Source organism: Saimiri boliviensis, chromosome 1, assembly GCF_048565385.1.
Source record: "Saimiri boliviensis isolate mSaiBol1 chromosome 1, mSaiBol1.pri, whole genome shotgun sequence".
NCBI classification, from domain to species: Eukaryota; Metazoa; Chordata; class Mammalia; order Primates; family Cebidae; genus Saimiri; species Saimiri boliviensis.
Genome location: NC_133449.1, coordinates 170,703,759 through 171,712,829, shown reverse-complemented (window position 1 = coordinate 171,712,829; position 1,009,071 = coordinate 170,703,759). Strand labels below are relative to the sequence as shown.

The 1,009,071-nt window shown below is 43.6% G+C and overlaps 4 protein-coding genes, 2 long non-coding RNA genes and 1 other non-coding gene across 21 annotated transcripts; 4 read left to right on the top strand and 3 right to left on the bottom strand.

Moving 5' to 3' along the window:
* Nucleotides 1-42,499: 42,499 nt before the first annotated feature.
* On the bottom strand, nt 42,500-552,137 carry ARHGAP26 (Rho GTPase activating protein 26). 9 transcript variants are annotated; one of them, XM_039467604.2, is made up of 24 exons: nt 525,437-525,973; nt 423,333-423,428; nt 421,649-421,710; nt 417,088-417,159; nt 411,183-411,284; nt 399,406-399,516; nt 392,320-392,424; nt 390,682-390,811; nt 386,004-386,104; nt 380,821-380,915; nt 358,902-358,980; nt 280,934-280,970; nt 250,324-250,389; nt 245,643-245,717; nt 232,473-232,560; nt 230,893-230,951; nt 229,221-229,326; nt 165,749-165,908; nt 152,583-152,721; nt 141,066-141,216; nt 75,464-75,574; nt 75,299-75,328; nt 68,762-68,853; nt 54,026-60,365 (listed from the first exon to the last, which is right to left on the bottom strand). In XM_039467604.2, the coding sequence occupies exons 1-24, from the start codon at nt 525,588-525,590 to the stop codon at nt 60,277-60,279; spliced, it is 2,310 nt and encodes a 769-aa protein (XP_039323538.1). In that variant the 5' UTR covers nt 525,591-525,973; the 3' UTR covers nt 54,026-60,276. The 9 variants fall into 9 exon arrangements, with proteins under 9 accessions (XP_074237215.1, XP_039323538.1, XP_074237200.1 ...); XM_074381099.1 differs by lacking the exon at nt 525,437-525,973 and adding an exon at nt 552,023-552,137 and having other exon boundaries at nt 75,299-75,574; XM_010338421.3 differs by having other exon boundaries at nt 75,299-75,574; nt 525,437-525,974.
* Nucleotides 552,138-605,636: 53,499 nt separating this feature from the next.
* FGF1 (fibroblast growth factor 1) lies at nt 605,637-711,598 on the top strand. 5 transcript variants are annotated; one of them, XM_003920549.3, is made up of 4 exons: nt 605,637-606,082; nt 688,786-688,988; nt 701,776-701,879; nt 708,310-711,598. In XM_003920549.3, exons 2-4 carry the CDS (start codon nt 688,820-688,822, stop codon nt 708,502-708,504), a joined length of 468 nt encoding a protein of 155 aa, XP_003920598.1. In that variant the 5' UTR covers nt 605,637-606,082; nt 688,786-688,819; the 3' UTR covers nt 708,505-711,598. The 5 variants fall into 5 exon arrangements, with proteins under 5 accessions (XP_003920598.1, XP_010336718.1, XP_010336710.1 ...); XM_010338416.3 differs by having other exon boundaries at nt 605,650-606,082; nt 708,313-711,598; XM_010338408.3 differs by lacking the exon at nt 605,637-606,082 and adding an exon at nt 612,733-616,627 and having other exon boundaries at nt 708,313-711,598.
* Nucleotides 637,459-920,169, bottom strand: LOC141580296 (uncharacterized). The gene is made up of 3 exons (XR_012512485.1): nt 919,179-920,169; nt 726,807-726,916; nt 637,459-640,396 (listed from the first exon to the last, which is right to left on the bottom strand). It is a non-coding gene; the product is annotated as an uncharacterized LOC141580296 (long non-coding RNA).
* On the top strand, nt 677,227-677,363 carry LOC120365743 (small nucleolar RNA SNORA36 family). The gene has a single exon (XR_005580611.1). It is a non-coding gene; the product is annotated as a small nucleolar RNA SNORA36 family (small nucleolar RNA).
* LOC101034152 (cAMP-dependent protein kinase catalytic subunit gamma-like) lies at nt 716,305-717,039 on the top strand. The gene has a single exon (XM_039472791.2). It carries the CDS (start codon nt 716,305-716,307, stop codon nt 717,034-717,036), a length of 732 nt encoding a protein of 243 aa, XP_039328725.2. The 3' UTR covers nt 717,037-717,039.
* A 41,814-nt stretch (nt 920,170-961,983) lies between the features above and the next one.
* On the bottom strand, nt 961,984-991,861 carry LOC104651355 (uncharacterized). Its single transcript, XR_744839.3, has 4 exons — nt 991,748-991,861; nt 972,487-972,556; nt 962,497-962,654; nt 961,984-962,177 (listed from the first exon to the last, which is right to left on the bottom strand). It is a non-coding gene; the product is annotated as an uncharacterized LOC104651355 (long non-coding RNA).
* A 321-nt stretch (nt 991,862-992,182) lies between these two features.
* Nucleotides 992,183-1,007,721, top strand: SPRY4 (sprouty RTK signaling antagonist 4). Of its 3 annotated transcripts, none has more exons than XM_003920546.3 (2): nt 992,183-992,271; nt 1,003,013-1,007,721. In XM_003920546.3, exon 2 carries the CDS (start codon nt 1,003,060-1,003,062, stop codon nt 1,003,957-1,003,959), a length of 900 nt encoding a protein of 299 aa, XP_003920595.1. In that variant the 5' UTR covers nt 992,183-992,271; nt 1,003,013-1,003,059; the 3' UTR covers nt 1,003,960-1,007,721. The 3 variants fall into 3 exon arrangements, with proteins under 3 accessions (XP_003920595.1, XP_074237186.1, XP_074237176.1); XM_074381085.1 differs by lacking the exon at nt 992,183-992,271 and adding an exon at nt 992,659-993,228; XM_074381075.1 differs by lacking the exon at nt 992,183-992,271 and having other exon boundaries at nt 997,885-1,006,732.
* The last annotated feature ends 1,350 nt before the right edge of the window (nt 1,007,722-1,009,071 follow it).

Below are 1,009,071 nucleotides of genomic sequence, written 5' to 3'. Positions count from 1 at the left end.
GTTGTGTGCCAATTACTGCAGAGGGTACTAAGGGAAGGAGAAACTCACTCCTGAGGCTGTTTCAAGTGTATGTCTTTATCACAAAAGATGATATTTTATGTAAGCAAATGTTACCTAGTCAAAATTTTTAGCTTATTTTAAAATGAACTCTTCAAGAAAAGGGAATAAACATTTAATATAAATATCACAGCAATATTGCACATAGAATAGAAAGGCAAGGCAGGAGAGTGGCAAGTCAGCTATTCTATACAGTCCATTCAGTATTTTCCAAAACATGATGTTCAGTCCATATCTAGGAACTGGATAACTTAGCTTATTTATGAGTACTTTTTTTCCCACAAGAGATCTCCATCACTAAGAAAAAGCATTGTGATTTAAAAACCAAATTTGCCTTATCCATCATCATGTGCACCCAGTATTTGCTACGTGCCTACTATACTATAAGTATTGAAAATACAACATGAATAAGAAAAATACTATTGCTACCATCAGTCACTTGAGTATGTGACTGGAAAAGTGTATAACCTTTCCCTTGTCTTCGGGTGTAGTGCAGAGATACCAGATATGGCATCGGTATGTATCCACATTATGGCTGTACCATTCACTTTAAGTACTAACCTTCCATTTTTGTAGAACACCTTCACATACATCATCATAAGCCTCAGCAAATCAATGAATGAATGAATGAATGAATGAATGAATGAATGAATGGACATGAACATAATGAGGCAGATTACTCTCATTTTCATTTTATGAGGAAGTAAATTCTATTTTATAAGAAAGTAAACAGGCTCAGAATTTAAGCAACTGATGCATAGCTCCTAGCTCCCATTTTATTGAAGTTTAAATGGAAAGCCTCTAATGAGGCTATTTATCTATAAGATGTCAAAGACCATGTCTCTGGCCTATTATCCTCTCAGGCAACTGGTGGTTTTTCTGTTTTAAATTAAACTGATGCTTTACTGAGCACTTAGTATGTGCCAGGCACAATGTTAATTCAATATATTATTTCATCTTAGTACCCCTCTAAAGTGCTACCATAAAGTAGTGCTATTATCCTCATTGCATTTTTATATCAGGAAACTGTGGAGTAACTTGCCTAAAGTCACAAAGCTAGCTCCAGATTTCATACTTTTAATCACTATTGAGAAATTATTAATACGAACTAACTAGAGCAAATGAACCCATACTGATCATTAAGTGTCCAGCCTTTTGCAATGTCCTCATTTAATCTAATCCTTTCTGCCACCATATCAATCTTGACTTAGAAATTTAACAGTGATACATTAGTCCTCACTTATCTGTGGAGGACGTGTTCCAAGACCCCCAGTGGATGCCTGAAACACAGATAGTACTGAACCGTATGTTTTTTCCTATATTACATACCTATGGTAAAGTTAATTTACAAGTTAGATGCAGCAAGAGATTGACAATAACGCAAAATTACAATAATATACTATAATAAAAGTTATGTGAATGTGGTCTCTTAAAAAAATTGTACTATACTGCGGGTAACTGAAACCATGGAAAGTGAAACCGCAGATAACGAGAGGACTATGGTATTTCCTTCTCTTAAAAGCATGTGTCCTGTACCCTGTGGAGGTTGATGGTGGAAAACGGTAGTTGCCCACAGATTACAGAATGCCCTTTGGTTTGTCTAACAGGGAGCCTATCTCACTAATGCCCACAGGAAAATCAAACATTTCTTCAAGTGATATGGAGCATATGGGATACAGCCAAACCCAGGAAGGTTGTTTATGTTTATAAATGAACTATAATGCAAGTTAAAATTTGCTCCTAGTTTTGCAGGTAAAGAACCAGACTTTTGGTGTAGGGAAAAAAAAAAAAAAAAAAAGTTGAAAATACAGAGGCTTTTACATAAGGTGATTTTTTTTTTTTTTTTTTTTTTTTTTTTTAGAATTTCAACTAATCTCTTGACTGAAAGTAAGTCATTCTTAACAGTATTGGTAACTTTATAGCACTTTCTTTCTAGTGAAAGAACTCCACCCTCCCTCTTATTTAGGCTTTCTGTTTCCTACTTAAAATGAGACAGTACTTCGTTAGGGAAATATTTTTACTTCACTTGATTACAGATATGTAAGTCTCAGAACAAGAGTCTGTGCCGACCATATCAAACACTCAAAAATCTTTCTTTACTCATTTAAGAGACAATTTATATTCTGTTCACTTTATGCACCCTCACCAGAAATATTCAAGACTAATATTGTGTATATAATGTAAATAAGGCATATGTTTTTCTATTTTTGTTAAAGTTGCATTGTCTTATAAAGTACTATATGACTATATACATGGGGTTTTGCTAGAAATAAAAATCTAGGTCATCCAAAATCACTGCAGTTGTTCACTAGGCTTGCAAAGAATCAAGATAAAAATGAAACTATTTCAATATGGCAAGAAAGGGGATAGTGTGCATAAAAACAAGCAAAGGCTCACAAAACATGGGAATATGTCACAAATACCTCTTAAATCAGTTTCAAGACCTACTATGTGGCAAGCATGCTAGATGAAGCAATTCAAAGACCACTAAGGCAATACTAAGTCTCCAAGGAAAGGTTCCTGCCCTCAAAGAATTAAGGATGAAAGGCAAATGACTAAGCAATTCCACTCCTATGTATCTACTCAGACAAAAACATTTGTCCACACAATGACTTGCATGCAAATGTTCGTAACAGCATTATTCTTAATAGCCAAAAAGTGGAAACAATTCAAATATCCATCAACCAATGAACAGATAGACAAAATGTGGCATATCATATAATGGAGAACTAATCAGTCATTAAATGTGAGATACTGCTGGCTGGGCATGGGGGTTCATGTCTGTAATCCCAGCACTTTGGAAGGCCAAGGCAGGTGGATCACTTGAGGTCAGGAGTTTGAGGCCAGCCTGGCCAACATGGTAAAATCCTGTTTCTATGAAAAATACAAAAAATTAGCAGGGCGTGGTGATGCGCACCTGTAGTCCCAGCTACTCTGAAGGCTGAGGTGGGAGAATTGCTAGAAAACGGGGGTGGAGGTTCCACTGAGCGGAGATCATGTCATAGCACTCCAGCCTGGGCTGCAGAATGAGACATTGTCTCAAAAAAAAAAAAAAAAAGGTGAGATACTGCTGCATGCTATAATATGGACAAACTCAAAATCAGGCCAAGTAAAAGAATCCGGACACAAAGGACTATGTATTATATGATTTTACTTATATGAAATGTCCAGAAAAGGCAAATCTATGTAGAGAAAAAAAGCACATCAGTGGTTTTCTATGACTAGGGATAACATTAGTGTTTAAGTGCAAATGGGTAAGTGAGGGTACTTTTGGGGGTGATGGAAATGTTATAAAACTAGGCTGTAGCAATGGTTGCACAAGTCTGTAAATGTAATAAAAATAAACTACACAAAATGGGTGGATTTTCTATGGTGTATAAATTAAATCTCAATAAATATGTATTAAAAATATAAAGAGAGGCAGCCAAGCAAATGTGTGATTGCCACTGAGCTGTATCAAAAGCAGGTACAAACTGTGTTGATTGCATTAAAACAAGTGAAGCTATTTTTTTTTTTTTTTTTTTTGGAAAGCCTGTCAGAAGATGTCTTCGTTGTCTAGGTGTTAAAGGATGAGCTGGAGTTCAGCAGCACAGAGCCTTGCTCATTTCATATTAATGAATGCCCCATAACATTTAATTAGTTACACCTTCTACCCATGCCCAGAGAGGGCAACCATGTGCAAAGAGATCACCAACATGACAAGTAGAAAAAAATCATAGCACATACGTGACCACTCATTTTAAATGCAAAAGCAACGTCTTGTATAAATACTAAGTGCTAATAAATGTTAAGACCTTCATGGTCTTTCAACTTTGAAATAAACAAATCTGGGTTCAAGCCTTGCTTCTGTTATTTACCAAGTCTGTGATCCTGGGAAAATTCTATAATCACTTTACGTCTGTTCCTGTATCTGACAACTATATTTAGGCTGCTTAGTTCAACTCCTACCATATAGCAAGCGTTCGATACATGTTAGCTTTTTTTTTCAAATCCTCATGAAAATCTAAGAGAAAGCGGGAGTTTTTAATGCTGTCTCCAAAAATGTACAGAAGTGAGGCAAATGAGGAAGAGCAGTATGAACATAATAACTGCACACAAATTTCCAACCATGCATTTCTTAGTTAATCAAAGCCATGCATAAGGCTGAGGAAGGCTGTTCTGTTATTTGCCAATTCTACAGAAACTTCCAGAAAAAAAACAAAGAGGAGGGAATACTTCTCAACTAATTCTATGAGATCTGCATTATTCTGATAAGAAAATTAAACAAAATATAAGAAAATGACACACTAATATCCATCATGAACATAAATGTAAAAATTCTAACCAAAATTGTAGCAAATACAATACAAAAATATTTGCCAAGGGATTATCCCAGAAATATGGGTTTGACTGTTTGAGCATTTACAAATCAACCAATGCAATTCACAACAGTGAAAAAGAGAAAAAACTATGTGATTAAGATGCCAAAGCATTTGACAAAAATCTAACATCCACTTCCAATTTAAAAAAAAAAAAAAAAGGAAAGAAAAAGATCAGCAAACTCGAAATAGGAAGAACTTCCTCAACCTAATAAAGGGCATCGCACACACAAACACAAAAACTGTCTTCCAGCATTATACATACTACATGGATACTTTCCTCTTAAGAGTGTAACAAAACATGGGTGTCTGCTTGCACCACTTTCATTCACTATTGTACTGGTGGCTCTAGCCAATGCAATCAGGCAAGAAAGAGAGATAAAAGGCAACCAGATCACAAAGAGGTAAAACTCTAAAAATTAACACTGCTGAACTTCAAAAAGGCTGGGAATGGTGGCTCATGCCTGTATTCTCAGCATTTGGGAAGGTCAAGGCAGGAGGATTGCTTGAAGCCAGGAGTTCAAGCAATTAACAGCCTGGGCAATACAGTGGGACCCTGTCGCCACACACACAAAAAATTGTTTTTAATTAGCTGGGTGTGGTGGTACATGCTGGTTTTCCCAGCTACTTAGGAGACTGAGGTGGAAGTCAGAGTCACACCATCACACTCCAGCCTGGGTGACAGTGAAACCCTGTCTCCAGAAAGAAAAAAGAAAGTTAAATGCAGAATTACCATATGATCCCACAATTCCAATCCTAGGTATGTACCCACAAGAATGGAAACAGGTACTCAAGCAAACACATGTACACACATGTTCATGGCAGCATTATTCACAACAACCAAAAGGTGGAAACAGTCCAAAGGTCTCTGTCAAAGAATGATGGATAAACAAATCATAGTACATATAAACAAAGAAATAGTATTCAGCCATAAAAAGGAATGAAGTACTGATTTATACTACAACATGAGTGACCCTCCAAAGCACTAAGTGTAGTAAAAGCCTCCAGACGCAAAAAGTCACATATAGTATGGTTTCATTTATATGACTCATATAGAATACATAAATCCGTAGCTACAGAAGGTAGATTGCTGGTTGCCAGGGGCTTGGGGAGGAAGCGAACGGAATGGGGAGAAACTGCCTAATGGGTAAGGGGTTTTACTTCGGAGTGATGGAAATGTTTTAGAACCAGGCAGAGGTGGTAGTTGTACAACGCTGTGAATATACTAAATGCCACTACATTTATTACTTTAAATTGGTTACTTTTATGTTAGGTGAGTTTCACTTCAATAAATTATTACTTTTTAAAAAGCTACTAGAACTAACAAGTAAACTTAGCAAGTCTGCAGGATACAACAGAGGTTGGCAAACTACGACTTACAGAGGTTGGCAATCTACTTTGTTTCTGTAAATAAAATGTTTTCAAACACAGATACTCATTCATTAATATATTGTCTATGCTGCTTTCATACTGTAAAAGGAGAGTTAAGTAGTTGCAACAGAGACCATATAGCCTTCAAAGCCTAAAACATTTACTACCTGAAAAGTTCTCTGATGCCTAAGATACCAAATCAACATAAAAATTAATTTTATTTCTACATACTAGCAATTAACAGAAATATTTTTTAAATATCATTTATAATAGCTTCAAAAATATGACATATTTAAGAGATAAAGCTGACAAAATATTAAAAACCACTACTACAAAATATTCCTGAGGAAAGTTCAAGATTTAAATACATAGATAGATCTTGTTCAAGGACTTAATACAGGTTGAGTTTCCTTATCCAAAATGCTTGGAATCAGAAATGTTTTAGATTTCAATATTTTTAGGATTTTGGAATATTTGCCTTATACTGAGTAGCTGAACCTCCCAAATCTGAATATCTGAAATCCAAAATGCTTTACAAAGAGCACCATGTTGGTGCTCAGGAAGTTTTGGATTTTGGAGTGTTTAGGACTTCAAGTTTGGGATGCTGAACCTGTATTATTAAGGTGTCAACTGTCCTCAAATTAATATACAGATTCAGTGTAATCACAAACAAAATTCCAACAGGTTGCTGTAGAAATTGACATGCATATTCTAAAATTAACATGGAAATTAAAAGGACTTAAGACAACCAAAATATCTACGAAATAAGGGAACAAAGTTGAAGGACTAACACTATCTGATTCAAAAAATTACTGTAGTAATCACAACAGTGTGGAACTACATAAAGGCAGACAAATAGATCAGTGGAACAGAACAGAAACTCCAAATGTAAACCCACATATAAATATACACAAACAAGTGATGTTTAAAATAAAAGCACAAAGGCAATTCACTCGTCTTATGCTCAAATGGAACATTCACCAAAGACAGACCACATTCTGGGCCATAAAGTATACCTTAACAAATTTAAGAGAACAGAAATCATACAATGTATGATCTCAGGCCACAATAGAATTAAACTAGAAATCAGTAACAAAGGTAACTGGAAATCTCAAAATATACAGAGATTAAACAAGGTATACTTCTATTAATAAGCAACTCATGGATCAAAGAAGACATCTCAAAAGAAATTTAAAAATAGTCTGAGGCTGGGTATGGTGGCTCATGCCTGTAATCTCAGAACTTTGGGAGACCAAGTTGGGCTGATGGCTTGAGCTCAGGAGTTTGAGACCAGCTGGGCAACATGGTGAAACCCTGTCTCTACAAAAAAAATGCAAAAATTACCTGGGCACAGTGACACATTCCTATAGCCCCAAATACTTGGGAGGCTGAGGTAGGAGCATCACCAGAGTCCAGGAGGTCAAGGCTACAGTGAGCCATGATCATGCCACCACACTTAAGAGTGGGTGACAGAGTAAGGCCGTATCTCAAAAAATAAAATAAAAATAGTTTGGGCTGGATGAAAATGAAAACCCAACATATTAAAATGTGTGGAATGCAGTGAAAGATGAAAATTCAGAGCACTGAATGGATAAATTAGAAAAGAAAAAAAAAAGCCCTAAAATCAATCATCTAAGCTTCCACCTTAGGAAATTAGAAAAAGAGCAAATTGGCCGGGCGCGGTGGCTCAAGCCTGTAATCCCAGCACTTTGGGAGGCCGAGGCGGGTGGATCACGAGGTCGAGAGATCGAGACCATCCTGGTCGACAAGGTGAAACCCCGTCTCTACTAAAAATACAAAAAAAGTTAGCTGGGCATGGTGGTGCGTGCCTGTAATCCCAGCTACTTAGGAGGCTGAGGCAGGAGAATTGCCTGAGCCCAGGAGGCAGAGGTTGCGGTGAGCCGAGATCGCGCCATTGCACTCCAGCCTGGGTAACAAGAGCGAAACTCCATCTCAAAAAAAACAAACAAAAAAAAAAAAAAAAACAAAAAAAAAAGAAAAAGAGCAAATTAAACACAAAGTAAGCAATAATAAAAATTAGAAGATAATCAATAAAATCAAGAACAGAAAATTAATAGAAAAAGATTGTGAAACCAAAAGCTGTTTCTTTTAAAAGATCAATAAATTTGGTAAGCCTCTAGCCAAGCTAAGGGGGAAAAAAGAGAGAGGGCACAAATTATCAATAACAGAAATGAAAGAGGGGCCATCACTACAGATCCCATAGACATTGAAAAAATTATCAGGAATTCTGTGAACAACTCTATGCCCACCAAGTCTTGAAGGACAAAAATCTGCCAAAATTCACACAAGAAACAACAGATGAGTCAATAATTAATAACTTCCAAAGCAGAGGGCACCAAGCCCAGAGGGCTGCACTAGTGAATTCTACCAAACACTTGAGGGAGAAATTATACCAAGTCTCTCAATCACTTTCAGAAGACAGAAGTAGAGGAAATACTTCCTAACTCATTCTATGAGGCCAGCATAACTCCAATACCAAAACCAGACAAAGACAGCACAAGAAAAGAAAACTACAGACCAATATCCCTCATAAACACAGATGCAGAAATCCTCAAAAATATTAGCAAATCAAAGCCAAAGAAGAATTATATACTACGACGAAGTAAGCTTTACCCCAAGCATGCAAGTTTCAACATTCAAAAACCAATTAATGTAATCCATCACATCAAAAGGCAAAGGAAGAAAAATCACATGATCATATCAATAGATGCAGGAAAAGTACTTGAAAAAAATCCAACACCCATCTATGATAAACTTCTTAGTAAAATAGTAATAGGGGAACATCCACTACTTGATAAAAAAAATATATATATATGTACCAAAAAACCTATAGCTAGCATTATACTTAATGGTGAGAAATGAGAAGCTTTCCCACTAAGATCAGGAACGAGGCAAGGATGTTGCCTCTCACCACTCCTTTTCAACACTGTGCTTGAATTCCTAGCTAATGCAGTAAGATTAAAAAAAAAAAAAAAAAAAGAAACAAAATATATACTGATTAGGAAGGAAAAAATAAAATTGTCTTTGTTCACAGGTAGCATGACTGTCTATGTAGAATATTTGAAAGAACTGACAAAAGAACTCCTGGAACTAAAACTCACTTACAATAAAGTTGCAGGACACAAATTATATATATGAAAGTTAATCATTTCCCTATATACCAAGAATGAACAAATGGAACTGTAAATTAAAAACACAACTCCATTGAGATTAGCACCTCCAAAAATAATATACTTAGCTATAAATCTAGCAATAAATTCAAGATCTATACAATTAAAATTACAAAACTCTGATGAAAGAAATAAAAAAAAAAAAAAAACTAAATTAATGGAGAGATATTCCATGCTCATGGGTAGGAAGACTCAGTATTGTCAAGACAGCAGTTCTTCCTAACTTGATCTATAGATTCAATGCAATCCCAATCAAAATCCCAGAAATGTTATGTTGTGAATATCAATAAACCAATTCTAAATTATATATGGAGAGGAAAAAGACCCAAATTAGACAACACAATATTGAAGGAGAAGAACATTGACACTACCTGACTTCAGGACTTATAATCAAAATAATGTAGTATTAGACATAGACAAATCATCAATGGAACAGATAAATAGATCTATGTAAATACAGTCAACTGGTCTTTGACAAAGGAACAAAGGCAATACAATGGAGAAAAGAATTTTCAACTGGCACTGGAACAACTGGCTATCCCACACAAAAATTGAATCTAGACACAGACTTTATGCCCTTCACAAACATTAATTCAAAATTAATAGACCTACATGTAAAATGCAAAAGTATAAAACTCCTAGAAGATAACATAAGGAAAACTCCAGAAATAAATATTCTGGATACAAATACCAAAGGTATAATCCATGAAAGAAAGAATTCATAAGCTGGACTTCATTAAAATTGAAAATTTCTGCTCTGCAAAAGGCAACACCAAGAGAATGAATAGACAAGCCAATGACCGGAAGAAGATATCTGAAAAAGTCATACCTGATAAAAGGCTATTATACAAAACCCAGAAAGAAGGCTTAAAACTCAACAATAAGAAAACAACCTAACTGAAATATGGGCCAAAAACCTTAAACAGGCATCTCACCAAAGATATATAAATGGCAAATAAGCAAATGAAAAGATGCCCCACATTATATATCAGGGAAGTGAAAATCACAATAATAAGCAGACACTGCACATCCATTAGAATGGCCAAAATCCAGAACACTGACAACATTAAATGCTGACAAGGATGTGGAACAACATGAACTTTCATTCACCGCTAGGGAGGATACAAAATGGGAAAGCCATCTTGTAAGGTACTTTGGTGGTTTTTCACAAAGTTAAACATACTCTTACCATATGGTATAACAGTTACATCCCTTGATGTTTACCCAAAAGAGCTGAAATCTTCTGTCCACATAAAAACATTCAAGGGATGTTTACAGCATCACTATTCATAATCGATAAAACTTGGAAGCAACCAAGATGTCACTCAGTAGGTGAATGGATAAACTGTGGTATATCCAGACAATGGAATACTATTCAGCACTAAAAATAAATAAGCTATCAAGCTATGAAAACACACAAAATGGCCATACTGCCCAAAGTAATTTATAGATTCAATGCTATCTGCATCAAGCTACTAATGACCTTCTTCACAAAACTGGAAAAAAACACCTTAAACTTCATATGGAACCAAAAGAGAGTCCACATAGCCAAGATAATCCTAAGCAAAAAGAACAAAGCTGGAGGCATCACACTACCTGGTTTCAAACTATACTACAAAGCTACAGTACTCAAAACACATGGTACTGGTACCAAAACAGAGATATAGGCCAATGGAACAGAACAGAGGCCTCAGAGGCAATGCCACACATATGCAATGATCTGATCTTTGATAAACCTGACAAAAACAAGCAATGGGGAAGGGATTCCCTATTTAATTAATGGTGTTGGGAAAACTGGCTAGCCATGTGCAGAAAGCAGAAACTGGAACTCTTCCTGACACCTTAAACTAAAATTAACTCCAGATGGACTAAAGACTTAAACATAAGACCTAACACCTTAAAAACCCTAGAAGAAAACCTAGGTAAAACCATTCAAAATACAGGTATACACAAGGACTTCATGACTAAAACACCAAAAACATTGGCAACAAAAGCCAAAATAGAGAAATGGGATCTAATTAAACTCCAGAGCTTCTGTATAGCAAAAGAAACAATTATTAGAGTGAACTAGCAACCAACAGAATGGGGAAAAAATTTTGCCATCTACCCATCTGATAAAGGGCTAATATACACAGTCTATAGAAAACTAAAACAGATTTACAAGAAAACCAATTCAAAGGTGGACAAAGGATATGAACATACACTTCTCAAAAGAAGACATATATGAGGCCAATAAACATATGAAAAAATGCTCATCATCACTGGTCATTAGAGAAATACAAATCAAAACTACGTTGAGATACCACCTCACACCAGTTAGAACGGCGATCATTAAAAAATCTGGAGACAACAGATGCTGGAGAGGATGTGGAGAAATAGAAATGCTTTTACACTGTTGGTGGGAGTGTCAATTAGTTCAACCATTGTGGAAGACAGTGTGGCGATTCCTCAAGGATCTAGAATAGAAATTCCATTTGACCCAGCAATCCCATTACTGGGTATATACCCAAAGGATTATAAATCATTCTATCATAAAGACACATGCACACATACATTCATTGCAGCACTGTTTACAGTAGCAAAGACCTGGAACCAACACAAATGCCCATCAATGATAGACTGAACAAGGAAAATGTGGCACATACATCATGGAATACTATGCAGCTATAAAAAATGGTGAGTTTGTGTCCTTTGCAGGGACATGGATGAATCTGGAAACCATCATTCTCTTGTGTCAGCAAACTGACACGAGAACAGAAAATCAAACACTGCATGTTCTCACTCATAGACAGGTGTTGAACAATGAGAACACATGGACATGGGAGGGGAGTATCACACACTGCAGTCTGTAGGGGGAGGCTCAGGGAGGGACAGCGGGGGGTGGGGAGGTTGGGGGGAGATAACATGGAGAAAAATGCCAGATATAGGTGATGGGGGATGGAGGGAGCAAACCACCTTGCCATGTATGTATTGATGCATCAATGCTGCAGGATCTGCACATGTGCCCCAGAACCTAAAGTACAATAAAAATAATAATAATTTTAAAAAATTCACACACACAGAGGAAGCTTAAATATACATTAGTAAATGGAAGAATCCAATCTGAAAAAGCTACATCCTTGTATGATTCCAACCATATAACGTTCTGTAAAAGGCAAAACTATGAAGACAATAAAAACAAAAAGCAGTGGTTGCCAGGGGGTAGATGCGAGGGAGGGATAAAGGTGCAGGGCACAGATAATTTACAGGGCAGTGAAAATCCTCTACAGTATTACCATGGTGGACACATGCCATCATAAATTTGTCTAAACATAAAGAATGTCCAATACCAAGAATGAACCCTAATGTAAACTATGGACTTTGGGTGATAATGATGTATCAATATACGTCCATGGATTGTAATAAATGTATGCCTCTCATGGCGAAATGACAATGGAGAGACTACGCATTTGTGAGGCAGGGAGTATACAGAAAAACTCTGTACTTTCCTCTTAATTTTGCTGTGAACCTAAAATCTTTCTTTAAAAAAATGTCTTTAAAAAGGCAATACAATAAAGAATAAGCTTTTTTAAACCAAATGTGCTGTGAGAATTGGCTAAGTATGCTTTTAAAAATGAACTTGGATCCATAGATCATACTACATACAAACATTAACTCAAAATGGAAAAAAAAGTGAATGTAAAATCCAAAACTAGAAAACTGGTGAAGAAACCAATAGAGAAAATCTTTGTGACTTTGTTAAGCAAAGACTGCTTAGACACGACACAAAAAACACAGTTCACTTTAAAAATGTGATAAACTGGACTTCATCAAACTTTAAAATATCTACTCTTCAAAAGACAATTTCATGGAAATAAAAAGACAAGCCAAAAATTGTGAGAAAAAATCTTTGCAAAGCATAAATCTGATTTAAAAACTCTCGTGTCTAGAATATGAAAAGATCTCTCAAAGCTCAACAATAAGAAAAAAAAAAAATCCTCACCCCATAAAAATGGACAAAATGTCTGAATAGATTCTTCACCAAAGAAGAAATACAGATAGAGAACAGACACATAAAAAGATGATCACTGTTAGTCATTAGAGAAATATAAACTAAACCCAATGAGATATCACTATGTACCTACTACAGTGCTGAGTTTAAAAGACCATATCAGGCTGGGTGCGGCAGCTCACGCCTGTAATCCCAGCACATTGGGAGACCGAGGCGGGCGGATCATGAGGTCAAGAGATTGAGACCATCCTGGCCAACATGGTGAAACCCTGTCTCTACTAAAAAATAGGAAAATTAGCTGGGCGTGGTGGCGCGTGCCTGTAGTCCCAGCTACTCAGGAGGCTGAGGCAGAATTGCTTGAAACCGGGAGGCCGAGATTGCAGTGAGCCAAGATTGCACCACTGCACTCCAGCCTGGCGCCTGGTGATAAAGCAAGACTCTGTCTCAAAAAAAAAAAAAAGACCATACCATGTGTTGGTGACGATGTGGAGCAAGGGGAACTCTGATATGCTACTGATGAGAATTTACAATTGTACAACCACTATGACAAACAGTATGGTGGTTTCTTAAAAGGTTAAATATATATCTACCATGTAATCTAGACTTTCAACCTCTAAGTACTAACCCAAAAGTACTTTATGTCCATATAAAGGTCTATTTATTTGTACATGAATGTTCACAGCAGCTTTACTTCCAACAGTTAAAAAGTGGATACAATAGAAATGTCCATCAATAAATGAAAAGATAAATAATTCATGGTATATTCCTACAAGGGAATACTACTCAGGAGTCAACATGAATAACTGATACATGCATTAACATGAATGAATCTCAAAAGTACTATGGCTAAGTGAAAGAAGTCAGACATAAAAGGTTTCGCACTATATGATTCCATCTATATGATAGTATGTAAATAAGGGCAATCCATAGGAACAGAAATCAGATCAGTGGTTGCCACGAGCTGCGGGTAAGAAGAGGGAGCTGACTACGAAGGCACATGAGAGAGCTTTCTAGGGTGGTATCTTGATTGCGGTGGTAGTTATCTACTTGACAATATATGTTTGTCAAAACTCTGAACTCTACATTAAATAGGGTGAATTTTACCGCATGTAAATTGGGTCACAATAAATCTGAAGTTTAAAAACAAATACAAAAAAAAAAAAAAACCTTTAACTTGCAGAGTCAGAGTTCTCTGTGAAGCCATATGCAACTTCCATAAGCCAACAAATACTCACTTCAGAAAGAAATCTCTAAAACACAGACTTAAAAGTCCTTATTTATAAGGAACATTAGGCACTACAAAAGAGTTCAAATCAACATTCTCCGGTTACAAACTGCGACCATCACTAACACATGAAAATTCTACTTTCCAACCAAAAACCTAGAATGCCTGTCTTTTCGTACAGTCTCATTAGTTCTGCCACACAGGTCCTTATTATTCCTCACCTGAGTTACAGCAAAAACCCTCAACCGATCGCCCTGATTCTTGTCTCACTGCACCGCAAACCATCCTCACCACCACTTTCCATTTTCATTCTAAATCAAATCCGATCATGCAGATCTCCCATCCAAAAGACTATGATGCTTTTCCATAGAGAGAATTTTTAAAAATACATTAAAAAAAAACAAAGACATACAAGCAAGGCCCTTCTCAAATTAGTTGAACTTACCTCTTCAGACCTATTTCTGTTCCATCTTCCCCAATAAAATCTTTTAACTGAATATATGTAAATACACCCCAAGTGTGCATCATTCAGACCACCTGAAATTGCCACTTGACATCTCATCTGGGCCTCCATACCATTCGGCTCACAGAGTTACCTCTACCTGAACTGCAGTTCTCTGTTCTGGTTCTTTTAGACCCATCATCTGAGGGAGGGCTTTTCCAGGGCCCATCTCCTCCCCTGTATACCACAAGACATACCTCCTTTACAGCATCCAGCACACACGTGACAGGCTACTGACTTGTCCACACACCCTACGGGGAGATCTTCTCAAGAACAGGATTATAGCCTCTTTTTTTTTTGAGACAGGGTCTCACTCTGTCACCCAACCTGGAGTACCATAGTGCAATCTCAGCTCACTGCAACCTCTGCCTCCTGGGCTCAAACTATCCTCCTCCCTCAGCCTCCCAAGTAGCTGGGACTACAGGTACATGCCACCACTACTAGCTAATTTTTGTACAGACAAACTTTCATTGCCCAGGCTGGTCTTGAACTCCTGAGCTCAAGTAATCTTCCCACTTCAGCCTCCCAAAATGCTGGGAATGTACTACCACACCTATCAGGGCCATGTCTTGACCCAGCTATTTCTCCAAGGCCTGTTCTAAATGAATGGGTTGTGGTAGACCAGAGACTTGTAAATGCAAATGTTTCTCAGACTTTATTATTAAGTTAAATTTTTGTTTCTTCATATCACTAAAGCAGTAAGAGCAACTATCAAGAAGTTTATTAATACCATTGTTTTTATATTTCTTAAGACAGCATTCTCTCCCTAACTCATTTTATGAGACCAACATCATCCTGATACCAAAACCTGGCAGAGACACCACTGAAAACGAAAATTTCAGGCCAATATCCATGATGAACATTGATGCAAAACTCCTCAATAAAATAACCAAATCCAATAGTACATCAAAAAGCTTATCCATCATGATCAAGTCAGCTGGGATGCAAGGTTGGTTCAACATATGCAAATCTATAAATGTAATCCATCACATAAACAGAACCAAAGACAAAAACCACATGATTATCTCAATAGACACAGAGAAGGCCTTCAACAAAATTCAATACCACTTCATGCTAAAAATTCTCAAGAAACTAGGTATTGATGGAACATAACTCAAAATAATAGGAGCAAATTATGACAAACCCACAGCCAATATCATACTGAATGGGCAAAAACTGGAAGCATTCTCTTTGAAAACTGGCACAAGACAAAGGTGCCCTCTCTCACCACTGCTATTCAACACAGTATTGGAAGTTCCAGCCAGGGCAATCAGGCAAGAAAAACAAATAAAGGGTATTCAGTTAGAAGAGGAAGTCAAATTGTCTCTATTTGCAGACAACATGATTGTGTATTTACAAGACCCCATTGTCTCAGCCCCAAATCTCCTTATGCTGGTAAGCAACTTCAGCAAAGTCTCATGATACAAACCAATGTGCAAAATCACAAGCATTCCTTTACACCAATAATAGAGAGCCAAATCATGAGCAAACGCCCATTCACAAATGCTGCAAAGAGAATTAAATGGCTAGGAAAACAAATAACAAGGCATTGAGGACCTCTTCAAAGAGAACTACAAACCACTACTCAAAGAAATAAGAGAGAACACAAACAGATGGAAAAAAAAATCCCATGTTCATGGTTAGGAAGAATCAATATTGTGAAAATGGCCATAGTGCTCAAAAGTTATAGATTCAACGCTATCCCCATCAAGCTACCATTGACTTTCTTCACAGAATTGGAAAAAAACACCTTAAATTTCATATGGAACCATAAAAGGGCCTGCATAGCCAAGACAAACCTAAGGAAAAAAAAAAAAAAAAGAAGCTGGAGGCATCACACTCCCTGACTTCAAACTATACTACAAGTCTACAGTAATCAACACAGCATGGTACTGGTACCAAAACAGAGATATAGACCAATGGAACAGAACAGAGGACTCAGAAAGAATGCCACACATCTACAACCAGCTGATCTTTGACAAACCTGACAAAAACAAGCAATGGGGAAAGGATTCCTGGATTCCCTATTTAATCAATGGTGTTGGGAAAACTGGTTACCTATAGGCAGAAAGCTGAAACTGGATCCTTTCCTTACATCTTATACAAAAATTAACTCCAGATGGATTAAAGATTTAAACATAAGACCTAACACCATAAAAACTCTAGGAGAAAACCTAGGCAATACCATTCAGGACACAGGCATGAGCAAATACTTCATGACAAAAACACCAAAAGCATTGGCAACAAAAGGCAAAATAGAGAAATGGGATCTAATTAAACTAAAGAGCTTCTGCACAACAAAAGAAAATATTAGAGTGAACCAGCAACCAACAGAATGGGAAAAAAATTTTTTGCAATCTACCCATCTGAGAAAGGGCTAATATCCAGAATCTCCAAAGAACTTAAGCACATTTATAAGAAAAAAAACCAAACAACTCCATCAAAAAGTGGTCAAAGCATATGAACAGACACTTCTCAAAAGAAGACACTTATGCAGCCAGCAAACACATGAAAAAAGCTCATCATCACTGGTCATTAGAGAAACGCAAATCAAAACCACATTGAGATACCATCTCACGCCAGTTAGACTGGCGATCATTAAAAAATCAGGAGACAAATACTGGAGAGGATGTGGAGAAATCGGAACACTCTTACACTGTTGGTGGGAGTTTCAATTAGTTCAATCCTTGTGGAAGACAGTGTGGTGATTCCTTAAGAATCTAGACCTAGAAATACCATTTGGTCCAGCAATCCCATTGCTGGGTATGTACCCAAAGGATTATAAATCATTCTATTTTAAAGACACATGCACACGTATGCTTATTGCAGCACTGTTCACAATAGCAAAGACTTGGAACCAACCCCAATGCCCATCAGTGACGGACTGGATAAAGAAAATGTGGCACATATATACCATGGAATACTATGCAGCCATAAAAAGGAGGTGTTCATGTCCTTTGCAGGGACATGGATAAAGCTGGAAGTCATCATTCTCAGCAAGCTGACACAGGAACAGAAAACCAAACACTGCATGGTCTCACTCATAAGTGGATATTGAACAGTGAGAACACATGGACACAGGGAGGGGAACATCACACACAGGGGCCTGTCAGGGGATTGGGGGCTACAGGAGGGATAGCAGGGGGTGGAGGGATAGCATTAGGAGAAATACCTAATGTAGATGACGTGGTGACGGATGCAGCAAACCACCATGGCATGTGTATACCTATGAAACAAACCTGCACACTCTGCACTTGTAACCCAGAACTTAAAGTATAATAATAAAATAAGATAGCATTCTACATTTAGAAGACAGCGCTGTGTGAAAGGAAAATAAATCTTTGGGCCCCAAATCACTAAGCTAAAGAGAAAAATCAAGCTGGGAGCTGCTTAGGGCAAACCTGTCTCCCATTCTATTCAAAAGTCATCTCTGCTTACTGAGATAAATGCATATCTGATTGCCTCCTTTACAGAGGCTAATCGGAAACTCAAAAGAATGGAAACATTTGTCTCTGATCTTCCTGTGACCTGGAGGCTCCCCCGACAGTTGGATTTTCCCACCTTTTCCAGACTGAACCAATGTTCATCTTACATGTGTTGATTGATATCTCATGTCTCCCTAAAACGTATAAAACCAAACTAGTCTGACCAACTTGGGCACCTGTGTCAAGAACCTCCTGAGGTTGTGTCACGGTGCACATCCTCAAACTTGGCCAAATAAACTTTCTAAATTAACTGAGACCTGTCTGAGATAACCGGGTTTCATAGCTGTGAGGGAGAAAAAACAAGAGAAATGAAATCAGAAAGCCTACATTAGCAACTTAATTGTGAAACCTTGGTCAATTATTAGTCTGAGTATATTTTCCATAGATACTCATATATTAATATGTGTCTTCAGAGGGATAATGTAAACACCACAATGAGACAACATAATGTCAAAAGTATGAGAATCATTATGGGCAACACAAATTTTAGTACTAACAAAGAAAAAAGTTACTATTTTTCTGGCTTACAGAGCCTACTTTGAAGAAAGAGTTTAATGCACAATGCCAGTAAACAATTTGAAAATATCTTCAAAGGCACTGGCCAGGGTGACTTATAAAGCAAGGAAGCGAATATTTCTTCTGCAATGTTTAGTAGTGACTTTGAAAATCTTGTGTTTGTAGTTGTTTTAATAACATTATTTAACAGTCTGAGGGACTGGAAATAATTTGGGGCAAAGAAACATGGTCAAGTGATTTAAAATAATTTTTAAATTTTATCTAAGTAAGTTTTTTTAGATATGGTTGAAATTTTCAATAAAATCCACCTCAGAGCTGGAAAAAGCTCAAGCCATAATTAAGAATTTTCAATGATTAGCCTATAAGTTCAAGTAAATAATATAATTGAATTATTCCATTGATAGCCTTCAATAGGTAAAAGATAAAACAAGATTTAGAGAAAATGCTTATTTTTTAATTCAATAGGTCTTTAAGGCTGAAAATGTGAAAATATGATGATTATACTTTTCTTCCAGCAAAATATAGTATGTCACCATCCACTAGGGAATTTATAAGTAAAAAGATGAACAATAACAAGTATTGGCAAGAATACTGAGAAACTGGAAACCCTATACATTACTGAAAATACAAATGGTACATCCACCATGAAAAACAACATTTCCTCAGAAAGTTAAACACAGCTACCATATGACCTAGCAATCCACTCCTAGATATATACCCAAGAGAAGTGAAAACCTATAGTCACACAGAAACTTGTACACGAATGCTCGTAACAGCATTGCAGTAGTCCCCCTTACCCGTGGTTTCACTTTTCACAGTTTCAGTTACCCACAGTCAATCACAGTCTGAAATTATTAGATGAAAATTCCAGAAATAAATAATCTGTAAGTTTTACACTGTGTGCCATTTTGAGTAGCATGATGAAATCTCACTCTGTCCTATCCAGGAAATGAGTCATTCCTTTATCTACTGTATCCATGCTGTATATACGCTACTCACCCATTAGTTAGTTAGTAGCCATCTTGGTTATCAGATGGACTATCACAATAGGGTTTGGTACTATCTGCAGTTTCAGGAATCCTCTGGGAGTCTTGGGATGTATCCCCCATCCATAAAGGGGGAATTACATATTCACAACAGCCAAAGGTGGAAACAACCCAAATGTTGATGAATGGATAATAAAATGTGGCCTATGCTTACAATGGAACATTATTCAGTCACGAATAAGAATGAGGTACTATTACATGCAATGGCATGGAGGATCCTTGAAATCATTGCTAAGAAGAAGAAATCAGTCACAAAAGACCACACACTGTGTGATTCCATTTATATGAGATGTCCCGAATAGGCAAATCCATAGAGGAGAAAGCAGATTAGTGGCTACCAAAATCAAAGGGAAGAAGGGAAATGGTGAGTGACTGGCAATGGGTACAGGATTCTTTTTCAAGTGATAAAAATGTTCTAGAATTAGATGATGGTGATGGTCTCACAACTTTGTGAATATATTAAAAGCCACTGAATTGCATTATGAAAGGGTGAATCATATCACATTTTTTTTTTTTGATGGAGTTTTGCTCTTGTTACCCAGGCTGGAGTGCGGTGGCGCGATCTCGGCTCACTGCAACCTCCGCCTCCTGGGCTCAGGCAATTCTCCTGCCTCAGCCTCCTGAGTAGTTGGGATTACAGACACGCGCCACCACGCCCAGCTAGGTTTTTTTTGTATTTTTAGTAGAGACGAGGTTTCACCATGTTGACCAGGATGGTCTCGATCTCTCGACCTCGTGATCCACCCGCCTTGGCCTCCCAAAGTGCTGGGATTACAGGCTTGAGCCACCACGCCCGGCCCAATATCGCAATTTTTAAAAATACAGTGTGGCAGAGCAGAGCAAGGTGATGGAGCAGATTAAACATTGCATCATCTTTATGACCGGCGGACCATAAACAGTTTAGCTGCTTCCCACTTAAATATGGTAGTCCACAGATTACATACCTCTTTGTGGCAAAGAGTCCAAAAAAGGCATTGTCAGATCGCAAACATGAACCAGAAACCTGATATACCACCTCTCCTACACAAAACTGCCAGGGACTCAGATAAAAGGTTTGATGTGCTGCAACCTCTTTCATGGTTGATGTGTCCCAAGAATTCATTTTAAAAAAAAAGTTTCTCAAAAAATACACAGTACAGAGCTGAGAAAACATTTTTCACAAGCACTCCTTGCTCTAGCCAGATCCATCTTTCACCCTTTAGGAGCACGGGGAGAAGGTCTCAAAATTATTTTGTACCTTGAGTACAAATTTATCTAGAATATACTGAAGTTCTGGAGAATGAGGTGTTTTATAAGAGATTCTGCTCTGTATCTATAACATGGGAATAAGGCACTGTATTAAATATGATCCTAAAAGGATTTTTTGTTTCTCCTGCCAATTATGGGTATGTGGGCAGAAATCTGCCTCAAGGACAGTAATTAATATCATCAATGATGTTCAATTGTCTGGAAAAAAGCTGAAAAATCTCAATTATAATGAAGATCAACAAAGGGCCAACTAACCAGAACACTAAAATCCACTGATCATTTTCAGCATTCTATCTTTAAAGAAAATGAGTGTAACTTTACGGTTTACACTCCAAATCTAAAATTCTAGGATGTTAGCAGGGGCTCTAAGGGTCAACACGCACTCAATCCAAGTTCATGACACCATAGATGTGTGCACTTGAAAGCCAAGGCCTACTTTTGTGTTGCTCATGTACACTCAGAAATTAGTACAGTGATTAGCATGTTATTTCAATATGTCTATATCTCTTCATGTTTCATGAGTACAGACATTATAGGAAATGCTATGAAAGATTCCTCAAAAAAATTGAAAATAGAGCCACCGTGTGATCCAGTAATCCCACTACTAGCTATACACCTGAAGGAAACAAAATCAGTGTCTCAAAGAGACATCTGAACTCCCATGCTCACTGCAGCGGTACTCACAATTGCCAAGACAGGGAAACAATCTAAGTGTTTTTGGACAGATAAATGGACAAAGAAAATGGTGTGTGTGTGTGTGTGTGTGTGTGTGTGTGTGTGTGTGTTTGTGCCACCATAAATCAGAAATGAAGAAAATGTTACTAATCTATCTTATATATATATACTTATAAAACTAGTAGACGGAGAGGACCACTAAAGGGATTTTTCATGCTCTCTTCTTAAGCATACACACACACACACACACACACACACACACACACACACACACAATGGGATACTATTCAGTCATAAAAAAGAATTTCTGTCATTTACAACACCATGGATGAACTTGGAGACTTGGAGGACATTATGCTAAACAGGCACAGAAACACAAATACCACATGGTCACACTTATCTATGAGATCTAAAAAAAGTCAGACTCATAGAATCAGAGAGTAGAATGGTGTTGCCTGGGGCTAGGAGGTAGGGGAACAGGAGGTGCTGGTGAAGGGACGCACACTGTCAGCTACAGGATGGATATGTTCTGGGAATCTGATGTACAACATAGTGACGACTAATTAGACTGTACTGCATACTTGAAATGTGCCAAGAAAGATCAGAAAGTTACCTTTTTAACCACATGAAAAAGGTAACTTAGTGAGGTGATGGATGTATTGACTAACTTGATTATGGTAATCATTTCACAATATATGTCAAAGCACCACACTGCACAACTTACATACATACAATTTTCTCAATTATACCTCAAGTAAAGCTGGGGGGAAATTTTGTGTTAAGCCATTGTTTGATGAAAACTAATATCTGAAATAATGATCCTAAGCCACTATAAACCAGAACTAAAGAGAATGTTACTCAATACACACACACACACACACATATATATGTATATGTACGTGTGTGTATATATACATATACATATACACACACACTTATAAAAGTAGTAGAGGGAGAGAATCATTAAAGGGATTTTTCAAGCTCTATTCTTAAGCATTTCCTGGCACACTTACTAGTTGTGGGTATTTAAATAAGTGTTATTTCATCTCTAGATGAAAGCTTCAGGCTCTTCAACTATAAAACATGGAATTGCTGCTGTAGCTGGCTCTTGGGATTGTTGCAAGGAAGAAATGAATTTACATATGTGTAAAACACCTGGCACAGAAAGTAGATACACAAACATGCAAATCCCTCCCTGAACCTTCAGTTCTTTGAGAGGAAACTCACACACACACCCACAATGGTTCCTTTCATCTACAGCGGTTTTCCAGCTCATGCATCCTGCTAGGTTGGCCCTCGGGATCCCAAATTAATTGGGAGGTGCCATTGTCCACAGGGAGCCTACATTCAAGCACTGGAGATGGGCAATATGAATGCCCGTCAGGAGCCATCATTGAGCAGGCCCAAGTGCCTGCCTCTCCAGGGTGAGAGAGACGCCCCGCAGTACCTGGGCGGGTACTTGCTATGGAGGAATCTCGAAACTGGGCTGCAAGTGCTACAAATTCCTTTCAAATCAGCCTAAGCAATGGAAAAAAAAAAAAATGCCATATCTCATATTAACCGGAGACGCAAAGGTGGGACTCCAAACCAGGTTCTTGCAGCCGTCCACTCTGCAGACCTCAGTTTCATGCCTAGTCAGGCCTCCCTCGAGCCGCAAGATGGAGAGACAAGCTTGACGGAGGCGGAAGTGAGACTTCTTCCTGGAAGACCCTCAACAGCCCTGTGCTCATTTCTCTTTGGCCCAAACAAGTTAGGGTCAGCCCACCCTTCAACTAATCAGTGACATGGGAGAGCAGATTTATCATTATTGGCTAAAAATCCCAATTCTCTGGAGGAAGAAGAGATATTTTAGAATCAATCACACTGTCTACTATACAGCATTCAGTAAATAAATATCTGATGAAGACATAGATGAAATGATGAATGACTGGATCTACAATATAAACTATGCTCTTTTAGAAGGATTTGCTGGGGGGTAGCGGGCAGCGGGGAAAAGACCTGCTTTTGATTTTAGTTCATTGTGATTAAAGATAGAGTGGGCTGAGTATACCCAAGATGACTTTAGTAGAAAGCTATCAGCAATTAAGCATAGACTGCCATTAATATTACTTAGCAAGTAGTATGAATCAGGAACTCTGCGGAGTGTAATTTGTAGTTAAGAGCATAGGATAAGGACTGGGCCCTATGGCTCATGCCTGTAAACCCAGCGCTTTGGGAGGCCAAGACGGGTGGATCACTTGAGCTCAGGAGTTTTAGACTAGCCTAGGCAACACGGGGAAACTCTGTCTCTACTAAAAGTAAAAAAAAAATTAGCCAGGCATAGTGGTGCGTGCCTGTGATCCAAGCTACTCAGGAGGCAGAGGTGGGAGGATTGCTTTAGTCCTGGGAGGCAGAGGTTGCAGTGAGCTGACAGAGCGCCCCTGCACTGGAGCCTTGGTGATAGAATGAGACAAAAAAAGACAAAAAAAGAAAGAAACAGACCTTGGTTCAAATGTGTTCCAATCCTGGCTCTGCCTAAACTCTCCAGACCTCAGGTTTTCTAATTGGCCAAATGGGGGAACAACAGCTCCTCCTTCACAATGTTATCATGAGGAATCAATAATAAAACATGTGAAATGGTCAGCATCCTGAATGTTTTAAAATATTAACCATTACTATCATCCATAAAAATCCATCCTGAATCAGCTTTAGGTTCATGTAGACTGCATGTGAAACTAGAAAAGGCATCTTTTCTTTGACTCATAATGTACAGTACAGTAAATGAAATGACAACCATTTAAACGGTCTTCTTCAAAGCTGATACGGCTACAGTAGGCAAGCCATTCTCATCAAGGATAGATGTGGCACTTTGAAACCTGGTCCTGTGTTCTGTGACAATGCCACTCTGAACTCCTGAATTTGAACCACCCCACTACCCAACAAGGCAAGTTACTACTAGGTTCTCTGTTTAAAATATCTGTATTTATTTAAGAAAAATTAAACAAATGTCTGCATAAAGGCTTATACATAAAGTGTTCATAGCAGCTTTGTTCATAAGACTGAGAACAACTAAATGTTCATTAACAGTGTGTAGATAAGGAAATTACAGTGTATTTATAAAATGAAATACTGTGATAAAAAAGAGTGATACATGCAACAACATGTAAGAATCTCAAAAACTGAAGGAAAATAGACACACAAGAGCATATTTATTATTATTCTATTTATTTGGAATCTTAAAAAGGGCAAACTAATCTACAGTCACAGAAAGCAGATCAGTGGTTGCCTAGGGCCAAGGGTTAAGGGTAGATAGATGTTGACTGGGACGCTATGTAGGAGGGAATTTGGGGGGATAACAGAAATGCCTTAAATCCTGATTGTGATTGTAGTAGTTACAAAAGTGTTTATATATTTCAAACTCATCAAACTATTTGCTTAAAATGGGTATATCATATCACATGTAAATTATACCTCAACAAAATTGATTTTATGGAAGCAATGAAAAAATCTAGCCCATATATGACCATAGTGTTTGTGTATATATATATATATATATATATATATATATATATGTATATGTATGTATGTATACACGTAAATGAACAACTTTTTTAGTGTAAATCTACCCATACGTTGTATAATATATAATTACTAATTTTACTGAACATGTTCCAAGGACTATTCAGAATACTGCTTTATATTTAATACTCACAGCATCTCTTGAAATAGGTAATTTTATAATCCCCATTTTATGGGTGAAGAAAACAAGGCATTGGAAAGTGAACTTTCCTAAAATCACAAAACTGGTAAGCAGCAAAACTGTGATTCAAACCCAAAAAATTTGGATCCAGAGCCCATGATTTCAACCACCATGTTATACTGTCTTCATAGACATGCCACACCACACACACATACACACACACACACACACAAAGTATCTGGAAGGAGATACCCAACAGTGTTAATAGTGTTTACTTCTGAATGGTAGAATCTCTCTAGAGGTTTTAATTCTTTACAATTTCCTAAGTTTTTCACAATGATTGGGTATTTCTTAGGTTATTTTAAAACAATAATAAACTAGTGTATGTGGATCTTCTTCAATTCATTAATACTAGTTTTACTAATACCGTAGTTGTATAATGATTTTAGCAGATCTTTTTTCAAAGTCTTATACGTACAAAATATAAAATTAAGACTATTTGATTAAAGTTTTATTAGTATACATCATGTTCAAATTTATATTTATGTTTTAGTGAGCTCAAAAATCCTAAATTATAAGTTAGGTCTGATAGTTTTTATTCCATATAAACTTCAGGATCCAATTCATCAAAAATAATCCTGATATACACAGATAAGTGCCTGTAAGTGGTAATAGTTTTTCTTCACCAGTTTACTTCACAATCTCAAGCTATTCCTCTATTAAAATGGCTTAGAAACTTAAAAGATAAATAGAAAATGATTTAAAGGTTGACTTTAAATAAATGAAAAATTTAAATATTGAGTCATAAAATCACCAGGAATTTAGCAAATTAGAATGAATAAATATCTTACTGTGTACATTTCTTATCACAAAAATAAAAACCAAAAACAAAGCATCTCAATTATAAACTGAAACTATAATAATATTACGACCACTGTTAAATATCCATTAGTTTCAATAACTTTACTGAATCTCATGCCTTTTTTTTTTTTTTTGGAGATGGAGTCTTGCTCTGTCACCCAGGCTGGAGTGCAGTGGTGCAGTCTCAGCTCATGGCAACCTCTACCTCCTGAGTACAAGCAATTTTGTGCCTTAGCCTACAAGTAGCTGGGATTACAGGTGCACATCACCCACCACACCGGGCTAATTTTTGTATTTCTAGTAGAGACAGAGTTTTGCCATATTGGCCAGGCTGGTCTCAAACTCCTGGCCTCCCAAAGTTCTGGGATTATAGGTGTGAGCCACTGTGCTTAGCTACTGAATATCATTCTAAGATATCCTGTCAAGAGAACATACAATGAGCAGTGGAATGGATTTAGCCTTGCCTAGAATTTAACTATTATTTAATTCAGTGAGGCACATATGTGCCACGGTAGTATACGTGCTTATACAATTTTACATATGCAAATATATATACCCAGATCTCAAATTTTTTCAAAGACTAAGAAAAGTTTCTAATATATGCATAATACTGATAATAGAAGTTTAAATCCAAGGATCACATGAAAATTAGCCTGATAGCCATGTTAAAAAGGGACTGACCCATCATGTGTCAAAATTCAGTATATAATACATGAGAATATGCATATCATTCTTTGAAATAGCTTATACAATATATTTGAAAATATTAAGACTGCATTGAAGGACTTACTCTCCCACATGTTTGGACTTATTATAAAAGATAAAATGATTGATAAAGTATGGTATTGGGAGAGGATAATTGAACAAGCTAGTGGAGATCCTAGAAACAGATCCCCAGAGTAAGATAATTTACATGGTTAATGTTGAAGGCAGCAACCACAGAGCAAAAGGGGAAAGAATGGCTCTTTCAATAAACCAAACGTTATTGGAATAATTTTGATGGTCAATTTTGTGTATCAGTTTGGCTAGGCTACAGTCCCCAGTTATTCAATGGTACACTATTCTGGGTGTGGCTGTGAAGGCATTTTGTAGATGTGATTAACATATATTAACATGGACTGGGCGCGGTGGCTCAAGCCTGTAATCCCAGCATTTTGGGAGGCCGAGGCGGGTGGATCACGAGGTCAAGAGATCGAGACCATCCTGGTCAACATGGTGAAACCCCGTCTCTACTAAAAATACAAAAAATTAGCTGGGCATGGTGGCGCGTGCCTGTAATCCCAGCTACTCGGGAGGCTGAGGCAGGAGAATTGCCTGAGCCCAGGAGGCGGAGGTTGTGGTGAGCCGAGATCGTGCCATTGCACTCCAGCCTGGGTAACAAGAGTGAAACCCCGTCTCAAAAAACAAAACAAAACAAAACAAAAAACATATATTAACATAATCAGCTGGCTTTACATAAAGGAAATTATCCTAGATAATTCTTGGTGGGCCAGATTCAAGAATTTGCAACGCCTCACAAGCAGAACTGAAGTTTCTTTGAAGAAATTCCACTTGTGGACTGCAGTTTCAGCTCATGCCTGAGAGTTCCAACCTGCCCTATATATTATAGAACTGCCTAGCTTGCAGGAAAAACTTTGCCCACAAAATATTAATTTGCAGCAAGAGGAAAATGGTTAACTAAAGTATCTTCTTGATGTAGACTTACGCAGTTATTAAAGTTGCTTACTAGCTGTGTGTGGTGGTACAGAGGCTGAGGTGGGAGGATCACCTGAGCCAAGGAGGTTGAGACTGCAATGAATTGAGATTGTGCCACTGCCCTCCAGCCTGTGTGACAGAGTGGGACCCTCTAAGGAAAAAAAAAAAAGGATGCTTACAAAATGCTTTTAAAAAATAGAAAACAGGGGCCCTCTCTTACAGAGAAGCTATTTGTCATTTCTCGTTCCCTTCTCTTCTGCCTAATAACCTCTGCTTCTAAACTCCTCATGTACGTCCATGTCCTAAATTTTCCTGATGTGAGACAACGAACCCCAGGGTATATATCCCAAACAATGTAGCCGCTTCTTATTGGGGGCCTCATCCGGGATACCAAGGGACAACATTCATCAAAACGGTGGTAGAGGAGCAGACTCCAACTCTGTCCTTTCATTTTGAGGCACTCAGCCCCCATTTTAGAACACAATCAAACCAAATACTGGGCCCCTTTCAGCCATTAAAAAATGATTGGCATGGCTGCCAGCCTGACAAGACATGGGAGACAGGCTTGCTGGGAAGAACATGGAGAATCCCCCAGCAGCCATGGGTTGCTAGGCATGTTGGCCACGTTTGAACCAGCTTCCTTTCATGAAGGACTTAGCCATCACTTGGGGTTGGAAGAAGTCCTGGGGCAATGAGGATTTCTGTTGGGGGCTACCCACACCCTTGAATTATCCAAAGGCTTCTGGACTAACCCCAACCTCTGACCACTCAATGGAGTGTCCACAACAGAATCTCCAACTTTCCTGTAGTAATTTCCTCCTTTCCTGTCCGTGAGCACCATGTCGCCTATCCTCTCTGTGTATACGACATGCGGCAAGTTTTGCCCTGTGTACATCAGATACCGCCTCCTCAAACCTGACTGTAAAATCCAGCAGGTCTGCTGCCGCTGGCCTTTTCCACTGGGAGACCCTCTCTCTAGAGAGAGAGCTACTTCTGGTTTCTCTTTCTCTTATCTTCTGCCTGTTAAACCTCTGCTCCAAATAAATAAATAAATATATAAATAAAACATTCACACTATCATTTGAAATAAAACAAGCAGGCGGGGCATGGTGGCTCATGCCTGTAATCCCAGCACTTTGGGAGGCCAAGGTGGAAGGATCACTTGAGGCCAGGAGACCAGCCTGGCCAACGTAGTGAAACCCTATCTCTATTGAAAATACAAAAAATTGCCAGGTGTGGTGACACACACCTGCAATCTCAGCTACTGGGGTGGCTGAGGCAGGAGAATTGTTTGAATCCAGGAGGTGGAGTTTGCAGTGAGCCAAGACGGTGCCAGGGCACTTTAGTCCAGGCAACTAAGTGAGACTCAGTCTCAAAAATCCAAAACGAAACCAAACAACAACTAGAAACCAGTGCACAATGATCTCAGCTATGTTTTTTCAATGTACGATTTATATAAAGTTCAAAATCAGGCAGAACTAATCTATGATGTTAGAAATTAGAATGGTGGTTACCCTACAGGAGGGGTATCGATTGGAAGGAGCAGGAAGGAGGGGCTTCTGGAATGCTGATAATGTTCTGTTTCTTAATTCTAGGTGCTGGTGATATGGATGTGCTCAGTTTGCAAAAATTCATTGAGTTGATTTGTGTATATACATATGCCTCTATATATGGGTGTTATATAAAGGCTATGTTATACTTTTAAAATTAGAAAAAAAATTATGCATAGCAGAAAACTAGTGGTTTTATTTCTTCTTTCTAGTTTCCATATAATGGTGGGGCCACAGATGATATTTTTGTTTCTTCTTTTTACTTCTCTATTTTTCCCTAAAATAGACATGTATTAACTTTATAATGGACAAAAACTAGAGGTTGATCTTATTAATAGTTAACTGTCAGAATGACAGGTATGCATAACAATTGCTTGGAGTTGAAAGGAAAAGAACTGAAGATGAGCTGCGGGGATCTGGAAGCCTTCATGGGAGTAGGAGGTGGGATCTTCAGCACTGGAAGGAAGAAAGGGAAAAATATGGATGGAGGATTCCAAAGCAGAGAGATTATGTGAGCTCATCTTTGAAGGCAGGAATGTGATGGACAGTATTGCTTTGGTGACTGAGCACTTACTCTCCCTTCTTCTCGCAATACCACCTTGATATTCCTTTGGAGAAATGACTCCCCTACCATGCTCAGTATATATGTGCTGATGTGCTCTATGAGGAGGCAGATTAGTCAGCAGATTCCATCTCCTTAAATCAGGGACAGTCATGAGACTCCAGCTGGTCCAGGGCAAAGCCCAAAACTTTTGCTGAAAGATTGGGTCAGTGAGACTCACTGAGGTAGCTCAGCTGATACGGTGCGGGCCGGGAGCTGCTGAGAGTGATGCTAGTGTACTCAGGGGAAGGACTGAGGCTGAGATAAAGACAGGGAGATCCCTGAGGACATCATGGAGCACCTGGATACAGCCCTGTCTGAGCACAGTTATGTCTGGTTTTTTCACTTATGTGGACCAATAAAATCCTTTTTCATTGAAGCCATTCTGAGTTGGGTTTCTTTCCCTGGCAGCCAAAAGTGTCTCAGTAAGTGGCATACCAAGAACAGGATGGTACCAATAGTCCGCCCTGCAGGGAGGAGTGTTTTTTCATGACTTTGTTTAGAATCACCAGCTCATAATAAGAACTGCACTGGCCTTTAGCTGATTTTATTCTGTTTAAATTCTCTACAGGCAATGCACCTCCTTACTGCCAGCCCCAGGGCACACTGCTCCCGTGCCTCCCGCCCTGTCCCTACCATTCCCCAACTCTGCCTTGGTCTGACAAACACAGTAGAAGGAAGAGGAACTTTAGATTTTGAACTCGTATGATCTCAGACAGAATAATTCAATCACTTCATTTTATCAATGAGAAACTGAAACTTGGAGGGAAAACATTTGGCCAAGGTCGAACTTACACTTCTTCACAGGGCGTAAGAATGAGAAGCAGAGTGCCTGGGAACCTGTGAAACAGACGACCAAGACCCAACAGGAACGCTCTGTGGACCTGGGAGCATTTCTGTTCCCAGGTCTTTTGCTATCCACTGGATGTGGGTACGGATAGGGAACGTTTTTATCTACTGCTTTCATGCTCAAAACATTTGGCAACTGCCATCAGTTTCAAAGGACTGGCCTATTTTTATGCAAAGTTACTGGCACTTGCCTTGGGTCCTTGTCTTAAACACAACTGAGCAGTGGCATTTGGTGAAGTAGAAACCTCACCAAATGCCGGTGGCACCTCATGCCAGCACACACCGTGTTACGGTCAGGCCTCTCAGAAAAAATTTTGTGACGGAAACGCTGCAGGGACTGCTCTTAAGACAGTTGAGAGAGGGGCCCTGTAACTGGCAGTTACAGGTTCACATGTGTTGATGAAGGATAAGATTCTAAACCTGCCTCTTCTCTGGCGCAAAGTTAGATGACTGTTTACGAAGCAATCAAAACCCCACTGTATTGCCCATCTCCCCAAAACATCTTTCCCCAGAGTCGCCCTTCCCCCTGGTTAGCTGTAAAGCGAACAGGAAGGCCAGCCTCCCCATTTCTGCCCACATTCATTCTTTTTCTCTTGCTGGGTAATTAACTGCTGAACTACGTTACCCGGGACAAGAAGGAAGGCGTGGAGAGAGAAGAAAATCCTGTGCTATATTTTAAGGTCTATTTTCGGTTGACCACCTGGCCTTAGATGACTGTTTATCAGCAAGGTCCAGTATCTGAAAGACACAGGTTCAAATCCAAGCTCTACCAGTTACAGGTTTTGTGACTGGGCAAAAACTCCATGCCTGTGTTTTTGCATCTGTAAAATGGTGATCATTATATCAATCTCATATGGTGCTAGAGTGAACTGAAGACAGTGGTTCTCTCTTCAGTGTTCATGGACCACAAATAAGTTCCTTTCCCACATTTTCACATTCATAGGATCTAGTGAGGAAGGCCTGCGTGATGCTTGCTGGGTCACTGACCTGGTGAGGCCCAGGCTCAGCTCCAGACATGCTGGGTCCCAGGCCTGTGGTCCTGTCTTCAAACTAGGAATACATCAATTAAGTAATTATTGATGATACAAAACAGGGTCTAAGGAAGGCCAAGCTCAAGAGCACAGTTAAAAAAAGAAATCCCCTCCACAGCTGCCCTTGCTCTGGTGGAGGTGAGGCCAGCAGGCCCCTCATTGCCAGGTAGGAATCATTAACTAGGCCTGATGAGCTAGAGGCTTTCTTCTTTAACAACGAAGTAGAGGTAAGGTTTTCTAACTCCACGACCAGGGAAGAGGCAGGAAAGCTAGATCTTGCAGCGAACAGTCCTTTAGCCATTTTTAAAGAACCTTCCAAACTATTCCTGGGCCAGGAAAGTCCCTCTATGGGGCTTCTTCAGCAGGACACGGCCAGCTACCTGTCTTGACAGGGAATTCTCTCATCCACTGTTTAAGTCTGGAGTGGTCAGTGGGAGAAATGGTTTTTTGTCCTACTTTTCTGGCCCAAGGGAAGAGAGGGCCTCAGCCGCAAGGCTCTTCAGGAAGACACCTTCAGGTTGCAGCTGAAACGTAGCTCCCCTTTGGAGCAGCCTCTGACCCACCCCCACACTCTCATGGCACCGTGAATGTCTCCATCACAGCTCTCATATCTTTCATTTTTGTTAATTTCTTTATTGGTGCACATTTTACAAATGCAAATTATTCCTTTCATGGCTATCTTCTCTATAGGACCATGAGTGTTAAGAGAGTGGGAAGAGGGTCTGTCGTTTTTCTTTTTTTGAGATGGAATCCTTCTCTGTCATACGGGCTGGAGTGCAATGGCGCGATCTCGGCTCACTGCCACCTCCACCTCCCAGGTTCAAGCAATTCTCCTGCCTCAGCCTCCTGAGTAGCTGGGATTACAAGCACCTGCCACCGGGCCTGGCTAATTTTTGTATTTTTAGTAGAGAAGGGGTTTCACTATGTTGGTCAGGTTGGTCTCGAACTCCTGACCGGATGATCTGCCTGCCTTGGCCTCCCAAAGTGCTGGGATTACAGGCATGAGCCACTGCACCCGGCAGGTCTGTCTTAATTATAACTCTGTGAACCCAGGAGTTAGCATAGTGCCTGGCACCTGGTAGTTTCTAATTAGAGTGTGTTGAATGAGTCTCATGCATGCACCCATGGGTGAATGGAGGTGTAACCCAGGCTCTGCTGCTCCTGGTTATAGAAACTTGGGTCAGTCACTTCACTTCTTTGTGCTTCAGCTTCACCAGTCATCAAGGACATGACTTCTGGACATCCTTGTGATACTAAAATGCTGATTCAGGGAGGGCAGGGCTAGAAAGAGCTGGAAGCAACTTAACGTCCATGAGTCAGGCCCCCATAATAAGCAAAAACTGAGGCAGGGTTTCCAAGTTTCTAACTGTCAGTTAGTTTAAAAAGATAAAAAGTGTCATGTGTAATCTGACTGACTGACTTCAGATACCCTCACATCCTCAGCAAGTTCAGAGTCCTCTGCCAGGAATCCCCAGTGGCGATTCCTGGCCAAAATCAACCTGGAGGTTTGGTTCAACAGTCGCTGAACAGGTATTCTCCTAGCAGGGGAGGTGGCGAGAACAGGAAGGGAAATCACATGCACCCTAGGCCTTGCCATTCGTTGGAACAGCTCTTCTTTTGTGTTTAGGGACTCTACCCTCCAAGTCCCTCACTCCTCTGTCCCCTCTCCACCTACTAGTGCTTCTCCAAACCCTGTGCTCAAGCCTCAGGAAGGTTCTAGAATCTCTAGACACAGTTTCAGTTCATGGGATCAGTAGTGAAGATACAGTCTTACAGCAGACAGAGAAATACTTTCTGGTGGCACCAATCAAGGGCATCATTTCAAACTGGGGGCTCCTGAGTGCCAATTTAAAAAGATCCCCTTCTCTCCTTCTCTGAACCCTTCCTAGTCCTGAATTTTAACCTGAAATAGACTCATGATGGCTGTTAGCTAATCTGATAAGCTCATCTGTGTTCTCTTTAAGAACAGTTTATGTAGATACTGAAATCAAAATACATTTACCCTATAAACAAACAATTCGATTTTTAATATGTTACAGCTGCGCTTCACATCAAGTGTGAATTGGTATATTCAAGGGCATCCACTGAAACAACAAAAGTTAGAACGGAGCTTAGGTGTCCCTCACTGTGAGACTAAATAACTTCACTCCCATACAAGCCAGTTGCAGTTCTAAGTAGCCATTAAAAACTATGAGGTAGGTCTCTATGTATTGATGTAGAAAAATCTCCAAGAATATTAAAATGAAAAAAAAAAGAAAGACACAGAATAGTATTGAGAATGGGCTAGCATTTGTGTAAAAATTAGCATATACTTAGATGCCTGTGGTATACAGGTTGAATTGTGCCCTTCCCAAAATTCAAATGTTGAGGTGTTAACCCCCAGTACCTCCAAATGTGATTTTCTTTGGAGATAAAGCCTTTACAGCGGAAATCAAGTTAAAATAAGTGTAATTAGGTTGAACTCTCATCCAATATGACTGGTGTCTTGAATTAAAAGGGAAAATTTGGACAGACATGTACACAGGGAGAACGTCTTATATAAATGAAGACAGAGATCAAGGTGATGCTTATACAAGCCAACGAAGTGGCAAAAATTGCCAGCAAACCACTAGGGGTTAGGAGCCACACGTGGAACAAATTTTCCCTCATACTCTTTGGAAGAAACCTACTCTGCCCACACCTGAATCTCAGACTTCCAGCTTCCAAAGCTGTGAGATAATAAATTTCCAGTTTGTGGCACACTGTTACAGCAGCCTTAGAAACATAGCACATCTATCTATCTATCAATCCATCCATCCATCCATCCATCAAACCATCTAACCATCCATCCATCTACCCACCCACCTACTATCTATCCAACCATCTAACCATCGATCTATACATCCATCCACCCACTTACTATCTATCCATCTATCCAACCATCTAACCATCCATCCATCCTCCCACTTACTATCATTTATCTATCTATCCATCCAGCCACCCATCCAACGATCTAACCATCCATCCATCCATCTACCCACCCACATTCTTTCTATCATCTATCAATCAATCTGTCCATAGACTTACTTATAACCACACACACAATATATTTTTGTGTATATTTGTGTCCCTCTATCAATATAATGTATGTAAAAAAAACACACATTTTAAAAAGCCTGGCCAGGGATGGTGGCTCACACCTGTAATCCCAGCACTTTGGGAGCCTGAGGCAGGTGGATCACTTGAGGCAAGGAGTTGGAGACCAGCCAGGCAAACATGGTGAAACCCATCTCTACTAAAAATACAAAAATTAGCCCGGTGTGGTGGCAGGTGGCTGTAATCCCAGCTACTCAGGAGACTGAGGCAGGAGAATCACTTGAACCCAGGAGGCTAAAGTTGCAGTGAGCCGAGATGGCATCACTTCACTCCAGCCTCAGCGACAGAGCAAGGCTCTGTGCCAGTTAAAAGACAGAACAAAAATAAAGACCAAAAAAACAGAACAAAAAAACCTGATGATATCGGTTACTTTTAGGAAGAGAACTGAGGTGGGAAAGAGAATTTTCACTGCATGCTCTTGCATAGCTTTTGAGTTCTGCACCCTGTGTGCATGTTACCTCCTTCCATAGTCCTGATTTAAATAATTAACTATATAAGAAAAGAAGGGTAGCCTTCCGGAGATCACAGTCCTCACCCTGAAAACAGTCCTGTCTTCCCAATCTAACCTTAGCACATCAATATGCTTTAACCTCTGGCACCAAGTCGGACAAATTGTGAGGGGTTTCTGCTGGGAGTGGTGTCTTAACTCTGATGCTGAGGCCTCTGGTGGCCTCAGTGGAGGAAAGCTCATCCATCAATCAGCATGTCTTCAAGGTGCAGGGAGGGGACTCGAGAACAGGGGGACAAAAAATTTGCCAACCCTGACCTATCCCATTATTGGCTCAGGGTGGGAATATCAGGTTAGTCTGGGGGTAAAAAGGGTCATATGCAAGTAAGATTCATCTTCATGCAATAAGGAGCCCCATTATTACAGAGCTCTGCTATCGTCTATGAGTCAGGCAGGTGGCTCTGAAATGTGATACAATGACTCACTGTGTGCAAAGAAGTCCTTTTCTCTTTCTGGAGTAAATGGGCAGATGGATAGCCACCATGTGAGTCATGAGGCCCGAGGCCCAAATGGCCGTGCAGATGGAGAAAAAATGAGATTCTGTGCAGGAGGCTCTTATCTCATCAAACCATAGGGATCTGACCCCTGTGTGTGCTGCACCTGCCAGGACGCACACATTCCAAGTGGCGGTCGAAGCCCGCAAAGCGGAGGGGGCACTGAGACTTGGCATATCTGTGGCCACCCCAGGACCCTGGCCACCTTCCAAAGTAGAAACGGTCAGAAACTTGGAACGAAACTCGCTGTGGAAGAAATTAGAACGAAGGTTGTTGAGTGCCAGGGTCAGTTTAATCCTGGTTCTAAATATCATACGAAAACATGGCTGGGTGTGGAAATGGACACCTAAAGTGTCAGCGTTTTATACTGTTGACAGTAGTTTTCTGCTCAGTGGATCCTCTCTCTGAAGGATTACAGCTAAAGCCTTTTAACAAGATCGGTTCTCTCTCTGATTCCACAGGAAAGTAAATTTCAGTAGCCAGCAAATGCAGAATACAATTTTTTATGGCTGAGAGACATCCTCTCAGAGATCTGCTGAGAAAGGGGATGAGGAAGGCAGGTAAAGAAAGAAGACAAGTTCTACTGAAAGAAGTTTGCAATAAAGATGAATTTGCAGTCTTGAATGCCACCTTTCATAGCATCAACCTTCTAGAACTTAGGCAGAATTATAAAGCTACAGCAAAGGGCAATGCTTCTAGTGTACAGAGCTTGGATTAGTCCGTTCTCACACTCTAATAAAGACATACCCACGACCGGGTGATTTATAAGGAAAAATAGGTTTAATGCACTCATAGTTTCACATGCCTGGAAAGGCCTCACAATCATGGCAGAAGGCAAAGAAGGTGCAAAGCACCTCTTCCATGGCTGCAGGCAAGAGAGCGTGTACAGGGGAGCTCCCATTTATAAAACCATCAGCTCTCTTGAGACTTATTCACTGCCTTGGGAACAGCATGGGAAAAACCTGCCCCCCATGATTCAATTACCTCTCACCAGGTCCTTCCCACAACATGTGGGGATTATGGGAGCTACAGTTCAAGATGAGATGTGGGTGGGGCCACAGCCAAACCATATCAGGGCTGCTCTGTGGCACTGCCGGTGCATTACGTACACACCCACCCAAGCACCCTTTCCTGAAGAACCACCACATGCACCTGGGGATACAGAAGTTGACAGGGCAGAATCCCTGATCTTGAAAAGCATATAGTGTAAATATATAAGCCAACAACCACGAGATGAACTAATACATCAAAAGCCATGGAAAACCTGCTCCGCGAGGAAAGAAGAGGACATAAGGAGACTTCCTTTCCAGAGAAGGTGACGTGTGAACTGAATTTGAAGGGTAGGTAGGAAGCTTCTAGGTTAAAAAAGGTAAAAGAGAGGGTCCAGACAGAGGAAAGACCTTGTTCAAAGGCTCACCAGCAAATACCCAAGGAGAAGTTGGGGGACCGGTGAGCAGTTTGGTATGCGGGAGGAAGGGATGTTCAGGGCAAGATGAAGCTGGGGAAATGGGCTGGGTCCTTACATGGCAACTCAAGAGTCCACACTCCAACCCTGAGTCATTAGGAGAGGCAACACAGGCTTCATCACGATGGGAGAGCAATCCCATTTCCTGCTTCGGAGGAGACTTTGCTCTTAACATGGAGAGGAACCAGAGCGGGGGAGCTGGGAGAAGAGAGACTAGTTGGGAGGCTGCTGAAATAGTCCAGGCGAGAGATCTTGAAGCCCCGAATGTCAGCATGTGCGGCACGAAGAGGAAGAATCGGATATGAGCCATTTGGAATCTGCAATTTGGAATCCGCAATGAAAAGGACCTCCTAACAGTAGGGGTGGGATGTGGGAGGAGGATTTCCAGGTTTTAAGTTGGCTTGTGACACTACCCAAGACAGGAAGAGAAAATGAAGTGTCATTTCGGGCATGTTGTTTTGGTAAGAACATGTCTGTGGGTCATCTAACTGGAGATGTCCAACAGGCAGGCAGAAATGTGGGCGTGGAATCTGGGAGAGAGGACTCTAATGGAATATTTTTCTTATGACACATTCCTGTTAAGCCTCCATTCCTCGGGTTTGGCTCAGGCCACCGTGGACAGATTGGTGGGGGAAGTGCTGTTCTGAGATCCTGGGTGTAGTCTTACAGTCCTAACAGCAAGGCAGCCTTCTTTCCCCGTCTCTGCGTGGGGAACAGAATTTGTGCAGGCTCAAGTGTGCCTGGCAAGAAGGCCAGACTGCAAACACCTTCCACAGCTCTGGGGCCAGCGCTGAAATCAGCCACATGTTTTCCAGGTGAGCGTCTCAAGCAGGGTGAATTCCTGCAGAAGCACAGAAATCTCAGGATCCCCAGGGTTCTTAGCAAATTAAGGCTGGGCGCGGTGGCTCAAGCCTGTAATCCCAGCACTTTGGGAGGCCGAGGCGGGTGGATCACGAGGTCGAGAGATCGAGACCATCCTGGTCAACATGGTGAAACCCCGTCTCTACTAAAAATACAAAAAAATTAGCTGGGCATGGTGGCTCGTGCCTGTAATTCCAGCTACTCAGGAGGCTGAGGCAGGAGAATTGCCTGAACCCAGGAGGCGGAGGTTGCGGTGAGCCGAGATCGCGCCATTGCACTCCAGCCTGGGTAACAAGAGCGAAACTCCGTCTCAAAAAAAAAAAAAAAAAAAAAAAAAAAAGCAAATTAAAACCTTGAGGTAGGAGAGGAACCAGCCCCCTACCCCAGAGGCCCAGTAGGAACTGGCATGCACCAAGAGAAAATTGACACTAAAAGCAATTGGTGATTTATGCCATCAGAAGATAGGCTGGCCAGGACAGGTCAAGGAGAATGAGAGAAGTTACAGCAAATTCTAATAGAATTGCTCTGATTCTAGGTAATTTCGGGATAGCATGATAGTATTTATACTTGAAGATACTTTGGGATGCATGAGCATAAAGCCTGTGTCATCTGTACTGTTTCATTTACTGAACATTAACCCTATTAGTTTGCTCTATATTACAGTTACTAGACTTGCAATGGTAAGGACCTCCTAACAGTAGGGGTCCCATTTTATGGGACATTCTATGGGATGTCCCATTTTATGGGACATTATACAGAAAGCGGAGGGCAGACAGGTTAAATGACCTCCCCCAAATTGCCTGCTGGGTAAGCGGCATATCTGGGATTTGGAAGCAGCCTGTCTGACTCCAGAGGCTGCTCTCTTAGCCACAAAGCCACAGGCTCCGGCATGACATGCATGTGACTGACGCATATGGATGGCACTTTGTACCACCAAAAGTACTCTATTTATGTCCTCCAAATGGACAGCAAAAGGGCCAAGATGAAACCTTCAGCCTGAGATGGCTTTTTACAGTGTTCTCTGGGGCTGTAAGCATCCTGCAGTAACTTCCAGGCATGAGCCTAAGAAATAACATCAGAGTGAAGCACACTGGCTTCCACCTTACACAGGACACGCTTCAGAAAGCGTGCATTTCCTATAAGACCAAACCTTCCACCTGAGTCCCAGTCCTGGGACCACAGCTACCAAGAGGACCTAAATCAAGGTGAATGATGCAAGGTTAATGGGCAGTTACATTTTGCAATGAAAAGGACCCCAAACTTCGCTCTAGCAAATCCCTATGTTGGTTTTGTATTCACTTTCTTTTTGGCTTCTAAACTCCTTACAATAGACTCAGTGTTCTATTATTATCATTAATTAAGATAAAACAGCAGGTCTCAGAATGTACTGAATACTTTTTTAAAACGTGACATCAGATCTACAAAAAAATATGCTAAAATAGCAAAGAATTCCTGGACAATCTTTACCCAGATACCCCAAATGTTAGCATTTTATTACATTTGCTTTATCTATCATTTCTCTTTTACCATTTAAGAGTGAATTGTAGACCTGATGCCCTTTGCACTTAAATAGTTATGTATATTTCCTAAAAGCCTACCTAAAAAATCCTCTCAAAACCACAGTCCAATTATCTAAACTGTGATATTAACGTTGATGAAATACAATTATCTAGCCCATAAACCTTCCTCAGATTTTGCCCATTGTTCCTATAATGTCCTTTCTAGCCAAGGAAAACCCAAGGGTATGTGTTGCCTTTGCTTGTCAAGTCCACGGACATCTAAACTAGTTCCTGAATCTATTTCATGGCGTTGACATATTTGAAGTGAACAGCCCAGTTATTTTGTAGAACGCCCCTCAATTGGGTCTATATTTCTTACGGTAAGATTCAGGTTGTATTTTTTTTTTCCCCTCAGAATTTTTTCAGTTCTTCTCAGTGCCTTATAGGAGGGACGTGCTTTCAATCAGTCCCATTTAAAGTTGGTGTCTGTCAGGTTTCTCTAATAGACACCTAACAGTTACTGTTTTTTCCCTTGCGATAATAAGTGTCTTGTGAGAAGATACTTCGAAACTATGTAAATATCCTATGTGAATCATTCATTGATGATTCTTGATGACTCAAATACTATTATTATGGTTGCCAAATGGTGAAATTCTAATTCTGTCATTCCTTCTACAGTTATAGTTGGCTTTCGACCATAAGGAAGAACTTTCTTGTATGCCTTATTTATTTATATCAGCAGGGACTCATGAATTCTTACTTTATCCAGTGTGTTGGAATTCTTTAATATTTTATTTTGATACTCAATTGTCCCAAAAGTCTGCCAGGCACAATTATTTTATTTAATTCGTTAGGGATCAAATTTCATTCATTCAATCCTCAAAACAACTCTATGAGGTGAGGATCCTCTTGATGTTTCTGTCACATAGGAATTATCTTCTCTCCCCCTACACCGTCTTTCTTTTCTTTTTGAGATGGCATCTCCCTCTGCTGTCCAGGCTGGAGTGCAGTGGTGCAATCTGGGCTCACTGCAACTTCCGTCTCCTGGATTCAAGCGATTCTTATGCCTCAGCCACATGAGTAGCTGGGATTATGGGTGCGCACCACCATGCCCAGCTAGCTTTTTCATAATTTTTAGTCAAGATGGGGTTTCACCATGTTGGTTACCCTGGTCTTGAACTCCTGACCTCAAGTGATCCACCCACCTTGACCTCTCAAAATGTTGGGATTATAGGCATGAGCCACCATGCCTGGCACCCTCTCCACTCAACCCCACCCCATTTTAAAATGAGAAAGACTCAGACAGGTTAAGTACCTGTCAAAAAAGCTGTGATGAGAATTTGAAGACCCACTTTAAATCATATTATTTTTTCCAGAACACATTGCCCCTTTAAGATAGTTTTTTCTTGCCGGGCGCGGTGGCTGAAGCCTGTAATCCCAGCACTTTGGGAGGCCGCGGCGGGTGGATCACTAGGTCGAGAGATCGAGACCATCCTGGTCAATATGGTGAAACCCCGTCTCTACTAAAAATACAAAAAATTAGCTGGGCATGGTGGCACGTGCCTGTAATCCCAGCTACTCAGGAGGCTGAGGCAGGAGAATTGCCTGAATCCAGGAGGCGGAGGTTGCGGTGAGCCGAGATCGCGCCATTGCACTCCAGCTTGGGTAACAAGAGCGAAACTCCATATCAAAAAAAAAAAAAAAGATATTTTTTTCTTTTACAGATAGGATACTTAAGCCTCTATTCTTCCCCCCCCCCCCCACTTATTAAATTCTATTCAGGACAATGGAGGTGAAGAAAAATCGTGGCTTTGTCATTGACAGCCTGATTTGTAACGATTTCTGCTTTGGTCAAAAGCTATCCTGACTCTAATCAGCACTAAACTTAGGAAGGTGTGTCAATTTAGATCCTGCCAGAATCCTCGTGTTCTTGAAATAGTTTCTAGCTGTTGGATTACTGAAAATCTAATCTTTTAAAGTGAGTGAGTTCATTTCAGTATTTACAGGAAAAGTTTGGTGAGGTCTTTCATCATACAGCTACCGACTAATTTATGAGCTACCTCACTATGGATTTTTCCATATTATGCTGTGTTAATCATGACACGGGGAAGAACCTTCTCATTCATACATCTGTGGCACAGGAATGTTGCTAACAACAGCACAGAAAGAATGCAGAAAACCTCAATATTTAATTTTTTAAAAAAGAAATGTGTCTATTAACTCATCACTCATGTCTGGATTTGACCCCAGTTGCCTCAAAATGAGTTTTGAGGGCCACCAGCCTCACAATCATTCCAGGTATCATTAAAAACACAAAATATGGTCAAGGCCAGCACAAACAACATAATGAGATCTCATCACACACACACACACACAATTCACATCCACCAAGTCAGGATCTTTGGTTTCAATAAGCTTCCCAAAGAATGCTAAAGGTCAGTCACTAAGTGAGCTAGGAGGTGCTGGGGCCTCTGACCAAGCTTGGTTCCTAGGGGGTCACAGCTGGCTGTAAACCGACAATGCCATCCTCTGGGCCTCTTGCCCTCAGCAGTCACCAATGGAAAGAGTAATTCTGTGGTCCCCAAGTGTGGCAGCCAGACCTGGAATGGTTGGCGAAAGTTTCACTGACCTTGAGGAATGAGCCTGTGGTGGCGTCTGTCTCGCTGAGCTTCTCCGTGGCGTCCGTCTGGCTGAGCTTCTCCGTGGCGTCCGTCTCGCTGAGCTCCCGCCTCCCTCCTGCAGCAAATGGAGCAGCAGAGAGAATGCCTCACTGCCCAAGTACTCTGATGCATAGCACCTGTGCAGAGGTCTTGGCGGCTCTGAGCAAAGTTTTTAGAAGCTTGTTTGAGGGCGGTGGAGAACCAGCTCCTTCTTCTAGATCTGGTGAAAACCAGTGCAAATAAACAAAACCCAGCTGTTGATTCACAGGACACAGTACTGCCTGGGCTTGAGAAAGGTTACTTTGTCCCTCTCTAGTTCTACACCCAACCCACCCCCATTCCCACATACCCACCCACACTTAGGTTGAAACCAATCTAGGCTGTGTGGAGCCAAGTTCAGGTGTCTTCTATCACATTAACACCGAAGTAGACTAAGCAGTGGTGTGCTAGGAGGTGTTTAAACGTGGGCAGGGGTGGGAGGTGGGGGTGGAGGTGGAGGGCTGATGTGTAGCACTTGGTGATTTTGGTGATATAAGTAACTCCCACCATAGCCAGTTTCAAGCTGGCTCTGGTGACTTGAGATGAGCTAGTTCCAGCACACCAGGGACTCTAAGCATAAGGTTCATCAGCTTCAGCTGGAGCTAGCACAGGGACAGGTCGGAGAAGGAACAGAACTTACTCTGCAGCAAAGCGGATGAATGTGGCCAGTGCCGCATGGTCAGCTTAGGCCTCCGAAGAAAGAGCATCACTATCCCTGCCTCCCAAGATTTTCAATCTTTCTCCCTTGGTATTTGAGAGCAGCAGTGTGGCAGAGGGCTAGAGATTGTTCAGTCCTCAGGGTCCTGGGTTCGCCCTTAATAGAAAACCATTCCAGCTATTACCAAAGGAAAGAGCTTCAGGTGGGCAGAGGGAGTAGAAAGTTGTCATTTCTATTTGGCTCTCCCTGCAGCATCATTGCTGTTTGTGTTTTAAGAGCAATGGCTATTGCTGACAGCAAGAAGACGCTAAGGTAGTTGGTGGACATCAGTGGCCAGCCCAACTCCTGCAATTTTCTAAATCTGTTTTTCCCAGCCCTAGCAGGAAAGGGACACGGGGCACAAGAGCCACACCCCATCTCTCTCCTGGTGTGAAACCTCAGAGTGGGCACCCCAGTCCTGGAGCTCCAGATTAAGGGTGAAAGCCCAGAGGCTGAAAACTATTTCACTGCCTGAACTTTGGCTTTCCCATTGCCACTTGGCATCTATTATGGTTCTAGAGAGGGCTTGATACGGTTTGGCTGTTTCCCCACCAAAATCTCATCTTGAATTGTAGCTCCCACAATTCCCAAGTGTCATAGGGGGGTCCCAGTGGGAGGTAATTGAATCATGGGGGTGGGTCTTTCCTATGCTATTCTTGCAGTAGTGAATAAGTCTCATGAGAGCTGATGGTTTTAGAAAGAGGAGTTCCCCTGCACAAATTCTCTTTTTGGCTGCTGCCAACCATGTAAGACATGACTTGCTCCTTGTTGCCTTCTGCCATGATTGTGAGGCCTCCCCAGACATGTGGAAGTGAGAGGTTTAAACCGTTAAACCTTTTTTGTCAATTACGCATTCTTGGGTATGTCTTTATTAGCAATGTGAGAACAGACTACTACAGGGCTCTTCTGGTTGTAAGGAAGTCACTCAAATTTACCCAAATACAATGAGGTGCTAATTCTAAGGATACAGGGATCATCTGGGATCCTAAAACAGAGCACGAAACCAGCCTGTCTAGGAAAATAGCTGCTCAGCACTGAGACAGCTTTTCACTTCCTCTGGTTCTGATCTTTTCTTTCTGCACCAATCTCCTGCCTCTGCAGATAGGCCTCTTTGTGCCTTAAACTTGCTCCCAGTGCAAGATGATCACCAGTCCTAGCCAGACATCAGGAGAGCTCTCATGTACCCATCTCTAAGGAAAGCTTCCCTCAAAGGTCAGACTCACAGGAGCAAAAATCTGATTGGCCTGCATTGTGTGTTTAAGCCAGACCACTGGCATTTTGACAGCCACTGACTTGGGTGTTGTATTAATTCTTGCACTGCTATAAAGAAATACATGAGACTGAGTAATTTACAAAGATAAGAGGTGTCATTAGCTCACGGTTCCACAAGCTGTATAGGAAGCATGACGGCTGCTAGGGAGGCTTTAGGAAATGATCAATCATGGCAGAAGGTGAAGGGGAAGCAAGAACATCTTAACAGGAGAAGAGAGAGAGAAGGGAGGTGCTACAGAGGTGTAAACAACCGTATCTCATGAGAACTCGCTCACTATACAGAACCTAGCGGGGATGATGCTAAACCATTCATGAGAATTCCACTTCTGTGATCTAACCACGGCCTCTCCTCCAACACTGGGGATTACAGTTCAACATGAAATTTGGGCGGGGACACAGATCCAGACCCCATTGAGTGTCTACTCATGTCTAGTCCTTTTGGCCATGGCCAGGGAAGCAAGTGGAGAGTAATGCATGACACCTGATATGTAGGGCTGTCCCTTACAGGGGTAGTGGGCAGAACTCATAGAGCCCCAGGTGACTCCCAAGACTGGGAGGCTGAATGCAGTAATGACTCTGCAACAATTTAGGAGACATCCAGACATTGCCAACTCCTTGCCACAAATTGGGGAAAAAAAAAAAAAAAGCCATATGTGATAGTATGTTATTGACTTGAGGACAGTGAACTTTATAAAGCACAGTAATAGATGTCATGTAATCCGTGCAACCTTAGAAGGGAAGCGTTCTTATGTCCATTTTAAAGATGAGGAAACCGATACTCAGAGAAGAGGAGCGATTACCTCAAGATCCCACAGAACCACACTTGATATTGGGTTCTCTGACTCCTCACAAAGGAGCAGACAATCCAGTGGGACAGAGGGCTGTGCAGAAATCACCCCTGAGTTTCATCTAGAGCTCGGGATTTCCGTTGCAAGTGAAAGAACCCAATTCAGATTGTTTTCAGCAAAATGAGAATTTACTGGCTGATACAGTGGAAAAGCTCAGGTGCATCTGACCCAGTGGCATGGGCGCTGCTGTTCGTCTCTCTTGGCATTACTCTTAAGCCATCCAGATCCCAGGCAGCCTCCCCACTGAGGGGACAAGATAGCTACCAGCAGTCCTCATGGCTCCAAATCTAGCAGACAAGTCTCTCACCACTATCTTAAAAAAATCTAGAATATTGATTCTCCCTGGACTTAATCAGTTCTTAGGTTCTAAATCAACCAATCACTCTAGTTCAGTGGATTTGGTGATCTCATAGGTCAGACTGGGTTCATAACTAAACCGTTGTTGCCACCTAAAGCCATGGGATCTCAGATGGCGGGGGCGGGGGGGGGCTCCGTGAAGGAAAATAGGTGCTGTTATCAGAAGAAAGAGTAATGGATGCTACGCAGGCAAAAGCAACAGATAATCCCCCACGGTGGGAAAAGTGGAGGGCATGTAAGACAGAGTTAACCTCGGGAACACAAGTGGGAGACAGCTCCTAGCCTTGGGTGTAGACACAAGTAAGGGCCAGTAAGTACTGAAGGAATGAATGGATAGATGGATGTTGGCTCAGATGGTTGCAACATGATGAAGAGTCGGTGCTTCTGGGACGTGAGTTGCAGGCAGGGGCTTTGGAGAAAAGAGGCTGAGGCCGTATTGGGAAAATCCTTGAACACTATGCTAGGGAGCAAGGATTCTCTCTTTTTCTCTAACGTTTTTGTCTCTCCTTCCTTCCTTTCCAGGCCACATGGAGCTTCTGAAAGTTTTTGATCAGAGTTGTGCCATGGTCAAAATTTGGAGCAGAAGAAAAAATTCCTGAACATTTTTAAGCGCTGTACTTAAGTGAATGTATTATCTCTCGTGGGCCAGGCGTGCCCTCCGTGTTAGCGAAGGTGTTCCTGTAAGATCTGGAATCCCTTTATCTGGCGGTCCTTGAAACAAGAAAAATGTGAGCACAGCGTGGAGGAAGAGCAGTGGCAGGGTATCTGAGTCTGATTAGATACACCCACTCCCTTTCAGGGCCTCCAACGATGCTGCCCCACCCCGGTGGAGGTAAAGGTCTGAACTGGGTGCCCCCGGAGTGTCTCCGAGTCATGCTTGTGGGATGGTTGAACAGGTTTGGGTGCGGCCCCCGGGGTGTGTGAACATCTTTCTGAACTGAGACGCACTTTATGCCATCCCATTCCATGTCATGATCTGCGCAAGACTTAATGCTATTCTTTATTACAACTGACTGATGGGTCCTCTGTGAGAATTCAGAGGTGAAATGTCCCAACAGTGATGCACCCGTGGGATGGGCCAGATCATCGAGTGATGACTTGAATCAACCAGGGTTGGGAAAGTATTTGCAGAGGCCTCCGAACGACACAATTCTTCCCTATTCTTATGAAATCCAGCCATGACTTCTCCTGGCCCAGAATGGAGAACAAAAGTCAGTATTTTTTGTTTGTTTGTTTGTTTTGAGACGGAGTTTCGTTCTTGTTACCCAGGCTGGAGGGCAATGGCACGATCTCGGCTCACCGCAACCTCTGCCTCCTGGGATCAAGCAATTCTCCTGCCTCAGTCTCCCGAGTAGCTGGGACTACAGGTGCACGCCACCATGCCCAGCTAATTTTTGTATTTTCAGTAGAGACGGGGTTTCACCATGTTGGCCAGGATGGTCTCGATCTCTTGACCTTGTGATCCACCCGCCTTGGCCTCCCAAAGTGCTGGGATTATAGGCATGAGCCACCGTGCCTGGCATATATATATATATATATATATATATATATATATATATATATATTTTTTTTTTTTTTTTTTTTTTAGACAGACTTTCACTCTTGTTGCCCAGGCTGGAGTGCAATGACACCATCTCGACTCACCGCAACTCTGCTTCCTGGTTTCAAGTGATTCTCCTGCCTCAGCCTCCCAAGTAGCTGAGATTACAGGCATGTGCCACCACGCATGGCTAATTTTATATTTTTAATAGAGATGGAATTTCTCCATGTTTGTGAGGCTGGTCTTGAACTCCTGATCTCAGGTGATCCACCTGCCTCAGCCTCCCAAAGTGCTGGGATTACAGGCATAGACCACCACACCCAGTCAAAAGTCAATACTTTAAAAATAAGCTTTGCTTCCAGAGTAGAGGAAGGCATAAAGTCTCTTCTTCCTATTTTTCTTTCTTTCTTTTCTTTTTTTTTTTTTTTTTTTTTTTTGTAGACTGTCTCACTTTGTAGCTGAGCTAGAATGCAGTGACATGATCACAGCTCACTGTATTCTAGGCTTCCTCTCACGTAGCTGGGACTACAGGCATGTGCCACTGTGCTTGGCTAATTTTTTAATTTGTTTGCAAAGATGGAGGTCTTGCCATCTTTCCCAGCCTGGTCTCAAACTCTTAAGCTCAAGCAATACTCCCACCTCAGCCTCCCAAAGTGCTGGGAATACAGGCATGAGCCACGGCACCTGGCCTAGATTTTTCTTTTAGTGAAATCATTCCAGGGTTTATCGAAGTGGGACAGTGTTTGTCTATTTTATATTGCATGAGCATTTCACATCTTCTGCTTGCTATCTATCTGAAACAATGTTTTTAAGAGGTACACTATTAAAATCTCAGTAAATGGTCAACATAAAGTAGGGGGGCCTTCATAGTGGGCCTTTAAATGAAGACAAGTGGCAGACGGTGTTCCTGCTGAGAAGACATGGAGGTTGGGGGAAAGAGCAGTTACTACTCTTATTCCCCTGCTGTGTCCTGTACACGGTTCCCCAGGACAGAGCCCTGGCACTGTGGACTTAACTAGGCCCTGTGCCCATCCTGAATTAATCAATCACTGTGGCTGGGGAGATTTAATGATCTCATAGGCCAGAGCAGGGTCACATGTTCACGGCTGGATCGTGGGTTGATGCCAGCTCACCCAAACTCTTGGAACCTGAGGTGAGGGGAGGGGCAGGGGAGCTCCCCCAAGGAAAACAGAGGTGCTGTTACAGAAAGAGGTGTACTGGATGCCAAGCAGACAAAAGATATTCCCTTGGGGTGAAAGAAGTGAAGGACTTTGGGGGGTGGAGCTTCTGAGACCTTTCCCAGAGTTAGGATAGTATGGGAATTAAGAGTGTTAAGAATATGGGAGTTAAGCCTTGAGCTCTGGTGACAGCCCACTGGGGCTGATTCTCTGCTCTGTTATTTATTAACTCTGTGACTTTGAACGAATTACCCAATCTAATATTTGGCTTCTTCATCTACAAAATAGGGTAACAACAGCATCTATTTCACAGAGTTGATTTGAGAATTAAATGAGACTAATGTAGAGTAATTAGTACAATACTCATAACATGCTCCATAAATGAGACAGACTTCACCACTGTCCTCTTAACATGCAACAGTTTAGCCCCTGTCAGGGAGCGTAGGAGACTTGGGTGAGGGTCTTGCTCTTTAAGCCCACCCTAGTTGACTCCCACTATTCCTGTGCCCTACAGATACTCACCCATCATCTGCTTTGAGTCTTTATGCTCTCTCCGCTAGCTCTGACTTCTTCACATCTCATTAGGCTCAAGAGGGGGTTCAAATGCCATGAAAATGGTCTATTTTTGAGCATTATCAGATCACGTTAGAAACACCGGTTCTCCCAAAAGAAGACACATGCTCATGGGATTTCCCTGGCAAACCCATGAGAGCCTGAAGGTCTATTGTTGGCAGCTGGATCAGGGTGGAGAAAGGAGCCATTTTCAAATTGTTAAGTTTTTAAAAATTTGCACATTACATATTTCTGGCCAGCGAAGCACGCTGGGCCCTCTGCAGAGGCTGCCTCCATGTCACGCCCCCAAGGATGAAGTGACTGGCCAGCGCTTGCAGCTGGAGTCCCGGGGGCTGCCCAGGGAATGAGGAATAGCTGCACAGAGCTCAAGAAATGGGAAACTATTCACCCAAGATGAGTAAGCAGAGGGCTTCTAGGAGGAAAGAAAGATTTAATCAAAACACATCCTGCTCTTATTCCTGCCACTGCAAAACCAAAGCTGAGTGTGTGCCAGAGATTGTGTTTTCTGAAGGGCTCACTGCTGAGAAGGGCAAAATGAGGTTGTTTACATCTGTTATGCAGAGGGAGGAGGCTGATGTAGGGGGTGGAAGAACCAAATCAAAACCAGAAGGAAAAAGTGCCACGAAAGTTTTAAATGATCACGTGTGACGTGATTATGTTTATGCATTTATGTAAAATCATGTGCGTGTATCTATAAAGAAATTTGAAAAGAAGTTTTAAAAGGTCATATGGTCTCAGCACTTTGGGAGTCTGAGGTGAGCAGATCACCTGAGATCAGGAGTTTGAGACCAGCCTTGCCAATATGGTGAAACAGTGTTTCTATTTAAAAAAAAAAAAAAAAATTAGCCAGCTATGGTGGCATGCAACTGTAATACCAAGTACTTGGGAGACTGAGGCAGGAGAATCGATGGAACCCAGGAGGCAGAGGCTGCCGTGAGCCGAGATCACACCACTACACTCCAACCTGGGCGACTCCATCTCAAAAAAAAAAAAAAAAAAAAGTCATCTGGGCTGTAGAAGCAGACAGACCTATGTTTGAACTTTAACTTCACCACCTCCTAACTTGTGTGACCTCCCTGATCCTCAGTTTTCTCATCTATAATTATAGATGATTATCGAACTTCATTCGTATGTCTTGGGGATTCAGTGATTAATATGGTACAGGGTTAGGTACCTAGTAAGAAAGTAATAAATGTTAGCTAATATTTGCAGTCATTGAGAGAAAACAGAGCCTAAAGGTTAAGATGTAGGGTGGGTGAGGGTAACTAGAGTTTTCAGTTCTTCAGAAAGCCCTGTTTCCTCATGTTTCAGTCATATTGAAATAATACTTAGCCAACCCTCTCTCTCTGCTCTTTCTCCTCTCTTCCCTCCTCCCTATTTCTCTCTCTCTCCCCTTCATTCTTGATCTGTGCTGTCCTTCTGCTTGGGATATTTCTCCATTTGCCTAAATGGGAAACTCTTCTTGATCTTTCAAGGTCCATCTTGAATGTCACCTCTTCTGCCAAACTTTCTATTCCTCTTTTAGGTTCCTATTTCCCAGTAGGAAGGATCGCTCTTCCTCATCACAATGCACTACCTGCCACACACTGCTAGTGTGGTCATACCATATGGCAAATGCTGTTTCTTTTGTATTTCCCTTTGGCAGAAGCCAATGTTGAGTTCCCTGAGGACAGAGATCATGTCGTATACTTCCTGGTGGTAGCAGCTCCAGCATGCAAGAGGTGGTCAAGAAGCAATCACTGAATGGAAGCATAAAAAATCGAGAGTGGGCTGTGTGCAGATTACAGACTCACGCCTGTAATCCCAGCACTTAGGGAGGCCGAGGCTGGTGGATCACCGGAGGTCAGGAGTTCAAGACCAGCCTGGCCAACATGGCAAAACTCCATCTCTACTAAAAATACAAAAATTAGCCGGGCGTGGTGGTGTATGACTATAAACTCAGCTACCCAGGAGGTTGAGGCAGGAGAATCACTGGAACCTGGGGACCAGAGGCTGCAGTGAGCTGAGATTGCCCCACGGCACTCCAACCTAGGCGACAAAGACTCTGTCTCAAAAAAAATTAAAATAAAAAATAAAATAAAATTGAGGGTGCTTGCTCTAAATGGGCCATGGCCAGTTGCTCCCCACTGTAAAGAAAACCAGAACAGAAATGTACTTAAGCTACCATATGGGAAACTTCAGTCAGACTCAAAGAATTCCCTCAGTGAGAGTGTTAGATACCAGACCAAACTCCTGTGGGACAGTGTGGAATTTCCATGAAGGGACTTTTTACAAAGGAATACTTTTTTATGTTTGGGGGTGATTCTGATGTGGTTTTGCTTGAAGGCAGGCCTTCTTCACATGAGGTTCATGAAACAACCCCTAAGTAAACCAGATGACAGCACAGGGTCTCTGACTCTTGGTCAGCTGCTTCTCCAGATAGTTTTTTGTGCCCAGCACCAGCCAAGGAGGCTGGGAAAGAATGTGGCTGTGTGTGCCTAAGTGGAGAGTGGGAGGTCTTCCTCCCACGAGCTTGAATCCCAGTATGTGAGCAAATGGTGCATTTTGCCACGGGTCACAAAGTTACCCTGTGTTCAAGTGCCCAAGTCTAGTAACATCCAATTTCTTTCTTCCAGCCGTTAACTGTGGAGTAAAACAGGAAGGAGGAACTGCAGTCTAGAGCATTGCTTTTCCCACCTTTCTTTTTCCACTGGGTCAGCCCACCCAGGGGCTATAAGCACCTGCTGTGTGCCAGCCCTGGGCTGGGTGCTGAGCGGAGATGAACAAGACCTGGTCTCTGTCCTAACTCAGCTGTTTATTAAGAGCAAGAAAGGCCTCAAACAATTTAGGACAAATAATGAATTAATTATAGGCAGAAAGGCCACGAGAGAGAAAACTGGTGTGGTGATAGGAGAGAAGTGGAGCAGAAAGATGGCCACCCTCTACTGCCATCGTTTCAACTCGCTCATCACAGGTGAGGCAAGAAAAGGCATTACTACTCCTTTTCTTTGTCACAAAGGTCCAGAAAAGGCAGAAAAACAGTTAATAATTTTTTTAAAAAAATCCTTCCAGTAATCTACCCCACCCCCAAATCCCAAAAGGACACCCGGCCAGTGTCAGAACAAACATTTCAAGTTTACGGCGGGCACAAGACCTGGAGGTTAAGATGTGATTTGGCACCTAAAGAAAGAACCCATGGGTTCACGTCTTCACTGATTTGTTGCTTGGCCTCGGGAAGGCATCAAAGCCACCTGGGTTTCAGCTAATAGGAAGTTGCAGCAGTCTTCACGAGGCCAAAGACATGAGATGTGACAGATTTACAGGGTGACAGGAGTTGCCAGGTGCTATGGGATACCAAGGGTCTCAGTGTTGATCATTTCAACTTAAAGCCTTCTGGCTTTGGTCTTCACCGTCTGATGTTGACTGGGTACTGCAGGGTGGCTTTCTGAAGGGTGTACCTGGCATAGGCACGCCCCTCCCCTGCAGATGGTTATTCAAAGCTCTCCCATGTGAGGAACCTCACCCACCCCGAGCAGTTACCATGGAGGTTAGAGCCTCCCTGGCTGCTGTGCAGGCTGCAGTCAGCCAATACTGACTAACGCCGCATAGTTAATTAGTGGCAGCTTAGCTTGGTGCTATTAAAAGCAGGGCAAGCCAATGACACTGACACATTCGGGTAGGAGAGAAGTGTGGTATCTGAGTGGAGGTTGAGAAAGGACCGAGAAAGAAAGAAATTAGAGCCCAGACAATTCTCATGAGCAAACATGTTTCGGGTCTGAGAAAATCATCACACTCATTCTCTAACATTTACCTAATTTCAACTGTCAATCAAATCCACTTCTAACCCAGGTGCTCTTAAGACTAATCATGCAGTCAGAACTGAGTGAAAAACACTGAATAAAATCATAGGACGTGACGGTTTGCGCTTTGCTCTGAGTGGCTGCTAAAAGCAAAACGAAATTAAAAACCGTCTGCTAGGAAGGCATGAAAGTCAAAGTGACTGGGAAGTCTATTAGAAAGGCCAAGGACAAAGATAAAATACACATACAGCACGTATTTCATTCTCCCCATGAAGGATCAGACATATATGTACGCCACACTCAGAAAGCCTCGCCGAGGTACAGGATGACCCACACATGTGGGAGGCTTTTGGTGCTGGGAGAGTTTTCCAGAGGAGGCTGTCAACTCTGTGAGGGCAGCACCTGCTGCCAGTCTGTGCTGTTCACAGGGGTAAACCAGTGCCTTAAGTGGCAAATGAGGACAAGTAGGCAGCTCACATGTGACCCACGCATTTAAATAGCCCCCTTCCCCTTAGAACCAGGCACCAAGAGAGCCTCACATCTCTTCCTCCTCTCCCAGCGCAAGCAAAAGCCTCACTCTCACTCCCTGGGAGCCCTGGCCTCCCCCTCCCCCCTCCTCTGAGCACGTCAGAGCCCTCTGTGTATGCAGTGGAAGCTGGGAGCTCACTGGACGCCTGGGTCCCAGGGTGCCACTCAGAACATATCTGGAAGGGACATGATGAAGGCGAAGACTCAATGATCTGGGTTTGCCTGGGACAGCACGCGACGATCTCTAAACAACTGATTAACAAATCAGCTGTGCGGGGGGCACTGCCTGTGTTCTGGCTCTGATGATTCCATCCTTGTGTTCATGAGGTTCCAGAAAACAGGTGATTAGAAAGTCAAATTTAGGAAGCATAAAACAATATGTATTCTAAGAGAAATACGTTAGAAATGTGAAGTGGACTATGACTCTTCGGGCTCAGTTGTTTAATATGCCTGATGAGCAAATTCTCAGGTTTCCGAGCATCTGACCGCTTCCTAAATGGAAAGCAATGCTTCTCAGAGTTCATCAGAAATCAGCACTGTGGTTGTCACCAAAACCTTCAGGAGCCAAGACTTGTGACCTTTCATCATTGTCTATATATACTTATTTGAAGACACATTAAAATATGTATTGAGTCAAACTCTATCAGAAACTCAACAAAGATACCACCAAATGGAAAAGGCATTTAATTCAAAAACCATACATCCACTCATTTCATAGGGATTGTCACATACACCAACCAAATGTAAGAAAACCAAGTTTCAGAGGCCTCTGAACAGAAATTGTTTTCTTTATAGATATATTTTGTGACACAAAAGCACATTTTTTAAAAGCCTGAACATGGCAACAGGGATACTAACAGGGACAAAGTTCTATTCTAGTCACAGATTACCTTCTAATTACAGCATTGGATTCTATGCATCAGTCAATAGGCAATACTGAAGTTTAGAACAGTGCATTATTCGTTATTTTAAAAGACAACATTAAAGTGCCATTAATAAGTACTTTATTGATATATCACACAGCACTTTACAGTATACTCAAAGGTAGCCTAAATTATGAATTAAACATGCAAATATTTTCTTTTCTGAAATATGGATAAAATGTCTTTTAGAGTGCTTTTAAGCACTAGCCGTAGGTACTATGCATTCATGGGTTTGATCTTTTTTGCAACATGATTTTAAATAAGTTAACAGAGAATATAGCTGTAGATAGTAACCATTTGATAAATACAAACACAGTTTTAAAATGGCACTGAGTTTACATCTTTGATCATTTTAATAGGCAATCAACAGCCTGTTTTGTGTCTCTAATTCTCAACCTCCAAGTCTTAAAGGCTGTAAAGGCTCAGCAAGTACCAGCTCATGTGGGTCTCTATGAGTGTCTGTGTCTTCCTAGATGTAAATATGTGCTGTACACACACACACACACACACACACACACACACACACACACACAGAAAGAGAGAGAGAAAGATACTTTAGAATCAACAGATATACATTGTCAGATACAAGGTAGATTCTGGCATCTGGATAACCAAGAAAGCTGCTTTTACGTTTCTGGACAAGTTTGTAGAAATGGTTGATGTGGAATTATATAGAATGTCTTAGCCTCTCCAGTACTGCTCCAGGTAACTGACATTTTGTTTATCAATACTCTGCTTCTGACTGTACTAAAGAGAATTTTGAGATAATCTAACTGCTACCCATACATGGGTCTAGGACCGTGCTAAGCCTTTGCTCTCTAAACCATTCCACCTTGAGAGACATGTTCGCTTTGCAATGTCCGGCATAACTTTTGTAAAAATATTAGCTGTGAAATTTTTCTGTGATCATTTTTCTCCCCAGTAAGAACGGTATTTATCCTTCTAAAAAAGTTACCGAAGCTCCTTAGGATGGTTTCCCTTTCTCTTTCTCTCTGGTCCTGGTGTTACTTTGCACCCAGCATTTTTACCTCCCAAGAATACAGGTGCTTCCACTGGAACACCACATTTCAGCAGGACTAACTCTAATGACACCTGGATTCTCTTTATGGCCTTTCTCTCCACTTGGGAAGCTCTTTAGTTAGATAGACAGGTGCTGTAGGCGGCAGGAGAAAAAACGTTAATTACTTGTTGGAGTCTTGTCGCAGGCATGCTGTGGGACTGTGCAAGAGTCACTGCTCTGCTGCTGTTGTCATTTTGATGCTACAATTACAGAGAAGCGGTTCAGCACCCAGCTCATTGGTGTGGCTGCCAAACACATTTGAGCAAGACAAGATAAATTTTTTAGACACCAGCACAGGGTGTGGGAGAGGACATCCTGCTGACTTTATAAAGGGATATGGGGCAGGGTTGTCGAGGTAAGTGATTATTGTCAAGTTTACCAGAGATGATAGATAACTCCCTTCACAGAACACCCAGGTCATTCCTTTTCAAGTCAGCTAAGAGGCTGTTTGGTTTCTGCAGTGCTGGCTACCTACCTGTGGAATATGATTGCTCTTAAAACATTCAGTACTTGGGCAAACTCTGGGTGCCATGGTGGCCACTGCTGTCTCTGGGAGCGTCATGTCCACAAAACTCAGTCATCCAGACTTGCTTTTGGGAGCAGAAGCCAGAGGATGACAGGTGCCAACAGACCGGCAGGGATCAGGTTATCTTTGGCTTCTTGTTTCTGTCTCACTCCCCCTCAACTGTGAATGCTTTCAGAGCCTCTGTAGCCAAGACAGAGCTTTTAGTGAGACAGTAGTTGCCATTTTCAGGCGATAGAAACTCAGGGGGTAGAAGTCCTTCCCTTTTAGCTGCAGGTATGGCTCACACAACTCTGCAGCTCTGGGCAAGTGCCTTGGAATGTCCTTGTCACCAGTATGGCTCCATCCTGCTAATGCCAGTCTGTCAATACTTGATTGCTCATTCTTTCTCTTTGCCTCTCTGTCCAAAAAGCACTCGGCGAGAGGAAATGAACCAATCAATGTTCAAAAAGACGGTTTGGTCTGACAAAGAAGACACATACTGGCCGTAGAAATACTTAAGACATGAAGCTAAAGACTGGCTCCAATTCTAGGACACCGAGGCAGGCCGCACTGCACACGGTCCATCCCTATGTATGTTTATTTTGAAAAACAGGAGAGAAGATCTTCAGTCTCCAGCAAGTCAGGGTTATCTTGCCTGGGGGCAGGGATTTGAAACTAGCTATCTTCTCCTGGTATGGCATTCTTTAGCTATGAAATTTTGCTAGTAACCTGAAGGAAGAGAGGCTGACCTTAATACTCCTAAAAGATTCAGACTCTGGCTAAGTGATCCCTGGGCCTTACAGAGGAAATTGGAGGCTACTGGGAAAGCTCAGGGATTCGGGGCCATGGTTTTCCACTCTGACAACCAATTCATTCTCCTAATCTGCCCTAACGTTTCCTATTCTCACAGAGAGAGTCAGAGGTAGGGGGCGTGGATAGGGGAGAGAGTAAAATCTTTTCGTCTTTGAGTTCTTTCCTACTCTTTGGCTCATATTCTGAAGATTATCCAGTTTTGTAGCTAATAGGAAGGAGGGGAGCCTGGCTGGGCAAAGGGAAACAGAGCAGCCATCTGTCATGGGCACCGTTATAGCCACAGGGAAGCTGGGGAGGAGGTTACCTAAAAGATCCCATTGGCAGCAGCTCATGGGCACTGCACAGCCACAGGGAAGCTGGGGAGGAGGTTACCTAAAAGATCCCATTGGCAGCAGCTCTGTTTCCCCCGGTTTCAAATCAGAGCCAACTCAGGAGGGAGAAACATGCTTCCAAGCAGTGAAGCTGGGGCCAAGTGTCGACAGGAATGCTTCGTGAGGCACTCCCAAAGCAAGGATCTTGGCCTCCTGTTCCTCCACATGAGCTCCAGGTAAGTTTATGATGGTGCAGATGACAACTTCAAAAGTCAAATGTGGTCGGCCGTGGTGGCTCACACCTGGAATCCCAGCACTTTGGGAGGCCGAGGCAGACAGATCACTTGAGGTCAGGAGTTCTGCGGCGAAACCCTGTCTCTACTAAAAATACAAAAAACTATCTGGGCATGATGGCTCATGCCCATAGTCCCAGCTGCTGGGGAGGCTGAGGCAGGAGAATCACTTGAACCTGGGAGGTAGGGGTTGCAGTGAGCTGAGATTGCACCACTGCAACCCAGCCTGGGCCGCAGAGTAAGACTCCATCTCAAAAAACAAACAGAAACAAAAAACCCCATCAAATGTGTTAAAAGTATTATGTTGGTCTCTCCTTGGATGCCCATTCCCTGGGGGCCCCATTTCCCAATGTCTTCTTGTCGTCAAGTCCACAGAACTAACCTATTAGTATATTCCCTTTCTTCTCAAGTTTTCCCCAATGGCTTTCTTGAGTTCTATCTTGGTCCTGTCCATTCTTAATTCTTATTCCCTGAATCAATGATAGTGTCTCACTTGCTCCTGGGTGAACCCCAGGAAAAGTGCCGCATAATCCTTGAGCTGATGAACTGAGTAGTGAATCACAATGACAAACCCGTTAACTTTCAAACCACCTGTAAAGCTCTGACTGCACAATCTACATCCCTTCTGAGTCTTGTTCTTCTTTTGGGATCATAGGGAATTGGAGGTGAGCGGGAAGAGATTAAAAATGTTTAGGAAGAGGGAAAGCAGCAGCACATTAAGAACTACAGATTCTAAGAAGTTGGTTTTTTAAGAACCTACAGATGCACATGAAATCTGAAAACAAGCTAGCTCATCTACACTTCCAAAGCCTCAGAAGATGTGCAGTAAAGAAATAAGTAAGGAGCACAGCAATTTGACTCATCTCTTTCTGTCCTGATATCTAGGGGGTACCAAGAAATACACCTGAGAAGAAAAACAAAAAATCATATGCCTGGACCCACCTATTTAAGTCCTGAGCTTCATCTTACTACTAAGTAGGCACTCTTTGAAAAACTCATTGCCTGGAGATGCTCTTCCCATCTCCAAATCCAAAGCCCAAGGAATGCTCAGAAACACATAAAGAAGACTGAACACCACTGATGAGTCATGCCCACCAACAGGACAGCAGAGAGGAGGGCATGTGCTCTCCTTTCTTCAGGCCAAAGTGGGGACAGCAACCGTGACTCTCTCCAGCCTTGCCTCCTCTCTCTCCCTCTTAAACATACCTGTTCAGCAATCCAAGCCTAAGTGTATGAGCAACTAGCTTAAAGAATATCAAATATAAAACTTTGCCATATAGTATTTCAAATCACTCTATTTACAAGTTTATCTTTTCAAAAAACAAAAAAACAAACAAACAAAAAAAACGTAAAAGATACAGTAATTCAACACAATTCAAGTTTTTCTTTTCTTCTTTAAAGTTCCCTAACAAGGAATTCCAGAAACAGGAAACACTCAGGCAACGCTGCCATCTAAGGGGCTCCTGGGGAGCCTGACAGTCCATCAGTTTGTAGTTTGTCTAGTCACCCTTGCAAAGACATTCACATGTGGGAGATACGGATGACTCTGCTGTTTGAAGGCCAAGTGAATTTGAAATGTCCAGGCAGAACTTCCCCACTCAAGGCAGTCTTCATAAGACTCAGCCTCTTTTCACCAGCAAATTCCCTTATTCAAAGGGTACCCATCCCACCCTCTAACGTTTGGCTTCTTCCTGAATCACAATAACCTACATTAGTCTCATGCCTTGAAAGACGGAGAAACAATTCCCTTTTTCTGAATGGCAGTGAACACAGACGTCATTTTAAGCTACAGGCCATAAGGTTAGCGTAGGAATTGTCCTTGAAAACCACCACAGCACCAGTGTTCAGCAGCCCACAGCAGGGCAAGGGGGTGGGCCAGTGGTGGGTTAGAGGCAGGCAAGGGTGGGAGCAGGGATGGGTGAATGAGAGGACATGGGCGAACCGGTCAGATGACATCACCCATGGGGAGGCAGAATCTTACCCTTTAGAAAGCAACTGTCTGTGGCATGAAGGAACAGAAATATTAAGACTATGTAATTCCATCTCAAGAGGTTACTAGAGTGTGCTCCAAATATATCCTGATGCTGCTGAAATTCATCAGAAAGGGAAGAGTCCCAGCTACTATCCTGTCTGCCTTAAGCAGACCACCCTAATTCCTTCATTCTTTGCTTCGAGTTCTTAGAAAACCATTCAAAAAAGTATACCAAAAAGGTAAGAGAAAAAAAAAATGTGTCATGCAAAGAGGATTTTTTTTTTTTTTTTTTGGTTTGGTTTTAGAGTAGGTTGGGTTGCTGTGGTTACTAGGTGATGGATAGCAGCCTTGGTGGCAAAGAGGTTCCTAGCCTGGGAGGGAGAAACGCAGGGTGTATGTATTCCTGTGCATGAGAACACTGGACTGAATCTTGCTGATGATGGCCAACGGCTGCTTTAGAGATGGTGAGAGATTGGATCTTACATAAACAGTGCTTTAGCCCTCTTCATCCTGCATGCAAACAGACCTAGCTGCCTGTAGCACTGCAAGTCTCAAGTACTGAGAGGTGGAGTAGAGAGCGTGCCTACTGCAAACAAAAGCAAAGATCCAGCCTGGATCTCGGCGCCAATTTCTTCACCCAGCCCCATCAGACTTAACTACGCAGTGTGTTCTGGGGTACTGCTATCTGACTTCCTCTTTCCGAAGGCTGGGCGTTTGGACCGCTGAAACAAAATGAGTGCCCCCTATTTAGGAAACTCATGAGAAAACAGCTTTGCAAGTCTTTCTCTCAGTTATCAAAATCAGATGGCCTCCTCTGCTGATTGACTTCTGTTTCTTGCAGTATTCATGAGTATTGGCTGAGATGATCATGGAGATGAGTGACACCAGAGCTCACAGAAACATTCATGTTGACAGGTAGCAACAGAGTCAGTCATGCTGCATTTCTCGGTGGCAAAGAGAAATGGCCTATGACACTGGAATCAGCAGTTGTCATGGATACCATGTAAAGCTCAGCAGTTCTGCTGGGGCCCACGGTTAGAGGAACTCCACGTAGTTCTCAGGGATGAGGCCAGTCTTTCCGTTCAGAGTCCCCTCCAACCAGCCAGGCTCCTGAGACGGGTGAACTGTACAGGAAGGGGAGAGAAAGCGAGAAGAGATGACGTTATAGATAGAGCAGGTGGCAGATGTGTGTGGGGGGGGTGTGTGTGCAGGGGTGGTGGTGGTTTGTGTGTGTGTGTGTGTGTGTGTGTGTGTGTGTGTGTGAAGGAAGCTTGGACAATGATTACAATCACTTGTTAAATTACATCATTCTAGAAGTTTAAACCAGAAGTTCTGAACTTTTTGTGGAATATAAGCCTTCTGATGAAAGCTATTCTGAACTTTCTTCACAACAAAAAAGGAAACAGACACAGACATTCAAAATTTTACAATTTTAGGGGTTTCATGAACTTTCTGAAGTTCCTTGTTTAAACTATAAAGAAGTGACAGATTCTTACTTTGTAGGTTAAGAGGGCAACCATTGTCCTGGTCCATCCATATATGTATCCATCCATCCATCCATCCATCCATCCATCCATCCATCCATCCATCAACCCACCTACCCACCCACCCACCTACCTGCCCAGTATCAACTATATACTGAGTGCAGTGTCCATGAAAGACTGCTAAGAACTAGTCTTTAAAGATATCCAGCTTCTAGAGGCTGGGCCTGGTGGTTCATGCCTGTAATCCCAGTACTTTGGGAGGCTGAGGCAGGTGGATTGCTTTAGCCCAGGGGTTTGAGAACAGCCTGTGCAACATGGCAAAACCCCGTCTCTACAAAATATATAAAAACTAGCCAGGTTTGATAGCACGTGTCTGTAGTCCTAGCTACTTGGAGGAGGGGGAGTGCTGAAGGGGAGGATCATTTGAGCTCAGTGATTGCACCACTGCACTCCAGCCTGGGCGACAGAGCAAGACCCTGTCTCAATCAATCAATCTAGCTGCTAATCACCATCTTACTTTCCTTCAAATCCTTACCCCTGCTTCTAATTTCCTTGTACATTTTCTGTTTTTTTTTTTTTTTTGTGGTTGTCATTTTGAACATCCTTTGAATAGCCATTTCTCTGTTTTGCTCACACCCTTTCTTAGTTTTCTTTTCTGTTCTCTAGATTTCCCCGTCTTCTAAATACCAGTTGGAAAATTGTTTTCTTCCTCCTCCTATTGCCCTTTGATTTTTCAGTATCCAAAGAATATATATATACACTTTTGTGACATCATGATCCATCTCCATGGAAACCATTGTGATATTAGAAAGATTACATAAAATCCAGCTGAGTCTGCAAAGTAGCCAATAGCAGGAAGGAAGAGAGAAGGAATCATGGGACTAAGAGGTGGGGGATGTTTGCACTTGTCAACTGAAGATACGTAGATCACTCTGGGGTGAGGCAAGGCATTTACTCTTAATGTGTTAGGAAAACTCCAATTTTCCAAGATTATTTGGAGAGGATAGATTTTCCCCTATTCCCTTCCTGGGCTAATTAAATGACTTCCTGAGCTTGTTTTAGAAAAGCATTTCCGCCCCGACACTGCTATTGAATTCTAGTTTCAGTTTGCCGGGAAAGAAGCAATAACAGAAACCAAAGGAGGCAGATGGGAGGCGGCAGCAGAACCGGCACTGAGGCTTCCAGAAGGCCAGTGTCAGTCAGCTTTGGGCACACCTTAAGTGCCTCCTCAGGAAAAGACAAGGCCAAACATCCACTCGTTGGTCTCCAGAGCTGGCCAATTTCAGAACACTAGGCTTCAGGAATAAACAGCAAGGATACTCTGGGTTCATGACAACCCATACAAGACAGACTCTGGGAGAGAAGTGCCTTGGAAGAAGAGAGAGCTTAAAAGCAACCTGGCCTCTCCAATTACCAAAGCTCTCCCATGCCACTCTTAAAGAACACCCCAATATTCCTGCCCTCTGCCCATCCAACCAAAGCTTCCAAGATTGCTTCCGTTTCTGCACTTCATACTGGCAACAAGACTCTCTTCCCTTTTGTGGGTTCCTGCAGGTATGAAAGGACCTAGTGTGGATAAAGCACTCTGCACAGAGCCAGGCACAGAGCAAATGCTCAGGGCAGGCTAGTCAGTAGGAGACCCTGGATCAGGACTGCTCAGCAAGATCCCCTTCCAGTAAAAACCTAGTAAAACCAGATGGCCCTTACCACCTACCTAAGCTTCAGAAAAAAATCAAAGGTTTAGAACAAAATTACCAAACTCATTCTCCAAAACAAAAGACCTAGCAAGAATAAAGTAACCAAACTGACAAAACAAAAACCCTAAACTGGGCCCTCCCACTTTACAGCAAAGCTCTGAGTTGAGCTGTTACTCTACCGGATGCTCTGAGTCCATTTCCTTCAGACTTTTCTCCTTTTCCTGGTCACCCGTTCAAACACAGCACGGGTACAGGGCTGGAAACACTTAAACAATGCAATTTGGGGACTCAGGGAAGAATTAGAGGGGACAAGAGAGGCCCTCCAAACTCGGGGCTAAGAGGTATCACAAGATAACACAGCCTTTGGGTCGGCTGCTGACTCGCTGAGTCTTCAAGCCAGCGTTTACTAAAGCTTATGTCAAACCATGTGCATCAGAACCCTCGGGATGCTTGTGCAAACTGCACATATCTGGGCCCCATGGCAAATCAATTAAAGCAGAATCTCTGGGAGTGGGACCAAGGAACTTGTATTTTCACTAGCTCACAGAAAGTTGGGAGCTATAACTTTTCTGTGCCCAAATGCCTCTGAGTTAAAACACAAATTGTCACTTACTGATGGAGGAGGGAGGCAGCATCACAACCCCCCCCATCCCCCCTCCCCCCGCCCCCCGCCACTTCTTTCTGCTGTCTTCTGTTTCCATGTTAAGGCTTAGCTGCTTAAGGCCTTTGAGAAGCCCCACTTCATAAATATTACCATGGAATCCCTTCTACCTGCTCCCTCCTCCTCCAGACTCCTAAAATGCTCATAGAACATCCTACATAGTATTCATGGGTCCTATTTATATGCCGTTCAAATGCGCTAAGCTTTGCTTGTCTATCTAGTTTTTCAGCACGTTTTGGTTTGGATTATAGCACTTCCTAGCTCGACAACCTTCAGTAACTCCCTTCTGCTTCGTGAATTATAATGATACAAGCTAACACTTAGATCTATTATGAAGCTGCCGTGTGCTTAGAGTATTAGACATATTGATTCATTTGATCCTCAAGATCTTAGTTTGTACTATTATTATCTGTATTTCGTAGAAGGGAATACCAAGGCTCAGAGAGGTAAATTAATTTGCGCATGGTCATAATACTAGAACCAAAATCTGAACCCAGCTTGTTTGACTCCAGAGACCAACCCCCTTCCCACTCTATCAGGCCTCCATTTAACCAGAGGTGTGACCCTTGCCGATAAGGATGATAACACATGTTGAGCACATGCTAGGTGGCAGACCCTCTGTGAACATGCATGTCACACCTCTATTTCCCCATTCCATCTTCAGCATGACTATGGAGTCGGTTCTGCTATTATCCTCACTTCACCAATGAAAAACTGAGGCTCGGAAAAGTTAAGTTTCTTGGCCAAAATTAAATAGTAATAGCTGGCAGATGATGCAAGCGAATCAGAGCTCAGGACACCTGATCCCAGAGTCTGTTGTCTTAGCTACTACTGCTGTTGCCTGGCCCAATGCTCCGAACTTCAAAGATGCTAAGTGCCTGTTGGGCTGAATGGCACTAACGTCCAACACTGAACTGTACCAGGGTCCAACATGCTGTACGAACACAAAAGGTATCGCCGCAAGCTGCCTGAGTGGCTCTTCAGCCAGCAAGCATATACTAAATATAAGCCGCTGGGGACTTGGGTAGGCTTCCTGCCAACCAACCACTGTCTCTTAGCTATGCCCCTGTGTACACAACATACTCTGCGTACACAACACATGTCTTCTGCCCTCCTTCGCTCACCATGGACAAGGAGCAAGTGCGTGACTAAGGTCTCTAGTGGCTGACTGTCCCCAAAAGAAGTCTTAACTAAAAGAGGTGGAGACCCCTGGGTAATTTACATTCACTCATTTAACAAATGTTCACTGAGCACTTACCACATGCTACAGATGCCATGCTAGGTCCCCACTTCTGTGCACCCAGCACAGAACAAGCAGATAAGATTTTGCTCTCCAGGAAGGACAATCAAGCAGTAAGCAAGCATATACTGTTGGGTGGTAGTAAGAGGAGAGGGACAGGCTAGAGCAGTGGGTGGGGCACGTGCAGTGGCTCTGTGATGGGAAAAAGCTGACATGACTTCAGAAGAGTGGTGTGCATGTATTTCTCAAAGGGCCTCTCTCTTTCCTCTACTCTGGCGTTGTAGTGCCATAGATAACATGCAGACACAAAGGCATGAGTGCCTATGTTCCAGTAAAGCTTTATTTACAAAACAGGTGGTGGGCTGGATTTAACTGGCAGCTCATGGTTTGCTGACCTTACTTGAGAACATAAAGAGGCTGCCGTACTACGTACGTGAGGGCGAGAGGAGGTCAGAGAGGGTAGGAACTGGGCCCCGGAGGGCCTTGTAAGTAACTCTCAGAGCAGTGGGAAGCCACCGATGGATTTTAAGCAGGGAATAAAATACGTGGTTTTCATTTCCAAAGATGACTCTTGCTGCTGTGTGAAGGGGTTGTGGAAGCGAGCGACAAGATGGGTTTGGCAGTCAGTGGAAGCGTCCCGGGGAGAGGTGGAGGTGGCCTGGGCTTGGGTGTGGCAGCGACGATGGCAGGGAAGCTGAAGGACATCCCTGACTGCTCTCCTGTTAACCCATTTCCTAGGCAGCTTGGCGGCTCCCCAGTGAGGATATTCTCCATCACTAAAGGAAACTTGGGACAGCCCTGCTGTGAGGTGGTGCTGTGTCAGATACCATGGGAATGAATGGATTCAGCTCCTGTCAAATCTTGTTAAAAGTATCCCTAGAACCCAATTTTAGTGACTGCCATGTGCATTTTCCAGGTATCACGAATCACGTGGCTTCAAGATGACTAATGTTACTGAGAACGTGAGCTATTTCTCTTTCCAATTACTGTCTGAGGTGTTCTTGCCGAAATGGACAGTTTCCCAGTAGATTGGCCAGGGCTGACACTGGAATTATTTCTAGGTATTGCACATCCTTTCCCACTGCACAAAGTCCATGAGCTGACAGCAGTAGCCACTCCAGAGTCACAGTAGGGGCCCCTGGAATCCAAAGGCTTTGCGATTAATCATTACAAAACAAGACTTTCTCCTTCACAGGCCCCTCCCTTTTCCTCTTATTCATTCTTCTTAATCCTGAAACACACACGCACACGCACACACACACACACACACACACTTTCTTCTGATTGGTTTGATGATTTAATCTGCCAGCTACACAGCATACAAATTAAACAGCCCTTACCTAATATTCCCAGGGTAAACTAACAAGTGATGGAACAAGGAAAAAGACCTCCCTGCCTGACAGAACAATACTGTTCTTCTGTAAGGCCGCCTTTGCTCCTATAGAAGTGAGGGGGTGGGGAGGAAGAGGGTCTATGTAAGCATTTTCCTTTGGAAAGAAGACCTAATAACATATTTTCAGCTAACCCAATTGAGAAAATGTGCTAACATTTCATCAGGTCCATTTTCTACTGCAGCTCAGAGGTGTTTTCTTTCAGGTTTAATTTGGCCTTCTGCTCCTCAGGGAATTTGAAAGGTCACTGTCAAGGCTGGTTAAAAACAAACCAGGGTCAGTGAACTCTGCCATGACTCCTAGAGACCACAGGAAGGCTGGAGTAAGGCCTCTCACTCGATCCACCAAAATTCCCTTCTGGTCTCATCTACCAACACATACAGGATTTATAATGATTACCATGCTGTGGACGACAGCAGATACAGCACCTGCTAGGTGACAGGTGGCTGGATTTGACCGGCAGGTCATAGTTTGTTGACCTTATTTAAATGAGAACATGAAGAAGGCTCATGAGGCTGCAGTATGTCAAGTGACGGGGAGAGGTCAGAGGGGCAGAAACTGGGCCTTGTAAGTAATTCTCAGAGCAACAGGAGGCCCCTGAAGGACTTTAATGCGATTTCCATTTTTCAAAGATCACTCTCACTGCTATGTAAAGAAGGGGTGACGGGAGCAAGAGTGGAAGTGACAAGATGTGTCAGGTGGCCAGTGGCAGTGCCCGGGTGAGAGGTAGAGCTGGCTGGGGCTTGGAAGTGGCCATGAATATGGCTGTGGAAGCTGAAGGACATTCTGCTGGGAAAAAAAAGGACTTGGTAGTTAACAGTCATCCAGGCTTCTCTTCTCTTCTTGCCTTTTTTCCTCTTTATGCTTAACTATTTAAGCCACTGCAGAAAGACTTAAAAATGAAAGAAGTCAGGAACATAAAACAGTGCAACTTCTTTCTCTCTCTCTTTTTTTTTTTTTTGGAGACAGAGTTTCGCTCTTGTTGCCCAGGCTAGAGTGCAATGGCGCCATCTCAGCTCACCGCAACCTCCGCCTCCTGGGTTCGAGCGATTCTCCTGCCTCTTCTTTGTGAAACAGTTTGGTGTTTCCTCAAACACTTAAACACAGAGTTAATATGACCCTGCAATCCCACTCCTAGGTGTATCCCGAAGAGAACTGGAAACCTATGCCCTCACAAAAACTCATGTTCACAGCAGCATTATTCAAGTAGCCAAAAAGTAGAAACAACATGTCCATCTACTGATGAATGAACTTAAATAAAATGTGCTGTATCCATACCATCGCACACAAAAAGGAGCAAGCCTCCGACAAATGCTATTGCACGGATGAACCTTGAAAACATTATGCAAAGTGAAGAGGCCAGTTTCAAAGATCATATACTGTATAATTCCATTTGTATGAAATGTCCAGGGCAGGCAAATCTAGGGAGACGAAGTAGAAGCATGGTTGCCTTAGGCTGGATGGAAATGGGCTGTGGTGAATAGGGCATGACTGCTAAAAATACAGGGTTTCTTTTGGGGGTGATGAAAATATTCTGGAATTACATAGTGGTGATGGTTGCACAACTCTGAATATACTAAAAACCACTGAATTGTACATTTTGAATGGGTAAATTGTATGTTGTGTGGCTATCTTAATAAACTGTTGGAAAATGGAAGAAGGCTGCCCTCACAGAAAGAAATCACAGCTAAAATAGAAGCATATACATAACTTTTGATAGTTGAAAACAATTCTGCCCCTGAAAGCAGGAGTCCTTTGTGTTGTCAGAGGGAATGGCTGATAGGAACACGATGATCTCTTGCCCATGTGAGCAGTGAAGTGGGACTTAGAAGACGGACCTTTAAGCCCTGGATTCACCTGCCAATGTAGAAATCTCTCAAATCCTGCTTATATACAGGCGGAAGGCCCTTCTCTGCTGACGAAGCAGGGCACAGAAGCCCAAGCAATGCAGGCCATCTGGTTTGTCTTCCGTGAGAGCCATGTCAGGTTATGGCAGGACTAGGACTCCGCCGCCTGGGCCTATGTTGGGGACACTCACCAGTGAGATGGCTTTGGAGCCTTCAGCAGACCCACTGCACCTGCAGTCTGCTGGGGCCTGCAAGCACCAGCCATGGACAGGAGAGGTGGCTGGGCTGCCTGTTTGTGCGCTTTGATTTATAAAGGGCCCAGATGAGAGTTAATGGAGCAAAGATTTAAGGACACTGCTTGAGGCTTTGAGAACTATAAAAGGGAATGCAGACTCAGAAGGCCACATGCCGTTCTGGAGTAACCCCTCCCCCTCCTGCTGACCCAGAAGGCCAAAAGTTGTGTGATCTGGGAAACCCCCGTGCTCTGTCCCCTGTTCCCCCTTCTGTCTACCCGTGCCTGGCAGATACCTCTGCTATGCTGAGTGTAGGGGCTGGGCAGACACAATGACAGCCTCTTTGGACCTGCGTACAGTCAAGGGCTGGTCCCCAGGAACCCATCTCTGCTCTGGCCTGGAATGTAAGACCTTTACAGAAGTAGCCAGGACCCATGGAGGCAGGTGCCAGCATCCACTGCCCAGACAAAAGTAAGGAAAAACTGTCACTGTGAACTATAAGAGCACCAGGGCCTTTTTTGAAGATGGATACAATGATGATGATGGTCTTAATAATAAAAATATTAACTTATTGAATACTTAATATGTGTTGAGTACCATTTTAAACATGTGGTGTGTATGATCTCTCAAAGCCACTTCCAAGTTCTGGGCTGGGTCTTCTGCAGGCACAATCTCATTTACTGTGGTAACAACTCAACTCAGAGCTGATTACATTAGTCCATTCCTCACAGTGTCTCCCGAAACCAATACACACACACACACACACACACACACGCACACACACACACACACACACACACTCACTCTCTCTCTCTCTCTCTCGCTCTCTCTCTCTCTCTCAGTTTTTTGTTCTTACCCATTGCATTGAGATTTTCCCTAGGGAGGAACTGTGAAAATGCTAGTTATTTATGTGATCCCCTTGCGCCCGCCCCCTGCCCATATCTTTGTGAGGAGATGAGAAACTCACCATTATCGAAGACCGTGCCTGCTGTGAACGAAAGCTCTGAGTCATGTTCAGCTTTGCAGGCATACAAGGCTTTTGCCTTCCGGAACGGTGTGCTGTGTGAAAACAGGAGTTTATTTAACGTTTTTGAAAAAACCCTTAGAAAGCCCCAGACATTTAATCTCTTTTCTTCCTTTTCCCTGTAAGCTACCTAGTCCCCTCTCATGGGAAGTGCCTGGCAAGGCAGCCAGATGGCAAGACATGAGGTGGGAAAGCTGCAAAGGTCACAGGAGAAAAATGAGAAAAATTCAGAGAAAAGCCATAAGCTTCCAGAAAGTACCCTTCCTGTGGGGTCACCTTGTGCCATGTTAAAACTTTACCTGGGAGTTATAACAGCCAAACAGCAGGAGGGCAGGCTGGGCCCCCTTTTTTTTTTTTTTGGAAGCAAAAGTGATGGGGGAGGGGAGGGAGGCAGGGTCAGAAAAAAAAGTTCCAAGCTGCTCTGGGGAACACACTCCCAACAGACCCTGTTGAAAGCTGGCAATGCTCAGTGAGTTAAAAAGGAAAAATTCCAGCAAAGCCAAGTTTCAGTTCCAGGCCACAGGTGGACACGAGTTCCCCCAGATGTTCTTGAGTTCTTACCAGGCTGGGTCTTGCTGGTGGGGCAGGATTCCAGAACTGGAGCTCTCCAACCCCCAGGGGAGGGAACAGACAAGGTGTGTGAGGGCAATTACACATGTGTGCGCATGAGCACACACGTGCACCTGTATGGGGAGTGTGGGGAGAAGGAAGAAGGGAGGGGGACACAAGGTGTTTTGCTTTTGCTCTTCTCATGTCAGGTGAGAGTTGACAATTACTCTCACTGTGCATTCGAATCACTGAGGAGCATTTAGAAAATGCAGATGTCTGGCTTCTACCCAGATGTGCAGATATTACATAGGCATCGGTATTTTTAAAAAGCTCTCCAAGTGATTCCAATGTGCAATGAGGGTTGAGAACCACTGTTCTAGAGCAGAGAGTGGTAAACTTCTGCAAAGGGCCAGGTGGTAAATATTTTAGGCTTTGTGAGCCACATGGTCTCCATTGTGCAAGGTCATCAGAGTAAAGGTTATCTCGAATTTATTCCTGGGGCGCAGTTTACTGCTGTTCCCTCTGGTTTTCTTGGAGCCAAGATATGATGTCCAGGTGGGAAATCATTAGGAAAATAGGAGAAAATGAAGAGGGACCCCTGGGAATGAAGGAAAGAAGAGCCTTTAGTATTCCTCAGCTCCAACAGGAAAACACCTCTTCCTGTCTAATTATGATGAAAGAATAAAGTTCAGGACAAGGGACATAGTCTGTGATCCAAAGACACCAAGTCTGCGTGTTGGCCAGCAAGGGTCAAACATCCTTCGTGCACCTTTCCAGGGAGGAACATAAGAGGCTTTTCTTGGGGGTGCTAGGAAGCAGAGAGGAGGAGTGACTTGGCTGTGAAAAGTGCTAAAACAGATAAAAGACTCTACTGACAGGCATATGGAAACTGTTAGGACATTGAAGGTGAAAGGAGACTCCAGTTCACATTAGCCAGGGTCTCAGAGACCAGGTTTTGAGGCAGTATTTCTGCCTTTTGAGGTTAGGGCAGAGCAGGTGGGTAAAAAGCAAAGAGACCAGGGAAGGGGGAATAAAAACTAAGGGAAACAGTGTCTGAGGCAAGGCTCCTCGGGCTGGATTTTTGCAGACATTACTTATTCATCTCATTAAATAAAGGTAATGGGACAATACATGGGCAAGCCAGGAAAGCAGCAGAGGTATTTGGCAGGCAGAAATAAAAGGGAATAGTCTTAGGTGCCCAAGATTATCATTTAAAAGGAGTAACATTCCATTGATATTAGGTTTTTGGAATTGAGTAATGAAGTGGTAATAACATAGCATATTACAAAAATAACAGACTAGGCACTGTGGCTCACACCTGAATCCCAGCACTTTGGGAGGTGGGAGGATTGCTTGAGCCCGGGAATTCAAGACTAGACTAGGAGACCTCTATCTCTACAAAAAATAAAAATATTAGCCAGGCATGGTGGGACACGCCTGGAGTCCAGGTTACTTGGGAGGCTGAGGCAGGAGGAATGCTTGAGCCCAGGAGGTCAAGGCTGCAGTGAGCTGAGATTGCACCACTGTACTCTAGTCTGGGCCATGTAAGATCCTGTCTCAAAAAAAAAAAAAAAAAAAAAAAAAAAAAAAAAATTAAAACAAAGGCCAAGAAAGGGCCTTGTTTTCTTTTCAAGTTGATAGGTAACCAACAGTCTATGGGACGGCCTTTTCCCTTGAAATCTCCCTCTACTGCCTTAGGTTAGGCACAAAAACGGGAGAAATGACAGGGGGCCATTCCTGTTCCCCAAGAGTAGGGTTGCCAGATAGAATACAGGACACCTAGTTAAATTTGGATGACAGATTAAACAATAAATATTTCTTTAGTATACATTATGTCCCAAATATTGCATGGGACATTTGTATACAAAAACATCTGTGTTGTTTATCTACCATCCAAATTTAACTGGGTATGCGGTATTTTTTATTTTATTCGCTAAATCTGGCAACTCTACCAAAAAAGTCTTATCTTCTTAAAAGCTTGTCAGCCCAACAAGTCCAGTACCCCGTAACTCCTTCTCAAAGGCCTTAAGCGGTTTGCTTTAGGTAGGGTTCCTACCAAAACAGACAAATCCTGTTGGCAGAGATTGTGTTTGTAGGTTTTGGCTCTGATTAAAAAAAATAAAAAATCTCCACCAGGCATCATTGGTTCTTTGGCTTCCTGCTCTCCACAGTGCATCTCAAAACGGGATACAGAGAGCCTGGGGTAGTTTTCAGCTGCTCCGGTCAGAGCCCTTCAGACCTCAGCGGGGCCTTTACGGGCATGAACATGTTTGGATTCTCCTGCTAGTTCCCTTTAAATTTTCGCCTCTGAGCATGGCACAAGGCCTGGAAAACACTCAGAGGAGTTTTCCTCAAATGCCCTTGCAAGCCTTGCAAAATGATGACCCATTCTCCATCATATGGCACTACAGGGAGGTGGGGCCCGCTAGACTGGCAAGTGGCGAGGGGTCGATCATTTAGGCATAATTTCCAGGGACCCCTATGCAAATGCAAGTTACGGGTTTGGGACTACAGGCTTTTTGGGGGGAGGGATGAGCAAGTGGAAGAAATAGGAACTATGGAGGGAAGGTGTCTCCCGCACCCTTTCTCTACTGTGCTGCAAAAGGCATCTTCTTCCTGAGCTTGAACAAACAAGCTCTACAAATGGTTTGAAGCGGGGACAGTGATATGGTTTGGCTCTGTGTCCCCACCTGAATCTCATCTGGTAGCTCTCATAATTCCCGTGCTGTGTGAGGGGCTCAGTGGGAGATGACTGAATCATGGGGGAGGATCTTTCCTGTGCTGCTCTCGTGATAGTGAAAGGGTCTCATGAGATCTGATGGTTTTAAAAAACGGGAGTTTCCCTGCCCAAGCTCTCTTTTTGCCTGCCGCCATCCATGAAAGATGTGACTTGCTCCTCCTTGCCTTCTGCCATGATTGTGAGGCCTCCCCAGTCATGTGGAACTGTATAAGTCTGTTAAAAACCTTTGCTTCCCAGTATAGGGTATGTTTTTATCAGCAGCATGAAAACAGACTAATCCAGACAGGAAGCAATTTCCAGAGGAAACATCATTCAGTTCATGGGGCCACTGATTAGGGCTAACTCAGTATTTACTTTTAAAGGCTTTGCTCAGGGAAGAAAGTCTGAAGCCTCATGCTCTGGAAGTAGATTTGGGGGAGGCCCCACTAATAACGGGTGTATATCACCACCTCTTTGCTGTACACTGCAGTGTATGGGTTTGGGTCCTCTCTGTTCCGCTGATGGGCTAGCTCCCCAGCAGTGTTGCTATCTGTGCTCACCTGGGAAAACACATTTAGCCCAACTCTGCCTTGACTCTTTTTTTTTTGAGATGGAGTCTTGCTCTGTCACCCAGGTTGGAGTGCAATGGCGCCATCTCTGCAAACTCCACCTCCCAGATTCAAGCAATTCTCCCACCTCAGCCTCCTGAGTAGCTGAGATTACAGGCGCCTGCCACCATGCCCAGCTAATTTTTGTATTTTTAGTAGAAACAGCGTTTTACCATGTTGGCCAGGCTGGTCTTGAACTCCTAACCTCGGGTGATCTGCCTGCCTCAGCCTCCCAAAGCGCTGGGATTACAGGCGTGAGCCACTGCGTCTGGCCCGCCTTGACTATTTCAAGAGGGCAGCTTCCTAAAGGTGTCCAAATGGCACAATTCTAACAATGGCCAGGGGAGGAGGTATTGACTAACTGTGACCCCAAATACACAAGATGAGCCGATTGTATTGCCACTGTCCTCTGCCAATCTGGAAATGCTTTGAGAGGCAGAAAGGAGTAGGAAGGAAAAACAGTATGGTAATATTTTGGGAGATGAAAAGGAGTGAAGAGGTAGAGACACTTCCTAAGAAACAGGGCCCCAGAGCTCAGACACACAAAAAAGTGAGTACCATCAAGGCAGAGAGAACGTTTTAGGATTTTAGCTGAGTGATTCCACTGTCTTGGGTCTCTTAACCCATTTTGTCCGAGGGGCCAATATTTTGAAAATTTCACTCCTTTTTGATAAAAATGAAGGAACTGCATTCTCCTAAAGCCCAAGTTTCTCTAATGAGCAAGTGAGGTATTTTGGAAGCTGACGTGTCTGTGGTCACTTAGTTTCCTATGGTTCAGGTCCTCATGTTCTAATGAGAATAATCCATGTCATTTCTGGTATCTTAGAAAGTTAATGTCCCCCGAAGTGCCCAGAAGATGTCCAAGAAATGACTGGAAAATTACTAGAATGTCAGGAAGACATGATCTGAAAATTTCTCTTATTTACAGAGTGAGAAAAAAAAAAGAACATACTGAAAAGCTCCTTCCCATCATCCAGGACAAAGCCAGGTAGGAAGCTGTATAAAACCTAAAAGAGCAAGCCAGGCTCTAGGCTGGGAGTGGCATAAAAACTCAAAGTTGGGGTTACCCACGTGTTTGGAGGAAAGAGTGCTGAGCTGTGGGGGAGAAGCCCTGAATTCTGGATTGGCTCTTAGTCATGTAACTGTGTCCAAGTCACCTCGTTGTGCTTTAGTTTTCTTTTTCTACAGAAGGGTTCAGCCCATTTCTCTTCTTTTTTTTTTTTTTTTTTTTTTTTTTTTTGGAGACGGAGTTTCGCTCTTGTTGCCCAGGCTGGAGTGCAATGGCGCGATCTCGGCTCACCGCAACCTCCGCCTCCTGGGTTCAGGCAATTCTCCTGCCTCAGCCTCCCGAGTAGCTGGGATGACAGGCACACGCCACCATGCCCAGCTAATTTTCAGTACTTTTAGTAGAGACGGGGTTTCACCATGTTGACCAGGATGGTCTCGATCTCTTGACCTGGTGATCCACCCGCCTCGGCCTCCCAAAGTGCTGGGATTACAGGCTTGAGCCACCGCGCCCGGCCCCCATTTCTCTTCTTAGTCTCACATGAGGATAGAATGAAATGATAGATGTGTAAGTGGCTAGTAGGGAATAAAGTAATGTATGTATCTGTATATAAATAAATAGCATGGGATTTTCTTTTTTTCTAAAAGTGAAACTCGGCTTCATAAATTATTTAAGCCTCTCTGCTGGATCCACCCTTTGGAGAAAAAGATGGAAGAGAAAATAATCCCAAAGCCCAAAATGCTTCTGATGCTTATAACTGGGCTCTACCATTTGGTTGTCTGAAAGCTGAGACTAAGCTTGAGAGAGAAACATGCTCAGGAGCTCCACAGCAGAGGAATTCGGCAGGATCCCTATTCATTCTTCTTATGGTTGTAAAGAGCTCTTTTCTCCAAAGAGCGCGAGAGCAAAGAACTTACGTGTGGAAGTCACAAAAGCAGGGAAAATTACAGCATGGCCCTGAGAAGAGGAACTAGGTCAGGCTGCTCTCCCTCAGAGAGAGGTAGTGTCTGTTCCCGGGACAGCTCAGGCTTCATGACACACAGAGACAGAAGCATGCTGGGAGCAGGGGCGGCTCCGGGAGTCCATGGAGGACAAGGAGGCATAAGCCATGAGCACTTTAAGAAAAACTGCTTCGTCTCTCTAGCTTTTACTCTGTGTTCTATTTGTCTCTACCCAGTGGCTCTGGTCTCAGTGACTCGGTGTCAGTGCTCAGGCCCAAGGGGCCCAACCTTGCAAACAAACGTTGCCTGATGCTACCTGATAAAAATGAGAGAAGGCTGGCATGTGTCTCAACACTGTTCCCTCTTACGTTATCTTACACCAAAGCACAGAGGACACACGTAATTGAGAGAGCCATCAAAACCGGAGTCTGATTCAGGAGGTGCTCCTTCCCCTAACTCCAGGCACCAGAGAGATTAATTCAGAAACTTGACTCAGGGTGCAAAAGGGTGTGAAAAATGCCATGCTGGTTCATGCAAATGGTCCCTTTTAGCTCTGGTTTCTTAGGAGGGAACCACAGGAGAGCAGAGGCAACCTCTTGTGGTCCCTGGCCAGCTTTGGATAAACGGGAACAGATTGGTCATCATCCGAGATTTTACCTGGAGTCTTCACGAATCGCTTCTTCTGGCCTGTCAAAAAGCAAGTGCAGGTTTGGATGGCAGGGAACAAAGTTGACGAGGAGGCTGAACACTGCATGAAGAGAGGACCAAGCCAATGAGAGAACAACGGCAGCAACAGAAAACCAAACAAACCCTGCAACAGACCTGACGGGGGATGAGTCGCTGGACGTGGATGAGGTGGGCATAGGGCTGGATGGCGCCGAGAACATGGGCCAAGATGGCGAGAGGGGTGAAGTTGGGCTTGGATTCGGGGGGCTGCAAGACATAACAACCAGAAAACTTGTCAGCACACAGGGAAACCACAATGGGAGCACATGAGGTCATGGGAGGCCGGATGACGGAAAGCTGGGCAGAGCAGAGGAGCACTGACACCCAGGGACATGCTGTCAGGGTCATGTCACCTTCCTCCAGACCAAACCTCCGTGTCCTGGTAACGTCTGTTCTGTAATTCCTCGGAGCATAAACAAGCTCTGCCCTGGAAGTTCTGCCCTGCAGAACAACTGCTTTTCAGGTGACAGAAGCTTCTTCGATCATGTCCATTGGTGACAAATGCCCTGAGCCCATGCACACGAGTTCCCACACCTACTTCCTATCACCAGCCTTGTTCTGATGCAGGGCTAGCTTATAACGAGCCTTTAGCTTCCACTGTTGTGGGAGTGTTTTTCAAGTTATGTCTCAGCAGAAATGACCATTTTTTTTTTCTTTTGGGCCACAAAGGCCATTCAGTGAGAAAATAATTTCCTGTTTGCATTTTTAACTAGATGGGCTGTGTGCCACTGGAGATTCAAAGTACTGCATGAAGACAGCGATAGCCAATGGAGGTGAATACGGACACATCTCTTGGGAGGCGGTGTGCAATTACCAGCAGAATGCGGTTCCTCTGAGGTTTGCTGCCCAGGCTTGCCCTTTCTCCTTTCGTGGAATTTGGGCATTATGATGCTCAAAGAAAAAGCCCCAGAGGGAAGGCAATGAAAAAAATGAACTGAAACCTTCAATTTGTCCATTTTGTTCTTTGACGGGTGGCTAATCAAAAGTTTGGAGAGGAAAGGTTGAAATTACTCACTGAAATGTGGCTTGTGGATTTTAATCGGTTGTGCTAGCCCTTTGACTTATTTCCACAAATTACACAAGCACCTTCGCAACTCTGAAATCATAAGTCACAGTGCAAACACCAATGACTGACAGAAACCAGTTCAGCCACACCACTTGCCTCCCCTGAATCTCAGCTGACTGCTGGACTGTTTGAACCAAGCATTTCACGGGGGCAAAAATGACAGAAATCCGGTTCAATAAGTGTACCACAATTTAGCAAGAACACAAAAATATCCTGCTTACTGGGACCTCCCTAGGGTTATACCAATTCAGACATGAGACCCCATAACAGCCCCAATTACCTGCTGTTGTAACATAAACACCATAGACAAGTAACAGCAAAAACCACAGTGTGAGTTCATCAGAGAGGATCAAACCAATGTGACTGATAAACGGTTTGTTCAATTCCATTATGCATATTATATTTCTAGAATATAAATTCCATGAGGAAGAGGCTTTTGTTTTGCTTACTGCTGTATATCCAATGTCTAAAATAGTGTCTATAGGTATTATATTTAACAAATCATTATTGAGTAAATTAATGAATCTCATTTACCCACCTGATAAGGCCACAAACAGGTACTACTGTAATTCTCACTTCGCAGATGTGGAAACCTAAGAGGAGGCTTCCTTAAGGATGCCCAGCCTATAAGTGATAGGGCTGAGGTTCAAACCCCCAGTGCACTACCTCTGAGATAGCAGGACGTGCCCTGCTCCTCTAGGCTGTGCTAAGTTTTTTTTAACAGACTCAGTCATAGCATTAGAATTCTTCTTAACCACTGATTCATGGGCTTCCTTTAGATACCTACCCTATTTGCAAGGGAAAATGAGAATACAGTGACAGAATCGCAGTAAGACTCAACATCTTGCAAATTCCAACAAAATCCCCAATCCCGCTTCCAGCGTTCGGTCTGGTGGATTCATACAGCAGACAGAATTCATATAAGAGAATAAATAAAATTTAGAAAGTATGACTTTAAAAAAATTTTTTTTCTTAATCCAACAAAAACTAGTCATTGAGCACTTAGTATGTCCAAGACAGTAAGTGGTATTTGCCAAGATCCCTTGACTTCAAGAGCTTAAACTGTATTTGACAAGAAGCGACAGATTTAAAAACAACAGTAATGTAAGACAAGTAAGATCCATCAGCTGAGGGCTATTATTAGCTTAATACCTGGCTCCCACTTGACTGTCTCCAGTCCCAGGAAAAGTGTCAACCCTTTTCTACTGTGCAGTCTCCATTTTCTTCCACAGCTGCTGCTAGTCAGAGAAGCCTCACTTTCTCAGTGCTCTCACCACAACCCCGCCCCTCCAGACAGTGACCTAGTACAACAACCTAGTAGGCCAGGCCTGGCAGCAACTTTCAAACCACAGCCCAGCCCAGGGACAATGTGGAGGTTCAAGACAATAGCCCAGACCCAGAGGCTTGTATCAATCTGTTCTTTTGGTCAGTGGTTACCACAGGACAATTAAAAAGTCCTTCCAGCATTTTTTTTTTTTAATGACTTTAATAAGTAGGAAACACCTCCAGCTTCCTATTCCATCTGTACCAAGAATTATGCCTTTGGCTAATGGCATAGTAGGGAACATATTCTGTGAATACAATGTGGGTTCTAAATGTTTTTCAAATCCTCAGATATCTAAGTGGTTCTTGGCCAGAAGTACATGGCTGGAATTACCTGGGGGTGCGGCTGGAATGCAGGATATTCGTAACTATTATAAGAACTTACTCCTTAATCCCCATGTCGATTGCCATAGTATCAACTGCATTTATTATTATTATTTTTTAAGATAGGGTTTTGCTCTTGTCGCCCAGGCTGGAGTGCAATGGTGCGACCTTGGCTCACTGCAATCTCCACTTCCCGGGTTCCAGTGATTCTCCTGCCTCAGCCTCCCGACAGCTGGGATTATAGGTGCCCACCACCAAACCCGGTTAATTTTTTGTATTTTTAGTAGAGATACGGTTTCACCATGTTGGTCAGGCTGGTCTTGAACTCCTGACCTCAGGTGATTCACCCACCTCAGCCTCTCAAAGTGCTGGGATTACAGGCATGAGCCACTGTGCCCAGCCTCAACTGCAATTTTTAACAACAGAATTTCATTTGTTTATGTTTTAGCCATAGCAGTAACATTTGCTATAAAGTGACCGCATTTTATCATTTGATACCACCATATTTCAATTAGTATAATAATAAAATGCATACAGCAATTTTTTTTTAAAATTATACTTTAAAAGTTCTGGGATACATTTGCAGAACATGTAGGTTTGTTACACAGGTACCCATGTGCCATGGTGGTTTGCTGAACCCATCAGCCTATCATCTCCATTAGGTATTTCTCCTAATGCTATTCCTCCCCTAGCCCCCTAGCCCCTGACAGGCCCTGGTGTGTGATGTTCCCTTCCCTGTGTCCATTTGTTCTCATTGTTGAACTCCCACTTATGAGTGAGCACATGTGGTGTTTGGTTTTCTTTTCCTGTGTTTGTTTGCTGAGAGTGATGGTTTCCAGTTTCATCCATGTCCCCGCAAAGGACATGAACTCATCCCATTTTTTGGCTGCATAGTATTCCATGGTATATGTGTGCCACATTTTCTTTATCCAGCCTATCATTGATGGGCATCTGGGTTGGTTCCAAGTCTTTGCTATTGTGGATAGTGCTGCAATAAACATATGTGTGCATGTGCCTGTATAGTAGAATGATTTATAATCCTTTGGGTATATACCTAGTATGAGTATTGCTGAGTCAAATGGTATTTCAGTTGTAGATCCTTGAGGAATCGCCACACTGTCTTTCACAATAGATGAATGAATTTACACTCCCACCAACAGTGTAAACGAATTCCTATTTCTCCACGTACTCTCCAGCATCTGTTGTTTCCTGACTTTTTAATGATTGCCATTGTGACTGGGGTGAGATGGTATTTCATTGTGGTTTTGATTTATATTTCTCTTATGACCAGTGATGATGAGTTTTCTTCCATATGTTTGTTGGTTGCATAAATGTCTTTTTTTGAGAACTGTCTCAAAAGATATCCATCACCCACTTTTTGATGGGGTTGTCTGTTTTTTCTTGTAAATTTGTTTAAGTTCCTTGTAGATTCTGGATATTAGCCCTTTGTCAGATGGGTAGATTGCAAAAATTTTCTCCCATTCTGTAGGTTGCCTGTTCACTCTGATGATAGTTTCTTTTGCTGTGCAGAAGTGCTTTAATTAATTAGAACCCATCTGTCAATTTTGGCTTTTGTTGCCATTGCTTTTGGTGTTTTAGTCAGGAAGTCTTTGTCCATGCCTATGTCCTGAATGGTATTGCCTAGGTTTTATTCCAGGGTTTTTATGATTTTAGGTCTTACATTTAAGTCTTTAATCCATCTTGAGTTAATTTTTGTATAAGGTGTATGGAGTTGTCCAGTTTCAGTGTTTTGCACATGGCTAGCCAGTTTTCCCAACACCATTTATTAAATAGGGAATCCTTTCCCCATTGCTTGTTTTGTCAGGTTTGTCAGAAATTAGATGGTTGTAGATGTGTGGCATTATTTCTGAGGCCTCTGTTCTGTTCCACTGGTCTATATATCTGTTTTGGTACCAGTACCATGCTGTTTTGGTTACTGTAGCCTTGTAGTATAGTTTGAAGTCAGGTAGTGTGATGCCTGTAGCTTTGTTCTTTTTGCTTAGGATTGTCTTGGCTATATGGGCTATTTTGGTACCAGATGAAATTTAAAGTAGTTTTTTTTTTTTTTTTCCTAATTCTGTAAAGAAAGTCAATGGTAGCTTGATGGGGATAGCATTGAATCTAAATTACTTTGGGCAGTATGGCCATTTTCATGATATTGATTCTTCTTATCCACGAGCATGGAATGCTTTTCCAGTTGTTTGTGTCCTCTCTTATTTCCTCGAGCAGTGGTTTGTAGTTCTCCTTGAAGAGGTCCTTCACATACCTTGTGAGTTGTATTCCTAAGTATTTTATCCTCTTTGGAGCAATCATAGATGGGAGGTCACTCATGATGTGACTCTGTTTGTCTATGACTGGGTGTATAGAAATGCTTCTGATTTTTGCACATTGATTTTGGTATCCTGAAACTTTGCTGAAGTTGCTTATCAGCTTAAGGAGATCTGGGGCTGAGATAACGGGGTTTTTCTAAATATACAATCATGCCATCTGCAAACAGACAATTTGACTTCCTCTATTCTTATCTGAATACGCTTTATTTCTTTCTGTTGTCTGATTGCCCTGGCCAGAACTTCCAACACTATGTTGAATAGGAGTAGTGAGAGAGGGCATCCTTGTCTTGTGTCGGTTTTCAAAGGGAATGCTTCCAGCTTTTGCCCATTCAGTATGATACCGGCTGTGGGTTTGTTATAAATAGTTTTTATTATTTTGAGATATGTTCCATCCATACCTAGTTTATTGAGAGTTTTTAGCATGAAGGGCTGTTGAATTTTATCAAAGGCCTTTTCTGCATCTATTGAGATAATCATGTAGTTTTTGTCTTTAGTACTGTTTATATGATGGATTACGTTTATTATTTGCATATGTTGAACGAGCCTTGCATCCTAGGAATGAAGCAGACTTGATTGTAGTGGATACGCTTTTTGATGTGCTGCTGGATTTGGTTTGCCAGTATTTTATTGAGAATTTTCACATCGATGTTCATCAGGGATATTGGTCTGAAATTTTCTTTTTTTGTTGTGTCTCTGCCAGGTTTTGGTATCAGGATAATATTGGTCTCATACAATGAATTAGGGAGGAGTCCCTCTTTTTCTATTGTTTGAAATAGTTTCAGAAGGAATGGTAATAGCTCTTTGTACCTCTGGTAGATTTTGGCTGTGAATCTGTCTGGTGCTGGGCTTTTTTTGGTTGGTAGGCCATTAATTACTGCCTCAATTTCAGAACTTGTTATTGGTCTATTCAGGAATTCAGCTTCTTCCTTGTTTCGTCTTGGGAGGGTGTATGTGTCCAGGAATTTATCAATTTCCTCTAGTTTATTTGCATAGAGTTGTTTACAGTATTCTCTGATGGTAGTTTGTATTTCTGTGGGATATCTCTTTTATCATTTTTTATTGCATTTATTTAATTCTTCTGTGTTTCCTTCTTTATTAGTGTGGCTAGCAGTCTATTTTGTTAATCTTTTCAAATAGCCAGCTTCTGGGTTCACTGTTTTTTTTTTTTTTTTTTTTTTTTTAAGGGTTTTTGTGTCTCTATCTCCTTCAGCTCTGCTCTGATCTTAGTTATTTCTTATCTTCTGCTAGTTTTTAAATTTGTTTGCTCTTGCTTCTCTAGTTCTTTAAATTGTGATGTTAGGGTGTCAATTTTAGGTTTTTCCCACTTTCTTCTATGGGCATTTAGTGCTATAAATTTCCCTCTAAACACTGCTTTAGCTGTGTCCCAGAGATTCTGTTACATTGTATCTTTGTTCTCATTGGTTTCAAAGAACTTCTTTATTTTTGCCTTAATTTCGTTATTTATCCAGTAGTCATTCATGAGCAGGTTGTTCAGTTTCCATGTAGTTACGTGGTTTTGAGTGAGTTTCTTAATCCTGAGTTCTAATTTGATTTCACTGTGATCTGAGAGACTGTTATGATTTCCATTCTTTTGCATTTGCTGAGGAGTGTTTTACTTCCAATTATGTGGTCAATTTTAGAGTAAGTGTGATGTGGTGCTGAGAAGAATGTATATTCTATTAGTCTCCCTCCCCTAGCCAAGGGAAGCCATGAGGGACTGTGCCATGAGGAATGGTGCATTCCAGTCCAGATACTATGCTTTTCCCATGATCTTCACAACCTCAGACCAGGAGATTCCCTCTGGTGCCTACACCATCAGGTCCTTGGGTTTCAAGCACAAAACTGGGCAGCTGTTTGGACGGGTACTGAGCTAGCTGCGGGAGTTTTTTTTCATACCCCAGTGGCACCTGGAATGCCAAAAAGACAGAATCATTCACTCTCCTGGAAAGGGGGCTGAAGCCAGGGAGCCAAGTGGTATAGCTTAGTGGATCCCACACTCAGAGCCCAGTAAGCTAAGATCCACTGACTTGAAATTCTTGCTGCCAATACAGCAGTCTGAAGTCGACCTGGGACTCTAGAGCTTAGTTGGGGGAGGGGTGTGTGTTGTTACTGAGGCTTTAGTAGGTGGTTTTCCCCTCATGGTATAAATAAAGCCACCAAGAAGTTCTAACTGGGCAGAGCCACCGCAGCACCACAAAACCAATGTAGGCAGACTGCCTCTCTAGATTTCGCCTCTCTGGGCGGAGCATCTCTGACAGATAGGCAGCAGCCCCTGCCAGAGGCTTATAGGTAAAACTCCCATCTTCCTGGGACAGAGCACCTGGGGGAAGGGGTGGCTGTGGGTGCAGCTTCAGCATCAGCAGACTTAAATGTTCCTGCCTGCTGGCTCTGAAGAGAGCAGTGGATCTTCCAGCACAGCGCTCAAGTTTGGCTAAGGGACAGATTGCCTCCACAAGTGGGTCCCTGACCCCTGTGCCTCCTGACTGGGAGACACCTCCCAATAGAGGTTGACAGACACCTCATACAGTAGAACTCTGGCTGGCATCTGTCAGGTGCCCCTCTGGAGTGAAGCTGGCAGAGGAAGGAACATGCAGCAATCTTTGCAGTTCTGCAGCCTCTGCTGGTGATGCCCAGGCAAACCGGGTCTGGAGTGGACCTCCAGCAAACTCCAGCAGACCTGCAGCAGAGCGGCCTGACTATTAGAAGGAAAACTAACAAACAGAAAGAAATAGCATCAACATCAATAAAAAGGACGTCCACACAGAAACCTGATCCGAAGGTCACCAACATCAAAGACCAAAGGTAGATAAATCCATGAAGGTAAGAAAAAACCAGCACAAAAAGGCTGACAATTCCAAAAATCAGAACACTTCTTCTCCAAAGGATCACAACTCATTGCCAGCAAGGGAACAAAACTGGACAGAGAATGAGTTTGATGAATTGACAGAAGTAGGCTTCAGAAGGTGGGTAATAACAAACTCCTCTGAGCTAAAGGAGCATGTTCTAACCCAATGCAAGGAAGCTAAGAACCTTGAAGAAAGGTTAGAAAAATTGCTAACTAGAAAAACCAGTTTAGAGAAGAACATAAATGTCCTGATGGGGCTGAAAAACACAGCACGAGAACTTCGTGAAGCATACACAAGTATCAATAGCCAAATGGATCAAGCAGAAGAAAGGATATCAGAGATCGAAGATCAACTTAATGAAATAAAGCGTGAAGACAAGATTAGAGAAAAAAGAATAAAAAGGAACAAACAAAGCCTCCAAGAAATATGGGACTGTGTGAAATGACCAAACCTATGTTTGATTGGCATACCTGAAAGTGATGGGGCAAATGAAACCAAGTTGGAAAACACTCTTCAGGATATTATCCAGAAAAACTTCCCCAACATAGCAAGACAGCCCAACATTCAAGTCCAGGAAATACAGAGAACACCACAAAGATACTCCTCAAGAAGAGCAACTCCAAGACACATAATCATCAGATTCACCAAGGTTGAAATGAAGGCAAAAATGCTAAGGGCAGCCAGAGAGAAAGGTTGGTTACACACCAAGGGAAGCCCTTCAGGCTAATAGCAGATCTCTCTGCAGAAACCCTATAAGCCAGAAAAGAGTGGGAATGAATATTCAACATTCCTAAAGAAAAGAATTTTCAACGTAGAATTTTGCAGCCGGCCAAACTAAGCTTCATAAGCGAAGGAAAAATAAAATCCTTTACAGACAAGCAAATGCTGAGAGATTTTGCCACCACCAGGCCTGCCTTACAAGGAGTCCTGAAGGAAGCAGAAAATACGGAAAGAAAAAACCAGTACTAGCCACCTCAAAAACATACCAAATCGTAAAGGCCATTAACACTATGAAGAAACTGCATCAATTAACAGGAAAAATAATCAGCTAGCATCATAATGACAGGATCAAATTCACACATGACAGTAATAACCTTAAATGCAAATGGGCTAGATGTCCCAATTAAAAGACACAGACTGGCAAATTGGATAAAGAGACAACACCAATTGATGTGATGTACTCAGGAGACCCATCTCATGTGGAAAGACACACATAGGCTCAAAATTAAGGCATGGAGGAATATTTAACAAGCAAATGGAAAGAAAAAAGCAGGGGTTGCAATCCTAGTTTCTGATAAAACAGACTTTAAAGCAACAAAGATCAAAAAAGACAAAGAAGGGTACTACATAATGGTAAAGGGATCAATGCAACAATTAGAGCTAACTATCCTAAATATATATGCACCCGACACAACAGGAGCACCCAGATATATAAAGCAAGTTCTTAGAGACCTACAAAGAGACTTAGACTCCCACATAATAATAGTGAGAGACTTTAACACCCCACTGTTAATATTAGACAGATCAACAAGACAGAAAATTAAGGATATTCAGGACTTGAACTCGGCTCTGGACCAAGCAGACCTAACAGACATCTACAGAACTCTCCACTTCTGTGATTTTTTTAAACAACTAAAGGAATTATGCCTTTTGTTTATTTGTACTTTAGAGTCATGGCAATAAACCTATCAACAATACTACTGCACATTTTTATGTACCACAATGATGTCTGTTGCAACAGAAGGACTGTAAACAAACACTCCTCTAAGAAATAGCACATTATATTTCAGTTTCGATACAAAACTAAGGGCATATAACTATGTGTTCTCATACTAACAGAAAACATATATGGGATATAAGATGCACAGGGATGGTTATTATGGCCCAAGACTCTTTGTAGAATCTTAAATTCTCCTTTTACTACCGAAGTGTCTGGCTATAGATTACTTAAAAATGACAACAGCAGACCAAAAAATAAATAAATAAAACTTAAAAATTAAAAAAAAAAAAATCTTGCTCCCCCCAGCCCTTCCCAAACCCAAAACAAAATAGACAAATTTTTAAATGATCAATTTCACTCCTGGCTCTGAAACCTCCAATATCAATTTTGCAACCCCTTTTCCCACTAATGAAGCCAAGGATAACAATCAAAAGAGGAGAAAATAATTGTATAACTACAATTTTAGCAGACGACTCCTAAAGGCATTCCTACAACCCTCAGAGTCCAGATGGGTGTATCTGAGTGGAATGCCCAGTGCCCCAAAATATTCCTGGGGTCATGCCAGGCCCCCACATCTAGGCACAATGACAGCAACAACATAGCATACACGTTAGCATGGAAGGAACATTTGCTGGTCTGGCTTGGATTCAACTGGTAGGCTTGCATCCACTTTAGTTTGCTGGCCCACGGTGTCCTCAAAAGGAGTCAGACAGCCCGAGTCAGTCTCTCTGACATTCACTGGACAGTGAAAGAATAACGGTTTAGGAAGATAAGGCTAAAAGGCTTGGCAGCATACTGGGTTGTGGCTGATAGTTCAAGTACAGTGTGTAGCAATATCATCAGCTTGACACCATTCTGTGGTGACTCACTTGAATGATGGAACGTCTGCCGGACCAGCCAGGGCATGCCTGCTGTACTGTGGCAGGGCTGCCCAGGCAGGCTCCCAGTCTGAGGAGGGATGTGGCAGATGCTCTCTGGCCTCCACACCACAGTAGTGGGGCTGCTACAAGATGAGAGCTTCCGTTACTGGAGGAGTAAGCTGACCATGAAGAAGAAAGTTAATCTTTTAAAATTCTATTCTCATAATGAAAATTACCGACAGCCTTGTAGAAAGCTGGAAAATACCAAAAAACCAAGAAGAAAAGCAACACCATTATACATAAATTATGCCACTGAGAATCACTGTTAACACTGGCATATTTCTCCTCACTTTTTTGGAGAATTATACTACACATGTAGTTAATACCCTGCTTTTTATCACTTAAGGCATTTTCCAATGTCATTAAATAGGCTTTGATAATATATTTTTTAAATGGCTACAGGGTGTTCTATTGCATGGCATATCCTGATTTATGTAACCACTCTCTTATTGTGTATATTAGGACTCCTATCCCCCTTTAGCTATTATAAAAAGTATTGCAACTCATATCTTTGTAGAGGATCCCTGCCAGCGTCTCAACTGTTTCCTTAGCATAAATTCCTGGAAGTAAAATGAGTGGGTCAAAGGCTAGGAGTTTCTTTTAAAGGTCTTGGTATACCGTGCCAAATAGCTTTCCAGAAAGGTTCCACTGCCGTGCACTTCCACCAAAACTGAGAATTCCTTCTCACCATGACACCAACATTGAGCACGATCATTAGAAGAAAAGTCAGATGGATGTTTTTTCAGTGTTCAGACGTAAGTTACCTTGGACTCTTTGCTTTCCTGCTCTTTTCAGTGAAGTACAAATGAATACAATTCCCTTCCTGTGTTCTGTTTTCATGTGGAAGGAATGTTTAATTTTCCAAAGGGCATTTTGACAAGATGGTAGTGTGGGGAAGGAGACAGGCAAATGGATAGAGAGACAGACAGCCACAATCTGGAAATATGAGACCCCCTAGTTGAAAGGTATGGCGGCTCTCAAAGGAACAGAGAGTAGCGGATTTTTTTCTTTTCTTTCTTTTTTTTTTTTTTGATACGGAGTCTTGTTCTGTCACCAGGCTGAAGTGCAGTGGCGCAATCTCGGCTCACTGCAACCTCCGCCTCCTGGGTTCAAGCGATTCTTCCGCCTCAGCTTCCCGAGTAGCTGGGCCCACAGGCACGTGCCACCACGCCTGACTAATTTTTTTGTGTTTTTAGTAGAGATGGGGTTTCACCGTGTTGGCCAGGATGGTCTCAGTCTCTTGACCTCGTGATCCACCCGCTATGGACTCCCAAAGCGCTGGGATTACAGGCGTGAGAGTAGTGGATTTTTAGCTTAGTGCAGGACTTTCAAAACAAGGATGAAGTTGGAGGGATGAGGCACACAAGGAAGGGCCTAAGAGTCTTGCACTAACGAGTCTCTGCAGTGTCAGACTGTGGAGGAGTAGCAAAATTGGCATTTGCATGTCGCTGCCAGGCAGCGGCCCGTGATCTGCAGTCCAGGTCCCTAGTCAAATGTCTCAGGCCTGGGCTGAGGCTTGGATCGCTGGCCCAGGGCTGGCCTTAATGCTGACAGTTCCCCTTACAGATCAGACTGTGAAGTGGGGATGGTGCTGTTAAACTAACGGGGCGGGGGGCGGCTTTTATTTTGCCCCTCTGATGAAAAAGAAAAGAAAATTCCATAAAAATCTAAAATGTCCTATCGAATTGGATCCCATTTCACTGAATTCTTCTTCCTTGGAAAATATCCCTTTATGTCTTGACTTCAGGCAAAGGGAAATCAAACGTTAGCCAGGAAAAGACAGCCAAAAGGAATAGTGATAAATTGGCTAGTGGTGAGCCAGACCAAACGACACAAAACCAATTTTTATCTGTTGAAAATTTGAAGACATATATTTCTTATGTGTGTCCACTCAAGCTTTTACAACACAGAAATCCTATATATGTCCTCACCTCCTGGATTTTTGGTATGTGCTTCACAGCTTTACAAGCAGAAAAAATCCACATGTCCCTGAGCTTGACTGTTTCGTGTTCTTTTCTATTACTCATGTGCAGATGTATTTGCATAAATGATTTCCCTTCATCTAACATGCATATTTATTTAAACACTGACAACAGTTCTGTTTCTTATTTTAATGAAATTAACTAGTGAAATCCCCTTAAAGTCTTAACAATGATTGGGAATTATATTTTAAAATACTTCTTCAATAATTTGCTTTAAAAATAGTTTGACTAGTTTACAATGCAGTGATTCTGTTTTCTAGCTTTTAAAAAAATTCTTAAACTATCGGGTCCTGTGGTCACCATCTGAGACAGGATCATTTGTGCCCCAAATTTCAGTATCACACAATTTATCCATGCAGCAAACCTGTACATGTACTCCCTGAACCTAGAATAAAAGTGGAAATTATTTACACAAATAAAACAATTTCTGAAGTTTTAAATAAACTTTAAACTTAGATTGAGTGAGTAGGAATGGCAAGTAATTCCAAGATTTAAACAAAATTCAAGATTTTCGAACAGAATATCCATCATCCTTAATGTTCCCCAAGTCAATAATCTGAATCTTTTCTCATCGAATAATCAGAATTATGAGGTAGAAGGAAAAGTTCCAGATTGGAAACAAAGACATCTGGACAACAGTCCTAGTTCAATTCCTCACTGTGCAGAAAAACCTCAAGGGAAAGGGCCAGAGAGGTTAAATGGGCAGAATGCTTCTATTGTGTACCACGGCTCACAATACTTATTGAGCTTAATATTCTTTTCTGTTGAACCTAAGTGTAGCCTCTCAGTCTTTCTCCAATACCACATTTCAGGCACAATAGAATTTCATAGAATAAAAATTATTTACTTTTTCTCAACTAAAAAATTTCACAATTTATGAAGTTATTTGTAAGAAAACACTAAAGCATTTTGGGGGCATTATAAATTATTCATATGGTAACATTTGCTACTTCCAAAGATCTGAATAGTTGCTAAGAAATCCCAATACTTCCTTACTAGGCATATAACTCTTAAACTGAGTGCAGTACAATTGCCTTTCTCTACATAATGAAGATACTGTGCTTGCCAAAACAAATTCACTCAAGTAACATAAAAATAAAAGGAAAGCAATAGTGCTACTACATCCAATCTTTCATTGTTCTGAGGTATAAGCTAAAGCCATTGTTTAAATGCTAGAGATGTTTAAACACGATTCCTAAAATCTGTAAACAAGAAACTATGACTGCCTCGTGGGTTGAGAGTGGGGAACTGGATGCACAGATATGGACTAGACATTCACCTTTTTATTTATACTGTTTGGAATTTATCATGGGCCTATACTATTTTATACTACTAGTGTAATGGAAGGTGCTCTTTTATACATGGTGCTAGAATAACTGGATATCTATACGGAAAAAATGAGACACCCCCTACCTCACACCATACATAACAAATGTGTTCCAGATAGATTATAGACCTAAAAGCCAAAGGCAAACAAGATTTTAGAATAACTCCAGAAACTAAAGGTTCCCAAATAGGGGTTGGAATTTATCCAATAGGGTATAGAGAGCACTAACTATAAAGGAAAATACACACTTGGTTACATTAAAATTAGTAATTCTTACTTATCAAAAACAATACTGAAAGTGTAAAAAGGCAGCCTGCAACATACAAATGAACAAAGGGTTTATAACCAGAATATGTAAAGATTTCTTACTTTAGTGAGTAAAAGACAACCAACTGGGAAATGGGCAAGAAATCTGAATAGGAATGTTAAAAAAGAAAATCCAAAAGAAAAGGCACTCAACCTTTCTGCAATGCAGGAAATCCAGATTAAAATCATAGTTAGATGGTACTGCATACCCATCAGAATGACTAAATAGCTAACATCAAAATGCTGAAAATACCAGAGGTCTATGAGGATGAGGTGTATCTGTAACTTGTATTTTGCTGGAAGAGGGGTATAAATTGCTACAACCATTTTCGAAAATAGTATAGCATTGTCTAGTAAAGTTCAAGATATCATTCTCTAGGACCCATTCCTACACATACACCCTAGGGAAAGGTGTGTTATATGTACACTGGAAGAGATGTATTAGAATGTGTAGAGCAAATTATTTGTAAAACCAGAAACTGGAAATTCAAAATTTCAGAAAAAGTAGAATGAAAAAATAATTTTCGTGTATTAATACAATGGTACACTCTAGAGCAATGAAAATGAATTACAGCAACATAAATGACTTAAGTATGGTTGAGCAAACAAAGCTGAACTCAAAACAATAAAATATTGCATTTAGGGATATATACCGTCTATCCTCATTATTCCCATATTCCTTATTTGCAAATTCACTTACTTGCTAAATTGTATCTATAATCTCAAAATCAATACTTGAGGTACTGTTGAAGTCATCCAAGGACATGTGCAGAGCAGCAAAAAACTTGAGTTACCCAATGTGCACATTCCCAGCCAAGGTCAAACAAGGCAAAGCTCTGCCTTCTTGTTTCAGCTCTCATACTGTAAACAAGTATCTGTTCAAGGTCTACCTAGTACCACATTTTCATGCTCTTTGATGGCGATTCTGCCATTTAAAATGGCCCCTAAGCATACAGGTGAAGCACTGTCAAGTGTTTCTAGGCCCGATAAAGTTGTGATGTGCCTTACAGAGAAAACGTGCGTGTTAGATGAGCTTTAGACATGAGTTAATGGTGCTGCTGGTCCTAAGTTCAACATTAATAGATCAACAATAATATTAAATAAGCAGAAGTACATATAAAACAGAGTGATGTATTGAGCAGGTGATGAAACTGTTGTGACCAGGGGCTTGCAGGAAGCTTACCCTGTACTTCCCCTCCATGCAATGACTTCGTATTCACTATTTCAGTGTTTGCAGTGACTTTATAGAACATGACTACTGTGAATAACAAGAATGGACTGTATTTAGGAGGTAAAAATGTAAATAAAAATGAATTGATTACCATAAACATGAAATTAGACATTACGCTTGTGGGAAAGAAGAGGACTGTGATGGGGGAGGAGAAAGCAAAAGACGTGGACACCTGCAGGGCTGTACTTCTTAACCTGTGGGGGAGGGCAGTTACTTGGGTGTTTGCTGAATAATAATTTGTACATTTATATTTCATGTACTTTTTAATACATGTTCAAGCCTATCTTAAAACCTATAGAAAGTAAGTATCTTAACATATTAGTAATGTCTCTGGGTCATGAGATTAAAGGTAACTTTTAAATAGCCTTATTTTTTTAGAATAGCTTGAGGCTTATAGCAAAATTGAGCAGCAAGTACAGAGTTCCCCTATACATTTTGTCCCCATACATGAACAGTTTTTGTGATTTTAAAACATATTTTCTGTAATTAACATGTTACTTTTATAACCAGAATTTAATAAATATTACCGAAAAAAAAAAAAAATCTCCCCAGCCACCCAACTGCAACTTTTACTCTGTAGAAGGATGTTTAATAGAGGCAAAATGATAGTTCAGTGTTTGTTGCACCAATCCATGGTTCAGGTTGCATAATACAGTTGGCAGCTCCCAACTTCTGTTTGCCTGCCTACTGCACTGAGAAATTACGTTGACTTTTTTAGAGACTTTTTATTTTGCTAAACTTATTACAGTAAATCAATGGTCTCTTCCTTTTACCTGGAGGATGGGGATGTCAAGAAGGATGTCTCTGATGTAGCATTCTGAGTAGGCTGCACAACGTGTTAACAACCCAGGCTAAGAGTCACTGACTCTCTGGCATATTTTCCTATATGGTGTACTTTCAGGGAATATTTCCTGTTTAGACTAGGGGGAGGAAAAATATTTAATAAGAATCTAAATGTCCACTGCTGAAAACAAAGGAATATCTAAAATTAGCAGCAGTGACCCAAGGCATTTCAGCTTACCAGTAACCCCGGGGAGAGGAGATTCCTTGAGTAAGAAACCTACAATATTTCACTATGTCAGGACTTTTCAGCAATACAGGCAGCACTTCTGCTAAGGACAATGTCCAGGATGATTAAGATTAATCTCTGACAAATGCACAAAGTTTGGTCCGGATGCCATGAAAGGCAGATGAGGCAGAGAGATAAGGAGAGATGAGCTTTCATGAAAAGGCTGAAAGTCTCTGAGTCTCTCTCTTTCCCTACAAGCGAATAGCAGACTTCTCTCTAACTGTGGTGCCTATTTAGTAGTCTAAACATGTGGAAAGTTGTCTCTGATCTGATTTTAATATACTCAAGCTTCTTCTTTACTCCATTTATATCTTCCATGCCCGGCCCTGCTTCTTCAGTGTGACCATTCACAAACCTCCCATTGTCCCTGTGTCACACTGGCCCTCCACAATGGTTGGTGCAGGTTGCCATGGAGGAATGTGATCTTACTAGGCTTCAGGGTGATTTTCACCCCTTGTTCATTTGGTTCTGAGGAGCTTATTGACTTGACTGGAAAAAACTTTAAACGATTTTCCAGCAAAGTCACCCTTTCCACTGGAAAAAGAGAGTTTTACCATCTGTGAATAAAAACAAACGAAGGAAAATCATTTTTATATTCTCTTCCAGTTCTTGTACTTCAAAATCAAATATCCAGAAGTCCATGAAAAACAGACACGACAAAACACAATTCTGATCTTGCAAAATTATAATTTCTATTTTTTTTCCCAAATCTGAGGTCGATCCAAATTTACTCTGGATAATCTATAAGTTACTAGGCAAATTTATAGTGCAAAAAGGTTTTATACATAAATGCTTAACTTGAAAACTATTCTTGGTGATCATATCAAAATTCAAATCTGATTACATCATTTCTCTGCTTAAGACACTTCAATGCTTCCCCACTGCTCATAGGATAAAGGCCTTCTCGTCTAGGCTATTGTAAGACTCTCTAGCCTGTTTCCTTTACCTTCTACCATTCCAGTCCATCCTACTGTACACTGTAAGTACACATACCTGCGAAACACATAGCTTAATACATATTTGTTGTATGTTGATGAATGAAGGCATTTTCTTGCTCATAAACTTCTTGTTACTTAATGAATGTAGTATAAATTCCTTACTCTGGCAGACCGGAATATGTAGTTACAGTTTATTCTAGAATTTTTGCATTCTCCTTCTTCTGGTTCATTTGGAGAAGTTCTTTCCCATCCGAAGTGACCCAGGTGGGTCCAGTGTCCCACTGATTTCACTGCAGGGGCAGGCATGTGATTCAGGCTGGTCTGAGTACTTCTTTCCTCTGGTCACAGCGGTCAGCGTGGACAACTGACTCTTGTCCATCCATGGAGTCTAATACAGTAGTTCCCCCTTATCTTCAGTGGTTATGTTTCAAGATGCCCAGTGGATGTCTGGAACCATGGATAGTACTGAACTATGTATACACTATGTTTTTTATACATATATAGCTACGGTAAAGTTTCATTTATAAATTTAGGCACAATAAGAGATGAACAACTACAATAATAAAACAATTATAACCATGTAATGAAAATTATGTGAATGTAGTCTCTGAAAATATCTTAATGTACCATAAATCTTAGCAGCCTCAGCATATGATATATTTTTCCTTCCTTAAGTTGATAACTTTCATCTTTTCATTTACAGGAAGCACTTTACGGCTTCTCTTTAGCATATGCAAATTGCCAGAATTACCACTCTTGGGCTTTGGGGCCACTGTTAAGTAAAGTAAGGGTTACTTGAAAAGAAGCACTGTAGGTCAGGCGAGGTAGCTCACGCCTATAATCCTAGCACTTTGGGAGGCCAAGGTGGGTGGATCACCAGAGGTCAGGAGTTTGAGACCAGCCTGGCCAACATGGTGAAACTCCATCTTTACTAAAAATATAAAAATTAGCCGAGTGTGGTGGTACACAGCTGTGATCCCAGCTACTCAGGAGGTTGAATCCCAGCTACTCAGGCAGGAGAATCGCTTGAACCCAGGAGGCAGAGGTTGCAGGAAGCCAAGCTCGCACCACTGCACTCCAGCTTGGGTGACATAATGAGACTCTGTCACAGAAAAAAAGAAAAGAAAAAGAAAATACACACTGTAAGACCTGGAGTCAATCTGATATTTGAGGTGCCTACTAAATGACTACAGGGTGGCTAGTGTCTAGGTGGGGGTGTGTTGGGTAGAGGGATGATTCCTGTCCTGGGGAGCAAGACTTCATCATGCTACACGGAATGCCATGCAATTTAAATCTTACAGATTATTTCTTTTTATAACTTGTCATTTAATATCTTCAGACAGCCGTTGACCATAGGTAACTGAAACCAACGAAGGCAAAACCATAGATGAGGAGAGCCTACTGCATAGGAATGCTCTTCTTTCTGAATCGAACAAGGAAATGTATCAGCTTAGGGTCACCAGAGACCTTTTTTCATATTACATGGCCAACATCTGTCTGCAAATGAAGTTAAAATGAAAAGAAAGAGGGAAGAAGAGCCAAGTAAAATAATAATGTGGGCTCCTAAGTCCAAATGTGCTGGAGGGTTAGATCCACTGTGAGACTTCCCAAAATGTCAGCTTATGACTTCCATTATTTTCCCTTAAACTAGCTGGGTTCCCTCATTTCAAGGCCTTTCACAATAGAACTCCAACTCCCCTCTCAGTATGCATTACTTGCCCTCAAGGTCCCCAGAGCTCTCAGGTTGGCAAACTTTTTCTTAAGTGGCTGTAAAGTAAATAGTTTAACACATTGCAGGCCAAAACTGAGAATATTATTTAGGTATTTATATAACCATCTAACATGTAACAATGAAAAACATTCTTTTCTCACACGTCATAGAACACACAAACAGGCATCTGGCTGGATGTGGCCTGTGGGCTTTGGTTTGCCTACCCCTGTTCTAGTCAAATGGCTTTACTTGTGCCACGAGCATGCTTTAAGCTTTTGTATCTCCATGTTTCTGATGCTGCTGCTGTTCCCATCTGGAACGCCTTTCCTATTTCCCAAACCACTGCTCATCCACCATTCAAAGCCCATTTCAAATGTGACCTCCTTCCTCAGGCTTCTTTGATATCACGATGAGTTTGATCTTTCTCCAGTGAGTTAGATCTTTCTCCTGGGAATCTTCAAGGGCTGTGTTTTTCTTCTGGTCTTGATGCTACACTGAACTGCAGTTATCTTATCCCTCTTTTATCTCTTGTACACTGTGAATGCTTAGCCTCTTTGGAACTGACAATATCTAAAGACTGTATTTTTAAAAAAAGAATCCACAGGATCAAGTAAATAGTTAAAGGAAATATGGATCTACCAGAAACCAAGGGTAAGACTGCTGGCAGACAGGGAAGGCAGACATTTCTGAGTCAGAATTATCTGATGTTATAAACTGGAGAGCTCTCATTCTGGTATTGTCACAACAGCTCCACATACAGCCACTTGTCTGCTTGCCTAAGATGGTTAGGCCTGACAAATACAATGGAAAGGGAGATTCAGACATTTCGTTTCTGATGGGGAGAGAGACAGGCACGTTGGGCATACACTTGGATGAATGCCTGTATTTCAGCATTCATTCTCAGCTACTCACTGCCGCTGTTCTTGCTCTGAACTATTGGGTGGTGTTGCCCAACCTCAGTCATGCGTGCCCCAGCTTCATGACATTTGCCACATCTGTGTATCACAAGTAATTTTAATAGATAATATTTTCATTAGATTGATCTCCTTAACAAATGTCTACTTTAGTCCATTGTAAATAATATCTCATTATTATTAATATACAGAAAAAAGTTCATCCAAGCACCATTTAAAGCTATTTCAGCTATCTCAGTGCCACACTGCTCACATTTTGGAAATTTCTGTTCTTGGCCACTAATCCTTTTCTGCTCCCTTGTAAAAGTGTGGCATATATTTTCCCAAGATCTATTTAATTATTTGGAAGAAGCTAATTAAATTAATGAAAGGTATATTTGTCCACTCAAGCAAGGTGTGCACAATCATTTGATGTTTCTCTTTTTTAATTTTGATATTACTTGCCTATACTACCTACAGAATAATAAAAACTACAACAGTTATCAACATTTAAGAAATGCTCTGTCCTCCTTGGAGAGTATAAAACAGCTTTATTGAGGTTTATGTACATATTACATAATTTATGTACCATGAAATTTATCCGTCTAAATGCACAACTTTTAGAACACTAATAGAGCTGTGCAAGCATCAACCATATTCAGTTTTATAATGTCACCATCACCCTGAAAACGTCCTTCCTGCCATTTGCAGTTAAGCCCTGCTCCCATTCTCAGCCACAGAATCTACATTCTAACTAACCATTGATCTACATTCTAACTCTAGAGGTCTGCCTTTTCTGGATATTTCACAAAAGTGGAATTGCATATTGTATGGTCTTCTGTGTCTGAAATATTTCATTTAGCCTAATGTTTTTGAAGTTCACCCATTTTCTGGTGTGTATAAGTAGTCAATTCATGTGTATTACTGAATTCTACTTAATCCTATGGACATCATGTTCTTATTGAATAGAGAAATTTCTGCACAGATTTCAGATACAACTGGTATTAGTGATAATATTTGTAAATATATTTTCCCAGTGTGTGGCTTGTCTTCTCATTTTTTTCAGTGGTGTCTTTTGAAAGGCAAACATTTTTAATTTTGATGAAGTCCAATTTGTTAATTTTTTTCTTTCATGAATTGTGCTTTTGGTGTTAAATCTAAGAAATATTTACCTAACCTAAACATATTCTTCTGTGTTCTTCTAGAAATTGTCTAGGAATGTCCTTATTTAACTTTCATTTTAGAATAACAGTTTTGCTGATTATAAAATTCTTGGTTGACAGCTTTGTTTTTTCCTTAAGCACCTGGAAAATTCAACATATATCTAGCCACCCTGGCACACAAAGTCTCCCTTGTATGTTCCTGACATGCTGTACCTGCTGCTCAGACAAACTGCAAGCACCCTGCCCCTTGCAGCACTATTCATAATATGTGCTTGCCTGCAATCTACTGAAGCATTTTCACTTTAAGAAGCATGTGTTGGAAGATATAAAAGAAAAATATTTAAAACTGTTTATGAGCAAATTTCCTTAAAAAGCTTCAGAAGCTGGTCCATTTGTGCCATCTGTTATAAGAAAAACTAGAAACCACCTGTCTGTCTGCCTGAGCTCTGCTCTTAACAAGGAAGCTGTAATTACCTCTTTCGTGAAGGATTTGAATCATTACAGTAAATCCTTATTCAGCAATACTGTATTAGGAAGGCATTCTAACCCCTAGAAACAAGGGGCTTTTTTTCCTATAAAACATTAGCCATTAGGAGCCCATAAAAGTATGTGTGTTAGCCTTGTTTACTACTCAACAATCGATATTTAATAAACAAATATTTACTTAGCACCTATTACATGCCAGGCACAGTTGTAGGCACTGGAAACACAGTAGGTAGCAAGCCAAGCAAGGCCTCTGCTCTCAGGCAGCTTACAGTCTAGTTCAGTAAGCTTCAAGGTAGGGTGAGGGAGAACACAGGCTGGTGGAGGAGAAAAATATCAAAGCTCCTATTGGCATTTTAAATATCTGATTCTTTAAGATTTGTATTTTTATGTTTTCTAATGTGTGTAATATAGCAATGTGTGTAATATAGCAATTACTAAGGCAGGTATATACTTTATAAGTAAGTAAATAAAAACAAACACATATTGGAAGTACATGCCCCAAATATTTTTTCTGATAATATTTTAATCATTAATGTAATAGAAAATATTTAGGAAACACTGTTTATGTGTGTGTAAAGCAGAAAATAAACTCATAAATAACCAAAGAAGATATTTCTAGATGGTATTCTTAATCAACTAAAATCAAGGCAGTATAAAAGCAGGTACCTGGGTGGAGAGGGTGTGTGGGTGTAATTTGGATTCTGTGGCTACGGCAACTTCTTTTGGGCGACATCTGAGCTGAGATCTCAACAAAGCAGACTGCTGAGGGCTCAGTGTCTTAAGCCCCAGTGCATGTTTTTTACAGTTAAACATTTGGGATTAAAACAAAGCCAAACCCCATTTCTGCCTAAGCTCCTTCACAGTCTCTCTGCTTAATCACAGAGCCTTTTCCCAGAATACTAAGTGAACTTAATGGAAAGGATTCCATTTTGAAAGAACTGTCAAATGAAGATCACTAGTAAAAATGGGCCTGTCTGTAGCAGAATTCTCAGTAGTGTAGCTGATAACAACAAAACATACTTTTCCTGCAAGAAATTGTCTCTTGGTAAAGCAAACAAATCATTCTGTTTAGGGAAACAATATTTGCCTTTTCAGTGAAGTCTCTGTGCACCCTTAAAAAAGTATATTGCTTGTTCCATTTTGGAAAAGGGGAATTACATAAGCCCCAAACAAACAGCCCGGAGACTTCTCTTCCTCTGTGTGACCTGCCACATCTCTACCTATCTGCAAGATGCAGCACACTGTTCGATACTACAGTTATTGCATCTCCTTTTCCTTGGTTACCCTCACTTTCACTACCTGAGATGTATCAGTTCTAAAGTTATACTCACTTTTTGTCAGTATATTTATGTTAATTCACTTGCAATGGTATTCATGGTCATCGTGTTACGAGATCATTCAGTTCTCTTCAGAAGTCATCAGTCTACACTTTCAATACCCATCTGAAATGTTCATGAGGCTAAACTTTCCACAGTGTCATCCCCAAAACCCCACAGCATGTCGCTGTCAGCTCTTCTTTTTTCTAATATTGTCACCCAGCCTAATTGTGACAAAATGGTATTTACATAAACTTTCTGTCATTCTCCAAGAAAACTATAGGAAGGAAAGGAGACTCCTCCCCAGAAAGGACTATTACAAATCACAATTCAGCAAATTACAAAAATGAAAGAAAATTAAATGTACTTTACAAAATGAGAAGTCCTCACACTGGCAAGAAACTGAATGAGTATAGCAGGCTTGGGGCTGAAGAATCTATATTTTCAAAATACTCTCCCTGCTCTGGCCTTGTGGTTCTGATGAGCAACCAGAGCCGGCAACCACTGATGTCGGTTCCTATTGTGCTCTATGTTAGTTCTGGAAATGACTGGGAAGTGTGAATGGTCCAGGTACTGTACTTAGTAGCAGAACGCTGTTGTGATTACTTTTTTCCTCTAAAACCTTTTATTTGTTTGCATGGATTTTATTATTATTTTTGGCTCTAGAAATATGTGTAAGCTTCTTATTCACTGAATTAATAAACTTTTAGTGCTAATCTGAGATTTGGTCAAAAGAACTGTAGGAATTCTGAGAAGGGAGGGATCAGACTGGGCTGGAGTAGTTTGAGAAAGCGTCCTGTGAGTTGGAGTGATCTCATTTTCCATTTTTGAATTCAAAATCAAGGGGGCTGCGGCCTTCCTACAGCTGAGAAAGGAGAATCAGTGTCAAGAGCAAAATGGTTCTCTCTGCTGAGGCAAGACGCAGCCACAACACAAAGTCCTGCTTCTAAAATAACAGCTCCCAATAGACAGAGTGCACTTAGGACATGACAGGTTGGGCTGGACACTTTCCCCTATCATGGACTCATCCCAACAGTCCTGCAAGGGCAGCCCTGATTTTGCAAAAGGGTAAGCTGCAAGTTGGAGGGGCTGAGTAATTTTATAAGAGCCAGAAAGTGGTGGTGCTCAGCCTGATTTCAGGCAACCTAATGTCGGAAGCCGGGCTCTTCTGAATGCCTGTGCCACTGTTCTCCTCTGGCCTTGCCTGTGCGGCTCCCACAAGGCGGATGGCTGTCTACTCCACAAACTCAGTGGACATGAGGGACCATGAAATGCCTGACACAAACCAAGCAGACTTCCAGGGAATTTTCTTGAATTGCCCTAGAAGCCGTTGAAAGAGGTAAAATCCCATTCCATGATCTCATAAATACACATTAAATGGAAAAAAAGAAAGAATGGTTTGGAAGCTTCTCAATAGTTTCATGGGTTATCTGTTTTTGGAGAAAACTTGTCATGCTTGATAAACAGACTTCTAAAAGAAAACTATATATACATACATATATATATTTTATGTGAGATGGAGTCTCCCTTTGTCACCCAGGCTGGAGTGCAGTGGTGCAATCTAGGCTCACTGCGACATCTGCCTCCCCATTTAAACTATTCTCCTGCTTCAGCCTCTGGAGTAGCTGGGACTACAGGCACATGCCACCATGCCTGGCTAATTTTTTGTATTTTTAGTAGAGACAGGGTTTCACCATGTTAGCCAGGATGGTCGCAATCTCCTGACTTTGTGATCCACCCACCTTGGCCTCCCAAAGTGCTAGGATTACAGGCATGAGCCACCGTGTCTGGCCCCAAAACACTATTCTTAAGAATAGTGAATTAACAGTTAAGTGCAGGAGTTTAGGGTCAGATATCCCTCAATTACTGGCTCTGCCTCTTATTAGCTGTGTCGCCCTAGGCAACTGAACTTCTGTGTTTCTCATTTTTTGGCTGCAAATGGGGATCATTAATAATACCTACACCTCATAGGATTGGTGATAATTAAAAGAGATCATATATATAATATACTCTGTATATTAAAGTCTGGCACATAGTGTTTACTAAATGGTAGCTGCTATAATTAGGATATGCTGAAAAAATGCTGCTTTTATTTTAAAATGAAGAGTAGATTTAAGGACTCAGTACTTGTACCACCTCTATATCCTAAGGCACTGATCCACACAGAAGTGAAAATGCAGAGAGAATTGCATCATCATGCAACCAAATGGAAAGAGAGAAGAAGTACTACATCTCAGGTTCTAGAGCTTTCACTCCAGGATTATTTTCCTCTTAGCACAGCCCTGTCATCGTGTCTGCACAGCAAAGCTCCCCAATGGAAAATGTTCAGAGACAAGTTCATAGGCACTCAGGTTGCGTTACAAGTGGGAAACAGGTCCACAGGTATCAAATTACCTGTGCCCAAAGCTCAAAATTTCATGTTCAAGTGGTGGTGTCAATACTGAGATCTGGCTCATTTATGAAACTTCAGTAAGCCCCAGACTCTTCTTTCAGGGCAGGACAATAGGAGATGTCTATTTCTCCATTGGTTTGCTCAAAGAAAAGCTGGTGTTCCCAAAGAGAGGCTTGATGTTGCAGCAAATAGGCCTGGGAAAATGGGGAAGGGTCACTACCCTCCAGTCCACACTCATACTGATGATGGCACAGTGAGGAGTCTGAGTCCCTGGGCACTGCTGTGAATGGCTTCTTAGAAGCACCATGTGCAGACAGAATGGGGAGGGAGTTGGGGGTGGGGAAGGAACACATAGTCACAGGGCGGTATTTCCTCCCTGGCGTGGGCTTCATCCTTGGATAACTCCATGTTCTTAAAAGCAGCATCACATAGGTTTCATACAAATGCTGCCAGGGACGGCACTGCTCATTCTCATTCTAATATTCCACAAGGTGATACAATACTCCACAAGGTGAGTGACAGACAGTTCCCATTCCTAAGCTGGACAAGGTAGGCTAGACTGGATCCTTGACTGTTAGACTTCTGAGAATGGCTGCCTTTCTTGAGGGTGGCAGGTGGGCCATGGCAACAGCTTCCCTCCCTCCTTTTACTTCTGAGTCCTGGCCTCTCAACTGCTTACTTCTCCTCTCCCTGCCCTCATCTCTACAAAGACGCTAAATCCTGGCTCCTTTAGGAAGTCAGGCCTAGAGGAAATTCAATGAGAAACTTCCCACAGGGGATACAAGGTCAAGTGGAAGAGCAAGGGAGGGGCAGTGCAGGCAGAGTGTGGCTAGGAAGCATCTCTCCTCTGCTCACTAGCCTCGCGACAACTCTGCCTCACTCACCTCCTTTGAAAACGAGGGGAAAAGTTACCCTAAAAGGTTTTTGTGTGGACTGCAGGAGTTAACATACATCAAGAGGTGGGCACCATGTTTGGCAAACAGAAAGTACTCCCTGACAGGAGGGCAAGGATCGATACTTATTGAATCAGATAATGTAGTAGAGTTAAGGAAGGAAATAAATAGCCTTAGGGTATGTGCAGCCATTTTTGCTTTTAGAAAAATTTGCTTTTCGAAAAGCAAAAATAAACAAGGACGACTCCAGGGCTCTGTTTAATTCAAATATTCAAAGCCAGCTTACTTTCCACTTCGTTTGTTTTTTGGTAAAAGAAAAAAAAAAGGAAGGATGTCCCATAACATATATTTTTAAAGCAGATTTTTTTTCTTAATATAGAAATAAACTTTGTTGTTTCTAGCTATAAAAAGACTTCAAGGCTGGGCACGGTGGCTCAAGCCTGTAATCCCAGCACTTTGGGAGGCCGAGGCGGGTGGATCACGAGGTCAAGAGATCGAGACCATCCTGGTCAACATGGTGAAACCCCGTCTCTACTAAAAATACTAAAAATTAGCTGGGCATGGTGGTGCGTGCCTGTAATCCCAGCTACTCAGGAGGCTGAGGCAAGAGAATTGCCTGAACCCAGGAGGCGGAGGTTGTGGTGAGACGAGATCGCTCCATTGCACTCCAGCCTGGGTAACAAGAGTGAAACTCCGTTTCAAAAAAAAAAAAAAAAAAAAGACTTCATACTTATTGTTTAAAAAAAAATAGGCAAAAGACAAAACCAAACCAAATTATCAATACTCCTAATCCAGATACCAGTTATCACATTACTATTTTAGAACCTTTCCTTGTGTATATATGCATCTACATGTAATTCATCTTGTGCATTAAAATGGCACCCTAATTTACATACTTTTTTATTCTCTTTTTTTCAAAGTAGTTTTGTTATATAATATCCCCATATCAATAAACAGTTATCAGCAACACAATATTCAGTAGTCCCACTGTAGTTCATGGCTGTTTGATAACTACCCAACAATCAGTATAGTTGGACATTTAAATGATTTCTTTCTCATAATACAGGGGTCAAAATCCATTCACTGTGGCACAGATCTCTCATTAATTCCTTCTGATAAATACTAGGGGTACAGTAGCTGACTCAAAAGATAAGCCCATCATAAGGCTTACAACATGTATTGCCAGAAAGATCTCTCTGCTTTGTAATCCCACCTCCAGTGGGGCAATTCACCTCATACATGTTCCTTCCCTCCTCTCCTCTTTTTCAGTCTCTTGAGTGTATGGATTTTGTTGCTTCTGTCCAGTGAACTAATCAAGACTGCTAAGGCAAAAATGGGGCAGATCCAGTCTAGGTTCAAACCATCCCTCCAAAATAAACGAAAGCTCTGAGAGGAGACTTCTCTGAACCATGGCAGTGTTTCAGAACAAGGGGGTTGATGAGAGACAGGAGGGTAGATTTGGTTTCCCTTAGCCTCTTCTCCTGAATTGAGAATTATTGGCTTCCTCCAGTCCATCACTGGGCAAGCTGAGTCTGAACACTGAATCACAGCAAGGGAATGAATGAGCTTTTATATAGTAGACACAAACGCTGTGCACACAAATGCACATAGACACCCCCTCCCTCGCCCCACAGCACCTCCAGCTGTGATGCTGGACACTCCAGCAGGTAAAATGTCCCTCTATAACCTTCATGGAATCACCAGAAAATGCTCCTTACTTATATTTTTAAGGGGGAAAGGAAAGGCTAACCAATAACAAATTAATTTAGGTTAGAAGGAGGCCTGAATAACTGTAATGAGTATTTTAGCTAGTCCAAAAGAGGCATTCTCTATCCCCTAATGGGCAGGAAGGGACAGCTGGCATTTCAGAGTTGGCAAATCCCTCCTGAAAGATCAATGTTGTCTCTGTATTGGATAGCCTGATCTGGTCCAAGGTTTATTTGTTGAAATAGATAATATAATATTCAGACTGCCAGCATTTGCACACATACGCTGCTTTCCCTTAACTCCGTCCCCTGCCCCCATGAAACTTTCAGAATCTGAATACCTTACCCTTTTATTCAAACTCTCAGAATCTGAATACCTTATCCCTTTATTCAAGAGTCAGAGTTTCGGAATAGGGGCAAAGGGAACTTCAAACCACGTGGTTACCATGAGGAGAGGAAAAGCGGCCAGAGCATCAATCTTCAAAAACTACAGGCTATCCAAACTTCTACTGAAACTTAAGAAAATGGAGTCCTTCCCCAAGTCCCTTCTATTATCATCCCCATCAGCATCTCTGTCTACTTAGGAGGATGAGAGAGACAGGAGCAGAGACATTGCTGAGGAGCCACAGGACTCACACTTGCAGTTGGAGACGTACATGGGACACCAAGGAGCTGGTGGAGGAAGCCATTCCCCCAGTACGCCTTCACCCATAACCAGAGGTAGCGGTGGCCTCCGAGGGGGCCCCGGGGGAATTTCCACTGGTGAACGCAGCTGCTGCTTTCTGGGCAACTCACAGTACGTGTGGGCAGGGAAGAGCTCAAGAAATGAGTTGCCTGAAGCCGACTCATTCTGCAAGCTGCTCCCCAGCAGATGATGGACTGTGGGTGAGTTTTGCAACTGTTCAGGAAAGGCCAACTCCCAGTGGGTTAGCACCAAAGCCGTGAGCTTTGTGTTCTTCCAGAATAGTAGCTGAGATGAGCTAACAGTACTAAGAGTTAATATTTACTGAGGGCCCATTACCAGGCAGGTCACGGAGCACACGGCTCTCATTATTTCCTTAATCCCCAAGACAAGATCAGCAGGTAGGTCCTACCATGAGCCCCATTTCACAGGTGAGGAGACCATGTTTATGAATTTGGTGTTCTGAGAAATCACAGAAAACCTTCTAGGACATTTTAATCAGGCCTACACCAACCCACCTCTTGCCCCTCGCCTCTCTAAGTATTTGGCAAAGCACTCTGTTTATACATCTCTTGTGAGGTTATACTGCCACTGAGAACAGCCAAAATTCCCCTACAAGCCTTATCTAGGAAAGGAAACTGGTGTTTTTTTTTTTTTTTTTTTTAAATTGCATGAGGCATAAGGAGAATAACTCTAAAATCAAAGTAGCTAATCTGTTGCCAATGTGTTGTGTTCAGAGTCAACGAAGCCAGACAACCACAGGGCCTGTTGGGGCTCTTACCAAGTGGTAACACTGACTTTCCAAAGAACCTGTGTCATATAGGATTAGGAGGACTATGATACAACCAATGACTGTACCCTAGAAATTGATTTTCTTGACAGGATTTACAGAGATGATTATTTACATAGGGCTTGATTTTGAGAATGGGGTGGATGAAGACAGACAGACTGTTTACTTAAGAGAACCAGCATGGCCAGGCCACCATATGCATAGAGCAAGGGATTTGTCTTTATAGTTAGGAAATTTCAGGGCTCTGAGCATATAAAAATCAATTGTTACATGGAATTATCTCCTAGGCCAATTACTTAGGGTAGAGAATAAATGATCTTCTTTGGATAAAGGAGCTCTTAGCTTATCAACAAACCAAGTTTTCTTGTTTTTTAAACTAAAATGGATTCAGTTAACAAGTATTTAGGAAGCATCAGGGCCAGGCCTTGTCCTAAGTGCTGAGAATCCTGTGATATACAAGGTAGGACAGGCCTTGCTCTCATGGAGATTAGTGTCCCGAGGAGAGATAGACATTAAGCAGCTGAATGAATTACTGGGTAAGAACATTTCAGAGGCAAACTGCTATGGAGTTTCCCAGCTCATCATCTGCAAGCTGCTCAGCAGATGATGGACTGTGGGTGAGTTTTGCAACTGTTCAGGATAAGGCCAACTCCCGGTGGGTTAGCACCAAAGCCGAGTGCTCTGTTTTCCTCCAGAATGGTAGCCGAGATGAGTTAACAGTAGTAAGAGTAGTAAGAGTTGTCAACTCTTACTACTGTTAGGGAAATAATACAGAGTGATGTGGTAGACAGGGATGGGTGTGGGGGCAGAAGGGTCAGGGCAGGCTGCAGCATGTGAGGATCAGAGAAGAAACATCTGAGGCAGCAGGAACAGGTGTTGCTAAGGCCCCACAGTGAGAATGGACGTGGTTTGCATGAGGACAAGAATAAGCACAGGAGCATACAAGTTGGGGAGGCAGCCGCGTCCAGGGAGGTTGGAGAGGTTAAGTCAGGAAAGCAAGGGCTAACCATGTACGCTACGAGAAATAGTTTAGATTTTATTCTATGTGCAGTTCTAAGGCACTGGGGAGTTTTAACCAAATTCCCAAATCTGAGGCATTGCTAAACCTATGAGGTATTTATAGAATTAAAAAACAAAACAAAACAAAAAATCCTTAACATCTCAAAGATCCTGGGATCTCCAAAGTGGGGGGCTAAACTCCTTTTTGCAAAATGGATTGTCCAGAAATCTCTTCCAGTGTATTTCATTTGTTTACTCATTCACATCACATGTAAATAAATGTTTATCACTACATTCCAACCGCTGTGCATAGCAGTGAGGAGTTACAATTGAGAAAACAGATTTGGCCCACAGAGAATGAGACAAATAACCAGGTGATGACAACACACTGTGATAGGTGCTCCACTGGGGGATGGTGCTTCTCTAACACGTGAGAGTTATCCCACTCAGTCTAGGGAGCGTTGGGGAGGAAGGCGTGAGGAAGGGGAAGCAGGAAAGGCTTTCTGAAGGAAATGACAGTTAATAACACAGTGTTCCTCAGAGGTGAGAGGAAACAGGGCAAGGTTGAGGAAGTGAAACAAGTTCAGTAAGGTCAAAGTAGTGAGTTTAAACAGAGGCTATAGCATCAAGCCAGAGTAGGTCACCCAGGCCTCCCAGTTAATAAAAAGGATTTAGGATATCCACGGGGCCATCAGAGACTTTTATGGAGGAGAGTGCTGTGTTCGAGCTTACCAGTTAGAACAAGCCCATAGGTTTCAGTATAGAGAATGAGCCAGTCAAAGAGTCGGGAAGGCCAGATGGGCAAGGCTTGGGCTGGGGTGGTGGCAGTGGGGATGGTGACTGGTCAGCTGCTGTAAGAACGTAATTGACAGGTCTTGATCATTGACAAGAAGTCAGTGATGAGTAAAGGAAGCTGGCCAGGTTTCCAGGCACCAGATGGAATTTATGGAAACAGGGAGATGCACAGGTATGGGTGCAGGGGAGGAAGGGGAACCATTCATGCAAAACAGTCAACTGGCTTGGCAGACATGTGGGTAGACGGGTCTAAAGAACAGGTAGGATATCTGGGATACGGTCTTTGGCATTGATATGGTTTGGCTGTGTCCCCACCCAAATCTCATCTTGAATTGTAATCCCACATGTCTAGGGAGAGACCTGGTGGGAGGAGACTGGATCATGGGGGTGAACCCTCCATGCTGTTCTCATGACACTGAGTGAGTTCTGACAAGATCTGATGGTTTTAAAGGCAGTTCTTCTTCCTTCACTCCTCACACTTCTCTAGCCTGCTGTCAAATAAGACATGCCTCTTACCATGACTGTAAGTTTCCTGAGGTCTCCCCAGCCATGTGGAACTGTGAATCGACTAAATCTCTTACCTTTATAAATTACCCAGTCTTAGGTACTTCTTTGTAGCAATGAGAAAATGGACTAATACAGCTATGTGTTGCTGATAACTGGAACTATAGAAAGGGACAAGATAAATCGGAGTTGAGAAGAGAATTTAAAATCTGACCCTCAGAAATAAGAACTCTTAAGGGTAAAGGAGCCTTTAAAGGAGACTCTTTTCAGTCAGAGAGATGTCCAGCAAATTTCAAGAGTGTGGTACCACCAAAGACAAGCAAAGTGATGGTTGAACCAAGGGGGCTGTTGACAATGACCATTGTTGCCAGAAATCAAGTAAAAGCAGGCCTGAAAGGGGTCATGAGGTTTGACAGGAAGGTCATGGTGACCTTGGTGAGTGGCAGTGTCAGTGGGTTCCGTGCGGACAAAGCGCAGGCTGAGTGGGGAGGGAGACGAGACATTCCTATATTTAGTTTCAAGAGCAGGGATGAAAATATTTCAGCATAAGACTTTTCCCACAGTAACAAATAAGGTGTGGAATTACCAAACATTGGATATAACTCCAGATTTTTAAAAAGGGAAATAAAAGACAGCAAATTACTTCAGACAAGAAAAGGCCCAAGAAACCCTCCTGAGATTCCTCCTTCCGACATCTTCCGGAGTGGCCACCCAATGGCTTGGAGCTAAAAACTCTTCCTCTGTCCCTGGGAGCCAAGCCCCAGGTGTGGGGAAGATGGCCCAGGGGCATGAGCCTTCAGGAATAGATCACGGTGTCTGCTCTGAGCAGCAAGGGCAGCGTACAGGAGCAGTGATCACAGCCAGCAGAGCAGAAAGCCAGTATTGAAAAGCAACGCATCTCAGGAGGTCCCGGGCTGGTTCAAGAAGCTGATACAGTCCCTGTTTACACTTGGGCTCCCACGGCTCTCTCTTTGCTGCCTCTCTCGCTCGTACACCCAAGAAGTACTTAGTAAGTGCTGCCTTGGTGCCAGGAAAGGTACTGAATGCTGAAGAGGAAGAAGCCCTTGTCCAAGCCCTTGAGGAGTGTGCAGTCCAGTGGGGGAAAGCTGGTATATAAATGGCTGATAATCATCATGTATTTAGTAGGCCAGGTGCAGCAGCTCACACCTGTAATCCCAGTACTTTGCGAGGCTGAAGCAGGTCAATCACCCGAGGTCAGGAGTTCAAGACCAGCCTGGCCAACATGGTAAAACCCCATCTCTACTAAAAAATACAAATATTAGTGAGGTTTGATGGTGGGCTTCTGCAATCCCAGCTACTTGAGAGGCTGAGGCAGGAGAATCACTTGAACCCAGGAGACAGAGGTTGCAGTGAGTCAAGATTACGCTGCTGCATTCCAGCCTGGGTAACAGAGTGAGACTCCTTATGAAAAAAAAAAAAAAATCATGTATTTAGTTAAGTAGTGTGTGGTGGGCTCGGCAGCCTGGAGTCAGATGATTTCTAGGTCAGTCACTTACAAGCTGGGTGACCTTGTGCAAGTTAGATGACTCTCCCGAACCTCAGTTTCCTACCTGAAAAATGAAGTCATTAAGAGTCTCCCTCCTTGGGCAATTGTGAGGGAATGTGAAGCCCTCAGCTTAGTGTCTGGCACCAAGGGAGCCCCCATGGGCGGCAGCAGCTGTTGTTAAGTACAATGACAGAAATGAGTCCTGGCTATTGCAGTAGTGCTGAATAGAGGCACCTAAGCCAGTCAAGGGGTAGGGCAGCAGGGAAGGCTCCTGTCTCAGTGGATCCTAAAAGAAACAGCAGATGTTAGCAAGTGTAGGTAGGAGGAGCAAATCCTATGTGGAGGGAACTGCAGTCTCCATTTTTCTATGTTTCTTGCAAAGTTGTCAACCTCATACAATGAACACAATGCTGCTTCTTCTAGGTGCTGATTCAACAGAAAGAGCATTGAACTTTGAATCCAAAGGTCCAGGCTTGTACAGGAGCTTATGGGTTAAGAGTGCCACACAGGCTGGTCACGGTGGCTCACGCCTGTAATCCCAGCACTTTGAGATGTTGAGGCAGGCAGATCACTTGAGGTCAGGACTTTGAGACCAGCCTGGCCAACATAGTGAAAACCCATCTCTACTGAAAATACAAAAGTTAGCTGGGCATGGTGCCATGCACCTGTAATCCCAGCTGCTCAGGAAGCTGAGGCAGGCGAATCATTTGAACTTGGAAGGTGGAGGTTGCAGTGAGCGGAGATTACGCCACTGCACTCCAGCCTGGGTTACAGGGTGAGACACTGCCTCAAAAAAAAAAAAAAAAAAAGACTGCCACACAGACTTGAACAGGCCACTCATGCCCTCTCAGCCTCAGTGTCCCTCATTTAGAAAATGGAGGAGATAGATAGCTGCATTCAATTGTATTTATCACATACCTGCAAAGAGCCCACAAGTGGTGGGGAAACAGTAGTGAACAAGAAACAGACATGGGCCCGACCTATGTTACAGTTTAGTGCAGGAATCAGAGAAGAAAATGGGCAACTATAGTACAGTATGCCAACTGCTATGATTTGGCTTAATGCCAAAACCAAATTAAACACTCTGAAAACTGTGTTTCAAGTGGCTCTGGAAACTGAAAAGCACTATAAATATATTTTGTAGTATTATTGTTATTCTTGACAACAGTGCCAGCCAGATCCTAAACGTATCAGAAATTTTTCCCAACTTCTGATCTGCTGATGGCACCCTGTCTCCAAGGCAGCTGTGGGTGAGCGTGCATATCGAACACATGTACATGCTTACTATTGACATGCCAGCTCTGCCAGGTTTTCTGTGGTCTGGTAATCAACCATGACTGAGTGTCTTGGCATTTGATGAGGTCTGCTTTCTCTGGGGAGCATTATGCTTGGTGATCTCACATATGTTTCATGGATCCAATTCCTACAGGCTTGCATTGTGGCCTGATGAACTGATTCCTTCATCCATCAAGCACTGTGTGGCAAACACAAGCCAAACACTGTTCTTAGAGGCCAACTAAATGGTCCCTGGTCCACAGATGATCAATTTAGTGAAAAAGACACATGGGAAACTAATATGCTGAGGTGTTATCATTTATTCTAGATTGTATATAATGAGTGATCATATAATTTATCATACAAACCAGCACATTGAAGTGGGAAGGCACAGTTAAATTTATACCAGGGCAACAGAACTAACAGGCAAATGAAGATGTATACTCTCTACGTATAATCTAAAGGTCAAATGGCTTGTTCAAAGTAATGACAGATGAGTGCCAGAGCCAAAGCACATTGATATTATAGCCTAATTAGATGTCACTCACAGTTTGCTTTCCAAGAAACTAGTTATAGCCTTTTCTTGGCCCTTTGCAATATGTAATTCTCTTGGCAAATCAGATCCTAAAGGCATTTATGGATCCTGAGATTATGAGCTGAAAACTGCATAATGATGAAAATCAGACACCTGAGTCTTTTTTTTTTAATGGTGGAAATTTTCATTACAGTATTGAAATGTAAGTTTCAATGGCAAATGTAGACCTCTGCCTAATGGTCTGCTACTTAGGTTTACGTTAAACCCCTAACTAAAGTAATTCCTTTCTGTGGCTCCAGAAGGAACCGTCTTTCCAAGTGCTTTTAACATCAAAATGTAAAAGCTGTCTCTAAGCTATCCTGGGGCTAAGCTAAATTAATTTCTCATTTTTGGGCTCGCTCTTTACATACAGTGGTATGTAAAGGACTTCTACTTCAATGCATATGAGCAGGGAGCTGGTGCTCCCAGGAAGAAGAACCAGAGGAGGACACACAAACTCTTGGAAACAAACATGCTATGGTGTCTGGGAGTCACTATTCTGCCCAAAGGGCTCATCTGCCAAGCCCACAGGTAATTTCCCAGGAAAAACTTAATTTCAAAGTAGATTCCCACTGATTAATTCCTACTGTCTAAGAAATGAACGTCAGTTCATAAATATAAAAGCAGACATGGCTGGCAAGTCTCTTACGCAGTCTACTGAGCAGCAGATGTCTCACTACACAGGCATCATGACTTTTCATTTTTCTTAAGGAATAAATGCTTGGCTAATCTCTGGCTTAGAGAAGACATAAATCTCATAAAGATGATTCTGTTTCATTGTCACATGCCATATTTCATTTTTTTTTATATATATTTTTTTGAGACACGGTCTTGCTCTGTCACCCAGGCTGGAGTGCAGTGGCATGATCTCGGCTCGCTGCAACCTCCGCCTTCCAGGTTCAAGCAATTCTCATGCCTCACTCTCCTAAGTAGAAGGGATTACAGCTGCCTGCCACCATGCCCAGCTAATTTTTGTATTTTTAGTAGAGACGGGGTTTCACCATGTTGGCTAGGCTGGTCTCAAACTCCTGACCTCAGGTCATCCACTTGCCTCAGCCTCCCAAACTGCTGAGATTACAACTGTGAGCCACCGTGCCCAGCCTATTGTGCCATATTTCAGATGAGAAAATTTAAAAATTAAGGGAAAAAGTCAAAGTTGGTTAAAAACAAAAACCTCCTTACAGCAGTTCTCTCACAAGCGTAAATAAGAATCAGAATGAAACCCAAGCCTACATTTGCAAAAATACAAAACAATCATCCCCACACTCCAACCCCACACTTTTATACTATTGGGCATCCAACAGTATAAAATTTCTGGACCAGGTGTTGAGTTCTGTACCAACTTAGATAGGCTATTTATTAGAAATCTCCTACACTTTGATAGCCATCATTCTTTATAAAAATAAGTGTATCATTTTTTGAGTAGACACTGAAAATTTGGTTAAAATATCTTTTTTTTCTAAAACATTTCTGAAAATAGCTTACATGCCTACAAAAGAAAAACTCATGCTAAGTTGAGGTATGGAAGATAACCTTTCTATGTGACAAGATGATATCAAACACATTTTCCTTCACTGTCACCAAAAGTGCCACAGTCCTCTATCTGCAGGCACCCCTAAGCATTTTTCTTAGGCTTCTCATGAGCTGCCTTTCAAGATGCTGATCAGTCCTTTCAATCATTAACCGTTTACAAGTTCTGCTAGCAGCAAGCCTTACCCTAGATTTCTGAATTTTTACTGGTTAAAATAATACCAGTACTTAGTCATCTGTGAAGCACCAAAAAGTAAGAGTTAGCCCTTAGGTCAGTTAAACAGCATTATACAGGAGACAGAACATTTGGGGTCCTTTTATGTGGGAAAAGAAAGTCTTTTAAAAAACTAGAGCAACAGATGTATTCGGAGCACACAGGTTCTCTCTGGCATCCTTCCTGTAGCTCCATATCAAATGCCAAATGTAGTTAAATCACAGATTTACACTTAAGCTTGCTTATCTCTGATAATGGACTTGGAAACATATCAAAGAACCTGACCATGTGTACTTATCAGTCCCCGACAGGTATGAGGCTTAGAAACTCAATACAGGACTTTCTTGCTCGCTTGTTTAGAAACTCAGATGTAGCGTTATCAGCAAGTATTTGGCTGAGGGTTCCAATTACCTATGATCCTAGGTAATCCTCTATTGCTAAAAAGTTGCCTGCTTACAGACTACAGATTTAAAACACTCTTACGATGGATAATTCACAACCATGGGACAGAGGTATATATCTATAAGTAAATTTATGAATATGCTTCGATTTGTTTCAAGGATAGGGGCGATTAATAGATTAATTTTTATATCACTATTATACCACTTAATAAAATTTCCAGACAGTATACATGGTTAGCAGTATAAAAGCATGGATAGGAAAAGTAACTGTCCCTTCCCATTGAATCCATCTCCAGAAGTAACCTACATTAGAACGAGTTTCTCGTATTTTCTCCAGAGATACTACATGAGCTTGCGAGCTGGTCTGGGTGGAAGTGTGTGTGTGTGATTTCATGCCCTCCTTCCCATTAAAAACAAATGACCCCCCAGTTATTCACATGGTTCTGAACCCTGTCTGTTTTCCTTACAGTGCCTCCTGGAGATTGCTCCAGCATTACATGAAAAGTTGTCCCTTCCTTCTTTCTTAGTGACTATATAGCATTCCATTGCAAAGACGTACAATGACATACCCAACCAGATCCTTAACAAGGAATAATAGGTTGTTTCCTATCTTTTATTTTGAATGGGACAGAATCGCTGAGCTGGATAAAACGGAAGAGGCACTGAATGAATGTTGACATTTTGTTCTACCTGCTGCCACCCTCCTTTTAAGAAACATTAATGTCTAAACAATGTGGAGAGGCTATTAGAAGAAACAGATGTCACTCTTCCTGCTGTTACACACAGGAAGATACAATATTTCTCTGTTTTGATGCTGCCCTCAAACAGCAACTGAATACTGGGAAGAGGAGCTACTTAGTTTTGCCAAAACCAAATTTATCTTGCTGGGCAGACAGGCCTCAATGTCTAGCAGCCCTTACCAAAGAAAAATTATCTTCACGGTAAATCTTTTAGGTTTAGGGAAGCTGAGGGTGCGGTCTAGGTCAAGGTCACCTGTCCCTTCCACATCGCATGACTCAGAACTCTAATTCTACTTGGACTCTGATTTAGGACATTTATAGGCTTTGGACAAAAAAAAACTCCCAAATGGTGAGGTGGGAAAGTCTCTGGAGTTAGACTTCACAGACTTTGGGCAAGTTACTTAACCTTTCCAAGGCTGCTTCCTATCCGTAAAAACGGGAAAACAATACCTACCTCAGAGAAGTAACTGTGAGGATGAAGAAAGACAATGCCTATGTAAATTGTGAAGCAGAGTGCCTGAATTCAGAAATGTTAACTCCTATTAATAAAACAATGCAAAGCCACTTTGTTTTTGAGGAAACATCTTGGCCCTGCCTAAAAAATCTGTCTCTTGAAAATTCCGGCCTGTGGTGATTCTCCGCTCTCTCCTGACTCCATGCTCTCTAGGCCCTCATGCCTCCTGCACACCCTGCAGAATGGTTTGTTACTTCTACGGCGCACAGTACGAGCCGGGTGCAGTGACTCATGCTCGTAATCCCAGTGCTTTGGGAGGCTGAGGTGGGAGGATCAGTTGAGGCCAAAGAGTTTGAGGGCACTCAATATTTTTTTTCTTCTTGTTTGTGCTTGTGCAGTTCCATTTCTTGCAACGTCCCCCATCTTCCCATGGGTAACTTTTACTCACTTACCAAGATGCAGCCTGGAGGGTGAGGCCCAGTGTCCTTCCCTTGGATACCACTGCATCCTGAGTCTGTTTCCGTCACAGCACTGTCATACTACCTTAAAGGCACCTGGGTGCAGGTCTCCCGTACACAGAATACCACCTCCCCAACACTATCCTGGCATGCCGTAGACACATGATAACTGCTTGTTGAACTCATACGAACCCTATGGAGACAAGGATTCCAGTTGGCCTCAATAAAACCTTATCTATGCCTCTGGCATCTTCTTTCAACTAACAACATGGGTATCTGCCCTTCAAGTATTTATATTCCCACAGACCTCAACTTAGAATACATGTCACGTAGCTCCTATCAAAAGCATGGCCAAAACAACCTGGATCCTTTAAGAGGGATCCTGCCTTCCATCTATCATCCTGTTACCAGGCAGATCACCAGCAAACATGCTTCCTCTAGGTTGTTCTTTCTGTTGCGCCATAGTAAAAACGACCTTTCAATACTTCAGCTTAACATTAGACTCTGTAGTTAATCAAAACCAATGAGAGAAACAGCTCTATAGAGAGGGCCTCATTTATTTTTTGCATGAAACTGCTTTGAAAGATAGTGTCTAATGAGCTACTCAAAATCATTAATATAGAGAGTCACATGATAAATTAATATTATAACTTGTAGCTCTTGATGAACTGTTAGGCTTTTTTTTGAACAGACAATTGAACTGCACATCCCATTATACTTTTTCCCTTGTTTGTCATGGCTATTAGTGGCTCAGGACAGTTTTGTGATGAATTACTCTCTTCCTCTCTCAGACTTTGTTAATCTGTTATTTGTCATTCTCATTTTACTCAACTCTATATGTACTTAAAAAAAAAAAAGAGTAACGAGCCTCACATTCCTGGATTTTGTTTGGTTATCAACCATGCTTAGAGAACAGCTGTCACCAGATACCTGGCACGTGTCACCCAACTGTGCTGTAAACACACACGGACATGTCCAGAATTTGTCAGTATACAAAGACTTGAAATGACAAATGCCTGTACTTAGTAAAGGCTTGCCACTCTTGAAAATGCTGTCTCAGTTTTAGCTGGCAATAGGAGACAAGTATGTGTATGATGTTTGCCTGCACAGATTTTGAGATGGATATAGCACCCCTGCTATAAAGCCATCATTTAATAAATGTATTAAAACCAGTCTAGCCCTTGAGGCATAATTATACCTGGATCCTAAGAAATAAAAGGAAGGAAATGAAAAAAAGGAAGAGGAATTTCAATTCCCAAATTGCAAACCTAACAGTAAATTGGAAATGTAACTGGTAGATGCTGGGATTGTGCCTACACCAGAGATAAACACCGGGCTTGCAAACATCCTGCTACCACCTCTTCAGTTTGGAAGACAGTGTAGTGACAACCAGATGGTCAGCTCTTGAGGGAAAGTTTTTAGTTTTGTTTTTAATGGCAGAAATGGGCAAATGTAGGAGGAAATCTCACAAGTATGGAAAAAAAATAGCTTACCTGAGATTGGAGAGTTATGGACAACACCTCTGGCAACATATTTAAACTTTAAAGAGTTGGCTTGATAAACATTTGAAACTTGGGAAGTAATGAAGTATCCCATAAAACTTTCTTCCCCCTCCCCTTTCTTCCTTGTGATGGGAGTACACGGCCACTGCCGCCCAGCAAAGGAATGGCCATATGAGTATGATTTCTGAGTATCTGTCAAATCTCAAAATCTCAAGTGTGGCTCTCATCTGGGGCTACAAACCATGGCCACGAATGAGGGACTAGTCCTCAAGATGATGGAAGACTTGTTGGATAGAGGGTCACACAGGCCTCAGCTCAAATTCCAGTGCCGCTGCTTTCCAGTTCTGTGACCTTAGGGAAGTCACTTCATCCCTCTGAAACCCAGTTTCCCCATCTGCAAGATGGGAATATTGATAGTGGTTGTTCATCTAACTGGGCTGAAAGATTAGATAACGTATGTAGAAGCCCTAGGCTAGGGCCTGGCAACAGCAGATGGTCAAAAAATGTTTCTCCCATTTTTTTTCCTCTTTGGAATCCTCATTTTTATCCTTTATGTTCTCGGTCCTTTATTACAGCTCATTTCAAGGATTTCCCGTACCTTCTTTCCCCTCTCTTTTTCTCTTAAATTCTGGTCTGCTCACCTCTGTTTTTAGGTACTCATTCTCTGTTTCCTATTCTCTCATGTTCTTGTTATCTCCCCAAAGAACCCCAGCATCTGAAACTTGAGGGGTACCAGAGAGTGGAGGGGAAGAAAAAGAAGAAACATGACTGGGCTGCTTCAGTCTCTTTGCTGACACGCCCCGCTTCAGTAGCTTGCCAACACCAAACCACTGCCCCTGAAGACAACTGAACAGAGTGGTTATGGGTGGGGCAGTATTAGAACTGAATTGCCTGGCTCCAAATCCCACCTCTACCCTCAGTTAAGTTAGGTAATCTCTCTGTGCCTGTGTCCTCATGTGTAAACTGTGGAGTACAACAGTACCTCCAGCACTATATTGATTTAATAAGTACATACGTGTAAAGTGCCTGGCACACGGGGGCTTTATTAATGTGAGTTATCATTGTCATCACAACCATTATCATCATCATAGCTCATGGAGACTTCATTTTAACCTCTGAGAGCAAAATTTGTTCTCAGGGTATGAACCAGGTACTGGAAGATCAAACTGAGGTGGAATTTTCCAGCCGCTCAATGGGATTCCTGGCAGAAGAATCCGTTCTTATCCAAACTCATAGGTTTTCGACAATGTCACCACAAGTTGGAGACTTTCGTGAGGCTCGTGAGCTGGCTGCTGGCTGCCCCATTGTTTCTGGCAGGCTACCAGAAGATGCCACCACCCGGTGGCTTGTGTTTGAGGAGCTCTCAGAGCTGCTGAGCCACTGTTTTTGCATGTTCATGGCTCTCACAGAAGAGAAGGGGCCCCTCCCTTTCAGATTATTTTTCTTCTGTTTAATCACATTCTAAGATGCACTCTGGACAATACTGTCATTAAAATGAATGGAGGCCAACCCCAGCACACCGGTGTTTGCCATATGTTCTCTAATGACCTGTAATGGGCACTGATAATGAAAGCCTTTTCCCAGAAATTTGTTTTTTAAATGAATCAACTGTGTCCAAGGCTAAGTGGGAAGAAAACATTTTCTTCATTTAAAAAAAACTATAAAATATATTATTCTTGTAGCAGGCAGTCAACTAGGAATAAAATAAATTACGCAAGAAGCATTTGGACTTAAAAAAGGGGATATTCTCAGAGAATATATAAGACACTACTGAGGGGAAAGAAAGCAGTATAGATTTGGATCCTCGAGTGTAAAGTCACCAAATCCTTCACTAAGTCCACATAAGAAAGGTCCAGTGTAGTGACATCTGTGGCTGTCTCTTCTCTGAGGACCACCCCTTTTGAATCTGCAGAGCCCAGGTGCCTTGGGTGTTGCTCTCCATGAACAGGTGATTCAGGCCTAGACCAGCAGAGCTTCACCTATACCCCTGGCCACAGAGATTGGTTAAGGGATGGGGATGGGACTCAATATGGACCAACAGGAATAAGGCCAGCCTGTATTTCAAACTGCTGAGAAAGAAAGTCTGTTTCTTTTCTGCTGGGCTTAGGCTTTTTAAGAAAGTAAGTCCAACTGGTGGTAACCACCCTGCGATCAAAAGTAAAGAACTTATCTAAGAGGAGACTCAGCAAAGAGGAAAGCTGAGCTAAGAGATGGCAAGAGCTGAGTTCTGATGGCAACATCCATGCCCCTGGTCCTCGCCATGCCTGAATACAGCTGTTCCTGCACACTGGAAGACCAGTAAGTTCCATTTTAGCCTAACTTAGTTGGGCTAGGTTTTCTGTTCCTGCACACTGGAAGACCAGTAAGTTCCATTTTAGCCTAACTTAGTTGGGCTAGGTTTTCTGTTACTTGCAACCAAGAACACTGATTGGTAAATCCGCTTAAGCTGACATATAGGGTCTTGAATACAACAACTGTCTGTACATGTAAAAGATGTCAGGCAAATAAAAGATATTAGGGAAATTTGCACTAGTGTTCAGTTTCCAGAAACATGTGAGGAAAATAGCAATAGCTCTTGTTAGAGCCCATAGAGGCCCTGGATTGGGAGAAATGCAAACACTGCAAAAGCAAAGGCCCCAACAGTCACTTCAACAGTGCATGGTGCTCTGTGACAATGTGTCAGACCATCACCACTGAATGTCTGGGATGCAGTTCCCATAGTTCACCTACAGTTTGAGAAACAGAATGGATGCTACCCACCCAAATGAAAATAAATACCACATGTACTTTAGCAGGTTTAGCACTGTCAGTGCAGGCAAAACAAAACAGCTCCGTCTAAGGAGTAAAAACAAGCAGGAATTTTCTGCAAGTCTACATGATCACTATTTATATCTTTTTCTTATGAATCCTACCATGTATCTGGTCTATCCTGATTGTTTGAGTTGCTTTACCCTCTCAGAGCCCAGAGCTAGTCTCTTAGAGATACAGCCTGACTCTAAGTCAAGCAAACAGCCTTTGCTAAAAGCTGAAGGTGTCAGAATGTGTCTGATATGCTTAGTCTTGGGTTGCTGCAACACGAAAAAGAAGAATATAGCTGATTTTTAAACCTATTTTGTTGGCTTTTTAACATTACAAAACTCAAGGCAGTTGGATGATGCAGAATGTCATAGGATCTTGTGTGACACTTAGAAACAAAAACAGGCCCTTTGTGGAAGAAAATTTTGAGCTAAAAAAAAAAAAAAAAAGAAGAAGAGTTCCAGATGGTGAGGTCTATTTGACTATGAAGCAAAACTGTGATGAAAATAGGGAACGTCTCAAGCAAGTCAATTACATGAAATAAATTGACAGAAGATGTTCCATCGAGATCCAGTTAGTATGGAATTCTGGAATGGGAAGACAACATTACTAGGCTTCCCCAGCTTTAGTGTCCAAAGAAGTAAAAAGCATATTGACACCAGAAAACAAAACAATTGTAATATTACAGATGAGAAGCACATGCTCAAAGTTAACTATGAGCAGGTCCCCACATGGGCCCTGTGTGATCCTGCCTCTGAGTCTTTTCCCACTGCTCCCTGTGCTAATCCAACCTATCCTCAAGGTGCATATTCCAATGCCAATTTGATCACAAAGCCTTCCTTAATCATCCCAGTTCAAAGTCATCTCTCCTGCCTAAGAATTCCAGCAGCACCTTATCCTGTAGCACTGAGACCATTTGATATAGGCATTTTATGTTTCTGTTATTCTCATCGTGAGGGGCACGATCCCCTCTAACTCATCTTTAATGTGCTTACATATTGAAGACATTCAGAAAAATCTGTTGAGTGACTGAAAGAGTTAAAAAAGCTCAAAAAATGGGGCACAGAAAGTCCTCTCTAAGTGTTGCTTCCACTGTCTCTTGTCTGTTTCTCTTTGCACACTAGAATGGCTGCAACTGGACTTTCTCTGTGATGGGGAACATGGCTGCTGGATATTCTGGTAGGCAAGACAGATTCTTAACCTAGCTCCAGTTAAAACAAAACAAAAATCCATGAAAATAGTATGGTTGACCTGGCTTTGTCATGTGCTTGCCTCCATACTATTACCCTCTCGAGGTCATAAGGAATTGTGGTAACACAATCTATATCACTGATGAACAACTCTACAAACAAATCAAATTAAATCATTTGAGCACCTGTATTTTTATTACAACAATGGAATTTTTTTATTTTTATTTTTTTCAGGCAGAAAAAAATATCCTGTGCTCTGTGTTGCACAGGATGGAGTGCAGTAGTGTGATCTCAGCTCACTGCAACCTCTTTCCCCCTGGGTCCAACTGATTCTCATGTCTCAGCCTCCCAAGTAGCTGGGATTACAGGTGCGTGCCACCTGGCCTGGCTAATTTTTTTTTTTTTTTAGTAGAGACGAGGTTTCACCATGTTGGCCAGGCTGGTCTTAAACTCCTGACCTCAAGTGATCCACCCACCTCGGCCTCCCAACATATTGTAATTACAGGCCTGAGTCACCATGCCCGGCCAATTAATGGAAACCTTTCTAAAACATGGCACACATTTTTCTACCTTCAAAGACAGAATATATCGAATACAATTTACTTAATCGAGGAGAGAGAATTATAAAAATCAATTACTGTCTTGTGCTGTCATACAGTTGTCACCAAAGAAGCTGCTGGGTGTGAAGGGTAGCTAGTTCTTTATCCAGACCTTTGTATTATTAGTTTTTATGACTTCAGAAAAAGTTCTTCTGTACTTTGCCTCATCAGCGATTATTAACTTTCTATTCTGTGAATGGAACTACCTTTTGTGGCATGAGTGTTACTTCCAAAATATTGGATGGTGGAAAGCCAAGGAGCCAGGTTTGCTGTAACTGTGCGCAAAAGGTATGACCTGGACTTGGCAACCTTCAAACATGCTCTACCTTCAGTTCCTGCTGAAAGGTTGTGTAAGCCAGTTCCCTGTGGCTACAGATGAGTAAACTATAGAATCCCCTGCCTCAAAGTCTCCAGTCCATAGATGTTTTCCCTCAGGCCGGGTGGCAGAGAATTCAGCAAAGCAGCAGGTGAAATCCTTGTTTTGAGACAGAGTCTTGCTCTGTTGCCCAGGCTGGAGTGCAGTGGTGTGATTTTGGCTCACTGCAACCTCCACCTCCTGGGTTCAAGCGATTCTCTTGCCTCCCAAGTAGCTGGGACTACAGGCATCTGCGACCACACCCAGCTAATTTTTGTATTTTTAGTACAAACGAGGTTTCACCATATTAGCCAGGCTGATCTCGAACTCCTGACCTTGTGATCTACCTGCCTCGGCCTCCCAAAGTGCTGGGATTACAGGTGTTAGCCACCACACCTGGCCAGCAGCAGGTGAAATTCTAAAGCAAATGAGGCTATGAGAGCACTGGGGCCAATCGGGGGTCATGGCAATCCAAAGCTATGGAAGCAGAAGCCATGGGGGAGAGTAAAGCCACAGGCACAGAAGGGTGGGAAAAAACAAGCCAGATGGGAGCACTGAGAGGCAGCTGCTGCAGGTAGAGAGGCCAACACACCAAGTAGCTGAACAGTGGTCACACGGAGTCAAAAGAGCCACTCCATTCTGGTCCTTGCCTTCTTCCAAGTGGCTCCACCTCTTTATAGTTCCTGTTCTGCTTAGACCCCAAAACCCTAAGCAGCCTCTCCTGGATTCCTGGCCTGGGCTTCCTGCCCACAATCCCTCGGTCACCCTGACCTGAGAGTGTCCAACAGGTATAGAGGGCTGATGAAACTGTGGGCTCTTCTGGCTACTCAAACAGCTTTGGGGTTCATTGCCAGCTATGTACAGGGGGTTGCTCTAGATGAGTTAAAGGAAGGGCGTGTGTTATTCTTTAACTCAGATATCACTGGAACCTGGGAAGCAGCCTCCCTTCTCACCTTGTGTCCATCATGAAGCAGGATTCTGCACCTCAGTACAACCCTCCAAACACATTTCAAGTCCCCAGTGACTGTTAAAAGAGCGACAATGACCATAATTATGGCAAGTAACTTCTACTGAGCCTTGATTATGAGCCAGAAGGCAAGCAAAGTGCTCTACATGAACTATTTCATTTCATCCTACCAACCCTAGGATGTAGATACTATTATTATTTCCACTTAACAGATGAGGCTTACGGAGGGGAAGGAACTGTTCATTGTACTCAGAAATAGAAAATCAAATACTACGTGTTTTCACTTATAAGTAGGGAATAAAGAATACACATCATGGACATAAAGATAGAAATGACAGACACTGGGGATGCCAAAAGGGGGGTGGGTCGGTGAGATGATGATTGAAGAATTACCCATTGGGTACAATGATCATTATTTGGGTGATGGGTACATTAGAAACCCAGTCCCCATCAGCACAGAATATACCCATGTAACAAATCTGCAGGTGTACTTCCTGAATCTAAAATAAATTTTAAAAAGGAAGTGTTCATTGTAAAACAACTAATAAAGTTGGGATGTGAACTCTCGGTAAATCTGCCCCTAGAATCCCAGTTCTTAATACTGTGGAAGACTGAATAATGAGAAGTGGTTCTTACTGAAGTCAACATGAGGTGACATGGAGGAGGATTCACATCAGGCACTGTGTATGAGAAACTCCATAAAACTTTCTTTCAGCTATTCCCCCAAAGTTCCTTCCTCACTGACAACATCCTCATCTCTCCTCCCTCTTTCCTATCAGCCTCCAAAAACCGTAACCTGTATGTTCCACTCAGCAAAACCAGCGCAGAAACCCTAGGGGTCCTGATTCTACCCTAGCTTTATGCACTCAGGTTTCACAGCTTCAGCATGTAGCCAGGCCAGCCCCATGGTGATGTGTAAAACAGCAACCTTGAAAGCATCATATCCTCTCCAGAGAAACGGAGCCATCTTTCTAGTTCAGCACACAGGAGAGCTCAGCTGAGCAGAGATGGTGTTTTCTTTCCCTTACTCACTGCAAATTCTTGGATTTCTGTATGAATCTTAAGTGAAACATAGGGCTATGCAGCATACTAACAGGGTTCTACATGAAATCACATTGCGCTTGTGTTTTGGGGGCCCGACATACTTCCTGAATCTAAAATAAATTTTAAAAAGGAAGTGTTCTTTTTTAAAACAGGTGGAGCTATACTCCAAAGAGAAACATTCGATGAAATGTTTATATATATAATCTGATTATATATTCAGATTCTAGATGAGGGTCTTAGGTTTCTGTTGAACATTTTTGCACATAGAGACCTAATTCTTCCTGAGGTGTGCCAAGGCCAGTAGGTTACACTGGGAACTTGCTTATACAAGGTGAATAAAAAATGATGACTAAGGCAGAAAGCTGGCTCTGGGTTTCAACAGGAACATTCAGGTTATGGCTAATAGAGCTCTCTATGCTCCAATTCAGAGCTAGCTATAGTCTAAATATCAACTCAAGCTTTATTAACCCTCCCTTTGTATTGCCACTGGAGTTGGCATACAATTGAAAAGAAGAAATTCCTGGTACTGGAAGAGTAGAAAAATCGCCCATGGATGCAAAGACAAATACAGCAAAAAGAGTCTCTTTCTTTGAAATGATGAAGCAGGGTGCTTGCTTGTGGGCAACCAACCTAATTGATTCATGCTGAAATTAAAGGCAGAACTTAATAACTTACTAACTGGTGTGTAAGGAGGAGGAAATTTAATTTAGAATTTTCTTATAGACAAAGAACCAGAAAAAAGGGCCCTCACATCTATTCAGAGATTTGGATATTGCATAAAAATTTAATAGCAAAACTTTCCCTGACCCATAGCAAGGCACAGTCTCTCTTCACTTATTTTTTCCTGGTTGTACCAATTCAGGGTTTAAAGAACTACTCATTCTCAAAACTTTCCTTTTCCATATAAGGTCAGAAAGCAATCCTTCAAGATATGAATTAAATTTTATTTTAATAGGATGTTTGGTATAGTAGATTACATAAGAAATTGTTACAAATTTTTACCATTACAAATATTAGCAAACTGCTAGTTGTTTGGGAGAAAAAAAGAGAAGAAATACATCGTAAGGATAAAGTCTCTTGTTGTAGGGGGAGGACTTAAAAAATGCAACACATGCAAATGATCAATTTGCAGCTTTTCACTTTTTTGATATTTTTTCCTTTCTATAGAAGTCCACATTTTAAGATTTAAAAAAAAATCTAAAACATTAGAGCCACAGAGTTCTCAGCGGGAAAAAAAAAAATATTTGGGACATAACTTGGTAGAGTCTGAGAGGTATGAACTCTCCTGGAGAACAGGAGAAAAAAGTTGCATCACAAAGCTAGAACTCCAGCTGGGCACAATGGCTCACGCCTGTAATCCCAGCACTTTGGGAGGCAGAGGTGAGTGGATCACCTGCGGTCAGGAGTTCAAGACCAGCTTGGCCAACATGGTGAAACCCCATCTCTACTAAAAATACAAAAATTAGCTGAGAGTAGTGAGGCACACCTGTAAGTAATCCCAGCTACTTGGGAGGCTGAAGCAGGAGGCAGAGGTTGCAGTGAGCCAAGATTGCACCACTGCACAACCTGAGCAAAGGAGTGAGACTCCGTCTTAAAAACAACAACAACAACAACAAAACTAACCAAACAACAACAACAACAACAACAACAACAAAAAAAAACTAGAAGTCCTAAGTCCTTCTACCCAACTTACAGCAGTAAGACCGAGGCAGATAAGGAAATTACACACTTGAATCAAACTAGGGAAATTATTGGAAACCCTGCCTACAACTGCAAAGATACTTCATTCAACTGTAAATATTTTTGAGTAAATGACCCAACTACTCACTTGCTACTTAAAATCTGTCTTGCATTGGCAGCAATGCTCCCCGACATATGTAGATCTGATCTTCTCCATCTGAGCAGCAGTGAGGAGAGTATATTTTAGTCTCTTTCAGAGTGCCTGGAATAGTGTCTTTTTCTTTTTGAGATGGGGTCTTACTGTGCCATCCAGGCTGGAGTGTAGTTGTGCAATCACGGCTCATGGCAGCCTTGACCTCTTGAACCCTAACGATTCTCCCCTCAGCCTCTCCTCAGGTCCCAAGTAGCTAGAACCACAGGCATGCACCACCACCTTGAGCTAATTTTTAATTTTTTTTTTGTAGAGATGGTATGTCATGTTGTCCAGGCTGATCTTAAACTCCTGGGCTCAAGTGATCTTCTTGCCTCAGCCTTCCAAAGTGCTGAGGTTACAGGTGTGGGCCACTGCATCCTGAATAATGTCTTAAACAGTAAGTGTTCAAGAAGTGTTTGCTTACTGAATGGGAAGGGACTATCTGTCAGAGCTGGCCAATTGTGGATGCTGATACTAGTGAATGCTCCAGAGTGCAGTTAGGCTACAGTAGCAAATAATCAACAGGTGGTGCCATACTCCAAAGGGCAATATTAGATGAAAATAAGTCTGTGTTCCATTGAGGCTGAACAGGAAAGAGGGAAGGAAGGGTAATTGATGAGTGTTCATTTCCTAATATGAAATGTTTGTAGTCTTCTCTTGGAATAGTGCAGAGTCTGACTGCTGTCTGAGATGATCACCTTGGCCACAGCCATCAGTGACGTGTAGATCTTGTCTCTACTAGATTAGCATGTCCAGGATTCCCATGACTCCACTTCTTGATTTCTGATTTCTTGCCAGTTTATCTTCACTGTGACAACTGAACATTGTAAATCCTGCCATGGAATGACTAAGGATGTATTTCCTCTAATTCTATTTCCACACAAAGGATCAAGAGAAAAATGGGAAAGAAGATTGTGTGTGTGTGTGTGTATGTGTGTGTGTATGTGTGTGTGTTTGTGTGTGTTTGGAAGTAGGGTGTCTGTTTCTCCTCCAAAAGAACCAGAGAGTTATATGGAGCTCCTGCGATGAAGTCTATGCTGTAAGGCACAGTACATGGATGCTACAGGGGATGCAGGCTTCCCCTGAGACAGAGCGGAAGCCAACAGAGTCATTTGACGAAATCTCTCTTGTGCTTCAGCTTTTGATTGACCAACTTTCCAGCAGTATTGTATCAAAGTGTCAAAGTGCTGGAGTTAGTGGCTTTACTCCTCTTTGTCTGTGATGTCTGATATGATGACAGACTTGCCAATTTCATTCTCCCTCTCTCCAGAGCCATCATCCTTAAATTCTAGTCTGCAAGTTTCACCTAAGTTATCTAAGGGTTTCAGTAAAGCGGTAAACAAAATAGACTAAACAGGGTTTTCCAATTTGCTCAAAACGCAGAATTTCTATCTCACTGCTTTAGTAACTAAAAAACAAAACAAAAAGCCTGTTTTCAGTGAGCATAATCACAAACAATACCACTTCTACTCTTACAATAGAAGCTGAAAAGGATTATAAAATTGCTAAAATGTCCCCGTTCTCATTAGCACAAAGCAAGTGATCTTACTGTCCTGCAAGCAGGGGATGGTGACAAATACGGGTGATTTAAGCAGTAAGTCTGAGGTTACCAGGGCAACTGCTAATTATTATTGAGTAACTCTAGTATATATCTATAAAGGTCAGGAGTTAAGGTTTCTCCATTATATATTCTACTTTCAAATGGAGCTTTCAAAGGAAATTGGGTAGAGAGCAGATGGAGAATGACAGATGAAGATCAGGTGAAAGAACTATATACAGCTCGACATAATTGAACTACTTATACTTCACAATGTTGGCTGGGATGTTGGAGGAGGAGTTCAGAAGTAGCTGCTCAATGTTAAAACTGACTTTCTGGTTTCTTAAGTTAGGGCTCCCTGCTTTTAATAAGAAATGTGAGGTTGGGCTCAGTGGCTCACGCCTGTAATCCTAGCGCTTTGGGAAGCCAAGGCAGGTGGATCACCTGAGGTCAGGAGTTTGAGACTAACCTGGCCAATGTGGTAAAACCCCGTCTCTACTAAAATTACAAAAATTAGCTGAGCATGGTGCCACGTGCCTGCAATCCCAGCTACTCAGGAGGCTAAGGCATGAGAATTGTTTGAAACCAGGGGGTGGAGGTTGCAGTGAGCTGAGATTGCACCACTTCACTCCAGCCTGGGCAACAGGGAAAGACTCCATCTCCAAAAAAAAAGACATCTGAAATAGCCCAGAGGCAAGTCTAACTGGTTCTACTCAGCTGTTGAGCAAGAGCTCAATTAACTCCATAGATGATTTCTTCTGCTGTGCCAAGAGTTAACACTTACTAAACGGACATGGTGCCCTGGACAGGCCAGCCTGGAGAGAACAAACCATTTGGCCATTGAAGGAATGATTCAATGGCCTTAATTTCATTTTCACTTAAAACATACCAGCCCAAACACAATGACTCACACCTGTAATCCCAGTGCTTTGGGAGGCTGAGGTGGGAGGATCTCTTGCATCCGGGAATTTGAAACCAGCCTGGGCAATACAGCAAGACCCCATCTCTTAAAAAAAGAATTAACCAGGTATGGTGGCATGTGCCTGGGACTATCCAGCTACACGGGAGCTGAGGTGGGAGGATCGATTGAGCCTGGAAAATCGAGGCTGCAGTGAGCTGTGATTGCACCACTGAACTCAGCCTGGGCAACAGAGTGAGACCCTGTTTAAAAAGAAAAAATGAAAGAAATTAAAGAAAGGGAAAAAAAAAAAAGCCACACCAAAAGCAACAACTTACTGGTACAGGCCTCACTCTTCTGTCAAATAGCATCTCATTTAGATTCTTAGCTATTGAGGTAATACAAAAAATTTTAAGATTAAAAAGAAAACTCTTTTCTCACAAAGACATGCTCCAAAGCTTTAAGAGAATGAATGTTCATTTCAAAACTAAGCAAATGTATTTCTGAGTTTTTCAAGCTAAACAATCAATGCATGCACGTGTAAAAAAAAAAAAAAAAAGCCACACTACAAGAGGGTAGCGTTCCAACTTAGTATTCCTTCCACCACAGACCACCGTCACATCTGCTTCCTTAAGAGAAAACCACAGGATTCATTCCCTGTATCTTCTTAGAAATATTAAATATTACACCCACCTGTGTATGTCTATACCCCTGGATTCTTACATAAAATAGTATCTTATAATAGACAATGATAGTTTTCAAATCTAGCTGCATATCAAAATCACTTGGGACGCTTAAGAAACATACCAGAACTCAGACTAAACAATCAATGAATACACACGTTAAGAAAAAAAAAATCCCACACTACAAGAGTGTGAATGAAGAGTCAGTGTTCCTTCCACCACAGACCACCATCCCCATCGCCTCCTTCAGAGAAAACCACAGATTCATTCCCCTGTATCTTCCTAGAAATATTACAGACATTACACCTACCTGTGTATGTCTATACCCCTGGATTCTTATATAAAATAATATCATATAATGTACACCAATCGTTTTCAAATCTAGCTGCATATCAAAATCACATGGGGGCCGGGCGCGGTGGCTCAAGCCTGTAATCCCAGCACTTTGGGAGGCTGAGGCGGGTGGATCACGAGGTCAAGAGATCAAGACCATCCTGGTCAACATAGTGAAACCCCATCTCTACTAAAAATACAAAAAATTAGCTGGGCATGGTGGCACGTGCCTGTAATCTCAGCTACTCAGGAGGCTGAGGCAGGAGAATTGCCTGAACCCAGGAGGCGGAGGTTGCGGTGAGCCGAGATCGCGCCATTGCACTCCAGCCTGGGTAACAAGAGCGAAACTCCATCTCAAAAAAAAAAAAAAAAAAAAAAAAAAATCACATGGGATGCTTAAGACCTATACCAAAACTCACACCCTACATCAGATCAGTTAACTCTGAGGCCCCAGGGAAGGGGCCTAGGTGTGAGTATTTTTTATTTTAGGCTTCCCCGGTGGTGCTAATGTGCCATCTGGACAGACAGCCACAGTTGCACACTGTTCTGCACCTCTTTTTCCCCCTTAATATGCCTTTGAAGGTAGCTCTAGAACAGCACATACAGGACTGGATATACTCAACTCTACCATCTATTTAGGCCATCCTTTATTGATAGCTATTCCTGCTACTTCCACTCTTTGGACAGCATTCATTTGCCTCTCCAGACACAATCTTCATCCTGATCTCTTCTCTGGGATCCAACCAGTGTGGATTTCATCAACAGGGCTTCTGCAACCTCTGGCTTCCAGAGGGTTCACCAATGAGGAGCTCTTTAGAGTAGCAGAGGGAAGGAGAGGGCCAAGGCACTTATTCCATTTCTGAAAGGTCTGGCTGTGTCCCTTGACCAAAGGTCACTGTTCCTGTCAAGGCACCAACTCGTATATCCCTCTGGTTTTGGTACCACTTTCCTCTCACATCCTCTTAGCTAAGGGTGGTGACTGGGCAGCAGCTGCTAGCCCTGGCTTACTGTACCACCTCTTGTAATTCCTGGACACCATCTCTTATCTCTTATGTAAATAAACCCTCCCTGAGAGATATTATTTTGACTGCACCAAAGTTTCTTCTTAGGATCCTAATACATTATCCTTGTATGAACACTTTTGCCTTTATTTATTTCTGAACAATACATCTTGGTTTTCTCTGAAGACAAGGCTTCTCCTGCACAGGGAAACAAGAGATAATAATGTCGTCTTGCTGCAGCTATTTTATGCCTTTTCTGCGTATTTTTGACAACAGCCAGGGAATAGCCCCACCACCACCTGGCTCCACTTTGGAAAGAATATTAGAAGGAACATTAAAGTAATGTCTTAGTGAGAACCCCACTGCTTCCTTGTGAAGGAAAGTGATACGACACTAGAAGAGAATTTGATAGTGCAAATACAGTGAATGACTAAGATACTACATTTCAAGATAATTTTTTTTTTTTCAGAAGCTGTTTTCCTTTTTGCCACAATGACGGTCAAATCAACAGAGTCCTAGGCTGCAGAGGAATTCCTGAGGCTAAATTCTTCCCCAGTGGAAAGTGGAGATTGCAATTAGTTTCTAGTTTAATTAGCATAATTTCCAGTTGGTTCCACCCAATGGAGGAACAGTAGGGTAGGGGGCTTTGACCAATACTCTCTGTGCAAATAGTCTGATGCTTGTCTTAGAAGACGAGTACTTCTGTTGATTTCAGTGTATTTTATTATTTATAGTTAATCTGGGGTATTTTAAGTCATTTTAAAAATTATATCAATGTTTTAAATCTGGGTTACTTTGTATTACATCAGGATCAAACAAATAAACAACCATCAAAAAACAACAACAACAACAACAACAAAACATTGAGTGTCCATCTACTGCCACCACAGAAAGAAATCAATGCTAGGGGTTTGTTCCTTGGTAAGGGGGGTGGTCTGAGAGCAAATAATAATAAGAAATAAAAATAATAGTAGAAACCAATTTTTATTTATCGGTTACTCTGAACAAGGCCATTTACTAAAGGTTAGAAAGGCATTATCTCATAACAACCTTGAATATTGGTATTATTATTATTATTACCATTTCATAGAAGAGGTTTAGCTCAGAGATAGCAAACAACTTTCTCCAGTTACACAGGAAATGGCAGAGCTGAGGCTTGACCCTGGTAGATCCATAATCAGGCCACACAGTCTTTGCCCTGCCCCCGATTCTAAAGCTTACCAATGCTTTTCACATGATACAACCCATTTCAGTCTTCAGATAGCTATTCGTGGCCATACACTTATATGTAAACAAAAACTCAGTTCTCTGGAAAAATCTCTACCATAATAATGGCATCCATTATGAGAAATACATTTCCCCACTCAAAAGTAGAGTGTTGATTTAGAATTGCATTTCACAAACCATGGAATGCTGTTTCAAGAGGCTTAAGAGAATTCTGTAGAAATCATGTACTATGGTCAATATATTTAGGAAATGTAGCATAACAGATGCCCTTTCATGATGGACACATTAAAGGCGTTCTCTAGTCAATAATTTGTTAAACTGGCCAGGCATGGTGGCTCATGCCTGTAGTCCTAGCACTTTGAGAGGCTGAGACAGGCAGATCACTTGAGGTCAGGAATTCAAGACCAGCCTGGCCAACAGAGTGAAACTCTGTCTCTACTGAAACATACAAAAATTAGCCAGGTGTGATGGTGCGTACCTGTAATCTCATCTACTTGGGAGGCTAAGGTGTGAGAATTGCTTGAACTCAGGATGCAGAGGTGGCAGTGAGCTGAGATTGAGCCACTGATCTCCAGCTTGGGTGACAGAGTGAGACCCTGTCTCAAGGGAAAAAAATGCAGCTCTTGCTTCCTTCCCTTCTTGTACCAGTTTGGGAAATGCTGATTTAGACATCTCTCATCTGTCCATGTTGAGGCTCACCCATCATCTTGAGTATCACATAGCCTGGGAGCTATTTTTCTGTCAATATCAGCATCTTGATCTTTTCATGCTACACACACAATAGATAAAAAATAAAAATATCTACTGGCTTGATTAATTGATACATCCGAAATGCCTTGATTTGTAACCAATAGGCATGCATTGGCGAAGCAGCTGACTGGGCTTTTGGGGGGAGATTGAAAGTGCAGCACTGGTGAGCTCACAGGATCCTGTGAAAAGCAAACCCATCCCTCTTCAGCCATGTAAGCTGTGACTGATCCCAAAGGCCAGGGGCAGAGCTTAGTTAAGCCTCGGTACTGTCATCACTGCCCAGACAATCAGAGGGTGCTGGTGATGACACAGGCTTGGCCCTGAGAGCTTTGCACGGAGGTAAGTCCTGATTTTAGTCTGGTGGAAGTCCATCAGCTTAAAGCACTAGGTCACCATGCACTATGGCTCTCGGACTAGAGCATGTATCAGAATCAGCTGCAGTTTGGTAAAACACAGTTTGCAGGCCCCTTTTTCCAGAATTGCTAATCCAGTAGGTCTGGGGCAGGGCCTGAGATTCTATAGATCTAATACGCTCTCAAGTAACACCAATGATGCTGGTCCCAGGACTGCATTCTGAGAACCAGTGCACAGAGCTAAGAGCCTGCCTTGGAAGACCAGAGTAATAGAGACCAAATGAAGCCTATGGTAGAACCTGCATGGCTTTCCAGATCCCTAATGCAGAGAAGGAGTTAAAAACAAGATTCTAAGGCTGTTTCCAACTAGGAATGCTTTCCTAGCTAAGTAAGCATCTGCTTTCCAGATTGACTAAAAAAGGTTTCAAAAGCAGTACTTGAACTCTAATGTACTTTTAATTTACCCAGTTTAGAATCTGAATCTACCAATAAGAAATAATTCTGATCTAATCCTAAATAAGAAAAATAACACTTTAGAGTTCCTTCAAAGTCCCCTTACAGGCATAACAGTGCTGAAAAGCCATGCAAAATCTTAAGCCTATTTCCTTCCCAAAGATTCAACCAAAAATTTGAGATTTAAAATGTCTAACACTTACTCACACAAATAAAATAGTGTCATAAGGCATTTGAGGGCAGCTAAATTCAGAGTGAAATTCAGTCATTCATACTTTTACTGAAACCCCAAGGCTTTAAGCATGTACTACATGTCAGAGCAATTTTTATAAACTGTTTTAGATTATTTAGTAAGATTTATAAGTTTATAGAAGAAATATAGACCCTTTATATGATTTTAGCTTGTACAGGAGAAAAGAACAGAACAATACATGTAAAGGAAAACATTTTTCCATTTGTGATTTCCACTCTGCTGGAAAACAGGGATGTGGCTAGGCGTCCAAACGGCGCTCTGCCCGACCTCCTCCCATACCCCCTCTGCTGACAGGCTGGAGAGATCCAAGCGCCACGGATGGGTCACCTGGTGCTTGGGAAAGAAATCCTGCTGGGTCACCAAGTGTGAGGGCTGTCTCAAGCAATCTTCATATTTTAAAAAAGAAGAACAACCGCTAATAACCGAACACACTTATCTAATAAAAATCGGATGGGTTACCAGGCAGGAATCTCCCCTTCAACCAAGGGAAGCCCAGCCGGGCTCCTGATTGATGAGTGAGATCTTGCCTAGGGAACGGGAAAAGGGGCCATGAAGCCACTCAGAAAACGGGTCACATCAGTAACAAATGGAAAATGTCAAGGGAACATGACCTGGTTATGGGTGGGGCTGTGGCCTCCACAGCCCAGGAGCCTGAGGTGACAGAGGGAGGGTTTCTGGCATGTCCAGGAAACAACAAGTAAGTAAGTTGGAATCGCCAAGGGCACTGTGAGGAGCAAGGAGAAGCAAATGAATCCTCTTTAAAATGATAAGGCATTCAGGTTATTTCCCAAGTGGGGGAATGTCACCAAGTGTTCAGGCAAACCAGTCTGAAGAGATCTTTTCTCCCTGGAGGTGGGTGAGAAACAGAATCCTCAATCTACAAGGAAAGATTCTTCTCCACAGAAAGCTGATCCAACCACAGAGGAAAACTTCCTCTTTCAAAGCCCCACATTCCAAAGGATGACAAATAAAGACAGTTCTAGTAAAATCATAGCTGCCTGTTTGGGTGTAACCCTTTGGCATAAAATAGCATGGAGATGGTAAAATTAGTTTTTTTTTTTTTAAATGCCATTAATTATCACTTGTCTAATGCATATTATTCATTCTGTGATTCACTTTGTCTCAATAAATAACAGTTATGCGCACAGCTCATCAGGTACCCTGTGGGATTTCAAGGTTTCCAAATCTTCCAGGAACAGGGCGTGCCCACCCTAGCTGGTCTTGCTTTAAGGAGGGGTAGCACCTGCCTCTATAGCAGAAGTTCCTTCCTCCTCTTCACTGGTAACTGAGATACAGCTCCAGTCTCAGATTCAAGGTAGGAGGCTGGCGGGGGAAGGTGAGTGGGACAGCCTGGGACATTTCTCTGCACAGGAAAAATACATACCATGTTGAGGGACTGGAGAGAAAGTAAGGATAGCGTGTGGGGGTAGCCCTCCAAAATAGTATTAATAATTGCCATACACAGTACTAAAATATGTAAATAAAAGATGCTCTTACTTAATTTTCATGCCACGTTTTTGAGGAGGGTATGATCACCCTATCTTACAGATGGGAAAACTGAGGTACAGAGAGCTAAAGTCACTTGCCTCCTTCCCCTCCAAATCCGTCTCCTTGACTCTCCACTAGTTTTCTCCCTGGGACTTCTCAATATACTGTGTGATATACTGTGTTAAACACTGATTTATCTCCTGTCTCCACCAGAATATCAAATCCATGAAAGCAGAAACTCTTTTTTTTTTTTTTTTTTTTTTTTGAGACAGAGTTTCGCTCTTGTTACCCAGGCTGGAGTGCAATGGTGCGATCTCGGCTCACCGCAACCTCCGCCTCCTGGGTTCAGGCAATTCTCCTGCCTCAGCCTCCCAAGTAGCTGGGACCACAGGCGCTCTCCACTACGCCCAGCTAATTTTTGTATTTTTAGTAGAGACAGGGTTTTACCATGTTAACCAGGATGGTCTCGACCTCTTGACCTCGTGATCCACCCGTTTCGGCCTCCCAAAGTGCTGGGATTACAGGCGTGAGCCACTGTGCCCAGCTAGAAACTCTTTTTTAAAAAAAAATTTTTTAAGTCACTGCATCTTCAGCACTCAGAACAACTCCTGGTCCACGGTAGGAGTCAATGATATTTGTGGAATTAATGTTGACCAACTAAGCAGAAGATAAATAAGATTTGAGAGATACCTCCAAAGGCAAGTTTTCCCTGAATTTCATCAGAGAGCAGCTGAATCAAACTCAGAAGGAGCCAGCAATGTTTCAGAGAAACAACTCTGTCTGGAAGCAAGCCTTGTTTATCCTTTGAATTCCAGGGACTGTTCTCTGGCCATTAAGACAGGAGAGGAAGGTTGACTCTGGCTGAATCTGCAGGCGTTTGGCACATGTGTGTCTTTTAGGTCACCAGAAATAACTTGGAAATGCATGAGTGTGTGTGTTAAGAGGGAAGAACAAGAAAAATTAGTTTTATTTATGAGGCTACTGAGCAGTTAGTTATTTTTTAGGGGCGGGGACCACTCAGGCAGACAGAACTCCAAGGTTGTGTTCCGTCACTGCGGTAATCATCCAGGCCCTCCTAGCCTTCTTTCAATCTTTCAATCTTTGTGGTCTAAAGAAGGCATTCACCTAGTAGTTTCTAATTTGGGGAAATTACTGTAGCATGTTATGTCCCTGGTGGGGCGTCCCCTGACTTCTTTCTCGGCATTTGTTTACTTCCTCCTTTAAAGTCACTCTCTCCCAGAAAGGAATTGGCATGACGCCCTACTGGTCATTGTGGAAGGAGAGAATGACTTATTTCTGCAGCCCTCGGTAGGCACCCAGTGAACGACCTTCATCCTTGGAGGTGGATCGGCCCCTTTTCTTCCAGCAGAGAGTGGAGGGTGGTGGTGGTGGGCATGCTCAGGTCCAGGGATGGGTATCATCAGCCAGGCAATATGGATGCCAGGACTAAAACCTAGGGTTTCCTGCTTTCCATTCCAATGTTTGAGCCACCTTTCTTGTTTGCCTCAGCCATTAGCTATAAACTTTGTTTCTTAAATTTCTTAGAATCTCAGTTACGAGTTGTTTTCTTTCCAGGAAGAGTCTGAAAACTGAGAGGCTAGTCTCCATGCTGCACTATGGTACAGTGAGACCCTTCCGTATCTTTCTATTCCTGCAGGCAGCTCAGCCCCATCCCAAGACCCCGAGGTCACAAACTCACAGGCCTTGTGTCCATTAACTATCACTGCATATTAAATCACTCTAACCTCAGTGGGTTCCAACAACCACAGTGTGATATTTATCATGAATCTATAGGTTGGCTGGGAAACTTTTGGCTGGTCTCGCCTGACTAACCCAGGTGGCTGCATTCAACCGACTGGTAGTCTAGGTACTGAGCGTGGCTGAGAGAGAGAGCTGGGCTTCTCTCTCCAGTATTCCCTCAACTTTAAAGAGGACACACCAGGCTTCTTTCTGTGTGGCTAGGTTCCAAGAGGATGAAAGAGAAAAACTGTGAGGCACTGTGGCCTGGGCTCGGGAAGGCACCTGATGTCACGTCCTCCGCATTCTGTTGGCCAAAAGTAAGTCAAGAAGTAAAGGCCAGCCGAGATTCAAGGGCTCCGGCTCTTAATGAGAGGGGTTGCAAAAATTCTGTGGCCATTTTTGATCTACTTTGGGCCTACAGACATTAGCTATAAAAGTGAAGCAGGCCAGCTGTGAGACAATAAGAGAGCAGAGAGTATCATCTGCTACAAGTTCCACATTGGTTTAGTGTAACCCCCTCTTCTGACATTACAAAAGTAGCTGGAAATCTGGATTTGAAAAGATATATTAGTGGACTTAATTTTTTCGAGCAGCTTTGGGTTTACAGAAAAATTGCGTAAAAGTTTTACACATACCCTTTCTATTCCTGTACTCTGAGTTTCCTTAATTATTAACACCCTGCATTAGCGTGGTACATTTGTTACAGCTGATGAATCAATATTGATATTGGCTCATTATCATTAACTGAAACTCCATCGTTTATATTAGCATTCAGTCTTTGTGTTCGATGGATTTTGACAAATGCATGATGTTTTGTATATATTCCATTCCAGCATCACACAGAATAGTCTCACCATGAAAAAAATGCCCTGTGCTCCAAATACGCATCTCTGTTCCTCTCTCCCAAATCCCTGGCAACCACCGATCTTTTTATTGACTCCATAAATTTGTGTTTTCCAGAAAGCCATATAGTTGGTATTATGTCATACTGTAGTATTCTCAGACTGATTTTTTTTTTTTTTTTTTTTTTTTTGAAATGGAGTCTTGCTCTGTTGCCCAGGTTGGAGTGCACGATCTTGGCTCACTGCAACCTCTGCCTCCCAGGTTCAAGTGATTCTCCTGCCTCAGCCTCCTGAGCAGCTGGGACTACAGGCCACCACACCTGGCCAATTTTTTTTTGCATTTTTAGTAGAGATGGGGTTTCACCATGTTGGCCAGGCTGGTCTCGAACTCCTGCCCTCAAATGATCTGCCAGCCTCAGCCTCCCAAAGTGCTGGGATTATAGGCGTGAGCCACTGCACCCCACCAAACTGACTTCTTTTACTTAGCAATATGCATTAAGAGTTTCTCCATGTCTTTTCATGGCTGGATGATTTTTTAAAATCATGGAATAACATACCATTGTCTGCATGCACCATAGTTGGTTTTTCCATTCACATATACTAATAGACATCTTGGTTGCTTGCCAAGTTTTGGCAATTATGAATAAAGCTACTGACAAAATCCGTGTGCAGGTTTTTGTAAAGATCTAAATTTCAACTCATCTGGGTAAATACCAAAGAGCATGATAGCTGGACTGCGTGCTTAGAGTATATTCAGTTTTGTGAAAGACCACCAAACTGTCTTCCAAAATGGCTGTATCATTTTGTATTCCCACCAGCAATGAGTGAGAGTTCCCACTGCTCCACATCCGCTGGCATGTTGTTAGTGTTCTAGAATTTTGGCCATTCTTGTAGGTATGTAGTGGTATCTCACCGCTGTTTTTATTTGTGTTCCCCTGAAGACATAAGATGTGAATCGTATTTTTATATGCTTACTTGACACCTGTATGTCCTTTTTCATGAGGTATCTGTTCATATTCTTTAGCTCATATTTTAATTGGTTTCTTTGTTTACTTATTATGGAATTATTAGAGTTCTTTGTATATTTTTGATACTGGTCCTTTATCAGATATGTGTTTTGCAAATATTTTCTTCTAGTGTGGCAGCTTGTCTTTTCATTCTTGTTTTTCATAGAGCAGAAGTTTTTAGTTTAAAGAAAGTCCAACTTAACAAGTTTTTATCTCACAGATTATACTTTTAGTGTTGTATCTAAAAAGTCACCATTATACCCAAGGCCACCTACGTATCTTCTAAAAGTCTTACAGTTTTGCATTTTACACTTAGACCTATGGTCCATTTGGAATTAATTTCTGTGAAAGGTATAAGGTCTGTATCTAGAACCATTTTTGTGCATATGGATATCCAGTTGTTCCAGCATAAAATCTGAATTTTTATGTGAGGACTCCTGTTTTTAAAGGTTCGTTCAAGTCTTTTCTGGGTGGTAGTGGTACTGGAGGAATTATAGCTCCCCCTCCGCTAATACACATGTCTGCAGAATGCATTTATCCATCCTGGATAATCTCTGCCTCCTTCATCCCTCTTACCTGGAATGCTCTTCATCCATCCACCTAAGTTTTTTCTAATGTCCACCTCACACTCTATCTACCTGACTTTCCCACTACTTCAACCTGGTGTATGAGTTCACCAGACATTCAGTGCATAGTGGTTGAACGCTGAACACACTATGGCTTGTCCCCATTAGCACTGCCATATACCACTCACTGCCTTTCTTTATTAGCTAAACTGTGAACTCCTGGGGAAGACAGAAACCCTCCTTTTCTGGTTTACCCCGGGTAGCTTAGCATGCATGGGTCTGGGCATAAAATAGGTTCAGCCACAGCTGCTAACAATTTCAGACTAGCTGGGCTTCGGTCCTGACTTACCAATTGTCCTTTGTTCTTCAGGAGAGATGGCTACTTCAGGAGTCAAGCTGAGGACCTGCCAAAGATTTAAAACCAGCAGCCTTGCCCTGGCACAGGTAGAATGATGGTATCTCTAATTTTGATGCCTGATTTAGCATGACATTCATGTAAATAAGAGGGCCCTGAAGTCCTTGGAGAATTAGGGAAGATTAATGATACCGCAAAATGTATTATCAGAGGTACCACTGTATCATGAGTAACAAACATGTTTCTTTCACTATGATTGCTATCTGGTCAGAATGTTATCCCAGTCATTTTGAAAAATAGTGACATACAGGAGTGAAATGAAAGGAAAAGACAGCTTCCTGGTGACTGGTTTCCTACCTCATGCCTATTTAATAGTCAAGCTAATGGTAATCCTCCCAGGCCACCTTTGTTCTTCATTTTCATCTGCACCATTAAGTGTTCTCACTGGAGGATCTCTGGAGACTTCAAACTGAACACGATGGAGAGAACGAAAGGGTCCACAGCTGAGGCTGAGACCCAGGAGGTCTCGGGTGATGGTTAATGTGGCACGTCTGTGTGCTAACAGATTTCTCGAAATCAATTTGCTCAGGGAAAGTACTGTGGGTCCGTTTGTTAGGACTGCCTAACAGCCATGCAGGATCCACACAAGCAAACCCCAGGCAGAAAACATCAGGGAGACAGAAACCCAGGAAAATCACCTCACTGCCTTGGGTTTGAGAAGTGGCTGTGAGCCTGCCTGCAGAACTTAGGAGGATCTCTGGCATGGCTCCCACTCAGGGCCATGGCAGACGCTGGTGTCAGCGCTGGTACTGGTACCTCAGGAACAACTTTCCCTGACCTCAAGACTCAAAGGTATCAGTTGGCGACTCACTCAGCTTGGAAGGACCGTAGTCTTGTTGGAAGCACACCCACACTTTTTCTTCTAGTCCTCCTCCAGAGACAAACAAGTAGAACAATTCTTGTTATCACCCTTCCTTTCCCAGGAAAGCCCCCCAGATCCACAGGCAGGGAACAGTCCCTCTGGGTGGTGTGAAGTGGGCAGAGCAATTCCTAGCATGTTATGGAAAAAAAAAAATCACATCTAGATGCCTAAAAAAATAAAAAATCCCAAGCCTTCTCCTCCAGGACCTGTTTAAAAGACACAACCCCCTTTTCCACTTAGCTGCTTAAGCAACCTCTTTGTACACACTGTACTCAGCAGTGACTCAGGGGCCCACATCTATGAGCCACTGAAAAAAAAAGATTAGTGGCTGGCTAACATCAGGGGATGTTAAGCAACCTGGGCTAGAAATTCAACCTTGCTCACGCAGAGCAAGAAATAACTTCAGCAACTGCTAGAAAATTAAACCAACGGAAGAAAAAACAAGTCAAGAAAATAGAATCTCCCTGAAGTCTAGGAAAATGGGTATAGGAGAGCCTGAGAAGGCCAAACCTCAAGGCAAGGAGGCTCCCTAGGCAAGCCCAGCCATGGAGAACCAGAAGAGGCTCACTGCCCGCCCATAAGCTGAACATATTCAATTATTTTGAGTTCCTGAGGCACTGGTCCACTTCTTGGTGAACGAACATGTGATTTACTACTCAACAGGCAAATAATTAAACTTCCTGAACATCAATATGATTTAAAGTTGCCAACAACTTAACAGACCTGATACTCTCAGTTTAAGATTTCATCCTACAGTCTAGTTATGTTTTTATTATGTACCTCTTAAGTCCCTTCTGGAGTCAACTTTTCTCCCAAGCATTTAACAGTGGTGCAATCTTGGCTCACTTCAACCTCCGCCTCCTGGGTTCAAGCGATTCTCCTGCCTCAGTCTCCTGAGTAGCTGGGATTACAGGCACGTGCCACCATGCCCAGCTAATTTTTGTATTTTTTTTTAGTAGAGACAGGGTTTCACCGTGTTGGTCACGATGGTCTTCATCGCTTGACCTGATGATCACCCACCGCGGCCTCCCAAAGTGCTGGAATTACAGGTTTGAGCCACCACGCCAAGCCACCCTTTAGTGTCTTCTAAGGCAAAAGTTATCAGACTCATTTTGCGGATTTGTAAGTATCTCAAAGCAATTGAATGGCAGGGTACTGTCATGAAACTATGACATGCGGAGGAGCAGGAAGAGGTTACTGACATCCTAGCACCTCACCACCATGCTAGTGTCTCCCTAAGTGAAACAACTGCCCTGAAGACAGTCTGTGGCTGAACCTCAATCTATTTTCACTTACAGAAAGGCAAAATCATCTCTGTTTTTCCTGAGTCTTATATAACTGTAGCTGAGAGTCCAACTGTTCTGGTCATGGCCTCACATTCTTTCTGCAAAGGCTTTAGTTGACAAGATTTATGGGGTGGTCTAAAGAAGCATGTGAAGCAATGTGGGTTGAAACCAAGAGGGAGAACTTTCTGATCCTAGCAGAGTAGATCTAGTTTCTGCGGTGGGTTAGACAACCAGCCCTCAGACTGTCCTGACTGTGGGTGCCCAATGCCCAAAATAAAGCAAAAAGGGTTCCTCTCTTTCATAGTCTCTGTTAAGAGGCCACAGTCATGCTAAGGTTTGAGGATGTGAAGACACAAAGGGCTCCTGGGAGCTCTGCCTTACGGAAGGGGACACGGAGGTAGCATCAAACATTCCCAACATAGTCAGTGGGGAGGGAAACCGAGATGACACGGATGAGAGAAACAGACTGGGTCACAGAGTTGCTACAGTCTCTGGATGTTTGTAGAACTTACAGAAATTGCTTTTCATGCCCAGCAGCCAGCACAGGCAATAGCTATCACCAAAGCCATCTCAGCAGGATGGTAAATGAAAATCACCAAGGCTAAGAAGCAGTATGTTAAGAGTAACGACTCCCTCTGAGATGATGATGCTTTAAAAACTCACAACAAGCCAGCTGAGCTCCCAGTTTAGGGAGAAGGTTAAAATAATGTTCAGGGGACAATGGTCCAAAGCCAGATGGAGCCAGATAGCAAATTCTGGGTGGAATGGCTGACCAAAGCCCTTGTGTGGTAGGCAGCTGGACATCGTACTTACAGTGAGTTGGGCCGGGTGGGTTTGACCACATTCAGGTCTGGGTCACTGGAGTTCATGTTGGGCTGCAAGCTGCTGCTGGAATTAAGGATGCTGTTTGGATTTGATGAGACAGATTCCAAACTGGAGTTGATGATGCTGTTCCTTTGTTCCTCTGGGGGGAAAAGCCACAAGCCCAATATTAATATTATTACATAGAGACAGTCTATTGCTACATGCACAAAAATTTATAAAGAATAAGACTGGATTGAGATCTCTTATCCCAAGGAAGCTTAAAAAACAACATAGGAAAGGTTAAGAATTCAAAGTGGAAAAGAAAGAGTCAAGGGGGAATACGTGACTCGAAAGGTTAAAGCAAACCCTCTTCCTCTCGTAACAGGCTATTATCTCCCTTCAATATAAGCCAGGATTTTTCCTAAGAGTGGCCCTACCATGGCACAATAAATTGCATCTTCTTTTGACTGGCAGACTGGCAGAGTAGAGAGCAGCCTTCATTGACCCCTCACATTCACCCAGATCCCCTTGGCTTCTGTGACACTCCCCTTTTATTCTAAAACTCCTGTCTCTAATATTGCCCTAACTGATCAGGCCACGTTCCACCTCCAGTTCCACAGAGCCTCACCAGAGAAGATCTACTGTTTAGCCACCAACATCCTTATGACTCCAAATTCCTGACCCTTTCCCAGTCACATCTTTCTGTGTTGCCTCTAGTTCCATGTATTTGGTGTTTAACTTCATGTGAATTCTTTGATAAATCGCTCTGTGATGGGCTGCAGAGTGGTTTGCCTATAAACAACAACAAAATACCCAAGTCCATGGTCCCAGGAGTCATATTCATGCTTAGAGAATATTGCCAAGCCAAGAGACAGAAAACCTGAGTTCTCTTCAAGCCCTGACTGGCTATGTGGACCTCAGGCAATTTCTGCTTGATCTTGGATTCTTGGTTAACCATCTATAAAATGGGGAGAACAAGAACTGCCTTTCACAGCTTGTGGAACTGTCATGAGGATCAAGTGGGATCATATGCAGGAATGTATCTTGTAAACTTCAGAATACTGTTCAAAGAAAAGAACTTTATGTTCTTCCCATCTTTAAAAACTTGGAGTTATGAATTGAAAACACAATTTTTAGAGATAATTTAGCTACATGGTACAGGCACCCACCATTGCTATAGCAAAATATTATAGCTGTGGAATGTGATTCTTGTCCCATATTCACTACAGATATACCATGTTAAAACCAACTGATATTTCTCACAATTAATTCACTTAAGTATCACATCTAGGCTAATCCTGGACCTTTTTGCAGTAAGTCAGGGGTATGTTACAATATATCCCTCAGAGAGCAGACTAGAGTCACTGGTATGATAATTTAAAGGCCAACATTTGAACTCGGGTCTCTTTAGATAATAAAGAGGGTTATACATCACAAAAATACTCTTCCCTTTGCACAAGGCATGTCTCTAAAAGTAAAGTATTCTTATGAAGTGATTTTGCAGTAAGCCTCACATTAGATATATACACACCCCAATACCCCTGATATCTTAGCAAATCCTTAATGCCCTGGATAAAGCCCCACGGGAGAGAGAAAAACCCTATGAGGTTACCTCCTGACTCCTGAATTCAAAGCAGATTTTGAAAGAAGTAGATTAAATTGATGCCTGAGATTTAGAACTGTTCATATTTTAAGAGCTTAATTTTTGAACAGAAACGACAACAAAGAGAAACCAAAAGAGTTACACTGAGCCAAGATGTAGGAGGACGAACAGGGCCTGTAAATGGGAACTTCCTGCCAGAAAGAAAAACAATGCTAAGATTACATAATAAGGGGATCACTGAGAGATTGGATGTGCCATTTATCAGTATGAATCAGTATCAGTAAAATTTTCCTTTTCACAAAACACGCACGCAAAGATGCCCAAAAGACCATGAGGAGCTCAAGAATACCATATAAAGAAAGAGAGTGAGGACAGCTGCCTCAGCTGCAACAGGAGACATTTACTGCTTCATAGGAGAGGACAGAGAAACAGTTTTATTAACCCTAGTTTGAGAACTAAAAGGGCCAAGTTTGCATGACATAATTCTCTGAATTCTTAGGAAACAGAAGAGCATAACTATCACTCACATTTCTCCTGTGATTATATTTACTTTTCCAGGAGAGGATTATCATTCTACAAACTAAAAACAATATCTAGCTAAAAGTATATCCATCTTTCTAAAATGTTACCAGGAGATTGTTTTTCTCCCTTACTATCCATTAAGAAAAAGGAGAGTATAAAAATGTACCATAAGGCTTCACAGTTTTACAGCCAAGAGGGCCAAATATGCATCCTAAGAGGCTGCCTCTGTATTGGTATGCCTTACTGAGCCATATGACAAGAAAACCCAAAAACCTGGCACTCCCTGACTATAAAATGACTATAATTTTGTACTAGATAGGTTTCATCATCTGTAGACAATACATCATGAGACTGAGAACATTTAGGTAAAAGATCTAAGCTGAAAGGCTGACAATCTTTACTGGGAGTGACTAGGCAGAAGAAGATTATTCCAGGGAAAGGGTGGAGAATAAGATCAATAGCCAATCAAATGTTTTAGTGGTTATAGCAAACTATACCAAGACAAATTTTAAAGCATCTGGAGTAAATTAAGAAATAAAGAGAAAATGAGCCAGGCATGGCAGTTTACGCCTGTAATCCCACCACCTTCAGAGACTAAGGTGGGAGAATCGCTTGAGGCCAAGAGTTTGAGATCAACCTGGTAAACACAGTGAGACCCCAACTCTACAAAATTTTTTTTTTTTTTAAATTAGCCAGGCCTGGTGGTGTACACCTGTGGTCCCATGTACTTGGGAAGCTGAGGCAGGAGGATTGCTTCAGTCTGGGAACTTAAGGCTGTGGTGAGGTATGATGGTGCCACAGCACTCCAGCCTGGGTGACAGAGCAATACTCTGCCTCTTTTAAAATAATAATAATAATAATAATAATAATAATAATAATAAAAGAGAAAATGATTCAGTATTGTCACTCAAAACAGGAGAGATTTTCATCAGCTGGGCAAATGAGTACTACTCCTGATAGAAGTGCACAAGAACAGGCAGCCTAGAAGACACTTTGAAAATATAAAAATAAAGATTAAGCAAATCCTTCAAATAACATAGCTAGACTGCCCTGAGTCACTGATGATTCAATCCAGCTCTGGTATCCTCATAGAAGGCATAAGAAGGACTGATGGCAATTATGTTGCTGAAGAAAAAAAATTACAGGCTAGTGGGCCTCAAAAGAAAAACAGTTATGAGTCAGGTCAACAAGATCATAGAGGACCATGACAAAGAGAGAAAGAATCCCCACAACTCAGGAGTATGCCTAAACTGGTGGAAGTCAGTGGGAATGCTTGCCCGCCTCAAACATGTTTGTCAACAAGAATCTCTCTTTGTATCAATCACAGAAACCAAGAGCACAGCAACAAGAAAATGATAAAATAAACCCCCAAATAATGGAAGGCATGCATTGGCAGTGCCTTCATGAACATGTATGTATTTTGTAAGGAGTGACAAACTGGGTATGAATTTGGTCCTTAAGGTTGCGAACTATCCAAGGGCAGGGACATGATGTCTGGCCATACAGCATCCGTTAACGTGGAGGGTGAGGTCAGCATTAGCCATCCATTCCTGGTGCCTAGCCCACAGGTCATTTACACTAGGGTTCCGTGAATGGTTATTTATAGGATAAATGTTAAATATAAGGGAATATACACAATCAAAAATTTATGCTGCTGAAACAGAAAGACGTCGTTTTGTGACTGAAGTTTTCAGGTGCTTTAGACAGGGACCACTAATGTCCTTGAAACCAAAGTACTGATGACAGTGGGCAGAGTTTTTGTTTTTTGTACAAATCAGGAACGGAAAAACATGAGTATGCAACCAAATCACTGCAACTAAAAAAGGAAAGCCGCAGAATAATTTTGGTGATATTGTACTTGTTCTGGGGGTTGCCATGGAAATCTGGGAGCTAAGCGACTTCACTTTCCATATTTACCAAGTGACTCCGACCTACTCTGATGGCAACCCCATCACACACGGGAGACAGGAGCTCTGTTTATCACAGAACCCAGAGGCGAGGCCAGGAAAGCACTCACAGAGCCAAGCCAAATTCACATGTCTTGGCAGGCCCAAACAGGTCTGGCTCACTGAATACACAGTGCTGGAGGGTAAATATAAAACATTTGCAGGAGGGTTCCCACCGTGCATGGGACTCCTGATGTCAGAAGACAAGTTCATATCCCAACTTTCCATGGTGCCTAAGAGGAAAGGGCAAAAAGAAGGGGCAAGAGGACTGTTCTTTAACAGCATCTCAGGATGCCTCACAGAGCTAAAAGGAGGCGACAGACTCCACATGATCCAACAAGGAGAAAAGGGAGTTACCAGACAGAGAAAAAGTTCTGCAAAGACACAGAGATTCATATAAAAAATAGGAAGACAAACGCAAAATACCCAGAGGCTTTCCTGTGCTGTGGTCAGAAGAGAGGTGTACTTTCTCCTGCTTGTTAAAGTGTTGCAATGAAGTCTGTAATGTATCATCTTGACAAGATGGGATGATAATAGCATGGCAGCTTAATGAATTTGGCAATAAAAAAATGATAAGTGCACAGCAATTTCTGAGTCTACCATCTCTGGGAAACACCCAAGTACATGGGAAACTTGGAATGAAACTTTCTGAAGCAATTTTTCCCCACTGTAGCTGTTGTTCCCGATAATAGCGATATGCCAAGTCACACTAAAATCTGAGGTGGTCTCATTTCAGGCTGACCCGGCAGCCTCAGTCCCTATGATAAAAATAATCTTAAAAAGCAGTCTGGGTAATATGTTTGGGTATATAAAAGCGGTCTGGGCAATGTTTTAAAAAAAAAATCTTAAAAAGGAGTTTAGGAGATGATGGATTACACAGTGAGCTGAAAAGTGGAGTCAATCCGTTGTTCTGATCACAGCACATGGCAGATAACATTAAAACTTTTGACAGATTATCTTCAGCAAAACGACTTCTGATTTTGGTTCTGTGTGGACAGACTGAGTCTCTCCCCACCACACCTCTAATAACCCTTTTCTTTGCAAAGGGAAAAAATGCCAACAAAACTGAATTTCATGAAAGAGTGAGGAAGTCACTGTGGCTGGCCTGGAGGCACAGTGAGGAAGACGCCCTAAAACACCATTTCAGAAACCACAGGGAGGAATGGGCCTCTGATGAATGGCTGAAGAGGAAGTTGAATGATCAGAGTTAAATGGACACTCTATTACTCACAATACAGCCCTCTTTTATACCTGAGAACTTGCTTTTAGGAAAAGCTGCTTCCCGTTAACCTACAGTTGACTGGTATCTGGGGGAGTCCACGTACAGACGGCTTATACTCTTGCTTACTAGAAAGAAGGAAACTACACATTTACTTACTTTTATACCATGACTCACTGCAAAATGGGGCTGAAATAGTACATGAAAGGTATAATTAAGGAGTTTTGTTAATAACCTAAAAATAAGTGAATATATAAGAAATATGCATTTCTCTCCAATTTAGAAAGTATAGAAAAGCATTCACATATATACGCAAATATCCTATATGAGCCACCCTCCAGCTGTATTCATTTTGGTGTATAAATGTCCAGTTGTTCTGCTACACAGAGAAATATATTTATACACACACACACAGACATATACTTTTTTCTCTTAACAAAGCAGACCCACATCATACTTAATGTTATCTGCTTTCTTCACTTGGTGATAGTGCCCAAAGTTTACACCTAGAATGTGCTTGTTTTCATTTAGCGGGTCTAGCTTGAGCTGTTTTTCCTGCCACCAGCTTTCCACAGCATCATTTTTTAATGGCCACATTATCAACACAGTTTTCAGTCATGTGTAGTAACTATGCATAATTAACCCAAGAAACGTATTACACCTTCTGCAGCCTGTGTGACAATAGGAATCCATGTGAATAAACATGTCATCTGCCAAAGCAAACAGGTGTGCCCAGAGCACCCACGATCTGCAAAGGCAACCTGAGAAAGGGCACATGCTACAGCTTTGACGGCTGAGAGAAAGGCATTACGTAAGCCTTTGAATACTATGAATTCCCAGTCATTTTCAACAAGGAAGACACATATGAGAAATACATAAGCTGAATTCTCAACCTCTCACTGGGCCTGTCTGGGAGAGGGTCCAGGATGAATTAATGGAACTGAAAGAATTATTCAGAGCTATAATCTCAGCAGCTAGTTAACATGATCCATGTAAAACAAGGCCCAAGAATCTATTCCTGCCCCCACCCCCACCGACGCTGTACAACATGTCCTAGGCTGCTGATGTTTTTGCACTCAAGCATCAAACAGGCTCTCTAAGAGGTGAGGAGACTCTTCATTTCCCTCACATATGGGCCTCTCTTTTGGAATCTGCAGGCTCCAAACGGGGGTATACTTCCTTAGTCAGTTGTAAGGTAAAACTATAGCCTGATGATAATCATCATAATTGTAGGTAACATTTATTAGGTGCTTACTATGGTCTAGGCCCAGCGTCAAGTATTTTACATAAACCAGCTCACTTAATCATGGCAATTACCCTCCAAGGAAGCTATTATTGTTGATAGATTTTACAGATGAGAAAACAGAGGCTCAGAAAAGGAAGGTAATGTGCTCCAGGTCTCGGAGTGGTCGGTGATAGAGACGACATTAAAACAACTCAGTCTGACTGCAGAGCCTCTGCTTTCAACCACCTTGCCAGGTTGATCCAACTCCAACAGCAATTCAAAGAGATGTTCTGCTAGAGACAGAAGACAAGGCACCCCGACGGTCCCCACCTTCCTAAGCCAGTGCTTCTCTAAATTGAGTAACATCAGCAAGATGAGGGTGCTTCAAAAATGTAGATGTCTGAGCCCCAGCCAAGACCTCCTGACTCAGAATATCCTGGGTAGGAAACCAAGCATCTGTATTTTTTGTGGGGGTGCATGGATGAAGTCTTACTAAGCTGCCCAGGCTGGAGTGCAGTGGCACGATATTGGCTCACTGCAACCACTGTCTCCAAGGTTTAAGTGATTCTCCTGTCTCAGCCTCTTGAGTAGCTGGGCTTACAGGCACCTGCCATCATGCCTGGCTAATTTTTATATTTTAATAGAGATGGGATTTCACCACATTAGCCAGGCTGGTCTTGAACTCCTAACCTCAGGTGATCCGCCCGCCTCAGCCTTCCAACAAGCCCCCTACAAGATTCGAATGCTCACTCAAGTCTATGAACCACTGTTCCAAGAAACGCATTTCAACATCTTGGTATAAATGCTAAAAATTTGGGACAGAATAAACCCTGTGTCACCTTGCAACCTCTCGGAAGAAATCTATAAGGTACAAGGCCTTGTTGCTGGCTCTCTCCAATCCTTCTGGCTCCCCCTTCTACAGTCGTCCAGAAAAAGTACAGCTTGTATGTCAATACCTTCCACCTAGATGCACCAGTACAGTCTCTGCTGGATGGTGTATCTGTGTGGAAACTTGGAGATTAAACAGTAATCTCCTTTGCGGCCATTCATCTGGCAGCATAGTTGAAAAACTTCGTTCCATCTATTCAAAGGTGATCACAAATGGGCGTGAGTGCTTTGGCCCAGGATATTAAAGCTACAGCTCAACACGTATCGCTCTCTGCGTAGTTGGTGCTAGATTTGGAGCAGAGGCTGTCATGTGGCTGTAGCCTGCCAGGACGCACACGGAGGAACCCATTCAATATGGTTCAGCTGCCCCCATGTAGCCCTGGAAGCTGGAGCAGATGGCTTTCGTTGGCTCTGTAACTCAGTCTAGCAAGGTTTTCACTTCTGTAGCTCAAGAACTGACAAAGGCACCCTTTTTTGGAGATAACAAAGCATAGGGAAGGAAGATTACCTGGGTACAAATCCCTTCTCTGCCATTTGCTAACTATGTGACTGCTTAACCTTTCGACCTCAGTTTACTTGTCTATAAAATGTGGATACGAGAACCTACCTCACAGGATTATTATTCTACAGATCACCTTTGTACAGCTCTTTCTGCAGTTCTACAGATGAGAGCTGCCCACTGCTACTCACAGAGAGACTCTCCCATCGAAGATCACCCTTCCCATCTATTGGGCCAGGATGGGACCTTCACATCCTTTGGCATCTTTCTCAAAATTCCTCTTTTCAGAAAACATTCCTGGACTGTCTACAGATAACTCTGATATCTAGCTCCTTCCTCACTAAAATATTCAGTGGTTTCCTGATGGTTTGTATTTGTTGCTATGAGGCTTTCTAAATTCTGCATTTCCCCATCATTCCCTTTCCTCTTGACCACTAAATGTTAATCTCAGAAGGTGCTCCCATTCCCAACACACACTGCCTATGATACGAGCAGCCACTTGCTGTCTTACAATGGACCTAAGTCCCTGCCCAGCACAGAGCATGAGAAACCATCAAGCTCCTCCTTCTGAGAACAAAACACAGCTTTATCTTTAGGAAGAGAAAAACAAAACAAAAAACCACCTAGAGAAGACTATACTAATACCCACAGATTAAGGAGAGAGAGAGAGTTGCAGGCCGGGACCTGGGCACACAACTGGTCTACTTACACTGAAGGAAAAACCCCTTCTGGAAAATAAGACATGCATCTATGAGCATCATCTAATATGCTAGATAATGCCATGAACCGGAAGTGCCAGTGCAAAGGCAGAGAGACCTGAGCCTATGGAGCTGCCACAGGTGGGTAGATCACCTGAGGTGGGGAGTTTGAGACCAGCCTGACCAAAATGGAGAAACTCCATCTTTACTAAAAAATACAAAAATTAGCTGGGCATAGTGGCACATGCTTGTAGTCCCAGCTACTCAGGAAGCTGAGGCAGAAGCATCCCTTGAACCCAGGAGGTGGAGTGTGCAGTGAGCCAAGATCATGCCACTGCACTCCAACCTGGGTGACAGAGCATAACTCTGTCTCAAAAACAAAAACAAAATTAGCCAAGTGCAGTGGCGTGCACCTGTGGTCCCAGCTACTGGGGAGGCTGAGGCAGGAGAATGGCTTGAACCCAGGAGGCAGAGGCTACAGTGGGCCGAGATCATGCCATTGCACTCCAGCCTGGGCAACAAAAGTGAAACTCCGTCCAACAACAACAAAAATTCCTAGAGACTTCCAGTTAAAATGTTCTGAGAAAAAAGGGAAAGTTAAGCTTCCTACAAATATCTGAGTATATCTGCATGCTCTGGTCGTGTTTCCAGGGAGCATTTCCTAACGTTAAGAGAAAGGCCCTATTGTTCACTGTCCTGCCCTTTAGCATCCCCTGTCTACCATCTGTAGACATGGACAGAGCAGCCTGCTCTGCAGCTGAGACAGACCTGCTTTCACACATCCTTAACTTTCATCCTCTGCCTTGTGTGATAAAATTAATCTTGCACAAAGATCTAGTTGATTTTCTCTTGATCTCCATTTTCATTCTTATGAGCTCCCAGAGAATGCTTTAAAGCCTATTCCAAAGCTGCTTCTGCTTCAGTCTAACCACACACCCAGCACTGTTTTAAGCTTAGGGGAATTTACCAGTACTGTCTAGCCTCTCCTAATCTGCACCGTACACGTAAGCGTAGCTGGCCTGGAAACCTGAGAAGCACATTACCCCATAGCCTGATGCCTCGTTCATTCGGCAGGTGTGAGTGAGGCCAGTCCTGTTCCAAGTGTTCCCCGGTACACTTGCAGGGACCCAGGCCACATGCAGACCACAGTGACAATGACCCCAGCCAGACATTTAAAGGGAACACAGGGTGCTGTTAGAAGGAAAGCCAATCCCAGCACAGGGACAAAGTCCTGAAATCTTGCATATCTGTTGACCTCGAAATTCTTCTAGGAATTTATCTTGAAGAAATGTTCATGAAAAAGAGCTGACTTAGTTACAAGGATGTTAACAGTAGCTTTACTTATAAATGCAAAATATTTGAAACAACCCAAATGATGCTAAATATACCAAAGCACCACCATATGACGAGATTCTACAATATCCTTAAGTGCAGGCAGGTTTTTGGGATGGGGAAGGTTTGCTTCTAGGCGTTATGGTAAGGAAGGCCATTACTTTAGAAATACAGGGGGATTAAAATAACCACCTTTTTTCTTGTGACAAAAAGAAAGATACTAATCCAGACATGAAGCCTCTCTTCTTCAAAGCAAAGTAGTTCACCGTCCTGCCTCTGTCCCTTTACTCTACCTCACAGAAACAAGTAATAACAATGACGATGATGATGATGATAATACCATCACCATCAACAACCAGCGTTTCCTGAACACTGACTCTGCACCCGGCAACGTATGAAAGGCTTTAATCCTCAGAACAACCCCATGAAATAGAAAGTATCAACCATACTTTACAGAAGAGGAGAATAGGGCCCTGAGCTATTAGATAACTTCCCAAGCCACACATAACTGGTGAGCAGCAGAGGCAGAATCACACCCAGACGACCTGGTGCCAGAGTGTGTTTAACCACTGTGTTCTACTGCCTCTCTCAATATATGTATCTCTAAGGAAGCAGCTGTGATGCTATTTACATTTGTAGTCACTTGTTTCCTTACTCACTGTTGAATTCCTTAAAGCCAAGGTCTCATGTTTATATTCCCGGTCCCTGGTAGGTGTCGTGTAAACATCAGCTGCATGAATGAACCAGCCTTCGTTCTCTGTGTGTGATTAAACAGTAACCAATAATAGTAGTAGCGGCTCTCAGTAACTGGCCCTTGCCACGTCTCAGATGCTGAAACGCACAATTTCATTTAATTCTCACAACTTTCCTATGAGTGGGTCCTCTTATCCCTATTTTACAGATGAGCAAACGGAGGCTCTCTTAGAGCAAAGGCTGAAATTTTGTATTTCAGGTATTTTAGGGCTCAGTACCTGATCATTGCAAAGAACTCAGAAATCCTGAGATGAAAAACAGATGTGATATAATCGTGGCAATAACACTCTGGTATTTGGAACAAGTAGGGCGTTGCTCCCTAATTAATTTACTAATGAATTTCAAATATTTTTAGGTGCTGACTCCACGCCAGGCACCATGAGAGGTGGAGAAGAACATCAGGCCGAGCCAGGTCCCACCCTCACAGAGTCACATTCTATTGGGGCATGTGACTCACACTAATGGGTATTTCATTACAGCTGAGAAAAGGAGAGGACACTGTCTCTATGGGAATGGCTAACAAAAGAGAAGCTGAAGAAGTAGTGCCTGAGCTCAGTTCTTATTGTGCAGCAGGAGGAAAAGAGACTCAGCTGTTTGTCCACAGGAGATCTGGAAAGAGAATCCTCAATGGCAGCCCTTCCTTTTCATTCTCAGTAATATTGCTTCCCGTCCTATCAGGGCTGCTCAGCAAAGGCACTTGGGAGGGCACAATGATACAGTCTTCAAGGACACAAAAAGCCAGCAGTACACAGAGAAAAGCTGAAAGTGTCCACTCTGAGCAGCTGCAGGTAGTATGGAATGTCCCTGAATGCCACACTGGCCCCATGCAGCAGAGACTCACGTTTCTCCGTTGATTGCACGGTATGGAAGAGCGTGAGGGGCCTCTCGCTGCAGGACGGGGGCTTGGAGTCGCTGCTCTTCTTCCGAGACAGGTGCAGCTGGGCATTGGTGAGAGGCATATCGGGCACAGTGTTAAATATCTGCAAACAAAGTTTCACAACAAGGTTACACGCATCTGTGAACGGGGAAGAGAACAGGCCTGAAGCAGTACAACGGAAAGCTTGGCAGTGTCTTGGAATTAGCAAGAAAAGATCCAAGAAGACCACTGGCAGTTGCTCAAGATTTCATTTTAAACATTTCTAGGAAATGGCATTAAACATTCTCCTTTGGAAGCTTATCCTAGAGTTGGATAACCACCCACTTCCATTTCTAACCTCTTCGACTACAATTTCCACTGAGCGTCTTTTCATCGTTCGCTCCAGGGAAATAGAAAGCAGCTGTGCTCAATAGAAGCCACTGTCTGTTAATAGCACTTGAAGTTTTTTGACTACCTTTGTCCAGAACCAACGAATCAAAAATCTCTTTATCTTTCTTCATTGGTTCTGTTTCTAAGTTCTTAAGAACTACTTCGGAACTTTCTTAAACTGTGAAATATGTATTTAAATAATGTTTCATAAAGGACCCTAGGGCGGGGCACCATTGCCCAAGCCTCACCAATTGTCCTCGGCTGCAGCATCCTTTTTTAGATCAGCAGCTCTGTGTTATCCGTGATGCTGAGCTTTTCCTCGTTTATCTCGATAAGTCACACACACATACACACACACATACTGTGGACAATTTGAAAAATGCAGAAAAGTCTCAAGAAGAAAACAAAAAATTCTCTCGATTTTACCACTTAGAACCACTGTTACCATTTAGGTTTTATTTGTTTTTAAGCTTTTATTTTTATTTTTTGGAGGGCCTTTTATCATCCTTCTAAAAGTTCATGCTAAAAAATGAGAAGTAAATGATAGACAAAAATCATGACAACTCTCATCTTTTTTTTTCTACCGATAAAAGTATAGTGGACTTTACTAATTATAACAGCTAACACTTGTACGGTGCTTACCATGATTACAGTAGCCGCCACTTATTGCAGGCTCCCTTAGGTACCAGTCATCATACTGTGTGCTTTTCATGTAGCTCACTCAGTTCTCAGCAATCCTGAGCAACAGGTAATGTCCTCAGCATTTTATAATGAAGAACTAAGGCTCAGAGAGGTTCAGTAGCCACAACTGTAGATACCATTACAGATGATAACAGTTCATTTTTAAATACATACAATAATATTCATGCTCATTCATTCAACCAGCACACACCTTTTACGCATCTCCTTTATAGGAGGCACTCTGGGTACAACAGTGAAGGAGGCAAACACATTCCCTGTGGACAGAGTCTGCACTCCTGTGGCTTTGATTTACTAAGTCCTTGCCACACTAGGCACTAAGTTAAATGCTTCATATGAATGATCCCAGTTAATATTAACACACACTTTTCATCATTGAAATTATATTCTTTATGCCATCTGTATTATATACATTTCATCTAACATTATACAGTATCTCCTCGTTCATTAAAAAAATCTTCAGACATGATTCTTAATGGCTGCATAATACCCCCACTATAAATTGAAAAATCCAAATTTGTGGATCTGTTCATTACCATCTCTTATTCTTTGAAGTTGGTCTCCTCCTGAGTTTTCTCCTTCCTAAATGATAGTCTCTGATGTATCTAGGGCTATCCTTCACCCATGGGTGGCCCTAGACACATGAGTCTTTCTCATGGTCCTCTCTCCTTTTGTGCGTGCATTTAAAAACAGAACTCAAAAGCTGATATGTAGGAAGCAAAATCATAAGAATCATAAGAATTTCAGCACAAACAGCTGCTCTCCGTGGGTTGGCAGGTCCTCGGGCTCCAATGATGCCAGCCAGCTGGTTAAATCAGTCTCACTCCTAAACACAGCTGTCTGAAAACAGCATTATCATATTTTCCCTAGGGGACTGAAAATTTTCAACAAGATAAACTGAATCACTACACGTAGCTGAGTTCAACTGGGGCAAGGGAATAAGAAGAGAAGGAAACAAAGTAAAAGCAAGAAAAAAACTCCTAACTTCTCAAGCAGCTGGAACCCCAAAAAACAAGTTTACCAGTGCTATAAACATCTCCAGTCTCTTACTGAGCCTCTACAACAGAAGGGAAAGCTCAAGGGCTGCAACCTCTAAGAAGCTCTCTCCCCACTCTTTATGTGGCCATCCCCAGGTGACAACCTGACTGTGTACCATTATCACTGACATTTAAAAATAGCTCCTATGTATGAGTTTTGTACCTGCCAGGCACTGTGCCAGGCAGATGCATCCGAAGATGCATCCCTAAACTGTAGGTCAACAGCAAAGCAATTTGGATGACCCTCTCACAATGAGAGATTGCCTGCCCTGCCACACAGCTAAGCAGGAGAGTGACCAGGAGGGAAGCCCCAGGGCTGCAGCAGCCATTCATTCGGCTAATCTCCAGGCAATCTTCACTACAAAAGCTGGTGTCCCAAACATACAAGAATGGGTTTCAACCTAACGGTGTCTTCCAGCGTCTTTCTGCCTCTGGCCTCAGTTACACCAACTTCGGCAATCTCTAGCTAACAGCATTTGAAAATGAGTTCAGAATTAGTGATAGGCCTGGTTTTAATATTTTTCCTCACATCCCACTTCACCTCTGGCCTCCACATTTTGTCTCTTTTTTTCTAGCAAGTTACCGAAAATGAGTTCCTCACCCAATTACAATGGGAGCAAAAATAATGTATACTTCAATTTCAACTGTCAACAGAAATGCGAGTTTTTACTACTTCCTGAGAACTGTAGCAAATGTTGGAGAAACAAAGAAGAGGAACTTGTGAGGAAGGACCATGGCTTTAGACAGATGCGTGAAAAATTGCTTCCAAGACAATATTTATATACAGCAGAGCAGGAAAAGACATGGGAACAAATGAGAGAGTTCACCCTGCTCATCAGCTGTTTCCTCTAAAATAATTAAGTTATCCAAGCATAAGAGAATCAGCTCTGCGAGAAGATTTTTGCCATGGGCAAGAGCCATTGTGAGCCAGGCCCAGGCTCCTGAAGACCGCTGATAGGGCTATTCTCAGGATCAAATTAGATAACATGCAAGGAGGCATGCTGCAAAATGTCCAGTGCCAGACACGGGATTGTCATAATTACCGCGACACGTTCTTCCAAGGTACAGGGTGCCTCTGCAAATTAGATCAAGTCAGAGCAGACGACACAAACTTTCATTAATGACTCTGGAAAATCGTTCCCCAAGTGATTGTTGTTTATTTAACTCTGACACTTGAACACATGCAAATCGTTTAAAGCCTGTTGACTGGCCACGGGTTTGCCTCCATGCTAGAAGCTCGAGTTGAAATTCTAATGAGAATCTGAATTATTCACAACAATTTTGGTTATTCCAATCCTATTTCATTTTAAAAGAGATGATTTCAAGAGAATCAAATGAAGTTTTCTTCAGTCTGTAGAGAAGAATCACTGTGCAAATGACCCTGTTGAATGACGGAAGCAGGAGCTCATATAACCTACAAGCCATGGATTTATGGAGCTCTACTGTGTGGCTGGAACAATCCACTCATTTCACAGAGACTTTCCAAATTAACACAAAAGGGTAGATTTGTTTTCTGCCCCAAGTGCCCAGTTAATACTGTCCAAACTAACAAACTAATTCCTATTTAGTCAGGAATGTCTTAGAGATAAAAGTAAGGAAGACCGTAAGCCTTCTGGAAGCTTTTGGGGAATAAAATTGTAAAACAAAAATATAACTCTGGGTAACTCTTCCAAGTATTCCCAATTTCAAGCTTCCTGTAAGTGGAATTAGCAGATCCATAAATACCAAGCTACTGTTTCCCCGCAAGCTGCGAGTAACAGTGGTTAGGGGTCGTTTGGCCTCTGTAGTCAGACAGACCTGGGCTGATTCTGGTTCTGCTGCTCATTCAGTGGGCAGCAACACCTACAGCTACACTGGCCTCACCATCACTGATGTTGACATCATTGCCATATCAACGCATCAAATACAGAAAAGGAATTTATGATCATCATATGGGTACAAATCAAACTGGCTTTGGAGCTAGGCAGACTAGGGTTCAAATCCTGACTTTGCCACCTACAGGCTACATAGCTAGTAGATTAACTCAAAGTTAACCCTACTGAGTCTGTTTCCCTTGTGCAAGTGGGGATCTAATATCTGCCTTGCAGCACTACTGAAAAGATAATCCACATAAAATGCTCAGTGCAGTATGTGGCAAAGAGCAGACCTGAGATGGTGGTGGTATAAATGTCAATAAAAACAAAATTTGAGAGCTTATAATGCTAGCTTATTGACATGGATTATCTACATGGATTATGTTACTCCTAATAACCCTGTAAGGGAGGTACTAACTATTCTTGCCCTCTTGAGATGAGAAAACTGAGACTCCTTGAGATTAACTAATTTGTCCAAGGTCACATAGATAAGGAATGCAGCTGGATTGGTACCTAGATAGCTTGACTGTCTGGGTCTTCAGCACTTGTGGTCTTTATACCTACTATTAATTTGCGAGACAGAGGACGAAATGGGAAGACACAAGTTTTGGAGTCTGGTGGATGTGATTTTAGTCTCTTACTAGCTCTGTGACCTTGAGCAAGTTATATAACTCTCTGACCTTTGGAGACCTTATCTGTAAAAAAAGTCCCAGGACGGGTGAGGACTGAAGCGCCTAACACAGTTTGACATTCGGTGTTCAAAAGATATTACTGTAGTCAATAAAAAAGGAGACATACAAAAAGGGAAATAATTGGAGATTTAACAATGGATTATTAGCAGTCCGGACATGAGGATTTAATTTATAAGTGTAAATTAAATTAATGTTCTTTGCAAAACATTGAGCTTAACTGCTTACAGCAATGACAGAATTTCCTGTTCTGATTCCCTTGCACTGTCTACAAACTTTAAATTTCATTGATCCCCCTCTGGCCCTTCTTGACATTGCAGAGCATTGACACTTGTGGAATTTGTTCTTAGCCATGTCACATATACATTTTTACACCTTCTTCAATCCCATCTGTCACATGTGCCTACAATTTAAAAGGATTAGGCATTTCCCTGTAATGTGTGTGGCGTGCTCTTTATTACGTGCTGTGATTTTTATGGGAGGGAAATTAGGTCATGATGAAGAGCTCCTAGTCTATAACCACAAAGTAGCTCTGAGACAATAAATCAACGGCAGAGGCCTGGGGATTACAATGCAAAACAGAAAGGTTTATACGGGAAATGAGACTGAGCATTTTCTTGAGGCATAAATGCACCAGGGTCCCTAGTAATTTGGGATTGGTTTGTTTAATGCATGAGGAATGGGGACCTACAACTGTTGAGCATGGCTCACTCCTTCTCATGACAGACAATGAGGCAGAGGACTGCATGGTGCAGAAGCCATAAATGCAGCAGTGGAAGCCAGGCAAGTCTTAGCAGGGCTCATTTATTGTAATTGTGAAGAAGTCAAATTCAGAGGCTGTAGCTGCAGAGGTTTTTTAAGGACAGTTGGAAGTTCTATGTCCCGTTGATATCAGCATTTTGGCAGAGGGAATCAACAATTTGGAAAGGAGTTTGGGGAGCTTTATTAAAAATCTCTCAAAAAGAACCAATTACATTTAGTAACAGAGGGTATATATAGACGGCTTGGGTAATCCATGGAGTGCTGTGATTTTCCATATCTCCAGAAAGATTCTATTTCCTGTTCTCTTTGCTGACAAAGATGAATAGATTAAAGGACAACAACACTCTCCACCCCTATTTGAGTAGCATTAAAGGAGTTTCATAATTCAAACATTTATTAGTTTATCTGGAATTTATTGGGGGAAATACACGTGTTCAAATGCACAACCTACCTCATCACGTTAATGAAGAGTATCTTACACAGCACTTGCTACTAAAAAAAGAAAATAGCCCTGTGGCAGAAGCACTCTAGCCCAGCACACAAGTAAATCTAGCGTCCTTCCGAACCCTAACAAGGAGAGGAATACAAAGCGTACAAGCAAGAACCAATGGAAGGAAAATCTACCAAAAATTTAAAAATAAAAATCAGTGAACAAACTACAAAAGCTGTGACCACAGGACAAGATTAGCTTTCTGAGCAGGCAAGAGTACCAATGACTATCTCAATGCAGTGAAGCATCCAGGCATACCATTTTGCTAATTTTGCACATCAACAACTGTTTGAAATACCAAGGAAATAAAATGCAACTCCCAAATGCTTGTCAGTTGCCAAACCAACTATATTTTATTAACCGATGCACATTTTGTGCACCAAGCCCAAGAACTAGTGCAATGGATTTCAGTGTCACCAATATTTTGGTAAAAGCAGATCAAGGCAGTTTGGTGGCCCAAATCAATCAAATTGAGCCAACTACATTGTAAGTCACTAGCATTTTGTTGGGAATGCAAGGTTGCTTAGGACTTAATGCTTATTGTAGGTGTTAAGTGGGGTTATCCATGATTGCTAGCTCCTCTCCTTGACATCTGAGGTTAAAAGTTAACATGTTAAAAAGGGGCACTGATCTTTGGTGATTTCTGGGAATTAACAGCTCAAGGATCAACACTTCCACATCTTCCACAGCTAACTGATGGACTGGGAAAGGAATTATTATTACTTATTTTGTCAAACATTAATAGGCATCAAAAGAGGCAATGCTGGCAAAAGCCTGTGGTACATAACACATGAACACACATACATCCTGCTTCACATACAGAAACCCTTTCGGGTGCCATAGCCATGAGAAACAGCATGGATTTTTACAGAACAAGTGCAATCCTACTATTACGTGTTGGAATTTAACAGCAAGGACACACACACACATGCCTGAGATTTCACGTTTAACCAAAACTATGAGAAGCAAGCAGTTTGTTTTCTTGATATGATTGCCCTTCTTAGACATCTAAAAGTGTCATAGTCATCAGCAAGTAAGCCTTTAAAACACTAAGTAAAGGGAAAACCTTGTAAGAAATACAATTTCGGGAGTTTGAGATCTTGGACCATGACAGCATTCAATATTTTGTTTTAAAATCTTAGCCAGAAGCATAGAAAATATTGGTTGCTTTTACCCTAACCTTAAGTTTTTACCTACTTTATGTTTTAAGACTCAGTGTGATAAGGTATAAGTTCGGGGAAAAGATTCCGTTCATACGGAAATGGTAATTTTGCATAACTGACTGCTACCTTAACAGCGTGGGAAGAGCCAAAATCTTTGCCATCTGAGCTTTCAACTCTGAAACTTGACTGTAGGTAAAAGGAACTACACCATCAAATCTACTCTTTAGTTCTCATGTAACTCAAGGAGAGTCCAGGGTATGGAGTCATTGATGGGAAATGATGCTATGAGCTAGCATTTCCCCTTAGGAAGTCAGGCAAAAAGAAACAAATTAAGAATCTCTCTCTACCCTCTAAGCAAAGGCTATACGTCAAAGGTGACACTATCTGAGCTGCAAGTTTAGAACAGTATGGTTAATGCTATTGTGTTGTTATTTATTTAATGTGTGATTTTAATGTCAGCAATCAAAGTACTATTTGGTTCAGTTTCCAGGGATGTCTTTCTAAAGTGCTGACATAACCATTTTAGCCTCTACTTGGAAACCTCTGAGAGCTCCCAGTTTTCAGGAGTCAGTTCAAACTTTTTCCTATGGCTTTCATGGGAAATGAGCCGAATCCATCTCACTGGCATCATCGCCCACCACTTCCTGACAACTCACAGTCTTTCACAACCATGTCATTTTAATACAAACAACTTCATTAATGCTGCTCTTCCGAGTGACTGTCCCTCCTATCTTTACTCTTTCTCCGCCTAGAAAACTTCTACTAATCTGTCAGAGCCCAATGCCAGTAGAATTAAATTATTTCTCCTTGGTGACACCAAAACACTTTATTCATCTTTCTGGAGGTCATTTAGCATACTGTATTACAGTTAGTTATATTCTGATAAAATGGGAGTGCCTTGAAAAATGAAGGACCTATTTTACTTATCTTTGGCCAATGGTAGATATTCAATAAATGTTTACTGCATTGAACAGAGATTAACTAGAGTAGATTTCAATACTTGGATTCTGAGAGTGGTACTAAGTTCAACCCCTGTTCTTCTCCTAACCAGCTGCTTCTTAAAGTGTCCTGCACTTCAGGTTTATAATTTGTAAAACAGAGCTAAAAATATTAACCTTATAGGGTTGCTGTGAAAACTGAATGATGGCTATAAAGCTGCTTAGCACAATATCTTGTATACACTAAGCTGTAAGTAAAATTTAGCTATTACTGTCATCATCATTATTTCTAGACTGTATTCATTTAAAGGATTCATTAATGAGTAAATAATCAGTATGTATTACCAACATGGGAAAAGAAAAATTTCCATGAGCCCCCAAACATAATACTATATCTTCCGGCTGTTTCCTGTCTGTCTCCTCTTAATCTAGGATATTTATTTCCCAGAATTGTACCAAACACTGCTTGCCTCCCAGGTCTGTGGGAGACGTGGGGGACCGAAGTTCTGGACCATTGTGACAGGGTAAGCAAGTGGTTAGTGTGCTCCATCTGACCAAACTCAAGCTGTGTGTGAAACACATCACTATGGCTACCAGGAAGGAGATGCAGATGGATTCTCTGGGTTGGGGTGAGGGGGTGTTTCTAGACTTGCAGGTACTATCTTGAGGGTATATAGATGTGAGTGACAAAATAAAGGAGATAATGCTCACTGTTAACCCTTTGGCTGAATGTCTAGTGTTAACCCTTGGAAAACAAGAGAAAGACAGGTAGGCAAAGAGAGAAAAGACTGTATGCCTTAGCCAGTTAGAACACAGAGGCCTCTTACCTTCTACTGAAAAAGAGGTGTTTTACCAGGTTAAGGAAACTGAATTACCCACCTCTCTTTCCTTGTTCTTTAATGCCAATTTGAAAAATGTTTTTCCAGTTTTAGATATTTATGATTTGGTTCTCCATGCCGAGGTTCACAAAGGGCATTGAAGGGCTGAAATTGTTACTACCACCAGATGCCTGAGGCCCCTGGATGTATGAAAAATGACCATGCAGAAAGGAGGAAGAGAGGCACTCTCCATAAAAACACCCGGTTGCTACCTATGCTCAGCACAAGCCACTGATAAGAAAGCAGAGTCATTCCTAAAGGGAACTAAATAGAAACATGCCAGGTACTGTATATCCCCTGCAAAGATAACGGTCAACAATCCTCCCACGCCTGTGTGCACACACTGCCCCTCAACCTAGAAGTGGCATCTAGCGCCCCTAGCCTTGAATCCGGCTGGACTTGCTTCGGCCAACAGAATGTGACGGAAATCATACTTTGCTCCAGGCCTAAGCCTTAACAGCCCTTCCTGCTTCTGTGTTTGCTCTCTTGGAAGTTGGGGCTGGACTCCTGAATGATGGGAGAGCACCGTGGAGAGACGGGGGCCTTGTGGAGGAGGATCAAGGCATTCTGGTCAACAGCTAGTACCAAAGTCCCAGCTGTGTGGAGTGAGGCCGCCTGGGACCTGTCAGTCCCAGGCAAACCATCCCAGCTGATACCACAAGGGGCACACATGAGCGCTTCCCAAATTTCTGACTCACAGAATCGAGTAATAAAATAACTGCTATTTTAAGTGACTAGGTTTGGAGATGATTTGCTATGTAGCAATAGAAAATTAAAGCAGGCATCTTATGGCTCTCTCTGTCTTTCTGTCTATGGAGTGGCTCCAATAGCTAGACGCCTGGGTTTCTTCTACCCCTTTTTTTCAGCACTATGTTCTATTTATTCTTAGAGCTTTCCTAATGATGATTCCGAAGCACAAAGTAAATACCTTATGTAAAATGTTAACAACATGAGAGAATACTATGCCATGGGGGATATACACTTCAGCTCTGTAGTAGGGCTTGTTTCAAGCAAGAGGGTATACACTAACACATGAAAAGGTGCTGCTGGAAAGTACTTCTTCAAGTGGGGTTTCAGGATTTTGTCTAACTTCTGACACTAAAGACTGGACAGAAGAATAGTTACTCCTAGATATGTGTGTGTGTGTTTCTATTATAGAACGTTAAAGCCAAGTCTTAGGAAATGCTTGGTAAATATTAACTAAGACCTTAAATACTATGAAACTTTAGGTTTTAAAACATTTTATTTACGTATTTTAGATGCAAGATCTCACTATCACCCAGGCTGGAATGCAGTGGTGCAATCATAGCTCACTATAACCTTGAACTCCTAAGCTTAAGTGATCCTCCCACCTCAGCCTCCCATGACTATGCGCCACCACATCCAGCTGATCTTTCATTTTTATTTATTTATTTATTTGAGACAGAGTCTCGCTCTGTCGCCAGGCTGGAGTGCAATGATGCCATCTCAGTTCACTGAAACCTCCAACTCCCTGGTTCAAGCGATTCTCCTGCCTCAGTCTCCCAAGTAGCTGGGATTACAGGCATGCGCCACCACACCCAGCTAATTTTTGTATTTTTAGTAGAGACAGGGTTTCACCATGTTGGCCAAGATGGTCTCGATCTCCTGACCTCGTGATCTGTCCACCTCAGCCTTCCAAAGTGCTGGGATTACAGGCATGAGCCAATGCGCCCGGCCCATTTTTATTTTTTGTAGAGATGGGGGTCTTACTATTTTGCCCAGGCTGATCTCAAAGTCTTGGCCTCAAATGTTTCCTCTTACCTTAGCCTCCCCAAACACTGGGATTAAAGGTGTCAACCACCATGCCTGGCCAACATTGTAGATTTTAAAGAATAAATCTCTGACAGCATCCTTCTGAGGACATAAAATTGCTCTGGATCTGATGGCAAAGGTTAAGTTCTACAGGCAGGGAATTTAGACAAAGTGCTATCTCCAGAAAGCCAGAGGCCAGAGCACAGCCATGAATTCTTAGAATTGCTGTAAGGTGAACACCATAAACTTCCAGAAAAGACTGAGGGAGCATCTCCTTGATTTCTATCAGGCTAGGCCTGAAGCTGCACTGAAAAAGGAGTGAAGCTGGCTTATTTGTCAAAAAAAGACAAACCCTATAAAGAAGAAGGTCTATCTTCCCAGAGTAATGAACATGGCACTGTTCTCAGAAGTCAAATACCGTGACTTGGGCAATATTCTATTGATCACATAGGCTAGCTCTATTCAGAGGTGGAGGGCGCTACACAAGTGAATGAACACTGGTGGGCAGGATCGATGGGAGCCATGTTGGAGGCTGGCTGCCACATTCACCCAAAACCAATGTACTAGTGCCTGCTGAGGAACAAAACACAACGTCCCTGCTTTCCTGAAGCACACACGCTTAGAGAGGTGAGAAAAGCCACAGATCTAATCAGTAAGTAAATTATATTACATACTCTATAATTTGTGAGGTCCTATGTGTTAAATAAAATTTATAGGAGGCCATTGGTTTGGACTGGGCTCCTGCACTAGGCTCAACAGACCAAACCAAAATGCAGTCACTCCTGCTGAGGTTCTAGACCATGAGTTCAGAAATAAGTTGTTTGTCTGAGCTTCCAAGAAATGACGAGAGAGCTAACAGCCAGATCCCCAAACAGGCCAGTTTTAGTCAGCACATAAAGAAGTCCCCTCTGCTTTAACTTTCACAAGGAAAGTAACTTTAAAACAATTAATCTCCTTTTTTGTTCTCTTCTTGAGCCCTTTTCTGTCTAAAGCCAACCTCTGCTCAGCTCACTGGAACACTCATTCTATTTTACCGAATGAGGCATTGCCCAATTCCGAAATCGCAAATAAAAGTGAATTAAGATCTTTACAGTAAGCTTGTCGTGATTTTGTCTTTTGATATATGAAAATAGACGAAGCAGGAGAAAAGGGAAAGGGAATGCTGGAAGTTGGGATTATAATTTTAAATGGAGAGATCTAGGTAGATTTCACTTAGTACACCTGAAGGGAGTGAGGAAACATGCCGTGTGGTTTTATGGAAGAACAGTGTTCCAGCCACTGGGAATAGCAACTATGAAGAACTGAAAGTAGGAATGTGCCCGTCATGTCCAGGAAACAGCAAGGCAGAAACGAGATGGTTACAGGAGAGATGCAGATGAGATCAGGTAATAACAGTCAGAGGACAGAGACGACGTGGGTGAACGTATGAAATGGGAAGCCACTGGATAGTTCTTAGCAGACAACTGATACTATCTAACTTAACATTAAAAAAAAATCTCATTCTGGTGGCTGATACCAGAATTGACAGGCCAAGGGTGGAAGAAAGGAAATAAATTAGGAGGCTCTTGTAAAAAGTCAGACAAGAGGTAGTGGTGGCTTACATTACAGCATTATCACTGTAGGTGGTGAGGCGTGGTCACTCTGAATTTATTGTGCATGATTCACTGCCATTCTAGGCAAAAGATTTTATTTAAGAGGAACAGCATTTTTTATTAGATCCCAGATAGGTTGCCGCTAAATGGTGCTTTAGGGAACCCCACACAAGTTCTGAGGAACTTCATAGGGACTTGCTCGTAAGAGCAATGAAGTGGGTAAGGGGACTGAAGCTCTAGGGGACTAAAACTGTCCCCTCCCCAGTTTTATAAGGGCGGCTCTGTGTTAACAGTCTTTAAATGTGGGATGGGAAAAACCTTCAAAAGAAAGACGAGGAACCCCAATTCCCCAAAAGAAAAGATAGACCATAAAAACACACACACACACAAACTGTATAAAAAACACAACACCATTTATAAAACTGAAAGACAAACTAGAAGTAAAAATATTTGCAACACAAATGAAGACAGTTTAATATCTCTAAAATTTAAAAAACTCATAAATTCTAAAGGAAATAATCAAGTAAGAAATGAGCAAAGAGTGTGATCAAAATGAGGCTCATAATAGTACCTCCTTCACTGAATTGTTGTGAGGATAAAATAACAATATATACATCAAGTGTTTAACATAGTTCCTGGCTCAATAAATTCTACCTACCACTGCCACCACCATAACCACCACTGCTGTCATCATAACTACCACTGTTGACACTGCGCCACTACCTTCGTGTTCTCATCACCACCATCACTACCACCACCAGCAACTTCATCATCCTGTCAGTGTCAGGGCCATTAGCAATGGAAATCTGAGTCAACTCTGAAGGTCAATTCCAATGCAGCTTTCCCCCAAGTACATTCTTCACTGCAAGTGACCAGTTACGTATTACCTTTTCATGGTTTTCTATTAGGATCTCAATGACAATGTTCTGAAATTTGATGTCCATAATGGCTGCTACCGTTTCTTCCTGAGGCCTCAGCAGAGTGGGTCCGAACACGACGCCGAGGTTAGCCACCGTCATCAAATTCTGCTTGTGGTTGTTAGCAACACTGGGAGGAAGGAAAAGAAAAGGTACCAATGAGAGAAACTGTGTACCCGGAGATACCAACCGCTCTGTACCCTTCCTATCTTCCTATCTACAGACTCCTCGTCTGTGGAGCCAGAACTTGGGACATTCTCTGATGCCACAGGAATCAGAAAATCTACCACATTTCAGAAATCAGCAGCATCCAGGCTATTTTCCTATTTCAGGATATGACACTCCTTATATCATTTCCATTTTGCCTAAACCAACCAACCAACCAAAGCAGCTATCTGCCAAATTACTAACCTTTGAACATCTGAATCCCTGTTTTGCAAGTCCAGGTAACTGCTAATCCCTCTTAATTACAATTTATGTACCTGGCTGCTGCTTTAAACCACTGGAGTCATTAGCATTTTTCTCTACTGCAAATGTAAAATCTCTTGATAGCTTTAATACATTCACAAACATAAGCACAAAATAGACATAATTTTTAAAACGGGCAGATCTGGATATTTAAAACCAAGTAAGGAAATTCAGCCCTTTAAAGTATTAAAGGCCCACCAGATTAAACATGTGGCTCACATTAAGTGAAATGTGGCACAAACAGAAATAAAAATACACTAGTGTATATTTATCTATATGGCTATGTTTATACTGTCACTTATACTCAAAGTCTAACAAACACACAGGGTCAACAGCTGCTGGGTCTGAGCAATTTGCTAAAGACATACGCATATTTTTGAATAAACAGCTACTCAAAAGATGTATCTGAACTCCATACCCAGGCCACCATGACCTATCTATAAAACTCAATTGTTCACTTGCTGGCCCCATGTGTAAAAAACATACAAATCATCTACCGGCAACAAATAAGTTAAAAGTTAATGTCATTCAGTTTTGTTGAGAAAGTACCAAGAGCTTCCCTAAAATCACCTGTTACAAGAAGGAAGCTATTCATTACTAACTTAAAACCAGAGAGAAATTGGGTAGAGATCGGCAGTTTGCACACACCTACCTCCCTAGCATTTAGTGCTATTTATATGGAGTATTTTTTCACACAATTCTATAAATGCCTCCACTGTTTCTCTGGTATACCCTTTTTTTTTTTTTTTTAAAGAAAAGAGATTTTCTGGATCTTAAGTGCTGGTTTTTAAACAGACTTCATTAAAATACTACATCAACCAATTTTATTAGCAGATGTGTACTTTTCTATAATTCTTTTTTAGGGCTAAGAGTTTAATTTTCTCCTGTAATGGTGGACAAAGCATGGTTAGATCTATGAAACTTTAACTGTGGTGCAGTCCAGCTAGAAAGATAATTTGCTTTCTGATTGCCAAGCAACACCTGCAGCAGGGAGAGTGGCCCGCCTCTGGTCCATAAAGAATATTTCATTAACATTTTCTTAGTTCTTGCTGAGTCTCCTGGTTTTACTTATAGTTTTCCATTCTACCCAGAATCACATCACGCTTCCACTCTGAAAAAGTGAATGCAGATGGTCAAATTCCTACCTGGCAAGTGGGAGAGACTTTGGTTCTGTGCCTTAGTCAATCAGCAAGTATGCATATTTACAAGCTGCTTTTAACATCACTCCTTTCAACATCAGCTCCTCTGTGTGGGAAGGGAATTCTATGTCCTTATACTTCCCCTCCCAAAAGAGCTAAGTCATTAAACTTGCCCTCTTGTCACAAAAGTCCCTTGTGCAAGTGAATCAACAAGCTATTTTTGTATGAAAGTACCTTCAAATTGTAGACCAATATAAAAATACATGGTTTGGATGATGATCATTTTTCCCTGTCATGCTCCTCCACACTACATCTGACTAAAGCAAAAGCCTCCTAACTAGGGTTCCTGACCCAAGAACTTCTAACTTCAGCTTTATCCTTCCTGCTACTAGTTCCATCTAAAACCTCCCCTGGTGAGAACACAATGCCATGGCATTTAGCATTCAGCAATGCTTTTATTGTTTAATTGTTCTGATAATGATAAGTATAAACCTTTAGTGGGCCCCACTGTTTTTCTTTCTTACATTTTTTTTTTTTTTTCAAACAAACAAGAGCTTTCTCTGTCACCTAGGCTGGAGTGCAGTGGCATGATCATAGTTCACTGCACCTTCACACTCCGGGGCTCAAGAGATCTTCCTGTCTCAGCCTCCTGAGTAGCTAGTACTACAGGCATGCATTGCCACACCCGGCTAGTTTTAAAATTTTTTTGTAAGAGTCAGTCTTGCTATGTTGCCTAGGCTGATCTTGAGCTCCTGGTGTCAAGTGATCCTCCCAGCTTGGCCTCCCAAAATGGTAAGATTATAGGCGTGAGCCACCGTGCCTGGCCTGCCCAACTGTTTTTAATACAAAGTCTGAACTCTTATAAAACAGCATACCTTTCCTCAAATCACCACTAAGCCTTTCTGTGCCACTTCACAGCTTGGGTCCCTGGGCAGAGTAACTCAATATCTATAAGTGTTGGGTTCCTCGTCTTTAAATAAAGGAGAGGTTGGGTGAATAACATACCTGCTTCATGTGAATGTTGTACAGATTAAATGTGATAATGCATGGGAAATATGGTAATTATCACACTAATTCACTTTTCACTCTCATTCCACTTCCATACCTCTCTGCCTTTGTCCGTTATCATTCCTCTGCCTGGAATGCTATTAGGCTGCTTTGTTTGTTTGGCCAACTGTTAATATGCAAGGTTCAGCTCAAATGGTCCCATTCCTTTCTGTACTTTCCTCTCACTTTTCTCCAACCCTCTATACCCAACAAAGGCAGAAGTGTCGGCCTGCTCCTGCATTCAGTACACTGCGCTGTCACCCCTACCAAGGCCTGACGAGAGGAAGTATGGTGTTTTATTTGGTAAAACCGGTGCTGAGCACACTGCTTCGCACACGAGATGCACAATGAGCGTTCACTGAAGTGTTAAAAGATGGGGGGAGTTTCTGAGTAGGCATAAAACAATTATTCCCAACCCAGCTATTTACTCATAAAACTTCAAATTATTGTTGATGATTTTTGGAGAATGTATCTCAACTATCCCAGCCTCCCTTTTTAAAGTCTGGAGCTATGTTCCATTTCTTTGACTTAATTAAAGAGTAATAATTACTCCTATTTGCAGGCCCCAATGCTCGAAGGCATTTGGAAAAAAGGTATAGTAATTCTGGATTAGCAACTCTGAATATAAATAGGCTTGAGGTAACCTGGCATAATTCATTTCCCTTTTAATGATCCATGTTATTTTAGAACTTAAAAAACACATTGATCTAAGTCTTAGAAAACTTTTTTTGGCAGGGGTGGGGGAGCTACACCTTTCATTATTAATGACCATTATCTTTCGGCACACTGAAGTAATAAATTGATCTGTCACTTGATTATTACTGCTTGCAACTTGGTACAGCTATGTTCATTACTCCAGAATGAATTATTAATGGCTTGAGATCTCTATGTATCCCGGACAGAAAGGCCTAGACCTCAGCCTCTGCTGGCACCAGCCATCTATTATAGCTGGATGAATTTACAGGTGTGTGGGAAATAGGCTGGCAGAGCACTGGGGAGCCAGTCCAGCAGAGGCCATGGGACTCGCTCATTAGCAAGGTCTATAAAACATGGAGAACCTGCTGTTTTGTTAAATTGAGCTGTCTGAGTTCCACCTCATACAGCTCAGAATGTCATGTTGAGTCTTGACTTAAAATCCACACAGAGAAGTTACTTTCACACTACATACTGCAGTAAAGGAGTTTTGACACACGTCTTTCAAATCCCTCTGTCCATGTGGACTGCTCTGCTGTGGTGTCTTTTGAAAGAACTGCCAATTCTATCATTTGGATGCTGCAGAGAAACAGTTCTGCATGTGATATTCACTTGGAAGAGACACAGTTTCTTCCGTGATCATCAGAACTGCTTTATCCAATGAGAAGCAGTGGATCTCCTGAGGGGCATGACTTCAGGGCAGTTGTTGGGGGTAGGAAGGTATATGTACCCCACGATCCAGGGAGTTGCCTCATGAACTAGAACCAATGACGAAAGTGCATGTTACATGAAAATGGCCTTGGCAGAGGGGCTGCCTGCCACCTTTGCTTCAAAAGGAAATAGATGAAGACTCTGTTTTGGTCTCATATCCTTTGAGGGGCAGAAGGAGGTAAATCACTTTCAGATAAAGATGTTGGTGGGGATGGTGATAGAGGGAGCATTATGATGGGAAAAGACAGTAGCCAATCCTTTTGGGGCCTGTAAGGCAGAGACCACCCATGCTGTCATAGGGATTACATATGTTTTCCTGGAGTTTAAATGAGAGTCAGAGCTCTCTATAAGTGTTAAGTGGTACTTTAAAAAACGAGACGGGTCCTAAAGTACTCCAGTAATACATGAGTTTATTGTAGGGTTTGCAGATAGGTTTCATCTTGAGGCCTAGAGTAAAATACCAGACTAGTCCTGAGGTATTCTAAAGATACATAAGCTTATCGTAGGGTTTGCAGATAGGTTTCATCTTGAGACCTAGAGTGCTGTCAAAGAATGTCAAAGCTGAGTACCAGCTCCGCTGGATACAATGTAGTGACAGATTCGCAATGAACCATGGGTTGGATGCGCGGAGCAACAGCCCATCCCACTTATCCACCATTCCCTACTTGTTTGCTTCAGTTTCCAATATTAAATTGGAATTAGGCTTACAGTGTTTTAGACTTTTCAAACAAGCTACAAAAACTTTTTACATCTATCTGACCTTCAGAATAACTCTATAATAGTAGCTCTCAAACGTTCTGACAATGACCCAAGGTAGGAAGTACATTTTATCAAGCAATACACACATACATAAACAGACACATCCCCACACCATATCAGAAACAAAAGTTTTCAGGAATAGTAAGTATGATACATTCTGATATTTTCTATTCCCACGCTATCCTAGTCTATGTTTATCCAATAAATTATTTTCATGAGCCACTTATATGCCATGAACTACTATTTCAGAAACACTGCTATAGAGGCATAAAGCGCAAGTATTCTCTCCAATTTGCAAATTTGGACAATGAAGTCTAAGGGAGATCATAGCACAGTAGCTGGAGTCAGACAGACATTACCAGCTGGATGGCAGCAGGCAAGTCACCTGGCCTCTCTCAACCTGTTTCCTCATACATAAAATGGGAGCAATAATACGCATCTAGTAGCTTATAAACCTGGAAGGCTGATTAAGTATGATTAAGTAAATCCCTTGGCATGAAATAATGGCTTAATAAATGACATCTGCTATTGTTATGGCAGCTGTCGAGGTAGTGGTGATGAAAGTGGTAGCAGTAGCAGCAAGTGCCAATTTAAAGCCACATTGTTAGTTGGTAGTTTCGCTTGGTATCCTGTCCAGGAACCTTAGTGGCCTGCTTCTGCCTGGGGCAAGAGGTCTCACCTTCTCCACCTATATTTCAAAGACTACTGTACCCTATTTGTATTTCTCCTCTTTTCATTCTTTTGTGTAAAAAAAGTATAAAATACTTTGAATCTATAGAAAACCTCAAATCATAATTTTTTTTTTTTTTCTTGAAATGGAGTCTTGCTCTGTCACCCAGGCTGGAAAGCAGTAGCACAATCTTGGCTCACTGCAACCTCTACCTCCTGGGTTCAAGCAATTCTTCCACTTTAGTCTCCCAAGTAGCTGGGATTACAGGTGTGTACCACCATGCCTGGCTAATTTTTGTATTTTTAGAAGAGATGGGGTTTCACCATGTTTGCCAGGCTGGTCTCGAACTCCTGACCTCAGGTGATCCATCTGCCTCAGCTTCCCAACGTGCTGGGATTACAGGCATGAGCCACCACACCTGGCCGTAGTACTTCTTTTCCATCACTTCCCTATAAGCACTCTGGCACAATAGGCCGAGAGCCTCACATGAAGCCAAAGCAAAGCCACCAAACTTACTTTGTCTTCAGGACACCAACAACATCATGCCCCTAGCCTGCCTGGGAAGTTCTTCCCCACCATACAAAGCCCACCACCCTACAAAGCTCAGCTCTGAGCACTCCACTGACCACTGGAGGCCACACCAAGCTCTCTCCTCTAAGAGATACATCTCAGTCAACCCCATGGGATGTTTCTACAACAGCTGCTCTCCCCTGTTCACAAATGCCTTTGGACTATGGGCTGAATCAAAACCTTGGAGTGAATCTTCTGCAGAACACAGGCAGGTGCTGGGGTAGGCCTGAGGTGACCAGTTCTGAAAGTATTATAGGCAAGGTAGTGGGTATAAGCTGCAGTTAGTATCACCCCTCTCTACCACCCTTTCAGGGAAGCTCCAAGCTCTAGAGCTGATGAGGATTTGCTGGAAATGAAGCTGCTGGAACAACACTTTTTTTGTGGCTAACCAGAAAAGTTTAGTTTCCAGGATTGTTAATTTGGTTCTTTTCACCAGCCTTAAATCCATCCTTTGTATATAACGGGATGGTGGGGGGAATCCCCACCAGCACTAATTGCATGTTTTCTACCAAATCAGACTCTGTGTTGCCTAGATACTACCTGGACCTGGTGAGGCAGGGCTGCTCCAGCATCACTGAAGAGGCCTCTGCCGAGAGCACCCATTGGAACCATGAACACAGCTTGCTGCACTGCCCCAGTGGTGGCACCAGAATGAGGGTGTCAGATAAATCATTCTCTGTCCTGACTGAGGCCTGGCTAATCAATCACATTTGACATCTTCCTGGGAATGGTTATTTAGTGAGAAGACAGACAGGAAGCTTTGAGTAATTAATTGAGTGCTTATGCTGGGTATGTCCTCACAGTGTCTCCTATGGTGGGTACTTCTACACAGTGTCTCCTAACAGGAGAACCTTTGAGGCAGGCAGGTACACACTATCACTACCACTTTACAAATGAGAAAAGAGAAGCACCGAGAAGTTAAGTAATTGGCCCAAGGTCACAGAACTAATGAAGGGCAAAGCCAGGAGAGGAATGAAGTCTGCAGAGCCCATACTCCCAACCCCAGCTCTCTCCTGCTCCCACGCCACCAGGGCAAGTTCAACTTAGGCTAAAAAGGCATCCTTCTTCCTCAGAAAATTCAACCAGAAATGAAGTTACTGTGGGGAAAAACTCAGTGGTTACAGTAGGAAAAAGAGGACCTCTCCCTCATTCACCTCACAAATTACTAAATTAGAAGAAGAAAAAAAAGAGAGAGAGAGAGCATTTACGGCTACGGGAGTAACACTGGACTAAACACTGTTTCTCCCTCCTTCTTTCAATGGAAAATGGCTGCACCCTTGACAAAATTATGAAAATGATGAACTATCCCTCAAATATGATGATATTCCATTTATATCATCATGTGGCTGGCACAGTCAGAGAGCTGGTTCCTAATAACTAAAGAATGAACACTACAAGATTGAGAGAGGAGAAATTAAAAGGAAAAAAAAAAGCCGGGCGCGGTGGCTCAAGCCTGTAATCCCAGCACTTTGGGAGGCTGAGGCGGGTGGATCATGAGGTCAGGAGATTGAGACTATCCTGGTCAACACGGTGAAACCCCGTCTCTACTAAAAATACAAAAAATTAGCTGGGCATGGTGGCATGTGCCTGTAATCCCAGCTACTCAGGAGGCTGAGGCAGGAGAACTGCCTGAATCCGGGAGGCGGAGGTTGCGGTGAGCCGAGATCGCGCCATTGCACTCCAGCCTGGGTAACAAGAGCGAAACTCCGTCTCAAAAAAAAAAAATTAAAAAAAAGGAGGGAAAAACAGGTGAAATGGGTCTGTAGTCCAAAAAAGAGATAATGATGGCCATACATGTATTCATCCAGGCTGTACTGCTTTCATTCAAGGATGTCAAAGTTCAGTGAATAACTAGCAAAGTGTTCTCTGTTTCTGGGGAAACATACAGCTACATTTCAGATGGGTAAACAAGACTGCTGAGACGCTAAGTACTGCTCAGTATTATTTAGGTTCACTTTAACCCCCACCAACAGAGGCCCACTTGGCATTGAAAATTGTTTAAAGAATAGGAAAAGGGATTTGGGGGAATTAAAAAAAAAAAAGACAAGGCACCTCTTTTCATATAGCTTGCAATCTAACACAGAGGTATTCTAAAATCTGAGTGTGTAACTAGCTCTATGTACACTCGTCTTCTCTAATTCAACTCCATTCCCTATTTAAAACCTACCAAAGGCTTCTGACCTGTTTTAAATTTCAAGTTGAAACTCTTTAGCATCCAGTATGGTAGCTCCTCAAAAAATATACTCAGAATTACCATATGAGCCAGCAATTCCACTTCTGTGTATATGCGTAAAATAACTGTAAGTGGGGTCTCAAAGAATTATTTGTATACCTGCTTTTACTGCAGTATTATTCACAGTAGTTAAAAGGCAGAAGCAACCCAAATGTCTACTGATGGATGAACGGAGAAGCAAAATGTGTTACGTGCAAACTATAGAATATTATTCAGCCTTAAAGATGAAGAAAATTCTGGCATATATTACAATATGGATGAATCCTGGGGAGATTTGTGTTAGGTGAAATAAACCAGTCACAGACAGACAAATATTATATGATTCTACTGATATGAGGTACTTAGAGTAGTCAAATTCACAGAATTGAAAAGTAGAATGGTGGGAGCCAGGGACTGGATGAAAGAGGAATGGGGAGCTTTTGTTTAATGAATACCGAGTTTCAGTTTTATTAGGGAGCTGGATGGTGGTGTGGTGACTGCACTTAAAAATAGTCAAGGTGCACTTCGGGAGGCCGAGGCGGGTGGATCACAAGGTCAAGAGATCGAGACCATCCTGGTCAACATGGTGAAACCCTGTCTCTACTAAAAATACAAAAAAGTAGCTGGGCATGGTGGCACATGCCTGTAATCCAAGCTACTCAGGAGGCTGAGGCAGGAGAATTGCCTGAACCCAGGAGGCGGAAGTTGAGGTGAGCCGAGATTGCGCCATTGCACTCCAGCCTGAGTAACAAGAGTGAAACTCCGTCTCAAAAAAAAAAAAAAAAATAGTCAAGGTGGTAAAGTTTACATTATATATATTTTACAACAACAAAAACATTTTTTTTTTTAGTAAACCCTTGGCAAAGTGCCAACACAATCCAGCTGACCTCTCAAGACCCTCCTGTACCCTATCCCCTGTACTCTTTCACCTCTGAGCTAGAATTCTCTTTAGGCCTCAGTTCCTTCCTAATGCTGATCCCAATTCCCAGGTCACTCTGTAGCCCCCTCTCCCTCTTTACTTGGCTCTGTCTTTCTTACCACTCTTCCGCAAAGTGGTCTATCTGGACATGCACTCTAGGTCAGGTCCTTTACTACAATTCTAATTCTTCAATTCTCCTCCCTGGTACTTATTGAATTATAAATATATCACCATTCATGGAATTGGCATTTTCTGTCTCCCCTAGTTAGCAGAGTTTCAAGAGGACAGGGATGTCATCAGCCTCCCTCACCGTCACACGCCAGTGCCTAGTAGTTTGCATATCATTGTTGAGGGGAGAACAAAGGAACACATGGATGCTTTGGGAGGCCACCTTCTAAGTGTGTCAAGGCTCAGCTGCACTACGTGCCTGGGTGAAATATGTCACCTACTGCTGTCCTAGAGCCTTTGCCATTCCAGGGGCAGTGGGGGGTGCAGCTGGCCACAGCAGCTCATCCTGATACAGACAACATGTAATGCACCAGGCATTTCTCCTTGGCCACACTAATCTAGAAGGTATAGCAGCCATAAAATATTTACAAGGTATAATAATTATTACATGCATTACCTAATATGCATTGTATAATATAGCATGAGCTCACACTACTATACCAGGATCCCTTCAGTACATTTGATAACCAACCCTCTAGGGCTAACCCATCTCTCCCTTTCTTTATCCATTTCTGAAATTCCTTTATTTCCTGCCTGCCTTTGATTATTACTAGGATTTCCACCAACAGTAACAGCACCTAACATTAACTAAGCACTTACTGTGAGCCAGGGATAATCACTCCGTCAATTATCCCTTGTGATGTTAAAAGTAACCCTAGGAGGGAAATTCCATTACTATCCCAAATGGAGAGGCTGGGGCTCACAAAAATTCAGAAATCTGTCTAGGGTCACATATCTAGAATTTGAGACCAAAAAGTCTACAGTCTGATTTCAGAGCTATTGCTCTTAAATGCTCTAGTATGAGGCAGAGAGACAGAGAGAAAGACAGACAGACAGACAGACAGACAGACAGACAATATATATCCTGCCATTTTATCTCATTTGCTTTTCTTCTTTTCCATATGGCCCGACCTTAAGGAGATCATAGGGCAAAAGAACCTGATTATTTTTACAAGGATAATTTTAAAGCAAACAAGAATATTAGGTTCATCTATGTCCACTAACAATATAAAATCCCTAAGCTTTTCTATTGGTAAATAAACTAATCTGGGTCATGGGAATTACTAGAAGCCCTCTGGAACAGGCCAGATTTCATTAACAACAAGAATGATACTTTTGCTGTAAGCTGCCTAGTTTTCCTAAATTAGTTAGTCTTTTAAACAGGCCAACCTACATTTTATTTGCCCTACATTGTCTCAGCTACCTGGTATTTGAGAAGGCTTCTGCACAGGGAAAACACATTCCTTAGATCCAGGGCTTAACTGATTAGCTTTCACCTATCTCATCCTGGACAGTTTAGGCTTCAGCTAGTAGCTGTGTTCTTGGTCCCAGTCCACCCGGCACAGATGGGGAAGAGCTGCATTCACATATAAAAAGACCTGCAGAGAAGCTGACTCAGAAAGCTTTTCTTCCTGGAAAATTACTTATTTCAAATTACATAACAATCCATTCTAAAGTCCAATGTAATTAACATTTGCAAAGCATTTGATAGTTCATATAATGCTTTCACATTCATGATCACGAATTTATTGATTAGTTCTCAAATCCAGAAAAAGATGCCACAGGGTAAATAGAGGAGGTGTAAAAGCTGCACATGTGTATGCCAGTCTGGTGTCACCAAGTGCTGCAAATGCTGGTTCCTGTTGTTGGTGACATTTCCTGCAACTGCCCAACGTACCACCTATAAGCTAACATTGTCCTAAAGTCAAGCAAGTCATGGAGACATTGCTTTGGGACTTTCTACCCAAGGAAGAAAGTACAAGGTGACCCAGCACAGAGGCCGAAACTGCTACAATCTATTTTTCAACTACCAACTATTTTTTAGCACCCATTGTGTGCGAGGAACTGCTTTAAGTGCTGGAGATACAGTGTGGAACAAGACAGACTCCTCCAGTTTCCTGCCCTAGAGAAGCTCACATTCTTTTGGAGTAGGACAGACTATTAAGCAAAGAAAATATATGGTGCTATGGTCAAACAGCCAGCGTGAAAGAGATGGGGAGTACAGAGGAAATCTTTGTAGCTTTAGACGGGTGGTCAGGGAAGTCTCATGGAGAAGGCATGTGTTGACAACCTGAAGGAGGTAAGGAAGCAAGTCTGAGGAGACAGCTACAGGCAGAGGAAACAGCAGGTGCAAGCACCTCAGGGTAAGTACCTGTGTGGCATGTTGGCAACATCTAATGCCTGGAGCCCAGAGAGCAAGGGGGCAAGTATCAGGAAAAGTCAGAGAGATAATGGACTTGAGGTGGCAAATCCCAGCAAACGTTGCAGGCCACTGTAAAAGCTCTGTTCTTCACTGAGTGTGATAAAAAGCAATCAGCAAATTCTGATCAGAGGGTAACATAATGTTAGTTATCCCCTCTGTAGACTCAGAAAGGTCTCAACACTTAAATGCTCAAATGCCTCGGCTGCTTAACATTCAAAGAGAGAAAGATGTGGCCAGGTGTGGTGGCTTACTCCTGTAATCCCAGCATTTTGGGAGGCTCAGGTGGGCAGATCACTTGAGGCCAGGAGTTTCAGACCAGCCTGGCCAACATAGCAAAACCTTATCTCTACTAAAAATACGAAAATTAGCTGGTTGCGGTGGCGTGCCTGTAGTCCCAGGTACTCAGCCAGCTAAGGCATGAGAATAGCTAGAACCCAGGAGATGGAGGTTCCGAGATGGCATCACTGCACTCCAGCCTGGATGAGAGCAAGACGCTGTCTAAAAAAACCCTAAAAACTAAAACAAACAAAAAACAAAAAGAGAGTTAAGAACTTCATCAGCTAGCATAAAACCCAATAAGAGAATTCAAGACGTGTACAAACCAGATAACAGTACTGTTCATATTTAATTAAAATGTATCAGGTCCTGTGCCTTGTGCCTGTATCTGTGTTAACCTCATAGGTTTCTGCAGTTGTTTCCCATTTTCCTCTTGGTCGTGTGCTGGAGACTCTACTGGGAAGCCTGGTGGAAGAACAGAAGGCTTAGCCAAACCTAAACTAGGGGCCTAGAGCAAGTAAGAGCTTCTAGGTGCAAGTTACCTGCTACCCAGCTAACAGCCACCCATGAACAGCGCCGACGTTAACATTTGTAGAGTCCATTGAATTTCACCATCGTGACAATCTTTCATTCGTTAAAATCAATAGCAGTCTTCTGAAACTAGATCCACATTACTAGCGCCATTTTACAGATGAAAGGACAGGGACAAAAGGAGCTAACTCAAAGGTTAAGGGATTGGCCCGCAGCCACGTGGCTCAGCTCCAACAGGAACAGTGGCTCTGGGACCCAGTGCTGGGAGCTTGTCACTTCCCATGAGATGTAAATCTCATTGCAGCTTTTATGGACATGATCATAATCCTTTCTGGGAAGATCAAGCTTCCAGATCCATAGATGGGTTCATGGGAAATGTTACAGAGAGATGGGCAGATTGACAGGAGAGAAGCCGACACTCACAAAATACACACCCTGGGTAACCTATCTCCTTCTGTGGGGATTTTTTTAATGAGGGGAATAACCCATGTGACTGGCACATTTTTGAAATGGAATGTACTTTCACCCCAAAAAGCAAACAGAAAATGAGATTCCCTGCCATGAGTCTGAAAAAAACAAAACAAACAAACAAAAAAAAACTGGGAGGCTGAAGTTGAAAATGTTAGCTCTATTTCAAGGGCCAATCTACCAATGTGACTGGAATTGACAAACATACATGTTCTGCCATGGTACTTTTAGATTATGTTTGGATATTTGATTAGAAGAGAGAGAGAGAAAAAAAAACATTAGTGTGTGGTATGCTCTTCATGTACAAGAGCTGAGACCCCATGGAAAAGTTCTGAAGGTCAATTCATACTAACATCGAAAGGTGAGAAACATCCTAGGTCGGTCTCTAACATCCACGAAGATTGCTGGTATGGTACCTCAACATTACATATGTTTACATGTCTAACGGTAATGAATAGGATCCACCAAAAAAAGAATACAAATCTTTGCAATCCATAAAAGTTAGAAAGAATCTGAATGGATTACACCTTAATATCCCTCTCCTCCTGAAGCTCTGTGGCAAGACCTCCAAGCTCCTTGTTTCATTAAATCTTTGTCTCCTAAAATATCAATGTAAGTTCAAGCCTAAGAGAAACAATAGTTCCTCTTATTCATTCATCCATACAAAATAACAGTGTTTATATATAGTGATACATGTGAGGGTAAGAGTGAACACACAAACCCTTCTGTTATATTTATTGCCTTAATCACAAAAATAGATTTGTCAGGGAATTATGCCAATAAAGTTCTTACTTCAACACATGCAAAGCAAAGAAGTAAAACCTGATATATCTTCCTCAAAGGTGGCACAAAGCTGGAAACTCACTGAATTCTGCTACCATGGAGCAAATTTTAAAATACGGTGAGTGTTGATAACAGAAACCAGGGATCCAAGGTGAGGAAACCAATATACCATTAGGCACAGAAGAGCAGATCGTGTCTGGTAACAGAGACACCAAACAATTCAGAGTGAAGTTGAGATCTGGGTCCCTGATCCACCCAACATTCACATTCTCTCAGCAAGTGTCATTCACAAAGTCCAAACCCAACCAGATATTTTTCAAAGTGGAAGTCAAAGTGTTTAATGACAAAGTTCTAAAATGCTTTCTATGGTGCAGGCATCAAAGTCTAACACCTTAGTTGCTGTCATCTTGCTTTGCCTGACTCAATGGGAAAGGTGGGTAAAGAAGGCCAAGCTGATGGCAGCTGGGATAGGGAGGAGAAATACAATATAGGCTAAAGTAGCACTTCAAGGACAGAGTGACGCACAATTCCCAGCAGAAAAGCTGCCAGTAACTGACTTTAGCAGACCAATATGGATAGTGTATAAATCTACAGAGATAAAACCACTTAATGGATATCAGATCCTTGAGCAAATCCAAATGCCTGGAGTGGCCTCTATGATCCAGCCCCCTGCCTACTGATCTCTCCAAACCTCATGTCATACCACCATGCTCTTACTCACAGAGCTTCAACTATCCTGGCCTTCTGTCTGTTCCCAAACATACCAAGTATGCTCATACCCAATACTGGCTGAACACCTATGACATACTATGAACCCTTCTGGGCACTGGGATACAGCGGTGAACCAGACTGACATGATCCTTGCTTTCATTCCAACTGGGATGGCAGATAACACACAGATACATCAGTAAAAATGCCAGACTGCAGAAGTGCCATGAAGAGATCAACAGAGGGATATGACAAAACCTGGTGAAGAGGATCAACTTAGGTAGGCCAGGAAGGCTTCTCAAGGGAAGAGACTTGTGAACTAAGCCCACTTATTAGTCAGAGTGCAGCCTACAAGTCTACAGCCTAGGAGCAGACTGCAAATCACACCCTCAAACACATAGGCAATAATAAGCTGTATCTTCAACCACAAGCATCAGCGATGCCTGCCGGAGACCTCTTTATATGAAGCCTACTGCATTATATTCCAAAGGAGCTCACTTCCTTTTCCATGGGAATTCTGAAGTCTGTGTCAACAGCTGCTGAGTACAATTGGAAGCCCTGCAATCATTGCCACCAAGTGGTTACCCGCACAATGATGTGAACACCCTGTGGCTTCTGGCTGCTCCTCCTGCCCATCTCTGCAGCCTCAACCCATTTAGGAAGCAGCTCCTCCCAAAAATATGTCGCTAATACATCCCACTGCTCAGACTTCCACACAGAAGGCCACCTTCCAGAAATTCACATCAAGGAGAAAGCCACACCATTATCCTGTTGCTGTGTACCAGCATTTAGCTGGATTATATAAAGAGCTAAGTAATCATTAAATAACAGTGGGAAACAAAACAAACAACAAAGAAAAAGTAACCCCTTAAAAAGATCCTTTGGGCCTGGAGAACTTGCCGGGAGAGGAAGAAACATGGTTCAGGAAGTCCTGCTACTCTACGCAAAGTCGGGATTCAGATAGTTCACATAAAAATGACAAAAACAAGTCACTCATACTTAAACTCACCAAAAAAACTCTCTTCTCTATTTGTCAGTGGAAAATAAAAACTGGTGCTTAAAAACAAACAGTGAGTGGCTTCGAGAAATGAGTTAATAAATCCTACACGTTACTTTCCCAGCAAGTCCCAACGCAGCTATCTGTTCTTCAGACTTCTGATGCATTGAAGAGAGGATGCCTACAGCCATGAACCGTGGTGATCAGCAGAACACACACGCGGCGTTTTCAGACATGCAGACAGATTCCACTCCCACCAGGGCCACAGTGCTGCAAGGCTATGAGACCTGTCCCAAGGCTATGATACATGTACTTACGTACCTGTACACACATATCCACAAACTTCTACCTGGATTCGCATGCCTTAAACATATATGCACCCACATATGATTCCCCCACACAGAAGAAAACTTATGCAATAAAATGCTTCTGTCTTCCTTAAGACAGAACCATTTAATGACATTAGCTAATCTCAGTCTGGTTTTTAGGTTAGGCCTAGTTTTAAATAGCTTACCCCTTACTCTTTCTTTCAGAGCTATCAATTAGGGAAAGAAAAGACATATGTTTTCTTTTTTTAAAACTTCTTTTTCATTTTTGAGACACTGTTTCATTCTTGTTGCCCAGGCTGGAGTGCAATGGCGCAATCTCAGCTTACTGCAACCTCTGCCTCCCAGGTTCAAGCAATTCTCCTGCTTCAGCCTCCCGAGTAGCTGGGATTACAGGCATGCACCAGCACACCTGGCTAATTTTGTATTTTTAGTAGAGATGGGGTTTCTCCATGTTGGTCAGGCTGGTCTCGAACTCCTGACTTCAGGTGATCCATCCACTTGGCCTCCCAAAGTTCTGGGATTATAAGCACGAGCCACCTTGCCCAGCCCTTCTCTTTTATTTTCTTGGAAGTGAAAGTATTCACTGTAGAATAATTGATAAAAAGCACAAAATAAAAATCACCAGTGATTCCACCATCCAGAAATAACTGTTACATTAAACGTTTTCAGGTGTATGTGTTACGTTCTATGTTTTTTTCAGACACACACACACTCATATTTTAAATCAAGTTGGAATCATATTGCAGGCACCTAGTTTTATAACTTATTTTTTACTGCTTTACTGTGAACTTTTCAAGTACGATTCATTGTCTTGCTCAACATCATTATGGTGGCACAGTGTTTCACTGTATGGGTATTCCATAATTTAGAAATCTCCCATTATTGAACAATCAGATTGTTTTCAGTATTTTATGGTTTCCACTAATATTACAGTGAATCTCTATGTACGCAAATATATGCACATATCTTTCTCTAGAATAAATTAAGAGAAACAGAATTTCTGGATGAAAGGGCATACTTTTGGTTTTGTTTGATTTGGTGTTTTTGAGATGGGGTCTCACTGTTTCACCCAGACTGGAGTGCAGTGGTGTGAGCTCAGCTCACCACAACCTCAGCCTCCCAGGCTCAAGTGATTTGCCTGCCTTAGCCTCCCAAGTAGCTGGGATTACAGGATGTGCCACTACCTGCAGGCTAATTTTTATATTTTTAAAAGAGAAAGGGTTTCACCATGTTGGCCAGGCTGGTCTCCAACTGCTGACCTCAAATGATCCACCCGAGTTGGCCTCCCGAGGCACTGGGATTACAGGTGTGAGCCACCATGCCCAGCCAGCATATTTTTAATATTTATTACCAAACTATTACCCATGAGATCTATATAAATTTACATTCCCACCTAGAAATTTTTAGTGTGCCCATTTCCCTAGGACTTTTATTTGGTGCTTCACCAGCACCAAAATAAGGTATTGCTATTTTGAAAGCTTTTATCTTAAGTTTCATTTCTTTTTTTTCTCTAAGTCTACATATGTTGTAACAAATAGCAGGAACTCCTTTTCTAAGGTTGAATAATATTCCATTGTGTGTGTGTGTGTGTGTGTGTGTGTGTGTGTGTGTGTGTGTAAAGAAGGAGTTTCACTCTTGTCACCTAGGCTGGAGTGCAGTGGCGCAATCTCAGCTCACTGCAACCTCCACCTCTTGGGTTCAAGTGATTCTCCCACCTCAGCCCCCCAAGTAGCCGGGACTACAGGCGTGGACCACCATGCCTAGCTAATTTTTGTATTTTTAGCAGAGAAGGGGTTTCACTATGCTGGCCAAGCTGGTCTCGAACTGCAGACCTCAGGTGATCTATCTGCCTTGGGCTCCAAGTGTTGGGATTACAGGCATGAGCCACTGCACTGTGTCTGCCCTATATTTTTTTCTTACTTGAATTATACTTTAAGTACTGGGATACATGTGCAGAACGTGCAGGCTTATTACATAGGTATATATGTGCCATTGTGATTTTCTTTAACCCATCATCTACACTAGGTATTTCTCCTAATGCTATCCCTCCCCTAGCCCTCCACCCTCCGACAGGCCCCAGTGTGCGCTTTTCCCCTCCCTGTGCCCATATGTTCTCATTGTCAACTCCCACTTAAGAGTGAGAACATGTGGTATCTGGTTTTCGGTTCCTGTGTTAGTTTGCTGAGAATGATGGTTTCCAGCTTCATCCATGTCCCTACAAAGGACATGAACTCATTCTTTTTCATAGCTGCAGAGTATTCCACGGTGTATATGTGCCACTTTTTTTTAATTCAGTCTAACGCTGATGGGCATTTCAGTTGGTTCCAAATCTCTGCTATTGTGAATAGTACTGCGATAAACATATGTGTGCACATGTCTTTATAGCAGAATAATTTATAATCCTTTGGTTATATACCCAGTAATGGAATTGCTGGGTCAAATGGTATTTCTAGCTCTAGATCCCCGAGGAATTGCCATACCGTCTTCCACAATGGTTGAACTAATTTATACTCCCACCAACAGTGTAAAAGCCTTCCTATTTTTCCACATCCTCTCCAGCATCTACAGTTTCCTGACTTTTTAAAGCTTCATTTCTTTGAAGAGTAATGATACTGAACTTTTTCCAATGTCCACGGAACCCGTGACTTTTAAGGGCCCAGACACAACAATTAGTCTCCAGCAAAGCCAATCTAAAAAAGAGGTAAAGAAGAAGACATACCAGGCAAGGATGGCACCATAGTTCTGCATTTAAAAAAATAAATAGAGCTCTACACCTATTAAGGTATCCCTGTAATCCCTGTGTTATCCATGTATCTTTCACAAAATTTCATGAGGAAGAAAAATACTACAGAGATATCAGATCCCTCCTGTGAAGCCGGGCAAGGGTAAATTTCCTGTCTCAGTATTTGCTGCAGGAGTACACTGGGTTATACTTACAACCACAAAGAAGGCCATGAGAGGAATGATGCTAATTCCTCCCTCAACCGGTCTGTAAGCTTCATGACAGTAAGAACCATGTCTGCCTTATTTATCAATGTATGCTCAGTATCTGGTTCAACAGGTGCTTAATAAATACTTGCCAGGTGTATCTTCAGGCTGATGGCCCAAGTACTTGAAGGGACACAAGCTTCAGAATTTCAGCCCCGCTGATCTCAGTTTATGCCAGCAGACTCTACCATGGCACTTGGGAGGCATTATATAAATGTCTGTGGCTGCCACAGAGACCAAAAATGGATTATGCTGCCTCCTCCCTGGTCTATTTCTCAAAGGCACTGGGATGTTGTAAGGACAAAGCAAGGAAGGGAGGTGAAAAAAGTACTGAAAATTATCAAGGGCTGTACAAAGTGCAATGATGATAAGGAGAAGCGGGAGAACAAGTTTAAACAGAAGCTTCGAAGAGGCAGGATTGGAGTATACGCAGACAAAGTTAATAGTGAAGAATGCCTTGGTAAGAAAGCAAGCTTTCTGCTCTGGTATTTCATGAGCTGTGCAATGAAAGAGTCTCTGTCTCCCTAGAGCCCGGATGGGCAATGCAACAGGCACAGGGGTGTAACCAGGCCACAAAGTCCCAAACGCCAACTTTTAATTGTGTGGCCGGCATGGGTCCAGCAGGGAAGTCAGTGATTAGCAGAGCCAGGCACTGTTGCTCAAGCTTTATTAGGATCAGCATTCTGAGTTAGGGGAGGAAAAAGAAATCCCTGTGATAAGAACTTGTTTCAGGATAGTCACACAAGCACCCTCTTTCTGCATGTTTGGGGTTGACATTGAGGTCTTTGGTGAAGGCAAACCTCTGAAAGAAATGGAGGTGGCATTTCTAGGAAGATCTGCCAGGGGAGATTCACACTCTGGCACTTGCTAGTGGAACAGACTGAAGTTTATACGGAGGGAGCCCGAGGCCTGAAAGGCAGGAAGTGAAGAGACAGCAAGGAATATCTGGGTTGGAGCAGAACAGTCTCCCTGGCCAGGCACCCACTGTATGGGTTCTCTGTGAGATGCAGAAGGGGCCCCTTACTCATGGTCCTGCTATCCATGTCACTCAGACCAAAACCACTGCCAACCTACCCACTCCCATTTAACAGTTTTCAGTCAGGAAAAATCCTAGTAATCACTACAAAAAAAACCACGCTGCAGGCTCCTGGGGCTCCTGGCTATTGGCTATCGTTCCACGTTCTCCGGATTCCAGTTCTACCAGTGCCATCACAGCCCCTTGGGAAACCAGAGCCCGTTGCCATGGTAGCTGCTTCCCCCACTTAGGGAAGGAACGCTCCACGCCATTAAGACAAAAAAAAAAAAAAAAAAAAAAAAAAAAGCTTTTATGTCATGTGACGAACTTTCCTCCAGCTTCTCTCCCTGTCTTGTCCAGTTAAATTCTGGGTAGAACATGCAGCAGAAATTGAAATGTGGACATTTCCATTAAGCAATGACAAAAGAATTAATCCTGTTCCCAGACAGAGGGAGGTAAGAACCAATTGTTCAAGGCAACAGTGTGTGTGTTTGGTTCAAGGAAAGTAAAATTTAAGAAGGGACAAATAATTAAAGAAAGACATTATCTGAAGAGCATTATATCTAACAAACACCAAAGCACTGCCTGGTTAGGGGCTAAGGAAAGGAGAGGGGAAAAATTTACTGGTGACACCTGATGAGGAGTCCCCCAAAAGGGCTGAGAAAGCAATCACCTTTTGTTAATAAAACCCAAAGGAAGGAGTGAGGACTGTCTAAAGGCCCAGAAAAGATACATTTAAGGACTACTCCCTGAGCAGAAACAGAAGGGTGGTGTACAGGGCCACAACCCTACATCAAGAGACCTGATGGTCCCCAGCACTGAAAGTGAAACAAAAAATCACAAGAAAGAGAAATGATACGTTAGACCTAGAGCAATTTTCTGTTTCGTTCACATCTCTGAAAATGCATTCCTCCTGCCTGACTCATTTTCTCCTAACTCTCTTGCAATTATCCAAGAATGAGGTATCCTGGCATACGATGCATTCCCAGTGATGCTTCTCAAGTGAAGAAGAGGTTCCGACCTCTTTGGTTTTTTTGTTTGAGGTTTTGTTGTTGTCGTTGTTGTTGTTTTGACACAGAGTCTTGCTTTGTAACCCAGGCTGGAGTGCGGTGGTGCAATCTCGGCTCACTGCAACCTCTGCCTCCCAGGTTCAAGTCGTCCTGGTTCAGCCTCCTAAGTAGCTGAGACTACAGGCACATGGTACCACACTCAGCTAGATTTTAAATTTTTTTAGTAGAAATGGGGTTTCACCATGTTTGCCAGGCTGGTCTTGAACTCCTGACCTCAAGTGATCCTGCGATTACAGGGGTGAGCCACTTTTACCTGGCCTCTACTGAGTCCAGAAAATGGAGAAAAATGTACCTGTTCACACTAGAAAGGAGAAACAAAGGAACAGGTCAGAAAAATCAAGTGCATGCCTAAGGTAAACACACTTCATTTCCTGCCCACAAAGCCAGCAGAGTCCCTAAGGAGAATACCAAGCAGTGACTACTTGGGTTTTATGTCCAAAACCTAAAACTGGAAGACAGGAAGTTAAGCTTCCCAAACTCACACCCGGGGAGTGATTAAGCCTAAAATCAGAGGTGATAATATAAGTACAAGAAACAAGGTCCAGTTGTAAATCCCACATCTAAGGGTTGTCAGTGTAAAACCACTTTCACAGCAGAGAAGAACGTCTGCATCATTTAACTTGCTAGTGTTACCAGGCTTCATGGTGCCAAGGAAAAGGCTAGGGAATGGATGTTCCTTCACAATTTACCACACGATGTGGGCCACGGCTATTTGGCTCTTATTTATTATTCAAAGATAGTTCTTTATGGATGTTCCCTTTGTATATAAAAGAAGTATTCTGCAGCTTCTCTAGGATGAGTACCTATGTGGATTTACCTTTATTGTTCTTTCCAGAAGTGGCTGTGATACTGAACCCGATAGTTCACGTCTTTCAATTTTAGAAAATTCTCAGCCATTCTCTTCAAATATGACCTCTTCCCATTTTCTCCAGTCTGACCTGGAGCTCCCATAGCCATATTTTGGGCCTTCTCATTCTGCCTTTCATGTCCCTTCAAGTATTTTCTATTTCATTATTTCCCCGGACTGCATTCTGGCAACTGTGTGAAGTTATTTGTCCGTTCACTCAATCTGACATCAACTTTGGCTAGTCTGATATTTATTGCATCAGCTATGTTTTAAAATTTCAGTGATTTTTAAAAGTTTCTGTGTCTTCTGGTTGGTTCTTTCAAACATGCCTATTCTTTCAGTTTTAATCTCTTATTATTTTTATTTTTGAAACATAACTATTTTATGGTCTCAGTGAAATTCTTCTATTTTGGTTTTATTCTTTGAAGTTTTTGGGTTTTGATATTCCTGCACATTGCTTCCACTGACTCTAGCTAATGGTGGATTACTTCCTTGTGTGTTTATAATTTTGGATTTACCATCAGAAGAACTTCGCTTATGGAAATCCTAGGTTACACAGGTTAAGTGCACACAGAGTGAGTACACAAGAGGTATCGTTGAGTGACACCATGAAAATGACTTTGAATGTGGTTACAAATTTCCTTACAGATGGCAGGCTGAGAGAGAAAAACAAATTCCCTATTGAATCCATCCATTTTTATCTCGTCCATCCTTTCAATGGCAGTGAGGCCTGTCAAGGATACCTGATTAAGGTAGGGTCTCAGTTCCAATTCCTGCCATCCCCAAGTGGTTCCCATGTCTCACCTCCATTCTTACATGGTTTTGAAACCCAAGTCAACCAACACTGGCAACTATCTTCCTCTACCTGTGCCTCCCACTTGCCCAGGGCAGCCATATTTTCAGCTCAGATCCTTGCTTTCTGGGAATATAATTTTTTCAGGGATATGTAACTTTTGCTTAACTCATGCTATGAATGAAGACTCATTCTGCAGAGATAGATACCAAACTGAGTTAAAATTCGTCAAGTTTGTAAATTATTTTTGTCTAGTAGAGATGCAAATAATTTCTGTCCAGCAGAAAAGATCATCCCAAAATTTGAGGTTTTATTGCCCCAGAGAACATGAACCAGTTTTAAATCTAACTTTGTGATCTTTTCTCAGCATCATATTTTTCACTGGGCACGTAAGCAAGCCTCTGCTGTCCTCTTTTGAACCCACTTTCTATTTCTACTGACAGCGTCATAGACCTTTGACATGTGCTCATTCCATATTTTTACAAAGTCATATTTAAAAAATATTTTTAAAGTTATACTTTAACATTAACCCTATTTATTGTCTATCAAGTTTAAGGCAATGTGTTATTTCTTAATATGTGTTATACTATTAAATTCAGTTCCCATGAAGGAGAAGTTATTACTCCAATTTGAAAGATGAAAAAACTGAGGCTTGGAGGAATTGAAAAATGTTCAAGGATGTCACCTAGGTAAGAAGGAACAGATCCATGATTCAAATCCCATTTTCATGTTTTTTTCTTTGCAATATTATGGGCTGAACATTGTTTTCCTATCATGTCTACCCACCATTGTTAATATTATAAGGAGCCGTTCTTTCTTTTTTCTAGATAAAATAATCTAGTTAATGTAGATTAAAATCACACTAGCTTTTGACGGTAGATCGATCAATCTGTTGTTTCACACCGACCTTACTGTCAACTAAACCTCCCATACTAATTATTCCCAACGACTGGTTTTAAGTCAAACTTGAATTCACCATTAAGAGTGACATACTTGTAAAAAAAAAAAACAAAATTTAATTTTAAAAAATCACCTATGTTATTGTTAAGGTGACATTTTGGAAATTATATGCTTAGAAGAAATTTACTTTTTAAAATACCAACAGTTATGCTATCTAATGTAAAGGTTAAAGAAGAATATATGGTCTGAACCCTAATATTAGAAGTTATAGTCAAATACGTAAAACACATTTCTAGAACAACAATTTAAAGGAAGTTTAAAATGAGAATTCTAAGCTATGAACTACAAATTATTTAACTAGGTTCTCAGGTAGAAAAATTGAGGCAGAGCTATTATAAAGGAAGAGCTCTTCTGTACAGTAAAAAAGGTATGGAACTCTGAGAAGATTCCAAGGTGGCACTACAATTTTTTAAAAATTGGAATTCCACAAATAATTCATGTAAAAAAAACTCCAGAGTTTTACAACCTATACAAAATATGTCCCAAAAGATTTTTTAATTCGGATATCTCTGACATATTTCATTTGGTGACAACGTTCACCAAATGAAATATGTCAGAGATATCCGAATTAAAAAATCCTAGATGTCAGTAGGTGGCATGGGGCAATTTTCAAGTTAGCTTTGCTTTGATAGAATTTGTCAAATTCTCAGGAAGGTAAATGACTACCTCTATAGAATTAGGTAAATTTTCCTTAATATACTCATAGGGAAATTTCTTCTGATTTGTACTCTACAGTCAGATACACTCTTTTAAGAGGTGGCTAGAATGAGGATATGATGTTCTTTAGGCCATACAAGACTATTCTGTGATTTTTATTTTCTCTGGGACAGCGGTTCTGTAACTGTAGGTCCATAAACTAGGGGAGGTCTCCAAGATCCTTCAGGAGTTCCATGAGACGCAAAAACGGTCAGTTGAACTGCTGATGCCTTAGCATGAATCTAGACAGTGGCACCAATTTATACCAATAGGTATTGTTTCTTCACTGCTACACACTCACAGGTTAAAAAAAAAAAAAAGGGGCTAATTTTACCTCATAAATGAGTAAAATTATTAATTTTATTTAATCCTGATCCTTTAGCACACTTTTTATATGATAATGAAAGAGAAAATGTGCATAAAGCACCTCTGCTGCATACCAAAATTGACTTGAGGGAAAGCAGTTGTGTGATTGAGTTACAAGCTGAACTAACATCTTTCTTCATGAAATGCCATTTAAACGTAAAAGAATAACTGACAGACAAAATATGGTTACTGAGACTTGGGTATGTGACAGATAATTTCTCAGAAATGAACCAAGTGAGTGTCTGCTTTAAGGAAAACAACTAATAATATTTGTTGCAATGGTAAAATTCATGCTTTCAAACAAAAGAACATAATTTTAGAAAACCTGGATCTGTACCACGAGCATGAAAACATCCCAAAACTTAATGACTTTTTAAAATGAGATAAGTGGTGATATTAACAAATGTAATTTTCTGATATTATATGATGAAATGTGTTTGCATTGGAAGATCTGCATAACTCAGTTAACTAATATTTTTCCAAATGAGCAATGTACACTAAAAAAATCATGCATAATAAGTAAAAGATACACTCAAAGTACAAGTTAGGTCAATAGATCTTAATGTAACTGCTTGTGAACAATTCACTAATACGATTTTATTTTTCACACTGCAATATATTTTTTTTAATTACCGTTTGTTGAATGTTGGTAGATTAAAAGAAAAGAATATCCAAAATTATCTGAAAAGGCTACTAAAAATATTTCTTCCTTTTCCAACTATATACATATGTAAGAACTGATTTTTTTCATATCCTCCAATAACAACAAAATGTATGACAATAGATTGAGTGAAAAAGAAGATATGAGGCCGGGTGCGGTGGCTCACGCCTATAATTCCAGCACTTTGGGAGGCTGAGGCAGGCAGATCACCTGAGGTCAGGAGTTTGAGACCAGCCTGACCGACATGGTGAAATCCCAGCTCTACCAAAAACACAAAAATTAGCTGGGCCCGGTGGTGGATGCCAATAATCCCAGCTACTCGGGAGGCTGAGGTATGACAACTGCTTGAACCCGGCTGGGAGGCGGAGGTTGCCATGAGCCGAGATTGTGCCACTACACTCCAGCCTGAAAAAAAAAAAAAAAAAAAAAATGAAGGTATGATTTATCCAGTCATCTTCCATTGAGTCAGACATTAAGGAGATTTATAAAAATATAAAATGATGTCATTTAATACATTCATAAACAAAGCTTTAAAATTGTTTTAGTTTTAATTTCTAATATGTAAAATATCAACAGATGGAATCCACATAGACAAGCGCTGCTGAAGTCCTTAATAAATTTTTAAGAGTGTAAAGAGGTACTGAGACCAAAAAGTTTTAGAACTGCTGAGCTAAGAATATAGTATCTGGAACAGGGTTTCCTTTGGGAATGATGTAAATGTTTTGGAATTTAGAGGGAATTTTGGTTGCATCATACTGTCAATGTACTAAATTCCATTGAATTGTATACTTTAAAATGGTTAATTTGTTATGTGAATTTACCTCTGAAAAATTTTATGTGTCTGTGTATGTATGTTCTTACATACATGTATGTTCTATATTATATATAGTAATATATAATACATGAATATATATAAAATGAGTGCATATATATAAGAATATGTTTCTTAGAACCCACAAATCAGAAGTCCAGGTGGTATGGCACAATCTCCTTTCACAGAATTAAAACCAAGACACATGAGTCTATCTATCATGAGCTTTTTTCAATCTAAAATTATCTTGGGTTCTTTCTGCCTCACATTACATTTAGATATTCCAGGAGGTCCTTTCCTTGACAATAATAGGTCAACTTTTTTTTTACGATTCGGTCCAAACCCTTGAGTTTTATGACCATCATGGCATCTCAGAACAACATATTTAACCATTCTGTCAACAGCCAATACAACCATCATCCACTTACCTGTACATCCTAGTACAAATATAGTACAACCGTAAAAGTCATACTGTAACAAGTTCTGAAAACAAAAGGGTGAGCAAAGATCACATGTGGTCTTTGCACACATAGGGCTTACAGTTTACTGGAAATGACAAATGTTAATCAGAAAGTGGCACAAGTAAAAGGAAATATGCAATTGTGAAGAATTCCCTTTGAAGGACAGATACATAATCTCAGGAGTACAGAAAATAGGGCACTTGGACTTAATTGAGGACTGTGGAAGGATTCCGTGAGGTCCAGTAGCACCAGCTTTACGTGAGAGCTTTTAGAAATGCCAGATCCCAGGTCCCTTCCAGACCTACTGAAGAACCTGCGTTTTAACAAACTTCCCAGGTGATTCAGGTTTGAGAAGCACTTACTCTTCTAAAGAATGGACCAGGGTTAATTAAATGAGGGAGGAGTATTCTGGCATAGGTAACAGACAAAAGCTCTGGGGTCAGAGACAGGAGGGCACTTCTGAAGAACTAAGGAAGGCTACTATGGCTAGAACGGAGAGGGTATGGGGAGCACAGAGCCAGATGTTCGGGGCTGACATATACTAAATTTGGCCATGAGTTTATAAAAAGCGTTAGGAGGGACTACAGTCTCCTGGACTCTATGAGGCATGCCTTTCTGGCACTAAATTGCTTTCAAAACAAACACAACAGTTAGATACTCATCCTTTTATAGCTGCTGAAGGGCAAATTCCTTTAATTCCAACGAAAGAACCAAGTTCTTATGGCACAAGTGGCAACAGCTCTGGCTCCCCACAGTATGAGAAAACAGGGCAGGCTTACAACACCTTAATCTGAATGCATGTAAGGAACCATATTTAATGTCTTGATGCTTCAGAGGGTCCTCATTACTAGAGAGCTCTGGACCCCAAAGAGGTAGTAACTGCACTCTGGATTCTGCACAAATTTTAAGGCATGGTATATTTGAGGCCCCTGATAACACACATGGGTCACAATGCCAAGGACCCTGGCAAACGCTTTAGTGCTTGGGAATCTTACTGGAACATGATCTAGCAAGCTCGTAAAACTCAGCTGACTACATTATGGGAGCTGCACCAAATGGGTAATATCAATAAATACTTGTGTCCATGGAGGCAGGGGGTTGTGGGGAGGAGGATCCAAAACTTTAATATGGCTCCAGGCATTCATGGACATCTGAGCGTGGGAAGCATCAGTCATGTCCAGTGGCGCCCCTCCGTATCGACTAAAATTAGTTCTGTGGTAATAAGACCCCTGAGTGAGAGAGAAGACTCAAAATGTGGACTTAAGCTGGACAAGAAAATTTACAGCCAAAGCATCTCAGCAGCAGCCTCAAGTGCTAAGAAAGACAGGAAACATCTTGATTAATACAAGTCAGACCCGCTCAACCTCCAGCTAATAAACCCTAGACCAACAAGCATTTCACTCTTAAGACTGCAATGTCCAAGGTGCAAGAATCCCGGCATTAGAATTTATGGCTCTTTGAAGTAATTTCCTCCTTTCTCATCACTTCAGGGACCCAAGCAAGTATGCTGGCAAAAGTTGCTTATATGATACACTAAAAATAAAAATGGAGGCCCAAGTTTATTTCCTAATTTATGGCTCTTTGAAACAACTTCTTCCTTTCTCATCTCTTCGGGGACCCAACCAAGTGTGCTGGCAAAGGTTGCTTGTATGATACCCTAAAAATAAAGATGGAGGGCCAAGTTTATTTCCCCCATAGTTAAAATTCTAGAAAAATGGCCAGCAGTGGGGTTTGTGTTATTTTAGTAATGCCAGAGGGGACTGGCAATTTTCTAGTTTCCTGAATGGCTGCATGCAACTGAATACAGCCATCTGGAATAATTCTTTTTCCAGATACTCCAGAGAGAAAAACACTCTTCCAACAGTTTTCTTATCATCATATCTAATGATAAGATATGATCAACTTCTTGGTCTTTTACAGGTCATAGAAGCCACCATCAGCAGCTACCATAAGGAACCGTGAAAGGCCAGCTCTGACAGTGAAAGACTAGGATTAAAACCAGAGTTTTGCCTTGCTTCTTTCTGAAAAAATTATTGATGGGGTAATCTATCAGCCTTAGGAGTCAAACCTTTCCTTGCATAATAGGGGAAAATGTAGCTGAAATTGTTTAAATATTATAAGAAATCATTTTTTAAAAAGTAAGACAATCTGAGCAACCAAGATGGTTTCCAGTGAGTTTGAAATTCAGGACATTCTTTTGGTTATGGAGGTTTGTTTCCTTCCTCGTACCCACAGTCACTTCAGGGCTGGGAATCCTCAGCTAACTTTTGGCATTCATTCAAACCCAAGCAGATGGATAAACACTTGGTTTAGTTGAACCAATGCTGTGGAGCGCTCTGCATCTGCTGCTGCTATCCTCAGAGTCTGGGACGGGGGCAGCATGAACAGGAACAGCTCTGACTTTCAGTGTTGCCTGTCTAGTTATAAACTCAGACTAATTATCTGACTTAAAAAATCATCATAATATGTCATTGTATTATTATCTCTGTCTAGTTCTCCTAAGCTAATCTGCACCTTGGCCTTTTCCTCTCTTTACTCGTATGACACTGCTTGCCTTCACACATGCCATTAACTGGAAGTCTCTTCCCTCCTGACCCCTCTTTTCTTAACTAATTTCTCTATTTCTTTACATTAACACCTCCTCTACCCCCAAATTAGAGACCCTATGCTCTGCCTCGGTTTTTCATCATCTATGTATATGAGACTAACTGGTGAATGTCTCCCCTACTCTCTGCCACCAAATGATGTTCTGTGAAGCACCTACTGCAGGCCAGGCCTAGTGAGACAAATGACGTGACAGACACTGTGACCTATCATCAAGAAGCTTGTCTTCTAACAGAAAGGGAGAGAAACGAGTTAAATAGAGAGTTTTGGGGTATGGGACCACAACTCACAACATGCATGGGGTGAGGGAGAGGAAACTCTACCCATGCAGAAAGCTTTTTTTTTGAGACAGAGTCTCGCTCTGTCACCAGGCTGGAGTGCAGTGGCACGATCTCGGCTCACTGTAACCTCCATCTCCCTGGTTCAAGCAATTCTCCTGCCTCAGTCTCCCGAGTAGCTAGGATCACAGGCACACGCCACCACACCCAGCTAATGTTTCTATTTTTAGTACAGACAGGGTTTCACCATGTTCACCAGGATGGTCTGTCTCCTGACCATATGATCTGCCTGCCTAGGCCTCCCAAAGTGCTGGGATTACAGGCGTGAGCCACCGCACCCAGCCCAGAAAGCAATTCTGACAGCGATATTGGCATAAGCAAAGGCAGAGAGGTGTGACTGTGGGCCCTACAAGCAGTTGGTTATTCCCAAAGCAGCAAGCCTTTGGCAAGGAGTGGAGACAGGCGAGGCTGGAGAGGAAGCAGCATCCAGATCACAAGATTTCTTTGTGTGCCACGCTGGAGAGGGCAGACTTCAGCTGTAAGTAGGGCAGTGAAAAGGGCAGGGCTCCCTTTTGGTTAAAAACACGCCTTCCTCCAGATCTGTGGAAACTTAGGCCATAAACCTTCCCCTGCTCTCTTGCCAAATTTCCCATAAGCACCCCACGCATTCTGCTCAAGAGAACAAGGAGAGGGTGAGCAGCTTTTCCATGCATTCCAAATTCATTTCTATGAGCCACTGCAAATCAATCAGCACAGGGTGAGGAGAATCTGGAGCTCACGGCTGGGCACAGACAGCCAAATCTGTCTCATTTTTCTTCTCTTTTCTTTTTCTATTTTAACAGCATATGGTGAAAAACTTATTTTTTTAATTTTTTAAAGTAGGATTAAGTTTTAATGGCAGGGAATACTGTGACCACAGTTATAATCCCAAATCTTCCTGAAAATTAATCTATTGCCTACAGTCGGGTCATTAAAGGCAGAGTCTTTTTCAGGCTGTTAAATTCCCACTCAGTTATAGTTTTGACCACAGTTTGAATGCGTCTGGATGGGCTGGTGGCATCACATAAAAGTCAATGACATAGACAGCGAGAGCCTCCAGATACTTTAAAGTGGAAAGAACTAAAGAGTGTCTCCTCTTATATTGAAGAACATTATTTGCTCTAAAATCATGCCTTAATTTTTATGACATGTAATATAATGACTTGAAGCTCAACCTTTGCAAATAAAGTATCTCAAGGTTTTCTTATCAAAGGGATAAGTCCAAGATATAAGATGGGATAAAGATATATTGAATCTGAGTTAAGAAATTAAAAAGCAGCTAGGTATGATGGCTCACACCTGCAATCCCTGCACTTCAGGAGGCAGAGGCAGGTGGATCACCTGAGGTCAGGAGTTCAAGACCAGCATGGCCAACATGGTGAAACCTTGTCTCTACTCAACAAAATTTAGCCGGGCGTGGTGGCAGGTGCCTGTAATGCCAGCTACTCAGGAGCTGAGGCAGGAGAATCGCTTGAACCCGGGAGGCAGAGGTTGCAGTGAGCCAAGATCGCGTCCTTGCACTCCAGCCTGGGCAAAAAGAGTGAAACTCCGCCTCAAAACAACAACAAAAAGAGATACAAATGCACAAACAAGAAATTCTTCTCAAGTCAAAAAATATTTACTGTGCTCTTATGATGTGGTCCACAGACTGGATGCTGGAGATATTCAGAGAAATGAGAGTTGCTTTCCCATCTCACAAGGTATGTCAGAGTGGAGCAAAGGGGGAGAAAAAGGACAAAGATAAATCCGGCTGGAGTAAAACTGATCATTGGACCAGTTACTGCAGTGTATGCTTGAGCAGAAATAAAGCCAGAATTTTAGGAGCATATCTGCAAGGTAAACCAGTTTCCTGAGGAAGTGATCCATGGCCTAATCATGTAAACTAGCTTATATCTAGGAAATAATAATACCTGGACTAATGAGAAAAAGAAAAAGGAAGAAGAAGAAAAAGCCTCTAGCTCTAACGTCCCCAAGGTGCATAGTGACTGCCTTCAACTGCTGAATTATACTTGGTTGAGATTCTTGTAACTTATCAATACAATCCAGCAAAAGGCACATTGTACAGTGATAATCTTTGCTTAAGAAATATGATATTTAGCTATGAATATCAAAATAAAAATGAGCTACATCAAGCTTTTCCCTTCATTTTTAAACACAAAAACTTGTGAAGTTCTGTAGGAAAGGAAAACTCATTTAAACAGAAGCCATGGGAAAACATCAGTTAGGCTTTTGTGATTTGAAAAGAAATGATCTTATTTTACAAAATTCAAGGAGAAATAAAATACATTAGAAGGAGAGGTATGTCTAATGTGAGCTATATACAACTCCCATCATCTTGGTTTCGGATCTATAATTATGCTTATGTGAGGCTACAGTACAGCGAGAACAAAATAGGCTCAAGACTCAGCCAGAAACACGAATACAATTCTCGACTTTGAAACTTGGTAGCAGTGTGACTTTGGACAAGGTATGTAACTTTGAATCTCAGTGTTCTCTTCTGTAAATTAAAAACCCCGATTTTTGCTTTTGTGGATGTCCACAATGATAGTAGATACCAGATATCTAAAGCACCTCACATATAATAGGTCTTCAACAAATTCGAAGTAATTTTTAAGTTCCTCTTAAATTCTTAGGCATAAATTGTTATTCCTCGTGACTTCTGAGCAGGGATAAATAACGATGAGAGCATTCCTTTCTGGATGGGAATAGTAAACACAACTCCATATATTCTTGTTACAGTCCAGAGAAACTTTACCAAAGTTTGGTGTCAATTCATTCATCCTAAAAGAATTTCTCGGAATCTGGATCCAAGATGGCCGTTTAGGAACAGCTCAGGATTGGAGCTCCCAGTGAAAACGCAGAGGGTGAGTGGACGCTACATTTCCAGACGGATTTTTATTGCCCACAGACCAGGAGATTCCCAGGCGGAGAAGCCCCATGGGTCGCCAGCCCGACTGTTTTGGCCGGCGTGGCTGTTTCGGTCCCCGCGGCTGTTCTGGCCCCGGCGACTGCTTTGCAGAGGCGCCCCAGCCCAGCAGTTCGGCAGTTCTCCGTACAAAATACACTGGTCCAGGTGCCCTTTTAGCTGGCAACTGGAACCCCGGGAAGGCACAGTCGCCCATTCATCTGACTAAAAAGGGGTCTGAAACAGCGAGCCAGGCCAGGAGACTCCTGGGAAAAAAACAAACAAACAAAAAGCCCCACAAATCTCAATGCCGCTGTTTCAGCCGGCGCAGTGAGTCACCGCGGGGAAAATCACGTAGACACCGGCACCTTTTCAACAGGCAACTGGAACACTGGGGACCGTTCAACTAAAAAACAAAAGGCTCTGAGGCAGGGAGCCAGGTGATCAGGCTCGGCCGGTCCCAATCCCACAAAAGAACAGCAATCAGAAACTCTTTGGATTGAGAGTTTCACAGCAAGCACAGCTGAACCCGGGATGATCCAGCTCTGTGGGGGAGGGGCGCCCACCATTGCCAAGGGACTCAACTGCTTCGGAGGTAGTCCACCATCGCTGAGGCAGCCTGCCGTTGCTGAGGCAGCCTGCCGTTGCCAAAGCAACCTGCCATTACAGCGAGAGTCTGCCATTACAGAGGTGGGCCACCAATGCTGAGACAGTTCTAACTACACCCATATAAACAGGACCACAGGGAAGTTCACAGACAGCTGGGCGGAGCCCACAGCAGCTCAGCAAAGCCTCTGCAGGTGGACAGTGACTAGGCTGCCTCCTCTTTTTTTTGGAGGCAGCAAAAAAAAAAAAAAAAAAAAAAAGGTAGCAGCACAACGGAAACTCATAAATAAAGCCCTAACTCCCCAGTACAGAGCACCTAGGGAAAGAAAAGGTGTTTATGAGTTCTGCTGCAGCAGACCTAAATGTACCTGCCCAGCAGCCCTGAATGAAAAAGGGAGTTCACAACTCAGCAATTGAGCTCATGTAAAGAACAGGCTGTCTCCTCAAGCAGCTCCCCGACCCCTGTATATCCAAAGAATCACTTCATAAAAAGGAGAGATCAAACTGACATTTAGCGGGTATTCTTCTGGGACAAAGATAGCAGAAAAAGAAACTGGTAACAACCCTTACAGTTCTGCAGCTGCTGCAGGTGATCCCCAGGCAAGCAGGACCTGGAGTGGACCTCAGCAGCCCTACAGCAGAGGGGCCAGACTGTTAGAAGGAAAACTAAGAAACAGAAATAACTTCATCATCAACAAACTGGACGTCCACTCAGAGACCCAATCTGAAAGTCAGCAACTACAAAGATGGCAGGCAGATAAATCCACAAAGATGGGAAGAAACCAGCGCAAAAAGGATGTAAACACCCGAAACCAGAACACCTCACCTCCAAGGGTTCACAACTCCTTACCAGTAAGGGAACAAGACTGGATGGAGAATGAGTGTGATGAAATGACAGAATCAGACTTCAGAAGGTGGGTAAAAAGGAACTTCCATAAGCTAAAAGAACATGTTCTAACCCAATGCAAAGAAACTAAGAACATTGAAAAAAGATTTGACAAAATGCTAATGAGAATGGACAAATTAGAGAGGAATATAAGTGAATTGATGGAGCTGAAAAACACAACACGAGAACTTTGCGAAGTGTGCACAAGTTTCAACAGCTGAATTGACCAAGCAGAAGAAAGGGTATCAGAGGTCAAAGATCAACTCAATGAAATAAAATGAGAAGGCAAGATTAGAGAAAAAGGGGTAAAAAGGAATGAACAAAGTTTCCAAGAAATATGGGACTATGTGAAAAGACCTAATCTACGTTTGATAGGAGTAACTGAATGTGACGAAAAGAATGAATCCAAGCTGGAAAACACTCTTCAGGATATTATCCAGGAAAACTTTCCCAACCTAGCAACGTAGGCCAATATTCAAGTTCAGGAAATACAGAGAACACCACAAAGATATTCCTCAAGAAGAGCAACCCCAAGGCACATAATCGTCAGATTCACCATGGTTGAAATGAAGGAGAAAATGCTAAGGGCAGCCAGAGAGAAAGGTCAGGTTACACACAAAGGGAAGCCCATTAGACTCACAGCAGATCCCTCAGCAGAAACCCTACAAGCCAGAAGAGAGTGGGGGCCAATATTCAACATCCTTAAAGAAAAGAACTTTCAATCCAGAATTTCATATCCAGCCAAACTAAGCTTCCTAAGTGAAGGAAAAATAAAATCCTTTGCGAACAAGCAAGTACTCAGAGATTTCATCACCACCAGCCCTGCTTTACAGGAGCTCATGAAAGAGGCTCTACACATAGAAAAGAACAACCATTACCAGCCACTCCAAAAATAAACCAAATGGTAAAGAGCATCAACACAATGAAGAATCTATATCAACTAATGGGCAAAACAGCTAGCTAGCATCAAAATGGCAGTATCAAATTCACACATAACAATATTAACCCTAAATGTAAATGGACTAAATGCCCCAATCAAAAGATACAGACTGGCAAATTGGATAAAAAGCCAAAACCCACCAGTGTGCTGTACCCAGGAAACACATCTCATATGCAAGGATACACAAGGGCTCAAAGTAAAGGGATGGAGGAAGATTTACCAAGCAAATGAAGAGCAAAAAAAAGCAGGAGTTGCAATTCTCATCTCTGATAAAATAGATTTTAAAGCAACAAAGATCAAAAGAGACAAAGAAGGACACTACATAATGGTAAAAGGATCAATGCAACAAGAAGAGCTAACAATCCTAAATAGGTATGCACCCAAGACAGGAGCACCCAGATACATAAGGCAAGTTCTTAATGACATACAAAGAGACATAGAGTCCCACACAATAATAGTGGGAGATTTTAACACCCCATTGTCAATATTAGACAGATCAACCAGACAGAAAATCAACAAGGATATCCAGGACTTGAACTCAGACCTGGAACAAGCAAACCTAATAGACATTTACAGAACTCTCCACCCCAAATACACAGAATATACATTCTTCTCAGCACCATATCACACCTACTCTAAAACTGACCACATAATTGGAAGCAAATCACTCCTCAGCAAATGCAAAAGAACGGAAATCATAACAAACAGTCTCTCAGACCACAGTGCAATCAAGTTAGAACTCAGAATTCAGAAACTAACTCAGAATCGCACAGCCTCATGGAAACTGAACAACTTGCTCTTGAATGTTGACTGAATAAACAATGAAATGAAGGCAGAAATAAAGACGTTCTTCGAAACCAACGAGAATGAAGACACAACATACTGGAATCTCTGGAACACATTTAAAGCAGTCTCTAGAGGAAAATATATAGCAACGAGTGCCCACATGAGAAGAAAGGAGAGATCTAAAATTGACAACCTATCATCAAAATTGAAAGAGCTAGAGGAGCAAGATAAAAAAAAAACTCAAAACATAGCAGAAGACAGGAAATAACTAAGATCAGAGCAGAACTGAAGGAGATAGAGACACAAAAAAACTCTTCAAAAAATCAATAAATCCAGGAGCTGGTTTTTCGAAAAGATCAACAAAATAGACCACTAGCCAGATTAATAAAAAAGAAAAGAGAGAATAACCAAACTGATGCAATAAAAAATGATAAAGGGGATATCACCATAGATTCCACAGAAATCCAAACCATCATCAGAGATTATTACAAACAACTCTATTCACATAAACTAGTAAACCTGGAAGAAACAGATAAATTCCTGGACACTCCCCTCCTCCCAAGCCTAAACCAGGAAGAAGTCGAAACTCTGAATAGACCAATAATAAGGTCTGAAGTTGAGGCAGCAATTAAGAGCCTACCACCCAAAAAAAAGCCCAGGTCTAGATGGGTTCACAGATGAATTCTACCAGACATACAAAGAGGAGCTGGTACCATTCCTTCTGAAACTATTCCAGGCAATCCAAAAAGAGGGAATCCTTCCCAAATCATTTTATGAGACCAACATCATCCTGATACCAAAACCCAGCAGAGACTCAACAAAAAAAGAAAACTTCAGGCCAATATCCATGATGAACATAGATGCAAAAATCTTCAATAAAATACTGGCAAGCCGATTGCAACAGCACATCAAAAAGCTTACCACCATGATCAAATAGGCTTCATCCTAGGGATGCAAGGCTGGTTCAACATACACAAGTCCATAAATGTAATTCACCACATAAACAGAGCCAAAGACAAAAACCACATGATTATCTCAATTGATGCAGAGAAGGCTTTGAAAAAATTCAACAGACCTTTATGCTAAAGACCCTCAATGAACTAGGTATTGACAGAACGTATCTCAAAATAATGAAAGCTATTTATGACAAACCAACAGCCAATATCATACTGAATGGGCAAAAACTGGAAGCATTCCCTTTGAAATCTGGCACTAGACAAGGATGCCCTCTCTCACCACTCCTATTCAATATAGTATTGGAAGTTCTAGCCAGAGCAATCAGGCAAGAAAAAGAAATAAAGGGTATTCAAATAGGAAAGGAGGAAGCCAAATTGTCTCTAGTTGCAGATGACATTATTGTATACCTAGAAGACCCCATCATCTCAGCCCAAAGTCTCCTGAAACTGATAAGCAACTTCAGTAAAGTCTCAGGATACAAAATCAATGTGCAAAAATCACAAGCATTCCTATACACCAATAACAGACTTAAAGAGAGCCAAATCAAGAACGAACTGCCATTCACAATTGCTACAAAGAATACCTAGGAATACAGCTAACAGGGAATGTAAAGGACCTCTTCAAGGAGAACTACAAGCCACTTCTCAACAAAATAAGAGAGGACACAAACAGATGGAGAAACATTCCATGTTCATGGTTAGGAAGAATCAATGTCGTGAAAATGGCCATACTGCCCAAAGTAATTTACAGATTCAACGCTATCCCCATCAAGCTACCAATGATCTTCTTCACAGAACTGGAAAAAAACAGCTTAAACTTCATATGGAACCAAAAGTGAGCCTGCATAGCCAAGTCAAGTCTAAGCAAAAAGAACAAAGCAGGAGGCATCACACTACTGGACTTCAAACTATACTGCAAGGCTACAGTAATCAGAACAGGATGATACTGGTACCAAAGCAGAGATACAAACCAATGGAACAGAACAGAGGCCTTGGAGGCAACACAACCTATCTACAACCATCTGATCTTTGACAAACCTGACAAAAATAAGCAATGGGGAAAGGATTCCCTGTTTAATAAATGGTGTTGGGAAAACTGGCTAGCCATGTGTAGAAAGCAGAAACTGGACCCCTTCCTGACACCTTACACTAAAATGAACTCCAGATGGATTAAAGACTTAAACATAAGACCTAACACCATAAAAACCCTAGAAGAAAATCTAGGCAAAACCATTCAGGACATAGTCGTAGGCAAGGACTTCATGACCGAAACGCCAAAAGCATTAGCAACAAAAGCCAAAATAGACAAATGGGACCTAATCAAACTCTACAGCTTCTGCAGAGCAAAAGAAACAGTCATTAGAGTCAATCGGCAACCAACAGAATGGGAAAAAATTTTTTGCAGTTTACCCATCTGACAAAGGGCTGATATCCAAAATTTACAAAGAACTAAAACAGATTTACAAGAAAAAAACAAACAAGCCCATTCAAAAGTGGGCAAAGGATATGAACAGATGCTTTACAAAAGAAGACATACATGAGGCCAACAAACATATGAAAAAATGCTCATCATCACTGGCCATTAGAGAAATGCAAATCAAAACTACATTGAGATACCATCTCACGCCAGTTAGAATGGTGATCATTAAAAAATCTGGAGACAACAGATGCTGGAGAGGATGTAGAGAAATAGGAACACTTTTACACTGTTGGTGGGAGTGTTAGTTCAACCATTATGGAAGACAGTGTGGTGATTCCTCAAGGACCTAGACATAGAAATTCCATTTGACCCAGCAATCCCATTACTAGCTATATATTCAAAGGATTATAAATCGTTCTATTATAAGGACACGTGCACATGAATGTTCATTGCGGCACTGTTTACAATAGCAAAGACCTGGAACCAACCCAAATGCCCGTCAATGATAGACTGGACAGGGAAAATGTGGCACATATGCACCATGGAAAATTACGCAGCCATCAAAAACGATGAGTTCGTGTCTTTGTAGGGACATGGATCAACCTGGAAGTCACCATTCTCAGCAAACTGACACAGGAGCAGAAAATCAAACACCGAATGTTCTCACTCATAGGCGGGTATTGAACAATGAGAACACACGGACACAGGGAGGGAAGCATCACACACTGGGGTCTGTTGGAGGGAAACAGGGGAGGGACAGCGGGGGGTGGGGAGTTGGTGGGGGGATGGCATGGGGAGAAATGCCAGATATAGGTGAGGGGGAGGAAGGCAGCAAATCACACTCCCACTTGTGTACCTATGCAACAATCTTGCATGTTCTTCACATGTACCCCAAAACCTATAATGCAATAAAAATAAAAATAAATAAATAAAAAGAATTTCTCTTAACACTTCCAGGGTGACATAATTATTGTCTTGGGAATTGGGACAAGTGTCAAGGCTGAAGCAATCAGGGCATTATCACTAAGCTGAGAGCCAGCAACAGATATTAAACAGAAGTTATAAATAGCAAATGAAGCCCAAACATTCAAACTAGAAAATACAGTATTCCAAACTCTTAAACATCCCCAGCAACAGATCCAGAGAAACAGTTACTGGGGTAAAAGCAACCATTTTTGAGACCTCACTCCATACCAGCAACTGGATATGCACTTTGCATGTATCAACTCAATCTTGACAGCACTGACTCTGAGATGGAGCCTATTATTCTTTCCATTTTATAAACAAGGACACTTCTGTCCTCACCATCTTCAGATGGCAGGTAACTTCCTGGAGGTCCACAAGCTGGTAAGTGCTATAAATGGAATTTGAACTCAGGTCTGTTTGACGTCATGGCTTCCACTCTTCCAAGCTGCCATTTCCAATTACATGAATGGAAAACATAGGTCATTGTCTTAAATCAACCAGTAGTTTATTCCCCAAACAGTGGGCTCAGTCTTCCAGAGTTTTATTTTTTTATTCTCTACAGTGTGAGTCCTGACTAGAATACAGCCAAAGGCTCTGCTCTGATCCCAGGCTGTTCCTTCCTGACTTCACTGCTAGACCTTCCTCTCCCACTTCTAAATGTTGTAGAGCCCAGGACTCTGTCCTGACTCCTCTCCTCCTCTATCCACAGACCTGCCCTCAGCGATCTCATCAGTCCCATGGTTGATACACAAGAAGAATCTGTATGCTGAGAACTCTCAGCAGAACTTTTGCTGTCTTCACCCCAACACCCACACACTCCACCACCATAATAAGACAAGACCTCCGTTTCTCCCCCAGTGAAGGCCAAAAAGCCAGGAGTCATCCTTCATCCCCCTTCCCCACACACATCACATCTAGCTCATTGGTTAATCCTGTTAGCCCTATCTTTAAAAATATATCCCAAATGTGCCCACTCTCGGCATTTCCACAACTAGTACCCTAGTCCAGGCCCCAGTGTCTTTCAGCTGCAACACTGCATCAGCCTCCCCAATACCACGCTTGCCCCTGCTCCGCTCATTCTGCATAAAGCAACTGGGTGACCCTGGGAAAGAGGCACCCTCACCACAGGCTGTGCCACTCACACCCTCAGAGCTCTCCAATGGTTCCCCACTACAATCAGAATGGAATTCAAACTTCTTTCTGAGGTCCCGAAGCTACCACCTGGTGTGGCCCCTGCTCAGCTCTGCAAACTCAGCATGTACCACACTGATCTTATTGTTCCTTGACCATGCCAAGGGTGTTTCCACACCAAACAGGTGCCTTTCCCAGGATTTCTGCACTTGGTGTTCCCACTTCCTGGAAAAACCTTCCTCTACCTCTTTGCCCTCTCACTTCGTTCAGGTCATGGCTTAAATGCTACCTCCTGAGAGAGCTTTCCCTGACCACCTGGACTAACACAGTTCCCTGTCCATCTCCAAAACATGGGTTAACCCAAGAGCACTTACCACCACCTGAAATTATCTTGGTAATGGATTTAGCCTATACTTCTATACCTTTATTTAAAAAATTTACCACTGTATTCACAGGTCATAAATCCAGAGTAGGTCCTCAATGAATATGTGCAACTATCTGCCTCTTGCCTCAATTTAGATTTAAGCTCTAGGATAGACAACAGGGACTCTGTCTTGGGCACTGCTATATCCCCATGCCTAGAATAGCACTTGCAATATAGTAGGCATCCCCAGATTTGAAGAAAGAATAAGTGAAAGGTTCCTAACAGTATTACATAGAAAGGTCAACTCCCATATTGTAGGCAACAGAGTGACCAGGACTCACCTACTAGAATGGCCATCTGAACTTGTGTTCAAGTAGTGCAAGGTCCCCTATTATCCAGAGTTAGGTCACACCCCTGAGGTGCCCCACTAGATCTTTCCCATCCAGATGATCTGGAGCTATGTGACACGTGGCTTGGTCTTTAAAAGAGGGAGAAGACCATGTGAGGCAACATGAGCCCGGGCTTTGCAAGGCACCAGGAGAATTCTGCATCTCATCTACCTCTAGATTCTCCCTAGGCCCTGCAGAGCTTCTGTCAAACAAGCTCATTTCCCTAGGCACACTGTACCACTGGATCAGTTTCCACCAATGTTACCACGCTTAGGCTATAGGGAAGTGAGTCCAAAGGCAAAATAGGTCCAATGTGCACATAACAATATCCCAAGGAGTCATTGAGATGAAGCAAGTGCTTGCTCCAAGGCCTGAACATGGCACATATGTTTAAAAACATGTTCATTTAATCCAGTCTGACAGTGAGAAGGGTTTGTGTGGGGCCGACACTACCAGGCTAGTTGTCCTCTGTCTGGCAGACCCTGCAGGTATTTTCAGTTAAGTGTGATAATCAAATTAGCTGCACAGCACTGTTAACTCTGAAAAGGCAAACGGAGCTTCCTGGGTGATCTCCCTACCTGTCTTTCTCCCATGCTGACTAAAAAGACCAAAGAGTCTTCGCCTGGTAGCAAAGGTGATTATAGACACACAGAGGACACTGGAAGCAGAGAAGGGGAAAGATGGGGAGGTTCCCGCTCTAGCCATCTCCAAAGGAAAAAGTGCTTACTTCCCGGTAGATGAAGATAGAGAAAAAAAAAATGTTGCTTTTCATAGGCTTCCTCCACCTAATTTGTTTGATTGTCCAACTCTACAGATCCTTTGTGCCCTCCCATCTCTCTACAGTTTCTAATCTGACTTTGCACTCAGACATGACAAAGCCTGTAAGCACTCCTTAGGAAGCACAAGTTAAAGGAGCAAGAGACCGGTCTTCTGCAGACTAGTTAAGTGAACACAGAGGAAACCTTAAATGCATGATAACATAAAGTAAGAATTCTAGCGCTTTTTCCACGGGCAGTATTATTCTTTACTGATCCAGCTGGAAATTACTCTGCATTTGCAGAGCGCAATCAAGATATTGGGTGCATGACTGGAAGAGTAGTTTCTTGAAACAAAAATGCCACCTATGTTTAGAGACAGCATCATAACCACGTGTTTCAGCAGTCAGCCATCAAGAAAGTACTCAAGAACCCAAAGAGCTCATATGCTAAGAAAGTCTCTAAGGTTGATTTTTCTACCTCTTACACCAATCAAACCCATCTGTCTTATTTTGCCACAGTTGGACACAGGCCAGCTTTCAATGAGTATGTGTGAATATCTGCCTCTTGCCTCAATTAAAATTTAAGTTCTAGGACAGGTTTAAATTATTGACGTTGATGGGAGAGAAGCAATTTTCAATGGTCTCTGCTTGTCAGCAAGACACATTCCTGAAAAGTTCTCTCTAAAACAAAATACTGTATCTAAAAACCTTTTTTCCCCACTGACTGCTATAAAATTCCAGATGTAGTCTGAGATGGCAAACTAAAGACAGACTAAATCAGTCTCTTCTCTAGCACGGTCCATCAGTGTCCATAGCTGAGGGAATAAAAGGGATGCACTCAGATCTGGATACTGACCAAAAAAAACCCAAAATGGGAACTGAACCCCAGCAGGGCCGGGACTAGAGTTAGAAAGGAGACACACATTTGAAAACGGTACAACACTTCAAGAGGCCCTCACTTGCTCTCAGGATGGCTGCAGGTTATTGCCTCCCTCAATTTTGCAACCAGGTGTCTCCTTTGCCTCACCCTAAGCCCAGCCCTGCTAACACATCATTTTAGGGTCCTGACTTACTTTCCCTGCAATGCGTCTTCCTTATTTTATTGAGTTAGCATAACAGGATAGGCTGGGTAATGCAGGAATCCAATCTTTGTTAAGATTTTTCTTCTTGGACTAACCTGCTAGCTTCCTTACTCCCTCCCTTCTTCTCATCCGTTCACAGAAGGTGAGAAAACACAGTAGTTTGTGAGTTCATTTCAATGGTGGTAGGATATAGGAGAGGGCACACAGAGAAGAACTGGCCTTTAGAGGCCGGCAGCAAAGGTGAAAGGCAATTCCTGGGAAGCAGGGTTGGGAGAGGGGAGATATGCCCAGTCTGCATCCCAAAAAAGGAGTGACTAGGCACCAACAGCTATACAGCTACAGCCCCTCCCCGACTCTTGGCCTTTGAGCCCTTTAGGTGGTCCGAATAGCAATGTAAACCCAAGGTTAGAGAGACAGACTTCTCTTTGAATGCACAGTTTACTTTTAGAAATTGCTCACAACAGTCAGACATTTCAGACCCATCCTCAAGAGAGACTTTCCACAAAGATGCTGGCAGTGCCCTATCATCCGTGCAAGCCAGAAATGGTGGCACCCCACAGCCACGACGACCTGCTTAAGCCAGCAGCCCTAGTCATCCACAGTGAGCCCTTTATGAGTTGTGTCTGCTGCTGCTTGGCTTCTGAGGTGACAGATAGAGCCCTTTCTAGGGAGGCTTGTGGCAGGTTTAAGAGCCTTTATACATTTTATCATAAGCAGGACCTGCCAAAGCTCCAGTGAGGACAATGAGAAGGACTGGTGCCGGGGTTTTCTGTGTCAGATCTCTCTGGGTGGTTCAACATCAGTCCATCTGTAATCCTACGAAGATACTTAATCCTTTGGTTCCTGGGTTCTTTTTTCTTCCCTGATATTCTAGGTCTTCAGCCAAGTTGTTCCAGTTCTTGGCCCGAAACACAATTCCACCAGCCTCCACTCCAAGCCCTGTAGCTTAGCTAACATGCTCCACTCTTTTACAGTTCATGATAAATGGTAATTACTGGCTCCCACATACCCGAGGCATTCACAGAACATGGAGCGCTACCTGGGACACATTAAGTGCCACCTGAAGTATTCTTTGTCTGTATCTAGCCATCGATGCAAAATGAAAAGTATCTCATATAAGCCAATTCAGTCATTACGGAGAATAATGTGGCAATATCTAGAAAAATGATGCAACTCCATTCTGAGGTAGGTATACATCTTACTAAAATTCACACATGTGCAAATGGATGTTTGCAAGGATGTTCACTGCAGCATTGCTCATAATAGCAAAAAACAGAAACAACTCGAAGTGCCTATCAGTGCACTTAGGAACATGAGGAAAGGGATAAATAACGTCTGGCATATTTACACAGCATTTAAAGAGATGATCTAGTTTTTAGCTCAAAAAAAAAAAAAAAAAAAAACCTGAGTGAAAACCCCAAGCTGAAAAATTAGAGTATACCCCGATAACACTTATGAAAATTACAACCGCAATAACATATACAAATATCATGTGTCTATATTTGGACACCCAAAATAATCCCTTTTAAAGTAACAAAACATAGTTCAAAAGGGTATATTCTAAAATTTATGTTAATGCTTTCCACTGGAGGGCAAAGGGAATTGAACAGGGGTGCCAAGAGACAACGCCGATATTAACATTTTGGGGGAAGGAACAAACTGGCAAATCTTATCTGTTAGATAAATAAATATGTATATATGTATAAACACATACATGAAAAATTACAGCAAAACATACAAGTATGTTTGCTCCAAATTATTTTTCATGCATTTTGCTCTTTTTCAAAATTTAAAAAAAAGAGAGAAGAGGGAGACTGTGCACATTTTGGACAATCAGGATTCCTTTACGTTGTCTCAGAGAACTTTAAAAAGTTCAGTACACTTCAGGGGCTGATAGAGATGACAGAAAAGCTCAAGCATGAGGGTTCATGCTTGTAATCCCAGCACGAGCCCTCATGCTTTGAGAGGCTGAGATGGGAGGACAGTTTGAGGTCAGGAGTGCAAGACCAGCCTGGGTAACATAACAAGATTCAGACTTAAAAAAAAGAAATTAGCCAGGTGTGGTGGCGCATATCTGTAGTCCTAGTCACTTGGGAGGATAAGGTGGAAGGATCACCTTAGCCCAGGAGGTCCAGGCTGCAGCAACCTGTGATTGTGCCACTGTACTCCAGCTTGGATAACAGAGTGAGAGCTTGTCTCAAAACAAAATCGGAAACAAAAACAAGGCCAGGCATAGTGGCTCATGCCTATAATCCCAGCACTGGGAGGCTGAGGGGGGCAGACTGAGCCCAGGAGTTGGAAATTAGCTTGGGCAACATGGTGAAACCCCATAGCTACAAAAAAATTAAAAAATTAGCTGGGCACGGTGGCATGCTCTTGTAGTCCCTGCTACTTGGGAGGCCGAGGTGGGAGGATCTCTGGAGCCCAGGAGGCAGAGGTTGCAGTTAGCTCAGATCGTGCCACTGCACTCCAGCCTGGGCAACAGAGCAAGGCCACGCCTCAAAAACAAAAAAATAGCTATGAAGAAGTTAATAACAATTTTTAAAATGCATCTTTAATCAATATTATCCTTAGCAGTAGTTCCCAAACTTTAGTGTAGACAGAAATCCTTGGGAGTTTACTAAAAACAGAAATCTCTGCATGCCATGCCTCTCCCCACAATATAATTCAGGAAATCTTGAATGAAGCCCACTGATCTCCTTTTTACACAAAAACCCAAATGTCCCTAGCATGGTACAATCGTTAAGCCTTTGTTAAATGTGCTGAGAAACATTTTTAAAAAAAACTTAAAAGCAAATGAAAATTGCTCTTTTAACCTAAAAATCTATTCCCCTCGCCAGTAGCAACTTTTAAAAGAAAATTTTATATTTTGATAAGAAACTAAAATCATTATATACAATATTTACTTACATAGCTCTGTAAAATACTGACCCTATAATAGAGGAATATTTTTTATGTGCAATTGAAATGTTAAAGGTACACTTGTTAAAATTATAACAACTCTTGTTCTAGGTAACAATTAACTTTAATGGAACAATTCTAGTGTTATAATTAAAAAGTAACCAACACAGAAAACACGCAGCCTTTTTGGATATATGTATGGTAGACAATTTTTTTTAGAACACAGAGATAAATGTTTTCCTGCTTTGGTTACCTTTCCTTTCCTCTTTAAAAGGAATTAGCTATAGATGCTTCTTGATATTTTACTTTTGTCCCTTTTCCCCAATCATTCCCTTTTCTCCCCACTCCTCTAGAAGGCAAAACCCTTCTCTCCGCACCCCCTACCCTGAACCCAGTCAGTCCTAGGCTCCCATCCTTTTCATCAAGACCTTCATTAGCTTATGATATTTGCTGCCGAGATGTTATAACAAGGACTCATTGGTGTATATAAGCTATTTCTTGATCAATTTAAAAGGAATTGTACATTGTGTAGAAAAAAAAAATTGAAAAAGAGAAAAAATAGCCCTAGCCATGGATATTGTGAAAATAAAAAATAAAAATAAAAAAGGCTATCCAGACTTTGCTATCCATTATCTAATGATAACCACTTCTCTTCCCACCTCCCAGGCAGTCAGGGCTCCTCCTGAGTTTCCCCAGCCCCTATCTCACACCTGGGCACCAACACACAGAGCTGGAGTGTAGTTCACTTGTAGACAGGCCCATGCTACCCTCTAGGCTGTGAGCTCCTCCCTCCTAACAGAAAAGGCGTCATGTCGTGTCCACCTTTGGATACCTGTGTTCTAGCAGTGTGTCTGGCATGCTGTAGGCATGTGATAAAACAGTTGTTGAATGAGTTAGCACGTCCAAACATGTCTTAGGTCTGAGACATCCGATGGAAAAGGAATGTCTAGTATAAGAGTTCTGGCAGATGTTCTCTAAAGGACCAGAGAGTAAATATTTAGCTTTTGCAGGCCATATGGTGTCTCTTGCAACTTCTCAACCTGCCATCATAGCTCGAAGGCTGCCATAGATAATACGTAAATAAATGAGTGCGGCTCTGTTCCAATAAAACTTTATGAACACTGACATTTTAATTTCCTATAATGTTCATATGTCACGAAATATTACTCTTCTTTGGATTTTTTTCCTCAATTATTTTAAAATGTTAAAAAAAATTCTCCGCTTATGGGTCATACAAAAACCAGCAATGCGGTATTCCAACCCCTTCTCTAGCAGACCTGGGCAGAGAGATGGATAGAAAAGGCCAGAATGCCAGACACACTGAAATAGATGAAGCAGAAATAAAAAAGAAGAGAAAGGTCTATGATGGATGAAAAGTCAGTGGACCCTTACAGTACCTGTAAATAGGACAAAAACAATGCAGAAATGCACACACAAAATAATGCAGTTTGTTATTATTTTTCTTTTATTTTAAACCAATTCTGTATAACAGGAACAGTCACTAATTAATGTTTAAGGAAGTCAGAAAAAAATTGGTATAGTTAAAAGTCTTTAGCAATACTACTTAAAATGAAAAAAAAAGCCACAAAAACCTTTACAAGATAAAAAGTTTTACCACCATTTTTACATTGCTAAAATGTATTCTTTCTCTTCGCTGTCCATTCTCCAGTAAAAACGCAAATGAGCAGAAATGCAGACAGAAGTCAGGGAGCAAGAGCAGACAAAAGGGATTCTTTCTCCAAATAACCAAGGATTAACTTGCCCTATCCTACCCAGTCCTACTGTATAAAATCATAGATGTCTTCAAAGTTAAAGGGAGCTCAGAGTCACAGAGTCTGCTCCTCTCATCAAAAATACTAACTTTTTAAATAGCACACACAGTCATTTCGTAAAAATTCAAAAATGAAGCCACGGGAAGAAAACCCAAGTTAAGATACTGATGGCTATCTTTCCAGAGAGTTTTCTTTGACTGCAGTGTGTGTATATACTTTTTAAACAGAAAAATAATCCCCCTCCATTTGTAGATGAAGAAACTGAAGGCCTGGTAAATTAGTATAAGATCACACACAAAATGAGTTAGTAAAAACCAGGATTAGAACTTCCTGCCTGCTGGGCCAATCCTCTCCCCTAAGAGAAATACAAATAAAAGATACAATCTCCTAATAGAACAAATATTAGCCTCTTAGATATGTCAGTGTCTTTTCCATAGCAATTACTTAATAAATTAATACATGGTGAAATGAACGATGCTAGCTGGGCTGACCCATTCCTTTACCTCAGTCTGACTCTGTCTGAACCAGTATAATCACAGATGTTCCCGATTATCAATAACACGAGATAGTATAGTTTTCAACAAGCTATCAAATCCCAAAGAACACAGGGATACAAGGACAGCCTCTTTAATAGTAACTGGCATGTAACTTACAATTTTTGCTAATGAAGGTGATTCACTTTGAAACTTACTTTTAAACTTAATTTTAAAATGAGGCACTATTCTGGGTCCTTTATGGATTAGTTTATTAGGAATTCAGTTGGATTCCCCTTGTCTCCTAAGGAGGAGCATTAGAAGGAGCAGAAAGCACCAAGATATTTGATTAAGGTTTGCCTTAAGTTTCAGCTAAGATCAGATTTAACTGTACTAAAACAATTTCTTCTTTAAATTTTATTTTTAAAGGACAAATTATAATTGTACATATTCATGGGGTGCATAGCGATATTTTCATACATATAATGTATGGTGATCAGACCAGAGTAATCAGCATATCCATCTTCTCAAACATTCATTGTTTCTTTGTGTCAGAAATATTCAATAACCTCCTTCTAGCTATTTGAAACTGTAACTGTTAACTATAGTCATCCTAGAGGAGTATAAAATGCTAGACTGTATTTTTCCTATCTAGCTGTAATTTTGTATCCTTTAACAAATCCTTCCATATCCTCCCTTCCTCCTACTCTGACCAGTCTCTAGTAACTTATTTTTTCACTTTTTACTTCTATAAAAGCAACCTTTTTTAGCTTCCACATGAGTGAGAACACACAGTATTTAATTTTGTTTCTTCACTTAGCATAATGTTCTTCAGTTCCATCCATGTTGCTGCAAATGACAAGATTTCATTCTTTTTTATGGCTGAATAGTATTCCATTGTATATATATATGTATCACATTTTATCCATTCATCTGCTGCTGGACACCTAGGTTGAAACCATATTTTGGTTATTGTGAATAGTGGTTCAATAAACATTAGTGTGCAGAAGTCTCTTCAATATAATAATTTTCTTTCCTTTGAATAAGCTTCCAGTAGTGGGATTGCTAGATCATACAGTAGTTGTATTTTCAGTTTTTAAAGAAACTTCCATACTGCTTTCCAGTGGTTGTATTATGGAAAACATTCCCACCAATAGTGTATAAGAGCTCCCCTTTCTCCCCATTCTTGCCAGCATTTTTCTTTCTTTCTTTCTTTCTTTTTTTTTTTTTGGCCATTTTGATAATAGTCATCCTAGAGTGAGATGATACCTCACTGTGGTTTTGATTTTCATTTCTCTGATGATTAGTGACATTGCACATATTTTCATATATTTGCTGGCCATCTGTCTTCTTTTGAGAAATGCCTGTTCAGATCAGTTGCCCATTTCATAATGGAGATTTTTTTTTGCCCCTGTTGAGATGTTTGAGTTTCTTGTATATGATAGATCAGATAAGCAGTTTGCAAACATTTTCTCCCATTCCATAGGTGGGCTTTTCATTCTATTGTTTCTTTTGATATGCAGAAGATTTTTTAACAATGAGATTTTCATATCACTTTTGTTTGTTTGCTCTGAGACAGTCTCCCTTGGTCACCCAGGCTGAAGTGCAGTGGCATGATCTCCATCTTGGCTCACTGCAACTTCCACCTCCCTGGTTCAAGCAATTCTCTCCCTCAGCCTCCTGAGTAGCTGGGATTACAGGTGCATGCCACCACACCCAGCTAATGTTTTTGTATTTTTAGTAGACAGAGTTTCACCATGTTGGCCAGACTGGCCTAGAACTCCAGATGTCAGGCAATCCACCCACCTCCCAAAGTGCTGGGATTACAGGCATGAGCCACCGCACCGAGCCCATATTTGTTTCTTTTTGCTTTTATTGCCTGTGTTCTTAAGGTTTTATTCATATAATCTTTCCCCAGACAAATGTCCTGAAGCATTTCTCCTATGTTTTCATCTAGTAATTTCATTGTTTTGGGTCCTACATTGAGGACTTTGATCTATTTTGAGTTAATTTTTGCACAAAGTGAGAGATGGGAATCTAGCTTCATTTTTCTGCATATGGATTATCCAGTTTTCCCAACACCATTTATTGAAGAGTTATCCTTTCCCCAGTAAGTATTCTTGGCACCTTTGTCAAAAATGAATTGGCTGGAGGTATGCAGATTAATTTATGGGTTCTCTATTCTGTTCCATCGGTCTATGGGTTTGCTTTTATGCCAGTACCATGCTGCTTTGGATACTACAATTTTGTAGTATTTTCTTCTTCTTTTTTTTTTTTTTTTGAGGCAGCATTTCGCTCTTGTTGCCCATCCTGGAGTGCACTGGCATGATCTTGGCTCACTGCAGCCTCTGCCTCCCAGGTTCAAGCGATTCTCCTGCCTCAGCCTCCTGAGTAGCTGGGATTACAGACGTGTGCCACTATGCCCAGCTAATTTCATATTTTTAGTAGAGACAGGGTTTCTCTATGTTGATCAGGCTAACTTTGAACTCCCAACCTCAGTTGATCCATACGCCTCGGCCTCCTAAAGTGCTGCGATTACAGGCATAAGCCAGTGCGCCCAGCTGCTTTGTAGTATATTTTAAGGTCGGGTAGTGTGATATCTCCAGCTTCGTTCTTTCTCAGGACTGCTTTTGCTATTCACAGTCTTCAGTAGTTCCACATATGTTTTAGGATCTTTTTTTTCCTACTTCTGTGAAGAATGCCCTTGTTTTTTTCTTTGTTTATTTTGTTTTTGTTTTTTTGAAATAGGTTCTGGCTCTGTTACCCAGGCTAAAGTGCAGTGGCACAATCTTGGCTCACTGCAACCTCTGCCTCTCGATAGTTCAAGATATTCTCCTGCCTCAGCCTCCCAAATAGCTGGGACTACAGCTGCACACCACCATGCCCAGCTAAATTTTGTATTTTAAAGTTTCACCATGTTAGTCATGCTGGTCTTAAACTCCTGAACTCAGGTGATCAGTCTGTCTCGGCCTCCCCAAGGGCTGGGATTACAGGCGTGAGCCATTTTACCTGGCCAGTCCATGGTATTTTGACAGAGACTGCACTGAATCTGTAGACTGCTTGAGTAGCACTCCCATTTTAACAATATTAATTATTCTGATCCATGAGCATGGGGTGTCTTCGCACTTGTTTGTATCCTCCTCAATTTCTTTCATCAGTGTTTTGTAGTTTCTCTTGTAGACATTTTCAATCTCCTTGGTTAAATTTATGCCTTAGTATGTGCCTATTCATGTCAAAAGTCACTATACATTAATAACATAACAAAGACGGAATAATCTACATGTTTGCCAGTGTTCTTTGCTTCATTAACAATCTGGCTAGGGCTGGAGAGAAGGACCTTGTAGGACAGACAACATTTGGAAGGGAAGCTCATAACTAGGTAGCATGCAAAGCAGTTTAAGTGGCAGTTCTATTATGAAGGAAAACGTAGTTCTTAAAGTACCAAAATGGCAAGATTATCGTTTAATACAGAGAACAAGAGAACCTGACTAACAGCCAAGAGGCATATTTGACATGGGAAACCCACATTTGCCTGGTGACTTAAAAAAAGAGGTTTAAATGTGCTGGCTTCTAAGGACTGGTAAACCAAGAAGCTACCATCAGCACTCCATCAAACATCACTGGAGACAATTCTGGGCCCAGGGCATGTCTGAAGACATGCTGAGAACAGAGGTCAGGCCTTTGGGAAGTGCCAGTTCCTGCAAGAACCGAATCAGGCTTCTGGGGAACTAAGCTGTGTTTCCAAGTATTAGGAAAATATCTCAATGCTGTTTGCTGTTTTGTATTTACTATGATTATGGTCTTATCCTCAGTGCTGTTTGCTGTTTTGTATTTATTATGATTATGGTGTTATCCTCCACATAATGATGCATAATAGGGCTATTGAGGCACTTATAAGATCCATCACAGAGTTAAAATTTGTACCATGACCTGAAACTTCTAATATAAAACAGGAATTCTCTAAGGCAAAAAACTGAATTTCAGCAAGCACAATTCCTATAAACAGCTGACATTTTTACTTGTTCGGCATCTTTTGAATAATGGCATCGAATTTTTCCTTGGCAAATTTCCAATTAGATGCCTTTCTCCCATTACATGTGGTCCTATGAAGAATGATAGGTAAGTCCCCAACTACCGCCTTACTACAGATGTGGGGACCTTACCCAAGAGAGACCATGAGAACTCTCTTTACTAGGAACGTTAACCTGCAGTAGATTCTCACGGTGACAAAGGTAGCTGGAACTGAGACACTGCAAAGGTAGTGCTTGAAAAGGGCTACCCATGAGTTACCTGAATATTTTCCATGCATTCATTCATTCAACAAATATTTATTGAGTACCTCTTACTATGTGCAAAGCACTGATCTCGTTGCTAAGGAAACAGTAATGTAGAGCAGACGGAAATTACCAACCTCGTGCAGTTTATATTTCAGGGAGAAGAAAATAATGATGAGAAAATCAATGGATCAAATACATAGTACATTAGATGGTGTCATTGGTTATAGAAAAAAAAAATAAGCAATTCTAGTAGGTAGGGAGTGAAGGGGCGGGAGACTGTGATCTTAAAACAACTGAGGAAGACCTCGCTGGGGAAGAGAGAGGATGGCAGGAGGGGAGATGAGGTCTGAGGTCTGAAGGACAGAGTCCTGGGGTGCAGCAAACAGAACTGAGAAGTAGCAGTCAAGGAGGCAAGAGGAAAACCAGGAGAGTATGGTGTTCTGGAAGCCAAGAAAGCGTATCAAGGAGGAAAGAGTGAGAATTTGTGTTAAACCCTTCAGAACAATTAAAGAAGGGAAGACTGAAATTGATTCAGCAACAGAAGGTCATCAGCAATACTGATATGAGGTATTTCAGTGGATGAATGTGCATAAAAGCCTAAGGTTCAAGAAAGAATGAGCGGGAAGAGAGGATTTGGGAACAGCAAGCACAGACAACTATTTGAGTTATTCTGGGAAGATAACAAAAAAATGGGATCGTATCTAGAAGGGGATGTGGGATTGAGAAAGGTTCTTGGCAGTTGTTGCTTTTTTTCTTTTTTATGTTTCAAACAATCGCAGAAATTACAATATGCTGATGTGCTGATAGGAAAGATTTAGTAGAGACAGAAAAGTTAATGACACACAAGACAGAGGGAGAAACCACTGGACCCCAGTCCTTACAGATTCAAGGGGCAATCAATCAGCTCTAGTGCCCAAGGGAAGGGAATGCTTTTAGATAGAAGCACTGGGTTCCCCTGTCACACAGGAGAAATGGTAGAAACATGGGCACAGGTGTAGATATTGTGGTGGTAGCTTGTAGAAGTTCTCTTCTCATTGCATCTATTTTCTCTGCAGATTAAAAACAGTATCTGAGACAATCACCCAGAAGAGAAGAAGAAATAGCCTAGGGAAACAGTAGGATGCCAGCTACCACAAGAGCCCTTGAGGTTGCCTTGTGATGTCTGATGGTTTAATTCTACTTTCCATTATGTGATTGACCAAGAAGGCTTTCAATTAATTTTATTCTTATTTGATTTTATTTTTTGAGACAGGATCTTGCTATGTCACCCAGGCTTGAGCGTAGTGGCCTAGTCTTGGCTCACTGCAACCTCTGCCTCCTGGGCTCAAGTGATTCTCATAACTCAGCCTCCCGAGTAGCTGGGACTATAGGCATGTGCCACCACACCTGGCTAATTTCTGTATTTTTAGTAGAGATGAGGTTTCACCATGTTGGCCAGGCTGGTCGTGAACTCCTGGCCTCAAGTGATCTACCTGCCTTGGCTTCCCCTGTGCTGGGATTACAGGTATGAGCCACTGCTCCTGGGCCCTCTTTTTGTTTTTTTAAATTAGCCAAGGTTGACATCTGTTGCTTGCAGCCAAAAAACTAATATACAAACTGTTTTTTGAGGCCTAGAGTGCCCCCAATATCTGATTTTAATAAAACAGTCATCCTATTCTACCCAATCCTAGGTACCTCCAAATACATAGCAAGACCTGCTTTCAATATACCAACAAGACCAAACATTTTGGGTTCCTCTACTGCCTACTGAAGAGAAGAATGATTTACATTTACAATACCAAATTGGAAACACTAAATAAATCAGGATGCTAAACTGCTGGAAGAAAAACATTCCCGTCCATGTGTGAAAGCAGAAAGATTGATACCCAAATTCAACACCCCTGAACTTTCTTCAAGTCCTTTCTTTGAGTTAAACTGTAAAAGTGAAAAAATATCCACCAAGACAGAATGAAGCTGAATATATGCATAACCTTCTTTAGAGTATGGATTAATACTTCAATATAGGCTTCAGTAACTCGAGGAAGGAAATCCACGTGATGACTGCTCTCAGGGGGAAACTGGAAGGTCAGGAGGGCCATTTTCACAGTGGATGGTAATGTTTAATCTGGGAATGGCATCTGAGAGAGCAGTCAAACTGAGTAAAACAGAAGGAAAGTAGGACTCTCCCACAAAGAGAAACATTTCAAAGATCACAAAGATGAGTGGAAATTTCCAGACCATGCAGACAAAGATGAGTCTTCATGATATAACGTGCCATCCCCCTCCAGGAAATTAAGAGTTATTAAACTCTAGCAAAGACAGCTGCTTCTGAGATGAAATCAGCCTTGCGACACCAAGAAGCAGAAGTGGGGGGGGAGGGGGAAGTAACCTCCATGGAAATCAGCCCCACATGGCTTGTTCCTTCAAACAGGTGCACTGCTCCATAGGGCATTTGAATCATGAAGAGCCCTGATATTCACAGGGAAGTGTGAGACTTGAGATAAGGTAGGACCTGAAACCAGAGATGAACAGCTCTTTCTCCCAGCTGGCCCTGTGCTAGCTCATCTTTTGCTAGGAAGGGAGAGATGCTCAGCCCTTTGGGCCAAACGCACACAAACTGCCAAGAAAACACAAGCAAGGCAAAAATAAACACATGCACACACAGAAATCTCCCAAGTAGACAAGAGCTGTGTGTGCTATGTTTTTAGCATCCAGCCCTAAGAGTTTTGCTTGCCAATAACAAAACTATTAAGAAAGCCCCAGCTAGTCAGCAAGAATGACTTATTTTGGTTTCAATAATTGCCCCAATTTCCCGCACCCTAAAGTCAGCTCTATCGTCTTCTTTCTCCCATTCCCCGATTTATCCAACAGATTGTAGAAATTAACATTTACAGAAGGTGTACTATGTGCCAGGCACTCTTCTCAACTTTTTGTAGATTAATTAATTTAATCTGTACAACTCTAAAAGGGTGGGTGCTATTGTCTTAGGTTTTCCAGAAAGAAGAGACTTAAAGTGCAGTCACACGTTGCTTAACAACGGAGATATGCTGAGAAATAGGTCATTAGGTGATTTTGTTGCTGTGTGAACATCATACACTTGTACAAACCCAGATAAATGGTAGAGCCTGCTGCACACCTAGGCTCTACAGTATACCCTATTGCTCCTAGGCTACAACCTGCACAGCATGTTTGTACTGAATACTGTAGACGATTGTGACACAATGGGAAGTATTCATGCATCTGAACAGAAATGGTAGAGTAAAAACATGATATAATCTTAAGGACCACTGACATATACGTGTTTCATCACTGGTAGACACATTGCCATGTGGTGCATAACTGTACATAAAGGCTTACTTGACACTATTTTACCAGGGGATTATTGGGGGAATGAGGCAGAGAAGAGAAGCCAGACCCCACCTGGGTCAAGCACCAAAACACTTGCTCAATCTCTTGAGACCGTCTTCGAAGAGGCTGTTAAATAACTGCTTCTGGGATACTCAGCTCCCTTCTCTCGCTGTCCAAAGGTTTTCCTCTCAGAGTGTCCCCCTTATCCCAGCGAATCTGTGTGTGAATGTCACTTTGTGTCATGCCTCCCTAGGGTGGTAAGAAACACAGGCATGAGGTTCCAGGCTGCCAGGCTGGCTTACAGGAAGTGCGGTGGAGCCCACACAGAAGTGGGCATCTCAGTGGTGGCTACAATACAAACAGGAGAAGCCAAGAAAACCTGGTGTGCTAAGTTAAAACTTCCTGATACAATTATTATCATCTTTTTTCAGATGAGGAAACTCAGGCATAGAGAAATAATTCAAATGCAAGGTTACATAAGAGGTGAGATCAAAATCAGGTCGTTTGGCTACAGAATGTTCTCTCTTAACCACTGTGCTCTTCTGCCCTACAGATTAACTTTATATACGCAGAAGTCTGCCAGCTGCCATGTCTGAGCCACAATTATTCTGAAGAGCTGATGAGAAACAGACAATGTAAGAACATCAGGATCACAGATAACACTCACAATGCAATTCAAAGAGGATGCAGCAAGAGAGGACTCCAGTGCCCCAAACGGTGTGAGCAAATCCATTTAACCACCACCGCTCAGCCAAAAAGAGAGGCATTTCATGAAGAATATGCTCCCAAGGTCAATGTGTAAGAAATCTAGGCTCTGCTAAGGATGAGCAAGAAAGAAACTAAGTCATGTTCATGTTCACTCACTTCTCACTTCTATATTACTCCCGAAATTAAAGGCGGCACCAATTAAGAAAGAAAAACAGAGCGTCTTCCTCCCACTCCTCCCTTAATTTGGGAGGGGATTCCATGGACTCAGAAAAGGAAGACATGAATCAGAAAACAGGAAATTTATTGAGAAAATAAATCCAAACATAAGTGGAACAACTCAAAACAAACAACAGACACAAATCAAAGGAGCTCTCAGACTGCTGAACATTAACAGCTTGAAGTCAAGCATTTCCCCTTTCAGAATGGGTGTTACATGTGATGTGAAAGATTTAGTTCCTTGAATTCAGAAATTTTGTTGAGTTTTTCAAAGCAAAAAATTTAAACTGAACTTGTATCTTTCTTTCTCCCACCTCTAAAGGCTACAAAGCCACAGAACAGAGAAATTCTTTGGTTGAGAGTAAGCAAAGGTCTGGCAGTGAGGCTAAATCATGTTGAGCTCTGATTTCTTCCTCTGCATTTCCACTAATTTAAAGTGCCAAGTTGCCTATTTGCTTTAAAATATGTCATTGTGCTCTTTGCAATGTCCCTTTAAATAGATTTTCCTTTGACTCTGCCAAAAATAGCTGGAGAAGGTCCTTTGAGAATCCCATTCTTAGTCTTAGAAAAAAATGCACTCCTTTTCCTGCCCCATACCCATAAATAGGCCTGGAAGCGGTATCACCCACTTCTTTCATGGACCTCCCATCTATCAGAAATAATAAATCTTTCAGCAGACAGAGAAAAAATTGAGCCAGTCAAGGAAGTAACTCCCTCAGCCCATTTCTGCTTGCTCATTTATGTGATTCACCAAATATTGAGCTCCTCTTTTGGCTTAAGCAAATAGGTAGTCAAGGATTGAAAACCCAAATGCCTACAACGCCGCAGGAAGAAGTAAGCCGGAAGCAAGAGACAACAGGAACTGTTAGGAACTAAGGCAACCTGGAGAAGGCACACCCTGGGGGATAGGGTGTGGCTTCTACTCAGCTCCAGCCCATTGTTAGCAGGGAGATACGAATTTTTCAAGTAAAATCACCCTCTTTAAAGATGTTGGAAACCTGTTCAGTTTGAAAACAGTAATATGTAGGACACCACCACCATCAAACACATGTGTGGGCTGCTCTGGCTGTGGGATTCTTTTGCAAATTCTAGGTAAGAAACAAAGACAAGGGAGCCAGACTGCCTATCCCCTGGGAGCTTAAGATGTCACCGGAGTGAGAGATACACTCCTGAGCAAACTGTCCCACCAGGTGGAATGTGATACCTGCTAAAAGGAACAAGCAAAGGCTGTGGGAGCTCAGGAAAGCAAGAGGGCACTTGTGGCAGGAAGGATTCTTCTTGGCAGTGACATTTGAGCTGAAGCTAAAAGAATGAGGTAGCCTTTGGCAGGTAGAGGCTGGGGCAGGGCCATTCCAGAGAGGAGAAAATGAATTGCAAAAGGCAAAAAGATGGGAGCATGGAGGGGGGTATCTGAGAAGGGTTCAAGAGACTCTTCATGTGTTTGCCCAACAAATATTCATGGCTACTGTGTGCCATGCAGTAGGAACAGGATGGTGATCATGAGAAACAGACACAAGATGAAGCTGCAAATTCCAGAAATGTCTGGTTCAGACAGGGCTTTGGAGGCCATTTCCAGGGTTTTATCTTAAGAGCAATGGGGAAGCTGCCTTTGAAGTTTTTTTAAGCAGGGGAATCACATGCTGAGATTTGCAGTTTTCAAAGTTCCCTGGAAGCACAACATGCACTCTGCGGACTGGAGAGGAGCCAGAGCTCCACCAGCCAGAGCAACAGGGAGGAGGCCCTTGCAAGCGGCCTGGGAAAGACACAATGGCAGCTTGGACTACAGGAGCAGTGATGGAGACAGAGAAAAGTAGACAGATTCAAGAGACAGAAAAGGGTTGAAATCACTAGAACTCTGAGTTCAGGGTGGTAGTCAGTGAGGGAAAAGCCAGATGGGACTGGAGAATGGGGTCAATGTGGCTGCGTGGGGGTACAGGGCCATACCCCCAGTAGCCCAGCCACCAAGCAATCCTGCATGGGCAGCACTGGGGTGTTCAGTGGTTACTAGCGAGAACAAAGGTTCTGGGGCCAGGGTGAGGGAAGGCACCCAGAGAAACTCAAAGGAGCTTTCCATCTTGGAAAGCCATCATCTCAAAATACTGTTTCCTTTAAATGTGCTTTGTAAAATTCTACAGCTATCTTGTTTGGACTAGTCTGGATGACAAAGGAATATCTAGCTCTTTTCATGTGTTTAACAGCTCACTGGTAAGTTAAATCTTATCTTCTTGACGTGGAATGGACAAAGAAGGAATATTAGAGTATTCTAATATATGTTCATTTCAGGTCTCAATGTTCACTTCCTTTTATTCTGAACCCTTCTTAAGAACTTCAGGGAATGCTAATGAATCACTAGGGCTCATCTTCTTTGGTGTCAATGCTTGGCAATGACTTTCTTTATAACCACAGGCATTTGTACATGAACCTCATTCACTGTTTCTAGATCACTTAAAGAAATACGAATATTTCCTTTTTGATTTGCAGGAATGCTTGGAAGTACTCAGACTGTAGTCACAGAAATGAAAACAACAACAACAACAACAACAACAACAACAACAAAACCCAAGCTACAACATGCTCAGTCCTTGATAATTTCTGCCAGCAGAGTCTCTATATTTTGATAAGGTCTCGCTTGTATGCCAAGCATTTTCTCTACAATATTCCTTCATAATCCCAGTGATCTACGTAATTTTTTCCATTTTGGAAAGTCACAACATGTAACAGATGATCAAAATAAACATTAGACAGTTGGGTAATGAAAAGAACAAATAGGGAATCAGCAAGAGGCAATGGAGTATGCCCTCTTCGTTACCCTCTTTTACCTTCGACCCCCTAAAATCTTGTAATTTAGTGCTTATGTGCCCACACTGTAGATGTACTCAACTCTCCTCCCCAAACTGGTCTCTGTCTCATATATCTTGATTGAGTTAGCACACTATGCAATAAGACTTAATACTCTCTGTTGAATGCGATTTACCAAGACTACTTGCAGTAGACACTGTGGGCTGGTTACTCAAAGCTCTGTCTTTATTCTGATGTCCAAGCCTCCCACAAGTGGTTCAGATAAACCCTGTTGGGTGGAAAATAATCATGGTGGTCCGCAGTGACTGTTGTGGACCAATGAGATGTGACATAAAGTGTGTTGGAGAATGTCTGGGAAAAGCATCATCCTAGCCCTTAAAAAGAGACTCAAAGAAGAAATAGTGCCTTTTCTCCCTCTGGACACGCACTAACATGCAAGGACACAGTGCACTATGTTGGAACTCTGCAGGGAGCTAGTCAACACAAGACACTGGCCAAGCAGGAACGTGGAAATAACCTGACTCCTTCATGAGCTGAGAAGCTAACCAACTCTCAGGATGGATTCTGTGTCATGACACAACAGGTCTTCTTATTATTTAAGCCATTTTGAATCGGCTTTTCTTTTATTTGCAGCTCAAAGCAACCTAAATGATACCGTATCTCTCTGCGGAAGCATGACAGTGCTCTGCTCTCCAACAACCCTGCAACAAAGGAACAGTTGCTCCAAAAAAGAAAAGAGACTAAGGTTTATTTCTCAATAAGTATTTTGGGAAAACCAGCTGTGAAAAGATATTTTTAATATCTACTCCTGATGTATGGAGAGTTCTTTGAAATCCTTCCTCACTGCATAAACACCGTAATGAAGCTACAATGAGCCACTAGGAATGGTATGTGTGGGGATATACAAAATACTTGGAGTCATAATATGTAAACATTAGGAAACTACCATGAAATTAGTCTTTATTACTCATCTACTCTTATTTCCTCTGATGATTCTAAGAGTGGGATACTTTTCTTGTGCCCTGCTCCATCTGATGAAAACACAGAATTATACAATTGGAGGAGAAAGAAAATTGAGGCTCAAAGAGGTAGAAAAATTGGCTCAAGGACCCACAGCTAGCTGAGGATGATGCTTTTCATAAGTAAAAATGCCTTTTGCCTGATTTTAAAACAAAACATTTGTTGAAAACTCAATGCAAAGTTAAATTGCAAAGAGTTGGAAAGTCAAAACTGGATTTTTTAAAAGCTAATTTAATCATGACAATAAAATCTCCCTTTCGAACTCACTGCTTTGAGCTGCTTCTTTCTAAATCTAATATTCACCTACATCCCAATCCATATTCTTCTCAATATCATTTCTCTCTCCTAGGAAATCCTTGCATGTGGCCCATTCTCTAGGCCAGTGGTTTTTAAAATACTGCTCTCATAATAATTACCTGGGAAATAAATCAGAAATGCAGATTCCCAGGAAGAGAGCCTGAGTAGACCCACAGAGCCCAGAAATGTCAATGTAAACAAGCACCCCAGGTGATGCTAACCATGCTTTGAGGCACATGACTCCAGACTGTATACTAGATTCCAAGATCCAAACAGAAAACATCTAATTATCATAGTACATTTAAGCCAAAACTACAAAAATATGTGCATGGTTGCCTATAATTTTTGTGTTCCCTCTGAGGTCTGAAACAAATCCAACATCTCTATGATTTGAATGTACCCTGGTATTCATTTGCTTTAGAGGTTTGGAGGTTTTTATCCTTCCCCCTACCCAAGACTCTTTTCCCGTCTGAATGAATTTTTAGCTGGGATTAAATATAAAATGCCTTAATTCTCCCTCTGTGGCTAAGGGAAATCAATTTTGGAAAATGTTTCAAAAGAGTACTTTAAAAAATATACAATACAAAATGTCTTGCCTTTGAACCAGAATTCTGAGCTGCACAAGGCAAACAGTGGGTAATGAGAGAAGTAAACACCAGATTTTCCAGCAGAATCAGCTCTGAAACCAAAACTTAGGAAGGAAGCTGACCATTAAGTAAGTGGCCCAGAGGAACAATAGCTCAGGCGTATCCTAGGGTTAAGTTCAAACCTGAGAAAACTGGAATTAGACAAACCTGTTGTCCCAAGTTAACTTTCTCTTACTGCTCGATGTTAAAATAAGGACAGTGCTGTAAATGAGAATATAAAGTTTAAGTGGAATCTTAGAATTCCTCTGGATGCCAAATAATTTTTTCAGACCCAAATAAATTCTCTTTATTGAATTCAACACTGCTCATTCATATCCTTCTCCACAGGGACATTTTAAATATAGAGGCTCGGGAGACCAAGAACACAGCACGCTAAGCATTGAGTCTGCTACAGTCTATTACTAGCTCTAACCAACTCACATTACAGCATGAGAGGTTGTCTATAGGCAGATTTCTTGATAATTAAATGAACAAGAAATGCCATAAAACCACAGAAAATCATTCTCAAGTTTCAAAGATAAGACATAATGCTTGAGAACTGCTATGAAGTAAACAACTCCAGCAATAAAATTGCTTTAAATTGGCTAGAAAGCCAAAAGAAAAAAAAAAAAAAAAGGGTCAAGGTCACAGCTGTAATTTGCAAATTCCAGTTTACAACTCTTAGGTCAGTAACAAGGAAGGACTGAAAGTAATGGGATTGGAGGGGCAAAGGAGGGGAAAGTGAGCCATCCACCACGAGATGAAACAAGTTCAGCTGTTCAACATCTACCTTAAAGGGTTTGTTTTGATGCTTTTTTCCTTCTTCTTCAAAGAATCCTAACAATCCTAAAGGAAATTTAAAAATAGCAAAAACGCAACACTGGCTCTGCTGGACCACCATTCACTTTTGGTCTGTGCAGTTCAATTAAGCTCTCTTTCTAATTGCACAGCTTGAAAAGGCCCATGGCTTTTAGATGGTTTCTAACCTTCTCCAGCTGTTCTCTGCAGGCCTGAAGGCCTCTTTAAGACCCAGCAGCCATGAAGCAGTCCTGAGCACCCCCACACATACTAGGCTGGAGGGTACACCTGGAACCTCCTGTGTCTTGGTGTTTGCCCTTCAAGTGTGCAAAGTTTTGCAACTAAGATCTAAACCAGCTTCTCTGCTTAACAAATGCCCAACTCTGGGTTGTGTGGAACTGGTACCAAACTGTCATCTCAGAGCATCTGGAGTTACTTTTAAAGCCCAGTTCCCATGATTTTAAACACGCTTCATCAGGATTCTTAGACATCTTCGGGGCATTCTCCTGTAAACATGGATATTGCCTGCTATGCTTTCTAAGTATTCCTGAACACGCAGCCCTGATATGGCAAGGCAAGAAAAAAAATTGGTCAATAATGGAGTAACCGTGGCTTTGCCGAATTGCTTCCCAATAACACAAAAAACACTCCTGTTTCTTCATGGAAATGAGGAAATGGTGGAAATCTTCATGATATGTATCACTCTTTTCCCAAAGGTAATATCAAGTGCTTGACAGAAAGATGAAAACTAACCATCACAATCTCCCTCAGGAGAATATCAACTTAGCCCCAAGAAATACCCTAATGGCATAGCAAAATGTGGATAAGGGCCAAATTTATAACACAACAGTTCAGTAGAATGCAGGGATTAATAATTTAGGTTAACTGGTATGCTCTCATTCTTTTCTTGTGCTCCAGTCTGCAATCAAGACCATACCATCAAAGTCAATGGCAGGTTAGAACGCACACACAAGTGGTGACAAACACAGCATGGGAAATCAGCAATGCCATTTGTAACAGGGTCAAGCAACAGTAAATACACAAATATTCGAAGCCATTATGAGACTGTAAATACTCCTAGCAGAAAATCAGGCCCCTACTGAATGCTTTGATTATCTCAGAGGACAAGTGAGTATTTGCCAAAAATAATTCCTTTATTCTTTATACTTCTTCAAAGGCTTTAATGCATGTAACTTTAAAAATCAATGGCCTTGGAGAAAAAAGGGCGTCTATTATCCATATTAGATAGACGGGCAAACTAAGGAGTAGAAAGTTCAGTAGTTTGTTCAGGGCTGATTAAGCAGCATGTTAATAACGGAGTCAGCTCTAGAATCCACGCCTCCTTACTAAAAACCCAAATTCTGTAAACCCACAACATATTTGTGTTTGTTCCTGATGAGCATAAGAACATATAATCCCCCGAAACTCTGTGTGGTGACCTGGCATCATGGACAACACACTCTAGTTTGTCCTTGATCATCACAGGGCCAAATCCCCCTGAAAACTGTGCTTGGTGGCCTGGTTGCATGAGCACTTCCCCAGGCTCCTCTGGGAAGGCCATCTGGCATTTGCTGCTGTTCTCCACTGCAATTAACATTTCACACATTTCTCTCCTAAGCCTCCGGCATACCTGATGCAATAGCGGGAGAGAGAAACAAAAGCAGAACTGAGACCAGCTTCACTGCTAAGATAAGAACTTTCAGGGATAAGAAAAGGGCTGGTAATTGGTCTTAAACCTACTTTGCCAAGTGGTTCATGAGCAGCTGTAACATCTGCCGATTTTTCTCTGGGAGCCGATGAACAAGGCTGTGGATTTCAGAGACCCGAGACTCCTGGTTCTCTAGTTCTGTGAAGGAAGGAGGGAGGTAATATTTTATCAATGTCATAGCTAAATGACTTTAAGGATGAAAAATCAAGGGAAACCAAAGGATGGGTACTAACAGACCAAGGATTCTGAAAGATTTACGATCCTGTCTTGTGTGCACTCTGCGTGGCCAGCATGACTAGATCTGGAAGTCCTTTTAATGGTGCTTTCTGGAAAAGGGTTGCCAAAAAGAACTGTCATCAAAAAATTCAAGCCAAGATGATGACGTGATGAAATGGAGCCAGTCAACTGCAAACCCAGAGCTGCTCCTGAGAACGAACCCAAGAGTAGCTGGCTCCCTTGAGGGAAGACTTCATTTCAAGGAAGTAAGGAACTTTATGCACTTGTAAAGTGATAAACAAATCTTACGTGAACAACATTGCAAGGGTTTCAAATATCAAAATAACACCTCAAGACAGCATCAAAGAAATCAAAGGAAATGTCCAGTATCCTCCAATCACGTATGACAACCAGCCTGCTAGAAAGAAAGTAATGGCAGATAAAATGTTCAAGTCTTTCTGCCAACTTGTAACCTAAATCATGGCTTGTCACATTCTCTTGGTTGAACCTGGGTAAGTGGCTTTGTTTCTCTGGCAAACAGATTGAGGGTACTCATCACACCTATTTATAGGACTGCTGTGAGGTTTAAGCAGAGAATGGTTGCTATAGGTTTGTAATTTCTAGAGAAAGAAATGACATAAACACCATCTTCACTCGCAGCTTTCTCTTTCCTGTTTTAAGGGGACAACTATGAGTAGATAAGGACACAAGAACATTAGGTACCTACTAAATTAGGCCAGTCGTAGCTACCAGGGTAAATAAATTCTAAAGCCTAAAGGGAACCTGGGAGAGGCACAAGTTACTGACATCATAATACTGTGAAGCTTCATGCCGGATTTAAATCTGATAGAAAATCTTTCTGCCCCTTTACAAGAGGCCTGACCCATGTCGCCAGAGATTCTAGCATACTTAGAGTAGCTTGGACCTAATCCCTATGTATTTTAATACCAGTAATATGACGCTAGGGAACCTGGATGATATAGTTGAAGAATGATCAGAAGCTGTAAATGGAAGACATAATGGAAAAGAGGACTATGAAGTTACATAAATGGTGTCATATTCAGGGAAACATTTCCAATGCTCAATTTAGGTAATGTGCAATGTCTGATTCATTCTGCAAAATGCTACTCAAAGGCTGGAAAAAACCTAAGAAGTTAGAACTCCAATAATCAAAACTAGAAAGGCAAACTTGTTTTTCTCTATCCCTCCAACATCCTCCTCCCCTCCAAAAAAAAAAAAAAAAAAAAAAAAAAAAAGACTTCTGAAGTTTCTCTCCTCTACTGTAAGTTCAATGTGGTTGAAAGGCCCTTAGCAATCCCTATTTGGTTTCATTTTTCTTCCATCTTATAATCTCATGAGTATGTTATGTGGCCAGTTTACATGCAGAACATGAAGGATTAGGTAATATTTATTTTGGGATACTGACTCTTCTTCGAAATAGAAAAATCTATTCTCCTCCTCTTAAAACTGAGACAAAAAAAGTCTTACTTGCTGCTTTGATGAAACTTCTTTGAAACTGGTACATCATGAGTGGTCCAGGAAGCATTCTGGAGTAAAAGGAGATAGGCTAGTCAGCTTAATAAAAAAGTTATCATATTCTCTCTAAATAGCAGCCTAGAGACTGACAAACTATATTACATTTCTCAAAGACAAACATCACAAGGAAACAATAACAACTTAATTTAGTTTCCCTATGGCAGGGGTTCTGAGATTTCACCCACAACTTTTATTCTCTCTCTTTTTTAAAGGAATGGATACAACTATGTTTTACTGTCAACACTAAAATAGTGCTAATGCAAGAGTCTAACACAAACTAAGAGATTTCCTTTTGAGTCAGTGACTCACCTATCAACAACAGCGTTTTAAGATATGTCTGTGAAACAGGCAACTAACTACATATTTGCAAGTACTTGTGCTCAAACTCTCATCTTCCCAGCAGCTTGAGCTAAAATCAATTCATCTAGAAACACTAAAAAAGACTTTTGTGTACTTTGGTGGTGAATTCACTATGGAGTATTGCTCCAGAATGCTAAAGGGCTAGAACCCCTAACATTAGGTATGATATAAGCAAATTTTACCTGCTGGGGTATGAGTATGTTTAACTATAAACTTGAGGTTTTTTTCTGATAGTTCAAATAAGAAACTTCTCAGTAGACTATACATTATTTTTGGCTCAGATTTTATTCTCACTGGGCCCCTTAATTCCACTCCCAGTTTTAGTTAACACTTACATTGTATCTCACTCCTGACTCCAATTACCCCATAGCCAATAAAACCTATGCCAGCAATTCCTTTTCTGTGGCCTCCCTCCTTTGCTTTTCAGCCAATTGCATCTTCAAAAAGCCCACACGAAGACTTATACAATTTCTGATTACCATTCTCCTCTCTTTTGAAGACTAGGTCCCACCTTTTTCTGTAAGAAGAACTATGGTATTCCTGTCCTTCAAGTCCGGTATAAGTATTTTGGTTTATTCATGAAACTAAGGTGCAGGCAGCTGGTCAATAACCCAACCCTTAATAATGAAAGGAGGCGTAGAGAGGGTGCAGTAATATCATATATAAATGATACAAGGAAAATAGTCTCTCCAGGGAGATAATATTGTCCAATACACGTGAAAAGAGTCAAAAAGGAGTTCCATTAAGTTCTTGTTTTTAAGAACCATTGTCAGCAATGTACTCTGCGTAAAGTGTGAAACTATCAAAATACATGGGGTATGCAATCACGCATTCTTAACAGAAATCCATGATTCCTTGTGTTCTTAACAGATTATTCAGGGACTTCAGAGAAGACTCCATTTCAGGTTCTGTTCAAGGCTAATTATCATTATACTTCTCATATAGAACCAAGTTTCCTAAATCGCTCATGGTGTCATGGCACAAAGGCAACCCATCAACTATGGATGACTTACAATCGTTTGACCAGCTGAGCTAAACGCACCCACACAGAAGCTGTTTCCACATCTCAAACACCCACCCAACAGCTCTCTGGAGTCTGAAAATAAAACTGCTTTCTTCCTGATTGCATGATAACTAGCTGGCACTCCGCCTTGCAAGTGGAAAGTCCCTACCTTAGGTAGGTCTTCAGAGCACTAGTGATGGTCTTTATCTCCCATTCAGCACAGATATCTGTTTCTGTCTCAGAAGCGGTCTTGGGGTCTACAATGAAGAAAAGACAATAAATAAAGCAGAGCATAAAATGGAACGAATAAATAAGCACACATAAAGGCATCCAATCTTGCTAGTAATAGAGAAATGCAAAGTAAAACAAAAACGCTAAGTATTATTTTTTACCTATGAAATTAGGAAAATGTTTAAAAATCCCAATATCTATTTGCTGGTAAGAATGAGAGAAACTATCCTCTCCTATCCTGCTGGCAGCAGGAGAGATAAATGCAACTGTTTTGAGAAGCAATTTGGCAATATGTATCAAAGTCTTAAAAATGCTTACATCCTTCCAACCATTTCCCCCAACCTGTCCTCAGAAAGTAAGATGAGGCACGAGAAAAGTTACAGACCCCAGAAATGTTCAGCATACACTCTTCTTTATAACAGCAGAAAAAACAAACAAAGGAGACAACCTAAATGTCCAGTGACAGAAGAATGGGTAAGTGAGTTACAGTATGTCTACCTGATGAAATATCACCTTGCCAATTTCTATGACAACGGTAACTGCAAAGCAATATGGAAAATGCCTGTATTATATAATGTCAAATAAAAAATCAAGATATGTTTGTGAGAAACTTTTTCTATAAACTTTTTATATGAATAAGGCTGAAAGGAAATACTCTAAATTGGTGGTTGGGTCAAAGTGGCGGACTGTGGTTTTTATATTTTCTAAACTATGATTTTATTCCATTACTTTCATATTTCTTAAGCTCAAATGTGCAATGAGAACCACCATAACTATATTCGCTCCTGATAATTTCTTTTGTCTCTTCTTGTATGGACTTTGAAACAAGTCAGTTTATTTTAAACAAGCATGTATAATAAAAGAACAAGGAGAGGTGATTCCTGTAGTCTTCCTGAGTAACACACAAGGAGGTGAGAATAAGAGGCAGAGACTGGGGGGTGTAATGGCTTCACAGATCCCCATCCTGTCCCTGGTGAGGCAGGCCAGGTCACACATGTACCGGTGGGAGGGTCAAAGAGTCTTTCAGTGCACAGGAGGGAGAGTCCAACTCTCTTAAACTGACTAACGACTAGTTCTTTGCCCGCCAGCTCTCCGTCCTTTTTTTTCCTGCAAAGCACCTCATTTCAAGTAGGAGAACAACCCTTTTCTTACTTTTTCCAGGGGTGAAGAATGAGCTTCAGGAAAAACTGGCCAAAAGCATAATATCTCTCCAGACTCCACGACTGGATGAAGGATTGCCCAAGACGTAAGGCTGCCCAATCAGAGTAACTTTCCCAACTTTTCCAGGAGTCAGGAACAGATATTTTGCTGTTTGCTGGGCTTGCACTGGGAGGTTATGTAACTCCCAGGTGCCACCACACAGAGCCTGAAAGTCTGACAAACCCAGAGATGAGATAAGCAGAAATAGTGGATACTGAACCTTGTATTTGCCTTTCCTTCTTATCATGCAAGCCAATAAATTCCTTTTTCCCCTCAAGCCAGGTGAGGTCAGGTTTCTGTCTTTTTACAACGCAAAGATATCTAAATGATGCACAGGAAAAGGGAGGCAGCTACCAGACTGCATCTTTCTGAACAGTCTCCAGGGATAATTCTGGGGCATCAATGAAGAAAGCAGGTCCAACAGCCTTTCAGGGCCAACAGCCTTTCAGCTAGAAAAGGAGAAGGAGTCACAGGTAGGCACAAGACATTTTCTATTTACTGGGAAAGAAACCACTTTCATCCAAAGACAAAGAGGCCAAATACTCATGAATGGCTTCAGGATTTAGCCTATAATCAATAGGTAGGGGCACAAATCCAACTGGTACCTACTGCTCTCTGTGTGTTCCCGACACATATTGGGATATGAGAGAGAAAAGAGCCCCAGCTCATGAAATGTGTGGCTCCCAAAGGCACAGTACCTGTATGATGGTTGCAGGTGACCCTAGGCAATAAAATGAAGTCTTTCTTGTCACATGAAACAAACAAGGAAGAAGTTAAAGAATATAATTTTAATCCTGGGGCCACAGAACAGTAAATTTCATAGAGTTCTATCACAGCAAATTTCTGAAAAGCTCACAAAATGTGATTTTCCTGGTATCCAAAATGTCTGCTACTTTAATTTGTGTCTCTCTTTGTCATCTTGCATTCCCCGGGTGGCTTTTTTCCTGCGAAAGAGTACTTATCAAAAACCTTCGCTTTGCATGACCTCTTTCCCTCCACACCCCAAGACACATGGAGAGCTCCCATCCTGCATGGCTCCTGGATGCGAGACAAATGTTACTGTACATTTTTCTAAGGAAGAAACCAACTTCTACCCAAAAAGAGTGAACCTAAAACTGAACAGACAGCAGTTGGCAAGTCTGGGAGTTGTGAACTGTTCCATGAACCACATTTAGCAAACTAATGATTAGCTTCCACTTATTCGGGCTCTGTAACCATAGGAATATTGCATAACATTAGAGAGGAGAGTCAAATTACAGCCCGGCTAAAGGGCTTTTTATAGCACTGATGAGGCAAGGCTCATAACTTGAGCATGCCCATTTTAATTCATTTAAAATCCAAACTAAGTTGAAAGTAGCCTCCCAAACTACACCATTTTCAGAAAGTGCTGCCAACTTCCACACCTCCCTCCTGATGCTCCCCTCACTTACAGAAGCTTCCTGATGGCATCTGAATATGCTGCAGAGACATCACTTACACTCTTCTTTAGAACTTTAGTACATTTCTCTCCATCATGTCACTTGACCACTGGTGCTTAGTAAAACAGATCTAAAGTAGAGGAGCAGTTCAAGGTACAAAAGGCATCATGTGGGGAAAGCAGAATGAATGTTATTTCCTCCTGAACCTACTATCACAGGAATTCAGAAAATTTTAGAAGATACAGACTGGAAGCAGTGGTTATAACAGGAGAACACCTTAGAAAAATCACACTGGATCAGTCCCAAGATCCATCTAATCTATCACTGTGCTGCAGACAAAGTGAAGGACATTTTGGAGGAAATTATTAGGAAAGTTACCTATACACTCTTAAATTTCCTAATAAGACATCATAGTGTATGCAAATTAGTGTTTTTCTCTCTTTAAGTGAGAACATAATATATGCACATGTTAAAAAGAATTCAAAGAAAAAAAACCAGACATACCTTAAAACAGGCGTCCCCAAACTACAGCCGCATTCGGCCCCCTGAGGCCATTTATCTGGCCCCCCTGCTGCATTTCAGGAAGAAGCACCTCTTTCACTGGTGGTCAGTGAGAGGAGCACAGGATGTGGCAGCCCTCCAACGGTCTGAGGGACAGTGAACTGGCCCCCTGTGTAAAAAGTTTGGGGACGCCTGCCTTAAAAGGTAGAGGCAACTACTGATGCCAGTTTTTTATGTGTGTATCCTATCTCTAACAGTCCCTTCTGTTTTGAGATCCAAAAGCTCTTACTGGCTCAAACCTCAGTCTTAGAGCCTGCCTGAAGCATCCCAACAGGAAAAGGTTATGGTGGCCCGAGCAGAGGAGGAGATGAGCTTCCACCTGTGTATCTCTTCTCTGAGGACTCAGGATTGTGATTAGTTGCCATATTACTAGCTCCCAGAATGATCCATCCTCTTCCCCAGCAGTCTATCATCTTCTGGTACTGCTGTCCTTTGTCTGCTCCCTTTTACAGGTAGGCAAATTTGAAAGTTTGTTCTTCTCATGGTTCCCCTACTCTAGTAGGCTACAGTATTCAAAGTCTGGGCTGTTTCCACTTAATCCTATGTAAGCCTTTAGGTCTTGGAAATCATCATAAAGAATTTCGATTTCTTCAGAAAGAAGACATTGATTGCTTTTATTTATGCCACTCTGTGAAAAGGTATGGGAAATACGGGGCATAGAAAAAAGAAATGCAGACATGCAAGGTCCCAGAATAAGGAAGAATAGTTCATGGCTGGATCAGAGGTAAGCAGGTGAAGCACGCTACTATAATTCTGCGCTTTACAGCACTGCTCTACAAACCTTCGTTGTGTTCCCTGTTTTACTAAGTTTGCTTTAAATATGGTTTAAAAAGCGGGGAAAGGGAAAAGGTGACAAGGAAAACAGTGATGCTGAATTTGCAGTCCTTTCCCATCACAGTAAAAACACACAAAAAAGGAACACAAATTTGTAACAGTACAGAAAATTAGACTCTCAGTCAATATTCTCCTGCCACCAGAATACCCACTAGGCAAAGCTCAGATGAAGGCCTGGGGAAAACCCAGTTAGGGAAACAATGTGATAGGTAGTGGCCCTCTGCCCACCAAAAACATAGCCTAAGCCACCAGGTAGTGTTGGGAAAGACGCTGCTGCACCCCCACCCCCGACCACACTCTAGTACATACACTATTGAGAGGTACGTTCTGGAGCACCCAGAGCTGTCATGAGATTATAATCCAGGCAATGAAATTAGACTGTGGAGCAGAAGTGGAGGGGTGTCCTTTTATATCAAGGCAAGTGAATTCCAAAGGAGAGTCCTAGAAGACACACGAGAGAGACAAGGGAGGAACCACAGCTTCAGATTATCCAGGAATAAACCCTGCTTCTCCCAGGACCATACCAAACAGCAAAACCAGGAGAAATCAATGCAGGCTTTAGGTCCACTAAATGAAAGTTTCAAGAATACCAGGAAGTTGGCTCATATCACGTACAACAGCCCTCCAATCATCACGTAAGGGAATGATTCTAACAGGATTAAGGAAAATAGCAGAACAAGGAGAATCTATCCACAGTGAGTTTAAAAGCAAAGGTTTGATTAAACAGAAGATATAAAATCCTGTAAAATACTTGCTGGCAAAAAATACAGAGACCAAAGCGCTCTGAAAAATAATTCAGAAAGCACCTTCACTGTTACATAAATAAAATACAAAAAAAATACGGATGCCAGAAACTAAGATAACAAAATAAAATAAGAAACAGACTGAAATAATAAAGTTTATAGCTGAAAGGTAGAAATAAAAGGAGCTAAATAAGATAATAAAGACAATGGAAAATCCTATTACAAAAAGTTAAAATTTGCATTATAAACAGCAAAATAAAAACCACAATCAACTCAACAATTTTAAATGAGTAATATTGAGATGGGGAACAAGTTTGAGAATTTTTGCTAGAATGCAAAGAATCAGGAGAAAAATTAAACATTAAAAATGTGAAAACTGTTGGTGTGTTTAAAAGATTGAGAATTCTAGGAAAAAAAAAAACAGTAAAAAGATTTGTTTGCCTTTAGAAAAATATATATAAAAACTTCAGCGGATCCCAATATGTATAAAACAATGATTACATGGTGATATAAAAAGTAGTGGAAAGGAGGAAGATGACTCATTATATGGATATCAGTCAACTGGATAAGTATTTGAGGAAAAAGGAGAGTTTCCACTTTATATGATAGATTTTAAGAAAAATAAAGGTTTTTGTAATTCTAGATTGGGAAGGCTTTTTTTTTTGTTTTTTCTTTGAGACGGAGTCTCACTCTTTCACCCAGGCTGAAATGTAGTGGCTTGATCTCAGCTCACTGCAACCTCTGCCTCCCAGGTTCAAGTGAATCCCCTGCCTCAGCCTCCAGAGTAGTTGGGACTACAGGCATAGCTGGGACTACAGGTGCGCGCCAGCACACCCAGCTAATTTTTAGTAGATATGGGGTTTCACCGTGTTGGTCAAGCTGGTCTTGAACTCCTGACCTTGTGATACACCCACCTCGGCCTGGGCTTTCAGGCCTGAGCTGGACTTTCAGGCCTAAGCTGCTGCGTCCAGCCTGGGGAAAGTCTTTTATGCCATAATTCGTTTAAAGATAATATACTGGACATCATAAAATTTAAAACAGGCCCGGCGCAGTGGCTCACATCTTTAATCCTAGCATGCTGGGAGGCCAAGGAAGGCAGATCACTTGAGCTCAGGAATTTGAGACTAGCCTGGGCAACATGATGAAACCCTGTCTTTACTAAAAATACAAAAATTAGCCAGACATGGTGGCGCACACCTGTAGTCCCAACTACTCAGGTAGCTGAGGTACAAGAATCAATTGAACCCAGGAGGTCAAGGTTGCAGTGAGCTGAGAGCAAGCCACTACATTCCAGCCTGGGTGAAAAAGTGAGACTCCGTCTCAAGAAAATGAAATAAAATAAAATATTCATAAGACAACAAAAACAAATGCACTACAAAGTTTAAGACAAATAATAATCTGAAAAAAATATTTTGAAAAAATAGCCTACAGATCTAAAAAGGTCTTGTAATCAGAAGAACACACTGCCAGGCACAGTAGCTTAGGCCTATAATCCCAGCACTTCAGGAGGCCAAGGCAGGCAGATCATTTGAGTTCAGGTGTTTGAGATTAGCCTGGCCAACATGGTGAAACCCCAGCTCTACTAAAAAAAAAAATACAAAAGTTAGCCTGGAGTGGTGGCACACACCCGTAATCCCAGCTACTCAGGAGGTTGAAGCATGAGAATCACTTGAATCTGGAAGGCAGGGGTTGCAGGGAGCCAGCATGGCACCACTGCACTACAGCCTGGGCAACAGAGTGGGGGAAAAATAATTTAAAAAAAATTTTTTGAAGTAAAAGATGAACACGAACATGCCAATAGAAAAATAGGCTAAGAATACAAATAGGCAATTTACAAAGAAGTATAAATAAGCAATAAATATGTAAACAGCACAACCTCACCCAAAATTACAGAAATGCAAAATTAAATACAAGGAGATACATTTAAAAATATTTATAATTTATATGCAAAACAGTAGTACACAGCATGGCAATGATATGGGATATAGAATAATCTCCCCAGACTTTGCTAACTACAAACTTGGGAATATCAATTAAGAGCCTTGAAAACATGCACATAACTTTACCCAGCAATTAAACACCTTAAAATAAGTCCTGAGGAAATAGAGATGCATATAAAAATTATAACAGCTAACATTTTATATTTAACATGTGAAGGCTCTGGACTCAGCAACTCACATGCATCTTTTCATTCTATCCTCACATTACTATGGAGGCAGGAGCCATCATTACAGACGCAGAAATAGATGACCAGACCACAGTGTAAATCATGCATATAAGTCAAAGAAACAAGCAGCGGAACTGCAACTTGTCTAATCTCAAAATGCATGCTCTTAATCTCTGATTAAAAGCCTCTATGGGGATGTTTACCCTCTGTCCTGCCTCTATGGGGATGTTTACCTGAGTGCTTTCCAGAATGATGAAGAATTGTAGTTAGCCCATATATCCAAGAATAGGGAACTGATTAAAATGTTATAGAGCACCTATGAAATATGTGGCTAAGAAAATCACACTCTAGAACAAGCATCCCCAAACTACGGCCCGTGGGCCGCATGCGGCCCCCTGAGGCCATTTATCCGCCCCCCGCCGCACTTCAGGAAGGGGCACCTCTTTCATTGGTGGTCAGTGAGAGGAGCACAGTATGTGGTGGCCCTCCAATGGTCTGAGGGACAGTGAACTGGCCCCCCTGTGTAAAAAGTTTGGGGATGCCTGCAGAAGAACCTGAATGACATAAGACAGTAGACACTCTACAGTGTTACATGAATAAAACCTGTAATATTGCCCCAGTGAGTTTAATTTTGCTAAACATACTGTTATATTTATTAGAGTATATTATATTATACTATACTAAATGTAAAAGGTAATAATATAATAAAACATTCTGATATCATATGGCAAAACAGTTAATAAAGGTTAACTCTAGTCCAGGCGTCCCCAAACTTTTTACACAGGAGGCCAGTTCACTGTCCCTCAGATCATTGGAGGGCCACCACATCCTGTGCTCCTCTCACTGACCACCAACTAAAGAGGTGCCCCTTCCTGAAGTGTGGCGGGGGGCCGGATAAATGGCCTCAGGGGGCCGCATGCGGCCCGCAGGCCGTAGTTTGGGGACGCCTGCTCTAGTCTATAGAACTGTTACTTTCTTCTACTTTTTGTATTCCTCCAAATTTTCACAATGACCACTCATAACTTTTCATCAGGAAAAAATTTATTTTAAATATATACAGAGAGACAGACAGGCACTGAACAAGTATATGGCTGATTTATATATTAAATAGTATATATAAAAAAGTTGGGCAAAAATTTGGGAACATTTATCTTTATTTAATATTCAAGGGGTAAAACGCCAGACACACAGAAGGTATTCTATTTTTAGGAATCTGCAACTCTTTGATAGTCCATTTCACTCTCCAAAGACTATTGACTTCTGTTGCTAGAAGGAAGGGAACAAGGGTAGCTTGTGGTAGGACACAAGCACAAAGCCACACTGCGCTTGCTTTGAGGAATTTTAGCAAGCTTTCTTAAGGAATCCTGATCAGTAAAAAGAAGACATTCCCAAAGCACTGGCTCTTATATTCCTCTTCATCCCAAAGTCCTCCAATTATTAACAGCACCAAAAATAAACTCCAAATAATCCAAAAAAGTCTCTGGTTTTACTTCTTAACCATACTTTTTTTTTTGAGACAAAGTCTTGCTCTGTCCCCCAGGCTGGAGTGTAGTGGCACAATCTTGGCTCATTACAACCTCTGCCTCCCGGTTCAATGAATTCTCCAGCCTCAACCTCCTGAGTAGAGGGGCTACAGGCACACGCCACCACACCTGTCTAATTTTTGTATTTTTTTTTCTTTGAGATAAAGTTTCATTCTTGTTGCCTAGGCTGGAGTACAGTGGTGCAGTCCCGGCTCACTGCAACCTCCGCCTCCCGGGTTCAACCAGTTCTCCTGCCTCACTCTCCTGAGTAGCTGGGATTACAGGCATGTGCCACCATACCCAACTAATTTTTTGTATTTTTAGTAGAGATGGGGTTTCACCATGTTGGGCAGGCTGGTCTCAAACTCCTGACCTCAGGTGATCTGCCCACCTCGGCCTCCCAAAATGCTGAGATTACAGGTATGACCCACAACACCCGGCCTAATTTTTGTATTTTTAGTAGTGATGGGGTTTCGCCTTGTTAGCCAGGCTGCTCTCGACCTCCTGACCCCAGGTGATCCACCTGCCTCAGCTTCCCAAACTGCTGGGATTATAGGCATGAGCTGTTGCGCTCAGCCAGCCATACTTTCAATAGCCAAAACTTACTACTCCACTTTTTTTTTTTTGAGATGGAGTCTAGTTCCATTGGCCAGGCTGTAGTGCAGTGGTGCCATCTCAGCTCACTGCAACCTCTGTCTCCCAGGTTCAAGCAATTCTCCTGCCTCAGCCTCCCTAGTAGCTGGGATTATAGGCGTCCACCACCACACCCAGCTAATTTTTGTATTTTTAGTAGAGATGGGGTTTCACTGTGTTGGTCAGGCTGGTCTCAAACTCTTGACCTCATTATCCGTCCATCTCAGCCTCCCAAAGCGGTGGGATTATAAGCGTTAGCCACCGCACCCAGCTTACTACTCCACTTTTGAGAGACTTGAACAGACAAACCAAATCTTACACAGTACCTGGCACATAATAAGCATTATCCAATGAATGTATAATAAAACAGTAGTTAATGAAAGGTTCACTCGGCCCAGCCATCTCAGGGAAGGTTTTGGAGGAGAGGTGCCATGTTTCTTTTATACTCTTGTCTAGCCAAGACACTACCAGTACCAAGAATTGATTGAGACCATGTTCACATAAGAGAAGAAGTAGCTCCCCCTTCAGGTCTGGAGCCCTGGTAATTCTGTAATTGAGAGATTCAAACTTACTTAACTGGTATGGTGAATCATGGATACCATCCTCAACTTTCAATTAGATGCTGCACTGTGGTCCTCTCACAGCTCTGCTTGGATCTCAGATTAGATTCCAGTCTATCTGTAATGTCCTCCTGGCAGAGGCAGCCACCCTCGTGACTTTCAGCTGCTAGTTATTACTTTTTTGTGACATTTCTCAAATGTTCATGATTATTTTCTCTATCCCCAGGAAAACCAAGGAAGAGAACAAGACAAATATCTTGTGTGAAGGCCACTAAGAAAAGTGATAAAAACAAGATCCTTTCATAACCACTCTTTTGCTTAACACAACTGAGCTCAAGTGATTCTTTTTTAGATTAGCAAAGCAGTCTAAAATGTCATTTTTCATTAGTGTCATCTTACATAATAATCTGTCACTTTTGAAATCTCTCTGCCCCTTCTGTTCCCGCATATCAGTTGGTTAAAAGTCCTGTCGATTCTCTCTCTACAAAGGGATTCTGTCCTTTTTTCCTGACTTCAGAGCACCTATTTGGTTCAGTGGTTGACAGGATTTGCCTTATCTAATCTATTGTAACCATCTTCCTCTGCTATGTCCTTCCACAATTCATACACATGCTCCATACTGTAGCCAAGATTCTGCTCCTAGTGCTAGAATCTGTTATTATTACTCCTGTGTTGCTTTTTCTTTAAAAGAAAAAGCTCTTTTTCTTTTAAAAAGCTACCAGCAGCCATTATTTCAGGAAAGCACTCCTCCATCATCCTATTAATAATCTTGCTCAGTCCACCGGGTTCCAGGGACTAACCCCGTCCACACCCCAACCCCCACATCCCCTGAGACAGGCACAGGATCCAGGCCATCTGCTGTGGGCCATGTGACTGGTCTGAGATTGAGAAATGAATCATGTGAATGGTCCCATACTGGCCAAGCAAAGTCCTCACTGGAGCCTTCTGCCAACACGGTCAAGAAAGGCACTCTCTTCTCAGTGACCACAGGCTTCAAGGACTGCAGAGGCTGAACCTGTCTGGGACACTCCCACAGAGAACAAAGCCACACCGAGCCCAGCAGAGGTCAAAGATCATGAGAAGCCAGAAGGAGGAAGGGGCAAAGGATCCAGCAAAAGTAAAGACATCACTGGCATCCCTGACCCTGCCAAGCTTCTGTCCTGCATTTACCAGTTATGTGAGCAAATAAATGCCTTTTTTTCCTTGTATTCTGAATTGTCTTCTTGACACTTTTGTGTGCCAAATGTATCATAATGCATATAATCCCACTTAGAACTTTTAATAGTTTATTACTTCCTATAGAAAAAGCCAAAAACCTTAGCTCAATATTCAAGTTCCTCAACAAAAGAGACCACCTTAGCTATTCAGCTTTAACTCTCCTGTCCCAGCTTCAAGCAGTCTTTCAAAAATATTAAAATAACGATAATCTTAGAATCATTAACCTTTGCTATAGCCACCACAGACCCTTTGTTCAGAATACTTCCTGAATTGGAATTATTCTATTCTCTCCTTCACTATACTAAGTCTTCTAGACCCAGCATATATTAAGCACGAATATCATACCTTACATTACAGCTTTCATATACACACATATCTCTCCTTGCAGAAAAGAAACACCTCTTTCTAAAGTTTAATCTCTAGCACCTGACATCTGGTACAGGCAGCAGACACTCCACAAATGTTTACAGCTCTGGTCAGAAATAAGAACTAAGGATTGACACCTATTAGACTCTTAATTCTTCCTTATATTAGAATTTATCAAATTTAACCATATCATCATACAACCCAGCAATTACACACTTGGGATATTTATCCCAGAGGAAGAGATATATGCTCACACAGAAACCGTACATGAACATTTATAGCAGTTTTATCATAACTGCCCCAAAGTGGAAACAACTTAGATGTCCTTCAACAAATGAATCATTCAATAAAGTGTTGTACAACCATACACTGAAACACTACGCAACAATAAAAAGGAACTACTAAGATATGGAACAACAAAATAAATCTCGAGGAAATTATACTGACTGAAAAACAATGCCAATACCAAAAGGCTCCATATTGTGTAATTCCATTTAAATAATAATCTTGAAATGACAAAATTATAGAAATAGAGAACAGATTACTGATTGCCAGGGATTAGAGACAGGGTACAAGGTGGGAAGTGAGGTATGTGTTTGTACAACATCCCAAGGAATCCTTTCAGTGATGAAAATGTTCTGCACCTTGACTATATTAATGTCAATATTTTGATTGTAATACTAAAATTGTGTTTTGCAAGATGTTACCTTTAGAGGATACTGGATAAGTGGTACACAGGATCTCTATATTGTTTCTTACAACTGCCTATAAATCTATAATTATCTCAAAATGAAAGGTTTAATTTTTACAAAAACTATCCATATTTCAAATCTTAACCAAAAGCACTCAGACCTCAGTGTTACAGTACCTCACAAATAATCATAGTTCCAAACAACAGATCTGACTCTAATTAGTAATACAATAGGGTTTTGGCTACAAGGGGTGAATGACTCTCTCAAAAAGAGGTGAAGACAGTCATTCTGGCCAACGTGAGAGAAGAGATTTCTTTACATAAGAAAGCTATTTTTCAGAAAGTGGGATGGCAAAAGAAATTACAAATACTAACACAAGAACTGTCCTTGTCCAAAATACTGAGCTGGGTACCCCAAGTGATAGTCCATCTCTACAAGCTAGGGCTTTCATGGGGAGGAATAACAGCCTCTGTGAAATCTGATCTGTTTGCCATTTAGATCCATGTGACTCACGGAGGCTGGCTGCACTCATATCTAAAAATACAGGAAATCCGCAGCCTAAGCAAATTTGGCTCATAGACTCATGGGCTTTTGATTCAAACACTGCACATTTGGAGACAGTGGTTTTATATTTACATCAGCTAGAGGCAACGGAGGTTCCACTGCTCAAGTGACAGGTATTCAGTTGAAATCTAGAAGCAAAAAGGATCAGAAGATTGATCTGCTTATAAACACTTTATCTGAGAGTTGCATAACACCTGCTCAGTATCAGGAACATGAACTCTGAGGTCCTCTGGAGCCTAGAATGATGCCTTTCCTCGAGCACTGGGTGTGTCCCACTAAATACCTGTCCCAAAAGAGAACGGAAGGAGTCATGAGCTATTAAAGAGAGTAGGGTGTGGCGGTCACATGAGTGAGCGAGTACTACTTGAGCCAGAGGCTCTGAGCCTGCAGACACAGAGGGTGTGGTGTCTGGGCCCTGGGATTTTTTATTTTGTCCAGTCCTAACCAGAACCTTTCGCAGCAGTGCCTGAAGCCATGACATCTGACCAACGGGGCAGCTGATTTCTAGTGACAGCTCTTGGACACCCCGATTCCTTTGCCACAGGCTGTATCTACTCACAGACCCGGTGACTTTTCAGAGTGGGCCCCCCACCCAGAGACCTGCCTGGCAGAGCCACTGCCACACTTACCCATCAGGACACTCAGCAACTTCTGCACTCTGGAGTTGACCCCCACAATTCGGTACAGCCCTTGCTCGTTGATCCCTGAGGAAAGAAACAGCGATGATTTAATTAGAAGCACGTCAGAACACAAGTCAGGCGAACTCAGCCAAATGCACTTCTTTTTTTTCATTTTCTCAGTCCTTCTAAAAGCTGCTCTAATTAAAGTCCCCTGTCATTCAGCTCAGCTCTTAGCAAAGGAGTGGGATTTGGTACAGCTGTCTAGGATTTCACGGATGTGCTGCACACTTCAGCCCTCATGTTAGTTCAGTCGTCAGAGGCGAAAGAAACTTTCCTTTTCTCTTGCCAAAGGCAGCATCTGAAGAGTTCTAAAAGATGCAAAATGTGTACTTTTAAACATGTCATATTTAACCAATTTTTAAAATTAAAATGCCAAAAATGGATGATTAAAAATTCATACAACAGAAAAAGATACTTTATAATCTATTTTTACATATAAAATGAAAATATTGAGGTGTAAGAACAGTTTTAACTTTACAGAATGTTAGCCAAGACTGAGAAATTAGAAGATCCATTCATTTATAATACAAATATTCTTTATCAAAAAAATACCACCTTTATTTCATTCAACCCAAGGAACTGTACAATTAGATGAGTAAGGGTTTACTTTTAAATTAAACATCTCAACAATAATCAAAAACCAATCCACTGCAGTGTTTCTGTTCATTGAAATACATGGATTAGATCATCACTGTACCAGTTACAAAAGAAGGCCATTTTGACCAGGTGATGTGAAATGATTTTTCTCCTGTTAGTCCTAGGCCCATCATATCTAACCCCTCTCAAGTAACAGAACCCCGGCTTCCTATTTTATTCCTCTGATGTCCATTCTCCAACCAGTAGCCAAAGTGAACTGTCTAAAGTATAAATCAGTTTATACCACCTCCTCTCTTAAAACTCTCCAATAGCTTCCCATTGCATTTAGACCATAATCAAAATGACTTACAATGGCCTATCAGGCCTATACTATTGAGCACTGACTACCTCTGATTGCATCATCAACCACATGCATTCTGCTCCACACACTGGCCTTCCTGTCACCCCAACATGCCAAGCTCACGGCTCCACCCATAGCCTTTGCTCCAGCTGTTTCCTCTCCCTAGACTGCTCTTCTGCCACAGTTTTTCATCATTCAGATCTCAGCTTAACTGCAACTGCTTCAATCTAATGGATCCCACAATCAACACTACTGGTCAGCCGGGCGCGGTGGCTCAAGCCTGTAATCCCAGCACTTTGGGAGGCCGAGGCGGGTGGATCACGAGGTCAAGAGATCGAGACTATCCCGGTCAACATAGTGAAATCCCGTCTCAACTAAAAATACAAAAAATTAGCTGGGCATGGTGGCACGTGCCTGTAATCCTAGCTACTCAGGAGGCTGAGGCAGGAGAATTGCCTGAACCCAGGAGGCGGAGGTTGCAGTGAGCCGAGATCGAGCCATTGCACTCCAGCCTGGGTAACAAGAGCAAAACTCCGTCTCAAAACAAACAAACAAACAAACAAAAAAACACTACTGGTCATGTCCTTAACCTGTCTTCTTTCTTTATAGCAGTTAACAATATTTGAAATTATCTTTTTTATTTGCTTCCTTGTTTTTCTCCCCACAATAGAATGTAAATAGTAATTGTGTCCTGTTCACCATTATATTCTCAGCCCCTGGATCAGTATATGGTACACAATAATAAACAAAACATTAAGTTTATATTCCATCAAGGCCAGCACAAAACACTTGAGAGCCAAAACACAATCTTCCAAAGAAATCTGGGAAAGGACCAGTTCTGTAGTACTTTCAGCAAGACCTATGTAGATGTGGAACTAATGAATAAAAAGAAGTAGTCTGGAATGATAGGATTTTACAGCTAAAAAGGACCTGTAAAACCATGTACATCATTCTGCATGATTCATGGACTAGGAGCCCCTGGTCAAAAACTAAATGATGGGTCCCAGGTTACTCAGTGACAGAAAATAACATGTCACCTTGTGGGCTTGAAAGGTCTGAGGCATCTCTACTTCTATCCTTGTGCTTTCCCAGGACTTTACACAATATCACCTCCCACTGGACAATTGTGGACAAATCCCAGAGAGTATGGGAGGTCTGTTCATTTCTGGTCACCATAAATATGTATGCACCTACACACACTGCAATAGGGAGATACCCACTTTCTTCAACTATTTATGCTAAAATGGCACCTAACTCATACTGTCCTTATTTCTTCTTCGTGCTCAATGAAGACTTTCTTAGAAGTTAAAACACATCAAATCCATTTCCATTTTAGAGGGGGGAAAAGGAACGTGTGCACCTTTTCTCCTACTTCTTGTATATATTTTGTAGTTTTACATGAGAAAAAGTTGTCCTTGTGAGCTACTGGTCTGCACTTACCACAGACTTTATGGACAATTTTAAATGACTAGGTTTCCCTTTTATTTTGGCTGCGGAAAACTGAGACACAAACAGTTGGCCCAGCTCAAGCAAGTATATGAACTTCATCCGGGAGAGATTTTTATTTTGGACTCGCTTTTGGCTCCATTTTTGTGCCTCTACCTTTAAACTCTGTACCTTTTAATCCCAGTCTTTATTTTTAAATGGAAAAAAAAAGGTAAATTAAAACTCCTGTTGAAAAATTCGGCTACAGGCAGTGGCTCACACCTGTAATCCCAGTGCTTTGGAAGGACGAAGTGGGCAGATCACTTGAGGTCAGGAGTTCAAGACCAGCCTGGACAACATGGTGAAACCCTGTCTCTACTCAAAGTACAAAAATTAGCTGGGTGTGGTGGTGGGCACCTGTAATCCCAGCTACTCTGGAGGCTGAGGTAGGAGAATCACTTGAACCCGGGAGGCCAAGGTTGCAGTGAGTGTAGATTGCACCACTGCACTCCATTCTGGGCAACAGAGCAAGACTCCATCTCAAAGAAAAGAAAAAAGAAAAATTTACCTTACTAACAAAAACTTCAAAAAGACTTAGAAGCTACAGTTAAGGTAAACAGATGACTCAAAGGGAAACAGTAAAAATCAGCAGAGAGCCACTGAGAACACAATGAAACCTGTGCAATATGAACGCTCCTCTCCCCACTGCTCCCAGAATGGGCTCATACTGAGCAGCTGCTTTGTAACTTGCATTTTTTAAATAATATAAATAATTTTTTAAATGCTGTATGTTAAAAAGTATATTTCCATTGCATTGTTAGTGATTCATAGTTTTTTATTATACAGATGTACCTTTGTTGATTTAACCCATTTGTGAGACATTTGATTTTGTACCTTAACACCACCACTGTGTAAACATCCTATGGCTCAACCTGCCCCACATCCTTATTTCCTCAAGACCAATTCCCAGAAATGTCACCTACTTCCACTTTATATTCTCTAGATATATCTCACATACCTTAAGAGCTGCCTTAACTCTTTAAGGGAGGTACAGCAGAAATAACCGAACATTTTTAAAAATGTTTCCACACATTACAACTGTTTTGGAAAGAATATCTTTTGACAGTATATATAAAGGCAGGTTTTAAAATTCTTTCTCTTCCCTCTACTTAATGCTTCATAGTTCTTATTTTTTTTAAGTGTATATCTTTTAAAGTGTGTATGTCTCAACTCTCTCTTCCCTCTACTGAATGCTTCACAGTCCTTATTAATTTTTTTAAAGTGTGTATGTCTCAGCTGCTAAGAGATATGAACCCTGCTTTAAAAGGGAATTTCTTTCAACTACTTAAAAAGGGCTGGTAGGCTGAGAGGCTGTAGAGTAAATAAGATTCACATCTCTGACAACGGTTCAAATCAAATCCAGTGGAAAGATGCTTAACAGCTTTTCTCAGGGGTGAGATAGACAAGTACACTCAAGGCTCCAAACTGCTGGGACCGAGGACTCTCCTTCGTGGCAGTCTCTGAAGAAGGGATGGAGACCATCAGGATGAACCATCTTCCCTGAGCTTAATGTCCTGCTCCTACAGACCTGGAAAAGGTCAGCGTGCAACATGGGCCTAACCCCTTCTCTCTACCTGGGTGGTCCGCAGGGACTAGCTCCCCAGAGCACCTTAGCTTCACAGACCGCAAGACGTCTGCCAGAGAAAATTCAGGGTGTCTGTGAACTTAAACAGGAAAACAAATACATCTTGATCTTCACTAACCTATAACTGACATTAAGCTTTTCATTCCATTAAGGATGTAAGCAAAAAATCACAGGAGCATGAGTGGTACCTGCAACTTGGTCGGAAATCACAGATATTTTCATAACACATTACAGATATTCTGGATATCGTGAAATATCACTGCTCCCAAATTATGTTGGTTTTCAGACCCACTACTATCACTTATAAAGTGTTAACAAAGAAACACATGGATCATGACACCCTGTGTTTTTAATATTTTAAAAATTGAATTTCAGTAACGGTTTCTACAATCATATGTATTTCAGATATTTAAAACATTTTTCTGATCAGCCAAAAAGTTAGTGACTCAAAATCAGTAAGAACCTCCTGCTTGAGACCAAAAGGACTTGTGGAAATCTACTGACAATGGCACTTGGGGAGCTAATGAGTCACTTAAAGTCAGGAAACAGCAGGTAGCAGGTCTGACTCCTCACCAGATGCATGACCTTCCACGACAACAATGCCATCTGTTAAACTACTTTACCTCTGGTTTCCACAGCATGGATGCATTTCCTGATTATGCTGAAACCAATGCTGTCCAACTGCGCAGCTGAAAGAGCAAGAGAAGGGCAGTCAAGTCACTGGCCATGAAACTCAACCTCAGGACAGGGCTTACCCAATCCAGGATGAATCAATCGCATGTTGTGGCTACATAGCCCTTTAATTTTTCCCAATAACAGTACAGGAATAACATCATAACAATAACAATAGCTGGCATTGATTGAGAGCTTTCCATAGGCTAGGTTCAGTTTTTAAGTGCCTTGCACGTATTATCTCATTTAGTTATCATAGTAACCTCAAATTCTAGGAATCTATAAAATTATCTTTTAATTTACAGGCAAAGAAACAGCAGCACAGGGTGATAGGTGCCTTTACATTGCTTTGCTATTAACAGAAGCTGTAGAACTAAATGCAGTCTCCTTCAAAAAGTACAAATTGGAGGTTCCAAGATGGCTGAATAGGAACAGCTCCAGAGTGCAGTTCCCAGCAAGAACAATGCAGAGGGTAAGTGCCCACCACATTTCCAAACAAATTTTCACTGCCCACAGACCAGGAGATTCCAGGGCTGAAAAGCACCAGGAGTTTTCAGCATGGCAGTTTCAGCTGGTACCGGTTTGGTGCATGGAAACTAACACAAATCTGGGCAGCTGTTTCAACAGGCGCCTAGAATACCTGGGAGACAGAGCCGCCCATTCAACTGAAAGGGAGGGGGCTGAGACAGGAAGCCAGGCAATCTGGCTCAGCAGGTACCACCCCCACAAAACAAGCAATCTGTAATGCTCTGGATTGAGAGTTTCGCAGCAAACCAAGCTAGACCCAGGACGGTCCAATTCAGTGTGGGGGGGAAGGGTGACCCCCACTACTGAAGCAGTCTGCCACTACCAAGGCAGTTCACACAGCAGCTGAGCAGAGCCTGCGACAGCTCAGCAATACCTCTGCCGGCAGACTGTGACTAGACTACTCCATGTGGGGAAGGACATCTATGAAAAACGGCAGCAGCATGACAGGAACTTATGAATAAAGCTGACCTTCCTAGGACAGAGCACTGGGAAAAGAGGCAGTTATGAGTTCCGCTGTAGCAGACTTAAAGGTACCTGCCCAGCAGCTCTGCACAGAACAGCGGAGCTCCCAGCACAGCACTTGAGCTTCTATAAGGGACAGACTGTCTCCTCAAGCAACTCCCTGACCCCCACATACCCAAAGAGACACCTCATAAGGGAGAGCACAGGCCAACATCTGACAGGTACCCTTCTGGCACAAAGATAACAGAAGAAGAAACCAGCAGTAACCCTTACTGTTCTGCAGCCCCCGCGGGTGATCCACAGGCAAGCAGGGTCTGGAGTGGACCTCCAGCAGTACTGCAGCAGAGGGACCTGACTGTTAGAAGGAAAACTAAGAAACGAAAAGAAGTAACTTCATCATCAACAAAAAGGATGTCCACTCAGAGACTCCATCTGAAAGTCACCAACTACAAAAACCACAGGTAGATAAAGCCACTAAGATGGGAAGAAACCAGTGCAAAAAGGATGAAAACACCAAAAACCAGAATGCCTTTCCTCCTCCAAAGGATCACAATTCCTCACCAGCTAGGGATCAAAGATGGATGGAGAATGAATCTGAAGAATTGACAGAAACAGGCTTCAGAAAGTGGGTAATAACAAACTTCTCAGAGCTAAAAGAACATGGGCTAACCCAATGCAAAGAAACTAAGAACCTAGAAAAAAAGGTTAGCTGGCTAACTAGAATAAACAGCTTAGAGAAGAATATAAACAACTTGATGGAGCTGAAAAACACAGCACGAGAACTTCACGAAGCATACACAAGTTTCAACAGCTGAACTGACCAGGCAGAAGAAAGGATATCAGAGACTGAGGATCAACTCAGTGAAATAAAACAAGAAGCCAAGAATATAGAAAAAAGAGTAAAAGAATGAACAAAGCCTCCAAGAAATAAGGGATCATGTGAAAAGACCTAATCTACATTTGATAGGTGTACCTGAATGTGATGGAGAGAATGAATCCAAGCTGGAAAACACTCTTCAGGATATTATTCAGGAGAACTTCCCCAACCTAGCAAGCTAGGCCACCATTCAAGTCCAGGAAATACAGAGAACACCACAAAGATATTCCTCAAGAAGAGCAACCCCAAGGCACATAATCGTCAGATTCAGCAGGGTTGAAATGAAGGAGAAAATGCTAAGAGCATCCAGAGAGAACGGTCGGGTTACTCACAAAGGGAAGCCCATCAGACTCACAGTGGATATCTCCACAGAAACCCTACAAGCCAGAAGAGAGTGAGGGCAAATATTCAACATCCTTAAAGAAAAGAACTGTCAATCTAGAATTTCATATCCAGCCAAACTAAGCTTCATAGGCGAAGGAGAAAGAAAATCCTTTATAGAAAAGCAATTGCTGAGAGATTTCGTCCTCACCAGGCCTGCCTTACAAGAGATCCTGAAAGAAGAACTAAACAAGGAAAGGAACAACCAGTACCAGCCACTCCAAAAATGTACTAAATGGTAAAGACCATCAACACAATGAAAAACATGTGTCAACTAACAGGCAAAACATCCACCAAGCATCAAAATGGCAGGATCAAACTGACATAACAATATTAACCTTAAATGTAAATGGGCTACATACCCCAATCAAAAGACACAGACTGGCATATTGAATAAACAGTCAAGACCCATCAGTGTGCTGTATTCAGGAAACCAATCTCATGCTCAAAGACATACATAGGCTCAAAACAAAGGGATGGAGGAAGATTCATCAACAAAACGGAGAGCAAAAAAAAGTAAGAGTTGCAATCCTTGTCTCTGATAAAATGGACTTTAAACCAACAAAGATCAAAAGAGACAGAGAAGGGTATTACATAATGGTAAAAGGATCAATGCATCAAGAAGAGCTAATGATCCTAAATATATATGCACCCAATACAGGAGCACACAGGTACATAAACCAAGTACTTATTGACCTACAAAGAGACTTAGACTCCCACACAATAATAGTGGGAAACTTTAACACTCCACTGTCAATATCAGACAGATCAATGAGACAGAAAATTAACAAGGATATCCAGGACTTGAACTCAGATCTGGACCAAGTGGACCTAATAGACATCTACAGAAATCTCCACCCCAAATCCACAGAATATACATTCTTCTCAGCACCGCATTGCACCTACTCTAATATTGACCACATAATTGGAAGTAAATCACTCCTCAGTAAATGGAAAATCATAACAAACCATCTCTCAGACCACAGGGCAATCAAATTAGAACTCAGAATTAAGAAACTAATTCAGAACGACACAGCTTCATGGAAACTGAACAACTAGCTCCTGAATGTCAACTGAATAAACAATGAAATGGAGGCAGAAATAAAGATGTTCTTTAAAACCAACGAGAACAAAGACACAACGTACCATAATCTCTGGGACACATTTAAAGCAGTGTCTAGAGGGAAATTTATAGCAATAAATGCCCACATGAGAAGTGAGGAAAGATCTAAAATCAACACCCTATCGTCAAAATTGAAAAAGCTAGAAGAGCAAGATGAAGAAAACTCAAAACCTAGAAGAAGACAAGAAATAACTAAGATCAGAGCAGAACTGAAGGAGAGAGAGACACAAAGAACCCTTCAAAAATTCAAAAATCCAGGAGCTAATTTTTTTAAAGGATCAACAAAATAGACCACTGGCCAAATAAATAAAAAAGAAAAGGGAGAATAATCAAATAGATGCAATAAAAAATGATAAAGGGGATATCACCATTGATTCCAGAGAAATACAAACTACCATCAGAGATTACTACAGACAACTCTATGCACATAAACCAGTAAACTTAGAAGAAATGGATAAATTCCTGGACACTTGCACCCTCCCAAGACTAAACCAGGAAGAAGCTGAAACCTTGAATAGGTCAATAACAAGGGCTGAAGTTGAGGCAGCAGTTAATAGCCTACAACCAAAAAAAGTCCAGGTCCAGATGGGTTCACAGTTGAATTCTACCAGACTGTAAAGAGCTGGTACCACTCCTTCTGAAACTATTCCAAACAATACAAAAAGAGGGACTCTTTCCCAAATCATTTTATGAGATGAACATCATTTTGATACCAAAACCCGGCAGAGACTCAACAAAAAAAGAAAACTTCAGGCCATTATCCATGATGCAAATAGATGTAAAAATCTTCAACAAAATACTGGCAAACCAACTGCAACAGCACATCAAAAAGCTTATTCATCACAATCAAGTAGGCTTCATTCCGGGGATGCAAGGCTGGTTCAACATATGCAAGTCTATAAATGTAATCCACCACATAAACAAAACCAGAGGAAAAAAGCAAGATTATCTCAATAGATGCAGAGAAGGCCTTCAACAAAATTCAACAGCCCTTTATGCTAAAAACTCTCAATAAACTAGGTATCAAAGGAACATATCTCAAAACAATAAAAGCTATTTACAACAAACCTACAGCCAATATCATACTGAATGTGCAAAAACTGTAAGCATTCCCTTTGAAATTTGGCACTAGACAAGGATGCCCTCTCTCACCACTCCTATTCAATATAGTATTGAAAATTCTAGCCAGAGCAATTAGGCAAGAAAAAAAATAAATAAATAAAGAGTTTTCAATTAGGAAAAGCGGAAGTCAAATTGTCTCTATTTGCAGATGACATTACTGTACATTTAGAAGACCCCATCATCTCAGCCCAAAATCTCCTTAAACTGATAAGCAACTTCAGCAAAGCCTCAGGATATAAAATCAATGTGCAGAAATCACAACCATTTCTATACACCAATAACAAACTGAGAGCCAAATCAAGAGCAAACTCCCATTCACAATTGCTACAAAGAGAATAAAATACCTAAGAATATAACTAACAAAGGATATAAAGGACCTCTTCAAGGAGAACTACAAACCACTGCTCAAGGAAATAAGAGAGGACACACAGATGGAAAAACATTCCATGCTCATGGTTAGGAAGAATCAATATCATGAAAATGGCCATACTGTCCAAAGCAATTTATAGATTCAACACTATTCCCATCAAGCTACCAATGATCTGCTTCACAGAACTGGAAAAACGACTTCAAACTTCATATGGAACCAAAAGAGAGCCCACACAGCCAAGACAATCCTAAGCAAAAAGAATAAAGCCAGAAGCATTACGCTACCTGATTTCAAACTATACTACAAGGGTACAGTAATCAAAACAGCATGGTAGTGGTACCAAAACAGAGATATAGACCAATGGAACAGAACAGAGGCCCTGGAGGCAACACCACACATCTACAACCATCTGATCTTTGACAAACCTCACAAAAACAAGCAATGGGGAAAGGATTCCCTATTTAATAAATGGTGTTGAGAAAACTGGCTAGCAGTGTGCAGAAACTGGACCCCTTCCTGACACATTACACTAAAATTAACTCCAGATGGATTAAAGACTTAAACACAAGACCTAACACCATAAAAACCCTAGAAGAAAACCTAGGCAAAATCATTCAGGACATAGGCATAGGCAATGACTTCACGGCTAAAACACCAAAAGCATTGGCAACGAAAGACATAATAGGCAAATGGGACCTAATTAAACTCCAGAGCTTCTGTGCAGCGAAAGAAACAGTCGCTAGAGCGAACCAGCAAGCAACAGAATGGGAAAAAATTTTTGCAATCTACCCATCTGACAAAGGGCTAACACCCAGAATCTACAAAGAACTAAAACTGATTTATAAGAAAAAAACAAACAAACCCATCCAAAAGTGGGAGAAGGATATGAACAGACGCTTTTCAAAAGAAGACATATATGAGGCCAACAAACATATGAAAAAATGCTCATCATCACTGGTCATTAGAGAAATGCAAATCAAAACCACAATGAGATACCACCTCATGCCAGTAAGAATGGCAATCATTAAAAAATATGGAGACAACAGATGCTGGAGAGGATGTGGAGAAACAGGAACACTTTACGCTGTTGGTAGGAGTGTAAACTAGTTCAACCATTGTGGAAGACAGTGTGGCGCTTCCTCAAGGACTTTGAAATAGAAATTCCATTTGAACCAGCAATCCCATTACTGAGTATACACCCAAAGGATTATAAATCATTCTACTATAAGGACACATATACACGTATGTTCATAGTGGCACTGTTTACAATAGCAAAGACCTGGAACCAACCCAAATGCCCATTGATGATGGACTGAACAAGGAAAATGTGGTACATATACACCATGGATTACTATGCAACCATAAAAAATGATGAGTTTGTGTCCTTTGTGGGGACATAGATGAATCTGGAAACCATAATTCTCAACAAACTGACACAAGAACAGAAAATCAAACGCTGCATGTTCTCACTCAGAGGCGGGTGTTGGACAATGAGAACACATGGACACAGGAAGGGGAGCATCACACACTGGGGTCTGTTGCAGCGGGGAGGCAAGGGAAGGACAGTGGGGGGGCAGGTGGGAAGGTCGGGGAGGAATAACATGGGGAGAAATGCCAGATGCAGGTGACTGGGGGATGGAGGCAGCAAACCGCATTGCCATGTGTGTAACTATGCAACAATCCTGCATGATCTACACATGTACCCCAGAACCTAAAGTACAATAAAATAAAAATAAAAAATAAAGTAAAAAAAAAAAAAAAAAAAAAGGTGGCCGGGCATGGTGGCTCATGCCTATAATCCCAGCACTTTGGGAGGCCAAGGCAGGTGGATCACGAGGTCAAGAGATCGAGACCATCCTAGTCAACGTGGTGAAACCCCATCTCTACTAAACATACAAAAAAACTAGCTGAGCACGGTGGCACCTGTAGTCCCAGCTACTCAGGAGGTTGAGGCAGGAGAACTGCTTAAACCCAGGAGGCGGAGGTTGTGGTGAGCCGAAATCGCACCATTGCACTCCAGCCTGGGTAACAAGAGCGAAACTCCGTCTCAGAAAAAAAAAGAAAGTACAAATTAAATGGTCTATAAATGTTGGGTAAGTGCTTAAAATAGATGACCTCATTTAATCCCAGTAAGTCCTCCAGGCTGGCATTATCATTAGCCCATATCACAGATGAAGAAACTGAGGCTTGGTAAAACAAAATACCTTGACCAGACGTCCCCAAACTTTTTACACAGGGGGCCAGTTCACTGTCCCTCAGACCGTTGGAGGGCCGCCACATACTGTGCTCCTCTCACTGACCACCAGTGAAAGAGGTGCCCCTTCCTGAAGTGCAGCAGGGGGCAGGATAAATGGCCTCAGGGGGCCGCATGCGGCCAGCGGGCCGTAGTCTGGGGACGCCTGACCTTGACCAAAGATGCAGGGCCAATTCATGGAGACTTGCTCTAGAGCACATCACATCAAACTGCCTTAAATGTGGCCCTGAGTAAGTATAATCCTGCTCAGGTGACTACAAGAAAGGAAAAATAGAACAAAGGAAAAAAGAAGAAAAATGATCCAGAGGAAAATTAAAACAGCCAAGAACAGACACTACCTAAGAAAGAAGCACGAAAGCAGTGTGGCCATCCTCTAGGGGCAAATAGGCAAGTGGTGACAGAGTTCTCATTCAGAAAATAAATGATCAACAGCAGTAACTCCTTCCACAGCAGAAAACCAGAGGCGGCTAGAAATTTCTAACCTGACAACAAGGCTGGAAATTCACTCAAATCCACTCCCATGTTTCGGTTACCCACTGATAATCTTTAAGAATGGGTTCATCTTTGACCTTCTTAGGACATTAGGACAAGACATTCTACCACTTAATGGTCAGAGTGGAAAAGAAAATGGCAGAAAGTAGAAAAGCGAGTATTTATAAATGACTTATGATTACCTCGGGGAAAGTAATAAGCTTGCAATATATGAGAAGTGAGCAGAACCTGAACTTATCTTGGATCTAATATAAATGGAATCTTTCTCCAATTCTTAGTATATATGGGTAAAGTTAGATCCAATGAATAATTTTTTATTTTAATTTTTTTATTTCCATAGTTTATTGGGAACAGGTGGTATCTGGTTACATGGGTAAGTTCTTTGATAGTGACTTGTGAGATTTTGATGCACCCATCACTGAAGCTGTATACATGGTACCCTATTTGTAGTCTTTTATCCCTCACCCTCTTCCCACCCTTCCCCCTGAGACCCCAAAGTGCATTGTGTCATTCTTACGCCTTTGTATCTTCATAGCTTAGCTCCCATTTATGAGTGAAAACAGACAATGTTTGATTTTTCATTCCTGAGTTACTTTACTTAGAATAATAGTCTCCAGTCTCATCCAGGTAGCAGCAAATGCCATTAATCATTCCTTTTTATGGCTAAGTAGTAATCCATCATATATACACCACAGTTTCTTTAACCACTTGTTGATTGATGGGTATTTGGGTTGGTTACACATTTTTGCAATTATGAGTTGTGCTGAAGATTTTAAAACATGTTCTTAGTAACTGAGAATTCCCAAAATCAAACTAAAACAGAATGCTAATTCTTAAAACAACTCTTCCCAAAGTGAAATATTAATAGTTCCCATATTTACATAAATACTTATTGCTTAATGATACTTACTAGAAACATACTCAGCCTCTAGGATAGTAAGTACCAGGATAAAACAAAACAAAACAGAAAAACAATGGTTTTCTCCCTGGAGATTACTTGCTATACGAACCATTCTTCTTATTCCCTTAAATGGTAAGGAGCCTATTAACTCAATCCCTTGTTTTTCCCAGTATAAATCAAGGATTTTCTCTGCAAATTGTGGCATTTCAAGATTTCTGATTACAAGCTGAAAGCTAAATCAAAATAATTCTTCCAAATAAAACTCAATTAATTCATGCAGCAAGCATTTTTCACATTTGATAACAACCTATAATACAGAGGCCAAATATCTGTTAGAATCTAGGGGAGGATTTAAAAAAAGAGCTTTATTGGTATATAATTCATATACCATAAGTTTACCAATTTTAAGGGTACAATTCAGCAATTTCTAGAGTATTTACAAAGTTGTTTATTAATCACTATTATCTAAATCCAGGACTTTTTTTTTTTTTTTTTGAGACAGAGTTTCACTCTCGTTGCCCAGGCTGGTGTGCAATGGCACCATCTCAGCTCAATGCCACCTTTGTCTCCTAGGTTCAAGTGATTCTCCTGCCTCAGCCTCCTCAGGGATTACAGGCATGTGCCACCATGCCCATCTAATTTTGTATTTTTAATAGAGCCAAGTTTGCTCCATGTGGGTCAGGCTGGCCTTGAACTCCGGATCTCAAGTGATCCACCTGCTTTGGCTTCCCAAAGTGCTGGGATTACAGGCGTGAGCCACTGCACCTGGCCACCATTTCTTCCCTTCTCCCAGTTGTGGGAGAATTCCTTTTCTACGGAATTGTCTATTCTGAACACCTCACATAAATGGGAATCATACACTGTATGATCTTTTATGTCTAGCTCCTTTTACTTAACATGATGTTTTCAAGCCTTAGACATGATGTAGCATCAATACTTCATTTCTTTTTATGGTTAAATAATATTCCATGGTCCAGATATATCACATTTTGTTTATCCATTCATCGGCTGACAGATATTTGGGCTGCTTCCACTTTTTGGCTGTTATGAATAATATTACTATAAACATCTGTGTACAATGTTTTGTGTGAACTGTTTTTTTCATTTCTCTCGAGTATGCACCTAGGAGTGGCATCGCTGGGTCACAGGATAACTCTATGCGTAACTTTTTGGAATTGCCAAACTGTTTTCTAAGCAGCTGCACTATTTTTCATTCCCACCAGCAATGTATGAGAGTTCCAATTTCTCCTAATCCTTGCCAACATTTTTTATTGTCTTTTTTATTACAGCCATCCTAGTGGGTGTCAAGAGGTATCTCATTGTGGTTTGGACTTGTATTTCCCTAATGACTAATAATGCTGGGCATCTTTTCATGTGCAGGGAAGGATTTTCATTCTTTTATACAGTAGTCAGAACAGAACCTACTGGAAAGGATTTGTTAGATGGGGAATTACATTTTGTGTTAAAGGAGGTTTCCAAAATGTTTATAACTATGATTCAATTGTCAGGTGAAGTATTTTAGTTCTCCTCTGAGAGGTGCTTAAGATAATATTTTCATAGGAATGAAAATCAAAGAAGTCTGGGAAGAAAGAACTGCCATTTTCCACAGTGCTCTGGGGAGCTGCAGGCACTGACTCTGAACTTGGATATTTTAAGAGTAGGATTGTGAACATGGTCTTATTCTAGGCATTGATGAACTTCTGTCCTAGACAAAGGCTATTTCTTTACCCCACGAACATCGATAAAAGTTTTGAAAAATTGGAAAGAACCTAGCATCTGACAGCAATGACCCTAGTGATTAGAAGATACATGCATGTAGGGCCAGCAGCCTAATGAGTGGACATAATCCTCCAGATGCAAATCAGTTCTTGAACCTTCTTTTGTGGCACTATAGGAAGTGGATCCTTTTCTAGGTTAAGTAATATGTAGCGGAAAAGAATAAAATGGAATCTTCCAAATACAACCAGAAAATAACCAAAAATTTACCCACCTACATTAACTAAAATTACTTATTTTGGGAAATGGCAAAGCAAAAACCCACATTCAATCTCTGAGTAAATGTTCCTCCTTTGGTTTTCCCAACATTACAGATTCTCCAATTTGCTTTAAACCAACAAACTCCCTTTCCTGGAATAAGTCTTACACAGATGTTACACATAAAGGTTTTACACATCACATGTGTAATGCAGTATTTCTCAGTTTATCTTAGTTGTCTAAGTTCAAATGGATACAATATTTACATGTGCAAAGTTAAATATGAGCCAAAGATAACTTTGTTAGCCTCTTATATATTAAAATTGCATATTGATGATAATTATTTACAGTTCTATAAACAGACAGCACTGTGTTAAGAAATGGAATCTCTTTCAAACAACAGTTTCCCCAACAAGGAACTCATGAAACACAGGTTAGCAAACACTGTTCTAAACCTCTGAACTGGAACTAGTGTAAATTATCACATTGCTTACTGCCTGGGCACCCCATCTCTCTCTTTTCTTCCACACACACATGCATACACAGGCACACACACACAGAGCTTGGTTTCTACTCTAATCAACTTGAGTTTCCTGCTGACATCATGATTAGGTTACTAATGCTAACTGTTTTATTATTTATCATGGACCAAGTACCATTAATGTGATAAGGACTACAGTGCACACATAACCAGATCATTAGCCCAGAGGGTATATAATCTAAGTTAATTGAGATCTCCTAGTCTGAAAAGCAAATTCCCTCTAAAAGGTTTAGAACACTATCAACACCAAGCCATGTTTGCTAATGACAGAAAAAGTCTGAGTGGCCCGCCAGATGGGGGCGGCTGTCCTTAATCCCCTCAAGCAGGTGATTCAGCTCTTTCACTGAGCCAAGGCTCAGAAAACATCAGGGATTTATGTGCAATTTCTATATCCTTATAATCTCCAGAAATAATCTGTCATTAAGTATCTACTAGGCTTGCATTAGCCCCTTAATTTGACTTGCAATGAGTTGTCGCAGGACTTGTAGTTCCCAGGCCCAACATCCACTGCCCTGCAGCGGAGGCTCCGGCTGGCTTATTTCCCTCCCTCAGCCTCAGGTTCGGCTCTGCCCAGTGTACACACAGAGCAGCCCTAACAGTTGTTTCATCATGAACATCGGCAGAGCCTGCACCAAATGCCCAAGTTGGCCTCCCAGGTTAGAAATATGCCATCCTCTTCACTTTCATTTCAAATTTTGAAGCCTTGTTGCTTTGTCTCCTTTCAGAAAAAGGACACTAGGGCAGCAAAGCCCATTTTCTCAAAGTTCTCTGGAGAACATGTGAGCACAGGAGAGGTGGGGTTATGCTCAGTAACCTTGAAGAATCTTAGGGAAAACCACAGAAGTGGGAAGAGGATGCCTTAGGCTATATCGTGAGGAGGGAGGCAGGTTACACAGAGACTAGCTGTCTTACTGCAAAGGGATTAAAAGAACAACTACAAGGTATAATCACACAGCATAAGGTATAATCAACTTATTTTCTTGTCTAAAAGGAGGAGGCTTGAATCACTTGAACCCAGGAGGTGGAGACTGCAGTAAACCTAGATCGCACCACTGCACTCCAGTCTGGGCAGACAGAGCAAGACTCTCTCTGAGAAAATGAAATTAAAAAAAAAAAAAGAGGCCAGTGGGCCAGGGAGAGAGACATGGATTTTAGCATAACCGCCACTGTTATACATCCATAAGGCCACTGCCAGGCTCTGAAACATCTGGCATCTCACCTGAGATACTTTTCTCTGGCTCTTCCCAGGTATTAAAAAAATGAGTGTGTAGGTAGTGGAAAAATTATAATAAAATCACAAGTATCACCCTTGCCACCCCTACTACTTACTCCTCATATCCAAGTCATCACGAAGTCCCTCAACTGGATCTTCTAATGCCTCTTAATTTTGTCCAAGTTTCTCCACCGTCCCCATCACCATCCTGGTCCCTACCTCAATCATCTGTTGCCAGGATGACTGCATTAACCTCCAGGCTGGTCTTCTTACACTTCTTGCTCCCTCCTGTCTGCCCTCTGCATTGCAGCCCCCATGGTCTTGACAAAATCAGAGCCTATCACCTCCCTGCAGCACCTCACTGCCCCTTGGAAGAATAATCCCGATCCTTCCATTCTCACAAAGCTGTGTGTGGCCATACCCTGCCTGGCCCTCCAGCTTCCTCAGGGACCATGGCCCCAGCTCTCAGCAGCTAGCCACACTGGCTGTCTTTAGAGAACAACTCATCATGCTTTCTTCCCAGCACAGACTGTGGATTTCACATGGGAGCCCTTTGGCCCAAGTAACTCACATTACTCTCCAGGGTCCCTTCTTCAAGAAACTCACCCAGACCTTCCCACCTAGGTTAATGCACCCATTGTGCACTCGAATACAGCACCAACCTTTCCCTCAGGCTATGATGCACCACTACAAATTTACATTGATGTGTGTGATTCTGTGAAAAATGTCTACCAAACTAGAATATGTATTCTTGAGGGCAACGGTCCAGGTATATTTACTTCACTGGCTACTACAGCTCTATCTTTCACCATCAGCTATAGCGCTGCATAGGAATTGGAAGTATGTGCATGCGTGTGTCATTTTTCATTTTAGATACATGAATAGGCAAATTAGTGAATGAATGAACGGTAGAGAGAGTTGCCGAGGGGCAGTGTTTCAAAATGACCTTTCAATTTATATAAACCATATGAGAGTAGATGAGTTCTTTAACCTTCTAGTCCTTTGCTTTCTCTTTTTGTGTGATGATATAAAGGTTAAATAAAGAAATGAATAGGCTAATCTAACCACTTCCTTCCTTCCTGTAATAATACAGGCAGGCCACCTAGCAGTGCAGCCCAAGAATGGGTCCAAGAGAAAGGAAGAACAAAAGTGGCACAAGCCACGCCATGAAACACAGGAGACAAAATCAAGTTTAGGTTTTCCTGGATGCTTTTAGACCTCCTGTGTTTTGTCCATCAAGGCATTATCATCACTGAGCTGCACATGGTGTGAAGCTGGAGCTGAGAGGAGGATTTTTCCATATCATACAAACTCGGTCATCTAAACAAAGGTCAACAGGGGCCTGAGGCCTGAGGGTCAAGAGAGTCCCTGAAAACACAAGTGTTCTCCCCTAAAGCTTCACGCTGCCCATGACACCTGACTCCGCAGGCTCAAGGGCCCCTCTTCTGAACATCATCGACCTGCTGTTGCTCAACTCCAACCTTCAGTACTCAGAAAACCAAGAAATTTGGCAAGAAGTGGCCAAACTGCCCATTTTGAGTAGAAGGAACCTTTCCATACCATAAGTTGACTGATGGACACTACACATATATATATAGTCTATAAAAACAGCTCTCGAGGACATGCCCCAAACTACCCTACACATGCATCCCTGGAGTTCTAACCAAACCCTGGGCAGACAAATCCTTATTCGAAGGAGAGGAGCTAATTTACCGAATTAGCCTTAACATGTACTAGAAAGGGTTACTGTTCCTAAAGCTGGTATTCAACAGGTTTTTCCTAGTCTGATTTTTTTCCCCTGGAAACTTATTCAATTTTCCTTTGATTAAACAAAAAAAACCACACAAAACCAAACCTTTGTTGTTGGAGAAACAGAATTTGCCAGAAGCACTGGAGGTTGTGCCTACAAACAAGAGGATCGAGGTTGGGTGCCACGGCTCTCACCTGTCATCTCAGCACTTTGGTAGGAAGAAGCGAGAAGATCCCAGAGGCCAGGAGTCTGAGACCACCCTGGGCAACATGGTAAGAGCCTATCTCTACAAAAAGGTTAAAAAAAATTAACTGGGCATGGTGGTGTGCACCTGTGCCCTAGCTACTCAAGAAGCTGAGGCAGGATGATGGCTTGAGCCCAAGAGGTTGAGGTTACAATGAGCTATGATCATGCCACTGCACTGCAGCCTGAGCAACAGAGCGAGAACCTGCCTCTTAAAAAAAGAAATGCCAGATATAGGTAATGGGGAGGAAGGCAGCAAACCACATTTCTATGTAGGTACCTATGCAACAATCTTGCATGTTCTTCACATGTACCCCAAAACCTAAAACGCAGTAAAATAAAAATAAAGAACTGAGAAGTAAAGGATATTTAACACAAAGAGACAGATGGATATAGGAAATTGTTGAGTTGCTGTAAGCAGGCCACTTCAGGGGCATGTTCTCACCACAGACATTTACTCAATTTTCCCATGTGATTTGCTCTTTGGAGTCTGTTCAGCCTCCCTCATTCTGAATTTAATCAGTTTCAGCACCCTTAAAAGCCATGGAGAAAACCACCTACATTGAAATGAGCATAAATTTCACCTGAAGAATAATTTCCAATTTGCACACACACAGAGGGAACACTAGAGGGGCTTGTGTGTTTTCCCCTAATCATGTGAAGCCCCAGGGTTGCCAGGGCTCCCTGGGCTATGGTCCCTGGAAAGCTCTCCTCATCGTCGCAGCTCTCAGAAGTCTCAGCGTGGCCCAGGAAAGGCAGCCAACTGGTTCTTAATTATCCAGGTGTGCATTCTCTATTGTGGGGGTTACCCACAGCCAATTTTTAATCCCAGATCAGCGCTTCAGGGTCCCCATGCACCATCCCACTCCACTGCTTCCTGTACCCTACACCAGACTATTTATTCTCTGCTTCCTGTTTGGTATGCTCAGGGAATGGGAACTACCTTTAATATTAACTGAAGTCACACAGACAGAAGTGGTATGCAGTGGAAACTGAATGAGCTGTAAAGCCAGACATACCTAGATTAGAACCCTGCCTCTGCCACATCTGGCTGGATATGACCTTAGCTTTGCCTCTCCAAGCCTCACCTTCCTCACCTGTGTAATGGGGATAACCCACCAGGATGGTATGAGGGTCAAATGAAATATAAAGCAACTGGGATTTACTTAATATTCAATAAATGATCACTACCAATATGATCTAGTATTACCAACATTAGAAAGTTACTACATCCGAATATTTGAATGAAACCTTCCAGTTGACGAAATACTTTTGATATTGAAGTTCATGTTATCTTTATGATATCCCATGGGGTAAATCTTGCCACTCTTTTTACTCGTAACTACTGTGTTTTCACACTAATGAGTGTAATCAGGGATACTACATTACAGTTTGTAAAATAAATTAATAAGCTCTAGTTTATTTGATTTTCCCAATATCTCTGCTAAGTTTTTATGATGAGGAAAGCCAGACTCATGTTAAATGGTAACAACAGCAATGATAACCGTGGTTAACACTGAGCAGAGACGACTTTGCTCTGAGTGACATTCTGAGGTGCATCATTTTCTTATCATCAGCAGCAGCAGCATCCCTATTTTGTACATAGGAAACCTATGCTCAGTCAGGTTAAGGAACTTCTGTAAGATTGTAGCATTCGTGAGTGGTGAAACCAAGATTTTATGTAACTTAGTCTAAATTTAGAGTTCATCCTCTTCTACTCTTTGCTTTCTGCTGAAGACAGTCAGAAAGGAACTGGGGGTTGGGGATCAGGTTTTGTGGATCCTGCCATTTATATTCCAGTAGTAGCTCTCAACTCTAGTGAACAAGAGTGCACTTGTTGAAATGCAGATCCTGGGCCCACTCCCAGCAATTATGCATCAGTACATGCAAGAACCCCACTTGGTAGCATATACCAAGCAATTAAAACTATTACCACCAAAGACTAACAAAAATGACTGCTGATTTAGTCAACTGCCAGTACCCATACCGCATTCCCCGCTGGACGACAACTACTTGGCAGTGCTATGCATCTTAATATGAACGCTGGACTGTGCCACTTTGGTATTTGGGATGATTCCAAGAGGTCCACAAACATTTCTCAGTTATACATTTATTTTAATGAACATTAGAAATTAGTGATTTGTCATAGCATATTTCTTTTTTAAATAAACTGAGGTTAAAAAAAGGCATGAATTGCTTTAAAACCAGTAACTAAACTAATAATAAAATTAGTGTATGTATATATTTAAAAAGTCAGCCAGGTGCAGTGGCTCAGACCCAGAATCCCAGTACACTGGGAGGCCAAGGTGGATAGATCACTTGAGGTCAGGAGTTCGAGACCAGTCTGGCCAACATGGTGAAACTCTGTCTCTACTAAAAAAAAAAAAAAAAATTAGCTGGGCATGGTGGCAGGTGCTGTAATTCCAACTACCTGGAAGGCTGAGGCAGGAGAATCGCTTGAACTAAGAAGGTGAAGGTTGCAGTGAGCTGAGATTGTACCACTGCACTCCAGCTGGGGTGACAGAATGAGACTCCAGCTCAAAAAAAAAAAAAAAAAAAAGAAACCATGAAGGTAACAGAAATAATACATCAGGGAGCTCAAGTCCTAATGTGTCCCAGAACAGGCGCTATGTTCAAGCTAGCTGAAAGAATGAGATGGGAGAAGACCATATTTACCTTCAAGATTTTCTGTTTCAGTAAGGTCATCCTTGATATTTGCTTTCTCTCACACTCTACATTCAATTCACACACCACATCCAATCCATTAGCCGATCCTGTCACTAATAACGTACAAACATATCCAGAATTTAACTACTCTTCACTATATCCATTACTAACACATTAATCCAAGCCGCCATCAGCCTTTGCCTGGTCTGCTGCAGTCAATCTCCCAACTGCTTCTACTTTTGAACCCTCTACGGTTTACTTTCCACCAGCAGTCAGAGTCACCTTTTAAAAACATACATCAGGCCATGTGCGGTGGCTCACGCCTGTAATCCCAACACTTGGGGAGGCTGAGGCAGGCAGATCACCAGGTCAGAAGCTTGAGACCAGCCTGAAAAACATCGTAAAACCATGTCTCTACTAAAAATACAAAAAAAAATTAGCCAGGATGGTTGCACACTTCTGTACTCCCAGCTACTCAGGAGGCTGAGGCAGAAGAATTGCTTGAACCCAGGAGACAAAGGTTGCACTGAACCAAGATCGGACCACTGCACTCCAGCCTAGGTAACAGAGAGACTTTGTCTCAAAAAACAACAACAACAACAAAAAAAAAAACACAAAAAAACAAGCCCATATATCAGCTCATGTCATTTACCTGATCACAACTCTCCAGTGACTTCTCCTCATACTAAGAATGCAATCTTATCTCCTGACCCCACGTTGGGTAGCCCCAGCCTACCTGACCACTCTCCCCGAGACCCCCTCCCATCCGGGCACAACTGTCCTTTCTGATATTTAGAACGCAAGTAGCTCACATCACCTCAGGGCCTCTGCACGTGTTGGTCCCTCTGTCAAAAACACTCATCTACCCACTCTTGACACGTTTCCCTCCCTTTGTTCAGGTTTCTTCTCAAATGTCACCTCTTTAGAGAGGCCTTCCCTGTTCCAGGTATCTAAAATCTCTGCCCTCTCCCTTATTCTCTATCTCCAGGCTCTTATTTTTTCAAAGTCCTCATCTCTACCTGAAATTATACCTTTGTCTACTTGCTTACCCTTTGTCATCAATTTCTTTTCATGGTATATGCTCCATGAGAGCAGAGACAATCTGCCCTGTTCAGAACTATATCTCAATAAATATTTCCGGAATGAAAGAATTAAATACAATCCATGTTTTCACCAGCTGAAACACCAGGAGCTGACAGCTCAAAAGTCCCCACATTCCAGGAGTCTCAAATAGTGAGCAAGTGGCCGAACATATGGGGACCTTCTAGAGTTCAGCGCCTCTGTAGTGAGAAGCATGAGACACACAGGATTGACAGAGATCTCATTCATATCCTGACCTCAAAGCAAGAATACTGCTAGTCAAATTTTCTTCCCTAGCCTACCAGATACAAAGGCATCTATTTATTTTTCATTGTTTTTTGAAAACAAACACAGAGAAAAATAAGCTGAAAGAGACATAGAGTAAAGTAAAATATGTAGCAGGAACAGAAACAAAAGCCTTTGCCTGGATAGGAATAAACCTACCAGCTCTCAGCCTTAGTCAAGGGAGGCTCTAAAGAGTGTTCTAATTCTGGCTGGGTGTGGTGGCTCATGCCTGTAATCCCAGCACTTTGGGAGGCTGAGGCAGGTAGATCATGAGATCAGGAGATCAAGACCATCCTGGCTAACATGGTGAAACCCCCTCTCTACTAAAAATACAAAAATTAGCTGGCCGTGGTGGTGCGTGCCTGTAATCTCAGCTACCTGGAGGCTGAGGCAGGAGAATCACTTGAACCCAGGACACAGAAGTTGCAGTAAGCAACTGCAACTCCAGCCTGGTGACAGAGCAAGACTATCTCAAAAAAAAAAAAAAAAAAAGTGTTCCAATTCTTGGGACGAGACAGGCATCCAAGGTGACAGTACGTGGGTTCTTGCACAGCACAGGCTAAGGACTACCTATACATCTGCCTGGGATGGAAGGAGTACTTCCTTGTGGGTTTCTACTTCTGCAATCTCCTAGTCCACCTTAAAATTCCAAATCAGGATAGCAGCAAAAGAGCAAGGCTTAATGCATACCGCAGTAACACCGACCAGCTTAATCAGGACCATTTGTTTCCTGTATGGGGATCTGGACATCCTGAGAATGAATTACACAGTGGCCTCAATTCCTTTCTGCCTTGAGGTGGTTTTACACTGATTTCTCAGCTGAAAGAGATCATCACCAGCTTTCTGAAGGTGGAAGTGTTTCAAAGAACCAACTGCCTCTGCCCATCCGTGTCGCTTTCCTGCCTTTACCTATCCATCCTCTTACCTCGAAATGCTCTAAGAACAATTTGTTGGTCACAACAAACTCTGAGGCAGCGAAGGGCAGGGAAAGAGAGGGCATTCAGAATCCAAGGCCTGGGATTTGAGCCCTGGTGTCTCCACAAACTGGCCGTGTAGGCTGAGTATACTTCACCTCTCCAACCCATTCCTTTTACTTTTACATGCAGGTGTTGTGAAAATCAAATAAGGCAATGACTGGAGGAACTTTAAAGAGATTGTACAGTGCCATGCTTTTATATAAATGGGCTCTGGTTTTGGATAATGATGACATTATTGGTCATAAGTAGAGCAGAGGGCAACATGTAATAATTGCCAAAAATACCAGGTACCACTGAGCAAAGGATATCCATCCTAATCTCATTTATTCTTCCCCCCAAAAAACCCCAAAGACTTAATTATGAAAACTATTCCCACCTTCAGATAAAGAAACCAAGGCCTGGAAAAATTAATATCTCAAAATCACACACTCAGTAATTCATGGGGCTGGGATTTCAAACCATGTGTGCAATACTCCAGAGTTAACACTTTGAATCACTACTCTACCCTCAGCTAAACCTTACATGCCAAATGTGAGCTGCAGGCTCTGACAACTCTGATCAGTGCAGGGAGTGACCACCAGTTTGTCCTCAGAATGAAGTCTCAGTTTTCACATCTGTAAATGGGGTCAATAATTGTATCTAGCTCATAGGGTTCTTAGGAGGGTCAAACGACATAATGTATGTCAAGCAGTGAGCATGTTGCACAGTACACAGTATGTACTCAATAAACATTAACCACATTAACCAGAAGACTGTACTCAGTGACAGCGGGGGAAATCTTTTAGTCTCTGTCTCTACAATCCCTTGCACTGGGCTTTAGGGGTTAAAGATGTAGCCAGGGACCTGCTCACTGTCACTTGGCTGAAGCCCAAACTGGGATGCCAACGGGTGGCTCACACCTGCTCAGGCTGCAGCCTGCTGCCAGTACAGAGCCCACGTCACTGAGGGAAAGGGGAATATTAGGCCATGGCAAAGGCTGCATCTGCCAGTCTGAAGCTAGCTGAGAGAGAGGGTGGGTTTGTTCAATGTCTTTTAGGACAAGCAGAAAGGCTTCTGATTATCCAGGCAAGTTCAAGGAATATTACCAGCAGTCATAGCTTTAGGGGCCAGGGTCTCATCAAACAAAATAGTGGGGAATCCAAATAATAAAATCTCTGCAAAAACAAGTTGTTCCTGCCCCTTCTTACTCTCTCCAGCCCCCTGGCCTCCAAGCCAGGGCTATTCTAGAGCTGAGGTGTTACAGCTCAACTAAATATAATTCAAGCTCGATGCACCACGCAGCTGTTGTTGCACAGGCAACTCACAATGAAAAGTGAGGTGTAGAAAGTCAGCATCTAGGGAGAGCTAGAATCATACCACCTCGCCTGACTATGGCTCAGATGAAAGTGGTGGCCACGGACACTGCATGCACAGGAGGGAGGAGAAAGGGGAAAGAAAAAGGATGTGGGGAGTGAGGGTTGGAAGGAACACAGGCAAGGGAGGAGAGTGTCTGTCCTCTCTCAGCTCAAACCTGGCAGGCCTGGATAGAAAGCTGGAGGGGATGCTGCACTCAGCTGACTGCCTCGTGGGCCAGTGCACAGGAGGCCAGGCCACTGTGCCCATTAATGCCTTCCACCCTTCTTAGGTTTAAAAGGGGAAATGTTCTATTTATAAGCCACCAACCAGTAGAGACCTGGCAGCCTCTGGATGGCTCTGATCCCAAAAGGATCCTGGTTACCGGTGGCTGCCTCCTCCTGCTTCTCAACTGTGAGTGTTCTAACAGCAAAAGGCCAAAGGTGACTAGAAGCACAAGAAAAAAAAAATCCTCTTTTCTGCCCTCGGGTGCTTTCATGAGGCTGTGGATTTCTGGTAATGGCTAAAGGCTTCAGAACCTTTTAAAAACAGTGGCCCAGGCGATCCCATCAAGGCTTTCCCTACAGTTTTCAAGCATGAATCTCCTTTTCTGTTCTACAGATCAAGGGAAGCTAAGGCTCAGAGATGAAGGAAATGTACAATCAGAGGCACGACAATGGGAAGCAGAGCAATGGAAATGACGTCCCTCCCCATCTCCTCTCCTGGTCCTCAGTCTTGTCCTCATAAAACAAGGCAAACCGGAATAAAACACCATCAGGGAGTTTGCTCTGAATGACAGCCTAAAGCAGGAGGAGTGGATGTCCAGAAGCAACACGTAAAGCATTATGCTGTGGTGCCAAATCCCTGTGGGAGAGTGGTGGGCCACACTAAGGGTCTGACGCTGGGGATGCCAGTCAGTGAAATGTGTGACCCTTGTGTCCCCAGCACTGTGCACAGTTGTTTGAGGAACCTAGCGCTCTAATGAGGTGGTGCACTAAGAAGGAATATGGGACAGCCCCGCAGCCACAGAGAACTAGAGAGGTTAGATGTTGGAGTCTGATGATGAAATTCCTTCCGCTCACCCTGGGTGGACCACATATGACAGGATGGCGGAACAGATCGAAGATTTCAAGCATATGAAGCGTCACAGGGGGAAAAATGACACTGGTGATCAGGCAGGCTTGGGTTTGAATATGAGCTTCACCATTTCTCAGCTGTGCTCCCTTGACCTCTTTAAGCCTGTGAGCTCCTTTACAAACTCAGTTTTTGTGAACAGCATTTGTGCAAATGGCAACCCATCGTGGGACACTTTCATGCTCCCTGTCAAAACCTCATGCCATCCTATTTAGACTAACCATAAAAACTTAACCTTGTGTTAAGCCAAGTGTTAATAAACTACAGTCCCTGGGCCAAATTCACCATTGCCTGTTTTATAAACAAAGTTTGACTGGAAAACACCCACACCTGCTCATTTCCATATTGTCTATGACTGCTTTCACACTACCATAGTAGAGTTGAATAGTCCTATAAAAATAAAAATATTTACTATCTGGCCTTTTACTGAAAAAGGGGACCCCTGAGCTAAACAATAACGTTTATAAAATCAGGGGATTGGTGGGCAAAGTGGTTCATGCCTGTAATCCCAACACTTTGGGAGGTCAAGGCGGGCGGACCACCTGAGGTCAGGAGTTCGACTAGCCAACATGGTGAAACCCCAACTCTACTAAAAATAAAAAAATTAGCCAGTTGCAGTGGTGAGCACCTGTAATCCCAGCTACTAGTGAGTATGAGGCAGGAGAATCGCTTGAATACAGGAGGCAGAGGTTGCAGTAAGCCGAGATCATGCCATTGCACTCCAGACTGGGCAACAGAGTGAGACATCATCTCAAAAAAAAAAAGAAAGAAATTTAAAAAATAAAATAAAATAAAATCAGGGGATTTAAGAGTATTTATGTTCCCTACAATACACATTAAAATAAATATAGAAATCTAAATAGTAATTTAAAATACACTATCTCAAATGACCCAGTACCACCAGTGGTGTGCATACCCCCCTTTTAAGAAATACAGTAACGGGATTAAATAAATGAACACTCATAAAGCACCAAGACTGAGAAACAGTAGCAGGTTGTCTTCCTCCATTTGAGAGCAGTGCTACCAATCCAGCCGGCTTTTCCTTTCCAGTGGGCTTTTCCTTTTGTTGAGGGAGCAACTGGCCTGGCCAGATAATAAGAGTGTTAACCAAGAGTAATTAGGCACTTACTAACTAACGTGCCAGATATTAATGTGCTGAACTTTCATCCTCACAATGAATTTATGAAGTAGGGGTATTATTATCCTCATTTTATGGAAGAGGAAATGGAAGCGCAGAGAGGCCCAGCACCTGTCCAAGGTTCTATACCCAGGATGCTATTCTACACCAGCCACAGTGTACTTCTTCATGCAAACCCTCTCTCTAATACACATGGCAGAATCTACCCAAAGAGAATGATCTGAGATATGTACAGAGATATGCTCAGCGTTATTCAAATACAAAGGATTCTTATAAAAGCACTAGATTAGGCTGGGTGCGGTGGCTCATGCCTGATATACAAGGCCATTACTGATGAAATTAATAACTTTCGAAGTTATTATGAATAACATAAGCCAGGGTTACCCATAATGCCAAAAACCTGGAAAGAACATTAGTCTAACAATAGTAAATGGTTCAACAAATTAACATACAGTCCTGTGACAGAATATTGAAAAACCATAACAGATGATACTTCTAAACATTTTCATGACATCAGAAAATCCCTGTAATTTTTTAAAGCAGAATAAAATGTGTATATTCAACATTGCTAATTAAATTAAAATTCATACTGACATTGACAAAACACACACAGGATATTATTTTTAAAAGGCAAGAAAGAAATAACTCTGGAAATAATATTACCCAATAAATTTCTGATTGAATTTTTGAAAATCATTTTGCTATGTCTCTAATATTCTACAATGAGTTCCTATTACTTCTGTAACAAGAGAAAATATATATTTTTAAACATGATTAGACATGAGGTTCAGAGATTCAATGTCCAGACCCTACAAATGACTAGATCCTGACTCCAGCTTTGCACAGGGCATTCCCTCTTCAGTCACTGCTCTTCTCCCCATCTCCCAGTATGAATGACAAATTGGCAAACTGCAGTGGGTTCTTCAGCATTATTCAAATACCACGGATTCTTATAAAAGCACTAGATTAGGCTGGGCATGGTGGCTCACACCTGTAATCCCAGCACTTTGGGAGGCTGAGGTGGGCTGATCATGAGGTCAGGAGTTCGAGACCAGCTTGACCAACATGGTGAAACTCTATAACTACTAAAAAATACAAAAATCAGTGGGGCCTGGTGGCGCACTCCTGTAGTCCTAGCTACTCAGGAGGCTGAGGCAGGAGAATCGTTTGACCCTGGGAGGTGGAGGTTGCAGTGAGTCAAGACTGCACCACTACACTCCAGCCTGGGCAACAAAGCAAGACTTCATCTAAAAATAAATAAATAAAATAAAACAAAATAAAATGAAATAAAATCCTCGATTAAAAACAAACCGGGAAAAAAAGAAAGAATTAATACTTGGAAGCAAAGAGGAAGTGTTATATTTTCTTCTGAGGAGGAGGAGAGAAGGGAGGAAGTTTCCATTTTTTAAGTGTTTTCTAACCAAGATGGAATCCCACTCTGAGTTCACTCTCAAATCCATGAACTCTGGGCATGTAGTCTGAACCCTGGGCACTTCTGTAGATGGTATGAATATGGTACACGCCCACATGATGTAACTGGGCTGTCTATTGTTCCCCAGTGGTCTGAACCTCCATGGCAGATCACATGAGCTTTAAAGGTAGAGACAGACATGCGTTCTAGTTATGAGTGTCCTTACCTCTTGGAACTCACATATCTCAGTGCCATCTGCCCTTAAGAACTCCCAGAAGGCTGGGCATGGTGGCTGATGCCTATAATCCCAGCACTTTGGGAGGTCAAGATGGAAGGATCATGTGAGACCAGGAGCCCAAGAACTCCTAGAGGCATTCACTGAATGAAGAGCTACCGGAAGCCTGGACTCCTGCAGTTTCACCCAGCACAAGATCCAGGTGGGAGTAACAAGAAAATGTTGAACAAGAGTGACAAGTAGAATGAACTACATAATGTCATTTTGAAAAGCCAGATGGTCAGTGTTGAACCAGGTCCTGACATGCATGAGAAGGCATGCTTGCAGCAACTTCAGTATATTCCTTTCAGAATAACCCGATTAACATATGGAATTGGAGTTAGTACCCACATGGAGGAAAGTGGCACTATAAAGTCAAGATTAGGAGACTGAACCCTCTCTGCCTCAATCTGTCAGACTTCAGCCTTCAAGCAGCTGGAGAAGCAGTGGGAGGGCAGCATTCCTGTAAACAAGCTAATCTTTACAGAGTTAAGTAGGCAGCGACATTTGTTATTTAAAACGTCAAGCTTGGAAAAGACCAACTCACACTAGGAGAGTCTGCCCTTTTCTTAACTCTCTTGCACTGGACTGGTGTGTTCTCTCTGACAAGTTATCGGCTTTCTAACCTTCCCTCAGGTGGGACAGCAGGATAATAGCAGCCTGGGCTGAGAACAGGCCTCTCGTCCTGCTTCCAACCTGGACTCATTACAAAGAAAAATGAACCAATTCTCATAGTCTTTGGGGAGTAAATCTTATATCTCCCTAAAGACTGTCCCTACCTTGCAGCCAAAGGTACGGGACAGCAAAAAGACATGTAGACTCAGGAGATATGGCAAACGGGGCTGCAGAGAGTGAGATGGGAGAAACGGTTCTTGCCCAGGGCACTCTTGTTCTTTGTAATAATAAAAAGGGGCAAATCAATGACTGCCAGATGACTAAAAAAAGCTTAAGAAGAAACAAAATCATACTTTCTTCTCTATTACCTATACTCCTTTTCCCCCCTTCCCTTCTCTACTAGGTAGGAGTTTGGCCAATTAGAGAATCTGGTGTCACTGATGTAGATTCCTGACATTCTAGAAGCAAACCCAGAAAGGGTCCCCATTGGTAGTAGGGCTGGCAAAAATAAAAGACTGTTTTTTAAATTTAGTATTTAGGGATTAATTTGACCAGGAGCACACAAGATCTCTAGGCAGAAAAATAAAATTCTAATAAAAAACACTGGTCTGAATAAATGGAAAGATATTCAAAGCCCTCAGAAGACATGACTTAATATTACAAAGGTGTCAACTTTCTCCAAATAATCTAATGATTCAATGCAACCCCCAAGAAAAATTTCCCTCAAAAGGAAACTTCTTTTTTTTTTTTTTTTTTTTGAGACAGAGTCTTGCTCTGTCACCCAGGCCAGAGTTCAGTGGTGCGATCTCAGCTCACTGTAACCTCCGCCTCCCGGGTTCAAGTGATTCTTCTGTGTCAGCCTCCAGAGTAGCTGGGATCACAGGCGCCTGCCACCATGCCTGGCTAATTTTTATATTTTTAGTAGAGATGAGGTTTCACCATGTTGGCCAGGTTGGTCTCCAACTCCCAACCTTGTGATCCACCCGCCATGGCCTTCCAAACTGCTGGGATTATAGATGTGAGCCACTGCACCGGGCCGGAAACTTCTTAAACTTATTCTAGAATTTATACAGAAGGATAAAGACTCATAAATACCCAAGTCAAACCTTAAAAGGGAAAATAAATAGAGGAGACTTAACTAACTAGATATTAAGAGTTGCCTCAAGGTTATTGCATTAAAAACAGAGGGAGAGGTATTGGGACAAAAACAGCTAAACAAAAAAATTGAATAAAGGGCTCAGAGATAAAACTGAAATATGCAAACCTACTATGCAAGAACACCGGCACCACAAATCAATCAAGAAAAGAACAGATAGCTGCTGGTAGAAAACTAACTCTTCCCATGATAAAAATAAGAATGGATCCTCGTGAAACACCTCATATAGTGGCAGAAATAGGCTGGATTAGAAACTTAAATGTGAAAGACACACTCATAAAGCCAATAAAAGAAAATGTAGGTTCTTATCTTTGTGACATGGGTTACAAAGGCCTTCTCCAAAATATAACTTGAAAAATCATAAACCAGAAGGAAAACAAGAGATGATTTGCATATTTAAAAAAGCCTTTAAAGGCTTTGTACTCAAAGAAGGATACCACGTATTAATAGACAGATGTCAAGATGAGAACATACACTTAAATCGTCTAAATCTAACAAGGGATTAGTAACTAGAATCAGAAGGAACTTTTTACCTATCAAAAAGAAAAGATGGTAACTGAAATAGAAAAATGGGCAAAGGACATGAATAGGCAATTAACAGAAGAGGAAACCCAGTAAACTAACAGGCATATATATGAATAGATGTTCAAATTCATTAATTACCAGAGAAATGCAAATTAAAACAACAATGACCTATTATTTTACACCTATCAGACTGGCAAAAAATTAGAAAGCTGAATACTCATGAGAGTTGGCAGGAATGGAGAAATTTGCATGTAGAATTGGTGGGACTGTGGATTGACCACTCTGGAGAACAATATGAGAGAGCACTTAAACTATGCATAGCCTTTGGCCAGCAATACTTTGGGTGGGTGTGTCCCAGAGGAATTCTCACACAGGAAGGTATGTACAAAGATGTCCACTGTGGTGATGTTAGTGGTGATGAGGAGTTGGAGGTATAAGGAGATGGAGTACCTCTCTACAAAAACAGATACAAAGTGCCATATACCACAAATTATGCAGCAATCGGAAGCCACAGTGTAAAAGGACACAGTGGAATATGAATGGTTCCTAACACAATGATGAGGGCAAAAAGTAAGAAATAAAACCAGACTCAGAACAATTTATTAACTTAAGAACACAGAAGATAAAAGATACACATTTTAGAAAAAAAGAACTAAAAAGGAATGGACAAAATGAAACAAAAGGAATGAATGAATCAAGAAACCTGTGCTTATAATGTGTCATGAACAAGGGAGCGTGACGATTCAACTATCTAAACCTGAGATCCAAACAGAGCATAGTGAAGAGGAGAGGAAAAGGCTCTGAAAAGAAATGTACATGTATTTATCAGCTGCCATCCTCTCCCTGGCAACTGGGTCATTTGGAAAATACCAGCAGCTGACAGACATTACTTATGGCCCTGTCTTATACTCCGCAGGCACCATATGCCCTGAGAGAAACTTCAAGATGAAAGCAACAAATTCAGAAGTTCCTTTTTGCTATCTACTCCTTCAAAACATTCTGGCTCTGTGATAAAATGTTTGCATTGAAATTCCCATCAAAACATTTCCTAGAAAGGAAAATGCTGGACATTTGGAATTTGGATGCTAGACATTTGGAATCTGGTTAAGAAGAGCAGTGCCTCACTCTTAAATTCGTATCAGATTGGCTTCAAGATTGTGTCATAAATAGAAGGAGTGTTGCAGATCAAGACCCAGAGCACCAGCGCCACCTGTGGCAGATGAGCCCTATGGGTTTGGATTAAATTGCAAACTACTGCAATCAAGAGATACAGTACAACCACCACCCCAGCAGGGAGGGGAAGCTAAGAACATGTACCATGTGGGAAAGAACTCAAAAAAGGGCAAAGAAACACTAACACTAAACACTGGTTTGCCAGCTTGGAAATCAACGAATACCCTAAAAAAACAATTCCTATTTAAATGACTCCTGAAAAAGTGGCCACTATTTTTAACCCATCTTTTTATCTCCTGTGTGCTAGAGTAAAGGGTAATGACTGAAGAATCATTAGACACCCAAGGCAAGCAACTCTCTTTGCTCTGTGAATAATGGGATGCAAAAAGCAAAATGTCACAACTGTTTGTGTTTTCCCAAATAAAACTGCTTGTATTATTCTTTTCTTGAGGGAGGTCGAATAATGCATGTTGTTATGTATGTTGTTCTAGAGCCTAATTTTTTTTTTAAATTTAAATTATCAACATATTATCGACAGAATTTCTGCAAATATATCCAGCCCTCTCTGGTTCTTTCTAAAGGCTGTGTATAACTCCATAATTTATTTATCCAATTCCCTATTTAGTATGTAGATTGTTACCCACTCTTTGCTATTATCGCCAATGCCCCAACAAACTTATTTGCTGTAAAAACCACCTTTGCACACCAATGATTTCTTTAGGACAAGCCATTGGGAGGTTAAAGGGTGGTCACTTTTTCAAGGCTTCCAAAGCATATTCGCAAAATGCCTTACAGAAATGTCAGAACCAGTTGTCTTTCAACTCTGTCGGGATTTATCTCAAGTACAGAGATGTAGGTTCATAAGGTCACAAGTTATAAGTGAACTTCTGACAAGTGTAAGGGAGGTCTCCATTCACATGCCTCTCCTCCCCCACCACTTTTGGGTCCTTTATTATGGAGGCACTGTGTCCCAGGTGGGGCCAGGTGTGAGCATCTGTCAGTGTAGCCTGCTTGCCATCCATCCCCTCTGGTCCTGATGGCTTCCCTGATTTCCCTCTGGGAAACTACTCTGCCACCATTTTTTTTGGAGCAGTCTTGAAACTCTCAATCAAAGTGTATAGTTTTCTCCTGGGTGGACCCAAGTTAGACGAACTTGATGCCTGGGAATCTCAATCTTCAGAAAGGTGAGGCAAGGACTACAAACAGCTCAGAGCTTTATCATTTTGCAAGTGTTGTCCAGAAGACCCTTTCTTACCGGGTTCTTGGGTCTCCAGAACTCTTCTATTCTCAAGCCAGGCTTTTCAGCTCCTCTGGCCTTACTATGAGTTATCATACAGCCTTACATATTCCCACAGCATTGTAACTGTTGTTTTTGCTGTCTTTGCCTCAGTTAGCCAGAGTTGACTTCAGGTACTCTAAAAAAAAAATCCTACCTAATCGGGGTAGGGTAGGGTGGAATTACTTCCTTGTTTCCTTGAATATTTACTTAAAATTTTTCCCTTGTTCAAATTTTTTGGGGGATGGGGAGGGAACATTTTTCCCTCTCATAAAGGCCTCTCAATCTACCAACAGGAGGCATTCCAAATTACTTAGTATTTTATCTAAAACTCCTGGGCAAAAATTGTATTTTAAAGAGAAAGAAAGAGGGAAAAATCTCTGTCCTATAATGGCTTTCACAAAAAAAAAAAAAACAATGCCATCCTTTCGTCCACATGGAGAGGCACAGTTCTCCTGATTTTCCTAACACAACTGGATTTCACAGTAGGGCTACCTTTACATTTTTTCTCAAGTGGATTTTACAAAGCAAATCTGAAACAAGGCACAAGATTTCCTCTGTACTCCTGCAGCAACCTGGAAGGATTTTGTTTTTTCTCCTATGCACCAAGGAGATAATCAGCCCAAACACTCTACCAGTAGCATGTTCATTTTAATCCCATCGCCTTTACAAGGTTACAGGTACCCTTGGAAATCATGATTAACCGGAGTGCTTAGAAGCAGCGGCAGGGCAATTGGACTATAGCCTACAGAGGTTGCCCAGGGACATTTCCATCACAGAGGAAGATTACCATAGAATTCATCTCCATTCTTTCCTTCCTCAAGAGTTCACAAAGAAAACAGAGTTACTAAGAAATCACCTAACATACAGCTATTGCCTCTCCAGTACTTGGAGCGAAAGACAGTGTAGGAAGCAAGAGCAACTCTGGCTTTCCCACAGAATAAGGCTCTTGGGGAGTTGAGTATTACTGTATTAAGTAACTTTTAAGTGGTGACAAGCTATAGTCTTAAGAAGACCTACAATTAAAGGAGATAATGTACACGAGAATGCTTTGTAAAGTGTGATATGTTATTTAAATAAGGTGTCACTACAGCCTTGCCAGCCAGGCTCACTTACAGGAGTCACTGGAGGAAAGTCGGGGTGGAGGCATGTCCCACTGCACTTGGGAATTGGGGGGCAAACCCAACATGCCCACAGCACCGCCTGGTGGTTCACACATGCAGTAGCAACTTCTCAAACCCCACTCCCAACCCTGGCAGTAGAAGGTTACCCAAGCATCGTACTTACTCCCTTCACTCTGGCTGTCTTTGTTTGAGTTGTAGACCTGAAAAACAAAAATAAAAATTCACTGTGTGTATTTCATACCACCTTATAGGTTCACTGAAGAAAACCATTATATTCTTCATTTTCCCTAGTTTGCACCATAAAGTGGAAGGTAATTTCTGGCTCCCAAATATGAACCCAATCAATAATTATCTACTTCTCAGTATTCACTTTAGCTGTTCATAAGTGTGTGTGCATCAGAATCATCTGTGCAACTTTACTGTGTAAAAAAAATCATATTCCCTCTTTTTAAGAAAGCAAGTAAATGTATACATATATATAAACAGAAAGGAGAAAAAAATTTAAATAAGTTACAAATCATTAAGCATGAACTGTGCACCAGGCAGTGTGCTAAGCATCTCACATGACTAATCTGAAATAACCAACATGATAATTCTGTTGAACAGGAGCATTTATTATCACTGCTTCACAGATGGAGAATATGAGGCCTAGAGAGGTTAACTAATGTCTCATAGCTAGTTAGTGGCAAAGTCAGGACCTTTACATCAAAAACTGTTGACTGTTAATACTGAGGAGTGGGAACTGTTACTTTTTACTCTACATACTTCTGGAAATTTGAATGTCATCAGGAAAATATATATTTAACTACTGAAACCCCTTAAACAATCTATGTAAATCATAAAAAGGGAAAGTATCCCAATAAAAAAAAGAAAAGAAAAAATGCCCCAATATAAAAGAGACAATGGCATATTGCAAGGGTCAGCAAGTTTTTCCTGTAAAGGGTCAGATGTTAACATTTTAGGCTTTGTGGGCCAAGAGGCAAAATCAATGATATTACGTAGGTACTTCTATAACAAGATAGAAAGTAAATTTTCAAAAAATTTTTGACAAAATTTAAAACCTAATAATAATACTTGAGTAGAATTTTTGGAATACAAGCCTACTAATCAGAAGAATGGATGTTCTGAGAGAGAGGTTGAGCTTAACTGGTGCTCAAAGTTAGTATTCCTTATAAAGCTGATTGCAGATGTTTGTAAATATGATGCTTGGCTCGTGGGCTCTAAAAAAGAAGGTGGTGGGCCAGATTCGGTCTGTAGATCACAGTTTGCCCATCACTGACATTCTGTCATGATTAAATAAGATGAAACCTTTACTTCAGAAAAGAAAAAATCATAGAACCCAAACACTTCTTTTGTTATTAAGGTTCCGTAGGTATAGAAAGGCATAAGGTGAACCTAATCATAATTTGTATGTGTGTGTACATACATATATCCCTCTAGTGATTATAATGGCTACTCTCAGTTGAGAACCACTTATTTAACTCCTAAAGGAATCGAGGCAACCATCTCTGAAAAGAACTATTAAATCCAGAAAGGTATTTTTCACTTAAGAAATATGACTGAGAATGGCTGGGTCAAGAGGTTCCACTTAGCCCTTTAGCTGTGTTGTGTCATTGGGTCTCTTAGCCTCTCTGGGCATCTATTTCCTCATCTATAAACTGAAGGAAGGAAGGAGTCGCTCAAGAAGGTCTTTGAATTATCAAGTTCTAAATACAACAAATCACTCAATTTTATTATTAATTTTCTAAAGAAAACTAAAGCTACAAGGCCACTTATTAAATGTCAGAAAAAAGGAGGATAAAGGGAACAGTTTCTATATTTAAAGAGGATTGTCTAATGAGTGAAAGGCATCAATGTATACATCTAAAAGTTCTAGAGATGAGGAGTCAAAAGATTTTGATCTTGGCCTGGGCTTCCCCACTGATAACTTCGTCTTGCTGAACTTTAATTTCTTCATCTACAAAATGTGGGCAATGATAGGTTTTTCTGACTGACTCAGCCAGAGTGGCTGTGAACATCAAATGAGACGGTGCGAAAGAAATATACTAAGACAGCACAACACAATGCAGGTGCTTTGGACTCTACTACTGAGAAAAGAAATGCTTAACATTCATGGAATTTGAGGGGAAGGCAAAAGTCACCATCAAGTCTAGATGAAGGCTGACATAGAGGTTGTGTAATTTCTACTTAAAAGAGGAGCCACAGTGGCCCATTCTCCCTCGGCAGCATCTCTGTCATCTATATAAATGAACTTAAACTAGATCATGGTTTCCAAATTGAGCCCCACAGCACCTGCACAAACAAGGACTGCCAAGGGGGCTGGAGAGAAGCTAAGACCCCAGGTGACCAAATGTCCCCTCCCTTGGCTTTTATGCGTTTTACTCATGTGGCTACTGAACAAGGAGACAGTGGCTTTGAAAAGTTTGAAGACCTCCGAAATAGTAATTTCCCACGTTGCTTGCAATTCATTTACTTATTCATGCATTTAACAAATACATACTGTGTGCCTATAATGGTTGGGCAACGTTCCAGGTGCTGGTGATACAGATGAATTAGACATCCATAATCTCTGCTCTCGTAAAACTTTCCAATTAGTGAAGAAAACAGAAATAAGCAGATGTACAAATATGATTACTTCAAATATTATTAAGTACATTAGAGAAAGTTAAAAAAAAGGGGGAGGGTATTGTGGACTTCAGGTGAGGAAATGCTTCTCAGAAGAGGTGACCTTTGCATGAGGCCTGAATGATGAGGGGAGCCTCCTTTGGAAGACAGGAGAACCAGTGCCAACAGAAAGCACAGGTCCTTGAAAGGTGAAAAGGCATTGCCTTTGAAGGAAGAAGGCCAGTGTGGCTGGCAATCAGTGCAATGCAGAGAGGGGTAGAAGACGATGATAGGGCAGAGGGGCAGTGATCCCATCCTGTAGAGCCTGTGACCTGGGAGTGAAATGGGTCACTGTGCAACAGCTAGGACCAGCGATCCATGGTGACTAGCATTCACTAACTTTGGAAAGTTGGACAAGAAAAGTACAGGAGAGACGACCACACTTTGGCAAGTATTTTTCCCAACTATCCTTGATCACTGCATTTCTCCCAGTACATTCAAACATTCTATCCAAGAGAAACTTGTTTCTATTTATAGCTGGCAAAATCCAGAAAAAAACAGTAAAGTGCAAGACTTCCAGGCCTCCTTAATTAGGAGATGAATTTGTGCCAAATTACTTTCTTTCAAGATTTTCTGGGTCTCGGGAGACCCCTTCCTGGAACACCCAAGCATTCCCTGAATTCCCTGAATTGGAGAAGCGTGATCAATGAGCCAAAGGCACCAGAAACATGTACCCGCCTGCTCCTCTGAGGCCAGGACATTAATCTCTGTCTGGTTTGGGTTAATGAGACAAAGAGAATGAGTTTTGAAATGAAGCTAACGAATCCCGCTTATCAGGACTTTGTAACTACAAAAAAGGCCCAGGGTTGGGGAGCAACCAGCTGGTGGCTCAGTCGCAGCACTAAGCAGGGATGGTTTTGTGGACCTAGCACTTACCAAGTGCCACACATGACAACATCTAATCCTTGTAACCACCATATGGATGAGGTCTAGTATCATTCACATTTTAGAGCTATGGAACCTGAGCCTCAGGGTGGTTACACAGTTTGTCTAAGGACACAGAACTGGCCAGTGGTGGACTATTCCATCTTGCCCCTAAAAGGATATTCCAATGCCCTTTTAACTTTCTAGGCAGTGCAAATGTGAACCACTACCAAGTCACTCCCGTGGTTGGTATTACGGTTCATAAATACTTTCTATATTGACAGAAGCAAAGAGCAACCAATTCACCCTTTAGAAATGGTTGACCTGCTCTGGGCTATCCTTCTTCTACAGATCTCACAGTTGACCACTAGCAACAGACCGAGGTTCAGAGACAAGAGCAATGTCCTGAAATGTCACTTTGGCCACTGCTTTGTCTTATGATACTCAAATTTGTATGCTTTCAGGTAAGCCTCTCAAGAGCATCTACCTTAACAGAATAGAACCCAACTCTCCGGGAACAACTCAAGTGGACTAGGGGCACTAAACAATGCCTGATTTATGGCTCCTAAGAAGACTGAAACAGTTAATGCACCTTCAACAACCCAACTTAAGTTAAACTCCGTCTGTCCTGCTTCGCTAGAGTACTCTAAAACCTTGAAACGTTATCCCCTTTGGGTTGACATACTTTGATGTAGGTATAGTCTAGTTTCTACCGACCATTGTACATGAAGATTTGTTGACTATTGATGCCAATGAGTATCTGTTTCCAATTCTATGCTTCTAGAGAAGAGAAATACATGTGTTTATCTTATCATGGTCCATTTAAGAGTCACTAAAGAATAATTGCAACAGATAGAATAACGATGATGATGACAAAAGCCTTACCATGTGCCAGACACCGCATTCTATGTGCATTGTCTTACTCAGTTCTCATACCAGCCTAATTATTCCTAACATAGAGATGAGAAAACTGAGGCATTAGAGAATTTAGGTCACATGCCCAAGGTCAGACATCTGAAAATGGGCTGAGTCCAGACAGGAACTCCTACAGTCTGTCTCCAGAGCTCAAGCACTTAACCACTAACCACATAATAAATCAGCCATTGTGATGATGATGATGGTGGTGGTGGTGGTGGTGGTGGTGGTGGTGGTGGTGGTGGTGAGATAGTGTGGGCAGCTGGGCAGGTGAATCACCAGAAGAAAGAACTTGCCCTAAGTCAGACAGAAAATGAAACTGGGAACGGTCTTCTGATTCTAGCTTGGAGCATTCACCACCCATGCAACCAGCTGGCATCTAGTGTAGAAGTAACACTTCATTTTCTTTCTGAACCACAGGATTCGATCCTGACAATAAATACCAGGGGAGGAGAGTTGCTCTTCGATACAAATCACAAGGCACTGCGATTCTGAGTCCTTACCCAGAAGCTACAATGAAAGCACAATTTAATAAATCAAAGAAGGGCGAGGAAAGCCTTCATATGCTTCCTCTGCACCAAGATGTGATTTTGCAATAAATTCACTGCTGAGCCAATTCAGTTTACATGTCCCTATAGAATTAACAGAAAATACACAGAGTCATTTGGATTCCCAGAATTCTTCTATGAGTGCCTTTATTACCATTATCCAAGCCATACTGAGAAAGCAGAGAAGCTTTTTTTCCTAAACTTAGAAATTAAAGACATAAGTAAAGCAAAAATTTGACATGACAATCTAACTTTTCCCTTTCATACAAAGCTGCATTAGCAGTTACCCATACCACACTCTGGATCAAAATCTAGACAAAATGAAGATGCTAGAGAAATAGGTTCACAGGTAAATCTGTTTAAAACTGATGCTCCTATCTAAACTGCACCATCTTTACCTAAACGCACATTTAAACTCTATGAGCCCCTGAGGTCTTCTCCAAGTAGCCTGGGATATCTAATCTCCTCCCATCTGGTTGTTCCCCTGATGTACCAATGTGGAAACACACTGAATAGGCAATGTGTCAACATCTTAAAACAATGCATGGGCTGGTTCTACACCATTGAATATCACCTCGTCCTCTCTGTGTGACAAAATGGGTCCACCATCACTAGAGTCAAAAGAGCTTGCTTTTTTGAATTGTTTCTGTCAGTGGTGACAGATTTGTAGTAATCTACTGCTTAGGTTCAAAGTCCAATTTTACTATTTATTGGCTAACATACACATCAGTTATCATCCCTAGACCTCAGTCTTGCCATCTGAAAAGGGGGGATACTAATACTCCCCACCTCTTAGGATTGTGGTAATAATTAAATGGAATGATAGATATACATACAATATTCAACACAGCACAGAATGTAAATTCTATGGCCTACTGAACATTCTATAAGGATTAGGTTTCATCATTATCACTGTCATTTTCCTCCTTCCTTCTCTTCCCACTTTGTATTCAAAAAACAATACAAAAACCCTCTCTAGTGATGGATAAATGGCTATTCCTATGTGATAAATGGCTAAGGAAAAATACATTTGAGGGACCCTGTGCCATTGGTCTTGTTGGCAATGTAATATAACCAACTGAAACTAATTAAGAGAGGAAAGGAAAGGAGACGATCTAAGGTCAACTTTTAGATCAATGGTTCTTAGGCTTTTTCAAAACAGCAATCAAAAATAAAAATAGCCACCTGCCACCAACCACCTTTTTCACTATCAATTATGTGCCAAGCACCATACTAACCATTTAAATGAATGATTTTATTTCATTCTCTAGCCTTTGGGGTACTACAGCTGCCTCTATTTCATAGCATCATATAGTTAATTAACTTTCCAAAGGTTTGATACTAGCAAATTACAGAGCCAGGATTCGTTTTAGGCAGAGCCCAGTAGACTCGAGTCTGTACGCAACCACAACTTCATACAACTCCTCCACCCAGTCCTGCTTTCCAGAGGAAAAACAGCTTACCAATTAACAAAGAACTCCAAAGAGGCTAAGCAGTAATTAAAATGGCAACAATGCAACCATTATGTAGTAACAAAATTTACACCCAATTTAAGCATAACAGTAATTCTACAAACTTCCAATTAATACAAGTATGGCAGTAATTGAAAACCACAACCAGCCTGAGACATTTTAGGATGCCCAAAAAACATCCTTCCTAAATCCTATGAGCATATACAGAGAGAATCGGCCAGGGTTGCCAAGGACTGTGTGGCAGATTTCTCGGTTGAGCACATTAGAATGCTCGGCAAACACTAATAGAGGCTAAATTTAGGAACCTTTTTTTGTTTGTTTTTTTTTGGAGACGGAGTCTCACTCTGTCACCCAGGCTGGAGTGCAATGGCGCCATCTCAGCTCACTGCAACTTCCACCTCCCAGGTTCAAGCAATTCTCCTGCCTCAGCCTCCCGAGTAGCTGGGACCACAGGTGCACACTGCCACGCATGGCTAATTTCTTGTATTTTAGTAAAAACAGGGTTCCACCATGTTGCCCAGGTTTGTCTTGAACTCCTGAGCTCAAGCAATCTGCCTGCCTCGGCCTCCCAAAGTGCTAGGATTACTGGCATAAGCCACCGCACCCAGCTTTAGGAACTTTAATAATACACCTGAGAAGTTATTAGTAAGACACTCTTAGTCTGTGGAAAGCCACCCATGAAACCCAGTAATGGACATGATTTTTCTAGACCAGGACTTCACTTTTCAGCCATGGGCCACAGGCCACACTTGGAAAAGCTTTGGGGAAGGAATTGTTATCTGAAGCATGAATCACCAGGAGTAAATAAGAATGTATCTCAACTCAAGGGGTCAGAACTTGGGAGACAGCTATGGGTTATTCCTCCTCCTCCTATCAAAAATGTGACACTCATCACCATGGTCTAAGTGAAATGTGCTCAGTGGAGCAGAAATAAGATGGTTGTTGCTACTTTTCTGTTTCTCAGCTAACAATACTCTCCCAGGCTTTCCCTTTCCATTGCTACCACCATTGCACATGCTGTCTTAGGGAGGCTCCCTCAAATGTGAAATAAAAAAAAAATACAGTTGATGGCACTTCACAATGACCGATTCCTGAACCAATGTCAAGACCTTGCTCTAGCCCTGTAGAATTACACATAAAGGGGGTTCAGTAACTAGCACATAGCCAGCCACTCAGAAAGTACCAATTGAATAAATAGAGGAAATAAGAGAGAAACTGCAGTTAAAAACAAGCACACAAACAAAAAAAAACACTAATGGGGGAGTTGATCAATACAATGAATTGGTCAGACAGAAAAGGCAAGCTAAATGTGTGCTCAGGTATCCAGGTGACTACTTCGTTCTTCTCATCACCTGGCAAATTCTCTATGAATCTTTATCTTGCAAGGGAATGGGAATAGACAATTCAGGCCTTCTTGGAGAAAATAGGATACAGATTTATCTTATTTGGCTTAACTCAAAGCTATTTATTTTCTATGCTCCACCCCTGTGTGTCAGTGCTACATCCACTAGGTAACAATGAATGTTGCTAATAGTTTTGGAGTCTATGGTGTCACTGGCGGGTTGTGAAATAAGGGCTAAGGAAGGATTTCTGTACCTGTTGGTGCTGAGTGTTTTCCCCTACACAATCAGAGGCATCTCAAGACCAGGCAGTGTCTTGGAAAATGCCCCAGTAAAAAGTGACCAAATGGCTGTGCTCCTACAGCGATCCAAAAGAGAGTCTTTCAAGAGTCCCTGAAGCTTTCCTGCTGGTGGATAAAAATAGCTTCTTGCTGTTCAAAACATAAGTACAACAATCATGATGAATTGAAAAATAAACTTTCTTTTCCATTAATTCAAGCATTGTCTGCTGCTTTGTACCTTGTAGATACAAGCAACTTATCTCTTTGTATTATTCCTCAATAACACTGTGGGGGAAAAGGTGCTCTGGACACGTGTGATTTCTACTCTTCAACATCCATGCCCCTCTTTTTCCACCCTCATTTTCCTTGGGGAGCCACCTTCCCTGCCAAGGCAAGTCCATATGGTTTGGGTGGGGCTCCTCCCACCTCCATCTTCAAGTTTGCTGCGTCTGATCCAGACTATGCATCCTACTGCACATGGGATTCGTCCAAGCCAAACTCAGCCAATGACACTCACTCACTTTTTATTACAACTACTGGAAATGAGCCTGTGTTGCTAGGAAAACAGGATGCATACCTGAAGCTTTTGAGGCCAACCTCTGCCACCACACAGGCAAAGCCTTGAGTGGAAAAGATCAAACAAGGAAATGCTGAGCCAACAATGAAGGGACATGGGATTCTCAAGGTATCATTTGAGCCCTTTTATCTTAACATATTAGAAGCTCATCCCTGCTCCTTCCGTAGTGAACCAATAACATCCTTTTTATTTTTTAATTGTGTTTCTGTTGCTTGCAGACAAGGATTGTGGTAATTTTTTTTGTAAGGGCATGAAAGAAAAGCCTACTTGTGCTTTACAGGGAATGCTAGAATGAAGGAGGAAAATGTGCAACAAAGTTGAACAAGAAACTGTGCTGTCATCCTTGAATTTCCCATTCCTTCTACCTCACTATCCAATCAGTTCCACGTGGTATCACTTCTATTACTATCATATATCTTGAATCTATTCCTCATCCCCATTTCTTTTTCTATTGCTCAGAGTCAGATTACCTTTGCCTTCTCACCCAGACCTTGACATTCACTTTCTCCTGGTTCTTATTGGCTCCACTCTCTGGCTCTGCTCATTTGTTCTGCAAGATGTGCTTCCCTAAAGCATAGTGTTGGTTGGAGAAGAGAAGCCTTCAAAACATCACAATACCAGTCTTCAAATTCTCAAAGGGCAGTGATGTGAAGAAGGGGAAATGTTACTGTGCTGAATAGAGATAAAGGTCAGGATGGAGTCCCCAGGAAGGCAGATTTCAGGTGAATATAAATAACTGACAAGAGCTCTTCATGGTCCATTAAAGCAGGAGGCTGACCCAGCATCGTCTTATATACACAGACCTAAGCTCTCTTTTGTCTAGAAGGCAGCCCAGGCATTCCTGGGCTGATTAATTTAGCTACATTTGGGTTTTAATCATCGTTAGCCTAATTCTTTCACTGATAGAGGCCCTGGACAAATTTCAAAACATGGAGAAATAGATTTGGATGAAGTAGACTCAGATAGTAGATGGAGCATGCTGTGGGCTTTGGGAACTTGGCATTGAGGCCTGTGTTGAAGCAAACTAAAAATGGCCTGAGAAGGACTCCATAATTCTATATTTGAGTCCTTGTGGACTAACTGTAACCTAACTTAATAGATAGACAAGATTGAAAACGTAACTTAGGAACATGCACCTGCAACAACAGCTCAATCTTGGCCAATTCCAGCAGCCATACCTCAACCACTTACATACCGGTGAGTGTTCACACTATGTTCAAATAAGGCAAATGCCGAGCTGTAACTATCCAGTTGTTTCTGTACCTCACTTTCAATTTCCATATGGCACTTTCCTTTTTTTCTGGTCTATAAGTTTGTTCTGACCACAAGGCATCCCTGGAGTCGCTCTGAATCTGCTGCGATTCTGGGGGTGGCCCAATCCTCAAATTGTTCATAATTCAGTTAAACTCCTTTAAATTTAATTCAGATGAGGTTTTTCTTTTGTTACCTGGTTCTACCACGTTTGAACTATGTGCCACTATAGATGATCATTTAACATTTGAGTTTGCTTTCTCATTGCAAAGCAGAGCTAAGTAATAATACTTACTGTATGAGAATATGAGCAGAATTTAAAATAGTTACCACAGTGACTGGAGGTGCTCAAAAACATTATTTCCCTCTTCTTTACTCCACAAATATTTCCTAATTTACTTGATGGCTGCAGACAACCCGGATCTCTCATTTCCTTGATCTTTTATTGCTCCTGCAGTTTATTCTACAGAATTTAATACTTCCAAATATATTTTTTCAGTCTCATCATTTCCGATCTCCAACCAAGTCAATTCCTTGATGACAGGTCAGTTTTACGTTTCTGTGAGGCAGGGTTTGTGGGGAGTGATCTTATGTGGCAACTAAGTGTGTGCATATATTCAGGGTCCAAGAAATTATTCCCAATTAAAGGACAAGGGGTTTAAGGATGTGCATTCCTTTGCCTGGGTCTTTCTCTGCAGGTCAAAGGCAGGTCATAATGACCTTGATGAGCAAATTATCCTTATAGCAATGCTTTCACATATTGAGTGTCACTGGCACTTACCACACTTCTCTCTGAGAAATTGAAAATGAAGGTGATATAGTTTCAAAGAAAAGGTGAAACAACTCCTGGAGCATGTAGGTGGTAGGTTACACCCCAATAATCAGTGAAGGAGTAGGCCATTTATTTTAACTTGTTTCTGGTCCTGGTGAATGAGGCACAGGCAAACTGTTCTGGGGTTATTAACACTGATTGTTGTGGGTGCTTCTCCTCCCCTACCCCATGACTTTGATTTGTGTGTTACATAAACACTGTTGCCATAGTTATAATTTAGGAAGCTTTGTTGTTTGACCTTAAGAAAAATTCAACCTCAAATCAGTATAATACTACTCTCTAGACCACAAGAGACCATCAGAGGGTAGGATCTGCCAAATTTCTTCAAGCTTCTAGAAGGAACTACTGTATTTTGGGTAACAAGGAAGCAACAAGAGGAGGAAACACTGCAATGTTATGCAATTTCCTTGCATTTCATATTCACAAATCCTGAAAATCATTATAAGGAACTTCCCTAGCTTTCAACCGAAGATTGGAGTCACAGCCAACATAAACAAAAACTGGATGCAAGAGAGGAAGAAAGAAATCTAAGTAATGTACAAGTCAGAAAAGTACTTCAGGAAACGTTTAAAGGCAGCAGAAAGGACAGAGGCTCATTTGCTATCAAGTGCATCACAGTTAAGTAGATGGCATGCAAGCTGACATGTATGTAGGGTGTGGCCATATCACAGTGTGAGGAGTCTTACAGCTCTAGCACTTCCTGGCTTCATGCTGACGCAACATTAAAAAGTGGGCGTGAACCCACTCATCTGTCAGCGTGCCGTTTTCACAATGGGAGGAGAGACCATCTCCCATCCCACCAAAAGAAACTGAAATATTAAACAGAGAACATCTTTATGTGCTCCCCTCCCCAAACCCCCCCTCATGTTTTTAGAAACAGTTACACAGCTCTGTTAGCAGAAGACAGAACCTTGCTCTTTTGTGCTTTAGAAAACTGTAAATGAGAAATTCCTCAGGATGGTATGCAGGATGCCAAAGTAGGTGCTCATAAGGCTCTTCTGCTGCCCAAGTGGGGCCCAGCCCAGGAGAAACCACGGCCAGAGAGCGAGTCACAGCACCATGCTGCACCTTTCAACCTCCAGTCCCTCCTTCTGGGAGGTTCCAGGCAGTGGCATGCATAGCTGTCTTCACTGTAACTTGAGGCTGATGCAGTCAGACAAACTCAAAGTACGTTAATGATCTCCTTCATCTCCACAATAACCCTTCGAGAGGCAGAAAATGAATGTTATGTTATCCAACACAGACACAGGGAAAAGTGACTTCTTCCTTTGCCACAGACAGCAGTGAGTTCAAAGGACTGCATTTCTAGATCGATGACTCAAAGCTGAGTTTCCTACCCCAAATCTAGAAATAATATTGATGACAACTCGTAAGTATGCAACAAGAGATTCTGAGAATATTCACTCTTTTATTTTGTTGCTCTGAGCTGGCGGGCAAGGGTATCCCCAGCACTGTGACCACATGGAGAATCTCAGTATTCTCTTACAACTCCTAAGAAGAAGAATGAGGTTTCTACAATGGAACTGAAAATTCTAGAATTCTGTACTTGTTCTGCTCCCCATCTATGGGTCCCTTGCCTCCATCACAGGCAGAATCCACTCCACTCTGACTCCAGGAATAGTGTGCCTTAGGTCAGGCCAGCTAGAACAGAACATTTACTCCCAATCCACATTCCCCTATAAAAATTCTCAAACATGCAGAAAAGGTGAAAGAAGAGACAGTAAACACTCATATACCTAACACCTCCATTCTACAGTTGTTCATATTTTCCTATGTTTGCCTTATCACATACTTACCTAGCCATCCCTCTATCATCCATTAGTCCATCTTATATTTTGATAAATTTTAAAAGGAGTTGCAGATTATCAGCACTTTTTTTTTTTTGAGCCAGTCTTGCTCTGTTGCCAGACTGGAGTGCAGTGGCATGATCTTGGCTCACTACAACCTCTGCCTCCCAAGTTTAAGCAATTCTCCTGCCTCAGCCTCCCGAGCAGCTAGGACTATAGATATGCGCCACCAGGTCTAGCTAATCTTTGTATTTTTAGTAAAGATGGGGTTTCACCATGTTGACCAGGATGGTCCTGATCTCTTGACCTTGTGATCCGCCTACCTCGGCCTCCTGAAGTGCTAGGATTACAGTAGTGAGCCACCATGCCCAGCCAGCACGTTAAAACATTTCAGAACACATATCATCTATTTAAGTTCAGTATTTGTCCATTTTTTAAACATAAAATTTACATATAATGAAATACACAATTCTTGTGTGCCAATCATGAATTGTGACAATTTCATATGCCCATGTAAGCTAAACCTCTAGCAAGATAGAAACACTTCCATCACCTCAGATGGTTCCCTCAGACCTCGTTCCATCTTACTCCCACCCCTCGCACACTCCATGCACTGGCAACAACTGGCCTGTTTTGTTTTGCACCCACAATTAGTTTTGCATATTCTAGATCATTATACAAACAGACTTACATCATATATATTCTCTTATGGCTACTCTGTTTCATTCAGCATAATTGCTGTGTGTTTTTTTTTTTACTTTAAGTTCTGGGATACATGTGCAGAACCTGCAGGTTTGTTACACAGGCATATATGTGCCATGGTGATTTGCGGCACCTATCCACCCATCATCTCAGTTTTAAGCCCCGTATGCATTAGGTATTTGTCCCAATGCTCTCCCTTCCCCTTGACCCTGACCCCTGACAGGCCTCAGTGTGTGATGTTCCCCTCGCTGTGTCCATGTGTTCTCACTGTTCAACACCCACTTATGAGTGAGAACATGCGGTGTTTGGTTTTCTATTCCTGTGTTAGTCTACTGAGAATGATGGCTTCCAGCTTTATCCAAGTCCCTGCAAAGGATATGAACTCATTCTTTTTTATGGCTGCATAGTATTCCATGGTGTATATGTGCCACATTTTCTTTATTCAGCCTATCATTGATGGGCATTTGGGTTAGTTCCAAGTCTTTGCTATTGTGAATAGTGTTGCAATAAACATATGTATGTGTGCATGTATCTTTAGAGTAGAATGATTTATAATCCTTTGGGTATATACTCAGTAATGTGATTGCACTCAGGATAAAATTTTTAAGATTCATCCATGTTGTGGTGTGAACCGATACTTTTAGTCTTTGTTACTTCTGAGTAGTATTTTATTGTTTGAATATACCACAGTTTCATCACTTCCCCTCTTTATGGACACCTAGGTGGTTCCCTGTCTGTGGCTATCATAAAGTTGCTCCAAAGATTTTTATACAAATCTTTTTGAAGACATGTGTTTTCAATTTGCTTGGGTAAATACCTAGGTGTAGAACTGCTAGATTCTACAGCAGAGTTTTTTTATTTGTTATTAGACAAGAAATTTCCAAGCATTTGTCCACAGTGGTTGTGTCATTTTACTTACACCCCCACCAATAATGCATGAGAGTCTGCGTTGCTTCACATCCTCACCAGCACCTGCCAATCTTTTAATTGTGCTGTCAATCTTTTACTTTTGGCTGTTCTGATGGGGATGCAGTAGTATCGCATTACGGTCTCAAACTGCATTTTTCTGATGATTCATGACGTACACTTTTTCATGTACTTATTGAGCCATCTTCTTTGGTGAGGCACCGCTTCAAGTCCTTCGTCCATCTTTTAGTTAGGTTCTTCTTTTTATTACTGAGTTTTATGGGTTCTCTATACATTCTGAATATGTCCTTTGTCAGATACATGTTTTGCAAATATGTCCCTTATTCTGTAGCTTGCCAGCTGACTGTCTTAATGGTGTCTTTTGACAAGCACTAGGTCTTAAATCAAGTCAAATTTTTCATTTTTTTGTAGGGCTATCACTTTCTATGTCCTATTAAAAAACTTCTGCCAACCCCAGACCACAAAGATTCTGTCCTGTGTTTTCTTCTGGAGGCTTTATAGTTTCAGCTTGTATGTTTATAATCTACTGATTTTGTTAATCTCTACAGCAGCCAGAAAGAAAAACTCACCTTGAATTAATCCCTCTAGTTATCCTAGTTTATAAACATTATTTAGAGGTGCTTCTGAATCATAACTAAGATTTGAAACTCACTGGTTTAAATACAAATTTAGGAACAGGTAGCCTTAATACCTGCCTTACTCCCCATTTCTTTCTCCTTCCTTCCAGAAAGTTCTTATATTATAGAATTGATTCATACATCCTTTGGGAGCCCTCACTATTTTAGTAAAACTGAAATCTGCCTCCCAGCCCCTCAGCGAGCAGGACAGGCAAGTAAGTGTGCTGAGCACTATAAAGCTCTATATGCTCAAGGCTAATTTTCAGGGGACTCGCCTTACTACATGGCCATCTGTAAGCTATGATCTGAATGGGCAGGGAGCCTTGGGCTCTAAAAAGCATAGTGGCCCTAATCAGTCACTGACTTATTGTGGGACCCTGATCAAACCTCTTCCTCTCTCTGTATCTTAATTTCCTAAGGCATCAAAAGAGAGGCCTGAAAAAAAACCAGCTTTGAAATTCCATACTCTTAGTACCAATGATTTCTAATATTTCACCATCAAAAATGAACTCCTTTAGGTCCTGAAGGGCTCTCTATGCGCTTTAATAGTTTCATATATACATTAGGATGGTAACATCTCAAATCTTACAGCAAACAGCAAAATTGGGATATGCTAACAATTGACTAGGAATAAGGTCCTGCAAATGTTGGAGGGAGTAAAAACTGGTAAGGAAAGGGAGACCAGGCTGGAAGCCTGCTGAGCCGACTAGCTCACAGTCTAGTGCTGCACAGGTGATACTCTGCTTTCTTGTTTCCGCTCTCATACTGTAAACAAATCTCCTTTTCCTTTTTCTTTTCTTGTTTTTTTTTTTTTGGAGGGGGGAGGGGGTTGAGGAGACGGTCTTGCTCTGTCACCCAGGCTGGACAGCAGTGGCTCACCCATAGCTCACTGAACGATGCTTACTGAACAATGTGGTTTAAAGTTTGCCTGGATGAAACAGGTTGTTAGGAAGTTCGCATCAAAAGCCCCAAGTGCCTAGCCAAGCCTTTTTTGCTTCTTCTCTAGAGAGAACCCAAGCACACTGGACCTGGGCAACCAACATACACTTAAAAGCACAGCCAGCAGCCAGCAGCCAAGGCAACGGAGAGACCAAGCCCAGTAGGGTCCCCTCCCCAGAGTGGAGGATGAGAGAGACCAGGACATGTCTGTCTTGAGAGCATGGCAGATGAAAGGCTGCCTCTGGGTCCTTTCCTATCGTGCTTAATATAGCTGACCACCTGTGTCCTTTAAATGTCCACCTTTCTTCGGCCCTACTAGCCACCCCTGCTCCACAGCTCTCCACAGGTTCCTCTGCCCTGTACTAATCTTTCTTAACATAAAAGAAGTATATAAATATACACATATAATCATAAATATAAAGTCTACATAAGTACACATATACACACATACATATAGAGTCAACTTTTGTTATTTGCAGGAGTTACATTTTATAACATAGCAACAAACACTGAGTTAGCAAACACTAAACCATTCCTTCTAGGGGAAACACACGGTTCGGTTACTGCAAGCCTCCAGTTCGAACATTTTCAACAACCAATCAATATGTAACCCTATTTTATGTGTGTTTCTGTCCAAAAACATCACCTTATTCAATTTATGTTGCTGAAGTGTTTTCACTGAGCTCATATCCATCTGCATTATAATTTATGCCTGAACAAAGCTCATCTCACAAGTATTTTCATATTATGTCACAAAGCACATCACAACCTTCTTTCACTTAGACAGCACATCAGCATTTCACTTAGACAGCACATCAGCATTATATCTGGGGACCACGTTAGCAAAATCACCACACACACACACACACACACACACACACACACACACACACTCTCTCTCTCTCTCTCTCTCTCTCTCTCTCTCTATATATATATATATATATATATATATATATATATTTAGTGGCAATATATATAAATTTTATATATATATATATATATATATTTAACTCAAGATAAATTAAAGACTTAAACATAAGACCTAAAACCACAAACCCCTGGAAGAAAACCTAGGCAATACCATTCAGGACACAGGCATGGGCAAAGACCTTGGGCAAGGTGCAGTATCTCACCTCTCTAATCCAAGCACTTCAGGAGGCAAGGCAGGAGGAAGGACTACTTGGGATTAGGAGTTTGAGACCAGCCTGGGCAACATGGTGAGACCTTGCCTCTACTAAGAAAAAAAAAAAATCACCCAGCTGTGGTGGCATGTGCCTGTAGTCCCGCTACTTGGGAGGCTGAGGAGGGAGGATCAGTTGAGCCCAGGAGCTAGAGCCTGCAGTGAGCTATGATCAAGCCACTGCCCTCCAGCCTAGGTGATAGCAAGACCCTGTCCCCAAATCCCAAAAAAAAGAACAAGAAGAAAAAAAGGAAAAGGACATTTGTTTACAGTATGAGAGCTGAAACAGGGAGGCGAAGTACGGCCCGTGCAGCACCAACTATGAACATGCACACTGGATGATGAAAACGTTTCACCACTCTACACATGTCTACAAATGATCGTGGAAACATTGCAAGTATCGACTTTAGGGTGACAAATAAATTTTAGTGAGATGAATTCACAAATATGGAATTCATGAATATGGAAGATATGTATATACACACATACAATATACATACATGAATATATTAAAATGTGTATATATTTATATATAAAGTTTTTTGGAAAACGGCTATGTTCATTCACTTACTCGACCATCGCTGTTTTTTGTGCTACAATAGAGTTGAGTGTTTCAATAGAGTCTGCTGTAGGATATGTGTATATTCAACTTTACTAGGTTTTGGATGGTTATACTAATTAACCCTCCCACCAGCAGTACATTATGAGAGTTCCAGAGCCCACTCTAAAAATTCCCTAAGTTCCTCCTTGGACCTCTTTACTTATCTCTCTCTCTCTCTCTCTTTCTTTCTATAGGCCACAATTAGAAATTGCATCCATTCCCAAAGCTGCAACCATACATGCACTCCCGATGCTTCCATGCAGATGGTGCTCCATCTCTAAATCTGCAACCCCAACCTCCCTCCAGTTTTCTTAAGAATAGACCTCCATTTTTAACTGCTTGCTGGCCATCTTCATCTGGGAATTTCCCCTAACCTCAAACCTAGCACCTATTCCTCCTATAAACACCAACAAGGGTTTCTCAAGACAATAGGAGGGGTAACACCTTAAAACCTATAAACAAGCCACTAAATTAGTACTTGTTTTTAGCTAGTTGATAGCAAGGCTATTGAACAGAAACACATACACACACACACACAAACCTATTTTCTTTCTTTTTTTTGGATAAAGAGTCTTGCTCTGCTGCCCAGGCTGGAGTGCAGTGGTGCAATCTTGGCTCACTGTAACCTCCACCTTCCAGGTTCAAGTGATTCTCCTGCCTCCACCTTCTGAGTAGTAGCTGGGATTACAGGTCCATGCCACCACACCTGCCTAATTATTTTTTATTTTTAATAGAGACGGAGTTTCACCATGTTGGTCAGGCTGGTCTCAAACGCCTGACCTCAGGTGATCCACTCAGGTCAAAGTCCTGGGATTATAGGCGTGAGCCACTGTGCCCAGCCACAAACCTATTTTCTTTCTTTCTTTCTTTTTTTATTTTTTATTATACTTAAAGTTCTGGAATGTAAGCACGGAATGTGCAGATTTGTTACATAGGTATACATATGCCATGGTGGTTTGCTGCACCCATCAACCCATCAACTACATTAGGTATTTCTCCTAATGCTATCCCTCCCCTAGCTCCCCACTCCCTGATAGGCCCCAGTGTGTGATGTTCCCCTCCCTGTGTCCATACGTTATCATTGTTCAACTCCCACTTCTGTGTGAGAACATGGAGTGTTAGTTTGCTGAGAATTATTGTTTCTAGCTTCATCCATGTCCCTGCAAAAGACATGAACTCATTCTTTTTATGGCTGCATAGTATTCCATAGTGTATACATACCACCTTTTTTTTTTTTTTTTTTTTGAGACGGAGTTTTGCTCTTGTTACCCAGGCTGGAGTGCAATGGCACAATCTTGGCTCACCGCAACCTGGGTTCAGGCAATTCTCCTGCCTCAGCCTCCTGAGTAGTTGGGATTACAGGCACGTGCCACCATGCCCAGCTAATTTTTTAAATTTTTTTAGTAGAGACGGGATTTCACCATGTTGACCAGGATGCTCTCAATCTCTTGACCTTGTGATCCACCCACCTCAGCCTCCCAAAGTGCTGGGATTACAGGCTTGAGCCACCATGCCTGGCCCATACCACATTTTTTTAAATCCAGTCTACCATTGATGGGTTTGATACAACTCTTTGCTGTTGTGAATAGTGCTGCAATAAACATACGTGTGCATGTGTCTTTATAATAGAACGATTTATAATGCTTTGGATATATACCCAGTAATGGGATTGCTGGGTCAAATGAAATTTCCATTTCTAGGTCCTTGAGGAATCACCACTGTCTTCCACAATGGTTGAACTAATTTACACTCCCACCAACAGTGTACAAGTGTTCCTACTTCTCCACATCCTCTCCAGCATCTGTTGTTTCCTTTTTAATGATCGCCATGCTAACTGGTGTGAGATGATATCTCACTGTGGTTTTGATTTGCATTTCTCCAATGACCAGTGATGATGAGCAGCCACATGTCTGTTGGCCGCATAAATGTCTTCTTTTGAGAAGTGTCTGTTCATAAGCTTTGCCCACTTTTTGATAGGGTTGTTTTTTTCTTGTAAATTTGCTTAAGTTCCTCATAGATTCTGGATATTAGCCCTTTGTCAGATGGATAGATTACAAATATTTTTTCTCATTCTTTTGGTTGCCTGTTCACCCTGATAATAGTTTCTTTTGCTGTGCAGAAGCTCTTTAGTTTAAAGAGATCTCATTTGTCAATTGCAGCTTTTGTTGCCATTGCTTTTGGTGTTTCAGTAGTGAAGTCTTTGCCCATGCCTATGTCCTGAATGGTATTGCCTAGGTTTTCTTCCAGGGGTTTGTGGTTTTAGGTCTTATGTTTAAGTCTTTAATTTATCTTGAGTTAATATTTGTATAAGGTGTAAAGAAAGGGTCCAGTTTCGGTTTTCTGCATATGGCTAGCCAGTTTTCCCAAAACCATTTAATAAATAGGGAATCCCTTCCCCATTGCTTTTGTCAAATCTATTTTCATCTAGCAACTGTTGCTTTCTTATCGTGACATTTCCCTGTGCCTCACTGCTACCCCCACTCAGCTGCAGAGCAGCTGGCGCCACGTATGGCACAGAGTAAATGCTCAGTAAGCAGCAGCTAATAATCACTATCTGGTTAATGGCATTACATTTATCTCAGTGGCTTAGACCTAAGTTCTTAAAGTCCCATCATTTCACTTCCACATCGAATCAGGTGACAATAACTAGATTCTGTTTCCAGCATGATTGTATCTGCTCCCCTCTTTTCAGTCCCAACAGTCCCATCTGGGAGTTGAGCACCTCCTGCTTGTAATGGCTTAACAGTGGTTTACTCTCTGCCTTCCCCTAGACTGCATATCCTTCATGTGGCCACAGCTCTGAAATCACTTCTGCTTAAATCCTTTATGGTCACATACTCTCTTACAGCATAACGTCCGGATTTCTTCATGAGGCCTCTGAGAAGCTGGCCCCAACATATCCTACCTTACCTTCTACTTTCCCTTCCCAAACCTCATGACCATCTACATGCAACTACTAGCTATTTCCTCAACTGTCCCATGCTTTCTGTCTAAAAATCCGTGTTGCCATATTTCTTGCCAAGGAAGCCCTTCTATCCACCACTGGCTGTGAATATCCTTCAATGCCCTACCTATATATGCTCCTCATCTATGAAGTTGCCTTCAACTCCCTCAGTCTAAAATCATCTCTTCTATTTCAATAGCACTATGTTCACACCTTACACTGATCTTTTTCACTCTGAAATAAGTGCAAGGTGACAGATTTATCCTGGTACACTAGAGGGCCTTGCACATAGCAGGTATTTGATAAACATTGGAGGAAGGACATGACAAACCAGTGCCATCCAAAATGCCATCAATGCACATCTTAGATTCAGTTTACACTAACTTTAAAAAGGGGCTCTTGCCTATAATCTCAGCACTTTGGGAGGCGAGGCAGGAGAATCACTTGACCCCAAGAATTTGAGACTTACCTGGGCAACACAGTGAATCCTAGTCTCTACTTTAAAAAAAAAAAAAAAAAAAAACAGAAAAAATTAGCTGGGTATGGTGGCATGCACTTGTAGTACCAGCTACTTGGGAGGAAGGCTGAAGCAGAAGGATAGCTTACCCCAGGAGGTTGGGGTTGCAATGTGCTGTGATCATGCCATGCCACTCCAGCCTGGGTGACAGAGTGAGGCCCTGTCTCAAAAACAAAAAACAAACAAACAAAAAATCCAATCACTCAAAGCAGTTTGTAACTAAACATTAACTTAGGACTCAGGAAGCTCTTCAAATATGGGAAGAGCAAATTGCCATCTGTCTAGCAGCATTTTAACTGTTAAATTGCTCATTTACAGTTGTGCTCGCCCCAAGGTTAAGCAGTCACCATCAGGCGAGGCACAAAGCCCAAATTTCCTCACTGTAGCAGTGTCAGCTATGAAAATAACAGTGTCTTGGAGCATGACAACTCATATGATTTCTGTGTGACAGCTGATCTTTGCATACCCTATGTGCTTAAAAAGTCACTACTACACTTTTTTTTTTTTTTTTGAGATGGAGTCTCGCTCTGTTACCCAGCCTAGAGTTCAGTGGTATGCTCTTCGCTCACTGCAACCTCCACCTCCCAGGTTCAAGCAATTCTTCTGCCTCAGCCTCCCAAGTAGCTGGGACTACAGGTGCATGCCACCACACTCGGCTAATTTTTTTTTATATTTTTAGTAGACACAGGGTTTCACTATGTTAGCCAGAATGGTCTCAATCTCCTGAACTCGTGATCCACCCGCCTCAGCCTTCCAAAGCGCTGGGATTAGGGGCATGAGCCACCACACCTGGCCACTTCTGCACTTCTTAAATCATCTTGGGGCCTTTCAAATTGTGAAATAGTTAATTAGTCAATACTGTTAAGATAATAAAAATCATTTGGAGGAATAAAATCAAGATAGGTCTTCACCTTACATTATGTTTTGATGCCAAAACAAATCTCAGGTAAATATTTATCTTATAATGGGAATGCATTAAAACAAGTAGCTCACAGCCTTAATACAGAAAGAGTTCTTAACACCCAAAGGTAAATACACCAATAGAAAAAAAAAAAATGGACAAAGAATAAACTATTTTCGAAAGGAGAACGAGAATTCAATAAACACAGGGAATATTCAAAAAACAAAAAGAATCCTAATTATAACAATGATAACATGTTTTACCTTTTGAAAAATGTAAGAATTTTCTAAAACTTTGGTAGCACCTAGTATAGATGTGGTCTCAGGGAGATGGATATCCCCATATGCAACTCATGGAAGTATAAATTGGCATAGTCTTCATGAAGAACAAGCTCCAAAGATAAAAATACAGTCATGCATCACTTGATGACAGAGATACGTTCTGAGAAATGCATTGTTAGGCAATTTTGTTGCCCTACAAACATCATAGAGTGCACTTACACAAACCTAGATGGTATAGCCTGTTGTTCCTAGGCTATAAACCTAGACAGCATGTTATCAGACTGAATACTGTAGGCAGTTGGCACACAATAGTATTTGTTTATCTAAACATATCTAAACATAGAAAAGGTATAGTAAAAATATGGCATAAAGATAAAAATAGTATTCCTGTACAACGTGCTTACCATGAATGGAGCTTACTGGGCTGGAAGTTGCTCTGAGAGAGTCAATAAGTGAGTGTAAGTGAATGTGGAGGCCTAATACATAACTGCACCTACTGTAGACATTATAAACACTGTACACTTAGACTACGCTAAAGTTATTAGAAGTGTTTTTCTTCAATAACAAATTAACTTTAGTTTACTGTAACTTTACAAACTTTTAAATTTTTCTAAGTTTCTGATTCTTGTATTAACACATTACTTAAAACAAACACATTGTACAGCTATACAAAAATATGTTTTCCTTATTCAACAAGATTTTTTCTATTTATTATTATTTTACTTTTTAAGCTGTTTTTGTTGAAAACCAAGACATGAATACATACATTAGCCTAGGCCCTCACCGTGTCAGGATCATCCACATCACTGTCTTCCAACTTCCACATGTAGTCCCACCGGAAGGTCTTCAGGGGCAATAACACACATAGAGCTATCATCTATGATAACAATGTGTTCTTCTGGAATACCACCTGAAGGTCCTGCTTAAGGCTGTCTCACAGTTAGCTTTTCTTTTTTTCAATAAGTAAAAGGGGTACACTTTAACGATAAAAAGTAGAGTGTAGTAAATACAGAAACCAGTAATACAGTCATTTATTATCAAGTACTGCATGCACTCTGCTTTTGTATGACTGAAAACACGCAAGGTCTGTTTACACCAGCATCACCACAAACACATGACGAATGTGTTGCAGTAATATGGCGGCTACAACACCACTAGGAGACAGGAATTTTTTTAGCACCATTGTAATCTTATGGGACCACTGTGGTACGTGTGATCTGTCATTGACTGAAATGTCTTTATGCAGTGTGTGACTGTGTATGTTCATCAAGCAAATCTACTTCTATGCATTTATGCTAAGAAAGAATCATGGACAACAGCCCACTGAGAGGTTTCAGGGAATGCACAGATCTGTTGCTTATACACAAAATGTTACGAATTATATATTTCTCTGAGGAAAGTGCTCACAATTTTCTTAATATTATTTCTTCTTTCATCAAAGGAGGTTCTAAGTCACCCAACACTTCTGGTTGTAGAATAATATTTAGAAACAAGTGTGACAGCTACTGCTAATGGACTGTATAATGTCTGTTTCCCCTTTCTTCGTTAACCAGACCCTTGATATGTGGGAGCAAGATTTTATACAGTTGAAAACACACACTCCTCTTAGGAATTATGACAAGGTCTGGCCAATGAGACATAAGTGGATATAAACTGGGGACTTCTGGCAAACCTTTGTTTCGTTGACACAAATACCAACTCCTTCCTCTTGCCACTTTCCTTCTCTTCTCCCTGCCTGAACCACAGATGTGAGGCCAGGAGGTGTAGCAGCCTACAATGAAGACAAAAGCTTACATCCCAAAAGATCCTCCTCACCCTAAGGAGGAGCGGAAGGGTGCAATGAAGCCAGGTCCTTGATGGCTTCACGAAGCCACCCTATTTGTCCCACTTGTCCTATCTTACATGTTAATGCCTAAAACTTATTTTAAGCCATTGTTTGCTGGATTTATCAGTCGTTTACAGCAAAACTCACTGCTAAGCTGACAGATATGAGACACTGTAAAAAATTAAATGAAAATCCTAAAGTACAATACATGGAAAGGGATGCATGTTTTGTTTATATGTGAATAGATGTGTGTTTAGATCGACATAAACAGAGTGATAGAAAAGAGTTGAAAACAAACATCAAAAATTAACCACTGTTTTCTAAGGTACGCAAGTGACATTCATTTTCCTCTTTTTGGTTTTTTTTTTTTTTTTTTAGTTATTTTCCACATTTTCTACTCTTTGTTATTCTATGTTACTCCTTCAATCAAAAAATATAGTTTTTTTTTTTTTCAATGTAAAAATGCACGAAAATCTGCATTCTCTCTTTTCTGTACCTTTCTATTTATGTTCTGTAGACTTTGGGATTTTTCCTATTTCTTAGACCATTTTGAAAACAATAGAAATGAAGAATCAGGCTGGGTGTGGAGGCTCACACCTGTTATCCCAGCACTTTGAGAATCCAAGGAGGGTGGGTCACTTAAGGTCAAGAGTTTGAGACCAGCCTGGTCAACATGGTGGAACTTCGTCTCTATTAAAATCACAAAATTAGCTGGATGTGGTGTCACACACATGTCATTCCAGATATTCAAAAGGCTGAGGCAGGAGGATCACTTGAACCTGGGAGGTAGGGATTCCAACAAGCAGAGATTGTGCCACTGCACTCCAGTCAGGTGACAAAGTGAGACTCTGTCTCAGGGGAAAAAAAAAAAAATGGACCAGCATAACATCTTCAGGTCTAATTCACCATGGGGAAGCAAGGGAAGATAAGGCTCAGAGATCACAGACATACAGGTGTCTCCATTTCAGATGCACTGGAGTATAGCCAGCAGATAGTCAGGGGACCTGTCCTCCTCCACGCCACCAGCCAACAAAAGGCGACCTCGTGTGGTGGGCTGAGCAAGCACAGCAATCTCAGGCAGCTCTCAGGTCACCTGCACAAAATAGTCAACAAACCCAGATGCAAGGCTGCACACGCTATCATAGGTGGACAGGCAACTTGGACAGCTGCTTCCTGGTCACATCAGGACAACACACAGGCAAAGTCAGACCCAGGGATGACCATCCTGTGAGCCATATCCCTAGCCACCTGGACAGAAGGTCCCAGGGCCTCACATCAATTTCTGGTCCACCTTCCTCCCACTCCAGAAATAACAGGTGCAACAAACCAAGCTTGTGATTTGAAGCTAGTCTAACTGGAGCCACATGGTGCCTCAGAGCTAAGGAATGCATGCCATTTCAAACCCTCTCAAGAAGAAAGGTATACCACAAAAGGCTGAGATCAGTCACTGGGCAGATAGAATAGTGAGGCTTGAATTGGCTCACACTGGGTGGTGAGATCCTTCCCTTCCTTTTCAGATTCCTTCCTTCCACTCTTCAGCCAATTCCACAGGACTGCCAGGCTGTACAATGGTGCAATTCCTGTTCTGCAGCCCTGCCCATTCCTCCCTGTTTAGTAAAGTCCAAACAGTAGGGCAAGACTCTTTCCCGCTATAAGACATCCCCTGTCCTGCCCCAGAGGGAAGCCAGCAGCCATGTTTAGGGGATCACAGCCCTGATCTCACTCCACTATTGGAATTCATGCAGCTGAACAAAATGATTGTTCTCATTAAAAATGAGCCCATGTTTCATTGCCAGTGCAGGCATCCCCAAGTGCTCCAAAGCTGAGTTTGCCTGGGCCAGCAGCCAGCCATCTGGTCTGCTCCAACAACTTATGTAACTTGCTGGGTTTTCCACCTTTGCCTTGGGGGATGGGGAGGTGTGTATAAGGCAGGAAACGGACTTAGATCAAGCCATCAGTACACGGTCTGAACAGCCTACTAAACATTGGGTCACAGGGCTTTTCAGCCTTCAAAAGTAGCACAAGGTGAGCTGGATCAAACTTGCTTACATGCAGCAGCAGCAAAAAAAAGCAGCTTGAGGTCAAATGGATTGGAGAAAAGACTTCCAAGTGGACTAATGCAATGAAAGCTGCACAAGGCCTTTTCTCTGTCAACAAATTACAGAGTAAAATGCAGGCAGAGAAGAGGATAGGAAAATGGGAAACTTTCACTAAGTCGGGAACTTCCAAGGTTTACAAAGGTGGGAATGGGTGCTGAATTAGTTCTGAGCCAGGTTGTGGGTGTGGTGGTACCAGGGCACCACCCAGGGACAAAGGCAACTCCAGTTTGGTTTTGGGATAGGAGTTCTGGAGAAGGAAAAGCAGGAGACAGGAAGGAGGAAGCAATCAATCCTTTTAAGTAGAAAGCATACAGAAAGGTCAGTTGATTGAAGATAATTCTGCTCTGCAGGAAAGGAGCCAATCCTGCTACTCCTAATAATAATGACTATTAAGAGCACACTCAGGCCTTCAAAAAACTTTGCAAATACTAACTTGCACCGTAGCTAATAACGCAGACTTTACAGATCTAGGAAACCTACTCATGAGGGTAGCTCCTGGCCTTACCACTTCTGAAAGTAGGGAGGCAAGGGAAGGTGCCTGCATGGCTCAAGAAAGACCATTAGGGCATTCAGACTACAGTTTGAGCTTGTGTGTTGTTAATGCTCTGTTCATGTGGCCTGAGTTGTTTGAGAGAGAGGTATTTTAGGGAGGCATGTCTCATTGAATCCCCCCAGCACACTGGTGAGATAGGCACTGCTATAATCCCCATTTTACAGTTGAGGAAATAAGATCAGAAAGTGAATTAACACCAAACTAGTGGGTAGCAAGACTGGGACTTGAACTCCTGCTGTCAGACAGCAATGCTCTTTCTCACTAACCAGCTGATACTGCTGCCACATGCAGTCTCTCTATCTGCATTTTTCTTTTCATGATGACTTCTGATGTTCATAATCACCTTTCTAAAAAGGATAGATTTGCAATGAACACCTGGCCAAAAGATGGTACTGGTATTTCTCAAAAGATATCCAAACATCATTACTCAACAAGGAAATGCAAATAAACAAGTGAGACACAACAGCAATGATGACGACTACTGCTGCAAAACACACACACGCCCTAGAAGGGCTACAACTAAAAGGATGGATAATTCCAAGCATAGGCAAGGGCATGGAACAACTGACACCCTCACACATTGTTGGCGGGTATGGAAATAGGTGCAACCTCTTTGCAAGACTATGTAGCAATATTTACTAAGATAGAGATTTGTGTCCCTTATAATCCAACAATCCCACTCCCAGGAACATACTCAAGAGATGAGTACTTATGGCCTCAAAACACATGTAGAATAATGTTCCAGGCCAGGCACAGTGGTTCATGCCTGTAATCCCAGCATGTTGGGAGGCTGAGGTGGGCAGATCACCTGAGGTCAGGAGTTTGAGACCAGCCTGGCCAACGTGATGAAACTCTATCTCTACTGAAAATGCAAAAATTAGCTAGGCATGGTGGTGGGTGCCTGTAATCCCAGCTACTCAGTAAGCTGAGGTAAAGAATTGCTTGAACCCAGGAGATAGAGGTTGCGGCGAGCTGAGATCGCACCACTGCACTTTAGCCTGGGCAAGAGAGCGAGACTCTATCTCAAAAAAAAAAAAGACCATTCCTAGAGGCGTTATGCACAAGAGCTCAAATTTACAATCCCTTGTTCAATCGAAGAATGAATGAATAGTAATATGTTCTCTACAACGAAATGCTTTCTACAACAATAAGAACAACCTACTGCTACATGGAAGCATGGATTAGTCCCACAGGTATTATACTGATGAAAGAAGCCACACACAAAGAGTACATGGTGTATGTTTCCATTCACATGAAGCACCAAGAACAGGGAAACTAATCAGTGGCACTAGAAGTCGGAAGAGTAGTTACCTGGAGGATGAAGGGGAGGAAGGGGGGCTGAGTGCACTAGGGAGCCTTTTGGGATGCTGGAAATGCTCTACATTTTGATCTGGTTGGTCGTCACATATTTATAAATGTAGCTTGAAAATGACAACACAGCATGAACTACCCCAGGTGACATTCCTCTCAGAAGGCCTTACTCCAGAGTTTCCAGCTGCTGGCCAGGGATTTACAGGTAGTGCTCGACTTACAACCACGGTCGGGACCGCGGAACGGTTGTAACACGATTTGGTCGTAAGTTGAGTAGGCTGTATGTACAGTTGAAATGGTGCACGCGGAGATGGTAGTGCTGCCAGAAGTTGGTCCGCACTGTCGTACGCCCAGCTGGGCAACGTTTGCACTGCCAGACCCGGAGCAGTCGTGGCTAGCGATTGTGGTTGTAAAGTCGAATGGTCGTAAGTTGCATAGGTCGTAAGTCGATCAATACCTGTATAGTAGGCAGGAAGTGCTGCCTACCCACCTCTCACACTGCGTCCTCCCCTCTTGCATGCCCACAACAGTGCCTGCAGAGAATAAATTTCATATGGGATTATCTCCTGGGATTGGGCTCACAGTGGGACAGTTTCCTTTAATTCTCACAATAATGTCCTCTTTGCCTGGGAGGCAAACAATACAGCCAGAACAGAAGCTGAGGCCTCTGCCTCTGCATTTGCCTTTTTCCTTGATTGCGTATGGAAGAAATTTTTAAAATATTTCACGGGCCAGCCCGTTCCTGCTGTATTCTTCTGCAGGGCTTGATAATGTGGTCGCATCGGTGGCACTCTTAGCCTTCAAGAGATACATCTATGTTTGCCAGATCCCAAGTGAAACACTGAGTCAAAAGAAACTTGTCCCATAGTCTCTGAATGCCCAGGGTTCCCAGGGGGAAAGAATCCACTTTCTCAGCAAACTCACCGCAACTTAACACCAGCTGGGACCTCAAACACCAGCCGACACCAGCTGGTACCTCAGAATTCAGTAGACTTGGGGGATGATGTGGAGAGGAGGAAGAAAGAGTACCTAGATGAAACTGCCAAGGTAACACTGTTGTTTGTTAAGGAGGCAGAAAGTAGAAACATTTAAAAGACAAACTTGGCGGGGCGCAGTGGCTCAAGCCTGTAATCCCAGCACTTTGGGAGGCAGAGGCGGGTGGATCACGAGGTCAAGAGATTGAGACCATCCTGGTCAACATGGTGAAACCCCGTCTCTACTAAAAAAATACAAAAAAGTAGCTGGGCATGGTGGCACATGCCTGTAATCCAAGCTACTCAGGAGGCTGAGGCAGGAGAATTGCCTGAACCCAGGAGGCGGAGGTTGCGGTGAGCCGAGATCGCGCCATTGCACTCCAGCCTGGGTAACAAGAGCGAAACTCCGTCTCAAAAAAAAAAAAAAAAGACAAACTTCTCTCCTACAAATTCCTATCTTCTTTAAGCTAATAATGTTTTGCTTTTTTAAATCATCACCATGCTATTATCAAACCTAGCAAAATTAATAATTCCTTGATATCATCTAATAGGCAGTCCACATTGAGATTTCCATAACTGCCTCAAAAAGGTCTTTGTATAATTGCTTTGCTTAAATCGGGTCCCAACCCAAGACCACACATTGCATTTAGTTAGGTGTCTTAATTCCCTTTTAAACAGTTTTGCCTTCTTTTTTCTTTTGCCCTAGCATTGCTTTATCAGAGGATATGAATCAGCAATGCTTTAATTCCCTTTTCAAAAATAAATGTGATAAAGTATCAAGATTTGATGAAGCTGACTGGAGAGACATGGCTGGTCATTATATCATCCATTATGCTTCTTCGTATTTTCCCCCCAATTTTTTATCTTGAAAAATTTCAATTTTACCCCCTCCCCCCAAAAAAGGGCAAATTCCTTTCTTGACAATAGCTCCAGGAAAAAGATAATAATGATAACATGTATAGGATGTTCAAGAGGCAGAAAGTATCATGCCAATTGATTTCAATGGATTTTCTCATTCAATTGCACTGAGAACTTTATGAAGTCACTGTTAAATCATCCTCTTTTAACAGACAAGAATCTGGGGCATAAAATTATATTAAGCAGTCAGGGATGGGGCCTGAATTCAAACCAGGTTGTCTGAAAGCAGACCACCCTTTAGCCACCGTTCCATACTAGTACTTCAGATTCCACTTTCAGATTGCTTATGTCAATGATGAGAGGAGCACCAGACAATCCTGGCTATATATTTTCTGGATGGGGACACAGGTAAATGGACAGTGCCCCTCTCTCCAAAGGTGGCTGAGGATTTCTCACACATTATCTCATACCTTCTCATCACCCAAGAGAAAGAGAGTCGAAGAAGTGGAGAATGAATTTAGGGCAACACTGCTACTGAGGAAAGAGAACATGCTTTGATCATGACCTACCACTGATATGGGCAAGCCCTGAAGCCCCCTCTGAATACAATTAAGACCCAAGGAGAAGCAATCTGACCCCATGTCAAATCGTGGGGTCAGACTGCATTAATGTAGAAAAAAAAATTTTAAGACTGACTGTGCTCATTGTGGGAAGGTCTATAAGAACCTAGGAGTGAAACAGAAGATATTTTCAAGATGTCGGAATCATTGAAAATAAGTCAGAGTAGTCAAGAGGAACCAGGTCTTCCCACGGCTTTCTGGGTGATCTGTCAAGCACCCTGGCCATAGGCTGATGAAACTTAAAAGGTACTGCTCTGGTTTCTTCATGCTGGTGAATGCAGCCAGGAAGGAAAGCAGCAGCGGTACAAACAGAGAAACACAAGAGACCAGAGCTCACTGAGCTATGCTGACAACTTACATCCTGGCGCATCTCTGACTCACTGACTTCCTCCGTGAATTTTTGTGGTCAAGGCAGGATAACAGACCTGTCTTTGGGGAGGCAGTGTGAAATGTTTTTGCTTCCTCTCCCTACCACCTTCCATCTTCTTTCTTAGCCAGGAGATGGCTAGCAACTTCTGGAGACGGCTTTGGAAGAAGCTGAGCACACAAAGGTTGCCTCCTCACCCAAGAAGCTGCTGGGTTCAATGCAAAGACCAGAGGAAAAAGTCCAAAGATCCATACCCCACAGGGGGAAAAAACTACCTGGTTGATCTGTGGCAGCCGCAGGACCAAAATAATCTGCCAAAAACCATCTATGTGCTTTTAAAGCAAATCAAGAAATCAAAACAGTATTCTTCAGCTGCTTTTTTTTTTTTTTTTTTTTCAAAATAAGGTTAATTGATGGCTCTCTGTGTGCCAATGAAAGAATGTAAAATATCTGTTTGAAGTTCTTTTTATTGGCCCAACAATGCCACAAAATGTAAGACACAGATGATGAAATAAAAGAAACCATAATCTCAAGGACGAACCGAGGGTTGAAGTGTTACTTTTATATAATTTCCTTTACCCACACCATCAATAGCCCCTCTGAAACTTGTCTCGTCTGAGCCCTTGCAATTGCTCATTATAAGGAACATCTGTTCTTTCTGCCTGCCCAGAATCCATCCCCACTTTCTAACTAAAACTTCTCAATTTTCCTTTAGTGTATGCCTTCCCTCAGCTCTGTGTGGTTGGGTAGAGCTAACCTCCGAGCTAGCATATGGCTCAGGAGTGGCCTCAGTCACAGTGACCACTTCAGGAATGAACACAGAACCTGGCCCAGGCCAGTGAAAAAGCCTGCCCCAGGACTTTTTTTCTGGAACTATTCCCACAGAGGTAGACTCTTCCATGCAAGCGGATAGGGTATAGACCAGGAGCTTCTTCTGGTTTCCACAGGCCTATTTTTGACATGAGGAGAAGAACCTACCTGAGGATGATGGCAAACACAGAAAAGTTTGAACCAGCAGGTTCAAAAATCTAAATTCTCCAGTTCACATACTATTTAAGTTGATATGCTCGCTTTTAAGAGCTGAAATTCCACCTACAGGGAACCAGATGTCTCTACAGAACCGTCTTTCCAATCTAGTTTAGTAAAGTCTCAATTTATATTTTTGGCATGTAAAAAAATATCTTTTCCCAACAGGATATCTTATGAACGTTGTATTTTTCAATACACAGTCTTACTTAGGTACACTTTTATTCCTTGAATTTATATTGGATGGATACATTTACTATGTGTGGATGTTAAAGACTTCATGGAGACTATACAAAAATGTAGTCATTATGATTGGGTCAAATGTCCTGGCATTTCAGGGGCCTTGCTCTTGGGCTACTTTCAGGGTTAGAAAAAGAGCCAAATAGGGATCAAGAGGATCTGTGCCCCTCAGAAGCAGAAGATGCGCCACACAGGCCACTACCACTACATTAGTTCAGTTATTCAATTAATAAACTGAATTTCCTTAAAGGAGGTGCTTTTTAAATGGTTTCGTATTCCTATTTCAAAAAGATTCCTTGAAATGCTTTAAAGGAGTACTTTATGGAAGCATCATCATGTATTAAAAATCTGCAGAACCCTTCATGGGAAAGAACTTCCAATGAAGTGAAATAGAATATGATGACATCACATTTTTACTTGGGTGTTAGTTTTTAAAGCTAACATTTAAGGCAAAATCCAGATAGGGTGAGAATTTCTCTTGAGAAGCCCTTAAGCCAGGCATACGGCATAATATACTTTGCTTTGTTTAAACAGTACTGTACTGCCCGTCACTAAGTTCCACAGAGAGGTTTTCCTCCAAACGCTGGTTTCTTCAGCTGAGCACCAGACAAAGCAGTTACTTGTGTTCAGAGGCCACATTCTATTTTTGTTATTTGCAGAGAGCTTATGTTGAATTCATGTCAGATAAATGCATGTATGTTATACCTCAACCAGTTTTACCATGCTTTCTTAATACTCTTCAGGCAACCCAGGACACAAACACTGGAGCTACCTTTATCCTATACAATCCTTTACTAAGTAATCCCAGGGACCCCAGGTAATAAAGCATACACACTGAAATCTTAGGAGCTGGGAATGATGAAGTTCATTTACTGTTGACTGGGAGACGATGCACACCAGAAACATCTAAAGAACAAAGCTAAGGCGAAGCTTTCAGGGATCATCTTTATTGTTTGCCAAAGATCAAAGCTAAGTTGAATTTAAACTATTTATTAAGTAACTAATTGTGTGTAAGAAACAATAACAGCCTGGGCGCGGTGGCTCACATGTGGAATCCCAGCACTTTGGGAGGCCAAGGTGGGTGGATCATGAGGTCAGGAGATCAAAACCATCCTGGCTAACATGGTGAAACCTCATCTCTACTAAAAATACAAAAAAAAAAAAAAAAAATTAGCAGGGTGTGGTGGCATATGCCTGTAGTCCCAGCTACTCGAGAGACTGAGGCAGGAGAATCGCCTGAACCTGGGAGGCAGAGGTTGCAGTGAGCTGAGATCGCACCACTGCACTCCAGCCTGGGCGACAGGAGACTCCATCTCAAAAAAAACAACAACAAAAAAAAAAAAAAAAGAAAGAAAGAAAGAAAGAAAAGAATAACCATATTCAGGTCATTTAATCTGGTGGTTTTAAAACTATTTGTACAAAATATCTTTTATCAAAAATAGATAAAAATTGAATGTGAAACCCCAGTACACCAGCAAGATGAAAGCAGCACAGCTCTGGAAGAGGCTGGGAGAAAGGTTTCCTTCACCTCAACAACTGTAGAATGCCAAAGATTCTTGAAACATGATTTGAAAATCACTATTGTAGAAGCAGTTCTCTAGTCCTACCTCTTTTACATTAAACTGCAGAAACACAGGCCTAGAGAGGGTAAGCAACTTTTCCAAGGCCATGCCGTTTAGCAGCACAAGGGAACCAGATACCACATTTCCTCACTCAGTCTACCACCATTTCCATTACAAACCTGCCTCCGCTCCGTGACCACCCATATGTAAGATAGAATATTCTAAAACCGTATGTCGGGGGCCAATGGAGACTTGAAATGATTGAAGTTGGATATACCACGTCAGACAAGACTTCTGGGAAGAGGGGAGTTTGGTGCTAGATATCATAAGAAACGCAAGGCAAGAATAACGGAAAAAGCCGTTTCCCACTCTTCAGGTGGAATGAAAGGTGTGAGAAGGGAGACATGTGCGTAGAACAATGGGGGCTAGCAAAATGGAATGGAAGGTCTTGAAAATAACAGGTCTTAAGGGAGGGACGGCAAAAGGAACAGAAGGGGGAATATTAGTGACGCTAAATAGTTGAGGAAAAACTATTTCCAAAGTTGTATTACTTTCCTGAAGATCAGCTTGCCAACCCCTTTTCAGTAGTACTGATGTGAAGACAAGTGAGGATGGAAGGAAGATCTCAGGCTGGAGCCCTGCACTCAGAAGGCCTCAATCTGGAGGAAGCTCTGCTTCCTCATCCATCAGTGATGGGAGCCATGAGAACCACAAACGTTTTACATACGCTAATGTTCCGAAAAAAACACTTTGTGAACATTTCATCGGTGTGTAAAGTTACTGTCTTCTAAAATAAAACATTAAGCAGTATTTGTATATGCATTCATCGATTCCCATGAAAAGTCCATGTAAAGAGGGCTCTTGCCACTGATTTTTCAACATTTCCAAACATTCAAGTTCCATATTAGGAGCCTGTAGGCATCATCCTGCCAAGGTTTAGCTGCCAGGACAATAATACAACATTGAGAACCAGAGCCCTTCCTGCCTGATGGTTGCTTGCATCATTTCAGCCGTTGTAACCAGAGAGGTCAAGAAAAATTCCGCTGGCTATTTGGGTCAAAGACATTGAATTATTCAGATATTAAAAAAAAAAAAAAAAAAAAAAAAAAAACACTAAAGTACAAAGGTAAGAGGGATAAATGGAACAAGATAGCAGGGAAATGACGAAAGTCAGATGCACACTAAACTATAGCAGGAGCAAGCAGGAGAAGAAGCAATAAAGCACTAGATATAAAATATAAAGGAACTGATCAAATAGAAACTAAGAAAATAAACAGACGCTAAAAACATGCTGTAAAAATACAGAAGGCAAAAGCTAAAAATGTTAGGGCACTGCCCAGTCTAAAATTATCTTCAAAATGTATGCGGGAAAGGGGAGGAAAATGGTTAGACACCAGTGACAAACATAAAAAGGCAGAGGAAGATCAAGGAAGCCAACCTGATGTCCTGTGCTCGCGCCCCCGCCCGCCTCCCCCCAAAGCAACAGAGAGTCTTTTTCTGGTTGTGTTGCTGACCTACTTTTGAACATCTATGAAATAAATAACTATAGTTTCATAAAGCCTGGGAGGAGGGAGAGAAAAGTAATGTCCTGGGTCTTAAGGTATGTTAACAGAACTAGCTACTTAAAACCAGATCCATGGATTTTAATGAAGGAATTTAACTGGATTTTATTACGGAAATTTCTCTTTCATTTATAACCAAGAAGTGTTACTTTTAGGACTGGTATTTTTTAAATGAAACTACTACTTGTGCATGGAGTAAAATCAAACTATATATAAAAATTGAAAATTTCAGGTTAAAGTCCTCTATTTTTGCTCCCCGAACATTTCAACTGTTAGTTTTTGAGTATCACTCCTAGAAATTATTTCTATACTAGGAAGAGCATGTGCACAGACTTCATAAACATCCTTTTATTTACTCATATGAGATCACATTATCCAAGAAGTTTTGGATGTCGCTGCTGTCACTCAGGACATACAGACCTGCATCCCGTAGAAAATACTGCCCAGTACTCCATGGCATGGACGCACATAATAGAAAGTCAGTCCCATACTAGTAAGCTATTTTAAGCAATGCCATTTTAACTCTCTATCTACCTTAGCTTTTCCACCAATGCTGCAACACACATCCTTACCTGTGTCTGGCATTTGTTTTAGCCCACTGTGAGCTGTTAGCTGCACTTAACCCTCAGTTAACTGGAATAAGGGGAATTACTACCCTAAAACAGCCCAAATCAATCCTTAATAACAATTAAAATTTAATAAAATATGGTAAAAAATGAAATGAAAATTTGTTTGGAGAACCTTATTTCCTATACACAAATATTTACCATTTTAAAAACAGCACAGAAAAAAATTAAAATAATACAATATTGCATGATTTCAATTATATGTAAACGCTGAAAAAAAAAAAAAAGGTCAAAGTTACAGAGATAGAAAACAAAATAGTGATTACCAGGGTTGGGGTAGTGGAGAGGAAATGAAGAAGTGTAGAGGTAAAAGGATACAGAGTAGCAAATACATGGGATGAACAAGTCTAGAGATCTAGCATACAGCAGGAAGACTACAGTTAATAATGTGTATTGCATTCAGGATTTCTGCCAAATGAGTAGATTATAGCTGCTCTTCGGGGGTGGAGAATGGTAACTATGTGAGCTGATGGCTAGGTTAATTTGTCTCACTATAGTAACTGCTTTACTATATATTTGTATCTCGCAATCATGCTGTATGCCTTAAACATACACAATAAAAGTTATTTTTAAGAAAACAAGGAATATAATACAAAGGTTTGGGATTAAGCCTTTATTTAAAAAACAAAACAAAACAAAAGGCCCGCAAAGGTGGTTAACAGTCTTTTAAGGGGATCCCCTGTTGCTGGCTCAAAGTCTCCCATTCAGATCAACTTTCTTTTACTCAAACACTAGAAGAAAATGTGTGGACAGCAGCTGGTTTCTGAGCAAATTAGCATGTTAAATGGCCTGGCAAGGGAAGCAGAGGGGGAACCGGCCTTCCCATGACGAAGGCCAGCCAGCAGTCACCCCTCAGTGCTTCTGACTTGCTCCTCCTCTTCAAGTAACCTCACAATTGTATTTTTTTTTTTTTTTTGATGGCGTCTCACTCTGTCCCCCAGGTTGGAGTGCAGTGGTGCAATCTCAGCTTACTGCAACCTCCACCTTCCAACTTCAAGCAATTCTCCTGCCCCAATCTCCCAAATAGCTGGGATAACAATCATGTGCCACCACGTCTGCCTGATTTTTGTATTTTTAGTAGAGACGGAGTTTCACCATGTTGGCCAGGCTGGTCTTGAACTCCTGACCTCCAGTGATCTGTCTGCCTCGGCCTCCCAAACTGCTGGGATTACTGGCATGAACCACCGCACCCGGCCCACACCTGTATCTTAAACCCCGAGTATCACATAGTCAGGAAATGAAATCAACCTCATCCTTAATGTCAGCTGCCTCTTGTCTTTCTCTGGGCTCATCAGAGAGGCCTTCAGGCTCTCTCAGATTAGCTTGGTGCTAAATAAAAAAGTTGAGGGTATGGTCTCTTTAAGCTTTCAGTTTCCTCAAATGCAAAACAGGATAATAATTGTGCCTACCTTCAGAGGACCATGAAACAATACATGAGACTTTCTTGGCAGAAAGCATGGTATACGGTAAGTACTCAAAAGGTGTTATCAGCCTCAGCATTATACCATCAGCCTCAGTTTCTTAAAAAAAAAAAAAAAAGAGTAGGTACAGAAGAGTAGTCTAGCACTACCAGAAGATTTCATTTAAAGATCTGTTTAAACCTGCTCAAACTTCCTGCAGTACTGCTAATTAGTTATACGCTGGGTCCTTCCTAGCCAAGGAGATAGCTAATCCACGGTTTCAGTGAGACAAGTTTACACGAGACCAGAAAGCGAGTAGCAGTCTCCCAATGGCGACTGTCAAGTTTCAGGCAACTGGAACCTTCCAAATACAGATGCTTTCCTTCTTCTGAAATTTCATTCTCTTCAAAAGCATGCTAGTTTCATTTCTTTTTAACCATGGTTATTCTGCCCCATCAACTAATCAAGAGTTTATAGTACTGTACCCAGCACAGTCCCTTAGAAAGGATAGGTGATAAAGAGAAACAGTTATAACTTAGGTTATTTTCCTCCCACTTAGAATATGCACCAAATACATAGACCCACCACACTAAGTATCACTATAATGGACATCTCTGGAAAAAAAAAATATTTTCAAGTTTGTATCTCAGTCTTTAAATTCACTTAAACCTCCATTGCCACTGAAAAAAACGTGTTGAAGCTTACATTTTTACCAAAATGGGATTAAAACCAGAATTTGAACTAACACAATCACACTTTAAAAAGTCTCATATGAAAGAATCCTATGTCCTGAAAGATGGCCATGTTAGTCTTTGATTCACTGACTCATTCAACTTGCTTAGGCACCATCTTCTCCAGAAAGCCTTTCCAGAGTGACTGTCACATCCCCTCCCTTGTCCACCCATATCTTACAGAAACTTCTATTAGTAGATTACTGCTGCAGTGGTCCTTGTTTCTATGTGCCTCACATCCATTCTCACTTCTGGTAACAACATCTTGATTCTCCCTTGGGGAACCATTCCTTCCCAAATGGCAGTCCAGGTGGCTCCCCTGTCTTTAACACCCTGGCCAATCAGCATATTCTATCTGCCCTCTTCCTGGCCCCAATGATTTGGCTTAGGGATGGGCATGGGATCCAACTCCAAGACTTCTATTGGAACAACAGGGGAAGAAGTATGTCTTCTTGCCAGGACTGCTGACTGTTAAGGGTGATATGAGGTTGGAGCCACCAGAAGTAGATGGCTGGTGAGTGACACACAAAGATAAAACCTAAGGAAGAAGCCAACAGAGAGGAACACAGAAAGAGTCAAAGGCTACTCCTGGAATTTTCAGACACATGAACAAAAAAATGCTCTTTTTTCCTTCAGCCAGTTTCTGGCTTTTGAAGGCAAACCATGTTCACTAATAAAAGTTTACTCCATTTATTTCTTTACAGGTCCATTACTCTCTACTCTAGAATAAGCCCTTAAAGGGCAGAAACAGATTTATTATCTTCCTATCCCTATAATCTAGCAGAAAGCCTGGTTCACGAGTGCTGAATACATGTGCAGCACTGAGCTCAGTGGGGATTTTCCTACAACCAACTCCTGTGTTCAACAAACACTTTATATGCACCCTGTTCATCTGCTTAACATGACTAACAGTATCTACAAAAAGTCCCTGGTGTGGGCTGTTTATACACAACGGCAGAAAATAAAACGCTGTATTCTTCCTTTCTGCCTACCAAGATGTAATCCACTTGTTAATTCTTTACATACATCCCCAGCCTCAAAAATACAAAGAACAACAACAGCAGCAAGCCACTGAAGTTTCCAAAGCAGTGTCACCCTAACACTGTCCTAGGAAAAGAGCAAGAGACTATGCAGGAAGAGAAGGCAAACACAGGCAAAAGCTCCCCTAAGTACAGAGGTCCTCAACCAACACTCCTCATCTTCAGGGACCGTGATAGGCTGAGCGCCCATGTGCACTTCTCTAAGCAGAGGATCCACAGTTTGCTCCCAGAGCCATTCTCAAAGGACTCTGAGATTCCAAAAGGTTAAGAAGCACTACTCTTAAGGGTACAATAAGCATTTCTAATATTTCATTTCTCTTCCCTTGCTAATTCAATTAAATGAACATTGTTCATGGAAAAGACAAATAATCCAACTGGAGCTCTTTTGTCCACCAAAGGTAAAACGTTTTTAAGGAGCAGGCCAACAGAAAATCAAGCTTTGTTTGTTTAAATCTGGCCTCTAATGTCGGATGGAATCATTTCCCAAGTCATTGTCTCCACTGGGACTGATCAATGGCAGCCAGCAAATACCTGGCCAGATGTAGAGAAAACAGCTTCATCTTCACCCTGTCAAGAGCCTGCCAAACTGTAAAGGTCTCATCGCAAAATGGCCAGCCTTCCTGAAATGAAGAAATGCCATTTTTTATAGTAGTGGAGAACAGAAAACAAACTAAATGTTCATTTAAAAAAAGACTTCTTGGCTAGGCATGGTGGCTCACTCACACCTGTAATCCCAGCACTGTGGTAGGCTGAGGTGGGCAGATTGCTTGAGCCCAGGAGTTCAAGACAAGCCTGGGCCACATGCAAGACCCCATCTCTATTAAAAAAAAAAAAAAATAGCTGAGCATGGCAGTGCACACCTGTGGTCCTAGCTATTCGGGAGGCTGAGGCAGGAGGATCCCTTGAGCCTGGGCGGTCAGGGCTACAATGAGTCATGATTGCGCCACTGCACTCCCATCTGAGTGACAGAGTGAGATCCTGTCTCAAAATGAATAAATAAATAAAATAGAAAGTGACTACTGAAACACTGTGGCATAAGATGATGGAATCAACACGGTTCATTAAACAAATATTTAGTAAGCATCTATTATGTGCCAGCAGTTTGTCAGGGAATGGATATACAAAGGCAAATCAAAGAGCTCCAGTGACATAGGCCTAAACTCATTAACATGGTCAGATCTCAGTGACAATGATACAAAGAGTACAAAAAGCAAAAGAACATGAGAAGCACAATTCCATCAACACACGTATACACATATGCACAATACGTGTGTATGTAAAGATGCATGTCTAAAGTAAGTGCAATCCTATGCATGTAAATATATACACATCCAGAGAGGAATGAAAGGACAGTCACTAAAAATTGCCTGTGGTCATCTCTAGAAGGGAGAAATGAGGGTATTCTTATCTTCTTCATACTGCTTCCATAGTATTTGCATTTTGGGAGTGAGCATATATAATACTTGTATGTTAAAAAAAAAATTTTAATATATCACACAAAAATAATCCAGAGAGCCTAATGTAATTTTCTGACAGAGAGCAGGCTGAGAAGCTGTAGATCTTTATTTTTATAAGGAAATGATCATTGCTTACCCAGGGGCAACTGTGCAGTATAACAATTGAGGAGAGCACTGACTCTCATATTACATGGTCTGGGTTCAAATTTTACCTCTGCTTCTTAGCTGTGTGAATTTAGGTAAAGTTCTTAATCTCTCTGTATCTCAGTTTCCAAAACTGTAAACTGAGGGAAATAAGACCTACCTCACAGAGTTGTTGTGAGGATTAAATGAGCTAATAATAAAAGGGGTGGTGGTGCTGCTGCTGGTGGTGGTGGTGAAGGAGAAGGAGAAACAGGAGGTAAAGCTGCTCCAGATATTTTACCTATGAGCAAGGAGCCTCATCTAAAAACACTTCTGAGCACAAGGCTGATCCAAGGGACTTTCTGGCCTTCTTTGAACAATTCCTTTAATAGTACTAAGGTCCACCAGTCCAGGAGCTTCAGGAACTTCTCAGTTTACCCACCTCTCGGCTGCCATCATCCATATCCATGCAACACCCTTTCCTACTTCCATACCCAAGAGAATGCTACTTCCCCAGCCTTGCAGATCCTCTGTTCTCTAACAAACTGGGTTCTTTCCTTCCTTTTATTCATCCAACTAAATGCTTCTGGTTCTAATTAGTGTTTCCCACCCTAGCCTATCTTATGTTATTATTCTATCATCTAAGTGCCTAGATTGGCACATCAAGAGAATATATTGATGTCTCAGGCTTATTCCTCCTCCCTACAACTTCTACCTTAAATTCAAATTTGGATTTATGTTCTCAGAAAAGCATCCACTGATTCCATCCATCCATCCTTTAGTGATGACAATAAGCCAAGCATTGTGCCTGGTGCTAGGTCAGGGTGGGTATCTGAGGTCACAACACCATCGAAAGTTAAAGTGATGTCACACACACCTTCTAACCACCTTAATGTTGAATGGCTCTATTAATATTCACATATATCTGACTTCTCTAAACAACTAGAGTTCATTTTGTCTTACTGGCACTCGTTTTTATAAATATGTGGCCAATTTTTATCTTTCCCTTTTCCTTGTCCAGAATCTTACTCCCAATAAAAACATGATAGCACTAAAAGAACATTAAGAATAATAATTTAAAAAAATATATTTGCCACCCTAACAGCAGCTGTTTTATTGTCCTGTGTCTTCTGTGGGCTTTTGCATGTATGTGTGAGTGTATGTATGTGTGTCTATGTGGGCATCTTATAAATATGTACAATATGCACTATCTATACACAGTTATGATAATAACATGCATACTTCCTCATGTATTTTTCATTTATTAAGCATTTTTTGCATTCACTATTTGTGGTTATAATAGCAGTATAAGCATGCAGAGGGCTGTCATACCATAGTTAACTTACTTTTTGCTCTGTTGGCTAAAACACAGATTATTACCCTTTTAAAAGATAACTCATTACATGTAAACCTGTGTAACAAACCTGCAAATTATGTGCATGTATCCCAGAACTTAAAGTAAAATAAAAATAAAAATAAACATTTTAAAGATAACTCATTAATCACTGATTTTCCTGTACAGAATCTTTATCTTCTATCTTCTCAATTACAGACTTGGAATACATTTGTTCAGCAATGAGATTATTAGATCGAAAGCTATTAAATAAAAAACACAGTTTTGCATGGCCATATGGCTGTTCTAAAGGGGGTTTTAACAATTAAATGCACCTACGACCAATACCAATATTATTCACACTCATGGAAGGAAACAATGCTGAGCATAACCCAAGTCATTCTGTTTGCAATTAGGAGGCCAAATATTTACACATACTTTTACAGAATATTTGTCTTCTTAATTGCATTTCACAGGCCAACAGAAGGCATGTAGATAAAATGAGATCAGGTACATCAAAGTACTCTGGAAAATATTTTTTAAAAACCCACAAATTTGAACCCTATTGGGGAACAGGAGGAAATCAGTCATGGAATTCCAAAGAGGCCAAAAGTCATCCACACAGATACCTGAGAGCTGCCTGTTAGGTATGCATGCCCTCTCCTATAGTATGCTATAAATACGATTGGGACAGTTTCCATGTGTGTGACTCCTCAGAGCTGAGGTCTTACAAAGAGAAAGGGAAGTGTGCGTGTCAATATTTTACTCTTTCCTGTACTCATTTCTACACCATCCCAACCTTACAGAATAATTGCCACTCTGTATGCTACAAAGCAAACTACTGAAAACAGAAACCAACTGCCCAAAATGCAAGGGGAAAAGGAGCAGGAGAGAGAAAACAAAAGGCTTATTTTAGAACTGGCTATTTAAAGATTAAACTAAAAATCTATACAGGCCCTTTAAATCACAGTGCTCCTACTATTTACACTGGGTGGCTTTCAAAAGCTCCCCTCTACTCCCAGTACACATGAGACCAACAAAATCACTGTGGCTGGGTCTCAAAAGCATCCTACTGAGCCTGCATTGCCCAATATGGGCCCTATCATGCAAGAGATAATTTCAGGTGACCCAGAAATGCATCTCAGGTTGTGTGTCACAACCTGAGAAAGATACTCCCTTCCTATTCTTTTTTAAACTTTGTGAGATGGCCCAAAAGAAGTCTCCACTTGATATAAGCATGTCTCTAAAACTTAACAATTGTTAACATCATTCTTTTTATTGTTGTTTCATGTTTTTAAACTGAGAAAAGTGGGGCATAAGCTCAGTGACTTTAGGAGCCAAAGTATACAGCTAGAACTTAATATAGTTTTGCTGCCATTTTATTTATATTTAAGGTTTCCTTAGACAGCAAGTTATTCTGATGTAGGTAGTAAGATATGCACTTATTTTTTTAAAAGAAAATTTTGTAAGTAAAGAACGTGAACCAAATCAAAGAAAAGTATTGGGTAAATAGAACAAATCTTACAGGTATATGACCAAAACCGAAAGGGAGGTGAAGGGAAAACTTAGGGAAACTGCATTAAGCCTGCTTATATTTCATACTTATCTTTTTATGTCTTCATCTTCTCAACATTACTGTTAAATCCTTCAGCGTAAAAGGCTATATTTTAATATCATATGTCTTATTTCAGTTGCCAGGTATCCTATATAGAAACAGACAGTCTAGCATTTCTGTTCTATCAGTCAAAACAAAACATTTAAAAGTAGACACATTATGTCCATCAAAATACTTTATTTTCAGCTTTGCTTTATCATGATTTCCCATTGATCCTTATGTCCAGTTAAAAAAAAATTGGACACAGAGAGGGGAGCATCACACACTGGGGTCTGTTGGGGGGAAATAGGGGAGGGACAGCAGGGGGTGGGGAGTTGGAGAGAGATAACATGGGGAGAAATGGCAGATATAGGTGAAGGGGAGGAAGGCAGCAAATCACACTGCCATGTGTGTACCTATGCAACAATCTTGCATGTTCTTCACATGTACCTCAAAACCTAAAATGCAATAAACAAAAAAATTATTATAACTTAACTTTGCTCTATCTTGAATTCTGGTTGCTTTTTAATCATTAATGACTTGGAACACTTCAGCTTTCAGTTTTCTACTCTGTTAAGTTTCTGATTATCTATAAAAAATACTGCATATATTCCAACAAAATAGGCACAGAGATGCTCTAATTTAAGAAATGCCATTCTAAAGGAAAGAGAGAAATTATAAACAAGAAAACACAGTGGGCTGCACAGAAGATAAGCAGGTGATTTGATAGAAGATTCTAGTGGTTGGGAAGAGGCAAAGTGCTAATTTTATAAAAACAGAGTAATCAAGGCCTCTCTGACAAGGTGAAGGTAACATTTAGGCTGAGATCTGAAATTCAGTAATGCTTTTGGCATGCAGTTACCTTACTCCTAATTTGCTTTGTAAGGACGATATTTAGGTATTAAGAGTTAAGCCTTCCTATTATTAAAAAGCAAAAAGATGCTGTGGAGAAAAGAAAATGCCTATATGGTGGTAGTGTAAATTAGTTCAACAGTGTGAAAAGCAGTAAGCGATTCCTCTAACAGCTAAAAACAGAACTACCATTCAATCCAGAAATCCCATTACTGGGCATATACCCAAAAGAATATATATATATTATTTATTTATTTATTTATATTTTATTTATTTATTTTATATTTTTATATATGTTTATTTATATATATTTATAGTAGAATGATATATATATCATTCTACTATAAAGGCGCATGCACACGTATGTTAACTGCAGCATTATTCACAATAGTAAAGTCATGGAATCAATTTAAGTGCCTATCAATGACAGACTGGATAAAGGAAATGTGGTACATATACACCATGGAATACTATGCAGCCATAAAAAAAGAATGAGGTCATGTCCTCTGCAGGAAGATGAATGGAGCTGGAGGCCATTATCCTTAGCAAACTAACACAGAAACAGAAAAACAAATACTACATGTTTTCACTTCCAAATGGGAGCTAAATTATGAGAACTCATGAACACAAAGAGGGGAACAACAGACACTGGGGTAAACTTGAGAATGGATGGTGGGAGAAGGGAGAGGATCAGAAAAAATAACTTGGGTACTAGGTTTAGTACCTGGGTGACAAAATAAACTATATAACAAACTCCCATGACATGAGTTTACCTATCAAACCTGAACATGTACCCCTGAATCTAAAATAAAAGTAAAAAAAAAAAACCAAAAAACAAACAAACAAAAAAACACCAAGAGTTAAGCTGCCTCTCTAATTGTGTAAAAAGTTATGCCCACCCTCTGTTCTACCCCAATTCATGTGGCTTAGCTGTTTGGGGGTTCAGGTTACTTATCCCACACTCAAGTAGAAGCTAAGTTTTGTACATTGATAGTTTTATCAACCAGACATTTAAAACAAACAAGCAAACAACCCCCCCCCCACAAAAAAAAAAAAAAAAAAAAAAAAAAAAAAAAAAAAAAACTGTCACCATTCAGGCCTGTCAGTCAAGGAAAATTCTTGCGGATTTCTGGATTTCTGGTTGGCAGCCTATAAGCTGCGAAAAGACTAAGACTATAAAGATGCCCTGTATTAGTTATCATATTATTATTCAGCAATGAAATTAGCTAGAAACGGGGCATGAAGAGTATTGGCTTTTCCTACTCTTTCAGTTCTTGTTATTTTCCCCTATTCTTTTATATTTGTTAAAAACCAAAAGCAACCCCACCCAAAGAGTACATAGTGAATTCCTGCTTACTCAAGACAACTCCTGGCTGAGAGGGGAACTGAGGTTAAAGGATGCAAAAAAAGGCAAAACAAAAACCTGAAAGCACACTTTCAAATTTGTCAAAGTAAAATTCACATGAAATTGCCCAAATGAAATAACCCTCATGTAAATTTCAGTAGAGCGTGAAATATCTGTAGTGTAGAAGACAGGCGCAGAGAGAATTTTATTTTGGAAAAAATTCCATCGTCTATTTTTTTGCCACTCGCATTTCTCCTGCTTTGCTTAACATCTTTGAAGTTTCTCATTAACACTCAGTCTCAGTACCAAACACAGCAGTATCTCAAAGGGTCAATGATATTTTTAACAAACCTGGGAACGCTGAGGGTTAGGAACACTGTTCAAAAGATGTGTAATTTCTACCAGGAAATGGATCTGTCATCATTTTTGTCTAACAGATGCTGAAAATAAAAATAACAAATTTAAAAGAGAATTTGCAAGTAGAAAAAATACGAACAGAGTGAGAAGAGAGAACTAAAAAATACTTCAAATGGGACATTAAAAGACAATCATTTATTTAATTTTATTTAACAAAGACAAGAATTCTAAAAGTTGAATATTTTCAACATATCTCCCTGTGGAGAATGGCTGAAAATATCAAGGGCACAGGAGGCTAACCTTTATCTCTAACTATGATTAAGTGCATGACGGCTAGTCAGTAAGCCATTCTTATCCCAGTTGCCAAACTGATAGCCAGGAATACCTACAGGTCAGGTAACAGGCTATTATTTCCCTTAAACTGAGTGCTACTCCATACTTTGCTGTGATTTTCCTTTGTGACAACAGAACATTTAAACTCTCTGGACTCCCCTTTTGTTTTTTTGAGACAGAGTCTTGTTTTGTCACTCAGGCTAGAGTGCAGTGGCCCCATCACAACTCAGTGGACCCTCAACCTCCCAGCCTCAACTGATCCTCCCACCTCAACTTCCCGAGTAGCTAGAACTGTAGACACACGCCACCATGCTCAACTAGTTTTTTGTATATTTTGTAGAGATGGGGTTTCACCATGTTGCCTAGGCTGGTCTGGAACTCCTGGGCTCAAGCAATCTTCCCACCTCAGTCTCTCAAAGTGCTGGGTTTACAGCTATGAGCCACGTGCCTGGCCTGGACCCCTTTTTTAAATGTCCAACAAATAACAGCTGACTACCATGTGCCTGGCTCTGATCTAGACGTGGGAGATACAAAGCTGGAATCGATATCCGGTCTAATTCAAGGAGTGCCACTCTAAAGGAAAGAGAAACAAGGAAACATAGTAGGCTGTACAGAAGATAAGCAGGTGATACGACAGAAGGTTCTAGAGGCAGGGAAGAGGCAAGGTGGTAATTTTACAAAATAGGGTAATCAGGAAAGGCCTCTCTGAGAAGATGACCTATAGGTTGAGATCTAAAGAAGAAAGAGTGAGCTATGGAAAAAGGCACGTGAAAAACTGAAGAACACTACAGACTGGCAGAACAGCATGAGCAAAAGTCCCAAGATGGGAAATAGCTTGGCATGCTGGGCATCGAAAAATGGCCAGTGAGGCTGCCTTTCTGATCACACCCGGGGTCTGGGTTTCATTCAAGGTGATGAGAAGCCACTGAGGTTCCAGTAAAGTGAACTACTTTTCTCATTACGTTAAGCTTAGTCTTTTTAGGTACTAAATTTTAAATCATTTTTCAATCGGAATTTCTTTCACATTACAGTAGTCTCTCCTTATAACAAGAGACACTTTCCCAGACCCCAATGAATGCCTGAAACCTCAGATAGTACCGAATCCTGTATTTGCTGTTTGCTTGATCTGACAACCTAGATGGCGTGATTAACGGGTAGACAGCACCAGACAAAGGGATCATTCACACTCTGGGTGATTTCATCATGCTACTCAGAATGATGTGCAATTAAAAACGTATGAATTGTTTATTTCTGGAATTTTCCATTTACTATTTTGGGACTGCAGTTAATTCAACAGATAACTATGGAAAGTGAATCCATGGATAAGAGAAAACTGCTTATAGATTTTCTCTTCTTAGACCGAGTATATAACTTTTGTCAATTTAGGCTCATGATTACTATTTGGTGCTCTGTCCTCAGGAGGAGGACAGAAGTTGTGAACCTGGATCACTGTGCTTAGATGGTATCTTCTGCAGCTGCTACCAGCAAACACCTCTTGCTCTATTAGGTTGTCCCAGCTGCTTTATTTGGGTGAAACAGCTTCAGCTATGGCCATAAGGCCATGACTCTATTTTTTCTATTCAACCAAGCACATGGGATTTGTGACAGTCATTCCTGCCTAGAGGCCAGGTCTATTACTGGGCCCTTGGAATACAAAAACAGATCAATCCCATATAGTTGCCTTTTCCCACCTTTTTTTTTTTTTTTTTTTTTTTGAGTCGGAGTCTCGCTCTGTTGCCCAGGTTGGATTGCTGTGGCGCAATCTTGGCTCACTGCAACCTCTGCCTCCCGGGTTCAGGCAACTCTCCTGCCTCAGCCTCCCAAGTAGCAGGATTATAGGCGCATGTTGCCACACCCAGCTAATTTTTGTAACTTTAGTAGGGACGGGGTTTTACCATGTTGGTCAGGCAGGTCTCGAACTCCTGACCTCGTGATCCACCTGCCCCAGCCTCCCAAAGTGCTAGGATTACAGGTGCGAGCCACTGCATCTGGCTCTCTCACCTTTATTTCCAGTTTCACAACAGTGTCACACATGGTAGGGTTTGTCCAAAGTTTGGCCACTAGACATGTCAGGTGTGGTTGGCAGAATTCTTAAAATGGCTTCCCCAAGTTTTCCACCCTGTGCTTATTCAATCAGACACTAATATAAGTACTAAACTATAAATCATTTTTCAATGGGAATTTCTTTCACATTACAATAGTCTCCCCTTATAACAAGAGATACCTCCCAACACCCTGAAAAGGAGTTTTGCAGATATAATTAAAGTCCCAAGTCAGTTGACCTTAATATACAGAGATATGCAGATGGGCTTAACTGAATCACAGGAGCTCTTTAAAAGCAAAAAGTTTTCTGTGGCTGGTAGCAAAAGAAGTCAGAGTGATGTGAAGCATAGGGTGGATTCAACCTGCTGGCCTTGGCTTGAACATGGAAGACATTCAAAAGGAGGAAAATAGTGCTGCCTCTAGAGGCTGGGAGGGGGTCCTGGCTGAGAGCCAGCAAGGATCTGTGGACTCAAGTCCTACAACCACAAGAAATCCAATCTGCCAATCCCAGGCATGTGTTTGGAAAAGGACCCCAAGTCCTGATGAAAGCACAGTGGGCCAACACCTTGATTTCTAGCCTGAGCAGAGGACATAGACACACCATGGCAAATTTCTGAGCATCAGAACTATGAGCTCATAAATGGAGGTTATTTTAAGCTAATCAGTTTGTGATGGGTAGTTACACTAATAGAAAACTAATACACTTGATGGAGTGAGTGTCTAGTAAGTTTGACAAAGAATAACACAATAAATGAATGGGATTTTACTCTATCATTCCTACAAATGTCCACATATAGCACGACATAATGAAGAGAGCATAAAAATAGGTGCAAGCAGCTCTGGGTTCAGACTGTGCTGCCAGCCACTTGTGTGATTCACAAAATTCATTTTCTTTCTCTGGGCCTTTTTTATATAAACGAGAGAAATGTTCAAGATGATTATTAAGGTCTCTTTTGGCTCTGATAGTCTCTAAGTTTAATAATTCCTTATTACATTATAAAACAACTAAAAACAAATATGTACATTTTCCTCTCTCTGTATATTTTTTTCTTTTCTTTTTAAGAGACAGGGTCTCACTGTGCCATCCAGACTGGTCTCGAACTCATGGCTTCAAGTGATCCTCCTGTCCTGGCCTCCCAAAGCACTGGGATTATAGGCATGAGCCACTCCAACTGGCCTATGTTGAATTTTCTAATGACATTCATTTTTCCCAGCTAATTAGCATACCTGTGTCTCAAGGTCACAAGATTTAAGGAAGGTTGCTGAAAAAGGAATCTACTTATACTGTTTTGTTTTTCAAGACAGGGTCTTACTCTGTTCCTCAGGTTGGAGTGCAGTGGTATGATCACAGATCACTATAGCCTCAACCTCCTGGGCTCAATCCATCTCCTGCCTCAGCCTCCCAGGTAGCTAGCACTACAGGCACATGCCACCACAACCAGCTAATTTGTTTTATTTTTTGTAAAGAAGGGGTCTACTTATGTTGCCTAGGCTGGTCTCGAACTCTAAGACTCAAGTGATCTTCCTGCCTTGGCCTCCCAAAAATGCCATGACAGGCGTGAGCCACTGCGCCTGTCCAGAATCTGCTTATACTGACCTTAAATATATTTAATATATGATTGGTGCACTCATCTTTAGTTCTGGTTATAATACCGCCTCAGAGGCTTTTCGATCTTGCACTTAATTAAATATTTAGGCATTTTACATAGATCATCTTTGCATAAAAGCAGAGTTAACACAATCCTAAAACTTGCTCAAAACACCATCTGGGAGGGAAAATAGTTTATCTAAACACATGTAAAGCCTGAAAAATGCTCCTTGACAAAAATGACCATATAAGCTTGGGGGCTTCTGTTCAAATTTTTCATATCTGTCCTTTCCGTTCTTTCACTACTAATTTTTATTTTAAAACAAACAGAAGGAAGGGCCTTTATCACATTCCACTTTGTTATTTCAGATGTGTTCAAGTTATGTTAAAGTTGCAAGTCATTCTTAACTGAAGCATTATGAAACAAAAATCTCTCTAGAAAAGCTATCTGCAGCATCTCTCAAAGGCTTATGCCACAATTCAAGTACGTGTGCAGATTGAGAACCTGAGCATGTGCAAAAGGCAATGCATGAAGGTGGGAGGAACTGGAAGGGGTGAGAGCTAGAGTGAGAGTGAGAGCAAGAGTGAGAGCAAGAGCGAGAGAGGGAGAGAGAGAGAGAGAGCACGCGCAAGAGAGCTGTTTGCAGTGTTTTGATAGGCACAAGTTTTCCTTGCCATTCAACTGCTAAATTCTCTGTATTTAAGCTGAACTCTGGGTCATGGCATAGAGTGCAGGAGCACTTTCTATAAAAAGCAGTGTGCACTGCAATGCAAGAAGAGGCTTCCTGGCATAGGGTAGCAGAGAATAAAAACAGCACAGCACGGAAATCTAGATCAAACTAGATAAGAGACTATCCATAGGGAGGACGATCTAGAAATCTATATCAAATCTATTGTCTGTTATGCAAATGTAGTCTACAGGAAGGAAGGTCTGGCTCTGACAGTCTCTAAGTTTAATAATTCCTTATTACATTATAAAACAACTAAAAACAAATATGCACATTTTCTTCTATGTATTTTTTTCTTTTCAAGAGATAGGGTCTCACTGGGCCATCCAGGCTAGTCTCGAACTCATGGTTTCAAGTGATCCTCCTGTCCTGGCCTCCCAAAGCACTGGGATTACAGGCTTGAGCCACTGCATCCAGCCTGTGTTGAATTGTCTAATGACATTCATTTTTCCCAGCTAATAAGCATACCTGTATCTCAAGGTCACAATATTCAAGGAAAGTTGCTGAAAAAGGAATCTACTTATAATGTTTTGTTTTTCAAGACAGGGTCTCTAAGTTTAATGATGCTGTGATGGTACAAAGACAAGCCATAAAGTGAATCCCCTAACATGAGGATCAATATCTTATGGTCCCATGGAACTTTATTTTGAAAAATGACATAACATATAATCAAAATAAGGTTACCTTATATTTTGCAAGAATGATATAGTTCAACTGTGCACAAAATCTTAAAGACTAAGCGCTAATGACAGAGATAATTTTTCCTGCAAGATTTTATGATAATCCTACAAGACCACCTTTAAGTTCAACTTTATTATAGCACCGGCAAAAAGATTATCATTCTTGTGAAAGCAATTGAGAGCTTCATCAATTTCCCCCAAATCCATTCTTATTCTTTTGATTCAAATCACCCTCTTTTCAAGTGCCCATGAAGTCATCAACTCATGTGTTTTCTCTTCATTAAGCGCTCTAATACTGCCTGATCCTCCTTTATCTATGACAATGTACATAATTCAAGAGGTCTTGATATGGTTTGGTTGTGTCCCCACCCAAATCTCAGTTTGGATTGTATCTCCCAGAATTCCCACGTGTTGTGGGAGGGATCCAGGGGGAGATAATTGAATCATGGGGCTGGTATTTCCCATGCTATTCTCGTGATAGTGAATAAGTCTCGTGAGAGATCTCATGGGTTTATAAAGGGTTTCTGCTTTTCCTTCCTCCTTATTCTCTCTTGCCACCGCCATGTAAGAAGTGCCTTTCACTCTTTGCCATTACTGTGAGACCTACCCGGGCATGTGGAACTGTAAGTCCAATTAAATCTCTTTCCTTTGTAAACTGCCCAGTCTCAAGTATGTTTTTATCAGCAGTGTAATACAGGTCTACAACGCCATGTTCATAGATTTCATAAAATCACATATTTCTTGTATGATTTACAATTTCTCTTTGCCCTGCCTTTTTGTTTTGTTTACATTTGTTTGAGACAGGCTCTCACTCTGTCACCCAGGCTGGAGTGTGGTGGCACAATGATAGCTTACTGCAACCTCGAACTCCTGGGCTCAAGCAATCCTCCCAGCCTGGCTTCCCGAGTAGCTGGGACTACAGGCATGGACCACCACACTTAGCTAATTTTTAAAATTTTTAGTAGAGGCCAGTTCTTGCTATGTTGCCCAGTCTTGTTTTGAATTCCTGGGCTCAAGTGATCCTCCCATCTCGGCCTCACAAAGTGCTGGGATCCCAGGCATGAGCCACTATGCTTGGCACGCTTCTCATTGCTTATCTGTATTCAGAGACAGACCAGGACACCAACAAGATGTCCTAAAATAAAAGTATTAAGCAGGGAGGACTATGAGTTGTGATTAATTTTATTGCTGGTCAATCATCAGTATTTTCAATTAATCATAACTTCGGGGACTCAGATAATGAAAACATAGACGCCTATGTTATGTTTAATATAACACGTTTAATATTATGTTTAATATAATCACAATTATGCTTAATACCATGCCTGGTTTCATTATATAATATGCCCTTGAGTATTCTCAACTAATTCCCTGTTGTCTTCAAGAGTCCCAAGTAAAAGAAGCCCTCCAGAGACTGTTCTAAAGAAATACCAGGCTGGCTGGACTCCACTCACTGCTGCAGCCAAGATTCTGGCATTCTGAGTGAGTAAAGCCAAGTAAGCAGAAAGCTTCACAAGGATTCATTCTGAGGATGCAACACGTTGCATGGAGATAGCATGAGAAGCACCCTGGCCAAAGAGACCACAACAAGACTAACATCTGGAACCGGTCAGGTCATCTGTCTATTGCCATTTTCCCTATTAAAGGTCTAAAGAACCTGTTGGTGTTAATAATCTAAACAAGGTTCCTGATATAAAACAGCACAAATTTCTTCCTCAGTCATTCCTTGGAGAGCTTTCCCAGCAGTGTCATATAAGGACATGCTCTTCTACAATGATTGAAGCAGGATGTTTGTGATATGGGTAGATTCAGAGGATCCATAAATTCCTGTAAGTGTTGTACCAAATTTCTTAGAGAGTCCATAGCATTCACTGGATTTGTAAAGGGGTCTCTGATAATATCATTCTTATCAAAAACTTCCTGTCTACATAATTTTCCTATTCAGTCCTCTAGGCCCATATCAGCATATTACTAGGAATTTCTATGTACCATATTCTCTCGATTCTAAAACACTTCTTTTTCTGCAACCAGAATGCATCTTTTTTGTTTTGTGGGTTTTGTTTTGTTTTGTTTTGTTTTGTTTTGTTTTGTTTTGTTTTGTTTTTGAGACAGGGTCTCACTCTGTCACCCAGTCTGGAGTGCAGTGGCATGATCATGGCCCACTGCAGCCTCAACCTCCTGAACTCAAGCAATCCTCCTGCCTCAGCCTCCCAAACTGTTGGGATTACAGGGATGAGCCACTGAGCCCAGCCCAAAATGCATCTTATAATCCTCCTTTATATTTAACAAAGTGTTTCCTTCTTGCTCCTCAAAAATGATTATTAAATTGATAATAAGCTTTTGAATGAATGACATTTAAGCAGTACAGAAACTGGCCTTCTATCACATAGCTCAGTAAAAGGTATACTGCATGTTCCTAATACTACAGTGTCTCCATAAGGACATATGGCTAGGTCTAGTCATCTGGGCATCAAAACACCCGAAACACATTTGAGTTGACATCATATCACCACTGGACACTAGTCAAGTTTCATATGCTTATTCAACATGTACCATGTGCTACTGTGTGTTGGATAATATGCTACCTGAAAATGTTACTGATCTGGGCAAGGGAACTGGCAAGGTTCCCAGATGGCAGCATGTAAAGATCCTGGATGAAAAGTCAGGAAATGTGGACTAACAAGGAACCTGAGTGTTCTTACAGACACAGAAAACAAAGCAGGAGAGAAAAGAGGACCAACTGAATGACTCCAGAATGGCTGCAGTTGCATAGGAAGCATAATTCATCAACTTGTTAGAAACCATACTTATTTATAACACGGAATACAGGTAGCCTTGGGAATTTCAATTACAAGAACAAAGGGACTCCACAAGAAGCCAAGAGGGTAGATATAGGCTCAGAGAAATCTCTGAGCACAGGAGCAGAGAAAGCAAGCATAGCCTGATGTGGGCTCTACATTGAGTGAATATTATTAAAAAAAAAAAAAAAAACAAAAAAAAAAAAAAAAAAAACTCAGGAAAATCCTATATATGGGGCCGAACATGCTTGTATTTCATGGAAAGAATGAGACAAACAGGTCTTGATGCTTGCCTACTAGTATTTAACAACATCCCCTAAAGTCTGGATGCCCTTTCCCACAGATGGGCTGCAGGGTTCAAACACGTAATATTTGTACAGCTCTTGCTTAAAAACTCCTTGCTCAGACAGCATACTTGCTTGCCGTGTATCATGTACTTTAAAATGGGGAAACTTGTCCCTTAGTTGTCCAAAGGAGACAAGAAAGTTATGATCACATACCAACAGAGATCCAAGTCTGAATAATATGATTCCAGCACTGGTACCCTGCACCCCAAACGGGCCATGTCACCAAGTTTCTGTGGGAAGTCCTCTTTGGTGACAAACTAGACAGCTCTGTGGCCCTATCTCAGGCAGATGGTAGAGAGATCTACCTTCGGGCAGAGGTAATACCAAATCACTACATCTAAAAGAAGACAGGATACATGGTAAAATTCTTCTGGTTGGTCTCTTGTCAATTGGCACTCCATAAGTTCTACCTCACTAAATTTTAAAAGAATAAAAGGACAGTCTTGTCCATACAGGACAAGCTGTCTTAATTTTGGCAAGTCCCAAAATAGTGAACCAGTATAACAGGCAGTGTTCTCCAGGGTCAGGACTTGAAGAGCCTATGAGAAAGGAAGGAGGTGGTGAAAAAAGCAGGTGCTTGAGCTAGACTGTTGAGAAAAGGTACTCCAGCTATGAAAGACCACATCTGTATATATTTGGTGCACAAGTAGATTTTGCATAAAAGATTTAAAAATGAAAAGCTCTTCAGTTTAAGATAACTAACCACTGCAGTGTACAGGGATAGAAAGAGGTAGAAGAGAAGGAAAAAGGGAACTATTTATGGCAGAAATGTGGGTGTCCAATCTGTTTGCCTGTTGACTCTCTCAGTACCTATACAGTGGCTGGTACAGAGTTTACACCCAGTAAATACTCACTGAATTAAATTCCAGAGGCTAGAAATTTTGAAGAGCAGCTCACTTCCCTTTGTATGTCAAGAAAGAGCGGTAGTGGGAATCCAGTGAGGGTAATCCTGGTTGGTGCAGGTGTTCATTTTGTCAAGCTAAACCACAGAACCACTTACATGCACTGGCTAGTGCAAGGTGTTATATCTGCTCATGACATCGTGGCTACGACCATCTTAATGCAAAAAAAGTACAGTTGGGATGTTAAAAAATATATACACAGTAATAGCCAATTGTCAATGTTAATGAGTCCAGCAATGACGGAGCTCCCAAAGAGTAAATATAAGTATCTCTGAATAACTGGAAAACGGTCCACAGCATAGTCAGGTCAATTTTTCAAATGACTTTGCACTCTTTTGTCAACAGTGCCCCAGCACTCCACCCTATCACTTCCACCAAGGGATCGAGGCTTTCTTCTGTTGCCAGACATACTATGCTATCTACATGGAATGCTGAGGGGGAATGAGAAAGTCACCTCTAGGCAAACACCAAAACAGATGAGAGTACCTCTGACACAGCCAACAGAAAAAGAAAACAAACACTCCCAGAAGAAAAACCTCCCCAGTTAGAGGCATCTCTCACTGCCAAATGTTGGCAGCAAAGATGGAATATGACACCCTAAAATGCAGAGACCAAGAGAAGTCCCTTGCCCTAGTAGGTTGAATGGTGGCCCACAAAAGGACAGATCCATGTTCTCACCCCCAGAATCTGTGAATGTGACCTTATTTGGAAAAAAATTTATATAATTAGGTTAAGGATCTCGAGATAAGATAATCCTGCATTACCTGAGTGGGCCATAAATCCAATGGCAAATGTCCTTACTAGAGACAGAAGAGCAGCCAAAGAGAAGTGGTCACATGAAGACAGAGGCAGAAGCTGGAATGATACAGCCACAAGCCAAGGGATGCGTGCAGCAATCAGAAACTGGAAGAGGTGAAGAAGGATTCTTCCCTGGAGGGAGCACGGCCCTGCCAATACCTTGGTTCAGGACTTCTGCCCTCCAATACTAAGAGAACACATTTCTATTATTTAACCCACCCAGTTTTTGGAAGTTGTTATGGTAACCCTAGGAAACTAATCCACATGCTATACCTCCAACTGAGGTATTCTTCTCATGGTCTGTTCACCTCCCATCTGGAAGCTGCAGAAAAGCTTTCTCATGAGCAGCTATAGCAGCCTGGGGACTCCCAGAGGTAAGGCCCTCTGCTATTCTGAGTGGCCAGGCTGTGGCTAGCTATTTAGTCAGAAGACTTGGACTCACATCTTAGAGCTGGAAGGACCCTTAAAGGGTGATAAGATCCTCAAGACGGACATACTACCACCCTGACAGTAATCAAGCCCTGAAAGCTGGCTAAATGGCACAATGTCTGACTAGAATAGATATCAGCCCAAATCCCAAACAGATCCTCCTTCTGCAACTATAAATAATGCACAGAGGCACCAGGGCCCAAATGAGCAATACATGTTGGTGTTTCTCCTTTTCTCTTTTTACATTTCCAGCCTTCCTCGAAGGCCTCTACAACAATCACCATTTTAAGAAAAAGTCTGGTCGGGTGCAGTGGCTCACGCCTATAATCCCAGCATTTCAGGAGGCTGAGGCAGGCACTTGAGGTCAGGAGTTCGAGATCAGCCTGGCCAACATGGTGAAACTCTGTCTCTACTAAAAATACAAAAATTAGCTGGGTATGGTGGTGCATGCCTGTAATCTCAGCTACTTGGGAGGCTGAAGCAAGATAATCGCTTGAACCTGGGAGGTGGTGGTTGCAGTGAGCTGAGATCCTGCCACTGAACTCCAGCCTGGGCAACAGAGTAAGACTCTGCCTCAAAAAAAAAAAAAAAAAAAAAAAAAAAGGAAAAAAAAAGAAAAACTCTTATTCCTACTTCTCAAAGATGTACCACCCTAGAATCTACTTCACAGGAAATGCACCACAGGAGTAACTTGGTCTGCAAGCAAGATGGGCTCTCCTAACAGATGCTAGCCTTCCATGGGACCCATTCCACATTCCCGAACTGTTTTCTTTCTTCCTATAACTCATGTAGTCATCTTTGTGGTCTCTATTTACTTGGGAGAAGGCTCTCTCTAATCTAAATGGCCTCCATCATAATTCAGCCTGAGATAAGTTTAACTAAAACAAGAGCTGATTCACAGACCTTCTTACATCCTTGAGGTTGACTTTCTTGGTCAATAACTCAAATTGGGTGTCACTGTGGGAAACGTGGCATTTTGATAACAATAGGGGAACCAAACAAAAAATAAACGCAGCAAATAAAGGATCATCTTAAGGATTTCTTGTTTGAATGTGGGATAGAAAAAGAAAGGAATAGAGTTGTTTAGAAAAAAGAAAATGCAGCATTGATTCTACTTATCTTTCTTGCAAGCAAAACTTCTAGAATATATCCCAAAAAGTTAAAAAAAAAAAAATTACACCACTAGTTTGAGTTTAACTGTTAATTGTAGCAATCACAAAAAGGAAACACATACACTAATCAAAATGAAGTAAATACAATCAGTTTGAATTCAACATGGAAACCCCTTGGTGAGACTGAAGATATCCCTCAAATGCATGTGGGTTTCCTCTCTCTCTGCCTCCAGTTTTCTCCCTGTCCCGCCTCTCCCCATTCACTCCTCCAAATACACACATACACACACACACACACACACACACACACACACACACACACACAAAACTTACAGTTTGTTCTCTCTACAACTCATCTGTGAAACAAACAAGGTTATATTTTATCCTGGGCAAGATCAAAATGAAGGCAGACATCAGGCAGTGTACTTAGCAGTGAGACCTTCCAAAGTCCTCTTCAGCTCGCAAGTAGGCCCCAGGAGACACAATGTGCCATTACTTTTCTGGGTATTAAGAACAAAGCAACCTTGTCCAAATACTTATTCTCATGAAAAGACCAGTTCCACACTTCGCACGTACTGGCAGTAGGCCACAGGCCCTTTGACAAATTAATAAATGCTATGAACTTTTCTCCTTAGCATGTCCATATTTCAACACCCTATATGGCACTGCAGAGGGCTCACAGACATTACCCACTATGCCCCTGTCCATATTGATCCATGGATCCCACAGAAGCCAGGCTCACCAAATGAGTTGACTTATTCACATTCCAGCTACCTCCCTCCACTCTGCCCCTCAAACTTGCCCTTTGTGTCTATTTCCTCTGCTTTGATTCTATTCCTCCTTTGATTCTGATGAATAAACAGACAAAGTCAACTACATGGTAGTTGGAGTTTAGAACACTGTACTGAAAAGTCTTCAATCAAAGTAAAAATACTGGTTGATACCTATCTAAGGAAACAGCCTACCTTTCGGGTAAAATTGATCTGAACCTCCATACACTGATTCTGATTCATTAACATTGGCCCTAACCAAAGAATAGCAAAAGGACGATACTCATAGTGATTGGATTTTAGGGTCAGAGAGATGACAGTGGCAAAAATGAAGGCTTACAAGAAGTGGTAAGTGATACAGCTTGGGTCCTGAGCCTGTTCACAGGAACATATTCATCGTGTGGCCTCTGAATCCTTTGCAACAAAGACTGGACAGTAGTACTTGGTATTATTCTCACCACTCTCTCTGGAAATTAAACCATAAAACTTTGGCAGGACATTTCTGTGCTTGTTTAATGTATTTTTTTTTCTTTTTTTTTTTTGGTGACAAGAGTCTCACTCTTTCACCCAGGCTGGAGTGAAGTGGTGCGATCTCAGCTCACTGCAACCTCCACCCCTCGGGTTCAAGCAATTCTCCTACCTCAGCCTCCCCAGGAGCTGGGATTACAGGTACCCTCCACCACACCCAGTTAATTTTTGTATTTTTAGTAGAGATGGGATTTCACCATATTGGCCAGGCTGATCTCAAACTCCTGATCTCAGGTGATCTAGCCGCCTAGGCCTCCCATAGTGCTAGGATTACAGGCATGAGCCACTACCTCCAACCTGTTTAATGTAGTCTTACCATATGAACACAAAATTAACAAAACTGGCCTGAATTTCAGAATCATGTTTCCCTCCAATTTTAAGTCCTACAATTTTTTTTTTTTTTTTTTTTTTTTTTTTGAGACGGAGTTTCGCTCTTGTTACCCAGGCTGGAGTGCAATGGCGCAATCTCGGCTCACCGCAACCTCCGCCTCCTGGGCTCAGGCAATTCTCCTGCCTCAGCCTCCTAAGTAGCTGGGATTACAGGCACACGCCACCATGCCCAGCTAATTTTTTGCACCTTTAGTAGAGACGGGGTTTCACCATGTTGACCAGGACGGTCTCGATCTCTCGACCTCGTGATCCACCCGCCTCGGCCTCCCAAAGTGCTGGGATTACAGGCTTGAGCCACCGCGCCCGGCCAGGTCCTACAATTTTTAAAGTATAATTATTTTTGGTTTCTTGCTTTATATCCCCTTCTAACTTCTGCTTCAATAAAGAAAAAAATATATATTTTAATATTTAGGCTTCTTTGAATCATTATAGTTCAACTAACTAAAACTAGCTCAAGTGGCAGTCAGTATAGGATTAAGACAGTCATTATTGCTTACCGGACAATGATGTGATATATAAGCAGGCATACGTAAAATCTAAGAGTCACTGGAATTCACTGCAATTGGACAGCTAACCTTTACTGAATGAATGTGAAACAATATATTATCTTCTCAAATCCCGTAAGTACTATTACCCTTCCCATAGTATAAATAAGTAAAGTGAGGCTCAGAGAAGTTAGATAAGTTGTTCCAGGCTCTATAGCAAAATCAGGATTCAGAGTCAGCCTGGTTGACTCCAAAGCCCATGCATTTAGCCCTTTCACTACTGCCAATGGAGTAAACCAAAACAATGGGAATCCTCTTGCCTACAGTGTGAAACCCATCTACAGAAGCCTAACAAATGATTACTGCCCATTTCTGTTGTACCTCATCACTGCAGGTGGTGTACACATGCATACAGGTATACACACACATTTTTAAGGCATATCTTTTTAACATTCTTAAAAAAAGCTGGTGGGGGGGCTAAAGAAAGTACATGAATCGTCTCAGGAAATGGAAGGCTGACTAAAATAAATTGTTATCTATCAATTCCTAGCTTCTTCAGCATGGCCACAGGGAGGCTGGAGGTCACACTGGTTTTTACAACACAGCACATGGCAACACAACTACCAGGAACTAGAGCTCTGGGCACAATTACATGTTTTTCATAAATTCAAATTGCAAAAAATTAAACTATATATTATATATATTTAATAGACACAAGTATGTATAGGCATATATACTCATATATATATATATATATATATATATATATATATATATATATTCATATATGCACACATGCAGACCAATCCTAATTTTACTGCTGGTGCTTGAGACAGTATTACAAACTTCTCAACCAATTCCTGACCCTTGGGCTCTAATAAGCCTTCTGACTTGAGACTTCCTCTGGTATGGCATTTAGCATATGGTTTCTGACATATACTAAAAATTGCTAAGAAATGGAGAAGGAATCCTGAACCGCATGGAAATGAAGGTACTAAGTTCAAAGCCTGTGTCTTAAAATTTTGAGAAACATGCTCTTGGGTTCTCTCTTTTTTAAATCCATTCATTCAAAAAAATAACTTTATTTCAGACACAAGGTATCATTATGTTGCCCAGGCTGGAGTATGGTGGCCATTCACAGGTGCAATCACAGCACACTACAGCCTCAAACTCCTGGGCTCAGGCAATCCAGCCCCCTCACCCTCCCAAGCAGTTGGGATTCCAGGCACACACCACTGCACCTAGTTTAACATAATTATTTATTCAACATGGATTCTCAATCAGTATACTCAATGATCTTGCCCAGGGGTTGCTCCGGGTGCTAGGATTACAGTGGAGAACAAGAAAGTCAAGATCCTCACCCTCAAGGATTCAGAGTAGCCTAATGATGACCAAAACCCAAGGCATTCAACAAATGAGCTTGAGTATAGCCTAGATAACAGAACACCATTTAACTCACTGCCTCCAAGTTAATTCAGTGAGTAATAGATGCTTATTATGTTTCACAGCATTCTACTAAGCACCCTAATAGATAATTTTAAGGATATAACAGATATGATCAATCCCTGCCCTCAGGGGCTTAACATCTCCCTGGCATGACAATGCATAGAGGTAAGAACTAGGTGGATAAATTGCTGAAGAAGGGTATTGGTATTCATCCAAAATGTCTTGCATAGCCAACAATTACTGTAGGAGAAAGATGACATTCATCTCAGCAAACCAGTAATAAGAAGGGATTAAGTTAAAAAGTACTCCAGTGTATCCCAGTGCTAGACAGCAGCACCACCATCCCTCCTTCCAAACAAACAAACAAAAAATCCACATCAATTTACCCCAAGAATGTTGATGATTTCCTTAGTCTGGCTGAAATAAAGCTCTTTTTAGATTTATAGTGAAAACAAACTAACTAGCAATGATTAATTGCAAGAGGATATATTCCTAACCTGAGAGATCTCAGCTCAGTTTCTCCCTCCGCCTCTCTCTCTCTTTTTTTTTTTTTTTTAAATTTTAAAAATAAAGAGGTAGAAAGTGGGGAATCTTGCTTTTCTGGGCATTGGGTCAAGACCACACAGCGCGTGGGAGCGATGGCAGCTGGCTGGGGCTGGCTAGGGCCGCACTCCCTCGGCTCTTCCTTTGGCCATAACCACTAGACCACACGTTGCACTATTTTTCAAATAACCAAAAGGCAAGATTTTAAAAACCATACTAGAAAATAACTTTGTTTTTAGGATGTGTTTACTTGTTCTGGTAAAGGTCATGGGGCAGGATTTGGGGGAACACAACTAAAAAGAATGCAGTAAAACTGGCATCATAAGTTCTCTCAATTTGATCACATTTAAGCCCAATTCAGCAAACCCAAAGATACATTTTCAAAAATGCTTATCTTGTTTCATACCTCACCACAAAGCAAACAACCCGATTTGCAGACATTATAATACTCATAATGCTTCTACGTCCTCCTGTCAACATAAGTTTTTGTTGTTGCTGTTTTGGGGGTTTTTTCGAGACCGAATTGTACTCTGTCGCCCAGGCTGGAGTGCAGTGGTGGGATCTCGGCTCACTGCAACCTCTGCACCCTGAGTTCAAGTAATTTTCCTGCCTCAGCCCTCTAAGTAGCTGGGATTACAGTCACCTGCCACCTTGCCCAGCTAATTTTTTTTTTTTTTTTAAGTAGAGACGGGGTTTCAACATCATGGCCAAACTGATCTTGAACTCCTGACCTCTTGATCCACCTATCTAAGCCTCCCAGTGTGCTGGGATTACAGGCATGAGCCACCGCACCCGGCCAACATGTCTTTAAATATCATCTTTGATTTGATCACTAACAAATATTGCTACTTTCTGATTTGTAGAAAATAAGAAAAAGCTGTACACATTGACGTAAAAGCCAGTTTCATCATTCTTCAAATGAACAGTTACTCTTACAATATCTTTCTTTTGCAAAATGCCTTTCCCATAAAGGAACAGCAACAACAAAAATGGTGAAGCTAATCCAACCATAATCTCCACTCCCATGAATCACTGCCCAATATCTGAGAGAGGGCCAACTGTAACTGGTGCTGTTGCTGCAGGTGAGAGGTCACACCTCAGAATGTCTAGTAAGATCATATTGGGGCCTCAAATGTCTTTAAACCAACAACTACAATACAGATAACAAACTGCATAAGGAAGAGTATATGATGTGAGTCGACAAGGTAGAAGACACAATGTTCAAAAGGAATAGATGTATTATCAGGAAATCTACAAACCTGAAATTGAATATGTCATAGGGGCTTTAGAAGATACAGAGAGAGAAACATAAGTGGTTTAATTATGGAAAGGTATGAGTTATCACCTCAATGAAGGGAGGATAGTGACAATAGTCCCCAGGTACACTCCAAGATGGGAACAGAGATAGATGGTGTCCTGATGTTCAGCTATCTGGACATCAGCTGGTGGTGATGTTTCTTTAAAAAGCCAGGCCTCTAACTGTTCCAGGTTAAATGGGACTAAGGAGATGAGCCAACTAATTGCAATGTGTGAACATGGATAAGACACTGGACCAATAAAACATATATTAGTGAGATAACTGGCAAATTTTAAGACTTGTAAAACAGATAACAATATTGCATCAGTGTTAATTTCCAGGTCTGATAGTTGTACTGTAGTTATGTAAGACACTAACATTTACGTTATCTGAGTGGAAAGTATTCTGGAATTCTTTGTAATATTTATGTAACATTTTTATGTCAGAAATTATTTCAAAATAAAAAGTTTAAAGAAAAACTTTTAATGAGCTAATGCAAACACACACATACAACCAGAGCCTCTGATAAATTCTTCACTTGCCAAAATATCATCTTCCAGATGGAGGAAACAAAATAGAGAACTCTTATTTTGGCCTTGCCTTAATTCTGAATCAAATGAGCAACCAACTCGCGACAGAAACATTCATTGTTGCAGCCTCCCTCACACCAACCTCCTCAGAGGAGACTGGGCAGGAGTTAACCTAGCCCACAAAAATGGAGGAAGGAACTTCCCGAAAATATAAAATTGTGTGTAGCGTTAACAAATAGATAGCAGGCAGAACAGTGACTGCCCTTTACAACAGCTATAGAGAGTGACAGGCATCTTCCATCTCTTCTCTGAGATACAAGCACGGGTAGAGAAACTGAAAGAGCACACACATCAGCCAGGCAGAGACCCATCTCCATCTGGGAGCTTTTCTAAGCTGAGAACTCTTGCACTGGTTAGACATGGCAACTCCCATGGTTCCTTGAGATGAGGTGGGGTATTCTCTACTTGGGAGTTAAAAAGAACTTGGTAGCAGTGGGGGAAAATCCAACAAGTTGCTGGCTGTTGTTAGAGAGATGCAGAAGATCCGTGGGTTCCCAGTCAGATGACAGAGCCTGGTGAATGAGAAGGACAGCCCGGGTGAGAGGTAAGGAGTACACATTTGGCTGCAATACCCTTTGTTACTCATTGCTCCACATCTGAGCACTGGGACGGGCTGCTAGAAAAAGGATACACCAGCCAGGATAAAGTGGGAGAAACCTAATCAGTTAAGGAAAGAACACTAGAGAAAATTAAGTTTGTACCTTGGGCTTTTGGAAGCAAAACTGAGTAAAGCAATGGGTATAATCCCAAGGCCAGAAACTCAAAAGAGGAATAATAATACTTTACATGGCATGACTCATGTGCCAGACGCTGTTCTAAGTACATTACATACATTTTTGTATAAAAAAAGGAAAAATACAAACAGCCAATAAACATGAGAGAAGATTTTCAATCTCATTAGTAATCTGAGAAATGCAAATGAAAACAAGATACAATTTTCCACTTTCAGTTAGATACACACACATATACATACACGTACAGACTCATCATATGCAGAACTGGCAAGGGTGTGGAGAAAATGGGCACCCTCCTGAGTGACTGGAAGGAGCACAATTTGGTGCTTTTTTGTGGGGATATCTACTGGCAATATCTACTGGAATATTAAATGTGCATACCAACCAACCCAGCAACTCTACTTGATATGTATCCTAGAAAAATATTGCAAATGGTAAATAATAAAGTTCATCCAAGGATTTCCAAGCCATCACTGTTCATAATGATGCCATTCAAAGCTGAAAAGAACCTAAATGTCAAAGACTAAAGGTCTAATAATCGATTACTAAAGCTATTATTATGTCAAAAATGCTACAAAACAGAAGGGTTTATTTCTAGATGTACATGTATAGGTGTAAACACATAGAAAAAGCTCTGGACGGAATCACGCTACACTTTTAACTCTAGAGAAGTACTTCTCCCGCACATTGGAATTGAGAATAGGAGTCTATAAATCCAGGTATGACTTCATAATTGCAACTAATGCCAATGACAAAGAAAAAGCGAGAGACATCTAAAGAATAAATGAGACTCACAGGGACCCCTACCATTAGGGTTTTTATTTAATAACAAAATTAACGTGTGCTATGAAAAATTCAAGCAATTAAGAAGTAAAGGTTCAAAGTCTCTCTCAAAACTAATCCCATTCCCCAAAGGTTAAACTAAAATAATATAGACAAAAATAATGGCAAAAGATTAAAAAGTACATTTAATCTAAATTAAAATAAGAGGTGCTCAAGTCTACAAAGGTAGTGGTACAAAGATGAAATCAAAATGACCTGAGGCTTGCAGAAAACGCTAAAGACAATCCAAAGGGCTTTTGTGCTATATTCAGAACCAATAGTAAAGAAGTGAGAATCATGAACAGTGGATTTCTGAACATCTTTAAAGGTAGGTGGGCAATATGGTCTAAATATGTGTGCCTTCCCCCCAAAAAAATTCATGTGTTGAAAACCTAATCATTAGTGTGACAGTACTAGAAAGTAGGGCCTTAGGGCATGACTACGTCATGAGAGCAGATGCCTCCTGGATGGGATGGGTGCCCCCCAAAAAAAACTCCAGAGAGTGGCCCTGCTCCTTTTACTGTGTGAGGACACAGATAAAAGGTGCCATCTATGAATCAAAAAATAGGCCCTGACTAGACACCAAATCTGCCGGTGCCTTGATCTTGGATTTCCCAGCCTCCAAAACCATAAGAAATAAACATGTATTTATATACTTTTGTATATTTATGCAGTTTTATATACTTTTGTATATATTTGCAGTTTATGGTATTTTGTGATAGCAGCCTGAATGGATTAAGACAGTAGGGATCGTCAGGAACCAGTCTCAGGTAAGAAGTCATGCCAAACCAACCATACTTCAATATTCCTTAGGTTTATCTGACGATTTGACAAGTAATTAGTTAACACCTACTCTGTGCCAGACATTATGCACCAAAGCTACAAAGACAAACAAAGAAACAAAAAACACACATGTTTCTACCAATTCAAGATCACAATCCAGGCCAGGCACAGTGGCTCGCTCCTGTAATCCCAACACAGGCGGATCACTTGAGGCCAGGAGTTCGAGACCAGCCTGGCCAACATGACAAAACCCCATCTCTACTAAAAATACAAAAGAAGATTAGCCAAGTGTAGTGGCACATGCCTGTAATCCCATCTACCCAGGAGGCTGAAGCAGGAGACCTGCTTGAACCTGGGAGGCGGAGGTTGCAGTGAGCTGAGATCCCACTAGCCTGGGCGACTGAGTGAGACTCTGTCTCCAAACAACAACAACAGCAACAACAACAACAACAACAAACCCACCACGATCACAATCCAACAGGCAGACAGATATTAATCAAATAGTCACACTAATCAATGTATAATTCCTGGCTAAGAGCTTCATAGGAAGAGTCTCTTAAAATATCTTTGCAAAGAAATGAAGAAGTGGGGTCTAGAGAGAGGATACAGGGAGTCCGTGAACTTAAGAGAGCGAGAACAAAAAAACTTTCATTTTCATTAACTTCTAAATTTATTATTTCCTTCAAATATAAATGCAGGCAACATACCACAGTAGTAATAGGAGTACCTGTGACTTTGTCACCAGTAGAAATCCATGTAACATTACGGTACAGGCAGACAGCCCAAAATAAAACTTACAGGAGTTATCGCACCTGTCCATACATCTTATTTCATACGGTAATAAGGAAGCACATATTTATTGTATCATAAATGTTTTTAATACTTTGATAACTATATTCCTATGTAATTTTTCCTTTGTAACCATGTATGTTATTTTATACAGTTAAAAACATTATTCTGAGAAAGTATCTAAAGGCTTTACTTGATTGCCAAATGTATCCATGGCACAAAAAAATTGATCACAGCTAAATTCTGATACAAGTAGGTAGATATGTGTCAAGATGAACCATAAAATCAAAAAATTCGGGTCTCAGGTAATGAAAGCAATTCAGTTCCCTAAGAAACAATTTTGGTCATCCTCCACCCTTCCCTTTAGTTTTGACTCTAGTTATTCAACAAATACTTGCTGAATGCTTACTCTGCCAGCCACTGTGCAGGCAATGGGGAAAGTACAGCAAAAAAATAAAAAGAAATTTCTACTAATGTGACCCATCCTCATCTTAGTATCTCTACTGCCCATCAAAGTGATTGCTGGACAATCTAAATATATTTGCTCAATGTTGAAAGAAGAATCCCTAAGACCTGAGTAAGTGCCATCGACATATATAAGTCATAAAGTTCAAGCAAAAATACTCTGGCTATTAAAATTTCCTTTTCTTAGAAAATTTCATCAACTCTCTAACATAAAACAATTTTACCCGACTTCTTTCTCTTTTCTCCAACCTTGTAACTCAGGCTGGTTAATTAAATATTTCCTAATTTTCATGAGAAATTGGTCTTCTGAATAATCTAACCAAATGGAACAAGAACATAAGTGAATATTATTAAATTTAAGACCTCGGCACATTGATGTGATATCATATGCACCTATTATGAAGTCCACCTAAATAAAAGCACTTACATGACATAAAAATGAAGCTTGCAACTGGCTTCTTGATCCAGTAAGAGGAAAAGACACACAAATAAAATAAAATGGGGTGTATAATGCAATTTCCTAGCCACTGGGAGTGAGTGAGCATGGGAGACAGAGAGACAGAAACCACACTGGGGATTTCACTTTCAGACTCTTCACCCATTCATACTATGTGATATTAAAAAGAAGGTTCAAAATATCACTGATCATTGGAGAAACATAAATCAAAACTACAATGAGATACCATCTCATACCAGTCAGAATGGCTATTACTGAAAAGTCAAAAAATAACAGATGCTGGCAAGGTTGTAGAGAAAAGAGAACACATACATTGCAGATGGGAGTGTAAATTAGGTTCAACCATTGTGGAAAGCAGTAATGCGATTTCTCGAAGAATTTAAAACAGAAGTACCATTTGACCTAGCAATCCCATTGGTATGTACCCAACAGAATGTAAATTATTCTACCATAAAGACATACGAATGTATATGTTGCCTGCAGCACTATTCACAATAGCAAAGACATGGAATCAACCTAAATGCCCATCAATAGTAGGCTGGATAAAGAAAATGTGGTAAATATGTACCATGGAATACTACATAGCCATAAAAAAGAACAAGATCGTGCCCCTTGTGGGAACATGGATGAAGCCAGAGCCCATTATCCTTACCAAACTAACAAAGGAACAGAAAACCAAATACCGCATGTTCTCACTTTTAAGTGGGAGCTAAACGATGAGAATACATGGACGCAAAGAGGGGAACAACACACACTGGGGCTTACTTGAGAGTAGAGCATGGGAAGAGGGAGAGGATCAGGAAAAGTAATTATTGGGTACTAAGCTTAGTACCTGGGTGACAAAATATTCTGTACAACAAACCCCTGTGACACAAGTTTACCTAATAACAAACCTGCACATACACCCCTGAACCTAAAAGTTAAAAATAAATAAATAAATAAATAAATAAGCTAAGAAGGGAGTAAAGCCTGCATAGTCACACTAGAGCTTAGCAAGCACACCCCATACCTTCTTAACTATCCAAACTCCTTCAATCACTTATTTTAACAACAAAAGAAAAATGTAAGCATCAGCAGCAGACTGGAGAGCTGAGGTTAGCATACAGCAGAATTATGAACTGCCAGGCTTGGGATGGATCGCAGCAATCAAGGCTAAAGATTACTTCATGTTGCTCTAGTCATATCCTGAAAGTTCACACTCACTGCTAAATGAAATGACACTTTCCACACTATTGAAAGTAGTCCCTGCCCTGCTCTCTGGTGAACTGGAACATGGTGACTTGAGCTGTTTAAGTGAATCAAGTAATTTAAAAACAGAGCTAAGAGAACACAGGTATTCCAATATTCACCTCCCTCTCCAAAAAGACAGTGGTAAGAACTAGCTTTAAATGATCACTTTGCCAGGCACAGGCATTTACCTATATGTTGATCCTTACAAAACAATCTTATCAGGTAGGGGCTATTACTATTACAATTTGCAGGTGAGGAAACCTGCTCAGAGAGACTGTCATTTTCCAATTTGAGAGTGCTATAACCAGCGGAGTAAGACTTAAACTTGGGCTGTGTGAGCCCACATTCTTAGCCACTCGAACAGTCTGCTTCTAATCCTGATTATCTCAGCATAATAGCAATCAATTTTACTTTTTCCTTTAAACACTTTTAACAGCTCACTCTTTCAGATATTAGATGCAGAGTAGAAGATGCAATGCAATTGTCCATTTATTCCAGGAGTTCTTGAAGGACTAGGGAGTTAGAGCTTGGACACAGCAGAGAAAGGTGAGAGAAGACACATTTTGTTCATTCCCAAAGTCCACAAAGACGAAAGCAGAAGGTATTTTTCAGATGGAGGTGAGCAGAAGGAAGCAACATTGTCTTTGACTAGAGGATGGGTTTTTCCTTAGCCTCTCTCTTCTTTCCCTTCTTCCATTGCAGCAGCCACAGCAGAGTAACTCTACTTCAAAAGTAAAGGTTGATACCATTCAACTATGACTTCCTAATAATTCAGCAGCAATCTTTTTGTGTGTTCAGGCAAAAAAATAGCAAAGAACTGAATGCTAAGAGACCTGAATTATCTATCCGAGATCAACCAATTACCAGCCTTTTTTAGGCAGTGTTCCCTCTTTCATAAATAAGGGTATGATACTGATGTATGTGCAGGCTTCTTCCTGCTCCACAGATACAAGATTGAACCATAAGAAATTGCCAATATCTGGCTATTTTTGACCTACAAGAGTAGAGATTTCCTAATGCACAGACTTACACACAATTGTTGATGCTACAGTACCTGTTTCTTACCTTCTTAACCTAATTCCACATAAATCTAGTATCTGCCAACCTTCAAAACTTGTGGCTGTCAAAAGAGATTCAAGTACCAGCTCAAAGTGGGGAAATATTTAGAACTAAAGAATGCTTGAAATGTGAAAGACGACTAATACATCTAAAATAAAGAGGTGATATAAGCAGTTCCAGACAGACACCACTGATCACAGCTAAGGGGATAGACGGAAACGCAGTTTTAAGAGGCAGGTGCAAGCCCTGAAGCCCTGGATCACCCTATGAGTCCCACCAGCTTCCTGAGCCATCTTTTCCACAGTAAAACGATAATACATACTTCAGGTTGGGTGTGTTTATTTTGGCAGTGATGATGGGCTGGTGATTCTATTCTACTTGCTTTTAGCAAACATGCTTACTAGCAATATGCAACGAGATAAGGAGAGACAACTTTAGTTATTGGAAACTCGCAAAAGAAAATCTGCTGTCTCTAAAATTTCCCTGAGCTGTGGTATTTATGCAGTCTGAACTAAGGTTTCCATATCCAACTTAATAAGAAAAGTCATCTGTTCCCAAGTCTCAGACAATGGCCACACAAGACTAAAACAAAAGCTTATGTAGTTGCAACAGTGACCCTATTGTCAACCCAGATTTAACAGAAAGTGAAAAAATCCAGCAGAATCATTTCAAAGCTCTCTCTGACTAGCTAACTTTGCTGTTTTTTAAAGTCATAAATGCATAGGAAATCATAAAAATAGTGTCCTGTGAATCCCTTGCCCTACTTCCCCCGACAAGCCAGTGATATTTCTTAAAAAATAGCATCAAAACTAGAAAATTGTCATTGGTTAGGCCGGGCACGGTGGCTCACGCCTGTAATCCCAGCACTTTGGGAGGCCGACACGGGTGGATCACAAGGTCAAGAGATCGAGACCATCCTGGTCAACATGGTGAAACCCCGTCTCTACTAAAAATACAAAAATTAGCTGGGCATGGTGGCGCATGCCTGTAATCCCAGCTACTCAGGAGGCTGAGGCAGGAGAATTGCCTGAACCCAGGAGGAGGAGGTTGCGGTGAGCTGAGATCGTGCCATTGCACTCCAGCCTGGGTAACGAGAGCGAAACTCCATCTCAAAAAAAAAAAAAAAAAAAGAAAAAGAAAATTGTCGGCCGGGTGCGGTGGCTCAAGCCTGTAATCCCAGCACTTTGGGAGGCCGAGGCGGGTGGATCACGAGGTCGAGAGATCGAGACCATCCTGGTCAACATGGTGAAACCCCGTCTCTACTAAAAATACTAAAAATTAGCTGGGCATGGTGGCGTGTGCCTGTAATCCCAGCTACTCAGGAGGCTGAGGCAGGAGAATTGCCTGAATCCAGGAGGCGGAGGTTGCGGTGAGCCGAGATCGCGCCATTGCACTCCAGCCTGGGTAACAAGAGCGAAACTCCGTCTCAAAAAAAAAAAAAAAAAAAAAAAAAAAGAAAATTGTCATTGGCACAATATTGTTAACTAGACTATACACCTTGGTCAAACTTCATCAGTTTTGACATGCATTCACTTGTGTGTATGTAGGATTGTACAGAAGTATACACATATACTTCATTATCGTTTCTCATAACTACTTTGATATGGTTTCATATAACTAACCACCAAGATCAAAATACAGAACCATTCCATCACCACCAAGGACTTCCTTGTGCTACCCCGTTTATGCTTGCTTCCTACTTCCAAAGTTCCTATGCTCTGGAAATCACTATTCCATTCTCCATTTCTAAAACTCACTCCAAAATACCTCTGTCAATACCATAGTCCTGACTACTGTCACTAAAAATTAAAGCATATATGATATATACTTTTGTGAGACTGGTCTTTTTCATTTAGCATAAGACTCCTGAGATGTATCCAGTTGTTGTGTACTCACGGTTCATTTCTTTCCACTGCCAAACAGTATTCTATTACATGGATATACCAGTTTGTTTAGCCATTCGCCCATTAAAGGATATCTGTAGTATTTCCAGTTTCGAGCTATTATGAATAAAACTGCTATGAACATTTGCATGTAGGTTTTTGTGTGAACAGAAGTTTTCATTTCTCTGGATTAAATGCCCCAGAGCAATTGCTGTGTCATAGAGTAACTACAATATTTAGTTTTAGAAACTGCCAAGTGACTTTCCAGCATAGCTGTTTCATCTTACATTCCCACCAGCAATGTACAGAGGATCCAGTTTCTCTGCCTGACTGCCAGCATTCAGTATTTTCACTACTTTTAATTTTAGTCATTCTGGAAGGTGATAGTTCACAGTGGTTTTAGATTGCACTTCCCTAATGGCTAATGATATTGAACATCTTTTCCTGTGCTTATTTGCCATAACCTCTTTGGTAAATGTTTCTTTGGGTCTTTTGCCCTTTTTCTAATTGGACTGTTTCTCTTTAGCTGTCAAGTTTTGATAGTGTTCTTTGTTTTGTTTTGTTTAGATCCTAGATCTAAAAAGAACTAGCTGTAAATAAGTCCCTTATCAGATAGATGTTCTTGTAAATATTTTCTACGATTCTGTAGACTGCCTTTTCATCCTCTTAAGAGGGTCTTTCACACACAAAGCAAAAGTTTTTCATTTTCATGAAGAAAATTTTATTTTTTCTTTTATGGGTTGTGTATGCTTTTGGCATTGCATCTAAAACTCTTCATCTAGCCCTAGATCCCACACATTCTTCTAAAAGTTTTAAAGTGTTACATTTTATGTTTAAATCCATTATCCATTCTGAATTAAATTTTGTATAAGATATGGGGTTTAAGTGAAGGGTTTTTTTTTTGTTTTTTTGTTTTTTTGGTTTTTTTTGGCCTATGGATGTTTTGTTTTAAAAAGCACCATTTCTTGAAAAAACTATCCTTCCTCCATTGAACTGCTTTTGCACCTCTGTCAAAAATCAATTGGGCATATTTGTGTGAGTCTATTTCTGGGTTCTTTATTCTGTTCCATTGATCTACGTGTCTATCCCTCTGTCAATACCATAGTCCTGATTACTGTCACTAAAAAGGAAGTCTTAAAATAGGGTAGAGAGATTACTTCCAATTCATTCTTCTTTTTTAAAAATCGTTTTATCTATTTTTGTTTCTGTGCCTTTATATATAAATTTTAGAACAAGCCTGTCTGTATCTATAAGAAATCTTGCTGTGATTCTGACAGGAATCGCATTAAACCTACAATCAATCTGAGGAGGACTGACATCTTTCCTATGCTGATTCTTCTAATTCATTAATGTCTCTCCATTTATTTAGATCTTTAGATTCTTTCATCAGCAGTTTGTAATTTTCAACATACAGGTCTTCTACATGTTTAATTAGATTTATATCTAGTCACTTCATTTTTGGGGAGAGTGACTAACCATGGTGTTATGCCTTTAATTTCCATCACTATATGATTACAGCTAATCTATAGAAATATGATTGATTTTGTGTATGTGTTTATCTTGTATCCTGCAACATTGCTGAACTCACCCACTAATTATAGAAGGGTTGTGTGTGTGTGTGTGTGTGTGTGTGTGTGTATGGGTGTGTGTGTGCGTACGTGCGTGTGTGTGTATGGGTGTGTGTGTATGATGTGTGTGAGAGTGTGTGTGTGTGTGTGTGTGTATGTGTGTGTGTGTGTCTGTGTGTGTGTGTCTGTGTATATTACTTGGGATTTTCTACAGAGACAATCGTGTTATCTGAAAGTGGGGGCAGTTTTATCCCTTTCTTTCTAATCTGTATGCCTGTTACATTACTTTCTTGTCCTACTGCACTGACCAGGACATCCAGTCCTCTGTTGAGTAAGAGTGGTGAGAGTGAACACCCTCATATTGTTCCCAGTCTTAAGGGGAAAGCATTCAGTCTTTTACTCTAAGTATGATGTTAGTGGTAAACTTGGGGTTTTCACCTTTAGTCAAGTATCAAAAAGGAAGCTTTCTGAACATAAAGTTTAAAGAAACATACATCTGAGAATAAGTAGAAACTGTGTTGCTTTTCTTGACTAGTATCTATCTCCTTCCCTCATACAACAATGCTTTTTCTCTCAGAAAAAAAACAACCTTCCCTCGCCATTTATACAGCTTCAGTACAATGGGCACGTGAGTTAAGTTCTAGTCAACTCATCTATCCTGGCCTCTGGACCAAGTAGTTAGTCCAGTAAAATCCAAATAAGGAACTTTTTTCGAAGGATTACGTAAAAGTTCTCTTTCCACTAGACTTATAGATCAGGGATCAACAAACAGTGTATGGCTCATGACCCAAATCTGGCCAGCCATCTGTTTTTGCAAACAAAGTTTTACTGATACATGGCTATACCTATTCATTTACATGTTGTCCATGACAGCTTTTTAGCTACAGCAGCAAAGTTAGCAGCTGCAACAGCAACCACATGGCCCACAAAGTCTAAAATACTTACTATCTGGCCCATTACAGAAAAAGGTTACTGACCCCTGTTCTTAATAATAAGATGTAAGATTGGAACAAATTACAGTAAAGAAGCATCTCACCACTCTATGAAAAGAACACGTTGGAAAATGAAGTCAATTTCAAAAGAAGAAACCAACTCCAAATATTATGTAAGATCCCAGATTCGGATAGGTCACAGACGATTAAACTCCAGTATTTTTCAGTCATGTAACCCAATAAATGCAGCTTTTCCCCAAGTTCAAATTGGGTTACCTACATTTGAACTAAAATAATTCAAATTTACTACATAGATAAAATCCATAATGCTTACTGTAGGAAGAAAATTCTATTTTTTTCCTCCATTATATGTCCACCAACACCATAAAGACATTGAACATTTCTTTAGACTAGCAAATGATTGTATATTAAAAATTATGATTTAACCCTAAAACTAAATTTTATATTTAAAAACGAAATGTTGCAAAATCAACTGATTTGGGGCTCATTTAGCTTTTCTTTGTTTTTCAACCAACCATCCTAAGGTATTAGTGAACAATGAAAGAACAACAACAACAACAACAAAAAAAAAAAATAGAAACTAAACAACCACCTCAAAAAAAAAAACAAAAAACAAAAAACCACCAACACCAAATAACCCATCATAGAACAACTGAGATAGAAGTATAAAACAGAAGATAGTTGCCACTATTAACATCTCCCTGAAATAAGGCAACCACACTAACACCAACTAGACAAAGAGCTAGCTAGAGAAATCCAAAACTCCCAGGGGGACAGATTTAACTAATTAGGGAGATGGTGATTAAATCTGGAGCTGCTAATTGTCTACTGGGCATATATCTCTAGTAATGTCCCCTAGAGGCTTTCCACAATGAGAGACAAAATTAAGCCTAGTATTACTGTCAATTACATAGACATCATTTGTCTATATTTCTCTCTCTCTTTAGGAAACTAAAAAGCACACGAAGTATGGTTTTCAGTGCAAGATATATGTTCCTATGAGGAAATAATTTTATATCGTGTTAAAAACAAAATTATTTTGTGTTTAAACTTGTTTTAATTTGTACATTCTGGAGTAAGATGTTTCTTTCAACAGCACACTTTCCATCTGTACAGGCCAGATGTTAATCTACAGGAAAACTGAAGTGGTTAGTAAGAAGACCAATTATACACAGACAGAGAACAAATATCTAAGTGGTAGGGAAAGAGGTGGGGGAGGCTTAAAATGGAATTAATTGGCAAGGCAGTTTTAGAACTCTGACTTATTGGGGACGGGGGAGAGATGTTAGTTGGTTTTGGTGGGTTTTTTTGTTGTTGTCATAATTTGGCTCTTTTTTACGCATACCAAGAATAGAATGCCGTAACAGGATTTTTCTCCCTGGGCATTTCCTCCCCTATAAGTTAAAGAATCATTCAAGGCAGTGGGTAAAAGTTTTGTAAAAATGAACCGAGAATTCTTACAAGGCAATTTGAAAGTTTATCTCCATTAAAGATGAAAGTCGAATATGTCTAGGATTAGACATGGGTCAAATTCTAGCTTTGACACTAGGATGGGGACTGCCAACTATCCACAGTATCCTTTCTCCTCTTCTTCTTTGAAGTAATAACTTGCCCGGAGACCTGGCTGGGCCCATGACTGCCTAGGTACAACCTAGATTTCCCAGTCTGCTTTGGAGATATATGTGGCTATACTATGTTTGAGCCAATGGAAGTGATGAGTGCATCTTGTGAATCCTTCAAAATACTTTTGTCCTCATTTTTCTGGCTGGAAAATGACAATCACTGAAGCAATGTAGGAAACCATGGGCTGAGGATGGCAGAATGACCCTACTAGGCATAGACTGCTTCCTTCTCGGATCTAAGAGAGAAATACATTTCCCTATTTTCCATAAGCCACTGTACTTTGGTGTCTCTCTCTTACAGCAACCTAGCCTGCATCCTACTAATACAGCCATTTACTATACGTGCAACTTGGGGCAAGTTATTTAACCTCTCTAAGCCTCAGTTTCCTCATCTACAAAATGGAATCACAGCACTTATCTCATTAAGTACTAAAGGGAAATAAATGGGTTAAGAGATGTGATGTGCTTAATCCTGTGCCTAACATGCAAAAACGTGCTCAACGAATGGTAGATAATGCTAGCAAAAAGAAAGACCTATGTGGGAAGCTTCTTTCAAAGGCCTTTGACATCAAGCAGCTATTGTGCCTGTAAAGCTCTAAAGGTGGAAATGTTTATCTGGTTTTGAGGGTTTCTAGGGGTAACAACATATTCAGAGACAATCAGAACTATCTTATATTTTAGCCCACAAGAAGAATTAAGATTAAACAATGCTTAATTATAGTTCAGCAAACTGTGCCTTAATCATCATTTAAATCTTTAAGAGACCTTGCTCTATATTAAATATCAAACAATACTAGTTATTTCTTTATGCTTAGTTGATTGAATTGAGTCCCATGTTTGTATAAAATATGACTGAGTAAAAAGGTACATTAATCTATGTTACCAGATCACCTCACCAGGGTAGACTGAGAAAGAGACACACAAATCAGCTGACATTACCCAGCTTGATGCACAGAGTTCTAGAGTCAGTGGAGCCCATGGCCTACTTCTTCCTTACACACATTTCCTCCCGTTGGACAGTACCTTTGTATCAATTATTGACCCTCTGGCATTGTAGATTCTTTTTCTCTTTTGTTCATGGCACACAGTTAGATTGTACTCTTAGGATTTCTGTAACCTTGCAATTTGGTGAAATAAGGCAACCACACTAACACCAACTAGAGAAAGAGCTAACTAGAGAATTCCAAAACTCCCAGGGAGACAGATTCAACTAACCAGGGAGATGGTGATTAAAGCTGGAGCTGCTAATTGTCTACTGGGCATACATCTCTAGTAAGGTTCCCTACAGGATTTCAGTATTGGGAGACAAAATTAAGCCTAGTATTACTGTCAATTACATAGACATCATTTATCTATATTTATCTCTCTCTTTAGGAAACTAAAGGAATTGAGATCCTTGGAACTAAAATAAGGTGACTACAATAATTCCAGGGCTCTTACAGATTTTACATGTCACAAGATACAGAATAACTACAAGATTACACCACCCAGCTGAGGCCAGCGTCTCTGAAATGAGAGCATGGATCATATTACCAGGCCCACCTCCCTCCATCCACCCTAATAATCTCCCACTGCTTATAAGATGAGATGAGTTACTATAGGAAGCTGAACCATAAGTCAATGATAAAGGATGTTACATAATCTGTAATTTCAGTAGGCCAGACCAGACTCTGCCTCCTTCAAGAGACCTGGCGACATTACACCTGCTTCTGCAAAGAGGGAGTTTTCGTGTAATGCTTTGCAGACCCATGCCTTAGGATTGAGAGGCTGAAGCTCAAGAACTATGTCTTTACAGAAGCAATATCAATATCCATAAACATAAACCTAGGAATAAAAAACCACCTCTGGTACACTGGTTTCAAGAACCCAAGACTTTAGAACAACAGCAAAAATCACTGCACTAGGGAAGCAACAAACAACTCAGGGCCTTTATTCTTGCTCTACTTCCCTGAATTGTTACTTACAGGTTCCCGGCCATCCATGGCTTCCATCCAGAGCCTCCGGTCCTCTTCCGACAATGCTTGCATAGTGATAACCCCTGGCCTGCAGAGAAGGGAGAGACATGGATATGAAATCAATGCCACATGTAAAGACATTGGTGAAGGCGAATCTTAAACATCCACTCAACTAAGTCAGTGGTTGCTAGGGTTAACAACACCAAGAGGGGCACAACACTTGGCTTTTCTATGCCACCTTCTAGTCTCAGAAAGGAAGGACCAAATTCCTCTGTCAGTCCATCTCCCTCAGAGAGGCAGGAACACGGAAGATATGACCCTACTTTACAGGTAAGAGACATATAGAAGTGATTCCTTTAGATACTGTTCCTTGAAATTTTATTCATTTCTAGTCCTCAAAATGCTTAACAGAATATTTTACTTGCAGTAGAAATGCAATAAATATTTGTGGAAGTGAATGGAATTACTGGACTCAAAAAAGAGGGGAAAATATCCAAGCTGGAGGCATCCTTGACTCCCAATATCTAGTCCAACGCTTCTAAACTGCTTCAGACATGGTGAAGTTTTATGGTGGTCATCATCTTGGTAGTTATGATTAAATGTGCACAGTATTTTTTTTAATGAGTACTTAATCATGTCAGGTGCTAAGTGCTTTATATGCATTAGATGATTTCACTCACTGAAATCTGCTTGCTCTCTAAAACTGAGCACAAACCCTCCAGAAGACATGCACACAATGTCAAATGGTTTTTGTTCAGTTCCCGTTACAAATGGCACTCCACAAGAAAAGAGACTGCGCCATAAAAGTGACCATGGGAGAAGTGGCTAAAAGCCTTCAGTGCCCATTAAAGCAGGCGTTCTTCATTTAAGGTGAGGATGGATCCTACAGTGTCTCTAAACCACCTCCTCCTCTCCCTCAAATGTATGCGTATTTTTCTGTAGAGACAATTCAAATTGTCTATCAGATTCTCAAAAAGAACTGCAGTCCTCAAAAAGTTAAGAATTGGCCGGGCGTGGTGGCTCAAGCCTGTAATCCCAGCACTTTGGGAGGCCGAGGCGGGTGGATCACAAGGTCAAGAGATCGAGACCATCCCGGTCAACATGGTGAAACCCCGTCTCTACTAAAAATACAAAAAATTAGCTGGGCATGTTGGCGCATGCCTGTAATCCCAGCTATTCAGGAGGCTGAGGCAGGAGAATTGCCTGAACCCAGGAGGTGGAGGTTGCGGTGAGCCGAGATCGTGCCATTGCACTCCAGCCTGGGTAACAAAGCGACACTCCGTCTCAAAAAAAAAAAAAAAAAAAAAAAGTTAAGAATTGCTAGTTAAAACCATCCTCCTTAAAATTTGAGACAGTCTAAAAAGGAGGAAGAGGTCCACTGAGCAACAACTAAAGTCCTATTCCTGTCTGAGTGCACAAACGCTGCTAATGCTCATACAACAATAGGTATGAAAACCACACAGGCTGAGCAACACCCTGAGCAGCATAAGCCTGGGCCCCATAAACACCCAAGCCTGTTAATTCTCACCCGCCCATCATCTGCGCTTCTGGCTTCTATCTATAGTTCCAACAAATATGTTAAACCTATTTGTGTTTAACACAATTTAAAAATCACATTTGATTCTTTTCATTAATCACCCCTCAACATTCCCTTAAAAATTTTTTAGCTGAGCACGGTGGCTCACACCTGTAATCCCAGCACTTTGGGAGGCTGAGGTGGGTAGATCACAAGGTCAAGAGATGGAGACCATGCCAGCCAATATGGTGAAACCTGGTCTCTAGTAAAACCACAAAAAATAGCTAGGCATGGTGGCCCATGCCTGTAGTCCCAGCTACTCGGGAGGTTGAGGCAGGAGAATCGCTTGAACCCACAGGTGGAGGTTGCAATGAGCTAAAACCATGCCACTGCACTCCAGCCTGGTGTCAGAATGAGACTCCATCTCAAAAAAAAAAAAAAAAAAAAATAGAGCTCTGGGCATGTAAATACAGATGGGTTGAGGTTACAAAGGGCATCGGGATGGGAGTGTGAATGTGTGAGGGTGTGAACGTGTTTGTGTGGGAGAGAGAGAGGTGGAAAGCATGCAAACGAGCAAGAGAAGGGAGTGAGAAAAGGAGCAAGAGACAGAAAGATGAGTGTGGGTGTATGTGGGTGGGAGGAGGGGTGGGCAGGTACATGGTGGGCGTGTTGATGACGATAGGACACTGATCCCAAGAGGGCAGTCATTCCCATGAAGATCACACTGGGACTGGCACCATCATACAAAGGTAACTCAAAAGTTGAAATAACTGCTCTCTCCATGAGTACCTTCCAGGATTCTCCCTTGTCTTGTCAGAAATTCTCATTCTCAGACCCAGCCAAGTGCCCACTTCCCACCATCAGCCCATTCAGTGTGCTCAGTGGGTGGCTGCAGAGAGCTGACAGTGGTGGCTCCACAGAACTGACCCTGTGGCTTGAGGGCACAATGGATTGATTCCACCCATCCACCTTTGTAAACACTAACCACAACATTTTAATAGCTTTGAAGCTACTGTCTATAGCAGAACGAAAAGCCTCTGCAGCTACTGCCTATTGCAGAACTCTCAAGACCCTGGTTCTGGGTCTCTGAGTGTTGCTATAGGTGCTGCTCCTGTACCACCTGCTTCAGAATTGGGCATTCCTTTTACATGGAGATTCCAGCCCAATCCCACTCTACTGAATCTGAACTGGGCTGACCCTGGGAACTTGGATTTTAACCAACTCCCCAGGTGATCTTGATTCAGAGTTAAGTTTGAGGCCCACGCCCTGGGCTGTCCACTCCATCCCCACATTTTTCCTTCCTGTTCCCCTTGCCCTAGAAAGCAAAGTCACCCTCCTCTCTACAGGGAGGTCAAGGAGCCAACATGTCTCTAGTTTGTTTCCTGCTAGTGGCTCACCAGCAAACAGTGAGATCACAAGAGCTGCCTACGTATCAAGGTCTCAGGGGCTCACAGGTATTACATCAACTTCATGGCACACAGTATGAGATTTCCACCCCGAGCCACAAAGAGGAAGCTTGACAAACTCAGAGGCTATGAAGGGTGGGCCACTTGGCCTTGGTAACCAGGAAAGTCAACAGGATTTGTTTTCATTTCAAGAAGAAATATCAAAATACAAGTTATTTTCCACATGTAGTGTTGTTCCCTTTTGCGGGGTGGAGTAGGGTAGGGGGTGAATAGTAGGTGATGAATAAAGCTGATTTAACATACTCAGTTCTAATCCCATGACCCTAAGTTTAGATAATTTTCTCTCAGCCTGATGTATGTACCTCTGGATCATAGTACTATCCTTTGTAGACATCTAGAAAACACTCATTTGGTTCCAAGTTTCTTTTCCTTCATTACAGTTAGAACCACTGTTATACAAATGTCTTGCATTTGGATTTCCAAGAACCAAGGTAGAAAGGGTGAACTTTCTTTATTCTGGGGTAAAACAATAACTTTCTCACCATATTTTCCTTCCCCATGTCCCTACTAACAACTATCCCTCAAAACAAAATAAAAGAAACAAAACCTTCAACGACCTTCCACTTTCCAGGTCAGTCCCTATAAAATAGCATAGATTGAGACCTTCTCTAACAGGATGTCAATTTAGTTCATGTTTGAAATACATGTGGTTCTTCATAGCAAAAATGGGCAGGGCAGGGAGACAGAGAAGAAAGAGATTAAAAGTAGGAGGATAGGCCAGGCGCGGTGATTTGGGAGGCCGAGACAGGTGGATCACAAAGTCAAGAGAAGGATACCTGGCCAACATGGTAAAACCCCGTCTCTACCAAAAAATACAAAAATTAGCTGGGTGTGGTGATGAGCTCCTGTAATCCCAACTACTCGGGAGGCTGAGGCAGGAGAATTGCTTGAACTTGGGAGGTAGAGGTTGCAGTGAGCAGAGAGCAAGCTGCTGTACTCCAGCCTGACAAGAGAGCAAGACTCCATCCCCAAAAAAAAGAAAAAAAAAAGTAGGAGGATGATATGGAATGAGGAAGGGAACATATGAAACAATGAAAGAGAAATGGAGTATATGATCAGAGCTCTTTTCACCTTTACAAAGAATTGTGAGCCTATTAGAGTCACTACAATAAAAAAACATTAATAATCATAAACCAGCAGTATGTGCCAGGTGCTGTGCTAAGGACTATATATAAATTAATTCACCTGCCAGGTGCAGTGGCTCACGCCTGTAATCCCAACACTTTGGGAGGCTGAGTCAGGCGGATCACGAGGTCAAAAGATTGAGACCATCCTGGCCAACACGGTGAAACCACGTCTCTACTACAAATACAAAAATTAGGTGGGAGTGGTGGCTTGTGCCAGTAGTCCCAGCATCTTGGGAGGCCGAGGCAGGAGAATTGCTTGAACCCAGGAGGCAGAGGTTGCAGTGAGCCAAAATCACGCGACTGCACTCCAGCCTGGTGCCTGGTGACAAATCGAGACTCCATCTCAAATAATAATAATAATAATAATAATAATAATTCACCTAATCTTCACACCTGCATCATGAGAAAAGTGTATTCTCATTATTCCCCTTTAGCAGATGAGAAAGCCAAGACTCAGAGAGGTTAAGTGACTCGTCGACAACCACAGAACTAGTAAGATTCAGAGCCAGGATGTGAACACAAGCAGTCCAACCCTTAACTCTTGTGTACAATGCCATGCCAACGTGATGGCATGGCAGGCCCCAGAGAGCTTATGTTGACCACCCAAGTCCTCTGGTGTCAAAATCAGCCATGCACTTCTGCAAGTACCTTAGTGAGCTCCTGCATGGGGTTAAACAAGATTGAATGATAAAGATCTCTGTAAAAACCTAAAATGCACACCAATAACAAACTTAAAGAGAGCCAAATCAAGAAAGAACTGCCATTCACAAGTGCTACAAAGAGAATAAAATACCTAGGAATACAACTAACAAGGAATGTAAAGGACTTCTTCAAGGAGAACTACATACAAACCACTGCTCAACAAAATAAGAGAGGACACAAACAGATGGAGAAACATTCCATGTTCATGGTTAGGAAGAATCAATATCGTGAAAATGGCCATACTGCCCAAAGTAATTTACAGATTCAATGCTATCCTCATCAAGCTGCCAATGACCTTCTTCACAGAACTGGAAAAAAACACCTTAAACTTCATATGGAACCAAAAGAGAGCACGCATAGCCAAGTCAATTCTAAGCAAAAAGAACAAAGCAGGAGGCATCACACTACTGGACTTCGAACTATACTACAAGGCTACAGTAATCAAAACAGCATGGTACTGGTACCAAAAGAGAGATATAGACCAATGGAACAGAACAGAGGCCTCGGAGGCAACACAACCTATCTACAACCATCCGATCTTTGACAAACCTGACAAAAACAAGCAATGGGGAAAGGATTCCCTGTTTAATAAATGGTGTTGGGAAAACTGGCTAGCCATGTGCAGAAAGCAGAAATTGGAACCCTTCCTGACACCTTACACTAAAATGAACTCCAGATGGATTAAAGACTTAAACATCAGACCTAACGCCATAAAAACCCTAGAAGAAAATCTAGGCAAAACCATTCAGGACATAGGCATAGGCAAGGACTTCATGACCAAAACACCAAAAGCATTGGCAACAAAAGCCAAAATAGACAAATGGGACCTAATCAAACTCCACAGCTTCTGCCCAGCAAAAGAAACAGTCATTAGAGTGAATCGGCAACCAACAGAATGGGAAAAAATTTTTGCAGTCTACCCATCTGACAAAGGGCTAATATCCAGAATTTACAAAGAACTAAAACAGATTTACAAGAAAAAAACAAACAAGCCCATTCAAAAGTGGGCAAAGGATATGAACAGATGCTTTACAAAAGAAGACATACATGAGGCCAACAAACATATGAAAAATGCCCATCATCACTGGTCATTAGAGAAATGCAAATCAAAACTACATTGAGATACCATCTCACACCAGTTCAAATGGCAATCGTTAAAAAGTCTGGAGACAACAGATGCTGGAGAGGATGTGGAGAAATAGGAACACATTTACACTGTTGATGGGAGTGTAATAGTTCAACCATTGTGGAAGACAGTGTGGCGATTCCTCAAGGACCTAGAAATAGAAATCCCATTTGACCCAGCAATCCCATTACTGGGTATATCCAAAGGGTTATAATTCATTCTACTATAAGGATACATGCACACAATGTTCATTGCAGCACAGTTTACAATAGCAAAGACCTGGAACCAACCCAAATGCCCATCGATGATAGACTGGACAGGGAAAATGTGTCACATATACACCATGGAATATTATGCAGCCATCAAAAACGATGAGTTCGTGTCCTTTGCAGGGACATGGATGAACCTGGAAACCATCATTCTCAGCAAACTGACACAAGAGCAGAAAATCAAACACCACATGTTCTCACTCATAGGCGGGTGTTGAACAATGAGAACACGTGGCCACAGGGAGGGGAGCACTACACACTGGGGTCTGCTGGGGGGAAAGAGGGGAGGGACAGTGGGGAGTGGGGAGTTGGGGGGGATTGCATGGGGAGAGATGCCAGATATGGCGGGGGGGGAAGGCAGCAAATCACACTGACAGGTGTGTATCTATGCAGCAGTCTTACATGTTCTTCACATGTACCCCAAAACCTAAAATGCAATTTAAAAAAAGAAAAAAAAAACACCGAAAGTGCTTCATAAATATAAGGCTTATGACACCACTCTAGGCAAACAGCTAAACAAAATAAGAATCCAACAGCATCCAGAGTAACTGGGGCTTACTTTCTACAGCAGTGGTTCTCCATGTTTTATCTGTCTTAAAATACTCAAGATATGGAAAGGCAATTGGTTGTTTTTTTTTTTTTTTTTTTTTAAAAAAAAAAAAAAAAAAGAACACAAAAAGTCCTAATCATAAAAAAAAATTAAAAAATTGAATTTCACCAAAATGAAGGACTTACACTCATCAAAATATGAATTTAATTACTGAATTACTTTTATTAAGAAAATGAAAAGGCAAATCAGAGTGAGAGAAGATGTTTGTAATATCTATCTCCAAGACTCATATCCAGAATATGTAAAGTATGCCTACAAATAAATAAGAAAAAAAATTAACAACCCAATACAACACACACTTGAATAAACACTTCATAAAAGAGGACATCCCAATGGCCAATTAGGCTGAAAAATATAGCATAAACTGATTACTTATCAGGGAAATGAGATTAAAACCACAATGAGATATAACAAGCACCCTCCTGAATGGAGAGTATTAGAAGGCCACCAATAACCAGTACTGGCAAAAATGTAGACTAATTGGGACCCTCATATATTGCTGGTGGGAGAATAAGTTGATGAAACTACTTTGGCCATATCTACTAGAACTAAACATACACCTACCCTATGACCTAGCAATTCTACCTCCATATATATACGCAAGAGAAATAAGTGCATATGTCCACCAAAAGGCACACTCAAGAATGCCTGAAGTTTTGTTTAGAATAGCCAAAAGTTGCAAAAACAACAAATAAATAAATATCCCTTGACAAATGGATAAACTGTTGTATATTTGAACAATTGAATACCATACAACAATAATAATAAAAAAAAAGATTCAACCACTGCTACATGCAACATAAATGAATCTCAGAGACATAATAACGAGGGAAAGAAGCCAGACACAAAAGATTATGTGACTGTATGACCCCACTTCTATGATGTTCAAATACTTGCAAAACTCATCTATGGCAACAGAAGTCAGAAGAGTAATTGTTTTTTGGAGGAGATATGGGCAATGACTGGAAGGGGGCACAAGGGCATCTTCTGGAGTGACAGAAATACTCTATATCTTCATCTGGGTGGTTACACAGTTGTGTGTGTGTATAAAAAGTTACTAAAATACAGACCTCAGATTCACACACTTCGCTGTGATTACACCTCAATAAAAATTATGTCAAGTACCCAAGAGCTATAACTTCTCATCAATAATTTAGGCTCACTAGTTATCCTGATTCTAGTGCTTCCTAGCTGTCTAAACATGGCAGACTAGCAATTGAACTATTCTGTGCTACTCTTATTACCTACATCCTAACTAATTGTAGCATAGAGCAGTTTAATTACTTGTCTACCAGTGTTATCAGATGACACCTCAGGGCATGCTGGGAAGGTTACATGAGAAGTGTATGCAACATTTCAAAGTGTCAGGCACAGGGTGAATGCTCCAAAAATTCATGCCTCTACCACAAAGCACACAGGGCTGAGGGCTGAAGGGACACACCTGTGCTGACATAATGGCCATTTCCTTTTTCCTCCTGAGTAACACAACAAAGTGGCCTACCACTTCCTTTTAAAATTAATGTCTGATAACTACTAACAACAGAGAAGGGGTTGTTGGCAAATTTTTAAAAATCTGCCAGGGAGCTCCCTCCAGCCACCAAATGAGAGAAAGGAGCAAATGACTTAAAAGTCATCTGTAGAGCTCAATCCTAAGAATCTACTTAAAATACAGCAATTCCTTGTCACTCTGAATATGTCCTTAGCGCTGTATCTGGATCTGCTTGAGAATCATGAACAAGGATCTGGAGTTTTCTCTGAGCTGGTAAACTTACCTCTCACACTACAGGAGCCATGGAAAAAAATAGCTCTCCATCTATCACAGGGCAAGCTGTTACCCAACACCGTATCTCCTCCAACCCTGGCCACCAGAAACAGCCCATGGAAAGCAATATATGGTTTAGCAACACATCCAGGATCGGGGGACCACTGGCTATATCAACTCCAGCCTGCTCACCAGCCAAGAACAAACAGAATCACAACCAGCCCCAATTCCAGGGTTACTCGACAGCTTTCCTACTCTAATCTTATTCCTGAATCTGAGTCAACAATAGTGATCTCAGTGGTTTGGCAATTTACCCACTTCCTATTGGACAAGGAAATGCTATTCCTAACTCCACCCCACTGAAACAAAAACACTCAGAATATAACAGTACTGTTCTTTCTAAATCAGCCTCCAAAGATCTAGGGTTTATTCATTCATAAGACTATAAATCTTCTGTTGGCATGGGTTCATTCCCCAGCTTCCATCCACACTGCCATATATGTAAGGGTCAAGTTCAAAGTAGAAGAGCTGAGGCACCCACAGGAACACACAACCTCAAAGCCTGTGTCTGAAACCTGCTCACTATGCTATGGAAGACAAAGGAGAATGATAAAGAATGGAGCATGAGCTGCCATCCACTTGCAAAAAGAGCTTTGCAAGTTCCAGGGAGGGGAAGTAGTCCTTTGTTTCTAAAGTGCTACTGGGAAAATGAATTCCTAACATTTCCTGGACAATGCAATGGTTCAGGTTCAGAAGAGCTTCATTTACACAAAGATATGGCCAAAACCATGAAGAATAATCTTGGAGAATGACATCTTTTCCATGTCTGTTTATGAGATTACAGAATCAAATATCTACAGAGACAGAGTAAGTAAGCAAAATGAGGGAAACTGGATAAGAAATTTTTTAATCCGAGGAAAACAGGCTTGGTCTCATCTTACTATTTTTTTTTCTTTTGCAGTTTTACTTTCAGATAGAAACAAAGAACAAAGAATTATCTCCCCTCCATGGGCAAAACAACAGTGCAAGTGCAAAGCAAAAAGTTGTCACTTGTTTTCATGGGGGAGGTGGGCAACAGAGCATGCTGGTGACTGTGGTAGAACAGAGAGCACATACCCCACCTAAAGGAAATATCTTATTCAGCCCAACCAACAGCTAACATGTGAGAAGGCATGATAAGCAGTTACAGATTTTTCCAGTTTTAAAATGTTGCCTCAAACCCTATTCAAGCCAAACCAAGTGTATCTGTGGACCACTTGTTTGCAACTTCTGTTGTCTGTGTCTGTCTTTCTCTGAATCTACCTGAGCTCTCCCCCAGGTCAACCTTGCATGTCATACATTCATCCATCTCATGCATTAGGACCAACAACGACGGATGCCTGTCTATAGTCTTGATTTGCCTTGCAGTCAAACTCAGGGGAGTAGCTCCAGGTCATCCCCACAGGAGGAACTTGGGCTGCTTCCCTCGATCTTCCAATACTCAAGGATCCAGTGCCATCACTGGAAGGCAATGAAAACGGAATGTATGAATCTGCACTACGATGCGTGCTCTGATGAAATAAATTGTTGAGGTCCTTCGGCATTAAAGACCATTGTGCATGGGAAAAATTAATAATATGCCACGATAATCTAGGTGTGGTACAGTGAGAAACGAGAAGGTGCTGCAACTGGCAGCCCCCAAGTCACAGGCAGATTTACCGAGTGTTTATTACGTGCTAACCAGTGTGCTAAGGACTTTACTTGTATTATTATTCTTGACAATAACTGTATGAAGTAGACACTACCATTATACCGCTTTTTAAAAGTGAAAAGACTGAGACTCAGATAAATTACTTGCATAATATCACATTACTAGTAAGTGCCAAAGCCTGGACCTGAACCCAGGTGTGACTGAATCTAAAGCAAAACCCACACTTTAATGACAATACTGTACTGCCCCCCTGTGCATGTAGCATATGTACCCTGGGATCCAAGAAGACCAGTACCTTAAAGAGAAGAAGAAGGAAGGAGGGAAGGAAGGAAAGAGAGAGCGAGGGAGGGAGGAAGCAAGGGTCAACCTCTAAGTTTTTAGAAGTAGCTTCTAATCAATTATTTAGAAAGGACTGATCCTAATAAATGAATGAATGATAACCTATTAAAGCCTGCAGCCCTGATCTTTTGAGAGGAATGTTTCTAAAATAATTAGGGCCATAGCAACAATAATAGCCTAAAAAGTAAATATCGCCAACCACATCAGATAAGTTCTCACATTTTTATGAGAGACTGAAGTCGTAAAACATCAGGAAGCCCAGACAAAGACATCTTTGGCCTATTAAACTGCACGGCTCTTAAATGCAACAAATAATTGAGTGAGTACCTATTATTTAGTCATGACGCTAGGCGTCAGGGACATAGAAGCAAGCAAATTCTAACACACTGCACAAGGACAAGGCATTTTTAACCGTGGGATGAGTGAGACTCAAGGAGAACGCAAAAACTTGTTACTATTATTGATAACAAACTGAAAATATAGCTTCTGGTTTATTTTTTTTTTTAATTTTACTATTCTATCTCACAATTAACAGAAATGTTTCTTCTATCCAGACTTACATAATAGCTAATTTTTGGTTTCGATTTTAAAAAGACAAACTAATCTTATATTTAGAAACTGGCAAATAAACTGGTATACTCAGCCAATAAAACTACATAGTTCACTATGTAGACTAAAGAGTAAAAACAGGGTTGCCTCAATCACCTTCCCAATCAAGTCCATTAACCACCATATCCCCATTCCTTGCTAAACCAGAATCAAACAGCAAACAGGCATGCCCTCATTTAATTTAAAAAAAAAAAAAAAACTCAAAGACAAGTTCAAACTACATGAATTCTAAGATTACAAGATTACAAGAACTTCTCCCTAACTTATTTTACAGAACAGCCAAAAAGCAATTCAGAAACTATGGTATCTTCCCCCAAACTCAAGTCATGGAAATCAGAGTCGTATAACACCCTCTGAGGAAGGAAAACGCCATTTCCTGCCTGAAATGTCAATGGCATTGAGACCAGCACTCTAATCCAACCAGCAGGAAGGCAAAAATCAAATACTATTTCAAATAAGGGTGGAGAAGGGGAGGGAGGAAAAGTTTGAAACCAGGAAAAATGGATTCATCTGTTGCATAAGATAAAGGCACATTGCATCAGGAGGGAAAAGTAGGACTGCCAGATTCTCAGCACACATGGGACAGCAAAATCACTCATCTTTTCTGCACCATCCTAAATAAGCCATCCCTAAAGCAAAGGACCTGCCACTTTAGTTCAAAGAGCCAGGTAAAGGGTAATGTTTAAACAGAGGCCTAACTTACTGAGCATGTTTGTTTTTGCAAGAAAGTGGGTATGAATGATTTGTGATGAAAGGGTGGGAGGAAGGAATTTCTAGAAAACGAATGAGTCATTTAGGATACTCTTCTTCCTTTAAGGAATAATACTGACATGATTATTTTTTCCTATAGAAAACACACACACACACACACACACACACACACACACACACACACACACACACACTCTTTCTCTCCTGTCAATGTATACAAGGTATGTATGAAGGACAGCTGATTTTCAACTGGACCTTCTAACAGTTGCTAATACACACACAAAACTGCCATCTAGAGGTTGAATGTTGAAACAGAGTCTGTTACATAAGATGGTCCTTTTTTGGAAAAACACAATCTCATAGTCACACAATTTCACAAAGACACACAAACCAATGTAGGCACACACACCATATATCAAGCTATAATAAACAGTATTATTATAACTTAATATAGTTTCCTCTTGAGATCATAAATAGGGAACAAAAGCATAAAACTTTATCTTGTATATGAAATATGTACCAATAACAGGTTATCACGTATACAGTTTGAAAATGGAATCTTTCCCTAGCAGATCCTTCGCACACATACCCTGAATGCATCTGTATTTCCTCTCAGCTTATAGACACTTGAAAACTCAGGACAGCACAGGAAAAAGAGCACCATTAAGACAGAAAGCAGGCTCACAGCAATATCCACCAAAGCTAAGGTTCATCATCACAACAATCAAGCCTCAGGTTTTAGGGTCTAGAAAAAAAAATTCAACAGCCATGTTTTCAGACGTAGGACTCCATCAGAGGGGAATATTAGTTCCAGCTTAAGAAAAAATCCTGCAATGTAGTTATGATACGCCCCATCTTACAGATGTTAAACCACTGACCCAGAGTCACACATCTAGTAAGGGACAGATCCCAAATTCAAATTTAGTAATGCTCTGATCTTTTTTACCTGCATCATACAGCCTGCTATATAAACATACTTGAAACGAGGATGCTGAGGGTTCCAGCAGATTTCTTCAGATCTTCCAAAAATCTTTCTGGCCTCCACTATTCTGACTTTTACCAACCTTCAATTTTTCTGGATCTTTTTCCTACCTGCACACAAATGCAGACTATATGGGCATCTGCTAAAATTTTAGTTTAAATAGCAAGTAACTTGATTAAGCCCCTCTATTCTCTCACACAATTGTTCATCATGGCCCCAAAGAAAAGAACTAATCCATCCCAAAATTATATCACCATAAAAAATAAAATTGAACAACCACATATACATATTACTGTATTAAAAGCTGCATAAAATATTTTTCTGCCTCTAGAAACAAATCACCTGAGACAGACATTTAGAATTGAACAGAGGTATATGAAACATACCTAATGAAACACCTAACCAACAAATACAAGGAAAACCTCATTACTTCACAAATACAGGTTACCTGGTAAGAAGATAGAGTTGACAGTGGATGTGACAAGCTAGGTTGGTACTAGATCAGAGGAGAGCTATTGCCCTTTACCTATTCCTGGAAAGCTTGCAAAACAAGAAGGACTTTGGAATGGTATGAAAGAAAATCAGATGAGGTCTGTTAAGAAAGTACAATCGATTTGTAAACTTTATATCTCCACTGCCAGTAGTCTCTAGCATGTAGTTATGCTCAATAAAATAAGGAAAGAAGGAGGGAGGGAGTGAATTCAGTGTATTCCAGTCACGCCATCATTCTCTGTAAGAATGGAAGGGCAAAGTCCTCTTGTTTGTTACATTTCCCCCCCAGTAATCTGGCCCTCCAGGTTTGCTGGAACACTCAACATACTGGTGTTTATATCTTAGCTGCTTGAATGTGTATGAGCATTCCATGCTCAAAGGTAACTTCCATGAAGACAAGTTTATTCTTGCTTCATCCCTTACTGCAACTCTAGCACTAAATATCCTTGCCATCTCTAAGAAGCTACCCTTGCTGCCCACCTCCAGAGAGAACCAGAGCTGGGAAAGGGGCACTTAACACACAGCCTTTTCAAATGTATGGACATTGATGAGAGTCAGCTAATCCCGGAAAAAAATAATCATTTCCTTTCCCTAGTGTAAACACTGACCCTCAAGAGACTTCACTGATTCAGGGAGTCAGAAGAAGTTCTTTTACTATTTCTCACATGGTTTAGTGGACCCTCCTGGAAAACACTTGAGAGAAAATACTCAGGTGCCACTTACATCTGTGAGAAATTTCTTAAAAATAAACAAATCCAGGGATGCTGGCAAATGACTAGTATCATGAATCTTTAGCCTTAACAAATATTTTCCCTACATTTGCTCATTAATTTCCTTAAGATACTGCATGATGCAATTAATAATTCAAAGTGACTGAACACAGACGTGAGCAAGTACTACCAATTCACAGCCTGCTACCACTAACAGCTGCTTTGAAATTATGTCCCATCTTTTAACCCAGAAAGTTTACACTAAACCCTCTCAAAGAGTTGACACATTTTTGTAATGATAAATCTAGTCTTTATTCAATTGACCAATATAAATTATAAACCTTCAAATTTTGTAATGATAAACCTAGTCTTTATTCAATTAACCAATGTAAATTATAAACCTTCAAATGCTTGGTGCTATGGCAAAGTAATACAAAAGCACCCAAGAATGCTGCTTTATTAAATAAAAAGGGTGATTTTTATTTTATTTTATTTTGTGGAGATGGAGTCTCACTCTGTTACCCAGGCTAGGGCATACTGGCGCGATCTCAGCTAACTGCCACCTCCATGTCCCGGGTTCAAGCAATTCTTCTGCCTCAGCCTCCTGAGTACCTGGGATTACAGATTACCATGATTATCTAATGTTTTTTCTGTATTTTTAGAAGAGATGTGGTCTCACCATGTTGGCCAGGCTGGTCTTGAACTCCTGAGCTCAAATGATTCACCTGACTCAGCCTCCCAAAATGCTGGGATCACAGGTATGAGTTATTACACCTAGCCAAAAAAGGATGATTTTTTAAAAGCTAATGAAAGCTTGGGCTATCATCATGTAAAAAAATAAAAGAAAGAAAGAAGATAATTGATGTGAATGGGCTGCTTTGTGAAGTGGGGTTCCTTGTCAATGGGATTGTTCAAGCAGTAGGCGGTCAGTTGTCCTTTTAAAGGCTGCTGAGTGCATGGGTGCTGCTTCATTGAGAGAGGCCCTCTCTATTTAATACTGTGTTAATTTCCTGGGGCTGCTGTAACAAAGCGCCATAAACTGGCTGGCTTAAACAACAAAAATGGATTGTTTCAAAGGTCTAGAGGCTAAAAGTTCAAGATAAAGGGTTCCTTCTGAGATCTGTGAGGAAGAATCTGCTCCATGCCTCTCTCCTAGCTTCCGGTGCTCTGCTGCCAATAATAGGCATTCCTTGGCTTGCAGGTCAATCACCTCGATGTCTGCCTTCATGTTAACATGGTACTCTTCTCGTGTACATGTCCATCTCTGGGTCAAAATTTCCCCCTTTTACAAGGACAATGGTAATATTGCATTAAGACCCACTCTAATGACCTCATTTTTAACTTGATAATCTCTATAAAGTAATCTCCAAGTAAGGCCACATTTTCAGAAACTGGGGATTAGAACTTCAACATATGATTTTGGCAAGGACACAATTTAATCTATAGCAAGTACCCTGCTAGGAAAATTTTTAAAATTATCCTTTGGAGCATGTTGTGGCAACACCGCACAACTACTACAAGTTACATTTATTTAAAGCCGTATCATATTCTTTATGCTGGAGTCTTAAAACTGAATTTCAAAATAAATCAGAAGGGAACTTCAAAGAATCATCACGTTGATTGGATTGACATGATACCTCGATCCAAGCAGGTTTTTGGTTTAAGATTGAAGAAATACAAAGAATTTCTACTAACTTTAGCCTTTCAATGTTGGGAACAATGAAATCCTTTTGAAGGAAAGCCAGAGATATGAAGAGCTAATAATATTAGTCTGTAAAACATTTGCACCATATAATCTCAGAATCCTCAGTAGTTCAGGTTTGAACTTCCCCCTCAAAACGGGTTCTGAAAAAAAAGCAAGGCAATAGAGAAAAAAAAAAACTAGATGAGATGTGGCCTCTGAAACCACGTAGAAGCCAATATGAAAGGGTGTAGGACAGAGAGACAAGAGCATAGGCCTGTTTTTAGATATCAAAGATATATAAGAATTAGAAGTAGATTTATAGAAATGTATTTGGTTTAAAAAAGGATCCTTGGCCAGGTGTGGTGGCTCATACCTGTTAATCCCAGCACATTGGAAGGCCGAGGCAGGCAGATCACCTGAGGTCAGGAGTTAGAGATCAGCCTGGACAACATGATGAAAACCTGTCTCTACTAAAAATAGAAAAATTAGCTAGACACGGTGGCCCATGCCTGTAGTCCCAGCTACTCAGGAGGCTGAGGCAGGAGAATTGCTTGAATCCAGGAGGCGGTGGTTGCAATGAGCCGAGATCACACTCTACTGCACTCTAGCCTGGGTGACAGAGCAAGACTACATCTCAAAAATAAATAAATAAAATAAAATAAAAAGGATCCTTGACACATAAAGTTCCAGAGCTGTAGCTCTAAGTCCCATTGACCTGGATTAACACTTTATTTGATTTCCAGCCCATTTATGGGTCAAAGAATGACAACAGTTTTCTGTAGGACCTATGTGTCAGGGATTTGAGGATTAACAAACTGACAGCAATACATTGGGATACAATGAAAACAATTAGCTGATAAGTGATACTACTGCTAGGATATCTCCTATTCATGCTAGTCATCCTGGATTTAAAAAAAAAAAGGAAAAAAAAAAGCATGTTGCCTTAAAAATAAAAGGTGGAGCTGAGCACAGTGGCAGTGGTGCACCTATCTTCCTAACTACTCAGGAGCTGAGGTGGGAAGATTGCTTGAGCCCAGGAGTTCAGCTCCAGCCTGGGAACATGAGAAGGCCCCACCTCTAAACAAATAAATAAAAGGTGGAAGAAGAGGTGTACAGAAACCAAAAAACCATTCATGGAACACCTACTGAGTGCCATGTGCCTGTCACTATGCTCTATCTGTATTGCCTCTTTTAATTTAGTCACATGAGGACTTTCTGAAGGTCATAGAGGAGTAGATGTAAGAAGAGAGGTGAGTGTGCTGCTTCAGTTCATTGTACCATTCGTTTATAAAGCCAAATGCAACTGATAGGGTGAGAATAGCACTTCCCAGATTTCACAGCCTGAAAACTGGACACTGTGGTGTCTCTCAAATGCAACCACCAACAGCTCTGAGCTCATTACTGGAAAATGTTTCTAAAATATCCAAAACTTTGGCCAGGTATGGTGACTCACGCCTGCAATCCTAGCACTTTGGGAAACCAAGGCAGGTGGATCACCTGAGGTCAGTAGTTCAAGACCAGCCTGACCAACATGGCAAAGCCCTATCTCTACTAAAAATACAAAATTAGCTGGGCATGGTGGTGGGTGACTGTAATCCCAGCTACTCGGGAGGCTGAGGCAGGAGAATCACTTGAACCCAGGAGGCAGAGGTTGCAGTGAGCCGAGATCGCACCATTGCCCTCCAGCCTGGGCACCAGAGTGAGACTCAACATCTCAACAACAACAAAATATCCCAAGTTTTGGCCGGGCGCGGTGGCTCAAGCCTGTAATCCCAGCACTTTGGGAGGCCGAGGCGGGTGGATCACGAGGTCGAGAGATCGAGACTATCCTGGTCAACATGGTGAAACCCCGTCTCTACTAAAAATACAAAAAAAATTAGCTGGGCATGGTGGCGCGTGCCTGTAATCCCAGCTACTCAGGAGGCTGAGGCAGGAGAATTGCCTGAACCCAGGAGGCGGAGATTGCGGTGAGCCGAGATCGCGCCATTGCACTCCAGCCTGGGTAACAAGAGTGAAACTCCGTCTCAAAAAAAAAAAAAAAAAATCCCAAGTTTTGAGGCACAAATATGCCTTGGAAAAGGCTTCTGTGAACCTCAGTTCAAACCCTACCTCAACCTCACCCCTCTAAACTGTAGATTCCTCAGCAGCATGGGAATAAGGGAGGACCCACCTCCCTGGGTTGTAGTGAAGATGACATAAAATAAGGATGAAAGTGTTCAGCCTACAGGAAATGCTCTGATACTACTAGTTGCCTTGCTCCTCCTCCATTTTCACATCCTTTAAAAAGGCAAGAGTTTTATGTGGTGGTGGTTTTTGTCTTTTGTCTGGTCAAGTAATCTAGCTCAGAGACTAGAAATTGCCTTTCCTAGTAGTTACCTTCTCCTCCTCCACACAGGTAAGCACTCAGCTCCTTAGTAAAAAAGCTTGAAGTTTTTGTTTGTTTGTTTTGTTTTGCTACAGCTGCTTGTCGTGATTTTTCAAATTAGGAAAATGTATTCATGTGCTCTGATGAAACTGTATAGTGAAACACACTGTATTTAACATACCAAGTATTAGTAAGAATCAAGGACAACTAAAAAGCTTAAAAATGTGCATTTCTGTCTCAATCCCAGAAAGTCGAACTGTGTGGGTCTGCGGCAGGCACCGGGAACCTGTAACTGATTGGACGTGGTTTTTGCCACAGTAAGATACCTTGATGTAGGATAATCAACTCACAATATTGACCTCCTAGGCTATCATGTCATAAAGGCTAAAGCTTTTGATACAAAACAACATGACATATCAGCATTAAGTGTAAAGAATAAATATATTCAGTCTTAAAAATCTGCAACATCCCATATTCTAAGTCACATAATTCACACTTTAACGTGTATTTTTATCTTGATAGAATAAAATATTACTAGTCACTACTAGTGACTAGTTTATGTCTTCTCCAGTTAACATACTCTGGGAGTACCTCGAACCCTTATGTGGTTAAATAGAACCATCCCCTCTTTCACTTCCACATTTACTAGGTGCTAAACTTGCATTTTGACCCTCTGCCTTTCTGGTCCAGCAGGTGGAGCTGGGGAACCTGTGGAAGGCAGGACCGCAGGGCATCCAGCAGTAATCACGTCCTCGCTAAAGGACACTGGTGAAAAAGGAAAGTATAGGAGTCTTCGAGAGAAAAGGATTCTGAGCAGAATCCTTTCCCAGGGATGCAGCTACCCAGCGCATGAAAATGCCTTTTCCTTCTCTACCTAGGCCCCCTTCTAAACATTGAGGGGGAAAAAAAGGAAAGACACTGGGGTCAAAAAAGGAGAAAGGAGGAAAATCCTGCTGTACTGTGACCTAATCTTTGTCACCTATATAGAAAACTTTTTTTTTGGCGGCGCGGGGAGGCGGGGTACCAAATTTCTTTATTTGAAGAAATGGTACAAAGAACTTAAGTGGATGTTTTGGTACAACTTATAGAAAAGGTAAAGGAAACCCCAATATGCATGCACTGCCTTGGTGACCAGGGAAGTCACCCCGTGGCTATGGGGAAATTGACCTAAGGCTTAGCTTTCACTATCACTGTCTCCCAGGGTGTGCTTGTCAAAGAGATATTCTGCCAAGCCAGATTGGGGTGCTCCCATCTTGCGCAAGTTGGTCACGTGGTCATCCAATTCTTTGATGGATTTCACCTGCTCATTCAGGTAATGTGTCTCAATGAAGTCACACAAGTGTTTCCTAGGACAGTCTACTATCTCCTGAAGTGGTTCAGGGCAGGCACGGTGGCTCATGCCTGTAATCCCAGCACTTTGGGATGCTATGGTGCGTGGATCACTTGAGGTCAGGAGTTCAAGACCAGCCTGGCCAACATGGTGAAATCTCATCTCTACTAAAAATACAAAAAAATTAGCCAGGTGGCACATGCCTGTAGTCCCAGCTACTGGAGGCTGAGGCTGGAGAATCACCTGAACCCAGGAGGTGAAGGTTGCAGTGAGCCGAGATGTTGCCAGTGCACTCCAGCCTGCTGGGCAACAGAGTGAAACTCAGTCTCAAAAAAAAAAAAAAAAAAAAAAAAAAGGAGATTCAGCAGCCTCATCTGCACCATGACCAAAACCCCTTCATGCCATGCCGAGGGAACCAGGGACAGAAACTCAGGAGCAATTGACTTACAAGCCCACTCCATATGCTGAACGTAACACATCCACTCTTGCCTTATGATTGGGACAGGCACAGCTGTTGTGGGAGTCATAAAGGAGGGAACGTGCTAGAAGTGTTGGCAAGGGTAGAAATGAGATGGAGGTGCCACAGTGAGCTTTGATCACCTAAAAAGCCACTCTCCACAACTTCTTGGGAAACTTCTGAAGAAGAAAACACAAAAATAATTCAGCTTCAGAAAGTAAGTGTGGGCTTGTTTTAAATCTGACAGAGAGCTGCAACACAAGGCATGCCCTCTTGGAAGCAGCTCTGCAGCAGACGGTTATCTCTAGGAAGTGTACATTTGACGGGCATCACAGCTGGCTGCACTTCCATGCAAATAGATCTGCTGAACCTCCTTCAAGGATGCCAGTAACATGAATTCCCTTAAATCACATGCTTAGAAAAGAGAAGAGAGATGCTTAAAGCACCAAGGTTTAGGATTTGTTTAAAACCAGTAATAACCAAATTTGGTTTGGGGAAGGCTGTTTGCAATTCCCCTTTGCTACCCCAATTCAACCTACCCCCAACCCCACACCCACGCTATTCTTCTTTACCTTCCCCTCTCACACCTCTATACACAGTAAAGGGTCAGGACACTTTCTTTACAGATTACATGTACTTCTCTGGGTTTAGAAGAGAAATCTCAAGTCTGATAAGCATGCAGGACAAGCTAGTTAGCAAAAGAGAGTAACAGCTAATACTTGTTGAGCACTTCTTATGTGCTGCTCTGCCAAGTATTTTACATGCATTTTTCCTTGAATCCTTATAACCATCCTGGGAGCTTCATTTTCCAGATGAGAAAATCAAGGTTCTGAAAGACTAAGTAACTTGCTCAAAGTCACATGGCTATTCAGTAGCAAAGTCAAAATTTGAACCCTGGTTGTCCGGCTTGAAAGCCAAAGGTTTAATAACTAAATTACTTGAGACATACAATTATTTTCCATGAACTTCTGATACAGGCTAAGAGAGCATGCTTTCTCCATGGGAGCCCCAACAGCCTCCAGTGCAGAGTAGACACCTGCCACAAGAAGGCAGTGCACACCTGCCCCGCACACCTGCCAGCCCACAAGGAGCACACCCCAGGCAGTCCTCAGTCTCAGGATGCCATAGAGCCAGGGCAAGGTGGCCACAGGTGACCTTCCCAGGGAGGGGTAAGTACCGGCCTGACAAAATGGTATGGCATTTTTTTAATAAAGGGGAGAGATTAAACGGCATTATATGGAGCGTATCATGCTGAAATTTAAGGATCTTGGTGCTAGCATTACTGATCTTCAACAGGCAGCTCAAATAAGCTTAACACGTGGGTTTCATTGAAAGAATTAACCTGTTGCCAAGTAAAGTGTCTCAAAGAATTGGAACGTTGTCAAACTAGCTTAACACCATGAAATGGTAAAACTTAATGAGAGACTCTATAAATCTTGAGGAATACAACACACGGCTCTCTCTCTCCAAAAAATTGTGATTTTGCAAGTGGTTTGGTGTCTTTCCTGGGCACGCACACACATCGGTAGGTGAAATGTAACTAAAATCTGTTTTTTTATTTGAGAAAAATGTCTTCCATTCCAATTCCTTTCGAATCATTATACCAACTTTTTAAGTTAAAAAAAAAAAATTCAGATAGCTGATACAATCATGCTAAATAGTTTTCTTTAAACGTCTGCTCAACCTCCTGGAGCCCTAACACACATTTCTGAGCACGAAAGCATTAACATTAAAGTAAAACAAAACCAAGCCTGTGATGCAGTGCTGAACCCAACAGACTGGGGGTCCCTAATGATTCTTGCAAATTAGCAATCCAGGGTGCTGGATCCAGCACCTTGGACGTAGATGACGGGATGGAGAAGGAAAGGAAGGAGGGAGGGGGAGAAGGGAAGAAAAGCAGAAAAGCTTTGACTGAAAAGAAAAAGTAAGAAATGCAACGTCAGCTCTATTTGCTCCTGAGAAGAGCATGTCAGCTACTCACCTGTCTACTGCTTCCACATCAAAGCAAAACCTCTTCTCAATGGAATCTGTTTTCCGCCGCGTGCAGGATTTGAGGGTAACTGATTCATCTTCTCCCTAGTGGGAACACAGAGACTATCAAGATGAGGCTAAAATGGGAGCTCTACTCCTCTCCAGGACACACATGACATGTAAACAGGAGCAATCATTTTGTCTTCTCAGATCTGAGCGTTCATGACCACAGGTGGAGAAAGGGTGATTATAAACCTTTCCAGGAAAACGTGTCCTGCAGCTTACACTTGTACACCATGTTAGACCTGGAACCAAACATCTTTTGTACAGGTGGATCATGATGGCACCACATCAGTCCATGGCAGATAAACGAGTGCTGACATTCTTTTAATTTGCAGGTTTGCTAAGTGTAGAAGAAGATGGTCTACTCCCAACTCTGGGCTTCTATAATCTTGGGTCGGTCATTACTTCTTCAAGAAAAGCTTCCTGGACCAGGACAAATATCTCCAGTACATGCTCACATAGCATCAGATACCTCTCCCTCTGTCATAGCACCGACCAAAGATGAAACTGTGCATTGATATAGGCGATAAATACAATAATGTTTTATATCACAAGCCCCCAGAGAACAGAGACTGGCTCAGTTTTTGCTTACTCTTGTCTCCTGAGCCCAACTGGAACCTGGAACAGAATAGCTGCTCAATAAATACATTTTACCAACTTTATTGACATGTAATTAATATATAAGCTGTAAATGTTGAACTGTACAATTTGTAGATTTTGATGTCACATACACCCATAAAAATATCACCACAACCAAGCCAGCAAACAATTCCATCACCCCCAAAAGTTTCCATGTATCCCCTGGCAATCCATCCCTCCTCCCAGTACATCCCCAAGCAATTGCTAAATCTGCTTTCTGTACCTATAGTTTGCATATTCTATAACTTCTTATAAATGGAACTACACCGTATGTGTTCTTTTTGTCTGGCTTATTTCACTCAACATAATTGCGTTGCTATTCATCTGTGTTGTTGTGCATATCAAGAGCTTATTTCTTTTTATTGCTGAGTAGTATTCCATCGTCCAATTCAATGCAACAATTTCATCTCATAGCACTAATTTATTGCCTAGAAACACAGAAGTTGCTGTCTCTGATTTCTTCTTACTGTTACTTAGGAATTTTTAGGGTTTCTGTTTCTCCCGCCTCTGTCAATCTTTTTTTATCTAAACTAAGGGGGGAAATTAGTAAGCTTGCCTAGTTTGTTGAATCAAAGAAAGTGTGGCTACATAAGGTAAAACTTAACCACCCACTAACATCAGAATAGCAAACAAAACACAGAAGACCTAGGAGGAGACAGTTTATATTCACAGGCCTTACATCTATTGTCTTCCATTGAATAGCAAAGATAATTTCTCAGACAGAACTGCACTTTCTCTAGCCTGTAAAATACCTGAGTACAAACACCAGAACGTAAGAGATTCTAACTTTGCCGATGCCTAACTATACATCTGATTTAAAGGCTATGGACCAGCTTCCACTTTGAAAACTTACACGAGGTGTCCCAGAGAAATGGGAGGGAACAGGGAAATATAAAGGACCATCAAATACATGCAGAAAGAAGATTAAGATTCTGGTCCAAGGAGGACCATACCATATAAGCAAAAATCTATAAAGATAGTCTGTTCTGATTACTTTTAAAAGTGGGGAACATGGACATCCCTTAAACAAATAAATGAAAAGTTATAACCATGACAAATTCTATTTTTCAAAAAGGAGTCAGCTTGTACTACAAAAGCCTAAGTTAAGGAGATCTGACGTGGTCAGAAAGGTTAGGAAAAGCTTCCTAGAGCTGAACTGAAAGAATTCATAGATAAAATAAGGAGGACAGGAGGAGGGAATGGAGCAGGTGGACAGACCCTGGGGTCAGGGTCTACAGAGGCTTAGAGAAACAGCAGGGCGGCCAATGTGGCTAGAAGAACAGAGTAGGGAAAACGGAAAGAAGGATTTGAGGAGGGACAGAGGCTAGACCATGCAGGATTCTCATTTGTGTCCTGAGAACAGCAGGAAAATAAAGAAGGGTTTGAATCAAAAGAAGGGATAGGATTAGTTTTGGGCTTCTCCAGACCTGCAGAGGTGCCCCAGCTCAGAGCATAGAATGCAGGGAGATTCTTTATCACACATGGATTCTGGTCTCCAGGAGGATGTGGCAAAGCTGCTCACAAGTCCAGACCTGAAGCCAGGTCTGTTCGGTGAGTACTTTGAAAGGAAAATGATCCAAATAAAAGGGACAGTGAGGAGACATAACAGGTGGAGACAAAGCATGTTAGGAAAACACCCAATTATCTAGGTTAAAAGATTTATTTTCTCTATTGATCTATGTTCTATCTACCTCTAGCTCCTAGGTGAGCTTTGTTCAAATATGTATACAGGCCAGACATGGTAGATCACACCTGTAATCCCAGTACTTTGGAGGTCGAGGTGACCAGGAATCTGAGACCAGCCTGGGCAACATAGTGAGACTCAGTCTCTATTTTTTTAAAACGTATGCAACAACATCACATGATTCCTCTGCACAATCAAGAAGACATCACCACTAGACAGTCAGTCCTCATACTTCCTTGACCCTAAAGCTGAGGAAACAGTGATGTCAGGGAAAGTATAATGACTTTCAGAATCAGGAGATTCAGACTGTGGAAAGAGGGTGTGAGCAGGAGTTCTGTAACTTGTTAGTTAAATGACTTAGAAATCATATTATCTCTCCTAATCTCAATGTCCTCCTTTGTAAAAGGAGAAAAGCTGGATCAAACAGGATAACACAGAATAATAAAAGGATGTAGAAAAATATAAAACATAATATAAATGTAAGGGATTACTAGGAAAATTAATTCTTATAATATCAAGGTTCTAATATTGCACTCATTATGTTTCAGGATTTGTTCCAAAAAATTTATATATACAAATTGACATAAACCTCTTAACTACCCAATGACATGCTTTCTATTCTCTCTCCAAAGTCTTTGGAGAACCAAACATCCACTCTAATTGGTTTCTACCCTTCACTTTCAAGTGTGATAAGAAAGGAATAGAGAAAAGACAAAAGAGTTCTTCATTAAAGGTCTGAGAAAGCCCAAGATAAAAAGCCCGTAAACAGACTGTGTGAGAGAACACTTCGATGAAGTTGATTTCCAGAAGGACTAAGAACTGGGAAGGGATTAAGGCTCAATCCAAGGAAAGCAGGCCCAACTCTGTTTCCATTTCATGAAAACTAGGGGACACTTAGTAACGTAGGTTTTTATTATTCCTTCTAACTGTAATTTCTCTCATGACATTTTAACATCTGTTCGCCTGAGATTATTTATGAATCAATCTTGCCCCTGCCAAGAAACATTAAAAGGGCTTTGTTATTGCTTTGATTCAAGGAAGGAACAGAGATGCTGATAAACTTCTCTATTGTGGCTTAAGTAAAAGGAAGCCAAGAAGAAAAACTGGAAGCAGAAGAAAACATGGGCACAACATGGCTGAGTACCTAACAGTAATGACAACAGCACCTAATAGCACTGACCCAGGTAGAGTGAGAGCAAAGCCAGTGCTCCTAACCCCCACCATATAATGCTCCCCACCCCCCACCCCCACCCCCACACACACACACACTCAACATCTTGCATAAAAATGCACTGCAGAGAGAACCAAGGTGGAATGCTCGGTCTAATTTATCAACAGATCAGACACAAACGAAAAACTACTTAAGCTTAAGACAGAGTAAGAGAAATTATTCAGAATATAGTCCAGAGACTCAAAGAGATGAACCATGTAAATATTTTTATGAAAACCATTCAAATATCTCCAGAAGGAGAAAACACAATGAGGAGGAGGCAAAATTCAAAGTGATAACTGGTGAGAATTTTCCAGAGTTATTGGAAGAGACCAAATCTCAAATCCTGGAAAGCCAGAAACTCCCAAGCAATAGATGAAAAAAGAAAAAAAAAATCAAAGCTAGGCCTATCATAATGAAATGCAAAATATCAGAGGAAGAAAATAAAGTATTAGGAGCAAAGCAAACAGATTACCTACATAGAAATGCACGTGGCCTGTGGGAGCACTCCGAGGAGAGGGACCGGCAGGAGGCGAGATGCAGCAGCTGGGAGGAAGGAAGAACTAGGAGCTTTCAAGAAGCTGCCCAACAGCAGGGACACCGGGGAGCCATACGTGCCCAACTGTCTCTTCCAAAGACAGCCACACATCATCTTCCATGCCACAGGCTCTTCATACAATGAGACCTTGGTACCCCTCCTATGGAGAGCCAGGGTCTACCTCTTTCCCCATTGAAACTGGGAGGGCTTCTATGGCCTTATTAACCAAGAAATAGTGAAAAAGTAAGGCTCTATGACTTCTGGGGTTAAGTCATGAAAAGGCAAGGCAGTGTCACTTTAGTTTTTAGAAGATTCACTCCTAAAAGCTTTTGCTGCCCTGAGACCACCATACTGTGAGGAAGCTCAAACCTGCTAATAGAGACAGACCAGATGCCAAGGGCCTGAGAGTATGCAGAGAAAGAGGGAAAGGGGAAGAAAAGGAGACGGGAGAGAAGAAGACAGCTGTATCTGACCAGCTTGAGCTGCTCCAGATCCTCCTTATTCCAGCTCTAGCTATCATCTTCTTAGTACCTTATGAGAAACCCCACGCCTGAACCACCCATCCAAATGCCCCCTGAATTCTTGACCCACAGAAATGGTGAGAAATACTAAAATGATTGGTGTTGTTTTAAATGTTGCTAGGTTTTGGGGTGACCTGCTACACAGCAATAGAGAACCAGGACATCTACACTGCCGCTGGCAGCTCTCCAGGTATCAAGTGGGAATGGCACTGAATCAATTTCACAGGATGAGGTTATCCAATAATTTTTAGCATATAAAAATATTTGACACGCTTGATATTGTATATATGTGAAATACAAAAATATTTCTTAATTGTAGTCCCTAATATAACTTAGAGCTAAGAGTAATCATCTTGTTTTAGTGATTCTTCAGCCTCCTAGGCTTCCTGGAACTACTGTACAAAAATATTTAAAATTATTAATTTTAATTTTATAATGAAACATAAATGGAACACTGGAGCTGTTACTCTCTACATGCAGTATAATCATTATATGTTAGCCAAGCAAGGTAAGCATAAAATTTTAAAAATGAACTCACCCCTTTTCCTCCTGACTTTTGGTCAAATGGTACCATGGTGATTTGCTTGGAATCCCGTTGATATGTACAGTAGTGCTTCACCCAAGAAGTTCCAAAGTGACCTGCAAGGTAATATTTCCCATAAAGCATCTATACATTCCACTGTATGCTACACATCATGAGCTGGAAAATTCATAATGCTCATTTACCCTTAACTATTTTAGGAGTAATATATTCTCCACACCAGCTAGAATGGACAGAAATTTGATCTCACAGGCTCAAATGAAACCAACCCAGGGATTTCCCCCAGGGATCAAAGAAGACTGTTTCCCACTATTACTATAGCCAGTGGGTCTTAAAATACAAGGAAAGTAGAGGTTCCCTGGGGAAATTAATCCACGTTCCCATCATAAAGCCCCAGTTGAAGTTTCCACTCTCTTCCCAGGCAGAAGTAAGATGATTAAGGAGTGAACGCAGAAAGGCTCCTCCAAGAGCTTGTGACCATTCCCATCTGTTGCGATGACATCATACTTGCCACACAGCTGCTCTGTGACTCTATGCACAGACATCAGGGGTTCTGACCTACTTCCAAACCCCTAAGTTACTTTGGCAGAACTCAAGAAAATCTGAAAAGCAGACAAAGAGACCTCAGAGACACCGGACATGCAGAGTGGAAGTGACCGTCAACACCCAGATGTAACCTCTAAGGAGTAGGTCCCTCAAGATTAGTATGTCACCTCAAGGGAGGTGCCACACAGTTGTGTTCTGACCAAGTATCTGATTTTACTCAGTGCTCCGCAAATTACTTGAAACAACAAAGTACTATTACAGTAAGAAGGCATTAGTCAGCCTGCAAAGAACTTCAGCCAATACTACTTTTAGATGCTTATAGAGATCACATAGCAAAAATTGTTTAAAAAATGTTTTTAAACATAAAGATAATTAGCAAACATTTAATAATTATTAATGGTATGGCATGACTGCAAATTGCAAGTATTAGATGTCCTTTAGTAAATTTAAAAAGTAATACAGTAAGTATTTCCAGTGGGGCATCAAGGACAAATGAATACAAACCATCTTAGTGCATTCTTACAGATTAGGGAAAACATTCCAGCAATCAAACAGCACAAAGATTTCCAAAGCACTGTATCTTGGACAACTTGAGCATCAAGATAAATAAGGACAGTGATAAATTATAGCCTCTTGAATAAAATAGGAACCCATAAATCCATACTGACAATGGAAAGATGGATAATGGATGGATGGATGGATGGATGAATGGATGGATGGAGATAGCAAGAAGGGAGGCGGGGGTGGGGAAAGAGGAGCAGGAATGACTCTTCCTTGCATAAGTACACTGAATGGTATCTGTTAAATGTGGAGGGATTAGATTAGTGGAACTGAGAAGTCACCATTTTGCAACCATCATAGTAAAGATTAGCTCAGGCAAGGATGGTTAATGGATGCTAAATGTATGGAGGTAAAGTGTGATAAGGAGAAGGGTATTTATATGATCTCAAGGTGTTATCTTCAGATTGCTAATTAGTTACAAGGTGAAAATAGCGACCATATAGTGGAGAAATCAGACAATACCTTGACTGGGTGATCAAAATTTACATCACCACTGAGGGGCAGATCAACACCACATGTGTCCAGATGTGGCCCCAGAGAAGAACACTTCTGTAGGATTTGAACAGGGATGCATAATCCAAATCTAATCATGAAGAAACACCAGACAAACCCATGCTGAAGAAAACTGTATAAAGGAACTGGCTTATGTTGTTCAAAAACGTCAACGTCGTGAAAGACAAAGAAAAGCTGGGGAATGTTCCAGATTAAAGGAGACTAAAGTCACAACTAAATGCAGGATGAGGTTCTGTACTGGAGAACAACAAAATGCTTTATAAGGCCATTATTGGTACAAGTGGTAAAATTGAAATATGGGCTGTAGTTCAGATTAAATATTGTACCAATGTTAAATTTATTTATTAGATTGGTGCAAGAGAAATTGTGGTTTTGCCATTTAAAGTAATGGCTAAAATCGCAATTACTGTTAAATCAACCTAATAGATGTGGTTACATAAAAGAATACATTTTGTGCTTAGAAAGTACTCACTACTGAAGTAAAGAAGTATGGTATATGCAACCCTATTCTCAAATGGCTCAGAAAAAAAGTGTGTATGTGTGTTTATGCAAGTCTATGATGTGCATACTCACACACTCACAGAAAGAGAGAAGGACTGATATAATTGTGGCTAAATGTTAAAAACTGGTGCACTGGGTAAAGGGTTTATGGTTGTCCCTTACACCATTCTTGCAACGTTTCTGTATGTCTGAAATTATTTCAAAATAACAAGTTATAAAAAATTCAAAATTAAAAAAAAAAATGCTGTATCCCCACCATGTGCTCTGGACTGTGTTAGGGAACAGTGTTCTCATGATAATCAACACACTAATGTTGAAAGAACATGTGAAGTGTCTGAATAAAAGTGTGTGATGTAATATGAGACTGCAAAAAGCAACAGATTTTATATATGTAAGTCAATGATATGTTAACAAATTAAGTATTTATAGGTAGACTTTGAACTGTATTTTTATTTTTATTTTGAGATGGATCTCACTCTGTTGTCCAGGCTGGAGTGCAGTGGCATGATCTCAGCTCACTACAACCTCTGCCTCCCAGGTTCAAGCGATTCTCCTGTCTCAGCCTCCCAAGTAGCTGGGACTAGAGATGCATGCCACTATGCCCAGCTAATTTTTGTATTTTTAGGAGAGACGGAGTTTCACCATGTTGGCCAGGATGGTCTCGATCTCTTGACCTCATGATCCACCCGCTTCGGCCTCCCAAAGTGCTGGGATTACAGGTGTGAGCCACTGCTCCTGGCCTGAACTATATTTTTATAGTCCTAAAAATGTATATTTTCAAGTAGACCTAAAACGTTTTGCAGGGATCTTCTTACTGGGCAAAAAGGGGGTCACTTTGGATTCAGGTATATATGAAACATACAACTGAATAGTTACATTTCTTATAAACATCAACAGGCTCATCCCTGTGAGAATAAGGAAAATAGGCCGGGCGCGGTGGCTCAAGCTTGTAATCCCAGCACTTTGGGAGGCCGAGGCGGGTGGATCACGAGGTCGAGAGATCGAGACCATCCTGGTCAATATGGTGAAACCCCATCTCTACTAAAAATACAAAAAATTAGCTGGGCATGGTGGCGTGTGCCTGTAATCCCAGCTACTCAGGAGGCTGAGGCAGGAGAATTGCCTGAACCCAGGAGGCGGAGGTTGCGGTGAGCCGAGATCGCGCCATTGCACTCCAGCCTGGGTAACAAGAGCGAAACTCCGTCTCAAAAAAAAAAAAAGAATAAGGAAAATAATCCTTACCACAGCTAATACCTCCAACACCACTACAGCATCACTGTTACCAGTAAACTTAAGTCCGAGCAAATTTTTGAGTAATTACTAAACAGAATAATTAGTGAAACCAAGTATTTCTATTCTATTCCATCAGGAAGCTATTAGGAATGAAGACATCTGCCTAACTCTAAATCAAGCGAAGGATGTGAAAGAACACAAAGCCAGCAAAAATCTGGAAAGACCCAAGTTCCCTACCAAGAAAGCAGGGTAGAAAACTAGAATTACCCATTAAAGAAAAAACATTCACTTTCTTTAATTCCTAGCATTGCATGCATGAATTAAGTCTGGATGTGCTACTACTCTAAACACACAGGCCCCATCACAAAGCCTTTCCCCAGGCGTAACACATGATCTTGTGAGTCATCACTAAAATGTCCATGTTAGCAGCACCTGACATTCATTTCCTAGACATCTTCAGCAGAGTAATGAGTCTTTTCTTGGTTTTTTGCTTTGTTTTGCATTTTTTCTCAGAGACAGGATTTTGCTCTATCACCCAAGCTGGAGTGCAGTGGCGGTGATCTCGGCTCACTGCATCCTCCACCTCCCGAGCTCTCACAAACCTCAACAGGCTCATCCCTGTAAGCAATCCTCCTGCCTCAGCCTCCCAAGTAGCTGGGATCCCAGGGGCACACCACCACACCTAGATAATTTTTGTATTTTTTTAGAGACAGATTTTCACCATGTTGCCCAGGCTAGTCTTTAGCTCCTGATCTCCCCACCTCGGAATCCCAAATATCCAGCCTTCTTCCTGTCTTTTCAAGTGAGCCTTTGTTTATACTTTTCATAAAATTCAAGTGTTAGGATGAAAGGAGTTGAGGACAAGAGAGAAAGGGTTAAGGCATGATTGTTTGGGCCTTGCTGAAACAATGTCAAATGACAACAGAATCACCAAGTATTAAGTCTACCAAAATACACCAGTGATAGACAACAGGGGCCTAGCATGGAAGACCATTCCAAGGCCGCTATGCTATGGGTATGGTATATAAAGCTGTACTAGGGGAATAGGATCCTCAAGAGTAGAGTAACACTAGAGAGAGAAAAGCAACCACAGAGCCTCAAGAAATTGCAGGTTCCCAAGGACATTCACAGTCATAAAGATACACAAAGGTAGACAAGATTCTGTGGGCATCGTCTTTCCCTTTGGAAAGATGAACTACAAAAGTGTTCTTGTTTATCCAAGCATTTATTTACAGTAAGGCAGGCACTGCTGGATACACATTCCACCTTCCAGGTAAGAGGCCTGAGTACATCCCAAACTGTTGCTAGTCAAAGCACTCACGTTTCTCCTGCACGTAGAGATATCCCTCCATGGTGTAGGGACTGATGGTCTTGTGTTCAAGGGGATTCTCCTTCATCTTTTTCATCAGTGATTCCACTTCTGATCTAGTGCCTTCAAAACGATTTCTTGTCTAGGATGAAAGGAATTTTATTCAAATGAAAGAAATGAAGTATCTATTTTAACAATCCAGAAGATCAACCTAATAGAATCCTTAGATCTAAAACAAGATAAAGGACACTCAACTCTCTAGGAACTGGCCAACTACTCACTTATAAGAAGTATACTTTGGCCTTAAAGTCCTATACCCAGAATGACTCTCAAATTCTAGTGACCATAAAAATCACTTAGGGATCTATAGAAAATGCAAATGCCCAGCCCTCACTCCTACAGATCAATTCAGGACCTCTGGACATCAAAAAGCGTGTTTTACAATAAGCAACCCAGGTGACTCTGATTCAGATGCTCTAGGAACCTGTATGACTTAAGGACCTAGGCATTCATTTCTCTAGCTGTCGTGAATATTACTTGCTGATGGCTCACAGATGAGTCCTTCCTTAAAAGGGAGTTCCCTCACTCAAGGTCAGCCTGCACCCAATGACTAGTCAAGGCTGGGGGAAAGGCAGAAGGGGTCGAAAGCCAGGCCCCCTTGCTTATATTCAGGGTGACTGTGAAGGATCATCCCAGCTCCAGAGCCCTCACCCCCAGCACTGGATGTCTGCTGCATCTGCATCACAGTTCTTTCTCCCCCTCTGCGAGTCCAGGTGCCCTCACTCTCTCATAGGTGTTTTCACCAGCACTGCCCCCCACCTCCAGCAAGCCTGCTGCATGTCAACCTCGATTTCAGAGCCTGCATTCTGAGGAACCCAGCCTAAGGGGAAGCCATGCTTTGTGAAACCTTTTCCAAGATTCTGCAACTTCCTATTCTCTGAGACAACACAGACTACTATGTAAGCTCCAGGCTTCTAAAAGCCATGCCGTACAATCCACATGGACACAAGATCACCTAGAGACAAAGAAAACATGAAGAATAACATGGTCCAATCCCACAGTGAAAAAGCAGGCTCGAGCCCCAGTAACTGCTCACCAAAAAGCCTGACACAGGATCCTGTGCACCAAAAGGTCCTGTGTTTAAAACTGGGAATGCTGACCACACTGGGAGCGAAGCACACTGACTTGGATTTCCTGCCAGCTTTCCTAAGAGTTGGACAATAGCACATCCTTTGAGCTGGAGGCCAGCATACGTTCCCCACCCCCATCTTCATCCCCATCCCCAGAACACACACTCCACACGGTCTCATGTAGCCAGGCAGCTAGATGCATAGAATGGAGGCTGGGCCGGGCTGGGATTCCCACTGCCAAAGGAAATCCTGACTCTGATGCTACAGATTTGAAACATAATCAGCAGCAGCACTTCCGAGAACATAAATAGCACTTTGAAATAATGGAGAAGGGGATGATGGTCTAACTCAGAACCACCAAGCACTCTAGAAACGCCTGCCCCTAGTTTCCCTCTGAACACAAGCAAGACCCATCCTCACCTACATTCTAATTCACATGGATGGTTTCTATGGGCAATCAGGCCCATACTTCATTTTTTCCTTAACCTGATAAAGGAAGCCTGTCCCTATGCCCACTCACGTTCTGTATGCTAATGGTTAACTGTGTCTTGAAGTCGCCGAAATCCTTGGCCAGTTCATAACCATGGTGATAGAAAGTGAAGAGTCCTTGCAGGAAGGCCAACAGCTGTAATGAAGGAAGAAAGGCAATGGTCACATAACCAGGTTGCAAAGAGGTATTATGTAGCTGTAGTTGAGCTCCCAACACTGGTTTAAAGTCTAAAATAAAGAATAATAACAGCTGACATTTAAAGAGCACCACTTGCGTGCCAGGCACTATGCCCTTCCATGCCCTGTCTGAGTGAATACCCACAACATCCCATGACCTAAGCACTACTGTTATCCCCATTTTAATAATGAGGAAGCAGGTTCAGAGAGGCTAAGAACTTGCCCCAAAATACACAGTTAAGTGGCAGCCAGAACTTGAAACCAGGTCTCTTTGGCACCAACCCCTGTGCCCTTGCCCTGTGAGCCTCACCACCTCCTGAGAACATCATTTCCTCAGAAACCAAAGACCAGAGTCCTGACTCAGTTTCCTTAAAGTACATTTGTAGTATCAGGTTATCACACAGAAGAGGAAGGGAGAAAATGAAGTGGGGTACCCTGAGTCTACAGTGTAACAAAGTCAAATCAAAGAAAATCACCCAGATTACACTTCAACTGAAGTGTGTTTCTGTGCTTTCCCCCAAACTGCTCAAAAGTAAACACTATGGATTCCTTCAGTAAAATCTTCCCATGTTTCCACATTTTCACTTATGGTGGTTTCCCTAAATTCTCAATTAAATCCCTCAGGCTAAAAGGTAAGCCCGTTTCATTGTTTAGTCTTGTCTTTAGTGAATGGTGAAAACATCTATTCACCACAATGCTCACCACATGCCTTCATATACTTAGAAACTATTAATGTCCCCACCCTGAGCCCCCGCCAGCCTTCATTTCTCCAAACTAAATAAACAACGTCCCTATGGTCCTTCCTCCCGGAGCTTACATCCCAACCTCACCGTTGTTATGCTTTCCTGGCCCCTTCTCAGGTTCTACACATCTTCCCTCAGTTCCAAACTTCAACCTGAAGAAAGGTTTATAATAAAAGCCCAAACAAGATTTAGGAAAGGCCAGCAGCTCACCTCTGTCATAAGCTCAGCTCCACAGATATCCCATTCACTTCAGCTTCTCAAGGCTGACCCACATTGTCTGAGGGGTCCACTCTGACCTCCCTGACCAAGACACATTTGCTTTATTTTACATTATTGTCTTGAGATTTTTCAGTCCCTAAATGAACATACCTTTACTTATTAAACATAATCCCATCCCACTTATTTTCACCTAACTCTCCTTTTCTGAGAGGCAGCCCTAATATGTGACGGCAAAGGAATGTCTTCCTACCCACCCTCCCCCTGCTCTGCCTTGTTTGCAGCAGGAATGCTAAGCACAAAGGTATACAGCACTCAACCTAAACTCAGCAGGCAGGCCAGCCCAGTTTAATCAAAGAGCTGGACACTGTGAAGATAAAACTCAGATTATGACAATATAGCCCTTAACTGCCCATTGCCATTGTCTCCTCCCAGTCTATCCCCTTAGATTCTCATGCGTGGTGGGAGAGCGAGCATTACTGGGTCTTCTGGCTATAAAACTATCTACTGGCACCATATATCGACCCTTACCATAAATCAGTGAATGAGTGTTAAATCCCATCGAGCCACTAGAGACTGATAATGAATGCTTTTCTTCAAAGACGGCCAAAGGCTTTGGGCTCACTCAATACAAAATACTTTTTTGAGAGGAAGACCCATACCTTTCCTTCTAGATGGTACCAACTATAGAGGAGAAGGGGTGCCTCTGCCAAACCTAGTCCCAGCATTCACCATGAAATCTATCTTCCCTCTTCTTATCTCTGCCCTCCCTGCTGTCTGCGAACGCCCTACCCCAGTGCTTTTCCAAGGTACGCCACCACCCCTGACTTGAGAATGACACAGAAGATAAGCAGCTAATTCCAAGGTCACTCCTCCTATTAACTCTGATTTATCCTTCTCTTAAACAGAGCCTCTCTTGCTCAGGGTAATTAAATATTCTCAAACAGCTCACTAAGATGCCACATGGGCATAGCCACAAGTGCTGCCCAAAGGCAGGGAGTTACTAATATTTACTGTTTTTTACCTCCTTTGGTCTCCTGCCTGGATTGCCCATTTTTCTATGGGAAATGACTCCTTAGATACTGCTATTTCTGGCCCACTTCCCCCTTGCTTCTCCCCTTACAGCACCTTTTCTGTCCCCGACCCCAACACGATATGAACCTTTGGACTATACAAAGTGGGAAGTGAAAGTCCACTCCTCAGGGGGCAGGATGAAGCCCAGAGGACTCTAGAGATGAGGGAGCTGTCCGCTTCAAATAAATGCTTCTATCCAAACACAAGGAAGAAGAGCTTGCTGCAGTCCCTCCTGGTTATCAAATAAGAGGGGTCAGCTGTCCACGGAGCAACCACATCACAGCCTGACAAAGAAAAGACATTCCCCGCCTTCCTGTGCCTCCTCCTCCATCCTTGTTATCCTAAAAGAATAACCATAAGCAAAACCTATTCCTACTTCCCAGTTGACAACATACCTATAATTTATTTCTTTCAATTTTAAAAAGCAAAAATCTAATTGTCTAAGTTAATGCTGGCTGCATCATTCTGGGTTGTCACCATTCATAGAACAGACCTATTTTAATGGATTGAATTGTGTCTCCCCAAAAAGATACGCTGAAGTGCTAATACCTCTGAAGGTGATTTTACTTGGAAATAGTGTCTTTACATGGGTAATCAAGTTAAATGAGGACATCAGGGTGGGCCCTAGTACTTTTATAAGGATGCCATAGCTGGTGTCCTCAGAAAAGGTGAAAATGTTGACACAGAGACATGCATGGCCACATGAGGATGAAGGACTGGAGGAAGGCATCTATAAGCCAAGGAATGCCAAACACGACCGCAAACCACAGAAGCTAGAAGGAGAAAAAGATGTTGCCTTTCACTGCAGGTTTCAGAGGAAGCATGCCACAACCTTGACTTCAAACTTCTAGGCTTTAGAATTGGAAGACAACAGATTTCTATTGTTCTACGACACCCAATTTGTGGTAATTTGTTACAGCAGCCCTAACAAACTAATACAGCTACCAAGAGTCATCCACACAGGCAACAAAGTGAAAGGCAACCAGCAGAGTAATGAAAAGCTGGGCTGGCTATGTCACATAACTCCCTTTAACTCATCTTTGACAGGAGGATAACAGTGTTTTTTTTACTATTGCACAGGGTTGCAGTGAAGATTAATTCAGATCATCCACTTAATGGGCTTAGCACAGGAGTGCTGTCAGGAGCTTCTTAACGAAAGAGAGAGAGAGAGAGAGAGAGAGAGAGAGAGAGAGAGAGAGAGAGAGACAGAATCAGACTGATGTGTTAAGATGCACTCTGGTCAAGGCCAAACTGGAGAAGGGGGAGACCCAGGACAGAATGCAAAGTCCAAAGGAAAGAATGAAGATCTGCAATGGAACAGACACAGAGGGAAAGGAGAAGAAGAGACATGGCACCGAGAAACATTCAGGATGTAAAACTCAGAGGACGCAGTGCCTAATGAATATGGAGAATGAGTTCTCTGCGGCACTAGCTAACCTTCAATTAGAGAAACTCAGGGAACAGAGGGAACGTGGCTTCACCTTCATGGAGTCAATATGTCATTACCTGCAATCCAAAGCCCAAGAACATTTAGTACTGTGACAAGAAAATTAAGGCTTCCAGTGCAAATATACACATACATAGTTCAGATCCCAGAAGTCTGATTTTAATTCCTTGGAACACCACAACTTTGTTTCTTTTTTCTGAAGGTCAGTAATATCCTGGTACTTGAAGTTACTTCAAGAAACAAATGAACACAGTCAATTTGCATCGTACCTGACTGACTGGAAGATTCCCTTGACTACAACCAACTCATCAAATATAAATAGCCACCCCAGCAATTGAGTTCAACAGACTTCCTACTGGTTTCCTTTCCACTTGTAAGCAATCAAATGGTATTTCACGGAGATGAAGAGTCAGACCCTTCCGGCTCTGCTACTTACTAGATATGACTTTGGACAGGTAAATAAACTTATTTGTTTCCATTTCTTCATCTGAAAATTGGGATAAAAACAGTACTTACCCTGAGAGATTTTATAAGGTTCAACTGACATACTGTAGGTAAAGTGCTTAGCACAGTACATGACGTGGTTTCAGCCAATATCATCAATTGTTATTTCACGCTCTTCCTTTGTATAATCTAGGCCAGTGGCTCAAACTGAAATGTGCAGCTAAATCACCTGGAAGGTTTGCTCAACTAGAGATTACTGGGCCCCTCCCTTAAATTTCAGGTCTAGAGTGAAGCCTGAGAATTTGCATGTCTAACACCGAGAATAGCTGATCTCCTCAGCAGCTTTTTCACTGTATGAATACCTTCTCCCAATCCTCAGCTTCTGAAGCCACTGACCTGCCTAGAAGCTGGTGTGCAGAGACAAGAACTTCTATAGAAAAGTAAAGGCCAAACATCTGAATCCTATTTCCAGCCTCTCAGCATTTAGTTTAACTTTGGGCAAATCCTTACTACTTTCTCTTTGTCCTAACATACTGAAAATTTCTTTTCATTAGCTCTCCAGATGTCTCACTGTATGAACCGAAAAACATCTGCACACTGCAATGGTTATACACTTAAATCCCTCTGGCACATCTATAGCATCCATCCTGTCCAAGTGTCACTGAACTGCTCGCTACCTTGGCTAGCTTTCTACTGCATGCATCTTGCTTCCCCCAGTGAGGCTGAGTCCCTCAGTCACAGCATCTGGGTTTTCAGCATTTTCTATGGTACCCAGTAAATATATACTTTTACATCTACCAAAACTGTTTATATTAAAACAGGTAGGCCCTGTTAATAATAGTGGCATTTCACTGTTTTTCTCATAAAGTAAAAAACAATTGCTTTTTATTGGGTTCTAGTCAGGTTCTGTTCTAAGCACCTCACATGGATAACAGTTAATCCCCATAGCATCTTTATAAAGTAGATGATACTACTATCCCCATTCTGTATATAGGGAAAGTAAGGCTCAGAGAAATAACTTGCCCAAGAATACACAGCTAGTAATTGGCTACGTTGGGATTTAAAATCAGGTAGTCCAGGAATTCAAATGCTGTCACATAGAATTTGCCTTTAGCATTATTTTTATTTGCTTTTGCCAGAATTTCTAGAGAAAAAGAACACTGCATTTCTAATAATCTTTATGTGTACTTTGATTAGTATTATTCCAAATTTGCCTGCTTTTGATGTTTTTTTTTTTTTCTGACTGACACATCCAGCTTTTTTGAGGTAAGTATTTTGCTATCCACTTTGATGTCTCAGTAGGTGCACCTAGTGAGTCAGGTATTTTATCTGTTGGCTTTTGTTGAATGGTATCCACAAAACCTCATACAATAGATGTTTACTTCTCACACATCTGTAAGGTTCAGCCAGCTAGGCTGGGCTCAGCTGGATAGCTTTGCTGATCTAAATGGGTTTCCCTCCTCCTCCTCCTTTTGTCTCTCCTCCTCCTCTTCCTTCCTTCTTTTTTGAGAAAAGAAATCCCTAAAGATTTATCATTCAATTTCCTGGTGTTCTGCTGTAGTGTGTCTGTGTCTTAGGAAGTTTTCACTTTAAGAAGCAGTAGCATCCTTATAGTTTTATTCTTATTTGCTTAAGAAAATTATCCTTTCTTGGCCAGGCATAGTGGCTCATGCCTCTAATCCCAGTACTCTGGGAGGCCAAGGCAGGCAGAATCACAAGGTCAGGAGATTGAGACCATCCTGGCCAACATGGTGAAACCCCGTCTCTACTAAAAATACAAAAATTAGCTGGGCATGGTGGCGCGTGCCTGTAGTCCCAGCTACTCAGGAGGCTGAGGCAGGAAAATCGCTTTAATCAGGGAGGCAGAGGCTGCAGTGAGCCAAGATCACAGCACTACACTCCAGCCTGGCGACAGAGCAACACTCTGTCTCAAAATGAAAGAAAGAAAAAGAAAAGAAAAGAAAAGAAAAGAAAAGAAAAGAAAAGAAAAGAAAAGAAAAGAAAAGAAAAGAAAAGAAAAGAAAGAAAGAAAGGAAAAAGGAAGGAAGGAAGGAAGGAGGGAGGGAGGGAAAGATGGAAGGAAGGAAGGAAGGAAGGAAGGAAGGAAGGAAGGAAGGAAGGAAGGAAGGAAGGAAGATAAATTACCCTTTCTTAAATCTAGGTAGAGAATCTTTTTTGTACAGAGATGCCAGGCCTGAGTCTAAACCAGAAGCTGCATTTTGGCTGGAAAATCCATGGTCTGCGAGAGTTTTAAATTGAGGTACATATACTATTTTCGTGTTTCCCTGAAGTCTTCCTGCTGTGGATTCTCCACACCAGTGCCACACACAACAGAGAGGAGTGTCACTGTGTCCAAACTAAACCACAACCATCCTGGTGTGGGCTAAAACTAAAGTCAGACTTTTTCCCACAATGCAATTTTCATGTTCACTGGGACACTGTCCAAGTCCAAATTACATCATGGTCCACTCAGCAGAGTCTCTATGTTGCTCTACTTATAACAAACCCATGTAAGAAATCCATGTGAGAAACTTCATATAGTATCTTTTAATACCTGAATGGGGTAAGAAGGGGCTTTGAACCAGGAGGGAAAAAGAGAGAGGTACTATGTCTTTGGGTGACTACTACATCTGGATTATTTGAAGAAGAGAGGAAGGGTAGGAGAGAGGAGGAAAGTTAAGGTGTAATCACTATTTCACGACAAGATAAAGAACTCCTCCCCTCTGGACTCCCATTTCCACTCTGTCCACCTGAAAATCATATGGCACATCACCAGGTAGCTAGAGGAAGGAAAGAACGCTGGACGCGCCATCTCCATTGCTGTGCGTTGTACGGTAATGGCTGCTGGGAAGAACCCAGGGCAGCTAGGTTGACAAAGCACTGATACTTACAGAAAGCACAGCATCAGGGCTGCTCAATCTCTTCATCAACAACTTAGAGCATTTTGTAATCTACTACTGGTTAGAATGAGGGATGAATGTATGGGGACACCATTAAACCCTGAATATCTACTTACGGGCTCCACAAACTCAAACATCTTTCTCTCTTGGACTTCCTGCACCTTGAAGACATATTCCAGGGATACTTCATAGAAATGCTGCCGGACCAGATCCACTTGGCTGTCTGCCTACAAACAAGATGGAATTTAAGAGAAAAATCAAGTCACTACCCAAGGATAGCATTCCAAAAGCACATAAGAAAAAAAAATCTCTGGAGATAATTTTCAAAAACAAATCAAATAGCATTACACAGAAGAATAATAATAACTACAGTAACCATTTCACTAAGCAAAAGTATACTGAAATATCATGTTATACAACTTAAATACATAATTTTTTTAAAAAAGCAAAACAAAAAAGCTTTGTAATCCCGTCTATTCAGGAGGCTGAGGCCAGAGAATCGCTTGAACCTGGGAGGCAGAAGTTGCAATGAGCCGAGATCGCGCCACTGCACTCCAGCCTGGGCAACAGAGCAAGACTCCGTCTCAAAAAAGAGAGAGAGAGAGAGAGAGAGAGAGAGAGAGAGAGAGAGAGAGAGATTATCAGTTTAAAAAGGTAAATGGACACAAGGAACTCAAAAAACAGAAAAAAAAAACTACGAATAATACCATTAAAAAGTAGAAAGAAGATCTGAACAGACATTTCTCAAAAGAAGACATACAAATGGCAAAAGGATATATAAAAAAAGCTAAACATCACTAATCATCAGGGCAATGAACGTCAAAACCACAATGAGATACCATCTCAACCCAGTTACAATGGCTATGATCAAGATTAAAAAAACAAATGCTGGTAAGGATGGGGAGAAAAGGGAACTCTTACACACTGACAGTGGGAATGTAAATTAGTACAGCTATTATGGAAAACAGTATGGTGATTTCTCAAAAAAACTAAAAATAGAACTACTATATAATCCAGCAATCCCACTACTTGGTATTTATCCAGAGAAAAGGAAATCAGTATATCAAAGGAATACCTGTACCCCCACATTTACTGCAGCACTATTCACAACAGCCAAGATATGAAATGAACCTAAGTGCTCATCGATGGATGAATGGATAAATATACACATACAAAATGGACTGCTATTCGGTCATAAAAAAGAATGAAATTCTGTCATTTGCAGCAACACAGATTGAACTGGAGGTCATTATGTCAAGCAAAGGCACAGAAAAACAAATGTCACATGTTCTCATATGTAGGGGCTAAAAAAGTGAATCTCAAGGAAGTAGAAAGTAGAATGATAGTTATCAGAGGCTAAGAAAGGAGTGGAAAGGATGAAGAGAGGTGGTTTAATGGGTACAAAAATAAGTTAGATAAAAGGAATAAGTTCTAGTATTTCATAACACAGTAGGGTGACTAGGGTTAACTGCTGTACAGTGTGTATATCAAAATAGCTAGAAGATAAGAAATGTTCCCAACACAAAGAAATGACAAATGTTGGAGGTGATTTGATCATTACACATTATAGGCATGTATCAAAATAGCATACATGCCCCCATAAATATGTACAATTATTATATATCAATAAAAAAGTTTAAGTGGGTGAGCCAAATGGACATCATATTAGCCCAATAGTATGCTGCATGTTAAAAGTAATCAAATCTAACAGAAATAAGAATAATGATAACGGTTACCTGAGCACTAACTCTGTGCCAGGAACCATGCCTACAGCTGTACATACATTACCTTATTTAATCCTTATTAATTGCAATTATTTAATCGTCACTAAATTCCTAGAAAAGACATATTATCTGTATCTCTAACACACAAGAGGAAAATAAAATCCACTGACATTAAAGAACCTGACTAAGGTGGCACAGCTAGTATAAGGCAGAGCTGGGATTTCTGTCCTGATGCATCTGCCCTAAGGCCCTTGGATCATCCTGAAACCACTAGTCTCCACTGTCTCCCCATACCAGGGGCAACCTGGGCCCCGCAGGAGAGAGATTCTTACAATGAAAAAGAAATCCTGCAGAGACATCCTCATCCAGGCCTCTCTAACGAGCTAAACAAGCTGTCAGAGGGCAGGGAACCTCAGAGAAGGCCATGTTCACACAAGTCTCAAATATCTTCTATAAGGATAACAGTTTACTCCAAGCAGGGAAATTTCAACACTCCCTCTCAATTTCACTTCTCTTTCTGTTCAGTTGTGTGTCTAAAACAGGCCCATGAGTGAGTACAATTAAATCACTGATCTAGGATCTGGCATCCAGAGGGAAACTCCATGCATGGAGATACAAGACACTACACTGGGAGGCACCTCAACTCTCGCTATAAAGCTCTAAACCTTTCCAAAATGTGTCTGTGTCAACTCATTTCTTCAAAGCAGATAATTACACTGAAAGCATATTTCAATGACAAAACATTGAAGTGAATATGTATTATTAATATAAATGAATATCCTGCCAGTAAGAAACAACATACTCTGTTTTCCTTAGAAACGACACAGTCAGAAATGGTTCTATAATGCCCTTTACTAAGACAAAGCTCCCAAAGGCATATCTCTTTCAGTGTTCCTTTGTCAAAATCTCTGCAGAAGAAACTTGGGACAGACCCTTACTTCCGTTATACCAAATACAATATGCTACTTTGACATCTTAAGAATTTAGCAAATCATTTATCCATTCCACCATCATGAGCAAAAAAACACTTCCGTCATGGAACTTACAGCATAGTAAAGAGATATTAGTCAAATAAGTAAATTAAGAGAAAACTACAAACTCTGGTAAAACATAAGATGTTATAAAACACCCCAAAAGAATATATTCAAGTCCCTCATGCTAGCAACTTCCTCCTGCAGCAATGGGCATTCTCTCTCTCTCTTTTTTTTAAGACAGAGAAAGAAAGAAAGAAAGAAAGAAAGAAAGAAAGAAAGAAAGAAAGAAAGAAAGAAAGAAAGAAAGAAAAGAAAAGAAAAGAAGAAAAGAAAGAAGGAGAAAGAAAGAAAGAGACAGAGAAAGAAAGAAAGAAAAGAAAAGAAAAGAAAGAAAAAAAAAAGAAAGAAAAGAAAGAGAGAGAGAGAGACAAAGAGGGAGAAAGAACGGGAATCCTGCTCTATTGCCCAGGCTGGAATGCAGTGATGCTATCATAGCTCAGTGCAGCCTCAAACTCCTCACCTCAAGCCACCCTTCCACTTCAGGCTACCCTACCAAGTATCTGAGACCACAGGCATGCACCTCTCTGCCAGGCTAATCTAAAATAAAAATTTCATCTTCTTTTTTTTTTTTTGAAAACTGTTTTCTAAAGTGACTATCTTATTTTGTATTTCCACCAGAAACACATGAGTTTTGCTCCAGTTGTCCCATAGATTCACCAGCATGTAGTATTATCAGTTGTTTTATTTTAGCAATTCTAAAAGGTGTATAGCAGTGTCTTAATTTGATTTTATTTTGCACTTCCCTAATGAGCTATGATGCTGAGTATCTTTTCTTTTTTGTGTGTGATTATTTTAATATAAATTAAATTAAACATTTAATTTCTCAGTTGCATTAATCACCTTTCAGAGGCTCAAAGGCTACATGTAGTTAGTGGCTATCTTATTGGATGGCACAGATTATCAAACATTTCCTTTATTGCAGAAACTTCTGCTAGACGATAGAATGCCTTAACTAAAGTCATGAGTTCTTTCACATCAGAATTCATGGCTAATCTTTAGTAGGAACAGAGGAATTTGATAAGACTAAAACATTTAGTCCTAAAGCATTCAAAGTCCAATTTTCTCATTCCATGTTACAGTTACAAATTTCTCTAGTTTTGATTTAAAAATTACCTGACCATATCTGCTATTTCCCCAACTAAGCTGGAAGCCTTTTAAAAATGGGGCCACTTTTTATCCAATTTGCCAGTCTGTGTCTTTTGATTGGGGCATTTAGTCTATTTACATTTAGGGTTAATATTAATATGTGTGAATTTCATACTGCCATTTAAAGCTGGCTGGCTGTTTTGCCCATTAGTTGGTGCAGATTCTTCATTATATTGATGCTCTTTACCTTTTGGTATGTTTTTAGAGTGGCTGGTGCTGGTTGTTCCTTTCTATGTGTACTGCTTCTTTCAGGAGCTCTTGTAAAGCAGGCCTGGTGGTGATGAAATCTCTGAGTACTTGCTTGTTCACAAAGGATTTTATTTTTCCTTCACTTATGAAGCTTAGTTTGGCTGGATATGAAATTCTGGGTTGAAAGTTCTTTTAAGGACGTTCAGTATTGGCCCCCACTCTCTCTTCTGGCTTGCAGGGTTTCTGCTGAGAGATCTGCTGTAAGTCTGATGGGCTTCCCTTTGTGGGTAACCTGACCTTTCTCTCTGGCTGTCCTTAGCATTTTCTCCTTCATTTCAACCATGGTGAATCTGACGATTATGTGCCTTGGGGTTGCTCTTCTTGAGGAATATCTTTGTGGTGTTCTCTGTATTTCCTGGACTTGAATATTGGCCTGTGTTGCTAGGTTGGGGAAGTTTTCCTGGATGATATCCTGAAGAATATTTTCCAGCTTGGATTCATTCTCTTTGTCACATTCAGGTACACCTATCAAACATAAATTAGGTCTTTTCACATAGTCCCATATTTCTTGGAAGCTTTGTTCATTCCTTTTTACCATTTTTTATCTAATCTTGCCTTCTCGTTTTATTTCATTGAATTGATCTTCAATCTCTGATATTCTTTCTTCTGTTTGGTCAGTTTGACTGTTAAAACTTGTGCATGCTTTGTGAAGTTCTCGTGTTGTGTTTTTCAGCTCGACCAATTTATTTATATTCCTCTCTAAGTTGTCCATTCTCGTTAGCATCTCATCAAATCTTTTCTCAAGGTTCTTAGTTTCTTTGTATTGGATTAGAACATGCTCTTTTAGCTCACAGAAGTTTCTTATTAGCCACCTTCTGAAGCCTGATTCTGTCAATTCATCACACTCATTCTCCATCAGGCCTTGTTCCCTCGCTGATGAGTTGTGATCCCTTGTAGGAGGAGAGGTATTCTGGTTTCAGGTGTTTTGGGCCTTTTTGCACTGATTTCTTCCCATCTTTGTGGATTTATCCACCTGTCATCTTTGTAGTTGCTGACTTTCAGATTGGGTCTCTGAATGGACGTCCAGTTTGTTAATAATGAAGTTATTTCTGTTTCTTAGTTTTCCTTCTAACAGTCTGGCCCCTCTGCTGTAGAACTGCTGAGGTCCACTGCAGGCCCTGCTTGCCTGGGGATCACCTGCAGCAGCTGCAGAGCAGTAAGGGTTGCTACCAGTTTCTTCATCTGCTTTCTTTGTCCCAGAAAAATACCCGCCAAATTTCAGTCTGAGCTCTCCTTTATGAGGTGACTCTTTGGGTATACGTAGGTCAGGGAGCTCCTTGAGAAGACAGTCTGTCCTTTATAGGAGCTCAGGTGCTGAGCTGTGGGCTCCATTGTTCATTCAGAGCTGCTGTGTGATTTCCCGTGCAGTGACCCACTGCGCCAGCTGAAACAGTGGCACTGAGATTCGTGGCGCTTTTTTGCCTGGGAATCTCCTGGCCTGGCTCGCTGCTTCAGTCCCCTTTTTAATCAGCTGAATAGGCGACTCTGCCTTCCCAGAGCTCCATTCGCCAGCTAAAAGGGCACCCAGTCCCGTGTGTTTTGTATTAAGAACCGCCAAGCCGGCCAAAAGAGTCATGCTGATGACCCGTGGGGCTCCTCCACCTGGGAATCTCCTGGTCTGTGGGCAACAAAAATCTGTCTGGAAATGCGGAATCCACTCACTCTCTGCACTTTCACTGGGAGCTGCAATCCTGAGCTGCTCCTAATCGGCCATCTTGGATCTGTCAGCAATGGACATTCTGACACTCAAAAGCCAGTCTGGGCCAGGCACGGTGGCTCATGCCTATAATCCCAGCACTTTGGAAGTCCAAGGTGGGTGGATCACAAGGTCAGGAGTTCAAGACCAGCCTGGCCAACATGGTAAAGCCCTGTCACTACTAAAATACAAAAAATTAGCTGGGCATGATGGCACACCTGTAGTCCTAGCTACTTGGGAGGCTAAGGCAGGGGAAGTTCTTGAACCTGGGAGGTGGAGGTTGCAGTGAGCTGAGATCATGCCACTGCACTCCAGCCTGGAGGACAGAGTGAGACACTCTGTCTAAAAAACAAAATCAAACAAAAAAAGCCAGTCTGCTGAGTAACTGGTAGATCAAACCAACCTGGGAGGCTGAGACTAGGGGCATTTTCTAAGGCTCCCAAGCAGGGAAAGGAGAGATCTGAGCACTAATGAAACTTTATTTGGAGACAGGTTTCAGAAGATCTTGCATCCTACTCACCACCACAACCCTCAGCACAGTGTGGCTGCTTAGACAACCGGGCTGATATGCCTTCCAGCTGAGCTCCTGCTGTTAAGTCTCATGTGTTCCTGTAGGCTTTGATCTCCCTGTAGCGCAAATCCAACACACTTATGTGAAGAGATGCATCTACTCCTGACCACCCCATACATCTCAAAGCTTCTCCCTGCCTGGGTTTGCCAATTGATACTGCAAGTGGAGGGGAAAAAACAGGAGACATCATTCTGAAAATCTGCAAATGCAGGGATGAAGGATCCAGAAGGAAATTCCTATGAGGAAAACAGAATTGACACCCGCATCAGAGAGCTGCCCAAGCGCAAGCTTCAATTCTACCATGTCCTAGGTGGTGAGACCTGCTCAAGGCATTGATCTTTAGAAGATGGAGACAACATCAGCCCTTGCTTCTGCATAGAGCTGTTTCTAAGAGAAAATGGGCCAAATAATGTAAATAATTTGAAAACTGGAAAGTGTCCCATGCATGTTGGTAGTTACTGTCCCCAGGCACTTCAGAGCACAGGGCTTCACTTCCTGCTCTACCCTAAACCAGCCACATCATCTCTGGGCTACTACACTTCTCTCCTAACTGGTATCTCTGTCTTCATCCTTTCCCTCTGTCCCAATCCACTCAGTACCCAGGAACCAGAATATCTACCTTAAAATCTAAATCAGATGGTCTCATAGCCCCTTCGAAGACTTCCCAGGGCCTCCACTATAATCTGGAAGACGCTGTATAATCTGCCCAACCCTCCAGCCTCACCTCCTCCCATCCTAACCCACTGTTACCAAGCTCCAGCCACTCTGGTCTCCTTCCTATCCTCTAATGCTCCAAACCCTTTCTTTCCCACAACCTTTGTACCTGGTGCTCCTTCTGCCTGAAAACCTCTTCTTCTAGATAAATACACATTTTAACTTCAACATACAGTAAGAAATACTTTTTTATATTATGACTCAATAAACACACATTTATAATTGTTAAGTGAAATGCACTTTCATATTTTTTATTCTATTTTAGCCTACTCTATTTCATGACCCAATAATCGTGATTTTACAACACATTCACAATGTGAAGAAGATTGTCCTGGCCTTTCATTAGCTCATTCCTTCTGCGCTCAGTTTAAACGTTACAACTTTAGGAGAAGCTTTCATTGATTACATTATTTTAAATAGGTTACCAGGAAATCTCTCTCTTATCTCCCAATTTAAACTCTTATCTATTCCTTTCTCGGTTTTTTTCTTTTTTTTTTTTGAGACAGAGTCTCGCTCTGTTGCCCAGGCTAGAGTGGAGTGGCACGATGTCGGCTCACTGCAAACTCTGCCTCCTAGATTCAAGTGATTCTCCTGCCTCAGCCTCCCAAGTAGCTGGGATTACAGGCATGTGCCACCACATCCAGCTAATTTTTTTTTGTATTTTTAGTAGAGACGGGGTTTCACCATGTTGGCCTGGTTGGTCTCAAAGTCCTGACCTCAAGTGATCTGCCTGCCTCGGCCTCCCAAAGTGCTGGGATTACAGGCATGAGCCACTGTACCTGGCCTATTTCTTTCTTTTCTTGTGTATTGCCTACTAGAATATAAAGTCCATGAGAACAAAGACCTTGTCTATTTTTTTCATTTTCTCCGCCAGTCCTCACGATGGTGTTTGGCCCATAATAAATGTTAAACAGATGCATGCAGAATGAATGAATTGATCTCCATGTGGCCATCATTCAGCACCCAATGCACATCTCTGCAATGACCCAGAACTAAGAAACAAATGCACAACTTAATGAATTTCCAAATGAAAAGGAAGAAGAAATCTCAAGTGGAATGTTGTATTTCTCTTGCCAATGCCTCTGTTTGGTGTGGGCCACAGAATTCATCATATCTTTGGGCTCCCTGCAATAGAATTATAAGCCAGAATTCCAACCCACACCACAGAACACTCAAGACCGTTTCCCTGCCTGCCACTTGAGAAGCTATAAATCTACCAGTTTGTCTAAATCCATCAACTATTCTGTGCTTCTTGGAAAAGACACTTCCTCCTAAATTGTAATTTCCATGAAGGAAGATCCTTCATTTCACTTTCTACAAAACACCCAGTGCCTTGACAGACTTTTGCAGAAGCATGTAATGAGTATTTGTTGAGTGAATGACTACTGTTTTCAAAGCAAGCTTTTTTACCATTCAAAACTACACATTTTCTTAATATTATCCACTAGATGGCAGTGTCATTCCACATCACTGCCCTATAGTTTCTACTTCCAGGGATCTAGGGATGGGCTGGAATTTAAAAGCATCCAGTGCAGAACTCTGCAATCAGGGAACGATACTGGACAATCAAAGTGGAAGGTTTCATCAGAGGTGTACCAGTTGTTCGATAATATTCCTAAAAGTTGAATTTTTAATTAATGTGAAGAAAATGATCACTACATATATGAATACCTTCAGCAAAACACCTGACCTCTGCAAGAAACTCAGTTCCTTCAAATGTAATTCAAGAAAGTTGAAATGGCTGGACGCAGTGGTTCACGCCTGTAATCCTAGAACTTTAGGAGGCCAAGGTGGGCGGATCACAAGGTCAGGAGTTGAGACCAGCCTGGCCAATATGGTGAAACCCCGTCTCTACTAAAAATACAAAAATTAGCCAGGCATGGTGGTGGGCATCTATAGTCCCAGCGACTTGGGAGGCTAAGGCAGGAGAATCACTTGAACCCAGGAAGCAGAGGTTGCAGTGAGCTGAGATAGTGCCACTGCACTCCAGCATGGGTGACAGAGCTAGGCTCTGTCTCAAAAGCAAAAAAAAAAAAAAGTCGATCACTAAGGTCCTTCCCTATCTCCAATTCTATGTCATGACACTGGCACTAAATAACAATGGTCAGCAGGCAAGACAGCCTCAACATCCCTCCCCAGAGAGAGACATAGAAAGCAAACTGGGTGAACGGAAAGGGCTGCACAGCCAGGTGCTGGGGTTGACTTGCTACCATCAAGCTATTTTTCATATCTGAGCCTCAGTTTCCTCAGATGTAAAACAGAGCAATAACCACATCTATACCTCTTAGGGTGAGGATTACAGAAGATCCCACGTAAAGTGCTTAACACCATACCTGGGCCATAAACATGCACTCAACAAATGTTTCCCTATATTATTGCTGTTATTGATGTGGTTAGTGGCAGTGGTAGTATCATTTTTACTGTTTTTGAGTTAGATTTTTATACAGTTTAATTTAGTTCAGGTACAACTAAAAAGCAACGCCTGAGAACAGACCAGAACCTGCAAGATCTGCAACCCAATCCTTACACTCAAAGTACTTAGAAGGTATGACTAGGTCAAAGGCAAGAACATAAAGGATCGTAATAAAAGAACATAATGGAAAATATCCACTGAAATACAGGACTGGCAGAGTCAGGAATAGTGGCATACAATTTAGGAACAGAAAATGGAACAGAATAGGGCAATCATAAGGATATTTACACATTTTACATTAAATATAAAATACCTTATACTTGAGCAGAAGCTGTATTTGTCTTCTCATTCATAATGTAAGCAGGACAGGTATTTCATGAGTATTTAACAAATAAAGGAAATAAAGCTTACAGAGTTGAAGTAATTTGCCCCAGGTCACAGGGTAAATACATGGCAGAACAGGTTTTGAAGCCAGGATCTTCTCTGCCAGCCCAGTGTTCTGGTCCCTATACTGTGGTAACTCAGAGGGCATTTAGGGCCCTATAAGAAAATGTTGGACTCATTCAAGACCAAGTCTGCAATATCTGGCCATGGAGAGAATGGACCTGGTGGAGAAGCAGCTTTGTTCTAGGGAATGCCGTGCCTACTGGTAACTGTGCTGTGGGCCTCCCAAATTCAGCAGGTGCTAGAAAAACCCACACACCTGCTCAACTCTGAATACTCTTGAGTATCTGTACTAATGGTGCATAGTCATCTAACCCATAATTTATAACTGCTTAGAATGTGGAGAGCTGGACCGACCTGGTCATTGGGAAGCACACCCAAAAAGGCTTTCTTTAAACATACATTAGTTTCCAAATCCTAAAATGCCAAGTGATGCCAGAAGAATAACCAAAAAGTGAGGGTATCAGGACAGATTCTAAATAGAATTCCATATTTATCGTGGACTATCCACATCTTTGGGGTAGTGCCTATATCCTCCTGTCAAGTTGCGAGTCTTTATACCCTATGAAAATAAGTTGTTGTTGTTGTTTTTTTAAGGTTTTTCAATCACATTTGACAAGATTTACCTGAGTAGCTATGCCCCTTCAGAAAACACTTCCTCTGCTTTAGCTTCTTTTTCCCTACTCAGCCACAAGATCTTCAAGGATAAATCAGCATTTTCTACTTTGTAAAGCACACATCAAACACTCAGTGCTGTCTGCTGGCTGGTCAAGAACTGATCTGCAAAGCCCATTATAAACACTTGTTGCTACAGTTGTCATTGCTGTTGAGTAATGGTCCTCATCACTACTCTAAGAACTGGATTAAATACTCATTTCAAAGCAGAGTTCTGAGAACACCACATTCCTATCCCAAGATGTGTAACCAACTGTGGTTGGGAGGGGACTGAACTCTACCATCTCTTACTTCAACCTTTCAACCTCTGACTCCACTGTCCTCATGTGAACTTTCACCTAACAGAAGCATGGTATCTGCTCAAAAAGAATTAAAATTCAAGATCAAGGGTCAACCTGGAAGCCACAGGAGCCTCTTTTCACAAAAATATCATGAGAGAGGTTGAGCAAATTGTTCAGTTAAATGAGATGACATTTTTCAAGCCAAATTTGGGGTTCCACTAGGAAACTCCCCTGTCTCCAAGAAGCATAAACTCCCTTAACATGCCAGTCTTCATGAACTAAATAAAAATAGTCACAGCTCCATGGCTGCCATGGTTCCATCATTTTTCTTTCCAAGTGAACTACCTTTTAAAAGATACCATGCACACCCAGAAAAACCAAGAGCAAGTTTAAGAAATGAATTTTTTTGAAACAACATTACCAAAGCACAAAACATATACAGGAAAAGAAAGCACTACTTTAAAAGAAAAAAAAGAAAGAAGACTAATGTCAAGGGCTGGTTGAAATAATGAAAAAAAAATAATATTAAGGAAGGATAATCAAAACGTTTGAGATGCCAACATTTCAAATCACTGATAAAAGGCAGGAAGTCAAAAGGTAAACAGAGTGCAGAATTCAGGTCAAGAATGAGAGAAACAGGAAAAGAAACAGCAGTTTGAAATGAAGACATCTAGCAATCAGGGCAGCCCAACAAGGAGGACGTCATCTCGGCCAGCAGTGTGTTCCACCTTGACAGGCTAGAAAGCTACAAAGGGTGGCCACAGTGGGATGGGAGGACACAAAGGCAGTCCAGGCATCAGGCATTGGATGAGAGATCAGGAGCAAGTTCCTGACTTCCCAGGTCCCTTCTAACCCTAAGATTTTCCAGCAAAGAGCAAGCAGCACATATCCAAAGCACCACGTACAAGTTGAACACTTTATTCAGGATACTAATAAAGTCTCTTACCTCCTGAAGCTGAGATTCTTTCTTTTTGGAAGACAAATTCAAGTGCTTTTCTAAGATGCCACAATACTTCTCTGTCTCTTTGTCATACTTCTTTTTAGCTTCCTGGCAAAAAAAAAAAAAAAAAGGAGAAAAGAAAAAGAAAAAAGTAACATGTTTCAGGAATAAAAGCAGCCTCCATCTCTCAAGATCTTTCTGCACAGAACACAGATGACAACTCGGCTCCTACCTTTCAGGTGATGCCCGTTGAATCCCGCAGCCACCCATCAACAGCCCCCTGGGTTTGAGTGTCTAACAGAGAGTCACCATTACAAGGCCAGAAATGAGGTAAATACCAGTATTTAATGGTGGCAAAGCTGAGATTCTCCCTCTAAGAACTTCGTGAAATAGAAATTTCTAGTTTCTAACTCACAAGGATATTCAACGCCAGAAGGTCAGGGGGGTGGGGGGTGGGGGCGGGCAGCGGCAGTGAGGGTACCTATGAAGCTAACATCAAGGAAGGAAGATCTTCTTACAGTTTGAATGAGAGAAGCCTATCCTAAGGCTAGATCCAGCCTTAATACTGTTCAAAAAATGCTTCTTGGTATGTAAGCCTAAATACCTCTTGACACTTAATATCACATGCAGATCTTTAAGCTGAGGAATAATTCAAAACAATGGCATTATCTTCACACAAATGTGTTTACTACAGTACCATTTATGCCAGCAAAACAAAAATAAAAGCAGCAGCAGCAACATCATTGCCAAGGATAGAGTTTGGCATAAATAAAGTATGGAACATCTAATAAGCATAACAAGTCACTGGAAAATTAGAGAGAAAAGTAATAGCATTATATAAACTTGATACATCCTACCTACAAAGAGTGTGTCTACCTATGGACAAAAATGACGTGGGAATTTACTTATAGGAAAATATCTGTAATATGGTAACGGGGTAACAGTTTTTTCTTCTCTTTAAGAAATTGTTTTATTAGCCTGTATTATTGCCTTCAAAATGAAAAATAATTACCATAATATACAAATAAATCCCTGCTCCCCACCACTGAATCACTGGGTCACTGTGGTTCTATTTCTGTCACCCATTTAACAGGTAAGAAAACTTGGATCCAAAGAGGTGAACTTGTAAAAAGTCATGGAGAGTGACAGAGCTGGGATTTGAGCCCAGGACAGTCTGCCTCCAAAGCCCATGTTCTCCACCACAGTTGAGACAGATTGCCACAGGCAGTCTGCCTTCCTTCCACATTCCAGTGGGGAGAGCAGGCAAGGAGGCTGGAAGAAGGCTGGCACTGGGCTGATACACAGGATCGAATTTACTAATTGGGTACATCATTCCTGCTTTTGACTCATGTGGAGCCCAAACCCATAGGGATGTTTTTCTGCAACTTCAGGGCTTAGAAGAGGAAAAATATTTTCTGGTTAAATAAGGAAGCTCAGACACATCTCTTTATTCCTTTAACAAATTTAAAATCAGCAACCTCTCTGTGCAAGGCTCTACTTTACGTACCAGAAATATACGACAAAAATGGTCCCAACCCTCATGGTAGAAATGTTCTAGTAGGAGAAGCACAATTAACCAGTAAACAAATCATCAGCACAATTATAGACTGCTGCCAAGTGCTACAAAGGAAATAAGCAGGGTGTGGTCACAGAGATTCGTTAGATATGGCACCCAGGAAACACATGTTTTAGGGAAGGAAGATGTGAGCTGAGGCCTACCTGTTAAATATAGGAGTAGAGAAGAGCCTTCTAGAGCAGAACAGTCAAGTGCAAATGCCCTGGGGCAGGACACTCTGAGCAAGAAGCCATCACCCAGAGCCCTGACAAGCTCCACCTGTCAGAATACCACTCATCTGGCATATGCTCACAGAGTGGAGAGAATAATCACATATCGATTTTAACTGACATATATCCATTTCTATGAATCTGAGCTTGGCTTAAAAGACTACTCTAGTCCAAGAACAATTAAGCATACAGCAGCAAATGAAGGAAAAGCCTGAAGTCACATTACTCCTTCAAATCTGAGGAGGGTACAGGCAAGAAACTTGACTCAAGCAGTTCTTTTCCATTAGAGAAACCAGCAACTTTGAACTGGGGCTCCAACTCCAATTGCTGTTCACACGTATCCACTCCAACCAGCCTTATCAGCAACCCCAAAAAGGAGAACCCTGATGCCGGACAACCCAGCTGGCCAGAGGTGAGAAAAGGCCAGGGAACATGAGTCACTGGCATTCTGGGACATTCTGGCAACTCGTGCTTCCAGATTTCCATGTTTAAGAGGACAGCCAAAGTTAGAGAAAAGAAGAAGGAGAAAGAGAAGCCGTTTCTGTCCTGAGAAAATAGCAATAAGACCTCTGCAGCAAAAAAGTACTGCAGTTTAGATAACGTTCCTAAGATGGGAGGGTGGTATTACTCCATTAGTCAGGACTCAAGATGGTTTTCACCTTTCAGAGAGTCTACTGGGGGGTGGTTAAGTCAAGGATTGAGTTAGAATCCTAAAATATATTCCGAACTCAATATGGACTGGCTAGAAACAAATCACCATCCCCCTCCAGGACTCAATTTCCTCAACTATAAATTGAGGATGATTAAATAATTGCTCAGGCTTCTTTTTTCAGCTCAAAGACCATATAACAAAATAAAAATAAGGACCCCCCCCCACCCACCCACCAAAGGATTTCTAGGAATAAATGAAATAAACCACAAGCAGTACTTACCAGGGTGCCTGCCGCATGGGAAGTGCTCAATAAACACCAGCAATGGTGGTGACAGGGGTGAGCTTATCACCTAAACCTGCTTCCTTCTTACCAAGAACGCACCTGCTTTCTATGCCCCATGTGCCATGAAGGTAACCCTCCCAAGACCCTACTACAATTGGAAATTATGTATTTATTTATCTCTTTTTGTCTAACGTCTTTCTCCCCAGCCACACCATGAGCAACGCAACCACATCTGCCTTGTTCTTCACCAAATATCAGGGCACAGAACAATGCTGGCACAGAGTAAGCTCTCACATATTTTTTCAATGAATGAATTGTGTGTATCAAATATAATCACTAGCATCAAATGACTACGTAACACACATTGTTCTTGTGTTCAGGTAGCTATATGATAGACATTGTTTTAAGCATTTGATATGAGTTCACTCACTTCTTCATAATAACTCTCTGAGGCAAGTTTTATCATTACCCCATTTTAGAGATCAGGAAACAGGCAAAAAGAGGGTCAGTAACCTCCCCAAGTCTACATACAAATGGCAGAAGTGAGATTTGGATTCAGGTGGTCTGGCTCAGACTCACTCTTTATGCTACTCTTATGCCTGTTATACTTATTGCAGAGTCCAGCATTCCAAATGTTCCTCTGACACAGGAAAAATTAATTTCCTCAAACTCAGGAACAGAAACTTAGGGCCATGGTTAAGTCAAGCACCAGGGCGATGCCCTACTCCTCAGCATTCCTAAGAATGCCCAAGAGTCTTCCTCCCTGGCAGCCTTCACACCGTGCATTCTGCAACAGGCTGTTATGGCAACTGAAGCAACACCAGAGAGTGGAGGAGGAGGAAAAAGCAATTTTAGCGCTGGCACAGGCAGAGTTCAGAACCTCCACCTGGCCACTACCAAAACCAGCCGAAGAGCATTTGCTGGCTCCGAAGTGTTCTTGAGACTGTTCCCTGGATCGTCTAGAAGTGGATCTGTTGTTAGCTTGTTTGCTTTCTCTTAAATTTACATAATGTTATGACAAAAATGTATGTGTATGTGGAGTGATGGATAGGAGGACATGCCAGGGGGAAAAGAATGACAAATGCGGAGGGATGAGAAATCACCCAAATATCATCACAATTCTTCTTTAATGATCATAAGATGTTTAATAATTCATTATTATTCACGGTTTAATGAATGGGGGAATAGAATATGCATGAGGGGAAACATGCTTTGGTAAGTGACTATTTTATTTAAATTATTTTATCCTAATATGTCACCATGTATACCCCTTGGTGGGACAGTACCTCTTCCTGTCATTAAGATCACTGGTACCAGCCCAAAGGGAGCCCAGTCAGACTCTTGTCTCGCCTCCTCAGTAACCACGGTAACACCCAAGCCGGTGAGAGAAGAGGCCAGAGTGAGAGGCGTCTGTGCTCAGAAAGAGAAGTAACTACTGAAAAATGACTCAACAGACAGGACTGCTCTGCCTTGATTTCAAAGCTCTGCATAAACCCTGGAAGCCACTGCCAAGCATGTTCAAGACTGGGGAGGCACAGGTGCCAAGGCCACTGAGAGGAGACCTGCCGGGGGGCTTGCACTGCAGGAACCGAAGGAGCGTTTGGGAGCGTTTGTTCACGGTTTATTATCTACCATCACTGGGCTGGTTCACAGTCTGGATGAAATCTTAGTGGAATAAGACTTCATGCAAATTATATATATACATTCCTTACTTCCTTATAAATGTGTAAACCAAAATTAGTAGAAAAGTACTATAAAACTGGGAGAAAAGTCTCTGCCATGGTCCCTCCTTCAAACTACAGTCAACCATCTCTCTGAAGGACCCTGAATAAACAACATATTTTGTGGGCCCTAACCATATCTATTTCCAGAAAGCTGATGCACTTAACGGGTGTGTGTGTGTTGCAGGGGCAACGAATACCTCATTTTGCAACTAAGTAAAATCCACACAAGTAGGAAGGTGGTGTTGCCCAAAAACCCCTGCAGATGGCATAAGAGACTGCAGCTGAACTGACTCACAGTTCCGGAAAACCAGGAAGAAAATGTTGTAAATCTTTTTGCTTTCATTGATTCCAATGAAAACATCTTCCCTGCAGGTGGCCTCTAACACTCTACTGAAGGTCAAACCAGCTAGGATTTCCTAGAGACTTTATTTTTTTTTGAGACAGAGTCTCACTCTGTCACCCAGACTGGAGTCAGTGGTGAGATCTCAGGTCCTGCAACCACCGCCTCCTGGGTTCAAGCGATTCTCCTGCCTCAGCCTCATGAGTAGCTGGGACTACAGGCAGATGCCACCATGAAGATGGGGCTTCGTCGTATTGGCCAGGCTGGCCTCAAACTCCTGACCTTATGATCCGCCCACCTTGGCCTCCCAAAGTGCTGGGATTACAGGCGTGAGCCACCACGCCTGGCTCTGCTAGTGATTTATTACAGGACAAGGGAGCCCTGGAGAATTCACCTTTTACAAAGGAACAGGAGTCTCTCAAGAACACATTAGAATTAGTCAGGTTTAGGCTATAATCCTTCCAGGTCAGTGATAACAAATAGTGATCTCCAGGTTGAACAAGGCCTGCAGATGTCATTTTTTGACCTGCACAATGTGTAACATATATTTTTAAATTATTTGCCAATAAAAAATTTCACATAAAACTGGCTTTTCAGTTTGTCTTGAAACATTTAAAGAATCAGCAAGAGAGGGCCCATTTCCGGACCCAGCAAAAATCAGCTCAACCTACGTACAAGCTGCCTCCCTTTAAAGAAAGTCCCCATACCCTCAGGGCGTAATTGGTAGCCCCTGTTTAAGATGCAAGTCCTGGACCTCCACAACAAATACAATTCCACAAAAACAAATGTATTGTCCAATATAGGCAATTGTCTAAGCATACAACTATCTATTATAATGACACAAACAAGGTGTGGTTTCTACCTTTGGATGATTTATGAACAAGCACGAAACAATTAGGTAACAAAATACCAGAATGGCTGATCTAGGGTTGACCGCTCAGATGGCCATACTTCAGTCACCTGTAAAGATCTGATAAGTTAGGCTCTATAGAGTTCTCTACCTAAGATTTTCTGAAGAAGGTGGGCTCCAATTTTCTGAAGACATTCTTACATTTTTTTTAAGAAGGTGCTGTGTTTTCCAGATCTCTCACTCTAAAATCCAAGACCAAAGCTTGCAAAATTCTCACCTTAGCAGCCCCGATCTGTTCCTTTCGAAACTTCTCCAAGGGAGTGATAAGCACCTCGCTGGCATTCTCAATCTAGTGAAGAAAAACAGAGTAGGGGAAAGAAGACACAAAAGCAGTATCAGTAAAGGATTACAGCAGCTCCAGCACAAGATGCCTCCCCATGTCTTAGGATAAAATTTGAGTAAGCAATGTTATAGGTGTCAACTGATTACAACGTTTGAACTAACAGCATGTCATATCAAAACTGTTACATTTCAAAATATGATCCTGTTCCTCCCATGCATGATTCATACCGATTCTTTGAAAGTAAAAATGAGGAACTCAAACTGTTAAAGCAACCGTCTGAAGGGACAGAGGGAAACTGGTGAAAGAGTGGAGTCTTAGTTACAAGCTTCAGGTGACATTTTCTTGTAAACATTCATTTACCCAAGTAAAGTAGATCAACACTGAGTCTAGGTTAAGAACAAAACAACAACAACAACAAAAAACCTCTGGACATTTGATGGCGCATAAACCTTTCAAACCTGATTTTGTGTCACTCTACCAAGACAGGACTGGACTAAAGCCAAGACAACTATACCTCCTGACTACTGTCCGCCTCTCAGCTTCATCTCACAGGGTCACCCCTCAGATCCTGCATTCCAACCTACCTGCACACCAGTGCACTTCAAACACACCAAACTTGTCCCACGTCAGGCCCATAGCATTTGGCTATTCCTTCAGACACTGTATTCCCAGACCCTTACAGGGACAGTTCCTTTACGTAGTTAAGGTTTCAGCTTAAAGATCACCTCTTTAGGGAGGTGTTCCCTGACTACCAACATAACTCAACTTCCCTCCCCTACAAGTGTGTTTTGGTTCACCACTACACACATTTATACACACACACGCACACACACACACACACGACAGTATCTTCTAAAGGCTCACTTTGCCACCACTACCCCCAAAACAAAGAAGAGTGCTGAGACAAAGCAGCACGCAAACATTTCTGAATGAATAAATGAATGAATGGATTATTTCTTCATTGGCTGCCAACTGTGTGACCATGGGCAAAACATTTAACCTCTCTGGGCTCTAATTTCGTCATCTGCAAAACGAGTGGGCTGAATTGTCCAGCTCTAAGACTCTATAGTCTTTTCTAAGGCAGTACAGTATTTTATAGTTTTTCCTTTTAAGTCATTCATTTATCACTCTTTGCTCAACTAATTATTCCCGGAATCTCGCTACAACAAAGCATTATTTTTCCTAAACCACACGCATGTCCACTGCAATGAAACTAACAGGGTAAATGCCAGAAGTCACAGATGGACACAGTAAAGAACTAACTGAACAATGTAAGGGACAGAAAAGGTCTCCAAATTTATTCCCACTTGCCTTTTTCTCAATTTTGAGATCACTTATTTCAGAAGACTGAAATTTAAGAGTGTTATGGTGTTAACTTGTTTGATTTTATACTTTTTATTGTTATTTGATGTTACTTAATCAGTTCACTTAAGTCTTTTCCTCAAACCACCTGCAAGTCTCTGAAGCCCACAAAAATTTGTCAAGCCCCTAAGTTAATGATTCTCAACTGTAACTACATAGTAGAATCACCTGGAAAGCTTTTAAAATCCCTATATTTAGGCTACACTCCAACTAACTCAGAATCCGTGGACTTAGCCCAGACATCAGTATTTTTCAAACTCCCCAAGTTATTCCAGAGGACATCCATGACTGAGAATCTAGTCCTAAGCAGATGCTTATAATACAGAAGCACTCAACTGCTCACCTGGGAATGAGGACACACAAGTCCTAGTCCCAGCCATACTACTACTTGCTATCATCCTGAATAAGATTTGTTTTCTCATCTGTCAAATGAGCAACTGCAGATGGTGAGGAATAAGGTCCCACTTAGTCTAAGATTCTATGACTGTGTAACGTCCACTTGGTTCTAACACTGCCTGATGCTGGGGACATGGAAGCCCCTTCTCCGCCCTAGAGGAACTCATATTTACTCTAGGTCACAGACAGGTACAATGTTTATCAGGACACAATGTGGTAAACACAGGATCAGAATTATGAACTGGATGTTAAGAAAATACCAAGGGTAGCCATATAACCCAGAAACTCAGGAAAGGCTTCCCAGGGAAGGTGCAGCTTTGTTTGCTGAGTTGAACTGAACTGATGATGAAGTTGTCATAGGACAAGGAGGTAGAGAAGGGGCTTGCAATGGCCAGATACTCAGATGCAGACAGTAGAAACTCAATTTACTGACATTAATAATAAAATTGCAGAGGCAAGCTGAAAAGTATAATCCAGTCATTGTTCCCTTACCACAGGCCATAGCAATCTGCAGGGTATTCATGGCGTTTTGCTTACCACACCCCCACCCCCAAATACTAACTCAGCCAAGAATCAGACTCAAAAGAATCATTTCCCTTTCTCAGGCACCAGCATGTGCACAAACACACTAGCTTTCCCTGGCTTCCACCCACCACCAGCCCCCACTGCTGCTGCCACCACCCTTCTGATTCTGGTTCAGGCACCAGCAGGGAGCAAGCAAGAGAAACTGGGTCTCTCTGTAGGGCAGAAAGTAAGAGGCTTCTACTCTGTTTGGAGTTTTAAAGAAATCCTCCTTTTTTTTTCTTTTAATTGAGACAGGGTCTTGCTGTGCTGTCCAGGCTGGAGTGTAATGGTGCAATCACAAATCACTGCAACCTTGACCTTCCTGGCACAAGCCATCCTTCTACCTCCTCCCAAATAGCTGGGACTACAAGCGTGCACCACCATGCCAGCCTTTTTAAAAAACATTGTGTTGAGATGGGGGTCTCACTGTGTTGCCTCCAGACTGGTCTTAACCTCCTAGGCTCAAGCAATCCTCGCACCTTGGCATCCTGAGGTGCTGGGATTACAGGCAAAAGCCACCACACCTGGCCCCCACATTTTAAAATATAATGCAGACTTGGGTTTGATCCCAAGTTATGACACAGTTATGACTTATTAACGTGTGATCCAGGACAAGTTACTTAACCTCTGTAAACTTCAATACCTTCATCTGAAAATAGCATTAATACAGATACCACTTCGCAGAGTCACCATGACGGTTAAAATAGAAAATGCATGTAAAGGAACTGGCTACATTATGTCTTGGTGAATAGTGTTCAAACTACCAACTATTAGTATGGGAAGAGAAGCAAATGTTGATTAATGCAATCTCTCCTAGACCTTTGGAGCACTGCTGCCTGAAGATAAGCCCTCCTAGGGGCAAATCAGTGTTCAGCCAGCAGGGGACTTCAAGTCAGGCTTCATTCCTCATATCTTAAGGATATGGAGGAAAATGCAAAGGAACTTCCTGTAGATGTGGAAGCTCTTATCTGCTAATGCTGAACTATATCAGAATAAATTATAAGCTGGGCTCATGCCTGTAATCCCAGCACTTTGATAGGCCAAGGTGGGAGGATCATTTCAAGTTTGGAGTTTGAGATCAGCCTGGGTAACACAGCAAGACCTCATCTCTACAAAAATAAAATAAAATAAAAAATAAATTAGCTAGGTATAGTAGTGCAGACCTATAGTCCTAGCTACTCAGGAGGCTGAAGCAGGAGGATCACTTGAGCCCAGGAGTTTGCAGCTGCAGTGAGCTATGATTCCACCACTGCAATCCAGCCGGGGTGACAGAGTGAGACCCTGTCTGTCTCCCAGAACAATAAATTCTAGTACAAAAGATATCTCTTAAGAACCTGGAGATCAGCATTTGACCCTTAAATGTGGACAATGCCTCTATTTGAAGAGCTTTTTATAGTTACCTTCATTACAAAGTACCTGTTTACTGGTTACCCACTACCTGGCAGACACTGTGTTGGGTGCTTAAAAATAAAAAGTGAAGGCCAGGTACAGTGGCTCACACCTATAATCCCAGCACTTTGGGAGGCTGCAGATCACGAGGTCAAGAGATCAAGACCATCCTGACCAACATGGTGAAACCCCATCTCTACTAAAAATACAAAAATTAGCTGAGCGTGGTGGCGCATGCCTGTAGTCCCAGCTACTCAGGAGGCTGAGGCAAGAGAATCACTTGAACTCGGGAGACAGAGGTTATAGTGAGCCAAGATAGTGCCACTGCACTCCAGCCTGGTGACAGAGAGAGCCTCCGTCTAATTTAAAAAAAAAAAAAAGAAAGAAAAGAAAAAAGAAAGAAAGAAAGAAAAGTGAAGTGATCCCTACCCTCACAGGGCTCTTCTTGATCAGGTTCAATAAAATGGGGTAAGGGCAGAGTGGGGCACCTTCTTTGCCATTCTGCTGGTAGAGAATCTGAGGCCTAAAAAGGTGAAATGCTTATAGGACCTTAAAACGAATCTTCAGAAGGATGTCGTTTAACTATATTCTAAAATTATCCACCAGAGTAATCCTTTAATAGTCACAAAAGGCTTCAAACTCTACAAAGATGAGGCTTGCTGAAGAGCTCAAAACACTCAAGTGGTAGAGTCTGGATTTCAATCTGATTCTTCTAATAACCAATCCCTTGCTTCCTCAACACGAACTTACTATCTGGGACCAAGAGTAGCCCAGCCCTACTCACCATCCGTATCCGTTCATCTTCAAGATTCCTGAGGACAGTGGCAAACTCCTGCAAGGACCTTGCTGAAAAAGAGAAAGGGGCCATGAGGTGGAAGGAGTGCCAGGGGTCTTGAGGAGCCTTTCCAGCTCTGGCTATTATGTTATGGATTTTAATTCCTTGGCACATACAGATGCCTAAAGCCAATTGCTTCCCAAGGCTCCCTTCATCTTTTTAATCATTAACCATTAAGGATGACCCAGAAATGCAGGTTAATTCCACCCGGCACTCTAGTTAGGGAATGATTTCTTTAAGGAAAAGACCTGCCCATTCCTGAGAGTACCCAGGACTGGTGAGATGCTGGCAGACTTCCAGGCCCCAGGCTGGAAGGGGCAGAGTTCCGCTTAGGAGTTGAAGAATTTCCTGTCCGGATTTGACCTCCTCAACCTTTGTCATGGTGTTGCGTCAGAACTCAGCCTTTTCTTTGGCAGCAGAACTAAACAAACAGCGCTGCTGCCATTGGAAGCCACATCTCTGGCTTCTCTTTGGGTTCCGCCTGAGCACTCAAGCCACTCACTAATAAAACGCACCTCGAAGCATGGTGCTTAGACATGACAGTCGTCTTTGCCAGAATTATTCACAAAAGCAATAAGCATTATGTGCAGTGGCCCTGCGGATACTCGAGACCCTTGAGCCATGTTGGGAAAAGCATCCATGCATTCAAAAGTTACAGGACGCGTGTTCACCACGCTCAGCTGTCTCCCAATCGCCTATGCTCAGCCCCAGATCCTGGCGTTCTGCATGGCAAGAGGAACTCAATAAGCATTTGATGAATTAATTAATCCAATAAAACTTTCTCAATTCTTGCTCATTTAATGGAGTCAACCAAGGTGCCCATAGGAGAATAGCGTGCAATGACAAGGCCCTGGCAAAGAAAGGTATCTTAACATTGCAGATCCTCTGTGCTTAGGGTTGCCTACAGACCAAGGCAGGTAATGGTGAAGAGTGAAGCAGCAGAGCCTGGTGATAAACAGTAACCCACCTCAGCTTCTTTTTAAGGAAACAAGAGAGGTGGGGACCTCCCCGCCCACAGCACAGGAGAACCAGACACAGAGCTCCTCTCCCTATCTGAAGGCAGTGGCAGCCGCACAGCTCAGCCAACTGCTGCCAGGTCAGAATGGGGGGAGCCAATAGATTAAATTCTCCAAACTTTTTGAAGAAGCTAGAAAACTGGAATTTTGGATTACAAATTGAATTGATGTGGTAATTTAATTTTTAAAATGAGAGCCAAAGAAAACAGGGCTGTGTTCTGATCTCAGCCTAGGAGCTATCATTTTGCAAACTCTGATCTAATTTTCCCCTCATCTACCTGTGTTTCACTTATGCTCTAAGCTCTTAGCACTGTGGTTGGAGGGGAAGAATGTCACCAGCCAGAAAAACACGAAAGGGAGGTGGAAAGGAGAGCCTCACTGCAAAACTTCAAGCTTTCTCTCCTGCATGCTGGAGGGTGAGGCAATCCCAGAACTTGAGAGGACCAGAGTAGCCCCTAGCCCCAATCCTCACATATCTCTGCCCCTCCACTTCTACTAAGGACTTCTTTCTTTACTAATCTTAAAGATTTCCTATCCCAGGAAAAAAGGTTCTGCTGGGACACTGAAGGCGACAATGAACAATTAACATTTTTATCTTCTGCACAGTTAGGACTTACCTATACACATCTCATCATCTGTTTCTGCATCTCCTATGCACTGAAATTTAAATTCATTTAAGGAATCTGCAAACTTCCGCTTCGCTGAAGACAAATCTAGCAAGAAAAAGAAAGGAAAAGTCAGGAATTACTAAAATTAAACTGGATTTCTGATTTGCTGCCCTTATTGTTCCTTCCAGGAATATCTTAGGGGGCAGATTTGTTCCTGCGTCCATTTCAAAGCACAAAAGAATATAAATTCAAAACAGCCAACGCTTGGTTATAACATGAAGCACTGATTTGCTCTAGAAGTTAATATTTTTGTTATATTGGCCTTAACAATTCAAGTTTTAGCTCTACTTCTTAAAGGCAACTCGTCATCTCTGTTCGACGTGTGGAAATCTACTTGCCAAAGAAAGTCGGGGAGAAAGCTTGGATCTGAGCCAGAATTAGTGTCCACAGCCTGCAGGGCTGCTCTGCCACTGACCCTCCACACGGTCAGTGCAGCTGCCCCCACACGTCTGACTCAACAATCGTTTCCTCTAGGTCCTACCCACAACACAAACTTTCACTAGGGAGGGAGCCTGGGGAAGGCTGGGAGGAGGGGCTGAGAACTGCCCTGCCCGTAGCACTTGGCCTTCCTCTTCTGACTCAAGCATAGGCAAGGCCCAGGTTCTCACAATCCTCTTCACTCTCCTTATGAGCCGAGGGGACCACCAGCCTGACATTCACCTGAACCATTTTCCTGGCTGGTCACATCCAACACCACCAGGAGAACAAAGCCCCAGCAATGTTTCGCATTGGAGTAAAAACACATTCCACACACAGCATCCATAAGAAAAATTCTCAAGGGCGCTTTTCATAAAAAATCATCATCGGCCAGGCATGGTGGCTCACGCCTGTAATCCCAGCACTTTGGGAGGTCAAAGCGGGCAGATTGCCTGAACTCAGGAATTCGTGACCAGCCTGGGCAACACAGTAAAATCCCATCTCTACTAAATGCAAAATTTAGCCGGTGGTGGCGGCCTGCACCTGTAGTCCCAGCTCCTCAGGAGGCTGAGGCAGGAGAACTGCTTGAACCTGGAAGGTGGAGGTTGCAGTGAGCTGAGATCATGCCACTACACTCCAGCCTGGGCAACAGCGCAAGACTCCGTCTCAAAAAAAAAAAAAAAAAAAAAAAAAATCATCATCATAAGCTTTCACTGAAAATAGTAATGAAAGCCAATGATCCTTACTGAGCCTTCAGCTTCTGTTAAGAGTATGAAACCACCAAGGTACCTTTAAGTGGACTGACAGATCTGGCTGCTGAGCACAAATGTGTTTAACTTAATTCCATATGCAGTCTTCCTGCAGATTAGGCTAATCATTCAAATTACCCTCATACATGTTTCCCTTATTGAAGGGGAAATGGCATTATGTCCAAATGCCCAGGGGAGGAAAACATGAGGCAGAACCGGCAACAAGGCCTGGCTTTAATAAGATATTCGGAGAGGGAGTGTGACTGTGGCTGCACAGATCAACATAGCCTACTAGAATAAAAGCATCCGTAACTCCGAGTACTTTTTCTTAGCTCCCGGATTTGCCCCTTGAGGTTAGGGATCGTGTTTTCCATCTTTTTGTTTGGTTTGGTTTGTTTCCTCTCTGAGTACCTGTGCATCCTGCTCAGTGTATGCTGAATAAATGTCGGGGGCAGTGAAGGGGGAGTACAACAATGGATACAAATCCAATCCCCAGTGCTCATTCCAAGCAATAGCTGCTAACGAAGAGCCGGGCCTGGGCTGTGATGCTGTTTTTAGGACCAGGGCTCAGGCTACTGCATGGAGAGCAGCTGCAGCTCCTGCTCCTGGGACCTCCCTACCACACGTTCCGATGCCATGGTCCTGAGCTAGCTGCGGCTTGTGCAAAGCACTCTGGTTTACACCAAAAGAAGGCACTTGGGCTGGAGAAGGGGAACACAGGAGCCAACGGTCTCTGGTCTCCCCCTCGTTCAGTCTCTTTCACAGAATGGTCCTTGCCAAAATGTCAAAAGATGTTGGCAGGGACTCAGGCATCTGTCAAAACTGGCCAGCCCAGGCTGAAGCTATCCCTCAGAACACAAATCACACAAGGCAAGCCAAGAAGGAAACAGATGCACCCAAAAGCTAGAATCCTATGGGGAGGAAGACAGGAGGAGGCCACAGGTAGACACGAGAAAAAAGGGAGAGAATAATATTTTAGAGTGGAAGACAACGTTCTGTTAGCACGCCCAAAGGTGTGTGCATCAAATGTGGCTGTGTTTATACACACTCCTATTTTAGTCAGGATGTTCCCTGATCAGAACTCACGAAGGTCTGCTCTAGAGTAACACAGGTTTGCTTTTCTACCCACCTGACAATCCTATGCCTCCCCCATAGGCAAGAGAAACGCAAGCTGGACAATCACCTCAACAAAGTGGAAAAAGGTGAAATGCAAGCCAGGCTTGGGCAAGCTCCCAGCACACACCTGAAAAGCTGCACTTCCAAGGGCAGCTGGCAGTGAGGATCAGGGAGGGGCTAGTCATGTACAACGGGGCCTTTGTGGGGCCTCTGCACGGGGGGACCTGCTGACCCAGGGCAGGGCCTGTTACCTTCTGACCAGCAGGTGACCTGATTTCCTTGTCTGCTGGCACAGAGCACACCCTGCCACAGCAAACCCGAGGAGCAGTGAGGACCCAGGAAGCTCAGGGAGAGGCCAACCTCCCAATAGACGATTAGGTAATGACTGCTGGTACAGAGTCAGTATTGGGCTTCAGGCTAATGAGGACAGCTGGGTAGAGTGAGAAACTCAATGAGCGGACCTGAAAAGGAACTTACCTCAGGCTTGTTAGAGGAATTTTTCAGTAAAGCTAAAGTGGACGCCTTTCTTTTTGCTTGTTTGGAATCCATTCCCCAGACTTTAGGACAGCATCTGAAGCTTGTTTTGGAGAACTTCCCTTCTCCACTTGCATTCCATGGGGTGCTGGTTACAGGCTGATCAACCCCAACCCATTGCTCCCACCCCTGGGTTCCCACAGCTCCTAGGTTCAAGTTCCAGCTCCACCATAGATGAGATATGTATTGAACTCTAGGTTAGTCGTCAAGTCTCAGTTATCTCATCTGACAGAGGCTGTCAGCCCACGGGCTAGGCAGGGAGAATCCAGTGACACACTGTATAGGCAGTCTGCGCATCGTAAAATTCAGTTCTAGGTATAGCTGCACTGTTCCTTCCTCATATATGAATCCTCCAGTAAGAGGAACCAGGAAAGATAGGCATGATAACTGTGTTTGGAGCTCGGAGGAGCTAAAGGACTGACATAAAAGCACAAGGCCACGAAGGAGAGGACCTGTGACTTTAGTCCTGTGAAATGAGATCCTTGTAGTATGTGAGAATACCATAACGCTTCCCCCATTAAGGTAAACCCTCTGTATTACTTGAGAGAATGAAAACAACATCAAAAGAGGAACTTTCTACCTCAAAGCCATTGCTTCTTGCCTATTTCAACCCAGTAGGACTGGTGGTATGTTATGTAGATATCACCCTGGATATGCAGCTCCCCAAAGGTTTATTTCAAGAACTTTCCCTCTGATGCACACAGGAATCTAACACACACATTCCAGTAAGAGGAGAGGGAAAAGAAAAGAGGCTGGCACTGGTGCTGGGTGCATGCCAAGCTTCGTGGCACCCTCCTCATATAACCCTGCTGTTTCATGTACAGGCAGTGCAAGACACAGCAAGGAGCCAAGCAGAGTCAATAATATTTACTTTTCAGAAACATCTGTTGCTAGAAAAACAGAATGCTGGCCAGTGTGGAGAGAAGTCGTAACTGTCGGCACCTGGGGAGGCCAAGTATTGCTTTCCGGAGTAGGTAGGGCTGTGCTTCTCTGAGTGAGGGGACCAGATGGGTAAGAAATATGGAAGCAGCTAGAGGTCTGGGTCTTGAGACACTGCTCCCAAAGCCACCTGCTCACTCACGAACAGAGGAAAGTCCCCTTCTTTTCTTGGAGATGCCAGCAGATATTAATCTGCACCAGATTTAAGAGAATTTTGCCCAAATAGGGTCCATCTTTCACTAACAGGTTTACCATAAATTTTAAAAAATTAGAATCTACCTTAATTTTAAATAAGTTGTACCAGTAATACCACAAGTGAAGCCACTTCCTTTTTCTCCTTGGGTAAAACTTAACATATATGTGCATATACAAACATAGACTCAGGTAACCTTTCCACTATATCTTCAGTGCATCTGTTGCCTTTGTGACCTCCAAAGTTATCAAACTTGTGTATTAACTACCCTTGAAATGTTTCACTGCTCAGTCACATCTTTCTCTTTGGACTTAGAAAGTGATTACAGTTCAGAAAGGCCATCACTGAGGCTGGAACTTGCAACAGGATTGGCCTCATGGCTGCCTAAAGCACAAGAATACCAAAGTCCCCGGGCCTCATTCATCTCTCCCTGCCCTGGACGCCGATTACCCCTGTGCCTCATCACCTCATATTTGGAGTAATTCTGGGAGTATTCATGAATGGCTTCATGTCACAACACACAAAAAGTGCCTTGGACAGGGCTGGACTCCGGTGTCCCTCAACACCTGTTGTACTGATGTGAGTGGGCAGAGAAATACAAGCTGGCTTACAGGTGGACCACCTGAGAGTCCCCAGAGAGGACCCACAACAGAGAGCTGAGAGACGGACACAAGCCCTAGAGAGACTTCAGATTCAGTTCACACCCCCATCCCCATGTCACACTCAACACACTCAAAACCAAACTCTCTCTGCTCAAACACCCTCTGCCACCCTCTCCCCAGAGAGCCCGCTGAGGGCCTCTTCCTGCATCCCCAGTGTGATGAAAGGCACCACCATTCACCCTCCACACAAGTCAACGGCATGTGCCATTCTCTCACACGGCAGGCTCCTTCGCGTGCCATGTCCATTCCCAAGGCTATCCATGTTATCTACTAAGCACGCCTCAATTCTGCCCACTCCTTCCCCTCACTGTCAGCAACCCCTAAACAAAACACCTCCGTTTGCCTAGATCACTGCAACTGCCTCCTCTCTGGCCTCCCCACATCCACTTTTGTCCATCAAGTCAGTTCTCCACCCAATTGTGTCAACACCAGCAGTGAGCCCTGTGACAGCTTCCCAGAGCTCTGGAGGTAAAGACAAAAGTCCCTCCCAAAGCCTGAGAGGCCCTGCAGGGTCTGGCCTCCCCACAACCCTCTCTGGGCTCCAGCTGCTCAAGCCTCTGCCAGTTCCTTGGGCATACCCAGCTCCTACCTGCCACCATATGCTGCCTCTGCCTGCAGCCGTTGGCCCAAAAGTTCTTTCCCCCAGGAAGCCTAACCTGACTTCTCTAATCAGGCCAAACCAAACCTATTTCTCACTCTCTGAGTCCATCTTTTCTTCAGAACAATTTTATATATGTTCAGATAATTCTTTAAGTAATGCCTCCCCAACTAGTAAGTTCCATAAGGACGAGGATCATATCCCTTCCTGCTCACCACTCTATCCCCAGAGCCCAACGCTCTGCTGCTTGACTGAGAGCAGGTGCTGCAGTAAGAACAGAGAAAGCTGGGCACTCCACGAGTCCATTAGCCGTCATCAAAGGCGAACCTCCAGACTCAATGTTTGACACGTGAAAAAAAAGCAGGTAAGTTAGGACAAACTCTCCAATTACGTAAGTCTGGCTGGAGCCTGATATATATGTGGGAATGTGCTTCACATGAGCATGTGATCACCTCTCTTCATGCTGTCCACTGAGGAAGAGTCTCATAGAGCTGGAGGGAGAGCCACCACCTGCAGGAGCATAAAGTAAAACCTCATCTATACCAAGGAAGCTGGAGGAAGGAGCTACACACAACCCAACTGGCCACAACCAACTCTCTTAGCCCCAGAACAAGCCCCAGGCTGGAGTTAAAACAGTTTAAGGAAGAGTCCTCAGAGATCCCTCTTTTCTCTCTCCCCATATCTGTGAAAACTGAGAACATATCCAACCAGAAACTGTGCTTGGAGAGAGGCATTTCCCCTTGCTCACCATTCCCTCAAGTTTGTATGTGGCATTTTAAACCTAGTTCAACAGACTTAACTATAAGAAAAGCAAGTGATAGTCCCTTGTAAATACCATTCTACAGCCCGGACTCATGGCATTATACTAGCAAAAACAAACAAAACACACACGCACACGCACATGCACATGCACATGCACACACACCCTGTTCAAATCTTAGAATGGAACAATTCTCCACAGCATTTTTCTCGTTTCCATGACATGTCTTCTCACCTGTGGCCACTAGGTGGCAATCAACTATATCAGAGGACACCTTGACTAAGCAGCTAACTTAACAGCTAAGACAGGAGAAATGACAGCCTTAAAGGCAGTGCTGAGGGCAGATCCTATCCCGCTGAGAAACAAGTACCCACCTAGAAACGTCCAGTGGACACTCAGCAACTGAGGGGCCCTGGCTTCCACGTGGGAAGAAGTAAGAAGTGCTCTAACACACTGAGAGGGCCTGTGCACTTATACAGCAAGTCAAGCCTGAGACATGGAGTGGGAGGGGTGTAGGGATGAAGTCACCACCACAGTGTCTCTCACGTTCTTTTAGACCTGGCTGAAGCACATTCAGAAAACCTCTCATCTTACCCAGGCAGATGATGTGCCCACCGACCACATCAGCCATGGTACATCACAGAACCTGCATTCTGATCATACATCTGCGTGCTTTCCCTGAGGCCCTTTCCCTAAAACTGCATTTCCTAAATGAGGCCATCACCAGCACTGATTCTGGAAAATTTGTTTTTCCAACCAGAGCACTAAGGCTAATGAAATTTTCAGAGTTGATTTTTTAAATGAAATCAAGCAGAACAATGAAGTGCTACCCTTTCCAACAAGAGGTTTCTAATTCTATTTAGATGAAATATCCCTTAAAAATCATTAGGGCTACCCAAACTCAGCTTGATCTATATCAAAATAACTATGAATATATTATATACATTAACTTACTGAGTATATAAAACACGTACCTACCAAGTACTTTAAATCCCTCCATCCTCACGACCATTCTGTCAATAGACATTACCTCCATTTTGCAGATGGGGAAACTGAGGCTCAGAGGGGTTAAATATCGTGCCCGAGATCACAAAGGGAATGAGTGGGAATATAAGAAACTTGGTCTATCTGATTCCAAAACTCTTAACTACTACACTATATTGCCAAATTTACTCAAATATTTGAGAATCCGATATCAATGTATTTAAAGAAATGAAAAGATGGTATGTATACATTCCATACCTTAAAAGGAATACAATTTTTAAAAGGGCCTAAACTGTGTGTACAAAACTACAAATTAAGGTAGACTGTGCAAGGGCAATCAGAGAGTAGACAAAAATGGCTACAGAAGAGCAAGTGGGAATATTCTAGCTAAGGCCATTGGAGGGGGCTTCCAAAAACAATAATAAGGAGTAGCATTTGAGCTGAGCCATAAAGTTCAGTCCTATTTGGATATGTAGAAACGGGATGTGGTACAAGGCAAGGAAGCAGGCCTGGGAAGGTGCTAGAAGTGGAAACACGGAGCAAGGAGAGGCAAAAACGGAGAACCTACCCAGAAAAAGCAGCAAGTTCAGCTAGATGGACAGGAGGTAAGAGTGGGGGAAGACTGGCTAGAATCAAACCATGGAAGGACTTGAATGCCAAGCTAAGGAATTTGGACTTACTCCCTTCAAGAAATGGGAACTGGATTGTTACACAGAGGAGCAACGAGATCAACTTAAACAATGATTAAGCCTTTTGCTAAGGGCTGGCCCAGAACTTTGGAGACACCTACTATAACTCCTCTAGCACGCTTCACTGTGAGAACATGCAACCACATCCAAGGGGCATTCTCCCTATAGGATAACCAGATGACAGGTGACACCTCTCAACTTAAACATTTGTGCACAGATCATTGGTCAGCCAGGAGATATGGAAAGAGTTATATGGGATTTAAAAAAAAAAAAAAAAAAAAAAAAACTGCTCCATAATGAAAACTCCAAGTTCAGGGCCCTCTAGGAATGATCCGTAGCATCATCATTAATTATATATAACTTATGCAAATAATGTACACAAATACATTTGTATTTCCAAAGTGCTGTATTGGCTTTTCCCCCTAAGAACATTGAGAGTTAAGTGAAAGCACCTGACCTTTTCTAAATGAAGAAATTGAGGGACTGGCTTAATGATGGTGCAAGTCACATACTAGGTACTTAATAAACATTTGCTAGATCAATGACCACCGTGTCAGGTGAGTTACTTAGCACTGGGTCTCTGACGAGAACTCAAGCCCTAAAGGTGCCAGCCCCAGTTCAGCCCTGGCATAGAGAACTGAGGTACTGTATTGAGAACAACTGCATTCACATGGTGTCCGGAGACATGATAAGACAGCAGTAGGTCACCACAGGAAAAACTCCCTCAAGGAAGACCGTGGACATTTGCTTCAGGAAAACAAAGAAACCCATTTTGAGAGAGACTAATCAAGTGAGGGAACAAAACAGGGAGGGTAATTCCAGGCAGCTCAAGTATAAATATCACACACAGGGGGCAAAGGGAAGGTAATTCAGAGGCCTATGACACGCATTGGCTGTGCAAACATCAGCTTAAAACCCATGGCCTTAGGCAAATTACCCAACCTTTCCAAGCATCTATGTAACTATGAGGATAGTAGGTACCTCACAGGCCTGTTGTGGGAATTTAAAATAGAAAAGAAACGTGTTCCGGAGGAGCGGAGCAGAGGGATGCCTCAGCCCTGCCTAGCCCTCCTTCCCACAGCAGAGGTGGAGTGAAGTTTACCAGCAGGTCGGAGAAAGGAGAATCTTAATCAGCATAAGAATTAAGCAATTTTTGCCTCATCGAGTCACCAGATCAACTAACCACATTCTAGTGAATTACTGAAAACACACTTGAATTCCTAAGGGTTTTCCTCAGTGCTCAGCAAACCCCTAATGCTTCTACAAATTTACAATTTCCTTTTACCCCTGGCAGATGAAAGGCAAGGCAAAACACGAATGGGCTAAATAACACCATTTTTTAACTAGATAAAGCAGTATGATTTTTCTTTTTTGAGAGGCAGTCTCACTCTGTTACCCAGGCTGGAGTGCAGTGGCACGATCTAGGCTCACTGCAACCTCCGCCTCCCGGGTTCAAGTGATTCTCCTGCCTCAGCCTCCTGGGTAGCTGGGATTACAGGTACGAACCACCACACCCAGCTTTTTTTTTTTTTTTTTTTTCTGTATTTTTAGCAGAGACAGGGTTTCACCACGTTAGCCAGGACGGTCTTGATCTCTTCACCTCGAGATCCACCTCCCCGCACCCCTAGGCCTCCCAAAGTGCTGGGATTACAGGCATGAGCCACCATGCCTAGCCGGGTTTCTTTTTGAGAAGTTTATTAAGCTCAAGTAGTACCTTTTAAATGTACCCAGGAGGGCAAGCACAGTGGCTCACACCTGTAATCCCAACACTTCAGGAGGCCAAGGTGGGTGGATCACCTGAGGTCAGAGTTGGAGACCAGCCTGACCAACACGGAGAAACCCCGTCTCTACTAAAAATACAAAAATTAGCCAGGCATGGTGGTGCATGCTTGTAATCCCAGCTACTCAGGCGGCTGAGGCAAGAGAATCACTTGAACTCGAGAGGCAGAGGTTGCAGTGAGCCGAGATCGTGCCATTACACTCTAGCTTGGGCAACAAGAGTGAAACCAAATGCACCGGGGCAAAAAGTGCTATCATCAAATCCTTTCTGTTAGCTGCCTGGGGAGGCAGCCTAGCTCCAGATGGAAGATATAAAAGAATGAGCGTGTTAAGGCAACATCTAAGATTCAAGAGACTGACAGGTTTACAGGCCTGAAGTGCTGGGCTTCCTCAGAAGGTGGCATGTGTGCTTGGCCCCTAAGGTAGGCAAGTTTTTTAGAAAGGTGGGGGGCGGGGGGCGGGGGGCGGTGAATTAAGAGTAAACTACACAAGCCAGACCCACTCATCAGGTTGGGCTAAGGCTGGAAAAACAGGTAGGGGCTGGTGCGTTGGCGGGGAGGGGGTTCCTTCCTCGCAACATCTCAGCAGTTCTGTTCCACTCAACACCAAGCAGGTGTGCAGATGGGAGGCAGTAGGGCTGAGAAGGTTGATCCTGGTTTGAGCCTGGAGACTTAGATTTTGTTTCTGGAACGCCTTTCCCTCTGCATCAGAGAGAACTACTCAAGCTTTAACGAAATCACCCAGGATCTTGAAAAAATGCCCATGTGATCCAGCAGGCTTGGGAGCCCGAGAGTCTACCTTTCTAAGACCCAGGTGAGGCCAATTATGCTGGTCCAGGCACCACACCCTCCAAGACAAGGGTCTGGACTCCCAATCAAGACCCTGAAAGCGAAGATCATAAGCTTCTTTATGCTCCTAGCACAGTCCCTGGAACATACAGGACCTCCATATATACTGGAAGAATGAATGAATAAATTCCCTGAGAGAACCTAAGCTGTTGCAGACAGAATAGAAAAGAACCTAGAAAAAGAACCAGAAATGGACTCTTTGAACAGCCACCAGCTAACTATACATGTGAACCTAGGGAAAGTTATGCGACACACCCGACCTTAAAGAACTCATTTGAAAACCAAGGCGCCAACCCCTTCCTCTAGCTCTACGATTCCTCCCAAAGTATCTTTTCTGTGCCTTTTGGTTTTTGTAATGGTGAGGTTACATACTGGATATTCCTACAGCAAGGGTCACCTCTATGTCATTCTCAAAAAGCAGTTTCCAAAAATCCAGTTGAGAGAACACAGACTCTGTTAGTCTCAGCAAATAACCATAGCAACTAATACCCCCAAATGAAATGATGTCTTCACAATGATGTGCTGGCTCAATTAGATTAAGAGGGTGACGTGTACCATCTGAAAATTTATGGTCGTAAACTTACAGCGAAAGCCAGACTTTCTTGAAAGAGGTTTATAAGTAAAAGAAAGGCCTTGCCAAATAAATGGAATTCGAGACAAAGAGCCCGAGAAATCAAGCAGATGAGGAAATTGGGCAGGACTGCTCTGCTATCCAGGTTCACACAGGCAGGGCCCACGCACCCAGATGAACCCAAAACTTGGTTAAACAGTTACAAATCTGAGTACCACCAGTTCTGCCAGGGAGTTATCAAAAGACTGCCATTTTATCCTTATTCTGTGCCTTTCTTTATGCATTTTACAAAAGGAAAATACTGCTACCTCCGAAATGTCTGCAGAAATATTTACCAAAATAATTGTAAAGCTTTTAAATGAAAAAGAGAACAATTGCAAAATAATAAATTAGGGCTGATAATACATTTTCATCCACATTAATTTCTCCACAGGTCATCACAGGCTGCAAATCTTTCTGTTCTGAGGTCTTCAGATTGGAGTTAGAGCTATGGATGGAAAACTCAATGTCTAGAAGTTCTGCAACCTACTGTCTTTCCACACCCTTAGGCCTGCCTCTTCCAGGGTCTGTGCCATCATATTTGCACTGAACAAATTTGGGCAAGAACCTCACATGAAAAGCAGGAAAAGGGAAGCCAAGGCCTGTCACCTCCCTGTAACCCCTGGGCTTTCTCTAGCAAAGAACAAAAAGAAAAAAGGGAACAGCAAACAAGCCAACCCACAACCCAACCCAAAGAATCAGGGTTTCACTGGCATTCAACAGTTGTGAACTCGAAAGTCACAGACGGCAGAACCTGGAGCCATACACAAGGACCAGAAATGCCTGCACTGTTCCTATCAACAGCTAACATGAATTTGAGAGTAATCAAGGGGAAAATAAGGCATGGTGTGTAAACTCAGGCCTTCATTCAGCCAAATAAACTTAGATTTGTGGTTAACCAAGTCCCAGAATTCAAAATCCCATCTCCCCCACTTACAAGGTACTCAATTTACCTGCGTGAAAAGGCACTAAAGGGAAACCTGCCTCCTGAGGTTCCTTTGAGAGGAGAGATGATGCACTGAAGTGCTTAGCACAGGGCCTGGCCAGCAGCAAACACTCAATAAACCATAGGTATTGGAATCATTTACATATATATTTAATAAATAACATACCAGGCTGATTTGCTTCTGTGTCAAGATGAAAGGACAATGAAGCCACCCAGCCCTCACCATTTTGACTTCCTCTCGCCCTCCTTCCCACCGCCAGTCCATGCAGCATAATTAGGATCAAAATTGAGTCCACCTAATCCCCGGGCACAGCTCAGATACTCCTTGCCACTAATACCACAGGAAGCAAAGTGGCGACTCCTAAGTATCAGAATAAATTCAATTAAAAAAAACAAAAATCCACTCATCTTCCCCTGGATTAAATGAATGTTTCTGGAAGAAAAAAAAAAAAAAGTACATTCTGAACAAAGCCACACCTAACAACATTCCCAGAAATTGGTTCCACTTTCTTTTATCACTCTTTAATTAGTCACTTCCCCACTACTACACCTCAGGGGAAGCTGTGCTCCAAGGACCAAGAATGGAAGTCCGAGTGGGCAAACTTACCCTCCTCACAGGTGCCCACGAAGTCCCCAGGCTCCCCACCTCTCCATCCTACACGGTCTCCTCTCCAGCCTGGACTCCAGTCCAGGCAAGAACTCATGCTCCAGCAAGGAGTACCCCCTGCCACTGCAGACCACCACAGAATGTGAGAGGCCCAAGATTAGCATTTCTCCAAACATATCTGAACACCACTTGCAACAGACTCTTCCAGGGAGCCCACCCCAGCCACCTGAATCAAAATCTCCAGGGCTGAGGCCCAGGAGCCTGGGCTTCCCAGGCAGTTCTTATGCATGCTGAAGTTTGGGAGCTGATCTCACCTAACCCTTCAGTACATCTAGTACTAAGTACCAATAATGGAACCCCTCCAGATGAGAAAGGTGGGGCTCCACAGAGCAAGCTGGATCTTCTAATTCCTGACAGCAGGTTTACAAATGTTCCCAAAGAAGGCAAATAATGCTTGTGGTAGAGGAAATCTAGGTGACAGCAAAGGTGAGAGGAGGAAACACCGTAATTCAATTTAAAAATCACAAATTCTGAAGCTTGAGTGTTTTTCAAAAAATGTTCTCAATCATATCTCCTTATTCTGAAGCCTACACAAAACGACTGGGAACACATCCCTGTTTTGTAGAGACCCAGCTCCTGGCACCTGGAGCTGATGAATGGCCCTGGTGCTGACTGCCCAGAAACCAATCCAGAAACCAGGCTTCCCACAGAAGGGGCAGCTGCCTTCAGCGCCTGGAGAGCCAAGCACTCTTGGACTACAGGCCTAGTCTGGGGCTGCCAATACAGGCTCTGCTCAGCTAATCTTCTCCGAGCCTGCAAATATTAAACCTGACATACAGACTCAAGTGAATCCAGAAAACAGGCTCACAAGGCAGCAGAAAATTGAGAATGCCTGAGGTATAGGCAGGCCAGCTTCACAGGGATGCAACTGGCACGGATGCACAGGGCCCCATGCTCGGAAGGGCCTGCTTGGCCTAATGCTCTGCTGTAGCCGTCTTGAAATATTTAATCATTTTATCTTTGAACTTGTATTTTGCAAGTGAGATCCAGTGGGACAGTGGAGCATGTGTGTGCATGGAGGGGACAGGTACAACCTGGACATCATGCAGGCCCGCTGGGGCTCCTTGTGGCTCCGTGTACACAGAATTCTAGTGGACCCGCCACGTGTGGGAGCTCAGTGAGACTCAAAGCAAGTGCAAGGTAAGCGTCTTATGTCAACAGCTGAGTAAAGGCAAATGCTGACAGCCCTGAGGGGTGACACCTATTGTTGGATGCAAGAAAACAAAGGCATCCAGGGAAACATGAATGGCCCAGGAACCCTGTCACAGCCTTCTTCCTCCTGTTATTTCCCTGGGTAAGCCAACCACTGACACCGACCGTGGTAACCTAGGACAGGGACAGACCAGGCAACCCATAGTTCCTTTCATTTCCGTCCCTCCTCACATGTCGTAAGCTCAAAGTGGAGCATGCTGGGAAAATGTACAGGCATCAAGAAGAGAAGTGAAAACAGTGATTTTATGCAACATTTCCACTGTTCTTGGAAGAATGAAATAATTGCATGTGAGCTATGAAATACGGATTGTATAATTCTAGTGATTCTGCATATAAGTCAGATGATCTTATTAAAAATTGGCATTGTACAATGTAAAGATGAACAGAATAATTCACATTAATAATTTACATTTTTAATTCTTCTTTTTTAGAAGAACATGGGCAGATTAAAACCACCACCACATGTCAAGAAAGAAACCAGGAAAGAAAGAAAGCAGCTTTCTATTTTAATGCTTTTAACAGTACATATGCCTGCTTTTTGAACAAGGAGGCCCACAGATACGTAGCCCGTCCTGAGCACGAGACTACCCTGGGATTGCTTTTCAACCTCAATTAACTCTCCTCTCCTCCAACTGGTACCTGCAAAAGACTTGAGTCCAGGCCATCATCATCGCTGGCCTGGACTCCTGACTGGCCTCCTCACTTCCCTCCTGATGCTTTCCAGTCCATCTGTCACTCCGCTGCCCCGAACAATCTACTCAAAAGGCAGACCTGATCTTGTCCACTGTTCCTTCCATGCCCTCCCTGATTGTGACTTTTCCCATTCCCTTCAAGATAAATCCAACCAGGGCCTACAAAACCTGCCTCATCTGCATACCCCACTGGCCTTGCCCTCACACCATACCCAGCTCCAACGGCCAACTTGCAGATCCTCAAAGGTGCTGCGATCCATCCAGCCACAAAGTCTGGAGTTTGTCCTGTGCCCTCTTCCTGAAGCACTCCCCTGTCTCCCCACCTAGTTACTGCCCCTTAGTCCATTAGATTCTGTGTGAAGGGTCACTTCCTCTGGGAAGGAGCACCCTTGCATTCCCTATCTACCCCAGGGATATACTCTCACAGCTCCCCAGAATTCCCTTTCCCATCCCTTCAATTGGTAATTTCCTTTGATTTAGGTGACTGTTTAATGTGTACAACTGTGATGACATTATAAACCCCAGGCAGGCAGTAGCCATGACTGTTCTGTTCATAAAAGGATAGCTATCACAATTCTAGCGTGCCAGAAGCCCCCAATAATATTTCTAAATAAATAAACAAGCAAGTAAATAAGAATGTAACCTTTTTAAGAATTTGGTCAGAAGAACGATAAACCCTGCAATTCCCTTTTTATATAAAGGGAAAGCTAGTCACAGAAATGTAGACAAAGCAGCCATCCCATTACTCACTCCTTCATGACACACAAAACAATCAGAACACCATTTCCTAAGCTTAGTCTTGAAGCCACAAAACACACATTCCCATTTCCCATTCACTTTCTTCCTTAGCCAACAAGATGCCTATAATGTTTTCAAGGTACCACTGATATTATTTCAAAATCACTTTGCCTCTAGGCAAGTGATACAAGAAGAATTTGCATGTGTGTATCTAAATAGCGTATCTAGGCCAGAATTTTGAATATATAAACCAGTGACGAACTGTGCCAATTAACATCAGGTCAAGACAAAAATCATCCTTTCTGATCCATCAAGTATCAGCTGAGGAAAGGCATGCCTGCAACACCCCTCCCCACTGCCTCTCTTTGGGGACATGTTTCTTGATTTGGCTTTTGAATTTCACCTGAATCTGACTACCACAGACTGATGGGATCAGAAATTCTGGAAAATACACCTGATAATACGCCTTTTTAAAATAAGCTATCCCGATGATTCTTATAAACAGTAAGTTTAAGAACCACTGTTACAGAAAGGCACTGCAGGTAATGTTTAAATACCAGGGAAATGGAAGAAGCTAATAGCACTAAACCGGAGAAAGCAGAGAAACAAGAAAAAAAAAAAAAAAAAAAGGAAAGCGATGTCTCGAAGACCCGGAAAGTCCCTGGCAACACACCTCCAAGAAGGCAGCAGGAAACTGTTCCCAGAGGAGAGAAGAACCGTGGAAAAACCCTAAGCCATTGTTTGCTAGGGTCATTAATTATTTTAGCTATTTATTCATGGACACTTCCTCCTGTCTCAAGGTGCTCCTAGGACAGGCAGAAAGAAACCCTGACATGTTTCCCTTGCTGCAGGAGGGATGAGGTGACCCTGAGCCAGGGACATGCGTGAGCAGGGCCATCTCTCTCAGTCACACAGCTTCTCTTGGGCACCTGAGAAGAATCCTGTACCAAGGGGCCCTCACCAGAGACAGGAATCCTGGCAGCTGCTGGCCCACCATCCCCCCAGCAGCCTCCCTGCCCCCGTCAACCCAGGAACCTTGAAAAAATGAAAAGATTTGGAGGAAGCCTCCTAGTGCAGGTCTGCCCACTTCAGTCTCCCCTCCTGTAGTGGATAGTATCCTCAGAATTTATGTCGACTTGGGACCTCAGAATGTGACCTTATTTGGAAATAGGGTCTTTGTAGATGTAACTAGTTAAAATGAGGTCATATAGGATTAGGATGGGCCCTAAATCCAATGACTGGTGTCCTTGTGAGAAGAGGTGAGGACACACACACACCCCCAGGGAGGAAGGCCCATGAAGACGGTGAGAGAAACTGAAGTGAGGCAGCTACACGCCAAGGAACACCAAGGATTGCCAGGAACCACAAGGAAAGTCAGGAAGAGGCCAGAAATGATTCTTCCCTAGAGCCTTCCAAGAGAATATGGCACTGTCGACACGCTGATTTCAGATTTCTGGCCTCCAGAGCTCTGAGAAAACACATTTCTGTTTTGTTTGTTTGTTTTTGAGACAGAGTCTCGTTCTGTCGTCTAAGCTGGAGTGCAATGGCGCGATCTCACTCACTGCAACCTCTACCTCGCAGGTTCAAGCGATTCTCCTGCCTCAGCCTCCCGAGTAACTGGGATTATAGGCATGTGCCTCCACATCTGGTTAATTTTTGTATTTTTAGTAGAGATGGGATTTCACCATGTTGGCCTGGCTGGTCTTGAACTCCTGTCCTTGTGGTCAGCCCACCTCAGCCTCCCAAAGTGCTAGGATTACAGGAGTGGGCTACTGCGCCCACCCACATTTCTGTTGTTTTATGCCACCCAGTTCATGGTACAGTTGTCCCTCACGATCCATGGGGGATTAGTTCCAGGACTCCCCACAGATACCAAAATTCATGATAGCTCAAGTCTCTGATTTGAATGGCATAGTAGTGGCATATAACCTACACACATCCTTCTACATACTTTAAAGCATCTCTAGATTACTTGTAATACTTAATACAATGTAAATGCTATGTAAATAGTTGTTATACTGTACTGCTTAGAGAGTAGAAAAAAGTCTGTACATGTTCAGTACTGATGCAATAAATATTCTCTATCTGCAGTTGATCGAACTCATGGATGCAGAACTCACAGATAATGAGGCCTGGCTGTACTTTGTTATGTCAGCCCAAAGAAGCTAATAATAAACCTCCTTCCTTAGGGAGCCAGGGTCTTAAAGTCATGTTGTTACTAAAACCTGGGGGTTCTGCCACAACAAAAAAAGGAACCCTTGTTCTTCTGACTGTAGGTGGTCTGCTAAGCCTCACTTCAGAGTCACCCTCCCACCGGCCAAATGGCAATCTTCCAAATAGGCGTCCTCAGATCAGCGCCCTTATCCATCCTCCTTGGCCTGAAAGGCCTCTCCCACCCTGACCAACACAACCTGGCTCCCTCCAGGAACCCCTTTCAAGGTGTGGCTTCACACACGTGGCCCAGGCTGGCCTCCACTGTGTGTCCACAGCTCCTGGGCTCCTCCCAACACTTTTCACACTTGCTCAGTGTGGGCAGCTCCAAGAAGACAGAGACCAGGTCAGTCCTGTACACCACCCACAGCCCAGTGCTCACTTCAGCCCTGTCCACAGGACCAAACAGACAGTGAATGCAACGACATGCAGAGACATCCCTCACTCTTCATTACTTGGTTCAGAAATGGGGCCTGTCTGCTGTGTGACTTCTCACAGCCATGATTATATACCTCTTAAAGGAGTATACTATACCATAAAGACCACTCATTTGTTGTTATTCATTCAAAAAACTATGTATTGTGCACCTATATTCCTGGTATAAGTCACAGGAGAGACAACATTAAGTAAAAAAGTAGACACAGCCTGTGCCTTCATGGCATTATAAGGGAGGGTAGAGGGGAGTGTAAGTCAGTCATTAGTAGCCTCACATCCAAACCAAAAACAACAATAAAACAATCTTGCTCATGAGTCTGTCTTCCCTGCTAAATTATTTCCTACTCAGGATTTCCAGGGCCGAGAACAGTGCCTGACACATAATGGGCAATCAATAATGCTGGATGGACAGAGGACGAAGACACTGAGGATGGATGGGAGGAAGGAACAGTGTGTGGTACGTAACAGGCAGCCAGCAGCATAGACGGATGCACAGATGGATGGACACTCAGAGGGATGTAGGGATAAAGGCCTAGACCATAACAGGCAGTCAATAACGATGGGCAGATGGAGGGATGGATGGGTTTCTAGGGAACAAAGCACAACTTGAAAGTGCAAAAGACACCAGAGCCTCCTTAAGTGGCACCTCTGAAACCTCCACTTCATTTCATCTCAGACCAACCAGCAGCCTCCTTCTTCGTATCTGAGAGAAATAATAACTCTCAATGCATCTGGTATTCCACCTCCTCTGTAAGCATTTAGTAGGAAAACAGCTTCACAAACACAAATACGCCGTCTCTTCCCACCCCTGCCCTTTCTTTCTGTAATAGGGGTTTTAAAAGGCTGTTTTGCCAGTCCTTCTCCACCGAGAGCATTTATGTTCTAAAATGGTGACTTCATGCTTGCCAAAATGCATACCACACACCACTGCCAGGTTGTATCATTTTTAATTATTATTTTTGTGATTCTTCGTTTATCTAGTGCCTTAAGAGAGACTTTTCTCTAACTGGTCTGCCCAGAGCTGACTCGAAACATTTCACATATGATGGGGAGGCAGGGGGAGGATACCACAACCTGAATGAGAAAAAAGGGGACTTGGGTTGGGGGTTCTTTTGAACAGCACATTCGGTTAAAGCCCCCTTCCATGGCAGCCTAGAGCAGAGAAACTGTTTGCAATTTAAAAAAAAAAAAAAAAAAAAAATGAGCCCCAACATTAACACTTATCCTCCTAGAAAGCAGCTGGGTCTCAGAATGACAGCAGTCTCACGATGCCCCGACAGGCCTCATCTTTGGGCGCAGCTTAAGGCATGTTAGATTCCCTGCATTTCCAGGGTCTACTTTGTCTCCTATCAGTAATGAAGTTAAAGTAATTCCGATCCTAGGAGAGCTTTCTTCCCTTTCATTTCCCTTTGCTGAAGGTAAGAATAATTTTTAAACTCCAAGAACAACTCAACTTTCCTTTGCTTCCAACTCAGGCCCAACAGTGTCATCTATTTATCCTGGCAGTAGGTTCACCCATTCATCCTTTAACTCTTCATTGAGCACCTCCTATTTCAGGGACTGTGGGAGGCAAGGAGAATAAGACACTGAACAAAACTGCCATAGTCCTTCCGTTCCCCAAACCTACACTCTAGTAGAGAGAGATACTCGAAAAATATACACTATAAACACTGCAAATTTCAGTGGCAAGAATATAAAACTGCAGGTGCAAGCTAGAAAGGAATATGGTGGAGAGGAAGAAAGCAGATTCCCATTACCTTCCTTATGAGGCAGGGAGCCACATTCAAGGGCAAGATGGAAAGAGTTTATCAGCTACAGAGAAACAAAAAACTTTAGAGACAGGCATTAAGAATTCTTCCAACATTGTGGTGGTGGCTTCATGGATGTATACAGATAAAGTTTATCAAATTGTACAATTAAATGCATGCATTTTTTGTGTGTGAAACCTTTAAAAAAAAATTCCCCAATATTTTGCTTCTCATTTATGATCTCTCATGATCTCCAGGATGATGAAGGCTCTTGTAGTCATAAACTAACAAAAATGACTTAGCTACACGAAACACACCACCCTGTCACGTTGTTGTTGTTCTTGGTCTGCTCACAGCTTCTTTTGTTCCTTCAACAAGTAATTATTAAACATTTACTAAGGGCTAGTCCTGTCCATTACTGTTTCCCATTACACTACAAACAAAAACATGTATAACCCAACTCTCCTGAAGCTTGTAGCTTCCTGCAAATGTGTTTCAGACTAGAAAAGGTAAGTGCTGACTACATACTGAGAAGGACCGGCAGCATCTCAGAACATGGAGTCAAGGCTACTCTGTCGTGATAGACAACGACTTGTTGAAAGCTTACTCTGTGCGGGCCCCCAAGTGCTTTCAAAGATATTATTCATTCAACTCTCCCCAAATCCCTGTGAGGTGGATACGATTGTTTAAATACCTTTTACAAATGGGAAAATTGCCAGTAAGTGATATAACCAAGGTGAAACCCAGAAGCCTGACTCTAGAACCCTCAATTTAAAAATCTAAGCTAGGCTGGGTGTAGTGGCTCATGTCTATAATACTAGCACTTTGAGAGGCCAAGACAGGTGGATTACTTGAGGTCAGGAGTTTAAGACCAGCCTGGCCAACATGGAGAAACCTCATTTTACTAAAAATACAAAAATTAGCTGGATGTGATGGTGCGTGCCTGTAGTCCCCACTACTTGGCAGGCAGAGGTAGGAGGATCACTTGAGCCCAGGAGGCAGAGGTTGCAGTGAGCCAAGATGGCACCAGTGCATTCCAGCCCAGACGACAGAACAAGACCCTGTCTCAAAAAAATAATAAAAAAATAAAATTAAGCTACACTACCATAGAGATAAGTTGTCACCAACTGCCCCAGAAACCCACTTCGGAGTCTACATAGTTCTTCTGGGCCAAACCGTGAGACTCCGCTGACACTGCTCTCTGCTAAGTCGACTCTCTGGCCTCCCCTATCAGTAATTCCTCTACCTTTGGAGCTTGACAAGGGCAAGTTTGAGAAGTAAGGGAGGTCAAAGGTTTCAAAGCAGCAGGCCTCTGCAAAAGAGAGACTCTGACGTCTCTGTGCCAAAGGACTCAATACTACGGTGTTTCAATGGTGTTTCAGCATGCAGAGACAGCAGCTCGAATCCCTGACCACAGGCACAGCAACGCACAAGGCTCCTACATAGTAAACTCGGTTTTGTTGGTCTTTTAGAACATAAGAAAGTCACCAACTTACTGAGCGAGATCATGGTTGTAATGATGACAAAGTTGCAGGGAAACACAGACTTCCTCCGCATCAAAGAACCTTCCCATTGTCTCCATCCAAGACACTCGACCAAATCACGTAAAACCAATCCAACTGCTGGCAGTCCACAGGCAGCAAGCAGCCAAAATGCATCAACATGCAAGAATGCATGTGAGATGTGGAGAGAAATCCCTGTTGTTACAAGCCATAGGCATCTATATTAATAGCACGAATGCTATAATTAGTCATTTAGGGAAAAATAAAATAAATCTGCTCCAAGACAGTCTCCCTGAATTTTGTGAAAGTTGCAAGGATGGTTTTAAGAGTGCAGATCCCGCCATGCTGACTTGCTTTCCCAAGAATGCCTTTGACCTTAGCCAGCTGTTGTACTAGTAAAGAGGGACCCAGCAATTTCTGTGAGGCGAGCCAGTTCCAAGTCCCCAGAGGACAATGAAGTCCCCTCAACAATACCCACTAACATATGTGAACATCCCGCAACACTGCAAAGGCTGAATGGCGCCCCCCTGAGACCTGTCCCTTCTAAACTACCTGTGACCGCTCAGAGCCCCTGCAGGCCAAACCACCTCTCTGATACTTTGCCCGCTGCTGCATACCCCTCTTTCTTTCCTAGTTAACATTCCTCTGCACAGCATTACTTGCCTCTTCACAGAAAACCTAGCCAACCCTCCAGCACAAGTGCTTATCGTTATTTTATCAAGTTCTAGAAGGAGGGAGACAGCAAACCCAAACTATTGCTAGAGGACAGCTGCATTTCTGTCTTCTGGTCAACATGAATCAGCTTTCCAAGACTGGGGAGGTACTGGAATGTAGAATGGACCCTGGAAATACCCAGACTCCACGAATAACCTGCTAGGACCTCAAGCAAGTCTCTGGACCTCTGGATGATAAACTGTGAAATTAATAGGCAGAAATAAAGTCAACCTGGCAAAGATGAGCTAGAAGAGACTACCACTCAGAAAGAGCACCAGGTGCACAGGATCATGTGGCTGGAGAAAGCACAGCAACTAAGACCAGCACATGGGAGAAAGGGCAGAGATGGGGAGACCAGTGTAAAATGTGAGGGAGGGGGTGGCCACATAGGGCCTAAAGGATTATAACCAATTCTGCACAGCTGCCAGGGAGGCACCAGCTCCATCAGTGATCCATAAATTGTTGGGAGTTACCTTCTGATTATGAGGCAAAACTCAGTTCTCATGCATGAGCCTATGAGGGGCAAAATGCCAAGCTGTTCATAATAAAACAACTGAACTATTAAAATTACAATCTTAAGCCTGGGTATCGTAGAATAATGTTTGCTAACAACCTAATGCCTGATGTTATCTTAGCTAATGACAAAAATTTATTTTCCGGCTGGGCGTAGTGGCTCACGCCTGTAATCCCAGCACTATGGGAAGCTGGGGCAGGCAGACCACCTGAGGTCAGGAATTTGAGACCAGCCTGACCAACATGGTGAAACCCCATCTCTACTAAAAATACAAAAATTAGCTGGTGTGGTGGCATGCGCCTGTAATCCCAGCTCCTCAGGAGGTTGAGGCGGGAGAACCACTTGAACCCATGAGGCAGAGGTTGTAGTAAGCCAAGATCGAACTACTGCCCTCCAGTCTGAGCAACAGAGTAAGACTCTATCTCGGGGAGCGGGGGGAGGAATGTATTTTCCATGTGAACAAAAATACAAAATCCACTCATCTGTGAAACAATTAAATTATTCCATCATCAAATCCATCCTGCTGAATCTGTAGTGTGAAACTATTTGTGTTTGTGAGGTGATACAGAAATCTTTTGGCCTGGTTGACACTGCATATCGAGCTTATCCACTGCTCTAATGCTAGACTTTGGCACAGTAGAAGCACTGGCTATACTATGTTCCTTTCAAGTCCACTGGCTATCCAGCTAATAGCTAATAGCTATTCCTTATTTGCTACATATGAGGCACAGGGCTCTGCCTAATACAAAATGCATGCAGACTCAAGAAGTTAACAGCCTAATGAGAAGGGAGGAGGGTAGAAACAGGACTAACAGAGGACCTATGATGTGTCTGACATTGACTTATACCATCTCCTTCAATCCTCCCAACAGCCCAATCAGGAAGGTATCACTATACCTATTTGATGAAGAGTCTGAGGCTCAGATATATTAAAAAACTTTTCCACCTTATATAGCTAATAACTTCGAAAGTTTGTACTCAAGTACAGGTACTTGAGTACAAACTTTACCCTTAACAACTATACTATGCTTTAAAACTACAGAATATTTTTTTAATGCTGGTTGCAAGAAAAAGAACAAGCAGTAAGTGCCATAGAGAGGAAGAGATCATCTGTAACAAGAATTTAGTCAGAGAAGAAATCGAGAAACCACCCCCATTGAGAGAATAATGTTCCTCTAAGGAAGGAGTCTTTAAACTGGTCACTAAAGAATTGACCATGGAGAGCCGGGTGCGGTGGCTCACACCTGTAATCCCAGCACTTTGGGAGGCCAAGGTGGGCGGATCACAAGGTCAAGAGATCAAGACTATCCTGGCCAACATGATGAAACCCCGTCTCTACTAAAAATACACAAATTAGCTAGGCGTCGTGGCACACACCTGTTGTCCCAGCTACTTGGGAGGCTGAGGCAAGAGAAGCGCTTGAACCAGGGAGATGGAGGTTGCAGTGAGCCGAGATTGTGCCACTGCACTCCAGCCTGGTGACAGAGCAAGACTTCGTCTCAAAAAAAAAAAAAAAATTAACCAAGAAGAGATGGCAAGAATAAGCCCTATGGGAAGAAGGGACAACTTAAACAAAGCACAGAGGCAGGACACTAAAGCTGCACACGTGGGAAACAGTAGGGCTAAAAGAAGGGGACAAGCCACAGGCAGAGCGGAAGAGGGAGGTAGAGCTCTGCGGAGGCCTGGGGAACACAATGAGGGCATGAGGCTGCAGGAGGCAGTGGAACAGAGCCTCAGTCTCCACAGAGGAAGTGAAGTAAAGATCCAAGTGAGGTGGCTCCAACTGGGGCCTAGTTTAGAGGTAGCCAGGGTCTGGACTAGCAGTGCCTGGCGTGACAAGAAGTGTATGCAGAACAACCATGGGGTTTGGGGACTAACTAGGTGAAACAAATCATCACCTGTGCCTGGATGACTGGGACAGCAACAGCATCTTTAACAGAAACGGGAAGCATGGGAGGTGAAGCAGGCTGGAGGAAAGAGGACAGAAACACGGCAGGATTGGGGCGCCAGCAATGCATACCGATTAGAGGTGCCAGCAGATACCAAGAAACCAAAGAAGTGGAGAGGGCTGGAGCTGCCAGAGGGAAGTCTAGGAATCATATTCATGTGGGTGGTGGCAGAAGCCAGGGACTGGAGAGATTAGTGACAAAGAGAAGCAGATCTTCTGGCTGGGGAGGAGAAGAATGCAAAGGAGGGAACCTTGAGAAGACCCACAGGACAAAGAAGGTGAGCAAGGAAAGGATGATTAGGAGGAGATAAATGAAGCACAGAGAGCACACTGTCAATGGAGGAGGAGAGAATTTCAAGACTGAGAAGGAGTCTTAGAAAAATCACATGGTGGCTAAGCACCACTTGCCGTTTTAAAAGACAAGCCAAATGCAAATGGGAATGTGTTGGGAGGGGAAAGACAAGAGATGTGCCTCCCCTACTCTGAAGTCTTGGGTCTTTTTGGTGTGAGAACCTGTCTTACCCAAGAGTGAAAAAAACAAGAGTTCACACCTACTCCTCAATGAAAACCTACTGGAATCGCTTTAGCTAGTGAAAATTAGCCTGAGATGGTTTCGATCTTTCAAACCATTTTTCAAAACTGCTGACCTTGACTACCATCCCTTTATGCCTTTCTAAAGTGTTGTTTGTGGCTCAGAGAAGAGGGTAATAAACACATTTGATAAAAAATCAAGTTAGAATTGGGCACGGTATCACCATGGAACCAATAAACAGCACAGAAGAGACTTCCAGTAAATTTCAGATCATTACCTCTTGTTTAAAACCAATTCAGTGCAAAGATAACTAATTGCTCTTGAGATCTCTAACACACCCATGTTTGTCCTCTGACAGTCATTACTTAGTAAGGCCAAGAAACCAAGTCGGTGGAAAAGGCACTGCCTGGCCCATAAATCGGATGCCCACTGGTTAATTCCCACAAGCCATGGCTACGTTACATACAGTGAGGGAGCAGGCCCCTGTCTTAAGGAGCTTCCGATCTTGTAGCCTGCTACAGGAAAACGTAACGTATAAAAACCATGCAAAGAATCGTATGCAGAACTAGGGTACAGATGTTCAAACCTAATGCCATCCTTTGCCTCCCTAAGGACTCACTGTAGGCAAGATTCTCCCACACTGTGCTCACCTCGGCAGCTTCCACCCCATCTACACAACTAAGATGTGCACACAGCCTTTCTCTAACACATAGGTTAGAGGAAGTGAGGAGCATCTGTGCTCGGCTGATGAGCCAAGGCTTGAGAACCACCTATGGTGAGAATCTGACCACAGAAAACAAGGAAGAACCGGAAGGGAGTGAAGGAGGGAAATGGGATTGGGAAAACCACAGGGCCACACACAATATTTACTTCAAACAAGCTTTTATTTGGCTCAAGGTTCCGTGGCCTTAAATTTAAAAGACCCCAGGGAGAAATGGCCACCCAGTCCTATAACCTCCTATTACCATGAGCAATGCTGATCAAACAGCTCAGAGAGTATCTGATTCACTGCCCAGGTAAAACCAAAACTAGTGTCTAGAGCACGCGTCCCCAAACTATGGCCCCGTGGGCTGCATGCGGCCCCCTGAGGCCATTTATCCGGCCCCCCGCCACACTTCAGGAAGGGGCACCTCTTTCATTGGTGGTCAGTGAGAGGAGCACAGTATGTGGCGGCCCTCCAACGGTCTGAGGGACAGTGAACTGGCCCCCTGTGTAAAAAGTTTGGGGACGCCTGGTCTAGAGCAACTTACAGTTTAAATACCAGGTGGCTGAGAGAGCTAGCCTTTTGCCGTACAAATGAAACAATTCCACGTCTCACTGTGAGTAGAAATCAACTTTTCCAACTGAAGTTCAAAATTCCTTTCTCCCTGGTCACTCCCCTTCAACAACTAAAGTTTGCCACCTCCAGACACTGCCATTCAATTGGATTAAAAAACTGTGTGTGGAGCCCCTCCCAGGGGGTAGGCACTCTTCTAGGTCAGAATTCACCCAGCCCAGCCCCTGCTCTCATGAGCTTACACAGCCTCAGCTCTGCTCTGAATCAGAGGATGCCTGAGCTCACACACAACCCAGTTCTCATCCCTGAGTGTCTGTCCTGATGTTCTCTCCTCCAACAAGGTTGCACTTCGCCAACTCCAGGTATCCAGATGGGCCAATCCTCCAAATGCCATCTCCTCCATAGGGTCCCCCCAGGCCCATGCCAGTCCATCGGCACCACTGCTCACCACTTAACACAACACAGGTGCTGCTTCTCTCCCTTGAGCCTCTTCGTAGTACTCTATTTGTGCCACCTAATGGCAGTTAAGACATCACCATCCTTTGCTGTATTAGCTGTGTGACCTAAGCTGATGCAGCTTCCCCAAGGCTCAGTTTCTGTATCTTAAAAACAAGGAGATAACAATACCTAATAATAGTAATTTTAAAATAGCCACCTTTTATTGAGATCTTACTGTGTACCAGAGAAATGCTGTGAATTTACAAACATTGTCTCATTTGACTTTCAGAATCCTATGAGATAGGCACTGTTATCCCCATTTCACAGATGAGAAAAGAAAAGGTGAGAAAGGCAGAGTGATTTGCCCGAGGTACACAGACAGCAAGCAACGGAGCTGAGATTCTCACTCTGGCAGCCCCACATGGGGCCCTTCATGAATCACTACCCAGTACCACTTTTGCCGCAGACCCCTTCTTTGGTTCCTACCCACCTCATAAGGTTGTTCTGAGATAAGACATGAAAAGTCCTTAGCACACCGACTGGCTCTGGGTGTCACTGTCCCCCGTGGTATCCTCCTTTAGGGGAGAGTTAGTCACATACATGTGTGCTTTAAGCATACTCATCAATACATAATGAATTAACAAATGGAGAAACAGAAAACAAGACTAAAGGACACCGGCCAAACTCCCAAAATAAGATACCAAAGTGTCTTACAAGTGGTTACTCAATATCCTATATATAGATCCTCACAGGACAGCACAAGATGTCAATCTCTTTTTCTCCCAAATGTCTGTGAGATGCAGTCTTCATTCTAGGGTATAAAGGGGAAGAAGTAGGGGCAGTCACAGCAGAAGAGTGAGCAGGAATGACACAGCACATCCCAGAAGCAGCAGGCCCAGTTCTGCAGCCCTCACTAAGACACAATCCCCACTGAAGGGAAATCCCATCCAAATCCTCTTTCCCAGAGAGGAGAAGAAGGTCAAACAGACTAATCCTCAAAAAGACCTGAAATTCTGGCTCACCTGGACCACGCCAAAAGACATTCCCCTGGAAGCAAGAGACAGGCACCAAAGGTAGGATGCCCCACCCTCCCGCCTATGCACTGGTGACTTCTCACCGGATACATGCTCCTCAGCACCCGCTGTGCTCAGACACAACCGCAGCCATGTGACCTTGGAAAGGTCTCAGGCCCATGAGATAATACCAGAGCCACCCTTACACAGGTAACTGTGGCTCAACAGGTAATACACAAAGTGAGAATCTGGCATATAGCTCAACATGAGTCAGCTATAAATGTGAGCAGGCAATAGTGATACAGAGACCCAAACGCCACAGTGCACTGCCCTCCCATGAAACCAATGCATGGTTTTCACACATGAATACCTTAAGTAGCATTTTGTTACAGTGCACAAAATACATCTCTTTGACTATAACCAAAAAAAAAAAAAAAATCAAAATGTAGTTGGTCTCAGAGAGGAAAAAAGGCATTTGAGTGAGGTGGGAGTGAGGAAACAAAGAAGGAGAAAATGCAAGCAGGGAAATGGAAAGAAAGAAAAGGATGCAGCCTGACCAGCTGCTGACAAGCCAGGAGCTGAGCTAGTGGCAAGCCCAGACTTGGGGAGGAAGTAGAGGAAGGTCTCTGTGGGGACTCAGAGCCTAGTCTATCAGGAAAAGAGACATGAGGGGTCAGTTCTGTCCCTGAAGCCATCATGGTAAGGACCTGCCAGCCAGAAGACAGGGCCGCCAGTATCTGGACACCAGCCAAAGCTGACACTCAGCTGCTTTAGCTGATTTTAGTATTCAGAAACTGCTATGTGTCTGTACATAAACAATACACACAGAAGCCTCTTCCTTTTCTAAAAATACAAGAGTCTGCAGTTCAGCACTGAGGCCATCTAGAGCACATAACAAAGACAGTCATTGCGGATGTCTGGCCACCAGAAAGGAAAAGCATTTCCTTTATCGGCAAAGGGCATGAAGTTACCCTGTACCCCAGAGGCCTGATGCCAGCTAGGGTAGCCGCATGGCACAGAAGACCTCCATGATTTGAGAGACCTGACCTGACTCCCACCTTGGCCATTCGCTATTCTTAACTTCTCTGAGTCTCAGCCTCCTCATCTGTAAAGGGAGAGTGATAACAAATACCCATTTGGAAGCATTCTTGTCAGGATGAGAAATAATGAATGCAAACCACATAGGCACAGTTCCTGGCACAGAATAGATGATCAACCCACAGTAGCTTGGTTATTCCTAAAATCCCAGAGTCTTTGCGGCTCCCTCTCCTCTCACCCCTGAAATAACCCAACCGAGGAAGAGAAAGACTGATTTTCCCTGCTTTCCCAGCAGCCTCGCTCAAGAGCTGTGGCTCCTGGGGACGTTCCTGGTGCTTGTTCTGGGCAGCAACACTGGGGCCAAGAAATCAGGAGGCTGCTTATTAGCAAAAGGAGAAGAGGAAAAGGAAGTGCGTCCCTCCAGTCCTCATAGAGGGTTTCTCCATGTGTGCTGGCCTCAGCTAAGGTCAGCAGGCATCAAAGAGCAGATGAGGAATGGCCCGAAAGCAGGGCTACAATCGTACACTTGACTAAAAGCATTTTTTTCTTTTTTTGAGATGGAGTCTCACTCTATTGCCCAGGCTGCAGTGCAGTGGCATGAGCTCGGCTCATTGCAACCTCCACCTCCCAGGTTCAAGCAATTCTCCTGCATCAGCCTTCCAAGTAGCTGGGACTATAGGCATGTGCAACCATGACCAGCTAATTTTTGTATTTTTAGTAGAGATGGGGTTTCACTGTGTTAGCCAGGATGGTCTTGATCTCCTGATCTCATGATCCACCTGCCTTGGCCTCCCAAAGTGCTGGGATTTTTCTGTTTGTTTTTTGAGATGGAGTCTCATTCTGTTGCCCCAGCCATGGTGCAATGATATGATCTCAGCTCACTGCAATCTCCACCTCCCAGATTCAAGCGATTCTCTTGCCTCAGCCTCCCAAGTACCTGGGATTATAGGCAACCACCACCATGCATGGCTAATTTTTATATTTTTGATAGAGACAAGGTTTCACCATGTTGGCCAGGCTGTTCTCAAACTCCTGACCTCAGGTGATCCATCCACTTCGGCCTCCCAAACTACTGGAATTACAGGCATGAGCCCCGAGGCCAGCCTAAAAAGATTCTTATTCTGGAGTTCTCAAAGAGTTCTAGAAGGTCCTGAACCTTCTGAAATTGAAGACGAATTCTGGCTAAATATGAATTTTCTTGGAAGATAGTGCAGAACTTTCATCATATTTCAGTGTCTTTGACATTACCCTCAAAAACAAAAACAAAAAAAAAAGTTTTCAAACAGCCAAATCATTCAGGGAAAACAAGAATGTCTGGGAAAGAGCAATACAAAGCAATTTCTCGGACTAAGCATGGTGGCTCAAACCTGTAATCTCAGCACTTTGGGAGGCCAAGGGAGGCAGCTCACCTGAGGTCAAGAGTTCGAGACCAGCCTGGCCAACATGGCAAAACCCTGTCTCTATTAAACACAAAAAAATTAGCCAGGCATAAGAATCATTTGAACCTCGGAGGCAGAAATTGCAGTGAGCCGAGATCATGCCACTCCACTCTAGCAACTTGCAAAGGTGACACTGTGATATGGTAATGAAGAGCCTGAGCTTTGGCCTCAGACATTCTTGGGGCTGAGTCCTGGCTCTGCCATTGTTAGTTATGGGGTCTTGGGAAGTGGTGCACTCCTGAGCCTTGGTTTCCTCATCTGGAGATAATTATTTCCTTCCACTGTTGTGGGGACTAAGTGAGATAATATATAGTAAGATACTTGACAAGTGTCATTATACGCGAGCTAAAAATGAGAATTTCTTTCTTTTTTTGGGGAGACAGTGCCTTAGCAATCAACGGTGTCATCTTTATGTGGATGAACCCCACATTCGTTGCTTGAATGAGCCTATGTCCCTGCATCCCTGAACTCCACTCAGTGTCGGAAAAGCAGAGGCCTCAATTTGGCTCCCAGGAGTGATCACACTCTTTCCCTCAGCTGCATGCTTGGAAAGCCAACAGCAGCGGCAGCCAGGGAGACTTGGGAGCATGCCTGGGTCCCAGCGCCAACCATCCAACATCATCTGAGGTGCCGAGAGGTCTTGGAAACCTCCAGGGTGATTATAGGGGATAGGGAGTATTCATGGCAAGCTTTTCCAGACATAGAAAGCAACCCAGAAAATAAGTAAAAGAAGTTGCCAAAGGTGGGGTAGGCCCACTTCTGAGCCAGATATGCCAACAGAGGAAAAAGCCAGGGTATGGGGGAACAAAATCTGGGGGGACCTTTGACTCACGTCCCCTACATCCCTACAAGAAAGCCATCTAACTGACATGATTCTTCAAGGAAGATCATTTTCATGAGTTTGCCCCGCCAGAATATACCATCACCAGTATAATATCTGAAGTCTCCACACATAAGACAATTATTAACAGTAACAGCTGCCATTCATTTATTAAACAATTACATTCTAAGCCTATTGTATATATTACCTCCTATAATCCTCTAAATGAAATATTGAAGGAATTTCCATTTTCATTTTACAAATGGAAATTGGCCTTAGCAATGTTAAGTAGCCTGCCCAAGGACACAGGGCTGGTAGGTGACAAGACAGATTTCTAAACCCCATGCTCTAGTACTATGCATTTTTAAATCAAATTACTGGGTTTTACCCATGGGACCTCTAGGCATGTTTTTCTCTTAGTCCTTCCCAAAACATATTCCATTCTATCCTACTCCACAAGATTTCTTGTGCTGGGTGCTGAACCCAAGAATAAACTGCCCTAACCAGAAATTCAGCTATACTTAGAAGAACACAAGGCAGGGGCATACATGACACAAAGTATGGACAAAGTGGATATTAATAGGGAAAAGGAATGGGAGAAGCGGCCACAAACCTTCTGTTCCACAGACTACATACCCAGATCACTCCACACTCCTTTCTTTTCAAGAACAATTTCAAGAAACATCCTTCTTCAGAACACAATAAAATTCTTGAAATGTTAGTACAGTATCTATAGAATAAGGAAAGGTGATCACAGAAGAACACAAGGCCGCCTGAAAAAAGCAAACATGTAACACCCCGCAAGTGTTCTCCATTAGATTTCCCAAAGCAAATCATGACTTTGGAACCAACCCATTAACACAAATCAAAATAATCTGAACCAAATGTTCTCATTTACAGGCCCTTTCCCCCTTGAAGGTTTGTACAAGGGAAAATGCACTCTCATATACCAGGCCACCTTGCTTCAGTAATTACCACCAGACCTGGAGGTTTACATGGCTCTTACCAAACAAGCAAAAGTCTATGAACCCCTAAACCAAGAGCAGCGCTCACAAGAGAGGTGAGGAGAGGTAGACACAATGAACAGGGAAATTCTGCAACAGAATCTCCCTCTGAAAACAAAAATCTCGCTACGGATTTTTGTTCCTAGAAGTCATCCTTTCACACAATCATGCACTACTCTACTTTCCTTGCCTCCACCCTCTTCCGCCGGCCATCTCCTTCACTCCAGCCAGAGGGATGTGTTGCTTAGCAACTGTCGTCCAACAAAAACAGTAGCCAAGATGAAGTCAGGCCTCTGACATCTCTTGCTCCCTTGCACTCACGGTACAAGCTTTCAGCAGAGCCAAGAAATCTATAGTTTCCATCAGACCTGGGGCTCAGAGGCTAAGGAGCTTTGCAGGGTTGCCCACACTCAACGTGGCTAAACAGTCACCTCCCGCTAGGGTAAAGGATTCTCATTTAACGTGAAGGCTACAAGGATTCAATATACTGCAGGAACCATTGCATCCTCAGCTCCCATCCGATCTTTCCTCAATTATGCCATAAACATAATGTCAATGATGCCCTGGATTTGGCCTAAAATACCTTCCAATCTAGGTGTTTAGCTTAGCACCTAGATCTGAAACCTGTGGTCACTTCCTCAGGGACAGGTCTTGACACTTCATCTGACATTAGTCCTTCCCTACCACCCAGGATTTGTTTCTTTCCTAGTTGATGACTTAGTGATTTTGCCTCAGTGCTTTCTTGTTTGTCTGCCTAAATGAAGGTAGGAACCCTGAATGTTGTTTTATCCCCAGATCCCGGAGGCTTAAGTGAAGAAGGCAAGCAATTAATATTGCATGGGTGGGGTAAGATGAGGAAAAGAAATCAACTGGAGGCCCCTGGATATCTTTAAATGGTGAGACACAGATCTTAATATTACTTACGTCCCTAAATAACCTGTTACATATCCAGTTTTCATGGTTTTATAAAATCTCCATCTTTTCACACTTTCCGGCTCAAGGAAGACACATAAATTCCACGTGTTTACTGTCTACTGTGTGAAAGTACTACTTCCTTTTATGTTCTTACATTACCTCTACTGAACCTTTCTTTGGAGGAGGAAGGCGAGAAAAAGAACTGGCAGAGTAGAGATGGAAGGGGTGGTTAATCTAGCTTTTATTCTAGGATTCTGTGAACAAGTCCACGTTTGTTCCCTGACAATTTCATCTCAACTCCTGAGTGTAGTACACACACAGGGACCCCAGAGAAGAGGCTAAATGAAACTCCCCACATGGCTTTTCTGGTGCCTTTACTGACCAACTAGGCTCAAATAAGATCATGACAACTACCACTTGCCATGGGCTCTCTTCATTCATTACCTAGGAGAACCTTATAACTACAATTTTTAACCATCTTCTTGTTTACTGTCTGTTTTTTCCACAAGACTTAAAGGTTCATAAGAGTAGAATCCTGCCTGTCTTGTTCACAAACCCCTAAGACATTTTAGACCCTATTAAACAGTTGTCAAAAAAAAACCACTGTGACTATGAACTGCCTAAGATTCTGGACAGACTAAGGATTTATTCCCTACTAAAAGAAAAAAAAATAACCAATGTATTATTCCTTCATGATGAGGTAAGGCTTTGCCAGCCACTCCCCATCTTATATTTACATGGTTCTGAGTAAACACAGTTCAGGTTCCACCTAAAAACTGTTTAAGTTTAGCCTTTTTAACATCTGCAAATCCATAAACCATGCTGACTATGAGGATAAAGGACCTCAATAAACTATCCAGGCCTTGAATGAACCTATTTAGCACAAGTAGAGTCAACACGTGCAGCAGATTCTATTTCCCAAAGATAGCCACAGCCATACATTTCATCCCACATATTTTTCTTAATGACAAATAAGGCAGAAACACTCCTCCACCAGGCAGTAGGGTCTATATTACCTTGAACCTGCCTGGCTGGAGCACTGCAACTGCCTGAACCAAAGAACATGGGGAAAATAAATGCATGACTCCAGAGGCTAGCTCAGAGTCTCCACGCCCCCACCCCCACCCCCTCCTCCTCTACCCCCACCCCACAAAACTTGACAGCACACAAAACTTCCCCAAGGTCTCTAGTCTCTGAGTTCTTTGGACTTGAAGAAACTGAGTCAAGCTCTTCGGCCAGCTGCCACTTTCTCCCTTAACATCCAACCATCCATTTCATTTGCACAGAGACTGAAAAAAAAAAAAAACTTTCCCATTTGAAACAAATTCTTTTTGCCAGCTTCCTTAACTCTCAGGAAAGCCTCATTCCAGAACTTTTTGGTTTTGAATAAACCAGAATAGGAATTACTTGATCTATATGAGGTCTCTCTTAGATCTGTCTCAAGAGACTACATCAACCAAACCCAGAGGGGTATTCTTTTAGTGAGAAAAATCCTTTAACTTCCGATATTTATTGAAAAAAATCTACTATCCCACATGGGTTTCAGCATCAGACATACAGGAGTTCCAGCATCATCTCTGTCAATTGTCAGCTGGATAACCTTGGGCAAGTTATATGACTGAGCTGTATATTAGTTTGCTATACCTGTTAAAGACATCAAAACCCTTCAAAGGATTGTTATAACAATTAAATGGGGCTATTATAGCTAACACTTACAAGGTGCTTGCTATGTGCCAGGCACTCTTTAAGTACCCGAAGGTGCTCAGAAACCCGTGAAAATCAACCCTTAATTACAGCAGAAGAGCAGAGAGACTCGAACTCAGTGAACTCAAATAACTCATCTCAAACTCACTTTGTAATGTATTTTGTATGACACTACAAAATAAATGTAAACTTACAAGATGCATAAGAATCGTCTAAGATGTTTGTTAAAATGCAGATCCCTGGTTAGACTCCCGAGATTTGAGTCATTAATCTAGGATGGAGTCCAGGAACACACTTTTTTAACCACATCAGCACTACGCCTTCCCAGGTGATTTTAGGAAATCCTGCCCTAGAGACGCTGGTATACATCTAGACCAAATCAGTCATGATGCCATAAAAAGACCATAAGCTAAGAGTCAGTGGCACTGAGTTCTTGTCTCAGCTTTGTCCCTATCTAGTTCTACAGCTTTGACATGGTCGTTTACCTTCTCTGAGTCTGTTTCCTTGTCTGTATAATGAAAATTTCAGACTAGATAACTCCAAAGCAGTCTCTTTTTCTAAAGTTGATCCCACAACATGACTGCTAGATACGAGTCCCTCAGACCAGCTTGTTCTTTGCATCTGTAGCAAACAAAGTAAGAACTATAATGTACTAAGCCCCACTTTAGGCAAGACATTCCAAGATGCTTATGAATTCATTTAATTATTTTAACAGTCACAACTATCTCAAAATGTAGACATTATTATACAAGATGATAAAAGCAAAACTCAGAGAAGTTCAACAACCTGTCTGAGGTGACACAGCCAATAAGTGTGGCTAAACCTAGATTCTATCCTAGGTTTCTCTGACCTCACACCTGCATTAGTATATCATTATGCCTTTGGCCGTCTTATTATAAAATTCACTTCCTTTGTATTTCTTTGTTCAATCTAAAGGTAAGAACAATAAAGGCTTGGCTATAAGAAGGAAGAAAAATGCAAAACCCAGTTCCTTGTTAAGGTACCATACAAACATTATTACAGAATCGATCAACATTTTACCCTTATTTTTTCTGAGACAAAATCTCACTCTGTTGCCCAGGCTGGAGTGCAGTGGCACAATCTCGGCTCACTGCAACCTCCACCTCCCAGGTTCAAGCAATTCTCTGCCTCAGCCTCCCGAGTAGCTGAGATTACAAGTGCCCACCACCATACCTGGCTAGTTTTTATATTTTTAGTAGATGAGGTTTTGCCATGTTGTCCAGGTTGGTCTTGAACTCCTAACCTCAGGTGATCCACTCACCTCAGCTTCTCAAAGTGCTGAAATTACATGCACGAGCCACTGTGCCTGGCCTCCCCTCAACATGTCATACCTGCAAACACTCTGATTGCTATCTGCCAATATCCCTGTAGGGAAAAATGAAAGATTTGATTATTGTGAAATTATGTACATAAATAACTCTTCTTTAATTCCGCTTCCATCTGAAACAATGAGAGGGGCAAAACTGTTTTGAATTGCTTGAGTTAGTCCTAAGAAAAGAGAATGAGTTGGGGGTATAAATATATAAATATTCTACCAAGGCTGCCGATCCAGAATCTCATAAACCATGATGCCCAAAAAGGAATGAGAAGAATCAGAAGAATATTTTGTAAGAAGAATCTTACAAAATACTCAAAACTGATTTCACAGTCAAAATTATCTTCTACTGCGGAGAAAAGATAGGACTAGCTCACTCTTAAGCTCCGCAGCTGCACAAAGTATTAAAGAGCAAGTAGAGGCCACAAGGCAGGAGAAGCAGGCACATCTGGCCACTGCAAGCCTAACAAGCAGGCCTTCTTCTTATCTCCAAGTGAAGCTCAAGTGAGATCTGACAGCAATGAAATAGCAGGTTAGCATGAGGTGTTCACTAAGAGGAACACAGCGTAGGTGGTAGAAGAGGAAAGCAGAAGTGAACACAAAGCACTGAGGCTGGTCAGAGGGAGAGGGTGGGGAAAAAAAAAAAAAAAAAAAAAAACAATTTTGCCAAGGTCTTTCTTCCCTTCCTTAATTCCTCTCATGGGAAGAACAGAACCTTTCGACAGAGCATCCTCCACTGAGCTGAGATACAATGGGAAACTTTTTCATGACGTCTACACTTCTGTTTTCTCTTGCCAAGTAACTTAAAAGAAACCTAATCCCAGGCCTTCTTGCCTCCAAGCTTCATTACTTCATCCCATGAACTCAGAGGAAAAAATGGAAAGAGGATGAGGAGGAGAAAGACTACTGACTACAGAAGTTCCAGATAATGAATTTTAGACAAAAATTGTTCTGGTTTCCAAATGTGTTCTGTGAGGGATTTAAAAGGCACCTGAAGGACACATCAGTGGGTTAAGTCACCCAGGAAAAAACAGGATTTGAAATCAGAAAAACCTGAGCTCTGATCTCAGTACCACCTGGGCTATTCCCACCTACCTGACCTGAGGCAAGTTATATAATCATCCTTCAGTTTCCACGTCTGGAAAGTAGGTACAATAATACCAATCGCAGAATTAAAGAATACATGAAATAATATCTGTAAAATGCCTAATATGGTATCTGATCCAAAGGTTTTCTAAATTGGGAAGGGTGACAATCAAAAAATGAAGCATAAAGTCTCATTTATATTTGCAGAGTTTCAAAATCCTTAGAACTACTCCATGGTGAGACTAAAACTGGGGTACCCTGCAATTCTATTTCAATCCTTACTCTTCGAAGTAACCCAGAGACAAAGCCCTTCAAGGTGTCTCAAAATACCCAGTGATGCCAAGGAAAACGGTGGCAATTATTTCAGACTGACTGCACGGGAGACTGGGAGACTCTTACTTGAAGCCTCACACACAGAAATGAGAAGAGGTGGTCTAATTAGCACAGGTGGTCTAATTAGCCCAGGTAAAGGGCTTTGAGCTCCTGCCTTACAGAGTATCTTGAATTCCAGCAATGAGAAAAAGGAAAAGTTGCAAATGTTTTATATGACTGGTTCATCACAGGGGAAAAAAGCTGTCAGGATTTAAGGAAGCCAGCTCCTCTCTTCACAGGGGAAGAATGAACCACATAAGTGAGAAGCCAAAACCCCAGAGAGATCATTAAGTGAGTGAAGCAGCAGCTTGGCATCACCAGTTCACAGTTCCTGCCCAGGATGCCTGGACCTGGAATTAAACACTAGAGGAGGGAAGTGGGCTGATAGCTTACTTTTGCTCTCCAACAATCCAGACACCAAGTCAATGTACATAACGGTTCCCTTCCCAAGAACCAAGAAAAGGTACCAATGACCTGAACTCAGATGCCCTGGCCTGGGTTTAAATCCTGGCTCTGCCATTTACTAACTCTGTGAATTACTTCAACTCTCTGTACCTGGATTTCCTAATATAAAAATTTATATAATACTAAAACTAATATTAGAGGGTTTTGTGATGATTTGATCATACAAGTTAATAACACAAATAGAATCCAATTTAAATCACAGTAAGTGTTCGATTAAATGAAAATTGTTATTCTCCATCTCTTGGTGTTGGTGGCTAACCATTATTGAGCTTTTATTATGTATCATGTGCTAACCATGGGTTACCTAATTTGTCCCCCACAAACTCTGTAAGACAATGTATGAAAAGCACTAAGCTCAGTGAACTCCCTGAACATAGAAAATGCTCAATAAAAAGGACCCAACCTTCCTATTATCATTACCAAATCACCAAATGAAATCCAAAACACCATTTCCCTCCATTCTGAAAAGACACTGGGTAAAAAGACAAGTCAAAGAAAACGTGAGACTTAAGCACCCTATAAGCATCTATCTGGGTAACATGTCTGTTGGAGGTTTTCGATGAGTCAGAGACTCTTCTTGGTATTACCTTGACTATTTCACTTTGGTAAAGATAGCAAGACCCAGGAGTCAAATGAATGGGGCCATCTGAATACTGTCTTACACTGGGAGTCTAGAGTCAGAAGAAAAAGAAGACATTTCTATAACATAAATTCTACCTCTGATGGGTTAAGGTACAATGTGCTTTGAAGAATAGTCATTTTAACTCCAGAAAACTTTTCATGTTGTTAAAGCATTGACTTCAAATCACTTCATGAGATAAGCAGGGGCTATTTGAAACAATGAGCAAGACATCAAGAAAAAGAAAATGATTTAGTAAAGTTCAAACTTGATTTACAAAAAATAAATAAATAAATAAAAGCAATCCTCAAAAGCTCTTCTATTTTGGATCCCTATTCTATCAGACAGAGACAACATATCCCCTACCAGCACCACACATCCTGGCTCTATCAAACGACAGTGCTCACACATGAACCGAGTGGAGCAGAGCCTCAATATTAGAGTTCTGTACTAACAATAAACTTGGTCTACACAGGATCACAGCACTTTTTGGGTGATATGGTAGATTGCTAATGGCATGTTCCTTTGCAATGTGACTTTGCCATTCCCCCCAATTCAGAGTTGGAGGCAATTTCTCCACTCTCTCGAGTCTGGGATACAACTGGACCTCTTGTGACTTGTTTCAGCCAACAGAATGTGGCAGAAGTGAGGCTATGCAAATTCCAAAGCCTAGGCCTCAAGAGGCCGGAAGCTTCCAGCTCTGTCCTTTTGGAAAGCTGCCCTGAAGCGGCCACAGTATGTAGAAGCCCAGGATGAAAGACCACATGGGAAGGGGCCCTGTGATCCCAGCCCTGAATGTAGCTGCACCAGTAAGCCCAGGAGAGGACCACACAGCACCACCCAGTCAATCCACTGAATCACAAGAAATAAACACTATTGTCACCTTTGGTCTCAAAGCCTTGGGGTGATTGATTTGTTATACCATAATAGATAAGGGATATGCAGGTAGATTAGCCAGAGCCTTTGAATTTAATTTTTAAAATAAGTTTCCAAAATGATTAAAATTTTTTCTTAAACTCAACAGGAGGCAAAACCCAGGTTGCTGGAACTGAGGAAGAATGGTTGCCTTAAGAGTGGAGAGAAGGGCTAGAGATGAGAAGGGAGCTTTCCGGGATGCTAATAATTTTTATTGCTTGGCCTGGGTTGCGATTACATAAGTGTGTTCACTGTGTGATAATTTATCAAGCTGTGGAATTCAGAGCTGTGGACTTTTCTGGATACATCCTAAGTTTACATTTAGATAGTTTAAAGCAATCCTCTTTCGGCAAAATCTCTTTGAGAAATAGCAGTATGTGGCTAAAGGAAGTAAATTATCATGCTCATAATTTTTTGACCACTAATCAAAATTTCCTCAGAGAAGTACACCAATATAACATACACAAATCTAGTTTTAAAACTGGACATGTCTTATTAAATATGAGTATGTTTATTTCTTACCAAAAGCATGACTGTCCCGCTTATGAGTCTAAAGATGGTCCCAAAATCCCAGAAAACTTACCAAGGCCAAGGTCAAGATATTTCCAAGTGCTAGCTTGTTTTGTGTTGTTTCAGGAAGATGATGTAAATTACTTACAAAGTAAAAGGTTCTCAAAGTTTCCATACCTATGAGTATATCTCCTTGATAAATTACACAAACTCTATAGGGGTAGTGGTCACATCTCATTCTCATCTCACTGTCCCCAGACCTCCGCCCTCAATGCCAAAGCCAAACATGACCCTTGCTCACACAGAAAGAACTCAAATATCAGTGGTAAGTAGGATATCCCCACAAATGCTTATGCCCTTTGACCAAGTAATTCTGCTTCAAGGAGTCTATTTGAAGGAAATTATTTTGGGGGAAAAAAATGTATGTACAAAAATGTCCATCATATTCTTCAAAATACTTTTTTAAAAACTTAAAAAGGAAATACTCTAAATGTTTAAAGAGGTAAGAAAATTATATCCATAAAATAGAAACAGTCCACAAATATTTAAAAATTCATGAAAAGACATGTTTTTTAAAAACATTTTTTTAAAAAGGAATAAAAGGGCTGGGCACAGTGGCTCATGCCTGTAATTCCAGCACTTTGGGAGGCTGAGGCAGGCAGATCACCTGAGGCCAGGAGTTTGAGACCAGCCTGACCAACATGGTGAAACCCTATCTCTACTAAAAATACAAAAAATTAGCCGAGGGTGATGGCAGGTGCCTGTAATTCCCAGCTGCTCAGGAGGCTGAGGCAGGAGAACTGCTTAAACCCAGGAGGCTGAGGCGGAGGGTGCAGTGAGCTGAGATCACGTCATTGTACTCCAGCTTGTGCAACAAGAGCAAAACTCTGTCTCAAAAAACAAAAAACAAACAAACAAAAAAGGAATAAAAGTTACCTGTAAGATTATGCATGTCTTTCATCCTGCTGCTTCACAAATTGTCCATACTATCTTTTCAAATGTTCTGTGAGGTACAGGTATTTTTCACTTCTTACTTTTATAATCAAAAAAACTTTTAAAGAAAAAAACTGAACTGTGTTGAGCTGAAGGGTAATTAATATTATAATCTATTCCTTACATTGCTTGCCTAGAACATCATTTCAGCTACACATGTGCCTTGAGCATGTGAGCAGATTCAACTCCCACTGAGTCATTTCTCTTTCTTTCCTCCTAAGATATAAGCTCTTCATTATCTTTTTAAACTCAATGACAACACAGTGTCTTGCTTTTACATTTTGACAGAAAGCTGCAGAGTAACAGGGCAAGGACAAGGGGACTTACCTAAACTGTATAACGGCAGGGGGTCACACTTCCCGAGATGTTCTGTGCCAGGCACACAAAAGACCAAAAGTAAGTGTCTGTTATTTGTGTTAGTCACCTTGAGCTTCCATAAGAAAAAGAACTTTATTTTCTCACAGTTCTGGAAGCTGGAAGACAAGATGAGGGTGCTAGCAGGGTCAGGTCCTGTGGCGGGCTCTCTTCCTGGCTTGTCTTCCAGCTGTGTACTCACACGACCTCTTCTTTGTGCATGTGTGCAGAGACAGAGAGAGAAGGTGCTCTCAGTTGTCTCTTTACACAAGGACACTAATCCTATCATATCAGGGTCTCACTCACATCACCCCATTTAACTGTACTTAATTACCTTTTTATAGACCCTATCTCCAAATACAGTTATATTGGGAGTTAGCACTTCAACATACAAATTTTGGCTGGGGACACAATTCAGTCCATAGCATTTATTAAAGGGAAAACTGATAACACTTCACTCACCAGTGGACCACTACGTTGACATCAAAATAGACTATTATCTGTGACCATCTGAACAACAGCATACTTGTGTCCACTGACGGGGTATACCAAAGGACATGTATACAGTTTTGGTATGTCTTCATAATTTAATAGAAAACAGGGAGCCAAGGAAAGATTTGCGGGGTAGATATGACATGGCCAAACCTGTGCTTTGGGATTAATGAGGGAGCAGTAAACCTGGGTGCAAACAGAGACACATAGGATGTGGTAAGTCACTGTTAGAGTCAGTCAAGCAGCTATGTAGGTGCTGGCAGTAGGAGCAGCTATGTTGCAAGGAGCAGAGACAGAAAAGAAAAAGCAGATGCAAGGAGAATCATCGAGGTTGAATCCAGGAGAAATTACTACCCATTGGATAATGGGAGACAGAGAGAAAAAGCAGCAACGTGTTAAGGTAAAGGGAGGAGGTACTGAGAGAGGGGCTTCACCATCCAAAGACCCAGGGATGAAGGGGGAGGAGGAGGAAGGAGGAGGGGGAGGGGAAGAAGGGGAGGAGGAGTGAGAGGGGAAGAGGCGGGAGGAGGATAAATGGAGAATGGAGGGGAAGGTGGTTTGCAATTTAGACGTGTTGGATCTAAACTGCCATGAGACATCAAGGCAGAGGTACTAGTCACGCAGTTAGAAATGGATGTGTGGAGCCCTAGAAGTCAAGCCAGGGGTGGACGTCTGAATTTCATCCACAGAAGAAAATGAGATGGCTGACAAAACCTAAGTGAACTGAGCACAGAAACTCAGAGATCATCCTCTCTGGGCAACAAGGAGAGAAAGGGAGACCAAAGAGCAAAAGAAAGGAAATGAGGGGGGCCAGAGCGGTGAGGGTTGGGGGATCAAAATAACACAGTGCCACAAAACCCAGAGAAGAACTGTTTCCAGGATGGACAGAGTAAGTGTTCAGCACCTGAACGAGGTAAAGAGGTATAAAATAACTAAGCACAGGGTATTCGGATCTGGCCCCATCATGATCAGTGGACTCAAGAGAACCATCTCAGCAGGGTGGAGACAGCAAATCAAGGAACCACAGAAAGCAAGAAAGAGACAGACACTAACAGGCTGAGTACCTATGTGCGTGCCATGCATTGTGATCGGAACTTTCCATGGATGATCATCTTTAGTCCCCACAAACTCTCCTGCAGGGTAGGTGCTATTGTAATTTGTATTCAGAGCATTTTGTGTAAAACTTAATAATGAAAGGAGCTCATCTGCAAGGTCATATTTGCCTGTCTGAAAAAACAAACCTCTCATACATATTTTGATGTAGCTATGGAGATCTGAGAGCAGGCATGTAGGTGGAATCAGATATCAAGAAAAATGATACAAACAGAAAAAGGGATACAGAGCAGTCTGGCTGGGTGACTAATCACAATGGCCAAAGTATTTATAATGGTAAAGAGATGAACATGACTCCCAGAGGCTACATATTCTGTGTGTGTATCTGTCTGTCTGTCTCTCCCACAGAAACTGCTTGGGAGATAAAAATACAAAACCATGCTAGTTTGGTCCATTCGCCCCAGTGAAAACTCATACTATCAGTAACATTTTTTGAAGGCTGGTTTTTTTAATACACCTGTGTACAGCTCTATTAATTAAAAAGAGTCTGCCTTCATCAGATCATTAATTTTATAAGTCAAATCTTCACTCAGAGGTTATCACAATTATGGAAAAACAGACTGATGGCCATAAAGTATTCTCAGCAACATCCCAAACCTGTGGAAATGTAACACACACGGAAAAATCCTGGGATTTAGAAACCCTTCACTTCCCCTTCCTACTCTCCACAACTTATCACCACAAAAAAATTTTTAATCATTGCCACAGTCACTCTCAATTTCACTAATTAAAAGATATTATAAATCACCTTACTTTTCTCAGCCAGGTATTTAATTGATAATAGGAATGAGCTATTTTATTAGAACTCTTCAAAAATAAATGCTAGCAATCCTGAGCATCCAAGAAACCTGAATTGGATTTACAAACCCACAAATCTGTGGATGCTCTTTGACATTTATTGAACATGAACAACATCCCCACGTGCTGTGTTCCTGAGGCTTGGCCAACATTCTAGGGAAATGACTTAACTCACACCAATAAACTTGACAAGGTTCACCCTGGCCCAATATTTCCTCACACAAATTGCCCCTTCCTACTATTCTCATCAGGTTGAAAACATCCACCATTTAGCCCTCCCCAAAGTAACAATGGTATGAAGCTCTGAGCTTAAACCTAACCTCTGCCGCTTCCTAGCTGTGGGAAGACAGCAGTGGGAACAATGACCATGCTCTGAATCAGCTCATCTCCTGCATGATGAGAATGAAACCACTCTCAGCATCATGAGTTGAAAACATTAGGCCAATATGGTGGGCAGCAAGGGGCAGTGGAGACATCCAGACACACCTGGGCACACACTCTTTGTTCACCATCACCTACTTGACCAGGTGACACTGGGTAAGTTCATCATTCATTTCCTTCAGCTTTTCTACTCTCTCTAATTACACATCTCGTTTTAGCCAATCAGCCTTGAAATTTTTGGTTTGTTTTAATCCAGTGTGACAAGCAGACCACAGAGATAAATACTGATTATATCACACTGCACCTCACTCTCGCCACAATAGTGACGTGAAGTGCCCTTTACTCTGCAGATCTGTAGCTTTTGGAAGTTATTAATGGTGAGAATTATAACAACCATTCCCAGAACTGTTCTTTCTTGCTAATTTGGGTGTAAAAGAAGGTGATCTCACTCTTATCATTATCTGCTAGAGGGGAAAGCCACTGGAAACGCATGTTCATTCCTATTGATAAAAGTTTCAAAGAGACCTGTGTGATGCATAAGTGGGGTGGCCATATCCAAACAGACAGTTTTGAGAAAGGGGGCATGGTTAATAATCATGCTGAGACAGCAGGTGTGACCCAGGACATTTGGTCATCCTGGTTAGGTCCAGTGCAGAGAAGATGATGGTATACAATATTCTCTCTCCCTTCTACCAAGTGTCAACCTCAGAAATCTAGAGGACAGAAAGGTTACAGAGACCTCAAAGCCTCCTCTCCTTATCACTACCAGCCTTTCCCTGACTCAACAGAAGCACATGCCTAACCAGCACTCACTAACCTATTTAATCAAACTGTGCCTTTCTTTTGAACACAGTGGCTAACTCCCAATAACACACCAATAGTGGGGATCATGAGCACACAGAAACACTTAAACAGGTGAAACAGATAGGCAGGCCTTCTAGCTGATTTGGACTGAGGACAGGGTCAGGCTGCCGGAGGAATGAAGGGGCCTGGTGTGTGTCAGAATCACCTAACATACCAACCCACCTTGTTAGAGGAGGCATAAATCAGATTTGGGGCACTCTACACACAGGCCAGGTGGCAACACTCCCTGAGTATGCAGAGAGAGTTGCCAACCCCTCAAAATGCAGGGACAATCCTCTACATGACGAATCCTTGTCAAACCAGACTACCCCAGTCACAGCAACCGTCAATCACCAGTACCCTGCACATGGTTGATGCCTCATGGCGGCAAAACCTTTCTTCTTAAATTATTCCAGAGACACACGGTATTTTAGTTACAACTAATTATCAGGAAAATGAAAGCAACCCCATGTGAAGGCAAAACCTTAAAGAGAAAAGAATAATATATGCTTGTTAATTTCCTTCTCCATGCTTTTCCTTTTATTTTCATTTTCCCAACCATTTTAGAATTGACCAGGAAGGGCCCTAGTTTACCACCCACGTGTTGGGCTTAAAAGAAACACATAATCTTAAATCATAATGACTCATTTTGTGGTGCATATGCTGTAAAGCCACCAAATAAAGACAAGAGAAATTACACGGGTAAAAGTAGAACCGTACAGAGCACAGGAATAATCTTGCAGCTACAGTGCACTCAAAATCTTTTCCATCAGAAAGGGTGGATATGTCAAAGAGGGCAACACTCATAATTTTTAACAGATACTTCATCCTGAGTATTGCTGTAACTTCATGCAATCTGCCAGCAGCTCCCAGGGAGGTCTAGACTGAGGGTCCGATAAGGAGACAATTCCTACCTGTGGAAGAAACTTGATTCAGGGAAACTCACAAAGCAAAGCATATATTCCCTCTGAATAGTGTGTGTAACTATTCCCAGACTAAACCATCTACAGTATTAGTCCTACTTCAATACCTGAAGACCAAGAAAAGCCAAGGGAACAAAGACCAGGAAGAAGTGCTAAAAAGGGCTGCAAGGCTACAGCACAAACTATAATATTTTAAAAATAAAAGTAATCTCTACACTTCCTGGAAACCAGGAGAATCATTAGCTAGTAACGGCTGACATTTATTGAGCACTTACATGTTCCAGGCACTGTTTGAAGCACCAAGTGTATATGCATTAAGCTCATTCCCCCAACAATCCTGAGAGGTAGGTCCTTTTACCATCCTCACTTTGGTGGTAAGAAACCTAAAGCAGCTTCTAGACTTGGGTCACCAGAGGGTAAGTAGCAGAGCCAGGAACAGACTCCCACATTAATTCAACAGCCCACGCCAACTGACCTCTACACTATATATCCTTTGATTATCGGTCACCTAGCTGGTGAATGAGGAGGTAAGGACTGAATCCCAGGTCATCCTGGCCCTAAAGCCCATCTCTTAACCTGCACTCTACACAGTTCCCTAATCATCCAATGGCCATATTGCCCCAACTTCCACCACCACCAGCACCACCACCACCAATTCTACAACTACTACTAATAAAGAGCGTCATTTATGCAGGGCTTGCTGTGCCAAGACAAGAAAACGTTCACTTGGAGGCATTAAGCTGACTCAGCTCCCAAACGAATATGCAGTGGAGCCAGGATCTAAACCCACGTCCCAGGGACTCCAGCGCCCACGCTCTCAATCCCTCCTGCAGAGGCCATAGTTGCAGTAAGACCATGACCACAGGACACAGGGCCACGCCACAACCAACCATGGAGGCCAACACCAGAGGTGGCTGTCACAGTCCCTGACTCATTCCTCAGGTCTCACCCAGCAACTTCCGGCTTTTCATCTGACAAAAAAATAAGGTTTAAAAAAAAAAAAAGAAAAACAGAAGCTCAGTTTCCTCATTCACAGCAGATGAAAAACAGCCAACCCAAAGGAAATGAGAGGCACTTAGTGACAAGCTCAGTGACCACAGGTGAGGCAACAAGTGACACAAAGAAAATGAAAACCTGAAAATATAGACTCAAAATTATATCAATGAAGCACATAATGACAGGTCTGAGTCATCCAGAAAAATGTTGGCTTTTGCGCAAGCTTCCTCTGTTTTTAAAAGCAGGGAAATGCCTAACTTGGAAGCCAGGATTTTATCAAGCATTTAAAAGTTTTCAAGTCTTGGCATCTGAAATAGTAGCAGGCGGTGGCCGGGGTTGGGGATGCTTGGTAGAAAGAGGCACAGAGGACAGCAGACTGACCTGGGCTTTAGTGCTGAGAAGTAGATCACACCCGGCGACCGGGCCAGGGACCCAGGGAATTACCACCTCACGGGTCTCAAGAAGGCCCTGTACCTCCCACCACTAAAATCCTGTGAGAAAGAACATGGTGAGGCAACAAGTCACCTGCCAGACATCCCTGGGAAGAATCCTGACTCCCCTACGGACAACCCGAGCCTGGTCTGTTCACCGTGACAACCCTTGGGCTGGCACGTAGTTGAAATTCAATAAATGACTATCCAATAATTGAACGAACCTGGCAACTCTGAAGTAATTACTTACTCCTCTTTAAACTTCAATTTCCTGGTCTGCAGAATGGGTATTATGACAATTCCTAACAAGATGGGACTGTGGTAGGGGTTAAATGAGTTAACTGTGTAAAGCACCTCCTCCACCCCTGGATATGAGTCTTACTCTACCATGACAAGTATATGGACAATCTCCAGTTATCTGGAAATCTGACCTAGGAAGCAGCCCCCATTCCTTGATAATAATGGACAGAGGAAGCATCAGTTCATTAGTCTATTAAATATATAAAAGACAATTTGATCATTTATCATATGCCCTTCCTTAAAAAATAATTCCCAAATTCAACACTGTCTGTCTAGTCATTAACACTCTTGTGAAACGAAAGATGTTCTAATTCTATAAATGAAGCACAGAGTCATTTTCCCCGAGTCAACCAGCAAATCGGTAACAAGATCTAGGTCTTCTATCTTTGCTTCCTTCTCATCTCTCCTCGGCCTCTGGTGCTACAACACATCCTCAAGAACCTGGATTGCAAGAACATCTCTGGACACAGAGCATAGGAAGGTGAACTGCAGAAACTAAATACCCACATGCATCATGTGCAGAATTCCACGATTCCCAAGCCGGCACACAGCCCGGGAAAAGAAACATTGTCACAGGCAGATTCTAAAACTGCATTCTGAGGGATTCCGCCAAGGACACCTATAAATGATACTTTCTGGCTCAGGCAATGTTTCCTCCTCTCTGATCTCAAGTCTCTACAGGACAGAGAGCCCTTTTTAGAATACCTCGCAAAATATCGGCTCTTAACTATTTGCCTTCTTCTTGAGTCAGTGTTGCCAATTTAGCTTTTCAAAAAATGTCCTGCATGTCCCAGAAGGAATTTATTGTCCCACTAAGGAATTACCATAGAAAAAGAACAACCCTTTGAATTTCAGGTGGACTGTGGGCAGGAAAGATATTAAATTAAGGAGACTGTGCCACTCAGGGTGGTGACACCCAGGCAGTCCCCAAGGAGAGGCTGCTGACATAGGTCCCCTGCTGGGCTGGACAATGGTAAGGGGACCAGCCTGCAGGGTCCTCCTTCTCGTCTCCATAACCTCATCCAAATGTCCACCTCTAGCAGGAAGGGCACCAAGACCTCCAGCCCCTCCAGTAGTTGATGGAAGGGGCCTCTGTCCCTTATGGCCACCTCCTGGTGGGCTCCCAACTACCCCCTTCCTTCGCAATGACCCCTCCTTACTCAATAAGGATGGCAGTAATAGCAATAGCAACAGTTACTGTTACTAACATAGAGCATGTACTGTGTGCTAGGTACTGTTGTAAGCACTCTGAATACATAAGCGGATTTAAATCCTTACAACTATCCTGTAAAGGAGGCACTGTTATTATCCTCAAGATCACACAGGAAGAGAACAGTATGCTTCACAGCTGCCTCTACTACTTATCCCAGCCCACTTTCCAAGCTTGAAGGAGAGGGGAGGGGGCCTCTTGTTCTTACATATAGGAGACACTGAATAATTATAACGAACGAAAAGAGTTGCTGGCCCGTTTTCACTAGCTGCCCCAATAAGAGTTACCAACCCACTTTCTCCCTTCTCTGCCTGGAGTAGCAGAGGACAGATGATCCTCAATAAATACTTAACATATGCCAGATTCTCCCCAGCTCCTAAAACATAGTTCCTGCACATTTTGCTGAAAGCCTAACCCCTTCCATGGTACTCTTGGTACTCTGCCTACTAATACGTCCTCCTAGGAAATCTTATTATTGTCAATGCATTGTGTTTGGCTCTCTCATTCCCTGTATGTTCTTAAGTCTCACAGAAACACAGCTGCAGGGACCATTTTCTGTGGGTGTCTCGACAGTTAAGCACAGTGGCAGCCGGCAGTCTCACCTCCTACCTTTGCTGGCTGTGTAATCAACCTCCTTTTAATCCTGCCAAGCTCCACGCTGCCTGGCACCAGAGGCCAGAAGCTGCACACAGGTAATAATTTAACAAATCACCTGTCTGACTCCCCTGCCAGGACACCCACTCTGGAGCTTATACAGCTGCTGATGCTAGGGCTGCAGCCTTGCCTGTGAGATGTCAGCTAAACCAGTAAGTACTGAGGTCTTTGGGACCACACACTTCCAGCTCGAGTTTGTCTTAGAGAGTCACGGTGTGGTGTTTGATAGGGACGACCCTCAGGAACTGTACTTCCTACTCCATGCTTAACTCTTGGGGATTTTTAATATACTCATTTTGCCCAGTGCAAGAGCAACTAGCAGAGCTGCCCGTAGCAAGCCACGACACATCCTCAAGAACCTGGGGTGCAAGAACATCCCAAGGCACAGCTGTTAAGTCACAGAGCACAGGAAGGTGAAGTGCAGCAAATGTACACACACACACGCATACACACAAAAATTAAAACTCATACAGTGTTCCACACACAAAAAACTATGGTGTGACACCCATTGTGACGCTTGTCCCAAAATGTGTATGAGTCACATCCAGCCCTGGAACACACAAAAATAAGTGAAACCGTCCCCAAACTTTCACAGTACATCCATTGCTTTGCTATTTGTCTATAAACCACTGAAAGAAAGATCTTTTCAGATTTACAAATAAGATGACCACTTTTAAAAAGTGAAAATTCTGTCATGACAAGCCTTACAAAAGAACAAATCATTTTACCCAAAACAGAGGTAGAGAGAAGTAACCCAAGGAAAGACTGCCTTAAAACAACCATCAGCAAGCTATATTCTGTCAAAAGCAATTATTGCTATCAAATACCTGTTAACACATACACTGTGACATTTGTATTTCAGTAAGACAGCAGGACACTGATTTTTAGCATAATCTAAAAAAAAAAAAAATGTTTCAAACCAGACTCCTCATCCTACGCCTTGAGAAAATAAACGGGATTATTTTCTTACAGTATTTGCTTATGACCAGTGCTTTAAGATTAGTTTGCCACTAACACCAGCAAATGGCAGAGTAACAGAGTTTGTTCCAAAAACAAAAAGAGTGATGTATAAGGTCACAGAGTCCCAGGCTTTAGGATGGACAATGGGAGAAATGGGAACACATTCAGATGTCTGTGGCTTTATTTCTGCAGAGAGGAAGAGAAAAAACATACAGAAGGGAGGGGCACACGGAGTGAAGGGGAGGGGCACCAGGCCCTGGGGCAGCCAACATTTTGAATCTGCATTTGCTGATCATGTTACAGAAGCCATGCACGAGCCATGGCCTCCTGCTTCCTATCACTTTCTACATACAGGACAGTGCCCTTACCTGAAAAGAATTAAATGCTCATGTGTTTAGCACGAGTTTCAAAGTCAGACGGCCAAGGGTCCAACCCTCAGCTCCACCCTCACCAGCTGAATGATGCTGACCAAGTTACTCTACACGTTTCCTCAGCTGTAAAATGGGAATGGTGATACCCTTGCCCAATAAGGTTGTTAAATTAAACAACAAAATGTATTTAAAGTGCCAATTTGATGGTAAGCACACAATAAATAATAGCTGCTATTATCAACATCGTTCATAGTTCAATAATAATATCTCACTGGTGAAACAGCAGAGTTGTTGATCCCTAGACGGTTCATCCATCACTTGGCAACTATTTACTGACTGTTCTCCCATGTGCCTGGCACCAGGCTAGAGGTTAGGAATATAAAAGGGAAAAATGTGGGTTCAGCCTTCAGCAACTCCTCCACTAGGGAGACTGTCATGTAACCAACAAAGTGTCCAAGGTTCCAGAAAAGAAGTACACACAGTTCAACAGTTCAAATGCTTTGCTGTAATTTAAAATGGACTGTAATTGTGACATGAGTATATATATACATATGGTGTATGCATACACACACAATGAGATATAAATATCTGTATGTGTATATATACTATACATATACATTATATATACCAGATATATTGGTATCTGATAAATATGTATACAAACACTGTGTGTGTGTGTGTGTGTGTGTGTGTGTGTGTCTCCTGTACCACATTATACTTGTTTCCTGCATAGGAATTATACTGAGAGTCAACACTGCAGATCTCTTGCCAACACACCCACAGAGAGTTAATGTTCAACAGTGGGCTAAAGTTCAGCATTAACTGGAGAAAATACGCCAAAATGAAGATAGCCTTCCCCTTCCAAGATTAACAGAGCCCAGCATGTATGCCACCAGAAAACATACAATCACAAAACTAAAAATGTTGTATTTATAAACTATGGGTCTGAGTCATCAGGCAGCACTCTGGGCAAATGTAAGACTAAACTGCCCTACTGTTGATGAGTCATCAAAAAGTTAGTGTGATAGAAAGATGGAGAGTGAGCCAAATCTAGGCAAAAGGCAAGCGAAGAGGATGAGACCAGTAAAGACTGCACCAAGATAACCACGACAAGTTGAGAAGCCAATGCTATCACTTCCTTAAAACCCACCAATGAACTTTCAGAAGAAAGGCTTTATGGGGATTGAAGTATGTTTAACAGGTTAATAGTTTGTCATCTCCAACTTTTTATTTCCCTCAAAGGGCTGAGTCAGCCCTTTCTGGCCAACCTAACAGCTCATGTCAATGAACCTATGTAGGTCAAAAATTCCTTTACCTAGATCTGACTCAATTTATAATCAGCTGAGCACCACTACATAAGGGACAAAGATGAGAAATATTACACTTACCAGAGGCACCCTATTTTCTAAACAAAGCTGTAAGGAAACATGGCTTTTCTTAATAAAAATTCCTCCGAACACAGAGTTCGCATTGGAATATAACTCACCAAATGGGGAGGTTACTCAGTCCAAGTGCTTCTCAAATTTTAATATGTATAAAAATCACCTGGGTATCTTGTTAAAATGCCAATTCCAATTCTGTAGGTACCAGATAGGGCCCAAGATTCTGAATTTCTAACAAATTCCCAGATGATGCTCATGCTGCTGGTCCAGGAACCATAATTCCCAGCCATAGCCCAGCAATAAAACATTCCCCTTGCTGTAAGGCATCTGTTCAGGGTTACAGATGACTCTGAGACTATAATGGAAGTCAAGGGCTCTACCACCCAGAAAAATGCATGAATGCACTTGTAGGTGTGTGCATACACACACAAAATTTCCAAACTCTACTATGGGTCATCAAAGGAACCTCTGTAAGGAAGTCCATGAAATGCCAAGTTAAAAAAAAACAAAAACAAAAAAACTGTGCCTTAGGAAGCCTGACAATTACTGCTGCTAACACCAAACTAGCCTGGGGTGAAGTGGAGAGATGGATCCCTTTGATCACTTTGGCCTATGTGTAAGTAATTCACCCTCTCTTCTCTTGGTCCACAGAAACATAGTTAAGATACCTTAAAGATGGGGGATAATAAAAGGAAAATAAAAACAGAATATCAAGAAGCTCTGTAATTTGGCTCTAAGGTACAGTCTACTCATCTTCCACTTGAGTTCCATCTCAAGGAGTCCTAAGTCCTGGTATCCTGTCTGCTCTAACTAAAGCAAAAGCTACTTAATCCCACCACTACCTGGCATTGCGTTCCCAAATAATTTGATTTCTAGTAGGGTCCGGGGAGAGAAGGCTAATCATCTTGGCTGTTCTACCTAGCTACCCTCGAAGTCTGAGTTTCCTCGTTTATGAAATGCAATTAAGAATAGACTCCACTTCATAGTGTTCTGGGAAGAATAAGAAACTGTATACGTGATTGCCCGACACACTGCAATTGCTTTAAAATGTTTCATTCTTATGTTTTATTATTATGGCCTTTATGAACATGCAGAGATCAAGATCCATTCAAAAGAAAAGGCTTTTCTTTTCTAAGTGGAAGAGTGTAACTACTGCTCTACACGTCTGGGGCAAGATCCAGCTATGCCCATCTCACTGCTGCACAAATGCACCCCTGCTGTCTGAGAACCATCCCAGAGGCCACCGTAGACGCTCACAAACACTTGTGATTGTCTCTGTCTAACACTGAACTGAAGATATCCATAGCCTTCAGCTCCAGGCTGGTAATGGTCAATATAAGCTTTAGATGGGTTTGTTTTTGTTTTTTTTTTTTATCATCTTGGACTAAAAAGATCAAACCCGACCACAAAATGACTGATCAAAGAAATAAGAGCCACATTACTAAGAAAGCCTTAATGCTCTGTGATACAAATTTATCCAGAAACCTTTTGTCCAAAGATCTCAAAAATTCTTAACAAGAAAGTTTCAACCATTGGACAACAATCCTAAGGAAGCTGGGAGGGGTCAGAACTGAATTATCAACGTTGGGGTCTCCTGATAATGCTCCTAAGAGGTGTTCCTCAATGTGAGGTCTGAGAACCACCTACACACGTCATCTAAATGCATGTGAAATGTACATTCGTGGGTTCTATTTCCACTACTACATCAAAATCTCTGGGGAAGGAAATTGTAATCTTTAATAAATAACCCCCAATGGAGACAGCAAACCACCATGATATGTATGCACCTATGCAACAATCCTGCAGGATGCAGATGTGCACATGTACCCCAGAGCCCAAATACAATTAAAAAAAGGAAAAATAAATAACCCCCAGAAAGTTTCAACACTACACCAAGCAATGACTCACTCTCTCTCCTCCACAAACAATGGCAGACAGGTAAATAAATCCAAAAGACCTCCTGAAGTCTTCACATGGGCTCACAGGTAAGAATCCCTGGTGTATTCACCACCAGTCAGTGCTTCTCAACTGTAGTCAATCATACCACCTTCACTTCAAAAAATATCAAATCCATACTATGTAAATTTTTATAAGAAACTCATTATTACTTATACCTATTGTGAAAGCAAATTTTCTATGTAATGACTGTGAAATTGTGGGTTTGATCCTTAGTTATTAAGTTTTCCAAATAAAGTATATAATTATCAGTATAAAATATTGTGTCACTGTACACCTAAAATCATTTCCCCTATCACCTATATGTGAGTACTCTTCCTGTTCAGGAAACATCGGTTTGTGTAATCCAAAGATGTGGAACCATGTGGGGATTTTATGAGGCATGTATGGCCTGTGATGCAGAAGGCTCTCTATTCTGACAAACTCCCGAAGACCTCACAGCTTCAGTCTGCATATGCCTGGCAGAGCAGGCTATGGGATGAGAGGGCTTTCCCTCCTGCCAGAAGGCCAGAAAATTATGCCACCTGTGGGTGTGACTGACTTGTCCAGGTTCCGTTTTTGTGACCTGTCTGCTCTATCAGTGAGATGAGACATCCCCACCTACCCACAGCCCAGACTTCCCCCTGCAAGGAACATTGTGGAGCTCTGACCTACTGGGGACAAACTGCTTTTCTTGGGGGGAATTTGTAATTAGGGCACTGAGGAGCTTGTAAATTGATGCTGGACATGCAAGCTGAGGAATGTTTTAGAATTGGACTGGGATGGCCTCCTTCCACCTTGTGTGCAAGCTGAGGCGAAAACCAGTCCACAGAGGCAAGTAAGAGGAGACAACAGCTGCCCCAGAGAAAAAGTAGGTGCAGGGACATCCCAGCACCCTAGCAATAAACCTCTCTTTAGCTGGTTTGAGCAGGCAGTTTCTCCTTGCAATCAAATCACCCCTATGACCCACTGTGCTACACAGCTCTGGCTCCAATGTTCAGGTAGAATTGAAGGAAGGCTAGAAGCTGGGTGAGCACCCTTCCCAGACACACCCCAAAAGAGGGTCGGGCTTGAACCTTATCATAGGGGTAGGAAAGGGAATTCTAAAGTGGATCCCCCCCCACATTACTCCAGGTGAGAGGTGCCACCAGAAGGAGCAAACAGGAGGGCACCTGGAGCTCCTCCCTCCTGCTGATGGTGGGGAAAGAATGATGGCAAACGCTGCTTACAATGACCGTGTATGTTAGCATGTAAACCAGGCTCTTTACAATTCTTCATGAGACCCCCATGAAAGTGGTAGTGCCATTTTCCTCATTTTATACATGAGGAAATGAAGACTTGGAAACATTAAGTGATCTCCAAGGTGACGGAGCTAATAAATAAGGGATCCAAACTCCATAGTCTGAGCCGTCTCACTACTTTGCTTTTTTAAATATTAAAGGACAGGACAGAGACCCCAAGTAGATCCACTGTCTTAGTGACAACAGATGGTGCAGCCACCAAAAGGTCCTCCCTCCAGCAGCAAGCAGCAGCCCTCCCTCCTGTGCCAGTCCCTGACCCCAGCCAGCAATGCCACACTATGGGCATGGAACCAAGAAATAAGGGTGCGCAGAGGTAAGAGGCTGGGGGAGAGGCAGTGTCACCTGACCAGGGCATGGCTTGGCTGGCCAGAGCAAGGCCCAGTGGAGCCTGGCTTGGACCCACATCACAGACAGAGGGCTAAACTAGAGTGACTTTTTTTTTTTTTTTTACAGTAATTGGTACATGGCATTCTCCTTTATGATACCACATGGCACAGTGGAAGGAAAGATACACTCCCAGGCCAGGCAGAACTAAGGAAGCTTGCCAATACCCAGGCTGTCCCAACTCCTAACCAATACCGGAAAAGAAATTACATTCCTCGTGTTGGGACTGGATGACATGCTAAGAAGGAGAAAGCAGAACCTTAATGACCAGCCCGGAACCTGTTCTGACACCCTATTATTCATATCTCATTTCCAAAACCTGAAGCTCAGAGAAGAGAACAAACCTGTCAAGGTCCACAAATCAATCACAACTAAAACTCTGATTCCCCAAACTCCAAGTAGATCCCAGATTCTATCCTGGCATTTTAAGTAAGGCACCTGAACTTTTTAATATTAGTATGGCTGGTCCTAAAAAATAATGCTGATACAACCACTCCCCACTATCTCTACAGTAGGGGTGAAAAGTGCACTTTGGCAAGTGTGGATGTACTGACCGCTCTGGGCAAGTCATTGAGGCCAGCACTGAAGTTGTGCTAATGTGTCCACACCAACTCATGAAAGGCTGGCCCTTACCAGATGGCCACCCTGAAATGGGGATGAGGTCTGTGGTCAGAGAACATGACTAACAAAGATGGCTGGCTGAAATGGAGGCCCCACCCCAGACCCAATCCCACCCACAGGCCACCAACAGCCCTCTTATCCTTCCTTTCTATAGCAGGAAGACCATTCTATGAACCAAGGACTAAAAAGCACCATCCTCTCAGGGTCCTTCCCCTTTATCTCTGACTCTTCTGCATTTGCCTCCCCCTTTTCCTCCTCTTAACCTGAAACGGAGATAATTTCCCAGTTCTACCCAAACCCCTTCTCTCTCATTTTCAACAATGATTCTGTGAAAGTGGCACTCGCCACTGTCCCTTGCCAACTCTGCTCCTGCTCTTTCCAGCCAGCTGCTGGGTCTCAACACCTGAACACAGTGCCAGCACCTCCACCTACCTCCCTCCCCTCACACCTGCTTCTCTGCCTGAGTTCCTGATTCTGGCACAGAGGAGAGAACTAACATTTACTGAACTTCCCACCCTTCCAGGACCATGCTGAGTGCATTCCATGTTCCTTCATTTAAAAGAATCATTAAAGTTTCAGAAGACCAAGATGCAAAATCCCACCACCCTGTCTGTCCCCCCTCTGCCCTGGCTCCTGCATCTAGTCCATGACCAAGCCCCATCCACGTGCTCTCTCTCCTCACTACACAGCCCTCTTGTAGGCTTCTTCCTAAGCCCTCTTTTTCCCACACTCTGCCTCCTACCTGCTCCCCCTCCCCGTGCTCCTGCCTCCACACTCCATGCAAACCACACTGGACACTACCTTCTTGAGCACAACGCTGATCGCACTACCCCTCTGCTCAACAGCTGATCACAACTTCCCCCATTTTTTCCTCCAAACCAACCCAAGTGCCTTGCCTGGCACTGGAGGCTTGCCACAATGTGGCTGTGACATACATTCCAACTTACTCCCCACTGCTTCCCTGCAAGGCTGCTGGGCTCCAGCCAACCCATGTGACTCCCATTCCCTGAAGCCACCCTGCACTTCACAAGCCTTTGTTCACACAGTTCTTTCCATCATGTGTCTCTTCCTCCCATTTCTTCTGACTCAACTGATCGTTCTCCAACTTCCAGCACACACATGGCATCTCCTACAAGATGCCTTTGCTTCTCCACTAATGGTGAGTGACTATCCTCCTGTGAATTGTGGCTTCACTCATGTACTCCTCCTATGACACTACTTAATTGTGTTCTCCATGAGACCAGCTACTCCTTAAGAGGAAGAGGTTGAACAGGCATTTTACCTCTGCAATCTCCACTATACCCAACACTCTTTACACCAAAATGATATCCATTCACTCATTCAACACATATTTATCCAGTGTCAATCATGCACCAAGTTGCTATCAGCTGCTCAGTACATGATGGCAAACAGAAAAAGTCACGGTTCCTACTCTCATGGGCTTCCCATCTAATGATGAGTCAAACTTTAATCAAATTTTACCCAAATAAGTGTACAGTTAGCAATATCTCTGTGCTGTAAAAGGGAAAAAATCAGAGTCTTCCAGAGGCACAGAGGGGCTGGGCACCATGTTCACACCTGTAATCCCAACACATTGGAAGGCCCAGGTGGGTAGATGGCTTGAGCCCAGGAGTTTGAGACAGTCTAGGCAACATATCAGGACCTCATGTCTACAAAAAAAAAATACACACACACACACACACACATACATATATATATATATGGGCACGGTGGTACACGTCTGTGGTCCCAGCTACCCAGGAGGCTGAGGTAGAAGGACCACTTGAGTCCAGGACGTTGAGGCTGCAGTGAGCCATGATTGTGCCACTGCACTCCAACCTGGGTGAAAGGGTGAGACCTGGTCTCGAAAAAATAAGAAAAAAAACAGCAGTAGCACAGGTGGACCAGGAAGCCTGGCCAGAGAAAGTGAGGCTCAAATGAGTCTACAAGTGGTGAGAAGGGGAAGTGGCAAAGTGCTCCAGGTCCTGGGGACAGCCTGTGCAAACGCCCTGTTATGGACAAGGGCTGAGAGCCAGTGTGGTTGAAGACTACAAAGGAAGCAGGGGAAGGGTGCTAGAAGGTGACAGGGACATGTCAATACATGTGTGAAGTGAATATGAATCCATGACCCTCATCACTTAGCAAACTTTTTTAACCAATAAAACTAACCAACCTTAAATTTATAACAAAACACAAATATAATTTTAAAAATACTCTTTACCATTTAAAAGTGACTCCTTTGGTGTAACTGCTGTTCTCTAAAAAAAGAGTAAAGTGAGTTCTCATAGCTAAAATCGAAATAGAAAAGAGAATGTAAAAATCATGTAATTCTGGCCGGGCATGGTAGCTCACACCTGTAATCCTAGCACTTTGGAAGGCCAAGGCAGGCGGATCACTTGAGGTCAGGAGTTCAAGACCAACCTGGCCAACATGGTGAAACCCCGTCTCTACTAAAAATATAAAAATTAGCCAGATGTAGCGGTGCTGGTCTCTAATTCCAGCTATTCAGGTGGCTGAGGCGGGGATATTCCTTGAACCCGGGAGGCAGAGGTTGCAGAGAGCTGAGATCATGCCACTGCACTCCAGCCTGGACAACAGAGCAAGACTCTGTCTCAAAAACATAAAAATAAAAATCATGTAATTCCATAAGTAATATGACGTTACTTTGTCCTTGAGTTAGAAGCCAGCCAACTGACTAGGGAAATAGCCTCTCAATCATTCTACATTGCTAACAAGGACAGAGGCTAACAACCGGCTAACAATTTTTGAGCATTGTCTAAGGGTACTAACGCACTACCTCATCTGATTGTCACAACAACCTGTGTGGTAAGTACCAATATCATTCTCATTTTACAGACAGGGAAACTAAAGCCCAGAGAGGTTAAATAATTGGCTCAGGGTCACACAGGTGACAAGCAGCAGAGCTAGGTTCGAACACAGGTTAGCGGGATTCCAGGACAAGCACTCTTTTTGTTTGTTTGAGACAGAGTCTCACTCTGTCACCAAGCTGGAGTGCAATGGCACAATCTCAGTTCACTGTAACCTCCGCCTCCCAGATTTAAGCGATTCTCCTGCCTCAGCCTCCTGAGTAGCTGGGATTACAGGCACGCACCACCACACCCAGTTAATTTTTGTATTTTTAGCAGAGACGAGGTTTCACCATGTTTGCCAGGGTGGTCTTGACCTCTTGACCTCATGATCCACTCACCTTGGCCTCCCAGAGTCCTGGGATTACAGGCATGAGCCACCACACCCAGCCCAGAGCCTATACTTTTAACCACCATACTACACGGCCTCGCAAGCCAGCTACCATGTCAGTACTTCCGGAATCTTATTTACTTGTTTATCTCACCTTTTGTACTGAAGATTTAAGCCAATGAAACACCAACAACGCAAAAAAGATAAAAATCATCTCTGAAGGAACGCAGTGGAACTTCTGGTGTCAGCTCCCTTTTCCAGCTCTCTTTCAAAACACTCCAACTCTTCCTCCAATTTTAATAAAGAAAAATTTTCCAGTTCATCGCAACACTTAATATCCTGAGAGAACAGGAATTGGAAACCGACGAATCTCCTTAGACTACAAACCAGCCAAAGTCAACAGATTCCAAACCCCTCTTGTAGGCAGTCACTGTTTACAGCACATCTAACAGGAAGAACAGGGGAGTTGCAGATTACCAGAAGGCTCTAGCCAAGGTGTTCCCAACTCTTGACGAACTTCTGAGTCTTGTCTGAAGGACAATATCACACTCTCATTACCAACAAATTCTTCCCCAAACTATTCCTACTCCTCTTTCTCAGATCCTATCTGAAAGTAGCCAGGACACAAGGGTTAATAAGCAAAGCTTACCTACTTGTGGATAACACTGTCCACCTACATCAGGCCTGGCCAACCCTCCTGAGCAACAGCCAACTGGCCTAAGGCACCAGTAAGATCTTATTGAATTAGTAATGGTGGCCACCAAGTCCACACCCAAGCCTAAACCTAGCTGACCTTCAGTCTTCCCTGCTGGCCCTTTAAGGCCTACCTGAGGAACTCAAGGCTTAGGTAACATCAGTGTATTTCAGAACTGCATTCCTGAACCACACTGTCAAGGGCGGAATTAAGGCCCCTGACATTCCTATGTTGAAGTCCTCATTCACAGTACCTCAGAATGGGGCTGTATTTGGAAATAGGGTCTCTAAAGAGGCAATCTTGGGAAATGAGGTCATTGGGGCAGGCCCTAATCCAAAATGACTGGTGACCTTATAAGAAAAGGAGATTAGGACATAGGCACAGCAGAGAAAAGACCATGTGAAGATACTAGGAGAAGGCGACCATCTGCAAGCCAAGGAGAGAGGCTTGGGAAGAAAACAGCCCTGCCAACACCTTAAGCTGACTTCCAGCCTCCAGAATTATGAGAACACCAATTTTTGTTATTTAAACTGCCCTGTCTGTGGGACCTTGTAATGGCAGCCCTAGAAGATTAACACACACACTGTCCAAGTCACCCCTGTCACCCAGTTCCCTGCTATTCTTTGAAGGGCAGAGCAGTCTGCTTTCCTTCTAAAACAGTCAGCCATATGGCCACTGAGTGCTGAAGTCAATGGAGACTGACCTCGTATTGCCTTTAGAGGCTGGGGACCCAGGACAAAATCTTATGTCAATTACACAGAGATGATAGGTAGAATTTTTCTCTTTAGAAATTATATAGAATTAAACTGCAGTCAAGACCTCCCACAGATAGTTGGTTGCTAAGGCCCAGCCTCAATACCTCCATTTTAGGATCCAGACATGGTGGCTTATGCCTATAATTCCAAAGACTCAGAAGACTGAGGCAGGAGGACTTCTTGAGCCCAGGAGTTTAAGGTCAACATGGGCAACACAGCAAGACCTCCATCTCTAAAAAAAAAAAAAAAATTTCAATTAGCTGGACATGATAATATGTGCCTATAGACCCAGATACTCAGGAGGTTGTAGAAGAAGGATTGAGGCCCGGCATCTTGGCTCATGACTGTAATCCAGACACTTTGCGAGGCCAAGGCAGACACTTGAGGCCAGGAATTCAATACCAGCCTGGCAAACATGGCAAAACCCCATCTCTACTAAAAACACAAAAATTAGCCAGGCATGGTGGTGAACACCTGTAATCCCAGCTACTTGGGTGGCTGAAGCACAGGAATTGCTTGAACTCAGGAGGCAGAGGTTGCAGTGAGCTGAGACTGCGCCACTGTACTCCAGTCTGCATGACACAGCAAGACTGATTTTTTTTTTTTTAAAGGCGGGGTGGGAAGGTAGGACTGCTTGAGCCTAGAAGTTTAAAAATGCAGTAAGCCATGACTGCACCACTACATTCCAGCCTGGGCAAAAGAGAGAGACCCCAGCTCTAAAAATATAAAAAAAAATTCCAACCTGGGCAAAAGTGTGAGACCCCGAGCTCTAAAAATATTAAAAAATATCTCTGTGTGGCCAGGCGTGGTAGCTCATGCCTGTAATCCCAGCACTTTGGGAGGCTGAGGCGGGTGGATCACCTGAGGTCCAGAATTCGAGACCAGCCTGACTAGCATGGAGAAACCCCGTCTCTAGTAAAAATACAAAATTAACTGGGCATGGTGGCAAATGCCTGTAATCCCAGCTACTCAGGAGGCTGGGGCAGGAGAATCATTTGAACCTGGGAGGCAGAGGTTGTGGTGAGCTGAGATCACACCACTGCACTCCAGCCTGAGCAACAAGAGTGAAACTCCATCTCAAAAAAAAAAAAAAAAAAAAAAAAAAAAATACCTCTGCATTAGACCAGCCATGCTACAGTAAATTTTCCTGTAAAAAAAAAACTGGGTTAAACAGATCCTTACAGCAACTGCAGGGTCAGGATGTCTGCCCGAACAACCCTCATACTATAGGAAGGGAAGAGGAAGCACTGGAGGTGAAAAGGCAGTAGACGGGGGAGCCTTTCACAAAAGATCCTTTCCAAAAAACGTCATCTGGGAGATGAGAATGCCAACTCATCACAGCAGCTACGTGATGAATAAGCTTATTTCAGGGGGTGACCAGGAGTTCTTACAGTCCCATGATTAGATGAGGAGACTATAAGCCATGAGAGGTTCCTAGAGGCTGGGAGGTTTCAAGAATTACTTAGAGACCAAGAAACAAAGAGAAAATATTTCAGTTGGGTGCTACTAAAGCTAAAGCAGGAACAGAATTAGGAAAATGGGATCAAAGCCTGGTGCAAGGCTGGACGCAAGAGTATCATAAGTGAAAAGCTAGCATTGATTAAGCAATAGCTGCAAGCCAGGCGTTTAAGCAAGCTCCATATGCACTGGCTCACTTAAACTTAACAATAACCCCAGGAGGCAGGTCCATTATTACTTTAACTTAAGAGATGAAAATAAGGCCAGAATATAAGCTCTGCAAAGGCATGATTCTGTCCCTCAGTTTGTTCACTAAGGACAAATCCTTAGAGCCTAGTACAGCGGCTGGCCCACTGCAGGCACACAATGTTTATTTGTTGAACAAATGAAAAAAATAAGGTACCTATCAATGTCACATAAGGAACAGGCTAGGATTGGAACCCAGGCTGTCGGCATACAGAGCCACACTCTCAGCTTCTACTCTATGCCACCCACGGTGGAGAAAGCTTGCTGAAGAGATGGGAAATAAATCTCCTGGCATGCAGATAGCTTAGTTGTCCGTAGCATATTTCACAGTGTCTGCCTCTTCTGCTTCAGCACTGGCAATGTTACTGTGTACCCAGGATACCGAGTGAAGTTATTCAAGCGGCCAGGGCCTACAGACAATCAGGAAAGGGGGAAGCCTAGGCAGTGGCAGGGTGCAGAGTAGCCACAATGCTCCTTTCCCTCAGTCCTGGAATACTCCCTGGGGCCTCTCTCCAACTTGCTTCATGCCTGGTGATTCACTTTAGAGTGGCAGAGGGAGATGGAGGGAAACGACTGGAAGGGGGTAGATTTATTTACCTGACTCTCCAAGAAAACGGTGAAGAGAGCTGGTACAATCTACAACAGAAATTCCCAAAAGGTGGTATGTATATGGCTTTGCAAAACACAAATTGCTTTATGTAGGATGCAAACACTAAGAGTTTACATATCAATGCTTATGGTTCCTTACTATTTCAGGCAAACGATGAGAGTCCTTTATTAAGCAAAAGAGTGTCCCTTCAAAAAGAACAAGCTCTCCCACTTCAAGAACAATATTAGGTAAACAATGGAACAGGTGTTACATCAACGTGGCAAAAATCATAATGGAAGTGACTAAAGCTTCAGAAATCCTCATTTCCTGGAACTTCCCACATTCTGTGTGTCAAACGTCCCCATCCCTGCAATTTGCCCATCCACTTAGGTATGCCATAGCTCAAAAGGAAGAGTCTACAGAGATTAATTTTTAAATTTGCTATCAAAATCCATTAACAAATGACTGATTACCCACAAAAGAGAGAAAGAGATGGGGGAGAGGGGAGAGGAACAGACACAGACACAAAAGGCATGTTCATTAAGATATTATGAAGTTAACAACAGGACTTGACCTGGGGCTGAAGTCACGCCCTCTGCCTGGAGACAGCTGTAACACAGAGCTCTCTTTGATACTACCCTAAATTCCACACTATTCTTTCGACTATTATTTTATACATGGTAGCTTAGCTCAGCCCTGTCCAGAGAATTGTACTGAGGTCTCTGGGACCCGTTCCAATAACAACACACAATGAGGCCTTCTTTCTCTGATAAAGCCAAGAACCCCTCCCTCTGTGATCTGCTCCCCTGCCCCTCCCAGACAAAACTAAAGTACCATTTTCAGAAGAATTCAGTCAGCCAAATACTGCCTTCTCCTCACCTTCCCTGTTGGAAATGATCAGGTTGCAGGGCAGGTGAGGGTGAATCGTGCTCTAGCATAGAGCCTAGGGGTCTAGTCTACTCCAGGGAAGAGAAAAACACTTTTACTTGCAAATTCATGGCATCTTATCCACAGCTGTAGGAAGGTAAGGCTGAAAGGGAAGTAACAATACTACAACCTGCACCAGTCCAATGTAAGCTCCATCAGAGAAGGGCCTTATCATATTCATGCTGCATTCCCAGAACCAAATGCAATCAATGTCTAGTGCTCAGCGGGTACACAGTAATGGATGAATAAAGTCAGTCAGTAAGCAGAATGAATGAATGAATGAATGCATAAATGGATGGATGGAGTGAATGAATGGATGGCTTCAGCAGGGCTGGGAGAAAGTTAAGAGGAGAGGAAGCGTAACTGCAAGATTATTTTTTTCCCTATCTGCTTGAAAGCTAGCAACTGTATAAATAAAGGGACCCCAAAGGGGGACTACTTTTCTCTTTTCACAGCCACCCCTTGCAGGTGGTGGATTAACTGCAGGACTTTTGGCCCCTGAAACATCAGGGTTCATAGCCTGGGGCAGAAAATCAAAAGCCACTTTGACTTTTTCCGGGACATCCTCAGACACCCCAACTTCTGCCTTGGTCACTAGTGTCCAGAACAGGAAAAAGACAGCAATGCTGGGAATGCAGACTTGCATCAACTGATCTGACCCCTCCTTCTAAGAAGTTCAAAGTCCGTCACATCCTGGCTTCTCTCTTGGAGAACTTTTATTTAGAGTAAATACATATATTTTTTTTCTTTTCTTTTCCTCTCTCTCTTTGCTTACCTGTATTTTCTACTCATTCTATAATGAACAGACTACTTGAGTAATAAAAATGCCTAAGACTGATAAAACACACAAAGAAAACCATTCAAAAAAGACACTAAAAACACATTTCACAGAGTTCCATTTTAACATTTCTACAGTATAAAATTTAACACTGCCATTTCATGAAGTTGCATTCAACTGAGTTCTTTGAAAACCAAATTGTAAATTTCTGATGAAAGTCAAAGCTCATGACTTAAAATCAGATCAGCCGGCCATACAGGCACTTATCTTACAAAAGGGGCAGCCATCTGACGGGCAAGGTGCCAGAGTATTAGAAAGGACAAGGACACAAGCTTAATAAGTAAGGTGCCATGTATGGATGAAACATACGTTCTCAGTTCAGCCATAGTAAGAAGAGCTGCTCTGCATCCCTCTTCTGCTGGCAACAACTTCCAGAGCAGCTGACAGGAGCTGGGGTACACTCCACAGCGATAGAAGGGACTTCTTTCTTTGTGAGGCTCATCGGTCCATCTTGGAGCTCAACCTTAGTCCCAAACAGGTGGACCATTCTCTAAGCAGCTCAACCACCAGCTGGGAGGGGTCTCCCATTCCACTCAGTCTCAGAACTCATTGTCAATGTCCAGCCCGCTCCACAAAGTGGTAACAAGGAAAGCAGCTGGGCTAGCAATCAAAAGACCATAGTTCTAGATCCAACTCTGGCCAGACACTGCACACCTCACTTAGTTATTTTGAGGCCGGGCACGGTGGCTCACACCTGTAATCCTAGCACTTTGGGAGGCCGAGGTGGGTGGATCACCTGTGTTCAGGAGTTCAAGACCAGCCTGGCCATCATGGTGAAACCCATCTTTAAAAAAAAAAAAAAAAAAAAAAGTTATTTTGTACCTTGGTGTCTCCATGTTACCAAAAGTGAGTGATACTACTAGCCATATCTCACATGTTGCTAAGGATAAACTATGGGAAATGTTAAATTGAGGAGGAAAAAAAAAAAAGAGGGAAGGCAGAAATTACTACCAAACAAAATTTGTCACCAGTTAGATGAATGAGATTTCCCCACTTGAAACTATGCTGAGTTTAACAAACAGAAAAGACATGCAAATCACCTATCAAATCAATGTTCTCCTAAACTACAACATTCTTAAAAATAAAAGAGAAATGGATAGAAGCTTCCAGTTTCTCCTTTTCAACCCATCTGGTTAAGAAATGACACAGCATTAAAATATGGCCTATAAGTACTACATAAGAAGACAGTGGGTAAAGTCCCCAGTTCCCAAGGACAGGCAAGGGGGAAGCCACCAGCACGTAGATCAACATGAATCTCTGTCACGCTGATACCCATGAGCACCAGGGCAGGCACTCACATCCTGTCCTCAGGCTCAGGAGCCAGGCAGGGTTGCAACATGGGTGTGAACTTGAACATTCTGGGAATGTATCAACAAAAGGAGCGAAGAGGGCAGCTGGGGCAAAGACTTCCCAAGGCTGAATCAATAGAGCCGTCTATAGACAGAGGGACAGCAATAAAGTCTGCTGGATACACCAGAGCCGTGAGCTGCCTCAGGGAGGTTTTACTAAGCATAGCCCACAAAATCCATTCCCAGCTCCCTTTTCACACACAAGACCACAGCAGCACAGCTGAACTGAAGCACTGGGCCTCTGGGAATAAGATTTGGTGTAGAAACTGGTGATCTGACAGGCTCAGGGTTTTAAATGAACAGGTTAGGTTGGAATCCTGGCTTGGCCCCTTACTGGCAAAGGGCTCTACACCGCTCATCCAGTGGCAAGGTAAGTGCACAATTTACTAAACATTCCTACCACTAAGTTGCTTCTCACAAAAAAGGAACAACCATACCCATCTAACACAACTGTTGCTAGGGTCAAATCACATCATGTCTGAAAGCATTTAGCATAGTGTTGGCTCAATGCATTTCACTGTTATTAATTTCATGCCATTAATTTCACCATTATTAATTTCATTTCAATCATCATCACTGTTGCCATTATTAACTAGAAAATGTGGCTATGCGTACTGTAGGATTACGTTACAGAAAAATCCCTCTCCCTAGCTCCAACCTCAAGAAGGACACAGTCTAGCAAGCCTGAGGGCTCCCTTCACACTTAGGATCCAGTACTGCTGTTCTATATCAAAGCCTTCACCATATACAGTTGGTGCAGAGACTCCAACCTCAGCAGACTATCCACAGAAAACAACTGCTTATCCGAGACAGAATCAACTGCTGGTTAGTCCCAAACATGCATAAGAAATCTAAACTGAACTTCGTTCTGGCTTCTGTGTACTACCAAAAGGATTTAAGGTGGCATGTGCCCATCAACTACATGTATTAATGCAGAGTCAGATGGCTAAGTGTGGGGGCGGAGGGCATACATACCTGGGATTGTCCTTTCTTGGTTGCACTAATTTTTCATTGTGATCATTCTAGATGCGTTATCTAGGCATCACTGTAGATGCCCACGCTCCACAATAATATAAGAAAATAAGGAAAAAGGCAAAACACAAAGATGGCAACTAATGCCTTCCCAAAACCTTCTTTGGAGCAGTGGTCCCCAGATTTGGGAATTTCAACAACCAATTTAAACACATATAGGCATTTCATTGTCTATAACTTAATATGCCATGTATAACCATTAAAAAACATATATCAACATCATGCAATTAAAAGTCTTCATGGCCAGCACAATGGCTCAGGCCTCTAATCCCAGCATTTTGGGAGGCCAAGGCAGGAGGATTGCTTGAGCCCAAAAGTTCAAGACCAGCCTGAGCACATGGTGAGATTCCATCTCTACAAAAAAAAAATTTTTTTTTAAATATATGAGCATGGTGGCATGTGCCTGTGGTCCCAGCTCCTTGAGAGGCTGAAGCAGGAGGCTCACTTGAGCCCAGAAGGTCAAAGCTCCAGAGAGCCATGTATGTGCCTCTGCATTCCAGCCCAGGCAAAAGAGCAAGACCCTCTCTCCAAAAAAAAAAGTCTTCATTATTCCAAAATAGTAAGATACACACCAAGAATAAGACACACATCTTTGCATTACCTAAATTTAGGTTTAAGAATAACTCATTATATTATATTGTTCATATTTTTCTCAGAGAAAACTGTGGGACTGGTTTCTCACATTTGGGAATTGATGCTCTAAGGGGGAACACTGTTACTTCCTGGTTAAGGACTAAGGAAGGTTATAAAATGACATTCTATTTCCTGCGTCCAAAATCAGCAACAGAAAGAAGAGCCTTTTACCCACCCTACCAAATATGCAAAGAAAAGCAGCACTGCCTTCATAAAGAAGGAGAGGCAGCAGGATCGCTGGCTAACTCCAGACCCACTCCAACCTTTCTACTTTAAAATCTGTCCAACTCATCTTTCTGGGTTCTGGTACTTCATTCCAGGTTATAGTTTGTCTCATTAGCTAGTCCAACCCTCAGTCACACGTTTGAGCCTTCATATAAACTCATCTTTCACTCTCCATACTCAAAAACTTGCTCAAGGCAAAATATGAACTTACCATATGACCCAGCAATTTCACTCTTAGTTACCTGCCCAAGAGACATGAAAAAATACATCTACATAAAAACTTGTACAAAATATTCACAGTAGCAACATACGTAATAGCCAAAAAGTAAAAATGATCCAAATGTCTATGAACTGGAGAACAGCAAAACAAAATGTGGGCTGAGTGCGGTGGCTCATACCTGTAATCCCAGCACTTTGAGAGGCGGAGGTGGGTGGATCACCTGAGGTCAGGAGTTTGAGACCAGCCTGACCAACATGGCGAAACCCTGTCTCTACTAAAAACATAAAAATTAGCTGGGCATGGTGGCACATGCCTGTAGTTCCAGCTACTTGGGAGGCTGAGGCACAAGAATTAGTTGAACCCGGGAGGCAGAGGTTGCAGTGAGCCGAGATCATGCCATTGCACTCCAGCCTGGGCAACAGAGTGAGACTCTGTCTCAAAAAAAAAAAAAAAAAAAAAAAAAATATATATATATATATATATATATATATATATTCAAACCTATGCTAGATAATATGCTTGGCAGAATTTAGTAAGTTTCCATTCAGTGAGTGAGTGGGTGAGTGAATGAGTGAATGAATGAAAACTAGTTTCCCAGAAGCCTCTCTGGTAAGCCCAAACCAGGTCCACATATTTCATTTGCCCCAGTCAGCCTCGGCAAGTTATGTGTAATAGTTACAGAATAGCAAGTTATTTGTAATGTGTGTGTGTGTGTGTGTGTGTGTGTGTGTGTGTGTGTATTGGGTCTCATTCTGCAGATGAAGTTGAACCATACGAAACTGTCATTTTTTGTAGGTCAAAATTGTTACATATTGTGGCATTTTCATCTGATTCAACCTATACTTGCAATATTTGATAAGGCGTCAAGACAGAACAGGAACTTTTAGGTCAGGCTGGCTTTACGGCTTCAAGCTCCAACCCACAGCCTAAGTTTCAGTCTCCTCATGTGGAAAATGGGAATAACAGGATCTTGTTCACAGGGCTGCTGTAAAAGGATTACTATAACAGTGCATGAAAAGCACCTATCAGTGCTGACACAAGGTCACAAAGGATGTGTTGTGTAAATACTTGCTGGTCCCATCCCTCTATGCAACTATACATTCCTCAGTTACCAAGGACCAGGCCTTTGACTTCTTTTGTTTTTGTGTGTTCTCTATTTGTGTGTTCCCTTGGCATACAGAATGGGATGTTCACTGCTGGACTCCTCCACCGATAAGGCTTCCTACCAGCTATTAAAGCCTGAGAACACATCCCCAGATGCCACCAGTGAGTCCCTGCCTGTGGACCACTAACTGCTCCAGGGTGAACTGCTGAGGGCGCTGCAGGAGGATTCTTATGGTTCCATTCCCAACAACCTCCTCATCACATGTTCAGCAATAGCATGAGGTGGAAGGAAGTGTCATCACAGAGATTTCCTTCTGGCTTATTTCTCAACAAAAACGTTTGGCTGCTATGCAACCAGTGTTAATAGATGACAGGATCATGTGTGAAAGGCCAGGTTTCTATTAGCAACAACAGAGGACGGGAGCTACGGGGCAGATGCAAATAAAATCATACCTCCACATCCTATTTGAAATTCCTCAGCTCATTTTTAGCTACTATAAATGCAGTATAAATGCAGCCAAAAGATTCCAAATGGGGAAACAACGAGATGAAATTAGAGGTGCCAGATTCACAAATAAAAATGCAAAATAACCAGTTAAATTTAAGGTAACCTACAATTATACTGGGACATTCTTATTTGGAAAATGTTTCATTATTTATCTTAAGTTCACATTTTACTGGATGTCCTATATTTTATCTGGCAACTCTAGATTTAATTGGCATCTCAGATCCCAAACACAAGACACAATGCACTTTTAGTTCAATTAACCATTCTTTCACCATAAGAAACTATGCAGACCAGAAAGATAAGGTTATAAGAGTCTGCGGATGAGGCTGGATTAAGGGATCTCTCCCCACCACCACACACTGGAATTTCTGTTGCGCCTGCACGGTCACAGAACATTTAATATGGACCAGCAGCTTATTGAATCCTTAAATTAGCCCTATGGGGTAGTCCCAAGTACTATTTTTTCTACTTTACAGGTGGAGAAACAGGCTTGGAGAGGATGAAATCAAACTCAGGTTTGGGCCTCCTAATTTAAAGAAACAAATCACGGCAATGGGTCTCTCATCAGTGTCCCAGACTTGATCTACTGTCTATTCCACTGTCCCTGAGCTAATTCTACATTTCCAACGTCCTAGTATGTGCATTGGATTTCAATACAGACGTTAAAAAAAAAATTTGCCAATGCCTACTTTTTCATCAATAAAACTGAGAAACTTCAATCCCAAAAACACTCCAGAGCCACTTCAACTAATAATTACAATTACACAGAATCCCTACTAGGATTTCAATCGGTTCTTGGAAACTGCAACTTCTTTTTTTTTTTTTTGAGACAGAGTCTTGTTCTGTCACCAGGCGCCAGGCTGGAGTGCAGTGGCAGGATCTTGGCTCACTGCAACCTCCGCTTCCTGGATTCAGGCAATTCTCCTGACTCAGCCTCCCGAGTAGCTAGGACTACAGGCATGCACCACCACGCCCAGCTAATTTTTGTATTTTTAGTAAAGAGGGGGTTTCACTATGTTGGCCAGGATGGTCTTGATCTCTTGACGTCGTGATCCGCCCGCCTCGGCCTCCCAAAGGGAAACTGTAACTTTAAGCAAAACAACATAGAACAAAACCAATTTTTTTATCCTCAACATAAAAATGAAAACTACACTGAATGACAGGACATTGTTCAAGAACCCACTCTACACCATTTCGCTTAAAGCCACAGTTTCCAAGAACCTATTGACAACGTTAAGTGAGGACTTAACTGCACTTTTTCTTTTCTTCATCTACTGGCAGATCTCAGCAAATTCACTTCTCATGGACCTTTCCATAAAATTAAAGACAAGAAAAATAAAAGGAGACCAAACTTTAAACAAGTCAAATCCTGCTAACTAGGTACAGCTCTGTTAAAGGAGCCTCAGAATAAAATGAAATCTGAAAGACGTCAACTTCCACACATCTGTTTATAGCCTTCAGCACCGATGATAACAGGATGAGACAAAACTATAGCCATTACTGTAAAAAGAAAATTATCTGGATATTGTTGTAAACAAATACCTCATTCATATAAAAGGTACCACAGAATCGTTTCTCTCATCTCAGCTCTCATGGCCTCTGGAGCTGCCAGGGATTTATGAGGGAACAGATCCCCTCTGATGTTCCTCTTTCAATCTAGTTTTCATCCTCTCTCCACAAGGTTACGGAATCTGACCCACGCCCACTCCAGTCTCACCAGACCAAAGGCAACTGCGCACACAGATCCCAGACCAATGACTGGCATTAGACGTAAGCATCAACACATGGATTTAAAGTCATTTTTTTTAAAATGCAATGTTTTCCTAAGGGTTGTGGGCTTCTCTAACCACAAAAGTGTAAGACAAGGCACTTGCATCCTTATTCCTTGCAAGGAGAACAGTTGGGTACAGTGACATTCTTCGAACACAAGAGCAGCCAAAGGCAGGGCAGGGGGAGGATTCTTCATCATATTTGCCTTTGGAAGGCAATCCATCTCCTTGGTAACAGCTCTAAAAAAAAGAAAGAAAGAAAGAAAGAAAAACCCTCTACTAAATCTTACACCTTAGCAGAAAGCCTTGAAAATATGCCAGGGATTCAGGCAAGGTACCCACTCTCTTGCTCAAAAGGATATTTGGGGATTTTTTGTTTGTCTGTCTTTACCAAAAAGGGGCATCCAGTGTCTTTCCCATGGACCTCAAGTCTTGTCTCTAAAAAAAAAAAAATAGAGACAGTGGCAATAGGGATATTATACCTTATAAAGTTCTGACAACCGAATGGCAGTACATACAGGATTTTAAGGTCTGGCGCATAGGGTATCATCAATTACTATTCACTATGACTGTGACTCGTATTATCCCCCAGTGCAGCACTAGAATCTAGCTCAGATGTGAACTTCAAGATGACAGGAGGGAGAACTAGATGACGTGTAAAACACAATGCAAAAAGCTCCTACAGCAATTCCACAGCTCAAACCCAGAAGAAAGAGTCAAAGCTACGCCCAGAAAAAAATGTTGAAAAGAAAGAAAAAGCAATTAGACCTGTGCTCCAACCAACCAAAACCACATAGCCACCATCACACAGACAAAGATGCCTCAAGAACAGGTAACGGCACCTACAGTAAGCTGATGACTGACTCATACATGCAAACACACACACTCCTGCCCAGAGCCCCATCTGTGACCTGATGTTCCCCATCACGGAGGAACAGGAGCCATACGATGTGGAGGTTTGGATACCTTCTTAGACTGGAACAAAAAATGAACCTGGCATCATTTTGATCTCTCTCTGCCACAGCCTCCGCTTTCCTCCCACCCTGATTCTAAGACCTTCCAGCTTGCAGGCAGACGCCTTCTATCTATGGGGATCAAATCACACGTGAGCACACGAGAATGTGCTGCCAGGTTCACAAAATAGTTGCGGAAAGCCGGGAAACTACCAAACTGACACCATAAGCAGGTCTATTAACAAAGCACAAATAATGGAATTAGATAAGAAAAAGACTGTGAGGCTCACGCCTGTAATCCCAGAGGCTGAGATGGGTAGATCACCTGAGGTCAGGAGTTCAAGACCAGCCTAGCCAACATGGTGAAACCCCATTTCTACTAAAAATGCAAAATTAGCTGGGCGAGATGGCAGACACCTGTAATCCCAGCTACTAAGGAGGCTGAGGCAGAACTGCTTGAGCCCAGAGGTTGCAGTAAGTGGAGACTGCACTAATGCACTCTAGCCTGGGGGTCAACAGCGAAACTCTGTCTCAGAAAAAGAAAAAAGTAAAGAGAAAGAAAAAAAGAAAAAGAAAAAGACCTTGGCCTTCTGATGGCAGTTTGAGAGAGAGAGAGAGACAGAGAGAGAGAAGGAGGGAGGAGGCCAGTGAGTCACTGAAAAATAGAAGTGAATAAGCTGCATGTCTCTAGAGCCCTCCCTCATTCCCCTTTAAAGGCTCAATCTTTAAGCCTTTAAGTTAGGGCAAATGTTATTCATCATTCAGAAACTTAGTCCGGATTTTTTATAGTTACTTATTATGCAGGTATTGCTTTTCAGATCATTGTGCCAGACAATGGGAAATATGGGTCTCTCAGAGCCTGCATTCAAGGATAAGAAGGTACCAACTTAAATTTATACCAATGGGTCAAACGTGCTCATTTAACACTGTGTGCCCCACTACATCAGGCCAGTGACTCAAGCATGTGGAAAAGCAGCTGTGAAGTCAATTACATTTTGCTATAGTTTGAATGTCCCTTCCAAAATTCATGTTGAAATTTAGTTGCCACTGTAACAGTACAGAGAGGTGGGGACCTTTAAGAGAGGATGAGGCCATGAGGCCTCCACCCTCGTGAATGAATCAGTGCTGTTATCATGGGAGTGAGTTTATCATCACAGGAATGCGGTCCTTGTAATGGATGTCTTTGGCCCCCTTTTACCTCTCTCACCCTCACTTTGCCCTTCCAATATGGGATGATACAGCAAGCAGACCCTCCCCATCAGATGCTAGCCCCTCAATCTTGGACTTCCCAGCCTCCAGAATCCTCAGCCAATAAATTTCTGTTGCTTATAAATCACCCAGTCTGTGGTATTCTGTTAGAGCAGCACAAAATGAACTAAGGCACATGTCATTCCTACAGCCCAAAGAATAAATCCTATTCAGGAATTCACAGGTACAAATACTCTCAGCCTCAAAGCATCCACTCTCAGGACTGTTGAGAGATGGAGTGTAAACCTTTCACCATATTACAGATTAGACAACTTGACAAGCATTTGTAGTCACTACTGCGTGTGTGCCAGGCACCATGCATACCACTCAGGATATAGCCAGGAACCCTATTGTCATGGAGCTTAGCACTAAAGGGATCTTATAGTCTGAGCTGTAGCAAATTACAAGAAAGAACCAAAATGCAAAAAACACAAATCTCTAAAGAAAATAAAAACATATTACAATATGCCTCTAAAAAAAACACAGTTGTTACTCCTAATACCATTCGTCGCTACAAGAGTGAATACTTGTAGCATTACTTCACTCTTACAGTAAGAGTAAAAGCAGAAAAGGTGACCACATTAATGATGTCTGTTAGGTTTAATGTAGAACACATTCAGGATTATCTCTTCAAGGTATACCAGATTGGGACGGAATAGTGTCACCTAAACAGGGCTGTTCCCATGCCCAGGAAAGCTGCCAGGCAGCTACTGGGTCTTCAAGGTTACCACTCAAATGCCAGACCAGCCTGGCCTGGGGGATGAAGGGGCTCCATGCTACAATGAGACCTGGATTCTTTTCTCAGGTCAGCCGTATGTCCCACAGCCCTGAACTAGTCAATTCCTTCCCTGCGGGTATAGTTTCTGCATTTATAAAATGATAAGGCCAGTAGAAAAAGGAGAAGCATGGGCAAGTGGGAAGGGATATATAACTGTTCACCAAGTGCATACACAGAAACAAACCCAGCTTTAGATGGCATGATAGGTCCAGAGCGGAAACTCTTTGCTCTTCCTCTTCCCACTACATGCCACAAAGTGTACTTTCACCATCACCACCCTTCCAGGCAGAGTGGCTTTTGAAAGACAGCTCTTAGGCAATCTACAGCTTCCTAAAATGCTACACAATGCTCCAATTGAGAGCACAATCAGAGCACAATATCCAACCATGCCCCAACTAAGTCTTGTTTCTCTGATGCTGGTCCTTGCTATACACCAAAGAAGCCTGCTAATGACAGAAGGTCACTGGACTGGGAAACCAGGTGGCTTCCAGAGGCAGTGATATTTGAGCTGAGACTTAAAAGGAGGAAGAGGTGAAGGGAAGCGGAGCAATGATGCATCAGAGGGCACTGCATGTGCCAAGGCCCAGTGATAGGCACATGAGCATCAAAGGGAGCAGAAAAAGGGTCCTATTGCCAGAAGATGCAGAGATGGTGTAAGATGAGACTGGAGACGCAAAGGAAGCCAAATGACAATAAGGTGGCCATTCTAAGAGCAATGGGAGACAACTAAAAGGTTTTAAGCACTGAAATGGCAGATGTGATCAGATTTTCATTTTGAAAAGACATCCCAGCTACAGTAGTAGCCACAAGCGAATCAATGAGTCCAGCTGGCAAACGCCAGTAGCCCCTAAAAGGGGACCACTGTCCAAGACACCAAGAAAGAGGAAGGCTGAGACATAGAGGAAAAGAAGAAGGGTCAGGTAAAGGAAAACTTGGTCTAGCACGTGCAACTCAGCAGCATCAACATCTGCTGGAGCTTGTAAGAAATACAAAATTATCAAGCCCACCTCAGAACCTGCATTTAACAAGGTCCCCAAGCAATCTGGATGCCCCAGCAGAGTAGGAACTGGTCTCTGGTGACTATCAATTATGTCACCAAAGCTTTGCCTTTTCAAACTCAGCTTTAAACAGTTTGTTAATGAAGTTGCAAAACCAAAATACCTGCCTTAAGGTTTAAGTAGAATGGAATCACAGACAAGGGTTGCTGTGAAAGAACTTGCAATTCTTAAACTAGCTAGGAAGGGGAAATCAGCATCCACCTGTTCTCTGATCTTGCCAAGTCAACACAACATAAGCAGCCACGTAGGGTGAGCACAGACAGCTATGATACAAAAAAGCATCCTCCGACCACCCCCAAAAGCATCACTTATTTCCAGAGCAGAATCCAAGTCTCTGCCAAAGCTCCCTGAAGAATCCATGAGTTAGTCAATTTTGAGGGACAGCTTCTCAATTCTCAAATATTCACTTTGTTGTCCACTTGAAAAATGAACAAAGCTACTTGCAACATTTAACAATCCTGCAGATTACAATTCTATCTAATTATAAAAACACTGACTCAATCAACTGCTTTTCTATGATGCTGAAAATCAGTCCTTTAATCATTTTCCCCATTTACAAAACAGGAACCCTAGCATTTGTCTCCCAAAGGATGCTTTAAGGATCAGAGAAATGATATTTTCAATGCTCTTTGAGGTATACCTGGGCTATTTAGTTCACAAAGCTTTGATTATGTCACTATGCTACTTAAAACCTTACAGTGACATCCCAGTGTCCACTGAACAAAGACTCTTCACTGTGTCACCTGAACCTTCCACAATCTAAGTCCAACAACTTTTGGATTCTTATCGCACAGATGATCTAGCCAACCAGGCTAGACACAGTTTCTGACTCCACACTTTAGCTAGCGAGCTTCCCAGTGGAAATGGATCACCATTGACAATCCATCCCTAAGTCCACATCTCATATGTGTTGAGACCTAAGGAACAAGTGCCAAACAAAGGAGGGCAGGGATGGTACCAGAGACACCAGATAGAAGGAACAGAAACGTTCAGTGGACTGACGCTGGGAAATCTATAATCTATTAGAAAAATCTAAACAGATTTAGAAGGACTGGAGCACAGAGCTTAGACATGTAGGCAGTGTGAGGCTGGAGGAGCTGACAGGGGCCAGAGTCCACAGGGCTTAGAAAGCCCTATGGAGATGTCTGAACTTTATCCTAAAAGGGCTGGTGGAAATGTTCTTGAAAGCCACGACACTGTAATACTTGAGAACTGTTTCAGTGAAAGCAAAAGGTGCCTCCAAAGACTTTTTCTGAAACTCTTGATTCCCTTTGCCCAACAATGAAATTCAAACTGTTTTTAGGAAATATGTGGGAATTTTAATAGCAGTACATCATCTCTTTTAAACAGTGATTATAATCACAGAACTAAAGAACTAGCAGGGATGTTAGCAATCATTTACTCTAACCCCTCATTTTAAAGACAAGACAACTACGGTCCTAAAGATTAAATAATTTGCTCAAAGACAGCGGTACTTTGTGGCAGAGTCAGTATTCAAACCCAAGTCTTGTGTCTTTCTCAGCCAGAGTGAATAGGATGTAGTAAACATTCCAATAGAAGAATCAAAGCATTCGTTCATTCATTCAACAAATATTTATCTACACAGCAGATGCCATCCTAAGCACTGGTTATACAGAAATGAACAAGGACAAACATCTTTGCCCTTGCGGAGTTTTCACTCCAGTAGGAGACACAGATCAAACACACACACACACACACACACACACACACACACACAGAAAAACACCTTAGTAAACAAAGTACATAACATAGCATGTTAAAACAAGGTAAGTACTACAGAAAAAAGTAGAGCAGAGAAGTGGAATGGGGGAGGCTATCAGGGTAGAACTTACTGAGATGACATTTGAGAAAGTCTTAAAGAAGGCAGGTACTTTCAGGATCCTGGGGATTTGAGAGGTTACATGATCTCTATCCATTCCATCATAACTTACCTGTACAAAGTGGTAGGTAATAGGGCTGAGATTCTGGGAATAAATTCAGCCTCTTTTCCAAACCTGCTGACATCCAACTACCAAGTTCAACAAACAAAACTCCACAATTCTAACATTCTCTCTTTTCAAACTGGAAAAAAATTCTCCTTCTGGCTTTAATAAGAGGCTTTGATAGGCTGATAAATTGGAATATAATGAAAAAGTGGATAAGGAGGGAATTTAGGGCTGGAAGCAAAACAAGTACATATTCTACACTTGGATAATGAATCAAGCCAATTTATTTTGGTTACTGCCAAATATGGATTAAAATGTGGGTCACTTCCTGAACACATCAGAAATGAAACTGAGATTGGCACCAAGTACCCAAAACCTGATGAAGGGTTGCCCAGAACAGAAAAAAAGGAGTCACCAAAAGAGGAAGAACAACTGAGATTACAAAGACCATTAGAGCTTGGCCTCATCTTCTTCCCCAGCATGCTGTGTGGTGGTAGAGTCAACAGTATCATTCCAAAGAGCCCAAGCTTTCTGAGCAATCCTCACAATACCCCTATGAAGTGGTCACTTTCATCAATCTCACTTTATAGATGAGAAAACTGAGGCAATTGAGTCTCTGAGAGATTAAAATGCCCACACAGTCAATAAGGAACATCCAGGACTGGAATCCAGGTCCGTCTGACTCCAAAACCTATTTTGGGGGTAGGCAAAATGTGGCTCTTGCCCTGTGTTTGTATGACCTGTGAGTTAGGAATGGTTTTTACATTATTAAAGGGCTATAACTAAATATATATATATATGACAGAGACTCTATGTGATACACAAAGCCTAAAAAAACTATCTGCCCCTTTACAGAAAAAGTTTGCCTACTTTTGTAGTCTAATCCATTATATCAGACATCAGCAGATTCAAAACAAGTTCTATTGGATGTAGTTTATTTCCCAAAATGTAAATATCGTAAGGAGAAAGAAACTCTGGAGGATAATGAACTAACTCTCATGCTGGCTGGGCTATAAGACAATCCACCATTGGCTGGGGTATTACAGAACTCTGTGGCATTACTTAATAGTTCTCATACAGCATTTTGTTTTCATTTCTTATCCTCTGTCCCAGCAGAGGCAGTCCCCTCTCTCCCTCCTGTCTGCCTGACGTCCCTGTCCCCTACTCTCTAGGCACTTAACTTCCAAACACTATTCTTAGGCTGCTCACAGTCTGCCCAATCTTGGGGGTGCCTAATACTAAAACCATCTCATTTTTCCCCCTACAAATTTGAATTTCCAAGGTTACTTTATTAAACCCCAGCCTGAATGCCCAAAGTAATTTTCAAATGTAATTTTCAACCATGCTGTATCTGGAAGGCAGAGCCCTTTCTCTTCCACAGATCACTCTGTTCAATTTACTTATGCCAGTGTGGAGTAATTGTGTTGCCTTGGCCTCTATCCCCCTCCATCTGTATTTATAGCACCCCAATATTCCTCTGGGAAACCATCCCTCCCTGACTTTCAGAACATTTATTTCATTCACTGTCAACTCTACTCTGGGGTTGAGCCAGGTCCACTTCAGGGATTATCTCAAGGATGAGCACAGGCTTCAACAAACAGCCAGTGAGAACCATGCTGAGGGCTTCCATTCAAAATCTTGGCCAAGTCACCTCACCAACGTGAAGGAAAAGACTGCCTGAGAATGGCGCCAGCCTAGAGGAGAGTGAAGCTGAGAGATGCAGAGACTAGAGCCTGCTGATATCCTTTGGGCATGAGACCCTGGCAGGTCTTCAGTTAGAACATCACTGGGCTTTCCAGCAATATACCACAACAAATTCCCTTTCCGCATAAGCCACTTGGATTGGTTCTTCTCTCCTTCGCCATGGAAAACATGATGTGTTTGGTGTGGCCAGAAGAGAAGCACCACATCTACAAATGTATTTTATTAAAACCAACTGAGGCTGGGCATGGTGGCTCATGCCTGTAATCCCAGCACTTTTAGAGGCCAAGGCAGGCAGATCACTTGAGGCCAGGAGTTCAAGACTAGCCTGGCCAACATGGAGAAACTCCATCTCTACTTAAAATATTAAAACTAGCCAGGCATGGAGTGCATGTCTGTAATCCCAGCTACTCGGGAGGCTGAGGCACAAGAATCACTTGAACCCAGGAGGTGGAGATTGCAATGAGCCGAGATCACGCCACAGCACTCCAGCTTGGGTGACAGGCTAAGACTCTGCCTCAAAAAAAAGAAAAAGAAAAAATAAATAAATAAAACCAACTGAGAGAACGGTATAACAAGCACTGCCGTCCTGTCAGCAAAGCTCCTCACCAATACTCCATGTCCATACTGAGACTTGACGGGGTTCAACTCTCTTCTCCCCATCTATTCCAACTCTCTGGGGCTCTCAGAGAGGCATTAAGGCCTCCTAATTTAACACCAAGTGATCTGATTAGAGCTGGGACCAGTGACTCTAAAACACTAAGACTCACCATCAATGTTTCAAATTAGCATACTTCATCTCCTCCCACCCAAAGCTATGACCCCTCAAGCCTCTAAAGAAAAACCAAAAAAAAAAAAAAAAAAAAAAAAAGCAAAGTGGATATAACAATCAGTGGACAAATTCTCCTGCTTCTTTTAGGTCCAGGGTTGCTTGGCAACCAGTCTCCGCCTGGTCATTCCAGTGGACAGAGGAACGAATGTCGGGCCTCCGGGTCATGTACCATGTCCTGTTTGTGGTCCCACTACTGGAGGGCAGGAGTGGATCCATGCTGTTCTGCAAAGCTGGCAGAATGCAGTTAACAAAGCCCCTGATGTCTCAGGGGAACAAACACCCGTGGGTTTCTGTCTGCCCCACACTGGCCAAAATCCCTCTAACCTTTCTGCCTTCAATGAACATCATTTATCAGTGTTGCTCAAAACAGATAAAAAAGGCTTTCAAAAACAGCTTGACAGGAAAACAGGGAAAAGGTTTTGAACACAGAAAGAACTTTAATGTTACTGTTTATGAAGATAGTAGACATCAGCACAATAAAAGGCACCGTGCACATCAGGAAAACACAAGCCAACTTGTGCTTCAGGTCCAGGATTCTCTCAAATCCTCCAGTGCTGCCCGTACCACACATCTGAGGATTCCTGCTCTGAAAGCACAGCCAGGGCGCTCTCGGTCTCTAGGTCATGAACTAATTTCCAACTGAGAAGTCAATAGGGATAGAGATTTCTACATTTGGCAACACATTTTGGAAGTAACTGTGGTACTAGATCCCTGCACAGTCAGTACCCTGGAGGAGAGGGAGGGAAAAAAAAATGTGGGTCAATAAGTCTCTAGTGCTTAAATGTCGCCAAACAGGGCATCTGTGTGTGTGTAAAAATAGAGAGGTGATGCTGCTCCTTCTCTCTCCCTACCCACTCCAAATTAAATACCTAAGAATGGTAGTGTTCCACAAAAAGCCCAGAGACCAAAGCCCAAGAGAGAGAGACAGTTTCTTTTGTTCAAACTTTACATAGCAAGTCTGAAAATTAAGAAGCTCTATGGGAGGCACTCACTGTCCTCTGTTTGCTAAATTCCTGCTAAGACCCACTTATACACATGGAACTATCCAAATGAACTGATATTAAATCCTGCAAAAGGTCACTATAGGGTTTCAGAAAAAAATTGTGCAGAAACTATGGCCTGAGGGTATCTACTGGAAGAGCAAGAGATGTGGTCCCAAAGCAGAAATGCTGTCAGCAAACAATATACGAGAGGCCTTAAATATGAACAAAGGTGGGAGAAACTTTTTTTTAATTTTAAAAGAAAACAAAAAAATGACTCTTTTGTAATTGATTATGAGGCTTATAAAGTGTACCTTCCCATTTGTGCTACTATAACTAAAATGATTTGTCAAAATTTAACACCTTTTTTTTTTTTTTGAGACAGAGTTTTGCTCTTGTTGCCCAAGCAATGGCACCAACTCGACTCACTGCAACCTCTGCCTCCAGGTTCAAGTGATTCTCGTGCCTCAGCCTCCCGAGCAGCTGGGACTACAGGAGCATGCCCCCATGCCCAGCTAATTTTTGTATTTTTAGTAGAGACGGTGTTTCACCATGTTGGTCAGGCTGGTCAGGTTATCCACACACCTTGGCCTCCCAAAGTGCTGAATTACAGGCATGAGCTACCATGCCTGGTCAATTTAACACCTTTAAATGTGAGGGGTAGGGAAAAGAATAGAATATATAATCTAATATTCAAAATCCCCCTTTTAAAGCAGTTTCATATACACACACAGCTTTGTCAATTTAAGAGTTAGCTGCAAGTCCATTTCTTCTAGGTGTCAAGATTAGGAATGACATCAATTCACCGAAAGTCAACCGGCCCAGCCAAGCAGACCTGGGCCTCCTGCATGGTGCTACTTATGACACGGATTTAGAAACATTCAATCTCTCCCCTTTCCCCTACCTGATAAAAGGAAAGCAACAGAGACCTAAGAGAGAAAAAGAATGAGCACACTGGCAAAGAAACAGGACATGAGATGGAGGCTGGTGACAGCATTAATCAATGCTTAGTTCTGATTCTTGCTTCTTCTAACTAATCATTTCTTGGGCTACTCCATAGGAAGACAGACACCAACCTATCAGAGCAGTCACACCTGGTCTATCCAAGACAAAAGGTTGAGGCAGGAGAATCGCTTGAACCTGGGTGGCGGAGGCGGCCGTGAGCCAAGATCATGCCACTGCACTCCAACCTGGTGACAGAGTAAGACTCTGTCACAAAAAAAAAAAAACAAAAACTCTTTAAAGCAAAATAAAACCTAAGGAGAACCAAAAGATGGTTGAGGCCATCAACACTTAGAGTTGCTTCTAGAAGAAAGTCAAATGGTTGAGAAGGGCCCTTTGAAGGAACATTTGACATCATGTATTCAATGTGCAGTGGGAAGGTTAGAGGGTGTGAAGTACCATAAAGACTATTACATGGGCTCACGGGATAGAAGAGGAAGGATGGGACAGCTACCTGAGACTTCAGGTTAGATGGTCCTCTTTGAGAGGACCTTTGGCTGAGACTCGAAGGATGAAAAGCTGATCACATAAAGAATCTGTAGCAAAGGCATTCCAGAGGAACAGCAAGGGAAAGTGGCAGGAAAGTGCTCAGTGCCTCAGAGGAATCTCAGGCCAGCCAAGCATGAGCACAGTGAGGTAGAAGGAGGAAAGTCAGAGAGGCATTAGGGAAGGTAGGCAGAAGCCTGATCATACAAGGCCACGTGGACCATGGTAAGGTGTCAAAACTGTACTACAAATGGCAGGGGAAGCCACTGGGAAATTCTGGATGAGAAAGAGTGAAATAAGGTTTATGTCTTCTAAAATACTGGTCTGCCTGCCATGTAAGAAATGGATTCTCTTACCAAGATCACTAAGGTTCCAAGTAGTCATGATTCCAATGAGTAAGAATATCATTCTGCCTACGAAAATAGAGGGAGAAATACAATGGGAAAAAAATATGATCCAGCAGAGTTCTTCCCTTTAATAAAGGAATGGCTTACAGTTTTCAACACTGTGGGCAACCAACCATAGGCCCAGAATGGAAGGTCATTCAGCTCCTCAGAAAAGTGTTCTCTGACTACGTAATCTAAAGTTGCCTCCACCAGCCACCATCCATCACTCAATGTTATCTTATTTCCATCATGGTCCTTTACACTATCCAGTAGCATCCTGCTTACTTGTTTACTTGTTTGTCTTCCCACAGAAGTAAAAGCTCCAAAGGCTGGAATTTCATCTTGTTCAAAGCTCTCTCCAACACTAAATGCCTACCACACAGCTGGAGTACAATAAACATTTGTTGACTGGATTAATAAAGACCTTACCTTTATTTGTATTTAAAAAAAAAAAAAAAAATTCTACCAGTCCCCAGTTCTGGATTCCTTTCTAGAACAATCAGCTTCTTATATAGGTTATTATAATTAAAATGACTTCAGAAATTCAGCAGACATTAGGAGAGGAAAGACTGTCCTGGTCCTGGATACATAAGGAAAGAAGGGTTCCCTTGTCCCAGATCCCATAATAACCCAGTCTAGATATGCTTTGGAGTGTTTTATGCTGTTGTTTACCCCAGAACTGCCCAAGTGTTCAAGTCAGCTGAGTGGCAGGAGTGTGTATTGGGTGGGGGTGTGAGGAAATTTAAACTTCTAGTGCTGAGAACGGAAATAATTCATGACCAGAAAATGGAGATCAGTACTTAACACAACAATTACATAAAAGGCAACTTTTTGCTAAGTACTACAACAGATACTTACTTTAGACTCAAAGAAGTACTCTTAAATAATCACCTCTGGGTACTGAGATGGGTTGGGATGGAAGGGGCACTCATGTGATGTGCTGCTTCTACAATGATTTTTGATAACTCAGGATCCCCAACAGTCCAGGAAAGATTGCAGAATCTTGTGACTTGACATGTTTAAAACCAAGACATCTGGATTAAATTCAATATAATACTGGCCAGAGTATCAAGTCCAGTCTAATTTCTAGAGATAATTATGAGGATTTATCTCCAATGAGCAAGCCAGAGATTCAGATGTAGAGACAACAGAAAGACAATTTTTTTAAATGTCTATACTATTACTATCTCACAAAAGGTGAAAATAATGAGTGATTAGCGTAGCAAAAGCTGCTATGTTTTTGTGTCTTGTGCTTTGCATGTGCTACCTCATTTCACCCTTCCAATGCTCTCAAGTAAGCACTAGTGTCCCCATTTTGTAAATGAGAAAACAGAAGATTTAAGGGCTGGACTAAGCATTTATAGTCAGCAGTATAACAATAGTTCCACGCAAAAGGCTTGGCATTAGACCAAGGTTCAAATTCTGACAATAGCACTTTTTAGTTGTCTGAGTCATTCAGTCTCTCTATGCTTCTGTTTTCTAGTCTATAAATGAACAGAGCAGTACATACCTCCTAAGACTGTAAGGAAGGTTCAGTGAAATAAAGTTTGTAAAACACTTAACAAATGCATCGAGCTCACAGAAAAACACTTAAATGGCAGAGATATTCTATTGCAGTTGTCCCTCATCTGCAGGGCATTGGTTCCTGGACTCCCAACAGAAACCAGTATGTATGGATGCTCAAGTCCTTGAAATAAAATGGCATAGTATTTGCATATAAACTAAGCACATCCTCCCATATATTTTAAATCATCTCAAGATTACTAATAATACCTAATACAAGGCAAATGCTGTGTAAATCATTGTTATACTATATTGTTAGGGAATAATGGCAAGGAAAAACGTCTGAACATATTCAGTAATAATGTTCTTTTCCCAACCAAATATTCTCCATCTGTGGTTGGTTGAATCCCCAGATGAGGAACCCACAGAAACAGAGGGCTAACTGTCCTACTGGTATGGTTCAAATAAATTTAAATCATGCTTTCAACATATGGAATTTTTTCTTCTGTGACACTCTGGTAAGATATCTTCTCTTTGTTCCCACGGTTCTGCTAAATCAGCAACAAAAAAATGGGTTGGGAGTCAGGGAGCAAGCAGAGAAATGGAAGCTGCCTTTAAAAGAACCGGTTAATTGGCCAGACGCAGTGGCTCATGCTTGTAATCCCAGCACTTTGGGAGGCCAAGGTGGGTGGATCACTTGAGGTCTGGAGTCTGAGACCAGCCTGGCCAACACGGTGAAACTCTGTCTCTACTAAAAATACAAAAATTGGCTGGGCATGGTGGCATGCACCTGTAATCCTAGCTATTTGGGAGGTTGAGGCACGAGAATCACTTGAACCCGGGAAGTGGAGGTTACAGTGAGCCGAGATCATGCCACTGCACTCCAGCCTGGACAACAGAGTGAGACTCCATCTAAAGGAAAAAACAAGAATTGGTTAATAATCATGGGGAAAAAAGAGAGAGATACAACCCAACCATTCAAAAACAGGTCACGAGTTCAAAAAGTCTTCATACAGTATTATGTAGCCACTAAAACCCATCTTAGAGAGTAATGATACACAGAGATGATCATGAACTGTTGAAAAGAAAAGACTATAAAACCAAAATAAGTATCTCTAATCAGTACTATAGGCCTAATTTGCATTTTCTTTTGTCCAGCTGTAATCTCTAAATTTTCTCTAATGAACATGTGTTATCTCCATAATCAGAAACAAAATACGTTTTTGGATTGCTTGATTTTTTTTTTTTTTATTTTAATGACTAACCTACGTAAACAGAAAGTCAGGGGAATATATGCCTCAGGGAAGGCAGAAGGGGAAACCTGCTCCTTTGGTGTTGGTGGCTTTGTCAGCCGTGGGCTTGGCTACCTGAAGGAAGGAGATGTAAGCCATCTATCCTATCCAGCTTTCACCGTATATGTCCAAAATACATTCTCCCTGGAGATTCCAGATGGAGTACCTGTGAAGACTCAGATCTCATATCCAGTTTCCTGACCTCCCCAAATAGGTTTCTAGGTCCCTAATTGGCATTAAAAATGCATAATTATTTCCGGAGCTGTTCAACTAACCCAAATAACATGCTCTCATTCCATGTCCCCAAATTTCTCTTCTTGAAATACAAATCATTGACCTACTTTGTTAAAGACCATTTTAATAGCACTCTCCCACCCAGTGATGAAAATGGGACACTTGGCACTGTCAGCAGGTCCCATTAGAGAGGCAGAAAATAAGCCACTAAATGTACCCCAGCAGAGCAGCTAACCAGTGAGCCAGATGTTCTCTACCCATCCTGGTGCTGAGCACATCCTTTCATTCTGGAATGCAGCACAGGAGGTGTACCAGGAAAGGGAGCCCCAGACAGTGCTGTTTACCTATTTGAGACCACTCACAGTCCAGACTAAGAGTTCTGTAGAACCAGAACTTCTTAGTCACTTCAAATCTGAGGGTCATCTTATCTATAATTACACAACTCCAGAAATCTGTTTCAGGTCATTTCCATTTACCACAGGCTTTGTTTTCTCCATAGTGCGATATCAGAGATGAATCCCAGCTACTCAGGAGGCTGAGGTGGGAGGATCATTTGAGGCCAGGAATTTGAGACCAGCCTGAGAAACATAGCAAGATGCCATCTCTTTAAAAAAAAAAAAAAAAAAAAACTCTTTTAAACTTAGCTGAGCATGGCAGCAAGTTCCTATAGTCCCAGCTACTCAGGAAAATGAGGTGGGAGGAACACGTGAGCCCAGGAGTCCAAGGCTGCAGTGAGCTATGATCACACCATTGCATTCCAGCCTGGGTGACAGAGAAAGACCCCAACTCTTAAAGAAACTAACTTTTTAAAAAATGTATTAGGGCCAAATACAGCGTCTTACACCTGTAATCCCAGCACTTTGGGAGGCCAAAGATCAGTTGAGGCCAGGAGTTCAAGACCAGCCTGGGCAGCATGCTGAGACCTCCATCTCTATTTTTAAAAAAGTTTTTTAGTTAGCCAGGCATAGTGGCACAGGCCTGTACTTCCAGCTGCTTGGGAGGCTGAAGTGAGAGGATTGCTTGAGCCCAGAAGTCTGAGGGAACAGTGAGCTATGATTGTACTACCACACTGAATGAAAGGATAAGACTCTTGTCTACAAAAAAAAAAAAAAAAAAAACAGGGATCAGTCCCCTCTCTGGTTCTGTGGCAAGGCAAGAGAGAGATGGGAGGCCAGACACAGTGAACAAATGAGGTGGTTGGTGGGGAAAGATGAAGGGAAAGAAAAAACAGGGAGGAAAGCAAATGAGAGAAAGAGAAAACATACAGATGGTAGAAAACATGTTCTCTACATTTGGACTGGAATTTCCTAGAGCAAGACAAGATCATTTGTGAGGAAGGGCTTTCCTGTTAAGACCTAAGACATCCCTAAACCATCACCATTTCAGCACATAAAAAATTTACTTTTTTCAATAGTTCCTAAAATGATGAAAGCTGAAACCCTCAAATGCAACCAGCCCAATCAGGATAGTACTGGAAATTTTTTCTTCTGTAGACATAAAGGAATGCATCTACCTACTGGATTTGGGGTACCCATTCTCAAGCAGAATTAACATACTCTCATTCCAATGACTCTCTCTAAAGCAAGATAACACCAAGGGAGAGACAAGACAAAAGAAGTGTGAAGCCAGAGGCCTACAGGCCCCATCGGCAGTGAGTGTGAATTAGTCAGGTTGCACTAGTAAATCTGTCAGGGGACAAGAATGTGTGAAGAGCAAAAAAGGTGTCAGGTCGGAACATCCCAGTGTTGGAACTACAGCATTCCAAGCAGCTGCAAATTGTTTGGATGTACTGAAGGAAAGGGGTATGTGGCTTCACAAGATCAAGAGACAAGGCAGGCAGGAGAGCACCACGCTTGGAAGCGAGGCGAGTTAAAAATCCTAAGGAAGTGGTTGCTGAGGGATGGGGGTGGTGGTGGGAAGAATGGCAGATATTAGCTAAGGAGTTCAGGATTGCTTCGGGGGAATGATGAAAATGTGCTCATATTAACTGTGGAGTTGGATCCAAAATCTTGTGGATATACTAAGAGCCATTGAATTGTATGTTGCAAATGAGTAAATTGTGTGGTATGAACTGTATCTCAATAAAGCCGTTTTTAAAAAATGGCCCATGGTCTCTGCCTACCATTGCCTGCTCCCATGCTGTCCATTTGAGCTCAGTAATACGACTGACTGAGACGGCACATGAAGAGAGATGAGTCATCCTTCTCCAGTTTGACATTTTACAAGTTTCTCGCTTAACCAATAAAAAAACACTTCAATCGTCTTGCTTAAAGAGTCTCAGTTTGAGGGCAGTAAGGATTAGACTCCTCAGGAAAACAAGCAAATTTTAAATTATCTTCAACTGGTGATCATCTTCATGTACAAATTACATACGGTTTCAAGCACAAAACCCCAAGCAAGCCCCATTGGGCTGTGTCTTTTCCTTGCAGTATGGTATGAAGTTATGCTGACCAGGAGAGGTGGGGGAGATGAGAAGCAAGCCAAAGTTATATCCCAAAAGACACAGAATCCAAAGGTATCCGTTCCACTCCAATTTCCTATGCAATGGGGCAGAGCTTTCCTGCTGGGGAACCGATTACAAGCACGCTGGCTACATAAGAGGAAACAGGATTTCTTTCCAGAGGGAAACCCATCTTGCTGCCCTACACAGAGCTGGCAACACGGTAGTTTGCTGACCTTGCACACTGAGCTCAGGGCAGCTTCAGTCAGAAGGCCAGGAGATGGCAGCAAGTCTTGGCCAGCAGACACAGATGCAGCAGGAGCATCTGGGGGCCGAAGCCTACAGATGCTGAGGCACTTGTCTCCAGTGCCGCTCTGGCCTCCACAATGACATACTGTCCACAGCAGGGGTTGTGTAGCTGATGATCTACTGGATAAGCCACCCAGGGAAGGGTTTGTGTCAAACATTTCAGTGCCCTAGTCAGATACAAAAGCAAGAAACCCTTATTTTTGGAAGAGCAACCCACAGATTTTCTTAAGAAGCAAACAGCAGAGTGAAAGCAGCACTAATTTCCTGGTGGTGACACCCTGGGGTCACACCAGCAGCAGCTGTGGTCTGCTCAGTCATCCAGTCCTCCTTTAACAGGGTGAGAACCAGCTGAGATCAGAACAGAGATAGCAGCATTTGCCAGAAATGAGTTGCCCAGGGGCACCTCCAGGTAGAAGGGGGAAATCAGCTCTCTCTGGGTTTAGGGCACCTCAGCTCCCAAGCCATCAGACAGTCTCTCTCCTACTCTCCCCAGATCCTGAGTTCCCCTAGCTGTGCAACAGCTCAACCAGTTCATTATGCTTCCTGAACGTTTTTAAAGAAAAAAAAAGTGAAACGTAATTACAGGCTCTGACCCCAAATGACTTTAACCCTGACAAGAGTACCCAAAAACTCACTGTAGGAATACGGTTGCCCTGTGATTGCCCTGGAGCAAAAGTTTCCTTTCAGGAGCTCCCCCGAATCCGCTGGCAATGCTATAGAAGGGATCCCACTCACAGGCCAAGCTCACGTAACAACTGGATCCCAGGCGTGGAGCCACACTGGCTGACATGTTCTCAGCTGCTAGAACTTTTACACTTCTGAAACACTCCCGCATCATTCCTAGGTCTGCAGTAATGCAAACACCCTCCAGATCATCTGAGATGTGCTCACATAAGGCTGGAGAGCACTGCTGTTCACATTAAGGGAGAACAGGATTTGGGGACTAAATTTATGCAGAGTCTCTTCTGACCTAATTAGACTTACTGTGTGGTCCAAGGACTCTCACCATGCAAATCACTTGGAGTGAGGTGGAAGGGAGTGGGGACAGGGTATAGGAAATTCGGATTTCCAGGTCTGTCTAGAACTCATGCATCAGCATTTCCTTGGGTAGAGCCTGGGAATCTGCAGTTAGGAGAATTCTTATACAGCTTCACTTTTCAGAACCACTATCTTACAACAAGGAAACTCTAATGGCAGATTCCAATAACATCACACTTACCACAGCCCTTCTTATACTGCTAAGCACAGTATCTACAATTATCTCATCTGTTCCTCACAATAATATTGTAAGCTATAATAGATATTTATTATCCTCCCTTGCACTTATGCTGCTTTCTTCAGCTCATCCCCAAAGGTCAAATCCAAACGCCTCTAAATAAGTCCTCATCCAACCTGGCCAGAATGAAACACCAAGTCATCAAAGCCTCTCCAGCCCTCTGCTGCCCACCTGCTAAATGTGGATGTTCCCCAGGGTTTTGGCTTCCACTCTCTTCTCTCACCCATGCCAGGGGCTGTTCACCTTTGCTGCACATTAGAATCACCTGGGGAGTTCTTTAAATACCCCATGCCCAGATTGCAACCCAGCCAAATTATATCAGAATCTCTAAAGCTGAGTCCTGAGCTCTTCAGTGATTCCAACAGACAGCAGAGGCTGAGGACTGCTGCATGGGTCTCACTCCCATGCAGTCAGTCACTCCCAGGGCCTCAAACACCACCTAGGGAGAGCCAAACCTGTACCTGTAGCCCTGAACTTTCTCCAGAGCTCCAAACTTGTGCTTCCCACAGCCTCACGAGTGTCTCCACCTGCATGCCCTGTAGGAACTCAGCAAGGACAAAGCTTACTTAACTCTGTAGCCCCCATCACACACCACAATTCCTCTCCTGTACACAGTTCAGCCATCCTCCCAAAGCCTAAGAAGGAAACTCTGGAGACACCCCTAACTCCTCTGCCATCCCCTCCTCAGGCATTATGCTGCTATATGTACTTCTCTTCATCCAAACCAGACCATCTACTCTCAAAAATGCCATGAATCTTTCATTCCACTCTATAACTTATCAGCATTTGTTTGAATATTCAAAACATGATTCCACTGAGTAAAACAGATGTTCAGCAGACTGTTCTTCCTGATGCACAGCCACCTGCCCCAGACACCTGCACCCAAGTCTAAGGAGTGGATCACTCCCCTCCCTCCCCCCAAGGTGTGATGGGGAGACGGTGTCCATTCTCTCACATACTTCTGCCTTGGGACAATGTTACGCAGAGAATGAATCTCACATCACTGGTGAAATATGAAACTATTTTAGGCAATATGATGACAAATACTTTTCAATATAAGGATTATAATTTAATAATTGAAGATATTTAGAAAAAAAACATTGTTAACCATATCAAACTTTCAATTTCTGAATGTAGGTTCAAAAGCTCCTTTTTGAAACAAACATATCTTATAATGAGTAGACTTTTTTCAAAGGAAATAAATGGTGGTGAGGGTGGGGCAAAAATAACGGAGGCAGCCTTTACATGACTGATCATTAGAGACCACAGTGCCCCCTTGGGCTTGATAAGCCTTCACTTGCCTTTCCCACAGGCCTCCATTCCCTCCCCCGGAGACCCCTTTAAACTGCTAGCAAACATCCCATTGTGCTGTGGGCTGCCCATTTCCCTGCCTCTTCTCAAAACCCTGAGCATCTAGGAGACAGGGACTGTGCCTGCTTCATGCCAGGAACCTGGCCAAAGTAGCCTTCTACATCAACAGGAGCTGGAACAGAGATCGCAGAGAACATGTGGCATGATCCTACCCTCCATCAGAGAAAAATGCTAAGCTCTGCAGGAGAAGCTGCAAGAGGGGGATGCCATACAAAACTCCCCACTCCCTCACCAGTTCCCAGGAATTCCAGTGCCCACAGGGAAGTGTCTATGATAGGCAAGGTGTTCCCTAGACCAGATTCATGGTCTCCAGTCACAGAAGGCACAAGACTGCCCTCCTCAACACCTGCCGAAAATCTCCTGAAAGATGCACGCACCACACAAAGATAAAAACTCAACAGTACCATCAGAAGGAACACAAACAAGGTCTCCGGGATCTACATTCAACTGATTTCTGGGTACAGCCTTCTCGCTTTAGTGAATAATTTTTGCTATTGCTTTTAATCCCAGAATTAACAATACACACAAACTGGAAAGGGAAAAATGGAGAAAATTCTAAGTATTATTTTATTTACAGAGACCATTCTGTAATAAACTGTCTAAAATGGTGAGGTTCCTTCCTACTCTAAAATCATGGTTTATCAAATTCAGTTCACTTAGAACCCTTCAGAAACACTGCTATTAAATATTTATTAAAATTAAAAATGCACATACCCTTTGGTCCAGTAGTTTCATTTCTAGGAATCTGTCACTCATGCGCCTCATGCCAGAGCTGCCAGGATGTTCACAGCAGCATTATTTGCAGTGGTGAGAGGTTGAAAATAATCTAAATGTTTATTATTAGGGGAATGGTTACATAAACTATATTTAATTCATACAACAGAATACAACGCAATCTAACAACGAGCAAGCTCTGTATGTACCAATGTAGAATAATATCTAATATATTAAAAGCAAAGGGTAAAACAGTGCATATGGCATGCTACCACATATCATGTATGTGTATTTGTTGGCCCGTGCATAAATTACACCTGAAAAATAACAAAGAAACTGGAAAATGATGCTTCCGAAGCGGGGGTCAGAAGACGGGCAGCATTGGAGGGATACTCACATTCCCTTTTGTCTCTTTTAAATTATGAACCACTTATAGGTATTACCTATTTAGATAACTCTTTTAAAAAGAAAGATAGCTATGAGTTAAAGTAAAATCCTTTATTTTATTTGTTTGATATTCATTGTCTATCCTGACCCACAAGTGTGATAAGAAGATACGCAGTCACCAATTTGCTAAGACTTTGGTCCTATCTGTTTGACAGTCTCCTCGGCACAGAAACAGCCAAAGTTGAACTCAATTGGCTTGGAGATCTACCTAAAGTCTCAGAAGGGAGTCAGTTCATATTTTCAAAGTGTTCAAATTAGCCTGCAGTAAACTTAAAAGCACATCTGATAGCAAGATCAGATGAGTTTTGAAACTTACCAGGGGTATCTTTTCAAAGCATATAAAATAGGGGTTTTTTGAGCTTTTGCTGGTGGCAGCACCGAGAGTCAAAGCGTAGCTACTGGCTTGGCCCAGAGAAACCAGCTAGTTAACAGTCTGGTCCGGAATTCACAAACCCCTCAAACCTTTGTCAATCTGGCAAAGAAAGCACATGCATATACACATCGCCCTAACCCCAGGAATCTCCTCTTTCTAAATATAGCAGGAAACTGCCCAGTTTCCAGCTCACCCAGGGCAGCATTCTGTGCCTTCCAACCAAGGTGAAATGAGCCAGACACAAACATGCCATGACAGCTCCTGGCCCACACTGCCAAGCTGTTTTCCTTACCATTTCCTCTCTCTCCATTCTGCGTTCCTACAAAAGTGTGTAAACTACAGTCACTATAATTTGTAAAAATTCCTCTGGCTACTAATGCTGTTGTTCTCACCCTAAATACACATGATTTCCTTCTTAGTCTCTGAGCATGGAGGTTAGAACAAACTGTTCGATACGGGCAAAGCCCCATCCCATCTCCCATCTGATCTGTAAGAACATGCAGCTCAGAAAGCATATTGGGCAGTTCCAGGGCTAACAGGGACACATCCAATTAATTGTCATCTCTCTCTCCCTTGCACAGGTACATACACACTAGGTTTTTTTTTTTTTTTCTTTCCCCTAGTTGTTTTAGAATCAGTGTGTCTACCAGAAGGGTCTGTTAAGGATGCTTCTGATTCAAGCAAAAGATTGAGCTTCAGAAACAATCTAACATACTCAAATGAGAGCCAAATTATCAACTGGCTCTAAGGATGCAAAGGACCTAAGCAATAGATGCCAAAGGGCTTGCAGAAACTGAAGTCAGCAACCATTCCACTTGAAGGAATCCATCTCAGGGAAATGCTGGAATCCACACACGAAAGCAGGTGTGCAAATAATCATTGCAGCACACTTTCTAATAATGAATAATGTAGACAATCCAAATATCTTTCAACAGGAAACTGAGTAAATACCAACGATGGTATATCTATATAAAGCTCTCCGTAGCCATTAAAAAGAATGCACTGCATGCATGTAGTGACATGGAAGGTCTCCAAGGCAAATGATCAACCGGAAAAGCAAAACACAAAATAATCCATATGGTATAATCCCATCTGTGAAAAAAACGCCTAGAAAAAGGACAAGAAAGAAAGCATACCAAACTGCTGACTATGATTGTTAACTAGGAAAAAGGGGTGCTTTATGTTGTATACGTCGATACTCTGTTGCCTGCATGAGAATGAATTCAGGAACTATCCATGTCATATTATTTTTGCATTATAAGATTAGGTCATGCATTCATATTGTTAATTTTACCCCCAAACCTAATCCTTCCCAAGTTTTCCCTATTTTAGAAAATAGTATCATCATTCACATAACTGCTCAGGCCAAAAATATCTGAATCATTCTAGACTTCTTTCTTTTCTCTCATATCCCATATGCTGTGCAGCAAATCCTGTGGGCTCTACTTCCAAAAATACCCAGCCTCTGACCGCCATCTGTGATGCTGCCACCCTAGCCCATGGTGCCATCATCTCTCACCTCACCTATTACAACAGCCTCCTTACTGGTCATCTTGCCTCCATTCTTGCTCCACTACACTTGGTCTCTACACAGCTGCCTACACAATCTTTTTAAAGTACAAGTACGAACATGTCACAGCCTTCCGTGGCTGCCCATCACACTTAGAATAAAACCCTAAGCCCTTTCTAGAATTCAAGATCCCTATGACCTGGACCTGGCCTATCTCTTCATCATGCATTTGCCTTCACTTTGCTACAGTCACAACCAGCCGTGCCACTGGCCCCCAAACATCCCCCTCAACCTCCCCATTCATGACTCCTGCATCTGTTACCTCTATCCAAAAAGCTATTACTCTAGTCTAGGGCTGTGGAGGACATGCTAAAGGCAGAGCAGAGGCTCCATATTTGCTGAATGAAACTTTTTCTTTGATGGCAAAAAAAAGTAATTTGAAACACATTTGAGTTATAATTTTAAAAGTTAAAACAAGGGTCAATCAGAAACTCAAAATCTGGAAAAACTACATTGACTGCTAGGTTCGCATTCTTCCACTGGCAAATTTTTAGAAATGCAATGGCCTTGACAGGATAACAAAGTCCCTTTTATGACTTGCTTTCTCCAATAGCTCAGTGGTGATAATGGTTCTATCTTGGCCAGTTCTCATTTTGTCCATAGAGAGGGCTTGGATCATGAGCTTATGCAGGCCAGAATTAGGAAGTCCAGCCTGTGGCATCTGGCCTAACTAGAGCAGAAACCTGAACCACAGCCTCATAAGAACCACTTTCCTAACTCCTGAGATCTTGAAACTGGTCCGTTAAATACATCTAAGGTTGAAGCAAATGGAAACACTTAATCCCCAAAAGAGGGCAAATGAAGAAAATATACTAAGTGCTGTTCACTTAATCATCAAAAGTTTTATGGGACAAAGTAAAGAAAAAAAAAAAAGATTTGAATAGACATTCCAGCAAAGATGATGCACCAATGGCCAGCAAATACATGAAGAGATGTTCATCCTCACTGTTCATCATGATAATGCAAATTAAAACCACAATGAGATATCACTTCACACCCACTAGAGTGGCTACAATCAAAAGGAAAGACACTAACAAGTATTGGGGAAGATGTGGAAAAATCAGAATCTGCATACACTGTTGGTGGGAATGTGAAATAGTGCTTCTGTTATGAAAAACAATATGGTAGGTTTTTTTTAAATAAACATAAGTATAAATGAAACTTAAACATAAATTTACCATACAACCTAGCAAAATTCTACTCCTGGGTAAAAAATGAAATTAGAAGTGAAAACATATATCCACATAAAGACACGTATGCAAACATTCATAGTAGCATTATTCATAAGAGCCAAAAAACTGGAAACAACCCAAATCATCAGTTGGTGAATGAATAAACAACTTATGGTTTACAAACTGGAATATTTTCTAGCAATAAAAAGGAACAAACTACTGATACATGCTATAACACAATGAGCCTCAAACACAGCATGCAAAGTGAAAGAAGCCAGATGCAAAAGACCACATATTATATGATTCCATTTAGCCTAGCTTTTCGGAGAAGATAAATCTCTAGAAACAGAAAATAGTAGATCAGTGGTTGTATGAGGCTTCAGGCAAAAATGCAGTGCCTGCAAATGGGCATGAGAAAGCTTTTTGGGGTGCTAAAAATGTTCTAAAACAGGACTAAGATGATGGTTGCATAACTGTAACTACAAACGACTGAATTACACACTTAAGAAAAATGAGTGGCTAAGAGCCATGGTTCACGTCTATAATCCCAGCATTTTGGGATGCCAAAGCCAGAGGATCCGCTGAGGCCAGGAGTTCGAGACCAGCCCAGACAACAACAAAGTGAGACCCTCATCTCTACAAATAATAAAAACAATAAAAAATATAATTGTAAAAGGTGAAATTTATGGAATGTAAATTATAATTCAATAAAGCTTTTAAGAAAAACTCCCCAAAAACATTCTGACCTGTAGCAAGTAACTGCTTTGAAAGGAATAAATACAGTGTCCTTGTGAGAGACAACCATGATAAATTGTTATGTCAATTCCAAGTGTTAGTGATCATACTGAAGGGAAACGAAACGGAGAGGAAAAAAAATATGTTGTTTTTTCGGTCTGTTTTTGAGATGGAGTCTCACTCTGTCCCCCAGCTGGAGAGCAGTGGTATAATTATCAGCTCACTGCAACCTCCACCACCCAGGTTCAAGCGATTCTTCTCCCTTAGCCTCCCGAGTAGCTGGGACAACTGGTGCGCGCCACCACATGTGGTTTCCTGTATTTTTAGTAGAGACAGGGTTACACCATGTTGGCCAGGCTGGTCTCGAACTACTGACCTCAGGTGATCCGTCCATCTCAGCCTCCCAAAGTGCTGGGATTACAGGCGTCAGCCACCACGCACGGCCTGTTTTTATAACTTTAAAAGAGAAAGAGTAGTCTTTTTAATGAGAGCTATTGATAAATAAACTCGACAATAAGATATTCACCCACAAAAAGAAATGAAATCCTAATACGTGCTATTAACACGGATGAACCTTGAAAATATTTTGCTAAGTAAAATGAGCCAGATATTTATGACAAATATTGTACAATTCCACATATAAGAAGTACATGGAATAGGTAAATTCATGGAGACAGGAGAAGAGAGCTTACCAGGGTTGGAGAAAGTGGGGAGTTACTGTTTAATGAGAGCACAGTTCCAGTTTGAGATGATGAAAATGTTCTCGAAAGAGACAGTAGTAATCATACAACATGGTGAATGCTTTGAATGCCACTAAATCATATTCTTAAAAATGGCTAAAGTGGTAAATGTTTCGTTATGGATATTTTACAATAAATCTCAACAATGAAAAATAACCCAAGTAAAAATGGACAAAAGATCTGAAGACACCTCACCAAAGAAGACATGCAGATGGCAAGTAAGCAATATGTCAAACATCGTATGTCATAAGGAAATAACTATACACCTAGCAGAACGGTCAAAATCCAAAACACAGACAAAACCAAGTGCTGGTCAGAATGTGGAGCAACAAGAAGTCTCATTCATTCCTGGTGAGAATGCAAAATAGTACTATCACTTTGGAAGACAGTTTGACAGTTTCTCAAAAACTAAACATACTATTAATATCAGTATATGATCTAGCAGTTATACTCCTTGATATTTACCCAAATGAGGTAAAAACTTATTTCCACATATAAACTGCATGCAAATGTTTGTATCAGCTTTATTCATAATTGATAAAACTTGGAAACAACCAAGATGTCCTTCAATAGATAAAAGGATAAACTATAGTTCATCTAGACAACAGAATAGTATTCAGCAATGAAAAGAAGTGAGCTACGCAGCCGTATGAAGACATGAAAGAACCTTGAGTATACATTGCTAAGTGAAAAAAAGCCAATCTGCAAAAGCCACATGCTGTTTAATTCCAACTATATGACATTCTGGAAAAGGTAAAACCAGAGAGACAGTAACAATATTAGTTTAATGGGGGTTAGTGGGGAGAGAGGGATGAATAGATAAAGCACGTAGGATTTTTAGGGCAGTGAAACTATTCTGTATGATACTATGATGGTGGTTATATGTCATTATACATTTGTCAAAATCCACAGAATGTACAACGTAAGAGTGAGCCCTGTGTAAACTATGGGCTTTAGTTATTAATAACATATTGATATTGGTTCAACTGTAAGAATTGTACCATGCTAATGCAAGATGTTAGAAATAGGGGCAACTGGAAGCAACAGGTATAAGGTGCTATAGGGGAACTTTCTACACGTTCCGCTCAATTTTTCTGTAAATCTAAAACTGCTCTTTTTTTTTGATGGATTCTCCCTCTGTTGCCCAGGCTGGAATGCAGCTATGCAATCTCAGCTCACTGCAACCTCTGTCTCCCCGGTTCAGGCAATACTCCTGCCTCAGCCTCCCGAGTAGCTGGGACTACAGGCACAGGCCACCACACCCAGCTAATTTTTGTTTCACCATGTTGGCCAGGATAGTCTAGATCTCCCAACCCCATGATCCACCAGCCTCAGCCTCCCAAAGTGCTGGGATTACAGGTGTGAGCCACCACACCCAGCCATCCATTCATGATTTTAAGTGCAGGGGAGGAAGGCTTAAGCCAAAGTCAATGGGTTGAGAACTACAGACTGGATGCAATTTATTCCATCCAGCCAAGAACACAGAATGGAGTAAAGTGAGGGGATTTTTTTAAGCCAATGTTATATAAATACTACAAAACTTTGTTTGGATTTAATTTGCTGTTGTATGAGTAATACCCAAATGTCAATTACTACCATTTACAAGTAATTAGAAAGTGCCTTTTATTTTCTTTATTGACAAGGTGCTAAAGCAAAGCAAAAGATCTGGGGAAAATATTTTGCTACCCAACTTCACATCCATTAGGATTTTGTGAGTAACATAATTACTCCTAAACAAAGCAAGTTGGCATCGAACATCCTTTGGGAGTTTATGCCATTCAAGAAGCACTTATGTATTGCAAAATGCCTATGCTTAATCCTAACAAGCACAAAAGGGTGACAGGCTTTAATGTATGTAACTCAATGCTGACCTTTTCACTCTTGCTTTTTGTTTTAAAAAGCAAAGAGGATGAACCACTTACTTACCTTACTGAATCAGATCAAGAACAGGTTTTTGGCCTCTCTGTTCAATGCTCTATTACTCAGCGAAGACAATCGCTGATAATCACTCAGTGCTACGCACAAAAGAAACTCTGCTGCTCTACAAAGCCAAGACACGCTCAGCCACCTTCATCTGTCCCTCTAGCCTACAAGGGCTCTTCAGAGCCTGTGATGGAGAAAGAAGTACTAAACTGCAAAGGGTAATACAAAGTCTTTGCTGGTCTTTGCTACCCAGGGCTCAGGGTCTAAAAAATAACTGGCAATATTTTCACTTAATAAAGCATCTGCTGCATGCTTCTCCTTTACGGGATCTACATCTATAAAGAATTTGCATCTCCATTGCCAGCATCTCATTCATAAGTGAAAGTAACAGTAACAATGATCTATCTGAACTTTGGCAATCCCTAGAGAAGAGTTTTATTGCCTATGATTAACACTCGAAAGTAAGTTAATCCAAAGACCTGCAAATACTAGTTATGAAATAACTGTAAAATAAAATAAATATGGCTATAAAATAAAGCCACAGAAGTTTCGAGCTATAAAAGAATATAGATTATCTAAACCCAATGTTATTTGTATAATTACGTATTTATGCTTAAGTTGTACTGGAAAAAAACTTCTGTTTATAGACGTTAAAAACATGACTGAAGAAAATAATACACAAACATTAATATAGTATACAATGTAGCAAGCATCTCATGATATCAGAATGTCTGAAATCTGCAGACACAATGGTTGACTCCATCCTCTATATTAAGAGGTCATGTGACCTGATCAAGAGGTAGTTAGTGGGGGTAGAATAAAGTAGTAGAGCTGGATGTAGAGAGAAAAGAACACCTAGTTCCCCATCAGTCTTTTCCCCAGGTTACAGGGCTGATCCATTCCATTAGACAGCTTAAATAACCCTTCACTCTATCACTGCAATGTTTCTTCCTATCAAAGAATTCTTGCTCCACCCCTAAAATAGTAATAGGCTGCCAGTCACCCAAATGCACACTCCTCAAATTCAAGGCCAAAATAGAAAACACAAGTTCAAATTCTAGAACTTGGCCCACAAGGTTCCATTCTGGGCAAGTGAGATGGGGTAGAAGTAAAAGCTCTGTATTGGCAGGGATTCCATCTCTGGCTCAAACCAGGTGGATTCAAAAGCTCTAGCTCTGCTGTTGAAGCTGTGTGACTCAGAGGTAGTGCTCCCCCCAGCCTCTATTTTCTCATTTGCAAAATGAATACAAGCACATGAGATAATTATAGATGAAGCAGTGCCTGGGATGAAGTACACCTCCGTAAGCACAGGAGTAGCAAAACATTCATTCCTACATCCTTAGTGCCCAATGCAGTACCCAGCACACCAAACAGTTGCTGAGTGAAGCAGAGAACCCACTAAATCCAGCCTGAGATTCAATCAAAATTCCTGGGCCCAACTTGTAAGTGGGCCCCTAACTTACTCCAAACCAGGGACCCATGTCCCCTAAACCACGGATGGCCTTGATCATTGACAAAGGAAGAGTCTGTTCATATACTTGAAGTAAGGCACAGCCTGAGAATCTGCCTCTGAGAAGCCTCGTACATCACAGTCTATGTTCATTTCATCCCAAAAGATTGGCACTTTGGGCTGCCCTGGCATTCCATTGTCTCTCTCTTCATTTTTATAAGCAACAAGCTGACAAAATGACATTTCGGGCACCTGACTTTAGTAAATGCCCTTTAAAAAGGCCTGGGAACAATCCTCACAGCTAGGACTCTACTCTGCTAAGGCAACCTTCCTTAGCTGAAAGGTATCACCTACTAAGAAATCCATCATAGAAACAGATAAAGTAAGAGAGTCAGAGACAATTCCACTATCTGCCTTCATGTGGTTCCTAATTCTCAAAACTAAAAGATGGACTGAGCTATTTTTAAATGAGGAAACTGAAAAGGCACCAAAAACGTTCTCACAATCCAAAGCACTCATCCCTAGAGCACGCTTATTTGGCCAGAAAAAGAAACTCTCTGGCTCTGCAAAAGTGAAGCAGAATGCAAAATTGCATCTTTCCCCTTGTACCAAAAGGAAAAAACGGAAAATGGCTTTACAAAAGGTCCAACAATCTTTGAAGTAAGTTTTTTCTGAGGACTATGGACATTCCTTCTCACACCTTTACGTTTTCCAGGATAACGGGAGAGGTAAAAAGGAGAGTTTCGGAGCAGGAGAGGGAGAGAGTTGGGATATGTTCATTCTATTTTTAAATCCTCGCCCACAGTTTAGAGTAAAGGAACACTCTGATTCTCTACTCCCACCCCTATCACCTTCTGCTAAACACAAGAATCAGAACCTGCGCACGTACTGATTCTGGATTTAGAGATTACTGGCTGCCAATACTCCAAGGAATCGCAAGCTAACCAAGCATTCCACCCAGGGAACCCGGCGGCCGGACGAGGCTAGAGCTGCGTGCAGAGAGTGAAGCAGTCACAACCCGCCTTTTCCGAAGGGGAGGCAGCGCCCCCTCTGCAGGGCACGCTCCATTCTCACGGCTGGGCACCCAGGGCTGAGCAATTCTGCCCCTAAGGGAGCTGGAGCTAAGGACGCGATGGGATCTGCCCGCAGGCTGCGGCGCGCTCTGCACTCTGGCCCCACTCCTGGGACACCTGCGTGCCGCGCACGCCCACGCCCACCCGCGCTCGATCACCTCCCGGCCAACCCCGAACGCAAAAGGCGTAGCGACCGGTCTCTCTCTCCCTCTGATGGTTGCTGGTCCGCCTGCTTTCCGTATCCTTCCTGCCTCGGCGGCGTCTACACCCGTCCCCCCGTGTACCGGGGGCAGAACCCCTGCGGACGCGCAGGAGACCCGGGCTGAGCGCCACCTCCCCGTCCCTCCCGCCCCGGGGCCGCGTCCCCGCGAGGCTCGGGACACTCACTCTTGAGCGCGCTGATCAGTGACTTCCCGTCCTTGATGAGCTCCTTGATGAATTTGTTGGTCTTGTCCAGCTCTGCTTCGTGCGACTTGAGCGTCTCTCGGAAGTGCGGGCTATCGAGGCAGCAGTCGCTGAACTCCAGCGCGGGGAGCCCCATGGTGCCCGCGGCGCCCAGCCGGAGGGCGCGCCTCCTCCGGGGTCCGGGCCTCCCGCCGCCCAAAGCACGCACGCGGCGGGACCCCGGCCGGCTCCCCCGACGGCCGCCGGCTCCACAGGTGTGGCGCCGGCTCGCCCCCCGCGAGGTGTCGCCGGTTCGCACAGCTCCCGAACCGAGCCGGGACCCGGCCGAGGGGCAGCTGCTCCGGGAGCGCGCGACGGAGCGGCTCGCGAGCAGGAAGTGCAGCGCAGACCCGCAGCGGCGCCGGGAAGCGAGCGAGCGGGCGAGCGAGTGCAGACGCCGCCTCCCCGCCGCCTTCGCTCGCTAGCTCTCGGCAGCCTCGAGCGCCCTCTCACAGAAGCCTCGGCCGCCCCGCCGGCGTCTGGGCCACTCGAACCCGCTAGCGATGACTTAATCCCCGCCGGGCCAATCAGCGCGCCCTCCCTTGCCCGACCCTCTGGCCGCCTCGGGAAGCCCGGCCCTCTCGCGGCCTGATCCAATCAAAGGCAGGGTCTGCGGCTGAGGGCGTGGCTCTCGCCAACGCCTAGGTCCGCAGCGCAAGCTCCGCCTCCTCTCGCCCTCCCGGCGCTGCACACCCCGAAACCTAAGGGTGAGTGCTGCAATGCACGCCCCCCAGCCACCTTGCCCGCCTGCTCCGGCCCGAATCCGAGCCGCGGATGGCGAGTCTGCTAGTCCTGGGGGCCGAGGAGCTTCGATGTGCCAAGGATGAAAAATCTGGGAATTAGAGCTGCAGTTCACCACCGCCTGCCCTGCACTGCTGGGCAACCGATTTTACCCTCAAAATACAGTCCCCTGTCCCGGGAGAATCCCGAGCGACCAAACCCTCCTCTTTCAGTCAGGCCGAAAAATGTTACTTGCATCTTAAAATTACCAGCTCTAGCAGCTCTTCTTGCCTGCAGTCTTGCCTCCCCCTACGGTTCGTCCCCTTCACGGCCACTCCTGCTCAGAACCCGCCCACGGTCCCCCCGCCCCACCCCCCACCCGGCCGAAGGAGCTCACAGCCATCCTTACGAGAATTTCAGCTGCCTGTTATCTTCCTGCTCTGCATCTAGCACAATTTTACATAATTCCGTCCACTGCCTGTCATCCTTCGCTACACGGTAAGCCCCACGAGGGCAAGTGCCACTTCAATTTTCTCGTCCGCTGTGGCATCCCGGCACCTAGCACAGTGGCTGGCATTTAATAACAGATATTGAGCGCTTACTATGTGCTATGTGTGCTATGGTGATTGATAAATGTTTGTGGAATAAATGAATGGATCCTTCCCCAGAGCCATCTCCACCTCCCATGCCCAGTGCATTGCACTGTAGTCCCTCTGTTCGACCGCAGGACTCAATTCTGGCATCTCACTCGTTGCACTTGTCAGACTGCGTCCCACAGAGTGTCTAGTGCTAAACTGTGAACTCCTGGAGGATGGCGACTGTCCTTGAATAAATTATTTCTATGTCTAGGAACCAGCAGCCATTTCAGCTACGTGGAATTTTCGTATTTGTTTGGGTTGGTTCGTTTTTTAACTAGGTCTGCTATGTGCAGGCACTACCCTAGATGGTAAGGATACAAAAAGGAGTAACAGAATGAATTTAGCTGCTGGTGGTCAGTAGGAGAGATGGAAGCAAACAAGGAATAACCATGCCTTTTGATAGGATGGAAGGCCTGGATGCTTGGAAACATGGATTTTTCACTCAGGAGGGCTCAGAGGTATTCCATCTATATTAAGAAAGCAGCCGGCTGCGGTGGCTCAAGCCTGTAATCCCAGCACTTTGGGAGGCCAAGGAGGGTGGATCACGAGGTTAAGAGATTGAGATCATCCTGGTCAACAAGGTGAAACCCCGTCTCTACTAAAAATACAAAAAATTAGCTGGGCATGGTGGTGCGTGCCTGTAATCCCAGCTACTCAGGAGGCTGAGGCAGGAGAATTGCCTGAACCCAGGAGGCGGAGGTTGTGGTGAGCCGAGATCGCGCCATTGCACTCCAGCCTGGGTAACAAGAGCGAAACTCCGTCTCAAAAAGAAAAAGAAAAAGAAAAAGAAAGCAACTGATTTATTAAATTCATAAATGGAGCACGGTGGCTCACACCTGCAATCCATCGCTTTTGGAGGCCAGGTGAGAGGATTGCTTGGGGTCAGGAGTTCAAGACCAGCTTGGACAACATAGTGACACCCCCATCTCTACGAAAAATTGTCAAATAAATAAGTAAATATATAAATGACTTAATGTGATCTGTTTGATAATTGTATCTACAAATTTAGACTTGATAGCAGGCCCAGACAGCTATCTGATAGATAATTGCAAACCAAAAATAATGGTTCTTCACTTGCCAAAGATGAGAAAGATCTAGAATGGAAACTCTATGAAAGTAAATCTGTTCAGTGCTTTATCTTGAGCATTTAAAGGTAGGTGTTCTGGTTATCTATCAATACAGAACAAAGGACACCAAAAATTAATGGATTTTCTCTCACAGTCTCTGTGGGTTAGGAATTTGGGGAGGCCGAAACCACTCGGTGGTTCTGGCTTGAGGTCTCTCATGTGATAGTAGTTGGATGGTGACAAGGTCTGGAGGAGTGAGTGGTTAGCTAGGCATCTCCCACTTTTCTGGTAACTCAGGACTTCTCCATATTATGGCCTTTCTCTGTGGCCCGGTTTAGGCTTCCTCACAGTATCGCAGCCTTAAGGCTCCACTGTGAACATAGACAGCTCACAAAGGGAAAGCTGCATCACCTTTTACGATCTAGCCTTGTGAGGTGGAAGGCCTGCAGGACTTGTTTTCCAATCACAGCCCCACTGCTTAAACTGGGATCCAGTCAACACAGGGTGCAGTGAAGCAGCCAGCAGAAACCAGCAGGTGAGGAAGAAAGAGACTTTTAGTTGCCCTCACTGCTCATTAGCATAGACACTCCCACCATTGCCTTGACAGTTTACAAATGCCACTGCAAGGAGCCATGGCAATGGCCTGGAAGTTACCTTATATGGTTCTGGAAACTCCTTGCCCCCTTTCCAGAAAGTTCTAAATAACCCACCTCTTAATTAGCATATAATTAAAAGTAGGCAGAGGTACAGCTGCCAACAGCCTATACACTGCCTACTCTGAACACACTCCCTATGGGATAGCCCTCCTCTGCAAGGAGCAGCGCTGATTCAATGAAAGTTGCTTTCTCTCACCACTAGCTTGCCCTTGAATTCTTTTCTGGGCAAAGCCAAGAACCTTCCTGGGCTAAGCTGCAATTTTGGGGCTTGCCTGCCCTGAATCGCCGGAAGTCACACACTTCTACCACTTTCATTAGCCACAAGCAAGTCATAAGCCCACCCAGATTCCAAGGGAAGGAGATTAGACTGTACCTCTAGATGGAGGAATGACAAGAATGGGAGGTGCTATCATAGCCATTTCTGAAAAATATAATCTGCCACAGTGGGCCTGGCATACATGGTCATATTCAATACATTTTAAATGAATGAAATAAAATGTGATCCACAATTATTTGTTTTATCCCATTTAGGAATAGTAGGCAAATGTCTATAAAATATATACATGTATTAATAATAACAACAATAATATATCAGCTATCATTTGTTAAGCTCTGAGTTTATGCCAGGCACTATGGTAAATTATTTACATGCATTTATAGCTAGCATAGTGGCACATGCCTTTAATCCCAGCTGCTCAGGAAGCTGAGACACAAGCATTGCTTGAGTCCGAGAAGGCAGAGTTTGCAGTGAGCCAAGATCATGCCACTGCACTCCAGCCTGGGCTGCAGAGCAAGACTCCATCTCAAAAAAAAAAAGAAAAAAAGAAAAAAAAAAATTATTTACCACATATAATCCCTATGAGGTGTGACTGGTACTATGATAGTTCCCATATTTCAGATAAGAAATTAAGGGCCAGAGTAACCTGAACCAGCTTACCTAGATAATATTAACAATTATATGTGGCACCAACATATAACCTAATACGCTCATTCACAGAAAAATATGTAGATATGTGAATATTGTGTAAATTTCTCATAAATTTAATCTGGAATTTCCACACAAGACCTCCCATGCTTTCAGCAGTATTATCAGAAAGAGAGAATCACAATGCAGCAATACAGGCTGGGTATGGTGGCTCACACCTGTAATCCCAGCATTTTGGGAGGCCGAGGTAGGTGGATCACAATGTCTCAGAGATAGAGACCATCCTGGCCAACATGATAAAACCCTGTCTCTACTAAAAATACAAAAATTAGCTGGGCGTGTTGGTGCATGCCTGTAGTCCTAGCTACTCGGGAGGCTGAGGCAGAGAATGGCTTGAACCCAGGAGGCAGAAGCTGCAGTGAGCCAAGATCATGCCACTGCACTCCAGCCTGGTGACGGAGCAAGACTCCATCTCAAAAAAAAAAAAAAAAAAAAAAGAATGCAGCAGTACAGAAACTGGCACATGATGGAGGGTGCAGTTGTCTCTCTCCTCCCAGAAAATCAGCTCATGAGGGTAGAGATCTTGTATTATCCAATGCAGCAACCCCAGCTTAGAACAGCAACTGGAACTTCAAAGGTACTGAACATCAATGGGAGGGACCCATCTTTACTAAGCAAGAAACAGGACTCATGGGACAACATCAGTATGGCCATGCATGTAAATAGAAAATAACAGTTAAGCCCCAGAAATCACTTTCATATGAAATAGAGAAACCGTTCAGGCAACATTTGGCCTAAATCCTTTGGATGAATGTCTGAATTCCTTAAAATTAGCCAGTTAGTTCAAATAGTTCTGCTTTTATATATATTTTAAATCTACATTATTTCTGGCCTCAATGGTCCAAATAACTTTATAACTGTCATGCAATTACCTCCCATTTGTAGAAACTTTGCCACTGGCAAGGCACTCCAATGTACGTTGTCTCTGAGCCCATATAATCAGAAGTGGGCATGGACCAGTCACACATTGGTTCCTCAACACCAGCTTGAGAACAGATCTGATCCATAATAAAGCATTCATGGGTCCTTATGTAACTGAGAAGTTCAGGGGTAGATCCAGCTTCAAGGCAGCCTTTGGGGATCCAGAAGATGATACCAGCACAAGGTTTCTCTCTCTATCCCTCAAGCTGAACTTTGTCTGCAGTGGCTTCATTCTCAGTGGCTCCCTCAGCTTCTCCAAATGACATCCAGCAATATTAGCAGGAACGAGAGTTTTCTAAGAATTCCAGTAGAAATGACAAGGCTGGAGTCAAAGATAAAACAGCCCCACTCCAATAACATAAAGTATTGGAGAGAAGTTGTTCCACCAAAGGACAAGCACAGTGCATTTAGCAAAGAAAGCTGGGATTACTGCTGCACAGGCAGAAACAATAATGGATGGCACACCTGACCTGTCCCCAACTCCCTCACAATGAACGCGCCTCCTGCCGCATTCCCATGGTCCCATGATTCAAGTTAGCACATATTAATTCTTTTTTATGGTTGATACCATATGTTGTGCTACACAGTGACTTCTCCTTCAGCTTTCCTACTTTAAAATAACAATTTGTGGTTGATATAAATGTTCTATAACTCAATTGGTGATGGTTACATAGGCATTGCATTTGTCAAAACTCATGGGTGCATTTTATTGTGTATAAATTATACCTCATTAAAGGTTGATTTTAAAAAATAATGATGATGACAGTGATGCTGATATTTATTAAGCTTTTGCTGTGTAGCAGGATCTGTGCTAAGCACTCTATTACATCACCTTATTTAATGTTTACAACAATTCTGAGAATTAGATGCTGCTACCATCCCCATTTTACAGGTAAGGAAACTAAAGCGTAGAGAAGTAATACAGTTACTGATAGAGCTAGGCTTAGATTTCAGATCTATCTGGCTTAAATATTACATCCATATAAAATGACTCTAGAAATACATTTTATATGTCTAAAAACATTGCTAAATAATAAGAGCCAAACACTTAAAAACTGGATGAGGTCACATATGAGTGACAGACGAGCAATCTCATTACGAGCTATATGTGGTGTTCCAGGGCTTTTTGCTGGTATGTCCCAAATATGTCAATAATTATATAAGCCTCTAATTTGTTTTAGCTTTAAATCACAGGACCTACAATTTGTGTAGAAGCAATTGATTGAAACAGACAAAATCCTCAATTTCCTTAAAGAGAAAAGAATACTCTAACCTCATAAAGCCATTGGCTCACAGTTCTTTAATGGAGCCACCAGTACCTATTTAATGTTCTTTGGCTCAAGAAATTAGTGAGACTCATAACATTCATTCTGCACAAGTTTTCCATGTTAGCAATACTTTCGTTTTTAGTTTTCATGATTTATTTCATGCTTGCCACTTTTCTACCTAATATTCACCCCTTTCCTTATTTATTCAAAGTGCTTATATAACATTTACTATGTACTGGATACAGTTCTAAACACTTTTAAAATATTAACTCAATTAATACTTAATAACACTATTAGTATCTTAACTCCCTTTACAGAGGAGGAAAGTGACATGAATCACCTAAGATCATATAACAAATAAGTGGCAGAGCTGAGATTCTCACAGGAAGTCTAGCTCCAGAGTTAGGTTATGTTTCTAGCAGAACCCCATTGTGCTCAACTAAAGAATTTAATTTCTTAGGTTTTCACACAGCCTGTGGTGGTCATGTTCAACTTTCTGGCCACTGAGATATACTTGGAAGTCTATTGGCTGGGGCTTTGGAAAAGGTTTGTGTGTAGTTTTTAATAAAGAGACAACTGCTGACATATACCTGCTGCTTACTTCCCTTCCCTATTTTTTTTTTTTTTTTGCCTTGAATATGGGGGCAACACATGGAGCAGCAGCAGCCATCTTGCAGTAATGAGGATGAATACCACAGGCTAAGGATGGCTGGATAGGAAAATAGAGGGAGCCAGGTACCTTGGTGACACCCACGAGCCATAACACCCATCCCCAGAGTACCCACCTCCCAACTTCTCATCACGCAAAGGTGGAAAAAAACAACCTATTCGTTTAAGCTACATTAATGGGGTTTCCTGCTACTCAAAGCCAAACACTGCTCCAGCCGATATAATGCACTAATTATAAAATCTATTGTTTCACCACCTCTTGAATTTTGAGCATCTGTATTAATCCATGGTCCTTAGGTAGTTTTCAAATTAGAAAACCCTAGTTTTAAGGATAATTTCGTAAACATTTAAAGATGATGTCTGCATTTACGGGGCAGGAATATGTATTAAGTGAGGAAAAGTGTTTAAGGAAAAGGATAATCTATTAATAAAAATAAACTGTTCAAAAGCTGATATGAAACCAGAACACTATCAAAGACAATTTCAACAGAGACCCAGGATTATCTGGGTTAATGAAACAATTGGCCCATTCTTCTATAATTATTGGTGCTGAAATGACCAAATAAATCAGTTTACTTCAGTAACCTAAACTAAAGCAATCCTATGTATCTTGTTCTCTTTCTTCCTTCTGAATCTTAAACATGAGTATATGCTCTAAATGGACATTAGTATATTATAGATTCTGAGATATCCTGTGGTAAGTAATCCTGTGAGATTTTGCCAATCAAGTATTTCCCATATTTCTTTGAGCACAGAATCCTGTTTTCCCCCAAACATTACATCCTATACATAGTGTTCTATAAAAATGCATTCAGGGGCCGGGTGTGGTGGCTCATGCCTATAATCCCAACACTTTGGGAAGCCAAGGCAGGTGGAACACCTGAGGTTGGGAGTTCGAGATCAGCCTGGCCAACATGATGAAACCCTGTCTCTACTAAAAATACAAAATTAGCTGGGCATGGTGGCATGCACCTGTATCCCAGCTACTCAGGAGGCTGAGGCAGGAGAATCGCTTGAACCTGGGAGGCAGAGGTTGCAGTGAGCCAGGATCACGCCACTGCACTCCAACCTGGGTGACAGAGTGAGACTCTCTCTCCAAAAAAAAATGCATTCAGGAAATAAACAGTATCATAGACTACAGGAATAAGGACATACAAGAGAAAGTGAAAATTTCTAGTTTTTTGTCATTTTAGTTACCGCAAAATAGAAAGTCTGTCATGAAGCATTAGCAAACTTTCTAAAGCAAATGAGAAACTATTACTTCTCAACTTCAGATCCTTATTGATGGATGGGCTTTTCATTCATGGAAATTCACATTTCTTTAGATGGCTTTGGTTTTAAGATGATGCTGTGGTTTTAGTGAGTGCATGTGTTTGTGGAAGATGGCTTAGTCCCAGTGAAGAAGGCAATATTTCAATAGATGAAGTATTCTTATCTTCTTTACTTCTATGGAGAAGCCAGGATAAAACATCAGTGCTAAAATGGATTATCCTCCATCTAAACACAGGGCAATGTCTGGTGGGGGAAAGTGGATATTGGCAGATTTCTTTTATTTACTTCCTCATTTCCCTTTGTATTTCTTTTCTGGAATTTCCCATCACTGTATTTCTATTTTTGACTCAACAAAGCTAGTAGACATTAAATTCTCAAACTAAAGCAATTCTATCAATATAAAGACTAAACATTTTTAAAAGATTGTTTTGTGGCCGGGCGCCGTGGCTCACACCTATAATCCCAGCACTTTGGGAACCAAGGCGGGCAGATCACGAGGTCAAGAGATCGAGACCATCCAGGCCAACATGGTGAAACCCCATCTCTACAAAATTTATAGACACTGAAATTTGGATTTCATATAATCTTTATGTCAGAAAACACAAAAAATTAGCTGGGCATGGTGGCACATGCCTGTAGTTCCAGCTACTTGGGAGGCTGAAGCAGGAAAAGTGCTTGAACCTGGAAGGCAGAGGTTGCAGTGAGCCGAAATCGTGTCACTGCACACCAGCCTGGTGCCTGGTGACAGAGTGAGACTCTGTCTCAAAAAAAAAAAAAAAAAAAAAAAAATTGTTTTGCCTTAAAAGTAACATTATGAACTATTCCTATGCTTCGCAAAGCTGGTCAGATGATATAGGCCAGTCTAGAAAGTTTTCTTTGATCCATAATGAAAGGAGAAAAACAATGACTATGTAAAGTTTTTCATGAAACTTAATATATTCCATTTGAAAGAGTGCTTTTTGAGATTATGTTTTTCCTACATATTTGGCATTAATACACTTTTTTTTTGTATTAACATACTCCTTTTTTAAGTAAAATGGTGAGTGAAAATAGCTGTATTAAAAAAAAATACCCACTGGGGCCAGGCATGGTGACTCACGCCTGTAATCCCAGCACTTTGGGAAGCTAAGGTGGGCAGATCACCTGAGGTCAGGAGTTTGACCAGTCTGGACAACAAAATGAAACCCCATCTCTACTAAAAGTACAAAAAAATTAGCCAGGCGTGGTGGTGGGTGCCTGTAATCCCAACTACTCTGGATGCTGAGACAGAAGAATTGCTCGAACCCAGGAGGCAGAGGTTGAAGAATTGCTCGAACCCAGGAGGCAGAGGTTGCAGTGAGCCAAGATCGCATCACTGCACTCTAGCCTAGCCAAAGGAGCAAGACTCAATCTCAAAAAAAGAAAAAAAAAAACCCACTAGCAAAATTAATATTTGGAAGTTCTATATCCCTCCAACTTTGTTTGTTGTTTGTTTTTTTTTTTTGGTTTTTTTTGTTTTTTGTTTTTTTTTGAGACGGAGTTTCGCTCTTGTTACCCAGGCTGGAGTGCAATGGCGCGATCTCGGCTCACCGCAACCTCCGCCTCCTGGGTTCAGGCAATTCTCCTGCCTCAGCCTCCTGAGTAGCTGGGATTATAGGCACACGCCACCATGCCCAGCTAATTTTTTGTACTTTTAGTAGAGACGGGGTTTCACCATGTTGACCAGGTTGGTCTCGATCTCTCGACCTCGTGATCCACCCGCCTCGGCCTCCCAAAGGGATTACAGGCTTGAGCCACCGCGCCCGGCCGTTTGTTTTGTTTTTTATTCAAAAGTTCAGAAACCACTTCTTAAGCCCAAGACAGTCACGTGTCTAGTTTGCTGTGTTCCCTGTGACTTGCAGAGTGCCTAGCAATAGGAAGCAACTAATAAAGTTACTCAGCAAACTTTCTCCATAAAAAGCTTTCAGGCTTTGTGGGCCATACAGTCTTGGTTGTACCTCCTCAGCTCTGCTATTGAGGCAGCCAAAAAACAGTGCATAAAGGAATGAGTGTGGTAGCTGTATTTCAACAAAATTTAAAGACACTGAAATTTGGATTTCGTATAATTTTTATGTCACAAAATATTCTTTTTGTTTTTTTCTGACCATTTTAAAATGTGATAACTAATCGTAGTTCATGGATCACACAAAAACAGATGGTAGGCTGGAACTGGCCCATAGGCTGTAGTCTATCCACCATTGGGCCAACCAAATGAAAGGCAATAGAGATCAAGCACAGAGTTAGACCAAAAATCCAGAAATTTCAAATGCATAGGTGCCAATTCTTCTTGGCACCGAGTGCTTTCAGGAAAGCCAGTTTAAGACATCAGCATAGCCTGGTTTCCCAGCTATAAATCAGGAAATGCAATTCAAATCTATTTCTTCAGGTTATTGTTGATGAGAGGTACTATCAGTGACAGTGAGGAAACATGGCAACTAAGAGGGACCAAATAATATAACCATGACTATAAAAGAAAAAACTAGTAGATGTATTTACTAAATTAAAAGATTCAATCTCTTACTGTTCCCCACCCCCCTCCCCACAAAAAGATGAGAAAAACAGGAGAACAGGAGTCCCAGTGAATACTAAAGAATTTTCTTTGAAATGGGCTATTCATGGAATTACAGACCACGGAGCTCTGCAGCTAAGAGAGATCATGAAAAACTTCCGGTTCAATCACAGTATTTTAAAGGCAAGGGAAATTACCAGGGAAGATAGTTCCCCAAAGACATTTATTTAGAAAATGAAAATAATCTAATAAGAAAATATATCTTCTGAAGACTACATAGGAAATAAGGCCATGTAATAAAAAGAGCATGGGGTTTTGAACACTGGGTTCAAATACTGCCTTCGACACTTAATGTTTTTAAATTTCAAGCAAGTTACTTAACTGAGTCTCAATAGCTTCACCTGTAAATCAAGGGCAATAATATTTTGTAGAGTTATAGTTAAGAACAAGTGAAGTAATGTACACAGTACATTGTTAGGCACATAATGAACACTCAATAAATGATGATTCGTATTGTTATAAGAAGCTTTCAAATCTCAAAATTTACCACGGCTGCTAAAAAAAACTGAAATTACAGTTTCTAAACTGAGCTAAGAAATGAAACCCACATATCTGATATTCTTACAAAAGTAATTTTATCTGTATTCGTTGAAATACTTACTGAATTTCTATTTATATATTTCTGGAAGACAATATAGTGCTGTTTTTAAACCTGAAACCACAAACTAACACACTTTCATTGTAGGATGGAATTTGATTGCATTAAAGCCGATTTGTCACTGAAATGTCCCAAAGCTCATTCATTATGGAGGAATCCTAGGCCCCTGTCAACTTTAATTTGCTTTTTTATCTGACAATAATTTCGTAAATAAAAGAAATGTAGTACTTAAAATACCCAGTTAGTTTCCACAGATCATATTGGGCAAAAAAAAAAAAAAAAAACATAGAATGTCCTTATATTGTCATTTTCAAGTAATACTAAGAGCAAAATCTTAAATATCAGACAGACATAGGTTTTAACCACAGCTCTGCCACTTCATGGCTGTGTGACCTTGGACAATTTACTTAGTCTCTCTAAGCCTCAGTTTTTCTGAGTGTTAAATGGGGTTAATAATAATAGTATCTACCTCCCAGGGCTGTGTGATGATTCAATGATAGGATACATATAAAATGCTTTACTTAGACCAGTGTCTGCAATATAGTAAGCGTTCAAAAAAAATGCTAGCCAAATGAAATAACTTATCATATTGTTGGGAGAGGAACTTTGACAGATCCCTTTTACATAATCTTTTGTTTCTTCTGGTGTTGTTAGATGAAACTTGAAAAGAACTGATTTTCAGAGTAATATTGTAAATTGTAAGTAGGTGCTCATATGAAGATAGAACTGGAGGTAGATTTCTTCCATTGTTCTATTAAGCCAGGAGGAAACTAACAAGCTTGAGGGTTTCTAGGAACTGGGAACACAGGCTCAATTCAGGACTCTAAAAAGGAAAAGATGAGCTGGTTACTTTGAAGAAAGCAGAATCCAGCCCTTCAGAGATACTTCCCTGCCCTCCCAATGGAAAGTAGTTCCCTCTTAGTTCACTAGAACATGAAGCTCATGTTGGGCCTATCCACTTTGTGGCTGTATCATCAACTTCTAGTACAGTGCCTGCATATTGCAAATTCCCAGTAACTACACAGCAAATGAATAAACGAGTGATTTTATACATGGACAACCCTGGCATATGCTCAGTGCTTCAAACTCTCCTTAGAACTGTAGACAAATGGTGAAATGATCTTACAGCTGTCATAAGAGGAAAAGAGAAATATGAACTCATAACCATACAGGCCCAGTACTAAAGTCTTGGACCACATGGACTCAGAGTTTCCAGGGGAAGGAAAAAAGGGAATATATGGCAGATAGCTAACCCCAGACCAACTAGAATAAAGAAAAAACATGTTTGCACACACATACCCACACACATAGATGTAGAAATGCACCATCCACTGAGACCTGCGGTAAATGTGAATTTGGTGAGTTGTTTCTTAATTCAGGCATAACAGTGTTTCTTCACTTGGCCTCTGGGTCTCCACACTCTCATTTTCTCTCGTGTCTCCTTCTATCTCGCCGATTCCTCTTTCTCAGTTTCCTTTTCTGATTTCTCATTTTCCCAATCTCTAAACATTAGAATGCCCCAGGCCAGTTCTCAAATCTCTATCCATGGTCAGGCACAGTGACTCATGCATGTAATCTCTGCACTTTGGGAGGCCGAGGCGGGCAGATCACAAGGTCAGGAGATTAATATCATCCTGACTAACATGGTGAAACCCCGTATCTACCAAGAAAAAATACAAAAATTAGCAGGGCATGGTGGCATGCACCTGTAGTCCCAGCTACTTGGGAGGCTGGGGTAGGAGAATCACTTGAACCTGGGAGGTGGAGGTTGCAGTGAGCCGAGATCATGCCATCGCACTCCAGCCTGGGCGACAGAGCAAGACTTCACCTCAAAAAAAAAAAAAAAAAAAATCTCTATCCAAACACACCTCCCAGGTGCCCCCAACTTTGAATACTCCATAGCTTTGAACACTATCAGCACACTAACAACTTCCAACGTCTAACCCAGCTTTGTCCTCACTCCTGAACTCAGTGCACACAATTCACCGCTTAACACTCTACATGTGTATCTGAATAGGCATCTCAAATTTAAAGGAGATCAGAATTGAAATCTCTCCCTCTCACCTCTGAAATCTTGATTTTTCTCCCCAAACCCACTAAATCCAACCTTGTAGTTGTTCAAGACAAAATCTTGGAGCCATTCATGTTCCCCCTCACAATTCATATCCAGTCATCAGCAAACTTTTTTGCCTGAGTCTTCAACAGATACGTATCATCTGACTACTTTTCTGCCTATTCTGCTACCACCCTGGTTCAAGCCACCAAACATTTTTTACCCGGATTATTGCAACAACCTCCATCTTTTACCTGGATAATTGCAACTGGTCTTTTGCCTTCTGCCCCTGCCACTCCCTATGGTCAAGCCCAGGCAGCTGGCTGTGATCCTTTAGAGTGAACATAGAAGATAGCATGCCACACCTCTGATCACAACCCTCCAGTGACTTCCATCTTACCAGAGTAAAAACAAAACCACAGTCTGACCCACAGATACTCTTCTCAGCTTGCGACCTGCCCTTCTCCCTCCGCCCACTCTGCCCCAGCTACCTGGCCTTCTTCAAACAAGGCATACCTACTCTCTTCCCTCAAGGCCTTTACACTTGCTGTTTCCTCTGCCTATAATTCTTTTTTCATAGATACCAACATGACATTCTTTTTCTTCTTTCAAGTCTCTATTCCAATATCATCTTTTCAGATAGGCTTCCCCTACCTTCCCCATTCAAAATAGCACACACACACCCCCTCACCCTGTTTTATTTTTCACCACAATCCTTATCATGGTTGTTGGTGACGTATACTTTTTGTATGATTTATTGTAATTTTCTTCACAATAGAATGAAAACCCCATGAGACCAGGGTAAAAGAGTGGGAATGTGCGATAGAAAAGTCCTTTGTTCAGTGCTGTATCCCCTGGGCCTAGAACAGTGCCTCACACATAACAAGTACTCAAAAAATTTATTGAATGAATTAATGAATAATATTATTTTGGTGAAATAGTCTGTATATTTCAATAGGAAAATGTAAAATCAATAACCATTTGCTGAATGCCTTCTGCAGGGTGAATACTATGTTAATTTCATATTCAGAATGAGGTACAAAGACTAGTTGACATTCCATATGGATTTAAAATTAATTTAGAAAATATTAGTTTGAAAATTCAAGATAAGGTTTAGAAAAATTGACTATAAGTAAATAAACTAGAGAAACAGAATCTTATTTTTTTGTTAGTCATTCTTCTGATCCATTGTATTAAACTACTATGTATTTTAGGTTCTGTAGTATTTGGTTTTGGCCTCTAGAATTAATCCTTTGACCCAGAAAATGCAAATTAGATTACCTCCAAGTTTCTGCCGGCAACCTTCCATCTCAAGCTTAGATAACAATATCCTCTAGCTTTTAGTATTCTAGGGAGTTTCTTTGTCACATGAAGAGAGATATGAAGACCAAGAGAAAACACAGACCTATAATTATAAGAAGAATCATAAGCACTTCAGAAGAAACATAGATCTACAATGATAACTGTTCTTTCATTCACCAGACATTTATTGAAATCTTACTATGATTCAGGGGCTGGACAGGGCATTTGGGAGGCAAGGGTGAATGAGACATGCCCACACCTTCAAGGAACTCACAAGGGAGTCTGAGTGACAACCAGAGGACCTGATCTTCACAGTGCAATGAGAGAGGGATGACCAGTGTGCTATGGCAGCCAATGCAAGACCACCCAGCTCAGCCTGAAGAGTGCCAACAAGGCCTCCGTCCTTGGGGTGAGTCCGACCAACAAGGACCTCCGACCAACAAGGACCTGCACCTCAGCTGAAGCTTGGGGTGAGATATATTCCAGACAGAGGGTAGAGCATGCACAAAGCCACAGCGGCACGAATCTGTGTAAGGTGTGTAGAAAACTACAGACATTCGAGGTAGGTCACTCTAGAGGTAAAGCTGGAAGGGCGCAGCAGAGGGCAGAATACAGGGCACTTTAGTTAGCACGTAAAAGACTGTGGTAGGCAGTGGAGAGCCCCTGCAGCAGAGGGATGTGATTGATATATGGAAACACTAGGAGGGAGGGAGACCAGCAGGAAAGCTGTGGCAGCTTTTAAATAAAAGGTGACACAGGTCTGAATTAGAGAAGGAGTGAAGATGGGCGATAAGAGGACACATTTGGAAATACTGAGTCAAAAATCAGTGTGACTTGATGTTAGGGAGACTAGAGGGAGGAGGCAATGACAGCCTTGAGGTTTTGATCCTGGACGGTATTACCAAGTATTAATACAGGTGCAGATAAGGTCAGGAAGGAAGAGGATTTCATTTTTAGGTTAAACTTGAAACACTAAGGGAAAAGCATTCTATTTCTCCATTCACTAGCTACCTATAAAGGAACTCTACATGAATTTCCAAGGGTGAATTTGGAGGGAGAGGTCTAGATTTCAGAGTTGGGTATCATTGGCACATGGACATTCAGGAGTTAACCTATGAGGATGGTTGGCCCAGTACCTGGGACAAAAGAGGCTCTCAGTGGGTGCCTGTTGAAAAGGGTAAAGGAAGAGTTACTCTGCAAGAGTATGTAAAAAGAAAAGAGCTGGAAACCAAAGATAAAACTCCAGAAACACAATGCTTCAGCAGTGGGTAAAGGAAGCAGAAAAGGAGTGGTCAGAAAGATGGTGTCACGGGGATAAAGTGAGACAGGTATAGGAGCCAAGTACACCACACCTCGTCAGGTATCATAAGGGCTTGTCCAATTCTGAGCCTTCTCCCATGTTAACATTTCTTCATGAATTATTCCTAAATTGAAAGTTAAGGTCAGGCGCAATAGCTCAAGCCTATAATCCCAGCACCCTAGAGGGCCAAGGCAGGTGGATTACTTAAACCCAGAAGTTTGAGACCAGCCTGGGCAACATGGTGAAGCCCTGTCTCTGCAAAAAATACAAAAATTAGCCAGGCATGGTGGAATGTGCCTGTAGTCCCAGCTACTCTAGAGACTGAGGTGGGAGGATTGCCTCAGCCCAGGGAGGTCAAGGCTGCAGTGAGCCACTGCAGAGTAAGACCCTATCTCAAAATAAAAATAAAAAAAGAAAGTGTAGTAGGTCTAGATGGAAAATATAAATATTTGTTTTTTCTAGAGCTTTCTTGCCTTCTAATCCAAGGGTTATTTGAGCAATGGTTGCATTTCTAGTTACCAATTTTAATTCCAAGTTTATGCTATTGTGCATTTTTGTTTCAAATGATTTTGGATACTTTTTTCCTCATTTATGATTATTTTCTATTCTTGGTGTTAACTCCCTAAAGCTAATTTAAACCAGAGCATGCAACTTTGTCAGTGTAAAAACAACTGAATGCCTAAGATTGGGTTATAACATTTAGAATTATATCATGTACTGATGAGAGAGATTGTGGCTTCTGGCCAATTTTATGTGAGTGTGATGGTTACTGGCTGTAAATATCTATTTTTCATTTGTTTTAATTTCGTTTGTTTTTGCCTACCCAGCATCCATGCCCGATTCTGATATAAATAGCATCAAGCTTTTCTTGAAGAACCGCTTCTCTCCAATTCCTAGTGCAACTGATTTCAGTAGCTGGCTCCACTGGGCTTCAGAAGGGGAGGAAATGCAGCCCAAAGTTCCCCAACGAAAGGCTGCAAACCCATGGGCCCAGTGATTGGCTCAGGGATGAGCTTAAGACCCAACAGAGGCAATGAGCTAGAATTCTTGGACTTGTTAGAACAACCAAAAGTACTCTTTGCTGAACTTGAAGCTGGATGTGGGCCACTGTTCCCACAGCACACAGGGCGTCATGGGAAAAGACTGGCAGAATAAAGCGAACACAGAGGAAAGACAAGCTGAGAGATGAAGAGAGACCAAGTACTGAAGACATTCTTCGAAATCCTGTCTCTGGCAATTCCTGAAGCTAGCATATTGCCATACTTCTCAAATATGTGAACCTATAAATGCCCTTTTTAAGGTTTGGTCAAAAAAAAATTTTTTTTGAGTCGGAGTCTTACTCTGTCACCCAGGCTGGAGTGCAGTGGCACAATCTCAGCTCACTGCAACCTCCACCTCCCGGATTCAAACGATTGTCCCGTCTCAGCCTCCCCAGTAGCTGGGATTACAGGCACCTGCCACCATACCTGGCTGGTTTTTGTATTTTTAGTAGAGACGGGGTTTCACCATGTTGGCCAGGCTGGTATCAAACTCCTGACCTCAGATGATCTGCCCGCCTCACTCTCCCAAAGTGCTGGGATTACCAGTGTGAGCCACTGGGCCCAGCCTGTCAATTTTTTTTTTAATCTCTTCCACTGCTTGCAACCAAAACATCCAGGGGAGAGATATCATTTGATCTCCACTTTCTCTGCCTCATCTACCAACAGGGACTCAAACGTCCAAGTTCATGCTTCTTCCCAGCGAGCCTATCAAGCCTTCCACACTGTGCTCAACATTTTCAGGTCAGCCCCTCGTTACCTTCTGTATCAAGCCCATTCTCCACTACTTTGCGCTCTGTGTCAGCACTTGGTTCCTAAGCTGAATTCACAGCGTAAGCTGTGGGCCTCACTGCTTCCCATGGACACTTCCTGTTTATTATATTCACCTAGAACAGGCTCTTTCTCCCTTGCCAATCTGTTTGTTTTAGTAAGTAGAGGCAGGACTGGATGGAAGCCACTTCTGTTCCCAGGCTTAGAAAGCCCAATGCTAAATTGTTGGGCCTGGCTGCCACCCAACAGCACCGGTACATTCTGTTCAAGCTCAGACTCTCGGTCCGAATGTTGTACTTGCTGCTGCTTTTCCTCCCTGCCTCCCTGGACAGGTTTAGCCTGATGTTATTCCCAATTCTGTCATGTCTATTGTTGCCATGCCACCCAGGACCTTTGTTATTTCCCCCGCAGGGATCTTGGGAATTTCTGTGAAATCATACCTTAGTGGTCTAGTGCAATCTAGCTTCCAAACACGATGTCACAACCACTGCAGTGATATCCTCCCTTCTCAAATAAGGCTGTTTCTCCTTTTCCTGCCTCTGGACAGGCATGATAAGTCATTCATATCTGCCAGGAGAGAAAAATAGCTATCTTCAAAATTATATAAGAGAAGAATTTTTCCTTCAGCTTTCCCTGAAACACACAGCAATAACAGAGAGACAAAAGCTACTCTGAGTAAAGGTGACGAATTGATCTCCTTTCTCTGCTTTTATTATCTTTCTCTCATTCAATCAGTATAAATGGAGTAGGCTTTTATGTTCTTGTCAAGCCCTGGAGAATTGAATTGTAACCATTATTGATTCAACAAATATTTAATTGAGCACCTATTGCATGCCAGGCACTGTGCTACATAATGAGTTCGCAGAAGTGAATAAGACAGACATGGCTGGGCATGGGGGCTCATGCCTATAATCCTAGCATTTTGGAAGACCAAGGTGAGAGGATCACCTGAGGTCAGGAGTCTGAGATCAGTCTGGCCAACCTGGTGAAACCCCATCTCTACTAAAAACCACAAAAATTAGCTAGGCATGGTGGCAGGCACCTGTAATCCCAGCTACTTGGGAGGCTGGGGCAGGAGAATCACTTGAACCCAGGAGGCAGAGGTTGCAGTGAGCCGATATTGCACCACTGCACTCCACCGTGGGCAACAGAGTGAGACTCTATCTCAGAAAGAAAAGATAGACATGATCCCTGCTTCATTCAGATTAGAATCTAGTGAGGGTAGAGAAAAAGCAACCGATATGTAAACAAATAAATGAGCAAAATTTCAGACATGCTATCAAGAAAATACAAGGAAAGGCTGGGCATGGTGGCTCATGCCTATAATCCCAGCACTTTGAGAGGCTACGGCAGATGGATGACCTGAGGTCAGAAGTTCAAGAACAGCCTGGCCAACATGTTAAAACCTCACCTCTACTAAAAATACAAAAATCAGCCAGGTGTGCTGGCAGGCACCTGTAATCCCAGCTACTCAGGAGGCTGAGGGAGGAGAATCACTTGAACCCTGGAGGCAGAGATTGCAATGTGTGTGATGATGCCTCTGCACTCCAGTCTGGGCAACAGAGTGAGACTCTGTCTCAAAAAAAAAAAAATCAGAGAGAGAGAAAGGAAAGAAACAAAGGAAGGAAGGAAGGAAGGGAAAGAAAGAGAGAGAAAGAAAGAAAGAAAAAGAAGAAAGAAAGAAAAGAAAGAAAAAAGAAAGAGAAAGAGAAATAAAGAAAGAAAAAACAATACAAGGAGATAATGTATTTCAGAGTAAGGGGACGATTTTAGATAGCGTGATCAGAGAAGACTGTTCTGAAGAGGTAATATTTGAGATAAATCCAGGGAAGGGAATGTACAAATACATGGAGACCCACCCAGGAGAGCATTCCAGGAGGCAGCAGGTGCAAAGGTCCTGAGCCTGGAGCTGGCTTGTTATGTTAGAGAAGGAGGTTGGTAAATACAGTCCAAGAAGGAACAGAGGGACCTGGCCTGCCTCCTTTTTTTCCGGACAGCCCACAGCTGAGAATGATTTTTACACTTCTAAATGGATGAAAAACAAAACAATAATATTTTGTGATGTGTGAAAATTATGTGAAATTCAAATTTCAGTGACCATAAAGAAAATTTTTATCGGAACATAACCACACTCATTCATTTATTTATTTTCCATGGCTGGTTTTCATGCCTCACTGGCAGAGTTGAGTAGTTACGAAAGAGACCATGAGGCCTGTAAAGCCTGAAATATTTACTATCTAGACTTTGCAGAAAAAGTGTACAGACTCTGTATTAGGGGAACAGGAAGAAATATCTTCCCAAGCTTGAGAGAACCTTGAGTTCTTTGAATTCCTCAAGAATTCTTGAATTCTTTTGCCTATAAATAACAGAAGACCAGTGTCCAATTGACTTAAATAATGGGAAGGATTAAAATAGCCATAAAGTGATCACATTCCCATCAAGAGGTAAACTATATCCTCTCTCCTTGAATCTCAGTGGACTTTGTGACTGCTTTGACCCATAGAATATGTCAGAAGTGATGCTGTGCTCTGGTCTTAAGAGATTAGCAACTTCTACTTCCTGTCTCTTAGAATACGCTCTCTAGAAGCCCTGCACCCTGGAGAAGAAGTCTGAGTACCCTTAGATCTCAGGACATGTTGAAGAGGTCACGTATATGTGTTCTGGTTAAAGGTCCCAGCTGAACCTAGACTTGCAGCCAGCACTGCCAAGATACCAAATACGTGAGGGAAGCTATCTTGGACTCTAAAGACCAGTCCATCAGCCAGCTGAATCCTACTAAGGGACCTCAGTCAGTAATATATGGAATAGAAGAATTAACTAACTCAGTCCTTCCTGGCTTCCTGGCCTACAAAATTGTGAAATATAATCACATGGGTGCTGTTTCAAGCCACTCCATGTTGTGGTAACTGTTTTATAGCAATAGACAACCAGAAGAAACAATACAGAAATCCTATTATCTCATATAAGAAGCAGCTCAGGGTACAGCAAGGGCCATCTAGAATATATCCAGCTATGCTTTTATGCAATTTCCTTGACTCCACTTTTCACTTTGGTTGGTTTAATTGTTAGACTGAGAGCAAGATGACTTTAGTAGTCCTGAGACTCAGGTTCAAACTTGACAATGTCTAGAGAGAGAAGACTGTTCTTAAGAAAGAGAAAATGTAGGCTAATCAGGATCTACTCTGGAATTGGGAATTGGGTTACCTCCCTTGAGTCACTGGGGAAGGGATGGACACCTGATCGTAATTGAGGTTTTATGAGAAAATAAGTAGGTGAGTGGATATTGGGTCAACAATGCACTTATGCAAAGTATCTGTCTTCTGCCATCATTCATTCATTCATCGATTCATTCATCCAGAATAGTTTCAGTTTAATAATCTAAATATGCTTCTTTGTAAGTCAAAAGTGGTAAAATAACTGTAATTTCAAAAGGTTAAGCAATCTTTGTCAAGCTTGTATGACAGTGGGAGGCATAGAGCTAGATGTTAGGACTATTAACATCTAATTTAATAGCAATTAAATGTGCTAAGTTCGAGAAAGGGAAAGAACAGGACCAGCTATATAATCTGCAGAACCCAGTGAAAAATGAAAATGGAGGACCCCTGGTTCAAAAAATATTAAGAATTTCAAGATGGTGACAGAAGAGCATTAAATAAAGCATGGAGTCCTTCTAAGTGCAGAATGACTGTACATGGGGCGTGTCCATGAAGCTGACCCTGGGAAAGAACAGACAACCACAGAGAGAACAGCAAGGGCCCTGGTTTAGATTGAGCTGGGGGAAGAGGGTCTTAGGAAGGCCTCTCTGAGGAGTAATATTTAAGCAAGGACCTGAAAGGTGGATAGGAGTACCCACGTAAAGAGTGGAGGAATGAAGCTTCCTAGAAGAAAAATAGTACTCTCCCTTTTCTACATCCTCCAAGTTGGTTAAGAGATAGCATTAGCCTGTCTTCATCAGCTGTGATGAATCAAGATAAAGGTAACAGATCCTTTTCCTGTTTGTGCCAGCTCAGGCCTATTTCCCACCCTTTTTTGTATTCTAGACTTTGGCACCTGGGTACCCTCCCCAAATAATTTGATCCTCCCCCTTTAATATCGTAGATAGTCAGGACCACCCTACAGGGATCCCAGCCTTGCTCCTTGCTCAGCTATGCTCAACACTTAATATGCTCAATGGCAGATGCTTTCTGGGAAACAGCCTAACCTGCCTAATGCACTTAGTGTAGGTTTGTCACAAATGGGAAAGACTTGTCCCTGTCCTCACATCCCCTCAAGCCTCAAACCATGAAATCAGCTAATACAAATTGGACCTCAAAAAATTTTATCAACAAACCCAAACCGTTCCCCTAAATTACTGCATTCATCCATTTTGCATTGCTATAAAGGAATACCCAAGACTGGGTGATTTAAGAAGAAAAGTTTATTTGGCTCATGTTTCTGCAGGCTGTGCAAAAAGCATGGCACCAGCATTTGTTTCTGGTCAGGACTTTAGGAAGCTTTTACTCATGGAGGAAGGTGAAAGGAGAGATGTGTCATATGGTGAGAGAGGACGCAAGTGAGAGGGAGGCGGAGGTGCCAGGCTCTTTAAACAACCAGCTTTCACATGAACTAATGGAGGGAGAACTCACTCATTAGGGGGAAGAGGGCACCAAGCCATTCATGAGGGACTTGCTTCCATGACCCAAACACTTCCCATTAGGCCCTACCTCCAACACTGGGGGATCACATTTCAACATGAGATTTGGAGGGGACAAATATTCAAACGGTATCATACCTTATTCCATTTTTAATTCTGCAATGTTCTTTTCCTATATCAGATCCTACTGGAAATCTGATGATGTAGTGGGCCTCCAAGTTGGTTGTAAGCAGAATCAGACGAGAAGCTTATTAAAAATACAGATGCTCCAGCCCTATGCCAAACCTCACTTCTCTATTTTTAACAAGCTCCACAGGTAATTCTGATGCACTGCCAAGTCTCTGAACCACTGCTTTAGCAGACTGGACAGAATAAGGAAAAGTTCCCATTTGACTGGTAGGAGTCAGAACATTTCCTTTCTGCCACTACCTTGTGGCTCCTGGGCAGACCACTTTAATTCAGTTCCTCAGTTGTCCCTTTAAGTAAAGTGATGATTTCTCCATGACATCTCTGCCCTAGAAGCTTGCTGTAGTATGAAAGTGTTGATACCTTCCCATGATCTAGTCCCGCCTCGGGTGGCTGTGCCTCAGTTTCCTCGAGGAACTGCCTGCCCGTCTCCCACTTCAAGATGGCTTGGTAAAACTGTCAGTCAAGGTGCTCTGCTGCCCCCTGGCTGCCCCCTGGGCCCAAGACCCAAGTTTGGCCAACCAGATTTTCTCTCCCAGGAAATGAAATCTTGAGAAAACTGAAGCAGAGACAAAATAAATGAAGCTGATTCATCTGGTATAGGTGACCCCCAAAATGTCTTAGTTTATACTTCCTAAGCTATTGTCCTGGTTGCTGTGCTTTCTGAAACCTGGTTTTTCAGCCTTTCCCTCAGATCTGTAAGTAACCCTGATAGCCTTCTAAAAAATTGTTTCTTTTGCTTGAGTCAGAGTTAGTTCTGTTGCTTGCCACCAAAGAATTCTGATTCTCACAATCAAGATACTTGATAGAGTCTTCTATGTACTAATAATGTCATAGCTTCCACTCTTATAAAGCCATTGTGAATGATTTTCTTGTAGCTAAAGTGAGCATTCTATGGAAGGTCAAGAGTTTGTTTTAATAATGACATCTTTGTTCCAGTAATTGCACACAGTGAAAATTTCCCAATAGGATAAGAGGTTATTCACTGTCCCGCTGAAATATCTTCAGTGGAAACAGGCCTTGGGTAAATACTCTTCCTTTAAACAACACTTGGCTGTTCTGGACCCAGGGAAGGAAAGGACAAGAGAAAAAGAAAAAGAGTTTGGGCTCAGTTTAAACCAGCTCCCATTCAGCTGTATCTTCCCTTTACATACAAATTTAAGAAAAAGTTGACTATGTATTTTTTAAAGGCTGGAAATTGGATCCAAATACACATTTTAAGGGGTGAGTATTACAGAGAAAACAGCTTTAGTGATTAAACCCTTTTTTCTCATCAGCCCCTGTTTTATTTCTAACCTTATCTGATAATTAGTTTTCACTCTTTCTTATTGTTACTGACATCCTCACTATTTCTCATTTTTATTGACCGTGTTAACAGTTAGTGAGCACTCCTATGAACCAGGCACGATGCTAGATGTTTAACACGCATTACCTCATTTAATCGTTAGAGTGCCCTTCAAAGCCAGTATTATTATCCCCATTTTACAGAGGGGAAACTTGAAGCTCAGTGAGGTTAAGTAACAGGGCTAATGTGCAATGTGACCACTCATTTATTACCTGTATGTCCCCATCTGTCCCCAAGTCTTCCTTACGCTGTGTCCCTGTCTTAAATTCAAAGCACCTGCTTAGTCCAAGGCATCATTGGAAAGAATATTAAATGTAGCATTGCATTTCAAAAAAAAAATGACAACTGAACTCATTGCCCATGTCATGTTCTATATTCCTGACTAGACTATAAGCTCCTTGAGGACAAACACTATGCTTTGTCCACCACAGTATTACCAGGACATGCCTAGCACAGAGGAGGTTCTCAAAAATTGCTTATGGAATCAATGAATATCCTGTAGGGTCCTCAGAACAAGGGACCATCACAGGATTAGGAGAAAATGTCAAGAAATCCCTTTCTGGAAATAGAAATTCCAGGTTACCCTTAATGAATTCAGCCAACTTGGAAGCTTGTCCATGCTTTTAAATAACATTGGATGATTTCAAACTTGGAATCCTGGGCAGTGATTTCCCTTCCTGAAGAGCTGTTCCATCTTCTAGGCATAGTCATGCTTTGGCTTGAGTTTATGAGGAACAGAAGTTTCAAAAAATCTGATGGGGAAGTATACGCTAAAAGGCTCAAGTACCAGTCATACTTTTCCCAGGGCAAGTGAGCTCTCAGAGATCTCAAAACCAGGTACCATGCTCTCCATCAAAAACTGGGAACATATTGTGATTTTATCATTTTCAGAGATAATAACTAGAGATGATTTTTGGTTGACATAAGACTCATAACATATCCTTGGGTGAACTCTTCGTGTCTCAGTTCCTCGAATGGAAAACAGTCAAGTACATATACAGTCAAAATCTCTAAGTAGAGTCAGTCTCATTCATTCCCTGCTTTTTAGTTCAGAATTTGACCTTTGGATTCAGATAACCTGAGATTAGGCTTTGGCTTTGACCTGTATCAGCTATGTGACCTTGAGCAGAACACAGTAGCTCTCGAAGGCTTAGCAGCCTCATCTCTTGTTGGGAAGATGGTAAATGTGATAATGTGTGTAACGTGCTAAACTAGTGCCAGGCATATGCTAGGCAGTCAGTCAACAGTGACTTAGGTGCAGTGATATTTCTGCTGGCTTCACTTGCACATTATATTTTAAACAGTTGAAAAGTCCAGTGTGTTCTTGGTGTTTTAACTGGCAGGTGTGATCTGAGGTCATCCTTCAACTAAGTGGATTACTTTATCAACTTCAAAATTGTAAGGAAAATCAATTTAAACTAAGGCAATGAAGTGGCATAGACATACAAATGAAACATCTGTCCTGATCTCTGCCTTGGAAAAATTCAAAACACTATCAGTCTATTATTCTTACAAAGATTATTTTAACCATTTATTTTAAAAATCAGCATTGTTATTGCATCTACCTTGACTGTTTTATTGTCCAAACTTTCTGTATCTATTTTAAGACTTAAATAGAAAGCAGGAAACAGGTTTGACTTTGAGCATAGTGAACAGAAGAAACAGCACTCCTTTCTTAAAAGAGATGCTTAGCAGGCATTTTAAAATCTCCATCCTCTCTTGTTCTCACTAGATCACTGATCAGTACTCTACAGTTTCAAGCCAGATCATTCAAAGGCTCAAGATATCAGTTAGATCCCATTGACTACAGGTAGATCCATTTGAATTAGAAAAATTCTAATCCTGATGAGAGAACCCTTTCCTGTTGTTAGGTGTGGCTAAGGATCTGTTTCAGCTATTAGAATATGGGCAGTAGTTTACGAGAATCAGAAAACAATTTTCTGTGTCTCCCTTCTCTTTGCCAGGGACAGCTGGTATTGATATGTTCATGTAACACGAGCAGAATAACTTTATGTCACTGTAAGCCACTGAGATTTTAGGGCTATTGGTTTCTGCAGCATAGTTTAGCCTTTCCTAACAGATATGGAGTAGATATAAATGCAGTTGGCATGTATAACAGACATACTCATGGAGCCACACACAGAATCCTCTTACCTTGTTCTACAATTAATTTCCAGAAGTTAGTGGTTTAGTGGGATAGAGACAAAGCTCAGAACTCTAGTCAATATCAGAATAGCTTTAACACACTGGCAAAAAGATTGAGAGGCATCTCTTCTATGTCATCATGAGAGTGAGAAACATGACTCCTAAATCTGTATTCCTGGCTGGAATTCTCATCTGTCAACAGGTGTCATTGTCACCCTGAAGAGAACCAGAGCAAGCTGTCTCTCCCTCATCCTCAGGCACTCTCCTGGTGAGTTGTAGTCTGGGGCTGACCTCAAACTGAGAACTCCTTGGGATATAGCATGCATCCCAAGTAGCCCTCGCTCTAGGGAGGTTTTTTGTTTTTTTTTATCTGTACCTCAAGTCCACATAGAAGAAGCGCTCAAGGTTGATGCTAATCTTCGACATGTCATCTGTTCCCAAGCCAGCCTCTCCATGAAGGAATCGGTGATCTTCCAAATACTTTCTTTTCATAGCTGAAATAAACAATAAATATTATTTATTATTTTAGGAAGATACACATGATCTAAATCCCACTAGTAATAATGACAATGACCATTTTTTAAGGGCTTGCTGTTTGGCACTATGACACATAACATTTTATTTAATCCTCACAACAATTTGATTAGGTAGTAAATTATTAGAGTTCTCCAGAGAAACAGAACCAGTAGAGATGTGTGAGATGTATTGTAGAATTGGCTCACACAATTAATGGAGGATAAGAAGTTCCACAGTATGATGTCTGCAAGCTGCAGAACCAGGAAAGCTGGTGCTATAATTCAGTCTGAGTTTAAAGACCTGAAAAACGGGAGCAGGAGCTCATAGTATAACTCGGAGTCTGAGGTCCAAGGCCAGAGAAGCTGGATGGTGAAGATTCTTGCTGGTGTCAGTCTCAGAGTCGAAAAGCCTAAGAACCAAGAGCATTAATGTTCAAGGGCAGGAATAGATGGACGTCCCGTCTTCAGCAGGGAGTAAATTCACGCTTCCTCTGCCCTGTCGGTCTATTCAGATTAGACAACGCCTGCCCACATTGATGAGGGTGAGTCTGCTTTCCTCAGTCTACTGATTTAATTGCTGATCTCTTCCAGAAATATCCTCACAGACACACCCAGAAATAATGTTCTGCCAGCTATTCGCACATGCCTCAGCCCAGTCAAGTGGATACATCATTGGTAGGTACTGTCATTTTCTTTTTTTTTCTTTTTTTGAGATGGAGCCTCACTCTGTCACCCAGGCCTGAGTGCAATGGCACGATCTTGGCTCACTGCAACCTCGCCTCTTGGGTTCAATCGATTCTCCTGCCTCAGCCTCCTGAGTAGCTGGGATTACAGGTGCCCACCACCGTACCTGGCTAATTTTTGTATTTTTTTAGTAGAGATGGGGTTTCACTATGCTGGCCAGGCTGGTTTCGAACTCCTGACATCAGGTGATCTGCCCGCCTCAGCCTCCCAAAGTGCTGGGATTATAGGTGTGAGCTACCGTGACCGGGCCTGTCATTTCCTTTTTCACAGATCAAAAAACCAAACCTTAACGTGGTCAAGTAACTTGCTTAAGGTCAACCAGCTTAGAAATGGGAGAAATTATGCTAACTCAAAAGCCGTTCTCTGCAAGGAGGGCCACTTTACTCCCCCTCCTGGCCATAATATTATATCTCAGTCTCCACACCCAAGATATAAACCCTAGAGTTTTCCTTGTCTTCATTCTGTTGCCAGTGACTTGATTACATCATTCTGGTCTGACACCAACACGGCTCCAGTATGTTCCCGGGGAGAATCAGGCCCCCAACACCTGCTAATTTCTTCCTGCCTTTGCAGAAGAGAGCCTGGGAACTTAACCTAAGGAAAAACAAAACAAAACAAAACAAAATAAAGTGATCCTAGGAGAAAAAAACTCCTGGGACGAAGAAAAGTTATTTTCCTCTTTGATAATTCTGTGTAACTAACTAGTAACTGTGGAAGAGAAAAGTGATCTATTTGTTTGTTAGAGACTCTGGGGCCTGAGGCGGAAATAGACACTGTGAGACCAAGAAGGGGGCGGAACCAGAGGCTACAGCCAGGAAACAAAAGACAGGAAACAGGATTTCTTTTTTTTCAATGTCCAAAACAAAGCTGATGAGGAGTTTGGCAGGAAGAGGGACCACCATTTCATCCTTCCAGTGGAAAAACGACTAAATGCTCAAAACTGAAGATATGTGGGAAGGGATGAGTCATGGAGAAACGGTGATATATAATCTTCTCTTTCTGAGAACAGTCACTTAATATTCCTGCTCAGCATTCTTTTATTATTTGACAGCAGTCCTTGTGCCTCTCTATGGGAAGCCAGGAAGGGGTCAGAATCATCTCATGCTGTTTATTATGAGATGCACAACTGGGAAGCTGTACTGTCTGCCCCTCCCCTCCTTTCCCTCCTTCATGTGTTGCTGTTCCCTCTTTCGGTTATGCCTCTCCCACTGTTAGCATAGGTAACTCTTGTGTATTTTTAAGTCTTAGCTTAGATGTCACTTCCTCAAAGGAATTTTCCTTGATCCTTATTCTGTGGCAGAGTTGTTAGCTTCTTACCCAGGACCCATTTTCCTTTCTTTCTTTCTTTTTTTTTTTTTTCTTTTTAAGACAGAGTCTCACTCTGTCACCCAGGCTGGAGTGCAGTGGTGCAATCATAGCTCACTGTAGCCTCGAACTCCTAGACTTAAGGAATCCTTCCACCTCAGCTTCCTAAGTGGCCAGGACTACAAGCACGTGCCACCATGCTGCTAATTTTTAAAAATTATTATTATTATTGTTTTGTAGAGATGGGGTTTTGCCATGTTGCCCAAGCTGGTCTTGAACTCCTGGGCTCAGGCAATCTGCCTGCCTCAGCCTCCTAAAGTGTTGGGATTATAAGCATGAGCCATTGTGCTGCGCTTTATTTGCATTTATAACCAAGCTTTCTGCTTAATATCTCCCAGGCTTGAAGCATATTGACTTTCTTTCACCAGCGGACATTATCCAAACAAAACATCATCCAGATAGCTCATATTTACTTGTGTGTGTTGGAAAGAGCCATTATTACTGGAAACTATTTAGATTTTGTTTTAAAATTTTTTTCTGGAAAATATTTTCAAATCATTTCTTTTGTGGGGGAAATGTCACTGAGATGAAATATTTGTCAAAGTGTGTTTGTACCTGTTCCCACTTATCATTTGATAAACTGCCACAGACAATGCACAGTCGTACAAAGCACATCGTGCAAACCTGAGCTGGTGAGTATAAAAGTGACCACTGCCCCTGATTTGTAAGCAGCCCCTGACTTAGTTTGGACTCTCCCAGAAGCAGACATGGGAACAATGATTCAAGTGCAAGGCCTTCATTTAGGAAGTGGAGGGACACTGCTTAAGGGTTGGAGAGGGGATACAAGAAAGGAAGACAGCCAAAAAAGGATGTGTTATTCAGCCAGCTACTACAGTGAGTGACAAGAGTCTAACCCCACAGAGATACTCTGGGGAATAGTATCCCACAAGAGGCATGGGGAGCTGGGGCACTTACCCACCAATTCCCATCAGCCATCAGCTACTCTCAGGGTATTAATTCCCTTGCAGCCTACGGGGCATGGCAGAGGGGCTTTCTATCCATCTATGGTTCCCAGAAAATCCCTCATGCACAGAGATGCAGACAGATACTGGCAGTTAGACGTATCCACGGCACAATGAAACGGTAAGGTCTGATGTGCACCAACAGCCCTGACCACAGCCCCCTTCAAGCAAAGTTCAGATTTCAATGTCCTATTTCACAGGGGATGTAGAAGTTTTTCGATAATACAAGGACACATTTATTTTTTATGTTAATAGTTACAAATTAAGTTTCAACATTGCCTTCCGCTTAATGCACAAGGTGCTGGTTTCCAGTTTGTGGTAGTGGTGAAATATATAGATTGCAAAAGAAATCAATTTTTTTAAAGGGCATCCATTGATTTAAGGTATATTGAAGAAAGGTTGGGCACGGTGGCTCATGCCTGTAATCCCAGCAGTTTGGGAGGCCAAAGTGAGCGTATCACTTGAGGTCAAGAGTTCAAGACCAGTCTGGCCAACGTAGTGAAACCCAGTCTTTAGTAAATATACAAAAATTAGCTGGGTGTGGTGGCACATGCCTATAATCCCAGCTACTTGGGTGGCAGAGGCAGGAGAATCGCTTGAACCTGGGAGGCAGAGGTTGCAGTGAGCTGAGATGGTGCCACTGTACTCCAGCCTGGGTGACAGAGTGAGACTCTGTCTAAAAAATAAAACAAAATTAAAAGTACACTGTAAAAATAATTGTACAGATAGTAATCAATATGCAAAAGTAATAGAGAAATGACTGAAGTTTGGAAAACCGTGATGGATTTTTTTCTTTTTTTTTTACTTTTTTTTTTTTTTAAGATGGAGTCTTGCACTGTCACCAGGCTGGAATGCAGTTGTGTGATCTCAGCTTACTGCAACCTCCGCCTCCTGGGTTTAAGCAATTATCCTGCCTCAGCCTCCTGAGTAGCTGGGATTACAGGTGCGTGTCACCACGCCCGGCTACTTTTTTGTATTTTTAGTAGAGACAGGGCTTCACCACATTAGCCAGGTTGGGGATATTTTATAGGTAGTGAAAGGGAAGCATAAAGCCAGGTCACTAAGTATCTGTGAAGGAGTATCTATTGTGTGCCCAGCACATTTTTAGTCATCAAGAAGAATGTAAGAGACAGAGAAAGGACAAACCCCACATTAAGGTTTTTACCAGTAGCAGTAGTAATAATGGCTAGCATTTAGTGGGATCTTTGGCTTACCATCACCTGACCTGCCTTCCTTAGGAAGCTCTACCAGCCTTCATAAAATACGTGAAACAACAAAGCATGCTCCATTCTGAGTATGAGGGTCAGACTTCCTAGAGGACAATTTCATTAAAATTTCAGAGGGAAAATCAGCAGCATGGCAGGATGAGCAGAAACAGGACTGTGCTGACCTGGCAGTGGTCAGAGCCAGAGAACAAGGAAGACACAGCCTTAAGTTTTTCCTCCATGGACCCATCTCCCACTCCACTCAAGCTACAGAGCAGGACCCAGCATCTGGGAGCAGGCAGGATAAAGAAAGAGGAAGCAAGCTGCTGCTGAGTGTTGCCAAGCTACTCCCAAAATGTGCTGCCTTGAGAGGCTGTCTTATTGTGCAAGAAGACATAAAATCCAGATGGCAATTTCTGGATTCTCAACTTTCTATACAGAAGTCATATTTTTCCAATACATCCTAATTCTATTTACTGTGCGTATGATGGCCAAATGTCACTAACAATGGCCAGGCATGAAAATAAAGAAAGTAATTAGGCTAGGAAATAGCTCAGCAGCTGCATCAGCTATGTGTTCTTGGAGTGGAGGTGTGGTGGTCAGGAACCACTTCTGGGCTGCATTCAAGGGTTGTGTGGCGTCTAGGGACCAGTCACATATGTAAGCATAAATCTAGACTGACGGCAACATCACATTCAATCAAGGCCCAGTCTTACCAGAGGAGCCACAGATCTGTTACAGATAATGCCTCAAGGATTGACTCAGAAAACAAATGGGTTCTCATTTGTATTAGAACTTGAATTGGCATGTTGTTTACTTCCTGTAGGTGCAAAAAATGCAACTGTGGTCTATCTCACATAGCTCCATGTCCTTCTGTCTTCAAATTGGGTTAGCCGAGCCTGAAAACCATCCACTGGGCCAATAATGGATGAGGTGGCTAATCAAGGGTGCACCTGGGAATCACACAGCTTAGCTCTGAAAGCTGGCTCTGCCACTCACTCTAGCATGAGACCTTAGGAAATTTACTAAGTTTCCCAGAGCTTTTCTTCTGTAAAATGGGACAACAGAAGTATCTATTTCATTTCGAAAATTAAATGAGACAAACTTTCAGCTTGGTGCCTAATACATGGTAAGTGCTTAAGATATACATGATTATGACTAAATATGACTGGTTTTTATGGTACAGATCTTTATTTTTACCTTTGATGACCTTTGGCTCAAAAATGAAGATGGAAGTCGACCAAATTCAATCCTCACTAGAAGATAGAAGAAGGAAAAGGGAGGAGATATTAGTCAGGGTTCTCCAGAGAAAGAACCAAAAGGACTCATGTAGATATAAAGGAGATTTACGATGGGAATTGGCTCATGATGCGGATTATGGAGGGTGAGAAGTCCTATGATAAGCAGTCTGTAAACTGCAGAACCAGGAAAGCTGGTGGTGTAATTCAGTCTGGTCCACAGGCCTGAGAAACACAGGAGCTCATAGTGTAACTCTCTGTCCAAGGCCAAAGGTCTACATCAGGGTTAGGCCATGGGAAAGGAGGTAGGGAGATAAGGAGGTAGGGGTGCTGCTGGTATAAATCCTGGATTTTGAAAGCTCAAGAACCAGGAGCTCCGATGTCTGAGGAGAGGATGATGGATGTCCCAACTCAAGAAGAGAGAGAGAAAATTAGCCCTTCCTCTGCCTTTTTGTTCTATCTGGGCCCTCAACAGATTGGATGGTTCCTGCCCACATTGGGGAGGGCAGTTTGTTTTACTCAGTCAACTGATTGAAATGCTTGTCTCTTCCAGAAACACCTTCACAGACACACAGAAATAATGTTTTACCAGTGATCTGGGCATCCCTTAGCCTAGTCAAGTTGACCTGTAAGGAGAAGAATGAGCTGGCTAACCACAAGGTTCTGAAATCTCAAATGGGAATGGAAAATGGGAAAGATAACTCATCAGAAGAATACACTTCTCAGAAACACAAATTAATTTTATGGTGATAGAGCATAAGACTTAAAATAACTTAGCAGGAAACTGCATATGTTCATTCCTAAATAAAAAGAGAAATAAGAAAGAGTGTAATTAAAATGCCCACTAGATGTGATAAAGGAGGCCATACTGCTTTTGCTGGTACTTCAGTAGCTTGAATATTAAAATACTAACACCCATGCAGGTATACTGTGGTGGATAATGGCATTGTTTCCACTGTAGTCCAGGTGCCACAGTCTCCCCTGTGCTATGGCGAGGCTTCTCAAAATTCCCCTGCTTCTACTTTTGCCCCTGCACATACCATTTTCTGACCACCAGCCAAAGTTACCTTTTAAAAAAAATACATGTCAGCACCTTATCTCTGCAAGAATGGCCATAATCAAAAAAATTAAAAAATAATAGATGTTGGTGTGGATGTGGTGTAAGGGGAACACTTTTACACTACTGGTGGGAATATGAACTAGCACAACCACTATGGAAAACAGTATGGAGAGTCCTTAAAGAACTAAAAGTAGAACTACCATTTAATCTAGCAATCCCACTACTGGGTATCTACCCAGAGGGAAAGTTGTCATTATCCAAAAAAAGATACTTGCACACACATGTTTATAGCAGCATAATTTGCAATTGCAAAAATATGGAACCAGCCCAAATGCCCATCAACCAACAAGTGGATAAAGAAATTGTGGTATATATACACCATCAAATACTACTCACCCATAAAAAGGAATAAAATAATGGCATTCACAGCAACCTGGATGGAGTTGGAGACCATAATTCTAAGTGAAGTAACTCAGGAAAGGAAAACCAAACATCTTATGTTCTTACTCATAAGTGGGAGCTAAGCTATGAGGATGCAAAAGCATAAGAATGATAGAATGGACTTTGGGGAATTGGGGGAAAGGGTGGGAAGGGGTGAGGATAAAAGATTACAGATTGTGTTCAGTGTATACTGCTCAGGTGATGGGTGCACCAAATCTCACAAATCATCACTAAAGAACTTATTTATATAACAAAATACCACCTGTTCCCCAAAAACCCATTGATATTTTTTAAAAAACACATATCAGGTAGGATGCAGTGGCTCATGCCTGTAATCTCAGCACTGTGGGAGGATGAGGCAGGAGAACAGCTTGAGCCCAGGAGTTCCAGACCAACCTGGGCAACATGTCTAAACCCCATCTCTACAAAAAATACAAAAATTAGCTGGGCATGGTAACATGTGCTTCTAGTCCCAGCTACTCAGGAGGCCGAGGTGGAAGGATGGCTTGAGCCTGGGAGGTCGAGGCTGCAGTGAGCCAAGATCACACCACTACATTCCAGCCTGGGTGACAGAGTGAGACAATTTCAAAAAAAAAAGAAAAAAATAGTATCAGATTATATTACCACTCTGCTTCAAATCCTATGGGCTTCCTAGTGGATTTAAAATAAAATCCAAACCACTTTTAAAGGTCATGATATGGCCTCCGGCAACTTCTCTGGCCTCATCTTGCACCACCACCTTGCTCATGACTCCAGAATATGAGCCAAGTTCATTCCCGCTGTGAGGGCTGATCCCTCCGCCTAGATGTTCCTGCCAGATATCTGCATGGCTGGTTTCCGAGCAGCAGAGTCCCCAGTCAGGCATTACCTCCTTAAGGAGCCCGCCCTCAACCACCCAAGCAAATGTTAATTCTCCCACCCCATTCTCTCCCGGATTACTTTTTAAAACTTCTCTTTATAGCACTTTAATACTAGGCAAAATTGCCTATTATGTTTATGCACTTACACCTAACTCCCCCTGCAGTGGTACCTGCCATATAGAAGAGATATTTGAATAACTAAGTAAATAAATAAATGTATGTTTTACTCTCTTTCTACTCCCATCCCAGTACCTTCCTGTCTTGGGGGAGTTTGTGATTCAGAGCTAAAAGCAGAAGTTGTCTGGGGCCAGCCTGTCTGTCATTCTCTCTTTCATGAGGATCTTACCAAGCTGAGGAGCAGAGGCCCCAGGGGCTAGAGCATAAGGGGCCTTACTGTGGTTGGTTGAGAAGAGGAGGAACAGGATTTCTTCAAGCAGTGGGAGATCTGCAGGTTGGTGAATGATGGGTCCTAGAGCTACCTCCTTGTAGGTCTTTGGGGTCATGTGGGATCTAGGGAGTTGCAAATGGAGAAGGAACAGAGAGCTTCAAGGTGGGCTGAGGAGGGGAGACACCAGGCATGGGAGCCGGGTATGAGAGTCCTGCCCCTTGGGAGGCACAGAAGTCCAGGTTTCGGGTGCTCACTTGAGCCGGGACAAGGCCCATGCACTAGTCCCCTGAGTCAACTACAGTGTAGCCCCCAATGTCTGGGCAGCCTGAGAAAACTGGAGGGTTGATGGTTGGAATAATAGCTGAGACAGTTTCCTGAAGGCTGATAGAGCAGGGGCTGGGAGTTGGACTGCATATCGTTTTTAAAAAGTAATGAAGTCTTGGGACATTTCAGACATCTTTGAGCTTGAGAAACAGGACATATCTGCTGCTGAATACCCAGCCCAGGGACACTACACTGCCAGCAGCTTTCATTGATAAGAACTTAGGATGCCAGGCCTGGACTGGGCACTCTACAACTTAGCCCCTTAAATCTTAAAACAATGCTATGAGAGAGGCTCTATCCATCCATCTATCTATCTATCTATCTATCTATCTATCTATCTATCTATCTATCTATCTATCATCTATCCATTCATCTATCCATCTATCTATCAGAGTTGGGAGCTGAAGCCTAGAGATGTTTCGCTACTAGATTTCCAGGTCCATCCAGGGTGAGAGGCAGTAGTAGGGGGCTCCACTTTGGAGGCCAATCCCCTTGAAATTTGTACCTCTACTCTTCCCCACTCTATCTGTAAGGTTTGTGATGAACTCCTTGTCAACAGCCAATTCCAGACTAGCTCTTTCTGCGTCAGCTTTGTCCTGCAGCTGGAAACAAGCAAGGGCTGCCTGCCTGCAAAGAGAACAATCATAGCCATCTGCTCTCCAGGATGAGTGCTGTGTTCTGCCCCACAAAGCTGCAGGGCAAGAGAAGGGTGTATTGCTTCCCTCCAGTTTGGAACTGGGATCATTTTCACCCTGAAGAGGTTCAAGACAAAAGCGCATAGGTAGGCTAAGCCGACTCTGATGTCCTCCCCTCTCCCCAGCACCTGCTGGAGGCAGCAAGAGGACACAGACACTGTCTGATTTTATCCATTTTTTGACCTACTCATTGCATGACATTAAGTGTTGTTTTCCTACCTCACAGACACAAAGATCCCTTCCTAGAGTGCTAACAGGTAACATGGCCAAATACCACACAGAAAAATTGTGTAATCAACTGCTCCCTCCTGGTGAGGAAGAGCAGCCTCTTTTGCAGGAGATTGCTTGCCTTCCCATCTGCTCTTCCCCTCGTAAGCACCCCCTGGTGCATTCCTCCTACCCAGGGTTATTCCTGGGATTGAGGAAAGGACCAGGAAAATGAGTTCATATGGGAGGATTTGTGATTTCATCATCTCATTCTTGAGAAGTGAGGGCAGGATTGGGAGGGGGGTGAAGAATATCATTTAAAAATAGGAGTCTAGAGAAGATTGTGTTCTAGATAAAGGAATGACTCCAACCGTGGAAGCTGAGACTACAAAGTCAGGGCAGAAACACAGCTGTGATCCCCTCAAATTCCAATTAAGTCTCTGGCTTGGGACTTAACCCTGAGGAACCCATTTGGATGTTGGGACCTTCAGTATCTCAGATTTTTCGAGCCTGACCAGTAAATCTCAGATGAGGCCCACTAAAAGTGCAATATACGTCTCACCCTCTCTCCACCTGCCTAGCCGCAATTCCATGCCCTATCAGTTTTCATTCCTGAGACAAGATCTGTGCCCAGGGCCAGTGTGGGGCACGTAAGGGCAGGCCCAGAAGGGGTATTTGGTTGAACTTTCAGGACAGAGGGGTCATCAAACTCAAACAATTGGTGACTCAGGATATTTGCACATTCTCACCAGGCTCAGTCAGCAGGGAAGTTGGAGGTCTCAGCAATCGGGCACTTGCACACTGGAAGATACGTTATGGGTTGTTTCTCCAGTGGCAGATACTTGCCTGCTGTGGATGGCACTGGAGAACAACCCATAATGTGTTCCCAGGGCCCAGCAGAGACAGAACACTTGGCAATTGGGTACCAAGTGATCAGGCATCTGAAACTGCCTATCATGAGCTGGTGTTGTGGGATTAAGTCATAAGCTGGGTGAGCCCAGCAGCACCACATTGCAATATGGAAATGATGCACTTGGAATCAAGTTGCATGAGCAGGTAGTCCAGACCCCAGGTCACCTGTCACAGCTGCACAAGCGTTTCTCCCCCAGCAGGTACCTATGTCATGTTGGGAGTGCTCCCCCCACCAACTTTTAAGTTCAAGAGTACATGTGCATGATATTCAGGCTTGTTACATAGATAAATGTGTGCCCTGGGCTAGAGGAGGAGAAAGAAGCCCTAGCTTGGTTTATGAATGGCTTGGGTTTGCAGACAGGTGCAAGGCAAAAGGGCATGGCAGCTGCCCTTTAGCTACATTCGGGAGTTGTCCTCAAACAGAGTGGATGGAGATGGAAAACCTTCCCAATGGATGGAGCAGAAGGTGGTGCATGTACCCACCTTCTTTGTGCAACTTGAGGTGAGACTATAGAGATTTACGGGCAGAGGCCAATGGCCTGCTCATCAGATTAGGGATCTGGGGCACACACATATGGGAGTGGACTCAAAGTGAGGATTTTTTTTTTTTTATACGGAGTTTCGCTCTTGTTACCTAGGCTAGAATGCAATGGCACGATCTCGGCTCACCTCAACCTCCGCCTCCCAGGTTCAGGCAATTCTCCTGCCTCAGCCTCCTGAGTAGCTGGGATTACAGGCACACGCCACCATGCCCAGCTAATTTTTGTATTTTTAGTAGAGACGGGGTTTCACCTTGTTGACCAGGATGGTCTCAATCTCTTGACCTCGTGATCTGCCCGCCTCGGCCTCCCAAAGTGCTGGGATTACAGGCTTGAGCCACCGTGCTCGGCAAGTGAGGATTTTTATATCAGATTTTAATGCCTGCCAGAAGGCATCCACCATGGAAGAGGTACTCGACAACTGAGTAGACAAATAATTCAGCAGGTTGATGTCAAATGCATGATGGACACACGCATGGGTGACCTTGGTAGCAGAGGGTGCCCATACATGTATGGGCCCAACAACACGAATCCCCACTTACCGTGGCTGATCTAGCTGCTACTACCTTTGAATGTTCAACTTGGAAGCAACATAGACCAGCCGTGAGATTCTGTATGGACTGTATTGTTCCCCCCAAATTCATACGCCAAAGTCCTAACCCCTAGTACTTCAGAATGTGACTGCATTTGGAGGTGGGATCTTTAAAGAGCATTAAGTTAAAATCAGGGCATTTAGGCTCTAATCCAATATGACTAAGTCCTTATGAGGAAATCTGGACACAGACACATACAAAGAGAAGAAAATGTGAAGCTGCAAGGAGAAGATACTTGTCTGCAAGCCAAGGAGACAGGCCTAGAACAGATACTTCCTTCATGGCCCTCTGAAAGAACCAAACTTGCAAAACTTTCACCTTGGACTTTTAGCCTCCAGAACTGTGAGACCATAAGTTTCTGCTATTTCAGCCACCCAGTCCGTGGTACTTTGTTATGGCAGCCCCAGGAAACTAACATAGCCCCCAATGTGATGTTATTCCTCAAGGAAACGAACTGGCTACTTGGTGAGCAATATTGAGCTCTTTCTGTCTTGGAAGAGCTACTCGTTTAACCTCATAGAGATAATTGTTCAGGATATGGATTTGCCTTTCCCTCTGATGGAGCCTTAGTCCGCATCACTTTTCAGAAGCTTAAGGAATAAACGATCCACAGTTGTTTTCCTACCCAACATAACATCTAACCAGGGTTCCCTTCACAGCAAATGAAGTGCGGGTGTGGGCCCATTAACAGGCGATCCGCTGGTCTTACCACCCAGAAGCACACCGTCTACATGCAGTGGGCCTGGCAGGATATGGGAATGGCTTTCCACAGGCACAGCCGAAGGACGGGTGCCATGCAGCAGGATCCATCAAAGGCATTAAATCAGAGATCTCAATATGTCACCGTGTCCCCAGTAGGATGAATACATTGGCCAGGAAACCAAGGAATGGAAGCAGGAGTGTCCCCACTTATCACTACTCCAAATGACCCATTGAGGGACGTGGTATTTCCTGTCTGCACAACTCTAGGCTCTGCTGGGTTGGAGGTCACAATTCTCAGAAAGGGTGTGCTCTTGACATAGCAAGTTATGACTGCTGCCAGGGAACTTTGGACTCGGCATGTTCAGGAGCCAGTAGGTAAGGAGTCACCATCTTGGCAGAGGTAATTGATTCTGATCAGCAAAAGGACATAGGGCTGCTTGTACACAGTGGAAGTATGAGGGCATGCTTGTGGAACCCAGGTGATGTGTAGATAGGTAGAGCAATCCCAGTTGAGAAGGCTGAGACTCAGGCCCTTCAGGAAGGAGGGCTTACATCACATCATCAGATAAGCCATCAAGACCTGCAGGGTAATGACAGGGTGAGGGGAATTTTAAATGGCCAGTGAAGAGGGAAGGGATCAGTGTCACCTGCAGCACTGAGAAGCTGCATCTACTTCAGCTATAGAAGCTGTAGTCAGTTCTCACTTCCTTCTAATTTCCCCACCAGGAAGAGAAACTCATGAAAACTCCAGAGGAGCTGCTTCCTGAGAAGAGGATCTGTGAGCCCTAGAGATGGACTGTGGAAGCCATGGGGATGCAGCACTCAGATCTCGCTTCAAGAAAGAACCTGCTGGAAGGACTGCAGTTAGCAGACAGTCTCCAGCTTCAGTATCTTTGAGATCGACCTCAGTGTTCATGCTAGGGCAGCATTCTCCCCAGGCTGTGCCCAGACAATGGTAGTTTGGCAGAAGTACTAGAGCCAAGCCATTTCTGGCCAGCATGGACAAATTTGTGGGCAAGCTTTGTGCTGGGGCCCCAGCTGGGCTTCACAAGATGTTCTCAGAACCGCACTACAGCCTGATGCTCTTCCTACCCAGCCCTCCCTTTCTTCCCTCTCTCCTTTCAAAGGCATCACAGCTACAATGCAGTCTGAAGGCTCTTCCTGACCACTCCTGCTCCCTTTCACCCTTATCTTTCATGGTCAGGAAATCCAGTAAATCTCTGGTGGTTTTAACGCCATCTTGGGGCCTCAATTCATATGTTAGCACTCCCCATCAGAATGGGCAAAGCCCTTGGAACCTGCATGGCCTTGAAGGTGAGAATTGGAAGAGAGGGTTGGAATTGCAATGCCTAAAAAACAAACAAGAGTTTTTGATTTTCTGTCACTACTCTGGAAAGGAATGAGCACTCCAAAACTGCGAGAAAAGAGGAAGTGAGAGTGGAGTCCTCAGTCCTCTTAGTTGGTTACTTTTCACTTCTTGGACCTCTGGATGGTGGACATTCTTGGGTTCGGTCCTTGGACACTTCTATTCCTTTTTTTTTTTTTTTTTTTTTTTGACAGAGTCTCACTCTGTTGCCCAGGCTGGAGTGCAGTGGCATGATCCTGGCTCACTGCAACCTCCGCTTCCCAGGTTCAAGTGATTCTTCTGCCTCAGCCTCCCAAGTAGCTGGGACTACAGGCACCCACCACCACGTCCAGCGAAGTTTTGTATTTTTCGTAGAGGTAGGGTTTCACCATGTTGGCCAGGCTGGTCTCGAACTCCTGACCACAAATGATCTACCCACCTCAGCCCCCCAGAGTGCTGGGATTACAGGTGTGAGCCACCATTCCTGGACCACTAACTTCCTAGTGGATCTTGTGGAGTCTTGTGGCTTCAAATAACATTTATATGCTGATGACTCTCAAATTTGTATGGCAGGTCATCAAAATGAAAAATTCTTACGCTTCCAAGAATGATTAAGAAAGAAAAAAGAAAATCCACAGAATAGGACAAAATATGTGTGAGTCATATAGTAGACAGGTACTTAAACCCAGAGTATATAAAGAACTCCTCAGTTCAACAATAAAAAGATAAATAGCCCAATGAAAAAAATAGGCAACAAATTTGAATGGACATTTTTTTCCAAAGCAGATATAAAAGTGACTAATAAGCATGTGGAAAATGTCCAATATCATTAGTCATCAGAGAAACGCAAATCAAAATCACAATGAGATGCCACTTCACCCTCACTAGGATGGCTATAATAAAAAAAGACAATAACAAGGATTGCTGAATATCTGGAGAAATTGGAACTTTCATACATTGCTGGTGAGAATGTAAAATGTACAGCTGTTTTAGAAAACAGTTTGGCAGTCCCTGAAAATGTTAAAAATAAAATTATCCTATGACTCAGCATTCCACTTCTAAGTATACCCAAAGGAACTGAAAACACATGTTCACACAAAAACTTATACATGAATGTACATAGCAACATTATTCATAATAGCTCAAAGTGGAAACAACCCAAATGCCCATTGACTGATGAATGGACAAACTAAACATGGCTAATCTATACAATAGAATATTATTCAGGCATAAAAAGGAACGAAGCACTAATAGTCGTAGGTGTGCCTTGAAAACATTATGCTCAGTGAAAGAAGCCAGAAACAAATGGCCACAGATTTTATGATTTCATTTTTATAAAATGTTCATAATAGGCAAATTGTAGGGGAGAAAGCGGATTCATGGTACTAAGGGCTTGAGGGGAGAGAGGAATGGGGAATGAGTAATAGGTATGGGATTCCTTTTTGGGGTGATGAAATGTTTTGAAATTAGATAGTGGTGATTGTTGCACCATCCTGTGAATATACTGAAACCTACCAATCTGTACATTTTAGAAAGATAAATTTATAATGTGTGAATTATGTCTCAGCAAAATTTTTCCACTAAAAAAAGAAACCATAGGAATGAGAAAAAAATAATGTCATTCAACCCTGACCACTCTCCTAAACTGCATGTTGGTTATCTCCTCCTGGCTACTTGGCATTTCCACCTGGATGCCTAATAGGCACCGCCAACTTAGCATGTCCCAAACTGAACTCCTGGATCTCAGCATTCTCCCCAGATTTTCTCCCCCCATAGTTTTCCCACCTCAATAAATGTCAACTCCATGCTTCGAGTTGCTTATGACAAAAAAAAAAAAAAAAAAAAAAAAAAAAAAAAACTGGAGCCATCCTTGTCTCCCCTCTTTCTTCACACTCTATAATCCCTCTATCAGGGAATCCGATCCCACCTGGGAGATACTTGCGGGATCTGAGCACTTCACCCACATTTACACCTGTCACTCTGGTCCAAGCTACCATCATCTCTTGCCTGGATCACAGCATTAGCCTCATAACTGGTCTCCCTGCTTCTCTCATTGCCCTGTTACAGGTCGAAATGTGTCCCCTCCAATTCGTGTGTTAAAGCTTTCACCCTCAGTAGCTCAGAATGGGACTATATTTGGGGATAAGGCCTTTGAAGATGTAATTAAATTAAAATGAGGTCATCAGGGTAGGCCCTAATCCAATCTGACTGGTGTCTATGAGAAGAAGAAATTTGGACACCCAGACATCAGGGATGCGCGTGCGCAGAGAGAAACCACGTGAGGACACAGTGAGAAGGTGGTGGCAGCCAGCCAAGGAGAGAGACTTCAGGAGAAAGTTACCTGCCCATCTCTTGATCTTACTTGAACTTCTGGCCTCCACAACCGTGAGAAAATAACTTTGCTGTTGAAGCCACTCAGCCTGTGGCATTTTATTATGGCAGCCCCAGCAAACTAACGCCCTGCCCCTGCTACACCCTGTTTTCTACACAGTTGCCAGAGTGGTCTCTTGAAATCACATTGCCTCCCCGCCCCACAGCCATGGCCTGTAAATCGCATTCTTCTGACCTCATCTCCTCCCCAGGGTGCCGTGAACTTCCTACCTCTTCCTGGGCTCCCCGTTCACTGTGCTTGGGCCATGCTGTCCTTTCGGGAGTGTCACAGACACCCATGACTCTCACACTCTGTGGTTTTTGCACACACTGTCCTCTGCCTGACACTCTTCTCCCACACATCTGTGCAGCTCCCTACCTCGATCTTTAGGTTACTGCCTGAACGCCAGTCCCTGGAGGCTTCCCTAGTGCCCTGTCTAAAATGGCCACACCTCTCCCCAGTCCCTTTCCATCCTCATGCATGCTGTGGTGGTTTTCATTTAGCACTTAGCCCCGCCTGACATGTTATTCTCATGCATGGCATTGTTTGCTTGCATGCTGTTTCCCTCTCCCACTTGGAGAGTTAGCTACATGGAGACAGGAACTTCATTGTGATTGTGGCTGTATCCTTCATGCCTCGGACAGTACCTGGCACATAGCAGAAGCTCAATAAATGATAGATTAAAAAAATAAAAATAAAAGGGTAAAGGAATTGAAGTGATTTGGGTTATCTTTAAGCCTGACCACTTCTTCCCTTGCTAAAAAGCTCAGAACCAGCTGGGCATGGTGGTTCACACCTGTAATCCTTGCATTTTGGGAGGCCGAGACAGGCGGATCACCTAAGGTCAAGAGTTCAAGACCAGCCAGGCCAACATGGTGAAACCCTATCTTTACTAAAAATACAAAAATTAGCCAGGCAGGAGAGAGATCCAAGATGGCTGATCACCAGCAGCTCAGGATTGTAGCTCCCAGTGAAAGCGCAGAGAAGGAGAGGACGCCACACTTTCAGATGAATTTTTGTTGCTCACGGACCAGGAGATTCCCAGCAGAGGAGCCCCATGGGTCGCCAGCGCTACTCTTGTGGCCGGCGGGCAGTTTTGCTGGCGCCCCAGCGTGGCGGTTCTTGATACAGAGTAAACAGGACTGGGTTCCCTTTTGGCCAACGTTTGGAGCTCCGGGAAGGCAGAGTCACCTATTCAGCTGATTGAAAAAGGGACTTAAGAAGGAAGCCAGACCAGAGATTCCCGGGCAGAAAAGCAACACGAATCTTAACACTGCTGTTTTAGCCAGTGCAGTGGGTTGCTCAGATTCCGGCTCTGGGAATCAACAAGTTGGACATCCATTCAGAGACCTAATTTGAAAGTCGGTAATTACAAAGACGACAGGTGGATAAATTTACAATGATGGGAAGAAACCAGCATAAAAAGGCTGAGAATACCCAAAATCAGAATGCCTTTCCCTCTACAGGGGATTGCAGTTCCTCATCAACAAGGGAACAAGGCCTGATGGAGAACGAGTGCGTTCCATTAACAGATTTAGGCTTCAGAAGGTGGATAATAAGAAACTTCTGTGATTTAAAAAAAAAACATGTTCTAGCCCAATGTAAAGAAACTAAGAACCTTGAAAAAAGGTTTGACAAAATCCTAATGAGAATAGACAATGTAGAGAGGAATATAAGTGAATTAATGGAACTGAAGAATACAAGAACTCCACGAAGTATGCACAAGTTTTAACAGTCGAATTGATCAAGCAGAAGAAAGGATGTCAGAGGTCGAAGACCAACTTAACGAAATGAAACAAGAAGACAAGATTAGAGAAGAAAAAGCAAAAAGGAATGAGCAAAGTCTCCAAGAAATATGGGACTATGTGAAAAGACCTAATTTACGTTTGATAGGTGTACCTGAATGTCATGAAGAGAATGAATCCAAGCTGGAAAATATTCTTCAGGAAATTATTCAGGAAAACTTTCCTAATCTAGTAAGGCAGGAAAATACTCAACTTCAGGTAATACAGAGAACACCACAAAGATATTCCTCAAGTAGAGCAACCCCAAGAAACATAATCATTAGATTCACCAGGGTTTAAATAAAGGCAAAAATTCAAAGGGCAGCTAGAAAGAAAGGTCAGGTTACCCATAAAGGGAAGCCTATCAGACTCACAGCAGATCTCTCAGCTAAAACCCTACAAACTAGAAGAGAGTGGGGGTCAATATTCAATATCCTCAAAGAAAAGAATTTTCAACCCAGAATCTCATATCCAGCCAAATGAAGCTTCATAAATGAAGGAAAAATAAAATTTTTCGTGAACAAGCAAGCACTCAGAGATTTCATCACCACCAGGCCTGCTTTACAAGAGCTTTTGAAAGAAGCACTATACACAGAAAGGAACAACCAGTAACAGTCATCCCAAAAACTTACCAAAAGGTAAAGAGTATCTCCATAATAAAGAATCTATATCAACTAATGGGCAAAATAGCCAGCTAGCATTAAACGACAATATTAAACTCACAAATATCAATATTAATCCTAAATTTAAATGGATTAAATGCCCCAATCAAAGACACAGACAGGCAAATTGAATAAAAAGTCAAAACCCAGCGATTCGCTGTATCCAGATCCATCTCATAAGCAAGGACACACAAAGACTCAAAACAAAGGATTAGGGAAGACTTACCAATCAAATGGAGAGCAAAAAAAAAAAAAGAAAAGAAAAGAAAAAGAGAAAACAGGAGTTGTAACTTTCGTCTCTGACAAAATAGACTTTAATAGTAACAAAGAAGAAACAAAGAAGGACAGTACATAATGGTAAAAGGATCAATGCAGCAACAGGAGTCAATGATCATAAATACATATGCACCCAATATAGGAACACCCAGATACATAAGCCAAGTTCTTTTTTTTTTTTTTTTTTTTTTTTTTTGAGACGGAGTTTCGCTCTTGTTACCCAGGCTGGAGTGCAATGGCGCGATATCGGCTCACCGCAACCTCCACCTTCTGGGTTCAGGCAATTCTCCTGCCTCAGGCTCCTGAGTAGCTGGGATTACAGGCACGCGCCACCATGCCCAGCTAATTTTTTGTATTTTTAGTAGAGACGGGGTTTCACCATGTTGACCAGGATGGTCTCGATCTCTCGACCTCGTGATCCACCCGCCTCGGCCTCCCAAAGTGCTGGGATTACAGGCTTGAGCCACCGCGCCCGGCCATAAGCCAAGTTCTTAATGACTCATAAAGAGACCTGGACTCCCGCACAATAATAGTGTGAGACGTTGACACCACATTGTTAATATTCGGTGGATCAAAGAGATAGAAAATTAACAGGGACATCTATGATTTGAACTCAGACCTGGAACAAGTAAACTCAGTGAATATTTATAACATTCTTCACCCCAGGTCCACAGAACAGATATTTTTCTCAGCATCATATTACACCTATTTTGAAAGTGACCACATAATTGGAAGTAAATCACTCTTCAACATTTGCATAGCATCTCACAGACTTAAATGAAATACTGGTTGGCTGTTTGTTTGTTATTTTCTTCCATTATTCCTTCCTGTCTCCGCTGTTAAGCACAATTATCGGCATAAAAGAGGTTTTTAGTACCTATTTTTAGATTGCATTCCAGCCTGGGCAATAGAGCAAGACCCCTGTTCTCTCTCCCCTTTTCTCTTTCTCTTTCTTTCTTTCAGAATAAATAAAAATAAATAAATAAATAGAACCCCCTAGGAATCCTGTATGCAATGAAGGTCTGAACTGATGATCCATATGTCAATCAGTAGTTAGAGGAGAACGACATTTTTTTTTTTGAGACAGGGTTCCATTCCACTTTGTCCCCCAGGCTAGAGTGCAGTAGCACGATCATGGCTCACTACAGCTTCAGTCTCCTGGATTAAAGCAATCCTTCCACCTCAGCCTCCTGAGCATGCACTACCAGGTCCAGCTAATTTTTGTGTGTGTGTGAAGAGACAGGGTCTCCCTCTGTTGCCCAGGATGGTTTGAAACTTCTGGGCTCAAGCAATCCTCCCACCTAAAAAATAAATAAATAAATAAAATGAAAAAAAATTAGCCAGGCATATCGGCACGTGCCTGTAGTCCCAGCTGCATGGGAGGCTGAGGCAGGAGAATCTCTTGAATCCAGAGACAGAGATTGCAGTGAGTTGAGATCATGCCACTGCACTCTAGCCTGGGTGACAGAGCAAGACTCTTTGTTTCAAAAACAAACAAACAAACAAACAAACAAAAAAACCAAATCTGTAAGCTGTCTTTAGTAAGTGTGCCAGGGAATTCATGCATCAACCTCTACCTAGTCTCATTGGTTCCCCTTCCTTTATTTCTCTTTGTTGCTATTCCTCTTCTTGACATACGCTGTATGCAATTTTATTTATTTATTCATTCATTTATTTATTTATTTTCTTTTTTTTTTGAGACGGAGTTTCGTTCTTGTTACCCAGGATGGAGTGCAATGGCGCGATCTCGGCTCACCGCAACCTCCGCCTCCCGGGTTCAGGCAATTCTCCTGCCTCAGCCTCCTGAGTAGCTGGGATTACAGGCACGCGCCACCATGCCCAGCTAATTTTTTGTATTTTTAGTAGAGACGGGGTTTCACCATGTTGACCAGGACGGTCTCGATCTCTTGACCTCGTGATCCACCCGCCTCGGCCTCCCAAAGTGCTGGGATTACAGGCTTGAGCCACCGCGCCCGGCCCTGTATGCAATTTTAAAGCTGTCTTTTGAGACAGGGTCTCATTCTGTCACCCAGGCTAGAGTGCAGTGGCATGATCATAGCTTACTGCGGCCTTGACCTCCCGGGCTTAAGCAATCCTTCCACCCTACTTCAGCTTCCCAGGTAGCTGGGTATACAGGCATGTGCCACCATGCCCAGCTAATTATTTTGGTTTTTCTAGAGGCGAGGTTTTGCCATGTTGTCCAGGCTGGTCTTGAACTTCTGGGCTTAAGCAATCCACCCATCTTAGCCTCCCAAAGTGCTCACAGACGTGAGCCCTCAAGCCCAGCCTAAAGCTATTTTAAATTTTGACATAATATGGAATATAATAAACTTTAAAACAATTTTTTTAAATGTCTCCAGTGTCTGGCCTTCTGGGATAGCTGTTTGATCTCTGGCCACTATGAGGTGGGAGAAAGACACTTTGCATGTTCCTGGCTTGTAGTGCTGAGTGGACATGGGTTATTTTCATCTCAAGAGTTCCTGGAAGAATTCTTCTGAAGATGTAAAAATTCTCCCAGGGGCCAAGTCTGGTGGCTTTCGCTTGTAATCCCAGCTACTTGGGGGGCTGAGGTGGGAGGACTGCTTGAACCCAGGAACTCAAGGCTGCAGTAAGCTATACCAGAGCCACTACACCTCAGCCTGGGTGACAGAGCAAGACCCTATCGAAAGAAAGAGAGAAAGAGAGAGAGAGGAAGGAAGGAAGGAAGGAAGGAAGGAAGGAAGGAAGGAAGGAAGAGGAATGAGAAGGAAGGAAGGAAGAAAAGAAAAGAAAAGAAGCAAATTCTCCCAGGGATCATCAGCTGCAGAAGAAGAAATGATACGCTCTTGAGGACCTCATGGTCAAAAAATACTGAAAAACAGCACCTTGGGGGAGGAAAGTGCATTTTCTCAGCCTATAAGATGTGGTTAGGCCAAAGTTGAAAGGAGAACTTTAAAAATCGCCTGCCCTAAAGGGCACAGAGGCGGCTTCTGGGTTAACTGCCTGGGTGCCAGCAAACTCAGGAACAGAGTGGCATCATCTGGCCAGATGAGTTCCTGGAGAATGCCTCTGTACTCGCTCCCCACAGGGGAGGAAGGCTCCTGGAGGCTGGCAGCAAAGCCTGTCCTGAAACACTTCCCAGATCGGCAGACTGGGTCCCTCCTCTCCCTTGGAGGTCAGACCCTGCCTCCTGACCTTTGGGATCCAAGTTTCCAAACTCTTCGCTCATGCAATCCCTGACCCAAGACTGCCCAGTAGAGTACAAAAGCCAGCCTGACATAGTGTAATCCCTGTAATCCTGTAATCCCAGCACTTTGGGAGGCTGAGGCGAGCAGATCACTTGAAGCCAGGAGTTCAAGACCAGCCTGGCCAACATGGCAAAACTCTGTCTCTATTAAAAATACAAAAATTTGCCTGGCATGGTGGTGCATACCTATAGTCACAGCTTCTTGGGAGGCTGAGGTGAGAGGATCGCTGGAACCTGGGAGGCGGAGGTTGCAGTGAGCTGAGATGGCGCCACTGCACTCCAGCCTGTGTGACAGAGCAAGACTCTGTCTCCAAAAACAAAACAAAAAACAAAAAGTACAAAAGCTAAGCAAACCTACAAGCAGTGAAAGAAGCTTCTCCATGGAGAAGGTTGCTAACTCCAACTAGCCCGTTCGCCAAAGAACTGCACAGTGTCTTTTCACACACTCCATTTTAACTCTCAAGGCTGGGTCATAGGCAAGGTGAGGAGCCCTGGTGTTTTTCCATCACAATTGCTTGGCCTCAGACTCCGTGTGACTGCAGATTACATCACTTTTCTACTTTCTTTGCCTCTTTTGTGTTATGTTGGCCGACAACACTTCTCTTGGCTGCTGAGGAAAGTCTAGTTGAGTCAGGGAAAGAAAATAGAGGGTCTGCAAGATAGAAATTCAAGCTTAACTGTTTTGGAGCAGTGGTCAAATATAGTGCATGAGAATCACAGACGACAGCAGCTCTAAAACTCGATGGTGTTCAAGAGCCGCCCACTGAGGGACCTGTGGCAAAAGTCATCTGGTAAAAAGGAAGCCGCTGGCCGGGCATGGTGGCTCATGCCTGTAATCCCAGCACTTTGGGAGGCCAAGGCAGGCACATCACCTGAGGTCAGGAGTTTGAGACCAGCCTGGCAAACATGGAGAAACCCCGTCTCTACTAAAACTACAAAAAAATTAGCCAGGCATGGTGGCAGGCACCTGTAATCCCAGCTACTCCGGAGGCTGAGGCAGGAGAATCACGTGAACCCGGGAGGTGGAGGTTGTGGTGAGCTGAGATCAGACCATTACACTCCAGCCTGGGTGACAAGAGTGAAACTCCCATCTAAAAAACAAAAAAAAAAAAGGAAGCTGTCCACACCCTAGAGCTGTCTATATAGTGGGTCTAGGGTATGGCCAAGGGACCTGCATTTTTAACAAGTGCCTCAGGGGATTGAAGGCAGCAGGTCAGGGGACCACCCCATGAGCTGGTTAACAATGCAGGTGTTTGGGGCTGGCCACACACCTAGTGATTCAGAATTGGCAGCCCTGTGTGTGTCATTCCCCAGAAAAACCTAGCACACAGCTGAGTTTGGGACCCACTGCTGCAGAAATTACCTCATTCCAGAAAAAATAAGCCAGGCTTATACTTTTAAGGTCTCCTTTCTCTCTGGCCACTCATAACTGCCCCAAAATCAAGGCACATTATTGCTGGCACAGAAACTGAAGGAAAACTTGTATGTGCTCTAAAACTTGCGCAGCTGAGATCCTTAAACAAAAGGACTACAGGAATGACGAGCATAATCATAAGAATTCTGCGCAGCTTTTCTTTCTTTTCCTGGGTGTGGTAGGGATCTCCAAGGTGAATGTGGTCTCCTGGAGCTACCCAGCTGGCTGGAAGACTGTCCTGCTCTGTGCTATTTGGGAGTTAGCAAGGCAGCGGCAGCCGTATCTGTCCATCACCCAGGAGCCAGCATGGCTGGCAAGAGTCCTTGCCATGGCTGCATTTCACCACCAGATGGGCTCCTCCGTGCCAGGTGCCAGGTTGCCGCAGCTGCCAAGGGAGTGTTCCGTCGGCAGGACTGTCTGCACCTGGACAGAATGATGTAACCTACAGAAGCGCAAGAGTCACAGGTGTGCAGACGAGCCTCAGAAGAGTCACAGGTGTGCAGACGAGCCTCAGAAAATTAACAGCCTCAGCTCTGCGTTATGGCTGATTCACCTGCAGTCTCTGTGGTCAGACTTGCCTGTTGGGGCAGGCTGCTTCTTTGGGGGACTGGATGGCATCACTTGGAGTATATGTTAAAGCTGAAGTCTCCCTCAAACTCATGTGATTCTATTTCCCAGTCCTCATATGATAAGTGGAAATCATGGCCCAGGCTTGAGCTTAGCTGATGATCTGATCTCCCAACTGCATTGGGTGCCGCTGGGGTCACCTAAGCTATTGCTCCAGCTATTGTCAGAAATGACAGTAATCACAAACACTGAATGATTGCTGGGATCAGGCATTGTGCTAGACTTGGCACCAACATCTTCTTATTCGGTACTCACTAGGCTGAATAAGTTCGAGTTCATTTCACAGGTCAGGAAACCGGGCTTCCCAGAGGCAAAGCAGCCTGCCTAAGGCCCCACAGCCAATGAGGGGTACAGACTCTCATCCATCCACTTGAACAAGAAGCCTGACTCTCTCTGGGGGGAGTCTTCCCCATGGCCTGACACTGAGCGTGTAGACACTGAATCAACATGCTCAATGTCAGGTTGTGACTCCCCAGCGCCCTCTGCCTGGTCCCTTCCTGCTATCCATCAGCTCTCTCAGGTAGGCTCCACCCTACCGTCCTGGGCTCCTTCTTGCTGCTTTATTGCCACTCTCCTACCCTTCCCCACACCCCTCTGACTTCTAATGCCTGGCCTCTTGAACCTGGTGTTCCTTAGGGTTCTTTGAGACTTAGCCCCCAGGATGTCTCTCCCAGGAAGTCTTCCCTGACCCACCCCTCCTCCATATTTATGACTCCATTGTATGATCGCAGTGCATGCCAAAGAAGCCCTTGTCTCAACAGGACATCCCATATTAGGTTGAAATTTTTGGTTTCTATCTGTCAGTATCCTCCATTAAAATGGAGTTTCATGAAATTGGACAGCTGGTGCCAGCACGCTGCATGGAGCATGGCAGGTCCTCAATGGATGCTTGCCAGACCGAGCACAGCTGACTCACAGGCCTCGGGCACCAGGGCAGAGGCAATAAAGACGGCGAACCTAATATTTTAACACAAGAAGGAAAATACAACCTCACAAATGTCACTCATACTTGGAAGAGGGAAAAACACAAATGAAATATGGTAACCAGAGAAAACGGGGAAGGATATACACGCAGGCTGAATGCATGACTCTGTAGTCTGACACCTGGGCTTGAGTCTTGGCTCTCCCACTTAACACCAGTGCAATTTGGAGCAAGTTATTTTACCTCTCTGCGCCTCAGTTCTCTCGTCTATAGAATGGGAGCTGCTAATCTTACAGGGTTGGGTGAAATGAGACAATTCGTGTGCAGTGTTGAAAACAGTACATTGTTCAAAACAGTACATTGTTCATGCTTGGATGTTATTATATTTTTTGCTCATAATAAATGGATTTGCTAGGAAGGGGTGAGGGAAGGAACTAAAAGAAACAATAGTCATAATATTTTGAGAGTATGGTGCAAACCCTCAGGTCAGATTTTTTTTTTTTTTTTTTTTTTTGAGACGGAGTCTCACTCTGTCACCCAGGCTGGAGTGCAATGGCACGATCTTGGCTCACTGTAGCCTCTGCCTCCTGGGTTCAAGCGATTCTTCTGCCTCAGCCTCCCAAGCAGCTGGGATTACAGGCGCCTGTCACCACACCCAGCTAATTTTTTGTATTTTTAGTAGAGATGGGGTTTCACCATGTTAGCCAGAATGGTCTTGATCTCCCATCTCCTGACCTTGTGATCCGCTCACCTAGGCCTCCCAAGTGCTGGGATTACAGGTGTGAGTCACCGTGCCTGACCTTGGGTCAGATTTTTTTTAAAAGCAGGTTAGAAGTTATCACCCAGAAGTGTACAGGTTTTTTAAATTTTCAATAAGCTGCCTATTTAAAAACGAAGAAACTTTATATAATGAGAAAGAAATCCAGAGATCCAACTTCGGTTGAAAAACTGGATCACTTGGCAACTCTGGGCTTCTACTTGCCCCTGGCAATAACTGTCAGGATTTGTGCATCGCTGCCCACTTCAGAGTGGACACATGCTCTCCAGCTCATGCGATCACTCCAGGCCCACCTGCTTCTTACCTGACCTGCTTCGTGCTATGGGCATTTGAGTTGGTGAGCTCAGCAAGAGATGATGTCTTCGCAATAACAATATACAGAGTTTTCCTCTGGTCAAGAACAATTATACCTCCTTGGTACTTTTATCATCAAACTCAGACTTTAACTGCTCCCTCCTCCATCTGGGAACCCCTCCTGCCTCTCTTCCTACGACTCCCCATCCAACCTCCCTCCCCACCAGGCTGTCTCCTGCCAGCCTCCCACCCCAGCTCCTCCCTGCTATGGGGCTGGCATGGCCTCTCTCTTCCCCTGCCCTGTGAAGTCTTAGCTCATGCCCAGACACCCTACTGAGCTTCTTCCCCACTCCCCAGCTCACGGGTTGTCTCCCTTTTCTAGGCTTGCACTGCACTTCAGATGGGGGTAACTACTAGTACAGTATGGCTGGGTCTTCCCAGTCTTTAAAAAGAAGCTGTCCTTATCCATGTAGTTTATTTCCCTTTCTCCTGCCCCTTGGGGTTCCTTTCCTTGCTGGGCCTGCTCCTGCAATTTTGTGACTTGCAACAAAACCAGAATGGGATGGGGTGAGATTGGACAAGAGCTATGGGAGGTAAGGGAAATGGGAAATGAAAATGAGGGCAAACTGAGGGTGTGCCGTGGAGAGTGAGAAAGAAGGCAGGGGGCCCTGCAACAGCAGCTGGGTGGGAGGGAACCAGAGATGAAGCCGGGGAGGGGACGTGCGCAGCATCGCGTGGCTCCCAGCTTCCACGCTGTCAGAACCACAGGGTGTGGGCCCCCTTTGGCCTGTTTCTAGGCGGCAACCCTGCCTTTTACAGCAGACAGAAGCTCTGTGAAGGCTGACAAATTATTAATATTTAGTGCCCCTTACATCCCTCAGAGCCTCCGGCCCAGGGCTGAGCCCAGAGACTGGATATGTTCCTGAAGAATGACTGACCTCGGTATCCCCAGGTGTCCTCAGACAAATGACCTGAAGAAGATGTTGAGCATCAAGAATGTAGGCTCTTTGATTTCACCTCCTGGCAGAAGTGTGATGAGATCAGATATCACCGTGGTTTTGCATTCCAGAGAATAACCAGGAAGATGCTCTGGAAGAGAGAGCAGCGGTTCTTGGTTCTCAAGAGAGAGCTCAAACAGCAATCACCCAGGAGGGGAGGGGTCTTGTTAAACTAGAGACTGCTGGGCTCCACCCCCAGAGCTTTGGCATCAGCAGGTCTGGGCTGAGACCTCAGAACATACTCTTTGTTGAGAGAGAGGGAGTTTCGCTTTTGTTACCCAGGCTGGAGAGCAATGGCACCATCTCAGCTCACTGCAACCTCCACCTCCCGGGTTCAAGCGATTCTCCTGCCTCAGCCTCCCAAGTAGCTGGGATGACAGGCATGCGCCACCACACCTAGCCAATTTTTTTGTATTTTTAGTAGAGACGGCGTTTCTCCATGCTGGTCAGGCTAGTCTTGAACTCCTGACCTCAGGTGATCCGCCCACCTCAGCCTCCCAAAGTGCTAGGATTACAGGCGTGAGCTACCGTGCCCCGGCCAGAATTTGCTTTTCTAACAACTTCCCAGGTGATGGTGATACAAGGGGTCTGGGAGCCACACTTTGAGAAACCCAGCACTGGAGTTCAGGGCTGAGGTCTGATCCAAAGCCACATCACTCCACCACTCTACAGAAGGAAAGTGACAGTCCCCTCTTCATAATCCAGCAGGTCACTCAACCCGCCTCTGTGGAGCTTTATGGAGACCATAGATGCTCATGGCTGAGTGGAGGGTGTCCCCTTGTGGCCCAAATAGAAAATTACCTGAACCGCAGTAACCTCACTCTCAGCCTTAACAAAGTTTGCCAAACATTGAATTTTATCTCCCTGACAAAAGATTCAGGGAAACTTGGGATGTTCGCCATTCATCCAATCTGGTCCAATGTAGAGGAGGGGCCAAGGGTCCATTCAGCGTGTGATGGCTCAGATACTTGGCCCAAAAGTTGTCCAAGGACGGGAGAAATGATTTGTTCTTATGACTTTGGGATTTTATAGGGTGGGAAGGTGTCTTAGGAGAACAGTCCAAACCCAGGTACTCACAACATTCTCTATTGAAGGATACACCTTTGAAACGTGAGTTAGAAGTAAACAATTTCAAACCCCTGGAAACACCATGTGATTAAGAAAGGACCTTAGAATGACTTTGAATCATGTTTGGATTTGTTCCCTGAACTTTCCTGAAATGAGAAAGCTGGCCTCATGAACTGTGGGCTAGTGTAAGAACACTGGAGCCACTGTAACCCGCTCTGTCAGCCACCAATCTGGCACAAGCCAGCAGCTTCTCAGCCATCCCAACATCGTTCTGCGATTCACTGCCACCTACTGCCCGGACCCAAAACGAGCAGGAGTTAGTAACCAGGACACAGGGGGAGTGAAATGACGCTTCCGGAGTTTGGCTTGCATTACAATCACCTGGAAGGTTTGTTAAAATGTTGATTTAGGTGCTTCATCCGCAGAGATTCTGACTCAGCAGGACTGGGGTAGCCCCGAGCTTCTAGTAAATTCTGACACCAATGCTCCTGGCCGGGAGATGCCTCTTTGGATAACATTTGTAATTCTCCTTCTACCACGCACTTGCTGAGCTTATTAATCGGTCACATCTGTAAGTAATCAAGAGCCACTAATTAAGGATGTCTCAACCTGGGCCCGATTGACATTTTGACCTGGCAATTCTTTGTTGTGGGGGTAGCTTGTCCTGTACACTGCAGGATTTTAACAGCCTCCCTGGCCTCTACCTACTTGATGCCAGTAGTAGCAGCCTCTTCCCCCTGGTTTTGATAATTGTGTCTCAGGCCATCACCAGATGGCCCTAGGAGGCAAAATTCTCCCAACTAAGAACCACCCCTCTAAAAGGTGGGAATATTTTCCTCTTCCATTTGGCAGACTGTGAGGGTATCTTCAAGTACTGCCTTACCTAGGATACCGACATACAATAAACTCTCAGCTGTTTGGGTTTAAATAACAACAGGAAAAAACAGACTACATTTCTTGAGTGCTTACTATGTGTGAGTTACTGTGCTAACGCTTTTTAGTATGTAATCAATATTTTTTAGATCTCTGATATCTTTGACATTCTTGTTTTTGTTCTTCATGTGTATCTACCCTTACGGCAGGTCCTAATTTGCACTAGCCCCCTTTCCAGCACTCCAGCGACACGCAGCTGCCATACTGGATCCCGCAGGGTTAGACTCGGAGCCCAGATTCTGCCTCTGCTCAAATGGCTTCCAGCCTTTAGATGTGGAACAACACGCGCCAATTTTCCTTCGGTGTCCTTCATGTCCTTATTTCAGCTGTTTTAGCAGACTCACATATCTATTCACGTAGTCTGCAATCAGTCCTTGGAATAGTTCTACATAGTTTAAAATAAGGTCTGCAGTTTTATAAAATTTATCAAATAGCAGAATACCTCATCTGGTGGCCAGACTGTGTTGACTATTATCACATTTTAGTTCTGATAGCTTTTCAAGGGGCTGTTTTCCAAAACAGTCTGTGTTTGTGCATGCCAATCCTATCCAATGCTAATCACTGATGCACAAGTTCAATCACACTCCTCTGCTTTTCGGTTTATCTCACAATGTCTAGGAGTGTTCATCTCCATTCAGAGATTCTGCCATTCCATTAGCCCTATGTGATGTTTCTCCCCGTAGTTCCTCACGTTATCCTTAGTAAATGTTTCTGATCACTTAGGGAACCAATTATTCTCTAGAAAATTTGCAGTAAACCCTTTAGTCTTACTATATTGATTCATTCAAATTTTACAGGCCTGAAAATCAAGATATACACAATTACTAAGGTCGACCTTTAAGTATTATGCCAATAAAAAGTAGTCACGAGTGAACCCTTATGATATGCTTCTAGTGAGCCATGCCCTGTGCTCAGCCCTTGACATGCATTATTTATTTAGCCTAAGAGGCCTGTGAGGTAGGTGCTGTGATGATCGCATGTTAGAGGCAGGGTAAGGAGGCACAGAGAGCTTAAGTAACTTGCCCAAAGTCACCCAGCTAGCAACTGGCAGAGCTGGGGGTCATATCAAGCTGTGGATGATGACACAGTTGGTCCCCTAACCTTATACTCCATTGCCAGGAAAGAGGACTCGCAAAAGTTCTTGTTAGGCCTTCTCTTGATGAGGAAGAATATATATATAAAGGATATATATGTCTCCTGGTATTCTAGGAACTGCCTCTGAAGCAAGGCGCCAGGACTTCTCAGGATGCAGGGCTTTTGACTTGAGCAGGAGGCTGAGTTCCCATCAGAAGCTTGAACCAAGATGTCACATCAGAAACCCTCAGAATGCAGTGCCAGAAGGGCACCGGGTTCAAGAGTGGATGAGAGTGGGGATGTGGAAGCGGCAAGGGATGATGCTTCTTTCAAGAAGACAGGCTCCAGCTGAAGGAGAGAGACAGGAAGGATGGGGACTGAAGGGAGGCAGGGCCGAAGGGAGGGTTGAGCTTTCTCTGCATTAATTTGTTTTGTTAACTACTTGAGCATATTGGAATGCTGATCGGGGAAAAATTAAGAGCTGAAGGCACAGGAAAGCATGGCAGGGGAGGCGGGTGGAAGCTGAATCAGCAAGGACCCTAAAGACTCCGCTCACGAAGATATTAGAAGCTCCTGTTGGGAGACATGTTTGCCGGATCTGACACCAAAGCCTGCTCATACCTGCATCACTCACTGGCTTCCCACTGTCACTGCCTGACAACCTACGAATATCAAAGATTCCCAAAGCCAAGTGGCTTAAAAGTTGTTTACAGTCAGAAACAGTTTCCCTCCACTGGACACAACTTCTGATCCTTTTAAGTGAGAAAATACAAAATGCATGATATCGGAACATATATCCTGGGGCAGCTCCCTATGTAGGTGACATGGTTTGATGCAAGGGACATTAAATCTGCTTCCTCCTAAAAGAGTTCCTAACAGCTTTCCTCCAGCCTTGAACTATCCCACTGGGATGACTTCCTAAAGAGTCCTGTTAAGATACAAACAGGTCAAAACAGTCTTGAAAAGGACACCCATGTTCATTGCAGCGTAATTCACAAGGGCCAAAAAAGGTGAAAACAATCCTGGTGTCCGCTGACAGATGAATAGGCAAATAAAATGTGGTATGTATGTACAGTGGAGTATGAGTCACCCCTAGAAGGAAGGCAATTCTGATATACACTACAACATGGGTGAAGCAAGCCAGCCACAGAAGGACAAATACGGTATGATCCCATTTACAAGAGGTTTGCAGAGTAGTCAAATTCAGAGGCAGAAGGCAGAGTGGTGGTTGCCAGGTCTGGGGGAAGGGGGATGGGGAGTTAGTATCTAACGAGTGTGGAGTTTAAGCCTGGGAGGATGAAAACAACCTCGGAAATGGATGGTGGGGATGGTCGCACAAGAATGTGAATGTACCTAACGCCACTAAACTAACCGTACATTTAAAGTGGAACATGTTATGTTATGTGTCTTTTTCTGCAATTAAAACACCAGGTGATTTAAAGAGGCTGCCTGATCAACAATTCTCACCTATGACTAGTTTGGTTCAGCTTTGAGTTCCTGTGAAGGCCACTCTGCCCAAGAGCAGGAGTCTGAAGAAGCCAGGTTGGGAGGAGCTGGGGGTGGAGAGGTGACAGGCGTGAGGACAGTCACTCGCTGGGCGCTGGAGTGCGCTTTGACCAAGGCCAAGTGTCGGTTCCCGTCACGGCCTGCAGGGGGCACCCTGCTGGGTCCCGCGCCACGGGAGGACGGGAAGCCTCGGTCCAGGCGGCCTTTCACTGAGGCGCCCGCCGTCGTGACGCTACGCGGCGGTTATTCTCAAGCCTCCAGAGTCAGCAAAGCCGCCTGCTGGAAAACCTTCTCCCGGGTCTCCCCTCGCAGGCGGGGTCCGGGCGCCCCGCCCCGCGCTCGGGGCCGTGGGCGGGTGTGAGGACGGCGGCGGCGCCGCGCCCCCTGCCGGCCGCGCGCTCTCCGTTGCGCCGTCGCCGCCTCCGCCGTCAGGCCTCGGGAAAGCCGTTTTGGTCACAGGAAGCAGCGTTTTCAACTTCGCTCATTAATGAGCGAGACAGAATGGTGACACTCGAATGGGAATACTCGAGGAAGGACTACATTACATTTCCGTGCAGCTCCGGCTCCAGTCCCAAGCTGCACAGATGCTATTTTTATTTTTCTGTTCTGTGACGTGCTCTGCCAACTTTCTATTATTGGACAAGTCAGGAAAAGTCTGATGTCTCTCCCTCTGGCTTCTCCTTCTCGTTTTTTGTGGGAGGGTGGTGGTTTGGGTGGAGACTCTGTCCTGTCCTTAGAAGGTGAATGGCAAGGAAATGGCAGCCACCTGAAAACTTGCCTTGATGCAGGTAGCCCATCCCAGAAATGTCCTTTAAAATGACATCTCATCCAGGCATCACCCCATCCCAGATGGCATAGGCGATGGGACAGGAAAAAACACATATTTTAGAGTATTTACAGCATCGTTTTTCCCTGCCCTCACTTCCTTTTTGCGAAGGAGGAGTTAGTCTTGGCTAGCCAAGTTCTGGAGTATTTGTTTTTCTTTCTTTCTTTTCTTTTCTTTCTTTCTTTCTTTTTTTTTTTTTTTTTTTTCTGATAGTGTCTTGTTGTGTCACCCAGGTTGGAGTGCAGTGGCATCATCAAGGGCTCAAGCGATCCTCCTGCCTCAGCCTTCCAAAGTGCAGGGATTACAGGTGTGAGCCATTGTACCTGGCCCTGGAGTCTTTCTTGTGTATAATAAGGGAAAACGTGGGCAAGGATTCTGAATTGTGCAGTACCATGGGTAGGATGGCTTGATGGCTCTACCTAAGAGAATGCAGGGAGTTACCTACTAAGGAAAGCAGAATGGATCAGAGGGTGAGAAAGAGGATAAGAGGAAGGAGCCAGGGATGAACTGAGTTTGGAATTCAAGAGATAAATGAAGGGAGACTGAAGTAGCTGCTGGGTTGTGGATATGGTTTGGCTGTGTCACCACCCAAATCTCATCTTGAATTGTAGTTCCCGTAATCCCCTCATGTTGTGGGAGAGACCCAGTGGGAGGCACTTGAATCATGGGGGTGGTTACCCTGTTCTGTGCGAGGGAAATGTGCGAAGGGAAAAGAAATACCTTGAAGGGTAAACAACCTTTATCCCATGTCAATGGCAATGCAGATATAAAAAGCAAATGATATAAGCAAATTGCAATGAGAAGGGAAGAAGGGAGAAGATATATATATATACACACATTTACACTCACCAGACTATGGAGGATTCATCACCAGACCAGAAGCAATGGCCTGCGCTCCAGAGTTGAGCACTCATCTGTGCACAGACAAGGAGAGGTCTCATGAAGCTTCAGCGTGGTCTGGGACCCTAGCTCTTTTTGTAATGTTTGGCCTGAGGTCCAGTCACGAGGGCCCTTGGTGACTGGGCTCAAGGAACACAAAAAGGTCAACTTGTTTTTGTGATCGTCTGTTGTTTTTCAATAACTAATGTACAGGAACAGATGTCTCCAAAACAGCCTGGATGAATGCCTCGGGGCTCACGCAACCTGTTCCGAGACTTGGTGACCATTGTTTGTGTCCCCATTCAGCTGAGTTCAGATTTAATATTTAACTCTTCCTGCACATACCCCCATGTTGTTCTTGTGGTAGTGAATGCACTCTCATGAGCTCTGATGGATTTATGAAAGGCTTTTCCCTTTTGCTTGGCACCTCTCCCTCCTGCTGCCATGTGAAGAAGGATGTGTTTGCTTCCGCCTTCCGCCATGACTGTAAGCTTCCTGAGACCTTCCCACCCCTGCTGAAATGTGAGTCAATTAAATCTCTTTCCTGTGTAAATTACGCGGCCTCAGGCAGTTCTTCACAGCAGTGTGAGTACGGACTAAGACAGATGTCATGAGGAGGACTTGAGAAAGAGACAAGAGAAGAAGATTCTTCACAAATGTTGGTGCTGTGAATGGAACCCAAACCCCAGCCTTTGGCATTCTTAAGGTATTTCAGTAAAGACATAAATTGGTTTAAAAACCTGTGTTTTGAGAAAGAAAAATGAAAAAACCAAATAGAATTTAAAAACTGTGTTTTGGTCAGGCATAGTGGCTCACTCATATAATCATAGTACTTTGAGAGGCCGAGGTGGGAAGATTGCTTGAGGCCAGGAGTTTAAGACCAGCCTGGGCAACATAGCAAGACTTCATCTCTACAAAAATGAATGTAAATTAGCCTAGTGTGGTGGCATGCACCTGTAGTCCTACCTACTCAGGAGGCTGAGGTGAGAGGATCACTTGAGCCCAGCAGTTGGAGGCTTCAGTGAACTATGATTGTGCCACTGCACTCCAGCCTAAGCAATACAGCAAGACCCTCAACTCAAAAATGAAATAAATAAATTAAATTAAAACTAAGTTTTGTATGATGGTCTGCTGTTTATTAAAGACAGCCTGGACTACTGAGAGGCTAGAATTTAATGGCAAGGGAATACCTACTTTTACCCCACTTCTCCCATCAACATAGACTATAGCCCAGATTTTTTAAACCAGTATCCTATAGGGCAGGTGGGTGTGGCCCCCAGAGGCATCTTGTTTGGCTAGTTGAGAGTCCATTTTGTTTTTGAACCAACAATTGAAAATTGAGATTTCATATTTTAAAGGCCTGCATTTTCTTTGCTACTTCTTTGGAAAAAACTGAAAAAAATTGGCAATATTAGGGCCTTATTGCCACAGGGCAAAAATAGGCTCATGCTTCCTAGTTAACCTCAGGGCCCACCACTCACATAAGGCATGTATATGCATGTATGCCTCCCCGCTGCCTCCATTTGCCAGTGAACCTTGGAGATATTGTGGGTTTGGTTCCAGACTGTCACAATAAGGCAAGAATTGCAACAAAGCAAATCGTACAAATTTTTGGTTCCCAGTGCATATAAAAGTTATGTTGACACTATAGTGAGTGTGCAATAGCATTATGTCTAAAAGTGCACATACCTCAATTAAAAAATACTTTACTGCTATTAAAAAAAAAAAAAAAAAGCTAATGATCATCTGAGCCTTCAGTGAGTTGTAATCTTTTTCCTGGAGAAGGTCTTGCGGTGGTTACTGACTGATCAGGCTGGTGGTTGCTGAAGTTTGAAGTGGCCGTGGCAAGTTATTAAAATATGACAATAATGAAGCTTGCCATGTCAATGGACACTTCATTTCACAAAGTATTTCCCTGTACCATATTTGATAGCGTTTAATGACAATAGAACTTCTTTCAAAAGTGGAGTTGATCCTCTCAAATGCTGCTGCTTCTTTCTTAACTAAGTTTACGGAATATTCTAAATCCTTTGTTGTCATTTCAACAATGTTCACAGCATCTTTACCAGGAGTAGACTCCATCTCAAGAAATCACTTTATTTGCTCATCCATAAGAAGCAGCCTCTCTTTCATTCAGGTTTTATCATGTCATTTGTATTAGGGTTCTCTAGAGAGGCAGAACTTATAGGAGAGACGTATAGATGAAAGGGAGTTTATTAAGGAGTCTTGACTCACATGATCACAAGGTGAAGTGCCGCAATAGGCCATCTGCAGGCTGAGGAGCAAGGAAATGGTCCAAGTCTCAAAACCTCAAAAGTAGCGAAGCTGACACAGACACACCCAGGAATAATACTTTGTATCCTTCAATCCAATCAAGCTGACACTCAATATTAACCATTACAAGAATACAGCAATTCAGGCACATCTTCAGGCTCCACTTCTAATTCTAGTTTTCTTTCTGTTTCCACCATCTCTGCAGTGACTTCCTCTACTGAAGCCTTGAACTCCTCTAAGTCATCCATGAGAGTTAGAATCAACTTCTTCCAAACTCCTGCTAATGTTAATATTCTGACCTCCTCCCATGAATCGTGAATGTTGGTAATAGTATCGAAATGGTAAATTCTTTCCAGAATGTTATCAATTGATTTTGCCCAGATCCATTGGAGAAATCACTATCTATGAAAATTATAGCCTTAAAAAAGGTATTTCTTAAAGTACTAGAACTTGAAAGTTGAAATGACTTCTTGCTCGACAGACTACAGAATGGATGTTTGTGTTAACAAGCATGGAAACATTGCTCTCCTCGTACATCACTCTCAGAGCTTTTGAGTGACTAGATGCATTTGCCAATAAGAAGTAATATTTTGAAAGGAATTCTTTTTTTTCCTTGGAGGAGTAAGTCTCAACAGTGGGCTTAAAATATTCAGTAAGCATGCCACAAACAGATGTACTGTCATCCAGGCTTTGTTGTTTCATTTATAGAGCACAGGCAGAATAGATTTAGCATAAATCTTTGAGACCGTGTTTCACTTCTGTCACCCACGTTGGAGTGCAATGGTGTGATCTTGACTTGCTGCAACCTTGGCCTCCCAGGCTCAAGCAATTTGCCTGCCTCAGCCTCCTGAGTAGCCGGGACTACAGGCACACTTCACCACACACAGCTAATTTTTGCATTTGTTTGTTTTAGAGATGGGGTTTTACCCTGTTGCCCAGGCCGGTCTTGAACTTCTGAGCTCAAGTGATCTGCCTGCCTCCACCTCCCAAAGTGCTGGGATTATAGGCATAAGCCACCATGCCTGGCCTGGATTTAGCATAATTCATAAGGGTCCTAAGATTTTTCAGAATGGAAAATGAGCAGTTGGCTTCACCTTAAAGCCACCAGCTGCATTAGCCCCTAATAAGACAGTCAGCCCGTCCTGTGAAGCTTTGGAGCCAGGCATTTCTCTCTCCTCTCTAGCTAGATGGCGTCTTACTCCAGTAGATGTTTTTGTCTGCATTGAAATTCTGTTGTTTAGTGTAGCCACTGCCATCCATGATCTTAGCTGGATCTTCTGGATAACTTGCTGCAGCTTCCCCATGAGCACTTGCTGCTTCACCTTGCAATTTATGTTATGGAAATGGCTTATGTCCTTAAATTTCATGAACCAACCTCTGCTAGCTTCTCATTTTTCTTCTGTAGCTTCCTTACCTCTCTTAGCCTTCATAGAATTGAAGAGAGTTAGGGTCTTGCTCTGGATTAGGCTTTATCTTAAGGGAATGTTGTCACTGGTTTGATCTATCCAGACCACTCGAACTTTCTCCATATCAGCAATAAGGCTGCTTTACTCTCTTATCATTTGTGTGTTCACTGGAGAGGCACTTATAATTTCCTGCAAGAACTTTTACTTGCCATTCACAACTTGGCTACCTGTTTGGCACAAGAGGCCTCTTTTTTGGCCTGTCTTAGCTTTTGACATGCATTCCTCACTGAGCTTAATCATTTCTAGCTTCTGATTTAAAGTGTGAGATGTGCCACCCTTGCTTTCACTTGAACCGTTAGAGGACACTGTAGGGTTATTGATTAGCCTAATTTCAATGCTCTTGTGTCTCAAAGAATAAGGAGGCCTGAAAAGAATGTGAAAGATGGGGAATGGCTGATTGGTGGAGCAGTCAGAACACACAACATTTATCAATTAACTTCACCATCTTATATGAGTACAGTTCATGGCACCCCAAAATGATTACAAGAGTAATTTCAAAGATCTCTGAGCACAGATTACCATAACAAATATAATAATAATGAAAAACTTTGAGGTATTGTGAGAATTACCAAAACATAACACAGAAACACAAAGTGAGCACATGCTGCTGGAAAAATGGCACCTAAAGACTTCCTCAATGCAGGGTTACTGTGAACCTCCAATTTGTAAAAACTGTAATATCTTCAAAGTGCAGTAAAGCAAACTGTGATAAAATGAAGCATACATGTCTATTTCCTACCATCGGTAATCACAGACTAAATTCAGACCTACTGTCCTGCTGAGGACAATTACAAAAGTGGGAAAAAAATAAAATAAAATCTGCTTGAAAGCATCAGAGTTAAAAAGACAGTGAAGAATTACCAGCGAAGATCTGGGGAAATATGAGTATTCAGGGAGGCAAGCCCAATAACTGGGCATCTTTTCCCCTTGGGACATTTGCTGCTTCTGGGAACGATAACTAAGAACTAGAGAGATGGCTAGGCATGGTGGCTCACGTCTGTAATCCCAGCACTCTGGGAGACCAAAGCAGGAGGATCATTTGAAGTCAGGAGTTTGAGACCAGCCTGACCAACATGGTAAAACCCCATCTCTACTAACATACGAAACAAATTAACTGGGTGTGGCAATTACATACAATGCCTGTAATCTTAGCTACTCGGCAGGCTGAGGCAAGAGAATCTCTTGAACCCAGAAGTCAGAGGTTGCAGTGAGCCAAGATCATGCCACTGCTCTCTAGCATAGGTGAGAGAGTGCAGAGTGAGACTCCCTCTCAAAAAAAAAAAAAAAAAAAAAAAAAAAAAAGGAGCTGGAGAGACTAAGCAGGACCTGGGCAGCTTTGCGTGGCCATGTGAACACAAGTTGGAATCCAGTGCTCACCAAAGGAGAGGGTAGACATATAACCCCCCGTGGTAGGCTAGGGACCCCGAAAGTCTTCATCTTAAGACTGAATGAAAAAATTAGCCCAGTGTAGTGGCATGTACCTATAGTCCCAGCTACTTGGGAAGATCCCTTGAGCCCAAGAGTTCAGGATGCAGTGACCTATGTTTGTGCCACTGGACTATGTTGTCCAGCCTGGGCAGCACAGTGAGACCCCCATCTCCAAAAAAATTTTAAAAAGAGAAAAGACTGGATGACTTGGTTGGAAGTAGATGAGATTTTGTAGGGTTTCAGCTGAGATCCAATTAGCTTAATTCTTCAAGTTGCATAAAGGTGATGTCAGATCCTTGCATCCCCAGGTACCTTGCAAAAGCAAATATAAGTACAGCTGACCTTTGAACAACATGGGTTTGTACTGTATGGCTCATTTATACATGGATTTATTTATTTATTTATTTATTTTATTTATTTATTTTTTTTTTTTGAGAATTTCACTCTTGTCACCCAGGCTGGAGTGCAATGTTGGCTTACTACAATCTTCACCTCCCAGATTCAAGTGATTCTCCTGCCTCAGCCTCCTGAGTAGCTGGGATTACAGGTGCCAACCACCACACTGGCTACTTTTTGTAGTTTTAGTAGGGACAGGCTTTCACCATGTTAGTCAGGCTGGTCTTAAACTCCTGACCTAAGGTGATCTGCCAGCCTCAGCCTCCCAAAGTGCTGGGATTATAGGCGTGAGCCACTGTGCCCAACCTATACATTGATTTCAAAAGCAAAATATAGCCAGCCCACTCCTCTCTAGCTATGAAAGTCCTAGATGGCATCTTATTCCAATAGAAGGCTGTTTTGTCTACATTGATGCTCTGTTGTTTAGTGCAACCACTGCCACCCATGATCTTAGCCAGATCTTCTGGATAACTTGCTGTAGCTTCTACATCAGCACTTGCTGCGTCACCTCACACTTTCATGTTACAAAAATGGTTTATTTCTTTACACTTCTTAAACTAACCCTTGCTAGCCTGAAATTTTTCTTTTCTTTTCTTTTTTTTTTTTTTTTGAGACAGAGTCTTGCTCTGTCACCCCGGCTAGAGTGCAGTGGTGCGATCTTGGCTCACTGCAACCTCCGCCTCCCGGGTTCAAGTGATTCTCCCGTCTCTGCCTCCCAAGTAGCTGGGATTACAGGTGCCTGCCACTGTATTCAGCTAATTTCTGTATTTTTAGTAGAGATGGGGTTTCACCATCTTGGCCAAGCAGGTCTTGAACTCCTGACGTCGTGATCCACCTGCCTTGGCCTCCCAAAGTGTTGGGATTACAGGCATGAGCCACCGAGCCTGGCCTAGCCTGCAATTTTTTTCTCTTAGAGCTTCCTCATCTTTCTCAGCCTTCATAGAATTGAAGCAAGTTAGGGTCTTGCTCTGAATTAAGCTTTGGTGAATTCTGCATTTGCAACCAAACGTAAATATATAAGACAGTAGTTACAGGATGTCAAACTCACTTATATGTGGAGGGCTGACTTTTATATCCCTGGATTCCACAGGGCTGGCTGTGGGAATGAAATCTGTGTGGATTTTGGTATCTGTAGTGGGTCCTGGAACCAGTCCTGCTGCGGATACTGAGGGATGTCTGTACTCTCAGGAGGAATATAACACAATAAGTTTACATTACTCAACCAACAACTTTTCATATACAATTTTAGCACACAAGAGAATAATCAGGTGCCTAATGAAATAAGAAAACATGAAAGATCCAGCAGAAACAACTGTCATAGAAACAGTCCCACAGAACTCTAGTTAATGGATTTATCAGATACAGACTTTAAAGTCATTATATTTGCTACACGTAAGGAGATAAAAAATAACAAATTTGGCTGAGAACTAAAAACTTTTAAAAAGGGTGAAAAAGATTTAAAAAATAAACAGTGAGAAATTTAGAATTAAAAAATATCTTAACAAAAGCAAAGAGCTCAGTGGATACTCTTTACTTGGTTTAATAAAGAATTGTACACAGCTGTAGGGAAAACTGATAAACTGGAAAGCAGGTTAGAAGAAAATATCAGGATGAAACATGGAGAGACAAAAGGATAGCAATGCTGCAGAGAGTAAGAGATATGGAGATAAATTGAGAAATGAAATTTCAGAAGGAGAAGAGAAAGAGAATGGTACAGTATCAACATTTGAAGAGAAAATTGTTGAAAATGGCCAAAATTGATTAAAGACAACAAGCCACAAATCTCAGAAGCCCTGGGAGCTGCAAGCAGGAGAAATTTTTAAAAGCCACACCTAGGTACATCACAATAAAACAGATGAAAACCAAAGACAAAGAAAAAACGTTACAAGCAGCTGTCATTACCTGAAAAAAATGTAATAGACTGTTAGCTTACTTCTTGATAGAAACAATGGAAACTAGAAATTAGCGGAATTTAAATATCTTTCAAGTGCTGAAATAAAATAACTGTCAACTCTAGAATTCTATGTCCAGTGAAAATAGCCTTCATTAATAAAAGTGAAATTAAGACATTTTCAGGATTCTTTACCAGCATCAAATACTAAAGGATGTTCTTTAAACAGAAGGAAGATGATTAAGGATGATAGGTTATATAGATGCAGAAAGAAATGAGGTCCAGCATGAAGATTTGTTTGAGGAAGTCTAAATGAATTATACTGTATGAAATAATGTAACACTGCTGAAGGTTTTAAAAATTAGAATATATTAAAATTGCACACAAACCAGGAAAGGAAGTAAATGAATTGAAATGTTCTAAGGTCCTTGTGCTATTATGGAAGAAAATGAAAGTACCAATTAACATTATTAGCCTTTGCTAACTCAGAGACACATACTGTGATCTATTGGATAACCTCTAAAAGAATACTAGAAGAATATGCAACTTCCAAGATAATGGAGGGAAAAACAGTATTTTCCAAAAGCAGGCAAAATGTGAGGATGAAGAGAACAGAGAGCAGGTGGGACGATTGAAAACACTTAATAACATGGTACATTTAAATTCAAAGATATCAGTAATTAAATGTAAGTAAATTAAGTACTTCAATTAAAAATCAAAGATTGAATTGGATAAAAATCTGTGTACTGTTTATAAGAAACATACCTAAAATATTTGTAATATAATGTTGAAGTTAAAGAGTAAAAAATATAAATATTAACAAAAATTATATTTATATTATCTATATTAATATTAGGCAAAGTAGACGTTAAGGTAAAAAGCATTATCATAATGACAAAAATTTTAATTCATGAGAAAGTAAAATGATTATGGAACTTGTAAACATCTTACAATATAGCTCCAAAAATATAAAACTCACCAGATGCAGTGGTCACACCTGTAATCTCAGCACTTTGGGAGGCCCAGGCAGGCAGATCATGAGCTCAAGAGATTGAGGTCATCTTGGCCAATATGGCGAAACCCCATCTCTAATAAAAATACAAAAATTAGCCGGGTGTGGTGGCACATGTCTGTAATCCCTGCTACTCAGAAGGATGAGGCAGGAGAATGGCTTGAACCCAGGAGGCAGTGTTTGCAGTGAGCTGAGATCATGCCATTGCACTCCAGGCTGGGTGACGCTGGGTGACAAGAGCAAAACTCCATCTTAAAAAAAAAAAAAATATATATATATATATATACACACATATATATATGTGTGTGTATGTGTATCTATATATATGTATATATCTATATGTATATATCTATATACATATAGATATATATGTATATATCTATATACATATAGATATATACATATATATAGATACACATACACACACACACACACACACACATATATATATATATATGTAACTAAGATTGACAAACTACAAGAAGATGTAAACAGATACATGACTAAGAATATACATTATGGACTGGAAGCCAAGATGGCCGAATAAGTGGCAGCTTCAGAATGCAGCTCCGAGGAAGAGAGATGCAGAAGCCAAGTGGTCTCCACAATTCCAAATGAGGTACCAGGTTGATTTTGTGGGTTTGGTTGGAAAGTGGGTATAAACCAAACAGGGTAAGCTGACACAAGGCGGAGCACTGCCCCAACCACGAGGTGTGTGCAACTGACCAGACGACCGGTAGATCTCCCGCTCTGGGAATTCAGTTTGGATACAGCACTCCATTCAAGCCCTCTACAACCCACGGAACAGGAGATCTTTGCCAGGCTGAAAAGCCTCAGTGAGCTGCCTGAACAGGGCAGAACAGCAACTTCAGACAGCTTCAGGGCTGTCAGCAGACATCTAGGCAGAAGCACTGGCTAATGCTGAGAAAGCCAGAAAGCCAGTAGGATGGAGCTACCCGCACCCCCAGAAAGATGGGGAACTGAAAGCAGGGAAACAGGCCATATGGCAGGACGGGTCTCCCCCGACAAAGCTTAGCAGGCTAAAAAAACTCTCACTCCAGAGTTTCACACCCAGAACATCAATTAGAGAGCAACCAGGAACAATCGAATTCAGCAGGGGGAAGGGCAGCTGCCATTGCAGAAGCCGGCCTAATTTTCCTGAGTAATACAAGACACAGGAAAAATACGCAGCAGCTCCAATGAATCTGGGGCAGCCCAGCAGCACCTCTGCAGGCAGACAAAGGAAAGGCCACCTCCCCAAGTGGCTACCTGAGATCAAAGCTATATAAATCCAACAAGATGGGAAGAAACCAGTGCAAGAAGGATGAAACCATCAAAAACCAGAATGCCTCTCCACCACCATGAGATCAAAACTCCTCACCAGCAAGGGGAACAAAGCAGGATGGAAAATGAATTTGATGAATTGACAGAAGCAGGCTTCAGAAGGTGGGTAATAACAAACTTCTTTGAGTTAAAGGAACATATTCTAACCCAATCCAAAGAAACTAAAAACCTTGAAAAAAGGTTAGATGAAATGCTAACTAGAATAACCAGCTTAGAGAAGAACATAAACGACTTGATGGAGCTGAAACACACAGCACAGGAACTTTGTGAAGCATACACAAGTTTCAATAGCCAAATAGATCAAGCAGAAGAAAGGATACCAGAGATTGAAGATCAACTCAATGAAATAAAATGAGAAGGCAAGAAAAGAGAAAAAAGAGTGAAAAGAAATGAGCAAAGCCTCCAAGAAATATGGGATTATGTTAAAAGACCTAATCTACGCTTGATTGGGGTACCTGAATGTGACAGGGAGAATGAATCCAAGCTGGAAAACACTCTTCAGGATATTATCCAAGAGAACTTCCCCCACCTAGCAAGACAGGCCAACATTCAAATACAGGAAATACAGAGAACACCACAATGATACTCCTCTAGAAAAGCAACTCCAAGGAACATAATCATCAGATTCACCAGGGTTGAAATGAAGGAAAAATTGCTAAGGGCAGCCAGAGAGAAATGTCGGGTCACCCACAAAGGGAAGCTCATCAGACTTACAGCAGATCTCTTGGCAGAAACCCTACAAGCCCAGAAGAGAATGGGGGCCAATATTCAACATCCTTAAAGAAAAAAACTTTCAACCTAGAATTTCAAATCCAGCTACACTAAGCTTCATAAGTGAAGGAGAAATAAAATCCTTTACAGACAAGCAATTGCTGAGAGATTCTGTCACTACCAGACCTGCCCTACAAGAGCTACTGAAGGAAGCACTAAACACAGAAAGGAAAAACCAGTACCAGCCACTGTAAAAAAAGAACCAAATGGTAAAGGCCAACAACACAGTGAAGAAATTATGCCAACCAAACAGCAAAACAACCAACCAGTAACAAAATGGCAGGATCAAATTTACACATAACAATATTAACATTAAATGTAAATGGACTAAATGCCCTAATCGAAAGACACAGACTGGGAAATTGGATAAAAAGCCAAGAACCATCTGTGTGCTGTATTCAGCAGACCCTTCTCACACACAGACTGAAAATAAAGGGATGGAAGAAGATTTACCAAGCAAATGGAGAGCAAAAAAAAGCAGGGGTGGGAATCTTAGTCTCTGATACAACAGACTTTAAACCAAGAAAAATCAAAAGAGACAAAGAAGGGCATTACATGATGATAAAAGGATCAATACAACAAGAAGAGCTAACTATTCATAATATATCTATTTTAGATAATGTGCATATATTATATATATTAAACATATATATATATAAACAGGAGCACCCAGATACATAAAGCAAGTTCTTAATCACCTACAAAGAGACTTAGACTCCCACATAATAATAGTGAGAGACTTTAACACTTTCTTTCAATATTAGATCAACAAGAAAGAAAATCAGCAAGGAAATCCAGGACTGGAATGCAGATCTGGACCAAGTGAACTTAATAGACATTTACAGAACTCTCCACCCCAAATCCACAGAATATACATTTTTCTCAGCACCACATTGCACTTACTCTAAAATCAACCACATAATTGGAAGTAAATCACTCCTCAGTAAATGCAAAAGAACGGAAATCATAACAAACAGTCTCTCAGACCACAGTGCAATCAAATTAGAACTCAGTATTAAGAGACTAATTCAAAACTGCACAACTTCATGGAAACTGAACAACTGGCTCCTGAATGTAGACTGGATAAACAATGAAATGAAGGTAGAAATAAAGATGTTTTTCAACACCAACAAGAACAAAGACACAACCTACCAGAATCTCTGGGACACATTTAAAGCAGCATCTATAGGGAAATTCATAGCAATAAATGCCCACATGAGAAGAAAGGAAAGCTCTAAAATTGATGCCCTATCATCAAAATTGAAAGAGTCAGAGGAGCAAGATAAAAACTCAAAAGCTAGCAGAAGACAAGAAAGAACTAAGATCAGAGCAGAACTGAAGGAGATAGAGACACAAAAAACTCTTCAAAAAAATCAACAAATCCAGGAGCTGGTTTTTTTTTAAAGGATCAACAAAATAGACTGCTAGCCAGATAAATAGAAAAGGGAGAAGAATGAAATAGATGCAATAAAAAACGATAAAGGGGAGATCACCACTGATTACACAGAAATACAAACTACCATCAGAGATTACTACAGACAACTCTATGCACACAAACCAGTAAATCTGGAAGAAATGGAGAAATTCCTGGACACTTGCACTCTCCCAAGACTAAACCAGGAAGAAGTTGAAACGCTGAGTAGACCAATAGCAAGGACTGAAGTTAATAGCCTACCAACCAAAAAAGTCCAGGTGCAGATGAGTTTACAGCTGAATTCTACCAGATGTACAAAGAGGAGCTGGTACCATTCCTTCTGAAACTATTCCAAACAATCCAAAAGGAGGGAATCCTCCCCAACTCATTTTATGAGACCAGCATCATCCTGATACCAAAACCAGGCAGAGACTCAACTAAAAAAGAAAACTTCAGGCCAATATCCATGATGAACATTGATGCAAAAATCTTCAATAAAATACTGGCAAACCAAATTCAACAGCAAATCAAAAAGCTTATTCATCACGATCAAGTAGGCTGCATCCTGGGGATGCAAGGCTGGTTCAACATACGCAAGTCTATAAATGTAATTCACCACATAAACAGAAACAAAGACAAAAACCACATGATTATCTCAATTGATGCAGAGAGTGCCTTCAACAAAATTCAACAGCCCTTTATGTTAAAAACCCTCAGTAAACTAGACATCGATGGAATGTATCACAAAATAATAAAAGCTATTTATGACAAACCCACAGCCAGTATCATACTGAATGGGCAAAAACTGGAAGCATTCCCTTTGAAATCTGGCACTAGACAAGGATGCCCTTTCTCACCACTCCTATTCAATATAGTATTGGAAGTTCTAGCCAGAACAATCAGGCAAGAAAAAGAAATAAAGGGTAACCATTTAGAAAGGAGGAGTCAAATTGTCTCTATTTGCAGATGACATAATTGTATATTTAGAAGTCCCCATCGTCTCAGCCCAAAATCTCCTGAAACTGATAAGCAACTTCAGCAAAGTCTCAGGATACAAAATCAATGTGCAGAAATCACAAGCATTCCTATACACCAATAACAGACTTAAAGAGAGCCAAATTAAGAATGAACTGCCATTCACAGTTGCTACAAAGAGAATAAAATACCTAGGAATACAACTAACAAAGGATGCAAAGAACCCCTTCAAGGAGAACTACAAACCACTGCTCAAGGAAATAAGAGAGGACACAAACAGATGGAAAAACATTTCATGCTCATGGTTGGGAAGAATCAATATCGTGAAAATGGCCATACTTCCCAAAGTAATTTATAGATTCAACACTATCCCCATTAAGCTACCAATGACCTTCTTCAAAGAACTGGAAAAAAACGACTTCAAACTTCACATGGAACCAAAAGAGAGCCCGCATAGCCAGGACAATCCTAAGCAAAAAGACCAAAGCTGGAGGCATCACCCTGCCTGACTTCAAACTATACTGCAAGGCCACAGTAATCAAAACAGCATGGTACTGGTACCAAAACAGAGACATAGACCAATGGAACAGAACAGAGGCCTCAGAAGCAACACCACACATCTACAATCATCTGATATTTGACAAACTTGATAAAGCAAGCAATGAGGAAGGGATTCCCTGTTTAATAAATGGTGTTGGGAAAACTGGCTAGCAATGTGTAGAAAGCAGAAACTGGACCCCTTCCTGACACCTTACACTAAAATTAACTCCAGATGGATTAAAGATCTAAACATAAGACCTAACACCATTAAAACCCTAGAAGAAAACCCAGGCAAAACCATTCAGGACATAGGTATAGGCAAGGACTTTATGGCTAAAACACCAAAAGCCAAAATAGACAAATGGGATCTAATTAAACTCCACAGCTTCTGTACAGCCAAAGAAACAATCATAGAGCAAACTGGCAATCAATAGAATGGGAAAAAATTTTTGCAATCTACCCATCTGACAAAGGGCTAATATCCAGAATCTACAAAGAAGTAAAACAGATTTACAAGAAAAAAACGAGCCCATTCAAAAGTGGGCAAAGGATATGAACAGACACTTTACAAAAGAAGACCTACATGAGGCCAACAAACATATGAAAAAATGCTCGTCATCACTGGTCATTAGAGAAATGCAAATCAAAACCACATTGAGATACCACCTCATGCCAGTTAGAATGGTGATCATTTAAAAATCTGGAGACAACAGATGCTGGAGAGGATATGGAGAAATAGGAACACTTTTACACTGTTGATGGGAGTGTAAATTAGTTCAACCATTGTGGAAGACAGTGTGGTGATTCCTCAAGGACCTAGAAATAGAAACACCATTCCACCCAGCAATCCCATTACTGGGTATATACCCAAAGGATTATAAATTGTTCTATTAAGACACATGCACATGTATGTTCATTGCGGCACTGTTTACAATAGCAAAGACTTGGAACCAACCCAAATGTCCATCAATGATAGACTGGATAAAGAAAATGTGGCACATATGTACCATGCAATACTATGCAGCAATAAAAATGATGAGTTTGTGTCCTTCATAGGGACATGGATGAATCTGGAAACCACCATTCTCAGCAAACTGACACAAGAACAGAAAACCAAACACCTCATGTTCTCATTCACAGGTGGGTGTTGAATAATGAGAACACGTGGACACAGGGAGGGGAGTATCACATACTTTGGTCGGTTGGTGGGGCCTAGGAGAGGGACAGCGGGGGGTGGGGAGGGTCGGGAGGGATATCAGATATAGGTGACGGGGGTGGAGGCAGCAAACCACCTTGCTGTTTATGTACCTATGCAACAATCCTGCATGATCTGCACATGTAACCCAGAACCTAAAGTACAATAAAAAAATTTTTAAAACACAAAAGAATATACGTTATTTAAACACAATTAGCAAAGTTGACTTAGTGGACATGTACAGACTACTACATCCAACAATTACAGAACTCATGCTCTCCACGTGTGACTCTCCACCCCCCAAGCAAAGAATAGGATTGAAATTCTGTACCTCTTTTTATGTTGTATACCCATATGACTTGCTTTGGCCAATAAAATATGAATAGAAATAATTACCAGTATATTAGTAAACATGTCTTCTCTTTTTTTCCTTCCTGAAAGCAGAGATCCTTAAGTCAAGCTCCTTGAATGAGGATGATACAGAGAAAAGCTTCCCAACCAACCTGCAAATGGACAGACATGCCCATTGGTGAGTGAGAAATGAGCCTTGGTTATTTTAAGCCACAGAGATTTGGGGATTATTTACGATCACAGTCGTCTCACCTTTTTTTCTACTAAGATACATAGTAAAAAAGAAGGACTGTTTTCCAGGCACAGAGGTGGGCCTGTTTTGATAGAATATGGTGTGATGCAGTCCTGGTGAGTTCACTGGCTTAAGTTCCAGGGAGATGGTCATAGGAATTGTGTCTGGCAGGGAAAGCAGCTCCCATGAAGAGCTTGTGAAGGCTGGCTACAGGCAAGTTTTAAAGGGTCATGGATTTAACAGTAAATCATGGATATTGTTCTACAAGTTGAAGGATCTCTAGAAGTTGGTGACTTGACTATTGATAATAAATGTAGTTGAACCTGGGAGAAGCTGATCAGTGTGAAAAGGTGGAATTAGATAGAGAGCTATTACCAATGAACACATTACAGTTTTTGTTTCTTACTCTCTAGAGGTAGCCATTATTAAGAATTGGGTGAGAATTTCTCTAGCAATTGCATGCACATGCAAGCAAACTCACTCTCTCTCTCTCTCTCTCTCTCTCTCTCTCTCTCTCTCTCTCTCTCCCCAACCCCCCAACACAGGCCAATTTTTAAAAAACACACATTGCATCAGTCGTATTCTAACTGCGATTCTGAAAAACAAAATCCAGTTAAGAGTATCTCCACGGTTGTTTTCCATGTCACCACAAAGAGATTTGCCTTTCTTTTTTATTGGCAGCTTAGTATGCCATTGTAACACTGTGTTACAATTAGGCAACCATTCTGTTGACATTTAGGTTGTTTCCACTATTACAAACTATACTTTAGTGACCATCCTTGCAAATAATATCCATGTATTTTAATATCTTCTTTCTGCAGACAATAAGACCAGCTTTGTCACCATTCTAACGGTAAATCTTTTAAGCTGGGTAACAGAGAAACATAACTAGGCTATTTGAGGTGATAATTTTGGTTAATGTATAACTGGTGGGCTTCAACTACGCTCAGAATGGTGTTTGAAACATAGTGAGGTCTCAGTAAGTATTAGCTGAAAGCATAAATGAATAAATGAATAAGCAAATAAGTGAATCCACATCCTCTATAGACACTTGTTAGGCCTGCCCTACCCCCGTTTATAATAGGATTTTTCAACCTCAGCACTATGGACTGTTACGGCCAGATAATTCTTTGTTATGGGGAGCTGTCCTGAGCATTGTAGAAAGTTTAGCAAGATCCCGGACCTCTACTCGCTAGATGCCACTAGAATAACCCCAGATGCAACAACTAACAATCTCTGCAGAAACTGCTAAATGTCCCCTGGGGAAAAATCACTCCTGATTGAGAACCACTAATTTATAATATGGTCCAAGTTGTATAAGGGCAAAGACCCTTTACAAAAACAACTAACTCTAGGCTGAGGGCAGGGGCTCAAGCCTGTAATCCCAGCACTCTTGGAGGCTGAGGCAAGTGGATCATTTGAGGTCAGGAGTTCGAGACCAGCCTGGCCAACATGGCGAAACCCTGTCTCTATTAAAAATACAAAAAAAAAAAAAAATCAATTGGGCATGGTAGCACCTGTAATCCCAGCCATTTATTCATCCATTCATCCACCCATTCCTCAAATACCTATTGAGCACCTACTATGTGACAGGCCTGTAATCTTAGCTACTGGGGAGGCTGAAGCAGGAGAATCACTTGAACCCTGGAGACTGAGGTTGCAGTGAACTGAGATCACACCACTGCACCCCATCCTGGGTGACACAGTGAGACTTTGTCTCAAACAAAACAAAACAAATAAACAAAAAACCCAACTAACTCTAAAAACGTTGATCCTGTTTCTTCCTGATCCTCGCATGTTATAGTGCCTTTTATTTCCTGGGTCTTCACAGTTTCTTCATAGAGATTCTTGGATACTTTATTTTGGGTGTGGATTTCTTTTCTCCAGGGCTCACTTCCCTGATGCCTCCCCCATGAAGTAGGTCAATCCTCATTATACATTTTTAATCTCCATTATACATTCTTTAATTACCAAAAGACTCCTCCTTGGTGTGGAGGAAAAAAAATATTGAATTCGAACCTAATCGCGTGTGGACACAAACAATGGTCACCAAGTCGCGGAATAGGTTGTGTGAGCCCCTTGAGTCATTCATCCAGCGCTATTGCAGAGAGCTCTCTCTTTCAATCTATTCCTACATGTTAGTTATTTAGAAACAACAGACAATCACAAAAACACGTTGACCTTTTTGTGTTCCTTGAGCCCAGTGGTGAAGGATCCTCATGACTGGGCCTCATGCCACACAATTCGGTACAAAAGAGCCAGGGTCCCAGACTCTGCGGGAACTTCATAGACCTCTCCCCATCTGTGCAAAGACCAGCGGCCGACTCTGGAGCCCATACTGTTGCTTCCCAGTCTGGTGATGAATCCTCAATAGTCTGGTGAGTGTCAATATGCATCTCTTTTTCCTTCTCCCCTTCCGATTGCGATTTGCTTAATATATCATTTGCTTATTATAGCTCCATTGCTATTTACGTGGGATAAAGCCTGTTTACCCTTAAAAGTACTGTGTGTGCCTTTTCTTCTCCCCTCGCATGTTTCCCGCACAGAATACTTGGTAGTGCTCATAATTGTTGAATTCTTACACTTATTGGATTAATTATTAAAAGTGTATCCATATCTATTTCCCTCTCTCAACTTCCCAGAGGTAGCCATTTGGGAAAATTTGGCATGGAACGTGCCATTGTTTTGCTCACTACTTTTATATATCTAGTGCCTAAAACAAGTCCTGGCACGCAAGAGGTGCTCGATGGGTATTTGAGGAATGGGTGGATGAATGGATGGATAGATGGCAACCTATTATCAGTCAGCAATAGCCAACCAGCCCAAGGGTATAGCAGACTTCACAAATTGTTCTTGTACCTTCTAGAACAATTTTGAAAAAACAAAATATACCTACATTTAAGCACTTATATTAATTTTCATCATTAAGTTTATATGGTTTCAAGATCATAATTTCTAATGTATTGTAAAGTTGGAACTTAAAAATTAAACTGTAGGCTGGGCACGGTGGCTCATGCCTGTAACCCCAGCACTTCGGGAGGTTGAGGCAGGCAGACTACCTGAGGTCTGGTGTTCGAGAACAGCATAGCCAATATGGTGAAACCCCATCTCTACTAAAAATACAAAAATTAGTGGGGCGTGGTGGCAGGTGCCTGTAATCCCAGCTACTCAGGAGGCTGAGGCAGGAGAATCACTTGAACCCAGGAGGCAGAGGTTGCAGTGAGCAGAGATTGCGCCATTGCACTCCAGCCTGGACAACAGAGTGAGACTTTGTCTCAAAATAATAATAATAATAATAATAATAATAATAATAATAGTAATAAATTGTGACATCATTCTTTAAGTGTACCTATTAATGTGTTATTCTTTCTAATATTCTCTTTGATTTTCTTCCACAGTTCTGTCCCTCAGTATTCAAGAAAAGGAAGACAAAGCTGTTAAATTTAAAAATGCCTAATTAATCATTAAAAGAGGCTGAATTAAATTACTAAAGGAAGCGCCTAGTTAGGGAACTTGGAGATTTTATACTTGGGGCAATGGCACCTTAGTAAGATTTGTGAAGAGTGACAGGTATCAGTAGGGGAAGGAATGTGAACACAGACACATTTGCTCAGGCAAACCAGATTTAGGAAACAGTAGCTGCAGACATGGAGAACCTGGACACTGATTCCAAAAATAATCCTTGGTGTGGCCCCCCCTCTTTGGAAAGCCTTGAAAACCCCTATCTGGGGTAATGCAGCCTAGTCACCTGCAGAGGGCAGTGTTGGACAAGCTGTTGGCTCAATCTCTCTGTCTCTTTCTCCGAGCAGTGAAAAATGCAGTCCAGCTTGGTTAGTGGGAGCTTGGCCTGGGCGGCGCAGCCCAGTCCTCTCTGCTTTGTGTGTTTGCACAGTGAATTATTCACAGGAAAATGGCTCCAGTGAGAATTGTGGCCAGAGACTCCATCATGTACCCAGAATCAGGGCCTGGGACTGTAAAGAGATGAAAACCTCATTCTCTCCCCCTGTAAGAACTGGATTTGGGACAGAAATCAAGGATTGAAGTTGTGGATCTGAATCAACCCTAAGGGTTTTGTTTTCCCTCTTACGAAGTGAAAACAACAGTGAGATGTCTACGATTCACATCTTCCGAAGACAGGAGGGCAAAGTGGCCAAGAGCTCAGACAGTCGGGAGTTCTCATCCCACCTGCCCCCTCCAAAGGTTAGGCGAGGAGCCCTTCCAAACCTCAGCTTCCCTGGATATCAAATAGGAGCGATCTTCCCTCCTGGTAGGGGTGCTGTAAGGAGTAAATGCGAGAATGCACAAGCACTCAGCAAATGAAGGGCATTTAGCAAGAAGGGGCCCAGTAAATAACAATGATGATGATGAAGATGGTGATACTGAATTGACATTTTGCCAGGCATGACATTTTCTAAACTTACCATTCACATCTGAAGAGGAAGGATCAGAGGTGAAAAATGAAGCTATTCAATGTCGTACGTTTTACAAGCCTAGGAGTCAGAGGCAGAAACAGCCCGGGTGGAAGGCAGAATCAACACATTATGTAAGAACTTAGCTCTGTGAGGCTGCCAACACCTGCCTTCCAGGGTTGGGGCTCCCTTCCTGGTGTCGGAGGATCTCTGCATCTAAAATACTGTGTATGATGACCGTGCGACATGACCACCAGACTCAGACACTCACCTGCTTCAGACATAAAAGTAAGGACTTCGTTCGTTACATTGATCCTCTGTGAAACCCCAAAGGGTGGCAGTCGGCTAGCTGAAGAATAATGGTAAGTTGGACGCATGGCTTGGATGTACCGACAGGAAGGCTCGGCTCAAAACCCTCTGCCTTCTGCCTCACACTGGGAAAGGTAACAGGGACTAGGGCAGAGAGAGGCATGGAGAGAACTCGGATGAGATCATTGTCCTTTCACCTGGCAGCTCTCCAGCCCCCAAATAGTTTTCATGTCCAGTCCAAAAATAAGATCACATGAGAGGGGGAGAAATAAATACACAGCAGTTGTCCTTGGCCTTTCTGTGGGCATACCAGGGTCAGCTGCACTCGTAGGGGCCTAAGTGCTCATGACCCACTCCACTGCCTTCCTCTCCACGATCCCCGAGGCTGGGAGACCAACCTGCTAGCAGGGTGGGTGTGGTGTGTGGTTTCACTCAGCTCTTTTCATGGGGCTCCTCTGAGCTCCATTCATACCAGAAAGGGAACAGGAGAGAGAGGACAAGTGGATCCAACAGCCTTCGCTCCAGGGGAATGAGGGCATCGCCTCCTTTTCTGGAAGGACACTCCCTTCTGATGGTGAATGGGAACTCCCTTCCTCCTGCAGCAGCCTGCCTGCAGCCGTCCTGGTAGAACAGGGTGGACACTGCAGAAGCTGTCCCTGCCCCAGGAAGAAAGCAGCCCAGAGCCAAGGCAAAGAGGTAAGTGCATCTGTTTCTGCACAGGGCTCAGATTGCTACAGACTTTCTGCTTGACTTCCTGCTTGTACCCAGCACGAACGCTCCCCTCACCTCCGCCTTCCTTTTTCTCCTCCCTGATCTGGGTCTGTGGCAAGCTGAGTCTATGCGATGAATGCTAGAGTAAAATATTCTTGTACTGCCTTCTCTCATTCAAAGGCCGGTTTACTCTCAGAAAGAACTGGGCAGGTCTAGTTCTTAGCGGGGAAGCAGGAAGTGATTCCTACTAAGTGAATTATCTTTGCTGAGATCCAAGAAGACAGTTACCAGGAAATCATTAGACAAATCCCATTACAGTAGACTTAATGCTTCATTTTAAAAAGCACTGCATGAAATAGAAAATAAAAGGATGCCTGCTGAGTCTTTGTTGTCGGCAAAAGGGAAAACACAAATGGGACACACAGAGCCTCCTTTCCTCCAACACCTCCCTTCCCCATCTCTTCCTGATTTCTTAGAACCCTGCAAAATATACTTAGCAGATCCACGAATTCCTTTCTCTGGTTGAAAGTAAGAGGAATGAAATCAGGGGTTTGGGGAAATTGGTCCGTACAGAGACGAGAGACCGAGAGGAGAAACAGATTTTGCAGTCTCAGTCTCCCCTCTAATGCCTCTACCTAGCACACGTACCTATATCCATTTAGAGATACGTAGCGATCCCACTATCACCTGTGCACACAAACTGTTGTCCTGCACACAGTCTGCCCATGGGCTATGCACTCCAAATACCCATACTAAGAAGCAGCCAACAAAAATGCTGGTAGGAACAAGGTAATTACTTGAATAAGTCAGGATTCTTTTAGTAACCATGCCCTGAAACCCAGTTTGAAGAGACTTGGGCAAAAAGAGATTTTGTTTTTTACTCGTGTGACTGAAAAAGCAAGGTTTTGGCACAATGGGATCCAGGGGCCTAGATGATGGCGTCGTGAATCTGTCTTTCCATTTCTTGGCTATGCATGCCCTGTGTCCTTCTGTTTCCAGGAAGACCTGCCCATTGCAGTGGCCAGATGGCTGCAGCAGCTCCCGGCTGACATCTCACTAGCACAGCACTGTACACGAACAGGTCTGCCCTTTCTAGTTCTAGCTAAGAATCTCAGGGTCTATCACATAGAGCCAACGTGGGTATTGTGCCCCTCATTGCTGTGGGCATGGAGTCATTCCCACCCCCAAAACCATGTGGGCTGAAAGCAATGAAGGGGTGTTTCCCCAGACATGATCGGGGTTCTCGTCCCAGAACAAAGGGGGCTAGATGCAGGGCGGCCAAAGTCAATGGCTGCTACTCTATACCACTTTTTTTTTTGCAGTGGTCTAGACTGAGTCAAAGCTCCTCTGATAGCAGCTCTTCCCTCTTACCTGCCACAAAAATGTGTTAGTGACAGAAGGTCTCATAGGAAAGGGTAACTGCTAGTGAAGCAGGTGACTAAAAGACTCTACGGCATGTTATTCCTAGAGATCTCTGAGAGTAGAAAAGATACCAGAAGGCTTGTCTGTGGCTCAGCCCCTGGACCATGAACTAGGCCCAGAGCCACCTGGGCTCCCGAATTGCGCATGCTCACATCGGCCTCCCTTCCCCCTCAACCCTCCTCACCCAGTTCTGTCTCCCTCTCCTCTTCTGCTGTGAACACATCTTGCCTTACAAGGACCTGCCTTGCTCCTGCCTCCCTTATGAGGCCTTATCTGGCCCTTCCAGACTTTTCCGCTGCCTCCCCTCTCTGAATCAGAGCGGCATTGACTGTCGGGATTGCAGTTTGCTGTTGACATGTTCTTTAAGAACTTCACGTGTCTCAGTGTCTCTCACAGCTTGAATTCTCCATTCTCGGGGAAAGTTAAGTTTCATTCCCGAGCCCTCTCTGTGGTAGTTAATACATACTAGGTGCTCAATTAAGTGCATCCAATTAATTGACCAATAGAAAGTGAGTCTTCCTAAGTAGATTAGGGAGAATGGATGGATTACTTGGGGTCCTTAATTCTTTTTATTTTTGAAACGGAGTCTTGCTCTGTCACCCAGCCTGCAGTGCAATGGCGAAATCTTGGCTCACTACAACCTCTGCCTCCTGAGATCAAGCACTTCACCTGCCTCAGCCTTCTAAGTAGCTGGGATTACAGGCACCCGCTGCCACACCCAGATAATTTTTGTATTTTTAGTAGAGACAGGATTTCTCCATGTTGGCCAGGCTGGTCTTGAACTCATGACCTCAGGTGATCTACCTGCCCGCCTTGGCCTCCCAACATGCTGGGATTACAGGAGTGAGCCACTGCACCCGGCCTTGGGGTCCTTAATTCTGTCTTTAAAAGTAATATAATAACTATAGCAAACACAGATAGTATGCTGGAGCCCCTACAGGCATTATCTTAGGTAATCTTCACAATGACCCTACGAGGCAAGTACTGCTATTATCCCATTTAACAGATGGGGAAACTGAGCCTCAAAGAAATGAGTTACTTGACCTAAATTACACATCTAGTAAGTGGTGATGTGGGGATTTATACCCCAGATGCCACCTTCTCATTTCCTGTTTCACTAATCATTTACACACCTATCAGTAGAATTTCCTGCTGCCTGAGTTTAAAGAGCAAAGGACACAAGTGATTGGTTAGAGAGCAGGAAGAAGTACTTATATTTTATACCCCTCTTCTGCCACCTGGGTGCTCAGTACCTCTATCGGGTAGTTCTTACTAGATTCTATCCAGGGGTGAGGGTTCATTCCCCTGACCCAGAGCCTACAGGAATGTCAGGGATTTCACAAAAAGAGGTGCCTCTGGGACTCTGCAGAGAGTACCCTGTTTAATTAAATGACGGTAGGGTGGTCTTTGTGGGAAATGTTGGCTAGAAAGTAGGCTTTAGAATTTAAGCTTGCCCCTCGGGCTGCCAGTCAATACATACGGCCCTGCCCTTTCTCCTACCCACCACCAGAGTGACCAAGCAGGGGCCCTCCCTCAGAGGGTGACTGGCAAGATTTGGAAGGCAACCAAATTCTGATCTCAAAGAAAACCAGAATCTTGAGAAAACAGTGGTGATTTCTTGTACCATCTGTGCCCCCCACATCAAGCCACTGGACTGTTGGCTGATACAGTCATCTTTGTGCTGGCAAAACTTTTGGTTCAAGTGTATCTTGTCTCTCCGATGCACACCAGACTATTCAGATGGCTTCATATCTTTGAAAGAGCATATCCTATTGATTTACATCATTTATCTTTACAATATCCTGTGGCAGTGTGAAAGAGCTGGTGTTCTCACCTTCCTTCTATTGACGGCGCAACTGAGGCACAGAGAGAGTGAGTCGTGTCCCAAAATTACACAGAAGGTCACAGTCCAGGGATGTAAGAGCTCTGAGGTCCTTAGAACCCAAATCTGCTTGCTTCTTTATGAGGTTATGATGGTGGGGGAAGAATACATACATACATACATACAGACAGACAGACAGACACAAATAGAGATAGAGAGACAGACAGAGAGAGAGAGAGAGAGAGAGAGAGAGAGAAAATTCTTTGGGTAAATCTTTAACAGAAAAAAGAAAACACTGGTAGACCCAAGAGAAATAAAAACATGTTCACACAAAAACGTGTCCATGAATAACAATATTATTCATAATAGCCAAACAGAAGAAACACCCCAAATGTTCATCAGCTGGTGAATGGACATATAAAATGTGGTATATTCATACAATGACATATTATTCAGCAATAAAAAGGAAAAAAATTGGAGCACGTATCAAGTGCCCCAATACAGATGAACCTTGAGGAAATTGCGCTAAAGGAAAAAGGCTCATGTTGTAAGATTCCATTTATATGAAATGGGGCCAGAATGGGAAACTCTACAGAGACAGAAAGTAGGTGAGTGGTTGCTTAGGCCTGGTGGGAGGGGGATTGGGGAATGACTGCTAATGGGTATGGGGTTTTTGGAGGGGGGGGTGACAAAAATATTCTAAAATTATAGTTGTGATGGCTATACAACTTTGTCAATATACCAAAACTGCTTAATAGTACAGTTTAAATGGATGAACTTCAGAGTGTGTGAAGTATATCTCAATAAAGTCGTTTAAAAACCCGAACCATTGCTATTGAAATAATTAATCCAGTGACGGGGCTTTGCCGAAGGAAGGATGTGATCTCACCCTGTAAGTTCTGACAAACTTATGTCTTGTCCCATAGAGCCTGGCCACAGGCCACTCACACAACCCCAGTGGGAAGAAGATAGACGGAAAAGACAGGATCAATTCACTTCTCCCCAGAGTCTCAACCAGGAGAGTTTTTTTCCTCTTTCCTCTTCTCCTGGACAGACCATTTTAGATTTTTGGAATCAATCTCACTACTTTATTTTTACTTCTGGGTTTTAAATCATGCTTCAAAAAGTGTTTCCCATTCTAAGATTATAAATCTTATTAACTAATGTTTTCCTGTAATGTGTTCCTCTAAGGCTTATCTCCTTACATTTAAACCTCTGATCCATCAGGAATTTAAATAAGAAGCTGGAGATCCAGATTGGGTTTTGTTGTTTGTTTCTTTTGTCAAATAGCTAGACAATTATTAAACCAGAAGTTCTTAACTTGGGGTTAAAGTATGCTTGGGGCATCTTGTAACTTCCTGGAATTAAATGTAAAAAAGTGTGTGTGTGTGTGTGTGTGTGTGTGTGTGTGTGTGTGTGTGTGTGTGTTCTGGGGAATAGAGCTAGATCTTGTCAAGATTTTCAAGGGATTTTGTGACTCAGGAGAACTACTGGACTTTCTATATTTCATAACCCGCTTGAGATCCAGGTAGACCAGTTGCAAACACTCCAGTACACCAAAGCTCAATCTAAACCAACAGGACAGTTTTTAAAGCATTACAGGGGAGGCCTGAGAGATCACTCTGTTCTCTATCACACATCAAGTGGGAGGTGCACCATCTTGGTTTAAGGCAGAAAACGAGAAGTCTCTCCCTGGTTCCTCTTGGGTCCATAAAACTTTAGTTTGTTACTGCTGCTGTTTTTCTTTTTGAGACAGGGTTTCTCTCTGTCATCTAGGCTGGAGTGCAGTGGCATGATCTCAGCTCACTGCAACCTCTACCTCCTGGGCTCAAACAATCTTCCCACCTCAGCCTCCCAAATAGCTGGGACCATGGGCACATACCACCACACCCAGCTAATTTTTGTGGGGCTTTTTGGTAGAGAAGGAGTTTCACCATGTTGCCCAGGCTGGGCTTGAACTCCTGGACTCAAAAAATCTGCCCGCTTCAGCCAACTAAAGTGCTGGGATTATAGGCATGAGCCACCGCACCTGGCCTAAGCTTTAGTTTTTTAATCATCAACTGACAAACCAACGAGGATGGTGCACCATTTTAGCTGACAAAACTTGGGGCCTTCGAAGCACAAAGCCTTTGAGGAGGCAAGCTTCACAGCCTATAGTCCCATACATATAAGTAAATGATAAACTGAAAACAAAACTGCCATTGCAAAAAAGGTGGCAGCTCCTGTGGCAGATCCTAGACCAATGTGCAAGTGCCCACCACCACGCCTGGCCAATTTTTGTATTTTTTATAGAGTCAGGGTTTCACCATGTTGGCCAGGCTGGTCTCGAACTCCTGACCTCATATGATCCACCCACCTGGCCTTCCAAAGCACTGGGATTACAGGCATGAGCCACCACACCTGACCTAAGTAAACATTTTATGAATACAATAATTGTCAGGTAGTAGTAAGTAGTATGAGAAAAAGAAAGGGGGAGATGTAAAAGATAGTGATAAGGGGCTGATTTAGAACAGGGTGGAGGTGGCCTGAGCTGAGACAAGAATAACAGGAAAGAGCCAGCCATGTAAATAATCTAGGGGCAGAAAATAAATGCATAATTCCGGGCAGAGGGAACTGCAAGTATAAAGGCCCTGAGCTAGGACCAAGCCTGGCCCGTGTGAGCAGCAGGTGGCTGGACACGCTGAGCAAGGAGGAGTGTGTCAGGCGTGAACTTTCAGAGGCAGGTGGTGGTAGTGAGCTTAGATTTTGTTCCTAGTGCAAAGGAAAGACCCTGGATGGTTCTGAACAAATAAAGACATGGTGTCATTTACCTTTTAGCAGGATCCTTCTGAAACGAATTATAGAGGGTTAGGGTAGAGCAGGGAGACCAATTAGGGAGATACCCCAATAATCCAGGCAAGGAATTTGGTGCTTGGATGAACTTGACCAATGTGCAAACATCTATTATTAAGTGAAAAACAAGCAAACAATTATGCAAGACATTGTGCATAGTAACGTGTGTTTTTAGCATATGCATATTCTGGGTACAAAGACAGTTTTGTTTTTTTTTTCCTGAAAGGATCTATACAGTCAAAGTAAATAGTGATTATGTTTGGGGAAAAGAGGGCTACTGAGAGTCATTTTATACCTCTGGGTACAGTATTATGTGCATGAAGTGTTCCTTTTTTTTTTTTTTTTTTTTTTGAGACAGAGTTTCGCTCTTGTTACCCAGGCTGGAGTGCAATGGTGCGATCTCGGCTCACCACAACCTCTGCCTCCTGGGTTCAGGCAATTCTCCTGCCTCAGCCTCCTGAGTAGCTGGGATTACAGGCACGCGCCACCACGCCCAGCTAGTTTTTTGTATTTTTAGTAGAGACGGGGTTTCACCATGTTGACCAGGATGGTCTCCATCTCTTGACCTCGTGATCCACCCACCTCGGCCTCCCAAAGTGCTGGGATTACAGGCGTGAGCCACCGCGCCCGGCCGAAGTGTTCCTTTTATGTAAAGGTAAAATATTTTAAAATTTAAAAACTATGATCGAGGAAAACGCAATAGAATAGGTGATAGGCAACCAGTATCAGAGGAGAGGAAACCCAGCTCTCATGGGCATGACCCTTTCTAAGCATCCTCCCCTGAAGTTGCTAAAGAGTCAGGTCAACAAATGGGAGCGAGCTTATGTGACTGGATTTCAGTGGGATCTTGAGGGCCGTTGGACCCAACTTCTGTCCTGCAGCTCTGGTGATGTTTGTGGCTGGCTGGTCTCCTTGAGCAACAAATACAATTTCCCGTGAATGTCTGCTGCATTTCCCACTGCCCTCTGTCAGCATGGCGCTTGCTTCACCGTGAGGCCAGGATGCCCTTCATTTAACTGCCTGATTGGGCATAAACAGAAGGAAATGTTTGCTGGAGGGAGAGGGTGGCATGCAGCATCTAATTTCTCCTGTCAGCTGATTAGGATTTGTTGTGCCTGAACAAGGTCAAATGAGATTAGAAGGAAAACGCAGTGTGTCTGGTGTGTGTTTCACAAAACCGTATCGTTTGCATAAACAGGATGAATGAAGGGGAAATTTTAAAGCAAACATTGAATGTCATTCTCAAGAATCAAGGACAAGATGCCAGGGCTTACATTCTGCCTGGAGAGAAAAAAAAATGTATTTACTGGGAGCATTTTGAACCCTGATCATTTAATAACGCTCTGCTTCTTTCATGCTGGTGCAGGTAAAATGTGATAGTTATGTTTGATTTTTAGAGGCACTGAGCACAAAATAAGTAAAACTGCAGAAGTACCGCTTTCTACCTTTATCGCCCTTCTAAAGCTCTTGGGAGAGGTTTAGAGCCATTTTCTGTAATAGCAGCTGCCTAGTGCTCTGTATTGAGTCCATCTCTTAGGATGTGGAAGGAAAAGTCTCACCTCTGGCACCAGCCACAACATTTTAGATGTGGATGACTCCGGGGCAAGCCCACATCTCTGTAGATAAACCTACTAGGATTTTTTTGGTCCTCCAAACCTGGCATTTTCTTCCTTGCTCAGAGGACCCCTCTGCAGTACTAGCAGCCTCTCTTACAAGGTTTTATCAGGGCAGAAGGGGCTTTTAAAGTGGTGTAACAGCTTTGGAAGAAGACATGATTTCTGGTACATGTTCTGCATAGGATCTAGCATATTGAGGATGCTTAATAAGCAGCTTCGACGGCTATTATTTCCACTGACTATTTCCAGGCACAGAGCTGCAGGGCTATTCTGAGACCAGACTTTTCAACTAGGTAATCGCAAAGTCCCTTCCTACTCTAAATAACAGTGGGCCTGAAAAGCATTCACATGATTATGTCTCCGGACTGGGAAAAAATCTCAATGTATGTTATTTAAAAGGTAAATCTAGATACTACATGGAAGTTGAAATATAGAAATTGAAGGATATTAAAATAAAATTTTAAAAAATTTCAACATTGGGGGAATTATATTACAGTAAATACCTTAATGAACTGAGGATTCATTATTTCCCGGTATCTGGACAGTAATATTGACAGACACCCAATATGCAGTAGATAAATTAGCATATGTGAGTAGCTAAGGACTATATTTGCCTAAAAGCTGTGTGTGTGTGTGTGTGTGTGTGTGTGTGTGTGTGTGTTTAAACAGAGTTTCATAACTGTAGATAATGGAGAACTAAAATAAAATAATGACTTGCATTTGCATTCCCCATGGTCAAGGTACTCAAACACACTTGGACACATTTGATTGTCATGATAATCCTGTGAGTTTGCAGGGAAGATATACATAGGAAGGTCTGACTAATTTCCACTAGGAGGGAGGGAGTCTGGAGCCCTTGGACTGAATTAATTGCCCAGCAGTGGCCAACCACACAGTGCAGGCAGGTTAACAGGGGGTTAACCTAAAGTAGGGAGACCTGGTTTTAGTCACAGTGAGGACTTTAACTAAGGGTAGCTCCTGGGTAAGGCTCTGAATCCGCATCTCTGTCCTTAGGATTTTTAGGGTGTTTTCTAACTTTCAAGTCTATCATTTCACGTAGTTAAAAAAAAAAGTTAGCATGCATACTACATCTAGCAAGTGATTCTTTAATACTTAGAAGGCCACTGTCTGAAATATGTGTTTTTTTATGATTCAGAAAGCCCTTTGGAACCTTGCAGATACTCAGGAAGATTAGTATGTTTTAAAGGAAATTATCAGTATCCTTTGCAAGTCAAGTGGTGGTAGTTCACGAAGGTTCCAGTTAATAAGGTCTGGAGAAATCAACATTTTCTGTATATCCAAGCCCCCTTTGGGAGCTGCTGCTTATCCAAGATTGCAGTTCAGTGATGTTTGAGCCTCTAGCTCCCTAGTGCAGGACACGAGCTCCTTCTCCAAGGCTCATCCCTCCAGAAGGCACATGAATGGCTTCCCCCTACCCCCATGCTCTGTAGGGAGTATGGGGAACAAATCGCACCTCCACCCTCTCTACACCTAAGCAGCTACCCAGAGGAGTTGGACTGGAGAGTATAGTTCTAGTTCTGACAGGTCGACCTGCACCTCTCTACCTGAATCATCAGGTGGGCAGGCTTGTGTGCATACATGGAACCGTGTGGAGCACACACACACTCACATGCGTACACACACACACACACACACACTCACTGATTCATGCCTCCTGGGCTCAAATGCCTGCATAAGCAGGAGGGACTCTTCAATTATTGGAAACTATTCATCATGTTTTCATTTGGTTTCTTCAAAGACAGCTCTTGATCCATATGCTTTCAGTCCACCTATTCTCCACCTTCTAGCCAAAGAGTTATTTGTCCAGACAGCTCCCTCCCTTCCTTACCCCATCCTGGCCAGAAGTATAAAGAGGATGTCCATGGCCCATTGAAGAATTCCCCACCTCTGAAATTGAGCTCACCTGAGGATTCACCTCATCCAACAGGGACAGAGTTGAAAAGTAGAGAGGGAGGACAGAAGGGTCCTCTCTGCAGCCCCTCCCTAGTCCCAACCTGGATGGCCTTTGCCTCAATTGACTTTGCAAAATGCCATTGGTAGGGCTTAGCTCTGGAGATCTCACACACACACACACACAGACACCTACACCCCATGCAGGGATGCCAGATGACAGAAGAGAAAAGGCCTCCCTTTCATCCAGCAGCCTTCTGACTCCAGAGGAGAGTCTCCCAGCCACGACCTGCTGTTTCCCTGACGACTCAGGCCTCAAAATAAACAGGATTCTGCTCAGACGGGCCAATAGTCCATTCGGCTCAGACATTTGCCCCAAGACAAACCACGTTGAAATAACACCCAGGGTAGCTGCTGCCACTGTCTGCTGTCTCTACCTCCCTCCTGGCTAGCTAGCAGCTCTGGGTTCTTCTGGGCCTGCTGCTGGCTGTCCAGAGTTGGGGGTTGCTTAGAGCTGTGTGCATCCCTGAGAGTGGGGTGGGAGTGGGTGGTTTTCTAATGGCAGGTTCCCTCTCCTGATAAACAAGGGCCGGAGATAGACCTGAAAGCTGGCATTCTCGGCTCCCCCAGCCTGCCCCGCCCCCCTCGATTTCCCACACAGCCCTAGGGACTGGTAGCCAGCTCTGTGGCATGGTATCTGGAGGCAGGCCAGCAACCTGATGTGCATGCCACGGCCCGTCCCTCTCCCCACTCAGAGCTGCAGTAGCCTGGAGGTTCAGAGAGCTGGCTTGGGGCTGCTAGGGAGGCAGCCACAGCACGGTGACAGTGACAAACGCAGAGCAGAAGGCACCAAGTGGATTGTTTCCCCTGGGACAGCACCGAGCAAGTGTCGAGAGAGGTACAGCCCTCGGCCTGCAAGCTCTTTAGGTAAGAATCAGGGCATCTGATCTGGGAAACAGAGCAGGTTAAAGCTGAGGGTGTGTGTCTTGTCTGTCTGTCTGTCTGTCTATCTGTCTGTTCAGGTGCAAATGTAATGCTACTCGGAGAGGAAAGAAAATGTTTTAAGCAGATAGCATTGGAACCAGGACTCCTGCAAGTGAACGCAAGCAGCTCACCTCTGGCTAGGTTTAAACCGTGGTGCAGACTGCTCTGGGGGAAGGGTGTGCTGATGTCACAGACATGTAAAAATAGCACTTCTAGTTTAGAGACTGCAAAAATACAAATGTACCATGCCGCCACATTATCTCCATTCCTCCAGTGCCAGCCTGACACTGGCCCTGAATCAGGGCTGGCGGGGGCAGGAATCTCTCATTTACTAAAGAGCTGGACGCGGCCCCTGCGGTTCGGCAGAAGCCGAAAGCTGCGGTGAGTCTGGCCGTGGTGAGTGTGGCTAGCATGATCTTGCTGTGTCACACTAGCTCTTGGGAAGCCTGGATACTCGGCTGCCTTGGAAAAGCTGTCTACATGGTGGGCAGCTTAGATTTTATTAGCCTTTCGATATAACAGTCGGGCTGAAGTTTAGGATGATCTGGGCATGTCCGTTTGGGATTTTAGTAAGGTGACATTCCCATGGCCCCACAGTCACTCGGATTTCTTCTCTCTTTCCCTTCTGATCTTCCTGGAATATCATATCGTCATTTTAGTACCCCTCCGATGGGCACCAGGAGAGAAGGAGTCAGAATGGATAGATTCTCTGGCACATACACTATCCACACCCACATCGCAGTGACATGCCAAAGGTATGCAAGGCTGCCGCAGAGGGGCCCTTCAGAAATTCAGCCCTCCAGATACTGGGATGGGAATTTCAGGCATTTAATCAAGTATCCACTTTTCAGAGACCCAAGGGAGACCCCCTCAGGCCCAAGAGCTCACTCTGCCTCAGCAGAATTCAAACACTCTAGCTATTTCACATCCCCTTCCCCCTTCTCCTCCCGCACCCCGGCATTTGCCGCCCTCCTTTCTGCACTGGTGACCAGCACTTTTCCTTTCATTCTCTACAGGGATGTGATTGTTTACAAGTTAGCTCCCCGACCCAGTGGGAGGACGTGAGCATCCTGGCAGAGGGCGAGCCAGGCTGCCTCTCTGCCAGCTCTGTGTGACAATGAGCCAGCGGCAATGGCATCAGGGCTGAAAAAAAGTGGGCCTCACTTTGGGAAGTGGTGTCTGGTGAAGGGTGGCCAGCAGTTTACCGGAGCTGTTTGTCGGTGTGGATCACTGAGGATTTTGGTGGAGACTCTGATTCACAGTCACAAATTCCCTTTTCCTTTGTTTTCTTTGTGTTGGTCACTGAGGGCTTCCGAGGAAAGTCCCTTCTTCAGATCTTGAAGGCAAGATCACCAATTTGCTGCTGGCAGAGGGACTCAGAGAGACTTTCTTCCGTTGCCCCTGCCTTTGTTAGTATAAATCAATGGGTTTGCAAATGAAGTATGTAATCCAAAGGAAAGTTAGTATGCAAAACATTAGGAGAAAATACAATGAGTGTCTTTTAAACTCTCTCTCAAATCTGTTGTTTACATATGACTTGACTGGTTCTGCAGAGGATTTAAGAAAACCGTGTCTGGTTAAGTGGTTTGACTTTACAGGTGAGTAGCACCAGCCACGACGATAACATACTCAGTGGAGATGACGGGCAGATATCCATGTGCTGTATCTACATCGAAGGGACGTCTCATCCTGGGACAGTGCGGCCGCTCACTTAGGTGACCTGCATTCTGTGGACCGCACGTAAACTATTAAGGATCTTGGGGCTGCTGTTGCGGGAAAGATATCTGGACCCCAAGAGAGGGTTCTTGGATCTCGAGCAAGAAAGAAGCCAGGGCGAGTCCACAGCGCAAAGCAAAAGCAAGTTAATTAAGAAAGTAAAGTAGGGGCCGGGCGCGGTGGCTCAAGCCTGTAATCCCAGCACTTTGGGAGGCCGAGGCGGGTGGATCATGAGGTCGAGAGATCGAGACCATCCTGGTCAACATGGTGAAACCCCATCTCTACTAAAAATACAAAAAATTAGCTGGGCATGGTGGCGCGTGCCTGTAATCCCAGCTACTCAGGAGGCTGAGGCAAGAGAATTGCCTGAACCCAGGAGGCGGAGGTTGCGGTGAGCCGAGATCGCGCCATTGCACTCCAGCCTGCGTAACAAGAGCGAAACTCCGTCTCAAAAAAAAAAAAAAAGAAAGAAAGAAAGTGGTGAAAGCACAGCTACTCCATAGACAGAGTAGAGTGTTCCTGAAAGTAAGAGGAGGAACGTGTCCGCTCTAGATACAATGCTCATATACATAGGCTTTAAAAAAGATCATGGGGGAAAAAAAAAGATCATGGGGAGATGTGTTCTGCCACAACGGTTTGTGATAAAGGATTAATTTTTATATTTTGCAAGAATCCATATTATTGTCTTTGAAGCAAAATTAGGAATGCCTTTGTTCCCAAAATATCAGGATATTTGGACACTCCCAAGTCTGGGTCTATCAGGAAACATTATCAATCTATTCCCTTCACTGTAAAGATCTGGAGTCTAGGAATGTCTAACTTTCTGAGAATGCAGCTCAGCAAGCCCAGCCTCATTTTCCTAGCCCTCACTCAAGATGGAGTTGCTCTGGGTCGAATGTCTCTGACGCTGTCAGCCTGTGTGCCAGGGGTTAGGTATTGTGCAGGGTGGAAGACACACCCATTTCCACCTATTTCCACCTTGTTAAATAAGCATTGCATGGCTTATGCAATATCCCTTGATTTAGGTTGCTGGAAAAATAATCTGAAGTTGTTTGTGCTGTAAGCATACCATGCTTTAGGTAAAGCTAACATCTATACATGACATGTAAGTTGTGGGTGAGAACACTTTTTCTGAAGAAAGGATTCCCTAATCAACAAATGTTTAAGTATCAACAAGGTGTCCCATCTTGAGATATGACCAGATCCAGCCCAGACAACCACAGAGAAGGGAGAGGACTCATTGGGTGGGCAGGTAACAGAGAATGGGTCTGGGCTGACATGTTCAACTCAGCTGAAAGACGAGAAAAGGAGTCCAAGGTACAGGAACAAGAACAAGCATCTGGGCCAGTGGCCAGCAGGGAGAGAAGGGGAGGGAAGGAGCAGCAGTTCTTTTTATTATTAAATGCACCGTGGTTTAAACTCAGCCAGAAGTGAGTATCTTGGGTTCACTTGCAAGAATGCTCGTGCCAATGCTATCTGCTTAAAATATTTCTCTGCCTTTAATTTTTTCCTTGTTTTCCCCTTTTCTTTTTAATAATTAAATTATACTGCTGAAGAGAGGGAGCACAACACAGTAGCTAAGTATATAGATTCTGCAGCTGGCCTGCCTGGGGTCCAAATTCTGCCACTTAGCAGTCCTGTGACCTGTGACCTATTAGTCCTTGGCCTTCGCTTTCCTCATCTGTAAAGTGGGGGTAATAAAGTACCCACCTTGTTATGGAAGAGATCAAATGACTAATGCCTGTATCAGCACAGGGTCTAGCTCATAGTGAGTACTATGCATTTGCTATTATTATTATTATTATTATGGTTATTATTATTATTTAAAGGCGAGTTCTGGAAAGGCTGCTTTGGCCAGGTGTGATGGCTCATACCTATAATCCCAAAGCTTCGGGAGGCCGAGGCAGGCAGATCACCTGAGGTCAGGAGTTTGAGACCAACCTGCCCAACATGGTGAAACCCCGTCTCTACTAAAAATACAAAATTACCTGGGCATGGTGGCATGCACCTGTAATCCCAGCTACTTGGGAGGCTGAGGCAGGGAAATCGCTTGAACCTTGGAGGCAGAGGTTATAGTGAGCCAAGATCGTGCCATTGCCTTCCAGCCTGGGTGACAAGAATGAAACACTACCTCAAAAAAGAATAGAAAGAGAAGAAAAGACTGCTTACAAGTCCATTTGTTCCAAAGCCCAAAGTGACACTCTATGGGTGACCCTTGGTGCCACTGCTTGGGCAGCTTGGAGGCATGTTTGCTTTGGCCTGGAGGTTTGTTCACATGTATGAGCATTCAGAAATACAGGAGCTTATGGACTGGTCCCCAACATCTCGTGACCCCTTCCTGTGTCCAAGCACTATGCTTGGCTGTAAGTGTATCACATCACTCAATACTCATGACAACCCTGCATATAATAGTAGGGGCTGTTATAGACGCAGGAATTGAGGCTTGGTGGGTGGGTGTTTGGCTAAGGTCACACAGCTACCAAGTGTCAGAGCCAAGCTTCATACCTGGGCTGCCCAGCGAGCCCCTGCTCCTCACTGGTAGGCTGTATATGGTTTGAGGGAATTATGAGAGGTGTCCTGAGAGGCACATGGAGCTTAGTGACAGGAATTCAGCACCAGATGATATTGAAAGACCCTATAAAATAAGCCAGGATTTGGAAACTGCTAAGAGATAGCAGGACCTTAGCTGAGACCACAGGTAGAATCTCAACCTTGAGGACCCGTAGCCTCTGGACTGGGTTTTTGCGGGCAAGACATGAACGCAGGCACTGGGGAACAGTGGGGCTAAGGTTTTTCTGAACCAGGTAGTGGATGGTGACCAAGAACCAAATAAATGGTGCCTAACAACAGAGCCCTAGGTACAGCAAGAGTGCTGGCCAGGGTGCCTTACAATCTGCAAGCCTAAGGCCAGAGGTCACCTTGAGCCAAACCAAAGGTCAAGATTAGGTAACCTCAGCTGTGGGGAGAGGAAGAATGCACAGTCCAAAACTACGTATCTGAGCACAGTAAAATTTACAGTAATGAAACTGATTTGCCAATGCGATCTCTCTAAATAGTAACTTGAAAATGTCACTTAGAGAGATTTGTTTTATACCTAATTGCTCAAGACTACCTTCTTTGTCCAAGGAATGCTGGTGACGAGAACAGGTGTGAGGGGCGTGCCTGCCTTGCACCAGGGCTGTGTCGGCATGGGGGATTACTCATGGACGTGATTCATCTCTGCTCCTCCAGCACCTGTGGTCTTGTCCACGGGTTTTCAAATTTTAACGTGCATAAGAATCGCAGGGGAGCTTCTTTAAAAATCAGGTTCCTGGGTTCTCCCCACAATTTTGATTCAGTGGCTTCATAAGCGGCCCAGGATTCTGCATTTTCTGGGTGAGGCTTAGGTAATTCTGATGCCTTTGGTTCACAGACCACAATTAAAGAAGCTCAGGTCTGGCCACTGCTCAGCTTCCTTTCTCCTTGTCATGAAGAGAGGGAACACAGAGTTGTGTGGACTCGGTCACGGCAATTACTCTCTTTCTTGTCACCACTTCTTCCTGAGTTACCTGGTGAGACCGCCCCTATTATAATAACGATAACAACACATTGAGTGCATATTGAGTTATTATGTGCTGGGTACAATGCGAAGCCCTCTGCTTAGGCTATTCTCTCATTTAATCTTCACAACAGTCCCACAAGTGAGGTATTACTATTATCCACATTTTATAAGCAAGGAAAAAGCCTCACTGGTAGTAAGTGGCTTTGTGGGGATTCGAACTCAGAACTAGCAGATTACCAGAGCCCAGATGTGTAACTAACTGCTAGGCTGTTCAATAAGAGTAGTTGCAGCTCCTGTCAGTACGAACCCTCCTTTCTCACTCTTGGATGGAATGTCTTTCTCCAGTTCCCATTCCTGTCACGCCCACCCCATTCCCAGACTCCTGTGTCATTTCTCCAGAAGCTGTGTCCCGTGTTTTCTAATTTTTATTTCATTGAATGAGTTGAAGAGAGTTGGGGCAATGGACATGTGGAGGTAGCTATTAGGGTTGAATTGTGTGCACCCCCAAGTTCATGTGATGGAATTCACCCCCATCCCCTATTACCTGAGAATGCAACCTTATTTTGGAGACAGGATATTTACAGAGATAATAAAGTTAAAATGAAGTCAGCAGGGTGGGTCCTACTCCGCTATAACTGGTGTCCTTACAAGAAGGGGGAATTTGCATACAGAGACATGCATAGAGAGAAGACAAAATAAGTGGACCTAGGAAGACGACGACCATCTACTAGCCAAAGAGAGAGGCCTGGAACAGGTCCTTCCTTCATAGCCTCAGAAGGAACCCACCCTGCTGACACCTTGATCTTGGACTTCCAGCCTCCAGCACTGTGAGAGAATAACTTTCTGGTTTCTGTTGTTTCAGCCACCTGGCCTGTGGTGCTTGTTATGGAAACTATAACAGACTAACCCTGTAGGAAGCCGGATTCCTAGGCTCCCTCGCTAGGCCATGGCTCTGGGGTGATCTGGATGAAGGCTTACACATTATGCAAAGGTTTGGCAACTTGGGAGCAACACGTAGGCCCAAGGCCCAAGAGGGAAGAAGGAATGAATAGAAAGAGTGAATAGGGAGGAAGGAAGCGAATGTAAAGAAAATAGGAGAAGGGAGGCAGGAGGCAAAGAGGAGCGGGAGAGGGGATTGGGATGGGCCTACTGAGGGCCGCCTCAGGTTCATTGAGCTTGGCATGGATGCTTCCCGTGTGCCGGGGGCATGCGAGACACTGGGCTGCAGCAGTGCCTGAGACCAACAGCCCCCACCTTCGTGAAAGTCAGAGGCTAGATGTGGGTACAGATATCAATCAAGCAGAGACTCTACCAAGTAGCCCTGAAAAAGCGCATGGAAGGGGAGCTTGAACCCATTGGGGGGTCCGGGAAAGCTTCCTTGAGGAGGTGAGGCTTAGATTGAGATCTGACGGATCAGCGGGTTTCAGCTGGAGAGGGCAGAGTGTTTCAGGTGGCGGGGGGAGGAGCATGCGCAAAGGCAACCTTGAAATACTCCGGTGATGTGAGGAAGCCCGGCATCGCTAAGGAGCAGGAGGAAGTCCAGCGTGGCTGAGTGCAGGGATGAATGGGTGAGCCAGAACCCAGGAAGCAGGCAGGCTCAGACTGCAGCCACACTGAGGATTTAGTTCCTTAAGTTGTGAGCCCTAGAAAGCCAGGGGAGAAAGTGATCCTATGTAGGGCAGTCTCTTATTTCAGCAAAGGGAATGAGAGGCAGATGGGAGGTTCAGCAGTGGGTCAGCCCTGGAAAGAGACATCAGGCTTTCTGAGCTCGCACACCCAGGGTGGGCTGCATGGCCATTAGGGAGTGAAGTTCCAGGCCACGCCTCAAACTGTTTTAGCCACAGTCCTTCCTCAACAGAGTATGCCCTAGTCCGGGCGTCCCCAAACTACGGTCCACGGGCTGCATGCAGCCCCCTGAGGCCATTTATCTGGCCCCCCGCCGCACTTCAGGAAGGGTCACCTCTTTCATTGGTGGTCAGTGAGAGGAGCACAGTATGTGGCGGCCCTCCAACGGTCTGAGGGACAGTGAACTGGCCCCCTGCGTAAAAAGTTTAGGGATGCCTGCTCTAGGCATTTGCAATGGCTCCACTGGGAAGAGTCTGAATAGGGACTCTGCTGTCAGCCTGGCTTATTAGTAAGCTGGGCAGCCGGGCCAGGCTCAGACTGCAGTGGATTAGGCAGCTCCTTCTTTGGCATCATTTGAAGGACACAGAAAGGTCTCATAAATCTAGCCTCTCCTTTGCCTGCCTGTACCTTGCCTGAGGTTGCAGGAGCAAGGGTGCATTCAAGAGGTGAATGATTCAGCAGGGACTGTGGAGAATGGCAGAGATTCAAGTTGTGAGAGAGGAAGAAGAGGAGGAGCCAGGAAGTCCAGGTGGACCCCCTGAGGGTGCCAGGGGAGAGAATGGGTGGAGACAAGCCTGAAAAGGGCCGGAGGGCGCTGAAAGGAGGAGTGCAGAGGACCTGAAGCCCAATTTGCCTTATTCATGATGTCACCAAGAAGCAGCAAGATGGGACGGGGCTGCAGGAGAGGAACAGTCCCAGCTTGGTGTTCACAGCCTTGCAGGTGCCTGAACAGCTCCGCTCGGAGGAAAACTCCTCCATTGCTGGCGAGCTTCTCAGCTGTTGTCAGCATGATCCGTATGTTAAAAAGTCTGCATATAAAACAGAACGCCGTATCTTTACCACATACTCCGTTGGCTACAAAAAGAATTACCTTCACTTCAACTTGAGCAGAGGGACTGAAATTGGCTTAGCAGGGATGAGTTCCTGAAGCACGCTGTAAGGGAGAGTTGTGATTTTCAGGAGGGTGAGAAAGTAGACAGGAGGCCTCTTGAGGGGCCAAGATCCCTCTGACTCCCACTTTTCCCTCACCCATCCAGCCCCTGGCCTCCTGTCTGTTTCTCTGCTGTTCTAGGCCCTTTCCTGACTCTCAGACTTTGCAACTGCTGTGTCATCTGCCTGGAATGCCTTCCCCCAGTTCTTCAGGTAGCAGGCCTCTTTCATCCCTCAGACCCTGCCTCTCTTGTCACTTCCTCCAAAAGGCTTCCCTGTTTCTCCCCTTTGACCTCTCTTTCCTTCATGCCGCTTACCCCAATTAGTACTTGTCAATTTTTTAAAAACTTGCCATGACCCATTCTCCCTCTTAGAATATAAGCCTCATGAGGGCAGGAACAAGACCTTGTCTGTTTTGTTCCCTGCTACATCCCCGGTGAATAGGACAGAGCCTTGCCACAGAGTAGATGCTCAAATATCAGTCTAATGAATGACTGAGTGAATCACTAAATGTTGGGAGTGTGAAAGCCAAGACTTGGGACAGCAATGGGACCTCCTACCTGCTGTCGCCCTTCTAGCTCTGGAAGGGGGCCAGACACATCTGAAAGTAAAGCTGAGAAGTTTGTCTCAAGAGCCTCTCCCCCTAACTCAGGTGGGCTGGCCTCTTGCAGTTTCCAGGACCCCCATGCTCTGTGTCAGCTGCTCTGGCTTAGTCGGCTTAGTGTCATCTCTGCAGAGAACTCACTTTAGAAGCCTGGAAAAATCCACCCTAGTGGTATTATTCATGCTCGGAGATGAATAACTTCTTTTGGTGGATGGGCATCAAAGGCAAACAAGTGATATCAGGCACCCAGAAGGGAGACGTGGATCCAGCATGTTCAGCCCTCGCACCCATGGAGACCAGACAATGTAGCTCATCTGTGCCTTCCCCGTCAGTCTGATGGGGATCACAGAGGCAGTTTGCATTGATTAATCAATGTGTGCAAAGTGCTGCACCAGTTCCTTTAAGGACATAAAGAGCTTCTAGAAAATGAGATTTTTCTTATCCTTCCTCAGCATATCTGTCAGAATTAAGAAACAGCAACTGAAGAAGAGCTGTGAATGAACACTCCAGAGTCGCTCCCTGGAGTCTACGCAGAGCAAGTTCAGCAGTCCAGAGGAGAAGAGAGCCGCTGCCGGGGCCAATCCAGGCTTTTCGCAGTTGGCTGCATTGCCTTTGGTGATAAGGTGGTGTTTAAGTTATAGGAGCAAAACATTCCTCCTTGAGCCTTGATGGGTTCTTTATTTTTGAAGTAAGAATGGGGATCTTTCTAAATGGCAGAAATGCAGGGTGACTTCAGGTTGGTGTCTTTCAAATGAAAGTTTCTTTCCAAAGACGAACTCTTCACTCAGTTGGCCACACAAAGCTCACTGCCATCCTCCCAGGCTGGTCCTGGGATGTCTTAGTTGAAGGCAAGTGAAGCAGAGCCCTAAGTTTCTTGGAAAGCAAGCTGACGCAGAAGAAGACAGGAACACTTCTGACAGTTCTGACCCATCTCTCATTAACTTTTCCCCATTTCAGAGCCATGGCCTGTGGCACTCGTAGCGTTAGGGTGGCATGGCGGTCAAGAGCATGACCCCTGGAATGGGATGTCTGGGTGTGAATTCTGGATCTAACATGCAATAGCTGTGTGACCCTGGTCAAGTTACACAACCTCTTTGATTCCATAAAATAGAAATAGTAGCAGTTCCATCCTAGGGTTGTCGATGGGAAGATGTGAGTTAATAGATAAAGCCTATAGTACCTGCCAGCAGTGTGTCAGTGTTACTTGTTCCTATCTCATAGGGTTGGTGTAAGAATGTAGTAAGAGAATCCATGTAGAGTGCCAAAGACGTTTTAGCGCACGATGCACAGCACCTAGTATTTGCTCCGTAAGTTAGGAATGTTTGCTGCTGCTGGCAAATCTTCTGGCAAATCTGCAGGCTAAGGTTTTTCGGAAGTCTTCATGAGAATGTACTTGAGCTCAAAAAATGGTACTGGGACATGCAGGTCACCTGTTTCCCTGCTGTTCCTCTGTCAGCCTTTTTTCTTCCAAGGGAAGATTATTATGCTGTGCCTTTTCAGCACTTAAAATCCTCATGTCAGGAGCCCAGAACTAGCCGGAAAGAAATGGCCCCCTTAGAGAGATTAAGCCCAGGGCAGACACAGCCTACTTGTTCAGCAGTTTTAAGCTGTAGATGTTCCCGACAAATGAATAAAGAAGACTTTGACTTCAATAGATTCCTTTTGCTCAATGCACAAAAAGGCTTTGGAATTCCCAACTAGCCAGGGGGTGTTTGGTTCTTCAATACATGCACTTTTTGAAAATTCTGCTCAGTGTCCCCTGGCACTGGACTTTGAGTTCAAATCATTTGGAAACTGACTGCAGAGATAAAAGGACAGGTTATCACAGGTGGTAAATGGCACAGCCATTTCGCATTTTGGCTGCCCCGTGCTCTACCCTCCCTTGCTGGGTGACCTTGCGTGGGGAACAGGTTCTCTTTGCATTTTAGTTGCCTTCTCTATAGGAGCTCCTGTCTCAGAGGATGGTGATGGAGGTCAAATTCAAGGTGGCATGTAAAGCGTCCAGCATAGCTGTCTTTCTTGATTCTTGCTAATTCTCTTCCCCTTCCTTTGTGGTCTTCCTGCCTCGCAGCTGTGGAGATGGAAAACCCCAGTGGTGATCAATGTTTTCGAGGTCTGAGAATATTCCCTTGCACCAGGTGACCATGAGCACATCACTTGGCTCCCATGCCAGGACAGAGAGATGGATTCTGGGAAGGGGTCCAGGTTGAAGTGTGAAGGAGGGGATGCTGGCAGCCCCCACACTCCACTTAGCCCATCCTTTCACCAAGGGAGGCCGGCCCCGGAATGTGGATTTTCGCTTGCTGCTCCCCTGGGCTGTTCGGCCTCTCATTAAGGCCTGCAGATTGATTTTCTCCTATACAGAAGGTGGACTTCTTCCTGTCCCACTTTGACCCTCCCTAAGGCTTCCACCTCCCACTGAGGCCTGAGGGTTTAATACACAGCTGGTTCAGGGTGGATCCAGATGCATGCGCGCAGCCGGGAGCGTTTCCAAGGCGATGTCCGAGTTGTTTCTAACGACCCATTGACCTGACCCTCCCCACCTCACGCTGTCCGTGAACCGAGCCAAGCCTTTGGAGGGCGGCTTCACCTTGGGATCTCTGGCTGCAGCCCTACTGTGGTGGGAGGTTCAGCTCCCACGCTAGATGGGCCCTGGGGGAGGTCGGAGGAGGGTGAGCCAAGGAAGGCCTTATGGCCTCTCGCTCCCTCCTGGCTTCTCCCTCTTCTTCTGACTCGTGGCAGGCAGAGGAGGGGTGTGGAGCCCCTTGTTCTAGGAATTGTAAAGAATATCTCTTTAGAAATCTCTAACCATGTCTTGCTCTAGGATGGAAGCATATCCTGAATTGGCTACTTTAAAGTCTCTTCACATGCAGCAGATCCGGAGAGAGGCTTCTGGTGACTAATCAGGAGTCGCGCATTGGTCAGACTATTGCAGCCCCAAAGTCAGTGTTTTTCCGGAGCCAAGATCCCATCACTTCCTGGCCGGTCCCACATCCTGCTGGACCTGCGTTGGCTGGCTCATGTTTCTCATTATCTCTCCCCCAGCCTCTTTAAAGGCTTCTCACTCCACCCAAGGGTTTTATTTTTAACTTGCACAGTAACGCTAGGGCTGAGCAGGGACACCACCTACATTCACAGGAAACGGGGCTGCCTTGAAAAGGTGTCCCCCTCTCCCTCCCTGCCTCCCTTCCTTTCCTATTTACAGAGTACCTACCCCATGTGGACCCTCCCTGGAGATACAACAACAAAGGGCAGATACAATCCATGCTCTTGAGTAGTTGACATTCTGATGGGGCAGAGGAGTGGGTGACAGATAGAGCATCACGCATGAAAAAGTCAGCCAACAAAGAACTAAACCAAGTCAATGGGGATAACTTGGTTAGAGAAGATAAGATGTCTTCTCCAAAGAGAACAAACAAGGCACCAGGACAGGGAAGCTGTTATACACTGGGAGGTGAGAGAAACATGAGCAGGTGACACAGAAGCAGTGGCCGGCAGAACAAGGGGCACCATGCATGCATGAAGCGGGGTGAGGACGGTTCCTCAGGGCGGGAGAGTGGGTGGGAGGGCCCGTGAGGGGCATGAGCTTGGTGTGTGCTAGAATGCCACAGAGGCCAGGATTCTGGCAGAAAGTAGTCAAAATGAGGCTGGTGAGGCATGCAAAGACCAGACCATGCAGGGCGCTGGAGTCCTACAAAGAGTATGGGGCTTTGATCTGAGTGCAGTGGAAAGCCACTGGGTGTGTTGGATGTGGCAGGGGTCAGGCAGTGATTGACATTTTAAGACCCTCGATGAAGACTGATATTCTCCCATAAAGAAGGTGGACCCCTGAGTGGAGAGCTGACCCTATTGACCCTAAGAGGGGTGGAAGGAAGGGAGGGACATGAGTTAGGGGGCTACCGAGTCATGCAGAAAAGAGATAATGGTGGCTGAGGCTGGAGGGGAGCAGGACCACAGTAGAATCAGGCTGACTCTTCCAGAAATTAGCTTAATACCAAATGTTTTCCTTCTAAAGAGCTCATAGAACCGTATCACACAATCATCAGGCAGAACAGAACACCAAGGCCTGAAGTCATAGAGTTGCTCAGGATAAGCAATCGAGTTGAGATAGCCTATTGCTTGTAACTTGTCATATTTATTATATTTCCAAACACAAGTAGAATCTTTGTCCAACATTTGCCTCTTTGATTTTCTGAATGGTGTGCAAACATTCCTCTCTGTATACCATAGTAGCTGTCTCTGTTCTTTGTATCCTTGACTGAGCTATGAGGCCAAATGTGTCAACTCCAATATTCCTGAGGAATTTTTTGATTAACCAAGAATAAAAGATGAGAAAAGGCCCAAATTCTCTACTCTGCTAGAACTCGCCTCGACTGAATGATACCGCTCACCTGCAAAACTCAAAGGTGGGTTTAGATGCCTGAATAGCCTAAATGGTTGTCCATGTTCTCCAAGAAAAGCACTACTGTGTTACTGCTCTTCAGAAGCAAGATGGAGAACAGCAGTACCACAATGCAGAGATTCTGGGTAGAATAATAATAATAATAATAATAATAATAATAATAGCGATTATCTGTTGTGTCCTTCAAGGCACTTATATTAACTCAATCCCTGATGAGGAAGGTCCTCCTTTTAATCCTCTTTACTGATCATGGAACTGAGACTTAGAGAGAAGTAATGTGAAGTCACGTGGCAGAAGCGGAGAGTCAGGTCTGGAAGCTAATCAAACTCCTAACTATAAACCAGGGCTTGACTATCTGCCTTGGTTGCTAGTTACGTTAGAAACTGCACAGAAGCCGGGCTCAAAGCTCACACCTGTAACCCCAGCACATTGAGAGGCTAAGATGGGCAGATCACCTGAGGTCAGGAGTTTGAGACCAGCCTGGCCAACATGGTGAGACCCCGTCTCTACTAAAAATACAAAAATTGGCAGGCACCTGTAATTCCAGCTACTCGGGAGGCTGAGGCAGGAGAATGGCTTGAACCTGGGCAGTGGACGTTACAGTGATCCGAGATCACGCCGTTGCACCCCAGCCTGGGCGACAGACAGAGACTCCGTCCACCCCTCCCCCACCAAAAAAAACCTGCACAGAAAAAGACCTGAAGGAGACCATCCAAAATGTTAGCAGAGAGGGATGTGAGTGATTTGCTGTCTTTTTCATGTAGTTTTTTTTTTTTTTTACTGTTTTGAATACACGATGCCTGGTACTTAGTGGATACCCAAAAGCTGTTTAAGTTGTTGAGTTAATGAGTATATGTTACTTAAAAATCACTTCTGAATAATTAAAGTACTAGATCTCATTATAGGAAGTAGAAAACTTCTGGAATTTTAAGAAGATTAAAACGTATCCATCATCCAGTGGTAATCACTGTTAAAATGTTGGTAATATTGAGTTTGTGTTGTATGAAAGAAACGTTTTCAGTTTCTTTCCTGCTTATGTCAGTATCTGTTTGCCTCTTTATCTATCTACTTAATGTACATATATATATGTGTATGCATAACAAAAACGGCAGCATAGTGTATAGGCTTTTAACTTGTATGTAATGGAATGATGACATTACTCACCTCTCAAGTATGTTTTTTGGGCAATTCCACCACAATGGGGTAGGTCAGGAAAAACCGCAGTTGTGGCTGAAATGTGGGTCCTGAAGTCAGGCAACTGCATTTAAATTCCATGCCTACCCCTTACCAGCTGTGTGACCACAGACAAGACCGTTTTTCGAAGTCTCAATTTCGATAGGTATAAATGGCACATACCCCAGAGGATGAAACCAGGTAAGACAGGTAAAGCTCTCCTGAGCACTCTGCCAGGCATGAAACAAATGTGCAGAACATATTCATCGCTATCATTGTGAAGCTAGAAGAAGCATATCCTCACAAGTCCAGTGCTTTCGAAAATTCCCTCCCATCCTACTCTGCAAGATCCAAGAAAAGTGAATGTAGAAATCACTCAAAATACCCTCTGAATATATTGCCCTTTTCCCTGATGTTTTGAAGGAGGGGAGTGTTGAAGTCTTAAGTGTTAAAGACAATTAGCTGTTTTTCTCTTTCTTACCAAAACCAGGTCTGTTGGATTAGAAATACATTTAGATAATTCTGTTGCTCACAGCTGCAAGAGGAATGTAGTCCTCCTTTCTATTTAGCAGCTGTGTTTTACAACTGTCTATCCTGAAATGAAAACAAAGCAGGCAAGAGAAAAAGAAAAAAGCAGGACTGTTTAGATCAATCCTAAATTGCTCTCAGTTTTATATAACAACACAGAAAATATCTTACCCCTAAAACACAGACCAAGAAAGAACTAACCTGATTCCTATACTGGACATCGTTTAACACAGACACACTGGCACATACATAGTAGGTTCTCCCAAACCATGTTGAATACATTTCTTGAAAATATGTTTTCCTTACAAACAGCAAGCTATTGAGGAATAAAACAGTATGTTCATGTCATCTAAATACTGTCAGAGCCTGTTCAGAGGGTCAGAAGAAGATGAAAGATGGTTAAATGAACAGATGCTTTTTCAGTTTGCGTTGCATGTTAAGAAACCTTTTCCTTTTACTTCATAGCTCAGGAAATGTGTTTATGATCCTGGTGGAATTGTGTAGAGATTTCCCTAAACCACTGTCATAGGTAGCACATGTGATAAAGCACTTCTGACGGTTGGGCCAAGTTTTTCCATTTTTGTCTAACTATGGGAAATACTCAGAAACATCTTAGCAGGTGTGTAACAGGGTGCTCTCACAGCCGAAATGGCCCTAGGGATCACAGATAACACATGTGATTATAAGGCAATTCAACATTGGGCTGAGACATTAATTGCAGGGCAAAACCCCTGAAGTCCAAATAACTGTGAGGCACATCGTAATTTCCAAATAAATGATTGGAAGTGGTAAAACTGCCAGCATCTACTGCTATCAGTTTCTTTTTTTTTTTTAATCCTAATTTCTTCATATGCTTTGCTGGCATTGGTTGAATGCCTTCTGCATGTAAGAATCTATGCCATGGGACATCCAAAGATAAAACATGGCCGGGTGCGGTGGCTCACGCCTGTAATCCTAGCACTTTGGGAGGCTGAGGGGGGTGGATCACGAGGTCAGGAATTCGAGACCAGCCTGACCAACATGATGAAACCCCTTCTCTACAAAAAATGCAAAAATTAGCCGGTTGTGGTAGCATGCACCTGTAATCCTGGCTACTCAGGAGGCTGAGGCAGGAGAATTGCTTGAATCCAGGAGGCAGAGGTTGCAGTGAGCTGACTAGCCTGGGTGACAGAGCAGGACTCCATCTAAAAAAAAAAAGGTAAAACATGTTCTCTACTCTCATGCTGTCATGTGTGAGTGGAGGGGAGCCAACAACTCAACCGTAGAAAGAATGAAGTAATGTCTGGGCAGAGCACCACATCGTGGGTCCTTGAAGGAAGGACCCTCCCGACTGGAGAGACCAGGGAAGGCTTTACAGTGGAGGTAGCATTTGAAATAGGCCTCAAAGGATGAGAAGAGTTTTAATTAGCAGAAAATGGAGCAAAGGGCCTTCCTAGCTGAGAGAACAGCAAGAACCAACATAGGAGAGCATGGAGGTTCTTGGCGTACAACAGGGAATAGGGAGCAGCTCAACTTGCTGGGATGTGGACGGACGCAGTGGGAGGTGAGGCTTTTCACACCAGGTCTGAGGTCAGTGAAATGCTTGGCCTCAGACCTTGGCCTTCCTAGCTGGGAAGTCGGAAACAAGGGAAGGTTCTGAGCCAAGGGTTGGCGCATGTAGATCTTCCTTGAGAAGCTTGACCTCAGTGGTGATGTGCGGGAGTGATGGGGACAGCAAAGCTGTGGGAGGGAGATCAATCCCAGGCTCCGGCACCCACTTTCCCCTCTGCTCAACCTCTCTGTAGCTTCAGGCAGTGCAGACCAGCCCGACTTTCCCCTTGAAGGCTGTGACCCTGTACCGCTTGGCTCTCTCCTGACTGTGGCTCTTCTCCCCGGGATCCTGGGGTTGCGCCTCTGTGGTACCCAGCCGCACTGGGTGGAGTGACCCCCAGGGTGGTTGCCTCTGTCTGCTCCACTCTTCAGGCTCCAGGTTGTTCTTCCTTGCAGATGCCATCTTTCCCCTCTGCTTCGCTTCTCCTGTGCCCGCCTCCCATTCTGGTTCTCTCCAGAGCCCGTGTCCACTGCCTGCCAGTCAGCAGAGGGATGACTCTATTCACCGCAGCCGGGACACGCCCCACAGTGTCGCACGGCAGTTGCCCTGCAGGATGGGCTGCTCCATTCTCTCAGTAAATAGCCTCTCCATTCATTCCTCCAGCCCCTCCACACCCGAGTCACCTCTGATTACTCCTTTGCAGAAAGAATCCTCTTCATTCTCCTCCTCGGGTGTCTTTGGAGCCATCCTCTCTCATGGCTCAAGTTCAGGATCTTTTGTCTATTTCAATTCAACAGCCATTTATTGAGCCCCAGGGGCTGTGCTGGTGACATAATGGTGACAAGGAAGCACATGCTTCTGTCCTAGACTAGCTCATAGTCTAGTCAAGAAGACTGAGGACTGATGAGCTTTTCAGAGATGGAAATAGAGGGCACCGTGGCCCGTGGCCTGTGGCCTCTGCTCTGCCCAGTCCCCTACCAGTAACCAACAAGTTTTCAGATGAATTTCCAAATTCCCTTCTCCAAAGTCTCGACTGGATCCACTTTTATCTGCTTGCAAAAAAACATCTAAATGCTTTGGAATGGCATCATTCAAGGTCCTCCATGATCTGACTCCAAGCTAGGTTGCACTAACCCCACGCGTCCCCATAAACCCCGTGCCCAGTGGCATCGGCCATGCACACTGGGAGAAGATGCCCTCTACTTGCCCACCCCTGGGCCTTTGTTCAAGTGATTCCTTTATTCCTTGCCCATATGTGTAAAACCTGTTTGTCCTTCCTGCTGAGATGCCACATCTTTCAGAAAGTCCTCCTGACCCCTTCCTCTTCAGCCCTCCATCTCCCCAGCCCGTGGCATGTCCTTCACAGCACTTATCACAGCTTGCCATGGTATTTATGATTTAGCTTCTCACCTTCTTTCAAGGACTGGAAGCTTATCTCATTCATCCTGAATAATCACAACAAAAATAATAGCCAAATTATGAGATGCTATAATGCATATTTTATTTATGTGTGGCAATACGCTAAGTGCTTCTTTTTCACTATCTTGTTGCACCCTTTTGATAACATTCGAGGTAGGCATCTCACTGGCTTCATTTTATAAACCAAGCTCAGAGAGATGAATTGACTTTCCAGACTTAAGTTCAGGAAGCTTCACTTCCAAACCCATGCCCTTAGCCACGACTTCACCTTTATTACCTAACTGTGTCTGGGCGAGTTCCTTGTACATAGGTCCTTACTAGGGGTGGCTCATGGCTTAATTAAGAGAATGGGACAGTGAAGACAAGAGCAGCCTCCCCAAGGTCATGTGACGAGTCACTGTCACATAGACATCACGAATGTGGGAGCTTTAGCAACCACATCTTCTCTTACACCTTTTACCTAGGAAATTGAAGTAGCAGTTTTCAAAGGGAAACTAAACATTTTTGACTGTGCTAGAAGATTAGATGGCAGTGTGTTGAATCCAAACTGAATAAATCTGACGTAATTTGGAGGGTGCTGTGCCCCGTCAGACAATCCTCTAGATCAGTTGCCTGAAGCAAAGAATTTTCCTTGTGCCCAGCTACCATGGCCTCTGCCTGAGCCCGGGAGGAGACATTTACCAAGGGGAACTCTTTCTCCCTCCCTCACTGGACTGGACCTGTCCCTTTTCTTAAGGAAGGAGTGGCATGGAACCCAGCTCTCCCCCGGGGGCCTGCCAGCTCAGCTCCAGACAGGCCTACCTTTGTGAGCGGGGGTGGGCTGGCAGGCAGGCAGGCTCTTGGACTGTGCAAGACCGCTGTGGCATCCCAAGTCAGTGGGAGGGAGGCCAGAGGGAAGGTTGAGAAAGGGAAGACAGTCACCATCAGGCCAGCCAGGGTGCTTCCTCCATTCCTTTCTGGGCATTAACAAGACAGCATGTGGATGAGTCTGAGCTAGCCCCAGGGAGCCTGGAGGAATGGAGTCCAGAGCCTGGATTTTTCAGAGCCCCACAAAGCCTGAAACATCTTTAGCATGGGACATTTACTAGCGGGATAGTGGGAGGACAGCCCGCTCCTCATCAGCCTGGGAGGGACCAAAAGGCTGATGGTCTTCCCTTTTTCCTTACTCTATTTCTTTTCTGTTTTTCTTTTTTCTTTTTGAGATGGAGTCTAGCTGTGTCGCCCCAACTGGAGTACAGTGGCTCGATCTCGGCTCACTGCAACCTCTGCCTCCTGGGTTCAAGCGATTCTCCTGCCTCAGCCTCCCAAGTAGCTGGGACTGCAGACACACGCCACTATGCCCAGACAATTTTTGTATCTGTAGTAGAGATGGGGTTTCACCATGATGGCCAGGCTGGTCTTGAACTCCTGATCTTATGATCTGCCCGCCTCAGCCTTCCAGCGTGTTGGATTACAGGCATGAACCACCATGCGGTCTCACTGTGCAGTGGCACTATCACAGTTCACTGTAGCCTCAAACTTCTGGGCTCAGGTGATCTTCCCATCTTAGCCACACGAGTAGCTGGGACAATAGGCACTCACTACCACACCTGGCTAATTAAAAACAAATGTAGAGAGAAAGCGCTGCTGTGTTGGCTGGCTGCAAGTTATCCTCCTGCCTTGGCCTCCCGAAGTACTGGGATTACAGGTGTGAGCTGCTAAACCAGGCCTCTTGCTCCATTTCTTTATTCGGCTCGAGCTTGGCTTCTCTTGCTATAGTGTAGACATCTCTATATGCCACTTTATCCTCCATATCCTGGCTGAAATGCCACGTGTTTTGTGGGGAACATGTCAGAGGCTACGCAGACCAGCGGATGGACAGACTGATGAATAAGTAAATGTTGGGAATCTTGTCTAACACACTGTGCTCTCTAGACTCTGACTCAACACCACCACACTGCTGCTGAAACCTTATACCCCATCCTATCCAGTACATTGTCTTATGCCTTTAAGAAGTTTAAAGGAGCAGACACAAGTTTTGAGAAGCTGGATTGTGTGTATATGTGTGTGATGGGGGACATGCTGCTTAGACGATGAGAGTCATCCTGGTCATCCTGTTGTGTTACGAAAACAGTGAAAAGTCCTATTTCACAGCTTCCCCCAGTGGCATCTGCAGGGCCCGTGATGCTCATACAGATTCAACCCCAATATAACAGGACGTTAAGGTTGAGCACTGGTTAAGTTTCATTCAAGTCTGGGACTTTCAGCAGTTACCATACTAGAGTGGCTTGTGTTATGATGGAATTCCACCGGCAGTCAAAGTGGCAGATAAAAGTCTGGGTCTTCCTGACCCTGGGTGGTGGTGCAAGCCAGTTATCAAAGGCAGGTTGTAGGAGCAGGGAGGTCTCACCTCGAAAATGAAGGGTTTGCCAGAGAGCCAACCTGGGGAGAAGTCATGAGCTCCATCCTGAGTGTTCATGAGATGAGAAAGACTGGGGATTAAGAAAAGATTAGGCAACACTTAGCCACCTGGGGGCCTCTCCAGCCTCCCCAAAGGAAAATTCTATTTGTTGCACTTGAAGAGGAGATCTGTGTAATCCATAATTCTCTTAGGCTCACTGGAGAACCTTCAGTGGGAAGGACCATGGCTTTCTGAAGATATGGGGAGGCTCCAAGCATGTGAGCTATGAATGTTATAAGCATGAAGCTTTATTGATAGACAAGACTCACTGGATAGAGATGAGAGGCTTTGAGGAGAATGTATTAAGGTCACTGTGAGTTGAGGGAATTCCGGGAGGTCAGAGGCAGCTAGCTGGATGCAGTGAGCCTGGGTGGGAGAGGAGACAGGAAGATGAAGAGACAGAGAAGCCTTGTGGGGGGAGGTCCTGGGTCATTCATTGCTGGAGAAAATCCCAGCCAGAACCTGTGGTGACCTTTTCCAAGGAGGAGTGAGCCAGTCCTCTTTCCAAGGTAAACAGCTCCTAAAGCAACGTGTCCAGAAGGCACCAGAGTCCTGAGAAGGGGAGCGAGGGGCAGATGGAAAGCCCAACCCAGAAAGAAGGATGGGAGGGCAGGGGGGTAGGCGGGGGGGCAGGGGCGAGGGGTGCGAGGTGAGATAGGGCACTTGCGTTGTCTTGGGGTTCCCAAGGTATCTCAGGAATAATATTTTTATAAAGTAAAGTTTGCAGGTTTTATTTTTTATTTTTTTTAGATGAAGCCTTGCTATGTTGCCCAGGCTGGTCTCAAACTCCTGGGCCCAAGCAATCCTTCACCTCAGCCTCCAGAGTAGCTGAGATTGCAGCACAAATAACACTTTTTAGAAAATGCAATACCGTTACATAAGGCAGTGTTACTATTATTTCAATGTTACTGTTTAATAATTTGTTTTTATCATCCTCATTAACATTTATACAATGCGGCACTGTGCTAAGCAGCTTACCGAACTGTACCTCATTTTATCCTCACAATAACCCTATGAGTTTAGGTAATATTGTAATCTCTGCTATAGAAAAGAGGAAAGTGAGGTTCAGAGAGGTGACATCACCTCGCCACATATCACGCTGTCAAGACTTGTCCTCAGCTGGGCTGACTCCAGAGCCCAGGCTCCCATCCACCAGGGAAAAGACTCAACCAGCCTAGAAGAGGAATTACCTGGCCATCGACAGTGCCGTGAATCAAACACAGGCAGAACAATCACAAAACACCCCACTGCCACTTACTGGATGGCTACTTCCATATTTTATCAGATCGAAGATAGAATAACTTGGAAGTTCGACCATCACTTCACGTACCATGAAGAAAAAATGCTGCATGGTCTGATTTCAGAGACGTTCAAATACTGAAAATAGGGCATCTGAGGCTTGATGAAATATGACACGTGCTGTACCATGCTAGGAGCCTTGCCTCTACGGGCTTGTCTGTCCAAACAACAGTCCTTTTGTGTCACCCCTACATTTGCAGAGGACACAGGGCTTAGAGCAGTGGCGTTCATGTCCATAGCTGGTGACACGGAGCTAGGGAGCCACATAGCTTGGATCTGTCCTTGGCAACCTCCTGTGCCCAAATCCCTGCCCTGACCCGTCAGTGCATGCTGTCTCTGAAGTGGAGGGCGGGGGGCGGGGGGGAGCTGCCTTTGTTATTTGTTCCTTCCTGTGGGCAGCCAGCTTGGCAAACAGAAAACACAATGGAGCACCTAACTCCAGGAAAAGAGAACACCTTGCCTCCTTCCTCCCCTGGGGCTCATCTGTGCCTGGGCTCACTTGGAGCTGCTCACTGCCCCTGGACTTCAGGGGTGTTGGTTGTGACGCCAGGTGACCCCTTCAGCAGGATCCCAGCAGCTCTGGCCGTTGATTTCCTAGTTCATAAGCCTCCATGGTCCCGGCTGTTTCGGACCCATCTCTTTCTTTTCCCAAGCTCCACTTGTGATTTGTGCCAGATTTGGAAGCATCATCCTTGACCCTGAACTTTGTTCTTCCTACATCTCCCCTGCCTCCTCCCATCTCTCCAAGTGTCTTAACTCTTCAGCCTCACCCCGCCTCCTTCGAAAGCCTTACTCATACCTTAACCACGTCCTAGCTCTGTTCACATCCAATCGCTAATGGTTTTCTAGAATCCCTGCAATGTTACGATGAAAATCTGGGGCAAGAGAGCGGTGGGACGAAGAGGTTGTCTGTGTGGAAAAAAGTCAACTGGACAAGTTTCCTGGCTTTGATTTTTGACCCTAAGACCTCCTTCCTCCACTGTGGGCCGTGTATCTTCAAGCTGGCTTCTCTTGGTTTCTCAGCTCATGTCATCACCAAGTATCTTCTTGCCCTCTGTCTCAACCTCTTGGCTATCTTTCCCGTAAGTTTCCATAGGGAAGAAGGCAGTTTTACTTAAATTAGATCTTCCCCATCTCTTTAAAACACGCTTGTTCTCCCTCCTCCCAGCCACTGAGTCATACTTTCCCATCTTTTCAAAGACTTCCCTGTCACTGGAGATGAAGGCTAGGGCTTGGCCCTTTCTCCTTTTCTGATCTTACTCCCCACTTCAACAAGAAATTAATATCACAACTTGGAAAGACTTCCTAACTGGTAAAATTGTTCTACTGGAAAAGCTCATTTCTTTTTTTCTTTCTTTTTTTCCTGATTAACCTTCTTCTCACTCATCCTCTGTCCTTCAGAATCTTTTTCCTTTGTATGACTGTCTCAACTCAACCTAACTTTCGTTCAAAGCCCTGCTGAGAGGAACATGAAAACATTTTGCGGGCCAGGCACAGTGGTGCATGCCTATAATCCCAGCTCTTTGGGAGGCTGAGGCAGGTGGATCATTTGAGCCCAGGAGTTCCAGACCAGCCTGGGCAACATGGCAAGACCCTATCTCTACAAATACAAAGAAATTTATCCAGGCCTCAAGGTATGCATCTATAATTCCAGCTACTTGGGAGGCTGAGGTGGGAGGATTGCTTGAATGCAGGAGGTCGAGGCTATAATGAGCTGAGACTGTGCCACTTTACTACAGCCTGGGACAGAGTGAGATGCTATCTTAAAAAAAAAATTGCAATTTCAACACACTAAACCTTTACTGGATGTTAGATTTATTTACTTTCAGTATTTAGTTAAAGTCTGAAAACTGCTACCTATAGGTTTCCTTTGTTCTAAGTTCCCGCAGGGCAGAGAGATGTCTGTTTCATTCACCCACTCCATACATAGAGGAAGCTGGAGGAGAAAATATGCGCTGAATGAATGAATGACTAGAGGTCCTCACCGGGCTTTTGGGTTCATTTACGGTGTAAGCTCACATAGGCATCCATTCATTCAACAAATATTTACTGAGACCCGACTGTGTTTCAAGCCCTGTGTTAAGCATAGTGATATGCTTATAGTGACATAACATAGTGATAAAACCAACAAAAACCCTTGCCCTCTTGAAGCTTACCTTCTAATGGAAAATGACGGTTCAAAAATCACTGAATTGGTGTCCACCTAATATTGGACTCTAATTAAAGCACGTTGGAGAAAGTCTCAAAATTACAGGAAGTCGAATTCACATTTCTTCCAAGAGAGCTAAAAAATTGGGAAAAAGGAGACACAATTAGCAAACAAGATGAGAACACTTTTAATGGCTTTACTGAGATATAATTCACAATTATACAACTCATCCAGTCAAGTGTACAATTCAATGGCTTTTCGTGTATTCAGTGCCATGCAACTATTGCCGCTATCTATTCTCAGAACACGTACGAATCAGCAATCATTCCCTGCCTGCCCCTCCCTCAGCCCCAGGCACCACTAATCTACGTTCTGTCTCCATAGATTTGCTTCATGTAAATGGAATCGTACAATATGTGGTCTTTTGTGACTGGCTTTTTAAACTTAATATAATATGCTCAAGGTTCATCCACGTTGTAGCATGCATCAGTATCACATTCCTTCTTAAAAAATTTTTTTTTATTCTTATGCTTTAAGTTCTGGGGTACATGTGTAGAACATGCGGGTTTGTTACATAGGTATACATGCGCTATGGTGGTTTGCTGCCTCCATCACCCTGTCATCTACATTAGGCATTTCTCCCAATGCTAGCCCTCCTCTTTATGGTGGACTATTTTGCACAGGTATGCTATGTTTTGCTTACCCACTCATTTGTGGCTTTCCATTTTGGCTTTATGAGTAATTCTGCTATGAACATTAATATACTCATTTTTGCATGAATATGTTTTCATTTCTCTTAGTTGCATACTTAGGTGCTGGATTGTTGGGTCATATGGTCACATGATGCTTAACTACTTGAGGGACTGTTTTCCAAAGTGGCTGCACCATTTTACATTCCCACCAGCAATGTATGAGGGTTCCAATTTCCCCATATCCTTGCCAACACTTGTTATTGGGTGCCTTTTGAAGAAAGCCAGCCCAGAGGGTGTGAAGTGATATTATGCTTTTCAGTTGCATTTCCCTGGTGGCGAATGGTGTTGAGCATCTTTTCAGGTGGAGATGAGCACATCTGCATTGTGTTTGTGAGGCAGCTATTGATCCAGTGTCCAGCCAATGCCTGCATGTCACAGGTGCTCAATGACATTTGTTGAATAAGTGTAATTAAGGGTGGAGCAAAGAAGGCTGGGTGCGTTGGCTCACACCTGTAATCCCAGCATTTTGAGAAGCCAAGGCGGGTGGATCACCTGAGGTCAGGAGTTCAAGACCAGCCTGGCCAACATGGCAAAACCCCGTCTCTATTAAAAATACAAAAAATTAGCCAGGTGTGGTGGCAGGCACCTGTAATCCCAGCTACTCAGGAGGCTGAGGCAGGAGAATTGCTTGAACCCAGGAGGTGGAGTTGCAGTGAGCTACCAAGATAGCCCCATTGCACTCCAGCCTGGGCGACAAGAGCAAAACCCGTCTTAAAAAAAAAAAAAAAAAAAAAAGGAGTGGAGCCAAGAAAAGTACCTTGAAGGATAAGGGTTCTATTAGCTATGGGAAGCCTGCAAGAGGAGCGGTGTATGAGGGACAGTATTTTGCAGATATGAAGCAACGTATTTCCCCCTTGTTACCACACATCCTGCCTTTAAACCATGTTCTATTTGGAGCCTCGCTTCTCAGAGCCTGGGCCAGGAGGCCTGCTGCCCGGAGCCAGAGAAGGAAGGAGGAACACAGAATAAAAGAGACAGTTGGCTTAACCACTGAGATTTATGGAAAGATTTGCAAAATGGCTTTCACTCCATTGTAACATAGCAGGGGCTAGGCCTGGAAGACAGACGGTGGCATTTCTGTCACTGCGGTAGGGGATGCCTGTCTACCACTGGGGGATGGCCCTGAAGATGGGGATGGAAAAGAAGATCCGACGTATGTGTCTTTGGCATTAGAAATTTTCCAATGAGCTGATGAGAACATGGAAGGCAAGGCAGCCCTGCAGCATGGGGAGCCTGCAGAGCTGAGAGGCTGAATGGGTATGATCAGAGTGGGTGTGCATTACACTCCAGATTTCTACTGCTCCTGCGTGATATAGATGCTGAGATGAGAGCCAGAGGCCACTGTGGGGTGACCCCGCAGCAGAGCCGGGGCAGACCTCCTGGGCAGGGAGGGAGAAACCCACAGCCAACAAGACCTAGCCAGCCAAGGAGCCGCCCTGGGCCCTGACCCAGCCGAGAAACCAGCGGCCCCAACTTGAGTCATGAGGCCAAAGGGTGGGCAGCCACAGGGCAGGCCCAGGGCTCCATGCTGGAGACTGTGTGCCTCGGGCCAGCTCTTCCCTTACAGTCAGAGGTTGAGTGGCTCCCACTCCTCCTAAAGTTAGACGCCACAGGCAGGGCAGCCGAAGACAAAGGAAGCTCTGAAGGACAGAGCTTGACTATCAGGACTGTTTCATTCTTGCACCGAATGAACATAAAGATGTTTCAGCTGCCTCACAGGTGAGGCCTTGGGAGGAAGCCCAGATAAGAGACAAACTAAGGGAAACTACAGTCATGTTGTGTGAGAAAACGTGTCACACGTGCCCACGGGCCCGTTTATGGTCAGCTCAGCAGCAAACTGGCCTAACACAGGGCCCGCAAGACCAGGGATGCAGTCCCATTAGAGTTACTGTGCCAGTGGCCTTTCAGAGGCCTGCTCTGGAGCCCAAGAGCTTCTGGGCGAGAGAATTTCTCCCCTTTGACCAGAGAAACAGACCAAAGGGCATGTTGTCTGTCATCTTTGGCCGTGATTCTCCCGGAAGCATTTGGAGACATGTGGGTGGGCCCGGATGAGAAACGGACTCCCACCGGCAATGTGGCACCTCTCGGCTTTGAGCCCTCTCTGTGTTCCAGGCTCTGGGCTAATTCCTCACATGTGTCACTGAATCCTCCCACCAGCAACTCCCTGAAAGTCTATTTTGTTATTCACATTGTATAAAGACATGGAGGCCTGAGTGTTCTCCTGGGAGCTGCTGTCGGGCAGCATTTAAACACAGTGATGTAACTGCCTGGGCTGGGCACTTCACCACCACGAACACCCCCTCTCACAATTCTGCCTCAAAGTTCCCCTTAAAACTGACACAAGATCTGCTAAAGTACTGTTTATTGAAGAAAAATACAAACATTTTTATTGTCTTTTTTTTTTTTTTTTTTGAGACAGTCTTACTCTGTCACCCAGGCTGGAGTGCAATGGCATGATCTCGGCTCACTGCAACCTCCACCTCCCAGGCTCAAGCAATTCTACTGCCTCAGCCTCCCAGGTAGCTGGGACTATATACAGGCACCCACCATCACACCTGGCTAATTTCTTTTTTTTTTTTTTTGTAGAGATGAGATTTCACCATATTGGCCAGGCTGGTCTCGAACTCCTGACCTTGTGATCCACCCACCTCAGCCTCCCAAAGTACTGGGATTACAAGCATGAGCCACCATGTCCAGCCTATTGTCTTTTATTTGTCAAAAATACATGCCTGTTTCACAATAATAACGATGGTGACCATGTAGCCAAAGTGATAATGACCCTGAATGAGAGCTCATTTCAGACATGCTTCCCCAACACATGCCAACAGCAGCAAATGCAAGGCTTCAGCAACGCTGGTAATATAACTATTCCCCAAAGACTTTATACTCAGTTCATCTCAGAGTGAATGCTTCCCCCCACCCAGCCATCCAGCTTTCATCTCACAAGGACTGAGCCCACCACATGCCAGGCACTGGGGACTCAAGTGACCAGGCAGTTCCTCCCTTGGAGGAGTTTACCATCATGGCAGAAGCATCCCCAGAGCACCGTGTACACAGGTACCACAGGAGGGTGACTCTCTGCAGCCTGCACGTTCTCTTCCTTTGGGTCTCAGCTTAAATATCACCTCTTCAAGGGAGCTTGCTAGTCAGTCTTCCTCTATTTTTCTGTCTCACTTCCTTGATATCCTCCAAAAACACAACTGACAATTTTTCTTTCTTTGTCTTTTAACTTGTGTGTGTGTGTGTGTGTGTGTGTGTGTGTGTGTGTGTTGCCCGTGAAGCCACAATACAATGTGGTCCCATAAGGGCATGAGCCACAACTCTCTTATTCACAAAGGTACCTCCAAGGCATGACACATACTAGGAGTTTAGTTCGTTAATTAAATGAAAAAAAGTTGCAACCAGATGGTCAAGAGCCTTGGATGCCATGCTAAGAAGTTTGGACTTTGGCCTTTAGGCCATGAGAAATAACAGGAAATTGGATCGGGGTAAGGCATGATCAGATCTGTGGTTTGGAAAGCCAAGAATGGAGATGCTGTGATGAGGTAAGAGGAATGCGCTATGGAGAGAAAAACTAACTGCCATGGATAAGGCTCGAGAATGTGCTGGCCTGACCTGAGACACTGTTGGGAGGGAAGGAGCATTTCGGAAACATTCAGGTGGAATCATCTGGGATGCCTGTGGGTAGTGAGGGAAAAGGAATATGACTAAGGCATAGTAAGTAGCTGGGGCTATTTTGTAACCACTGTGCCGTCACTGATTAAGCAGAGGTAACGAAAGAAGGAGAATGCGAGACATCCACCGTGGGCTGTGTCTGCAGAATGTCATAGAAGGTTTCTTGGAGGTGGTGGGAGCTTTGAATGCAATGACCAGGATGGGGGCACAGGGCAGGATTTGAGAGGCATGGGTAGAACCTGAGGCAGACCGGCGCTCACAGAGAGTACTACACACTCAGACAGACCACCTAGGATGAGCCCCTGAGGACGCCACACTCCAAAAGGTGGCAAAAGGCAGAGAAGCCAGGGCCGGACACTAAGCCAGAGGAGGAGAAGGAAGACTCGGACACCAGCGTTATTATTGACACCAGAGGGGTGAGAATTGTCCAGAGTGGGGTGGAAAGTGCTGCTGCCCGCTGGGGCTGGGAGTCCAGCAGAGAGCGTGGTGGGCACACTCAGTCTTGGGCAGGCACGCAGCCGCAGCCAGCAGCATGGCGAGTGCGGTGGGTCAGGTCTCCGGAGGGTGAAAGGGAAGCCAGATAGCAGGAATCTCTGAAGCAGTCAAAGTCAAGTTAAAAAAGAAAAACGTCCACAACTGACCACACGGCCTCAGGCTACTGCAGCCCAGGTGTGGGAGGAGACCATGGGCCGTGGTGGTGGAGAGGGTGGGCTAGATGGGGGACTGCAGAGGGTTGGGGATGCCGGAGAGGTATGGAAGGTGCTGACATCCTTCAGAAAGTTCAGCTGTGCAGAGAAGCAGAGAATAGGGCAGGAGCAGGAGGGCCCTGGGTGGGTGGGCAGGATTCTCCAGGGGGAGGGAACTTAGCAAGTTTGGGGCTGAAGGGAGTCGGTGGACCGCATTCTTGCCCTCTTGAAAAGTTGTTTTTTCCTTTACGTTGGAAAAATACCTGCAGTAGGGCTGGGTGCAGTGGCTCACACCTGTAATCCCAGCACTTTGGGAGGCCCGGATAGGCAGATCACCTGAGGTCAGGAGTTCAAGACCAGCCTGGCCAACATGGTGAAATGTCTCTGCTAAAAATACAAAAGTTAGCTGGGCATGGTGGCATGCCTGTAATTCCAGCTACTCGGGAGGCTGAGGCAGGAGAATCACTTGAACCCAGAGGCAGAGGCTGCAGTGAGCCGAGATTGTGCACCACATCCTGGGCAAAAGAGCGAAACTCTGTCTCAATTAAAAAAAAAAAAAAAAAACAAAACAAAACAAAAACCTACAGTAACAAAATAATATGTGAATTCCTCCTCAGCCACCCATCCCACTCCCCAGGGGTAATCATTTTTTCAGTTGTCTATGTGTCTACACATAGATATATGATTTTTCACTATTACAAACAGCACTGCAGTGAGCCTCATGCATTGATCTTTGGGCACTTGTGTGAGTCCTTCTGGAGGACAAATTCTTAATGCTGGACTTGCCAGTGACAAGGTCTGCATAGAAGCATGCTATTTTCTTGAAGTCCTTCTTGGGTTTGTCTGCTCTTCCCTTATGGACTGGCAATGAAAAATGCAGGGAAGAAGATAGATTTCCAGGGAGGCATGAAAATGGGAAACAAGGAAGTATCTCAACTTTATAACAGCTTTCTTCTTAATGAGGATGTTGTGGGTGACTATATTTATACATAAGTAACTCTTATGCACCTGACAAGATGGACCAGGTATGAATAACTCTCAGAGAGGTAACAGTCTTCTCTTCTTGGTTTGACCATCCATTTTCTAAGGCTAAAGTCAATATTGGGAGAAGATACTGGTTCCTGAGGGCACATTTAGATGTGTTAAAAGAGTTATGATGTGGGAAATTTGTTCATAAAGATTGTGAGATCAAAGAGGAAATCCATTAGAAATTTTTTTAAAAAATTATATTTCTGGGACTTGGTATTTAGTATGTGAGGTCATCACATATTAAATACCAAGATTAATTATATTTTCAGATCACTCTCTGGCACAGAGAGAGGAAAACCTTCCCTCACTCCTGCAGAGAACGCAAAAACACGCAGGAAAAACAAAGCTGAAGTGTAAACAGCTTCTGTGCAGGGGTCCTCTGACCGCACCAGCGCGGCCAGCACACTGAGCTTGGAGCGCCCTCTTGGGACTGCAGGCTCTCCTGCGCCAGCCCGGCTCCTGCCCACACAAGTCGGGTTTTCAGCGTTTGGAAAGCTGCTCTGTCTCTCCAGTTCCAACATCAGCACATCCTCCAGCTTCTTCTTCTGTTGACACTGAAACCCCAAGATGTTCTTTCTCAATATTTATGCGATATTTTCAAGTTACTCTGGGCTCTGCCTCCTCTGTAAGCAGGATTTCTTGATGACTTAGTTTTTAAAACCACCCCTCTTAGATCTGAGTTAATCCACTGGGATTGCACTTAACGTTCGTTAGCTGTCAGGAATTCGTAATTTTGGATAAGCGAGATCCGGATCTAGAAGCCAAAGGAGAATGGCAAGCAGGTCCCCGTGTCACTACCCAACGCCTGTAAGCAAAGTGTGGCTGAGATTGACGTTCTCTGTGCGCTCTGGAAAGCTGCCAGAACTTTAGGTGGGCCTCGTAGTTCTGGTATTCATTTAACAACTATTTGCTGAGTACCTATGGTGTGGCGGGAGTGTGCTGGGAGCAGATCTCAGTGGTGGAAGAGATGAGGGCAGGGCCGCTTCGCTCGTTATGTGTGATACCTAGGCAGGGTTTCTATTGCAAAATGCTTGGAATTCTACAAGCATCATTATGGGTTACTGAAGCCTCCACAATGTTCTTTCAAATTCCCAGTTAGTCTAGCCTGTCCTACTACCACATTTAACAAAGCCAATCCTCTCAACTCAGCCGTGGCTCCTTCTTAACTTTTTGAAAGGTGGGATTCAGTCCTCCAGGGAACATTCTCCTCATCTGTTACGATAGGAAGGAAGAAGCAGCATGAAGGAAAACAGTTTTTCCAAAGAACTGCCTGTTTTCCTTGGAGCTGGGCTGGGCCAGAGCTGAGGTCGGACCCTGTTTGGATGTGGGAACCTGCAGTTACCTGGCGCTATCTCATCAACCCTGCTGGGTGAGCCACAGGCCCGCAGCCCTCTGCTCTCCCCGCGCCCTGCTCCTCCTGCAGGTAGAAGAGAAGCCCCTTCTCCCTCTGTTTCTCTCTCAGTCCCCTGTGAATGCCCGGGGGCCCACTTGCCAGGCAGAGGGAGACTGGAAGGGGCCAACCCTAAAGAGAGAGTGTTTCCTTCCAGCGAGGCCACAACATTCATAGAGTCAAGGCCAGCAGATGGCAGCCCTGGTGGAAGAGCCAGGCAATGTCGTCCAGGACAGATAAGGAAAGGACACGAGGCCAAGGGCTGGAAGGGATCAAATCGCAGCGTTGTCTAAGACTCCACCAGTTATTTCTGCCCCACTTTCGCTAAACTTCATATGAATCCCAAAGGGGCCGACATCCTTTCTCCTCACTTCTCTTGGCTTTATAACCACAACTTGATACTTCTTTGGGAAAACTAAGAATCTTTCTACCATCCAAAGTTCAATGAACTATTGAACAGTTCATTATAAGTGAAGCTGGCTTCTCAAAAAAGCTAACGTTTTCTGTAAAATCATTCTGAGTTCCAGGAAGGTGGTATGGAAGGACTGTATTTTGTGAACTTGCTCCATCAAAAGACCCAAAATTTCAGGTGTCCTTTCCCAAATTATGCTGTAGGATTAAATGCAGCTCATTCAGTCAACCTTCCAAATATTTATTGAGCTGAGCTCTATGTTAGAAAAAGACCTGGATGCTGCCCTCAGGAAATTCACGACCAAAAGACGAGACAGATGAATAAACAGATCATTTCAGTCCAACATGGTAAGTGCAATGCTAGGATTACATACGAGGTGGAACTTTCACGCCTCTGCCCTCGTGGTCTGGAGGGAGAGCCTGAATTAATTGGAAAATACACAAATAAAAGTCGAATTTAAGCCCTGGCTGGCATGGTAGAAGAGCCAGGGACTAGAGGAGGGCATCCCTGAAGAAGTCACAGCTGAGATCTGAAAGAAGGGACGGGGTTAATTCACCGTAGAGGGGTAGGAGCAGTGGTCCAGGCAGTGGGGAGAGTTTGTGTAAAGGAACTGTGGCAGGAAGGCACGTGATGTGTCCCAGGGGCCAGACCAAGGCTGTGTGGTGTACGGGCAAAGCTGGAAGGAGAGCGTGGGGGGCCAGGCTGGAGAGGTCAGCAGAGCTGGACCCCACCTAGGGTCTGGTGGACCACAGCCTTCACTCCTATGTGCTCCTTTCCTCATCTGCCTGAAGGGATCAGAGCAGCATCCTCCTCATAGGAATAAACTAGTCCATTTTTGTAAGGTGCAAAGAGGAGGGTGTCACAAGTACAGGCTGCTGTGACTGTCGTCATTACTCCTCCTCATCCTCACCATGACTGTCGTCATTACCCCTCCTCATCCTCGCCGGGACTATCGTCATTACCCCCCCTCATCCTCGTCGGGACTGTCATCATTACCCCCCCTCATCCTCGCCGGGACTGTCGTCATTACCCCCCCCATCCTCACCGGGACTATCGTCATTACCCCCCCTCATCCTCACCGGGACTGTTGTCATTACCCCCCCCATCCTCACCGGGACTGTCGTCATTACCCTCCTCATCCTCACCGGGACTGTCGTCATTACCCCCCCAATCCTCACCGGGACTGTCGTCATTACCCTCCCTCATCCTCACCGGGACTGTCGTCATTATCCCCCCCATCCTCACCGGGACTGTCGTCATTACCCTCCCTCATCCTCGCCGGGACTGTCATCATTACCCCCCCTCATCCTCACCGGGACTGTCGTCATTACCCCCCCTCATCCTCACCATGACTGTTGTCATTACCCTCCTCATCCTCACTGGGACTGTTGTCATTACCCTCCTCATCCTCACTGTGACTGTCATCATTACCCCTCCTCATCCTCACCATGACTGTTGTCATTACCACCCCCCCATCCTCGCCAGGACTGTCGTCATTACCCCTCCTCATCCTCGCCGTGACTGTCGTCATTACCCCCCCATCCTCGCCGTGACTGTCATCATTACCCCTCCTCATCCTCACCATGACTGTTGTCATTACCCCTTCTCATCCTCACCATGACTGTCATTACCCACCTCATCCTTGCCATGACTGTCATCATTACCCCTCCTCATCCTCGTCAGGACTGTTGTCATTACCCCCTCATCCTCTCCGGGCTGACCTGGTGGAGGAGGACCCTCCTGGCTCAGGTCGGATGTGCCTTTTTAACAATTCACACTGGATACGTGGGCACAGCTTCAGAGAGGTCTGAGAGGCCACAGAAAGGAGCATAAATGCCTGTAGAGGTAACCACTGGCTTTCTGGAGACACTCAGTATGTATGACTGGCTGGGCTGCCAACCACAGGGCTCAAAAACAGCCACCAAGAGTTTATCCCCAAATACCCAGAAGAAAAAAAATGTGAGACAGAGGAAGGAGGACGGAGCCTCCCAAGAGAAGGCTGTCTATAAATGGAAAGTGACACTGAAAGAAAACAAATCTTATTGATGTGAACCCATTTTTGACTCTGTCTGGAAATCCAGGGCAGAAGGAAGTGGAGGGGACAGGGAGTGAGTGAGCAGATGTGCCCAGGATGAGCCTTCCCGCCCGGGCCTGGTGTGGACACACATGTGCACTGTGACGAGGTGACGAGGAAGGGCTGCGGCCACCGCCGGGGCACCCACTCTTCTGGCCAGATCCAGACAGACCCAGCCACTCCTGGGCTGCTTCTGTGCTGTGATGTGTGCCGGGCTGCAGGTGTGGGCATAGGGCTGAGATGGGGAGCAGCAGCCTGGGGTGGGCACAGGCAGTGTGGGGAGAAGATTCAGGGGGACTGCAAAGAATACTGTGGGGCTCCTGGGCACTTCTGTTTCCTAAAGGGGGTTAAGGGTCATTAGCTCACAAGGTAATTGCGAGCGGCCTTGAATGGGATGTTCTACGCAGGAAGTACCTAGTGAGTAATGAATCAGCACTCTCTCCAGAGCAGCCTGCATCCCCCAAGGCTTTTAGGTCTAGTTCTGCAACTCACCTGCCACGTAGCACTAGGTGACTTCTGAATGTCCCAGTGCCTCGTGTGTTTCTGCATCCTCGAGCATTAGAGACGAACTGTGACCTTATCATCTAAATGGCTCTAATGTCCCAGTGCCTCGTGTGTTTCTGCATCCTCGAGCATTAGAGACGAACTGTGACCTTATCATCTAAATGGCTCTAGTCAGAATCTCTAAGCGGCACCTTTTGGTGACATGTTTTTTACTATGTGCAAACACTGTTAAGAACCTTCCCAGGAGGTTACAGCCCAAATACGAAGACCTGGTGTCAGAATGTCTGGGTTCAAATCCCAGACCCATTCCTTCCTGGAGATGTGGCCTTGAGCAATTTAACTTCTCTGGGTCTGAGGCTCTTCCTGTGGAAAATGGACGTACTAATAATCCTTCCGTCGCAGCATTCAGAAAGAACTGTGAGGCACTTAGCAGAGCGCCTGGGGGGAGGCACTGAATACACAGTCCTGCTTGTTGTTATTACCCATCCTCCCAGATGAGGCCACCTATTACCCCTCTACTACAGCCCAGAAATTTGAGGCTGAAAACCGGATACGTGTCCAAACGATGGAATATTATTTAGCACTAAAAAAAAAAAAATGAGTTACCAAGTCACAAAAAATATATGGAGGTATTTTAAAGGCATATTACTAAATGAAAGAAGCCAACCTGAAAAGGCTATGTTCTGCATGATGTCCTCTATAAGACTTTCCGGAAAAGGCAAAACTATGGCGGCAGTACAAATATCAGTGGTTTTCAGGAGTTAGGAGGTGGAGAAGCATGGATTGGTGGAACATGAAGGATTTTTAAGACAGGAAACTGCTCTGTAGGAAACTATAATGGTAGATACGTGTCATTACACACTTGTCAGAACCCATAGAAGGTATAATGCAAGAGTGAATCCCAAGGTAAACTATGGACCTGGGTGACAATGACATGTCCCATAGCTTCGTTGATTGTACAAATGGAGCACCGTGGTGGGCGATGTTGATGGTGGGGAAGGCTGGGCGGGAGGAATCCCCCGTCCTTTCCGCTCAATTTTGCTGTGAACCTAAAACTACTCTAAAAAAATAAAGACTACGAGTTTAAAATAAAAAGCTAAAAAGGTTAAGCAACCCAGCTCCTAAGAGGCAGAGCTGGGATTCAACTCTGAACTCAGAACCAGGGATCTCGCACACTTCTCTAGGCAAGTCATGGTGGGTTCAGGCTCCCGTGGGTGACGAAGGTTACCCAAAAGAAGGAGGTGGAGACCCAGGGAGGAGGGATACCAGGTGCCCCTGGGTTCTCACTACACCTTTCTCGGTACTCAGGCAGGATCACCAGGCCTCACAGCTGCCTTCCTTCACTTCCCGCTGAGCAAAAGCACGAATAGGGAGGAGACATTGAAGCGTTAGCACCACCCTCCCATTAGCACACTTGGCTCTCAGCGGGGTGACTAGGGCTGTGTGCACACTGGGGATGAGTATGTGTGTTAAGCTATGTATTTTTACTTAAATTCAAAATGTTCAACCTTCAGATTTGCTCCCCACCCCAACAAAGGAAATCTCCATGTCCCACCTGAAAGCATTTCTGGAACCAGCTGCTTAAGACTGTTGCTCCAGGCCGGGCGCGGTGGCTCAAGCCTGTAATCCCAGCACTTTGGGAGGCCGAGGCGGGTGGATCACAAGGTCGAGAGATCGAGACCAACCTGGTCAACATGGTGAAACCCCATCTCTACTAAAAATACAAAAAATTAGCTGGGCATGGTGGCGCGTGCCTATAATCCCAGCTACTCAGGAGGCTGAGGCAGGAGAATTGCCTGAACCCAGGAGGCGGAGGTTGCAGTGAGCCGAGATCGTGCCATTGCACTCCAGCCTGGGTAACAAGAGCGAAACTCCGTCTCAAAAAAAAAAAAAAAAAAAAAAGACTGTTGCTCCTATGTTCCTGTGAGAATAATAGAGTAATGGGGACTGCATGTTTGAGATTTCTATCAGTTAATACTAGAGCAATAGCATATCAATTAATACCAGTATTGATAATTCTGTCAATTAATACTAGAGCTATTTTAACTCCTGTTACAGTTTCAAATAATGAGGCTATAGTATACATAGTGGATGTGTGTGTATAGACACACATAAAATATATATGCATTGATTATAAAAATGTATATGTATTACAAATATGTGTGTAAATATATGTATACACACACACACACTCACATAAAATGTATATGCATTGATTATAAAGGGGTCAAACAATAGTAGTCATGGGCATCACTCTCCCTGCCATCATCATTTATTGGCCACTTAAGAAGTTTAGGTTCCGGGTTAAGCAGGTCACTCAAGCCTTAAGTCATTTGATCTTAAAATTCCTAGGAGGTAAGTGCTGTCATGACTACCCTTCTGCAGATGAGGAAACTGAAGCTCAGAGAGGCTACTTAATTTCCCAAGGGCACACAGCCTAAGTGAGTGGTGAGGCCAGGGTTGTCAGAATTCACAGACCTTGTTTTAAACTACCATGTTCACCTTGATTGTCTTTCTGAACCTTTTGCAATGTTATCTTGATAAATGTCATAGATTCCTTCTGTCTTCTCTAAGGAGAACGGGTAACACAAATGTCACACCCTAGCACGGTGCCTGGCACAGAAGAGCTGTCAATCAACATCATCTCATCATCTCCATCCCTCCCCCTGCAGGCCCTGACTCCACCGTCTCTCTGCTCCTCTTTCTCCTTCTCCTTCTCAGAGGAAACATCTGTCTGTCCAGTGCCTCCCAAACTGGAAGAGGCCTAAAAATCACCTGGGGATGTTTACTGCAGTGTAGATTCCCAGGCCTGACCCATGAAGATTCTGACTCAGTAGATTTGATGCGGGGCCCCGGAATCTGCATTTTAAAAACAAATGACCCATGTTTTACGCTTGATCTTAGCCAGAAGGCCAAGATGTGATCAAATGTCCCATGTAATTCTGATTTTGTTGTTCCTTGGGTCATACTTCCACAAACACTAATCTGGGGGGTTTTAAAGAAAATGGTTTTTTCTTAAGAAACCTGTTAAAAGTACAAATGGTTATGAAAAAAAAGTCAGAGAGTTTAAAAGAGTAGATAGTAAAAAGCATCTCTCCCCATGTATAAAGATGTTCATGGCAGCAGTTTTGGTAATAGTGAAAAATTAAAATGTCCACCCCTAGGGATTATACATAAATGCAACGTACACTATTTGCAAGATGAGGATGTACTTACAGTAGAAATAACAAATATTATCGATAATGTATGAAAATGAATAATCCCGGAAATAATATTGAATAACTGAAGGCAAAATGCAGCACCATCCATCCAGAGCACGCTGGTGATGTGTGTCACACACACACAACTCATCAGAGCGGTTGCCTCGAGGAAGGGGGATAGAAATATTATGAAAAAGGTAATCAAGAACGATCTCAACTTTCTAATGTTTTATTTCTTGTGTATAAATAAAGATCTGAGGTAAATTTGAGAAAACATTAACATTTGTGAAATCAGAGTAAAGTGCACACAGGTGTTTATTATTTTCCTTTTTGTTTTTCTTAAAAAAAAAAAAAAAAAAGTAGTCCCCTCACCCCCTGGTTGCCTTGTTTCCTCTGTGGAAAGCATACTGCTATTGTTTTCTTGGGTCTGCCTATGTCTACGCCTGTCCCTGCATTAACAAGCACACACATCTCATCCATTCTTCATCCAATTTTCTCTGACCTCCTCCAGGGCCTGGTCCTATTGATTAAATTCTCTTTCCATCTTCAACCCATTCAGTCCCTTTCCGTGCAGGCTTCTCCAGTGACATTCTCAGGTCTCTTATTTGAGAAAAGCTTCTCTCCATTCCTCCTTCCTCAAGACAATTGTTCTCTCGGTATGACCATAGTACAGGCTGAACATCCTCGATCCAAAAATTCTCAGTCCAAAGTGCTCCAAAATCCAAGGTTTTTTGTTTTGATTTGGTTTTGTTTGGTTTTGTTTCGTTTTGTTTTCTGCTCTGCCGCCCAGGCTGGAGTGCAGTGGCATGATCTCCACTCACTGCAACCTTTGCCTCCTGGGTTCAAGCGATTCTCCTGCCTCAGCCTCCCGAGTAGCTGGGACTACAGGCATGTGCCACCACATCCAGCTAATGTTTTGTATTTTTAGTTGAGATGGGGTTTCATCATGTTGGCCAGGCTGGTCTCGAACTCCTGACCTCAAGTGATCTGCCCGCCTCTGTCACCCAAAGTGCTGGCAGCATTACAGGCATAAGCCACCGCGTCCGACCCAAAATCCAGAATTTTTAAGCACCAACATGATGCCACATGTGGAATATTTTACACCTGACCTCATGGGACAGGTCACAGTCAAAATGCAGTCAAAGCTTTGTTTCATGCACAAAAGTATTGTAAATATTGTATAAAACTACCTTCAGGCTCTGTGTATAAGGTGTACATGACACATAAACGAATTTAGTGTTTAGATCTGGGTCCCATCTAAACAGGTGTGAATAGTCCATCGGTGGGCCCTTTAAACTAGATTGACAAAAGGCAAATTAAGAGGAGAACAATAAGTTTCTGAACACCTGCATTGCACGTGAACGTGGGAGCACTCAGTACTGACTACCTCAACGCGGTGGTGAGAACTTGGGTTTATATAGCAGCTTAACAGAGGAACAAAAGATTTTTAAAGAAGTGACAAGACCAAAAAAAGGACTTTGAGTTTCTAGAGCAGCAAACCGTGGAAAGCAAACATATGGGAGAAACCAACGGCAGAGGAGGGCTAGTTGGTGAGGTTTGTTCCAGTTGGTTAACTTCCGTCTTTCCTGGTGGTGGGGGGTGCAACTTTGCAAATTCATGCTCTGCTTTTAGGCAAATGAGAAAGGGCAGAGAGCCTTATCTGCATCTTCTCAACTGTCTTTAACTAGAAATAATGGATACACCAAATTGGCTTATTTGGAGGTGCTACTCTTCCCCCCGCCTTCACCACCGCCTTCCCCCCGTCCTCTCCTTGCTCCTCCACCTGCCCATCTCTGGGGCTGGACTCAATGGTCACATCTTGATCTTTGTGTTCTCTGCAGAGGCTGGTACTTTTTTTTCACTCCCTTCGCAACCTCCCCTTTTACCCTGACTTCTATAATCATTCTTTATCAGTTTCTGTTCTCACTTCATCTCAGCCCCGTCTTCTCTCAAGCCCGTACCGGGTCTCCCCTGCAGCCCACAAACTCCCATCTTCTTCTCAGCCCTCTTGCTTTTCTCCATTCATGGTCTCCCCCAGCTCTGGACTCCAGCCATCAATGAGCATCATGGGGAAGGTGTCCGCTTCCTCTACAGTTCTTCTCAGAACCACATCTCCACTGTCTGAAGGACACGCCCACCTCCGTGTCCTGCAGATACAGCAAACCCAGCAAGCCACATTCAAAGCATTTACTCCTCAGGAATCCCATATTTCTGCTAGACCAGTGCTCCTCAAATGTAATATGCAGACGAGTCACCTGAGGAATCTCGTTGAACTGCATATTCGAGAAAGACCCGTCTGTGGAGGTGACATCAGAGCTGAGCTATGTGCAGTGAGGAAGTGGACCAGCAGAGATCTCAGGGAAGAGGAGTCTTCCAGGCCGAGGAAGCAGTTTTTCAGGCAGAGGGGAACAGCAAGGTCAAAGCTGCCGCGGCAGACCTGTGCTTAGTGAGTTCAAAGGTGAGAAGGAAAGCCACAGTGTAGACAGAGTACGATGAGCAAAGAGCAGGAGAAGGGAGCGATGAGGCCAGGGAGGGGCTGGGGCCTTTTACTTTTTTTTAACAGTATCTTCCACGGTATCTAAAAATGTGCTCAGCACATAGAAGGCTACTCATTAAATGTGCTAAATAAATGAATGACTACAGTATGTCCTAAGATGATTGTCTGAGATTAATTTAGTCATTAGTGGTCAAAAGTGAGAGACTTTCTTTTCTTTTTCTTTTTCTTTTTTTTTTTTTTTTGAAATGGAATGTCGCTCTGTTGCTCAGGCTGGAGTTCAGTGGCACCATCTCCGCTCACTGCAACCTCTGCCTCCCTGGTTCAAGCAATTCTCCCTCCTCAGCCTCCCAAGTAACTGGGATTACAGGCACCTGCCACCATGCCTGACTAATTTTTGTATTTTTAGTAAAAACACAGTTTCACCGTGTTGGCCAGGCTGGCCTCAAACTCCTGACCTCAAGTAATCCACCGGTCTTGGCCTCCCAAACTATTGGGATTACAGACGTGAGCCACCGCGTCCAGCTTAGCCCTAGAGGGCTGGCTGATGGTTCCTGACGACTGCTGTGTCTCTGGCTGATTGGTATAGAACTACCTCATGCAATGCACAGTCTCAGCACAGGGACATCGCTGTTTATCTCTAGGCATGAAACTGCTTCAGGCAAATGGTACCCTTGAAAGAAGTCTGAATCTCATTTATGAACCCCTTAAAAAAGCCTGTTATTAGAAAAGTTGGTGGTATATTCTTTCCTAAGAAAAACATGACATTTGTAATTTTTTCATTATCACCATGGCTACCCCATGCCCAACTTTTATAAAACCGGACTTCGGCCCATGTTTCTTTCTGTACGTGTGTATACATTATGCTAGGGCCCTGGGAACTGGTGTTGGGCCCTGATCCTTCTATGACCTTATGTCCAATCTGTCCAGGAGCCTTCCTTCAAATCAGATTGATTTATTCTAATACATTTTGCTTCACGGTGTGCCAGGTCGCAGATTCTGAAGCGGGGAAGAAATGATGACGGGGTCAGACATCAGGTGGTGGGGTCTTGGCACAGAGGTTCACAGAAACATAGAAGGAGAGAAAGGCAAGATAGAAGTGAGCAGTGACTGTGGAGGGAGGCTGGGGTGTGGCCTGAGCTCAGGAGGGTGTCAGAGGTAAAGGATGACTTCTGGAGGAAGTAAGGGTTTGGAGGCTGAGTGAGATTAACAAAGAAATAAAACAGAAAGGATGGAGGAGGCCGTTGGAGGAAGGTGGTGAAAGAGCCACACTGTCAATGACAGCAGCTGTCACCTACTGAATGTTGATTACACACCAGGCATTGGGATAAGGTTTGATAGAGATTGTCTTTCTTATCCCAACGACTCTGTTGTAGGTACTATTATTTTACTCATTTTACAGATGAGGAACTTGAGGATCAGAGAGGTGAGAGGGCTTGCTTGAAGTCACAGAGCTTCTCACTAGAAGAGCTGGGATGGGAACCCAGGTCTGTTGGATGCCAAAGCCCCGGTTCTTACCCACTCCTTCCACCACCTTCCAATACTGACTCAGGGGCACTTCCTCCCACCAGGCCTGCTGTGGGCTGAGGAATGCGGTGTCTCCCATCACCCCAACGAGTGAGGTGGTGGGTGATGAGCTAATTCGGAGGTGTAGCTCGAAAGCCCTGCTATGACTGAGCTGTCTGCCAAGGCTGCTAGTGCTCAGAGTGGAGACGTTCTCATCCGCCATCAGGGAATACTCACTCTATTGTGCTGGGCCCCACCTAAATGCTTTTTATTGCCTGCCCTTCACCATGAGTAACACCACTTTCCATTTTAAGCCGGGAGCTTCAGGAGATGACTGCATTTACAAGCCGGGGTTTAAAGCTAAGAGCTGCCTGGGGATTACTCACCCACTTCAAGACGGGCAGCACAATGCACCCTCCCACTCAGGATGCTGCTGGAAGATCTTCTTCCTTGCCAAAGCCTAAAGGAAATCTGGTTTCCCCTGGAATCCGACTAGGAATGCTGCCAGAAAGCTGGCAAGTTCACTGGTTCTCCAAGTGGAGCCACCGTGCTGGTTTCTGGTCCCCTCATGTGTGTGAAGGTTTTGTTGCTTGTTCATTCATGTGGCGTTTGCTGAGGACCTACTATGGGCTACATACTCTGCCCCGTAATGGAGAGACTGTCACAAGCTAAACAGCTTTAGTCCTTGTCCTCAGGGAGCTAACAGTCTGGGGAGTGCAAAGATAAACAGACAATTACAGTAAAATGATCAGAACAGAATCTGCTAAATGATATGACATGCAAGCTCAGGGGGTTTTGGAAACCAACAGCCAGAGGATTTATACCAAGCGAGGTATGAAGGATGAGGAGGTGCTGGCTCGGTTTCTTAACTGTAAGCCACCAAAATTGACTCTAGAAAGAGAATTCAGAGAAGGTAGGGTTGCTCCCAGAGTCACTGGGAAGGTGTGGTGGCCTCAAATCACACTGCAGGAATGGTCCAGCCAAACTGAGATGTACATGTGTATGTGTGTGGTGGGGAATGAGGGGGCGGGTGTCACTTTCAAATACGTGCAGTGGGGATTCAGATGCTGGGCAGTCAAAAAGGATGACAAATTTCCAGGACAGCAGGTAGAATGAGGGAAGGTGTGGAGGAGAAGGCTGTCTCAGAATGACCTAAGCTATGCTGAGTCAGAGAAACCAAAAGGAACAGCTTAAAGAGAGCACCAACGCATCGAGGCAAGCAGGCACTGGGGCCATCTGGCCAGGCTCTTGGGGGAGTCCTTAGTGAATGAGTTCACTGCTCAAAGAAAGGCTTTACCACTTCTGCAGGGAATCCAGCCACGGGCCAGCAGGTAAGTATGTTTTATGCCTTTCCTTTTTTGTTTTAGGGCTCCTGGGGACGTTCTGGAAGGCCACGGTCCCCACTACAAGCCTTGAGATTACAGAGCCTAGCTAAATCAGAAAAATGTTGTCTATATGAGAATTGGAAAAGATGTTTGGGAGACGCCAATAGGAAAATGATAACAGCCAACCTTTGTTGCTTGTGCTAACAAGAGCTTACATGCATTATTTCATTCCAGCCTCATCATAAGCCTATCAGTTTACATGAACAGACTGAGGCACAAGGATTTGAAATGACTTGGCTAAGATCCCATGGTTAGCGAATTGTGGAGCTGGGATTCAAATGTAGATCTGTTTTACTATAACTAAGAGTCTGTTGATAGAAAACATGAAAAAGCGAGGGCCAGATGAAGAATGTTACGTGCGTAAGCGATTGGAAGGAAGCCTAATTCCTCAGTGATCACCTCTCTCATGGGTACCATTTTGAAACTTAAGGTCAACTATTGCTCCCTACTGAGAAATTTTCAAATTGTATCCAAAAGGGAAAAGCCCCGTTTTCTTAGAGGGAGCCTTAAGGAAGGAGTTTTAAGCAGTATCTCAGGGTATCGCCCCCACTAGGTTGCAGCAAGAAGTATATATAGCATTTCAAAATTGATTTTGTTAGAATAATAATTTCTCTGACTATACAAATAATACACATTCTTTGTAGAAAATTAGGAAAAAATAGAAAAACATAAAGAAGAAAGCAAAAATCATCTTTACTTATACCACCCATCCTCTACTCAAATGAATGGCTATTGTCATATTTTGGGGTGTGTGTGAGAGTGTGATTTGTAGTCTCTTTTTCCAATGCATATATGCCGATACTGTCTTTGAAATTACAGTTCTTTATATCTTCGAAAATTGTTATGACCTTGCTAGTTGTCATAACCTCAAGGGAGAATTATATCACAACATTCAATTTTGCAAATCTGTTGATATGTAGTATAAGCTGGTTTGTTCAAACGAGGAGGCAGAAGCCACAGAGCCTCCTGGGGTGCACTGGACAGAGTGTATGTGCAAGTGCCTGGTCCTTTAAGAAAAACCTGGTAAGGCCGGGCGTGGTGGCTCATGCCTGTAATCCAAGCACTTTGGAGGCAAAGGCGGGTGGATCACCTGAGGTCAGGAGTTCAAGACCAGCCTGACCAACATGGTAAAACCTCGTCTTTTAAAAAAAAAAAGAAAAGAAAAGAAAAGAAAAACCTGGTTTACGCTGGGCGCGGTGGCTCATTCCTGTAATCTCAACACTTTGGGAGGCCAAGGCGGGCAGATCACAAGGTCAGGAGTTTGAAACCAGCCTGGCCAATATGGTGAAGTGAAACCCTGCCTCCACTAAAAATAAAAAAAAATTAGCCAGATGTGGTGGTGCATGCCTGTAATCCCAGCTACTCAGGAGGCTGAGGCAGGAGAATTGCTTGAATCCAGGATACGGAAGTTCTGGTGAGCCAAGATCACGCCACTGCCCTCCAGCCTGGGCAACAGAGCAAGACTCCATCTCAAAAAAAAAAAAAAGAATAGAAAAACCTGGTTTCTCCTTATTTGTTAATATTTCTAGCTGGTAAGCATCACCTTAACAAATGTTTAGCATAATGACTAACCTACTCGGACAACCATAGATTTATTAGGAGAGATTTATTCCACGCTCTACCCTATGCATGGCATTCATTAATGTTGTTTACACAAAAATCAGAAGAGCACTTTCTAGGACTCAGCTCTAAGCGGAGTCTGTCCTGATCCCATTTCCCTTTCACTGGCCTAGGGGATCCCAGCTCTTCCCATATCCCAGCCAAATGTAGTTCAAAAAGCCACAGTCCAACACCCACAGTCTTTGGCTCTCTCAGGCAGGGGTAGAGCAAGGCCGTCACGGACCTCAACTGAGCGCCTCCTCTGGGAGCCCACATGGCTCGAGCCAGCACAAAGCCAAATCTATTTGGTGGCTGCTGTTGTCTGCTCTTGGCATACCATATGGCACCCATTCCTGTCCTTTACCCAGATCATCAAGACAAAGTCCTACCAGTTCAGGAGCCCTGTGTGTTCCTGCCTCAGAATCTAGACATCTGCTTTGTGTTGGGAGTCAGTGGCCGGTGAAGTGCTTGCATGATGCAGCTGGATTTGCTGATGCAAACAAAGTTACTGGCATGTGAATTTTCTGACCCTGAAAATGCCCCACAGAACTATCCCCTCAGGCCTCGATCAGGGCATTACCCCCAGGCCAGGGGGACAAGGAAAATGAATTTGAGTGTACTTCATAAGTGACAACCAAGAGGGAAGCAAAGCTCCTAGTTTTTTTCTTCCCTTCCTGTCTCCATGTGACCTTTTCTTCCTGGGCCATTCCTGGTCCTGGAGGTGAGATCAGTGCTGAGAGCATCCATTTGGCAACCCAGGAAGCTGAGGGTCAGCTGGCTCCTCTGACAGTGATGCCCTAACGTGCTCCTCCTAGAAGAGGGCTCTTTTTAACTCTTGCTCTTCTGCTTTGTTTTCCCATACTTCATTTGATTTTCTTTGTACTTACAAAAGTAAGCAGTTAGTATATGTGCCTATTTGAGAGGTTATCATCTCGTTGCCACCTCAGATCCACTTTTTAGTTCCATGAAATTCGTAGATTCTCTTTACATATTTCATTTGTAAACTGAAACTGAACAATAATTCAGATGCCTAAAATACCTCTTAGCCCTGGGAGTTACTTAATTTCTCAAGATCTCAGTTTTATCATCTGTAAATATGGAGAAACACCAGTTCTACTATGGTGCTGTTACAATAAATTATGAGATAACATATATACTCAATAATATAGTACAAATAAATTAGATTCAATTCATTACAATATGTTTTATTTTATTTATTTGTTTATTTATTTATTTTTTTTTTTTGAGGTAGAGTCTCGCTCTGTAGCCCAGGCTGGAATACAGTGGTGTGATCTCAGCTCACTGCAAACCTCCACCTCCCGGTCCCGGTTCAAGCAATTCTCCTACCTCAGCCTCCCAAGTAGCTGGGATTACAAGCCCAAGCCACCATGCCCAGATAATTTTTGTATTTTTCAGTAGAGATTGGGTTTTCACCATGCTGGCCAGTCTGGTCTGGAACTCCTGACCTCGTGGTCCGCTCACCTTGGCCTCCCAAAGTGCTGAGATTACAGGCATGAGCCACGGTTCCTGGCCGTGTTTTATTTTTATGACATATTTACGTTTACAGCAACCACCTGTGGCAAGTGATACTGGTTTTTCATTTTCATTATTGATATTAATTTCCATTTTAAATGAATTTCAGTTTAAACTGAAAATACTTCAAAAATACTAATAAAAAATACATTCTAGTTGTATATATTTAGATTATTCAAGACAAAAATATATAGAAAATTAGCTCCCGTAGAAAAAAGAAATGACAAACACAAGAAGACCAGAAACCCTAACTGAACCTCCAATCAGCCAACTAACCAACCAGACAGCAGAAATCTCAGATCCAATAAGGACCAAGAGCTGGAGGAAGCATCCAAAATAATTTTCAATGGCTCTTTAACCACTAAGGCCAAAACAGCAAAACAGGCAGTTAGTCCTCATTGCCTCTTCTTCTTTTTGTGTCCCTTACAACTTATCTCGTTATCCTGGCCAGTCTCCACTGGAAAGTCTGAAAGCATTCAACATTCTCCATGAGAAGAACCACCTAAGTGTGGGGTCTCTGTACTCCCAAACTCTCTTTCCCTTCCCTGCAATCAAAACTCTTCTCTTTTTGTAATATGTAGGTCTCCAAAGTGTTATCTAGAAACTCTGGTATTCAATTTAATAATCACCAACAGATACTCAAGGAGCATCTGCTAAGTGAATGGAGAGAGTATATGTCTATGGGGGAAGGGAGCGCACAAGATCCAATCCCTGCCTTCGAGGAGCTGAAGATTCCCAAGGGAGGCCAAACAGAGGAGGAAAATAGCTCTAATTGCAGGGTCGAATGCAGTAACTGCCACAAACAGCTACAGCCAATATGCACAGGATGTCATAGCAGGAAACAACGTTTGGCTTGGTGGGGATGAGGACAGGTTCAGAGGGAGACAGCACTGGTTCTCCGAGAAGCATCTGTCTTTAAAAAGTTTGTATTAACTCTTGTGCCCTACCCCCCAGCTGGGGGATTATTTTGGGTCTCTTGCCTATTCTGGGCTAACAACTGGAAGAAGTCTCTGCATCCTGCTGTTTTTTCTCGGAGACAGACCATCTCCCTGCTCATGCGCATCACAAAGTCTCCAGCCCACAGGACAGGCTTAGGTGTCTGTGGCTCTGTGCATGACCCTGACACCACCTGGCAAAGGCCTCAGCCACTTCCTCAGAGAGACCCGCCCCAACCACACTCTACCTCCTGGTGCACTCTCCCCTTTCAGCGCCCCACGGGCTCATTTCTACCAGGAGATATGGGGATTACACCATCTCAGATGTTCTTAGTCAGCTATTGGCTTTTTGAAAATTTAGTGTCTCCCTCTATAGGAATAAAAATTGACAAGGAAAGCAGGGTCTTTCCTTGTTTACCCCTGTGTTCCCAGTGCCTGATAAATCACAGTATTTAATAAACATTTGTTGAATGAATTCATGAATAATAGTCTAATTCAGTCTCTTCCCTAGTTTCTTGCTCTCTCCGGTTTGTTTTTGTGAAGAGGGGTCAAGGGTTGTAGAAAATATATATGATTCATTTCAAACTGACTTCATCAAAAATCCTCATACTTGGGTTCAGTATGGCAATTGACAAATGAGCAGAGTTTAAGAGACTTTGGTTAGTGAGGAGATTTGAGCCAGCTCCCATCTTTCCGGGTAAACGGATATGCCACACTGGATGGGACAGGTTATCATTTATCCCTCCCACCACCGTTTCTCTCAAAAAATATTTTTTCCCAGCTTTACTGAGGTATTACTGACAAATAAAAGTTGCTCATATTTAGGCAGTACACTGTGATGTTTTGATCTATGTGTACATTTTGAAACGAGTACTGCAATCAAGCTCGTTAACATATCCATCACCTCTCATCATTATTGTTGTGCGTGTGTGTGGTGAAAACACGTCAGATCTACTCTCTTAGCAATTTTCAAGTATACCACACATTATTAACCATAGTCACCATCTGTGCAATAGATTTCTAGAATCTACTAATTTGGTCTAACTGAAACCCTTGTACCCTTGAACCAACATCTCCTCATTTCCACTCCCCTCTCCCCAACCCTGGCAAACACCATTCTATTCTCTACTTCAATGAGTTTGACTTTTTTAGAGTCCACATATAAGTGAGATCATGTGGTATTTGTCTTTCTGTGTCTGGTTTCTTCCACTTAGCATAATGTCCTCTAGGTTAATCCATGTTGTCACAAATGACAGGATTTCCCGTTTTTTATGGATTGATAGTATTCCGTTGTCTGTATAGACATTTTATTTATCCATTCATCTGTCATTGGGCACTTCGGTTGATTCCGTATCTTGGCTATTGCGAATAATGTTGCGGTAAACACAGGAGTGCAGATATCTATTTGAGCTACTGATTGTAATTCCTTTGCATATACGCCCAATAGTGCGATGGCTGATCAGATGGTAGTTCTACTTCTAATTTTTTGAGGAACCTCCACACTGTTTTCCATAATGGCTGTACCAATTTTTATTTCCACAATAGTGTACAAGGGTTCCCTTTTCTCCTCATCCTCACCAATACCTGTTATCTTTCGTCTTTTTGACATTACCTATTCTGACATTCATGAGGCGATATCTCACTGTGGGTTTAATTTGTGTTTCCCTACTGATTAGCGATGTTGAGCATTTTTATCTGCACCTGCTGGCCATTTGCATATCTTCTTTTGAGAATTATCTGTTCACGTCCTTTACCCATTGTTAATGCAGTTGTTTTCCTACTGTTGAATTGGTTGGGTTCCTTATATATTCTGGATGTTAACACCTTATCAGATGTGTTTGCAAATATTTTCTTCCATTCCTTAGGTTTTCTCTTCACTCTGTTTTCTTTGCTGTCCAGAAACTTTTTAATGTGATGCAATTCCATTGAACTATTTTTGCTTTTGTTGTCTGTGCTTTTGGAATCGTATCCAAAAAAAGGGTCACCCAGACTGGCATCAAGAAGATTTCCCCTACGTTTTCTTCTAGCAGATTTACATACTCTGGTCGTATGTGTGAGACTTCAATTCCTCTTGAGTTGATCTTTGTACTTTGTGTGAGTCAACACATATTTATTAAGCACATATTATATGCCAGGCTTGTGCTAGACATGGGATAAAAAGCTGAGCAAGATAGGGGTTCTGCCCTAATGGAGCAAAGTCAGAGGAACCATCCAGATAACTAGCATTTGGCCTCCTGGGGGACGTCTGAGGGAGAAGAAGAAATATCCTGGGGGTTGCGGCAGGTGGGGGTGGCAGTGATGTTGGCAAAGAGAGGTCCAGGCCAACAGAAAAGCAAGTTCAAAGGCTCAGGGTGAGAGTAATCATGGAACATTTGAGAACTAAAAGGAGTTCACTCTTGTTTGAAGCCACTGATGGTTCAAAGCCAGGGAACTCCTGGCCCATCTGTCTTTGCTCAGTACAAAGACCAGGAGAGCTTGGGGGCATAGAGGGTCACCAGCTATCCTCAGGAAATGATTGGAAAGAAAGCTCTTCATTCACTGCCATGCTTTGTTTACCGTCTGAGGATGGAGGCAGAACATAGATTCTTAATGACCATTTTCTGAGTAGATGAAGGAAGCCCCCACAGATGGTCTCAGCTTTCTCCTCTAGCATCACCAAGCCCCACGGAGTCATAAGACCAGGAGGCATCTTGAGAGTCAGCTGGTCCACCCTTCCCCTCCAGGCTCTGTCCTGCCCTTCAACCTCCCACAAATGGCACTGTTTTGTAGATTTTATATACTACAATAGCATGACTTGTAAATTGGGTTCTGTGGTCATATGCACCCTGAGGGAGAGACAACGTGTCCTGGTGGGTCCAGAACAGGATGCAGAAGAGCAGGGACCACAGCCCTGGATGCCCAGGCTGCATAGCAGGCAGCGAGGGAGCTCTGGCTCCCAGCACTGTTGGCCATCTACAAAGACGCCATGGTGCTTCACTTACAAATCTGCCTCTGAAGGTCAATGACCTCCACATTCTCAAAGCAGCACATCTTGTTTGCATATTATATTCCTGGTATCTTTGGTGTTGGGATTTTTAAATTTGAATTTAGTTCATCTCCTAGTGCCATGCACTGGCTAAATGCTGCTGTCTCTCCCAGAGAAGGCCACTGGGCCAACATATTCAAGGTGTCCTGGCTAGAAAGCTGCGCACAATGGATACTGCATTTGACCCACACCCATATATACCACTTGATCCTATGACCTCTTACTTGGGTGATTGCAACTGGTTTCCTTGCCTTTCCTCCCTGTCTTTCCTCCAATTTGACACTCAGCAGCCAGAGTGACATTTTAAAAATGCAAATCTGATAATATCACATCCCAGCCTGAGTATCCCATGGTTTTCCACAGTCCTTCAGACAGATGCCTACAGGACCCCGTGTGGCCTGGCCCTGCCAGCTTCCCCAGCCACAGCCCTCTCTCCTCATCCATAATGGACTCTTTTCAGTTCCCCCAAGTAAAATTTGCTCTCTCTGGACTCAGGACCTTTGCACATGCTTTTACCTGCAACCTCCCTCTCCCTACTCACTAGTAATAGAAATACTCCTTCCTCTAAGAAGTCTTCCCATCTCCCAGGCCCTATAGGCAGTTTAATACCTGGTTCCCATGGTGACCTGGAGTTCGCCACTATAATACTCAGTTCATTCAAAATCCCACGTATGGATGGAGCGAGGTCTTCCCCACTAGAATTCAAACTTCAAGAGAGTCTCACTGAGTCCGCCTTGTTATCCACGACATTCCTTATGTCTAGCACATAGTAGGTCTTCACTGAATACGTGTCAAGTGAATGAACGAATCCTCAGATTGCTAAGCAGTTGCGAACAACATTACCAAATAAAATAAGCGCCAGAGACAAACTGAAGCATAACAGGACCTCAGGGTCATTCTGTTATCCCACCAGCCTTCCTCACCCTCACGGCCTGATGTCATCGTATTATGGGCTTGTGTGTTGTGATTAGGTCCCAGTTCTTGAGATCTGGTTTCTGGCTCAGTTCAGAGAAAGCCGGGCCTTTCCACCAGGCACCATCGCGATCAGCAAAGCAGAATCTTGGAGCAAATGAGATAAGGTGAAGACGCACCGGTGTGCCTGCTAGCGACCCATCCTCTCCTTGCACTGCAGAGTCAGAAAATCCTGCCCTGGCCTCACACAGCAAAACAGAGCAAGAAGGATGGGGAGTCTTCACTTATGTTGCCTTACCCTCTGTTTTATTTTCTTCCCCGCAGCAACAACAAACAATAATTCGGTAAAGGAAATATGAGTAATGGAAAGAAAGAGAAAAAAATAAACCTATCAAAATGGGCAGTGTCCCCGGGGCCGCTGCTTTTAAAGAAAACAAAAGAGTAGATTTGGAGATATTTCAGTGGCTTTGCTAAAAAGAGAAAAATAATCAAGCTCGCCCTTCCTTTCTGGGCTGCTTTGCTTTCCTCTATCTTGTTATAGAAAAAATATCACCCAGACTAGGGAGTCTCACATCAGAATCCCCTGTGGAGTCTTGTTGAATATGCGGGTGCCAGCCCCGACACAGGCCCAGCAAAGCAGAGCCCTTTGTTGGGGGAACCCCCGTGATTCCCATGCAGGTGGGCCCTACTTTGTGGAACACAGCTCAGGGTGGGAGTACCATGTTATGTCCTGTGCCTTGTAACACAAGATGAAGCTCCGGTAAGAAGCTCAAGTCTGGCCAGGCACAACGGCTCACGTCTGTAATCCCAGCACTTTGGGAGGTCAAGGCAGGTGGATCAAGAGGTCAGGAGTTCGAGACCATCCCAGCCAATGCAGTGAAACCCCGTCTCTACTAAAAATAAAAAAAATTAGCTGGGTGTGGTGGCAGGCATCTGCAACCCCAGTGACTCAGGAGGCTAAGGCAGGAGGCTCACTTGAACCCAGGAGGTGGAGGCTGCAGTGAGCCGAGATCGTGCCATTGCACTCCAGCAGCCTGGGTGACAGAGCTAGACTCCATCTCAAAAAAAAAAAAAAAAAAAAAAAAAAAGCAGCAGCAGCTCAGGTCTATAACTGGGAACTCCAGCATCAGGCACTGCAAACTTCTTTCAAAGTTAAGCGCCATAGGTTTAACTTTGGATATGAAGAAAAATGAAGATTGTTGATTTCTTTTGTAGAAGGGGCGGGGGCCTATTCTATTCATTTTATTCACTTAAGCTGACACTAACTGAGCTGTCCGCACAGGGAAGGACCTGTAGCAGGTACAGTAGAAAGGTGACAATGGTGATGGATTTGAGCAGGATGAAGATGACGGTAACTCACATTTACTGAGACCTTAGTGCGTGCCAGGTGTTTTATATGCATTATCTCATTTAATCCTCCCAACACCCTATGAGTTATTATTATCATCCCCATTCTGTGGAGAAGAAAACCGAATAAAACGGAGGTACAGGGCAGTGAAGTGACTTGCCCAAAGACACCCAGCAAGTCAGTTCAGAGCTGCATGGGAAGCCAGGTCTCCCTGACTCTGGAGTCTAGTCTCTCTTAAGACATTCAGCCCCTGCCTCTCTGATTACTTAAATTAAGTGGAAAAGGTACAAGGAAATCAAAAGAAGAACTGCAAATTATATAGCTTTCTGCAACAGGCAGCAATCAACCTGGGGACATCTGGGGAGTCTTCTCCTGTTCTGGTTAATTACTCTATTTGTTACTCTTTGTTACAAGCAGTCATGAAAAACAAAAACAAAAACCCAGCAATAACCAAAACAACTATTTCCCCTCCTCCATGGAAGGGTGGAATCAGCACATTTTTACAGAAATTCAAGCAGCCCCATTACCCACGAAAGTATAGGAGCCAGAAGCTCTGCAGTCCAAGCTGGGGAGGGAGGCTTCATTATTTTGTGAACTCCCAAAGGAAGAAAGGCATTAATAATACTATTTGTGGTGAGCTTGTCACATGCTGGGTACTGCACTATCCCCTCTACACGTTATTATCAAATTTGATCTTTGCAACTCTATGAGTAAGTACTATTCAGATGAGGAACCAGACTCAGAGAGGCTGGCAGCTGGCCTGTAGTCACACATCTGCTCAGTGGCAAGGGGTCCGAATTCCAGCCATGGTTCTTACTCAGCATCTAGGCTGTCTCCTCTTTTAAATTCAAGGATACCATTTGGAATTTTAAGTGAGCAAGAATTAACAACTGTCTGCCATTTTTAACTTGGCTGTGCCAAGCCTCACTTCAATCTGGGAGACTCACTGGATTCTTATCTCGGCAAGTATTACTGCCTGCCTTCAATACACTATGCTCTGTGCCAGGCGCAAGAGCCCTGCATTTAATAAGTGGGAGATGTGGTTACAGTGGATAACAGGGACACACATAAAACACTTAGAGGTGATTTCACTAGAGGGAAGTCGACTCAACAGAGTCATCCGTGCCTAGAGATTCACGGAGGAGCTGAGCTTTGAACAGATACTACGAGTGGAGGAGAGGTCAGAAGTCTGGGAATGAGCTTTGAACAGAGGTCGGAGCTGAGAGACTTCTGATGGTGGTGTAGCAAAGCAGTGAAGTGGCCCCTGAAGCGTCAGAGGCAAAAGGCAAGTCCGAGGCTGCTTTTGGCCAGTGCTGTGGTGGGTTCTGCACCCCGTGACCTGGGGCACGCTGGACTCCGGCAACAGTCACAGGCCCACGGGGCTGGAAGAGCATCCCTCAGGCAGGGGCACACGCCCAGAAATGGATGCAGGGAAGTTCCATGAATCTGCATCTTCAGAGCAAGTGTAGGCAAAGGGACCAAACCTCCACTTTTCTGAGGGGACTCTGAAACCAAAGTCAGCAGACCTAAAACTTTCACTTTAATTTCTCTTCTACCTTTAAGAACAGACCTATAAATCAGAAAGTAAGGAGACAGACGTCAAGGAGTATAAATGGAACTCAAGCCTATAACAGGTACACAATTTCGGAAATGTCTGAGTAAAACCCTTAATAAAGTGCATGTGCTTTCCCCCAGTACTTCCATTTCCATAAATTCTTGCCAAGGAAGTAATGGGATGGTGGCAAAGATGACTACAGCAGTTTTGCTTATAGTAGTGATAAAAAGTAAACCACGTAAACGTCCATCAATAAAGGGTTAGTTGACACACACTAACCCTTAGTTAGTTCAATGCACTAACCCTACATTAGTAACGAATGAAAGGCATTAGTAATACTATTTGTGGTGAGCTAGTCACACGCTGGGTACTGCATTATTCCCTCTACATGTTACTATCGAATTTGATCTTTGCAACTCTGCGAGTAAGTACTATTCAGATGAGGAACCAGACTCAAAGCGGCTGGCTCCTTGTATCCTATCATGGACTCCTATACAGCCATTACAAATGAAGGTGTAGATTTACGTTTATGAATGAGGGTTAAATTCCTAATGCATTGAGTAAAGTCCGATCATAAAAATAGGTTATAAAACAGTTCTCTGTCTATATATGATTCCACTTTGTAAGATGCTTACATCTCTATGAACAGAAAAAGTTAGCAGAAGGTATTTCTGGTAGATAGGATCATGGACAATCTTTTAAAACTTTTTCTGTTTATCTGTATTCTCTAATTTTTATATCACTCCCTTATAGTTAAAGCTTTGTAAGTGGACTGATGTCCCCTGCTTTGTTGAATTGACACAACAGCAAAGCAACAGACCTTAAATATTAACTCTTTGTTTCCCAAAAGTATGGGACATGTGCTCTTGTTGATATAAGAGAAACTCTGAGGGGTACTGAGACATATCTTTCAATAACATCACAGTGGGAAGGAAACCCCCATGTTTAAGTCTCCTTAAGTCATTTTGTTTATTCAAGGAGAAAACCTTGGCTTGGGACAATTGTTTTCAACTTCCGTAGAAGAACTGCTCTTCTCTCTTTATAACCAAAAGAACTCAGCAGACAGGAGGCAGCATCTAAGTAGAAGTCAACGTCATTTCTGTGCTTCACTGTATGACTGCCTTTATGACTGCCTTCTATTTATAGGAATTTTTTGTGATTACCCCAGAAAGATAAGGCTTGCTTTAAATAAGAAAATTAGACCAGGCACGGTGGCTCACGCTTGTAATCCCAGTACTTTGGGAGGCAAGGTGAGAGGATCACCTGAGGTTGGGAGTTCAAGACCAGCCACCATGGCAAAAACCCATCTCTACCAAAAATACAAAAAAATTAGCCAGGCATGGCAGCATACACCTTTAGTCCCAGCTAATAGGGAGGCTGGGGCAGAAGAATTGCTTGAACCCAGGTGGTGAAGGTTGCACTGAGCTGAGATTGCACCACTGCACTCCAGCCTGGGCAACAGAGCCAGACTCCATCTCAAATAAATAAATAAATAAATAAATAAATAAATAAATAAATAAAAGCTAAGAACTGCTTGTCAGTAATTTAAATACAATTTAAAGGTAAAGAATGAGTTAAGAGGATAATGATCAAAGTAAGTAAGGCAGCACACTTGTATTGAAATCTGAGGCAAAGGGTGTTAACCCTTAGTGAAGATAAAGCTACCCCTACTGGAATATCTGTGCACTGAAATATCCCAATAGTTCCCCCAGGTCTTGATTTCTATCTTATCACTTTAATATAAAAACAATAGCATGGAAATAATAAATGAGCAATTTGCTCAGGTGATGACCCATCCAGTGGGGAAATAATTTCAGAATAGGATTCTGAGAATGTCTAGATAAATCCTGCTGGGAGAGTGATTGAAGAGAAAGGTTCCTAAGAGAAGATAAAATTTCTTTGCAATGTTTGCCCTGAGGAAAGAGGCCCTTCCACAGGAAGAAGGTCAAGTCCAGTCTATTTTTATAAGTGTTTTTCAAGTGGTTAGTGGACGTATTTCCTGTGGTTCCCAGGAATTCTGCAGCAGGCTCTCAGGAGGATGTTGGTGATAGGGAACAGGGACTTGATGAGCGAGAATCAATAATTATCTCTATATTTGCTTCACTTTTTTCTACAAAAATAATCTAGGGGAAAAACACTTGCTTTGGAAGAGCAAAGTTCATGACAACAAAGAGGAGAATGGGACATGAGTCCCTTAGTGTGTAGCAGAGTCCTTAGGTCAAGATTCTACAAACTGAAAACGTATCTGTTCACTTGTTCCCTCCCTCCCTCATTTACTCAATAAATATTTGAGCAACTTCTCTACACCAGCTATCACTTGATGGATGGGCAGAAGGTGTTGAATAAACACAGCTTCTGCCCTCCAGCAGCTTACAGTCCAGTGTGGGAAAATGATGTCAAACAAGGAAACGCATGGACGTATATAAAATTAATTACAGATGATGGTGAATGTTGGAAGGAAAAGAACAGGTGTCTGCAAAAGAGAATCAAGGGGGCAGAGAAGGAACTACCTTAGATGGGGGAGCCAGGGAAGATCTCTTAGGAGGTGGTACTTTAGCTGCCCTCTGATGGGAAGCTGCCCATGGAAAACTGTTAAGGAAGAGCATTGCTGCAGAGGGAACAATTTGTAGGAAGGCAGCCATGTGGAGGAGACCATAGTGGGCTCAAGGACCCCAGGGTATGTGCAATGGCTGGAACAGAAGGGCAAGGGAGAGGGGAGCAGTAGGTGAGGCCAGACCATACAGGGTCGCATAGGCCATGGTAAGGTTCTGAATTTTACTTCATGGAAATGGAAAATCATGAAAGGTTTTAAGCTAGGGAGTAGCCAATCTGATATATGCTTTATAAGATCTCTCTGGTTCTGTGTATAAAAGTTGGGGCTGGGCGTTGTGACTCTTGTCTGTAATCCTGGCACTTTGGGAGGCTCAGGCGGGCAGATCACAAGGTCAGGAGATCAAGATCATCCTGGGCAACATGGTGAAACCCTGTCTCCACTAAAATACAAAAAGTAGCTGGGCGTGGTGGCACACACCTGTAGTCCCAGCTACTCGGGAGGCTGAGGCAGGAAAATTGCTTGAAACTGGGAGGCAGAGGTTGCAGTGAGCCTCCATTGCACCATAGCACTCCAGCCTGGCAACAGAAAAAAAGTGATGGGAAGGGGCCAAGAACAAAAGAGGGGGCTATTTCAGAAGGTAACGCAGGAGCTGCTGGTGGATGGGACCCACTGTGGGCAGTGGGGTTGGTAATAAGCATTTAAATGTGATGACCCTTCACTGCAGCCCAAGGCTTGATTAGCAGACCTCAGAAACGTCAGCCAGATAATAGCAGGGACTAGGATGAGGGGTGAGAGGCACTTGCTTTGGGTAAAAATGTACTCAGCACTCAAGATAAATCACATTTTAATGCAGTTTTTTTTTTTTTTTTTTTTTTTTTTTTTTTTTTTTTTTTGAGACAGAGTCTTGTTCTGTCATCAGGCGCCAGGCTGGAGTGCAGTGGCGCAATCTCGACTCACTGCAATCTCTGCCTCCCAAGTTCAAGGAATTCTCCTGCCTCAGCCTCCCGAGTAGCTGGGACTACAGGCGTGCACCATCACGTCCAGCTAATTTTTGTATTTTTAGTAGAGAGTGGGGTTCACCATGTTGGCAAGGATGGTCTCGATCTCTTGACCTCATCATCTGCCTGCCTCGGCCTCCCAAAGTGCTGGAATTACAGGTGTGAGCCACCGAGCCCGGCCTAATGCAGTATTTTTCCAAAATCCAATTGAATGCAAAATATTTGTGATGAACAAAATATAAAATAATATTAATAAAGAGGATGAATAACCGTGATAATGTTAAGCAAAACAAACTTGAAATGTGCCCCCATGAGGCTTACATTAGTGTGCATGTACACTTGTGTGGAGTGAGACAGATAATAACAAACAAAAAAGTAAATACAATTCTAAATTATCATAAATGCCATGAAAGAAACCCATTTCGGTCTGAGACAGAGAACAAGGAAGTTAGGAGGGCTCCCTTAGATAGGCTGGGCCTAATGTAATTGGACTCTGAGGCAAATACTCTGCCTAGAAATGTTATGTGTTAATGAAAATTTTTGCAGTACAGCACAGTGGCTCATGTCTATAATCCCAGAACTTTAGGAGGCCAAGGTGGAAGGATCGCTTAAGGCCAGGAGTTCAAAACCAGCCTGGGCAACATAGCAAGACCTTGTCTCTACTGGAAAAAAAAAAAAAAAAAAAATTCTTTGTTTTTAATTAGCTGGTCATGGTGGTATGTGCCTGTAGTCCCAGCTACTCAGGAGGCTGGGCAAGAGGATCACTTGAGCCCAGGAGTTTGAGGGTACAGTGAGCTGTGTTTGTGCCACTGCACTCATGCCTGGGCAACAGAGCAAGACCCTGTTACCTACAGAAAAATGATTTTCGCAAATGAAATCTATCAAACTTCCTACATAGCATAACATTTTACAATCTAATAACTGAGAAGTTTTGAACAGATCTATATAAAAGTTATTCTCACGACTGAGGGTTCAAGAGTACAGTATCATGAAACACTAGGAAATGTTCTGGCCTCTGTCTGCCCCACCCCAGGGGCCTATCTAAATGTCTAGATTTATCAAATTTCATAAGAGCCCATTGAACCTGACAATGCCAAGGAGGAGCCAAGGAATGCAGGATCTTGAACGTGAAGAGGAATTATGTGCGGAAAGATGGCAGCTCCAAGAAGCAACGAGAAGTCGCTCTGACGTTCCTCCTTACGTCTTGTTGCCTAATCTGCTTTCAAAGGCCAATAACTTTAAAATTCTCCATTTTTCACACAACCCCACCCAACAAAGTGAGTCTTTAATCTCTAAACATGACAGGGGGCAGTGGACATGAAGGATATAAATGGCTCTGAAAGGTCAGCTAGAAAAAAAGAAACGAGGAGAGAAACCTCGAGGAGTTGAAGGGATAAAAGCAAACCATGCTTTGAGCTACCTGCCAAAGTTAAAGAAAACTCCCATGAGAGGCCACGTTTGAGGGATGAGTCAAACTACTGTCATAGTTATCGGCAACTACCTCTAACCTCATGATTTTTCTGATAAATGGCATCTTGACTGCAAAGTCCACCTTCCTTAAGGTGCTAGATACCAAGGCAGACTTATCTCTTAGTATAGCTTCTTAGATTCAAGATTTCAACTCACCTCCAAGCCCTTTCCTCCCTTATTAGACACCAGTCCTGTCCTGGGGCCTTTGGTGATGTTCTCTTGCTCCATCTCCTTTCCATAAAGGAGGATTCCTTTTCCTGCCAACAGCTGGGCTGTGAGTGGAGCCAGGTGTAGAATACCAGTGATGTGGTCACAGAACCATGAGAGCCATCGGTGGTGTTGCAACGGGGCAAACAGTGCAAACGGGAGAATGGTTCCTTTCCGACTGTTTGTGTGGGATCAAAGGGAGTTGGCAAGTATATGGAACCTCTAAAAATAGGGCACATCCTTAAAAAGAAAGAATGCAAAAAGAAACAAGTTTTACTTTGTCCTAGTGTAGGCTCTGCAAAAACTCGGCCCTGGAAGGCAGGCACTGGGGCAAGTGACTGTTTTCTTCTTGCCCTTTGACTATGACACCAACTGGATCCGTTTGCAAATCCTGGGTCCTGCTCCCCTGCCTGCTTCCTGCATAGTGCTTGGGGCATGCTGGGGCCTCCATGGCCCCCTTTCAAGATCCAGAATAGACTCTGACATATGAAACGAGCTCCACGGGGTTTACATTCCTTCTTCGTATCCAAGCACCTTAATACACAAAGCCTCATGCTGGGATTGCTAACTGTTCTTCCAGAGATGCCTGGATATCGTCTGTCTGGCAGAAATGTGAGCTTCGTCCTTTTTATTTTTTAATGTTTTGAGGGAGCCTGAGACCCTTGGAAATGGGGATGACATTATAAACTGATGTTTTGGGATTGAGGGTTTTATTTTTGACTAAGCCTCAGATTTGCTTTGGTAAGCTGTCCAGCCTCTCTGCAACACACTTCTCTTGGCTGGAGAAAAAGGGGAGGTGTTCATCTAGCCCATATGATGGAGGAACAGCAAATACAAAGTGATTATGAAGTACCTGATACAGGTATGGTATCTACACCATACCTATCCAGAGAAGCTTGTTTATTCACACCAAATTCTCAGTGAAACCCCAACTGCGATCAAAGTTCAGATATCAACCCACTAAACACAGGTTCATATTAACAAGGATAACGAGAGCTGGCTTTCCTAGCACTCAGCTAGGCAAGGTCCCTCCCAGGCCTTGTCCTGCTCCTTTCTCATGGTGCTGTAATGAGATCAGCACTCTTAACAGCTTCATTTTACAGAGAAGACAACTGGGGTCCAGAAAGCTTACATGACTTGCCTGGTTTGCAAGAACTTAACGACACAGCAGAAACCCAAATCCAGGTCTACGACTCTCAGGTTGTGAGAATTTCCATTTTCATGACATTTCCCACCCAGTCTGAAGTCATCTCTGGCCTCTCCCCTGCCCTTCATCTGCAATGACCAAGGACTGCCCTGACAAGGGCCAAGATGGTCTCACAGGCTACAGGGTGACAATCAGGAAAGTCCCCCAGTGAAGAGGACAGGCCAAAGGGGAGGAACTTGCAACATTGCATTCAGTCAAAACAGATATCTCCTTTAGAGCATGAATGAACGGGCTATACACGCTACAGGGGCTGACAGAGAACAAAGAACAGAGAAGCTCGAGGGTCACTCAGTTCAAGGGGCATTTTATTCTCTTATCCACATTTATTCGGCAATGAAGAGAGCAGACTCTGGAGTCAGCAAACTCTACCTTCCGATCTCAGTTCCAACATGTTTTAGCTTGGTGCAAAAGCAATTGTGTTTTGCCATTATTCTTAATATTTACTGATATGACCTTAGAAAAATGACCTAAACTTTGAGCCTCACTGCCCTTAGCTGCCAAATGGGAAACTCAAGCAATGCCCTGAGTTCAGTCGAGGGCAGCTTCCCTTTTCTGTTCGCTCAACTTTGGAACTTTGGGGCATTAAAACAGGCTAGGGGAGGTGATTACATAGAGAATATTATTCTATGCATCTCCCTCCTAGCCAAAACAAAAAATGCAATACTTTCCTAACAGAATCGTTTTGAGGATTAATTAATGTAATGTGCTTAAAACCATATCTGGCACACAGTAAATGTTCAAAAAGGGTCACTGTATAATTATTTGTAGACATATTTTATTATTTACAGGTATGTCCAGAGTCAGCTATTGAGTGACAAATGGTAGGGCAGGTCCTCAGCATTTCTAAAGAGAAAACAAACACATCCTTCAAAAGACTGCGTCTGGAGAAGCTGAATTGTCTAGGTCAAAAGGGAAGAAAAAAAAAAAAAGATGCAGCAAACAGACCATCTTTCTAAAAGCTGGAAGGTTTGCTGATTTCGAGAAAGGAATGTTGTTGCTGGGCTGGTTCTGGAAATTGTAACTTGCACAACAGATTCAAAAGATTTTTGGAGACACATCAGTAAGAGACGGCTAAAGGAGGCAGCGGAGGGCTGCCAGAGCCCCTGCAGAATCACTTTGCATTTGGCGCAAAGCCCTGGGACTTTAATGTGTCCGTCTGCAGGAAGGATATTTCCATTTAAGATGTGTGCAGGTCTTTAGGATGGCCCAGGGCCGGCAGGACAGTTTGGACCATGGTGTACCATTAAAGTTCAGACAGGATGGGGGCCGGCAGAGCATGCCATTGCACCAGGGAGCACTCTGTTTTTTCTTTTGGAGTGGATGCTGTTTTCTCTAAGCACTTAAAAGAATTCCTAACCTCCAACTGAATGATGCTCTATGAGGGGGAGTGTTTTGTGGGTGAATAAGCCAGACTGCAGAGAAAAAAGATCAGAATCAAGGAAAGAAATAAAGGATATGGGAGGACACCCGTGGGGATGTGTGTGCACACGTGTGTGTATGTGTGTGCATGTGTGCGTGCATATGTGTGTGCGCATGTGTATATCTGTGTGTGTGTGTGTGTGTGTGTGTGTTTGTACTTCTCTTTGTTAAGAAGTATGCAAGCTGGGGCTGGGATTGAGCTGTTTGGTGACACAGCTGGAGCAGATAACAGCCCTCACTTCCTGCCAGTTACACTAGCTCCAAGCATCTATGTCCCTCTCATCTGAAACACAGCTTGATGAGTCTGGTATGGCTAGATTGTAAACTCCTTAAAGGCAGTAACTGATTTCTCCTACCAACCCATAATGCCTTATTTGAAAAGCTTTGGGCTAGATATGTTTCAGAATCCAGAATTTGGGTAATTTTAGAAAGGTAGTATGGTTCATACATTGTATATCATGGAACAACTCCAGTGGAGTCTGGGACAGTACCCTAGAATCAAACACATTAGCAACTGCACCAAATTATATAAGCATTATTAACACAAAGCAGAATAAATAGACTTTAAGTCTCAGAACAGTTTGGGCCAGGTTTTGCCACAATCTAATAGATTAATAGATAGAAAGAACTTATAGCTTTCAGAGCTTTTTGAATTTCAGAACTGTGGATTAAGGATCTCAGGTCTGGCTGGGCGTGGTGGCTCACACCTATAATCCCAGCCACTCAGGAGGCTGAGGCAGGAGGATCGCTTGAACCCGGGAGGTACAGGTTGCGGTGATCCACTACCATACCATTGCACTCCAGCCTGGGCAACAAGAGTGAAACTTGGTCTCAAAAAAAAAAAAAAACAAAACAAAAAGGATCTCAGGTCTTTCTTTTCTTTTTTGAATTTCCAGGACATCTGCAGCATTCTGCCCATGACAGGCACTGAGTAGAAGTTGCTGACATCTAGAGTATGTGACATCTTGATCTCCCTCAAATAATATTTGATTCTGGAAACCAGGAGAGAGTTTATTCTCAGTGACGTGGGGAGTCTTTAGAATTAAAAGTATTCTAAATTAAAGAACAGAAGAGAAAGACTATTAAGCCTGTAGGTTCTCTGTCATCCTGAACAGATGACGTATACTGAAAACTCATCACTAGCACATCGTATTGAGCACCAAAGCAAATGAGGAGTGCATCATTGCACATAAGTGACAATGGAATGTTCTAACCTATCACTTAGAACATGGTATGTTTTGAATGTTGCTAAAGTATTTCTAAATGGGCCAGGCATGATGGCTCACGCCTGTAATCCCAGCACTTTGTGAAGCCAAGGCAGGAGGATTGTTTGAGCCCAGAAGTTCAAGACCAGCCTGGGTAACAGAGTGAGACCCCCCAATCTCTACAAAAAATTTTTAAAAGTTAGCCAGGCAGCCAGGCATAGTGGCTCCACCTGTAATTCCAGCATTTTGGCGGGGGGTCGAGGCAGGCAGATCACCTGATGAGGTCTGGAGTTCAAGACCAGCCTGGCCAACAGGTTGAAACCCTGTCTCTAATAAAATTACAAAAAAATTAGTCCAGCATGGTGGTGGGTGCCTGTAGTCCCAGCTACTTAGAAGGCTGAGGTCGGAGAATCGCTTGAACTCAGGAGGTGGAGGTTGCAGTGAGCTGAGATTGTACCACTGCACTGCAGCCTGGGCAGCAAAAGTGAAACTCTGTCTCAAAAAAAAAAAAGGCTAGCCAGGCATGGTGACCCATGCCTATAGTCCCAGCTACTTGAGAGGCTGAGGTGGGAGGATAGCTTGAGCCCAGAAATTTGAGCCTACAGTGAGCATGAGTGTACCACCACACTCTGCACTCCAGCCTGGACCTCAAGACCCTATCTCAAAAAAAAAAAAAAAAAAAAATTAAACGACAAAATATTTCTAAATATGATAAATCAAGTTTGTTCAATCCTAAATCAATAGCAGATGATTCGCAAAACTGACAAACAGGGTACATAGCTGGTAATAAGCTAACATCTGTCAAATGCTTACACGTTCTCAAGCGCTGAGATGACAGTAACGCTGCGCAGTAGCTACTGTTATGCAGCTCCATGTTGCAGATGAGGAAACTGGGGTGCTGAGAATGAATCATTTGCTAGTGAGTGTCAACCAGGACTCAAACCCAAGTTTAGTAGTATGCTGGGTAAACCAGCTATCAGAAGGGGAAAACATAAGAATTTTAAAAGCCCTGGCATTCGCCAATTTCTATACTATAAATACTCTCACCAGGGTTGATTTCAAGCTACTAATGGTTTAATAATAGTAAAATTCCTGAATATTTAATAATTGGTTTTTGAACTTGTAGGAGCTGTCTCCTGCACACCACTGTCAAGTTCATCTCATAGTCAAGTCCACAGTTTACTGTCAGTCACGGAAGATGAGATTTCAGCTCATGGAACAGAACTGGTTTGCGGGCAGCATGCTGAGATGCTAGCCCAGGCTAGTCAGCTGTGGCTACACTCCTACCTCAGACCCAGTACAGATCATGGAGGGTGGAGTAGGAGAAGCAGAAAGCAAAGAACACTGTCTCCCTTTCTTCAGGCAAACTTTCCTTCACCAGGGAGTGTGAGGTGGGTCCCTGCCAGCCTAACATGCCTTGGCAGAAATAACAAAACCTGGATTTTTTTTTCCAGGCCCTACAAATATTTTTCTTGGTTAGATAAGGTCAGACTTGAGACTAAAGGAGCTGATCACTTCCTTTCTGAGATCCTTAATTTCCACAGTATTTCCTTTAAAGAAACAAGGAAGTATTATTACAAGATGGGAACAGGGTTGGAGCCTGTCTTTAACCAAAGGCAGGGTATTCTGGCCTAATTAAAATCCAATTAAAATACATTTAGGCTCTTGGCTTAGCTTCTTTGTCAATACCTGTAGGACATCACCTGCTAATTAGGTCATCTGATAAGATGTTCCAGGAGAGGCTCCTGAGAAAGGACTGGCCTTCAATCAACAAGAATTCACAGGACACCAATTATGCATAGGTATTTGCTCAATGCTAAATATGGAAAGAAAAGGCATAGTTTATGTTGCAGGGCCTCAGAGGCTAATGAAGGAGTCAGTCAAGCAGTTAAATTACATGCATTTGCTCATTCAACAAATGTTTATCAAATTAGGCACCATTAGGTGCCAGGCATTTTGCCAGGCACTGGGATACCACTGTGAGCAAGACCGATTGGTTTGTACTGTCATGGAGCTGACGGTCCAGTCATGAGAAGAGACATTAATTAAATAATCACAAAAGTGAATGTGTAATTCAACACTGGTAGTAAGAGCTATGAAGAAATGTTAAATGGTCCTATGAGAACTGGAGGAACCTGACTCAGTTCAGGGAAGACAGGAAAGGCTTTCATGAGGAATTGAGAGTTGAACTAGGATTTGAAGAAAAACTAGGATTTAACCAGGAGGGTAGGGTAGAGAGAAAGAGAGGAACACCACTCCAGAGGGAACAGCATGGGCAAAGGTCCTAGGGTGGGAGGGAATCAGGAAATGGAAGGCCAGTTTGGAGGGAGACATGGTAGGAAGTGAGGCAGAGGGGGAGTAAGGGCTGAACCTCCCAGAATCCTGCAGGCCACAGCAAGGCTTTTGTTTCTGTTCCAGAGCAACGGGAAATCACTGAAGAGTTTAGGCATGGGGATATAGATGGGAATTACACCAATGCATTGTTACAGTGAAGTAAAGGAAATTCCGTCATGAGAGCACAGCAGAATCAAAGCATCTAAACTGGGATATGTGGTACAAAGAAAGAGTAGGGAGCTTAGGGTTGGGTCACATGTCCAAATTAGGCTTGCTCGAGATGGAACTATCCAGCTAAATTTTTGAAGGGTGAGTGTGACTTAGCCAGACCATGGCGAAAGGGTGGGGGAAAGGAGAGAGAGAGAGAGAATGCTGTTGGCAGAAGGCGAATGTTTGGGTGAGTGTGAGGGTGTAGGGGGACTATAAAAAGATGCCAATCAAAGAAAAAGTCACAAGGTTAAGAAGGGGCCAAATGATGAGAGCCTCACAGGTCATGGCAGGAGTCTGGGTTTTATCTTGAAAGGTAGCAGGAAATCACTGACCCAGTCAAAGATCACCAGCAGGGGAGTGATGAGTTAGAATGGTCACTAGCAGCAGGATTGACAGTGGATCGAAAGAAGGCAGTGCTGGAAAGGCAAGACCTGCTGCAGCAGCCCAGGTGAGACAGGTGCTGGGTCTGTGCTGAGGCAACAGCAGTGAGGCTGGAGAAAACAGGGTGGCTCTAGGAGGCACTAAACAGGTAAAACCGAAAGGGCATTGTCAGCAACTGAATGGGTGGGAGTGATTTCTATTCTGCCCAGAGAATAGTCTGAATGAAACAAATTCTTCTATTGAGTTGTCTTGCCTTATGACCTGGTACACAGTCAACTTTTGTAAATGTTCCTTGTGTCCTTGATAAGAATGACGTTCACTTCATTGTTGGGTGCAAGGTTCTTCTATACACTCATCAATCAAGTTTACGAGTTGTGTATTTCAGTCCTCTACATACTTATTCATATTTGGTATCTGTTTGCTCTATCATTTATGACAGAAATGTATCATAAAATCTCCCACCACCACTGTGGATTTGTCATCTTCTCTTTACATATTTGTCAATTTTTGTTTTATGTATTTTGAGGCAATGTCATTAGGTATATACATGTTTGAAATTTATCTTTCTGTTGAATTAATCCGCGTATTATGTGGCAATCCCTTTTATCTTTAGTCATTCTTAGATCTATTTTATCTGATATTAATATAGCCACACGAATTTTTAATTTTTTGTTAACATTTTTCTGGTACCTATTTTTCATTCTTTTACTTTTAACCTTCCTATGTTATTATGTTTTAAATGTGTCTCTTGTAATCGGAGTGCAGACGGATTTTTTTTAACCAGTAGCTAGTAAATTTAGCACATTTACATTTATTGTGATTATAAATATATTTGTATTTATTTTGTCCACCTAATTTTGAGCAATTTTTTGACTTTATTTTCTCTTTTCCTTTTTCTGGATTATTTTGGATAAGCACAGCTTTGTTTGTTTGTTTGGTTGGTTTGAGATAGAGTTTCACTCTTGTTGCCTACACTGGAGTGCAATGTCGTGATCTTGGCTCACCACAACCTCTGCCTCCCGAGTAGCAGAGATTACAGGCATGCACCACCACACCCAGCTAATTTTTTGTATTTTTAGTAGAGATAGGGGTTCTCCATGTTGATCAGGCTGGTCATGGTCAAGATAAGCATAGTGTTACTTATTCCACCTTATCTCTCTTACCCCTACCAGTGCTGGTTGGACTAAATACATTCTTTTTCTTTTAGTCGTTACCTTTAACATTTAATATGTATATTTGACTTAACAAGATTTAAAGTTAATACCTCTAAGGAAGAGTTAAGACTTTTGGGTGATGCCACTCATAGTGACAGGGAGCAGGGACTTAGAGCCTATTTGGGACCGAAGCTGAGGCCTGCTTTGTACATGCTGGGTTTGAGGATATATCCAGTTATCACCTTAGCAGGTGTCTGTCTACACATCTACCTTCAGTGGCTTTATACGCTTTGCAAAACATCCTCCTTCGTGAGTATTCTACATTGCCTACACAGTGACAGGGATCAAAAACAAAACTAAAAAATAAATGTCATTGTTCGCCTTCCTTTGATTCCTAACACACCACAGTCTTTCCTTCCAGCTTAGTTGTCAGGGCCAAGCTGAGCATAGATGTCTCCTGGAAGTAATGGGCTTCACAAATAACTACAATAGCTACATAATAACTGTCACTATATTAACTGTTGATAAGCTCAGAACTGAGTCTGAAATGCAGACCAAGATTTTTTTCTTACATAACCATGGCTCACCTCTGCCTCCTTCATCTTGTGTGCTCTGTTTACGGCTTAAGTCACAGGGGGAGGAGCTTAGCTCATTTCCATCAAATATAGGAATGAAAAACTTACATTTTCAAAGCAATTAAAAAATTATTTTAAATTAAACATTTAATCACAGCTGACTTAGATCCACCAGGCTCCAACTGGTTCAACATAACCAATTACTATTACCTCCTATAGACCAGGTCCCATTTTTCAAGTGCTATAAGAATACTGTACCCATTTAATCCTTCAGACAACTGTGTGAGAGGCAGGATGAGAATTACCAGAGGAAACATCTCAGAAGGAGTGAATGACTCGCTAGTTTCCTAGAGCCAAAATGGTTGCTTCCTATCCACATCCCGTTCACCTGTCAGAGTTCAGGTCTTCCAGAACCACAGCTGAAAAAGAATGTCAGCCTTAACATGGATGTTCCAATAGCCTTGCTGTTCCTCTATCGTGGGTGTCACAGATGAATTTTAAAAATCCTCTGGATTTCCTAAAATCTCATCAGTGCCCCAAATCTCAAAGGGCTGGGCGTCATGTACAACGATGAGCTGGAGTTCACTGGGCTTGATCTTCTCAATTTCCCAACACAGCACACATAATCCCCTCCTCTGACAGCCAGTAAAAAGAAATAGTAACAAGAAGCAGAGCTTATAAATTTCCGTTACACTTAATGCCTGATTTCACTTAGTTAATGGATTCACTTATTAGAGCAATTTGTATAAATCTCCAAGGGCCTGCTAAGGTTGCTGCCTTCTGGTTGTATCACGTCATATATTTCCTTTAGTTCTATCCTTTAACAAAAAGCGGATTGGCAAGGAACTTTGGACCAACTACTGCTCAAAGCATAGGTAAATTGTAAATAAAGTTTAAAATAAGGGCTTTTCATGCCCTGGGGTTTCCTTTAGCAACAAAAAGGGATTTCATTTTTTGTGTGTTTCAGCTGAGTCATAAATCCCAGCTACCATGGTCTCAGTGCCATGTTGATTCCAGGCTTATTTTCAGGAGTCTACATGTCTCCTTCAGGTTTTCAGTTGTGTGGACCTGAACCGAAAGGTTTTGGGAGCCATCTGACATCAGTATAGGCACCCTCATCATGGTCCCTCTCACTGAGAGGAGCAGGCAGAAAGCAGAGGTATGGCCTTGTGTAACGGCAGGTACACCGTGGTCGGGAGGGAGGGCCTCTGAGGACCTGCTGCGCTCTGGCTGAGGGCATTTAGCCAGTGAGAACTCCACAGTGATGAAGTCTGGGCTACATGGCTCATATGCACATGATCTAGAATCCAGGTGGATCTGGAAGGAAGGCCATTCTTTTTTTTTTTCTTTTCTTTTCTTTTTTTTTGAGACAGAGTCTCACTTTGTCATCCAGGCTGGAGTGCAATGGCACAATCTTGGCTCACTGCAACTGCTGCCTCCCAGGTTCAAGTGATTCTCCTGGCTCAGCCTCCCAAGTAGCTGGAACTACAGGTGTGCACCATCATGCCCAGCTAATTTTTGTATTTTTAGTAGAGACAGGTTTTGCCATGTTGGCCAGGCTGGTCTTGAACTCTTGACCTCAGGTGATCCACCCACCTCGACCTCCCAAAGTGCTGGGATTACAGGCATGAGCCACCATGCCTGACCTGAAAAGCCATTCTTAATATGAAATTGCCCCACAATCAGAGGCAAATGGGGACCTCCACTGGAAGAAATCGAGACAAGGAGAAACGAAATTCTGCCCACCTAAGATTGACAATACAAATGACTATCTGTGCAGTGAAGTGGAAGCCACTAGTATGTAATTATTGTCTCCTATGCTAAATGAAGTACATAACTTAGGAAGTGCTTAGAAAAAAATAAGTGAAAGAAAAAATTCATTATCTCTTAGTTTTACTTTAAGAAAGGGGAATCTGGTGATGGTTTTATGCTAATGGAGAGGTGAGGGGTAAAGATATCCATATTGGGAAGAGCTAAATTGCTTTACATTAGAAGTGGGTCCAAAAGGTAGTGGAGTGAGGACTTAAGAGTGAGGGGCTGGGTGGGGAGAGGGGTGAGTGGAGAGACAGAGGGAGAGAGAGTAAGAGAGCCAGAGTGGGCACAGAAGGACTTAGAGCCTTATGGATGAGAGAGAAAGGTTTGGAAGAGACAGTGAGGATGGGGAGAGATTGTGCTATGCAAGGTAAACTCTGCAATCCTCTCTGTGAAACTGACATAAATAAAATTATTATGTGTGTGGGCCAGGCACTGTGACTCATGCCTGTAATCCCAGCCAGCACTTTGGGAAACTGAGGTGGGTGGATCACCTGGGGTCAGGAGTTCGAGACCAGCCTGGCTAACATGGTGAAACTCCATTTCTACTAAAAATACAAAAAATTAGCCAGGCATGGTGGCAGGTGCCTGTAATCCTAGCTACTCAGGAGGCTTAGGCAGGAGACTTGCTTTAACCCAGGAGGCAGAGGTTGCAGTGAGCTGAGATCACGCCATTGCACTCGAGCTTGGGCAACATGAGTGAAACTCTGTCTCAAAAAAGTGTGTGTGTGCGTGTGTGTGTGTGTGTGTGTGTGTGTGTGTGTGTGTGTAATGCAAAATTCTCTTTGGGGTTCTTGGAGGCACCCCCAACGGTAGCTGAAAACAGGAACACTGGCTGGCCCATGTGGCTGCAGAGTGGGAAAAATGTACCAGAAACATTAAAATGCCAGGAGCAGAGAAAACAAATGGAGCCTTCCAACATGAACCCTCATTCCAAAGTCATAAGGACAAATTATTGTAATTGGTGTCTTGATTTATGATGGCCCTGCCTCCTATGAGAGCAGCTCCACAAGGCTGCTGCAGGCACTGATGGATGCTTAGTGCAGGGAGTGCAGGGTGGCTGTTGGTCTTCCATGATGTGCACAAAGCTGCTGGGGTGGGTTTCTCCTGGAGAAGGAGGAGATGTGTGGAGTCCTGTTTTGTGGTTGGCATGGGGGCAAAAGGAGAGGCTGTAGGTGGAGCTAGCCAACCTTTGGGTCACAAATGAATAAGTACATGAATGACAGGTTTATGGTGACAGATGTACCTGCCAGGCAATGGGTAAAAACCCCACTTCTCATAAAAAGGCTAGTGTTAATAAAGTCACTAAACCTTTTCATGGTGATTAAGGGCAAATTGGGGCTTTCTGTTCCCAGACCCCTTTTGAGGTTCGGCTCCACTGCTTACTAGCTGTTGCCCCTGGGCAGGCCACTGAACATCTTTAAGCTGTTTTATTTTATTAAAAATGAGGATAATAGGCCTGGCACGGTGGTTCATGCCTATAATCCCAGCACTTTGGGAGGCCGAGGTGGGCAGATCACAAGGTCAGGAGTTCGAGACCAGCCTGGCCAACATGGTGAACTCCCATCTCTACTAAAAATACAAAAAAAAAATTAGCCAGGTGTGGTGGTACAGGTCTGTAATCCCAGCTACTTGGGAGGCTGAGGCAGGAGAATTGCTTGAACCTGGGAGGTGGAGGTTGTAGTGAGCCAAGACCATACCATAGCACTCCAGCTTGGGCAACAGAGCAAGACTCTGTCTCAAAAAATTTTTTTAAATGAGGATAATATGAGTGTCTACTTAAAAGGATTATGGTGAGATTACTTGAGATAACCTGTAGCCCAAAATACGTTAAATGATGAGGATTTCTATTCTATGACCACTTGATAATCAATATGTATTGATGATCACATTCACTACTTAACTCCTACCAAGTGCAGCTCTCACGTTAGTTTCCTGCTTTCTTTTTGGCCTCTTTCTTTTCCGTTTTTAGGGCCACCAGCACTTCCTTCTAAGCGGTGGGGCAAGTTTATGCTGTAACCAATTCTAATGCTCACTGGTTTTGTTTTTTAATCCTTTGAGGTGTAAGTGATGCATTTTCATATTAGTAATGTAAGTTTGTATATAGTAGCTATATATAATGTTAGAGGTATATTATATATAACATGTTGGTTTCTGTGTTCTATCTCACATTAGAAAATAACTAGGATAAAGGCAGCCTGTGTGCAAAGGACAGACTCACCTTCTCTGTGCCACACGAAGCTATGTGGAAAGCTGTGGAATAAGCAGGAACCAGGCATAGCTTTCATCATCATCTGTCTCATAAGATTTCCTTTCACCTGATGTTTCTCCTTTAAAAACCCACTTACTCCCACTCTGTGCCTTTTTCCCTGGTTCCAGTTCTGTTTCCCCCAGAAAATCCAGAAGGTTCCCTTTACAAACTAACCCTTTGCTGTCCGTGTTGCATCCCTGAAAGGCCTCCTGTGCCTTTGCGTGCAGGTCCCAAGTGTCCAGGCCATCTGTGCCATCTGTGCCATCTGTGCCATCTGTATCTCATCAAGGCAGCGCGAGGGTGGAGGGCAGAACCTGGGTCCTGGCCTCTCAGCTTTTGTGGGTTTCAGCCAGATCCTGCGTGTTATTTTAGGGCAACTTTGGTGTTGAATTTGAGGATGTGTGTGGACCAGAAGGAGGGACCAAAACATGATTTTTTTTTTTCCTCTTGGTCAAATGATTAAATTTGAAGTTCTAAAAAATGCACAGCTTGGATCAAAGCTGTGTCCAATTGGGAAGAGAAACATGGCCTGGAAACCCCTCCCATGCCGGGGACCATCCTTCCTTAACCACCAGCCACCTCACAGCCCCGCTGACTGCGGGCATCACCTGGGCAGGCTGTGGTTACTCACTGCCCAGGAGCCCTGTGCCCGGGAGCTGTCCTTCCTTTCTTCAAAGGGCATTTTGTGCCTTTGCTGGAAGAACTGACTACAGGTTTGTTCCATTTCTTACAGTTTTGAAAGCGCCACGAGCAGCAGCTGCTGAACCATGGCTGAAGGGGAAATCACCACCTTTACAGCCCTGACCGAGAAGTTTGATCTGCCTCCAGGGAATTACAAGAAGCCCAAACTCCTCTACTGTAGCAACGGGGGCCACTTCTTGAGGATCCTTCCGGATGGCACAGTGGATGGGACCAGGGACAGGAGCGATCTTCACAGTAAGCACATCTCTATGGCACCCTTTTCCCTTTCTGGCATCGTCTGTAGTCAAGGTGGGAGGAAGGAGCATATTTAAGCAGCGATGCTTGCTTCTCCAAGGTTCTATTCAGGCACAACACATGCCAAGGTGGAGTCACATCAATGTGTAAAACGTCTGGGTTGGGAAAAGAGGGAGTTGTGGGGGCCACCACTTACCTAAACGTGTCCTATTTCAAGCTTTTTAAAGCGCTCTCTGCTGACCTAACAGAACGGGCTGCCGGTGCTCGATCGCCGTATGTTTTCCCAGGTTTCTGTAACTAGTGAAAGATCTGGCCCCAAGGCTGGTCCGGGGCCCGCGTGCTCCATGAGGGAAGGAACCAGACGGGCATGGCGGTAAATCCTGCACAGAGGTGCGGGCTCCGTTTCAAGTCAACTGACTCTCCTGGTTATGTTTCCACTGGGCTTGATTTGTGAAATCCTAGTTCATCATCGTAGTCTTACACATCGTAAATCAGGCAGCTTTCCCTCTGCGTATCGCACAGATGTGGCCGTGGTAACCAGCAGGGGTAAAGTCATTCTCCAGACCGTATAGAAACTGGAGAGTGGGCGTGCCTCCTGCCAAACGCTGAATCTCTCTTCCAGGCCTTCCTGGCAGCCCGGCTCTCAGAGGGGGTTGGTAAATGAAGGTATGACTCTGGAGAAAAGAATCTTCTTGACTGTCTAAGTATAAAAAACCTCTTCCTTCTGTTCTGGTTCTTCCGGCGTTCGATATTAGGTTTCTGGGTCTCACTGTGATGTTATCTGAGATTCCCCGAGTCCCACTGTAGCATCAGCAACAGATGTTACAGAGAAGCCAGAAGTCAGATTCAGTCCCTGCTTAGAGGGTCGGCAATTTTTTTTTTTTTTTTTTTGAGATGGAGTCTCACTCTGTCACCCAGGCTGGAGTGCAGTGGCATGATCTTGGCTCACTGCAAACTCTACCTCCTAGGTTCAAGCAATTCTCCTGACTTAGCCTCCTGAGTAGCTGGGACTACAGGCATACGCCACCATGCCCAGCTAATTTTTGTATTTTTAGTAGAGATGGGGGTTTTGCCATATTGGCCAGGCTGGTCTCGAACTCCTGACCTTGTGATCCGCCTGCCTCAGCCTCCCAAAGTGCTGGGATTACAGGCTTGAGCCACCGCGCCCGGCCAAGGGTCAGCAATCTTAAGAGTCAAATATGCCACAAATCAAGAGAAGGAAAATCAGGAGGTACAGAAGAGGACAGACAGGAAGTTTCTGTAGGACTGTTTAAAATGCAATGCAAAACTCTCACTTTGACGTGATGGTTTATGTATCAGGTGGTCTTCATTATTCATGGACAAGGCACTAGAGTTGTAGGCTCTAAGCACAAATGATCACTTAGCTGGTGCTCACGCTCTACCCTCAGATGCACAGGTAGTGGGGATGGAAGCTGGCGTTTACGCACGAGGTGACATTGTTCCGTCCTTCCCACCCACTGCACAGACCCTTGAGATGAAGAGCAGGAAGGCTGAGGCTGAGGCTGGGGCTTACAGCTGCAGAATTAGCTCTTTTGGGCTTTGTTTTGATGGCTTATCTTCAAATGGGCTTGCTGAATGCCTTATACTCAGTGAAAAACAGGTATCAGAGTGAGGCACAAAAAGATCTATTTGTTAAAAGCAGACATAAACAGTATTTATTGCAAATCAGTGCACATAGGTGGTGGTCCATCGTGTCAGGCATGATAAACAATTCATGTGATCTTCCCCATACAATACAAGGGAACAAGCTTTAATTTCTCCGGGTTTTAAGAGTTCCTAATACGGCTTAGCAATTTTCCGAAAAAGCAGGGAATGCTCTCTGGTCCTCAGAACCCAAGAGGAAAGGCAAGCTTTGTGATATGGTCCTTGGGGTTAAGCTAGCTCTTCTGGGAACCCTTGAATTCTGGGATAACGAGAGGCTCCAATACTGGAATTTCTGGTGCAATGGAAAATGGCTTCATTGTTGTCTATCCCTCATTAGTACGACAGCCTGCACTCTGGGTGCGTAACGCTGGGACAACTTCTGGAGTCCGTAGTGGATCTGGCCACCTGACTTAAGATGTCAGGAGCTTCTAGAAAGCAGCGCAGGGTAGCCTTGGGCATATATGTGAGGACGTCTGCATTCAAGGAAAGCCGGATTGTTTTCCAAGTAAATTTGGGCAACTGTACCTTTCTGTCCTCACTTTTCGCACTTGTACCAAAAGAATACCAATACTCCTTGCCTTACAGGTTTCTTGGGAGGATTAAATGAGATAATATAGTGGGAGCTGTTGGCACAGTGCCTGGCCCAGAGGAACAGCACAGCACACGTTGCTTCATATTGCATTTATCATCATCAAACTTCCCATACATTCAGCCCAGAATGTGGTAACACGGTCGAATCCGAGGACTTTCTAAGCTCCTTTTTTACAGTACTGCCTGCCACCCAGGAAAGTCAAGGGGTTAGATACAGGCCTGGATTCAGGGTCTCTCTGCCAACGCTCGGTGGTGTTGTGTGGGCCTATTATTTGCTTACTCTGGAACTAGGAACAAGGACCAAGAGGGCAGAGGGCAGAGTAAGTGGGCTGGGTGGCCAGAAGTCCATCCCTGTACCTGGCAATACCAGAACTGGATATTGTGCTGCAGAGTCAGCAGGCTCGAGTTCAAGCCTGCTCTGCCCCTTTCCACCTGGAGAAGCCCCGACAGTGAACGTTCTTTCAACCAGACACTCTTTCTGTTTGCATACTCTGCAAAAGAAACTTAGAGACCCCTAGCCCTGGGACTCTTCCCAACATCCTTTCCTAACTAGAAATTTAAGTGTCTCTAGTGTTCCCAGCTAATTTTCAGGAAAAGCGTTTAATCTCACTGAGACTGTTTCCTCACCCGGGAATCGGAATGGCAGCATTCCCCAGCGTGCCTCACAAGGGCGAAAATACGACCTACTAAGATTCTGCAGGTGAGAGCAGTCTTGGGCACTCCCTGAATGTGGTTCTGTCGCCCTCTTCTGCTCAGTGGTGGTACTGCCAGAGCCCTTCTAAATTTGAAGAGTTATACGGAATTGCCTCCGCTAGGCATGGGGAGGATGCTCCCTGACTAAATGTAGTCCGCACGTCCTGGCCAGGGGGTGTTTTCAATTTTTTGATCACTAGTTTGAGCATGATTAGAGATTGAGGTAACAGGTGGAGTCACATGTTAAGACTTCCTTCAGAAAGAGCATTTCTAAAAGCCAATAGAAAAATTTAAATAAATCACACAAGATAGAACTGTATGCCTTTGAGCTCTACAAGGCAGAAATAACTCCTTTCACAGCTTCCCTTTGTCCCCAAGTCATTGATCTTTCCTGGGCAAATGTACCTTCTTCCTCCTTCTAGGCGAATGAGTTTCCAAGTACCTAACCTTTTTTACAGAGGCATAATCCTAGGACAGATGCTTGTGTAGGGGCCATTCTCATAGACACCTGAGTAAAATGTCTACCGGTGGACTTGTGGCTTGCAGAGAAGATGGTTTGGGTCTGTCCTGTTACCATTCCTCAAATCACTGCTGCAGGCAGTTAGCAGTCTGGACGGTGAACACTGGTTATGCTGCTGTGCTACAAAGGCTAGGCAGAATCCGCCCGGGAGTGCGGCACAGATTCCAGGGCTGATCGGCACAATTTGAGAAGGTTCATGTTGGCCCCTAAGTTTCAGTTCAGGGAGACATGTAAATGGTGTCACCATCAGAGGGGGAGGTCCTGGAAGAGCATCAGGTCCAGGGGAAGATGGCCAGTTCCATTCTGGACACAAGCATTTCAGTAGTGCCTTGTGTATCATGCCGCTCTCCTCAGAGTTGTAATTCTACATTTATTTATGTGATTATTTAATGGTATTTCCCTCCCACTGCACTCCCTGAGGACAAGGACTTTGTCTCTTATTGCTCAATACTACAAATACAGTGTCTAACACATCGCCTGCCACTTGGTAAAATACCCAGTAAACATTAATTTGATGAGTGACCAAATTGTCTTGGTGGCCACTAAATTCAAATTCAACCATATATTCAACAAACATCTATCGAGCCCTGATATGTGCTGGCCATTATGCTGAACTCTCTCACTTCCAGCTAACCACAGCCTTGAGAGGTTACTAATTATCATCACTCTAAGAGCACTGCAGCTGACAGGCGTGACCAGCTCCTAACTGGGAGGGCTTGGCAGCAACCCCGTCTTCTGCTTCCAGGATTAAGGTTTCTTCCATATCCCACCGACCCTGACACCCCAACACCGTGACAGCGGTTCTGCCCCGCAAACTGATTCAGTAAACGTCGGTGCTGTGGGTCAGATGGAGGTAGGTCAGGTCCCAACACTGCGATTTACCATTTCTGTGTCACCTTGGGACAGTTACTCTCAATGTGCCTTGGTTGCCTTGTTCTAAAAACAAGAATGGCAACAGTACCCACTTATAGGAATGTAGACGTCTTTTTTTTTTTTTTGAGACGGAGTTTCGCTCTTGTTACCCAGGCTGGAGTGCAATGGCGCGATCTCGGCTCACCGCAACCTCCGCCTCCTGGGTTCAGGCAATTCTCCTGCCTCAGCCTCCTGAGTAGCTGGGATTACAGGCACGCGCCACCATGCCCAGCTAATGTTTTGTATTTTTAGTAGAGACGGGGTTTCACCATGTTAACCAGGATGGTCTCGATCTCTCGACCTCGTGATCCACCCACCTTGGCCTCCCAAAGTGCTGGGATTACAGGCTTTAGCCACCGCGCCCGGCTGGAATGTAGACGTCTTAATGTGATGTTTGTAAGAGTGTTCAGCACACTGCTAGGCACATACGTGCTCAAAAAAATGAAACTAATCATCATCCGTCCAGGATTCCTGAGCCTTCCTCACCTAACCAGCTCATCTTTCAAGTCTGTTAGAATAAGTGAATGCTATGCTTGCTCACAGAACTGAGGGTGACTGTCCCAGCCTCTCTGGGACTATCCGGGTGAAGCCCCTGAGGCCTGACACAGAGGCATACCTTACCCAGGCACAGGGGCAGCAAGCCCCACCCTGTCTCACTCTTCCGGCAGGGAAAGTCTGCTCTGCGTTTGATTCTGCTCTTTCTGGGATGTTTCCTTTCTGGCGAAGGGGGACCATGACTTATCCCTCAATGGGATTAATAACTGGAACAATAATTAGAGAATAATTTGCTCACAAGCATGCCAGACCTGCAGCTGCCTGCCACGGCCCACAACGCTTCACCTCCTCAAGCACGCCAGAGGCTACGTGGGGAGCAGAATTACCGGCACCACTCACTGCACAAATGGAAATGTTCTTGAGCAAAGTGCATGCCAATCAAATATTTATAAATCAAGCCACATCCTAAAGGCACTAGCAAGAGTCCGCTGGTCAAAACAATCCTACTTTGTAGCCCTTTCTAAAGGGCAGACTGCTCTTCGGTGAAATGCCTCCTGCCCTGTTGCTTTAGGGGAGTCCAGACTTCTGTTCTCTGGTTGGGATCACTCAGCACCTAGCGGTTAAGGCACTTCATTCCCAACCAGCATAGATGCAAGGTCAAAACAGCTTTTCAAATCACCACGATGGGCAGAGCTGGACCACACTTCCAGAAATCAGAGAGAGGGGAAGGTCTCCAGGTGGGAACATATTCAGCGACAGGGCGCTCTCACCTCTGTCACATGTGATGGAAAGGTCCCTTGCCATCCTCCCACAACCCTCATCTGATTATACAGAGGATTGTTATACATAAACTTTAAAATAGACACACACACCTATATATAAGTATATAGGTGTATGTATATATATATATATATATGTGTGTGTGTGTGTGTGTAAGTATATATATATACACACACCTATATATATATATATATACACACACGTGTGTGTGTGTCTGTGCGCGCGTGTGTGTGTGTATGTGTGTGTATGTGTCTATATATATGTCATTCAGTCTCTGGACTGTATCAAAATTTTCCAGGCATCTTTTTGAGACATTAAAGAAGCAGACACCTTTTAAGAAAGGCTTTTTAATATATATATTTATATTTATATATATGTGTATATGTATTTATATGTGTATATATATTTATGTATATATACGTATGTGTACGTATATTTTTTTAACCACTGGAATTATTTTCCCCAAAATTCAATTTTTCCCCTTCTCTGTCCTTCTCTAATGTTTGACGAATCCCAGCTTGTGGCTACATTTTAATTATAAATGCCACTGACATAAAACCACCTCACCAAGTTCTGAATGAGGCTGACCTCACTTTGGGTAAACACGGCAAAGGACGGGAAGTCTCCAGCCCAGAATAAACCAGGCACGTAATCTCTCTTGGCCTCTCGTCGCAGAGCAGAGGTGGAAAGCAGGCTGAGAGGCCACGAACAGACCCGCCACAGAAGTAGAGCCTCTCTCTGCAGGCATTTTCCTCGTTGAATGCATCCGTTGTGGTCTTACCTTGGCGTTTTCCTGGGACGCGTCAGCAAAACGCTATGATAGCTTGGGGCTCAGAAACAAGGGGCAGGACCTCCGAGCTGACTTCTCTTGGCACTAGCCGTTCTTACCTCAGAACTGTTGATAAAGAAATGGAGTTAGGATGAAGGAAACATTTCCTCAATCCCTTTCCGTCTTAGCGCCTCTTTTCCTTCCCAAAGCAGCTACTTGTATGAATTTGGTCCGTGTCTGGTGTACAGTTTTATATTTTACTACAGATATATTCATGAGCTGCACATGTTGTATTGTGTGGGGTTTTTGTGTTTTGTTTTGAGACGGGATCTCACCCTGTCGCCCAGGCTGGAGTGCAATGGCGTGATCTCGGCTCGCTGCAACCTCCGCCTCCCGGATTCAAGTGGCTCTCCTGCCTCAGCCTTCCGCGGAGCTGGGACTACAGGTGCTTTCCACCACACCCAGCTAATTTTTGTATTTTTAGTAGAGACGGGGTTTTACCGTGTTAGCCAGGGTGGTCTCAATCTCCTGACCTCATGATCCACCTACCTCGGCCTCCCAAAGTGCTAGGATTATAGGCATGAGCCACCGCGTCCAGCCTGTATTTTTTTTTTTTAAACAAAATTTTAATCAAGGATTTACTATATTCTCCCACTGTAATTTTGTTTTTTTTTTATTTTTTCACTGTATGTTTTATTCTGCCTTTTTTTGAAAGGGGATTTTTTAAAAAAACCTATACACACAGAGAAAGAGAAAGAATGTTGCAGTTTTTGGACTTCTGTTTGCTTTTAGCTCAAAAACAAGGAGAGATTTGTGACTGTTCTAGGAATCACTCCTAGGCTTATCTGTCTGTATCCCTAATCATGTGGAAGCCGGAGTACAGGGACCATGCCTGGCACTGAACCCAAGTCCCAGCACCTTGGAGATGAATGTGTGTTGACTGAATGGCTCTCTGTCCCCGATCCTGAGCTGTCACCCAAGGAAGGAGCTGCTGGTGTGTGGCCAGACCCTCCCTCTCTTTCCAAGGCCCCCCTTTTTCACGCTCTCTCTTTCCTTGCCCATCCTGAGCAGCAGCTGCAAGAGGATGTAGGTCTGGGAAACTGGAATGAAGTCACACGAGAGAGCTGGACACCTAGCCAGCTACACGAGCTGCTCGGGCTGGGTGTTGCTTCTTCCTGCCAGCCCTGCTTGCAGAAGGATATATGTTTAGGAAACTGAGCCAGAAAGAAATCTAGTGAAAATGAGCTATGAAACTTGGACATCCTGGAGAAATAATATTTACAGAGGAAACTCTTGAGACGAACTCTCACCGGTGCAACAACCCTGGTGTCGGGACTCACGGCTGAGGGCTGAAGTCATGTGCTAAGCAGGCTGCTGGCTCTTGTTCCCCTCTGTGAGGCCTCTTCATGGCCATGATGGAACTCCACAGATGGCAAAGCCAACCCTATTCAGCCCCATGGCCAGACAAGTAGGTGCTATCGAAGGCAGCAAAACAGAAATGAATAGGAAGGGAAAAGCTTTTTAAAAATCTTCCTTGATTGGCTGGGTGAGGTGGTTCACGCCTGTAATCCCGGCACTTTGGGAGGCCGAGACGGGTGGATCACCTGAGGTCAGGAGTTCAAAACCAGCCTGGCCAACGTGGTGAAACCCTGTGTCTGCTCAAAACACAAAAAAACTACCTGGGCATGATGGCGTGTCCCTGTAATCCCAGTTACTCCGGAGGCTGAGGCAGGAGAATCACTTCAACCTGAGAGGCAGAGGTTGCAGTGAGCGGAGCTCGCACCACTGCACCCCCGCCTGGGCAACAGAGCAAGACTCTATCTCAAAAACAAAAACAGAAAAACTTCTTTGATGACCTAAAAAGACCTTCCCTTTGGGGTTTCTGTAGCACCTATAATGTGTTTGACTAAATACATAAATGGGTGGTAGGTTGAAAAGAGTTCCAGGCAACTAAACTCAGTCCACTCCGTGGCTACAAATGGGATGCTGGATGACCACCCGCCATCTTGTCCATGTCTGATCTGAACACAAGAGGGTCCGAGCAGGAGGGTATGGCTGGATTTGGATCAATCCATCCCATAACTGGAGCCCAAGAGGTGGTGTGAAAGAGAGAAAAACATAGGATACTTTGAGTACTCAACCTGGGCTCTGGTAATGATTTTTCCCCTTCTTAGAAGTATAACCTTGCATAAAACATGCTCTCACAAAACTCCAGCTCTTCACCTACAGGACAGAGCAAGCACCACGTTCCTCCAGGCAATGCTTCAAGGAGCAGAAAAGGTCACAAAAGCACAGAGGAAGTGGTCTTACGAGTACTGGCCACTTTCCATGCATTAGCCCTTACAACAACTATCATTATAGGTAAGGAAACAGAGGCAAGTAATTTGCCTAATGATCACACAGCTGATAGGCAGCCAGGCAGAATTTGAGTTCAGGCAGTTGTGTTCTGGAGCCCACACCTTTAATTTTATACTGTTTGTATCAAGATAGAAACTAGCATGATGCCCAGCACATTGTAGGTGATCAATAAAAGGTTAGCCCCTTCCTCTGGTCTCTCTGAAACATATAAGATTAGGCTGAGAAATTGACAGAAAAGTCTATGGGAAGGTTCTCTGAAAACCATAAAGTCTAATAACCATTTTTTTAAAAACAGCTTTTTTGAGATATAACACACAAGCCATACACTTCACCATTTACGTTGTACAATGCAGTGGGTTTTCTTACAACTTAAGAGTTGTACAACCGACACCACAAATCCACTTTAGAATATTTTCAAAAAGAAGCCCCATATCTCTAACCATAATTCCCCCTTCTCCACCTACCCCAGCCCTGGCTGCCACGAATCTACTTGCTGTCTTTAAGGGTCTGCTTATTCTGGACATTTAAATGGAATCACAAAATACACGGCCCTTTATGATGCTTTCTTCCCACTCAGCCCTCTTTCCAGACTCATCCATGTTGTGGCACACCTCAGAATGCTGTTCCTTCATATTGCCAAAGAACATTCTATTTGGCATTCAATGTATCTACTTGCTTCATAGACTGTTAGACCAAGAAATAACTTTACGGAGACTGAGCCCAACTACCCTTCATTTTACTGAAAAAGAGATTGTGTTGCTGAGACTACACAGCCTAGCCCAGGTCACTCAGCTCAGAACCCAGCCTCGAGCCTTGCAACCCTCCACACGGTCCCATCTTACTGCACCCCTCAGAGCATTACTGGAAAGATAAAGTGCAAGCCTTATTGATGATGGGCCAGCAGAATCATCTCTGCCGGTATTAGTCCAACACCATTCAGTCACCAAAAAATATAGACTGTGTGCAAGGCACTGTAGGAGGTGCTGAGGACCCAAGAGGGAACAGGACAAGATCTCTGCCCTTCCTCTCAGAGTGTACACTCTCCTGGGGAAACAGAAATAGATCAGTAGCTCCCTAGATAATAAAATCATTGCATGTTGTACTAAGTGCCATGAAAGAAACAAAGAAGGGCCAGAGGAGGAAGAGGACGTAGAGGAGGGTGGTATTGCAGGGAGAATAGGGTGAGGATAAAAGGACCCAGTGCGCAGAGGGTCACAGGTTACTAGAGAAGGCCTGTTTTAGGCATTTAGGCTGAGGCCAGGAGGAGAAGAACGTCATCAATATCTGGAGGAAGAAGGTGCCAAAGAGAGGGCATAGCATGTGTAAAGATGCTGGGAAGACAGGGAAAGAGCTTGTTGTGTTGAAGTGGTTTTTGTTTTTTGTTTTTGAGATGGAGTTTTGCTCTTGGTGCCAGGCTGGAGTGCAATGGTGCCATCTCGGCTCACCGCAACCTCTGTCTCCCGGGTTCAAGCAATTCTCCTGCCTCAGCCTCCCAAGTAGCTGGAATTACACGCATGCGCCACCATGCCTGACTCATTTTGTATTTTTAGTAGAGACGGGTTTTCTCCAGTGAACTTCCAACACCAGGTGATTCACCTGCCGCAGCCTCCCCGAGTGCTGGGAGTACAGGCATGAGCCACCACACCCAGCCTGTGTTAAGTTTAATAGGAGCAGAAAGAGCGAGCAAGTGGTGTGACTGAAGGCTCGAGAAAGCAGGCCCACCTTACAGTAGAGGCTCATTGGCCTGTTCCCTCGTGACTACACTCTCAGAGCTAACCATGACTAGGCGGACCCGTGAGAAAGTGCATTCGTGGGTTCCAGTTCCTTCCTGTGAATAAAATAAACTCCACTTGCCACAGGAAGCTAAAGGAAGTCCTGAGTCTCTATAGCAAAGACTTCCAAGGAAGGGAGAATTGCGTCTTAGGTAAGGGTGATGAAACTATGTATCATCCTGGGGGTGAATCAGGAGATAAGGAAAGCAAGGAGAAATGAGAAAATAGAGGCATATGAACAGAGAAGTGGTTAAACGATTATGGTGTAGCTACATAATGGAACACAATTGGCAAGAAGAAAGGAGGTCACTTTCAGTACTGATGTAGAAAGTTCTCCAATTTGTTAAGCAAAAAAAGCAAGGTACAGAACTGTGTGCTCAGTATGTTCCCATTAGTAAGAGACAGTATGTCTTTTGCAATGTATGAATGCAAGCTCTCTAGAAAGGATACACATACAATGTGTCTAGGAGGAGTTTCCTTGTTTCTGTATCCCCCAGGAGATGTGCACTTCAGAAGGGGGCCTTTCACTGTCTCCTCCGCTAGGTGGAAACACACGAGTGTATTTCCTGTTCAAATAAACGAAAATGAAGACAAAAACAAGCCAGGTGCGGTGGCTCACGTCTGAAATCCCAGCACTTTGGGAGGCCGAGGTAGGCAGAACATGAGGTCAGGAGTTTGAGACCAGCCTGGCCAACATGGTGAAACTCCATCTATACTAAACACATAAAAATTAGCCAGACATGGTAGTGCACGCCTGTAACTCTAGCTACTCGGGAGGCTGAGGCAGGAGAATTGCTTGAACTTGGGAGGCGGAGGTTGTAGTGACCCAAGATCGTGCCACTGCACTCCAGCCTGAGTGACAGAGCAAGACCTCGTCTCAAAAATAAATAAAAAGAAAAAAGAAAACGAAGAAAAGCCAATGAGGGGGTCTAGATCTACTAGCCAAAGCCACGTGTGTTCCAGCCTCTCCTGCCCCTCGTCCTCTGCCAGCCTGAACCTCAGAGATGCCTCCTCACCCTCCTAGGGAACTTCTGGGCAGCCACTGGTCCCTGGTCTAGATTTCACTACCGGTTGTAATGGTGGTTGTGATGGTCTGGTGACCAAATAAATTATCCCAAAGAGTCTACAATTAATTCCAATTCCCAAATGTGAATAACCAAAGCATCTCCCTCAAGAGGCACCTTAGGGTGAATAAACAAGTTAATAATTATCAAATGGATACTGGATTCCAACTAAGTATCCAGAGCCTTGGGAGTGTCAATCAGTGTGAATGAGGAGAGTGTGGCTCTGTAACTCAGAGTCCTTTCTCTCCCTCTCCAGGTTTCTCAGCCTGGGTGCTGCTGACTCTTTGGCCTGGAAAATTCTTTGCTGTGGGGGCTGCTTTGTGCATTGTAGGATGTTGGCAGCCTCCCTGGCCTCTACCCACCAGATGCCAGTAGCACCCACCCCACTAGCTGTGACAACAGAAACTGTCTCCAGACATTACCAAATGTCCCCTTCGAGAACCACTGTTCTCATCACTGCATTTTCAGGTAACGGCTTCGTTCTCTCCCCCATCAGGAGCTGGCGAGCTCTCCTCTGCCTGTACCCCAGGTGGGCTGCCACAAAGGCTGAGGGATTGACGGAACCTTCATTGTGAATTTCCCTCAATTTCGTATGTGGCAACCAATCCTAACTTTCTGGTAACCTCTTCTGTCTCAGGGAAAACAGTAATCTCAGACTTTATAAAATAATGATCTGTGGACAGGAGTCTCTCCCACGACTACAAGGCCCAGACAATTAAAAGGCACCCCTGTGCAGGTTGATAACAAAAGCAGAACACATACAGGCTGGCCAGATGCTACTTGAAGGCACTCCAAGATGCAGGGATGAGGGAGCCCAGGGGAGCCAAGGCCACTTCCTCCTCCTCCAGGTCACAGAAAAAAAAGCAGTGAGGCACCATGAAGGTGCACATGGAGTCATTTTGTAACCAGCAGGGTGGACAGGTAGGTGAGCTGGCCTCGTCTCTCCTCCCTCTCTCAAGGTCATAACTCCCCACGGACAGCTTTCTTCGGTGCGGGGGGCAAAGATGAAGGGACTGTATTTCTATGTTTTGATTAATCCGAGGCTCATCCCTGAGGGCTCTGAGAAATGAATGAGCAGAATTTTCCATGGCCAACTGTCCTGGCTGATGGGTCCTATCAGCAAAAGCGTAGTGTTTATTTACTTTTGCTCGTGTTATTTTTATTCCAGTTCAGCTGCAGCTCAGTGCGGAAAGCGTGGGGGAGGTGTATATAAAGAGTACCGAGACTGGCCAGTACTTGGCCATGGACACCGACGGGCTTTTATACGGCTCAGTAAGTATGAAGCTGACACGCTTCCAGACGCGGCCAAGGTTTGAGGTTTCCAGAAATCTTGTTACACGGAGTGAGGCAAACTATAAAGCAACAATTAGTCTCTGTTTGTTATTTTTTCCAGAAGGATTCCCACCCTCACCCTGCCTTATTTTAGGCACAAACATAAAAGAGTTTCTTGCGGTATTCTCTCAAAACACTCAAATGTATTATCATATAAACACAGAGGAAAGATTGATTGATGTCTCGGTAACTCCTCAGTCACTCATTTTAGAATATCTTAATCCCATTCCATTCATTCATTCATTCCACAAATGTTATTCTTTTTTTTTCTGTGAGACAGTCTGGCTCTGTCACCCATGCTGGAGTGCAGTGGCGCAATCATGGCTCACTGTAGCCTCCAACTCCTGGGCTCAAGCGATTCTTCCACCTCAGCCCCCTGAGTAGCTGGGACTACCGACAAACACCACCAGGCTCGGTTAATGTTTTTATTTTTTGTAGAGACAGAGTCTCACTATGCTGCTGAGGTTGGTCTCAAACTCCTGGGCTCAGCCTTCCAAAGTGCTGAAATTATAGGCCACCACACACAGCCCAAAAGTGTTTCCTGAGTATGTAGGCACTATGTGCTATAGGCGTGTCTCTTGTTGCTTTTTACACAAATGGCAGAGCCTGGGCTTTCGTAGGTTATATGTCATGCATAAAAATTTGAAAATAGCCCCCCCACCTTTTTTTTGAGATGAAGTTTCGCTCTTGTCACCCAGGCTGGAGTGCAGTGGTGCAATCCGCAATCTCGGCTCACCACAATCGCCGCCTCCCGGGTTCAAGCAATTCTCCTGCCTCAGCTTCCCAAGTGGCTGGGATTACAGACATGCACCACCACGCCCCGCTAATTTTGTGTTTTTAGTAGAGACGGGGTTTCTCCGTGTTGGTCAGGGTAGTCTCCAACTCCCGACTTCAGGTGATCCACCCGCCTCAGCCTCCCAAAGTGCTGGGATTAGAGGCGTGAGCCACCGCGCCCGGCCTGTCCCTTTTATTCTGAAAGGATCACCTAAAAGGACAGAAAGCTTAATAACTTATTTCAACATTTATCAAATGTCTGGTGTCTACATTCCATATTAGGTACTGAAAGGATGTGAGGTTGAATGAGCCACATAGAGAGGTGCAGTCTCACTGTTTCTTCAGTAGCTGAAATCCTCCATGTTCCCTGCTCTTTCCCTGTCATAGCTAATGCTTTACATAGGCTTGACAGAGTATAGATTGGTCTTGATGGGAAAGGAATAGAAATAGAAGCAATGTAATTTTCCCCTGTTTGTATCTCTGCGATAAGAGTTACCTGGAGAGACAGCTTACACCAATGACCGCAGGATGTGAAGTTATTTCTAGGTTTTAATGATCCCTCCTCTGTATCCTGATAAACCAAGGCTTGGCTATAATTCCTGACCCAATCCACACCCTTTCCTCCCTTTTATGAAGATGTCTTCAAAAAGGCAGCCAGTAGCGGGGATTTTAGTCTGGAGCTTCAACTTATATTAAACTGCCAAGTGACAGAGGGCACAGGAAACCCTGTCTTGCAGTTGTCATCTCAGCCAAGGGTCCAGATGAGCACAGTTCCATTTCCTCTCGATGCCTGCTAGGGGTCAGGAGATGAAATCCTCAGGGTCACAGGTAACCTCTAAAGTATGCTATATGCTCAGTCCAGATCACCTGGGATGGCTTTGAGGGTTTTGGAGCCGAGGCACCAACTGCTGCATGGGGAGTAAGGGTTTTGCTGTCGTTGTTACTGTTGTTGAGATGGAATTCACTCTTGCTGCCCAGGCTGGAGAGCAATGGTGCGATATTGGCTCCACCTCCTGGGTTCAAGTGATTCTCCTGCCTCAGCCTCCCAAGTAGCTGGGATTACAGGCATGAGCCACCACACCCGGCTAATTTTGTATTTTTAGTAGAGATGGAGTTTCTCCATGTTGGTGAGGCTGCTCTCAAACTCCCAACCTCAGAAGATCCGCCTGCCTCAGCCTCCAAAGTGCTGGGATTACAGGTGGGAGCCACCACGCCCGGCCTAGGGTTTTTTTTAAAGGTACTTCTTTCAAGTGGTAGTAAAAATCAATCCGTCAACCAATCATTCAGTCTCAGACTCGTGATTGAATCACATGCCTTTGCCACTCTGGCAAGTCACTCACCCACTCTGAGCCTTGTCTAAAATGGGGCTGGTCATGACCATAACCGCCTCACACAGAGCGTACGTGGGTTCAGTGGAGCGACACACAGAATGCGCCCATCAGCGTGGCTGGCATGTCACAGACATGTGGTGACTATAAGACAAGTCATCAGCTTAGAAGCCCCTCACCCTCGCTGTGTCTTAGGTTATGCCACAGTTTTAAGGCTTTAAAGGCTTTTCCCCATTTAAATCAATTTTGATGTTTATTACAAACTGCTTTTACTTATATAAAAAGACCGAGGGAGAACTCCCAGAATCTAATTTCTGATAGGCTCCAGGCACCCCCTTCTCCCACCATAGCTGTGGACATCACTGCAATTCACCTGAAATACAGTCTTACTATACTACGCCTAAGAATGTTTGCATTTTCCCCATTGATAAAGAGAAGTTCTACGGTATCTCAAAGCTCTGCTTCATGCTCTTCACAAAATTTAGGCACTAATCCATCCTGATTCAAATTTGTGTGTGTGGAAAGGATATACTTATTTTTAAAAATTTGAAAGGCTATATATCAAAATATTAATATAGTAATCTCTGGGGGTCGGGAATAGGTGATTTTATAATATGTGAATGCCTTTCTCTATTTTATAATTTTTTTTTTACAGTCAGTCTACATCATCTATGTAATTTGGGGTGGGAGGGGAAACATGCTAAATATAAAAAAGAACACAATTTAAACAATAGGCATGAATCAACAGTTAACCCACATGTCCTTAGCATTGTACCACGTCCATGACGAGTGCTGACAAATCCTTGTGGAGGGATGGAGCACCACTGATCTGGCCTGCTGACTCAGCCTGTGACTCAGCTATTTTGTGTGTGTCAACTGCTCCAGCGTAATAGAGACATCAGGTGGGGAATAGGATGGCCATCCTCATCTTCGTCACAGAACACAGGCCTGATGCCCACTGCGAGGTGTCATGGGGTGAGTCCCCCCTACAAGGGAGTGGGCAACCCACATAGGTCCAGACTGCCTACCTCCTTCTACCCCCAACAACGTGCATCAAGCACAAACGTCTGGACCAAGTTCCTCTAGAGACAGCAGAGTCATCCAATTAAATATTATATTTATACCTCATCTTGTTCCAAAAGGATCTAAAGTGTCTCAGCCAGTTGTCATTTCACAAGATCATGAATGAATAAGAAGCAAGATATTTCCTGTTACACAGTTCCTTATTAAGAAAGGCTGACTCTACTGACTGCTTTATCTTATCTCAAGAATCAAATTAAAGGCATTACTTAGCTGGTGAGCACCTATTATTTGCAAGGTTCTGTGTCTGGGGGATAGAGAGAAGACCAACAAGATTCCATGTCCTTCCTCACTAGGTTTTATCACCTAAAGAAACAAACATGCTAACACATAGAAAACAATGAACAATATGATTGAAAACCACCAGAAAGGGAATCACCCCACCACTGTGGGTGAAGAGAGACTGCAGAGGTCACTCGACTTGGAAAAGGTAAAGCAGGCCAGGCGCAGTGGCTCACGCCTATAATCCCAGCACTTTGGGAGGCCGAGGCGGGTGGATCATGGGGTAAAGAGATCGAGACCATCCTGGTCAACATGGTGAAACCCAGTCTCTACTGAAAATACAAAAATTAGCTGGGCATGGTGGCGCACGCCTGTAGTCCCAGCTACTCAGGAGGCTGAGGCAGGAGAATTGCTTGAACCCAGGAGGTGGAGGTTGTGGTGAGGCAGAGGTTGTGGTGAGCTGAGATCGCACCATTGCACTCCAGCCTGGGTAACAGGAGCAAAACTCTGTCTCAAAAAAAAAAAAAAAAAAAAGAAAGAAAGAAAAAGACAAAGTCAGATGTCTCATTTCCAAGCATAAGTGTTTTAATATACCTGTTTTAGACCCAAATGTAATAAATATTTTCTAAGATCTTGACAAATAGAAAGTTTAAAATCTGAGTTCCCCATCCCATCAACAGATTAACTACAAGTAAACAAAATAGTGGTTGCTAGCTGTTTTTTTCAAGTAAGTATACTCTTTAATATGCTGTGGCTGATTTCCAGCTTAAGAAGTTTACAGCTGCACTGAATTCTACGGTATGGATGTTCTTTCATCCACTTAACCAATTAGCTTTCCATGGACGTATGGGTTACTCCCAGTCTCTTGCCCTTATAACCACTGGTTCACAAACTATCTTCAAAGATATAGTTGTACACTTGTTCAACCATCTCCTAGGGGTAGATTCCTAGAAGTGAAATTGCTGCATCAAAGGTAATGCATATTGTAAATTGTGATATATATTGCTAAACTACCTTCAAAAAGTTTCCACTAATTTATCTCACCAACTGTGCATGGCACTGCCTAGTTCTCACATTCTAGGTCTTGCAATTTTTTTTTTAATCTTTGCACATAGGATAGCTAATATATGATAAATAATTTGTAATTTGCATTTTTCTTGTTAGCAATATTGAATGTTTTCATAGGTTTGTTGTTCATTTTTAAAACATCAAATGAAACATGACATTTTGATAAGATCATAAGTCTATATCCACATAGCCTCATCTATTCTGTGTGTACATAAAGAGACGCAGGAAAGAATATTCATCAGCGATTAACAGTCGCCTGTGTCTGGGTGACAGGCTTTGGGGTAGTTTTTTCTTTTTTACAAAGTAAAGGTATGTTTTTAAAAGTACAATTCTTCTTATAAGTAGCATTTTTATTACTCTTTAGAGACAGGGTCTCACTCTTGTCACCCAGGCTAGAGTGCAGTGGTACAATCCTAACTCACTACAGCCTCAAACTCCTGGACTCAAGCAATCCTCCTACCTCAGCCTCCTAAGTAGCTAGGATGACAGGTACATACCACAGCACCTAGCTAATTTAAAAAAAAAATTTTTTTTTTTTTTTAGAGATGGGTGGGGTCTTGCTTTGTTGCCCAGCCTGGCCTCAAATTCCTGGGCTCAAGCAATCCTCCTGCCTCAGCCTCCCAAAGTGTTAGGATTATAGGCATGAACTACCGTGCCTCGCTACATGTAGTATCTTTTCATAAGATTCTTTTTATAAGTAGCAAAAAATAAAGCTATTTCCATTTTTAAAAAATATTTAAATGCTAGGATATGTTTCGTGCTTAGGATAAATTCTGCACAAGCATATTTTTGTAACAATACTGAGGTAAAATCCTGGCAATGTGACTGAAAATCACCAGGATAAGAGGGCATTTTCGCAGCTTTTCATTTATTCTTTAAGTCTAGTCTTCATGTTTAAAAAAAAAACAAAACAAAACAAAAAAACACTACCTCACAGTCTGGTTTTTACCTATTTTGAATGTTTTTCCACAGTCACGCCTGTGTGCCAGGCCACTACAGAGATGAAAGAGCCAGCCCTGCCCTCAAGGTTCTTATAGTTGAGCAGGATGTCCCCAGTGGGAGATTCTAGAGTCCTGAGGACTCTTTGAAGTGGCCTCATAAGTAGCATCTTGATTACTTTAAAATGGATCTTAAATGGAAAGGGAGTTTACAATAATAGCAAATGCATATTGAAGGCTCTTTAGTACCAGGTACTGTTCTAAGTCCTTATGACTACCCTCCGAAATAAGTCCCACCATGACCCCAATCTTCCTGAAGAGGAGACTGAAGCATGGAGATTGATTCATATGATAAAAAGTATGGACTATTATAAATATCTTAGATTCCCTCTCTGGGTATCTTCTTCTGGCCAGATTTTCATACTAAAGAGATGTTAAGCCACACGTCATTTTCTCTAACCTGCCTGCAAAGATTTACTAAAATAAAAGAGATTCATCTTATCCAAGTTAAAAAAAACAAAAAAGTTATGAAATCATTTTGCTGCACAAATCTAAAACGCTATTATTAACCATAACGTCAACTTAGGTCAAATCTTCAATTGCACTATTGCTTTGAACATTCACAAATTGTCATTTTCCTTCCATGGAAATGTCCCCAAATCAATGAACTAGAGCCTGTTCAAAACAGAGCCGAGAACTACCAACATCTTCCTTCTGTCAAGATCTGACAGGTTCTTGCCTGGTTTGAAAGCAGTCCCCCTGAAGCTGACCCGATTCTAAAGTTGAAAATGTTAAGTTTACCCTGCTATGTCCTCTGACATTTTGATAGGGCTTTATTTGATGCTGGAGATTGCTGATTCTTCCAGAAGAATTGCCCAATGTCACACAGCTAGTAAATGGGGACTCCCATGTCAAGCCACTCACTAATTGTCCTACTCTCTTTTGGTTTTGTCTTTTTAGCAGACACCAAATGAGGAATGTTTGTTCCTGGAAAGGCTGGAGGAGAACCATTACAACACCTATATATCCAAGAAACACGCAGAGAAGAATTGGTTTGTTGGCCTCAAGAAGAATGGAAGCTGCAAGCGCGGTCCTCGGACTCACTATGGCCAGAAAGCAATCTTGTTTCTCCCCCTGCCAGTCTCTTCTGATTAAAGAGATCTGTTCTGGGTGTTGACCACTCCAGAGAAGCCTTGAGGGGTCCTCACCTGGTTGACCCAAAAATGTTCCCTTGACCATTGGCTGCGCTAACCCCCAGCCCACAAAGCCTGAATTTGTGAGCAATGTGCTTCTAAATGCCCAGTTCACTTCTAGCAGAGCCCTTTACCCCTGCACAGTTTGGAAAGGAGGGACCAAATTGCTTCAAGGGGCAAACTGGCTGGCCAGTCTGGGTCTGGGGTTGGATGTCCAATTGCCTCTTACAGGCCGACTCCCTCATTGCAAAGGTGGGGCCAAATGAAGTGTGTGAAGGGTTCTGCTAAGTGGGGCGTTAGTAATTTCCCTCTACTGAGTAAACCCTGCCTATGACTCCCCCAAACACCTTTTGTCCTTTCTGTGCCCTACAAACATTAGCCAAGAAGCTTCATGCCAGGTTAGGAAGGCAGCATTCCATGACCAGAAACGGACAGAGAAACCCTCACTTGAGAACAGAAGGATTGAAAATGGAAAGGGGAAATTGGGTTTTGGTGGATAACTTAGAAGGATGACATCTCCATGTAGAATAAATGAAGATGGGGAGGCCCAGCCACCGGAAGGCAGAATAAATCCTTGGGAGTCATGACCATGCCTGGACCTTCCCAAGATTACTCAGCAGCAGAGAGCCCTGGTCCATCAGATGGGGAGCATTAGCAGTGGTTTCTTGATAAAAGCAAGGACATCAGAGCTGGGAAATTCATGTGGGTCTGGGGAGTGAGTGTGGGAGGGGAAAGATAAGGGAAACTTGCTGAGGGGATATCACAAAAAGGATGATTGCAGAAGCGAGAAGGAAAGAAAGTCATGCCGCACACGGTGCTTGGCCACCGGTGAGCGGACGCTTTGGGGTCCTAGCCCAGTGCTTGTCCGACACTGAAGTGCTTGCAGATCATCTGGGGACCTGGTTTGAATGAAGATTCTGACTCAGTGGGTGGGGGCAGAATTTCCACAGTTCCATCAGGCTCCCAGGTGCAGGTGCTGAGGATACTGCTGCCTTCCCCGCCAAACGTTAAGCAGCAGGGTCCTGGTCCTAAAGAGTGTTACTCAAATGAAGGCGGTTCAAATCCCCACACCTCACCTGACCTCCACTCACCCTTAAAAACACACCTCACCAGTCTATCTGAGCATTCAGGCAGCACTGATAATACTTATACCTGAACTAAGGAGCATGATTTTAAGATGCTTTGGCCCAATGCCTATAAAATGCCCATTTCAAAGATACACAAAAGCGTACTTCAAAAATGTTAAAGCCTCACCAACAGCTTTTCCCAATAGACCATTTGTATTACCATTACTTGCATAAATAGGCTTCCTGCTTAAAGTAAACTTGACTCAAGTGGCTAGCAAATTAGAAACACCGTTCCTCTCTAACATATGATACTGATGCCATGTAAAGGGCTTTAATAAGCCATTGAAATTTACTGTGAGACTGTATGTTTTAATAGCATTTAAAAATATATAGCTTGAAAGCAGTTAAACTGATTAGTATTCAGGCACTGAGAATGATAGTAATAGGATACAATGTATAAGCTACTCAATTATCTGATACTTAACATTTGCCTGTAAAATGAGATTTTTGTTTTCCACTGCCACTACTACAAATTTTCTCTTGAAAGTAAAACTCTTAAGCAATGATAATTTTGGATAAAAATTGATGAGAGTGTTAGCTTATGTTTCATAGGAAATTGAAGTAATTGTTAATTAAAAACAATTCCTTAGTAACTGAACTGTCATTACTTAGAATGGAAGGAAAACGACCATTTGTGAATGTTCAAAGCATAGCAATTGAAGAACTGACCTAAGTAAGTTGACATTATGGTTAATAATAGTATTTTAGATTTGTGCAGCAAACTGATTTCATCATTTTTTTGTTTTTGTAACTTAGATAAATCTCTTTTTATTTTAGTAAATCTTTGAGGGCAGGTTAGAGAAAATGAAGTGTGGCTTAACATCTCTTTAGTATGAAAATTTGGCCAGAAGAAGATACCCAGAGAGGGAATCTAAGATATTTATAATGGTCCATATTTTTTATTGTATGAATCAAACTCAAGCATAATGTTGGCCAAGGATAATTAAATGCCATTGCTAACATGTAAAATGGAAGTCTGCAATTTCAAAGATGTAAAGCACTGTCGTAAAAACATCAATGTGACCTCGACCATCTCAGCCCAGATATCATTCATGTAACTGTTCAATTACTATTAAGTTGCCTACTGTGTGCTAGGCACTGTACTGGGTTCTGGGGCCCCTAGGGACCTTGTCTGTCTGGTTTGCTGCTGTATCTTCTCCCGGGGCATTATATTTATGATGAAAGATGCTGTGTATTCAATTCTTTCAGTCAAGAATAAACACAGACTTTGTAGGTTCCTGCTGAATAAATGGCAAATCCCAGAAACCCAGATTTTGGAAGAATTAGCAACCTCCAGCATAAAATAAACCCCTATCAAAATGTCAGAGGACATGGCAAGGTACACTATAGAAGGACATGGCAAGGTAAGCAACCGGGTCAGCTTCAGAGGGACTGCTTTCAAATCAGGCAAAGAACCTGTCAGATCTTGTCAGAAGGAAGAGGTTGGTAGTTCCCTGCTCTGTTCTGAACATACTCTAGTTCATTAACCTGGGGACATTCCCACGGCTGTCTTCCTTAAGTAAGTCTCGTAGCCAGCTCCTGTCATGTGCCTCTCATGTGGACTCATTTTCGAGTCAGCTCTGAACAAAGCATCATGAACATATGCGCTTTTGGTTGTTTGCAATGTGATGGTGGTGGAGGGAGGTACTGGTTTCCTTGGAAGCCATAAGAAAGATCCCTATGGCCAACAGTGTGTATGAACAAAAAACTGATTGGAGCATCAGCTGTTACTGAAGGTCCTTGCTTTGTGTCAGAGGCAAACGAGCCCAAGTCACCAAGTCCTCAGCCTTGAGTGTCCTGCTGACAACTAAACTCACAGGCTACAAAGCAGACCTCTGAAGAAGACTCTTGTCATTTCACATCACTGTCTTTTTGTATCATAGTCTGCACCTTACGAATATTAATAAATGTTCCATTAATCAGTGATAATGTGTCTTGAGTTTCTGAGCATCCTGCTTCCTCATCTTTCTGTCAAAGGACTTCCCAAGCAATCCCTGAGATGTGGCTACTTAGTTTTCTGTTACTGGATATCAGACTTTAAAGGCTAACAGGGAATGTGAAGGTAGAAACATTTTTCAATGTTTTTGGAAACAGAAGGCAGTATGGATGATTTTCTGATTTTCTACGTTTCTGTTAGGGAAATATACATATACAGGAAATTTGCCTCCTGTGGAGCCAGGCACCATAAATAACTCAGGTGAAACTTTTTCTTAACATCAGCCATGTAGAATTATATTATTGTTGAGGTGACTGGCTGTTTTTTTGTTTTGTTTTCTTTTTTCAGGCAAAGATATTACAACCTGAGACAGAGGTGTGTGTGTGTGTGTGTGTGTGTGTGTGTGTGTGTGTGTGTGTGTATTTTTTTTTTTTTTTTTTTGGTAGGGGGACAGAGTTTTGCTCTTGTTACCCAGGCTGGAGTACAATGGAGCAATTTCAGCTTACCAAAATCTCCGCCTCCCAGATTCAAGCAATTCTTCTGTCTCAGCCTCCCGAGTAGCTGGGATTACAGGCATGCACCACCACACTTGGCTAATTTTTTTGTATTTTTAGTAGAGACGGGGTTTCTCTGTGTTGGTCAGGCTGGTCTCAAACTCCCGACCTCAGGTAATCTGCCCACCTCGGCCTCCCAAAGTGCTGGCATACAGGCATGAGCCACCACACCTGCCCCCCCCCACCAAAAAAAAACCATTTAAGGACTCATTTATAATTTGAAGTCAATGGCAAGAGGGTGGATCTATTCATCTTAAGAGCCCTGATACGGAGCTATAGATTTGCTGCTCAGATCTTCTAAATTATCATTCTAAGCAGAGTTTCCTTAAATAAGCCTCTGGATCTTAAGACATCTTATTCTTAGGAGGAAGTATGCTGCTGCCTAGCACATCATGCGAAATCACACACACATGCACACACACAGACGCACACACATCACCTAAAGAAAAAGCTGGGCAGTGTGTTCTCACTCTGCTAATTACATACCACAATATTGGTATACCACACTCAATCCCTTCTTTCCCTTCTAACATTGCCTAAAGCAGTGTTTTTCTACTTTTTAGATCTTGCTCCACCGTAAGAACTACATTTTCCATAACAACCAGGCACATATATACGGTTATACATACACACAACGGAAGCAAAAACTTCACAAAACTAGATGAGATGCACTTTGATTTTTCTGTTACATTCCACTAAAACACACTGGTCAAACATGATTCAAATTGGTTCACAACATTCATGGGTCACAACTGCAGTTTGAAAACCACTGACTTAAAGCGACTGTTCTTCCCAAAGATGGAGAGACCCAATGAGGATCTTGTGTTATGACTTTAGTGTTTTCAAAGACACAGTTTGTTCTTGAGTAAACAAGAGGGGACATCCTGTTACCCAGGAACCATCTGTTTTGAAGCCTCTGTTAATTCTTTTAGCCAGGCTTGCTGCTAATCATGCAAAATGAACGTAATGGAACAGATTCCATGGGCGCCCACTGCTGCCTGCAAGGCTGGTCTAGCAGATTTTTCTGCTCTTGGAAGCCCTGGAGACTGTGACCCCTCCCCCTCCTTTGGAATTCTCATCACTTTGGGTCTTGAGGTCATTCCCTCCCTAACTCCCACAGTCTTCACTTCATTCCTCTTTGTTGCCTCCTCCACCTCCCTACCAATTCCTAGTTCTTAACCATTTCTCACGAAAACATAAAAAGTAGATAGAACTGAGAAAGGGCTATAACCTGGGGCCTCTATGCATCTTCCTCAGCTCCCATCACTCTCTGGAAATGATCCTCTCTGCTTATCTACCTTTTAAAAAGTGTGTCATTCCTCTCAGAGTCATAAGCTAAACACCACTGCTGCTGGAATGCAGCTGATACAGGGATCTAAAATGTTCATTTTGGCTGAACCAACTAAACAAAGTAACTCTATGTCTTGAATAGCTGGTGGGGTGCGGGTGGCTGAGAATGGCCCGCCTGTCAGAGAACTTGACCACAAAGAGAAAAATATAAGCATAGTCTTCACTTTTCACATTAGCTGAGTGATGTCCTATTTATCATGGGGTGGGAAGGGAGGAGGAATCTCAAAACCGAAGCACTCTTGGGTTATTGTTATATTAGCTAGCATGGTAGTCGCAGCACACCAAACAAAAATGTGCTGTCAACTACACTTTCACAAATTAACAAAAAATATTTTTAGAAGCAGTAGTGACAGTATGGAAATATTTAAAGCCCAACTGAGCAGTGGGACTTGTATGTTCTCCATTTCAAAATGACTAGGGATGATTTGTTTGACGACCATTAAAATGGAAATAATGGCTAGTAAAAAGTGGCACCCCCTTCTTTTGAATCCACTCCTTAAAGCTGTCCTCTGCCCCCAGGAAAAAAATCTGTTTGCCATTGTACATAAATATACGCTAAAATCGACAAAGAGACTTCAGAGCTTTAGGCCTGGGGATCTGACTTTAGGGACTCCAGACCCCAGTGATTCAACTACTGTTCTCGCAACATACAAGGGAAATGTACTAAATGACTACTGGAATCTTTCTGCAACGTTGGACCCACTTTGCGGTTGACATATTGACCATGACACACTACACTGTTAGCTTTCCACCCTAGTTATAAAATTAAAAAGAGAAACCAGGTCACACACAGCCTGAAGCCAGAGGGTGGGTTTGCTTTATAAAATACACGTATTTTAGGACCTAGCTTTGGGGTCTTCCGATGGTTCTGAGAATGTTTGTGATGTGGGAAGGAGGTATTTCCCAAATTGCCTCCTTCCTTCTTAGCTCCCCACTGTCACGCAGGCTAAATTTACACATGCAGCAGCTAAACATTGGTGTCTGTTTTATTACATAAACAAGTAAAACCTCACATGTCCTCGATGTGCTTTTCTATCAGCCTTAATGAAGGGTTGGGCACTCCGTTTGGAACTGTGTCAATTTAAGGATTTTGTTCACTTGGGAAAAGTGTCTGGGGATAGAGATGTCAACAGTCAATTTGTGCCAATTGTCACAGAGACATCCTTCATTGTGATTTTCACGTTACATGTTTTCTTGCCTTAGGAAATTTTTTTTTTAAGTCTGACCCATAGACACATAAGAATAAGATGTCGGATTATTTTCTAATATGGCTTGTTCTCCAAAATAAGTTATAGGAGCATATTACATACTACCTTGTTTTATGTGGAGTAGAAACACAAGACTGTTGAGAGCCTGGGAATATCAACTGTATTAAGAGTTCAGGAACTTCCCGTGGAAACAAATAGTAAAATCTATTGCATTCGCAAAATAGAATACCTGCATTAGGGACAACACTACTGACTCAGTAAAAGCGCAGAGAGTGAATGGATGCTGCATTTCCAGACGGATTTTTGTTACTCACGGACCAGGAGACTCCCAGGTGGACAGAGGAGCCCCACGGGTCGCCAGCGTGACTCTTTTGGCCGACGCCGCTGTTTTGCCAGCATCCCAGTGCAGCCAGTGTCCCAGGGCAGCAGTTCTCAATGCAGAATATACGGGACTGGGTGCCCTTTTGGTTGGCATTTGGAGCTCCAGGAAGGCAGAGTCACCCATTTAGCTGATTGAAGAGGGGACTGAAACAGGGAGCCAGGCCAGAAGATTCCTGGGCAAAAAGCGCCACGAATTTCAATGCCTTCAGCCAGCGCAGTGGGTCACCGCATGGGAAATCACACAGATCCTGGCACCTTTTCAACAGGTGGCTGGAATACCAAGGAGAGAATCGACCATTCAACAACAACAACAAAAAAAAAAGGCTCTGAGGCAGGGAGCCAGGTAATCAGGTTCCGCTGGTCTACTCCCACGAAAAAACAGCAGTTGGAAACGCTGTGGGTTGAGAGTTTCACAGCAAGCACAGCTGAACCCGAGAAGGTCCAGCTCTGTGGAGGAGGAGCCTCACCAAAGGAGTACTAAGAAACAGAAATAACGTCATCAACAACAAACTGGACGTCCACTCAGAGACTCAATCTGAAAGTCAGCAACTACAAAGACGACAGGTGGATAAATCCACAAAGATGGGAAGAAAACAGTGCAAAAAGGCTAAAAATACCCGAAATCAGAATGCCTCTCCTTCTACAAGGGATCACAACTCCTCACCAGCAAGGGAACAAGGCCTGATGGAGAATGAGTGTGATGAATTGACAGCATCAGGCTTCAGAAGGTGGATAATAAGAAACTTCTGGCCGGGCACGGTGGCTCAAGCCTGTAATCCCAGCACTTTGGGAGGCCGAGGCAGGCGGATCACGAGGTCGAGAGATCGAGACCATCCTGGTCAACATGGTGAAACCCCATCTCTACTAAAAATACAAAAAACTAGCTGGGCGTGGTGGCGCGTGCCTGTAATCCCAGCTACTCAGGAAGCTGAGGCAGGAGAATTGCCTGAGCCCAGGAGGCAGAGGTTGCGGTGAGCCAAGATCGCGCCATTGCACTCCAGCCTGGGTAACAAGAGTGAAACTCCGTCTCAAAAAAAAAAAAAAAAAAAAAACTTCTGTGAGCAAAAAGAACTTATTCTAACCCAATGCAAAGAAACTAAGAACCTTGAAAAGAGACTTGACGAAATGCTAACAAGAATAGACAATTTAGAGAGGAATATGTTAATTGATGGAGCTGAAAAACACAACAGGAGAACTTCGCGAAGTATGCACAAGTTTTTTAACAGTCGAATTGACCAAGCAGAAGAAAGGATATCCCCGGGTGGGGAGATGTTCTCCCACCTATGGCGCGTCAGAAGGTTCAGAGAGCCCCATGCCTGTTTCTGTGCGGCCCAGACCATTCTGGCCTTCCAGTACCTGCACTCGCTCGACCTCATCCACCCCAACCTGAAGCCAGAGAACCTCCTCATCGACCAGCAGGGATACCTGCAGGTGACAGACTTCAGTCTCGCCAAGCACATGAGGCACTGCACTTGGACCCTGTGCGGGACCCCTGAGTACCTGGCCCCCGAGATCATCCTGAGCAAAGGCTACAGCAAGGCCATGGACTGGTGGGCCCTGGGGGTGCTCACCTACGAGATGGTCGTGGGCTTCCCGCCCTTCTACGCCGACCAGCGGATCCAGATCTACCAGATCCTCTCTGGGAAGGTGCGGTTCCCCTCCCACGTCAGCTCCGACCCCAAGGACCTGCTGCGGAGCCTGCTGCACGTGGACCTCACCAAGCACTTCGGGAACCTCCAGAACAGGGTCGGCGACATCAAGAACCACAAGTGGTTGGTCACAACCAACTGGATTTCCATCTATGAGAAGAAGATGGAAGCTCTCTTCATCGCAAAGTTCACGGGCCCCGGGGATGCCAGTAACTTTGACAGCTACGAGGAGGAAGAGATCCGGATCTCCATCAACGAGAAGTGTGCCAATGAGTTTTCCGAGTTTTAGGGGTGTGCTTGTGCCCCTGTGGGCTTTCTTTTCTTTTTTTTTTTTTCTCTTTGGTGGGCATGTGGCAGGGTTGGACTGAACAGCCAGAGGGCCCCAGAGTTTCTTGCATCTAGTTTCACCCCCCCACCCCACCCTCCAGGGTTGGGGTAGCAGGAAGCCCAGATATTTAGAGACACAGAAACACCAGCTGCTCCCTCACCCCCTATGCCTTCCTGGGCCCTCTGTGCTTCTCCCTTCCTCCTCCCACCGAGTCCCCCTTGCCCCAGCCCACTTCTACCTGTTTTAAACAAGTTTCTCAGCTCTATTCAAGCCAGTTCTTGCTGGTGTATCCAGGAACAGAGTGTGGAAAGAGGGGCTCAAACTTAACTCCAGCAGGGAACAGGCACCACTTGCTAAGAGAGCATGAATGAAAAGCACACCTGCCTTTCAGAGTAATCCTGCCTGGAAGCAGAGAGGTTTAGTGTCATGTTCAGTGGACTGCTTGCTAAAATTAAAAATTAAAAAAATAGAGTTCCGGTCCCGCAGAGAATGCGAAGAGAAGCAGAGCGCCGCCAGCTCCCCCTGGGCCCTCCAGGCCCTCCGGCCCGGGCTGGCGAGTGAGCTGGGGGGCCCCGGGACAGGCCATGCCCTCTGCCCTTCAGACACCGGAGGCCTCCGCTGTGACTGCGCATTCGCCTGGCCAGGCTCAGGCCTTGAAGCCGCGGTGAACCTCTATACCCCACCCCACTTCGGTGATTGATGGCGGCGGCAGCTTCTCCCAGCCAGTACCCCAGCCTGGACCCTGCTGGCCACTGGGTCTCCCGGCCCACGTGTGCCGGGCCCCGGCAGAGCCCCCGCTGAACTGCGTGGATGCAACACCTTTGGGTGGCGGCGGGAGGGGCGGACCAGGACACATGGCGGCCGCTCACCTGCTGCGCAGCGGAGGCCGGTCGGTGATAGAGGGCCTGGGAAGGCGGCCTAAGGACGCAGGCAGGCTCGGCAGCCTCTTTAGGCCACGGAGCTGTGCTGATCCGGGTCCCAGTGACCACTCTGTCCCCATTGGGCGGGAACTACTTAGTCCTGACGACAACGGACAAAGGCCTTATCAGGCCTGGGAGGTGAGTGAAGTTCCGAGCGACAACGGGTGGAATGATTAGCGGCCATTGGGGACTATTAGTCTCAAAAAAAAAAAAAAAAAAAAAAAAAAATGGCTGGATTGTTTCTGCTAATACAGGACAAAATTGTAAATCCATATGATAGCTATGCAGAGAGAGCAAATGAGAGGGAAATATGTTTCCATATCTTTGGTGCTACTGGAATCTGCTATATATTTAATTAAGGTGAAAAAGAGATTGGTTTTATAGATTACTTAAAAACGTGTAACTCCCAAAAACTTCACTCTGTCATCCAGGCTGGAGTGCAGTGGCACAATCTCAGCTCACTGCAACCTCTGCTTCCCGGTTCAAGTGATTCTCCTGCCTCAGCCTCCTGAGTAGCTAGGATTACAGGCGAGCACCAACAAGCTCTGCTAATTTTTTTTTTAAAGGAAGAAAAGAAAAAGAAAAAGAAAGAAAGAGAGAAAGAAGAAAAAAAGAATTAAAAAAAAAAAGAATGAAGGAGAGAAAGAAAGAGGAAGAGGAAGAGGGAGAGAGAATGGGAGTATTGCTTTATTGTCCAGGCTAGTATGCAGTCTAAAAATGGGTATTGAAAACCTCTTTTATGCCAATAATTGTGCTTAATAATGGAGACAGGAAAAAAATTGAGGGAAGAAAATAACAAACAAGCAGCCAACCAATATTTCATTTAATCCTGTGAGTAGGTGTGATGTGGTACTGATAAGAGTGTATATTTTGTGTATTTAAAGTGGAGAGTTCTATAAATGTTTATTAAGTTTACTTGTTCTGGATCTGCGTTCAAGTCCTGGATATCCTTGTTAATTTTCTGTCTCATTGATCTATTATTGATGTTGAAGTCTCCCACTATTATTGTGTGGGAGTCTAAGTCTCTTTATAAGTCTTATGTATCTGGGTGTTCCTGCACTGGGTGCGTATATATTTACAATCATTAGCTCTTCTTGTTGCATTGATCCTTTTACCATTATGTAATGTCCTTCTTTGCCTCTTTTGATCTTTGTTGCTTTGAAGTCTATTTTATCAGAAACGAGAATTGCAACTCCTGCTTTTTATTTATTTATTTATTTTTGCTTTCCATTTGGTTGGTAAATCTTTCTCCATTCCTTTGTTTTGAGTCTTTGTGTATCCTTGCATGTGAGATGGGTCTGGCTGCAGCATACAGATGGGTTTTGGCTGTGTCTTTTGATTGGGGGATTTGGTTAATTTAAATTTAGGATTAATAATAATATATGTGAGTTTAATACTGCCATTTGATGTTAACTGGCTGTTTTGCCCATTAGTTGATGTTAATTCTTCATTATGTTGATGCTCTTTACTTTTTGGTATATTTTTGGAAAGGCTGATACTGGTTGTTCCTATGTGGAATGCTTCTTTCAAAAGCTCTTGTAAAGCAGGCCTGGTGGTGATGAAATCTCTGAGTACTTGCTTGTTCACAAAATATTTTATTTTTCCTTTGCTTGTGAAGCTTAGTTTGGCTGGATATGAAATTCTGGGTTGAAAGTTCTTTTCTTTAAGGATGTTGAATATTGGCCCCCACTGTCTTCTGGCTGGTAGGGTTTCTGCTGAGAGATTTGCTGTGAGACTGATGGGCTTTCCTTTGTGGGTAACCTGACCTTTCTCTCTGGCTGCCCTTAGTATTTTCTCCTTCATTTCAACCCTGCTGAATCTGACGATTATGTACCTTGAGGTTGGTTTTCTTGAGGAATATTTTTGTGGTGTTCTCTGCATTACTTGGAGTTGAATATTGTCCTGCCTTGCTAGGTTGGGAAAGTTTTCCTGAATAATACCCTGAAAAGTATTTTCCAGCTTGGATTCATTCTCGTCATCACATTCAGGTACACCTATCAAATGTAGATTAGGTCTTTTCACATAGTCCCATATTTCTTGGAGACTTTGCTCATTCCTTTTTATCCTTTTTTCTCTAATCTTGTCTTCTCGTTTTATTTCATTGAGTTGGTCTTCGGCCTCTGATATCCTTTCTTCTGCTTGGTCAATTCAGCTGTTAAAACTTGTGCATACTTTGCGAAGTTCTCGTGTTGTGTTTTTCAGCTCCGTTAATTCACTTATATTCCTCTCTAAATTGTCTATTCTCGTTAGCATTTCATCAAACCTTTTTTCAAAGTTCTTAGTTTCTTTGCATTGGGTTAGAACAAGTTCTTTTAACTCACAGAAGTTTCCTTTCATCCACCTTTTGAAGCCTATTTCTGTTAATGGAACACACTCGTTCTCTATCAGGCCTTGTTCCCCTGTAGAGGGAGAGGTGTTCTGATTTGGGGTATTCTCAGCCTTTTTAGGCTGGTTTCTCACCTTCATTATAAATTTATCCATCTGTGGTCTTTATAATTGCCGACTACTTTCTAATTAGGTTTCTGAGTGGACGTCCAACTTGTTGATTCCCAGCGCTGGAATCTGAGCAACCCACTGCACCGGCTAAAACAGCCGCGTTAAGATTGATGGTGCTTTTCTGCCTGGGAATCTCCGGTCTGGCTTCCTTCTTGAGTCTGTCCTTCAATCAGCGGAATAGGCGACTCTGCCTTCCCAGAGCTCCAAACATTGGCCAAAAGGGAACCCAGTCCCATTTACTCTGTGTCAAGAACTGCTGCGACTCTTGTGGCCAGCAAAACCGCTGCGCCAGCCACAGGAGTTGCGCTGGCGACCCGTGGGGCTCCTCCGCTGGGAATCTCCTGGTCTGTGAGCAACAAAAATTCAACTGAAAGTGTGGTGTCCTCTTGTTCTCTGCACTTTCACTGGGAGCTACAATCCTGAGCTGCTAGTAATCAGCCATCTTGGATCTCTCTTCCTAATTTTTATATTTTTAGTAGCGACAGGATTTTGCCAGATTGCCCAGGCTGGTCTCAAACTCCTGACCTCAAGTGATCCACCCTCCTCGGCCTTCCAAAGTGCTGGGATTACAGGTGTGAGCCACTGTGCCCAGCCCATCCATTAACCATTTATTGTCTATGATGATGTTAGTCAGGGTCCAGTCAGGAGACAGAAACCACACCAATCATTTGAACAGGGGGAACATTTTAATGGAAAGAATTGTTAACTAGTAAAAGGGATTAACTACTAAGAGGGGTAAAGCACGCTCTAAAGAATGTTGGAATAGCAGATGTAGGGAGCAGCTACTATCGTCAAGGCTGAGGAGGGTAGTCAAGTAAGGAACCCACTTGAAAGAGGACAGCCTCTCAAGATGAGCTTCAGGCTGCATTTGAGACGTGGCTGTGGCCCACTGGATGGTGAAGAATTTCACTGAGGCACTTCATTCCCACTAGAATGCTGGTGAAACTCTCTGGAAGCACTTGGGGTGCCAGCAAAACTCGCCAGGAGGTGTGCACCGGCACGTCTCCACAGGGAGCTGCCCAGTGGCCACTGTTCCATAGGAGCAAGAAGAAAAGTACAAGAACCCCAAATAAATGCCCCTTCTTCTGATAGTGTCCCTCTGGCACCCTCTACTGACAAACCTTACTTCAGGCAAGAGAGAGTGTGTGCACGGGAACTGCTCTTTGTAAAACCAGCAGATCTTATGAGACTTACTCACTACGACGAGAACAGCACAGAAAAGACCTGCCCCCATTATTCAATTACCTCCCATCGACTCCTTTCCATGACACGTGGGAATTATGGGAGCTACAATTCAAAATGAGATCTGGGTGGGGACACATCAAAACTATATCATGGGGTCTCACCCTGTTGCCCAGGCTGGTCTTGAATTCCTGGGCTTGGGCAATCCTCCTGCCTCAGCCTTCCAAAGTGCTGAAATTACAGGCATGAGCCACCACACCCAGCCTAATTATTTAGGTAGCTCTAAAGGATTATTCCAGCTTCAGAACCTCTCACAGGGTAAGCAGAGGCTTCTATTGGGAATGTCCCAACTTCTCCCTCTGCCCTGTGCTTCCTCCTCTTCCACAGGTGCTCTAAGAACACTCTCTAATAAAGTTCCCATGTGCTAATCTGCATCTCAGAGTCTGCTTCCCAGGGAATCTATCCTGTGGCAATACCTGCCCAGGATGCTACTGAACTGTTCTGAGCAGGGTAACAGGCATGGTTCCCTGCAGCCCTGTGACTGCCAAGTCTCTGGGCATCTGAAGTGAACACTCTAAGTCTAAAATCCTGTCTGCAATCTATATAGATGATCCTCAATAAAACCTCAACCTTCTTTCTAATCACCTGTCCTGATGTTACTTGGGAGGGACACTTGCTAAATCACTAGGTTTCTCATTCAATCACGTGTCCATTCTTTCAACAAACATTTCTTAAGACCTAAATATGCACTGGGTCTGGTGGGTGCCAGGATGCACAGGAAACCTCTTTCCTGGAGCTTACACTCTCATAAAGGGAGACAGATACTGATGAACACATCATTTTTCAAATTTCAGTCATTTGCATACTGCTTCCAGAATTTTTGCCATATATACTTATTGTCTGATTATGGTACTTCTAATTCATATATAGTTTATGTAACATGGATTGTTTTGTCTACTTTAAGGCCCACTGTATGCAAAAATACTCGTAAAAGTGTAAGTATTCATTACTAGCAGTACTCTATAGATTTTTTAACTACACATTAAAATAAACATATAATTTTAACATCGTAAAAGGAAATCCACATATCATCTGTCCTGTCATACATATATCACCCTTTAGGAAGTAATTTAGCCAAGGGATCACACAGAGAAATGTAAAACTGCAACTATAATAGCTGCTTACCAAGAAGTATCCAGTGTCCTCCGACCATATAAGAAGGGGATTTCACTTCATTTCACTTAAGAGCTTCCCCTAGGAAGTGAGCTGATGTCTGAAGGAAGTGTACAAGTTGACTAGCTAAAGAGATATGGCAAGGTTTGTGAAGAACACTCCAGATAGAGGCAGCAGCATGTGCCAAGGGCCTGTGGCAGGAAGGAGCATGATGCCAGTGAGGCTCAAGTATAGAAAGCAAGGGGTGGTAGGGCATGGATTGAAGAGAGGCCAATCAGGGAGGTAGAAGCCACTGATAGAAGAGGGAAGCTGGTAGACTCCATTCTCCACCATCTGCAGGCAATCAAGTAGAAGCCACATACACGCAATTCTCCTATCTCCCCACAGCTGAATTATAACACTTCCCTAGACCCTCTGCCAAAGGAAACAAATCATCGGTATCAGCATACATGTTTCTGGCCTGGATTCAAATCTGAAACTCTGAAATGTATTTCAGACTTGAAACTTTGGAAGCTGAAGTTATATTTGCTTAATACTTTGATCTCTCATGGAGGCTTTTATGCATTCCATCCAGCAGGTGGAGTAGAGGAAAATGCTTTTTATTCCCAACAGATTCCCTTAAACCCAAGAGGAAAAACAAGATTTGCCAGCATAGCTGAGGGTGCGAGTTAGAACAGGGAAGCAGTAATTCTGTTCTGTATTTGAGTCTCATTCATATTGAAAACATGAAGTAATTAGCTTCTTATTACTGTACTTCCAGAGATTCTGAATTTGATGTTTCTGTCCAAGTTTGGGTAGCTATGCTACTTTTCAGTCCAAAAACAAATGAAGCAGCTTAAAAAGAATCATACAACCAAAAACCACATCTTTTACAAGCTACAAAAACAGAAAGACAACTTGGAAACTTTTCAGAGATGGTGCAAGTTTCATGGTTCAGGGACAAGAGAGGGGAGATTAGCTGGCTGGAGGCAGTGTCTTAAACTGGATATGGAAATAGGTAACATACATATGTTTTTATAGATCTAAGGAGGAAAACTCAACAGCCCACATTACTTTTCAGAAACTAGCTCCTTAAAGTCCTAAGGTCAAATAGTGATCCCATGGAAAGAAGGGAGAAACCAAAGAGAAATAAAGTAAAAAGAGACAGAATATTATTGGTACTCCAGGTTCTATAAGAAATATGACTGATTTTTTACAATAACCACTCTGAATTGATCTCGTTCCTTTTTTTAATAGTCATGGGACTGGGTGCAGTGGCTCACACCTGTAATCCCAGAACTTAGGGAGGCTGAGGCAGGTGGATCCTGACTTGAGGTCAGGAGTTTGAGACCAGCCTGGCTAACATGGCAAAACTCCATCTCTACTAAAAATAGAGAAATTAGCCAGGCATGGTGGTGCATGCCTGTAATACCAGCTATTGGAGAGGCTGAGGCACAAGAACTATCTGAACCTGGGAGGCAGAGGTTGCAGTGAGCTGAGATCGCGCCACCGTACTCCAGTATGGGTGACAGAGTGAGAGTCCATCTCAGAAAAAATAATAATAATAATACAATAAAATAAAAGTTCAAAAGGCATGGAGATCTGCCTTCCTGACAACCAAACAAGCAAGTAGTTTCTGAATTCTTGGTATGGAAGATGGGATTATAACCGATACCAGAGAATCCAGAGAACAAAAAACCTGCACTATTGAGAGGTTCACACAATGTAGCTAGAGACTGTGATATACAAACAAATCGTGAAAATGCAACTTAGGAGAGCACTAAGAGCAGTAGGGACTGGATGCTGCCAGAACACAGGTAGGAGGAAAAATTCTTCCCAGAGGAGTTAGCGACCACTTCCCAGAGGAGTAACATTTTAGCTGTATCACAAGAGATAAGCAGGCACTATGGCTTGTATGCCTGCATGTCCCCAACATTCATCTGTTGAAATGGAATCATCACTGTGATAGTGTTGGAAGGTAGGGCCTTTGGGAGGTGATTGGTCAATGGAATTAGTGCCCCTCTAAAAGAGGCCTGATGGATCTGCCTTGTCTCTTCCGCTATGTGAGGACAAAGCCAGAAGGAGCCATGAACCACTTCCTATGAACCAGAAAGTGGGCCTTGCAAGACACCAATTCTGTTGGTGCTGTGATCTTAAACTTCCCAGCCTCCAGAACTGTGAACAAGCAATTTCTGTTGTTTATATGCTATTTAGTCTGTAGCACTTTTTCACAGCAGCTCAGACAGACTAAGACAGCAGGTGTCTACCAGGTGGGGAAGCGGGAAAAGGAAAGAGGACCCTGGAGTCCCACCTCAGTCATGGACTAGATACCACAGGGTCATGTGTGACAGGGAGCCACACGTGGCCAAAGTCACCCCTGACAAGCCTTTGGGGAGACAGATGTACCATCGTGGGGCAAATCCAACATGGCCATTCCTTCCACCCACGGGGAAACAGATCACAGATCACTGCTACTTCAGCTGAGCACCAGAAGAAGTCACTGGCATGGGCTTGGGGGCCACATCCTAGGAATACAATGAATAATTAAGCACCCTTAGCCAAGAAGTGCTCCTGGTATGAGAGACCCAGAAAACTGGGACAAGGGCAGACTCCTGCCTCACCGCTCACTGCCCTGGGAGCACGAATGCAAGGAGTGGAATGATGAGCAGATCACACACTACTAACTGCGACTTTTTCTTTTCTCTCTCCTGAGTAAGCAAAGTTTCTTTCCAGTGAGTTAACTGTGTGTGTGATGTCACTTTCCTGCCAAGTAAAGGGCACGAGCTCTAGAGTCCTCTGATGCCACCACTGTATTTGTTATTTCTCTAAGACTTGGTCTCCCTATCTGTAATATAGGGAGAAGAGCATAATCTTTTTCACATGGTTGTCATGAGGATTCCGTGAACTAAGCCATACGGATTGCACAGAAACACTGCAAGGCACAGGGAAAGTGGTCCATGAATATTTGCTATGACTGCTATTATTATGACTCCAGTCAGAAGAGACGGCACGGGTTTGGCCACAAGTGCAAATGAGAACAGCGGGTTTAAAGGATGCTGAGCAGCATCATGTGAAGCTGGTAAAGGAAGAAAATTACTTCACCAATCTGGGGAATTTTCGAAGGTTCTTTATTGCAGAGTTCCACTCTGCCTTTGGGCAAGAAGGAACCAGGGAAGAGTTTAAGCAGTTAAGTCATAACTTGACATTTTGCCTGAGACAGCTCTAGCTGTAGCGTGGAAAAGATGGGAAAACCAGCCAGGAGCCTCCTGCAGGAGCTTGGTCTTGAGATAAGGAGAAAATTAACTGGCCAGGTACAGTGACGAATGCCTGTAATCCCAGCACTTTGGGAGGCCAAGGCAGGAGGATCACTTGAGGTCAGAAGTTTGAGACCAGCCTGGCCAAGATGGTGAAACCCCATGTCTACCAAACCCACAAAACTTAGCTGGGCAGGGTGGCACGTGCCTGTAATCCCAGCTACTCAGGAGGCTGAGGCACGAGAATCACTTGAACCCAGGAGGCGGATGTTGTAGTGAGCTGAGATCGTGCCACTGCACTCCTCCATCCGGGGGGAAAGAACAAGATTCTATCTCAAAAAAAAAAAAAAAAAAAGAAAGAGAGAAAAGAAAACGAATTGACAGTGATGATGAGGACAATGATGATGATATGATAATGATGATAATGATCTTAGTGTGGGTACCCCAAAAACAGACCCTGAGACCATTACTTGGGTGCAGGTTGAGAGGAAAATCCAAGCAGCACAAGTTGAGGGAGTCATATGTGGAAGGAAGAAGGTCATACTGGAAGGAAGAAGGTCATACTGGAAGGAAGAAGGTCATACGTGGAAGGAAGAAGAGCCAACAAAGGGCGGATCCTTGAGCAGGTCACTGCTATAGAAAACTGGCCTCAATTCCAGCACGGGACTCTGAGGGATAGAGGAGGAAACACCTCAGAATTGCCCAGCAGGGAAGCTGGGGTACTTACCCACTGATTTCCATCCTCTGGTTGAGGGTTTCTACTAGAGGTATAAATCCCAGCGCTTCTGAGCTACTCTGCCTCTGGAATGACAAGCTCCTGGAGCACTCGAGGAAGTCCTTGGGGAGAGAAAGAGAGAGAGGTGGGCTTTGAGGTGGGAAGCTTTGGGTTTGATTGGGAACTCTCCTTCAGGGCTGCATGCGAGCTCAGAAGTGGCTGACCAAGTGGGTGGTGAGGAGGGGGAAGGGGAGTAATTGTAGCAGGCAACCTTTACTGAGTGCTTCACATGGGCCAGGCATGGTGCTCAGCACTTCAGATAAATGCATGATCACAGTCTACCTTTACAACCCTCAGAAGGAGATACTGATGATGCTATTAGTATCTTCATCTTAAAGATGGAGACACGGAAGCACCAAGAGGTTATATGATATACCCAAAGTCATACAGCAAGTGAGTGATGACACCCATACTTGAGCTCAAGTATTTCAACTACGAGGTCTATACCTTCCATTGCTACTTTATACTGCCTCAGAGAGAATGGCAACATGATGGGAAGAAGAGATGAATCTGAGAACAATTTAGGATAGTACTGTCCAACAGAATTTTCCATGCTGATGGACATGCTATCTGTGCTGAGCAGAACGATACTCATTAGTCACATGTGCTCTTGAGCACTTGGAAATGTGAATTGTGTGACTGAGTAATTGAAACGTGAATTTTATGTAATTTTAATTTTAAATGTAAATAGCAATGCATGGCTAGTGGTTACTGTACTGGACAATGCAAATTTAGGAGATAGAATACCCTGCCCTGAAGAAGGTGATGACGACTTAGAACTTTGCCAACAGGATGATGTTATACTGCATAGTGACGTGTGCCACAGTTAGTTACTAAGAGTATTTAAAAATCTGAAATTAGGGTGGGCATGGTGGTTCATGCCTGTAATTCCAACACTTTGAGAGGCTGAGGCGAATGGACTGCTTGAGCCTAGGACTTTGAGACTAGCCTGGGCAACGTGGTGAAATCCCCTCTCTACAAAAAATACAAAAATTAGCCAGGTGTGGCAGCACACGCCTGTAATTCCAGCTACTTGGGAGGCTGGAGGCTAAGGTGGGAGGATCTGTTGAGCCTGGGAGGTTGAGGTTGCAGTGAGCTGAGATCACACCACTGCACTCCAGCCTGGGAGACAGAGTGAGATCCTATCTCAAAACAAACAAAATCTGAAATTAATGAATTTTTATATTGTAAAATGTTATCAAATGGATGCAGATCCATAGTTTTAAAAGTCATATAGTACTGTAGGGTTTATAACAAAAAACAGCAGCCTCCTCTCCCATTGCACCCAGTTCCTGCTCCTCAGAGGCAACTACTTTCACTTCCTCTAGATATTTCTTTTGATAACTTTGTATTTCTAAACACCATGTTGAGATTGCATTTTCTGATTTTTTCTTCAATATTAAACAGTGTCTATTGGCTTCATTTTGGGAAATAAGGATTTAGCTTTTTGTCCTATCCACCAGGACCATCTGCACCCTCCTTATGTAGCCACATCACACCATTGGCTAGATCAACATTCAGTAACTGTTAGTTGCATAAAGACCACACAAATGATTGTGTCTCTTTTCTTATATCAGTGTCTGGTTTTTATTTCCTCTATTTTCAACCTATTTATCATTAATTCGGCCCCAAACTTTCTGGTAAATCTCTAAAAAGCCTCTCAGTTCAGTCAACTACTTTGCTTATCAGTTCAACTTTTCACTGTAGTATTCATTCTGAAGCCCTTCACTGTCTCCAATTCATGAGGCTGTTCTGGGGACTTTCTGCACAGCAGTCACCCTATGGCTTCCCTCCATGATTTTCCTGGGGTTTCTTATAACTCTCTCCTATTTTGGACTGACTGTTCCAAGATCCCATGGAATCCTCTTTCTTGATTTATTCTTCACTCACCTACCCATCTTTTAAAATATCCTTCTGTAGCTTTTATACAAATGGTACACGGAAAGTCCCTTTTTAAAAGGCCCTTGTGCCTGAAAATGTCTTCATTCTAACATTTTACTTGGGTGACAATCTGGCTGGGTATGGAAATTTCAGTTGGAAATTATTCTCCCTCAGAAACATGAAGGGATTGTTCTTTTATTCCCTAAGAGTAGAGTGTTGATATGAAGAAGTGTGACATCATTCTGATTTCTGATCAATTACATGGCACGACTTCTTTTCCTCTAGAAGTTTTCAGTATCTTCTTTGCCTCCAGTGTTCGAAATGTCTTAATAGTGAGTCTTAGTGTGGATCTTTTTATTCACTGTGTTGAGTTTATGGTGGGCCTTTCCAATCTAGAAATGTATGTCCTTTCATTCTAGGAAATTCTCTGGTGACATTTTTTTTTCTTTTTTTTTCCAGACAGTCTCACTCTGTCACCCAGGCTGGAGTGCAATAACATGATCTCTGCTCACTGCAACCTCTACCTCCCAGGTTCAAGCAGTTCTCCTGCCTCAATTTCCCGAGTAGCTGGGACTATAGGTGCCTGCCATGACACCTGGCTAATTTTTGTATTTTTTAGTAGAGATGAGGTTTCACCATATTGGCCAGGCTGGTCTCGAATTCCTGACCTTGTGAGCCACCCACCTTGGCCTCCCAAGGTGCTGAGATTACAGGTGTGAGCCACTGCACCCAGCCCTCTGGTGAAATTTTTTGGATAACGGTCTCCTATCCATTTATTCAGCATCCCCTGCCAACCCGGCTCTACTATTAGCAGAAGCTTGACTTCCTGATTTGATCCTTTAATATTCTTTTTTTTTCTATCTCTCTCTTATTTTTCATCTTTTTTTTCTTGTCATATTCTCTGGAACATTTCTTCCACATCTTTTAAATTAAGGAAGAATTAAAATATGTAAAATTAAATGAATGCTTAGTCTTTGACTGGAACTTGATTTGCAAAGAAAAACAACTATGAAAGACAATTTTGAAAAAATTAGAGGAATGTAAATACGAAACGGGTATTACATGACACTTAAAAATTATTAAAGATTTACTGAAGGATAACAGGGAATTATTATTAATTTGTATAGTTAATTTTACGTGTCACTGTGGCTAGGCCATAGTCCCCCAATATTTGTCAAATATTATTATAGATATTTCTGTAAAGGTATCTCCTATATGAGGATAACACTTAATTAGATTTTGAGTAAAGCAGATTCTTCTCCATAATGTGGGTAGGCCTCATCTAATCAGCTGAAGGCCTGAATAGGAAAAAGACTGACCTCCCTTGAGGAGGAAGGAATTATACCAGCAAACAGCCTTCACACTCAAACTATAACATCAGCTCTTCCTTTAGGTATTTTTTCACTTATTTATTTTGAGATGGGAGTCTCACTTTGTCTCCTGGCTGGAGTGCAGTGGCATGATCATGGATCAATAACCTCAAATTTCTGTCCTCAAGGGATTCATTCACCTCAGGCTCCTAAGTGGCTGGGACTATAGGCATGTACTACCATGCTCTTACTTGAGTTTTCAGCCTGCCATCATACCCTGCAGTACGATGGACTTGCCAGCCTCCACAATCATGCAAGCCAATTCCTTAAAATAAATATATCTGACTATCTATACACATAGGCGCACGCACACACACACACACACACACACACACACACACACACACAAACCCTCTGTTGGTTCTGGTTCTCTGGAAAACTCTAATATAAGTTGTTAGGCAGTAGGTGTATGAGTGTTTATTATACTATTATTTTTACTTTTGTTTAAAATTCCCAAAGTAGAGAGTCAAATCAAACAGAAAAATAAAAAAATCATAGCAGTAAATAGGCAGTATTGGGGGTTCATTAGTCAAGTAGATGAGGTTTTTAAACTCTTCAGAGAGCAGGGATAGGTAGAAAACCAGATCTTGAGCTGAAGGTAGGCAGGAACCCCAACTGAGACATCTGCTAACCAGGAGTTTCAAAGAACTACACTCTTGTCAGTGGAGGGATGAATCCAAAAAATAGTCTATGCATTGGCCTAAGGATGTGGCTCTCTTCAGCCCTATCATCATGAGCCTGTCCTCAAGAAGACTTGGGCTACAAAGTTATACCTGCTTGGTCTAGAAACCCTTAGCCTTAGAAATTAACATAAGAAAGAGGTCCATGCTGGGTGTAGTGGCTCATGCCTGTAATCCCAGCACTTTGGGAGGCCAAGGTGGGAGGATCACCTGAGGTCAGGAGTTCGAGACCAGCCTGGCAAACATGGAGAAACCCTGTCTCTAGTAAAAATACAAAATTAGCCAGGTGTGGTGATGGGTGTCTGCAGTCCCAGCCACTCGGGAGGCTGAGGCAGGAGAATCTTGTTGCCTGGGTAACAAGAGTGAAACTCAATCTCAAAAAAAAAAAAAAAAAAAAAAAAAAAAAAAAAAAAAAAAAGAAAGAAAAAGAAAAAGAAAGAAAAGAAAGAAAGAGATCCGTGATATTCGTGGGACACCAGATGAAGGCAAACGAAAGCCTCCCTGTAGATCTAAAGCCCTAACTCAGGACGCTTGGTGTTTCCGTGTTTACTGCATACCTGAACAATAGCTCATAATTCAAAAATTACTTATAAACAGTTAAATGAGAGAGAGCCAGCAGACATACCAAATGGCATTTCTGAACATGCAAGAGCATCAGGACATTGACTGGATATAGGCCATAAAATAAGCATCTTTAAAATGATCCAACATGATTTTCAGAAAGGACCTAAAAGTGAGAAATAAAAAGGCTATCACAAACACTAGCAGATTTAATTCAGAAAGTGACTAAATAAAACTTCAAATAAAAAACGAAGACACTGGAATAAAACACCCAAGAGGCAGATAACTTACAAAAATGGCAGAGGATTGAAGTGCTTTTGAAATGTTCCTACTGATAACAATGATAAAAACAGCTTTGGGAATTTTTTTTTTTTAAGAACAATTATTTAAAGACCCTAGAGAGAATCCAAAAGCAGATAAAAACAGGAGACTTTCATCTTAAAAACTGCCACAGGAAGGAGTAGGAATTTCAAGTTTATATCTTCCTCACCTAAGGGTGATACCCAACTCTCACAGCTAGGGCTATGAAAGACAACCATGGAAAACCACAACCTTACCAGCTAAAGGTTCCACACATTGGAGTTCAAGGCTGAAAAGTAGTTAGAAGTCTACAGGAAAAGTACTGGCAGCAGAAAAAACACAGAAGGAGTACAAATTCTGAGTATAAACTCTGTCCAAGTCTCTGGCCAAAAGCTAAACTACACATATGTGGTAAAAGACCCTAAGGAACCTGGTGAAAAAGTAGACAGAAACCAGAGAGAAATCTACCCTTGAATACAGAGTTGTGTGAATGTGCTGCCTTTTAAAAACAAACAAACAGACTTAGTAAATTTCCTAACTATGCACAATTCAGGTGACAGAAAATTGAATCTTGCAGCCGTGAAATGTCAGAGACAGCCTAAAATCAGCCAAGTAGCTGGAAATCAAGGAGTGGGAACATCTGTAAGCAAGAAAGGAACAAAGAGGGTGACTTCTGACTGCTGAAATCCCTGGCTAACTACCAAATTACAAAGAAACAGGGAAAACTCCCAAAGGGGCAGGCAGAAAAGCAGCTATGGGAAGCCATGAAAAGGGAGATACTGGCTGCTGTGTATCACAGGGGGTCAAAGTTTGTGACTGGAAACTAAACAAGTCTGTTGCCTACTAGAAAAAAAACTCAATAGTTCTCAGAAGAATACAGCAGAATCTAGAGTTGCCATAATGTATTATCTATAAGGCCCAACCTTCAACCAGAAATTGCTATACATGAAAAGAAACATTAAAGTACACTCTATACTCAGAGAAAAAGGCAGCCAATAGAAACTGATTCTGAGTGGCTCCAAATGTTGCATTTACCAGACAAAATCTTTAAAGTAGATATTATAAATATGTTCAAAGAATTAAACAAAAATGTGGTATACATTGAGTGAACAGCTTGGAACTCTCAGTGGAGAAATTAAAACTAAAACACATATAAAATCAGAAAGGGGGAAATTCTTGAGCTGAAAGGTACAAAATCTGACATTTTAAAACTTCACTAGATGACCTTAACTGAATGTTGGGGACGGCAGAAGGAAGAATCAAGGAACATGATGATACTGCAACAGAAATGCCACATCCAAACAACAAAAAGAATGAAAATTGAAGAAAAATGAGGGGAATCTTACAGATCTGAGGGAACAATATCCAAATGTTCAATATACATATGATGGTAATTCCAGAAGAAGAGGAGAGAGAAGAGAGTAGAAAAAAATATCTGAAGAAAGAAATGTTGAAAATTTCCCAAACGGTCATAAGGAAAGTTTTAGGGGTGATAGAAATGTTCTGTATTTTGAGTGTGGTGGTGATTTCATCGGTATATACATTCATCAAAAGACATCTAATTGTACAATTTAAGTAAGTGTGCTCCTGTTCACAATAGCAAAGACATGGAATCAACCTAAATGTCCATCAATGACAAACTGGATAAAGAAAATGTGGTACATATACACCATGGAATACTATGCAGCTATGAAAAAGAATGAGACCAGTCTTTTGTGGGAACACAAATGGAGCTGGAGCCCATTATCCTCAGCAAACTAACACAGGAACAGAAAACCAAATACCACATATTATCACTGGTAAGGGGGAGCTAAATGATGAGAACTTATAGAGGAAGAAACAAGAGACACTGAGGTCTACTTGAGGGTGGAAGGAAGGAGAGGAATAGAAAAGATAATTATTGGGTATGAGGCTTAATACCTGGGTAATGAAATAATCTGTACAACAAATCCCCATGACATGAGTTTACCTATTAACAAATCTTCACATATACCCTTGAACCTAAAATAAAAGTTTAAAAAAAAAAATACTCAGGAAATAAAAGGAATAATAAATGTGATGATTTTGGACTTTACAAAATAAATAATAAAAATAAATATGCTTTATTATTATTATTTTTATTTATTTTTTTTTTTTGAGATGGAGTTTCGCTCTTGTTACCCAGGCTGGAGTGCAATGGCACGATCTCGGCTCACCGCAACCTCCGCCTCCTGGGTTCAGGCAATTCTCCTGCTTCAGCCTCCTGAGTAGCTGGGATTACAGGCACGTGCCACCATGCCCAGCTAATTTTTTGTATTTTTAGTAGAGACGGGGTTTCACCATGTTGACCAGGATGGTCTCAATCTCTGGACCTCGTGATCCACCCGCCTCGGCCTCCCAAAGTGCTGGGTTACAGGCTTGAGCCACCGCGCCCGGCCTATTATTATTTATTATTATTATTATTATTATTATTATTATTATTATTATTATTTTGGAGACAGAGTCTTGCTCTGTCACCCAGGCTAGAGTGCAATGGCACAATCTGGGCTTACTGAAACCTCCACCTCCTGGGTTAAGCAATTCTCCTGCCTCAGCCTCCCAAGTAGCTGAGACTACAGGCGTCCATCGCCACACCCAGCTAATTTTTGTATTTTTAGTAGCGATGGGGTTTCGCCATGCTGGCCAGGCTGGTCTTGATCTCCTGACTTCAGATGATCTGCCTGCCTCAGCCTCCCAAAGTGCTGGGATTACAGGCATGAACCACCATGCCCAGCCATATTATTGTACATAAATTCGATCTTGATAAAGTTGTTTTAAAAAGTAATGACATAGGCCGGGCGCAGTGGCTCAAGCCTGTAATCCCAGCACTTTGGGAGGTCAAGGCGGGTGGATCACGAGGTCAAGAGATCGAGACCATCCTGGTCAACATGGTGAAACCCCATCTCTACTAAAAATACAATTAGCTGGGCATGGTGGCGCGTGCCTGTAATCCCAGCTACTCAGGAGGCTGAGGCAGGAGAATTGCCTGAACCAGGAGGCAGAGGTTGCGGTGAGCCGAGATCGCGCCATTGCACTCCAGCCTGGGTAACAAGAGCGAAACTCCGTCTCAAAAAAAATAAAAAATAAAAAATAAAAATGACACAAACTTCCCTCCTCCAGTTAAAGAAAAAAAAAATCCTAATGTATGAGTTAAATATTATATTGAATGCATCTGAAGAGAACACAGAAAACAGAAAAATTGATTTGCAGGAGTTAACCAGAATGCCATGTGCTGAGATAAATGAATGGGGCAGAGGCATGAAAAACAGAATGAGAGGAGGCGTTCTCATAGGAGAGAAGCATGGAAATGTGGTGAGATGGTATGTGGAGAGATTATCACAGACGATTTTCCAGTTTTGAGGAAAGACAAGAATCCCGAGGTTCAGGAAGGACATGGAGTTCCCTCCAGCACAAATAAAACTATATGCACATCTAGGCACACCTTTGTGAGCATGAAGAATGCCACAGAGAATATCTAAAAAAACAGCTGAAGGAGGCCAGGCATGGTGGCTCATGCCTGTAATCCCAGCACTTTGGGAAGCTGAGGTGGGTGGATCAAGAGGTCAGGAGTTCGAGACCAGCCTGGCCAACATGGTGAAACCCCATCTCTACTAAAAATACAAAAATTAGCCAGGCATGGTAGTGGGCACCTGTCATCCCAGCTCCCAGCTCCTTCGGAGGCTAAGGCAGAAGAATTGCTTGAACCTGGGAGGCAGAGGTTTCAGTGAGCCAAGACTGCGCCAATGTACTCCAGGCTGAGCAACAGAGTGGGACAGCATCTCAAAAAAAAAAAAAAAAAAAAAAAAAAGTAGCCGGAGGAAAGAATGATGACCTCCACAGAGGCATTTCCAGTGGCAGCAGACTTCTTAACACGTTGGCAGTGGCCAAGAGAGAACAGAATCTGGTCTTCAAAAAGCTGAGAGAAAATAACCATCAACCCCCGCTGTTGGTGCCTCATAACCAACTGCAGATCCATTTCTGAACTTCTGTTTGGAACCTTCTCATGACCTCTTCATTCCCAGCCATCAAAATAAGTTCAGTCTCTTAGGCTATTAAGGGATTTTATTTAAAGTAAACAGTGTTAATGTGTTCAGGGTGTTAATGACATAATACTGTGGCCTGCCAGTGTTGACCTAAGACACTTTTATTATGATATTACTAATATATGCACAAATATATAAAACTAGGTATAAACCTTATATGCTTATAGTTCTTACACAACTATTAAGACCAAACAAATGTGTAAATATATATGTGATTTATTTATACATTAAAAACAAAGTTATAGTGTCAATAAAATCCAAAATATTGACAGAAATGTGACAGAATGCACCATCCATTTATTGGTTTATGGATGCTCGAGTTGTTTCCACAGACAAAGTACCAGATTCTTAGAAACTAGAATCCTGCAATATAGTTTTATGCTTTCTGTTTCACTGTGGGAGGCCAGCATAGTAGCTCAGAATGATGGGTCTGGAGTTAGACTGCCTGGGTTTAAATCCCACTGTGTGATTTGGGTAAGTGACTGAACCTCTTAGTTTCTATCTGCTCTCCTATAAAGTGGATATAGTAAGAATACTTACTCATGGGGAAGTTGTGAAGACTCAGTACAACAATACAAGAATAGCATTTAGCGCTGTGCCCAGGACACACAAAAGGCTTTGTAAGTTATTATTATATTGTTGTAATTACTCCTTTTTATTTTGAGATGGAGGATCTCTCTGTCGCCCATGCTGGAGTGCAGTGGCACAGATGATCTCGGCTCACTGCAACCTCTGCCTCCCAGATTTAAGCAATTCTCCTGCCTCAGCCTCCCGAGTAGCTAGGATTATAGACGCCCACCACCACATCCAGCTAATTTTTTAATTTTTAGTAGAGAGACAGGCTTTCACCATGTTGGCCAGGCTGGTCTCAAACTCTTGAACTTGCGATCAGCCTGCCTCAGCCTCCCAAAGTGCTGGGTTGGCAGGCGTGAGCCACCGCACCCAGCCTAATTACTCTTTCTAAATAATAAACCCATTTTAACCTCTGTTCCATTATTTTGAAAGGCTAACCAATTTAATGAGATCCCCAAAGATAATACCAAAAGATTAGCCGAGGAAAAATGGCTAATGAACTTAGGACCTACGAAGCTGGCTCTGTGTTCATGATAAGATTCATGATAAGAAAGACTAGGCTGAACCTTCGCCTACAATGAATAAAGTATCAACCACCAGGGTGTTTTGAGCGTGGAATGCCTGTCAGTGTGAGCCACTGATGACTTAGTTTTCATACTCTGTCTTCTCTTCAGTCTACCTTGCGATGGGGTAGTATCACAAGCCCCTGTGTGAGCACAAACTTCCATGCAAACCTGGGAACTGAAAGAGTGTGGCCAGATGATCACCCAGTGATCATCCAGGTGATCCAGAATAGATTTACAGTCCTTTCTTCCTTTCAAAAGAAAACAGAAACACACATAGACACACAGACACCCACACACACACACTCACCTCCCCCCGCCCCCCGCCACACACACACCCCTCCTACAACTCTCTGACACTTAACAATGTATATGTGGACTCTGGTTCTCTCTCTCTCTCTCTCTCTCTCTCTCTCTCTCTCTCTCTTCCTCTCTGCTAGATTTAACAGCTTCCTGGAAAGAAGCGTTTTAAGCCAAAAGAATCTCTCGGGGTGAGAATATTAGGCTTGGCGGAAGGCTACAGCTGGGGATTGGTAAAGGGGGGGTTTGTTACACTCTAGGGGCAAAAGAATGTATATGCACATAAAAAGACAACCGAACTCTGCTATATATCCGGTCAACAAAGAGGCCAAGCCCAGCTGTACAGAACGATAACGTTATAATTTTTTTTTTTTTTTTTTGAGATGGAGTTTCGCTCTTGTTACTCAGGCTGGAGTGCAATGGCACGATCTCGGCTAACCGCAACCTCCGCCTCCTGGGTTCAAGCAATTCTCCTGCCTCAGCCTCCTGAGTAGCTGGGATTACAGGCACGTGCCACCATGCCCAGCTAATTTTTTGTATTTTTAGTAGAGACGGGGTTTCACCATGTTGACCAGGATGGTCTCGATCTCTTGACCTCGTGATCCACCTGCCTCAGCCTCCCAAAGTGCTGGGATTACAGGCTTGAGCCACCGCGCCCGGCCATAACCTTATAATTTTTAGTCTCTATGGGATGGCAATTCATGATAAGAAAGACTAGGCTGAACTCCTATATTTATAATGTTTATCAGGGGAAATTTAATAGGCCAACTAACAACACTGGAAGAGAAACTACGCTGCTTAAAAATACCACTGCTTTTTAATGACTTTAGCCCCTACTGTATACAAATGAAGCTACTTAAATATAAATTATAGCTATCTCTTAATTAAAGTCTATTAAGTTCCTTGTCACAAAGGTGCATCCTTGAAGGTAATCATAATCTATTTCACAAACATTTTATAGTTTAGACTGGCCCCACTACCAATCATTCTAAATGGGTGTGGAATTAGCTGAGCCCTGAGTCTGGGTAGGTTCAGACACATCAAATTAAAACAGATCCTACTGCGTCTGAAAGCTTCTTCCCACATGGCATTTTTGGCCCCTATCTCCTTAAGTCTTCTCCTAATGGCCTGGCAAACTCTGGTGAAATGAAGCAAAAGCCAGATAAAGTAGCTCACATGAGATGCTTATCAAAGGCTACTTCCAAACCCAAGCACAATTATACCATGACTTGAGTGAGGGCACACAAACCGAGGCTGGCCACCCCCACCCCCCGAACGGGCTCTGGGCCATTTCTACGAGTCCCCTTTCCCCATAGCCAAATCCTGACTACCATCGTCATCCTCCTCGCAGAACACAGGGGGCCTTAACGAACAACAACAACAAAAATGGGTAGAATTCCTAAAATCCTTTAAGCTTACAAAACACAAAGAACGATTACTAGATTCATACAAAATATCAGATTCTTAGAACTAGAAACTTCCTTCCCCTATCAATTTAAATTAAAAAGTAGGGGTAGCAAAAGAATTAAAAGCAGGTGAGCCCAGGAAGCTGAGGTTGCTGCGAGCCAAGACCATACCACTGCCCTCCAACCTGTGTGACAGAGCAAGACCCCATCTCAAACTCAAAAAAAAAAAAAAGTCAGGCTCACACTTGTAATCCCAACACTTTGGGAGGCCGAGGCAGGTGGATCACTTGAGCCCAAGGAATTCAAGGCCAGCCTGGGCAACGTGGTAAAACCCCATCTGTACAAAAAATACCAAAAAAAAAAAAAAATTAGCCAGGTGTGGTGGCATGTGCCTGTACTCTGGAGGCTGAGGTGGGAGAACTGCTTGAGCTGGGGAGGTTGAGGCTGCAGTGAACTGAGATCATGCCACTGCACTCCAGCCTGGGCAACAGAGCGACACCCTATCTCAAAAAAAAAAAAAAAAAAGAATTGAAAGCAGGGACACAAACAAATACTTGTATGCCAATATGCATAGCAACATTATTCACAATAACCAAACAGTATAAACAACTCAAGTGTCCCCTATATGAGTGGATAAAGAAAATTGCGTTATATACATATAATGGACTAGTACTCAGCTATAAAAAGGAATGAAGCACTAATATGTGCTACAAATGGATGAACCTTAAAAACATTAGGCTAAGTGAAAAAACCCAGCCACAAAGGCCAAGTATTATATGATCCATTTATATGAGAATATCTAGAATAGACAAATTCATAGAGATAAAAAGTAGATGAGAAGTTGCCAGGAGCTGAGGGAAATGAGAGTTATTGCTTAATGGTTATACAGTTTCTATGTGCAGTGGTGGAAATGTTTTAGAAACAGATAGTAGTGATGGTTGCACAACTGTATGAATGTAATTAGTACCAGGTACTGATGTGTATGTTTAAAAATAGCTAAAGGGTGGTTTTAGATTAACTCTATTACCTCTGCTAGAAATTAAAAAAAAAAAATAGCTAAAGGGGGCCAGGAATGGTGGCTCATGCCTTTAATCCCAGCACTTTGGGAGGCTGAGGCAGGTGGATCATGAGGTCAGGAGTTCAAGACCAGCCTGGCCACGATGGTAGAACCCCGTCTCTACTACAAAAAAAAAAAAAATTAGCCGGGCATGAGGTGGCACGTGCTTGTAATCCCAGCTATTCAGAAGGCTGAGGCAGAGAATTGCTTAAACCCAGGAGGTGGAGGTTGCAGTGAACCGAGATTGCACCGCTGTACTCCAGCCTGGGTGACAGAGTGAGATTCCATCTCAAAAAAATAAAAAAATTAAAAATAATCACTAAAGTGGAAAATTATATATGTTTTAGCACAGTTTAAAAAAATAAGGGACTTGAACAACTGGAAACAACTCAATTGTCCTTCAACAAGTAAATGAATAAACAAATGGAGGTACATCCATATGCTGAAATAAAATGGAACAAACTATTGATACACATGACTTGGACTGATCCCAAAGGCATTTTGCTGAGTCTAAGAAGCCCATCTTAAAAAGGTGACATGCTGTAGAATTCCATGTATATGACATTCTCGAAAAGACAAAACTATAGAGTAAGAAAGCTGATCAGTGGTTGGCAGGGTTAGGGGTCAGGGAAGGGGATGCTTACAAAGAGACAGCACAAGGGAGTTTAGTGGGGGTGAGTGATGTAACTGTTTTGAACCCAGATTATGGTGGTGGTTACAAGAATCTATACAAACGTTAAAATTCATAGAATGAGTCACCAAATTTTTTATAAATCAAGTTTTTGTTTGTTTGAGACGGAGTGTCGCTCTGTCGCCCAGGCTGGAGTGCAGTGGCATGATCTCAACTCACCACAACCTATACCTCCTGGTTCAAGCAATTCCCCTGCCTCAAAGTAGCTGGGATTGTAGGCGCATGCCACCACGCCTGGCTAATTTTTGTATTTTTAGTAGAGACAGGGTTTCACCATGTTGGCCAGGCTGGTCACGAACTCCTGACCTCAGGTGATCCACCCACCTCGGCCTCCCAAAGTGCTGGGATTACAGGCGTGAGCCACTGTGCCCAGTCAAGTTATTTTTTAAAAGCGGGGTAGAAGGAGAAATGGCACTAATTGCTATCACTGCTCTTACAAGTCTGATTTCCTGTTTCCTTCATTTTTTCTTTTTTCTTTTATTTTAGAATCAGGGGGTACATGTACAGACAATGTTACAAAGGTCTATCGCATGATGCTGAGACTTGGAGTACAAATGAATCCGTCACCCAGACAGTGAGTATAGTATCTGTGGGTTTCTCAATCTCTTAAAATTGCCCAAAGATCAGTCTGGGGGAAATACAACTTGTAAAATTACAATGAAAGTTTCCTATTTCTATTCCCAGAAGGGATTCTTTTCCCTGCACCTCCTCCAACCACAGATAGTCACACCGTTTGTCTTTACAGCCTTGATGTCTTTCCTGGAAAAAACTTTTTTCACTCGGGAGAAAGAAATGTAGCTGTGTCCCAATGATAACGTCCAGAGTCCTGGAAAATATTGGAGCACACATCTATCACAGCACAGTGAGGGCAGTCCTTCCTCTGAGGTGCAACACTGGCTAAACGCATGTTCTCAAAGTACAAGTCTCCTGGGTAGTTTAATAAGGCTGGCCCCTGGAAACCTTATGGTTTCACAACTGTGAGTACCTGGAAGTACCCAGTTCTGCAACGGTCCACATAGGCTCCATCACACTCCAAACACACACAAAACAACTGTGGGAGACCCTGGATCCAGCCCCGTGGTCTGCAGGAGAAAAATGCCGAGAGAAAGCTCCCAGCTATCTCGTGTTTCCGTGATAATTCATGCTGCACTGGCAGCTCTGGCCTTTGGAAGCCTCTGGAAGCCCCTGGGACATTATTTATGGTAGCTACAGACAGCTGCAGGCCCTGGATGTGAGCTGGACAAACTTGGGAGAAAGCAGAGGACTGACTGCCCTGTTTTATCTTACCAGGCGCTTCCTCATCTCTCCTTGCTGGGTGGGGGTGTCACCCAGGGAACGAGTATTTTACAAGCAAGCCATTCATCAGGACTCCTAATTAAGAAGCTGGAAGGCGTAACACTGGAGTTGGTTTTGCCATTTTCCAACACCTCATTAACCTCATCACTGGTCTTCTGCGGAGGGCAGGATGCTCAGGAATTACTACGTAGGATCTATCCTTAATGCTCAAGCAGAAAGAAACAGCAACACCGCTTAAAAAATACTCCCCCCACTTCCCCAGATCATGAACAGAACAGGAAGGACGTGACAAGGGGAGGAAGATCTACTTAAACTTTACTAAATTTAGGAACATGTGCCTTCACCCAGAGGAAAACAGAGGAGGAATATTAAGTAACCTGTTTTTCATAGGCCTTTCTAGCAAAGGGGAAGATGTTTTTTCAACATTTCTTTGAAAAAAAAAAAGACAGCTGAGAATAAGCAACTAGGGGTTTGACCCATACTGTGAACCAAAAGTTGTACTTTTTGTGAATTTTGAACTTAGCCCAAGTATTCCTTTTATTACTCAACTGCAAAACTAAACTCATGTTTTAAATACATAAATAAACCTTGGGGATGTCGTTCAAACTGCAGCCGCGTCCATTTATTTTCCATGACTGGTGAACTGAAACACAAAAATATTCACACAACCAAACCACTATGTCTACGTTTTTGACTCCGGTTTCAAAAAAATGAGAGGAAGAAACTATGACTCTCTCTCTCTCTCTCTCTATCTCTATCTCATTCCTGGTGGAAATGTGGTCATACCTGAAGGAAACAGTCCCAAGTGGTGGGACAAGACCCCAAACTGGACTTGAATCTGTGATGCTCTCCCCAGCCCACCAGAACAAGCCGATCTTCCCCTTTGTTGGTTCCCTACAGGAAGAAAGTTATACAGCCCATTTTTTCAGTCAAAATAAGAAATCAAGAAGCCAAAAGATGGATTCTAATTCTTATCTTTTTTTTTTTTTTTTTTTTTTTTTTGCCTATAATAAGTTAGCAGGGCTATGACATTCCTACCCAGTCACTTGGACCTTTTCCAAAAAGTTCTAGCAGATATCTTTGCAATCAGAATGGAAGAGCAGACACAAGGCCCGATATTTTACCTCACTCCATTAGGAATTAACGGTGCATGTGGACAGATCACTAGACAAGCAGGAACATGAATGTATCTGTAAATGTTGACATCCTATACAAAAAATACTAAACACCAGTGGTATGTGAAACACAGAGGGCACCTATATGAGCCAGAGGCTGTCTCCTCGGATCCACTGTTTTTCTGGGGTCTGGGGTTTTTTGCCATCCTTTTTGGCTGGGTTTTCCTCCTCTTCTTTCATATAAGGGTCTGTTCTCTTCTATTCTCCTTGGATAGCTACAGCTGTTCTCTTCCCTTCAAGGAGAGCCTGTTCCCGTGGTTCTCAATCTATGTCTGCAGCTGCTCTTCCTTTGGGAGCTGCAGGTCAGCATGTTTAACTGCCCACTGGACATTGACATGTGGCTAATCCATGAACACCCTCAAAGTCATCAGCTTTCCCTTCCTCAGTCCCAAATCTATTCTTCCTGTATCTGCTCGTGAAAATTCTGACCTCCATAGCAAACATCACTCCAAAACATTTCCTTTGACGCTTTTTCAATCTCAAAATGAGCGTATTTCCAGCAAGGAAGCCAGAGGTGGTGATGATAATATAAACGTGCCTGCTGGCCCGAGGCCCGGGGATAGGTATGGGCAGGTGAGGCTGGAGTGATGGGAAGCCATTTCCAGAAGACGGGAACTGACTGTCTGAAAGTTGGGGAGGCTGGTCAAACAATGCATTATGGGCTGAAAGAGATTTCAATATGTAGGCTTGCTATAATTGTTTATAAAGACCTACCTCACTGTTTACAAAGTGAAGAGAGTTAGGAAAATATGTAGAGTTTCCTTAGGTCTTCAGGATCTTAGGACTTACAAAACCCCCTTTAGCAAAGGCACTATGTCTTTAAAGCAAACTCAAAGTCTTCTAAAGAACGAGAGCACAATCTTTTGGAAGGAATGAATGACTGGCAGTCTCAGATGCTTGTCCCCTGACTTTCTGCCCTCGGCTTTAAGGTCCTTCAGCAGTGTCTGACCCTGTCCCTAGCCGAAACATTGACAAAATCCCCTTTCTCTGTTAATGCTTCTAACATCTCAGACCAGCTGGCAATTTTATAGAGAACATTATAAAACAAGCAAGCAAAAATAAAGCACAATTATTTCCTCACATAGTTCTAAGACTTAAAAATCTAGACATAATTTAATCACCAAGTTCTCTTTTTTTTTTTTTTTTCCCCTGCAAGCCAAACTTTTTTTTTGTGACGGGGTTTCGCTTTTGTTACCCAGGCTGGAGTGCAATGGCGCGATCTCGGCTCACCGCAACCTCCGCCTCCTGGGTTCAGGCAATTCTCCTGCCTCACACTCCTTCGTAGAAGCCAAACTTTTTATTTGTTCACTTCTTCTTCTCCTCTCTCCCCTTCCTTCCCCTCCTCCACCTTCTTTTTCTTCTTTTTAAAACAGTGTGACTAGAGTGCAATGATGTGAACACAGCTCACTGCAGCCTCAACCTCCCAGGCTCAAGTGATTCCCCCCACCTCAGCCTCCCAAAGTCCTGGGGTTACAGGCACGAGTCACCACCCCCAGCCTGTTTGTTCATTTCTGTGTTCGAAGTACTCTTCCATAACATCCGTCGCCTGAGATTGTTTGCCACAGTTCTTAACTATGACACAACAGGACCAACCACTATACATAATCTTCCCTCTCTGTCAGTTTCACAGGGGCCGCCTACCTGTCCCCTTGGCTTCATCTGTCATCACCCTCCCTTAGATCTGTTGATCTGGAGTTCAGCACAAAGAGCCTCCCCTGACTTGACAGAGGTGGGCTCATCGTGCAGGCTCCCAGAGATGGGCATGGCCCTCAGCTAAGGCTTTGGCAGTTTTGCAAATCCTTATGCTGGGCCGTCATGGATGAGAGCCGTGAGACTTCTTGTAAAGTGGTGTTAACGTCCAGGACACTTACTGCAGCAATAGCTTCCTGGGTCATGGTGGTGGGTCATGACTGAAGCCAAATCAATGCCACACCTGAGGCTTCACACAACTCAGAAGTAGCAGGGAACAGGCAATCATCAACCTCTTTCTTTTTATAAACAGGGAGACTAAGGTCCTGAGAGAGTACGTGAAGGGTCCCAGGACACAAAAGGCAGAGGCTGAACCTGAACTTGAGGACTTCACAGCCTGTCTTAGGTCCTTTTCATTCTCTCAAGCAACCATTAAAATGAAGTCTGGACCGCTTTCCTCTATCCTGAGGGTACCCGCACTTGCCTCCCTACAATGTGGTCTCCCACCATCACCTTGTTTCCTTGGCTCCTGGGAACTCGTTTATCCAAATATCTTGCTGTAGTCAAGGTCAAACCCCAGCTGCTCTAACAAACCAGACTCGTTTTCTTTTCTTGAGATGGAGTTTCACTCTTGTTACCCAGGCTGGAGTGCAATGGCTCCAGCAACCTCCGCCTCCCGGGTTCAAGCAATTCTCCTGCCTCAGCCTCCTGAGTACCTGGGATTACAGGTGCACACCACCATGCCCAGCTAATTTTTGTATTTTTAGTAGAGACGGGGTTTCACCATGTTGGCCAGGCTAGTCTCAAACTCCTAACCTCAAGTGATCCACCTGCCTTGGCCTCCCAAAGTGCTGGGACTACAAGCTTGAGCCTCTGTGCCTGGCCCAGACCCTTTTTCTTTATAAACCTTCCACTTAGTTCCAGTTTTCCATCTAAGCAGTATGCCTGGTTTACGGTGAGGTTATCTGGTAATGGGGACTGACATCCTCAGGTCTCTGTAAATGACCATGGCTCAGGTAACTTGTTCCAGCCCCTTGGAAGTCTGTGGTGACTCTCCCAAGCAACATAGGGAAGTGGGCTCTCACAATGTTGAAGAGTCCACTTTCGATGTACTAATGCCTTAATCGTATAACAACCATAACTGTATATGTGTGTACACGTGCACAAGCTCACACAATACAAATTAGAGCTTACTGTTGATGACGGTTGTTCCTGCTATAATATTTAGACCCAAACACCAGCAATAAAGGCCCCTGAAGATCTTGGGAGTTTACCTCGCATGATGCAGTAGACTCTGTCTCTGGCTGGAAGTCATTATAATGTGTTCTTTGTCCTGATTTTGCTAGCCAGAAACCGTAGAGCCCGATCTGCATGCCAGCTCAGGATAGCTGGGGAATCAGCCTAGATCAGCAGGAATTTTATTTGCCTGAGGCCCCCAAAACCTCATAAAATAGTGGTTTTCAAGCATCTTTGGCTATCTCTAAGGGGCGGAGATGAGGGACAGTCTCCACATTTGTAAAAGATAAATGGTTGAGGAGAACATTATATGATGTGTAAGATTCCCTTTCTAGAAGTTTATATATGGATCTAAAATTTCCTGGGCTTGCCTTACAGAGGGTGTTTAAGGCAAAACCCCACTTTTGTCTTGAACTCCTACTTCTGGGCATTTACCAGGGAACATGAAATTTTCTCCTCTCACCGTTCCACTCTCAGGCAAGGTCTGAATTTGTTTTTAAAGATCTGAGCATCCTATCCCTCTCACCAACCTCCCTCCCTCCCTTCCCTCTCTCTCACCCCTTCTCTTAGAAGTAAACTATATTTTTTGGTTTAGGGGGATTACACTGGATCATCCCAGAGGGAAGGATGGAGGCCACTGTCTTGTGCCAAAAGGGCAGAAGCAGCCAGATTTGAGAGGATGGCTGCAATAGAAGGTCACAGTGTTTGGACGTCTGCACCCTACTGGCACACCATACACCGAACAGGAATGGCAAATAGCTGCTTAGCCACAGAACATTGAGAGCAGTGCCAGGGGCTTCTACACCCTCCCTAGACCTGTAAAAAAACTCTTTGAAGAACATCTCTGGGCCTCTTGGAGCAGTAGTGCCCAACAGATGGCCAAGAAAAACCACCTGGAAATAAATACCCAAAGTACTTCCCAACTCAATTTATGTGGCCAGTATTACCCTGATACCAAAACCAGACAAAGACATTGAAAGAAAACTATAAACCAATATCCTTTATGAACATACATGCAAAAATCCTTAACAAAACATAAGCAAATTTATTCTAGAAATACAGAAAAATGATAGTTGTGATATATTTACATAACAGAAGATGACTCAGCAATAAAAAGGAACCAACAACTGATCCCTATAACAACATGGATGAAACTCAAAAATATTACACTGGCCAGGTACAGTAGCTCATGCTGTAATCCCAGCACTTTGGGAGGCCAAGGCAGGTGGATCACTTGAGATTCGGAGCTTGAGACCAGCCCAGCCATCATGGTGAAACCTTGTCTCTACTAAAATACAAAAATTATCTGGGCGCGGTGGTAGGTGCCTGTAATCCCAGCTACTTGGGAGGCCGAGGCAGGAGAATCACTTAAACCTGGGAGGCAGCGGTTGCAGTGAGCCGAGATCGTGCCACTGCACTCCAGCCTGGGTGACAGAATAAGACTCCCTCTCAAAAAAAGAAAAAAAGTACATGAGAACAGCAGAATATAATTAACCCAAATTACGAGAATACCCCATAACTAACCAGAAGAGACACAGCATCAAAAATCCATGTGCCCACTGGAAAAGGACTTAATGTTTTTATTCACTATATATCTGCTGGTTGAGTCCTTACAACTGGATTGTATTCGTTGTTATTTCAATAAAAAATTAATACTGGGGGAAAAAAATATCCACGTGCCTGATGGTTGTGGATGGCCTCTAAGAGCTCAGGCATCAAGATGTACAAGGGTTAAGGTTCTTTCTTTAGGTTCTAATAGCCTTTTTTTTTTTTTTCTTGGCAAGGCTTTTTCCTGAGAAGCCGTGAAGAGTTAAGCACAGCTCCCAGATGACAGCCAGCAAAGAAATGGGGGCCCCAGTCCTGCAGCCACAAGGAACTGAATTCTGCCAACGGCCTGAATGAACTTGGAAATGGATTCTTCCCCTGAGCCTCCAGAAAAGGAACCTGGTCCTGCCAACACCTTGATTTTGGTGAGGCCCAAAAGAGATGAGCCAGCTGAAAGTCAGACTTACGACAGGCCAAGTTCTCAGTTTCTACCAAAAGAACTCCACTTTTGCTAATGTGGAGGAAAAGACTGATCATTTGATGTCACTAAAGTTCTCTTCACTTTTCAAATTCACTTGACATGGACTTGTCACTTACAGTGATATAAGAGCATTTAAAGGAGGTCATCACAATATATTCTATTTTAAAATACAAATAATATTGTCTTGTGATTGCATTCAGTGTTGAGATTTGTGAGCCCTTGGCTCCAAAGGGTTAATGCACCTCCTTAAACGTTTAGCTTCTTACCAGGCAGTGCCTTCAGCACTGAGGAGAGAAGAGTGTAAAGCACTGTAAAATGTGAGTTGTGAATGATCACTGCAGGAAAACATTCCTAGGCCTCTCAGTATAAGTTTTTTTTTTCTAAAAAACTACAACCTGAGAAGAGACAGATCAGGCACCAGGATTGAAAAAGTAAGCTGCCCATCAAAACAGTGCAAAATAGACACGTTTTCGTTTATTATCTTTGGAACATTCTTGTTGGCAGCTGCACTCATTTGGTTAATGGAATATTCTTGACTCACGAAACAGGCTTATTACGGAAACAGACTCAAACCAAGAGTGGGATGGGATGTGAAGCCACCCTTGCTCTCCCATGGTACGTGCTCTTAAAAGCGGTGTCTTTCAGCCACTCTCAGAGATAGCCTGTGGCCATGATGGGTGCTGGAATCATGACGAAAGGCCTTAGAGGAAGCAACATGAAAACAAGACTGTGTGAGAAGTAACAGTCAGTGCTGGGCACCTCCAGGCTGACCACTTTTACACCAGGAGCTGGCATGAACTCTGCACACCTCGCCTGCCTGGAGACTGTTTATTCCAAGAGCTGCCAGGGCTCATCCTCCAGAACCCTCAACTATATGACTTCATGACAAGGCTCTCAAGCTATGTCTCTCTCCTCTGAAATGAGAACTAGACACTTCTCCATGTTATTCCAAAGAATAACTTTAAATGAGAATTAAAGTCTCTGAGGGATATGCATTTTAACAAAGAACTTTTGGCTCCAGGCAAACCCAGTTCCATAACCGTGAATCTAACTGCAACAAAAAAACAAACCCAAACTTTTACCAGGGCACACTTCTTTCTAGGAATATTTAATACCATGTAACTTGAGTATAACCCAGAGTCTGATAATCCTTGAAAAATTGTTCATATTGAAGTTGACCTATTAATATGTTGAGAAAAAAAAAGATCATTAGTCAAGCTTTGACTTTTTCTATAAATGTTCACATCAATGACTGAGAGATGTGCAGCATTTTGAGAAGTTTAATAGTGAGACCTGAATCTTTTTAGAAAAGTGTAATCATAATTTGCTCTTTATAGGTCATCTCTCTTCTCCTCTGACTAGTCTTCCCAGCCCTCCCCGGCCGTGCCCTCTATCTTGATCCCTACTGTATTCCAAAGTGGCAAAGAGCTTAAAAAGCTCTGCTGGGACCCGTAAGCCCTGCAGGCTAGATGAAGTCAGGCACAACCTTCTGGCCCACCACCATCCCCCAACCCCGACATCTGCACAAAGAACAACTTTAGATCCTTTAGTTCCACCACATCCAAGATGATTTCCAAAACTTCACATATTATGGTCAGTAAAATTAAATTTGCAACTTGAAGTAGGAGGAATAAAGTTAGTTGAAAAGTGATAGGGAAAAATTAGGTTTTCCAAAACTAATCAGCTTCCAGACATGAACACAAAACAACTCTGCTCAAGAGAAAACAAAACAGTCTTTTTGCTTCCCAACATAAGAGTTTCACCCAACAATATTACAAACAAAAAAAGACTGGGCATCCATGGGAAGGGAAGAAGAACTCCATAGACTTTGCCATTGCCCTGTTTTATTTATTCTACCCCAGAAAGAGGAGCATGAAGTCACATAAACTCCCGTACTCTAGGGGCTAAAACTATTTTTTTACATTGCACTTTATGTTAAATAAATAAACTTTCTGAAGTACTGCCATTTGCTGGAGAAGAATGTAAATCTGGACTGAATGGGCCTCAGATGTCCTCTGGGGCTGTCAGAACTTGACCATGAATGGAAAAGTCTTAAGCCCCCAAAGGTATTAGTGTACTACTGTGGATCAGCTTAACTGAAGACTTTCTTCTTCACTTAAGCCATGAACTCTCCTCTCCTCCTCACATACACCTGGAACTTGAAGGGGTAACCATAAGGCTATGGACCATACCTCGTGAAGGATAACCATATGGCTCTCCAACAGGGTCCAAGGAGGTGTGTTCCTGACGAAGGTTGACAGGGAGAGCTTCTGATGTCCTTCAGTGCCCAACAGAAATGAGAAGCAAGAGCCGGGCGCGGTGGCTCAAGCCTGTAATCCCAGCACTTTGGGAGGCCGAGGCGGGTGGATCACAAGGTCAAGAGATCGAGACCATCCTGGTCAACATGGTGAAACCCCGTCTCTACTAAAAATACAAAAAAAATTAGCTGGGCATGGTGGTGCGTGCCTATAATCCCAGCTACTCAGGAGGCTGAGGCAGGAGAATTGCCTGAACCCAGGAGGCGGAGGTTGCGGTGAGCCGAGATCGTGCCATTGCACTCCAGCCTGGGTAACAAGAGTGAAACTCCGTCTCAAAAAAAAAAAAAAAAGAAATTAGAAGCAAGAGTGAGCCATCCCCAGGCTTACCACAAATACATCCAAGTTTCCCCAGGACACCCTGCCTTGCCCATAAATCCCCATTCCATTGCTTGGGCTCAGAAAACAAGATCCCAAATGAAGTCCCGAAAAACAGCCTCAGAAGCAAAAGTGTTTCTCTGACCTTCCCTGCCCTCTTGTCTCTCAGTCCCATTCTCCCAGGGGTAAGCCATGGAAACAAGGATCCCTCTTCCCCGAGGTAAGTCATAAAAACCAGAACCCCTTTTCCCCAAAGCCAGCCATGAAACCTAAAAATCTTAGGCTAACTTTCACTCTGCCTTTCTGTATCAAACTGGCTACTAAAAAACAAACAAACAAACAAAAACATGCTCTGGCCTGGAGCAGTGGCTCACACCTGTAATCCCAGCACTTTGAGATGTTGAGGTGGGTAGAAGCTTGAGTTCAGGAGTTCGAGACCAGCCTGGCCAACATGGTGAAACCCTGTCTCTACTAAAAATACAAAAATTAGCTGGACATGATGGCATGCACCTGTAATCCCAGCTACTCAGGAGGCTGAGGCAGGACAATTGTTTGAACCCAGGAGGTGGAGGTTGTAGTGAGCTGAGATCATACCACTGCATTCCAGCCTACGTGACTGAGTGAGACTCCATCTCAAAAAAACAAATGGTCTGACCTACCTTGCAGGTCTTTCCATTCTTCTGCTTAACCACACCTGACATAAAGGCTTTTTGTGTTTATACTTTTCTTTCTTTTTTTTTTTTTTTTTCATTTTCTCTCAGGTCAATTTCATTCTCTTTTATTTGACAGCTAGTACAGTCTTTGGGGAAATTAATGGGTGATTTGAGTAGCAACAGCAAGGACATCACTGTAATAACGATAGTGCCTTATATTTTTCTAGCACCTCTCCCAAGGCTTATGAAGCCTTTTAGATTCTTCATCCCTTCACACAACGTTGCTTCAAGGTAGGGCCAAGGCAGAAATTATCATCAGTATACTTTTCAATTCATGAGCACAAGATAGCTGCCACAGCTCCAGGTATCAGCATCCCAAGCAGGAGAGGCAGGCAGAGAGATAAGAGCCTTCTCTTCACAAGAGCCTACTGATCTGAGAAGGAAATCCAGCCCAGTAGCAGCCAGTAGATTTCTCCTTAGGTCTCAATGGCCAGACTAGCTTTGGTCTGAATGGTGTCCCCCATAAATTTACCTGCTCTAAGCTCTAGTACCTCGGAATGTGAATCGATTTGGAAATAGGGCCATTAAAAAGGCTAAAATGGACCCACTAGGGTGGGACCCAATCCAATCTCACTGGCATCCTTGTAAGAAGAGGAAATTTGGGGCTGGGCATGGTGGCTCATGCCTATAATCTCGGCACTTTGGGAGGCCGAGGCTGTAAATCTTTTAGGCTGACTGACCGTGCCATGGATGATACAGCAATCCCCGTGACCCGCACGTACACCTCTGGAGGGCCTTCCACAATTAGAAACCCTGAAGCAACTGGAAGACCATGAAAAGCGGAAGAACGATCAACCCCTGTGCGCCTAACTAATTTGAGACATTCTTCTATTGTTTCTTATTCAGGTCCCAATTGATAAGGCCATTGGATTTTGTAACTGACGTTGGCCAACTGCTGACTCCAGACCCTGGAAATCCGTCCCAGGTTGCAAACTTACGACCCCCTCCAGCTTGCGAAAAAACCACCCTAAACTGTAGCTTCTGTAACTTTCCACTGCCTACGCCAAACCTATATAACCAACTCCTATCCCACTGCCCTCAGCTGACTCTCTTTTCAGACTCAGCCCACCTGCACCAGGGGGAATAAACACCCATGTTGCTTGCACAAAGCCTGTTTGCGGGGGTCTCTTCATTCAGAATGCACGTTTTAACAGAGGTGGGCAGATCACTTGAGGTCAGGAGTTTGAGATCAGCCTGACCAACATGGTGAAATACCATGTCTGCTAAAAATACAAAAATTAGCCAGATGTGGTGGTGGGGGTGGGGGGGGGGCCTGGAACCCTAGCTACTTGGGAGGCTGAGGCAGGAGAATTGCTTAAACTCAGGAGGCAGAGGCAATAGTGAGCTGAGATCATATCACTGCACTCCAGCCTGGGCAACAAGAGCAAAACTCTGTCCCCTCAACCCAAAAAAAAAAAAAAAAAAAAAAAAAGTTAACATAGACACACAGAGAGATACCAGGGTTAGGCACACGCAGAGGAAAGACCATATGAGGACACAGCAAGAAAACAGCCATTTGCAAGCCAGAAAGAGAGCCTCATAAGAAACTAACCCTGCTGGCACTTTGGTCTTGGATTTCTTGACTCCAGAACTCAGAAAATAAATTTCTGTTGCTTAAGCCACACAGCCTGGGATATTGTTATGACAGCCCTAGCAAACTAATACAGTCCACAAGCTGCAAAAGAGAGTCTATAAAAGGGAGATTTACGGCCAGGTGGGCAGATCACAAAGTCAAGAGATCGAGACTATCCTGGCCAACATGGTGAAACCCCATCTGTATTAAAACACAAAAAAATTAGCTGCGTGTGGTGGGGCACACCTGTAATCCTAGTTACTCGGGAGGCTGAGGCAGACAAATTGCCTGAACCTGGGAGGCGGAGGTTGCAGTGAGCCAAGATTGCCCCACTCAACTCCAGTCTGGCGCCTGACAACAGAGTGAGACTCTGTCTCAAAAAAAAAAAAAAAAAAAAAAGGAGATTTAGGAAAGGAATTTTTTATTACCAAGTAGCAGAGGTAGAATTGCATGCAGCTTTCTCAACTCCAGAGTTGTGGTGGACATTTTTTAGTTGCCTACTCCCCCAACCCTTTCCTTGCAAAGAAAATCAGTTGGGAGAGTAGGCAACTAAAAAATGTCCACCACAACTCTGGAGTTGAGAAAGCTGCATGCAATTCTACCTCTGCTACTTGGTAATAATACCTGTGGGTAAGACACTGAGTTTTCATTCAGTAAAATTGGTATTAGAAGCAATATACAAGCATAAATGTCAGGTGCGGTGGCTCACGCATGTAATCATGTAATCAAAGAAAATCAGTTTTCTTTGCAAGGAAAGGGTTGCAAGGAAAGTAGGCTGAGGCAGAATTGTTTGAACCTGGGAGATAGAGGTTGCAGTGAGCCGAGATCGCATTCCAGACTGGCAACAGAGCAAGAGTCCGTCTCAAAAAATAAATAAATAAATAAATAATGTAACAAGTTATTCTCCTTCTAAACCTCCGACTCTGATATTCTAAATCTGAGGGGGCTGTGCCCAGAAAGGACTTGGCTGCTTCAGCAAATGAAAACAAACAGGAAAACACACAGAGCATACATTTCTAAAATGCATGTACCTTACAACATTTTCTGATGTCCTATTCCAGCTTTCAACTATTCAACAGTGTATTTCCTGAAATAAACAACTAAACAAATCTGAATCTTTTTTTCTTTACATTTTCAAAGCCCTAGGAACCCACAGTACATAGTGAGTTGTAAACACACACCACACACACACACACACACACACACACACACAGCCAGACTCCTCCGCAAAATAAAGGTCTGACATTTTCCTGTTAGATTACATACTTCCTGAAAGCAAAAATTATACATAGTCATTCCTGTGATCCCATAGACCATTATACACAGCAGCAATGAGGGCTTGCTGAATGAACAAGCGGAAAACAGCCTCTAAGAATCCATCTGACGGCCCACTCATTTCACAAAGACTAAACAAATATTAGCAATGACTTTTTTTTCTGGAAGATGGGTCTCGGCATCTTTAAAGATGCTAAGGATCAAATTATTTTCTTCTCTAAAGAGCTTCACATATTGGGAAAGCTATCATTATGAAACGATAAGTGTTTCCTTATACGAAGACATTTGATTTTTTAAAACTGCCAATAAAAGATGCATTTGTTAATGAACAGTAGGAGAACAACCGATAAGGGAGATGGGAAATAACATCCGACCTGTATTACATGATGTATTTTTCTCTCAACATTTGAAAGATTTAAATGTGAAAAACACAAAGAAAATATGGGTTATTTTTCAAAAATGCCTAGTTTATGGGTGGGCTTCTTTTGTCTCTCTCTTTCTCTTTCTTTCTTCCTTCCCTTCTTAAGTTGAGTTCTCAGTCTGTTGCTCAGGCTGGAGTGCAGTGGCGCAATCACAGCTCACCACAGCCTCAAATTCCTAGGCTCAAGCAATCCTCCCACCTCAGCTTCCCAAGTACCTGGGACCATACGTGCATGGCCAATTTTAAAAATTTTATTTTTGTAGAGATGAGGTCTCACGATGTTGCCCAGGCTGGTTGCAAGCTCCTGGGCTCAAGCAGTACTCCCACCTCAGCCTCCCAGTGCTGTGATTACAGGTGCATGAACTGCCACACTTAGCCTATGGAAAGGTTTCTAAATATGTCCAGAAGCAGAAAAGGAAAGAACTGATAAATTCACTATTAAAATAATTTTTACATGTTATATGGGGGAAAAATATAGCATAAACCTAAATGGCAAATGATGAAGTTGGGAACTACTGACAAAATCTATGATAGAAAAGCATTATTTTCCCATTTAGATGAAGAGATCTTCAAATCAATAACATGCACGTAAATAATATAATAGAAAAATGGTCAAACTTTCATGACCTGAGAATCACAGAAAATAATCAGTCATTATTTGGGAATAAGGCTGGAAGTCCACTCTTAAGGAAACTTCCATGTATATACATATACAGGTATTGATCGACTTACGATCTATGCAACTTACAACCATTCGACTTTACGACCATAATCACTAGCCACGACTGCTCCGCGTCTGGCAGCGCAAACGCTGCCCAGCTGGGCGTACGACAGTGCGGACCAGCTTCTGGCAGCACCACCATCTCCGCGTGCACCATTTCAACTGTACATATAGCCTACTCAACTTACGAACAAATCGTGTTACGACGGTTCCGTGGTCCCCACCACGGACGTAAGTCCAGCACTGTGTGTATGTGTGTGTGTGTGTGTGTGTGTGTGTTTCTTTTCTTTTTTTTTTTTTTGAGACTAAGCCTTGCTCTGTTACCAGGCTGGAGTGCAATGGCACTATCTCGGCTCACTGCAACCTCTGCCTCCCGGATTCAAGCAATTCTCTTGCCTCAGTCTCCAGAGTAGCTGGGACTATAGGCGTGTGCCACCATGCCCAGCTAATTTTTTGTATTTTTAGTAGAGATGGAGTTTCACCCTATTGGCCAGGATGGTCTCGATCTCCTAACCTCATGATCTGTCCGCCTCTGCCTCTCAAAGTGCTGGGATTACAGGCATGAGCCAAAGTGCCTGGCAGAAATAATAACAAAATTTATTTTAGGACTGTTAAAAGTTAAAAAGTTTGCTTGTATGTGTATTTGTGATGGTATGTGCAACCAGGTATTCTCATGCACTTTTATTGGAGTTTACACTGGCATGAACTTTTTTTTTTTTTCCGAGACTGAGTTTCATTTTTGTTGTCCAGGCTGGAGTGCAATGGTGCAATCTCAGCTCACTGCAACCTCCACCTCTCGAGTTCAAGCTATTCTCCTGCCTCAGCCTCCCTCTGTAACAATTTTTTTTATGAGTAAAGCTAGATTTATTGACGTGGAAAACACCCAAAATGTGCTAAATAAAAAATAGCACGTTGTAGAACAAGATGTCCAATATGTTCCCATTTGTGTAAAACCAACCAAAAAAAAGATACACTTTTATACGCTTGTATATGCATAGAACATTTCTGAAAGGATACTCAAAAGTTCCGTCTGGAACCCATTCTGTTTGAAATTTTTACCGTGATTGCATATTTCTTTAGTAATAAAAAATACGCAGTTAGGATATAAAAAGCCCCATGCTGCTTCCTCGGAAATTCCTCGAATGGGGAAAATTAAGCTAAAAACGTTAGGACTTATCACTTCCTCCTAAGAGTTGGCTTTTGGACAGAGAGGCAAATGCTCTAAGGAAAGGAGTTCCGTCAGGATGGAATATTTGGAATTGCCCCATTTGGGTGGGGAAGGAGAGTCGGGGGAGGATCTAGGCAGGGCTCCCGCTCTCCAGCCCAGGAGGGAGAGACACAGATGAGGGAATAATCGCTCCCTGACTTTAGGAGCCAAATCGGCTCCGGAGGGAAGGGGAAAGGCGGTGGCGAGGGAAGGCCCCCAGGGCTAGACATCAAACAGGACGGAGGCATCTCTGACCCCTGGGTCACAGGCCCAGGGCGCTCCAGGAGCCCACCCGGGGCGCCAATTCCGAGTAATTTAGGAAATCGCCCAGCCTGGGGGCCGGGGCGGGCAGGAAAGGAGCGATTAAGGGCGAGAAGGAGAAGTGAGGCTTCCTCCGGAATGAGCACATTTGGAAGCCAGGCAGGAAGGGGGCAGGAAGCTGCTCTCATAAAACAATCTGACAATTACGTGTCAGTGTAGGAGAAGGGCCCTGGAAATTATGGGGCTGCCGCACCGCACTCCTGAGTCCTCCCCTGGTGATTTCCTCGGGCCGCAATGAGCTGCGGGAGGAAATTATATTTGGGGCCAGGTGTTTGTTCCTGCACATTTGGGTTCAGCCCGGGACTGAGAACTTTACGCTCACATGCTGAGGGAAACAATTCCCTGATGCCTTTGTAAACCGCGGCGGATGCACTGCCTCCAGCTGGACTGGGCTTTGGTACTGTGATTAGCATAGCTGGGATTTACTATGCGCTTCCACTAGCCAGGTGCTTCACCTGCGACTCACAGCAAGAGGCCTGGAGAGGTTCACTGACTTGCCACGGACAATCACTAGGGGTGGCAGAGCAAGAATTTTGACCCAGCCACTGTCTCCAGAGCCTCATACTCAAATCCAACTTGAAAACATATTTCACAAACATTTTCATAAGAGCAGCCAGAACCATTACTTTATACACGTATCTGGAGGAATGGGTTCCTAAGCAGACTTCCACCCACACACAGGCTGCCCTCTCCTTGTCATTCATTCATTGACTTGCTCCTTTGTACCTATTAAGTACCTATGGTGTGGCCAGCAAAATTAGGTACTATGAAATTATAAGACACATTCCTACTTCTAAAGATACCTAGAGGCCGTACGCCTGTGGTGGCGGTTCATGCCTATGATCCCAAGCACTTTGGAAGGTTAAGGTGGGAGGACCGCTTGAGTCCACGAGTTCGAGACCAACCTAGGCAACATAGCAAGACTCTCTCTCTGTAAAACAACAACAATAGCTGGGCATAGTGCCTGTAGTCCTAGCTGTCTGGGAGGCTGAAGCGAGATCACTTGAACCTGGGAAGTCAAGACTTCAGTGAGCCAGGATTGCCCTGCTGCACTCCAGCCTGGGTGACAGAGTGAGAGCTTGTCTCAAAAAATAAATAAATAACTAGAGGACACATTTACAGGTTTTACAGGCTTAGATTCCAAGCATATTTGCAGTCTTAACCCGGTCCTTGACATGATTCTTTTAAGCCCATTTAGTTTTCCTGGAGTAGACATGCTCCCTCAAACCCTCTGGACCAGGAGCATTTCCCGGCCCACACCTTTAGCAGACTCCTAGTAAAAACCCTGACCCTCTCTCTAACCCCCTCCACATTCAGAGGGCATCCTTCAGGAGGTTAGGGCCTATAAGACAATCTGAAGTCCCCCCAGGGGCATCTGAGAGGAGTCTAGCAGAGCAGTGAAGTGTCCTGACTCCGCCAACCACTAGCTGGGTGACCTCGCGCAAGTTGCTTCACCTTTCTGAGCCTTTGTAAGGTGAGGTTGTCGTGAGGATTAAATAGAACAACATGCTGGGCTTTGAGCCCACTGCCTGGAACACAGTAAGTATTCAGTAAGTCTTGGCTGTGACCCTGGAGATGCTGTTCTGTGTTAGGGGTCAGCCAACCCAGCCCTCAACATCTCTTCTATTAACAAACTGCTCCAGGCCGGGCGCGGTGGCTCACACCTGTAATCCCAGCACCTTGGAAGGCAGAGGTGAGTGGATCACAAGGTCAGGAGTTCAAGACCAGCCTGGCCAAGATGGTGAAACCCTGTCTCTATTAAAATACAAAAATTAGCCAGCTCAGGAGGCCGAGGCAGAGAATTGCTTGAACGCAGAAGGTGGAGGTTGCAGTGAGACGAGACTGCACCACTGCATTCCAGCCTGGGTAACAGAGCAAGACTCCATCTCAAAAAAACAAAAACAAAACAAAACAAAACAAAAAAACTACTCTGAAGTCACTGTAAATGCCATACTTCCCTCCTAGCTCATTTCTGTGATGTCCCAAATCACATTAATTTTTATGCAATGAACTCTATGTAGTAACATAATTATTTCCTTAGTCACTGAATTACTGAACGCTCATCTATTACTTGTGAATGCTAAGCAGAACAATATTCACAGTGGACAAGAACAAGGTCTTTAGAGCTAGACTTCCAAGCTCAGATCCCATCTCTACAATTTGGGCAAGTTACTTAACAGCTTTGAACCTTAATTTTCTCATCTATAAAAACTGGGATAATAAATCTCTTATTCCATCAGGTAACTATGAGCATCAGATGAAAGAATGGCCCATTATTATGTGTTTGGCTTCAGGTAAAAACTCACCAAGTGACAGCTATTACCATCATTTTTCATTATTGTCACACTGAAAACTGAACAAGCGAAACAGACACAATCTTTGACTTATGAGATAAAATGAACAGTGGCCACGGTCAGTAGTATGTAGCATGTAGCTGGAGTTCAGTAAAGTATTAGAGTAAATGTTCAGATGAAGCAGAAACCAGAATACTGAGTAGAAAGAAGGCACCACTAAAATGTCTTCATTTTCTGCAAATGCCACTGAGAAAAACAAATGACTGGTGAAGAAAAGACAAAGAGAGTAGAAGGTGGCGGTAGGAGTCCTAACGGTTTGAATTTTGCAGTTTTCTGTAAATTCTTCAATAAAAGAAACTTCCAGTACATCTCTTTCCAGAGACTTCTTGAGCTGAGGCTCTAACCTCCTCCTTTGGAGAACTCCTTTCCCAGCGTCTGCCATTTCATGAGGAGGCTGCCAGGTAGCAAACATCACCTCGCCGCTCTACGATTTCTGCCATAGGCAGAGTTCCTCCAGCACATTGGGAATTGTTTAAACAGTATTTTATAAACATTTAGTCATTCATTCTTCATAGTCTCTATCTATACTGACTCTAAGCCTTTATTTCATTTTATATTCACATCCCTACCCTGCACACAGTAAGTACTCAAATAAGTTCCTGCTCCATGACCAGTCTTACTTAGAATCTCCCATCTGACGCGTTTGGATGTACAAATGGTCCAGCACGGCATTCAAATAAAAAAAAAAAAAAACAGAAGGGGCCAGGAGAGGGCAGTGATGGGGCACAAGTTGCCAGAGAAAAGGAGATGCCCATTATTATCCCAGATGACTTTACGACAAATGGAGAACGTTTGTCATTTAGCCCAGGAGAGGGTGCTACCTACTTCTAAGACAGCTTCTCCAAGAAAGACCAGGGCAGGGCCTCTGCCACCTGAAGTGAGGCTGAGGCTCAGGCTCCCCAACGGCCCCTGCACCAGTGCAGAGGAAACGCCCTGACTCCCTTACCCCTCCTTTGAGACAAAGAACTTTTCTTCTAAAATAGCAGCCAGGAGTCAAGGGGGCATGAAAATATCAGCAAAGCAGATGCAAAAAGAGTACACAGATGTACAGATTCAGGACAAAGATTTTCATCTTGTTTTAAGCATTTATCTAAGCAGCTTGCTGGATACTGGCGATCAAGAAAAAAACACTCCATCATCACCACTACTACCGATGCATACTCTCAGACTGTACTTAAAAGATTCTGAGAAGTGAGGACAAGTGTCAAGTATAGGATTAGGTGGTCAGAAATCACAGTACATTGCTGAACCCTAAATGTGGACCTTCTTCCAGCCTTTACATAAGGTATCTATTACCAAGGATATTCAAAGTCCTTTTGTATTTGTGGTGAAAGAACCTCTCTCTAGCCTGAAATCTAGAAGACCAGGTTTTATATTCCCAGTGGCATTCCCTATTCTTCCCAATGATGTTCAGCTAGTTCCATCATTTCTTGAGAGCTCACTATGCCTGTATCTTTTTTGGACAGCGTCACGCTCTGTTGCCCAGGGCGAGGTGCGGCGCTACAATCACGGCTCACTGCAGCCTTGACCTCCTATGTGCCCATATCTTGAATTCTTGAATAGGAATAATCACTAGCATCTTTTCAGCAATAAGACAGAACTTTTGCTCAAAAAGCACGTTAAACAAAAGAAAGTATTAGACCAAAACAGATCACTCACCTGCTTCTCGTCTTTTGAAAAGTCAGATGTCATTCTCCCTCTTAACAGAAACCCAAATAACAAAAGTAATAAGTGAATAAGAAATAAAGCTAATGTCAATTGTGTGTGTGTGTGTGTGTGTGTGTGTGTGTGTGTGTGTGTTAATGGTCTGGTCTCTGAATATCAGTATGTAGTTTCCTTCTGAGTTTAAAAAGCAGCTTTGGCACTGTTGCTGGGAACGTCCCTGCAGGGAGCACTACTTAGATACTTCATATACCATTTAACCTAGCAACTCCAATTCTATGAATCACATCTACCAATGTATTGGTACACAGATGTGCAAAGGAATCTGTTGCAGCAATCTTTGTAATAGTAAGACTCTGGAAACAAATGTCTATGAACAGGAAATTGGTGAAATAAATTACAGTACATCTACTATACAATGGAATTCTATGCAATCAGATAGAAGTTGATGTATACATATGGTGTTTTGGAAAGATGTTTAAAACTATGGTTAAATGTAAAAAGCAAAGTGTATTACAGTGTGTGCAGTAAATCCCATTTACGTTTGTGTGTGTGTGTGTGTGTGTGTGTGTGTGTGTGTTTTAAAAAGAAAGGCTCAACATACATGGAAAATATCTAGAAAGAAATCCTGAAAGCTTTTAACATCATGACTTTCGGGTAAGGAGATATGGGATATGGGCCACATTTTACATTTCTGTATTGTTTGAATATTTCACATGTGTTACATCCTTGGTAAAGCCAGCCTCAAGGAGTGGCAGGCACTTTCTCATCTGCCTTTAGAAACCACGTTGGCTTAATTCACCTATATCTAGAGTCCAAGTGATAGAAATACAAAAGCAGAGGGCAGCGGTGGGCGCCGGCCCAAGTCCCTGTGGCTGAGAGGACACGAACTCAAGTCCCACTCGACATGAAACCATTATTTTCACTTTTGGGTATTCAGGTATTAAGTGAGGCTTACTGCATTAGACTTTCAGAAAGATTGATCTTGATGATATATTACCATCTCTTGGAGTAAAGATTCTATGACTCGGCAGGAATGAGCACATTATTCTCAGCAGCTGAGAATGATATTGTGGAGCCTATCACTAAGCACTCTTAATTGGAAGAATATTTAGCTAGTTGAATTGGGATTGGGTTCAGCTGTGAGGACTAGAAACCCTCCAATAAATAAAAGTTAGCCTAGCACGGCGGCTCACACCTGTAATCCCAGCACGTTGGGAGGCAGAGGCAGGTGGATCGCAAGGCCAGGAGATCAAGACTATCCTGGCTAACATGATGAAACCTGTCTCTACTAAAAATACAAAAAATTAGCTGGGCATGGCGGCACGCGCCTGTAGTCCCAGCTACTCGGGAGGCTGAGGCAGGAGAATTGTTTGAACCCAGGAAGCGGAGGTTGCAGTGAGCCGAGATCAGGTCACTGCACTCCAGCCTGGGCCACAGAACGCGACTCCATCTCAATAATAAACAAATAAACAAACAAATAAATAAATGTTTATTCTCGCTCATATAAAAGGGCTTGATGACAGTCAGTGCATGGCATACCATTCCTTCTCTCTTGTTCCATCATCCAGGGACTCAACCAAGACGGCAGTATCTGCATTTCAGGCGGCAGGACAAAGGCAGGCATGAAGAAGAAGGGCCAAAGTGTGTATATACAATGCTTCCTTATTAAGTGGGTTTCTAGGAGCTGCCCCTAGACACTTTGTTTTTTCTGCATTGGCCAGAACTCAGTCTTATGACCTACCTAGCTGAAAGAGATTTGGGAAATGTAGTCTTAATGCCAAGTGGCTATATGCCCCGCTTAAAATTGGGGCTTTAATGTTATTATCACAGAAGAGAAGAGTAGATACTGGGAGATGACTAGTGGTTTTCTGCAACGTGGACATAACCCAATTTTCTCCCCTCTAACCTACTTTCAAAGATAAATGCATTTAGTATGCCATCATGTCAGCCAATGGCATAGCTAAGTTATCACGCTTTGTCATATACTCACCTCTATGAACTTAGGAAAATAATTGGAGAAAAGATTTTCTACAACATAGAGAGGATGATGAGGCATCCTGGAATTTCACCCACCTGTGTTTCTCCCATCTCTGCCACCAGCTCCAGAATCTTGAACATAATGGATGGGATATACTAGCTTTTGTAGACAGGAACCATGTCATCTCTACAATGGTTCCATAATAAACGTCAATGGAATACAGTAGAGCTGGCCTGTGATGTAATTTAGAGATGACTTCCTCTGAATGAGACAATGCGTACAGGAATAGAATGTTATTTATGCTATGGGAAAGGCCCATCGGGCTACAGATTTAGGTTCAAGGAAAAAGGAATCCACCCGCTGATTATGCTAGATCCCTGGGGACTAAGGATAGAAGAGTTAACAGTCATAAAGGAATTGGGGCTTCAGAAATTCCCAAGGTTAGAAAGGACTAAATCCTGTTTTCGAGCAGACAGTGGCAGACTCCCTGGACATTCTTGCCTGACATCAATCTTCAGAGTCTCAGGACTGGTTGTCCATTAGGCCTCTGCAAAGAAGGGACCTGAAGCCTCCCTGCCCCAGCCTTACCTGTCGTTTACTGCCAGGCCCTTTTAGACACAGGATGGTTATTCACTAGGAATACAAATGAGGGTTCTTTTATGTTTCCTAGCCTGCAGGCCCATTAGTTAGCAGTTAAAAGCCAAATGTTTAAACCCTAAAATGAAACCTCCATGCTGTGGTCTTCTGTCTTGTTAAAAACAAGTTAACTTTATGGTTCTTTGATCAATAAATAGCATAAGGGTACAGAGATAAAGGAAAGGAACATTAGCATGAAGGCAGCAGACTAAACAAGGCCCCTGAATTACTCAGAGGGGTGGAATCTCAACCCGGGTAGATTTCCCTGGTAACTATGTAGGAGAATTGTTCCAGACCTGAGGACTGTGATCACATCTGCGTAGCTTGCCACTGGCCCTGTTTGGTCCCATCCTCCTGGGCCCTTGGCTAGTCAGTGCTCAGTGGTCATCATGCTAGTGAAGGTCTCAAGCTAGGACTTTACCCTCCTACATGCAACTGCCTACTTGGTGCCTCCCTACAGGCCCAACAAAGCTTCTCAAACCTATACCTAAAGTCAACCCTTGAGTTCTCAAGTCTGCTTCTCCATCTCACTAAACGGCCAGGGAGGGAATCATTCTGCAACGTGATCAGCCTGACAGCCTCAACTCCCACTTTCTTTTCTTTTCTTTTTTTGAGATAGAGTTTCGCTCCTGTTGTTCCAGGCTGGAGTGCAATGGCGATCTCAGCTCACCACAACCTCTGCTTCCTGGGTCCAAGCGATTCTCCTGCCTCAGTTTCCCAAGTAGCTGGGATTACAGGCATCTGCCATGAAGCCCAGCTAATTTTATATTTTTAGTAGAGATGGGGTTTCTCCATGTTGGTCACACTGGTCTCAAACTCCCGACCTCAGGTGATCCACCCACCTCAACCTCCCAAAGTGCTGAGATTATAGGCATGAGCCACCACACCCAGCAACTCCCACTTTCAAATCATCAGCAAATGTCACTGGCCCTGCCTTCAGAGTATATCACAATCTGACCATATCTCATCACCTCCACTAGTCTGGGTTGCTGTCCCTCTCACCTGGATTACTGCAAAGCCTTCTACTTGGTCTTGCCCCTCCCCTCTTGCCAAGCCGTCCATCCCATTCTTTTTGCAACACAGCAGCCACAGGAAGCCTTTTAGAACCTAAGCCATGTCATGGCGCCCATTGGTTCTGGACCCTCAAGGGGCCTCCCCACGTCATACGGAGTAGAAGCCACAGTCTGCCCAGGCCCTCAAGCTCTTCGTGACCTGCGGCAGCTCTCCCCTGGCATCTCCCACACCCTCCCTGCTGCTTCACAAAGGAGGTAAGCATGCGTCCGGCTTTGAGCTGTGCACGTGAGCTACCCGGGCAGCATTTCCGCCTGTTACCGGCAAGCTTAGCTTCCTCACGGATGGCCCCCTTATCAGAAACCTTCCCTGACCGCCCCTTTAAAACCCAGCTTTACTTTTCTTCATAGTACTTATCCCCACTTGACAATTGTATATTTATGTTTTATTGTCTGTCTCTCTCCACTGGAATGTAAGTTCCATGGATACAGGATTTTTCCTTATGAGAACAGCGCCTGGTACAGGGAAGACACATATTTTTTAAATGAATAATGTGGGCACACTGTCCAATTAACGTGTACCATAAGGCAAGACAAACAGTAACAACCGTAACAAAAAAAACCCAGTCACCTGTATGAATGTGTGTAATGTCCTTTTTCACTACTAACCTTTAAAAAAAAAAAAAAAGGCCGGGCGCGGTGGCTCAAGCCTGTAATCCCAGCACTTTGGGAGGCCGAGGCGGGTGGATCACGAGGTCAAGAGATCGAGACCATCCTTGTCAACATGGTGAAACCCCGCCTCTACTAAAAATACAAAAAATTAGCCGGGCATGGTGGCGCGTGCCTGTAATCCCAGCTACTCAGGAGGCTGAGGCAGCAGAATTGCCTGAACCCAGGAGGCGGAGGTTGCGGTGAGCCGAGATGGCGCCATTGCACTCCAGCCTGGGTAACAAGAGCGAAACTCCGTCTCGAAAAAAAAAAAAAAAAAAAAAAAAAAAAGGAAATAGAAGGCAATTTTTGTCTGTTGGATGAAGAGGGGAGAAAACCATTTACTTAGAACCATGCCTCAGCCACTCTTCTACATCTGGAGGCAGAGGGTCAAGATGCGTAAGCTCCCTATTTTGTGGGCTTATGTTACAGAGGAAATACAGGTGGAGGTGGACATTGCAGAAGCTGGGAATCTCACCATCAGTAAGCAAAAGAATGAACAAACAAGATAATTTCAAATAGCCATGAATAATATATATGTTCAAGAAAGCTTGCTGGAAATTGCCAATTAAAATACACCTGGTTTAAGCACGGGACCTGTCAGTCTCTTTCTCCATCCCGCCCCCAAAATCCTGCACTTTCAATAAAATAAATATTCATACTGCATATTTATTTGTACAAGCTGCTCATCTTAGAGCATTTACTTTGTAACTTCTATTAAATGATGAGCTGTGCTTTGTTGAAGACTGTATCTCTTGTACAAGGATGGATTTAGCAACTGATACTGTCTTTTGCCATGTGCCCAGTAGGTACCCATTAAAAGTTAGCAGATTTTTCACAGGTCTTCAAAAGTGAATGTCTGGCATTCTTTCCGACCTGACCTTGAATCTATGTGGCTATTTTAGTACATTGCTGGAAAGTTACGTGCTTTTATTTTAGTAGAGTTGGTGAAAATTCCATATGGAATCCTCCATTCACAAAACTGAATGAAAACACAGAACCCCTTAAAATAAAAATAGACACACTGGGAATCACCAGGGAAATGTTGCTTATTCTCCGAGCATTCGGCTTCTGCTATCCCTAGTGGTGGGAACCCAAGCTGCCATTCCAATTTCCTATAAACTTGGCAGGACTCTGTGTCCATTTGGAATTGTAACAGCCCGGATTTCAGTTCAGGGAGGAAGGAAGGAGTCATCGCATTCCCCTGAAGAGTCCTGCAGCAGAATCCCAAGAAGCCAAAGCCTAAATGTCAGTGTTCTCCCAAAGGAAAACGATGGCTCTATCTGATGAGTTTACCTGGTATAACGAACGCTCTATAGCCAATTCCGGCAGGCCCTCTTGGCTGGTCTTTTTTTTGGTAGTGTTGCTTGTTGCAGAAAATTCTGGCTCCTGCATTAGGTGTTTTGTTTTTTCAATTATGAACAGATTTTTCATACGAAATGCTGGAAGTTTCAGACTGGAAGTTCCAGGCTGTGTATATTCTTGCTGTTGATTCTCCACTCGGGCCTCAGGCCTGCTTCCTGATTTGGAATGTGGGAGATGCAAGAAAGGCCAACCAACTCGCCCCCAACCCCCCAGCTCTCATTGCCTGTGGTCACAAAGGAGCTGAATCCTGTTAACAAGGGTGTGGGTGGGGGAGGGGTGGCAGTGGTAGCCCTCAGACAGCGTGAGAGGCAGGGGTTGCCTCTAAATGGCCCAGGTGAGAGATTGGTTGTGGGGAGCAGAAACTAAGGCTTGCAGAATCCTGATCAGCCCCTGAGCCTGTGGCTCCTACTTCCTTCTCCCCCTGTTTTGGTTCCAAATAAGTGATTTGCGTGCAAACAGTTACATTTCGCAGGCAAGTCATTTCCTCTTCCTTGGGGGACAGCAATTGCCAGGAGAGGGAGGAAGAGACACTCACCTCTTCTGAACACCCAGGATCATCGTAAGGTCTTTGTGAGCCCACAGCCTCTTCATTCCATAGCATACAGCATAACGATGGAAGGATATTAAAATTTTGCTTTTAAAATTATTTGGCTCCAAGGAGTTGATGTTGAAACAATTTCTCAGAAATGAGAAAGTCTAACATACAGATTGTTTCCAAATGAAACAAAGCTTTTAATGAATACTAAACTTAAGAACTGATGGAGTTGACATAACCGGTTAGCTATTATAGGCATTTAATCCACTTATTTAAATTTGGGGGGCTTCTTTTCATATGTTGGAAGACATATTTATATTTTGCTGTCTAAGGCCAGGCCCGGTGGATCATGCCTGTAATCCCAGCACTTTGGGAAGCCAAGATGGTTGGATCACTTGAGGTCAAGAGTTCAAGACCAGCCTAGCCAACATGGAGAAATCTCATCTCTACTAAAATACAAAAATATTAGCCAGGCATGATGGTGGGTGCCTGTGATCCCAGCTACTCAGGAGGCTGAGGCAGGAGAATCACTTGAACCCAGGAGGCAGAGGTTGCAGTAAGCTGAGATCGTGCCACACACTCCAGTCTGGGTGACAAAGCAAGACTGCATCTCAAATACATACATACATACATACATACATACAATTTTGCTGCCTATATAGATGCATATCATATGTAGGATTTTATATATACTATCTATATAACATTTTTTCAGGGCTAAATATTGCTGTAGGCTCTCAAAACCCATTGGCCCCGAACCCTGTGCCTGCAGAACCCAACAGATACAGTAGATTGCAAAGTCGATGGACCTCCCTGAGACAAAGAAAAAATAATGTAAAAGTTCTTGCAAGCCCAGGCTAGTGAATGGATTAATATGACCAGGAGGCCAGTTCTGTTGAGGCTCCCTTGCCAACCCCAAGGCTCCAAGACAAGCCCTGGATTTTTACACCCACTCCCCTCCAGCCTTGCTGTATGTAGGAAGTAGTCATCCCATCACAGAGGTTTCCATTTCAGACCCACTCTCAGTCCCTTGGGACTCTCCTCCGGGCTGTCCTTCCTAAACCACTTGAATCTCATTTCTCCTGCAGCTGATTTTTTTTTTTTTTTTCAAGATGTTAGCAATTTCTGTGGAACCATCTGGATGTTATTAAGAAAGTGTCCCGGGTCCTCTGAGGCAGCTGGCTACGGCCTCTTGCCTTGTTTCCTGTGTCCTGGATGTCTAAGTTGACTTTCATAAGAAATTTGGAATATTAGCTTAAAAAAAGAAACAGTCAATATTTTTTAGGCGTTGAGCTCTTGCAGCTTAATTTCCCCGGCTGGGACTTTGCATTTTGAGTTCCCATCTTTGGCCCCTGCTCTGGGAAGGATGAAGCACGTCTGTTTTAAAAATAGAAGGCACCAGTGGTCGGGGTGAACCAGAAATCTAGTCTTCCCCACCCTTCCCAGTCAGCCTCACAAAACCTTCCTTATGTCATTGCTGCTGCTACGCAGCCATTTCCATACCCCCAGCCCTGGCTCCCAAGTGAGACCCTGAGACCCTGAATCTCTGTCCAAATGTGAATGCTAGTTAGTTGAGCTCTACAAGGCTCTCTCCTAGCCTCCTTGAGACAAAAATAACAGAACAAAGAAAGAGGCTGAACAGGTGACCGTGATTCCCTGGTTAAGAGGGGTAACATAAATAGGTGGAACAATAGGAGACACCAGTTCCCCTGCTTCCTAACCACTAGCCAGGAGCACCCGGGCCTGAACAGAATCCCCCACAGATTCATTTTACTATTTAAAGCCTGCAGATAGGGTTGGGGGACTGGTTGCCTCACTTCTCATTTATTACCCAAACTCAACAGCCAAGCTTTGGGCTCTTAGCCTTGACCATTTGCTTTCCCCACTAAAGGGGACCATGCGTATCCCTTCTGTCTTGTTGTTCTTAGGCCTTCACCCCCCACCAACTTGCATCTCATCACCCTTTCAATTTTACTCATAAAGTTAACACTAGCTCTTCGGAAGATCTTAAGACCCCGACCAATGCTATTAAATCAGACAGCGCGGTTCAGGACACCCGCTATACCTAGGCAGCGCAAGCACAGAGTGCCTTTTCCGGAAGACAAACAGCCTAACTTTCTGTCTCTGATGCTGGTAGAACCAAGTGAAAATTTTGAAGGGAAGCCTACAATCCACTCTCCATTGTGGATTCACTCAGAAAGGAGGTAGAGGTACGCCTCAGTATTCCTAATTTCCCTGTCACAATCCAGAGGAATCTATAGCCTCCTATCTGATTTGCCATAGACATTCAGTAAGTGGTCCCACCAGCCCCCGTCTTTTTATTTGGAAAAGTTTAAGCTACAAAAAACTGAAAGAATACAATGAACTCCCATATGCATTTTACCTAGATTACCAATTACAGTTGAACCTTGAGCAACATGGGGGTTAAGACCCCCACACAGTAAAAAATGGAGTATCACTTTTGGCTCCCCCAGAACTTAACTATAAGAGCCTACTGTGGACTGGAAGTCTGACCGATCACATAAACAGTTGATTAACATATATTTTATAGGTTAAATGTATTGTTTGTGGCATTCTTACTATAAAGTAAGCTAGAGAAAAGAAAATGTTACTAAGAAAATCCTAAGGAAAATATATTTACTATTTATTAAATGGAAAAGAATCATCATAAAGGTCTTCACGTTTAGCGTACTCTGCCTGGAGAGATGGCCAGATCCCACAGGTTAAGGGCTCAGTTCCACAAGACTGCCCCCTACTTGAGATGCCAGTAACAAACCCCAGGTTGTGACCTGTGCTTCTGATTGCTTCTGTGCTCCCTCTTTGGGTCCAATTAATTTGCAAGAGTGGCTCACAGAACTAAGAAAAAGGTTACTTCCATTTACCTATTTGTTACGAAGCATTTTTTTTAAAGGATACAAATGAACAGCCAGATGAAAAGGGATATAGGGAGAGGTTTGGAAGGATCCCAAGTGTAGCAGCTTCCCTTCCTGCAGAACTAGGGTACACAACCCTGCCAGCACTTGTATGCATTCTTTTCAGCCAAATGGAAGCTACAGGAATCCAGTCTTATTTGGGTTTTTATGAAGGCTCCATTACATAGGCATGATTGATTAAACCACTGGCCACTGGTGATCAACTTTGAGTCCCTCTCCCCTCCCGAAAGGTGGAGGAGGCGGGAGAACTGAACGCTGTAATCACATGGTTGATTCCCCTGGCAAACAGCCCCCATCGTATGGTTATCTAGGGATTTTTCAAAAATCACGTCATAAAAATAAGTTCACTATAGTTGCTAGAGTTGAAAGAAGCTTGTTATGTATAACCAAAGACACATCTTTCACCTTTCACCTGTTTCAGAAACCCAAGACGAAGGGCGAAATATTTTAACAAAAAGTATACCAATTGCTCTAATCACTTAGAAAATTTCAAGGGTCTTAGAAGCTGTAAGTCAAGAACTGTGCATGAAAACAAAAATATATACAAACATGTATATTGTCATGTGCCAAATAGTGACTTTCAGTCAGCAATGGACCACATATACAAAGATGGTTTTATAAGCATATAATGGAACCAACCTATACAGGTAAACCACTTTTAAAAGTCTTTTACATTTTTACTCTACCTTTTCTATGTTTAGATATATTTAGATATGCAAATATCTGATTGTGTTATAAATGCCTACAGTATTCAGTACAGTACATGCTGTACCGATTTGCAGCCTAGGAGTAAAAAGTCTATCTGTATACCATATAGCCTAGGTGTATAGTAGCCTACACCATTTAGGTTTGTGTAAGTACATTCTGTGAGGTTTATGCAATGGAAAAGTCACCTAGTGATGCATTTCTCAAAAGGTATCCCTCTTGTTAAGTAATGCATAACTGTATATATATTTATTTCACAATATCACAGTGACACAGTAAGATGTTTGTCTGAGATGGGGTCTCCCTCTGTCACCCAGGCTGGAGTGCAGTGGTGTGGTCTTGGCTCACTGCAACCTCAGCCTCCTGGGCTCAAGAGATCCTCCCACCTCAACCTCCCAAGTAGCTAGGACTATAGGCACACACCACCACAAGGAGCTGATATTTGTATTTTCTGTAGAGCTGAGGTTTCACCGTGTTGCTAAGGCTGGTCTTGAACTTCTAGACTCAAGTGATTCACCTGCCTCAGCCTCCCAAAGTGCTGGGACTACAGGTGTGAGACACAGCACTTGGCCATAAAATGTTTCAGACTGGTCAGGCGCGGTGGCTCACACCTATAATCCCAGCACTTTGGGACGCCAAGGTGGGTGGATCATGAGGTCAAGAGATCAAGACCAACCTGGCCAACATGGTGAAACCCCATCTCTACTAAAAATACAAAAATTAGCTGGGCATGGTGGCATGCGCCTGTAGTCCCAGCTACTCAGGAGGCTGAGGCAGGAGAATTGCTTGAACCCGGGAGGCGGAGGTTGCAGTTGCAGTGAGCCGAGATCATGGAACTGCCCTCCCAGCCTGGCGCCTGGCGACAGAGCAAGACTCTGTCTCGATAAAAAAAAAGTTTCAGACTCACTTCATACTTTCCCTTCTTCAGACCTTAAATCGATATTTCTCCAACAAGGCCTAGTTTGGTTTTGCAATAAATGTTATGTAGATACCAAAATCCCAATGCTAGATGTGCTCAGTGATACTGGGTTTTCTCATGGTCTCTGCCTGAATGACTCATCACATTTATTTAAGCCTTCCATGTGTAACATCTCTTATGATACTCATCCGGGTTTCAGTTAGTTAGTGACACTTACATCTTCAATGTGTCCTAAATATTATGGGTAAAACAGCTGCCATTTTTTTTTTTTTAGTATTTACCAAGTGCTCAAAACTTCTGTACATGGTATTTGCATACAGTACTTAGTCTTTGTAACAACGCAATGATGTAGGCATTATTATTCATCCTCATTTGACAAATGACATAACTGAAGTACAGAAAGGTTACTAACCTATTGAAGGTCACAAGATCACACAGCTTGTAAGTGGCAGAGCTGGGATCCAATTCCAGGTTTTTCTGACTCTAGACCTGTTAAACTACTAGGTGATATTATGCCAAAAACAAACACTGCAAAGGAAACAGAAGTACGCCTTCAAGCTTGCAATCTATGCCTGGGTATGTTATATCATATTTGTAAAGTGAGCGGGGTCATCATGTAATCTAACTTGGAGGCATAGCCTGGTGGCATGAGGAGGGCAGAAGGCATATAAATAAGTAAATCCCTTCAGCTTTACAGGCCTCAGCTACATCATCTGTAAGGGTGGAAGGATGACATATCCTATACCTGTCTTCCATATAAGGTTACTGTAGAGATCAAATGGTATCGTATAAGCAGTAGTCTTGGCAGAAATTACAAACCTCTAATACAAGAAGTAGCTCTCAAATCAAACTGAGTGTGATGAATGATATGAAATAGTTGTACCACTTTTTTTACTTGTAATTATTATTATATCATTTTATGGTTTGGGGTTTTTTCCCAAATATTTTTCTTTTTCTTTCTTTTTTTTGAGATGGAGTCTCATTCTGTCACCCAGGCTGGAGTGCAGTGGCGTGATCTCGGCTCACAGCAACTTCCATTTCCTGGGTTCAAGTGATTCTCCTGCCTCAGCCTCCCGAGTGCACCACCATGCCCAGCTAATTTTTGTATTTTTTAGTAGAGAGGGGTAAGCTTTACCATGTCTGCCAGGCTGGTCTAGAACTCCTGACCTCAAGTGATCCACCTGCCTCAGCCTCCCAAAGTGCTGGGATTATAGACTTGAGCCACTGTACCTGGCCGTCAATATATTCTATCCACAGTGGGTTGAATCTGCAGATGCAGAACTGGTGGACACAGAGGGCTGACTGTACTTCCAGGTAATTCTGATGCAAGAGGCTCACAGACCACTCTTGAAAAACTCATGTAGCTGATGCAAAGATGATAAGAAAAGAGATGATAAACCCATGCTTACAAACCACTTCTACATCTTTTCAGCCCCATTTCTGGCATTTGATTACTTTTTTTCCCATTTTTCTTCCCCTCATCCTTTTGCCTGCTTTTCTCCTATTTGTCCTTAGTTTCAGCTCAAATGTCACTTCTGTCGCCTGCTCTCAGCACATCCTTTGACTCTTGATAGCACACATCACCCTGACAAGCATGAAACTTCAGTCTGTGATGAGATGCTTCCTGTCTGCTTCTCTTGAGGGAGTGTAAGCACCAGAGGGCAGTAACCAGGACCTGTTCAACACATCTGGTGCCCAGCACAGCACCTGGCACATAGTGAGCCATCAGGAGATGTCTGTTGGACAATGAAGAAATAAAAGGTAATGCTAACTTTATTACCAAAGATGGAACAGCACACAGAATTGTTAAATAACAAATATAGAATAAAGTTCACTGCCAACAAGAATTGGATACCCTACCTCCTGTTCTCATCTTTGCCAAGGTCCTTGGAAAGACAGTTTTCATAGAGGAAATTGCACTTTCAATGACAAATTTGGGGACAATTGCTCAGAATAGGCAGGAATTCATAATGAAATTATGGCCCTCTGCTCCAACCTCTCCTCCCACTTCCTTCCCTCCTGGTTTCAGTTGTCATCTTGCACTGAAGCAACAGCGTCGTCTCCTTCCTGCCTCCTGCCAATTTTATATAACCAGTTCCAAAACAGGAGAACTGCTGGCCCAGGGAGGAAGGCTGTTCCAGTGGCCATCATTAATTGCGTGTGTTCCTTGAGTTACGTACATTTTCATTTGTGCATTTATCTCCATCCTAAATGGGACCCTTAAAGCTCCTTTACAATATAACCTTGGGCCAAATAAACATTGAATTTCATAACCAGAACTTATGCTCATGTATATACAGCAAGGTGGGAGGTGGGATTGTTTTAAATATTTCTCTCTCCAAATCGGCCGCTGACTCTGGAAAAATGGAAAGAATACATGTGAAGGGATGAGAAGAGGAACTTTTCTACAAAGGTTTCCAGAACTTTAAGTGACTCTGAAGTTGAGGCCTGGGAACTAAGTTCAACATTAGTTCCTTCGGGACACATTTCCCAGTATAATAGGGTAAAGAGGGACAAAACCACCAAGAATGTTCAACACTTTCATTTTAACCAAGATAATAAAGCATCCTTGTACTGAAACCCATTCATTTCAGAAAACATTAAGAGAACTCTGCATGATGATTCTTTCAAATCTGGTTGACATTATTTTCCTGTAAAATTCTTTGATTTTGGCATCAGAACTCAGTTCCGAACTGAGGAGGAAAAGTGCTAGTGGTGACCCAGCATGAGGATTTGGTCTTCAACACAATAGACGGCTTGTCAAAGGCAGAACGATGAGTCGTGCACTGGGTTCAAGCGTATGCCTGTCGCTTACTAGCTGAATGATATAGAACATGATACTTCCTCTCTGTGCCTCAGTTTTCTCAGTCGTGAGATGGAGATAATAATACATACTGGGGATGATAGTAGACACTTCACAAGACTGTTGTGAGATCTAATGGAAAATGTGTGTAAAGAGTTTAGCTCAGGCCTGGCATGGAGTGAGTGTTAGTGACTTATTTCAAGGTCTGGATTCAGAGAGATCTCTCAGCTTTAAGACACACACTTGTATGATAAGGCCCAGCAGACTTCCTTTTTCTTTTTTTTTTTTTGAGACAGAGTCTCACTCTGTCTCCCAGGCCAGAGTGCGGTGTTGCAATCTCAGCTCACTGCAACCTCCACTTCCCATGTTCAAGTGATTCTCCTGCCTCAGCCTCCTGAGTAGCTGAGACTACAGGTGCCCACCACCACACCAGGCTAATTTTTACATTTTTTGTAGAGACAAGGTTTTACCATATTGGCCAGGATGGTCTCGAACTCCTGACCTTGTGACCCACCCACCGCGGCCTCCCAAAGTGCTGCGATTACAGATGTGAGCCACCGTGCCTGGCCTCCAGCTGACTTCCTAAAGTCCATGTAATAAATCTATCTGTGGGACAGCTGTCCTTGTCAGTGGTCACCCAGTAACTTCTGACTGTTTCCAAGTGTGGGACGTTGCTTACTTTGTTAAGTCCTGCTTCTCAGAGAAGTTGCTGCCCCACATTCCTGGCCTTCCCTGAAGATGGAGTGAAGGTATGTGATCAGTCTTCTCTAATCAGAGAGACTTACCTTCACAAGAGTAACGTGCATAATCCATTTTCTGGCAAGGGTCATGGCCTGACATCTGGTGTTTGGAGGCAGCCATCGGGAGGCTCAGAAGTCCAGAGCCCACATCACAGTCAGAGCTGCAGTCTCTGCGTGGCTGTGGTGACCCCAGACCCTTTCCAGGGAAATCTGTCAGTGTGGCTTGGGCTTTGTCCCTGGCTGTGTGGCCTCAGTCTGACCATCCTTTAGCCCTCTAGGGAACCTGTGAGACACCCACTATTTTAAATATAATTTTCCACCTCTGCTTCAGCTAACTAGTGGGGGTTCTGCAGCCGGTAACTAAGAACCCAACTGATGCACTTACTATGAATGTTGGTGCCACCTCAAAACTCATGGGGTGAAACCCAATTTCCAGTGCACTAGCACTGGGAAAGTGGGCCTTTGGGAGATGATTGGGTCATGAGGGCTCCACTTTCATGGATGGGGTTATTGTCCTTTTAGAAGAGGCCTGGAAAAGAGAACTGGTTCACTCCTTCCACCATATGAGGTACAGCAATGAAGCACCACTGTTGGAAGAGACAATGGACCCTTACCAGACATCAAATCTGCCAGCACCTTGATCTTGGACTTCCATGTTTCCAGAATGGTGAGCAATACATTTCTGTAGTTTATAAATTACCCAGGCTAAGCTCTGTGTGTGTGTGTGTGTGTGTGTCTGTGTGTCAGCTCAGACTAAGGCAGCATTCAAGTATCCTGTCCACTAGGCTGGCCAAATAAGGCAATGAACTCCAAGAAACCGTCAGAGCCCTTTGATGCAATGTAATCAATTCCGTCAATGTAATGATTTGTTTCCGGAAAGAAATATAGCACTGACTGGGACTTGGAATTATTTTTTTAAGGAGATTTTCATCTTCATGGCATTTGCTATAAGTTTGTCTTCTGCTTTTTTTTTTTTTTTTTTTTGAGACAGAGTCTTGTTCTGTCATCAGCTGCCCGGCTGGAGTGCAGTGGCACGATCTTGGCTCACTGCAATCCCCGCCTCCCGGGTTCAAGCAATTCTCCTGCCTCAGCCTCCCGAGTAGCTGGGACTACAGGCGCATGCCATCACACCAGGCTAATTTTTGCATTTTTTCGTAGAGACGAGGTTTCACCATGTTGGCCAGGATGGTCTCGATCTCTTGCCCTTGTGATCCGCCCACCTCGGCCTCCCAAAGTGCTGGGATTACAGGCGTGAGCCACCGCGCCCAGCCAAGTTTGTCTTCTACTTCTAATAAATATAGAGTAGCAGAGCTGGAGGGAACTTTAGAGATGGTCCAGTTCACCCCAATCAGTTTCAAATGAGGAAGATGAATACCAGAGAGGAAAATGACTCATTCAAGGTCACACAGCAAGTGCGCTGGAGTATAAAGATTGTTAGTTTGGGGGTCAGATCTTGGCTCTGCTACTTAACTAACTGCACTCTCGATACAGTCATAGTGACATAGTCTCTGAGCCCATGTTCTTGGTCTTCTCATGTGCTAAGGGAATAACAATCCACAGCCTACAGGGCTGCTGGGAAGGGTGCCTAAGATAGTGCATCTAAAGAGTTTAGCATGTGATTGAAAAATAACAAATATTCAATAAATGTTAGCTGATATTATTAACATACCTTTAAATAAACATTTATCTTGATCCAAGCACTGTCCTAGAGGTTGGAAATGTAAAGATGAATGACACATTCTTGCTTCCAATAACAATGATAGTAATAAAAATAACAACAGTGGTGGACATTTATTGAACCACCATTTATTGAACAACATTTGTTCAATATTTACTAACATTTATTGAATATTTAATAAGTGCCAAGAACCAGGCATTTTACGTGGAGTATTTTATTCCTCAAAATAAGCTTTTAAGGTAGTCCCATTGGTGCTTCCATCATATAAATAAGGAAACCGAGGTACAAATAAATTAAGTAACTTGCCCGATCTTACCAAGTGAGTAAACAGGAACACCAGGATTTGAGCCCAGCCAGTCTGACTCCATGGCCCAAGCTTTCAACCTTGACTTCTCCTTTCTGGGGCTTCCCAGTTATTCAGGGGTGAGGACAGAGAATGAAGAAAGGGAAAGCGTAGAAAACAAATAACTGGGCTCATCGTGACTACAGAATTCCTTGCAAGATTATAACATGGAGGACACTGTGAGAAGGAACTTGAACGGGCACTCAAGGAAGTTAGAGAGAGGAGAATGAGCTAGGCTTTGAACAACCAGTAGGAGCCCACCAGCCATTCAGAGTCTAGGGCAGAGATGGGAGAAAGAGAAAGAAGGAGGATTCAAAGTAGACAACTAGGCTGGGCGCAGTGCCTCTTGTCGTAATCCCAGCACTATGGGAGGCCAAGGCAGGTGGATCACTTGAGGTCAGTAGTTTGAGACCAGCCTGGCCAACATGGTGAAAATCCATATATATATATATATATATATATACACATACATACACACACACACACACACACACACACACACACACACACACACATATATATATATATATATATTTTTGAGACCGAGTTTCACTCTGTCTTCTAGGCTAGAGTCCAGTGGCACAATCTGGGCTCACTGCAACCTCCACCTCCTGGGTTCAAGTGATTCTCCCGCCTCAGCCTCCTGAGTAGCTGGGACTACAGACGTGCATCACACCACACTCAGCGAATTTTTGTATTTTAGTAGAGATAGGGTTTCACCATGATGGCCAGGCTGGTCTCAAACTCCCGACCTCAGGTGATCCACCCACCCTGGCCTCCCAAAGTGCTGGGATTACAGGCATGAGCCACTGTGCCTGGCCGAAACTCCATCTCTACTAAAAATACAAAAATTAGCCAGTCATGGTGGCAGGTACCTGTAACCCCAGCTACTCGGGAAGCTGAGGCAGAGGAATCACTTGAACCTGGGAGGTAGAGGTTGCAGTGAGCCAAGATGGTGCCACTGCACTCCAGCCTGGGCAACAGAGCAAGACTTGGTCTCAGAAACAAAGAAAAATAAAGTAGACATCAAGTCCAGTGTGCAAAAGGGCAAGCAAGAGGAGAAATAGCACCGCATGCTAGAGAAACAGCAAGCTGGATGAACAGAGCTGGATGAACAGAGCTGGAGCGTGGGCACACAGGACAGGACAGAGAGGACGATAGGAAAGTCAGCCAGGGTTGGGCATCCATGAGTCCTCAAAACCATGCTAAGAAACATGTCCGTTATCTACTGAGGGTTTGCAGCCTTCCGGGTCAGAAGTAGATCTGGGTGTGAGGGAAGAGGTGGGAAAAAGGAAGAGCGAATGAGTCTAAATGTGGCATAGAGATTGGAAGAGGATGAGACCAGAGGAAGGGCACAGTGGGGAGACTGCTGGATAGTCCAGATTACAGGAAATGGGGTTAGAATGGAGAGATCCACCCAGAGAATGGGGAGGAATACTCTGAGTTGGACAACATTTAAAAAGCACTGATTAGGGATGAAACTTTGACGATCCCCAGGCATGAGTCAGGGCTGGGTTCAATGCCCATGATCTCATTTATCCCTCGGAACAGCCCTTTGAGGTAGGTACCATTGTTATCCCAATTTTATAGCATGGAAATGGAAGCTCTGAAAGATTAAGGAGCTCACTCAAGGCACAGGATGAGTGGGAAGCAGCATCTGAATTGGAATCCAAGCTTGTCTCACTGCAAAGCATGTTTCCCTCTGCTCTACACGTGGGAGGAAAAGGAGAGGGAGGAAGGAGTGAGCATGAGGCTCAGGTTTCTTTCTCAGGAGATAAGATGAATGTAAGGTCATAAGTCTAGATACCTATGAGAAGACGTGTAGGGAAAGGTAAGACACTCTGAACTTGATGCCCTTGATGGGACATCTTCATGGTGTCATCCAGTAGATAATTAGAAAAATGGGAGGAACCAGGCTCAGAATATAGAGCCAGCGGAAGCCATGGGGAGAGATGAAGTTGGAAGGAGTGAGAGAGTTTGAAGAGAGCTGAGCCTGGAATTCCAGGGAACACTGACTTTCAGGTGGCTAACAAATGAACAGAAGCCCTTGAGGAGCCTGAGAAGAAATAGTCTAAGAGACCACAAGGAAAGCTTCAGCAGGAAACCGAGGAGGAGAAGGTTTCAAGGGCAACGTGCTCACAGAGTCTACTTCAGCAAAGAAAAGGAATGAAGTATTCCCTGAATTTAGCAGTGTTACCAGTGACACAGTGAGAAATCCGTGAACGCTGCTCTTCAGCAGAGCTCACCTATGAAAAGGACACAGGTAGTACGGTAGCTAGAGGGAACAGATGGGCTCCAGAGGCTTCTGTGGGCTTGTTTGAACATGTGAGCCATGAACATGTTTATAAGTGGCAGAGAGGAAGCCAAGAGAAAGGAACAGTATCAATGAGAGCCTGAGATTCCTAGGGGTGGCAAGAGGGAAAGAACTGAGGGCACAAGGATCAGACATGAAAATGCATTAAAAAGCTGCAATTAATTAAGATATTGTAATGTGGGTTTTTTGGTTTTTATTTTTGAGACAGAATCTTGCTCTGTTGCCCAGGCTGGAGTGCAGTGGCACAATCTTGGTTCACTGCAACCTCTGCCTCCTGGGTTCAAGTGATTCTCTTGCCTTAGCCTCCCGAGTAGCTGGGATTACAGGCACCGGTCACCACACCCGGCTAATATTTATATTTTTAGTGGAGACGGGGTTTTGCCATGTTGAGCAGGCTGGTCTCGAACTCCTGACCTCTACTGAGGTAGGTGAACTCCTGACCTTGCTGAGGAAGGTGATCCGCCCTCCTCAGCCTCCCAAAGTGCTGGGATTATGGGCGTGAGCCACCACACTCAGCCAAGACATTATGATGTTTTAATTAACTGCCATATAGCAACTGCCATACAGATGCATACAGATGAAAAGAATGGAGATGAAAGCCCAGAGGAGGATCCAAAGGTGTGTAAGTGTGCATGTGTGTGTGCATGCATGTGCCTGTGAGAGAGAGAGAGAGAGAGAGAGAGAGAAAGAGAGAGAGAGAGAGAGAGAGAGAGAGAGAGTGTGCATGTGTGTGTGCATGCATGTGCCTGTGAGAGAGAGAGAGAGAGAGAGAGAGAGAGAGAAAGAGAGAGAGAGAGAGAGAGAGAGTGTGCATGTGTGTGTGCATGCATGTGCCTGTGAGAGAGAGAGAGAGAGAGAGAGTGTGCATGTGTGTGTGCATGCATGTGCCTGTGAGAGAGAGAGAGAGAGAGAGAGAGAGAGAAAGAGAGAGAGAGAGAGAGAGAGAGTGTGTGCATGTGTGTGTGCATGCATGTGCCTGTGAGAGAGAGAGAGAGAGAGAGAGAGAGAGTGTGCATGTGTGTGTGCATGCATGTGCCTGTGAGAGAGAGAGAGAGAGAGAGAGAGAGAGAAAAGAGAGAGAGAGAGAGAGAGAGAGAGTGTGCATGTGTGTGTGCATGCATGTGCCTGTGAGAGAGAGAGAGAGAGAGAGAGAGAAAGAGAGAGAGAGAGAGAGAGAGAGAGAGAGTGTGCATGTGTGTGTGCATGCATGTGCCTGTGAGAGAGAGAGAGAGAGAGAGAGAGAGAAAGAGAGAGAGAGAGAGAGAGAGAGAGAGTGTGCATGTGTGTGTGCATGCATGTGCCTATGAGAGAGAGAGAGAGAGAGAGAAAGAGAGAGAGAGAGAAAGAGAGAGAGAGAGAGAGAGAGAGAGAGTGTGCATGTGTGTGTGCATGCATGTGCCTGTGAGAGAGAAAGAGAGAGAGAGAGAGAGAGAGAGAGAGAGAAAGAGAGAGAGACAGAGAGAGAGAGAGAGAGAGTGTGTGTGTGTGTGTGTGTGTGTCTAAGAATTCGGTACATGAAATAGGCATGTGATTTCAAATCAGTGGGGGAAGACAGTTTATTCAACAAATAGTCCAATTATATCTGGCAAATCATTTAGAGGAAAACTTAGATTTTTCTTATAATACACTAAGACAAATTCCAAATGGATTAAGGGTTTAAATGTAAATCAATGGCATGAAATCATATATGAAGCTATTAGAAAAGTATATAGGGAAACAGTAACATGATCTTGGATGGGGGTGGTTTTTCTACATGTATTAGGATATCCCAATTGAGCCTGAACTGGGATTCAGAGTCTGGCTCTGTTTGGTAACTGGGCAGGCTAGCACAGCAGTGTATATTGGGAGCAAATACATATTTTGGGATTTGATTTATCTGCAAGTAAACAGGCTTTCAGGAGGTGAAGTGGCAGGAAGGAGTTAATGGTAGTTTTTGTTTCTTTTTTTTTTTTTGAGATGGAGTCTAGCTCTGTTGCCAGGCTGGAGTGCAGTGGCATGAACTTGGCTCACTACAACCTCTAACTCCCTGGTTCTAGCGATTCTCTTGCCTCAGCCTCCTGAGTAGCTGGGATTACAGGGACGTGCCACCACGCCTGGCTGAATTTTGTATTTTTAGTAGAGATGGGGTTTCACCATGTTGCCCAGGTAGGTCTCGATCTCCTGACCTTGTGATCCACCTGACTCAGCCTCCCAAAGTGCTGGGATTACAGGCGTGAGCCACCACACCCGACCTAATGGTAGATATTGACTGAAATGGACACAGGTTATGGTAAGAGGCTTCTGGCCCCAGAGACCAGATCTGAGTGTCCATGAAGTAGGGACAGTTCTGTTAGGAACATAGTGTGGCCCTAACACAATGAGCATGGAAGGGACCATTTGGGCACCCAGAAGGCCTTCTGGGCCTGAGAGCACAGGAGTCAAGGCTTTTGTGGAGGTCTTCAAGGTAACAGAAGTAGTACGGAGGTAAAGCTTGCCACTCATGAGGATCAGGAGCAGAACATGAAGCAGAAGTCATGGCCACCTTACCTGCTAGATGCCTCCTTGTTTATACAAAGCTAGTTCTACAGATAATCAGTAAAAGAATTGACTCAGAGGGCAGATTCTGGCAAAACAGTGGTAGTGACATAGTCTTTGAATCCTCACATTGAAACTGAAAACCAAAGAAGCATGGAAGCATTTACAGCAAAACTAGGTATTACAGATTACATCACGATGGCAAGCCCTCTACAGTTCCTTACATCAAAAGCTGGAGCCTATCCTTCCAGTCTTTGTGTCTGGACTGGCTTTAATGACTTGCTTTCAACCATGGAATGTAGCAGAACTGACACTGGTTGACTCTGTAGCCTTGGCCTGGCTGAACAACCCGGCTCACCTCCCTCAGGATGAGACGCCTCCACGAGTTCATAGAGTTTTTTTAAAGTCACTTTTTGATGATGACAGGGAATCAATTCATTATCTCAAAAACTTGATGAATAAAGAGAAAGCACTTATCCTGCCTTTCCTATATGAACTGTGCCACTATGTAAGCAAATATGAGATGAGGCACAGCACTTCTTTTATAATAAAAATATTCCAGTGAATGCATGAGAAAAAAGAATTAGAATCATCAGCCTATAACCCCAGTGAATTAAGACAGAGGCAATGTGCACCAACAGCTACTAACATTACATAAAAGAGACAACCACACACTACATGCCGCCTGATGAAGAAATACAGTACCATTTATAGTATTGCGTTTCTGATCCAGCCTCTGAATCAGTTGCCAATTTGCACGAAATACAGAACACATAGGCAAACACGCTGAAGTGCACTTTGGGATTGAAATGGGTCAATTTCAGATTGCAGGCAATTCTATGAGTCAAGTACCTCTAATTTTTCAACAGATAAATTCTCCTTTTTTTGGAGATGGAGTTTCCCTCCGCCTCCTAGGTTCAAGCGATACTGCAGCCTCTGCCTCCTGGGTTCAAGTGATTCTCCTGCCTTAGCCTCCTGAGTAGCTGGGATTACAGGCATGTGCCACCACACCCGGCTAATCTTGTATTTTTAGTAGAGATGGGGTTTCTCCATGCTGGTCAGGCTGGTCCCAAACTCCCGACCTGCTCGCCTCAGCCTCCCAAAGTGCTGGGATTACAGGCATGAGCCACCACATCCGGCCTTTTCTTGCGGGGTGGGGGTTGAGGGCAGGGACAGAGTTTAGCTCTTGTTGCCCAGGCTGGAGTGCAATGGCATGATCTCAGCTCACTGCAGCCTCTGCCTCCTGAGTTAAACCAATTCTCCTGCTTCAGCCTCTTGAGTAGCTGGAATTAGAGGTGCCTGCCACCATGCCTGGCTAATTTTTTGTATTTTTAGTAAAGACAGGGTTTCGCCATGTTGGCCAGTTTGGTCTTGAACTCCTGGCCTCAGCTAATTCCCGCGCTTCGGCCCCCCAGAGTGCTGGGATTATAGGCGTGAGCCACCGCACCTATCCTCAATAGATAAATTCTAAGGAGAAGAAAAGAATGGTGAGAAATCTGTTAGATTAAAGAATCTTTTAAAAAATTGTTTGAAGAGGGAAAGGCTAAGGTATAGTATATAGGAATACACATTTGAGACAGCAGGAACTTTCTCGGGGAAGAAGGGAGCAGGACTGGACAGAGTGCAGGGTGGGGCCTTTAGTAGGCAGCTCAGATATATTGCAAACCTGGGGAGAGCTTGCCTTAGAATAATTCACTAAGCTGGATGTTTGTTTTGTAAGATTTTCTGTTTCTGGCTTTTTGTTTGTTTACAGTACAAAGCGTTTTAAAAAGAAATAATTCTGAAAAGCAGGAAGTGAGATAGTGAAACAATTATGGCTAGAGAGGTCTTCTCATATTGTTTATGGTTAGAGAAGATGAAATAATAAGCTAAACTCTGCTCGAGGGGCAAACATGGGCAGTTTACCTAGAGTGATTTTTTTTCATAATGGTAATGATCTTTTTGGGTAGGAAACCAATTAGAAGGGCATTAAGCAGTTTAACAGATGTGCAGAGAAAGGCTAGAAAAGATATATGAGGCATTTGCCTAGAGAGGATATACAAGGCATTTGCCATGGCATATTTTAAAATAAAGAATTATGAATGTTATTTGTATTAATTTACATTCCTTACCTAATGGCTCAACAATGAACATATATTAATTTTGTGAAACAAACGAACCAATTATTTTTCTTTTTAACTGGTCAACACCAGTCAGTGGAGTGTTTCTCTAGGTTCTGGTGGACACAACGCCTGTAGCAGTCTTAGATCCTGAACCTGTCACACTCTGCCCAGGGATTAAGAATGTCCCATTCACGGCCGGGCGCGGTGGCTCAAGCCTGTAATCCCAGCACTTTGGGAGGCCGAGGCGGGTGGATCACGAGGTCAAGAGATCGAGACCATCCTGGTCAACATGGTGAAACCCCGTCTCTACTAAAAATACAAAAAATTAGCTGGGCATGGTGGCACGTGCCTGTAATCCCAGCTACTCAGGAGGCTGAGGCAGCAGAATTGCCTGAACCCAGGAGGCGGAGGTTGTGGTGAGCCGAGATCGCGCCATTGCACTCCAGCCCGGGTAACAAGAGCAAAACTCCATCTCAAAAAAAAAAAAAAAAAAAAAAAAAAAAAAAAGAATGTCCCATTCACACCCCTGGCTTGGATAGTTCCTTGCTCACAAGGAAACCTTTAGATCATCATTTGGTTTCTTATGTTACTGTCTTTCAGGGAGAAAATGCATTGAAAGAGTTAATATGAGCATTCTGGTGTATTTGATAGTAATATTTCTCACTGTGAATTAATACATGCTAAAGTACATGTAGAAGGATTGGCTTAGGTCAAGAAGATGGACACTACTTTCTCTGAAAACCATGAGACGAAGGATAAATGATGAAATTTAGTATTTTCTATTTTAAAACCCCTAGTCTCTTTTTCTTCTGAACATTGCGATGAATCATCTACTGAGTCCAGGGAAGGCTGGAACAGCCGCAAAAGACGATGAGAAAGGGCTGAACCAAACACAGGTGAAGGAATTACTTCCTAACCCTCCAGATCCTACCCTGCAGCATCTGCACTGCCTCACCAGATCACAAAAAGGCACCAAATTCCTGATTCAGGTCCAGCTAGGACATACTAACACACTTAGAAAGGCCATTCCCATCTGAGCTTAAATATTCACCTATATTCTTTTTCTTCTTCTTTTTTTTTTTTTTTTTTTTTTTTTTTTTTTTTTTTTGAGACAGAGTTTCGCTCTTGTTACCCAGGCTGGAGTGCAATGGCGCCATCTCGGCTCACCGCAACCTCCACCTCCTGGGTTCAGGCAATTCTCCTGCCTCAGCCTCTTGAGTAGCTGGGATTACAGGCACGCGCCACCATGCCCAGCTAATTTTTTGTATTTTTAGTAGAGACGGGGTTTCACCATGTTGACCAGGATGGTCTCGATCTCTTGACCTCGTGATCCACCCGCCTCGGCCTCCCAAAGTGCTGGGATTACAGGCTTGAGCCACTGCGCCCAGCCTCTTTTTCTTCCTTCCTTCTGTTCCTACCCTAGTGCAAGCTAACACCAGCTTTTTCCTGGACCATTGCAGTGGCTTCATCATTGGTTTCCCTGTTTTTACACTTGATACCAGCTACAATACATCCTCCCACATAGCAGCCAAAATTATCTCTTTAAAAAGTAAATAGGCTGGATGTGGTGGCTCATGCATATAATGCCAGCACTTTGGGAGGCTGAGGCGGATGGATCACCCGAGGTCAGGAGTTTGAGACCAGCCTGGCCAACATGGTGAAACCCTGTCTCTACTAAATAATAATAATAATAATAATAATAAATAGAAGATCAAAAGAGATGTAATGACAAATGGTCAGTTTATGACCAAGCAATTATAAATATTCATGCTCCTGATAATAGGGAGGAAAGTGAAGATGAAGAAAAGTGGTCTCAGGAAGAAGCTCTTGGACTTGCCAAAATTTGAAAGTTGAAGAGAAGAGGCCAGCAAAACAAAGTATAGAGGTTTAAAGTAAGCTAGGACAAAAGCCCTCAAGAAAAAAAAAAAAAAAAGTGCTTTAATACGAAATGATGAGTCAATTGAATGATGCTGTGAGTTTGAGAAAAATGAAGACACAGAATATCCTTTAGATTTAGCAGTGTGGGGTCAGGCGTGGTGGCTTGCGCCTGTAATCCTGGCACTTCGGGAGGCTGAAGCAGGCAGATCACTTGAGCTCGGGAGTTTGAGACCAGCATGGGCAAGATGGCAACATCCCGTCGCTACAAAAAAATAACAAAAATTTGCCAGGAGTGGTGGCACGTGCCTGTGGCTCCAGCTTCTTGGGAAGCTGAGGTGAGAGGATCACATGAGGCCAGGAGGCAGAGGTTGCAGTGAGCCATGATGGCACCACTGTATGCCAGCCTGGGTTACAGACAGACCTTATCACAAACAAACAAACAACAGATGTGGTGATTTGGCAGAGTGTGAGGGTGAAAAGCCCACACGGAGTGGGTGAGGAGGAAACAAAGGCAGTGGGTAGTCAAGATGGTGACCATGGAGAATATTTATGGAAGTGACACTGTGCGTGGGGAAAGAAGTGGGGCAGTGGCCGAAGGGGCATCTGGGTCAAAGAAAGTTTTCTTTGCTTAATTCTGGAGTCACAAGAGCATGTTTATATACCAATAAGGAAAATCCACTATGTCCTTACTATATGAACATAACTGTATCCAAATGCAGCCTGCCTATTCTTGGCTTTCCTTTTCTTACTTCGTATGTCCCCAAAGACGGGGGAAGGATATATTTTGCTATGTTTAATACTGACAGAAACAGATTAACTATGTAGTTAGCGGTGGGAACAAAATCCCACTGTCACCTGATTATGAACAGGCACTTTGTGGTCACTGATTTCAATGATTCTACATTTAACATCCCATGTAAATTTTTAATCTTTTATACATGTAGCAAAAGCCCTGTAAAATAAGGGTATTTTCTGTTAGTGATATGGGCAATCAGTTCTTTTGATTATGAATTATGCAGGACTTTCCTAGAATCCCAAGGGGAACAATAGAGTTTAATGATAAGAATACAGACTTTAGTATCACTCACACCTAAGTTTAACTCTTTGTTCTGCCTCTTTTTAATGCAATAGATAATAAATACAGATCACAGTCAAATATTTGCCTGTCTTCTAGACTTCATTAATACCATATCTGGCTTTCCAATCTTGTACTCAATGACTGCTCAGTACATATAACTGTAGGTAATACGTATCGTAACCACTTTAAAATCTACCTCAGCACTGGAAAACTGTGAATACAGGTGACCTGAGCCAGGCACTCAGTTTGCCTGGCAGACGTGAAGATAGTCCTGGCCTCCAAGGGTTTCTGGCCACCAAGGATGGCTAAATGACATAAGCAGGTGTCCGTGCAAAGTTCAAGAGGTTAATAATGAACAACTCTATTTCATCTGTGGCTAGGGAGGTGGATTCAGTGTTGTCAACACCAGACAAACACAGAGCAAATCATTTCCCAAGAGAGACCCAGAGAGATAAGTCAAAGAAGAAGGCACCTGTTAGAAAGATTACCCTTTTCCTAGGATTTCCTACTGGTTTCCCAACAACTGGTCATATTCGTGAACATGAGTCACTCTTTGCCCCTCTGCCTTGCTTATCTGAGCTAGTAATACTCAAAACAAAGATAAAAAAGGGAAATTTAATTTCCCCTAAACCTATTAAAAGACAGGACAGGCCAGGCGCGGTGGCTCACACCTGTGATCCCAGCACTTCCGGAGGCCGAAACGGGTGGATCACGAGGTTATGAGTTCAAGATCAGCTTGGCCAACATGGTGAAACCCCATCTCTACTAAAAACACAAAAATTAGCTGGGCATGGTGGTGCATGCCTGTAATCCCAGCTACACGGGAGGCTGAGGCAGGAGAATTGCTTGAACCAGGACCTGGGAAGCAGAGGTTGCAGTGAGCCGAGATCATATCACCTGCACTCCAGCCTGGGCTACAGAGCATGACTCTGCCTCAAAAAAAAAAAAAAAAAAAAAAGACAGGACAATCCTCATTCACAGAAAGGATCAGATTTCCCACCTCAAGTTAAAGGAAAAGCTCTGACAATGATAATATTTGGTTTCTAGAAATTACATTGAGAGGCATTATTCCATTGTTCTCATTTTGGGGTTTGAAATTTGCCTGCAAAAAAGTCAATTAGGAGAATAGATGTTTTGTAATGATTTGCATATATTTGACATGCTCTCCTGACAGTCAAAACCATCACAGTATCAAACTAATAATATACTTCAAAGTAAAAAAGAAAAAATTGGGCCTCTCTTGCAAGTCAAAAAACCAAGATTCCAGATGAGGCTTTTGGGTTTTCATCCAGTTTTAAAATCTGTGCCAGGAAATGGAGCAAATGTGCTCTTGCATTAGGAAACCTTCCTTTTTGGGGCTATTTAACATTCACAATGAGCAGACAAACCTTTGTGACCATCAGCAACTCATCCACATTGCCCCTTCCACACACAAGTATGAGAAAGTCCATCTTCCTGCTTTTGAAACACAAAAGGCTGCCTGGCCCCACAGTAAAGAGGAGTTTAGGTATACCAAGAAAAGGCTTAGATCATTGGCCACACAGGCGGACCCCTGAGCAGTACCTGCCAATTGCCGCAGTGAAAACCATTACCTAGGGTAGGTGCTTATGGGTGAATTATTATTATTTTCATGATCTTCCAACTTATAAAACTTCTTTGAGGTCTCCAACCAGAATGAAGAGCATAGATTAGGCCCGAAACAGCAAAATTGTACAGACAGGAGATAACAGCATGAAATATTCCTGATGGATGGTCAAATTCAGCAGAACGCTGGCATATGCACTGTGGATCTCTGGGCTCTCTGGACTCCTGTAGTTCATTTTTACTGGCCTAATAAATATTATCTGGCTTAGGAGAATTAAAGTGTTCACTGCAATCACAGAAAATTCAGGATTGAGATTTTTCCTATTCTCATTAAAGGAGTGGGTTAGGGTCCTTTCACATATGACTATAAGAATGTGCATGTAAAAGAGAAAGAGCATAATATTTAAGCTGTGACTTCTGGAAGATGTAAAATACGGAGAAGGGAAAACTCTATTTTCTGCTCTTAAGGGGAAGATTTCTCAGTGTGATTTACAGGTGACTTGCAGCAAACTCATCTACGTTAAAAATATACATGCTTGACAATTTGCAGTTGCAAAAATATGGAACCAGCCCAAATGCCCATCAATCAACCAGTAGATAAAATGTGGTATACACACACACACGCACACACACACACCATGGAATACTACTCAGCCATAAAAAGGAATGAAATAATGGCATTTGCAGCAAACTGGATGGAGTTGGAGACCATTATTCTAAATGAAGTAGCTCAGGAATAGAAAACCAACATTGCATGTTCTCACTCACAAGTGGGAGCTAAGCTATGAGGATGCAAATGCATAAGAAGGATACAATGGGCTTTGGGGACTCACGGGGAAGGGTGGGAGCACTTATTCATATAATCAAACATCACCTGTTCCCCCGACCTAGTGAAATTTTAAAAATACAGGCGCTTGGACTCCCCACCCCATAAGTCACACTGAGTGACCTGTGTGGGTCCTGGGAATCTGCATGTTCAACATGCTCCTCTAGTCATTGTTAGGTGCCTGGGAGTTGGAGAATCACGAACACTATAGTGTCGAGCCTCCTAGAATAAAACAAATCCTTAATTCCTATTTTCAGATAGGCCAAGGTTATCAAACAGCATCTATTAAGGATACACAGTAAGTGAAATTGTTCAAAACAAGAGGCCAGGACAACTGGCCATCCAGGAGAAAAAATAAAAACTTGATTCCCACCTTATATCATACACAGAATTGATTCTAGATAAATGAAAAATCTGCATGTTAAAAATCAGCAATACTTAATCTTTAGAATTTAAAAAAAAAAAAAAAAGAATTTTTTTTTTTTTTTTTCTTTTTGAGACGGAGTTTCGCTCCGTCACCCAGGCTGGAGTGCAATGGCGCGATCTCGGCTCACCGCAACCTCCGCCTCCTGGGTTCAGGCAATTCTCCTGCCTCAGCCTCCTGAGTAGCTGGGATTACAGGCACGCGCCACCATGCCCAGCTATTTTTTTGTATTTTTAGTAGAGACGGGGTTTCACCATGTTGACCAGGATGGTCTCGATCTCTTGATCTTGTGATCCACCCGCCTCGGCCTCCCAAAGTGCTGGGATTACAGGCTTGAGCCACCGCGCCCGGCAAAAAAAAAGAATTTTTTACATTGTGGTCAAGAAGGAGCACAAACTACAAAAAACATGTAGTATAGGCCAGGCATGGTGGTTTGTGCCCGTAATCCCAGCACTTTAGGAGGCCAGGGTGGGCAAATTACCTGAGCTTGGGAGTTTGTGACCACCATAGGCAACACAGTGGAACCCTATTTCCATTAAAACACAAAAAATTAGCCGAGTGTGGTGGCATGCACCTGTAGTCCCAGCTACTCGGGAGACTGATGCAGAAGAATTGCTTAAACCCAGGAGGTGGAGGTTGCAGTGAGCCAAGATCACACCACTGTACTCCAGCCTGGGGGACAGAATGAGACTCCATCTCAAAAAACAAACAAACAAACAAACAAACAAAAAGAAAAGAAAAAAAACCCCACGAAGTATGATTTATTAACTCAGCTACTTGAAAATTTTAAAACTATTTACAATAAAAAGACTCAAAATATAGAAGACATGCAAAAAACTGGAAGAAGATATTTGGAACACACAACTCTGATAGATAATTACCAACCATACTTACTAAAGAACTCCTATAAATGAGTAGGAAATAAATAACCTAATACTACAGAATTGGACGAAGGATATAAGCTGGCAATTCACTAAAAAGAAAACCAAAATGCCCAATAAACAAATGAAAAGATGCTCAGTCTCACTAACAATCCAGCAAATCTCAAACACAAATTTTAAAAGTTAGATAAAAATTTTTAAAGTTAGATCTTCACATGTATTAGATCAGAAAAAAATACTTAAAATCTAATAATATTAATAGTTTGCAAGAATATTAAGAAATGATAGCTCTTCCACATTGCTAATAGTACTGTTAATTCATTTAATGAGTTTACAGAGCCATCTCTCAATCTCTAGTTAATTTTAAAATGCATATTCCACAACCCATCAATTTCTAGATAAATAATGAAGAAAATTTCACATATGTGCACAAGGAAATGTATGTAAAGATGTTCATTTTCACAATATTTATCATTGTAAAAAAACTGCAAAAGTCAAACATATCCATCAATAGAGTAATAAATAGACAAACTGTGCTATATTCATACAGCTAATTACTTGCGGCAGTTAAAATGAAATAGGTAGATCAAATCAACATGGATAAATCTACAAAACATAATGTCAAAAGAAAAGCATGATACAAAAACATATATGCAGAACAATATCATTTAAGTAAATCGATTAAAATACAAATAGTATTATATATTATTATGTGAACCATCACATGTAATAAACAGTACAAAGCATGGATGCAAATTATGCACATTGTATTAGTCTGTTCTCACACTGCTATAAAGAAATACCTAAGACCGGGTAACTTATGAAGAAAAGAGGTTTAATTGACACACAGTTTCACTGGCTTAACAGGAAGCCAAACCGTATCATTCCACCCTGGCTCCTCCCAAAGCTCACATCCTTCTTCCATTTCAAAACATAGTCATGTCTTCCTAACAGTCCCCCAAAGTCTTAACTCATTCCAGCATTAACCCAAAAGTCCAAGTCCAAAGTCTATCTGAAACAAAGTAATTCCCTTCCCACTGTGAGTCTGTAAAATGAAAAAAAAAAAAAAAAAGTTAGTTACCTCCAAGATATAATGGGGGTACAGGCATTGGGCAAATGCTCCCATTCCAAAAGAAAGAAATTGGTGAGCACAAAGGGACTACAGGCCCCACGCAAGTCTGAAACCCAGCAGGGCAGTCATTAACTCTTCAATCTCCAAAATGCTCTCTTTTGAATCCATGTCTCACATCCAAGCCACACTGATGCAAAGGATGGTTCCCAAGGCCTAGGGCAGTGCTCCAGCTGTGGCTCTGTAGGGTACAGCCCCTGCAGCTGCTTTCACAGGCTGACACTGAGTGCCTGCAGCTTATCCAGGTGCACGGAGTAATCTGTTGGTGGATCTACCATTCTAGAGTCTGGAGAAAGATGACTCTCCTTTCACAGCTCCACTAGGCAGTGCCCCAGTGTGGGCTCTGTATGGGTGCCCGAATCCCACATTTCCCCTCCATGCTGCTCTAGTAGAGGTTCTCCAGACGGACCTGCCCTGTAGCAGACTTCAGCACTTGGACATCCAGGCCTTTCCATACATCCTCTGAAATCTAGGCAGAGGTTCCCAAATGTTAACTCTTGCCTTCTGCACACCAAACAGGCCTACTACCACATGGAAGCAGCCTAGGCTTGGGGCCTATACCCTCTGATGCCATAGCCTGAGCTGTACCTTGGCCCCTTTGAGCCATGCCTGGAGCTGGAACAACTGGGATGCAACGTACCATGACCCAAGGCTGCACAGAGTTGCTGGGCCCTGGGCCTGGCCCATGAAACCATTTTTCCTTCCTAGGCCTCCAGGCCTGTGATAAGACAGGCTGCTTTGAAAAGTCTCTGACATGCCATGGAGACATTTCTCTTACTGTCTTGGCTATTAACAGTCAGGTCCTCTTTACTTGTGCAAATTTCTGCAGCAGCCTTGAATTTCTCCCCAGAAAATGGGTTTTTCCTTTTCTACCACATGGCCAGGGTGCAAATTTTCCAAACTTTTCTACTCTATTTCTTTTTTAAATATAAGTTCCAATTTCAGAGCATCTCTTTGTGAACACATATGACTGCAGACTGTTAGGAGCAGCCAGGTCACCTCTTTAATACTTTGCTACTTAGAAATTTCTTCTGCCAGATATCCTAAATTCTCTCTCTCAAGATCAAAGTTCCACAGATCTCTAGGGCAGGGGCAAATGCCACTGGTCTCTTTCCTAAAACATAGCAAGAGTGACCTTTACTGCAGTTCCCAGTAAGTTTCTCAATTCCATCTGAGACGACCCCAGCCTGGATGTCATTGTCTGTATCACTATCAGCATTTTGGTCCAAACCATTCGACAAGTCTCTAGGAAGTTCCAAACTTTCCCACATCTTCCTGTCTTCTTCTGAGCCCTCCACAGTGTTCCAACCTCTGCCCATTACCCAGTTCCAAAGTCACGTCCACATTTTCAGGTATCTTTATAGCAATGCCCCACTTTCCTGGCACCAATTTTCTTTATTGGTCTGTTCTCACACTGCTGTAAAGAACTATCTGTGACTGGGTAATTTATGAAGAAAAGAGGTTTAACTGACTCAGAGTTTTGTAGGCCAAACAGAAAGTATGGCAAGGAGTCCTCAGGAAACTTACAATCATGGCAGAAGGTGAAAAAGAAGCAAGCACATCTTTCCATAGGAGAGCAGGAGGAAGGTGGGCAAGTATCGCACACTTTTAAACCATAAGATCTAGTGAGAACTCACTGTCACAAGAACAGCATGGGGGAAATGCACCCCCATGATCCAATGACCTCCCACCAGGTCCCACCTTCAACATGTGGAGATTACAGTTCTACATAAGATTTGGGTGGGGACATAGAGCCAAATCATATCACATATCAACTTTCAGTTAATGGTTTATTCTGGGGATGGAGAGGAAGGACTTCAGCTATAAAGTTTCTTGCCTTAGAAAATAAAGATCTGGGCTGGGCACAGTGGCTCATTCCTGTAATCCCAGCACTTTGGGAGTCCCAGGCAGGTAGATCATGAGGTCAGGAGATGGAGACCATCCTGGCCAATATGGTGAAACCCCGTCTCTACTAAAATACAAAAAATTAGCCAGGTGTGGTGGCATGTGCCTGTAGTCCTCACTACTGGGGAGGCTGAGGCAGGGGAATTGCTTGCACCTGGGAGGCAGAGGTTGCAGTAAGCCAAGATCGCACCAGCCTGGAGACCAAGCCAGACTCCATCTCAGATAAATAAATAAAAGATCTGAAGTCAATATGACAAAATGTTAACACAGTTTTTAATGTAAGTCATGGGTAAATGATGTCTGTTATATTATTTGTGTAGGGTGAAGTATTTCATAATTAAAATAAAAAATAAAAACAAAAAAGACCAACCACAGAGTTGTTATTAAGTTAGGTAAGACTGACACAGTCCATTATAGTCCTGAGCGTAGGACAGTTTTCTGGGTGGCCTTGGACTGACCCAGTTCTCTCCCTTTCCTCACTTGTAGTTCTCATGAATAACTGTAGGATGTGCTGAGAATTCAACATTCTGAGATAAGAAGGAGCTGGCTAGGACAGCCATGCTCTGTTCCAGTCCTCTCTTAGAAACAGGATGTCCTTCAATGCTTCATCCAAGTTGGGAATGTGCAGTTGAGACACCAACTGCCCCGAGCAGCTTTCCTAAGCCTTGGGGGACAGACTCGCCCTAAACCTAATGCTTCTGCTGTCCCTTGCTGCCTATCCACAAGTAATAAACCCACTTTGTGTAACCTGTTGTGTGTATGGGTGTTCTGTCTCACCAGACTGAGGCAAGTTAATACCAGTGCACAGTAAGCTGCTTCTCACTGCAATGCATGGAAAGAGGGGTAATAGTCTAGGTCACCAGTCTTTTCAAAGAAAGATGGTGGGAAGCAGGCATAAAAATAATTTTAGGGGCCAGGCTTGGTGGCTCATGCCCGTAATTCCAACACTTTGGGAGGCCGAGGTGGGTGGATCACGAGGTCAGGATATTGAGACCATCCTAACACACTGAAACCCTGTCTCTACTAAAAACACAAAAAATTAGCTGGGCATAGTGGCATACGCCTGTAGTCCCAGCTACTAGGGAGCCTGAGGCAGAAGAATCACTTGAACCCAGGAGGTGGAGGTTGCAGAGAGCCAAGATTATGCCTTTGCACTCCAGCCTCGGTGACAGAGCGAGACTCCATCTCAAAAATAAATATATATACATACATACACACACACACACACACACACACACACACACACACACTTTTATGAGGACTAACTCCTCTAGGATTTGGTTAAAGCAATATATGAGGAGTAGTATTTACTTATAGAGGAATAGAGATACTAATCATAACACAGGTAGAATGCTATATTGATATCAAATGTTTTCAGTAATTAGGGGATAATGTGGTTGTACTTTTTCTTAATAAATCTGTTATGAAAATAGCACCAAAGAAAACAAAGAGATGAGGACATCTAATTAGTGTAAAATACTGAAAACCAAAGTATCCCTGTGATGTCCTGAGAAAATACACTTAGTCAGGCCATAGGCTGTCAAAGGTTGGTCTCCAAACAAATCATATGCAGAGACCCAAAGGGCTTACTCTTCTCTAAGGTACTTCCACGGCAAAAAGTTTCCCTTAAAGTCACAGACTAAGGGGTATAAGATTAATGAGAGCATCTTCTTTTCTAGAAATTTTTGAGAATGAACAACAGACATGACTGAATGAAATGCTGCTTGGGAAAACAAAATTCTGGATCCGAATCTGGTATATAGATGCTCAGTGAGCACTGTTTAAACTTAACAAATCAGCCCTGGTGATAAAGGAAACAGAGAACAAATGAGGTCAATGAACAAAGAAGCTATGCGACACTTAATTTTTTTAGGTGAAGTTCTAACATCACGGGCCATGAATACTTCATACTTCCTCCTTCCCCTTTCACTTCTGTTTTTATCCCCATTTTCTCCACTTTCCTATGATACATTGCTTTTGTTAACACGGCTCTAAAGTTTACTTAATCGGGTGTCTAAAAATGTCTCCAAGGCCATCACTTGTTAACTGGGTGATCTGTGCTCTGAAAAGCACTGTATTCAGAAAGACCTTTCATTTTACAGAAGAGTTTGTAGACGTCAACCTAACAGCCTTCAGCTGATGCATGTATCTGGAAACCAGGTGTGCCGGGGGAAGTTAGGACCCCTCTCTCATCCCAGGAGATGTTGTTAGTCAAAGCCAAATAAAGGAGGATTCCGCTTGCCAGTGACTGTTTTTAGGAATAAGTATGTGTTACAACTCTGGCCAAAGAGACAGGAAGGTAAATCTGCTAAGAAACTCATTTTGCTCTTAAAAAGGAAAAGAGGCTCATTCCCTCTTCCGGTCTTTCAAATTGACCACTGAGATGATACCCTTGGCTGCTGCAGTCATCCTGTGACATGAGAGGACAAACCTAAGGGAAATAGCGATAGACAGAGAATGGCAGAATGGACAGATCAAAAGAACTCCAATTCTTGATACTATCATTAGCCACTGCATTCACCAACCCTGGAAGAGCCCTACCCTAGGATTTCCTGTTAAGTGATCTAGTGAATGTCCTAACTATTTAAGTGAGTTTTAATCAGGTTTTCTGTTTCTTGCAGCAGAAACTGTCCTAACAGGTACACTCCAACTCTAAATAATGATTATCGGATTCCATTAGGTGAGCCCTTGGGCAAGAGTCCCTTTGTGGAGACAGTCTGTATCTTTTACAATCAGGTTTATTGGGCCAAGGGAAACTCATTCCTTGAGGATTTTCAATCTCTCTTCTACTGGCAACATTTTGGAAAGGCCACTCTCTTGGTGAGCAGTCATTTGCTTAACAAATATTTATTAAGTACCCACCATAAGCCAGCCAGTATTTTAGAAGCTGGGATAAGAGTGGTGAACAAGAGTCTGTAATTCTTGTTCACCACTCTTATCCCAACCTCTCCACCAGGAGTGGTGGCTCATGCCTGTAATCCCAGCACTTTAGGAGGCTGAGGCTGGTGGATCACGAGGTCAAGAGATTGAAACCATTCTGCCCAACATGGAAAAACCTAGTCTCTACAAAAATACAAAAGTTAGCTGGGTGTGGTGGCGTGCACCTGTAGTCCTAGCTACTCGGGAGGCTGAGGCAGGAGAAACACTTGAACCCGGGACACGGAGTGAGCTGTTGTCGTGCCACTGCACTCCAGGCTGGCAAAAGACCAAGACTCTATCTCCCCAAAAAAAAAAAAAAATTACAGACTCATTGTTTTCATGGAGAGTTTATACTTGGGGGTAGGATGGGGGGCTACCATGATAAAGGAGTAAACGAATAACTGAATAAGATGACCTCAGATAGCAATGCGTGCCAAGAAGGAAAGCAAGCACAGGGCTGTGACCGGTAGTAACCCATGGGTAGCAGGGCCATTTTGCACGAGGTGGTGGCACAGGTTTGTTTGAGAAAGTGACACTGAGTGCAAATCAGAGGAGGAGTCAACACATGGGAATACGGGGTCAGAGCTGCCCAAGCAGAGGTCAAGACCACATGCAAATATCTCGGGGAGGAAATTAGCTTGGAGAACTTGAAGAACAGAAAGAGCATGCGTGTGGCCCGAAAGGCTGCAGGGAGGCAGAGTGCTGGTGGGAGAGGGTGGGGAAGTAGGCAGGAACCAGGTCAGGCAGGGCCTCAGAGACCAGGGTGAAGAGTCTGGATGCTATTCTAAATGCAAAGGAGAGCTGCTGGTGCCTTTGCAGTGAGAGCTTAACAATCCACAATCCAATTACCAGGAGGTTGCATCGCAGGCTGCCCTCTGGTTCAATCCCTCAAAAGGCCATTTTATCTCTTTCTCAGCAGGGCAGAGCCCTAAACAAAGAATCCCAGTGCCTTGGGGTGCAGCCTGCGCTGAGGGAGCAAAAGGGCAGAGGCTGATGCCATGCCCAGGCTCTCACTTTGGTCCTGTCCCCACGCAGCCCATCTGGAGACCAGCATGTCTCTGTGACAGAGATGCGGAATCTGACATGTAAAATATTAAGAAAAAAAAAAATCTACTTTGTGTTCACTGCCCTGCTGGAGGCCTCACAACAAGCAGTAAAATTTTCTTTAAAATAAAAGAAAGAAAGAAAACTAGGTCAGAGCTCTTCTGCCTGGTAGCACACATAGAGCTGGGCAAACTCCAAAAGCCACTGCTCCACTTGGAGGTCTCAATTGAGCAATTTGAGTGATGTCAGTACTAAGGGCCTCCGAAAGCAGTCCCATTTCCGAACCTGACCTCACCCGCGGTTCTCCTAGTAACTTTAAAACCATCACTTCCTGCCCTGTGCTGTATTTATCCCATGTGTTTATTTTCTATATAGTCCATTCCAAAACAGAGCTCTGTGTGAGATTCTAGGTCACTATGTCCCATCGGGGCAAACTCAACAGATGTGGGATGAACTGGAAGATAAAACGGGCCATCCCTGCCATTGCCAAGCACAGCCTGGCACTCATTGTGGAAGGAGGTTTCTTGTTCCACAGCCAGCCAGCGAGAGGTCACGTCTGTGATTTGTGCAATCAGCCTTCTTTTTCTGAAGGCCATTCTGTGGGCAAGGCAGGTCCTCCCAACCCCCATCACCAAGAATGTTCCTTGCTGACGTGTTCAACTTGAGAGTGGAGGTCACAGCAACAGCCACAGATTCCTGAGAAGCTTGCTTTAATTTCTTTTTGCTTCTGAGGGCACCAGCAATTTCCTTCCATTTAATTCGTACTCTGGGTCTCCTGGCACGGTCTGCTGTTGTCACAGCAACAGGGACCAGCATTGCCACTTTCTGAGGTTAATGCACCCCATGGCCCTCTGCCCACAGGCCTCTTGGCCTCATCCCCAACAGGCCTGCCTCCACTGGGCCCTTCCCCACCAGCAGCCTGGGCACCACCTCCAGACCATGATGAGCTGACAGAAGTTTCACACAAGACTGATGCCCCTTGCTTCTCTACCAGATCTCAACAAATTAAAAACCAAAAAAAAACTCCCTAGAAAACCAAACTCCAGACCTTTGAACCCTATTTTGCTAAAACTAAAATGGATCTTTCATGCTTTGAAACCACAAGCAGAAGTTTGGTTTCAACTGTGAGCTGTCTTCACTGAGCCGTTCCACATAGGAAACTCATTCTTCAGCATCTTGTTTGGGTGTCTTGGCATCACGAGGCTGGCTTTTATGATGAAGGGGGTGCTGGTGGTGGTGAGGATAGTATTCGTGAAAACACAGAAAGGTGAGCACAGCAAGGGGAAAGGCTTTTTGGTGTCCTTTGTCCTTTACTGCTATTTATTACTTATTATTTATTATTGCTGCATTCCTGGCACTTAGAACAGAACACCTGACACACAGTAGGCCTCTGGTACAAAATGGCTAAATTAATAACTGAGCTAAATTAATCCCCTGAGCACTTACCATGTGCCAGACACTGCAGTAATTTACAACATCTGTCTTAGCTTTTATTATAGGATTATTGTAGATCTAAAAAAAGTACTTATTCAGGTGTGGTGGCTCACACCTGCAGTCCCAGCTACTCAGCAGACTGAGGCAGGAGGATCCCTTGAGCCCAAGAGTTTGAGTCCAGCCTAGACAACATTGTAAAACCCTGTCTTAAAATAAATAAATAAATATATATATATATAAAGATAAACTTTAAAAACACTTAATTTGCTTTTAGTGCACTCAAGGCACTGTCCTAAGCATTTTATATATATTAACTCAATTGATAGACACGGCAACCCTGCAGTGGGTTGAATGGTGGCCCCTAAAAAGACATATCTACCTCCTAACCCCTGGAACCCGTAGATGGGACTTTATTTGGAAAAAGAATCTCTGTGGGTGTAATTAAGATAAGATCTCAAGATGAAATGATCTTGGATTTTCCGGGCACATCCTAAACCCATTGACAAATGTCTTTATAGGAGATGAAAGAGGAGAAGACACAGAGAAGAAGAAGAAAAGGCCAGGTGAAGACCAAGACAGTGACAGAGTGATGCTGCCCAGCCAGTGACTCCCAGAAGCCAGAGCCATCAGAAGCTGGAAGAGGCAAGAGGGGATTCTCCCCCAGAGCCTTCGGAGGGTCATGGCTCTGTAACCCCTTGATTTTGGACTTCTACCCTTCACCACTGAGAGAATACATTCCCATTGTTTTAAGCTACCAAGTTGGTAGTAATCTGTTATGGTAGGCTTAGGACAGCAATACTAAACCTAGATGTTTTCCCAGATAAAGAAATTGAGCCCAGGCCGGGCACGGTGGTTCATGCCTGTAATCCTACCACTTTGGGAGGCCAAGGCGAGTGGATCACCTGAAATTAGGAGTTCAAGACCAGCCTGGCCAACATGGTGAAACCCTGTGTTTACTAAAAATACAAAAAAAAAAAAAAAAAAAAAAAAATTAGCCAGGCATGGTGGCATGCACCTGTAATCTCAGCTACTTAGGAGGTTGAGGCAGGAGAATCAGCTGGGAGGTGGAGGTTGCAGTGAGCTGAGATCACACCACTGCACTCCAACCTAGGTGACAAGAACAAAACTCACTCTGTCTCAAAAAAAGAAAAAGAAAAAGAAATTGAGCCCAGGAGATGAAGTGACTTGTCCACATTCACACAGTAAGTGGCAAGCTGAAATCTGAACTCAGGTAATCTGGTATGAAGTCCTTGTTCTTACCCACTACATTCACCCTGGAATGTATTTAATTGAACACCTGTTATGTGTCAGGTATGATAGATGCTGGGGATACAGCTATGAACAAACGAGCTAAAAGTTCATCACGAAACTTATGTGGGAACTGAGGTTCAGAGGTGAGGGAGTGGCCTAAGGTCACAGCACAGTTGTTAGAGCTGGGATTTGAACTGGAGTATCCTGTTTCCAGCGACCAGGGTCCACTCTCTACTCTCTAAAACAAAATGGGAGCCACTGGCCCAGGCAGCCTCTGTAAACTATAAGAAAAAAAAAAATGGGGATATATAGTGGAATGCAGCAGCTGTCCCCCTACCTCTGAGCAAGGACTCTTGTCAGTGGCGTTCACTCAGGCTACCTAATGACAGTAGAAGGACAGTATGTGACTGAGCAATCAACTGGTCTACCACAAGGCAGAGCAGAGACCTTCTTCTACCTCTGTCATCAGGATGGCCCAATGTGGGGACATTTTGAGGAGCTGGTGAACTTCAATGTCGCCCCTCCAGACTACAAACAGGCTAAGGCATCTGACCCACTCTTCCAGCACCAGGGGCAGGTCTTCTCCTAAATTTGCCACGGAATAATCTGAATTCCACCTGGAGAACAAAATGACTTATTAAGTGAAACCAGACGTCATTCCCCAGGTCCAAGGGTAAAAGTTCTGAGGGTGCATCTGCACTTTCAATGAAGCAGGAATGTTGTGTCCTGAGACTTCCAACACCTAAAGATAAACACATTTGAGGGGATGGAGGTGCCAGAATGAGCCGGAAATGTGCTTTCACTTTTTTTTTTTTTTTCTTCCATGGAGAGAAAAACATGAAAAAAGGAAAAGGTAATTTAACCTGAATAAATGTGATGCAATTTCCCGTTTTGAATTGAGTTTTAACGAGAACAATTGCGAAACCAAAGAAGGCAAAAGGAACAGAATGAAGGGGATAAAAGAAAGGAAAAATGAAAAAAGTAGAACGAGACAGAATAACACATTTTTCCATAAAAGAAAACCGTATATGAAATGAAGCACCAAGGGACAATGATGGAAGATAAGAGGAAAATGAAAAAAAAAGAAACTAAATTCAAGATACCTAAGCAGAGGAAAAAGAGAAAAGCAGCAGGGTTATTTTCTGTGTCAGTTTTCCAAATGACCCTCTCCACCTGGGGCTCTGGCCACCCCTCCCTTTAGCCGCTGCTCAGGGACTCTCTATCAGTCTATTGAAAAGGCAGGAGGCTATCAGTTTACAAGAAGAGAGGAAGCAGAGGAAGAGGAAAGAAAGCAGACAAATTACTAAATGAGGAAGCCAATTATCCAGTGCACCATACTTCAAGCTGTCAGTAGGCTGCTATTCCTCAGGCACCTTTGAGCAAAGTGGGACTTAGAACTCTAGAGCTTGCTGCCATCTGGCCTTTCCAATAAGATAATCTATACAGACTTCCCCTAGCACGTTCACATCAAATTGCCAGCATCCGGAACACAATCTCTCCATCCAGAGACCTGTATTCCAGTACCAGCAGCACTTACACAATCACAAAAGCAGAAGAGGACTCCAAATAAAACTGCCCAGCGTCCACTTTGGTTTCCTATCTGGACTACAGGGTTTATCTGGAGGCTTCTGCTGATTTCTGTAACAGCAACAAACATAAAAAAAAAAGTCAAAAGCAATAGGTGTTTACTGTGGTCAAGCAGCCAAAGATGGGGCAGGGTAAAAGATCTTTTGTGGGCCGGGCACAGTGGCTCGTGCTTGTAATACCAGCATTTGGGGGTGCTGAGGTAGGTGGATCATGAGGTGACGAGTTCAAGACCAGCCTGGCCAATATAGTGAAACCTCATCTCTATTAAAAATACAAAAATTAGCCTGGCATGGTGATGCATGCCTGTAGTCCCAGCTACTCAGGAGACTGAGGCAGAAGACTTGCTTGAACCCAGGAGGCAGAGGTTGCAGTGAGCCAAGATCAGACCACTGTACTCCAGCCTAGGCAACAGGAGCCAAAGACCATCTCAAAAAAAAAAAAAAAAATATATATATATATATATATATATATATATATATATATATATATAGTGACCGCCAAAGGCCGGTGCATGGAAGGCAGCCCGGCACACAGTGTCTTAATTTACGGAGAGTTCTTTATTCTCACATAAAACCCTGACAAACACACCTGCAGAACAAAGTAAACACCACCTAATCTAGCTGTGTGACAGTGGCCACATACAACTTGATGTCGGGGGTTGAGAGCAGAGAAAGGTCAGACAGAAAGGAGATCGAAACGTCTGGAAAAGAACCCTGTCAGTCAGTGGCAGAGTCTACTTTGCAAGAAATATAAATTACAGAAAAGAGCTGGGGCATAGGGCAGATAACCCAATAACACGGGCACCTTGAGTAAGCTGCCTAACATGCTCTGGCAGTGGAGACTTCTGAGAAGTTTATATTAATGAATTAATGATATACTAGATTTTCTTGTTCCCTGAAGAAAGTCATGTGCTGTGGTTGGCCTCAATCTGAAAGAAAGCTAAGAACCTCGAGAAAAGGAAAATGTCAGGTCTGTAGTCAGAAGGTCCCTGGGGGAAAAAAGACTGACATTTCAGCAACTACGACCCTGAGTCCAGCGGAAAGCAGAAATGGTGAATTGGTTTGTCCCCTCACCAGCCGTCTGCATAATTCCATAAACGACCCTCCTCCATAGAGAGAGGCAATATAACTCTGGAAAACATTGATAGAAACTGATGTACCCACCTTCATGCCCTACAAGGTAAAACTGATTAGTTATATTCACAGTTTCTATGACCACCTTTTTCAGTGTGAGGCCTGTGGGCTACCTGTATTGGAAAACCCATGGGAACTTCTTGACAATATACATTGCTGAATCAAAATTTCTTGAGAGTGGGGCTCGAGGATCGACGTTTTTGAAGTTGCTCTATTGGGGATTCATATGCACTCTAGAGTCTAAAAGACACTCTTCTATCACTTGTTAATGGATGGAAAATTTCCTTCCTTCTTCCCTCTCTCCCTCCATCCCTTACAATTTTCATCTCAGACACTGTGCTCTGCATGAAAGATACACAAGACACAGCTCACATTGAAAATGGCCATAACAAGAAACATTCACATATGTAAAGGTGTTCCTGTAACTCTATACCAGGCATCCCCAAACTATGGCCCGCGGGCCGCATGCGGCCCCCTGGGGCCATTTATCCGGCCCCGTGCCGCACTTCAGGAAGGGGCACCTCTTTCGTTGGTGGTCAGTGAGAGGAGCACAGTATGTGGCGGCCCTCCAACGGTCTGAGGGACAGTGAACTGGCCCCCTGCGTAAAAAGTTTGGGGACGCCTGCTCTATACACTCACATCGGTTCATAAGAAGATGTGTTTCATTTTCTTTTATGAAATGTGGAACTTCCAAGATAAATATGTTTGGGGAAATTAAACTGTACACTAATGATGACAAGCAGGACCTAGTCACTCTCATGGGATATTTCTTTGGGGAAGAATATGCAAACACATGTATTAAGTTTGTCAATAATTCTTTGTTCCATCCATTGTCCTTATTGAGTTATTTGATCGTGACATACAGAGCGTAGCCATCCTCACTTAACGTGAAGAAGGAGGAAATCTGCTTGATTCTGTGCCAAGGGTGCAACCATCCCAATGGCAAGTTAACTGCTGGCAGGAAAGATGCACCACTGGGCCAGGAACTTCTCCCACATGAGTAGGGCTTTGTCCTGCGCCTGCCACAATTACGAATCATTCAAAGGGAACAACAGGCAGAAAGAAGCAGCAATAGCTTTCAGATAGTCATGAGATGATTTTGCTCATCCTTTCTTCACAAATTAACACATTCCATGGAAAAGTAAACATGGTGGCTCTGAATAACATTCTGGACCACATACTGCCCCCAGTACCTGGCTTCAGGCAATGCAGACTAGAAATCCAGCTGTGTTTTGAATAGACACTGATGTACTTTATCGGTGCCTCAGTGATCTGAGAAGCACTTTCTTTCCTGAGATTTCCCAGTTGATTTTCATCTTTTTGTGACATCCCAGTAGGAAAGAGAGAAGGACCCTCCCCCGCTGCTCTCCTCCAGCATTGCACGGTTCAGGATTCCTTCATGGTCCTTTCCCAAGTTCATGGTCTGTTTGTCTTTTCCACAACAGCATCCTTGACCCCTCCCCATCCGCCTTCCCTGCATATTTTCAACCACCAGAAGCTTTCAAAGGCGAATGAAACAAATTCCTTGTGCAAGTTTTGCATGTATTTTAGCTCTACAAATAAACAGGGGCAAAGATCTCCAAAGAAAACGGAAGCACACAGTGCCCACCATGGAAGGTCTGGGAGAGGCCGACAACGTGTTTTCAGCTCTGCTGACCCATCTTCAGTGGGGAACGCACCAGAAGGAAATTCTCTCTGATAATCATTAACGAATTCCACTGCTTGGCAAGAAACAACTTATTTTCTACGAGGTGAAAAAAGGTACATGCCATCAGCCAAGCTGTACAGCAAATTCACCTTGGGAAAGAACCCTTTGGTCCTACTGGTATCATATTTCTGATCGTTTGGATTTGGGTTACAGCAACTTATCACACTGATCTTCAAACTGTCCCACGGTGGTATTCAATATGTGTCTGTTCCCCCACCTCCGGACCTGCCTACGGGTTTAGGATGTTGGATCAACAAAATAAACAAAAAACTCAAAAATTTTGAAAAGTTTTAGCACAGCACAATAGTTTCCATGAGTTTCCAGGTGCTTGTGCCAAGGCTGAAGATGAAAACGGAAAAAGAGACAGGAAATCACTCAACCTCAATATTGCTCACCGTGGACCACATCAGGTTGGCTTGAAATCTACCAACAGATTATGTTGGCTCTGAGAGTTATCAAATATTTGGGCCATGGTGGGGTGGGCTGGAGAAATGCCTTTTTCAGGAGACATTTTCACCCTCTTTCTGTTCTCTTCATATATGTAAAGTTATTTCTTGGAACATCCTTAGCAGCTGATACAAATAATAAGGAAATTCTCCAAAGACTGAGACTGCATTTTTAGCAATTCAAGCTAAATCAGAGACTTCAGGGGTCCGAGTTCTGCAGTCATTCTTTAACTGCCTTACTTGGTCATCCCTTGATCTGTGATCTGATAGATCAACCTTTCTAACTTCAGTGAATGACCAGTGGGTGGACTCTTGAATCTGTTCTATTGAAACAGACCCAGGAAGATCCCATAAAACAAGAATATGCAGTTTTTCAGCAGAAACAAGGGATTAGACTGGGGCTCAGTATGTATTCCCTTCCATTTATAAAGAGAATTCTGGGTTTATAAAAAATCTTACCTATTGTAGGTCCTGTCATTGAAACTTTCTACAAAACAACCTAAAGGCAGGCTGTGTGTGGTGGCTCACACCTGTAACCCTAGCACTTTGGAAGGCCAAGGCAGGTGGACCATCTGAGGTCAGGAGTTCAAGACCAGCCTGGCAAAAAAAAAATTACAACAACAAAAAAAATTAGCTGGGCATGGTGGAACATGCCTGTAATCCCAGCTACTCAGGAAGCTGCGGCAGGAGAATCACTTGAACCCAGGAGGCGGAGGTTGTGATGAGCTGAGATGGCACCATTGCACTCCAGCCTGGGCAACAAGAGCAAAACTCTATCTTAAAACCAAAACACATAGAAGCAAACGGCTATGTTGCACATGTCATCTAGAGAACCTTAGCAGGCCAAAGGTTGGATTATTGTTCTCCAAAGATCCTGACCCTGGGGTAGCCATCTTTCTCTTATTGGTTCTCTTCTTTTACCGTTTTTCTGTAACATCCATTGTCAAAGTTTAAAACTACTTTATTAGGGGGTGCCAAGCATCTCAGGATGCCAGTCTTACCTCAGATGAGTAATTAATGAAATTAAATTCATGGACCTGCCAAGGAGGCATGTATGGGGATGTTCTTCATACCATTATTTGTCATGGCATAACGTTGGAAACAATCTAAATATCCATCCACAGGGAATGGCTCTATACACCGAGCTGCAGGTAGAGCATCCCTAATCTGAAAACATGAAATCCAAAATGCGGGCCGGGCGCGGTGGCTCACGCCTGTAATCCCAGCACTTTGGGAGGCCGAGGCGGGTGGATCACGAGGTCAAGAGATCGAGACCATCCTGGCCAACATGGTGAAACCCCGTCTCTACTAAAAATACAAAAAAATTAGCTGGGCATGGTGGCACGCGCCTGTAATCCCAGCTACTCAGGAGGCTGAGGCAGGAGAATTGCTTGAACCCAGGAGGCAGAGGTTGCGGTGAGCCGAGATCGCGCCATTGCACTCCAGCCTGGGTAACAAGAGCGAAACTCCGTCTCAAAAAAAAAAAAAAAAAAAAAAAGAAATCCGAAATGCTCTAAAATCTAAAAGGTTTGAACACCGACAAGATGCTCAAAGGAAATGCTCACTGAAGCATCTTGGATTTCAGATTGAGGATGCTGAACTTGTGAGTACAATGCAAATAATAGAAAATTTCAAATCCAAAACACTTCTGTTCCCAAGCACTTCCGATAAGGGAAACTCAACCTGTCGAGTCAATCCAAGGCACACTTACGCCACAATTAGAATGAGGTAGATATATAGAGACTAACATGGAGAGGGCTCCAGGTCACTCCTGCTGAGTGACAAAAGCAAGTGGCAGACTACTACTTATCACATTTGTAAATGTAAATAAATCATTGGTAACCAATAAACAAAATAATATAATACGTAGTCATGGATATACTTGTAAAGGCTCATCAAGGTCTGCAAGGCTACGCAAAAAATGGAAAACTTTAGATTCTCTGGAGAGTATGGGGAAAGGGCCCTGGGGTTTGGGCTAGTAGTGAAGGACTTCAGTCTTACTTGACATTTTCTAATTTTGTTTATAAGAACAATGTATTTATGTATCACTTATACCATTAGAAATACTTTGAGGGCCGGGCATGGTGGCTCATGCCTGTAATCCTAACACTTTGGGAGGCCAAGGTGGAGGTCAGGAGTTCGAGACCAACCTGGTCAACATGGTGAAACTCCATCTTTACTAAAAATACAAAAAAAATTAGCTGGGTGTGGGCAAAACAGCGAAACCATCTCAAAAAAAAAAAAAAAAAAAAAAAAAAGAAAGAAAGAAAAAAAGAAAAGAAAAAAATAATTTTAAGATGTTTAAATAAATTGGATATGTCTTTCCTAGCAATGGGGCTTCTCCCACAACATACATAAAAGAAACAACACAAAGTAACTCTTCTCAGCTCCAGGAACCTCAACTTGACAGGTAGCATAATTTCTCTATTCATCATTCACTCCTCACTCAACAAATATTTTCTGAAGGCCTACTATGTGCACACCCTGTTCTGCAATAATAAACATCTTTTCTCCCAACACAGAGCCTCCTACCCCAGAGTTTCTTCATTCCCTAATACCCCTCATAATTCATCTCTTAGTCCCAAGTGCTTTTCCACCACCAGTTCTGCTTTCCCAACTCTTAGCCTGAGCCCCAGCCCTCTCACTCCCTCAGGCACTCAGCAATTCCTTGACAACTATTAACATAACCATTATTAGCCTCTGTACCACTTAATGCCAGTTCATTGACTCCACCCCTGACCTGATGGGAGCATTTTCAAGTCTACCATAGCTAGGAATGTGGAGGGGGTCTTCCCCACTAAGACAACCCCAAGTCTCATGGTAGGAACATACACAGTAAAATGCAAACCTCCATCTGAAAACTGTTTCTTGTCCCTTGCTAGACACAGCAATAGGATTGTTATTCTGAGGTTTAGATTTGTTAACCTCCCAACCACGCATCCATAGGTCCTGCTCAGGCTGCAGCTAGAGAGAAAGGAGACATTTTACACTAACAGGTTTGCTTCCTGTCTCAGCTCTGTATCATTTCTGCCAATGAATATTCTCCCAGCCAAGGATGAGCTTCACTCTTTCTTGACTTTCCAAAAAGGCCTATGGACCTTGCATATGAAGCCCAGTCTCTATTCATTTTCCTTTCTCTAGTCTGCTTGCAACACCAAAAAAATGCTAAAAAGCAAAAGCAAAATTCCAAAGGGCATGGTAGTGGTTTGGCAAGTGGTAGGTTTCTCCGGGAGACAGACAGAATTTGTGGGTAAAGGGTTAAACATTAACACGCTTCCCTGGAAGGTCTCTCTCTACCCTAGTCATGGAACCCAAGTGCAAACCTTGGCAGGAATCAAACATTAGCTCATGACAGGTGTGGGCTCACGCTGGCTGCTGCTGCATTTCCAGCAAAAAAAATTGGGGACATGGGGACTACTCCATGACACAGTAGGCTGGAACAGGTTGCTTTGAAGAGATCTCGTCTGGCTGAAATAATTCCCTATAACAGCTTCCTTGACACACTGTCAGAATGGCCTGTTTCCAAGGTCATAGCTGGTGCATGGGGCTATAACAGACGTCATCTGTGGTCTTCCAGAGATTAAGTCACCAGAACAATCCCACTACAGCCTTCAAAAGGAGCTAGTCACCCATTCTGCAAACTTTACTAAATTCGGTCCCCCTGTTATACACTCTCCAGCAGCCTCCAGTTATTTCTACATTTTAATATTGCTCACTTTTATTGTAAACCTTGGGTCACAAACTCAGATGGCTATGGGAGCCAGCCAGATAATATAAATGATCAAAGCAGGCTAGATGACAACCAGAGGGTCTCTGCCTGTCTAGAGAGAGGCCACTCAGTTCCAGTTGATGATGTTAACTTCAGGATGCTTTTCTTGAACAGAGTTTTTTGCAGATCTCTTCTGGTTGAAATAAGTCTATATCCAATGTCCTGACACTGTCAGAATGGGCTGTGTACTGGGTTGAATCATTGTCCCCCAAATTTATATCCACCAGAAAACCTCAGAATATGACCTTACCAAGAAAGAGGGTCTTTGTAGATGTAATTTGTTAAATTAACATGAAGTCACACTGGATTGGGGCGACCTGTGACCTGTGTCCTTTAAGAAAAGAGACAGAGACACACAAATATGCACAGAGAGGAGAATAGTGTGTGGAAACAGGCAGAGCTCGAAGTGATGTCATCCACCAGCTGAGAAATCCCAAGGATTGTCGGCACCTGCCAGAAGCTGGGACAGAGGCATGGAACCACCTGGCTCAATAGATGACTCCACTGGAGTTTTCTCATTTTTTTTTCTTACAAAAAGGCAAAATCTTTCAATGAAAAAGAACAAAAGCAAACATGTGGATGGGCCTCTGTGCTACATGGTTTCTCATTTGAACAACCACAGAGCCCCCAAACCACTCTGGCCCCTTTTAACCCATTCTCATCACTGCGGCCAAAAGAATCTTTTTTTTTTTTTTTTTTTTTTTTTCTGAGACGGAGTTTCGCTCTTGTTACCCAGGCTGGAGTGCAATGGCGTGATCTTGGCTCACCGCAACCTCCGCCTCCTGGGTTCAGGCAATTCTCCTGTCTCAGCCTCCTGAGTAGCTGGGATTACAGGCACGCGCCACCATGCCCAGCTAACTTTTTGTATTTTTAGTAGAGACGGGGTTTCACCATGTTGACCAGGATGGTCTCGATCTCTTGACCTCATGATCCACCCGCCTCAGCCTCCCAAAGTGCTGGGGTTACAGGCTTGAGCCACCGTGCCCAGCCCCAAAAGAATCTTTTGAAAACTCAAATCAGACAATGTCACTCATCTCCCTGAAATGATTTAATGATGTCTCACTGCTATTTCAATAAAGAGTAACATTGTTCCCATAGCATATATGGCCCTACGGGCTCTGGTCCCTGCTCCCCCTTGCTGCCTTGGTCTCACTGGCTTCTTGTTGCCTCTCTGCCCTATGTTCTCTTCAACCTTAGGACCTTGGCACGTGCTGATCTCTCTACCTCAAATATCCTCATTCTTCCCACTCCCACAGTGCACACACACACACATTCATGTATATGCCTACTTCTTTCATCTGGCAAATGCCTATTTATCCTCCAGCTCTCAGGTCAGCCATCACGTTCCTGACCCCTTCGGTCTAAAGTTGGTCCAGGCCAGGCATGATGGCTCATGACTGTAATCCCAGCACTTTGGGAGGCCAAAGTGGGCGGATCACTCAAAGTCAAGAGTTCAAGACCAGTCTGGCCAATGTGGTGGAACCCTGTCTCTAATAGAAAAACAAAAATTAGTTGGATGTGGTGGCATGTGCCTGTAATCCCAAGGAAAGAAAAAGAAAAAAGAAAAGAAAAGTCAGGTTTTCTACTGCATGGATTCCCTTCTACTCTAAATGCCTTGCCCAGATGTGTTTAAACTCTAAGTTTTACTATGTGTTTTTAGCTGGGGGCTATTCCTACCCACCAAAAAGCATTTGACAATGCCCAGAGGCATTTTTTATTGTTATGACTTGAACTAGGGGGTTGGAGGGGAGGATTGCTACTGGCATCTAGTAGGTCAAGACCAAGGACGCTGCTAAACCTCCGACAGGACACTGACGCCAACACCATCACCATCACTGCTATCGCCACCACTCCTTCAACAAATAATTATCAGCTGAAAATGTCAATAGTGCTAAAGTTGAGAAACCTTGTTCTAGACCATTCCATCTGAATGTCCTAGGGACCCTAGCCTTATATTCACAGACATCATGTTACAGACTTAGCTATCTTAGTCTCTGTGGCATTTCAATTCGCTCCTTTTTTTTTTTTTTTTTTTTTTTTTTTTGAGACAGAGTCTTGCTCTGCTGCTCAGGCTGGAGTGCAGTGGCGTGACCTTGGCTCACTGCAAACTTTGCCTCCCAGGTTCAAGCTGTTCTCTGCCTCAGCCTCCCACATAGCTGGGATTATAGGAATCCGCCACCACACCCAGCTAAATTTTTTTCTATTTTTAGTAGAAATGGAGTTTCACTTTCTTGGCCAGGCTGGTCTTGAACTCCTGAACTTGTCATCCACCTGCCTCAGTCTCCCAAAGTGCTACGATTACAGCATGAACCACCGTGCCTGGCCAGCTCCTCTTTTAAAAGAGCCTTCGACAACAATCAATGTGTTTTAAAACTTTGTGGACTATACGGTAGTTTGCTCTGACCCAAAATAAATCTCTCATCTCTCCGATTCAGATGCTCAGATTCCTCATTTTGGATATCATCCTTCAGAAGAGACCAGAGAGCCTCAAGGCACTCCAGGCTGTTCAGTGTGCACAGGAAATCTGTGGTTAATCACTTCAACCTGCTTTACTTCAACAGAGATTTTTGGAGACCTGTTTATTGTTCCACTGCTTGGCTACTTTAGAGTTATCTATGACCGAAGTCTTACATTTATTTGTAGAGTAGAAGAAGGTATATTTTTACTCTCACATCCTTTCCAAGTCCCTGAATTAAATTAGTGTAAACTTTCCAAAATAAATTCACCTTTGAGCCGAAATGAAGTATGGAAATTTTCAGCCCAAAGGATACCTTATTGGAAAGTTAGAAGCAAATGAATATAAGGATTATAATGGATATTTTACTGCAACTTCAGCACTCACAGTTACAAAGGCTAGAGTATTTGTTCATAGAAGAGATTCTCTAAAGGGTTGATGCATGCATTCCAGGATTGGCTTTCTTTAGACTCCGAGGGGGAAAAAAAAACCCACTGGAAATAAATAGAATGGAAAAAAATCAACACATGTGGATCTAATTCTGCACCATGTCACTGGTTAAAATCCAAGGAAAGAATGTTTTATCAGAATGAGAACCAGGGAACAATCAATAACAGGAAGGAAGACCTCTGATTTTCTCACTCCACACATGTAAGTTGGTGGACCATGATTGCGGTCTAGTCGCATTTGTCAGCAATTCCAAGTTCACATTTTATGTAGATACCCACCATGATTTTTCCTACAGAACACTATTCTCATAGCTCTGGGCAATTGTAATATAAACAGATGGTGGGGCATTTGGAGCCTGTTTCTTCCTCTTAATACTCAATATGAAAAAACATTTCCAATCACCTCCAACCTGCGGAAGATTTGAAATCTGGATGATTCTGAGGCATGCATCTTTTCAAATCCATAGGCATAACTGCAACTTTGCCAACGTAAGGTCCAAATACTAATAGTCGAAGCAGCACCAAAAGTAATGCAGCGGGCCAGATGTGGTGGCTCACGCATGTAACCCCAGCATTTTGGGAGGCCAAGGTGGGTGGATCACCTGAGGTCAGGAGTTCGAAACCAGCCTGGCCATGGTGAAACCCTGTCTCCACTAAAAATACCAAAATTAGCTGGGCGTGATGGTGTGCACCTGTGATCCTAGCTACTTGGGAGGCTGAGGCAGGAGAATCGCTTGAACTCAGGAGGTGCAGACTGCAGTGAGTGGAGATCACACCACCGAGTGACAGAGCAAGACACCATCTCAAAAAAAAAAAAAAAAAGTAATACACATTTTTAAAAAGCTACCGAAAGATGAGTTGACCTCTAGATAAGACTGTTACTTTCAAATAGTTTTTAGCAGCTACAGAATGCTTTCCTTCCACCTCTCTCCCTTCCCCTTCAAACACACACACAGTTTTGGGTAGAATATGAAGACATAAAGCAGGTAAAAGAACTGCTCTGTAAAGCAGGGTTTCTGGAAGCTCAGCGCTGCCTTCCTCCGCCCGTCCCCATCCCACCCAGTACTCTTCTTTGTTCCCTACTGTCCAGATAATCACATTTTAAAAATGGTTTCAGAATGAATTTTTTCATTTTCAGTAGACTGAATTGGTATCATTTAGAGGTAGTCTTTACTTAGGCCACAAGAGCGTGTTCGTACATCTTAATATTAAAAGCTCACAAAAGTAGTCGTTTTGGGGGAGTATGATTTGGGGAGTTGACTTTTGTTTTTACTCTCCTTGACTCTGTATTATTTATGTTTTTTATTACTTCCTGGAAAGGGCAGTTTTTACTGTAAAAAAAATAAGTAAGTCCTGGCCCAGCATGGTAGCTTATAATCCCAGTACTTTGGGAGGCCCATGCGTGCAGATCACTTGAGACCAACCTGAGCAAACATCTCTACAAAAAATTTGAAAATTATCTGGGTGTGGTGGTGTGAGCCCGTGGTCTCAGTCACTAGGGAGGCTGAGGCAGGAGGACTGCTTGAGCCCAGGAGGTCGGGGCTACAGTGAGCCATGATTGTGCCTCCATCCTGGGCAACAGAGTGAACCCATCTCAAAAAATCAATAAATCAATCTTGAAAAAAAAAAAGAATATGTATAGCGTTTCCTTTTTGTCCTTTCGGTTAATTTTCCAGACTGTCTATTGAGCAAAAGGAAAAGGGAAAATGGCCAAACTTCATCTTTTTTCTTCCCCTATAATTTGATCACATATATGGAGTTAAATTGATATACACTCTAAAGCTAGAAAAGGGTCCAATGCATTCTCCCATTTGCATTTTCATTAACATAGTCCTGATGAATGTACGATGCCAGCACTGTGGTGTCTGCCAACCACTGATGGTTAGCATTGATTTTGTTGCCTTGGATGGCTACCCAGAGATCCTGCCCTCCATCACGGCCCCATTCGTGCCCCACTCTGCATCAAAGAATCCCATTTCCAGATGAAGGAAGACAGTTCCTCTGTCAAGGGAACTTGACATGGCATGGGCTAATAAAATCCTCACATTCACAGCTACTTAGGAGGCTGAGGCAGGAGAATTGCCTGAGCCCAGGAGGCGGAGGTTGCGGTGAGCCGAGATCGCGCCATTGCACTCCAGCCTGGGTAACAAGAGCAAAACTCCGTCTCAAAAAAAAAAAAAAAAAAATCCTCACATTCAGGACCTAAAGGCTATGTGTATATTGGGTAATTCTAGGTTTTTTAATAAAAGCATCTAGTAAAATTCACAGAACCTTTAATTTATACTTGGAATGGAAATACATCTTTAAAAAGTTTTTTTGCCGGGCACGGTGGCTCGTGCCTGTAATCCCAGCACTTTGGGACACTGAAGTGGGTGGATCACACCTGGGATCAAGAGTTGGAGACTAACTAGCCTGGCTAACCTGGTGAAATCCCACCTGTACTAAAAATACAAAAATTAGCTGGACATGGTGGCATATGCCTGTAATTCCAGCTACTCGGGAGGCTGAGGCAGGAGAATCGCTTGAACCTGGGAGGCAGAGGTTGCAGTGAGCCAATATAGTGCCATTGCACTGCAGCCTGGGCGATGAGAGCAAACCTCTGTCTCAAAAACAAAAAAAACAAAAAAAAAAAAACCCACTGTGTTTTCATCAGAAAACGGTCCCCTCAAAATGCATGTTGTCACCAAAACAATAATCACCACCTCAGATCTGTAATTCTGCCAAAGAAATCTATTCAATGGGGGCAGTGCGATGACAGGGGCTCAGAGAAGCTCATGTTCGCTGAAATATCCTTTGCGTTTCTCTTTAAAAAGCATGAGGGGAATCAAAGCAGCTGAAATTGTGGCTTTTCTTCTGGCCAGCTCTGAAAAAAGAGTATTCCAGAACCTGTGCATCTTATCTTATGGTCCACATTTCCAGTGGGGCCGGATACGGAAAGTGCATTTGGATTGGCACGTGGTTTGAACTATTTTACTTTAGAGAAAGAAAAATTGAGCAATCTTGGAAGAAGTCCATATTCTTCTTTAAAAAAAAATTTTTTTTTTTTTTTTGTAAGTTCCTCTTGAAAACTACTTTGAGCAGGAAGGAAGGGTTTGGAACAGCTGTCCCTCGGTGAGTTGGGAGAATGTTAATCACTGTCCCTTCTCTCCTTTACTTAAAGATTAGCTCACATCCCAGGCCCCTGCAAAAGGAAACCGCATATACTTAACTTTTGAGACTATCATGAGGAACATTTCTGTAACAGTAGTAGCATGTCAGCCGGATCTAAAAGACGCTCCAGTCCGGAAACTTACCCCAAGGCAATGAAAGCCTGTAGGGTCAGCAGTGGGCCGAGTGGACATTTGAGAAAGTCATTCATTTCTTGACTAAATTTCCCCAGGAAAAAAGCAGAACTTAAGAGAAACAGAGCAAAAATGAAACTGCCATATCCATAGGCATTTGCAACTTGAACCAAAGGGTGCAAGGTGACCCTGCAGAGACCATGTTAGCTTAAAAATATTACAATAAATGCAGTTTCCTCTGTATATTAGTGAGGAAACACATAGGAAAGTAGATAATGTCTAATTCCAATTTAATAAAATAATGACTCCTCCAATCCAAGATTTTAAAAAACTTTTATATGATTCTTTCAACGCCCATTGCGAATATTCGTAACAGGGAAGAAGGTAAGAGGAGGAGGGAAAAGGAGTTTTTAAAAAAAGAGAAACAAATTTTCTTGGATAGAAATTTGGGGACTTTTTTGTTTAGGAAACAAATTTTCTTGGATAATATGCATGCCAGAATATTATGGAAAATGACGACTACAATTCTAAATTTGGTTTTATTGTAAAATGCAAACATTGAAGTATGTACATAGACAAGAAATACAAGGTGACGCAAATGGACACTTATTTGCTTTAGGATGAAATCACGGATAATTCTCTTAAAGCCGCCGCCCTAAGCCATTTTAGAAATATGGAATATAATATGTTCAATACCCTTTCTAATACACTGCTTAGATAGGTAACATTCAGACAAAAATAAAATGCATCTTAAGAGCCAGTCTGAGACGCTGAATACAGATGGTGGTCTACAGGACCTAAGTGAATCATTCAGGCTAAAGAATTCCAGCCGCACACACAAATGGGGCGAGCAGTGAAGCCATCCCCCTCGACAATTGATTTCCCTAGGCACCTGGTAGTCGCGAGGTCTGTGAACCCGGAAAAAGCTGGAGACCGACACACCAGAGCCGCGCAGCACTGGAGGAAAAGCGGCATCTGACCCCAACATTTTAAACAGGTACTCTGAGTCTGTCAATATGGTCCCAAGATGCTCGCTTGAAACGGTGGATAGAAACTGATCAGAAAAATAAATAAGGAAATAAAATATTAAAACATGTAAATGTGACGGAAATTATAAACAGCCTAAAGCTCCTCTCCCTTCGGGAACAGCTGTGTCTGCTAATCCCTTGAGTCCTCCCTGCGATCTCCCTTCCTTCCTTCCTCCCTCTCTCTCTAATAGCTCCCTTGTTCCTGCTGGACAAAACTAGCCCTTTGTGGCTGCTCTCAGAACAACATTAAAAACAGGAATAGGGAAATTGTAAACAGGAGGCTTCTGGCCTACAGGCGAAGACACACACCGGCCTCTGAGGCCTACTTCATGCTAAGCAAAGAAACAGATCTTTGTTGCTAAAGGGATTAGGACCGCGGGATTTCGGAGGCACTGCTGAGCATTCAGCTGGCCTGAAGTAAGGGCTTTGTAAAGAGATACCTCCATTAGAGGTCTGTGAGCGGAAATCATTCATACTCTTTAGACAATCTGGGTAATGTGATAGTGCTGGACTGCTCAACGCCTCTGGTGAGGCAGGGTCCTATCTCCTTGAATGGTAAATTCTTTAGCAGCTAAATAGATGGTGGTATAATTATCCTCGCTGAATTTTTCTGGGGGGGGCGGGGGTGGTCTTCAACCTTTAACCCTTAGTGGGAACAACATTAAAGGATCACCCAGTGTCAGGGAGGTGAAGTCTTTCCAAGTCGACTCGGAGATAGTCTTTGGCCTTCTGGTGTCAGCATAATGTGATTTAAAAAAAAAAAAAAAAAAAAAAAAGAACTCTATATGCATCATCTTAACATATTGTGAACGTCCACTTTGTCTCCACGTTTACCAGGACGATGACTTTTTCCATAATTCCCTCTTTCCATGTCCCTAGTCTAGACAACCCTCCAACTTACTTACCTAATTCCTATCTAGCCTGGGCCCACTTTCCCCAGCCAGCCCTTCCTTGATGGGCCCTTCCCAAGTTGGACTGGTCCCCTTTCTGTGGTGTCCCATGCATGTCTCTCCTGCTGGCATTCTCCATAAAGTTGGGGACTACGTGTGTCTGCCTACCCACACAGGTAGTGAGTTCCTAGAGGCTGTGGCTTATTTACCCTTGTATCCACAATGCCTGGCTCTTAACAGGTGTCTGAGCTGTGCACAGCAGAGTGTGAGGTGCTCAGATTATTTGGTCTTTAGATTGGTCCCGGTGGTTGCTGGAAAGAACTTTCCTAGTGAACTCAGGGGTCTTAAGAGACCAAGTAAAACACACTGTGTCCAGTTAGGAAAGAAAAAAATGAGTCCTCCAAAAAAGATAGCAAGTGGTCACTTCCCACAAATGGCCAGCCTCTTTCTGAGTGACTTCCACCCTGATCCTGTCTCCACATTCTTCTTGGTTAGGGAATAGTTACCAGGAGAATGGAAATGTTCTTTGGGTTCACATGTGGAGACCCTGGATCCGAATATTAATTATGGTTTCAGCTGTTATATACTTAGAAAAAATCAGAGCTAACTCCAAACTTAAAGTTAGAACTGAAAAGGGAAGAAATGCAGCATCCAAGCTAAGGGACACTTTCCCTGGTATTATCAGCCCATCCTGTAGGGCTAACAAGTTCATATGTGGCTGTAGGTAGATGCGGGGCTTGCAGTCATTTCACTTGGAAGGGGTCCTGGTTTCTGTTTATAACATATGCCTGCAAATATGACGGAGGCTTTGCAACAACTGTTAGAAGGCAGGGTTTTTCCTGTATGGATGTTCTCAGAGATCTGGGTTATGCTTCTATAAGACCATGACCTTGAACATCATTAATTGTTGGTTCTTTCCATTGTTCACAATTATCTTTCTAGATTACCTCTCTCTTCTCACCATTTGGCAGATGGGACTTTCTGCTCTTACATTATTAACAATCACTGTCTGCAAAAAGCAGTTAAATATGGAATCAAGAAAAAAGCTATGAGGCCATGGGTTTTGTCTCTAATTCTGCCACTTACTTGATCATCCACTCAGTCAAAAAGTGCTGAGTCCCTACTATGTGCCGCACATGGCAGCAGGCACTGAGAACATGGAGATCAGCACAGCATAGGACTCAATGTAAAGAGGGGTGAGCACCCAGAACAAGAGAGGCTGAGATCATGACAGCCACCTGCACATGGCCTTCTGGAAGGGTGAGGCAGTAAGTGCCAGAAGGGGTTCAAGGAGCCCCCCTGAAGGAGAAGAGAACTTAGCCCAGAAGATCCTGGAAGGGAAAAAAAATCTGTAAACATATTTATGACAACTGAGGAAAGCTGAATATAGACTGCACATTAAATATTATTGCATTGATATTAACTTTCTTGAGAATAATGGCATTGTGGTTATAAAGAGAGCATTTTTGTTGTTGTTTTTAGTTTCCCTGGCTGGAATGCAGTGGCTATTCACAGGCGCTATCACAGAATCACAGCACACTACAGCCTCAAACTCCTGGACCAAGAGATCCTCCTGCCTCAGGCTCCCAGAGAGCATTCTTAGTCTAGGGAACACATGCTGAACTATTTATGGGTGAGGAGTTGTAATACCTATAAGGTTACTTTCAAAGAGTTCTGAGAAACATTTGTTTTCGTGTGTGTGTGCGCATGCGCATGTGTGTGCATGTACATACACACAGCAGGGGTGGGGAGAGAATATGGCAAAATGTTAATCAGTGAATCTAGGTGAAGGTACATGAATATTTCATTGTATGATTGTGTTTGAAATTTTTCCAAATAAATTTTTCCAAAACATTTGGGCCAGGTGCGCGGCTCATGCCTGCAATCCCAGCACTTTGAGAGGCTGAGAAAGGTGGATCACCTGAAGTCAGGAGTTCAAGACCAGCTTGGCCAACGTGGTGAAACCTTGTCTTTACTAAAAATACAAAAATTAGCTGGACATGGTGGCATGCACCTGTAATCCCAACTAGTCGGGAGCCTGAGGCAGAAGAATTCGCTTGAACCTGGGAAGCAGAAGTTGCAGTGAGCCAAGATTGTGCCATTTGTACTCCAACCTGGGCAACAAAGTGAGATTCCGTCTCCAAAAATAAATAAAATAAATTTGGTAAACAATTTGAAATACACATACAGGTTGAGCATCCCAAATCTGAAATGCTCCAAAGTTCGAATCTCTTTGAGTGTCAACCATGATGCTCAAAGGAAATGCTCATTGAAGTATTTTGGATTTTTATATTTGGGATGCTCAACCAGTATGATGCAAATATTCCAAAATCTGAAATGCTTCTGCTCCCAAGCATTTTGGATGGAGGATACTCAATCTGTATGTAAAGATATTTCAAGGGCCAAACACTGCACTGAAAACAAAAAACTAGACATTTGTCAGATCAAGGTAGAGAGGAAGGCACTCCAGGGAGAGGGGCCAGCAACAGCAGAGGACTTGGGGCAGTAGCTGGTACACCAGTGAAGGCAGAGACCTCAACCGGATCGTTCCCTTCTGTATCTCCACACACGGAACTGTTCCTGGCACGGAGTCTGCACTTGGGTGGATTTGTCAAATGAATGAAAGAGTTAAACAGTGTCACTGATGTAGGGAACTGCAAGCAGAGCAGACTATGGTGAGCATAAGGTTTGCATTAAGGAGTGAGAACTGGTTTGGCTGTGGATGCAGGGGGCCTGGTCATGAAGGCCTTTGTAGATTCTGCCAAGGTCCTGGGGCTCTATCCTATGGGCAACAGGAGCCATGAGCAGGAGGCAATGCCATCAGATTAGCATCCTGAGGGACCACCCTGGCAGTCATATGTCATGTGGAGTGATGGAGCACAGGACTGGAGGCAGGAGACAGGGGTACCAGCCAGGATGCCTTTGGCTTCCTTAAAACTCTGACTCAAATTGGCTGAATTTATCAAGAGACTTATTATCTGGTATAGCTATAAGCTCTGAGATGACAAGCAGTAGGGAAGGCTTATTCGGTGGCTCTACAACATCACCACAGACCCGGGTTCCCTCCCCCTTGTCACTCTACTTCTCTGTGGCTGGCTCTGCCTGCAGGCTGCCTTTTCTCATCTTCAGAAGATGGCTGCAGCAGTTCCCAGGGTGACATCCAGGCATAGCGATGACCATAGACAGAAGGGAGCCATCTCTTCTATGCATCTCTCTCTCGCTTTTTTTCTTTCTTTTTTTTTTTTTTGAGACAGGGTTTCACTCCCATTGCCCAGGCTGGAGTGCAGTGACATGCTCTTGGCTCACTACAATCTCCTCCTCCTGGGCTCCAGCAATCCTCCTGCCTTAGCCTCCTGAGAAAACTGGGGCTACAGGTGCACACCACCTGCCTGGCTAATTTTTGTATTTTTAGTAGAGATAGGGTTTCACCATATTGGCCAGGCTGGTCTCAAACTCCTGATCATCAAGTGATCTGCCTGCCTTGGCCTCCCAAAGTGTTAGGATTACAGGGATGAACCACCACATCTAGCCTCTTTTATGTATCTCTTTAACAAGAAAACTTTCCCAGAAGCTTCCCAGCAAACTTTTCCTCCCACCTCACTGGCCCCCATTGGGTCACACATCCCATTCCAAAACCAATCATTGTCAGGGGAATACGTTAAATGTCTGGCTTAGAATAATTGACACATAGTGGGCGTCAACTGCTATGAATCATCACTCGAAACTCTTAAAAGGCTACTGGACCAGGCAACAGATGCTAGCAGCCTAAGCCTCAATAATGGTGGTAAGGGATGGAGAGGTAAGAATAGATTTCAGATTTCTGTAGCAAGTTATATTGGTAGAATTTAGTGAATGTGGGAGGAGGAGCGAAAGAAAGGAGGAAAGGACACCCTCCCCCGTATTTCTAGCTTGGGTGAGCAGGTTAGAAGGCAGCTTGCTAACTGAGATAAGGTGCACGGGAGGAGGAAGCATGCGTTTGGGGAAGAGAGAGTCTGGGGCAGGCTCAATTCGAAGTGCCCATGGGCATTGATGGGCACTGGAATGCCAGGAGCAGTCAGTGGAGTGCAAACCATGATCCCAGGCCGGTGGTCCAGGGTCAGATCTAGTTTTCAGATGGGCTTTGGTTCAAAAAGATGTTTTAAAAAATTGAACCAACATTTAATCTTTGAGAAATTCTAAATAGGATTATATATTTGTAGCTTCTATGGGAAAACTGGAAAATCTGGTGACACTGGCCCTGAATTCCTATGCATCAAGGGTTGGCTGGAGCTCAGCAGCAGCCACCCCCTTTAGCTAAAACCAGCAGCTCTCTGGTCTGCCACACTCACAGTCAGTTTCATTCATTTTTCTCTTACCTGCTTGTCCCCTGCGGGCATTTCCATCTGACACTCTTGCTCAGCATCCTGGGTAAGTTGTATCTATATACATCTGGGAGTCACTGGCATTTAGGTCGCAGCAGAAGCCCTGACTATGGGTGCCATTACCCAGAGACAAAGTAGAATGAGAAGCAGTCAGGGCAGTATCCCTGGGGGCATCAAGTTTTTAGAAATAGAAGAGAAATTCACATAGAAGAGAAAGAAACAGTCAAAGAAATTGAGGCAGAAGCAAGAAAGCTTGAAGTCCCAAAAGCTAAGAGAAGGGAGTTTGAAGCTAGAGGCAGTGTCCACCTGCACCAAGTGCAGCAGGGAGGTCCAGAGACAGGAGAAGCCAAAGGAGACACAGCACTGGGGAGGTGAGCTGTGGGTGCCACAGGGAGTTTTGCTCCCCGGCATGATGAGGGAAGAAAGCAGAGGGCAATGAGTTGGGTAGAGGATAAGCATTAAGCGGACAGAATTCACACGGACTATTTGGGTGAGAAAAGAAAAAAAAAGGTGGGGTGGAGGCTAGAGAGGACGTGAGGCCATGGGATGGTCCCTTTTTAGGATCAGTGAGGCTTGGACATCTTAACGGGAGAAATATGCCACTGGTGAAAGAAAGGCCATAGAAATGTACCATACAGGGAGGAACAACACAACCAAGTCCAAGAGGAGGTGGTGGAGGTGAAGAACAAAAGAATCAGGCACCAGTGGCTGGATCCACCAGTAACAGGAAGGGGCATCCAGTCCTCCAAGGCTGGTGGATAGGAGGGGATGCTAAACCTGAGTGTGCTCAGAAATCTGATGGCTATCAACATACCTCTCAGGATGGAGGGAGTGGTGGGGTAGAGAAATCAGTAAGCTTTCAAAGGAGTACTCCAAGGGGCCTATCTTTTTTCATTTGTGTGAAGGCTGAAGTCGGGAGGTTTATCACTCACAGGTCCTGACTTATAAGCAGCAATGGGTGAAGGGCAGAGCAAGCCCTGGAGGCTGGTTTTCTAACCCTTGGAGGCTGAGTTCCTATCAGCAGAGGGGAAGGAGTGTGCAGGCACGGTGGAATGATCATTCTTCCTCAGGCAGGAAGCTCTGGAGGGGAGGCTGTCACAGCATCACACACAGCCTTGAGAGCTGTAGACAATGGGGCCCTCTCTGATACACACCCTGGTTTAGGAGTGTGTTTTGCTTCTTCTCCTAGGCTTAACTCACTCCAGAAGCATCCAACATAACCAAGATGGCACTAAACATAACTTCACTCTTGCAGATGTCCCATCAACTCACAGATGCATGTGGTTTCATCAAAGCCACAGCATGTGACCCAACAAACACCACCAATCCATCTAAAGAAAATGAGCATGCACGACCGTTTGCTGGATGTTGCACACATTCTTTAAGCATAGTAGGCCTGGGTGCCACCTTTATTCAAGGGTCTTCAGGTTTCTTTCAGGGACATGTCTGCCAAAGCAACTTTCAGTGGTCATTTCTTTTCTGATTAAGTTTTCTACCCTGGAGAGCCAGGGAGACGCCGAGCAATGGGTTTCTGGCAGCTCACTGTCACAGGTCAAGGTTTTGATCATGACAAAAAAAGAAAAATAAGATAGAAGAGAAGGCCCTCATTTGTGGCTGTAGCATTACAGGGCTGCCAGAGAGCCCAGAGCATGGGTGTCTCGGTGGTCCACATTCTGTGATCTAGGGTGGAAGCCCTGAGAAGTAGAGAACTGCCCACTGGAAGAGCTCCCATGACACACACAACCCCTGACATACAATTCCAGATGTAATCTCTAAATTTACAGTGACCTTTTTCCTAAACTATGTTTTGAGCAGAGGTGAGGAGTGATACACAGCACCATCAGTGAGCATCCTGAGCTGGGTAGGAGGCAGTAGCCTCTGTGCTCCCTTCTTCCCATCCATTTCTTTTTTCTTTTTCTTTTCTTTTTTTTGGGGACAGAGTCTCGCTCTGTTGCTAGGCACCTGGCGTGCAGTGGCACGATCTCGGCTCACTGCAACCTCTGCCTCCTGGGTTCAAGCAATTCTCCTGCCTCAGCCTCCCAAATAGCTGGGACTACAGGCAAGTGCCACCATGCTCAGCTAATTTTTGTATTTTTTAGTAGAGACAGGGTTTCACCATGTTGGCCAGGTGGTCTTGATCTCTTGACCTCGTGATCCACCCACCTCGGCCTCTCAAAGCCCATCCATATCTTAATAAAACTTCCTAAGAATAGTTATTTAGATTGTCTGTCTTTCGTGTCTTACGTATTTAAGGGCAGAGCTGCTATGAGGCAAAAAGAAACAAACAAAACTCTTTTTTGAAAATGCAGGAGGAGAAATATGCCAGACAGGCTACTACTTGACATTAGGCATTCCTGGGGTAACTAGGATTTAGCTAATATAAAAATTTCCATGTTTTAAAAAGTATCTCTGATTTAAAAATAATACAAATCTGGCTACAGCCCTTGCACTGGAAAAATCAATACTCTTTTATTCCTCTAAAAACTAGGGCATTTAAGTCCAGGCTAGAAGAGGTGGGCATGCCAGCATCATTTCACCTGTTTTGAATTATGCGGTTAAACCCAGCATGCATCTCCCTAGAGAGGGCACAGACTCTTCTTCCTTCAAGAACACACTAAACATCCATCTGTCAGAAACAATTTTCGGGTATTGAGGTGTAGAGATGGAGAATAGAACAGACCATCCCTTGGGGTTCCTGCCCATACAAAACAGTTGTGTCTCTGCTAGATGCATGCACCCATTATCATTGATCAACAGCATGACAGGCATGGCCACCCACACTGGGGACGTGGCAGTCCGTGTCCTCAAGAAACTCGTCTTCTCCTGGCAGAGCCAGATGCCCAGACAGACCATCCCAAGACAATACCACATTGTGAGAATAGAATGTTGATGAAAACAAAAGCCAAACACTACAATTAATAATACGTATTTATGGAAAGGGGTGCCACTGTGAGCCGACCTCCGGTACTCCCACGGGCACTGAGGGCTTAATATATTTCTTACATAACACAGCATCTCCTGGGGGTAGCGTTCTTATCTTTGTGTTATTGAGTGACACCTAAGGTCCCCAAGGTTGTGAGGGGCAGACACGGGATTTGAACCCAGGTTGTTCCGATTCCAAAGTCCCTGGTCTTTTTTCACCAAGCAATATCTTAAATACTCTTTTTAAATATCACATTTCTCAATTCCCTTCACTGAATTTTGTCTTCTCATAAGGCAATTACAGGTCAGGGGTGGTGGCTCACGCTGGTAATCCTAGCACTTTAGGGAGGTCGAGGCAGGCGGATCACTTGAGGTCAGGAGTTTAAGACCAGCCAACACGGCGAAACCCTGTCTCTACTAAAAATACAAAAATTAACTGGACATGGTGGCAGACGCCCGTAATCCCAGCTACTCGGGAGGCTGAGGCATGAGAATCGCTTGATCCTGGGAGGCAGAGGTAACAGTGAGCCGAGATCACGCCACTGCACTCCAGCCTGGGAGACAGAGCGAGACCCCATCTCAAAATTAATTAATTAATTAATTAATTAAAATAAAATTAGTCAATTACCTTAATCTGGACGCAGAGTTATTTGTGTACTTACCAATTTTACTGACCTATAAACTTCAAAAGCAGGAATGGCATCTCTACATATTTTGAGTTCGTGTATAATTATTTAGATTAGGTGTGCCTCTTGGAGGTGGTGATGTAGAGGCAGACACCTGAAAGAAGTGAGAACGATCCCTGAGGGTATGCGGGAGTGGGAAGCCTCCAGGAAGAGGGCACAGCAGGGGCAAAGGCACCAGCTCAAGGGGCAAGCATGAGAAGCAAGACCCCCACCCCGCCTACCTCTGTCATTCTGTCCTTTTACTCCACATTATTTTTCTTCAAAGCACTTTTCGCTATTTGACAGTGTATTTGTGAGTCTATTTGCTTACTGTTTACCCTCCCCACTAGACATTCCGCTCAATGAAGACACACACATACTCTGTTTTCACCACGGCAGATCTGCAGCACCTAGAACAGGTCTGGCCTGTGGAGGGAACGCCATACGCATGTGTTTAGGGATGTGCAGGACATTGTGTGTGTGTGTGTGTGTATATATATATATATATATATACATTTCTGAGACAGAGTTTTGATCTGTTGCCAGGCTGCAGTGCAGTGGCGCAATCTCGGCTTACTGCAACCTCTGCCTCCTAGGTTCAAGCAATTCTCCTGCTCAGCCTCCCGAGTAGCTGGGACTACAGGCATGCACCACCACGGCCAGCTAATTTTTGTTTTTTCAGTTGAGACGGGGTTTCACCATGTTGGCCAGGATGGTCTCAATCTCTTGACCTTGTGATACGCCCGCCTCAGCCTCCCAAAGTGTTGGAATTACAGGCGTGAGTCACCGCACCTGCCCTGTCTCTATTTTTAAGTTTGGTTTATTTTCATTAAGCACTTATGTACAACTGCTGAGCTAAACATTTCATATATATATTATGTTATTTAATCCTCACAAAAAAATCTATTGAGGTAAGTACTATTATACCAATTTACAGAGGGTGAAACTGAAGTCAGTAACTTGATTCAGCCAGTAAGTGATGGAGCTAGAACACAAACCCAGGTCTGATTCCAAAGCCTGTGCCTTTTTTTTTTTTTTTTTTTTTTTTTTTTTTGAGACGGAGTTTCGCTCTTGTTACTCAGGCTGGAGTGCAATGGTGCAATCTCGGCTCACCGCAACCTCCGCCTGGGTTCAGGCAATTCTCTTGCCTCAGCCTCCTGAGTAGCTGGGATTACAGGCACGCGCCACCATGCCCAGCTAATTTTTTGTATTTTTAGTAGAGACGGGGTTTCACCATGTTGACCAGGATGGTCTCGATCTCTCGACCTCATGATCCACCCACCTCGGCCTCCCAAAGTGCTGGGATTACAGGCTTGAGCCACCGCGCCCGGCCAAGCCTGTGCCCCTTAACCATAACATTATTCTAATCCTGCCAAGCCTACAGTGGTCACCATGGTGTCATATACTTGGGAGGCCCTCAACAAATATTCACTGGATTGAAATAAATATATTCAGTGTGAAACAGAGGGCATTTCCAAAGAGGACACCACCTAGAATTTGGAGATTAGGTTAGAAAATGCCTCATGCAGGCTGGACATGGTGGCTCATGCCTGTAATCCCAGCACTTTGGGAGGCCGAGGCAGGTGGATCATGAGGTCAGGAGTTCAAGATCAGCCTGACCAACATGGTGAAACCCTGTCTCTACTAAAAATACAAAAAGTTAGCCGGGCATGGTTGTGCGTGCCTATAGTCCCAGGTACTTGGGAGGCTGAGGCAGGAGAATTGTTTGAACGCAGGAGGCAGAGGTTGTAGTAACCTGAGATCGTGCCACTGCACTCCAGCCTGGCGGCTGGTGACAGAGCAAGACTCTGTCTCAAAAAAGAAAGAAAGAGAGAAAGATGCCTCATGCTGGTGTGAAAGCTAAAAGGAAACAGAGTAAAAGAATGTGGTTAGCTGAATGAACGTTTTCCTCCAGAAACTTAACTTCATAAGCACTGATGCTTAAGCGCATGGCTCGTGTGACAAGGGTACATCCTAAAGGCTCCTAGACTCAGAAAAACTCAAAAGGAAGCCATTGATTTCAATTCAGCTCAAAAGGAAGCCATTGATATCAATTCCGCTAATGGCACGGAAGGTCTGACCTCAGAAATTGCCATACCGTGTGAGGAGGAGGAGTTGCAATGACAGAAGTTTTTGGTGCTCAAAGAGGGATGCTGAAAAGAAAGAACTGGGTAAGAACCACCTGACAGAACTTACCCAGGAGGCCCTGTATCTGGTGGGCTGGAGAGTTTTGGTCTGTTGGAAGGTAAATGACAAAGTGAAAGCTCAAACAGTCTTCATCCAGACACGTTAGATAAAATATCCCACACAGACTCCCTAGCTTCTTGCTTTGATTTCATGCTTGTTAAGACTGATTCAGTGCCTGGACCCTGAAATCGAGATTCCCAGAACAATCCTCATGATTTCTTCATCCTTCCACTGATAATTTAGCACTCTGTCATGGCTCAGGGTCTTGCTGCCAGTAGGTGAGCACCCTATGCCTGATCAGTGCTGGTGGAACTGGTGAGACAAAGAGGTTCCTTAGCCAGGAAGCCTGGGAGGGAGGCCTTAGACTGAGGCTGCCATGGCAACCGCAGGTCCAGCTCTGCCTTTGCCTCATCTACAGTATGAGGAAAATGATGATTCCCGTGTCCCAGGTATGATGACAATCAGGAGAGATCATGGCTATGTAGACAAATCCACTGATCTAGGAGTTCTGGTCACCCCTCAATAACACATCGATCTTCAGAAGGAAATTAAGACTTTTCCTCACTTTTCATCTTAGCACTTATCTAGAGTTCTTTTTTTTTTTTTTCTTTTTTGTTTACCATGAACACAACTTAGGTTTTCCAACATCCAACCACATTTCCCTACTCACAAATAGCATCCACAGGTTTAACCTAAGCACAGGCATTTGGGTCCCCATGTCCATATTTTGGTCACTTCTTTGAGATCTGTCGTTGACCAATGTCCAAGTGCCTTCCTGGGTGCCATCTCACAGAATTCTTCCAACAATACCCAAAGATGGGTAGGAAAATGGTTACTTCCCATTTTAAGGAAGAGGAAACAGACTCCAGAGGGCTACATAACTGACTGGAGGCTCAGGGTCCCAGAAGCCACTGAAGGTGGAGTTGGAATCAAACTCACGCTGCAACCCCATGCCCTGGAGCTCTTTCCCTAAAGGACAACAAGAGCTACCCTGGTCCTGTCAACACTTAACCCTCTAGATACCGGAAGACTCAGGATATGAATTGAACATCAGAGTATTTATGAGCAAGGGTTCAAATCCTGGCTCTCCTTACCTATGGTAGTGCATTGTACTAATTCCCTAACCTGAGTGTTCTCCATTGTAAAATAGAGAGGTTAAAAAAATAATACATGGCACAATCCTGAGTGATCTGGAAACTACTATCAAGCAGGATTTTTCAACTAGCTAACATTTTTAGAAGCTGACAGTGCTCCAGGCACATTCTCGTAGGGGATAGCACTAGCTGGGCTCATCCCAGGCTCAAAGTGAGGTGTGTCCAACCTCTGAGCCTAGCACAACCCCCTTTTCCTTCCTGCCCTGCTGTGTGAGTTATTATTCATCCTTCCAAACCCTCACCCTCTTGACTACTCTAATTGCAAACACAGTTCCCTATTACATGCTCCAACCCAGGCAAACAAGAGACAGAAAAACACGTGAAAAGCCCTCAAAAGTCAAGAAGCATCAAGGTGCTGGGAACATGACCCCTCTGGCCCAGGTGTTGAAATGCAGGTGCCTTTAGCCCCTCCCTTCTCTCAACCCCGAAACAGCTATCCAGACTCCATAGGGGCTTCAACCACATGCAGTCTGGTCTCTAGGTTACCAGGTCTTTTTTCTTCAACCTCCACATTGCCCAGCACATTGGTCTATCAATGTACCAAGAAAAGGCTGCCCACCCCCCTTCCTTTGAAGCATTTTAAGACAAAATACATTTTGATCTATCAGAGACAAAATACATTTGATCTCTGAAGAGCCAACTGCTCTTCAGACTCTACCTCTGGGCCATTCCAACCTCCATGGTTGCCTCCACTGTGACGCAAGGTGGGCCCCCTAAGAGGGGCTCATGCACTGGTCCATGGTGGCTGCTCCAGAGACAGGTATGTCCAATGACTGCTCCCTCAGGAATGATACCACCCTGTCTCTTGAGGCAAGAATAGCTGGAATCATCTTCAATTCTTGCTTCTCCTCAGTCTCTATGCCCACTCCATTTTATGTTGGGTCAACTACCCCCAAAACACATCCCAAGCCTGCCTGACTCCCCATGTCCACTGTCTCCTCTCTAGATTCAGCTATCATCAATACTTACCCTGGCTCCTGAGAAGCCCCACAACTGGTCTATCCCTTGGGCCTCTGGGACTGTTTGTTGGGGTTTGAGAATAGAGCATTCCATCTACAGACTCCCTTGCAGCTAGGTTGGCTATGTGACCACATATCTGCTAGGAACATGTGAGTGGAACTGATGGATACAAAACTTACATCACTTGCTTAAAAGGAAATTGCTTCCTGGGATTCCCTCTCTTGCTCCTTTTTTTGTGGGTTAAATGCAGGCTGGGAGCTGTGCCAGCTCTGACCATGCTGATGGACACTGAAACCTAAAGGAAGGTAAACAACAGGGTGGAAGGAGTTTCGGTCCCAGAGGATCTTGCAGAGTAGAGCTGCCTACAAACCTGGATCTCACTGGTGTGAAGAGAAGAGACTGGAGGATTGCAAGGCAAGAAGCAGAAAGATCCATGTCAAGACTATTACAGAAACCTATGCAAGAGATAACAGCATTGGCAAAGGTGATAGCATTGGAAATGGTGAGATGTGGTCAAATCCCTTACATACTTTGAAGATACCATTAATTAGATTTCCTGATAAATTCTACTTTGGGCATGAGTGAAAGAAACACCTCAAACATGATGCCAAGGTTTTGACTTGGGCAACTGGAAGGACGAATGGCCACAAACTGAGAGGGAGGAAAACTGAGGGTAGAGCCTATAGTTGGAGAAAAACTGCGAGTTAAATTTTGAATATTCTTAAGAGTGGAGATTACCAGAGCCTACACATGAGGCCACGGCTGACTGGATTTGAATCCTGACTCTGACACTCAACCTCATTATGTTGATCAAGTTACTTAAATCCTCTGTGCCACAGTGGTCTCACCTATAAAACAAAGACTAACAATAGCCTCCATCACATAGAGCTGATATGAGGAGGAAACACGTGCATTCCAGACTTTCTCTGGTGCTGTTTGATTCTTCAAGAAGGCTCAGAACATTTGAGATCGGGAAGAAATCTTCCCTCACCTCCACGTCTGCTTATCCCATCTCAAATAACACTAAGCCCCCAAGATTTTGAAAGTAGAGATGTGGCTGTCTGCTGTGGTTTGAGGACAGCTGTGAGGAAGCTTTCAAAGCAGCTGGTAGCGGCATATAACCAGAACATTTTCTTCACCTCAGATTCCTGGCAAAACAAGGCCTGCAGTTAGAAGGGAAAGGTTTTAATTACCAAGCCACCTGTCCAGCCATCTGAAGCCAACCCAGCCCTTGGGCTGGTTCCCTGTGGGCAGCGGGGCATTTAGGGGAACCATGCTCATAGTCCCTAATGTCTTTCATATTTCATATCCCTGTATAATCAAGCAGAAAATTAACAGCTCTCAAAAAACAGGCTCCCGTCACTGTTCCCCTTCCCCATTTGTTACTAAGGATAGAAACAGACATTGAGGGTTTAGGTCACAAAAAGCTTGAATTCCATCCTTTCCTTTCATGAGATCAGGATGAGGTGACCTCTAAAACCAAATGATCTTATGTTCTCTAAAGCTACCTATATCCCCCCAAATTCCCCTCCAAATGGAGATAAGCAGTTTCCAAATTAGACATTGTCCATTGACTTTTTTAGACTTATATATATATGAAAGGTGAGTTGGTTATATTCAAACTTATAAAATAAGAAACAAAATTAATAGAAATTCACCAGCACCATGATTTACTCCTATAATCCCAGCACTTTGGGAGGCTGAGGCAGGTGAATCACTTGAGGTCAGAAGTTCCAGACCAAACTGGCCAACATGGCAAAACCGTATCTCTACTAAAAATACAAAAATTAGCCAGTGATGGTGGCATGTGTCTGTAATCCCAGCTACTCAGGAGGCTGAGGCAGGAGAATCACTCAAACCCAGGAGGCAGACATGGCAGTGCACCAGCAGAGCCCCACTGCCCTCCAGCTTGGGTGATAGAGTAAGATTCTGTCTCAAAAAAAATAATAATAATAATTCCTAGCCGGGCGCGGTGGCTCAAGCCTGTAATCCCAGCACTTTGGGAGGCCGAGGCGGGTGGATCACAAGGTAACAGATGGAGACCATCATGGTCAACATGGTGAAACCCCGTCTCTACTAAAAATACAAAAAATTAGCTGGGCATCGTGGCACGTGCCTGTAATCCCAGCTACTCAGGAGGCTGAGGCAGGAGAATTGCCTGAACCCAGGAGGCAGAGGTTGCAGTGAGCCGAGATCTTGCCATTGCACTCCAGCCTGGGTAACAAGAGCAAAACTCCGTCTCGAAAAAATAAAATTAAAATAATAATAATAATAATAATAATAATAATTCCTGACTCTCAACTTTAAAAAAGAATGAATGAATGAACAGAAGAAAGAAAAGTAAAAGTAATGAGCAATTTTGGGGGTGCCATTTATTTATGCCATATACAAACATACTTTCCAAATGTGCTTTTTTGTTTGTTTGTTTAAGACCGAGTCTTGCTCTGTTGCCCAGGCTGGAGTACAGTGGCACGATGTCAGCTCACTGCAACCTCCGCCTCCTGGGTTCATGAGATGCTCCTGCCTCAGCCTCCTGAGCAGCTGGGACTATAGGCACATGCTACCACACCTGGCTAATTTTTGTATTTTTAGTAGAGATGGGGTTTCACCATGTTGGCCAGGATGGTCTCAATCTCCTGACCTCGTGATCTGCCTGCCTTGGCCTCCCAAAGTGCTGGGATTACAGGCGTGAGCCACTGTGCCTGGCCAGTTTGTTTTTGTTTTTAAAGAAATAGAGGCCACAGAAGAAAATGAACCCAAGTAGAAGAGGTGTCAGGATTAAACTGCAGAGGATGGAAGAGATGTTCATTATTCATTAAAGCAGTCTCTACTTCTTCTTGGACCCTTCCCTAGATTATACTTCTCTCCTTCCTTACAGTCAGCTGCGGCCATGTGATTGAGTTCTGGCAGAAGTGACGAGTGTCACTTCCAAGCCTGGACCACTAAACCTGTCAAGCATAATCTACCACACCCTTTACTCTTCTGCATGGTCTTGGAAGAGACATGTTGAAGATGGTAGAGCCACAAGTTGGAAGAAAGCTGGGAGTCTGAACCACTGCTTAGAAGAGAACCACCTACCGATTAGAACATCCAGTGAGAAATAAACATGTGTGTTAAGCCACCAAAATATCTGTTAGTAGCAGCTAGGGTTACATTAACTAATATACAGCTCAAATCTTACCCGTGTGCTTCCATGCAGCCTCACTCTGGCATTTGCAAACACTGAATTTTCCTAAGACCATGTCAGAGGTTATCAGTCTAAGTCAATCAACAGACTAATGCCATCAACACATTATACCTGTGTTAGCCCTGTCCATCTCGCTCTCATGAATTATTTAACTGACAGGTGATATTCTCACTAGAAGTGCATTATTCCATAAAACAGCATACACCAAGAACATGCTGTCATTTAAAAAAAAAAAAAAAAAGAAAAGAAACAAATTAATTTAGCAAGATACAAGCTCCTAAAGAAATAACACGCAGAAATTAAACAACTCAATTAGTATGCCATGGTAGTGTGCCACAGAGAACGTTCCCTCTACCAAGTGGCTGTGAGCTCCATGAGGGCAGGGACGTACTTCTTCCTGCCACAGGGCTATTCTCTCTGCCCGAAATGCTCTGCCCCTCCTCACCCTCGCCCTCACTGTCTCCTCGGCCTGGTTATTCCTACTCCTCTTTCAGATTTCAGCACAAGAATTTCTCCCAGGTATCTATTTTACTGTATCAGGGCACTGTGTACCTTTCCTTCTGTGCAGTTACACATTTCTGTGTGTGACTTTCTTCATATCACCTGTCGATAGCTAAACGCATCCTATTTATTTGAACACGTGCTAATTATCTGTCTCCCTACCACCCTGCCAGGAGCCTTGAATCTTTCATCCACAGCTCTCTCCCAATCCTTCCTACAAGAGAAAGTCCTCAACACATAGGCTGTATAAATAAATGAATGTGTCACATATCTGTATTCCCATTTATCTGGTTGATTTTATCCAGTCTGTCCAACCACTAGGTTAACTTTTTTCTAGTCATATTTTAACAGCGCATTATAGAAAGATGGACAGCTGTTAATATCAGTGAGATGAGAAATCATGAATGAGATGCTAATAATACAGAATTTAAAACGTAATCCATCATTTATTCTTGTGCCTGACAAACGTGTATTTAGTGCCTTCTCTGTGCAAGGCACTATTTCAGTTGCCCTAGGGAGATATTAAGATGAATGAAATCAAGTTCCCTGTCCTCGAGCGGTTTACAAATCATGGAGCAGGAGAGCATTTTATAACATTAACGCCGAATTCTCCTCCAGGTTTCCGTGGCCCTTGCTCTATTCGGTCAGCAGGACTAGTTTGTGTTTCTTGCCTTAGGGAAGGAAGGGATGACAGGCAGGAAGAAAATTTCTTTCGAGCTTCAAAGTCTACACCCTGTTGGGAATGGAATGGACTCTGGTAATTAACACTTTGGGGAAGAATACATGACAATATAAGAACAAGGCTTCCTGACCCCACAGGAGATAAAAGTCTCCCACCTAACCTCCAAACAGGATGAACTCCAACCGAGGGGGAAAGAGCAAAAATTCCAGACATGTTTGGAAGCTGTGAGAGCCTAGGTGACCCATCCCTGGGGGAACTGTCAGGACCTCAGAGAAGCAGGGCTGCATTAAGGCAGCTGGGTGGCTAGGCAACCATGTAGAGTCCCCTTGTCCCCAGCACGGTGTGGGGCAGAAGAAGGGTCCCATGGACCTAAGGGAGATGACAGCACATGAAGAACAGAGTTGCAGGACCTAATGAGGCCTTGCAGAGGAAAACAAGGGACAAGGAAACATCCTGTCCAGTCCCCGTGATGACAGACTGGATAGGATGACGTAGGTTCTAGCAAATAGACAGAGGACACCTGAGGACCAGATCCCATCCTGCCTTGGCCCAAATCCTCTAGAATTTAGATGCTGCCCTGGGGCAATGGGGCACTGGGGCAAGGGGTCCGGGGTGGGGAATGGGATGGTATAGTCACAAGCAGAGGGGAGCTCAGAAAAGAAACTGAGTTAAAGAAAATTAAATTGACTTTGTGGCACTGAGAGCGGCACCTCCTACACAGATTTGAAGAGCTAAGAGTTGTAATAACATAACTACCAAAAGACAGAGGCTGTCACCATGCAATGATGAGTAAGGACAGCTATGCAGCTGGGGAGCCACCAAAGGCTTCAGGCAGAGAGGGGGAAACACGAGCAGGGGTCTCAGGCTGTTGAGTTTTCAGAGATGGAGATAGGAAATAGGGAGGTTGGAGAAAAATGCATTTCAGAAATGAGAAAGCTTAGTCAAGGACGCAGGGGCTGGAAAGCTTTGCATACATAAAGCAATGGCTCCTCTGACTTATCTACAGCTCAGGGTGTATGCAGGTGAGAGCTCACCATCAGTCACTTAGTGGAGAGCCGTTAAGTGTCAGACCAAGGAGCCTGGCTACTATGTGGTAGATAATAGGAAGCCACTAAAGGTAGCTGAGCAGTGGACTGAGACCACTGCTGTAAGAACACAGAGCCATCAAGAGATGGAGGAAAGAGAATGAAGGACAGGGTGACAGCCCAGGCACTAAGACATAAGGGACCGGAAGTGCAAGTGGAGCTATAGGAATGGAGAGAAAGGCTGATGGAGACAGGGTTGGGCATCCTTGGCAAGAACTGATGTCAGTGAACAGGGAGGAAGGAGTTAATGACGGATGCTTCTAAGGTTACAAGGATGAGGAGGTAGGGAAAAGGCAGGGTTTAGGCCTGAAGTAAAATATGTCAGTTGGAAATAGGGACCTGGATTTCAGAAAGAGAGAGAGAGTAAAATGAATAGCTGACATTTGTTGTCAGAGCTGGAATACATTTTTTTAGAGACAGAGTCTTGCTATGTTGCCCAGTCTGGCCTCAAACGCCTGGGTTCAAGCAATCTTCCTGCTCCAGACTTACAACTCACTGGGCTATAGGCACACACCAGAGTTGAAAGGAATTTTAAAGATCCCCTCAACCACTGCTTTTCAAACCTTAAATGTATTACATATAAATGTCACTTCAATGAAAAATGTAATAAATTCCCTCCAAAAAAGTATGTCCATCATTGGGGATCTTCACAAAATGCAGATTCTAATTCAGGAGGAATGGGATGGGGTCTGAGATCCCACACTTATTTCATTTTAGAGACAGAGTATCTCTCTGTCAGCCAGGCTGGAGCATGGTGGCATGATCTCAGCTCACTGCCATCTCCGTCTCCCGGGCTCAAGAAATTCTCCTGCCTCAGTCTCCTGAGTAGCTGGGATAACAGGCATGTGCTACCGTGCCCAGCTAATTTTTGTATTTTTAGTAGAGAGGGGGTTTCTCCCATGTTGGCCAGGCAGATCTTGAACTCCAGACCTCAGGTAATCCACCCACCTTGGCCTCCCAAAGTGTTGAGATTACAGGCGTGGGCCACTGTGCACAGCCAGATCCTGGATTTCTAACAATTCTCAAGCATGCTGAGGCTGCAGTCCAGAGACCATACTTTAAAGAGCAAAGGACCAGACCAGTATTTTCCCAAGCAGCATGTGTCTGAGAGCACATATGAGAATTTCAGGTGGTTCATAGACATTCTATTTAAAGATCTATTCGATATTTGCTTATAATAGTGATGTGAAGTTTTCTTTAAATGCATTTAAGTATTAAAAGTTAATATGAAGAAATATTAAATAAGTAACAATGGAGGAGGCAGGCACTGGTGATAGAAATCAGGCAGGTGTCCTGCAATTAGTAGGGGCACGCTTGTAGAAAGCTTCTGAGGGTACTTGCAGGAAGAGGGGAGAAAAATCCAGTTTAGAGTAAGTAGTGGTGATGCAAGACGAAAAAGTGCTGCTTGATGGAACAAGGTGACTAACAGAGAAGGTGACCTGGGAGCATTTCCGGGGCCGTGAGCCCAGCACTGTACTGTAGTGTCATTTACTCCTCATGACTCTATAGGTAGGTGTATTGTCACCATGATCCTAATGAGGACACTGTGACTCAGAGGGGTCACCCTAGGTCACACACCGCCCTTAGCATATGTAACTACCAGAGCCAAGAGTTGAATCCAAGTCTGCGTGACTCCAGAGCTGCACGCTTAACCTTTCTCTCGGTTACCTGACTCAGAAGGCTGAGGACCTCTACAAAATTCTCCTTTCAGTGCTGCTGCTGCTATTTTTCTACTAACGCAGCTCCGTGTAACTGATAAAATGCGAACGCTGAATGAAGAGACCACCCAAACAGGCTTTGTGTGAGCAACATGGCTCATTATTCACCTGGATGCTGGCGGGCTGAGGCCGAAAAGGACATCAGGAGAGGGTGGAGGGATAGGAGTTGGTTTTATAGGTTTGGGGTGAACAGTGGAAAGTTACAGAAGTTACAGTTGGTGGTTTTCTGCAAGCTGGGAGGGGGTCGTAGGGTGTGGAGTCATGAGGTTGGCTAAGGTCGGTCACAAAGCCCAATGGCCTTGTCAATTGAGGCCGGAATAAGAAACAATAGAAGAATGTCTCAAGTTAGTTAGGCGCCACAGACATTGATCGTTTCTTCCAGGAACTCATCTGGGGTGTACATGCAGGTCTCAGAGATTACCATGCCATTCAAGGCGCAGTCAGACCTTACAGTAACTTTTTTTTTTTTTTGGAGACAAATTCTTGCTCTTCTGCCAGGCTGGAGTGCAGTGACACAATCTTGGCTCACTGCAATCTCCATCTCCCAGATTCAAACGATTCTCCTGCCTCAGCATCCTGAGTAGCTGGGACTACAGGCGCATGCCACCACACCTAGCTAATTTTTTGTATTTTAGCAAAGATGGGGTTTCACCATAACCAGGATGGTCTCCATCTCCTGAACTCATGATCCGCCCGCCTCTGCCTCCCAAAGTACTGGGATTACAGGCATGAGCCACTGCGCCAGCCTTTTTTTTTTTTTTAAAGCAGAGTCTTGCTCTGTCACCCAGGCTGAAATGCAGCAATCTTTTCCCAGGTTCAAGCAATTCTTGTGCCTCAGCCTTCTGAGAAGCTGGGATTACAAGTGTGTGCCACCACACCCAGCTGATTGTATTTTTAGTAGAGACGGGGTTTTGACATATTGGCCAGGGTGGTTTTGACCTCCTGGCCTCAAGAGACCCATTTGCCTCAGCCTCCCAAAGTCCTGGGATTACAGGCGTGAGCCACCGTGCCCAGCCAACTTTTTTGCATTTATGTCAGCAAGAATTGTGTGAATTCACAATCACTGAATTCTGTTTTGTAAATCAGGTATTATCATTCTCATTTTCAGGATGACAAACTGAGGCTTACCAGGGTTACACAGTCAGGATTCAACACTTGGGTCTCTCTGAGTCCAGATTCAAGGTTTTTCCAACAAGCCCATCCCGACCCCGCTCCTCTTTGTGTGTGACCCTTGCTAATAAACAGACTTTCCTCCCCAGGCTGGAGTGACTGCCTACCATTTGCCAAACACATGCTCTAACCTTGCTCTCTGCCCTGGTGGACACATGACACCGTTTAAACCAATTCAGAGTTTAGCCTATAATCTTGATGTCAGTTGGTGGCTAATAGCTGCCTTGGAAGTTTAATAGGTGCACCAGATCTCCGGCAGGTGCAAACAAGCCACAAAGAAACCCACTCTGAATCTCTGTATGCTGGAACCATCCCTAGATTACAAACCAAATTGCATGTAGTGGTGCCATCAGGCAAGGCTCTTAGTTTTGCCAGGAGTGCTATGAAGACTTTTTAAAAAAAAAAAAAAAAAAACAACCCTTGCTTCAGATGTTACAAAAAAGTAAGGTAATGTAGAAAACTCTCATATGGAGCTGATCAACTGCTCTTCTAAACCAAGATTATTCATCCAGCATTATAAAGAAAACCTGAAATACTATTATTCTGCAAGGAGAGGGCATTCTAGAAGCAGGATTTAAGTGTCAGACAAATAACATTTACTCCAGATTCTAGTCAGAATCCCCTTTAATTTATGTTAAACACGGTATTTTAAGCCACCACTAATTTTCTCTTCAAACAGAACTTCCATCTAGAAGCCAGACGTTCTGACTTCCCTTTCTTGTAGATTTCCACAGCTCCTCTCCCTTTCCAGGCTTCTAGCTACTTTACACAAATGCTTTCATCTCCCTCACTGGCTTTCCTGTTCAATGCATCAGGACAGTAGCATGGTTCTGCCCATCATTTTCCATCTGGACCCCACTCACCTAACAAAGTCAGCTCATCACTCACGGGCACACAGAGTCTGCAGGAGTCAGAGTACCCGGGCATCCTGAAGGGACTGCCCAGGACACAGAAAACCCAAATCCTGCCACAAATCAACCACCCTTCCCCAAGAGGACTCGGGGGAAAGGGGTACAAGGAGGACAGAGCCAGGCAAAGCGACACCTTATTATTGGCTGGTTGGCCTCTGGCTCTGAGTAGGACCGCAGCAACACTGGCTGAGTTGCAAGCTCCCTCACTGGAGCTAGCGAGGCTTGAATATCCCAAGGGCTGTTCTTCAGTGTCCACCCCCCCGACCCAAATCTGTGCCTCCCCCTACAGCCAGCCAGCCACAACACACCAGCAAGGAGAAGAACAAGCAAAACAAACGGGGTGTTGGACCCAGTGCCTGGAACGGAGTAAACCTAGGCCACTTCCCCAGTCCTCTCCAGCCAAAGGAGAGAAAGGGTTTGCACTGGAGGGAATGAATGGGAATGAATGAACAGACAGACAAAATAACAAGGGGAGGGAAAAAGGACTGTCAGGCCTGCTCTCGATGCAGCAGGCCTCAAGTTATTTCTCAGCCTCCTAGGAAGGAGGGCAGACAGGGCAAAAACAGGCCCCATCTCTTACCCTCAGACGCAGAGAGTGAGGAGGCAGCAGGGGAGAGGTTTCTGGAGGGAACAGGACTCCAATGCTAAGGGGTCTGCCACACAAAAGAAGAGTGAGAAAGCCCCCCACAAGGCTGTGCATCCAAGGTGTGGAGCCAAATGCTCCATCCCCCACCCCCCCGGCCTCCTCCAACACAGGCATACAGTCTCACCCGCAGCACCTCCTCAATTCCACACCTAGAAGGAGCCAGCTGGGAAGGCCAGGGGCTGAGAGAGACCTCAGACTCATTCTCCGAGAGAGCCATGTCACATAGCCAATCTATGCTTCTAAACTTTTGGGTTTTTGGGGTTTTATTTTTCGCTTTTTCAGCTTTATTGAGGTATAACTGTTAAAATCGTATGTATTTAAAGAGTATGTAATGATGTGATATATGTATACATTGTAAAATTATTACCCCAAATTAATTTATCCATCACCTTCCTTTTTTTTTTTTGGATGAGGTTTAAGGTTTCCTCTCAGCACATTTCAAGTAGACGATACAGTATGATTAACTACAGTCATGTACACCCGGCTGTACATCTGTGCCTCAGAATCTGTTCATCCTATGACTAAAAGTTTGTGCCTTTTGACCAACATCTCCCCATATCCCCTGTCCCCCGCACAGCCCCTGGAAAATGCTTTTCTACTGTTTCTATAACTTTGAATTGTTTCGTTCTAAAACTTAAGTTTTTACTACAGGTTTGCCCAAAGGGCTAACTGAACAAAAAGAATCTGGAAGGGGCTCAGCCATGTGCCCTCCACCAGCTTCCTGCTTCCATGGCATTTGCATCAAGCAAAACCCAGGGACTCTGCGATGCTGAGCAGAAGGTGGCAGGCGTGGTGGGTAAGAATTAAAACCAGATGAGATGGCCCTGGGTATTGGAGGCGGGGGTGTCATATGCCAGCTCTGCCACTTACCATCAGGTGACCTTGAGCAAGTTAGTAAGCCCTCATCTATGAAACAGGCGAAGCAATAGTAGCAACCTCAGAGTTGGGTGTGAAGTTCAGATGAGACAATTCATGTAAAACACTGCGTACAGTGCGGGCACGCAGTGAGCATGTGTAAAAGCTAGCAGCCGCAATGATGATGGTGTTGTTATTATTAACATCACTACTACTATACGAATAATAATAGCATCAGTATTGACCTGTGTTGTCAGAGCTGGAAGGAATTTTAAAGATTCCCCCCAAACAAGCAGTCCCCAACCTTTTTGGCACCAAAAGCTGGTTTTGTGAAAGACAATTTTTCCATGGTCCAGGGGATCAGGGGACGGTTTCGAGATGATTCAAGGGCATTACATTTATTAAACACTTTATTTACGTATGTATTTATTTGAGATGGAGTTTCATTTTTGTTGCCCAGGCTGGAGTGCAGTGGCATGATCTCGGCTCACTGCAACCTACACCTCCTGGGTTCAAGCAATTCTCCTGCCTCAGCCTCCGGAGAAGCTGGGATTACAGGCACCCACCACCACACCTGGCTAATTTTTTCTATTTTTACTAGAAATGGGGTTTTGTCCTGTTGGTCGGGCTGGTCTCAAACTCCTGACCTCATGATCCACCCACCTTGGCCTCCAGAAGTGCTGGGATTATACTGTAACATATAATGAAATAGTTATACAACTATTATACATATTATAGATATATATATTATATATCTATATGTATGTATATTACTCAATTCACCATAATATAGAATCAATAGGAGCCCTGAGCTTGTCTTCCTGTAACGAGATGGTCCCATCTGGGGGCGACAGGAGACAGTGACCGATCATCAGGCATTAGATTCTCATAAGGAGCACACAACCTAGCTCCCTTGCATGTGCAGTTCACAGCAGGGTTCCACTCCCCGAGAATCAATGCAGCCGCTGCTCTGACTGCAGGCGGGACCCAGATGGCGATGCTCACCCTCCCACTGCTCATTTTCTGCTGTGTGGCCTGGTTCGTAAGCTGGTCTGCAGCCCAGGGTTTCCCCTGCCCTAGACTGTTGCTTTTCAAACCTAACTCCAGTTTCGCTCTGGACTGCCATGGTTTGTAGAGGGCAATGAGTATCTACTTTCCGGCTTGTTCCTTTTGCTTCTCTGCCGCTGCTGACCGTCTTCTACCAAGGTGCATTCAAAGTATTTCCTCACATCATCACAGACTCTCACACACATGGCGTGTTTGGAGCAAGGTTAATGGGCAATAGGAGCTCTTCACTGTGAGGATCACAAATAGTTAACCAAATGCCCAACTCACCTCCTTCCCTCCCCATCTCCACAGCATTATATGAATTTCTTTAAAGGGAAAACATGGATTTGCTCAGTCTTCTTCTAGTTCATTTACTTACTCTCCTACTTCCAATGAATACTCCGGTAGTTGTTACCATATTTGAAGAAATGCTACAAGCGGAATTGTTAAAAATAGTAACAGAACAGTGATTTATACCTTAAACAAATCATTCGAACAGATGGGACTTAAAGCATTTATTATCCCTCTCTGGCCTGGGACTTCTCAAACACTGCATTTCTAGCCGGTCAGACTGGGAGCTATTTGATAGTACCTCTCCGACCAATTACACACTAATTAAAAGACCTCGGTGTGGGCTGGAGGGAGTAGCTTTGCATATGGACTTTAATTACTGGGCACTAGTTTTGCCAAGAAAAGACAAAGGGCTTTTCTGGCTGGATGCTGAGGCTTAGAATGAACATATGGCTTGCGTGGGAGGGGAGGGTTCAGAGTGTAATCCTAAACAGGAAGTGGAGTATCTCCCCCGCTGTAATCTCCGGGAAGTAACTGTGTACCAGGGTCATCCGAAATCCCTGATTCGGGGCCTGGAACAAAGGGCACCCTGAGCAGGCAGTGAGCTGCCACTCTGGACCTGTCATTCAATCCTGGAGCCATCTCTGGATCAGGATTCTTTCTTGTCTCTCTGGCCTTTTTCTGTTGTTTTTTGGATCAGAACCTCATGTCTCTTCCCAGGTTTCACAGAGCCTGGGGTAGTCCAGTATTAATTTTGGACATAATCCATTTCCGTGTCTCCTGGTTATACCATCACAGACACCCCAGTGCTCACAGCTCAGGCAGGGCTATACCTCGGGCTCCAGGGAGGAACATGTGGCCTGGTAGTGATCAATTTCATCCCTCTGGCCAGAGCGTTTGGTTCAAAAATGAGTGTTCGACCTGAACTAGTACAATCTGCATGACTCCCAGGATGTGTGCAGGAGCTCACACTGGGGTAGCCATGTTTCTCTACACAATCTGGGGACTGAAAGGTGATGATTAGAGCTGTTGCAGTCCTCTTGCTGCCATAGGGAAGAGTAGATCTGAAAATGGAGACAACCCATGAGAAGGGTTGGGATGGGGCGGGGGGTGGGGGGGTGTGGGAGGGAGAGAGAGAGAGAGAGAGAGAGAGAGAGAGAGAGAGAGAGATGGAGGGAGGAATTCATGTATCCCATTACCTCTCCCTGTGCCCCACACATCCTCACCCTGGGATTTCAGCTCCCAGATGAAGTTTTAGCACTATGGTCCTTGTCTCAGACTCTGCTTTCTGGAAGACCAAAGCTAAGATGTTGATTTTCTCTAGACCAGCATTTCTCAAGGTGTGATCTGCAGACCACCTGCCTCAGAGTCCTCTGGGGCACTTGCTAAAAAGGCAGATTTCCAGGTCCACTTTAGAGATTCAGATTCAGTAGGCCTGCAGTGAATCCTAGGAATCTGCATTAACAATCTCCAAAGTTGACTCCTGAACACTATAAAATATGGCCGGGTGCGGTGGCTCACAACTGTAACCCCAGCACTTTGGAAGGCCAAGGCGGGCAGATCACCTGAGGTTGGGAGTTTGAGACCAGTCTGACCAACATGATGAAACCCCATCTCTACTAAAAATACAGACAATTAGCCAGGCATGGTGATGATGCCTGTAATCTCAGCTACTCAGGAGGCTGAGGCAGGAGAATCTCTTGAACCTGGGAGGCAGAGGTTGCAGCAAGCTGAGATCGCACCGCTGCACTCCAGCCTAGGCAACAAGAGCAAAACTCCATCTCAAAAAAAGAAAGAAACACACACACACACATACACACACACACACACACACACACAAATAATCAGTGGTTCTTACCACTGGTCCAAGTTCCTCCAGTGTCCCACAGCTCTGCTAATAGGACTCTGTGGTCGCCCAGGTTAGAACTGCAGCACGTGCCCCTTTATCCCTCATTCTTTTTGGGCCTACTGATATTTACCAATGTAATATCACCGGCTTCTGTACCTGCCCTCTGTTTCCCAGTCCCACTGCGCCCATTTGGGCTTATCTCCTATTACCTAGACTATCATCAAAGCTTCCTGAATAGTCTCCCCACTTACCTTCTTCCAAACATGACTAAAATCGGGGACAAGCCTGCAAATTTCATCGAGCATCTAGAACAGCATGGTACAAGAAGTGGGCACGCAAGTTATCAGAGAGATATTTGAAGTCCCTAAGGTGATGTGCCTTCAGTTGGATACAATCAGGCTTGTGCTAGATTTGTGATCCTGCCCATTTGTGTTTAGTTCTTACATCATCACTACACTTGCTTTATTGATCATGACAACACGTATGGTCAACTCCATGTGAGCAGAGGTTCATCTATTTCTGTGCACTCCTGTATCTTATGGGGCACACTGCACACAGTGGGTGCTTTGCACAGGCTGCTGACTATTGAGGTAACAGGGATATAAAATTCACTTTCTCTTTTTTCTCCCTTTCAACCATCCCAGACCCATGTTACTCAATCTCCCTTCTAAATTTGATAAAAACTTCTACTATAGTTTGAAAACTCTCCTAGGCTCTCTTGCATGATTTTGGGCAAAATCCACTTAGGTGCCCCTGTGTTCTGTTTATTTTCTTCTTTACTGTCTATTCTTTTTGACTTGAGAAACTAAATGTTTTTCCTTATGATAAGGACACAAATTATATTGCTTACCTAATTATAACATTTGTTAAGCATTTACCATGATCTAAGCCCTTTCTAGACATTTCTTCATTTAGTCCTTTTTTTTTTCTTTTAAGACAGGGTCTCACTGTCACCCAGGCTGCATACAGTGCTATGATCATGGCTCACTGCAGCCTCAACCTTCTGAACTCAGATGATTCTCCCACCTAAACCTCCTAAGTAGCTGGGACCACAGGCACATGCCACCATGACATGCTCATTTTTAAATTTTTTTGTAGAGACAAAATCTTTTTATGTTCCCCATGCTAGTCCCGAACTCCTGGGCTCAAGCCATCCTGCTGTCTCAGCCTCCCAAAGTGCTGGAATTATAGGTGTGACCCACTGCACCTGGCCTCATTTAGTCCTTTGGACAGCCCAACAGGTAGGTACTTGTATTAGTCTATTCTCATGCCTAAGACTGGGTAATTTATAAAAGAAAGAGGTTTCATAGACTAACAGTTCTGTGTGACTGAGGAAGCCTCAAGAAACTTACAATCATGGGAGAAGGAGAAGCCAACATGTCCTTCTTCACATGGAGGCAGGAAGGAGAAGTGCCCAGCAAAGGGGGAAAAGTCCCTTATAAAACCATCAGATCCAATGAGAACTCACTATCACAAGAACAGCATGGGGGTAACCACCCCCATGATTCAAATACTTCCCACTGGGTCCCTCCCACGACATGTGGGGATTATGGGAACTACAATTCAAGATGAGATTTGGGTGGGGACACAGCCAAACTGTATCAGTACTATTTGTATCCACTTTTACAGAGAAGGAAACTGAGGCTTGGAGAAATAATAACTAGCCTACGGAAAGTCCTACAGGTTGTCTGATTATAAGCTTTAGGATTATAACCATTCTGGTACCTTCTTTCCCCACTGCCTGATGATGCACAGTGATTTTCCACAGTGTAGCTACCAGATATGAACTTCTCAAGCTAAACAATTGTTCCTAATCCACATTCATTCACGGCTGATGGAAGTCAGCCCACAATAAGAGCAAGTTACTAGCCTCACAATCCTGGTTCTCTGCCCACTCCCAACCAACCCTCTGGTTTTTGCAGATCTACGTCTGCCGACCCACTTACCACATGGTTCTGTCATTTCATTTGACAGAATGACGTTTCATTTCTAGATAACATATGCAGTCATGTCTGATGTGATGAGTACTCATGCCACATCAAGCCAGGAGCTCATTTCCCTCCCAGTATTTCTTCCACAAACATCCTTCAATCCCATCTACCCTGAGGCCCTGTTTCACACTCTCATCCTGGCATCTAAAGCACTACAGAAACATGTCTCAGAGCATCCCAGTGACTCAGAATCCCCACACCAGAATCTCTGTGTGGCCACTTGACAGTGTTCTTCTTTGAAACTGCCTTCTTAATTGGCCCTCAAATCTCCCAGTGAGAAGTTCTCTCTTAGTAACTCTGTGGGGACTCCATATCCTGTTGTGTATGCTTCTGTCTTTGTCCTTCTGAGCCTTTAAAACTAACCAAGACTTGAGCTGAAGTGTGAGGTTAATTAATTGGCTTTGGCATGCAACTTGATTCATCAAGGCATAGGCCTATCCCCCTGTTTTTAACAGGCCTGAGTCATCCCATGATGGTACTATTCCCTCTTCTAAGATCCTTAGGTGATAGTAACTGCTCTCCACCCCAAGTGTGATTTAATATTTAAGCTTGGCTTTCCAGCTATCTTGGTCTTCTCAAGCCTGCACATCTGTAACCACTTGCAAAATGGTAGTTGCAATTTCTACTAATTCAAATGGAATGCTAGGGTTGGAGGCCATTGGGAGGCCCTCAGCTTATCTCAAGCCTCAGGGCAAGGAGCAGTTCTAATCTAAGAAGCACATGTGTCAACAAATCTCCTAGAGAGTGCCCACTGGGGGCACAGCCCTGAACTAGGTACACTGGAGCAGCCCAGCTATGTATGTGGTTGCCCTGAGACACATACAGACATCATGGACAATGCTATGGACTGAGTCATGTCTCCCCAAAATCTACATGTTGAAGTCCTAACCCCCAAAATGACTATTTGGTGATAGGGTCTTTTTTTTTTTTTTTTTTTTTTTCTGGCTGAAGGAAAATTTTTATTATTTTTTTAAAAAAAAATTTTACAATTTAACCCAGTTTTGTGGCCAGTTCTTTCGCCTTTGCCTTTTCAAGCTTGGCGATGCGAGCCACAGACTTGGGACCCAGGACATTGCCTCCCCATTGACGGCGGATCTCATCATATCTATTATTATAGTTTGTGCGGACAGCTTCCACCAGCTTAGAAAAAGCACCTTTGTCTTCCGAGTTCACGTGTGTGAAGGCGACAGTGGTGCAGGTCTTCCTGTGGACCAGACGTCCCAGTCTTGCCTTCCCCTTAATAATACAGTAAGGGACTCCCATTTTACGACACAAGGAAGGTAAGAAGACAACGAGCTAGAAGAAAGCATTAGTTTTTTTTTTTTTTTAACAAGTCTCACTCTGTTGCCCAGACTGGAGTGCAGCGGCCTAATCTTGGCTCACTGCAACCTCCGTTTCCCAGGTGCAAGCAATTCTCCTGCCTCAGCCTCCCGAGTAGCTGGGACTACAGACACCTGCCACCATGCCTGGCTAATTTTTGTATTTTTAGTAGGGAAGTTTCACCATATTGGCCAGGCTGGTCTCAAACTCCTGACCTTGTGTTTCACCTGCCTTGGCCTCCCAAAGTGCTGGGATTACAGGCATGAGCCACTATGACCAGCCTGGTGATAGGGTCTTTAAGAGGTCACTGAAGTTAAATGAAACCATAAGATGAGGTCCTAATTCAATAGGACTGATGTCTTTATAAAACGAGAGAGAGAGAGAGAGAGATTGAACTCTCTTTCTCCAACATTTGAGGACACAGCAAGCAGGTGGCTGTCTACAAGCCAGGAAAAGAGCCCTCACCAGAAACTGACCATCTGGACTTCTCAGGCTTCAGAACCACGAGAAATAAAGTTCTGTTGTTTTAGCCACCTAACCTATAATGTTTTGTTATGGCAGTCTGAGTTGACTAACATAGCAAACTCTTATGGCCACATCTAGTCAACATGGCTGATGGGAAAAAACAGGAATTCAGAGACATTACTCTCCTTATCTTCCTAGCCACTATGCTTGGAAAGGGTACAGAAATCAGGAAAGGAAGCAAACAAACTGGAGAGAAACGCATGTGAAAATGATTCCATCCAGCAATTAGCATTTATGGAATAACTCTTGTGCACCATTATAAATACTTTTCAAACAAAGTATCTTCATATTTGTTTATAAATGCATGGAAGAAAGATCTGGAAAGGTATACACTAAGTGGATAATAAAGTCTGATGGCACAGAGAGTGGTGATGGCAGCAGTGGCCTGTCTGGAGCAGACACTGCCATGACACCGGCTGTAGTGGGGGAGATATAGCCAGGGCTGCACAATTCATGGAGCCAGCTGGAGCCATGAACAGGAAGGACCCCCAACCCCTTCTGAGTTGGAGGAGTGGGAGCCCCACCATCCCAAGCGCAGCTGCAGCTGTGGACCTGTGCATCTCTGCACTCTTGGGAGCCTGGGAAGACTCCTTTCCCCTGCAGGCTCAGAAGTGCCTGTTCCTGCTGTCTGGCCTCTCCCCACTCCCAGCACCAATTTCAGAGTGAAGTTGAGGCCAAGCCTGGGCAGTCACAACCAAGCACACCTGGGTTAGTACTGACACACCAGTCCCCTACTGCCTCAGCCACCTCTGGACTTTGAGCCGACAGTCACAGGAGGGAGACTGAGTGGGGTGTGAGGGCTGCTCAGTGAGGGCCTGCAGGCACCCCTCAGCATGAACAGCCTGGGTATCATGGATGGCAGCAGGAGGCAGTCTTCCAGACAAAAAAAGGTGAGTCCCTAGTGACATCCCACCTTCAGGCCAGATATGGTCCAGGGGCCTGGCTGCCAGTTCAGCAGACTGGAGTGAGAACTTACAGTGCTTTCTCCAGGCCTGCTCATGGCTGCCTATTGACCAATCAGCATGTACTCCCTCCCTTCTGAAGCCCATAAAACCCTCAAACTCAAGTCAGACTTGGACAGAAGTCAGGAGGACCTGTCTGCAGAGAAGAGCTACCCACTACAGGTCTCCTCTCAGCAGAGAGCTGAATGCACTTGTCAGGATGCCCCACCTGCAGAGAGGAGCTACCCACTGTGGGTCTCCTCTCTGACGAGAGCTTTATGCTCGTTGGGATGACCTGCCTGCGGATAGGAGCTTCCAATTTCAGGTGTCCTGAGGACTGTTCTGCTGCTCAGTGAAGCTCCTCTCTGCCTTGCTCACCCTCCAGTTGTATGCATACCTTATTCTTCCTGGACATGGGACAAGAACTCGGGACCTGCCAAATGACAGGACTAAAAGAGCTATAATACAAACAGAACTGGAAAACACCCCCTGCTCACCATGTTGTGAATGACAAGAAGGAGAAAAAAACTGTGGCCCTTCAGGGAGCCTAGACCTAGGGTTTCCCAAGCCAGGGCTATGACACCCTCTTTGGGGTTCTGTGGTACCTGGTGTTTCCAAGCTTCTTGGAGTCATCATGTTCCCCTCATCCAGATGCATGTGCCCACAGTGGAAGCTGCATGCAGTACATCTGGTCCAGCCACAGTCTTGCACAGAGCCGGCACCTGTGTCAGTGCCTCGAGCTGCCCACCCTGCTGCAGCAGCCAGTGCGCCTGGCTGTGCACAGTGGCCAGACCCCACACTTGCTTGCCCACACACCCTTCACTGCTCCGCACCTGGCTCACCCTTGGCAGGTGTGGGATCCAGACTGTTAGCGCGAGCTGAGCGCAGCCTGCCAGGCAAAGTGGACAGAATGAACCCAGAGGGTACAAGCAATAGTCAGGCAGATGACACCACCAGCCACAGAGGTTTCTGGCTGGTAAAGAGACCCCCCACAAGGATCCCATGACAGTGGAAGAGGGAGGGGAGGAAAAAACAAGGAAGCTGACGAAAAGGGATTTTTACTGATGTAAAATTATTTTAATACATTCACCTGAATAGGGGAAAACACACACTTTTGCAAATATCCGCCAAATCAGGAAGAAAGGCAGCATGCAAGGCATTGTGGGCCCACTTTCCTGTTTGACAGGTATATTGGTCCATTCTTGAACTGCTATGAAGAGCTACCTAAGATTGGGTAATCTATAAAGGAGAGAGGTTCAACTGACCCGCTATATGGGAAGCATGGGCTGGGGAGGCCTCTGGAAACTTGCAATCATGGTAGAAGGTGGAGGGGAAGCAGACAGGTCTTACACGGCTGGAGGAGGAGGAAGGTGGCGAAAGGGGAGGTGCTAGACACTTTTAAACAACCAGATCTCATGAGAACTCACTATCATGAGAACAAGGGGGAAATCCATCCCCATGATCGAACCACCTCCCGCCAGACCCCTCCTCCAACACTAGGGATTACAATTCGACAAGATTTGGGCAGAGACACACATCCAAACCATATTAGCAGGTGATCCTACTCCGCAGGCTTTTTTTCTGGGACATGGGACTATAACCACTCTCAAGGTATTGAGAGCTGTCTATCCTATTGATTAGTATATCCCCAGTACCTAGCATGGTATCTGGCACATAATAAATGCTCGAACTTTGTGTTTCTTGTATACATGAATGCATGAATGAAGTAATGGTGGGCGGAGCAGAACCAAATAATAAAGTTCTCCAGAAGGTCTAACCTGGCCAGGAGATTTAATTAAAGCTTCAGGGCACAAATCTAGGTGACTTTGTGGAAGAAGGCATGAGTGTGGGGCAAGTGGGAAATCTGTATGACTTCAAGGTTTAAATGACTCAAGGGACTCTAGGTGGTACATGGTCCATGAAAAGGGCCAGAGGGACTGGGGTTCTGGAAGTAGAGCCTAAGATTCCAGCACTGAGACACTAATGTCTCTAACAAGAATATATGCCCCCCCTGTGCTACCAGACAACCAAGAACTACACAAGTTCTCATGTGCTTCTCATACAGACCTGCCTGCCTAAAACATGAAGTGGTCTTGATAAAAGTGACTTGCTTCATGTCTTATTGAGACTCAGCATAGCATGGTTAAGAACACAGGCTCTGGCTCTAGACTGTCTGGATTGAAATCCTGGCTTCATCACTTAGTAGAGATAGTTAAACTTCCAATGCTTCAGTGTCTCTACTTGTAAAATGAGCATGGTCAGAGTACCTGGTCTACAGAAGAAATGTGGAGTGGTGCCTGGTCCTGGGAAAGAAAGGAGAATTTAATAAAACCTGAGTTGATAAGATGACAGCCAAGCGAAATCATGTGACTTTACTCGTGCAGAGCTCATCATTCCAACTTAGAGAAATGAAATAACTTGCATTAAAACCTACATTGCTTTTGAGACAGGGTCTTGCTCTGTTGCCCAGGCTAGAGTGGAGTGGCATGATCACAGCTCACTGCAGCCTCGAACTCCTAGGCTTGATCATCCTCCCACCTCAGCCCTCCAAGTAGCTGGAACTACAGGCACATGCCACCACCCTTGATTAACGTTCTTATTTTTTTATAGAGACGAGGTTTTATTACCTTGCCGAAGCTTGTCCTGAATTCCTGGGCTCAAGCAATCTTCCCTCCCTGGCCTCCCAAAGTGCTGAGATTACAGTTGTGAGCCACCACACCCAGCCTAAAATCTACATTTGATGTATCACTGCAGTGATCTTTAGATGTGTCTATGTGGCTAGACTAAATACATGGGGCAGCAACCTTTTTGCAACATATATCTTCTCCTAGTTATTAAATCAAAACCTAACCTAGCTGCTGCTGTGAAGGGATTTTACAGATGTGATTAAAGGCCTTCATCAGTTGACTATAATCTACAGACATTATTTGCCATGGGCCCAACTCAATCAGGTGAGCCATTAACAGGGACTGAGCTTTTTTGGGTAAAAGAGACTCCAAAAGCAGGTGGATATACAATTGCTTTTCCTTCACTGGATTTTCCCTATTTGGCTGCCTGTAGACAAGCTTCAGCAATGCCCATGTGATTTTTCCTTCCTGCTAGTTTGCCCCCTGGCTTTCAGGCTTACTTAGCCAAGCCCCGCAATTATGTAAGCCAATTCCTTGTCATACATTTATTAAAACAGGTATCTCCTACTGATGTTTCTTCTCTGCTTGACTTCTGACTGATACATTTCTCAGAAATGTCAACTTGAGGGTGCAATGAACCGCTTCCCCTTTTCCGGATCAAGCATGTTAAGGATCAAGGAGCTGGATATGAGCACCAGTACACAGTCAATTCTTATAACCCTCAGTAGTTATATTCATAAAGTCACTGCAAACACTGCGTTGGCAAATACTAAACCACTGCTCCCAAGGGAAATACAGAGAGACGTTCCTTAAAGCCTCTAGTCAAACTGATCAACATTTTTTGTCAGCTGATCAATACATCGATGTGCTTTATGTATGTTTCTGTTTAAAGACAACTCAATACATATTTTTCGATTCATTAACACTGAACTCAGCCAGCAGCACTAAAACTCAAGCCTGAACAAAGCTTGCCCAACACATGTGTTTTCTTTGAAGGCACATCACAGCCTTCTGGAGCTCCAGAATACTAGACAGCACGAGCTTGGGGGCCATTTAAACAGCAAAATCAAGGACAGGAGTGGTGGTGTGCACCTGTAGTCCAGCACTGTAGGAGGCCAAGGCAAAAGGATTGTTGAGGCCAGGAGTTCGAGGTTGCAGTGAGCTATGAGCACACCACTGCATTTCACATTAGCCTGGGCAAAAAAGTGAGATCCTATCTCTTAAAAAAAATTTTGAAAATAAAAATAAATAACGAACAATGAAATCACAAACAAAAAGCACAAAAATGTGAAAAACATAGCATGCACAGAATACTAAGAGGAAATTTGACCACAGTACGAGGGCTGAAAAGTGAAGGCAGAGTGTCATGCTGTTCCAACTCAGCTGGGACTATGTGCACTAAGTGACTCAAATTTCGTTCTGCTTCCATCATGTCCACAAATGAACACAAAAGCGCTACAAATATTGATTTTGGGAGTTACAAGTAAATGCTAGCAAGTAGGTGATCTGCAAATATGGCCTCTGTGAATAAAGAGGATCAGCAGGTTTTTTGTTTTTTGTTTTTTTGTTTTTTGAGGCGGAGTCTCGCTCTGTTGCCCAGGCTGGAGTGCAGTGGTGTGATCTCAGCTCAGTGCAACCTCCACCTCCTGGGTTCGAGTGATTCTCCTGTCTCAGCCTTCTGAGTAGCTGGGACTATGGGTGCCCGCCATCACACCCAGCTAACTTCTTTGTATTTTTAGTAGAAACAGGGTTTCACCATGTTGTCCAGGCTGGTCTTGAACACCTGACCTCAGGCGATCCGCCCGCCTCAGTCTCCCGAAGTGCTGGGATTACAGGTGTGAGGCACTGCGCCTGGCAAATCAGCTGTATTTTTTTTGTGAGACGGAGTTTCGCTCTCGTTACCCAGGCTGGAGTGCAAAGGCACGATCTCGGCTCACCGCAACCTCCGCCTCCTGGGTTCAGGCAATTCTCCTGCCTCAGCCTCCTGAGTAGCTGGGATTACAGGCACGTGCCGCCATGCCCAGCTAATTTTTTGTATTTTTAGTAGAGACGGGGTTTCACTATGTTGACCAGGATGGTCTTGATCTCTTGACATCATGATCCACCCACCTCGGCCTCCCAAAGTGCTGGGATTACAGGCTTGAGCCACCGCGCCCGGCTCAGCTGTATTTTTTAACTCTTTCTCCTTTAAATAAGTTTTCTTCTTTCCCATCCCAGGCATTAATTTCTCCAGTTTGAATCCACCCTCATCCACCTCCTTTTCTTTTCTATTTTGTCTTCATCTTTGGCCCTCACAAGTGATGCTGGACCTTCTCTGTTTCCCGCTCTTCATCTGCAGGAGAATGGAAAAAAGATGACGAGATCCAAGGCTGTGTCGTGTTCAAGGCAAGAGGGCCTGAGTGAAGGCAACGGCAGAAAAGACAGAGAGGGAAACCCAGAAGGGATCAACCCTTTCTTGGTAAATGCTGAGGGTTGGGGGTTTAGGAAGGAGGAGCTGAAGCTGACTATAGTTTCTAATTTCCTAAATCCAGCAAATGTTGAGTAGCTGTGCTTGTGATGAAGAGTACAAGAGATGGTGGTCTCTGAGGAAAGGCAATGAGTTCTATTTGGGATGCATGAAGTTTGAAGTGCCCAAGACATCCAGATGGTGTATGTGGCAATCAGTGCGCACAGTCGTAGAGAAAGGAAAGCAGCTCAGGCCAATTCGAGCACAAGAGGAAATTACTAGAGGATATCTGGCAATTCTTGTCATTTCCAGAACAGCCAGAGTACCAAGGTTGGCCCCTTTACAGCCAGGAGCAAACATCGAATTCATTCCAGACCTTGTCCAGTTAGGAGCCGTTTGTTGATACTGCTGGAAACTGACTCTAGCTCACAGCCCTGGCTTGGGCTTTGCTTCCAGAATCCTGTTGCTGCCGTCCTCACCAGAAGAGATCTGTGTGGGCCCTGCTTCTGATGAGGATCAGCGCATAGGCTTCTGACAGGTGGAGCCTGAGCCACTTGCCTGCGCTCTCGCTGCCAGTGTGGGAAGGGTTACTCTGGAGTGAGAAGCGCATTCAGCCCCATAAGGCAGAAGATTCCCAACACAGGGAAGTAACGTTCAGATGCTGGGTCATCAGAAAGACTAACAAATGTCCACCACCTATATTCAGAAGGGTTAGAAACGGGACCAGTGATAACAGCTCCCACTTAGGAGCGCTTACTGTGTGTTAGGCACCATACAAACCACGCAATGTGCATTTAGAGTTTAAATCATACAAAGTATGAAATGGACACAGAGAAGAGATCCAGGCAGAACAGGGCAATTTACTACTGTGGTTGACTGCCCCAGTTTGTCCAGGACTGAGGGGTTTCCCAGCAAGCAGGACTTTTAGTGCCAAAACAGAAGATTAGATTGAAAAGATCTTAAGGAAAGCAGAATGGCTGGTCAGTCTGGTATCATCAAACAATCCTGGGTCCAAATTATAGCTTATTCACCTGAGCCAAGTATCCTAACTTCTTTCAATCTCAGTTTTCTCCATTATCAACTGGGAATAACAAAAGTACCTCCTTCACAGAGTTGCTGTGGAGGATTAGAAGATATGTGTGATGTATGGAGCCCATCATCAGGTATGGGGTTTTTTTTGTTGTTTTCGAGACAGAGTTCACTCTTGTTACCCAGGCTGGAGTGCAATGGCGTCATCTCAGCTCACTGCAACCTCCACCTCCTGGGTTCAAACAATTCTCCTGCCTCAGCCTCCTGAGTAGCTGGGGTTACAGGTGCCTGCCACCACCCTCGGCTAATTTTTTGTATTTTTAATAAAGACAGGATCACCATGTTGGCCAGGCTGATCTTGAACTCCTGATCTCAGGTGATCCACCCTCCTCGGCCTCCCAAAGTATTGGGATTATAAGCGTGAGCCACTGTGCCTGGCCGAGGTATGTATTAAGAGCACAAAAATGTTAGAAATTATTCTTTTTTTTTGAGACGGAGTTTCGCCTTTGTTACCCAGGCTGGAGTGCAATGGCGCGATCTCGGCTCACCGCAACCTCCGCCTCCTGGGTTCAGGCAATTCTCCTGCCTCAGCCTCCTGAGTAGCTGGGATTACAGGCACGTGCCACCATGCCCAGCTCATTTTTTGTATTTTTAGTAGAGATGGGGTTTCATCATGTTGACCAGGATGGTCTCGATCTCTTGACCTCATGATCCACCCGCCTCGGCCTCCCTAAGTGCTGGGATTACAGGCTTGAGCCACCGCGCCCGGCTAGAAATTATTCTTAACTCCAGAAAACCTAAGTCTGCTCACGTCATAACAAATAACACAACCAAGATTTCAATCTAGGACTGAACAACTGCCAAGTATACTTTAAACCCCTCAGGATCCCCATCCACATGGTGGTTGAAGCTATAGGAGAATGGAGGAACGGAAAGAAACTAAGATTATTACTATCTGATTTCCTAATATTTAAGGCAGACAAAAAGGAAAAAACAACAAAGAACAGATAAAATAATAAAGAGATCGCAGATGGAAGAGATTAGCATAAAAGTGGAATGATGGAAAACATATCACAAAACTGGCCAGCGCGGTGGCTCACACTATAACCCCTGCACCTTGGGAGCCAAGGAGGGTGGATGACCTGAGGTCAGGATTTCAAGACCAGCCTGGCCAACATGGTAAAAACCTGTCTCTACTAATCTACTAAAAAATACAAAAATCAGCGGTGTGGTGGTGTGCACCTATAATCCCAGCTACTTGAGAGGCTGAGAGAGTAGAATCGCTTGAACCCGGGAGGTGGAGGTTGCGCTGAGCCAATATTGCGCCACTGCACTTCAGCCTGGGTGACAGAGCTAGACTCTGTCTCAAAAAAAAGTGGAGTAACTGCAAAAAGCTGTGGTGGCCAATTAGATCCACTGTTGCAGAGAAGCCAGCAGGTTAGGAACACACATCACTTTTGTAATCAGAAGAGGAAAAAAAAGTTTAGAAACAAAAAAGATGATGAATGTTAGCTTTTAGCCATAATGGAATAACAGAGGGTGATTTATTCTACCTTAAATAACTAGAAAAACACAAGTAATTTATGAAACAACAGTTTTTAGACATTGGACAAGTTTTTAGACAAAGCACAAAACAATGATCCCCTGAGAAAAGACAACAAACTAGGTGAGCGTTGAGAGCACCCCAGCTCCTGAGGTCAGGAGTTCTAGACCAGCCTAACCAACATGGAGAAACCACATCTCTACTAAAAATGCAAAATTAGCTGGGTGTGGTGGCGCACACCTGTAATCTCAGCTACTTGGGAGGCTGAGGCAGGAGAATCGCTTGAACTTGGGAGGCAGAGGTTGCAGTAAGCCAAAACCGAGCCATTGCACTCCATCCTGGGCAACAAGAGCGAAACTCCATCTCAAAAAACCAAAAAGAACAGTGCATCTGTGAGCAGTGGGACAATGTCAAGCAGGCTAACTGGAGCATGAGAAACAGGACAGGAATGGGGGCAGAAAATATATCTGAAGAAGTAATGGCCAAAATTTTTCCATATTTGAGGAAAACTAGAAACCCATAGGTGTAATAAGCTTAACAAACCTCAAACAGAAAAAAACATTAAGAAGACTACACCAAGACAGATCATAATTACATTGCTTATAGCTAGTGATAAAGAGAAAAATTTTAAAGTAGAGAAATAAAACAAAGGGAAATAAAGATTGACAGTAGACTCCTTGTCATAACCAATACATCTCAGAAGACAGTGGTATCTTTAAAGTACTGAAAGGAAACCAGACCCAGCAAAAGTATTTTTCAAAACCAGAAGTGAAATAAAGACATTTTAAACATAGGAAGAACTAGGCATGGTGGCTCACAAATGTAATCCCAGCACTTTGGGAGGCCAAGGCAGGTGGCTCACGAGGTCAGGAGTTCAAGACCAGCCTAGCCAACACAGTGAAACCCCATCTCTACTAAAAATACAAAAATTAGCTGGGCATGGTGGCAGACGCCTATAGTCCCAGCTACTCAGGAGGCTGAGGCAAGAGAATCACTTGAACCCAGGAGGCAGAGGTTGCAGTGAGCCAAGATCACGCCATTGCCCTCCAACCTGGGCAACAAGAACAAAACTCCATCTCAATAAATAAACAAACAAACAAACAAACAAACAAACAAACATAGGAAGAATTAATCACCAATAGACCACCACTATTAGAAATGTTAAAAGAAGTCTTTTAGGCAGAAGGCTAATGATACCAAATGGAAGTCTGGATCTACACAAAGGAGTAAGAGTACTAGAAAGGAAAAACAGTTCAGTAAATAGACCTAACACCATAAAAACCCTAGAAGAAAATCTAGGCAAAACCATTCAGGACATAGGCAAGGTCTTCATGACCGAAACACCAAAAGCAATGGCAACAAAAGCCAAAATAGACAAATGGGACCTAATCAAACTCCACAGCTTCTGCATGGCAAAACAAACAGTCATTAGAGTGAATCGGCAACCCACAGAATGGGAAAAAAATTTTGCAGTCTACCCATCTGACAAAGGGCTTATATCCAGAATTTACAAAGAACTAAAACGGATCTACAAGAAAAAAAACAAACAAGCCCATTCAAAAGTGGGTGAAGGATATGAACAGACACTTTACAAAAGAAGACATACAGGAGGCCAACAAACATATGAAAAAATGCTCATCATCATTGGTCATTAGAGAAATGCAAATCAAAACCACATTGAGATACCATCTCACACCAGTTAGAATGGCGATCATTAAAAAATCTGGAGACAACAGATGCTGGAGAGGATGTAGAGAAATAGGAACAATTTTACACTGTTGGTGGGACTGTAAATTAGTTCAACCATTGTGGAAGACAGTGTGGCGATTCCTTAAGGCCCTAGAAACAGAAATCCCATTTGACCCAGCAATCCCATTACTGGCTATATATCCAAAGGATTATAAATCGTTCTACTATAAGGACGCATGCACACGAATGTTCATTGCAGCACTGTTTACAGTATCAAAGACCTGGAACCAACCCAAATGCCCATCGATGATAGACTGGACGGAGAAAATGTGGTACACATACACCATAGAATATTACGCAGCCATCAAAAACGATGAGTTCGTGTCCTTTGTAGGGACATGGATGAACCTGGAAACCATCATTCTCAGCAAACTGATACAAGAGCAGAAAATCAAACACCACATGTTCTCACTCATAGGCGGGTGTTGAACAATGAGAACACATGAACACAGGGAGGTGAGCACTACACACTGGGGTCTGTTGGGGGGAAGTGGGGGAGGGATAGGGGATGGGGAGGTGGGGAAAGATAACATGGGGAGAAATGCCAGGATATAGGTGAAGGGGAGGAAGGCAGCAAATCACACTGCCTTGTGTGTACCTATGCAACAATCTTGCATGTTCTTCAAATGTACCCCAAAACCTAAAATGCAATTAAAAAACACCTTTTCTTCTCCCTTTTAAAAATCTTGAGACTTGGTTCTTCAAAAGGAAAATAGCAACAATGTATTGAGGGTTTTATAGCACATGTAGAAACAAAATGAATGACAGGAATAGTACAAAGTCCAGGAAGGAGAAGAGGTGGAAATATGCTGTCGCAAGGTTCTTATGCCAAACGTTAAATGGCATATTACTTTAAGACAGACTGCTCTAAGTTCAAGATGTAGCCTGTAAACTCGGAAAGAACCTCTAAAAAAAAAAATAGAGGTATAGCTAATTAAACCAACAAGTTAAAATGGAATCACATTGACTACAAATGGGCATGAGGGATCTTTTTGGAGTAACAGAAATGTTCTAAAACTGGATTGCCATGATGGTCACGTAATTCTCTAAGTTTACTAAAAATCATGAAATTTATAGTTTAATGACTTATAGACATAAATCATTCTATATTTATAATAATTTATATATTTGGTTGGTGCAAAAGTAATTTCGTTTTTTGCCTTTTTTTTTTTTTTCTTCAATCTTCACTGAGACCCCAGAACCAATTCCTCCTGCAAACTCTGGGAACTTCATCCACACTACTTCCTTCTCTCTCCCTCCTGTTTCATCAGTCGGTGCTTTCTGACTCCTTCCTCTAAACCTAAAATAACCCATCCTAAAAACAATCACCGTCCCTTAACTTTCCACTCTCCCTGTAGATATCCATACCCTTCTTCTCCAGCAAATCTTTTTTTAAAGTTTTTAAGTGAAAACAAGTTTATCAGGAAAGTAAAGGAATAAAAAATGGCTACTCCATAGGCAGAGCAGCAACTTGGGCTGCTGGACTAAGGATATTTATATTCATTGATTATATGCTAAATCAGGGGTAAAAAAATATTTTTTCAGAAAAAAAGTGTATGTGTATATATATGTATATACACATGTATATGTATGTATATACACAAACATTATATACATATTTTTATATATTTTTATATATACATATATGTGTGTATATATATATACATAATGTGTGTGTGTATACACACACACACACACACACACACACACACATATATATATGTTAGAGACAGGATCTTGCTCTGTTTCCTGGGCTGCAGTACAGTGGTGCAATCTTGGCTCACTGCAGCCTCAACCTCCTGGGCTCAGGCGATCCTCCTGCCTCAGCCTTCCAAGTAGCTAGGACCACAGGTACGCATCACCACGCCTGGCTAGTTAAAAAAAAAAAAAAAAAGTTTTTTTGTAGTGATGAGTGTTTCACTATGTTGTCCAGGCTGGTCTTAACTCCTGGGCTCAAGCAATGCTCCCACTTAAGCTTCCCAAAGTGCTGGGATTACAGGTGTGAGCCACTGCACCTGGCCAAATTGTATATTTAAGATGGAAGAATTTTACGGTATGTAAATTATTCCTCAATAAAATTGCTAAGAAATAATATTAAAGCACTTAATCTAAAAGAATGCAGAAAAAGAAAAAAGGAACAACAACAAAACACAGATGGGACAAATAGAAAACAAGTAGCAAGATGGCAGATTTAGATACTTACATCAACATGTAGGGGGCTGGGCACAATGGCTCACGCCTGTCATCTGAACACTTTAGGAGGTAGAGGTGGGTGGATCACTTGAGGCCAGGAGTTTGAGACCAGTCTGGCCAACCCGGGAAAACCCCATCTTTACTAAAACTACAGAAACTAGCCAGGTGTGCTGGTGCATGCCTGTAATCCCAGCTACTCAGGAGGCTGAGGTAAGAGAATCACTTGAACCCGGGGGGCGGAGGTTGAAGTGAGCCAAGAGCACGCCACTACACTCCAGCCTGGGCAACAGAATGAGACTCTGTCTCAAAAAACAAAAAAAAGTAGAGAGGTCTAAGCAACTTTGATGAAAAAAAAAAAAAAATTAAAGGATTATATACCTTATATCACCTAGGTATTAATAATTCCTTATATCAAAACTTCTTATAAAGCTGCAGTAATCAGCTTTGTATATAGCACTGTATAGCCCCCTCAATGGCTAAAACGTTAAAAGACTGACAATAATAAGTGTTGGTGAGGATGTGGGAGCAAATGGAACTCTCATAGATTTCTGATGAGGATGCAATTTTGCAGGCACTTTACAAAACAGTTTGGCAGTTTCTCATAAAGTTAAATATATATTTATTATAAGACTTAGAAATCCCATTCCTAGGTATTTACGTAAGAAAAACAAAAACACCTTCTACACAAAGACTTATATGTCAATGCTTATAGCAGCTTTAGTCATAAATTCCTGTCCTTCAACAGGGAAATGAGTAAACATTATAGCATCTTCACACAATGGATAATTACTGAGCCATAAAAATGAACAAACTACCCACACGTGCAGCAGCACGAGTGAATCTCAGAAGCATCACGGTAAGTGAAAGATGCCAGATACAAAAAACACTACTTACTGTGTAATTTAATTTATATGAAATCCTAAAAAATGCAAATTATAGTGATTAAAAAGCAGGTCGCTGGTTGCTAGGGGCCAGGGAAAGAGGTAAGGAATTCACTGAAAAGAAAAATGAGGGATCTTTTGGAGGTGTTGAAATGTGCTGTATTATGATTGGAATAGTGGTCATCAGACTTTATACATTTGTCTAAACTCATTGAATTGTATACTTTAAATTGATTTTACCACATTAAATTATATCTCAATAAAGGTGACAAAAAAAATAAATACATGGAAATCAGCAATTAGACCAAAGAAGCAGGCAGGAGACAATCCATTATGAAAACTATTCGAACTTCTATATTTAAATAATTTATTTTGGTTTATATTTCATAGTAGAGGCATATCTATACATTAGCATATGTACATAATTTATAAATATTTATATGTTGAGGCACATACTCAATTTGTTTTCACTAATAGGGATAAACCTCTCAAAACATTTGGAGAGTTCAGAGTTGCTTGCTGTAAGCCTTGCAGGGCAATTTCAGTGTCATGGTAGAAGCAGAAACCAGGCTCTAACAAGAGGTGAGCAAGTGGAGATAGCAGGCCGGTGCCTATCAAGACATTTGCTGGAGAGCACCAAAACCAAGAAGGCGGAAAAAAGTGACCTCTGGTCTTCCTCACTGCTCATTACATGCTAATTATAATACAATCACATGCTAAGAGACATTCCCACTAGAGCCATGACAGTTTACAAATGCCATGGCCACATTAGGAAGTTACCCTATATGGTTTAAAAAAGGGAAGAACCCTTACTTCCAGAGATTGCCCACCCCTTTCCCAGAAAACTCATGAATAATCCACCCCTTTTTAGCATAAAATCAAGAAATAATGATAAGCATCCTTAGCTGCTGCTCTGCCTGTGGAGTAGCCATTCGTCATTCCTTTACTTTGCTAATAAATTTGCTTTTGCACAAAAAAAATAACAAAACAAAATTGGTAGAGAGGAAGGGTATGGATAGCTGCAGGATAGATGCCTACTCCAGGAACAAATGGCCCCAGTAAGTGGAAGGTGGTAGGGAGTGTGGAAAGTTGAGAGAAGGCGATTATTTTTAGGATGGGTCATTTTTAGAATAGGTTTAGAGGAAGGAGTCAGAAAACACAGGCTGATGACACAGGAGGGAGAGAGAAGGCAATACTGTGGATGAAGTTCCCAGAGTTTGCAGAGGAGTTTGTTCTGGGGTCTCAGTGAAGAACTGAGAGGAAGCAAGCTCGATGTGACTGGTTTCATTTTTTACTGATTACTAAGCAAGGCATCAGTGAGTGGAATCTGACAAGGCAGGATGAAGTAGGAGAAGTCATCTTTAGAAAAATGAGCCTGAGAATATCCGGAACGACTAAACCCCTACCTCTAACACACACACTGGTAAATAAGTAGTTGTGAAACAGCAGCCGAGTCTCTACTACTGATATGGTTTGGATCTGCGTCGCCACCCAAATCTCATGTCAAGTTGTAGTCCCCAGTGTTGGAGAAGGGACCTGCAGGAGATGACTGGATCATGGGGGCAGATTTTTCCATTGCTGTCCTTGTGATAGTGAGTCCTCATAAAATTTGGTGGTTTAAAAGTACATAGCACCTCCCCTTTCTCTTCCTCCTGCTCCAGCCATGTAGGGCAGATGGGTCTGCTTTCCCTTTGCCTTCCACCATGACTGTAAGTTTCCTGAGGCCTCCCAAGCCATGCTTCCTATAGAGCCTATGGAACCATAAGCCAATTCAAACCTCTTTTCTTTATATATTAAGCCTCAGGTAGTTTTTTTGGGGAGGGGGTGGGGTAGGGGGTGGGAAGGAGTTTCACTCTTGTTGCCCAGGCTGGAGTACAATGGCACAATCTTGGCTCGCTGCAACCTCTGCCTTCCGGGTTCAAGCAAATCTCCTGCCTTGGCCTCTCGAGGAGATGGGATTACAGGGGCCCACCACCATGGCCAGCTAATTTTTGTATTTTTAGTAGAGACAGGGTTTCACTATGCTGGCCAGGCTGGTCTTGAACTCCTGACCTTAGGTCATCTGCCCGACTCGGCCTCCCAAAGTGTTGGGATTACAGGCGTGAGCCACCGCACCCAGCCTCAGGTAGGCTTTTACAGCAATGCAAGAACAGATTAATACAACCATCCAGTTATTTTTATGGTGCTGGTACCAATGCACACTCTCATTTCCAACTAACCCTTAGATGCTTGACAGGAGTTAGCTGCTTAAACTTGGCACTAAAGGAAATGTCTCCTTATGCCTACTCCAGGAACAAATGGCCCCAGTAAGTGGAAGGTGGTAGGGATTTAAGTGGAAACTGGTGAGCCAATATCTCTAACCCAGGGGCCCCTTTGTAATTTACCCATCGCCCACAGGATCCTGGACCAAGGTTTCCCATTATGCCTCAGAGACTAATTTTGGTCCTATTGGTCAGTGCTGCTCTGGGTGTGGTGGCTGTGTGGGTGGGGACCACCAGGAAGTAAAGGAAGTGGGACTGGTGAATCAGGTGGGGCCCTCCTTCAGCACAGCCTGACTCACCCAGGAGCATGGGAATAGGGGCTTCAGGGCTGGCAGCACCACCTCTGAGCAGCACCAGGGCCTTGAGGGACATCATTAGTGGTTGCAGATGCTTACCCAGCACTTCTTGAAGGATGGCCTGGGGCCTGCCCACATGCCATCTGGGGAATTATGTCCTATTTACTCTCCTGCAGATTCAGTGAACTAGCCGTGGACTTCCTGACGACCTCTCTGACTACTGCCCCTAGCGACACAGCAGGCTGAGCCTTAAAGATGGTGCTTCTTCCACATGTTCTCACCTGTAAGTGGGGGCGGACCAAAGAGAACACATGGACACAGGGAGGGAAACAACACACCCTGAGGCCTGTGGCAGGAGCGGAGGTGGAGCTTGGGGCAGGAGAGCCTCAGGATAAACAGCTAATGCATGCAGGGCTTAATACCTAGGTGATGGGTTGGTACGTGCAGCAAAGCACCATGGCACATGTTTACCAGTGTAACAAACCTGCAGGTCCTGCACATGTATCCTGGAACTTAAAAAAAAAAAAAAAAATGGTGCTTCGTGCCAAACCCCTCCAACCCTCTTCCTTCGCTACTCCATGCTGAAGAGGATTCCGTGGGACGTACTGGAGGGCCTCTGCCCACGCTCTCACCCAGTTCATCAGCTGTAAGGCCTCTTTCCCCCCAAGAATCCACATAGCCACTACTGCCATCGTAAATGTATGATATACGGGACATCTCGTTTCTCTACCTCTAGTAATGCTACCTTTTTTTGTTTTTTGGCTCCAAAGAAAACAACCCACCTTCATTTTTTAGTTGAGGTGGCTCAGGTGGTGCCAACAGTACCCTCCATTTCAGGGTGGGCCTGAGAACCAGCCTGGCTCAGCGGAAAGCTGACATCTCTTAGACATAATGACTGGTTTAGCATCGGCTATGGGACCCAAAGACAGTCAGCTAGACCCAGTTCTGAGAATTCTGTGGATCTCTTGGGAAGAAGTGCTCTTCTCTGCTCATGTTACTGAGAACATAGAATCCAGGTCAGAAGTTACTGGCAGCTTTTTTTTCTTTAGATAAGTTTGAATAAATCTTATGCACTAAGAACTGCCTCGAGTGTCTTTACATATATCAACATTATTTCATTTAATTCCCACATCACCTCCAAAAGTGGTAGGTTCTATTATATGAGGTGGTATAGTTTGAAGGTCAATAGCACTGGCTCTGGAATCAGATTGCCTGGGTTTGAACTCTGGCTCCATGTGTGCTAGCTGTGTAACAGGCAATATTTAAACATTTTGTGCCTCAATTTACTTCCTCTCTAAAATGGGCTGATAATGGCACCTAGCCCATGGGTTGTTGTGAAGATTAATGAGGTCCTACATGTAAAGCACCTGGAAGACCACCAGACACCCAGCAAGTGCTCAATAAAATTTAGCTGCGACTATCATCATTTCTAAGGTATGGACCAGGAAACGGAGGCACAGAACTGTTGACTTGTCTTAAGTTTGTACAACTAGACAGACTGGGACTTTAAACTGCGGCTGTTTTTGGCTCCAGAGGCCATGCTCTTAACCATCAAATAATACTTCCTTTGCCTGGCACCCCCAGGGGAGAGTCTACCTGAAAACAGAGCGCTGAAGCACAGCAAAGCAGAGGTAGAGCGAGTCAGAGCCTCAAGAATCACTGGAGCCCCTTAAACCAGCTGAGGCAGAGGTCAAATCTACCCCTGGAGTTTTCTATTTCAAAACATTTTTGTGGGTATATAGTAAGTGTATATACTTACAGGGTACATGTGATTTTTTTTTTTTTTTTGAGACAGTCTCGCTCTGTTGCCCAAGCTGGAGTGCAGTGGCACAATCTCGGCTCACTGTAACCTCCACCTTCCAGGTTCAAGCAAGTCTCCTGCCTCAACCTCCTGAGTAGCTGGGACTACAGGCGTGCACCACCACACTCAGCTAATTTTGTGTTATTTTTAGTAGAGATGGGGTTTCACCATGTTAGCCAGGATGGTCTCGATCTGACATTGTGATCCTCCCACCTTGGCCTCCCAAAGTGCTGGGATGGCAGCCATGAGCCACCGCGCCAGCCCAATGTGATGTTCTGATACAATAATCACACCACGGAAAATGGGGTATCCACCTCCTCAAGCATTTTCCTTTGTGTTACAAACAATCCAATTATATGATTTTAGTTTTTATCAAATGCACTATGCCATGAAACTATTACTGACTATGGTCACCCTGGTGTGCTATCAAATATGAGGCTGGCGTTTTCAATGTTATTCCAGCAAAATTCTTTCAACTTCTGTCCGGTTTGAGTTGGTGTATTTGTTCCTTGCCTTGAAATCCCTTGCAGATTTAGCTCATGTTGTGATTCAGATCTCATCTCATATCCTTGTATGCTGGGCCTGACTGGCCAAAGGAGAATCCCCATGAAAGAGTCTAGTCTAGGGTTAAAAAAACAAAGCTGTTCATTTGTTTGGTCATTATTTATTTCATTCAAGCACCCTCTATGTGCCAGGCACTGTGATAGCTGCCAAAACCTTCTGGGTAGATTGGGCATAAGGCATTTCTACATGAAAATATCAATGATGTTCCCACCAGCGTATCAATCAGGAGAAACTCCAGCCATAAGCCAAATATTGGCTCTCCTGTGTGTCAGAAAAGAAGTCTCTGGGATCAGGTTGGGTGTAGTGGCTCACACCTAGGATCCCAGCACTGTGGGAGGCTGAGGTGGGTCGATCACCTGAGGTCAGGAGATTAAGACTAGCCTGGCCAACATGGTGAAACCCTGTCTCCACCAAAAATACAAAAATTAGCTGGGTGTGGTAGTGTATGCCTACCATCCCAGCTACTCCGGAGGCTGAGGCAGGAGAATCACTTGAACCCAGAAGGCAGAGATTGCAGTGAGCCGAGATCACAGTACTGCGCTCCAGCCCAAGTGACAGAGTAAGACTCCATCTCAAAAAGAGAGAGAGAGAGAGAAAAAAAAAAAAAGAAGTCTCTGGGATTGTATGATCTATGCTGGATCTTTTCTAAGCTCTGCATATCCGTTGCTACAGCTGGACCCTAGCTCATCTTTAAATGGAAGAGGTAATGGGGAATATCTGCACAGACTAAATTATTCATTTGCATTGAACCACATAAGCAGCATTCAATCTCTGTCTCTTCCCTGATCAAAATATTCGATTGAGGTCCCAACAGGAACTGCAGATACAAAATGGGCGACTCAGAATGCCAGGGTAAAGCCTTCCATGGCAAGGAGCGTTATTTCCTTCTTTGCATCAGCTCTACTCACTGAGAACCCTCAGGGCTGGGAATACATTTGATTTTTACATCACAAGCGTCACAGAAAATATACAATGAAAAACCCAATGATTCCTTGGAGAGTTCATTGCTCTCCCCCATCTTCTTTGATTCCCCTGCCTCCTCTCCACATCCTTTGAACTTCTAAAAAGACACTTTGAAGGCATGTCATAAAGCAGTTTTTCATTCATGCTCCTCTCTTTGATGATCTTGCTATTTGTCTGAACTGCAGCGTCCACAGGATGTCGGGCCGCGAGAGCTGAAAGCCAATACTGACGAGGAAGGGCCAAGTGAGGAGGAGTCTGAGCTGCGTGTGTCAAGAAGAAGAAAGGGGAGAGAGGCAAGGAGCGAGACCAGAGGGAGCCACGCAGAAACCTCTGGCCTCCCTGCACGTCTTATCCTACAGAGCGGACTCTGAAAGGCCAAGGGTGTCAGCGCCCAGCGACAGTTCACAGCCTGAAACACACTTTGCTCACACTCCTCCCTCCTGGTCTAGCTCCTACCTGATGAAAAGCATTACCGGTTTTGATGTTTCCAACCTCCCCCATCTTCCCTGGTGAAAGATCCATTCATTTCAGTGCTAACAAGACACGGTAAGTGGGGAGAAGGAACAAAAGACAGAGTCTGTGTAAGGAGGGAAGCGGTCTGCAGAGGCACCACCTTTTTCAGCTTGCCCACTGAATAAAGGGTTGAAGACTAAGACTTTTTACAGATGACCCTCGAGAACCGGAAGTTACTCAGTTGCTCTCAAAGCAGCAGCCTGGGCTCCCCTGGCCTGGGGCTAGGTAGCTGTGGTGACGGTGACGGCAGATCACAACCTTCCCTCAACCTGAGTTGTGGCAGATGCAATGGGAAAATAAATTCCTCTTGCCTGTCAAGCAGCGAGTCTGATTAGTGCCAAGAAAGTGACTGTGAGGGTCAGGGATGGTGAGAAAAGGCTTCATTCAGTTGTAAATACTAAATGCATTCGAATCTATCACTCTGGGGGATTTTGGTATTGGCGGGAAAAGTGAAGAACTCATTTCCTCACAAATGTTTAGTGAGCACCTACTAAGCCCTGAGAGGATAAGAGTGAGGAAAATAGACAGGATCTCTGCCTTCATGGAAGTAAGAGTTTAAGGAGAAGTCACATGTAAAACAGTTCTACTCATGTACGTATAATGATAAATTGAGACGCACGCCTTGAAGGAAGTGGACAGTGTATTACAAGACCTTTTACCACAGACAGACTATTTGGACATAGGGGACAGGCTACATGGAGATCAGGGGAAGGTCCCTCTAAAGAGGTGACAGTTAGGCTGAGACCCGAAGGGGAGAGGGTACTAAGCAGGCAGAAAAGGGAACAGCATGTCGCACAGAGGGAAGAGCATTACATGCAAAAAGAACAGCACGAGATGGTCCCGCTTAGAAGAGGACAAGCTGGTAGTGCAAGCAGCAGACCCGTCAGGATTAAAGATGTGAGAAGGCCGGGCGCGGTGGCTCAAGCCTGTAATCCCAGCACTTTGGGAGGCCGAGGCGGGTGGATCACAAGGTTGAGAGATCGAGACCATCCTGGTCAACATGGTGAAACCCCGTCTCTACTAAAAATACAAAAAATTAGCTGGGCATGGTGGCACGTGCCTGTAATCCCAGCTACTCAGGAGGCTGAGGCAGGAGAATTGCCTGAACCCAGGAGGCGGAGGTTGCAGTGAGCCGAGATCGCGCCATTGCACTCCAGCCTGGGTAACAGGAGCGAAACTCCGTCTCAAAAAAAAAAAAAAAAAAAAGATGTGAGAAATGTGTGCTGAGCCCACGCCATGCTAGGTGCTGCTCTGAGCACTGAGAATGCAGCAGTGAACACAATTTGCAAGGTCTCCATCCTCCTGGCGTTCACATTCCAGATGTTCACCTAGGGAGAAACGAGACTTTGGGAGAGCTGCCATTGATTCAGACGACATGGCTGCAGTGAGAAAATGGACAGTGCTGCTTCACAGACGGGAGGATGTTTTCATCTGAAGGGCTGACAGCACTGGACTCAAAACTTACAAGGAAAGACCCTCTTCCCTTATCTGTCTGGCTATGTGCCAGACGGAGAATGGCACATTCATCTGTGGGAATGCACTAGGTGACAGGGCAACCAAGCCCGACGAGGAGGACATTCACGCTCTGTGCCAGAAATTGTAGCTCACCATGGCAAGTTGTCTGGAAGGGATCCACTCCTCCATCCACCAGTTAAAGCTACAAAGATAGGCTGGGCGCAGTGGCTCATGCCTGTAATCCCAGCACTTTGGGAGGCCAAGGTGGGTAGATCACCTGAAGTCACAAGTTCGAGACCAGCCTGGTCAACATGGTGAAACACCGTCTCTACTAAAAATACAAAAATAAGCCAGGTGTGGTGGTGGGTGCCTGCAGTTCAAGCTGCTTGGGAGGCTGAGGCAGGAGAATTGCTTGAACCTAGGAGACAGAGGTTGCTGTGAGCTAAGATTGCGCCACAGCATTCCAGCCTGGGCGACAGAGTAAGACTCTATCTCAAAAAAAAAAAAAAAAAAAAAAACCTTCAAAGATGGTTCTGGCACACAGCATACTAGTTTAGGACATGGGAGTTTTTGAGTCAAACAATCCTGGCTTCTTGTCCCAGTTCTGCCACTTGCCAACTGGGTCCAGAACATAACCTCTCTGATCCCTAGTTTCTTAGTTTATAAAATAGGGTTAACAGGACCTTTACAACAAAGTCATTGTTAGGATGAAAAGAGTTGGGGCATATAAAGGGCTCAGTGTCCTGTGTGGCACACAGCAAACGCTCACTCAGCATCAGCTATTATGACTATTAACAATTATGACAGAGCCCACACCCAACTAAAGACGCCGGGTTTAATGCAATTTTCATAGATCACAGAATTATAATTCAGGCAATTAATTTTGCAATTCATAACCCTCTCCCCTTTATTCATACATTGCCAGGGAAACCAAGGCACAGTTCAGCATCTAGCCCAGCATAACCCCAGTACTTCAAAGCCAGGAATGTTCATTTCTGAGAACAGTGAAGCAACCACAGGAAGCATGCAGCAGAAGGGAGCAACTGGCTGAATTAGTCCCACGGGAATTACTTGGAAATATCTTCTATTCAGAAAGACTGCGAATTTTCCATTGCAAATATTTAATATCAAATTGGATTCTCTCTTCCACATCTGTCAGTGGACTGCTCAAAATAATTTTAATATTAGCGGAAGCCAAGTGAAATTAGGAAAATAAATCTGCAACATTTCCTTTTCCTCCTCCTCTCCCTGCCCACAACACATCCCAAAGCCAAAATTCAACGATTTGAAGTCTTCAGCAGCTCGGCAGCACGGCAGTAGCTTTTAAAACACGTGACATTGTTCCAACATTTGCCGTGATCTTTACAAATTTTATGATTTTAGGTTAATAACTTTTGCTCTTCAAGCCTCGCCTTGCTCTTCCATCAGATGAGAGTACTTCCCTCACTGAGTTACTGTGAGAATCCAATGAAATAGTCTATGTAAAGGCACCACGCACACAGGAGAAGATCTACAGATGAGTAGCTGCTATTATTTCTACTATCTATGCTATTCCAACACTGTGATCAGAGAGGACCTGGGTGCAGCTGGGCCAGGAGGCTTTGAGTGGGCCCCAGCTGACCAAGGAGAAGAGCCTCCTCAGCTGGAATGGGGTGAGAAGGCTTGGTGTCATCCCTGGAGATTAACAAGCCGCACTCAGAAGAAAACATCTGTGTGAAATTAGAAGCATCCACTAGTAACTGAGTTAAACTGCACTGACATCAATTAGAGCTGCCTTCCTCTGTTTCTTTTTCTTTTTTCTTTTTTCTTTTTTTTTTTTTTTTGAGACAGGGTATGGCTCTGTGGCCCAGGCTTGAGTGTAGTGGTGCAATCTCAACTCACTGCAGCCTCTGCCTCCTAGGCTCAAGTGATCCTCCGGTCTCTCATTAGCCTTCTAAATAGCTGGGACTACAGGCATGTACCACCATGCCTGGCTAATATTTTTATTATTTTTTTATTTTTTCAGAGATGAGGTTTTGCTAGGTTGCACAGGCTTGTCTCGACCTCCTGAGCTCAAGCAATTCACCCGCCTTGGCCTCCCAAACTGTTGGGATGACAGGCATATACCAGGCCCAGCTCTGATGTCTCTTTTTTTTTTTTTTTTTTTTTTTTTTTTTTTTTTTTGAGACGGAGTTTCACTCTTGTTGCCCAGGCCAGAGCGCAATAGTGCGATCTCAGCTCACTGCAACCTCCACCTCCCAGGTTCAAATGATTCTCCTGCCTCAGCCTCCCAAGTAACTGGGATTACAGGCATGCACCACTATGCCTAGCTAATTTTGCAATTTTTTTTTTTTTTTTTTTTTGAGACAGAGTCTTGCTCTGTTACCCAGGCTAGAGTGCAGTGGCACGATCTCAGCTCACTGAAATCTCCACCTCCCGGGTTCAAGCGATTCTCCTGCCTCAGCCTCCCAAGTAGTTGGGCTTATAGGTGTGCACCACCACGCCCTGCTAATTTTTGTATTTTTAGTAGAGACAGGGTTTCACCATGTTGGTCAGGCTGGTCTTGAACCTCTGACCTCATGATCTGCCTGCCTCGGCCTCCCAAAGTGCTGGGATTACAGGCATGAGCCACCATGCCTGGCGGCTTTTTTTTTTTTTTAATGAATGAGAGGTTCTTATGTTGCCCAGGCTGGCCTCAAATGCGTAGCCTTGCCTCCTCAAGCGCCAGGACAACTGGCCTGAGCCCCCGAAGCTCCTACTATTTTTGTATTTTTAGTACAGGCGGGGTTTCTCTATGTTGATCGATGGACTCGAACATCCCACCCTCAGGCAATCGCCTGCCTTGGCCTCTCAAAGTGCCGGGATTACAGGCGGGAGCCACCACGACCAGCCCCCTCTGTCTCTTAATAGTTCCCAAATCAGAGTCCCAATTCCCAAATCAGAGTCAACAGCAGATTAAAATCTTAGACTTCTGAAGCATATTCAAGGATCTCCACAAGGTTTTCTTTTCTTCCTTTCCTCCCAGTTTTCCTCCCAGTCCCAGTAAGCAGCGCTAAGTCTCTGACCTCATGGAACTTACAGTCTAGGAGAGAAGACAGACCATAAAGTCAAAAATTAGGAAAAATCCTATGAAAGAAATAAAGTGGGTGTTGAGATAAAGAGACTGGGGATATACCCTTAGATGGGGTGGTCAGGGAAGAAGGCTTCCCTGAGGAATCGATATATGACCGAAGGCTGCACCAATCACACAAAACAGATTATCTTGCCGATTCTTTATTTCCTAGGCAAAAAAAGAAACAGACCCCAGTGAAGTACTTGGCCCAGGTCAAAGAAAGATTACATGGGGGGTGGGGGTGAGAGTCGGGGCCTTTCTATTTAATGGGTCTCTTCTCTTCCCTCACCACTAAACCATGTAAAGGTTAGCACAGGATAGACCCAGGAGGATCTAACACACCTCCCCACAGATGGCTTTAAAGCATAACCAGAAATGCAGGTCTCTCTTATTTGTGCCAGAGCAACTACTAGACTAATAACAATCATAACAGCAATAAGCACTTCACAAGTCCACGCTCTGCACCAGGCATCAGGCCATGTACTTTCAGTGCATTCCTGTACTTACTTAATCCCCAGCACAACGGGGTGACATATTAGCATCATCAACAACCACATGGCACTAACAGGAAACCCAAGCTCAGGGAGGTTCAGTGGCCCGGCATTACACAGCCAGCACGAGGCAGGACAGGCATTCTACAAGATCGGCACTCTTATCAGCCCCATTTTACAGCTGAAGAAATTAAGACCCAGAGAGGTAAAGGGATCCATCCAATGCAGTACAGCCAGTCACGGGTAGAAGGAGGCTTTAAACCCAGGCGGACAATGCCAGCGTTCATTTAAAGACTCAGAGGTGTGTGCAGGGAATAGCAGCAGTTGCATTTCTCTCCAGGAAGAGGTGTATACGAAGTGACGTGGAAGGAGAGTCTACATTCATTCCGTAAATGTGAGATGCACGGAATAGCCAGAGATGGCACCACCCCTCCAGAATTTTGGCCTAATAGGAAAGACAGAGACAGACAAGTTTATACACATGCAATTCTGGGGATAAGAGTGAAGGAGTTTCAGGTGTAATGAGAACAGGTAAGAAGAAACAACTTTGTCTGAGACAGACCCCCAAGACACAAATGAAGGTTAGCTGGGGGAACACAGGGGACATCACTGTGCCACGTTTCAGGAGGAACAATTGCAAAGACCCTGGAAAGATGATGGCAAATTGGAGGAAGTGACAGAAAGCCGAAGGGCTGGGGCATGCTAGGTGAGAGGAGTAAGGCAATGAGTAGCAGCAGATGGGTTGGGAGACGCTGGAAAGAGAGAAGACGGAGAAAGGGATGAAGGCCGGTCACGGGGAGCTTGCCACAGCAGGGCTAGGGAAGCTCAACCAATAGGCCAGAGGGGTCGGAACACTGTCGCAAGCAGAGCTGCACTTCAGGAAGGTGGGTCTGGAGACACGTGTCATGCCCTTTGGGAGGAAGCAGCGCCAGTAGTGTGGAAACAATGGCCAAATCCAGGTAGAGGTAATGAGTATGACAGGAGTGAGCAGTAAGGAAAAACAGAAGTGAGAAGGAATTAAAGAGAGAGAGAGCAGAGACAGGTAGGTCAGAACCCCAGGAATGCCTAGGGGTCAAGGGAGAAAGCTGAGTCCCAGCTGGGGACTGGGAGAATGGAGCTATTTAAAAACCAGCAAACAGCCCGGCATGGTGGCTCATGCCTGTAATCCCAGCACTTTAGGAGGCCGAGGCAGGCAGATCACCTGAGGTCAGGAGTTCAAGACCAGCCTGACCAACATGGAGAAACTCTGTCTCTACTAAAAATACAAAATTAGCCAGGCGTGGTGGCATGTGCCTGTAATCCCAGCTACTCAGGAGGCTGGGGCAGGAGAATCGCTTGAACCCAGGAGGCGGAGGTTGTGGTGAGCTGAGATCGCACCATTGCACTCCAGCTCGGGCAACAAGAGCAAAACTCCATCTCAAAAAACAAAAACAAAACAAAACAAAAACCCAGCAAACAAGTTCCATTTGAGCTTGTTAAAGGTGAGGCCTGCTGGAGTGACAGCTCCTGGGTCCTGCACTGGGTACCCTGACATGCTCTGTGAAACAAATTCCCATATCACACAGTGGAAAGCTGGGCGAAGTAGAGTGATCGGGCCCTTCACATTCTCATGCATGGAAGAGCCGGAGTGCAAATCCAGGCCTCTCGGGACCAAGGCTTAATTTCCCGGACCAGCCCATGCAGCTTCCCTGCAGCTGTTCTTTGGGCTTCTATTTTTCTCCATTTACACCCACTTGCTCATGTCCTGCCATCTAAAGACATGGGTGCTTTCAGATGACCCACCACACACTGGCCAACAGACTGCTAACTGACAACTTTTGAACACAGCAAAACCCACAGGCAAGTTGCATTTGACATATGCAATTTTTTTTTTTTTTTGAAGGAGTCTCCGTCTGCGGCCCAGGCTGGAGTTCAGTGATAGAGTCATACTGAGGTAGGAGGCGGAATTGGACTCCAGAGGTGGGGCTCAGACACAGGACCAGACTGAGGACTAGAAAAACAGGGCTTAGGTTGGAAGCAGCTTTCCAATCAGACACACCTACCAGTGTGCCAGGGCAATAACTGGGAGTCACAGCCCCTTTCTATGGAAATGACCTGATGACCCAAAAGTTACCACCCCTTTCCTAGAATTTTCTGCATAAACCACCTCTTAATCTGCATGTTATTAAAGGTGAGTATAAGTGTGACTGCAAAGCTGCCCTGAGCTGCTCGTTGCCTGTGAGGTACCTCTGCTCTGCAGGAGTCGTCACAGAGTGGTCACACTGCTGGAGCCGTAACACTGCCTCTTCAATAAAGCTGTTTTCTTCTATCTCTGGCTTGCCCTTGAATTCTTTCCTGGGTAGCTGGAATTACAGGTGTGCACCACCATGCCCAGCACAATTTTTTTTTTTTTAACAGGTATTTGGTTTGTTTTGTTTTGAGATGGAGTCTCACTCTGTCACCCAGGCTGGAGGGCAATGGTGCAATCTCAGCTCACTGCCACCTCCGCCTCTGGGTTTAAGTGGTTCTCCTGCCTCAGCCTCCCGAGTAACTGGCATTACGGGTGCCCACCACCATGCCTGACTAATTTTTGTATTTTTAGTAAAGAAAGGTTTTGCCATGTTGGCCACGCTGGTCTCAAACTCTTGACCTCAGGTGATCAGCCCGCCTCGGTCTCCCAAAGTGCTAGGATTACATTCGTGAGCCACCGCACCCAGCCTTAAAACATGTATTTGTTGCCAACATTTGAAAATGAGAAGATTTTGCTGGGTGCAGTGGCTCACACCAGCACTTTGGGAGGCCGAGGTGAGTGGATCACAAGGTCAGAAGTTTAAGACCAGCCTGACCAATATGGTGAAACGCCATTTCTACTAAAAATACAAAAATTAGCAGGGCATGGTAGTGTGCGCCTGTAATCCCAGCTACTTGGGAGACTGAGGCAGGAGACTCTCTTGAATCTGGGAGACAGAGGTCGCAGTGAGCTGAGATCACATCATTGCACTCCAGCCTGGGTGACAGAGACTCTGTCTCAAAAAAAAAAAAAACAAAAAAAAAAAAACAGATTTTTCATATAAATCCAGATATCTGGCTGGGTCCAGTGGCTCACACCTGTAACGCCAGCACTTTGAGACACCAAGGTGGGAAGATCACTTGAGCGCAGGAGTTCAAGACCAGCCTGGGCAACGTAGTAAGACTCTGTCTCTACAAGAAATGTAAAAACTGTCAAAATAAAAACAAATCCAGATATTTGGCTTATAAGAAACAGATTATCTGGTGACACTGGGCCCACATTTTCATGTGGCACCAATCACCTGTAGCTGTCCTCTTAGGGGGACACAAACTTTCTAGTTCACCAGAGTCCCTACCCCCAAATAGCCAACAACCAAAATGGAAACTAAGATGTATGACCAGCCAAGAAGTCTGTTCTTTACAACCAGGGGTCATTTTTGTCTTAGGGATAATTGGGAGTGGTGGGGACTAGGGTTAACTAGAGAGTGCCATTTTCAACTAAGGGGGTGCCCCACTTTCCTAGGCTTTGTAGGCATTTGAGTCTCTGACCACATGCTGCTGTTATTTGATCTTATCAGAAGGTAGAGGAGCCAGGCTAGTTGAATATTAATGCCTGGGTCACAGTTTGAGACCACACAATAATAGTCTCTTCCTCCACATTCCAACCACCACGTCCCCACCCAGCTCCTGATTTACTCACCCGCTGCCACACAGATCCTAAGTTTTCATTCAGAAGGTTGTCCAGCGGGACATCCCAGGGAAGTGGGGACACAGAAGTGCATCTGTCTCACACCATTTGGAAGTTAATTCAACCCAAGTGGAACAGGGCTCACGCTGAGGCTGACTGAGGTCTCCAGTGAAACGAGACATTCTTTCAAAGCAATGTCCTAACGAAGGAGCCCAGAAGGGAAAAATCTGATTACAGAACTTCTCCCTAGTTGAGGTTTGGCATGGAACAGAAAAATGAAACACACCTCCTGCTTCTCTCCAGAAAAACTCCATATGGAGAATGGGGATATGGGGAGACAGTTAGGAAAATGAACAGGAAGATTCCTTGTAGCCTGCTCTGAAGGCAAGTGGGTGGGTATCTTGAGTCCCTGCTGTTTAGATGACAGAAAACACCCAGTATCTCCAAACATGCTCGAGTGCTTCACATTCCATCTCTCGCTCATTTCATCTTACCGGATTCTGCCCACTGGAGAGCAAGCCTTGACTTCCCGACTTTACAGAAGCCACCCACCATGCACACACTTCCTGAGATTCCATCAGTAACTAGCAGTTCTCTGGAGAACCCAACCACCAAAGGGTTAGGCCTAGAGAACACTGAAGTTACGTGACGAGCAACCACAGACATGTTCCTGTCCCTTACAAAATTTACACCCAAGTGGGGTGACCAACAGTAATTAAATAATCCTACACATTCGTACACACATGATTCAAAATGAAACTATAGAGTCTAAAGAAAGAGACATGGTCCTGTGCTTGCAGATAACAAGGTCATCAGGCATTGCCAGGGCAGGCAGAGAAGGGTAGCAGTCGGTTAGGTGAAGGAGGTGGCACAGGAAAAGCATTCTAGCAGAGGGAACAGCAAAAGCCAAGACCCCAAAGAAGCAGGGAGCATGGTGTGCTCCAGGACCTGAGCGAGGGCTCCTGCAGCTGCGTGTGGGCTACAGGGGCTAGATCGCCGGCAAGGCAGCATCTGATAAGCATCTCCACACCTGCAGCACTTATCCTGGCTGTTCCACCCACTGCAGCCTCTCGGTTGGGCACTTTCTTCAGTGACCTCACCCAGCTCTCAACACAGGAAGTACTCAGTACCATCAGGATGAATGAGTGTACGAGAAGAACAGTGACAAGGACACACTTTGTGGAGGACAAAAAGCAGGGGAAATCAACACAGGTTTGTGTATTAAATACACATCAACCAGCATAAAGCCGCAGCAGACAGGTGAAGGTAACTCTTAACTTCAGCGCAATAAACCCTGGAGATGTTCTTCTGCAAATTGGGAGTCTTTCAGTCTCGGATTCTGAAGCTTCAAGCAGGCTGTCAGCATCCTGTGGCCCTTACACACCTAGCAGCCACCCTCCCTAGACTCTGGCCGGGTGAGCCCAGGCGGGAGATCAACAAGCACAGGCACAGTGTGTGCCTCCAGGTGCGTGGGGCCTGCCTAGGAGCAGGCAGGGGCCTCGCTGTACCTGCTTATCTGCTTCCTCTTAAGCTTTGGTTTAGTTCCAGTGCAGTCGACCTGCAGGACCTGAAGCAAAGGTGGGTGGGCTCTGTGGAAGGGGCGCCCAGGGAGAGCAGGTGGCAGGCATGCACTCCCCAGCCAGGGGTGGCAGGGTTCCCCAGAGACGCCAGCTGAAGTCCATATTAAAAACTGCCAGGGAGGCAACTGGACCACTGTGTGGTTTCTAGGGTGTGATGTCACTGATGAAGGGGACAAACCAGACGAGATGAGAGAACAAGAGATGTCCTCACCCACCTCTCTGGAAAGCCAAGTCCATGCCTCAGAAACTACCCAGCTGTAATTGCAAATAACAACGTAAGTCAAGATTTTTAAACCACCTTTTGTGATAACTCTAAATTCTCAAAACCACCACCTTGAATTTATCCATCCTCTTGAATTTGTGGAAGAAATTTCATTCCAGCCTGGCAAATGACTTCAGGGATGCTTCAAACAGCGGCTGATAATCTTTTCAAAGCATGCCTCAGTTCACCAGCATGCTTTATCAAGTCTCCAAGGGCTTCTCACTGCACCTAAAATTAGATCGAAAAGCCACACCAGGGGCCGGGTGCGGTAGCTCATACCTGTAATCCTAGCACTTTGGGAGACTGAGGCGGGCGGATCACAAGGTCAGGAGTTTGAGATCAGCCTGGCCAATATGGTGAAACCCTGTCTCTACTAAAAATACAAAAAAATGGTAGGGAGCAGGGGGTAAAAAAAATTAGCTAGGCATGGTGGTGCATGCCTGCAATCCCAGCTACTTGGGAGGCTGAGGCAGGAGAATTGTTTGAACCCAGGAGGTGGAGGTTGCAGTGTGCTGAGATTGTGCCACTGCACTCCAGCGTGGGAGACAGAGCAAGACTCTGTCTCAAAAAAAATAATTAAAAAAGAAAAGCCACACCACGGTCTAACTCTGCCCACGGCATCAACCTCCTCTCCCCTGCCGCCTCCTGCTCACCACGCTGCAGGCAAACCGGCCATTGCTCAGTTTCTCAACCAGGCCAAACACTTCCAGCCTCCAGGCCTGTACACATGCTGTTTCCCCTGCCTGGAATGCCACCGCCACCACTGCCACCCTACTGTCACCCCAGCCTCCAACTTAAATATCGTCACCTCAGAGACAGAACTTTCTTCAAAGCACCCCATAATCTTCCACTGCACCTTGCCTTGGGGCCCTGTTTCTCTCCTTTTTAGAGCAGATGCAGGCCCAGGCGGCAATGCTCTTCTGCCTCTCCCAGCATTTTTCACTGTCCTGCCACTTACTTGTCCTCAGTCTCTCCCACCAGACTGTGAACACCAAAAGAAAAACAACTCCACCTGCCTTGATGCGTCTGTTCTCCTGTCACCAGCACAGTGCCCAGCACGTGGGAGGTATTCAACTGCTGCTAACTGTGGAACAAACGAGCTGGGTCATCTGCAAAATGACTGTCCTGGATACCTGAAAAATGTCAACTCATGGGAGGAAAAAAAAGGCTGGGGAATCACTCGTGATTAAAGCACACCAAAGAGACATGACAATTTAAAGTACTACGTATCCTTGATTGGCCTGGGTCAGAAATATAAATGAACAAGAGGAAAGGAACCTGATGGAGACGATAAGGCAAATTCTAACACGGACTGTACATTAAAGAAGAGTATTATATCTATAAGACATTTTCTGAGTTTGAGAATTCCACTGCCGTTAGATAGGAGAATGCAGGGATGCATGCGGAAGTACCGCAAGAGGGAAACGTCACGATACTCGCAAATTACTTTCAAATGGCTCAGCAAAAATACACACACTTGTATATGCACACCCACATATAGCATTCTTTTATTCCCAATTTTTTCCATAGTTTTTAATATTTCAAAGTAAAAAATTCGGGGGAAATAAAAGTAATAGAGGGAGCCGGGCACAGTGGCACATGCCTGTAATCTCAGCACTTTGGGAGGCCGAGGCGAGTGGATCACCTGAGGTCAGGAGTTCAAGACCAGTTTGACCAATACGGTGAAACCCCATCTCTATTGAAAAAATACAAAATCAGCCGGGCATGGTGGCTCAAGCCTGTAATCCCAGCACTTTGGGAGGCTGAGGCAGGCAGATCATGAGGTCAGGAGTTTGAGACCAGGCTGGCCAAGATGGTGAAATCCCGTCTCTACTAAAAATACAAAAATTAGTCGGGTGTGCTGGCAGGTGCCTGTAATCCCAGCTAGTTGGGAGGCTGAGGCGGGAGAATCGCTTAAACCCGGGATGGGGGGGCTACAGTGAGCCAATATCATGCCACTGCACTCGAGCCTCGGGTGACAAGAGCAAGATTCTATCCTCCTCCAAAAAAAAAAAAAAAAAAATCAAAAACATGTTGGGTGATTTTAATCTAGGACTCCTGCTTCCAGAATTCTAAAGATAAGTCTCATTTGCATACATTTAGCCCTAAGACAACAATCACATATCAGCCCTTTCCACATGTCCCCAGAATGTGAGCCAAGCCTCTAGTAAGAGGGAGGAGCTACAGACTTGGGGCATAGGGGGATGTAGGAGTTGTGGGGGTGGGGGAGGAAGGAAACAAACCTAGCATTAAAGTTTCAATTTCTTGTATTTGTTCGATTTCTTAGGCCTGAGCTTTCCTTTTTAAGACCTTTGGAGCCTGTGCATCTAACTGTCTGGTCAAATTCTATTCATCCTTCAAGTTCCAGCCTAGACTCCTCTTGCTCCTGGAAGCCTTTCCTGACTTCTCCAGGATAGTCTAGGCGCCCTTCATCTGGGCTTTACTTTCTCTGTTAAAACTTGAGCCTCGTTATAATAAATTTTACCACCCGCCTGCTTGTCCCTCTCCATCACTGGGTTACACTCTCTGAGATGGCAGGAGCTGGAATGTCAGCGCTGAGCCCATGCCTAACCCATAGAGGACACAAGCTAATCCACTCAGTTAAACACGAAAACAGCTGGTCCAGTCCCTCTTCCCAAATCTGACTAGTGGCGGGCAGGCTGAGGGCAGCTCTCCGAAGCGGCTACAGTGAAACTTTTCTTCTGCCTGTTGTTTCAGGTGTCCTGTGTCACATCCCCTTTGGGACAGGAAGTGTCCTATGTCACTGTTTTCTCCTCTTGTTCTGATATCAAAGGCTTGACCAGGGAGTTCCTGAGGGAAGATGAGGGGGCTTGTGTCCAGTTACCCACCACCTGCTAGAACAGTGACTTGGCCCCACCGCCAAGTAGGGAACAACACACCCTTTATTATATAACAACCTCATTATACTGCTCACTCCATCTGGCCATTTGAGCTCAGGGATCAGCTTTAAAGTCTCTCCAGGGTGGGACAAGCAGAATGGGGTTCATGAAAGGCAGGAGATTTGCGGGTGCAAATTCTTTGGATTCTGTAGGTTTGATAGTGGGGCAGTTTCTCGACTGTTCTATCCCTTCCCAAGAAGACTCCAAACAGAAACTGTACCCAACTGGTATCCATGACAGTAAACTGCAACTCAACTTGGTGAGAAAGTCACTTAACAGTCAGAAAATGCAGGAGTGATTCTCAGTTCCTCTCCTCCACCAGCCTGGAGCTCCAAGGTTATTTATCCTCTCGGAGGCACAGTTCCATTTGCTACAAATGGTGGTCAATACGTTTGTTTGTTTGTTTTGAGACAGAGTTTTGCTTTTGCTGCCCAGGCTGGAGTGCAATGGCACAATCTTGACTCACTGCAACCTCCGCCTCCTGGGTTCAGGTGATTCTCCTGCCTCAGCCTCCTGAGTAGCTGGGTTTACAGGCGCCCGCCACCAGGCCCAGCTAATTTTTGTATTTTTATTAGAGACGGGGTTTAACTGTGTTGGCCAGGCTGGTCTTGAACTCTTGACCTCAGGTGATTCAGCCGCGTCGGCCTCCCAAAGTGAATACCTTTTAATATAGGTAAGTGAGCATATTATAAGGAACATATTATACATCATACAAACATTTGTTGTCACTTTAAGCTCCAAATACTATACAATTGTGATAGGATTCAGGAAACCACTCCGTTGAATGCATGAACAGCAGGGACTGGGAGAGTGACAGACGGGCTTGCCAGGAGATTACAGAACTGACTGAAGAGGCAGCACATGAACATCTGCTGACAGTTCATCATAGACTCAATCAAGAACATACAGTTTGGTGGGGCCAGGCGGGTACACGGAATATGGGCAGATGTTGTGGACCTTTTTCTTGTCTGCCCTGGGCCCTGGCATTCAAAAGTTGAATAGTTGATATGGTGGCACTCATCCCCTCAGGGTCTCATTCGAGTTGAGAAGACTGCTAAAGTTTTGTACATAACACACACACGCTCCGTCTCTCTCTCTCCGTTTATATATGCATACACAGACACATGCTGATCCTCTGCAGGGAATGCTCAGATGCTCAGTAGACCTACCAGCTTCCTGTCCACCAGCTCCTTCGCATCCTTTGTACCTGAGCTCATATGGCCCCATATCAGGTGGGTCTTGCCTGATGACCGTCTCTGGACCTCCCCTCCTACTTCTCTATCACAGCATCCTGGTTCCCAGTGGATGGTCACGTGTTCCTGTTTTTACATCTCGACAGTCTCTTCCCATGGACCATAAACCTCAGAATGGCAGAGCCTTGCCTGCTGTGTTTACCCAGTACTTGGCAATGAACTGCTCAACAAAGGCTTATTGATTGAACATACAGATGGATGGATGGATGGATGGATGAATAAATGAACAAATGAACTAAATGAAGGAAGGGCTAAAGAGAGGGAAGAACTGCTTCCCAACCCTGGGAGGTACACATTCAGTAGAAGTAGCAGTATCTGATGGACAAATTTGAGGCTAAACTTCAGGATTATGAATCCACAGTTTTATTAACGCCTGTTTAGAGAAAATGACAGAGAACGCTTTCTTAACCAATTCATCTGTGCAGACTTGAACTTTGCCTTTTTTTTTTTTTTTTTTTTGGAGAGAGCATCTCACTCTGTCACCAGGCTGGAGTGCAGTGGCACCATCTCGGCTCATGGCAACCTCTGACCCCTGGATTCAAGCAATTTTCCTACCTCAGCCTCTTGAGTAGCTGGGATTACAGGCAGATACCATCATGCCCAGCTAATTTTTTTTTTTTTTTTTTGGTAGAAATGAGGTTTCATCACGTTGGCCAGGATGGTCTTGATCTCCTGACCTTGTGATCCGCCTGCCTCAACCTCCCAATGTGCTGGGTTTACAGGTGTGACTCACCATGCCCAGCTACTCTGACTTCTAAAGAAGTCTTTGGAGAGGACCACGGAGCTGACCAGGCCTCCCAGGATGACCTCGTGTGGCCCCCAGGCAAGACCAGACAAGCAAGCATCTCTACCGCTGCTTGAAACATTTACCCCAACTCCAACGGGGCTGGAGGGGCCTAGAATCCTGACAGCAGCTCCCCTGGGAATGAGCTCACAGAATTACTATTCCCTTCAAGTCAAGAGCCAAACCACTGAATATGCAGCATCTAAACTCAAGGCTGTAGCTCACTGGGCAAAAGGGAGGTCATGGTGCAGAATGCTGGATGCCGCAGCTCCTGGAGAGGGGATTTAAAAAATCAAGCCCCAAACAGTTAAGCTCTGAGGGCCACGACAGGCACACCTGAGGCTCTGCTACCCAGCCTTAAGAAAATGTTTATGGAGAGAAGCAGAGGGGAAAGGGGTGTGTGGGGGGGGGGGGTGGGGGGTGGGTCGATGATTAAAAATACAACTAGAGCCACAGGAGAGGAAATGTCCCTGCTGTGACTCCCAGCAGGTCACTATTGTGGATGAGAAGTAATACCACCTGAAAAGCGCCAAACAGGAAGGAAGGGCATGGGGGGTGGGGGTGGGGGGGAATGAGAGATCAGACTGAGCCAAAAAAAAAAAAAAAAAATTAAAAACACAAACGTCCTTTAGAGCAAAACTGTTGTATAGGGAGATACCTCATCACAAGTTTCCCTCTTTGTTTTAGAGAACGTGCTTCCCCGGGGTGCATTCTCTTTGCTCTGGCAGGGAGGGGCAGGCCCTCTCTGCCTCTTTCGCCCTTTCTTTCTCCTGTTTTCTCTTCGGCTGCCCCGCAGGCCTCCTACACCTTCTGGATTCCAAGACCATCCTGAGGATATTTATTAGCAGGAAGCCAGGCAAGGAGGGAACTGACACAGTCGTTAGGTGACATAAGCCTGCTGACAATCTGCCAGCGCAGCCTATTGGAGATGTAACTGAAAAGCCAGCGTTTCACTCAAACTAGGTCACCTCCAAGCGCCGTGGATGTCAGCGGGGAGTTCACCACAGACCGAGGACTAAGAAGCCAAGAGGTTAGTGGTTTCCCCTGGGGACAAGCAGAGGTCACACAAGGGGAAGACGAAGACCGACAGGGGAATCTGTGAGGATGGACAAAGCCGAAGACTGGGAGTGAGGCAGCCATGGGCAAGTGGGTTTCTCCAAGCAAGCTGTAGAGATCTGGCCACCGAGGTCTCAGCAGGCTACGGAAGCACAGCCTGTGCCGCTTATGTGGCATTCGGCACTCTGTTTTCATGCACTCACGTCTATTTGCTTAGTAAGTATTCTCTCCGTTGAACTACAAAAGTTCCCCCAAATAAAGTGTCAGTTACCTGGTGTCTATTAATATTTTGACATGTCTTCAATTTCACCAAATACTGAGCCAGACCCAAAGCCGACATTTAACAAATACCTGATGGTTGTGCGATTGTGGAAAAAAAAAAAAAAAGAGTGAATCTGACGAACACGTGGACTACGGAATCAGTCAAACTTGAGTTTGATACGTGGCTCCATTTGTTGCTAGCTGTGTCCTTTCGAGTAACTTCTCTAAGCTCTGTATGCATCAGGCTCCTCATTTATAAAATAAGGATGATCGTATTGCCCAGCTCTTCTGCTTCTTGTGAGGATTTAGTGAAGAAGTATGTATTGTGGGCCTGGGACAAAGTAAAAGTTCAATAACTGTGGCCTATTAAAGTTCAGTTACTGGCCAAGCATGGTGGTTCACGCCTGTCATCCCAGCACTTTGGGAGGCTGTGGTGCACAGATCACAAGATCAAGCGATCGAGACTACCCCGGCCAACATGGTGAAACCCCGCCTCTACTGAAAACACAAAAACAAAAATTAGCTGGATGTGGTGGCACATGCCTGTAGTCCCAGCTACTCAGGAGGCTGAGGCAGGAGTATCACTTGAACCCGGGAGGCAGAGGTTGCAGTGAGCCGAGATCCACCACTGCCCTCCAGCCTGGCAACAGAGCGAGACGCCATCTCAGGGAAAAAAAGAAAACAATGCAGTCACTATGAGCACTGTGGTTGATGATAGGCTACTCCCTGGCTTTGGGTTTTCCCGAGAGCCTCCAGGCATATCTGGGTTTTGCTCTTAACAGAACACCTGAAAAGTACCCACCCAGGGTGTCTAAATCTGCCAGCCTGGTAGACCTAGGATGAGAGCAGCAACAGATGAATCGTGTGCAACTGAAGACAGCCTCCCTTCTGAACAGTGATAGGCTGGCAAGATAAACCGGTTTTCAGCAAATCGTTTCATGTCATCTGTCATTTCACCCTTGTGGTTAATGATGGAGGCATTCGGGCCACATGATAACGCAACTAAACGGACTGGTAACGGGTGGAACAGCTACACAAGCACTGCTTAGACTGTGCTCTCTACAACATTTATCTACAGGTTATGCCAGCAGGGAATGGGAGAGCTTCATGGTCATTTATGTTTGGAAAATTACATCTAAAAATTTATTCTCAGAGGTTGTGATATGCTCATAAGCATCATGAGTCTTCCAGAAGGGGTTCTGGTTGATAGCACTATCTAAACATATTTGATTGTAGGGCTCTCAGTGGTTTGGGGTGGTTTTGTATAAATTTAAGGGTGCAAGTGCGATGTTGTTACATGGATATGTTGCATAGTGGTGAAGTCTGAGCTTTAGTGTATTCATCACCCAGATAATGGATGTTGTACTCATTAAGTAAATTCTCATTGCCCGCCCTCTTCTCCATCCCCACCTTTCTGAGTGTCCAATGTCGCTCACAGGGCTCTGTTATTGAGGCCCACCCTTCAGGCTGCTCTTCTTCAAAATATGCTATGAACCAGGTGTGGTGGCCAGTGCCTCTAGTCCCAGTCCCTCAGGAGGCTGAAGCAGGAGGATTATTTGAGCACATGAGTTCAAGACCAGCCTGGTCAATACAGCAAGACCATGTCTCAATCAATCAGTCAACAGCCTGCCAAAAGTGAGCTCAGGAGAGGATATTGAAAAAGGAAAAAAAAAAAAAAAAAAAAGAATATGCTTTGAGAAATGCTCGTCCATGTTCAAAGGATAATTGACTCCAACCCAGGCAGGAGTGCCTGGTCAGGGCATGTGGTTGGCTCTGTCTTTGACCCTGTCTGGTTCAAGATCATTAATTTGCTGGCATGCTGATCAGATATGCTGATGACCGACCCTAAGCCAGGCAGGGAGGCTGAGAGGGGAGATGGTATAATCAGAACTATGGACTAGCAAGATACTTCATAGAAATAAATACTAGGTCCTGCATACATAGTCCAGAAACCACACAAACCATCCAGGACGGTGGAAGATAGGCCTCAATAGAGTACATGTGAAAAAGACTCAGGACTCTGGTGACTGTGGAGAGAGAGAGAACAAAAAGCTGGCAAACAGGCGCAGTGGCTCGTGCCTATAATCCTAACATTTTGGGAGGCCAAGGTGGGCAGATCGCTTGAGCCCAAGAGATCTAGACCACCCTGGGCAACATAATGAGACCTTGTCTCTACAAAAAAAAAAAAAAAGAAAATTAGCCAGTCATGGTACCATGCACTTGTAGTCCCAGCTACTCAGGAGGCTAAAGCAGTAGGATCACTTGAGCCTGAGAGGTTGAGGCTGCAGTGAGTCCAGACTGCGCCCTGCACTCCAACCTGGGTGATGGAGTGAGACCCTGTCTCAGAATGAAACAAGAGGAAAGCTGGAGCCTTGATAAAGGAGTCTGAGCCTTTGGATTAAGCCTCACCTGAAAGCACTGCTACCCCACTGCCCCCAGACCCGTAAATACACCAACAAATTCCATTAAAAATTTTTTTTTAATCTGCAACATAAACATTCCAAACTGATAGCCTGTCAAGTATACTAAGGTTTCCAAAGCAGGTATTACACTGTTAGGAAGAACTGAAAGACACCTTGGGTTAAATGAAAGACAGTTTACCCTTCCTGCCGATCAGATGACTTTTTAGCTTGTACATGATTCAGGGTACCAAGATAGACGGATACCGACATACTAGGAAAAACTATCAAGATTACAAGGATGCCTGAAACCACGTTCCATGGAGACTTATATAAATATAAATAAATAAAAGAGACTCAGGGCCAGGCACAGTCGCTCACACCTGTAATCCCAGCACTTTGGGAAGCCGAGGCAAGCAGATCATGAGGTCAGGAGTCTGAGAACAGCCTGGCCAACACAGTGAAACCCCGTCTCTACTAAAAGTACAAAAAATTAGCTGGGTGTGGTGGTCAGTGTCTGCAATCCCAGCTACTTGGGGCAGGAGAGTCACTTGAACCTGGAAGGCGGAGGGTGCAGTGAGCAGAGACTGCACCATTGCACTCCAGCCTGGGTGACACAGAAGACTCTGTCTCAAAAAAAATAAAGAAGTGCAGAATCTCAGGTTCATATATTAGAGCAGTGATTCTTAAGCTCTGACTCGTCTGCGTGTCAGAGCTTAAGAAGCACTGCTCTAAGATTTTCTAAGGGACGAGAAATTAAAATATTCTGGTCCCTCAGCAGCAGTCTTACATCTGTGCCTTCAGAGAGCTATCCTTTTGGCTTTATGTAAATTTGGATTTTGAACCTGCAGAAGTGAGGCCCCTGCTGCAAAACCTCATCCCACCCTCTACCATGAGTTTCCCTAACTCTACCATAAGTTACCTGTCTTCTCAAAGATTGCGGATGAAGAACCTAAAGAAAGAGCGGAATAATTCTTGCTTTGTCTTTAAGCCAGGTCCTGAACTTACACAAGAAAATAGCAACTTAAAAGTAAGTATTCTCATGACTTTTTTTTTTTTTTTAAACAGGGTCTTGCTCTGTTGCCCAGGCTGGAGTGTAACAGTGCAACCTTAGCTCAGTGTAACTTCAAACTCCTGGGCTCAAGGGATCCTCCCACCTCAGTCTCCCGACTAGCTAAAACTTACAGGTATGCACTGCCATACCCAGCTAATTTTTATTTTTGAGATGAGGGTCTAGGTTGGTCTCTAACTCCTCCTGCCTCATCTTCTTATATAACAGTAACATTTAATTTATTGTGCTCTCACATGTGCCACATACACTGCTAAGTGCCTTTTCTTTTTTTGAGACGGAGTCTTGCTCTGTCGCCCGGGCTGGAGTGCGGTGGCACGATCTTGGCTCACTGCAAACTCCGCCTCCCAGGTTCAAGCAATTCTCCTGCCTCAGCCTCCTGAGTAGCTGGGATTACAGGCATGCACCACCACGTCCAGCTAATTTTTGTATTTTTAGTAGAGATGGGGTTTCACCGTCTTAGTCAGGCTGGTCTCTAACTCCTGACCTTGTAATCCACCTGCCTCAGCCTCCCAAAGCGCTGAGATTACAGGCATGTGCCACTGCGCTTGGTTGGCTAAGTGCCTTTTTAATCTTTGTCTTACTTAACCCTCGCAATAACACAACAGGGTAGGTTCTATCATTTTTACTCCCATTTTTCAGGTGATAAATCTGAGACTCAGAGAGGGTAAGTGACTTGCTCAAGGCCACACAGCTGGTAAGTGGGGAAGCTAGGTCCTGACACGAAAGTTGAAGTTCTTAACCACAAAGCCCCACATCTATTTCCTCTAGAGGAAATCTCTTGCCTTCTACTCTTTTCGGTAAGCAGTAATGGTAGACTGAAGGTTGTCAAGTTCCCACAGAGCTCATCCAAGTTATCTAAGGATAAAGCCAGGCTGCTGGCTGGGTAGCTACAGACACAGGTGCACTAGGGTCTCAGATCTCAGCCCTCCATTATACTCTGTTCATTACACAGGAAGACTTAGAGGTCACGCTTTCAAATCCTGGCCCCTTCCTCATTATCTGCTCCAGCATCAGAGTTCTCCCAGGCCTGTATTGACTTGCTTTATCTCCTGGCTGCTGTCCCATCTCCATTAGATCCCAGGCATTTGAGCAAAGTACACAGCTATCCAGTTCTGACTGAACGGAATTGACTCGCCATTCCTTCTCTATAATTTTGGGCATAGTCTGAGAGGATTTAGAAGGTGTCATTGACTTGGAATTACAGTTCTTTGTTACAGAATGAATTTCCGGACCATGCTGAAGAGAGACCAGCATTCCCCCTTGCACTTACACAAGCAGCTTTGTTCCCATCAAAGTGTGTCCCTCTAATTGCATTGTGCACATTCATTCTGGACTTTGCTACTCAAGAAGGAACTTTATCAAAGAGAACACTGACTTCCTATAGCACTTAACATCTGCAGCCTTCATTTGGAAATTCATGATGAGCTGCATATTCTCTCTTCTACTTATTTTCATTAACTTTATTTCCTACAGCTATTAAATTTTTCTATGTCTTTGCGTAATATGCCCCAACTAGGTCCCATAAAGCAAAAACCACATTTTAGTCATCTTTGTTTCCATCACAGCAGTCTAGCACACTGCCCCACCTGCATTAAACATCTGATGACCACATGATTGATAGGTAACTAACCGATTGCATTTTACATATGACCATGCACATCTGTTGCTATGCCCAAAGTGAATTCACTCTTCCAGATACTGAACTTATTTGGAGGGAGGAACATGAAGGGGGGCTGAGGGGAAACGCTCTAAGCATGTCAAGAGCCTGAAGCAGATGGTGCTGTGTAAAAACCATCACATTCTGGTTTCGGCCCTATGAGAAGTAACAATAAAATGTGCTCCCATGAGGTAGCACTAAGCCACTAATCCCCCTGGTACAGCTGGAAGCACAAAAGCCTCTTAAAGTTCAGGGACCCCAACCCACCTGGTTAGACCATAACCAGGACAAAGCCTCATTTCTCAGCTGCTTTTGTTATCACTTGCTCCAACTCCCAAAACACTTAAAGAGGATGCTGGGAATTTTTAAATAAACTTGCTTGAGAAATGGGCCAGAATTGTATCATTTTCTTACAAAAACATAAAATCTTTCATAATATTAGCTAGAAAAAAAAAAACAAACAAAAAAACAAAAAACCAGGGCATTTCCTCCAGTTATAAAGAAAAAAAGTTCAGTAAATAAATTTTTTAAAATTTCTACTAGATACTGACTCGCTCTTTGAAGTGTTGTCAGATTTCTCTCCTCTTTATGAGACTCTCAGCAGATGACTCTTCCTGATCTATTTCTCATTCAATAAACAGTTCTAGAGAGCTGACTATGCTCTCTAAGGCTAGAATCTACTCGGTGCATAGACAAAAACAAGTGTGGGCTGTTCGTTTGGCTTCTTCACACGTGATTCCTTCAGTTCCAAAATTTCATCTGCTCGAATGATCAACTTTACCTCTAGAATCTTTTTTTTTTTTTTTTCTTTTTTTGAGATGGAGTTTCACTCTATCCCCCAGGCTGGAGTACAGTGGTGCCATCTTGGCCCACTGCAACCTCCGCTCCCTGGTTCAAGTGATTCTCCTGCCTCAGGCTCCCAAGTAACTGGGACTACAGATGCAATACCCAACTAATTTTTGTATTTTTAGTAGAGATGGGGTTTCACTATGTTGACCAGGCTGTTCTCAAACTCCTGACCTCAGGTAGTCTGCCCACCACGGCCTCCCAAAGTGCTGTGATTTCAGGCGTGAGCCATTGTGCCCGGCCTAGAATTTTTTTTTTTTTTTTTTTTTTTTTTTGAGACAGAGTCTCAATCTCAGCTCACTGCAACCTCTGCCTCCTGGGTTCATGCAATTCTCCTGCCTCAGCCTCCCAAGTCGCTAGGACTATAGGCATGTGCCACCACGCCCAGCCAATTTTTGCAATTTTAGTAGAGATGGGGTTTCATCACGTTGGCCAGGGTGGTCTCAATCTCTTGACTTCATGATCCACCCACCTCAGCCTCCCAAAATGCTGGGATTACAGGTGTGAACCATTGTGCCCGGCCTAGAATCTTTAACAGGGTGTAGGATACCCCAGACCACAAGGGAAAGGGAAATAATACAGCTCAAAGCACCTCACATTTCAAATCCCATCTCTATTATTCATGTGAGTACCGGCCCTCACCATGCCTCAGTTACTCACACATAAAATGGGGAGATAAACACTTCTTCTCTCAGAAGAAAGGTGCGTTGTACTTGTATAAATATTCATTGTACAAATATTCATATCTGTAAATATTATCACGCAACCTTAAACCCAGCGGTTGAAGACCAAAATGTCTGTTGGTACAAACGGGTATAGGAATGGGGTCAAGTGAACAGGAACTCAGAGTCAGGGAAGCTGGGGACTGGTGGGGCTGAGGGTGAGCCAGAGAATATCACCTTGCTAAGCGGCTGGCCTGATGGGGCGACAGCAAATTGTGACCACAGGGAATATGGCCCAGTGTCTTCTTTCTTTCTGATTTTTCAAGAGAAGCGAGCTCTCTACAGTTTGATGAGAAATCTCCTAATATTTATTTATTTATTATTTTTTGAGATGCAGTTTTGCTCTTCTTGCCCAGGCTGGACTGCAATGGTGCGATCTCAGCTCAACATAACCTCCTTCTCCTGGGTTCAGGCAATTCCCCTCCCTCAGCCTCCCAAGTAGCTGGGATTACAGGCATGCACCAACATGCCGGTTAATTTTGTATTTTTAGGAGAGACGGGGTTTCTCCATGTTAGTCAGGCTAGTCTCAAACTCCCTACCTCAGATGATCCACTCGCCTTGGCCTCCAAAGTGCTGGGATTATGGGTATGAGCCACTGTCTGGCTGAAATCTCAATTTTTTTTTTTTTTGAGACAGAGTTTCACTCTTGTTACCCAGGCTGGAGTGCAATGGCGCGATCTCGGCTCACTGCAACCTCCGCCTCCTGGGTTCAGGCAATTCTCCTGCCTCAGCCCCCTGAGTAGCTGGGATTATAGGCACGCGCCACCATGCCCAGCTAATTTTTTTTTTTTTTTTTTAAGTAGAGACGGGGTTTCACCATGTTGATCAGGATGGTCTTGATCTCTTGACCTCGTGATCCACCCGCCTTGGCCTCCCAAAGTGCTGGGATTACAGGCTTGAGCCACCACGCCCGGCCAAAATCTCCTAATTTTTAAATGTTGGGAGGCAATATGGTGCAACAGTTAGGAGCAGGGACTCCAAACCAGACGAGCTAGGTTTGCAAATCTCAGTTCTGCCATTTACCTGCATGTGATTTTTAGCAACCTATTTAACCTCTTCATGTGCCATTTTTCTAATCTAAAAATAGATAATAATTAGTATCTACTTCACGGGGTTACTGCGAGGAATAAAAAATAAACATATATACAAGACCAGCCTGGGCAACATAGCAAGACCCCATTTCTATCCCCTCCTCCAAAAAAATCCGCCAAGTGTAGTAGTAGCATGTGCCCATACTCCCAACTACTCAGGAGGCTGAGGCAGAAGAATCACTTGAGGCCAGGAGATCGAGACTGCAAGGAACTATAATCGCACCACTTTACTCCAGCCTGGATGGTGGAGCAAGACTTAGCCTCTAAAACAAATAAATTATATGAGAGAACAGAACAGTAGCTGGCATAGTAAACACTACATTAGTTTTAGCTATTACCATCATTACTTTTGCAAATACCATGTAGAACAAACAAAACACTTCTCTTAAGAGGGTGCCATATAAACCAACACTTTGAGATCTTAGCTCTACCTCTTTGGCCTCCAACACATTCATGGGGCCACATACACGAGTCTCTATAGTTGTGAAGGTTGGGTAAGAAATCCCTCTATGTTTCCACCTGCCAGCTGTCCTCAGAGACCCAGGGATACTCTGAAGCTAGACCCAAGGAGGATTCTGGGTATGGTCACATTAAATGGCACATCAATCACTCTCTCTTACTTAGCATCCTCTCCCGCCATGGGTGAGCGTGGGCTTGCTCTACCAGGCCGACAGACAGAGCACCTCAGGACACCTGAGTCTGTACTTTTAGTCACAGAGCAGTTCTGGGCACAAAGAGTCCACTGGAAAGGTTGACAATGCTTGGAAATTCATAGAGCTTTATATTAGTCCCAGAACTAATATAACAGTCCTACTCACCAGGCTTCCTAGCTTCCTTAGCTTAACTGGTCTCCAGGTATCTTCATGACTAACAGTACCACTCGGGGCTACCAGGCACATCCACGAGGCCCTGGCTTCCTGGATTGCTGCAGTCTTGCAAAAAGGTTTTCAAGCTCCTTGGTCTGCAAATGTTTTTCACCAGTCCATGCAACTTCCCCATCCTTTCTCCCACTGCAAGATAATTTCTCTAGTCTTTCCTACAAATCCTACTGAGCTAGTAGTAATGTATCTGCTAGCACTTAGCAACAGACAGCTTAAATTTAAAAAGGAAAAAAAAAAAAGGAGGTGGAAGAGGAAGAGGGCAATAGTAACTGGGAAACGGATTGTATCTTAAACCCATATTAAAAATTGCTCTTAGGTCAGGAATGGTGGTTCATGCCTGTAATTCCAGAACTTTGGGAGGCCGAGGCAGGAGGAGCACCTGAGCCCAGGAGTTAGAGACCAGCCTGGGCAACACAGGGTGACCCTGTCTCTACAAAAGAAAAAAAAAAAAAAATTAATTAGCTGGGTGTGGCCAGGAGCAGTGGCTCATACCTGTAATCCCAGCACTTTGGGAGGCTGAGGCAAGTGGATCACCTGAGGCCGGGAGTTCCAGACCAATCTGACTAACATGGAGAAACTCCATCTCTACTAAAAATACAAAAACTGGCCGGGTGTGGTGGCACATGCCTGTAATCCCAGCTATTCAGGAGGCTGAGGCAGCAGAATTGCTTGAACCTGGGAGGTGGAAGTTGCAGTGAGCTGAGATTGTGCCACTGCACTCCAGCGTGGGTGACAGAGCAAGACTTCGTCTCAAAAAATAAAAATAAAATAGAACTACTATATGATCCAGCAATCCCACTCTAATTATTTATTTAAAAGAATTGAAATCAGGATCTCAAAAACTAACTGCACTCCCATGTTCATTACAGCACTTATTCACAGTAGATAAGATCTGGAAACAAACTAAATGTCATCCAAGGATGAATGATTTTTAAAATGTGATATATACATATAATGGAATATTATTCAGCCTTAAAAAGAGAAGAAAATCCTACAATATGTGACAACATGGATGAACTTAAAGGAAACTGTGCCCAGTGAAATAAGCTCATCAGAGAAAGACAAATACTGCATGATTCCATTTATAGGAGATATCTAAAACTGTCAAACTCATAGAAGCAGAGAGGAGAATGGTGGTTACCAGGGGCTGGGGCAAGAGGGAAATTCACAGTTGTTAATCAATGGGTGCAATATAAAGTTTCAATTATGTAAGACTGAGTAAGTTATCGAGGTCTGCTATATCATACTATACCTGTAGATTACAATACTATATCATACACTTGAAAATCTATGAAGACAGCCAGGTGCAGTGGCTCATGCCTGTAATCCCAGTACTTTGGGAGGCTGAGGTGGTGGATCACTTTAGGTCAGGAGTTGGAGACCAGTCTGGCCAACATGGTGAATCCCCATATCTACTAAAAATAGAAAAATTAACCGGGCTTAGTGGGGCACACCTGTAATCCCAGTTACTCAGGAGGCTGAGGCAGGAGAATTGCTTTAACCTGGGAGGTGGAGGTTGTAGTTAGCCAAGATCATACCACTGCACTCCTCGAGAGAGACTCCGTTTCAAAAAAAAAAAAAAAAAAAAAAGGCATTTGGACTTTTTGGACTTTGGGTTCTCAGAGGGGAAATACCTCCCTGGGTTGTTTTGGATATATCACAATTAGTTTACCCATTCATCTGCAAGTGGACATTTGTCTTGTTTCTAAGTCTTGGCTATGACAAATAAAGCTGCTACGAATATCCATGTACAAGTCTGTTTGCTCGCTTTCTCTTCCCCTGCCCCTTGGTGATAATACTGAGAATGTTGCAGTGCAATGCCTAGGTCTTCCTCCTCCTGCTCTGCCTATGAGGGTGTCCATTGCTTTCACCTTCCTAGGTATGTAACTTTATTACTATTATTTTTTTTGAGACAGTGGCTCATACCTGTAATCCCAGCACTTTGGGAGGCTAAGGCGTGTGATCACCGGAGGTCAAGAGTTTGATACTAGCCTAGCCAACATGGGTGAAACCCCGTCTCAACTAAAAATACAGAAAATTAGCCGGGCATGGTGGTGAGCACCTGTAATCCCAGCTACTTGGAAGGCTGAGGCAGAATTGTTTGAGCCCAGGAGGCAGAGGTTGCAGTGAGCCAAGATAGTGCTATTGCATTCCAGCCTGGGCAACAAGAGAGAAATTTCATCTCAAAAAAAAAAAAGAAAAAAATAACAACAAATATACAACCTGAGCTAACAGGAAACACTAATGTCAATTTCCTGGTTTTGATGCATAGTATAGTTATTTAAGTTATCACTGGGGGAAGGTGGGTGATGGGAACACAGGAATTCTCTGTACTATTTTTGCAGCTTCCTGTGAGTCAAACTATTTCAAAATAAGAATTTTTTAAAAAAATTAACAAATACACAAAACATTATTACATATATAATTTTATTTGAAGATAAGGTCAAAAGTCTAACCTTGAAGTTTTATGTAAGGAAGATGTCTTGGTGAATTTCTTCCTGTTCCCTAACTTCTTCCACTGTAAGAAGCCCAAGTTACTGCAAGGATTATATTAGATAAGTTGTAAACAGCTCTTAGGACAGCACCAGGCACAGAACCTCAATATTTGCTATTTTTAAGTTTAATTATTATTATTACCCGAAACGGTCACAAAGGGAAACAGCACTGTAGCATTCCATTTTGGGGATGTTTGCATCACAACAGAGCCATTTTAAATGATGTTCTAGTTGTAAGGTTGTTGGCAGGGAAGGGAGTTCATAATATATTGAGTGGGAAAAACAGCAGGTTAAAAATTGGTATGGACAGTATTCTCTGAATTATTTTGCAAGTTAGTATAGTGAATACCTAAGAGCACAGGCTCTGGAACCAGATTATCTGTGTTCAAATCCTGGCTTGGCTACTTATCTATGTGATTTTTTTTTTTGAAGATGGAGTCTCTCTCTTGTTGCCTAGGCTGAAGTGCAATGGCGCGATCTCGGCTCAGCACAACCTCTGCTTCCCAGGTTCAAGCAACTCTCCTCTCTCAGCCTCCCAAGTAGTTGGGATTACAGGCACGGGCCACCATGCCCAGCTACTATTATTTTTTTGTTGTTATTTTTAATAGAGACAGGGTTTCACCATGTTGGTCAGGCTGCTATCGCACTCCTGACCTCATGATCCACCCGCCTCGGCCTCCCAAAGTGCTAGGATTACAGGCGTAAGCCACCATGCCCGGCTACATGTGTGATCTTAAGCAAGGTAATCATTCTGGTCTCAGCTTTCTCATCTGTACAATGGGTTTAATAATAAAACCAGTCACTGAATTGTTAAGGATCAAGTGAGTCCATACATGCAAAGTGCTGGCAAAGAATAACACTCATATGTTAGCCATTGATTATATTTTATTTTACATGAATATATACTCATTAGGAACATGTCTGGAAGAACATGCAAATACCAAAAGAGCAGCAGCAATTATCCTGTATGATAGCAGTGCAGAAGACATTTATCTTCTTATTTTTGCTGATACTTTCAATTTTTCCAAATAAACATGGGTTTAAAAAAACCGTGAAATAGGCCGGGTGCGGTGGCTCAAGCCTGTAATCCCAGCACTTTGGGAGGCCGAGGCGGGTGGATCACAAGGTCAAGAGATCAAGACCATCCTGGTCAACAAGGTGAAACCCCGTCTCTACTAAAAATACAAAAAATTAGCTGGGCATGGTGGCACGTGCCTGTAATCCCAGCTACTCAGGAGGCTGAGGCAAGAGAATTGCCTGAACCCAGGAGGCGGAGGTTGCGGTGAGCCGAGATCGCGCCATTGCACTCCAGCCTGGGTAACAAGAGCGAAACTCCATCTCAAAATAAAAAAAAAAAAATAAGCGCCGGGCGCGGTGGCTCAAGTCTGTAATCCCAGCACTTTGGGAGGCCGAGGTGGGTGGATCACGAGATCGAGAGATCGAGACCATCCTGGTCAACATGGTGAAACCCCGTCTCTACTAAAAGTGCAAAAAATTAGCTGGGCATGGTGGCACGTGCCTGTAATCCCAGCTACTCAGGAGGCTGAGGCAGGAGAATTGCCTGAGCCCAGGAGGCGGAGGTTGCGGTGAGCCGAGATCGCGCCTCCAGCCTGAGTAACAAGGGCGAAACTCAGTCTCAAAAAATAAATAAATAAATAAATAAATAAATAAATAAAAATAAATAAATAAATAAATAAAAACCCGTGAAATTCTTAAGATTTAAATTTACCATTTTGTTTAAATACATATATTGTTTTCATGTAATATCTAGGAGAAAACAGGCAGAAAAAAATCTGTAACAAACATATGAAACAGTAGACCATACTCTCACGTAACGAGAGTATTTTGAGCTTTGCTAGTGTCTCAAGGCAGCTAGTTGGGTGTTTCCCCCCAGTTCGTGGCTCTCAAAATACATTGCTTAACGCACCACACACGTCACTAACGTACTAGTGTATATTTTTAACAACACACATAATCCCAGGTCCAAATATACCTCACACGCATATGTACATATTACCAAAGAGCAGAGAATATAAATGCAAGGTAAATCTAGTCATGGAAAGTGCCTTGGCAAAACGCAGCCAAGGGCACAAAGACCTTTCTGTGGGTTCCCCACACTGAGGTTCCTGAGCAGTTCACAACCGGCAACATTTAGGCAGCGTGGACTGTGCTCTCCTTCCCAGAGCAGTTACCTTCCCACGGCCGCCTGCCACCTCCCTCACTGGCACTGGCCATAAAGGGGCCTTACGTCTGAAGATTGTGACAAGCCAAACATCATCCAGAGGAAGTCAGAAATCCCGGTCCCCGCCTTCCCCGCAGTTTGCCCAGTAGGCAGGAGGGCTGTCCCCTGCCCCAGGACTCAGGCAGCCCTGCCTCCCTCTGTGGGCACAGCCCCAGGCCAGCCATTGCTGGAGAGCTGCCCCTGGTCCACTCGGCTTCGTTACTCAAAAATAAAACACCAGCCTGTTCAGGGTCTGCCCAGCACATTATCGGGAGGAAGCTATAAAAGCTGCCAACATGGGTTACCTCAAGCATTTTCCTTCTCAAATGTGCCGGGGGTGAGGCACTGCCTTTCCTTCGCTTCCCTGCCTTCCATCTCTTCGGAAAAGGCTTTCTGTGTCCTGCCTGTGTTTATTGACGTCCCAGCTTCTTGGCTGTTCCAGCTTCCCTGGAGTGAGTCTCCCTCCTCGCCATTCAAAGTGGCCCCTGTTCCGACCCAGCGCCCATAACGTGCGCTTCCAGACCGCACGGCCCACTGGCTTCTCAAAGTCTGGCTCGGAAACCAAATAAAAAGCTTTTCATTTACACTCAAGTTTATGTGCAGCAGCTCAAAAGCCTTATTTTCATGTCTTACACAGCTCCCACCTGAATAAATTCATTTTAAGTGCCACTTTTCCATTTGTGGATTACAAAGCTGTGAGGAGGTCTGAGGGACAGCCCCTAGGCTCCATGGGATGCTACAGGGCAGGCTGGGGTACAAGGTGGCTGAACTCTGAGGGACCAAGAAGGCCGAAGGATGCCAAGACCCTGGGCAATAAACACCACAGCCCTTTGGAAGGGCAGGCCTGGGCCAAGCCCCTGCCAGAGGCGGCTGACCTTCCAGCTTGGGCAGAGTTGAAAGTATGCTCGTTAGAGTCCTGGCTTCAAGTCTCTGCTCAGCGAGTCCCTAGGTGTGTGTGCTTGGGGCATAGGACAGCCTCTAGAGCTTATTTCCTCATCTGCAAAATGGAGACGACACTTTGGGTACAGGGCTATTGTACTGATTGAATGAGATGATGAAATACAAAATGCTAACTGCTGCGGATAGCACACAGAAACCCCCAACAGATAGCATCCATTGCCACTAAGATTTATCTTTACATGTGTGGAGTACACGCCCCATGCTCCTTTCTGTCTGGACATTACAAGGAAGAGGGAAGTTGGACTGCCCTAAGGATACCACACCCAGGCCCGGCCTCCCCTTCGCCCTTCCAACCTTCAGTGGCTATAATTTCATTAAACAGTTCCCACGCTAGTTGCTGGGTATATGCAAAACAGCCATAGTCCCTGGCCTCCAGAGCTCCCAGTGTGGGAGTAAAATACGCAGTCCTAACAAAGGGTGACTTGCTACAATTGCTGTGTGCATACCACACAGAATAGCACAAGAGTAGGAACAGGTGACTCTGACCAGCGACATCTAGAAATAATGACTGTTGAAAACAATGATAAGGCCCTATGTGACCTGGTGGCCTCCACCCTGGCCTCATTTCCTAGTTATCCCTCCTCTCTGTCTTGTACCAGATTCAGTCACACCTGATGGCTCTGCTGGGGTTGCCCCCAACTTTCTTTCTTCCTTTGTTTCTTCCTTTCTTTCTATCAATCTAGATAGAATCTGCCTGTCTGTCTGTCTATCTATCTATCTATCTGTCTATCTATCTGGAGTCCCACTCTGTCGCCCAGGCTGGAGCGCAATGGCACAATATCTGCTCACTGCAGGCTCCGCTTTCGGGGTTCAAGCGATTCTCCTGCCTCAACATCCCCAGTAGCTGGGATTACAGGTGTGCCACCACACCTGGCTAATTTTTGTAGTTGTAGTAGAGACGGGGTTTCACCATGTTGGCCAGGGCTGGTCTTGAACTCGTGATCTCAAGTGATCCACCCACCTTGACCTCCCAAACTGCTGGGATTACAGGCGTGAGCCACCACACCAGGCCCCTGCCAACATTCTCATGATTGGCGCCTCCACATCCCTAGGGTCTCTGCTCACTTGTTACCTCCTGAGAAAGGCATTCCCAGCCCCACCAAGAATGTCTTTGTTCCCTCCCCAGCTTTACCGTTCCTCACTCCAATATCACAATCAAATCTACTTGCTTACGTGTTTCTCATCCATCTTCCCTACAAAAGTGTGACCTCCATGAAGGTGAGGACTATTTCCTTTATAACTATGACTTTGCAACCTAACAGTACTTGGATCCACAAATCAGTGAGCCCCAGTCAGAAGGTGGGCATTCACCGCATGGGAAGTATTAGGCTAAGAGTGTCGCATACATCAGCATCTTATCCTCACATCCTCTCCAGGCAAATGTGGAAGTTCTGGCAGCTAGGGGCTCACTAGGTGGGGGGCAGTGTCTCTGGAGGGCAGGTCTAGGTAAACAGGTCCCACTCTAGGGCACCTGATATGAAAGGTACAATGGTGGCTGGGGGACACATTGACAGTGCCCACCCCAACCACCAGTAACTCTGGGCCCTGCCCAAGCCCACTGCATAGGCTCCCCCGGGAGTCCCGCTAGGCCCAGCGGAGCCGCTGTGCTGGTCTTTCTCTTTGGACATCACCATGAAGCGGGAAGGCGGACCACCGTAGGGATGCCATACCCTTGTCTGGCCTCCCCCTTGTCCTTCCAACCTTCAGTGACTATAATTTTGATACACAGCTCCCAGGGATACAACCCAGGATGGATAAAGCTAACGGTCTCTCCTGTGTCTGAGAGACCTGCCCTCCAGTGTCTGTCTTCCCTAAGGGCCAAGGAGATCAACTGGATGAGAAAGTGCCCAGGGATCCCCACGTGCCGGCAGCCGCCAGCATTACTGAATGCTCACCACGCCCCAGGGCCCAGGCCAAGGCTCTATACACATTCTCATGTCACCCTTACACTCTCAGTCTGGGTAGTTATGACTCCCCTCTTTTATAAAGGGAGACCCGAGGATCAGAGAAGTTAAGTCACTTCCATGCTCACAGGGCTAACGAGTGGCAGAGCCAGGATTTGAACCCCAGTGTGCTTGATTCCAAGGTCTTCCATTACCCACTCTGATCCGGTGCCTCTAGCCTGCCCACATGAGTTCTTCCCTGCCTTGGGTTGGCTTCCTGATCATCCAGGGTGCATAGCAGAACAGAGCATGGGCTCAGGGACCAGACCTGGGCTCAAATCCCTCCCTATTCAAATGTGTCTGGGCAGCTGGTCACCCTGTTGGAGCTTCAATTCCATCTGACTGGGAAGGTAAAGGATACCTACCGCAGAGATGTGAGAATAACTGAGATGCATGCCTACCAGGTACACAGCAAACACAGCACAGCCAGCGAGAAGCGTCTCTGCACAAGCCTCTGCTGGCCTCAGCTGGCCCTGGCACTTGCTCCCAGCGAGGTCCTACCCAGTGGCCAGTAAAGCCTGGGTCAAAGCCTCTCTCCAACTCCGAGGAGAGCTACCCCCAGAGGACAAAGATGCAGGGCCTTTGCCAGGACCCTCACAGCAGGCTCCATTTTTCCACGGCTGAGGGTCTCAGAATTTTCCCTCTTAGGGGGAGAGCCCCCGCTACTGAATCAGGCTGGGGCTCAGGCACACTCTGCAACTCCTGTTTTTCCCATATATGCTTTGGAGGGAAAAGATGTTATACATTTATCAGGCACCTGATAGGTGCCAAACTCATTTTAAATACATGAGCCTCAATCCCTACTTGCAGATTAGTGACATCTGTGCACATATTATGGGATATATTAAAGCCTCAGTTTACTCTTCTGCAAAATGGAGATGATGATTACCTGCTTCCCGAAGTTGTGAGGATTAAATGAGATAAAGAATATGAAATGCTTACGGCAGTGCCTAGCACATGAGAAATAATAAACGTTAGCTTTCGTCATGTCTCACAGCCAAGGAAACAGATGCTAGGAGAGCAACCAGTCTTCCCAGCATCTCACAGCTGGTAAGGTGACGGTTAGGGATCTGAACCCAGAGCTTCCTAACACCAGGCCACCTTCCATGCTGACATTTCATCACACCCATCCAGGGACCAGTGCTTATCCGTATTTCAATAGAACACTATAGCACATCCTTGTGGATTATCAAATTCCAGTCCTGTTCATTGTCTTTAAGCTATTTTTCACCTCTTGGTAAATTACATTTTACTTTTTACTTTCTTACCTACCAGTGAGTTGGGCTGGATCTGGCCATTCTGCACATTTTATCCGTTCTTACCAACTTCTCAATTGTTCTAGTTTCTAGGTTTTCTCCCACCTTTCTGACATCATGGAGAGCTACAGGCTGACTGCCCAAATCCTAAGGGCAACTCTAGGTTGTCTTATAGCTGATCTTCCCCTCAGCATCCAAAGTAGCCTTGCCAGCTGAAGCTGGATGACTTGACATAAACTTCAAAGGCCCTATCGCCCCAGCGGAGCATGACTCTCCACCGTTCAAATGCCTGATGGTCGGCACCAGCCTGCAAGTATCCTCTACTGCCAGGCCCCAACAGACATACAAGCTGGTCCTTAATGAATGAAAGGCAACCGAACAAAAATGAGCCTATATTATTCAGAGGAAAGAAGAATTTTTCTTTTCTTGTACAAGAGGAGGCACCGACAAAAACCCTTTCCTTGACCAAACTTAATTAGGCTCTTCTGAGCCTTCTTTGAACCTTGGCCTTCTGTGTCCCTCCTGTCCTTGCCAGGCCCACAGAGCTCCGTCTTAGCAAGAGTCCTGCAAATTCAGTTTAGAGAGTCCCGTACCCTTGATGTCTAGTAAAGCTCTTCGTCCCTACCTTGGATGTATAAGTCCTTGGCCTGCCCTTAGCAAGAGTCCTGTTAGGTCAATTTAGCGAGAATCCCATTCCCTTGATGCCTCCTCTTAGAAACTTCCCATCCACTGATCCCTCCATTCTGCTCCTTGCCTATAAATCCTCAACTGTCTTGCTGCATTCAGAGCTGAGCCCCATCTTTCTCCCCTGTTGCAATAACCCTGTTGCAAGAGTCCTGAGTCAAGTCTTCCTTACCATTTTTACAAGAGCCAGAATAATTTTTTTTCCTTTAACAACACTCAGGCTTGCTTCAGGTAGGAGGGGCTCCCCTGCCTGAAAATTCTCCATTCATAACCCCGTCAAATACCATGCCCAGATCTCCTCCCATCGCCATCTCCCTCTCCTCCTCACGGCAAGCAAACATGTGACAAGCACGGCACTGCTTTCCCCACCACCACCCTGGGGATCTTCACCTCTCTCAGGCGGCTGCCAGCCCCCCTACCTGCCCTGCCAGCCGTCAGCCCCCAGCTTCACGCCAGTCCATTCACGTAGAGAACACGGCTATGAAAATACAGAAACGCACTTCCCATCTGGAAACGCCTCAGAGCTAAATATTATGTAGGATGTGATGGTGTGCATCTACCAGCAAAAAAAGCAAGGCTCAGAGAAACACTGAGACACGAGGAGACTGCTAGTGAGAGGCCAATGCGTCAGCAAGAGCTAAATTTAGCAAGCTAATCCTCTAACTTCATTCTTTCAGGAAAGAGAGCGGTAGGAGAAAAATGAATGAACATATTTAAATGAAAGAACCTTTGAGAGAGCGAGAAAATCCACATCCTAACTGACCTGTTGGTACTTTTTTTTTTTTTTTTTTTTTTTTTTTTTTTTTGAGACGGAGTTTCGCCCTTGTTACCCAGGCTGGAGTGCAATGGCACGATCTCGGCTCACCGCAACCTCCGCCTCCTGGGTTCAGGCAATTCTCCTGCCTCAGCCTCCTGAGTAGCTGGGATTACAGGCACACGCCACCATGCCCAGCTGATTTTTTGTATTTTTAGTAGAGACGGGGTTTCACCATGTTGACCAGGATGGTCTCGATCTCTCGACCTCGTGATCCACCCGCCTCGGCCTCCCAAAGTGCTGGGATTACAGGATTGAGCCACCGCGCCCGGCCGACCTGTTGCTACTTTGCAGAAATGAGCATAGAGAAGGTGACATTCTGGGGAGCTAGCCCTGAGGTCAGTGATAGACAGAAAGGCTCTATCCAAGGAATCAAATCCCCTGGCAGAAGGTCCCTTCGGAGCCAGTGCCTGTATGGTACAAAGGAAGCTGAGGCAAGAGAAACAGATTCTTTAAAACTGGAAGTTCTGGAAAAACCTGTAACACAGCTTTCAAACAGATTCTGCTTTCGAGTAGAGTGGCTGGTATTAACAGACACATCATCTAGGCACTAAACGGCTCTAGGGAGTGTTTGAAAGATGAGGAGCAGAGACAGGGAAGTCACAGACAATGACAGGGGGTATGTGTGAACACAGGTGTGAAGCCCAAGTTCAAGCTCGGCTCTGCCTGTGACAAGCTCTGGGGGAGGAGTGAACAGGTTGCCCTGCTCTAGTTGCCACAGCCTAACTCACTCCTGAAACAAAGGTAATGGCCAGGCACGATGGCTCATGTCTGTTATCCTAGCACTTTGAGAGGCCAAGGCGGATGGCTCACCTGAGGTCAGGTGTTTGAGACCAGACTGGCTAACATGGCAAAACCCTGTCTCTACTAAAAATACAAAAATTAGCCAGGCACGGTGGCACGTGCCTGTCATCCCAGCTTCTCGGATGGCTGAGGCAAAAGAATAGCTTGACCCTGGGAGACAGAGGTTGCAGTGAGCCAAGATCATGCCACTGTACTCCACCCTGGGAGACAGAGCGAGACTACATCTCAAAAATAAAAACAAAAAAGAGGTTGGGCACGGTGGCTCATGCTTGCAATCCCAGCACTTTGGGAGGCTGAGGAGGGTGGATCACCTGAGGTTGGGAGTTCGAGACCAGCCTGACCAACATGGAAAAAGCCCATCACTACTAAAAACACAAAATTAGCCGGGCATGGTGGTGCATGCCTGTAATCCCAGCTACTCAGGAGGCTGAGGTAGGAGAATCGCTTGAACCCAGGAGTTAGAGGTTGCGGTGAACAGAGATCTCGCCATTGCACCCCAGCACCTGGGCAACAAGAGAGAAAATCTGTCTCAAAAAATAATAATAATAAAATTAAATAAAAATAAATAAAAAAGAAAGGCAATGGCCTGGCCATGCTTTAAGACATGTTTAAGTACTAAGATACTACTTATTTCTAGATTTATGTGTAAGGAAAGAGACGGGCAGCTTAAAAACTTTCCCCCTGGAATCCAGCCTTCTGCTTTGATCCATTATTAAAATATTTTATCACACTAGTAAAAATGTATTGATCCCCACAAAGGGCTAATATTTTTAATCATAAACAGAGTCTGTATAAATTAGTAATAATAATACAAGCACACCAATAGGAAAATGAATAAAGGATATGAAAAGCAATTCACAAAAACATACAAACATACAAATAGCTATTAATTATATGAAAAAAAAAAAAAAAAGTTTGACCTTACTGGTAACCAGAAAAACGGGCATAATAAAAACAAGCCCACGCATGGTGTCTCACACCTATAATGCCAACACTGTGGGAAGCCAAAGCGGGAGGATTACTTGAGGCCAGAAGTTTGAAACCAGCCTGGGCAACATAGTGAGACCCTATCTCTACAAAAATAATTTAGCAAGACATAGTGACATGCCTGTAATCCTAGCTACTCAGGAGGCTGACGTAGGAGGACAGCTTGAGTCCAGGGGTTCAAGGCTGCAGTGAGCTATGATTGTGCCACTGCCCTCCAGCCTAGGCAATGGAGCAAGACCCTTCTTTAAAAAAAAATGCCGGGGGCGGTGGCTCACACCTGTAATCCCAGCACTTTGGGAGGCCGAGGCAGGAGGCTCACCTGAGATCAGGAGTTTGAGACCAGCCTGATCAACATGGAGAAACACCGTCTCTACTGAAAATACAAAATTAGCCAGGCATGATGGTACATGCCTGTAATCCCAGCTGCTTGGCAGGCTAAAGCAGGAGAATCACTTGAACCTGGGAGGTGGAGGTTGTAGTGAGCCAAGATCGCGTCACTGTATTCCAGCCAGGGCAACAAGAATGAAACTTCATCTCAAAAAAAAAAGAAAAGAAAAGAAGAAGAAAAAAGAAAGAGGAAACTTTACCCACCTAGCATTTGGCAAAGTCGTAAAAACCCAATAAGACCCAGCAATGGCTAGGATTCAGAGAATCACAATGCCCCTCACACAACACTAATAGGAAGGCAAATTGGCATTTCTTTAGGGTCAATTTGGCCATAGCATACAAAAGTTCTTAAATAAACATCCCATTTGACCCCATAATTCCACATGCACAAAGATTTATCCATAAGGTTTTTTGGGTTTTTTTGAGATGAAGTTTCACTCTTGTCGCCCAGGCTGGAGTGCAATGGCACAATCTCAGCTCTCTGCCACCTCTGCCTCCTGAGTTCAAGCGATTCTCCTGCCTCAGCCTCCCAAGTAGCTGAGATTACAGGCGCCCACTGCCATGCCTGGCTAATTTTTGTATATTTAATAGAGACTGAGTTTCACCATGTCGACCAGGCTGGTCTTGAACTCCTGACCTCAGGTGATCCACCCGCCTCAGCCTCCTAAAGTGCTAGGATTACAGGTGTAAGCCACCATGCCTGGCCCCGTCTGTACGGTTTTAACCACAATATGATTTTATAATCCTAAAATATTTGCACGTCTCCTATCCAATGAAAGGCCTATATTACATATGGTAGAACATTTGAAACTTGTTACATAACAGCTAAAAATCAGGCTGTAAGAAAAATCTAAAGATACAGGAAGATGTTTATGTTATGTGAAAAACATTCTGAAGCTGTACATATCAAATTTTATTTATAAGCCATCTCTCTTATATACGACATATAGGCACAATGAAGTAAATACCAGGAGATAGACAAAATTATTACCAGGGCTATTTATGGGAATTGGATAATCATGAGTGGTTTGTATTTCCTTACACTTATTTTTATTTTCAAAGTTCTTTTTTTGTTTGTTTGAGACAGGGTCTCGCTCTGTTACACAGGCTGGAGTGTAGTGGTGTGAACATGGCTCACTGCAGCCTTGACCTCCTGGGCTCAAGCCATCCTCTGGTCTTAGCCTCTGGAGTAGCTGGGACTATGGGCGCATGCCACCAGGGACAGCTAACTTTTGTATTTTTTGTAGAGACAGGATTTCGCCATGTTGCCCAGGTTGGATGGAACTCAAGATCCACCCACCTCTGCCTCCCAAAATGCTGGGATTATAGTTGTGAGCCACCATTCCCAGCCCAAAATTCTTAAACAGATATGTGACTCTTTTGTATTCAGAAAACTCTATATTGCTTTTTAAAAGAAACAAAAGAAGAAAAAGTATCTTTCTGTCTTTCCAACAAGTAAAAGGCACTGAATTAAATATTTCAGCCAGAAAGCTGCCCCAGGCCGGAGCCTGCCCTGCCCTGCCAGCCCTTCACCAAACTCTTTCCACACCCTCATTCATGATCCCTGAGGAACTTTCAGGCTATGGGCCATACACTTCAGGTTTCCTCTTGCCCACTTTTTATCTAAGGTCTACAGTCTGCAGTTCATGAAGGTCAGATCCCAGCCCAAGTCCTGAGGGTCTTACTAGCACTTGTCTAGTCCAGCCTTCAAGCAAAAGAAAGAGACAAAACCACCTTATAGCTATAGAGTGCTGATGGTTCTCACAGTGGGTTCAGAGATTCTCATCGGCTCCTGGGAGCCACTCGGAGGTCAACAGGGCACGGTCAGCACTCTTGTTTTATGAAAGGGAAAGTAAGTTTCAGGAAGTTGAGGACGTGATCCAAGGCACACACAGAATCAGGACAGGAGCCCAGAGCTGGCTTACTGTCCAGAGTTCTCTCCAACCGAGCTGCCTGCTGACCCCAGGCTCTCCTCAGCCATTGCCAGCCAGGGAGCTGCAGCTTGGAGGAAACTGGGGCCCCAGCATCCCCACCCCCATTTGGCCAAGACCACGCCTGTAGACTTACTTCAGTCTATCTCTGCCCATTCATCCCCATCGCTACCCTCTGCCCCTGCTCCCACTCCCATGATGAAAAGAATCAGGGAAATTAGGAGAAGCTCCTCTCACAACTCATTAATTCGGTTAACTGTCTAATCTTCTACTATTATCTCACAGATCAAGTTGTTCTAATTTTTCAATCAAAATTGTGTGGGCTGGTTGCAGTGACGTGTGCCTATAGTCCCAGCTACTTGAGAAGCTGAGGCAGGAGGACTGCTTGAGCCCTGGAGTTCAAGGCTGCAGTGCACTATGATCTGATCGTGTCTATGAATAGCCACTGCATTCCAGCCTGAGCAACATAACATGTATGGGTCAGAGCTTGCTCAGCTGTGAGTGATAGAAACTAAAGTCAATCTGGCATAACTGGGGAAAAAAAAAAAAAAAAAAAAAGGAATTCATTAGCTCATGTCACCAGGGAGTGGCTGGATCTAAGGCTTCAAACATCAGAGCTCTGCCTGTCCTTTCTCCACTTAGTGAGCAGGATATTAATCAACAGCCTCACACTCACATCCTACCAAGTCCAGCAGAAATAGACCATCTTCCCCAACAGCTCTGGCAGAGAAGTACCAGGAAGGACTCAACTGACTCAGACCAGCTGCCTACTCTTAAGGACACAGGGCAAAGGTCAGCCCCATCCAACTCCACAGGAAAAGGTATTCTCTTCCCAGAGGGAGTGGATAATAATGGAAAGGAAACCAACAACAGACTTCTACCTAAACAAATCTCTCCTGCTTTAAGATCAAATCCGTGCCTGGTGAGGTGACTCATGCCTGTAATCCTAGCACTTTGAGAGGCTGAGGCCGGCAGATCACCTGAGGTCGGGAGTTCAAGACCAGCCTGACCAACATGGAGAAAGGAGAAACCCCCGTCTCTACTAAAAATACAAAATTAGCCAGGAGTGGTGGCGCATGCCTGTAGTCCCAGCTACTCAAGAGGCTGAGGCAGGAGACTTGCTTGAACCTGGGAGGCAGAAGTTGCAGTGAGCCGAGATGGTGCCATTGCACTCCAGCCTGGGCAACAAGAACAAAACTCTGTCGCAAAAATAAATACAGTCGGCCGGGCGCGGTGGCTCAAGCCTGTAATCCCAGCACTTTGGGAGGCCGAGGCGGGTGGATCACGAGGTCGAGAGATCGAGACCATCCTGGTCAACATGGTGAAACCCCGTCTCTACTAAAAATACAAAAAATTAGCTGGGCATGGTGGCACGTGCCTGTAATCCCAGCTACTCGGGAGGCTGAGGCAGGAGAATTGCCTGAACCCAGGAGGCGGAGGTTGCGGTGAGCCGAGATCGCGCCATTGCACTCCAGCCTGGGTAACAAGAGCGAAACTCCGTCTCAAAAAAAAAATAAATACATACATACATACATACATACATACATACATAAAAATGAAAATATCAAATCTGATTAGGGGCACAGGCATTCATTGGCAGTGGTAAGCATGAGTGATACCATAAGGCTGGGTTACTCTGTCACCTAGGCAAAGTGAGCTATTAGCTAACCTTCACTAGAAATGCCCAAATACTACTATCAAAATCTAGGTGATAATGGGTTTTGTTTTGTTCCCTAGCAGGCAGGGTTTCACTCTGTTACCCAGGCTGGAGTGCAGTGGTGCAATCATAGCTCACTGCAGCCTCCAACTCTAGGCTCCAGCAATCCTCCCGAGTGGCTGGTTCCGCAGGCACACATCACCATGCCCAACTAAAACTAATTTTCTTTTTTTTAAGAGACTGGGTCACCGGGCGCAGTGGCTCACGCCTGTAATCCAAGCACTTTGGAGGCCAAGGCGGGCGGATCACCTGAGGTCGGGAGTTCAAGACCAGCCTGACCAACATGGTGAAACCCCGTCTTTAAAAGAGACTGGGTCTGTGTTCCCCAGGGCGCTCTCCAACTCCTGAGCTCAAGAGATCCTCCCAACTCAGCCTCCCAAGTAGCTGAGACTACAGGCACAGGCCCCCCGTGCCTTGCAAAAATGGGAATTTCCAGTCAAGTTTTTTGTGGTGTGATATATATACAGTAAAATTAACTCTTTTTAGCAGAGTTCTACAGATTAAAAAAAAAAAAAAAAAAAAAGTTCTACAGATTTTAGTAAGTATATACAGTTGTGTAACCACCACCACCACAGTCAAAATAGAGAACATTTCCATCACATCAGACTCCTTGCAGACCCTGGAGACCACTGATTCATTTTGTGTGCCTTTTCCAGAATATCAGAAAGTCATTCAGTGTGTAGCCTTTTGACTCCAGCTTCTTCGCTTACGGGAATAATTGGAGACTCATCTACGCTGGTGCCTGTGTCAGGAGTTTGTTCACTTTATTCCTGAGCTGCATTTCTATATACACAATAAGATTATTTGAAATTCACCTATAAAAGCCTGATCTAAGTTATTCATGAGGGACCCTACATGTATCATTATTTTTTTTCTTTTTTTTTTTTTGAGATGGAGTCTCGCTCTGTTGCCCAGGCTGGAGTACAGTGGCATGATCGTGGCTCACTGCAACCTCCGCCTCCCGGGTTCAGGTGATTCTCGTGCCTTGGCCTCCCAAGTTGCTGGGATTACAGATGCCCGCCACCACACCCGGCTAATTTTTGTATTTTTAGTAGAGACAGGGTTTCGCCATGTTGCCTAGGCTGGTCTTGAACTCCTGCCTGACCTCAGATGATCCACTCACCTCAGCCTCCCAAAGGGCTGGGATTACAGGCGTGAGCCACTGTGCCTGGCCCATGTATTAATATTTTACACATCAGTTCAACAAATATCTCAGTTTCCCCTGCATGTCCAGGCAAAGGAGTTACAGCAGTGAGCAAGATCAACTTCTCCTTCTCACAGTTCTTTCATTTTAACGGGAAGAGACAGAAAATACACATATATAATATGTCAGGAGGAGGAAAGTGAGATAAAGAAAAATGGAGCAGGAAGGATGATGGATGGGTGGTGCTATTTGTAATAAAGTAATTAGGAAAAGCTCTCAGGGGCCTGGGGGAGCAAGATAAGCCCTGGGGATACCTACAGGAAGAACATTCCAGATAGAGGAAACCACCAGAGCAGAGGCCCTGAGACTGAAGGAACAAGGGGTGTTTGCAGAAGAGCTGGCAGAGCATCGGGCTGCCATATACAAGGGTGAGAGGGTTGGCAGGGCCTCACCAATCAAGGTAAGGGCTTTCAGTCTCATCCAAGTGAGGACTCTGGAGACAACCCAGATATTCCAAGTCGCCTGCCTGTCCTGCACTGACATTCAGATGGCTGGCCCTGCTGGAGACCATTCCACAGCCCACAAGTTAGAGCCACAGCAAGTCCAGTCTCTATACCCATCACCTCCCCACTCTTGGGTACTTCACAGAGGAAACCTCCCAGGGGCCTGTGACACCGTTTTGCAATTCTCTTGTCTTCCCGATTATCACCAGCTACATAATTTGCAGGACCCAGTTAGGGTTGCCAGATAAAATACAGGATACCGGCCGGGCGTGGTGGCTCAAGCCTGTAATCCCAGCACTTTGGGAGGCCGAGGCGGGTGGATCACGAGGTCGAGAGATCGAGACCATCCCGGTCAACGTGGTGAAACCCCGTCTCTACTAAAAATACAAAAAATTAGCTGGGCGTGGTGGCACGTGCCTGTAATCCCAGCTACTCAGGAGACTGAGGCAGGAGAATTGCCTGAGCCCAGGAGGCGGAGGTTGCGGTGAGCCGAGATCGCGCCATTGCACTCCAGCCTGGGTAACAAGAGCGAAACTACGTCTCAAAAAAAAAAAAAAAAAAAAAAAAAAAGATACAGGATACCAGCTGGCATGGTGAGCTCACGCCTGTAATCCCAGCACTCTGGGAGGCCCAGGTGGGTGGATCACCTGAGGTCAGGAGTTCGAGACCAGCCTGACTAACATGATGAAACCCTGTCTCTACTAAAAATACAAAAATTAACTGGGTGTAGTGGTGGGCACCTGTAATCCCAGCTACCCAGAAGACTGAGACAGGAACCCAGGAGGTAGAGGTTACAGTGAGCCGAGATCTCGCCACTGCACTCCAGCCTGGGCAACAAGAGCAAGACTCAGTCTCGAAAAACAAAAAAGGATACCTGGTTAAATTGGAATTTCAGATTTCAGATAAATGGTGAGTAATTGGTATTTTGTTTTTGTTTTTGAGACTGAGTCTGGCTCTGTCACCCAGGCTGGAGTGCAATGGCACAATCTCGGCTCACTGGAACATCCGCCTCCTGGGTTCAAGCGACTCTCCTGCCTCAGCCTCCCGAGTAGCTGGGATTACACGTGCCCGCCACCATGCCCACCTAATTTTTTTTATTTTTAGTGGAGACAATGCTTTCACCATGTTGGCCAGACTGTTCTCGAACTCCTGGCTTCAGGGGATCCACCTGCCTCAGCCTCCCAAAGTGCTGGGAGTACAGGTGTGAGCCACCGTGCCTGGCTGTGAATCACTGTTAATTTCAGTATGTCCCAAATATTGCATGGGACACACACTCAAAACATATGAAAGCGGTGGGGGCTGTGTTTGAAAATCATTAACAATTTCAAGACAGTGACAGCAGAGCATTATACAAAGCATGAAGCTCTTCTAAGTGTAGGGACCTGTGCAGCTGCTCAAGCCGCCCACTCATGAAGCCAGCCCTGCTCCCCACACTCAGCTTTCTTGTCCTTACAGGAGACAATTCCAATTCAGCTTTCCTAAACCTCTGATCCACCACTCCCTCTCTTGCGGCTACTCTACATAGGAAACAAACCATCTAAAAGGAAGCTCCTCAATATTCCAGTCCCAACCATTCTCCTGGCCTCTACCCAGCCTGTTCCAACGGGAGGCCTCTCTCTAGCTCGGCTGGGATCCCACACTCTCCCCCACCTTTTTCAGTCCGCGTACTCTCCATTACCCACCCTGTCTCCCTATCTTCAACGTACCTCTCAGAAGCAATTAAACATGCTCCAGCCTTGCTGCATTTTTGTAAAAAAAAAAAAGCTTTCCCTGGATCCTCACATACCCTTTCCTTCATATTTAAATATTTTGAATGAAGGAGCCACATTCCCTTCATTCAAAATACTTAAACTTTCTGCTATCTGCCTGTCACACTCTTGCTGTCATCGTCAATGACCTTTGTGGTATTTCTCAGGCCTTATCTTTCTTTCCTGCTTAAAATTCCCTTTCCTCAGCTTTCGTGTCACCAAATTCTCCTGGCTTCTTCTATGTGAGGTACGTCTTCTTGGTTTCCTCTGTGAGCCTCTTTTCCTTATACATGGCTCTGTCCTGGACTCTCTTTTCACGTGTTACACACTCTCTCCCACCATAGAAGCCAGGGGATCTACATATTGAAGGAGCCCACATCTCCCTCTAGTCAGATGTCATTCCTGAGTTTCAGACCCTAATGTTTACGAGACAGCTCCACTCTATGTCCTTGAACTCGACATGTCCAAAATGAGACTCGAAAAATAAAAAGTGGACTCCTTCTCCCCTACGTCCTCACCTGGTACTGTTGAGGCAGGAGAATAGGGTCTGAAGGCTGGGAACCTAAGGCAGATTCAGGCTGACTTCCTAGAACTGAATCAAAAGGAAAATCTTACCTCTCTATGCCCAAGTAACAAAAGGATCAGAGGCTACTCACTTTTCAACCCCACCCCCTTTCTGCATAGCAAATGAAAAATGGAAAGTATATCTGATTGGTCCCCTCCAGCAAACAAGCAGACTGGTCCCCAGCCAAATCTTCATTTGCATAGGATGTAACTTTGTAACTTCATTTCCGTTTCTGATTAGTCACCTCCTACAACCAGACTGGTCACTTGCCAAGTCTTCATTGACATAGGTTGTAGCCAAATAACCAATGGGAAACCTCTAGAGAGTATTTAAACCCCAGAAAATTCTGTAACCAGGGCTTGCTTGAGCCCACTCCCATTCTGTGGAGTGTACTTTCATTTCAATAAATCTAAGCTTTTTTGGGGTGGGGGGAGGCAGGGAGTCTTGCTCTGTTGCCCAGGCTGCAGTGCAGTGGCCTCAGCTCACGCAACCTCTGCCACCCAGGTTCAAGTGATTCTCCTGCCTCAGCCTCCTGAGTAGCTGGGATTAGAAGTGCGTGCCACCACACCCAGCTAATTTTTTTTTTCTTGTATTTTCCGTAGAGACAGGGGTTCACCATGTTGGTCAGGCTGGTCTCAAACTCCTTACTTCGTGAGCCACCCGCTTTGGCCTCCCAAAGTGCTGGGATTACAGGCTTGAGCCACCGCACCCAGCCAAATCTGTGCTTTCATTCTTTCGTTGCCTTGTGTGTGTTGTCTAATTCATTGTTCAAAATGCCAAGAACCTGAACAACTCATAGTCAAGACCCTCCACCAGTAACACTGCCTCCTGTTAGTGAATGGTAACCCATTTCCAAGCCATAAGCTCTGGTGATTCTCCCTTCGCCTCCACCTTCATATCATCAAATCCCAATTCTGCTTTCTAAATCTCTCCTGATTGCATTTCTCTCCTTCTGCCGCTCCTATTTCAGATTACCTGCATCTCTTCCCTAGTAGAATCTTTCAACAACCTTCTAGCCCATGCCATTCCCTCCCACGTCCACCCAGCAGCCCCAGCTGCATGCCCTCTCCAGCCTCATCCCCCAGTGCTCCCCGCACACAGCAGACTTGAGTCACTCGGCATCTCTCCATCTACAGTGAGACCGTGCCACCCTTTGCCTCCCTACGGGCTTCAACACATGCTATTTCCTCTGCCAGGAACTTTCTTTTCTGTCCTCTTTACTTCCTCAAACTCTGGGAGGCAGTGAGTAGAGTGGTTAAGACAGAGATTCCTTAGCCAACCTTCCTTGGTCCAAACCACAGTTCCATCACTTCCAGGATGTACAACTTTAACCATTCTAAGCTTCAATTTCCCCTTCAGAAAAATGGGAATAATAATTGTGGAGATATCACTGGTTGGTTGTCCAGCCGTTTCTTCTTTCTCACAACCAGAACCCCGATTTTGTCCAGAGACCATGTGCTTAGCCCAGGGAATGACTCACGATTGGCAGAAGGAAGTTACAGAAACCAAACTTCTTTTTGGCACTGATTAACTCCAATCAATGGAATGTAAAAGGAAGCCTACTGAGGGTTTCTGGAAAACAGAGTACTGCCCTTAGAACCAGACAAGAGAGGCCCCTGCCCTGGGCCCTGTGCTTCAGGGTCCCACCTACTTCAAACACATGCATAAAAGTCAAACACCACACAGGCACCTGTCATCAAGGGTCACACGGCATGACCTATAACCCTCAATATCCCTTGTCACAAGTAACACCTAGCACCAGTCAGGCCCCAGAGAACCACTTCACACCTCTTCCCCTGCCTCTTCAAAATAAATGTAACCGCATCTAAATGAGAAGGTTTGTGGATCATGCCACTGCCAACACCAGAGCCCAATGCTGCAGTGGAGTGTGGGAAGGAGTGGAGTGGTAGAGCATTTAGGGAAGAGAAAAGACGAATTAGTTTGCCAAATCCTTCCTCTCAGCACAAACGCAATATATTCTTGCAAAATAAATAGGAGTATGAATAGAATATTCAGGAGCATTGAATCTCCTTTTTTTTTTTTTTTTTTTGCTTCTGTTCCTATTCATGGTTCCAGGAGACCCACAAATCAGTGTTACTAAATTAGCACAAGTTGCACATGGTGGCAGAGGGATATTTTGCAAAATTCTATCACACTGCATACATATGGATCATAAATGCAAGACACATCACATATACAGAAAATACATTTATGAAATAAAACTTGAAGGATGCATAGTACCAATAATACCAAATTTCTTTTTGAGATGGTCTTGTGCTTTCGCTCAGGCTGGAGTGCAGTAGTGGCACAATTATAGCTCGCTGCAGTCTTGACCTGCTGGACTCAAGTAATCCTCCCACCTCAGCCTCCCAAGTAGCTGGGACTACAGGTGCACACCACCATGCCCAACTAATTTTTGTATTTTTGTTAGAGTCAGGGTTTTACCATGTTGCCCAGGCTGATCTGGATCAAGCGATCTGCCTGCCTCCCAAAATGCTGGGATCACAGGTGTGAGCCACTGCACCTGGGCAATGCCAATTATTTACTTTGGAAATTAAATGGATATTAAGCACTGGAATTTTAGATATTAAATATCTCATTAAAGTAAAACTAAGATTAAATTTTCAAAATATTATTTTTTCAGCTTTGAAATAATTTTGATTAAAACATCAACATTAACTTGCATTTTACTTTGAATAGATAACTGTGGACATTTTATAAGAAAAAGCTTGTTTAAAAAAGTAATTTGAATATTATCTAATTTGAATATAATTGTGTACTTTTCATAATTTTTCACACAAATTAAACACTTTTATATTTGCATTTAAACCCAGCACTGTACAATATAAAGATAAATGGTAAAATTCATGCTTATAATTTAACATTTTAACTTTTCTTTACTTAGAATAACATGAAATGCAGACTTTTTAAATACCATGACAAGCAAAAGAGAGATCACAAAAGAAAGTAAAAAGTTTTGTTTTAGTATCTTCAATGGCACTTTTTCCTGCTTTTTGAGCAAGGAACCACACAAATTACATAGCTAGCCTTGATGCTGGAGCAGAAAAAAGAGATAGTGAGTCCTTGATGTCATTCATGAGCCACTGGCAACCTTAGGACCACCAGTCCAGGTGTCTTATTGAGTAAATAATAAACACCATTCTGATTAAAGCTGCTGTACACAAAGATTCCCCTTATTTGCAGCCCAAAGCATCCCTAACTAATAAATAAGGGCCCAGCTCAGGATTTAATGACATAAATCAAGTGACTGGCAAACAGCTCAGTTTAGCTCACTCACTATGAGCCAGCGCTATTCTCATGATGGGGCTCTTGGAGCAATGCCTGGCACCTCGTTAGGGCACCAAAGAGCTCACCATCCAAACAAGGCACTTTTCAGAGTAAAAGATGGTGCAAATAAAAATTACACCAGGGCTGGGCACAGTGGCTTATGCCTGTAATCCCAGAACTTTCGTAGCCTGAGGCAGGTGGATCACCTGAGGTCAGATGTTCAAGACCAGCCTGACCAACGTGGAGAACTTGTCTCTGCTAAAAATACAAAATTAGCCAGGCATGGTGGTGCATGCCTGTAATCCAGTTACTCAAGAGGCTAAGGCAGGAAAATCACTTGAACCCAGGAGGCGGAGGTTGCAGTGAGCCAAGATTGTACTACTGAACTCCAGCCTGGGCAACAAGAGCTAAACTCTGTCTCCAAAAAAAAAAAAAAAAAAAAAAAAATTACACCAGGACCAAAGGCCTGTAGCAGGTTAACTAAGCATAAACACTCAATGTCATCTCTGCTTATTTGTGGATGAACTTCAACACCACTTCCTCTGGGCAGGTCTTCCCAATTTCCCCTCGTCTTCATAAAAGCCCACAACTCCTCTTACGGCCTGTATCTCAGCACCTCTCACAGAGTGTATCTCGAGAGCCTGTCTATGAGTCTGTGTACACCACCAGACCATAGGTCCAGGAAGATGGGGGCTGTGTCTGTCCATTCTTCACTGTATTCCTGGGGACTAGCAAATAGTGAGGATTCAATTAATATTTGTGGAATTAACAAATTATGTCAGTTGCCTTGCTTATATCCTTGCCTGACCCTAGAGATTCCACTGTGAGTTAAATGTTCTTATATTTGTATTTGGGTTCCATGGGAACAGACCTGTATTATATTCACTGATGCGTCCCCTGAAGTCCTAACTGCAGGGCCCAGGACTTGTTTATGGTTTTCCCATCATCCTTTCCAATGGGCCGATAACATACCTATGGTGATTTTAACAAAAGAGAAGACAGGGAGAGCCTAGAGCTCTCACCGAAGGTATCCAGTTACACTGTCTAGTTGTTAGAAGAGTAAAGAATCAAGATGGGAGATCTCATCCTAGCTAGGTACACAAGCCACATTACTCAGTTAGCAAGTGATTTTTTTTTTTTTTTTTTAAGATGGAGTTTCACTCTTGTTGCGCAGGCTGGAGTGCAATGGTGCAATCTCAGCCCACTGCAACCTCTGCTTTCCAGGTTCAAGTGATTCTCCCAAGTAGCTGGGATTACAGGCATGTGCCGCCATGCCTGGCTAATTTTGTATTTTTAGTAGAGATGGGGTTTCACCAAGTTGGTCAGGCTGGTCTCGAACTCTCAATCTCAGGTGATCCACCAGCCTCCCAAAGTGCTGGGATTACAGGCGTGAGCCTCTGAGCTTGGCCAGCAAGTGACTGGATGCAGTGGCCCATGCCTACAATCCTAGCACTTTGGAAGGCTGAGGCAGGTGGATCACTTGAGCCCAAGAGTTCAAGACCAGCCTGGGCAACATGGCAAAACCCGTTTCTACTAAAAATACACACACACACACACACACACACACTCTCACACACCAGGCATAGTGGCTCACACACACTCACACACCAGGCATAGTGGCTCACACCCGTAATCCCAGCATTTTGGGAGGCCGAGACAGGCGGATTACTTGAGTCAGGAGTTTGAGACCAGCCTGGCCGTCATGGTGAAACCCCATCTCTAATAATATTTTTAAAATCATGCCTGTAATTCCAGTACTTTGGGAGGCCAAGGTGGGCAGATCACAAGGTCAGGAATTCGAGACCATCGTGGCCAACATCGTGAAATCCCGTCTCTACTAAAAATACAAAAATTAGCTGGGCGTGGTGGCGCGTGCCTGTAATCCCAGCTACTTGGGAGGCTGAGGCAGGAGAATTGCCTGAACCAGAGTCAGAGGTTGCAGTGAGCCGAAAGTGTGCCACTGCACACCAGCCTGGCGACAGAGTGAGACTTCATCTCAAAAAAAAAAAAAAAATTATATATATATGTAATATATATATTTTTTAAATCAGCCAGGCATGATAGTGCATGCCTATAGTCCCAGGTACTCAGGAGGCTGAGGCAGGAAACGTTTGATCTCGGTGGTGAGCCAAGATTGTGCCACTGTACTCCAGCCTGGTTGATAGAGTGAGATTCTGTCTTTAAAAAAAAAAAAAAAAAAAAAAAGGGCCGGGTGCGGTGGCTCAAGCCTGTAATCCCAGCACTTTGGGAGGCCGAGGCGGGTGGATCATGAGGTCGACAGATCGAGACCATCCTGGTCAACATGGTGAAACCCCGTCTCCACTAAAAATACAAAAAATTAGCTGGTCATGGTGACGTGTGCCTGTAATCCCAACTACTCAGGAGGCTGAGGCAGGAGAATTGCTTGAACCCAGGAGGCGGAGGTTGCGGTGAGCCGAGATCACGCCATTGCACTCCAGCCTGAGTAACAAGAGCAAAAAAACTCCGTCTCAAAAAAAAAAAAAAAAAGCCAAGTATGGGGCATGCCATGTGCCTGTAGTCCCAGCTACTTGAGAGGCTGAGGTGTGAGGATCTCCTGAGCCCAGGAAGTAGAGGCTGCAGTGAGCCAAGATCATGCCACTGCACTCCAGGCACATATCTCACGCGATGAGGACGGCCTGTTGGATTTTGTTCCCCAGACATAACTCTCCATATCTCAACCCGGGATCCTGAGCACACAGCTACCTAGTACTTTTCTCTTCTCTTTTCCTAGTTAGCTTGCAGCTGTTGCCTCAGTAAAACAGCTCTCCAGTAGATCCTTCCTGAACCGTGTGCCAGAGTCAGGCAGCCTGACCCAAAAGGGCTAGACACTCTGGCACGTGTCTCCTCAGCCAGACCCCAGAACTCAAAATCACTCCTACGAAGGAAGAGAAAAACACCAACAACACAGGCTCCCGTCAGCCAAAAAGGAACGATAGAAGGAAAGCACAGAATCTGTCCCCTTTTCCTCCTGCCCTACCCTTTTCACATCACCTCAACCCAAGTTGTCTTTGAGGAACAGATAAGATGCAGCAGGCAGTTCCTGCCCTGGCTAACAAGGCCATCTGACTTCACCAGCAGAACCCCCTTCCGGGTTCAGGGAAAGGGGGCCCAGGGGCTATACACTTGACAGCAGAAAGAACCGGCTGTGATTTGGGGGCTAACATCATACCAGCTGGCCAGTTACCCACATTCATGCTGAAACGTGGCTCTACCAGGAACACTGCTACAGCCAATCAAGTACATCACAACCCACTTCCATCGCCACATTTACGGTCTTCTCTGATGTAGTCAATCTCACAGACAGACAATCTGACAGACGGTGAAAACTGTGCAGATGCCTGAGCTGATCCCATGAGACATTACCAATTTTGTTTTTCCACATTGTGCACCCAAGATTTCAGAAAAATTCCTTACCTTTCGCTAGTCAGAGAGCGGTCTTCTCCATCTGCTGGGGGATCCTTTCTTTTTCTCCCTCATTAATGCAAATGTCACCAGAACAGTGATTAAACCTAAGATACAAGTTTGAGTTAGTTGCCTATCTTCGGACCTAGAAGAAGACTGCAATGAAAAGTGGATTCTTCTCACACCTCTAATTCCAGCACTTCGGGAGGCCAAAGCAGGCCTCCCAGGGCGCTGAGATCACGAGGTTAGGAGATGGAGACCATCCTGGCCAACATGGTGAAACCTCATCTCTACTAAAATACAAAAAAATTAGCTGGGCATGGGGTACACACCTGTAGTTCCAGCTACTTGGGAGACTGAGGCAGGGGAAATGCTTGACCCCGGGAGGCAGAGGTTGCAGTGAGCCGAGATCAAGCTGCTGCACTCCAGTAGCCCGGCAACAGAGCAAGACTCCTTCTCAACAACAACAAAAAAAGTGGATTTTTTTCTGGAAACCTAATGAATTATTTTCCCCAACCCCTGATAACTTACTTTCCTAATCTACAGGACTCCTTCCCCGTCCCCCTTACATTAACTTCCCTAGGAGGGAAGAAAAAGACATTTCTGGTTGTGAGAGGGAAGAGGCAGTGGTGAAACAAGCAAATACAGTGTGACTCCCCTGGCCCATCTGTTCCGAATCTTCCCCTCACGGGATGTCATGTCTAAAGAGCAAGAAAACTATTCCTTCCTCTTCCAACATGCGGCAGGATCTTGCATGCAAAGAGAAGAATGTCTAGTTACTCTGTGGCTTCTCATCTGCTTTTTAACTCACATGCTGCTGAATTACACTAGACCCTCAACCCCGTCTCTCCCTCTCGCAACTAAACCCCAGTGGCAACAGGACTCGGCACCAGTGAGGGGCTCGCTCCCTGCTACAACACCAACCCTTCTGGCACAAAGGATTAGTTCTCCTGAGCCTGGCCAATGACTTTTGCAGATTGCTAAACTGAAGACAGGCCAGAGAGCTGCCAGAGCCCCCAGAGGAAGTGAGGCCACCCGCGGGAGGTAAAAGGAATGGGTTCAGAATTCCCCACTTCTGGCTCTGCGCTCCCCCCAGCTTCCAGGCACTTTGCATACGGAAGCACACAGGCAGCCAAGTCCTGGGCATTGGAACAGGAAGGACGTTCCTCAGTAGCTCACAAGGGCCTGAACTGCTGCATTTCCAGGACTGGGAGGGCGATATTTATAGAAAGGGCAGCCAGCCAAGCGAGACCAGCTCCAGCTTTATTTCAACCAACCCTCTTTTCCGTCTTCTGTAGCTCTCCTTCAAGTTAAACAGAGAGGCATTCCTCCCTTTTATTGCTTGATTTTTACTCAAGGGCTGAGGCTCTCATTAAAATGATTGAGAAACCCTGACTGAAAAGATGGAAAAGGGCCTGCATGCCTCCCGCTCCCCCTTGGCTCTTAACCTTCCTCTCCGACGTCCCCCTGCCCCGCTCCCCGCTCCCCGCTTCCCGCTTGCCGCACATGGCGCAGACTCCTTCTCATGCCCCTGCAGCAGAGAACCTCTTGCGGTTCTGCAGATGACCCAAGCTCTCTCTTACCCTGGGTCCAAAGTATCCTTCCTCCCAACTTTCTCATCCCTTCTTATCACATCCTACAAGGCCTGCGTGATCTACCCTCACCCCACCCTCTTCCAATCTTATTTCCTATCACTCTTCCCCTACAAACTCCCTCCTCCTCACTGTTGCTCAAACACACTGAACACACCCCTCAGGGCCTTTGGACAGGCTGTTTCCTTTACCCAGAACACACCCTCTGGGGGGTCATTTGAAAATCTGGCTCTGACACATGATCCAGATTTCAGCCCTAAAGACCCTGCCAACACTGACTATTAAAGAGCACCATGTGCCAGACACAGTGCCTCACACCTGTAATGCCAGCACTTCGGGAGGCCGAGGCAGGTGGATCACTAGAGGTCAGGAGTCCAACATGGTGAAACCCCGTCACTACTGAAAGTACAAAAATCAGTGAGGTGTGGTGGCGAACACCTGTAATCCCAGCTACTCAGGAAGCTAAGGCAGGAAAATTGATTGAACCTGGGAGACGGAGGTTGCAGTGAGCCAAGATCACATCATTCCGCTCCGCCCGGGGCTGCAAAGTGAAGACTTTACCTCAAAAATTAAATTAAATTTAAAAAGCACCCCTAGGGCCAGGCGTGGTGGCTCAAGCCTGTAATCCCAGCACTTTGGGAGGCCGAGGCGGGTGGATCACGAGGTCAAGAGATCGAGACCATCCCGGTCAACATGGTGAAACCCCGTCTCTACTAAAAATACAAAAAATTAGCTGGGCATGGAGGCACGTGCCTGTAATCCCAGCTACTCAGGAGGCTGAGGCAGGAGAATTGCCTGAGCCCAGGAGGCGGAGGTTGTGGTGAGCCGAGACCGCGCCATTGCACTCCAGCCTGGGTAACAAGAGTGAAACTCCGTCTCAAAAAAAAAAAAAAAAAAAAAAAAAAAAAGCACCCCTAGGGCCAGGCGTGATGGTTCATGCCTGTAATCTCAGCACTTTGGGAGGCCGAGGCCAGATCACAAGATCAGGAGTTCGAGACCAGCCTGGCCAACATGGTGAAACCCCATCTCTACTAAAAATACAGAAAATTAGTCGGGTGTGGTGGCAGGCACCTGTAATCTCAGCTACTTGGGAGGCTAAGGCAGGAGAATTGCTTAAACCCGAGACTGTGTCACTGCTCCCCAGCCTGGGCAACAGAGTGAGACTCTGTCTCTAAAGTAAAATAAAATGAAATAAAATAAAACACCCCTCTGAGCCAGGCACAATAACTGATGCCTGTTGTCCCTGCTAGTAGGGAGGCTGAGGCAGGAGGACTGCTTGAGCCCAGGAGTTTGAGGCTGCAGTGAGCTATGATCAAGCCACTGCAACCCAGCCTGGGCAACAGATCAAGACCCCCATCTCAAAAACAAAAAAGGGGGCAACCTGTCACTCTGTAGCCTATCCCAGAGCTGCTTCATTTTTCTTCACAGCACCAACACAGACTCTCTCCTTGACCAAACTTTAGATCTCCGCATCCTCTTCATGTGGCCTTCCTTCAGCAAATAGTTCAACTGAGTCATTCCCCCACCCTCAATATCTGGTCAAGTTCCTCATTCCGCCACTTTAAATGTGTAAGTCCTTGGCCTGCCTTCCACAGACTCCTGTTGAGTTGCTTTAGCAAGAGTCCCCCTACCCTTGCTATCTTCTCTTAGTGATTTTCTACCCACTGACCCCCTCACTCCGATTATAAATCCCCAGCTAGGTCTTTGCTGGATTCAGTGATGAACTCAACCTTCCTCTCCTATTGCAAAAGTTGACTCCTAATTGTAGTTGTCTTGAATAAAGTCTTTATCATTTAACAAGTGCTAGAATAATCTTTCTTTAATACCACCTGACATCATATAATTTTTTTTTTTCTTGAGACTGAGTTTTGCTCTGTCGCCCAGGCTGAAGTGCAGTGGTGAAATCTCAGCTCACTGCAACCTCTACATCCTGGGTTCAAGTGATTCTCCTGCCTCAGCCTCCTGAGTAACTGGGACTACAGGCGCGTGACACCACACCCAGTTAATTTTCTGTATTTTTTAGTAGAGATGGGGTTTCATCATGTTAGCCAGGATGGTCTCAATCTCCTGACCTCATGATCCACCTGCTTTGGCCTCCCAAAATGTTGGGATTACAGGCATGAGCCACCATGCCAGGCCATCATATGATCTTTTTGTTCATGTTTCTCCCTCCACTGGCTATAAGGTCCACAATGGCAGGATTTTTATGTATTTATTTCTCTGCTATATCCTTCACTTCTTTTTTTTTTTTTTTTTTTTTTGAGACAGAGTTTCGCTCTTGTTACCCAGGCTGGAGGCGTGATCTCGGCTCACCGCAACCTCTGCCTCCTGGGTTCAGGCAATTCTCCTGCCTCAGCCTCCTGAGTAGCGGGGATTACAGGCACGCGCCACCATGCCCAGCTAATTTTTTGTATTTTTAGTAGAGACAGGGTTTCACCATGTTGACCAGGATGGTCTCGATCTCTCGACCTTGTGATCCACCCGCCTCGGCCTCCCAAAGTGCTGGGATTACAGGCTTGAGCCACCGCGCCCGGCGGATCCTTCACTTCTAATATAGTATCCAGGGCCGGGTGCAGGGGCTCATACCTGTAATCCCAGAACTTTGGGAGGTCAAAAGGTCAGGACCTTGTGGATCACAAGGTCAGGAGTTCAAGACTAGCCTGATCAATACAGTGAAACCCCGTCTCTACTGAAAATACAAAAATTAGCTGAGCATGTTGTGAGCCTGTAGTCTCAACTACTCAGGAGACTGAGGCAAGAGAATTGCTTGAACCCGGGAGGTGGAGGTTGCAGTGAGCTGAGATTGTGCCACTGCACTCCGCCTGGGTGACAGAGCGAGACTCCGTCTCAAGAAATAAATTAACAAATGAATAATAAAATAGTATCTGACACACAACAGACATTCAACAAGTATCTGTAAAATGAATCTAGCTACCTCCTCTTACTGTGTGATTTCTATCTACCTGCCACCTCCTCTAGGAAGTCATTCCTGAATCTTCCAAGGCTTGACCCTGTGCTTCTATTAACAGTGATCATACTGATCAGGACAGTTCTCTTATTATTCAGTATGTACTTTAAATATGTTCATATATAATACACTAATACACAGGATAAAGTATAGAAGTCTACTTTACTGCCTGCCCTCCTTCCCTTTCAGTTCCACAATGCCCTGCCTCAGTCTTTTTTCCTCTGTACATACATCCATGCACCTATCTGTTTGCACCACACACACACACACACACACTCTGCCTGGCTCCTAAGAAGGACGAGGACAATGAGCCCCGGTGGAGCCGAGAGCCACCTGTTTTCCCAAGGCTTTGCCCCATCTTCCTGGCTTTCTCTACCCACAGGAGGAAAGAGACTGCTTCTGTTGGCTTCCCTGCAAGAGGCAGATGAAGTGTACAGGGCTGGCCACTGTCAGCTCACTTCTTCATTCCAGGAAAACTTTCAAGGCTGGCACAGGTCAGAGAGAGCTGCCTGAGCCCTGCTGCTCCAACGTGTGCTCCTGGAGGGCACGAGGGTTAAGCCAACCCAGAAAGCCATGGTGGGCCAGGGCCCTGAGGATGAATTCAGGCCTGCCTGGGAGTTAGGGGGTGAGGGCTTCCCTGGAGGTGGTGGGGGGCATCAAGGGAGAGGAGCAAGCTAGCTGTAGAAACAGCCCAAGTAGATTTCCACATAAAGAAAAAGTAAACAGATGAAGGCTCTTCCTCAGCCCTTTGGGCCTCTCCGAGGAAAGCAAACCTTCAAGTGTTTGTTGAAACGCTAATCCAATTTAAAAACGCTTTAAGGGAGCTAGAAAAGGAAGTAGCAGCTATTGCCCACCCTCTGGACTGGCTTGCAGTCTAAGTGTGGTCACTTTCCCCTCTCGAAGCTTCTGTCTCTGGAAATATTACACGCAGAGACCCAGAGGAACAAGAAGTTACCTGGGACAGATTCGGGAACCAACTCTTGTCCACGGAGAGCTGTCTGACTCTTCCTCTTGCCCAGTACCATAGAAGCCTTTTAGGAGCAAAAAACTGGCCAGGATGGAAAAGAGCTGACTCCAGCAGCCTTCACCCCAAGGCAAGCTCGCATCATTCACACCCTAGGAATCTGGAAGATATTGAAGTATCCTTGCCCCTGCTTCCTGGGAGGCACTTAATTATCCCCCTGCCCCCACCCCAGGTGGGTCTTATTTCTGGCAGCCAATTCAGTCCCAGAAGTTGCAGGTGAAATGAGCTTCAAGGGGATTTGCCAAACAGCAATTAAAGGAAAAGCAAACCCTTCTCGAATGCTCCAGAGTCTTGTTCTCCCACCCTTAGACAACTTTACCAGATCCTTCACCCACTCTCATCATGCTAGGGTGACCAACACTCCTAGTTTGCCAGGGACTGTCCCAGTCTTAGCACTGAGAATACCATATCCCGAGATGATTGGTCATGCACCACTGTAGCCTCCCAATCTCCTTCCCTCCATCCCCATGGTTTCAGGGTGGGTACATACTTTGGAAAGATTGCCTAGCAATGTAGATGTGGGCTTTCCAGTATTGTTTCTTCATACAGACCCCCCTTGTTGCATTTTCAAGAGGAGGAAAGTGCTTTAGAGGTTCAATTAGTTTATTTCAACCAGGTGCTTTCTTTTAGATAGAGGGAGATAGATAAGGACACCTAAGAAGGCTGGGTGCTGTGGCTCATGCCTGTGATCCTGCCTCTTTGGGAGGCCAAGGCGGGCAGATTATGAGGTCAGGAGTTTGAGACCAGCCTGGTCAACATGTGAAACCCCGTCTCTACTAAAAACACAAAATTAGCCGGGCATGGTGGCAGGTGCCTATAATCACAGCTACTCAGGATGCTGAGGCAGGAGAATCACTTGAACCTGGGAGGCAGAAGTTGCAGTTCAAGACAATGCCACAGCACTCCAGGCTAGGCCACAGAGCGAGACTCCGTCTCAGAAAAAAAAAAAAAAAAAAGAGAGAGAACACCTAAGAAGCATTCAGCACTTACTATGTTGTGTATAAAATTCCTGTTTAATTTAATCCTAGGAGGTAGGTACCATACCACATCTCAGATTGAGAAACTGAGATCCAGGATCACACAGCTAATAAATAGGGTTGAAATCCCAATCCAGGCATGTTTAACACCAGGGTTCACAAACGTATTCACTGTCTTACCCTGTGATCCCTAAAGATGAAGCGTCCCTGTCATTTGAATCATGGAGGACAAGGACAATATGAAAACGCTTATGCTGGACAGAAAAGGAATGTGACAATGTGACCACAGGGCTTCCCTCTCCTATGGATGGGAGCCCTAGTCGTCATGGGGATGGGGTCAGGTTCACAGGCGGTTAGGTCACCACTGAGAGCCACCTAACGCTGACGCTGCCCCAGCCACCCACCCGATGGCTGCTGGATGAATGCATTGAAACCCCTGTCTCATGCCCTCACCGACAGCACTGCAGAACAAAATCCACATCCCTCAGCCAGTCTCATCCACCGTCTTCGAAATAGAAGTGGGAACTCACTTTACAGGAATGAACTTGGCAGGAGAAGTCACAAATCTTGATAAATATTCATATAATTTGACTTTATAATATCCTTTCTAAGAATTTTTCTCAAGGAACTTGTTCTAACAGGCTGGGAAAAGCGGGGCGGGTTTTGCTGGTGATATTTTACACATAAAGGTGTTCATGCCTAGGGTTATCTCTCTCTTTTTTTTTTTTTTTTTTTTTTTTTGAGATGGAGTTTCCCTCTGTCACCCAGGCTGGAGGACAGTGGCTTGATCTCAGCTCACTGCAACTTCTGCTTCCCAGGTTCAAGTGATTCTCCTGTCTCAGCCTCCTGAGTAGCTGGGACTACAGACGTGCCACCATGCCTGGCTAATTTTTGTATTTTTTAGGAGAGACAGGGTTTTGCCATGTTGACCAGGCTGGTGTTAAACTCCTGATCTATTCAAGTGATCCACCTACCTCAGCCTCCCAAAGTACTAGGATTACAGGCATGAGCCACCATGCCCAACCATGCCTAGTTTTCTGTAACAGTGAAAACCTGGAACAATTCCTGTGGCCAACAATAAAGAAATGGTATATATCCATTCTATCAGATTATTATGCAACTATTAAGACATATGTTTTGAGGAGTTGAAAATAACATGGAAAATGCTGGGCTACAGATGTTATGCTAAACAAGCAGGAAATAAAATCATATAGACGATGTGATCACAACTATGTGAAAGCAAACCAAACACACACACAACTTTTTTTTTTTTTTTTTGAGAGGGAGTTTCACTCTTGTTGACCAGCTGGAGTGCAGTGGCATGATCTCAGCTCGCTGCAACCTTCGACTCCTGGGTTCAAGCGACTCTCCCACCTCAGCCTTCCGGGTAGCAGAGATTACAGGCACCCACCATCATGCTCAGCTAATTTTTTTTTTAAGGTAGATACGGGGTTTCACCAAGTTGGCCAGACTGGTCTCAAACTGCTGACCTCAGGTGATCCACCCACCTCGGCCTCCCAGAGTGCTGGGATTACAGGCATGAGCCACTGCACCCAGCACCACACAAACAATTCTTAGAGTGAAAGGACTGAAAGGAAATGAATAAGATTAAACAGAACGAACACTTAGAAAGCAGCCTGCTAACTGCTTTGCATACTTACCTCATTTCATCTTCAAGGCAAGCCTATACATTAAAAACTTTTTTTGGCTGGGCACGGTGGCTCAAGCCTGTAATCCCAGCCCTTTGGGAGGCCGAGGCGGGTGGATCACGAGGTCAAGAGATCGAGACCATCCTGGTCAACATGGTGAAACCCCGTCTCTACTAAAAATACAAAAAAATGAGCTGGGCATGGTGGTGCATGCCTGTAATCCCAGCTACTCAGGAGGCTGAGGCAGGAGAATCGCCTGAACCCAGGAGGCAGAGGTTGCGGTGAGCCGAGATCGCGCCATTGCACTCCAGCCTGGGTAACAAGAGCGAAACTCCGTCTCAAAAAAAAAAAAAAAAACAAAACTTTTTTTTTATCCTTACTTCACCAATGAGAAAACCGGAGCTCCAAGAGCATAATTAAGCTGCCCAATAGTTGCCCACAGCCAATAAGGAAGAAGGAAGGCACCTAAACCCACACTCACCTGATTCAGGGCCTGCGCCCTTATCCTGCACCCGACCACACCCAAATGCAGCCAGGAACTTTATTTGGCTAGCAGAACGACTAGCAACGTTTTTTCCAAATTGCCTACATTAGTCATAATATACTTATGTATATTGGTGTGTATATGTTTTCATGTATGTTTATACATAAAACACTATGTGCATATATATATATATATATATATATATTTTTTTTTTTTTTTTTAAGATACAGTCTCACTCTGTCGCCCAGGCTGGAGTGCAGTGGCACAATCTTGGCTCACTGCCACCTCCGCTTCCTGGGTTCGAGCGATTCTCCTGCCTCAGCCTCCTGAGTAGCTGGGATTACCGGCGCCTGCCACCATGCCCGACTAAATTTTTTTTTTCTTTTTTTTTTTTTTTGAGACAGAGTCTCACTCCATCACCAGGCGCCAGGCTGGAGTGCAGTGGCATGATCTTGGCTCACTGCAACCTCCATCTCCCGGGTTCAAGCAATTCTCCTGCCTCAGCCTCCCAAATAGCTGGGACTACAGGTGCGCGCCACCGTGCCCAGCTAATTTTTTTTGTATTTTTAGTAGAGATGGGGTTTCACCATGTTGGCCAGGATGGTCTCAATCTGTTGACCTCATGATCCGCCCTCCTCGGCCTCCCAAAATGCTGGGATTACAGGTGTGAGCCACTGCGCCTGGCTGCTAAAACACTATATTGTGTGTGTGTCTGTGTGTGTCTGTGTGTGTGTATGTAAGTATATATATACTTTTTTTTTGATTCGGAGTCTCGCCCTGTCACCCAGGCTGGAGTGCAGTGGTACAATCTTAGCTCACTGCAACTTTCACCTTCCGGGTTCAAGCGGTTCTCCTGCCTCAGCCTCCCAATCAGCTGAGATTATAGGTGCCTGCCACCACACCCAGCTAATTTTTCTATTTTTAGTAGAGACGGGGTTTCATCATGTTAGCCAGGCTAGTCTTGAGCCCCTGACCTCAGGAGATCTGCCTGCCTTGGCTTCCCAAAGTGCTAGCATTACAGGCATAAGCCACCCAAAATACTTCCGTTCCTCTGGAATTCAAAGGTCTCCACAGTCTGGCTTTCTGCTGTCCTTCTGGCTACATTCCCATCACTCCTTTTCCATAGTGAAGTCACTAAGCGAAGTCGTTAGGGCACATGGGCAGATCTATGTTTTGGAAAGAACACTTCTGGGGCAAAAAGGAAGGTTGATGGCTGAGCAGAGAATGGAGGAGGCAGGAGAAGAGGCAGTGAGGTCTGACCCTTGTGGTTCCCACCAAGACGACCAACAGGGTCTAGTGAACGACCAGTGTCACACACTCATGGAAAGACCAAGCCCACAGCGTCCAAGGGAAACAAACTGTCCATGGAAACGCACCAGCATCAGACAAAAGAAACAGCAGAAAGACCAAGATCCAGAATCTGGATTCCCTCCGGGGCCTTGTGGTTGCCCCTCCAGGAGAGCCCGGAGACAGGGAAGCCTCGCCCTTCTCCTTGGCCCCCACGCCCCAGAACACTCGGGAGAGAGTGAGGAAGGCCTGCACCACCCAAGCCTGCGTTCTGGACCCGACCTCCTGTGGAGGGTTCTTTTCTAGTTTGAGGGAAGAGCAGGCTCTTGTGAAAACAATTAACAGGCAGCTCAGCTGGAGCAAAGCAGTAGCAGCACCAAGTGTGAAAAGTTGCAACAAAGATGCTCAGATTTCACACACTTTTCCCAACCCTTACACATTGGAGGGCTCTCAAAGTAAAGATATTGCTGGAGGAAATAAAAGAGGAACCTGTCTGACACTGGTTCTCAGCCCTTGGTGGGCCTCAGAGGGCGGGAGAAGGGCGGTTTAAGACATAGATTTTCCAAGCTCACCCCCAAACATTCTGATTCAGTATGTTTTGGTCAGGCCTAAGAGTGAGTGAGTTAGTTTATTTATTTATTTATTTATTTTGATACAGAGTCTCGGTCTGTCACCCAGTTAGAGTACAGTGGTGCAATCTCCGTTCACTGCAACCTCTGCCTTCTGGATTCAAGGAATTCTCTGCCTCAGCCTTCCAAGTAGATGGGATTACAGGCGCCTGCCACCATGCCCAGCTAATGTTTTTGTATTTTTAGTAGAGACAAGATTTCACCATATTGGCCAGGCTGGTCTTGATCTCCTAACCTCGTGATCCATTCACCTTGGCCTCCCACAGTGCTGGGATTATAGGTGTGAGCCACCGCCCCTGGCCTAGAGTTTACTTTTTTCTTTCTTTCTTTTTTTTTTTTGAAACGGAGTTTCGTTCTTGTTACCCAGGCTGGAGTGCAATGGCGTGATCTCGGCTCACTGCAACCTCCGCCTCCTGGGTTCAGGCAATTCTCCTGCCTCAGCCTCCTGAGTAGCTGGGATTACAGGCACGCGCCACCATGCCCAGCTGATTTTTTGTATTTTTAGTAGAGACGGAGTTTCACCATGTTGACCAGGATGGTCTTGATCTCTTGACCTCGTGATCCACCCGCCTCAGCCTCCCAAAGTGCTGGAGTTTACATTTTTAATAAGCATTTTCTCAAGTTGCTGTTGAGCCCTAGCCCGCCTATGAAGAAATCCCAACTTACAGGCTGATGTAAGGATGGACATTTATGAAACATTTCTTCTAACTACTTTGTCTTTAAAAACATGTATTACAAAGGGTATACAGGAAATTCTTTGTATTATTTTTGCAACTTTTCTATAAGATGAATTATTTCAAGATAAAGTTTAAAATATATATTACAAAAGTAATATGTGCTTAGAGTAAAATTTTTTAATAGTTCCATATTAGATACAGTAGAAAATAGACACCGCCTGACCACAGCAGCCCCAGTTCGCTTTCCACACTAACTACTGTCAACAATTTGGTAGATATTAGGACATTTTCTTGTTTTCATTTTCTTTTTTTTTTTTTAGAAATGGAGTTTCTCTCTTGTTACCCAGGCTGGAGTGCAATGGCGCCATCTCGGCTCACCGCAACCTCCGCCTCCTGGGTTCAGGCAATTCTCCTGCCTCAGCCTCCTGAGTAGCTGGGATTACAGGCACGCGCCACTATGCCCAGCTAATTTTTTTTGTATTTTAGTAGAGACGGGGTTTCACCATGTTGACCAGGATGGTCTTGATCTCTTGACCTCGTGATCCACCCGCCTCGGCCTCCCAAAGTGCTGGGATTACAGGCTTGAGCCACTGCACCCGGCTCATTTTCTTTTTGAGTCATGGTCTTGCTCTGCTGCCCCGGCTGGAGTGCAGTGGTGCGATCGCAGCACACTACAGCCCCCACTTCCCAGGCTCAAACGATCCTCTCACCTCAGCCCTCCGAGTAACTGGGCCTATAGGCATGTGCCACCATGTTTGGCTAATTTCCGTATTTTTTTTGTAAAGACAGGGTTTCACCATGTTGCCCAGGCTGGTCTCAAACTGCTGAACTCAAGTGACCTGCCCACCTTGGCTTCCCTAAGTGCTGGGATTTCAGACACTGTGCCCAGCCTTGTTTTCATTTGCTAACAGTAACTAATGCTGGCAAGAATGTGATGAAAATGACACTCTCAAAATTGTTAATTGAAGTGCAAATTAATACAGATGTTTTGGAAAGCAATTTAGCAATGTGTATCAAAAACCATAAAAACATTCATACTCTTGGATCTACCAGTTCCACATCTAGGAATCTCTCCCCCAAGGCCACCACTCTCTAAACAGAGTGCAACCGTTTAAAATGATGACATGAAGCAATCAGGAAGATGGCTACGATGATGATGTTAGTGGGACCAAAAAAAAAAAAATCAAAACGGGATATAAACATTTTACATATCCTCTATTTACCAAGCTGTTTTTTACAATTTCATTTTGTTTAGATACATAAGACAAAGGAAATAAACCTAAATTGCTAACAGTGTGCTAGGGAGATGGTATATGAGTGCTACTATCTATTAGGGAGGTGGTTTTGTAAGTGACGTTTTTCTTTTTTTTCTCAATTATCTCATCCATTGAGAGGCTCAGCACGGGGACTTGGCAGATAGTCAGGCAAACCTGATTGAGAAATTCATCTTCCACTTTCCACAGGTACACTGTGGAGGACATGACCTAGTCTCCCGCAGCCTCGGCTTCCTTATAAAGATAACGGGAGATTTTTAAAAATTACCCCTAAACTTGCTGCAAGCATAAAAATGAGAAAACACATGGAAACCTTGGGTGTTTTTTGACCTGACACAGTTAAGTAGAAGCTGTTATGTCGGCTGGGCGCGGTGGCTCAAGCCTGTAATCCCAGCACTTTGGGAGGCCGAGGCGGGTGGATCACGAGGTCGAGAGATCGAGACCATCCTGGTCAACGTGGTAAAACCCCGTCTCTACTAAAAAAAAATACAAAAAATTAGCTGGGCATGGTGGCGCGTGCCTGTAGTCCCAGCTACTCAGGAGGCTGAGGCAGGAGAATTGCTTGAACCCAGGAGGCGGAGGTTGCGGTGAGCCGAGATCGCGCCATTGCACTCCAGCCTGGGTAACAAGAGCAACACTCTGTCTCAAAAAAAAAAAAAAAAAAAAAAAAAAAAAGAAGCTGTTATGTCATTTTTCTATATTCACTGTGATAGGTCACACTTCTGTGATGGGTCACACTTCACTAGGGTTAAAAAATGGGGATTAAGCCGGGCGCCGTGGCTCAAGCCTGTAATCCCAGCACTTTGGGAGGCTGAGGCGGGTGGATCACGAGGTCAAGAGATCGAGACCATCGTGGTCAACATGGTGAAACCCCGTCTCTACTAAAGATACAAAAAAAAAAAAAAAAATTAGCTGGGCATGGTGGCGTGTGCCTGTAATCCCAGCTACTCAGGAGGCTGAGGCAAGAGAATTGCTTGAACCCAGGAGGCGGAGCTTGCGGTGAGCCGAGATTGCGCCATTGCACTCCAGCCTGGGTAACAAGAGCGAAACTCTGTCTCAAAAAAAAAAAAAAAAAAAATGGGGATTAAAATTTTGATGACCCTCACAGTCCTCATCAGACCCTCTCCTAAGCCCCTGCTTGGTTCTCCTCTGAAAGACATATTGCACGAGGTGCATTCAAGTGACAAGGCTTTACCCCATTAACTGAAATAGTGGATGGGAACGAGATTAGCAAATTGTAAAGTGCCTACAAATGAAAGGCAGCATGAGTCCATTTTTACCGGATGACCCTGAAGGAACAGTGGTTTAAACAAGAGCCCAAGTTAAGCACCATGGGCATTTAGATGAGCTGCAATATTGCATTAAGTGAACGCATTAAATGCAGGGGGGCAGGGGCGTGAAGATGGAATGTGGAGGGGTTGTATGTCAAGAAAATCAACATTACTCTTCCAACATCTGGACCAAAGCTTCCAGGAGGAGGGAAGACTAGAGGGTAGTGAAGGCAAGAGTCATTATCTCCGGATGCCTTCAGCCAATCAGAAGAACAATTCTATGAGTCTACCTTCATCCAATTTATTGCAAGACCTATTAGGCTTGACTCCACATCTCTTACTTTGGAGTTAATCAAAAGTGTCACTCTGAGCCCAAGATTACAGAAAGTCTTCTTTCAAAGGGACCATTCAGAAATGAAACTAAATTGGCCAGGTGTGGTGGCTCACACTTGTAATCCCAGCACTTTGGGAGGCCACGGCAGGAGGATCACAAGGTCAGGAGTTCAAGACCAGCCTGGCCAACATGGTCAAACCCCATCTCTACTAAAAAATACAAAAATTAGCTGGGCATGATGGTGCACACCTATAGCCTCAGCTACTTGGGAGGCTGAGGCCAGAGAATTGCTTGAACCCGGGAGGCGGAGGTTGCAGTGAGCTGAGATCACGCCACTGCACTCCAGCCTGGCACCTGGCAACAGAACAAGACTCTGTCTAAAAAAAAAAAAAAGTAAAGAAAAGAAAAGAAATGAAGGCTGGGTGGCTCAGACCTATAATCCCAGCACTTCGGGAGGCCAAGGTGGGTGGATCACGAGGTCAAGAGATCAAGACCATCCTGGTCAACATGGTGAAACCCCATCTCTACTAAAAATACCAAAATTACCTGGGCATGGTGGCGCGCACCTGTAGTCCCAGCTACTCGGGAGGCTGAGGCAGGAGAATTGCTTGAACCCAGGAGGTGGAGGTTGCAGTGAGCCGAGATCACGCCATTGCACTCCAGCCTGGGTAACAAGAGTGAAGAGTGAAACTCCGTCTCAAAAAAAAAAAAAAAAAGAAAAGAAAAGAAATGAAAACTAAACTATTTTATTATCGCCTTGATAGCAGGTCAAGTTCACTTTTTCTAAAATTACTTGTTCAAGAAAATGTAAAACTATATCTAGTTTAAAATTTGGGGCTAGGATGCGTAGCTCGCACCTGTAATCCCAGCACTTTGGGAGGCTGAGGCAGGCAGATCACTCTGAGCCCAGGAGTTCGAGGCCAGCCTGGGCAACATGGAGAAACCTCGTCTCTACCAAAAATATGAAAACTGGCTGGGCATGGTGGCTTGTACCTGTAGTCCCAGCTACTCGGGAAACTAGGGTGAGAGGATGGGTTGAGCCCTGGAGACAGAGGTTGCAGTGAGCCAAAATCATGCCACTGCACTCCAGCCAGCAGGACAGAGCCTGACCCTGTCTTATAAATGAATAAAATAATTTAATCTTTGTTTTTTCAGGGATGGGAGGAACAGGGTCTCACTCTGTTGCTCAGGCTAGAGTGCAGTGGTATGATTACAGCTCATTACAGCCTCAAACTCCTGGGCTCAAATGACCCTCCCACCTCAGCCTTCCTAGTAGCTGGGATCACTGGTGCATGCCACCATGCCTGGCTAATTTTTTAAAAAAATTTTTTCTTGCATAAATGGGGTCTTGCTATGTTGCCCAGGCTGGTCTGGAACTCCTGGGCTCAAGTAATCCTCCTGCCTCAGCCTACCAAAGTGTTGGAATTACAGGCACGAGCCATGGCTCCTAACCAAAACCCTTTTTATGTAGTCCATCTCACCTCCCACCCTGGTGAGAATTGCTGATTGAACATGTATTTTTCCAGATCCTTTACTATTACAAATATATAAAATATATTCACATAGGCATGCACACATACAGCTTCTTTTTACATGAAAAAGATCAGATCCTATTTCTCTGCTACTTTAATTTTTCACTTAATCATACGTCAAAAGTATCTTTCTATACCTGTACATACGGGCACTTGGGTAGTGGTTACTGATGCTGCCCCTGAGGCCAGACGGCTGGAAGCCCAGCTCCCTGACTCGCCAGCTATGTGATCTTAGGCAAGTTACTAAACATCTCTTTCCTGATTTAAAAAATATTCTAGTAATAGTAACCAGAGAATTGTTGAGAAGACTTAAATGAGTCAACATTAAAAATGTGCAAATCTCATACACAGAACTCTTAGACTAGTGTGTACACAGTAAGTGGTATATGTATGTTGGCTATTGTTACAATCCACCTTGTTCTTTTCTTCACTGACCATGTAGTAGTCTACTGTATGGATAAAATATAATTTATCAAGCTAGTCCCCTACTGACTCATGGTGATTTCCTATTTGTCACTGCAGTGAGCATTTCTTTAACATAAATCTTTGTATACATGTGCAACTATTAACATAGGATAGTTTACAAGTCATGAAATTACTGCATTAAAGGTCAGGCTCATTTTTTATGAAAGATGTTGCCAAATTTCCCTCCAAAAGGCTGCACTAATTTACATCCGTACCAACAGTCCATGCATGCCTGTCTCCAGGCATCTTCGCAACACAGGCAACCTGGATCTTTGGCATCCTCATTTCTGCACTTGCCTTCCCTAAAGGAAACCTAAATCAAAACCACCATCAATGCATTTGTTAAAGTCCCAGGGACACCTAAGCTCTTTGCTTTTATTCTGAATGAAATTAGACATTCGGTTTTTTGACAGGCCTTCAGTTGCCTGGACACAGTCCTGGGATGACTTTTTAAAAATATAAATAGGCTGGTTGTGGTGGCTCAGGACTGTAATCCCAGCACTTTGGGAGGCTGAGGTAAGTAGATCATCTGAGATCAAGAGTTCAAGACCAGCCTGGCCAACATGGTGAAGCCCTGTCTCTACTAAAAATACAAAAATTAGCCAGGCATGGTGGTGGATGCCTATAATCCCAGCTACTTGGGAGGCTGAGGCAGGAGAATCACTTGGGCTTGGGAGGCAGAGGTTGCAGTGCGCCAAGATCATGCCACTGCACTCCAGCCTGGGTGACAGAGTGAGACTCTATCTCAAAAAAAGAAAAAAAAAAAAAAATATATATATATATATACACACACACACACACGCATACACACACGTGCGTGTATGCACACACACACACACACTTGCTGTTCCCTAACCCTCTCCAGAGAAGCTCGAGGGGGCCTGTGTGAGGCCTGGCCGCTCTGCTTTCTATCACGGGTGAAAAGATTTTCAACAGCAGCTGGTGTTTTCCTGGGTGGAGATCAGAGCCAGCATCTGTGTATAAACACTATCCCAGGGCTTGATGGAGAATTAGGCTGGAAGCAGAGGCTGCAAAATCCCAGTCGGGTGTTAAACAACAGGGGGAAGTGAGCACCTTCAGCCTTTCCTGGTGCTCTCTTGCAGAGAGGGGAAATGTCCCAGCCCAGGCCTGCCTCATTAGGGCAGCTTCTAAGGAAAACAGTGGTAGAAGCGAGTGCAGGGCTGGCTGGAAACCTGCACCAGGCAGAGGAGAAGCAGGGCGCAGGGAGAAGTGCATGGTCCGTGGGCGCCAGGCTGCGGTTTTGTCACCTGTTCTGCCAGTCGGCAGCCACCTGGTTCCCTGGACCACACCTCCTGCCATGTCATGGATGACAAGATGACTATGGACTGAGGTGGCCTCTCTATCCTCATCTCCATGGTTCTGAGATACAGGGTGACTTCTGGCTTCATGTGTGACCCCTTTGAATCCAGTGGACCTGTGAAGGGCGGGGGACCTCTGGCTCACCTCCGGCTCTCCGCCTCCCAGAGGTCTGAGGCAGGAAGGTCAGTAATTCCCAGGATGGCCCCTGCTAAGCTCCACAAGTCCCAAAGCCATTCATCTTCCAAATTCATTTTTCAGGCTATTTTATGTTTGTTGTTGTTGTTGTTGTTGTTGTTGTTGTTGTTTTTTTTTGAGACGGAGTTTCACTCTTGTTACCCAGGCTGGACTGCAATGGCGTGATCTCGGCTCACCGCAACCTCCGCCTCCTGGGTTCAGGCAATTCTCCTGCCTCAGCCTCCTGAGTAGCTGGGATTACAGGCACGTGCCACCATGCCCAGCTAATTTTTTGTATTTTTAGTAGAGACGGGGTTTCACCATGTTGACCAGGATGGTCTCGATCTCTCGACCTCGTGATCCACCCGCCTCGGCCTCCCAAAGTGCTGGGATTACAGGCTTGAGCCACCGCGCCCGGCCTCAGGCTATTTTATGGCTCAAAATCATTCATCTTTGTTCTTCCACTATCTCCTACCTCACATCATTCCCAGGGACTCAGGTTGGAGTCCAAGAAGTCTTTAAAGCAATGGATTCCATGGATTAGAGAAAATCCCAGGGACCCCTGCTCACATCCATAAGGAGAGAATAAGTCAGTTGATCTCAGGAACTCAGAAGTGAGTTAAGTTTCCCCTGGTTGTTCAGCTCGCATGAGAGAGTAGCAGGAAGGAAATGAGGCCCAGAAACCCAGGATCTCTGTCCAGTTGACTAGAGGCAGCATGTTGTACAGGAAAAGAAATTTAGAGCTGGACATATCTGGCTTCAAGTGAAGGCATGTAAGCATTTTGTGCCTCAGTTACCTTTTCTCTGAGAGTTTGGGGCTAGCCGCCCAATACCTAGCATACTATATGTTCAGCGTGACCCATGTGTTCTAAACACCAAGGACACAGCAATAAGCAATCAGACCAGTGCCTGCCCTCATGGACTTTATATTCGCAGTGAGCTGGAGACTATTAATAGTGTCATGCTTCCTACTGAGGAAGCAAGGTTTATGGAGCATGTTCACATGCCAACGAGGTCTGCAGCTCCAAAGTGGGCTCCATAGCTCCCTCTCAAACCACAATGCCCTGAACCATGATAGCTATCCAGGTCCACTGTGAAGCTAACAGAGCTGAAGCTTCAGGATCCCTGCTTGGTCAGCCCCTTCCAAAGGTCCCTGAAAGAAAAGCATCCATCACATGGTCTTTGGTTTCTCTAACATTTGCCAACATCAAGTCTTTTAACCACAAGTGGAAAGACCACTGTCCCTCTCCACTCCAGTCTCCCTTCTGCCCCTCTCCCGTCCTGCTGTGTGCTGTTGGAGTGGCCATGGGCATTCAGGGGTGCACACACAGGGGAGCTGAGTCGGTGATACACTGACTTTAGCAGATCATTAAGTTGAGTTATTGCTAACCCTCCCAGGGTAGGGACAGCTTCCAGTAAAACTCCAGAAGCAAGAACCCCCAACTTCTGACACCTCATAAGAAGTTGTATCACCATGTGAACATGTCCTACAGTGCCCAATGCTGAAGGACATGGTGGGGAAGGAGGAAGGTTTAAAATGTATACAATCGCTGGCCGGGCGCGGTGGCTCAAGCCTGTAATCCCAGCACTTTGGGAGGCCAAGGCGGGTGGATCACAAGGTCAAGAGATTGAGACCATCTTGGTCAACAAAGTGAAACCCCGTCTCTACTAAAAATACAAAAAATTAGCTGGGCATGGTGATGCGTGCCTGTAATCCCAGCTACTCAGGAGGCTGAGACAGGAGAATCGCCTGAACCCAGGAGGCGGAGGTTGTGGTGAGCCGAGATCGCGCCATTGCACTCCAGCCTGGGTAACAAGAGCGAAACTCCGTCTCAAAAAAAAAAAAATGTATACAATCGCTGGGTGCAGTGACTCATGCCTATAATCCCAGCACTTTGGGAGGCTGAGATGGGCGGATCACCTGAGGTCGGGAGTTCAAGACCAGTCTGACCAACATAAAGAAACCCCATCTCTACTAAAAGTACAAAATTAGCTGGGCATGATGACTCACACCTATAATCCCAGCTACTCAGGAGGCTGAGGTAGGGGAATTGATTGAACCCGGGAGGCAGAGGTTGTGGTGAGCCAAGATCACGCCATTGTACTCCAGCCTGGACAACAAGAGAGAAACTCCATCTCAAAAAAAAAAAACTTTATACAGTCAGATGCTACCTGTGAAAAATGCTTCCCATTATTAGATCTGCAAAATAAGTGAAGACCCAGTCAAAATGGAAGTTCTCTTCTGTCAGAAATATAGTCCATTAGGCCAGGCATGGTGGCTCACACCTATAATCCCAACATTTTGGGAAGCCAAGGTGGGCGGATCACTTGGGATCAGGAGTACAAGACCAACCTGGCCAACATGGTGAAACCCCATTTCTACTAAAAATACAAAAATTAGCCAGGCATGGTAGCAGGTGCCTGTAATCCCAGCTACTACAGAGGCTGAGACAGGAGAATCACTTGAATCTGGGAGGTGGAGGCTACAGTGAGCCAAGATCGCACCATTGCCCGCTAGCCTTGGTGACACAGCAAGACTTCATCTCAACAAATTAAAAAAATAAATATGCGGCTGGGCATGGTGGCTCACGTCTATAATCCCAGCACTTTGGGAGGCCGAGGCAAGCGGATCACGAGGTCAAGAGATCGAGACCATCCTGGTCAAAACGGTGAAACCCTGTCTCAACTAAAAATACAAAAAAAAAAAAAAAAAAAATTACGGCCAGGCGCGGTGGCTCAAGCCTGTAATCCCAGCACTTTGGGAGGCCGAGGCAGGTGGATCATGAGGTCAAGAGATCGAGACCATCCTGGTCAACAGGGTGAAACCCCGTCTTTACTAAAAATACAAAAAATTAGCTGGGCATGGTGGCGCGTGCCTGTAATCCCAGCTACTTAGGAGGCTGAGGCAGGAGAATTGCCTGAACCCAGGAGGCGGAGGTTGCGGTGAGCCGAGATCGCGCCATTGCACTCCAGCCTGGGTAACAAGAGTGAAATTCTGTCTCGAAATAAAATAAAATAAATAAATAAATAAATAAATACGCTCCATGAATACATGCCTTTAATTGTAATGCCCCTTAGATTCTTTTTTCATTTTTGGTGGGAATCACGCAACCTGAATTTATCAAAATTCCTTTGACAGACACAAATATGTAGTAATACTAAAGACAGTGTTTGTGTCTGTGAATGTGTTTCTTTTTTGCATCTAAACTATCAATAACAAAAAGCAATTTTTGATCACCCATGCTAGAGAAAAGGCTGAATTATCTTTTATTCTCTCTAGAGAAAATTATTTTAGAAAATCATTATCATATGAAGAAGTGATCAAAGAGTATGAAGCTGGATAATATAGGAATAAAAAGTAATACAGAAGCATGTGAGGCAGTAAATTAAGGGAAAATGCTCTACTATTCTTCTGGAGTGTGTAGCATTTGAGGTATTTGTTGGCTTTTAAAATGTGTAAACTGTCCAGGAGAGTGGTTCATGCCTGTAATCCCAACACTTCGGGAGGCTGAGGTGGGAGGATTGCTTGAGCCCAGCAGTTTGAGACCAACTGGGCAATATAGCAAGACTCCCTCTCTTGACAGAGTTCAAGCGATTCTCCTGCCTCAGCCTACTGAGTAGCTGGGATTGCAAGTATGCACAAACACACCTGGCAAAATTTTAGTACAGAGTTTCACCATGTTGGCCAGGCTGGTCTTGAACTCCTGATCTCAGATGATCTGCCTTGGCCTCCCAAAGTGCTAGAATTATAGGCATAAGCCACCACTCTTGGCCCCCCAAAAAAATTCTTTTAAAAAGAAGAAGAAAAAAAAAAAGATAAAAAGTGTAAATGGAAGCCGGGCGTGGTGGCTCACGCCTGTAATCCCAGCACTTTGGGAGGCTGAGGCGGGTGGATCACGAGGTCAAGAGATCGAGACCAACCTGGTCAACATGGTGAAACCCCGTCTCTACTAAAAATACAAAAAAATTAGCTGGGCATGGTGGCGCATGCCTGTAATCCCAGCTACTCAGGAGGCTGAGGCAGGAGAATTGCCTGAACCCAGGAGGTGGAGGTTGCGGTGAGCCGAGATCGTGCCATTGCACTCCAGCCTGGGTAACGAGAGCGAAACTCCGTCTCAAAAAAAAAAAAAAAAAAAAGAAAAAGAAAAGTGTAAATGGTTAGAGCTCTGTTTATCACTCTAAATATTCACTTACATTCCTAATAATTGGGTTCTTAATTTTGTGTTACTTATCTTAAAGATGGCTCCCACATTGTATACGCTTCAGGGCCCCCTAAAACTTGCATCCTCCTTCCCTGCAGTCATCACCTACTCTGCAGCTGTGATGTGCCAGGATCTGAGAAGCCCCTCCACATGGATTATCTCATTTAATCCTCAATCAACCCAGTGAGGCAAACTGAGGCCTGGAGCACCTATTCTACACAATAAGCCTCATGCTACAGGGTTGTAGCCAGGATTCAAAATCACACAGTGCCCAGAGCAGAGCCACATGCCCAGGATAGGAGCTGTTATGACAATTCACTACAGGAGTTCTCTGAGCCCGTTTCCTCACATTTAAAGCTGAAGGGAGGCCAGGTGCAGTGGCTCACACCTGTAATCCCAGCACTTAGAGAGGCCAAAGCAGGCAGATCACCTGAGGTCAGGAGTTTGAGACCAGCCTGACCAACACAGAGAAACCCCATCTCTATTAAAAATACAAAAGTAGCTGGGTGTGGTGGTACATGCCTTTAATCCCAGCTACTTGAGAGGCTGAGGCAGGAGAATCGCTTAAACCCAGGAGGCGGAAGTTGTATGCCATTGCATTCCAGCCTGGGCAACAAGAGAAAAATGCTGTCTCAAAAACAAAAAACAAAAAAACAAAAAAAAGCTGAAGGGGTAGAAAGAAATTTAAATAATCATCTGCACAGAGGACATCTGAAAAGATACACAGGGTATTGGTAATAATGGCTGCTTCTGCGAGAAAACCACAAGAGGTTGTCGCAAGGCCGATTGCCTCCCTGGGAGGCTGGACACACCCACCTCTGTACCTGGCACCAGGCTCTGCACTCGGCACCTAGCTCTGCCACATGGCTCCCCTGGAAGGCTCTGGTTAATGCAACCCTGGCCGGCTCTCACACCAGAAAACCGCCCAACAATCCGACAACCAATAGCAGCCTGCCCCATCTCAAGCCCGCTCCCCTGGACCCAATCAGAGCACCCAGCTGTTGCTCGTTCCTCCTAGCCATAAAAACCCCACGCCCAAGGAATTCAGCATGACTTCTCTGGCCCCTTTCCCCAGGACCATGGAACCTCGCCAAGGAGCTGAATAAACATGGCATTTAATTTTCTTATACTGGCCTCAGTTTCCTCATTTTAAACTCGGCAATGACCCTGACAGTTGTGATAGTTAATTTTATGTGTCAATTTGACTGGGATAAGGGATAACCCAGATAGCTGGAAAAATACTTTCTGGGTGTGTCTGTGAGGGTGTTTGTAGAAAAGACTGGCTTTTTTTTTGAGGCAGGGTCTCACTCTGTCACCCAGGCTGGAGTGCAGTGGTGCAATCACAGCTCACTGCAGCCTTTACCTCCTGGGCTCAACTGATCCTCCCACCTCAGCTTCCTGGGTAGCTGGGAATACAGGCATGTGCCAACTGGCTAATTTTTGTATTTTTTGTAGAGACAAGGTTTCGTCATGTTGCCCAGGCTGGTCTCAACCTCCTGGACTCAAGCGATTCACCTGCCTTAACCTCCCAAATTGCTGACATTACAGGTGTGAGTCACAGCACTGCATTTGAATCTGTAGACAGAGTAAAGATCACCCTCACCAGTGTGGGCTGTCATCCTCCAATCTGCTAAGGATCTGATTAGAGCAAAAAGGCAGAGGGCAAGTTGAAGCTGTGACATCCATCTTCTCCTGCCCTTAGACATCAGCACTCATGGTTTTGGGGTCTTCAGAATTAGACAGTTATTTATACCATTACTCTGTGTTTCTCCAGCCTTTGGGCATGGAATGGAACTCCACCATCGGCCTTTCTGACTCCAGCTTGCAGATGGCAGAGTGTGGAATTTCTCCCTTCCATATCATGAACCAATCCTTCATAATATATTTCTATGTATATCTTTTTTTTTTTTTTTTTTTTTTTTTTTTTTTTTTTTTTTAGATAAAGCCTCTCTCTGTTGCTCAGGCTAAAGTGCAGTGGTACGATCTTGGCTCACTACAACCTCTCCCACCTGGATTCAAGCCATTCTCCTGCCTCAGCCTCCTGAGTAGCTGGGAAGACAGGTATGTGCCACCATGCCTGGCTAATTTTTGTATTTTTGTGTAGATGGGGTTTCATCATGTTGGCCAGGATGATCTTGAACTCTTAACCTCAGGTGATCTGCCTGTCTCATCCTCCCAAAGTGCTGGGATTACAGGCGTGAGCCACCATACCTGGCCTCTCTCTAGATTTTATTGTTTCTTTTTCTCTGGAAAACCCTAAATAACACAGGGTAGGAGGCAGACATATCCCTCTTGTACCTTCAGATTTTTAAACACGTTAATAATTAAAGGTACTTGGCACTAAGCCTGCCACATGTTAGCTATTGTTATTATGAGTTGTTTTTTATTGTCAGTTAATTAATTTAACTCTAAACCTAAAAAGGCAGGACCTAATGTTTTGTGTTTGTTTTGGATAATAGTCCCTAATATTTATCAGTGCCAGGGCTATCACGAACTAATGCTTTTAAAACTTCCTGCATCTCTTGCTGGGAGTGGTGGCTCACGCCTGTAATCCCAGCACTGTGGAAGGCTGAGGCAGGTAGATCACGAGGTCAAGAGATTGAGACTATCCTGACCAACATGGTGAAACCCTGACTCTACTAAAAATACAAAAATCAGATGGACATGATGGCACATGCTTATAGTCCCAGCTACTCAGGAGGCTGAGGCAGAAGAATCACTTGAACCTGGGAGGCAGAGGTTGCAGTGAGCCAAGATTGCACCACTGCACTCCAGCCTGGGTAACAGAGTGAGACTCTGTCTCAAAAGAAAAAAAAAAAAAGAAGAAAAGAAAAGAAACGTGGGAAACATCTATTATATACATCTAAATACAGGTCTAACTATTCCTCTCCTATCTCTCAACCACCCTGTGTTATCCTAATCCCCACTTCCCAGCAGAGTAGGCAGGTAGGGGGAGATCATGAAGCTCCTGGGTTGTGGGGCCTGGAGACAGCCTCTTGGGGCTCACTGCTCTCTGAGGACAAGAGCATCTCCCAGTGCTCCTCTCCCTCCTTCCTTCTGCCACCACAGACCTTCCTTGGGTTTGTGTAGCCTTTAGGCAAATACACAGCACAGCCCAACTCAGCGGCCCTCAGTGCCTCTGTCCTGCTGGAGAATCTCTGGGGATGGGTCTCAGGAAGTTTCCTAAGTCTGCCTGCCAAAGCAGGGACCCTTCCCCAGAGAGAGAGAGGAGTGGGTTAGCCTCTGAGTTCTGCTGCACAAAATGCCATGGACCCAGGACCCTAGAAGCATCTTTCAGGGCAAAATCTGGTTTAGAATCTCCACTCACTTCAGGAGCACTAAACACAGACCTTGCAGCATTTGCTACTTTGTCCTCTGGGTGACCTTGAAGGACAGCCATGACCTTCGCCTGCCTTGGATGAAGGAATGAGGTAGTCCACATAAATGTCTCCAACTGCTAAGAGCTATTGGCAATAGCCACCTGATAAGTCTTGTCTCCTAGCACTTTGGGAAGCCCAGGTGAGAGGATTACAAAGCCAGGACCAGCCTAGGTAAACATAGTTTGGCACTGTCTCTAAAGAAAAATACTTTTAATTGGTGGTACACAATGATATGTGCCTATAGTTCCAGCTACTGGGGAGGCTGAGGTTGGAGGATTGCTTGAGCCTGGGAGCCTGAGGCTGGCTGTGGTGAATGAAGATCACACTACTGCATCCCAGACTGGGTGAAAAAGCGAGACCCTGCCTCGAAAAGAAAAAAAAAGCCTTGTCACCTCATAGCTGTGTCCTTGAACATTGATCTCTTTGATTTGCAGTTTCCTTATCTATGAAATGAGGATCAAGAACTAATCAATGTTTCTGTAAAATAAAGGATGATTCTCTACCCCTACCCTAGATAGCAAGTACCTTGAAGAGAAGGACAAATTTGACTTTCAAGGTGACTTTTGTTTTGTTGTTGTTGTTGTTGTTGTTGTTTGTTTGTTTGTTTGTTTTTGAGATGGAGTCTTGTTCTGTTGCCCAGGCTGGAGTGTAGTGGTATAATCTCAGCTCACTGCAACCTCCACCTCCCAGATTCAAGCAATTCTCTTGCCTCAGCCTCCCGAGTAGCTGGGACTACAGCCATGCACCACCATGCCAGGCTAATTTTTGTATTTTTAGTAGAGATGGAGTTTTACCATGTTGGCCAGGCTCGTCTCAACCTCCTGACCTTGTGATCCACCCACCTCAGCCTCCCAGAGTACTGGGTTTACACATGTGAGCCACTGCACCTAGCCTTCAAGGTGCCATCTAGCTTAACTGCAAAGGGGCTAATTTAAGGCAAAACTAAGTAGTGCAAAACAATATGTTTTATGGGTCATCCAGACCTGAATTCAAATCCTGCCTCTGCTACTAATATTAAGGAACCTCTCAGAGCTTGGTCATTACTGTTAGTATAAAAATAACTAGGGTCAGGCGCAGGAGTTTGAGATCAGCCTGGGCCAACATGGTGAAATGCCATCTCTACTAAAAATACAAAAATTAGCCAGGTGTGGTGGTCTATGCCTGTAGTCCCAGCCACTCAGGAGGCTGAGGCACAAGAAACACTTGAACCCAGGTGACAGAGGTTGCAGTGAGCTGAGATCACACCACTGCACTGCAGCCTGGGCAACCATGCAAGACACTATCTCAAAAGAAAAAAAATAATTAGCCAGCCGGGCACAGTGGCTCACACCTGTAATCCCAGCACTTTGGGAGGCCGAGGCGGGTGGATCACAAGATCAAGAGATTGAGACCATCCTGGTCAACATGGTGAAATGCCGTCTCTACTAAAAATACAAAAAATTAGCTGGGCATGGTGGCACGTGCCTGTAATCCCAGCTACTCAGGAGGCTGAGGCAGGAGAATTGCCTGAACTCGGGAGGCGGAGGTTGCGGTGAGCCGAGATCGCGCCATTGCACTCCAGCCTGGGTAACAAGAGCGAAACTCCGTCTCAAAAAAAAATAACAATAATAGTAATTAGCTAGGTGTGGTGACATGCTTCTAATTCTACCTACTTGGGAAGCTGGGGTGTGAAGAGTGCTTAAGCCCAGGAATTTGAGGATATAGTGAGCTAAGATCATGCCACTGCACTGCAGCCTGGGCAACAGAGCAAGATCCTGTGTGAAGTAACAGCAGACTAGATCCACAAAAGACTATTCAGAAGTTCAAAGAATTTTGCAAATATGCAAAGATAACACCACCAATCTGTATTTTCAGGGACTCATTCTTTTTCTGGTTGTTCCAGGAAAGGTTTTATGAGCCTCTTTTTAAATTTTTTTCATTGTGGATATGAAGTGGTTCCATTAGCCAAGATATATGAATTTTTAACAACTCCCTCCCCCAAAAATGATCCATTCACATAAACATATCTTAATCTTCATTTTATATTGATAAGCTGCAGGGCTGACACAATGTTTTTTTTTTCTTTTAAAACTGTTTCATCATTTTGAGAACTCGATGCTTTTTGCAAACCCCTTTTGAGGTACTCAGGTCTTTCCACTGTGAAAGAAAACTGTGCCGTGTCCAAAAATGTGTTTCTAGCAGCACTGCAGCTCTCCAGGCAAAGAGGCGGAGCAATCTCTTTAAATCTTGAAGATTCGAAGGGAAATTTCATCGCCATCTCTGTTCTAAGCCAAAAAGCAAAAACTCACACTCTACCAGGGAAGTTTTTAGGAAACAAGTTCTGGTTTTCTCTGCAAACGATTCTTTCTTTAGAAAGAGTTCAGCTACATAGGACTAACCTTGATGTAACATCTGTATTCAATCTGCATCTGCACGGAAAGGTATGCTTAGGGAGCATCTCCATGTACAGGGAGGAAAGTGGGCTGGATGAGATGAACCAGAGGGAGAGCACCAGCATTCTGTTCTTTACCTTGCCACCTCCAAGCTGCACTCTGGCAGGTCTCTTGATCTCCCTAAGACTCAGTTTCCTTACCTGAAAAAAGGAGATAAAAACACCTTTCCTGGCCAGGCGCAGTGGCTCATGCCCGTAATCCCAACACTTTGCGGGGCTGAGGCAGGTAGATCACGAGGTCAGGAGTTCAAGACCAGCTGGGCCAAGATGGTGAAACCCCGTCCCTACTAAAAATACAAAAATTAGCAGGGTGTGGTGGCATGCACCTGTAATCCCAGCTACTGGGGAGCCTGAGGGAGAGAATTGCTTAAAAACCTGGGAGGCGGAGGTTGCAGTGAACCGAGATTGCATCACTGCACTTCAGCCTGAGCGAGAGTGAGACTCCGTCTCTAAAAAAAAACAAAAAAAAAAACCTTTCCTGTCTGCTGTAAAAGAGTTGTTCCTTCCCTACCACCCTCAACCAAGAAGAGAACTGCTGCACTCTGACCCAGCTGTGACCCAATTTACATAGATGAAATAATGACCAAGCAGAGCAGGAGTTGCAGACTCGAGTGTCTGATGCAAAAATGAGTGAATGATGTGTAGCCGACACTGTTGGTGCCTCACCCAGATCCCTCTGCCAGTTGTGAGCCCCTCTGAACATCAGTGTGATGCCAACAGTCTAAACCTTAGACCTTCTATGCTGTGTTCCTTTACTATCACCACCAGAGACTCAGTAGACCTTAGCCAATGACCTTGCCTCAGGCCAAGACAACCCCAGAGTACCCTGCAGGCTCGGGCAGAAGCTACCCTCCAAGAGCCTTTGCATGAAATTACAGCTTTGCTTGGTTTCTTCCCCTTTCCAGCCCCGATTCCCTCATTCCCTTGTCAGTTTCTGCTGTTTCAGGGTCTGCCCTTGGGTAACCCAGCCTAAGATAAATGGCCTGGGAGTTCATGCCACTTCTAAAGGGGGCACCTGCTGCTCAGCTCCAGCCTGTCCAACCATGTGAAGATGCAGGTGCAATGTTTCCAGACATTCTGATGTTTCAAGAGAGTGTGGAGATGAGCATTTTGAAGTAAAACTGCTTTTTTTTTTTTTTTTTTTTTTTGTCACTCCCTTTGCCCAAGCTGGATTGCAGTGGTGCAATCTCAGCTCACTGCAACCTCCAACTCCTGGGTTCAAGGGATTCTCCTGCCTCAGCCTCCCAAATAGCTGGGACTACAGCACACACCGCCATGCCCAGCTAATTTCTATAGTTTTAGTAGAGGCAGGGTTTCATTATGTTGGCCAGGCTGGTCTTGAACTCCTGACCTCATGATCACCTGCCTCAGCTTCGCAAAGTGCTAGGATTATAGGCATGAGTCACCATGCCCAGTCAAAACTGCCAATTTTCAAGTGTTGGCCATTTAATTTTTTATAAACTTCACACTATGCAGACCAAATTGAACACATATGTAGATCAAGTCCAGCAATTCCTACCAAGTGCCTAACATGTGTTTAACATGCTAACCCCAAGTGTTTTGCATGCATCGTCTCACATAATCCTCACAACATATCCTATTCGGCAGACATTATCCTCATTTTACAGAAAAGGAAACGGAGACAAAAGAGAAGCTAAGTACTTGCTTAAGCTCATAGTGCTAGGAAGCAGCAGAACTGATTTTCAAACCAAGTTTTGTCTGATTGCAAAGCCTGTGCTCTGAACCACTGAGCAGCTCTGCCTTCCCTTCTGTACTGAAGCAACGTCCTGGAGGAGAATCAGAAATTTAGGTCAATAAGTCACCCAACGTGTGGGACGGGGAGAGGGGCAAGAGGGGAGCAGAAAAGCTTTCGGCATAATGGGTGTTAGAGCACTGTCCATAACCGTGACAAACTGAGGACAGTGTAAACGCCCAGGAGGAGAAAATGGCTACAGAAATGATGGTTCACAGAATTCCGTGCTCTCATTTTAAACAATAACTAGGAAAACGATAGAGGAAAATATCTATAATATGATGCTGAGTGAAAAGTACAGACAGATACACAATCATACCACAAAGTTGGCAGGCTTTGAATGGACTCAGACCTGGGTTTGAATCCCAGTTCTGCCAACTATGACCATAGGGCCTCTCGGAGCCTCCATTTCTCCAACAAAGTAATGGGGATAATAATTCCTTCCTTCTAGAGTTATTGCAAGGATTCGGTGAAAAATATGTAAAAGGTTCTGGCACAATCTAGGCCCATGGTAAAAGAGCTCACACCGTGTGCCGATGTTAGTAGGAGCAGGGAGAAAGATGAGAACCAACCCCAGGCAAATGGGCAGGGTCATTTAAGAGACTGAAACAATATGAGTAGTTTGAATTGTTTTCATCTAAGGTTGTTACAATATCTTAACAAAGTATATAAACATAAATGGGAGCTTTGAACTACAGTGATACAATTAAATAAGTTTCCTCTAATTGACAACCCTGCACTTCTCACTCATGCTGGGAGGTACTGTTCTTAACAAGTAGGAGGTCTGCTGTTGGGGCAATTTACGCAGAAATCAAAAATTATGGAGCCTCTATAGCTTGCCCTCCGTGAGTGCATGCAACTCTTTAGCCCTGCCTATTACCTGTTTTCTTAATGAAATCTTCCACGGGTGTGGTGGCTCACGCCTGTAATCCCAACACTTTGGGAAGCCAAGGGGGGCAGATCATGAGGTCAGGTGTTTGAGACCAGCCTGGCCAAGATGGTGAAACCCCGTCTCTACTAAAAATGCAAAAATTAGCCAGGTGCAGTGGCGGGCACCCATAATCCCAGCTACTCAGGAGGCTGAAGCAGGAGCATCACTTGAACCTGGGAGGTGGAAGTTGCAGTGGGCCGAGGTCACGCCACTGTACTCTAGCCTAGGCGACAGAGCAAGACTCCATCTCAAAAAGAAAAGAAATCTTCCACATAAAACCAGGCCAGGCAGCATTGAAGAAGGCAGGCTGAGGATGAAGGGCAGAGTTGAAATGCAAAACCACCATAATCAACGTTTTGCTTAGAGGTGCTTTCACAGATTTTGCACCTTAGTCCCAGAACCATAAGACACCCTTCATCGAACCCACGCTGGTGGGGCTGTCCACCAGGGTGTCGGCCTCAGTTCCTTTGTTCACTGCGGAACGTGCATGGCGCCTGCAGGTTCTTGCTGCCTGGGTTCTGGAACCAGGCTACAGCAGGCCCCGTGTGGCAGGCAGGGTATATGTTCAGTCAGAGGCAGATGACTGGGGCGGGGCTTGATTGTTTCGAGACAGTTATCGGTGGAGACAGGCTCAATTATTTTCATTATATGGAGTCAACAAAGACAGGAGGCATAATGGGTCTCAGTCAGAGAGGCAAAGGTTAAGGTGAGGGGAAGAGGGGGAACCAAGGGGGGCCCTCCCAGGCCCACCATGACCACTGAACCATAATGCCAGGGAGGGCGAGTGAGTACGGGAAGACGTCAGGTGTGTGTCTGACCCTGCTCTGCTGGACCCAGCAGGAACCCCTGGAGTGCCAAGACAGCATCTCCTGTGTGAGTGACTCTAAAAGCCTCCAGACAGGGCAGGCGCAGTGGCTGATACCTGTAATCCCAACACTTTGAGAGGCCGATACTGGTGGATCCCTGGAGCCCAGGAGTGCCAAACCAGCCTGAGCAACATGATGAAACACTGTCTCTACTAAAAATACAAAAATTAGTTGGGCGTGATGGTGTAGTCCCAGCTACTCAGGAGGCCGAGGCGGGAGAATCACTTCAGCCAGGGAGGCAGAAGTTGCAGAGAGCCATCACTGCCCTCTAGCCTGGGCAACAGAGCAAGACTCTGTCTCAAAATAAATAAACAAATAAAAATAAAAGCTTCAGGTGGACAGAGCTTCATCAAGAGCCCATCTGAATGGTCTAGCACTGGAGGGCAGAGTACCCTGAGCTCTCTTGCCTTCCCACCCATAAACAACAGCCAATATTCCTCTCCATAAACAACAGCCAATATTATTAAGAGTTTGCTGTGTGCAAGGCACAGTGCTGAATACTTGGCACATATACATATATTTTTTAACTGGACAGGGTCTCACTCTGTTGCCCAGGCTGGAGTGCAATGGCATGATCACAGCTCACTGCAGCCATGACCTCCCTGGTTCAAGCTATCCTCCTGCCTCAGCCTCCTGAGTAGCTAGGACTACATGCACACACAACCATACCCAGCTAATTTCTGGAGATTCAGAGATCTCTCTATGTTGTCCAGGCTGGTCTTGAACTCCTGGGATCAAGTGATCTCAATATACATGTTATTTCATTCTCTCAGCAACGCTGCCGGTCAGGCACTGTGATGATCCCATTTGACAAATGAAGAAACTGAGACTCAGAGAGGGTTATGGGACTTGGCCAAGCCAGTAATGGCAGAATCAGCAAACCCGGGTCGGTTAAGCTCAGAGCCCAAGCTCTCTACTACACTCTTCCTCTTTCCTTCTCTTTTCTTTCTTCTGTTTACTGCTTAACCTCTGTGCAGGCCAAAGGCCTCTGCCTCACCCCAAACCAGACCCTGTACCTGTGTGGGTTTGGGGGCTACTCAGTGAGCCCCCTCAGGTGGAGGAGTTATGTTTCTGGGATTTCTCAAGAACAGGAAACTTGCCCGTGCTGCCTGCAATAAATCCAAACCTTTCTTCCTTTGTGATTTCACCCCGGGAGCAACACTCCAGCATGACTCATTGCTGGGCCAGCAGGAGATCTCCTCTGGAGACTGGAGGTGACCTTGGCCGGGCACTCACATCCTGTGCCTGTTTTCCCGTTTGTCAAGTGGACAGCCCCAGCCTCCCCGCCAGGCTGCTTGTGAACTATCTGGCTGAACACAAAGCTTGTAGAAAATAATTTCTGAAACCGAATCCAAAATACTGACAATTCACTCACTTCAGCCTATGTCCCACAGAGCAAACCAGGATCTAAATCCTCCTCAGCCTTAATCCTGGCTGCAAGAGTTCTCCTGCACTCCGGCTGCCTTCTTGGTGTAAGGTCTAACTAGGATTACTGGAAAAAAGAAAGCTGACAGGGACAATAACCTGTTTTCCAACTGCAGTGAGTCACTCCTCCTTCAGCTTCCCCATCACCCTATATTATAAGCACTTAATACTAATATCAGCTAACATTCATGAAACCCTGATTTAATACATAAATTTATATTGTTTTTCTCTGGCAGGGCACGCTGCCTCATACCTGGAATCCCAGCACTTTGGGAGGCTGAGGCAGGCGGATCACCTGAGGTCAGGAGTTTGAGACCAGCCTAGCCAAGATGGTGAAACCCTGTCTCTACTAAAAATACAAAAATTAGCTGGGTATAGTGGCACATGCCTGTAATCCCAGCTACTTGGGAGGCTGAGGTAGGAGAATCAGTTGAACCTGAAAGGTGGAGGTTGCAGTGAGCCAAGATCATGCCAGTGTACTTTAGCCTAGGTGACAGAATAAGACTCTGTCTCAAAAAAAAAAAAAAAACACACAGCCGGGTGCGGTGGCTCATGTCTGCAATCTCAGCACTTTGGGAAGCCAAGGCAGGTGGATCACAAGGTCAGGAGTTCAAGACCAGCCTGGCCAAGATGGTGAAACCTTGTCTCTACCAAAAATACAAAAAATTAGCCAGGCACAGTGGCGGGCACCTGTAATCCCAGCTACTCCAGAGGCTGAGGCAGGAGAATCACTTGAACCCGGGAGGCAGGGTTGCAGTGAGCCAAGATCCACCACTGCACTGTAGCCTAGGTAGGTGACAGAGCAAGACTCTGTCTCAAACACGCGCGCGCACACACACACACACACACACTCTCATTTAACCCCTTGAGAGCACTTATTACTAGCCAGCCCCACTTTGCCAACGAGAAAAATAAGTTTCAGACTGGTTGATGACAGAAACTCAAAGGTCACACACAGCTGGCAGGTGTCAAAGCCCAGATTCAAGGTCGGGCCTGTCAGTCTCCACATTGTAAGGTCCTCATTTTGTTTTAAAATTACAAATCCCAGCACTCCCTAGCCACCTTCTGCACTTCATTGTTTTTTTGAGATGGACTTTCGGAGTTTCTCTCTGTTGCCCAGACTGGAGTGCAATGGCGATATCTTAGCTCACTGCAACCCTCGCCTTCCGAGTTCAAGCAGAACTCCTGCCTCAGCCTCCCAAGTAGCTGGGATTATAGGCATGCACCACCACACCCAGCTAATTTTTTTGTGTTTAGCAGAGAAGTTGGTCGGGCTGGCCTTGAACTCCTGACCTTGGGTGATCTACCCACCTCGGCATCCCAAAGTGCTGGGATTACAGGCTTGAGCCACCAGGTCTGGCCCCTTCGCTGCATTTTTCTGCATAGTTTCTATGCTCTCTAATAAGAAGTTAACTATCACAGCCCTCCTTTACCCAGGTAGAATGTAAATCAATGTGGACAGGGATTTCCTGGTATTTGGCCACTGCTATAACCTCTCTGGCTAGAACAATTATCTGACAGGTAGTATCAATAAATATTCAAGATATTCAATAAATATTTTGGCCAAAACAAATTAATTTGGCCAAAAAGTCTCATTAGTTATTTTTGACTATCCTTTCTACTAGATTCTAAATTGGACAGCATTTTTTTCATCTCAGTCCCCATCACCGCCCCCCCATCCCTCCCCCTGCCCTGAGTTTAGAATGATACTTTGAACATAGTAAAATATTACTGGATATTGGAATGTGATTTGGGGGTGATCTGCTGTTTGGGGAATTCATTCTCCTCTCCTTTCCCCACAACAAACAGGCACTCAGTAGAAAATTGTCTTAGGGAGGCTGGAAAACGTCTAGCACTTTCTCATCTTATCGCTGGGTTAGGTTCCTCTCGTCCCTGCTCCCTAAGGCTGATGGACAGGCAGGCGGGACAGCCCAATTGATCGATGCAAATGGGGCCCTCCTCCACTCTCATTTGCTGCTGTATTTCTGACTCACATCTTCCCTGGCTGTGGGAAAGTGTTCAGTATGTGGCTTCACAAACTGCAAAGCAGCAGAGAGAGTGGGCAGTTGGAAATGATACGGAAAAGAAAGGATCTAATTAAGCAGAGTAGGTGATAGTGTCGGGAAGAAAAAGCAAGCAAGTGGCAATTTGGATATCTGCCTGCAAATAACAGAGATGACTGTCGTTTTCTCCTCTGGCTCCTGTTTGCCCTATAAATCTCAGTTCACAAATCCGAGTGTTTTAATTATCACTGTATAATACAACATGCCGTGCTGGGCCATCTCAGGGAAATTAAAACAAAGGAGCGGGGCAGAGGGTTTCAGGCTACCCCGTTCTCCCATATCTCTTGTTTACAGTAATCTGAAGGTGTTTCTTCCCCTGTCTGCCATAAACACAACATGGGGTTTTCCAGTATTAAATATATCACCTTCCTCCACTCACAAAAAGGAACTTCAGACCCTGAGCTATTGTCAACCATGCAACTCGGTTGCCAGGTGTCACCTTGGCCACTATTGGTGTTTAATCCCCACAAAATCAAAAGAACTAGGTCATGAATGAAATGCTAGGTCCAGCTCAAAAAAGAGACTCCCTAGTGGGAAGCAGCATGATGATTAAAACTAGCATTTGAGGCCGGGCGCGGTGGCTCAAGCCTGTGGTCCCAGCACTTTGGGAGGCTGAGGCAGGTGGATCACGAGGTCAAGAGATCGAGACCATCCTGGCCAACATGGTGAAACCCTGTCTCTACTAAAAATACAAAAAATTAGCTGGGCATGGTGGCATGTGCCTGTAATCCCAGCTACTCAGGAGGCTGAGGCAGGAGAATTGCCTGAACCCAGGAAGCAGAGGTTGCGGTGAGCCGAGATCACGCCATTACACTCCAGCCTGGGTAACAAGAGCAAAACTCCGTCTCAAAAAATAAAAACCAAAGAAACAAACACACAAAAAAACTAGCATTTGAATATCACCTTTGCTACATACCAGCTGTGTGGCTTTGGGTAAATCACTTAAGCTCTCTGAGTCTCTCACACTTCAAAGAAAAAAAACAAAACAAAACAGTGATAGCAAGATTAAGTATCTAAGACTGTAAAGCACTTAGCACAGTGCCTGACACGTGATAAGTACTATGCAACAGTCCCATCTCCAGTCTTTATCTTTGCCATTTCAGATACCTACAACAAGCTTCTCCCAGAAAGCTACAGGATTCACTCCTTCCCTTCTACCTTATCAGAGAGCCTTCCTTACCCTAAAGAAATAACTACCCTCCCATCACACACACTGCATTTCCCCTTACACTCTTCACCTTTGTCCATAACAAAGTACTTCTTGACATTTTACATATATCCACATACATTCATGTGTGGCTTAACAACTGGGGTAAGTTCTGAGAAATGTTCTGAGAAATCCTTCGTCAGGTGATTTCATCATTGTGCGTACATCGTAGAGCTAGAGTGTACTTACATAAATCTAGATGGTATAGCTTACTACACACCTAGGCCATACAGTACAGCCTATTGCTCCTCGGCTACAAACCTGTACAGCATGTTACTGTACTGAATACTATAGAAAACTGTAACACAGTGATAAATACTTGTGTACCTAAATACGGAAAGCGCTGCGCTAAGCTAAGACATCAGGATAGCTATGATGTCACTAAGGAATAGAAATTTCTGCCGGGCCCAGTGGCTCACGCCTGTAATCCAAGCACTTTGGAGGCCAAGGCGGGTGGACCACCTGAGGTCGGGAGTTCAAGACCAGCCTGACCAACATGGTGAAACCTCGTCTTTAAAAAAAAAGGGGGGCCGGGCGCGGTGGCTCAAGCCTGTAATCCCAGCACTTTGGGAGGCTGAGGCGGGTGGATCACCAGGTCGAGAGATCGAGACCATCCTGGTCAACATGGTGAAACCCCGTCTCTATTAAAAAATACAAAAAATTAGCAGGGCATGGTGGCGCGTGCCTGTAATCCCAGCTACTCAGGAGGCTGAGGCAGGAGAATTGCTTGAACCCAGGAGGCGGAGGTTGCGGTGAGCCGAGATCGTGCCATTGCACTCCAGCCTGGGTAATAAGAGGGAAACTCCGTCTCAAAAAAAAAAAAAAAAAATAGGGAATAGAAATTTTCAGCTCTGGCCGGGCACAGTGGCTCACGCCTGTAATCCCAGCACTTTGGGAGGCCGAGGTGGGCAAATCATCTGAGGTCAGGGGTTCAAGACCAGCCTGACCAACATGCAGAAACCCTGTCTCTACTAAAAATACAAAAATTAGCCAGGTGTGATGGTGCATGCCTGTAATCCCAGCTACTTGGGAGGCTGAGGCAGAAGAATCGCTTGAACCCGGGAGGCAGAGGTTGTGGTGAGCCAAGATTATCACACCATTGCACTCCAGACTGGGCAAAGAGCAAAACTCTGTCTAAAAAAAAAAAAAAAAAAAAAAAAAAAAAAAAAATTTATTAGGGGGTCTTTCTTCACCTAAAAGTAAACTCCAAGAAGGCAGAACTTGTGTTGACTACTGTATTTCCAATGCCTGTAATAGTGATGCCTGGCATGTAATGGATGTTTAATAAATGTCAACAAAATGAGTAAATACAAGCTGTTTTTTTCATAATGGCTGGAAGGGCCCTCATAGCTTCATAGACGACATAGGCCAAAGTTCTTCACAGGCCAGGAAATTGAGACTGGGTGGCATCAGATGACCTGCCCTCTGGTTCCAGCTTCCCCAGAACTGAGTGGCGGGGGCCAGGGACTCTGACTTCAGTGGCTTTGCTCTGCCTGGAGTCACTCAGTGCCCACAACAACTTAGCAGGTCGGTGCCCTATGCGCCTCATCTGAGGAATGGAAACAAGCAGATGGTTCTCCCTCCCAAGTGTCAGGATGTGGGTGCCTCAGTGACTGGCATTCGATAAAAGCTTAAAAAGGACAGGTGGAGACACAGAAGCCCGCTCTGGAAATCCATCAACAAATGTGCTCAGAGTTGAGGAACTGCAGACAGCTGCAGCACAAAGGAGCCAAAGGCCACTGCTTTTCTCTCAAAATCCACCCGCAGCAAGGGCCCTCTTGGCTTTCTGCATGATTGAAGGCAAGCAACTGCAGTCTCATTTCTGGGGTGCCTGGATGACCTCCTCTAGCACAGACACAGGGGATCCTGTGGGGAGAAATGCCAACCCCAGCTCCACCATGTGTGGGTGCATGACCTCTCTGGGTACCAACTTTTCATTGCTAAGGATGAAACAAGAAAACACATGCACAGCACCTGGCACAGCGCATAGCACATAGCAGGCACATGAAACATTCAGTTACCAACCGCCTGGCTAATAGGCAAAGTCAACCCTCCAAACATCTCACCAGCTCTTACCATTGCCCCCTAGAGCTGGGAATCTGAATAGGAGGCCTTGCATTAGCCAGGGGCTATTCAGCCCTAGAAACTCAACTCCAGGCCGGGCGTGGTGGCTCATGCCTGTAATCCAAGCACTGTGAAGGCCAAGGCAGGCGGATCACCTGAGGTCGGGAGTTTAAGACCAGCCTGACCAACATGGTGAAACCCCGTCTTTAAAAAAAAGAAACAAGAAACTCAACTCCAGGTAATCATTTAAAGGAGTGCATTTTCCTATTCAAGTAGAGTGAAAAGAACTCCGTCTCATTCCCCAAGCCACTCAGGTCCTCCTAAGGCTGGAAAAGGGGAAGAGTCCAGTCTGAGAGCATTGGCCACCTAACTCTCTATTCCCAGAAAGTGGGGGCCGGCCCCAGAGCTCCCTGGAAGGGGAGGTAACAAGACCCAGCAAAAATATCCTGTCTTCTTTTCACCACCTGTCTCCGCAACCAAATAATGAGACCAAGTATTAAAGAGAGACACCACCAGTAATCAGAATGTGGTAACTAAATGAGTCTTGGGTCTTCCACTTACAATGTGCAAGCCGATTCAGTTCCTCAGCCTCTCAGAACTTGCTTCCTCAACTGTATCAACAGAAAAACCACCTCTACCTCATGGGACTGGTGAAACGATGAAATAAGGGAATTCTGTCCAGTAGCATCTAAGACATTAGCTGCTGCTGTCAGTTCAAGAAACCCCGTGCAGCCGATGCCGGAATAAACATTAAATGCTACGAAAGAACACTGTCCGAAAAGGCAGCCCTTTCCTAGACCACAGACCAGACCACTCCAACATGGGCCACAGGTTGGGAGCAAACACTAACTCCACAAGAAGCTTCCAGAAATCTTACAAGCAAATGGGGTGGAAGTAGGAGGGATTCGGGTGCAAAAAAGCACAGGTAGAAACTGAGACCCAAACAGCTTCCGAAAAGGGGGTGCCTGGCCGGAAGTGGTCAGGGAAGTTCCCCCATGAAGTAACTTGGGACTTGGCAATCATTTCTTTGGACAATGTCAATTGCCACTTTTGATGACCTGAGGATTCTAGAATGTGCCGGTGGCAGTAAGACTCACTGATTTACAAATCTGAGGTCTGGGGTGACCTAAACCTTCAGAGTGTGTTCCAAGAGTTAGTGACTTTCCGCTCACGTCACCAACCTGGCCTCAGCTTCCCCGCAGACCCTAACGAAGGAGCTGACGGCCGTTGCCCCCGCCGGGAGGCTGCGAGGCTAAGCGGATGGCGCGCTGAGGCGCTCCCCAGGCACAGCACGGAGCTCCCCGCGCGCGGTTCCCATTCGCTCCAAGAGCGAAGGGCGGCGCGCGGGCTCGGACAGCAGCCACGGACCTTCCTCCGCCGCAGCTGCTGAAAAAATAATCATAAGAAAGCAACTGGAACGCGAGCGGGGGCCGCGGCGGGCTGGGGTCTCCTCCCGCAGGCGCCCGGGAGCCGCTCGGCCCGCGGCCCGGCCGGGGAGCAGGCGCCCCGCGGGAGCTCCGAGGCCCCGCTGCGCCCGGCCAGGCGGGGGCGGCGGAGGCGGAAGCGGGGGCGGCCGGAGCGCGGTGGGGATGTTTAAAGGAAATTTACAATCATTTCCTCTCTGTGGTTTGGTGACAAATCAACAACATCCTGTTCTTTTGTGAGGCTCCGGGCGCCTGCGAGGCGGGGGCCGCGCTCCGGCTCTTAAAGCGACACACACAGGCCCCTCCCCCAACGGTCCCCCGCGGCTCCAAAGGGAAAAAAAAAAAAAAAATGCAGCCTCCCCAAGGCGTCACCTCCCGGGGCGCGCGGCTGGAATGCGGGGGCTGCAGCGAAGCCCCAGGGCCACGACCCGGATCGTTTCCCTCACCCCCCCACCCCGCCCAACGGGAGGAGACGGCCGCGGCGGCGGCGCACCCCTCTGAAGGACGTCGCGGCCCGGGGCCATCTCCCGCCGAGGGGGCGGGCAGGGGGCGGAGGGGCCTCCCCGCGAGGGTTCTCCTCCCTCCCCGCAACCCCCGGGCAGCTCCGCCGGGGCTTCGGACCTCCGGGTAGTTATCCCCCTCCCCCAATCCCCGGGCCTCGAGCTTTCCAGCCCCAAAACTCTGCGGATTTATGGTTAAAAAGTCGACGTACGCACAGGAGGTTTATAAAACGCCGAAGCAGAGACTTCCCGAGCTGTGGAAGTAATGAGAATCAGATGGTCAGGACCAGAAAAATAAAAAAATACTCAACTGCCCTCCTGAGATTCCGTTCATTCAGTCATTTAATGAGCATGTTTTACTAAGTGCTGGTCACCACTCTGAGCCCCACGCACCGCAGGAACAGGACAGATACGGTTCCTGTCCGCAGGGGGCTTAGAGTCTCTAAATGAATGAACAGGATTATTTCACATCTACAAGTCCTATGACTTTTCTAATGGGTTATATTCTAGAACAACGGCTTTCTGTGGGGACACCTCTCTGAGGGCTCTGACTTGAGGCGTCGAAGGATGAAAAAAGATAGGAGTCCTAGGAAGAACTCGGTTGGAGAGGTGCAAACATTATTATCAGGAAAGAACTCAGAAGTCCCATCCCAAAGATCTAGTGAAGGGCAGCCCCAGGCCCGCGTTTCCCCCTTGAGGACAAGCCGTGATAAGAGGCCTGGGTCCTGCTGGTCTGGCTATATCACCTGGGCCGTTTCCTTCCATCTCTTGGCCTCACAGCTTCCTGTTTAGAAAATTAGAACACTCAACTAGATCCAGTACTTCTCAACCTAGGTGCAAATGATAATTCCCAGGGAGTCTTTCAAAAACACTAACACCCCTGACCCCACCTCAGATCGGGTATGAGGATGTCTGGTAATGGGGCCTAGGCACTGGGATTTCTGTAAGGCTCCAGGAGTTTAGTGTACAGCCAGGGGTAAGAGCCACTGACTTAGATGGTATTTAAAGTTTGGGTTTAAAGTGCAGTAAGAAGGCCAGGCATATGTGTCTCAGGGCTGTAATCCCAGCACTTTGGAAGGCCAGGGTGGGCAGATCACTTGAGGTCAGGAGTTCGAAACCAGCCTGGACAAAAACTTTGTGAAACCCTATCGCTACTAAAAATAAATTAATAATAATTTTTTTAAAAAATAGCCAGGAGCCGGGCGCGGTGGCTCAATCCTGTAATCCCAGCACTTTGGGAGGCCGAGGCGGGTGGATCACGAGGTCAAGGCATCGAGACCAACCCCTGGTCAACATGGTGAAACCCCGTCTCTACTAAAAATACAAAAAATTAGCTGGGCATGGTGGCGCGTGCCTGTAATCCCAGCTACTCAGGAGGCTGAGGCAGGAGAATTGCCTGAACCCAGGAGGCGGAGGTTGCGGTGAGCCGAGATTGCGCCATTGCACTCCAGCCTGGGTAACAAGAGCGAAACTCCGTCTCAAGAAAAAAAAAAAAAAAAAAAAAGCCAGGCGTGGTTATGCATGCCTACTATAATCCTAGGCACTTGGGATGCTGAGGCAGGAGAATTGCTTCAACCCGGGAGGTGGAGGATGCAGTGAGCCAAGACTGAACCACTGCACTCTAGTCTGGGCATGAGAGCGAGAAAAAATAAAAATAAAGTGTAGTAAGAGCTACTTCGATTCAGGGTATAATCATCCACGTACATTGAGTGTTTAGCAGCTGATATATAATACCCTAAGTAAGCTACATATATATTTTATCAAATTTAAGTTACAAAGAAAAACCCTACCAACTAAGATAGGTATTATTATTATTCCCATTTTCCAGATGAGGAAACTGGGTTACAGGGATGACACAAAATGTGATCAAGGACACACAGGTAATAAGTGGTCTTGTCTGTATCCTGTAAGCTGAAATGCCTAGAAAGGCATGTCTAGTGACAAGGAACAGATTTCTACCTAATGGGGTTGTTAAGCAGGCAGAGTAGCTACCTAGAGAAGAGCATGGGGTGCTCTAAGCCCAGACTGCTCATACATCTTGCACGGAGGCAGCGGACTGGCCTAGATGCCCAGAGTGGGAGTCTTAAAAGAGAGATTGTTAACTCTAAGAAAACAGACTTTTATGTTTCTTGGTGCTAATCCTCTTGGTCGTTTTCAGAGATGATTCCCATAAATTGTTAAGATTATGCCTTGGCCAGACAGAGGAGCCATTTGGCAAGGTGAGGAGGAAAAAGAACTCCCTGTGTACCCCAGGAATGACCAGGACAGGATACACTCCCCCACCCTCCTCACTCTCCCATCTGGGGCCCATCCCATGCCCTTTTCACCTCTGACCACCTTCCCATTTGTGCAGTTCCCTGAGGTAGGACCCAGGGTGAGTGCAAGCATGAGCTGGGACAGGTTCCCTGGGAAAGTAAAAAATCCGTGAAAGCAAAGATAAGAAGAAAAGGAAGATGATGCATTCTTACAGTGGGGCACTGTGCTACTGTTAATACTACGAGAGCTGATAGCCCAGAAAGATGCTTGTGATATACAAGGTGCAGAGTAGGCTCCTCTCACTGATGTTTTTGTAAATGCCTCCCCTCCCTCATGCCACACACAAACACACACACACACACACACACACACACACACACACTCACCCAGAACCATCTGGAAGGCTAGACTCTAAAGGGCTAGAAGCCATGGCTGGGGAGGGGCATGAGGGAGGAGTGTAAAGGGTTGTGTGTAGTGTAAATCTATACTTTTACTCTCTCTATTCATCTACATATTATTTAAATTGGTGAACAATCATGTATTAATTTTTTAAGACAAAGACAATTCTGACAAATAATAAAAATAAATACTAAAAGGGGAAGCATAAAAACTCACCCTGGGTGCTGGGAATTCTATGCAGAATAGCAGGGTAGATACTTGGTAACTCCATCTTTCAGCTCTTCCCAGTAGATGTCCACCATCCCCTCGCCCTCCCACAGCCTTCCAATCCAGTGGCAGTCCTTTACCTGGTCAGCTGACTCCCCTTCAGTCATCAAGTGTGCCACAAACTTCTGGATTTTAGAAGATGGATTTGAGAGCTGCTGGCTCCAATTGACATAAGAAATGACAAAACTCAGGCCGGGCGCGGTGGCTCAAGCCTGTAATCCCAGCACTTTGGGAGGCCAAGGCGGGTGGATCACGAGGTCGAGAGATCGAGATCATCCTGGTCAACATGGTGAAACCCCGTATCTACTAAAAATATAAAAAACTAGCTGGGCGTGGTGGCGCATGCCTGTAATCCCAGCTACTTAGGAGGCTGAGGCAGGAGAATTGCCTGAACCCAGGAGGCGGAGGTTGTGGTGAGCTGAGATAGCACCATTGCACTCCAGCCTGGGTATCAAGAGTGAAACTCCGTCTTAAAAAAAAAAAAAGAAAAAAGAAATGACAAAACTCACATAAGAGGGAAAAATTGTCCAAAGTGCCATTCAGTGGTTGTGCTGGTGGTGGAGGTGGCTAACGGGGATGGCATTGGAGATCAAAGGCTCACTTCCCCTATGTCTGTGTGTTGCTCTTCTGGACGCTTAGAAATAGAATCTGACAGTCCAAGCCCTGAAGAAAAACAATAGGGCTTTGTGGTAAGAACCTTAGAGCAGAAATCTGAAAGCCTAGGGGTAGGGAGTCTGCTTATAACGTCATGTGCAGAACTGCTCCCTTCAATTAGGAGCTGATAACTCAGCAAACATATGACCTGAGCAACTGGCAGAAGGTGAAATGTCATGCTCTAGGGAGGAATTATTTGGTCACTCTGTGCTTCCTTTTATATGCTTTCTTAGATCTTTGCTGTTTATAAACAGAATAATGGCATGGTTCAGATTATGAGCTAAGAAGACAGAAAACCCATGTGGGATTTCCAGCTCCACTACCTTCTATAAGCCTCAGTTTACTCTTCTCTGAAATGGAAATAATATTACTTATATGTAATATTTATATAATATAGAGAATATTTACACAATATAAATAATTATAATATATAACATAAAATAATACATATTAATATAATATAGGCTGGGCACAGTGGCTCATGCCTGTAATCCCAGCACTTGGGGAGGCCAAGGTGGGCAGATCACCTAAAGTCAGGAGTTCGAGACCAGCCTGGCCAACATGGTGAAACCCTGTCTCTATTAAAAATACAAAAATTAGCCAGGCATGGTGGTGGGCACCAGTTACTTGGGAGGTTGAGGCAGGCGACAGAGGCTGCAGTGAGCCGAGATCGCACCACTGCACTCTAGCCTGGGTGACAGAGCGAGATTCTGCCTCAAAGATAAATAAATAAATAAATAAATATATATATATATATAAAGTATATAATATGATCATATTTTATATTATGTATAATTACCTTATATTTAATATAATATGTATTATGATAGTTATATGTTGTATATATTGTCTTATATACACCATATATAATATACATCTTATCTTGTATCTTATATACAACATATATAATATATAACATGTTATATATTATATATGTTATATATTATATATGTTGTACATAAGATAATATACAACATATAACAATAGTAATATGTAATATTAATATATATTAGTATTATATATTATTAATAGTATATGTTAATGATATATAATATATATTAATATATAAGATATATACTATATAAGATAATATACAATATATAACATATATAATTATCTTATATAGTTATACTTATAAGATATATTGTATAATTATATATAGTATAATATACAACATATAACATTATAATAATACATAATATTATATTATAGTAATAGTACTTAATTTATAGGTGTTGGTGGGAATCACATGAGCTAATACAGGAAAAGTCCTTAGTCCTGAACCTGCCACACACATGCACACACACACAGAGTAAGTGGTATGTAACTAACAACAAGATCCAAGGAGGTGTTAAACTGTACCTTACAAATGAGAATAAGGAAGGTGATTGAGTTAAGTGGCTCATCAACATTGACATACCTACTAGTTTACACATATCAAAACTAAATTTGAATCTTGGCCTCCAGAATTATAGGTCCTCCAGAAGACCTGTGTCCACAAAAATTCTACATGGTTGAGCAATTACTTCATTAAAAAAGTATCACCTTCATCTAAAATCATTTAATAAGGCCCTACTTACCTCCTTACATATGCCCTAGTGCTAGCCACTGTACAGATCGAAACAGATGAAATTCCTTCCTTCCATTCATCCGAGGTCTAGTCACCTTTATTTTTTCTTTTTTTTTTTTTTTGAAATGGAGTTTCGCTCTTGTTACCCAGGCTGGAGTGCAATGGCGCGATCTCGGCTCACTGCAACCTCCGCCTCCTGGGCTCAGGCAATTCTCCTGCCTCAGCCTCCTGAGTAGCTGGGATTACAGGCACGCGCCACCATGCCCAGCTAATTTTTTGTATTTTTAGTAGAGACGGGGTTTCACCAAGTTGACCAGGATGGTCTTGATCTCTCGACCTTGTGATCCACCCGCCTCGGCCTCCCAAAGTGCTGGGATTACAAGCTTGAGCCACCGCGCCCGGCCGTCACCTTTATTTTTTTAACTTTTATTATCGTTCAAATGATTTGGGTAATTTCATCACATACTACGTCCTTTCCAATGCATGCAACCTGACCATAAAATAGAAAATTAATGCTTCAGTAACAATAATTTATATAGAAAATTTTCCTGAAAATAACGTGTAGACTATTTTCCTGAGCCTTTGTATTCAAACAAAGATGAAAGAGAAAAAAACTAAGTTGCTATTCTTTATCTATTCTTGTTTCAATTACTTTTTTTTTTTTTTTTTTTTGAGACGGAGTTTCGCTCTTGTTACCCAGGCTGGAGTGCAATGGCGCAATCCCGGCTCACCGCAACCTCCGCCTCCTGGGTTCAGGCAATTCTCCTGTCTCAGCCTCCTGAGTAGCTGGGATTACAGGCACGAGCCACCATGCCCAGCTAATTTTTAGTATTTTTAGTAGAGACGGGGTTTCACCATGTTGACCAGGATGGTCTCGATCTCTTGACCTTGTGATCCACCCGCCTCGGCCTCCCAAAGTGCTGGGATTACAGGCTTGAGCCACCGCGCCCGGCTCAATTACTTTTTCTATGACAAAATAAAGTTGTCTTATTGAAACTGCAATTCAGAATTCCAAGTTCTAGTCTTATCAAAACTTGGTAAATCAGAGTTTGCAGTTATTTTGTGCTTTGTAATAAATTTGATTTGCAATCTGTTTTGCTCAATTTAAATATTTCTGCATCGGTAGTTACAGAACCATTTCCTTCACTGCTTTTTAAAAAAAATCTTATTTTTAATTGATACACAATAATTATACATATTTATAGATACAGTGTGATATATTGATACATGTAAACAATGTGTAATGATAAATCAGGGTAATTAGCATATTCATCACCTCAAACATGTATCATTTCTTTGTATTGGGAACATTCAAAATCATCTCTTCTGGCTATTTGAAAATATATAGTAATTGTTAACTCTAATTATCTTACAGTGGTATAGAACACTAGGACTTATTCTTTCCATCTAGCTGTACTTTTATTTTTTTTTGAGATGGAGTCTCGCTCTGTCACCCAGGCTAGAGTGCAGTGGCACAATCTCGGCTCACTGTGACCTCCACCTCCCGGGTTCAAGCGATTCTTCTGCCTCAGCTTCCTGAGTAGCTGGGATTACTGGTGTGCCCACCACTGTGCCCAGCTAATTTTTGTATTTTTAGTAGAGAAAGGGTTTCACCATGTTGGACAGGTTGGTCTCAAACTCTTGACCTCCAGTGATCCACCCGCCTCGGCCTCCAAAAGTGCTGGAATTACAGGCATGAGCCACCACACCCAGCCTAGCTGTAATTTTTAATCCGTTAACCAATCTCTCTCTATTCCCTTTACCTGATACATTTCCCAGCTTCTAAGAACTACTCTTCTACTCTATAATTGTATGAAGTCAACTTTTTTATCTCCCACATATGAATGAGAACATGTGGTATTTATATTTCTGTGCCTGGCTTATTCCACTTAACATAGTGTCCTCTAAGCTTATCCATGTTGCCACAAATGACAGGATTTCATTCTTTTTCTTTTTCTTTTTCTTTTTTTTTCTTTTTTTTTTTGAGACGGAGTTTCGCTCTTGTTACCCAGGCTGGAGTGCAATGGCGCGATCTCGGCTCACCGCAACCTCCGCCTCCTGGGTTCAGGCAATTCTCCTGCCTCAGCCTCCTGAGTAGCTGGGATTATAGGCACGCACCACCATGCCCAGCTAATTTTTTGTATTTTTAGTAGAGACGGGGTTTCACCATGTTGACCAGGTTGGTCTCGATCTCTCGACCTCGTGATCCACCCGCCTCGGCCTCCCAAAGTGCTGGGATTACAGGCTTGAGCCACCACGCCCGGCCTTTTTCTTTTTTTTTTTTTTTTAACAGGGAATCTCACTTTGTCGCCAGGCTAAAGTGCAGTGGCACAATCTCAGCTCACTGCAACCTCTACCTCCTGGGCTCAAGTGGTTCTCCTACCTTCTTAGCCTCCTGAGTAGCTGAGTCTACAGGCACACGCCACCACATCTAGATAATTTCTTTGTATTTTTAGTAGAGAAAGGGTTTCACCATATTGGCAAGGATGGTCTTGATCTACTGACTTCATGATTTGCCTGCCTTAGCCTCCCAAAGTGCTGGGATTACAGGCGTGAGCCACCAGCCTGGCTCTCATACTTTTTTTTTTTTTTTTTTGTATTGGCTGAGTACTTTATTCCATTGTTTATTTATACCACATTTTGTTTATCCATTCATTGCCTGATAGACACTTAGATTGATTCCATATCTTAGCTATTAGGAACAGTGCTGCAATAAACAAAGAGTACAGATATCTTTTTGACATATTGATTTCCTATCCTTTGGATTAATACTCCAGTGAGATTGCTGGATCATATGGTAATTCTATTTGTAGTTTTTTGAGGAACCTCCATACCATTCTCTATGATGGCTATATCAGTTTACATTCCTGCCAATTGTGTATAAGAATTCCCTTTTCTACTCATCCTCACCAGCATTTATTTTTTTTTTTTTTACCTTTTTGATAATAGTCATTTGAACTGGACAAGAAGATACTTCATTGTGGTTTTATTCTTTTGAAATGGAGTCTCGCTCTGTCGCCCAGGCTGGAGTGCAGTGGTGTGATCTTGGCTCACTGCAACCTCTGCTTTCCAGATTCAAGCAATTCTCCCTGCCTCAGCCTGCCAAGTAGCTGGGATTACAGATGCCCACCACCATGCCTGGCTAATATTTATATTTTTAATAGTTTTAGTAGAGATGGAGTTTTGCCATGTTGGTCAGGCTGGTCTCAAACTCCTGACCTCATGTTATCTGCCCACCTCAGCTTCCCAAAGTGCTGGGATTATGGGTGTGACCAACCACACCCAGCTTTCATTGTAGTTTTTTTTTTTTTTTTTTTTTTTTTTTGAGACGGAGTTTTGCTCTTGTTACCCAGGCTGGAGTGCAATGGCGCGATCTCGGCTCACGGCAACCTCCGCCTCCTGGGCTCAGGCAATTCTCCTGCCTCAGCCTCCTAAGTAGCTGGGATTACAGGCACGCGCCACCACGCCCAGCGAATTTTTTGTATTTTTAGTAGAGACGGGGTTTCACCATGTTGACCAGGTTGGTCTCGATCTCTTGACCTCGTGATCCACCCACCTCGGCCTCCCAAAGTGCTGGCACCCAGCCTTTTTTTTTTTTGGATACAGAGTCACTCTATCGCCCAGACTGGAGTGCAGTGGCACCATCTCGGCTCACTGCAACCTCCACCTCCTGGGTTCAAGCAATTCTCATGTCTCAGCCTTCCGAGTAGCTGGGATTACAGGTGCACACCACCATGCCCAGCTAATTTGCATTTTTAGTAGAGACAGGGTTTCTCCATGTTGGTCAAGCTGATCGTGAACTCTGACCTCAGGTGATCTGCCCGCCTTGGCCTCCCAAATTTCTGGGATTATAGGCTGCCATGCCTGGCCAAACATTTTTTCATATACCTGTATTTAAAAAGGACATTTGTATGTCTTCTTTTGAGAAATGTGTATTCAGATTATGAGCCCATTTTTTTTTTTAGACGAGTTTCGCTCGTTACTCAGGCTGGAGTGCAATGGCGCGATCTCGGCTCACCGCAACCTCCGCCTCCTGGGTTCAGGCAATTCTCCTGCCTCAGCCTCCTGAGTAGCTGGGATTACAGGCACGCGCCACCATGCCCAGCTAATTTTTTGTATTTTTAGTAGAGACGGGGTTTCACCATGTTGACCAGGTTGGTCTCGATCTCTTGACCTCGTGATCCACCCGCCTCGGCCTCCCAAAGTGCTGGGATTACAGGCTTGAGCCACCGCGCCAGGCCTTACGAGCCCATTTTAAATCAGATTATTTGGTTTGTTATTAAGTTCTTTGTATATTCTTGATGTTAACCTCTTGTCCGATGAACAGCTTGCGGATATTTTCTCCCATTCTGCAGATTACCTCTTCGTTCATGACTGCTTCCCTTGCTGTGCAGAACCTTTTCAGTTTGATACGATCCCATTTGTCTCTTTTTGCTTTTGTTGCCTGTGCTTTGAGGTTTTACCCATAAAATCTTTGCCCAGATCTGAAGCATTTCCCCTGTTTTCTTCTAGTAGTTTGATAATTTCAGGTCTTACATTTATGTTTATAACCCAGTTTGAATCTATTTTTGTGTATGGTGAGAGAGACAGGTCTAATTTCATTTTTCATACATATTTTCATCTTTCATCTGCCTATGGATATCCAATTTTCACAATACCACCTTTGAATCTTTCCCAAGCCCTTTGAAACAGCAATTATTTTTTTTTTTTCTTATTTAAACTTGTGCTTCCTCCTCCAATCTAGTTAAGAGAGGGAAACTTTCTGGGGAAAGGAGGTTTAAACTGATGGGCCATTAACAGCATAACAAAGCAAAAGGAATTTTCCAGGTCACCAACCAACAACTTTAGAGTAGTATTTAAAATTCACTTGCTTAGTGGGGAGGGAAAACACTTGTCCAGGGGAGGGTGGGGGAAGAATTTCTCCCAGCTGATGGAGAACTGGAGTATGGCCTCTTTTTGGCCAGTAAAACCAGTAAACATCATAACATAGGGCTTGATTTGCGTGCGGATTTTTTATCCTTGTAGATACAGGTTACAATGGAGATTTTGGAAGGAAAATGTCTGTCTGCTGAAACCATAAATAAAAAGTTTCTTTGGCTTCAGATATAGGGAACACCTGGATCCCTGCTCTGGCTTCAACCACGATTTGCTAGTATATAACATACCCATAAATCTATTCTGAGTCCACTGAAAACACACACACACACACACACACACACACACACTCTCACACTCATACAGATACTGCTTTATTCCAACTGTGACAACGTTTAGCAGAAGAGGAACATTGGCCATATTGTGTTTCCCCCACCTCATTTTGCATTTCTTTTTTCTGTTTTTGAAACAGAGTCTCACTTGTGTTGCCCAGGCTGGAGTGCAATGGTACGATCTTGGCTCACCGCAACCTCCACCTCCTGGGTTCAAATGATTCTCCTGCCTCAGCCTCCCGAGTAGCTGGGATTACAGGCATGCACCACCACGCCTGGCCAATTTTTATATTTTTAGTAGAGACAGAGTTTCTCCATGTTGGTCAGGTTGTTCTCAAACTCTCAACCACAGGTGATCCACCCGCCTTGGCCTCTCAGAGTACTGGGATTACAGGCATGAGCCACTCCACCTGGCCTCATTTTGCATTTCTAAAATGTATTTGCTAGGAGTCTGGAAGGCCCTGGGAAAAGCAACTTTAGTAATTAAGTGGTAAGCAGAGCTGTTGTAGTAGAAATGTTCTAGGGACCACCTTTGCTGCTGAAGGAAGAATAACCAATAGTCTTGCTGAAATTCAGTAGCTGAGCCTTATCACCTTCCTACACATCATACCCCCATCACCCCTCGTGTATTACTCCAGGAACTTCCATAAACCTATGACCACTTACATAGACCTTAAAATTCTCGGCTGGGCACGGTGGCTGATACCTGTAATCCCAGCACTTTGGGAGGCCAAGGAGGGCGGATCACAAGGTCAAGAGTTCAAGACCAGCCTGGTCAAAAAAAGTGAAACTCCATCTCTACTAAAAAATACAAAAAAAATTAGCCAGGCATGGTGGTGTGTGCCTGTAGTCCCAGCTACTCGGGAGGCTGAAGCAGGAGAATCACTTGAACCCAGGAGGTGGAGGGTGCAGTGAGCTGAGATCACACAACTACACTCCAGCTTGGGCAACAGAGTGGACTTCATCTTAAAAAAAAAAAAAATTCCTGGCCGGGCGCGGTGGCTCAAGCCTGTAATCCCAGCACTTTGGGAGGCCGAGGCGGGTGGATCACGAGGTCGAGAGATCGAGACCAACCTGGTCAACATGGTGAAACCCCGTCTCTACTAAAAAAATACAAAAAATTAGCTGGGCATGGTGGTGCGTGCCTATAATCCCAGCTACGCAGGAGGCTGAGACAGGAGAATTGCCTGAACCCAGGAGGCGGAGGTTGCGGTGAGCCGAGATCGCACCATTGCACTCCAGCCTGGGTAACAAGAGCGAAACTCCGTCTCAAAAAAAAAAAAAAAAAAAAATTCCTATAACCTCTTGATCCCAGGATTTTCTGGAGTCCCTGCCAAATTGCAGAAGGCTGTTTAAGTAGTATAGAGTTTAGAGTTATACATATTTTAAGGTTTTTCTAGTATAGTGACTTGTAGACTTTAAAAAAAAAAAAAAAAAAAAAAAAAAAAAAAAAAAAAAAAAAACAGGCCGGGCGCGGTGGCTCAAGCCTGTAATCCCAGCACTTTGGGAGGCCGAGGTGGGTGGATCACGAGGTCAAGAGATCAAGACCATCCTGGTCAACATGGTGAAACCTCGTCTCTACTAAAGATACAAAAAATTAGCTGGGCATGGTGGCACGAGCCTGTAATCCCAGCTACTCAGGAGGCTGAGGCAGGAGAATTGCCTGAGCCCAGGAGGCGGAGGTTGCGGTGAGCCGAGATCGCGCCATTGCACTCCAGCCTGGGTAACAAGAGCGAAACTCCGTCTCAAAAAAAAAAAAAAAAAAAAAAAAAAAAAAAAAAAAAAATTAAGTAGTATAGAGTTATACATATTTTAAGGTTTTTCTAGTATAGTGACTTGTAGACTTTAAAAAAAAAAAACAAAAAAAAAACAGGCCGGGCGCGGTGGCTCAAGCCTGTAATCCCAGCACTTTGGGAGGCCGAGGTGGGTGGATCACGAGGTCAAGAGATCAAGACCATCCTGGTCAACATGGTGAAACCCCGTCTCTACTAAAAATACAAAAAATTAGCTGGGCATGGTGGCACGTGCCTGTAATCCCAGCTACTCAGGAGGCTGAGGCAGGAGAATTGCCTGAACCCAGGAGGCGGAGGTTGCGGTGAGCCGAGATCGCGCCATTGCACTCCAGCCTGGGTAAGAAGAGCGAAACTCCGTCTCAAAAAAAAAAAAAAAAAAAAAAAAAAAAAACCACAAAAACAGCAGAATCTGCCCGGCACTGTGGCTCACGCCTGTAATCCCAGCACTTTGGGAGTCTAAGGTAAGTGGATCACTTGAGGTCAGGAGTTCAAGACCAGCCTGGCCAACATGGCGAAACCCTGTCTCTCCTTTGCCGGGCGCGGTGGCTCAAGCCTGTAATCCCAGCACTTTGGGAGGCCGAGGCGGGTGGATCACGAGGTCAAGAGATCGAGACCATCCTGGTCAACATGGTGAAACCCCGTCTCTACTAAAAATACTGAAAATTAGCTGGGCATGATGGCGTGTGCCTGTAATCCCAGCTACTCAGGAGGCTGAGGCAGGAGAATTGCCTGAACCCAGGAAGCGGAGGTAGCGGTGAGCCGAGATTGCGCCATTGCACTCCAGCCTGGGCAACAAGAGCGAAACTCCGTCTCAAAAAAAAAAAGAAACCCTGTCTCTCCTAAAAATACAAACATTAGCCAGGCGTGATGGCGGATCCCAGCTACTTGGGAGGCTGAGGCAGGAGAATCGCTTGAACCCGGGAGGGGGAGGTTGCAGTAAGCCAAGATTGTACTATTGCATTTTAACCTGGGTGACGGAGCAAAACTCTGTCTCAAAAAAAAAAAAAAAAAAAAAAAAAAGGAGTGCAACCCTTTTAAAGGAATGCAAAATATGAAAACTAGAATAAAACGATTTAATTTGCTTAATTTAATATTGTTTCTAGTTGAAGCCAATCACAATGTTGCTCTAAAGGGGTCCTAGGACTCAAAGTTGGAAAACAAATCACAATTTTAGAATATTATTCTATTATGACTTTAAGTAATTTTGGCATTTAATGGAGTTCAAACGCCTTACTGTGCTTATGCAATACTTTGATCCAGTCCCTGCCTACCTGAGCTCATGCAGTTATTCTCAAGTTGTTTACTCCTTGGTTTTGTTGGTAGAGATCTTCTACTAGCTTCCTGGAAGGAGATACACAGGAAGTAAATCTCAGCTCACTGTAACCTCCTCCCCCAGGGTTCAAGCAATTCTCCTGCCTCAGCCTCCCGAGTAGCTGGGATTATAGGCATGCACCACCACACCCGGCTAATTCTTGTATTTTTAGTAGAGATAGGGGTTTTACCATGTTGGCCAGGCTGGTCTCAAACTCCTGACCTCAGGTGATCCACCCGCCTTAGCCTCCCAAAGTATTGAGATTACAGGCATAATCACTGCACCCTGCCTGTTTTCATATTCTGATTGACAGTTTTGTAAGGTATAAAATTTTAGATTTTTTTAGCTTCATTTTCTTTTCTTTTTTTTTTTTTTTTTGAGACGGAGTTTCGTTCTTGTTGCCCAGGCTGGAGTGCAATGGCGCGATCTCGGCTCACTGCAACCTCCGCCTCCTGGGTTCAGGCAATTCTCCTGCCTCAGCCTCCTGAGTAGCTGGGATTACAGGCACACGCCACCATGCCCAGCTAATTTTTAGTATTTTTAGTAGAGACGGGGTTTCACCATGTTGACCAGGATGGTCTTGATCTCTTGACCTCGTGATCCACCCGCCTCGGCCTCCCAAAGTGCTGGGATTACAGGCTTGAGCCACCGCGCCCGGCCAAGCTTCATTTTCTTTGTTGTTGCTACATTAATAAGTGTACATATTTTCAGGGTACATGTGATAATTTCATATACTCATATAATCAGGTCAGGGTAATTGGGATAGCCATCATCTTAAATACTCATACTTTCTTTATGCTTAGAACATTTGATTATTCTCTTTTAGCTATTTTGAAATGTACAATTGGGGCCGGCACAATGGCTCATGCCTGTAATCCCAGCACTTTGGGAGGTTGAGGAGGGCAGATCATGAGGTCAGGGGTTGGAGACCAGCCCGGCCAACATGATGAAACCCCGTCTCTACTAAAAATACAAAAATTAGCTGGGTGTGGTGGCATGCACCTGTAATCCCAGCTCCTTGGGAGGTTGAGGCAGGAGAATCACTTGAACCCAGGAGGCAGAGATTGCAATGAGCCAAGACTGTGCCACTGCATTCCAGCCTGGGTGACAGAGTAAGACTCTATCTCAAAAAAAAAAAAAAAAAAAGAAGAAGAAGAAAGAAAGAAAAAAGAAATGTACAGTTGGTTGATGTTAGCTATAGTCATCCTACTCATCTATTGAACACCAGGTCTTATTTCTTCTAAGCATACAATTGTACCCATTAACCAACCACTCTTTATTTCCCACTCACTTCTACCCTTCCCAGTCTCTAGATTATAAATTGTTCCTTGACACTACCACCTCTGCTCCCCATTAAACCCAGGCCTCTCCAGTGTCCAGGTCTTTAAACTAGAAGGTTTTGGCCGGGCATGGTGGCTCACACCTGTAATCCAAGCACTTTGGAGGCCAAGGCGGGCGGATCACCTGAGGTTGGGAGTTCAAGACCAGCCTGACCAACATGGTGAAACCCCGTCTTTAAAAAATAAATAAATAAATAGGCCGGGCGCAGTGGCTCAAGCCTGTAATCCCAGCACTTTGGGAGGCCGAGGCGGGTGGATCACGAGGTCAAGAGATCGAGACCATCCTGGTCAACATGGTGAAACCCCGTCTCTACTAAAAATGCAAAAAACTAGCTGGGTGTGGTGGCGCGTGCCTGTAATCCCAGCTACCCAGGAGGCTGAGGCAGGAGAATTGCCTGAACCCAGGAGGCGGAGGTTGCAGTGAGCCGAGATTGCGCCATTGCACTCCAGCCTGGGTAACAAGAGTGAAACTCAGTCTCAAAAAAAAAAAAAAAAAATTAAATAAATAAATAAATAAATAAACTAGAAGGGTTTTTTTTTTTTTTTTTTGCAATTGAACACATATCCCCATCCTCACCCATGCACCTGTGTAGCTAACACTTCATTATTCTTTTTCTTTTTTTTTTTTTTTTTTAACATATTCTGCTTATGTATTTTTTTTCTTTTTTTTTTTTTTACACACTTCATTATTCTTATCAGGGAAACTTCCCTTCCTGGCCACCTCTCCTTACAAGGCTAGGTAGATATGCCTCCTAGGAGACGGCACAACACCTGGTCCTTATCCTCTTTTGTCATATCATTACCACCTGTTAACTTGTCTGTGTCCTCCGCTCAATTGTGAGCACGACAACTGAAAATTCACAGCCTTAGTGCCACTCAATCAATATTTATAGAACAAATAAATAGATGAATGATCATAATAATATTTTTATTAAAGGATCTAATCTATAATAAAATGTTTGACAAATATCCTTACCAGTTGGTGCATGCTCCAGACTTTAGGGTAGAGAATAGGATTGCTTTAGGCGGGAAAATGTCACTTTGATATTAGGAGCACAGAAAGAATTCTTATAAATTCTTGTTCTTGTCTTTACCATCTTGGGAAGAAGGAAGGTTTGGAATGAAAATTCCATTCATCATCTCCTCCCATTTCACCCCACCTCCAACAGCCAAAACTCTCTCCTAGTTCCCTGTACCAGACACAGGCATTCTGCTTTGGATGCCTGGATTGGAGGCCCTGGAATTATTTGGCCCTGATCCTCTCCTTGATAGTCCCTATCTTTCCAATCAGCAAGCCCTGTTGCCTCCTCCCCCTTTACAGCAGCTTTTCATGCTGACCCTCCTTCTGCATTCCTCTTGCTGGTTCCCCCTTCAGGGACTGAATCACCCCATACCTAGAATTTCACTTGGCTCCCTTCTCAATCCAAGTCACCCTGACACCTCTATCACATTAATCTCTCGAAAGCAACACTTTTCTTTTTTTTTTTTTTTTTTGAGACGGAGTTTTGCTCTTGTTGCCCAGGCTGGAGTGCAATGGCGCGATCTCGGCTCACCGCAACCTCCGCCTCCTAGGTTCAGGCAATTCTCCTGCCTCAGCCTCCTGAGTAGCTGGGATTACAGGCACACGCCACCATGCCCAGCTAATTTTTAGTATTTTTAGTAGAGACGGGGTTTCACCATGTTGACCAGGATGGTCTCGATCTCTTGACCTTGTGATCCACCCGCCTCGGCCTCCCAAAGTACTGGGATTACAGGCTTGAGCCACCACGCCCGGCCGAAAGCAACACTTTTCATATTGTTTCTTCACTGCCCAAAACACCTTCCAAAGCTCCTAATTTCCTTTCACACTAAATCACAACTCCTCAGCCAGTCTTCAGCCTTCGGAATTACTTCAAATACTTCGTTTTCCCTCCATACATGTAACAGCTTGCTTACTGCATATGCACAGCTCAGTCTGATTAGATAAGATGCTTCAATGTCACAGAATCAACAGACCACACTTATGCACACCTTGTGCATTCTCTTCTCTAGAATGTTCTCCCCACCCCTCTCTTAATCCAATCCATCCTTCCACACCTGGTTTACATCTTTCCTCCTCCAGGAGACCTTCACTGACAACTTTAGACCTTTCTGATCTTCCAACTTACTTTTTTTTTTTTTTTTTTTTTTCCAGAGAGATGGAGTGTCACCAAGTTGCCCAGGCTGGAGTGCAGTGGCTTTTCACAGGTGTGCTCATAGCACACTGCAGCCTCAAAGTCCGACCTCAGCCATCCTCACACCTTCAGCAGATCTCCCCAACTTGAAAATCCAAATAGTACTCACCATCTTTGCAGCCCAACTAAATCTATACAGGTACCTTATCCAAGACACTATCCACTCTACGCAGGTTAGTGTGGTCTTCCCCCAAGCAGCCTGGGAGCTCCTTGATGGGAAGGATGTCTACAAATCCAACACATACTAGCATTCAGCAGGTAGTAAGAAAACCGCCTCAAGAAATAGACATATCCCAGCCCTACCAATTACTAATTGTGTTTTTAGGCAAGTAATTTAAACCCTCTGAGCCTGTGTCCCCCTCTGTAAATTGGGATAATAACAGAGCTACCTCATAGGGTTGTTTTGAAGATTAAATGAGATAATACTAAGTAAAAGCAATTTGCACATTGTTTTGATACACGGTTAAGTACTCAATATATGTTAGCTATTATTTATTTATTTATTTATTTATTTATTTTTAGATGGAGTTTCACTCTTGTTGCTCAGGATGGAGTGCAATGGTACAATCTCAGCTTGCTGCAACCTCCACCACCAAAGTTCAAGTTATTCTCCTGCCTCAGCCTCCAGAGTACCTGGGATTACAGGTGCCCGCCACTATGCCCGGCTAATTTTTTGTATTTTTAGTAGAAATTGGGTTTTTTTTTCTTTGTTTCTTTAGTTACATGGAATGTCTTAACATATCATAGAAATGGGGTTTCACTATGTTGGCCGGGCTGGTCTTGGACCCTGACCTGAGATGATCCGCCTGCCTAGGCCTCCCAAAGTGCAGGGATTGCAGGCATGAGCCACCGTGCCCAGTCTTAGCTATTATAATAGACAATTCAATCCCTGTTCTTGCAGCTGAACTTTGGCCTTGATTTTGTTTTATTCTTTCTGTCACTGATCATCTTTGCAAATAGTGATTTCCCATCAGTCCCTGTCTCTGTTACCATCCCTGATTGGTCAAAGTATAGCTGTGCAAGCAGTGGCTAGGGACAGTTTCCAACATACAGGGTCATCTTGTACTTCACTTCATCATTCCTCCTGTCCCCTGAGCTCCTGGATGCTATGCTGAATTGTTTTGGTACCTTTGGTTTGCAAGCCTTCTTAAGCCTTTTTTTCTTCTACTTTATTATTATCATTGTATTATAAAAGCAATAGATGCTCATTATTTTAAAAAATTTAAAAGTACAGAAGAGTGTAAAGCGAAGAGTAAATGTCTCACTCCCGAACCAAACCCCTATTCCTACTCTGGAACTAAGCCAGTTCAAGTTAGCGGTTTCTCTTGTGTATTTCCGGAAGTCACCCATGGCTACAGAAGCATATACACACTTTTGCATAAACACATGTGCACTGTTCTTCTGTGTCTTGCTTTATTCTCTTAACGATCAGTCTTGAACACCTTTCTATATCCACACCTCTTAGGTACCACCACACACTGCTTAATGACAACATAGCTTTCCTTTGTAGACATCAGCCATCGTTGATTTCCTCCATCCCCTACAGGTGGGCACTTATATTGCTACTGCTAAAACATTATGATAAATATTCTTCTTCTTCTTTTTTTTTTTTTTTTGAGGAGTTTTTGCTTTGTTGCCCAGGCTTGAGTGCAGTGGCACAATTGCAGCTCACTGCAACCTCCACCTCCCGAGTTCAAGCGATTCTCCTGCCTCAGCCTCTTGCGTAGCTGGGATTACAGACGTGTACCACCATCCCCAGCTAGTTTTTGTATTTTTAGTAGAGACGGGGTTTCACCACGTTGGCGAGGCTGGTCTTAAACTCCTGACCTCATGATCCGCCCGCCTTGCCTTCCCAAAGTGCTAAGATTACAGGTGTGAGCTACGGTGCCTGGCTGGTAAACATTCTTGTATACAGATCTCTGTGGACTCCTTCAGTCTTTAAATTATGTCACCGCCAAATTAGACCAGAATGGCCAGAAGCAATTCTTTAAATATGGTTCAGCCTCCCGAGTTCTTCACCCATACACAGCGTTCAGTCCCTGGCCCACTGACTCACTGGTCAGCAGCACAGCCACCGACCTCCTCATCTCAAAATAGAAGAAAGGTCACTGGAAACTTCCTCATGCTCCCCGCTCAATGGGTGTTCACGGAAGCCACGTTTCTCCCTTTCTCTGGAACCACAGGGGAAATCCTGGGCATTTGGGAATCCAATTTCAGAAACCGGCTGTGCTCTCAGGTATCCTTGAGGAAACCCCAGAGAAGGAAGAAGGAAACGCGTTTTTGGTTCCTGAGACACAATCCCAGGTGTTTTCAGTGGTGCTGGGAGGGGTGTGTGACAGCAAGGACAGTAGCTGACAGCAAGGACTTCAGGCAGTGGCTGGGAGGAGGTGAACACAGGCCTCTCATCAGCAGTGACGCGGCACGATCGTCCCAGCCCACATCCGTCCCCAGTGCCTGTCCTTTCTCAGGCCAAGGACAGGATGGGCGGGCAGGAACTGGGGCTGCTTATCCCCAGCTCGTCCTGACTCATCCGCAACTCAAAGCAGCCACTGACTGTGCCCTGGGAGAAGCCTCAGGGACCTGAGTAAAGATAGAGCTGGAAAAGTTACCCCTGGGCTGTGTGCAAGTGGCTTACTGATCACTCTGTGACCCGCCGGTGAGTTTTCGAACCAGCCTAAGCTTCAGTGAGCCCATTTCACCATCGGTATAAAAGCCGTATCAACAGCCCCCGTCTTAGGCTGTCCTTGAGAGCAGGATGTACACTAAGTGCTTAGTGCAGGACATGGCGTTACATAAGCAGTCAATAAATATTTGATATTTGCCTCACTGATGTTTCCCTCTGGCCTAGCCTAGCATTCAACTTAAAGTAGGTGCTTAATTCGCATTTTTTTTTTTTTTTTAATAAATGACTGAATGAACAACCTTTTTCTTTCCGGAGGGCAGACAGGAAAATTGTAAAATGCCCCCCAAGGCCTCTCTGACCATACATCACCCCATTTTTTTCTCTATGGCTGTGGCAGATTAGTGACAATGTGGTTTGGTTTTTCTCTCAGTTCTTTCTTCTTTGCCTTCCTCCTCCTCCTTCCCCTCCTTCGATTTCCTCCCTTTCTCAGGCTTCCAAGGAGAAAAGATACTCTAGTCTCCCTGACTCATCTTCAAGACCCAGTCACATAAGATGAATAAGTTCAGGGTTAGGATCCTAGAATACAGCCTTCGCCTCAGAGTTTTGTTTTTTGAGACGGAGTCTCACTCTGTCACCCAGGTTGGAGTGTAGTGGCACTATCTCAGCGCACTGCAACCTCTGCCTCCCGGTTCAAGTGATTCTTCTGCCTCAGCCTCCTGAGTAGCTGGGATTACAGGTGCGCGCTACCATACCCAGCTAATTTTTGTATTTTTTTTTTTTTTAGGAGAGACAATCTTTCACCATGTTGGTCAGGCTGGTCTTGAACTCCTAACCTCGTGATCCACCCACCTTGGCCTCCAAAAGTGCTGGGACTACAGGCGTGAGCCACTTCGCCTGGCCTCACCTCAGAGTTTCTAAGGAGAAACCAAGTCCCAGAGCCATGGAATATTAGAAGAGTGAGAAAAAGAAGTGCATTGTGTTCACTCAGTAAACCTCTACAGAGTATCTCCCACTTTGGCCCCCCTGCGCTCCTCACCACGCTGGCCTGGCCTCCGCCTCTGCTGAAATGGTTTCCTCATAGGTAATCCTCAGGGAGTGCCCACTGTGACGCCCCTCTTTCCTCCACTGTCCCCCTCACGACCTCTCTACAACACTGAACACTTGATGTCCCTCTCCTAGCACCTTTCTCCTTCTTCAGCTTCTCAGGGAGACTCCCCTTTTCTGTCATCCTCCCCACTCCCCCTCTCAGTCTCTGCTTCTTGTGTCCTGTTACAGCTGAACTGCATTCCCCCCAAATTCATATGCTAAAGTTCTAGCCTTCCCATCTCAGAATAGGACTCTATTTGGAGGCAGATCCTTAAAGAGGTAATCATGTTAAAATGAGGTCACCAGGGTGAGCCCTAACCCAATATGACTAGTGTTCTAATAGTGACAAGAGGAAATTAGGACACAGAGCAAGGAAGGGGAGCCCATGTGACGACACAGGAAAAGGCAGCCATCTCCCAAGCCAAGATGCAGTCTCAGAAGACACCAACCCTGTCAACACCTGGATCTCTGACTTCTCGCCTCCGGAATTGTGAGAAAATACATTTCTGTTGTTTAAGAGATGGGGTTTCACCACGTTGGCCGGGCTGGTCTCGAACTCCTGACCTCAAGTGATCCAGCCACCTTGGCCTCCCAAGGTGCTGGGATTACAGGCATGAGCCACCGCACCCAGCCTATGATTAACTTTTTTTTTTTTTTTTTTGAGACGGAGTTTCACTCTTGTTACCCAGGCTGGAGTGCAATGGCGCGATCTCGGCTCACCGCAACCTCCGCCTCCTGGGTTCAAGCAATTCTCCTGCCTCAGCCTCCTGAGTAGCTGGGATTACAGGCACGAGCCACCATGCCCAGCTAATTTTTTGTATCTTTAGTAGAGACGGAGTTTCACCATGTTGACCAGGATGGTCTCAATCTCTCGACCTCGTGATCCACCCGCCTCAGCCTCCCAAAGTGCTGGGATTACAGGCTTGAGCCACCGCGCCCAGCCCTATGATTAACTTTTAAATATCTAGGGGATCCACTAAAAGAATAGATGAAGAGACTGTAACTTCCTAGGCAATCAGTGGGGAAAAAAGAGATGATTTTAAAAAGCCCAATCCATAAGAAGACCAGAAAGTAGAAGGAAACACAAAAATAAAAACCAGGACAAAGATAAGAAAATAAGATAGAAAGAAATCTGACTAATTTAATATTTATAGTACTCATATTAACACAAGCAAACTGAAATGGACTGTTCTGTAGTGAAAAGACAAAGCTTGTCCAACTTGCTAGGAAACAAAATCCAGTAATGCACATGTATAACAAGCAAAACAGGGAGTTAGGTTAAATGACTGCTAAACTTTCCTCCGATTTATCCAGCCGATATAATTTCTCTATAAAGTCAAGCAGAACAAATGTGGTCATTTGAGGAGAGTTGAGAAATTATTTGCAAACATAGGCACACTTTGCAGAGTGGAGGGAAACTGCGGGGATGGTGCAGCACCCTGGAACCCGGAACAACAGGGCTCCATTATCACTCCTGGAACTGAAGGGGCAGCGTGGGGATGGGCAATTCCAGAACCCATTGTAGTCCTTGCAATCCATTCTTCTCTCTGTGGCCAGAATGAGCTTTTCAAAATGCAAATTAGATCTTGTTACCCACTAACACAAATATTCACACACACATCTCCACGGCTTCAAGTCGTTTAAGAGCATCCCATTGTCCTTGGGAAGCATAAAAGTATAGATCCTCGAGAGCGCCTCCAAAGCCTTTTATGATCTGTCCTCAGCATGGGCCCTGTCCTCCACATTTCTAGCTCTTCCTGGGACCAGGGTCCAACCTCATTTTCAGCCCTGTAGTCACGCCGGTCTTTTCGCACTTCCATCGATTCACCGTGTTCCCTCCGGCCTCAAGACCTTTGCATATGCTGTCTTCTGCCACGAATACTTCTCACTCCGCCCTTCAAACCCCACTAACACCCCTCTTCTTTTAGCTCTGAGCTGAAATGTCTCTTACTAGAGAAACTTTTCCAAACTCTGTACTCATTTTATACCTTTATTGCTGTTATCATTTTCTACTTATATTTATGCAATTAATTTTACTTTTTTTTTTTGAGTCAGAGTTTCGTTCTTGTTGCCCAGGCTGGAGTGCAATGGCATGATCTTGGCTCACCGCAAACTCCGCCTCCCGGGTTCAAGAGATTCTCCTGCCTCAGACTCCCAAGTAGCTGGGATTACAGGCGTGCACCACCATGCCCAGCTAATTTTGTATTTTTAGAAGAGATGGGGTTTCGCCATGTTGGTCAGGCTGGTTTTGAACTCCCGACCTCAGGTGATCCACCCACCTCAGCCTCCCAAAGTGCTGGGATTACAGGTGTGAGCCACCTCACCCGGTCAATTTTTCTTTTTTTTTTCTTTTTTTTTTTTTTGAGACGGAGTTTCGCTCTTGTTACCCAGGCTGGAGTGCAATGGCGCGATCTCGGCTCACCACAACCTCCGCCTCCTGGGTTGAAGCAATTCTCCTGCCTCAGCCTCCTAAGTAGCTGGGATTACAGGCACGTGCCACCATGCCCAGCTAATTTTTAGTATTTTTAGTAGAGACGGGGTTTCACCATGTTGATCAGGATGGTCTTGATCTCTCGACCTCGTGATCCACCCGCCTCGGCCTCCCAAAGTGCTGGGATTACGGGCTTGAGCCACCGCGCCCGGCAATTTTTCTTTTTTTTAGAGACAAGGTCTTTCTCTGTCACCCAGGCTGGAGTACAGTAGTACAATCATGGTTCACTGCAGTCATGAACTCTTGGGCTCAAGGGATCCTCCTGCTTCAGTCTCCCAAGTAGGTGGGACTACAAGCATGCACCACCACACCTGGTTAATTTTTTAATTTTCTGTAGAAATGGGGTCTTGCTATGTTGCCCAGGCTAGTCCCAAAGTGCTGGGGTTAGAAGTGTGAACCGAACCACCACACCTGACTATATCTGTGCAATTATTTGATGAATGTATGTCCCACTAGATTGGAAGCCCCATGAGGGTGAAAATGGCACCTTTTTTCTCACTGCTGAACAGTGGCTGGCACCTAGCAGAAGCTCGGTAAGTACTGATGAATGAAGGAATGAAAAATCCTCACCAGGTGTACTTTTTCCAGAAACAAGCACTATATACCCAAAGAGCTTTTCCCAGTTTCATTACACAACTTGCATTCATTCATTCACATATATAGTTTTCAATTCAAATTTTTTTTTTGTAGAGACAAGGTATCGCTATGTTGTCCAGGATAGTCTTGAGCCCCTGGGCTTAAGCGATCTTCCCACCTAGGCCTCCCGAAGTTCTGGGATTGCAGGTGTGAACCACTGTGCCTAGCCCATTCACATTTATTCACTTTCCATTTATCTGTGTCAGAGAGAATGAAGGGCAGCTTCCTTCAAGAACCTCTCTGAAACATAAAAACAGCCCCTGGGCTTTTAATGACATGAACATGGTGGGAGAGCCTCCACCTCAGAGATGGCAGATTGGCCAGGCATCCCAGCAAACCCAGCGGGCACTCGAGGTGACGAACAAGGAGTCCCTCCCCATCTGGGCCCATCAGACCCAGAGCAAAGGCAGCTGGATTGAACAATCAATCAGGAGCCTTTCCAAGGGTCCTAAATCATGACTAGAGCCATAGGCAATGACACCTAAGTGACTGCATTCCTGGCATTTTGGCAAAGTGGGGCTGAAGGAGTTGAGTTGGTTCCAGATAATTACTAACCATAGAGAAAACCCTCTGCTTTAAAATTCACACTTGAGAAAAGGATCAAAAGCACTTCCTTTGATTAACAAAATCTGCATCCTGTTCTCTGATTTGATTGACTTTACACGTGGATGGTAATGGCTCTATGCCTTGGCTTCCTATCCTTAAAGAGGATGTAAATCCTTAGGCTCTTTAAGGGCATCAATAATAACAATAATAACAGCAGCAGCAACTAACACACACTGATCATCATTCTGTGCCAAGCTCTGTGCTAAGTCCTTAATTACATATATATATATATATGTATATGTGTGTGTGTGTGTGTGTGTGTGTGTGTGTGTATAAAATCTCTTTCAAATCTTAGTGGAAATCAGCTCATATTGGTCCCCTGCCTAAAACCATCCAGTGATTTTTCATCAATCTTAAAATGCAAACTATTAACCATGGCCTTCAAGGCCCTAAGACCTGGCTCTGCCTATTTCTACTGCCTTTCTCAAACAGCCCTCTCCCTTGGCTAGTTAACCCCAACAAAATCAACCTTCCTTCTGCTCCTTACATACACCATGCTTGTTTCTTCCTCAGGCCCTTGCACTGGCTAGCCCTTGTGTGTAAAGCACTGTTCCTTCATTTGAGTCTCAGCTCAGCCAACACCTGCCTGATTCCCCTACCACCCTGACCTCATTGCTCGACCACCGCACCCCGATGCCTCCAGAGCGTGTATCACTATCTGAAATGATCTTAAGTATTTGTTTGTTTAACTACTATCCCTCTCCCCTAACTAGAATCTACATTCCATGAGAGCAAAGCCTTATCTGTCTTGTTCACTTCTGAATCATCAGTATCGGAAATGGCCCAGCAGGCATTCCATAAACATTTCTCACATAAAGGAATGGGTGGTGGGCCGGGCGCAGTGGCTCAAGCCTGTAATCCCAGCACTTTGGGAGGCCGAGGCGGGTGGGTCACAAGGTCAAGAGATCGAGACCAGCCTGGTCAACATGGTGAAACCCCGTCTCTACTAAAAATACAAAAAATTAGCTGGGCATGGTGGCGCGTGCCTATAATCCCAGCTACTCGGGAGGCTGAGGCAGGAGAATTGCCTGAACCCAGGAGGCGGAGGTTGCGGTGAGCTGAGATCGCACCATTGCACTCCAGCCTGGGTAACAAGAGCGAAACTCCGGCTGGGCGCGGTGGCTCACGCCTGTAATCCCAGCACTTTGGGAGGCTGAGGTGGGTGGATCACGAGGTCAAGAGATCGAGACCATCCTGGCCAACATGGTGAAACAGCATCTCTACTAAAAATACAAAAAATTAGCTGGGCATGGTGGCGTGTGCCTGTAATCCCAGCTACTCAGGAGGCTGAGGCAGGAGAATTGCCTGAACCCAGGAGGCGGAGGTTGCGGTGAGCCGAGATCGCGCCATTGCACTCCAGCCTGGGTAACGAGAGCGAAACTCCGCTTCAAAAAAAAAAAAGAGCGAAACTCCATCTCAAAAAAAAAAAAGGAATGGGTGGAAGACCCAATGAGATGAGAGCTCCTGGCTTTACACTATTTGATAGATAAAGGACCTGAAGCTTAGTGACACTAGGTGACTTTCCTGAAGTCACAGAGGTAGTAGATAGGTAGAGGAGATGAGTGAGATCTAACCCAGGCCTACCTGACTCCAAGACTTCGGCTCTTCTTTCCTTTTCTTTTTTTTTTTTTCTCTGTCACCCAGGCTGAGGTGCAGTAGCATGATCTTGGCTCACTGCAACCTCTGCCTCCTGGGTTCAAGCAATTCTCTGCCACAGCCTTCCAAGTAGCTGGGATTACAGGTGCCCACCACCATGCCTGGCTAATTTTTGTATTTTTAGTAGAGATGGGGTTTCACCATCTTGGCCAGACTGGTCTTGAACTCCTGACCTTGTGATCCACCTGCCTCACCCTCCCAAAGTGCTGGGATTGCAGGTGTGAGCCACTGTGCCCAGCCAACTTGTGCTTTTAATCACTACACAAACTGAGATTCATCCCATGAGTCATGTCTCATACCCTTCCAACAACTACTCCCATATTCAGGCTTTGAATAGGACCAAACCTGACAGTAGGAAGGCACTGATAAAGTACTGCAGAGTATGCATTGGTACAGCCACTTTGGATAACTGTTTGGAAACACCTACTGAAGCTGAGTCGGTCCTCAGTGTATACCTACAGACACACAAACATGTGAAGCCGTCTACAAAAATGTTCACAGAAGCAGGATTTGGAAACAATCTAAATGTCAACAGGAGAGTAATGGATAAATATACGGTAGTACTGTATATTCATACAATGGAATATTTTACAGCAATGAAACACATCAGTTGTACCTGCCCTGGAGTCTTGGCACATACTACCACTCTGGCTTGTCAGGCTTCAGACTGCTGAGAGCAGCTTTTCCTGACCTCTCAATCTCTGTCACATCCCTTTACTATTTCCCGCATGGATTTGACCAATATCTAAAATTATGTTAATATTTAGATGTTTACTTTTTTTTTTTTTTGAGACGGAGTTTTGCTCTTGTTGCCCAGGCTGGAGTGCAATGGTGGGATCGTGGTTCACCACAATCTCCGCCTCCCAGATTCAAGCGATTTTTCTGCCTCAGCCTCCTGAGTAGCTGGGATTACAGGCATGCACCGCCACGCCCGGTTAATTTTGTATTTTTAGTAGAGACAAGGTTTCTCCATGTTGGTCAGGCTGGTCTCGAACTCCCGACCTCAGGTGATCAGCCTGCCTTGGCCTCCCAAAGTGCCAGGATTACAGGCATGAGCCACCATGCGTGGCCAACACTTTTTTTTTTTTTTTTCGAGACAAGATCTCACTTTGTCACCCAGGCTGGAGTGCAGTGGCGCCATCTTGGCTCACTGTACCCTCGACCTCCTGAGATCAGGTGATTCTCTCACCTCTACCTCTTAAGTAGCTGGGATTATAGGCGCACGCCACCATGCCTGGCTAATGTTTTTGTATTTTTATTAGAGACAGGGTTTTGCCATGTTGCCCAAGCTGGTCTTGAACCCCTGGACTCAAGCAATCTGCCAACCTCAACCTCTCAGAGTGCTGGGATTACAGGTGTGAGCCACTGCATCCAGTCTAAAAATGCTTTTGTCCTGCAAAAATTGTGCTAAACATTGACGACAACTGTAGTATAATTGTTTTAACTTTTTTTTTTTTTTTTTTTTAGATGGAGTCTCACTCTGTCACCCAGGCTGGAGTACATGATCTCAGCTCACTACAACCTTTGCCTCCTGGGTTCAAGCGATTCTCCTACTAAGTAGCTGGGATTACAGGCGAGCACCACCACACCCGGCTAATTTTTGTATTTTTAGTAGAGATGGGGTCACCATGTTGGCCAGGCTGGTCTTGAACTCCTGACCTCAGGATCCACCTGCCTCGGCATCTCAAAGTGCTGGGATTACAGACATGAGCCACTGTGATAAGCCTTAACTTATTATTGAAGACAACTTTAACAATTTTTTTTTTTTTTTTTGAGACGGAGTTTCGCTCTTGTTACCTAGGCTGGAGTGCAATGGCGCGATCTCAGCTCACCGCAACCTCCGCCTCCTGGGTTCAGGCAATTCTCCTGCGTCAGCCTCCTGAGTAGCTGGGATTACAGGCACGTGCCACCATGCCCTGTTAATTTTTTGTATTTTTAGTAGAGACGGGGTTTCACCATGTTGACCAGGATGGTCTCGATCTCTTGACCTCGTGATCCACCCACCTCGGCCTCCCAAAGTGCTGGGATTACAGGCTTGAGCCACCGCGCCCGGCCAACTTTAACAATTTTTTGATTGCTTTTCTCTGAGTTCTTAATGCATCCAGATAAATGAGCTCCTCTTGAAATTCTAACATTCTTTGCATCAAAACAGCTGCATATGTTGAATAATCATCTAGTATGTACTAGCTCAATCACAGCTTACTGCAGCCTCAACCTCCCTGGCTCAAGCTATCCTTCCACCTTAGCTTCCTGAGTAACTAGGACCACAGACATGTACTACTACACCCAGCTTTTTTTTTTCTCCTGTAGAGATTGTGGGGGTGGTCTCCTTACACTGCATAGGCTGGTCTTGCACTCCTATGCTCAGGTGATCCTCCTGCCTCCCAAAGTACCGGGATTACAGGCATGAGCTATGTGCCTGGCTCACACACTGTTCTAAGTGCTCAATGTCAATACTCCATTACAGCTCCACTCAACCCTTTGTGGTAAGTACTACTATCAGTTTTCATATTGCAGAGGGGGAAACCGAGGCACATAAGGTTTGATTAACTTGTCTGAGACTATGGAGCATGTAAGGGCAGGATTTAATTCCTAGCAATCCATGGTCAGTGTCTGTCCATCTGTCTTTCAAGCTGTCCAGCTCCAAAGCTGAAATAGCTGAAACGCTGAACCAGAAAACTGAGAAGGTAGTGCCAGCACAGAGTTCTAACCTGTTGTTCTGACACATCCTCTCTTCCTCAAAGGACCAGGGTCCCCAAGGCTCTTTCCTGCTTCTTGGCCTTCTACCACTGAGCCCAGCCGCGCTGAGTCTGCATTCGGTACATCCGAGCCCTGGGGAAACTTCTCAAGGGCCCCAGGCTGTCTCCAATTTTACACATGAAAACATGTTGCACATAGGACTGGCATACAGTAAGTGCTCCAGAAGTGACTGTCAGTGAATTGGAATTCCTGCCTCTCCACAATCACACTAACTCATCTTCCAGGTCCTAGCAAGGCTAAGAGATTAATAAAAGAGCCGGACGCAGTGGCTCAAGCCTATAATCCCAGCACTTTGGGAGGCCGAGGCGGGTGGATCACGAGGTCGAGAGATGGAGACCATCCTGATCAACATGGTGAAACCCCGTCTCTACCAAAAATACAAAAAATTAGCTGGGCATGGTGGTGCGTGCCTGTAATCCCAGCTACTCAGGAGGCTGAGGCAGGAGAATTGCCTGAATCCGGGAGGCGAAGGTTGCGGTGAGCTGAGATCGCGCCATTGCACTCCAGCCTGGGTAACAAGAGCTGAAACTCCGTCTCAAAAAAAAAAAAAAAAAGAGATTAATAAAAGAACAAATCCCAGAACTGAACCCACTCTACTCCCCTGGCCACAATCTGGTAGGAGTGAGGATGTTTTCTTTGGAGTTAGGGGGGAAAAGATTGTCATTAGCACTGACAGGAATGCAAGGTTGTTGGGACGTGCCTCTAGCAGACAAGTTATACCTGGGGAAGACATCGAGTAGTTTTGGAGTAAACAGAGTCAGATAAAGTAGAAAAACAAATCCAGCACAGGCCTACCGGCCACCCAGTTCTAAAGAATGAACATGGTATCTTCACCCTGCAATGGAGCAAATGCTTTGCATTCCCCAGCCAGCTTTCATTCCGTCCCTTCATCCCCTAAACTGTGGCCCCAGGGCTGCTGGAGAGGTGTTTTTGTTTTTTTGTTTTTTTGTTTTTTTTTTTTTGAGACGGAGTTTCGCTCTTGTTACCCAGGCTGGAGTGCAATGGCGCAATGGCGCGATCTCGGCTCACCGCAACCTCCGCCTCCTGGGTTCAGGCAATTCTCCTGCCTCAGCCTCCTGAGTAGCTGGGATTACAGGCACACGCCACCATGCCCAGCTAATTTTTTGTATTTTTAGTAGAGACGGGGATTCACCATGTTGACCAGGATGGTCTCGATCTGTTGACCTCGTGATCCACCCGCCTCGGCCTCCCAAAGCGCTGGGATTACAGGCTTGAGCCACCGCGCCCGGCCTGCTGGAGAGGTTTAAAACACAAATCAGAATGTGTTGGACCTTGCTTAAAATCCTTAATAGGATGATATCTGAATTCCTCACCAGGGTCACTTCAAACTCGCTCACAAAGCTGTGGCCACAGATGCCTTCTGTCAGTGCCTCCAATATGGCAGGCTTTTCCCACACGGCCTCCACCCATGCTCCCTCTGCCTGAGACGTCTCTCCAGTCCTCCCGAAGATTGACTTCTCAGTCTTCAGGTCTCAACTCACAACTAGGAGCCGCCCTTTCAGAGACATTCCCTGATGACCAAGTCAGAATCAGCTTTTTCCACCATCTCCCGCCTCCCCTGCAGGCAACATACCCCAGAGAAAGCTCATTTCCCTTCTAGCACTTACAACCTTGCATTGCAGTCTGTCTTTTCAAAAGATTGTGAGCTTCACAAGGGCAGGAAGGGCTGTCTGTCCCTCACCACTGAATCTCTGCAGTAAGGGCAGGCCCCGCTACAGAATCTGTCAATGAATAAGTGAGTGAATGAACGAATAAATTTTTCATAACTGCTGCTCCAGACCATTCCTCAGCTGAGGTTTGAAGCACAACCAAATATGGCCTCCAGAGCCCCCTAGACACTCTGAATCACGCTGTACTTAAGCATCAGAGGCCCCCTCCCAGCTCAAGACTGGGAGCTCCTTCTCCACCCCACAGGCTGGGGTCTCCTCACCTCCTCTTTCAGGGAAGCTGAGAAAGACTATGAAATGGAATCCTGTCTGTCTCTTGGACAGTTCTCTAACAAAGAAAACAGGACAGCAACCCCTCTCCTGGCAGATCCTCCAATCCTCCTTTTCTGCCATAGATTTAAGATTTATTTATTCCCATCCTTCTAATTGTTTCAGCAAGGGCCATAGGTGAGCACCAGCTGGAAAATTACTGCTTCAACTTTCATTTTTAAAATGCTTAAATGACATGCAAGAAACAGATTTTTAGGTCTGTGATGCTGGGAAGGGTTGGTAGCACAGTAGAGCCAGGTTGCAAAGATCTAGAAAATCAGTGCTACAATTCATTAGCTCTTCCATATACCCAGTGCAGGACCCCTGGCCTCAGTTTCTACAGCTGACAAATGGAGAGGGCGATATTGAACTTCGTCACCCCTAAAGGGAAGTCTGGACGGCTGTACCCATTGTCCTGGGCAAGGGTTCTCATGGTCTTAGAGGAAGGTCTCACCCCTGAAAGGAAGGCTGAGGTTCCTTAGGGAGAGTCTGCTGTGCCCTCAGGAGCTGGGTGGGTACACGGAGAGGTGAGTCCAAATGGTGAGATGGCATTTTAGACTAGGACTCGGTGACCTTGGGTTTCGGTCTGGGCTGCCTGTCTTGAGAGTCCCAGCCCCAGCCCTAGGCCAGACCTCAGCCCTGGGCTGGGAGCCTTTCATTGGTTCCTCTGACAACAGCCAAGCACAATCCTATGGCGTAGGAAGAAAAAGACTGCCACACAATCTCCCGGAGAGGCCAAAACAGCGGCAAGACAAACCTGGCAGGGGCTAAGCCTCGGCCCAGACCCTGCTCTTATCCACGCATCAAAGCCACCCCTTGCCCCGGACTTCCCGGAGGCTACAGGCTCCCCGGTTCCAGGGAGGAGCAGAGCCAGCCGCGAGGGCTCCCCGCCTTCCTGGAGTCAAGCCATTAGGCGGGGGCTTTTCTTTTCACCAGCTTGAGCTGATCCTCACCCCCGCCCTCAACGCCACCATCATTAACAGCAAAGAAAAGATCCCCAGCCATTTCCATTTCCTCCGCGGCTCAAGAGCCCTGCTGTTATTTAATCCTGAGGCCACCCCGGCAGCATCCTCGGCGCGGCCGGCTCCACCCATCCACCTGGCCAGTTCCCGGCGGTTCCCACTTCCCCGGAGGGGAGGCTGGCGAGAGGTCGGGAGATTTGGGAAAGGCGCCTACAACAGCAAAGGGCCGTGGGCCGTCAGTGGACCAGGGCTCCTTAGGCCAGCGTCCAGTGAGGGCTGGGAAGCCGACTGGGACAGAGAGAGGACACCTAGCTGGGGCAGCAGAGGGCGGGCAGACGCCCGGGCACTGCGGACAGAACACTGGGGCGGGGGGCAGGGGGAACGCTGGGAGGCGAGGGCCAGGCTTCCTCCGACTGAGTTGCCAGAATCGCCCCGGGGGGTACTGGAGCCGGAAGAGGCCTGGGCCCAGTCACTGTCTACACCGAAGAAATGGGGGGAGGGGCGGCCAGCACTCACAAAAGATTCAACCTCAGGAAAAGGAACCAGATTCACTCACCAACCCCCACTCCACCCTTTGATATGGATGATGGACATTTTCTTAATTTTTGGTAAATGCAGCTTCGAGAGCCCTCCCCACTGGCGTCACTGGTCTAGAGAAAGAGAAGGCCCCCAGCAGGGGTCCTCCCGTCCCCCCTTTTGACTGCCTGCGGGGGGCAGAGATCCCCAGATCTAGGTGTGTTCTCCCCCACCCTGCTCTCAACCCTGGATCCGGAGGCCGCAGTGCCCCCTGCCCCCCAGGGACACTGACGGTTCCAGCCCAGGCCCGCAGTGGCGTGAAGGTGGCCTTTACCTCCTCTCGCAGGCTGGGAGGGGGTGCAGCCCGCGCAGCTGGCCCAGCTGCAGCAGTCGCCGCCGCCCTCCATTCATTAAAAAAAAAAAAAAAGCAACAACAACCTCCACTGGAACCTCCACCCCTCTTTGTAAAAGAGCGACGGCTCCTGATAGAGCTAGAGCCAGTCCCAGCAATCACGGGTTAAGATCTTTTCCCGCCCCCCATTCATAAAAAAAGGAGAGCAGCGCATGCGCGCTCGAGGTCTCTTGTGCCCACCCATTCATAGAATCGCGAAAGACGCGCGTGCGCACTGGAGCTCCCTTCCCTCCCATTCATAAAAAAGCCATTTTCCCAGGCAGTGGTTGCAACATCGCCGCGGAGGTAGCGAGCGGAGCTGACAGCGCGGAGCTGGCGCTGTGGAGCGCAGGGAGCCTTGCCGGTTCCTCCGGCCGGCGTCTGCGAGTACAGCGGCGGCTGACCTGCTCCGGCTCCGGGATTTACACAGACGTGGGGCGATGCTTGTGACCCTGCAGCTCCTCAAAGTAAGTCCGTGGCCGGTTTTGGGATCTGAAACTGCCCAGTGTGAGCCGCGACGCGACTCCCCCTTAGGCTGGGGCAAATGGTGCGCTATTTCTAGGCGCGCCTCAGTGTTCCTCCCCTCAGCCTGCGCCTCCTTGAGTCGCTGCGGTGCGCCGCAGCTCCCTGACGCCCTCGGTCCGGCCGGCACGGCGCCGGGGGTGTTCACAGCCTGGCACCGCCGTTTCCGACCCCTGGGCATTGCCAAGCCCAGCTTCCCCGCCCTCTGCGACTCGGGAAGCCCGGTGCGTGTCCCGGGAGTTTGCCTCTGGCCTGGCCTCTTTCCTCCTTCTGCCACCACCCTCCTCGAGCGCTGGAACGGGCGGCTCTGGGCTTGGTCAGGAGCCACCGTTTGGGTCGGGGGGCGCCCTCACTCTGGGCGACTCGCCCACCTCCCAGCTCGGTGCCCACGGTGCCAGCTTTGCCGTGTATCTCTCAGCCCGCCGCAGCGGCCTATGCTCGACGTAGATTTTTCCTTTCTCTTTGGAGCCGTGACGGAGTGGATTCCCTCCCCTTCTGCCTCTCCCTCGATGGTCAGCGAGGGGCTGGCTGAGGACTGGGCATTTCTGCTCCCTCTCCTTGGCGAGGCTGTTCCTCGCCGTCTGACCTTTGCTCTGCTGCCGCATTTTATGCTGTGCAACTGCCTTGCAGTTGCCTTTTTCTTGCCTGGCCTCCGCAGGGCCTGAGGCTTCTCGGCCACCCTGTACCTCCCTATCCCCGAGCACCGAGTTGTGCCAGGCCCCCGGGACCCCAGGCCGTGCTAGGGCTGTGGTGGGGGCTGAAGGTGCGTTTACAGAACGCCAGGCGTGTGGGAGCTGGAGGAAGAGGTTGCGAACCTAGGAGAGATAAGGCTCCTACTTTCCCTCCTTTCTTCTTGGTGGTACCAGGCTTGACATCACAAAGAAGAGAGAAGGATAGAGACGGTACGTTCTGAAAAATTCTGAATCCCCAAGACCCCGGGGACAGTGAGCAGGGTGAGGGCGGGTTGGCTAGCCAGGGCGGCTGGAGCTTGGCTCCATCACTGGGGCCAAGGCTGTGCCCAGTTCTCCTTCCATGCAGACGATCAAAAAGCATTTAGACAGCAGCTGCTCTTGTGCAAGAAGGTTTCTCAATTCTCCTTGATTGGGGGCAGGGGGTTGTGGGCAGAAGAGGCAACAGAGACGGAAAATGGTTGCATGGCTTGTAGGGCTAAGGGATGGACAAGAGAGGCGAAACGGGCTGGAGGGACTAGATGGTAGGCAGAGGGGCTAGCTGCTGACTGCCTCTTTCACCAGCTGCTGGAGGAGCATCCATATTGCCAGGCCTCGGTGAGGGCAGGAGGCCGCCTTCTGGTGCAGCAAGGCTCCGAGTACCCCCCAGCTTGGTTAGTGCTGGAAAGAAGAGTGTACAGTGGGGTGCCCAAACCTAGTGGCAGCCCCTTCTTTCCTGCTTCCTAATCAGTGGCATGATTCTCTCCAGTTTTGAGAGAGGCCAGAACCTCTAGAGGCCAGAGAACTTTCGGAGGGGTGGGAGCAAGCACTTGTCTGTCTCTGCAGCTGACCGAAGCACTAACGTCTCCGACAAGCCTCTCGGGATTCAAAGCTGGAAGGTACAAGGCCCAGAGCAGTTGGGGAACTGTGGGTTTATCAATCTCTTAATGAGCTCGGTCTGCCTGAGGCCCTACCCAATATTGCACTGGTGAATTTCGCAATGTTCAGAGATCTCCAGATCTTCACACAAATGGAGCATAAACGTCTCTGAAATTTTCAGCCTTTTTTTTTTTTTTTTTAAGTGCGGATGTCGGGAGGACTAGGAAAGGTAGGTCTGAGGTTAAAGATTTCTCTCTATCACTCCCTCTCTATCTCCCAGAAGGGTGGGAAAAAACTAGTGAAGACGTCCAGCGTGAAATCACATTTCCTCTTTCCTATCCCTTGGGAGGGTCCTCACGCGCCGCCAGGCTCCAGACAAATCCTAATGTGGTGAACAGCGCACACACTTACCAACCGAGCTGTGTGGCCAGTTACGGGTGTGGGGTGGGGATTTTAGTAGCAGATTTCTGAAATCTCAAAGGACAAATATTGGTCACCTACAGTGAGGAGACTTTAAAAGCATCTGTTGGTTATGGGAGTCACTCCCTTTTGGTGGAGTGTAAATGGCCTCTTGCCCTTGACGCTCCTGCCCAGCCCCACGACCTTTTCCAGATCACCCTCTGAAATGGCTTCATCTTACTATAAAGCTTTAGTTAGGGCTGGTGGGAGGAGACAGAGCACATAGCAGGGCAGAGGCTGTGGACAGGTGGAAATTTGGAGCTTATGGATGTAATTGTTATTTATTTATTTTTTTGAGACGGAGTCTTGCTCTGTCAGCCAGGCTGGAGTGCAGTGGTGCAATCTTGGCTTACTGCAACCTCCACCCACCATGGTCAAATGATTCTTCTGCCTCAGCCTCCCGAGTAGCTGGAATTACAGGTGTGCCCCACCACGCCCAGCTACTTTTTGTATTTTTAGTAGAGACTGGGTTTCACCATGCTGGCCAGGCTGATCTCGAACACCTGACCTCGTGATCTGCCCACCTTGGCCTCCCAAAGTTGCTGGGGTTACAGGCATGAGCCACCCCGCCCGGCCTCGGATGCATTTTTTTTTTTTTTTTTTTTTGAGACGGGGTTTCACCATATTGGTCAGGCTGGTCTCGAACTCCTGACCCGGTGATCCACCCGCCTCAGCCTCCCAAAGTGCTGGGATTACAGGCATGAGCCACCGCGCCCAGCTTCGGATGCCATTTTTATCTGCATCCTCCCAGAATTGGAGAAGAGATGTAGCTCTTCGGAAATCTGCCCTACTCAGTTCACACCCATGACGCCCCCGACTTTGGTAAACCTGTGCCCAGAGGTTTGGCTGACATTCAAGAATAATAAATGAAAGTGGCCTTTCAGTGCAAAATTTGAAAATCGGTGATTTAAAAATTAAGAGAGGAATAAAACCCATTAATACTTCCAGAAATGACCTTTGAGCTGTGTTGCTCTGGGATTTAATACTTTGGGACCATATGTGGGGATTTCAGTTTCCAGTGCGGAAAGTCTCGAGGTGTGACATCTTCTAACTCCCAGATCTGGGCCCCCATAGTGTTTTTCTATCCTTGGGCTATCCTGTTAATTAGGGCCTGGGTGTTAGTGCCAAGGAGGCCTAGGAAGGAGCCCTCCCTCTTTATTCAGAAAAGTCCAGTGTTTCTTGGAGAATCATAGTGTTCAATTTGGTTCTAAATCGAGAGTGTCTGTCATCTGGCCTTTACTTAGGTGGCAGTTCCCTTGTGATGACAGCCTGGCTAAGAATTCTCACCCAGGCCTCTGAATTTGGAGATAAAGTTGAAAATTTGGGGTTTTGTATGTAGACACGACCGAGTTTTTGAGGAAGGGAAAAATGGCTGGAGCAGAGAAGGTTCTATCTCATGGCCAACCTATATCTATCTCCCTGAGGGGAGAAAGCAGTGACTCATTAGAATACATTTTTGCTCTTTGAAAAGAGCCAGAGGAAGGTGATTGAACAACGTACGGAAAGCTGTATTGCTCCTTCCAGAACCAAGCCAGGGGCCAGAAGAGAGCAGATGAGTGATTAGGCAAACCTGCTAAGCATGGCCTTAGTTTCCCCATCTGTATAGTAGAGAAAATAAACTCCTCCCAAGGGGACAGGGGCCTGCAGAGCTGCTAGTTAGCAGCTAGGATGAGGGCCAGGCTCATTGTGATTCCTGGGCTACTGGGAGGAGGGCCTAGTTTTAACGGTGCCCTCTTCCTGCACAGGAGGTGTGGGGTGTTGCATGATGTAAGAGGCGGGGTATTCTTGGCTCTCAGGGGTTTGGGGCCACCCTGCAGATCCGGACAGCTGACAAGGCTGGGGAATGTATCCGGGACATGTGGCTGGGCTTAAGAGGCTCCACAGTTCAGCTGTGATCACGATTGTTCTTTCCAAGGACAGGCCCCAGTCAGTGAAGGAAGCAAGGGCACAGGGGAGGGAGCCACAGATGTGCTGGATCTAGCGGAGGAGGGAAGGGGCCCTTTGGGGCAGGTGGCCACTTGCAGAAGAGTGGTTTCCCTTGTCAGTGGTCTTTCTTTTTCTGGTTAGGGGAAGGGAAAGTCATTTCCTGCTCCAGTCCCAGGAGTAAGCTAAAATCTATTATTGTAAGTTCATTTCGTGGTGGAGGTTAAGGAGACAAATAATAAGATCTTAGTGTCTGTGGGAAGAAGCCCTGCCCTGGGGGGTCTAGGGTTCTGGTCCCACCCAGATCTTGACTTGGCCAGTAGTTCCCAAACCATGCCAGTGGTTAACAGGCTCCTTCTGACTCCTTCTTTACTGACTCTTGGCTTCTAATCCTTCTTTCTGGGAATCTGAGCAGACAATTAAGGGGGTAATACAGTGAAGCAGAAATTCGAAGCTGATTAAATAGCCCAAAGCCGAAGTCCAGCAAGATTCCCACCCTTCCTGTGCTGGGGCTTTGGAGCTCAGCTGACTGTGAAAGAGGGAAGAGAAGAAGAGGGATGGGAACCGATAACTGGTGATGGGATGCAGTGATGAAAAGCAACTGTTTTCTTTTGGGGTCTCTAACAGATTATGGCCAGAGGTGAACTTCTTCATGCTGGTGCTGAGGATAGGGAGGTGGGGGAAGGAAGAAGGATTTGTAGACAAATCCAGCTGCCCAAATGCTCCTCTATTCTCCCACTGGGGCCATTCTCAGCAGATTGTCTTTCTTCCTAGGGTGTAGGGAGGGGCAAGACCTCAGCATCCCTCCCCTTCTTTTTAAAGTCGTTTTAAAGCAATAAGTCATCATTTAGTTGTAGCTTAATTAGCTAAACTGGGATATTGTCACAAAGAACCAAGCAATAGTGGTGGGCAGGCTCTCTGGCAGCCTAGAGACCTTTCTTCTGAGTTTTTAAAGGGTTAAAACAACCTTCACTGAAAGAACCCGCTGAGACTGAATGGGGCAGTGCCCAAGCTACCCATTCATCCACAGCCTCTTGCCAGTTTGTCATTAGCTGACCTGTAGCTTGCAAAAGTACAACTGTCAGGTTTTCCCAATATTTCTCAACTCACCACCTCCCTGGGCTAAGTCTAGGGGAGCGTGAGGATGGGTCGGATTAGGCATCCTGCTCAATTGTGTGGACATTTAATGTGCCTCTTGACTCCTTTCAGCCAGCCTGTATTGAGCGGTCTGCAGCCTGATGCTCGGCCCCTCCCTACAGGTACAAATGCAGTGAGTGTCAGACTGGCTGGCTCTGGGCTCCCAGACCCGCCAAGCAGCAAATACAGGGTTGTGTGCTCTGGGGTTTTTGATATCCCGCTGATTCCGTATCCTAGAACTCTCTGTGTCCTGGCTCCTTCCCTTCCTCACAGACCTGGGCCAGGGAGTCCCATCAATGTAGGTGGGGAGGAATAGAGATTCCTTTCCACCCCAGGGTTACCTTTTGGGGACTGCTTTGTAATAAACTCCTACAAGTGAGATTCATTCAACTATAAGGAAACTAAAAATGAAACCACTTTTTTTTTTTTTTTTTTTTTTTTTTTTTTTGAGACGGAGTTTCGCTCTTGTTACCCAGGCTGGAGTGCAATGGCGCGATCTCGGCTCACCGCAACCTCCGCCTCCTGGGTTCAGGCAATTCTCCTGCCTCAGCCTCCTGAGTAGCTGGGATTACAGGCATGTGCCACCATGCTCAGCTAATTTTTTGTATTTTTAGTAGAGACGGGGTTTCACCATGTTGACCTGGATGGTCTCGATCTCTTGACCTCGTGATCCACCCGCCTCGGCCTCCCAAAGTGCTGGGATTACAGACTTGAGCCACCGCGCCCGGCGAAACCACTTTTAAAACAGGTCGATGGCAAAGAACACTGAATTGGGAGTGAAGAGAACTTGAACTCAGAGCCTTCAATGAGAGAGATGACAAACCCCCCACAGCCTTCGCTCTCCAAACTGACAATTCCCCTACGTGGGGTTCAGGCTTTTCTTCCCTGTTGGTTGCATTGCAGACCCCAGGATGTTCTGATGATGATCCGTGAGGGCTGGAGGGGTCCATGGTTGTGAAAGTGATGGCACTTTCATGGCTTTCTGTGAAGTCCCAGAGGTTATGGAGGGCTTTTGCAAGTCATTGTCAATCAGGGCTGAATGGTTAGTATTTCAGCCTCTGAAGCCTCTGCTGTCTTTGTTCAAATCCTGCTCTCATCACTTGCTAGCTCTATGACCTTTGTGCTTCCCTCTCTTCCTCTGTAAAATGGGTACTGTCTTGGAAGTATGGTGAGGATTAAATGAGAAAATAAAATCACTGAGGGCTTAGCATAGAGCCTGGTACCAAGAAATGTTTTGTAAATATTAGCCGCTTCCATAATTATTATTTTTTATTATTAGAAGGTTGAGTGGAGGTAAAAGTCCCTTCCCTCCTGCCAATTTGTAAGAGTACCACCTAAACTTGATAGAGGTGCTTCCTTGGCTAAGTGGAGTGCTGGCTTTGTTTCTCTGTCCACTGTCTTCCAAATTGGCCATCAGTCTCTTCCAAACCGCCTAAATGAGGCAAAGCCTCCTCTCTCCTATTTATATTATAAATCTCTTCCTTCCATGCAGGGGAAGCAGAGAGCACATATTAAACTGCACTTAAGATTGTCAGCGTTGCTCAGAGTAGAGGGTGGGTGTTTCTTAGTGAGTAGAGATTAATCTTCCAGATCAACTTAGAGTTGGTTTTTTTCTTTTTCTTTCTTTCTCTCTCTCTTTTTTTTTAATTTGAGACAAACTTTCACTCTTGTTGCCCAGGCTGGAGTACAGTTGTGCAATCTCAGCTCACTGCAACCTCTGCCTCCTGGGTTCAAGCGATTCTCCTGCCTCGGCTTCCCGAGTAGCTGGGATTACAGGTGCCTGCCACCATGCCCGGCTACTTTTTGTATTTTTAGTAGAGAAGAAGTTTCACCATGTTGGCCAGGCTGGTCTCTTAACTCCTGACCTCGTGATTTACCCACCTTGGCCTCCCAAAGTGCTGGGATTACAGGCGTGAGCCACCGTGCCTGGCTGGTTTTTCTTTTTCTTTCTTTTTTTCTCTCTCTTTCTCTCCCAGTTTTTCTTTTTCTTTTCTTTCTTTCTTTCTTTCTCCTTTCCTCCCTCCCTCCCTGGCTCTGTCGCCCAGGCTAGAGTGCAGTGGTGTGATTTTGGGTCACTGAAATCTCTGCCTCCTGAGTTCAAGCAACTCTCCTGCCTCAGCCCCCCAAGTAGCAGGGATTACAGGCACCTGCCACCATGCCCAGCTAATTTTTGTATTTTTAGTAGAGATGGGGTTTTATCCTGTTGGTCGGGCTGGTCTCAAACTCCTGACCTCAAGTGATCCGCCTGCCTTGACCTCCAAAATGTTGGGATTACAAGCGCCTGGATTTATTTCTTTTCTTTTCTTTCTTTCGAGACATCATTTAGCTGTGCTGAGGGCTTATTCAATAGACAGCTCAGAAAACTGTATTTCTTTGTCAGACAAATTCAGCAGAGACTCTTAGAGGGCCCTTCTGTGGAGGGTCCCTGCTGGTGTGGGGTGAGGCCAGCAGTGGAACTCTGATTTGGTTTTTGCTGAGCTGGTGGTCAAAAGGAATCCTACTGCATTAGGGTTATGATAGGAAAAACACATTTTAGAATATGCCCAGTGGAGCCATCAGATGCTGCTTCGTCCCCAGAGAGCCGAGTCATCGTGGGCCAAGCTCCCATCCCCATGTCTGGCCTCAGCTGCAGGCCCAGATGTTGACAGCTGCCTCTGGAGGGTTATGGGAGCTTGCAAATGCCAACATCCCCATTGCCTGTGGCTGTTTCCATCCTGGCTTCCTGGTGGGACTTTTCCAGGAACTGGGGAATCTGCCTTCTGATTCCAAGGCCCATTAAATGAGCATTGCCTATTTCTTTTTCTTTATCTATAGGAAATGTGGCTGTTTTTAGAGAACCTCACAAATTAAAAAAGAAAAGAGAGAGTGAATCTGCTTAAGGGAAGGGCGTATTTTACTTTCTTCCACAGCACAGCCAGACCCAATCCTGATCCTGAGAGACAAAACCCCACTATATGGGGCAATAGAAGCTTCAAACTGTTGCCTACTTTGTGTTGGCAGGACCCTGAATATTCCTGACAGGGGTTTTTGGAACAAGGGAATCATGTCGTCACCGTCCATGGGTGAGGGTTCTGGCTGGTGCCGGAGAACCTTATCCACGGCATTTTTTATTCTTAGGCCAAGTCACAGCTTTTCCTCCAGGCAAAGTCCTCAGTGCTGGACCTCGGGCTCCTAACCCTGGCCTCTTGCCCAAACGTACTTACTCTGGAAGCAAGGCCTTGGAACCCCCTATTGAGAATAAATGGGCAGGCTGAGGTAGCATTCCCTGGAGTTCCTACCCTGTCATCAGCCTGATCCTTGGAAAAACTCCTGTCCATAGATGGCTTACTTGCATTCCCTCTCTCCAGCCCTGACCACAGGATCTCCACGGGAGGCTGCTTTGGCAAGTGGCTACTCTTTGGTGGCAGAGCTGCCAGACACTTAAGGCAAACTCTGCCACGAGGAAGTCTCCCATTCCAAGGTGATACTCTGGTTTCATCTGAAGAGTACACGGGGGGCAGGCACTGCCACTATTTAGACTTACTCCAAGGCAGGAAAAACAAAGTGTGTTAAAGAAATACCAGCATCTGGCCAAGCGCGGCGGCTCAAGCCTGTAATCCCAGCACTTTGGGAGGCCGAGGCGGGTGGATCACGAGGTCAAGAGATCGAGACCATCCTGGTCAACATGGTGAAACCCCGTCTCTACTAAAAATACAAAAAAATTAGCTGGGCATGGTGGCTCATGCCTGTAATCCCAGCTACTCAGGAGGTTGAGGCAGGAGAATTGCCTGAACCCAGGAGGCGGAGGTTGCGGTGAGCCGAGATCGCGCCGTTGCACTCCAGCCTGGGTAACAAGAGCGAAACTCCGTCTCAAAAAAAAAAAAAAAAAAAAAAGAAATACTAGCATCTTTTTAAGTAGGTTGGGCCATGGGAGCAAAGCCAATAGTTGATGCCCTTTGTGAATGGGAAGTATCAGTTGACTGAGCATTGAACTTTGCAGAAAAGACTGGGTGCTTTTTGCATTTAGCAGGGTAGGTGATAAACATACTGGAGCCCCGTGGATAGCCCCCTTTTAATCCCCTTCATAAACTTTTATCTAGAGCTAGCTCTTTATTTTACACAGGTTCTAGATAAACCTAACAGCAGAGGGTGCAGAATCAGCTCTCCTCATTAGAACACCATTAGCATCCTGATGCAAATTTTAATAAATGCAAGTGTTTACTAAAACCCCACCTCATAATATATCAATCCAATGGTCTTTTTTTGGTTTTGTTTTAAAGACTTGTCTTTCTCTTCTACCCTCCCTCCCCATTCCCTGGGGTTCTTAAGGTTGGGGTAGAATCTTCCCAGAGTGTAATCTTTCCCTTGGATTCCAAATTGTGTCCCCTTGAGCAGAGGTCTTGGCCTTCTGCTGCTATTTCTTTAAATTGATCTCCAGCAGAATTCCAAATGTAAAGGTCAGTAGGCAAGGAAATGGCACTTCTAATAGAAAACAATGTGCACTTTCTAAATTTGAACCAAGCCATTTCCGCTCTTTGATTTAAGTGACTTCCTGGGGTTCCGTGTCAGGCACTGCAGTTGAATCTCTGGCTGGATTCCAACTTAAAATTGCACTCTCTCGGTGAAATTAGAAACTGATCCAGGGTTGGCTTAGCTATTCTAGTAAATAGCATTTAGGCTGAATATTCAGCTCAGCACTTGGAAATGGGTGATGTGAGTGCCCCTTTAGAGGATTTCCCATCCAAGTTGTCAGAAGCTCACATACCTAGGGATTATTAGCCACTGCAGGTTGCTGCTCTTAAGAAGTGGTAGTAATAAGTTAATATCCTGCATGTGCAGGCTTTAGATACAGTCCTTCCTTCTCTTGTGAATATCTGGAAGAAGGGCTTGTTTATCCAGCTGATAAACTCCATGGGAGCACCAGAGCTGTGTGTTGAGTTCACCACATTGTCCCCAGCACCTGGCACAATGCTTGGCATGCAGTGCTTATAAGTGTTCAGGAGAGCTAAACTTATTTCCTGGGACAGTGATAACTTGTTGTTGCATGCCAGTTAATATGCTAGGTAATAGATATGCATTGTCTCATTTAATCCTCACAAGAACCCATTTTACAGATGACAAAATCCAAACCTAAGGCATAGAGATGAAAGAACCTCATTCATAGCAATATCACTAGGCAAAAGTGAGAATCAAATTTGAGTCTGGTTCCAGATACCCTGTGTTTACGTCCACTGAGCTGTGTATCTTAAATAAGGAGCATGTTTCACAGTGACTCAGAGAACGAACTCAGGCTGCCCAGGTTTGAGGCTTGCTACTGTTAGTTTTGGATAGCTTTGTGTGACTTTGGACAAATTAATTTGAACATGTCTTTGCTGTAAATAGCAAAGGGATAATAGTAGTTACGTTTTAGGATTATCATGAAGTCAGTGATGTATATGGTGCTTAGGAGAGTACTCAGTGTTATTTCCACCACTGACTTCTTGTCGTTATTAACCATCTAAGTTTGGGGAGTCAGTGGAAAGTCCACAGAGGGGATTCAGTTGGGTGGTTCTCATGGACCTGATGGGGGGTGAGGTATTGGCAGGCCTCATACTGATGCCTGGAATCCATTCTCTCTTCCTTTTCCCCACCCCACCCCCAGGGCCCCTAGAAGCCTGTTTCTCCATACAGTCCAGGACCTCCAGCCCCATGGAGCCCCCGATCCCACAGAGCGCCCCCTTGACTCCCAGCTCAGTCATGGTCCAGCCCCTTCTTGATAGCCGGATGTCCCACACCCGGCTCCAGCACCCACTCACCATCCTACCCATTGACCAGATGAAGACTAGCCACGTGGAGAATGACTACATAGACAACCCTGGCCTGGCCCCCACCACTGGCCCAAAGCGAACCCGGGGCGGGGCCCCAGAGCTGGCGCCGACGCCCGCGCGCTGTGACCAGGACGTCACCCACCACTGGATCTCCTTCAGTGGGCGCCCCAGCTCTGTGAGCAGCAGCAGCAGCACATCCTCCGACCAGCGGCTCTTAGACCACATGGCACCACCACCCGTGGCCGACCAGGCCTCGCCAAGAGCTGTGCGCATCCAGCCCAAGGTGGTCCACTGCAAGCCGCTGGACATCAAGGGCCCGGCGGTCCCACCCGAGCTGGACAAGCACTTCTTGCTGTGCGAGGCCTGTGGGAAGTGTAAGTGCAAGGAGTGTGCGTCGCCCCGGACGTTGCCCTCCTGCTGGGTCTGCAACCAGGAGTGCCTGTGCTCAGCCCAGACCCTGGTCAACTACGGCACGTGCATGTGTCTGGTGCAGGGCATCTTCTACCACTGCACGAACGAGGACGATGAGGGCTCCTGTGCTGACCACCCCTGCTCCTGCTCCCGCTCCAACTGCTGCGCCCGCTGGTCCTTCATGGGTGCTCTCTCCGTGGTGCTGCCCTGCCTGCTCTGCTACCTGCCTGCCACCGGCTGCGTGAAGCTGGCCCAGCGCGGCTACGACCGTCTGCGCCGCCCTGGTTGCCGCTGCAAGCACACAAACAGCGTCATCTGCAAAGCAGCCAGTGGGGATGCCAAGACCAGCAGGCCCGACAAGCCTTTCTGACGGTTTGTGTCGAAGCCCCAGTGCTCCTCCTGGAAATCTGGTTCTCTTCTGACATCTGAGAAGACTGCAGCAAGCTCAGAGGTTTTAGCCTCCTGAGGCTGACCTTGCTAGTCTACCCACTCCCCACCCCCAGCTTCGGAAGATACAGAGACCACCGCCTACCCTGTCTTCCCCAAGACGATGAAGAAGCACTTTGGGGATTTTTTTCAGGGTCCTGGAACTTTGTGTCAAACAGACAATGCAGGGGGCAGGGTGTGGTTTGCGGCGGGTGGGGGGGGATTTTTCTTTTTCAGAAGACGGAACACAGATGTGGACACATATCCGGAAGCTGCAGCTGCTTGAATGCCTTCCCAGCCCCTCCTTCTTCGTCCCCTCCTCCCTCCCTCTCTCTTTCCCTCTTCCTCTTTTCCATCGTCTTTGGCTCTCACAGGAGCTGGCTGCTTGGGAGGAATTATTAACTGAGTACCAGGGTACCTTTAAAGAAGACCCTTGGAGTCTTCTATACCTTCTTCTCCTCCCCCACCTCACTGTACCCCACTCTATTCCTGATGTCTTGGGGAAGGTATAGAACACCCTAGCAGTTCCTATTGTATATACTTGGGAGCCCACTGAGAACAGAGGACGGCCAGTGAGTCCAAGCCTCGTTCTTCTGCCTCCCCGGAGCAACAGGACGGATTTAGGAGCCACTGCTCAGTGCACTTCTCCCTAACAACGCATCAACTAACTCTTGGGGTGTTCCGCTCACCACACCGTCCTTCGGTTCTCACCGAGTCACAGACTCGCCTGCCCACTACATGTCCTGGGTTCTCTCTACTCAGATCCCTTCCAGAAACTTTATATGGGTAGACGAAGCCAGGGCGGCAAAAGCGAGACCAAATATCATTTTGCCAATGAGTCTGAGGCTGTGGTCTCTGGATCCAGTCATTATGTTTTTATAGAATAATTAAACCAGATGCTAACGGTGTTTTAAAAAAATAATAATAAAACAACTTGCTTCCTTTTGGGCCACCCCCAGGAAGGGCTGATTTCAAAATCTGGGGGCGAGCAACCTCAAGGAACACAATTTCCCTCCCCACCAAGAAGAGGATTTTAACAGCAAAGAAGAGAGGCAGCACCTCCCATTGGCAGAATGGCCACTGAGCCAGGCTGGGTTTGGGTTCCTTCTCTTCTGATTCTGCTGCTCACTGTCATAGCCTTTTGTGTATAGTGATGTGTCTGTATCTTTCCTGTAAATAGAGAGATGATGAAAAAAGAGTCTATTTTAGTGTTAGGAAGCCCCAGCAGGGGAGTCGGAAGAGCTTGGAAGAGCTCAAGAGAGGGTAGGGGAAAGGTTTTTCCTGGGGCCACTGGGTTTGAGCCCTGCTTTTGTGCACAGCCACACCGCCCTCTCCCGACAGCCCTCAAAGACTGTAGCAACTCTTTCTCTCAAGGTGCTAAAGGACTCAGAAGGTGCAGCACGTCCAGTGGGTAGGTACTTGTTGCATGCAAAAGCTGTAGTGTATCTGGTCCTTCCTCCCCAGCTGTTGTGTGGGGTTTTTGCTTTGTGTGGTATTTCGTTTTTCCCTCTAATGAGAGGGCATGGCCCGAGTCAGAAGAGCTACCACCCCAGGTGAAACTGGAAGCGCATGAGGCAGAGCGTCCGTAGCATTTCCAGTTTGTTCTGTAGGAACAGAGGTACCTCCAGGAAGGAGGCCACGAGGTAGGTAGCTGTGATAGGCTTGCACCGAATGCTTCTCAAGGACTTTTTTTTCCTTCTTGAAGACTAGTAGTAACATCTTATGATTTAGAGTAAGTTAATTGTAACCTTAGGTATTTATTGATTGGAGGAAGGGAGGGTCATATTATTCGACTTTATTTATGTAGCATTTGCTAGCTTGTACAAGGCGAATGTGAAATATTGCATCTGCAGTTTCCAAGGCTGATTCATGTAGCTACCTTGCCACACGTTGTGATGGATGTATGGATGTTCTTGAACATTTCAGAGGGAGTGGTAGAAAACAAGACACATTTTCAGCCAACCACTTAAACATGAATTGAATGTATTAGAAGTGTACTGAAGGGACTGGAGATGTTTCCCTCAGATGAGGTGGCCCCAAAATCGATAGCACACATGTGCACGCCTTCTGTGAGGCCTCAGAACTTTTCCGAGGGCCCCTCCCTCAAATTCTCTCCATGGGAAACTTGACCCAGTGGCAAGTTGCACTTTGGTGATCTTGATGGTCTACACACCCGTTCTGTGGAGAGTCGATTTACATAAGCTGTGTACACACACACACACACACCCCACACTGTCTACTGACAGAGACCCTATTTCTGGCGAACGGCCTCCTGAACCCTGACTTTTTGTGTACATACTTGTAAACACGGATTTTTCTGGGTTTGGGTTTGCTTTTTCCTTTCTTCCCCTGCCCCTGTTATAGATTGTTCTTGGTTTGCTTTCAGCCTGCTTGATGGATGTCTGCAGAGCGCTCTCTGAGTTCACTTCAGTGCCCCGTGTGCTCTGTGGTCATGGGAAGGAGCGAAGGAACCATCCTTGGTTCTCCCAGCTTGGCTGTGTAGCAGTCCCTCAGTATTGTTTTTCTCAGCTACTTGGCAAGAATTTAACACACACACACACACACACACACACACACACACACAGAGAGAGAAGAATAAAGCTGGCTTGCCTGTGGACCCTCGGGCCAGTTGAGGGCCACTGAGAGACCCAGCACTCAGAAACACAACACACGTGTGTAGCTGCTTCTGGCTGAGTGTATTTCCTGTCACCAATGGCCTGTTCAGCTGGACGATGTCTCGGCTTGACCTTTATTGAAGAGTGCTGGTTGGTTCTCACCCCTGTTAAACCTGGGGTGGGTGGGGGTTCTGCCTTAACTCGAGGGGCAGCTGGGATCCAGGACCCTTCTCCTAGGGGGCTTTGGCTGCCTGTGTCTATGAAGGACAGCGCTCCAGCAAGCACCCTGGGAACTTTGCTTGGGTAGCAAAGCCCCCCAGATAAAAAGATGGGCACAGCTAAGGCTTTCCCAAGCAGGAAGGAGGTGAAGACCAATCCCTTCCTTTGGTTCACACCCCCTCACCGCTGAGATGGAAGACCTTGTAGGACATGGCTGGTTCTTTCAGCCTTGTGGAATCTGTCAATCACCATCATACCTCCAGTGAGGCCCGGCTAGATAATGATTTGTCTGAGATGGCACACGTGGAGAGTGATCTGCACCAGAACCCGGATGACTGTCACCTTGAATCGTCCTGTTCTCCTTCCCTGCTGTCCCAGGAAGTGTCTGGCGGGCGTGTGCAGCGCGGCTCTACACTGTACAATTCACTGGGGCATCCCGCGAGCCTCACCAGCCTTCTGGTTCATGCCTTTGACAAGCATTTTCATGCCCTCTCTGCTTACTGTGACAGTTGATGATGAATCTTGCGTTGCCATTTTCTGCTGTGGGTAACTGCGTGCGGTGTCTTGCCTTGCTTTCTCTTCTCACTGTCCCACAGCTTGGTTTCATGTTACAAACAGAAAAACTGTTCAAGGCTCCCACCCCGCCACATCCCGACTTCATTTCCCTCTTCACCATAGCCCACCTTCGCCCCACCACAAAGTTACCACAGAAGGTTTTCTTTGTATAGAATATTTATTTTGAAGCTCTATTTTAATAGTATTTATTTTAGAAAGTCTACTATTGTAAGAGTTCTTCTGTTTGTGAAGAAAAAAAGTTAAAAACTGAATGTACTGATTTAGAAAATATATATAAATATATATTGTTAAATATACATGAGACTGCCGTTTGTGGTGTTTTTGTGTGCCCACTTCCCTGACCTCTTCACCCAGCAAGGCCTCAGGTTTGTCTGAGAATAAGCACTGGATGGAAGGAGTTAGTAAAGAAGAGAAGATCCCTATCTTCCCAGGCTGGGGAGTCCCTTCTAGGACCATTGGAGAAAAGCTGCTGATCATTATGAAGCCGAATACTGCCAGGAGCTGCTAAAGCCTCCTTCCTAGGAGGCAAGCTGTCCCCAAAACGAGTGTGTGTACCGCTGACGGAGAGCAAAGCTAAACTGGGAAGAGGTAGGGGGGAAAGGGGTCATCTGACCTGTCCCTCTCCCTTTATGTCCTGATTGCCCCCAAAACAGGTTTTCACACACATGAACACATACATGCTCCAAGGAACCAAACAGAAAAGACCTTGGTCATTTCCTTATTTTATGGGATATTGGCGGATATTGCACAAAAGTAGTCCCTTTGACCTCGGAAGCCTTCCATCCGTTTTATGACCACCTAAAGCACCTTCTGTTTTTTTGGTTTGGTTCGTTTTGAGACAGTCTTGCTCTGTCACCCAGGCTAGAGTGCAGTGGTGCAATCTCGGCTCACTGCAATCTCATGGGTTCAAGCAATTCTCAGGTTTTAGCCTTCCAAGTAGCTAGGATTATAGGCATGCACCACCATGTCCTGCTAATTTTCTGTATTTTTAGTAGAGACAGAGTTTCACCATGTTGGCCAGGCTGGGCTCAAGCTCCTAAACTCAAGTGATCTGCCTGCCTCTGCCTCCCAAAAAGTACTGGGATTACCAGGTAGGAGCCACCACACCCAACCAGCACCTTCCTTCTGATTCCCTTGTGCAACGCGCACACCACCCCTCCACCCTGCCCCACCACCAGTGCACTCAGACTTACTAGAGACCCAGCCACCTCAATTTACATAGGTATGGAAACTTCGATGACCTTTTATGCATTTGCCAATCATGATGAAAGTTGGACTTTATTTTGAACATGTGAATACATGCCTCTTGTTTTCTAGAAATTAGTAGAGTTTTTTTTCTAATACCAACAAGTGGGAGGAGATGACCAATGAAAAGGGATCGGGGAAGAAAGGAGAGTTGGGGGAGACGGATCAGGAACTGTGGGTCACCAGTTATAGCCTCTCAGGATTCTTTGTGAAATCCAAACTTTGATTGAGTTCCCCTTGCAGACATCCAAATGCGTGCCAGGATCCCCAGGCACTGCCCAAGAAGGCACAAAGATGTTCTTCAACATGTTCTGCTCTAGAACTTTTAGAATAAAGATAGGGGCTGACCTCTCTCTCTGTGGCCAGACCATGTGGCCTGTCCCATTCCTGCAGTGTGGACC

Excerpts from the sequence above, each read along its gene's own strand:
- ARHGAP26 (XM_010338421.3), bottom strand. The coding sequence starts at position 525,590 with ATGGGGCTCCCCGCGCTGGAGTTCAGCGACTGCTGCCTCGATAGCCCG. Across the intron at positions 230,952-232,472 it reads GCTCTGAAGACCTACCTAAG|AATGCTTCCTGGACCACTCA; the intron begins GTAGGGACTTTC and ends CTTTTACTCCAG. Across the intron at positions 152,722-165,748 it reads TAATAGAAAACCATGAAAAG|ATATTTAACACTGTGCCCGA; the intron begins GTAATACGTAAC and ends CTTTGTTTGCAG.
- FGF1 (XM_003920549.3), top strand. The coding sequence starts at position 688,820 with ATGGCTGAAGGGGAAATCACCACCTTTACAGCCCTGACCGAGAAGTTT. Across the intron at positions 688,989-701,775 it reads GGACAGGAGCGATCTTCACA|TTCAGCTGCAGCTCAGTGCG; the intron begins GTAAGCACATCT and ends TTTTTATTCCAG. Across the intron at positions 701,880-708,309 it reads ACGGGCTTTTATACGGCTCA|CAGACACCAAATGAGGAATG; the intron begins GTAAGTATGAAG and ends TTGTCTTTTTAG.
- LOC101034152 (XM_039472791.2), top strand. The coding sequence starts at position 716,305 with ATGCACAAGTTTTTTAACAGTCGAATTGACCAAGCAGAAGAAAGGATA.
- SPRY4 (XM_074381075.1), top strand. The coding sequence starts at position 1,002,925 with ATGGACCTGATGGGGGGTGAGGTATTGGCAGGCCTCATACTGATGCCT.